This window comes from Cricetulus griseus, chromosome 5 (assembly GCF_003668045.3).
Source record: "Cricetulus griseus strain 17A/GY chromosome 5, alternate assembly CriGri-PICRH-1.0, whole genome shotgun sequence".
Lineage (NCBI taxonomy): Eukaryota > Metazoa > Chordata > Mammalia > Rodentia > Cricetidae > Cricetulus > Cricetulus griseus.
Window position 1 is genome coordinate 31242779 of NC_048598.1, and position 1153433 is coordinate 32396211.

Genomic DNA, 1153433 nt, shown 5'->3' on the forward strand with positions numbered 1-1153433 from the left:
AGTGAGATAATAAAATTGATGAATGAATGGTATCTAAGAATGGAACAGAAGGTTGAGCAGAAAAATTTAAGTTAATGGACTCCAGATGCAAAGGGAAAAAAAATTCAGCCCAGAAAGTCCTAAACTGCATTCAGTTCACAATAAGAACTACAGCATAGCTGGGCAGTGGTGTCACACACCTTTAATCCCAGTACTTAGGAGGTAGAGGTAGGTGGATCTCTGTGAGTTCGATGCCAGCCTGGTCTGCAAAGCTACAAGAGAAACCCTGTCTCGAAAAACAAAAAACAACCAAACAACCAAACAAACCCCCCAAAACACAAAAAACAAACAAAAAACCAAACCAAACCAAAACAAAAACTACAGCATTTTTCGAAGAGCTCAGAATTATATTATATATTAATGGCATAATGAAGATGGTGATGGTGATTTTGACTTCCAAACAACTAGTATTTGTTTAATACAAACAATATTATTTCTGAATGTGATTGGAAATTGTAGTTAAGCAGATATTTGTGTATTTTCATGATTTTATATATCTTTGGATATATGCGTATCATAATGATCAATCTACAATTATTATTATTATTATTTTTTTTTTTTTTGGTTTTTCAAGACAGGGTTTCTCTGTGGCTTTGGAGGCTGTCCTGGAACTAGCTCTTGTAGACCAGGCTGGTCTTCAACTCACAGAGATCCGCCTGCCTCTGCTTCCTGAGTGCTGGGATTAAAGGCATGAGCCACCAACGCCAGCGAATCTACAATTATTTTTTTTTTTTTGAGACAGAATCTCATTACATAGCCCTGGCAAGCCTGAACTCTCTATAATCGCCAAGACTGGTCTCAAAATCATAGCAATCTCACTGCTTCTGCTATCAAGTGTTGATAGCAGACCTGGCAAAATTTTGTTTAAATGCATTAGCTTTATAAGGTTGACACTTACAAACTCTTCCATGAAATGGTTTGTATTATGAGCAGTAAGGCCCTCAATACACTTGCCTTTTTCTCTTTTGGCATTTGATTGGTGAAATCCCTAGCTGGTGAAACACAGCTTCCCCTCTCTTCAGTGCCTAAACATCTAGAGAAAACAAATTCTCATGCTGATTGAACTAAGTTTTAAATTATGACTTCAAGCCTCAGCTTCATACTCAGTGTTGCCCAGTAGTCTTTGCATACCCTTAAGTCTTCCAGATAACACTATTAACCTTCAAATCTCTTTTTTCAATTGTCTGTCTCAGCTGATGACCTTGCTTCTTATTTCAATGAGAAAGAAAAATTCCATCCTCTTACGGCTTCTCTACCTGCTTACATCTTATCTGCCCTTATGTTATGAAAGCGCAACTGTTCCTGTTTTGTATGTGACATAGCCATAACCCTCTTCCTGTACTCCGGGCCTTAGTTCTCTTTTGCTCTTAAAATTACCTTTCATTGACCAATTCGTTTCTTTTTATGGGGTAATTAATAGAAAAATAAAACAAATATCACTTATTTAATAAAGAAATCTTTTAAGCGCACATCTCTCTTTAGCTACCACTTCATTTCTTCACTTCCTTTAGTAGGAAAAGTCACAAGAATTATCTGTATTTCACATCCCCATGCCAGCATTTCTAATGCCATCTAATGTCTGCTCCAGTAAAGCTATTGGGATTCATTGTTCCACTAGTGATGCAGCAAGCATACCATTTACCTTCATATTACTAAATCCAGGACTGATCTGTCTTTATCATGCTTGACTTCATAGGAATAGCTAATGCAAAATGATCTTGGAACACATTGGTTTCCAAGAAACTTCCTTTGGTTTTCCCCACTACGCTTTTGGCCACTTCACAGTTTACTTTGTTGGTTCCTCCTTACGACTCTGAGAAATATCAAAGCTTGGAGTGTCCTGAGACTCAGTATTCAGTTCTCTTTTCTCTTTATCCCCCAGGAGCTCCCAGCCAAATTCACAGCACACACACACACACACACACACACACACACACACACAGAGATTTTCTTTTTCTTTTCATATATACCAGTTCTTTATTGGTTCTTTGATAATTTCACATCATGCACCACAATCCCGCTTACTTCCCAGTTCCTCCATATCTGCTGCCCATTCCTGCAGTGTTATCCACCAAAAGAAAACTCCCTAAAATTAATTAAAAACAAAACGAAACAAATATCTACCTCACTTCTCTGAATTTTCCGTTTCTCCAACACCTCTTCATTTGTCCTAGTCGCACAGGGAGCCAAGGTATATCACACAGTATACTCTTTTGTCCAATTGGCCCCACCTGCAAATGTTCACTGCAGTAAGTCATTGATTTGGTTCAAGGCATCAGGCCTCTGGAACACCATCGTCACTGGACCCTCACCAAAACCCTTCTCAGATATCCTGCCGTTTCTTTGAGTCATGGAGGTCATTCGGAATTAGTCCCTTCACGAACCCCAGAAGGTCATGAATGGGGTAGATGTTAGGGTGAGCCAAACCAAGGCCCAGGATGTGGGTCTGGGTGGTAGCTGAGCTGGTCATTCCCAGCTACTGGGACCGCCCCACTCAGGCAAAGTGCAGAGCCATCTCTCCTAGGTCTATGTCATCGGAGCCAGCTCTCCCATGAGGGTGATGAGAGGTGAGACTAGCTCTCCCCTGCATTGTCCAGCAAGGGGCAAGGCCAGCTATCTCAGGACCAGTGAAGGGTGGGGCAAGGCCCTCGAATTTCAACAGGCATGGTTCCTATGGCCTCCTTGTAACATAGGCCATGGCCATCAACACCGACCCCAGCGATAGCAGGAACATGGATCCAGACATGGCCTTTAGCAGCAACTAAGGCCCTGGTGAAAGGGCAGGCCACCCAGATCAGTATGGCCCAGTAGCAGCATGACCTTCAGACACTAACATAGTCTCAGGTGCCTGAACAGACCCCAGACACCTGCACAATCCTTGGTGGTAATAGGAGCCATAGACATTAACTCAGACCCTGGCTGCTGCAGGGCCATGGACCCAGACATGGGTCTAGACAGCAGCTTGGGCTAAGACATCACCATGGTCCTGGGTAGTAACATAGGCCACCTAGATCAGTATGGCCCTGCACACACAGATTTTCTCAACACACACACACACACACACACACACACACACACACACACACACACACACACCCTTATGTTTCTCTTTATCTTTCTTCTATCCCCAAATCCCATTTCTAGGATTTGATCTGGCAGACATCATGTAGACCAAGCTGATGTTAGTATTGGGCCTGACTTGGGGACTGTCACAGAAGCTCAGAGTAGGATTTTTAAACCTATTGTGGGAAAGACAGCATTTAAAAAAGATGTCTGCCTAGCATATAGCCATAGCCTGAGCAGAGGGCAACCTAGCAAAGCCACAGAGAAAAGTTGCTGTGTGTGAAGTACAAAGCCCAGGGCAGGGGTGGCAAATGCTTGTAATCTCAGCATGATTTTGAGACTAGTCTGTGATACACAGTGGGACCTTGTCTCAAAACATACACACAGACAGATTAAATAGACAGAGGAGGGCATTCACATAGGAGGGATAGGGCAGGACTGGGGTCCGAGACTGAGTTGGTGAGGAAGCCATCAGTTCAGGGAGGGGAGTAGTAGTAGTGACAACAAAAAACTCATTGCTTAAAAAGGAGTTAATTACAAACATAATTGTATTAAAAATTTGGAGCCATGTCCCCCCGTGATTAGATGGGAAAGAAGACAACTAGAATAGTCCTTGAGATGCTAAATTATTTGTGTAAATTCATGTTTAACACCATACAGACACAACAAGTGATGCTGATATATTAAATGTGTGCATCTTGTATTCCACCTTGATATTCCTTGGCCTTGTCCACTGAGAGACGCTAGGATCAGCAACATCTTGTTGACAAATGAATGTATCACATTTGGACTTATCAGTGTAATCCTTCATATAAACAACAGACCTGGCTCTTAGAGAGACAGTTGGTCCCAGTGCTGGGGCAGCAAAAGCGTAAGCCTAGAATATAAAAAAAAGAAAAGAGCATGAGAATAGTGGTATAAAAACAAACAAAATCCCCAAAAGTCAGAATACAGGAGTTTCTAGTGGCTGAAATCTTTGGACAATCAGAGCATTCAATTAAATAAGTGTAGAAGCAGGTTAGAGCCAGGCACAGTGCACACATCCCTGTGGGGAGGCTGAGGAAGGAGGTTGAGGCCAACCCAGGATCCATAGTAAGATCTTATTTCAAAACAAGAAAAAACAATGACAACAAAACCAGATTGGAAACCATTAAGTAAAATAATCAATCAAGACTCAATGCAGACAAAAGCTAATAAAAGACTATGATATAATTTTGAGTTGATGAATAATCTGTATAGTTTTAAAGGGTCCTTACATAAAATACTTATGACAAAGAGGGAAGAGGAAAACTTCAAAGTGGAAAAGCTTGTAAGGTATTGTTTTAATCAAAGGGTTCAAATAAATATCAGCAAAAATTTGAAATGATTGAAATTGTCCTTCTACTTGCTGATAGGATATAGCCTAAGGAGTACAGGATCTGTGTCAGATATACCCAACAGAATTTTTGTTCTTTCAAGACAGGGTTTCTTTAGCTCTGTAGACCAGTCTGGCTTCAAACTCACAGAGATCTACCTGCCTCTACCTCCCAAGTGCTGGGATTAAAAACGTGAGCCACTATTTTGCCCTGCCTCAACAAAAGTTCTTAATCTGAATTTAAGTATAGTGAAACTTTCAAAAGTACAAATTGTGAGCTGTATCTTAAGATAAAAGGCTTGTGGGTGTCCCGAGAGTCAAGGTAATGAAAATCAGAGACTGTGTAAGAAACTGTTCCTGGGAGAAGGAGACTAAAGAGATGTAATGACTGAATGCAATACACGATTCCTAACTGAATCATTTACACATAAAGGACACTCTGACTTCAACAAAGCCCTAGGATTGCACGGTGGTAATATATCAGTCTTTTTTTTTTTTTTTCTCCTGTCTAGCTTTGTTTTCTTGTATTTAAAAAAATGTTGAAATGAGATCTAACTATATAGGGAGAGGCAAAAGAGTGTAAGAAAAAAAAAAAAGCCAACAGAATAAGCCTTAAAAGGAGGGGTGGGGAATTTCATTTGAGGTTTAAAATATTCTCGGTAGAAAGTTGGAGAAACCTTCACAGCTCCAGAGGAAGAGAGAGGTTTTCTCAGCAGGATTCTCAGCACTGAAGTGTGCAGAAAGGGTACAGGGAGCCACTCTACTGCTCCTTCCTTGTTTAGGCAAGAGCGCTGGCTGCAGGACTCAGAAGGAGGCTAAGAGTCAGCATGTCTGTCTGTGCTCTACCCTCTTCTACCTCCAGCACCATGGACTGCACTGGCTGAATTCCTCTGGGGGAAAACAATCCTTGGGGTACATTTTCACCCAGGCAGTTTTCTGCAGGCATCTGGAGCAGATGGAAGGTTTTTCTTAAGTGGTCAGAACCGGACGGCTTTACTGCCCACCTCTAGTAACCAGAGTGTGCTTTAATCTCTGGTGTCAAGGAGCAATGTGATGCACATGAAAGGAAGCTTAGGCTTCTTAGAAACTGGGGCATCAGATCCTTGATGGCCTTGGCTGCCCTGTCTAGATTTATCTTTAGGTGTTGTTATGCTAAAATACTAGGGTCACCTTGATCTTTCATTGGTTTAAGAGGTGGAACAGACAATCTCTAGCCAGACAACATTGGGATGCTCAAAAGCCTCATTATGGCCACCTCACCAGTTGTGCTGATGGAAGGCCGCCCCTAACTCCTCTTCCATGGGGAAATCACACGCCTTTGAGGGCCACAATATGGCCACCATGTGTATCATGGGCCTTGTATACAATCCCATAGGTACTTAAACCAATATGAGACATTGGCTCATTTTGAGAGGTAGCTCTTCTCTGATCAGGGGACACCCTTACCTGGGGCCAAGAGCTGGGAGGACTTCTGGTTATCCCCACCCACAGATGGTTCCTGAGTTATGGCCATATACCCGGGCTTGATCCCTGCAAGCATCTACAGAGCAGGCATACATTCAGAACAGGCTAAGAGAAGCCCCCTCAAACACACCCTCACCACATGACCCACTGCCAAAGATGCAGCTTGGAATCACCCGGAGTGGGGTGGGTGCCCCTTGATCCTTATATATCATGTCCATCTTGTACAGAGGAGCAATGCCCCCTCCCACCCCTGCCTTGCCTTTTAGAAGGCTGAGGATGGCCTTGCCTCTCAAGTGCTGGAATTAAAGGCTCATGTACTAGGCAAGCACTTTGCCAACTGAGGTAGATTTTCAGGCCCTAAAATCCTGGATTTTGAAGGGGAGCACATGAGTGGATGTATGCCCGTGTATGTGTATGTGTTTCTAAAGGAAAATGCCCTTCCTTATTTGCTGCATGAACACTAGAGTCAACCTTTTTATTATATTATTGGGTTGACCTTGGTTATTGTTTTTATTATTTTTAAATTATTTATTTTTATGCGTGTGGATGTTTTGTCTCCATGTATGTGTGCACCACAGTTACAGCTAGTACCCACTGAGAGAGACCAGAGAGGGCATCGATTCCCTGGAACTGGAGTTACAAATGGTTGTGAGCAGCCACATGGGTACCAGCTTCATGTGGTTTCCAGGAAGCTCATCATCAGGCTTGCACAGAAAACTTCATCTGCTGAGCCATCTCTCCAGACCCTCCATCTTCTATTTTGAGAAAAGGTCTCTCACTGAACCTGGAGCTCACTTGTCTGGCTAGATGGGCTGGCCAGCAAGCTCAGGGATCTGCCTATCTCTGCCCCCTAACTCTGGGATTACAAATGTGCACTGGCATGGTAGGCTTTGCCTTTGGGTGCTGGCAATCAGAACTTACATTATTTATGTAGCAAGCTCTTTAACGGAGGAGCCATCTCTCCAGGTTTAAGGTTGTTTATTCTGATGGGAGGGGAAGTCAGAAGGGCATCATTGCAGGGGTGGGAGTGTATGCTATAGGTGTATTTCCTGTTCCTTTTCTCTGCTTAGCTATTTTGAAGGAACCAAAGCATTTGGAGAAAGAAAGTATTCAAAAGTTGAACTCAGTAACAAGCTGAATGAAATATTCAATGACATTATTCTACAAATTGAAGGAGGTAGTCATTTATCTAGAGGGGCATCTGATTTTAACCAAGTGTTTGATTTTTAAAGGGGATAGTCATATATATATATATATATATATATATATATATATATATATATTCTGAAAAAATAGGCTTTGTTTTGAGATGGAGACTTCCAAGTCAATTAGACGAAGGTTTCTTATAGCTGCAGGAATTTGAAGTCAAGTCAGAAAAAGGATGTAGGAATGAATTAAACAGTTGATCACATCAGTGGATCAGAGGAAAATACCTACATTTACTTTGTATATTAAGCAATGCTCTGTTATTGTTTATGATAATTTTGCAGTCCTCTTGTTCCAAGAATAGCCTCTGATTAAAATGTGTGGGGTTTGTTTTTTGTTATTTTGAAATTGTGCTAGGTTAAACATTTCTCTGTAAGAAAGCCTGCCTAGTTGAACCTTAAAACTGTAAGGAGCGTAACAGAACCCTGAGTAGGAAATGTTGACCTAAGCAGGCAGTAGAAGGTGTGATATTCAAAGTGGAGTGCCAGACCACCAAGCAGAAATTCAAAACGAGTTTCCATTGGCTAGGTGGTTCTTAAAAGCCACAAAGGTCAGTCAGTGGAAACAGAGAGTGCATATGTGGCAGGTGCTCTTCAGAGAGTTTGACTATGCATCCCTTGGCCCCCTCAGGAGGATGAAGAGCAGGTGTTTGCCCTTCAGTGTAGGCCTTCTCACTGAATCTTAGAGAACTATCGTTTCAAGTCTTCTTGGGAGAATTTTGAGGGCCAGAAAGAGCATGCCTAGCAGCTTGGTACTTGTTCTGTAGACCGGGCTGGCCTTGAACTCACAGAGATCCACCTGCCTCTGCCTCCCAAGTGCTGGGATTAAAGGCGTGCACCACCACTGCCCGGTTGCCTTTTTCTTACTGGGAGGACCTACCCAATTATATTAGGATCAGCCAGCCCCTTCCATTGGTCAAGAGAAAGGATGCCTAATGCATGTGATGGGCCAGATAATAAGTTACACAGGAGGGAAAGCCAATATGGAGATCCTTTATATTCTTGCCCAAGAAAACTGCCTGGGATGTCAGTTGGGTTGTAAAGAAACAATATGGCATAGATGAAAAACAAGAAAGCAATCAAACATCCCCTCTAGACAAAACAAAGCCATCATGGTAATGGAGAAGTAGCAGGCAGAGAAATAAAGTATATATGGCCCATATCACGGAAAGTAAAGGAGTTGTACTGTTCAGTGATCAAGCCCTGAGAAACTCACATGAATGCCCACAAGAAAGAGTCAGCATCAAACACCGGTCAGTCCCAGAGAACACAAAGCCATGTCATTGCAGTCCACCCAGTTAGGACCCATCTGTACCAGGGCTTTTCTTTTGGGCCACCAACCAGCTCTCAAATCATGACACAGAGACTTAATTAGTTTTGAATGCTCGGCCTAGCATAGGCATGGTTTGGCTATTTCTTTTAACTTAAATTAACCTGTTTCTTTTTATCTACCTTTGCCACAGTGCTTATTACCTTTCTTACTTCTATATAGCTTACTTTCATTGCTTCTCTGTTTCTATTTGGTGGCTGCCTGGCTTCTTGTTCTGGACATGTCTCTGGTTTCTCTCCTTCTTCTATTGAGCCTAGATTTCTCCTCCTGTTTAATTGTTTCTTCTTGCCAGGTCTTACTATCCTTTCTCTGCTTAGCTATTGACCTGTTCAGCTCTTTATTAGACCAATCAGGTACTGAGGCAGGCAAAGTGAAAGAGATGCAACACATCTTTACATGGTTAAAGACACATCCTCACATCATTAAACAAATGCAGCATAAAGAAAAGTAACATGCCCTTTCACAGTTAAAGTAATTTGATGGCATAAACAAAAGTTACACACCTTTACACAGTTATTTGTAACTGTGTAAATGAATGAAACAGTTAAATATTCCACAACATAAATGAAAGAAACACACCTTTACACAATTAAATATTCCACAGCATAAACAAATGTAACACACCTTTACACAGTTAAATATTTCACAACATAAATGAAAGAAACACACCTTTACACAGTTAAATATTCCATAGTATAAACAAATGTAACACACCTTTACACAATCAAATATTACACTGCATAAACAAAAGTAGCACACCTTCACACACTTAAAGTAATATTTCACAGCATAAACAAAAGTAACACACCTTTACACAGTTAAATATTCCACAGCATAAACAAAAGTAACACACCTTTACACAGTTAAATATTCCACAGCATAAACAAAAGTAACACACCTTTACATAGCTAAATATTCCACAGCATAAACAAAAGTAACACACCTTTACACAGCTAAATATTCCACAGCATAAACAAAAGTAACACACCTTTACACAGTTAAATATTCCCTAGCATAAACAAATGTAACACACCTTTACACAAAGTAATAAATGTATCACATAGACAAATGTAACACACCTTTGCCTAGTTAAAATAATCTTCTGCAGCACCCATCTGCTTCCTTTTCTTTTCCCCTATTTTTGAGCTCCAACCCCAAATCTCTAACATCAGCAGCTGAGAAGGGAAGACCTCGAGGAGAAAAGAGAAAGAAAAAGAAAACTGCTTACATTCCTTTCCTCTAAAACTTTCCCTTCTAAGTGTCAACTGAGGTTGAATTCTTGTGATTTAAAAATTCAAGACTTTCTATTTTCTACAAGCAAACAGAAAAGTCATGAGATTTGCTGGAATTTGGACCAGAGGGCTGGGGGGAAATCCTCACCCACTGAGATAATTCAAGAATACAGTTATGTTTTGACTAGTCACCCAGCTCACACTGGCCTGTTTGAAAGGTGGAGACCTTCCAGAACCTTCAAAGCATACTAACTCCACATTTATAAAACAAAAGCCTTACATCAGGCAGTGGTGGCCCACACCTTTAATCCCAGCACTCAGGAGGCAGAGGCAGAGGCAGAGGCAGGTGGACCTCTGAGTTCTGATGACAGACTGGTCTACAGTGTGAGTTCCAGGATAGTCAGGGATATACAGAGAAACTGTCTTGAAAAAAATCAAAAGCCAACCAACCACACAAACAGAAAACCCCAAAGCCTTACACTTCCTGTACTAGGTCTATTCACCAACAACTACAGTAGACTCCTGAAATAAATGAAATGCAAAGCACTCAATATTCATGGAATAGTATCCCCAGCATTATAAAAACAAACAGAAAATCTCTCTAAACAAAAATTAAATCTTACATTTTACATGAAAAAGTCATAATGAAAATCCATTAATCTTCACAATTAATATACGCTGACAAAAAGGAAAATAAAGATTGTGATGAGAAAGTTCAATCAAATGGCATGGAAAATGCAAGCACTTGTGAATAACTAGCCTGCCTCCAACCTAGACTTAAACGATATCTTAAAGGAAAGGCAAACTAAGTTCAATCCTGCTTATGATTTCTCAAGGGTTGGGCTAAGCCCCACCTGTAACCCTAACAACAGATGTTTCTGTACTGCCGGTTCCAGGAATGGCAAACATGTTTTTGTTTCAAAAAGTTAATAACTATTTTGCAATCCTACCTTTGTTTCAAAAGGATTGTCATGGATATCTGTTGTTATGCCCACCTTGCAACCCTGTCTTTGTTGTAGGAGGTTGTTAGGACTATCTTGTTATGCTTATGTTTTGCTCCTATAGCCCTACCTATTTTGCCCATCAATTCCCCATTTGGACATCCCCTACCCTGAACTATAAAAGCCTTGCCTTCTTCACATCCAATGCTGATCCCTCAAAACCTGCCTTGGTGGGTGGGCATCCCTTGTACACAAATAAAAAAAGCTTGTTTTAATTAATCTATGAAGATTTGGGTTTGTGTTCTTTCTCCTACCATCTTGGGATTAACACTTGTAATAAAAGGAGTATCAAACCAGCCATTTTTTTTTTTAAATTTAGTACATTACTGTAGTTCAAGATGGAGATCAGAAAAGCAAAGCAGCCAATCACTAGAGAATTCTTTCCTCTACCAAGGCTGGGGTGATCCTGTCCTCAGCGTGGCTGAAGACTGAATGCTGCATGAGACCCTAAACTCTCCTGTTGTATATACCTCTCTAGTGCTGGGATTAAAGGAATACACCACCACGGCTCAGCCTCAATGGCTAACTAGTGTGGCTACTGGGATTAAAGGTGTTACCACTACTGCCTGGCCTCTGTGGCTGCAGCTAGATTTGCATTCTGATCTCCAGGCAAGCTTTATTAGATCATAAACAATATATCACCCCATATTTTATTTATTTTAAAAATTTATTTATTTATTTAGTGTGTGTGTGTGTGTGTGTGTGTGTGTGCATGCTTGTGTGCCATGGCATGATGATCAGAGGACAGCTTTGGCAGTCTCTTCTTTCACTGTCTGTTCCTGGGATTGAATCTAGGTCAGCAGGCTTATGCAACAAGCACTTCACTTGATGGGAAATCTCATTGGCCCAATCATGGTTATTGAGATAAAAAAGATTACTGAAATTCTCATAAAATTTAATTAATTAATTTATTGTTTGTTTGTTTTTAGAAACAGAGTTTCTCTGTGTAGCTTTGGAGCCTGTCCTGGAACTTGCTTTGTAGACCAGGGTAGCCTCAAACTCACAGAGATCCACCTGCCTCTGCCTTGCCAGTGCTGGGATTAAAGGTGGTGCCGCCACTTTCTGGCTGCAAATTTATTTTTCAAACATTTGTTCTACTTATGTATGAGCATTTGTCTATGTATTTGTGTACCATGTACATGTTTGGTGGCCAAGGAGGCCAGAAGTGGGTGTAAGCTACTGTGTAGGTGCTGGGAACCCTACCCAAATCCTCTAGAAGAGCAGTAAGCGCTCTTATCCCCTCAGCCATCTTTGTAGGCCAAACTTACTTTTTACTTACATTTTTTAGACAAAAGATTTATTTTTATTTTATGTACACATGAATTTGTGTGCACCACGTGTGTGTGTGCAGGAACCTGAGGAGGTAAGAAGATGACATTGGAGCCTCTGGAATTGGAGTTATAAATGATGAGCTACCCTGGAGGCACTGGGAGCTGAATCTAGGTTTTCTGCAAGAGCAGTATACCACTTAGTTGCTGAGCCATCTTTTCAGCCTTTCATTCAAAGTTCTTATATTCGCTATTATTCTAGATGGGCTGCATCTAAACGGAGAATTTCAATTGTAAAGGAATTGCATTATTATGAAGCTCTTTTAACTCCTAGGGTGGCCCCTGTTCTCTAGTTTGAGAAGGTTGTTAGATTATACCATTACACCTGTTTTCTAGGCAGTAGGAGGGAAGAAAGAGAGAAAGAAGAGCCCAGTTCCTCTCTTTGGAGCAAAGTTCCCCCATTTGCTCATTTCATGACTGCAAGGAGGCCAAGGACTATAATCATTTATTTTTTGTTCCTTTAATCTTGAATAAATCTGGATTTCTGTTACTTAAGTGGAAAGAGAACACAGATATTGAGGCAAGTATTTGGGAGTCACTTGAAACAAAAGAAAGACAAATGTTTAGTCACATGTAAGGAAATTCAATAACTTATTATCTTATTTAAGCTCTGACTCACTGAGAAGAGAAAATAGATTAGAAATTTTTAGCATAGATTTGAGGATGTGTTTCCTCATTCTATCATTCACACACTAATATTTATAGGAGTGCTTAGAAAAAAGACACGATTTTTATTTTTCCAGTAAGGTCATCATCTAGGGGAGAAAAACAGTCATTATCATCATCATCATCATCATCATCAACATCATCATCATCATCATCAACATCATCATCATCATCATCATCAACATCATCACATCATCATCATCAACAACATCATCATCATCATCATCATCATCATCATCATCATCATCCAATAACAACAAAAGGATATTAGGTAGACAAAACTGGATGTCTTAGTTCTTGTGGGACACAGAAGACAAACATCAGTTATACTTGGGGTGTGGGTGAAGGGTGTGTATTCAAAGTGAGGCACAAACCAGTGATAGAATTCAATTAAATACCATTACATAGTTTAAAATATGCCAAAAGGTATAAAGAATAGGGAATGTAGCTCAGTTGGTAGAATGCTTGCCTAGCATGCATAAAGCTTTGGGTTCTATTGCCAGTGCTATATAAACCAGGCATGGTGGCAGAGGGATCAGAAGTTCAAGTTCATTCTTGGCTACTACATAGGGAGTTTAAAGATAGCCTGGGATACTCAAGGTGCTGTTTCAAAATCAAACAACAAAAGTATCATAGAGAATAACCTAGTAAAGCACCCCCATTTATTTGTCATGAGTTTGATAGTGTAATAAATTTCCACTATAATTATACCAGACGGTCCTGGTTAATAAGAATTCTAAAATCCGGATTTTCATATGAAGTTTGACAGCTATTACTATAAACTGTTTTCTATAGAGTTTACTGCCAACAAATCAGATAATTAAAGAGTAGTAAGAATCTTCCTAAAATTGGAGAAATATTAGAACAAGTGTTAAGAATCTTTTAAGACATTCTAAAGCATTTGTTGTTTAATTATCAAAACATTTATTTACTTATTTATAGACAGAGTCTCTCTATATGTAGACAGATTGTCATTTGCCTTTATATTAGATATACTAACACAGGACTTAAAAATCTTTTCATGAATTTATAATTTATTTTTAATGTGTCAGATTGTCATTTGCTTTTATATTAGGTATACTATCATAAGACTGATAAAGCTTTTAATAAATTTATAATTTATTTTTAGTGTGTCAAAGGTGAAAGATTTAAGAAATGTCTTGGGGGAGAGGTCAGAGAGGAATGGGGAGGAGGCAGATTTCCCTTGATGTAGAAAAGGAAAATGGCCATTTTTTTTTTTTTTTACTGTAAAAACATCCATAATTTTTGAAGTTCCTTTTTTTCCCCCAAAACATATGTAGTTAAGGAACATATCTATTTTTAAATGTTCAAACCCTAGAATTTACTAGGTCTGTTACAAACACTTCAAGGGATTTTAGATTTTACTGCCAAAGCAGTGTTTGGACAAACTGATGTAGGGAAACCACCAGAGGAATTGCCCTGCTGAAACGGCTGACACCACATCCACACAGCCGAAGGCCACCTCTGTGACTATAGAGCTTCTTCTCACAATGAAACAGAGAGCTACTCCGTATTCAGTGCTGGTGGGAGTGTAAACTGATGCAGCCACTATGGAGATCAGTATGGAGGTTTCTTAAAAAAAACTAAAAATAAAACTACCATATGACCCAGCTATGTCATTCCTGGGCAGTTACCCAAAGGATATTAAGTCCTACCACAGAGATACTTCATATCCATGTTTATGCACTGTTCATATTAGCCAGGGAAATATAACTAGGAATGGATAAAATGTAACACACACACACACACACACACACACACACACACACAGAGTAATTTAATTGAGCTGTAAAGGAAATGAAATCATGACATTTGCAGAAAAGTGGGCAAAACTGGACATCACTAAGTGAAATAACCCAGACTCAAAAGACAAACGTTGCATTTTTTCATATATAAATTCTAGTTTCATTTTTTAAATGTGGGTATTTATGTGTGTGTTCTGGTATAGGTCATGAATCTAGAAAGGGGACTGTATGGAGTAAATGAAGTCCTGAGATTATGTGTACTGTTAACATGGGCATGGTCTTCTTAAGGATTCCAATGCCTTGGCTCCAATAGAAGTGGCAAAACCTTCCCCAGGGGAGGCTCAGAGGGATGGCAAAGCCTTCCTTGGGTCCAAGTGTGAAGGCTGATAGTGTGTGCATACAATGTCCACTGTAGCTTCCTTCCCCCAGATGTTTACAGCCTGAAGGCTGTTCCCCTACAGAGACTGTTCGTAATGGTAATCTCTAAATTTTTGTTTAGTTGTATTTAATAACCATAAGTCCTTGTTTAGCTGTATATAATAACTCTGGGGTGGGGACAGTTGGGAGGGCTATAGCTTCTCCATCAGAGAGCCCAGACCACCTCATCCCAGATTTTCTGTGTCCATCTCTGTGTGTTTGTGCTTTCCTCATTCCTTTGCTGCCCCAATTAGGTCAGTCCCTGAGGCCTTGCAAAGCATAGAAAGGAAAAAGAAGTCTTAAGGAAGAGGGGGAGATAGGAATAGAATTTAAGTTACATGAAAGCAGATTAGGGTCTATTGTGGGGGAGGGACCAGCAGGAAGCTGGTAGGGGAAGGGGCAGTGGCATTGGGGAGGAAGTCCAAAAAAGAAGGCATGCCATAAGGAAACCTATTACTAAGTATGCTAATTAAGAAAAGTGCTTTAAAAGATTCCTTTTCTATGTAGGCACCAACTCAGCCTCTCCACTTTCAATGAGTTCTGTGGGTATTGTGACCTTGCTGTCAGTTTGTGGAGCAACCTATAGTCTTGGGGACAGCCTGGGTTGTTTTGGGATTTCCTAGGGATCCTTTTGGCCAGCAACTCAATTGGATGTAACCCAGTCCCGGTACTGGAAGCTTCATTTAGTGACAAGAGATGGCCAGTTGGAACTACCTCTCTCTCATTCTCTGGAACCTTCATTAGGATCACCTTCATATATTTTAGGAAGTTTCCATTGCTCTAGGTTTCCACACTGCCCCTCAAATCTAGCTATCTCTCCCACATTCCCTCCTTCAACCCCATTTCTCCTTCAGTCCTATATTCTAGTGTCTTTAGTATGGAAAGGTACTTTGAGGCTACTGAAAGAGAAATGTAAACACCAATCCATCCATAAATCCTTTGATCTACAATACTGTCCTACCTGCAAAATATGCTAGTGCAATGGTGGCATAAAGCTTATGGGAGTAACCAACCAATGCCTGATTTGGCTAAGGCCCACTTCACCAGATGGAACCCATATCCAATACTGCTTGAGTGATCAAGAACCTAAGACTAGATAGGCTAGGGACTTAGGGTAAATCTAAATAATACTGGTCTTAAAAAAAAAGTACTGATAGAATGGCCCCTAATGACATTCTGCTGTTCTCATAGATCATTTCCTTCCTCAGCCATAGTCAGAGAAGCTTCCTCCTGCAGCAGATGGGAACAACTACAGACATCTGCATTCGAGACCTTGGAGCACACAGCTCTAAATGGGATGTGTCCATCAAATCCTTTCCCTCAGAGCTCAGGGAATCCTGCAGAAGAGGAGGCAGAAAGAATGTCAGAGGGGCTGGAGGACACCAGGAGAACAAGGCCCTCTAAATCAAATAGGCAAAGCTATATGAACTCATAGGGACTGAAGCAGCAAGTACCAGACCTACCCAGGTCTGCACCAGGTCCTCTGTGTATATATTACAGCTTTCAGTTTAGTAATTTTACGAGACTCCCAAGTGTGTGAGTGAATTGGTTTCATATTCTTGTGCTTTCTCTTGGGACTCTTTTCCTGCTATTGGGTTACGTTGTCTAACTTCAATTGATGGTTTTTGTTTTTATCTTATATTTATTTTGCTAAAACATATTCCTTTTCAATAGAATTCCTTTACATTGTTAAAAACTGATCGAAGTCAGAAACATATTAAACTAGGCTGACAAGGGAAGACTCTATACTTTTCCAAAATTATATACATGCTAGATACTTTAAAAGTTGAAGAGACAGTCAATGGTGGCCCATGTCTTTAATACCAGGACTTGGAAGGCAGAGGCAGGTAGATCTCTGAGTTTGAGGCCAGCCTGGTCTACAGAGTGAGCTACAAAGAGAAACCCTGTCTTGAAAAAACCAAAACAACCAAACAAACAAAAAGTTGAAAAAATATTTTTCCAAGCTTGAACAACAGCAACAACAACAAAGGTTATTTCTACATTGTAGATAAGAGAAAACGGAAGCAGAGAATGACAGGGAACTTCAGTGCAAGCTAAAGATGAATGGCTCCCATGAAAAGGAATTAAACACATGCTGTGAGACTGAGAGACTAAAAGGAGATACATAACAGCAACACAGATAAATTTCTAAATTACAATAAGCACAATATTTATGAGTAGAAAAAGCAACATAAAGAAATATATTTTATAATTCCATTTATGAAGTTTTCTTATTTTTGAGATAGGATTTCATCCCAGGGTGATTTCGAACTCTCATTAGAGCCTTCAGCCTTGAACTCCATGCAGGTGCTGGATGTGTTGGTGTAAACTACTATATCTGGTTTACGTGGTGCTGGAGAGCAGACAAGGGCTTTGTGCATACTAGGCAAATGCTCTAGCAACTGTTAGTTCCCCAGCCCTAGAAAACATTAAATGCAAACTAATCTATAGTAACACATATCAATGGTTGCCTAAGGATATGGGAGATGAGGCTGAATGGATCCGAACAACCTCTTTGGGATGGTAGCTATGCTCATTGTCTTGATTGTGGTCATGTTTTTTTATGTGTATAAATGCCAAGATTTGTCAAGTTTTACATTTCAGAAATGTATAGCTAATTGTATGTCAATTATACCTTATAAACCTGCTAAAAAGAAATGACAAAATATATAAAAAAGCAATATCAATATCCAAGTGAACGTAACATCTCCTTCTTCCTACTTTATATAGTCTAGTTTTTGAAGGAACTTGCTTATCTGTCCTGCAAATTGTAGGTTTTATTGATGACAATAAAAGATTCTTTAGCTTTTAGGGCTCTACATGGAAATGTTTGCTAGTGAAATTTGTGTGGGATAGGGGTGGGAAATTAGCCATATTTTGGTAATTGTTCAAGGTGAGTAATGGGCACAAGAGAGCTTATCTGTAGAATGCTTTCTTGCTGGGACTGCCAGCCCACAAATAACAACACAGTCTCATTAATTATGAAAGCTTGGCCATTAGCTTAGGGTTGCCCACTAGGTCTTATAAGTTAAATTAACCCATAATTTTATTAATCTACATTCTACCATGTGGCTTTCACATTTCTCCCAATTCTTTGTTGGACTCATTCCGAGTCTTGATGGCATCTCCACTTCTTCTCTCCGCCAGGAAGTCCTGCCTATCTCTCCTGCCTAGCTCTTGGCTATTCAGCCTTTTATTACACCAATCACAACAACAAATCTTCACACAGTATACAAATATCCCACAACACTTACCATACTGTTTTTTCTACTTTTTATATACCGAAACATTTTTATGATACAAATGAAGCCCTGGGCACTACCTCAAGGATGGGCCATCTCTTCGGGGCTGAGTAGACATACAACCCCCCTTCCTCCCAAGGTAGTCTTGTGATCCATTAAAGAGGGTCAGAGCCCCAACAGTGAGATGAATTTCAGGCATCTCTACCAGGTATTGGCGTCATTTTTATTTCTTTCTAAATTATGTAAGTAGTCAGTCAGCTGTTCTTCAGGAGACATTTACAATCTGCTTGTCTCTCTAATGACTGAGAACATTTTCCAATTCCCATAAACATATTGCTTGGCCCAAGTTGTTGATGGTGGTGGTCAATGTCTTCCTCCTCCTCCTTCTCTTCCTCTTCCTCTTCCTCTTGTCCTTCCTCCTCCTCCTCCTCCTCCTCCTCCTCCTCCTCCTCCTCCTCCTCCTCCTCCTCCTCCTCCTCCTCTTCTTCTTCTTCTTCTTCTTCTTCTTCTTCTTCTTCTTCTTCAAGATAGGTTCTCACATTGTAGCCCAAGCTGTCCTGGAGCTCACTTTGTACCTTAGGCTGGTCATAAACTTGTGGTCATCTTTCTGCCTTTACCTTCCAAGTATTGGGATTACAGGCAGAGCACCATGCCTGGCTGGCTGAATGTGTCCTTATTCAGTCTTAAAGGATGACTTTAATATAGACTTAGTATGATTTGTCTAGATTTCTTTGAATTTCAGTTTGTGGAGGATGTTTCACTTCTGGTCCCTCAACCCTTGAGCCCCAAATAAGCACACAGGTGCTATATTAATTGTTAAACTGTTGACCAGTGGTTAGGGCTTCTTATTGGCTAGCTCTTTCTTAATTATTCCATAATTACTAATCTCTGTATTTCCATGTGGTCTTATCTTACCGGAAAAGAGTCGACCTGTTACTCCTTTGGCGGCCTGCATGGCAACTGTTCTGGTGGGGCCCTCTCTGCCTACCTTTCCCAGAATTTTCCTCATCCTAGTCCTCATTGGTCAGAAAGTGTTTTATTCATCAACCAATAAGAGAAACATATATACAGAAGGACACCCTCCATCATCAGTTCTAAATAAAATGGAAGGAGGAAAGTTTTTCTTCCTATATTGTATCTTTTGCTATCTCTCCTTTCTTCAGGTAACCGGTATCATTTTTCTTTCTCTCTTTTTCTCTTTTTTTCTAATTTTTTTTTGAGACAGGGTTTCTCTGTGTAGCCCTAGCTGTCCTGGAACTCACTCTGCAGACCAGGCTGGCCTTGAACTCAGAGATTCATCTTCCTCTGCCTCCCAAGTGCTGGGATTAAAGGCATGAGCAATCACTGCCCGGCTCACCAGTGTCATTTTTCTAATCTTTCCAGTATCAAAGAAAAGCAATAAAACAAAAGATCCAGATGTGGCCATGCATGCTTGTAACTCCAATGCTGGTCAGAGATATAGATGGGAAGTTTGCTGGAGCCTGCTGGCTGCCAGTCTAGCCAAAAAACCAAAAGCTGTTGGTTCAGGAAAAGACTCTGTTTCATGAGAATAAGGTAGAAACCATTAGAAGAAGATATTCAGCATCTTCTTTGACTTCTTAGTGTATAACTAAGCATAAAACACACACACACACACACACACACACACACACACACGACAAAACAAAAATATAAAAAAACCTCATATATCAAACACACATACATGGTTACTAATTAGAGTCACAAAGTGCTTTTATTACGTCAAGTTGATTTAAATAGAGCACATAACTCAAATAAAAGTTTTTGAAAACTGCAGTGATGTGTTCTCGAACATAACCTAGTCTGGGAAGGGTTTTGGGGGGTGGACAAGTTCCTTTGAGGACCATCTAAAGTCTTATCAAATAAGTATATCCATTCCATTGGGAAAAATATCCTTGGAAAAGACATAATACATAATACGTGACGCCTCCTTCCATAATATGTATTGAAAAGTTTAGCCCTGACTGCAAGCAATAAAAAGATAAACTTATTTTAAAAATTTTAAGTGGCTAAGAAAACATCTTGACTCAGAGAAATGACTAAATCTAGAAGGCTTCAGGTTTAGCTGGAACTCTTTCACAATGTGTCAGCTTCACTGTCAGGCCAGCTTCCTTCATGGCAGCAGAGTGGTTTCAATAACTCTATCCAGCCATCATCACAGCAGCTAGAGTGAGAAAGACTTATTTCACTCTCCTCCAAACACAAGATGTGCCAGGCCTTCTTCAGCAGCTAATATTGTCAGTTTGACAAGATACAGAATTATCTGGGAGACAAGACTCTGGGTGTGCCTGTGAGGGATGATCTAGATTAGGTTAACTGAAGTGACTTTAACTGTGAAGTGGCACCCTTCTATGGCCTCGGGTCTTGGACTGATTAAAAAGGAGAGGGTGACTGATTAAAAAGGAGAAAGTGAGCGAAGCACTAGCATTCATTGTCCCCTTTGTCAAATAACTGCTTCATTTAGAAGGCAGAAACTGTGGCTTTCTTGTGTGTTGACTTTCTCAAAGAGCCTGGTTCAGTACCTGCTTCTTGCACATTTACAGAGACCCCGAAAACTTGGAAATCAGCAGATGATTTGTGTTACTTAAACCCTACCTTTATTAGGTACCAAAACTTAAGGCATCCATTGAGTCAAGTTCAGGGCTAGGAAGGCTCTCAGGGTACAGAACTTAACAAAAGTACCTTCTGGAAAGGACCCAGCAGGGAGGGGAAACCCAAAATAGCTGGAACACTCTTGCTATGAACCAGCATCTGTAGGCATTTAACATTAAGAAAAACCAGAAAAGAAACTTGGGTTTGAAAGCCCTTAGATAAATGTTACATTTCTAAGTAGCTTTTGGATCTGGGTGGGCAATAAGGCCAGGGCAATTGAAGTTTATTAACAAAAGAGAATTTTCAACTCAAGAAACCATTCTAGAGCTCAAATCGCTGGATACATTTAACTCAAACAGTAACATTTTCGGAGTACTTCCTATAAACCAGGTAGATTCTGGCTTCCTAAAAGACACAGAAATGAACGAATTAGGTCCTTCTGGAGTCTCTAAAATATTTCACAGATTAAGGTTATATATAGGTCACAAACCTGAGGAAAAAATGTCTTAGGAGATTCAGGGAATGGACAGGTCATTTCTGGCTGCTTGATCTAGAAAGGAAGATATACACAGTTCAAAGATCAGCACACCATTTGTGGCAGAAAGTAGACACTACTAAAGGATAAAAGGTGAGACCCTGTTGCCTTCACAGAGGAGTTCAGCGCTTTCCTGTGTGCTCGCCTGAGTCTGGAGGAACCAATCAACGGGGATGCTCCGCAGCACCGAGACACCTTCAAAGGGCGAAGAGAAAGAGTCCCGTGGAAAAGTTAGTCCGAGGTGACTTACTGGCTGCACCGACTGGAAGTATGTAAAACAGGTTTGTAAGGAAAGAGTCTCCTCCAAAGGGAGTTATCTTAGAACTCAGTCACTGCTGGGGCTGATTGGCAGGCGCCAGCACGAGGGCCTCGCGCGCCTCTGCTCTTTTTGCTCGCCCTGGGTCAGGTTTGTACTCGGCGCTCTCGGGGCCAAGCCGGGTCAGGCGGGGCTGTGTACGCGCGTGCGCGCCGCCGCCTCGGGCAGAGAAGGCGCCTCCGCCCTCGGGAGCGCGCACGCCGCGCCGAGGGGGACGGGCGCGCGCGCTCCCGCCCGCCTCCTCCTCAGTCCGCCCCCTCCCTCGCCTCTTCCTGCCGGGCGGTCCTCTCCCCTCCTCAGCCCGCTCCCTCCGCCCCGCTCCCCCCGCCCTCCCTGGGCTTCGGCGGTGGCGGAGTGAACGGGACGGGCCCGGCCGCAGAGCTCTGGGCGGCGGGTGGGACTCGGACGTCTGACAGAGTTGTTGTTCCGGCAGCGGCCGCGGAGACGTGAGGTGAGGGGAAGGCGGCCTTCGAGGGGCCCGAGGGCGGCCTGACGGCCCGGAGCCGCCGTCCGGTGGGTCTGGGGGTTCCGGGCTGGTCTAGAGAGGGTCCGGGTACGAGGCCCGGCCCTGGACCGGGATGCTGGAGGACCAGGGCGGAAGGCATCGGCGGGCGGGCGGGCTCAGCGCCGTCGGCCGCCCCCCGGACACCCGGCTTCTCCGGGTGGCTGCTCGTCGCGGCGGGGCCGCCGGGCGGGAGGCGGGGTTGGCGCCCCTCACCTGGGGCGGGGTGGTGGCTTGGGCGGCCGCCGCCTCCAACTGTGCCCTCCTGACAGTACTGCCGCCCCCGCCGCCGGCTGCCGGGATGTGACTGCTGCCGGGCTCTCAGTCCCAGCGACCCCGGGTCCGGGGGGCGTGTGGACAGGGTTATTTTCTTACCCCCTTGAAAGCGTCTGTTGGATCCCGTGTCCTCCTCTGGCTCTTCCCCTTCCTCCGCCCCGCGCACTTTGCTCCGTTCCTGCTGGCGATGCTTGTGCTTTTATTTTACTGTCTGGGGTAGACTGTTTTGTTTTTTGTTTTTTGTTTTGGGGGGCTGATCTCTACCTGCAAGAAATGCCCTGCTTCAAAGTTGACCGCGTGGGCCGTGACAGACACCCATCCACACCCCCGCGCATGTTGTGGGTGCTCGGTGTCTTGATAACCGAGTCAAAGTTTCTGAGACTGGGCTAGTACTTTGCTCAGCTCGCCAACGGTGCAGGGCTGGGCAGTGCGTCAGCATGTGGAAGGGGCCACTGGCCATCGCGGGGAGGTGGCCAGGAGCAAGGGGGCTGAGTTGACAAGAGTTCATTTCTGATCGCAAGACAGTTTCGTTCAGGTGCTTGTGTATTCTCTTTGGACTTCTCAGAGTTAGTTGTGCCAGAAAAAGACTCAAATTAGGCGATCATTTTTTCAGAATTGGTGGTATTATGCAAATACAGTGAACCGTTTACCTTTCGTTGATGGTAAGGACTTGCTTGACATGTTTAGTGCTGTTTGAAAACTGGTTTCGAAGCCTGCGTTTTTGTTACTGGAAGATTTAGATAATGTTAATGCATTTAAATTTTCTTGTGTATGAGAAGAGGTTGGTAGTTGATTGTTACAATCCAGAGAACACATTTCATGAAAACTTAATACTTTTCTTCCAGTGGTGTTTACATTTGACATGTGCTGCACTTCTGTAGAATATCCAGTAGTTATGATCAGAAAGTCGAGACATGAAGTTTGTGGTCAAATTGAAAGTGGGTTTTGCTCATGGAAAATATTAGTTAATAAGCTGCTAGCAAAGGGAAATTGGCCTGTGATTAATTATCTTTGGTTCAGTACTCTATAGAAACTGACACTGAGGTTGCAAAGAAGAAAGGGTGAATTAATTTAATGTATACATTATTACAAAATTGTACTGCTTGGGAAGCTAGCTAAGACTTTGAGTTAGATTGATGCCCACACTAAATTAGTTCAAGATGTACTCTAATATCACTAAATCATCTGGGGGAGAAATAGATGTGGTTGTGCATGGCTTATCTGTGAGATATTGTAAAGCTTAATTTGTGCTCTGAGAAGCTGCAGACAAGGTAGTAAGTAAAAGTACTGTTAAGCTGTTGAGGCAGATAGTAAACATACATACATGCAAAAGATATGTCTGGAAATCAGTTTCTTTCTTTCTCTTTTTAAACATGTGATGAAAAGCTTTATATGTTATGTTTATGCTGTTGTGAGAATTTTTGGTTGTTAGATCATTGCCTCATGATTTATAACATTTTTTTATTATTTGAGAGCTTATGCTGTTTTTGTTGGGATATTTATTATTTTTTAAAAGATTTACTTTTGTGTGTATGAGTGTTTGTCTCCATGTATGTCTATGTATGTACCCTTTCTGCGCCTGGTGCCAGAGGAGGCCAGAAGAGGGCATCAGATTCCCGGAGTTACAGACAGTTGTTAGCACCATGTGGGTCCTAGAATTGAAGCCAGGTCCTCTGGAGGAGCAGCTAGTGCTCTTAAACTGCTGACCTGTCTCTCCAGCCTTATTTACTTATTTCTTGAGACAGAGTATCTTATATGGTAGCTCTGACTGGCCTGAAACTCGATATGTAACCCACCCTGACCTTAAACTCAAGCAGTACTGCCTCAGCCTCCTAAATGTTGGGAATATGGACACAGACCACCAAGCCTAACTAGATTTATCTTTGACTGACAAAATATTTAGCATGATAAACAAGAGTTTTCATTTCTATCAGCTCATCAGTTCTGAATTTGTTACTTCTGAAAACTTTTCTTTGCCTCACCCAAAACTTGAAATGATATTTATTTTAAATCTTAGATACTGGAGTGAAGCTGAAAGTCCTAGGTCTGGGGGAGTAGCAAAAAGAGGAAATTCTGTTGTTCCAAGTACAGATATTATGTGGGAGAGATTAACAGCCTTCTATATACTGACTTTGAAGAGAGGAGCAGTTAGGTATCAAAAATCTCTTGTGCTTGAGGTATAGAACTGGGACTTCAGCCCAACATTTTCTTTTTGAAAATTCATTGGCGGTCTGTTTATTTGTTTGTATGAGTGCTTTGCTTGCATTTGTGTACACCGTGTGTGTGTGTGTGTGTGTGTGTGTGTGTGTGTGTGTGTGTGTGTGTGTGTGTACCTGGTGCCCCTGGAGGTCAGAAGAGGCACCACATCCCCTGTATCTGTAGTTAAAATGGTTGTGAGCTGCCATGTAGGTTAGTTAGGTTGTGGGACCTCTGCAAGAGCAACATGTGCTCTTAATGTTGAGCCAGCCTTCTAGCCCTCAGCCACCGTTCTTTAAGTGGTATGGAGATGAGGATGTTAGGAGATTGAGGTCAATACTGTAGCCTTTTGGAGTCCCAAAACAGAGCACCCCACCCTTATGTCTTATGTTTCAATCAGTTTTTGCATGTTTATAACACCTTTTAAACATTATTTTAATTTGTTTTTCCATATGAAGTTGAGTACTGTTCTTTCAAGGTATGTCAAGAATTGTGTTGGGATGTTGATGGGAATTGCATTGAATCTGTAGATTGCTTTTGAGAACCCAGGATAGCCAAAACAACCCTGTATAATAAAGGAACTTTGAGGCATCACCATCCCTGACTTCAAGCTTTATTATAGAGCCATAGTCCTGAAAACAGCTTGATATTGGCACAAAAATAGACAGGTTGACCAATGGAATTGAATTGAAAACCCTGATATTAACCCACACACCTATGAACACCTGATTTTTGACAGAGAAGCTAAAAATTATACAATGGAAGGAAGAAAGCATCTTCAGCAAATGGTGTTGGCATAACTGGATTTGGACATGTAGAAGATTGCAGATAGATACATATCTATTGCCAACATAAATCCAGCCACACTGAACCTCCTAGAAGAGAAGGTAGGTTGTACCCTTGAACAAATTGGTATAGGATACCGCTTTCTGAACATAACACCAGTAGCACAAACATTGAGATAGACAATTAATAAATGGGACCTCCTGAAACTGAGAAGCTTCTGTAAGGCAAAGGACATAGTCAGCACGACAAAACACCAGCCCACAGAATGGGAAAAGATATTCGCCAACCCCACATCTGACAGAGGGCTGATCACCAAAATATACAATGAACTCAAGAAGCTATTCTCCATAACACCAAACAATCCAATTAAAAAATGGGGTGCAGAACTAAATAGAGAATTCTCAAGAGAGGAATTTAAAATGGCTGAAAGACACTTGAGAAAGTGCTCAACATCCTTAGCCATCAGGGAAATGCAGCTCAAAACCACTCTGAGATACCATCTTACTCCTGTCAGAATGGCTAAAATCAGTAACACCAATGACAGTCTATGCTGGAGAGGATGTGGAGAAAGAGGAACACTCCTCCGCTGGTGGGAGTGCAAACTTAGAACCGCTTTGAAATCAGTATGGCAGTTTCTCAGGAAAATGGGAATCAGTCTACCTCAAGATCCAGCAATTCCTCTCTTGGGCATATACCCAAAAGAAGCACATTCATACAACAAGGACATATGTTCAACTATGTTCATAGTGGCATTATTTGTAATAGCCAGAACCTGGAAGCAACCTAGATGTCCCTCAACTGAAGAATGGATAGAAAAAATGCGGTATGTTTACACAATGGAGTACTACTCAGCGGAAAAAAGCAATGGAATCTTGAAATTCGCAGGCAAATGGATGGAACTAGAAGAAACCATCCTGACTGAGGTAACCCAGTCACAAAACGATAAACATGGTATTTACTCACTCATATATGATTTTTAGACATAGAACAAAGGATTACCAATCTACAATCCACACTGCCAGAGGAGCTAGGAAACAAGGAGAACACCAAGAGAAGATTGCATAGTCCCTCAAAGAAGGGGAGAGGGACAAGAACCCCTGAGCAAAGTGGGAGCATGGTGGGGAGAGGAAGGAGGTGGGAAGGGAGAAGGGGTAGGGAGAGGAGAACAAGAGGACTGAGAATGGGAGGAATAGAGGAGGGCAAGAAAGGAGATGCCTTGATAGAGGGAGACAGTACAGGTTTGGAGAGAGGTCTGGCACAGGGAAAATGTTAAGGGATTCACAGGGATAATGCCAACTAAGAATCTAGGCAGTGGTTGAGAGGATACCATTGATGCCCTTCCCCTATAATGAGATTGATATCTACCTTGGTTACCATTCCTAGAGCCTTCATCCATTAGCTGATAGAATCAGAAACAGGCACCCACAGCTAAGCACTGGACCCTACTCCTGGAATCCAGTTGTGGAGAGGGAGGAGGGATGAGCAAAGGAGCCAAGATGGTGCTAGAGAAACCGACAGAAACAGTTGACCTGACATAGTGAGAGCATGGAGACCCTAGTCATAAAGCTGGGGAAACAGCATTGGACAGAACCAAGCCCTCTGAATGTGGGTGCCAGCTAGGAGGCCAGGGCAGTCTTTGGGACCTTTAACAGTGGAGCCAGTATTTATCTCTAGAGAACAAATGGACTTTGGGAGCCCATTCCCTATTGCAGCCCAGATACAGCAAGGAGGGCCTAGGCCCTCTCCCAAATGATATGACAGACTTTGAAGGTCCCCTGTGGGGACCTTCACTATCCCTGGGGAGGAGTTGGAGGACAGATTGGGGGGGTTGGTGGGGGACATGGGAGGTGGGAGGGCGAGGGAATGGGGGGATAGATATGTAAATATGAATAGTAATTAAAGAATTTAAATAAAAAACAAAACAAAACCCAAACCATTATTTTAAACTTTATTATAAAATGTATTGCCAAAACCAAAACCAAACAAAAATATCAGACATTGAGATTAATCAGACACAAAGTATAACTTCTTGTCTTATATAAACATTCAACCTGGGGGTTTGAGGATGATCGTCAGCCAAAGACTGATATAGGACGTTTTTTCCTTTTTTTCTAGTCTTTTTTGAGACAGGGTCTTGCTGTATAACCCACCCAGGGCTCCAGTTTACTCTGTAATCTAGTCTGACTTTGAGCTTGTGATCCTCTTTGCTTCTTGAGCCCTGGGATTTCACCAAGATGCCTGGCCAACCCAGGGGTTTCTCCGTTGATAGTCTTATCATCATTTGCCATGACAAATGGAAACAAAAACATGGAGTTGAACCTGAGTAATGAAGATATGCTTGTTAAAAATTTATTTAAAAAGATCTATTTATATTTATGAGTGGTTTGCTCACATGTCTGTGTACCACATGTGTGCCTGGTGCCCTTGGAGTTCAGAAGAGGGTGCTAGATTCCTTGGAATTGGAGTTATGGATGGTTGTGAGCTACCACATGGTGCTGGGGGATCACAGCTGGGTTCTCTGCAAGGACAAGTGCTTTTAACCCCTGAGCCATCTCTCCAGCCTGATATGTCTTTTTTTTTTTTTTTTCCTTGACTGGTGTCTTTTCAGAGTATGCAGTAGTTTTGACTTTAATATTTGAATTATGTGGTACAAGTATGTGGACATTAGTGGATCCTAGTAAGTAACAGTTAATGGAATTAAGCAAATTTACATTTCAACATTTTCTTTTTTTTATTGTATTTACTTCCCACATTGTTTTTATTCAGTCAACAAAATATCACAATTGTTTTAATATAGCAAGTTCATACTCATGTTGACTCATTTTTGGATTAAAAAAACCCATAAATTTGGGGGATTTTCCTAGGAAGTCTGCAGGCATATTTTTTTACTTGGTTTAGAGTTAGATTTGGGCTAAGATTATTAGTATGCTCCAAATTTTGAGCCTTCTTATTTTCTAAATAGTCTTAAAAATAGAAAACATATTTTATAAATACTCATGAAAAATCTGGCTACAGGCAGTGTTGTTGTAATAGACATAGTACAGCCAAAAATATATTTAGGAAACTTCTTTGCTTCTTATCCAGTTTAGTATGGCTAAGTGAAGTCAGAAAAGTATTTCAACAAAACTTGTTTCTCTCAGAGTATGGAGTCTAAACAGTAGTTTGTGAGTTATGATTTCACCTGCCTGTTTTAAGCTCAACAAGTACTACTTGTTTTTAAGAGTAAATTAAGTAAAATCCTAAATCTAATAGAGGATTCTTAATAATAGAAGTCCCATAGGAAGATGCAAGCTTGTGTTGAGAATTTGGGGAAAATTACGAATAAAAAACTTGCTTTTTTTTTTTTTCTGCACTGGTTTTTCTCTGCAGTCTTCTCAAGTGGTTGGGGGCATTGGCACTAACAGCAGAATCACTTGGCAAAGGGAATCATTGGTATTAGTAGTGGTACTGTGTTAAGGTATTGTGTCCTTCAGGCATGTGTATCTGAACAAAGGCAAAGATCTTTGACCTTAGCTGATAGTTTCTAAATCACATGCCTACTTCCTATAACTTATTTGCCTTACAGTGATATCAATAGGTGTCTGCTACTTTTCTTTTTGAAGAGAGATATGAATTGTGATGAAGAGACATGTTAATTATGAATAAGGTTTATTGATTTATATACATGAAGGATACTGGAGAAATTGTTGTGCTGAGCATTTATTGAACTGTTTTCACTATACTCCACAGGATGAAATGTTGAATATCTTGCTTCTGCATGTGCATATACACATGTGTATACAGACACACACACACACACACACACACACACACACACACACACACCCCTATCCACTTGAAAGAACAGTTTGGTGAAATACTTTTTTTTTTTTTTCAGGGCTGTGCTGATTGACTGCTGACTTGGAACAGAAATTGTGCATATCTCTTTCTACCTAGCTTTGTGTTCAGTGTGATATTGTTATAGTCTTGCTTGACTGGTCATAGTGGGATTATTTTATTTATACCACTGACAGCCAGCAAATAGTATAATTTGGACTCCCTGCTGTAGCTAATTGTTAAATGTAAAGCACATTACTGGCTGTAAAATACCTGATATATTCTTTTCATGGCATTCATGAAATGATGCTAGGATTTAACTTTACAATTAATTTTACACTCAAGCGGGGATTACCAGCCTCATTTAAAATAAAGGCAACACCCCCATGAACATCCAAAACAAATGAACAATGGACAGACAAACAGACATACAAATTAGATTGGCATACTTTTTAAATTTGAAGATGAGCATACAAAAACGTAAAGTCCAGGGAGATAGGTGGCACACGCCTTTAATTCCAGTACTCAGGAGGCAGAGGCAAGCGGGTCTCTGTGAGTTCGAGGCCATCCTGGTCCGCAGAGCGAGTGTCAGGATAGGTTCCAAATCTATATAGAGAAACCCTGTCTTAAAAAACATTAAAAATACATACCATATTTGGGCTGGAGAGATGGCTCAGAGGTTAAGAGCACCGACTGCTCTTCCAGAGGTCCTGAGTTCAATTCCCAGAAACCACATGGTGGCTCACAACCATCTGTAATGAGATCTGGTGCCCTTTTCTGGTGTGCAGATATACATGGAAGCAGAATGTTGTATACATAATAAATAAAATCTTAAAAAAAACCAAAAATTCACACAACAATAATAATAAAGGTCTTGTTTAAAAACCAACAACAACAACAATAATAAAATGTAAAGTCGAAGATTATATGGGTGGTTATTGGCAAAGTCAGGGTTATGGATTGGATCTCAGTATCTCTGTTTTTGCCTGCCTCAAAGAGACAGACTTTCACTTAGCCCAAGATTACCTCAAATTCCCTTTGAGATGATCTTGAACTCCCAATCCTCCTATTCCCGTCTCTCAAGTGTGAGATTACAGACAAGCATCAGCTAGTGAGACTCTGTCCTTTCCCAACCCAAGCCATTCATTTAATTCAGTTCCAGTACTCTGTTAAGCAGTAAGCAGTTGAAATAGAGATGACTAAGGCATGGTCCTCGACCTTGAAGCCTTCATGCTTTTGTGGGGAATTAAATATGGGAATACAGGTATAATGTAAGTCAGAAAGTAATGGACCAGTACAGAGATACAAGAATTTAGAGAGATGGGAAAGATTACCATAGTTGTAGGGATGGGGAAGAAGACATTTTAACTATGCTTAGAAGAGTGGGTAGAATTTTGAACTTGTTTCCAAGATGACTAGTTTGGAGGGAAAGCCTTCCTGGGCCATGAGCTTGGGTGACCAGAGGCTTAGAGGCGTGGGCAGGGCAGAGTAGTAAAAAGTTAGGGGAGAAAGTCAGTCACCCTCAGATGCTTAAGAGCCTAGAATATGTTTTTCTTCTGCTTTAGGATTATCTTTTATTTTATATCTTGAGTCATCTAGTACTTCTTAGCATTAAACAAGCTTTCTATGGTGTGCTCTTGATTAAAACATGACCTTGAGAGTGGTTAGGTATATTTACAGTAAAAGATGACGAGAAAAATTCTGTTAGAGAAAAATCCTGGTGTTCACTGGTTCTCACTGTGTTGGAAAGAGAATCTTTTTGAAGATATTAATTAGTGTTTTTCTTTCATTTTGTTTCATGCAGTAGACAGCATCAAATTGGCTGTACCAGAGCAGGAAATAATTGTGTTTTCAAAAGATCTTCTAGAATGTGGTTTCTAAATGACTGAGTCTTACATTTTTGAGGTGGTTTCTGGTTGAGACAGATAGTTTTTGAACTTAGAATTTAGGTGGCTTTAGATTATGGCAGCAAGGTAGACATTTCATACCAAATCTAGATGGGAGAGATTAAGTGAGTGAGTGAGAGTGTGTGTGTGTGTGTGTGTGTGTGTGTGTGTGTGTGTGTGTGTGTGTGTGTATGTATGCATGTGTGTGTATGTCTTTCATGTGTTCATATTGATGGGTATGTGTGTGTAGAGGTCAGAGGTTGATGTCTGGTGTCTTCCCTAATGGCTTGCTTTCCACCTTATGTATTGAGGCAGGGTCTCTTGAACCCAGAACTTGTTGATTGTGCTAGTCTAGCTATCAAGCTTGTTCCAGGATTCCTTTCCTCCATATCTGACCTCTGGGGTTACAGATGGGCTTGACATTTACTTGGGTTCTGGGGACCTCATGTTTTTGTAGCAAATATATTACCCACTGAGTCATCTTCTTATTCCTGGGGGATTGATTTTTAATTCCAAAGGATTTCTTGGATTTCAGTATTAATTATTGACAGCTAGCTTTAAAGTCTTGTATGAAGTTTACCTTGTTCTGCAAGGCACTAGGTGTCTAGAAATGAAAATAAATGGCAGTAAGTTCTGTTTGTTTATCAGACTGAATCACTGAAGGCACTTCTCCAGCTTTTCTGTCTGCTGGTTTCACACTTACTGCTTCTAACTAAAACCATGCACAGCTTGAAGGAGGGCTGCTTCTCTTTGACCTTCTAGTTCTGTAAAGGTAAAAGCTCTCTTTCAGGTTGCCCAGGTAACAGCACACAAACAAGCTTTGATAGCTCATCACTGAAGTGTGTGGAAATTTTGGAAATCTTGGTAATGAAGTTGCTATAGTAAATAACCTCTTGGTTGGTAAAACAGAGTTTTGGGGATGAGCCTTGTTTCCAAAATAAATATGAATTGTGTCATTGCAACTGTTTTTCTCATTTATTTAAGCTTCTGATCTGGTAACTATTTTGTCATGTCATTTTAGACAGTAGCAGCATTCTCCTGAACTGTCCTACAAGACAGACAGCACACCTAAGAAAACATAGTTCGAGTTTAGATGCAGCATGCCACCATACTTTATGTAAATTGAGTAGCTCTTTAAGTCACCTCAGTTTTTTTTTCCCTTTCTTTTTGAGACATATTAGGTTTTATCAATTGAGATTCTTAAAATGCTTTCAAATTTGCTATCATTTTAAAAATAAAATGGGATGTTTATCTCTTTAAACAGTGCAATCAGTTCTAAGGTTATGCCCATGATATTAGTTGTTGGAATTTGTGGTGAAAATAATGGTCTGCTTGATAAGTGACTGAAAATATGCATGCAGTTTGACTCCTTGAAGACTGCTATATGAAAGTAAGGTAAAACCCAAATGGGGTTTTTGTGTGCCAAATTCCTGGGGAAGAAACACGTTTTACAAGGCAAGTGTAGAATTCATTCATGTGTCAGTGAAAAATTTCCCAGTGTTATCTCACATGCACACCTACGTTTATTATTATTCTCCCAATTCATACTTATTTTTGCACATTATACAAAAGTACTTTTAAAAAACTTTCATTGATTCTTTGTGGGTTTCATATCATGCATTCCAATCCTACTTACCTCTCCCTCCCCTGGCATCTGCCCTCAGCCATTGTCAACCTCTCCACAAAACAAAACCAAATTTAGAAGAAAAACCAAAAACCAAACAAACCAAAGAAACAAAAAAAACAAAGAAACAAAAAGAATCTTGTTGAAGCTGTAGTGTGACCCATTGAGTCACACAGTTTACCCTTCAGTTTATTCATCTTTACTTGCAAGTGTTCATTGCCACGAGTCTTTGGTTTGGCTCAAGGTCTCTGGGTTCTGCTATACCACCTTTAATGGGTCCTCACTGAGGCAAACAGACTTATTTTTACACATTGCACAAACAACAAACAATTTTTTTTTTTTTTGAGACAAGGTTTCTCTGTGTAACAGCTCTGGCTGTCCTGGAACTCAATCTGTAGATTAGGCTGGCCTTGAACTCAGAGAATCGCCTGCCTCTGCCTCCCAAGTGCTGGGATTAAATTCGTGTTCCACCATAACCTGGCTCTGAAGTTTTATAAAAAATTCAGATCTGTGGTTTTCAGTTTTAAGGTTTTTTTTTTTTAATATTTTATTTATTTATTATGTATACAACATTCTGCTTCCATGTATATCTGCACACCAGAAGAGGGCACCAGATCTCATAACGGATGGTTGTAAGCCACCATGTGGTTGCTGGGAATTGAACTTAGGACCTCTGGAAGAGCAGTTGGTGCTCTTAACCTCTGAGCCATCTCTCCAGCCCCCAGTTTTACGGTTTAAGAGGCATAAAACCTCAACTTTTGGTAAGCTGTGTTGTAGAGTCTTTATTTTATATATGCATTTCTTAAGAACTTAAAAAAATGTAAATGGTTCTGAAAGTGGTTTCTAGTTGTGTGTGTGTAATGTTTAGAGACAGCATTGTACTATGTAACCCAGATTGGTCTCAGAGTCTTTAACCTTTCTGCCTCAACTTCTTGTGTTTTGGGATTACAGGTAGATACCATGACTCTTGGCTCTGTGTTACTTTAAATTGAGTTTGTCTTTGTAATTGAGTAGTTTATTTTTCTTGGTATACTGTAATAAGATGATATTCATAAATTAATGAAAAATCAGTTACCATTTAGAGCCTATACATATGTTGGCGGACAGTATGCTTTCTGAGGTTATTTTAGAGCATTGGCTCTCAACCTTCCAGATGTTGTGGTCCTGTAATACAGTTCCTCATATTGTGGTGACCCCAACCATAAAAATACTTCTGTTTTTATGTTATTACTGTAATTTTGCTTTTGTTATGAATAGTAATGTTAATATTTTTGGAGATAGAGGTTTGCCAAAGGGGTTGCCACCGACAGGTTGAGAGCTGCTGCTTTAGCATTATTTAGTGACTTAGCAGATATTTGCCAACAGACTTCATCAATCTTTTCTCATGAAAAGATAGTCTATCATTCCCCCCCCCCCCCCCCCCCCGCAGACAGGCTTTCTCTGTGTAGCTTTGGAGTCTATCCTGGCACTCGCTCTGGAGACCAGGCTGGTCTTGAACTCACAGAGATCCACCTGCCTCTGTCTCCCGAGTGCTGGGAGATAGTCTATCATTTTATTTTTTTTAAAGATTTATTTATTTGTTTATTTTATCTATCATGTATATAGTGCGTGCCAGAAGAGGACACCAGATCATGTTACAGATGGTTGTGAGCCACCATGTGGTTGCTGGGAATTGAACTCAGGCCCTCTGGAAGAGCAGTCAGTGCTCTTAACCCCTGAGCCATATCTCCAGCCCCTAGTCTATCATTTTAAATCCTTGTCTTATATTGACTCACTATCACTAGTTGTGTTCGGAATTATATTTTCCTTTGCTTTTGATCTATTTTAAAGAAACATTATCAAGTCACAGTGAAGAGTTATTTAGTCAAATGTCTTGTTTTTGTCCAACCGTTTACACTGCCATTCCTCAACACTTCCCTTGATCTCAGCTAAAAGGCTGAGAAGCAATCCACCTTCATATTGAGTCTACTTTAACAATAACTAAGGCTAGCATTACCATCCTAACATGGCTACTGGAAAAATAGAATTGGATATCATTATTATTTAAATCTTAGGTTCATTTATTTGCTATACTGGTTAGTTTTATTGTCAAATAGACGGAAATTAGTCATCTGAGAAGAGAAAACCTCCAATTGAGGAGTTACCTCCATGAAATTGTCCTGGAGCATGTCTGTGGGCCATTTTCTTGATTTTTAATAATTGATGTTGGAGGTTCCAGCCTACTGTGGGCAGTGCAGTCCCTGTGCATGTGGTCTTGGGTTGTGTAAGGAAGCTGGTTGAGTATAAGTGAGAGAGCAAGCCAGTAAGCAACTTTCCTCCATGGTTTCTTGTTTAGGATCTTCCTTTGATTTCCTGCCTGGGCTTCCCTCCATGATGAGCTGTAATTTCTAAGATGAAATAAATTCCTTTCTCCCCACATTGCTTTTGGTCACAGAAAAGTAACTAGAATATTTGCTAATAACTAGTGATTCCAAAGAAACTTTCTGCATGAGTTATACCACTTAGTTTTCATTGACTCTAGGCATCTTAGTTTTCTTGTTTTCTTTCTTTCTTTCTTTCTTTCTTTCTTTCTTTCTTTCTTTCTTTCTTTCTTTCTTTCTTTCTTTCTTCTCCTTTTTTTTTTTTTTTGATTTTTTGAGACAGAGTTTCTCTGTGTAACTTTGGAGCCTATCCTGGCACTTGCTCTGGAGACCAGGCTGGCCTCGAACTCTCAGAGATCCGCCTGCCTCTGCCTCTCGAGTGCTGGGATTAAAGGTGTGCGCCACCAACGCCCAGCCTTAGTTTTCATTTAAAGTTCTGACCTGTATATTTCTTGTCAACATTGTCATTAGTTTTGATAGATGAAACAGGTTTTGCCTATTGTATTTGGCATTTTGAGCAATAAATTTATCATCTTTACCATTTGAAGATAAAAGAAATAATCTAGCAATAGACTACAGAAACAAGTTTATTATTCTGTCAAATTCCCTTTTTGGATATGAATTCCATTACATTTTTGTGCTTTGTTTGTTCCATTGAGTGTTTTTTTTTTTAACTTTAGCAGTTTTTCTTTTTTCTTTTTTTTGGTATTTTGCTTTGACAAAGATAAAAATAGCACCTTTTACTGACAGGTGTCATGGCAGATGATTTTAAACATATCACTGGGGAGGCAGAAGCAAGAGAATTGCTTCAAGTTTGAGGACAGCATGGTATCAAATGAGTTCTGGGCTAGCAAGGGCCACATAGTAAGACCATGTGCCAAAAGAGAAAAAAGCAAACAAAACAAAACAAAAACTTCAGAAAGAGAAGGAGAAATTGTTCAGTGTGAGGGAGAGGAATAGTTGTTAAGATAGAAATAGCTAAGAGCGTTCTTGGTTTTGTGGAAGACGATGTAAACAGAATTCAGGATCTTAATTCTTCGTCTAGTGCTGCTGTGAGATTCAGACAGAGTAAGTTTTAGGTTAAAGTTTGTTTTTTTGTTCCGTGTATGAAAATAGCAAGTCAATATTATTTATATCAGGGTAGTTATTATATAAAATAATATACATTATATAGTTAATCTTTTTTTTCTTAAATTTATTTTATGAGTGTTTTTCCTGCATGTATGTATGTATACCATGTGTGTGCCTGGTGACAACAGAAGTCAGAAGAGGGTGCCAGATACCCTGGATTTGGAATTACAGATGGTTATGAGCTTCCGAGTAGGCGCTGGGAATCAAACCCAAGTCCTCTCTCTGCAAGAGCAATAAGTGATCTTAACCTCTGAGCCATCCTATAAGGAAGTGTATGAAGTAGGAAATATTATGTATTCCTAGTTTGCAAATGAGAAAGTGGTCTTATAGAAATCTTAACAATGTACCTAAGACCACATAGGCCATTATAGAGCTTTCTTAATCTTAAATTTGTCCCATATTGACTCTCAACAACTTCTCTGTATTAATTATTTGTAAACAATCTTGATAATACTTGATGTGGTAGTTTGAATGTAATTGGCCCCCATAAGCTCATAGGGAGTGGCATTATTAGGAGGTATGGCTTTTTTGGAGTAGGTGTGGCTTTGTTGGAAGAAACGTGTCACTGTAGGAGTGGGCTTGTCCTTTGCTCAAGCTTGGCTTAGTGTGACAATCAGACCACTTCTGTTGCCTGTGGTTCAAGATGTAGAAGTTTGAGCTCCTTTTCTAGCTCCATGTCTGCATGTATACCACATGTCACACTATGATGATAATGGAGTAAACCTCTGAACATGTAAGCCACCCCAATTAATGTCTTTCCTTTAGAAGAGTTATCATGGTCATAGTGTCTCTTCATAACAATAGAAACCCTAACTAAGACACTGTCTTACCTATTTTGTAAGGGTGGCCATATTCATTTTATTAGCTCTTATCTGAAATCTTACATTGTGTTAAATTGTAGTTTGTAATTAGTAGTACCACAGAATAACAAATGAGAATTCGAATGGACTGTTATCTAAGAAGTAGAAACATATTTTCTGTTGGTGCATAAGACCAGTGAATGAAATGCAGAGCAAGACAGAAATATAAGGGTGTATCAGACAAACATGAATTATATGATTTGTAATATTTTGAGTTCCTTATTTTCTACAACAAAGAGTATTATATTTAAGTGATATTAGGTGGCTTATAAGATTTCTAGTTTATGAGGCAAAAAGACATAGTTTATGATTCAAAAAAGAGAAAATACAAATAAAAAATATTTATGAGCCTGTTTCTACCTTCTTATTCTCTTCTTTGTATAAATGTCTAATTATATTTGTTATTATTAGACAACCACTGTGACGTTTTGTTTTCTTCAAGACGGGGTTTCTCTGTGTAGCCCCATCTGTACTGTAGTAGCCCCAGCTGTCCTGTAGACTAGGCTGGCCTCTGCCTCTGCCTCTGCCTCTGGAGTACTGGGATCAAAGGTGTGTACCGGACAACTTTTGTTTTCTTAAAAACAATCCTTATATTCCAGATAAACAAAGTCAGAATAAATGAAGAGTCAAGATGGTGTCAGTCATATTAGTCTTCAATGTTATATTGTGTCAATTGACAAGCAGCAGCCACTAGTTATGACAAGTGTTAGATTGAAAGCAATTGTAAAATTTGCTAATGTTTTTCCATTTTTAAGCCACCCTCAAAGAAAATCACATATGAGGGTGCCTCATGGTAGCCCAGCAGAACAGCTATACCATTTAAATGGATTTGTGTTTTCACCAACAAAGAACTGGTAGCTTTTGAGATTAGTAGACAAGTACTTGATTTGTTCTTCAATTCCTGGCATAAAAGAGTGCTTTTTCTTGTCTCTGTTGCTCAAGTTTGTCTTTGATTGGCTTCATGTAATCTTTGATAATTATCTCACAGGCTTCTTTTGTAAAACTGGTTTCATAAGTTCATGATACTATCAGTGCCAGTGATTATTGTACTTTGGGCCCCAGGGCCTTCAGCGAAGGCATTTCTACTAGTGACAGCCATCAGTGGTGCCTTCTTCCTAGAGATTGTCTTCTCTACCTCCAGGCATATGCTTTCAGCCATTTCTAGGTTCTTATTTCAGAGGCCATCTGACTGTGTTTGATGAGGCCTAGGTAGATAATCCTGATTGTGTCTGGGTGACAGCAACACTAATTTGGCAGCACCTCAGAGCTTAAAGGTGCCTAATGCATCCTGAGCATGTCTGGGGGATGGGACGGGAAAGGCGAGGAGGAAAGGGCTCCTTTTAGTGTTTAGTGTTATATATTAATTTGATTCTTTGGCAGTTTCATACATGTCTATAATACATTGCAGTTATTTTCTCCACTGCTGTCTCTTTTCTTCCTCATATTTCTATCATCCTCACCTCCTACAAGCCCCCCTTTCAGATTTATGACTTTTGATTTTGTTTTTGACCCATTTAGTTTAGCCAAAGACATCTGTGTGACTTGGGTTTGGCCTATTGGAGTTTGGTGGGATCACCAGAGATACACAATAGAACACAATGGTTCCCCTTCTTCCCAAATCTATCAGTAGTAAATAGTTCATCAGTGAGGGGTAGGGTACCCTGATCCTTTTCTCTATCCATGGCTGGCTGATGATAGGCCCATTCATGTACAGATATAGTGTAGCAATCCATAGTTGTTAGGAATTCATGACTGTAATGATTGTGTTGTGCTTAGAAACTGCCTCTTGTCCTTGTGTTCTTGATCTTATGTTCCTTTTGCTGAATAGTTTTTGTCAATTTCACACAAACTAGACTCAACTGAGAAGGAACCTCAATTGATGAATCTCCTTCACCAGATTGGCCCGTGTGCACATCCGTGGGGCATTGGGACTACCCAGCTTACTGGTGGGTGGTGCTGTTCTCTGGGCAGGTGATTCTGGGTTATATGAGAAAGCAGGCTGAGCCAGCATGAAAAACAAGCTAGTAAATAGTATTCCTACATTGTTCTGCTTCAGTTTTTGCCTCCAGGTTTCTGCCTTGAGTTCCTGCCCTGACTTACTCCAAATAAACTCTTTCCTCCAGAAGTTGCTTTTGGTCAGTGTTTTATCACAACAGTGGAAAGCAAACCAGAGCACCCCTCTTCCAGAATGTTCATCAGCCTTAGAGGCGAGATGTAACTGTCATGGCTAGGGCTAAGTCCTCAATCTTTTCTTAATCTCAGCATCTTGGTTTTTTTTGGATAATCATAAATATGTAGTAGAACGTGATTTGATGCTATGTCAATATTTTTAAATGTGGTGTTTTGAATAGGCTCATATGCTTGAATGCTTAGTCACCAGGGAGTGGCACTATTTGAAAGGCTTAGAAGGATTAGGAGGTGTGGCTTTGTTGGAGGATTGTCATTGGGGGTAGGCTTTGAGGTTTCAAAAGCTTATGCCAATTCTAGTGTCTCTCTTTGTTTGTGGACAGAATCTCTCTTAGTTACTTCTCCAGCATCATGCCTGCCTTGCCACCATACTCCCTGCTGCCATGTTCCCTGTCAAAATGATAATGGATTAAGCCTCTGAAACTGTAAGCAAGCCTCTAATTAAATGCACTTAAAATTTTTTTTAAATAAGACTTCCTGTGGTCATGGTGTCTCTTCACAGCAATAGCACAGTGACTAAGACACTAAGTAACAGTATTAAGTTACATGATAGGGTCTATCTATGACCTCCCTCACCATGGGATTTTGACTGGGGTTTACAGTATCAGGCATGAGTTCCCTCCTTTGGAGCAAGCCTCAAATCCAGTCAAAGGGTGATTGGTTATCTCTAAGACTTTCATGCCACTATTACAAAAGTGGGTCTATTTTTCTTGGCAGGTTGATATTGTAATTCATAGGGTTCACAGATGGGTTAAGACATTGATGGACTTTGTTCTCCAGCAGCCCACATAGGTAGGGAGCAAGCTTTCCAGCTCAGTTGAATTTCTGTATGTGATGTGTTCAGCAACAGTTTTAGTATCTATTATTTTTTTAAAACATAATTTTTCTTTATTCTTGAGAATTTCATACATGTATACAATGAAATATACTTACTGTCATTTCCCCTTTCCAGCTCTCTCTCTATCCTTCCAACATGACCCCTCCCAACTTTATATCTTTCTACCACTTTTTGATAACTCACTAAGTTCAATTACTGTTGCCAATAAATATGTGCATGGGTATGAGTTCATCCACTAGAGCATGGGAGACCTGCCAATGGGAATATCCTCAAAAAAGAATGAGTCTCTCTCCTACAACAGCTAATCAGCTACTGATAGCACTTCATTAAGGGTTGGGGCCTGCAGAATACCTTCCCCATTCATGCTAGAATTTAACCTGGCTTGATTTTGTGCATGTAAACTACAGATGTTGGAGTTTATGAGTGTAATAGGCGTATGTTCTTCAAAAGACAGCATTTCACTGCATTTCTCCTCAGGCACTTAGAGTCTTTCTACCTCCTTTTCCATGCTCTCCACCTCTTCCTCCTCTATGCTCTCCTCTTCCTCCTCCTCCATGTATACAGTGTTCTGTATCCCTACAGGCTAGAAGAGGGTACCAGATCTCATTACAGATGGTTGCTGGGAGTTGAACTCAGGACCTCTGGAAGAGCACCCAGTGCTCTTAACTTCTGAGCCATCTCTGCAGATCCCCTGCTGTTCTTTAAGCCTTTGTGTGTTGGAGTAGAAGGAGGTGTTACAGATATGTTACCATTTAGGGCTGAGCCCTCAGTCTCTTTTTCCCAGTACTTTGACTAATTATGTATATGTTTTAGTTAGGATTTCTATTGCTGAAATGAAACACTGTGAATAAAAGTAACTTGGGGAGGAAAGGTTTTATTTAATTCACCCTTCAACATAGCAGTTTGTCATAGACATAGCTAGTATTTCTGTGATGAAATGCCATGAGCAAAAGCAAGTTGGAGAGGAAAGGGTTTATTTGGCTTACACATTACTGTTCAACATTGAAGGAAGTCAGGACAGGAACTCAAACAGGGCAGGAACTTGGAAGCAGGAGCTGATTCAGAGGCCTTGAGGGAGTGCTGCTTACTGGCTTGCTCTCCATGGCTTGTTTAGCCTGCTTTCTTTGGGTCTTCCCACATCAATTACTAATTTAAAAAATGCCCTGTAGGCTTGCCTTCAGCCCTGTCTTACAGAAGCATTGAGGTTCTCTTCTCTTAGATGACAGTAGTTTGTGTCAAGTTGACATAAAACTAGCCAGAACCCAGTTCATTACAATACATACAAAGCAGGTATAGCAGGAACTCAAACAGAGGCAGGAACTGATGCAGAGGCCATGGAGGAATGCTGCTTACTGGCTTGCTACCCATGGCTTGCTCAGTCTTCTTATAGAATCCAAGACCACCAGCCCAGGGTGGTACCACCCTCAATGGGCTGGGTCCTCAAACATAACCACTAAGAAAATGCTTTACAGGTTTATCTATAGCCAGATCTTAGGGAGGCATTTTCTCAGTTGAGGTTCCCTCCTCTTGGGTGACTGTAGCTTTGTGTCAAGTTGACATAAAAACCAGTCAGCACAACATCTCTGCATTGGTTGCTGACCACTGCAAAGAAAAAACTTCTCTAACCAATGATTAAAGCAACAAAGGTCTATTAGTGATTATAAACATAAATAAGTAGATTTGATAACATGACCATTTAGGAAAAACAAAAACAGGCTTTACCATAGGACCTATGACCTACTCAGCCATGGGCTTTTGAGTAGAATTTCAGTACCAGAGATGAAATTACTTTTTATGCTGTGGGCCTCAGATCCAATCAGAAGTCAGTTAGGTATCTGTAGCAGTCATGCCATTATTGCAACAGTACGTACATCTTGCTTGGGAGGTCAGTATCATAGGATGCAGAGTCCATTGATGTCTTTTCTTCCCTAGCAACCTCTATAGCACCTTCTAACAGTGTGAAAGCCAGCCAGCAGGAAGTTTCCTGGTCAGTTTGAGATTGATTTCTCAATCCTTTATTCACGTATCTATTGATAGATGCCTTTAGGTTGTTTCTACTTTGAGAATAATGCTGCAGTGTGAATGCAGATCTCTCTTTAGGATGTTCTGATTTCATTTTACTTGGCTGTATACCAGAAGAAGGATTCCTGGGTCAGATGATGGTTCTGTTTTATCTTTCTGTATTTGTTTTCCATATTGTCTGTACCAATTTATAGTCTACCCATAGTACTCAAAGATCCATTTTCTTTTATACCGTTACCAGTGCTGTTTTGATAATACAGCTGTCCTAATGGGGTGAGGTAATACCTCATTGTGGTTTTGATTTACATTTCCCAAATGATTAGTGCTATTTAGCAACTTTGTACATACCTGTTGTCTATTTGTATGTGTTCTTTAGAAAATGTCTATTTAGAGTTTTCATCTGTTTTTTAAATTGACTTTTTTTCTTTTAAGTTACTTGTGTGGTTATAAATATTTTAGATATTAACTCTTATATGATATTTGGTTTACAAATATTTCCTTCCATTCCATAGGCTGCCTTTTTATTTGTTGTGGTAGAAGCTTTTTAGTTTGATGTAGCACCTTGTTTACTTTTCATCTTTGTTGCCTGAGCTTTGGCTGTGGTATTCATCATCATTTTTGTCTACGACAGAAGAAGATTTTCCCTTGTGCTTTTTCCTTCCAAGGGATTTTACAGTTATAGTGCATATTTTTAGTTCTTTAATCTATTTTAACAGTTATCATTCTTTAAATACCAGTTTTCTTGCACTTATACTGAATAAAAATATATAGTTGCCTAAGTAAAATACATGCCTTTTTCTTTCCCCAACCTTTACTTAAAAATGTATTTTGAGAGCTGTACAGATGGCTCAGTGGTTAAGAGCACCAGTTACTTTTCTAGACAACAAGGTTTGACTCCCAGCACCTACATGGTGGCTTACAACTGTCTAATTCCTTCCATAGGAGAGCCAGTGCCCTTTTCTGGCCTCTGCAGACATTAGGCACGTGTAGACAAAATACCAACACATGTAAAATAAATAAATGAATAAATAAATAAGGCAAGATAAAATATGTTCTTGGGTGCATGTGGGTAAAATAGCTTAATAATATGTTGCTATATGTTTGGTACTTAATAATTTTCTTATGAGCTCCCCTTTAAGTTAGAATTTCCTGAGTAGGCATTTTTAGGAGAAAGTTAATATTATGAATTTGAAAGGACATTTTAATTTTATGGAGTGTTAGAGCTTTATGGTTTTCTGTGTGTTGATTTCTGTCATTGTTTTATTCCATAAACATTTATTAATAAGGCTGTGTATGGATTTTGTGGTAGGGAAGCAGAGGTGAAAGATTGACGACAAGCCGACAGTCATGTTGGGGAAACTGCAGTGTAACAAGGATGAAGCATCTTTCAGTAAAACTTCAGAGGAGCATGTGTCCTCAGCTGAGTGCCTGTTAAGGCTTCTTGTAGTACTGGAGTTGAGTTTAAAGACGGCAGGAGGAATTACTTTGGTAGTTATATGGAAATTTGAAGTAGTATATCTGTTCATCTAGACCCGGTGGCAGCTCTTCACCTTTCAGAAACAGTGCAAAAGCTTCAAAACGTATTTCAGAAACGGATATAAAGGAAATCATTAGGGTTTTCCCTGACACTCTGTTTATTTTTATATTATGTATGATGTTTGTTGTTTTTAAGGTAGTAAGTTAGAAAGAAGGATAATTTAGAAGCAGTGGGGTGTTGCCTTAAAGATTGCACAAAATTGCTGGATGGTGGTGGTGCACAACTTTAATCCCAGCACTCAGGAGGCGGAGGCAGAGGCAGGCAGATCTCTGTGAGTTTAGGCCAGCCTGGTATACAGAGCAGGTTCTAGGACAGCCAGGACTGTTATTTAGAGAAACCTTGCCTCGAAAAACAACAACAACAAAAGATTTCATAATGTCCATTCTTGTGAAGGGTACTAGTAGCACAATTTTATTTCATTTCTGGAGTGACAGAAGCAGTGATTTTATGTCTTCCATCTAGACTATTGATGATGTGGGTGGTGTAGACCATGGCATCTGGGTCAGTGCAACAGCAATACAGAAGTTGTAGTGTTATAACTGGGCAGGTTGAAGTGTGCTTTTGGGCATGTTCTTGCCTATATGGCCTTTATGATTCTGGTTCCTTGCTTTTCTGGTGATTTAAAAAATGTTTATAGTTTTTCTAAATAACAAAGAACTCTGATGGAGGAACTCACTTTAGAGGGATTATTTAATTTTTATTATATCATAATTATTTTTTTTCTGTGTGCATGTACCATGATACACATGTGGAGTTCAGAGGACAATTTGCAGTAGTCATTTCTCTGATTCTACATGTGTCAGGCTTGGTGGCAGATGCCTTTACCCTTTAAGCCATCTCACTAGCCTCTGGAGGGATGATTTTAAGGACCTCTTTAATTTTGCAATCATATTGGTCTATTCATTCTTTTTTAATTGAAAGTAGATTCTTTTCTCATATAATATATCCTGATTATAGCCCCCTCCTTTTAATGCTCCCAGTTCTTTCCCACCTCTTTTCTGTTCTGGAGCCACTCTCTTTCTGCCTCTCATAAGAGAAGAACAGGCTTCTAAGAGACAACAAGCAAACACAACAAAAATGAAACTTAATAAGGTAAAACAAAAACTTTCAGATCAAAGTAGGACATGGCAACTCAACAGGAGGAAAAGGGTCCCATGGGAAGGCTCAAGGCCCACTTATTCTCACAGTAAGGAGTCCCATAAAAATACTAGGGGGACTGGAGAAATGCCTTAGTGGTTAAGAGCACTGGCTGTTCTTCCAGAGGACCTGGCTTCGATTCCCAGCAACCACATGATAGCTCACAATTGCCTGTAATTCTAGTGCCAGGGAATCTGACACTCTTACACAGATATACATGCAGGCAAAATCTGATACCCTCACACAGACATACATGCAGAGAAAATACAAATGCACATAAAAAAGCTTATAGCTATAATAAATAATCATATAATAAATAATCATATAATAAATATGCAGAGGACTTGATGTAGACCCATGTAGGCCCTCTATGAGCTCATATGTGTTTAGTTGATTCAGAGGGCCTTGTTCTTTTCTTGTCCTCCATCACACCTGGCTCTTACTGTCTTTCTGCCTCCTCTTCTGCAGGATTCCATGAACATTGAGAGAAGGGATTTGATGGAGACCTCCGATTTACTTTGTCTCTAAATTATGTCTGGTTGTGGGTCTCTGCATCTGTTCCCATCTACGGCTAGAGGAAGATTCTCTAAGGATGACTGGATCTATGAATGTAGCAGAATATAATTAGGAATCATTTTATTGAACTTTTTTTTGCAACCAGGATTTTTTTCCTTTTTTTAAAAAATTAGAAGCAATCATTTTACATACCAATCCCCCATTCCCTCTCCCTCCCACCCTCCCATGCTCCCTACCAACCCCCCAACCCACCCACTCCCCAAGGATGGTGAGGCCTTCCACGGGTGGATCCTCCAAAGTCTGTCACATCATTTGGGGGAGGGCCTAGGCCCTCCTCCGTGTATCTGGGCTGAAATAGTATACCTCCGTAGGGAATGGGCTCCCAAAGTCCATTTGTGCACGAGGCATAAATACTGGTTCCACTGTTAGAGGTTCCATAGCCTGCCAGGCCTCCTAACTGGCACCCACATTCAGAGGGTTTGGTTCAGTCAATGCTGGTTCTCCAGTGCTCTTACTAGGACAGGTCAGCTGGTTCTGTAGGTTTCTCCAGCATGGTCTTCACTGTTTTGCTCATTCTTCCTCCCTCTCTACAATGGATTCCAGGAGTATGGCTCAGTGCTTAGCTGTGGGTGCCTGCTTCTGCTTCTATCAGCTACTGGATGAAGGGTCTGGTTTGGTCCTATGCAAATCCTCAGAGCTCATCTCAAAGTTGGACACAGTAGTCCTCGTCCTCCTCGTCCTCCTCGTCCTCCTCGTCCTCCTCGTCCTCCTCGTCCTCCTCCTCCTCCTCCTCCTCCTCCTCCTCCTCCTCCTCCTCCTCCTCCTTGGGTCTGTTATATAAGCACTCCTGAAGGGGTAGAGACAGTATTCCAGAAGATCCCCTGCCTCAAACTGATACTTTTGATTGACCTCATATATACAACCATGTGCACACATAGACAATGAAAATCTTTCAGCCGGGCGTTGATGGCGCATGCCTTTAATCCCAGCACTTTTGGGAGGCAGAGGCAGGTGGATCTCTGTGGGTTCTAGGCCAGCCTGGTCTCCAAAGCGAGTGCCAGGATAGGCTCCAAAACTATACAGAGAAACCCTGTCTCGAAAAACAAGACAACAACAACAACAACAACAACAACAACAACAACAACAACAAAATCTTTCAAGTATTATTGTCCTTATATCTATAGTTTGTTAGTTGTTCTTTGAAGAAGGTGGTTAGTTCAACTTTTAAACACTTGGAGAATTCCTTTTGAAAATATTGTACTTCAGTGTGAAACAGAAATGGGGTGTGGTGGTGCACACTTTTAATTTCAGCACTTGGGAGGCAAAGACAGGTGGATCTCTGTGAGTTGGAGACCAGCCTGGTCTATAGAGTGAGTTCCTGGACAGCTAGGGCTATGTAGAGAGATCCTGTCTAAAAAAAAAAAAAAAAAAAGTCAGAGAATGTTAAGACTTACTTAAATTAATTACTTTCACTGCTTCATTAGAGATTGTTAAGTGAAATACACCTATACTGTCTGCTAATTTCTTTTCTGATACAACATCTTATGTAGCCCACACTGGCCTTGAATTCCATGTATGTCCAGGTATGACCTTAGATTGTTCACCTTTCTGTTCTGTCTCTTAAGTGGTAGGATTGCAGGCATGTGCCGATGTGTGTGATTAGTGGAGCACCATGGAGATGAGTACAGTGACTGCTAGTGTACTTTAGTATTGCTGCTTCACTGTGCTAAGACACCAGCTGTTTTACTTACTGTTGCTTTTGTATAATAATATCATTATGGTAAAATAGACAAATGATGTTTTAATATCATTAATTGTTGTTAATTATTAACATTATTGTCAAAACAGCTTTGATTATGTAGGATCTCTGAAAGGGTGTTGAGAAGTTATAGGGTATGTATGGTCTAAACTTTGAAAGTCGAGGAGTAACTCCATGGTAGAGCATTTGCCTGGCATGCTCAAGGCTCAAGGCACTGAAAAAAAGTAGGTATATTTGGTATAGCATAAACCTTGTATGAGCCTAGCATTTATTGCTTAACAAAGTTCTTGCTTTTCTTATGTATTTTATAGAGAAAATATATATTAATGGTATTAAAAATGTGAGTATTTAATGTCTCAGAATATATTTCTTGGGGTTGTTAAGAGTAGGCTAAGCCTCTCAGGGGTGGCACATGCCTTTAATCCCAGCAATTGGGAGGCAGAAGCAGGCAGATCTTCCTGAGTTCAAGACCAGACTGGTTTACAAAACCTAGTTCCAGGACAGCCTCCAAAGCCACAGATAAACCCTGTCTCGACACCCCCCCCACCCCCGCAAAAAAAAAAAAAGAGTAGGCTAGATCAGGGCTGGAGAGATGGCTGGGTGGTTAAGAGTGCTTGTTGCTCTTTTAGAGGATCAGAATTCAGTTTGAAGCACCCATGTAGAGCAGGTCACAAACTCCTGTGACTCCAGCTCTAGGGGGTTCACTCATTCTTCTGGCCTCCATAGGTAAACACATGCAAATATGCATACACAGAAATAAAAAATATGTAATTTTCAAAAAGTAGTATTGGCCTAGTGTGGTAGTATGCACCCTTAATGGTAACACACAGAAGAAGGCAGAGGCAGTGGATCTGGTCTGGTCTACATAGTAAGTAACTTATGGCCATCTAGACCTCCACAGTGAGACCCTGTCTTAAAAGAGTATGCTGGAGCAAACATTTTCCCCTGCTGGGACAGGGTTTCTCTATGTAACAGCCCTGATAGTCCTGAAACTCACTTTGTAGACCAGGCTGGCCTTGAACTCACAGAGATCCATTTGCATCTGTCTCCAGAGTGCTGGGATTAAAGATGTGTGCCGCTATGCTTGCTTGAGTGAATATTTTTGTATACATAACTATTGAATCTTGTTTCAGAATTTATATTCTTGAGAACTCTTAAAAAGGGATGAGGAGTTAGTTTGAGTTTGACAGGGATGCCTTTGTTTGCTATTCAAGGTTTAAGAAATGGATTCTCTGTAGAAGTGTCTTCCAATTCAAATCTGTAAGTGATAGAATGGTTTAGTGAAAACACACTTGCTCGAGAACACACACACACACACACACACACACACACACACACACACACACACTTTCTCTTGTAGGAATTACCTGTAAAGGTCTCCTAATTATATCAATAGTAAAATAGTGTCCAGTTGGTTAATTCAGCAGCTTAGGAAAATAAATTCTCAAGTGCTTTCTATAATTTTGACTTGTCACTTTCAGTATATTGATATCTCCCTTCATTAATTAGGAAGGCTACAACAAGACACCATGATGTCAGGAAATTAGAAAATAAATGCCTTCTCAAAGCATCTATTTACTAAGCAAGGATTTCTTTTTCTTTTAAAGGAATCTCACAGTGGACTTCTTAAGTTATAGTGACCAGAATTAGATCACCTCCTAGTTGAAACTATTTACTGACCAAGGTAAAAAAACAAAAAACAAAAAACAAAAAACAAAAAAAACAAAACAACCAAACAAACAAAACAACTACCTGGGCTGTGACAAGAGAGGAGAGACGGCATCACCGTTCATAAGCACATGAAAGTAAGGGAGGCTTACTCTAATTTACTTAAATTATCGAAGAACTCTGCAGATGTAAAGGAAGATATAGATTAGAATGATTTATTACACAGGAAAAAAAGAGTATCTGCTGCCTCTAACTTTATGACTGTTAACCAGCATATATTATGTTACCTCTCTAATTTAAGAAAATACCTTTAAATAAAAAGATGAGAATAAATGAGGAATAAGTATAAATTGTAATAAACTTCAGGGAAGGACAAATGCCCTGCCTATAGAGACTTGAGAGTAACAGTGATGAGATAGTTGGGTATTGATGACTGAGGGAGTAATGCAGAACATACTGTAAAATTTAGATAAAGTAATATGCTGATAAATAATCCTTTGGCTTATCTTAATTAGGTGCATATAACTCAGTTTTGCTGTTGTACAATTTCAAGGACATGGGAAGTTGAGAAGACTAAGAAAAGGACAGGGAAAGGATAGATGGGAGTGAGGAGCTGGAGTGGAATGGATAGGTGTCTCTTCACTCATGTTTGTAAAGAGACAGTCAATAAGTGATCTTAATAAATAGTAGCCCTCCAGCCTCTAAAAACGAGTGTGAGTGTGTTCCTTCCAGAAATCCCAGGAAAGGAAATTGAGATGACAATATGATTTTTGAGAGAGAGAGAGAGAGAGAGAGAGAGAGAGAGAGAGAGAGAGAGAGAGAGAGAGAGAGAGAGAGAGATTTCTAACTGTAAAGACTATTCAGCACTGACTCTCAGGGGAAGATGGCTGGTTTGAGGTTTTAGTCAGTAGATGAATGAAAAAGCAAGACCCTTAAGTAAAAAATTATAGTGTAGGCAGTGAACACTTTCAAAAAGCTTTTGAAGCTGGATGTAGTTCTGAGTCTAAATATTTCCAGTCAAGTTCTTTTCTAACATCCTGCCTCAGCTTGTCTTACCTCACTTTGGTAACATTTTGGAGTTGTTTCAAAAAAATCAAAATGGCAAAACGTGTCTTGCTTATAAATGTATTTCTTTTTTTAAGACATGGTCTCATTATGTAGCTCTGTTTTGATTTTTGTAACTGGCCTTTCTCAGTATGGCCACATACATTTTCTTAAGACTTTTTTTTTTCTTTAAGAAAGCAACCAGGGGTCATGGTGACATACACCTTTAGTCTCAGCACTCAGGAGACAAAGGCAAGTAGATCTCTATGAGTTCAAGCCTCATATATAGACAGTTCCAGGCTAGTCAGGGCAATATAGTGAGACCTTGTCTCAAAACAACATAGAAACAGAGAAATGAACCAAAGTTACCTATATTGTTTAAAACCAACATCAGCTTTTGTGAACATCTCTTGTGGCATATTCTAAGACTCTTTATATGAGTGTGTTTTAGAGTTGTGTGACTGCAGATGCCCAAAGCATCATGCTTGGATCCTCAAGTCCTCACCATGAAGACCTCCCACTGATGAGGCTCGAGTGAATCTAAACATGATAGCTTGCTTAACTCAGACCAGCATTACAGCATTGCTTTCTCCACATTGTGTTGTGTATTGCATATTTTTATTTATTTTTGTGGTACCAGTTATCAAACCCAGGGTCTCAGACATGCTGGAAAAGTACTCTACTACTGAGCCATATTACCATTTCCACACTTTGTTCTTTAACAGTGAGCCACTACCCAGAACTTAAGAGGCAGAAGGAAGCCAGATCACTGTGAGTTCAAAGCCAACCTGGCCATCATAGAGACTTCAAGACCAGCCAGAGACACATAGTGAAACCTAGTCTAAAAAAGAAAAAGCCACTAAATGAGCTGGCACTCAAGGTGATGGAGACATTGCATTTACTTTTTGAAGGGGAGTGTATTAAAGTATTTGTTGACAACAATTAAAGCTTACACTCCAGTGTGATTTGTAGATTCCATCAGGCAAGTTTCTGGAGAGGTTATTCTGATTTTTACTTCTACAGAAATAGGCTAGGCATGCTGAGGACCAGAAGAAGGGGCTGAATGGTTCATGTTTAAAATAGTAGTCTCCTGGCAGCAGTTCTTGGATAGTCTATTTTATTAATAGAGAAGCATCATAGAACTGCAGTACTACAGTGTTTTCCACAGGATTTAGCAGGTCAAATAACCAAACTACCACTGTGTTATTTTTCTCATTGTTATGACAAAATACCTGACAAAAGCAACTTAAAGAAGGAAGGGTTTATTTTGGCTTCACACAGTTTATCATGGTAGGAAAGGTATGGTGGCAGGTGTAGGAGGCAGCTTGGTCACATTGCATTCATAGTCAGGAAGCAGAATGTCATGACTGAATAGTTTTGTGACTCAGCTCTCTTTCTTGTTTTTTTATTCAGTCCAGTATCCCAGTGCATGGAATACTACTTCTCATGTTTAGGGTGGGTCTTCCCAGCTCAGTGAACCTAATTTGGGTAGCCCCTCACAGAAGTTTGTTTCATGATACTCTAAATCTCATCATGTTGGTAATTAATATTAACCACCACAAACACCTATTTTATTACCCCTTCAGTTTGTGGTAACCAAAGATAATTGTCTTTAAATTTTGGAACTCAAATGGCAAAAATGTCTGCTTTAAAATGTTAAGCCAGAGGCATGGAAAGTCATTCCACAGCTCAGGGTTGGGGTAAAGTAGGGACAACAGCCTTTCTGTCTTTAGCTTCCTCTTCTTTGTTATGTTTTTCCATGATTGTTTTCTTTGAGCTCATAAACTCCTCTGCTAGATTTTCTAGGAATGAGAAATCTGGGAGGGATTTTTCAATACTTCCTGCCTTCTTGTTATTCATGACAATGTCTGAGAAATATGAGGAGACTTGGAGATAGATGCCTTATAGTCTTGAGATGTATCTTGAGGATCTACTGTTAAAGACTATTCAGTAAGTAAGTGTCCTAAATAAGTGTAATGATGGAGAAAATTATAGGCAGCTGGCTTAAAAACTATAGAGCATTAAGGGGATTAAAAAGATTTATTTCTTTGAGAAACATTGACATCGGTGTTATCATTTAAAATAATACATTTGTGGCTGGTAGGTGGCTCAGCAGCTAAGATGCTTGCCCCCAAGTCTGATGACCTGAGTTCATTTCCTGGAACCAACATGATTGAAAGAGAGCTGACTCCCATAAGTTGTACTCTGATCTCTACACATACACCATTGCATCCATACATATACATACACATACACACTAAAATAAACGTAATTAAAAATGTGAAAAAATAATACATGTGATTATACTTTCAGCAGTTCAATCTCTTCTGCTCGATCCTTTCTCTAGACTATAATTGGTCAGCTTGGTTATTCAGAGGCTGACTTTGTAATTTGTCATTACCGGTGTTATTTTTCTTTGTATTTGGCCCTTTTACTGCCCAGTTGTACCTCTGCTGATATAGATATGTACAGGGTAAGAAAGGCATTTTTTTATATTTTTGTTAATTAAAATTTTGTTTGAAGTAGGAAATGCAACATATATACATATATGCATGTTTGTATATGTGTGTGCACATATATGTGTATATGTATATTTTAAACATTGAAATCTAGGTGTACCTTTCAAAAATCAAGGCTTTGATATTGGGTCAAGGCTTACTATCATCTTGTATTTTGGCCTTATGTACTCATATTAGTTACATTTCTCATTGTGACAAAATACCTGACAAAAGTGACATAAGGCAGGAAGCAAAGGTTTATATAAGAGCACAGTTCATCATGGCTGGGAATTCGTGGTAGGAGGAATGTGAGGAGGCTGGTCACATTGTCAGGAAACAGAGAAAAATGAATGCTGGTGCTTAGCTTGCTTCACCTTTTTTCTCTGATTGTATTTTTTGAAACTATAATTATATTATTTTCCTTTTCCCTTTCCTCCTTCCAACTCCTCTCATGTAACCCTGCTATTCTCATTCAATTTCATGGCCTTTTTTTGTTTAATTTGGAGTATGTGTTCCTAAATATTTAAGTACAGCTTACTCAGTCCATATAATATTACTTGATATTGTATGGCCAGTTGGTATGCTCTTCCCTGGGGAAGGCTGTTTTTGCTGCTCTCATCATCCCTAATTGCCTGTAGTTCTTTGTTTAGGGTTGAGGGCTTGTGCACTTTCCCCCTCCACATTAGCACGTTTATTGACATCATCTTTGTTCAGGAAGGTCATGTTTGGACAGCTATGCTGATAAGACTTGATAAGTGTAGTTTCTCTGATATTTCTAGGAGCTACAACCTCACAGCAAACTTCCTGTTCCTCTGGCTCTTAACAGTCTTTCTGCCTCCTTTCAAGATGTTTGGTGAGCTTTAGATGCAAGAGTTGTGTTGTAGATGTGTCAACTTGGAACTGGGCTACACATCTCTGCTTTTTTTTTTTTTTTGAGACAGGGTTTCTCTGGAGACCAGGCTGGCCTTGAACTCACAGAGATCTGCCTGCCTCTGCCTCCCGAGTGCTGGGACTAAAGGCGTGCTCCACCAATGCCTGGCTCACATCTGCATTTTGATTGGTTATGGTATTCTGTAATGGTGAAGTTTTTTTGATGAGAGGTGAGAACTACATTTATCTATGGGTATAAGGATAAATATTTGTAATGTATTTATGGGTTTAGTAACATTTGGTTGTAGGTTATCCTGCAAGATTTGTGACTTCATTAGCGCTTGGTAATTAGAGAGATTTCCAGTACCAGGCATGATTTACCTCTTGTTGAGTGGGTCTTAAGTTTAATTAGAGAGCTGTTCGTTATTAACTAGGTATGTGTTCTACTACTGCACCTTCCAGTAACATGAAAACTAGTCCTTAGGGAGGAGGCTATCAGGTTAGATACAGCTCTCAAGTGCATGGTGTCTTCAGCAGTTGGGACTCACCTTCTACCTCTTGGCGGGTCAGCCAAGGGAATGGCAATAGCCTACAATATCTTTCATAGCCCTGACCACCAACCCAAAAAAGGGTTTCTCATGCCTGGTATTGGAGTTTTTGTTAGATAACCTATGACTCTTGGGGATAGCATTATCATCCTACATTTCATTTAAACTTTGCATGTATATGCATACACAGACTTACATGTATTATAGGTATTTTTAGATAGTTAATGATTCCTTGTGAGTTTTCAGACATCTTTACTGTTGTATTATCCCCTCCCTCCTCTTCCTGTGTTTATTTCCCCCCTCCCTAATTAAAACCCCCTCACGTTTCCTATTTTCTCGTCAGATGACTTGCACCCTGCTATTCCCCTCTCTGTTGCTCCTTACACCCACCACCTGTGCAGCCGTCCCTTTTTATGTAAATTAATCCATTTATTATTAGAGGCTAGCCAGGTCTCAAGCAGTAGCATTTCTACTGGTCTTTCAGTTCCTTCAGTCTTCTGTTGGCAGAAGTAGTGCTGTAGGTCCAGGCCCCACCAGCCAGTTTTCATGCAGGAACCACAGTGCCCGATGCCAACAGTTTGTCTCTTCATCTTGGTCTTGTCACAGAAGGAGCAAGTGTACTTGGCGTGCTGGCTGATTTCACTTTTCTTCACCATTTTCCGGAGGGAGGCACCATAGCGGGTCCGTATTTCCTGACGATCTGGACCTTCTTGGTGCATTTAGCCATGTCGCCTGAACCTAAGCCCAAGCCCGGAGAGAAGAGACGCAATGCGCAGGCGTGGTTTTAGAGCGTGTGCGAAAGTGCACTGGCCCCTTTTTATTTCTCTGATTTCTGCAGTTACTCTAGATTAAATGTTCAATCTGAAGATTGGGGGCCAGGAAGTCAGATATGAGATGACATGCGAAGTTTGTTTTTCTTGTTCTGAGTTCTCATTAAACATGATCTTATCGAGTTTCATCCAATTACCTGAAAGTTACATGATTTTATTTTTTGCTGAATAAAAATAGGTGAATGGTGAATGGTATTCCATAGTGTATATGTACCACATTTTCATTATCCATTGCTAATTGAAGGACTTTTAGGTTGCTGTTTGAATAGAACAGCAATGAACATGGCTGAGCTCTGGAATGGAATGTTGAATCGTTTGGGCATATGTTGAGGAGTAGTATAAATGAGTCATATGGTGGATTTATTTTAAGCTTTTTGAAGATTTTCCACATTTATTTCCAGAGTGGTTGCACTAGTTTACTATCTCATGACAATCTGATGCCCATACTAACACACATACACAAATAACTTTTTAAAAAAGCACAAGTTTATTAATGCTCATTAACTACATATAATGTATCAGGCACTATGGGGATATTAATTAAAGTTCAAGTAAAATTAGTCATGTTATTGGCAGCCTATAGCATATTTCATTATGGAAATGAGTGTATTCAACTATACAAATATAATGCATAGTTGAATATACTCATTTCCATATGCTAATATTGGAGTGAATACAAATTTTATACTGAAATTAACATAAACTTAAAATGGGGTTGTTATATTTCTAAATTATGCCATTAAAATGGAAAACATTTATTTCCTCAAAATTGATATTGAGCTACTCATTTAATGAAATCAAAAGTCTATAATTGCCTTTATGTCATGCTGCTACATAAGCCCTTATGTTACAAATTTGAAAAAATGAACATGACATGGAGTGCTAACTGTAGGGTTTGATTTTCCTGTGAGAATAAAATCATGGGAATATTCTTCATGTTTTGGAGAAGGAGAGTATGTGAGACAACTATGAATTAGTCTAGATGTTCTGTTTTGCCATTTGAAATACAAGTTTTAAGAATTGCACATATTTAAGGTAAACAACATTATGTTTTGATATATGCAAATACAGTAAATAGAATGGTGTCATTTGTTTGAGCTTGTGGATATTGTGAAAAAGGGTTATTAATAACAGGATGTAGCAAAATTACCAACATTGATCTTTCTAAATATCTTGCAGATACTTACTGCAAGATATTTGTTTACTGACTCCTTTACTGGCCCAGGTACATTAGCAAAAATCCTGTGGTGCTCCATTTAGAGTTTCATATGTGGTGGTGTGTGCCTTTAATCCCAGTACTCAGGAGGCAGAGGCAGGCAGATCTTTGTGAGTTTGAGGCTTCCTAGTCTACAGAGGGAGTTCAAGGACAGAGAACTACACAGAGAAACCCTGTATTGAAATAACACAAAAGAGTTGTGTATACATAATAGAAAGTCTCTCTAACTTAGGAACAAAGATTGTCTAAAACACACACTTAGTTGTATCTAGTTTGTTTGATGCTAGAAATTGTAAGGGTCTGATTTCAGGTTGTAATGTATTGTTCTTTAGGAAAAGAATTCTGGATTTCTTTATGGAATAGTTATAATTTACTGATTATGTTCTAAAAAGTACATGATAAAAATAATTTAATGTGTGGCTTCCCAAGTTTCCTAGGTTGTCTGCATTAAACCTTCTGTTAGGTTAATCATTCTCTCAAAGGAGGAAATTGAAATGTGTTCTTGGCTTATAGAAATTTGACATGTTTTGACAAGAGTATGAAAAGCAGAAAAGGCGTCATCTTTTGCTTTTCATAAAACCTTATTTTCTGTTACTGATTCACCACATTAGGTGTTATTAAAGTGCTGCACTTGGGTTCTAATGGAAGGTTGATAATATCTAGCATTTTATGCACAAATTGCAAGATGGCACATTTAAGTAAACAGTTTAAGTAAGGTGTTGAGAGAGACAGACTGGAGGGAGGGAAGTTACTTGCTGATATTTAGAAAAAGAAGTTTACTGTGCTGCTTTCTCTGTTTATATCTTGAGAACAGTTTCCTGTTGAAGAAAAGATGATTTTGTAATATTAAAATGTCACATCTATGTATAATTTTTATGTGTTAGAGAAAATAGGGGGAAACTACTTAACAAGAATGGTAACTTTCATATAGAATACATGAAATTTTATTCTAGTTCCTTTGTTCAGAGCAGGAGAGAGACCTCCTGGTACAGGACATCTAACACATCTTTCAGGGATATGTATGTGTATCTAGTGTCCACTGTGAGGCTCTGGGTTTCCTCCCTAGCACTGTGGGTAAAGTTGGTGAGACTGAGCAGAAGAGAATCCCTGCCTTATTTATTACCTTTAGGAGAAAATGACAATTATTTTGTTGTCTGTTAGGAAGATAATTAGGAAATTTAGTAGGAAAATGCCTTTGTACTTTGTGTTTAGGTTTTGGTTTATCGTAAAATTCTCAGGTATGCACTCAAGAAAAGGTGTTACTTAGGAAGCATCACTACTATGTGGCTATACATTTGCTATTGGTGTCTGTTACCTACTATGAGGAATCATTTGTTTTATTTTGTACTTATAACCTGTTTTATGTTTCTAATGGCAGAAATAATTATTTACTGTGGTATTATCTCTCTGTAACTAATTCTACTAAAATAAATGTCTTTGGATAAACTGAATATCAAATCTTCTAAAAAAGGTTTTGTAAAGAAACCAGCATTTATCTTTCTGGCATAAATAAATGACAGTAACATGAAATAATGTATAGGAACCTTGAATTTATTAAATGAGATTTGTAGATTTGCAACTTAAAGCTTTTAGGCTTAAGTGATTTTAACAGTTTTAACTGTTGCTTTATTATTTTACTTTTTAAAAAAATTTTTACAGGGTGCCAGGGTTCAAACCCTGGATCTTGTACTTGCTAGGCAAAAGTGCTACCTCTGAGCTGGTTTCCATCTGAATAACTGTGACCTTGAAGTGTGATGTTAGCTACAGAGGGAAATAACTAGATTTCTTTACTTACGTTATTTTAAATGTTTTATAATTCTTATAATGGGATTCATTTTCAAGGTAAGAATAGAGCTAGATTTTCTTATGTCTTCCTTTCATCTTAAGTTTATAAAATCCATGTAAGTACAGAATAAAAGTTTTTATGATGGTTTTTGTGAGAGCCTTGAGATAAAATAATCTTATTTTTTCCTATTTTGATCAGGTGTGAAATTCATCAGACTAGAAAGGTTCTTTCCTGAGAGCTTGAAATTATTTTATTTTTTTAAGAGACAGAGTCTCCTTTTGCTCTGGTTAGCCTTAAAATCTCTATGTTGTTGAGCATGAGCTAACTCAAGATCCTATTGCCTCTGTCTCTGAAGTGCTGGGAGTACAGGTATGTGCTACCATGCCTCTCTTGAAAGTGGTTATAGATGAATGGTACATAAGAAAATTATTCTTGAATTTATGTAACCTCATATAGAAGATGCATGATTTATAACTTGTAGTGCAAGTTAAGGAACTCATTGTTACAGAGTTCTCTTCAACTTCCCATAGATAGGTACTTTTCTTTATGTACTGTATTTTTTATCTTTAGTTCTGTTTTGAGAGAGAGGATCATTTTATTTATATTTATTTATTTTTGAGATCCCCTCTGGTGTTTTTTTTTTTTTTTTTTTTTTTTTTTTTTTTTTTTGTGTGTGTGTGTGTGTGTGTGTTGACCTGGTTGTCCTGAATACTATGTAGACCACGTTGACCTTGAACTGAGTTTTATTTTATATTTATGCTCAGTAACAAGCCAAGACAAGGGGTTTGCTCTATATGGCTTAATGTTTGTGGAGAGTTGGAGGAGAATGCTTTGGAAGTTCCAAAATTGTTTTTCTTTATTTTTTAAAAAGAGAAAATAGTCCACAAGGTATATATGATGATTTGTTGTAGGTACTATGACCTGAAGAGCCTATAGGATGATTCCTGTTTATAGTCTGAGCTTACAGTATTAAATAGTATATACATAGTTGACTTACAGTAGATATTTGAATGAATGAATTCATGGTATATACATTAAAAATTCTTTGGTGTCTTTTGGGCCAGTATTTTTCTTCCATTTTTGAGATCACATTTAGGAATCATGATATATCATAGTTATTCATTCCATTATCTCATAGTTATTTATTCCATTATCTCAAGGTTGAACAGATGTAATTAGCGATTTACAGAAATTTTTACTTTATCCAGTGTCCCATATTTTTGCACTTTTTCTTTTTAAACAGTTGTTTAAGGGTTACTCAGATTTTTCAAAGATGAAGTGACTAGTTTCCTCATTTCCAGATCATTCCTACTTTTAACCTCAATATAAGTATGTTCTGTCTCCTCACCTTCGGGCTATTAACATCTCAAAATAATTATGTAGATTTGAAAAAAGGACATGATACAAAAAGTGCCACTTTGTAATAGATCTAGATTTCCCTTGTTCTTGGGTAAGTCTGTCTTTCAGCCCTCCCTCCCTGATATATAGTAAGATGGTAACTTGAATAATAGCAAATACAGTGGCTGATTGTTTACTAATGGGAAAGCAGAGTTAATCAAGAAGGTTGATGATATATTTGACCCAAAGATCAAGGAAGATTATAATTGTTAAGAGTGTGGAGCATAGTAATTTTCTATTTTAAGATATTGGAGGCTACTTGTTTTCTGGAGGTAGGCTACCTTTATTCTTTAGCTATCTTAAAAAGTTATTGAAATGGTAAACAAGAAATATGCTTTAATTGAAAAACACTGTTGCTGATGAAAATTCTTGGAAAGAAGTTGTATCTATAAAGACTGATTAGAACTGCAGTGATGTGGAGAGATTGGGATGTTGCAGATTCAGGGCTAATTACCTTATTTTGGGCTAGCTTTAGCCCCCTGAATAATTTCTTACTCACCTCTGTGTTGGGACTTAACATTCTGTGACTAACAGGTAAAAATGTTTTGAAATCTGTTAACGTAGCAGGCTATTACCAACCCAGAAGCTAAGAATGTTATCAGAGCATATAAAGCCTAAAGAAAAGCTCCCCACATTTTGCTGTGACCACCTTGTCAGTGTGCCCACCATTGTATTTTGAGCTTGCTGCAACTAACACCCTGTTACTAAATAGATAAAACAAACCCTTTTAAAACCTATTGACTAAGTAGACCACTAGCATCCATCAACCCAAAGGCTAAGAATATCATCCAATAGCATCAGAAACCTATAGAAAAGATTCCCCAATCTTGCTGTGACTGTCTCACTGATTTACACACCATTGTATTTTGAGTTTGATTCATCACTTTCTTTGTTCTGTAAAACTATAAAATGTCATGAAACTGCTTCCACATTGGAACATTGAATTTGGGGTAACCTAAATCTGTGTCCTGACAATGATCACTCAAGATGACTCTAGAATAAACTATCTCTTACTCCCTTTAAGGTAAGAGCTGTATTTTCTGCAAAAACATTGGACATGTAAAAATCTACAGTTCATCTAGGTATTCTATGAGGGATTTTATGAAAAATAAGTATATAAAGTATAGTCTCTGCTATAAAATAAACTTCAGCTCGTGTGTGTGTGTGTGTGTGTGTGTGTGTGTGTGTGTGTGTGTGTGTGTGTGTGTGGTGTATGGTGTTTAAAATAAGCATAGCCTCTCCTCTGTTGCTTCAGTCCGTTACATCTTTTTTTTTTTTTTGTTTGTTTGTTTGTTTGTGTGTTTTTGGAGACAGGATTTCTCTGTGGCTTTGGAGGCTGTCCTGGAACTAGCTCTTGTAGACCAAGCTGGTCTCAAACTCACAGAGATCCGCCTGCTTCTGCCTCCTGAGTGCTGGGACTAAAGGCGTGCACCACCGCCCGGCCTGGTTACATCTTTTATAAAAATAAAGTTATCACAGGTTGCCTTGTTTGGTCAGATTGATTGCCTTACTAACCATGTGATCTTGAGTATGCCATTCAACAATTTCTTGTTTATTAACTAAAGAAATGTATTAATACTACTTCTGTGTTGTACTAGAGTTTCACAAGATAGAATGTAAAGTTTTTAGTTCAAAATAAACACTCAATAAGTATTAGCTGTTATTTCTATAATTCTTTGAGAACCATGATTCCATGATGAAAAGCAGGTTCTTTGGAATCTGGTAGATTGATTTTGCATCAATTTTTTAAAAAATTTATTTATTAGTTCTAGTTAGGGAACAAGCTTGTTTCAGATGTAAGTCCCTTCTCCCTCTCCCTCCCCTCACCCCCATCCCTCCTCCCCCACCCCAGCCTACCCCCACCCCATCCACCCACCACTCCCCAGGCAGGGTAGGGCCCTCAACAGGGGCTCTGCAAAGTCCACCAAATCTTCCTGTGCTGGTCCTGGGCCCTTCCCCATGTGTCCAGGGCCAGAGTGTAACCCTTCACGTGGGATGGGCTCTCAAAGTCCCTTCTTGCACCAGGGAAAAATACTAATCCACCACCAGAGGCTCCCTGGAGTGCAGAGGCCTCCTTATTGACATCCATGTTCAGGGGTCTGGATCAGTCTTGTACTGGCCTCCCCGACAGCATTTGGGGTCGATGTGCTCTCCCTTGTTCAGGCCAATTGTTCCTGTAGGTTTCTCCAACCTGGTACAGACCCCTTCGCTCTTCATTCCTCTCTCTCTTCAACTAAATTTCCGATTTCAGCTCGGTGTATATCTGTGGATGTCTGTCTCTGCTTCCATCAGCCACTGGATGAGGGCTCTAGGATGGCATAAAGAGAAGTCATCAATCTCATTTTAGGGGAAGGGCTTTTAGGTTATCCTCTCCACCATTGCCTGGATTGTCAGATCATGTCATCCTTGTAGGTCTCTGGAGATCTCCCTGGTTCCAGATCTCTTCTCGGACCTATAGTGGCTCCCTCTGATATGGTATCTCTCATCCTGCTCTCTCTCCTCTATTCTTCCCCCAACTCAATATTTCTGCCCCTCCATTTCCTCTCCTCTATCCTCTTCTCTTGCTCTTATTGTAGCAGCTCCCTCCCTCCTACCCTCATGCTCCCAATTAGTTCAGGAGTTCATGCCACTTCCATTCCTGGGGACCATTTATCCCTTAGAGTCCTTCATGTTCCTAGTTTCTTTGGTGAAGAGGATTATAGGCTGGTAATCCTTTGCTCTATGTCTAAAATTCATATATGAGTGAGTACATACCATGTTTGTCTTTTTGTGACTGGGTTACCTCACTCAGGATGGTTTCTTCTAGTTCCATCCATTTGCCTGCGAATTTCAAGATTCCATTGCTTTTTTCTGCTGAGTAGTACTCCATTGTATAAATGTACCACATTTTCTCAATCCATTCTTCAGTTGAGGGGCATCTAGGTTGCTTCCAGGTTCTGGCTATTACAAACAATGCTGCTATGAACATGGTTGAACATATGTCCTTGTTGTATGGACATGCACTATTTGGGTATATACCCAAGAGAGGAATGGCTGGATCTTGAGGTAGACTGATTCCCATTTTTCTGAGCAACCACCATACTGATTTCCAGAGTGGTCTTACAAGTTCGCACTCCCACCAGCAATGGAGGAGTGTTCCTTTTCCTCCACATCCTCTCCAGCATAGATTGTCATTGGTATTTTTGATTTTAGCCATTCTGACAGGTGTGAGGTGGTATCTCAGAGTTGTTTTGAGTTGCATTTCTCTGATGGCCAATGATTTTGAGCACTTTCTTAAGTGTCTTTCAGCCATTTCAGATTCCTCTGTTGAGAATTCTCTATTTAGTTCTGCACCCCACTTTTTAATTTCATTGTTTGGTGTTTTGGTGGCTAGCTTCTTGAGCTCCTTATATATTTTGGAAATCAGTCCTCTGTCAGATGTGGGATCAGTGAAGATCTTTTCCCATTCTGTGGGTGGTCGTTTTGTCCTACTGACTGTTTCCTTTGCCTTGCAGAAGCTTCTCAGTTTCAGGAGGTACCGTTTATTAATTGCAGACCTCAATGTCTGTGCTACTGGTGTAATGTTCAGGAAGCGGTCTCCTGTGCCAATTTGTTCAAGGGTAATTCCCACTTTCTCTTCTAGAAGATTCAGTGTGACTGGATTTATGCTGAGATCTTTGATCCATTTGCACTTAAGTTTTGTGCATGGTGACAGGAATGGATCTATCTGCAGTTTTCTGCATGTCCGAATCCAATTGTACCAGCACCATTTGTTGAAGATGCTATATTTTTTCCATTGTATAGATTTAGCTACCTTTGTCAAAAAATAAGGTATTTGTAGGTGCATGGGTCAATATCAGGGTTTTCAATTCGATTCCATTGGTCTATCTATTTTTGTGCCAATACCAAGCTGTTTTCAGAACTATGGCTTTATAGTAGAGCTTGAAGTCGGGGATGGTGATGCCTCCAGAAGATCCTTTCTTGTATAGAGTTGTTTTGGCTATCATGGGTTTTTTTATTTTTCCATATAAAGTTGAGTATTGTTCTTTCAATGTCTGTGAAAAACTGTTGGGATTTTGATGGGGATTGCATTAAATCTGTAGATTGCTTTTGGCAGGATTGCCATTTTTACTATGTTAATTCTACCTATCCAAGAGCATGGGAGATCTTTCCATTTTCTGGTATCTTCTTTAATTTCTTTCTTTAAAGTCTCAAAGTTCTTATTGTACAGGTCTTTCACTTTTTTGGTTAGTGTTACCCCAAGATATTTTATGTTGCTTGTGGATATTGTGAAAGGTGATGTTTCCCTGATTTCTTTCTCATTGGATTTATCATCTGTATATAGTAGGGCTACTGATTTTTTTGAGTTAATTTTGTATCCTGCTACCTTGCTGAAGGTGTTTATCAGCCGTAGGAGTTCCCTGGTAGAGTTTTTCGGGTCACTAATGTAGACTATCATGTCGTCTGCAAATAGTGAAAGTTTGACTTCATCCTTTCCAATTTGTATCCCTTTGATCCCCTTTTCTTGTCTTATTGTTATAGTCAGAACTTCAAGTACAATATTGAAGAGATATGGAGAGAGTGGACAGCCTTGTCTTGTTCCTGATTTTAGAGGAAATGCTTTGAGTTTCTCTCCATTTAGTTTGATGTTGGCTGTTGGTTTGGTGTATATTCGTTTATCATGTTTAGATATGTTCTTGTTATTCCTGTTCTCTCCAAGATCTTTATCATGAAGGGATGTTGGATTTTGTCAAAGGCTTTTTCAGTGTCTAGTGAGATGATCATGTGGTTTTTCTTTTTCAGTTTGTTTATATGGAGGATTACATTGATGGATTTTCTTATGTTGAACCATCCTTGCATCCCTGGGATGAAGCCTACTTGATCGTGGTGGATGATTTTTCTGATATGTTCTTGGATTCGGTTTGCCAATATTTTATTGAGTATTTTAGCATCGATGTTCATGAGGGATATCAGTCTGTAGTTCTCTTTCCTAGTCTTATCTTTGTGTGGCTTGGGTATCAAAGTGATTGTAGCCTCGTAGAAAGAGTTTGGCAATATCCCATCTGCTTCTATTGTGCGGAACAGTTTGAGGAGTACTGGTATCAGCTCTTGTTTGAATTTCTGGTAGAATTCTGCAATGAAGCCATCTGGCCCTAGGCTCTTTTTGGTTGGGAGGCTTTTGATGACTGCTTCTATTTCATTAGGAGTTATGAGTCGATTTAAACTGTTTATCTGATATTGGTTTAATTTTGGTAAGTGATATTTATCCAGAAAACTGTCCATTTCCATTAGATTTTTGAATTTTGTGGAGTATAGGTTTTCAAAGTATGACCTGAAGATTCTCTGGATTTCCTCAGTGTCCGTTGTTATATCCCCCTTTTCGTTTCTGATTTTGTTAATTAGCATGCTCTCTCTCTGCCTTTTGGTTAGTTTGGCTAGAGGTTTGTCTATCTTGTTGCTCTTCTCAAAGAACCAACTCTTTGTTTCACTGATTCTATGTAATGTTTTCCTAGTTTCTATTTTATTGATTTCAGCTCTCAGGTTGATTATTTCCTGGCGTCTACTCCTCCTTGGTGAGTTTGCTTCTTTTTGTTCTAATGCTTTTAGTTCTGTCAATTCTCTTATGTGACTTTTCTCCAGTTTCTTCATGTGGGCACTTAGTGCTATGAACTTCCCTCTTAGCACTGCTTTCAGAGTGTCCCATAAGTTTGGGTATGTTGTGTCTGCATTCTCATTAGATTCTAGGAAGTCTTTAATTTGTTTTTTATTTCTTCCTCAACTCAGGAATGGTGCAATTGGGTGTTATTCATTTTCCAAGAGTATACAGGTTTTCTGCCATTCGTATTGTTGCTGAATTCTAGCTTTAATGCATGGTGATTTGATAAGATATAGGGGGTTATTTCAATTCTTTTGTAACTATTGAGGTCTGCTTTTATTGCCTACTATGTGGTCAATTTTCGAGAAGGTGCCATGTGGTGCTGAGAAGAAGGTATATTCTTTTGAGTTTGGATGGAATATAGATATCCGTTAACCCCAGTTGGGTCATAACTTCTTTCAGATCCTTTGTTAATTTGTTAAGTTTCTGTCTGGTGGTCCTGTCTAGTGGCGTAAGGGGGGTGTTGAAGTCTCCTACTATAAGTGTGTGTGGTTTTATGTGTGGTTTGAGCTTTAGTAATGTTTCTTTCACAAATGTGGGTGCCTTCGTATTTGGGGCATAGATGTTCAGGATTGAGACTTCATCTTGATGGACTTTTCCTGTGATGAGTAAGAAATGCCCTTCTTCATCTCTTTTGATTGATTTTAGTTTAAAGTCCAATTTGTTAGATATTTGGATTGCTACACTTGTTTCTTGAGCCCATTTGATTGGAAAATCTTTTCCCATCCTTTTACTCTGAGGTATCGCCTGTCTTTGAAGTTGAGGTGTGTTTCTTGTAACAGCAGAAGGATGGATTCTGTCTTCGTATCCATTCTGTTAGCCTATATCTTTTTATGGGTAAGTTAAGACCATTGACTTTTAGGGATATTAATGTCCATTGTTCGTTGGTTCTTGTTTGTTTTGGATTTATTGTTGGTGGTGTCATTGTGTGTGGATTTTGCCCTCCTGTTTCTTTTTGTGTTTGGTAAAATTAGATTATCTATTGCCAGTGTTTTTGTGAGTGTAGTTATGTTTGTTGGGTTGGAGTTTTCCTTCCAGAGCCTTCTGTAGTGCTGGATTAGTGGATATGTATTGTTTAAATCTGTTTTTGTCGTGGAATATCTTGTTTTCTCCATCTATACTGATTGAAAGTTTTGCTGGGTACGGTAGTCTGGGTTGACATCCATGCTCCCTTAGTGCTTGTAGGTTATCTATCCAAGACCTTCTGGCTTTCAGAGTTTCCATTGAGAAGTCGGGTGTGATTCTGATTGGTTTGCCTTTATATGTTACTTGGCCTTTTTCCTTTGCTGCTCTTAATATTTTCTCTTTATTCTGTAGATTTGGTGTTTTGATTATTATGTGTCGGGGGGGGGGACTTCTTTTTGTGGTCCAGTCTGTTTGGTGTCCTGTAAGCTTCTTGTACTTTCATAGGCATATCCTTCTGTAGGTTGGGGAAGTTTTCTTCTATGATTTTGTTGAATATGTTTTCTGTACCTTTGAGCAGTGTTTCTTCACCTTCTTCTACACCTATTATTCTTAGGTTTGGTCTTTTTACGGTGTCCCATATTTCCTGGATATTTTGTGTTAGGGATTTGTTGGACTTGAGGTTTTCTTTGGTTGATGAATGTATATCCTCTAGCGAGTCTTCAATAGCTGAGATTCTCTCTTCTGTCTCTTGGATTCTATTAGTTATACTCACGTCTTTAGTTCCTGATCGTTTATCCAGTCTTTCCATTTCCAGCATCGCCTCATTCTGTGTTTTCTTTATTGTGTCTAATTCAGCTTTCATGCTTTGAACTGTTTCAATTGCTTCCTTCACTTGTTTGGTTGTTTTTTCTTGGGTTTCTTTACATTCTTTAAGAGATTTGTTTATTTCTTGAATTTTTTTGGTTTGTCTTTTCCTCCATTTCGTGTAATTTTTTGTTTGCTTTTTCTTCTATTTCTTTAAGGGATTTTCTTGTTTCCTCTTTAAAGGTCTCTATCATCTTGCTGAGATAATTTTTGAGGTCCATCTTTTCTTCATGCACTGTGTTGGGCTTTTCAGATCTTGCTGGAGTGGAGTCTCTAGATTCTGGTGGTGTCATATTGGTCTTTCTGTTGTTGAGCGAGTTCTTATTCTGTCTTCTTCCCATTTCTTTTTCCAGTGAGTGCAGGTGGGGTCTCTCTATCTCCTCTTGTTACCCAGTAGTGTGTGTGGGCCAGGAATTCAATGTCCGCAGCTCTGGATGGTCTTACCTCTCCTGGTAGTCTCCTCACTCTGAAGGAGTTAGGCCTCTGTAGGGGTCAGGTATGTGGGGGCGGGACAGGAAGTAAGAGTGGGGTGTTTCCAGCCTCTGGGAGTTCCTCACAGCCTGGGCAGGTCTACCCCAAGCAGGAGCAGGCCCAGGGAGATCAGGGTGGATGGGGCTTTGGAAAGGAGTTGGGTAAGAGCAGTGGATTACTCACCTCGTTGCCGGTCGGTCGGTGGAAAGAGAAGGAAGAGTAGCCTGTATCCAGATTCAGGGAGCTCCTCCCTGCCTGGGCTTGTCTACTCAAGCATGCACAAGCCGGGGGAGATCTGGGTGACTGGCGCTTTGGACAGGAGTTGGGTAAGAGCAGGGGTGTCACTCACCTAGTTGCTGATGGGTCGGCGGAAAGGGAGGGAAGAGTAGCCTGTACCCAGATTCAGAGAGCTCCTCCCTGCCTGGGCATGTCTACTTCAAGCAGGCACAAGCCTGGGGAGATCTGGGTGACTGGCGCTTTGGACAGGAGTTGGGTAAGAGCAGGGGGTCACTCACCTTGGTGTGATCACTGGTTTTGCATCTTGTCTCAGCTATTTATTACATGTGACACTGGACACATTACTTAACTATCCTCTTCCTGTTTTTGTTTCCATAAAATGAGGATAATAGCTATCTTATAGAGTTTTGGAGAGTATTTTAAATACATAGGCACTTTGTAAATAGTAATTATTATAGGTGTTATGTCTAAAATCCAAGTCAACAATGTCTTCTTGTTTGGCAATATGAGCAAGTTGTTTAGGGTTTTCTCATACTTGACAACCAGTCAACTGAATTTAATATTTATTCTCTAATCAGGTTTAATTTTTCCATACAAGTAAAAGCTTATGCCAGGACTGGTGGCATATACCTGTAATTACTGTTACTCCAGAGGCTGGGGGTAGAGGAGTATATATTATTATTTTTTTTTTGTTTTTGTTTTTTGAGATTGGGTCTAGTCTCTCTTTGTATTCCTGACTGTCCTGGAATTTGCTGTGTAGACCAGACTGGCCTCTTTTAGTGATGGTATTAAATGCCTGTGCTACCACACCCAGTAGGATTACAATCTTTGGGGATAATTTGGACATTGTGGTAGCTTACATAAGGATGGCCCTCCTCAGTTGATATGTCTGAATGATTGGTTCCCAGTTGGTGGAACTGTTTGGGAAGGATTGGCCTTACGGAAGAGGTGTGTCAATGAGGGTGAGGTTTTAGATTTCAAAAGTCCATATTGCCATTAGCTCTCACTGTCTCATGCTTGTGGATCAGGTATAAACCATCTCCCCCCCCCCACCTGCTGCCATGACCCTGTTGTGAGGGCCATGGACTCTAAGCTCCTGAAATTGTATTTCCCTTATAAACTTTTGTAAGTTGCCTTGGACGTGTTTTAGCACAACAATAGAAAAGTAACTAAGACAGGCAGCTTAGAAGACCTGTTTTTAAAACAAAACAAATTAAACCAGGCCAGTCCAGACCTGAACAACAAAATAGAAAAAGGCAAAGGTGTTATTAGTTCAGTAAAAGAGCACTTGTCTACCATGCACGAGGCATGGTTTAATTGGATTTAATTGTTAGTGCCTGAAAACAAAACAAAACAAAACAAGAGAAACTAAAACCAACCTGGTAGCATTTACTTATTTAAAATATGTTAATATGAGATAAAATCTAAAAATTAGTGTATATGTGCATACAGTCAGGCACATGGCTTATGGAGATGAGAGGCAATTTTGTGGAGTTCTCTCCTGCCACCTTGTGGGATCCAGGGATCAAACTCAGGTTGCCAGACATGCGGGAAAGTGCCACTGCCAGCTGAGTAATCTCACAGACCCTAAAGTAAAACTTACTGTAGAGTGTTCTTTTATGTTCTCTTATTTATTTCTATAAAACCATCTGAAAGCAACATTAGCTTGTTCTTGGGATAACCAAATGCTGTTTTAATTCCTCAGTTTGTCTTCTGTCCTGGTTTATGGCAGGTTATCTCTAGGCCTTAGTGTGTAACAGAACAGTGATAGCCATGTGCTTTCTTAAGGTGAATGAACTTGCCTTGAGAACACAAAACCCCTAATCAAAATTGGCAAGTGACTTAACAAATATTTTAAATTTATTGACTGTCCCATAAGACCATTTGCCATGTATACTCCCTCCCATGCACCCTAACCTCCCTCTTCCCCTTCCTACTGTCTGCCAGACCCCATCCAGATTTGCTTCTTTTATGTCACCTCTACACACATGATTTTATGTATCTTGATATGTAAACTATCTAGGAGCCATAAATGAGAGAATGTGGCATTTGTCAGCACCATCCACATTTCCATAGAGGATATGGATAAAAAGTATGGTCTATATGCACAACAGAAGTTACTTTGTGGGAGGATGGATGATTGTAGCTGGAAATAATAACATTAAGTGAACTATTCTTTTCACAGTGTGCTGTGAACAAGCCGTCAATGGGGATCGTATTGTTCAGCTCCCAGTATAGGTATGCAAAAAGATGAGCAGTTTTCTCTCAAGGGAGAATTCATCTTTTAGAATATACTAAATAGTCGTGACTACAATATTAATAAAAGAAAACAAAACAAACAACAACCACAAAATGAACAATGAAAAAAACATAAGTTCTCTAACTGCAATTTTAGTCGGCTCTCACAAAATTTTCTGATGTAGTATAGATGTGTTTATGAAGAGTGTTAGCAAAGGATTTGTGTGTCCATTCAGATATTCAACTGTTGTGGTTTGTCACAGAGACAAAATATGTATTTCTGTGTTCTTACATTTATTTATTTTGAGGAAAGAAACTAAGTATACACTGAAACTTAGATTTGATAGCATATTTCTTGCTAACCACAGCATTTCTGGTGAATTGTAGCCATTTATTTAACCTATGCTTTCGTTCATCTTTTGGAAGATTGGTCATGTGTTAGTTACTAATATATTTTTTAATTTCTAAAGATTTATTTTATTTTATGTGTATTAATGTTTTGCCTGCATGTATATATGTATTCCATGTGCCCATGAAAGTCAGAAGAGCTAGAGTTACAGATGGTTGTGAGCCACTGTAACCATTTAGCTCTTAACCACTGAGCCATCTCCCCCACCCTGGTTACTAATTCACATACCATAAAATTTGAAAAGGTACAACTGGTTGGTTTCTAGTATATTCAGAAAATTGTCCATAGAGAAGTTTTTCTTTCTTTTTTCTTTTCTTCTTCTTGTAACTTTCCTGTCTTAACCTTTCACATCCTGAGATTAAAGTCTTGTGCCACATGCTTGCTTCTAGAGTATGTTTTTTGCAAAAAGGCATACATTTTATTTAACTTAGTTTTCATTTTCTTTTCTACTTTGAGAAAATTGTTTTTTTTTTTTTTTTTTGTCTTTGGTTTTCCTTTGACTCCTAATTAGAAGTTTGGAGTTTGCTATAGTTTCATTTTCAGTGGTAGATCATCTAGTTATTTATTTATTTTACTTTAGCTACTGGTGTTCGGCATGTATTCTAGTTGTGGGATCTTATGAGAAGCTGCCTTACCAGTTTCAATAAATTCTTAAACATATATTTCTCTCTAAATTCAACTTTTATTCTATTTTGGAATTTGAGAAGTTAGAAAAATATGATTTTGCCATAAGGATGAATATTGCTCAGTGAAACATTTCTTTTCTTAATAATTTTTTTTTAAAAAATGAAATCTAACCCCTGCACCTCCACTTCCTTCCAGTTCTTCTATCCCACCACTACTTTTCTTTTCCAACTTTATGTGTGCCCCCCCTCCACATACCATATTCGTGACTGGGACTGTCTATCTACCACTGTCTACTGACATTGGTAGCCTCTCTGTGGCTGTATCAGGGAAAACAAACTCTAGCTCCTTTCAGTTGCCCTGAGTTATCAGCAGCTCCTCAGCTAGCAGTAGGACTCAATCCTCTTGCCTGTATATCCATTCAGGGATTTTGGCTGGCTTGATTTTGTGCAACTTTTTTGCATGCCACCACAGGTGCTCTGTGTGTCATGTATGTAAAGCTGTTGTCATGTCTGGTAAATACTGCTTTGCTAAAGATGTCCACTGCAGACGACTATAAAATCTTTCTTACCCCTCTTTTGTGATGATACTTGAGACAGTGGAATATTTCTTGATAATCCTCTATCTCCTGTATGATTTATTAGATTTTATTATAAAACTTATTCATTTTTTATAGATGGCCATTTTCCTTACTAGCTCACAGTAGTACAATCATTTTATACACTGATACATATTTCCTAAATAATATCTTCATTTGTATGGTAATTTGACTTCTTTATTTAACTAAATATTTTCTGTTAAGGTCTGTAGAGGATTATCACTTACTTTCTTTGGACAGCAAAATATCACAGGCATAACTTCCTATATCCAAAGGATAAATAATAAGTATAGACCTTAGCACTTTGTACTTCATATATCTTAGTATTTTGTGTTCTTTGCCAGTTAACTATTTATTAATCTTGATTCATATTAATCTGTAATTACCCCACTAACTACAAAGCTTGTCTTTTATGGTTCTTTAGCATCTTCTGAAATGTAGTCTTCTTCTTTGAGTCTTTTTCCTGATACTTACCTCCTGTAGGCCTCACATCAATATGTCATGCTGTCTAGAGGTAGCGCTGCTACTTCATATTCTCCAATGAAAGCTTATTTCTGTTACTCTTTGCTTGACTCTTACTGGGTAAACAATGTTAATTGGTGTAAGAGTCTGTGGTCTTGGAACTAAACACTAAAGACTGTTAGGTTAGCTGGCTTAGAGTTCATCCAGAGACCTCCTCTTCAGCCCATTCCCTACCCAATTGAGGGAAGTATATAATGCTTGTTAGAAAACAGCATTATTGGTTATTTATCTTTTATATCCTTTATTTCATTTTGATTGGACTATTAATCTTTTTACTGTTTATGGACAGAAGTTTCTGTCCCAATGGGTCCTGCAGCCGTTTAGTCCCAAATGAACACACAGAGACTTATATTAATTATAAACTGGCCAATGGCTCAGGTTTCTTATTGGCTAGCTCTGTCTTAATTATTAACCCGTATCTATTATAATCTCCTCATGGTCTTGGCTTACTGTGAAGCCCGGGTCTCTTTCTTCCTCATCATCTACATGGCATCTCCTTTGCTAATTACTCTTTCTGTTTTTGTTCCCAGCATTCTCCTAGTCTGGTAGCCCCACCTATACTTCCTGCCTGGCTACATCCTGCCTGTCCATTGGCCAAAACAGCTTTACTTATCAATTAATAAGAGTAACATATATTCACAGTATACAGAAGGACATCCCCCATCACTATTAATAGTATATTACACAATCAGGATACTACCAATTTGTCACATATAAATATTTCAGTACTTTTGTTGTTCAGTTTTGTTCCTTACAATTTGATGTGCAGAAGTTTTAAATTTTTCTGGAGTTAAATTTATTAGACTCTTTTTGATGCTTTGTCTTCCAATGCTTTATATGTAGTTTTTCCTCATGCTGCTATTAGAAATAGTCATTATTTCCTCCTGGCTTTCTAAGAAAGAAAATAATAACAATAGCTAAATACTATTATTTTGGAAACAGGGTCTCATATAGCCCAGGCTGGCCTTGAGCTTATGATCCATTATTCTGCCTGTGCTTCTTAAGTGATGGGATTATAGTCATCAAAGACCACATTTGGCCAGAATTCTTTGAGGATTTGTGTCAAATAGGGTTTTGAGTAGGGAGCCAATTAAATTATTTTCCATTTTGTACTGATGTTTTGAATAAATTCTCTTAGTATACAGTATCATTATACCAAAACATCTGAAATTGGATAATTTATAAACTAGGAAATTGTTTTTTTCATTGTTTTGGAAGCTGGGAAGTCTGAAGTCAACCTTTGGTGCTTCATGAGATGCCTGCTTCTATGATGGCATGTTGTTGGCATATTCTCTAGAGGGGAAGAATACTGTCTGGTTATATGGTAAAAGGAATGAAAGTTGTGGAGAGTGCTCCCTTATGGGTGCTCATCTCATTTATTAGAACTCAAGACCTCATAACTTTTCAAAGTCACCTTTCAAAGTCCACACCTCTTAAATGCTGTTGTACTGAAGCTAAAATTTTATTAGGGAGGTGGGGGTAGAATGTGTATGTCAGATTTGTGGAGTTGATTCTCTTCCACTTTTACATAGGTTCTGGGATCTAACTTGGGTTGTCAAGCTTGCATGTCAAGTGCTTTATTCCCTGTGCCTTTGCTTATTTGGATATCTTCTCTTGTCCTATTATAGCTACATGAAGGTCATCATTTTACATACTACTTTTGCCTGCCTCAGAAGGAAATACCTGTTTCAGTCTTTATTTCTTAATAGCCACCCATTATTCTGATAATTCAGAAATCGTTCTTTAAATTTTATTTATGTATTTTTAGTTACGAGTGCTCTGTCTGCATGTATGTGTGCAGACCAGAATAGGGCATCAGATCCCATTTACAGATGGTTATGAACCACCATGTGGTTGCTGGGAATTGAACTCAGGACCTCTGGAAGAGTAGCCAGTGCTCTTATCCTCTGATCCATCTCGCCAGTACTCCTGAAACTATTCTTTAATTCTGAGATGTAGTTTGTCCTTTCATTGTTTATTTAGGTGCCATATAATGTTCAGAGGCTAAAGAGAATATATTTATATGTATATACATATATATATATATATATATATATATAGTCTTAAATTTATTTTATGTATATGAGTGTTTTGTCTGCATGCGTGTCCATATACTATGTGTGTCCTGTGCTTGTGGTGGCTAGAGCATGTATCAGGTCCCTCAGATCATCAGAGACTAGCGCTATGGATAGTTGTGAGCTGCCTTGTGGGTGCTGAGGATCAAATCTAGTCCTCTGGAGAAACAGTTCTTAATTGCTCAGCCGTCTCTCTAGCCTTATGGGTGTGTGCACCTGTGTATGTATGTTAGTGGGTGGTTAAATTAATTTTCTTTATTATTATTACCTTGATTTTATATTTTAGAAACCTGCCTGGAAAATTTTGAAGCACACAAAAAGTTAGGGGGAGTGACAGAAGTATTCCCATGACTGTTAACCACCCTTAACAGGTGATGGTGACTGATCCTTTGTTTACTTTCTGTTCTACTCAAGTTTATACAAAGAAAACATCAGACAATTTTATTTTTTATAGATATTTTAGTGTGCATTCCTTAAAAATAAGGATCCCCTTATAATAATACCATGTACGCTCTCAAAAATAATCCCTTATAAATACTATTTATTTATCATTTTTTAAAAATAAATGTTACATTTGCAGAGTGGTGGGTGTTAGATTTTTGTTTAAATTAGAAATAAAAGAAAAGGAAGAGCACAAGATGAGACATGAGACTATGAGACATATTAACCAGTTTATTATAGGCCCAGCAGAGTAGGGAGACTAGGAGAGAAGAGAAACAGGGTTAATGGCTGACCGACATAGCCAGTCGCCATAGAGAGGCAGAGAGAGCATAGGTGGGAGAAGAGCAGAGCAGAGCAGAGAGCAGAGAGAAGAGTAGGGAGAGAGGAGCGTAAATGGGCAGGGGTCTGTCTTTTAAAGGGGTCCTCTGCACCTGGGTGCAGACTTAGTTCCCATGGAACCCTGGGCTGACCAGGGTACTGCCTGTTCCACCAGGTAACAGGGGCAGGCCAGCATAATGCTGAACCTTTCAGTGGGGGGGTGGAGTGGGGGAGAAGGAGAAAGCACAGACCATCCTTTAATGGCTAGGGATATAGCTCAATATTGTGCATGTGTCCTGGTGTCAAATGGTGAAAGTTTTTGTTCCTTTATATTTACACCTCCTATTCTACAGAAGATTACATGAAGAAATTACAGCACAGCTGATAGAAAAATAAAAGAAAATATTACAACTCTGATGAGACTGTGAGGTTATGGATGGCTCCTAGATTTTTGGAAACTGAACTTACTCAGTCTTAGGTATATGTTCATTTATTTATGTAGTAATACTTTAGTGACTGCTATGTGTCAAATATTCTCTAGGTGGTTGGGTTACATCATTGAATAAATATCTTTGATGTATTTCCCTTTTTTTAAAAAATGCAGTTTCTTTCTTTTTTATTGCACTGACAAAAGTACCTGAGAAAACAACTTAAAGAAGCTAAAGTTTATTAGTTTGGATCATTGTTTAGCCCCATGCACTTGGACAAGACATCAAGGCAGTATGAACATGTGGTGGGAGCATCTAATTAGTTGACAAGAGGTGTTGCAAAGGGGATATATGAAGAGGCCAGGGACATATTCCCAGTGACCTGCTTCTTCTAACTAGGCCATATTTCCTACCCTTTACCATCTTCCAATAATGCTATCATAATATGAATCAATTACTAGAACCTTTATGATTGAATTGTCTCTAGAAATACCATCAAAGACATACTTAGAGGTGTGCTCAAAGAATCTTAGGTAGCTCTTTGTCTTACCAAGTTGACAAAACCAATCATCAAACTTCTCTTTGACGATGTAGTATACTATGAGAGAAACCGGCAATAAAGAGTGAACTTAATGTAGCAGCAATTAGGTTAAATCTTAGAGAAAAACTATGCTTAAAAACAAGAGTAAGTAGAACAAGATAAAGGGAGGTTAGTGTGTGTGTGTGTGTGTGTGTGTGTGTGTGTGTGTGTGTGTGTGTAAAATCCAGTGTACTACCTTGGGTGTCATCCTCAGGAGTACTGCCTGCCTACCTACCCACTTTGATGCATGGCTGGAAAGGAATCTTCCTTTCTCTGCCTGCCTAGCATTGGGATTGTAAGGGCAAACCATCATGCTTGTCATTCTTACAAGTTTTCTGTGGATCAGATGTAATGTAGGTCCTCATGCTTATGAGCCAAGCATTTACTAGCTGAGTTACCTCTTCAGCCATCATTATATTTTTTATTTTTGAGACAGGGTCTCTTGTAGCTCTGGCTGGCCTTGGAGTCCTGCCTTCTGAGTGCTGATATTATAGTAAAACCATGTGGTTTGATTTGAGCGAAGGCTTATCCTCAGATAGAAAGGTTTGGTATTACTGAACAAATAAAAACAGACACTCACTAGAGTAAAATGAATTAATAAAGTTCTTTTGATCCCCTCTCAGGGTCAGAGATATACTTGGATGTAAGTTGGTGTAGCTCTTGCCTGGGAACTTCTAAAGCAGTGTATGGATTATTTAATAAATGGGTCATGGTAGTTTTTATCTGGACTGACTCAGCTTTCAAAACACAAGGATTTTGGTTGGCAAATGTCCTATATTATTTATGTCCACATACTTATAAATGAAGACTGTTTCCTTTTCCACAGTTGTAAGGGGTATTCTGTAGTCATTCTAATGCTTATACCTAATAGTTCTCCCAGTATGTGATTTTTGACTCATACTTATTTTTTTTGTTTCTATTTTTGTTTAAGAGACACTTGAAAATGAATAGGTGCAATGCACAATTTAACAACATAAGAAGTTTAACCACATTTGGCGCAGAAGGAAATTAGGTTGTGTGAACCACAATTTCATAATTTTGGTAGTGCTCAGTTATTTTCGGAAGAAAATAGACTTTGTTGAATGTTGTTATACTGTTTCTAGTATGTATGTGAAAATTTTAGCTCTAAGCATCCATGTGTGGTGTGGATTTGGGCATCATTATTGCTCATTTAACAAAAATAGTGTTGAATTAAAGTAAAAATTGAAAGCTGTTTGACCTAGTAGAATTGGTAGAATTGCTATTGGTGTATGGAGAGTGGGGTGGTGTAGATGTGTCTTTACATGAGTCACTTTAGTCAAAATATTTATTGAGTTCCTTTAGGCTTAGAATAGTGAAGAATGGGAGGGAAACACACTCATGCATACTTGCACATTCATGTATATTGTCACACACCCACACACCAGATTGTTTGCATCACTTTATTTTTGTGTATCTTTAAGATGCCTAGAAAGTGAAAATGTTTATGTATAGATTATAATATCTTGTATTTTTAAAGACATACCCTAAAGAGACAAGTCTACCTTTGGTAGACTTTATATTCTGATTTTTGTAGCATTATGAAATTCCTTTTAAAATAGATTTGTTTATTATGTGCTGATTTCTTGGATATGCATGTTGAAATTGGATGTATTCATCTTGATTTTACAAAACTGTGAACTCCATATTATTTAAAAGACCTTCAATAACTTCCCAACTGGTCTTGGTCCAAAGTAGATTGCCATAAATAAAGAGAAAGTTAATATTTTGGTTCAAGAAACTGCTGTGAAATAGTAGGCAGTAAATTATATTTGAGAAGGCTTACTAGAATGTATATCAGGAAATAAATAACTGCATATTACATAGAATGAGAATGTTAAGAATAATTTAATTTAGAAATAATGTAATCCAGGGCCTGGAAAGGTAGCTCAGTGGTTAAGAGCACTGGCTGTACTTCAGAGGACCCGGGTTCAATTCCCAGCATCCACATGGCAGCTCACAACTGTCTGTAGCTCCAGTTCCAGGGGATCTGATACCTTCACACCAAAGCATACAAAATAAAGTTAAATAAGTAAATTATTAAAAAGAAATAATTTAATCCAACTTTCTACCTGATTCTGGAGTCTATCCTTCTATATTCAAAACAATTCATTTATCCATTAAAGAAATATTTATTGAGCTAATGTTGCTTTTAGTCATTGTGCTAAAGATGTGTTGGTGAAAAAAGTAAAGTAGACACAGTCCCTGCCCTACTGCAGATAGTTGAGTGGTCTGTCTTATAGTTTAGTGTTCAGTGAGAATCAGTTATTTATTTATATGTTTGAAAATTTTTTTCCTGTCTGTGAGATGTCTTAGCAGGTGAAGGTACTTACCACCAATCTTGGCAACCTGAGTTTGATCTCAGGACCCACATGATGGAGAGAACCAACTTCTACACGTTGTTCTCTGATTTCTACATGTGCATGGTACACACCATACATAAATAATGTAATAGTTAAATTTTTTTCTCTTGGTGTTTTTTTAAGTTTCCATATATAGCTCCTGTACATGTCTTTTTCAGATTATACCTGTGTTATTTTTAGAAAGCAGTGTTGTGAGATCTCTCCCCCTCCCTCCCTCCCTCCCTCCCTCCTCCCTCCCTCCCTCCCTCCCTCCCTCCTCTCTCTTCCTCCTCCCCCTCTCTCTCCCTCCTCCCTCCCTCTCTCTCTCTCTCTCTCTCTCTCACATGTGTTTGTGTTTTGAGGCCAGAGGTTAGTGTTATGTATCTTCCTCAATCACTTTCTACCTAATTAAAATTCTTTACATATTTTTGGTTCTTTCAAGCCAGGATCTCTCTCTGTGTAGCTCTATAAACCACGCTGGCTGCCTACCTTTGTCTCCCAAGTGCTTGGATTAAAGGCGTGCACCACCACTGTGCTAATTCTGAGACAGTGTTTCTCTGTGTAGCTCTGGCTATCCTGGAACTCACTCTGTAGACCAGACTGAACTTGAACTCAGAGATCTTGTCTCTGCCTCCTGAATCTTAGGATTAAAGGTGTTTGCCACCATGCTTAGCTTCCACCTAATTTTTTGAGATATTGAACCTGGAGCTCATTGATTTGTCTAGACTGGCTGGCCCTGTGAGCTCCAGGAATCCCTCTGTCTCTGCCTCCACAGTGTTAGAAGTACAGATGCATGGCATGGCGTCTGGCCCTTTTCTCTGGGTTGTGGAGATCACATTTAGATCTTGCTGCTTGTGGGACAAGCATTTTACCGACTGTTACATCTCCTCAACCAGTGTTGTCTTATGAATTTCATATTATAATTGTGTGTAGGGAAGACATTTGTTTCTGTATATGAGAATTTTGCAGTCTTTCTGTATTTGCTCATTAGTTCTACAAGGAGGTTTGTTTCTTCTTCTTCTTCTTCTTCTTCTTCTTCTTCTTCTTCTTCTTCTTCTTCTTCTTCTTCTTCTCCTCCTCCTCCTCCTCCTCCTCCTCCTCCTCCTCTCCTCCTCCTCTTCTCCCTCCTCCTCCTCCTCTTCTTGATTATTTTTCGAGACAAGGTTTCTTTGTGTAGCCCTGGCTGTCCTGGAACTAGCTCTGTAGATCATGGCCTCAAACTCACAGAGATCCTCTGCCTCTGCCTCTGCCTCTGCCTCTGCCTGCCTCTGCCTCTGCCTCTCTGCCTCTCTGCTCTCTCTGCCTCTCTCTCTCTCTGCCTCTCTCTGCCTCTCTCTGCCTCTCTGCCTCTCTCTGCCTCTCTGCTCTCTCTCTGCTCTCTCTCTGCCTCTCTCTCTGCTCTCTCTCTCTCTCTCTCTCTCTCTCTCTCTGCCTCTCTCTCTGCCTCTGCCTCTGCCTCCCCTCCCCTCCCCCTCCCTCCCTTCTTTCATGGTAGGTTTTTTGTGGATTTTTGCTTTGGCATTCAGGTGATATCTGAGTAAAAACAGTTTACTTTCTTCATTTCCAGTCTGTCTGCCTTTATGTTAAGTCAGAATGTAAGAGAGGGCAACTTTGTATTATCTAAGCTTTTGCTAGTTGTAGGCTTTAAAAAATTATTTATCAAATAGAGAAAGTTCTCTTCAATTACTGTTTTGGTGAGAATTGTATTCATAAATGGGGTGTTGCTTTTTGTCAGTTATATTTTATTAGCTGACCTAGCGATGATTTTCTTTAGTCTTTTGCTACATTTGGTTATGTTGATAGTATTTTTGTGGGTGTATGTGTATGTGGTGTGAATGTTGGTATGGGTATGTACACTTTGGTGCATGTGCATGTGGAGGCTAGAGGTTGATGCTGGATGTTTTCCTTAGTCACTTTCCACCTTATTTTTTGACATAGAATCTCTTGATGAGCCTGGAGCTTATCAATTTTCTAGTCTGGCTGGCCATTGAACTTACAGAGATCTGATTGTATCTGGACCTCCAGCACCCCAATTATAGATACACATTGCTGTGCCTGACTTTAGTAGATCAGGATCCAGACTCCAGTCCTAATGCTTGCATGACAACCATTTATCCACGGAGACTTTTCTCCAGCCTCCATTGATGGGTTTTGAATGGTGAACCAATCTTGTATACCTCGTATATAATTTTTGTGCATTGTTAGGTATGGTTTTCTAGTGTATTGAGGATTTTTAAAAATCTTGATATATTGGTCTAAAGTTTTCTTGTAATCTAGCTTTACTATTAGTCTAATGCCATGAAACCAGGTCTCTACCAAACTTTTAAGAGATAATATTAATTCTCTATGATCTCTTCCATGGTGTTAAAAGTTCTCATTTTCCTTCATTGATTCTTGAATGTAGGATTTCTTTAATCCTGTCCTCTATTCCTGGTGTTATTTTTCTACGTGGTTGACTTTATTGGTTATGCTTTCCACTATTGTCATCAGCATTGTCATCAACATCTTCTTCTAATAATAATGATAGCAATTATTATTATTATTTTTAACTTTCTTAAATTATTTCCTTGAACAGTGTCTGTGTGGAAGTCAGAGCACAACAGGCAGAAATTGGCCCCCTTACGCTGTGTGTGCTTTGGATCTAACTGGTTGTCAGGCTCTGCAGCCGTTGCCATTTCCTGCTGAATCATCTTGCTAGTCTCCTCTGTGCTTTTTATTTGATTCTTTGAGTTTTCCACTTCTTTTTTATTATTATTTATTTATTTTTTATTTCCTTTTTTTATTTAGAAGCAATCATTTTACATATCCACATCCCCCATCCCCTCTCCCTCCCATCCTCCCATGCCCCCTACCAATCCCCCAACCAACCCCCCACTCACTCCCCAAGGATGGTGAGGCCTTCCATGGGGCACCATCAAAGTCTTTCACATCATTTGGGGGAGGGCCTAGGTCCTCCTCCGTGTATCTGGGCTGAAAAAGTATTCCTTCATAGGGAGTGGGCTCCCAAAGTCCATTTGTGCACTAGGGATAAATAGTTTCCACTGTTAGAGGTTCCATAGCCTGCCCAGGCCTCCTAACTGGCACCCACATTCAAAGGGTTTGGTTCAGTCCATTGCTAGCTCCCCAGCTTTATGCCTGGCGTCCAAGTGCTCTCACTAGGTCAGGTCAGCTGGCTCTATAGGTTTCTCCAGCATTGTCTTGACTGCTTTGCTCTTCCCTCCTCCCTCTCTACAACTGGATTCCAGGAGTATGGCACAGTGCTTAACTATGGGTGTCTGCTTCTGCTTCTAACAGCTACTGGAAGAAGGCTGTTCAGGGGGCCTGGATTGGTCCTATGTTGGCCCCCCAGCTGTCAGACTGGGATTCTTGAGTGCCCACTTTCTCAGGTCAGCTGTTTATGCAGGTTTTCCCAACATGGCCTTGACCCCTTTGTTGGTCAGTCCTCCCTCTCTGAAACTGGATACCAGGAGTTGGGCTCCATGCTTAGCTGTGGATCTATGCTTCTGCTTCCATCAGCTACTGGATGAAGGCTCTAGGATGGCATATAAGGTAGTCATCATTTTTATTATAGGGGAAGGGCATTTAAGGCAGCCTCTCTACTATTGCTTAGGTTCCATCCTTGTGGATCTCTTTAAACCTATAGTGGTTCCCTCTTTTCTTGTTCTCCTCTATTCCTTTCCCCACTCAATCTTCCTGATCCCTCATGTTCTCCTCCCTCCTCCTCTTCTCCATTCCTCTTTCTCCTACTTCTCTCCTCCCTCTCCCCATGCTCCCAATTTGTTCAGGGGCTCTTGTCTTTTCTGCTTCACTGGGGGACTGGGTATGTCTCTCTTACTGTCTTCCTTGTTTCTTTGGAGGTATGGATTGTAGTCTGTTAATCCTTTGCTCTATGTGTAATATCCACCCAGTCACAGAGAATTTTCCACTTCTAACATTTCTTTACATAAATATTTTTAAATCTCAATTTCTTGTCTTATTTTTTTTTGATGTTGCTTTACTGTTTCTTGTTGTTTGATCTATATAGCTTGTATCTTCATCCATTTGGTTCAGTTTTCCCCACTTCCATCCCATGTTGCTTATTTTCCAGGGCCTGAATTATATCCATCTGCTTGTCTTTATCTTCTTTGAGGTCACTGATCATTTGTACTATTAAATTTCTGACCTCTTTACTTAGCCTTTTATACATTTTAGTATCTTTGAATCCAGTAGGTCAATTATTTTAGATTTTTTTTGTATGTCCATTGTGTGATTTGCATATATGCAGGCTTCGGTATCTCTTTCGACTTTATTTGGGAACTTTCTTACCGAGAAGCTTGAGGCCTTGTTCTTTAGTACCACTTAGGGAGAAGGAAATAAACAATTATAACAGCAATAGTGTCAAAACATACAAGATACAGAAATATACTTAATATCCATTAAAGCCACTTATATATCATTAGTGACCACAACCCCATGGAATACTAATGTAGAATAGTTTGTGTTCTAATTGGTCCCCCCCCCCCCCCCCCCGTTGCTGTGCTTAAAAACATTCTGGTCAGGGAAGCACACTAATCTCTTGGGGCTGGAGAGATGGCTCAGCAGTTAAGAACACTGACTGTTCTTCCAAAGGTCCTGAGTTCAATTCCCAGCAACCACATGGTGGCTCACAATTGTATGATCCGGTGCCCTCTGCTGGCATGCAGGCTGAAGACTGTATAGACTGTATATGTAATAGATAAATAAAATCTAAAAACAAAAACAAAAACAAAAAATCAACAACAACAAAAAAACCACATTCTGACAAAAAGCAACTTAGGGGAGGAAAGAGTTTATTTGGCTTACATTTCTAGATCATAGCCCACCACTGAGGGAAGTCAAGACAGTAACTCAAGTAAGAAATTGAAAAACAATCTGCTTGTTGGCTTACTGATAGATTGGTTCATACTTAGCTAGCTTCCTTACACAGCCCAGCATCATCTCCAGAGTACTGCCCACAGTGGGCTGGACTCTCCTACATCAAGTAACAGTGAAGACAGCCCCTCACACACATGCCTACAGGCCAGTCAGTTCTGTGTAACTCCTCAATCGGTGGCTCTTTTCAGATGATTCTAGGCTGTGTCAAGTACTAGGAAAAATATTTTCTGATGTTAAACATTATTTTAAGATGTATAAGAAGGAAATGAATGAGATAAAGAAAGGAAGGGAAAGAAAAATAGAGAATCAAAGTTAAACAAAAATTAGACAAGGAATGGAGAAGGATGTTTTAGGGTGGAAGAGAGCAAGAGGTTAGAAAAGAAAATGAAAAAAAAGTTTTTTAAATAAGAATGTTTAGAAACAATTAGATAAATGTAAGAAGGGGAATAAAAATAGTTTACTGTTTGTTTGGAAAAACAACAGTAGCAATTACTAGAAGTGTAGTAGAGAGAAAGAAAAGCAAAAGGTTGGCCCAGTAATGAAAAATATATAAATAAATTACTTTTAAAACTACACGGAAGCAAAACTACCGTTAAAATCTAGTAAAAAGGAAAAGGGGAAACACCAGGGGGGTGGAGTTGGGGACAAGAAAGGGAAGATGAGGTGGTGGAGCAGCTTCCTGTGGCTTGGTGGCTGTGCCCTTGGGGCACTGAGGAGCATCTGTTGAGTTTGTGGGCTTTTTTTGTATTTCCTTTGTTTATGATGGTGTTGACTTTTTGGAGGGTTTTCTTATTTTCCCATCTTCCTTCCAGGGAGCTGTGATCATTTTGACTTCTTTTCTGTGAGCACTTGTATGTTTTTCCTGAACTTTTCAGGTGTCATATGGTTACCTTTGTGAGTTTCCGACACCTATCTCTTTCTCTGTTTGGGATAGAGTGTTTTTTCTTACTATGATCCTTCTCTTTCATTTGGTCACATGGAGGTAGCTTCTGGTCTGACATCTGGCACAGAAGTTGGGAGATCACTTCTTAACAGCATATGCAGGTTCTTGCAGAGACAAATGGCTCACATGAAGATGATTAGTTCACACTCATAGAAGTCATTATGATACCAATAGGAAGCAGTTGTGAAATTGTTCAGGCGGTTCATTTTACACACTTACGATACTAAATATTTACATTTTATACATTTTTCTTGAAATGATATTGTGTATGGTCTGTTAATGTCTATTTGCCTGTATTTTGTTAAAATTTAACTTTTTATAGGCTTATTTGTATTTTATGGTAGTAAATGATAAAAAACAGACTATTATCCATTTATACATTATTCATTCATGATAGGCTTTTTTAGCTGTTACTGTTTAAAATTATGATAAAACAGCTTAAAATTGTGATATATTGGGAGAAAGTTTATTTTCACTGACTTAGAGACCAGTACATAGCTGCTATGAAAAACATGGAACCACTGAAATGTAACAATGTAAAAAAACCTCCTTTTAAAATTAATTAATTTCTAATTAGCATACAAATTAATATATTTCCTTATGGCATTTTCATACATTCCATCACCTTTTGTAGTATTTATAGCAGGGTGTGATCTTGATTTTTCTTTTCTAGATTGTATCTTAAATGAGAATGTTAGCCTTAGGAAGACAGACAATAATGGTTTTACTAATGAGTATAGTTTCTGGTGCATCGTAGGAACTAATGGAGTATGTGTTGAATGTATGAATGGAAATGAATGCTAGAAGGTGCCATAGTCCCGAGAGTCCAGTCTGTAACATGGGAAAGAATTTGCTTTGATTAAGGTGTTCTAATGAGAGAGTGTATTGTGTCTAGTAAGGCATGGCAAATAAACTGGGTTCCATTTAAATTATAGTAAAAATGATTTTAGTTTCAAGTTTTTAGTTGAATCTGATTTTTATGTATGCTCTTACATATACTCTTTCTTTTGCTGGAAATATTTCTCTGGAAGTAGATAGAGGAGGAATTTATTTTGGAGGGACTGACCATAATCTGCTGATGTGGAGTGAGATAAGATGACATCTAGTTTCCTTTGGTTAAGTTGGTAGAAAGTGGCTTAGTTACTAAAACGAGAAATATGGATGAGAAACAGTTATGGAAAGTTCATGAGAAATTCTGTTTGGGGGCTGGAGAGATGGCTCAGCGGTTAAGAGCACTGCTCTTTCAGAGGTCCTTAGTTCAATTCTCAGCAACCACATGGCAACTCACAGCTGTCTGTAACTCCAGTCCCAGAGGCTCTGACCCCCTCACACAGACATACATGCAGGCAAAACACCAATGCACATGAAATAAAAAAGGAAGAAATTCTGTTTGGTCACATTTGGCTTAAGACACTGATAAAACTTCTTTAGAAATGACAAGGGATTTGGATTCCAAGTTAGGAAATTAGAGGAAACATTTGTGTTGGGATAGAAATCCTGAAGACTGTGAGCATAGAGACATATAGGAGCTTTTCATTCATCACAGTGAGATGGTGCCTACAGTGAGTGTGGCAAGGGAAAAGAACTTCCAATATTTGAAAATCAAATAGAAAAATGTAACAGAGGCTTGGAGAAAGATTGCCTGAAGAACTATACTTGGATTGTATGATGCTTTGGCAAGTGAAGAAGCAAAGTGCAGTTTAAAAGAGGAAAAGACATGACTTGCTAACTCATGCTGGAGTTTCATAAACACAGAACATATAAAGTGGTAAAATAACTACAAGATAAATGAAGGGTTTTACAAAGAAAAGTGGTTTACTTTCTTAACAGCAGTAAATGAAAGTTAGTTGAGGAATATAATATTTTTGTTTAGATATTCTTGGGAATTTTTATTTTATTATTTTTTGAAAAAGTTGAAAAGTAAGTTTTAAATGTGCAATTTGAACTTGAATTTTTCTTTTTCCCAAGATTAATGGTTTTAGTGCCACCCAATGGCAAAGTGGAGCATTGCAGCCACATTTATATATGCAGTGAAAAGACCATTTCTGGGGATTTTTGTTGATGGACTGTCCATGGATTGCAGGGTCTTGTGTTCTTCAGGTCAGCCTGACTATTCTGCTCTTGTCACATTACTCATTTATTCACAGTGCATGTCATTTAATTTAAGGTGCTTTTTTTGGGGGGGGGTCTTTCAGGTTTTAGCTCATGTATTTCCCTCTAAGAGTTCTCTTTTCTACCAACTTAAAGTTACTATTATACTCTGAAACATTTCCTCTGTCATTTGCTGTTTTACTTTCTTTATATCTTTTAGATTGGGTATGATCTTTCTCTCTCTTCACTTCTCTCTCTCTTTCTCTCTACTCCCCTTGTTTTCTCTCTCCCTCTCTTTTCTCTTTTCCTCCCTCATTCTCCCATATCTTTCTCCCCTCTCCCCTCTCCCTTCTCCCCTCTCCCTCCCTCTCTCTGTTCTTTTTCTCCCCTTCTCTAGTATTTAAGCTTTGGGACAGTGCCTACCTGCCCAGGCTTCTACAGTCATGTAACCCAGGATTAGGTTCAGTGTCTGTTATGTGGTATATAATATCCTCAGTCAAAATTAGTTTTGTGAATGAATGTATGAATGTTGAGAAATTCTGAGTTTCTGTGAGACTATAGATCTATCAAGAAAATGGAATTTCATTGTATTTGATTATTGAGACTTAACTTGGTAGAGGAATGCTATGTATGAAAGCTTTTTTTTGAGTGTTGTAAAATATTAATATCTCTGGAAAAGAAAGACACATGTTTTAGGGTGTTGAATTTTTAAAGAATAGTTATTTTTTAAATTTCATTTTGAATTCCAACCAAATTCTCCCATCCTTTTTCCTCACACCCCCCATGTTGAATTTTATATTAGTCAATTTCAGTAATCTCCCAAATATTTCAAAGTATAGTACTTGGTCTTTAGGAAACTATTTTTTTGAAAGCATTTGGATTTGATAAAGTAATTGAATGTCTACATCTGTATTTTATAACACAGGGTTTTGCTATGTTTGTCTTTCTTACTGTGTTGAACTTCTGGGCTTAAAGGCTTTTTCTATCTCAGACCTGGGTAGCTGAGACTATAGGCATATGCACCCCCCCATGTGAATTTTCTAGTTACATGCTTTCTTTCTTTCTTTATGTATTTGTTGAAACAAGTGAATAAAACCTCCAGTATTTCTTAACAAAATAGTTGGGTACAAGTAAAGTTTTTTGGTTGAGGTAAGGCTGGTTTGTGTTTTTCGGGTAACAGTAACTTTTAGTCTGAAAGTTAAGAGTGGAGAGAATGCATTTCCACCTTGTGGCCTAGTCTAAAAATACAGCCCCCTAATTTGTAGGCAGTCTGAATGCCAGGATTCTTTTTCATATGAACCATTTTATAAAGTTTTCTTACTTCATTTTAAAACTAGTTTGTTTTTAATCAATTTTTACTTTTTTTTTTTTATCCACTCTCTAGTTTTGCCAGGTGGATGTGGGAAGAGAAGTTTGTAGAACTGAAATGGAGGTCAGAGCTTCATTACAGAAGGTTAGTGGGTCATCGGATTCTGTGGCCACCGAGAACAGTGAAGAATTTGTTCTGGTTCCTCAGCATACAGATGATACTTCTACAAAGGATGATGGAAAGCCACGGCTGAAGGTATTGTTTTTTTCTTTTTCTAATATGGTACTTTTTTCATTAATTTGGTTTTTCCTTTTCGACTATTTGGAGCTTATCTGAGGATGGAAACTGAAGGGTTTCTTATACTATGGATCTGGATAATGAAAATCAGTGTTGGATTGATTCTTTTAGATGATTTTGATAATAATAAAAATATTTAATGCTTTATCATCCAGGGGCTAATTATTTGGTTTCATTTTTAAGTTTTTTTTTTAATTCTCTCTTGGTTATTTACCTTCTAATAAGAAATTCTTGGAGGAAGAAATAGAAGAGAAATTACAGAAAAGGTAATGCATGAATTAGACTTACTGGTTAAATCTTACATAAATTTACTTGATCAGTGTTGTTTGAAAGATTTTCCTGTTATGGATTTTATGCTTTAAATCACGTGGTAAGAGTGTGATTAATGGTTTAGCAGTTGACTGATTAGTTTAAATCTGTGACTGCTTAGTTTAAAAGCATATATCTTATTTTTTGGCAGTTGAACTACCTTCTCTCTCTTTGTCTCTCTCTCTGTCTCTCTGTCTCTCTCTCTGTCTCAAATTTTGGGTTGCCTTTTGTAAGTCAAAGAATGGAAAGCAAGCAAACCCAGGCATATGTGCATGGGAATTGGTAACCATTCTTTGTAAGCAGGAATGGAAATAATCAACTACTATTTTATTCATTATTGTTCTTAATATTAAGTGTGATGTCAGAATGTATCAGTGAGTCAGAAGGCCATTATAAAAGAGATTATTAAATACTTACATTATGTCTAGTACATAGTTCTATTCAAATAACCTCAGTGCCTTATTTTTGATAACTGTATTTGCATTATTGTGCTTAAAATATTAGGCTTGTACCTCATCTACTTTTCAGAAAAAAATATAAGTAAGAAACTTAGCAACACTCTGGTAGATAGTGAAGAATTTATAAAGAAACTAAGAATGTTTAGAGGATGATGCTAAGAAATTGTTTAAAAGATACTTAGAATGTATCATATTTAAACATTCATTTTCCTCTTAAATACATAAAATTAAGACGGTCTGATTTTCTGTGTGTGTGTAGCATGTGTGTGATACAGTGTATTGTGTGGAGGTCCAAGGACAATTTTCTCTAGTTGGTTCTCTCCTTTTACCACAAGGAATCTGGACTGTAGGTAGCAATTGCTTTTATCCACTGAGCCATCTCACTGGTCTTCTATCAGTATGATCTTGTAGTTTGAAAGTACCTGAAATGCTTTATGAAGAATCCTTTTGTGGAACTAATAAGCCCCCTTTCATTCAACTGATTTTTATTATTCAGAATTTCAGTGTGTTATGTGACATTATGTATCACTAGATATATTCTCAGTATTTACTGACTATATATTTGAATTTTTAGATCTTAGTTTCTCAAAATGCAATATTTTAAATGAATTAAGCCCCATAATTAAGAGGACTGAAAAATAATTGTCTTGTTCTGCCTTTAGATAGCTTCCAATGGTGATGAACAGTTGGAAAAAGCCATGGAAGAGATTTTGAGAGATTCTGAGAAAGGACAAAGCAGTCTACTTGTTGACTGTCAGGGTTCCAGTGAGACTTCAGACTACTCATTTGGAGATGTTCCAGCCAGCCAAACAAATAAGCCATCTCTTCAGCTAATTTTGGATCCAGCTAATACTGGTAATGTTCTAGATACTTAAAGATGATATGAGGAAATGGAATAAAGAGACAAAAACTAGAAAAATTTTAGTTTAACATTGTCTTTATATTAGACAAAAAGATTTGTGTGTGTGTATGTGCCTGTGTCAATACAGACACATGCCGCATACCTGTGCACCACAAATGTCAGGGAGTGTTGGCAAGGAAAGACTTTTTACTTTTGTGTTTGAGACAGCATTTCTCTATATATCCCCAACTGTTCTGGAACTCACTCTGTAGACCAGGCTGGTCACAGAGATCCACCTCCCTCTATCTCCTGAGTTCAGGGATTAAAGGCATATGCCACCACTGCCTGGCTTATCATTGATATTCTTGAATATGGACATTTATACATTTAACCTCTTGGCAGTTAACCCTCTTTCTTCCCCAAATTAATTCTCTTGTATTCCTGGAATTTACTTAACAAAGTGTTAGACATTTGCATACTGTCTGCAGCTTGAGTTGAGTCTTTCTTGGGTCCTTTCAGTTCCTTCATATGTCATTTTTCTGAAGCTGAAGGAATTTCCTGCAACAGCTTTTCTTCTATAGAAAAAAAAATCTCCTGCTTAATACCCTTCCAGAGAATATCTCATTTTTAGATCACATTTTACTCAGATTTAGAATATTTTATTCCTTTTATTTTTCTACTTACTTTTTTAAAAAGTTAAAATCCATATTCATATTTGTATTTTTAAGTGTTGCTTACTAATTTTGTTGTCTATAATTTTTAGATCCATTTATCCACATTGTTTTGTGTTTAGAATGTATAGTTATGAATATTTGTTACACAGATTTGTAGAATATTTATATTCTTTAAAAAAATTCCCTCCTCATTTTTAGAAATCTAGTTACAGAAATGTCAGTAAACTTCCCTATGTATGTTTGCTAGTCATTGACACTTGATTTTACTACAGGACCTTGTTTATTGCTTCATATGTCTAAGGTGACAGAAATGCATAGCAACATTTGTGCATGTAATAATACTAAAATAATTTAAATATTTATAGTTTAACTAAATAAATTCAATGACTTAAATTATTTATAGTTTTAAAAAATGAATTTTGTTATCTTTTTTACACATAGGTACTCTCTAACAATAATGATTTTTTAAAAAGTGTGTGTAGAATTATATATGTACCCCCCTCTTGCTATTCATTATATAGAAAGGAAAATTGGGTGAAGCAATTATCAAAATCGATTGTAAGAAAAGCAACTTTATTAGAATACTTAATAAATAGGTCACACAAGCTAGTGAGTCAGTGATAAGAAAAATGAAGAAATGGCTGTTGTTGTTTATGGAATGTGTACTAGTGAGTTGATTGTTTTCATTTTTTCTTTTTTTCAGAAATTTCCAAACCCAGGCCGTCTTCTCCAAGTGGACTTCCTGAAGAAGACAGTGTTCTATTTAACAAATTGATTTACTTAGGATGTATGAAAGTTTCTTCCCCACGTAGTGAAGTGGAGGCCTTACGGGCAATGGCAACCATGAGAGCTTCCAGTCAGTACCCCTTTGCTGTTACACTGTATGTGCCCAATGTTCCAGAAGGTTCTGTGAGGTAAGCTTTCTTTTTCTTTTTCTTAAGGTATGATTAAATATTCTGAGTGGGGGTGGGTATATTATATTATGAATCAAATGTAGAACTGAACTGTGAGTTTACTTGCACTTTCTAGACTAACAATGCAAATTAAAAAGTACATTTGGGCTTAGAACACATTCTCGTTTGCAGAGGGTATGTTCAAGTTAGTTAAGTACTAAGTACTTACTAATAACATTGAAATTTTACAATTTTTTTAAAGATTTATTTGATTTATTTTAAGTGTATTAGTGTTTTGCCTGCATGTTTGCCTGTTTGGAGTGCCAGATCCCTTGGAACTGGAGTTACAGACAGTTGTGAGCTGCCATGTGGGTGCTGGGAATTGAACCCGGGTCCTTTGGAAGAGCAGCCAGCGCTCTTAACCACTGAGTCATCTCCCCAGCCCTTAAATTTACAAAGTTGTGATAAAAATGCCTTTAGCATCTTAGGAAAACATTGTGTTAATGTGGTCCTTATGTGGAATGTGTGTAGGAATATGAAGGTGTGTATGGAGACAGAGGAGAGCCTCTGGTGGTATTCTGTAGATGCTGCCTGCCCATCTTTTAAAAATTTAAAGTAAAACCTTTGAGCCAAAGTCTCTTACTGGTCTAGAATTTTCCAAGTTTGTTAGGCTGGCTTCCTGGCCAGCCTGTGGGAGCTTCAGGAGCTCCTTGCCCACCTTCCTAGCACTGGCATTCCAAGCACAAGCTGCTGCACTCAATACTTAGATTCTTTTCTTTCCTTTGGGTCCCAAAGGTCTAACTCAGGTCCTCTTACTTGTAAAGCAAGCACTTTCCTTTGTTTCCCAAGCTTCAAAATGAGAGTTAGTGATAGGCAGATCCCTGGGGTTGCTGTTTGCCAGTATAGCCACAGGTCCCAGTGAGAGATTCTGTCTCAAAAAACAAAAAAGGTGAGCAAGAACACATATTATACAAACAGAGGACCTGAATTTGGGGTACTACCATTAAAGTTAAAAGAAAATATCCAAGTGTGGCTACATGCCTGTAACCCCAATATTGAGGGACAGGATTGATGGGGCTTGCTGGCTGCCACTGTAGCTGGGAAAGATCAAAACAACAAAAAATGCTCTTAAAGATTGATAACTGAGGTTGACCTTTGACCTCCTCAAGTATTGTACACACACTTACACCTGCACATGGAAACGTCTACAAATACAAATCCTCTATGACAAATGCATACAAACACACACAGAAAAAAAAAGAAAGGAATAAAAAAGAAACAGACTTTCTAGGAATGATCTGTCCTATTCCTTCTCTTTCTTTTTCTCCCCCATTTACATATCTTTATTTCTAGAGATCTGAAAAATGCTTCTTTAAATTCTTTGTGCTGGGCAGTGGTGGTGCATGCCTTTAATCCCAGCACTGGGGAGGCAGAGGCAGGTGGATCTCTGTTAGTTTGAGGATAGCCTGGTCCACAAAGTGAATTCCAGGATAGCCAGAGCTATACAGTGAAACCCTGTCTTGAAAAACAAAACAAAACAACAACAACATTTTTGTTGGGTATAGTGGTGGTGAACATCCCGGCAGGCAGAGGTAGGTGTATCTCTGAGTTGAAGGCCCCCTGGTCTGCACAATGAGTTTTAGGACAGCCATAGCTATGTAATAGAGGGACCTTATCTTACAAAACCAACCAACACACACACACACACACACACACACCAAAACCAACAACAAAATTCAACCAAAAATTCTTTGACAATTTGATGCATGTATGTGCTGAGTTTCAGACATTTTCATTCATCCTTCATTATCCTTGCCTAGCCCCTTCCTATCTTCTGCTGAAACCTTTTTTTCCAACAATCCTTCTACTTTGATGTCTTTCTCCCCCTTTAAATAAATTATATATATATATATATTATATATAATATATATTATATATATTCATGTATTTGATAGAGAATAGATATATGATATATAGTTATAGTTTTATATATATAACAACGTTGGAAAGTATATGAGTTGGCTCACTGGAAATAAGAATGAAGAAATTATTAAAATGAAATGATTTTGTGTTAGTATCTAAAAGCTTTTCAGTTATATGAAGTAATTCATTTACTTGTGTTAATAACTATTTTGTGATTTTAAGATAGTCATGTCATATTGGCATGATTTGTTCTTTGATAGTTGATATTTTAATATCATTTTTTATTATTGCAGAATTATAGACCAGTCAAGCAATGTGGAGAGAGCATCTTTCCCAATTTATAAGGTGCTATTCTGTGCACGTGGGCATGATGGGACAACAGAGAGCAATTGCTTTGCATTTACAGAGAGTTCTCATGGTTCAGAAGAATTTCAGATACATGTTTTCTCCTGTGAAATTAAAGAGGCAGTAAGTATGATACAATATAGCAATTTTATACAGAGTTGAATTAGGATATATTTTTGAACTTTGTTTTAGTTTAGTACTTGAAGCCATTTCAAAGGCTTTGAAAAGTTGGTTTGTGTGGGCAAGTTTTCATATATGCTTGCCTTTGAAAATTGAAATTGTTAACAGAAAATACTAAAAGCAGCATCATTCTAGTCTTTATTTACCATGCATCATGAACACATAATTTTAATTATAGATGCTTTTATGACCACCACCCAAGAATTCATAGAAATGTAGATCTTTGTGAGTTTAATATGAAATGTGATTGGGATGCTATTTCTTATGCCATGGTAATTATTTTGCTTTACACTAAAATAAACATGTGGAAACACATAATTTATATTGTAACTATAGAAATTCTCTGTGAGAATTCATGTGTTAATCAAACTTCAAGTTGTTAGTATTGCTTTTTCAGGTAAAGCCTTCATCCCAAAGTTTAAGTCTGTACTGTATACTCACTTCTTTCTCAAAAGCTGTGATTGGCAAGAGTGAGTGGGTCCAAGTGTGCTGATAGTATATCTTGCATGTAGTAGACATGAATGTAAGTATGTTGAAAGAATAGATGGATTTTTGTGAATGAGAGGACTATTTGTGGTCTTTACACACTCCACTGCAGAGGTGGGGAAACAGATTGGTAGAGTCCTGGCATTTCATGTTGACAGCTGTCACTTAATACACCTGTATGGTTACGGGATCACTGGAGCTGAACAGCAAGGGGATAAACTCTGAAGAATTGAAGAACCTGCTGCTTGAGGGATGGAAATACTGCCCTAGGAGGAAACTGAGAGGGAACCTTGCTGCAAACATTTCTGTAACTGATGGTATGAACTCTTTTGGGACTATAGCATCTATTTATTTATGAATGTAGTAGATGTTCTTTATTTAAGAGCCTTTAATAGTGGGTGGTCAATGGGAAAAAAGTGGGAAATTCTTGACTTGATAATTTTGGAGATAATACTATCACATTTCTAGACGGTGTATTAATGGTTGTGAGAAAGTGATTTTCATCTATTAATTCTTTAAAAACACATTTTTGAAAGTGTTTTATTATCAGTGATTGATGAAGAAAATATATTGTTTGAAAAAGGAGATACAGGACTATGGCCATTAAACCCTGTTGGGAGAGAATATTTCTAAATGTTGAGTAACCCAGTGTATATAGAGAGCTTATGCCAGACATAGTATGAAACATCTACTTGATTGATACTATATCATCCCATGGTATGGGTAGGAGTTTTGTAGACAACTGACCTTATATTTACCTGGGGCAACCTTAATTTATGCCCATTGTCCAGGTATACCCTTATATTTACTTTAAAAAATGTTCTGGTTTAGATGATAATTTGTGTGCTTACCTTTTGCTTGACCCAAGACAAAGTGAATGGATAAAAGAGATGGCTTCAAATTGAAGTCTTTAGCTCAGAAGAACTATATTATTTTCAGCCAACAACTTTCTTGTTTAAATATCATGGATAAGGGTGCTTGCTGCCAAGTTTGACAACTTTAGTTTGATCTCTGGCACCTATAGAGTGGACTCATCATACTCCTTCTGCTCACATGTGCACCACACACATGTGCGCGCACACACACACACACACACACACCACACACACACACACACACACACACACACGCATGCACTCATGCATGCACGTGCACATGCACAACACAATGTAACAAAAGATAAAATTTTAAAAATTGTAAAAAATAAATAATTTTTGTTTTTCATTGAGTTTTAATATTGGATTTATCAGTTGCATAGCTTGCATTTTAGTTAAGTTTGTGATTTGCTCGTCTTTACAGAATCTGTCAACATCATCCTCACGTCCTCCAAAAAACAATAGAATTACACTTTGAGTTAATTTGAAATCTTTTAGTTACATTTAATGGTCATATAGTTATCTATTTTCCAGGAATTCCCTGTTTTGTAGTAAAGGGACAAATACTATTTGAGTTCTTTTTTGGTGGGCACAATTAGATTAGGGGTTGAAGGACAGACAGTCTGATGATTTATGTGTGATGTGAAACAATGCCATTACTTAATTTCTTTTCCCTTTCTTTTTCCCTAAGGTTCCTGAGTGATACCTGAAGGTTTTTCTACTTAAAGAAGAGGATGCTTTCTCAAGTAATAACAGCATGGCTGCTATCAGCTGTTCCCATGATACTCTTATTTCACCTCGAATCTCTTCAGGCAGCAGATACCAACAGTGGAGAAGGGGAACCCAGGGAGGATGATAGCTCTCTTGGACACTGTGATATCAGGATACATTTGACTTGTCCTGGGTAGTCTTCTGTTGGACCCTATTGGCCTGGATATTTATAAACATATGGCAAAATAATTGGACAGTCTAACCAGACAAATCTTAATGTCTATGATCTTTGTACAGAGAAAATGATGTAAGGTTTCTGCTGAGATATTGCAGACAAATCAAAATGTCAGAAGTAGTGAAAAAAAGATAAGGTGGTACCCAGGCTTCTTGTGTCTTTGTTGATGTGGTACACAAAGCTTTCAAAGAATTCTTTAAATGGCTTAGTTAACACTAAGATACACTCCCTGACCATTTGTGTGTGAGTATGATACATGCACCTGTAAAGTATTCATTTGTAGGTATATATGAGGGTATGATACACCTAAGGTCTCACTTTTCCTAGTTCTAGAATTAACAAGTCTCCCTCCCTCCCTCCCTCCTTCCCTCCTTTCTTCCTTCCTTCTTTCCTTCCTTCCTTCTCTGTGTAGCTTTGGCTGTCCCAGAACTCACTCTGTAGACCAGACTGGCCTCGAACTTAGAGATCCACCTGCCTCTGCCTCCCAAGTGATGGGATTAAAGACATTCGCCACCACCACCCAGCACTTTTCTTTTTTGTGTTTGAGACAGGGTTTCTCTGTGGATCCTTGGCTGTCCTGGAACTAACTCTGTGCACTAGGCTGGCCTCAAACTTATAAAGACCTGCCTGCTTCTTTGTCTTGAGGGCTGGGATTAAAGGCATGTGCCACCACTGCCAGACTCCAATGAACATTTCTTGATAGTATTTCTAAAGAATAGATTGTTACATGACTATTAATGGAAAAACTTTATATTTGAAAAAACAACTGTTTTTAATTAAGTACCTTTGTCATTTAATAGCATCATTTGGATTTTAACTGAGTAGTATTTACCAATTTGGAAAATACTGAAATAAAAAAAATAAAGTTACCAAAACACTATAGTAGTTAAGATTGCTGTATATCTCTGGTTTCAGATCTGTGTACCCTCTTATCCCCACTAGTAGCAGTCAGATGCCCAATTTTGTGTCTGATGTTTTCTGTAGGTACTTTCTATGGAAACAGTTCTTCTGTACTGTTTGTCAATAAATGTCTGCCTTCCACAAAAAAGTGCCCATTACAAGTTATTTTTTTGGTTATATGCTTTAATAATATGCTCTGTATTGAAGTGTTTGCCATGGTATGTATTTTTAACTTACTTTATGTAATTTGCTATATAGTGCTCTAAGAACTGGTGTTGATAATCACTGTTTCTTTTTTTTATTAATAATTTTTTTTTTTTTTTTTTTTTTTTTTGGTTTTTCGAGACAGGGTTTCTCTGTGGCTTTGGAGACTGTCCTGGAACTAGCTCTTGTAGATCAGGCTGGTCTTGAACTCACAGAGATCCTATGCCTCCCGAGTGCTGGGATTAAAGGCGTGAACCACCAACGCCAGTGATAATCACTGTTTCTTAACTCCATCTTATTAATCATTGCATCACTTTTGTTCTGTGCACTGACTCTAGAATTCACACATAATTTTAAACCTCTTTGGTGGAAATAGCAATTTGTGAGACATGACATTTAAGTCAATGGGCTACACTATAGCTAAATTTGAAATTTAAGCTAACATTTCTGATTTTGACTTGCTTAATGATTCTTCATTGGCTAAACTAAACACATTTTATTTGTATTCATTTTAATATAAGTTTTATGTTCTCTAATGCATTCATAGCACCTAGAATATTACTTTGTGCATAGAAAATGCTTAAAATTTGTTTAATAACTAAATTTATTGTTTTAATTGCAAAAGACTTGAGGTCTGTACTTACTATTAATACCACTTCTTTACTGCTTTTATTATTCTCACTTGTTTATACAAGATCACCAGTGGATAACTGAAATACTGCATAGTTATAAACATTGTATTATACATATGGCTCTACTGCTTATATTAACTGGATATGTTTGTAGGGTATTTCTATAGAGCTGTTAGTGTTAAAGTGTTAAGTAGTTGATTTAAGAATTGATAGTGGAAAAGAAGTTTAGGGTAGTTGAATAATTGGTGAAAGTGTGACTATAAGATTTTGAAGACAACTTGTTTTAAAATGTAGGATGGATACATACATACATACATACATATATACATATACATATACATTCAGGAAAAAGCTAATTCCACAGAATATATGAATTAAACAAAAAAACAGAGAAATGAGGTAGCATATTCCATTTTTTGGGGGGGGAGGATTTCGAGACAGTGTTTCTCTGTGTAGTTTTGTAGACCAGGATGGCCTCGAACTTACAGAGATCTGCCTGCCTTTGCCTCCCGAATTTTGTGATTAAAGGCATGCACAACTACTGCCCGGCCCAAATCCCATTTTTTTTTTAAAGTGCTGAGGCCAATTGTAGCACCTTGTTTATTCTCAAGGCACTACTGAGCTACAATTGCAGCTCAACAATTTCTTCTATTGAAAGGAATATTTTTGCTTTAAGAAAATTTAAAAAAGTATTTCCTAGATTAATATGTTCATTGATAATTTGGTTTTCAAATTGAGAAATTTGTTAATAATATTCAGTAAAATCTTACTTACATTTCCTTGTGTGAGACATTGAAAATAGGACCCTTGTTTAACTCCTCTCATCCCACCATATTTTTATTGTTCAAACTATGTGTGGATGGACTGAGAGATTGGAACTTTTTGGTGTTTCTGATGCATGGTTTGGATGTTACTTCTGACACTTATTGCAGACCCAGGAATGAGAATAGCTTTTGGAAAGTGTTGTATTTGTAGTTCTTTGCCACTTTGGGAAAAATTGTGAGTCATAAGCAAGAATGAAAATACAGCTATAATTTCAGAGTTACTAGAGTGACCCAATGCTAATAGAACAGATTCAAATATTTCCACTATTATCGTGGAAATCTTTTATACTTCAAAACACTGAGTGAAAACACTAAAAGCTTTTCAAATCATGTTACCATAAAACACTGTACACTGAAAAGGTGTAACTTCGATGCTGTAACTCAGTGTCTGGCTTGTTGAACCTGAGGGTGTTCTACAGAGAAACTGAGGATTTTAGTTAAAACCTTGTTTGTGAATATTCATTGGGAAGATATAGATACCACCCTCATTTTTCCTTTCATTGCAATATTTTGTAGAATATAGTTTCTTTTGTGAACTTAAATTAGTTTATTTATTTATTTATTTATTTTTTTTGACACAGGTTTCTGTAGCCATACCTGGTCTTGAACTGGTGACAATCCTTCTGTTTCAGCCCTTCTAATGCTGGGAGTACAGGTGTGAGCAACCATACCTGGCTTTAAAAAAATACTTAAGCTGGGTGGTGTTGGCACACACCTTTTATATCTGATTATATGTGCATCTGCAGATGTCAGAAGAGGTCTTGGAACCCCTGGAATTGCAGACAGATTTAGAGTAAGATGCCATGTGGGTGCTGGGAACAAGACAGGAGTCCTCGGCAAGAGCAACAAGTGCTCTTAACTATTGAACCATCCTGGATTTTGTTTTAAAAGTTCCTTTTTAATTACTTTTTAAATATCAGAGTTTAAAGAAACAAAGCAAGAATATTTGAAAGACATCTATTAAGTTAAATAATTATTTCTTAGTGAGGCTAGTCTTGCTCAATATGAGTACACTTGGGCATATTTATGTAGTCTAGGTACACACATAGGCATTAATTTGTTGAGCCTCAGTCTCTTTTTTTACTACTCTCTGAGAGCAAGTCGTTGATAACAGAGAACAGATCAAAACAATGCAACTTCCTTTACAAGTCCTCAAATCAGAACTCTAGATTCTGCTCAAAGTCTTTACTGGTTTGCAGAAAACATTGCAAATACCTGTTGGCTTGTTTTGTAAGGTTATTCAAACTGTCAAGTGGAGTAGTATGTACAAACCAAGTCGGTCAACTAAATCACTGTATCTGAAGCTGTATATATAAGAGATTTGTATTGATTGATGAGAGCAAATAATATCTATTTTCTTGGACAGAACAATCTTTCATGTATCTGTCACCCAAAAGACCCCTGCTGTTCATATTGGGAAGAAGTTGCTTTGATAGTAAAATAATAGAATAAAATAATAGGATACAACTCTCTCCCCCCACCAAATGGTATGTTTAGTAAAGTTAAACAGTTTCTTTGAAGGGAATGTTGCATTTTCATAATTAGATATCATCTGGGAAAACCCTTTCAAAGAAAATATTACCTAATAATGAAACTCTTTTGGTTCTCAAGGTGTTTTTTTTCTGGTTAGGTATTTTGTGCATGTTGTTAGTGAGAGAGGTTCTGAATCACAGTTAACAATGCTGACTCACTGTCATTCTTGAGTGGACCTGGACCTGCTGCTGGTCTTCATTCTCAGATCCCAGTTCCCAGCTACAGCTCTTTAATACTAGTTCCCTTCTGGTCTCTAGGGTTTATACTGATAGTGTTCACTGTGAATCTTAACTGTGTAGGTTTAAAAATAACCCATCATAATTGAACTTAAGTTTCAGAAATGATGCATTACTGTTGACTTCATATACTTACACATTCTATGTAATTAGTGTCCTTTTTGAGGGATACTTTAGCAATATTTTTTTCTTGGATTTCATACTAATGAGGTTTTCATGTATAATAATTTAGAATTAGGCTGATCTGTACTATATATGGTTATTTATCTACCACTTTTTAATGCATACTTGACGAAAATGTTATATACTATCCAAATGGTTGATAGATGCTTACTTTATTTACCTTCTCTACTAAAGAAAATCGTGGGTTTGGAAGTTTACAGACTTGCAAAATGGGAGAGAAGGATATCATGGTTCATTTAGTGCTTTGGTCTAATTACATTTCCATTTTCACTTCTTAGGTAAGCAGAATTTTATATAGTTTCTGTACTGCATTCAAACGTTCTTCCAGACATGTGGCTGATGTTAAAGATTCTATCATCCCGACCCCGGACAGTGATGTGTTTACCTTTAGTGTCTCCTTGGAGGTAAAAGAAGATGATGGAAAAGGAAACTTTAGGTGAGAATATCTGAAAAGAATAATCTGAAAAGAAAGTTAGCATTGTGCCTGAAATACGCTGTTCCCTAACATGCTTTCTAGACACTAGATTGTGTTTGTGTAAAGCTTTAGATAGGTCAAGAAATATTTGGCTGCTGAATGATTATACTTCACTCTTCTCACACTTCTTAGATAGGCAAACAATTTTCTTAATGATTAGAAGAATCTGAAATTGTAGAACATTCAAACCATAAAAACAGGGCACAGAGTGTACTTTTGTCAGCTATGGAGAATCACTTTTTGTTGAAAGTGTTAATTTGTTCCCCATTTACTTAATTATTTTGATTTCCTTTTTGAGACGAGGTCTCATTGTAGCATAGGCAGGCTTGAACTCTGTATAGCTGAAGTTAGTCTTGAACTCCTGATTTCCCTGCATCTACCCCCTGAGTGCTGGGATTATAAATGTGTCATTCCCCACTCCCAGCTAGTCAGTTTTTTCTTTTGTTGTAGAGAAAAATTTACAGCTTCTTATATACAATTTGTCTCCTTCAAAATAATTTTTCATTAAATTATTTTTTAAATTAAATCTTTAAAAATGTATTTATTTTATGTGTATGATTATTTTGCCTGTGTGTATGTTTAGAAAATGTATGTGCCTGTTGCCTGCAGAGGTCAGAAGAGGGCATTGGGTCCTATGGGACTGGAATTCCAGATTGTTGTGAGCTGCCATGTCAGAATTGAACCCAGGTCCTCTGCAAGAGCAAGTGCTCTTAACTGCTTATGTAACCCTCTATCCCCTTATTGAAATATTCTTCACCAAAATTAGTTTTAGTTGTTGCTGTTAGCATATTACATCATTGTTTAACCACTTCTTTCTATTATGCATTATAATGTTTTTTTTTTTTCAGTTCAAAGGTGAGTACTTAATAGGAAGTGGCTGTTCTAAGTAATAAACACCTATATACCTTAACAGTCTTTAATTTTTATTTTTTTACTTTTTGAGACAGAGTTTCACTATATAACCCTTGGCTGGCATTCAACTTGAACTCATAGAGATCGGCCTGCCCCTGCCTCCCAAGTGCTGGGATTAAAGATGTGCACTACCACATTCTGCAATTAAGTGTCTTTAATTCTAACAGTAATTGCTAGATAGTTATTTGTGTTTTTATCAATAAAAAGTGAATATCAGATTGAATAAACAACTAGAAGTATTTTTATTTTTCTGACAAGCTGTATTTTAAGTTTTATTTGTTCATTTATGAGAATATCTACTTTATCTTTTGGTAGACTTTGATTAACTTGCTGTGTATGATCTGTGTCTTTTTTGCCATTTTTTATTTATATTTACTTGGATATGTAAAAGTACCCTTAAATTCTTGGTGTTTAAAAGAGTAAGGTGTTCCTTACTGGTTTTTTTCTTGGTTTAATTATGGTACAGGTGCTCATGACCACCCAGCAGCAGCTGAACCAGAACGTGACAGTCTTTCACAGTTAAATAAGCAGTGTTGGAAAACTTGTTATAATTTAAAAGCTAAATTTGAAATCATACCATATTGTCATAGTTTTAGATATTGCATTTAACCTTCATTGAGAGATAAAAATATAAGGCTTTTGTAATCCATGTTTGTAGTTTCTAGAAGTTTTATATTGCTGGCTATAAAATTTACTGTTTTCTGCCTGTTGTGACGTGAGAGTCAGCATGACTTAAGAATATAGTATTTTTGCTGGGTGATGGTGGTGCACACCTGTAATCCAACATTTGTGAGGCAGAGGCAGAGGCAGAGGCAAGCAGATCTCTTGAGGTCAAGGCCAGCTTGGTTTATACAGTGAGTTTCAGGATAGCCATTGGTACACAAAGAAACCCTGTCTGGACATAAGCAAAACAAACAATAAAAAACAATATAGTGTTCTTGGCTTAATACTTTTTTGTTTTGTTCTCATTTTCCAATATGTTATTTTATTCTACTACTCTGGTGCTAATTTTTGTTCTTTTTGAACATTTCAGTCCTGTGCCTAAGGATAGAGATAAATTTTACTTCAAAATAAAGCAAGGAGTAGAGAAGAAGGTTGTGATTACTGTTCAGCAACTTTCTAACAAAGAATTAGCTATTGAGAGGTAAGCAGCTTGTTCTTATATCGTAGCTCAGACTGGGATTTCCATTGTTAATGTGTTTCAGATGCTTGGTATTGAATCTCAGCTGTACTGCTTGCTGTGGCTTTTCGGGTGTATCTTGTTTCTATTCGTCTTGCTCCTCACTCCTCTTCCTCCCTTACCCCTACTGCCTCTACAGAGCCCCTCTCACTCTTTACATTGAGGGAAATCAGTTACTTTTATTTTGGGTCTTTTAAAACTTCTGAAATTCCAGTGACTTAATGGAAAAATGTGTGTATATCTATTCATAGGAATCATTTTAAGTAAATAAATGTTTCAGAGGGCCAAAAAATTGTATATAAAGTCACTAACATAACCATTCCTTCCAAAATTTGATTTTAGATGGCAGTTATCCTCTATGATATATTTTTAGTGATTGACAGAAAACAAAGGAGAAAAATGGACAAGAATACAAATAGAGAAATTCCTGGAAAGTTATTCAGATGGTTAGCAAACACATCTAAACTCTCAATTTACAAGTAAATAAGATGCAAATTAAAGAAACCGTATGATTTCCAATTACATAATGAAGTAAAGGTGGGGATATGAGAAGAAAGATACATTGTTAATGGAATTATCAAGTGTTGCATACACTCAGAAAAACTAAACCAAGCCAGGCGGTGGTGGTATACTCCTTTAATCCCAGCACTTGAGAGTCAGAGGCAGGTGGATTTCCAAGTTCAAGGCCAGCCTGGTCTACAAAGTGAGTTCCAGAACAGCCAGAGCCATGCAAAGAAACTCTTGTTTTGAAACAAACAGAAAAAAACAAGACAAAATAAAAAAAAAAACTTTAAAACAAAACAACCCCCAAACCAAATAAAAACAAAAACAAATAAGCAACCCCTGCAAAACACCTCCCAACAAAACAAACAAAAAAACCCCAAACACTGCTACTCATGGAATTGTCTTCTTTGACTTAGCATTCATATATGACTCTTTTCTGTTTTAGTCAGCTGGAATATTATTGACCTTGATGAATATGTGTCGGGTAATTGAGTACCTAATTATATTTTCTTTACTAGCTTGGTTGAACACTTGTGTATGCATTTGAAAAAAGAATAGAAATAATAATTTAGGGATGTTACTTTTGCCTATTCTTTCAATGTGGGAAGTTTTTTTTTGGGGGAAGGGAAGGGATTAAGGGATGGGAAATAAATGAGAGAGGGGAGAAAGAAAGACAGAGAGAGACAGAGAGAGCACTTTTGCCTATCTTATATTTATAAAATAATTTTATTTACTCTCCTCAGTAATGTTCAATGTTAATGTCTTTGTCATCACATAGGCTACTTAGAACATAAATATTTTTTTCCAGAGCACATCATCTCAACTTCTGCCACTTAAATTACTTGAGAGAAACTTTTTAAATTACTATGTTATTATCATTAGACATTTTCCAAAGACATTTATCCATGTTAGGATAATTGTTTTTAAAAGTAATTCTATACAGTACCACCTACTATATTACTTTTATTCTATTTCTGTTTTTTCTTCCTTCTCTTTTTTTGATAGAGATAGAAGCCAGACATTGCAAATGCTAGGCAAGTACTACCCATGAATTATATCTCCAGCCCTCCATTTATTTATTTATTTATTTATTTATTTATTTGACAGGATCCCATGTACCCAGACTGATTTTGAACTCTGTATGTAGTTAAACATGACCTTGAACTTACTGATCTTCCTACCTCCATTTCATAAGTGCTAGGATTACTGGCAGGTGGCACCATAGCAGGCTTTCTCTATTTATTATTTTTTAAATTAAAATTTATTTTTATTTTAGTTCTGTGTGTGAGTGTTTTGCTTGCATGCATGTATATGTACCGTGTGTGTATGGTACCACAGCTGAAGGTATCAGATCACTCGCAGTTGGAGCTATAGGTGCTTGTGAGCTGTCATGTGGGTCTGGGAATTGAACCCAGGTACTTTGGAAGATCATTCATTGTTCCTAACTGCTGAGCCTTGTCTCCACATCCCTTAGTTTTTAGATTAGATTTACTTACTTTTATTTTTACTTGTATGAGTGTTTTGACTCTGTGTATGTCTCTGTACCTTGTGCATGCAATGCTCAAGGATGCCAGAAGAGGGTGTTGGAGCTGTTTGGAGTTGGAGTTACAAATGCTTTTTTTAAAATTTATTTTTATTTAAATTAGAAACAAGCCTGCTTCACATGTCAATCCCAGCTCCCTCTCCCTCCCCTCCTCCCCTGCCCCCTACCTATTCCCCACCCTATCCCCCCCTGCTACCCAGGGAGGGTGAGGCCCTCCATGGGGGATCACAAAAGTCTGTCATATCATCTGGGCAGGGCCTAGGCCCTCCTCCATGTGTCCAGGCTGAGAGAGCATCCCTCCACATGGAATGGGCTCCCAAAGTCCATTCATATGCCAGGGATAAATACTGATCTACTATCAGAGTTCCCATAGATTGCTGAGGTCTCCTCACTGGCACCCACATTCAGGGCATCTGGATCAGTCCCCATTAGTCTGGGGTCCATGAGTTCTCCCTTGTTCAGGTATCTGTTTCTGTGGGTTTCACCAGCTTGGTCTTGACCTCTTTGCTCTTCACTCCTCCCTCTTTGCAACTGGATTCCAGGAGTTCAGTTCAGTGTTTAGCTGTGGGTGTCTGCCTCTGCTTACACCAGCCACTGGATGAAGGCTCTAGGGTAGCATATAAGGTAGTCATCAATCTCATTATCGTGGAAGGACATTTAGGGTAGCCTCTCCACCATTGCCTAGATTGCCAGTTGGTGTCATCCTTGTAGATCTCTGGAATTCTCCCTAGTGCCAGATCTCTCCTCAAATTTATAATGACTTCCTCGATTATGATATATCTCATCCTGCTCTCTTCTATTCTTTCCCCAACTCAACCTTCCTGCTCCCTCATTTCCTCCTCTCCCCTCCTCTCCTCCTCCTCTCTTTTTCCCAGCTCCCTCTCCCCTCCCCCCATGTTCCCAGTCTACTCAGGAGATCCTGTCCCCTTCCTCTTCTCCGGGTACCATGCATGTCTTTCTTAGGGTACTCCCTGTACATATGCTTGTTAGTGGCTGTGTGGGTGCTGGGAATTGAACCCACATCCTCTGGAAGAGCAGTTAATTCTTCTAACCATTGAGCCATCTCTAGCCCTCTATTTCATCTTATATGGAAAAAAGAGAAATTGTGTATGTTTGAGATTGTACAAATTTATTCACAGAATGATTAAATTATTTCATTTTAGTGTAGCAATATTTCTCAATTCTAGACAAACTTTATTATCTGTCTAACGTTTCATTCATTTATGCAATGCACTTCTATCATATTCACTCTCTATCACCCTTTTCTGCTGCCCTCTCATCTTGTTTTTCTCCTCTTTTTCCAAATGGTTCCCCTTATACTTTCATGCCACTCCCACTATAGATTACATTTTCTTATAGATGACATTTTTTTATGTTTGAATAAGACTCCATTATGTATATTTTCTTTATCCATTCATCCATTATAGGCACCGAGGCTTTTCTATGATGTGGTTATTAGGAGTACTGCTGCAGTAAGCATGGATATGCAGGTATCTCTATTGTGTGTTGACTTTGAGTCCTTCATTTCTTTCTAATTCTATATTAGAGTAGTACTATAGGAGCAGATGGTAGTTCTGTTTCTAGTTTTGTGAGGCACTGCCATAGTGATTTCCATAATGGCTCTACTAATTTGCATCACCAAATGTGAATGAAGACTTTACTCCTCAACCCTCTCATCCTTGCCAGCATTTGCTTCTTGTCTTCTTGATGTTAGCCATTCATTTTATTTGGATCGAGATGGAATCTCAGTGTAGTTTTTAATTTGTATTTACTTGGTAACTATTATTTTTTCATGAATTTATCAGTCATTTGTACTTCCTTTGAGGACTGTTCAATTCATTTGCTCATTTGTTGATTGGATTACTTGTTCTGTTTTTTAAGTTTTAATTTTTATATGTTTAAAAAAATTAATCACTTAACAGATGGATGCTGGTAAAACTTTGTCCCTTTCTGTGGGTGTCTCTTCACACCAATGATTTTCACTTTTGCAGAAGCTTTTAAATGTGTGTAGTCTCAGTTGTTAATTCTTGCTATTTTATTCTGGCCTATAGGAGTTCTACTCAGAAAGTCATTGCTTATCCTCACATCCAGAAGTATTTTCTCCATGTTTTTTTTTTTTTCCCCTAATAGCTCAAAATTATAAGGTCTTTGATCCATTTAGAGTTGATTTTTCTAGCAGGAGGGAATCAGTATCTTGATGATAATATCATACTTTCAACTATAGCAATGGTTAATAAATTCATGCTAAAGTATTTAGTCCTTTTTTTTTCTTTCTTTCTGTTTGATGATCTCAGTAGTATGCAAGTGGAATTGACTTGGGATTGCTTTAGGCTTGCCCAAACAATTCTTCCTTTGACAGAGTTAATTATCTGGGATATGGGAGACTTTGCAAATACTTAGTTTAATCTGTCTTGAAAAGAAACAAACCTTGCCTTTTATTATGCTAAATGTTTTTTAATGTCTGTAAATCAAAAACTGTAAATGGTGGGATTTAATGCTCCAGTAGGTGGCAGTCTCATCAAGAAAATTCTTAACACTTGAGTCTTCACTACACAGCTATTAACAAAGTTCTTTTGTAGTAGAAAGACAGTTGGTGTGGAAAGTATATATTTCAGACTACATAATTTAAGCATGTCTTGTTAAGGAGAAAATAAAATTTATTTAAAAAATAAATATATGAAAAATAAAAATAAAAATATAAAATTCCCATTACACCCCAAAGTAGAAAGAATAATATATTGAACCCTAGGTGTACTTAGCACCCATCTGGATTCTAATTATTAGGTTTTTTTGAAAGACTTCATTATTTATTTATTTATTTATTTGCAAGTTTTTTTTTAAAATTTGAATTGGAAACAAGATTGTTTTACATGACAATTCCAGTTCCCTTCTCCCTCCCTTCCTCCTCTCCCACCTCCAACCAAAACCCTACCTATCACATATCCTTTCTGCTCCCTCTGGATGGTGAGGACTTCCATAGGGTGTCATCAGAAGGACTTTTTTAATAGGAAACAAGTCACTTCTTTTATTTCTTTGCACTCAAGGGCAGCTCATATATTGCTGTTTCATATATTGATACTGATAGACTTCAGTTGTCTCTCTTACCCTTATCAGAAAGTACTGTTTATTTCAACTCCTAACACAGTGCTTGAGACACTTATTTAACACTTTCTCCTCTGAGGACTGTTTTAGGCACTGTGACCTATGAGTGTTGGTACTACTGTGTTGTTTCAGAGTTGAAGAAAGTGAGGCATGGAGATTTAATACTTTGCTTGTGGTCAGACAGATAGTTTTGAGTTGAGTCTGCCTATTACTAGAATTCACGTTTTTATTTTTCTACTTCTGTTTACAAATTCAAATGAATTAAGTGTATAAATTTTTATTCCCTAAAATCTATTGAGATATGAAATACATTATTTAACCCTGTATATAATAAAATACTTAACTTAAAAAAGAGATATGAGAACTGTTCTCTGTCTCAACAATTTCTACTGTTTTTTTTTTTTTCCTTTTCTGACTTACCCATCTTAGGTGTGACATATAAAGCTTTAAGAACTGGACACAAATTTTTGATAGGCATTAGACAATTTAGTTGTGTTGACAGCGCCTGAGGAAGAAAGATGCTATTAAGATTACCACATTTGTGTACGTGATGGAGCAATGGCTTAACAGTAGTAATGCGGGTCACTAGAGCTAGGATTTAACTGATGCCATCTGATTTCTAAGTATTTGTATTCTTAAGAATGGAATGTAATTAGATCTTGATTACATACTAGGCTTATCATTAATAAAGAAATGAGAAGATAAATTGGTCATCTTTGGTGAATTTCAGAACAAATTGAAAGTGAGATCATAAATGTTGGGGCACACAAATAATCTTTGAGTGACTTCAAATCTACCATGCATGTTCTGAGAGAAAAGCCAAGTGATTTATGGAACAGAAAACTAACAGTAACAACTGGGATGGGAAAAACAAGGGTGATTGTTGACTTATATGAGGTACTAAAGGGCTGCATGTTAAAATACAGTCATCAGTGATAAGGCCAGACTCTTCCATTGCTTCCAAAGCAGAAACGATCATTTCTGATCTTGATCAGCTGACCTCCCCTGTGTTTTCTTTCTTCATCCATCCATCAGTGGACACATATGCTGATTATATAATTGGTTATAGTGAATAGTAGACTCGAATGTGCAGGTATCTCTGTTGTGTGCTGACTTAGTTTTTTTCCCCTGTATATACTCAGGAGTGGTATAGTTGGATCATATGGTAGTTTTATTTTTAGTGTATTGAGTAATCTCCACACTGATTTGCATAGTGGCTGTGCTAATTTTATTTCCCACCAACAGAATGTGGGATTTATTTCTCCCTCTGCATTCTTCCTAGCATTTGTTGTTTGATTTCTGCTGGAGTGAGATGGAATTACAATTTATTATTGATTTGCATTTCTATAATAACTAAGTGTATTGAACACTTTTCATGTAATTATTGGTTATTTGAACTGCTCAATTCATTTTCCAATTTATTGATTGGGTTATTTTTTATTTTTGGATGCTTGTTTTTTTTTTTTGGTGTTGTTCATACATTCTGTATATTATTCCCTGGCAGACAGATACCTGACAAAGTTTTCTTTTTATAACTTGTAATCAGTTTCTTTATGCTGGTAATTATTTCCCTTGCTATGAAGAAACTTTTTAAATTTAATTTTGATGCAGTTTTATGTACAATTCATGCTGTTAGGTGTTGCGCTGTTAGAGTCATATTCAAGAAATTTTCCCTCTATATCACCTTTTTGTTTTTATCTTTGGTACATACTATTTCACTCCCTGTGCTAACTAGTTTGGAACTTATTATGTAGATAGTATAGTCTTGGCATGGCAATTCTCCTGTCTCAGTCTTCTGAATTCTGGGATTATAGGCATGGTCTTCCATGCCCAGATGTATGACTGTATTTTTACTTGTTTTCTATGTGTTTTTCAGTACAAGTTTCAAGTTTTCAAACCCTACATTAAGGCCGTTGGTCCATTTTGAGTTGTATAACTTCTGTACTTGGGGATTTATAATTTTAATTAATTGTCTGGAATAATCATATATTTTAAATTACAAAAATTATTGAGATGTGTTTGGTGACCTGATATATGGTCTATCCAGGAGAATGTACTATGTGTTGATAATAAAAATGTTATATTCAGCAGCTATTGAACAAAATGTTTTCATATATATTCATTAAGTCTATTTGCCTTGTGTGTGACCCAGTTTACATGTTTGTTTGTTGACTTTCTGTTTAGATGATATGGCCCTGTAGGAAAGTGGGAGCTGAATACTGGCACATATGCTACACTTGAGTATCTCTCTCCCTTTATTTTTAATAGTACTTGCTCTATGCATTTGGAGGGTTTCATGTTTGGAAAATGTGTGTTTATACTTGTTGTATCTTGTTGAATTGTCCCTTTTATTTATAAATCATGACTTTAATTATTTCTTAACATTTCCATAATGTTTATATGATGTTGTTGCTATTCATGTTCATTTTTTTCTATTTTCATTAGCATGACTTTTTTCTTTTTCCTAGCTCTTTACTCTTAGTCTATGCTTATTATTACCTACAGCTGGTAGGCAGCATGTACTTCCATGTTCTTTTTTTTTTTCTTTTTAAAAATTCATTCAGCCTATGTCTTCCGGTTGGTGAATTTAATCTACTCTTATTCTGTGTTGTTCATAAGTATGAACTTTCTGTCATGATGGTAACATTCTGCTTGTTTTGTAAAAATTTGTTCCTTCCATTTCTTTTAGCATTTCTTTGTGATTAGGTAGTTTTCTGATACCCATTTAATTCACTTTCCTTTCTTAGAGGCCATCTGTTGTTCTAGTGAATTTTGTGCATTTGTTGGGTTGAATGATATTATTCATCATCATTTCATTTCTAGTGTTCAATTCACTAAAGTATTTCTTAGAATGCTGGTCCTGGTGGTGATAAATTCCTTCTAGTTTTGCTTATCTAAGTATTTCCTTTAGTTTTAAAGACAATTTTGTTAGATGGAGTATTTTTTTCTTTATGTAGTTTGATTCTATCTTTCCGTCATCTAATTTGTGTTTCTGTTAAGAAATGTGCATTAAATTTGGTGGACTTTCCATTACATGTAACTTGATATTTTTCTTTTGTTTTTAGGATTGTAACTTTGTTTGATATTTGAATATAATATATTTTTGTGAAGCTCTATTTTTCTATTTTGGTTGCATCTGGCTTAAGTTATTTGTGCTTCTTGGATGTTCATGTCCACATTTGATAATTTGGAAATTTTCATCCATTATTTTGTGAAACTTTTTCATTGCCCTTTCCCTTTTCTTTATCTTCTGGAATCACCAGAATCCATTTTTATGATCTGGCAGTGTGTTGCATTAATTTTGTAGGGTTTTTTTTTTCTTCTTTTTTCCTGCTTTCCCCTCCTCTTTCTCAGCTGTCTTCAGGTACAGAAATTCTGTTTGACTCGATCTGCTATGGAAGCTTTCTATTGATTAATTTTGTTTCATAGTTGAGTTCTCAAATTTCAAAATTTCTGATTTTTAAAGGTAATTTCTGTGTAGTGAGTTTCTTATTCACATCCTGCAGTACCCTTTTAATTTCTTTGTGTTATTTGTCTAAATTCTCTTGCATCTCACTGAGTTTCTTTGGGAACATTATTTTTCATTCATTTCAAATTTCTTATAGATTAGGGTTTATTACTGCATAATTATTGTTTTCCTTTATAGGTGCCTTGCTTCCTTTCTTATTTATTCTATCCTTATGTTGTTACCTGTGCATTTGATTTAATGTTCATTGTTCCCAATTTTATGAACTAGATTCCTAGAATTGCAGAGCATGGATAGGCCCTTCCTTACTCACTATGAGGAAGGTCAAGTAACCAGCTGCCAGTCCAAGATTAAGGGGTATTATGAGACCTTCCCTAGACCCTTTTCAGTATATGCAGGTGTTTATTGGGACCGTGATCTCGGGTTATTATTCCCTTTATAGATTTGGGACTAAATCAGGATCCCTTTGGTCCTTATACTCAGATATAGGTAAGTTAGGATCTTGTGGCAGTGTCTACAATACTCATTGGAAATAAAGGTCATGGCTACTACTTCAGAAACAAGGTTCAGGAGGGGCTTTCTTAGTTGGGTCCTCACAAGTTTAAGGTGGAATTTTTTTTTAGATTCCAGGTTACACTAAGGAATTGCAGTAAGCGGGTGGCCTCTGAGCAGCTTGGTTGGGACTTTACTCTGATTTGGCTGTGTAAGTTCTGAGTCTCATTAGTAGAGAGGAGAGAAGTAAAAACTCCGAAAGTCCAATTTTAGATAGTAGTGCTCTTTACTTTCCTCTAAATTGCCAACCACTCTTTCTACTGCATAAAAATTTCAGTATATTTGTTGTTGTTGATTTGTTTGTTTTGGATTGCCATTTGAAAAAGAGACTTACTATTTATCTCTAGTTGCCTAGTAGTTTATAGTGTAGACCATGTTGGCTGTGAACTGACAAGAGATCCATCTGCTTCTGCCTTATGAGTGCTGGGATTTAAGGTATGTGCTTCACCACCTGGTGGAGTTAATAAAAAAAATTCTTAGTTTGAAAAACTATAGACTCAGAAAAATTATGTAAGTATTACAGAGGGGTTTCATATACATGTCCTCAGTTTTCTCCAATAGTAACTCTCTTACACAGTTATAGTTCAGTATCACAGTTAGGAAACTGCTATTAATAAAATCTGCAGACCTCAGACCTCTTTGGTGTTCTTTTAGAAGTTTTTTTTTTTTTTGTAAATAATATGCTCCTATTTAATAATACAAATTCACAGTTTGCTGGTTTAAAATATTTGTATAAGTTGTAGAGTATTTATAATATTCTAAATATCAGTTGTCAGATTATTTTTTTTCTCCAAATCTCTCATACCTGATCCATGGAGCTTAGACAGTTCTCCATTTCCAGCAAACACAATATTCAACAGAGACAGTAGAGGGTGCTGAAGGGACACTTCAGGAAGAAGGTATTTTGCTGTTTCTTTTTCTCATTTTTTTCCCCAAAGAACTAGAAATGATGTAGTATGCTAGCTGCACATGCAAATAGTCTTTCTGTGATCTCGTACCTTTGATTTTGGCACAGTGAGGCACCCGTGTGAACCTCTCAATATAGACACAGTATGTTCCAGACTCTGTACCACCTTGCTTATGTGTTGGTGGCAGGAATTTTTATTTTCTTTGCTCTTCTGCCTGCCACACTTAGCTGCCTGCTTACTGGCTTTGCCTGGAGAATCCAGAAAACTTTGCTATCCAAAGGGCTGCAATCACTTCTGCCTTTATAGGAAGATCTGAATGTCAGAAAAGATTATTTCTCACACTTTCCAAGTTTGCTCTTACTTGGGATACTTTACCTTTCTTTATAATTATCCTATTACAGTAAACGATTCTTTCTGATTTTTGAATCATTTAAAATTATGTCTATATGTCTGTGTCTGTGTGTGGATATGTGCATATGAGTGTAGGTGCCTGCCGAAGTTAGGAGTTGGTTTCCCCTGGAGTTGGTATTCCAGGTGGTTATGGATGGTAGGAGTCAAACTTGGGTGCTCTGGAAAAACAGTATGTGCTGTTAATGGCTTAGCCATCTCTCTAACCCCCTAAGTATTTATTTATAGAAAATGTTTCCTGTTAAATTATTGTGTGTTCTATCCCCTTATTGGATCTCAATTGACAGTTTAATTGAACTAGTTTCTCATGACATTAGGCAGTCCCACAGATAAAGTTTCTAATACTTTTCTGGGGAAGCAAAACAAATGAACCAACAAAACCCAAATAATTATTTTAAATAGCCCTGCCATGATAAGATAATAACTGATAAGATAATGACTACCATGTGATATATATATATAATATATATTATATATATATATATATATATATCCATGTGTTTATCTTATTCCAGGTTTCTCACATACAGAGTTTTTCATACCAAAGCAAGAACTATGAAGGTTTTTTTTTTTTGGGGGGTAGGGTGGGCAGGGAGCTACAGTATGGTATTTTACCTTGGTAAGAAATATAGCTTGCTAATATGAGGCAGCACAGTGAGAAACTGAATGAGAGAATCTTGGTATTCTTTCCAAAGTCTGTCTTTCCATTTGACATCTTTGGGGCCTTTTTAGGCAGATAACTTAGAGTAAGTGTAAAATTGTTTTATTTTTCTAAGGAAGTATTACCTAGTTGATAACATTTTATCTTTATTTTTAATGGAAGCATTTAAAAAGGATTTGCTTTATTTATGTGTATGCCCATGATCTGTGTGAGTGTATGTCATATGTATGCTAGTATCTTTGGGAGTTACAGGTGATTGTGAGCTATCAGAAGTGGGTGCTAGGAACTGAACTCAGGTTGGCTGGAAGGAGCAGCAGTGCTCTTAATTGCTGAGCCATGTCTTCAGCCACCTTAATGGAAGCATTGGAAAAGAAAAATAATTTGCAAAGATTTTTGGAACCTTTGAAGGGAAGAAAGAGACAAACTTAATAATAATATTATTTTAATTTGGTAGGGGTTTAAGACAACTACTTAACAAAGTTAGGTGAATCGTTAAGTAATTCTAAATTGAATTTTAATTTGTGCATGTGTGTGTATACCAATGTATTAGTTACTTCTCTGTTGCTGTGATAAAACACCATGACTAAGACAAAAAAAAAGTGTTAAATTTGGCTTATGGTTATGGAGGGTTAGACTGCATGATGATGGAGTGAAGGCAGGTGAGAGCTCATATGTCCAGCCTTAAGTAGAAGGCAGAGAGCTCACTGGGAATGGCAGGAATCTTTTGAAATCTCCAGTGACAAACCCCTCTGATAAAGCCATACCTCCTAACCCTTCCCAAAGAGTTTCACCAAATGGGACCAAGTATTCAAATGCCCCAGACATTTGGGGCACATCGTATTCAAACCACTGCAAACAAGGTGCCCTTTTTGGGTTCAGATATGAAATCTTGCAGGAGTTGGTTTTCCCCTTCCATCTTCTTCCATCATGTGTGAGCTGGTGACTTAACTCAGGTTCAGGTTGTCAAGCTTGGCCACTAGTGAGTGTCTTTATTCCCTGATCTATCTTTCTGGTACTTGTCAATCTTTTTTTGTAAGTAAAAAATTACATTTATTCTTTAGATATTTATTTTGCTATTTTATTTCTATTCTATTTCTATTTTAGTATATTTTAAACTTGTCTTTTTCTCATGTTATTTTTCTAATTATTATTTTCCTACTTTCTGTGCGTTAGATAATTATTTTTTTCTATTTTCAGTGAATTTTAAACTTATTTATCTTTTTTGATATTGTTTTTCTAAGTATTATTTTCCTGTTCTCTCTAAGGTTTATATTTAGGTGACTAATTACACTATAGTATAGGCAGTTTTTTTTTATGGTGACTGTTGAAAACTTCATATACCTTGGTTCAGTTGTTTTAAATGGAATTGTGCTTCCATGGACCTATATTATGTTATATAAAGATACTGTTTTGTATTAATCTATTTACTTAGCCATATTTAAAATATAAATATAAAAATAGGTATATGTAGAAAATAATTAGTTATCTTGTCTGAAATTGGTATTCCTAAAGGCCTCCTTTTAAGGCTGGCTCGTGATTGGCATGTACAATCTTGGATTTTGAGAAGGTTTTTTTTATGTCAGTTGCAGAATTGACAGAAGTGACTAATGTGCCTCAACTGTTTGCATGAACACCTACTTTCCTTATGAAATTTCCTATTGCAAGATATTAATGCAATATTTAATTTTTCCACATTTCCTATAATTAATGCTAAGGCAATACTAGAAATGATGAATTTTGGTGTTTGTTATAGATAATAACTCAATGATAAAGATGATGAAAGTCATTTTAAGTAAAAATTCTAAGTATTATGAAAGGTAGATATTTTCTTAGTGGTAATTGTAAAAGTAATTTATAATTTGAACTGTGTTATGGTTTACAGTTCACTTGCACTATAAGTGTTTTTCATGTCACCCTTATATTAACATAATGAGCACAGGTTGAGACTTGGTATTTGGAAATGTGGAAAATGAAGCTTTTAATGTTTGTGCCTTGATAAGGTTCAAGGTTGGGGCAATGGATAATGAGTTTGGGGGTAATTTGGGATACATAGCAGGGACCTGGAATTAAAGAAAGGAAAGGGGAGGGAGCAGACAACATGACAATATAACAGAAGGGGTAAGCATATGTATAATAAATCTGTAAGTCAGTCATAATTTTTCAGGGTAATAAGACTACAATTAAATTTTTCATTAAAAAATCACAATCTGAGTTTGTATTTGAAACTAAAGAATCTAAAACAGTAAGATAGTTACAAAACTATCTTATTTTCAGGGACCTATAAAAGGGAATTTATAGTCTTTTCTAATGATCACTTAGCAAGGCACTGACTATGAATCAAGGACCATAGAGTTTTGTAGTGGGAGACATAAGATTAACACCTAATCCTGTAACTCAGTGTCTGACTTTGGACAAATCACTTCTTCCTGAAAGTTAATTTTATTATTTAGGTATATGAGATCAGTTTGGAAATATAAAAACAGTAGTATAGTATATCTGGCAAAAAATGGCTGCTACTATAATGTTTATAATTATTGTTAATGGGTTAACATCATTTCATTCTCAGGATGTTTGACATCAAATTTTCGTCTATCTTTTTGCAATATTAAAGGTAATGCATGGGTGTCTACTCTTCACTTTATTGACAATTTATAATGGTCTGGGAACATCACTCCACTGCTAGAACACTAACTAGCCTGTTTTTGAAGTCCAGAATTCTAACTCCAGCACCAATACAAACTGGCCATGGTGGCACAATTAAATATTGCATTAATATCTTGCAATAGGAAATTTCATAAGGAAAGTGGGTGTTCATGCAGATTACAGATTACAGATCTGTAATTCTAGCACTTGTGAGTTGTTTCTGAGTCAGCCTATAATATAGGAGACCCTGTCTCAAAAACAAGTAAGCAAGCAAGTGAGCAAGCAAGCCAGTGTTGGAGAGCTGACTGGCAATTAAGAGTATACATCTCTTGAAGAGAACCCAAGTTTTGTTCTCAGCACCCACATCAGGTTGCTCACAACCACCTGTAACTCCAGTTTAAGAGAATCTACCACAACAAGCACATAGCCCCTACACACACACACACACACACACACACACACACACACACACACGTAAACACTTATAATTTGATAATAAAATTTAGTCTTTAAAACAAACCAACCAACCAGTCAGCCATTTTGCCATTACTGGATCATAGAAGTTACCATATTTGATAGTAATTGCCTGTTCACTTTTCTCTCCTGTTGGACTGTGCTCTCATTGAGAATATAGGTGGGACAGCCGTTTCCTTTCCTGCCTTGCTCACCGAGTTAACTAAAGAAATTTGAATGCTCTGAAATCCCCAAAGAACCATTTAATATTGACATTAGGTGTTATGTTACTAATAATAACTATCCTAGTTCCTGTATTTTTGCGGCATCTATAAGAAGTCTTATGTGTTTTAATGAAGTTTAATTTTGAAAATGACTAGTAGTTTTTGGTAAAAAAATGTCTAATTTTATTGCTGGAGGAAGTAAAGTTCCTATGTTGTACTTCTGTTGTTTTCTAGAAGAGAAAGCAGAGACCCAGTGGTGTTAATTAGGTAAAGCATTTTCAAATGTCATACTACTGGATGACATTTTTTTTTTGTTTATAAGAGAAGTGCACCAAAGATCACTAATGTGATGAGCATTTCTATCTAAAGGAAATCTGAACTTTCAAGGCTATTTTTTGTTACAAACTATAAAACAGGACTATTATGTAAAACTGGAATATAGGATTATTATGCTAAGATAATATAAAAATTATAGTTTTGCCTTTTATGTCCAAGTGATCGAGAAGTAATAGTGTGATACTTTATATTTTCCAAAACAATAAAAGAAGAGAGGATATATTAAAAATTGTTGGCATTGGTTTAGCCAGGGGCCTTGAGAAATAGATTTGTTTTGTTTTGTTTTGTTTTTCAAGACAGGGTTTCTTCATATTGTTTTGGAGCCTGCCCTGGAACTTGCTCTGTAGACCAGGCTGGCCTCGAACTCACAGAGATACACCTGCCTCTGCCTCCCGAGTGCTGGGATTAAAGGTGTGCGCCACCAACACCTGGCTGAGAAATAGATTTAAAAAAATTTTTTTAACAGTACTTTCATGTTTGTACCTTAAAAAAAAAAAAAACCCTTAGAATCTAGAAGCTCATTCATAAAATAGCCAAGGAGATGCTGAAGAGAACAGAACAGGCAAGAGAGTATGAGATAAACCCACCACCCTGATTGACCTTAGGACACACACTGTACATATGAACAACAATTACATTACTAATTATTGTTAGCAAGAGATAAGGTGACAGCAGAAGAACTAATACAGCAAATGATAGAATTAAATGTAAAGGAGATAGTGTAATTTAAAATTTTGAATATTAGAACAAATTGCTTTTAACTTTGCTTCCAATGGTACAAGAATGTGTTTGGAAAATTATTTTCTTTTTTTTTTTGGGGGGGTTTTGGTTTTTCGAGACAGGGCTTCTCTGTAGCTTTGGAGGCTGTCCTGGAACTAGCTCTTGTAGACCAGGCTGGTCTCGAACTCACAGAGATCCACCTGCCTCTGCCTCCCAAGTGCTGGGATTAAAGGCGTGTGCCACCAATGTCCGGCTTGTTTATCTGCTTTCTGTTGGCTATAGTCATGGTCTTTGCTGGACACCGAAAGGGAGCCTTGAGTAGGGCATTCCCTGCACTTGCAGCAAGTATAATCACTACTTACTGGAATCATGCTTGTGTAGAAATGTGCCGCTAGGAAAGCAAGCCTTTTTGTCACAGGAAGGAGCAGATTACATGTTGACTGGCCAGCTGCCAGTATAAAAATCAAGACTTTATTTCTTAAATGTGTTAGGGATCACACCTAGGACCTTATGTATTCCAAACAACCTCCCTACTCCTGAGCTATATATCCCACTTCTGGCACTATTTTGAAATTTTAAAACCTTTTTGTTTTATTTAGTTATATTCTTTACCCCCTATATAAAATTATGCATAGCATTTTTTTATATTTTAGGATTTCTATGGTTAAAGTAACTATTAAGTGTGAGTATACATTGGCAGAATGACACTTTGAACAGGTTACAGTGATTATTGAGTTGTGAGACCTATTTAATAGCAATACATATTTGAGTGCATTGTTTAACTGATCTGGGCATGGCATTGCTTACCTAGTGGAGTTATTAATAGCCTAGAAATTAGAAAAAAAGCTGAATTTTAGAGCTTTTGGAAAACTTTTTCCAAATAAAGTAGTATTGACAGGATTCCTGAAGCTATGTTAGCACCAGGAAGCACAGATAGTAGGTAATAATTATTAATTATTATCACATATTAGATAATATTGTCACCAGTATGTGACAGTTAGTAATGAGGTTTATGTAATTGGTTTTTCTCTCAACATGAATCTTGAGGGCCAGGGAACTATAAATTTTATTTTGTTAATCTGGCTTTATGCAGAGAGAGCATAGTATGTTTTTCTTATCTTAAAAGTACTTTTATTTTACTTGCCTGGATTAATCTGTTATTATCTCTGGTTTTGAAATAATTAAAAGGCAAATAAAATCTTTTATTTTTCTAATAACTATATCTTACTACCATATCAATAATTTATTAACTTTTAATAAATTAATTGTACTTTTAGGGCAATTTCTGATCTTGGTTATTTTTATTTATAAAATAAAGACCTGAAAATTTTGACAGCTTATTTTTATGATTCATAAATAACTTTGTTATGTATATTGAGTTCTTATTTATTGTGTTCTAGCAAAAATAAACAAAGCTATTTGTGAGTATAAAATTTAGATTGTATAGTAATTATGAAAAGGCTTTTGCTCACTGGCCTTCTGTGTTCTTGATACCTTATTTTTCCTTTTCTTTTTCCCAATATTTTCAGATGTTTTGGAATGTTATTAAGCCCAGGTCGAAACGTGAAGAACAGTGACATGCATTTGCTGGATATGGTAATGACAACCTTAAGCATCCTAATCAAGTATAGAAGATAGTTATTTTATATTTAAAAGAATCTTCTATTTTAAAAGTTTGTCATATTGTCAGGGTTTACTTTTGTGTGAGCAATAATTAAATCTGGACATTCAAAATTACTTACCAAGGGAAGATGAGGAATATTTCTACCTAACAATCTTCTGTAGGATGAAAGTACATAAAAGGAACCTATTGTGACAGTGCCATCTGCTTTGTTTGGCTTCTTAGGAAAATTTCTTTTCCTTGAGCCTAAAATAACAAACATGGTTATAGTAAACATCTACATTATTTACCTCCCATCTTTCACTTATTTAATGCACTGTCAACTCCGGGCTGTGATGATGCTTGTTTTCTTTGAAGCATATTTCTTTCAAAGTTTGTACTTAGCAATGAATATTTACTATATTTCTTTAAGGGATGCCATTAAGAGATTAATGATACATGATCAGGGATTGGTATTTGTTGTGAAGGCAGCAAGGCATCTTAACTCTTAAACCCAAGTACCTTCTGATGTTGCTGTTAATGAAAACATTCACTTTGTGATTTAGAATGTTACAGAAATGTGTCTGAGTAAGCAGAAAATTCCTTACTTTGTGAGTACAAACTTTTATATATTTTATATCTTTTTATATATTTCATTTCAACTGTGTCTCATAAATTTAAGTATTGCAGTGGGAATCTTTTCCTATAATTATTTCATGGTAATTATATTAGCATTAATTTTTCTAGCAATACTTAAATGCTTTGTTAAAAATTTTGAGCCTCTGTTTGTATGCTAAACATTGCATGAAGTATTGGGTTTTAGATTTGTGTAAAATATAGCTCTTAGTAGCAGTGGGCTCTTAGTTTTGTGATAGAATTAGACCTTTTTAGGTATGTAATTACAGCAGTGGGTTAAGAGCTTTCTCAAGTGTATAGTGTGCTGTCTTAGGATTTCTATTGCTTTGGAGAGACACCATGACCACTGCAACTCTTATAAAAAAAAACATTTAATTTGGGTGGCTTACAGTTTGAAGGTTTAGTCTATTATCATGGCTGGAAGCAAGGCAACATGCAGGCAGACATGGTGCTGGAGAAGGAGCTGAGGGTTCTAAATTTTAATCCTGCAGGCAATAGGAAGTGATCTGTCTCACTGGGCATGGATTGAGCATATATGAGGCCTTAAAGCCCACCTCCACATCCACACACTTCTTCCAACAAGACCAAACCTTACTTCAACAAAGTCACACTTCCTAATAGAACCACTCTCTTTGGGGGCCATTTTCTTTCAAACTTCCACATGCGCCGTGGACATAGAGAGGAAGTACTGCCTAGATAGGTCAGGCGAGGACAACCAATTACATTGGATGTGTAAGCATAAATTAGTTATTGATCCATCTCTCCTTTACCCTTCTCTACAAATATCAGTAATGAATGTTGGTTTTCCTAAAGCAAGCCATAGCATTTTGGAGGCATGAGAATTTCATGATGGGGTTATTTTGAGAGTACTGAGGCATTAGAAAAAGTTTAAAATACTAGGTTCTAGTTATGATTTTTCAGAATCTAAAGGATTAAGATGAATCATTGCTAGAGATTTTCCTCATAAAACCTAAAAACAGATTATAGAGTTGTATAAAACTGATTTGAACTTTTGAGGCTCCTTAGTCACCTCAGAGACCTTTACAGTATTCATTTTCCTGGAAAGAGAAGTAGACCTGCACAACAAATAGTTGGGAGACCTAGGCTTTGCATTTTTAATTATCAGTAGTTGGTGAATTACTGTTATCTGGTGTTATTAATCTTAATAATATCTTAATAAGTTGTTGTGGACCCTTGGCTAGATTCTGGCAAGTAACAAGGAACTCAGTACCTTATATTGAAACTGAGGAGATGGTTCTGGTTATCGACAAGTTATTCTTTGTAATAAGCACAAGTTATACTTTTTGCAACTTTGCCTAAATACTTTCGGCTTTGCTCTTTTGAGTAAGATGTTAATATTTTTGCTCCTATGACATACCCAAATGTCTTGTGAAACTGAAAACAAGTTTTCTGCCACTTCGTTTATATTAACAGGCTTTGAGAGGCATGCAAATTTATATTTAACAGTTTGTGAAACCTTTTTTTCCTAGTGAACAATATTTTATGATTAAAAATTTATTTTTAGATTTTTATACTTGAGTAAGCTAAATTTACATAATTTCTACCCCCTTGCTCCCCTTCTCTCTTTCTTGGATTCATGATTTCTTATGTAATTGTTACTGTTATATACATACAAACACACATGTATATAGTCACAACTTCCTGAGTTGTTTAGTGTTATATTAGTGTTGCTGGTATATATGCATATGTTTAGAGATGATCACTTGATATTTGATAACAATTCAGGAAGTTCATCCCTAGAAAATAGTGATTTTTCTCTCTTGTAGCAAACATTGACTGCCCATTTCTCTTCATCTAGGGATAGGGCCTTATGAAATTTCCTACAATTTCAATGGCATGCAGTGTGGTCATTGTTAGTCTTTTTTAGGCAACCAGGATGTAGCATATTTGTCATGCCCATTGGTCCTCTGGCTCTTAGAATCTTTTCTCTCCATTTCCCCTGAATTTCTCTGAGCTTTAAGCATTGGGGTTGTGTTGTAGATTTCCCATTTGGGACTGGGCACCCCATGGTCATTCTCTGCATTTTGACCAGTTGTGGTTATTTTTTTGTAATAGTTTCTGCTGCAAAAAGAAGCCCCTTTAATGAGTATTAAGGGTTTCACTTATCTGTAGGTATAACAGTAGATGCTTAGAATACCACTGGAAATTATATTGACTTAAAAATGATAGTAATAACTTTATCCTTTAGGATCTGTGACTTCTCCATTCATGGCTAGGTTTATGGTCCCATGCATGGATTATCTTGCATTACATGGGCCTTAAGTCCAGTTATGCAAGATGCCAGAGGAGAAATGTAATCCGTAGTTCTACCCAGCTGCTTGACTGACAAACTATTGCAATAACCCAACCAGCAAGATACTCCCAATGATGCAATAGTGGTACTTACCTCTTGGGTTCATTGAACAATTTTTAAGTATTAATGACTTTTCTTCCACATGCATATTTTTTAATAAGGTGAATTGAGACTTTTATAGTTTTTAAACCTATTATTGTGGTTTAAGATCTTTACAAAGGGGAAAGTCATGCTTACAAATGACACTGTATTTGTTAGTTTACTCACTGCTATGACAGAAAACAAGATGGAAAGCAATGGAAGGGAAGAAGGATTTATTGACTTTATAGTTGAAGATGGTACAGTCTTTCATAGCAGGGAAAGGCATGATAGGTAGAGTTCTAGGTAGAAATAACATCCAGGTAGGATTCCTCACACCTGGGAAGACCAGGAATCAAAGGAAGGATATGCTGGCTTGTTCCTCTGTCTTCCATCCAGTCCTGACCTCTGGGGCATGTAATATGTCTGACATGTTCAGGGTGGGTGTTTCTCACTTCACTTTCTTTGGAATCATCCTTACAGATACATCTAGAGGCTTGTCTCCTAGGTGATTCTAAATCCTGTTAATGTAACAGAATCAGATCATAAACAAATAGTTCCTTTTGTATTTGTGTGTTATGTATATATGTGTATATATATATGCATGCACACACATAAAATCACATTCAACAAAATCTTTTTTTTTTTTGAGAACTGGAGTATAGGTAACAGAGACTTAATATTCTGCTGATAATGAGAATCTTTGGTCAGAGAAGTTATAGGATAGGAAGTAAGTAAGTGGTTCTAACCATAACTAATGATAACTCAGGAAAAGCCTAACTGCCGAATACCACAAAAGACAGAAAACTCAGTAAATCTAGGTTCCATGGAGTTGGATCACAATTTATTAGAGATGCTCCAGAGTATGTGGATCTTTATAATTAATCATATGTTGACTAGATTAAAAAGACACATTTCATATTGTAATCCAGTATACTTGGAATGTGTATGTGTGTGGAAAACATGGAGGTACAGTTTCCTGAAGCAGTTCATCTGTATGTGTGTGATAACGTGCCACCCTCCATGCCGTATTTGTTTTGCGGATCTCATTCTATTTGCTTCTCCTTTTCTCCTTCTTTTCCTTTCATCTGTCTCTGTGTTTAGTCTGGATGATATATAATTTTAAAGTTTTTTGTTATTTTAAGAGCACCTTGCTGTGTAACCCTAAGCTTGGCTGTAACTCAGAATCTCTCCTCGGTTTCTGAATACTGGCTGGGGTTGTACTTCCGCACAAGCATACCTGGTTTAAAAGTGTTTTTTAGTGTCTATTTTCTTCATTTCTCTCATCTCTTTTAACAGTTTCCTAGTACACCTAAAGCTGTTCTTTATATTTTCACTTCATAGTTTTTTGCTAGTTTGTATGTGGCTTGTCACAGATTCAGTTCTTACTGAAATTTTTACGCTTCCATGGTTAACTTCCCAATTTCTGTATTTGTTAGTTGAAAGGAAGGTTATGATTAATCTGGTTCATTTTTTCTATACTTAAGTACAGCAAATATTCAAGCATACACAAATAGATTGTATCTTTTAAGCAAGAAGCTCATTCCTATTCTTAATGGGGACTAGTTAGTGTAGATAGTGAAGAACTAGGAGGGAGGGAGGAAGGGAGAGGGAGAGAGAGAGAGAGAGAGAGGGAGGGAGGGAGGGAGGGAGGGAGAGAGAGAGGGAGGGGTGATATATGAAGGAGAGGTAGAGGGAGAGTGAACTTGCTTAGTGGGTGAGAATTTCTTTACAAATGTCTTTCATTTACTTCATCTCTGGGATGCAGGATTCTTGGCCTTATAAAATTTGACTATCAAATTGATAGTTCTATACTAGAAGAATATAATAATCAAGTGACTGACACAGTTTTATAGGAATTCAGAGAAATGTCTATGAGGAATGGAAAAAAGTTTCCTTTGTTCTGATCTCTTTCTTTTTTCACTGTTCATAGTACAAGAAAATACAAAAATGGAAAGTTCTGTAGATAGCATTCATTTGTATTTGCATATGTTACCAAACTTCTGTGGTGTTCTTCCATGAGATGCCATTTTGCCTTGCCTTCTCTGAAACATATTTGCAAAACTCATTTATGGTCTTGCTTTCAGTAGTCAAGAGCTAGCTAAGTATAAAAACATTAAATTGGAGGGGATAAGGAGAGAAGAGAAAAAAAGTTGTGGGAAGGCAGGAAGAAGGAAAGAGAGGTGTGAAGAGAGCCAGGTTGAGGAAGAGGGGGTAGAGTGGTAGAAGAAGAGGAAAGATGAAGAGAGCTAGAACTATATTTGTTGATTATAAACAGTCTCTCCACTGTGATTTCTTATTGAATTATAGATACTAGAAAAGTTTGAAGTTTGAAGATATCGCCATAAAGTAAAGTAACATTACCACTTTTCCCATCTGTGGTTGAGTCCTCCTGTAGATAATTGTGTGTGTGTGTGTGTGTGTGTGTGTGTGTGTGTGTGTGTGTGTGTGTGTTTTAGTTGTGGGAATTAAACTTAGTGCAGGTATTTATATTGTGGCCTTTTATATAAAGATATTTTGACAGCAAGCAAAAGAATCACATTTAATATACCTTTACAACTTTAAGTTTTTGTGACTCAGCATGAATGGGTATGCCTCTTTTCATGCAAGAAGTATATGTGTTTATATTGAACCTGTGTTTGAAGATAGCTAGAATATAACAGTACGCAAAGAGATGCTTTGGTAGGGGAAAATATGCAGTAAAATGTAAGCTCCTATTTGAGTGTAGATACACATTTTAATAAATTAAAATGATTAAAGGTATAATTTTAAAGTGTGATAATTTTTCTTGTGCATAGTAGCATCCATGATTCCTGTTTGACATTTTATAGGAATCCATGGGAAAGAGCTATGATGGCAGAGCTTATGTCATCACAGGCATGTGGAACCCTAATGCACCAATATTTCTGGCACTTAATGAAGAAACCCCAAAAGGTGACTTTTCTTAAAATATTTTTTTAACTTTAAAATTTTATTGTGAGTAATCTTGTTTTGTGACACTTTTAGAAAGTACTGATGCTTATTTAAATTGAAGCTATTCTTATTTATAATGCTGGTATATATTTATGAAGTTCCTTTTTATATTTTTTCATGCCTTTTCTGGGGAAAACTGTCATTAGTTAAAAGAATTCCTTTACAAGCCATGTTGTTTAGTTGTATTAGATTATTTGAAAGGCATTTGACTTTGTGCTTTATATATTGTTGTGAAGCTGGTTGTTTTATTTGGGTGAGAGTGATAGAGGAAGATGAAATATGTAAGCAAACAAGTTTTTGAAATTTGCATATCTTTGTTCACCATTTTGACTAAGCATTGTAGATTATTTACATTTTCATTAATTATTCAGTCTAGATTTTAGATCCTTGATCTGCTTAAACTAAATTTAAAGTTTTACTTCATTTATAGTTTTACTGAAAATGTGTTATTTTCATTCAGTTAAATATGTATGATCAGAATGTAATACATCAACTTGTTTCATTTTTAACTTTACGCTATTAAGTTTATGCCCATATTTAACTTTTGGCTAAAGACAAGAAGCATCAATGATAACTCATAGGAAAATATGATCTTCTTATGAAGAACATTACAATCATAACTGTTCTCTGTTGTCTGTAAAGAGAATGGGTGTTCACTGGTTACATAAAGCACATGCATTTGATTACATACTATGCTATCTAAAAGAATTGGGAACATATCTAGGCAATTAAAGCATTTACTTGTTAAGCAAGCAAGGGGACAGTAATTCAGATCCTCACTAACCAAGTAAGTGCTTGGTGGGCATGGGAACCTATCATAATTCCAGCCTTGGAGGAGGAGGCAGGGGATCCCTGGAGGAAGCTGGCTAGCTAGACTTGCTGAGTTGAAGATCTAGGTCTGATTGAGAGACTATGCCTCAAAAACAAAACAAAACAAACAAAAAAAACAGAACCCAAGAAAACAAAAAAACAAACCCACCACAAAACAAAACCCAAAGACCGCCAACAACAACAAAAAAGAGGATTCCCAGTATCAACACTTGGGTCTCCATGTTCAGGGAAAATGCGCATGTACACCTGCACATACTCATTGTTCTTCCATGTAAATATGCATACGGATGTACACACATGCTTCCTTCCCCACACACATGTAAATGTGCACATTCATGTACACATAAGCTCCTTCCTCCCATACGTATACATGCACACACATAAACACGTGCTGCCTTTCATACATGCATTTATACATGCACACTTTCACATACTCAAGTTGTCTGCCCCCTCACATGTAAACATGAACACATATGCTCTTTCTGTAAAAATGAAAACATATATTGAATACAGTGCTCTCCCCACATGTAAACACACATACATGAACATGCATGATCCCTCCCCCTATATAAATATGCACACAGAAACATTCATGTTTTGTCCTACACATATAAACAAACATGCTGCATCCCCACACACTTGTAAACATGAGCACACACATGAACACTCATACTCCTCCTCCCTATACACATGTAAACATGCACACACTTGAAAATGCACACATACACAAGAAAATAAGAAACAATTTTTAAAATTCAGTCTTATTCATTTTAGTAACAAATTATTGTTATAGAGTTTACTTTAGAGACAGGCTTGTAGCAGCACTATATAACCTTTTTTTCTTATAACCATTGAGAAAGAAAATATAAAGTTGAGAAAAATAAGCCACTTAACAATTGTTAAAAATTAAAGAAACTAAAATGTCATTATTAAAGCATTACATGTTTTTCTTTCTATTTTTATGCATTTTATCCTCAATTAAAAGAATGTTTATACTTTGTTTTATTAAAATAAGCTTTTTATACTACTATAGTATACTGTTTAGATCCAGATGGTGTTTCTGTTTGAAATCATTTTAACATGCTTTTTAAAAAATTTTAAAAGACATTTTTGAAATTATACATTACTCAGCATTCACAAGACAAAGAAGGCTTGATTTTTTGGAAAAATTTTAGGCAATAGAGATGAAATGTCTTTTAATTTCACTGTACTGCAATTGGTTTGAGTGTTAAATTCCACATCTTACGTACTCTTCTTTACACTGTACATTTATAGTACTCAAGTTGAAGCACAAAGTTTATAGACTCCGAGGTTCTCTTGAATTGGTAGGATACTTGTCCTTAGTAAATACTTACACTTAGTAAAATTTAGTATGTTGAATTTGAAGCTAGCATTATAACTGTAGTTAATGAATATGAATATTGTATATAATTTTAAAGCAGATAATTTCTCTTAATGATGGCTTTTGTTATTTGTATTTTTTAAACTGAGAATTAAAAACTGATAGTCAAAACAAATTTTAAAGATATTTAAGAAGGCTGCATGTAGTGGAATATTCCTTAAAGCCTGGCAGTTGGGAGGCAGAGTCAGGCAGATCTCTGAGTTCAGGCCAGCCACGGTTACATATTGAGACTCTGATTCTAAAACAAAAAACAAACAGATTTAAGAGACAAAGGAGAAATTATTGATTTGTATCCAGAATTCTTAGTAAGTATCAAGCAGAAAATAAAAATGGAATTCATAGTTTAGACTATCATGATTGAAAAAATAGGTACTGGCATAACATATTCTACATTTAAATATGAATTTTGGGACAAATTAAATATTTTAAATAGGAAATAGAAATGTGGCTGGTAATGCTTTATCTTCCCTTAAAATACTTTTAATACTTTTGCTTTTACATGATAAGTAATATGTATACATGTATGCAACATATATGTGTATAAACTCATGTACATATATATATGTGAAAACTATATATTTCACTGAAGTTTTAATGATGGTATTTTTGCTGTGTGAGCATTTGTATAACTGCCTACGTGGTACAGGTGAGAATGGGGGGTGCACATACCTGTGTGCCTATGTTGAGGCTAGAAGAGGATGTCAGTGTCCTTCTATCACTCTGTCTTATTTCCTTGAGACAGAGATTCTCACTGAATTTGGAGCTCAGCTGGCAGCCAGCAAGTCCCAGTGATCCTCCTGTCTCTGCACTACCATACCACTAGGACTGTGGGTATGACCAACTGTGCCTGGCTTTTTATTTGTTTGTTGGGCATTTTGTTTGTTTGTTTGTTTTTTCAAGACAGGGTTTCTCTGTGTAGCTTTGGAGCCTGTCCTGGCACTCGCTCTGAAGACCAGGTTGGCCTCAAACTCACAGTGATCCGCCTGCCTCTGCCTACTGAGTGATGGGATTAAAGGCGTGCGCCACCAACGCCCGGCGGGGATTTTTTTTCTTGCACCCAAGTGTACAAATGTTGTTACCGACAGAGCCATCACTCCAGCTCAATTCATTGTTTTTTCAAGGATGTATTTGTATTATGAACACAAATGGAAGTATTGAGGATTCCAAAGAGGTTTTATTTTGTCTTAGTTCGCATCACATGGAGATGTTTATATAGGCAGTGCTGTACTGTACAGGTTTAAAATGAGATGCCTAAGCAGCTCCTCTAGTTGGCAGTCATCAAATAGACCTATCAGTTTCTGTCATTTTTGTTTTATGTTGAAAGAATGCATCTTGTATTTTTCTGGTGATTGTCTAAGAAACCAATAATTTTAGAGTAAAAGTTATCTTCAACATTTTATTTACACACACACACACACACACACACACACACACACACACACACACACACACACCACACGTCATTGTTATTGTTGCTGGGAATTCAACCCAGTGCATTTCTCAATTTCTCCATGGTATTTATTTATTTATTTATTTATTTATTTTTGTATTAAGGATTTGATTTAGAAAATGGAAAAAGACATCTGTCAGGATATTTACTTAATTATGATTGAATAAACAATGATTGAGAAACATTCTTGGAATACTTGATTACTTATTTAGTGAATAGTTAGAAAATATTTAAAAGTAAATATATAGAAGGCAATGTGCTTTTCTAGAATGGAAATTCTTGTATAAGCTAGGAGATTTTGTTTTCTTTACTAATCAAGAAATAATAAAACCCAGAAATTTTCTGTTGCAGATAAAAGGGTGTATATGACTGTGGCAGTGGACATGGTAGTCACAGAGGTGGTGGAGCCAGTCCGCTTTCTCCTGGAGACAGTAGTTCGTGTATACCCTGCAAATGAAAGATTTTGGTATTTCAGTAGGAAGACTTTTACAGAGACTTTCTTCATGAGGTTGAAGCAGGTAGGATGTTTTTGTTCTTTTGTGTAGTAGCACTGTTTTCTCTCAATCTTTTTTTTTATTGTCTTTCCTTCTTTTTTTTTTTGTTTTTTTGACAGGATCTTATGTATCTCAGGGTGACTTCACACTGATTAAGTAGCTAAGGATGATCTTCAGCTTTTCTCTATCTCCCATGTTCTAGGATTATAGATGTATGCCACCATAAACTGTGCATTGCTAGGGTTCAAACCAAGTCCTCTACCTACCAACTGTGTTATATATCTTAAGTCCACCCACCTTTCTTTCTTTCTTTTTTTTTTTTTGCAGATTTTTAAATTTGAATTAGAATCAAGATTGTTTTACATGACAATCCCAGTTCCCTTCTCCCTCCCATCCTCCCCTACCATCCCCCCCCAACTAAAACCCTATCTATCACATATCCTTTATGCTCCCCCTGGATGGTGAGGCCTTCCATAGGGTGTCATCAGAGTCTATCGTATGCTTTGGGATAGGGCCTAGGCCCACCCCTGTGTGTCTTGGCTCAGGGAGTATTCCTGTATGTGGGATGGGCTTCCAAAGTGATTTCCAAGGTTTCCTCACTGAAACCCATGTTCCTGGGGTCTGAATCAGTCCCATGCTGGTATCCCAGTCTGGAGAGCAAGAGTTCCCTGATGTTCAGGTCAGCTGTTTCTGTGGGTTTCACCAGCCAGGTCTGGACCCCTTTGCTCTTCACTCATCCTTCTCTGCATCTGGATTCCAGTTCAGTTCAGTGATTAATTCTGAGTGTCTGCTTCTACTTCCACCAGCTGCTGGATGAGGGCTATTGGGTGGCATATAAGTCAGTCATCAATCTCATTATGGGGGGGGCATTTAAGGTAGCCTCTCCTTTGTTGCTTAGATTGTTAGCAGGTGTCATCTTTGTAGATCTCCAGACATTTCCCTAGTGCCTGATTTCTCTGTAAACCTAAAATGTCTCCCTCTATTATGACATTTCCATTCTTGTTATCTTCTATTCTTCGCATGACTCAACCTTTCTGCTCCCTCATGTCCTCTGCATCCCTCCTCTTCTCCCCTTCTCATTCTCCTAGCTTTCTTTCTCCACCAATCTGTATATAGTAGGGCTACAGATTTTTTTGCGTTAATCTTGTATCCTGCCACTTTGACGAAGGTGTTTATCAGCTGTAGAAGTTCCCTGGTAGAGTTTTTTGGGTCACTTATGTAGACTATCATATCATCTGCAAATAGTGAGAGTTTGACTTCTTCCTTTCCGATTTGTATCCCCTTGATCTCCTTTTGTTGTCTTATTGCTCTAGCTAGAACTCCAAGGACAATATTGAAGAGATATGGAGAGAGTGGACAGCCTTGTCTTTTTAGAGGAATTGCATTGAGTTTCCATTTAATTTGATGTTGGCTGTTGGTTTGCTGTATATTGCTTTTATTATGTTGAGGTATATTCCTGTTATCCCTGATTTCTCCAAGACCTTTATCATGAAGGGGTGTTGGATTTTGTCAAAGGCTTTTTCGGCATCTAGTGAGATGATCATGTGGGTTTTTTTTCTCAGTCTGTTTATATGGTGGATTACATTGATGGATTTTCATATTTTGAACCATCCTTGCATCCCTGGGATGAAGCCTACTTGATCATGGTGGATGATTTCTCTGATGGTGTTCTTGGATTCGATTTGCCAGTATTTTATTGAGAATTTTTGCATCCATGTTCCTGAGGGATATTGGTCTGTAGTTCTCTTTCTTAGTTGTGTCTTGGGTATCAAGGTTATTGAAGCCTCATAAAAAGAGTTTGACAATGACCCTTCTGCTTCTGTTGTGTAGAATACTTTGAGGAGAATTGGTATTAGCTGTACCTTGAATTTCTGGGAGAATTCTGCACTGAAGCCATCTGGCCCTGGGCTTTTTTTTTGGTTGGGAGACTTCTGATGACTGCTTCTATTTCATTAGGGGTTATAGGTCTATTTAAGTTGCTTATCTGTTCTTGATTTAATTTTGGTAAGTGAAATCTGTATAGAAAATTGTCCATTTTTTTTTTTTTAGATTTTCAAATTTTGAGGAATATAGGTTTTCAAAGTATGACCTGATAATTCTTTGGATTTCCTCTGTGTCTGTTGTTATATCCCCCTTTTCATTCCTGATTTTATTAGTTTGCATGTTCACTTTCTGCTGTGTGTTAAGTTTGGATAAAGGTTTGTCTATCTTGTTGATTTTCTTGAAGAACCAACCTTCGTTATATTGATTTTTTATATTGTTCTCCTAGTTTCCATTTTATTAATTTCAGCCCTCAATTTGATTATTTCCTGGCATCTGCTCCTCTGGGGTGTATTGGCTTCTTTGTGTTCTAAAGTTTCAGTTATGCTGTTAATTCTCTAGTGTGATTATTCTCCTGTTTCTTCAGGTGGGCACTTACTGCTATGAACTTTCCTCTTAGCACTGCTTTCAGTGTTCCATAGGTTTGGGTATGTTGTGTTCGCATTCTCATTGAATTCTAGGAAATCTTTAATTTCTTTTTTTTTTTTATTTCTTCCTTGACCCAGGATTTGTGCAATTGTGTGTTACTTAATTTCCATGAGTTTGTAGGTTTTCTGTAATTCGTGGTGTTGTTGAATTCTAACTTTAAAGGGTGGTGGTCTGATAAGATACAGGGGGTTATTTCAATTTTTTATACCTGTTGAGGTTTGGTATGTGGTCGATTTTAGAGAAGGTTCCATGTGGCACTGAGAAGAAGATAAATTGTTTTTTATTTGGATGGAATGTTCTATAGATGTCTGTTAAGTCCAATTGCGCCATAACTTCTAATAGTTCTTTTGTTTCCTTGTTAAGTTTCTGTCTGGTGTTCCTGTCCAGTGGTGAGAGTGGGGTATTGAAGTCTCCCACTATAAGTGTGTGCTGTTTTATGTGTGATTTGAGTTTTAGTAATGTTTCTTTTACTAATGTGGATGCCTTTGTATTTGGGGCATAAATGTTCAGAATTGAGGCTTCATCCTGATGGATTTCTCCTGTGATGAGTAGGAAGTGACCTCCTTTATCTCTTTTGGTTGACTTTAGTTTAATGTCCAATTTGTTGGATATTAGGATTGCTACCCCCTCTTGTTTCTTGGGTCCATTTGATTGGAAAATCTTTCCCCAACCTTTACTTCTTAGGTACCATCTGTCTTTGAAGTTGAGGTATGTTTCTTGTATGTAGCAGAAGGATGGATTCTGTCTTCTTATCCATTCTGCTAATCTGTGTCTTTTTATAGGCGAGTTAAGACCATTAATGTTGATGGATATTAATGACCATTGATTGTTCATTCTTTTTTATTTTTGATTTGGTGATGGTGGTAAGATTATGTGTAGGATTCTATCCCTTTTTCCTTTTGGCTGTTGGTAAAGTGGGATTATCTATTGCCTATATTTTTCTGGTTATAGTTAACTTCCTTGGGTTGCAGATTTCCTTCCAGAACTTTCTGTAGGACTGGATTGGTGGATATGTATTGTTTGAATCTGGTTTTGTCATGGAATATCTTGTTTTCTCCATCTATATTGATTGAAAGCTTTGCTGAGTATAGTAGTCTGGGCTGGCATCCGTGGTTTCTTAGTGTAGGTAGAATATCTATCTAGGACCTTCTGGCTTTCAGAGTTTCCATGGAAAAGTCAGGTGTAATTCTGATAGGTTTGCCTTTATATGTTACTTGACCTTTTTCCTTTACTGCTCTTAATATTTTCTCTTTGATCTGTATGTTTGGTATTTTGATTATTATGTGGTGAGGAAACCTTTTTTTTGGTTCAGTCTATTTGGTGTTCTGTAGGCTTCTTGTATTTTCATTGGCATGTCTTTCTTTAGGTTGGGAAAGTTTTCTTCTATGATTTTTTTCTTCTATGATTTTGTTGAATATGTTTTTTGCACCTTTAAATTGGATTTCTTCACCTTCTTCTATACCTAGTATTCTTAGGTTTGGTATTTTCACGGTATCCCATATTTCCTGGATGTTTTGTGTTAGGGATTTGTTGGACTTAAGATTTTCTTTGGTTGATGAGTCTATTTCTCCTAGTGTATCTTCAACTCCTGAGATTCCCTCTTCCATCTCTTGTATTCTGTTGGTTATGCTTATGTCTGTAGTTCCTGATTGTTTACCCAGCTTTTCTATTTCCAGCATTCCCTCAGATTGTGCTTTCTTTATTGTCTCTATTTCAGTTTTTAGGTCTTGAACTGAGAGATTTGTTGATATCTTGTATTTTTTCTTTTTGGTTTGTTTTTTCTTCCATTTCTTTAAGGGATTTTCTCATGTCTTCTTTGAGGTTCTCTATAATTTTCATGAAGATGTTTTTAAGGTCATTCTCTTCTCCTTCATCTGCATTGTGATGTTCTTGCTGGTGTATGGTTCCTAGTCTCTGGTGGTGTCATATTGGGTTTTCTGTCATTGAATGTGCTTTTACATTTTCCTCTTCTCATCCTTTCTTCTGGTGGGAATAGCAGGAGTCTCTTCCTCTCCTGGTGGGTATGGGACCAATGTTCCCTTCTGGTAGATGCAAACAGTTCCAATACTCTGATGTCTGTCCTCTTGTGGATGGAGGTGTCACTGTTACCGGGGCCTTGGCAGTGTCTGGGTGTGCTGGATCCCACCGCTGAGTTTGGATCCAGTGGGCAGACCCCTGGTGTCAGATGTGTCTGAGCAGGGCCACTTAACCGGAACTGGAAACAGCCCCTTGCCTACTTGGCCTGTGGATGGAGGCGGAGCTGCCACTGGTACCTTGGCAGTGTTCAGGTCCCACCTTTCATTTTTAACGAAAATATACTCCCTTACATCACAACAAAAGCAGTACAATTCCTTTTGAAAAATCAAGTTGTATTTGAAGTCAACCAGTGGAATGTGAAAACTGCACATTTAGGTAATGCACAAGTTATTATGTGTCTAAATAAACTTGAACTCAAGTGCCTATAAAGTATGATCATAATTAGTAGAAATACTGATCAGTAAAAAACAAAGTTTTCTGCTTTAATCTACAATTACTTGAGACACTAACCCCCAAACAAAATAACAACAAAAAGAAATAAAAACCCAATAGTATCTCCCAAAAATAAACAGATACAGAAACATTCTATGCTTATAAAGTCAAAATAAAAAATACAAGTATATCTAACGGTGATCTCTATTTGCAGTAAGTAATCTATATAAGTTAACATGGCTGGGGACCCCATCTGGCTTAGACCCATGCAGGCCCTCCTCTCCCTGACAAAGTCTTTGTGAGTTCATATGTCTGTTAGTCTTGTTGTTTCTGGAAGGCATTATAAAATTATGTAATCTTTATTTTGTAATAAAGGAAGAAAGTAACTGGAAAATAATGTAAATTCTAATTGTGTCAGTTTGTAAAATGTCTATTTTTAGTGTGTAAAATCCTTCATGTATTTTTTATTAGTACTCCCACTTTCCTAAATTTTATACTTTCAGCTTTGTAACTAATGTGTAAAATGCAATGTGACAAAAATTAGTGAGTAAGTACAGGAGCCATTTATCCAGTTTCGTATTAAAATATGTCGTAGCTCAATTAGGCCCCGTATATAATGATTTTTATTTTTTATTAAATTATTTTAGCTGTGTGGAATAGTTTTGTAGTGTATTGTAAAGAATATTATATGAGCACTATTGCAATGTTTTATTTATGTTTAATGTTTTATGTGATTTCCCCTCTTTTTTTTCCATCCGCTCACTTTCTTGCCTTTTTTTCTCTTCTTCTTTTTGATAGCATGTTAGCACTGTCAAGGAATTCATTATTTTCAAAGGACTATTCAAAGTTGTATAAAGAAACTATATAGAAAATGGGTTGTCATTCTTCTAGTCATAGTCAATAATTATGATATGAATTCTGACTCCTGGAGAACTAGGAAAAGTTATCTTTTACTGATCACATAAAAGTTCTGTGTCTTTGTCTCTGCCTGCCTGCCCGCCTTCTCTCCCCATCTCTTTGCCCCCTCTCTGTATGATTGCATATAGAGCATTACTAAATATTTTATCATTAAAAACTGTTAATGTTATGTGACTGTGGGCAGTCCTATTAGAGTTTTTTTTTTAATAATAACAGAAGATTGTTTCATGTGAAGTGAAAAGATTAAATTAGGTACCTTGTAACATTCAACTATTCTAAAGGTGAAACTGATTTAAGTGCATCTCAAATATGAAGAAAGTGGTTTCTAATTTTAGTACTATAATCTGTATTGAAGAAAACATATGGAAAGCTGTGGAAAATATATTATTGATTAGTCAACAGAAATAATAAAAACATAACATTGGAATATAGAGAACTTGAATAATTAATAAACTCCACATGGTTAGTCATAGTAAGAGCTGAGATTATTATCCTCACCTCAAGCCAAACAGCTCCAAAAAAGGCCAAACTCTCTTCTCCCTGTAATTTCCAGACACTGGAGTAATTTGTGGCTCTGGGTTGTAACTGGGAGATTTTTGTATAGATTTGACTGCATTGGTAGAAAAGAAGGAATTAGGTGAACATCTGATGTCGTTAAGATTGCCTTTGAAAATCTGGATGTAGGCATGAATACCTATAAAGTATTCAAAGAAAAATGGTTTAGTGTGAGTTTCAGAGAGATTGAGAACTCTTTGCCTAGAACTCCTTTTATTCTAAGAACATTAGATTTATTGGATGATCTCAGAGATAGTTCTGTCCTCAAATAGGTTAATTTCAGACTCTCGGGGAAGATACAAAATTACATGGATGTCCTTCCACAAGTTATTTCCCCCCCCATATTCTCTCAAATATTAGATGAAAGTCAGATCTGTTCATTTTGCATCCCAACATGCTCTGCTGTGCGTTTCTGATGTGTATAACCTTAGGTAAGCTTTTTCTCATCCCTGAGCTGAGGACTGTAATTATACCACCTCAAAGAGAGGTCAGAATGAAGAGATGTTAATCATGCAGCATCCTTAGAACAGGGATTATCACTTGATAACCGCTTAGTTGATAGTAGCTATTATTGTTTTTGTTTTTGCAGTTCTAGGAATTCAATTCAGGGCTTCACATATGCTAGGCAAGGGCTCTCCTCCTGAACTATGTGTATAATCTTGCTGCTAATAATATTAACTTAGTACCCATTTTTTGTTTGTTTTCTATCTAGTCTATTATGTATGGGTGGGTAGAAATTTTCCTTAATCTTTAATGTAATATATATGAATGAGTGAATGAATTAAAAATGTGTAATCAACTTTTGAAAAAGTCGAGATTTTGAAATTTGGCAGTGCAATGAAAACTGTTTCAGTCAGAGGCAATATGGTTAAATTCATAATATGATGCAACATGCCATGCTCAGGAGTTATAGGGCATGACACTGACTCAAAACGTTGCTCTGAATTAGTAGGTTTTATCATGCTGTCATCCTGAGGTGGAGAGGAGCCACTGCAGGGTCAATTCCAGGGACCGTTGATCCCTCCCCATTGACAGGCTTTGAGGGAGAAAAATTTTGAGCTGATGAAAGATAATAGAGTTTTGGATATGTTGAATTTAATAGCTCGTGGGACCTCCAGGTGGAGATGTTTAGTAAGTGTTGTATCACTAGCAATAGGGATAGAGGTAGAGGTCTATTCTGTTCTCCTCCTCTCCACCATAGTAGCCTGGAGCTCCCTTTTTACTGAGAGATTTTCATTCCGGCAAAACTGAAATTTGTGGCTTCACTTCGGAAAAGAATCCCAGGATGAGCCAGTGTGTGCCAACTTGAACTTCTTAAGCATAAGGGATATAGGAGAAGGAGGAGCTCAGGGAATGATTAAGTCATTCTTAGTTGTGAGGAATGCTTTTTCTAGGGAGAGTGACAATTAGGATTTTCTATAGTGACTATGTGTAAGACTTCAGTGTCTCTTGTTACATTTCTAAAGGCTGCTATAACCTCCATTTAGCTTTACACACACACACACACACACACACACACACACACACACACACACACACACACACACCAAACAAACATGCATTATTTTATCTTTGTTTTTTTTCTTCATCTTCTATTACCCTTCTTTTTTTCTTCTTTCTGTTGTTGAGTTTAAGAAAACACTACTAAGTGACCTACAATAGAGATACAGTTCCCTCTATCCCTTGTCCAACAAGTAGATTCTTTCAGTGTATTGGAAATGTAACAAATGAAACCAATAGGCTTATTACTTCTAAAAGAGTGTTTGACAGCTAGTCTGTTTGAATATACTGAGCAAGGGAGTAATATAAAGGATGTTTAATGATGGAATTTTGCCTCTCTTACTGCTTGTTCAATATTTTGTTGACAAGGTACATGTTCATGATTGTAGAGTATACGTACTTGTATGCTGAAGCCAGAGGTCAAATCCAGTTGTTTTCCTTAGTTACTTATACCTCCATTTTTGAGATCGTTACAAGCTGAATTTGGAATTTGCCAGTTCAGTAGGCTGGCCAGATAGCATTCTTATCTCCACAGCACTGAGATTACTCATGTACAGTGTCCTGTCCACCTTATTAATGTGGGTGCTGGAGATCAGACCACGGTCCTAATGATTTCATGTCAGCAGTTTGCCAACTGAACTCTCTCCCCAGATCCTAAAACATTGCTCAACATTAGGAATTCTGTTCTTTATAAAAAATCATTGCTGTCTATAAAAATGACTGATACTTTTTCTAGTGTCAAATATGTAGAAGTGTTTTTTTTGTTGTTGTTTGTTTTTGATTTTTAGGCAAGATTTGGGGCTCATTCTGGCCTCAAACTTACTATGTAGATGAAGATGTCAGATTTTTTATCCTTGCAGGTGTGTGATATCATATCCAGTTTTATGTGATGATGGAGATTGAGTCCAAAGCTTTGGACACAGTAAACAAGCACTGTGAAATGCAGTAAAATTGATTGAAATAGACTTGTTTTTAGGCATGAAAGAATAGGCATATAGAGATAGGAACTTGGAAAACTTGGAAAATGCAGAATTCACTTCAGTAAATTAATTGGTTTTGAGACTACAGTCTGCCAGAAAGGTAGGTGATTTGAGTGATTTTGTGAGGTTTCTATAAAATAGTTTAATTCTTAAAAAGTCAGCTGAGACAGCAGCTCTGAAAAGGTGGGTAGCTTTTGATTCCTTTCTTATTCTGGGGATATGTGATAAATTACAAGAAACAATCTGAAGTAGGTACATAAGACAAAATCAAACAAAAATAAACAAAAAGCAGAAAAACCAGTGTTCTAAAAGAAATGCTCATATTAACTGTACAGTAAGAGCAGTGTTATCTGTGATATAGTCATTTATGAAATAATATTGATAACAGGATAACATATATAAAATAGATGAGGATTGCTCCCCATCTCTACCTCTCTGTCTCTTCCTGTTTTATGACAGAGGATTTTCTCTCTATAGCTCCATCTGACCTGGAACTCATTTTGTAACCCAGACTGGCCCTACAGTTGATGGCAGTCCTTCTGCCTCAGCCTCCAAAATGTTGAGATTATAGGCATGAGCCACTATTTTCAGCTCTAGATTGTCATATCATAAATAAAATTAGTAAGGTTTGAGTAATTGAAATAATACCTGTTAGCATATATGATGTCATGTTGAACAAATGTTCTGAAAAACATATTGCTGCTTATTGTGGAGAGTTTCAACTCTAATAATAAACGAATGCGTTTATTTATTGGAACATCTGTTGTGAAATGATATTCTGAATTTTATACTGACTGTAAAAAGAATCACCTCTTATTTATATGTACTGTTAGATATCATGGGTTTTGAATTTAAACAGATGAAATAAGCATTTAGAATTTATATGTAAAATAAGTGTGTCAGATGGGCTGCTCCACAATAGACAGTAAAAACTAAGCCCTTGCAGGAATCCCTCTCTCTCTAAAGCACAGTTTCCTCACTTTAAAGTCAGAATGCAGGTTGATAGTATTACTGAAGGCCTTTATGACATTGGGATTATTAATCAGGAGCTGCAATGAAGATAATTCAGTGACTATCACAGTCACCTTAACTGAAGTACAGATTACTTTTGATATATGTGGTATAGTGTCTGCAATAATGGCATAGTTTTAAACTCCCTTACTCCACTGGATGTCTGTTCTATTAATAAGGAAATACATAGAAAGTATGTATAGCTATGCATATGATGCATGCCAAGTGAAAAGAATGTCTAGCGCTGTGTGTGGTGGTGTTTTTTTTTTTTTTTTTTTTTTGGTGTTTTAGATGTAGGGACCCATAGCAGTAAAATGGCATAGGTGATAAAAAAAAACTCCTTTGAGGAAATATATGTCATTTTTTTATAAGCCTTGTAGAGTTTGAAAGTAGAACCTATGTTCATATTTAAGATAATATATATATTGGTGACTTTGTTGTTTAATTTTTAGTCTTTTTAATAATTTGAAATGGGTGACTCTTACTAAGATATCTAGGCTAGCCTCAAACATTGCAATTCTCCTGCATTATAATGCCTCCCGAATCTCTGTCTTTGCAGATATATTCTGCCTCATTGAGCTGTGTTATTGAAACCAAGCCGACTCTCTTTCCAAAATGAATAGAAGACATACTATGGTGCAGGGTGTTTTTAAATTAAAAATTTTACCAGGCAATCAGTGATTGCTGAAAATGGCATTTTTTTTTCTAGGAATGAGACCCCTGGTATGTTATCCAATCCCAAGTGGTCAGCCCTAAACACATGTATATGTAAGCTATACTCAGTAGCTTGTGTGAATGTATATTTATGAGTTGGAGGGAGAAGAGACAGGTGTGGGAGTGAATGTCAATATACCACTTACGTATGATACTCTAAAGAAAATAAAACTTAGAATTTAAAAATGGTAAAGAAATAAAAACATTATCACACACTTAAACATCAATGAGATCAAGGGCTATAAGTTCAAGATGACCTGTCCTGTCTGTGTCTGGGGGAATTATGGCAAAGAAGCATCTTGTTGATTGGTGGGGTGCCTCTCCACAGAAGGCATGTATGTTTCTTTTCAGGGTGTAGTACATGCTTTAGTGATTTTGAGTTTGCAGTATCATTGGCAGGAGAAGCTGGCTTCATTTCCTTTGAATGTAAGACTCATTAGCAGACCTTACAGTCATTGAAGGAATTTATGTTTTGGTGATTCTAGGCCTTGGCTGATTTCATCATCACTTTTTAGACTATAACATGACAATAAGTGGAAATACTAATGATTTGATACTAGATATGAAACTAGCTCTCTATGCTGTTATTTGGTCATGTTTATGAGCTGTTATTTTATCTGTAAAGTGGAGATAATATCTACCACATAGTGTTGGTTGGTTATTTATGCATTCATTCAACAAACAGTGTCACCTTGGTGACATTAATTGATATAGGCTCTGTCTTAAGTGTAGGTTTAACGTTAAAATAGCATGTATTTTCTTGATATCTCGATCTAATTGCTGCCTTATTGGCTGAGGGTTGTTTGGGTCAATTTAACTTAGAACTCATGTGAAGGAAAAGTAGTATTACAGCCCTGACCAGGGCTCTTACAGCTGGTGGGCGTTAACAGTTTTCCTAGCTGCTCTTGGCAGCACCTCCAAGCACACAAACAGTAGTTGGAGTCAGTGGCTGCCAGAAGCTTTTGGCAGCTCTCCATTGCTGGATTAGCAACCTCTGGCAGTTATGGAGCTTTTCCAGCAGCTTTGAGCACTCCCAGGCATCTCAGATTTTGGTAGCTCTATCAGGTCTCTGGATGCTAGTCATTTTCTAGTACTATAGCTCTTGGTAGTAATGTCATCAGATCAGCTCATTCTCCTTGAGATACAAACTATGAATGGTGGATTGGATATAGCTTAATAGGTAGAGCACTTGATAGCATGCCGGAAGCCATGGGTTTGAGCCATAACATCACTTAAATCAAGCATATGCCATACACCCATAATCCGAGCACTCAGGAGGTAGATTCAAGAGGCAAGATCAGGAGTTCAAGGTCATTCTTGGCTACATGGCAAGTTCTAGGCCAGCCTGAGCTACCTGAGATACTGGCACAAACAAACAAACAGCAATAAAACCATCTCAGGAAGGCTTTACTAGAGCCCATGCTGTAAGCACATAGTGCAGAACAGGGCATAGATCTTCTGGACTGACCTGAGAAGGATGTGAAGAATGCTGCATATGTAGCTGAAAAGGGCAGGCCTACACACGTCATCTTCTGACTGGTAACGCAGACTTTCTGTATTGCTTGTCAGTCTGCCCAGGCATACTGGGCTTGTCTGTCCTGACTCATTGGTGAGAGAGGTGTTTTTCAGGAACTGGATTAGGGACATCTGAAGTGATTGCAGCATTAGGGGGAGGGTGTAGTACCCCAGTGAAGTATTCTTATTGACCGTGCCAGCTGTTGCATTGGAGCAAGGTTTTCTCAGCATCAGAGGGTGGGTGCAGCCTCTACACTCAGCTATTGTAATTCCTAAGGCTTCCAGTGGGGCTCTAGTGATGCTGGCAACTAGATTTAGATCTCTGCTGGTCTCATGACATCCTGAATGGGCCACGGACAGCCTCCAGTTGATAGTCTCCCATGGCATTTGTGGAGATTGTGATGTTAATGTTCTGACTTCCAGTACATCTGGGGGACTGTGGAGAAGCAGTAATGATGATCACAGTTGTATTAGAAGGCCACAGGGATGGTAGCTCCAGCCTCTAGTCTAGCGTACATCTCAGCTAAACTGGTGGATTTGCCAGGCTACGCTTCTGAGCATAGGCTGTAAGTAGAATAGTCACAAACAAGCACTGCACTTGTCAGACCAACTATGGCAGCTTTTGCTATCTTCTTTGATTCTTCTTGGGTGGCTATAATTAGCCTCTAGTGTTACAAGTGGTGTGTCCCCCAGCTGTTATCCTTGCCCTTTCTCTGCCCTGTCTTACAGGCCTGGTCTGATTTACTGGCTATACCTTAGGGTGGTGGCAGTTGCAATTGAGCAGTGGCCATAGGAAAGGGCCTTGACAGCTGTCAGCTAAGCATCTGAGCATTTGACACTTGCCCCTAACAATCCCTAACCCCTCTGGCAATTTATGATGAGCAAATGGAAACGCATTTTAAAACAAAGGGAGTGAAGAACATCCCCTGAAGGATCTGAATGTAGAGATCACTTGGTGTGTGTTAGTTCAATATAACGTTAGCATTCTTCAGTAAACAGTCCAAAATGTGCTCCTGGTTAATCTGACTTTATGGGTAGTACCATTCCATGGACTTTGGTCTAACAATTAAAGGGAGAAATCATGCTGAATATAAGCATCCTTCATTCTCTGTTTGCTGACTGGCTGCAATGTGACCAGCTACCTCACTTTCCTGCCACCATGCCTTCCCTACTTGATAGATTGTGCCCTCAAACTGTGAGGTCCTTCATTAGAGTTGGGGGTGGGGGTTGAGGATACCCAGCTACTCAAAAATCTCTTTTGGGTGTCTGACTTTTTGTTAGGTTGGAAACAAAGAACTGCTAGTATTAAAATGGGTAAACAAATGAAACACAATGTGGCATGAAATTAGAAGAGAGGATCATTTTGAAAGGGAGGGAACCAGCAAGAGGAGAGCACAGGATAGGGGAATGCACTGTAAGGAGGGACATGGTATATGTTAAAATGCCATAATAAAACACAGGACTTTGTGAATTTAAGGGTAATAGAAATACATTTAAAATTGAATAGAATGAAAATTACCATTCAAGATGCTTTTCAGTTTCTACCTATTTAAATAAATATACTCAATAACCAGGAGAAACTGAATAATGATTATAAAATAATTTTTCTTTTTATAGAAAGCTGAAAATTAACATGTTATGGAAACTGTGGAAAAATAAGATATAGGATGTATTTTTGTTTGTTTTGCTGACTTAGCAACCCAGTTTATATTGTCATTTTTGTCTTGTGTAGACACAAATAAAGCCTGCTTGGAAAAAATTCTCTTACATGATTAATATAGACAATTTTGTTAGAAACAAGAGATCTTACATATCAGAGTTTCTTAACCTTTTCCCACTCAGTATTCCTTTTTGCATGAGAAATTTGTATACTAAAGTAGGTATATAGATACATAAGTATACAAATAAAACTTTTGCTGATAATAAATCATTCATAAGTTTATTACATAGCAATTCTTTGGAATATAAACAATTCACATGTTAATGAGATGTATATGCTTATTTTTAAATAATGAAATATTGGCTGAATATTTTTTCTTTTTTAAAATTAATTTATTTTTTACATTCCAATCCCAGTTCCCCCTCCCTTCTTTCCTCCCTCTACCCCCTATTCTTCCCCCTCTCATCTGTTCCTCGGAGAGGGTAAAGGTTTCCCCTAGGAAGTCTACTAAAGTGTCCCATCATCTCATTGAGGCAAGACCAAGGCACCTCTCCAACCTTCACACCCCTTTGTCTAGGCTGAGCAGGGTATCTCTCCATATAGAATGGGTTCCACTGAGTCAATTTGTACATTAATGTTAGGTCTTGGACCCACTGCCAGTGACCTCATATATTGTCCTGGTCACACCATTGTCTTATTATGAAGACACACACCATTGTCCCTATATTAAGGGAGTCTAGTTCAGTCTTATGCAGGTTCCAAAATTGTCAGATCAGATTCAGTGATCTCTCAACTAGCTCGGATCAGCTGATTCTGTGGGTTTCCCCATCGTGGTCTTGACTCTTTTGTTCATATTATCTCTCCTCCCTCACTTTGGTTGTACTCCAGGAGCTTGGCGCATTGGTTAGCTGTGGATATCTGTATCTGCTTTCATCTGTTTCTGGAAGAGGACTCTAACTTCTCTGGGGTTATGGATTGTAGACTGGGTATCTTTTGTTTTATGTCTGGTATCCACTTATGAATGAGTACATACTATGGTTTTGGGTTACCTCACTCAGGATTTTTTTCTAGTTCTGTCCATTTGTGTATTTAGGATGTCATTGTTTTTTACTGCTGAGTAGTATTCCATGTGTAAATATACCACATTTTCTTTATCCATTCTTCAGTTGAGAGGCATCTAGGTTGTTTCCAAGAACTGGCTATTATGATTATGCCATACTGATTCCCACAGAAGCTGTACAAGTTTGCATTCCCACCAGCAATGGAGGAGTATTCTCCTTTTTCCACATCCTCTCCAGCATAAGCTCTCATTGGTGGTTTTGGTCTTAGCCATTCTTATTGGTGTAAGATGGAATCTCAGAGGTTTTGATTTGCATTTCCCTGATGGCTAAGGATATTGAGCATTTCCTTAAGTGTCTTTCCTCCATTTGAGGTTGTTCTGTTGAAAATTCTATGTACCCCATTTTTAATTGGATTATTTGATAGTTTGATGTCTATTTTCTTGAGTTCTTTGTACATTTTGGAAATCCGCCCTCTATCAGACATGGGGTCAATGAAGGTCTTTTCCCATTCTGTGGGGATTGGCTGAATATTTTGATACTGTAGAATGTGGAACATCTTCAAAGTCTTTCAAAATTGGTTGGTATTTTGATTTTATAATCAATTCTGAGAATGCTGCTTTGCATCATAAAGTACAAAATGGCCAAAGTATGGTTAAAGCCATTTCAGAAATTATTGGAAATTCTAATACCAAGAAAAATTCACAGATTAAAAAAATAAAGCTCAATTAACTCAAACACTAATTTTAAAATGAAGTGCTGTAACTCAGTACAATCCAAAGTATACTAACTTGATATACTAACATGCTGAGGAATGATGGTAGGAAAATGTGGGAAAAAAAATGTGGTTTTTTTTTTTTTTTTTTTGGTTTTTCAAGACAGGGTTTCTCTGTGGCTTTGGAGGCTGTCCTGGAACTAGCTCTTGTAGATCAGGCTGGTCTCGAACTCACAGAGAGCCACCTGCCTCTGCCTCCTGAGTGCTGGGATTAAAGGCGTGTGCCACCAACGCCCGGCAAAAATGTTTTTTTGTAAACTATGTTTTTAAACATGTGCAGTAAAAATTCTGTTCATAATATTTAACAGTCATAAATCTAAGCCATGGTGTTTCAGGCAATAGATGGCATGTTATATTCAGAGCCAGGGCTTCATTGAAGTCATGTGATGCAGTGGTGGGGGTTTGCTGCATGTTTGATTTTGAATTTAGTTTTGGTTATTGCACATTTGGAAACCTTTCACTATTGCCAAATTGTTCATGACCTATGCATAGAGTTACATGATTCTATGTAGGGTAGTGACTCAAAGGTTAAGAGGCTTGTTTGTAGATCGAGGCTCACAGTTCAGCTCTGCACCAGAATTGCCGTGATCCTTTGAAAATTCATCTTGCTTCCTGTATCTTACCCTATAGATTGTGGCCAAAAGTATTAGTGTTTTAAATGTGAACATATCCTTAGTCCTGTGTCCTTACTTTTAGCCAGTGCTATGATCCATGGCTTCTGGATATTTGTTTATTATTAGAGTTATCATCATATTGTCTTTTGTATTTGTATTTTTCATATTGAAAAAAGCTTTTAGAGTTAATATGCATAACCAATGAGTTTTTGTAAGTCAAATTGTTGAGTACTTATTTTGTATTTAAATGATACTAAACTTTAATATGAACGTGACAGTTTATTTAATATATACAGATTGATTTTTAGTTGTCTAATAATATATGAATATTGAAAATAAAATCATATTTATAAAAATACTTTATTTGAAACTTAGTTGATGAGTACAATATCTAGGTTCAAAACAGTAGATTTGTATAGGAAACTGGGTACAGGTGAAACATGTAACACTTCCTATTTGGGCAGTCTCAACTGAGACTGTCTGGCTTGCAAAGCCTAAAATATTTCTTGTACGACTCTTTGTAGAAAAAGTTTGCTGATGTCTGAGAAGGATAATCACAGTGTTTACATCCTATCTGATGAAGTCCTGGCCAGGAATTTTTTTTCCTTAACAAGATTCTAGCTAGGAGCAGTGTAGCATAGCCATGTCATGCCCAAAAGTCAGTGTTCCATTCCATACCCTAACCCTCTTAAATTTTTTCTGTCCCTTCTATCATGCTGTTCTGAGCCTTGGATCGATGACATAGCTTTCCCATTTATGGCTGGGCATTCAAAAGTCATTTATTGAACACTTAATGAGAGTCTGAAGTCGCTGCTGATTAAGGGATAAAGCTATTCTTATCGAAGCTGATGGATAGTAGTACTAGTTTGTGGGTCCAGTTATTTAGAAATCAAATTGACAGTCATTTCATACCCATTTAACAAAAGAGCTGCAACAGTTTCCCTTCTGTGACCTATGACCTTCTCAGTTATGAACTTTTGACCTGGTTTTGGGGACCAGATTTGAATTTCTTCCTGTGGATCAGGCAACAAATGTAATTATAAAGTGGTTGTTAACCCTAATAACAGACTTGCTACTATTGCACCCATGGATTCATTTGATCAACTGGTCAGTATTATTGCATACAACATTCATAACTGAGTCAGACTGTTGATAATTTTCCTCCAGTAAACTGGCAAATAGCTGATTTTAATTTGCAAATGCAGATAAATTGTCAAGTATTGTTACAAATTGATCCCAGGGCCTTGTGCATCCTAGACAGGTACTCTGCCACTGAATTGCAATCCTATTCAAGATTTTCTAATGCTTAGTTAAGAATTTTGTATATTTTATGAAGGATATTAGTCTGTGGTTTAGTCATTGAAGGGTTGGCCCTAGATGGTGATAAAATTTATCTTGTCCCTCGTCCCTTCCTGTGTTGCTGTTTCTTTGCCTCATATCTGACATGAGTCACTTCTATCATGTTTTGACAGTAGCCATGATGATCTTTTATAAGTATTCATAATTGTAGTAAATCTCCCTGTATACTTTGTTTAGATGTTACTCAGCAGTATGATTTGCTGTGTTTTCAGCTTTAATTCAGTTTGAAGTGTGTTCTAATTTAAACACCCCCTCCCCTTTTCTTTAAAGACAGAGTCCATGTAACTGGGCCTGGTTTTGAACTTGAACTCCTGATCCTCCTGTCTCCACTTTCCAAGTGCTAAGATTATAGATGTGCATCACCATGGTGCAGTTGGTAGCATGCTTTCTTGGCAACCATGCAGACCTGAATTTAGATCCCAAGTCTAGACTCAGAAAAGAAAATGGCCACATAGAGTTCAAGCCATTATTTGGCAAGTCTAGCTGTTATTTTTCTCAGTATGAGGTAGCCAATAAAACAATAAAACATCATTTGCTGCCTGTTGCTGCCTGTCCTAAAACTTGTGATACCTTGAAGAATAATTGAATTGTATCAAAATGGTTAGTAAGTTGAATTTGTTAATATAATGCTAGAAGCTTACCAGCATGTATAGATCTCAGCACTGGAGGAAAATGGTAGGTAAATAATTCACTTAAAATATGCCAAGGACATTGTACTAAAAAAAGTCTCAAATTCAGATATGCTCTAGATAAATGTGATATGTTGCTCTTCATTTTAGCTGTTTTTAATGAACCATTGTTATACCATTTATTCCTTATCGATTTATATTTATCCCTCTTCCTTAGCTCCTCCCAGGTTTGTCTCACTTACATTTATATTTCTAATATTTAAATATATGATTTTATCTTTTTCAGTCTGAGGGAAAAGGCCATAGCAGTGCTGGAGATGCAATATATGAAGTGGTGAGTCTGCAGAGAGAATCTGACAAGGAGGAGCCAGTCACTCCTACTAGCGGAGGGGGGCCAATGTCACCCCAGGAGGATGAAGCAGAAGAGGGTAAGAACTTAAATGTATCCAAAAGTGGTGTGTGTGTGTGTGTGTGTGTGTGTGTGTGTGTGTGTGTGTGTATGTGTATACTAGCATCTTCACTCTGTGTGTGGAGGTGTTAGTGATAGTTATTCCTAGTCCCTGACACACTTATGTTAGATTCTTTGACATACAGAAGGAAATTTGGTCCATTTGGTTCTTTCTTTGGTTGCATAGTCCCCAGTGCCTAAGCACTATTAAGCAGCTATTTAAACTTGGTAATATTTTTGTGCTATTTTGCTTCCTATTTTATTTCAAGTATTTCTGAATTATTTAATGAGAAATTTCAAATTCTCTGAAGTATTTTTAGAATTTCAGTGATATGTTCTGCTTATCAGTCTCGACCCGCTTTTGTTGTTTCTATATTCTTTACCACTTTTCTGAAATATCACACTATTTGTTCTGTTTACTACGTGAATTCTAGTGAGAGCTGCTCAAAAGACTTTTATGTCATCTGGCTATGGACACAGGGCTCTTCATAGCAACTAGGGCTAAAATGACAGGTCTTAGTCTTAAGCTCTTATATGATTGTTTCCAGTATGGGGTTTGTAAACAGTACATTTATTACTTCCTTTTGTTTTAAAAAAGATTTTCATTTTACTTTTATATTATGTGTGCATGCACAAATGTGTGTCCGTGGAGGCAGAAGAGAGTGTTACTTGACCTAATAGTTTTGGCATAGTCCTCATTAATACACATGACAACATATATTAATATTTCATACTTTTCATGTCTGAATAATAGTGATGTAGTTGTGCCTCGTATTTTCCAGTTATCAGGTGAGGCACATTTTTGAGTTATTGGACCAGTTAGATATTATAAAGAATATAATGAATATGAAATTATATGAAATTATTTTTCTTTATGTGAAATCATTATATATCCAAAGACAATGTAGAGAAAACATAACAATGTGAAAGACATAGTATCCTGAATATTTTAGTAAATCTGGCAACTAAACAAAAAAAGTAAAGAATGTAATTTTTTGTAGTGAATTTGTATCCTGTAACCTTTTTTTTGTTGTTTTGGTTTTTTTGAGACAGGGTTTCTCTGTGTAACTTTGAAGCCTATCCTGGCACTCACTCTGGAGACCAGGCTGGCCTCGAACTCACAGAGATCTGCCTGCCTCTGCCTCCTCAGTGCTGGGATTAAACGTGTGGCCACCAACACCCGGCCCTGTATCCTGTAACTTTTATTAGCTTCTTTATTCATTTTAGCAGTGTTTTGGTGGTATTTATAATTTTCAACTTTTAAGATCATGTGTTATATAAACAGGAGTTATTTATACCCCCTCATATTATCTAGATTGTTTTATCTAATTTCTTTACCCAAGAATTTGAGTCCTGTGTTACATAGAAGTGGCAATTGCAAGTGTATTCCTTTCAGATCTTAGAAGTCATTTTGAGTTTTCTCTTCCAGGAGATTACCTTTGAGTTTGTCATATATATAGCCTTTATTGTGTTGATGTATGTTTCTTCTATAGCTAATATGTTAAAAGGTTTTAACACAAGGCATACTGAAGTTTTCACTGGATTTCAAAGATAGATGACAAAACTTTAAGAAAATAATAGCAAAGCCAACCTAGCAGCACATTAAAAATGTAACTGACTACGAATGAGTAGAATATATCTCCAGAACCAAAGACTACTTGGTAAATGAAAACTCACACAAAAATGACATGGTCATTTCAATAGATGCGTGAAATGGTGACAGTCTAGTTTTGTGCAGGTGCATTGAGTTCATGAGTGCAGTTGCCATGTCGTGTTCAGAAGACACTGTTTTTAGCACCTCTCTGCAACTTCTGCTTCTTACAGTTTTTCCATCCCTTTTTCCGTTTGTGTTCTCTGAGCACTCCACAGTCACTTATTCTCCACATGTGGAATATTGATGACTCTGTATTAACTGCTGCATAGTGTAAAAAGAAGCCTTTCTAGTGAAGGGTGAGTGCTGCACTAGTCTATGGATATAGATATGAGTCCTAAGAAAGTGTTTCATAACGTCCATTTAGCAAAACAAGAGTGGGTTCTCCCTTCAGACTTAGGATCTCTCTAATCACAGACTGTTGATCAAATTCATAGGCATGAGTTCTCTCCCATAGAGTTGGATTAAAATATAATCATAAACTCATTGGTAACCACAATAATAGTAATGCCACTATTGCGCCTGTGGGCATATCTTGTCAGGCAGATCTTTCTAGCTTGTGAGATGCACAACTGGGGACTGTTGATGAATTTTCTTGTACAACAGCTTGAAGTAGCATCTTCTAGTACTATGAAAATTAGTTAGCATGAAAGAAACTCACACTCAGATCAAGCTTGATTTCATAATGTTCTGCAACTCAAGTTTGAATACCACTACAATTATAATATAAAACACCATTGTTTATTATGAATAATATATTACACATTATACATTTAAATGTAATAATTTAGTATATATATTACCTATAAATATTAAATATACTTGATGAATATATACATTTATTTTTTGGGATTAAAAACCTACCAATAGACTGATTTATTAAACATATATCATTATAAACATAAGAAACCAGCTTTCCAAAGTAGCTGTACCATGTTTTCATCAAGGCAATCAAAATGAGTTCTTTGTTTTCATGTGATTATTTGTTCTTTGTATCATATGTGTAGTTAAATTTAGAGTTTCTCATGAAAAGTCATGTATTGTTTGGATATGTACTCATGAAAATTGGGCTAAATGGAGCTGAAAATCTGCAGTGGCTCCAAGGATCTAAAACTTACATAGTTTTCAAAATGATACTGTTTTTTGGCAAAAACAGTAGTTCTCCACATTTCTTTGAGCATGTGGTTGCCTGCATGTCCTTTTGATAAGGACCGACCTACACCAAACAGCATGTTTGAAGAGAGAAATCTTTCATTTTCTGACTGTGGGCTATATAATACCATGTCAGTAGTGTTTTTATCAGTAACACGTTTTACTTCCATAGTAGGTTTCCACTATTCTCTTTCGAATACTTTCAAGAATTCAGTTACCTATATCATATGGATACAAATGGGAGAAGAACAAAAATAAAATAAGTAAGGAGGAAGTTTGGGGGGCAGACTTAGAAGATATGTGCATTTTTTTTCCTGCTAATACATGCAAGAGTAGTTTATCTAAATTGTACACTTTGGACAGGAAAATATAATGCAACATAAAATGAAATACTTCTTTAGTTATTTTTGGTCTTACATTATATTTGGGAACATCAGCTACTATGACCTTAAAGTTTTAAGAGAGAAAACACTGGAATCATTCATCTTTTAACTTGAGGGGAAAACTAAATTTTACTTGTGGTTAATTTTTTTTTGCAGATTTTTAAAATTTGAATTAGAAACAAGATTGTTTTACATTTCAATCCCAGTTCCCTCTCCCTCCCATTCTCTCCTACCCTGCCCCCCAACTAAAACCCTACCTATCACATACCCTTCTGCTCCCCCTGGAGGGTGAGGCCTTCCATAGGGTGTCATCAGAGTCTATCTTATCCTTTGGGATAGGGCCTAGGCCCACCCCCACGTGTCTTGGCTTAGGGGGTATCCTTGAAGTTAATTTTTATGTACTTATTTTACAAAACCGTCTTGACAAAGCTGCATCAATATAGCCACCTTGAAATGGAAGAAACAAGGAACAAAATTGATTTAGGAGTAGCCTGGAGATAAAATGAATGAAGTTTGTAAATTAACTGATGTCATTGCAGCAGAAAGGAGAGGAGCAACAATCAAAGGCTTTACATTGGTTTCCAGATTAGGTAGTTTGGATGATCTTGGTACCCCTAGAAGAGGGGAATGCAGGAGGAAGAGTAGGTTTGTAGGTGAGAGTCTTGAAGCTTTATTATGATTTTCTTATGAATATTAAGTTAGAATTTTTCAGTCATTAGAAATAGTCTTATACTGTGAGAGATCTTTTATAGTTAGAAACCTGTGGGGGCCATGAACATGAAGTAATAAGAAGGCCTGAAATTATCTTAGTTGCAGTGTAGAGTAGATAGGGTCAAATCAGACATTAGATCACTGACATTTAGATCCAAGAAGAAAGCCCTAGCTAAAAGGTCTGCAGAAAAATAATCTGAACAATCCAAGGATAAAAAGGCAATGTAGTGCTGGTGCAGGAGTGGAGATTCTGAAGCAGATAGTACTCTGCCTTGTCATATGGAGCAGGGAGACTGTTGGGGTAAAAACTTAAACCTAGGCATTGGATTTGGGCATTTGAAAAGTCCCCTGGTCTCCCTGATCAGGATTCTACGAAAGTGAGAATGGGCCTTGTTTTGGGTTGAAGACTAGAGGTAAGGGAGGGAGAACAGTGTTTGGATTACTTTTTCAAGAAATTTGATGAGTAGATTGAACTAAAAATATTAGGTTATTGTTGCATCCTCTCTGCAACAAACAAACTATCAGAGGTTATTGTGGCCAACTGAGCTCATTTTTAGGATACAAGAGATTTGACTGTCTTTGTAGTTGGATAGAGAAAGCTAAAAATAGAAAGGAATTCACATACTGAATTCTTAAGCATAGGTTCCTGACTTGCTTCTGTGTCTTAATAAATGCTGTTTGCTCTGCTTAGCAGGTTTCTTCCACTTAAGTCCACCTGAGTAAGCCTTTTCAACCAAGGTATTTTTAACAGCTAAAAGAAAAACAGTAATTTAGCATAGCATCAGTTTCTATACTTAGAAATGTTTCAAAATATTTTCTATGACATTTTTTAGTATGTTCCTCAGGCAAATGATATTTAAATATAGTTAGTGAAGAAGACTGAGGAAGAGTTTTGCAAATCCATGTATTATAGTGTAATGATAGAAGTAGATAATATTGTCAGAGAGAACCATTTCTAGGCTTCAGAAACTGACCAGTACCTGACAGAAGAAGACCAGTCTATTCAGTAGGAAAACTAAACCTTGCTTGTAGAGATTTATTATAGTGGAGTCAGTGATAATTTAGCTCCTAAGAATACTCCTGCTCATTTCCAATACCGATTTAGTGTTATGATAATGTTGAAAACAAAACCCCAAACCAGCCTTTCTTCTGATACTGGAAGGGATTTTCTTCATGGGAAAAGACTATGGAAAAAACATTATTTCTGAAGCATTGTTGAGAATAGTAGTTGTAATTTTCATAGCAATAGAATGGGAATGAATTCTGGTTGAAAAACCATATGTTTATTAACATTTCAGAAGTAAGTGGAACTTCATAAAATTCTATGTTTAGAAAGTTTAGAAAGCTATCTTGCATGTGCAAGACCACATACTCCCAGGACTCCATGCGTTTCTAGAATCATGCCTCCTAAATTGTTTGCTTCATTCTTTTATGTTATGTCATGAGTGCTTTTTTTCCAGGTACTGTAAATGACTGATTATCATACAGCCAAGTATTCAATCTTCCCTTAACAGATGGAACCCGAGATTTGGGAATCAATAATCTAACCACTACTTGGCTCTATCTGATTTTATTCTTGTCTTCTTTAGTCTGTGTTCCTCACATCAACTATCATTTTTGAAATAGGTTGTATTACTTCTCTTAGAAGCATTGGTGCTTCTAGGCATGGCATAGTGGCACATACCTTAAATCCTACCACTTGGGAAGCAGAAGCAATTAGATTTCTGTGAGGTTAAGGCTAGCCCAGTTCCAGGAAGTTTCAGGCCATCCAGGACTACATAGTGAGACCCTTTCTGAGAGTGAATGGGAAATGTTGTTATTTCTCACTTTATTTAGTACAAATTCTTTTACCATGGCTGTCAATCATATTTTACCTTTCTGGGTTAATTTTCCACCATTCTATGCCTCTAAAATTGTATACTTGTTCTTTTGCTGTTTTCCATTATTATTATTATTATTATTACTACTATTATTATTAGTTTTTTGAGACAGGGTTTCCCTGTATTGCTTTGGAGCCTGTCCTGGAACTCGCTCTGTAGACCAGGCTGGCTTTGAACTCACAGAGATCCACCTGCCTCTGCCTCCCGAGTGCTGGGATTAAAGGCGTGTGCCACCAACGCCCAGCCCCTTATTATTATTTTATAATTAATTAATTCATTCTCTGTTTGTCTTTGTCCCTCTCCCTTCCTTTTCCTCTCATTCCACCTGTCTTTCTCTGTGTTTGTGCATGGATACTCATATGTTGTGGAGTGCATATGGAAGCGGTGGATGTCAGAAGATAAATTATAGGAGTTGGTTCTCCTTCCATCATGTGGTTTCCAGGGATCAAACATAGAATGGTAGCTTCAAGCACAGCAGATACCTTTGTCTGTGGTCTGTGGAACTTGCCTCTGCATGGCTTTCTTTTTATCCCAGATAGCCACATTGTTCTTTCTCTCATCAGTCTTTCCGTGATGCTACTTTTTCAGTGAGATATTGCCTGCTCGGTACTATAATAAAATTTAAAAAATGGATAATTAATAATTATGTCTTCACAGTGTCCCAGATTATTCAGTACTAGGAAAGAAAAAATAGCATTTTTAGAATTGAATTGAAAAGTATGAAAAACATACATTGAAAATTCCAATTTCTCATGCTCACATACTATTAGAATATAAACAAGACATTAAATTTCTATTTTTCTTTAATTTTTTCCTCTTCTGTTCTTGACAGTTTTTGACTTTTTGAGATGTTACCTTTTTTTTTTTTTTGAAAAAATCCACCAGCTATCACCTCTGTAAAACTACAAAAACCACAGAGTAGGAAGTAATAGTTTCTTTTCTTTTATAGATAGGCGTTCATGCATTTTCAATACATTGTATTATTAGTTCAGTAATTGACATTCCTGTCACCGCACACATCAAAAGTTAGAACTGGAGGTGGCATGGAAATGTCTGCCTGCTGGGGGGAATTGGAGTATTCTTTTATTTAATTATTTTCAACAATTTGCCTGTCAAAGCAAAACTGGAAGTTCAAGTCATTCTAAATTTTCTTTCCTTAGTCTGTAATTTAACTAAAAGGAGAATACATATTCAAAATGACTGAAATTGCTTTTAATTTTCTGGGAAAGATCTAAAGTTAAGTGAATTAAGGTATCTTTGCATATTTTCCAAATGCTGTTCAAAAAGTGTGTTAAAGGGTATTAATTTGAACACAGGGAATTTTAGCAGAAAGTTAAGTCCGTAACAACAATATCATAGGGATCACTGTAAAATCACTGCTATACATTCCCACATATTCTGAATTGCCCTGTTGTTGAGACTCAGGGTACTCTTGCCATTTCCTCAGATGAATTTTGAACTGACTGTTGATTAGCTTATATTTGCATTTAATACCTTGTTATGTTTAAGTGACAAGACATTACTTAAAGGTAATTATTGGCAGGTATTAATATGCTGTCATTTAAGACACATACCCAAGACTGACAAGGTAGCTCAGCCATAAAGGCACTTGTTGCCAAGACTGATGACCTGAGCTTGACTCCAGAACTCACATGGTAGAAAGGGAGAAACAACTCAAGGATAACTATCAAATTCTTCTCTAACCTCCACACATGTGCAATGGTGTATGTATAAACAAAATAATTAAAACTTTAAAAATGACACATACATCAATAACCTTAATTGACTTGGTTTACAGTAAAATTGAATAACCTTTTATATTTATCATGATTTGTGTATGTTTTTGTATTTGGCTAAGTGCATATTTTTTAAGGGAAAAATGCATCCCAGTTTGACCTTCAACTTACAGTCTTTTGCCTTTCCTGCCTAATGACTGGGATCCCACATCTGTGCTAATATCCCTAGATTAAAATTACTATCTTTTCAAAAGTTTCCTCATATTTTTTGGGAAAAGAAAAACCAGAAGTAAGGGTGAAGGCAGGAAAGAGGATAAATGGGGCTGAGAGGGAATAAAGTACATAGTTAAAGTACATGATAGACACATATGATGTTATCATAATGAAGTCTAATATTTTGTACAATGGATTTATGCTAGTGAAAATTAAAAATAGAATTCCCTTGAATTATTGTCCATTAGCTGTTCAATACTATTCCTGATTCACAACCAGAGAGGAAAATAGTCTTAAACACTGATGTTTATTTTCTTGTAGCCTCTTAATTCTTAGTCTCATTAGACCGAAGGCAGTCTCCAGCAACAGTTACCATACAAGCCATTTCACAAACAAAAATTGCTTCTGTTTGGCAGCTGCTTGGGAGCCACAGCCACACAGCTGTTAAGTCACCCTGCTTTTTTTGAGTTACTCAGAAAAGTATTACTTTTTCTTTTTCTGTTTCTTTTTCCAGAGCCTGGGCATGCATTCCCTGTCACTTTGGGCTTTCTCACCCTTTTTCTCTGAAGTACCCCTACACCCCTTCTGCCATGTGGCGGCTTGTCTGCCATGTGGCTGCTTGCTGAACATGCTGGACTCTTAACTTAAAAGACATGGCTTTCTCTCCTGCTCTTCTCCATCGCCAAGAGTTACAGCTTGTCTGTTCTATTTTTTCTTTCCTTTTTTTTTTCTCTTAAACTTTAATAAAATTGTGCTTGAACTTCAAAACCAAATTTCTTTATATTCAAATGGAGAGCATATAGAAGACATAAAAACAAGCTATGTATAAATGTGATAGCTATATACTACTTAGCTGTACAGCTGGGCCTTAAATTGTGTTTCTCTTAACTTGTAGGTGTGTGCACGCTTTCCTGGAGGTTTTTTTTTTTTTTTTTTTTTTTTTTATGACGCCATATTTTTTTTTACATCTCAGCTGGAACCTGATGAACATAAGCAGTCTCCTACCTGGTGCCACTACTCTTGTTATTTCAGTCTTATAGCAAGAGCTTAAATTGTTATCTCAGTCACATTAAAGTAGAGCAGATATGGTTATATTCATTTTATAGTTGGGGTCTTTAAAATTGGCAGAAAATTCTATAGAATGTAGTGTTTTATTTAAGTGACAAGATTCTTGAATATGGTAGATTAAAATCTGATTCAAATGCAAGTAGAATCTGAAATACATCTTGGAGGCAGAATGAGGTTGGAGAGTCAAGTTGACAACAGTTGGTGGAGAGACTTGAAACATGGACTGTGTGGGCTTCTGTTAAAACCTTCTCATGGCTTTGAGCTAGGTCATACTATCAGCAAAGAAAAGTTTGCTTTAGAGTGATTTAACCGGAAGCAAGATATGTAAAGTACCCTTAACTGAATAACCTGTGATATGTACATCTAATTTGAGTAGATAAAAGCCTAGATTAGTATGGAAATAATCAGACAGTGATTGACAGGAAAAGGTGACTGAGTCATTCCTGTCTCTCCTAGCCATATTCAAAGCCTCAACTAGTTAGATTGTCCTGAAAGAGTGGCATATTTATGAATTAATTAATTTCATTAAGTTTTTAAACATTTGTATATCTACTATATTTCGATTCTAGGTTTCTATAAGATGAAAATTCTTTTGTTGCTGTTTGTATTTCAGGTAGAAAAAAACATTTTAAATGATGGTGGAAGCTCATGAATACTATGAAATATCTCAGTTTGTATTGCATTTGACCCAGGTTAAGTGTCAATGTGTCACTTAAGTCAATGTGTCACTTACATAATTAGTTTTATATTGTATATATTTTTGAAAAGAATTTAAGAAGTGATTTTTAAGTTATTTGTGTGAGAGAGAAAGAGAAAAGAGAGAGAGGAGAGAAAATAAGAGGATGGAGAGGAGAGGAGAGGCGAGGAGAGAAGAGGCGAGAAGAGGAGAGGAGGGGAGGGGAAGGGAGGGGAGAGGAGAGGAGAGGGAGAGGAGAGTAGAGGAGAGAGAGGAGAAGGAGAGGAGAGGAGAGAGGAGAGGAGAGAGGAGAGGAGAGGAGAGGAGAGGAGAGGAGAGGAGAGGAGAGGAGAGGAGAGGAGAGGAGAGGAGAGGGAGAGGGAGAGGGAGAGGAGAGGAGAGGAGGAGTGTATAGGTGTGTAAAGGTCCATGAGCCACAGTGTTCATACTGAGGTGAGAGGACAGCTTTGTAGAGTTGGTTCTTTCCTTCCACTGTGGTGTTGAAGACTTTAAGTTTATCAGCTTTGTGTTACAACTGCTTTTACATGTTAATCCATGTTGCCAGCCCATAAATAATTTTTAATGTCCTTATTTGATTATTTAACTTATGATAATTTAATTTTTCTTAGAGTTTTTCCCCATTTCTTTTAGTGTTAATCTGTGTAAATTTTATGTCCTATAAGTTGCATGCAGGTACATGGTTTTTCTTGCTTCAGTCTGATAAATATCTTACTTTCCAATTGCTTTCTTAATTATCTTTATGCCAATTAATTTTTTAAGTTTAGAGGCTTCTTTTTTTACTAAATTTATTTATTTGTTTCTATATGTATGTGTGGTATATGTATGATGTGTGTGCATTTTAAAAGCGAGATAAAAATCAGTTTATTGTAGATATACATTACCTTACCAGCACTTTCAATAACTATTGTAGGTTGTGGTTGAGATTAGATTGATGAAATATGAGCTATAAGAGGGAAGTCAAATTCAGTAAAGTTTGGGTATGCAAATTTTTATATGTAGCAGCAGAGTGCTTCAAGTTTGTACAGAGAACACATTTCTTACATTATTCAGAGAACATGTTAAATAGCACTCTATTAGAAATCCTTTAATAGAAATATTATTAGAAATAGTAATGTGGAAGGGGGAAGATTTCTATGGGTCCCACTCCTAGGCAAAAAACTACAGCCAACTATTGATTGCTAGGAGAATGAAAATGAACTTCTTCCAGTGTTGAGCCTGACAGTAGTTTTACAGTGCGTAGTGGTCAGTCTTGAAACCATACCTGCACAAACAACAAAGACAGATTTGACAGGTTATATTTATATACATTTGTGCATATACATGTGTTAGTGTGTGTGTATGTAACAAATAAAAGAAAAAGAGGCTATGTTCTTGAGGGAGGCAGGAGAAAGGTTTGAGGGATACTAACTAGGAGGGGCTGGAGGAGGGAAGGATGAAGTTATGCAATTCTGTTTAAATTAAAAACATTAAAAATAGGCATCACAATGATAAAAAATTAAAATTACCCTTTAGTTAAAAAAAGAAATTCTTGAATTTTGAATGGAAATGAAACATTTGCTAAAATAAAATCCCCCTTTAACTGTTTTTATAGGGCAGTTTTAATGGGGGAGTTGCTAAAATTTTAAGTTAATATTAAATTTTGCTTGTTGCTTGTTTGTTTGATTATGTATTTGAGATAGTCTCTCATATAGCCAAGCCTTGGCCTTGAGCTCTCTATTTCATTGAGTTTGGCCCTTATTTTCTGATATTTCTGTCTCAGTCTTCCTAGTGCTGGGCTGTGTTTTACTACGCCCTGCTTAAAAATATTGTTTTTCATTGTCATTTTTTTCAAAGAAAATAATTATATTATGACTTGAGGATATCTGTTTTGCTTTAATAAAGTGTGTTTCATGTGGACAGAAATTTATCATAACCTTTAATTGTGTAGTGTTCTTTGACATGGATATGGCATAAATTATTTATCTAGTTATCTTTTGAGGGTTCTATAAGTGACTTCCATTGTTTTATTTTTTGCTATTACAAATCTATAAATATTTTTCCAAAACATTCTTTGTGTGTAATATTCAGGCCTCTCTGCTTTTGATAGGCAATAACAAGTTTATCTTCTAAAAGGTTGCAAACTTATGCCCTTCCCAATAAGTAAGTGTATCTAAGCACCTTTTCTCTCCTACTTTCATAGTAGATTTTATCAATCCTTCCCACTTTCAGTCCACTGATTTATACTATATAGCATCTCATTTTGTTTATATTTCCCTTACTACTAGTGAGGCTGATATATTTTATTGGGCTAGTAAATTAATTTCTTAGATAACCTTTGAAAGTATGAAATATCTTAAGACCTGATCTGTCAGAAATGTAGTATTGACTGTATCTATAGTTGAGTTAGATATGGTTTATTTTATAGATGTACATTCATTCTTTTAGAGGAAGCCAGGAAAGGGGAGTGACGAAAAAACAGTTTTGTCTCCTCTTACACTCAGTCCATGGTTGTTTATCTGATGAGCAGACTATATTGTTTTTATTTCAGCATAGACATATTGTTGCATATCATAAGTATACACATCAAAACTACTAGAAAGCCCAGAGATAATCCATCCTGTCAAAGAGTAGGGGATTACTGTCTTCCCTCAGTAAGGTTTTCCTTTTGTCAGGTGTTTGAATGCTTGCCTTGCTGGTTCTGTTACAACTGGTCACATAGACCTGCTTCATACTTTATCAGCACCAGCCTTACTTGATGTGTTGTAATAAATTAAAATGTATTTATGTTTGACAGAGTTTTTTTAGATCATAATTTTTATGTGCATTGATTTTTTTTTTTTTGGCCTGCCTGCATGCCTCTGTTAGGGTGCCTTGTGGGTGATGGGAATTGAACATGGGTCCTTTGGAAGAGTAGCTGGTTCTCTTAACCTCTGAGCCATTTCCAGCCCCCAAGATCATAACTTAGTTACAGCATGTCTCCCTTGTTTTTCTTCTTTCCAAATCCTCTCACATACTCCTCACCACCTTCCTTCAAATCCCTGACCTCTTTTTTTTCACTAATTGATACTGCGTTCATATATGTATATATGTATGTTCATAAATATAACCTGACAGGGATTTCTTAATCATGCTTCAGCTGGCCTTAGAAATGTATGTGTTCTGAAGAATGATCATACAGTTTGTCAGCATTGCTATCTGGCACATCTGGTGACTAAATGCTTGTCAGACTTTTGTGGTCCCTGTATACTGCTCTCTTTGATGCTAATAGCAGCAATATTGTTGAGCACTCCTACATGCCTGGGATTATTTTCAGTGTTTTCTGTTTGCACTCCATGATGTGAAGTGAGTTCTTTTTCTAAGCAGCAGTAAGTCTGCAGTTCTATGGAGCCTGGTTCTTCAGACATCTTGTGTCTAGGAGTGCTTGCCCGGTCACCTTATCCTCTCCTTGACCATCTACTGATTGGCTTCTCTTGAAGTAGAATACTCTTAATGTCTGATGGGTCGTCTTGCCACTGTGGAAACAGATTGACTGAGTCACAACGCAATTAATTCTACCTTCTAGTTATTAACAATAATGACAAATGTGTATGAAACACTTATTTTGTGTATTATTAATTTACTTCTCACAGCACCATGAGGTGGCATTTTATCCATCCCCCCCCCCAAAGTAGATTGAAGCTTGTTCAAGGTCACATATTTTGTGAATATTCTTCTTGATTGAACCTTTTGCTAGGTCTTGTTTTAATTTTTATTTCTCATGTGCCTGCCCCATTTTATGTGGAATTTGCGTAAAGCAAAATTTTCGTTCTATATCAACCTCATGCTGGGTTTGAATTGGAGACAGAAATTGCTGATAGCAATTCAGCTGTGAGTCCTAAGTGTATGTCTCTGCAGGTTTGGGGAGGTAAGTGTCTAATGAAAAAAAGCTGGGTTCTTTTCATGTAGTCTGTCACATTTAGGGCAATGTTAATAAGTTGAAACCATTAAATATTTAGAAACAGGAGGGTGGTAACCATATATATATATATATATATATATATATATATATATATATATATCTTGAATTTAGTTACACCCAACCATTTCGTTTATGCTTCTGGAAACTGAGACTCTGAGATTAAGTGATGGTGTCAAGACCATGACTACTTTATAATGATGACCCCAAAGAGTTAACTGCTTAGCTAGCTGGAGCCAGATGGAGGGTTTGTAATACAGCCACCACTTAATGAATGCCTGCTGTATTCTGGAGATTTAGAGCATTTCCTCAGATTGCTTTGTCAATGTCAGTGCTTGTGTTACTCTCAGTTGGAAGGGGAAGGTACCTGAGCTGCACTTTTTTGATGTTCATTTTCATTTTAGCACAAGGTCTGGTGATACTTCCTCAGAGACCATTTGATAAAGTGCGTTCTTCTTTCTGTTCTTTTTCTAGGCAGTCTTCCCTTACATAGGGAGACAGGGTTAATCCTCTCACCATCTTGCTCTAATTTTTTTTTTTTTTTTTTGGTTTTTTGAGACAGGGTTTCTCTGTGTAGCTTTGGAGCCTATCCTGGCACTCGCACTGTAGACCAGGCTGGCCTGCCTCTGCTTCCCTAGTGCTGGGATTAAAGGTGTGCAACACCAACGCCTGGCTGCTCTAATCATTCTTTAAACATATCAGAGTAATGATTTTTGAAACACCATGTTATAAACACAGCCTTTATTCATCTCTCTCACTGTAGAGTATGAGTTCTTAAAGGGACAGATGGTATGGTATTCCTCTTTAAATTCCTGTTGCTTCGTCATGGAAAATGGTCACTAAATGTTTGCTTAATGAATACAAATAATTTTGAAAGTTAGACGTAGATAACAGCAACATCGTTTTTTGGCTTTGTTGATCTGTTAACAGTAAGGTACTGCAGTGATGAGTAAATCCTCATAAAGGAGCAAATATAGTAGGTTTCAGACTGCTGTTCTTAGAGATGCCTGTTTGTAAAATTGACCTTTGACTGGTAGAGAATCTAGATTTTGGGAGGATTCTCATTATTTATAAGTGCTAAGAATGGTTCACTGAAATGAAAACATTCGAGCTAATACCTTCTTTCTTTCCCTGGTTATGGAATGTTGGTATATGCAGGGCAAAGATACTCACATGACCAACCATGATAGGAACCATAGACACTGGGGCTGGAAAGATGGGTCATCAGTTAAGATGCTTGCTGCTCTTGTCCTTTGCTGTTGGTTGTGAATAGTGAGAGGGGAAGTGTACACAGAATCCCACTCTTGACCAAGAAGCTATCTGCAATTGCTACCTGCTGGCAAAGGGAAAAATCAGTTTGCTCCAATGGAATGTCATGTATACTAACTATGTTCCAGAACATGCCTCATGCCCAGTAATAGTTGGTGAGCACAAAGTGAACTTAATTGTATTGTATTTTTTTTGTGAACTTTTTGTTTCATTTTGCTTTGTCTGGTCACTCTTTGTTTCATTGATCTTTTGCCGGTTTGTTTTTATTTTCATATTTGGGTTTTTTGGGTGTGTCTTGCTTTTTCATTTTTTTTGAAAAGTGATTGAGAGAGAAAACATAAAATTCAGTGGATAGTGAGGTAGCGAAAATCTAGGAGCAGTTGGGGTAGCAGAAAATATCATATTGTATGAATTTTTTAAAATTAAAAAGTGCTTGATGCTCTTGGAGAGGACTGGAGTTCTCTTCTCAGCACACACATGAGGCATCTCACCACCATCAGTAACTCCATCTCTATGGGGTCTGACACCCTCTTTTGTCTTCTTTTGGTACCTGCATACATGTGCAAATAAACACACACGCACGCACGCACGCACGCACGCACAATCTTAAAAATATTGTAGACATGGACTACCTGACTAGTAGACAACATATCATACATGTCAGTGATTCAGTGTTTGGATAAGTATGTTCATGTGACTGTGTTAGGAGTAGACTCTTAGAGGCTTATGTGTGCTTTTCTTTACCTCTTGGTGGTTTTGTTCTGTATCTTTTTCACTATAATAAGTCTTAGTTTGCTGTGACTGTATTCAGAATCCTGTGAGCCCTTGCAGAAAGTCTCTGAACTGTGGAGATAATCTTGAATCCCCTGACACAAATAATTCCTCTCTGCTTTTAGTTTGGATAGAGATGATATGTATGAAAAATATCAAGAACTTGTGTTCTATTCAGACAATTAAATATAGTTTATTGGTAGTGTGTCCCAGTATATACTTTCACCAAAAAGTTTCTTGCAGGAGGTGGCATTTAAATTGAGATTTGAGTGACAGGAGGAAACCATGTATGAAATGATGAGAGAACATTTCAGGAGAGACAGTTCAGAGGCTCAAAGGCAAAACCACATGGCCTGGTCAAGGATGAGATAGGGAGACAAGTGACTCAAGAGTAGGGACAAGCTAGGGAATGGGTGAGTGTGGACAGTAGCCAGGGGACATTCTGTAAGCCACAGCAAGGAGGATGCTTTCACTTGTTTTTAGTTTTTGGAATTTCAAAACTATGAAGGGGTATTAAGCTAGGAAAAGCACATATTAGATATGTTGTTTTAAATACCACGCTAGCTGTAGATTTTGAAGAGGATTTAACTGAGTTAGAGATGGAATATATAATTTATGAAAGTGTGAGGAAATTGGGAAAATACCAGTATGGGAAGAAAATTTAGGAGTTTTGTTTTTAAACTAGGGGTTTCTAATTAGAAATATCAAGAAGGTAGTTGACATAGATTGTTATAGCTAAAAAAATGGACTTTTAATTTTATCCATTAGACATTATTGAGTGCTTACCAGTTGGCAAATATTTTCATAGATTGAAGAATTCATTGAGGACTGGCAGACAGTCCCTTAGATAAGGAACTTGTTCTACAGAGGAAGGCAGGCAGATTTACAGACCTTTACCCAGAGTGTTGTTTTATGTGATTCAGAGAATACTTAATCAAGCCATCAAAATAGTACTTTTCTCCTCAGATCTCATTTTTCAGCTCTAATTTCAGTGTCTTTTTCTTTAAAAATTTTCAAGATTTTCATACTTGAGTACTGTATTTATATTATTTCCAATCTCACTTTCCCCTCTGTACCTTCTCCCATGTCCCTCTTCCACTATCAAGTTCATGAACTTTTCTTTTTTTATAGATCATCTCATTTTCTTTTCTTTTTTAAATTTAAATTCTTTAATTACTACTCATATTCACATATCCATCCTCCCATGTTCCCCTCCAACCTTCCCCGACAACCCATCCCCAGGGATAGTGAGGCCCTCCACCAGGGACCATCAAAGTCTGTCATATCGTTTGGTGGAGGGCCTAGGCCCTCCTTGCTGTATCTGGGCTGCAGTAGCATCCCTCCATAGGGAATGGGCTCCCAAAGTCCATCTGTGCTCTAGGGTTAAAGACTGGCTCCACTGTTAGAGGTCCCATAGACTGGCCTCCTAGCTGGCACCCACATTCAGAGAGGGCTTGGTTTGGTCCTATGCTGTTTCTGCAGCTTTATGACTAGGGTCTCCATGCTCTCACTAGGTCAGGTCAACTGTTTCTGCAGGTTTCTCCAGCACCGTCTTGTTTCTTTGCTCATCCCTTCCTCTCTCTCTTAAATTATTGTAACACACACACACACACACACACACACACACACACACACACACACACACACAAATATGGTTTGCTGAGTTCATTTAGTGTTTAGATGTGTATTTGTTTAGGGCTGACCACTTGGGATTGGATAATCTGTCAAGGGACTTGTCTTTGGAGAAAATTGACTTACCTTTTCTGAGAAGCCATTAATTGCCTATATTTCTTTATGTAGGGATAGGGCCTTGTGAGATTCCCCCCCCCCCTTTATGTTGACATCCCCACTGTTATAATTGTGCAGTTCTTGTTTAAGTAGCAATATTGTTAAAATTTCATGGGTACAACTTCTTATTGGAGCAATCAATAGCTGTCTAATTGAACTTAAGGCACACTCAATAGGAAGGAGCTCATGCCTGGTATTATAAATCTAGCTAGTTATCCATGACTGTTAAGGTCACAGACCCTAGAGGATAATTCACTATTGCTACTTTCCTAAGCCAGTGTAATTCCTAAGTGCATTCTAAATACTTATCCTTATACCAACAGTGAGAGTAGGTCTTACCTCTCACCGAGGAAGCAAACAAAAACATTACAGAAAACTGACTATGGGGTGTCCAATCCCAGTTGACACATCTACATCACAACTCCCATACCAAAGGTTCAGGGAACATCATGTAAGAGAGGGCAGAAAAAATGTGTAAGTAGAGGACCACTGCATATCAAGTTGAGGCAGGACCAAGCCCCTCCCCTCCTGTATCAAGGCTGAGCAAGGTATCCCACCATAGGGAATGGACTCTAAAAAGCCAATTCATGCTCCTGGGATAGGTCCTATATGTGTATATGTATGTGTATGTGTATGTGTATGTGTATGTGTATGTGTATGTGTATGTGTATGTGTATGTATATACTAGGTTTATGATTAAGAAGCAGTTTGCTAGTATTGTTAATTGTCCATCTGGCAGGTTATATTGGCTACCCTAGTTCTTTTGAGTATCATTGCTACTTTTGCATTGATTAATAATACATTTTTTGTTAATGAGTTCTGCTTAACAACTATAGAGATTATTAATTAGAAACTTGTAACTAGATTCAGAATGAAAATGGTGATAATTTATTTGGGAAAGAATCATTCAGACTGTGGTTTCCTGTGTTTTCAACATATTCTTTCTAAGAAGCCACCTTGATTTTGATGGTGAGGAATGTTATGATAGTTTGGAAATTGAAGAAAATCTTTTCATGTTAACCTTAATGATTTTTTTTCAAGTGCATCAGATTTCATGTAGACAAGCATATTATGGCTCTATTATGCATGGCTTTAGGTCTTGCATTGTATATAAGCCTTAGTTTTGGGCTTTCCTTGTTTATGCTATTATGTTATTGTTTATGTTAAATAATCAAAATAAATAACTTTGTTTCTGGGTCAGAGAGGTGGCTTGTTGGTGCTGTACAATCCTGGTCACCAAACTCAATCCCTGGATCCCCTGGTAGAAGAAAGGAACCTACTCGCAAAAGTTGTCCTCTGCACTGTTCCCAACATGCCCGGTGGCATATACCCTACCACAGATAAAGATAAATGAAAAATAATTTTGATATTATTCTAGATTGACAGGTATCAAAATTAAAATTTCAGATTTATATACCTATACATGATATATAAGCTTTTTCTTACCTTATAAATATGTAGTTAGAATTTATATATATATATATATATATATATTATATATATATATATTTGGTTTTTCGAGACAGGGTTTCTCTCTGTAGCTTTGGAACCTATCCTGGCACTTGCTCTGGAGACCAGGCTGGCCTCGAACTCACAGAGATCCACCTGCCTGTGCCTCCCGAGTGCTGGGGATCAAAGGCGTGCGCCACCAATGCCCAGCAGAATTTATACTTTTTAATAGTTACTATTTTTTAGCAAGAATTTATTTACTTAAGAAAACTTCCTGAAAACTCACAGTTGCCACATTTTTTCTTTTTTCTTTTCTAGTTTGTTGACATGTTATATTTTTTTCCCTTTATTAGAAAGAAAATTATTTTATATGTCAGTCCCAGGTCCCTCTCCCTCCCCTCCTCCCCTCCCCCCCCCACCTATCCCATACCCTTTCTGCTCCCTAGGGGGGGTGAGGCCTTCCATAGGGGTCTTCAAATTTTGTCATATTGTTTGGGATAGGGCCTAGTCCAACCTCCTTTGTGTCTAGGCTCAGGGAGTATCCCTCCAAGTGTGATGGGCTCCTAAAGTCCATTCCTGTGGTAGTGATAAGTACTGATCCATTACAAGAGGCCCCATACATTTCCAAGGTCTCCTCACTGACACATTCAGGGGGTCTGGATCAGTCCTATACTGGTTTCCCAGCTATCAGTCTGGGCACCAAGAGTTTTCCCTTGTTCAGGTCAGCTGTTTCTGTGGGTTTCACAAGCCTGGTATGGACCCCTTTGCTCATCAGTCCTCCTTTACTGCGTCTGGATTTCAGTCAGTTCAAGGTTTAGCTGTGGGTGTCTGCTTCTACTTCCACCAGCTGCTGGATGAAGGCTATACGATGGCATATGAATTAGTCATCAATCTCATTATTAGGAGAGGGCATTTAAGGTAGCCTCTCCTCTGTTGCTTAGATTGTTAGTTTGTGTCATCTTTGTAGCTCTCCAGACATTTCCCTAGTGCCTGATTTCTCTTTGAACTTATATTGTCTCGCTCTATTATACTATCACTTATCTTGCTCTCTTCTGTTCTTCCCCCAACTCAACCTCCCTGTCCCATCATGTCTTTCTCACCCCTCCTCATCTCCCCTTCTCATTCTCCTAGTTCCCTCTCCCCTTCCCCCATGCTCCAATTTTTTCAGGAGATCTTGTCCCTTTCCATTTCTCCAGGGGACCATGTATGTCTCTCTTAGGGTCCTTCTTGTTTACCAGCCTCTCCGGTAGCCCTGGCTGCAGGCTGCCAGTCCTTTACTCTATGTCTAAAAATCCACATATGAGTGAGTACATACAGTGCCTGACTTTTTGTGACTGGGTTACCTCATTCAGAATGGTTTCTTCTATTTCCATCCATTTGCCTGTGAATTTCAAGATTCCATTGCTTTTTTTTCCTGCTGAGTAGTACTCCATTGTATAAATGCACCATATATTCTCTATCTGTTCTTCAGTTGAGGGGCATCTAGGTTGTTTCCAGGTTCTGGCTATTACAAATAATGCTGCTATGAACATAGTTGAACAGATGTCCTTGTTGTAGGAATGTGCTTCTTTTGGGTATACGCCTAAGAGTGGAATTGCTGGATCTTGTGGTAGACTGATTCCCATTTTCTGAAGAATCATCATACAGATTTCCACAGTGGCTGTACAAGTTGGCACTTCCACCAGCAGTGAAGGAGTGCTCCCCTTTCTCCACAGCCTCTCCAGCATAAACTCTCATTGGTGTTTTTGATTTTAGCCATTCTGACAGGTGTAAGATGGTATCTCAGAGTTGTTTTGATTTGCATTTCCCTGATGGCTAAGGATGTTGAACACTTTCTTATGTGTCTTTCAGCCATTTTAGATTCCTCTATTGAAAATTGTCTATTTAGTTCTGTAGGCCACTTTTTAATTGGATTGTTTGGTGTTTTGGAGACTAGCTTTTTGAGTTCTTTGTATATTTTGGAGATCAGTCCTCTGTCAGATGTGGGGTTAGTCAAAATGTTTTTAAAATGTTTACAGTAAAATGATGTCCCTCTTTTATTACTCATCTGTCCAACTCTATTTTCACTCTAAATCCATAAATAAGACACATTACTTCCCATCTTTTTTTGTTTGTCTTTTTTGTTTTCTGAGACAGGGTTTCTCTGTATTGCTTTGGAGGCTGTCCTGAAACTAGCTCTTGTAGATCAGGCTGGTCTCCAACTCACAGAGATCCACCTGCCTCTGCCTCCCCAGTGCTGGGATTAAAGATGCACGCCACCAATGCCCAGCTCCCATTGTTTCTTCATGCACGTAAATATACAATACTAATTAAAGAAATTATTTTACATTTTATTTCCAATTCTTCTGTCTCTTAATCCAGTTTTTTTCTTAAAAAGTATAGCTAGAGAGTATAAATGATTATCAATATAGTCTTAAATAAGACATTTGTATCAACTCCCCTAGGCTCTGAACACTGCAGAAGAGGTGAAGAGCCAGAGGATGGAGGAGTGCTGTCAGCAACAGCTTTTCCAGGTTCTGCAGTCATTTGAAAAAAATTGTAGAGACATCCAGCACACTCCATTTAAAAAAAAAAACAAAAAAACAAAACAAAAACAAAAATAAACAAACAAACAACAACAAAGTAAAAAAACAAAATCCCAGAAAACAGCACAGTTCTGTTACTATTGTGGTACTTGGCACCATTTTTTTTAAATTAGTTTCTCAGTCATCATCTGGGAGGAAACCATTCTGAGCAACATCATTAAAAACAGCTCTGAGAAAGCATGGTCACTACTATGTATCATAAAGCAGGTCCACATATGAGTGAGTACATATCATGTTTGTCTTTTTGTGATTGGGTTACCTCGCTCAGAATGGTTTCTTCGAGTTCCATCCATTTTCCTGCAAATTTCAAGATTCCATTTTTTTTTTCTGCTGAGTGGTGAATTTTTGCATCTTTAAAGGAAGAAATTAATGAAGATACAGAAAATGGAAGGATCTCGCATGTTCTTGGATAGGTAGGATCAACATAGTAAAAATGGCAATCTTGCCAAAAGCAATCTACAGATTCAATGCAATCCCATCAAAATCCCAATTGCCACATTTTGCTGTTTCTTTTTTATGTCATTTTTAATGTTATAAGTTTATGTTGTTTAGTTAATATAAGACCTATAATCCAAGCGCTTGGGAGCCTGAAGGAGGGTGTTTATTAGTTCAGAAGTTAGTCTTGGCTGTTAATGAAAGACCTCAACTTAAGAAAAAGCAAAGAAGCCGGGCGTTGGTGGTGCATGCCTTTAGTCCCAGCACTCAGGAGGCAGAGGCAGGCGGATCTCTTTGAGTTCGAGACCAGCCTGGTCTACAAGAGTTGGTTTCAGGATAGGCTCCAATCTACACAGAGAAACCCTGTCTAAAAAAGAAAGAAAAAAAAAAGAAAGAAAAAGGTGACATTTTATTCTAATGTAATTTATTTTTAATTAGTAAGATTTGTATATATGCATGTTGGTGTTATATATATATATATATATATATATATATATATATTTGCTACATATATATTCCTTTTATAATATCTAGTTCTGAAATTTCCCTTTCATGAGTAGGATGAAAGTGTTGCTGACAGGAATAGTTTTTTATTTTCCTTCTTTCTCCAAAGCAGACTGTGGCCAATGTTGAGAGAGTACACTTAATTAGCTCAATTGAAGTATCATACATATTTATTTTGTTTGATCTAAAAATTTTAATTTTATCTCTTGTTCCTTCTCTTGATGCTGTACAATTGGCTACTGTAGTTGCATGTTAAAAATCTGTGAATAATAAGAGTTAAAAGAAACTTTGAATGCTTTTCTAGTAACTTTGAAATGATAGGCAGAAAACTAGAAATTCAGTTGCAACAGTAATGAATTACTGTAGTTAGCATTTAAGTACCATGGTGTAACAGGCTCTGTGGTTAGCAAACACAGAAATGTTTTGTAACCATTTTCACTTCATTATTTTTTTTATGTTTTGAGATTAAGATGTTTCCATTTAAGACATGCTTAAATTTGAGAAAGTAGCTTTCAGGCCTGATGCTACCTGTAGTACACTATTTTACTCTGCTTTTTTGAAATAGACATACTGAAAAAGTAACTGAAGAATGTGTTCATGGAAAGGTGTGAAATCAAGTATGATGTAACCTCCTCCCTGAATGAAGCATATACTCTCAGAAGGCTCCTCTAACTCTGCAGAGGACTTTGAGACTTTATTCATTTCTCTTAACTCCATCGAAAATCTTCCGGGGATCCTTAAGCTACACATACAGTCAAAAGATGAAAACCTCTTCTGATGAATTATAGTCCTCAAACTTGCATGTTTTTTTTAGGGAAAGTAACTGGTTCTCCACTTTTCTCTCTCCAGTGTTTTTCTCCCAGTTATTTTCTATTACATATTATCAAATCTAGTTTCTTTTACTATGTCTGCATACAAGTGCCTGTATACTCAAGGTCACTGATTTAAAAAAATATCTATTTTGTTAAAATTAATTTTATTATTATAATTAAGGTGTTTTATTGATAAATACTAAATTCTAGAAATGAAGTTCCTGCATCAAATATATTTTGATTCTATTCACCTTCATCTTTATTTCCTCTCTCTAACTCCTTCCAGATCCACCACTATCTTTCTACTCTCACAACTTTGTGTTCTCTGTTTTTCCTTTTAAAATTAAGCCAGCAAGTTCAATCTGTGCCTCCCTGGTTTGAACCATCCACTGGGGCATGGTGAACTTACCAGGGGCCACACCTCTAAAGAAAACTGACTCTCTTTAAGGTTACTGATTTTTTTTTTTTTAAGGTACATGATGGGGGATGTCAGTCGGTAGAGCTCCACGTTGGGTGCCATTTGTGGATGGAGTTTCTGTTCTGCCTGGTCCCACAGCCAGCCTTTTATCTCCAAATAAACAGAGAAGTAAATTAATTATAAACTGGCCAATGCCTCCTTACTGGCTAGCTCTGCCTTAATTATTAATCCATAACTATCAATCTATGTATCTCCATATGGACTCATCTTACTGGAGAGTGCCTGGTCGTCCTGTCTTCACAGTAGTTACATGGCACCTGCCTGGCGGCTCCTGTCTGTATCCTCTCCCCATAATTCTCCTCCTTGTCTGGCAGTCTCACCTATACTCCCTGTCTGGCTACTGGCCAATCAGTGTTTTATTCATCAACCAATAAGAGAAACATTTATACGAAAGGACATCCCCCATCAGGTACATGTTTTTCTCTGGTTGTATTGATGTTTTCTTCCATATTTTTCTCATGGAGAAGTTTAAACCTTTACATAGTCTTATCATTTATAATATTTCTATCCACTTATCTATGGTGAAATAAACCTAAAAGGGGAAAAAGTTAGCATAGTATGGAGAGAGTAACTCCTAATCTGTATTTCAAGAAAAAGCCAAAACTTTTCAGGTCATAAAAGTGGGATAGGAACCCTATAGTTTTTTTTTTTTTTGTATTTGCATTTTCTCTGTCATGTTCTTCCATTTACTGGCATCTGGGCTGTGTGTTTTGCTGTGGTTTGGTCTTGTATCTTTTTCATTTTTCTTTTTTCTCTCTCTGTGTCATTTATCTAGCGAATTTACCTTACCTCATATAGTAGGAAGTTTATTTCCCTTTGTTTTACTTTTTTCTTTCTAGAAGATCAGTCAATAAGTATTTAAAAACTCATGATTGTAGATTTTTGCACCAAAGAAGATAGGTCTGGTGCACATTTTGGGGTTATTAAAGTATTAGTTTCATTGTTCTTGGATGCAAAGGAAATTATATTTTTTGGATGCAATCATTTTTATCTGTGGCCCAAATATTAGTGTTTCATGGGCACATTGCTTTAAATGGCTTTGCTTTTTCAGTTTTGGCTCTGGCTCTTAGGATTTAATAGAAATTGGCACTTGACATACATACTGGTATCTTCTAAATGCCAAATACAGCCTCTTCTATAAAACGAATTATAGATAACTGTAAGAAAAAGAAGCCAGATAGTGGTGGCCCACACTTTTAATCCCAGGAGGCAGAGGCAAGCAGATCTTTGTGAGTTCAAGACCAGCTTGTTCTACAAAGCCACACAGAGAAACCCTGTCTCAAAAATAAAATAAAATAAAATAAAATTTAAAAAAGGAAAGAAAAAAGAAAAAGGAATATTTAACTCTGGATTCTAGCTAAGGTTGAACTCTGTTTGTCAGTCATTTGTAGAATAACCTTGAGCAAATTACTTAACCCTTCCATGCAACAATTTTGTCATTCACCAAGTGGACAGACTTTTTAAGTGATACATATGATTAGATGAGGCAATGCCTATGAAACAATGTTTATAAAATATATAATAGTGCCTAGAATAAGTTTGCTTTTTACTACTTATTCAGTAGAAACACATTAATTATTGTGATGGCCAATCCTGGTTGTCATTTTGACAAAAATGAGAAGAGGGAAGAAACTCAATTGAAGAAGCGTCTACATTAGATTTGCCTGTTGGTATTGTTAATTGATATTAGAGGGCCACTATCTCTGTGGTGGTACCATGCCTATAAAGGTGGGCCTGGGCTGTATAAAAGAGGTCAGTGACTGGATAGCAAAGCAGGAGCAGGTTTTCTTTAGCTCTTTGAAGAATGGGGTGTAGATCATTAATGCATTGGGAATTTAGGATTAGCCCTGATGTGGCAAGTTGCATGATGTTGCCTTTAAATTATTGCCAAGTTAAAACCATCAAATCAGGTTTAACTGACATTACCACTCTTATAATTTTGTATTCTAAGAATCTCCCAAATAAAGGACTGTATCAAAATCTAAAAAAAAAAAAAAAAATCCAACAAAAAACCAAAAACAGAGAGAAAGAGAGGTCAGTAAATGTAAGCCTGGGAGTGAGCTTGTAAGCAGTGTTTCTGCATGGTCTCTGCTTCAGTTCCTACTTCCAGATTTCTACATTTAGTTTTCTGCCTGGAAGTATAAGATGAAGTAAGTCCTTTTCTCCTTAACTTGCATTTGGTCATCATATTTATCACAGCAACAGAGCATCAAACTATGACCTATGTCTTCTTTGATTAAATTCTTTTTTTTTTCTTTCAAATATTTAACATCTAATTTACTGCCACTTATTCTGTAGTTGTTTCTCAGGAATCAGGTTTTATTTAAAATTATGTTTATTTCTTCTCATTTCTTTGTGTTTTTTTCTTCTGCCTGTCTAGGTTGTTAAGGTTCTGACTTCGTCTTTATGATGGAAAATAATGGGATATTGCCAGAAAGAAAATATGTTGCTCTTATCAGTGATAATTTTATGACTCATTAGTAAGAGTTTATAATAATATATTCTTAATACATATGGCAATAAAGACTATTCAAAAGATAAAAATACCCCTGTCTTATCATTATCCATGCTTTTAAAGTATTAGAATATACCAAAAGCATAGCATTAAAAAATGAAAACTAGATTCTATAAATATTTACTTAGTGCTTACTGTGTGGAAAGACAAATACCAATACATAGTTACTATTAAATGTGTATTTTCACCCATTTTAAAAGATGTTAGCCATCAAATCTTGCCTAGTGCAAACTTGTTTCTTATCACAAACTATCATATTTTAGATGGCTTTCATTTTGCTACATACAGATAAAATGTTCCTTGTGTGATGCTTCAACCTGAAGTGTTTAAGATTGTGTGGTGTTGTTAGGATCTTGAGCGGTGTGTATTTGTCTAGACTTTATTGTTTATCCATCCCAAGTCTAGAAATCCAGAATCTGAAATGCTTTCAAATGGGAACCTCTGACTGTCATAATCTTGAAGCATTTGGATTTCAGATGTTTGGATTAGCAGACTTGACCTGTGTAGATTCTTTTACGCTGCCTATATGATTACTTTGAACAGATATACTATAGTTTTGCTAATAAGACTTGTGTTAATAGATTGTCATTATTTTTCAATTTCTTGTTTATTATTGTCACAGTAAAAAGGATCTTTCTGGTGTGTGTGTGTGTGTGTGTGTGTGTGTGTGTGTGTGTGTGTGTGTGTGTGTGTATTTCTGGAAGGTAAGATTCTGGAAGTGGAGTTCCTGGATCAAATAAAATATATGGATTTAGAACCTTAATAAATACATGCTTTTAACTTCATTTTTATTAATTAAATTCATATTTGACAGTTTCATACCAGTACATAATTCATTGTGGTTACTTTCCTCCACTTTTCCTCTATCTTTTTTCTTTTTCAAGACAGGGTTTCTCTGTAACCTTAGCTGTCCTGGAGCTCTCTCTGTTGGCCAGACTTGCCTTTAATTCAGAGATCTGCCTACCTTTGCCTCCTGAGTGCTGGGATTAAAGATGTGTACCACCAATGACCAGCTTTTCTAGATTTTATTTATATTTCTAGTGGCACATCTCTTTATAAATTCATTTCCCACATCCATGTCTTTTGCTTTGTGACCTAATAGGTTTATCCTGGACTTCTGTGTCCCCATTGGCATGGTATTCATTGGATCCTGGTGGGTTCACTAGTTGATATACAACTACAGGCAATGACTTCTCTATCCCAGAATACATCTATAGCCAGTAGTTCAGCTGGAAGGGGTAGGGCCCCTTAGCTCCTCCTCCATCCATGCCTGGCTGTGGACAGTCTCATTTGTGTGTGAGCCCAGTGCAGGCAATTGCAGCTGCTGTGAATCATGGTTGTGATGGCTGTACCATACCCAGAAGCTAGGATTTCCCATTCCTTCTTCCTGTCTTCCTGCTTTTACATTCTTTTCTGTCCCTATTCTATAATATCCTGAGTCTTAGAGGAGATGGTGTAGATGTCCTGTTTGGTGATGAACATTCACTATCCTCATCATTTGGAGCAGCCATAAATATATACATTCACTCATAAAGGAATGCTGTTGATGGAACATAGTCCCCTTCCCTCCTTTCCCCCCTTCCTCACTTTTCTCCTTTTCTTCCATTCTTTCCCCTCCTTTCCTCTCCCTTTTCTTCTCTCTATTGCTCTTCTCCCTTTCCCCCCACTCTGGTTTTTATAATGCTGGAGATTGAACATAGGGCTTTGCACTTGTTAGGTAAACCCTCTATTGCTAAGCTACCTCCCATTTACATTATCTTTTTTTTTTCTATTCCTCTATGCTTTTGTTTGTACTCTACCAATTTAACTGGTCAATATTTTTTGCATTATTTTGCATTTAAAATGACAGCATGTTTTTTTTTTTAAATCCTCATTGTGTGCTTATATTTTATGTAGTAAGACCTGTACTATGTTCTTGTCTTGGCTTAATTTCTAGTGGTTTAAACTTTATTTATTAATAGAATTGTAGTATGTTGGGGAAAATAACCCCTTGTTATATGCTGGAAACTTTTATGCATTAATTAATTGAAGTTTTACATTTATAGGTAGACATATTCCTTATCTTTATTGCATCTTGTTTTGTTTCATGCTTAGGCATTCCTCTACCACCAAGATTAATAAGACTCCAAATGATTCTTTTATCACAGTACTTTTGACTTTTATTGTACTCAAGGCTAAGATGACTGTTTTTTCCCTCTTTCCTAGGGTCTGAATTTAGCATGCACAATATCATCAAATACTTTGGAACATTCACATACTCTTATTTATTAGGGATCAGATAAGATGGTGCTGTCTTCCATACTGCTTAATTGAATACCAGGTTATGAGTACTTAGAATTTTACAAATCTATTAAGTAGGTCAACTTATATTTGTTTACCTGAGATAATCTAAGTCTAATCTGTTTTTCACTGTAACTTTTAATAGTCACTTTTCTCAAAAGTCCCTACATGCTGTGAGAATGTAGGATTATTTGGGGTGATTTTTTACTGGCCTGGTTCTTTAGGATACTGTAGTACCAAATCTTCAGTGGTTTGTGTTAGCAATCACTGTTCCTCTAATACCAGTGAAATTTCATTTGCTTTTGCTTTAGCACAAAACCTCTCATTTCTATTTGTTGTGATGAGGTTGTTACTAACTTCGAGTTGCTTATGTGAGCTATTTACAGAGTGGGTCATACTTTTGTTTTCATTCCATTTCCTAGAGTGATGCTCAGGTTTTAAATAAAACACCCAATTCTTATCTGTTATTACTCTAAAATAGTTAAGCATTTTTTCTGTGTGTACATGTGTTTTGACTTTCCTGAATTTGTGAATGGCTTTGACCAAGTCATTCAGCTTGCTCAAATAAACCTTTATTAATTATATCAATGTTTGTTTTGTATATCCCAGAAGTCAATTATTTTATGCTTGCTTTTGCCTTTTGTAGTATCTTAAGAAGTTCTGTTCTTCACATAGATCCTTGTGTGGGAGCTGTTTATCAATTTGGAACCGTATTGATAAGCCTTGGTACTTGTGCTCTGATAGACAAATTTTTAAACTATCTTGTATTATTGGGACAGTGCTTTGTTAGCTTTTCTTACTTAATTCTATGCCAAATCTGCTTTTATAATTGAGATAAATTGTCTCCATATGTTTCCTTTCTCTATCTCATGTGCCCTTTCCCATCCATGATGAAATAAATGTTGATGGGTTCATTTTATTCAGGCTATCTATAGGTAACTTGTACAACGGCCTCATCACATCAAGAAAACAGTTTTCTCAGCATTCTTTCACCTCTTGCAGCTCTTATATTCTTTCTTCCCCCTTCTCTTTATCCATGTTTCCTGAGCCAAGGTTGGGGTATATATGATATAGATCTTCCATTTAGGACTAAGCACTCTACAGTCACTTTATTCTCAGAACTTTTACCAAGTGTAAATTTTGTTACAAAATTGCCAGCTTCTTAAGGTATTTATTTTGTTTTAATTTATACCTAACATACTTATGGTTCACAGTGTTGGCTGTTGTCTATGATGAAAGTGTCACAGATGGACTGAACAAGAGTGCCATCATGATACATGCATTGTGTTTTTACTTCCCTGTATGTATCAGGTGGCCAAGTCATGACATTCTTGTAGTAAACTGTATCCAGAGAGCCTGTGAGCATCTTGTGATGCTTAGGAAGCTAGCTGAATGACTGCTGAAGGCGAGGATGTAATGATATCACTAAATCCAAGATAAATGATAAGTGGGTGTTTAGTGGGGAACAATACACAAAAAAATACAAAGAACTGCGTGAACGTTTCCCTGCCCTTCCTACCGGATCCGCTAGCCCACCAGAAAGAGCTTGCCAAGGAAAGCTATGCCTCAAGTGCCTATCTGCCTGAGGCCACGCCCAAGGAGGTGTGGCCACCATTACAAGTTCACTGACAAGATGCCCACAGGCTGCCTTCTTTTTCTCTGCAGAAACTGTGGGCACTGGGAAGCCCTCTCCAGCCGTGTGTGCCCATGTGAAGAAGGGAGAAGGGAGAAGGGAGAAGGGAGAAGGGAGAAGGGAGATGCTATTGGAGTCAGACTGTCCCTCATACCCTTGTCATTTGGGTTTTATTTAGTTCTGTTCACTAAATGGGCATCTTAAGCCTTTTCCCCAAGTTTTCTTACAAGTGGATAGATGGTAGATGAATTATTTGTAGGGAAGAATGAGACCTAAGACTTCTCAGTCTGCCATCTGCTGATATCACAACTAGCTTTAAACTATTGTCTTTGGATAAAGCTATTTAATATAGCTGTCTGTAGAGTCTTATCTGCAGATGAGAATTTTCATAAAATTATTTGACAATTTTATCTGGGTACCATTTACTTTTGGTAAATACATAGCCATGTCTTATTTTTTATGATTTGGAAGTACTTACATTTTATATAATGTGTATTGTTTTTTCTTCCCCTGTAGAGAGTGATAATGAACTCTCAAGTGGAACAGGCGATGTGTCAAAAGACTGTCCTGAGAAGATCCTCTATTCTTGGGGAGAATTGTTAGGAAGATGGTGAGAATTTATTTTTCTTATTCAAAAATTTACACTTACATATTTAGCATTAATTTTTATACTAATTAAAATCTTTCAGTAAGGAAAATTTAAAACTGGAATATTAAAGGCTATCTTAGTATACTTTAACTCATTTATTTAATGTGTTTGTGTGCATGATATGTGTGTGTGTGAGGGTGTGTGTGACTGGTTGCCTAGGGGACAACTTTGTGGATCCAGTTATCTCCTGTATCTTTATGCCTGTTTCAGGTACCAAACTCAGATCTCCAGGCTTGCACAGCAAGGGCCTTTACTAGCTGAATGCACAGGCCCTTTTTATACCTAATAACATAAAAATTAAAATGTGATTCATAGATACTCTTTATGTTTGCCTGTCTAGATCTTCCCCCATTGTGGGTTCTATTTAAAATACTTTCAGTTCACTAAACTTTTGAAAGCTAGGTGAAATGAATAAATTCTGGGAAAGCTGTAAAGTGCCAGGCTTCACTCGACATGAAATAACCTGAATGGCTTGGTATCATTGAATTCAGTTTTTTTTTCATTAAAATAATTTTCTTTTGTTTTTATTTTTGAGGAAGTGTTTCATGTAGCCAAGCTGACATTAAATGTTGCCAAGGATAACATGAATTTCTGATTCCCCTTCCTCCACTTCCCAGGTGCTAGCATAGCATTACAGGTGTGTCAGCATTACAGGTGTGCCAGCCTATGTAGTTTATGCAGTGCTGGACTTTGTGCATTCTTTCTTTTCTTTTCTTTTCCCTATTTTTTTTTTTTGTATCTTGAGACAGGGTTTCTCTGTGTAACAGTCCTGGCTGTCCTGGAACTCTCTTTGTAAACCAGGCTGGCCTCTAACTCATTGAGATTCTCTTTCCTCTGCCTTCCTCTGCTGGGACTAAAGGCGTATGTCACCACTGCTTGGTTGACTTTGTGCATTCTAATCAAGCATTCTCCTAGCTGAGCTCCCAGCTACCCAACCCTGCTTAAATTTTTTTTCTTCACAAAGAAAGCTTGAAATCTAATTAGAAAATTAACCAAATATTTATAAAAGGTGAACTGTTAAATTTTATACAGACTTTCTCAGAATATAGAAGGTAATTATTTTGAATTAATTTTATGACACTAACATACACCAATCACAATACCAATTTAAAATATGACAAAACTACAGCCAAGTATGCTTTATGAACATATGCTCGGAAATCCCCAACAATAGTAAGAACATGTCAAATTCAGTTATTTATAAAGGAAAATAAAAAAAAGCATAACAATGGGGTTTATTCTGGGACATCATGTGCGGGTCAGCATATGAAAATAAATTATGAAGTTGCCATATCATCACCAGAAGAAAAATAATGTAATTATCTTAATATATGCATTTAAAAACCTTTAAAAAGCTTATCACTCATGATATAAATCTCAGCAAACTAGGAATCCAGGGAGCTTTCATAACTTTTGTAGGTACCTATAAGCTGCCTGCAGCTGTTAGCTTTAAGAACAAAATCCTAAGTCTGTGACAGCATAGGCATATCTACTTTGAGCATTCTCATTTACTTGGTTTAATATTGGGGATATTTTTAATTATACTTTTGATTATTTGAAACAATTTTTAACTTTAAATATATTTTAATCATATTCTTTCTCTCCCCCAAGTCCTTCCAGATCCTCTATCTTTCCCTACCCACCTAACTTTAAGTTCTTTTTCAAAAAACAATCCGAACCTAATACAAAATAGGTCCCCAAACCCAAGAAAGCAAGCACCACCCCCAAAGGAAAATACAACACCAAACTATCACCAAATAAAAGCACACATAAAAACTCTGGAGTCCTTTATATGTTGGTCAACTACTCCTGAATATAAGGCCTGTCCTGGAGTGGTTGACATACCCAGTGTATAAATGATAGTTCAGTTGTTAACCTTTACCCTAGTTGCTAAGTTTTTATTCATTAATTCATTAAAAAAATAACAAAATACAATATAATAAGGTAAAAACTATCACATTGAAGTTGGACAAGAAGACATACCAACAGACAGAAAGGAGACCAAGAGAAGTTACAAGCATCAGAGACCCAATTATTTGCAGACTCAGGAATCCTATAAAAAAAGTAAGCTAGAAACCATAAGATAAGCACAGAAACCCATGCTGGCCCTGTGCATGCAGCTTCAGTCTGTGAAGTCATATGAATTTTGCCTATGTTATTTAGAAGGCCTTGTTTCATGGTATCCTTCATCCCCTCTGACTCTTACATTCTTTCCTCTTCTTCTTTCATGGGGTTTCCTTATCTCCTAGGGAAAGGATTTGATGGAGACATCCCACTTAAGCTTGGGTGTTCTAAGGTCTCTCACTCTGTGTAATGTCCAGTTGTGGGTCTCTATATTTGTTTCCATCTGCTGCAGGAGGAAGCTTTTCTGGTGATGGCTGAGCAAGGCACTGATCTATGAGTATGTCATTAGGAATGATTTTATCACTATATGTCTTCCTTCCTTATTTATCTATTTATTTTTTAGACCAATATTATTTAATTTTACCCTTGGTCCCTGGGCTAGCTTTAGAGTCTTGGTCATTCAAGCATTGTCAGGTATGGGCTCCATCTCGTGGAATGGGCCTTAAGTCAAATCAGTTATTGGTTGGTTACTCTCATCTTTTTTTCATATAATTTTTTAAAAGGGAAAGGCAAATAAGATTTGGAAGGAAGATACAAAATGGTATCTAATTTTCAGAAATATAATTTTCATTCATAAGCAAAATAAAAGATTTATATAAAATAAGTAGATAAACAAAACCTAACCTTTTTTGAGACAGAGTCTCACCATATAGCTTTGGCTAGTCTGGAACTTGCCATGTAGATAAGGCTAGCCTAGAACTCAAAGATGTCTGACTCTCTCTGCTTTCTGAGTGCTGGGATTAACCCCGTGTGCCACCACTCTTGCCCTCATTTTACCATCTTACAGAATGCAAAGTCAATATGTTAAGGCTAATTCTACTTGAATATAGTAGCAATGAAAAGTCAGAGATGGAAGACACAAGACATATAAAATAAAAAAGCCATGAAACACTTAGGTAGAAATCTAGCAAACCACTGTCTCTGTGATTTGAAACACTGGAAAACAACAATGGAAGAACTCATGGAATGAAAGAATCAATATTCTCTGTCTCTTTTTTCTCCCCTCTCTCTTTCCCTCCCTCCCCTCTCTTTTTTCTCTCCCTTCTCTTCCTTCCCTTCCCCTAATCCCTTCCCCAATAAACTTCCCATGTGAGTTCTTCCAAAAAGAAAAAAAAAAAAAAGATCTTTTGGGTGTGACAATGGGCTAGGTATGATCTGTGGGATGGAAAGTGAGATCAACAATAACATCTAGATTTTTAGTGTGGATAGATTATTGCATAATCACTGAAGTTGATGTAATCTTGGATAACAATGAGATTTTTGAAGGAAGACTGAGTTCAGACTGGGGCATGACTGATTTCAGGGTGTGGTTGAGCCATAGGTACTCCAGAGACATACTGAACAAACAAGACAGTAACAGAATTAGATTACTGGTGTTAAGAGTGGAGAAGCAATCATTGGTGGAGTTTGTGGAGTGTGGATAAGAGGGGAGGTTTTATGCTTGATCCCTATGGAAGCAGTGAAAGGTCAAGTAAATGAGTGGTCAACCCCGAGAGGATTGAAAATACCCATTGAACTTAGTGACACAAGGACATGTTGTGGATTACTTGAGTGAAAACCCTTCAGGAAGGGACAGAGAGGTCCTGCTATACTGAATTGGAAAATGAATGTGGGAAAGAAGTACATATGATTATAGAGGACTTCTGAAAAGCCACATGTGGGCACAGAGATGTTATAGTGCCTTCTGAAGAACCCAGACAAGCGTACTTTTACTTGTAGGTATCTTTTCAAATTGTAATAGATAATGGTTTACTTATAGCATATAATATATTTAATTACTTCGAATTCCTCTTCTGTAACTTTATACACTATGTGATTCATAATTTACAGTATTTCCTTCAACTTCAAGAAAATGTAGTTAGACTTTTTTGTACTCACACTGTCGCTTTTAATTAGCTTAGTTTTTTTTTTACCTACAGAATCCGTAAATTCAACTACCTTCAAACTAAATGCTTTTCGGATCCAAAAGTATAATCAGAATCATACATTGAATTATAAGAAGCATGATTTTATAAATGATCCTAGTTCTCTTATGTTTTTAAGTAGTCTCAGACTCAGCTGGATAATGAAAAAGAGATCTTCTAGGAAATTCCAGGCATCAGATAGTTTATTCACTTCTTCTCAAGCATAATTAGTACTTTTCTATGTGTCATATTTTATGGAATGCATTAAACATGTTTGCCACAGTTAATTAAAAAATCTTATTTAAACATATAAAGGTACTTTAAAGAATTACAATCAAATGTTAATAATATATTTTATAATTATAAAATAACATGTATGCAAATATAAATATATTTATACTAATATAATTATTTATGTAATTAGTATTTATAAAAGAATTTAGCATCATTGTAATTAAAAAGGAATATAAAAATTAAATTAAAGGACTTTCTTAATCTTATTACATACATAAACATATGCACTATATATGTTATTCCAAATTTTATCATATGTATGTTTAAAAGCAGGTTAAAATAGTATCTGTCGGGGCCAGAGAGATGGCTCAGAGGTTAAGAGCACTGACTGCTCTTCCAGAGGTCCTGAGTTCAATTCCCACAACCACATGGTGGCTCACAACCATCCATTATGAGATCTGGTGCCCTCTTCTGGTGTGCAGATATACATGGAAGCAGAATGTTGTATACATAATAAATAAATAAAATCTTTTAAAAATAGTATGTATCTAAAATAATACCTATATAACTATTTTGAATCCTGTCCCTTGACAGCATAATAATCTTCTTTAATAATGTTGATTCTTTTATGCTCTAAGTCTTTCAACTTCATTTTGATTTGAGCCCATCAGTTTTACCAGTTTCCATTCCCTAATTCTCCCAATCCTCTCCCCACAAAAGTTTAGCTGAATGAAAGCAGAATGGTCATAAATGTGAGGATTTACACAAAATTGATGTGATAAGTTTGCTTTAACTTATTATCTAAGTTTGGAACATTAAGATTTTCTCCAAAGATATGTAGATTATGACAATATGTAGGGGGGAAAAAACTTTTGAACACATTTTCAGAAGAAGATGCCAAAATTTGGGTCTAGGCTGGCGATAGAAGAGTGTGCATAATTTGGAGAAGTATGTGGGATACCAATTATGTAAAATAGACATATGGATTCCATGACTTTTCAGTTTTAAAACTTGAAATTATAGCCTGGTATGTTAGTTCAAATTGGGATACATTATCAAGTTCTGGAATTGGGTGGTTGCCTCAGGGTCAGCTCTATGACATAGTGAGCAAGGAATGTGAGGTATCTGAGCAGAAAAGGCCGAGACTACAGCTCTTAAGTCAGGAAACAGGTGAAGAATGATCTTGCGTTCAAACTATAATTTAATATCTTGATCAGATGTCTGTTGATCATTATTGCATAGCTAATATGTGATCATTGGCTTTAGACAACAGATACTTGCTTTTGCTCTGATTCTTAACAGCCCTTGAGAAAAGGATAAGACTGATAGGCATAAGCTGTCCCTCTAGCAAGATGTAGTTGTGTAAGTTTTGTTGTTTGTAGGAAAGAGTAAAGACCTCATTTTAGGGAATGCTTGTAGTTCAAATAGGCCATCAAGACAAATTTAGAACTGACAGCAATGAGGAATTCCTCTTGGTATAAGGGTCACCTTGGGTATTTTAAATCTAGATGGTCCTTTGTACTTAAGTTTAAACTGAAACGGAGTGTTCCAAATTAAGCATACAAGACATGCCGCTTCCCAGGCAATCCTTGGGTCAAGATGTAGGGACTGTAAGAAACTAAAGTTTGCATATTTCTTTCCTATAATGTAGGACCTGCTTTTTGCATTTGGCCCAGCTCAGTCTGACTATAAAGAAGTGGGTACTGTCAAGTTTGACAGGCTTATGATTCACTTTCAGCATCTCAACTCATTCTTTGGCAACACAGTCAAGTGGTTGTACAGCTGTCTCAGGGGATTTAAGTGGTTATTTTTTATGTTTCACTATTTGGATATAAACAAAAAACTAATACATATATTACTACATAATCATCATAGAAAAATTAAAAATATAAATAACAGGGTAAAAAAGCCCTTTGTCTAAAGTGGAATATATATATCATCAAAATATAGGGTGAAATAAAGAAAAAAAAGTGGTTAAAGATATCACTGAGGTTTAAGTACTTCTTTTGTTTAGTGTTCCAGTCAATTTTCTTTTGACCAGCCTTATATTTTTACATAAACTAATACATATTCTTTCTATAACAGCAGTGGTTCTGGGCATGGATTGTGAATGGTTTATTTTCTTTTCTCCTCAGGCACAATAACCTTGGTGCCCGACCAAAAGGGCTATCCACTTTGGTAAAGAGTGGTGTTCCTGAGGCATTAAGAGCAGAAGTATGGCAGCTATTAGCAGGATGCCATGACAACCAGGCAATGCTGGATAGATACCGAATTCTTATCACAAAGGTAGGAAAATCTTTAAATATTGTTTTAATGAAGAAACATCAAATCATGTTTTTCAAAGCTCCAATAAGTCATCAGTGCCTTGAACTTCTTTAAAAATGTATCAGTGGTATGCTATTAGTGTTTTATTCTGTTCTGAACACTTGTGGTAAACAGTACTTACAGTAGTTTTGAACACTTTATACCTTGGTTTCATTTTAAAATTCGGATGAAGAAACTTGAAGTAATAAAATTAATGCTATAATGGATTTGCTTATAAACTTGCTTAGGAATATTAAGTTACACAAAGTTGAATTTAGCTAAAGGAACAATTCCTCCAATATGCTTGTAAGATAGTATAATAACCAAGCTTGTGGAAGCTGTAGGAATGAAAACTTCGCATCATAACTGAAGTTTAAGCTTGTGGAGAAAGTTTCTGCTAATGGTTGTTTACCCAGATTGACCGACCTCCAGTTAAGGCTCCATTCCTGTAACAGGAGACAGCTCTGATTAACAACCAACCATTAGGCCCATCCCCCAAATCAAAGAATATGCCTTTACAGTGCAGCTCAGGGAGGTAATTCAGTGTCCATCACACACAACATTAAGTCCTTGTCTTCTAGACATTCTCTTGTACTTTTATCAGGAAAAGCATAATTTTGTCAGGTGGGCAAGACAAACCAGGGCGGCAACTATTGGAAGAGAAGTACACTGGTGTACTTAAGAAATAATAGTGGCAACATCTTTGCTGTATAAAACTTCCATCTGCCTAAACGGTTAGACTTGTGGTCTCCTGCCTGTTCACAGTGTAACCTGGGGCCATGACCTGAAAGAGATTTAAGGATGGCAGCCTGTGTAGAATGCAAAAGTCTAAGGTGTATATAAATTAGTAAAATCTCCTACTTGTTGTCACCCTTGATTAATAGCTGGTGTCATAATTCTTATACAAGTTAGCAAAGTGGAATAGCATGCCCTTTATCTCTAGTCTAGCTAACTCAATATTCCCCCTTCTCTCTCTCTCTCTCTCTCTCTCTCTCTCTCTCTCTCTCTCTTCCTCTCTCTCTCTCTCTCTCAAATATAACATTAGACATAGAATAGAAACTATGTGACAAGGTGACAAATGACAAGTACATCAAAGAAGGTATGGTCAGGAAAATAGGCATTTCAAAGTGTATTTAATTGAAGGTTCTAAGTTACTCGATCATTGGAAACACGGAAAGGGCAAAATGGTGATCTAGCTTTTAACTTGCCATTGGTTGGCCCAGAAAAAAAACGAGAGGCTGCTGTTTCTGCTTGGGAAAAAAGAAAACAACAGCAACAACAAAAGTCAATACACAAGAAAATGGTTCTACAGAATGCAGGCACGTGATTGAGAATGACACACCCAGGAGCAAATCTAAAGCTTTACCTCTAAAGAAGTTCTCTGCCTTAATGGTGCACACCTTTAATCCCATCACTTGGGAGGCAGAGGTCAATGGATCTCTGTGAGTTTGAGGCCAGCCTGGTCTACAGAGTGAGTGCCAGGACAGCCTCCAAAGCAAAATAGAGAGAAACCCTGTCTTGAAAAACCAAAAAAAAAAAAAAAAAAAAAAAAAAAAAGTTCTCTGCTACCATGGTTTTCACCTCCTTCCAATCTTCACTGCAGAAAGTAACTCACAGCCAGAACTCCAAGAGAAATGCAATCCCTCTGCTTCCAAATACCTTTCATACATTATATTTAATAAGAATTTTTTCTACTTGGTCTCTTGATCTGAAAATTTCTATGCAAGCTGTAGTATTCAAAAGCACTATTTTATCACACTATGGACATATATTATCAGGATGTCAATAATATTGTGATACAGTATCTTATGTCCATTTCAAAGGTTGAAATCTTAAAAAGTATGAATTTTAAAAGGTTCTCAGTGGAGGAAGGGGTGTGGCTGTACCTGCTACCCCATGAAAGGTCATCAGAAGTACGTAGTGTGCTACTTATGCACAAGCATCTATTATCATACCACTGTGTCTAGACATGTATGATCACCAAAATTTTTTTGAGAATAAACTTCTAATATGTGTCTGTGAATCTTTTATTGTGCATACTATACTAAGATATTATGGATAGTTCACAAAGTACAGACATTTAGACTTCTTGTAAAGAATGAATCTGATAATGTTTGCTTAAAATATACTACAAAGTATTGTTCAATACTAAATATGGGTCTTTTAACTTTTGTAAGTTTTCTACTGAGGTAGCTGTCATATGACATAAAATTTGTCATTTAAGGATAAATGTTTAGTAGCTTTTATTATATTCACTGTGTTGACTAAGTTTCAGTACTCCATAATTTCAGAGTAATTCTGAGATTGTTAGGACCAAAGCTTGGACTCTCATATCCCTAATAACAGGCTCAGCCACCCATCCTCAGTGGGCCAAGTAAAAAAGCAGGTAATAAGTGAAAAGAAGAGAAGAAAGATACACTACACTGGAGAAGGAACAGAGAAGTCCATTGACCTCCCAGAGTCCATCTTCAGGGTCGTGACATGAAATTTGGGTTCAAACAGAGAAGCCACAGTTAATCCAAGCAATCTGTCAGGGTGTGGTTTTGCTCATAGTGACCATCAATCTCTCAGCTCCTTGTTCTTGTAAGGTGGTGTTACATAAGTTGTTAGAACTGTATGAAATCTCTTCCTGGGAGAGCTCACTTTCTCAGGAAGAGTTTTCTCTCTGGCTTATATCAGTGCCCCAGTCTTTTCCTTCTCCCAACTCCTGGGCAAATTCTAAAGTATGTCTCTTTAGAATAACTTCATGGTCGCCAGCAAGACTACAAGATCATTATATCGTTCCCTAAATAAACAACATAGCTGTTAGGAGTATCTGATAGCTCCCTCCTCCCTTTTTCCTAAAAACCACTTATCTATATTCTATAGTTATAGACTTCCCCATTCTATTTTTCTGTGCAATTCTATATGGAGAATCATCAGTATGGGTCATTAATTTACTATGTTTTAGCATATTATAAAACAGTGATTTGAAAATTTATTTCTAAGTTATTTTTAATGGTTTTCGTATTTATTGTATCAGAAAAAGACTTGTAGAACCAAGTAAAAGTGTATCATTCTTTTCAGCCCCTATAATCAAATATGTTGCTGAATTTAGGCTAGGATATTACCTATTTTCCCTATGCTAGTCAGCTTTATTTCTCTCTCTCTCTCCTTTCTGGGGTGTCTGGGTAATGAATGAATTTACCATTCATCTATATTTTTTAGTGTTTTTTAATGATTTATTTATTTTATTTTTCTGTGCATTGTTGCTTTGCCTGTGTATATGTCTGTGTGAGAGTGTTGGGTTCTTGGAACTGGAGTTTCAAATAGTTATGAGCTGCCATGTTGGTGCTGGGAATTGAACACAGGTTCTCTGAAAGAGCAGCCAGTGCTCTTAACCACTGACCCATCTCTCTAGCACCTTTAAGTATTTTTATGGATGAATCAGAAGTTGATGCATCTTTATACTTTTATCATTTTATTCCACAATCTCTGTAACTTTCTATACAAGTTTTAAATGTACGATTTCTCATTTCAGGTTACTAAGTGTGGAGATGTAAGAAGTTTTGTGGCACAACTCTCTCTCTCTCTCTCTCTCTCTCTCTCTCTCTCTCTCTCTCTCTCTCTCTCTCTCTGACACAGGCTAGAGTCATCAGAGAGAAGGGAGCCTCAGTTGAGAAAATGCTTCCATAAGATCCAGCTGTAGACAAGACTGTAGGATATTTTCTTGATTGGTGATTATTCAGGAGAGCCCAGCCCATTATGGATGGTGCCATCCATGGGCTAGTGGTCCTGAGTTCTACAAAACAGTAAGCTGAGCAAGCTCATAAGCATTGGTCCTCCATGGCTTCTGTATCTCCTCCTGCCTCAAAATTTCTGCCCTGTTTGAGTTCCTATCTTGACATCCTTCGATAATGAACAGTGATATGGAAATGTAAGCCAAATAAACCCTTTCCTCTCCATCTCGCTTTTTGGTCATGGTGTTTCAATATAGGAATGATAATCTTAACTAAGATACTCACCAAACATGGAGCTTGCCAATTTGGCTAGACCTGCTATCCTATAAAGTCTCTAGACCCTTATGATCTCCACTCCTGTTCAGGGATCACAGGCACACATGGTTATGCTCAGCCTTTTACATGGACACTGGGGATCCAAACTCAAGTTCTCGTGCTCATGCAGTAAGCACTTTATTTAGTGATCTAACTCCCTAGGCCAAGAGATTTATAATAATATACTCATATACATAGTTTCCGGTTACCAAGGCATGTAGTAATGTTTACACTACCAAATGTTTCAAAATAGACTTCTTTAGGATTTTCTTTCCAATGCAGTTGCTTCATCATTAATTGCTATAACAGCAATTCTTTTTGAAGGAACAGAACAACTGTTTATTTCTTTAATATATTTAGTGTCTTTCAACAACTATGTTCTTAAGCCATTCAGCCATTTTATGAGGGTTAAATGAAAACTAGGTAACATGTAAATCCACTTTCTCTGACACATGAAACTGCAAAACATATATTCTGAGAGTAAATACATGAGCATTATAGTTATTTCAGTCTGAGGTATGCAGATTCCATAAGGTCAGGTTACCAATGAACCACAAGGCAATCTATAGCCATCATAACAGAAGCCCATTAAGACTTCAGTCCCAAGTCACAGCAAGCATAAATATAACTGTGGTCTTTTTGTTGTTATTTTATAAAAACAAATGGAACATTAGACATTTTTACATATATGCCAAGAGTTGCTACTTGAATGACTAGCAATGTGTAATTAATCATATAATATTGTCTTATTTCATTTATAAATACATGACAATGTTTTAATGTTACTCCAATTATAAAAAGTACACTTTTTTAAAAGCATGTTTTGTATAAAGTGTATAGAAATCTGTTGCTCTTAGTCAAGCTTTCAAGTCATAACACTTTTTTAACAGGAAGTACAATAGTATATTTGATTTTATTGTCTTCTGCATCATTGCTAAGCATAATAAAAAGTTGGATAATGACACATTTCTAAAAACAAATGCCTTGTTTTTCTATGCTGGAAGTAGAAACGAGACAGCAAGTTCTTGTAGCCAAGAGTGTATTTATGTGCATCTGAACTTAGAGCACCACTCAGCTAGAAGAACATAAACACCCAGAGGGTTTCATAAGAAGTGCTACATGCTTGGTGTTTGTTTGTCATGATTCAGCATGTTAGTCTCTTATTTTGATCCAGTTAAATTTTCTTCTCTATTAAGGGAATGATGAGATTTCTATGGTTGACTAATCAGATAATTCTGTCTGAACAGAATTTCTTCATAGAAATCCTCAGAGACCATAGAGTGCATAGGAAAGAAGGGGGATGATGAAGATTAATCAAGAATGGCTTTTAAGAAAAAGTCACTTAATTCTGTAGAATTAGAATTTAAAGACACATTCTATTTGGAGGTAGTCTTATGAGGGATAGCATTCTTTTTAGGTGTACTTTGTGAAATCACCATATATTAAAGTATAGGATTGGCTGTTTTACCAAACACTTGCTTCTAGTTGCTCTGTAACCTTCAAAATTATATCCTTCACAGCAGTTTTTCAGAAAATGAGGCAAAGGTAGTGTGCTTTTAGTTCCTTTCTGGGCATATGGAGTAATAAAAAACCAGGGCCTTGCATATATTGGGCAAGAACTCTGCCATTGAGCCATACTTCCAATCTCTAATTTCTCAATGTGTACTTCTCCAGCAGATAGAAAGGATCTGGGATTATAGTGTGGGACAAACATTTTATGATTTGCTGGTTTTTATAATTTATCTAAGAAGGAACATGATTTTGGGGTGTTGATAATAATTGACTATTTTTAAAAAGTACTGAACTAGATTCAAGTGAGGATGAGAAAGATTGGTAATTGAATATCATCCATAGACCAATTTCCTTGTGGAGTCTAGGACCAAGATATCAGTTCAGAATAGCTGGTAGGTCCACATTCATGGAGAATTATGTTGCATTCGTGTAGCCCCAGTAGGAGTTCAGGCTATAGGAAAAGTGTTAGTAGCTTTGCTTGAGGAGAACATACTCATGACAGTGTGAGAAATGAGGTCCATATTTCAAGCTCTGTTACTCAATCATTTGTGACTGAGTGATTTCCTTAACTCTTCTATCTCAGTTCCCTCACTTGTAAAGTAGGCTTTAATGTCTGATATTTTGCAGGATTGTTAGGATTCAATGAAATAATCCATGTACAGCAGCTAATGCAGGCCTTGGTGAGGTCCCATGAATCATAGAGAATAAATAAAATTATAAAGCAATATGTAACTAATGTTAACTAAGAAACATAGAGAAGAAATACACAGGAAATACAGAGATTTCTGTGAATTCATGTGATCTTTGCTCAGTTGATTAAGAGGGCCTTGTTCTCCTGGTGTCCTCTATCCCCCTGGCTCTTGCATTCTAGTGCTTTTGTAGGCCCTCTTCAGTGACTCTCACAGCTTCAGCAATTTGATCCTTCTTTTTTCTTGAAATGAGCTCAGTCACTGAAGCCCTGGCTAGTCTGTAACTTGTTATGTAGATCAGATTGGCCTGCCTTTTTCCTTCCTTCCTTCCTTCCTTCCTTCCTTCCTTCCTTCCTTCCTTCCTTCCTTCCTTCCTTCCTTCCTTCCTTCCTTCCTTCTCCCAGTTGCTGAGATAAAGGCACACACCACTATGTGTGGCCAGTGATGTGATTTGTATTTTTACCATTAAAGAAGTACTCATATTTGAACCCATTAAGTTGAAAACTAAAAAGGTATAGGGCATTAAGACTTTCTTTTATTTAAAATAAGGTTTTGAAATTATAATATAATTATATCACTTGCCTCTTTTCTCCATCCAACCCTTCCTATCCATGGCCTCTATCATGGCCTCTTTTTAATTACTCCCACACAATACTCCTAAATACATAAATACAACCTGCTCAATAATACAATGTTACCTGTGGGTATATGGTCTCAGTTTATCCAATTAGTATTGGATAACCAATTGGGGGGGGTCTCTTTGCTCCTCTCTGGGGAAGACTATTTCTCTCACTCAGCATTCCTCAGTACCTGTAATTCTTTGTCTGCAATTGAGAACCCCATGAGCTTTTTCCAATCCATGTTAGTTAGCATGTCCATTGCTGCCATTGATGTTTAGGTCTTGTTAGGTAGCAATGTTGATGAGACTTCATAGGTATGGTCTGTCTGACATTTTTAGGAGACAAAGCCTCACAACAAACTTCCTGTTCCTCTGGCTCTTACAATCTTTTTGCTTTCCTCTTTCATAATGATTGAACATTAAGTGCAGGAATTGTGTTGAAGATTTATCAGTTGTTACTGGGTATTACATGATCTCTTTTTCTCTTTATTGTTTGTATTTTCCGTCTCCATCTGTTTCTGATTTCCATTTGTTACAAAGAGAAATTACCTTTATGAGGCATGGGAGCTACACTCATCTGTGGATATAGATGTATGTATTTAGACTGTAGTTATTAATTATACTGGTTTAATACAGTGGTATTATGGGTTCTCTTCCAAGATCCATGACTTCGCTAACCCAAGGTGGTTGACTAGTGTTCAAGTACCTGTCATGATTTTTGTGTTGTTAAGCAGGCATTACTGCCTTTTGTATGGTAAAGATTCTTTAGAAATAATTAGTTGTAATAAATAAATTGTCAAAATTAATTAATTGTTAAAAGAAATGAGAAGTCAAAAAAAGGGCAGGCTATCTTTTCTTCCTACTGTGCAGGTGTTCATGAAGATTTATTATTAATTCAGACTGTGCTGTTTCTATTCAGAAGTTTGCATGAACCTTCTGAGTGAACCACAGTAATCAGAGCTGAAGTGTGCATGAACTTTGTGAGTACATCACAGTAGATCAGAGCTGAAGTGTGCATGAACCTCGTGAGTGAACCATGGTAGATCAGAGGTGAAGTGTGCATGAATTTGTGAGTGAACCATGGTAGATCAGAGCTGATGCTCCTGACTCTGTGTGTCTTTTAAGATGGGCTTGTCTGTTGTCTGTTAGAGTAGGCTTGAATTTCCATGGTGGTCAAATGTAATTCCCAGCCCTGGGCTGAGGGTAGCCCTGCCTGTGAGAGATCCCCTGAAGGTTTTTAACATCTGGTCTGAAAATGTTCTTCAGAACCTCATTATCATTGTGACTTTTGTTATTGCTATTTAACTAGCATTCTTCATATTTTTTGAGGTGATCTCAGAGGATGTCTACTCTTTGCCCCTATAGAAACGAGCAAATAGAATTCAAAACTTCTGAAATGAAGATGACGTCTTAATTACTGGCATGAGGAGCCATTGAGTAGTAGCCATGTTTTTACATAGTCTGAGCCATTTGTTATGGGGGAGGCTGTGTATATTTTAGGGCAATTTGAATGTTATGTCTTATTGCAGAATTGTTTGTGTAGTTTCTGTAATTATATGACGTGTATGATACAGTTGATAAAATCCACTAATTAGCTCTTATGCACCATAACAAAAACTAGGTTTGTGGTTTCCAGCTTTTGTAAAAGTGATCAAATCTGTAACATTTATACAATGTGATTTATTAAAATCATAGCATGTCTAACCAATAATCTTTCAGAAATGACAGTCATTAGCTTTTCTCCTACCACTTGAATTCTTGTCTTTTACTTCAAAATGAATAATTTTTCTAAAAGTACATGTGCATAGATGTACAGGTGTCTTTTCTGTTTAAAGAATTTATATTTTATTGTTTGTTAGAACTAAATTTGAGCTACATCTCATTGGAACAAATTTTTGATCATTTGAGCTTCTGGTATTTGTAGATTTAAATTAAGATAGCTGCTACTGAGATTGCAAATTAAAATGATGAACTGTTTGTCACATAATAAATGCTTCTCTGGAAACATGCACAGCCACACCCAGAGGTATGTTTCCATGGTGATTCTAAATCCAGTCAAGTTGATAATGATGATTAACTGTCTGTGATGCATCCTCTCTTTCTCTCTCCTGCCTTTCCGCTCTATTGCTCTTTCTTTTTCTTCCTTCCTTTCTTTCTACCATTTATCTTTTCCTTTTTTTTAAAATCATAGTAGTCCTTGTACTCATGGTACTAAGAATTCTAAATTAACATCTCCACCCATTTTTAGTTTATTTATAAATATGATCTCACTTTGTTTTCCATGCTGGTCTCAGTCTTGTCATTGTCCTGCTTTAGCCTCCAAAGTAGTTGAAATTAGAAGCATGCTTCAATATCCCTGGCTCTAAATCATTTTTTCCTATGGTTAGTGTTTTGCCTGTGTTTAAAGAATACAGAGGATGACGTGATTTTACTACTTGAGTGGACCAGGGATAAACCCACAGATCAGAGATTGTCTGTGATAGGAACCTGAGTATTATATCTTAGCAGGATAGGTGGAGGAGTGCACTATAAGGAGTGAATTATGGAATAATTTGGTTGCCTTTTGGTGACTTAACCTGGGCTATCTAGGGAAATATAGAAAGTCAAATATCAGGTTCTTTCCTTCTTCCATGCCCACTCAATTTGACCTGCTACATTCTTTATTCCTGGATCAATACTTGTTCCTTCTTAAATGGTTAAGAACTCAGTACCAGTTGATTTTTACTAAAACTAATACATATAATGAAGAACTCAGAAAGTGAACATCATGTCTGGGTAATGTCACAAGACAATATTTAACTGATTATTTAGGGCCAATGTATTGAAATTTAACCAATAACCTCCAGCATCTCTAAAAATTCCTTGGGTACAATCATATTGTATGCCAGGTATTGTGAAGGATGATGATATATATTAGTGTTTATGTCAGTTAACCAAAAAAAGTCATTTACTGATGGAAATAAAAACATATGGAATTGTAAAGTATCAGCTCAGTTTTATAAACTCAGCATTTTTTTTAAAGAAACCTGTATCACAGGGTGAAGTTGGAAATAGTTGCAAAATATTATTTGGGTTATTGATACCAAAAATTTCTTTTGGAAAAGTCAGTTTAAAAAAATCAGAAATTTGGCCTGCTTTACAATCCTGTACATATGCTGCTTTCTTGAGCATTGGCTGAGCAACTAAAGCCTCACTGTTTATTACTGTCAGATTATTGATATACTCAGTTCTCCCATGTACTGTTTTGTAAGTGGCTTTTCATAAAGTGTCTAGCTAAATAAAAAATTACTCTAACAAAATGTCCTATAAATATAATTCTGTAAATTCTAAAGAATGTATTTAAATTGGTATTTTTCTTATGTTTCAATAATATTTACTAAATATTAGATTGAAAAGTCAAATTATAATATTGATTATGAAGTTTTTTGTTTGGCAAGTTTTTACTAAAGGAAAGCTCCATATGTCATTTCAAGTAAAATTTTTAAAACAGAGTTTATTTTTTTAAGACTCTTAGGTTGTTTGTTAGTCAAAGAACATTTGAACACTGGAATACTTTGAGAGTCAGAGTGGTGCTGAACACACGCTGCTCTGATGTCATTGACAACTTGTAGGATGTGAATCTGTAACAGAAAGAGACTGTTCCAGCTGGGTCTGTGTCATTGGTAGTTACAAAACCACTGGCATTTATACCACCATGGTACTGACACAAATATAAGTTTCATTAAAGTCATTTTAGAAAATTTCCAATTCTTTACAATCTACTAATGAGTAATTGATTAATTAAATACAGTGAGTTAGAGAATGAAGAATATCGTGCTGTAGAAGAATATTGTGTTAATTACTGGAACACGCAAATGCTAGACAGTATAAAATGAATAAGAATTAGTGAAAGAGTTCTGCTAGAAAATGTGCCATTTAATTTCTCTTTTTTTTGTATAAAAAGGATAAAGGTCTTTTGTCACATATTTATATATTTGCATAGAATTTATTTTCTACTGCATAATTTTAATGAAATTTCTATGATCCTCATCTACTTATGTCTTTGTCTCTCATCTGTAGTGGTGTCTATATGTATAAAAATTGTAATTATAGGAAATTATAATTTCTTTGCTTACTCTTCAGCATTGATTATTTGTAAATTACAAAAGAACTTATTGTTTTGATGCATTTACTGATGTATTCAATTACTAGAAACAAATATAATTTTTTAAATCATTCATACTGTGTTTTTTTTTATTTTTTATTTTTGAAGACAATATCCCACTTTGTTGTCAACATGGTCCTGAAACTTAGAACACATCTCCTTCTTAGAGCCTCTGCCTCCCCAGTGCTGGGACTACAGGCACAAGCCACTGTGCTAAGCTTTTACTCTTCTTTAAACATTGCTCTAGACAAATAAAGGAAATGTTCAGATTTTACATTAGAGTATGTGTGCAGTCTTTTGAAGGAAGGGTTTCATGCTCTCCTCAAGTAGAGCTCAGCCGAGCACACTACAGTCTATATTGTTACACAGCATGGGTGAATTTATAGAAACATAATGAAAGAGAAAAGGAAAGTGATGACACTTTTCATAAACTTCATAGATATTCAAAAGCCTGGGATTTTATTCTTGGAGTTCAGTAACTTGGCTGTAGCATGTATTTTAGGAATACTTATGTTTGTTTGTACAATGTGGCATGATAGGTTTGGTGACTGGGATCTTGCTTTGTCTTTGCTTTGGCTTTATTTTTCCTTTCCAATCTCTGTTTAGATTAACTAATGCCAAGGTGAAAGGGATAGGGACAGAAACTCATGAAGTAGGTACTGAGAATATGCCTTGTAACCCACACACCAGTACTACATTTTTGCTTATGTTTTGGAAATTGTTCACTTTTGTAACTACTTGGCTTCTTTTTATTTCTTTGTGTCTCTTGAATACTGCTTTACTTCGTCTTTCATCCTATTTTCCACTCTTTATTAAATGTCTATAATGTAGTCAAGGTAGTCAAGAAAAGAAGTTTTCATTATTTTTGTCTTTTGTCTTTGTGTGTGTGTGTGTGTGTGTGTGTGTGTGTGTGTGTGTGTGTGTGTGTGATGTGTGCACATGCACATTTGTTAGTGTTTGTAAGAGCATGTTGAACACATGGAGCGGACAACATTGGATTGGTTGGTCTTTGCCTTCAACCTTGTTAGAGACTGAGGTCTCTGCTGTTGTTTACTCTGCTTGCTGGCCTGCAAACTTCCTAACAATTTTCTGTCTCCACATACCATCTCACCATAGGGGTACTGCTATTACAGATGCAGTCTTCCAATGCCAGCTTTATATGGATTTTTTGGATTCTACCTCAGGTACTTCTGAGGGAAGTGCTTTTCCTAGTAAGTCTTCTCTATTTATAGTCTTACATTTGCAGAATTTCACATTTTCTCTGCATTTTTTTTTCTTTTTAGATGCAGGGCTTCCTGTTGATTTTTGAGCTTCAAGAAAGGTAGTGTCATCATGGATAACTGTCCCTCTCTTTTCTTGTACTCTGTATCCTTAGAGCCTAGCATTAGCCCTTGATAAGTGTGTTGAATGACAAAGTGAATTAAACTTGATAGGTTAGTCCTCCATGATTAAAAACAAAATAACAGAGTCACAATAGAAAAAAAAAAAGGTCAGAAACAAGAGGATTTGGATTTTTTTTTGCTTTTGTTCTTTTTTTATTTTTATTTTTTTATTTGTCTTCTCTTGTATATTAGATCCGGACCACAGTTTCCCCTCTCTCCTCTCTCCCGACTTCCCTCCCCCATCTCCCCTCTAATCCAGATCCACCTTCACTTCACCTCCCCTCAGAAAAGCACAGGCTTCCCAGGGATATCAACCAAATACTGCATAATATGCTACAATAAGCCCAGGCACATAACAGCACATCAAGGCTGGACAAGGCATCCAACTAGGTGGAAAAGGGTCCCATAAGTAGGCAAAAGAGTCAGTGACTGCCTCTGTTCCCACTGTTAGGAATCCCACAGGAACATTAAACTACTCAGCCATTACATGTGTTCAGAGGACCTAGCTCAGTTATCTAAAGGTCGCAGATCTCTTCGAGCCCCTATGAGTCCCAGTCAATTGGTTCTGTGGGCCATGCTCTCATAGTGTCCCTGACCCTTCTGGTAAGGAATTGTATTTGAATTTATAAATTTTGAGTTGTTTTATAGAATACTTCCAAGTTATAGAACATAGCTGATTGATTGAAGTTTCACAGACACAAAACTGCTCATTGAAAAGTTGACTTTTTCTATGAAAGGAGATAGGAGACCACCAGAGGAGAACAAAATTATTGAGAAAGATGGGGAAGACAAAATGTGATAAGTGACATGAATGTGGAAATGAGGGAACGGAAAGTGGGATGACATAAGACAGGTCAGAAGGATGGGGAAGAAGCAGGAGAGAGAAGCGGTGAACAAAATTTGCTTGAAAATTCTGTAGTTAAGCCTAATCCTAAACTAAAAATCCTAGTACTGAAAAAAAGAAAAATTATCCTAATTTGTTCAGTGTTTCCCACTATAATCCACTTTACTGATTACATAATTGTTTATTTATGCACAAGCACTCCACAATATGACCTTCTTTTATAACAAACTATTTTTATGTTGTTTCATTTTTCCAATAAAAAGAAAAATAAAGTAAATGAAAATCCAAAAGACTAATAAATACATTTGGCATGATTTAGAACTTAGAAAAATGTTCCTGTGTGAAATTTCTTGAGCTCCTTCAAAAAGATGCTCTATAAATGTTATATTTGGTTTGATTTATTTTACATTTTTAAATTTTAAAGCTTTATTCCACAAACTGGCTTTTGAATTAGCTGATATGCTACTTTATCTAGTTTTGTTAGATTGATTTAAATCAGGTATTACAATAAATTCATATATAAATTAAAATATATATAATATATAAATTAAAATAATATTTATGCCTTAAGAATTTATTAGTATTCTTGGGGTAGTAAGGTGGCTTAAGAGGTAAAGGTTTTTGTTGTCAAGCTTGATAATCCATGTTTAGTCCTTGGGTCCCACACAATTCAAAGAGAGAAATGATTCATATAAATGTGTGCCCCCACCAAATAAAATGTAATAATAACAATTACTGGAAAATTTTACATGAATTTGGAAGGGGGAAATGTTGTGATTATATTATAATCTCAGGAATACAGTAAGTAAAAGAGAAAAAAAGCCCAAAAATGTTTATTAGTATTTTGGATTTACTTACTTTCCTCTTTATATTTATTGCTTCTCATCTAGACCCACAGCTTATTCATCACTAATCTTTCTACTAGGCACATGGTAGATTTCCACTTTGACACACGAGCATTTTTATTTCTGAGTGATAAAAAGACAAGGTAGAAATTGTTCAGAACTTTTTATTCCTGAGTTAGGATGTCATCGGTATGCATATTTCTTCCCTAAGAGAGAACTTTAATTGTTACTGGTGTCAGAATTTCAGTCACTTTTACCCTTTAAGAAGCTGATCTGTGACATGTTTATGAAAACTGCTTAATCTTTTAATAGATGACTAATTTTTTGAAGACAGCATCGTGAAGCTTTTATCTTGATATCTGCAAAACCAATGTTAAAAAAGGAGCAATTTTCATTTGATTCTTGAAATTTTTCTAGGCTAGTATGTACAAGTAGAACTGAGAATGTGGATGGAAAACTTCTACTAATTATTCTATCTATATTATTCACATTTAGGTATCCTAAATACATTTTTATTTATAGTGATTAATTGTTATCTTTGTGACTTTACAAGGCCTTCAGATTTTCTTTTCTTTAAAGGGTTCCAAGTTGAGTGTTTGCAGCATATCTGAGATGTTTGTAAAATTAGTTTCATTCAGTTCCTAGATCTGGCCCGACTGTATTCAGAGGAATGATGGAGGGCTGGAGATAGAAGTGGCAGAAATGCTTCTCTGGCATGTGCTTTCAAGTCTCAGTTCAATTCTAGCACTGCAAAAGCAAAAACTTAAGCCAACCAAAGAATGACAGCGCCTTACTACATAGTTTTTAAAATTAAGATTTTTTTCCTATACTACAACCTAACATTAAGACTTGAAAAATTTTCCCAGATAATACGTACATTCCTTTTTTATGTTGCTGCTGAAGATGAACCTCTTGGTGTTGGGCTTTGGCTGTTCAAGTCAATTCTGTGAAAAGAGCCTTTCCCATTTAAGGCAGAAATAGACAGACCTTAATCCTGGGCAAGGGATGATGTTTATTACCATGAGGAAAATCAGTGCTGGGTCTCAGTGGCACAGAGGAGGCTTGCAAAAGTATTCTGGGACTAATTAATCAGGAAATGATTCTAATTAAAAAGGAAGCTGCTCATCAGCTGCCTGCTCAGGGTATTTCACAGACTGGAACGGTAAACCTCGGCATTTACAATTCTGTTTCTATCACCATTCTTTTAACTGTGTCTGTCTCTGTTGAAATAGAAAAATGGAAGTATTCTCTTAGCAGACTTTATTTTATAGTAATAAACTTGGATAGCAAATTGACTTCTTTCAGTTGTAAATTTACATGGAAGCAATAATTTTGGAATTAGACAAGTGTGCTTGATCTGGAAGACCTTTTAACTCTTTTTTGTTTTGTTTTGTTTTGTTTTGTTTTTCAAGACAGGGTTTCTCTGTGGCTTTGGAGGCTGTCCTGGAACTAGCTCTTGTAGACCAGCCTGGTCTCCAACTCACAGAGATCCGCCTGCCTCTGCCTCCCAAGTGCTGGGATTAAAGGCGTGTGCTACCACCACCCAGCCTTAACTTTTTTTTTTCAGCCTTAACTTTTAAACTTACTCTTAAAAAAAAAAAAAAAAAACCTGGAAAAATTCCTGCTATTTAGAAAATTTGAAAGGAAATGGTTGGATATGTTTGTGAATATATTTAACTATAAGCAAATATATAAATTTATTATGCAAGATCATAGTTGAAAATCTAATAACTATTAGTGAATTCACTTATTTATATAATCCTGACATTTCTGATGGTATAATAGTGATGGCTTGATGTTATTATATGAAAAAGAATGTTTTGATTTCACATGAGTGTGTGTGCTACATGTGTTATGTATTATTTCCCAGGCAGATTTGTTCCTGTGGTTAATTATATCATGCTATATGCTAACTCATCATAAATTTGTAGTTGTTCTAAGTATTGCTTTTGTCAGTTTTGCCTCTTATCTTTTGAGATTTGTTCTAATCAGATGAGTGATTTTTAATGAGCAAGTGGTTTAATAAATTAGAAAGGCAAAAACTAAGAAGTTTCATGTCAACATAGACTGTAACTCTTTGTATTTACCCCAGCTTTGCATCTCCACTCAATGGCTCTTAATGTATTCTACGCATATCTCTATTGTGTAAATGTACCACATTTTCTCTATCCATTCTTCGGTAGAGGGGCATCTAGGCTGCTTCCAGTTTCTGGCTATTACAAATAGTGCTGCTATGAACATCGTTGAACAGATGTCCTTGTATGAATGTGCCTAGGAGTGGAATTGCTGGATCTTGTGGTAGGCTGATGCCTATTTTCTTGAGGAATTGCCATACTGATTTCCAAAGTGGCTGTACAAGTTGGCACTTCCACCATTGGTATAGGAGACTGCTTCCTGAGCATAACACCAGTAGCACAGACACTGAGATCAACAATTAATAAATGGGATCTCCTGAAACTGAGAAGCTTCTGTAAGGCAAAGGACACAGTCAGCAAGACAAAATGGCAGCCCACAGATTGGGAAAAGATACAAAGAACTCAAGAAGCTAGTCTCCAAAATACCAAACAATCCAATTAAAAAGTGGGGTACAGAACTAAATAGACAATTCTCAATAGAGGAATCTAAAATGGCTGAAAGACACATAAAGTGTTCGACATCCTTAGCCATCAGGGAAATACAAATCAAAACAACTCTGAGATACCATCTTACTCCTGTTAGAATGACTAAAATCAAAAACACCAATGACAGTTTATGCTGGAGAGTATGTGGAGAAAGGAGAAACTTGTTCTTACCTTGAAAAGCTTAACATTATTTTGGAATTCCATAATGCTTCAGGAACAATGAAATAATTCTTTAGTCCCATGAAAATATAGGAGCATAATATATGTCAACCATTATACTAATTTGATGTGATGTAGTATTTCAGCTTTGATGGTACCTTTCCTCATTACCTGATAGCACTCTTAGTTCTTGATAGCCTACTAGTCTTGGTTTCCTTGTATTGAATTTTCATCATTACTGTACTTTATTTATCAGAAGCACAATCAAGACAGTCCTTTGTATTTAATATATGTTCATACTATCAATAGAGCTTGTTAAAAACTGAAAATTGTGATGTATGGGATAGATTTTGAAACTGAATTTTTTTTTTACATGTCAACACTGCTATTAGTTTATTTTCCATACTTTGAAACAAGAATCTTGATATTAGCTTCTAAACTATGAAATATTCCTCAAAAATTTTGCAACTACTTATTTAGTCAATGAATGCATGTGATGTGGTTATTTTAGGTTACTTTGGCTTTAAGAACGATATATCATAATATGGACCAGCAAGATGGCTCAGTGGGTAAAGGTATCTGCTGCTAAGCCTGATGTTTGAGTTTGGCCTCAGGAACCCACATAGTAGAAGGAGAGAACCAATTTCCTCCAGTTATCCTGTGACCTTCACATGATGCCATACTACACCCTCAAAAATCAGTCAGTCAGAATTAATTAAAAAAATTTTAAAGTCATAATGTATCTTACTATAAATATTCAACTTTTAGATAAGCAATAGGTGGCTTGCATTATAATTTGTGATTTTTATAACAAGATAGATAAGATACAAACTTAAATACCTTACAAACCATACAATTTCCTTAGACAAAGAACATTATGTAAACTCAGTATGAAGAGATCAATCCGCAGTCGTAAGGCTAAGATTTCTTTATTCAGATAAATGCCAGCCAAGCGCAAGCCAGAGCGTGCCAGAGGCAGCGAGACAGCCAGGCCAGAGAGAGGAGAAGGAAGAAGGGACTCTCCATGTGTGCGCGGTCTCTTAAGAACCATTCCTGAATCACCTTAGACTCCCCCTCACCATGACCTTATGAGCGTGTCCTGGCACACCTGTCCGGGCTACTAGGAGGCGGGGCTACAGTGTCTCCCTACAATTCCCCCTTTAGTCTAAAAGAGGATTAAAACTTAATAGTGTAAAACATCCAAAATTAACAATCATAAAGGTGAAGTATAAGAAGATACAATAATTTGCTATTGTACATCCTAATTATCTATTCTGTCTAAGCCCTAAAGTCATGTGGAAAGGGTGTCTAACATGAATACCTCCTTCCAATCACAACTCTAAACAATAAGGAAGTTATTCCTAACTAGCCTTACATTACCCTAATAAACAATAATGGGGAACGGGGGCGTAGCATCTTCTGAGTTACTTTCTGCTGAAATGGGACAATGGTAGCCTTGTGGGGCCCTGTGGAAAAAGATGTTAGCACAGGGAAAGTCTCTATTGGGTTATGTCCAGTCCATGTTAGATGGGACTTGCTTGATTGAAGATCTAGGTTGAAATCCTCAACTTGATTGAAGTCAGTACTCGAGGTGCTAGTTGGAGTGTCAGTTGAAACGGAGTGAGTTGAATCCAGTATAGTCGGAGAGGTATGGTCCAATTCTTTTTTTGGAGCATGTAGGATTGTCGTCAGGCGGGTCTTCCTTGGCTGTATGGGACTCAAACATAAGTGTCATCAGAGAAATGTTTGCTTGCACATGTATGTGTACTGAAAAAGGCAACCATTGAAACTTTAAAATTTTGTTAAATAACATGTTTGGATTTTAGGGGAGGAAAGCCAAATCCAACTCTAAATCCAGCATAATTAATTGAATAGGGACTAGGAAATGAAGAGAAATAGAGTTATTTGAGAGACAGCTGTAAAGATTACCGTATGGCATGTTCCTTTTGTTTGATGGTTATAGCTACCTTCTTTCCTTTAAGTATCTACCCATGTAGTGTCCTTTGACTTCTGGAGGTATGTTTTCCTGTGAGGATAAAAACAAAGCACTTCCCATTCCTTTGGGAGGCTTTTATTTAATTCATGAGATATACCTCAGTAAATACCTGTCAGTCGTCCTTGTCGAGAGGGTTGTCTTTTTTAACTCGAATCTTGATCAATTTTGATGGTATCCAAAGATTTTCTTCTCCTGTGGAAGCAAATGCAAAACCCCTACCCCAACGTAACACATGTCCGGGTTTCCATACCGAGGTCAGTACATCTTTGAAGTACACTGGTTGATTTAGTTTAGCAGATTTTTCTGTAGTCCAGTGTCTTTTCGAAGCTGTTTGTCCTTTGTCATTGGCATTAAGAAAGTTTAGTGTCAGTAAAGCATTATGTAACCTATGTTTGGGGGGTTTTGACTTACCAGCTTGCCTATGGAGCATCTCCTTAAGTGTCCTATTAGACCTCTCAACAATTGCTTGTCCTGTAGGATTGTGTGGTATACGGTGACATGCTTTATGTTATAATATTTGAAGAACTGTTCCATTTTTGTGGATACATATGCTGGAACATTGTCAGTTTTTATCTGTGAAGGTATGCCCATAACTGCCATCACCTCTAGTAGGTGTGTAATAACGGAATCAGCCTTTTCAGAGTTGAGAGCAGTAGCCCATTGGAAACCTGAGAATGTGTCAATGGTATGATGCACATATTTCAAATTTCCAAATTCTGTAAAGTGAAAGACGTCCATTTGCCAGATCTCATTCCTCCGAATGCCTTTCGGATTACAGCCTGCTGGCAGTGGAGTTTGGTTATAAAAAGAACAAGTAGGACAGTTTCTCACTATCTCCTTGGCTTGTTGCCAAGTGATGGAGAAATCCTTCTTTAAACCCTTGCTATTTACATGATGCTTTTTATGAAATTCTGAGGCTTCTAGCACAGTGCCAATTAATAAATGATCAATCTCGTCATTGCCTTGTGCTAGTGGGCCTGGCAGACCCAAGGCAGCCAGGCCAGAGAGAGGACAAGGGAGAAGGGACTCTCCACGTGTGCGCGGTCCTTTAAGAACTGTTCCCACATCACCTTAGACTTCCCCTCACCACACTCTCATGGGCGTGTCCCGGTACACCTGTCCCGGCTACTAGGAGGTGGGGCTACAGTGTCTCCCTACATCAGTACATAACAATATGTATGCAATCCCAGAATTTAGGAGACTAAGGCCCAACCTGAACCAATGTTTCAAGATCCTGTCCCCAAAATGTATTATATAAATTAATATAGTTCAAAGGCTGTTGTCTTATGAGGTTTAAGTTATGATTCTTAAATTTTTATTTTGTGTAGCATGTAAGTCACCTGATACTTTTTAGCTATGGAAAATAAGGAGGAAAGTCAGAGAATCAGAGAAAACAAAAGGTTCTGTGGAATGATTGTTCTCTCCTGGGTTTTGGCTGTCTACTTTCATTTTGCTTCAGGCTTCTCCTTTAGCTCTCAAAATGTATGGAGGCTTTTAGGAATCTAAGTAACAAGGTTTTTATATAGCCCAAAGTAACTTTTGCTTCCATTAATCTTCATTGGTATATTTCTCAACATATCACATTTAAAACCATCGTGTAAAAGGTAAGTCTTCTTTCCATTCCTCCTGTCACAGTATATTGAGAGAAGAAACCTTTAGCACAAAAGACAACCACATTAATTTAACATATTCTATGATGGCTACAGTAGCTTCACACAGAATATAAGGTTTATTAGAGTCCTACCTACCTCCTTGACCCTGAAAACAGAAAATGGGTCAGAATGTACGAAGAAAGATACTGTGACAAGCAGTGCTCTTGGAAAACCTGACCAATGCTTTTGCTGTGGAAATAAAGTGTCATATAACAAATACATTAGCTCAAATAGTGTCTTTATTTGTATTACTTTTAGAAACTGCACACAAGAAGAAAATGAGATCAGATTTTATGATCTCTTTGATCACTGGCATAAGTATAATGGTTTGAGTCTTGAATATGCTGTGTACTTATCTACACTGTTGGCTTAGAGGAGACAAGGCCTGATGTAATCTGGAGGAGTGCTCAAAAGTGCATCTTATCCTTCAGGAAATCACCAATATTCCAAATGCACAAGGTCATTTAGGAAGTAGAGTTAAAGTTTCACTCCTAGTAAACATTTCATCATTTTATGTTAATTAATTTTGTTTGAGTATCCATCCAGTGTGGGTTTGGGTTTGTGGGACTTGAACCTTATACAGTTTTGAGGAGGAGTTCTTTATTAAAAAGAATCATTTTTTCATGTGTGAATTATGCCAAAGTAATGATGTAAAAATATTTTTAGGTAGCCTATTTCTTCTAGAACAAAATGGATATCAACCCAAAGTTCATCTTCTGCTGTACCACACAACAAGAAAATGCTTTCTGTTTCATTTGAAATGTAACCAAATATTTAGCACATTTTCCAAATATTTGGAAAAGAACATGGATTGTATGTTACACCTGAGATTCATCATGGCCTTGCTGTTATGGTTGCTGCTACCTACTTCACATTGCTCTTTTCTAGAATAGATTACTGTTCTCTAAAAGTTGCATTCTATCTTCTGCTACGTCCTTCAAACTAATTTCAGAACAACTTCTGTAGGTGATTTAAATAAAGATGATGATGGAGTGTTGGTATAACTTCTAATTTATGTGTGGCATATGCTTAGAACCCAACTTTCTGTCTTTTCAAAAAAGGAAAAAATATTTTTGAATATGTAGGCTAAACCCTGAGATTTAAAAAATCAGTCACCAGGTTTCGAAGAGAAAGATCAGCATATTTTGTCAGAAAAGCATGTATTTGACTAGGGTAGCATATCATAGGTTTTCAAGAAAGATTTTACTGCATGATAAATGAAAGAAAATGCAAGTTCAATTTTTGGAACATACTTAAAATTATATTTCCTTTTTCTTTTTCTTGATGTGCTACTGATGAGATAAACTCATATTGGTATTAGCTTTGTTCTAAAACCAAGGCTTCCTATATGGTGAGATGTCTTAGCATTGTTCTGTTGCTGTGAAGAGACACCATGACCATAGCACTTTTTTAAAGTTTTTTTTTAATTTCATTTTGCATTCCAACCACAATTCTCCCTCTCACCCATTGTCCCACCCCTTTCATCCCCCTCCCCCATCCCATCCCTCATCCACTCCTCTCACAGGAAAAGTGCTCTCATGGGTTCGTCAACAAAGCCTGGCCTATTAAGTTGAAGTAGGACTAAGCCCCTCCCCCATGCATTAAGGCTGAGCATGACATCCCACCATAGGGAATGGACTCCAACAAGCTAGCTCGGGCACCAGGGATAGATACTGGTCCTATGGTCAGGGGCTCCTCAGATGGACAAACCCAGGTACACAATTGTCTCCCACATGCAGAGGGCCTAGTTTGGTGCCAGGGAGGCTCCTTGGTTGTTAGTCTAGAGTTTGTGAGTTCCCATGAGTTTGGTTCAGCTGTCTCTGTAGATTTTCCCTTCATTATCTTGACCTCTCTTGCTCATGTATTCCCCCCTCTCTCTCTTCAACTGTATTCCTGAAGCTCTTCTTGGAGCTTGGTTGTGGATCTCTGCATCTGGTTACATCAATTACTGGATGAAGGTTCAACTATAGCAACTCTTATGAAAGAAAGCATTTAATTGGGGATTTGTTTACATGTTCAGAGGTTTAGTCCTTTGTCATCATGGCATACAACAGATGTGATGCTGGAGCAGTAGCTGAGAGCTACATCCTGATCCATAGGAAGTGGAGTAGGCTGGGCCTAGCATGGGCTTTTGAAACCTCAAAGCTTATCCCAGTGACATATTTCCTCCAACAAGGCTATACTTCCTAATTCTTTCTTATAGTGTCACTCCTTTTTGACTAAGCATTCAAATATATGAGCCTATGGGGAACATTGTTATTCAAATAACCACCAGAGAATATAGCCTTTATTATAGTTAGAGGTTGATTGCTTGACAGAGGCATTAATAGTAAGTAGGTCACAGGTTTAAAGTTTGCTGTTTTCTCATTGTCTACATGTAATTTAAATTAGTGAAACTTAAGCCTTTATTTCTTCCCGTGAATCAGATTCATTTCTATATTTTCTACTTATTAAATTGTTTTGGTAATATGACAAATATATTTTATTAAGTTTTAGTATTACTTTTATTATTTCTTTGTGTGTGTATATGTATAATAACATGTTCGTGTGTGTGTGTGTGTGTGTGTGTGTGTGTGTGTGTGTGTGTGTGTGTGTGTGTGTGTAAGGTAGGCAGAAGTCCAGAAGTCAACATTAGATATCTTCCTTGAGACGGGATTTCCCTCTGACCCTGGAGCTTGCCAGTTAGCTAGACAGGCAGCCAGAAAGCCCTAGCCATCTCCCTGCACTTCTCTTCTCAGCACTGGGATTAAGGAAGCACACCATGCTTGACTTTCACACAGTTTCTGGAGATCTAAGGTTTTCATGCTCTCATATCACCAACTGAGCTCTCTCCATCCCCTACCATATGCATTAAAAACTTTAATGTAGGCCATTTAAGCTATGTATACCCTCACAGTAATTATAGTTCAAGTCAGTCCTGGGTGGCAGATGGCTTTTTGTTTCCTTTATAGAACATAAAAATATACATTAGAAAGGTGCTGTGTAATTTTAAGAATGTGTAGTATAGTGATCATCTTGAAATCTTATTGTTATTATGAAATAAAACAATGAATTAACACATTTTATTGACTTATATGGCACACATTATCTCCTAATTGTGTGTATCACTAACACTTTATTGGCATTATTGTCATAAAATTATAGGGTATGATTGGAATCCAATTTTTTATAGAATTAAAATATCCAGAAATACTATTTTAAGTAAATTTTTATTTAAATTAAAAACAATCAAAAAATCTTATTTTACATACCAATCCCAGCTCCCTCTCCCTCCTGTCCTCCCATGCCCCATTTTACTCCAGGTCTACTCCCCAGGGAATGTGAGGCCTCCCATGAGGGATCATCAAGGTCTGTCACATCTTTTGGGGCAGGACCTAGGCCCTCCCCCATGTGTCTAGGCTGAGAAAGTGTCCCTCCACAGGGAATGGGTTCCCATATAAATATTGGTTCCACTTCCAGAGGCCCCATAGACTGCCCAGGCCTCCCAACTGACACCCACATTCATGGGTCCTGGTTCAGTCCTGTGCTGGTTCCCCAGCTATCAGACTGGGATCCGTGAGCTCCCACTTGCTTAGGTCAGCTGTTTCTGTGGATTTCCCCAGCATGGTCTTGGTTAAATTATCCTTGTTATAGAGAAGAGGGTTTTCTACAGTTTTTATTGGTATGGAACATTGTTATTTGCTGAATATTATTTGAGATGTGTAGGTTATGAATCATTGCTTTGGGAATATTTTTGTCATGATGAGTTTCTTCTTGAAATTTGCACAGTGTTTCTTCTATGTGAGATTTGGCTGGCCTAATAGGTAGATAATATGTGTTTTTTTCCAACGTATTTTTATTGAATATTTGGGAATTTTACACAATGCACCCCAGTCACCCCACTCTTTACCCTCCCTAAAAAAAAGAAAAAAAAGAGATCAAGTCCAGTTTATATTACCATATACTCATTGGAGCATGGTTAAACTCTCAGTGGCTAGCCCCTTAAAGAAAACTGACCCCCTTCCTACCAGAAGCCCTCAGTTGTGAAGAGCTACACTTCAGTATGTCTATCACAGTTTTTAAGGGCTCTCTTAAATGGCTTTCTGTCTAGACTGTTTGTTATTCTTGCATTTTTGTTTGTTTGTTTGTTTTGTTTTTTGAGATGGGATTTTTCTGTGTAGCTTTGGAGCCTATTCTGGAACTCCTTCTGTAGACCAAGCTGGTTTCAAACTCACAGAGATCTGACTGCCTCTGCCTCCTGAATGCTGAGATTAAAGGCATGTGCTACCGATGCCCAGCTGTTTGTTATTCTTAATCAATAGTTTTCTGTATCTGCTGTGTCTATAATCTTTGTTTCCATACACCCATAGATCACAATCACACCTCTTACTCTTGTGAATGAAAAACCTCCATGGCCTTCAGAAATGTTTGTTTTTAAACCATTCAGTTATTCATAAAAACAAAACAAGACTTGGTACCCCAGATGGCGGGCCAGATCCTTGATGTGTGGTTGCCTTGAAATTGTTATGCATTCCAGGCTGGCCTTAAACTTTTAATCCTCCTTTTGAGAATTTTATACGTGAGTACTGCAGTTAAAACACTTCCATTTTTCCTCTCCCACCAACTACTTCTGTCCCTCCTCAAATTCATCATTTCTTCTTTAATTATTATGTACACAGAGAGAGAGAGAGAGAGAGAGAGAGAGAGAGAGAGAGAGAGAGAGAGAGAGAGAGAGAGAAAGGAGAGGGAGGGAAGAGAGAGAGAGGAGAGGAGAGAGAGAGAGAGAGAGAGAGAGAGAGAGAGAGAGAGAGAGAGAGAGAGAGAGAGAGAGAGTACCTTTGTTATTCTCCCAAATGTGAAGAAGTTCAAAAAGGCATGTTCTGTACGCTTGTGTTGCTATATCTTGTTTCAAATCGTTAGCATCTCCTCAGTAAAACAAATAGGCAGTGAGGACTGGCAGAAGCTGTGACTTCTCTATTTCATCCATTAATAGGTGAACTGGAACTTTTCTCTTGAAATTCTAGTGGTATTTGGCTGATGTGTGAAGAATACTTGCTACAGACATATTTAGAATTCTCTGCCAATTTATATTCTCATGAAAATCTCCCAAAATATTAGGAACAAGTTGGGTAGATGCAATAGTTTTCTTCTAATAGATTTTTGTGATCGTAAGCACAACAAAACAAGGACAGCCTGCCTACTGCCTTTTCTTAACAGTGGGACTTAGATAATTATTTTCCACAAACACAGCATATGTTACCATTACCTAACAATTTACAATTTATCTAGACTCTTTTCATGTTATTTAAACCCAGGGTTACTGGGTAAAAGAATTCTCCAAATTTTTCCAAAAAACTGATTAATACCTATTTTCATACAAATAAAAAATTTAATTGCAATACTATATAGTCTTAATAATAACTAATAAATTAGTTTATTAAGAAGTTCTAAAGATTAGAATTATTTTTATAATTAAGTTTCATTTACCTGGAGAAAACTATTGATTGAATGTTTATTGTAATTGTTATTGCTTGATTGGAATAATTTTACTGTGTGTTACAATTAGCCAGCATATTCTCATGAAGCTCTCTTAAGAAATACTGCTTGTTTAATACCTCTGCTCTTGAACAAAACCAGTAATTTCATTTTCCTTTGGGGCATACAGCTGTTACCAGCCTACTCAGTACCATGTCAGGGCATAAAATCATCTTGACAGAAAGCTCTAAATTATAAATAGTCACACAATGACATTCAGCTTGGGCGGTGCATTTATAAAAGGAGTTATTAAGCAAAATGTCATTCCAACCCATTACTAGAACTAGAATGCCTTACATTTTTGCATCTATTTTTTTGTACTGAGATAGTATTTGTAAATGTTAACATTTAAACAATTAGGATTGTGAAATGTACAAGTAAAAGTCACAACAAAGCTATAAGATGAATGGTTTCTAGAGATTTTTTCCATTTTGAATATATTTTAATTCATACTTTTGTCCCAAGAAGACCACTAAAAATTGAGGTTTAAGAAGGCAAAATTACCATAAATTTGCTTTGATACCTTATTTAGCTTTTATTTGTGGTTGTAGCATAGGGCAACTTTTCACAATTTAAATATAGTGTGCATTCTGATTTGTTGAGTCAGGGAGATTGGCCTTATAGAGAGCAAAGGGCTGAAGAGTATAAAAACAGAGAGCAGAAAGTGGTTTAGTTTTTCAAAAACAATTTACTTATAAAAGATAAAGCAGACTTCTGTGTTATATCAATAAAACTGAATGTGTCTTTTAGCTTTCTTCTTGTTTCTTAGAGAGTTGTCTGACGACTTAGTTTTAGCTGTGATAACTCAGAGCTTTAGCATGAGATCCTCCAGTTTAGTTGGGTCTGCTGGTCCCAGTGCAGTACCTTAGTCTAAACTAGCACCTGCTATAAATTTTATTTACCAACTCTATAATTCTGGTAATTTTTCATACATATAGTACTACAGATACTTCATATATGATCAAACAAAAAAACCTAAAAGTTGATTTATATCACTATTTTAGTATAAGGAACTGTAGAATATTGAGTATTGAATAGATTTGTGTATTTTTTCCTGTTATAAATGTTAGTTATATGTTACTTAATATTAGTGTTTGATCTTTGAATCCACATTTCTATCTTTTTTTTGTCTTCACACAAAACAAAAGATTGACTTTTATTTGTTTTTATACCTACACATTCTTTTATCTTCAGGTGAGAATGCAAAAAACAATTTTTGATAACCCAATAGTGCAGCGACTTAATATCATTTGATGACCCAAAAATACATAACACAAAATCAAACAACAAAATATTGATCTTGCATCAATTTCTAGGTCACATTCCTGAATGGAATGAAAATGTAAACAAAACCAAATATGTGGAAGTCAGTATTTTGAGAGGAGAAAAGGTCTACTTAATGTTTAAAACATATTGTTCATTTCACATCTCTGGCAATGACTCTGTATGCTCTATGAAATCAAAACATGAAAGTTAGAAGGTAGTAAATTATCACATTTCTATCTTTTTGTTACACATCTATTTTATAAGTCTTACAAGAGTCATGAAAATCTGCTTTTAGCCCAAGGTACTTTTCTTTAAACAAAATGTGTACCATTAAAAAAAGACTTAGCATTTTTTGTTGCCATAAATCATCTTATATTTTATAATGCCTGTGTATCTGATTAATTTGCACATGAATGAAGGAATAACAATGTAAAGAAGGAAATCAGAGTACGGTAACATCTTGTTTATAGTCATTACGTGAGAATTTAGAACATTTCAGGATTGAAGTAGGCATTAAATTAGTAAAATAGGAACATCTAACCCTGTGGTTGTGCATGTGTTTATTCATATGTGTGTGATATAAGTCCTTAGCCCCAAACTAGTCATTCTGTTTGTTTACAGTGTTATATTTAGTGGGCCAAAAGTACACGAATGTTGATTCCTGTTTCATTCCTGAGTCAGCTTTTGATTGTATTGTCTTCTTTGATCACAAACCTTTCAGAATAGAGGTCTCCCTGCCCTCCCCCAGATTTTTTTCAGTTTAGCAACATTCATTCCTCTTTCAGACATGTCTTGAAACAGCATCATAAGTTTATTCTTTCCTTTCTCAATTTCTGTCTCTTCAAAGTGATTTCTGTCAAAGGTTCAATGTTCTGAGTTGTTCTCTGTGCTACCTAATCACTTTAGCCACTTAGCTTTGAAAGTGCCTGGTGAGAAAGAAAGGAAGTTGTATTGGCAGATGTAGGTCATTTCAGTTGATTTGTCATTTTCTCATCGCCTCAGAACATGGCTCAAAAAAGCTGGAAAAAATACAGTACTTTTAGCCTTTTTAAATTTAGGATAAATTTTGCTACTAGTGCTTTTGATACTTATTTAGTCTCATTCTTTATAAAAATCAGTGTGTGTGTGTGTGTGCGTGCGTGTGCGTGTGCGTGTATGTGTGTGTGCGTTTAATCATTAACCAGAAAGGAGCACAAATTCTGTTAACCTTTTATCAAATATAACTTCTATTATGTGCTAGGCACAGTGCTTGCTATTGACGGTATCTATTAAAAGACATCAGAAAATTCTAAGTTTAATGAAAAAATTATTAACCATTCTTAGGTGTTTTGGTTGGTGTATCTAGGTCCCTAATTAGTTATTTTATGCCTGGTGCCTCAAACATCTCCAGTTTTATATGGTAAGAAGTGGTTATATTATTGTTTCTCTTTCATCCCATCATATGTTAAATATGAACATGAGTAAACCAATTACAGTGCTTACAAAGTCAGTAACTATTATGAGTTCTTTCGAAGAAATGAAAGCTTTTTCCTTCGAACAATAAGTGCAGTGTATTTATGAAGCACGTGTGTTGAATTCCGCTAGTAATAAAAAGATAAATGAGACAACTGGCTAGGTCTGGGAACTGTCAGTGTGGCATAGATTGAAGAGATAAAGACATTTGAGGGAGAGAGGAAGAGGTTACCAGTGAAGATACTTTTTTAGTCCAAGCATGGTGGTGCATGGCTATAATTCCAGCGTTCAGGAGACAGAAGCTGGATGATTGCTGCATGTTGGAGCCCAGCTTGGTTAGCAGTTTCTTCCAGTCCAGTCAAGACTATATAATGAGACCCTGTTTTAATCTCTTAACACCACTTTCTTTAAAAAACAAAAACAAAAACAACCAAAGAAAAAACTTTACTAAGTTGGTTCAAGAATGTGTGTTTGAAGGACCATTTGTAATTTTTAAACTATGCTTTTCCTTATAATTATTCTCTATATTTTCATTATGATATAATTGGATATCTCTAGAAGCTGAATGGGGCACAACAGATTTAAAAATATATTTGTTTCTTCAGTTACACTGTTCTCTTCAGCAGTTCTTTCACCTTTAGTTTGTATTGATTGCTGGGATACTTAATCATCACTATCAGAAATCATCTTCTGAATATCAATTATATGTGATAGAATTTCCATTTTGAATAATAAACAAACCATTGTTTGACTATTTCAGCATTGTCTAAATTTGTCAAGACAGAAATTAAATATAAAACTCCATATTTGTAACTCTCATGACCACAGTGAAGCTAATAGACATAAATTGTAAAAATTAAAATATGCATTTACTATATTAATTTGATGTTATGAATAGCTTCCAGAAACTAAATAATTTATTTTATTTGTTTGCTTGTTTGTGTTTGCCTTGGCATGTTTATGAGGCCATGTGTCTTCAGATGGCTCAGTTTTCCCAACATACTTTTCTATCTCACTACAAAAACTTGGTATATAGTATGATGGTAGACAGTATATCCTTTGCTTTATGCAATATTTATATATTTAATCTCTGTTCTGTTTTCTAATTAAGAACCACTTGAATCTAAACATAATGGTAAATATTTCAACAAATGATGACACTACCATTGCATAAAAATTTTTATGAGAGAGCAACTAGATTACCAGAACCTACTTCTAATAAAGCTTTTAGATTATTGTTGAAAATAAATAAGCTAATATTCACAAAGAATACTTATGCTCCAGTTTGAGAAGTACTACAAAAATTTAGTATCTGTATATAAAGAGGAAGTTTATATATGGCACTGACAAGTAAAACAAAACCAACAACTGTGATAACATTAGTCACTCAAGCACTACATGAATGTAAATGAATATAGTTAAAATAATGATCAAATTAATTATCAAATAATTCACTCCTATTTTGTGAAATAACTTAAGTACTTAATACAATTATATTCTCTCTGGTAAATTTGAATGATCTTAATTCTTCTTTATAAAAGTTAGGAAAGGTAATATTTTGTTGCATGATGCTAATAAACAGGGGTTAAGAATATACAAAGGTGGACAGTAATTAATATAGAGACTCATAACTGGTCAGGTGCTGAGAATATGTAACTTAGTCTTAAATGGAAAATTAATATATTTACCAGTCCAAGGTTTAAGGACTATTGTGGAAGAGGGAGCAGAAAGAATATAAGAGTAGCTGGATGAAGAAGAGTTGTCTGAAACCCTATCTTCAGGAAATGACAGGTCATTTCATTCATGAATTCAAAGCAGCTATGGTCACCTGCTCAAGGGTCTACAAAAATCAAATTGCAGCACTGACTGTGGAGGATCTCAGGTGGTTCCAGATGTAGTTGAGCTGTTGGCAGTTGGTGGCTGACAGGGAAGCATTACTTTTTTGGGGGATATGGACACTACTGAATTTCCCCTGCTGCAGTGGATGGGCCCTAGCCATGTGAATTCTGGCATTAGAATTGCTTTGACTCAGTCAGTTATTAAGAAGTAAAAGAAATGGTTGCTGGAGAGATTAGTCAGTGGTCAAGAGATTTTACTGCTCTTCCACGCATATGGCAACTCACAACTACTGTATGTAACTCTAGTTCCAGAGTAGTGTGTCTTCTGGCCTATCCTGACTCCTGAATGCATGTGGTACACATAAACTAGCTAACTAACCAACTAGCTAACTAACTAACTCACACATTTGTATACATAAAAATAATGAATTAAAAAGAAGGGTACATGAAGTTGGAAGAGGAATGTGTTGGTTGGATAGAGAGTTGGTAAAGGGAAGTGGATATGATCAAAATGCATTGTATACACGAATGGAGTTCTCAAAGAATAAATTCAAATGTTCTTTCAGAATTACAAAAGAGAATTTGCAATGTTTTGAAATCATTGCTCAGAAAGACTGTATAATTATGTTATTTTATGAAGACAGGATTTTATTAGACTCAGGATTAGAATAAATAGTGGTCACAGCTAGTGCTATTAAATACTGGGTAAGGTATTGAGGGAAGTGTGTTTGTGTTTTTGAAGGAAGTATCACTTTACAAAATTACCAAGATTTATGGTGTATGCAACAGGAGGCTGTTGCCAAGTGCTACAGCCTTCCCTGCCTAGGTGTGAGTAAAAATGTGTGTGTTTCTCAAGTTTCTATACTAACTTATAAAATAAACCAATTATTTGAATAGGGGATACCCCAAACAATCAAACCAACAAACAAAACTGCAAAAGTGTTAAAGGTTATATAAGCAAAGTAGGAGGATGTGGAGTGACAGTGATAGAATTCTGCTCCAGAGCGCTGGCGTCAGTTCCAGAGTGCTGAGGAAATGTGCTGTGGTAATAACATGCACTGTACATTTGTTGATAAATCTTGGTTATTTGATTAGGAAGGAATAAATGAAACTAAAGGCTTTTGATTTTGTAACAGAAATATGCAAATCTATTTTTATTCCCCAGTATGCCATCTCTAGGAAAAGACACTAATTCCTGTTACTTCCCAGTTTAAATCCTTCAGGGGCCTTACCAGTGCTCATGAAACTCTTATGAATGTTCCTCTTGTGAGGCAAACAGGATGCCAGAAAATTGAACAGTGTCTAGTAATTGATAGACCTTCAGTAATTTCCTAATCTAACAGATCTCTAATTAGATGAGTCTGAGCACGGCGTTGCAGTAAGTAGTATTTTTAACCTTTGGTGTATTCTACTGTACACGTTTAGGACTTTGGTAAGAAACAAGTTAGAAGTTCAGAAAACTCAGATTCATACAATGTGTTCAATTATTGGACCTTGACTCCATGATCATCTCCTGCTCTTCATGGGGTTTGATAGTGTGTAGGATTGTTAAAGTCATATTGATGGATGCATTGCAGTATTGCTGATTAAGTAATAGAGAAATGATATTTCAACTCGTACCTGAATAATTTGTTTGTTTTTTAAAAATTGGATTCCAGAAGCAAGTTGCAAAAGCAAGATCATGAATATTTCAAGTTTTCTTTTCAAACCTGAGTCATAGATGTTGCATTTCAAGCCAAGTTAAGGTTTGATTATTCTACACTTCATGGCTCTTTAAAATTCTAGTTGCTATAACAACTTCAATATTTCTTTATTATTTTTAGCACATCAGTTGCCATAACAATAAGATATCTCAAAAATAGCAATTTTTCTTTTATAATGAAAAACTTTCTTTCAGTTAAAAATGAGTTTAAATTAACATTTCTTTCCTTTAATGTGAACCTGTTATTTAAAAAGGGGTTGTTTGCACTTACGATTCCATAAAATTTTGTAACTTTTTTTCAAGAGATGTCATATAATCAAACTTTATCACTATGATTTTACTGTACTAAATTTGAAGTAAAATGACCATTTCATGCCCATTCTGTGAGTTAATATTTAAGGTTTCATGATACAAAATTGTATTAAATAATTTAATTTCCGGATTGCACTATTCCATAAAATAAGAAAAACTCTTAAATATGAGATTTTAGAAAGCTTGGCATTTTCTTTCTATGTTATTTTGAAAAGCACTTCCAATGTTTTAGTCATACTAAAAATGGTGCCATTTCACTTATGGCACCAGAAATAACTGGCAGTCTAGGACTAAACTATGACATTTCACTGGGAGAGTAGTCTTTGAGAAAAAGTTATCATGAGCTTTGTTCCAGGTATTAAGCCTCTAGGAAATTGCAAGTAGGAAATTGAAATGAAAGTAGAAGATAATGTTATGCATAGATAACCAGAATGGTGGGAGCTGTGTATTACTTTTAGTACCTGGTCACTTGTAGAATAACACAGCTTGATCTGGATCTCCTCTGTTGCTCCTGCTGTCTCTAATACACACACTCATGACCCACAGTTGCAAAGGTATGTTATGTTATGAGACAATGTTCCAATTAATGTCAACAGTGATGATCACAAAGTGTTTGGCAAATATTGAATGAACATTCATTATAGACAAGTGAGTTCACAGGTTCATGGTTATCTTGGGTATTTACATAGAGCTTCAATGTATTATTTCATCATTTCCCCCATGTATACATGTACTACATTTTCACAAACAGAATGTTTCCATCATTCCTGAAATTTCTCTTATATTCTTGACAATTATTGATTTGTGTGAGTACCCATGCATGCATACATTTATATATACATGTTCATATGTGTGCACACAAGTACACTATTGAGCCAACTACTGTTCTGTTATAATTCAGCAAAAAAAATTTTTATGTGTTAGAACTTCATGTATAAAGTATGCTCTTTGATGCATGACTTTTACCCTTAGTGTTTAGGTTCACCTGTGTTGTTTGTGCTACTTTTGTTCCTTTTTGTTGCTAAGCAGCAAGCTACAGTAGGTGCATATTACAGTTTCTTCATGTGTATACCTGTTGGTGGATGTGTATATTGTTTCCAGTTTAGACTGTTTAGTTTTGTACATACTACCAGGAACATTGTGTGTGTGTGTGTGTGTGTGTGTGTGTGTGTGTGTGTGTGTGTGTGTGTGTGTGTGTGTTTGCGCGCGCGCAACGCGTGCATGCACATGCGTGATATCTAATGGTTATTTTGTGGATGTGTTTGGATGCCTTTGGGAATGAGCTGGTGGGCCATATTGTAGATTTGTTTAATGCAATAAAGATTTCCAAACATGTTTGTCACATTTCCTAAATTTGGGCTGTTTTATACCACCACCAGTTTGTAAAAGTTTCAATTGTTTACAATCTTACCCAAAATTTTATTGTCATTCTTTTAATTTTAGGCACTGTAGTAAATACATTGGTACCTTATTATTGTTTGATTTTCACCTTGAACTAATGACTTGATACTAAGCACTTTGCACTCTTCCTTCCTAAAAGTTGTACATACTTTGTGGTGTTTTGAATCATGTGTAAAGGATTCAGGCATTATGCTGCCTGCCTCTGTCACCTGGCAGAATTCACTCAGGCAGTACCAGGGTCAGCCCAGATGCAAAGGACCCCTTTAAAAGAAAGACCTCCACACACTTACACTCTCTTTCCATCTTTTCCTGCTGTTCCCTTGGGGCAGACAGGACTTTTCCTATTTCCCTCTTCTCTTCTGCCCCACCCCTCTCTCTGTCAGTGCCTGTGTCTCTTTACCTTTTTTCTCTTTCCTTCCCCCTTCCCTCTCCTTTCTAATAAAACTTCTCACTTAAGCTCTAGCTGCCTGGCATGTTTGTCCCTCTGCCTAGGTCATCCTCACCTGCCATGGAATCTGCCAAGGTTCAGCACACTTGATCCTAACATTGGTTCGAGCTTTATCATAACATCATGTATAATTATGTTGTAGTCTAACTCAACATGAACATGTATATTTCTTGAAAGCTGGCCTTTTCTTGGTGGTGTGTGAATTTAAAAATGATTTTTTTCTAATTAAAAAACTAAATATCAGAGTACATTTCAGTAATTTGTACTCAGTTTGTTGAGCAATAACACATCAAAACTTAGTTCCTCTATTGAGTTATCACTTAGTATTCTATAGTTAACATCTTCTCATCTCCCCATCATTGCTGCCAGTCCCTGGTCACTACAATTGTACTCTCAGAGTCTATTATTACCATTTTTGATTATTTGTATTTTTATTAATTTATGGTGTCGGTAACAGTATTGTAACTGCAGTTTGCATAAAAATTCCTTTGTTAGGTGTGTGCTTTGCTAGTAACTTCTTTCAGTCTTTTGATTTGATTTTCTTGATGTCTTTTGGTAAGAATTTTGGAGTATTACTTAATTACAATTTAGCTCATTTTTATTATCTTATAAACTTTGTTTCTGTGCTCTGAAGATATCCCTGTAATGTTTCTTTTAGGAGCTGTTTGTATTTTCAAACTTTTTGTTTCAATATATTATTCATTACAAGTAAATTTTTATGTGTAGTATGAGAAGGTGACCTTAGTTTATATAAGTAAATTTTTATGTGTGGTATGAAGAGGTAAACTTAGTTCGTATTTTCTCAGTAGGTGCCCAAATTTTTCTAGTACTGTTTATAGAAAAGATCTCCTTAAGCCCAGGTTTTAAGAGATCTTACTGAAATTCAATTGACCAGTAATTTTGGTCTGATTTTTGTAGCTTTTATGTTCTACAGGTCTGTATGAGACCAGTTTCTTGTACCCTGCTTGTACAGTAGGTCTTGAAACCAGGTTGTGTCAGTCTTCAATTTTGTTTTATTTTCCTTTAGAAGATTGCTTTACAAGAGCTATTCAAAACTCTTTGTGTTTAAATATATAGATTTTATAATCAACAGTTGGTTAGTATTACAGAAAAATTTGCCTAGATTTTAATGTGAGTATGCAGTAGATAAACTGGTGAGAATCTGGTCTTCTTAATGATAGCAACTCTTCAAAAATATAAAGATGGTGTATCCTCTACTTCCTTAAAACTTTAGCTTTGTCTCGGTGGCATTCTGTAATTCTGAGTAGAGACATAGAGGTTTTATTAGATGTGTCCTTGTGTTGTGCTGTATGAGCCTTTTGTAAATGGTTTGTTGTTTAATGTTTTGCTTCCACTTTTGTTGCCTGTATATAGCAATGAAATACCTCATATTTTGACAAAGTGTATTTGTCAATAAGTGTATTTCCTTATGTTTTAATGGGTGTAAGAGTAGTTATTTTAATACTTCTCACATATATAGTTATTCCTTTCTTGAATGGCTTTTCATTTTCCTGTTTATTATATTGACTGAGATTGTCAGTACAGGGTGAATGGGAGTAATGAGAACCCACATGCTTGTATATTTCCATTATTAAGGAAGAATCATTAATATTTCATTGTGAAAAACTCTACTAGATATATATTTCCCAATTACATGTCTTTATCAGGTTGAGAAAGTTCTCTATATGAAACTTTCTTTATAACTAAATTTTGTTGGTATTCAATTAAATATTTAATTTTTTGATTACAATAGAGCAAGGTAAGAAAATAAACTTGTGCATTGCTTTTCAAGGGTCACTAAGTCAGTAGGTTGTTTGTGTATCATTTCGGTGTGTTTGTTTTCTAGCACTTAGCTCATGTTGCATTAGTATTATGCTTAATAGTACATTGCAAGTTAATTGATACTGCATTTCGTAGCAGTTAGCATTCTTAAAATAAGTAATTGTCTGCTAAAAAAAATCAAGTTTTCCATTAGTTTTTCACTTCACATTTTAACACATTTACTGAATTCAATATGTGCTGCACGAATTCTAAGTGTTTTACTAATAAAATCTCAGAGTCAGATATTGGGGTAAATGCTTAAAGGTCAGAGAAGTAAAGGAGCTAGCCACAAGAGAAACCTCTTACTTCTACTTAATCCTCAGACCAAAGGGGCGATCCTGTTCTCAGACTGACTGCTCAGACTGCCCCATCTCTATGAATCCTCAGACTGCCTGAGCTCCTGTGTCCTCCTGCCTTATATTCCTCTCTCCACCCATCCATATCACTCATGTCTCCACCTCCCTAGTGGTGGGATTAAAGGCATGTGATCCCAAGTGCTAGGATCAGCTTTGGATGAGCTCTGTTTCTCTTTTAGATTCTATCAGTTTTGTCAGGGTGGCTTTGAACTAACAGAGATCCATCTGCTTCTGTCTCCCAATTGCTGGGATTAAAGGTGTGTACCACCACTACCTGGCCTCTATTGCTAACTAGTGTGATTAGCTTTGTACTCTGATCTTCAGACAAGCTTTATTTTTTATAGCATAAACAAAAATATCACCACAAATATGGTGTTTTAATTCATCTACATGGAGAAATCAAGGTAGTGAGTCTGTTCATCAGCTTGCAATATAAACATTTTAAATATAAATACATTCATGAAATCCAACAATTTTGAGATGCATAAAAATTATTCATCTACTGCATACTTTAGAACTTAAAGATTTAAATCTGTCTACCAACAACATTGTTGTTGATATTATTTCTATTTTTAAAATTAATTATTATTGTTATTGTGTTTTATGTGTATGGGAAGAGAGACAGAGAGACAGGGAGACAGAGACACACACAGAGAGAGACAGAGATATGCCCATGAATAATGTATGCCACAGCGCCTGTTGGGAGGTTAGAGGACAACTTTGTATAATAATTTTTTCCTTCCACCTTTAGGTGGGCTCCAGAATGAATTTCAGTTTACCAAGCTTGCTTAACAAAGCACCCTATTGGAATATACACCATCATTTTCTGGGATGATTATTCATACTCTATGTAATATTTTCAGCGATCATACACAAGAGCCCAGGTGATGAAAATGTACTGTCTGGGTATGATAGCACATGACATGTGTATTAAGATTAGGGAACTGAGGAAGGTCAGAATTTCATCACTTTTGAAATTTAAAAGTATTTGTTGTCTTATCTGTATGTATGTTTTCCCTTCATGTATGTATGTATGTATGTATGTATGTATGTATGTATGTATGTATGTATGTATATGCCTGGTGTTATGGAGAACATGGGAGGATGCCAGATCCCCCAGAACTGGGGTTACAGATGGTTCTGAGCAGCCACCTGGGCGCTGGGAATGAAACTCCAGTTGTCTGCAAAAGTTGTAAGCCCTGTTAACCACTGAACATTGTCTCTAGTTCTTAGAATCTAAACCCTTAAATTCAAGCTTTTTGTTGTATTTTTAACATTTTGCATTTAATTATGCTTTGACTTGGTGATTGTTGTGGTGTCATGTGTATGTCAGGAACAACAGGTAGGCTTACAAGCATCCTTTTCTCTATTTCCCTGATGATGACACATCACAGAACTATAGTACAATATCACAGAAAAACCCTGTCTTGGAAAACAAAAACAAAAAACAAAAACAAATCAATTAAATGTCATCTCTTAAGATAACTTTAAAAAGAAAGCAAAAGATGTTTGCATTCAGACTTTAGTTCCTCAACCTACTTTTCTCTGTTGCAATTTGGTCATATTTCTTCTTCTTGGAAGTCTTTGTTGTACAAGGGGCAGTAAAGAACTTTGTTTATTTTAATCTTACAGAAACTGTATTTTTCTGTTGTACTATTTTTCTTAAATACAAATAACTATGTTAGACATTTGTTTGTGAAACTCCTATTCATTGCTCAGCAGTATAATATCAGCACTTTCGATATGTTGGTGAACAAAGCAAATATTTGCTCCCCTTATAGGACCTTTCATAAAATGCGCAATAAAAGTCAAGTATTTTAAGGAAGGAAGTGACATGATTCGTTTTGAATTTTGGAAAAGATACTCATTTTGTGCATGATAGATTGAAAAGAAGCCATCATCAATACAGACCAGATTGGAAGCCACTGCTGTCATCTAAATAGAAAGTGATACTGACTTTTCTAAGGTCATGACAGTGGATACAGAGAAATGGCGTGGTTGAGGAACTAAAGTCTGAATGCAAACATTTTTTGCTTTCTTTTTAAAATATCTTAAGAGATGACATTTAATTGATTTTTGTTTTTGTTTTCCAAGACAGGGTTTTTCTGTGTAGCTTTGGAGCCTATCCTGGCACTAACTTTGTAGACCAGGCTGGCTTCAAACTCAGAGATCCGCCTGCCTCTGCCTGCCAGGTGCTGGGATTAAAGGCATGCACCACTACCGCCGGAGATGAAATTTAATTGAGCTTCTCCAGTGTTCTGTAATGTTACTGTACTGCTTGTGTGGTTCTTTGGCAATCGTTATTTGCCCAATTTTGCATTAACAGTTATATCTTGCCTTACTGTTGCATTTCCCCTGCTGTGATAAGACACTTGGCCAAGGCAAACTACAGAAGAAAGAATTTTGGGTGGAGGGGCACAGTTTCAGAGATTTGAGTCCATGACAATCATGGTGGGGAGCATGGTAGCAGGTAGGCGGACATGGTAATAGATCAGTAGCTTAGAGCTTGCATCTTGATCTACAAGTACAAGGCAAAGAGAGCTAACTTGGAGTGGGGTAGGCTTTTGAAACTTCAACTCCTAACCCCAGTGACACACCTCTTCCAATAATGCCACACCTCCTAGTTATTCCCAAACAGTTCCACCAACTGTGGACTAAGCATTCAAATATATGAGCTTATGAGGGACTATTCTCATTCAAACTACCACACTTACTCTGTTGTCTAGGTAATTGTTTGGATTTTTAATAATGAAAATATATATAAATATATATAAAATATATATAAAATAATACATGAGATACACTATATAGTATATAAGTACTAAATAATTTACAGTTTGGGATTTTAAGAAGTAATTATAAAGTAAGCCTAACTAAAGATATTCTTGAGATTTTTCTTTTCCTGGTTAGCACTCATCAATTGAAAGGAGAGGAAGGTAGTTTGTAATGATGATGGAAAGAGTAGCAGTGACACCTAGACCCCTAAAATGAGAAGAATGATTCTTTTAAAAGATATTTTTAAATTTGAAATTAGAAAGGATCTTATTTTATATATGAATCCCAGTTCCCTCTCCCTCTTATCATCAAAGTCTGTCACATCATTTGGGGCAGGGCATAGGCGCTTCCCATGTGTTCTAGGCTGAGAGAGTATCCCTCTATGGGGAATGGGCTCCCAATGTCCATTTGTACACTAGGTATAAATATTGTTCCACTACTAGAGGCTCCATAGACTGCTCAGGTCTCCTAACTGACACCCATGTTCAGGGAGCCTACTTCCGTTCTATGCTAGTTTCCAAGCAGTCATTCTGGGGTCCATGAGCTCCTCCTTGTTCAGGTCAGTTGTTTCTGTGGGTTTCCCCAGCCTGGTCTTGACCCCTTTGCTCATCACTCCTCTGTCTCTGCAACTATCACTCCTCCCTCTCTACAACTGGATTCCAGGAATTTGGCTTGGTGCTTTGTTGTGGGTCTCTGCTTCTGCTTCCATCAGCTACTGGATGAAGGCTCTAGGATGGCATATAAGGTAGTCATCAATCTCATTATAGGGGAAGGGCATTTTAGGTAGCCTCTTCACTACTGCTTAGAATCTTAGTTGGGGTCATCCTTGTATATCTCTGGACATTTGCCTAGTGCCAGATTTCTCTTTAAACCTATAATGACTCTCTCTATTATGGAATCTCTTTTCTTGCTCTCCTCTATTCTTCCCCTGACTGAATCTTCCTGGTCCCTCATGTCTTCCTCTTCTTTTCCCCATCTTTTCTCCTAACTCCCTGCTCCCATGCTCCCAATTTGCTCAGGAGATCTTGTCCCTTTCCCCTTCTCTGGGGTACCATATATGTCTCTCTTAGGTTCTTGTTTCCTAGCTTCTTTGGAGGTGTGGGTTGTAAGCTAGTAATCCTTTTCTCTGTGTCTAATATCCATATATGAGTGAGTACATACCATGTTTGTCTTTTTGTGACTGGGTTACCTCACTCAGGATGGTTTCTTCTAGTTTCACTTCTAGTTTGCCTGTGAATTTCAAGATTCCATTTTTTGTTTTTCCCCCCCCCCCCCGCTGAGTAGTACTCCATTGTGTAAATGTACCACATTTTCTTTATCCAGAAAAGAATGATTCTTGAATTAAAAAGAATGGTATATGTGATGGGCTAAGTATATGTACCTGCTCTTTTGTTTTTGAAGCTCCACAATCTAAATTATTTCCTGTAATTGCCGCACCAGAAAAACTGATACAAAGAAATTCAGGGACCAGAAGAGTCAAGTATAAAGGGAAGTATGCTTTGTTGGAGCTTTCCTTTTGTAAGATAGTAGAAGGAAGGATGGAGGCTTAGTGGGTGAAAAGTACTGCTTTGTAAATTCTCTTTCCCACCATGACCTTATATCCTGGAATTGCTTATAATACTTTTAGATTAAAATTCTTCCTACTGTTTTGTTTTGGAAATATGTGAAACTAAAACAATCTAGTGCTTGAATTCCTCTAAATGAGGTCGGTTTTTGTATGTGTGTGCATTTGTTCACCATTTCCTTAATTTTAGGGACACTATAATTCAAAACTATTTGAAAATGTGTCTATTTTTAAATGATTTTAATTTTGGTAACTTGAGTAGTAATAGTGATTAATAGCACTTAATTTTTAAAAACTCTTTTTAGGTTTATTAATTTAAATTTATACATATGTATATGTGCTTTAGTGTACGTAGTGTGCACTTTTCTGTTCAGGAGCCTGCCCAGGACAAAAGATGGAATCAAATCTCCTAGGATTTGAGTTTGAGTTTGTGGTGGTTGTGAGCTGCTACATGGGTGCTGGGAGCCAAAGCTGGGTGGGTCCTCTGTAAGAGCTCTCTTAACTGCTGAGGCATCTCTCCAGCTCCTAGTACTTGACTTTTTAAAATTGTTTTGTAGTAAGCTTAGCATTTTACTTTTCTTAGTATGGACTGTATAACATGTCTAAATCAATGAATAGCTATCAAATATAATTTTATTTTGAATATTTATTGTTATGTTTAAGAATATTATCTTAGCCGGCATGATGGCGCATGTCTTTAATACCATTAGGGAAGCAGATTCAGGTAGCTCTCTGGGTTTGAGGCCAGTCTGGTATACAGTGTGAGTCCAGGACAGTCAGAGCTACACAGGGAAACCCTATCTTGTTCTTATCTTAATTTAAAAGGTTTTAGGTATCAGTGTTAAGTACAATGTTTCTCTGCAAAAGAATACATTGTAACTTTTGCAATATACTTAAATATTTTCTTTTCAAAACTAAGTATATTCATTCTAAGATTTACTATTCTAATTTGTCTCATAAATATTTCTGTTGAGAAGTGAGAAGTGTACTTATCTTTCTATATTTGACTCCACCCATAAAGTTTAGAAAAACAATCTTCAAGAACAAAAGTTTACCATAGGGCACAGAATAGGCTTTCTATACTCTGTAAGCCATTTTTATAAAACCTGATGAAATTTTTCTAATGCATTTTCTGAATATGTTAGAAGCTGTTAGACAAAAAGAGAGGATGTGATTTAGTGGTGCAGTGTTATGAATGACAATTTTGACCATTTTTAGTCCCAGTTTCTTAACTCTAGTTGAAGTCAAGCCATTTTTCCCTTCTGTAGTCCCCACTTTGTTCACTTAGGAATTAGTTACTATACTGATTACATAGAGATTTAACCTTTAGTAATATTACATATATTTGTTTACTGAAAGAGGGAGAGAAAGGAGGGAGAGGGAGGCAAAGGGGGAACGAGGGGAGATAGGAAGGGAAGGAAGGAATGGGGAGGAGATAACACTACAATGCACACCGCATGCTTGTGCCAGGGTGCACATGTAGGAGTCAGAGGAAAACTTATGGGCATCTGTTCTGTCCTTCCACAGTGTCATGGGTGTGGATCAAACTTGTATTGTCAGGGTTGTTGGTGACAAGTGCCTTTTATCTACTGAGCAATCTCAGGCCTGAGATTGAAGAATTTTATGAAGAAAAAGTATAAAAGCATATAGGGCAAATTTTGGCATATAGGTCATGTTTTCAATAAGTTTTACCTTCCATTGGAATCTTTGTTTTCCTGATTTGCTTTAATCCTATAGCAATTGTAAATTTTGTTCTGGTGTTTTTTTTTTTTAATGTAATGAACCATCAAAATAGGTTTAAAATAAAGGATTGCATATAGTAAGTAAACCCAAATAAAAATGTTTTAATATACACCAAATACTTGAGCAAATATTTATTTTGCTTCTACTAACTTAAATATATGTAACTCGAGCACTGTGGAATGAATTTCTTTAGCTCTTGACACATTTGGTATACAAGGATAACCGTGGACTAGTGCTTCTATTTATTCTGATGCCCCCTGCCCTCTTAGATCATATTGGCCCTGGTATTTCTCCAGATAGGTTTCAATGTCTTGATCCTTTCCTGGTGTTTTGTTGTGCAGGTCAGTGTGCCAAGCTCAGCACATTCATGTGGGTGTGGCAGATATTGGAGAGATGAGTAAATGACTTTTAATTTCTAATCAAAATATAACCATTTGCTTTATAGTAAAGAAACAGTAGTTATATCAATTTGGTTCATGAGAATTTAAATGATTTTTAATAATTCATAAGTTTTTTCATCCAAAGAGTATTAGATTACTGCTGACTTTCTTTGTGTGTGTGTGTGTGTGTGTGTGTGTGTGTGTGTGTGTGTGTGTCATAGTACAGTGTGGTACTTTCTCTACAAGGTTAAAAGGTATATGCCAGTTTTGTTTTCCTAGTAGTATTCATATGAAATAATTTCTACAAATGCTGTAAGGAGAATGCCTCCAGGAGCCCTTAAGTGCCGTTTACATATTATAAGGATTGGTCAGTTCCATTGTCTTCTTTTGTCAATCTTGATCGGAGCTTGCAGAGTAAGTCTATAAGCCTGCATGTGCCTGGCAACTGTTACCTAGTGACAGTTTCAGCTGCAATAGCCATTGGCTGTGCTGTTGATTGGGGCAGGAGGACCGAGTCACCTTTCTGATGGTGAGTTCTTCTGCATCAGCTTGGGATGAGGAGGAGGAGCAGACGCTGGCTCAGGTGGAGGCAGCAAGACTGAGAAACTGTGAAGAATCTCCGGCAGCATCCTGATAACTGCATCACAGTAAATCGGACTTCTGAATCAAGCAGCCCAGCTTCACAGATGATAAGAGTGACTGTGAGTGAGAAGCATTACCTTATTCCTGTAACAAGAGAACTATTTTGTGATAAGTGAAACTCAGCATGTCCAAGGAGGAATATCCTGTGGCTGACATAAAAAAAGGACTTCCCTGAATGATGTGTTGCTGCACGAGAAAATAACTTTGAGAAGAATGCTTTCTGTTAAGCTGCTACATTGTTCCTGAAGGAAATGTTTTCATTTCTAATGCATGCTCTTTCTTCAAAAGCTATGACAACAAAGAGTGACAAGAGACCCCCTGAATTGCTTGTACTTGGGAAAAAGACTTTGGCAAATGTTAACTCGGTGCCAGAATGACCTTGGAAGCCTTTTGGATGGATTCTGCCCTGCCAGAATCGTAGTATGTCAAAGTCCAGGATTTAAACCCATCTTGATGTTTTGAGTTATTTTAAAACAAGACTATTTCCCAGCCTACCTGATGACCCTGCTTTAATTGAGCTTTTGCTTAAAATAGAATACAGAAACAGAAGAGGCATTTTCTTAGCATATGGCTGCTAATAACTGCATACATAATAAACAAGGTAAATTTCCACTTTCAAATATTTAGTTGAAGTAATGATTTAATGTGTTAATCATCTAATGGCAATAGGAAAGCTGTAACAAATTGGAATATGAAGTGACAGATCCCAGCAGCATCTCTAGTGCAGTGTGCTCAATGTGCAGGGACGTTTTCATCACTGTCTAAATTTCATCTATATTTATGAGATTTGAGCATTGTTTCAAATGTGAGGAATTACTTCAGGCTATATATTTATTATGCTTTATAAGGAGATAGCATACCAAATAATGAAAGTTATTTTCAGTTACAGAAGCTGAAGTTATAACAAAGGTCTTATTTAGAAATAAAAGATATAAATTACATTGCTATCAGAAGTATCAGCAACTGAGGTGGTCTATAACTGTTTTCAAATAAACGTTTAAAGAATGAATAGAGAATTAGAACTTCAGACATTTGTTCTATTCTTTAGTTTTAGGTGTTGTTATATGAATTCATTGTGTAAAATCGTCCCTACTTGAAATTGTCTTTTATTCTTATAAGCATTATATAGCAATCTGGAGCCATGTACCTCATTGTGCTCATACAAATGATTCTTTTGGAATTAGTCTTGTTAGAATTATTGTTCTTACCTTTTAAAAAATGAAAGAGAAATGGGTCCTAAAGTTTTCCCATTAGCATCAGATGTGAACTAAGGCCAAGGACACTCTTTGTCACATGAACGTTTTCTTGGCTTTCTCTAAAACTAAGATCTTAATTTCTTAAATTCTAAAATATGAATGCATTTTTCATCATAGTTCATCACAGGTAAAGCAGGAGACCTCAGACAGTTTAAGACTGTTCCTTTTATTTTTCTTTCTAGTTGATCTCTAAGAAACTCTATCTTGAGAGAAACATTTCTTACCTTGACAATTTTTTTTTTACAGATTTAATTTTTCGTAGTACTAGCTAATAAATCCATTTTCTTTAGAAGTGCCTGTATCTGCAAAAGTTGCTTGAAAGCACCGGAGGGAGCTAACCAGAGACCTCTTTTCACCTTTCTAGCTCACCCTCCTCCTCCTCTATTCCCAAAGCTGAGATGTGTCACTGGTGAACTAAGGCTGATGAAGAGACCTGAGCACACTTGGATGCTCAGCTGTAATACAGGCACTGGCACTTTCTACTGAAGCAGGTTTTGAGACACTGATTTGCAGAGTTTAACAGATGCTGGCACAGACACCTGCTTGCTGGAGCCAAAGCTACAAATTCCCGTAATTCCAAGCCATGAATGAATCCAGGTGGACTGAATGGAGGATCCTGAACATGAGCAGTAGCATTGTGAATGTATCCGAGCATCACTCCTGCCCACTTGGATTTGGTCACTACAGTGTGGAGGATGTCTGCATCTTTGAGACAGTTGTTATTGTCTTGCTGACATTTCTAATCATCGCTGGGAATTTAACAGTCATCTTTGTCTTTCATTGTGCTCCACTGTTACACCATTATACTACCAGCTACTTCATACAGACAATGGCATATGCTGACCTCTTCGTTGGAGTTACCTGCTTGGTTCCTACTCTGTCCCTTCTCCATTACTCTACAGGTGTCCACGAATCATTGACTTGTCAGGTGTTTGGATATATTATTTCAGTTTTAAAAAGTGTTTCTATGGCCTGTCTTGCTTGTATCAGTGTGGATCGCTATCTTGCAATAACGAAGCCTCTTTCCTACAATCAACTGGTCACCCCTTGTCGACTGAGAATTTGCATTATTATGATTTGGATTTATTCCTGCCTAATTTTTTTGCCTTCCTTTTTTGGCTGGGGCAAACCTGGTTACCACGGTGACATTTTTGAGTGGTGTGCCACGTCTTGGCTCACCAGTGCCTATTTTACGTGCTTTATTGTTTGTTTACTCTATGCGCCTGCTGCCTTGGTTGTCTGCTTCACTTACTTTCACATTTTCAAAATTTGCCGGCAGCACACCAAAGAGATAAATGACCGGAGGGCCCGATTCCCTAGCCATGAGGTAGATGCCTCTAGAGAGACAGGACACAGCCCTGATCGTCGCTATGCCATGGTTTTATTTAGGATAACCAGTGTATTTTACATGCTATGGCTTCCGTATATTATTTACTTTCTTCTAGAAAGTTCTCGTGTCTTGGACAATCCAACACTGTCCTTCTTAACCACCTGGCTTGCTATAAGCAATAGTTTTTGTAACTGTGTAATATACAGCCTCTCCAACAGTGTTTTCCGCCTTGGCCTCCGAAGACTTTCTGAAACAATGTGCACATCTTGTGTGTGTGTGAAGGATCAGGAAGCACGAGATCCGAAACCCAGGAGACGGGCAAATTCCTGTTCCATTTGAAGAGAACTGCACAGTAAATCAAATGTAATGTGACAGTGGTTTTGGATTGTATTCTTGATTTATTTGGAAATTTGCCCTAGAGAAATATTTATGTGAATAGTTGACTATGAAGTGAAGAATGAGATTAAAGGTCTCTTTTATTTTCTTTCTGTGTAAGAAAAAAAGCAAAAGGAAAGGATGTATAGAGAATAATCTGATAAGAGAATTACAGCTTGTGAATATGTGTTCAGTGTTTTATCCTCATCACTTAGGGTCGAAGAGGTACTTCAAATGTACAAAACATGCGCACTCCGTGGCATCTCTTTTCTTGTGTCCTCTCTGCCTATGTCTCTGTCTTTTATTTAGGCTTATTCTGTGTTTTACTCTTTGTACTTGTGGCAGTTTATTATTTGCTAAACTGCCCTTTATGAAAAGTGCAAGTATATATATGAGGCCAAGTATAACCTTTCCACCAGAGTATTGAGACATGCCAATCTGCATCAATTGTGTTGTCTTTAGGGAGGGTATACAGTAAATGTTACATTTTATTATTTTTCATACAAACCCTGTGTTTATGTTCTTGTCATCTTCTCCACAGCACAGATATTCCACTACAAACAGAAAGGAGCAGTATTTACATGTTTCTTATGTAAAATGACTTTTGGTTTCTCCTCCCTTTCCCTATCGCCTGCTATTGCCTTTTCAATTTTTCTCCATCTCATTCTTGTGGAACACACTCTGGAAGTGTCTTAGCTGATGAAAAAATCCTCTATTTAAGGGAGTCAAGATGTTAAACAAGGTATTCTTCCTAACAAAGCAATCTAGTAGCTGGGAGGTTGTGTTCAATATTTTAACGATTTTTGGAAACATTTTTTATCTGCTTTCTTTGAAGCTAGTTCATGTGCCTAAAGTCCCTTTTGCTATAGAAAAGCTTTTTTCTTTTCTATATAAAGTCCACAGTCGTCCTAATGCAGACACAGAACAGTCACCAATAATGAAGTAGTATCACTCTTTGGGCTACTCATAATGCCCTCTAGAAAAAGTCAAACACTGAAATTATGTGTTAGATCTGCAACAACTAACTGTCCCACCCATTACTCATTTGTGTGATATGTATTTTCATATTAGATTTTTTTTACAGAAAACAAATTATATTATGTGGCCTGTGCCTAATGTTTTCTTAGCACAATACATATACTGATGTTGTTTAAGTTGTCAGCATTGGATACATGTGTATGAACTTATTTTAAAAGGAAACTACTTTTGTGTAGTTGTTATATAGATATTTATATTAGAGAAAGCTGCATTCTTAGTGCTGATGGTGATGCAGTATACTCATAAAAACACTTTAGAGATGTCAATATTTTGTTTTATAATGGTCTGTTTTTGAATGCGGTTTGAAATTTCTATCACACTGCTGAGGATTTTTCTTCTTAGCACTTAAGACTTCTTATTTGTTTGTTTTTTTTAAAAAAGCATTTAATGAAGCGTGCCTATGACTCTAACTTAGAAGCTAACCATGTCTGCACACTGGTCTTTTGACTTCAGAAGTCTATTAAAGAAAGTTATCACTTTATTGAGGATGTTCTGAACCCCTGTATATTTTTTAAATATGTAGGAAAGGTTTAAAATAGTATTCTATATATCAAAACCAGACTTTGTATCAGTTTACTAAACCACCAGGAACAAGAGTTATTTGTTGGGGGATTCGAATCAAATTGTTCTATACTTCCATAACTGGAGTTTGTGTGGATTCTTGTTTCCTCTTTGCTAGTGGTATCTTAGATGAATTGAAGTGTACGTTTTTCAACAGTATTTCTAACTCTTCAAATATGCTAAATAAATTCTCCAATTATAAAAACTATTCAGGAATCCATTTTGGTTTGTTTAATTTAACATAGAGAGGTTGAAAAGAAGGCTCAATGATTGAGAGCTCTTACCACTCTTACAGAGCCTTGACTTCCATTCCCAGCACCCAATGGGGCAGCTTACAACAATCTGTAACTCCCATTTTGATGGATCCAATACCCTGTTCAGTTCTCTGTAGGCACTCACACTTATCTGCATATATTCTATTCAGAAATACATACATAATTAAAATAAATGTTTATAGGAATTTGGAGGTCTGGACAGAAATCCTGGAGCTATTGCCTCTCTGAAATTTCCTCATAATGTTGAACAGTTTTGTGCTAGGTACAATGTTAAGTTTTATGTGTATTATAATATTTAATCGTCTCTATAGCCCTTGCTTATATCACAGTTATTTACAGTCTAGAGCTTAGGAAAAGTGATGCACTCGAGATCACTCATCCAATTATGGTTCCTTCTGCACACTCCTCTGGCCAGATGTCAAAGCCTGTGTGTGTCCTCTGCCAGTGTACTACACAGTTGTCTACACCTGGCTTATCCAAAAGGCTGAATAATCATCTGTACTGCTGTTTAGACAAGCCTCTCATTGTGCTTTTTCCTTCAGTTTTTCTGGGCATCATTTACTTTTTCAGTGCTGTCTTTTGCTCCTGTTTTTTTTTCCCCCCCCATGGAGTGTAATTTTCTTTGATCTCTTACACTTCTTTTTATTAAAACCTCAGCCTATTAAGCCCAACCTTACCAGCATATGTTGTAATCAAACTGAAACTCTGGGGCATGCTAGCTCTCTTGATTTTTTTTTTTTTTTATCATTCGTGGTAGATTTTTCTTGAATAGCATTGTCAAAACTCTTTGAACTTTTCTTGAAAAAAAGAGAATCTTTTGAAGAGGAAGGGTGAAAAAGACTTTCTTTTAATAAAGAAGATACTATCCTGCAGCAAACATTCTGGTCCTCTGACTCTTAAAATCTTCTGCTCCCTCTTCTGAGATGTCTTCTGAGTCTTCCTTGTAGGGATGGTATTGCACATGGCTCAGTTGGAGGCCCCTCACAGTCAGTTGTTCACTGTATTTTGAGTAGTTGTGACTCTATAGCGTTATCCATCTGTTGCAAAAAGAAACATTTTGATGAAATGTGACAGCTGCAGTTATGTGTGGATGTAAGGGTCTGGGAAGAGTTAAGGAAGAATGGGAATAGGAATATGATTAAAATATGTTATATAAAATTACCAAAGAATTATAAAAATATATCAAAATTGTTTGTCACAAAGTGAAAGCTACTGAGTGAGGAACATTCTGGACTCTGCAATTTACTTATTTTGGTATATTTTAATATGTATTTATATAACAAGATGATAATTCAAGACTGTTATTTTAATCTTTTAAGAATGGGGTAGCATAATATATGTTTCCTATCATGGCATTATATTTTGTAGTACTTACCTGGTTTGATTATAAGTGAGTCAGGAATTATGCTGTGTTATATTGCCCAGGGATTCCATTATGTACTAGTTGTTTCTACAGCTATACGGTGTTGAAGGGCTTTGGACCTCACTAACATATGAAGCCTGAACTAAAAGTTTAGCCCTATGGTTTTGGGTCAATACTAAATATTTCAAGACATCAGTTTTCTCATTGACAAAATCAGAGACTGGTTCCTTCTGTTACAAAATGGGAGGACTAAATAGATATTGTAGACTGTGTCCTCAGCATGGCTTCTTTACATAGGAAGTACCTTGAAGTTTTGAGCTGCTGTTTGATTAACTTTCTGCTCCCATATTTATTTACCAACACTACTTATAGCTAATCAATTCCAACTGAAACAAAATTTATCCATTCGGAATTAGGCTTAAGAGATAACATCTTTTCCTGCTTAAAGGTGTTTGAAATTCAGGGTTTGGATTAGACTTAGATGTTTCTGATTACAGAAAAGTCCACAACATATGAAGACCTTTTCCCCAGGAATAGTTATTTGTAGTTAAATATATCCCACAAGCAGTTAAGACAGTCAGGTATGAGTCAGAGATTACCTTTTTATTTCTGTGTTTTAAACAATGCTTCAAATATTCTTTTATCAACAGGGTTACAATAGTAAATAAGGATTGTCTTATTATTTTTCTTTGCAATATGAATTCTGTTATTTATCAAAATGGAGTTTGAAATATTTGTCACACATTTTTCAGTTCTTAGCAAGTTGGTTTAATCTTCAGAAACCATAAATTTTATGTTTAAAAATAAATGAGATTGTTGGACTAAAGGAATTTTCTCAGATCTTCCCCATTCTTTAATCATTAGATGTGAGAAAGATGCAACTATGTAATAAGCAGATAAGAAAGAACAAACAGTTAGGGATCTGTCAGTGTGACATTCTGAGCAAAGTATCACCTGAGCTCAGGCAGGACTGTCACTGGGCATAGTGGTGTACACTATTGGGCCATTGCTGTGCAGATCTGTTTATATGCCTATGAGTGCTTTTCTTCTCTGGGTAAAGTTATTTTAGAGCGAGGGATGTAGTTTAGTTGGTAGAATGCTTGCCTGCCATGCAAAGAGCCCTGGATTCAAGGTAGTTAATACTTAAAAACTCCAGTTCCAGGGAATCTGTCGCCCTCTTCTGGACTCCTTGGGCATTGCGTGCATGTAATGCACAGACATTCATGCAGGCAGAATTGCCATAACCAACTTTATTTTAGGATTAAGAAAAATAAGTAATTACTGAGGAAAATGAAATAATTATAATTAATTATGGCTCACTTGAACTTGCTTTATATTCTCACTCATTAATAACATCAGAATTAATTGATTGATGGCTATAGAAATCTTAAGAATAGGAATATATCTATTTATTTTCTAAGGAAAATTTGATTCCTTTACAGTATTTTCCAGAATGAATATTTTATCCAATGCTAGTTTTGCCTTATAATTTTAAATATTAACAACTTTATTTCAAGTAGTATAATGGTTATGAATATTAAAATATTAGGTTGTTTTTGTTATTTGCTAGTCTTCTGTTGTTTCTTTTGTATAATGAGGCATTGTTTTATGTTCAGGGAAAGAAAATTAATGTTTAACTATGAAGAACACTGATATTGTAATAGTCTTAAACAGCTGAATTGCTTATAGACAAACCTGTTTTGTAGTACCTCACTAAGTAATAAAACAGAAAAGTTAGAGACAAAAAAATTGAACACTATTAAGTATCAACTTGTGTGCAGTTCCTAAATGTGTATGACTTAATAGAATTTATTATTCTAAACTGATAGATAACATTAGTAGGTTCTTGGCAGATTCTGTGTGGTTGTTGCACCAATTGCTATTTCTTTTTTTTTTTTTTCAACTGTTTTTTATTTGAATTAGAAACAGGATAGTTTTTTTTTTCTCTTTTTATTATTATTACTATTATTATTAATTCAAGTTAGGGAACAGGCTTGTTTCACATGTAATTCCCCTCTCCCTGTCCCTCCCCTCACCCCCATTCCTTCTCCCCCACCTCCAACCTACCCCCCACCCCATCCACCCACCACTCCCCAGGCAGGGTAGGGCCCCCAACCGGGGCTCCACCAAGTCCACCAAATCTTCCTGTGCTGGGCCTAGGTCCCTCCCCATGTGTTCAGAGACAGAGTGCATCCGTTCAAGTGGGATGGGCTCTCGAAGTCCCCCCACACACCAGGGCAAAACGCCAGTCCACCTCCGGAGGCTCCCAGGAGTGCAGGGGCCTCCCGATTGGCATCCATGATCAGGGGGCTGGATTAGTCCCGTACTGGCCTCCCAAAGAGCGTCTAGGGTCGATATGCTTTCCCTTTTTCAGGCCAACTGAAACAGGATAGTTTTACATGACAATCTCAGTTCCTTTCTCTCACCAGTCCTCCCCTACCACCCGCCCCCCAACTAAAACCCTACTTATCACATATCCTTTCTGCTCCCCCTGGATGATGAGGCCTTGCATAGGGTGTCATCAGAGTCTATTGTATCCTTGGGATAGGGCCTAGGCCCATCCGCATGTGTCTTGGCTCAGGGAGTATTCCTCTATATGGAATGGGCTCCCAAAGTCCACACCTATGCTAGGGATAGGTGCTGAACTTCTACAGGAGGTTCCGTAGATTTCCGAGGTTTCCTCACAGAAACCCATGTTCCTGGGGACTGGATCAGTCCCATACTGGTATTCCAGCTATCAGTCTGGGGAGCAAGAGTTCCCTGATGTTCAGGTCAGCTGTTTCTGTGGGTTTCACCAGACTGGTCTGGACCCCTGTGCTCTTCACTCGTCCTTCTCTGCATCTGAGTTCCAGGTCAGTTCAGTGATTAGCTGTGGGTGACTAATTACTATTTCAAGTCACTCAAGTAGTAGGATCATTATTTGAACCATGTAAATCTCAGTGGATATGCTAATACTTGTGCTGGCTAGTTTTATGTCAGCTTGACACAAGTTAGAGTCCTTTTGGAAGAGGGAACCTCAATTGAGAAAATGCCCTCAACAGACTGTTCTGAGGCACGTTTTCTTGGTTGATGATTGACTTCAGAAGCTCCGGCTCACTGTGGGCAATGGCACCTCTGGACTGGTGGTCCTGGGTGCTACGAGAAAGCAGGCTGAGCAAATTAAAAAGAGCAGCACTCCTTCATGGCTTTTGGCTTCCCAAATGTTGGGCTACAAGATGAAATAAAACCTTCCCTTCGCAAGTTGCTTTTGGGCATGAGTTTTATCACAGCAATAGAAAAATAGCTAAGACAATGTCTTTTTCATGTGTTTTTTTAAAAAGAGAAAAAAAGATTAGGCACCCAGGCATGGTGGTGCAGGCCTGTAGTGCTAGCCTCTAAGGTAGACTGGTGGGAGCAAGGGTGAGGAAGAGCCTTACCCTTACAGTCTGTGATTCGAGAGCATCATGGGTAACATAGCAATAGCAATAGCTCACCTCAAAAGAAAGTTTCATATGTATTAAAATATAAGCAAATGATAGAAAAGGTCAAGTTTCTATTTAGTTTTTAAAGATTTATATTTTATGTTTATAAGTGTTTGCCTACATGCATGTACATATATAGAGTTGTGCATAATGCTCAAAAGAGGTTTTCTAACACCCTGAAGCTGGGTCTGATGCCATCATGTAGGTTCAGGAATGGAACCTTCCTCTTTTGCATAAGTAAAAAGTGCTCTTACCCCAAGCCAGATCCTCAGTACCCCCCCCCCATTAGTTTATCTTTAAATAAAAAAAAAATCAGAGAATCATTGAGTCCTCCTACCTTTTCCATAGCAGGGAAGGTGTAGTGTTTTAAGAGAAAACCAGCGATTGCTTGTAGAGATGAATTGAGTAAGATTATATTTTCTCCCTTCTCCATAAACCTGCTAGCTTTCCCTTTTTATAAGAAGCCCATTCTAGTTCATTATAACGCTGTAACAGTTTGAGTTGTTAATTCCAGTGAATTGATCTTTACATTCTAACTCCCATTCCTTCCACATAAATATCTTCTTTTTTCTCTTTAACTGAGATTCTTTTTCATTTTTTGTTTTTGATTTTTAAAGAAGTTTTGTTTCAGAAGAAAAATCTGGAGTATTTTAAATAGAATTATAGAGAATAAATCATGTAGTGGTTCCTTACCTGATATAATTAGGTAGGAAAATAACCACTGATTCTAGTTTTCTTTTGTTCCACCCCCCTATGAAGTAGGAGTTTTGAAATGCAGGGATTTTAAGATGTAGTTATTTTTATCTTAAACATTTTTTCATCTTATGGCATATTCTTCATGAAAATCTTTATAAATAAAACTTTATCCATATGTAGTATTTTTTAATTTTAAAAGAGGAATACTAAGTCAAATTGTGATTATTCTCCATTTTGCTGTGAGGTTCTGCAGAAGCCTCGCCCTCAGCAATTCCATAGAACAAATATATTAAGGCTTCTGAGTTTTCAGTGCATCCCTTCCATCTCCTACAAGAAATTCCTTTACTGTATTTTCCTTTCACAACTTAAAAACAAGTATCTTGCTACGAACGATTTTTTCAAAAATTGTTAAAGTGAGGTCATCTTCCCATTTTAATTTACTTTCCATTTACTCAGTGCTGCTACTTTGGTGGTTCAAGCCATGTATTACTCTTTTGAGACTTTGAAGTTAGCTAATGCTGTTCTTCCAGTATTAATTCAGTCTTCATTGTTGGCTAGTTCATTGTATCTGGTGTGTGCCATACTTTGAGAAAGGCTAGCATTTGCTCTTCCGTATGCTGCCTCTGTTGTAGCAGTGATAGTTTATAAAGGGGGGTGTGTGTGTGTGTGTGTGTGTGTGTGTGTGTGTGTGTGTGTGTGTGTGTGTGTGTGTGTGTGTTGGGGGTTAACGTAAGTAAAATTAACTGAACCAAAACAACAGAGGCTTTGAGGCCTGTGTGTGGGCATGAAGACTTCAGCTGTTGAGGACTGTGGATCCCAGGCCTAGTTGGGACTTAGGATTTCCCTAATGTGAAGAGCATATGTGCAGGTCTTATAGTGGCCCTTGCCTTGGAATGCTTTGCCTGTAGTGACCACTCCATCATTTTGGAGTTTTGTATGAGCTGATCTACGTATTGTAAATAGATTGTTTGTTGAGCTGACAGGACTTTATTTAGAGGTATTAATTATGATTGAATCTCTTTCCTACAGTTTGTTCTGCCAGCTTATCTAAGAGCGGGGTTTGACTTCACTATCCTTTTCGCCTCTGCTTTTCGGATATGCTGTATAAATAGTCTTTTGCAAAGAGTATGTTAGGAGATTCAAAAGATTACTTAATATAGCTATCCATCTTAATTGAATTTTTTCTTCACAGCTAGTGGACTTATAAGCTGTTCTTAGATATGCATCTTAAAGGAAGGGAGTAATTATTGGGCTGACTGTGGTGTTTAGATAGTTTTTCTTCTGACTATGATTATATGGGAAATTTATATTTCTATTTTACCCATAAGCTTTCTTTGTACTTTAATAGAACCTTTGTTTTTGTCAAGTATTCCCTAAGCCTTGACCAATCTTAAAAACCTTTGATTTAGAAGATTCTCACCAGATTTTCTCTGAATAAACTCTTGATATATTCTTATTTTAATGGGCTTGCTCAGAGCTGAATTTAATATTTTTGCATGTGGTAAGCCCAGTAATAGATCATTATGAATCTATTATTTTTGTGTATATCTATATTGTTTAGTCAGCTAAGAGTAAATCAGATTATCAGATTTAAAGTTATATATATATATATATATATATCCATTTTAACATGCTGAATTTATATAAATTTTAAAAAAATATATATATATATATATATATATATATATATATATGAGACTTCTATGTATTTAAAGATAATGCTTTTACTTTGGGACATGGAGGTAGGAGAGCCATAAGTTTGAGGACAAGCTAGACTGTATAGTGAGACCCTGTTTCTAATAAGTAAAAACAAACAAAAAATAAAAAATTCAAACTTGCAATTTTGCATCATCCTATAGTTTGGATCACAATATTCCCAGAGACCCCTTTAGTAAAGTCTTGTTTCCAGCATGATAACTTGAGACGTTGTGGGAACTTTGAGATATTGGGTGTAGTAGGAGGTCTTGGGTCTATGGGACCATTCCTCTTGAAAGTAATTATTAGGACCCTGTCCCCTTTCCTGTGCTTCCCAGCATCAGGAGATGAGCAGCTCCCTTCAACCATGCATGCTTTCTGTGATGTCTTGGCTTGTCTCAGGCCTGAAACAATAAGGTTGATAGACTATGTACCAAAACTTTAATGCAAAATAAAACTTCCGCTTGCCCTATCTGCTATAGTCATGTAACACTGACTAACACAGCTTTTACATTTATTTCCTTTGAACTTTAGATCAGTTGTCTCAACCTTTATCATACTTTTTGGTTTTTTAGTATGCTAATATTTTATATTTGTAAGTGTGATAATATACCTTTAATGAATGAACCTAGATTATTTGAAAAATTAATGCCAAATCCTGTCAGAGATTCCCTGTTCCTTCCTCATGCTTGGAGATATGTTAGAATGCTTGATAATTAATATTCAGCATATAATTACACTCATAGCTGAGATTCATGACAGCAAAAGGACATAAAAAGAAATTAGCCAAGAGGACAGGTAGAAGCATTAATGAGTCCTTTGAGTGGAGTCCCACAGGGACCATTTGGTTCTTCCAGCAGTGAGTTGTGATAGCAAATGTGAAGTGTTATATATCAGTGGAGCTCGTTTACTCAGCACCCGAAGTCCTCACTGCAAGTTGGTCACATAGGAATCCTTTTCCTGGCACCTTCCAAAGTTCTAGATTCCAAGAAGTAAAGCAGACATTTAAGATTGACCAAATATTTGCACGGCCAAGGCACAGTGGGCCATCCGTTTAGGGGAAATTTTGTTTAAGTTTAGAGAACCTTTGTTGGCTGAATTTTCAAAGCCAGCAAGGACCAATTTTGCAAGTGATCTGTTCTCAGGACAAGTAGTGTCTAGAGGAATGTATTGACTTTCCTCACTACCTTGTGTTATATTGACTTTTACTAAAATACATGTGCTATATAAGCATTTTCAGATATTGGTCAAATACGGTTTCTTACAATATATACCAACAGGAGTCATTTAGTATGTTTTATGTTTATAGAAATTACTTTGAATGAAGGCTTTTATCAAAACATCATATCTCTTATTTTTATAGCAATAAACTTTCATTTGTGATATACCTTAATCTTTCTTGCCTTTTGTTGTTTTCCTTTAACAATAGTTTCAATTATTGCCATTCTCTTCCTTATTATGACTAATTGCAAGAATATTTTTAAATAGCCAATTGGTAAAGATGTTGTACAACTTACAAAACCTAGTTTTCTTCTAATGCTTCATTGTTATTTTTAACTTTATGATTTTTTTTAATGTTAAGGGGAAATTTTACTTGGAAAAAATACAATTTAAAAGTTAAACCAGCTAAATCCTCGTAATTTGATTTTCATGAATTATGTTTTAATTAGTTTATAGAAAGATACTGTTTATTTTACAACATTTTATTTAGTGTATTCTGAAAGATATTTTGGAGTTGTTAGATGATAGCATACTCTCTTCTAAACTTATAATATTTAATTATAGAATTTTAAAAAGAGAAAACCAAGCTCTTTTCTTCATTCATCAAATCAAAGTATAATTCAGTATATGGTTATTTGTACTCCAAAACTACCCTTTAAATATAGAAAGCTTTTGTTTTAAATATGGTTGTCTTTAGCATTTGGAATTTAGTTTGCAAGATTTTCAAGAATGCCTTTCAGTGGAGACTGGTGGGGCTTTATTTAAGTGCAGTTCCACCCAACACAAATGAATGAATGACAGACTTTTCAGAATGACCTTTGCAAAGGTGTAAGTTCACTATTACACTGAACCTTTTTTTGGTAAATGTGGGATCTGAACTCAGGTGATTATGCCTTTGCAGGAAGTAATTACCCACTGAACTATCTCCCTCTTCCCCAGCAAGTGAACTTTTATAGATGCCTTCCTTGAACTCAAGACCATTCTAGAATTCCTCATTTATTCCGAGAACAGACCATACCAACCAATTTATATGTAGATTAAGCCATTGACTTCATTGGTCATGTGTCAAGTTTAATAGCCTTATAAATTGGATTTTGCTTCTCTAATATCATTTATCTACTTAACAGTTAAGTAGACACTAAATATTAAGCTCTTTAATATCTCCTGAAATATCTACCATGGTGGTCTATATTTTGCACATATTTGGAAAAACATCTTGATTTATTATACTGATTCTGGTGTCATACAAGAGCACTTCAGCCACATGGTGGGGTCAGGAAGATGTACAAGGCTTTTAATTTTTAAAAATTCAGTTATGTCTACCTGGCAAGTGACTAAGGGTCCCTTTTGGTTTAATTGATGGTCCATTGATGGATTTATAGTAGTTGTCTTGAATAGTTAGTATTCCTTTCCAGAATATGTCCAATGTATTATTAGCTTATGATATTGATGGGGGTTATCCTTCTGTATATATGTTTCTCTTATTGATTGATGAATAAAACACTGTTTGGCCAATAGAGGCAGGAAGATAGGTGGGATGAGGAAAGGATAATTCTGGGAAAGGTAGACAGAGAGACACCATGTAGCTGCCAATAGGTTTAACGTGTCCAGGCATTCCCTGGTAAGCCAAGACCATGTGGAAATACATAGATTAATAGAAATAGGTTAATAATTAAGAAAGAGCTAGCCAGTAAGAAGCCCTAGCCATTGGCCTATAGTTTTATAATTAATATAGTTTCTCTGTATGTTCACTTGGGGCTGAAGCGGTGGAACCTGGCAGGACAAGAAACCTCCAGCAACATAATATGACTTGTGTTGGTGACAGATATAATGCCAATAGCAAGGCAACACCCATTTCCTCTAACAGGTAACATAAATCTATATAATTTGATGTCTCATACCCAGTACATATATTAGTAAATAGTTTATATAGGAAGGTGATACCCTCTTCATGTGTTAGACTTATTCTTTCCTTTTGCTATTCTGAGATTGAACCTAGGCTCCTATAAGGCAAGTGCTCTACCTCTGAATGTCACCCTGAACCATTAATTAGAAATTTTGCTCAGTTAGACAAAATTGCAGAAATGTAAATATAAGCTAGAGTTTAATGCTAGTCAACCATATTCTGTGAGATTGGCACTTTAGCTTAATTAAGCAACAGAGCTATCTTTAATCATTATTTAAAAAAAACCTTTAGCATATTCAAATCAGAGCTACTAATCTAAATATCTGACTTTTGATTGAAATCATAGATAGTGATTTGTGTTGAGCAGGTAAAATGATTGTTTTGTATAATCTAGGTACTGGAGATCTGTCCTTGGAAGACTATGAACAGTGAAGACAGAATGATTTTTCTCAGGAAGTACAATTGGGCTATAGACACAGTTTATTACAGGATGCAGAGATATTGTTACAAAGTGATAGCATTGTGTTATAGACTGGGTTTCTCTCCCTTTACCACCTTATATACTGAATCCCTAAACATATATGTGCCTATATTTGGAGTTGAGGTCACTGGAAGATTAAAGGTTGAAATGAGGTCACAAGTTGGGGCATTCATTTGTTTGGGAGACTGTCTTGTAAGAAGAGGGGAAGCCAGAGCTCTCTTTATTTTAGAACAACAGGACAGAAAGCACCTGTCTCCCTGACAGGGACATCAACTCACCAGCATCCTGATGCCAGTCAGAACTGTGGAAAATAAATCTCGGCTGCTTGATTTCCCAGTTTGTAGTGGTTTTTTTTTGTTGTTGTTTTGTTTTGTTTTTAATAGTTTGAGGACAGACTAAGACAGGGGACTCACTTAGTCTAAGCTTAAAATAATAAAGGAGTGGCAACAGGAAAGAAAGATGATGGGAAAGAAGCAGAGTAATGCATAGGAATTTATTAGACCTTAGTGCTTATAAGTTAGAGGCTCAAAAAAAAATGAGGTAGAGAGTTTTGATGAATTTTAAATGGAGTGTTTTTCTATTTTCTTGAATGGGAGAACATTATTAAAATGATTTTCTATGTTTTTAAAATCATATATCTTGATTCCATTCATTCATTTGTATCTGCCCCCACCCCTGCACTCCCCCCAATAAAACAAAATTTCAAGATAAAAAGGAAGAAAATATAATGAGAAAAATAAAAAAGGGATGGAATTAATGTATTATTTGGACATGGGATAAAATGCCAAAAAGTATTGCTGTGAATTCTAGTTTAGGTTAATGAAATTATCAGAGTGATACAGGAGATGTGATAGTAAATTTGAAATTTTTATGCATGTATTGTATTTTATAAAAAAGAACTTTTCAAGAGAACTCCCAGGGTTTCTTTTCTTTTTCTTCCTTCCTTCCTTCCTTCCTTCCTTCCTTCCTTCCTTCCTTCCTTCCTTTCTTTCTTTCTTTCTTTTTTCCAAGGCAGGGTTTTCCTGTGGCTTTGGAGGCTGTCCTGGAACTAGCTCTTGTAGACCAGGCTGGTCTTGAACTCACAGAGGCCTGCCTCTGCCTCCTGAGTTCTGGGATTAAAGGTGTGTGCTACCACTGCCAGGCTATTCCCAGTCTTTTCTATGAAAAAAAAAAAGTTTTGTTCTGAGGGTGTAGATGTTGTAATTACCGCCCCCCCCCCAAATTTGCCCTTTGCCCTTTAAAAACTGGGTTTGGAGAAGTTGCTCAGTTGTTAAGAGCATATGTTGCCTTTGCAGAGGACCCAAGCTCAAAACCTCCAGTAACTCTGATACCTTTTTCTGGCCTCTGTGGGTACCTGTACTCATGTACAGAATGCATCTCACACATATACATAAAATTTAAAATAAATGTTTAAAAACTATATCAAATCATTATATTCTCATGTTATTTAATACGTAAATTGTATTGCTTTTCATAAAACAATGTGTCTTAAAGATTTCACTGATAAATTTCTGGTCTTTAGCATTAACTCACAAAAGTCTGTGGCTAATTTATTATATCTTGAATAGCAGCCAAAAATATGTGGACAAATAGCATTGCAACTTACAGTCACACATTTTAAAAGCATATATTGTGCCTCAGTACATTGGGATTATTGTTTTCTTGGTTATAGCCACTGTTATGGTGCTGACACACAGGATGCAGGAAGGAGGGAAAGGGGAGCATTTATTCATTGCTGGTGAGAGGGCAAACTGGTAGAATCATTGTCGAAATCAGTGTGGAGTTTCCTTAATATACATACATACATACATACATACATACATACATACATACATACATACATACATTCACAGTATCCATTATTACCATCCGTAGGCATATACCCAAAGGACTCTTTAACTTACTATAGAGATACTTGGTCATCTGAATTCATTGATGCTCTATGAAAGTGGCCAAGATCCAGACCCCAGGAATGTGGGTTTCAGTGAGGAGACCTCAGAAATCTACAGGACCTCCTGTAGTACTTCAGTACTTATCCTAGCATAGGTGTGGACTTTGGGAGCCCATCCCACATAGAGGGATACTCCCTGAGCCAAGACACACGGGGGTGGGCCTAGGCCCTATCCTAAAGGATATGATAGACTCTGATGACCCCCTATGCAAGGCCTCATCCTCCCTAGGGAGCAGAAAGGATATGTGATAGGTAGGGTTTTAGTTGAGAGGGTGGTGGTACGGGAGGAGGGGAGGGAGACGGAACTGGGATTGACATGTAAAACAATCTTGTTTCTAATTCAAATTAAAAAAAAGATAAGAAAAAAAGAAAGTGACCAAGAACTTGAGACTAGGTAGGTCATAGCATTAGTAGAAAAACATACTGCTAAACCTTCTAGTAAAGGATCATGGCAATAAAATGGCTCCTGATGACGTATTGCTATACACACAAAAACCCTCATGAGAGAAGCTTCTTCTTGCAATAGATAATTAACACAGAAATCCACAAGTGGACAAGGTGCTAGCAGTGAGAGACTCTGGAGCACTCAGCCCTGGGTGTGATCTTTATCAAACACCTACCTTCAAGGCTCAGGAATCTGTGGGGAAGAATTGGAAAGATTGTAAGAACCAGAGGTGAGGGATGACTCCAAGGAAACAGTGTCTTCCAGACACAGTAGAATGGATGCACAGATGATCTCACATAAACTGACAGCATACACAGGACCTTCCCAAATTCAAACCAGACAGAACCCAGCATAGAGAAGGGGAAGTGGACACAAAGTCCCATCTGTAAGCAAGAAGCTATGAGAGATTGATCCCTACTGGGAAAGGGAAAGCCAGTTTTCTCCAATGCAGTAACACTGGGTATATCAACCACACTCACTTAAAAAAAGAAGAAGAAGTTGTTTATCAGGGCTGTCTCTTTGCTTTGTTACCTATAATCAAGCTGTTTTTTTTAAAGCAAATATCTATGGCATATCTTAATATATCCTTACCTCAAGTGCATGAATACATGGGATGGTATCATTTTTAGATGATGCTGAATTAATGAGTAAAATCTTGGTTTTCATTTATATCTTAAGTAAGTTTTAATTTATATATTAAATTAACTGAGAAGCCATTGCTGTCTGTGAAACTTCTCTGTATAACATTGCTTGTTCTTCGTTAGTTCATTTTGAGTAGCTTCTGTCCTCCATTATTAATGCAACACTTGCTAGAATAAAACAGAAATGGTATCATCATGAATGTTTTAAATGAACCAAAATGTACTCGGAACTCTCCTCCCATTTTTCAACAGGTACTTGACTTTTCTTGTATTGCTACAACATGTGTGGCAGTTATTGACCACAAAATTCATACCAATCTTTGGTCTTTGATGTCAGTAAGATTGTACCCTAGAAAAATCTGTACCTAAAATAGCTGCTCTAGACCAGTGGATCTCAAGCTTTAATGAAAAATAGATATCTTCTGAGGTATTTGTTGAGATAGAAATTTTGGTTCAGCAAGGTTGAGATGAATCCAAAGCTCTTCATTTCTGAGAAGTTCCCTTGCTATGCCACTGTCCTGGGTCTTGGTGCCATGTCTTGGATAGACGTTTCGATTACATATGTGTCTAGTGTTTCTTACCAAATTTACTATGTATTTTAGATTAGTAGCTTGCCCTTCCACTGGCTTAAACTCAGTTAGCTTTTGCATACACTAGATTCACACAAGATAAAGTTTTCTACAACTGAACATTTCTGGGATCTGATCCATGAAATATGTTTTGGTGGGACTTAGGAACACAGGAATCTGTACTTTAACGTTTTAAATTTCTATGCAGGTAGACTAATACTATAGGTTACACAGGAATACTTTAAATTTGAAGTTTCTGTGTGAATTTATGGTTCCTTTTGTACAGAAATCTTATTTAAAGTCAAAGATACAATGGAATATCTGAAAGGTGATTGCTTTGGATGCTAGTATTAGGTTAATAAAGAAGCAGTGGGCTGTTTCTGTATGCTTTGTTTCTCTGTACTAATGCCGCAGGCAGGCTGCATAATTTATTGTAATATATCAGTGGCAGAGACCATGACTTCCTTTGCTACCTAATTAACCACAAAGGGTCTTAACTGCATAATTGGTTGGAAGTAATAGATGTGTAGATATTTAAAATTCTGGTGAATGGATGACCAATATTGAGTCTTTTCTTGGTGATAACCAGATTATTCATTCTGTCTCTGAGAAACATTTTAATCCCTAATATTACTTGAAGTTATATTCACCAGGTATTCCATACAAGTGTGGTCCTCATATAAAACATAAAATTTAGCTCTCACATTTAAAAAATTAGAAATTCTGACAATAGAGGAACTATTTGTCATTTTAGTTTGACACTGATTTCTACAAGTATGTCATTCAAAGGAGTTTTTAAAATTACATCTCTTAACTTTCTAATTTATTCTTCATTTGGTAATTTCTTCTGATTTATGGATGTTAGTGGTATTTACATAATACCAAATTGATCTTATATAAATTATTTAAAACAGAAGGGTTATACAGAGGTTGCATTTATTAGATTATCTTACCTGAAAAAGCATGTGATCTTTTGACAACATGGTTCAGCAAACTATAATGTCAGCCAGAGTGATTTAGGAGTAATCAGTCATTTGCTTAAATCTATTACCTTATTCACTTACCAATTTGCATAAGATTTTGAAATTTAGAAATATTAAACAAACTAATGTACCCAGAAATGGATTACAGAATAAATTGTATTAAAGCAGTGCCCTAGTTTGCTTTTATGTTACTATAATAAACACCATGATCAAAAGTAATTTAAGGGGGAAAAGGGTTTATTTGGCTTACACTTCCAGGGTCAAAAATTCATCATCAAGGTAAGTTAAGACTGTCCTGAAGGCAGGAACCTGGAATGGGGTCCATAGAGAAATGTGGTGATACATTATTTATGATTTATTAAAGCTTGTCTGAGGATTCAAAAAGCAAAGTCAGATACAAGCCATAGAAGCCAGAAGCTTTAATCTCAGCAGCCAGAAGCTAGGAGGTGGTAGTACACGCCTTTATTCCTAGGACTCCGGGTTAAGAGATAGATGAATGTCTGTGAGTTCAAGGCCATCAAATGTGCCACGAGGAAAGAAGGAAAAAAGTTAAGAGAAATCCCTCATGTTAAAGTTTATCTTCACTTCACTACAGTGAACACATTCATTTCTGTTTCCCTTTCAGAGGAATATATGAAAGCTTTTGAACTAATATATAAAAATATACATATTTATGGCATGCAGTGTGATATTTTGGATAAATGTAAACATTACACAATATTGCAAATAGTAAATTATTTATTTCCTCAAATACCTATCATTTATTTATAGAAAAAACATTAAAATTTTTTTCTAGCTTTTAAAAATTGTTTATAGTATAGTGTCATTTGTATATTTATGTGCTGTGAAACACAAGAACTTTTCTCCTAGCTATAATTTAGTGCCCTTTAGCTAACTTTCTGAATCTCTCTTTTCTTCTTCCCTGTCTTGAACTTGTGGCAACTACCCTTCTACCTTCTACTTTAATTTTTTATTCTTGAGACAGGGTTTCATTCTGTAGCTCTATTTTTTGATTCTACAGTGTAGCCCAAACTGACCTTGAACACTTGTCAGGCTTCTTGCCTCAGCCTCTACATGCTGAATTGCAGGTGTATGCTACCAAGTCTAGCTACTTTTAACTTAAAAGATTAAAATTTTCTTGAAGAGTCCACATATGAATGCAAACTTTTATTGTAGCCCTTTGTTGTTGGCCTTTTCATTAGATTTTGGATACTGTGAGGCCAGTGACCAAGCTATTTTTAGCTCACCATTGTATCTTCAGAGCTACACATAATACATGTTTTCATTAACATTTATTAAATAACATCATGCAATGTGCGTTGAGCCAGGAGGTGGTGGTGCACATCTTTAACCCCCAGCACTCAGGAGGCAGAGGAAAGCTCTGAGTTCAAGGCTGGTCTGGTCTATAGAATGAGTTCCAGGACGGCCAGGGCTACACGGAGAAACCCTGTCCCAAAAATGTGTGTATTCCATTTATATGGAAGTCAAAAGTCAAAAAATTATCTTTCATGCTTGCTTTTTTTGGTGGACATTTATAACCCTAACTGGTATTGAAGTTAATAGTTTAAAGACAGACTATAACTGTAAGTAGAAAAATCTGTTTTTGCTTTTAAATAAATTGCTTAAAATTTATCTGGAATTCAAAGTTGGCATTTAATTTATAGACTTACTGTCATACCTTTATGTTTGAACTTACATCCTCTTTGGCAGTTTCCATTTCATGGACAGATATTATTTTTCAAGGAAAGTAAATTTTCTTAGCCTTTTCTTTATTGGTGTCTGGTATCTTTTAGAACATATATTTAGAACATTGACTTGTGTAATTTCTTGAGAGAAAGTGGCATTGATCTGTTTCTTCTTTTTTTTTTTTTTGAAAATAATACTCTGTTGGTGGCTTGGATGGGTTTATGTAGAATTAAGTGGGCTTATGTCTGAAGATGGACTCCTGCAGATAAAGCCACAGCCATCTTCAGCCAGGCAGCTTTTGTGTTGATGTGCTGTTTTTCCCTTGGGCCGATAGATGCTGTTTCTTATAAGATAAAAGCATGGCAGGGAAGGAAATGTGTTCTTTTTTGCTGCTATTTTAAGTACTATGGAAGTGGTTGGTAGACCTAGATGCTCTTCCTCACATCCTCAAGTGAGTGCCATTTCTCTGAGATAATATTTTGCAAAGCAGCTGCAATTTCCAAGTGGTTTCATGTGATCCATGTGAAATGAAATGGTTCTCTGAGGATTCTGCACAATTTAATATCTTGTTTTAGAATGTCAATCACTGAATTGTTTACTCCTCCCACTTACATGATGAAAATTTAATAGTTTATTTCCTCTGTTTTCATTACTAAGTAGGTTTGTAGCAAGAATTCTTAGCAGCCGAACTGTTTGTGTTTTAGAATTTTAAACTACTTTCTCCCGTTTTTCTTCTGACATTGCTTATTGTTACCCCTCTGTGTGCTGGTTTCCTTTACCCCAGGATCTAGGTTTCTATTAGTTGGATGATAGGCCTGATGCTGAGCATGATGTACCAAATGCCGAGTAAGGGTGGGTGGATTTTAGTGTATATACAGATATGTCAGCTGGGGAGTCCTACCCACTAAGAGACACTCAAATTCTGCAGGGAGAACATCCCTGGTGAGGAGGTAGCACCTGAAGCAGTTTTCATCCTTGTCTTCCTGATGACTAAACTTGAGTCTCTCACAAGCTTCTCATTACCATGAAACACATGCCCAGCATCTTGAGTTTTGAAGGCTTTTAATGAATGTTTGCTCAAGGATTCTTTACATCTTGTTAGTGTTTGATGGAAACTGCCTCCCTCTGAGAGATGTGGTTCTTGATATCTCCTGTTCGATTTCTCCTAGTTACCCAAATTTGTGGGATTGATGAAATAACTCAGAGTGTGAAGCTTTGCTTATTTCTGGTGGTGTGGGTAAAGTGCCAGGAATTTTAAAACAGTAAACTTTTGTTTCTGTTGTTAAAGGTTGTCGTCTTCCTCGCCCATGGATTTTGGTGTTCATTCTTTCAAAACTAAGATTCATATAGCATCTGAATCATTGATAAACTCTGGGATATTAATGTGTGTGTGTGTGTGTGTGTGTGTGTGTGTGTGTGTGTGTGTGTGTGTGTGTGTGTTTCCCTTCATGCACACCATTCCTATTCATTTCCCAGTCTCTCCATATCCACCATTCACCCTTGCAGCATTCCCCCCAAAAGAAAGATAGTAATCAAAACAAAACAACAACAACAAAAAACCCCAACACTTAGCTCCTTCAACTGTCCTCCCTCTCCATACACTCTTCATTTATCTTAGTGGCATTGGGAGCTGTGGTGTGTCACACAGTAAACCCTTTTGTCCAAACAGCTTTACTTACAAATGTCCGTTGCAATGAGTTGATGGTCTGGTTCAAGGCCTCTGAGCTCTAGTACACCATCAATCCTGGACCTTCACTGAAACTCCTCCGAGATTTGTACACATTCCTTTGTTATATGACTTTGCTATACTTTTCTATCTATAGAGGCAAAACTGCTCCACTCTTTTATCGCCCCTCCACAGGTTGTGTTAGTAGATATATCAGTTCCTAGTCATGTGATTTAACAAATAATAATGATGGGGATAACACTGGCCACACATAACTTTATAGGCATTCTCAATTTGTTAGAACACATTCTTAGAAGTAGAATTTCTGGGTTAAAGACTAGTAATTTTTACTCTAAGTTTTAAGTTAGACTGTTGACTTATGTCTTGCTTTTTGTACACATATTTTCAGGAGTTGAATCTCAAAAATAGGTGATAGGTAGGTGTTGGTAGAGTCAGTGATAGATTGAAACAACCGCTGAAATCTAGGAGGGATGGAGGGCATATACCATAACACAGACCTTCTGGATGAAGCAAAACCCTGAAAGTGTTGGTGGGTGCATCAAAGGCCATAACTAGGACCAAGAGGGTTTATAAGTCTCAGAACCAGAGGCTAAAGTTAGATTCAATTCAGGACCCTGGTGACCAGATTGAATGGCAAATGTCTGTTGAGGCTAACCAACTGGTCTTTAGTGAATTAACTCAGTGTCTTTTCCTCTATAACCACAAGATAGTGACCATATAATTGCCCATAAATCTCTTCCTTCTGCCTGGTTGCCATCCTGTAAAAAGGGGTAAGGTTAAAAACATTGAACTTGCAATTGAACTGTTTACCCAAAAGAGACTACTTTAAACTGAGACAGTGTTATCTCCACTTATTAAATTTGTGACAACTTTCAACTCTACTCATTACTATTGGAGTAAATGGATACTTAAAAACAAACGGACAGCAAGTATAGAAAACCTTACATGCACATTTGCTGTGTTTTTCATTGTGTTTAAATTATTGTATCATCTTTCATCAGCATATCAGAGACTAAAAAACAGAATAGACAAAAAGTATCTCTGGTTACATATGTACACAGGTAAAACATAATGATCCATGGAGTATAACTCAGCGTCCAGTTTCTATATTACTTCTTTTAGCCTTAATAAAATTGTTTGAGTGTGAATATAGAATGTTTTAAATTCAATTTTCATAATTATAAATGTGTGGCTTCTTCTGCTTTTATCAGGTATATGAATAGGTAACATTGAGTGTGTATGATACGCTTGACACTGTGCCCATGGTGTACTCTGTAGTGATAACCTCTTTGTTTATGTGAACATTTGTGCCAGGAAGTTTAAGACCTTGCATGTGGGCCTAGGCTTGGGAGTGCATACCTTTCTTCCCAGCAGGTAGGGAGAGGCCAGACTGATCTTCATTAACAAGTTTCAGGCCAGCAAAGTGAGACCCTGTCTCAAAAAAGCAACAAAATGAGAATTACTATGTGGAAATTAAAGTTGATATTCATATTCTTTCTATAGTTTAGTTAAAACTTTTTATGTGGGTCATGATCTCATATAGCCTAGGCTTGCCACAAACTTACTTTATGACTGAGGCTGGGCTTGAGCCCTGATCCTCTGCCTGCACTTATAAAGTGCTGGGGTTACAGGTGTACTGCACTGCCTGACTTTGGAATCTATATTCTTTTTATTTTAAATACAACTTTATCTTTTTAAAATTAGCTATGTGTCTGTGTGTCTGTCTGTGTATGTAGATACGTGTACATGGCTGCAGGTGCCTGTGCAGGCCAGAAGAGGGCGTCAGATCCCTCCTAGGTGGAGCTATAAGCAGCTGCAAACTCTCCAGTATGAGTGCTCGGGAATGAGCTAGAATAGGGTGCTCTGCAAGAATAGTAAGTTATTGTAACTGCTGAGCCACCTCTCTAGCACCTGGAATCCATATTCTTAACAAGATAATTATTGCATTTTTGCTTCTATCCTTAATAAGCTCTCCGAGTCATTATAAATCTTGTGTTCTCTGCTTCCTATCCCTACTCCCTTCCCCCATTTGGTTTTCTGCTATTGCTGTGTTGTATGAGTCCTGTTTGCTGCCTTTTATATCCCCAGATCCTTCTGGCACTGATTCCTGGTTCTCTGCTCCTGTTCCTTATGCTTCTCTCTCCCTCCTACTCCTTGCCCTTTTGTCATTGGCAGCTACTTACAGATTTTCTTGCTCTTTCTTTTCTCTCTGTTAGTCCAACAAAGACTGCTTAGAAAGAGCAGCAGCCTTGTCATTTGAACAAAAGACTCTGACAACCTTTCGTAGGTGCGCTATTGCTTTGCTTAACTAAAATATGATTAGCCTCTTCATTTCTTGTTAAATATCTCTATTAATGTCAGGGAGTTACATGCTGCAGTATCAGGTCTATGACAGTGACTGCTTTCAAATTAATTTTTCATACTGATCTCTATTATAGAGGTCTTAACTAATAGTGATTACTGTAACATCTAGTTTAGGGTTTACGGGTTAATCTTATACATATAGTAATTTGGAAAAGAGGAATATTTGTTCAACTGAGGAGTAAAGTAATATATGAATGCATATTTATATCTATTAAGATATGCATGTGCTTCTCTAAATTTCAAATATGCAGTGATTATGCATATGCCACTATGTATGTTAAAATATATGATTTTGTTAAAATGTTTTATAATCTTCTTGTAATGATTTCCCATTATTATTGGGCAGACATTGACAGATCTAATCAGTAAGATTAGAATTCATTGAATGCCAAAGGAATGAGATAGCCCAAATGAACCTTTTCTATTTGTTAATTTTTCCAAATCTCACCCAACAGAGAGCACCTCTACAATGTTGTTTTTTTTATATTTTTGGTTGTGAGCCTAGCCTTTAATGGCTGAGCCATCTCTCCAGCCCTACAATGTTGTTTTTTTAGACAGGTTTCTATTACAGCTCAGATATATATTTAGTAAATTTATTATGTGCTTCTATTTCACAGTCTTATGCTTTTCTAGACCAATACAGTTATGCTATTTACTTTTCTATTGAACCACAGAGTTACTTTCTCATTTATTAATACCATTTTTCAGCATTTCTGCCATGTTTGCTTTGGAGAAACCTTGATTATCTTGTAACTAAATGATACCATAACCTGAGACGTGTGGTTAAGCTCTGATGACATTTGATGAATTGGCATGCCACTTGTAATTGTGTATTCTACCCAGTTCTCTATTTGAGAGTGATATTTTCCCCTCGGAGTTCTGGAAAATTGTTACAGCATCATTCCTCAGTAATATGTCCATGGGGCATATCTAGACAAGGGTGATAGGATGGTAATAATTAGCCTTTCTGAGCAATTACACATTTTTATTTGGAAACTACTTTTCTTTTCATCCTGGAAATATCATATAAACGAATCCCATGGCTCTGATAAACTGCAGCTCTCATGTAAGCACAATGGCTGTTTATTCCTATATAATATTCAAGACTTGTTTAGTTCTATTAACTTTGCTAGAAATGAAAAACAGCACATTTGTACTTTGCTCTTAACTAAATTGGGATAGTATACTATTATACCATATTTCAAATGTCCAGAGCATTATGTAAATAGGGATGAACACAGAATTCAGGGCAAGGTAGTAAGGGCGTCTTTAGTTAAAAGGTCTTGGTAAAAATAGCTTTTCTCTACAGTGTTGGACTAAGGTAATTAAGGCTTGAAGAAGAATGACGACGACCTTTTGCTCAGTTATCCTTTGTTTATTTTAGGTTTAATGCCTTAAGTTCAAGATAGTGAATCCTAGCTTAGGAATCTCTGTGTACCCAGAACTGGTCCAGGGAGTAGTATGAATGAGACAAATTTTAGGCCCTCGTTCTCTTCCTTGTTGAAGAAAGGCAATATGTGTTGTCTAGTAACATGACTGCTTACAAATTAAAAACATTAATCTTGCCTCTCTTTTAACTCATTTCAGCTTTGCATTCATAATGCCCTGACAGCCTCCTCCTTTCCTCTTGCCCAGGTAGTATATTGGAATACATTTTGGTAACCTAAGTTGAGATTGCTGAGTTTTAAGTTTTTTCTTCCTAACTGACAAATCATTAATAATTTAAAAAGGGTGATAATATAGGTATCCTTCAATTAGCTGTATTTACTCCCCTCCCCTATCCCTCCCTTCCCTCTCTCTCCTGTCCTTTCTTCTTCCCATTCCTTGAGAATGTTGCATTTCTACCACCATACTATGCAATAACACTTAAATGTGTATTTCTGTTCTTTACATTTCCTAGACTCTCAAACTGTGCTTCTAGCTACTACCTGGGTTTCTATACTTGATATATAATGGCATCCTCAACATAAAGACTTCAAAGTCAAAAGACACTCTCTAGTATCTCTAACCTTCCTACTTCAACTATCGTATAGCCTTTGCTGTTTCAGTTCATAGCAGCTTTCATAAAGGGACTTAGTTTTGGAGAGCTGGTTCATCTTGCTAATAGAGCCTAGTGACTCTTTTCATCTTTGCTTTGTTGTTTATAGCACAAACAGCCACCCCAAGTACTGTCTTGTGTCCAGTTATTTGGTGAATGAGGAAAAATCCTGGTCTCAATGCAACTACTCACTAAGTAGATACAAGGTCTCTCCATGACTACAATACCATGCTTTTGGTTCCATATAACAAAGTTTAATGAGAGCCATGTTATTAGGTAGCTTTTCATAGTCAAACAGACATTTTACTCTTAAGTTCTTAATTTAGTTCACTAATTAATGAACTTTCAAGGTTCTCTGCTGACATATTTTCTTAGTAAGTTACCAAAATTTTAGGCAAGAAAGAAGAGGAGTTGTGATGAAATTTTTATGTCAAAACTCGGGATTTTTGATAATAGATATGTTCAATAAAGAATCAAGATACAAGATGGGGGATTCCAAGTTCCTCTTCTGATAAAGAATTTATTATATGAGTGTATAAAATACTGTTAAATGGTAACCAACCATATGGCTTCAGACATAAAGGACAGCTTTTCAAGAAGAGTCAACATTCAATATTCTTATAAGATACCCAAGGCTACACATGAAAGAATATGAGATAGTTTTTTTTTTTTTTTTCTTAATGAGACATTTAGGTAGAGATGTTGATTTCACTGAACATTAGCTGCTGGTAAGTATGCAATTTCCTTGATTATAGAAGAATCTTGGAAGGTCCATGTATAATACTAGAATTGGAATTAAAGTTTGCTCTAAAGATATGCTATTAGAATCCTGGAACTAAAATAAATTAAGGTATAATTTACACCTAAGAGGAAGTAAGATTCCATACTCATTATTCATAGCAACTAGAATAATTGTATGGACATGGATTAAATTTGATTAAATTTCCTGACTTTCTATCAAGTCCTTTTGTTAATTTTTTTCCTAGTGGGCTTTTCAACAGTTTTGACTTCATACAACTTACATTGTGAATATTTTAGATGCTTTTTCATGAAACATAAACCAATCTAATTAGCTGGAGGGGAACAAAGAATGTTTTGTTATATTTTCTCAGAGTAAAAGCATGCTCACCAGGAGACAGAGGACAAAACATTTCCATTCTAGTATTTTGTTCATAGTGAAGGCTAATAACTGACATATTCTCAGGGACAGTTGTAGAAATAGTGATACCATGCTCACAGCTTCTCTTCAAATCATTGCCTTACATTGAACTCATTTTGAGTTTTCCTACTAACATTTCACTTAATTTCTAAATTGTATTGGGCAAATGTTTCATCCACTTTCACTGTAAGATAGGGACTAAGGAAAACATACAAAAAACCTCTGCTGAGGATAGCACTAGAAACTCCATGCCATTCTCTGACACACGATGTCCTTAGAAGTGCTGAAAACAAGTGGAAATCATTTCTCAAAGCATTAGAAAGCTTTGTTTTTCAATTTCAAGATGGGATGGAGACGAAGAATCAAGAATGACTTAAGTGGGAAAATCATCTTTAGGTATTTAGATTTGTGTGTCTCACATGTAAATTTAAATTTACATTTAAATGTAAATTTAAATGTAAATTTAAAGGCCATATTGACAGGGGTGTCAACTGTACTGTTTGGATCCCTAAAGTCTAAAGACATTGTTTTCAGCTATGTTGCTGTGCTTGAAGAAGTGAAACATTTGAGCAAGTATACATATGAAGCAGATTATTGAAATAGGCAACTTTTAAATTCAGATAGCTCTTACTCACTGTGCTATTCTCGTGCCGTAATGCCATGGCCTTTGGCCTCTTTGACACCTCACTTGTCTTGGGGAATTCATCTTTTGGCACTCTCATGCCAAGGTCATAGGAACACATCAAGAAAAGCCTCCATGAGAATTTTTACTTTGAAACATTGCATTTATTTCCATTTGGTTACTTATGCAAAAACCCAATGTTAATACCCACTGAGCACTTACATTGACTTTTAGTTTTCCACTACCAAGTGCATTTAAAATTGTGGTTTTATAGCATTTCTCAGTTATAATCTATCAGTAAAATTTCACATACCATTTTTTATTTCATTTGAAATTTGGTACCTGGTATTCAATAGATTATTTGCTAGGTAAAGAAAGAAACTTTGAGGCCAGATGTTGGTGGCGCACACCTTTAATTCCAGCACTCGGGAGGCAGAGGCGGTCGGATCTCTGTGAGTTTGAGGCCAGCCTGGTCTCCAGAGCGAGTGCTAGGATAGGCTCCATAGCTACACAGAGAAACCCTGTCTTGGGAAAAAAAAAAAAAAAGGAAAGGAAGAAAGAAAGAAACTTATTGGCAATTGGCATCATGCTTTGATTAATGAAGCAAATATTTTAAAACTTATATTTATTTATAGGTTATTTATTTTGGTGTGGAATGTGTACTTATGGAATCTTGAAATTATCTGATTAACTTTATTTTGATAAGATTCTGTAAATATAAGACAGGTAATAGATTTTTGTTAGCTCTGTGACAAAGACATATTACATTTGAAGAATCATCTTTTGTATGAAAAATGATGAAACCAAACTAACAAATGAGTTTTTCATGTTTGCATGGTTTGATAATTTGTTTGGGGAATGACATGTAGTAATGATGAAACCAAAGGAAGTAAGGATATTGAGAAATAAAATGTGATAAAGTGAATGTGTTTATTCATTTAAAGCTGAACCTTGAGTCATCAAAGCAGGAGTACTTCAGATAAATGTAAAAAAAAAAAAAGAATCGAGGAATAGCAGTATAAACAAATGGATATTTAGATGTAGTGTTAATTATTATTAGAAAATAATTACTGTGTAGTAGAGGATTATGACTAAAAAGTAGAAACATGGGCTGTTTGGACCATCTGATTTTTTTTCTAATAAAAAAAATTGTATTTACTTAGAAGCATTCAGAATGTCAACAAAACAGCTGCAATTTTTTTTTTTTTTTTGCAATTACAGAGTGGTATTCAGTTAACAGAACAATTATCTTTGTATAAACTGCATCAAAGACAACTGAAGATGGAAAAAAAAAACCCAAAACAAAAACAAACAAAAAAACAGAAAAAATAAACCTACTGTCCCCATATATAACTAATTTGTGCTGTGCACCAACAAAAACCTGCTTTAAATTTCCATGCCAATTTACAACCCCCAGACTGTACCAGGCAAGGTTAGTGGCTATTGAAAATACCACCAGGACAGGACTATCTAAAGACACATTCGGTAGTATGTTAATTATACAAAAAAGACACTGTACAATTTAAAAACAAATCTTACACAGCCTTACATTTCAGTTTTTTTCTTTAAAAGGAGTGAGTTGTGTACAGGGGGGTTAAATGCTTTATAGACCAAAAAAACTGCGCTAGAACCAACTTATTCATCATTTTCATCATCTTCTTTATCTTCCTCTTCCTCTTCTTCCTCCTCTTGCTCATCCTCTTCATCTTCCTCCTCATCTTCCTCTTCCTTCTTTTTCTTGCTCTTTTCTGCCTTAACCACCCCCGTTTTCGCTGCATTGGGTTTTCCTTTAGCTCTGTAAGCAGCAATACCCTTTTCGTGCTTCTCCTTCAGCTTGGCAGCCTTCTTTCCATAGGGCTGCTTGTCCTCTGCAGCAGTGTTGTTCCACAGCTCTCCCAGTTTCTTTGCAACATCACCAATGGACAAGCCTGGGTGTTCTCCTTTGATTTTTGGGCAATATTCAGAACAGAACAAGAAGAAGGCCGAAGGAGGCCTCTTGGGTGCATTGGGGTCCTTGAACTTCTTTTTGGTCTCCCCTTTTGGGGGGATGTAGGTTTTCATTTCTCTTTCATAACGAGCCTTGTCAGCCTTTGCCATGTCCTCAAATTTCCTCTTTTCTTTAGCAGACATGGTCTTCCACCTTTCTGAGCATTTCTTCGAGAACTCTGAGAAGTTGACAGAAGCATCCGGGTGCTTCTTCTTGTGTTCCTCTCGGCAAGTTTGCACAAAGAATGCATATGAGGACATTTTGCCTCTCGGCTTCTTAGGATCTCCTTTGCCCATGTTTAGTTGATTTTCATCCGCAAGGCACAGAGTCGCCCAGTGCCCGTCCGGCTCGCACTTGCCCCAGCGCTGTCTCTATGGAGCTCAATGTACTGCAATGGCTGTGAGAGCTGGACCATCTGAGTTTTAAATGATGAATTGTGTTCTGTTTTAAGCCAGACTAGGAGTGCAGAGAATCTTTGAATAGGTAGGATTCATTTGACTCCTTTAAAAGGCTTAAGTGAGGAGGATGAAGTAGACATACCTCAAATCTGTAAGAGATGGAGACCAAATGGAAAAGTGATCATAGGTCATTCCTTTAGGCTTCATTTTAAGGAGTTACTAAGCAATGAAAGACCGAGATTGGAAGGGTGCTTTGCTATAAATTAAAATTAATAAATTGGCTGTATATGTATTATATAACCTTTATTACTGATTTTCTTTGACAATTTCATGGATGTGTACATAATATATTCTGGTTACTTTTAACCCCACTCTCTCCTCTCTCCCTTCCAACCCTGTCAATCCTCTCTTTTCTTTACAAGTGAGTCCCTTTCTCACATTCCTGTCTTTGTTTTTTTGTCTTGTGACCTGCTGAGTTTAACTAGGGCCATCTGTGTAACAATGCATTTCAAATTATCCCTTGAGTCCAGTAAACTCACCACTGATTAACAATGACTTCCTTTACCCTAGAATCCACTTGTGGCTAATACTTATGCAAGAATGGTTATGGTCTTAATGAATCCCTGATCCATACTTGACTGGTGACTGGCCCACTCTTGTCCAGGCCCAGTACAGGCAACAGTAACCACTGTGAGATTATGATTTCAATAGCTATGTGTCTTATTCCCTGTTGTATTGCTGTGAAGAGACACCATAATCAAGGCAACTCTTAAAAAAGGAAGTTGGAGGCTTACTTGCAGTTTAGGGGATTATTTCCTTATCATCATGGCAGGGAGTATGGTGGCATGCATGGCAGTGGAACAGTAGCTGAGCTACATCTTAATCTGCAGGCCAAGAGAGAGAACTGGGCCAAGCATGGGGAATTTTGAAACCCACCTTTGTAATTTTTTAAAATCTGAAAGAGAAGTCACACCATACAACAGGACTCACATAGATTTATTGGAAGAGGAGAGAGAAGGGGCAGAAAAGGGGAAGAGACCTGTCCTTGGGGACAAGAGTAGTTCAAGAGGAAGAGAAAGAGAGAGGGGGAAAGATGGGGGAGAGAGACAAAGAGAGAGAGAGAGAGAGAGAGAGAGAGAGAGAGAGAGAGAGAGAGAGAGAGGAGAGAGGAGAGAGGAGAGAGGAGAGAGGTGAGGTGAGCAGGGTCCTTTACATGGGAACATAGTGAATATGCACAGAAGGTGCTCTTAGTGGCTACAGCTGAGGGTGTATCCTGTCAGAACCCCAAGGGCAGGCCAGTACAGATGCCTGAATACTAACATCCACTACCCAGTCACACACTTTCTTCAACAAAGCTATACCTGCTACAAGGCCAACCTCCTTATTCTTCTAATCCTTTCAAACCGTTTTATTACCTGGTGACTAAGCATTCAAATTTATGCCTATGGGGGTCATTCGTATTCAAACCACCACATTCCACTCCCTGGCCCTCATAGGCTTGTAGTCATGTCATAATGCAAAAATGTATTCAGTCGAGCATCAAAAGTTCACATAACCTTTCAGTCCTCCTCCCAGGCAATGCCTTAACTCTTAACCTCCTCTAAAGTCAAAATCAAAAAACAGATCAATACTTCCAACATACATTTTCATGGAACATATACATTATCATTCCAAATGGGAGGGAAAGGAACATAGGGAGGAAGTACTGCATCAAAGCAAGACCAAAATCCAGCAGGACAAATTTCAAATACTTTATCTTTGTGTCTGATGTAAAAGTGTTTTTCAAATCTCCAAGTCCTTTCACTTGTGTTGACTACAACACATTTCTCTTTCTTGGGCTGATTCCACATCTGATCTCAGCTCTCCTTGGTAAGTATCCCAACATCTGCCATCTCCAACATCTTGTGGTCTCTCAGGTTTCAAATCCAGGCTTCACCTTCAGAGCTTGAAGCAATGGCCTCTCTGGGCCTCCATTTAGGAACACCCCTGACAGATGCCTGGTATCCACTACTCCTTTCTTGTATCCTTGATTTTAAAGTCAAAACAAATTGGCAAAGTTGCTGCTTGATGGGGCTGGAACTTGGCCTCCTTGTTCAATTACATTTGCATCAACTTTCGGTTGTTGATGATTTCTTTAACTGCTTGAGCTTCTCTTTTCACAAGTTGGAAGCTAAGGTAGGTGGAGTCGTCCATAAGGTCACCACTCCCTTTATTCCATTTAGCATCAGACTTTTCTTTAAACTTTTTCTTCTATCTTTATTGATCATCTGTTTTGTTCTTTGTCTGTTTGAGGCAAACCTTCAACTGATCTGTTAGTTTCAGATAAATACAGGTCAGCTTATTGTATGTGTTGGCACAAGGCAACATCTCCCCCACCATTGGTGCAGACATCTCCCCCACCATTGGTTGTCTGAGATGTAACTTCATAACACAGTTGTTTGCAGTTCAAGCTCTGGGAAATTGTTGGGTCCATGCTGACACCAAGCATGTTACTGATCACTGCTCAAAAACCTCATTTATTTGTTTGGTAGAATGACCTCATAACAGAGCCATTCCCTTAATGTCCAGAAGCCAACTATTAAGGAGTCATTCCTCTGTTTGCCTCTATCCTTAAGGTTATCCAAAGAAAGACAGTCTGAAGGAAGCTGATTTTGGTTCTCTTTTGCATATTAGAACCTTTTTAAAAGCATGTTTAGGTCTTCTGTGGAAATTTCTGCCCAATGTCATAACTCCATTTGATGGCATAGTTCCTATAGTATTGGGAACCACCAGATAGGTTCCCAATAACCACAAATAGACTTTTTAACTATATATGCTCAGCCAATATCTCAGTCTGGTTCATAGCTAACGCTTAGATTTTAGATTAAGCCATAATATTTATGTATGCTCTGACACCATGATTGAAACCTTTCTCAGTAAAGCAACCTCATCTCTGCCTCTCTACTTCTTCTCATAATGCTGAAACTCCTTCCTTTTCTCTTTTAGTCTGATTCTCCTGCCTAACTATCCTGCCTAGTTCTAGGCCAGTCACTCTCTTTATTATACCCATCACAATGACATATATTCACACAGTGTAAAGAAATTTCACACACCCTATTCTTGACTTTTTGCACGCATTCTCTTTTTATTACATTTTATTTATATGCTGATGGAAACATAAATCCCTATCCTTGATACTCCCTTAGCCTAGACACACTGGGGTGGGCCTAGGCCCTATCCCAAAGGATATGACAGACTCTGAAGACCACCCCCATGGAAGACCTCACTCTCCCTGGGGAGCAGAAATGGTATGGGATAAGTAGGGTGTTAGTGGGGAGCAGAGGAGGAGGGGAGGGAGAGGGAACTGAGATTGACATGTAAAACAATCTTGTTTCTAGTTTAAATAAAAAAAGGAGGGAAAACAAACAAACAATCAAAAAAAACATGTGAATATATTTCCAAATTCACAAGGCATATTGGACATTTTATCTCATATATTAAAACTGCTATGGATAACACAAAGTTGGTGGTATGAAATAAAGCACGACCTGTGCAGCACTCCTTGTTTATGTGATATATTTAAGGAATGATTAGAGGTATTTTCGACTATATATACCTAAAAATTATTACCGAATACTATCACGAATACGTTTTATTCTTTAAACTTTTTATCTCCTTAAGCAGTGGACTTAGCTCCATTACATTTTCTGGTGCTCCTTTTCTCCCCAAACTGTACATTTTTTATTATCTTTGTCAGTCCTTCTCCTTTCATTATAGGTCTGCAGAAAAGTGAATAACCACATGATGTAGTCAATATTAGGCTTCCTTGAAATCTCCCCTGTCAATGTCATTAATCTAAAATTCTTCAATTTATCCTCAGGCAAACTTTTAGGACAAGGACAAAATGAAGCCACATTCTTTGCCAAAATATCACAAGAATGGTCTTTTAGGCCACTTCCTAATATTCTTCCCCCTTGAAACTTCTTCAGCTTGGCTGTCATAATTTCCATTGCTCTCAGCACCACTGTTTTCCATGTTCCTGGTAGTTTGACCTATTAGGCCCCACTTAAAGTATTTACTACTTTCCTAATCCAAAGTTCCAAAGTCTACAGTCCACCAACAAGCAGCATGGTCAGGCCTGGCACAGCAATACCCCCTTCCTAGCATCAACGTCTGTCATAGTGTTCTCATATGATGAAGAGACAACATGACCCCAGCAACTCCTATAAAAGAAAGCATTTAATTGGGTGCTTACTGAAAGTTTCAGAGGCCTAGTCCATTATCATCATAGCAGGGAGCATGGTGACAGACAGGTGTGGTGTTGGAGAAGTTGAGAGCTACACTCTGAGCTATAGGCAGAGAGAAAGAGCCTGGGTGGGCATGGTGTACGCTTTTGAAACTTTAAAGTACTTCCCTAGTGACACACTTCCTCCAAGGCTACACCTCCTAATCCTTCTAATCCTTTCAGACAATTCTATTTCTCAGTGACTAAGCATTCAAATATATGAGCCTATGGGAGCCATTTTTATTCAAACCACCATACTATGCCATGCCCATAATCTAGCATTTCATAGACTTCTCCCATATCTTCCAGCTCTTTTTGGTTCCCCTATTCCATGATGTTTCTTGAGTTTTAAAGGGGATGGTACAGGTGTCCTGTGTGAAGCTATCACTTATTTTCAGCACTTTGAGCAGACATGAGTCTCTGCCTTTACTTATTCTCTGCACCTTCTGGCACAATGAAAGGTAGCTAATAGGAATAAGGTTTGCAGCTCAGTGCCAGCTTGAATTCTCTATATTCTTGTATTGAAGGTGTGTGGTATCTTCAGCAATAGGATTTTATCAAATAGTTCTGGTGGTAATCCACCAGAGGAATAGTGAGAGACTGTATTGTTTTTGTGCTTCTGGAGCATCCATGATCCACCGCTCATAAGGAAGTGCTCACACCTGTGCTGGATCTTTTTAAATAACCTGTAGTTTTTAGAAGCAGCATCACCCAGGCATGCATGACATCTTCTTTCTAAATATTTTTAACTTATTTTTTTTAATTGGCTTATTCTCAGTTGTTTAAATGTTACACTGGCATTCAGCATTAGTTAAGTAACTCAGAACTGGGAATGTTCTGTGCTTGAGTGTAGAGAGCCAGAAGCAGGAACTACAGCCCTAGGAGTCTCAGAGTTTCCCAGTGGTGTTAATTTTCTTTCTTTCTTCTTCTCCATGACTTTCTTTTCCTCATCCTTTTATATTAGCCAACCTTGGTTTCTAGATGAAGATGATTTTCCTTCTTTGTTTTTGTAAGGCATTTCCAATCACACCACACTCTTTAATCACAATTCTTCCTGACAGGTTTTTGATTGGATCCAAATTTGCAGTCTGGGCCCTGAGAATCTAATTTATGTGTCTGTTACAGCACATAAATTCAAACATTTTCACCTCTGAAGTGCTTTATATCCTGGAATTTTATTGAATATCATTAATTTTTTGATTATATGCATTTTATTTATTCATATTTTTCAAACTAGAAAACAAAACTGAGAAATTTTAAAAATCTTCACTTCATTTAAAGCAACATTACTAAAACTATGTTATTTCACCATTGCATTTAAAAATAACTTCTGTATAAAAATCAGTGAGAAGAGAGATGCTATGTATCTTTTTCAGATATGTTTCCTGTTTTTTTTTTAAAGCAATTTTTGGATTATTCTGCTTTGCTACTATTGTCCCTATGTTATTCAACAGATGCACAGATAAAGAACTATTCTAAAAAGAAACCTAAAAGGAAGTTCCTGAAGTTCTGCTAATGGGAGGATCTAGATCCAGATATGGATAATGTATCACTTAGGGGTAATGTTTTTATCATTAGTGAGGTATTGTGGGGATGATTTTAGCATATAATATTTAAAATATTAAATTACATCACAAAATTAAGCATGAGATGGGAAACATTTTGTTTTAGCATGTTTTGTAGAAGGAAATTAAGATGCAGTGTTTTATTGGTTTTGAGGACATAATTTGAGAGACACACTAAGATATTGTGTGATATTTTTATCCTTGAAAATCCATGCAGATGTCCAGAGGTGATCTAGCAATTTGACTAGATAGGAGCTACGCTGTTATAAATTTGGAGTGAAAAGTTTTAGCACTATAATTGTAGGTGCTTCTGATAGAACCTGTGTGTCCATATGAATTAATGGATATGGAGATAAGCCCTAGAAGTCAGTCCTGTGCTCCTTAAACTCCCTTTTGAAAATGCTGTGAGAAATTAGCTACAGCTGCTGGGTATTTTATTTGGTGATAGTTGGTTCATCCATAGGTTACTGCACTGGGTTAGCAAATCTGTCTTTCTCGAAAAGCAATGGCATTCACTCCAAGAGAATATTTCACTATCATTACTTCATGTACATGGTCACCAGTATATTATTATTGAAGTCTGTAGTTTGCATGTGTTTCATAATTTTATAAAGGTAGAATTATTTTAGATGTCATTTTAGATTGACCTAATTCTTTATATTGATGCCAGTGACATCAGTTGAATATTACTTTTTAATACTGAGTATTATTTAATTATTTACTACTGTCACATAAAATATGTTAGTTCCCAGTGGATGCAGAAGGCTAAATACTCTGTTTTTGTCTTGAAAGACTTTATCTTAAACATTATTAGGTTTGTGGTAGTTTCCACTCTGGTCGTCCTTTGGTATTACACAGAGAAGTTAAAAATAAACAATAACAAAACCTACATTATACAACCCAAAACACAAAATAATACCAGCACCTTAGATTCTTATTTAACATGTATGTAACTTGGCAGGTGTTTCTGATATCTGTCCAGGGTTGGCAATCTCTACATCAAACTCTCTGTATATTCTGTTCTCCTCTCACCCTGGCCATTAAGTTCATTTAGATATAGCAGCGCCCAAGGAGAAGGTGTTTACACTCTGCCCTGTGTGCAAGGCATTCCTCAGGAGTGAACAGAGACACCCGCAGCTGGTGATCTGTTATGTAAATAAGCAGCTTCAGTTATCACTGATACAGAAATAGACTACCATGGTAGTAACCTTCTATGCATTCCTCCACAGTTCCAAAATACAACTGACAGCTTTGATAGTCACTCTTCCTTAAATAGATGAGATGTATGTAATACCAAAACTCAGGGAAAAGAGAAAGGTCTGAACATGACAGTAGGTGAAGATTCAGATAGCCTAAGGGATAATGTGATCTGTATATGACATTAAATTTTGCTTTGGAGTTTCAGAACTAAAAGAATGTGAGGTTAGGTGAAGCAGAAGGACATTTTTACCATTGCTGATTATAGAAGTGTTATTTAAAAAGCATATCTTTTTAAAACAGAAAAAGAAAATAAAAATGATTATATAAAGAAATGCCTTATCAGATAGCACAGTATAAAGAGTACATGCTGTACCTATTGCATTTTTTTCTAACATGATCAAATATTAATAACTGTGCTTTATAGGTTTATTGCATGTTAATTAATCTTCATTGATGTAAAATCAGTGGGCTTTAGCACTTTGATTTCAAATCTGTTTGTAAGACTAAGGAAACATGGCTGTAGGCTCTCAGTACCATTGTGTATGTTTTTATTGTGGTGAATATCAAAGCAGCAGTTAATTATAGTAGTACCATTTCTGTTCTTCACCTCATTATCTCTGTCTTGCACTATTATTTTCTGTTGCTGCTGGCTATACCACATCAGGCCTGGCACCAGTGAAGTGTGAACACAATGCCAGCACTGCATTCAGCACAAGAATAGAAAGGCAGATGGCAGATTTTACTATTTATAGTTGGAGCCAATCTGCCTGAGGTGAGCCCTGCTGAAATGGTTTTTTATCAAGATGTTTTCATTTATTAAAGGGATGAGGAAATGAAAGCCAAGGGGGGAAAAAGAAACAAACAAACAAAACTCTAGTCCTCTGAACTCCCAGAGTAAAAGTCTTGCTATAGATTGTAAAGCAACTATAAGTATTGTTAAACATTTACAAACTGGAAAATTGCAATATTCTTCCATATTCTCTAAATAAAGACTTGAGGCCTACAGCATCCTTCATGGCAGAACTTAAGGGGCTTATTGTTCAGTGATGTTGTGCTGCCATAGCAACTGATGCAGTGAGATTTTTAATTATTGGGAACAAAATGAGAATATGATAACTAATTATTTAAGACCATTAACTAGTTTTTACTTTCTTGCTAGTCACTTCTTGACTCTCTGGGAAGAACACAGGAGGACTCTATTTCAAATTTGATTCTTCTTATTTTTTAAAGAATATATTTACTGTTCAAAACTGATAAATATTTTATAGTATCATTTAGTATATTGATGTAGACTTTGCATTCAAAATTAAAACTGTAATCAGTTATCTAAGCTTTCTTATTCTTTAGACATCTTGGTTTAAAACTGATTCAATCTCAAGAATTACATTGAACTGGTGTAAGGATTCAGGCCTTATGCTGGTTTGTCCCTGTCACCTGGCAGAATGCACTCAGGCAGTCCCCTGGTCAGCCCAGGGTTCCATGGCTAAGTAGTCTTCACGCAGATGCAAAGGACCCCTTTAAAAGAAAGACCCCTGCCTACTTAGCTGTCTTTTCCCTCTCTTTCCGACTGTTCCCCTGGGACAGACAGGACTTTTCCTGTTGCTTTATCATAACAACTGGTAATTAAAATACTCTAGTAACTAAAGAACCTAGATGGTCCAGATAATGTGAAATATAGTCACCAATGAGGAATGACAGTTAATAAAACTTACATTTTGTTCATAATAAGTAACTTTAATATAGTCTGGATAAATTAATTTGATCCAATCATAGTAATAATATAAAATATTTTGATTGGATCTATTGGAATTTAGCTGATTGCTTAGTCATATTCTAAAATATGCTACAACATCTGTTCATTTGAAGTCATAATTAAATATCTGTCATGTGAATTTATTGGTTTTATTTAGAGGGTAAGCTGATTTGAATTTTTCACTTCTTACACTTCGATAGATTAGAGAGTTCATGGAAAGCTAGATTTAGAACAGGACAGTTACAGCCTAGGCTTCTCGCTTTGTTAACTTCACATTCATGGTTAAATACAGCCAATGATAATAGTGGCTTTTGGTTTGGCACAGCTAATCACTCCCAAAGCATCTCCAAATGGAAACCTAAGGATTTAAAAATGAACTAACTTATAAAAATGAAAAAAAAACTACAGGGTGGTCAATTATAAAGACTGATGTTAAAAAAGCAGATGGAGAAAACTCAGCTCTGTTTGCTAAGGAAAATGGGAAAAGCTATCATCACATAATACTCAAAGGTGCCAGATCCCCCTCCTTATCAGCCCCCTCGCTCTACCCTATTTCTGCATGTGGACTCCCACATACATTCATGCATGTATGCACAAGCATGTGAATGCAAGAAGCTGACAGCTAGTGTTTTATCTAATTGCTCTCCACCTTGTTTTTTATATTTTAATTTTTATTCATTTACATATCAACCACAGTTTCTCCTCCCTCCCTTCTTCCTGCCCTCCCCTCTCCCCCATCCACTCAATTGTGTGACTTTTTGGAGTCCACCTTGTGTTTTGACAGAGTCTTTCACTGAAGGTAGAACTCACTGATTGGATTAGACTGGTTGATCCGCTATCTCCATTTCCCCAGTTCTGGAATTATAGGCGAGTGCTGCCATGCTCAGCTTTATATTTGTATGTTAGTTTGTGTTCAGGTCGTCATGCTAGGTTTGGCAAGCAGTTTACACACTGAGCCGTCATTGTTGTCATTACAAGTAATGACAATAGCTAGCAACTTCTTTAAGGGGAAGTTAGGTGGCTTCACTAGGAAAAGAGCATTTCCTCCCCTTTGCTTCTGTTTAAGCCTCATTGTATAGATATTGTGTTCTGTTCCACATCCAGTTTTTCCTCAATTAGGATTTAATGATAGTCCTAATCTTAAGGAGAAAAGATTTGTTCCAACTTTGAGTTTTATGCTCTGATTGTGTTTATTGCTTTTGTACTTCCTTACAGAGACTTTAAAAAAAGAGAGAGCATGAGTTATGTGAGGTGACATAGGGATTAAAAATAGTTCATTCTTCTATATAGGCGGGCAATCGAAGATGAGTTATTTTCCTATGAATTTCAGTAACATAAAAGTAAACAAAACTGAAATTAAAGATTAAGGTTGAAATGGTAAATTATTTCTATAACTTTCAAGTAATTTTCATAATTATATTTGAGATTTTTGACCAGAATTCAGCAACATATAATTCTCTTAAGAAAAAGAAATATGCATATAACCTGGAGGGACATAGTCGAAATACTTATCCTTATGCCAATATGGAAATAGTCAGATGGATACAGATGTTCTGTGAGCTGTGTGATTCTGACAGATAATTTGAAGGAAAGTAGCAATTACTTACAATCCTTGTCAACTTCCCAGTTGAAGTATGTTTTTTACTTGTAATACAATTTGAAATATATGTGAATTTGTTTCTTATTTATGGTTTTCATTTTCCCTTTCACATAGATTTAAACATTGATTAATTCTGATATTCACAAGTACATTTTATTAAATACTAAATTTAAAATATATAAGGAAGCATATACATGTAGCAGGGTTTCATTCTGCCTACAGAACTCAGTTACATTCAACTCTGTTGGCAACCATAGATGTGTGTATATATAAAAAAAGAAATGAGGTTTGAGGGCTTTAAAATGTAGTTAGATTGATCCTAGGGCCTCACACATACTAGGCAAGAATGCTACCACTGAAATAAAATGTCTTCATGGAAGAAGACAGTACAGCTTTTATGTACTTCACCATTTCATTTGGGGATTTAAATGTTGTTATGAATGAAGCTTTTATGGCTGTTAGCTCTTTGGTAAAGGTATAGGAGTCACATGCTTTTTATACATTATGACATTAAAGTTTTGCCTTCCTGATAGGAATGTAGAGTATGTATTGAAAACAAACAAAAATAAAACAAAGCCCACAAACTGACTACTGTTGTTAAGTAGGACTAGAATTTTTTAAATTATTATTAGCATTTCTCTTCATGGAATATAATATTTGCTACCCTTTTCTTTCATTACACATGGCTGAACCAAGTATAAATTTACAGAGCCTAATTTAATGTAAATTCATTGACATTTAGTACCCTATCCTATCTTTTTTTTTTTCTTCTTAAATCCTTCTGTGCCTCAGAATACCAGGGCAATCCAGGAACTCTGCAAGTCTAGATTATTATGGCCTGTGAGCTCTGCATGCTCTGCAATTGTAGGTACTGAGTCAGCAGTGGTTGCTTATGGTCTAAACTGTAGGTGCTACATGGTAGGTAGCCAGCCTGTGAAGATCTCCAGTTGGTTATGCATTGCTTTGCCAGAGGAGTTTGAAGCCTTTCCTGTGAGAGAACAGTAGAAAAGGCAGTTGGTGTGTCTTAGATAGATGTTCAGAACCCTTTTTGAAGAAATAAGTGTTCATTGGGAACAACGTGGTTTTTTCCTATTGATGAATACAGATTTCCATTTATTTCCCAATTTCTTCAATCTTTCTTCTTTCTGAAAGTCATGTTTTTCTTATTTAGGGAAAACAATTACTTTTGTAATACATTCAATTCCTAAAAGATCAAGGATTAATTCCAGAGGGAAAAATCGGTTATGAATAGTACTTTGATTGCAGGGTTTCCAGCACCTTTTAGAATTGTTTCCCAGGGATAAAAAAAGCAGCTTTATTCCTGTGTGTGTCTAGGTCATGGTGTATGTATGTGCTTTCGTGTGTCTCTTACTGATCCTGGAGCTAGGTTAGAAGCCAGTAAGCCACAGAGATTTTCCTGCCTCTGCTTTCCAGGAGTGCAGGGGATGTAGGCACATGAATACCAATGACTGGCTTTTTGCTTGAGTTCTGGGGATTTGAATTCAGGGTCTTATGCTTGTATAGCAAGCCTCTCACCCACCAAGCCTTGTCACCAGCACCATCACTTAGATTATTTTAATATGGGTTCTGGAGTTCAAACTCAATTCCTATGATTATACAGCAAGAATAGAGCTATTTTCCTAGCCACCCAAAACCTATTTATTTATTTATTTATTTATTTATTTATTTATTTTGTCCTCTAGAACAGTTACTTCATGTAATAGGCACTTATAAATATTTATTAAATAGCACTGTATTATATTGATGGAATTCATAAAATAATATGAGTATTATATTCTGTAGGAAGTTTTATCCTTGTATTACTTCATGTTTTTACCATAATAACTTTTCTCTGTTCACAACTGTCTTTTTAATCTTATTAATGAAGCTGCACTTGGGGAAATGTATTTATAATGAATAATTACAGTATTAAGGCAAAGGGGTTACTTGAGAAATTTAACATTTGGTCCCTTTTCAGTTTGGGGTTTAAAAAAATCCAGAGAAAATAATTTTATTAGCAATATTTTGTGGTTGGTAAGATGGCTTGGTAAGTAAAGGTGTTTGCCACCAAACCTGAGCACCCAAGTTCGATTCTTAGAATCCACATAGTGGAAAGTGGTTAGGATTTCAGTAAGGTGTCCTCTGACCTCCATGCGTGTGGGATGTGGCATGAGTGCATACAGACACATGGATTCAATAAATAAATAAATAAATAAATAAATAAATAAATAAATAAATAAATAGGCCTGAGGCTTTCTCAGTGTTGAAGAATGCTTTCTGCTCTCCTAGGGGACCAAAGTTTTATTCCCAGCACCCATGTCAGACTGCTCTCAACCTTCTGTAACTTCATCTCCAAGGGCTCTGATGCCTCTGGGCACCTGCACTCACACATATATACACAGCACAAACACACATAATTATATAGTAGCAATAATAGTTTTAAAATAAATGTGAAAAAGGTATTTTACTGACATATATTCTTATACTTACCATTAGGTTTCAAAAGGATATTTTCATGGAAGAATATAACATGCTTTGTGCATGCTCCTCCTTCCTCCCTCCTCATACTTTTTCAGTCCCCTTATATCCTAGAGGTTCATATCTAGTTTCATATAGATACTCACAAAGCAAACTTCTGCCTACTCTGAGGCCTTGTGTGTGTGTGTGTGTGTGTGTATTGATGAGAGAGGGAGATAGACAAGGATGGCAGGGAGATTATAAGAATAGAGAGAGGAAAATGGTTTCTATGAAATTATAAATGATTTAGTGTGATTAAGTAGAAAAATAAATATTTTTCTTTTATATATGCATATTATCCAATTTTTATGTCTAAAACTAGATTTTTCATTAAAATAGACAGTAAATGTATTAACAAAAAGTATAACTTGGATCACACTAATGGTTGCTTTTCAATAACAGTCTTAGTCATGATTTAGAGAATAAGATCTATCTTTTGGAAAAGGATGTGTACTATGCTGCAATAAAAATATTTTATAGTCACTTTAATTTTCTTAACACTTTACAAGATAAGTTTTTAAGGAAAGGGCAAAGTATGTGCTTATTGCTTAATATGTTTTCATCACAGATCTCTTAATTACTATTTTTCTTTAATTATAGTAAACTATATTGAGATAGTTAATTTTACATTCTAAAGAGATTTTCTTTGGAAATGTATGAAACTAATTTTAAAACCTATGAGATTTTTTAACTTGCACAATATACATAGATATTATAACTTTCTATTGTTACTTCTAAAGCTTTTCTTTGACGTCAGAGATTGTTAGGCACATTTATTGCTCCTTTTAAATAGTGCTTTTTTTGCTCTCCCTCACTAACTATAGTTTCATAAATGTCTTTCCATCCGAACTTTTGTATTTTGTCAGGTTTTCAACAACTTAGAAGAGGTTTCAATTAAAAATAGATTATAAATTTATGTGTGGGTGGTAGTTGAATGAGTTGCTATGACAGTTCATATTAAGAGGTTGAGTCAAGTGCAAAGTAGCTTAACACAATTTGAGAGCTATAGAGCTATATTAGTTCCAATGACTGCTGTCCTTTATCATGGGCTGGATGCTAAAGAGCTCACTTTCCTCTTGGAGAACAAGTTCTACATAGGGAAAATGGTGAAGATAGGAGCCATAATTCACTGCTACTAAGAATCCACCTTCCTAATAACTTTCTTTGCTGTGTGTGGTTATGGGTAAAAGATATTAAGGGCACTGAGGCTTGCTTGTATCTCCCCACCTTTCCAGTCCTTGTGGGAAAATTGCTTAAAAAAACACTACAGACCATCACATCATTCCATTCTTTTTTAAAAATGTTTATTTAAATTTAAAACAATCTTATTTTACATTCCAGTTCCCCCTCCCTCCCATCCTTCCATTCCCCCACCAACCCCCACCCCACACCCTATCCACTTCCCAGGGAGAGTGAGGCCTCCCATGAGGGATCATCAAAGTCTGTCACATGATTTGTGGTAGGACCTAGGCCCTCCCCTGTGTATCTAGGCTGAGACAGTATCTCTCCATAGGGAATGGGCTCCCAAAGCCCATTTGTGCACTAGGGATAAATACTGGTTCCACTGCCAGAGGCCCCATAGACTTCTCAGGCCTCCCAACTGACACCCACGTTCAGGGGGTCTTTATGCTGGTTCCACAGCTGTCAGACTGGGATCCATGAGCTCCCACTTGCTCAGGTCAGCTGTTTCTGTGGGTTTCCCCAGCATGGTCTTGACCCATGAGTTCGGCTCAGTGCTTAGCTGTGAATCTCTGCTTCTGCTTCCGTCAGCTCCTGGATGAAGGCTCTATGACTATCATCCATTCTGAAACGTACTGCTTACTAAAGAAAATTAGGAATTTCCCCCTTTGTCAGGCAGTGGTAGCATATACTTTTAATCCCAGCACTTAGGAGGCAGAGGCAGGTGGATCCCTGAGTTTGAGGTCAACCTGGTCTAAAGAGTGAGTTCCAGGACAGCCAGGACTGTTATACAAAGAAACCTTGTTTTGGAAAAACAAAAGAATTTCCCCCCTTTACAGAGTTTGTAAATCTCTACCATTGTCTATACTCTTCATTTTAATGGAATTATAGATTATTATAAAACAGAAGTGTGTGCAAACCATTTTAAAATTTTGCTATTAATAGGCTGTTGTACATTAACAGCTATTAAACATGAAGGAAAACACTTCAACTGGTTTTAGTTTTTATTTTATTTTGAGTTGGTGTCTTCATTTTTGCTCAGGTTGGTCCTAAATGCTTAGACTCCAGAAATCCTCCTGCATCAGCCTTTCAAAGGTGGAGACTTTAAATGTGTACTACCATGCCTGCCTTAAGAGGTCTCATTTTAGAAAACTCCATTTCAGAACTCTGGAAACAGAAAATGGGAATAAATGAAGAATTTTGCTAGCTCTAGTTTTTAATGTTTTAATATCCACGTGGCACATAAAAATTTTATCTATATTCAGAGTTTTAAAAAATATGTACATTGAGTAATGTTCAAATCAGGGTCAGCATATTTACTTCCCCTAATAATTATCACTTCTTCATGGTGAAAATATTCAAAATCATTACTTCTGATTTTCAAAAACAGTTAGTATGTTGCTATCGTCTATGGTTGCTCTGTCCTGCAAAAGAATATTAGAATTCTGTCTCCCATCTATTTGTAGCTTGGTGTTTACTGACCAGTCTTTTCTTGTCTCTGCCTTCTACCTGCTCTCCATAGCCTTTGGTAATCAGATTTTTGTTTTTTACTATTGACTTCAATGAGATCAAATACTTTTAGATACCACACAGATGAGGTATCTAAAGGTGGTACAGGACTAGGTCTTTTGGTGCTTGAGTTATTTTACTTCACTACACAAAATGTTAGTGTTTTAAATCTATAAGACCTACAATAAAATTACTTTCAAGGAAGTTCTTCCACAAATAATCCAGTAATTTCTCATGCCTCATATGCAGTATCATTAATAATTACTCACCTGCCCAATTTCTCTATTCCATAGTCAATCTGCTAAAAATGTTCCCAGAACAATCTCTTTAAAGCATACCTTTTGTTATGTAATTTCTTGATTTCTTTGGTTTAAAAGAAAACTCTAAATTCCTCAGATTGTCTGGATACCTTCTGCCATCTACATTGAGCCAGGCTCTGCAGTCTTTCCCTTATTGCTCCCTCCTCCTGTATGTATAATGGAGTGATCTCTGTATTATTCTTTGAAAAAATGAGTTATTTGTTTTTGTTGGCTCTTCTATTTGGGATTCGTGCTTCTGTTATGGACATTATATCTGTTCTTAATGGCCGAGTCAAATGTGAGTTCTCTAATACTTTGGTTTTCAACCTGAAAGTAATTTTTCAGTGTTTTTGGTTTCTTTGTAACTTTTCCACAATACCAGCTAACCTCATTCTTTCCTATGATTCCTTATGCATCTACTCTTTCTCTTTCTGCCACATTAAGAACTAGTTAAAAACACGGGACTAGAGAGATGGCAGAGTGGTGACAAGCACTTACTGCCCTTGCAGAAGACACAGATTAATTTCCCACCACCTACATGGGTCTCCCAACAATCTGAGACTCTAGTTTCAGGAAATCTGGTGCTGTCTTTTAGTTTCTGCAGACCTTAGGCATATGGTATGGTATATACAGACAAATATACATATAAAATAAACATAAATGAATCCTGAAAAAAATATATAACCATGAGATTTTAATTTAACATCTGCCCTACATCCTATGAATTTTGTACACCATAAATATATACTGAATTGAACTTAAACTTTCAAGTATAGCCTCATGGACACACCACTTGTCCAGAGACATTTGTATTCTATTCCTAGTGCTACCATTTACTCTTTGAATTTCTTCTTGACATTTAATTTTTCTTTGACTTAGTTGGTGTTTTTACTTACAAAGTGGGTGTATGATATTTCACTCTACATTTATAAAATTGTTGTGTTATTTACTAAAGAACTTCTTTGAATTCTTGAGAGGAAAATGGTCATATTTATAGGAAAATAGTGAAATTTTTGTCTCTCAGACATGAAAAATTTGAGTACAATTTAATTTTTGTTTAAGTGCCAAATAGCCAAAATTATATTATGGTATATATGTGTACTAATACATACTTGTGTTTATAATGCTTGAAGTTTGTAAACTCATTTGCTAATGTTGAACTGGGTCAAGGTTCATATTTTTAGCAAATTTTAAGATATCAAAAATTGTTATATAAAAGCAGATTATATTCGTGCAGTCATTGAGAGTCTGGGCTTTGGAGATAGGTTACTAGTTTGAATGTTGGTCCTTTTTTGTGATCATGGTTAGCCATTTAACTTTTTAATACTTTGTTTCCACATGTATAAATCAGAATAGTAGAATTCCTACTTACAGGATAGTTTTTAAGAATAATGGGTTTCAAATGAGATAGAGTAATTATATATTAGTTCTTAGTATACTAACATTTTCTTGGGAAAAATTCTGTATACTTGAGCTTAATCAAAAGTCAAATCTAGTGATTAAATAATTCAGCTGTAGAAAAAACCTGAGTTTTTAAATAGTTCTTTTTCCTTTTATTTAAAATAAATTTGTTCATACAACATGTTCTGATCACTGTTTCTCCTCACCCAACTCCTCCTAGATTCTTGCCACCTCCCAACTCACCCAACTCCATGATTTCTTTCTCTCTTTAGAAAACAAACAGGCAAATAAACAAAAAAATAACCAGAATAAAAAATTTTAAAGCACAAGAAACACATATAAACACACACACACACACACACACACACACACACACACACACACACTATGAAAACACAAAATTGGAAAGCATAATATACTAGCAAAAGGCCAGTAAGACAAAAATTGCCCAAATAAAGCAATATGAGACAAAAGAGCTACAAAAATATTATTGAGTTCATTTTGTGTTGGCCATTTACTGCTGCACATGGGGCCTACCCTTGAGTGTGGTTAATATACCCAGTGAAATGCCATGGAAGAAAACTAATTTTTCCTTTGCACATGTATGTGAATTGGAGATAGTTTCTTGGTTAGGGACTGGGAGCTTGTGTCTGCTTCCCACTGCCAATGCTAAGACCTCATCTGGGTTGAACCTATGAAGGCTCTGTGCATGCTGCCACAGTCTTTTTGAGTTCCTATGTGCTTCAGTCCCTTTGTGTCAGGGCGGTACTGTTTCCTTGATATTATCCATCCCCTTTGAGTCTTAGAATCTTTCTGCTTCCTCTTGTGAATAGCTCCCTGGCCTTTAAGGGGAGAGACTTGATGAAGACATCCATATAGGACTAAGTGTGCCAAAGTCTTTCACTGCCTACACATTGTCCAGTTGTGGGACTCCATGTTAGTCCCCATGTACTGAAAGAGGAAGCTGCTTTGAGGATGACTGAGTGAGGAACTGGTCTATGGGTATAGCAGAATGCCATTAGGAGTCATTTTTTGCTACGTTCCTATGGCAGAACAATAGTATTTAGTTTTCTCCAAAGTCCATGACCTGTGCAGTCTCAGGTTCTTGGGCACTAGAGCAGAGTCAGGCAAAGGATTCATATGGTGGGGTGGGTCTTAAATTCAGTCAGATAGTGGCTGGTTACTACTACATACAGCCTGGCCTACTGTTGGAGATTACATGGTTTGTAGCTCTTAACCTTGAGTTTTAATTCTCACCACTTATAGTGCTATATATGGAAATTTGTAAAAGTTACCTAATTGCTTTTTAGACTCCATTGGATTTAAAAAAATTTAGAAGTAAGTGACATAGTAATATAAAATGACTAACCTTGGTGATGTTAATATTTAATGCATATTAGTGATTTTATTATACTGGGGATATTGTGTCTCTTCTTTATACAGGCTGACTCAATTCTATGTAACATTTTAGCATCAAAGTGGAATGTTTTAATAAAAAGCAATTTTATTATATAGATTTATTTATTGGGAGTGGTCTCTACAAATCTTCATTTTGATTAGTTTTGTTGTTTTCTGCAGGCATCTCTATTTGAAAGAGAAGTTCCTTGATGAGGGGTGAGAACTACACTTTTCTAAGGACATGACATAGGTTTAAATCAGTCTTTCTCAACCTTCATAATGCTGTGACCCTTTAATACTGTTCTTCATGTGATGACCCTAAACCATAAAATTATTTTATCACTACTTCATAACTGTAATTTTGTTACTGTTATGAATCGTAAATATGTCATGTGTGACCCATGTGAAAAGGTTGTTCAACCCCAAAGGGGTCATGACCCACATGAGAAATGCTGGAATTGTTAGAGATTATGCTGGTTTAGTGAAGTAGTGGTTGTAGGTTCTCCTCCATGAATTCACTAGCACTGAGTAGTTGGCTAGGTTTCCAGTACTTGATAAGAGTTTATTCTTGTTGAGCCAGCTTTAAGTCCAATTAAAGAGTTGTTAGTGCCACTAAGGCATGCATGCCTTTACTATGATTGTAGGATTATCATGTCCTGCTGGTCTTTGTTGTGGTTCCCAGGCAACATAGCTGGGTAGGACTATTGGTTGGTTCCCTCCTTTGGAAGCTTGCATAGTGCCTTCTGTTTCCGTGAAAGCTGGTCCTCAGGGAAGAAGCTTCCATATCAAATGCAGCTCAGGTCCTCTGGAACCTTTCTCTGAAGTTTAGGTAGACTTTTTTCAGAGGTTCTGGGTGCCCGAATTCTGGTCCTCATGTTTGCTCAATAAGCACTTGACCTGCTGAGCCATATCCCTAGCCCACTTTACCTTTTAGTTTTGTTGCAAGTTCAAAACTTCAAGCTGTGGTTTCACTTCTTAAACAACAACAACAACAACAACAACAACAAACCAAAACATTCTGAGAATTGCTTTTCTTATCTCTATGAACTATTTGAAAGAAAGTAGCCCAAGGGAGGAGTGACTTTTGGTTTGTTTTTGTTTTGTTTTGTTTTTTTTGCTCACAGTTTGAATGGGTACATTACATTGTGGAGGAGGACAAAATTGTGGTTTAGGGTGAGACTAGTTGCTTACATCAGGGAGATTAGGAGTTCAGTGAATGCTGGGTCCTCAGCTGCCTTTCTTCTTTCTAGTCATTCTGTATTCCCAGTCCATGGGATGATGCTGCCCACTTCATGGTAGATTATCCTTCTTCAGTTTCTCCTCTCTGGAAACATCTTCACAGGCAAACCCAAAGGATCCCACCAAAAGCCTCAACAAGGCCTAAGGCATTCTTGCTCCTAATTCAATCAAATTGATAATAAAAGCTTAAAATCACAAGATTTCCTTGTGTTCCTATTTTAAAACTGAGTTTTAGTGTAGTGACTTAAAGAACAGATTCGAGCCCTCATTACACATCATATTAGAAGTGATATTTCTTTGTGTCTGGAAAGTGGGAAATTATCTATCTCTTCTTTTTCCTATCAGTTAGCAAGCAGGCACTCAGTGAATACCAACAGTTCTTATTATTAGGGTAGTCAGTGTAGTGAAAACAAACTTCCTTCCTTCCTTCCTTCCTTCCTTCCTTCCTTCCTTCCTTCCTTCCTTCCTTCCTTCCCCTCCTCCTCCTCATCCTGCTCCTCCTCCTCCTCCTTCTTTTTTTTGGGAGACATTGTTTCTCTGTGTAGCTTTGGAGCCTGTCCTGGAACGCACTCTGTAGACCAGGCTGGCCCTGAACTCACAAAGATCCACCTGCTTCTGCCTCCAGAATGCTGGGATTAAAGGTGTGCGCCACCACTACCCGGCACAAGTATTTCTTATAGCAGATATCTCGACTAACTTTGTGAGAATGTCAGTTGAACCTAATTCTAAATTCTTTCAGGGACAAGGAATTTCTTCATGAAGTTTTTATGTGTATTAGTATTAATATATAAACTGATAGTATATATCAGTTTATTACTGTTATATTTGGAAAGAAATGTAGTTAATTTGACTGTTTCTTAGTCAGGGTAATTGTAAGATACTAGTTAGGCTGTATAATGATTACTATGGCATCCTGTCAGCTGCTGAGATTTGACGTTGTCGATGTACTGATTTCTTATACATTTTGTTCTAGTTCTTTTCATGAACGTTAAATGTACAAGTATGTTTGCCAATCCCCAACTTAATAGGAAGCCAAATGCTTGCTAAATGTGTCACTCTACTTGATGGCTTGGTGTGAGCTCCCCTGGGTGGGAAGTTAATGTTTAGAAGCAACTTCAGTGGATCTGTTTTTAGGTAAATATCACATAGTTTTACAGTTGAGTCTTCATGAAAAACTTTCAGATTGAAAGTAAGTCACAGAATGAGCTACAGAGTGAAATGAAATCATTTAAGATTATTTTTCTAAATTCTTTATACTATTAGTTTACCTTCTTAACTAATTTATTTTAAAATATAATTAGATAGGTAGTACTTTAAAAGAAAGTACTCCATTGCCCTTACTTTAAAAGTCCTCATACCTGAATAGAGAAAATGAATGAATTCTGTATTTGTTTATATACAGCTTTCTCATAACTGCTTAGTAGGGATAAATACAATAATAATCAATATGATTTCACCATGGAAGTTTGCAAATGAAAGTATTCTGTGCTTTCTAGAACAGTAAAGCATTTATTTCTAATGTGTTTCTGAGATCTTCTTTTCATCTCCATGTTAATTTGCAGAGGGCTCATGTATGCCAGCTATTTTCCAGTGTTCTAGTCCTTGGCTAGGTCCTGCATATTTTGCTTAACTGATTCATTTTGTTGGAAGGTGTTACTATGCAGGAACTTCACATCCTGTTTCCTTGCCACTTTGCAGAATTTTACATTTGGTGTTCAGCTGTGTATATTCTAGTAACACTGAAGGTATACCTGAATCTCTAACTAGGAAATTCTAATCTTAGGTAGAAGTGCCCAGAAGCATTTTTCAAATAGTTCAAAACTATGATTATTACTTAAGTTGAAAAGAAAATCTCACAACTTCAAATTTCTTACTACTGTGCTTACCCCATAAAGATTTAATAATCCAGTGTCTGGTACCTGAACTAGTACAGGTAGACATACAAATATGTGCTGTCATCTCCCATAGATGAGTATGGACATGGAAGTGGAATCCTGAAAACAAGATTATTAGTCTCCAGGCTGTAGTTCCAGTCAACTCCAACACAATAGTAAAGCTGAAGATTGCCCCATGGAGAGCTTATGCTGATAGTTTTAAAATTCTGTATCCTGGGCCTGGCGTTGGTGGCACACGCCTTTAATCCCAGCACTTGGGAGGCAGAGGCAGGCGGATCTCTGTGAGTTCAACGCCAGCCTGGTCTACAGAGTGAGTGCCAGGATAGGTTCCACAGCTACGCAGAGAAACCCTGTCTCAAAAAACAAAAAAAATAAAAAAATAAAAAATTCTGTATCCTACTCTTCTTAGTGGGAGAGACAGCTTCAGTGTACTAATTATCAAAATGAAATAGGAGAAGCAGGGTTATCTCCACAAAGTGGACTATTATTTTGCCTGTTTCTATTTTCTTAATAATGAAAATTACAGAAAATAAAATCCCACAATTTCCTCAGCTTATGAAGGATAAGAAGAGTGGTTTCTGTGGGTACTTGACAAAGAGAATACAAAAACACTGAAGGAGGCAGCTGGATTTTAAATATTGAGATGTGGTTCTGCATAAGTGTACACGCAATTCCAATTAGTAAATGCCACTTTGAATCTGTAAGAAGTTGATTTCCATCCCAGGCTACAGTGCAGAGGTGTGCAGAGATGAAGTGAAAGCTGTTGGTAATAGCTCTTGAAATCTCAAGGAGTGAAACAAGTTGAAGAACTAAAACTGTTCTTGTTCCTGAATCCCTCAAACTAAGAATAATTCTAGACGATCAGGTTTTCCCTATAAATAGTGTAGGTGGATTAGCTTTACCTCTAAATAGTTGAGAGTTATTCTAGTCTGAAACCCTGAAGATTAAAAGTAGCTGGAAGTCAGGCTCTATTTTAGTTTATAATCCTATCTTCAGCCTTCCCCCCTTAGTTTAACTATAATTTAAAATTACACATTTAACTTAAATGTAATTATTTGGGGGATCTTTTTTGTCAATACTATCATAAATTTATTTGTTTTACATCCTGGCCATAGTTTCCCTCCCCTCCTCTCTTCCAAGTCCTCCCCTCACCCCCTCTCTGTTCCTATCCCCAATCTACTTCTCCTTCATTTCTGTTTAGGAAAAAGTAAGCCTCCCAAGAGTATCAACAAAACATGGCATATTACAGTAAGACTAAACACTTCCTCATGTATTAAGGCTGGGGAAGGTGACCCTGTATGAGGAATAGAATCCCAAAGCCACTAAGAGAGTCAAGACAGCCCCTGCTCCCACTGTTGGGAGTCCCACAAGAGGACCAAGCTACACAACTGATATATCAATATATATGTAGAAGGCCTAGGTCAGTCCCATGCAGGCTCCCTGGTTGTTGGTTCAGTCTCTGAGCCCCAATGGGCCCAGATTACTTGATTCTGTGAGTTTTCTTATGTTGTCCTTGACCCCTCTGGCTCCTTTGTAGCCTTTCTCCCACTCTTCTGCAGGATTCCCTGAGCTCCATCTAACTTTTGGCAGTGGATCTGCATCTGTTTCCATCAGTTGCTGGATGATGATACCTCTCTGATGACAATTGGGCTATGCACCAGTCTAGTTACAGGAGATGACCAGTTCAGGCTATGTGTCCACTATTGTTAGAGGTCTTAGCTGGGTCATCCTTGTAGATTCCTGGGAGATTCCCTTAATGCCAGGTTTTTACCTGACCCAAAATGCCCTCCCCTTCCAGTAGTCTCTTTCAGCACTCACCTCTCCATCCCCACACTTACTATTTTCTTCCTTTAGTTTATAATCTTGCAGGCACTACTCTCTTCATTTTTAGGACATTAACCTACTTGTATCTATCTCAAATTTTAAAAACTATGCATTAACAGCTCAAGCCCAAAGTCAGAAGTATGACATACCCATTTCTTACAATTTTTATTAGCATTTGTTTTTAATTCAGTGATTTCATTATGTATCTTATATTAGCCCTTTTAGACTGCATTGACTGCCCTGTAGTTAAAATTTTTATCCAATTATGAAACTTCAACTTTTAGAGCTATGTTGGAATGCATGTGTTCCTGTGTACACACACATATGCATATGGAGATTAGAGGTCAACACTGGGTGTTAAGTTTAATTGTTTTCATCATTTTTTGAGTCTTCATTTCACTCTGAACCCGGAGTTCACTGACTAAATAAGGCTAGTTAACTCCAAGCTTCATGGATCATAAGTCCCTGATTGCTAGGATTATAGGCATGTGATCCAATTCCTAGCTTTTATGTGAACCCTAGAGATATACATTCAGGTCCTCATGCTTGCACAGTAAATACTTTATGGATACAGTTGTCTTCCTAGTCTTAGAGCTAGATTCTTTTTTAAAAATATTTTTATTTTAATTAGAAAGAAGATTATTTTACATGTCAATCCCAGGTCCCTCTCCCTCCTCTCCTCCCCTACCCCCCAACTAATACCATACCTATCCCATACCCTTTATGTTCCCAAGGGAGGGTGAGGCCTTCTGTAGGGGGTCTTCAGAGTCTGTCATATCTTTTGGGATAGGGCCTAGGCCCACCTGCTTGTGTCTAGAGAGCTATATTCCTGATAAGATAATTGACATTTAAATAATTGTAATGGTAACACTAGTTAAGACCTGTTCCTCTAGGCTGGAGAAATGGTTCAGCTGTTGATGACTAGGCTCACAACTGAAAATATGAAAACTGTCCATCTGCAGATATGCACGCATCTGAACAGTCTCTTATGATCTCTCCTATGAGTTTTCCTGAGGGAAAGCCAAAGGGAGAACTGAGAACTAAAACATAATTTTAAAGAAAGGAAAACAATTGTGCTTTGCCCAACATTCCAAATCATGAATAAGTACCTACCAGTAATTAGAAATAAATTCAGACCAGTGTACATGCTATGAAAATCAGCCTCTCAGTAATATAATAGCCCACATTCCAGTGGTCATGCTTCTAAGGAAAGTGAAGAATGACAGTACCAGGTCTGCAAGTCAGTCAGTCAGTAATTGCTACTCTATGTACAGGATCCAGGTTCTTCATTTAGTGCTGAATGTTCAGAGAACAAAAGAATAACGTAAATCTGATGTGGGCATGATAGGGGCTATGTCAAAATGAAAATACATTGAAGATTACTATCTTAGGAACTGATAGAACCTCCTAGGGAGAAAAATCAGTGAGGGCATGAAAAAAAAATCTGAATAGCACAATCAACCTGCATGTTTTAGTTAATACATGCAAAGCATTCATGTAAGAAGATTACACAAAGAACAATTGTCATGGTAGGGCCTGTCCATGAAACAATCCCCAAAGATTTTAAAGACTTGGAGCCATCCAGAGTCATGTTCTCTGACCACATTAGTTTTAAAGAGGAAATTAACAGAAATACTGCAGAGGGGGTCTTTCCAGGCTTTGCTGTTTTAGAAAAGGGAAAGTTGAACAAATTATACACAGTGGAATGAAAATAAAAGCATCCAAAATTTGAGAGGAAGATTGTAACATAAAATATCATATTAGAAGTGAGGTATTAGCTCCATTTGTATAGGACTGCCTTCAGCAAAGAGGAGGGATCACTTCCTATCTCATTTTATGAAGCTAATATTATTGCCCTGAAACCGGAAATGCTTCAGAAAAATGATTCTGTACACCATATTTCTCATGGGTTTACATGTAGAGCTCATGCATTCCTCTTCTATGTGATCAGTAGCTCACAGAAATACAGATCAGTCCATTCAGTGCTGTTTCTGTTGCTTCTGTTGCAGCCTTAAAGGGAAATAGCTCAGTCACAATCAGTAGATTTTAGAGTTTCATTTGTATCACCAGTTTCAAATCTAAAGTACTTTGCAAAAAAAGTTCATATCTTAAATTTGTACTTTCTATCATTTCTGTTTTCCTTTTATTTTTTAAAGAAATACCATGCAGTTTTTTTCTTATTTTCTCATTTTTCTTCTCATTTTCTTAAGTGTTGCACATAACTTAGCCTGAAGTTCATATCTCTTTTAAAGGAAGTATCTAAAACATTTTTCACAATGTGTTCAGATTTGATGAATTATCCTTCTTTATGACCTGGTGACTGTAAGGCTAGAGTCAATTCAAAGCAGTCAGCTCTGCCTGGGTCCCTTAGCATTTATAGCAAGACTTCTTGAAATCTTGCTCTACGGGACTTTCACAAAGCAGGACTTTTCACTTCACAGTGAAATATTCCATAGTGTGTTTCTTTAGAGGAAATATTCTCATTATTACACTATAATTCCATGTCATGTTACCGTCTTTAAAAAGAAATCTTGTATTTGTCCAAAATGATTTAGTTTCAGGCAAAGTACATTACTGGAAGCTTAAAGTTAATATTTCATCCTCTAAATTAAAGAGATAATTTTTCTGTAAAAATTATATATCTACAACACTGTAAAGTAAGAAGTGTCATGCATCTTACTATAGTTCATATTTTTTTAAGAAAAAAGTGAAAGTCTTCTTTTAATTTGTTGGTAACATATCATATTTACTTTTTGGTATTAATTATTCAAGGTAATAATGAATTATAATAGTCATTTTGGGGGCATAGCTTATATTCAAGTTTCCAAGGCCAGCATTCAGGGGATTATTTATTGTTCTATAATCAGGTTTCCAACAGTTAGACTAAATAGGAAGTTGCCTGGTACCTGACATGGTGTATCCTGATGGGTCATTGTTAAAGCAAATAAATAAAAAAACATTGATTCACAATTATATTTTCTATATTAATAAGATTTCTTTATTGAGAGTTAAAAAACATTAAAACTAATAATATGACATTAACTAAATGCAGTGTGCATGCTTTTTAACCCTTTAAAAAAGAGTAGGTTATTTATGGCTGGTTTGCAGAGGCATTGATCCAGATTGAGTTGCATTCACAGTGTCCATATACTAGAAACAAGTATCACTTCCGTCAGGTTGATAGGCGTGTTTGTCTCTTGCTTAAGTATGTTCTTAAGTAGTCGTCAACTAGTGATTCGATATTAAACACTAAACTATCTCTGAGAGTTCTTCTTCTTCCTGTGAACCCACTTCATGCTTTTCTTTTCACTTTGGATTCCTGAGCCCCTGTCATGGTTTTTTGGAACAATTGCTACCATCCTACTAAGGCGTTTCTACCCATCAAACTATATCTGAGTCACTACTGTTTACCCAACCAAACTCAGTAAATGTGAGGACAGCCAGATCAGGAGAGTCCTAGTATTTCAGTAAGCTTTATTACAAGCTTGTGATGCCTGTGACAAAGCTAATCTTAGCTGAAGATGTTGCCTAAGACTTCAAAGCCTGTAGAGGGTATGCTTCCTGTCTAATCCCATAAAAACAGCATGGAACCATTCCTAGGGGCTATCATGTCCCATCCTTTGGGACATACACTTGTAACAATAAATCTTTATGCTAAGCCGCCTGAGCCTTGCTGCCATGTGGGCGCCTAAAATAACACAGAAACTTATATTAGGTACAATGCTGCTGGCCAATGACTAGGATTTCTTACTTGCTAGCTCAGTCTTAATTATCAACCATAACTACTATAACCTATATATTTTATGAGAACTTATCTTATTGGACGCCAGGAACAGGTGTCTTCTCTTGCCAGGATCACATGGCAGCTCAACAGAGAAGAGAGGAGGAAGAGAGCAATTTCCTGCTTGTCCCTGCTTATATTCTGAGTCTGCCTGCTATGTCACTTCCTGCCTGGATCACAAGACTTCTCTTTACTACATTTCCCAGAATTCTCCTCGACTCCTAATCCCATTTATCTTGTTCCTCTATTGGCTAGCAGTGCTCTAGTCAACAACCAATAAGATAAACATACACAGAAGGACCTCCCCCATCATACACTGCAAAGGGGTGATTGCTAAATAGAAGTGGCCATTGTTTCTAGAGTGAAGAAGGTAATGCTTGTACTAAGAACTTGGGATCCCAGTAATTAGAAGGCAGGTGTTCTAGTGCGGTCACCTTAGTCCTTTGATATCAGTTGTCCCAAGTTCCAGCAACTATAATGAAGCCTTTTATAGCCCTTTCTAAACATTCTCCTTTTTCTGTAGTTGTCCTCAAAAGTTGAAGGGAGAGTTTTTTTTTTTTAAGTTCCTCTGATAAAGGCAAGAGCAGTTCATCCCAATTACTCTTTGAGGCACCAATATGTCTAAATCAAAAACTGCGTTAATCTTTCCACAGTTCAGTTGTGTTGACCTCCTTTTTCACATAAAAGGTCTGCCCTGGAGCTGCTTGCCAGCCACCGTGGTACATTCTATAAAGTCCATGATGTGTTATCTCAGCCTGAGGGAACTCATGCTGTCTTATAGTTTCACTGCCAAAGTGAGTTAACATTTCTACTGCATTCACACATGCACATGGATGTGTGTGTGTGTGTGTGTGTGTGCGTGTGCGTGTGCGTGTGCGTGTGCGTGTGCGTGTGCGTGTGTGTGTGTGTGTGTGTGTGTGTATCCTAATACATTTTCTGCTTTATCCAATTTTTCCTTGCCTCACTTTCAGAATAGCCATTTTTCCTGTGACATCTATCATTCTGTTGATCCCTATGTTGATTTAGCTCATCTTGACAAACAAAATGGGATTAGTTATTAGATATATCAGGATTTTTCTATATTAAAAAACCCTCAAAGTTACATTTAGAGGTTGTGTGTGTGTGTGTGTGTGTGTGTGTGTGTGTGTGTGTGTGTGTGTGTTTTGTATTGTTATCTCTGTGTACATGGGGAGGCTACAATAGGACACCCAATATATGGTGTCCTGTTCTATATAGCTCTATACCTTATTCCTTTGAGACAGTTTCCTGTTCTTTTCTGATGGTAACTTTCTCTTTTTATTTTAAAAAAATGATTTTTTATTTTACATACCAGCCCCAGTTCCCCCTCCCTCCCCTTTTTCCACTCCCCTAACTCCCCCCATCCATTCCTCATAGGGTAAGGCCTTCCATGGGGAGTAAACAAAGTCTGGCATACCAAGTTTAGGCAGGACCAACCCTCCCTGCTCCTATCAAGGCTGAGAAAGGTATCCCACCATAGGAAATGTGCTCCAAAAATCCAGTTTATGCCTCTTGAATAGGTCTTGGTGCCACTGTCAGGGGTTCCCCCAAACAGATCAAGTCACACAACTGTCACACACATTCAGAGGATCTAGTTTGGTCCTATGCAGGTTCCCCAGCTGTCAGTCCATAGTCAGTGAGCTCCGACTAGTTTGGTCCAGCTATCTCTGTGGTTTTCCCCATCATAGTCTTGAGCCCCCTTGTTCATATGATCCCTCCTCCCTATCTTCAACTGAACTGTAGGAGCTCAGCCCAGAGCTTGGCTATGCTATGGGTCACTGCATCTGTTTCCATCTGTTACTGGATGTAGGGTCTATGATGCCAATTAGGGTAGTCAGTAATCTCATTAAAGGGGAAGACCCCTTCAGACACCCTCTCCACTTTTGCTAGGAGTAGCTGGGGTCATCTTTGTGGATTCATGACAATTTCTCTAGCACTAGGCTTTTCCATAATCCCCTCCTTTCCTCTCCCAACTAGGTCTTCTTGATCCCTCATGTTCCCATCCCCCATCTCCTCTCTTCTACCCTCCTCCCAGTTTGCTCAGGAGATTTTAACTATTTTCCCTTCCTGGGGCTCTCCAAGTGTGTCCCTCTTAGGGTCCCCCTTTTAAACTAGCTTCTCTGGCTTGTGGATTGTAGCCTGGTTATCCTTTGCTTTACATCTAATACTCACTTACGAGTGAATGCATACTGTGTTTGTCTTTCTGGGTCTGGGTCACCTCACTCAGGATTTTTTTTTTCTAGTTCCATCTATTTGCCTGCAAATTTCAAGATGTCTTTTTTTTTTCTTTTAACCACTATGCAATACTCCATTGTTTAGATGTACCACATTTTCTTTATCCATTCTTTGGTTAATGGGCATCTAGTTTGTTTCCAGGTTCTGGCTATTACAAATAATGTTGAGATACTTTTTTTACTGAGCTTTGAGCTATGCATGCAACCAGAAAACTGCAGCAATCTTCCTGTATCCGTCCTAAAGCATTGGCATTATAGCTGTGCACATGACTTTGTTGAGTTTTTACATGGGTAATGAGGATTAAAACTCAGGTGTCCATGATTATGTAGCAAGCTTTCTCACCACTGAACCATCCTCCTGGAGGTGCTACCACTGAATATTGTTTTAAGCTCCAGGATGCTGATGCTTTCCCACAATTTGCTAAGTGGCCTGTAATACTTTTCATTCCCAATAATGAAGCATTCCTAGGGTGGTGGCATTAGAGGACAAACCTTTGTGGGTATGGGATGATGTTCCAAGAAAATAATGTGTTGTCATTTTCTTTGGCTTTCTGTCATTATGGGTCTTGAGTTCAGAACCAATGTACATGTACTCATGTACATTGATGGAAATTGATGGAAATGTACAGATAAAATGATGGAAGGAATGAATATATTGATAGCAACTTAGCTACTGACAGAGAAAGAAGAAATAATGTTTCTAGAAACATGTCACCTAGTTATCTTTGCTAAATTATGCTCTTTTTTACTTGAATACTCACTGAATACCATGTGGTTTATCATACATTTCATACTTTGAAAGTATTTTATTGAATTTTTCATTATAAGGAATACTGTGTTTTATATTTTACCCATTAATCTTATAAGTTGAAGAACTTTGTGTATTTCATCTTTTTTAAAAAGCTTTGATATGTTTCAATCTGACCATCAAAAATTAAGAACTGATACTCCCACAGAAATATGCATTGAACAACATCATCAGAAAGAGAATACAATTTTAACTCATTTAAAACTAGTTGTAGTGGTAAGAACCTTAAGCCATTATGCTGCCAAGGGACTTGTCTGTGTCTTATTTCAGTTTTGGTAAGTAACTTTCCTCTGTGCTGGAGGTCAAACTGTACTAGACTGATAGTAGGTTAGGACTATGCTTCAAGTATCTTCTGAATTGAAACACCACTTTTTAGTTTAGTTTCCTTTCAAGATGATATAAGTAATTTTCTTTACATTATTGAAATGGAAACTAAGACTAGATGATTGAATGGATGAAAATGTACTTGACCTACTGTATTTCATGGCTTTTTTTTCTTTTTCTTTTTGTTTTGTTTTGTTTTTCGAGACAGTGTTTCTCTGTATTGTTTTGAAGCCTGTCCTGGAACTCGCTCTGTAGACCAGGCTGGCCTTGAACTCAGAGATCCACCTGCCTCTGCCTCCCAAGTGCTGGGATTAAAGGTGTGCACCACCAATGACTGGCTTTTCATGGCTTTCTTAAATGATCAGTTTTTCATGTTTAGGTTCCTTTGAAGTCTTGATAATAAATAGGCTTCCTAGAGCCCATTGTATGTCCTGAACTCTAATGGATTCTTGAATTTCCCAAGTCCACACATGCCAGAGGCCTTGGCACTATGAAATGGAGCTGGCTTGGGCTCTAATAGCTTTCTGCTGATGAGAATTGTATTTCTTGACTGACAGTTGTGGTCCCATTTGAATGGGAGGAAGTACTGTGGGTTTCTGGGGACTTTTTTCTTCCATGTTCCCTGATCCTGAAGACTGTCAACTACCCATTTCCATCAACAAATGTACCTATGTATATTACTCAAAGTATTTCTATATATTATTTCTGTTTTCACTCATTGCCAAATTATATAGTGAGTTAATAAAGTTCTTTAAAGTGGTAAGTAAAATAGAACATAAACACTGGTGGGCTATTGTGGGTAATCAGAGAATACGGGCAAGAGTGATTTTATAATTCTTTCGTTAATTTGTGATGATTCTTACCCATGATATTTTTCAAAGAGTGAATTAACATTTTTACTTTTCATTTCTCCCCGATACAGTTGAATTTTATGATAATCCAAGGCTTAAAAGATAGTTTATTTTTTATATTCATGTTTTGTAAATATTTTTTAATTCTTTGACAGTTTCATGCATGTATATGAATTATATATATAATGAATTATATTTGTTTTGTGCCCCCCATTCCTTGCTTTGCAACATGTCTCCCTCCTACTTTCTTATCTTCTTTGTGTTACTCACATGGTTCAATTAGAGTTGCTTTCTTGAGCATTGGAAGAGGGTTATTTACTGGAGCATGGGCAACTTATCAGGGGTTCTCCCACTGAAGAAAATGACCCCCCACCAAGTAAACATGAACGGCCAGTAGACCTTCAGGGAGGTTTAGAGCTTCATGAGACCTTCCTCTGTCCATGATGAAGTGCTGAGGGGCTCAGTCTTGTGGAGATAATCAAAGCTGCTACTGTCACTTCACTTGTGGAATGGCTATGTCATGTCCAGAAGACATCTTTTTTTTTGCATATTTACTTATCCTCTGGCTCTTACATTCTTTTTGCCCCCTTTTCCATGATGTTTCCCAAGTCTTGGAGGAGATAATATAAATGTCCTACTAGGGCTGATCATTCCACCATCACTTACTCTCAGAATTTTCACCAATATGGGTTTCTGCATTAACCACTGCCTGCTGCAATCAGATTTTCTGATGAAGAATGATTGCAGCACTAATAGGTGGGAATAAACATGAGTCTTTAGAGTGCTGTTTGACATTGTGAGCATTTTACAGAACAGTTGGGGAGTCCCTCTTAGAGCTTATGTCCTCCTCATCCAAAGGCTTTTGACTAGGTTTATAAATCAGACATGAGTTCCTTGTAAAGCTGGCCTCAAATCCAGTTAGAAAGTAGTGAAAACAAACTCTTAAATAAAGTATAAGCATTATAAGCATTAGGTAAAATCCTATGACGTTAACACAGGCTTTAAGGCATTAAGACTAGATTTGTATTTTAGCTGCTTTATGGTTTGCTTTCTGAATTCATGAACAGCTCTGTATAACCTTTTGTTTTCTGTAGGAAATGAGATAACCTTGCCTACTTCTACTCTTCATAGATGGTAAATGAGTAAGCAAAGAATATGGGGCTACTCTACTTCAGGATTACAAGGGAAAGCTTGTTTAAGAAGGATTATAGGAGACTCAGGATGATAATTGTGAGTTTGGGGCCATCTGTGGTTTAGCGGTAGACCCTGTCTCTAGGGCCTCCCCCCAAAAGTCATAGGTTAAAAGGATCCATAAAGTAACTGTCCGTTTGTTTTTTTTTTAAGATTTTATTTATTTATTTATTTATTTATTTATTTATTTATTTATTGTGTATACAACATTCTGCTTCCATGTATATCTGCACACCAGAAGAGGGCACCAGATCTCATTATAGATGGTTGTGAGCCACCATGTGGTTGCTGGGAATTGAACTCAGGACCTCTGGAAGAGCAGTCAGTGCTCTTAACCTCTGAGCCATCTCTCCAGCCCATAACTGTCTGTTTTTAAAACCAAGATTTTTTTTCAATGTTGGAGTACTTGGTATTTCATATCTATCATCTTTTTTGTGAAGGGTATAGTATCTGTATATTTAGTATATGTATAAGAGTATACTTGGATTGTATTACTTGATGCTAGAAGTATCCCTTTGTTAAGACAATAAAAATGTTTCTAGGACTGGTGAGATGGTTCAGTTGACAAAAGCATCTGTTGTCTAGCCTGATGACCAGAGTTCCATTCCTGGGACTCACATGGTAGAAAATAAAACCAGCTCTTGCAAGTTGTCCTTTGACTTCTACACACATTCTATGGAATATGTGTAATATACGCCCTCCCCCCCCTCTCTCTCTCTCTCACACACACACACACACTAAAAATGTCTTTTAAATTTAAACTTGTCTCCAAAAATGTCTCTAGGCATTGTTGAGAGCCAGTGCTTTAGAGCACACGAGACATGCACAACAACTTTAAATGATGCAGTTAGTCTTACCTCACAACACTGGAGTTTGTATTACGTGAATCTCTTCTTCACTTACAGCATGAATGAACAAACCACAGCCTCGGGTAAAATCCATTTGATTTTATTTAGTGATTGACAACATTTGTACATTATTTATGGCTACAATGTTCAAAACTAATTTTAAAAAAAGTTATCAAGGGGATGGATAAATGGCTCAGCATTTAAGAGCTGCTTCTGCTCAATCACAAGGACCAGAGTTTGCATCCTAGCACCTATGTTGGGTGGCTAGCAAATGCCTATATCTCCAGCGTCAAGGGATCCAAGCTCTCTTCTTACCTCCTTAAATGTCCCTCAAATGTGTGTGCATACATACAGATAGAAACATGCATGCATGTATGAACACACACATTCACACAGATAAACAATAAAAATGATCTTGAAAAGAAAACAGCCTTAGAATAATTTTCAAATATACTTGTGCTGACTGCCATATGGAACAATATAAAGCATCAATGCTAAAAGTATAAACTTAGGACCAGATTTCTGTGGTTCAAATCCTATCTCTATGCTTGAGTTTCCTCATTTCTAAGCTGAGGATAAGATTCTGACTTCTGAGGATGAAACCCATTGGTATGTAGAACAGTGACATCAAATAAACATTATGATTAATATTATGTTAACTATAGAATGCCAAAAGTCAACTCAGCTCTACCTACAATTCATTATGTAGTAGGCTGTATAAATATGTGAGTGTATAAAGGCTGTTTTTACAGTAAAAAGAGGACAAATCATTTCACTTAATTTGTTTCTTCCCTTAATGTCAGCATCCTTAGTGGCATTGTCTATTTTGTTCTGATTGTGCAGAAAGTTGTTCAGTTGCCTTCTAATTAAGCTACTTGCTTAATTCCATAGATTAGTTTTAATACACACACACACACACACACACACACACACACACACACACACACACACACACTGTTTGTTTTCCCATATCTTAGTAGAAATTTCATTACTGAGAAAATCAAAAACAAACTGAAATAATTTGTGGCTTTTCCAAAATGTATGCCACCTCCTTAGTTCTGTGGCTGGATACTCTAGCTTGAGGGAAGCTCTGCCATTCAATAGTAAGGGGTTTAATCTCCTCTGGATCTCACCTCTTCTTGCTTCCTGGAAATTCATGTTTTCATGTGATTTCCTATTCTTGGAGTGTCATTTTGCATAAAGTAAAGGTGATTCACAGCAATCGAATTGCTCTCTTGTATAACAATAATGGTATGTTTCCCCTATTTTTGTACAAGTGAGTCTGCCATATTGAATCAGGCAGTTTGCATAGATTGATTTGTTTAATTCTTATAGTAACTCCTGAGATAGTACACTAATCACCATTATTTACAGATGAGGATAGTGAAACAGAACAGATGAGTAACTTGCCCAGAGTCCCTTACCTAGCAGAGTGGCTTGTCTGAATAAAACCCATCTGTGTCTGATTTTGAAATGTGTAGTCACACTCCTGTTTGGTCTGCCTTCCTGCTTTCCTGCTTGGTTGAAACACTCTAAAGCCTTGGTTGGGCAGACCTATGTAATTCAAAGACTCACTGCATTCCAGGAAGCTCAGGTACCTTGAAAAGCTTTTTGCTGGCTTAGAAATGTCAGCTTATAGAGGTTAAATTGATGTGAAACTGGAGAAAACTCTTTTTTAATGTTTGCTCAGAATTATTTAGATTTTACAGATAGGAAACTTGTTTTAAAAGTGGTGGCATAAAATAAGGTGGGTTACTTTGAACACATGCCAGGAATTAGCTGTCTTCTTATTCCTTCAAAATACAACCCCCTCTCTGCTAAGTTACTTTTAATGTGCATATTATTCATCCCTTTGCACACTGCAGTCATTTTACCCTAGAATAGCAAATATTATCATAGCTTTGGTTTAACGATTCTATTTCAGAAGACAGAGAGCATGTGTTGTAGCATGTGAAGGCAGTGCTGGCAAGAGAAAGGTCACATTTGGGGAGGGATTAGAAATTTAATTAGTAGGGAAGATTATGGGAAGGGCATGTGTTTGTTGAACTCATGATCAATACATTCTTTGTGAGAATTACTTATTTATGTTTGGTAACACAAAGACCACAGAAAGTATGTAAATTACCATCAAACTTGATTCAGAAGCAAGTGACAGGCCACGTTTGACTGAATGCCATACTCAGACAACCAAAGAACAAAAGACCTGGGCTGTCTGTCTTGTGGTCTGGATATGGTTCGAGTGTGTCACCCAAAGTTCCTGTGCTGAAAGCTTGATCTTCATGGTGGCAATGTAGAGAGGTGGCAGATCCTATAAAGAAGAGGTGGGGCTGAGTGAAGATGACTGTAGGAAGGGACTGTTACAATTGTTTTGGGACCCTAGTTAGTTCTTGAGAGAGTGGGTTTTATAAAAAGGGAGGTGATCTTGGATCTCTCTGGCTTCCTGTCATGTTATATCTTTCCCATCCATGTTCTGTTCATTGCTGCTGCTTTGCTATCCTTTCTGGACTCTAAACAGCCACTGATTGGGAATTCAGCCTCTGAAATTGTAAACTGACAAGATGGGTGTGCTAGTATGTACCTATAATCCCCGTATTCAGGGCACAGACGGGGGAGGATCAAGGCAAGGAAACACGGCGAGTTCCAGGCCAGCCAGAGCTATATAGTGAATCTGTCCCAAAGCCTTACAGAATTAATAAAATATTATACACTTTAAAAAATGTCTTCTCTCCACTCTTCTCCCTTGAATTCCTTTCTGTATACTAATATTAATCTGATTGTCATAATATTCATAAAGTGTTCATTGTCTGGACTGACAAGCTGGAATTTTCCTAGCACATTTAAAATTAAAACTTTAACACCAAACAAAACAATGCTTTTTAAATACTTGTCCCCAAACTGAAAAAAATCTGCCCATGGTTTATTTTATTGCATGCTGGTTTCTTTGTGTAAGAAATTTGGGCACAGCTCTTTTAGTAATATGGAGAAGATGCTATGTTGTATGTGCCATGGGGCAGTGATCATTTGGGATTAGACTGATAGGACCTATTTACTGCAGGAAAAGTATGGTGAGGAATTTCTGCTTTCAAGTGGTCTTTTTCTTTGTACATATGGAGACTTGAGTGTCTGAGACTGTTTAATAAATGTAAAATCATAATTTGTTTTTCAGGCAGATACATACTTATCTTACAGTATCACATATTAAAATTCTTATTCTTAGTTAGGATTCTTAAGTTTCTTTAGAATTAATTCCCCCAAATCCAAAGATGCATTAGTGATGTTTCCAGTCACTAAACACCCAGTTATCCCTTGTCTTTTATTATTTCTCTTTTTTTTATGGAATCAAGCAGTAGTGGTTACATTGCTATTTCTCTGTTTAGGAGAGAGCATTCAGAGGGCAAATGAGAATTGTCATTTTGTCTTCCTGTGTGTCTGTACCTGGAGAGGGAGAGAGAAACGGTGGTTGACAGGGCAGTCTGGCTGGTGTCAGGCAGAGGTTTGGTGACATCTTCATCAGCCAGGGCTTGCACGACAGCTGCTCCTTTGCTCATTCCTCAGTCACCTCACCCCTGAAGGTGATCATGGGTTGTTTCTTCTGAGTTAGGCTTTTTAATGCCCCTTTAATTTGGAGGGCATTCTAGGTGCTGGAGACCAGCATTCCCTGCACCGTTTAATCTCTCGCTGGGTGATCATCAGGGTCCATGTTTGAGACTCCTTTTTCAAGACTGCATGAAGCAGCAGCTTAGCAAATGCTAGACAGAGAGCCAGTGCTTTTGCTGCCAGGTTCAAAGAGTGGTTCCAACTATCCCACTTTTCCTCTGTGTGTCCTATACTCCCCATCTTTAAAATGGAGATCTGAGAGTTGTCCTTGAAATAACTGCAGAGATTGCTTGTGTATTTGGGTCGTTGTGAGATTTGATTATTGAGGCTAACTAAAGAAATTGTTACTGAGAATATTTTGTGTGTATACAAGACTTTTCTCTTGAAGGTACTGTTGATCATGTTGATAAGGCAGGACATAGCTATGGACTTACGGTTTAGGTGTTTCTAGAAGTGTAATTTTAAATTACTGTCTGTCACTCGTTTGAAAGAGTATAAAGCAATGATGTGAGAAATATTTAGCCTCTATCAGTCTCAGGATGGTTGTGGCTATGAGCTAATGTAAATTATCTCATTGATGAAAGTGGTCATCATTGAAAGCAAATTGATAGCGGCTATCACTGTTTGAGGCTTTGTGTTGATAGTGTGTTAAGCATCTTATATATCCCTGGGAATGTATTATTAGCAGAGTAAAGAAAAGGTAGCTGCAGTGATTATGACATACCTCTAAAACATGAACTTGCATTTGAATTTAGACAGTGGAATGCTGTAAGTTTTCTTTGTGAGAGAGGGAATAAAATTAAGCTTGTATGTGTATATGTGCTTATGAATGTTTATGTATATGCTTTATGGTTATGTATGTACATATGTCTGTGTATATGTGTGCATGTGCTTGGTACAAATGTATGTTTACAAATATTTATGTATAGGTTTGTTGTATGTGCATGTGTGTGTACTTGTCAATGTGTATGTGTGTTTTCTTTGTGGTTGTGTTTGTGCTGTCTGTGTGTGTGCTTTGTTTATGTGCATTATAAGCAGACTGAGAAGAGGATGGTCCTTGCTGAAAGCAGTGGTTAAGAATATAGATCTATTTATATTGTGCTGATAATTTCGAGTTGAGAAAGAATAGATATGAAGTAGCTTCCATTATTTGTAACAGCTGATAAAAATAATTCAAGGAACTGGGATTGGTATGTAAAATAAGATTATTTTAATTTAAATAAAATTTCATTTAAAAAAATATTTACATTGGTTATCTACTTATTGTATATCAGGGACTTTGTTAACTTCTCTGTTTTGGTTTTTATCTGGTCAAATTCACAGCAGTCTCATTATAAGATTCTGTTATAGTTAAGAAGTCATAAGCATGAAATGGTTAAGGTCATGTAGATAGTGTGGTGGAAACATTGAGAAGCTAGCCACCAAAACACCAAACAATCCAGTTAAAAAGTGGGGTATAGAACTAAATAGAGAATTCCCAATAGAGGAATCTAAAATGGCTGAAAGATACTTAAGAAAGTGCTCAACATCCTTAGTTATCAGGGAAATGCAACTCAAAACAACTCTGAGATACCATCTTACACCGGTCAGAATGGCTAAAATCAAAAACACCAGTCTATGCTGGAGAGGATGTGGAGAAAGAGGAACACGCCTCCATTGCTGGTGGGAGTGCCAACTAGTACAACCACTTTGGAAATCAGTATGGCGGTTTCTCAGGAAAATGGGAATCAGTCTACCTCAAGATCCAGCAATTCTACTCTTGGGCATATACCCAAAGAATGCACATTCATACAACAAGGACATATGTTCAACAGCAGCATTGTTTGCAATAGCCAGAAACTGGAAGCAACCTAGATGCACCTCAACCAAAGAATGGATGGAGAAAATGTGGTGCATTTACACAATGGAGTATTACTCAGCAGAAAAAAACAACGGAATCTTGAAGTTTGCAGGCAAATGGATGGAATTGGAAGAAAACATCCTGAGTGAGGTAACCCAATCACAGAAAGACAAGCATGAGCCTTCATACTGTAGCAGATGGAAGCAGAAACAGGCAGCCACAGCTAAGTACTGAGTCATACTCCTGGAATACAGTTGTAGAGAGAGAGGAGGGATGAGCAAAGGAGCCAAGACAGTGCTGGAAAAACCCACAGAAACAGTTGACCTGATCTAGTGAGGGCACAGAGACCCTAGTTGTAAAGCTGGGGAACCAGCATTGGACAGAACCAAGCCCCCTGAATGTGGATGCCAGCTAGGAAGCTAAGACAGTCTGTGGGACCTTTAATGGAACCAGTGTTTATCCCTAGTGCACAAATGGACTTTGGGAGCCCATTCCCTATGGAGAGATACTATTGCAGCCCAGATATGAAAGAGGGCCTAGGCCCTCCCCGAAAGGATGTGACAGACTTTGATGATCCCCTGTGGAAGGCCTCACTATCCTTGGGGAGTGGGTGGAGGGTGGGTTGGGAGGGTCCGTGGGGGCATGGGAGGAGAGGGAACTGGGATTGATATATAAAATAAGATTGTTTCTAAAATAAAGAAAGAAAAACTAAGAATTCCATGAAAAAAAAAGAAAAAAAAGAAAAGCATAATTTTTTTTTGTCTTTCTCCATGGTAATTACATTTTCAGCTAGGCAGATTTGGTTTCTGAAAGTTAATATCACACTTCACAACCTTCCTTGTGCCTAAGTTGTGGCCAAATAAAAATGAATTATGAATAACTTGGGAGAACTGTCTTCAAATGGAGTTGGTTATGCTCTACCCCTCCTCACCTTCTGTTCACTATTCCTCCTATTGTGGAAATGTGGCCTGTGGAGACAAGGGCATGTTAGACCTTGAACTTCACACTGTTAGGCAGGAAGGAGCTAAGTCTGTGTGGCTAGAGGGACAGACCCTCCATAGCAGCCCGGGATTGCCAACTGTTGAACATTTGCACTAGATGGAAGGTGAACTTCTCTCTGGACTGCCTCTAAATTTTTGAGCATCCTGAATATTTACAAACCAAAGCAATTGGGCAACCATTCATTGTCTCGGTGCTTTCCGTATTGCTGAATTCCACCATGATGACTGATTTTTTTGAAATTTAAACTTTGGGGAAAATTGTTCTAACAACACAAACAAAAACTCTGCTCTTGCTGCTCATGAAGCAAGAATTGTTGAGTTTGAGCATGTGTACAGCAATTGCTCAAAACAAGAAAAATCTGGTGTGTATTTTCTTATCTTTCTTAAGCAATAACCAGTCATCTAGAAAAACCTTGAAAGCTGTGTGCCTCTTATCCCCTGCTAGATAAGATTTCTTACATTTATTTTTCCTTGGCACAAATGTCCCTAATGCTGAGGAGATATTGCTGTCACGTAAAAAGAAGACATTGAAAGATAATTTGTTTCATTCAAGAGCAGTAACATGTGAAAAAGGAACCTGTGTAATTATTATGAGGACAAAGTAAATTCTGAAGTCCATTGATGGAAGTGAATGTATGTTTAGATGCAATGGAACTGTTATTCTATTGGTTATTTTGACCAGAAACTAAAAAGTGTTTGAATTATATGAACTAATTAGTTACTGACAGGCAGTATTAGAGCACCAACTATAAAGGATAAGACCTTACCTCTGGTACATATGCACAGACATTCTCAACTGGAAACACCTTCTAAAGCAAACAGTTTTGTCATCATTGCCTCTGCTGAGGGCAGCACAGGGACAGAGTGTGCATACCTTTGGTCTTCTTGTTGTATAAATGAAGTTTGATTTGCCTTCATGTTAGACAGGCTGAACAGTGACTAGTGGATAACACATTGTGTTTAAAAACCAATGGGATATGCATTCGATACAAATGCTTGTTTCTAGAGTATTTCAAGTCATGTAGCCTTTCTAAGTCACACTCTGTACCAGAGCTCTTTAGACAAGAAATTCTTGTGCAGTCTTAATTTTAATAGTGCAGAATTTCTAAAGGACAGTACAATTTTGAAATAATTAAACCCAAATTCATTTAGAATTATATAATCCCAGTGCTGGAGACTGAATGAATTAGACATTGGAACATCATGGTTCCCTTTTAGCTACAAACAGGGATCCTTACTTCTCTTTACAAAAAGACAGCTTTGGTTATTTGTGCTATCATGAATTTTTCAAAGGAAAAATATTTAAAAGATACCTTGATGTAGTACCCTGGGCAAAGTTTTGTTTTCTTTTCCTAACTTGGTATACTATGACAGTTTACAATTAACATTTTCAAAAACCCTTTCCTGCTTATGAAACCAAGATCCTGGGAGTTCTGAGTATGCATTTGAGGTAGTGTAGAATGGATGGAGCACAGACTTTCAAGTAAGACTTAAATAGACTGACAATCTTGGCATTTGACCTTTGTAAAGTGAAAAACAGAACAGATGCTGGTTATCTGTGTGTGTGTGTGTGTGTGTGTGTGTGTGTGTAAGGAGGGAACTTCATGGGCCTACAGGTATATGTGTACATGGGGTGGGACAGAGGACAACTTTATTTAATTTCTCAGGTGTCATCCACATACCCTGCCCTACCAATACCATGTCTCTCTCTCACTAGCTTGCAGCTTGCTAAATAGGTGAGGGAGGCTATCAGACAATGAATGCATTTTTGTCTCTGTTTTCTGAGCATTGCAATTATAAAGGTTCTCCATTACACATGGCTTTCATCATTTGAGTTTGAAATCAGAACAACCTGCTGCAAAGGCAAGCTCTGTACTAGCTCTCTCCATGACCCTTTCTCTTCATCTTTTTGAAAAGATTAAATGAAAGAACATGTGAAAGTTCCTTCAGGAGCCTATGTTACATACTGTTTTTGACCTGCTATCATGTGACATCCTACACTTTAAAGTCTTTAAACACTGTTTCTTAATGAGTTAAAGCCATTGCATGTGCATTTAAAAGGGTTTATGTGGTTGTGAGCCTGGCCTTTACTGCTGAACCACCTTTCTAGTCCAGTATGATCCAAGGAAAAGAAGATATCAATTTGGGGGTGGGTGGGAGGGATTTTAGGGAGGGGAGCAGGGAGGGGCTGGAAGGACAAAGGAAGAGGGGAAGTTGTATAATTCTATTTCAATTAAAAAACATTTTTAGAAGATAACATAGACAAATACAAGGCTTTATTTTTCAAGTCAAAAAATTGGCAACTCCAGCACATGAGTGAAACTGTCTGAAAATTTGTGTACTATTTGGACAGCAAAATTTACAGCAGAAAAATGACTTGAAGATCTTGATGGCTGTATACAGAAAACAAACAGTTGTTTTGCTGCCAGAATCAGCAGGCTGAAATGGAAGATCAGCTCTGCCAGTTGCATTATTTTGGAGGTTAAGGTACTGTGTTAGTGTTAACTTTGGCCTCGAAGTAATTAAGTAAGTCATAGTTTTCTTCTTAATCGTATTTTTCCTTGGTTTTGAAATGTGCAGTATATGGATAGAAATTGAAATAAACAACCACTTTCAAAATTAAGATATTTTTTATCTTCTGTTTCATAGTATACTATTATACAAAAAAAGAAGTTGTTGAGAGTAGTGATTCATAGAGAAAGTTCAGCAGAAGGTTGAACTGAATTCAATAAAGATCTTATTAAAACTTTTATTAAGTAAGGGTTATGAATACAACATGAACTGAAATTTACTTTAGCATCCAGAGTTCTATTTTTCATTACCTCTGAAAAATAATGTTTGCAAGATTACAAAGGGAATGTTTTAAATGGTTAAAAGAACAAAATGTCTAAGTGGCCAACTTTCAGGAGTTGAAAATTTTGATTAACATATATAAAATAATACTTATCTAGTCATTACAGCAGCCCGCCCCCCAGGACCTTTCTGTTGCTGTGTAGAACTTTTAACAACTTTTTTTTAAAGTTACTTTGTCAATCAGAACTTTTACAGATTTGAGTTCTTTTCTCATTGATTTCCCTGGGGCAAGCCTTTGACTTTATGTGTTAACTGTGTGTTTCCCTATACATAAATTGAAAAATTGGTTACTACTATGTTAAGCACAATTCTTTCAGTGGGTTTCCTCACTGTCTTTCTGACCATGTAAAGTCTATTTTATTGGCCTGAAGCTCAGATTGATCTTGTTATTAATTTAATGGAAGTTAGCAGCTGTTTTATATTTCAGGACTGTTCTTTTCATTCTTTGGCAAAATTAGTTATAAAAAAAACTATTTCTTCTATTGATGTGACGATTGAAGTCATAGAAAAAAGATATCAATCCCATTTTTGAAGTAATATAGTCCATATTTAACTACTATTATTTATTTTTCCATGATTAGAGTAACCAGATATTAAAATACCATGGCAATTTTGTTGCTAGAGAAACAGTACTATATAATTTTTATAAGTATTGATGTGACATCTTTTCTTAACCAATTATTGAACTATTCTCATGTACAATTAACACATTGAGTTGAGGATATAGCTCAGTGGTAGATTACTTGCCTAGCATGTTTACCCTGGTTTCCAAACCCAGTATAACTAAAGGAAAAATGTGGGAAGGGGAAAAGGAGGGGAGGGAAGGGAGAAGAGGGAGAGAGAGAGTATAACAGCACAAGAGAAATTAAAACAGCTATGGTTCAAACCTCATTGTTGGTATCTAAGAAACTACTCAAACTTTTTATTATGGATGTTCTCTTAGTTTTTTCTACGAAGTGTTTCTTTTAATTAATATTGTCTGGATTAGGTAACTGTGGTAGTCAGTGTTCATTTCTGTGAAGAGACACCATGATCACAGCAACCATCTCTAAATCCTGTCCCAGATGATCAGTTTTCTGACCTGCATGGGCCCCATTTGCAAGTGGCACATAGACTTACATGTAAGCACACAACTTTACATTGTGTGCTTACACACAACTAATTACATTTACACAACTAATCATTGAAATTATCTTTTAGAGTATCAGCATATATAAAACTCCAGGGCAGTGCACGCCCACGTGTTAAGTGGTTATTGTCACCAACATCATTATGGATTCAGTTGAAGACCCTGTGGTCAGTTGTCTTTATCTTAAAAACAGTATCCTACTACAGTGATGGCAGGGAATATAGTGGATAGTCAGATCATGAAATGCAGTTGCTTAGTCTCTGTGAACTGTTTTGAAGTTTTACTAAACCACCTATTACAACTTGAATTCAGTCTACTTAAAATATAGTGTAAGCTGCTTCTTAAGACTCAGAAACTGATTTATAAAATGAAAATGCCATGGCATCAAATATTAATATTTTGCTAGCAGCAGGCAGTCTAAATGTTAATGGCTGGTGTGCATTTGAAAGTCTACTTAACTGTGAATTTTATTAGGACCATTTCTCAGTGCTGGAGTTATAAATGGCCTTATAAATGAGAAATTAGCCATCCCTCTAGGGAGCAGCAGTTTCTTTGAAATCTTAATTAACTGATCATACTGATCTTCTCTTCCTTCATTTGCCAGCACTTTGTTAAATGCTGAAGAAAACACCATCCAGCTGGAAACAGCTTAAGTAATGGGAGCACAATCCTGCTGTATATTTAAATAATAGTTGTAAGATGAGAAAGAAGAATTTGGAAGTGGTTCATATTTGCTTGTTTGAAGTTTGAGTGTGTGTGTGTGTGTGTGTGTGTGTGTGTGTGTGTGTGTGTGTGTGTGTGTGTTTGTTTTGGAAACGGGCTTTCTTTATGTAGCTGTCCTAGAACCAGCTCTGTAGACCAGTATGACCTTGACCTCATAGAGATCTGCCTGCCTCTGCCTCCCAAGTGCTGGGATTAAAGGTGTGTGACACCCACCCCCCAGCTGAAGTTTGATTTTTTTTTAAAGGGTACTGTTTGTTGTGGAATAGAGTATTTGTTTAACTATATAAAGATGTGTTGCTTTGTTTGTTTGTTTGTTTTTTACCTAAGGCACCTGATTGGTCTAATAAAAAAGCTGACAGGTCAATAGCTAGGCAGAGGAGAAATAGAGGCTGGCCAGCCAGTCAGGGCGGGCAGGGGTGTGTGTGTGTGTGTGTGTGTGTGTGTGTGTGTACGCACGTGTGCATGCACGCAAGTGCGTGCTGAGCAGCCAGCCAGACATGGAAGAAACAGGAAAGTAGGATGGCCAGTAAGTAGATGAGGTAAACGAGGCCTCAGGGCAGCACATAAATTAATAGAAATGAGTTAATTTAAAGTTATTTTTTAAAGCTAGCTAGAAATACGCCTAAAACTAGTAGTAAGTTTCTGTGTCGTGATTTGGGAGTTGGTAGCTCAAAGAAAATGCCAACGACAATTGTTTGTGTGGCTTTTTGTTTGTTTCTACCCATTGTGCCTTAAAACAATTGTGACAGAGTTTGGACTGATGGATCAGAATTTAAGAGCCTTAACTGCTTTTCTACAGGTTCTGGGTTCTATTCCCAGCACTGACACAGTGGCTCCCAACTATCTGTTGCTTGTTCCAGGGATTTGACATCCTCTTTTGGTGCCTGCAGGTACCAGGCACATATGTGGTGCATAGATATATGTACAGGAAAAACAACCATACACATAAAATTTAAATTTTTTTTCAGTGAAATTACACTGTAAAACTAGGAATTTTTAAAAGGTCAAATACAGGTATAAGATGTATAGAATATTAGTTATAGTGGGATTTTGGCAATAAAATTTGTAAAGACAATATTTTTGTAAAGAAAGGGAGTTTAGCATAGCATGAATATTCCACTGTGAAGTGATATCTAGAAAACTTAGAGTGGTACAATGAAAATATGAAGGTGAAAATGTAGCAGTTCTTTCAATTACATACATTTTGTAGAAGTACATTATACATTCTGACATAAAATTGTGAGGTAGCTTAGCAATTGCTGCCAGACCTGATGACCTGCATTCTATCCCTGAGATGTAGGAAGGACTCTACTTCCTTAAGTCATCCTCTGATTTCCATTCACATAATACACTTTCTCTCCCTCTACTACCAAACAAATATACTTTTTAAAAAAGAGTTTTAGATTTATTTTGTGTATTCAAGTGTTTTACCTCTGTGTGTGTGTGTGTGTGTCTGTCTGTGTGTGTGTGTGTGTCTGTCTGTGTGTGTGTGTGTGTGTGTGTGTGTGTCTGTCTGTGTGTCTGTGTGTCATGTTTGTGCCTGGTTGTCACTGAGATCAAAAGAGCTCATCACATCCCTTGGAACTGAAGTTGTGGATGGTTGTGAGCCACCATCTGGGTGCTAGGAATTGAACCCATGTCTCTTGCAGGAGTAAATGCTCTTAATCACTGAGTAATCTCTCCAGTTTCTGATGTAATCTTTTTAAACAAACAACTTCCAAGAACTTTTTAAAGTGCAGTGGCTTTTAAGTCAGTTTGCTTTTGACTTTAAAATTGTTTTACTTCTGCTCTATAATTGTCAGACATACAAATGAATGTTTTCAATATTAAATATTTAAATATTTAATAAAAAATTTGGATCAAGTTATTATTTAAATGACTTAATTTTCTAGAAATAATATGACTTCAAATATATTTGCTGTCTTTTTTCAGATTTAGTACCATGCATTTTTAAAATGTCATCGAAACTTACCTAGCTATCATATCTTGTGAGTACAAAACTATCTTTTAGGCAGGAGGGATAGAATATATGTATAAAGGCATATAAATATAATGTGTTCAAGGTAAATCTTTATGACCTTGTATTTGACAATGACTGTATATGATGCCAAAGGCATAAACAAGAAAAATAATGGAGTTTATTAAAACTTTAAAATTTTAAATCAGTAAATACCATAAACAAAATGAAAAACAATCACAAAGATTAGTACAGATCTAGAATCCAGAATATATAAAAAATATTATAAATCAATAAAAAGTCAACACAACTGATAATATGAGAGTAAATATTCCTCTAAATAAAAACTTATACATCCAACTAACCTATTAAAAGACACCGAATAACAACAGTCATAAGAGAAGTGCAGATCAAAAGCAAAATGTTGTGCCCCTTTTTACTCACCTATCTGCCTCTTATATACTGTTGTTCAGGATATGAAAATACTGCAACTACTTTGGATATCATAGAGTTCTTATGAGATATAGCAATGCTGTTCACATTTCTGTACCTGTAAAAACTAAAAGTATATACTTATGTATAGGTATTTATAGTAATATTGATCATAATGGCAAAAAAGTAGAAATATTCAGAATATTTATAGTATAAACAGAATTTGCTAAAGCCATACAATGTAATATAGTTGAACAATAAAAAGAATAGAAAACTGTTTCATGGTACAACATGGAGGGGTTTTAAAGATGTTATGTTAAACAAAATAACCATTCTACATGAATGGATTTTGAAAGAGATATGTTAAAAGCAACCAATCACCAAAGACTGCATGTTATAATGATTCTGTATATATGAATGCTGGGAATAGTTAGATTTAAAAAAGCAGAAAGTAGAGGCCTACCAAAAGTTGGAGGAGATGAGAGTCTTGGGGTGAGTGAGATGAGGTCTAGCTGGGGTTTATGAGAGAGTGTTATAACCTAGATTTGTGAGAAATACATAGCTCTGGATGCTCAAAACCTAACAGTGGGAAGAAGGAAGTATATGTAAGGAGAGTTAGCAACAATGGGGCATGGAAATGAAAGGAAAGAACGCTTCAAGGAGATGATGGGTTTGACTTTTAGGATACTCAGTTTGATGTACCTGTGAAGCAGCTGTGTGGAGAGGACCAGTAGGTAATTTAAAACGTAGGTCGGAAGCCTGGAGAAATAAATTGAGAATCATTACTGAATGGCTTAAAAGTAAGTGATTGTGTATCTAAAAATGACTCTTGGTTCAAAAGAAAAGGAGACAAGAACTCATGAGAATTTTATAGAAAATGAGCTGCTAGCAAAAGAGACAAGCTACAGAGAGGAGAGAGAAAACCAAGCCAGAGGTGCTCCGGAGCCCATAGAGGAAATGGTTAACTTTTACAGTATCTATTTCACATGGCATAAACATGGGAGAATGTCCTTTGTGCTTGATGATTTGGGTCACTGCAACCGTAGCCAAAAACCACAGTGTTATTTTGAGAGAAAATTCAACTAGGCTTCCAAGCAGTTTTTTTTTTTTTCAAGATGCCATTGAGTTAGATTTTGTGAAAGAGAAATCTCTTTTCTTTAATTATTAATTCCAGAACTTTCCCCTTTAATCCATGCATTTCTATCCCATGGTATTTCATTGTTTAAAAATCACATGTGCTTTAATCCAGGTTGCTTTTTCTTTTCACAGCCAAAAATAGCAATGCAAACTATAACAGCTGTACTATACACATTATTAAGACTCAAATTATGTAAATCTCTAACTCACACACAAAAAAGGATTTCTATGGGATTCTATTTATGCAGACAGGAAAATTCCTCTCACCAGAGCCTTAACTCTTAGGTTTCTAAGTGCTGTTATAAACATGTAGCAAAAAGCTAGGGGATTGAGAGGAAACAAACGTGTTTTTTCCCAGTGAAGGTTTTCTATCATCTAGCTAACCAGCTTCATTTTCTCATGCAGTCAACTAGGATGGTTGAACTTTTGATTATTCTAGCCTTTTAGACAAATTCATCTCGGAGTAGCCTTTAAAAAGTTCTTTCCAGGAAAGATAGATGCTGTATTCTTTTCTGTTCTGCATTACCTAGGAAGTAAGATGTTTTCGAGACTTTTTGAGATTCTAGTGTATGTTAAGGCAGTGATGTACAAACTGTTGCTACTCTCTTTCTACGTTATAGTGTAGATATGGAGGTTATCCCAAAAGAATCACCAGTTGAAGGCTTGGTCCTCAATTCAGCAGCATTCACAGGTGGAACAATTAATAGGTTATTGGATCATGAAAGCTCTAATCACATGAATGATGAGTTCATGTCTTTGATGAGTTCTTCAGGAGTGGAACATAGTTGGAGGAAGTAGTCATTGTGTGTATACCTTTAAAGGATGTATATTGTATCTGTCCCTTTTCACATTTTCTTTGTTTCCTACATATCATGAAGTGATCATCTTTGCTTTCCTTAATACTGTTCAGCATTCTAATAGGCCAAAAATGACGTGGCAAGTTGACTGTGTACCAAAACCATAAACCAAAATGAACTTTGCCTGTTTTAAATTGACATTGTCGGGTGTGACAGTGATAAAGCTTACATACCATGTATAATCTGTGTGTAATCACCAACCACAAGCAATTTTTAGGAAATGATTATATCAGATGTACTTTGGTAATAACTGTTTTCTTTTTCCTTCTATTTCTGATTATTTCCAACAGTGCTGAGTAGTAAATTATAACCATTAAGCAATGACAAAGACTTAGAGTTCCCACAGTTTACTAACCTCCAATCCTTTCACCATGGTACACGCCTATAAGGTTAGAGTGTGGATCTTGGTAGCCCCAGAAAGCTCTAGAAGTCCCCCTCTTCTAGGTGGTAGAATTATTGCCCTAATGCTATAGAATTAATGCAGAAGATTTCCAGACTTAATATCCACTGTGAATTGAAGGATGCTTACTATGTGTCAGAGACTCCAACTGGCAATGATTGGCTCCATCTTCTTACTAAGTAGCAGAAGAAACAGAATCAAAAGCTTAGAAACGTTAGGAACTTGCCTAAGAAAATAGTTGTTGGGTTTTTTTTTTGCTTTGTTGTATTCATTCATTCATTCATTCATTCATTCATTCATCCATGGCAGAACAGGCTGGCCTCAAACTTGCTGCATACCCAAAGCTGGTCTTGAACTCCTGATGCTGGGATTTTAACCTTGTACCAGCACATCTGCTTTTCTGGTGGTAGCTCATTTTTTTTCACTCTGCCTTCTAAAATGAGCATTCCATTGTGATAGTCATCTTTCTTGCTCTTTCTCAAAATGATGGACGTGCATTTAAAGGCCTGGAGTGAACAGAGTCCAGATGGGACTTGGATACCCTAACTAGTTAGTATTAGTACTGCCTTAATGAGAACTCAGAATAATTGGTTCAATCCCCAAAGTAAAGATTAAACATTTTTTGCTGTAATATTTGATGGTCCTGGATCAAAAGTTATTAATAACATCTGCACACCATGGAGTTGTCAGAAGCCAGTGTATAGAAAATATTTAAGACTATTCCCCATTGTGCTTTTCGCTGGTGTTTATCTGTTAGCCTAGGCTGGTAGGATAAAACATTGTTTATTTTATTCTATATGACACACTAATGAGAAGTAGGAATCTTAATTGTGAGTTTGGCTGCTCTAGCAGAGACTTGGGTGTTTTGGAGTGCTGGAGAAAGAAACGGAAAGCAGCTTCTCTCTTGAGTTTAGCCAGCTCTGGGAGACTCCAGAAGACAGGTTTTAAGAGCTTCATTTCCATACTTCTCACCTCTTCTTTTCAAAAGACATGTCTCTCTCCTTTCCCCCAGAATTGCACACAAAGGGAAAAATTTGTTACCAAATAATTGAAGGAAGATTATGTTGCTTCCATGTTAAGATCCAGACCTACATACTCTGCAGCCAGTAACCACAGTTCTATGAAGCACTGACAATGGTGGCGGGTCAGAACAAAGTGCAAGTGTAAAAATACTTCATATCACTTTTTATAAACTACTGTGAAAAGGAATACAAAATATTCTAAGAGTTTTTAATGTTGATTACAGGTTAAGGTGATATTTTTGTTTTGTTTGTTTTTCAAGACAGGGTTTCTCTGTGTAATCCTGGGTGTCCTGGAACTCGAGCTGTAGACCAGGATGGCCTCAAACTCACAGAGATCCAACTGCCTGTGCCTCTCAAGTGCTGTGAATAAAGTCGTGCGCCGTCACCAGCCAGCTTAGAGGTGATATTTCAAATAACTTTAATTATATAAAATGCCATTAAATTAATCTGTTGGGTGGATGACATAGGGAGACTGAGACAGTAAAATGCAAATTCAAAATCAGCCTGGGCTACACAGCAAATTTCAGGCCATTATGAATTAAGTGGAGATACTTTGTCTTTTATTTTTTTATACTAGTGTATTAGCTACATTTTAAAAATATTTTTGTTTTTGAGATTACAATTTCATTTTCTCCTTTCTTTTCTCCCTCCAAACCCTCCCATGTACTCCTCCTTGCCCTTTCAAGTGGTGCTTTAAGTTCCAAATGAAAAGGAAAATATTTTTTCCTGTTCTTTTTTTACTTTTCATTGTAGCTTCAAGAAAACCTTACATTGTCTTGCATGCTATTATTTTTACATAGCTAAATCAATAGTCACTCTACCCAGCCTAGCTTCTAAATGTGGCCCATTAAGGCCCATCCTCCATACAAGGAGGACAAATAATCATCCAGCCTTTTTTCCTGAGTACTACACAATCTCCTGCTCCAGCTTGAAGGAGTATTTTGTTCTTTACTGGGCAGTTAGAAAAATAAAGTAAGTTTGTCCCATTTGAATGGCATAGGGCACAATGGATTTGCTAGAATTTTCATAATGCAAGATAAGGTTCAGGAAATCCAGCAAACTCATTTTACACTCTGACTACAAGAATGTATTGTTGTTTTATTTGAGCTATCAAATTGTATGTAGGGGGAACCTTTGTCCTTATTTTTCAATGTTTTCATTTGCTAGTAGCCTAAGTACATGCTTGTTGGAACATGATCCAAGAATGGAGTTGTACAAGGGGAATTCTGAGTGCTTGTGGAAAAAGACTTGTGACCTCAGTTTCTTAAAAAACACAGAACTGGGGGCTGGAGAGATGGCTCAGAGGTTAAGAGCACTGACTGCTCTTCCAGAGGTCCTGAGTTCAATTCCCAGCAACCACATGGTGGCTCACAACCATCCGTTATGAGATCTGGTGCCCTCTTCTGGTGTGCAGATATACATGGAAGCAGAATGTTGGATACATAATAAATAAATAAAATCTTAAAAAAAAAAACAACAAAAAACCCCCACAGAACTGTTCATGGAATGTGTTTTCATGTCTCTCCCTGGTGTATTGGATAGGAGGGAGTTTGCTTTGTATTATTGCAATTGGCTATTGTTATTTATTTTTATGCTTCTATGTGAAAACATGTTTTGCCACATGTGGCTTTCCTTATAATTATATACAGCTTGGACTCAGGAGAACCATACTCATGTGACCTTTCTTAACCCTCAGAGTATAAATTGTCTGTTGCTCTAAATAAAGCTGGCTAATACATGAGAGTTTTGTTCACCTCAATTATAGGCTCCATTCTCCCAGGTTCACACCACCTTTAGAATGGTAAACCCATGCTGCATCAGATTCATTGCAGTATACCTCAAAGACCCCCCTGAATCTTGGCAAGTCCGTCTTTGAAGAGAAATGTGTTGAGTTAACAAGCCTTGAGCCCTGGGAAAAAGCAGTTGGCCTGTTTCAAACAAAAATATAGAAGTTACTGATGGGAATTGTTTTAGTGAAAGTATTCTAACATGTGTGTAGAGCACATCCACACAAGGTAATGAAGTGTCTGCTTAAATTATTTTCATTTTAAAATTCTGAACTTTAAAATACACAATTTGAGAAAAAATCATATAATCAGTTAAATAATTTATCATTTCAAGAGACAATGTGTTCAGATGTTTACCATTATAGTCAGATAGAATGCTTGCCTTGAAATTATAATAAATGAATTGAACCCACGGGGCACTGTGGTACATGCCTTTGACTCCAGCATGATGGAGGTAGAGGCAGGAGGATCTCTGTGAATTCAAAGCCCTATAGTCTACTTAGCAAGCTCCTGGCTAGCCCAGGCTATATAGAGAGATCCTATCTCGAAAAGAAAAAAGAGAAAAAAGAGAGAGAAGAAAAAAAAGAAAGAAAAAAGTTTTTTTTTTTTACTTCTTCAGAAAAATAAAGAATATTTACATGTGACACAGCAGTGGGGAAGAAAGCTGAAGCATAAATGGTAGCATTCATTATTTTTTTATTATTATTAAATTATTAATATTTTCACATATACTTTCCCTCTCCCTCTCCCTCCCCCCACCCCCATTCCTTCTCCCCCACCTCCAACCTACCCCCCACCCCATCCACCCGCCACTCCCCAGGCAGGGTAGGGCCCCCAACCAGGGTTCCACCAAGTCCACCAAATCTTCCTGTGCTGGGCCTAGGCCCCTCCCCATGTGTTCAGAGACAGAGCGAATCCCTTCAAGTGGGATGGGCTCTCGAAGTCCCTCCCACCCACCAGGGCAAAACGCCAGTCCACCTCCCTCTGGAGTCATTCATGATTTCTAGTTTCCTTGGGGTAGAGGATTATAGGCTGGTAAACCTTTGCTCTATGTCTAAAAATCCCAGGAGTGCAGGGGCCTCCCCATTGGCATCCATGATCAGGGGGCTGGATTAGTCCTGTACTGTCCTCCCAAAGAGCATCTGGGGTCGATATGCTTTCCCTTTTTCAGGCCAACTGTTTCTGTGGGTTTCTCCAACCAGGTACAGACCCCTTCGTTCTTCATTCCTCCCTCTCTTCAACTGAGTTCCAGATTTCAGCTCAGTGTATTTCTGTGGATGTCTGTCTCTGCTCTCATCAGCCACTGGATGAGGACTCTAGAATAGCATAGAGAGTATTCATCAATCTCATTCTAGGGGAAGGGTTTCTAGGCCAACTTCTCCTCCACTGCCCAGACTGTCAGATCGTGTCATCCTTATAGGTCTCTGGAGATCTTCCTAGTTCCAGATCTCTTCTCGGACCTATAGTGACTCCCTCTGATATGGTATCTCTCATCCTGCTCTCTCTCCTCTATTCTTCCCCCAACTCAATATATCTGCTCCTCCATTTCTTCTCCTCTACTCTTCATCTTGTGCTCTTATTGTGGCAGCACCCACTTCCCTACCCTCATGCTCTCAATTAGCTCGGGAGTTCATGCCATTTCCCATTCCTGGGGTCCATTTATCCCTTAGAGTCATTCATGATTTCTAGTTTCCTTGGGGTAGAGGATTATAGGCTGGTAAACCTTTGCTCTATGTCTAAAAATCATATATGAGTGAGTACATACCATGTTTGTCTTTTTGTGATTGGGTTACCTCACTCAGGATGGTTTCTTCTAGTTCCATCCATTTGCCTGCGAATTTCAAGATTCCATTGCTTTTTTCTGCTGAGTAGTACTCCATTGTATAAATGTACCACATTTTCTCTTTCCATTCTTCAGTTGAGGGGCATCTAGGTTGTTTCCAGGTTCTGGCTATTACAAACAATGCTGCTATGAACATGGTTGAACATATGTCCTTGTTGTATGGACAAGCAGTATTTGGGTATATACCCAAGAGAGGAATGGCTGGATCTTGAGGTAGATTGATTCCCATTTTTCTGAGCAACCGCCATACTGATTTCCAAAGTGGTCTTACAAGTTCACACTCCCACCAGCAATGGAGGAGTGTTCCTTCTTCTCCACAACCTCTCCAGCATAGGTTGTCATTGGTATTTTTGATTTTAGCCATTCTGACAGGTGTGAGGTGGTATCTCAGAGTTGTTTTGAGTTGCATTTCTCTGATGGCCAAGGATTTTGAACACTTTCTTAAGTGTCTTTCAGCCATTTCAGATTCCTCTGTTGAAAAATCTCTGTTTAGTTCTGCACCCCACTTTTTAATTTCATTGTATGGTGTTTTGGTGGCTAGCTTCTTGAGCTCCTTGTATATTTTGGAAATCAGACCTCTGTCAGATGTGGGGCTGGTGAAGATTTTTTCCCATTCTGTGGGTGGTCGTTTTGTCTTACTGACTGTGTCCTTTGCCTTACAGAAGCTTCTCAGTTTCAAGAGGTCCCATTTATTAATTGCAGACCTCAGTGTCTGTGCTTCTGGCGTGATGTTCAGGAATCGTTCTCCTGTGCCAATTTGTTCAAGGGTTGTTCCCACTTTCTCTTCTAAAAGATTCAGTGTGGCTGGGTTTATGGAGAGATCTTTGATCCATTTGCACTTAAGTTTCGTGCATGGTGACAAGTATGGATCTATCTGCAATTTTCTGCATGTTCGAATCCAATTGTGCCAGCACCATTTGTTGAAGATGCTATCTTTTTTCCATTGTATGGATTTAGCACCTTTGTCAAAAATAAGGTGTTCGTAGGTGCGTGGGTTAATATCTGGGTCTTCAATTCGATTCCATTGGTCTATCTGTCTATTCTTGTGCCAATACCAAGCTGTTTTCAGAACTATGGCTCTATAGTAGACCTTGAAGTCAGGGATGGTGATGCCTCCAGAGGATCTTTTATTGTAAAGAGTTGTTTTGGCTATCCTAGGTTTTTTATTTTTCCATATAAAGTTGAGTATTGTTCTTTCAATGTCTGTGAAAAACTGTGTTGGGATTTTGATGGGGATTGCATTAAATCTGTAGATTGCTTTTGGTAGAATTGCCATTTTTACTATGTTAATTCTGCCTATCCAAGAGCACGGGAGATCTTTCCACTTTCTGGTATCTTCTTTAATTTCTTTCTTTAAAGTCTCAAAGTTCTTATTGTACAGGTCTTTCACTTTTTTGGTTAGTGTTACCCCCAGATAGTGTTGCTTGTGGATATTGTGAAAGGTGATGTTTCCATGATTTCTTTCTCATTGAGTTTATCATCTGTATACAGTAGGGCTACAGATTTATTTAAGTTAATTTTGTATCCTGCTACCTTGCTGAAGGTGTTTATCAGCTGTAGGAGTTTCCTGGTAGAGTTTTTCGGGTCACTTATGTAGACTATCATGTCATCTGCAAATAGTGAAAGTTTGACTTCGTCCTTTCCAATTTGTATCCCTTTGATATCCTGATCTTGTCTTATTGCTCTAGCTAGAACTTCAAGAACAATATTGAAGAGATATGGAGAGAGTGGACATCCTTGTCTTGTTCCTGATTTTAGAGGAAATGCTTTGAGTTTCTCTCCATTTAGTTTGATGTTGGCTATTGGTTTGGTGTATATCGCATTTATCATGTTTAGATATGTTCCTGTTATTCCTGTTCTCTCCAAGATCTTTATCATGAAGGGATGTTGGATTTTGTCAAAGGCCTTTTCAGCATCTAGTGAGATGATCATGTGGTTTTTCTTTTTCAGTTTGTTTATATGGTGGATTACATTGATGGTTTTTCGTATATTGAACCATCCTTGCATCCCTGGGATGAAGCCCACTTGATCGTGGTGGATGATTTTTCTGATATGTTCTTGGATTCGATTAGCCAATATTTTATTGAGTATTTTAGCATCAATGTTCATGAGAGATATTGGTCTGTAGTTCTCTTTCTTATTCTTATCTTTGTGTGGCTTGGGTATCAAAGTGATTGTAGCCTCATAGAAGGAGTTTGGCAATATCCCATCTGCTTCTATTGTGCGGAACAGTTTGAGGAGTATTGGTATCAGCTCTTGTTTGAATTTCTGGTAGAATTCTGCAGTGAAGCCATCTGGTCCTGGGCTTTTTTTGGTTGGGAGGCTTTTGATGACTGCTTCTATTTCATTAGGGGTTATGGGTCGATTTAAATTGTTTATCTGATCTTGATTTAATTTTGGTAAGTGATATTTATCCAGGAAACTGTCCATTTCCATTAGATTTTCGAATTTTGTGGAGTACAGATTTTCAAAGTATGACCTAAAGATTCTCTGGATTTCCACAGTGTCCGTTGTTATATCCCCCTTTTCGTTTCTGATTTTGTTAATTAGTGTGCTCTCTCTCTGCCTTTTGGTTAGTTTGGCTAGAGGTTTGTCTATCTTGTTGATCTTCTCAAAGAACCAACTCTTTGTTTCATTGATTCTTTGTAATGTTTTCCTAGTTTCTACTTTATTGATTTCAGCTCTCAGGTTGATTATTTCCTGGCGTCTACTCCTCCTTGGTGAGTTTGCTTCTTTTTGCTCTAGTGTTTTCAGTTGTTCTGTCAGTTCTCTAATGTGACTTTTTTCTAGTTTCTTCATGTGGGCACTTAGTGCTATGAACTTCCCTCTTAGGACTGCTTTCAGAGTGTCCCATAAATTTGGGTATGTTGTGTCTGCATTTTCATTAGAATCTAGGAAGTCTTTAATTTGTTTTTTTATTTCTTCCTCAACCCAGGAATGGTGCAATTGGGTGTTATTCATTTTCCAAAAGTTTGCAGGTTTCCTGCCATTTGTATTGTTGCTGAATTCTAGCTTTAATGCATGGTGGTCTGATAAGATACAGGGGGTTATTTCAATTCTTTTGTAATTGTGGAGGTTTGCTTTGTTGCCTACTATGTGGTCAATTTTGGAGAAGGTGCCATGTGGTGCTGAGAAGAAGGTATATTCTTTTGAGTTTGGATGGAATGCTCTATAGATATCCGTTAACCCCAGTTGGGCCATGACTTCTTTCAGATCCTCTGTTTCTTTGTTAAGTTTTTGTCTGGTAATTATTGAAAATATATAGCTTATGAATTATTTGCCTTAAAGAGGCAATTGCTTCTTTTCACCCAGTCCATAAATTCCACTGTTTTTCAGATTGTTTCCTGATAATTCTTTACATAAATATTTGTAAAATTTGAATACCAGAGAAAGAACTTGACATCTGTTAAGGCACTAAAATCTCTAGTGTAGGTTTGTGTTATGTGCTTTTTCCAGATGTCAATTGATAAATCTCCTTTATTTGGCATTGATTAGAGGACAGTGTTTATGAAATGAACATTCTCAGCATCTTTGTCATTTGTTCACTGGAGGAATCTTTGTCTGTTCTCTGCCTCCTTGTGTTATGAGACTGCAGACCAGTCTGCTGTATCTTAATGTGATCTTGCTTTCCGGGTCATCAATTCAGTATTTCTGGGCCTCTCAGACTCAGTGTTCTCATTAATGATGATGTCTGTCCATTGTTATCTAGATGTCCTCATTTTCCTCCTAGTCTTTCTGAGTTTAGATCACATCTTTGTGATTCTATTCATAGTGGTTTCTTTAACTTTTCAAAGTGTCTCCCCACCTTCACCAAGTAAATTAACACAGCTTGCTTAGAAGTCTATTGCGGTTATTTTAATATCAAACAAGGTACCTTTCAGACCGTCATATTATTCGAAGTTAAAATAACATCTGAATATACTCAGAATTTGCTTTTCCTGACACTGCAATGTGATCTTGACTGCAGGATTTAGAGAATAAAACTATAGAATTCCACTTAAATGTCAGTTAATGGTAATCAATAACTAAAATTTAAATGTATTTCCCTATGGTGATATATTGTTTATGATCTAATAAAGCTTGCCTGAAGATCAGAGAAGCAAAGCAGTCAAGTCACCAGAGAGCTCTTACCTCTCTCTACCCAGGCTGGGGCAATCCTGTCCTCACCCTGGCTGAAGACTAATTGTCAGAATACCAAATGCCTTGCTACTATTTTGTATATCTCTCTAGTGCTGGGATTAAAGGCATGAACTCTGTTTCTCTTTCAGACTGATTCACTCTCATGTAGCCCTGGGTAGCCTTGAACTCACAGAGATCCATCTGCCTCTGTCTCTTGAGTCCTGTGTTTAAAGGTGTGTGCCACCACTGCCTGGCCTCTTATGGCTGTGGCTCTCTTTGTACTCTGATCTCCAGGCAAGTTTTATTATTTCCCATGTAAAAAGTTCTCAAAACAGTATTTTATGTAGCAACCCTAAAACTGGAACAAAGAAGCTTTTAATCCTGTGGATTTAGAAGCCTATTTATTTCAGCATGTTTGACTGAATTGGGTTTCTTCATAGGGCACTGGTTCTTGTAATAATTGCTCTATTGCACTCCTCCTGCTCTGCTCTGCACTATTGCCATGCCCCTCATGCCACTCTTTCCCTCTTTCAGGCTCCTAATTTCCTTGATTGTCCTTGTGGGCAGTGGTACAGAGGCACTCCTTAGGTCTGCTTCCCTGCCAGGTTTCTCTGTCTGTCCCTAGCTTTCTGTGGGAATTTCCTTAGGGGCAGAAACAGAGGTGTCTTCTTGGTTAATGAAGTTGCACCCTTGTTCTTTGGTAACGAAAGCCAGCAAGCTTTCTTCCCTTGTCCCTGTAGTTCTTTAATTTGCTACGTTAAAAAAAAAAAAAAAAGTTATGCGCCTCACAGTATCCTAGTTGCTTTCAAAGGCTTCGTTTACATTATGATCTTGATATACTATCACATCCATGATTGGCATCTGCAAATATTCATTTGAAAGAATGTTGTTTTGGTGTGCTACTTAAACTGTCTTCATAAGCAGTTTAGCCTAATCTGAGTTGATTTGAGCAAAATGTGTGTTTCATAAATCTGTGAAAAAGGTTCTTTGATCCTTTGTTGCTACACTTTAGGAAGCTGACACTGTGAACAATGTATGGTGACTTGTTCCAAAGTGACTTCCAAATCAGTTCTGACCAAGTAGAATCCTTACATTGGCTGTGGCCAGGATCCCAATAGGTAAATTCTGCATTGTGACGGCTTTCGTAAACTTTCTTTTCCAGGAACCAGCTTAAAGATTCAAAGGCTACATATAAATGTACAGCAAAGGAAAATTTTCCTTACCTTAACTTCCATTTATGGATTAGTATGAGGCAATGCCCACCTTCTACATTTCTGTAGACTCTTTCTGGACTCCCTGCCTTTTTTTTTTTTTTTTTTTTTTGCTTTACCATTTTTCTTTCATAGAGTCATTTACTCAACAAATACTTCTTCCATCCTACATACAGGACACTGTATTGCTACCATAAATAAGATGATGTTCCTTCACTAGAGAGAGATAAGATATGACTTGCAGCAATATATTGTAGGCTTTACATATGCATATGTAACTTGATATTGTATTAATATAGAGGAAGGACATATTTTCAACTGAGATCATTAGGAAAGCACTATGAAAGACATATAATGAGCCTTTGCAAATGAATAATATTTCAGTTGGTGGGAAGTGGGACTGTTTAGACAGAAGAAATTGTACAAAAACATTGAAGCTTAAAAGAGCAATGCAACTTTGCAGATGGAATGTTATACAGACAGAAATGAGGGCTTTTCAGTTTGAGCCAACAGCTAGTACCATGTTACATATAGATTTTTAATGCTACCAAAGAGCCCCCTAATGCTTCACACAGATTAACCTAAAAGGACTTATGGGCTGATTGAATGGGGGAAAAATTAAAGATGTGATGATATGTCAGCTGTTGAAATTCTCTACGTATAGTGATACATACTATTCTGAGCTGGGTAGTAGTCAGGCAGTGGATACACATACAACCCTGATGACCAGAATGATGGCCTAATGAAAATGCAAATTTTGTGTGTATTGTGAACTTCTTAACATTTACCTACTAACACGCAAAATGTTTTGTGTATTAACTTGATATCAACAACTGAAAGCTTTGGGCACATTGAGATTTTGCTTGTGGCAATAGGCTCAGTAAAATCACAGAACCAGTCAAGTTCATAGAATGAGCCCTTCTTTTAGTTCGTAGGGCCATTGACTTAAGTCAGATAGCTCATACCACACTTAATACAGGAGGAATAAGTGAAATTTCTTTTAATTTTATATTCTTAACCTTTATTAGAAATTCAGACTTTTAAAATCCCTTTCTGGTTTTTTAGTTCTGTTAAGGAGAAATTCCCTAAAAATGACTTGAGTGGCATAAAAATCAAAAGCAAATATGTATATTGATTAAAGGCATGTGGGTGTGTTTTAAACATGGCAACGAATTTACCATAAATAGTTTCTAGTCCCCAAATTTCCACGGACTTTCACATACCACAATGTGGAGGTACATTGATAGGGATTTTCTGGTTCTTACCTAAACCTGTGAGCTTCAAGCAGTTTTACTAAGAAAAAGCTAACATGTCAATAATAAACTTAAGGTGTGTGTGTGTGTGTGTGTGTGTGTGTGTGTGTGTGTGTGTGTGTGTGTGTGTGTGTTGTGTATACTGGAGATTAAGTCTAGGGCCTATATATGCTAGATACATGTTCTCCCACTGAGATATATTCCTGGCCCCAAACCTGAGATTAAAAAAAAAAACATATTAAATATAATTTGCTTTTGTAAGAGGTTTGAAACTATTAATTATGTGACTTGTTTCTTATTGAAGTAATGACTGGGTAGATGAGCCAATAGGTAAAGCAATTGTTACCTAAGCATGAGGACCTGAGTTTGAATCCCTAGAACTCATGTATATCCCGGTGCCATAATGTCTGTGTGTAATCTAGTGCTCCTATGATGGGATGCAAGGCAGGGACAGAGAGTGCCTTGAGACTTATTGGACCAGCTGTCCTGGTCTGAACACTGGTGAGCAACCAAGAGACCCTCTTTCAAACAAGGTGGGAAGTGAAGCACAACACCCAAGGTTGTCCTCTGACTTTTACACCATTGTCATGGCTCATGTACATGTGCCTTACATGAATGGGCACTTAGATATCACACATATGTATCATGTATATTTGTGCACACATCCACAGAGAGACTTTTTAAAAATGATGGAACATTTGAATGCATTAATCTTTTTATCTTTTTTATTTTAGGATATTTTATTATCCAATACAAATGTCCTGTACAACCTTTAATATTCACAAGGTGGTAGGTGACTCCAATTAGGCCATGGACAAGGCCATGAATAATATAGTCTTGTATCTGGCTTAGTTACTCAGTCAAGGGCATTTAATGTCACTCAATACAGTCTGAGAAAAACTTATTCAAAGGCATTCATTGGTGGATATCCCCTTTGTTAATAATCTTTTTATCTTTTACATGTGTAAAATTTATTTTTTTTCCTGAGGCTATGGATTGAACCTAGGGCCTCATGCATGCTATGTAACTGCTTTGCTATTACATTATATCCCAGACTTCCCTCTCTTGCCTCCTCTCTCTTTTTTAAAAAATTACTTCTATTTTGAAATATGAAGCTTAATAAGAACTACAAGCAGTGTTTTGACTATTAAAGAAAATACTAAAAGGTAGATAGGAGTTCTCGTTTCTATTTTAAGACAGAAACATCTTATTTTTATAATTATTTTCATGTGCCTTTTTTAGTATTAGAACTGTGGAACCTTTTTTTCCCAACTTTTTTTTATTTGAATTAGGAACAGGATTGTTTTACAAGACAATCCCGTTTCCCTTCTCCCACCCATCCTCCTCTACCCGCCTCCCCCCCACACACACTGAAACCTTATCTGTCACATATCTTCTCTGCTCCCCCTGGATGGTGGAGGCCTTCCATAGGGTGTCATCAGAGTCTTTCGTTTCCTTTGGGGTAGGGCCTAAGCCCACCCCCATGTGTCTTGGCTCAGGGAGTATTCCTCTATATGGACTGGGCTCCCAAAGTCCACACCTATGCTAGGGATAAATACTGGGCTTCTACAGGAGGTCCCATAGATTTCCGAGGTTTCCTCACAGAAACCCATGTTCCTGGGGTCTGGATCAGTCCCATGCTGGTATTCCAGCTATCTGCATCTGGGTTCTAGTTCAGATCAGTGATTAATTATTGGTGTCTGCTTCTACTTCCACCAGCTGCTGGATGAGGGCATATAAGTCAGTCATCAATCTCATAATCAGGGGAGGGCATTTGAGGTAGCCTCTCCTCTGTTGCTGAGATAGTTAGCTGGTTCATCTTTGTAGATCTCCAGACATTTCCCTAGTGCCTGATTTCTCTGTAAACCAAAAGTGTCTCCCTCTATTATATCTCCAAGAACTGTGGAACCTTTGGTATGTATTTTGCTGTGAAATTTAGTAAGTCACTGCTTTTTCACATAATAAGCAATATATGCTTACCCTGTCTGCTTTTCTCATTCTAATTTATTCAGTACTCTTTACTAATTGTCTAGTAAAGTCTGAGGCACAAAAGTAAAAACTGATCATGGCTCACTTGAAGATGGCAAGCAAAAGAGGGCATCCAGACATGAGTTCCAGTTAATTAACTGCTGCAGTGATGTTCAGAGAACCAAATAGGGTACTAGGATAAAAGGAAGAAGAAACAGTCATCCTGTGTGTCTCCTCAGAAACAGGAAAGAGACCCATGGGAGAAACTCTGAAGTGAGGTTTGCACTTAACGTTTTAAATGTAGAATGACATCTCTGTCAGACATGTTGTTCCTAGATAACAGTTTTTGCACATTTGCTGGTGGGTTACATAGATGCTTGTTAAAAATACAGATTACTGCAAGTGCTATAGAGATTTTGGGAGTGCAAATCTAAGTAGGAGCTTGGAAAATGTGCTGTGAAGCAGCTTCTCGCATAATACTGATAGTCAAAACGGTTTGCCATCTGCTTTAGTAAAGACATAGGAGAGGAGAGTTAGTTGTTGATGTCAGAGGCAGGCATGCCACTTCCCAAGGAGAGCTTTAAGAAGGAATGAAACATGAACTGAGGATAGAAACACCCTGTAAGAATGAGGAGTGAGAAGAGGAAAGAAAAAAAGAATTTTGTAATGATAGACTTTTTCCTGGAGCTAGAATGCATAATTATCTAAGTCTTTGAGTGATAACATGCATTTCTGGATCCACACAGGGAAAAAATGTGTTGAATAAAAAAATGTAGGACTGGAGCAATAGTTCAGTTTATAAGAGTGCTGGCTGCTCTTCTAAGGGACTTGGATTCATTTCCAAGACCTACCTGGTAACACTAACAACCATCCGTAACATAATTCTAGGGGATCCACAGGTACTGCTTGCATGTGGTGCACAGGCAAACATGCAGGAAAACCCTGATACACAGAAAATCAAATATTTCTTTTATATACATTGTTTCTTGTGATTTAGCTTTATTACAAAAGGGTTTCTCCTCTGTTCTATCTCACAATGATTTGTTCTCTTAAAAGTGGAAGAGTTAAAGCTCTGAAAAAACTGGAATTTACTATCTTGAATGAGAAGAATGAAAAAGTACATTATATGGAAAGAAACATGAAACATTAACTCGGATTTAGGAAAACAAAAAAGCTGCAATACTAGATGTGATTAGGATATTTAACTGAAGTGGGCTTTTTGATTGAGAACTAAGAGAACTCATATAGTCTCTTAGGAACAAAGCTGTTCATTCTTAGATATTCCTATCTCACCATAATTTGTATATTTTTTATTCTTAGATAAGTAACAACTTATGTCAGTGGAAATGTACTGTCATAAAAAGGGATAAAATGGGAATTTTATAAGTTGATTTGGTATAAAAATCATTTGTCTTAGCTGGGTGTTGGTAGCACATGCCTTTATTCCCAGCACTCAGGAGGTAGAGGCAGGTGGATCTTTGTGAGTTCGAGGCCATCCTGGTCTACAGAGCTAGTTCCAGGACAGCCAGGGCTACACAGAGAAACTTTGTCTCAAAAAACCAAACCAAAACAAAACAAAACAAAACAAATCACTTGTCTGTTGTCAAAACTCATATTCCAGGGTATGGGAATGGTCAACTTTAATGTACTTTACACACACACACACACACACACACACACACACACACACACACACACACACACACACAGTGCCTCACTTAGCTATTTTAGCATGCAAAAAAACTGAACTGGTCAGTTTTTTTTTTCTTTAAATGTATAACCCAGGCTAGAGTACATTGCCTCTGTTTTGATAATCCAGGTGATCGTTTAAACAATTTAAATTAACAAGATCAGTTCAATAATTACAAGGTCTGTTTTTCAATTTGTGTGCTTCAATTCATTAATAAGATGTAGATGTTTACTTAAACAAATGGTCAAGTGGTTAACAGTAGTTCTGTTATATGTAATTCCTGAGGATCTATGTTAAAAAGCTCTGTGTGAATGCTACAATCATGTTGGAAACCATGACCCCAGTGGGCCCATCTAGCTGTGTCAATATATCAGTGTATGGTATATGTATGTACAAAGATGTCAGAAATAAATGCCCATGACTCTAGTGAGCCCATCTAGATTTGGCAGTGTGTCAGTATACCACATTTGTGTTTGCATTTGCAGTTTACATGAAGACCGGGGATGTTGAGTTCTTCAGCTGCTCTCAACTTATTTTTTTGAGCCATGGTCTCTCTGAACCTAGAGATGACCAGTTGATTAGACTTGTCTAGCCAATGTGTTTCTGAGACTTGCCTTTCTATACTATCAGTCCTAGGGTTACAGGGGGTATCTGGTATTTACATGGGTTCTAGGGGTCCAAACTCAAGTTCTCATATTGCACAGCTGCCATCTCCATAGTACCCAGACTTTTAAAAAAGTTATCTGAAGTAAAATCAAAAGAAACTTTTATTTTGAATAATATATTATAGACAGGAAAAGGTTTGTAGTTATATCTTTAAACTGAACAGATTTGTGTGAGAATATCACAGTGAAGTCTTCAGATTTGTTGATTTTGCTGGGCATAGTGGAACACAGTGGTCATGTAAGCACTTGAGAAGCTGAGGAAGGATTCTGAGGGTGAAATCAGGCCAAGCTATGTAACAGTTTTGACTTTAAGAAGAAGAATATTGGGTGTTTATGAATCTAACCAACTTCAGAGTTAGAGTCCATACCAAATTGCCCTGACCTGACACCAGAGGTAAATGGAAGAGGTTACCAAAAGTCCCCATCTGGTGTATAATTCACTAGAGGCAACCCCACGTCTAAGAAAAAGCTGTAATGGTCACAGTTAGAAGTTTTACATGTAAAGGAAGCAGAAGAATGCTAGCCAAGGAAAGCATATAAAGGCAGCACCCAGGAGAAGCACTACTCAAGGCATCCTGTCTTCTCCCACTGGAGTCATAGATATTTGTTTCCTGACATCAATATATGACAATATACATAGACTGTTGTTAGCTAAGGAAGCCAACTCACTATGCTGAGCTGAGTTTGTATTGTGTGCAGTCACATGTAGTCTCTACCTCTTTCTACAACTCCATGGGTCAAAGCCTTCATCCTTGGTCACATTATGACCAAGGCCTCCCATGATATTGTATGAGCTTAGTGATCACTTCAAAATATCCAGTGAAAAATGCCAGTTCTCTTTGGGGGTAAGGTTCTTTCTTCACCACCTGCCTGCAGTTTTCAAATAGTAAAAGTGCACAAGGGCAAACTGAAAGAGTGGTTCCTAAAACTGTAAGTCAGATGGAATAGCTCTTCATTGCCTACTGGATTAAATTAAAATGTTTTTTTAATTCCAGATCACCTTTGCATACTCTCTATCCACTCAATGCTGCCTTTTATGTATTCCCTTCTTAGCCAATTAGAATCTTATCTGCTGAGGATGGCAGGTGCTGTGTTGGAGCCTCTGCACACACCATTTTTGCTGTTAGTCTCATGGCCTTTTGTTTTGAGCCAATCTAGCTGTCTGCAGTGCTCAGTACAAACTGCCTATATCTCTTGTGAAAGGTAACTATGCCACCTGAATAGTTTTGGAGTCACATTTTTCTTTGAACTCTTAAAATTAACATCACCTATATGAAATATTTGTCTGTTAGCATATCTTTCCTTCCATCATTATTTATTTCCACTCATCTTTATGAGTAGATGTTAATCCTCCTGCTATTCAGAAACCATACAGACTCTTTCTTATACCTTTTTAATTCTCTCGGATACTGTTGCAGGGCCTTCTTGCACATTAGCACATGTTAAAATTATAAATGGCAAATTTTCATAGGTAGATGTGTAACTAGGGGTGTATTATTCAAACATATAAATTGAAGCATTTTGTAAAGTCATCTAAATTATATTTTAGAAATGTTTGAGATATTAATCAAGAAAAGTGGAATAAATTTTAGTTTAAGACATTTTGGAAATAAATTGGTCACAGAACGCTTTAAAACATTATTTAAAGTATGTCATCCATCCCTACTTCTTTTCCCTGAATATTAATACTCATTCTCTAAATATTTGTGTTTTTACTCAGAGAAGCAAAGGTACTCTACTTAAGTGCTAGCCTCTCCTCACTCCCTTTTCATTTCTTCCTAACACTTTTCACTGATGAGCCACTGCTGCATATTTATTTAATGCCTTCATTGACAGATTCTCCGTTGTGGTGGGGACATCTTGCTAGAAACCATGTGCTCTGCGCCTGGGAGAGGGCTGATTCTTAGAGAGTGCCCCGAGAAGTATCTTCCGAACACACAAATGATTTCAAACTGTAGAGCAAATTGAAAGCTTATTTTACATACATTTGTCTTATTTGTCACCCAATTTGAGGTATAACTGAGGTTGGAGAGATTAAAAAATAAGAATCTAGAATGATTGGAGGAATGATAAGATGCTTTCAAAGTTTCTAAAAAGTATTTAACTAATAGTAAGGTGCATGGGTGGTTAAAGATCTGTAAAACAATGACTAATTTCAATGAGGCATATTTGTCAAATTGTGTCCTTAGCAGAGAGAAATTCTTGGACTTTTTGAAAAAAAGCAAAACAATATTATTTTTGTTCTTTCCATGATACATACAGAGCTATTTTGTAAAATTTTAGTATTTCAAGGATTTAAAGGAACAATTTGATCATAATTCAATAATGTAAGAATAATATAAAACTAGGAATATGTTTATCTTAACAAATAAGAGCATGGAGCTCAGCTTTTCCCCTTCATTCTGAAAAAGAATATTTCCTTCTGATAGAGACTTGACATTACCGTGTTCTCATTTGAATCTTTAATTTGGAATAATGAACTCTTGGCAGCCCAGTGATTGAATACAGAGCTGGTGTAGCTTTAGCATATTTCAGATATTTGAGTCTAAAAGTAACCTCGAGTGTTTGTTAGCTTTGTCTACACTCTGCAGTGCTTGAAGATATCCAGTGCTATATTCCAGTCCCATGCTTCCATTCCCATCTTGGCACTTGGTGCCTGTAGGGTTTGAGTAGATGTGGCCCCCATAGACTTGTGTGTTTTAACACTTGGCCCATAGGGGTGGCACTATTAGGACATCTGGCCTTGTTGGAGTAGGTATGGCCTTTTTGGAGGATGTATGTCACTTGGAGGTGGGCTTTGAGGTCTCATATATGCTTGAGCTATACACAGTGTGACAATTCACTTCCTGTTGCCTGTGTATCAAGATGCAGTATTCTCAGCTCCTTTACAAGCTCCATGGCTACATGCATGCTTCCATTCTTCTTGCTATGATGATAATGGACTGAACCTCTGATACTATAAGACAGCCCCAATTAAATGCTTTTCTTTATAAGAGTTGTCAAGGTCATGGTGTCTCTTTACAGCAATAGAAACCTTAACGAAGACAGTACCCATTATAAGTACTGTCTATAAGCCCACTCCCCCCCACCTTCTGATCTCTCTGCTTCTCGTTCTTTCTTTTTTAAATTTTAATTGTAACTTTTGAGACAGGGTGTCATTATTTAGTTCTGGCTTTCCAGACTGTAGACCAGACTGGCCTCCAATTCACAGAGATCTGCCTGAATCTCCCTCCCTGAGTTCTGGGATTAAAGGTGTGTTTCACTACACCCAGATGCCTTTAGTTCTTATAGCTGCTACATTCTTCCGAGAGCAAATATTTATTTATTGTATATGAGTGACATGTTTTCACATACACTAGAAGAGGGAATCATATCCCGTTACAGATGGTTGTGAGTCACCATGTGGTTGCTGGGAATTGAACTCAGGACCTCTGGAAGAGCAGCCGGTGCTCTTAACAGCTGAGACATCTCTCCAGCCCCAGTTTATTTATAATATGATTGTTTAATTTTATCTTTGCCTTTATATACCTGACTCAAGTTAAGACTCCATTCTGTATTCAAGAGATAAAATTGGCAATGATTCAGCATTTTGCTACTGTTTCTTGCTCATGATTTTAGCAGCACATTTGAAACTAGAATATACTTTAAACTTTCTCCTTATATCTCTGACTCTGGATTTTTGGCAAACATCAAGGCAGATAAACAAGACTCACCACTGCAAACCCATCTGCTTTCAGGGACACATAAGCAGACCAGTTTGTGATGTTTTACCATCCAACATAGAACCGAAGGAAGATCCCTGTAGGGTAAGAGTAGAAGATACATTCTAAGGTCAAAACATTTTTAGCTGTGATTCATTTATCTTCCTACTGATTGTGGCTAGCGATAGTTCACACTGGCATTTTTAATATCTCTGGCAGATTGGAATGATGCTCATAAAGTTGGATTGATTTTGTGGTAGATAGGAAGTAACAGCACATCTGATGCTTTAGGGTTGACTGATGCAAAAAGGTTCTGTCATGGTGCTAGGAATATGAAAAACCAAGGTGTCGCCAGGTGTTTCACACACCTGTTAAGGCCATGTGTGGAAGTAGTCACCCTTACTATAATGCCGTTTTAGTTCTTGACAGCTCAAAAGTTGTTTCATAAAAAAAATAATAGGATGTGGTCCTTCCAAGCCTGTCTTCCTAATGCTTCTTGACACTTGAGTGCTGTATTCACTTTTTTTCTACAAGAAACAAGTAAGCGATGATTCTCTTCTGGTAGGAATTATGAGAATTACAAGAATGCCAGGTATATATGTGCCACTGGATCTCATGCAACATTCTTGATGGGAAACTTCATTTGAATGTGCCTGAAGATAAACTCTTTATCATGTCTCTTTGGCTTGCTTTTAAACTGATATTTAACAAATTGCATGGTACCTCTGTTGGACCATGGATTTTCTACCTTTCTTGAGGATAGGTTTAGTCTTAGGACTTAAAAATTTGGAAAAAGGCAAAAATTTGAAAGGTAGACTTCTATTTTGGTATGGTGATAGACTTGTATGCAGGATAAGAATGAACCTTTCAGACTTTGTTACAAACTTTTTCTTGTTTTGTGGTCCCAAATATGGGCTAACCTAACAAGGCAAGAGAAAGGAGGGCCTTTCGGACTTAGACTGTAAGTGAAGTTCTTAGTGATGTTCCACAGGGAAACATGCAATTATTGCAGTGCCATATGTCTTCTTCATAACCATGACTTCAACTGTTCTTTAGAATCTGATTTCTGAAGTAATGGTAGAAATGGTGACTGTCTTGGTAGATTTTGCCACAACTTTACCATCTTTCTCATCCTCCTTCATAGTATTCTTGCTGAAAACTTTCTTTGTTGGGTCAGTTATGTGAAACCTGGAGCCAATAATTTCTCACTTTGTTTTTTGTTATTAGATTAATAGATACAGTTATAATTTAGGACATGTATGTGTGGTAAGTAGTTAAGAGTAGAGTATGTATAGATTAATAAATTCTAGTGAATTGGCTTCCTAATCATGATTCTTACGCTACTCAAAGATATTCATTTATTCTTTAAATTATGGAAGGTCTCTAGAATGTCTGAAGTATATACTCATCAAAAAATTTAAACAGTTAAATATTGCATGCTCAATATATAATAGGTAGAGTGTTAAACACTCTTACTTGTATTATATCATTCTAAGCAATACTATATATATTTGATGTTCACAGAGAAACTGATACTCCATAAGAACAAATAATTCATTTCAAATTCTGTTGGTATTGTGAGAAAAACAGACGGTATATCACAGTCTGGCTGCTGAACCACCACAGTCAATTCTGAAGACCAGAATGGGTACTGTTTTTCCTGAGAAGTAAATTATGGGTTAAGTTGGGAGTCTAGACAGTGGTCAAGTGGAAGTCCATGGAAGGATGATTTCTGTATTCTCACAGTGGAGGCAATTGCCATGTCTTCGACAAGTTCTGCTATGAGGTCTTTCAAGAAGATAACCTCATCATTTTCTGTTGTGCTAGGAAAGGTTTTTAGAAATATATAAATAACTGGTTTTTTTTTTTACCTGAAACCTTTTACACACATTTATATGATGAATTATTTGACCCTTCTTCAGCTGGGTGATTCCTCAAATAAAGAGAAGTAGAAGCATGATGTTATAGGATGTGTAGAATAACTATAGCTGGCAGTAATAACTTGAGTGTTATACAATGACTAGTAGAGAAAATATTTATTCCATGTGTTTTTCACATCATGTATCTTGATCCCATTTACACACACACACACACACACACACACACACACACACACACACACACACACACACACGCATACGTGAGAATGGTGCACACAATGGTAATGGGTTTACTAAGTACCTTTATTTTGAACATTGCACATTACTTTAGCCTGTCTACTCTTAAAACAAAATACCCAAGGTTGGGTAATTTTGAGCACACCAGATGGGTGACCTCCATGGTGTTGAAAGCATGCGTGAAGAGGGAGAGATGACTTAGGACTGGAAAGAAGAGTTGGGGTGGGGGGAGGAGCTGTTACTTCCATTTTCAAACAATTTTGTCACAAGACTTAGCCTGAGATCCACAAGAATTACAGTAATTTTTTATTTAAGGACAGTGCTCCTCCACCATACACTAGGACCCACCTTTTAAAGGTTTCACCATCTCCTATTATCCCCCAATTAGAACCAAATTTCCAATGTATGAACCCTTAAGTGATGTACTAAAACCACATCCAAATTATAGCACATTATACTCTGTGTCTATATTTCTGTATCATTTAAAATTAGATGCAATTAAAATTGTGATCACAGTAGAGTAATTGTCCATTTGAGGCCCTATATTGGGTGAACTTAAAAAAAAAAAAAAACTCAGGAAAGGAAAGTTATCAGAAAGTATTAGTTTTATTTTCCTTTATTTTTGTAAATAAGGCAGATCAAGAATGCATAGATAAATTATGCTTAGTGATATGCAAACATACTTTTTAGAAATTTTTGACCAATTTCTCTTCCTCTGAATCAGACTATTTGGTTATCAGGTTTTCATATTCAGAATCCCACATGCTAAACAGGTGTTCCACCACTGACATACAGATCCTTACGTCTGTAATGTAATTTTTTTATATATTAGCATTCTGCTTACCCTCTTCCAGACATCTCCCAAATCTTCACTATGTTAGAAAATTCATTTCCTCATCAAGTATCAGGTTTTTTTTTTTGTTCTTTGTTTTTTTTGGGGTTTTGAGACAGGGTTTCTCTGTGTAGCTTTGGAGCCTATCCTGGCACTCGCTCTGGAGACCAGGCTGTCCTCGAACCCACAGAGATCTGCCTGCCTCTGCCTCCTGAGTGCTGGTATCAGTTCTTTCTATGTATTTATTCCTTTTACTTAAGCTATTTAAAACATTAAAGTTCCATGTTTATTCAGCTTTAGTATTCCATTCATGTAAGCCACCAGAATGTCCTCTGGACTGCCTTATCAAACATATGCTAGCAAATTTAGAACGTGTCATTTTGCTTCCTTTCTTACTCTACATGATATAAGATCTAATTACCACCCAGCATGAAGTAACAGCTGATGTGGAAAAGGCAGCAAGAGAAGGTCCTGACTTAGCTGATCAGCTGCCTGCTCCTTGTATGCTTCTCAGCTACAAGGAGAAGGAACCAGTGTCATTAAAGCAACTCACATTTTAAACACCCTTCCATTTCTGCTATGGGGCGGAAAGTCTATTTGTTCAGTCTTTGAGGAATCAAGACATTAAACAGTGCATTTAATTTGCAATTAGCAGTCTTTAATACATCTATGAATTGTACAAAGTATTTTCATCATTAAAGCTATTCATCCTGTTTTCTTGACAATTAAATAGATAAAACAAATATTTCCAGGATTAAAATAAAACCAAGGTAATACTCAGTCTTTTTAAAACGAAGTTCAGAATTTTATATAATTTTGAGCTTTCCTTTTCCAAATTTCTATAAAAACACTTCTTAAATTCATGTTTTAAAATGTAAGCTTCTATATTGTAGGTTGTAGGATTCTTAATTGTAGAATGAATGAGTTATGCAATTAGCTTAGTCTCTCTCTCTCTCTCTCTCTCTCTCTCTCTCTCTGTGTGTGTGTGTGTGTGTGTGTGTGTGTGTGTGGTGGGGAGGAGGGTGATCAAAGTTTCATTTACCATATTGCCCTTGATTAAAAAATAGAAAACACATTATTTAGCAATGAAAAGAAATATGTGCTCTATTATTATTTGAAGTACATGTAATTATGGCAGCTCTAGAGGGAGAATATCTGAATCAAACCTGAAAGTACAACTAGGCCTGGTGATCTATGATTATAGTCCCAGTACTCTGGAGATGGAGGCAGGAGAATCCAGTCTACTGCTAGCCTTAGTAACAACCCTAAAACTGTATACATGTTGGACTTTTAGGAATTTATCCTTTAAAATGCACATGCATACGCATGCACACGTGCACACACATACATGCACATGCATGTGCACAGACACACATGCAGGGGGGCTGAACAGACAGCTTATGGTTAAAAGAGTTTCTATAGGACCTGAGTTCAGTTACAAAAACTCATATCTTCTGGCATACAACCAACTGTAACACCAAATTCATGGGTTCTGCTTGTCTTCTGCCCTCTGTGGACACCTTCCCACATGTGACATAATTTCACAGAAACACACACATAAACTAAAATAAAACAATGAATTATAAATCTTTAAAACAACAAATATATATGTGTATATATATTTATATACACACAAACAAAAGTATTCTTTAGGAAATGAAAAAATAGAAAAATGCTAATAGGATAATATTAAAGAAATTATAGTATACCCAAAAACAGATGTATTTCCTTCTTTTTTAAAAGCTGATTTTGTCTTGATAAGGAACAATCTGTAATTGATCTCAGTAAGTGAAAGAAACACAGTTTTTCTCTAGAAATGTGGGTATACAAATTTTTTTTCAGTCTTCCCAAATAAACACACACAAATGCACGCACACACCTTGTAGACAGACATGTGAAAGGATGAAAGGTGGTGGCATTTACCTTAGGTAGAGCAGTAAAGTGTCTCCAATTAAAGGAGAGAGGTTGTTTGCTTTTACATTTTATTTTGTGTGGGCATGTATGTATGTATGTATGTGTGGGGGTATGTGCATGCCATGGTGTACATGTGGAGTTTAGAGGCCTTGCAATAGTTGGTTCTCTCCTACCTCCATATGGGTCCTAGAGATCAAATTCAGGTCATCAGATTTGGTTACAAGAGCCTTTACTTCCTGACTCTCCCTAATGGCTTATTTTATTTTATTTTATTTTATTTTTTGAAAGGTTAGATTTTTTAGGTATACTTTTTTATATCCTTTAAACTTTTATGTACATGTATTATTTTACGTAATTGAAAATAATTTTACATGAATAATCAATTCCACTTTTGTTTTCCTTTTTAGGACTCTGCACAAGAGAGTGTTATTACTCGAGATATTCATCGTACGTTTCCTGCACATGATTACTTCAAAGACACAGGAGGAGATGGACAGGAATCTCTCTACAAGATCTGCAAGGTTGGGCTCTGCCCTCACTTTTTCTAATTTGTTGTTCAGGGCTGTATTTTAGGGACATCTACTAAAGATTGTTATATGTACTATGAATTAATATAAACTCAGAGACAGATATTGGGGTTCAAGCTGAAGATCAGAGAAGCAAAGCAGTCATCCAGTAACTCTTACCTCTACCAAGTCTGAAATGGAGATCCTGTCTTCCCTGTGACTAGAAACTAGATCTCTTCCTGTCCTTAACGTGGCTGGACACTAATTTCCACATGAGCCCTTTGCTTCTTCCTTATATACCTCTCTAGTTCTGGGATTAAAGGCATGAGCTCTGTTACTCTTTTAGACTGATTCACTGTCATTAGTCCTGGGTGGCCTTGAACTCACTGAGATCTATTTGCCTGTCTCCTGAGTCCTAGGATAAAAGGTATGTGCCACTACTGTCCAGCTTCTCTGGCTAATTGGTGTGTCTGGCTTTGCATTCTGATCTTCAGTGGCTTTATTAGATCATAAACAATGTATCCCCACAGTCATATTTTCTGTCTACATGTTTTATTTGCACTGTGTTCCCTGCTTACCCATGCACCGCCAGACCCTTTACAGTGATCTTGGAAGGTGACCTTCTTGCTTCCTCTTCTGAAGGAAGCACAGCACAATCCCACTAGCAGGAAAAGAACAGAAGGTCCTCTCAGATGAGATAATGTGAGAATTGACTCCATTTTTTGACTATAGGCAAATGTGAGAACTGGTGTGGGCCGCTTGTTGAGTACTGGCAAGTTCCTATATCTTTTGTGTGATTCTTACATTTCATTTTGAAATCTTTCATCTTCTTTGTCATTAATAGACCTAGAAAAAAGCTGCTTCATTATTTGTAGTCAAATATTCTGTCAGGAGAGAAGAGCCAATAACTTACTGATTTCTTAGGTAAAATCAGAAATACATAGTGAAGCATGGTTAAGCCTAAGTACTGTTCTCACCTGTCGTTCTCATAGAGAGTGTCAGTGAACAGTGGGTGACACACAGTGGCATCTGATAGTGCAAAGAAAAAGCAAATGCCTAGTTTGATGATAATGCCTAAATAATCCATTTAGCTTTTCTAATGGGTAGTAAAGAGCCAGTAGCTATTCTGAAGTATTCACAGATCCCTTTCATTTGGTAGTTGCTGTTGTTTTGTGTTGTTTTGTTTTATTAGCACTCATAGAAATGCTTGCCAAGAATTGCTACCTAAGAATCATTGTTAAACTTTGGACATTGAAATGGCAATGGCATATCTCTCAGCAAAATGCTTCTTGCATGCTATGGTTTCCCCTTTTTCATATCCTCCCCCCTCCCTCCCTCCCTCCCTCCCTCCCTCCTCCCTCCTCCCTCCCTCCCCCTCCCTGCCTCCCTCCCTCCCTCCCCTTTTCTCTTCTCTTCTTCTTCCTTCCTTCTCTTCCCTGTTCCCTTTCTTCTATCCCTTTTCCTTTCCCTCTCTCCCTCCTCTGCTTCTCTTTCTCATTTTTCTCCTCTTCTCTCTTCCCTTCTCTCTAGCTCTCTACCTCTCCTCATCTAGCTATTTCAGTATATTATATACAGATCAGAATGTGGGTTGTAGATATGGTTTAGCATTAGAGTGCCTTTGTAGCACAAACAGGGCTCTGGCATTGACCTTGAGCACAAAATTAAAACAATAAAAGTAATTAAGTCAATAAATTAATCTAGTTTTACACAAGTCCTTTTTTAACCAGAAATATGTAAATATTTAAAATTTGGCTGTATAATGATCTCTGCAAAATCTAGCTTAAAAAGTTTAAGTGTTTTAAATTTCTTTTTATTTAAATTAAAAGCAATCTTATTTTACATACCAATCCCAGTTCCCTCTCACTCCTGTCCTCCCATTCTCCCCACCAACGCCCATCCACATCTCAGGGAGGGTGAGACCTCCCATGGGGGATCATCAAAGTCTGTCACACATTTGGGGCAGGACCTAGGCCCTTCCCCGTGTATCTAGACTGTGAGAGTATCCCTCCATAGGGAATGGGCTCCCAAAGCTCATTCGTGCACTAGGGATAAATACTGGTTCAACTGCCAGAGACTCCATAGACTCTGGCCCCCCTACTGACACCCACATTCAGGGAGCCTGGTTCGGTCTTACACTGGTTCCCCAGCTGTCAGACTGGGGTCCATGAACTCCTACTTGCTCAGGTCAGATGTTTCTGTGGGTTTCCCCAGCATGGTCTTGACTCCTTTGCTTGTCCCACCTCCCCCTCTACAACTAGATTCCAGTAGTTTGGTTCAGGGCTAAGCTGTGAATCTCTGCTTCTGCTTCCATCACCTGCTGGATGAAGGCTCTATGATGGCTTTTAAGGTAGGCATCAATCATTATAGGGGAGGGGCATTTAAGGTAGCATCTCTGCTATTGCTTAGATTCTTAGTTGGTATAGTCTTTGTGGATCTCTGGAAATTTCCCTAGTGTCAGATTTCTCATTAAGCCCATAATGGCTCCCTCTATTAAGGTATCTCTTTCCTTGCTCTTCTTCTCCATTCTTCCCCCAACTTTACCTTCCTGATTACTCATTTTCTTCTCTCCCCTGGCCTTAAATTTTTAAAATTTAAAAATCATCTAGTTTAAAAATTATCAAAAAATGTTGTATATTCATTATATACCTGTAAAAAGTAAAAGAATTATGACAGTTTTTCCTATGAGCTTAAAAATTCTATAAGCAAATTAGCTTCTGGTTCACATAAAAAGTGTAGAAAATTTTATAAAGTTACTAAGTTGATTTAGAAGAATCTAGCTTGTGATATATGGAGTAGCATTTCCCCCTGGCACTTAATATATTATAAGCCAGTCATTGGCTTTTCCCTCACTTTTTCTCTGCTTTATACTACTTTTTTCATGTGACTAAAACATATGGCTCTATATTCTTTCAGTTCTGGTTTACTATTTGGATCCATTGTAGTAAAAATATTATTTGTTTCATTATATAATATTTGAAAGAGAAATCTCTTGGGAAAAAGTGCTATAATGTTAGTATATAAGAAACACTGTAGTTTTGTAAAAGGCCTATAATTCTGTTGCTTGTATGTAAAATCGTTCTTTCTTTTAAAGTCAGACACAGTACAAGGATTGGTACTATGACTATTTTATTTTACTACTCAACTAGAGGGAGTGCTGAACACAAAGATACAGGTTCACTGATGAGCACTTGTAACTTCTTGGTATCCTTTGCTTTGTTATGATAAATAGTCCAGCTCTTATCCTTTATAGAATAGTCATCAGTGCATTTATATACATATTACCTAGTCATCCTAGACTCTCTGCGTATTTTACCACATAAATGGAAAGTGGTAAAGCTCTTTCTGAATGAAGAAGGTTACAAAATATGGATCTAAGATACTTATTGAGGAGTAGCATAAATTTTACTAAATTTTTGAATATATGGAAAATAAAATAAAATTCAAAGGATCAAACAAAAGTTATTCAGGAATTTAATCTTATTATATGTACCATAAATAACTTTATAGTATGTTGTATGGTATAGGTTAGTAGAGATACATCTATGAAAAAATATTGTGGAACCTAAAATTTGCTAGAGTTCTACTGCATGGACCAGTTAGCTTGTGACTGACCTGTCTTTTCTTCTCGACTTGCTGTTTTTTAGTAGTTTGGGCTTATCAGAAAACCTTAGTTGGTAGTATCATATAAAATAGTTTTGCATAATTATAGTATATATTTATTATATGGCATTTTCATAACTAGTATTGGACTAAACAATTGTTTTCAAGCTTCTTTCTCTTTTTAAAAATTAATGTATTTACACTCTGTGTGTTGGGTGTGCTGGAGGGCATGTGTGTACATGTGAAGGTCAGGGGACCAATCACAAGAGTCAAATCTCTTCTTCCATCCTGTGAAGAGTCCCAGGGATTAAACTCAGCTTGTTTTGTCAGGCTGCTTGGCAGCAGGTGCACTTACCTGCTGAGCTTGCTTGCTTGCCTTAATTTGCTTATTGAATCCAATGGAAATCACGGCCCTTTCATTTTATAACTCTGATCCCACATCTGTAAAAGCTAATCATGTAAGCTAAAGGCTAGTGGGTGAAATTTATCTCCTTTCATTTTTATTGATAGGATAATATTCAGCAGTATGCCTTTCCTTGTGCATATCTATTATAGAACTGAGTAAACATTAATGAATCTTTGTTCTTAATAAGTTACTTTTTATATAACCTGTAATAGAGTAATTCCAATACACCTTTACAAATCCTACATTTTCTTGTCTTATTGGACTTCTACTCCCTCTAGTTTAGTAGTAAAATAAAATAGTCATAGTACCAATCCTTGTACTGTGTCTGACTTTAAAAAAAGAATGATTTTACATACAAGCAACAGAATTATAGGCCTTTTACAAAACTACAGTGTTTCTTATATACTAACATTATAGCACTTTCACATTTGCATGGTGTTTATATACATATTACCTAATTTTGTGATAATTTCTCATTAGTGGATATTTTCTTAGGGTGCAATACGCTCAGCCCTCAAATTGAGCAGCTATTACTAGTAATGTTCTAATTGCTGTAAATTTAGAAGCCAACCCAAGGTTCAAGGATATCATAGTCTGACCTTGTAGTTGAGAAGTTTTCTGTGGCTCTAGTGAACCAAGAACTGGTCTCAGTTTTCAGATTAGAGGACAGACACTGCTGAACACTTGTTCTCAGGTTTTAATGGGCCTGCCAATTCCAGTTTCACCTTTAAATCTTTTTTCAGATTAGTAAGAAATTGAAATGGTTCAAAGCTGCATCTGTTGTCATAAATTCTTTTGGAGAGAGTTGTGATGAGAGTGTAATATTGGAACTTAGAGATTTCTGCAAACGAAAATGTTTGTTCTCCCCACACATACTGTCATTTTTATTCAATATCAGATTTCCAGAATGTCCTTGAGGGGATACTGTCTGTGTTATTGAACCAGCAGCTATTTTCCAATTACATATGATATGCTTTAAGCTGTGTGAAAACTTGCTATAATTTAAGCACTGGGCATCAATTATCCTGGGTCTGGTTTTGATTCTCCCATAAAGAAATGGTAGGTCTCATACTGGAAAACAACAGGTTAAAAACTTCAGAAAAACCTGTCTTCTGTTTCCCCCTCAGTAGAAGTGAGGCCTCCCAAAAGATTCTTCTACTTCTAATTTACTGTGATTCTAAATGCTGTTTATATTTTACTTTTTAAAAATATGACAGATAAATGCAGAATTTAACAGTTAAACCCCATGCCATTCATTATTTCTCAGTATCAATGCTATTAAGCTCTAGTGTGAGGACTCTGCATGGCTTTCTGTATGGTGTTTGTAAAGTTTGTACCACCACATGGAGTTCATATAGATTGACTTTTTGAAATACATCTCTTTATAAAACCTAAGATCAGTCATTCATAATAACCAGTTAAAACATTATTTACAGCAGTATAGATTGAAGTGACTTTGGGCATTCAATTTAATTTGTGCATACTGCTTTTTCTGTTGTTTCGATTAGCACTAGTGCTTTCTGCAAAAATAGGCTACTGCTGTGAATTTAATGAGAGAAATTGAATGTATTAACAGAGAGATCAATACTCTTGTTCATGTGGGTTAATAATTTGGTAGTAAAATGTTTTGTGGAAAAACATAAATATAACTTCTTTTAAGTACTTCACAACAAAACAATATTGAATTTATTTTATTACAGAGTACTTAGGGTTTTGCTTTTGATATTAATAATGAAACATACAGTTTTGAGAAGACAAACAATGCCAATTTATGGATGAAATGTAATATTATTAACTTTGTCTTCTAGACTTAGAGAAGGTATTTTATGGTTGAGAATGAATTACTTTTCACTGAGTTAGTGACATTTTAAATAGAATTTTCTAGCTATTTTACTGCTTTTAATTAAATTTTCTTCTTTGGAGTTCCTGAATAAACTTTAGTTCAAATGAAAGCATTTATCAAACATATGACAGTCTACTTTGTGTAGCTTCATGTCTTCAGGTTTTCATTTATGTGACAGAGTTCCTAACAGAAACAAAGGGAGATTCATTTTTGTATCAGAAGTTTCAGTCCTGGTTCTATTTTTGTGGGCCTGAGGTAACCACTTCATGGCCGTGCCTGTTTGGCAGAGCACAGCAGCTTGCTTTGTTGCAGATTGGATGGTAAGAAGGCAATAGCAAGTGGTCAGAGCAAGATATAGACTGAAAGACATGCTTCTAGTGATCTACTTTTGTAATTGCTGTACATGCTAAGGTTTCCATTTCTATCAGCTTGAGACTAAGTATTGGACATGTGAGCCTGTGGGGAATGCTTCAAACCACAGCAGCACATTTGTCTGAGCAACCCCCAAGAGTCTAACCAGATTCAGACATGAGAGCCCTATGGTTTGGAGGGAGATCTCCTGGATCAAAGTGTCCCCAAAGAATTTAATTTAGAATATGTTATTGCATTTGGGTTCACAGCTTGTGTCCAAGCTAGGTTCAACCACACAGCCTCAATGAGGCAATAAAGAGTCAAATTAATAGTGGCAAGCAGATAAAAGAAATTTATTCAATGTGGCTACATTGGGAAGAGAGACAAAGATATCCAGTGAACCTTCCAAGTCTGCCTTGATGGGAGGTAGTCCTGAAGTGAAATTAAAGTTTAAATAGAGGATCAGGGGTGGAGGTTATAAACTTTAACCAGTCCTGGTTAAGGTGTTAGTCTTACTCACCACTGACCCAGATATCCTTGTCTGGGCTATAGTTTTATCATCTAAGGGCATTAGGACTATGTGAAATCTCTTTCCAGGAGACAAGTTCCCCTCTGGCTGGAACTTTTCCTTCTCCTAGTATGAGATTCTTGAGGAAATTGCCATATGGGGAAGGGGCATTATGTCCATAGTCTGATTGAGAGACACAGATGTTTCTTTAGAATACCTGCTGTCTGCCAAGTAAGTTACAAGTAGTACCTAAGAGGATTCAGGAACCCCTTGAAGAGTTAAGGCTTTTAAATTCTGTGCAGATCACCTAGCTTCCTCTTGAGTTCTGTGAATGTTTTTGAGTTAGAACATTATTTCTAAGATAAAAATTGGTGGCTGAGGAGTTCTTTGAACCCCTGTGGGTACCTGCTTTGTTGGAACATCTTTAAAAGCACTCTATTAAGTGCTTTCAGGAGACCTTATGGGACAGCATTGTATTCTCAAAGAAAATTAACTTTCCTAAGGAAAATGAATTATTTCAAATCTTCTTAACGTTGAACAACACAAACACATACTAGAAACTCATGAAACTTTGTGGTTTAGAAAGCACTCTTTTTGTTTGACATATTTTTTAAATTTTTAACTTTAATTAGAAAGAAAATTATTTTACATGTGAATCCCAGGTCCCCCCCCCCCCAACTAACACCCTAGCTATCCCATACCCTTTCTGCTCCCCAGGGAGGGTGAGGCCTTCCATTAGGGGTTCTTCAGAGTGTCAAATCCTTTGGGATAGGGCCTAGGCCCCACCCCCTTGTGTCTAGGCTCAGGGAGTATCCCTCCATGTGGGATGGGCTCCCAATGTCTATTCCTATGCTAGGGATAGGTACTGATCCATTACAAGGTGCCCCATAGAATTCTGAGGTCTCCTCACTGTCACCCACATTCAGAGGGGTCTGGATCAGTCCCGTGCTGGTTTCCCAGCTATCAGTCTGGGGACCAAGAGCTCTCCCTTGTTAAGGTCAGCTGTTTCTGTGGATTTAAACAGCCTGGTATGGACCCCTTTGCTCATCTGCAACTGGATTTCAGTGAGTTCAAGGTTTAGCTGTGGGTGTCTGCTTCTACTTCCACCAGCTACTGGATGAGGGCTATAGGATGGAATATACATTAGTCATCAATCTCATTATCAGGGGAGGGCATTTAAGGTAGCCTCTCCTCTGTTGCTTAGATTGTCAGTTGGTGTCATCTTTGTAGCTCTCCAGACATTTCCCTAGTGCCTAATTTCTCTTTAAACCTATAATGTCTCCCTCTATTATATTATCTCTTATCTTGCTCTCTTCTGTTCTTCCCCCAACTCAACCTCCCTGCCCCATCATGTCCTCCTCACCCCTCCTCTTCTCTCCTTCTCATTCTCCTAGTTCCCTCTCCCCTCCCCCCATGCTCCCAATTAGCTCAGGAGATCTTGTTCCTTTCCCTTTTTCCAGGGAGCCATGTATGTCTCTCTTAGGGTCCTCCTTGTTTACTAGCTTCTCTGGCAAGTATGGATTGTAGTCTGGTAATCCTTTACTCTATGTCAAAAATCCATATATGTACATACCATGTTTGTCTTTTTGTGACTGGGTTACCTCACTCATGATGGTTTCTTCTAGTGCCATCCATTTGCCTGCGAATTTCAAGATTCCATTGTTTTTTTTCCCCCCACAGAGTAGTAATCCATTGTGTAAATGTACCACATTTTCTCCATCCATTCTTCAGTTGAGGGGCATCTAGGTTGCTTCCAGGTTCTGGCTATTACAAATAATGCTGCTATGAACATAGTTGAACAGATGTCCTGTTGTAGGAATGTGCTTCTTTTGGGTATATGCCCAAGAGTGGAATTGCTGGATCTTGTGGTAGACTGATTCCCATTTTTCTGAGGAGTCACCATACAGATTTCCAAAGTGGCTGTATGAGTTGGCACTCCCACCAGCAGTGGAGGCGTGTTCCCCTTTCTCCACAACCTCTCCAGCATAAACTGTCATTGATCTTTTTGATTTTAGCCATTCTGACAGGTGTAAGATGGTATCTCAAGAGTTGTTTTGATTTGCATTTCCCTGATGGCTAAGGAAGTTGAACACTTTCTTATGTGTCTTTCAGCCATTTTAGATTCCTCTATTGAGAATTGTCTATTTAGTTCTGTACCCCACTTTTTAATTGGATTGTTTGTTGTCTTGGAGACTAGCTTCTTGAGTTCTTTGTAAATTTTGGAGATCAGCCCTCTGTCAGATGTGGAGTTGGTGAAGATCTTTTCCCAGTCCGTGGGCTGTCGTTTTGTCTTGCTGACTGTCCTTTGCCTTTCAGAAGCTTCTCAGTTTCAGGGGGTCCCATTTATTAATTGTTGATCTCAGTGTCTGTGCTACTGGTGTAATGTTCAGGAAGTGGTCTCCTGTACCAATTCGTTCAATGGTATTTCCTACTTATTCTTCTAATAGGTTCAGTGTGGCTGGATTTATGTTGAGGTCTTTGATCCATTTGGACTTAAGTTTTGTGAATGGCAGATAGACATGGATCTATCTGCAATCTTCCACATGCCAGCATCCAGTTATGCCAGCACCATTTGTTGCAGATGCTTTCTTTATTCCATTTTATAGCTTTCACTTCTTTGACAAATTCAGGTTTTTGTAGGTGTACGGGTTAATATCAGGGTTTTCAACTCAATTTCATTGGTCTACCTGTCTATCTTTGCGCCAATACCAAGCTGTTTTCAGGACTATAGCTCTATAACAGAGCTTGAAATCAGGGATGGTGATGCTTCCAAAAGTTCTTTTATTGTACAGGGTTGTTTTGGCTATCTTGAGTTGTTATCCATAGGGAACAAATTTCCTGCATTTCACAAATGATATTGAGAGAAGTTAAATGAGTCCTAAAATTTTATTGCCTTTTACATGGCCAACAGTAACATTAACTCAGTTTAAAATTCTGTAGTATTATTTTTATTATATATGTTTAATGAAAAATACTTAGGAAATAACTTCCACACATCAGGGATTATGCCAGGCCCTATTGTAAACATCATGTTATGCACATCATAGTGATATTGGGTTAACTAATCCTCAGGAAGGCTATGTATTGGTCCTTGTCATACACACAGGACATCAGATAGCTAGGCTGTTCTTTCTAGCTGACTCTAGAATCTATGTTGTTTATATCTGAGCATTTTCTTAGTGTTATAGGTATAGTATTTAAACAGGTGAATCTTAACATAGTCATCATGAATGAAAGTTGAAAGACTGTAAAATAATACTAAAATGTAAAGAAAAAATGATCCAGTTGTCTAGTATGCAAATGTGTTACTGGAAGACAGTAAAGATAATATTGTACTTGTACTGGTTAGTTTTTTGTCAACTCAAGGTAGAAGCAAATGGAAAGAGGAACCTCAAATAGGAAAATGCCTCCATTAGCATGCTGTTGACAAATCTTTGGGGTCATTTTCTTGATTGCTAATTAATAGAGGAGGGTCAAGCCTTGCAAGGGCAGGGGCTGCCCCTGGGATTGTAGTCTTGAATGGCGTAAGGAAACAAGCTGAGCAAGACATGAGGAGCCAGTCAGTAAGAAGCCTTCCTTAGTGGCCTCTGCTTTAGTTCCTGCCTGGAGGTTCCTGCTCTGACTTCCCCTGCTGAAGAACTGTAAGGTGTGAAATAAACCCTTTTTCTTCCCAAGTTGCTTCTGGTCATGGTGTGTATCACAGCAATAGAAACCAAACATATATATGTGTGATATTGAGGGTTAACTTCTTATCAGACAAAAACTATTTGTTATAGGTGTTAATGTCATTGTAGAGATTTGGGGTTATTCCTTGGATTCTTGTTAATATACATATTATTGTATAGGTTTTCAATGAGTAAAGAATTCAACTTAGAAGATGTGATTTTATTTTAAATATAAATTTTGTTTTGAGATCTAACAAGGAAAAGGTCAGCTTAGTAAAACTGAAGTCCTGGAAGGAGAATGAGTGATTTGCAATGCTCTTGAGAGTGACTGACGACATTTAAGATTTTTTTTTTTCTTGTGCATGGTCTCAGAAAAGCTTTTCTTGAAATAGCTTTGTAGTTTCTGTGCAGCCCAGTTTTTCAACCTAATAGCCTGTTGAGCCATCACCTTGCTATTGTGATACAGAAAAGGATAGGCTTATGAGGATGACTTAAAGGGGAGGGGTGGAAGTAGAATAAAGGTATTTGTTTGGATATTCACTCTTTAGAAGACAATTTTGCTGTTTGATAAGGAAAATGAATTTTTTAATATATAAAAGATGTGATTAAATGATGGCTAACCTGCAAAGACAAAGCACAAAGATTATTCAGATAAAACAATGTTAATGCTTCCTATTGAGTTTACTTTTCTCCCAATTGAGACAAGTATTCCTATACCAGATTGAAATGCCTTAAATGTCCTAGACAGCAAAACTGTGAGTAAATTCTCTATGCTTCAGAATTACAGGGTTTGCATCCTGCTTACTAATTGTAAGCAGTTGCCAGTATCTTTATAACTTTGAAGCCTCCTCTTACTCAGACCTCTTCCTGCCTTCTCCCTAGGAGGAATGAATCTGAATTGCCCTCCTCCTCCTTCTCATCTGTCTGGATCTTAGTAGCCCATCTCTTGTGGGAAACTTGTCTTACCCACTCTACCCACAGTGATGTACCCAAAGCTGGCAGTCTATGTGTTACATCAAAATTCAAGTTAGTGAAATTATTTTCCTTAGTGATTGTATTATCATTTTTGCTCTTCCTTTTTTTTAAGAAAAAAATGATTTATTGAATATACTGACAAGAGGGTAGCTGGATGGGCAGTAACTAGAGTACCTCAGCCTGCCACTCCTTTCATATAAAAAGACAAGAAATTGGCCCTTGAAATGATGTTATTATGCTTATGTTTGTCATGGTAGCAACCATGTTACTATCTACACATACCCAATGATATCATGCTGTATAACTCAAATAGACTTAGTATAATTCTTGTGTGTGAATGCTTCTGCATGTGTGTACTCACATGTATAAAAGTATACATGTATATTTGGATATTTGTGTGTGTAGGTGTGTGTACACATTGTGCCCATGCATGTGAACACCAAAGGGCAACCTCTGGTGTTATCCCCAGGAATACTATCCACTCCTTAGAGACAGAGTCTCTCATTGGCAATCATCAGTTAAGCGAGATTGGTTGCCAGCAAAACCCCAGGAATCCTCCTGTGTCTGCCTCCCCTGTGAGTATAAGCATGCACTACTACACATGAGATTTTTAAATGCATTCTAGGGGGTTCATCTCTGGTCCTTGTGCTACAAAGGCAAGCACTTTAATTACTGAGCTATCCTCCTACATCCACAGTAAAATTAATTTGATTTTTTTTCAATGAAGCCAGATATGGTAGTCTATTCCTGTAATCCTTTCTCTTGGGAGGCTGAGGTAGGAGGATTGAGTTCAAATGCAGTCTGTTCTACATAATGAATTCCACTCCAGGCTTGGTAAATGCCACGGCACTTTCTGAAAATACAAAAACTAAAACAAAGTAAAACAGTAGTCTTTAGACTTGTTATAGATGATAATTTGAACACAGTCTTTCTCCGTTGGGGCCTATCTTTGTGCCAAAATGTTATCTATGACATATTCTGTTTCCTGTTTTGTCACTCTGAGTACTAACCTGTCCATAAACTTAACTGTATACCTTTGAAGTGATAAAACAGTTTGTGCATTCCATACCCTGTGAGAAAACTGTCAATAAGACAGGACTCCATGTTTAAGAAATATGTTGGGAAATGGAGGGCATAATAGAAGAGACATTAGGCCACAGTGAAATACCACCTGCATGGGTGAGAGATTAGATGAAATCTCTGAGTTTACTATGTACTTGTAAGGAGAGAAGATCAAAGGGAGACCTCAGCTGAAGTTAACCTCCGCACATTCCCTCGAGTGGCTCTATAGCATATGAAGTTGCAATGAAGTTACAAACTCCTAAAGGGGCCCTTGTTTCTATCAGCTCCTTCCTCTGTGAAGTACTTCATATTGCCAAAGTCTGAGTGGTATTCTCCTGTAGTATACTTGTTACAGAGTCATGAGTCTGAGACCATAAACTAAATGCAGTAAACAATTTCCCATAATCATGTAGCAGTTTACTTTTGTGGAGACATTTTAAAATGTTAAGGATGTGGTAGTCTAGGTTTGTTTGTTTGTTTTTACATTTACTGTTTATAAAGGAGTCAGCATGCTTTAAAATTATTGCCAACGGCTTCCTTTAAAATCTATATAGAAAGGAGCCTACATCTAGGAATTATGCCAGCTACGTTAGATAAGAAATTTGCTTTGTGAGTGAATATTTGTGAGTACATCTAGTCTTGTTCAGAGTACTTCATATCAGTGAATCTATTTTTAGAGTTTATGTCCATACTCCTCTTGTTACCAGCATATAAGATAAACTTAACTTTTTTTTTTTTTTGAGACAGGGTTTCTCCCTGTAGTCCTAGATGTGTACCTACAGAACTAGCTCTGTAGACCAGGCTGGCTTTGAACTCACAGAGATCTGCCTGCCTGACTCCAGAGTGCTGGGATTAAAGACATGCACCACCACCACCTGGCCAAACTTACCTTAAAGCTAACTTTTTTTTATTACATTTGGTAAATAAAATACTGTAGAGTTTGTATATACAGGTACATATATTTACTTATACTTGTACATATATTACTTAGTCTCAAACTTAGAGGAAAATTACACATCAGAATTTTGTTTGACTAAATTTTTTTGATGTGATTTTCTATCATGATACCTCATTGCCCCCAAATACTTTAAGATGCTTTTCTTATACACATGGACATTGTCCCAGCTCCTAGTCAGTCACATAGCACTGAGGCATTGAAGCCACCGAGCAGCACACATCACCCATGCTTCACTGTTGGTCAGGTTAGTGGATATAGAAAAGGGATCAAGTTCAAATTATATGTTTTATTTAATTGTCCCTGACTTTTAGATCTCATCAGGTCTGGAATACTTTCTCATTGTTTCCTTCATTTTCCTGGTCTTAAAGTTTTTAAGGATTATACGCCAGTCATTTTTTAGATTGCTGAATTCAGTCTTATCTGTTGTACTCTCATGCTTAGATTTGAATTATACATCTTTGACAAGAATTATACAGAAAGATCGACTATACCTATTTCTTCCTCTTAGTTCCTATAGTTTCACTTTTCCTACTTTGGGTGACCTTCACTTTGATTAAATAAGTTTTTGTCTATGAGGTTTATCCACTATGACATGTATTCATATTCCTTTTAGTTATTCCTTATAGTTAATAGATATTTTGTGACTAAATAAATTTATCACTTGAATAAGATTTTGATATATTCATTTATTTGTTGTAGGCATGTATGCTTAAGGATTGATTCTTTCAAAATACTGTTCGTTAATTATTTGACAATTTCATACATGTATGCAACATATTTCATCTATGTTCATTCTTTACTCCTCTCTCTGACTTCTCCAAAATCTAACTCTACTCCTCCCTTCCTAACTTTGTGTTCCCCCTTTTAAAATAACCTACCAGGTCCAATTTATTACAATCCTTGTTTTATTCATCCTATTATATAACATGTCCTGTCATTACTGTTACTAATTTTGATGCTCAAATTGTCTCCAAATTGGCCAGTGGGATACCTTCAAGCTGACTTCTGTATCCTTTTGGCAAATTCTCTAACTTAGTGAACGTTGGCCTTTTGTTTTGGTTCAAAAATATGTTCCAGGATTATTTCTTATTTCTTTTCTTAACTTTCTGCAGAAGACTTTGCTTTTAAACAAAATGGTAAGAAACCAAGATCTGGATGGGAAGAGTGATGACTGTTATCTAGTACCAAATGATCTACTCTGAAAACATAAAGATATAAGTAGTAGTATATAGATTGATCCAGTTATGTTTAGGAATATGTATGTATATACATATATTCATGTAACTAACAATTAATGAAAAATAGGCCATGAATTTGAAAGAGATAAAGGGGGGATGTGGGAGGGTTTGGAGGAGGAAAAGGAAGAGCAAATGATGTAGTTATAATCTCAAAAATAAAAAAAAATTGAAAGTTAAGTTTCCTTGTAGCCCATTTATTTCATTTTTCACTATTATTATTACTACTTCAACCATACAAATTTTTAGTGTGACTGTTGTCATCTTTTCATTTTAGAAAAATGAGCTTCATTAGAGCATTTAATTTGTCCATTTTGCTCACTGTTTCCATTGGTTTTCTATGTTTTGCCTCAATGAAAGATGTTAGCTTAGGGAAGTTAAGTAGTTCTGCTAAGTGGCAGACCTAAAATCTGAGATAGTTAGCATTCAGAGATACTAATAGAAAACTTCTAGGAGCCAGGCTGTGATGGCACACTCCTTTAATTCCAGCACTTGGGAGGCAGAGGCAAGTGGATCTCTTTGAGTTTGAGGCCAGCCTATCTACAGAGCAAGTTCCAGGACAGGCTCCAAAGCTACACAGATAAACCCTGACTCAAGAAAGAAAAAAGAAAGAAAAGAAAAAAGAAAACTTCTAGTTGGTAGAATTTGAAACCATAGTCTTAGAATATTATACTAGTAAATTGCTGTTCCTAGCACTGGAGAGATGGAGGCTACTTTGAGGTCATCATAGCTGTGTTGTTTTTAATGGGAAAACACATGGTGATTTTCAGAGGAAATAATGATAAATGAAGTTTTATAAAATTATCTATTCATGGTTCTCAATACTGAATGGATATGGAAACATAATTAATTGTTAATGATTCTAAAAGCTTGGTTGGGGGAAACAGTATGAGGGATATTAGGTACTGAAAATTTTTAATTAGAATATTCCTCTAGAAACAAATTTTAAGTGTAACACTGTAATCTGGAAATAGACCTATGCTGATACTGTATATGAGTTTTCCAGTGTTTGCAACTTTCCCAAAACTAATAATTCATGATTATAATCGATAGCAATTTTGCTTTTATTAAAAACACTTTGTATTTTTTGTAGACTAGTAGATGAGATAAGCTATTTCAATTTAATTTTGAATATGCATTTCTACATAATAATAAATATTCACAATACTCAAATGCATATATATATACATATATATATGTATATATATATATATATAGCCATTTTGTGCGTTCTATACTTACAGAATTATCTTACTTAGTAAAATTTACTTTCAGCCTCAAAATCAGCACTTAAAACCATTAATTTGGTTTTTTGTTTTGTTTTGTTTCTTTTTTGGTTACTGATTTTATTGCTTGTTTCTTCCAGGCATTCACAGAGTCAAGAAATTTGAATTTTTTGATGCTGAGCTCTCATACTGTAAACAGGCATCACATAATATTTATTGGTATAGGTCCCCCTGACTTTTTGGTGATTTTGGTGTGTAAAGTGGCCCTACATGTAGCAGTGAACTCAGTGTAACAGCTAGGGCTGTTAGTGACTGAGAGGCTGTGATGTGCCTGTGTTATGCATACTTCTTACTGAGACATGAAATTATTCAATAATAAATGAGCAGTATGTGTTAAATATGTTGACTTAAAACAGAATCACAGCTACAGCCAGGTTATGCTGTGGTTGATTCTGAAAATGGAATGGCCAAGGGTGAATAGGAGCCTAACCCTTTCTTCCCTAGGGAAAATAATTCAGAATCATAGAGTCTAATGTCCTGACAACTTCATAGACTATAACTACCATAAACAGTAAGAAGTCACTGTGTGTATATGTAGTTTATTAAACTCCAGTGAAATCTACTCTTGTATCTTTTGTATATTTGTTTTCTGGAGGTGATACCCAAGTTCAAATCTAAATACAATGAATGGTTACTAATGAGTATCTTTTTTACTAATGAATATTTTTAAATATTTAAATTATAATTTAAAATTATTAACCATATTGAACATATTTAATTTGCATTTATGATTTTTCTTTAAAAAGTAATACTCTTATACTTATAAATTAGGAGAAATATTGCCAGTACTTTTCACAATCCCATGCCTCATTTGGATCAAGTCCTCCTCACAAGTCAACCAGTCTTTGGAATTTTGTGATTATTATTCCTCTACATTTCCTAGCTGCTGTCATATTTGCAAATAGCTTTGAAAAATTCTCTGAGTATATATCAAAGAGAAGAAGTTGTGCTTAAGAGTCAAGTTTTATATTCATCTTCTGAACTTGGTTATACATGTCAACAAATCTTCAAAGCTAGAGATCCACAAAGCAAATATAGGTAACAGTGAGAGCCTGAGCTCTGGAGCTAGAACACTTAGTGTGATTATTGCTTTCATGTTTTCCTTTTTTTTTTTTTTGTAAGAGGTATCCAAAGAAATAGTTTTATTTTATGTTCATATAAACTAAGAAAGCGACACTTTAATTTTGACTTTTCAACTGTTTATAAATCAGATAATATCTTCTTATTGTCCTTAATATCCCTTATCTTAATATCCCTTATCTCATTTGGAAAAAGTTTTTTAATAAAATTACATGTCGTGGGCTTGTTTTCATTGCCTCTAAATTCATGAAGAGGAGAAATATGTATATTTTAACACTAATAATGTTGTTTGAAACACACACACAGACATACACACACACACACACACACACACACACACACACACACACACACACACACACACATACACACACACTTGACTATAGAGCTTCCAAAAACAGTTTTGTTGTAGACTAGTACTTACCCCAATAACCGCCACTTATTGGGCACATTGGGGACCATACCATGCACTAACTGTGTTATATTAGTTAATCCTTAAATGACTCATGTACAATGCTGGCCTTTTATTTCTGTTTCAAAACTTAAGTTTTCCTTGGAACTTAACATGGAACATGGAAAAGGACACTAAGACACCAACTCTAACAATACATACACATTTGCATGTGTGCATTCATGTGTGAAAATTATAAGATTATCAGTATGTGTGGTTCTATTCCTTGCAACTTTAACATAGTGTTTCCAAAGCACTAATCTACAGTGTAGCTGTGTGTAGAGAGTCTTTTATAATGGCTTCTGGTGTGTTGAGGTTTGCAGTGTACTTTGGTATTGAAGATTTGGCACCAGACTGCTTGAATGTGGCTCTCACCTTTTAGTGAGTACCTGTGTGAAATTGGAAAAAGAGTTAAATCATTGTACCTTAGTTTCCTTATTTGTGATGGAGGGAGTAATTAAAGTGATATTAGTTACCAAATTGGTATGAGGAATTAACTGCCCAAATCTGAGTAATTTTCTGACCTGTGGTGAAGAATGTATGATTGTAAGTTATGACAATTTGTTGTCTTCGGGACATTGTTTTTGTTTTTTTAAAGCTCTTATTTTGTTTTATTGTTTTAATTAATAAAATAAAACAAGGATTTGTGGCTGACTTGTTGGTTACATTTCTGTTAATGGGCAGAGTACTACCAAAGATGCTAGAACATAGGACTGACAGCTCTATATAGGAACCAGCTCAACTTTTCCATGTTCATTGAGTTGTGTCGGTGTTATCTTTGGCACTGTGGCCTTGCTGTCCATTTGTGGAGAGCACCCTTTCGTCTTGGTAGCTTGCCTAGGTTATTTGGGGTTCCATTGGAACCCCTTTGACCAACTACTGAATTACATGAAAACCAATCCTGGGACTTGAAGCTTTGTTTGGTGACAAGAGATGGCCGGCTTAGACTCCATCTCCCCCATTATTTGGCAATTTCATTTAGATTGCCTTCATATATATATATATATATATTTTAGGAAGCTTCTACTCTTGTTTCCCTATTACCCCTCAAAGAGCCCTTAATTTTAGCTATTTTACCCCCTCATCCAATATCCTTTCCACCCAACTTGTTGCTCCCATTCCAGTCCCACATTCATCCATAACTATTCAGTTTCCCTTACCAAACAGGATTTATCTGTATCCCTAGTCCCTTACTCTGTACTTACCCTCTGTGATTCTGTGGGTTGTAGCTTACCATTGATTTAACAGCTAATATCCACTTGTAAGTGAACACATACCATATTTCTCTTTCTGGCTTATCTCACTCAGGAAGGTTTTTAGTTCCATCCATTTTCCTGTGAATTTCAGGATTTTTTTAAATGTCTGATTAATACTCCATTATATAAATTAACCACATTGTCTTCTGTTGGAGGATATCTAGGTTGTTTCCAGTTTCTGGCTATTATGAATAGAGCAGCAAAGAGCATGGTTGAGCAAATGTCTCTAGTAGGATGAAGTGTGACAGAAAGGTCAAAGACAGGACAAGCAGGCACCTGATGTGAACCAACCCTTAAGTTAAAATTTATGAATCTTCTTACTGTGACTTTTTCATTGTCTTTCTCTAGGCCTACTCAGTGTATGATGAAGACATTGGGTACTGTCAAGGACAGTCTTTTCTTGCTGCTGTATTGCTGTTGCATGTAAGTAATTTTCTGTGTGCTAAATAGCATAGTTTCTTTTCTACGTTTTTACATTCCTGCTGATTTCCTTTTGAGGAAGATTACATGTGGCATATCTCTTTAAATTGTACCTTGGGTGATAAATTAAAAGATCTGATGTCCAAGACAGGACAGTTTTTCAATTAGGTTTGCTGACTAGAAGCAAACAAATTGCTTATTTGGAGTTATTTTTAGCTCAACTATCTCGAATAAAGAAGTCAGCATAAGCACAAATATCAGAACTCAGACCACTATGAAGTACTATACTATAACAAGGAAATCTAGATTTTCTGTGATTTATTTTTATACACTCCTCCTTCCTGTCAGTCACTTTCATTTAGCATCGATTGACAGGTTCTGGGCTGCAAGGGGGATTAGAGATGAATCATTTGTAAATTTTTTCCAGGATGGGACACAAATGATGTACATACAAACTTATTTTTGGTCTCCTTTCTTTGTCTTCATTGATTTTTCTGATGGGAGAGACAATACATGCTCCCTGAGAATTTAGTGTGCTCATCTAAGGAAAGCACTGGGGCGAGACAGTAGACAGCACACTTGCACAACACATTTCTGCCAGAATTGTTAGAAAAGCTTTCTGAAGCAGGTGGCTATTTTGGCAAGAAATGATAATTAAAGTTTAGGAATTGGAGACAAAAGAACAGAGCAAGTGTATGAAATGGGTACTATATTTAGAGAGAAACCACATGAGATTGCACTTTACTACATATTGGAAGTAGTGTGGGGGGAATGGCAAGATAGGCAGAAGCTACATGATAAATACTACAGCACCCTTCCACTAAAGTGACTTCCTTCTAACACGAATGAGCAGTCAGTAAGCAAGGGTTGACATTCATATTCTTGTTTAGTGGGCAGAACTGAGGAGAACACACAGTAGTGGTGATACTAGCTTAAAAGCATCAGTCTCTACAAAATATGTTGGGACTGTGAAAAAGAAGAAAGTGAGAAACATTTAAAAGAAAAAATTGGTAGGTTCTGGATTAGTAAAGGAAATGTCAAAGGTGACATGCCCAGTTTTCTAGTTTGGTGACTAGTGGCAGGGTACTTTTATCTGAAAGAATTATGCTAGATTGAATGGAAGCTCTTTGGGGTTAATTAATTTTGTATTAAATTCTTTGAATCTTGGATTTCCTGAAACTCTATTAGAGCTGACACTAGAGACTGACACCCTGGGGAGACATAAAGCTGACATATGAGAATAGACCAGATTGTCTCAGGAGAATAAACAAGACTAGGAAAATGAGGGTGAAATTAGAGAACACCAAACATGGAAATGTTTGAAGAAGAAGTGGAATATTTTACCTATTTGCCTTCTTACTCACTAAGAAGAAAACAATTCATAGTGTCAGGTGCAGCAAAGAGGCCCAACAACTTTAAACTAAGGCATTGCTTTGAATCTAGTACTCTGAAATTGAGCATTTGTGGTAGATCCACTGTCTTAATGTGGACTACCTTGTTCTAGTAAAAGTGATTCTCATGGCAATGTTGTCATGATTCTCCTTACCTCACTTTAAGCTAATGCCCCTCTTGCTGCATCATCTTACATTTATTATCCTGTCTGTGATCTTGCTTTTCTTCTCTTTTTGATATCTTCACACCCTACTTTCTGATGCCCTGTGATATCAAACACTTTATAGTCCCAATTCTTTTGGGGCCCTTCTTCTAGCACTGAATGCAAGTAGTATACAGAATGGTTAGGTCCCTCAGGAGACTGGACAGTGTGAGTAGTGGTGTGTGTTCTTCCCGGCTCAGAGCCAACTTTCTTCTAAAGGAACCTTTGTACTCACTGAGATGAAAAGCTGAGATTCAAGTCAAGAGTGGTACTGCTTTTTTTTTTTGCACAAAATAATCCTTGAATATTCCTAGATAATAATTTTTACCTCTGTCCATTGTGTGTCACATTTGGGGGAGATGTGACCCAGTATCTGCTTATCTTAGACAGGCAGCAGTGACAGACCAGCCGGGGAACAGATGAGGGTATGAGAGCAGGGATGACTCAAAGACAGCTATATCACCAAAAAACATTCACTCTCACCTAAATGACAACTCATAAAAGCTGAATCCATGAAGATCCCAACACAGTTTGCAGCTGGTTGGAGAGTCCTCTTTTCTAGCAGTTATTACTGTTTAATAACCTGGGGGAAGGGACTTGTGACCCTTCTAACACTTAGGACTTTCTTGAGACTTCTAAGTTTATTCCATTCCTGAGGCTTGTAAGACTTCTAAGTTTCATTTACTTTCTGGATCTTAAAGAGCCTCTGTCCAAGATGGATTGCTTGAATTTAGAAGAAATCACTACACAATATAGCCCTTTCTATAAATGTATGATAATCCATTGATTAAAGTTACGTGAGAACATAGGGCTAAGAAATCTAGCATGAGGTTTCTGGGAGGCTTAGCTTATTTTCATGTTTGTAACTATTTGGAAATGTACCCACATAATTGTTCTCCTCCTAAGGAGAGCAAAATGAGTCAAATAACTAGAAAAGTCAAATAATCAGAATTTTTATGCACTACCTATTTGCAATAATGAAGGCCATATAACAAGTCAGCCTTTGTGAATTTGGTCACCAAAATATCTCCCAAGACAGGCAGACATCCTTTTTTTTTCCGTTTAGAAACAATCATTTTACATATCAATTCTCCCTTCCCTCTTCCTCCCCTCCTCTCATGCCCCCTACTAACTCCCCAACTCACCCCCACCTGCTCCCCAAGGACAGTGAGGCCTTCCATGGGGGGAATTATCAAAGTCTGTCACATCATTTGGTCTGGGCTGACATAGTATCCTTCCATAGGGAATGGGCTCCCAAAGTCCATTTGTGCACTAGGGATAAACACTGGCTCTGCTTTTAGAGGTCCCATAGACTGCCCTGGCCTCCTAGTTGGCACCCACATTCTGAGGATTTGGTTCAGTCCAATGCTGGTTCCCCAGCTTTACCACTTGGGTCCATGTGCTCTCACTAGGTCAAGTCAGATGGTTCTGTAGGTTTCTCCAGTGAAGTCTTGACTACTTTGGTCATCCCTTCTCCCTCTCTGCAGCTGGATTCCAGGAGTATGGTTCAGTGCTTAGCTGTGGGTACCTGCTTCTGCTTCCATCAGCTACTGGATAAGGCTCTAGGATGGCAATTAATGTAGTCATCAATCTCATTATAGGGGAAGGGCATCAAAGACGGCCTCTCTACTACTGCCTAGATTCTTAGTTGGGGTCATCTTTATGGATCTCTGAACATTTCCCTAGTGCCAGATTTCTCTTTAAACCTATACTGGCTCCCTCTATTAAGGTATCTCTTTTCTTGCTCTCCTCTATTCCTCCCCTGTCTCAGTCTTCCTGATCCCTCTTGTTCTCCTCCCACTCCTTTTCTCCTCTTCTTTTTTTCCTACCTCCCCCACCCTGTGCTCAAGACAGACATCCTAAATGTTTCTCAAACTCTAAATTAATTAAGTAATGTAGTCATTGTCATGGATTTTAAAAATAACTAGAAAGACAGAAATGCCTTCAGGATCCTTAAGAAAAGTTTAACTGATATTCAACATTATATTAATGAAAATGTATTCTAATTTGTAATTTGTATTTTTTTTATAAATTAACCAACATATTTTGTTAGCCTATCAACCTGTCAGCTAGTTTGAGTAACAGAAAGGCCTTTTCCTATGTCATTCTTCTCTGTTGTCTAAGCCAGTAGAAAACCATAGGTTACCCTAAAGAATTCATCAAGCACACCATCTCAAGCCCAGAGAGATATTATTAGGGTCATACTGACTAATAATTTTATCAGTTACATAAGCTGCTCATGCTTTTTGCTGCAGTCGTCCTTGGCAGCTGCATATTAATCATTGCCAGAGTCTGCTTCTTTGTGGAATGCTGTCCTTCCTGCACCCATAATCATTTATAGTTTGCATTCATTACCTAAGAGGAAAGAAAAACCAAAAGTAGATTCAAAAATAAAATTCTGAATTTTTCAAAAGTTTCATATCCAAATAGTCTGTTAAAATTAGATTCTTCTGTGTGTAGAAATTTCTCAGGGGCTTTGGCAATATCTCCGTGGCATTGAATAGTTTAAACAGTACAAGGATTATCAAATAGATACTGTTACATACATTGAGTGAGTTATGAGAAATATGTTATCTGTAGTTAGAGAGTAATGTAGCATGGGTAGCTTAGAACCACAATTTTCAACTACGTTAGAACTTAAATGTAGATAATCTTTAATATCACCATATTGATATTAATAGATCCAGTGAATGATTATATATTTCATTTTCTATAAAAATCATATGTAATTTTAACCTAGTATGTTTTTCTACTATATGCATTGCTGAGTACTTTTAAACTAGTTTAAATTGAATGTGTACTCTTTTTGATCTTTACAAAGTCATGCTCATTTTTTTAAGGTTAAATTACTATATTTTTAACTATTTGGCATGCAGGGAAACTCTCCAGATACAAGAAGGATTGTGTTAAATAATCCATAATATTTAAATGTATTGTGTTAAAAAAGTCTGTAAGTAGGCACAAGGCCTTTATTTTTTCTGATATATATATATATATATATATATATATATATATATATATATATATCAGATATATATCTGCACACACAGAGTGATTTTACTCACAGGTACACTTTAATGTTTTGATCAAATACTTTACACATATACATCACAACTCCTGGTTTAATTGCCCAAACATGAGTGTTTATAATCCTCTGGTTCAGTTCTCAACACCCACATGGTGGCTTACACTGTTTGTAATTCCAGCTCCAAAGGATTCAGTACGTTCTTCTGGTCTCCACAGGTACAAGGCACCCATGTGGTGTGCATACATATGTTCAGGCAAAGCACTCATACAAATAGAACAAAATAAACCACTCTTTTAAAACAACAACAAAAACATTGGAAAAAAAATATCCTCTGTTGTTGCAATCCCAACTTCCAGTTGAAATGAAACATTTAAATGACTATGTGGTAGTATTTTGTGTAGTAGAATGTCATAGAAATGAAAAGAATGTTTACACTGTATAAATTATTATGAATGAATCCTATAAGCATAAGTTCAAATAAAGAAAGTGTTAAGATTACATTTGGTGTGATTCAGTTTTATATAACATTCTATCATGGGCAATTATTTTTTTAGAATATTATATATATGAAGAGAAATATATAGTACAACAATATAATGGTTCTGTTGAAGTCAGGATGGTGAATTTTCTAGGGAGAGCTGTGTTAGGAGAGGTTCATGACTGAAAAGGCTTACACAGGGATCTTCAATGGTAAAACAGTATTTTCTTTCTTAGACTAGCTGGTGGCTGCATTGAGACCTTGTGGGGTTTTGTTTGTTTGTTTTATTTTTTTGTTTTTTGTTTTATTACCAGTTATTTATTAAAGCATACATTTGACTTTTGTGTATTTTGTGAATTCTATTTCAGAATAAAATAGATTAAAAGGTTATTAGTCCCTTAATGGAATTTCCCTTAAAGACAGGATTAAGATATGACTTTCTTAGTGGCAATAAGTAATGACAAGCATATCAGGCTGAAGAGATGGCTCAGGGATTGAGCGCTAATTGCTGTTCTAGAGGCCTTGAGTTCAGTTCCTAGCACCCAAATCAGACAGCTCACCGCCATTAACTCCAGCTCTAGGGGACCTGAGGTCCTTGTCTGGCCTCCATAGGCACCACTCATATATGTGATATACATACATGTACATAACATGCAAACACATAAAACAACAATAATAAAGTATTATAAAGAAAAAAAAAGAAATAAGGAACAGAGTTACTTACTACTTGTCTTGTAAATCAAGATTCCACAGAATCAAGATAGCAGCATTCAGATGTCTTTATTTGTATATTGCATATAACCAAAGCTATTTGTAACATATTTTTCTGGACTTTTTCTACTATGTGTGATAGACCTTAGCTCAAGGGACATTTATTGGCTTTAAACTGGGAGTTCAATGGCAGAGATTTTAATGTGGTTGAAATCCAGGCCTTTTATTTTGTCATCCTAAATCTCTGTAGTTGGGCTTGTCTGCCCCTTCCAAACAGAACCCCTTCAAAGGATATTTAAGAGAAATCTATGAAATTGAATCACTATTTAATGTTTCTTAGGTTAATGTGACCTTGGGCAGGATTCCTAAACCACAGTTCAATTTCTTCCTTTATGATATGGAAATAATATCATTACCTTTGTAGGAATGACCTTGTTATGAGTGTAAAAAATATGACTTACTTTATACATGTCACAAAAGAGAAGTCATGATATGAAATTCGCTTTCCTTAATGGACTTAATATTATTGGTAATTACTTAATGCCTCTGAACCTCACTAGTCTCATATTTCAAATGTAAAAGTAATGTCTACTCTAAGATTTTTGTGAGAATCAGGTGGATTCATGAATGTATCTAGTAATGGTAGCTTCTATTATTTCTAAAATTAACAATTATATGTACATCCTATTATCTTTTTGCCCCTGATCCTGCTTATTTAAATTGGTAACACATAGGAAGCTAATGAGCAAGCATTCCATTTAATTGCGTTTTAGCATTTATTTGATTTAAAGGGGAAAGTAAACAAAGAGCTAGCAGTTAACATTTTATTTGCATTTCAACATATGAACAGAAAAGGAAGAGTCATGAGCTTATGACTTTCCAAATAATCAGCATCTATCGTTATTGGAAAGAAAGTCAGGAAATCAGTAGAGTATTCACTGCTTTCAGAGAAACAGGTAGATCATTCCAAAAGATGCAAAACATAGTGAGGTGGAGTAAGAAACCATTTTACAGTTGATGTCCTTGGATCCTGTTACCATCGAGAGCCATGGGGATGCCCAGGATCAGTTCAGCCACCTGAGACCATGTTGGTGTCCGAGGGTCATGCTGCCAACAGGGTCATACGGATCTGGGTGGCCTGTGCTGCCACCAGGGCCATTGTCTCAGTTAAGGTTTCTATTGCTGTGAAGAGACACCAAGACCATGGCAACTCTTATAAAGGAAAACATTTGAGGTGGCAGCTTATAGTTTCAGAGGTCTAGTCCATTGTCATCATGGTGGGACATGGTGGCTTGCAGGCAGACATGGTACTATGAGACGTAGCTGGGAGTTCTACATCTTGCAGGCAATAGGAAGTGAACTTTGGATGTAGCTTGAACATAATATACGATACCTCAAATCCCACCTCCACAGTGACACACTTTTTCCAACAAGACCACACCTACTTCAACAAGGCCACAACTCCCAATAGTGGCACTTCTATTGGGGGCCATTCTCTTTCAAACCACCATAGCCATGTTGATGTCCAGGTTTGAGCTGCTGCCAAGGGCCATATGTGAGTCCATGGTTCTACTGCACCTGCGGTCTGTGTTGCTCTCCATGGCCTGTGTTAGCACAGGGTGTCATAGGAACCATGCATATTGAAAAATCTGAGGGCTGTGCTCTGCCTGCACTGCCCTTTGCTGGCCCTGGGATAGCTGGTCCTGCCCCTTGCTGACCTCTGAAGCAGAAGAGCTGGCCCCACTTCTCCCAGAATAACAGGCCCCACAATTTGGACAGATGGTCCCACCCCTCACTATAGTCTTCCCAGTGACACACTAAAAAACTAAAATTTGCATGCAAATGCTGGTGGTGAGGGCATGGAAAAGATGCCCTCTCCCCTTGCCCCTGCCACCTGTGGTGGGGTTACCAGAAGTTATGAATAATTTAATGTGCTGAGAACTTGATTCTGGTCCTCTGCAAGAGCAGTGTGTTAATTTGCTTTCCATTGCTATGATAAACAGTGACCAAAATAAATTTCTGGAGGAAAAAGCTTGTTTCACCTTTTACAGAAAAGTTGGGGTAGGAACTGAAGGCAGCTATTGGAGCAGAGAGGGTAGAGGAACAGTGCTTACTGGCTTGCACCTCTGGCTCACATTCAGCTATCTTTCCCTTTTTTCTTTTTCTTTCTTTTTTTGGGGGGTGGAGTGGGGTGGGAGGTTTGAAAACAAGGTTTCTCTGTGTAGTCCTGACTCTCATGGATCTTGCTTTGTAGACCAGGCTGTTCTCAAACTCACAGAAATCCACCAGCCTCTGTCTCCTGAGTGCTGGAATTAAAGTCATGTACAACCATTACCATGCATTAGCTACCTTTCTCATGCATCCCAGAACCGCATGTCTAAGGATGGTATCATCCACAGTGGCTGGGCCCACCCACATCAATCATTGATCAAGAAAATGCTCTAAAGTATTGCCTACAGACCAAGATGATGGGGGGTTTTCTCAATTGATGTTCCTTTACCCCAACTGTAGCTTATGTCAATTAAAAATAAAACAAAAAACTAATAAGGACAAGCAGCAAGAGCTCTTTAGTGCTGAGCCATCTTTGAGGCTTTGCAGCATATTTTCTGTAGTCACCATGCATTTCTGGGAAGTGTATTTGAGGTCCATGATTGACTATAGTTTATTGCAGATTAGTGTGTCACATAAAATATAGAGAGGTGATGGTTTTACTGCCGGCATGATCTAATGCCCTGTGTTAGATGCCAGATGATGTGTTTATCTAAGTTATTCTTTTATCAATAAAAACTCAGGAGTCAGATATTGGGTTGCATACCTGATAGATCTAGAAAGCAGGGGAGAAACAAAGGGCTGACTCTACCTTCCAAGATCAAAACAATTATGAAATCTCCCTAAGCCTCACCTTATCTCTTCCTGTACCTTTCTACCTGGCCCTCTAAAATATCTTTGGCTAATTTTCGTTAGCTTGTTAAGGACTCTGCCCGTTGATTAAAGGTTTAACTTTATTAGTAGTCTCAGATTGTCAGTGCAAACAAATATCCCACAACATTTAGTTATCCCTTGGACATTAAGTATGACAACTTTGTCTCTCTGCTTGCTATAATTTTCAGAATATTGACTACTTTCCTGTTTGTATTGTTAGAGCTCTGTGATATCATAATTACCAAATTCATTCCTTTGATTTCAGGCTTTATTCTCTGTTCAATAAAATATCTCTGAAAATATTGATTTATTTTGGTCATTTAAATCTTATTGATAGAAACTCATCAGATCCTTTTCTATTTTTTTATTGAGAGGAAAATAGCAACATGAAGAAGATTCTAGAAGGATAGAATTACACTATCAAAATTCAAAATAGGACCAAAGATTGATGGCCTAACACCTATAACTATGGAATTTGGGAGGTTTAGGCAATACATAATGAGCCCTTGTTTCAAAAACCAAGCAATAAATAAACAGAAGCCCATTTATTCTTTGTCAGTCTAGTTCTTTTGTGACTATACCTTACTGTAGCCCATTCCTGTGGCAAAGGCTATGTGTACTGTTAAAAGTGATGTGTAGACGAAGTTGCTTGTTGAAGCTATTGGTGATAGAAAATTAATAGTAACTTGGTTATCTATTCATAGGAGCCTGATTTGATGAATTCCAGAATATTCACACACTCGGATACTCTACAACTATTATAAAAATAAAGATGCAACTGTTTATATAAAAAGAGGGAAATAATTCAATATGTTAATGGGAGAAAATCAAAATTGTTATATAAGTATATGGTATATATTTACCTTTTGTGTAGGAAAGAGGAAAGTAAAATAGGATATAATTGTTTTATAGAGAAAAAATATGTGAAGTCTTTTTTAATGCAGAAACCCTGGCAGGGCTCAGAATTATTGAGTAGTTAGGAGATTTTGCTCCAGAGACCAGGGAGCAGGTGTCTAAGTGTAATGTCATAACAGACCTTCAGCCATTTTTGTGGAGGACTTGAAAGACCTTTTGATATATTCTGAACAAGTGGCTTCATTTATATTTCATATGTGTGTTTCCTGTAGATGCCAGAGGAGCAAGCCTTCTGTGTTTTGGTGAAAATCATGTGTAACTATGGATTGCGAGATTTGTACAAAAACAATTTTGAAGATCTTCATTGCAAATTCTATCAACTTGAGAAACTAATGCAGGTAAGGAAAAGTGAGAAATTCTATTACCCACAAATTTGTTATAAAAAACCCCTAACATAATTGATGAACAATAATTAATTACGAAGGTGAAATGAATAAAACTGAAAATGTAAATAGGCTTGTTTTTATTTTATTAATGCTTTTGACTTTTCAGACATGAAAGTTAATTTTTTCAAAAGTCGGTGTACCTTGTCTTTAAAAGTCAAATAACTATATCTAATAAATGAAGAATTATTTGGGCTTGATGACATTTAGATATCTTATTTAAACTATCAAAAAGATACCTTTTCAAAGTGATCATTTTGCACAATAAATGGGTGTGTGTGTGTGTGTGTGTGTGTGTGTGTGTGTTTGTGTTTGTGTTTGTGTTTGTGTATGTGTATGTGTATGTGTGTGGGGTCTGTTTGTCGAGGAAAATGAACATGAGTTTTTCTATGTCTTTGCTTCTGTCCTTCAGTTATGGGAATACTTTGTGCTTGGACTCTCATGCCTTTGAAAAGCATTTGCATGTTTAGCTAGTGAAAGAGTAAAGGTAGCAAAAAGGCATTGTTAGGAGCAGTTATCTTTATTATACTCTTGTACAATTTTATTTTGTCATTTTCATATGATCAAGATGGGTTTTTAAAGATGTATATTATTACCTTTATTTATATGTATGTATGTATGTATGTATATATCTACATGCATATGCATTTATGTTTGGGTCACCATGGTGACCAGAGGAGGGCAGCAGATCTCTGTTAAATGGGAGATACCTGACTTGGGTGCAGGGAACCAAACTCAGGTCCTCTGTAAGAGCTCTGAACTGCTGAAGCATCTCTCCACCCCTCAGATAGTTTTTAATATCTGGCAATGCTTTGGAGTTTTCCAAGTACTCAAGAATATCCTAAAATCATACTATATATCACAGATAATGTTGTTTGACAATTTACAAGGTGAAGATACATTTTGCTTATAAATATCTAGGAGGAAAATCCTAGGTCTTACCTTGGAGTCAGGATTTTCTTTGGAATGAAGGTGTTCTGAGAAAACAAGATTTTCCAAGGAAGCAAGAACACTTGTGATAGCAAAGATAAGTTTTGTTATAACAAGTGTTTTCAGTCTACACTCATCTGTTATCTGTTCAATTCCCATCTCCTGTCATCACGTCTGTACACTGACATAAAAGACAACCAGTGCTGGAATACAATTTGAGTACAACAGAGAGCTTGATATAAATTGCAGTTGTTGCAAGAAGTAAAGCTTCTTCAACTATTGCCCCTCTAAATCTTTGATTTTGACTTCTAGGAACAGCTGCCGGACCTGTACAACCATTTTTGTGATCTGAACCTGGAAGCTCATATGTACGCATCCCAGTGGTTCCTCACTCTTTTTACTGCCAAGTTTCCTCTCTGCATGGTGTTCCACATCATTGACCTACTGCTGTGTGAGGTACAGTAGCCAGTTTTATACTTGTGCGAACTAGAAAAGTCTACTTAGAACAAGTTTTCTTTTTTCCCATACTTTTCTTTTTAACCCATACTCACAGACCAAAATTTCATTTGAATTTTTAATAGAGATTATGTAATTTTATTATTTGTCAGTAATAAAAATATTATGTAATTCCCACAAAATAAAATTAGAAGGTTAAATTTGTATAATTATATTCCTAATAAGCTTATATCTGTGAATAATATATTACCAGTGTAACTTAAAAAGGTTAAATAAATGCATTTAGAGTCAGGGGTTTTTAATATTGATGTATTTATATTACATTAAGGAATATGATTGAGCACACACACACACACACACACACACACAGTAATTAAGTCCTCCATTTGTTATCTTCCTTTGTGTATGTGGTATTTTTGGTTCCTCCAAGAGAGAAAAATTTTAGATCATGTAATTTTCCTTTGCTTTCCTTCTTCACTTCCTCTTTCCTTCTTGCAGTAGCAGGATTCAAACCTTTAGATTTATGTGTTCTGCCACTGAATTACAGCCTCATCCCTTTTATATTTTTAGGCAATAGAATGTGTCAGGAATTCATTTTCAAAAATTCCTTTGCTATTTGCCTTTATTTAGTTTATAATTTTTATTTCCCTTAGTTGACTATATTTGCTTTCTCTGTTTTCTTTTGGGGTGGTGATGTGAGGATTGAACCCTGCCTTATCTGTGCTACTGCTAATCTATTCTACCACTGAAGCACAACCCCATACCTACTTTTTCCTCTTAAATAATTAATTACACATACACATATCTTATACTGTATTGTCTGTCAAAATGACTGCCAATTATCTTTAATGGTAGTTTGATGGGCCAGGCATGGTGGTGCTCACCTTTAGTCCCAGTACTAAGGAAGCAGAGGCAATAGAATCTCCATAAGTCCCAGGCCAGCTGGAGCTATTTAGTGAGACCCTGTCTTAAAAGGGATATCTTGCTTGATGAAAAGAAAAGTATATATTTAACTTAAAATATAAATGTACACAAACATAAGACTACCTACTTTAATCATCCTAGACATTAGTAATTTGACTTTTAAAATAGTATTTGAAAAGTATAAAAGCTGTATAAAGCCAAAGTGCTATTTCTCAGCCTAATGAGTAATATCATTTTATATGCAAACATTGCTGGACTTTTGTTCTCACAGGCGCTTGTGAAATTTGTTGCATAGCATCTGAAATTGGAAAGCATTTTGTAGGCAAGGAAGGTTTTGAATCATTTGTGAAGTACATTGGTTAGAAGATCTGAGTGCTTTGCTAGATTCACAGAAAGAGATCTTGAGTCTTGATTATGTAACAGCTGTTAGTATTCAGGCATCTATACTGGCCTGCTCTTGGGGTTCTGACAGGATATGCCCTCAGCTGCACCACCTGTGCACATTCACTAACTTCTCTTTTAAAAGGGCCCTGCCTACCTCCCATCTCTCTCTCTCTCTCTCTCTCTCTCTCTCTCTCTCTCTCTCTCTCTCTCTCTCCTCTGTCCCTCTCTGTCTCTGTCTCTCTCTCTCTGTCTCTCTCTCTCTCTCTGTCTCTCTCTCTCTCTCTCCACACACACACACACCCTCTCTCCCTCCCTCTTCCGTCCTCCTCCCCCTCCCCCCCCTCTCTCTGCCCCACCTCTGCCCTCCCCCTCTGCCTCTCTCTTCTCTTCTGCAGTTCCTGTCCCCAGAGGACTGGTTTTGACAATCTCCCCTCTCCTTCCCCCCCTTTCCCCCAGTAAAAAAAAACCCTCCACCCAAGTTCTGTTGCATGGCTTCTTTCTCTCTAGCACTGACTTTTAAAGTTACAACAACAGCTATTGATGCTGATTGATAATATATTCATTGTCCTATTCATTTTACTTATAACTTAGTCTACAAAATGCTATTTTAAATATAACCAGTGGGAGACACAAAGAAGCTAAAAACCTTCTTCAATCTGCTATGATAGATCACAATCTATACAAAGAAAATCTGGGCAGTTATGCAAAAATCCAACTTTTCCTGATTATCCTGAATGGTTCTGACTCCCTTTTTAGTACAGTACTCTTTAAAAGAAACCAAATTCAGGTGTTTGAGTTCTGTAATCTTAAAACCAGCTAATATTCAAAATTAATTTTGATAAATAATTCTTCATAGGCTACCCCAAGTTATACACTGAGCTAAGGATAATGTTTCATGAAATGAGGAGAGCGACCATATGATATATTAATGTTTTTCCATTATAATACAGTATGAGCTTGAAATTAAAATAAAGGAAATGACCATATGATATATTAATGAGTTTGCATTATATACAGTATAACCTTGAAACTGTCAGACCCCCAGGAAAGTTCAGGCCTCCAGGATCTCAACCCAGGACTTCGATCACCCCAATCACCAGGCAGATTTGAAAGCTTGATGCAAACAGCATGAGGCTTTATTGTTGTTTAACGAGCTAACCCCATGTTAGCTCAGGTCTTTCACCCACTCGCCATGGAGGATGGCTAGAAAAGACAGCTTGAAGCGGCTGCATAGAGATCTTGTAGGGCAGTGTAAGGGGAGTGTCTAGGCTAAGCACAGGCTTAGGATTGGTGTGGCTCCAGGCTTGAAGGGCTTGCCCTGTGTTGATTGGTCAACTGGTTGTTACGGCCCATAGGCCCTCCCAGGGTGATTGCTATGCTCTGCGCATCATTGCTGTGTACTTGTCCGTAAAGCGCACACAGAGCTGTAAAGCATAGCACCACTAGCTAACTTCTGATTGGTTCCTTGCCATGAGGCAGGCATCTGACCTCCTAGTGACCAAGGCAAGGTCATGGCAAGCACATGTTCGGCTGTTATGGCCGAACATGTCATGGCTGGTCCCTTCAAAATTACCATCACTTCATATTGTTTTCTTAAAAAGGTTATCTGTGTTGGTACTGGATAAGTTTATGGTTTTGATTACAAGATTTAGTGTGCTTAATTGTTCTGCTAAATGTATTTATCTATTGTTTATGGTAGAAAAGTAATGCTGTAGTGTAGTTTGCTGGATGGATGACTTTCTGAAATTGTCTCCTGAGCCATGACACCTGGCACTGTTTATGGGTCTTCTGGAACCTGGATTCACAATTTCTTGGAAAATTTAATCTTGAAGACACTTGAATTTCTAATGTTAAGAAAATCACTCAAATTTACAGTAAAGAAATGCAAACAAAATTTAAAAGCCTTCCTGTCCTTTGCCATCTGTGATCACAGTAGGTGAAAGATCACAGTGTTCATCACAGTTAATAAACCACCAGGTGTTTCATTCTTTCACTATCAGCCTATACTCTGAAGCTGCTTTTTATTTTTAATGATCATACAAAGTAATTTTTTCATTATTGCATTTTAATGCATTTTAAAAACTCTCCTTACTCACTCTTCTTCTTTTTTTATTTTTATTTTATTTTATTTTATTTTTATTTTTTTATTTTTTATTTTTATTTATTTATTTTTGGTTTTTTGAGAGAGGGTTTCTCTGTGTAGCTTTGGAGCCTATCCTGGCACTCACTCTGTAGACCAGGCTGGCCTCGAACTCAGAGATCCTCCTGCCTCTGTCTCCTGAGTGCTGGGATTAAAGGCATGTGCCACCGAAGCTCAGCTTCCTTACTCTTCTTTAAAAATTCTTTTCTCTCCTCTCATGGACACCTTTCTTTCTGGGACTGGGTTACCTCATTAAATATAATAATTTCCAGATCCATTAATATTACCCAGAGTTTCATTTTTCCTTTTGGATGAATAAGAAAGTTCATTGGGTATATGTATAGGATTTTCATTTTCCATTCATCTGTTAGGGGACATCTAGGTGGGATACATTTCCTGGCTGTTGTGAACAGTGCACCAGTGAACATGGCTGTGCAAGTATCCATGGTGCTATTTAGAGTTTTTAGGATGTACCCAATAGTAGTAAAGCTGGGTTATATGAAAACTTTAGTTTTAGGTTATTAGGAATCCTCCTATCTAAAGTGCTTCTCTGTTGCTTCGTGAAACACCTTGACCAACAGCAACTTGTTAGGTGGCTTTTATTTCCTGATCACAGTCCATTATTGAGGAAAGTCAGATCAGGAACTCAAGCAGGAGCAGAGGTAGGAACAGATAATAATGACCTGTTCCCCTGGTTTTGCTCAGCTTCCTTTGATATACTGCCCAGCCCTATCTCTGCAGGGGTTGTACTGCTTGCATGACAATATCCCAAAAGCTGACATTCTTGACATTCCCAAAGGCACCTCCTCAGTTGAGGTTTCCCTCTTGCCAGGTGACTCTACTTTGTGTCAAATGACAACAAACCCAACTAGCACACCTCCTTGATTTCCATAGTGGCAGCACTAGTTTACATTCCTACCAGCTGTGAATCAGGGTTTTGTTTTTGTCTTCAGATCCTTGCCAGCATTTGTTTTGTTAATGGTGGACATTCTGACTGTAATAAGGTGGGCTCTTAAAGGAGTTTACATTTCTCTGATAGATAAGGAAGTTGAATATTCTTCATAACTTTGTTGGCCATTTGTGATTCATCTTTTAAGAAGGGTCTGTTCAGTTTATTTCCCCATTGATTCATTATTTATTGATCAGCATTTTTGTTTTCTTGTGTGTTTATTTTTCACACTTCTTTATATATTCTGGATAGCGTTACCATATCCAAATCTGGCAAAAAAATTTTTTTCCTATTCTGTGGGCTGTTTTCACCATGCTGATATTTCCCTTTCCTATGCAAAAGCTTTTTGATTTCATGTAATTCCCATATGTCAGTATTTTTTATACTGTTGGAATCCTTTTTAGAATGTTCTTGCCTTCCCTTTGTCCTAAATTATTTTCCTGAATCGTGTTTTAAATTAAAACCTTTGATCCATCTTGGTTTGTTTTTGTGGGTGGTAGGTAGGATATATGGTTTTAATTTCATTCTTTTGTATGTGGCTATCCAGATTGCCAGCACTATTTGTTCAATGGGGTACTTTTTCTCTAATGTAATTTTTAACACCTTTGTAGAAAACATTAGATGGCCAAAGATATATACATTTATTTCTGGATCTTCTATTATTTGTCTACTGGCCCACATGTTTTTATGCCAGTACTATGCTTTCTTTGTCACAGTATTTCTGGGGTGTGAATTTGAGGTCAGCTATTGTTAAAGCATTCATTATCTGTGCCTTTTGTGTTTATTTTAGAGTTATCTTTTCTAGTTCTGTGAAGAATGTCTTTGTAATTTTGATTGGGATTGCATTTGAATCTGTAGATTAATTACTTTTGATAACACAGCCATTCTACACAGTTGATTCTGCTATTCTGGGAGCTTGGAAGGTCTTCTGTTGTATGGTGTCTTCTTCAATTTCTTTGTTCAGTGTCTTAAAGTTTTTACTGCAGAGGTCTTTGACCTCATTGGTTAGGTTTATTTCCGTACCTGCATAGCTTTCCAAAATGTGGGGTAAGTTATTGTCGTAGCATCATGATTTCTAAGGAAGTAACGGAGTAAAGTAGTTTTTCAAAATAAACTGTGAGGAACAGTATTGTAGTGTGCCTCAGGATGTTCACTTTTTCCACTAACTCATCTCTGTCATCTTTGTCAAGAATTATTTTGCAAAGGAGTTTTTGAATAAACTTTGACTTCCTGCCTGTCTGCTTTTTCTCTTTGCCATTTTCCTTCTTCTAGTTAATAAAATATTTATATCAAAAGCTATTCTTTTCTATGTACTAAATATTCTAGTGGAAGAAATGGTCTTAAATAAACTGTATACTGGATCTTTTTTTATATCTGTTTATAAGAAAACAGTACACATTTTTATATTTGTCAATTAATATTTTGCAAATGGAAGAATAGGAAATTCTGAGAAATATGTTGGTTTTTTTCAAAGTCATTCTAACTAAAAAACACTAGTCAGTAAAGTGTTTTACTCAAAAATCCTATTATAATGTAAAAGAGAAAGACTGAGTTTGTCTTTATTCTTAAGGGGCAGAATCATCATGTCATGGATTCCTTTTTTTCATTCTGAAGTTGGGAATACAAAGTTAATTTGTCAGAAAGGGGATAATTTTCTCATTTTGGCACTACAACTTGAGTTTTAAAAACCTTCTAGTTATTAATAATTGTTATTTAAAATACTTAAATCTGACTGTATGGCGGTCTGTGCAGATTCCCTATTGTGTGGTAACATGGTATAAATAAAGAGTTCTGAAATATACTTCTTATGCTAAAAGGTGCCCCGGCCTGCGGGGCTCCGGTAATTGGTGGGTCCGAGGTGGATCACGCCTGCAAATAATGGGCGAGAAAGGAGCGGGACCAAGCAGATTCCATTGTCAAGGCCCGTTTATTGATTAATCCAAGGGGTTTTTATAGAGAAAGGAGGAAGCAGAGAAAAAGGAGGTGGGGGGAGGGATGAGTTAATTGTTCTCAGGCAGGTATCCGGAATCTCCTGTGTTTATCTCAAGCACTAACTAAGGAAATGGGGGAGGGGATAGGTGTTAGTTGCTTCTCAGGCCAGGTCCAGGAACCTGAGGGGTGGGATGCTAGGCTAGCTAGGCATGGGGGGTCGCCAAGGCTGGCTTCTGACAAAAAGGAATGCACTATCTCTAAAGTTTTAGCCCACATTTGAAAGGAAAATCATTTTAACACCCTGTTGTAATGTCTGTCTTTTTCTTTTTAAAATTGTTTTATTAATTTATTTTTTTATATTCCAATCCCAGTTCCTCCTCCTTCCTCCCTCCTCTCCCCTGCTCCCCCCACTCTTCCCCCACCTCCCATATGCTCCTCAGAGAGGGTAAGGGCTCCCCTAGGAAGTCTACTTATTAAGTCTGTCCCATCATCTCATTGAGGCAGGACCAAGGTACCTTTCCATCCCCCAGCACACATGTGTCTAGGCTGAGCAAGGTATCTCTCCGTATAGAATGGGCTCCACTAAGTCAGTTTGTGCATTAGAGTTAGATCTTAGATCCCACTGCCATGGCCTCATACTGTCTCAGCTGCACCATTGTCACCTATATTAAGGTAGTCTAGTTTGGTCTTTTGCAGGTTCCCCATTTGTCAGACTGGAGTCAGTGATCTCTCACCAGCTCGGGTCAGCTGATTCTTTTGGTTTCCCCATCATGGTCTTGACTCCTTTCTTCATACTATTGCTCCTCCCTCACTTTGATTGCACTCCAGGAGCTTGGCCTGTTGGGTAGTTGTGGATTTCTGCATTTGTTTCCACCAGTTTCTGAAGCTTCTCTGTGGTTGTGGATTGTAGGCTGGGTATCTTTTGCTTTAATGTCTGTTTTGGGATAAGAAGCCTGCACATTAATATTATAGTGTAAATATTGTGCTGTTAACCCACCAAAAATAAAATGCTTCACTTTTTGAAATAACTTTTTATTAGTATAACAAAAATTAATGTTAATTAAGAAAAGTTGATGTTTTCTCATAGAAGGAATGTGCCTAAGGTAGTCAGCACCAAGATCATACAAAGCAGCGTCTCATCTGCATTTCAACACTTGCTTCAGGACATTCTCAAGTTGTCCTGATGCTCAGCACCATACCTTTGTCTTTCATGTTTCTGTACTTCATGTAATCATACACAACAAACTTCTTGGATAATTTCCTTTTTATCCCGTGTCATGTTTATAAGATTCATCCACATTTTTCCATCTAAATATGGTTTATTTTCTTCATTGTAACTACACTACGTTCTTCTGTTTCGTTGTTGATACCCTCAGCATTATTTCCCTATTAAGGCTGTTAAGTATGGCTGTGAGTGATCCTGAATTTGTCACACACTTCTGTGGATATACTCCTAGAAAGTTCCCAGTTTGAGTGTATGTATGCTCAATATGAGTAGATACTGCCAAATGCATTCTAAACCACACTAGCCATTGTCTTTTGAGTTGTTTTATTCAGTATAAGAATTCCTTGTAACCAAAGGAAATAGATTTGTTGCGTTTTTAGATAGCTAATCCTAGGTCAGATTCTAATTCACAAAAATGCAGTAAAATGAAACTCATTTAGATATTGAAGTGATTGACTTGACTTCTGAAATTCCATAGCGATAGGGACCAGGGCTACATCTAAAAGCTGAAGCAACTTTTCCCATTTTCTTGAAAAAAGATTTTTTTCCTCATAATATATCCTGAATACAGTTTACCCTAACTCCTTCCAGTTCCTCCCCAATTCCCTCCCATACTGATCCAGTCTCTTTCTATTATTCATTAGAAAACAAATGGACTTCTAAGGAATAATAATAAAATAATGTAAGATAAGATAAAAGCTAACATATGAGAATTCCATAAAACACACAGAAGGAACATAGATCAAGAGAGGGCACAGTACAGAGAGACTCATTCCCACACTCAGGAATAACATAAAAACACTAAATTGGAAACCATAATGTATGCATAGAAGACCTGGTGCTAACCTGCGCAAGCCCTGTGCATGCTGCTTCAGTCTCTATGAGTTCAATGTTTCTTTTGTTTATTGGTATCTTCCATCCCCTCTGGCTCTTACATTCTTTCCACCTCCTCTTCCTTAGGATAGAGACTTCCCATTTAGGTTTGAGTGCTCCAAGGGTTCTAACTTTTTGCATAATGTCTGGCTGTGGGTCTCTGTTATTTGTTCCCATCTGCTTCAGGAGGGATCTTCTCTGATGATTGCTTAATAAGACACTGACCTGTGAGTAAAAGAGAATATCACTGGGAGTCATTTTATTGGTACTTTTTTTATTACTCTAGGCCCCTGGGCTATCTAGTCTCAGGTTATTGGTCACCCAATCAGTGTTGGGTATGGGTTCCATCTTATGGAGTGGGCCTTAAGTCAAATCAGATATTGGTTGGTTACTCCCGTAAGCATAGTGCCACCGTTGCTTTACTTTATCTTTCAGGCAGGAAAGTATTGTATAGATCAAAGCATTTGTGGATGGGTTGTTGTTTACCTTCCTGTACCAAAGACACTACAGCATAGGCGTGAAGGCTCTATGGAGGCACCAGCTCAACTTCTCCATATTCACTGAGTTATATAGGTGTTTTCAGCAATGGGGCCTTGTCGTTAGTTTGTGGAGAGCAACCTATAATCTTGGCAACAGCCTGGGTCGTTTGGGGATTCCCATGGGACCCCTTTGGCCAACAGCTCAATTAAATGTAACACAATCCTGGGGCCTAGAGTCACTTTTGTGCCTGTATAACAGAAGTTACCTTTCTGGGGAAAATTCTGAAAGGATTCACTGTTAGGGGAACATAGAGACAGTATAAAATGAGTTAACAGTTAAGATACTAGACTTAAGATCTTGATCCTTTCTGCATATCTTGCTCATGTTAGTTAACCAGTGCAAACCTCTTTAGCTTTATTTGTAAAATAAGATATCTCTCAGGTCAAATAAGATTGTGACAAAGTGTTTAGCATTAAATGTCCCATTAATTATAAAATTCCTTTGTCCTGTGCTCTACTCATCCATCTTTTGATTACTTCTCAGTTTTTTAAGTGAACCAGTCTCCTTAATCTCACCCCTAGACACACCTAATTGAAATACTTTTTTGGTAAAAATAAAATTTTAGCCAGTGGCCTTAATAGAAGTTTCTTTTTTCTCTCTTTTCCTATTAGTAATTCAAGTAGTTCTCCAAAGTTTGCTTTCCCTCCCTTTCCCTTCACCATTTCCCAAAAGAAGTAAGGAAAACTGCAGCATTTCTCTTAGTCTTGACAAGATAACTGACAGCAGGTGTTTGAAGCTGACTCTTCCTAGATAGTTCAATTTTAAAGTATAAGATATATTCAGCTTTATATAGCAACTTGATATTTCATGAAATTTAAGGAAATCATTGGCCCTTTGAATTATAGTATGTCTCCAGTGCCTCCTTTCTTATAAGAATGATGAGAAAATGACAGTTCCATATTATCTGATTTAAAAGCACCAAGGGTAATTCCCCTTTCAAGGAGTTTCTAACAAGAGTTGAATAGATTCATTATATAACATTCTCCCCATTTAACCCCAATACCTCCTTCCCCCTCCATAAAAAAGCCTCTTCAGAATAAGATGATCTAAAGACAGTTAAGACTCTAGAAAGAACAAATATTTCTAAAAACCCTCAAGAGTTGTTGATGTATATGAACAAGAATATAGAAAATAAGTGCTTTGTGTAATCAACAACAACAGTAAACCTGCATAGGCTGCTTAAAGTTTTATTTGCCAGTGGAAGTTTGAGAACTATGAAAACACTCTCTCTAAAGTCTTGTTCCTGAATCATGGCAGCAGCCTGTTTCACAGTTAGCACCCCATACATACATGTATGCACACACCACCTTAGGAATAAATTTAAATACAGAACTAAAATAACTTTACAATGAAGATTATAAAACAAAAACTTCAAAGATCTCTCATTCATGCATTATACAATTTGGTATTATTAAACTTACAGAATCAATTCAGCTTTCATCAGAGTATCAAGATTTTGAAAAGAAATCTCAAAAGGAAAAAAAAAAGCAAAGAGAACAAAACTGTAGGTACGACAATACCTGATTTCAAGCTACTTCAAGAACCATAATAACAAAGACATAGACCAGACACATAGACCAATAGAAAACAGTATGAAACCCAGAATCCAATAAAGCTTTACAACTGCAGTCCTTTAACAAAGGTGCCAAAAACCTATTTGAAAAAAAGACAACCACTTCAGTAAAAGGTTCTGAAACTATTGTATCTTTCCCTGTACAAAACTCAACTCAAAAGTAAATCAGAGGCCATAATATAAAACCTGAGATTATAAGAGTATAAGAAGAAAACATGGGTATAACATTGAAGATACTGGTATAGTCAATAATCCTCTGGGTAAGTCCAAGATACAAAATTAAAAATTGACATCCTGTATCAATCTAAAAAAAAAAAAAAAGTTGGTACAGAAAACAGAAGAGATAACCTACAGAGAAAAAGACAATAGGATAGGATAGGAAGAACTGAGTAGCTGTTCATCTGGGGATAGCTTAATATCCCAGAGCTATAAAGAACCTTCAAACTGCATTTGCCTGGCAGGAGTTACCATGATGACCAAAGTGGTTTTCCCAGGGTAAGGCTTAACTATTGCACTTTGGGTGTGCTGACTTCTGTAATTTTCCCAAATGTGGGAAATGCTGACTGTTTAATTTACAGTACTGGGAGAATGCCCTGTGTCTTTTGCCCTCAGAGTAATGTCAAAAGTGATACTATACCACTATATTTAGAAGGAATATTATAAGAAACAATGTCAGAATATGGAGGAAATGAACTTGTATACATCGTTGGTCAAGTTGTAAGTATGGTGGTTTGAAAAAGAATGTCTCCTGTAAGCCTATATATTTGCATGCTTAGTCCCCAATTGATAGATTGTTTGGAATAATTAGGACATGTGGCCTTGTTGGAGGAAGTGTGTTGCTGGAGGTGGGCTTTGAAGTTCAAAAGCCTACTCTAGGCCCAGTTTATATCTCTGTTTGCCTGCTGCCTGTGCATCAGAATGTAAAGCAATCAGCTACTTGCCTAGTGTCTTGCCTGTCTGTTTCCCATCATTGATGATAATGGACTAGCCCTTTAACTGTAATCATGCTTTCTTTTATGAGTTGGTCAGCAATAGAACAGTAACTAAGACACTATGAAGAAGAGTATGAAGCTATTCTAAGATTCTAAAAGTAGAACTTCCACATGACTCAGCTATTCTCCTCAATATATAAATGAAATCAGCACACTAAAGAAATACCCATTTGCACATTTTTGGGTTTTTTTTCCAGTTTTTTTTTCTATTTGCACATTTTTATTGCAAACATACATATAGTAGCTAAGATATGGGATCACCAATGTGTCTATCAAATAAATTGGTAAGAGAAATAAAGTATACACATAACAAGGTTTCAACAAAATGGGTGGAACTGGAAGTCATCATGTTAAATCAAATAGGCCAGACATAGACAAATACCACATGCCCTGTTTTTTGTTTGTTTTTTTAATACTGTCATTCTTTGGGAAATCCAGGAAAACTTTACAAAACACACTTTAGGTTATGGTTCTTCTGTGCTGAAACCTCTTGCAGTGTTTGTCACTCTATGACACATTTTCACTGGCTGATGGCCTTCCCTTTCCTCCCAACAGGATACTAGTCGGTCTTTTTTACTGTGCTTCAAGACTGCCTGCCCTCTTCTAGGTTCTGTAGCTTTTAAGTTTTTCATTTGAAAATACTTGTGCTGTTTTTTTTTTCTTCTACCTGCATCACCGTCTTCACTCTTTCTTCCCTTGTTTATATTGAGCTATACATTTCCCCCCATTCCCCTTCCCTCCTCCCCTCTCTGCTTCCACCCTCTCCCATCCCCCACACATTCCCAGTTTACTCAGGAGAGCTTGTCTTTTTCTCTACTTCCTAGGTGGATCCATGTGTGTCTCTCTTAGGGCCCTCTTTGTTACCTAGGTTCTCTGTGGTTGTGGGCTATATGCTGGTTATTCTTTGCTTTATGTCTAATATCCACTTATGAGTGAGTACATATTATATTTGTCTTTCTGGGTCTGGGTTACCTCACTCAGGATAGTTTTTTTTTTTTTTTTTCTATTTCTGTCCATTTGTCTGCAAATTTCAAGATGTCATTGTTTCTTACAGCTGAATAGTACTCCATTGTGTAAATGTACCACATTTTCTCTATCCATTCTTCAGTTGAGGGGCATATAGGTGTTATTCTTTTGTTTAAAAAGAAGAAAAGAGAATTTGCTGAGACAGACATATTGACTATAAGTTTATTATAAGGCCCGGCAGAATGGGGAGACTAAGAAGAGGAACAGGGTAAATGGCTGACCACCATAGCCGGTCGCCTTAGAGAGACAGAGAGAGCGCACAGAGCGCCGGACAGAGGAACAGAGCGGGACAGAGAAACAGAGAGATAGAGGAACAGAGAGAGAGAGAGTAAAGGGGCAGGGGCCTATCTTTTAAAGGGGTCCTCTGCACGTGCATGCAGACTTCTTTCCCATGGAACCTTGGGCTGACCAGGGTATTGCCTGAGTGGATTCCATCAGGTAACAGGGGCAGGCCAGCATAATGCCTGAACCTTTCAATAGGTTGTTTCCAGGTTCTGACTATTTTTAATAGTGCTACTGTGAACATAATTGTGCAGATCTTCTTGTGGTGTGAGTATGCATTCTTTGGGTATATGCCCAAAAGTGGTATTGAGGTAGAGTGAGACCCAATTTTCTGAGAAACTACCATGCCCCGGCCCTCGGGGCTCCGGTAATTCGTGAGTCCAAGGTGGATCAAGCCTGAAAATAATGGGCCAGAAAGAAGGAGGAGACCAAGCAGGGTTTTTCTTTTGTCTAGGTCTGACTTTATTGAAACCAAGGGGCTTTTTAAAGAAAAAGGGGGAAGCAGAGAAAAAGGAGGTGGGGGGAGGAATGAATGTTAATTGCTCTCAGGCCAGGGCAGGTATCCAGAATCTCCTGTGTTTATCTCAAGCACTAACCTAAGGAAGTGGGGGAAGGAATAGGTGTTAATTGCTTCTCAGGCCAGGTCCCCAACCTGAGGGGTGGGATGCTAGACTGTCTGGTGGCTAGCTGGGCATGGGGGGTCGCCAGGCTTGTGTAAATAAGGACCAAGGCTGGCTTCTGATACTACCATACTGATTTCCAAAGCATCTGTACAAATTTGCACTCCCACCAGCGTTGTAGGTGTGTTCCTCTTACCCCACATCCTCTCCAGCATAAGCTGTCATCAGTGTTTTTGATCTTGGCTATTCTGACAAGTGTAAGATGGTATCTCAGAGTTGTTTTGATGGTATCTCATTTCTCTGATGACTAAGGATGTTGAGCATTTCCTTCAGTGACTTTTGAACATTTGAGATTCTTTCATTGATAGTTCTCTGTTTAAATCTGTACTCCATTTTATAATTGGATTATTTGATCTTTTGATGTCTAATTTCTTGAGTTCTTTGTATATTTTTGAGATCAGTCCTCTGTCAGATGTGAGGTTGGTGAAGGTCTTTTTCCCATTTTGTAGGCTGTTGTTTTGCCTTGTTGACCATGTCCTTTGCTTTACAGAAGCAAACTGTTTCTCAGTTTCAGGAGGTCCCACTTATTGCTCTCAGTGTCTCTGCTCCTGGTGTTATATTTAGGAAGTAGTCTCCTGTGCTAATCTGTTCAAGGCTACTTCCCACTTTCTCTGCAGTGAGGTTCAGTGTGGTTGGTTTTATGTTGAGGTCTTTGATCCATTTAGACTTGAGTTTTGTGCATGGCGATAGATGTGGATCTCTTTAAATTCTTCTGCATGCCAACATGTTATGCCAGCACCATTAAAGATGCTTTCTTTTTTTATTTTATAGCTTTAGCTTCTTTGTCAAAAATCAGGTGTTCATAGGTATGTGGATTAATATCAGGGTCTTTGATTCAATTCCATTGGCCCACCTGTCTGTCCGTCTTCTCTCTTCAACTGCACTGCTTCCTATGTAAAGGGAAGTGTTCCTTCCTTTAAGAAGCTTTTCTTGCTTACTAGTTTCATTTGTTTTGAGACAGGAGCTCGCCTGGAACTCCTAGAGATCCGCCTGCCTCCACCTCCTGAGTGTTGGGATCAAAGGCATTCCCAACCATGCCCAACTCCTTGATCATCATTATTAAGTAGATCCATTCTTTTACATTCTATAATACTTTGTGGTTAGAAGCTGTTCACATACTCTGCTTTCCAAATACCAGTTTCCACTGCTAGATTACAAATGCTCAAAAGGTAGGATAGGTTTTTGTGGGTATACTACTGAATATCTTGTGTCTAACTTGACATACACATTTAAACATCTGTTGGAGGAAAACAGTAATGAAGAAATGGTAGGCAAAGGCACTTTTATCCTTTTCATTTAAATTCTACAGGCTGAAAAATAATTTACCTCAAGTTTTACAAGAAAAACAGTAAGTTAATACTGTTATTCTTTTGTTTAAAAAGAAGTAAAGAGAAATGCTGAGACATGAGACATGTTGACTATAAGTTTATTATGAGGCCCGGTAGAGTAGGGAGACTAAGAAGAGGAACAGGGGTAAATGGCTGACCGCCATGGCTGGTTGCCATAGAGAGACAGAGTGAGTGCATAGGTGAGAGAGAGAGTAGAGAGGAAGCAGAGAGGAAACAGCGTAAATGGTCAGGGACCTGTCTTTTAAAGGGGTCCTCTGCACCTGAGTGCAGTTCTCATGGAACCTTGGGCTGACCAGGGTACTGCCTGTTCCACCAGATAACAGGGGCAGGCAAGCATAATGCCTGAACCTTTCAAATACTTTAGAACTTCTTTCCATTTCTTTCAAGATTTCTACAAAACAGAAACCTAGACAGTAGCTCAAGAACAGTGAAGATTTATTGTGAACATAGAGAAAATGTAGTTCCCAGGAAGGGCAAGCGTCCAAGTAACTGAAGGTGAGCATGCTCTAAGTCAGATGTTCTTGTCTTCTGGTCTCCCCTTTTGTAGCTCTGTTTTTTGGATGCCTCACATATCTCAGAAGGTATGAATACCATTTCACCTCTGGTACACTGGATTGTTCTTAATAATTTCCTTATGTATCTTTTAGATAAAATTTCTGAATCCAAATCTGACTGTTCTAATATATCTTCAGATAAGACAGCATAGTCATAAGTCACAGATCTGGGTCATCTTAGGCCAGTTACCCAACTGTGCTCTAGTATTATGTGTAGGGAATTGGACTGGTCAAGTCACATGTCTTCTAACCCTCCTACCAGGAGCTGTATGTGGAGGCAAAGTTCCTGAGAAGGGACATTTTGGATTTGACAAAGGAAACTGTTTGTAATGTTTATATAGCACATAAAGTAAAATTCCTAGTGTTGACTACATTAAAAAGTGGCATTTGATAAACATATTTATTAAGTAAAATTCTCTTGCATCCCAAAGACAAAATATATTTTATATAGGGAGTAGAACAATTGCAAAACTGTCAGAAGCCAGCCTTGGCGACCCCCCATGCCTAGCTAGCCTAGCATCCCACCCCTCAGGTTCCTGGACCTGGCCTGAGAAACAACTAACACCTATCCCCTCCCCCATTTCCTTAGTTAGTGCTTGAGATAAACACAGGAGATTCCGGATACCTGCCTGAGAACAATTAACTCATCCCTCCCCCCACCTCCTTTTTCTCTGCTTCCTCCTTTCTCTATAAAAACCCCTTGGATTAATCAATAAACGGGCCTTGACAATGGAATCTGCTTGGTCCCGCTCCTTTCTCGCCCATTATTTGCAGGCATGATCCACCTCGGACCCACGAATTACCGGAGCCCCTCGGGCTGGGGCACAAAACAGGATTTAACCTTTATAATTTTAGCTGAATCCTTAGAGTTAAATTTCTTACTGTGTTCTAAGTCATCCCATAGTATACTTTTATAGGTAGCATTTTAAATAAAAACAATAGTCAAGCTTAACCTTCATTAATCATTTTAATGATACCTGCAAAGCTGTGTGGAATATTTGAGTGCTTCCCATTTTCAGGAAGTTGGGTTGTAAAAACACTTAACTAGTTCTTACTAAAAGACTCCCACTACAGTTACAAAAGTAAATAAGTTATTAAAGTAAATCATTATTTACCATCTTATCAATGTTTAGGTCTTTTCAATTCACAGTCCCATGCTGTCTCATTGCAGTGCTATTAATTTCATATCACAGATGTGTCTGATGATTTCATATCACAGGTGTGTCTGACTGCTCTGGCTGGACTTCTCCATAATAAATCACTTTCTGGGTTGCATTGTTTGACATTTTAACCAAATAAATGTTTGATCTTTTCTATTATCCAGGACCTCTTAATTATAACTGTGCATACATATCATTACTAACACGCTGTCAGCTACCTATACTAAGGTTGCCATTGTACTGGGCAGAAGAGGCATAATAAGACCTTCTGAACTCTTGTTTTTTACTTGTTTCACCAGAGCATTCAAAAGCTCTGATGTTTTAGATGTCTACTTGACATTTTACCTCTTGTCCATGTTCTAGTAGTGTAACCCATTTTGCTCTTCATTTCTGAGGACTAATGCAGGAAAATTCTTACATAATTGAATAAAACAATTTTCTGTTTGCACAGTGCTTCCTTGACCCAAGAATTGGAGCTTGGGACATACTGTAGTCTGGTTGTTGTTTCTTAAGATATCCAATTGTTTCTTATGTAAGACACTTAAAGCATTTGGAAGTGTAATTACTTAAAGCATGTCTAGTTGTTCTAGTATCCCAGTGAAGTAGAAGCACACTACTTTAGATAGGGATTTTGATTTGCTTATTAACAAATACACGTTTCTATTTTGTTCATAAGAATTCTTAATACAAAGCAAAATTAGTGCCTTCTGAATGTACAAATCATTTATAAGTGGAGAGGCTAGAGATTGATCCTGGCCTTGAGCATGTTAAACATTCACGATACCACTAATCTAAATTTTATTTCTACTTTTAAAGCAGGATGTTGCTAACTGGCCTAGGCTGGCCTTGACTCACTCTTTAACTTAGGTAGGCCTTGAAACAGACTTCTGAGTAGTGGGGATTATAGGAATGTACCACCAGGCGCAGCTTCCAAATCTCTTTTATACTGCACATCTTCCTAAGACACTGTTTATTAGCAGTAACAAAAGTCTCTATGAAGAGATGAATGGTAGAGCCCTGGTAGTATTTAAACCTATGTTTTATGAGCCCTTTCTTTTCTTACTAAATAGAATCAAAATACATTTTATCCTGTTAGACCCCCGAAAACTCAAGTATCCGGGGTCTCAGGCCAGGTTCTCGGTCACCCCAATCACCAGGCGGATTCGAGAGCTTGCTGCAAACTGCACGAGGCTTTATTGTAACTTAACGAACTAACCCCATGTTAGCTCGGGTCTTTCACCCACCCGCCATGGCGGATGGCGAGAAAAGACGACTCCTAAGGTCTCCCCAAAGATCTTATAGGGCAGCGTAAGGGGAGTGTCTAGGGGTACGCACAGGCTCAGGATTGGTGTGCTTCCAGGCTTGGAGGGCTTGCCCTGTGTTGATTGGTCAACTGGTTGTTATGGCTCATAGGCCCTCCCAGGGTGGTTGCTATGCTCTCTACGTCATTGCTGTGCGCTTGTCCGTAAAGCACACCCAGAGCCATAAAGCATAGCGCCACCAGCTAACTTCTGATTGGTTCCTTGTCACGAGACAGGCATCTGACTTTCTGGTTTCTAGGACAAGGTCATAAAGGCACATGTTCAACCATTATGGCTGCCAAAAGGGAAGCCGGTTCCTTCAATCCAATAGTTTTCAACTTGAAAATTAATTAAATTATGAGCTGAAACTAATATCATTGAACATATTGAGTTCAGTTATTGAGTGGGCATTGAAACTTGTTTACAGGGCTCTGAAAAACAACCTTCATCACCTCATGTTATCTGCCTGCTTACCTGTCCAGTGATGTGCTGACTCTTGCTCCAGACCTTCCCCCACCCCTCTTAATTGTAGTTTATTTATGTTTATGTCTGGTAGTGAATTGCATGGAAATTTTAGAAATTCTGTTTTTGAGAAATTTTAATGTCAGATACAGTCCAAGCCTAAAACAACAGCACAGCCCCCACTGTTAGTTGATTACTCATACTATTGAGTCTTAAAGATGGAGGGAATGACTCTGTTCTCTGAGTCCACTTAACACATTAGGGTCTGCAGGGAGCCCCTCTGCAGTGGGGAGCCATTGGGATGGGACTTCTCTACCTGTTGCTCTTGGGCAACACTGGACTGTGCCCATCCACTCCTTTCTTGGTCCTTGAGGTGCTTTTCTGTAGAGCCTTTTCTCTCTTGTTCTCCTGCAGCATCTTCTCCCTTCTGTTTTTCAGTCTTTGGTTTTCTTCTGCTAAGATTTTCAGCCTGCTTTTCAGTTATTTAGTTTGACCTGATTTTATACTAGATGGTGTTTCATCTCTGACTGGGTTGAAGAAAATGAAAGGAAACATTTTGCATTGGTCTTAGAATATGCCACAAAGAAGTCAAAAAGACATTCTTAATTGCCAAGGTGACAGACAGCTCTGTTGCAACAATCTCTGCTTGGAGCTATTTATTTTGTAAAGACTTCTTTTATCCCTGTTAGGGAGTGCCTAGTCCTAAAAGGAGAAGGAGGAACTTGAATTCTCCAAGACCAGATCGATAAAAGAGGGGGAAAAGAAAAACAAAAAAAAAAAACCTGTCTTAACTTATCTGATGTTACAGTTGGCTTTCTTTCTGTCTTAACATCTAATTACCTCATTCATTTTCCAGACCCTTGGTAACATGTATCTTCATATACTGTTCTGTTGATAATAAAACATTCCTTCAGTTAAAACAGGCTTAGTGTGCGGACAGTGGAGATGCAGAGCAATCTCCTGCAACCCTCTGTGGGGAGTAGGAACAGCAAAGGAGAGAGCCATGCTGAAACTTTAGCCAGAGCTACAACAGTGGACTGACGACAAATCCCTCAGGCAGGGGCAGCACCTTCTTAATTGTGACTTTGAATCTCTGAAGCTTTTTTCCTGCAGATATTTAAAATGACTTTTTTTAAAAAAAATCATTTTTTATTTGAATTAGAAACAAGATTGTTTTACATGACAATCCAGTTCCCTTCTCCCTTCCGTCCTCCCCTACCACCCCCACAACTAAACCTTACCTATCACATATCCTTTCTTCTATTCTTCCCCGGACTCAACCTTTCTGCTCCCTCATGACCTGCATCCTTCCTCCTCTTCCCTTCTCATTCTCTTAGCTCCCCTCCCCTTCCCGTGCTCTCAGTTTGCTCAGGGGATCTTGACCCTTTCCCCATCTCCAGGGGACCATGTATGTCTCTCTTAGGGTTCTCCTTGTTTACTAGCTTCTCTGGCAGTGTGGATTATAGGCTGGTAATCCTTTATGTCTAAAATCCACATATGAGTGAGTACATATCATGTTTGTCTTTTTGTGATTGGGTTACCTCACTCACAATGATTTCTTCTAGTTCCATCCATTTTCCTGCAAATTTCAAGATTCCATTTTTTTTTCCTGCTAAGTAGTACTCCATTGTGTAAATGTGCCACATTTTCTCTATCCATTCTTCAGTTGAGGGGCATCTAGGCTGCTTCATGTAATTTGTGTTGTTGTTGAATTTAACTTTAAAGCATGTTGGTCTGATAGGATACAGGGGATTATTTCATTTTTTTTGTACCTGTTGAGGTTTGCTATGTTGCCGAATATGTGGTTGATTTTAGAGAAGGTTCCATGTGGCGCTGAGAAGAAGGTAAATTGTTTTGTATTGGATGGAATGTTCTATAGATATCTGTTAAGTCCAATTGAGCCATAACTTCAACTAGTTCCTTTGTTTCCTTGTTAAGTTTCTGTCTGGTGTTCCTATCCATTGGTGAGAGTGGGGTGTTGAAGTCTCCCACTATAAGTGTGTGCCATTTTATGTGGGATTTGAGTTTTAGTAATGTTTCTTTTACAAATGTGGATGCCTTTGTATTTGGGGCATAAATGTTCAGAATTGAGACTTCATCATGATGGATTTCTCCTGTGATGAGTAGGAAGTGACCTCCTTTATCTCTTTTGATTCATTATATTTTAAAATCCAGCTTGTTGGTTGTTAGGATTGTTACCCCCACTTCTTTCTTGGGTCCATTTGATTGGAAAATCTTTCCCCAACCTTTACTTCTTAGGTACCATCTGTCTTTGAAGTAGAGGTATGTTTCTTGTATGTAGCAGAAGGATGGATTCTGTCTTCTTATCCATTCTGCTAATCTGTGTCTTTTTATGGGCAAGTTAAGACCATTAATGTTGATGGACATTAATGACCATTAATTGTTCATTCTTGTTTGTTTTTGATTTGGTGATGGTGGCAAAATTATGTATGGGATTCTATCCCTTTTTCCTTTTGGCTGTTGGTAAAGTGGGATTATCTATTGCCTATATTTTTCTGGTTGTAGTTAACTTCCTTGGGTTGCAGATTTCCTTCCAGAACTTTCTGTAGGGCTGGATTGGTGGATATGTATTGTTTGAATCTGGTTTTGTCATGGAATATCTTGTTTTCTCCATCTATATTGTTTGAAAGCTTTGCTGGTATAGTAGTCTGGGCTGGCATTCATGGTCTCTTAGTGTAGGTAGAATATCTATCCAGGACCTTCTGGCTTTCAGAATTTCCATGGAAAAGTCAGGTGTGATTCTGATAGGTTTGCTTTCATAAGTTAGTTGACCTTTTTCCTTTGCTGCTCTTAATATTTTCTCTTTGTTCTGTATGTTTGGTGCTTTGATTATTATGTAGTGAAGAGACCTTTTATTTTGGTTCAGTCTATTTGGTGTTCTGTAGGCTTCTTGTATTTTCATTGGCATGTCTTTCTTTAGGTTAGGAAAGTTTTCTTCTATGATTTTGTTTAATATGTTTTCTGCGCCTTTGAGTTGAGTTTCTTCACCTTCTTCTATTCCTAGTATTCTTAGGTTTGGTCTTTTCATGGTATCCCATATTTCCTGGATATTTTGTGTTAGGGATTTGTTGGACTTAATATTTTCTTTGGTTGATGATTCTATTTCTGCTAGTGTGTCTTCAACTCCTGAGATTCTCTCTTCCATCTCTTGTATTCTGTTGGTTATGCTTACGTCTGTTGTTCCTGATCATTTACCCAGCTTTTCTATTCCCAACATTCCCTCAGATTGTGCTTTCTTTATTGCTGTATTTCAGTTTTTAGGTCTTGAACTGTTTCCTTGAGAGATTTGTTGATACCTTGCATTTTTTGGTTTGTTTTTTCTTCCAAATTTCTTTAAGAGATTTTCTCATGTCCTCTTTGAGATCCTCTATCATTTTCATGAAGATGTTTTTAAGATCATTCTTTTCTGCTTCATCTGCATTGTCATGATGTTCAGGTCTTGCTGGTGTATGGTTCCTAGTCTCCGGTGGTGTCATATTGGGTTTTTTGTTGTTGAATATGTTTTTACCTTGACCTCTTCTCATCCTTTCTTCTGGTGGGTTTGGCAGGAGTCTCTTCCTCTCCTGGTGGGTATGGGACCAAGGTTCTGTTCTGGTTGATGCAAACAGATCCAATACTCTGATGTCTGTCCTCTTGTCATGGATGGAGTCAGAACTGCCACCGGGGCCTTGGCAGTGTCTAGCTGTGTTGGATCCTGCTGAACCAGAACTGGAGACAGCCCCTGGCTTACCTGGGCCAGTGGATGGAGGCAGAACTGCCACTGGGGCCTCGGCAGTGTCTGGGTGTGTCGGGTCCCACTGCCGATCTCGGATCCAGTAAGCAAACCCTTGGTGTCAGATGCCTCTGAGAAGGGTCGCTCTTAAAATGACATTTAATGTCATAATGAGCAACATTTTTGTCTATCTATTTTTCTCCAAGACATGCAAACCACTTTTAAATATCTTTGGTAAAGATAATTCAGAATTTTATTTGAAGTTTACCAACAAACTTGAATTGTATTGTACCTACTTCATTACTTTCAGCTTTGAAATCTCCAATAGATTTGATACCAGATGTTACTTTGAACCAAGTGACATTTCACCCATTTAATTTTGCAAGCTGTAGAATTACACCAAGGCAGTGCATATCCATTAAATATTCTTCAGTTCAGGAAGGGTCTTTGAACTTAATCATTTTGATAACATTGGAATAATTGGTACTTGCTTAAAACAAAATAAGAAATCAGCACCTTTTTCCATTTGTCTTTAATGGTATTATACTAATGATTTTAGATCAGACATGGCCAGTATAAATACATAAAAGAGAATAAAATAGGTTAGGTACAGAACAATGCAAAACACATGGAACTATAGCTCAAGCTCACATTATTTGGCCAAAGAGAATACATCATCAGTCCAAACTCGGCTAAAACCTACTGAGTCTGGCCTTTGATTTAGAACAAGGACATACAATTTCATGGAGGGAGATTTGGAAATGAGAGTGACTTAATCATAATAAATTGCTATGTTTGTGTTTTGGAAGTCCATATTGCAAAAGCTGCATTTCTAGTGATTACAGAAATAAGACTCTGCTGGAAGAGTGTAATTACACTTGAAAGCATCAGATGGCATTTCTCCAAGCATAGTCCATAGACAATTTTCATCAGAATAATTTGGGCCAGGGGGCAAGCTCAAAAGTTACTAGAAAGCCACAAAAATAAAAATTATGAGATAGCCACATTTGGTAGCACATACATACAATCCAATACCACCACTAGTTTGAGATGACCCACCACTAGTTTGAGACTAACCTGGGATATGTAGAAAGATCCTATCTACGAGCCAAAAACCAGATTAAAAAATAAACAGCAATTTGTGAGGTAATAACATAGATGTAGAGCTATATATTACTGAACTTAGGAATTGAAAGTTTAGAAATAAGCTCATGTATTTGAGAGCTGTTGACTTTAAACCAAGGTGCCAAGGTAATTAAATGAGAAAATATTACTCTCAAAGAAAGATTGCTGGATAACTGGATATTGACATATAAAAACAAAATTATACCTGTACCTCACAAATGAATTCAAAATAGAGTGAGCAGAGATTTAAATGTAAAAGATAAATCTATTGTAAATTTTAATAATGATTCCTTTATAAGATGTTTATGGTAGCTGGAGGGAGAGGCTAGCAGTTGAGAGCACTTGTTGCTCTTCCTGAGCACTGGGATTCAATCCCCAGCACTAACATGGCAGTTCACACAGTCTGTAACTCCAGTTCCTAGCTATCTGACGCCCTCTTCTGGCCTCTGTGGGCACCAGGCACACACATGGTGCACAGACATTCATGCAGCAAACACACACAGAGAATTAAAAAACAAAACAAAACAAAACAAAACAGAAACACCATCCATAGTAGTAGCAAAGGAAAGAAAGAGCAATAAAGCTAGAAATATATAGTGTAGTGAGTGGAGTACCTGCCTAGTATGCTCAAGGCCCCTAGCCCTCTTGAGTTTATGTCCTAGTTTCTCAAGAAACCTGTTCGACATGAAAGATTCTTTCCAAATACAGTCCCAGAGTATCTATTTCATAAACCCCTATTTGTGCAGTTACTAATGTTTGAATACATATGAATTAGCGGCTTTATGTGTGCACACATTGAGCCATTGAACTGTAATTGAACTAATGAATCTGCTTTGGTATCATTTCTGTCACATGCAAACACTGCTGAGGATAATTGGGGTAAAATGTTCTGTTCCACACAGGTGGTACTGAGCAATATGGGTGTGGTCCTCTTTGTGGAAGAAAGTGAAGAGCAAGATGGAGAAGCAGGGTAGTTGCTAAGCTATACAGGTGTCATCCTCTTCATGGAGGAGAGGCAAGAAGACTGTACTCCTTTCAATTCTTTGAATTCATTGGTGTGTCAGATTCTGAGAATTAAGATAACAGTCGAGGGTAATGAATTCAGAGAAATGGAAATGTTACAGTAATATCTAGCAGTGTTTCTTTGGTTGCTGCATTTTTGGAGTTGATTCTAGGGTAAAAAGCATGGTGTGCTGACTTTTTTCAAGCCTGTTTTGGTCAGATGTTACCATGCACATATCAACAAAGCCAAGTTGACAGAGAACAGACACACGTTTTAACAGCAGAACTTCCGCAGCAATTGTATCTGGATCTGATTTGTTTCACACCAATGCAGGACCAATTGTGATTAAAAACAGGCATGACGATTTAGAACAAGTGGAAACCTTTTAGTTAGCAGTTTCCAACTTGAGTGAAGATGGGTCTGCATTTTCCCATTACAAAGTATTTGGGGGCTTATTCAAATGTTCACTTCCATTGAGTTAAAAAATAGTTTTTAATATTTAATACTGTCCTATTAATATTAATTAAAACATCTCATTTGAAAGCCTAAAATTGCTCTTTTCCCACATTAACACAAATTTTAAAAAGAAACCCTAATCTCAGATCTCTTTCTTTGGGGTAGTATCTCATGGCCAGACTGGCCTTGAGTTTGCAGTGATACTCCAGGTTCTGTGTACCAAGTTGCTGGGCTTACAGGAGTGAGCCACCATTCCTAGCATCACAAATACCATTTTAAAAAGAAATAGGGCCAGTGATAAGATAGCTAAGTAGGTAAAGCATTTGCCACTAAGCCTGATGACCTGAGGTTGATCCTCAGGATCCACATGGTAGGAGAGAATCTACTTGTGCAAGTTGTCCTTTGACCTTCTCACATGGGGCTGTGGTACCTCTCCCAAAAACATGAATGAATGAATGAATGAATGAGTGAATGAATGAATGTAAAAACTTTTTAAAGAGCAATGCAGTTCAATACTCAGTAAGTTCTATATGATTGATACCATTCCTTCTTAATTTGATTAAGTCTATTTCTTTATTGACAACAAAAATAGATAGCCAAAGTTTAAAAGATTTTATACTTAGGTATATTAGAATGGTTTTGTTAAATATAAATGTACTCATGTGATATAAGATAGTTGTTTTGTTCAGTTTAGGAATGGGATTAGATGGGACTACCTCTTCTTACTCCTCCCTTTATTAAAAATTCACATTTTAATTAAAATATAATTATCACTTCCCTCTTTCTTCCCCACCCAGCACTCTCCAATTGGTAACCTCCCTTTCTTTGATTATTATTGTTACATATATTTTTGTATATGCACAAATATATAAATACAACTTGTTAAGTCTGTGTATCTCTCTCTCTGTCTCTGTCTGTGTGTGCACGTGTACATGATTTGAGAGCTGACTACTTTGTGAGGAATAACCAATCAGAGGGTTCATCCCTAGGAGAGGCTGATTCTGCCTCTCTCAGCAACCTATAGTTCTTCATCTAGGGGTTGGATTCTCCCCCTTTCCCTAGCATGTCATTGTTCTGGTCACTTCTCCATTTGATACGAACTTCTGTCCATGCTGCTTTGTGTTTTACAGGATTCTCTGTGTCTCACTCTGAAACATGGGTCTGATTTAATCTTCTTTTTGTCAAATTTTGAGTCTTTGGATGTTCTTTCATTTTGGGTGCAATAAACCAGACTCATCCCACAGGCAATATTTTCATGCTCTATTTTAGGTCAGTAACATTATTTAGTGGTGAAGATACAAAATTAATAGATGTTTTAAAAGAAGTCTGGTTGGAGTGACAAGCTACAAATAAATAGATACTATGCTGAGCCATAGGAGTTTGCAGATAGATTCTTGGTTGATTTGATTTTTTTTGAGAAAATATGTCCTGACGCAGCTTAGACTGGGCTAGGACTTGACCTCAAACTCATGCTTCTGCTCTCTCCCATACCTGAACACTGGGTTATGGTCATGTATCACCATGCCTGCCTGGGCACTTGCTGTTTTATAAGTCTAAAAATAATTAAACATTGGCAGTTCTCTGTGTTTCAATATTTGAAAACAGTGACGTGCTGGGCATAAGACCCTAAGAACTAGCAACCTCTGATCCATACTGAGGACTGTGTGCTATTGAGTACCAGTGTTGCTGCCTGAGACTGTCACTACATGACCCACAAATAGAATCCTCTCTAGTGTCTTCTTAACACAATTATTGACTGTTTATGATGTATCCGAAAAACAATGGCCCTAAACTCAGCACTGCTCTGTATTTGGTATTTGATCAATCTGTTTTTGAAAGCCTGCACACTTACATTTTGCTGCCCAGTAGAACCATAGCTGTCTTTGTGTTGTTTTGTCACATGTTCACCTGTTTAAGTAAAATTGTCTGTCCAAAGAGATGTAGCCTGTTAGCCTCAACTTCCTCTCCTCACACCTAGTCTTCTCTACCTGAGGAGTTTGAAACCCTAGTTTGGGAACTACAGTTACATAAGTGGGAAGCCATTGAAAATTTAAATTGTGGTGGTCACAAGGTGACACTGATGGCTCTATAGAGTTAGCTGAGACAGCCAAAATCAAGTTGGTATCGTATCAATGACCTTGTGTACCTTAAGAACAAATGCTGAACTAAGCATGTTAGTACATGTCCATAATCGCAGCACTTGGGCTGAGGCAGAAAATGGTGAGTTTAATGCTTACTTGAGCTACACAGCTAGTTCAAGACTAGTCTGGGCTACATAGTGAGATCCTGTCACAAAACAATGAGATGCTAAAATGATTTATTCATTGCTTTTATGAATTTGTCCTTTAGCTTTTGTGTCTTTTACAAACCATACATTTACTTTTGAGGAGGGCACATGTACCTAGGCATATATGAGGAGGTCAGAGGACAGTCAGTTCTCTGACTGTCAGTTCTCTCCTTCCACTCTGTAGGTCTGGGTGCTTGAACTCAGGTCATCAGTCTTGGCAGCAAGTGCCTTTACCTGTGGAGCTATCTCTCCATCAATAGCAGTTATTTCTTTTATCTTTTGTATTAAGTGTATATTCAAAAGTATGTTATATAATACCAAATTGTCTAGCAGTAGTTTATTTCTGCAGAATTGTGGGGGATAAAACATGTTATATAATACATGCAGTTTTCAGACTAGAGTTAGTGGCCAGTTATCTGATGTGGTTTCTTAAATTTAATGAAAATAATTCATAGAAAACATTTGTGTATTATATCCATCATGATAACTTGACTTTTAAAGGCTAGGTTGCCAAATCTTCATTGAAAAGAGTGAAAATGGATGACTATTTAGTTTTAGATACCAATATGAGATAGGCTAAGACTCACAGCAGGGAGGAGGACTCCAGGAAAGCCCAGAGTAACTTGAATTAAGACTTGGTCTTTGTCTCCAGAAAATACCCAATAGTTCATCAATTCAGCATCTAGGGTACCAGAAATGCTAATTCAAAAGGAATTTTACCTCATTTATTTATTGAATAATTAAATTAATATTGGATATAATATATGCTGATATTGAGTTAATCCTAAGAGATACATGGTTAATAAAATAGACAATGTTCTTACATCCATGGCACAAACTGACTAATAGACATATAGATAATAAATAAAAAAATGTATGCTATTGTAGAAAGTGCTATGAAGGAAAAGTTCAATTGCTTAAAATTTTTATAATTAAAAAAACTTAGATTAGAAGTTCAAAAGTGGTTTAAATGTATAGCAATTGGTACTCATATCTGAGAGATAAGTAGAAGTTCCACTGATGGATGATAACGGTACATGTTGAAGTTCTTGGGTGAAAGCCTTTTAAAGTAGGAACCTTAGAATACAGAGAGCAGTGGACCAAAGGTAAGTAGGAACCAAACTGATGGTTTTCCTGAACCTATGGGGTTCATCTCAACTTCACTTAAAATCTTTAAAAATTCTCTCTCTCTCTCTCTCTCTCTCTCTCTCTCTCTCTCTCTCTCTCTCTCTGTGTGTGTGTGTGTGTGTGTGTGTGTGTGTGTGTTATGTATGTGTGAAGGTATGGGCACAAGTAAGGGACATGTATATTGGTCAGGACAATTTATGGGAGTCTGTTTTTCCTTCCACCTTTTGTGGAAGGATCAAACTCAGATTACCAAATTTGTATACCAAGCACCTTTACCCACTGAAATATCTCATTGGCCACCCCACCCCCATGGACGATCTTAAATGTCCAAGTAATTGGCAGATGTGGTTTTAATGGTTTTGAGATGAATGTGGGCTATAGTGAATGCAATTACTGGGATGATGAGACCAGGGAGACACTACTGCTTTGGGAAGAGCTGGTGATGGTAGATAGTTGGATTTGTTTGGTCACAGATGAAAACTTAAAGTATAACTTTTTCTTTTAAAAAATAGATTTATAGTTGTGCCTTTAATTGAAAAAGAACATGGCAGATAATGAAAGGAAGGATAATGAAATAAACTGGATTGACATCAGCATATGAACATGAGGAAGAGGTAGTATATTGCTTACCTGGTCATGGGGGTGCACATCTGTCATCCCAACCCCTGGAAGGCAGAGGCAAGATCAGTAGTCCAAGTCCAGCTTCAGCAGAGCAAGTTTCAGACCAGCCTGGGTTATATTGCTGCATTTTACCTAGAAAAAAAAATACTTGTATAGGACAGTAGGAAGATGTTATGTCCCAAAACACTCCATGTATGTAACATGTTGGGATATTGCAGAGAAAATTTTTGTGAAACCTACTTACTATTGTTATTTCTTTTCTGAAATACTGTTTCCATTTTATATTTCCAACAAGTTTTCCATTTGAGAAGTACTTAGTGGAGTTTAGAGCTAAAATTCGATACAGTCAAAATGTATAATCTTTTCCCCAGCTTACTTTAATTTTCATTTAACCTCTGACGTTTTAATTTACAACTTTCCTAGAAGTTGCATTTATGATGTCCCTTAGTGTTTGGAAGGAAGATAGTGCAGCACTTTATGTTTCCAAGAATGAAATCGCTTCTGACACAATGTCTGCTTGCTGGGCCACACAGAAGGGCTCACACTCCTCAGTGCCTCTAGGTTCCTGTAATAGTTTGAAGGAGCTTCTGGAATCCAAGGAGTTACAATGAGGTGATGATAAAAATCTAGCTCCTCATGAACTGTGGTGGACAGTACCATGAATTATCTCTGTTGATTGGCATCTTTGTTTGATTGTTGAATTATTTGTGCAATAATTAAGTTGTCTGAGTTTTCTCTTTAAATATTCTTCTAGTAATCTTTGCCAGACTATTTTTTTTAGGGTTTTGGAATGGATTCAAAATTTTAAAATGGATTTTCACTACAATTTTTCAGTTAAGGGTAGTCTTATTGGTTGTATCTTGTCTCCTCATGTAATCTGTTCATTAATGCTGAATCAAAAGTAATAAGTCTTCATTTTTAGAGAATTACCAAGAGGAGGTCTTTTAAAATTTTCTGTTGTTATTGTAAAGCTAGCTCTTTTTTGCACAAGATAAACAAGTGAATTTTAATATGACAGTATGTTCATATTACAGTTCTAATTACAGTTTTTTGAAAAATGAGTCATTTTGGCTGCTTGGCTTTTATCACATTTTCTTATTTCTTCACAGGTGAGTAGTGCCACCTGCTGTTTGTGGAAAGTAGTTGTTTTTTTTTTTTTTTTGAACCACTATGTAGGATAGATATATGATATCTATAAAAAATGGCAAAAACAGATTAAAGAGAAAAGGCAGAAATGTGGCTGGCAAGATGACTCAGTAGGTAAAGGTGCCTGCTGCCAAATCTGATAATCTGTGAGACCCAAATGGTAAAAGGAGAGCACTGACTCCCACTGCCTGTCTTTCTTTTGTACTTGTACTTTCATGGCCACATGTGTAACTACACACACACACACCCAAAATAAATAAATTCTTTTTGTTTTGTTTTTTTTTTTTTGAGACAGGGCTTCTCTATATACCTCTGGCTGTCCTGGAATTCTCTTTGCTGACTAGGCTCACAGAGAGGTCCACCTGCCTCTGCCTTCCAAGTACTGGGATTAAAGGCAAGAGCCACTACCACAGGGCTTAATAAATTCTTAAAAATTAAAATCAGAAGGAAACCAATTTGAAACATTGTGGTTTGTGTCTTATTTACATCTCTGTTATACTAAAGGGACCAGACCCTCACCCAGCCCCCTGCTTTAGCAGCCACAACAAGCTACAGAAAAGACATGTAGGCCTCTGATTCAGTACATGTCACAAAGAAACCCTTCCCCCTAGCTTCCTGGAGCCTAAAGACAAAACTGAACACAAAGAAACTCCAGACCCCTAGCCTCCTGGACACTTGGTTCCTGGAAACTATGTTTGGTCACAAAGAAACTCCATGACAGACCAAAACCTCCCCTGTAGTCTCCAGGATATTCAGTTCTGAAAACTATTGGTATCTGTGTATAGCAGGCCACCTGCAAGTAACAAGACAAAGCCATAGAAACCACAGAATGTTCCCTCTCAGCACCAAACAATAAGAATAATTTCTCACATGTATTTCATGTCAAAGTATGACTTTAAAAAATTCCCTTAATTGTTCCCAATGTCAACCAATCAGGAATCAACCTGTAACCCTGCAGTAGATAAGGAACTTGCTTCCTCTGGTGGCTGCTGTGTCGGCTAGCTAGATGAAGTCCCTGTCATGGTTGGATGGAACAATTAATCTTGATTTTGCAGTTCAGTGGGTCTGTCTCCCTGCTAGTCTTTGGAGATCTTCACAACTTGGGCACACCATATATAAAATCCTCTAAAATCTGACAAGCTCTTGTACTCATACTCTATCATAGTTTTGCATACTTGCACATCCTAACTTCTCAGGATAGCATTCCTCAGCGTAGAGTAAGTAATCAGTCAACACACATTTGGTTGTGTTTGGTTAACTTGTCCTTGGTTTGTTTTCGTGAATGAACAGGCACTGTTTCTTCAAGTTGCTTGTCACCAGCCATAGCTTCCTGCAAGTCATCTGGTTTCTCAGCTCTTCTCATTCTTTTTGTGTAAGAAAAGAATGTCCAAAACACAGGTCATGGACTGGAGAGATGACTGCAGTTAAGAGCTCTGACTGCTCTTCCAGGGCCTGGGTTCAATACCCAGCATTCACAAACATCTGTAACTGCAGGCCCAGGGAATTCGATGACCTCTTTGGTGTACACATGATGTACAGACATACATGCAAGTGAAACACCCACTCTCATAAAATAAAATAAATGTTTAAAAAATTAAAAACAACAGCAGCTATAAAAGCAAAGTTGTTGTAAGGATCAGATGGGATAATACTTGTCGTATGCCTACAGCGGTCCTTCCCTTTCACAGAATGTTATTATTTTAGTGAAACTTAGTTTTCTGTGAATTTCCTGTTTACATTATTTCAAAAATATCATTATTTATGAATCATATTTTAGTCAAGTGTGGTGGAACACACTTACAGTCCCAGCATTTGGGAGGCAGAGGTAGGTGGATCACTGTAAGTGGATTCAGGCTCTCGAGGTCTATATATATATATACATACATACATAGAGACAGACAAACACACACACACACACACACACACACACACACACACATACACACACATATATATATGGAGGGAAAGAGGGAGGGTTTAGAGAATCTGATTTGCTGCTTTGGGATCACAAACTCTCATAGCACATACTTCTTCATCAAGGCTTGTGAGAAAGCAAGAGAGAACCAACCCATCCAGATCCTGGCCTTATGCTCCAAACAGTTCATGTCATGTAGTCATTGGAACTACATTCCATACCAACTACTTAGGCTTTACTACCGTTGTTCTCAGCAGTAGCTTTTTTTTTTTTTTCCTCTTGGTAACAGTGTTAATCTCCAGGACATTGCTAAATGATGTTGCTAAGAAAATTATGTGCAAGACCCAATTTTTGTATGTAATTACTTTAAAATATTTCATTAGAAAGAATCACAGTTTACTACAAATTTTATTGCTATTCATATTTGTGTCCCAGATTCAGTGTTAGAACAACCATGGCTGATATGAAGCTTAAAGCAACAGGAGGTACAAAGTTCTTTAGTAGCAGTCTACCATGCATACTTATGTTACAGGATTCCCCCTAATTTAAAAACAAAAAAAAAGTGTTCATTTATTCACTACCAGGAGGTTACATTGGTTTTGAGGAGAATGCTCAGACATCAAGAAAACAATTTATAATTAATGTGTATGAAGACAGGTTGAAGGAATTAAGAATATTTAACCTGAACAAGGATATGGTTAAAAGCATCCTGGCATATATGCAGGATATATATATGCCAGAATGCTTTTAACCATATATATATATTGTGCCAGTTGTTCTTCATTTCCCTAAACCAGAACAAAAGGAAGTAAATTTCCACTCTAGTAAAAGGGATAGAAGCATTAAATGTGAGACCAGCTCACATAGTAAAGCTGGAAAACACAAAAGCTGAGCAGCATTTGGGTGTCTCAATGCTGTCCTAAAACTCTGTCTAATATCAATATCTGTTTCTTCTAGTCCGGATTTGACATCTGAAGGCTCAAATGGATACTTGTACCATGATCCTGTCTAGCTTAGGAACAATTAGACACCTGCTGATGTCAAACTACAGTGCAACTAGACCATGAAAATCATTTATATTACCAACTAGAAATACCAAGGATTATGTTCATCAGCTTCCATCATGTCCTAGAAGGAAAAACTATAAACTCTTATCTCTATCCATTTTTAAATGTTTTATTCTTTGCTCTGTTTCTTCTAAGGTGCTAGTTACCTCCAATTTTCTAGTGACCCAAGGTGGTTTGTTTTTTTTGAATCAGAGTCTCATGCACCCCAAATTAGCACCAAACCCACTGTATGGCTGAGAATGGGTGATATTTTCCCTCCTCCTTCCACATCCTACATGTCAGGAATACATGCCTCACTATGCCTGGCGAGTGATTCTGGGGATTTAACTCAGGCCTTGTGTATGGTAGGCAAACACTTTACAAATTCAGCCACATCTTAAGGTGTTCCTTTAAGACTAAGTTACTGACAAAATCATGTTGATTAGCTGGGAAAGGGAATAATTGTTCTCAAAAAAGTAAAGAAGAAATAAATGGACAGATCAACTTTTATCAAAATACATAGTAGATTCCCGGGGCCCTTGGATAGCTGAAATTCCATGTAAAAATTCTGAGTTCACCTTTGGGAACTTTGACACACATGATTTCTTTCTTTCTTTCTTTCTTTCTTTCTTTCTTTCTTTCTTTCTTTCTTTCTTTCTTCCACCCCTCCCTTCCTCCCTCCCTCCCTCCCTTCTTCCCTCCCTCCCTCCTTCCTTTCTTGAACTTGATTTTATTGAGCCTTATATTTCCCCCCACTCCCCCTCCCTCTCCCACCCTCCCCCCACCACATGCTCCCCACACTCCCAATTTACTCAGGAGAGCTTGTCTTTTTTTTTTTTTTTTTTCTCTTACTAGGTAGATCCATGTGTGTCTCTCTTAGGGTCCTCTTTGTTATCTAGGTTCTCTGTGGTTGTGGGCTATATGCTGGTTATCCTTTGCTTTATGTCTAATATCCACATATGAGTGAGTGCATATAATATTTGTCTTTCTGGGTCTGGGTTACCTCACTCAGGATGTTTTTTGTTTGTTTGCTTTTTGTTTTTTTTTTTTTTCCTAGTTCCATCCACTTGCCTGTAAATTTCATGATGTCATTGTTTCTTACAGATGAGTAATACTCCATTATGTAAATGTACCACAGTTCTTTTATCCATTCTTTGGTTGAGGGGCATCTAGTTGTTTCCAGGTTCTGGCTGTTAACGATTAATGCTGCTATTAATGTAATTGTGCAGATGTCCTTATAGTGTGAGTATGCATTCTTTGGGTATATGCCCAAAACTGATATTGCTGGGCCTTGAGGTAGATTGAGTCCCAATTTTTTGAGAAACCACTGTGGTGATTTCCAAAGCATCTGTACAAGTTTGCACCAGCATTGGAGGAGTGTTCCTCTTACTCTACATCCTCTCCAGCATAAGCTGTCTTCAGTGTTTTTGATCTTGGCTATTCTGACAGTAAGATGGTATCTCAGAGTTGTATTGATTTGCATTTCTCTGATGGCTAAGGATGTTGAGAATTTCCTTCAGTGTCTTTCAGCTGTTTGAGATTCCTCGATTGATAGTTCTCTGTTTAGATATGTACCCCATTTTTTAAAATTGGATTATTTGGTCTTTTGATGACTAATTTCTTGAGTTCTTTGTATATTTTTGAGATCAGTCTTCTGTCAGATGTGGGGTTGGGGAAGGTCTTTTCCCCATTTTGTAGGCTGCTGTTTTGCCTTGTTGATCATGTCCTTTGCTTTACAGAAGCTTCTCAGTTTTAGGAGGTCCCACTTATTGCTCTCAGTGTCTCTGCTACTGGTGTTATATTAAGTGGTCTCTTGAGCCAATGTGTTCAAGGCAACTTCCCACTTTCTCTTCAATGAGGTTCAGTGTGGGTGGTTTTAGGTTGAGGTCTTTGATCCATTTGAACTTGAGTTTTGTGCATGGCAATAGATATGAATCTATTTACATTCTTCTACATGCCAACATCCAGTTATGCCAGCACTATTTGTTGAAGATGCTTTCTTTTTTCCATTTTATAGTTTTAGCTTCTTTGTTAAATATCAGGTGTTCATAAGTGTGTGGACTATATAAAGGTCTTTGATTCAATTCCATTGATCCACCTGTCTGTTTTTATGCTAATTCAAAGCTATTTTCATTACTATAGCTCTATAGTAGAGCTTGAAGTCGGGGATGGTAATGCCTCCAGAAGTTCCTTTATTGTACAGGATTGTTTTGGCTATCCTTGGTTTTGGATATCCTTGGATCAACATAATAGAAATGGCAATCTTGCCAAAAGCAATCTACAGATTCAATGCAATCCCCATCAAAATCCCAGCACAATTCCTCACAGAACTTGAAAAAACAATTCGCAACTTTATATGGAAAAACAAAAGACCCAGGATAGCCAAAATATCCCTGTACAATAAAAGAACTTCTGGAGGCATCACCATCCCTGATTTCAAGCTCTATTATAGAGCTATAGTCCTTGTGTTTATTCTTTAAACCTTGTTCAAGCTGCCACTGATCTGTATGTACCAGACTCCTGTCCCTCTCTCTCTCTCTCTCTCTCTCTCTCTCTCTCTGTGTGTGTGTGTGTGTGTGTGTGTGTGTGTGTGTGACCTTTATGAGTCCCCCGAAGGCCTGACTGATATTTCTAACTTTCAGCTTTCTCTATGACACTTTCCTTTACCTATGCCACCTCCACCCATCTCCTTCTTATATTTTCATTCATTCATTTGAATATAAACTGTACATAAAAAGTGAAATCAGTTAACCTTAGCTTCTGTTGTAATGAAACTTAAAAAATATAATCTAAAAACAAAAACAATGAAGAACTGTGAGTAGGGAAACTGATCTGATCTTCCCTCCCCCTCTCTTTTTTTCCTGTCCCTGTTTTTCTTCTCATCTTCCTATATTACCTACACTGACCCAGAACTTTGGGGGGTTCAAGCAACTTTTCTTCCTTGGCCGGGCCACCTTAGTAGCTGGAACTACAGGTACATGCCATTGTGTACAAGTTTTTTTTTTTGTTGTTTTGTTTTTTTTTTGTTTTTGTTTTTTGTTTTTTTTTAAATTGGGACTACCCAGACTGTTCCCATACTATGGTATGGTAATGAGTGTCCCAAGAACAGAAACTAGGAGGCTAGGGGGCCTTTTGTGTCAACCCCTTGTGTCAAGTAGTGATGGTAGGGACTGGATAGATAAATCAGAGTGTATGAGTGCTTCCTGTACAAGTGGGAGCACCTGATTTTTGATCTCAGCATTCACATTAAAAGCTGGCCATGCTGTGTGCATCTGTAACCCTAGTACTGTGGGGAGTGGAGACAGGAGGATCACTGCTTAGGCTTGCTGGCCACGAGCCTAGATCCAGTTTCAGTAAAAAAAAATCAGTCTCAAAGGAATAAAGCAGAGTGCTACAGAACAGGACTCCCAATATCCCCCTTTGACTTCTGCACATATATGCACTGCCATAGGCATCTATGCACATGTCATGTATAATCATCTCAGACACAAACACACATGATTATGTCTTACATAGATTGGGAAAATAGGTAAGTATTTGAATATGCAACATATTTGGTTAAATAGAGCCCAAAGGATTTATTGATGAAGGAGTGTAGTTGTGAATGATAACCTTTTTGGTAGAACATCTAGAAAAATAGAAGTGTATGTTAAAGTTAAGTGGGAAAGATTGTAGGAAGAACAGATTTATGCTAGAAATAAAGAATGTGGAATTATAGATGTCTCAGATTCCTATTCTGATATCTTCGAAAAGATCTTTAACTTGTTCTCTACTAATGTACTGTTTCTAACTTTTTTTCTTCTTTAAGTTTTCCTAATTCAAAAATGCAGAAATTAGGTCTATCTCAATGAAAGTTTATATCAATGGTAGAGTGGCTATCTGGCTTACAAAAGACTGTGGGTTTCACACACACACACACACACACACACACAAAAAAAAAAACTATTAAGAGCTCATTTTACATTATTAGAATCTACAGAGTAGGGTGAAATGAACTAAATATGTGATATATTGTCACACTCATATTGGACTTTATTAATCAGAATATTTCAGGATGGGATCCAAGAATGGAACATTTAACAAATCCCCTTACCATTCTTCAACAGTGTTCCCATTTAGCAATTTAGCAATCTTATGTAAAGAGAAGGTGAGACACTTACTACCAAGCTAATTAGAAGCAGAAATGGAATTTATAGGTGCCGTCTAAAGCTTTGGGGTTAAAATATCGTATTAATGAAGTGCTACATTTAACTGCCAGACAGCTTAATATTAGTCTTAATTTACTATGTTTAGATGGAAATGGATTTAACAGGATTCCTAGTGCCTTTTCCTAAGTTGCAGCTATTTTTCCAGCAACCCAGGATCTTCTTGTTTCTAATGGTATGTTTTACTTTTTTTTTTTTTTTTTTTTTTTGCTTTGTTATATACTGCTCTTGTCTGCGTCCCCCCCCCCACCCCAGTTGTTTGGTAGATCTCAGACTAATTAACTGAACTAATTCTTTCATCTTTTCTTAAAAAGGAACATCTTCTCCTTGTTCTGGAAGGCAGACCTGTGATTTCTGGTATAATTTTCTGATATGAGAATAGCATTTCTTGGAAAAGAACTTTCAGTATAAGTGGTTTAATTATCCTCCCCTTTTCCATGGATGCCTTCTTCTTGTTGGTTCCTATAAAAGGAACAATCTCTGTTTTCCATTTTATGTATCAGTGTGAGTGAGTTAACTATATCCGGAAGTTATCAAATGACTACCCATGCTTCATGGAACCAGAAGTCATCTTTGCCCCTTAAATTATATTGCTTAATTGAAAACATCCACAAGGTCACTTTTGTTTTGACATCTAAAAGTAGGTAATTTTTATGCTTCACTCTCCAGAGTTCATAGATTTCAGATATCGCTGATGTGTGTAGATAGATGGCAGAAATCAGGAAAGCATTGTCTTTCATTACCATGTTTACTATGATTTTGCCTGACTAAAAAGTGTAAACCAGTAGCAATAAGAATTTGGCCAATTTAGGTGTTTTCCTCTGAGAAAGCCAGCTGCTCATCAGAGTACTGTGTTACATTTAAAAGCTTTTGTCATTGCTTTTTTTATATATACATAAATAACTTTTGTTTCAGTAAAACTTCACATTGAAGTATATGTTACTAGTTTGACAGCATGTATGTCATTGACTCTCCTGGGAAGGAATATGATTTCCCAGGAATCAAGTGAAATGTATTTGCTTTAAAATTTGGTAACACATGATGAACAAATACTGATTTTCAATAGAAGTTTTAAGGCAATAATATTGATAGCTCATTTTCTCTAGAATTTCTATTATATTCATAAAATTTATCTGCTGATTTGAAATTTTGTTGCATTGCTTTCTTTGTTTGTTCTTTTAGTCTCACTGGTAGTCTGTCACTATTTTATCATGTTCAAGCTGTTAGATTTTATTAACACTATAAAGCACTTGCCTAATGTGTGAAGGTTTGTGTTCCATCTATTGCACTAGAAAAAAGTATGTACACATTCCAGTCTTTCACTTATGTTTGTATTTTAGTAAGCTTAACTTGTGTTAGTGTGTTTCCTATAGATTTATTTATTTATTTAGAAACAGGGCTTTATTATGTAGCCTTGGCTAGACTGGAATTTGCTGTGTAAACCATGTTGCCCTCAAATTCATAGAGATCTGCCTCTGCCTCTGCCTCTGCCTCTGCCTCTCTGCCTCTCTGCCTCTCTGCCTCTCTGCCTCTCTGCCTCTCTGCCTCTCTGCCTCTCTGCCTCTCTGCCTCTCTGCCTCTCTGCCTCTCTGCCTCTCTGCCTCTCTGCCTCTGCAATGCTTGGATAAAAAGTGTGCACCACCATGTCAGTCCCATTCCTGTACACAGAATTACCTGGGTACAAATTGCTGAACAAACATATTTGTGAGATTTAATAGAAATTACATGTCCGAAATACATTTCTAAATGATCATCACACATTTTCTTACTGCTGGCAAGTCATCTAAAGGAACAAAGTGAAAACTGTATTTTCATGTTTCCATTAGCATTTTTTCTGGTAGATAACATGTTTATTTAAAAATGTTTTATTTATTCTTTTCATTATTTTATTTTACATGTATGTCTATATGTGTGCCCTTAGAGACTAGAGAGAGTGTCAGATTCCCTGGTACTGGAGTTACAGATGGTCATAGGCCACCATGTGGGTTCTGGGAATTGAACCACCATGCTGTGGAGGAATATCCAGTGTTTTTAACTGCTGAACCATATCTCTCCAGCTCCTCATGCATTCATTTTAAAAGCATGAATTTAATGTTACCTCTATATTGTAAATACAATGGCTTTGCATAATAGAAATACACTGATTTGTTTGCTGTCAGATGTATCAACTCCATTTCTTTCATGAATTTTTTTAATGAATGTGAATGTGCATGAAAGGAACATTTATTAGAGAATTAAATAGGTTACATTTTGATAACATTATATGATCAGAATTTACATGTCCCAGAGATTATTTAACATTTTTATTAAGTCATTATTCAGTTTCTGAAACAATAACTACCCTTCTGTGCAGATGAATGAATTTCAGGTTTCACTTAAATATATATTCTGTTATTTTCAACTTGATTCCATATCTCTTAATTAATTTCAATCTACTTTATTGTAGTATCTCTTAATTTTGATGTTGGACCTAGGAACTTTCATAAGTGACTTTTGGAAACATTAAGAAATATAAATAAACTTTAAGTTAAAGAATTTTAAGACCTGCTTGGTAAAGATGTTAAATAATCCTCTTAGTTCCATATCAGAAATGACTGAAAATCTAAGGCCCCACCTTGATCTACTAAATTAAACTCTAGGGTGTTACTGAGACTTTTAGGTAGTTGTGGCAAGCAGGTGATTGCTATTTCTTGTTAAAGTGCAGTTCTCACCTTGGATTCATGATATCATTCATTGTCTGGGAAGTTCTTAAAAATGTGACTTGCACCCACGGGGGTGGGCCTAGGCCATATCCCAAAGGATATGACAGACTCTGATGACCCCTATGGAAGGCCTCACCCTCCCTGGGGAGCAGAAAGGATATGTGATAGGTAGGGTTTTATTTGGGAGGGTGGTAGGGGAGGAAGGGAGGGAGTGGAAACTGGGAGTGACATGTAAAACAATCTTGTTTCTAATACAAATAAAAAAGATGGAAAAAATAAATTATATGAGCTAGTGGGACAAGCATCAGATAAAGACAAGCATTCATAACTAAAAATAAAAATAAAAAAAAGTCACTTGCTGCATGCTGTTTCTGAGAAATGTTTTGTTGTTATATGGTCGTTCTTTTGTGGAGCTTCTATCTCTGTGTACTATAAAACTTCTCCAAGTGTTTTTTATTAAATAGCTATGGCTAAGAACCACTGGTCTAATGCACAGAGAACTGAGCCAGAACTAGAAAGCTGGACAGTCCACTCCTAAATTCTATGAACTCAGGTAAACCACCTGGTGTATTTGAGTTTTCTTTGTAAAATAGAGCTGTTAATGATAGCTTCTATGCCTGAAGACAAAAGGTTAGTAGCATGTCTTAATTTTCAGAAATCTTGAATTTTATTGCCAGTGTGTGTGAGAGCGCAGTCATGCATGTGGAAGTAAGATAACAACATTAAGGTTCTCACCACCTTGTTGGGGGGAGGGGTCCTCACCTGTTTATGCTGTGCAGCATACTTCTGGCCAGCTAGCCTGCAAGCTTCCAAGAGATTCTTCTGTCTCCACCTCCCATCTCACTTGCTGAAAGAGTACCAGAATTGCACATGCAGGCAACTACATCCTCATTTTTTACATTGGTTTCTAGAATTAAATTTGGCTCCTCAGGCTAGCACTGCAGGTGCTAGACCACCTCGTAAGCCCCGTTGTTACAAATGAATGAAACAATATTCTTACAGTTCCTTACAATAAACTGCTGTAAATTGGTAGCAGTTGAACCCCTCAAGGTGAAGAAAGATCTGTTCAGGCCTGGTCAGGTATTTATACTTTGGGGAGAAAGATTTTAGCTCTCCAAAGCACAAATAACTTGGGTTCCTTGACTGAGCACAAGGTATATGCTGATTCTTAGAGTTGTTCCTACTTTTTTTTTTTTTTTTTTAGATCAGGCTGCTAGTAGCTATAGGTGGCAGCCAATCAACAGAGGGTAAAAGAAAAAGTGGAGTTGCTCTAAGAGGGCAATTTGAAAAGAAAAGTAAAAGAATATGGACTGGGAATGTAACTCAGGTGTGGAGCTCTTGCTTAGCACACACAGAGTCTTGAGGAAGTGGCAGGGGAGGGGTGGAGAGTCATATAATTAGAATCACCTTTTTCAAACTTACTCATGTCCTTGCATTCATTCCGTTAACATTGAACGTCTCTATTCCATGTAGTGTCCTGATGATTGGAATGTGCCACTAAAGATACAGACAGGTTCCATCCTTCATAACTTATAGGGAACTACTTATAGGTGAATGAGTGGTCAACCAATGACATCCTGTATGCATCAGGGGAAAGGTACCATGCGTCTTTCTTCTTATTCACTACTCATTCGGGGTAAATAATAAAGAAATTATATTAAATGTGAAAATATCATGGAACCTGGGGGGGGGATGGAGAGTAAGAATCACCTGCTGTTTGTATGTTTTATGTTGTATTAGTCATCAGCAATTTAGGGAAGACTTGGCTGTAAGGGTTTTTAAATAACTCTTCTGAAGGTCTAAAATCCATTACTTGATACAGTTGCTTTGTTTTTCGTGCTCCAATCCTGACCTCTAGTGGTTGCCCATGAAAAATCCCCAGAACCAAATCTTTTTTGTGGTTACCTATCAAATTCCAATTTAGCTATCCTAAAACATTGGACCTTTAAAGAGTTTAAAGAGAGGCAGAGTAAAGCAATGGACTTTTGGCTTAACATACTGTAATATTCATGCTGAAGGCCTTATATTTAAAAGCAGCCAGTGCCTCTTTACTTTTCCTTGTTATCTATCACTTTCTCCATTCTTTGAGGAAGCTGAGGACATTACTGTACAGACCATACAAGAGAGAAATATCAAAGAAAGGCAAACTGGGTTCTGTTCTGATTATGTGTTGCTTGTTGTATGGTACAAGCTACGCCGGAACTGACTGGATTGAAAGCCACAGTTTTGTGATGGGACACTGCTGTCATGTAACCTCCTGGTGGTGTGCACTGAGAAGAAGAGCACATTGCCACTTCTGTGACATTTGTGCAAAAACATAACCTAAATTTAATTATAATGGAAATCAAATTGAGGAACAAAACCACTGGCCAGTATTCTTCAGAAGTGCCAGGGCCATGGAGATGACTGTAAAATCTCTCCTAGATGAAAGACTAGGTAGATCTGACATCACATTTCAAAGTATGGCCCAGAGTTATATCCTAGATCAGAAACAAATAACATTTGTGGGCATTTGACAAAGGTTTAATGCTTATTTCTTGGTTTGGTTTATTGTGTATGGTTTTATTATGTAACATACTGTCATTTGGTGAAACTCATTAAAAGGTATGCAGAGATTCTTGGAACCTTTTTTCAGATATTTTCTTAAATCAATTCAATGAATGTTGTAAAAATTAAAATCACTTCTTAATTTTGTTCATGATCTCATAAAGCTACCAATTTAGGAAAGGATCAGCTGTGTGATCACTTCTTGATCCATGTGGCATGAACTAGACCAGTTCAATTGACTTCCAAGTTCACTTCTCTCATGTATCAGCATCTTGGTAATCCTTGATCTTTACTAGTGACCTTGTCTGGTCCACCATACCCTCTCATTGTTCATCTTTTTAGAACATGAAGGTGTTCTTGTTTCTTTTGTATTTTTTTTTTGTCCAGATGCCCTACTGCTCGATGGGAGACATGTCAAAGAATTGTAGCCACCACAGATACCTAACTAAAGTTTTACTAAATAAGCACCTGAGATGAATTAATGAAAACACCAAGGACCTGTTCGATATCTCTGAGATTCAGTTTTCTTTCCTCAAAAATGTTAATAATAATAATTATGCCACAGATTTGTTGAGAAAATTTAATCAAGAAAAAAGCCATAAAGTGCTGACGGTGTTAAGTAAATGCATGACCTAATAACAGGGAGGTATGGGCAATATTTGATAGTGATGCTGTGACTGACAGCCATGATGCTTGAATATGTAGTAAAGTTTTCAATGAAACCTTGAAAGGATTTGGGAAGGAGAGGAAGAGTGAGGGCTGGTGTAAGAGAAGGTACTCAAGTGTTATGTATTTGAGGGAACTATAGAAGGAAGAGACACTTTAAATTTTAAGTGTAAACTGGTATATTGGATTTAGTTTAATGGCAAGTACTCAATTGATAAGCATTCAATTATGAGAATTCATTGTACCTAGAAGCTATGATGGGGTACATAGTGCTAAGACAGGTTTATCATCATCATCATCATCATCATCATCATCATCATCATTGCATACAAACATTGGCAGATAGTAGCTAATTGAGTTGGTAAGAATACAAATTAAGGTTGTGAAAACAATTGTAATTTTAACCCACATTTTAAAAAATGTAAAATAGTCCTCTTTTTTCTAGCGCTAAGTTAGAATCATAGTTAGTCTAGAATCATCTCTTAGGATAGTAATGCCATTTGTTTTCATCTCTAATTCTGGTTGCACTTACCTTCTGATTTGGGAAGTAACCAAGTAAGCCAAAACCAAAATATTTGGTTCATATTTTATATTTTAGTCTGCTAAATATTTTGTGTTTGTCATTCATTTTCCTGTCATTTTTTGTAATTTTGGTACCTGGCTGTAGAAGGTTGCTTAGTAGATATTACAAAAACACTAGTTATCTAGTCCTGATCAAAACAGGACATTGGGTATATAGCCCTAATTATTATAGGACACTAGATATGTAGTCCTAATCATTAAAGGACACTAAGTTTGTAATGTTAATCATTACTGGACACTAGTTATATTGTCCTAATCACAGCTCCTGATTTTAGAGAGGGAAATTAGAAATCCTTTGTTGAATACACTCGATATGGTACAGTTCACATCTAGAAGGCAGACAAGTTCTCTAAAGAGGGAACATTAGCAGCCTGAGCTTGTGAGAGATGTCAACTGAGAGTCTTCTCACATAGGAAACCCTGCATGGAAAGAAACCAGCACATTCTTTGGTGACATTGTTTTTTATTCTGTTACCTTGAGCACATAAGATTTCATACCTCTTGAATTTAATCGCTCAGCAATTCTCACTGGGCTGAGCTCAGAGTTCAGCTTCAGCTCCAGTATGGCTTCTGCAGAAGTAGGGTATCTTTAATGCAAATTGACATGGTTCTCATGAAAATGTGGAAAGGAGGTCCGACAGAGTGAGTATGGGTTACCACCTACATCGACACAAATAATACCTCCCCAGATGAACACTAAACATGCAAATACCAAGCAGGAATCCCATGTGATGAGGTCAGTATCCTGTGTGATCTACCCACTCCACAGGAGTTTCTTGTTTTGTCTGCCTCTGACAGGATATCCACATCAACCAAAAATTCAGAGTAGGATTAGAGAATCCAGTCAATAACTCTAAAAATCACCATCATTTTCCATCTTGAACAAGAAACTTGATTTTTGCAAGCCTTAGGCATAGGGAAATAAGCCACAAATGGATAGAATAAGCAGACCTTACACATGGAGAAATGACCCAGAAATGGATAGAAGAAAACAAGTCTTTAAAAAAGACTAAATTTATGTATTAAATAGAACATTGAATTTTTATAAGTATTTCAGAGAAACAAAATTCCCTTTCAAAAGTTTTAATTAGTATTTATATTGGCACTACTACCACAGAATACCTGATAGAAATAAGTTAAGGGAAGATAGACTTACTTTAGCTGACCAATGAAAGGGATGGTGTCATCATAGTAGGCAAGGCTTAACCACAACTGGGGCAGCAGGAACACGAGGCTGCTTGCTCATGTTCAGTAGCCTTCATGTTCTGTCCTGAACCTACCAGCTGGGCCCTTCGTGCAGCAGGTCCCATTATCTACTAAAACAGCATCACCAGCTAGGCCTGTAGCAAATATTTCACATCCAACCATAATACTATTGTAAGTAAAAATGTGAAAAATTTGGAATTTTGTTAATAATGATAAAGTCTTAGGAAAACTCTCAGTAAAATAGTAGTAGGAGATGTGATCCTGTTGATATTCACTTTATCTATTTTCTGTTTCAGGGTTTGAACATAATTTTTCATGTAGCCTTGGCTCTCCTAAAGGTATGTCTATTTTCATCTTAAGTTATCAAAATATGTTACTTCTTTTGCTTGGTGCTAAAATCATTCCATTTACAGCCTGTGACTCACTTTAGACTCTAAAAATTTTATTATTTGTGTGCTTGCATGTATGTATGTATATTTGGTGTGTGTGTGTGTGTGTGTGTGTGTGTGTGTGTGTGTGTGTGTGTGTGTGCATGTGCCTCTCTGTCTCTGCCTCTCTCTCTCTCTCTCTCTCTCTCTCTCTCTCTCTCTCTCTCTCTCTGTGTGTGTGTGTGTGTGTGTGTGACTGCATGGCACAGCATGCATGTAGAAGTCAGAGGACATCCCTCAGGAGTCAGTTCTCTCCTTCCACTGTGAAATCCAAAATTGAACTCAGGCTACTGGGGTTGCACAGCCATCATGCTAAACTATCTTGCTGGCACAGAGAAAGATGAAATCTCTGAGAAAGTCTGATCCTCTCACTGTCATCCTTTTAAGTTATCATTTATTTGGTATTTGTTTTTCTTAAAACCCATTTACTCTTGCTAACACTTACTCCAAGAACATAAAAGATACTTTCATTCATATGAGCTGTTCAATAGGAGACAAAGTTGAAACCTATTTTCTGTCAAAATGAAGCCATCTTTTCTAAAACTACTTCTTATAATAACATCTCTAGAAGTACCTAAATATATAATTGAATTATTTATAAGCTTCTATAATATGCTAAAAAAAGAAACTACTACATTTCAATTTCCTGTTCTTTTTTTCCCTGATAGCTGGAAACATCTGACACTTTAGAATTAAGTTATAATTACCTTGCTGAATTTTGTATCAAGATATCAATATAGCAGTAAAAGTATAGTAACAGTATAGTAAGATATTTGTTAGCTTAAAAAGCTCAAAGAGGACATTCTGCTATTGAAGATTAAAATTGCCTTTCTTTTCCCCAATAAATTTGTGATTAAATCACAGACATTGGGCCTGAACAGAATCAGTTCTATTTTCAGCCTTTTTATGTGACCTTGCTAAATTAAGTGCTTAGAACTTCAGTTTTGAAATAATAATAAAATTAATTTATAGCATTATAATTAAATAAGATGATATATTAAATTTCTTAGAAACTGCCTAGATATTTACTACCTAATTAACATTATTATTACAGTCACGTCCTCTGGTCCTTGTAACTGTGGAGTAGGTGCTCTTAATCCTGGAGCCAGCTCTCCAGTTTCACACTTAAACTGTTTTCATAAAATGGCATAGATATATATACTTAGTCCTTTCATGAAATTGTGGATCTTGACTTTGATTCTTTTCCTGATATTAAAATAATCAAAACTTTACTACATGCTGTCTCAACAAGACCAGAATAAAGCTTCATAATGACTAGGCAGGGAAAGTATTGTATGGTTGAGACTCAAAATACCATCAAATTATAAGAAAGTACAAGGAAGTCCAACAAGGTCCTAACTTTTGATATAATTTCTAATTTTCTTTTTCACTCTCAGGCATTTTTTGTTTCCCAAAAGTCTTTTCTTATATATAGATAGCTATTTCTTAGTGCTTAGTCTGTCTTTATGTAACCCAATGCTATCCCTCTAGATATAGGAGCTTTACTGTGTACCAGCTTCATACTGGTACCCAGTATTAAGACTGTATGCTAATTGCTTTCTTGAGTGATACATTGTCTTGTTTGTAATATTTTACATTTTTTAGCATTGTAAACCCAGATGTATCCTTGACAGAGGATGTATTTTTGGCCTCTGAGTAGAAGGGCATCTGTTATCTTCTCTAGTGATACATGAACACCTTTCAAATATCATATTGTAGAGGTAGAGCAGTTAGAAAAGATAAAGAAGGAACCACTGGTAAAGTGGGGATCTGTGCTTGTATCTACCGTGTATGTATCCTGATACTGACTCCATACAGAGATAGGACTACATTGAAGTGGCTGTCATCAATCTGATTACCCTACCTGGTAGAAGAAACATTTAAACATATACAATACCGACTGACTTCTCATTTCTCATATGCCCCCCAAAAAAAGGAACGTACATCTGTTTATATAAAAGTTAAACCTGGATAACTTTACCATAGTTCTGAGCTTGACTGAATTTTGGATAGAACCTGTGTCTATATTAGAAGTGATTTCTTATGCACCTTGTGAGCTGAGTGCTAGCCTAAGCACAGCCTAGGTGATAACTGAAGAGGCTGCCCAAGGTTGCCTGAGATGTTATGCATGTGCATAATATACTGTGATCAGGTTTACCCAGTTACACTAGCCTCCCTTCCCCCATTCTGCTGTCCCATTCCTCCATTCTAATAGTCCCCTTTCTTTTCTGTACTTTTTAAAACTCCATTTGTCATGTGGAAGAAAATGTACAACATTTGTCTTTCTGGGTGTCTTTCTGGGTGACATATTGTGCTTAGCATGGTGACCTTCAGTTCCATTTTCTGAAAAATAACATAAACCCATTTTTTTTATAGCCAACAAGTCCATCAAGGGTATTTACTACATTTTCTTTATTGTCTGTTGGTGAGCACTCAGGCTGATTGTATATCTTGACTATTGTGAATAGTGTCCCTGTAAACATAGATGTGCAAGTGTCTGTAATACACTGGCTTGGATTTCTTCAAGTATATCCCCTTTAAGAATAATACAGCTGGATTCTACTTTTAATTTGTAAATAATTTTTATATGGATGTCCAGAATGGCTGCATTAGTTGATATATGGTAAATTAGTGGGTTCCTTTTTCCCTTGACCTCACCACTGTTTTTGTTTTGGTTTGGTTTTGTTTGTGTATGTTTGTTTGAGATAGGATCTCACATATTCATTCAGTAGTTAAGATCATGTAGACACTGAAGCCAGAGTATTTAATTTCAAGTTTCATTTCTAAAAATGCATTAAATAATGCATTCAGTTTATCCCCCAAGAGTATGCAAACTCTTTTACTGCCCCAACGCTGTTTGAAAGTCCGATCCAAAGTCTCCCTAGACTGTAGCAAACTAAACTCTCAGTGCTTTAAAAAGAAGTCACAACAAAAGTTACATGCTTCCAAGATACAGTGGGGACAGACACATGTAAACATAACAGAAAATAGTAAGAAGTCATCCCAAAGTGAGATGAAAACCAAACAAAGCCTTCGGTAAAACTTAAATCTCTACTTGGATGCTGCCAAGGTCTCCTGTCAGCATAAGCTATTCCTGGGCCAACTTAAACCATGACTGGCCTTTCATGTAACTATGGGAAATGAGTCTCTATGTTCTTTGGTTGTACAGGGCACTCCAGATCTTACCTCAGGTGTTGGAATCAAATTTTCATTTCTACATCCTTGAGCCTGGGATGGATGGGGGAGTGCTAAGATGTTCTTGAGTTAGTTGTCCTCTTGTCCAGGCATATAGCACATTGCTTTTTATGTTACAGCAACTTGATATTCCTTCCCCCACAGTTTATACACACTCTTTTTCTGACTAAACTCCAAATTAAAAAGAAAAAGAAAAAGGTCTGCTCATCTCCTTTTCCCTCCCAGTTATCACTATAAATCTGGCTAAATTAACAGGCTAAATGCTTCCCTGCCTTGAATGTTCCTTGAGGACACTATACACCACTTTGGTGATAGCTAGCTTTTTGTAATTAATATTTGAGAGGAATTTTTTAAAAGGCACAATTTAGGCAGACATGACAGCTCAGCAGTTAATTGCCACCAAGCCTGATGACCTGAGTTCAATCCCTGGGAAATTGTCTATGGTAGAAGGAGAGAACCAACTCCGGCAAATTGTTCTGTGACCTCTACAAGCATGCAGTATTATATATACAAATGACCCCTCACATATAAAAAGTAAAAAATTTTGAAAAGGAATAATTTATTTTGGCTCATGATTTTAGTGTCAAGTTTAGATTCAAGTTCCAAGGTCTGTTGGATAGTTTGCTTTGAGACTGTAGTGAGTGAGGTAAAACTCCCTGGTGGCCTAAACACATGGCAAAGGCTCCTCACCCACGAATGGCCAAAAAGCAGAGAAAGACAGGAGGGTTCAGCAGGAAATACCATCCCAACCAATCTACTTTTCCAAGCTGGCCTTACTGCTGAGAGTTTCCACCTCCCTCTGAGGCAGGATCGAAAGGGAAACTTGAATGACATGAGAAGGGAATGAAGCTCTTCATCCAGAGTTCAGTTGAAGTTTTCTAACAGCAAAAGCAACAAGGATATAGCACAGTGACCAGCCACTTCAGGCCTGCCTCCCCAGCTGTAAGCCTGCCATAACTCCTTCAAGGCATCTCCTAAACAAACCTATAGTCTCACTTTAAAAAGAAAATAAAGAGAATTTCTTAGCAGCCTTTTGAGATGTAACTTGACAGTCACCAAAATGGTATATATGGCTAATTCTAAGCTACTTAATTGTGACTCTCTTGAGGAGCCTGCACCCACATTTGGGTATATTTTACCCTGTTCAACTCTCTTCAAGAAGTCCACATCTATTTGAATCAGTGTATTTTCCTTTCTTTTCCTGAGAGCCTCTTTTCCTCCTAACTCTCATACGTAAGCATGTATTAAAAAACTTCTAATAAAGTCTCCAACTCTGCTTAGTTTTAAAGTGGCTGATCCTGAGATTCTTGTGATGGGGAATGTCCTTCTGTGTATGTTTATCTTATTGATTGTTGAATAAAGTGCTGTTTGGCCAATGAGGTAGCAAGTTAGGCGGGACTAGGAGTCAAGGAGGATTCTGGGAAATGTAGTAAAAAGAAGTCTTGTGATCCAGGCAGGAAGTGACATAGCAGGCAGACTCATATATAAGTAAGGACAAGAAGGAAGTCGTTCCTTTTTTCTCTTGCTCTTCCTCCTGGTCTCTGCTCTGGAGTCACCATGTGATTCACCGGCAAGAGAGGGTGCCAGCAGGAGGTGTCCTCGATAAGATAAGTCTTATATATAGATTTATGATAATTAAGACTGAGCTAGCAGGTGAGAAATCTTAGTCATTGGCCAAGCAGCATTTGTACCTAATATAAGTCTCTGTGTGTTACTTGGGACATTAACGTGGTGGCAGGTAGAACTCAGGCAGCCTGGCAGAAAGCACCCACATGGCAGTAGGGCTTGGGTAGCTTTGGAGTAGAGACTTATTTCTGCAATGATAAATCTTTACTCCATCCACCTGAGCCCTGCCACTACTTGGGGACTTTCCACCAGGCCACCTGAGTTCTACCTGCTGCCACTTTAAGGTCCCAGGTAACACACAGAGACTTATATTAGGTACAATGCTGCTGGCCAATCCCTAGGATTTCTTATATGCTAGCTCAGTCTTAAATATCAGCCATAATCATAGGACTTATCTTATGGAGGACGCCTTCTGCTGGCATCCTCATCCCAGGATCGCATGGCGGCTCAGAGCAGAAAGCAGGAGGAAGAGTGAAAGGGACGACTTCCTTCTTGCCCTTGTTTATATATTGAGTCTGCCTGCTACGTCACTTCCTGCCTGGATCTTTTACTACATTTCCCGGAATTCTCCTTAACTCCTAGTCCCACTTATCTTGTTTTCCTATTGGCCAACAGTACTTTATTTATCAACCAATAAGACAATCATATACACGGAAGGACCTCCCCTATCATTCTTGACATTAGTACACAAATCCTAGGTTGGCCTGAGTTCAAGGGAACTGTGAGCTGCTGAGCATGACAGTGTGAACCTCTGTTTCTGTAACCTCACTGCTGATAGTCCCAATAGTTCCCTCTCGTTACATATAAATCCATCAATGGGTTGATCCATTAACTAGGTCAGACCATTGTGTTCCAGTCTCTTCTAGATGATTAGATGCAAATACTTGGAAAGAAAGACTTCTACACGAGCCTTTTGTGGGGGATACTTCATAAACTTTATGGCCTACCTCCCAGGAAATATCAGGACATGGGCATAATGGAGCTAAGTGTGGTCTCTATCTGATCTGGAAGAGAATTCCCATTTCTGTTTGATAGAACTAAAGTTTTTACTGCACACATTTCTATCAGTTTTCTAGTTAGACTCAGGAATCCCGTTTAGTACAGGAAAATGGGGGGAAGATAGGATAGGATAACAAGGTAGATTAGTGTATCTAATTATAAACTATTTTAGCAACTATTAATTATAGACAATTTTACATTGATACAGATTCTTGTATAGTGATATATATGTAAATTATTTTTGTGTTCCTGTCTAAGATAATTTGTATATTGATTCAAATTCAAAATTATATTTGTCATATTGTATATGTTCCTATTTCTGTTTAAAATGTTTTGCACACAAATATAGAATTATTTTGTCATACTATATGTATGTGTGTTTCTATATTTGCTTAAGATATTTTGTATATTGATACAATTTAAGGATATTTTTGTCATATTGCACTATACATTTCTGCCACTGATGAAGGTATTTTTATACATCAACTACAATTTCAAAGTCATTTTCCTCAGGCTGCACATCTGTTTGAAGGTTATTTTTATTTGAAGCTCTAGTCTGTAACTTGTATAGGCTATTGAGAATTACAGATTATAGTCATACTTATAGTTATGTTAGTTAGGTTCTTTAGATGCATAGAGTTGTACTTCACATAGATATCTTCAAACACTTCAAAGACCTACATTATATGGCACTTAAATGTTTTAATAATTTGGAATTTTGTTGACATGAGACACAGAGAAACGACTGCTCCTGGCAGTGCTGAGAGGATGTTGTACACCAAAGACATTCCATATGGCACTTGTTTTCTTCTTGGAAAAACTGGTCTATCAGGCAAAGAACTGCCTTGCCTTGATTGCTGACAGTAAGCACACTGTCCAAACTGGACAAGCAGGACTCAAGGAAAAATGACTGCTGAACCTTGCCAAGACAGGGTAGGACAATCTTTCAAACTTTCCTGCTTTTGATTTTGGTATGTAAGATATTCTAGACCTATAGCCAAAGTTGGTTGTCCCAGTGTCACAGAGATTTTGGGTGACTGTTCAAGTAGCCAGCTGTTTTTTCCATTTCTTACACCTTTTGTAAGTCTCTCTCTCTCTCTCTCTCTCTCTCTCTCTCTCTCTCTCTCTCTCTTTTTTTGGTGTTTTGAGGCAGGGTTTCTCTGTGGCTTTGGAGACTGTCCTGAAACTAGCTCTTGTAGACCAGGCTGGTCTTGAACTCACAGAGATCTGCCTTCCTCTGACTCCCGAGTGCTGGGATTAAAGGTGTGCACCACCAACAGAAGTCTCTTGCTTGTACTTCCTGATTATTGAGGTAATATTATTTTCCTTCTCAGGTCTTTAATGGTATTGAACACTAGATAGTTACAGTCACTGTCCTCTCATATCTTAGCCAAGGCATTTTAGGTACAAGACAATCTCAGGACGGGACAGCGATTGGAATAATCTCTGTTATTTGCCAAATTACCTGGACGTTTAGTATGTGGGTTTTTTTTTTTTTTTTTTTTTTTTTTTTGGTTTTTCGAGACAGGGTTTCTCTGTGGCTTTGGAGTCTGTCCTGGAACTTGCTCTTCTAGACCAGGCTGGTCTCAAACTCACAGAGATCCACCTGCCTCTGCCTCCCGAGTGCTAGGATTAAAGGTGTGTGCCACCAATGCACAGATAGTATGTGTTTTCTTGCTTGATACTGTTCTTGTTGTTGTTCTATTTCTTTGTGTATGTTATTATCCTTCATTCTCCTGGACAATACTTGATAATTGTTCTTATTGTATACAGTTTTGTATTAGGTTTAGAAGCCTCTTATTTAGACAAAAGGGGGAATTTTATGGGAATTCATTCCAGCAATAGCTTTGGATCCCAGCCTTAGGGAGTGCCCTGGGGTGTTGTGTGAGGGACTGATAAGCCTGAGAAAAGAATGCATTTGCTCTCTCTTGCTCTGGCTCATGATTGGTGTAGTGGGAGAATCAAGTGGTGGAGAGGCAGTGTGGGATCAGTGGTGGCTTTAGCCTTACTCTGTATTTTGTAAGTTTGTCCTTTTCATTGCACCCTTTAATAAATAGATTTTTATACCTCTGTGAGTTCATGCATCATCCAAATCATGTCTTGAGTCACTCACTAAGCTCTGCTTACATCATTCTAGGCTTGCTGGAGCTCACTTCTCCAAAGTTTTCCAGGTTTCTCCTGCAAACTAATTCTAAAGGCTTCTTCAGTTGTCCATCACATAGTAATGGCAATGACCCTATGAAGAATTAATCTAATTAGTCTTTATCAATAGAAAATTGGGAGTCATATATCAGGGTAAGAACATGAAAGATCAGAGAAGCAGGGAGCAGCAACCAGTGGCTTCCTACCTCTACTGTTCCTCCATCCAAAATGGTCAAGATCCTCCCTCAATCCCACCTTACTACCTATCTCTCCTCTGTCCACAATCCTCCAAACCTCTGTGGTTAATTTTAGATAGCTAGTGACTGGCTCCGCCCTTTGACTCCAAGCAAGCTTTATTTATCAGAATACAATCAAATTATCACACAACAACCCTCCTTCTTGGAAACAATTTTCTACTAGTCAGTCTTCAGGCATTATAACAAAAACTTGAGATGACCACACCTTAAAAAAAAAGGATTTATTTTTGATATTGATGTCACATTTTCCAGTCCAAGACTGATTGGCCCTGTTGCTTTTGAGTCTGTGGTGAGGCATCATGTCACAGCCATAGCATATAACAGTAAAACTGCTCCCCTCAGACCCAGGAAGTAAAGGGAGCAGGATCCCACAGTCCACTTCAACAGCATATCCTTGGTGTCCTAAATATTCTAGGCTCTATCCCTTAAAAATACTGAAACCTTCCAGTAGTGTTCTCTGAGGACCAAACCTTCAGCATATGCTCCTTTAGAGGACATTCTGGACACAAACAATAGCAATAAGGCACAATGCATTCTCTGATAGTGTCTTCATATGGCTAAAGGAAGAGTGAGAAAATAGGTATAATAGAGAACCAACACTCCCTGAACGAGGTGCTGTTTATGAGAGGTGTGGGTACACAGCCCAGTTTCTTAGCACTGGGCTGATGAGCTCAGTATTCCTTTGACCTTCCTTCCAAAGGATGATTTCTACTTCCCCTTCTGCTGCCCGTGGGAAGAAGGACTAACATGCTCCAGAGGCCTTGCCCGAGCTGTGAAAGACCTTGCTTGAATAGCACATGTGCTAGGGGAAGAGAACATGCCTAGGCATTTGGAACAGCACTTTTGAGTTCAGAGTTGTTTCTGTGCTCAAAGATGGTGGAATAAGAAATACTGAAGGCTTAGTTGTGGTTTCTTCAATCTATTTTCAAGTTAGAAGTGGAAAGACCTTGGGTTGGAGAGGAATCTGGTAACCATTCTCTCAGATTTGCATTAGTTCTTTGCTGAAGTTATGTCCGCCCTCCTGCTGGTGGCAGTAAAGCTCTACTCATAGATGTGGAAATGATTTAACAGCACAGCTGAATTCTGTGACCTTGTCTTTTCCTCTGTTTTGTGTCTCTCTCTCCAAATCATTCCAACATCTCTCTTTATTTGAATTGTTTGTTTTCTAATTTTAGTCTAATGTATCCTCTGTCTTATGGTAGATTAATACTAAAACAAACCAATAAATGCATATACAGAACTTGTACTTACTGTAGAATGCTCAGGTAATTTTGTTCCAGAAATAATACATATACATTTTATGAAGTAGGGATCTATATTGGGGGGAGGGTCCATTATCACAGTTCATTGCACATATCACATTTTATTTTAAGTTTATTGAGGCAATCTTTCATTGTTTATCTCTCATAAGGCAGTGTAAAATGCCAGGAATCAAGGGTAGTTTAGTAAGCATGTCATTGTCCCAAACAGCCAGTAATTAATTTGATGTCATTGTACCCTAAGAAATATGATATCATTTGGCAGAGACAGAATAAAACCTCCCTGCCCCATTTTTGTGAGCAAAGTAAGATCTCAGCATAAATTCACTCAAGCTTTCAACCTCCTTACAGGAAAAGCTTTATTCTACTTTGCTTCTTTCTGCCTTTTAGTTTGGATATGTTCAGCATTCATTCCATGGCCAGCTTCCCATCTATATTCTTGATCCCATCTTTCTCGCCTCACCTTTGAGAAGCCTGTCACAGTAGTTTGGCATGTTTTGTTCAGGTCCTGTGTTATGTGTACATGGTGAGGAGAAACAGATAATATTTGGTGTTCTAAAGTTGTCATGGTTGTAGTGTGAGAGGCTAATGAGTATATAATTAAACTAGTCCTGTCTTTTAGGGAACTTTGGGGCCAGGCATAATGGCATACTCCCTTAATCCCAGCACTCAAGAGGCAAAGGCAGGCAGAATTTCACTCTAACCTGATCTGTATAGTGAGTTACAGGCCACTAGGGCTACACAGCAAGACTCAGAAAAGTAAAAATAGGGGGAAGGTTGACAACTTAAAGATGGGGTGCCCACTTTATTTTTGGAAAACCAGGAAAGATTTTTAAAAGGTCATAACTAAACTGAGAATAGAGAAATTTAGGCAGGGCTAGCAACATGCAAATGTTCACAAAAGGAGAAATTCAAATGACGAATAAGTATTCAGCATCTTTAGCCATCAGGGAAATTCAAATGAAAACTTCTTTGAGATTCCCTTCCATCCCAGACAGAATGGCTATCATCAAGAAAACAAACAAAGGGCTGGAGAGATGGTGTGGCAGTTAGAGCGCTGTTGCTCTTCCAGAAGATCCAGGTTCAACTCACAGTACCCACATGATGGTTCATAGCCATCCGTAACTCCAGTCCCCAGAGGTCCAGTTCCATGGGCATTAGGCATATACAAGCTATACATACATGCATGCAAGCATTCATAAAATAAAATAAATATAAAAGATTAAAAAAACAAGTAAAAAATGGTGGGGGGATATGGGGAAAGAGAAATCTGTATCCACTGTTGCAGTCATTGTGGATATCAGTGGGAAGGCTTCTCAGAAAAACTAAAAATAGAACTACCGAATGACCCCGCTGTACCATTCCTGGTCATATACTCAAAGCACACTACATCCTGTTACAGAGATGTGTGCACCTCCTTGTTTATCATTGCTGTCTTCACAGTAGCATGGAAGTGAAATCAAGTTAAATGCCCATCAACAGAATGGATTATGAAAATGTGCTACATTTAGACAGTGGAATTTTATCCAGCCTTAAAGGAAATTAAAGTTATGAAAATTTCAGGGAAATGAATGGAACTGGGTTAAGTGAGTATTCACTCACTTAACCCAGACTCAGAAAGACAAATACCGTATGTTCTCTCTTTGTTTTTTTTTTTTTTTTTTTTTTTTGGTTTTGTTTTTTAGACAGGGTTTCTCTGTAAAGCTCAGGCTGTCCTGAGAACTCACTCTGTTAGGCTAGCCTTGAACTAATAGTTATCTGCCTACCTCTGCCTCCCAAGCACTAGGGTTAAAGGCCTGTTCCACCACTGTCAGGCATGTATGTTCTCGCTTATATGAAGATCTCAGCCCTGATCTGTTAGATATGTCTGTCCAGGGGAATGTAAATATGAGTATAGGCCCATTAGAGTGGAAAAAGTAGCAGAGAGGACTTAACGGAGACCATTCGGAAGATAATAGAACAAAGTAGATAGGGCGGGAATGCAAGGCAATAGGACAGCAGTGATGAGGAAGGATGGAGAGTGAAAAGAATCAACTCTGTAAATATGAAGATCACATATGGAAATGTGCTACTTTTTAAGCTAATTTGTGGAAAATATATAAAAATAAAGTTAGTGAAATTGTCCAACTTTGAGTCCTTTGGTATGAAGTTCTGAAGGCCTTTATATTGCTGATATCTATTTGTGCATTTTCATCTGAAACTAGATTTTTAAAAAGATTTATTTTCATTTTATGTGTATGAGTGTTTTGGATACAAATATGTCTGTGCACTCCATGTCTGTGCACCCCATGTACACAGTGCCTACTAAAGGCAGGAAATGGCATTGAATCCCCTGGAATTGGGATTGTGAATGTCTTTAAGCTACCATGTGGATGCTGGGAATTGAACCCAGGCCCTCTGTAAAAGCAGCAGTGCTCTTAACTGCAGAGCCATCTCTCTAGTCCCTGAAACTATATTGTAACCAAACTAGCTAACCTTCTGACAATTAACTCCTTTATAAAGTGAAGGGATAAGAAAATCCAATTTATAAGGCTCTAAATTTCTTTCATGCAGACACTATGTCAGTCTGTGCTACACACATATATGTGTGTTTATCTTTATGTGTATATATACTTCTATGCATGTAGATTTGAGTACATACATGTGTATGTGTCTGTATATGTCTCATATAGCTTAGTCATTTAGTGAATAGATGACAGTCATCTTACAGTTATGGCATTTGTTAAGGTGCTTGACTAAATTTATATGTGTCTATATTACTTAAAAGAAATTGGCACAGGAGCTGGAGAGATGGTTCATCAGTATGTGAGTGTACACTGCTCTTGCAGAAGACTTGAATTTAGTTCCCATCACCCACATTAGGTGGTTTACAACCACCTGTAACCTGTGCTCACATACACACACCCACACACATATACAGAATTGAAGTAAAATAAATCTTTTTAGAGTGACAGGATATTATAAAATTAGGAGAATATTCTATTTATTATATTTAAAAGTGAATGCTAGGCGTTTCTAATCTACCTAGAAATCCATTTTAGAAACATGCTTGAATGTTAGTATGCTGTTGTGTTTCTAGTGCACACCTCTGTACTATACTCATCCTATCATATTTATACATACTGAAGTTGTATGTTGAAGCTATGCAGAAAAATAGCTGACTTCTGTTACATAACTTTATTTGACTGATTTTACTATTGTGATATCAATGGATTCTCAAAGTGAATCATCAGATCGTCAACACTTTAGTGAACAAAATTCATCTTTTTCCTACTGAAAAGCCATGCTAGCAACCCACACAGGTGAAGAGTCATGAAAATTTACTCATCACTGACAGTCTTCTAAGCAAAGCCATAACTGCGTAATAACAATTTAACTGTATATGTAATATTTACAGGTTGTGAGGTGCACCTAAATGTCTTTTTAAGATATTTATAAATAATAGCTTGGCACTTGTCTTTTACTAAGTACCTGAAATGTACCAGATGCTGTGTTAAGCACTTTTGAAATAATCTTCATAATCTTTAATTTTTTCTCTTTGTTATAGTGAAATACATACAACATAAATTCACCATGTTAACCATTTTCATGTGTGCAGCTTATGTATTTGAGGGTGTGTCCATTATTGCACAATAATAACAATCACCTCCAGCCTTCTTCATTGTCCCCAGCAGAAGCTGTTTACTTCTCATTGTCCTCCCTACCACCATTCTATATTCAAGTCTTATGAAGTTGACTTTCCTAGGAACCTGATATAAGTGTGATGACAGTATTTGTCCCTTCACTTAGCATAATTGTAGCCCTTAATTTTAGCAATCTTTTTACTGTTACAGTGTACTGACCCACTGCTTAGGACCTTTGGCTCAAGTCATCCATGGAAACAAGTGCTTCAACAGAGTCACAGTTGGTTCTCTCTTACTGTGGAGCCAGTGTTTGTTACCCTTAAACTATGGTGTGGATGCATGTTTTTTCTGTTTTTAATTAATTTTATTTAAATTAAGAACAATCTTATTTTACATACCACTAGGGATAAATACTGGTTCCACTGCCAGAGGCTCCATAGACTGCCCAGGCATACCAAGTAACACCCAGTAACTGTTGGAAGCAGAAGCAGAGATCCACAGCTAAGCACTGAGCAGAACTCCTGGAATCCAGTTGTAGAGAGGGAGGAGTGATGAGCATGTTTTAAACCTTATGGATACTCTATACAGAAGGCACTTTTTATATCCCACATGCTATTCACACCTAGTAACTCCCATTGAAAGTTCCCTGCTTTTTTGTCTTATACAGCAGAGGATTCTTAGATTGTAGGGAAATCAGTCTCTGTTTCACAAGAATTGCTTTTGTAGGATGAGTGAAAAGAAAGCTTTTTATTGAAATTATTTAAAGACTGTGTGTTTAAGATAGTTGTCCCAATTTTTTCAAATGCTACTGGTTGAATAGTACAGAGGTAGAAAAACCCAGAGCCATTATATGAACAAATAATTGAATTTAGACTGCTGAACTCAGTGTTATAAATGATCATAAAATTAAAATAGACTCTGCTTTTGACTGGCTAGAATAATACTTGATTCCTAAGTTCTTTTAATTCAGTGTTCTTTCGTCGTCTCTCAAATGTATGAAGTCATTCCTGAATGGCATGTAATGGTGTAGTCAAACTCCATTTTACTGCAACCAGTCACTGTGTGTGAGCTCATCAAAGGGAGATATTATCAGAAGCCTTTTGTCAGAGGCTGTCACTGCTCAGTAAGTTCTTATGACACTTTTTATCTGTGTGAGTTGCTAGTATTGCTTTTCAACATGAAATAGACTAATTTTGTTCATTAAGGTGTTGACAATTTGATGACTCGCTTTTAGAATCAACTGCTGTCATCACAATGGTATAAACCAGTCAGAGAAAGTGTAACTGATACATAAATTTATTTATACTCGGTTTGTGCATGTTGAAAAATGGCTTAAATAGTCTCCTTTTACTAGACATGTAGCCACTAATACTCTGGCTTGCTGTTTCTCTCCTCTTGCTTTTCTTTGACTGTAAGAATTTAGTTTGAGGAAAGTTAAATTAATTTAGAGCAAAACCATTCATTTGTAGCATTTATAGCATTAAGAGGTATATTTTAATTTCCATTTTAAAAGATAAAGGGGTACATGAAAAAGCAATTATAAAAAGGTAGTTTCAGTAGATAGAATGTTCCTTTCCCAGATTCCAGTGCAAATGATTTACCTAGAAGATAGGTGTCCCAACTCCCTGACATCATTTAGTCTCCAGTTCAGTGTGTCTCTGTGTATGTGTGTGTTTTCCATGGCCCCCTAGGACATTGTCTTCATGTGCATACACATCCCATTCAAAGGAAGAGGAGAGGAGCAGAGAGAACAGGAAGTTTCCTTTTTAGCAAATGAATTACATATTACACTTTTATTTACATTCATTGAGCAAAAGTTTTATTGATGGCCACACAACTATGGAATAACTAGGAAATATAGTCTGTCCCTCAGTTGTCATATGCCCTGCTACAGTTGTAATCTGTACAGCAGAAGGAGCACATTTCTTTAGAGAGTAATTATAATCTGTCATAGTCTGCTGCACTAACCATTCAGTATCTGTGACCAACTTCATTCACACACAGACACTTCCTCCAATGGAGACATTCCAAGACTCTGTTTAATTGCTTAACAATTACAGGGTTTTGATAACCTGTATGTCTGTGTTGTAAACATTGGAGTGGTCTAAAGGGCTTAGAGTCCTAGGAACAAGAAGCCACAGAATTACATTAAAGTTCCAGTTCAGAACAACCACTTGGGACTTGAAGATATCTATTACCAACAATGAAAACCACTGGATTACTCATCAGAGTGTCTTTAACCATCTTCTGTTAAAACAATATTTAACATGAGAAGGAAATAGCAGACTCCACAGACAAGGACAAGAGATAATTGAGCATTGTTCAAAATTTTCTGGGGTCGGGGGGGGGGCGGTGCATGACTTTAATCCCAGCACTTGGGAGACAGAGGTAGGTGGATCTCTGTGAGTTTGAGGACAGCCTTGTCTACAGAGTGAGTTCCAGGACAGTCAGGGCTGTTACACAGAGAAACTCTGTCTTGACAAAAAACAACAGAAAAGAAAATTTAAGATTTACAAAAGTCAGATTCACTTCATGGCATTCACTAATAATTTAAGCCTGACCACTGCAGATGAAAGCAAGACCTTCACAACTAAAGGTAGAACTTTCACCATCTTAAACTATCCTGCCAGGTGAATGGCCCAGCTGAAAAACCAACCGTAGACCCCCAGCTCCAGACCTGGCCTTTCAGAGACTCCAATTAATGGAGAGAGAAATAAAGCTGGAAATGGTGGCACATGCTTTTAATCTGCACTTGAAGGCAGAGGCAGATGGATCTCTGTGAGTTTGACATCAGTCTCTCCATCTAGTGAATTCTAGGTCAGCCAGAGCTACATGGTGAGGTCTTGGTTGAAAAATGATAGATAGATAGATAGATAGATAGATAGATAGATAGATAGATAGCATACATATATACATAGACATATAAATAAATAGAAATGAAACTACATAAAAAGGAAACAAAAATTAAAATATGTAGAGAATTGTCCTCAACCCAAATGCCAAGTGGCTTCAAAAGACAACTAACAACTGTGGCCAAAAAGAGCCAAAGAGGAGGGGCATCTCAGAGGCTCCTGTAAAGACGGGAGTGTTCTGTGCAGCAACCTGATACCAGGCGTGGCAGGAGAAGCTATGCTAGATGAAAAACTCAGAGAGAGGAGGAAAGAAAAGAGATGAATTCTTGCCAGCTGGGGCCTGTGACCACTCGGCTGTGGGAGCACTGAGGGCAAACTGTGACCTGAAGTCAGAACAGATTGAGGCCAGGAGGTTTGGCCACTGTGTTTTGTTGTTGTTGGAACAGGTTCTTATTCACCCTAGGCTAGTCTCCAACTTCAAATATAGCTGAATATGACATGAATTTCTGATTCACCACCACACCAGCTGAAAGTGATACAGGGGATCAACTCAGAACTTTGTACATGCTAGACACATACTCCATCATTTGAACTATGTTCTCAATCTGGACACATCTCTTGACATATCTTTGGGTTGCCAAATCTTGCCTATTCATAGTCTCTCCCAAATTACCTTCCTTGGAGAACTGATTTGAATATTACAAATCATAGCACTCAGAGACAGCTAAATTCCTTTTTAAAATCTGCCTTGCTGCCTGAGAAGTTCTGCATATTCTTTACTAATTGAGTTGGCTTCATTTTAAAGGATCAGCATTGGAAAGCAAGCCACAAACCATTTCTTCTTAATCTTTAAATTATAAGTTACTCTCCCTTAATCATGAAACAGTGGAAGCTGATATATTTCAAATGTGACCCATTGTGTTCCCATTGTCTACTTAAGCTCTTCAGACATTCCTATCTTTTTTGTATTTTGGAGGTTGAGTATTTTGGAGGTCACAGTATTTCTCAGAACAGTATTGCCATCTCTTTGATTTCAAAATAGAGAATTAAGTTTTGTCCTTAGCTTAAGGCTAGTTTACTGTCCAACTACCAAAGTAAAATCAACAATTTCAATGAAGGAATTGCAAGTACAATTTTAATAATCTTGACTTGACATTTTATTCTGTATAGGCAACTATAAGTTACAGAGAAGAAACCAAAGTTCTTTCTCAACACACTTGTTACTAAGGACAATAATTTGTTTTCATTTCAGAGCAAAGACAGTAAAGCTGTCTCTAGTCTTTGAAGAACTGAAAAAAAGCAATGCACAAGGCCAGTTGAGCTCTGTAGAAGCTACTGAGCTCCCATACTCATGTGCTCTCTCTCTTATGCATGTGTACCCACACCAGTTCTCCACTTGTGTGTAGACCCTAACCTGTGCAATGGTTGCAGATGCCAGGAGGCACCACTGCCTTTTCAGCAGAGTGTTCTGTAGATCTTAGCAGGACTGTATAGCACAGTAGTAAAGCTAGAGACCAGAGTACAAAAGAGAGCAAGAAAAGGGACTGCAGTCTCCTTACCCCCTTTAAGGTAATATACCCAGTGACTGAAAGAGACCTCCACTTCTCAAAGGGATATTGCTGATGCAGACTATAACAACTCTTGAGTTCGTTTATTCCTCTCTTACTATCTTAGTGTAAGAGCTGCTTCTAAGTGTTTTGTGTGGCTGATTTCCTTCTCTTTCCTAAACTAATTGACGGTAGCATGTATTATCCAAGGCTCCCAGAACACTTTAAACAGCAATATTATGGTAACTTTATTGTTAAATTTAGAAACATTCCTATTCTGTACCAAAACCCACAGTGACTCAGCTATTTCTTTGTGTAAAATGGTCTTTTTCAATTTTCAGTGACTAGTCCTTATGATGGTTATAGGTTAATAATAGTCTTTTGGGAAGTATACTATTTGGTATCAGTTATTACATTCTCATGGAATCACTGTTCTTAACTGGGTTAAATCAACTAAGTTATTTAATGTGTGTAAACATGGATTCCAGGGAGAAAAAAAAAACCAACATTCAAAGATACATTTCAAAATGCTTTTATGTTTTCTGTTTCTTTATATTACTATGACTTTTTAACTCAGCTTCTTTATGAAATTAAAACAAAGTTACTGCTTTGCTATAAGAACATTTAGTAATTGCAAAGAGCTTGAACTGTAATTGAGCCATACTCACTGTCTGCTATATAGAAATAACTCAGTTCATTTCTGAGTAAACCCACAGTTTACTTTGTTATTTCCCTGTGCAGTGTCTGAGGGAGACAGTAGAACAATAAACACTAAATCTGTAAATGTCACGGTGTCATTTTAGTTAATTCTTGCTTGCTAAAAGAAAAAAAGTTCAATGGCCATGTGAAATTATAACACTTTACAAGTAAAAGTAAAAATAAAGCAATGACTAGAATCTGCTAAGGCAAGAATCTTATTTATATGTTCTTTTCTTCCGTTATCTTATCAGAAAGTGGCTTTTTGTTTGTTTGTTTGTTTTGTTTTTTGGCTTTTCAGGACAGGATTTTTCTCTGTAACAGCTCTGGCTGCCCTGGAACTTGTAGACCAGGCTGGCATCAAACTCACAGAGATTCGCCTGCCTCTGCCTCCTGAGTGTTGGGATGAAAGGCATGCACCACTACAGCCTGGCAAGAAAGTGTTTTCAAAGCTGTCCCTTCTTTGTCCTTGGACCTGCACTGATATCCCAGTATTCCATAGGCAGAGTGATAATAAATAAGAAAGAAGAGAAAGTCATGAGTAGTGATGCATGTTGTGAACTAATGCAAGAAAATTTACTGGGTTGCTATCCTCCATTATGTAAGAGAAGGCCTCTGTCAGCCAAGCAACGTCAAAACTGAATGGTACTCTAAAGATAATTATAGAAAGACCAAGACAATATTAAGTACCAAGCTCTGAGGTAGGAAAGGTTTTATATACTCAAGAAGGCCAGTGTGACTGGAGTTTAATGACCTAATAAGAAGTAGAAGGGAAGTCAGACACCAAGTCCACAAGAGCATATAAGCAAAGTATTGTGTGTGTGTGTTTGGATTCAGCAGGAAACCATTACAAGTCTTAAGCAAGTAAAAGTTTAACAGATATTTGGTTTTAGGACATCATTTTGATTGAAGAGTGCTGGTGTATAGAATGTAGATTGTAAAGGATGGCCCTAGAAACTCGGAATCTAATTGTTTTCAGGTTTCTATTGCTGTGGAGAGACACCATGACCACAACAACTCTTACAAAGGAAAGCATTTCATTGGGGCTGGCTTACAGTTTCAAGAGGTTTAGTTCTTTATCATCATGGTGAGACATGGTAGCGTGAAGCACACATAGTGCTGGAGAAGTAGATAAGAGTCCTACATCTTATAGGCAAAAGGAAGTGGTCTTAGACACTGGGTGGTATCTTGAGCATTTATGAGAACTCAAAGCCCACCTCCACGTGACACACCCAACAAGGCCACACCACCTAATAGTGCTACTCCCTTTGGGGGCCATTTTCTTTAAAAAACACCACACTGGTTAAGATGTTATTTCAGCACACCAAACAGAAAATGCTAGCTTGGGCTAAGGTAATAAATATGGATATGGAAAAAGAGGGCAGATGCAAGATACTTTTTGAAAATAGGGATGGCAAGACTTGTAGATAATTTGGAAGACTGGGATAAAGTGAGGAATGAAAGGTATCCTAGTCCATCTGTGACACAGTAACACAGTATCTAAGGCTGAATAATTTGAAAATGTAATGAATTTATACATATGATAGCTGGGGGGTTCAAAGAGCATAGTGCAATCATTCTGGTGAGGGTGCCATAGCATGGTCACAGCATCACAGAAAAGTAGAAAGGGAGCTGGCCAGATGAGATGGAATACAGAAGAAGGTGAGCTGAAACAACAGAGTACAAATCATGACAGACCATTCTGGCAGGAACTAATGCTCTACTGCAGTCACAATTTATCCCACAAAACCAGTTGTTTCAATCTTCCTGAGACCAGGGCCAAGAACCAGTTATGCCTCACCTCCTAAATGTTGTACAGTTTTAGTCTTGGCTGCAGACTAAACTTTAGCACATGAATCTTTATGAGACAGGCCATATACAAATCACAGCAAAGGATGTTATGAAGATAAACCTGATTGATTTTTGCAAGTGTAGGGAAATCCACTGAGTCTTTTGAAATAAATGAAAAATTGACATAAACAGGATAAAAACATGAATTTGTTAATATTCTCATGCATATGAGAGTCCTAAACTAAAAGCCATTTTAGATGGCTGAAGCTTAAATTAAAAAAAAAAAGATTTGTGTGCATGCGTGTGAGTGTGTGTGTGTGTGTGTGTGTGTGTGTGTGTGTGTGTGTGTGTTTGTTGATGAAACTCAGACTTTTAGCCTTAAATTCCTGATCCACCTTTCTCTGCCTCCCAAATACTGGGATTACAGACATGCATATGCCACCAGGCCTAGCTTTGGTGCAATTATTCTATTCTCAACTTCTTTGAGAATAGTATTTTGGCTTCTATATATACATGAGGACATTTGGTATTTGTCTCTCTGTGCTTGACTTACTTCATAACCTCTAGCACTTCAATCATATTGCTATAGATGACAGAATTTTGTTTTTTAGGGCCAAATACCATGTTGGAAGGGTGTGTGTGTGAGTGTGTGTGTGTGTGTGTGTGTGTGTGTGTGTGTGTGTGTGTGATTTTCTTTAGATACTCCGTCATTTGATATATGCCTAGGTTGATATCATATCTTGGCTACTGTGAACAGTTCTGCAAAAAAACATTGTAGTGCAGATGTCTTTTCAGCATGCAGATTTCTATTCTTTTGACTATATACCAATAGTGGATCATATGGTAGCTCTATTTTTAGGTTTTTTTTTTCTTTTGAGACTCTGCATAGTGTTTTCCATGATGGACACACAGTTTCACATTTCTGCTCCACTTTTTTCCACACCTTTACCAGCATTTGTTACATTTTTAAATGATTTATTTTTAATTTTAAGATCTATGTCTGGAGGTATGTGTATATGAATACGTGCACTTGGAGTCTAGAAAACAGGCTTCAAATCACCTAGAACTGGTGTTACAGGCCACTGTGAGCTACCCAGCATGAGTGTTGAGATGGGAACTCAGGTCCTTGAAAAAACAGCAAGCAATATTAACCACTGTATATTTTGTCTGTTTCATAGTTGCCCTTGTAACTAGTAAGGAGACATTATACTGTGGCTTGATTTATATTTCCTTGATGTCTCATGTTGTTGAACTTTTCTGTATACCTTTGGCTATTTGTATGTGTTCTTATGATAAATGTCTATGTCATTTGCCCATTTTTAATTGAACTCTTTGGTTTTATTGATGTTGAGTTGTATATATGCTTTATGTATCCTGAAGATTAATTCCTGTCTGCTAAATACTTTTACATTTTTTCCATTCTGCAGGCCCTCCCTTCTCTCTCAATTTCCCCTTTTGTTGCTCAGAAGCATTTTAATTTGATAGGATATCCTTTGATCTTGTTATATAAATATGAGGCCATGTACAAAAAGTCTTTATCCAGATCCCTTTTGTTCCCCTCTAGTGATTTCAGAGTTTCTGGTGTTGTGTATAAGTCTTTGATATAGTTGGAGTTGTTTTTTTTTTTTTCATATGGTGAGACATAAGAAGTCCTGTTTCTTTTTTATATAGATGTCCAGTTTTCACAGCACTGTGTGTGTGTGTGTGTGTGTGTGTGTGTGTGTGTGTACACATATGTATATGTAGATATGCACATACATGCGTTTGGGCACATATAGCGGTCAGAGGTTAATTTCAGGAGTCATTCCTCAGGTGGCCTTTACCTTACATTATGAGACAGGGTCTGTCACTGATCTGGAGCTCACTGATTAGGCTGTAAGACCCAAGGATCTGCCCATCTCCTTCTTGAACTGGGTTACATTCTCAGCTCTTCTATGTGTGCTCTAGGTAACTGAACTCAGATCCTCACCTTCACGACAAGCACTTTATTAACTGCCTTAGTTAGGTTTTATATTGCTGTGAAGAGACACCATGACCATGGCAACTCTTATAAATGAAAGTATTTAATCAGGGCTGGCTTACAGTTCAGAGGTTTAGTTCATTGCTGTCATGTTAAGAAACATGTTGGTATACAGGCAGACATGGTGTAGAGAATTAGCTGAGAGTTCTACAGGCAGCAGGAAGAGAGAGTCACTGGCTTGGCTTAAACATTCTCCAAGCCCACCCCCAGTGACACACTTTCTTCAACAAAGCCTTACCTGCTCCAACAAGGCCACATCTCCTAATGCCATTTCCTAAGCATTCAAACATGAGTCTGTGGGGGTCATTCTTCAAACTACCACACTAACTTTAGCTATCTCCTTGGCGCTATAGCACCATCTATTGAGGAGACTCTTTTCTCAAGTGTATGTTCTTTCTGTCTTGGTTAAAATCACTGGGCTCAAATGTGATTTATTACTTGATATTTGGGTTCTCTTTATCAGTCTGTTTTTCTGCATCTATGTCAATATTCCATTGCTTTGGTTATTGGTACTCTATAATGTATACTAAAGTTAGGTGTGATAAATGCTTCCAGCTGTGTTCTTGCTGAAGATGTTTTGATTATGTCAGGTCTTTTGTGATCCCATATTAATTTTTGGATTTTGTTTCTAAATCTATGAAGAATGTCATTGGCATTTGATAATAATTTCCATGGATAATATAGACATCTTGACACTATTATTCCAGTCTATGGACATTTTCTCATTTTTGTATGTGTGTTCTTATTTTATTTCATCAGTGTTTTGCAGTTTGCATTGTAGAGACCATCCAGTTCCTGAATTAAATTTATGCCTGGGTTTATGTTTTTGTTAACTATGTATTAAATTTTTAACTCTGTGACTGTTCTCAATTTGTTACATATTTTAATAGCTTTTGGTAGAATCCTTAGGTGATGTGAGATATATATATATATATATATATATATATATATATATATATATATATCCATGTCATGTATAAGCAAGGGCCATTTGAGTTCCTCTTTTCCTGTTTGAATGTTCTGTTTCTTTCACTTGTCTTTTTGCTATAGCTAATGCTTTCAACATTTTATTTAATAAGAATGGTAAAGAGGATATCTGTGTCATGTTCTTGATCTTATAGGGTCAATATCCTTTTCCAGTTCAAATGATGTAAGTTATGAGTTTATCATAGATAGCTCTTATTGTGTTGAGGTTTATTCCTTATATATTGAAATTTTGGAGAGTATTCATCATAAATCATTATTAAATTTTATCAAATGATTTTCCTGTGTCCTCTGAGATCATGATATGACTTTCATCCTTCATTCCATTGCTATAATGCATAAGTTTCTCCACTTGTATATATTGAAACATATTTACATCCTTGGGATAAATCAACCTCATGAGTACATATAATCTCTTTTAGATGCTATTAAATTTACTGATTTTGATTTGATAATAGTTTCCTTTTTATTTGTTTTTTATATAAATTTTTATTTAAATTAGAAACAATCTCATTTTACATATCAATCCCAGTTCCCTCCCATCCTCTCATGTCCCCCACCGACCGCCCCATCCCATCCCCCATCCACTCCCCAGGGAGGGTAAGGCCTTCCATGGGGGATCACCAAAGTCTGTCACATCATTTGGGGCAGGGCCTAGGCCCTCCCCCATGTATCTAGGCTGAAAGAGTATCCCTCCATAGGGAATGGGCTCCCAAAGCCCATTTGTGCACTAGGGATAAATACTTGTTCCACTGCCAGAGGCCCCATAGACTGCTCCAACTTCCTGACACCCACTTTCAGGGGGTTTGGTTCTGTCCTATGTTGGTTTCTGAGCTGTCAGTCTGGGGTCCATGAGATCCTCCTTTTTCAGATCAGCTGTTTCTGTGGGTTTTCCCAGCCTGGTCTTGACCCCTTTGCTCATCACTCCTCCCTCTTTACAACTGAATTCCAGGAGTTTGGCTCAGTGCTTGGCTGTGAATATATGCTTCTGCTTCCATCAGCTACTGGATGAAGGCTCTAGCATTGAAGGTAGTCATCAATCTCATTATAGGGTAAGGGCACTTAAAGTAGCCTCTCCACTATTGCTTAGATTCTTAGTTGGGGTCATCCTTGTGGATCTCTGGACATTTCCCTAGTGCCAGATTTCTCTTTAAACCTATAATGGCTCCTTCTTTTCTTGTTCTCCTCTATTCTTTCCCCCACCTCAATTTTCCTGATCTCTCATGTTCTCCTCCCACCTCCTCTTCTCACCTCCTCTTCTCCCCACTCCCCCTTCCTCATGCTCCCAATTTGCTCAGGAGCTCTTGACCCTTTCCCCTTCTCCAGGGGACCGTGTATGTCTCTCTTAGTTCCTCCTTGTTTCCTAGCTTCTCTGGCAGTGTGGATTGTAGGCTGGTAATCCTTTGCTCTATATATAATATACATATATGAGTGAGTACATACCATGCTTGTCTTTCTGTGGCTGGGTTACTTCTCTCAGGATGGTTTCTTCTAGTTCCATGATAATATTTTCTTGAAAATATTTGCACCTGTATTCAGCAAAGATGATTGTCTATATTTTTCGTTTTTGTCATTTTTTTGGCTTGGATATGTAGAATGAATTGGAAGGAGTCCCTTTCTTTTTATTCTTTCTTTAGCCTCAGAACCCTTTTGTAGAAAATTTATATACCTATTTTACTATTTATTTTGCTTGACAAATTTAAATCAAATGATTAGAAAGCTTGTGGGTGACTATTGTATGAGATTCTGTTATTCATCAGCTTAGTAAATGTTTGCTGGATATGAAGAAACTCCACTGAAAGGCACCTACAACTGGGTTGACATTGCTCTTGCACTTGGGATTGTTTATTTGTATTTCTATCTTCATTTAATTTATGATGGGAAAGATGACATCAGAGCAGGGAAAAATGAGTATTTAATGTTCTGTCAAGCACATCAGGAATTCGGCTCAGTGTTTGGCTTTGAACTCTGCTTCTGCTTCCATCAGCTACTGGATGAAGGCTCTAGGATGGCATTAAGGTAGTCATCAATCATTATAGGGGAGGGGCATTATGGTTTCTGTGTGAGGTTTTGGATGAGGCAGGAGGTTTAAGAGGACATGAAAATGGATTGCTGGGAAATGAGGTTATTAGAAGAGTTATTGACACTGTGTACAGAGAAACAAAGGATCACTAGCATGGTGGTAGCTCAGAGGATAGTTAAGGCCCACAGACACAGCGTGGTGGGGCCTCCAAAAGAACCAGAGCTCACAAGGTAGGGGTGGTCTCTTTTCTACCTTTTTGAAAGGGGGGGATCACAGTATGAGCCTATATCTAGGAACTCTGATTCCCAACTGGAGGCAGTGAAAGGGGTGGGAATCGGTGTGGCACTTCCAGGTAATATATCCTTGTACCAAATTGAGACATTTGGAATCCACAGACAGAGTTTCAGTAAGATGGCTGTTAAGTATGTAAGAAGAGGCCTGATCATTCTTATAAAATGGGGCTTCCTCAGCTTTAAAAAATATTTTAATATATTCTTAACATATGCCTTTAATCCCAGCCCTCAGGAGGCAGAGACAGGCAGTCTCTGTGAGTTTGAGGCCAGCTTGTTCTACAGAGCCAGTTCCAGGATAGGCAGGGCTTCACAGAGAAACCCTGTCTCAAAACACCAAAAACAAACAAACAAACAAACAGAATTAACTAGGCAGTGGTAGTGCACACCTTTAATCTTAGCATTCAGGAGGCAGAGGTAGGGAGATCTCTGTGAGTTTGAGGTCAGTCTGGTCTACAAAGTGAGTTCCAGGACAGGCTCCAAAGCTACAGAGAAACCCTGTCTCAACCCCACCCCCCAAAAAACCAGCAAAAATTTAATATATTCTTTTTTTCTGAGTGAAATCCTGTGAGGTCACATATTTGGCTTTCAAGTCCACTTGAATCTGAGCACTCAGAAAATCCAACCAAGAGAACTGGAAGTTCTAAACCAACAGTGAACTATGTTCACTAGAGCTAGTTCTAGACAGGCCTGGGCTATACAGTAAGACTGTCTCAAAAAATATGGAAATTTGCCTGGGAACATTTAAAGAAAAATAAGACCTATACTCCATTCTCAGAGCCCACTCAGTAGATCTTGTGTGGCCCTAGAAGTTAAAAAAAAAAAATCCAGTGGTTCTAAATCCAAATATTTAAAAACTCTGCTCTAAAACTATGGATTAGGGAAATTTTTCCAAAAGGAATCCTATTATTTAACATTTTAGGATAAGTCTTCTTAATATTGGGGGTGGGCAAGGATAGGATCACCTTGGTGCAGACATTGCTCCTTGACGTAGTCTTAACTTTGCTCTGATGCTTTTGTCATGTCTTTCAGAGCCAAGATACCATAGTCCCTCAGTATTTCATAACTGTTATGTCCACCAGAGAAGTTTCTTGGATCCAACCTGTTTACCTCTACTTCCTTCATTATTTAAACAACTCAAAATAAATTCCAAACTGTTTGCTTTAATTGCAGCTATTGTTTGTTTACATGAGAGGAGAAGCAAATTTCCTCTTACCATTCTAAATTCTTGGATCAGGAACACATAAGAAAAGATAAAAAAGCAAAAGGACTGCTTCTCAGCCTTGCATCAATTGCAGCAACACGAGAAAAACATGTAAATATGTGTTGCATGGGATCATTTATAAGAAAGTGAGAATTCAAAGGAATGCTTAAATTCAAGCATTCTCATACTGAATTTGGTGAAGAATGGAGAGCTAAAGAAAAATTCACCAAGAAAAAGGTATGAACTAAGAGTGGTAAATTCAAGGAAAATTTAGCAAGGCCCATTTAGTAGGCTGTGTCAGCATCCCCAGCTGCACAGTTGTGATGCCATGTTCCATTCTTAGAAAGGACCCCTCTGGCTAGGTGGTGGTAGTTCACACCTTTAATCTCAGCCATGAGGAAGCAGAGTTTGGTGGATCTCTGTGAGTTCCAGGCCAGCCTGGTCTGTGTAGTGAGTTTCAGGACAGCCACTGCTGTTATACAGAAAAACTCTGTCCTGAAAAACCAAGGGAGGAATAAAAAGAAACATCCGATGGGAGTGTTAGCTTGCTCCAAGACATTGTCAAAACATCTTCCAGATGTCTCCTAACACTTCAATCTAAAATTTCATAGTTTTGTGTAATATAACCTGAATCCCATCACTATCTGCATAACTTCAGTCAAATCATTTAATGTTTCTAAGCTCAGATACTCCATGAGTGAAATGGGCACAATTAATTATTCAGAGTAAATGTATTGATGCATATTAAGTCTGTAGCATAGTTCGTTACCATTAATAATGGGGGGGGGAGTTATCTATACTTTTAGTTACTTGATGCACAAGTTGCTATGTTAAACCCTATGTGGGGAAGGGGAAGGGAGCCTGTCATAAATAAAAGAGCCCATCCAGTAGGAAAGGCCCCCATGTCCTCTGTACTCACCTGTTACTATCCTCATGTGACATAAGCTGTGTCAACATTGAGTGTGGAAAGCTGCTATACTCACAAGGAAGGGGCAGGAAGTCATCACCACCATAAAAATAAAAGAAAATTCACCTCTACTCTTACTGTATTTTTTTTTTGTCTTTTTGCTAGCTCTGAATTGTAGTGACTCCATTTGAAGCTGTGAGTGAATGTGTGTTGGTAGGGTGGTGTATAAAGGGGCTGTACACTCTATTACGACTTGGACTTGTCCACTTTAAAAAATGAAGGTCTCCATCTTGACATGTTCATTTTGCAGAAACAAATTCACTTGTAATACAGGAGTTGACCCATATAACTCCCTTACAGAAAATATTATTTTTCATTGTGACAGCTGTTAAACTAGCTCTAGCTTTCTATGCAGCATGAACGATATCAGAGATTGCCAGTGTAATGGATACTTGGAGATGAACCAGAAAAGGTTGAAGCAATTAACAATTTACAAGATTAGTACAATACTCATTATTTTACACAGTTACAAAACATATGCATAGAAGTAAGAAGAAATAATAGTCTAGCTTAGAGGATCACAGAATAGCCTAGATTCTATGTCATTATTTTAATCTGATCGATTTTAATTTTTTAAAAACCTCTTATAACATATGTTTGTATCTTATGCTCAAGCATGAAAATAAATAAAAGATTTATATACTTTTCCCATGAAAAATGATTTAAAAAAACCTGAGATAGTGTTCCATTTCAGAATTATGTCAGGAGTGTGGTTTCAAGAAAGAAACTCTTGTGTGAATGCACTTTGGCAGAGCTTTTAAGACTATGGAGACTGTTACTTAAAACTTAGATGTACTGTATTATCAAAAGTATATTTTAAAAAGTGACTATTCTGAGGCAGGCAGTGGATTGCCTCCACCCAGGCTCCTTCTACCACTCAACAGTTATCAATCTTAGATTCTTTCTGAGCAGATGGCAGGTACAAGCCCTAAATCAATTCTATGCAGGTAAATAATAATTGTAATAAAACAAATTTTTAAATAAGCTACTTGAAAAATAGCAAATCAGGAATTCCCTGATGCATATATGTAGTCTTGGATCTTGACTTCCTGCAGGTTTCATGCTTGTGACCAGTCACTTATCTGTTGCCATGATCTTTTCATCAATAAGATATGCAAGTTATTAGGTCTTGATATCTTCTAGAGCTCAAGATCTCATATTTTATAAGATCTAGAATATTTTATCAATGTGGGCAGCATTGTATTGAAAGACATTAGCTAAACACCTGTATACCTGAGGCAGAAGGGCTGTCAATAATGGTCACAAAATCAGCCTACAGGAGACCCAGTAAGAATCAGGGAAGTTTAACTTAGAGAAAAGAAATTAAATCTGTCTTCAGATAGTGTAATTAATGTCACATGGTGTGTGGGGTAGACATACCCTCTCTTATAAAATACTATAATAGATCACATATTAAAGGCTCTAACAAAAAGGAAAAGTAGTACAAAAATATTTTGAGATGGGTAAGTTTTTGATGTTGATAGTAATAATTGTTTTATGGATATACATTTATGCCCAAATACATTGTATTCCTTTAGGTTCCTGATGCTATGATAAAATACCATGAGCAAAAGCATAGGGAGGAAAGGATTTATTTCTCTTACACTTACACTTCATAGTCCATTATTTAAGAAAGTCAGGGCAGGAACTCAAACAGGGAAAAACCCTGAAGGCAAGGGCTGATGCAGAGGCCGTGGAGGGGTACTGCTTATTAGCTTGCTTTTCATGGCTTACTCAACCTGCTTTCTTAAAGCACCCATGACCACTTGCATCAGGGTGGAACCACCAGCTGATCCCTTTCCACATCAATCATCAATCAAGAAAATCTACCAGTCTTAACCATAAGTCAATCTTGTGTAAGCATATTTTCTAATCAGTCTCCCTCTTCCACATGACTCTAGCTTGTGTCTAGTTGATATAAAACTATCACATACATCAAGTTGTATACATTATCTACAATTTTGTGTATGCCATTGATATCTTAGTGTATATATATATACATATATATATGTACATATGTATATATGACTACTGACTACGAGTTTCACATTTGTGACTATACAGTGCTCTTCTAACAAATGAAAGGTATAGTAATAAAATGGCTACCTCCTGATCTACCTGTCAGTGCAAATGTTGGAAGTAGAGACAAAACCCCAAGTATCTTTCAAAAGGAAGCTATAGGGCAGTTCTTCCATTAGTCAAGGTATCACACTGAAGATGGATGTGCCAAGTCCATCAAGAGTATTCTCAAGTTGCTTTGGCTCGGGTACCATTCTCTTCTGCTTAAAACAAGCAAGAATAATAACAATATATTAGCATCCTTCATCAGTTTTGCTGTCTCCAAGAGGTCAGAGATTCCTGAAAAAGAAAACACACTTGAGCATACTTGAGGGCTTGCGTGCACACACACACACACACACACACACACACACACACACACACACACACACACACACGCCTACAAAATTTCTAAGGAATCTTTGTTTCCTTCAAATTCCTATGGATATGTAACTTTAATCACCTACCACAGTGCCAGTTCATTATGTTTTATCATTTATTTTATGCTCTATTTCTTTGATATATGAGTTAGAAGTGTAAAATAATGAGACTCATTTCCCTGTGAGATGACTTGTAAGCTCAATCTCATAACATTTAATTTATGTCTTCTTGTTGAGTACTTGAATAATCCATGCCTTTGGAAGCAGCATCTGATCTGTCTTCTTGCACCAGAAGCATGTAACACAATGCTGGGTGGAATTAAGACTTGAATGGAACAACAGTGCTGATTGTGTGGGTTTTTACAGTAATGAGAGAACAGGACTACTCAGGTCATCGTTGACCTTTGACCTGATTTTTGGATCTTAGGAAATTGTCAAATTTTAAAGAATGCATCTTTTTAAAAAAGCAGTCAGACAAAAGAGTGGGCCAAAGGCACAGGTAGCCTGGCAATATTTTATCAGTCTTTTGCTGGCTCTTTTTCTACTGTTAAATATGCCTGGAGTTCTCTTTACCTTTCTTAACCCTAATCCAGATAAACACAGAGCTTAGAACATTTTCTCCTCAGTTACATGACTCCTGGGAAATAATGAAGAAAACTACTAGCTATTGAGTACCTACCATGTGCTATGCTCTATAAAAGATTCTTTTATTTATATAACTTGATACATTTTCATAGCATTTTGGCCCAGTAGTTGATGTTACCATTTTATTGAGACTAAGAGAGTGTTGAGTAATATATATATATATATATATATATATATATATATATATATATATATATATGCTTGACCAGCTCTGGGTTTCATGCCCTGTACTACAATAAAGTGATGCTGCTGCTGCTGGTGGTGGTTATATAAATGTAACTAAAAGATGGTGTAAAAACCAGTACCTTATTGTCATGTTCTTAGAGATATATTTAATTTTCAGTAGTCACATCTGAAGCATTAGGCCAGTCCCACTAGCCTACTTCTGTCTACATATATTGTAGACAACAAAGGCATACCTACTTAATAGTATACAGTGTTTTTGTTTGTTTGATGGTGTGTGTGTGTGTGTGTGTGTGTGTGTGTGTGTGTGTGTGTGTGTGTTTGATAAACCCTGTTGTATCTTCCTCTTTGGATACCTGAAAGTTGGGGAGTATTTGCTTTTTCATTTTTGTAACCAACAAAATAACAACCTAACATTTCTTTTTTTATAATTGTTTTTTAAATTTCATGTTCACAATTGTAGGTCTGTGAATTCAGTAAAATATACTTTTCATTTTATAATGTAAATCTATGTCCTGAGCATGTGTGGCCATCATGACATAGCAGAATGGCTCATACAGAGCATTGAGCATGTGTGGCAGTCATGACATACCAGAATGGCTGGTATAAGAGCACTCTCAAGTACAAGATTCTAATTAGGACTTTACCACTTATCTCAGGGTTTTATTGCTGTGAAGAGACACCACGACTCTTATAAAGGAACACATTTAGTCAGGCTGGCTTGCAGTTCAGAGGTTTAGTTATCATCATGGCAGGAATCATGGTGGCATACAGGCAGACATAGTATTGGAGAAATAGTTGAGAGTTCTACATCTGGATTGGTAGGCATCAGGAGGAGAGTGAACTACTGAACCTGGCTTGAGCTTTTGAAACCTCAAACCCCACCCCAGTGTCACACTTCCTCCAACAAAGCCACACCTCCAATAATGCCACTCCCTATGAGCCTGTGGGGGCCATTTTCATTCAAAACACCATATCACTGACCACTGTTTTCCAGCAGACCAGAAAATACCACTTCTAGTCATTGCACTATGGCTTTGGGTCCATTGCTGGCCCTTTCCCTTGTTCTCCTCTCAAAGGAGTTAGAGAGTACCACACTCAAACTTATGATTCTGACATGAGGATTCTATTGAGCTAGATGTGAAAAGCAGACGTAAGACAAACTCTTTGCCTAAAATTAGAGCCTAAAATGCCTGTTGTGAAGCTATTCTTGCCATTCCCCATATCAGGAAGGAGTTAGCAGCCTTAGGGATGGAGATGAGATGACAGGGACCATCTACAGTATGGAGTGTATTTAAAAACCTTCTAACTTACCTGCGTTAGTTTCTCTATATGTTTACCATCCTGCATTTTGACACCCAGGAGGTCAATGTGCTTTTCCTTTGCCGTGTTACTTCTCTGAAAAAACTTTGCTCTTTTTTAAGATGGTATGCGAGCCCAGGGTATGCCACTCCTCTGAGCACCTTATTCCTCCGTGCCTCCATGTGTCCGCACCCTGCAGATGTTGAGCTTGTGTTGGTGTCCTCCCTATGGTCAGAGTTATTTGCCGAACTTTAGCAGAGAAGCTACATGGATAAAGATTTTCCTCTTCTGTGGATAATTTTATCCAAACTCTCTTGTTATCATGAAGATATTGCTTAGAATTAAAAAAAAAGAAGAAGAAGAAAAATCTCTATTATGGTAATATAAGAAAATTTGAGAAATCATGTATTATGAACTAGTTAACACAGAAGTTGCTATTCTAATTTTTTGAACAACTATATAAGTCAAATCTTTTTTCTTAAGCAAATGTTCTGTATTTTGTTACTGACTCGCTTGAGCATTAAGTAAGGTATTGTGGGCTTGGAAGACAAAAGAAGAAATTCTGAGATGACTAGTTCTATTGCTTTAAAAATTCCCAGAATCCAATCTTCCACTTACCCAAATGATGTTGTAGAATAGTTATTTTTCTTAATATTGACAAAGATTCTGTCTAAAAAGACAACTGAAAATAGGACTAAGACAAAATTATTAACTGAAGGCATGAATAGTGGGTTTCTGAGGAGCACCATGGTAGGGAAATTTGGGAAACTGAGATCTATGACCATCTGTTAGAATGACTTACATAGTTTTCATCAAATGTACCAAAATATTTTAAGTGCTTTGCTTGCTGATACTATACTTTAATTATTGAACTTATAACTTAAAATTTACTTTATAAACATCAGAGCCAAACCATAGAGTTCTACAATGATTTGATTCATTTTTTTACTTTTTTTAAACCAGAATCTTTTGGGGGAAGAAATTTATCATTTCTAGTTTATATGGGAAAAACTTAAATGTTTGAAGTGTTCTTTGATACCAAGTTGTTTAAATATCTCCATACCCTTTATAAGAATAATTAGATGAGTAATACTAGCATGGTGGCATACATCTATAATTCTAAAACATGAAGGCAGAGGCAAGAGGAGCAGAAGGTCAAAGCCAGCATACACATGAAAGGGTTCAAGGTGAACCTGGGATATGTAAGACTCCTTTTCCAAGAAAAATTCCTGTAAACTAAGAAGTCACTGAATTCTTCTTCCTCTGCAAGCCACAAAGTTCTGGGTTCTGAACTGTTTATGACAGTGCTCTTCACATTCTTCTTCAGTATTACTATCTTACTGTTTTTTCAGGCACATGGGTGTAGACATGGTAAAAATCAGACACTGTGGGGGGGGGAGGATCAAGAACTTTTTCTTTGGTCTCCTAGTTCCATCACAATGTGCTCCATCCTAGGCAGCCCAGTAGAGGTTTCCTCTAAAGAGCGGTACATCCTCAGCTCTTTGGTTTTGAGTCAGGGTTTTTCTATGTAGCCCAGGCTGGCCTTGAATTCATGATCCTCCTGCTTCTCAGGTGCTAGAATTATAGACATATATCACCATTCCCGGTGGAACCTTAAGTTTGTTTTACTTCTTTTGTTTATTATTTTTGTTTTTAGTTTTCTAAGATTTTTGCCTAAGATTTTGGGAACAAATCAAACAACATTTTGTTGAAGGAGGCAATAGATGCCTTCTTGTTTCCCTGTAAAACCATTACCATACTTATTTTCTGTCTTTTATTTGGATTACTAGTACATGTCATTAAGTAAATTTGTATTTGATTACTTCCAGATTTATAGCTCTTGTGTAATAGGCTAGCCTCAAACTCAAAGATTTACCTGCTTCTTCCTCCTGAGTGCTAAGATTAAAGGCCTGGCTTGGAGATTTACAAACTTTGAAGCCATGGTTAATTCCTAATGTTAGCAGCCACTTTATGGAAGAATTTATTTGATCAGAGATGGTCAAAATTATAGTTTGTTTTGTCTAATAAGACATCAGGATTAAATTGCTGTGTCAAACTGCTATTTATCAAGGTCTGTGGCATATGAAAGTTATTTTGTTTTAAGAATTTCAACTTTAATAGTTTCTAAATAGTACTTTTGGTATTACACTGTAGGTTTTTATGTTTTAGCATATTACATGTATATAAATGGGACCAGCCCTCCCAAGGTGTTGTATTGCTTCTGTATACCCTGCAATTACAGAAAGTCACAGTATTTTCATAAACTCTTCAGCTTGAGGGTGTGTCACTTACTGAAGGCTGGTGCATGCTCCTCTGTTCATAGTCTGTCATTTTGCCCTAACACTGATCTTGTCTGTAGATTTGGGTAACGTGACAAGGGTTGGAGCTTTCCACTTCAAACACACAGAATAAGATCAGGTTTCTATCTGTTCTTGCTAGAAAGCAAGAGTGAATAGGATCAGCTGTCTGTCTGTCTGTCTGTCTGTCTGTCTGTCTGTCTGTCTGGTTTTCCTGTGAGCACCACATGTAAGGAGAAGCTAGTTCATCAGTCTGTGCATTTGGGATTCAACAGCATAAACTGTCAGACTAACCCTGATTGAAGGTGGACTAGGAAGGGAAAGCCTATCTGTCCAATGGCTCGCCATTGGCTTCTTATTACAGCATTCTCCCCTGAGACTCACTCTGCATGCTCATTCACCTACCTCCCCCCTCTGCTTGCTCCCCTTCCTTTCTTACCCCTTCATTACTGATTCACAGCTAGAGGCAGCACCGTGGCAGCAGCAGCAGTAACAGGGCAGCGGCAGCGACAGCCACAGCAGCAGGGCTGCTTGTCAAGAATCACGGATTGCAATGAGCTCATCCTTTTCTCCTTGCAGCTTCACAACTGCTCTGGCTTCCTGGCTACTGCTACTGCTGCCTGCTCGTACACAGATATTCTCTCTCTCTCTCTCTCTCTCTCTCTCTCTCTCTCTCTCTCTCTCTCTCTCTCTCACACACACACACACACACACACACACACAGTCACACATGCTAGAGCCCTCTGAGCAGCTTGTCCATCTTTACACATGCATCTGAACTCTTCCTGCTCCGCTACTGGCCATTTTTCAGGGATTCTATTGCTTTTGCCATTTTTTATTTACATCAGCCTTTGATTTCATTCTCCAGTCTACTCCAGGGCTTATGCACAGTTGATAATTTAGCCAAAATGTTTTTCTTGTGGTGACATTAGCTGACAGTTCCCATCATAGACCATCTTGTGCATCCTCCCGGGGAGACATAGCCTGGCTCCCCTCTCTCTGCAGTTCATAGGATTGTGGATGAGAGATCCAGCTTTCTCACTCTGGATACCTATTTACTGCTCATGGAAGAAGGGGTGCCTTGCCCAGCCCCAGCTGCTAAGCTCACACCTCCTGTCAGAAAGTCCCAGGACATGCACGACGAGAGGAGCAAGCTGGTGAATGAGTACGCATGTCGAGTGCTGGAACTTCTGGGGATGGGGCATCGGCTGTTTGTGCCTCGGCTTCTGGCGGTGAGCTTGTTTTCATTGAACTTCATTTGTAGAGAATATGTGTAGTCATCTGTGAGAATGTCACTCTGGAGGCTTGTGGGTTCCTGCTTTCTTCCCTTTCAACCTTTTCTGCTGAGAAGGAAAGGCTGAGTGGCCACTGCTGTGTAGCTTTCTTGAAGGCTGGACCATGCCACTCCTTAATTGGCTATAAGAAATTATGGCTGTTTCCTCAGAGTCCAGTGTCACAACAGTGGCATTATCTCTATGACAGGGGAAAAAACAGATTTGCAGGCTGCTAGGCTCAGCCATGAAGCAGAAAACCCCAAAACTTGATGTGGGTATTCTGTTAACTGTATCCCTAAATGGTTAAATTTTACAACAGAAATAGCCATCTATCTAGACTGTGTGGCCGGCTTTCCACCCCCCCCCCAACACACACATGATTGCCAATTAGATTTGGGCAATGGGGATTTATTACCTAAAAATCCTTGGGTAGGAAATTGCACGTTTCTCTCCTGGGGTGATTGAACTGTGTGTCTATAAAACAACATACAGCTACTGGGTCTGTTCTGTGAGTCTGAGAAGTCTGGCTTGCTTGTTATTTGATTTCCTGAACAAGAGAAAAATCATCCTTCCTTATTTCCTACCAAGGGTTAAAATTAAATACCCACAATCACTGTGGCAGGGATTCTCTTCAGTGGTTCCAGAGCTGTGCCTAGCAACTGTTGGGTGATATAATTGGTCCACAGTAGTCCTATACCATCATTTGATAATTGAAAAAAAAATAACCCAGCTTTGTCTGTTTTATAGGATGGAGTTTTGATGCTATTCCAGATTCATAGATTCTCTAAGATGCATCTTTTCAGTACAATATTTATTGGACTATATTTAGTCCTCACTTCTCTTCCTCCATTTCTTATGTCTGATCATAACAGACATTCTGTAACCATGTGTATGAGAAATTTCCCACCATGAAAAAAGTCTGTTCATCATTGCATGATGAAGTTAGGTGTGATAAGCAGTATACAATTATAGGGAGGTTATTTGAAAAATACAGCAATTCATTTTCCATGTAGGGAAGAATTTTTAAAAGCTGAGTATGTACACATGTTTTAATGTCTCAGTGAAACCATTGCTTTCCTGATTCACAGTTTAATTTACAAGGGAAAAACTGAAAGATCATACTATATTAGAAATGCATTTTGTTTTATTTTTAAATTTGAAAATTTGGACACTAGGAATTGCTAACATACATTTAAACAATTTCCTTGTATCTCTGAGTGTTGCTATAACAAATTTCCATATCTTAAAGACTACTTAATCACCACTTGAGGGCTTCTATTTGTGACTTCACAGTCATCTGGTGTAGACTGTTTGACATTTACATTTTCAGTGTTTCGAAGTAAAACAAAAAATGGTATCTAAGAAGATGTCTCATACTCATATTTGTACTAGAGATAAATTTAAACTTCTAGTTAAAAACATTTAATTACCAATAAAATCCACAGGGATTTGGGCTTCCAAACTTGAGATCTTAGTGAGGTTATATATGTCTCTATGTTGCAGCTGGACAAATCTGGTTGCCAGATGAGGTATCTAAAGTAGGTGCTTCCCTCAGGATTTTTTGAACTGTATATTTAGAGTCTAGACAATAGTGCTAGCTGTATGGCATGTGACCAGCATATACTGAGCTGTGTATGTGTCCATTTAGAAATATCTGGCTTTATATTTTTGGTTGTGAGCCATCTCTTCAGCCCGAAATCTCTGGCTTTAATGTACATTGTTATCCTTGAAAGATTGTTGATAGAATCCTGGTTGTATGTGGCTTATATTTGGGGCATTCTTTAATTAATGTAACATGGTGGCTGTGAACTGGGGTCCGCTATCCAAGGAGATACCACTCAAATTTTAGCTTATATACTGAGGAATGGGTGGGTTGGTTTGGGTGCTCAGCATATGGTATTGGACTGACTTTTGGTTCAGGATTGATGGCTGGTCAGCATAGGTCAGTCCTAAGAGGCATTTTGCCACATGCAGTATCATTATCTTTCCATTTCCATTCAAGAGGAGAAGCTGACATTTAAGACATGACTGCCTTTCTAGTCATGTTTTAAACATGAATACATACAAACATTATAGATCCCTTATTTTACTTTAAAATTTCAGTGAATTTCTTCATCATAAGTAAGTTTTTCAAAAAGTTAAAACCAGGCATAGTTGTGCTTTCCTGTGATCTGGGCACTAAGGAGGCTGAGGCCAAAGGTCAGCTTGTGCTACATAGTGAGTTCCAGGCCAGCCATGCTACAAAGTGTCTCATTTAAAAACAGAAACAAAACCAAGCAAGTATGTTGCTTTTTCCAACCAGAGTTGTAAATGAGAGCAATGAGCTTTATTTATTGTTCCTATTTCACAGAGAGACCATAAAAGAACTAGAACACCAGGCTTGTGTGACTCTAAGAGACCATTGATTGAACTGAAGCTACACATTTAGAATCTGAGTTTCTTTTTCCTCAAGGTATAGACAGTAAAGAACAATTCCCCTTGATAGATCAGATACAAATACTTTGTTTTAGATATTAACACAATGCATCAACTCCATGTGATGACTTATCCAACAGGCGTCTTTATTGGAATTAAAATACCCAGACAATGGTAAACGTAGCTTAACAACATTTTCCCCTTCTAAAGGCGCTTAGGCCTACAACAGTTGGGGGGAGGGGTAAATAGAAATCCTGTTGGACTTCATAACTGAAAGGGAAAAGACTAGTTAAAGTAAGAATAGTAAAGATGAGAAAAGAACCATGCAAGTTTCCCCCTAAGTACTCACCTAGAATTTGTTACTTAGTAGAAACCTTGAGGAAAGAAATTTAATCCAAGAGTACTTACAAGTTTAGAATACATAAAAATAATTAAAAAAGAAGTTTAGAATGGAAACATCTGAACTAAAACTTAGATGTTTGAACTATTTCCACCCAATTTGCTTCTTTAAAAAAAGGGGGGGGGAGAAATTCACTTGAAAATGTGTTATTGTTACACTGAATTTTTCAGTGGGAAAACACATTCAAAGTGGTGTCAGCATTGGCTTATGGCCAGAGGTTGTGTGATGCAAGTGAACTTTGGTGGGGAGAGGAAATGCTTTTACTCTCTTCACAGTCAGAATTATTTTTTTCCTACTAGGATTTTTCTTTTTGCAATCGTATGACATGAGAAGTTATTAGCATGTCATTATATATTAAAATTAGTGTCAGCTATAGTTTCAATACTGAAATTCTGGATATCTCCACTCCACAGTGAGTTCAAAGAACTTCCAGTAAGATTGAAAGGGAAGTGTGTGTGTGTGTGTGTGTGTGTGTGTGTGTGTGTGTGTGTATGTACATGTGCCTTCAAGCAAATGTTCTAGCTGCCTATTTAGTAACAATTGCAATATTTCATTTTGATGAAATTTCTTATGCTATCAAAATATTCTCTAATATGTTCTTAGTTTGTGGGCTTTTCTGAAATATTTGTTTTAAGCAAAGGTAAAACACTACCAGAGACAGGATGTCTCCTCTTTTTACCTCTGTCTCTAACATCCATGAAGTTTGCTCACTGAAGAGAGATTATAACTTTTATAAAAGGTAAAGAGCCAGGCATTGGTGGCACATGCCTTTAATCTCAGCACTCAGGAGGCAGAAGCAGGTGGATCTCTGAGAGTTGGAGACCAGCCTAGTCTACAGAGCGAGTTCCAGGACAGGCTCAAATCAATATAGAGAAACCCTGTCTTGAAAAATCAAAATAAATAGGTAAATAAATAAAAAGTTAAAGACCCAAATACAGAAGGTGTTATGTGTATGCCTCTCAAAATCCCAAAGCATCTTTATATCAAAATCAGTCCAAAATCAGTTCCCTAATTTGTACTGTGTAAATTTTGGCTGTTACCCCTGGGTCTGTTGTACCAAGAGCCTTTATGAACCTATAGACACATTTATGTTGATTATGTCTATTGTGTGCCTGATGATTTCATTCCTGTCCCTGAGACAACTGCAAAGAATATTATAGTAAAACCACCTCTTTATTTTGGATATTTCTTTCTACCTACTTGAAAAGAAACCGAAGTAGAACTTGTATAAATGTCTTGTTCATGCCAGAAGTATTTGTATATAATTCTGTTTAAATGAAGGAATGAATGATGTCTCCTCAGAGAATGTAATTGATAAACATTGTTCACATTATTTGAAAAGATTCGTCAGAAAGCTTGGGAAGCAGAAGAGACATGTATTGGTAAAGCACTGATTTTCAAATGTTATCCTTAAGTAGTTCTGGTTTAAAAATGGTTGATTTTACATGTCTGCACCCAGTTATGCCAGCACCATTTGTTGAAGATGTTCTCTTTGTTCCATCGTATAAATTTGGATTGTTTGTCAAAAATCAGGTGTTCATAGGTGTGTGGGGTAATATCAGGGTTTTCAATTCTATTCCATTGGTCTACCAGTCTATTTTTGTGCCAATACCAAGCTGTTTTCACGACTATAGCTCTGTAATAGAGCTTGAAGTCAGGGATGGTGATGCCTCCAGAAGTTCCTTTATTGTATAGGGATGATTTGGCTATCCTGCAGTTAGACCCAAGCCTATCACCTTGCACAAAACTTAAGTCAAAAATGGATCAAAGATCTCAACATAAATCCAGCTACACTGAACCTATTAGAAGACAAAGTGGGACATACCCTTGAATCAATCGGTACAGGAGACTGCTTCCTGAATATTACACCAGTAACACAGACACTGAGGTCAACAATTGATAAATGGGACCTCCTGAAACTGAGAAGCCTCTGTAAGGCAAAGGACACAGTCAGCAAGACAAAACAGCAACCCACAGACTGGGAAAAGATATTCACCAACCCCACATCTGACAGAGGGCTGATCTCCAAAATATACAAAGAACCCAAGAAGCTAGTCCCCCAAACACCAAACAACCCAATTAAAAAGTGGGGTACAGAACTAAATAGACAATTCTCAATAGAGGAATCTAAAATGGCTGACAGACACATGAGAAAGTGTTCAACATCCTTAGTCATCAGGGAAATGCAAATCAAAACAACTTTGAGACACCATCTTACTCCTGTCAGAATGACTAAAATCGAAAATACCAATGACAGTTTATGCTGGAGAGGATGCGGAGAAAGAGGAACACTCCTCCACTGCTGGTGGGAGTGCCAACTTGTACAGCCACTTTGGAAATCAGTATGGCGACTCCTCAAGAAAATGGGAATGACTCTACCACAAGATCCAGCAGTTCCACTCCTAGGCATATACCCAAAAGAAGCAAATTCATATAACAAGGACATCTGTTCAACCATGTTCATAGCAGTATTATTTGTAATAGCCAGAAACTGGAAGCAGCCTAGATGCCCCTCAACCGAAGAATGGATAGAGAAATTGTGGTACATTTACACAATGGAGTACTACTCAGCAGAAAAAAACAATGGAATCTTGAAATTTGCAGGAAAATGGATGGAACTCGAAGAAACCATTCTGAGCAAGGTAACCCAATCACAAAAAGACAAACATGATATGTACTCACTCATATGTGGACCTGCTTTATGATACACAGTAGTGACCATGCTTTCTCAGAGCTGTTTTTAATGATGTTGCTCAGAATGGTTTCCTCCCAGATGATGACTGAGAAACTAATTTAATAAATAAATAAATAAATAAATAAATAAGTGGTTGATTTTTTTAATTTAAAAGTGAAGAAAACACACTTGTTTAAACATCCCTAGTTCTTACCCATGTTACTTTCTGACCACTGCTACTTAACAATGTTGGAGAAGTACTTGCCTTTTGAGAGTTTATTTTTCCCTTGCAATTGTTCAAAAACATTATAGGAAAACTCTTAAGAATTTGCTAGTAAGATGCAAAAATTTGCCTCATCTTTTATGGGCTAGCCTTATAACTAGAAAGATAAGAATTTTCCAGTTGAAAAATAATAGTCTTTTCAGTTTAAATCAAGTCTAGCTTGATGGAATTCTATGGTCAGAAGCCAGGACAGCTTTTTAGGGTACTTGGTTTGATTACAGAAGTGTCGGTCTTTCTGTTAGGGGTACATTTTTAAAGCTTAAAACTTAATTTCAGGGCATTGGTGGTGCACGCCTTTAATCCCAGCACACGGGAGGCAGAGGCAGGTGGATCTCTATGAGTTTGAGACCAGCCTGGTCTACAGAGAGAGTGCCAGGATAGGCTCCAAAGCTACACAGAGAAACCCTGTCTCAAAAAACAAACAAACAAATAAACAAAAAAAACAAAACTTATAATCATGAAATTATGTGCTAAGCCTCTCTTCATAGGCAGGGATTAATATTCATACAACTATAAGCCTAATTATACCCATCAATATCATCATTATAGCCAGGTAATTATTAATTTGTATGTATTAGAACTAGTAATCCTAGCTGAGACATGCTTTATTTTCATTGAAAGCACTGTGTTTTAGATTAGCAATAAAATTAATGCTTGACATCCATGAAACACGCATTTAATAAAACAAGTTCGGTGCTACTCAGAATCTGTGTATTTGAAGTCTTTCTTATATGTAGTATGTAATTAAGGGATATGGGGAGGATGGGGGAAAGAATAAGCAAAGTAACAAAATGCCAGGAAGTTTGTCTCTGAGTTGAAAGGCTTCATGTTAAAATTGAAACACTTGGCTTTCTTGGGCTGAGGAGTTGCGTCAGTGGGTAAACAGCTTGGGAGGAGGGAAGATGTCAGTTCTACTCCCTGGCACCACATGAAAGTCAGGTGTGTGATGTGTGCCTGTAACCTCAGCAGCAGAGAAGAGAGTTGGGTTCGTGACTTCACCGGCCATCTAGCCTAGCTGAATGACAAACTTCAGGTTCAGTGAGAGAGACCTTGTCTGAAAGCATAAGGTGGAGAGGCAATTGAGGAAGACATCTTGTCAATTGAGCTCTTTAAACATGCACACATGGGCAAGTTTACCACCCCTCCATTTTGCTTTTACATGAGGCGCCATGACTATGTAACCTGAAACCAAAAACGAACATACAGTGACCCTTCCAGGTACACATACATAGATAAATTACTATTTTTTAAAAAATTATTTTTAAAAGCAAACTAAAGATATATAGCTTGGGGGTAAATCATATGGTTAGTATGGGTTAGGTTGCGGTTCTGTTCCAGCACCAAAAATCCATAACAAACCCTATTTTTTGTTAAATTTTTAGTGAAACATCCAAATCTTTGCAAAGTATAAAGTGTCTATGCCTCAGTTATAGAGGGAAAACCTCTTAGATATGGGTGTCAGAAAGTGGAGAGTTAGCCCTATAAGCTTATAACCTGCTTAAAGCATTACAACGGCATTTGAGGGGACACTTAATGGTTATAGAGGTCTCTTAAAGATAGAAAATTGGAAGAAAACCCCTTTGGAATCAAAGTAGGACTTTAAGTTGTTTTTAGAACACACAGGAACAAGTTTTTTTTTTTATTATTTTTCATGTTGTTACTTTATGTGTGTGGGTGTTCTGTATGCATGTATGTCTGTGTGCCGTGTACATGCCGTGCTGGCAGAGAATAGCTAGCAGAAGCCATCGATTCTCTGGACCTTGAGTTACAGGTGGTTGTGAGCCGTCATGTTGGTTCTAGGAACAGAACCCAAGTCCTTTGCAAGAGCAACAAGTACTCAACCACTGAGCCATCTCTTTGGCCTCCAATGGAGCTTTTTCAGTGCCCTTTGCTTAGTGGCATATCTTTTTATCATCACAGTGAAATTAGCTTTTTGAAATCCCCATGAAAATATGAATTATTAGACCTGAGCCTATAGAATGTTTTTATGATGAAAGAGAGAGAGAGAGAGAGAGAGAGAGAGAGAGAGAGATTGCTCACTTACGCATGTGCATAGTGGAGGAGAACACCCCGGTGTCCCCCTTTGTCATTCTCTGTCTAATTTCACCTCACTGAACCTGGAGCTAGGCAGGCCAGCCAGCAAGCCTTAGGAGTCCTTCTGTCTTTAATGCCTCATAGCAGTGTAGCAGGTATGTGAGCCATTCATTATTCCCAGTGCCAAGAGTCAGGCTCAAGTCTTCATGCTTACACTCTCAGTGCTCTTACCACTGAACAACCTTCTCTAGGCTCTAGTTTTCTTTGTGGAATTAAAAGTATCAGTGAGTGTAGGCACTGTTTTTAACCACAAAAGATCATTACCTAAGAATATTTGAGCATAGAAAAGTTTACTTACCAAATGGTTTGTTTTGGACTTAATAATGTATTTATTTATATACCTTAACTTACTTCATTTTCAAGATGGGAAAATGGGGACAGCATCACAAGTTATCCAGAGTTGAAATTAGAATGAATTTATTTAATGTTTGCAATTATATTTGATTCCCCTTATGTCATAAGTACCTTCCAGAGATTGAGGTGCCAATTCTACGCTTCCGATGTGGACCTCCTTGTTGTGTGGTTGTCATAGCTCTTTTACCTCTTGGGTTCAACTGAGTTAGGCAAGCCAATGCTAATAGTGTTTTCTTATTGTCATCATCATCATCATCATCATCATCATCATCATCATCGTGTATTGTGTGTGTGTGTGTGTGTGTTGGGAACATATACAGACACAGATAGACATCAGAGAATAATTTGGTGAAGATTGTTCTCTCCTTCCACCTTTACATGGGTGCTTAAGATTAATTAAACTCAGGTTTTCAGGCTGACACAGTGTCTTAATTAGGATTACTATTGCTATGATGAAACACCATTACCAAAAAGAAAGTTGGGGAGGAGAGGGTATATTTGGCTTATACTTCCACATTGCTGTTCATCATGCAAGGAAGTCAGGACAGGAACTCAAAACAGAGCAGGAACCTCAAGGCAGGAGCTGATGCAGAGTCCATGGAGGTGTACTCCTTACTGGCTTTCTCATCATGGTTTGCTCAGCCTGCTTTCTTACAAAACTCGGACCACCAGCCCAGGGTTCACAATCAATCACTAATTAAAAAAATATCCTATAGCCAAATCTTACAGAGATATATTTTCAATTGGGGTTTCCGCTTTTCAAATAATTCCATCTTGTATCAAGTTGACATAAAACTAGCCAGTACATATAACAAGTGATTTAGCCACAGGGCCATCTTGTCAACCTGCCTAGTGTCTTGAAATGGACAGTCAGCAGATAACTTGACTTCTGCTATACAGAGACTCAACCTGAGGTAGGCTTCAGCATAACCCTCCTAGGGAGACCTACAAAGGACTGCCTTTGAAACTGTGGCTTCTTCCAAGAACTGTATTGGTCTACATCGCCATTCCCACCTGACTAAATGACCAAAGTGTAAAGAGAAAGTGTTCTTCATTCTTGATTCCTTTGTCCATATATGTGAGCTCAATCACCAGGCTTGATATTGGATCTTGAGTAGATTTAGAAAACCAGGTAGTCAAGCTATCACTTGATTTTTCCATCTTTTATGACTCAATTATGTTGTGTCTTCAGCAATAGGGTCTTACTCACAAGCTCTGGAGGGTTATCAAGAGCAATAGAAATACCCTGTAGTGTTTGTGGGTTCATGGAACCACACTGGACAACTCAAAAAGAGGTAACCCATTACTGGTACTGGGGGTTTTGTTCACTGGCATGTGGTATCTAATTGGGGTACTGTACCTTCATTCTAGGGTGACTCTATTTAAACTTTTAAAATATATGTATAGATATTCATTTTAGGTTGCTTCTGCAGTGCTAACTTTCTATGAGGCTTTTTCAAAGGGACTTTAGTACTAGCTATCCCTCTGCTACCCTGACCTCCCACCCTTCCCTATTTGATCCTTCCTGTTCCAGTATTTTCTTATCCCCCTTTATATTACTATATTCTGGCTCCCTTCCCTTAAAAGAACTCTCCTCCCCCATGGGCTCTTACTAGTTTTCTAACTGCTATGGATGTTCCAGTTAAAACACACATATCTAAAGGTTGAAAATGGATATTCACGTATGAGAGAAAACACATGAATTAAATGACATCTTTAAAATATTTTATTGTGTATGTGTTTGTATGTTTTGAGATAAGTGTACTGAAACTCACCACAGAACCCCAGCTGACCTCAAAGTCATGGTGACTTACCTACCTCAACCTCCTTAGTATTGGAATTTCAGGCCTGTGACAATTTTCCTGGCTAAAATATTTAATTTTAACTTTTACTTATTTCTATGTATCATTCTACCTAAATCCTTAGTGTGTATCAGAGATTTTGTCACAGTTGTTCTTAATCTTTTACTAGGATATTGCAGAAAATACTACAAAACCTAGAGAAAAAAATGACCCAGGATCCTTTTATCTAGGCAAACATTTTTGTTTCATTTTCTTTCAGTCTTTTTCCTATGTGCAGATATTCTTACTGATTTCCACATGGTGGCTTTTTAAAAGTGAATTTTGCAAAAAACGTTTTTAGGAAGAAGTTAGTAGTTAAGTGGTTTGCTTCGTTTACTTGTTCATGTTATTCTTTAGTTGATGGATCAGTTTCTTGTTTTCTTCACTTGAGCTGCTGTCATTAGTTGAAAAGCAATCTTCCCATTAGGTGTTTATTATGTAACTCTGATGGGCTTTCATTGCTTTGTTTGTGTCTTCAATGAGATTTCTAATCATCTTTAAAATCCTCATCAAGATAAAGTCACAAATTAATCCAGAGTTCACTCATTTTCTTTTTCTTCCTGTCTTTTGCTTTGTTTTTTTTGTTTGTTTTTTTCTTCTAGCTTGGTAAGCTTTACAGGATCCACTATTTTAACATCTATATAATATGAATTAAATGTTAATTTGTTAATAATTGTCTCCTAAATTACTTTAGGATTTATAATTTCAGCATGTAACGTAGCAATATGTTCTGAATAGTAGAAATACTAGAAGTATCTTCTAAAGATATATTCATGAAAATCAACATTCTTTTTTGTAACACATTTATTTGTATAATGTGCACAGGCTGAAGTGTGGGTGATGTTTTTCAGACCTCAAAGGAAGACCTCCTGCAGGCTGATTTTGAAGGCGCTTTGAAATTCTTCAGAGTTCAGCTTCCAAAGAGATACCGGGCAGAGGAGAATGCAAGAAGATTGATGGAGCAGGCTTGCAATATTAAAGTAAGATCTATAACTTTGCATGTAGAATAACATAAACATAGCAAATTGTGTTAAACTCCTTGTGTCTGTTGCTGATTTCTGAATATGTTTTAGGGACGTTGTGTACAAACTAGTCTTCTCCTAGACTTTTTTGTCATCCAGGATGTTGACAGTTGTTCTGCCTTTTAGTTAGAACTAACAGTGAAAGGTCGACGACTCAGATTGTAATAAAAGTGAGGCAAACATTTATCTTCTGGGTGGGGCTCTGGAATGGGCTGCTATAATACTGGTTTCCATGGCAGCAGACTTGGTATTTTAGCTTTTGCCATCTGTTTTAAGATTATTTAGGACAGAGCAGGAAAAACATGCCAAGCAGGTCTTTCCCTTTTTCTAAGGTACGTACCTGTCTGGATCTACCTCACATCAACCAGATGACTGTCCGTAGATATGTGTCTGATTAAACAAGTCTTATAAATTAACTTTAAAATGATCCCCATGGAAGGCCTCACCCTCCCTGGAGAGAAGAAATGGGATGGGATAGGGGATGGGTGGGGGACAGGGGAGGAGGGGAGGGAGAGGGAACTGGGATTGACATGTAAAATAAGCTTGTTTCTAATTTAAATTTAAAAAATAAAAAAAGAGATACATCTCAACATTTCAAAAAAAAATTAATTTAAAGTGGAAAGCTATATCCAGACAAATTAAAATTACAATGGGAGAGCATGTTTTCTCTAAAAGATTTGGAACCAGTTTGCTAATATCAATACTTATGTCTCCAGAATATATTTTCATAACCATGACATAAATATAAATTTGTTTATTAGACAGGCAGACAAGTATTTTGGACCTTTTATTATTGCAGAAGAAAACACAATAAATAATTAACATAATAAATTATGTTAGAAGTTGATTAAGGAGATGTAGAAAAGAAGAAAAAAGGAAATAGGTGGGTTGTGTTGTTTTTTACTAGTATGTAAATGGGAAATAAATGAGACAAAAGATGATTCATGTACATGTCCTGGGGAATAATGTTCCAAGAAGAGAAAAGCCAGTTCACATGTCTGAGACCAGCTCAGGCCTTGTGAGTTTAAAGGAAGACATGTAGGCCAGTAGAGCTACACAAGAGTATGTGGAATCAGAATAGAAGTTAGAGTTCCTATAAGGAGCCAGGACTTGTCAGTTGCTATATTTAGGTTTATTTTCAAGTAGGGGCCCTGGCAAGGAGGAATAATTTGTTCTGGATTCTGAGAAAATCAAATCAGCTATAGTGATGAATAAGAATGAGTAAAAATTAGAATGAAGAGCACACAGAACCTGAAGTAATCCCAAGGACTTATAGTGACCAGCTGAACCAGGTTAGTAACAATAGAGAAGAAATAGCTTGAAAGTGGCAAAAACCTGGGCAAACCTTGAAATTTTCACTATGTGTAAATACAGCTCTAGGAGGACCAGGTAAGATCATTCTAGATTTTGAACTGAGCAAATAAAATAAGTTTCCATTAATTACTTAAGATATAATTATATGAGCCTAATAAATAATTGATCTGGAGTTCTTCTAGGTACTATTCCCACTGTAACACTTAAACAAAACAAAACAGGGTCTCACGATGTAACCTCAGCTGGACACTGTATAAACCAGGCTGGCCTCAAGCTCACAGAGATCCATCCACCTGCCTCTTTCTACTGAGTTCTGGGATTAAAGATGTGTGACACCATGCCCAGCTTGTAGGCTTGTAAAACTTATCTCAATAACAATTTTTATTTTTAATCCTAGCTTATTTTAAAATAAATTACAAATGTCCCAAATCAATGCTGAAAGTAAATAATTGAATATAAAATTATTTTGTCTTTCAAATGAACCCCATATTTTAAAGGATCATTTTCTAAGTATACCCTCTCAAAAAAAGACCTCAATCCTCATCCTAAATTTCTAAAGCCTTCAAGATTAATTATTTGAGCCAAGCATAGTAACATATACCTATTATCACAATACGTAGGAGGTTGAGGCAGGAGAATTGAATTTTTTTGAAGCCCAGGCTAGACACTGTTGGAATGCCCTTTATCTCAAAACACAAACCCAAATGACCGACAGATGGATGGACAGACACATATGTGTGTGCGTATGTGCACATGCACACATGTACTGCTGAACTAATGTCAAAATTATGTTTACTCATAGACTTTGAAGTGAACTGAATTTTGTAGGAAGTAAATTTGAAGTAAGTTTTAGCTGCTGGTTGTTCCGAGATGCCAAGAGAATTATAGTTACCCAGATTATGTTTAGATTACGGTTACTTTAGAAGTCTGCTAAAGTAAAATATTCAGTTCCAAAATACAAATATACTCCAGGCCTGGTGACACATACTTCCAATCTTGGCACTTGGGAAGCAGATGCAGGTGGATCTCTATGAGTTCAAGGGCAGCCTGATTAGGTCAGCCAGGACTACATAGTGAGACTCTTGTTTCAAAAATATAAAATAAAATAAAAGTAACATACAAAAGGCAATGTTAACCCTGAAAGAAGGAAATTAGGGAGGGAAGATGAGGTATTGGGTGCCTATTTTGCACCAGGAACTAAGCCAGAGAGCTTAGGAAATAAGGATTAAAATGGAGCCAGGGGAAATTAAAAGAGGTAAGCAGGCTTGGGGAGGAAGCAGAAATCCTAGGTTAGAAGACTGCAAAGGTATCCGAGACTTAAATGTAGGTACTGATCAGAGGTTAGGGTGAGAGAGGGTTGGGGTGTGCACTGGGTGAGGGGATCAGGAGACTAGCAAGGTAATTGGAAGCCATGGGAGGCAATCTGGGCTTTAACCTGAAGACTCTGGTAAACACTGAGAGGTTTTGAATAAAAGATGGAAATGACCAGATTTATGTTTTAGACATGTCATTCTAGCTGCTGTGTGGGAAAATGCACTGACAGATGCCTTATTAGATGTTGGTGATAGATTGTTGCAACTTTTCAGGCACTGTTGCAGTAATCAAATGAGGAGTGACTTGATTGATTGGTATGGTCTGGAGAGAGACCGACAGTAGATATTAAAGAAGTAGAATCAGCAGACTGTTAAACAAGCACTAGGACAGGGAAAGCGTGCCATCGAAGGTACTCAGCATTCCTATGTTGGCAGCTTGATAGTGATCACACTCAGAAAGAAAACAAGAGAATAAATTATACAAATGGGTGATAATGAGTTAAGATGCGTTAGGTTGCTAGTTTATAGCACTACACTCATATCCAAATAAGCAGTATATACAGGAGTCAGGTGGATATTGAAGTAAGAGGTGAGCTAAAAAAAAAAAATAGGTATCAGGAAGTCATTAAAACCATGGAATAAGTGACTTCTCAGAAAGAGTAATACAAAGTGTTCAGAGAGAAGGCTTGAGAATCAGTGCATAAATAAAAAATGAACTGTGGATAGAAGAGGGCAAAACTCAAAAGGCAGGAGAAACTCAGAAGAATATGACATGTGAATGTTTAGGGTTAAAGCATTGTTATCAAGAAAATATATTTGAGCCCCTGGGTCCTGTCCTCAGCACAAGATGAGGAAGATGATGAGGACAAGATAACCAAGTATCAGTGGTGCCTAGAAGTCATATAAGGTACTGAGAACTGGAAAGTGGACTCTGCACAATACTCAGTGATCAGTACATTAAAGGATGCTCTTAGAGGAAGCAGTTTTAGTGGAGTGAAGTATAAGCCAATCATCAAAAGGAGAAATAAGAAGTAAGTAAATGGAAGAATGAAGATGGGCGCTTTTTCTAAATGGTTATAGAAGACAGCAAATGGAAGAGACATCTAGAAAGGTAGTTAAAGGGTAAATATGAGAGCACAATGGAATATGTGCCTAAGATGAATTTGTAGAGAGTAGGAATGTTGAGTCTTTAAATGCTTAAAACCTTAATGAAAGTTAAAATTTTACACTGAGCATCTGGAATATGCCAGGCACTATGCTAAATCCAAAGAATATGAAGTTGAGCAAAAGCAAGCATGCTCTCTAAACTCCTGGAGCTTTCAGTGTTGTAAGGAAGGTGTTTATAAGATAACCATATTAGTAATAAAGTTATGAGGATGGGGATGTATCTGTAGAGTGCCTGCCATTGTCCTGGTTATTTCCTCATGTGTATGATAGAATACCCAAACAGAGGCAACTTAAAGAAAGAAGGGTTTGTCATAGCTTCTATTCTCAGAGAGATATAGTACACTGTGGCATAGCAGCAGGAAGGAAAGGCACGCAGGAAGGAACCAGAAGGATGAATGGTCACATTTCATCCACACTCAAGAAGTCAGAGTGAGAACAGGAAGTGGGGTCATGCTATAAAGTCTCAAGGCCCATGCCCAGTGACCTACTTCCTCCAGCAAAGCTTCACTTCCTAAAAGTTCAGAACCTTCTCAAGCATTACCACTAGCTGGGGGCCAAGTATTCAGATACACAAGCCTATAGGGACATTTCACATTCAGACCACCTCCAGCATGCAGTAATTCCTGGATTCAAGCCCCAGCACCACATAAACCAAGTGTGGTAGCATATATCTATAACCCCCCGAACTCACAACATGAAGGTAGAAACAGAATGAACAGGCAGAAGTCATTGCACCTCCATAGTGCTATCGTGAGATACATGAATCCCTATCCCCAAAACAAAGCAAACAAAAAATGAACTATATTTATAAGTAAGACTACAGTTCAGAAAAACAATAAAATGATTGTTTTGTTTTGTTTTTCAAGACAGGGTTTCCCTCTGTAGCCCTGGCTGTCCTGGAACTTGCTCTGGCCTCAAACTCATAAAAATCTGCTTGCCTCTGCCTCCCCAGTGCTGAGATTAAAGGTGTACTTCACCACCACCAGTCCACAAACCTGATTTTTAATTCATTAATTTAGGGAGTGTTTTCTAGACCTGAGATAATAAAGGCATTCCAGAGTGGGGGAATCTTATGTAAAGAGCCTGTGAAAGGGGAGAGTATAATAACTTTTAGAAACTAAGAGAGGGCCAATGTGATTTACACAGAGAGTTATGAGGATATATGAGACCAAAACTCTCTCTCTACCTGCCAATAGAGAGGGACCCACAGAAAGAGAAAAGTTAAAGATTCATTAAGGAAAAAGAAGTACCCTTAAGGAAAAAGAAGTACATCAACAGTGAAGGGCCCCCGAGGAAGCAGAGAGTCATCTCAGAAGAATAGGTCTTTTTTCCATTACAATAGGAAAAATAAGCAAGGAATGATGAGTAAAGGGCATTGTACAATTTAGTGAGGAGGAAACAGGAGCTGTTCCATCAGAAGCTCTGTGTTATTTCTGATGAGCAGGACCTAGGATGAAGGGACTATAGTAGAGTAAGAAGTCTGAAGCACGTGGAAAAGCAACTTTTTAGGCATTGTAGAGAAACAAAATATGTTTAAAGATAACGAATCTGTATTAGCAAAAAATCTAAATGTTTTGTGGTTTCTCTAGAAACCTTCAAGAGTATAAATGTTTATTGGAGAAAGGAGAAAGTTATTTCAACCTTAGTTGAAGTTTGTCAGCATGAGGCAAAGAAATGGCAATGATTTGTTAGTAAGATGAATCTTGGATAAGGGGACAAAAGGAAACAGAAAAGGAAGCACCCCTGATTTGTAGCTCCTGCCAATTTTCATGGTGTAAATACTTCTGCTCCAGCTAATCTTAATCTACCAGTGACTTAATAGCCATATCACTTAATTTCCAAATATTGGCAATCATTCACCTATGCTGATAGCTGCTCATCCAAGGGTCAAGAAGATGAGCTTAGTGGCAGGAGAGTGGTCAACATAATGGATAGTAAGGTCTCATTAAAAAGAAAGTGAAGACAGATTGGGACTTAGTGCCTAGAAAAGAAAGAGTACAACAAAGACCTGTTGAATTCCATGGATAGCAAGAATAGTAACTGTAGACAGAGTTGATTAAATGACTTATTTGTAGTTACTCAAGGAATAAAACTTTTTTTCAAAACTTCTTAAGGGTAGTTTTCTGATACCATTATCAAAATCATTTGGTTTTCAGCTCAAGTTAATTGGTTGCAATAAAACCATGCTAGTTGTTCTTGGCATTTCAAGTCAGCTACTGTTATATGCTTCTCTTTGTCCTAACAATGGGGCCCTCATTGCTTCTGGTTTGTGATGATCACATGTCCAAAACTTTGAAATGTGTAAGGAAGAATAAGCAAAAATGACAGAGGCAAATGAGTGTATGGGGAGTGAATGAGGAGGCCCCCTTGGCTAACTGGAAAATCCTAACCTGGCCTGTGGCTTATACACCAGAATTATCATTCTATTCCAATGGCAAGATGTTACCATGGTAACTGATTGCCTTAGAAAATTCTAAACTATGTTCTAAATTACCTGTGTACTGAGCTAGTCAATTTCCAGTCTTCCAAAATAGATGAATACAATTTGATCTTACCTTTCATAAACCATTATTTTAATGATAGTGGTGGATTCCTTTACCTTTTTTCCCCTCTGAGAACTCCATCCATATTTGTAACCATGGATTTTAATTCATTTGAAAATTAAATAACTTCACTCTAGAGCAAAAAACTATAAAGAAAATTAATATTTAGACCAATTTGCTTCTAACTTCTTCATGCTGTTTGCTATTTATAATTGCTAGCCCCTGTTGTTGTATGTGAATAAAAATGTACTCTCCTAAGTAGAGGTTTCCTTTGAATTATCAGAAGCCACATAGAAGCTTTGGTTAATTCCATGGATCCACATTCTTTTCCCTAATGTGCAATATTGAAGAGGTTCTTTTATTATTTTTATTTTTAATTTATTTATTTTATTTTATGAAACTGTGCCTAGTGTTCTTGTCCTATAAAGACCTCTCTGTAACATGGACAAACACCCTTGGGACATTTTGTTTAAAACTTCATAATCCCTTGCTGGAGAAATGTTCATTACATTTTCAGATACAGCAATGTGATAATTAGTAACTGATAATGAAGCAATTTATCAATACATTTCCTGGGTTTTTTTGTTGTTGTTGTTTAGTTTTGTTTTTGTTTCTTTGAGACTTCCAAATAGCATGCATTCCTAATCCTCAGTACACCTCAGAGCTGGGGCATTGTTTTGTTTTACCCAAGAAGCAAGGAGCAGGTAAATGTTGGATGTTGTCTAAAATGATTGAAGATGTAGAAGATAAACCCCAGCTGCATAGGCACCAGGTACCTTGTCTTAGGAAGCTCAGACTTTATGCTGTTCTTAAGTGATTACCAGGCATGAGTCCTTTGTTTGATTCTGCATTTCATCTTTACCCTTGTGCCTCCTTCTGCCAGTTCATTAAAAAGAAAGCCTTGTAGACATTTAAAATTTAACTTGATGGGTAAACTGTGTATCTATTCTACGTATACACCTTTAAATGCTCTTTCCCCACAGAAAATAAGATGTACACAAAAATTGGCTTAAATGGTTGTTTATTCTTTAGAGAAAAAAAATAGTAAACCACAGGAATACTGTTTTGTACCCTTATGTACAAATCCAAATTGGTACTGTGTTCTCCCTGCACATAATTAACAAGAAAAAGGAACACCAGAATTGGTTTCTCATCTAGTAGTTTCCCTGTCTCTAGAAACTATTTTGCTTCCATCTTATTCTCTTCTAGTAATCTTTGAAAGCCTCACTAAGATTAATGGTTGTGCTTTAAAAGGGAGTTTTTGTATTTATTCATATACCATTCTGAAGTGTTAAACCAGTTGTTATGATTTATATTTACTGATGCTGGAGAATAGACTTAGGGCTTTTCTTTAACTGAGAACAGCAGATATGATAAAATCCACATTTCTTTGAGTTATGGATTTATTCTCCTATTTTATTTCACATTAAGATTATATTTTAATTGTGCTTAATAATTTGGCTTGGGAATCTGATTTGTACAGAAAATAAATATAGTATTCTTCTGTCTCCTGTAGCTTTCTCATTGTAAATAATTTGATTTTGTTCTTTTAATTAGAAATAAAAATAAAATCAATGTCTTGTGATTTAGACTAAGTTAGTTTAAGAAGGCAGTGACTTTGGTTCCTGGAAGCTCAGTGAAGATGTTCCTCAACTTAAGATGAGATATATGCATATGAGTCCATCATAAGGTTGCAAATATCATTAAATAAAAAAGACAAATCTGAAATACTTAACCTACTGAAACAAACACAGCTTAACAGCACACTACACTGTGGAATACTGCTTCTTTGCCCTTTGATTCTCTGGCTAGCTGGGAAGTGCTTCATGAGAATTTAACACATACAGCTCACCAGGGTAAAGGTCAAATTTGAAATTCAAAACTGTAAACATAGTTTCTATTGAATATGTATTGCTCATTCACCACAGTACAATTGAAAAGTACTTTCAGTTTAATCAATCTAAATTGGGAACTGTCTGTAGTCCAGATCCCTAGCCACAGTGGTTTCAGGAACCAGTGCCTCTACTTAGATACAAACTTTGATCACATTGTATTTACTATGCTATTATTTATCTTTTCATTTCCCTAAGTCTTCAATCCATTTGGCATTTCATTGGCAAGCAATCTGAATCTAGTACCCTGGATAGGTACTTATTTTATTACTGTGCCCTCTTCTCTTCCTCCTATTTACATCTCTCCTTAAACATTTGGTTTCATACTTGAAATGGTGCAAAGAATATATAAATGAGCACAGCACCTCAAAAAGAAAATGTGTGATATTCATATATCTCAGATAGTTGCTTGCCAAATTTTATGAAGTTCCAGTCAAAGACAAACTACTAAGAGAAAAAGTTCTATCCCTCAAAGGGCACCATCAAGTGTGGAATCCTTTTCCACTGACCAGTCCTCTGGCTTGGGGATTTCCCATTGCTACCATCTATGGGAACACAGCCATCTGTTTCATCTAGAATGTTTATCTATCCTTGGTATTTTCTCTTTCCCCCACCAGTGAACATGTTCAGTAAGGCACACCTCTAAGCATGACTGTGCCTGGGTTTTCTGAAATGACTAAATCACAGAGTCCTAGCCTAATGAATGGACCAGGCTCCTGATTGCTTCATTTAAGATGGCATTATTGAGAGATGGTAGGAAATAAGGAGGTGGGGGCTGAAGAGATGGCTCAGTGGTTTAAAGCCCATGTCACTCTTACAGAGGACCTGGAGGAAGCACAAAGGTTCTTGTGCACACAGATAAGCACTAGGGAAACTAGGAATATTAAAAATGCAGGGTTGTCTCTTCAAAGAGTTAGAGGCATATAACCTGTTTTCTGCTCAGAAGGCTGAGAGTGGATATGGTTAATGGCCTGGTGATATTTGTGCTGTGTGACCCACACCATGTCAGAATTTCTAGAGTCTAGGGGGAAGGCCTAGACACTTATAGTGACTTGTTTTTCCTCAGTAAATCTATAGAACCTATCTTTCTGGAAGATGTCACATGTAGTCAATCTATAGAACCCATCTTTGTGGAAGATGTCACATGAACTTTACAAAGAGTTTGATGTAGTCATGTCTTAAGCTTTATTGTTCACATGGGATTGAGTTAATTATCACCAGGAAATTTTTTTCACCAAATTGTTCTGTGCTTAAATATGCATAATTAAAGTACTCGGGATCAGACTTTTCAAGTTTGAACCAACACCAGCTACTAAGTCATATTGAACCAAGCTTCTTCTCTTACATGGATGGTTACTCTGCTGGCCTTACTGATCACAGAGATATCTTCCCACCCCAAAACATACACACAATGACCCACTTTCAATTCCCAGATCCCACATGGTGACTCAAACATCTGTAACTTCAATTTAGGGAATCTGATGCCCTCTCCTGGCCTGCATATGTGCTGCATAGACTTATATTCAGGTAAAATATTCATACACATAAAAGAATAAATCTAAAAATTTTTAATTAAAAAGAAAATAGGAGGTGGGACCTGATTGGGGAAAGTATGTAACTAGGGACAGGCCCTTGGAAGATGTTTCTTGTCCCTTCCCCTTTTCTCTGGCTGCTTTCTGACTGCTGTGAGGTAGGAAGTTCTGTTCACCATGCTTCTGCTGCCGTAATCATCTGCTGCAGAACTAGCCAAGAATCAACAGAACCAACGATTGTGAATGAGCATCTTCAAAACTACAAACTGAAATAGCTTTCCTCTCATGTTGTCTTCAAATGTTTGGTCATAGCAAGGAAAAACTAAAATATTGCATAAGGGATTGCCCGCCCCATTTTGTAGTATGTAGTTCATTCAGTCTCTTTCAAGATCTTACTGGGGAGTTGGACCATTGTATTATAAAGGAATCTTAAAAAACAAACCACACAAAGAGGTACCACAGTTAACTAACGGAATCTTCTGTTACTCAGTTTGGCACAAGTTCAACACCTGTCTCAGTGTTGTCTATGTGTATTTTATGCTCCATCCAGGCACAGCACAATCCACTGTTACTCCTTACCTGAGGATCGCTGTACTCTCTACTACCTCTTGATACTTTTGTCCTAAAAAGTTTAGGCCAAAATTTCCCACGTGTATTTGTTTTATAAAGCAAATAAACCACTAAAGAGAAAAGTCCCCCCCCCCGTCTTTTTCCCTCCCCTCCATTGTACCTTGTCTTTCTTTCTCTTTTCATTTTCCCCATCTTTCCATCTCTCCCTTAGTTTCTGATGTCTGACAGCTATCATTTTTATGTCTGTATGCATTTTCTTTTGCTATGATGGCCGTAACAAGAATCTTACACAACCTGGAAGTCTCGAGCACCAAAAATTTATTTTCCTAAAGTCCTGGAGACTAGATGCCTAAGATCAAGGGAATTGGTCTTTGAGAGGACTCTTTCAATGCCACACAGTGGTCACTTTTTTGTACCTTCATGTGATCTCCTGACCTCTTTTTATCAGAACACAAGTCACTTTAGAGTAGGAAACACCTTGTTTGAATTTAATCCTCTGTGAAGGGTCTATATTCAAAAACATTCAGACACACTGGAGAGTTATGGCTTCAACACATAATTTGCCCATATTCTTCTTTTCATAGTCATTTGAATATAAATGCCTTCTTGATTTCTCTGGACATATTCTATAACTGAGTGTGAGTCTTAGCAGCTCCGAGATGTACCTCCAATATCTGCTAACACATGGTAGTTTCCTATTTTTGTCAGCACATGCAAGTTCTCAATTTTTTCTCATACCCTTAGATTATCTGAAAGATCCTACTTTTTCACAACTCCACCCCCACTTCTATCAGCCCACTTGTTTGGCAAAGAATTTCAGCTAGCATGCATGTTAGCTGAAAGTTCCAATTTACCTCAGTGCCCTCTACTGTTGTGACTTTCCTGCATGAACTTACTTACAGTACTGAAGACCTCATACAAACCCACCCCCAAATTCCTTTCTTTACCTGAAAGAGAGGCAGCGAATTTTACAAGTAAATGTCTTAGCACAACATCCAGTGAAAGAAGAAAGCCTTTAGTGTATTTTAATAGAAATGAGTATTTTAAGCAAGCACATGGTTTGAGTAAAATGTTTTACCAAGTTTTAGAATAGCCATGTTTTAAAAGTTTGTGGCAGACATTATCCACAAGAGGGGAGGTTTTGAAGAAGGCTGTCAGGTGGAATAGGATTATCTGGGAACATTTAGAATTTATAATTTCTAGCTGCTGGCATTGTTGTTTGGACTCTGCTAGCTGTCTTGTACTCAACTCATCTCCACCTTTACTTCCTGTCTACTCCAGTTTTCTCTACATGCTCCCTCCTATGTTCACATTAGGCAGGTTCTCTCCCACTCAGGGGCATCCCCAGTCTGAAGGTGGGGGGACCCATCTGATCACTCCTCAGGGCAGAGAAAACTTCTGAGGGATATCCCCTTACACCATTCAGCTCAGCATGTTTACTTCCAGTCCATACCAGGATGCCATGCTCTTGTCACAAACTGGCTTCTTGTGCCTAGAATACTTCCTTCTGTAGAATTCCTGGAGAAGGCAAGGATTTTGGAGGCAGATCCATTAAGGTTTGATGCTGTCTCTAGTTCTTACTGACTAAGGGATCCTGAGAAAGTTACTGAATCTCCTTGAACATGATGAGTTCCTAATTGTGAAATAAGGCCAATGCCACCACATAGGAGATTGTTAGAATTAAGTTAAGCAGAAATGAGAAGTGCTGGTTCAGTTATTTTCCTGTTTCTTCCCATAGTCATGTGGTCAAGCAAACCCATTTACTTTTTTTTTTTTTTGAGACAGGGTTTCTCTGTGGCTTTGGAGGCTGTCCTGGAAGTAGCTCTTGTAGACCAGGCTGGTCTCGAACTCACAGAGATCCGCCTGCCTCTGCCTCCCGAGTGCTGAGATTAAAGTCGTGCGCCACCACCTCCCAGCCCCATTTACTTTTTAAGACCAGATCATATGTTGTTCCCTCTGGAAACATAGATTGTTATTTATTCTGACTCTGCAGTTCCTCCATGAGGGGGTTAGAATCTATTTTACTGAAGCCATTTTAGTGGAATTCAAGTCTTAGTTTTTCTCCTTACCAGCTCTGGCAGGTCTCTTGGGCTCACCATTTTTATTTTCTCTTCTATAAGAATGGAGATGATAAAGAAGATTGCTGTGCAGATTACATGAGAGTTCTATAGGCAAGAAAGAAGCATTGCAGAAAGAAGTGTGTAGAATTTAGCATTTAATACTTCTATAATAGTTTTGAGTCAATCTGTCTCATTGCAAGGGATTGCAATCCTGTCTTATGTCTCTTAGATTGTATGTCCAGTCTGACATCTGCCATGGTTAGAAGTCCATCTACTACTTGTTTATACTTAATTGTTTAACAAAACCTGTTTGTAAGATATAAAGAATCTTGAGCTTCAAATTTTCCCTGAAAAGACTGATTGTTTGCCTTTTGGTAAGATCAAAGTTAATTTTTCCTGAAAATCATGATGGAAATAATTAGACCACCCCCCCATGTGTAATACAGCCCTATTTGCTATAGAAATGTGAAATTTAAAAAAAATGAAATTAGGGTCTGGAAATATAACTCATTTGGTAGCCTACTATGCATGAAGCCCTGGGGTAGATCCCCACCACTACATATACCAGGAGTGGAGGTGTATGCCTGTAATCCCAGCATGTGTGAGTAGAGGAAGAAGTTTAACTTGGTCACTCTTGGCTTCATGGTGAACTTGAAAGTATCCTGGGCTTCATGATCCAAATTTTAGTGACTTTTGTTTCTTGAGTATGTATGTATATAAGTATGTATGTATGTATGTATGTATGTATGGATGGATGGATATATGTGTGTGTGCATGTGGGTATGCATGTATGCATATGTAAGCTAGAGGACAACCTTGGGTACCATTCCTCAGGAGCAAGCCACCTGTCTTTTGAAGTAGAGTCTTTCATGGGCCTGGAACTCAACAGTTAGGCTAGTCTGGTTAGCCAACAAGCCCACTTGCTTTCAACCCCCAGCACTCGGATTACAAGCATGCACCATCCAACCAGCCTTTTTCATGTATTCTTGATATCAAACTCAGGTCCTAATGTTTTCATATCAAGCTTGTTATCAGCTAAGCTGTCTCCCCGATGATTTTTACCAGAAACTAATTCAGAACCTTCCATAAGAGAACAAGGAGCTGGAGTGAACACATGAATTATATAATGCATTCTCAGTTTAGAGAAGAACACTGTTGGAAATAGGAAACATCAGTTGTTTTTGTTGAAGGCACTACATTATTTAGCATTAACTTTGTAATGATAACATAGCAGTTATATCCTTCTTTTGGAAGCCTAGTATAATTATCATTTAATCATAAAAATAATGTCATAAAGTGGAAAATCTCACTGATACAATTTTATAGATTGGCAAGGAATGTTAAATCCTAAGTAGCAGAAGCTACTTAGCTGACAAATAACAGAACCAAATTTTAGATCTAGGCTATGTAGTTCTAGCATCTGATTTGTTACCTCTCAGGCTTTTGTTTGTATTTATCTAAGCCTGCAGAGCATAATTATAGAAGAAAGTCAGTTTTTCAAATTTGTTTAATATTATCAGTGTTTATCAATCAGTTAATATATTTAAAACTACTCTAATGTAGCAAGATTATGTTGTTATATAACTTATTCTTCATTACTTAGTATTTAATGGTTATTATGTCCTACTACTTCAGTTGACATTCTGCTTAGCAATGATGACAGAAAACATTCCTGTTTTCCTGAAGTTTTCAGGGTAACAGAGAAGACATATAACACAAAAACAATGTATGCTATTACAAATCATGGTGAAAAGAAGGAAAAGAAGAGGTTGTTAACAGACAAAAGTAATAATGTAATCTAATTTAGATTAAGGAATGAAGAAAAAGAAACCTTTCTGAAAAGGTGACATTTTAAATGGTTACAAAGACCTCACCAGCTGAGGATGAGTTAAGAATGTACTCGAGGTCCAGGAGGATGACTCAGTGGTTGAAGGCCTTGCCTTGCCACCAAGCCAGGAACCCACAGGATTACAGGAAAATGACTCCTACAAGTTGTCCTCTGACCTCCACATGTACACTTTGGCAACATGGATATGCCTCCCACCACCCCCATACACACAAAATGAATAAATAAATGGAGAAAAATTAAACTCATTACTAGAGTAAATTTTTTTCCTGGTAAATAAAACATTTTGGAGTCAATTGGGTTCTTTTGTCTAGACAGATGAATGCTTTTAGGAAGACCAACCTACAGAAGAAGAGAAATGTATCACAGAGAAGAACAGAATTTCCAGAATTTTGTAGGAGAGCATGCAATAGATACAAAAACAATCTGGAACCATGAAATAATTTGAAAGGAACAGTTTAGAAACTGCCTCTCTTAGCTGCTAGGCTAGCATATGCCTTCCGTACGATCCATCGGGAGACTGGAGCAGGAGTGTTATAACTTTGAGGCCAATGTGGGCTGTAAAAAAACAAAAACAAAAACAAAACAAAACAAAAACAAAATCTGGTGGGCTGGTGAGATGAGCTAGCAGGTACTTGTTGCCAAGCCTGACAACCCAAGTTTGAATCCCCAGGACCCACATAATGGAAGGAGAGACCCAGCTCCTACAAGTTGTCTTTTGATTGCAATACTCACACCCTGATGAACACATAGATGCACACAGACACAATGAATGAATTAAAGGTGAATTTAAATTTTCAAAAAAATTTAAATTCCTTATTTTAGATACTAAGGATTAGAATGTACTGTTAATCTGCTTAGTTGACTCCCCATGGGAGGCCTTACCCTCTCTGAGAGTGGAGGGGAGGTGGGAGGAAGGTGAGGTTAGCTGGAGGACTGGAGGAGGGGAGGGGAGAAGAACTGTGGTTGGTATGTAAAATGAATAAAAACGTAAAATAGAAAAAGAGTGTGCTGTTTTCAAGCATATCAGCAGGGCACAGAAGAGCTCAGCCTTTGGTCAAAGAGGGTAATATAAGATTGTGAGGTAATGATTGAGATTGTGCAGAGTGGCCAGAAATAAATTCAAGATTCTGATTTCTAAGGGGCAAAAATCAGAGCATCATTCTTCTCCCTTCAGATTCATACAGATGTGCTAGGAGAACAAAACAGAAAGAATATAGCCCTCGTCTTCAAAGAGCGTAGGAGATATATGCAGCCCCAAACTCCATAACATGTCAAAGGACAAAGAAGTACAGTTGATAAAGATGCCCACAGCTATGTATCTCAGGCAAAGATGACAGAATTCTCAGAGAAACAAAACCAACAATGTTTACAGGAGCATCCTAGGCCTTGAGTATACTTAAAGAAGACGCCTGACAGAGGCTTAATGAATACTCATCCAAATAACATTAAAAATAAGACCGGGTGGTGGTGGCACATGTCTTTAATCCCAGCACTCAGGTGGCAGAGGCAGGCAGATTTCTGTGAGTTTGAGGCCAGCCTGGACTACACAGTGACTTTCAGGACAGCCAAGGCTACACAGAGAAACCCTGTCTCCAAAAACAAACAAACAAAAAAGGCCAAAAGAGTAAAGATTGTATCTTTAATGTTAAAGAAGATCAAATCTGGGAAATAAAACTTAAAGATGAAGATTGCTTCAAAGCAATAGAAAAAAGCAAAGGCTACACAAAATAGAGAAGTAGTAACACAGTGACAGAAGTGTTAATTCACTAACCATATCATTGATAATTCTGTTGTAGATTGAGGCATTTACAGTAGTAAAAGGCTGTATGCCAATATGTAAAATGTCTTTATCACTGATTGAGATCCCAGGATGGAAAGGTAATAATTTATATGATATAATAAGAATGCTACTTGAAAGAAGGCCAGCTGGTGTTTGAAGCCCAGTAATCATTTTATCTGTCACACTCTACCTTGCACTGAGCTGTGCTTTCTGTATAGGTCATGCTTTGTAGATAATGGCTTAAAAAAATTAAACCCAGTGGGCTCAGTTCCAGAAATAGAGGTGTTTACTGGGATAGTTGTGTGAAGTGAGCTTCTGAGAGCCATGTTCCTAAGACCATTCAAAGGCCAGCTTTGCCTCAATGCCTAGCCCTGTCTCTAGTAGATAGTTTCCAGAGGTGTTGGTTGAACTTTGCTGAGCAGAGGGAGGGGTGATATTAATGACTCGCTGTGATACTTGCTACTCAACCACATTTGGGGTTTACTTCTTGTATGTTTGTCCTCTGAATAGTGTTTTTCCTAGGCCAAATACAAAGCCAGCTGCTATCTGAACCTCCAACCCCATCACAGATGTGTTGGGTTTGCTGCTCAATGACATGCAGCCACCAAAGATAAAGTCTGCGGATAAGACCCTGTGAAGTACAGTGACTGTCATGTTGTAGTTGAGTTTTTTCACAGAAGCCTGTGCTTTGGGTCAGTGTTATGAAAAGGAGGCACATTACACATTCTATATCTCTCTGTATGTCAGATATGTGTACTTGCACATGGATATGGAAGCCAGAGTGGATGTTAGGTGTCCTCCTCTGTCATTCTGCAGGTTTAAGATAGGGAATCTTGCCGGAAGGTGGTGGCAGTGGCTATGCCTTTAATCCCAGCCCTCAGGAGGCAGAGGTAGGTGGATCTCTGATTTGAGGCCAGCCTGGTCCACAGAGTTCTGGGACAGCCAGGGCTCTACAGTGAAACTCTTGTCTCAAATAAATAAATAAATAAATGAATAAATAAATAAGGAATCTCAAAGCTGTTTCAGCACAACTGAATGACCAGTAAACCTCCAGGATTCTCCTGCCTGCCATACACACACTGACACTCCGTGATACTTCCTATGGCATGCTTTCTACATGGATACTGTAGGTCAAACTCGGGTCCTTTTGCCTATTTAGCAAGCAATTACGCACTGAGCCATTTCTCCTACCCCATATTTCCATCCCACATAAATCTCCAGTTTTTTTATGGTTCAAACATGGACCACATGTCCCCCCTCCCATTGACTCATGAATGAATTGCTTGTTGGAAAAGAAACAGAACACTTCTAGGTCCCATATTGAGGCTAAACAACCCCACATAGGAGTTACTCTTATTGCTAAAACACTAGGGGAAGGGAGCTACCATGTTTTATTAAGCAGAGACCTTTCATTCTTAAAAGTGAGATGATTCCTTTAAAGCCATATGCACTGCCAAAGGGAATCATGACTGAGACATGTTTGGGGAGAATAGATGCCAAATGCCCATCTCACCTGATGATTACTGTTCTAATATTTTCCATTAGCTACTTTAAGCTCAGGAAATAGATTAGACCCTTAATGGCCTGTGCAACCAGGAAATGAGCAACATATTCATAGATTCCGCCAGTGAATTTGAAATAAAACTTTCTGCCTTTTAAAAATGAAGGCTCATGCCTGGAGAAATAGCTCATTGGTTAAGCGCATTTACTGCTTTTTCAGAAAACCCTAATTCAGTTTCCAGCACCCACAAGAGGCAGCTCACAACTGTCTATAACTCCAGCTGTAGGAGATTCAACATCTCTGGCTTCTACATGCAGGAGCACACACACCTAACACATAACTAAAAATAATAAAAATAAGCCTTTTAAAAATTGGAAAAAGTATTACTTTAGTATACTCAATACCCCAACATGTTGTAAAATAATTTATGTTCCTTTCTTAGCCAAGATCTTTTTTCTAGAATACTTTCCCTGCAATATTTTCAATAAAATAATTTAAATATAAAATCACATTTTTAAAGGAAGCTTGATTTTACATATTAAGTATATTTATATTATATATATATATATATTAAATATAAGTATAAGGTATAAGTATAAGGTTTCAACTTACCATTAAGCCTAGACTTTATGTTCTGTGGTAGTAGAGAACAGCCCTTATCTTGCTTCATTCTGCAGTATACAGGAAGTATAACCCAGGACAGCTGTATGGACACTCTGATGGCCCCCTGGGGCATTGTACCAAGAGTTTAGCTAGGCTTGTGGAGTAACTGTAGGAACAACATTAGGAATAACTATCTCATACACAATCCAAACACAAGTCATGCTTTGAGCTTTCCTTGGGGCCTTAAGAGCCAACAAGGCTAGCTGGTTCCCAGCAACTCTGTGATTTGGAAATTGTGATATAAGCAGTTGAGTTAGAAGATGTCAGAGGGCTTGTCCAGCTCTTTTATCACATGAGTCTGAATTTCATCAGTCATCTCTAAATTCTGCCTCTACAGACTTGTTTTCTATACCTAAGACAAAACTGTTGAGAAAGAAATGATTTAAATGGCATAAGGTTTTGAAAAGAAAAGTTCAAGTCAAACACACAATTCAAAAGCATGTTTATTTGAAAAAGTGTTTGTCTCCCCTGCCCTGTGTGTATAGACAAATACACATATTTTATTATAGGTACAATTTTATTTTATTGCTATAGGCCATTGATAAAAATTGTGATAGGTTGTGAAAATAAGGATCATAAAAACCTTGTACCTTCATGTATGACAGTATTACTGCTTGTTGACTCTTTCACTCTTACCCAGACCATTAGACCTTGGCAACAAAATTTGGTTTGGTCAGAGGCATTATTATTATTATTATGGGAAAACAAAACAGAAAAGCACCCAGCATCTGATAACAAGTGCCCCATCTAAGCAGTTCAATTTGATTAATTTGAGTGTGGCTGGTGACCTAGCTTTGTTGATGAACAGTTGCCCAGAAAGTGTGAAATGCCAAATTTGATTCCTAGCACCACACACAGAGACTGAATAATTCTTTCATAAATAGCAATTCTTAAATAGCGGTGTGTTTTAAAGTGATGTCAAAGTAAGTTTAAGTAGATTTGGCTTCTCTCCTGTGCTGCTGTCTTAAAGTAACACGCTCACATGGCATATTGATTACAGCATACAAGCCCAGTTACATCCCAGAAATAAAACACTTCTTTCTCTCCCGTGATGATGCTCTTAATGTAAGACATTTCCTTATGATCACATGTAAAAGCTAGCTTCAGCTAGTTTCTCCATTACATTTTATTCAGTGTACACTTTAAAAAAATATCTGAGGAGAGCTGGCCCTGGTTGCCCCTACCTGTAACCCCACCTGCTCTGGAGGCTGAGGCAGAAGGACGGTGTAACCTCAAGGCCAGCTTGGGAAACTTCATGACAACATGTTTTAAAATTTAAAAAAAAATAAAGCTGGGCGTTGGTGGTGCATGCCTTTAATCCCAGCACTCGGGAGGCAGAGGCAGGCGGATCTCTGTGAGGTCGAAGCCAGCCTGGTCTCCAGAGAGAGTGCCAGGATAGGCTCCAAAGCTACACAGAGAAACCCTATCTCAAAAAAAACCAAAATAAATAAATAAATAAATAAATAAATAAATAAATAAATAAGTTTGAGAATGTAGCTCAATACTAGTCTCTTATGCATAGTACCCTGGGTTCAATCCCCACTATTTGAATAGGGGTTGGGGAACATGAAGAGGAATTCATTTAGTGAATAGGGGGGGGGAGTTAGGAATTGTTCCCTGGTACTATTTATATGATTTATAGTATAATGATAAAAAGTGGAATATCTAGGCATAGTGGCACGTACCTATAATTCCAGTGCTTGGGAGGCTGAGGCAGGAGTTTCATACCAGCTTGGGGGCAGTCTGTAACAAGACCCTGTCTCAAAAAGAGGAAGAGGAAGTCTGGGAAGTTAGCCCATTGGGTAAAGCACTTGTCATGCAAGCATGAGGACCTGAGTTCGGATCCTAGAAATTCACATGAAATCAGACAGTAACACTGTAATCCCGGTGCTTGTATGGTGAGATGGAGGTAGAGACAAGAGAGCCCCAGCCGTTCACAGGCATCTCACCTGCTGCACTCAGCACTGATCAAGTAGTGCACTTTGGTCAGTAGAAGGTGAAGACTGACACCCAGGGTTGTTTTGTGATCATCATACCTGTGCTGTGGCATGCCTGTACTCACACACATAAATGCATACCTGCGTGCATGGTATAAGCAGTATCTACTCTCTGACCATTTCAGTATACAATGTAGTTCCAATGATAATCACCGTGCTGTACTTTACAGTCATCAGAATTTCACCATTCAGGCTTGCATGATGGCACTTGTCTGCAATCTTAGCACTTGGGATGTTGAAGCAGACTATGTTATAACTGAGAGTTTGTGCCCTTTAACCAGTATTTCCCTATTGCCTCCTACCCGAAAAATCTGGCAACTAGACATCTATGAATTTGATATTCTTATGTTATACATGTAATTGATATCAGATAGTATCATTTCATTGTGGTAGCTTATTTCATTTAGCATAATGTTCTCCAGGGTTATCTAGTTTTTTTGAAATGGCAGTTTTCTCCTTTTTTTGTTTTTTGGTTTTTTTGTTTGTTTGTTTGTTTGTTTGTTTTTGTTTCTTGAGACGGGGGTTCTCTGTGTAGCTTTGGGGTCTATTCTGGCACTCACTCTGGAGACCAGGCTGGCCTTGAACTCACAGAGATCCACCTGCCTCTGCCTCCCGAGTGCTGGGATTAAAGGCATGTGCCACCAATGCCCGGCCTGGCAATTTTCTTTTTTATGAGTTAAATATATAAACATATACACCAAATGTCCTGCATGCAGACACCCATTAACTGATACTTAAGTTGATTCTTGGCTATTGTAAATAATGCTTCAATGGACTTAGAAGTATGTATATCCAAGACACTGAGTTCATAGGGCACAGGTGGAGGAGCATGTCTTTAATCCCAGCACTGTGGAGGCAGATCTCTGTGAGAGTTCAAGTCCAACCTAGTGTACATAGTAAGTTCTAGGCTAGCCAATGCTAAATAGTGAGACCCTGTCTCAAAAATAAACAAACAAATAAATAAAACAAAATCCCACCAAGTAAAGTTTGCTGACTTCCTCGGGATGGGATTACAAGATCAAAGAACATTTCTCTTAATAGCTTTTTTGAGGAACCTTCTAGCTGTTTTCCGTAACGATTGTGCAGATTTACATCCCAACAATGTATAAGGTTATATTTCCCCCACTCTCACTAATGCGTGTCCTTTTTTTTTTTTTTTTTTTTTTCTTTTGAGATTCACTGTGTAGCTTTAACGGTCCTCAGAAATTCTCCTGTCTCTGTCTCTGGGTGTTAGGAGATGCACTGGCTATCCTTGACTTTTTTGACAGTAGCTGTTTTAACTACAATAACTGTTGATTTTCACTTCCATTTCTCTGGTGATTTACTATTCTTTGGGAAAGTGTCTGTAGATTCTTTGCTATTTTTCCAGTTGAGTCATTCTGTTTGTGTGCTTATTTAATATTGATTTATATACATTTATGGTGTATTTTGATTAATAATCTCTCATTAGAAACATGACTTGAAAATATTTTCCCATTCCCTTACTTCCTTTCATCTTGTCAATTATTTTTCCTGCTGTGTAAACACTTTCTGGTTCAGTATAGTTCCATTTTTTTTTTAATTTTTACTTTGTGTTGTCCAGAAAAAAAGGGGGGAAGGGACAGAACCAGTGTGAAGAACTTCATTACAGTGTTTTCTGTCAAAAGCTTTGTGATTCAAAAGTTTACTGTAACCTTTAATCCATTTCAAACTAAATTTTATGGATTATTTTATTTTAAGTGTATGAGCAGTGTGTGTGTGTGTGTGTGTGTGTGTGTGTACTGTGTGTGTGTCTGGTGCCTGGGAGTTCAGAAGAAAGTATCAGATTCCCTGGAACTGGAGTTACAGACATTGTTAGGTACCATGTGATTGGTGGGAACTGAGCCCATTCCTCTGCAAAAGCAGCAAGTATTCTTGACCAGTGAGCCACCTCTCCATCACCTACATTTGCTGTCTTACACATAAGTGTCCAGTTTTCTTAGCACTATTGCAAGTGACTGTCTTTCCCCATTGTGTACTCTTTGTGCTCTTATCAAAGACCAAAGATACAGTAGTTCCTGTGCTGCATTATTCAGCTATAGCTGTGTTTTCATTTATAGTAGAATTTTTAGTTAATTCATTTATTTTACATGCAGGTTAGTTGTGTTTTGTTTTGTTTTGTTTTTTCCTACATGTATTTCTGTATACCACATGCATGTCTGGTGCCCAAAGAGGCCAGAAGAGGATGTCATATATCCTGGGGACTGGAGTTATTGACAGTCAATCAGAAGGTGCTGGGAATCAAACCTTGGTGTCTGGAAAGAACAGCCAGTGCTCTTAACTGCTGAGCCATCTCTACAACCCAGTGTTATTTAAGTACAAAGCAAGACTGTAATATACACTGAAACTGATAGGTTTGAGAATACTCTTAGAGAAGAGTATCTATGGAGGTTATGGTCAGTAGTAGTAATTAGAGTGTCTTGATCTAAGTTAGTTTGAGGTATTCAATGTAACCAGGCTTTGAGAATAAGGTGTTATGATCACTATTTCAATAAAATTATAATCTTGATTTGCTACTGGCAGAAAACCTCATGCTTGACCACTCTAGCTATAGCCACTAAACTTACAGCCCAGTTTCTAAGTTAATACTTTGTTCTTTTTTGCTGTTTCTTATTTTTTTTTTTATTCAATTTGTCTTTTCTGGGAAGCCTCATAATTCCATGCACTTTAGCCCTATAGAAGGGAATGTTGCTTACCAGCTGCCAAAATAACTAATAGATCTGACCATTGGTCGAGTCTTGGAAGACTTTTTCATTTGAAATTTAGATATTTATTTTGTATTAATCATCAAAACCCAGAGGAAATTGTTTTCACTTTTAAGTTCTTCTCATTACTGTTTTTCCTTGTTAGCTAATTTATAGACAGGTTATTTGTATAAAACCAAAACAAACCAAAGGGAAGCATATAAAATGTGAACATCTCTTTTTTTTCCCTTCAGCCTTGCTTTTTTTCTTTCCTAATAGTATAGGCTCAGTGGCAATATGCTGAATAAGGAAACACTAATTCATTATAAATAGGATTCTGTAGCTTTGTTTTCAAGTACTAAGCTGCTTTGTTGTTAGAGGACATATATTAAGGTATTAGGAGAGGGAATTAGTGACTAAATTGAAGTAATGGCTGTTCCTTGTAATGGCTTTTTTGGGGTATTGGATTCAGCAGAAGTATTTTAGTGTTTAGAGCTTAGGTGGAGGTGGGGCTATTGCTGTGTTTTCTTTCAGGCTCCAAGGAGCCAGGGCATATTTACCTGTCTAAGGGTCAGGACCTCCCACTGTTCGCTACAAAGCATAAACATTATCTAAGTCTTAATTCTATTTTCCTCATTTTGCTTCTGTCTGATTGCCCAGCAGTAAAAACAAGATCTCATCAAGTTGCTCACTGCTCCCTTTGTCATCTTGGATTTTTTTTTTTTTTTGTGAAGTTAAATATGGCTAGTATGGAAACATTAAATAGATCCATTAAATATTAAATAGGGCCTGCCTATTTAAGCAATCTCTATCCATAGTGCTGGGGTTCTCCTCAAAAGAAACATGTGTGTGTCTTTGCAAAGAGAACTTTTGATTTGGAATGAAGCTTCTTCACAAAATTGCTACTTCACAATTGTATTTTACAATTCAGGTGATTGTATTCAGGTGATTCAGGTATTTATAGCTTATTTTCTTTAATAGGAAAAGTTCCTGGGATATCATTTTGCATAGTAATTAATCACCCTCAACATATATCAGAGGTTGGTTTTTCTTTTTAATAGGATGTCTTCAGTAAGATATTATCCTTTAATCCCAGCACTCGGGAGGCAGAGGCAGGCGGATCGCTGTGAGTTGGAGGCCAGCCTGGTCTCCAGAACGAGTGCCAGGATAGGCTCCAAAGCTACACAGAGAAACCCTGTCTCAGAAAAAAAAAGAAAAGAAGAAAAGAAAAGAAAGGGAAGGGATGGGGGGAGAGAAGGAAAGAGAAAAGAGGTAAAGAGACACAGAGACAGAGAGAGGACAGAAGATAAGAGGGAGACAGGAAAAGTCCTGTTTGTCCCAGGGACCCTCAGGGAAGAGAGAGGGAAGAGAGAAGAGCAGGAAAGAGAGCAGAAAGAGCTGGAAAGAGAGGAGCTGGAAAAGGAACCTAAATAGGCAAAAGTTTTCTTTTAAAGGGGTCTTTTGCACCTGGACTCACCAGGGTATTGCCTGAGTGCATTCTGTCAGGTGACAGGGGCAGGCCAGTATAATGTCTAAATCCTTACAGGACTTGTTTGTAATTGCAATCTTTAGGACCATAAAACTGGTTCACATCTCATTTATACTGTCAACCCTGTATAAAAGAACAATGCAGGTTAGTTGGAGTTAAGTTTAAAGACATGTTTCTAAAATGTTATCTGATAGAAATGCAAAATAAGAGCTAGGAGTGTAGCTCAGTGATAGAATGTTTGCCTGGTGTACATGAAGTCTTGAGTTTGATACCCAGCCCTGCAAAAAGAAGGAAAAGAAAGGAAAAGAAAAATGCAGAGTTTACAACAGAAATAATCTTTTAGGGGATATTTATGTTTAAAAGAGATTGACAGAGATTTATTTATTAAAAGGTGAATAGAAGTGTTAACCTTCTAATGTTCAAACAGCTTAAGTTTTCTTTTGCTCATCCCTTATCCATTTGTATATGTTTCAGCACTGGGATCATGGCACAGGCCTACAATCCCAGTATTTGGGAGGTGGAAATAGGAGAACCAGAAATTGAAAACCAGCCTTAGAAATTTGGATACTTGTGTGCATGTAGTGCACATGAACTCAGGCAGGCACACACACATATAAATAAAAGCTAAAAATAAATCTATAAAAATACATATTATTCTTCTTAGCCCATTAGGCAATTGACTGACTTTTTCATTGTTTCATCCAAAAACTGTTTTTTTAAAACGAGATTTAAAAGCAATAACAATAAAAAAAGACAAAAAACAAAACATACAAACAAAAAAACCTGGCATGGTGATTTATGCCTTTAATACCAGCATTCTGGAGGTAGTGTCAGGAGGCCTGCCAAATGATCTATATAGCAAGTTCTCAGCTAAGGTGAGTGTCTGGTGAGACAGTGTCTCAAAAACAAAACAAAACAAAATGAACAAACAAAAACAAGTACAGATTAAATGAGCCTCTCTTCTTCAGTCTTGCACTTGTGATGAACCTGACACAGACAGGAAAAAGCCCTTTTTGTCCTGATTCTGACTTACTAATGATATGACTTCAAATTCCCTGAACTCTTAGGGCAGGTAGTGAGGATCATGAAACCATCCTCATGTATTGTGTGACAGTGAGCAGAATTCATGTCACTGTAGTTAGTAAATATGTTTTCCTTCTCCCTTCCCTCCAGGCATCCCTAACCAATACACCTGTTGTCTTTGAAAAGGAATGAGTAAATAGTTTTGTTTGTTGTTCATGCCAAGCTTCAGGATAAGCTGAGATTCTAAACTGTCTCACAGGGTGTTCCTTCTGACTCTGAGATACAAATGAACAGTGGAAAGTCTTATTACAATACAATTACAAAGAAGGGTGATTTATTTCCACATGATAGCCCATAGTAATGGTGTTTTGTTGATCACGTTATAACAGATGAATATCATTATGCAGCAGATGCTCTCTTTGTTCCCTATTTTTGTCACAACTGCTTAAGTTAATAAAAAATAATTGATTGAATTCTGTTAGTCTTGTAGTCAGGAAAGTAGAGAAGATAAGCAACAGGGGGAACTGATTCTTACTGCACTGTTGCCTTCACCACCTCTTACTTGTGTCAGTCATTGCTAGCAGGGTTCATGTCAACTGTCAGAATGTTGTCAAATACAGCAGTGGCTACAAAGAGTACATTTCTCAGGGAGGACTGGCATAGGATTGCTATACAACACCTTTTTTAAAATTCTTTGTGTCTTTCACATCATGCCTCCTAATTCCACCCCTCCCCCAATAAAACAAAATAAAATTTAAGAGAAAGAAAAGGAAGAAGGGGAAAATCTTGTCATGGAAGCTACAGTGTAACATAGTGAGTCACACAGTAGACCCCTTTATCCATACATTTTTACGTACAGGCATTCATCACAAAGAATTGTTGGGGCCTGGGTAGTTGCAAGGTTGGTCAGTCTACCACTCTCCCTTGTCCTCGCCACCAGGGTGAGCTCTTCACTGCCCTGGCTAGTTCACCCCTTGCAGCATTGAGAAGGGTGGGGCCAGTTCTCCTGCTTTCATGTCCTCAAGGTGGGCTCTCCCACACCTCCACCTTCAAGGCCAGCTCTACTGTGCTGCCCAGGTGAAGTGCAGGGGCCACTCTCCTGAGTGCTGCAGCTAAGGAGGGACTCCCACTCTTATGACCTCAGGGCTAGCTCTTCCATCTGCCTCAGGTGTTGATGGGGGGAGCAATCTCTTCCCAACCCATGCTGTCACAGACAGATGCATAATGGGGACAGCACTCCCATGCTCACAACTTTGGGGCTGGCTCACCCACACCTGTGCCAACAGGATTGACTTTATTATGCTGCTCAGGCAAGGTGTATATAGCGCCTTTTATTTGTCATCTAGGAGGTTTTTCTTTGCTTAATTTTTAAAAGTAATGTTTTGACACACATATACATTGGATGTTGTTTTGTTTTGTTTTGAAATTCTGGTCTCACTCTGGCTGGTCTGGCTTTGGTTCCAGATCCAGCTGGCCTAGAACTCACTGTGTAGACCAGGATGGTCTTGAACTCATGGAGATAGATCTACCTGTTTCTTGTTTGTGAGTGCTGGGATTAGAAGTGTGCACCACTATAGCCAGCTATATTGTATAATTTCTAAATCAGGTTTAATATATAATCTCCTTAAATATTTATCATTTCCTTTTTTAAATTTTATTTTTTATGGATATGAATATTTTGACTGCATGTATCTGATTCCACCTGTGTCAGTACCCACAGAGGCCAAAAGAGGGCATTAGATTCCCAGTAACTAGAGTTACAGAGAGCTGTGAATCTCCATGTGGATGCTGGGAATTGAACCCAGGTTCTCTGGAGGAGTAACCAATGGTAACTGCTCAGCTACCTCCTTAGTTGTCATTTACCACTTTTTATGGTAATACTGTTTGAAATCTTTAGCTTTTGAAATACATGATACATAACTATTTATTGTCACTCTACTGTATAGTAGCATTCAGTACCTCTGACTCTTATCTTACTGTAACTTAATGCCCATTGAGTAACCTTTCCCCAATCCTCTCGACTCACTGTCCCCAGACTCTAATAACTACCGTTCTTCTCTCAGCTTTCATGAGATCTGATGTTGTCGATCTAACATACAGGATCACATGGTACTTTGTCTTTCTGTGCCTGGCTTATTTATTTAGCCTAGTGATATCCAGTTCCTGCTTTGTGATCACAGATAACAGATTTATTTCTTTTTTATGGTTGATTAGTATTCCATTGTATCTGTGTTCTACATTTTCTCTATTCACTCATCAGTTTGATGGCACTTAGGTTGGTTCCATTCTTGGCTGTTGTGAATAGTGCTGCTGTAAGCATCCTGGTTTGCTCTTTTTTCTCAAATTGCTTTTGCTATGCCTGTGTGTGTGTGTGTGTGTGTGTGTGTGTGTGTGTGTGTGTATGTGTGTATGTGTGTGTGTGTGTGTGTGTGTTAGCGTTTGCATACACATCTAGAATTGTTTTTGTCTAGTTTTTTTTTAAAGAATGTCATCTGTATCTTCATAGGAATTATGAATGTTGGATCTGGAAATCTCTTTGAGTTGTATGAACATTTAACAATATTTATTCTTCTAACCTAAGAAAGCTAGATAGATGTCTTCAATTTTGAATCAGTGTTTTAGCGTTTTCATTTTAGAGTTCTTTCACTTCTTTGGTTAACTTTATTCCTTTGTATTTTATTTTATTGTATAATAGCATTCTACCTAGAATTTCTATTCCTGTGATATAAAACACATGACTCAAAGCAACTTGGGGAGGAAAGGGTTTATTTCAGCTTATACTGCAAGGTCATACAGAGCAAAGTCTTGGAAAGGACTGGAGGCAGGAACTAGAAGCAGGGACTGAAGTAGAGGCCTTGGAGGAGTGCTGTTTACCTAACTTGCTCCCTCATGGCTTACTTAGCTTCCTTTCTCACACAACCCCAGGATACTTGCCTGGGGTGGCACCTCCCACAATGGACTGAGCCCCCCTGCATTAATCATTAATCAAGAAAATGACCAACAGGCTTTGCCCTCAGGCCAATCTTGTGAAGGACATTCTCTCATTTTAGTCTCCCTCTTCTCAGATGACACCAACTTGTATCTAGTTGACAAAAAGCCAGCCAGCACATGTAATTCCCATAATGAGATAGCTTTCTTGGTCTCTATTGAGCACAGCTCACTATTGGTATCTATAGCAATACTGCTAATTTGTACAGGTTGTTTGTCTTGGGGGTTTGTTTTTGGTTTTGGTTTAGGAAGGGAGCCATCCAGGCTTCAAGAGCCAGAGACTATCAAGCACCCAATGAAGCCCCCTTTCCTAGCCCAACCCCTTCCAGTTTTGGGTGTGTGTAGGGGGAACTGATGAAGTACATCACTTGAAGTGTTTGTTTTAGCTACTAGTCAATCGTAATAAATCATTGGATGCTTTAGAAATTAAGGTAAAGTTATTTGTAAATAGAATTCAGTTGTACTCTGCTCAAAGGGCTATGGTGGGTCTGAAATAATCTTCATTTGGAATAATAGCCTAGGGTCACTTAGCACATTCACTGTGGGTTAGGTCAGTTTTAATCTGGATGTATTTGCTGTATATTTTAGTGTTTTAATTGAGACAGAAAGCTGAATTGTTGGTTAGGGACATTCTTTCCTCCTCTGGACTCTATCTCACCCTTTCTTTGTGGTAAGATGCAAATGAGTCAGTAGCATATCCAGTAAGCCTGTCAGGCAGGTATTTATGTTCCCTTGGTTTTCTTTTCTCACTAATGCCATTGAGTTGGTTTTTTGTGTTTGCTGAGGTTTTAAATTTGCTTAGCAGTTGCTAGCAAAGATAGGAAAGATAATGAGCTGAATGGCTGGAATTCAACACAAGAATAATGGTTTTCTTTATCTTTGCATAATTTTAAAGAGAACTAAGGTTTCTCTTTGTCCTTGTAGTTTTCCACTCAGTGTCCGTGGACTATTTGAAATTATTAGTACTAAAGGAAGCTCTCTTGTTTCTTTCTAGCACTTCTCACTTACATTGTTTTATATGGTTTGTTCTGGACTTGAAGCACTGGGGATTTGTAATGTGCATTCCTAAGTATAGATAGAAATCCTGGGTTTTGGTGATTAATAAAAGAACTCATCATTTTACCTCTCTTTCTTTCTATTATCAGTTCTGTGGCACTTTGTGGTTTGAGGGATCTCTTAATACTAAGTCCTGAACACCTAGCCCATGTTCATCCCCTGTGAGGGTGCACTTAGAGGTGGGGTGTCGGTCACTAGGTAGGAGTAGAGGTTTTCTTCAGGGTTTTGCCTGTGCATATGAGCACTCAGACCTCTGCCCTCTGGGCCACATCTCTGCCTGGGTTATTTTGTCCTGGTTTTCCATTATGGCCTTCGTGATGAGCATGTTCAGCAGGTAGAACCTGAGACAGAGAAGAGTCTTTGCAGCCTCTCTCATGAGGCGAGAGAACTTTCTTCTGAGGTGGGATCATTTTTAATATATTTGGTGGATAACAAAGAGCTGTTCCACAATGAAACTCTTGCTGTGCTGATTGGAGAGAACACAGACTTAAAAAAAAAAAAAATGTCATCATGGTCAGGTTTTTCTGATTTTCATTTTGGCTGTTCCTGTTCCTAAATGTGACATTTCAGAATAGATGTTCTTGGAAAGCCAGGATATGTTATTCAACTTAAATTTATTTAGCAGGGAAACAAGTGTACTTTTGTTTAAAAAGTATAGTTTTAGAAAGATGACTTGGGGGATAACAGCCTCTAGAGCAAATTATCCCCCTCAGTGCACCAACTTAAAACAGCATGTAAAACCATGGCAGGAAACCATTTCAAATTCAAATCTGTTTATATAGATTTGCATGTGCGTGTAGAAACATCTGTACATACATGTAGGTGAGTGATTATGAAAGTAGAAAGGACTGTGAGAGGGAGGGAGATTTTTAAGGGAGATGTAAGGAAGGAGAAAAAGGAAGATAATGGAATAGTGTGACAGGAAAGCAAACAGTGGGAAGAAGAGACCTGCAAAAGCCAGGTAGGGGGTGATGTGGTTGTCAGTGGGGGAGGGGCATGAGTAAAAACAAAGCATAATGGCATATGTAATTATTGAAAGCCATTGTTTTGTGTGCTAATTAAAGAAAAAAGTTTGGTGATTAAATTTTAATCTTTTAAAAATATTAAAACAGCTGAAAAAATTCAAAATATATTTTAGTTACTCTGGCTCTAAGTAGAAAGGCTCTAAACTTGCCATTGCTTTTTCATTGAATCCCCTTTTCATGGTAAGAAGACTTGCTACTAGAAAGTCTTAAGTTAGCTACAAAGTAGACTGAATTAATTGAAACACATAGCAACTCTGGGGACTTTCTTAAAACCTGGATTTCATGTTATCCTTTTACTTTGATAGAGATTAAAAGGCATTCTCTCTTTGAATTTCCCCACTTAGCCCATTTAGTGGAAGGAAACAAGTTGACACAGTGCTTTTGCTTTTCCTTACTGGGAAACCACTGATCTAGTCTGTCCCTCTCAGTTTACATGACCAAGAGGAAAATGAAACCTAGCTAAATTTATGTGACTTGCCCTGGGATAGACAGCTAGCTTGTTCCTGTTTGAACTGGGCACCTGTGTTTGCCAGTAGTGCCTTGGTTTCTACTGCCTGTAGATACACAGCATCTCTAAGTGGTGGTGTCCTCTGCGCTTGTCATAATCTTTGGTCACAGGTAATTCTCTACCCCACTGCCATTTCTCCCAGTCAGTGTATGCTGTGAGGTTCAGAACTGCAGAGACTCAGGAAGATGATCTAGTGGGTTTCAGTCCCGAAATGGGCAGGCGGATGAGTGACAAGAAGGGTGTCTTGTGAAAGTAAACAGCCAGATATAAATATGACAGTGAACAAAGGCTGCAGAGGTTTGAGAGGGTGTTAGCAGAACTCTTTAGAGACAGCAGAAAATGGATTGGAAAAGAGAAAAAAATCAGTATAGGAACAAGTTTTTTCTCACATCATCAGTTCTTAAAGAGCCTGCTTTTTGTTTATGTAAAGAAAAAAACCTTAGTTTCCTCCCAAGACTCAGAATGTATATTTTAAGAAATATTTAAGAATGGCAAAAAATAGTAATAATAAAATAAAGAAGAAGAAAGAGGAGGGGGGAAGGAGATTAGAAATCCTAGTTAGTTGTTGCTCAAGCACTAAGGTGGAGATGGAGGACTCTTGTCTTTGTGGATATTAGAAGATTCTTTAAGGAATTAAGTTAAGAGCTTATGGAATTGTTTATCTGAGAAAGCCACCTTCCGTTTACGTAAAATTAAAACTTTTTCCAACCTTTGATGGTTTTTCTAAATCTATTTTTGCATGCACATAGATACCTTAGATCTTATTAATTTAACATGTAGCACCTTTAAGGTGCTGTGCTCTGTTGTTTTCCCCACGTGCTTTTTTTCTTGGATTTAAGTGTTCTTAACCAAGAAGATTACCTATTGTTTCTCTAAATGTGCTCTCGCTGGGCACAGAGGGACTGCTTCAGATGAGGTTATAATTCCTGTTTGCCCCTGGGCGGTTGCCAGCAGGAAGAGAGGCATGATGGGAAGTAGTTTGGTTACCTTTCACAACAGGTGTCTTTGTCAGCGCACCTAGTCAGATATCAGAGTGTGGAAGCACTGAGTCACTGCAGACAGGAACGTAGGAGAGCAGTTGCTCGGGCTTTCACAACTAGAGAGCCACACTGCAAGAGAAATCTCAAGTCTTCTGGTGCTAATAAATATAGGAGGAGGTTCACAAGATCTTTAAAAATACTACTGAAAAGATAAAAAGGAACTTAAAAGGTATGAACTGCCCAGATTAATTTATGATACCTTGAGTCTTAATTATTATTTATTTTTTACTTGGCTAGTCATCTTTAAGGTAAATATACTGGGAAATCCTTAATGAAAATAATGTTCTAAATACAAAGCTGCATTATAGGGCGGTGGGGGCGGTAGAGTATAACTGCTTTACTGGCTCCAGTAAGGGTCAAACACAGCTTGAAGCTGTTTTAATCTTGAGAATTTATTTAAGATATTGCATTTTCTATTTAAGTAAGCCTATTAGACTTGGTCGTTTCCTAGCAAGGGAAGTTTGCCCTTGTGTGAGCAAGTGCTTTTAATACAGAATGCTTGCAGAAGTTGCAGAACTTCCCTAGTCATATTTAAATGGCTCAAGATACCAGTAATCATTCTAATGTATGGGAGATGAAAATGTTTAGGGAAAATAGACACCGCATCTCATTCTGAGTTTGTTTATCCAATTTCTCACAAGCCAGTGAATTTAGATAACATAATCATGGTACTGGTAATGAAGCCTAAAGACTTTGACCTATAGCAGTGTTTTTTTTTGTTTGTTTGTTTTTGTTTTTTAATCTTAAGTAGACGTCACCAAATTGATGTCTAATACTAACAACAACAAAAAAATACTTCTCGGTACTGTAATATGGTTAACACTCAGCAGATACAGGATTCAGGTAACAGGCTTTTGGAGGAACTGGACCTGACTTCTGTCTTCTCTTCCCAGTACTGTACATAGAATAAGCATGTGTTATATATCTTTGGGGGTTAGGGAACTTTTCTTCTTGAAACATAAAGCCTGTTTACCATCTCCAGCAGTCCTCCAAAAAACCACTTGTGGTAACTAAGGAACAGAGTTTGTGACTATCAGCTGACTGGAGTAATTAAAAAAAAAAAAAAACAAAACACTCTAACTTTAAATATAAAAGAAGGAAGAATATTTATTAAGGGGGAAAACAGTTTATAAATGAGACCCTTGTGTTTCTTCCAGAACCACATCAGATATTTGTATTCTTTTAGTGGGTGAAAGGAAAATTATTATCAACTGGTATTGTTATCCCAAATGAATTGTTTGTTTCATTTTTATATTTTGGTACCTTTTTTTTTTAAACACAAATACTCAAGGGAAAAGGGTCCTTTTTCCCCCCCTTCAGACTTTAGGAAATAAATTTTAACTGCACCAAGAGTTCTATAAATTCTGAGAAATAATTAAAGATTGTCATCTTTTTGTTTTCTAAGAAGAAGAAAAATAAGCACTGATTGCTTTAAGAAAAATAGACTTTTCTTCTGTGAAGAATCTTCATGTAAATATGAAGTAAGAAGATGAACTATTTGAATATGTTTTAATTACCAAGGATATAACATAAATCAACTTTTGTTTTGAGGGAGTTTCATAAAGGATATTTCTAGTTAGGAAACTTCTCTTTATTCCTGGTTTTTTTTTTTTTTTTGAAGTTTAAAGAAGATATTCCAAACCTTAATTTCTCCCTGTGCTGAGTTGAGAATGCAGAAGGTGTTTATGGTGTATACTTCCTGAATAGATAAGAGACCACTTCTCGTTTTCCACTAGGGGTGAACTGCTAGGCAAGCCTTCCAGAGCAGCTGCCTTTTCTTTTTTTCCTCCACTTTCTCTCTCTGGATTTTGACACTCAGCCCCTGGATCTCAGGTGGGAGTGTGCACTGGCACTGAGCTGCCGCAGGAGTTTTTCCCTGAATAGTCTGGTGTGGAGCTGGGGAAGAAGTAGCAGCTGGAAAGATGATGGAAGAAATCTCCATTATGGTAGCCTATGACGCCCATGTGTTCAGCCAGCTGCATGATGAAGACTTCCTCACTAGCCTGGTGGCCATCAGCAAGCCCAGATCCATGGTAGGTGGCTCCTTGCACACTATACTGGGGCTGTTCTTTCTGTAACACACTGAATAGTCACATTCCATAGTGAGAGAGGGATAGGTTCCTGTGAAATAAAGAAAAGCACTGCTGTTGACTTTGACTTTGTTACAGGCTACAGCAAGATCTATAGGCTTTTAATGGTTTCGTTGCTTAAAAAACACTTATATGTCAATACTACTGTAGAGATGTTGAGAAGAATTTTATAATGCCAAATACCACTTTGCTTTGTGTCTTATATGAGTTTTAAATGAAACTAACTACAGTTTCGTACATTCTTTTCAGTCTCTTTAAAATAGAACATTTCTTTCAATGAGCCATAACATCTTTGTAAATTGAGCTATCTAGAAATCAAATAGCTTTCAGGTCTTAAATTATCTCAAAGAAGAACTAGAACAACTTGACTTCTTGGAGAATCTTAATTGTGACCTAATATTTGTAAAAAGGTTTTATTTTTTTATTTTTCTGCTTATCGTCTTAGTGTGTACATTCTGGCATGATAGAAAAATATGTTCTTATAATGTTTGCTGTTCCATCTTTTCACCGGCCAGTGAGGCTCACACAGCGATCCATGTCTCTTAAGTGAACTCTCCTAACTGTACCTGTCCTTCTTTGCTGTGTTTAGCAATGCATTATAGCAACAGAATGCAAAGTTTATCATAACAGCTAGATCTTGGGCTGGAGAGATGGCTCAGCCATTAAATGCTAGGCTCACAACCAAAGATATAACAGTTAGATCTTACCAGTATGAAAACCCACTTCTCTATTTTAAGGCACAGGAATAATAAGAGTACAATGTGGCAGTTTTTGTTTTTGTTTTTTTTTCCCCAAGTAGTAAATTACCATGAAAAAGATAAAGGGTCAAATTTTGTACTGATTCAAAGAGACTTAAAGGTTTTACCAATCTTGATGAGGTGTTACATTGCTTAGCTGCTGATCTGCCTGAAGTATTTTTTTAAAAGTAGGATAATGGATGAGGAGGGAGGAATTGGCCACTGATTAGTTATTTAATGATATTAATGGGTTTATTTATTTTTTTGTAAAGCGTATGATTATTTTAAAATGGTATCTTAGACATATATTGAAGAATCATGAAAAAACTCTAGAGTACCCAGTAGAAAGTATTGTAGGAGGAAGCTGGTGTTGTTGATAATAGCTTCCAGGTGAGAGTGCATTGGGCTTCATTAGACTTAACCATTTCCATCAGGTTTTCTTGTTATGATAAATCTTTCCACCAAAAGCCGCCGAGCCCCACCGCTACGTGTGTGCTTTACACCAGCCGCCCGCCCGAATTAATACACTGAAACTTGTATTAGGTACAATGCTGCTTGGCCAATGACTAGGATTTCTCATCTGTTAGCTCAGTCTTAACTATCATAAACCTATATATTTTATAAGACTTATCGAATGCCTTATTGGCGTCCCTCCTTGCCGATGGCTCACATCCCGCCGCTCAAGGAGGAAGGGGAAAAGAGGGAACTTCCTGTTTCTCCTTGCTCAAATATGAGTCTCTTTGCTATGTCACTTCCGACCTGGATCACCACTTCTGTACTACATTTCCCAGAATCCTCTTTGACCCCTAGTCCTGCCTAACTTGCTGCCATTGGCCAAACAGAACTTTATTTAACAATCAATAAGATAAACACACACAGTACATTTTCCATCATTTTCTAGATGCAGCTTAAAAAGTAGGTGGATGAAAGCAAAAACAAATCCATAATATGCTTCTGGGGGTGTTTATTGAGAAAATTATCTGGCCAATTACATGTTTGATTAAAATATATACAATTTCTATTTTTCTTTTTAGATTATTTTCTTTTATGTGTATGAGTGTTCTATCTGCATGTATGTCTTTGTACCATGTATGTGCCTAGTGTGCAAGAGGGCAGAAGAGGGCACCAGATCCCCTGGAACTGGAGTTATGGACAGATGTGAGCAAGCATGTGGGTTCTGGAAATCCAGCCTGGGTCCTCTGAAAGAACAACAAATGCTCTTAAGTGTTGAGCCATCCCTCCAGCCCCACAATTTCTATTTTTATGATTGTATACATTTCGTGAAGTTTACTGCCTACCACAATATATATCCTGAGTTAGGATAACAAAGTCCTAGACAATTACATTCCATTATATCCATTAATTTCATAATAGTCCATCATAAGAACTCACCAAAAGAATTCAAAAGTTTTTTTCATTTCTTTGTGGTGGTTTTGCCAAGACTCTTTTAGAGTCTGACCTGAAGAAACAAAAACAGATGAGGGCAGTTGGTATAGTTCAGCCACAGAGTACCTGCTGGTTATGTTAACCACCTTGGCTTTGATCCTTAGCAGCAAAAAGGCAAGCAAACGACCAAGCAAAAGCGGAGTGTAAGTGGAGAGGACAGAGGAGCTGAAGAGATAAATGATTCCTGAGTCACAGGCAGCATCTCACTGCCCAACAAAAATGGGCATTGTATTCATGTGTTTGCAGGGAGGGAAGGACATGCAGCGGGAGAGAAAATGGAAATTTGAATGAATGCATGACTGAATCTTAATGTGGTTTTCAAGAATCACTTCCAAAGTGTAGGTAATTTATGTAGATTTTATGTAGATTTGGTCAGGGACCCTGAAAGCTCAATATAAAAGGCATAGAATATTGTTTTCTATACCAAATTTTTAAATAAAAATTACATTTTAGCTAGACATGTTAGCACATGACTTTAATCCCAGTACTCAGGAAGCAGAGACAGGCTTCAGTGTAAGTTCAAGGCTAGCCTCATATACACAGTGAACTCTAGGCCAGCAGGGCTATGAAGTGAGACCCTGTCTCAAAATTAAAACAAATAAAAATTACATTTAATGTATTTTGTGTGGGGGATGGGATGCATGTAAAGATCAGGGGACCACTTTTGGGAGCCACTTCTCCCTCTTCCCTGTAGGCCCAGGGGATCTAACTATGAGCCATTTGCCAGCCCTGTACTAAATTTCCTGAAGAAATTTAGATAACTTTATCAGATGTGGAATTTAAGATAATCTTTTAGAGGTAATGACTGATTGTGGTTTGTCTGGAGAACCTAGAAAAAAATTGTTCTGGGACACACAGTTCACCATTTCATCTGGTTTACATTCCATATTGATTTGTTTTGTTTGTTTGTTTGTTTGTTTTGCTTTGTTTGAGATGAACCCTCAAATCATATGAGAGAAGCCATTAGGCTTTCTATTATATGAAGCAAAATGCTTCCAATTTGAGTCACTACTGCCCTGGGAGGAGGTGATACCCTTATTAACTTACTGGAAACTCTTTCCAGCTGGGCTGACCTTTGAAAGAGATTTAGATGCTTAATACAGGATCAGGTCTTTCTCTGTAATTGGGTTTTGTTTCAAAAGAGGAAATACATTGATTTCCTGAATGGTGAAATGTGTGATTCTAAGGTATGGACACAGAACCTTTTATTTAGAAGTGTGTACACATGAGTGTGGAGGTCAGAGGTAACTCTGGTATTCAGTGCTCTTCTTTCATTTTGTGGGTCCCGAGAATCAAACACAGACTGTCAGGAGTCTAAGCCATCTTACTAGCCCTGAAGATTTTTTCTTTTAATAAAAATAAATTGACACGTAAAATGAAAATTTGTAAGTTAACTGGTGTGTACTTAGAGACACAGCCATACCACCACTCGCTATCATGTGTAAACTAGTCTTCTAACTTAGCTGAGATGCTCGCTCCCTGTGAGTACAGTGGCCAGCCTATCCCACCTCTGCCTTTTCTAGTTCTTTTGCAGGCTATTCTTTTTCGATGCAGTCTTGCTGTGTTGTCAGGTTGCCCTTGAACTCTTGGGCTCAAGTAAGCTGAATTGACCGTATGTACCACTACTGTGTCCAGCCTCAGCTGTTTATAATTGCCTAGTGTAAATGAAGGGGAAAGTCACACCTGGTACACTTACTGTGTTACAGGAAAGGCTTTGAAAACATATTTAAATTCAAAATGCATGATCTCATGTTTAAAGTGAATAAACCTAATAATTAATGCATACTCCAGCAGGCACAACTATTTCAGGTTAAATGTCAATTTATAGTCTGCTGAATTATTTCAACTTTCTAACTCATTGAGTGGTTAACCATGAAAGGAATATTGCTATCAGATGTATGTTAATAAGAGCTAAAATGTAGAGTGGCTTAATGTTTGTTTTAATACAATGTTCTAGGCACAAGTAGACTGTCCACCCTTCAAAGTCCCCTTCCCCAAGTCTTATCATAAAAGGGACCAAAGTCAATATTTATGAGACTTCTGACATACCATAGATAGAATCAACTAAAACAGTGGTTCTCAAAATATCAGATATCCTGCATATTAGATGTTTACATTACAGTTCATAATAGTAGCAAAATTACAGCTATGAGGTAGCAACAAAATAATTTTTTGGTTGAGGTCACCATAGCATGAAGACCTGTATTAAAGGGTTGCAACATTAGGCTGAGAATCACTGACCTAGAGAATAATTTTGAGTTCTGAGGAAGAAGCCTCCAAAGGAAGGCTGGACTGTAGCTTTGCTTGGGAGGCTGACCAGGGGTTTTCTAAGCAAGGAAACAAGGAACAACTTGTGCTGTCTGAAAGGCTGATAACACTTTAAGACACTTTATTTTAAGGGAGGAAGATGGAGATGGAGAAGGGTCTTATACTATAGCTCAAGATGACCTGGAACTCACCATGTTATCTACGCTGACCTTGAACTTGCAGCAAATCTCCTACTTCAATCTCCTGAGTGCTGGGATTATAAGTATAAACCACCATACCTGGCTGTTGAGGTACTTTGAAGTTACATAGTCTTTTGTTCGAGGAGTTAGCTTAGCCAGTAAAGGATCTGCTATACAAGCAAGAGGACCTGAGTTCAGTCCCCAGCAGTTATATAAAAAGATAGGCATGATGGTACACACTTATAATCCCAGCACTGTGAGGCAGATAAGAGGATCTTGTCTAATTGACAAGTGCCTAATTTGCCAGTCCCAGGTCTTAGTGAGAGTCCTTGTCTCAAAAACAAGTTGAGAGTTCCTGGGGAACAACACCTGGTGTTAACATTGACCAGTGGACTCCATGTGAACCTTCATATAGGACTACACACACATAGTTTAAAAATATTTTTGAAGTTACTTGGAAGCCAGGCTGTGGTGGCATCCCTTAATCCTAGCTGGGATTAATGTCCTTAATCCCAGCTAGGGAGGTAGACGCAGGCAGATTTTTGAGTTCAAGGCCAGTCTGGTCTATGGAGCAAGTTCCAGGTTAGTCAGGGCTACATAGAGAAACCCTGTCTCTGAGGGGAGAAAGAAAGAAAGAAAGAGAGAGAGAGGGAGGGAGGGAGGGAGGGAGGGAGGGAGGGAGGGAGGGAGGAAGGAAGGAGGGAAGGAAGGAAGGAAGGAAGGAAGGAAGGAAGGAAGGAAGGAAGGGAAAGGAAACTTACTGAGTGTCAGTTGAAGATCTAGACTTTGCAGGAATTTACTGAATTTCTCTAAGCCTCAGGTTCCTCATGGAAGAAATGAGGAACAACCTCACTGTTTCCTCCCTTCTGGGAAAGGGTGTCTGTTCTGAGTTTCTGGAGGTCATCTAAAGTAGGAGTGAGCTGATAGATAAGGTGTGGTGGGGATGGGGAAGGAAGAGGGGGCATGTGACAGGAAAACGGAAATGTTTGTTGGTTTGCCCTGCTTGATTAGGGCATCGGTTTTACAGGAAAATTAAAGCTTTCTACCTTGAAGATTATGCAGATCTAATACTTGAACTCAGATTGGTTGGAAGGCAATGTGGAACCAAGAGTGGAGAATGTGTATGATGTCAGCCTAGCCAATAGGCTCAGTTATATAAACAATAATGTGGCAAAAATGGGCAGGCAAGAACCACACAGCCTAAGGGGGAAAATGCAATGGGAAATAGAAAAATGAAGGTGAAAATTGTTGACAAGTGTCTGGATAACTGACAGTGGCAGCATGAGTCATGAATTAGTTTACATTGTTCACTGGTTCTTGCAGTGGATAGATACAGTCATACAACTTAGGAAGATGTAATTGCTCCATATGAAAAGAGTAACCATTTGGAATAGGTTAAAATTACTACAAGATTGTCATGGTGTTTGAATAGGAAAGTTAGATATTGTCTTAGTTTGGTTTCTATCATTGTGATAAAAACATGACTAAAAGCAATTGGTGGACTTATTTCAGCTTACTCCATCATGGAGGAAAGTCAGGCAGGAGCTTGAGGCGGAAACCTGCAGGCAGAAGCCATGGAAGAATTTTACTTACTGGCTTGTTTTCAATACCTTGCTCAGCCTGTTTTCGTATATCACCCAGGACCTCCTGCCCAGAAGTGGCACTCCCCACAGTGGCCTGGGCCCTCCCACATCAGTCATTAATCAAGGATATGCTATACATACTTGCATAACAACCAATATGATGGAGGCATTTGTCTCAATTGAGGTTCCCTCTTCCTGGGTGACCTAGCTTATGCCAAGGTAACAAACAAAAACAAAACATTAAAAAAACTAACCAACACAGATATCAAGAAAATAAAAAGGAAAAATATAATCCACTTTGGCTTTATCATGTCCCACCTCTTAAAATTTATTACCATTCTGTCTCTGAAGGAGACTTGATTGACCAGTGGTTAACCTTGACCTTTAACAAAAGCCACTTAACCATATAACACAGGCTATTCTATCTTGGCACTGGAATGATATTCTTAACTGACAGTTACCAAAATAGTACAGGACCAGCAACGGAAGGGGCCTCTTTTAGGGAACTAAAGTTTCTCTGTTCTATAGATGGAAGATGAGGGTAAGCATTCTGCAGTTTCTTCCCTCTTAGTGGTTTGGCACATGGATTACATCAAGCAAGCCAAATTTAAAAGAAAAAAAGTTATAGCAATTCCACACACCATAGATGAGGAAAATAACAAAATTAGTGCAGTTACTTCTAAATTATCAATCAATAAATATTTAAAATATTGATTAGAGTCAAACATTATAAAGCCAATTAAGATTCTTCCATACTTAAAATTGTTTATTGAATATATTTTATTCTCATTGTCATTTAGCATATTCTTGACTTGGCACCTTTTACCAATTTCAAATTAGTCCAGGAAACCAAATCTTTCCTCATTTGATTTACGAATTTTGATGAGTTAAGGCTCTTAGGATTCTAACAGTAGAATCATGTATTATTTGAAACAAGAAAGGGAATTTATTACACGGACACCAGGGTATGTCCTTGAAATGCAAGGGCAAACTTTGAGCTAGGCTGCAAGACTGGGCCTGGTCTCATGCTGGCAGACATCCTGAATCTCTTGCCATCTAATTAACTTCTTCCTTTGCATCTACTTTATTTATTTCTCTGTCCCTGGGATTTCTAGCTTCCTCATTCCTGGTGCACAATACTGCTGCCATGCAGCACCTAGATTTATAGCTCCATTATATACCAAGATTAATGTTGCTGCCTTTGACTCTCAGATCTATGTGCCTTTGGAGAGAAACTGATTCCATAGCTTTAGGTAAACTGAGTTGATAAAGAATAGAACCCATGAGTGTATGACTGGATATGGCAATGTTATTCTCAATAGATCCAATCTAGATACAATCCAGAGATCCATAATGTCGTGAATTTCTAAACACATAGTGGTATATCCATACAGTGGTCTACAAATACCAATCATAAAAGAATGAAGTACTGATACCTGCTACAGTGTAGATGAAATTGACAGACATGAAACTAATAAAAGGATCCAGTTACAAAAGACTAAATATTGGATAATTGCTGACATTGAAAAAGAGATTTTGAAAATGACTAGTCAAGATATGCTGTGGATTGTCATGTATATTTTGCATATACTTAAAATTCTTTTATCACATTTTTTTAAAAGTTCCTAGTTTACTTTTTGCTCACATTTGCAAAACTCAGTCGCTGTTTCAGTTTTCACCTGTTACTAGTCATTTTGTTGTGTACTGCTTCTTCCTTGACTGTTTTCTTTCTCCTTTTGCTTGGCCTGGCCTGTAACATCCTCACAAGCACATACACAGAGTCTGTGTCAGCCTGTGCTCCTGTCTCAGCCCAGGAGACATTCCTGCCCTACCAGCTCACTTTCTTTTGCTCAACATTGCCTTTCCTCAGCTTGCTCTTTTAGTGACCATCTACTCCCCCTTACTCCAGACAAGGAGAGCTTGAAGTTCAGTTGTCTGTTTCCATCTGTTTAGAAGCTCTGTGGTTTTCCTGTGTCTCTGAAAGGCATTCTACATAGCTTCTTCTCCACTTCAGAGGTGCTACATCTTAGCTCCCATAGAGACTTCCTTTCTGGGCACACTTATGAGACAAGGCTTTCTTTTTATATGCTTTTATATCCTTTGGAGGAGTGTGTATATGATTTTTATTTGTTTTTTATTTTATTTTAATTTCAGATAGTTTAACTATATAGTCCTGGCTGGACAGGAACTCACTTTGTAGATGATTAGACTGGAACTCACAGAGATCTGCCCGGTTCTGCCTCCTGAGTGCTGGGATTAAATCTTCTAATTGGATTTTGTAGGCATTTAGTTCACTGTGCACAGGCAAACAAACCTCACAGTTTTGATCCCTTAGTTCCCTGCTCTCAGTAACCCTACAGTCTGTGGTAGATGCTTTGGATGAAAATTCTTATTTATGTTTGAAACCACCTAGAGACAGAGTTGTTATCACTGTTTAATGGATAATAAGATAGAGACTTTGGGAAGTTAAATAACTTTCCCCCAAGATCACATAGGGATGGGGAAGTAGCTGAGACAGGAGAGAAGCCTGGTTTGTTACACTCCTGAGCCTCTGTAGACAACCCTAAACTTGTTTGCTTTTGTCTTGACCCTAAGTAAGAATTTGCTCTTGTCAGTGGGGGTTGGAAGCAGGGAGGAAACAGAAGCACTTAGAGGTATCATCTTCACTGCTATTTTCTTCAAAGACTACGACTGAAGTACCTGGGGAAGGTTTCTAAGGAGTGGACTGCTAACAACACTGAGATTAGCATTGGAAGGAAGATTCCATAGCTTTAAAACTATCTGTCTTTCTGATATGGAGAGAAATAAAATAGAAATGGCAGACTCTAAACATGGAATCAGAAGACATTGTTGGCAGTTACCGAGTGAAGACTGGTTGCTGCAGGACAAGATGATTTCTGTTAGGGTGTTTTCATTGGAAATATCTTATTCTGCTCAATCTGCAGCCAGAGTGCCATAGACTGGATGAGGGTGACTTCCTTCAGCTAGATTCTGAAAACTGAGATCAGGTGCCAGCACTGTGGGACTTCCCATGCTAGCCCTCCTCCTGTTCACAGATGATTGCTATCTTGTAGTTTAGCATGGCAGAGAGCACAGAAAGAGCAAGCCTTCCTACGATTCTTCCTGTGAGAGAATAGCCACCCGGGGTTCTCAGAATTTAATTAACTCCCCAAAGCCCCAAGACCAAATCCTGTAAAAACAGAATATGAGCATTTTTGGTCCACAATGCATATTCTCATGAAATTCCAGAGTAGTAAAGAATAGGCTGTCACAAAGACTTAGAACATGAATGAAGGGTTACTTACAAGAAGAGTATGGATGACCTCAAAACAGTTATCACCACAAAGTCTAACCCCATTATAGATGATGATCTCATGGAAGTTACATCATGGAATCCCCAAACAAACACTTATTACAATGGAACTGTTATTTCCTGCTGTCTCAGATTCTGAGGAATACTCTTTATGTACTTACAAAAGGGATGAAGTTGATTTGTAAGTTAATTCTAAATACCTTTCATAGAAGGATATGTTATAGGAATAGCTCATGTGAAATATGCAATGCACTAATTGTTATTAATCTTTTTCCCTAGTTCATATTTCCAATGGGCGAAAACACTCTAGGATTTTTATTGTTCTGTGTTGGCCACTGACATTTTTATTTAGTTTGATCATCAACTAAACATTCATTGATCTGTTACTGTGTGCTAGCTACATTATGTTCTTGGCACAGAAGATCTAGATATGCAAAACAGTGCATGGTAATTGTTGAACTCTTACAGCCGGAAAGGTGAGACACAAACATGAACTAGTGATACTGTTTATCAGGCTTCATGTTGAGTAGAATGTTAGTAAGTGAGGCTCCTACTCCTGCCATCTGAGATCTGAATGACATCTAGGGGAAAATCAGGAAAATTTATCTCAAGTAGGGGGAACCTGGAGATAGCCCTCTAAGTGGCAGAACCAGAGAGTTAGTATGGTTAGAGCATGAGTCAGGGACAGCCTGGAAGAAATGAAGTTGGGGAGGAAATTAGATGTCAGGTTGTAATATAGAGCTGTTTGCTAGTTTACTACATGGAGTAGTTGGGTTTTTATTTCTTATATGACACATTGTATTTTAAAATCGAATGAATCAGATTTTAGGTATAGCTAACAGAAAATTTAAACTATTGTTAAGTTATTAGAGAAGGCAGTATTGTATCAAAAAGTCACTGCAGAGCTCAAGCTCAATATCAAATTGTAGTATTAAAAGTCAATGCAAGGACTGTGTGCTGCCTTAGAAATAGGATTCTCAGCACAGCAGACAACAAAAATAACTCTGTAGCCCTGATTGTAATGCCTACATTCAGATTTCTTGCAAGCTGAACATGTGGTAGAAGCCTACTATTATTTTTAAATTTTTTTTGAAAAATTAAATTATTTGGAGCCTGGAGAGATGCTAAGGGCTAAGATGCACAGCAGCTGAGAGTACTTCCTATTCTTCCAGAGAACCCAGTACTCCGGAATCAGAAGCCAACTACTCCAGCTCCAGTGCACCTAACTAACCCCTTCTTCTGGCCTCTGAGGATAGCTGTTCACACTCACACAAACGTGCTAGGTTGGTTTGAGTGAGAATGGCCCCCAGAGGCCCAGGTATTTCAATACTTACACCAAGATGGTGGACCAATTTAGTAAGGATTGGGAAGACACCTGTTGGACAAGGTGTCTTTCTGAAGGCCCACACCTCCTTTTGATGTTTCAAAAGCCCATGTCATTGTCAGTTAGCTCTCTCTGCCTCCTGCTTGCCAATAAGGATGTCAGCTCTCAGCTGCTGCTCCAATCCAACACAATGCCTGCCTGCCTCCTGCCACTTTCTCTGCCATGATAGCCATGGACTCTAACCCTCTAAACTGTAAGCAAGGCCCCAGATAAACTATTCCTTCTATAAGTTTGCTTTACCTATGGTATTTCTTCATAGCAAGAGAAAATTAACTAAGACAGGCACATATGTACATATAAAAAAAAACAAGTAAATATTTAAAATTAAGTTATTTTAAATGGTACATTAAACCGGAACTTTTCATATCACACAATGTTTTAATACATGTAAATTGTTGTGGAATATGTTTAAAGATATCTAATCCCTTAAAAACTTACCATTTCAGGTGGGGCATTGGTGGCGCACACCTTTAATCCCAGGCAGAGACAGGCGGATCTCTGTGAGTTCGAGGCCAGCCTGGTCTCCAGATCAAGTGCCAGGATAGGCTCCCAAAGCTACACAGAGAAACCCTGTCTCAAAAAACCAAAGAAACAAAACAAAAACAAAAACAAAAAACAAAAAAAACCTTACCATTTCTTTGTGGTAAAGAGCATTCAAAGTCCTTTATTTTAGCTCTGAAGATAAAAACAACAAAAGCACACAAAAAAACAAATACAGAGACTTAAGTAGTCCATGTTGATCCTGAACTCTACATAGCAGACTATGACTTGAACTTCTGATCCTCCTACATGCAAATCCCAAGTGCCAACATTATAGGTCTGCCCCAGCTTTTCTACCTTAAAAATAAGCATAATGCATTATTATTATTATCTCTGTAATCACCATACTATACACTAGAGCCCACAATTTGTTTTCCTAACTATAAAACAGTTCCCATTGATCAACTATTCCCAATTCTTCTCTACCATGCTTGTCTCCCCAGTCTGCACTGTGTTCCTAGTCGGTGCACTGGGGATCTTCTCAATGCAATGACTTTTAAATTGCTTTTGGGATTATTTTAAAAAGCTTTTTACAATGATAGTCAACATGTGTTTGTGAAAACATAGCCCTAATAATAATACTGATATCTGTGCTAAATGTTTCTGCTACCTTCTATTTTATATTTATGTTTATTGTCTGTTTCATTCCTCATTCCTTCTAGAATGTGAATCTTTCTATTTTGAGATTTTTTTCAATCTTGTGTATCATTGTACTTTTGCTCACACTCCCTCCACTCCCATTTCTTTTCTTTTCCAACCCCTGGAGTATCCCCCCTTTCTGCTTTTTTAAAAATTTAGATTCTGCTTTGGGGGGGACGTGTTTATCTTCCCAAGTCTGGTTTATTTCATTTAGTATGATGATATCTAGTTCCATCCATTTTCCTGTCATTTTTCCTGAAACTTTTAAGTGAATTGGCACTTTTCTTTCCTATTCCTTCCAAAAGTAATTATGAACAAAAATCTTGCCAATGAAGCTCTAGGGTACCAGTGCTGTTATTCCAACCTCGTCCATCTCTGTAGCCAGGGATTCTCAGTAGTTTTGGAGTCATGGAGTGCTTTGGCAGTCTGGTTGAGCAGGAAAATATTTTTAAGTGTAGAAAGTATACAAGGCTACATAGGAAACTAATGATATTGGAATACACTGGTCAAGACAAATAAAAATTAGCATATGCTAATTTATTAATACAGTAGGTAACAAGATATGCTAGTAAGTCTGATAACTACTGCAATGCCAAAAATGAAAAATATAAGCAGTATTTTGAAATGCATGTAATGCCTATAGAGATTTAAAGTATTTGTAGTATTTGTTGGTACACTTACATATAATGCATTATATTCTTACCTACATTTATAACTGAAAGCTGATAAATTCTATTAGAGGTGCAGAGAAATGATCTTTTTTAAATCTTAGCTCAAGGATAGTGAATTCTCTCTACGTCTTAACCACACCCTGGTTTGATTTCTCTGAGTTTCTTTGGCAAATAAAATAATTCTTGTCTTTTTTTTTGTGTGTGTGTGTGTTTGTGTGTGTACTCACATGTTATTCTCTCACTAACTTCTTTTTTTTTTTTTTTTGGTTTTTTTGAGACAGAGTTTCTCTGTGGCTTTGGAGGATGTCCTGGAACTAGCTCTTGTAGACCAGGCTGGCCTCGAACTCACAGAGATCCACCTGCCTCTGCCTCCTGAGTGCTGGAATTAAAGGCGTGTGCCACCAACGCCCGGCTAACTCTTAACTCTATAACTCACCAGCTCTTAACCTCTATAAGAACAAGAGATAGGTTTGGTTTTATTTACCATTTCCCCTCCAGCCCAGCATTCTATTTACTCTACATACCCTACTTACTCAGTGAATAATACTGGAAACCAATAATGGACCATGCAAGAATAATTATTTTTCTGCTGTGTGTTTGTGACAAATACATCTATTAGTATTTATGCACTTAAGAAATGGAAGTCAATTAATATAGTTGTGCTAAGGATTGAACCCTAGGCCTTGTACTTTCTGGGCAAGCACTATACTATTATACCTGCAAAGTTATTTTTAAATAACTTTTTCTGTTCTTAGATCTATGTACCAAAATCTTATAAAACCAGTTGTGGAATTACATTAGAGTGTAGCCATATTCTTAGCTCTTTACTGTTTAAAAGGTAATGCAGCGGTTTTTTGTGTTACACATTTATTTTGCTAGTGATTCATTTAACTTCCTCCTGTGTGACATGTAGCACTGTGTTGAGTGTTCAAATACCTTCAAGCAAATAACAGTCCAGTTGGGGAGACAGCAGTGTAAGCAACTGAGCTGATGATGTGAACAGTATTAGATATGTAGGTGACATTTCCCATTTGTTCCTGTCATACTCTAACTTCAGGCCTCCCCTGAAAACAGGATATTCTCCCTGCCTTTCTAAGTTATGTGCTGAAATTCATTTTCCACGTGGGTTGTTTTTTATTTCCCCACTCTGACTAGAAAAGTTCCTGGTACTGTCCGCAGGCAATGTTTCTAGTGAATGGATAAAGGGATGATGGGCTGCATAGTAAAACCTTGCGCCAAATAAACAACATTTAACAAAATTCATTAGGCTAAATTGTTCTGCATCAAAGTTGCATTAATGAATGTATCCACCATTAATGTTTATCCATGTCTACTTCACTTCTGAGCATTATTATTATTATTATTATTTTAGTGTTTAGCTTTGTTTTTCAAGACAGGTTTTCTCTGTGTTGTCCTAGCTGTCCTGGAACTTGATCTGTAGACAGGCTGTTGTCAAACTCAGAGAGCCTCCTGCCTCTGCTTTCTGAGTGCTAGGATTAAAGGCATGCACCACCAGCTACCCTTTCTTTTAAGAAAAATTTTAAAGAAAAAAATCAGAATTTTTCAGGATGTTGGGAGGAAAAGTATTCTAGACATAAAGAACAACACTTCTAGGAGCATGTGTGGGAATTTTAACTTCTTCCAGCTGCAGTTTGGGAAAGCCAGAAAGAAGTGAGAAAGTGGGAATTAGTCATGAGACTATTTGAGTCTAACACTGAGTTAAGCTCACCCGAGACTGGCTTCAAAATTAGGCTCTTATCTCAGCCTCCTGAGTGATAGGATTATAGCTGTGAGACACTGCTGAAAACAATTATTTGTAAAGAGACAGTTGTGATTCTTTCTAGAAAGAGGAGCTTTAAAATACAGATCCATAAGCTACTCTAAATATCGATATAGTTGGTCATGGAGGTCTGTGCAATGAGGGAGTTCTCTTACATATGTAGATGCCTTTCAGGGACATAAAGGATGGTTTCACCTTAATTGCCTTTAAAAACCTACTGCACACTCTTGGAAGGTTTCATTCATTGTATATGTTTTTTGTTTTGGAAATACTTCCCTAGCAAAGCACTTCCTAATCTGGACAACAACATGGGATGCAGGGAAGGACATGAAGTTTCATGGACTTAGACTTTGTTGTTCAGACTCGAAAGTCCTTTTCTGGAATAATCCTAATATTGTTAACAGCCAAGGGCTCTACTTACAGTCTGTTGGAACAGTTGGTCACACATCCTTCACAAGGCTGTTCTTAGAGTGTAGGAGTTAAAAATATGTTCATCCCAGTGATGTCCTGTCTGAACATATGCATCCTACTGTTAGAGAAGTTCATTGAGGCACCTGCCAATCATTCCCTCTTTCTTTTTTGTCCTAAGAATTGAAATGAGGGAAGGATTGGGGTAAAGTAAAGGTCTTTGACACATGTTCTCAGCTATTACTGTACTACTCTAAGCTAATAGATGGTGGCAATTTTAATGATTTGAAATTCCATATATCAACGGCAGTGTCAGAACTATACCATATGTTATAAATGTGAAGAATCAGGATAGTTCTAAATAGTCAAAGTGTGGCCCCCAGATTCTCTGTTAAGTACTCTAGCCCAATAGTCACAATTACCTTAGTTCAGTTCCTGCATATAAAAGGATCATTTTTATCACTACTGCCTGAAAGGTACAAATTGCTTTCGGTCTTGAATGTAGGTTGCTCAGTTTCGTTCTTTTAAATACATGTCCCACTTAAAGCTTTAATGTCACCTGTAAATGTGTAGTACAAATTGACATTGACTTGAACTCTTCAAAGATCTGAGCAATAATGTATAACCTTGAGAAATAAGGTATAACTTGTCACTGAAGATTGGTACTTATTAACTGCTTTAATGAACAGCTTTCACAGTGATGAGAACAGTACATAGAAGAGAGAGAATATGAGAGTGGGCTAGAAAAGCTCTGCATCTGTTTTATTGATGACTGAGTTGGCTGAACTCTCTGAAGTAATTTTTCTCCTGAGACTTACCTTACAGTGTATTCACCTTCTTGCTGATTATTGTTAAGACTGAAGCTTGGGGGCTGGAGAGATGATTCAGTGGGTAAGGTGCTTGTCACCCAGCCTAATGGTCTGAATTCAGTCCCCTAGTGGAAGTGGAGGATCATGTAGCACAGGTTGCCCTCCTATCTTAGTGCAGAGGGCATGCATTCACACATGCATGCCTGTGCGTGGCACACAATACAGTGCAGATGGAATAATATTTTTTGTTCAAGAAAGAATGAGACTTAAAGTACTACATTTGGTGCAAATGAGGGCTGTTGAGTCTAGACCCAGGTTGTCTAACAGACTCCTGCCAAAAGACAAGGGCTTTTTCTCAATCCTTATCAAGCTAAAATGTGACAGACATGCTACTAAAATTGGGCAAATAAGTAATTGAGATAAGTGAGAGAAAATTATTTATTTTGTTGTTTCTATTAATTTTTTCTGTCAGCTCAGTGAGACATACAAAATATTGAAAACATTTGGATTTCATTATTTCTTTTGGCCAAGTAGTATTGCATTATATAAACATATGTATTGTTTATCCATTCATCCCCCTGAAAAGCATCTAGATTAATTTCATATTTTGACTATTGTGACTAGTGCTGCAATAAATATGGTGTTACAAGTGTCTTTTAGTTATTACTGTAAATATTTCTCCTCTTTGGGGTATGTACTCAGTAGTAGAATTGCTGGGTCATATGGTAGTTCCATCTTTAGTTCTTGGGAAATCTCGATACTGTTTTCCATAATGACTGCACCAATCCACGTGCCTGACAGCAGTGTGTGAGGGTTCCTATTTCTCTAGGTCCTTGCCTGCATTTGTTATTTCTTGACTTTTTGATAATAGCTGTCCTCCCTGGGGTGGCGTGATGTTTCACTGAGGTTTTCATCTGCTTTCTCTGACGATGGTGAGACTTGGCATCTTGACAGCACCATATGGACACAGAATGAAAAGAGGAACACATTTTGTGTAGTCAGTCTTCATACTCACTTCATGGTGCAGGTCCTTTATTTTTCAAGGCTTATTAAGTAACTTCAAGGTCATAGTGCTGGAAAATAGAGGGAGCAGGGTTTTGGTACAAGCTGTTGGCTGTGGGTCTGTGCTGCTTATTCTTATTCCCAATGAATAGAAGTTGTGCTTTACACTCATGTAGTAGATATTATATTGAATATTCCTTTGATTATATATCATTTTGATATTCAAAATTAAAGTGGTAAGTTAGATGTCAAACCTATAATTATAATGTCCTGGATTATTGAAGCATGGCTCTTGAAGGTAAATGCTGCTTTAACAATGACTGGCATTGTTTTCAAACTTTTCTTCACTTTCTTTAGGGTATTTAAATAGCAAAATAACTATGCTTGTCTAAACTCCAAAAGCTCTGTATATATAGAAATCAAGCTTGATTTTAGTGACTCTCATGTGGCCTGTTTCTTTTTCAGTCTTTTTTTTTTTTAAGATTTATTTATTTATTATGTATACAGTGGTCTTCCTACATGTCAGAAGAGGGCACCAAATCTCATTATAGATGGTTGTGAGCCACCATGTGGTTGCTAGGAATTGTACTCAGGACCTCTGGAAGAGCAGTCAGTGCTTTTAATCTCTGAGCCAGCGCCCTCTTTTTCAGTCTTTATAAGTTAATCTAAGCTCTTTAATAATAAAATATTTATTAATTTACTTTTCTCAGTGATGTGTTAACACTAAGATTAAAGCAAATAGGTCCATTTGGTTCCTACCTTCCTGAGGTTTATGGTTTTAGAGATCTTTGTGTTTTTTTGTTTGTTTGTTTTTTGGGTTTTTTTTTTTTTTTTTTTTTTTTTTTGAGACAGGGTTTCTCTGTGGCTTTGGAGGCTGTCCTGGACCTCTTGTAGACCAGGCTGGTCTCGAACTCACAGAGATCAGCCTGCCTCTGCCTCCCAAGTGCTGGGACTAAAGGAATGCACCACCACCACCTGGCGGTTTTAGAGATCTTAATATTGAGAAACTCATGCTTTATTGTAACACAAACTTCCACAGTTCTCCTGTTATTTGAGTAGTCACTGACAGATGTTAGATGTACAGCTCGAAAAGGGAATGTTCGTGTAGTAAATGGAGGAAGAGACAACTGAGCAACTAATTAGTACTTCAGGGCCAGCATCCCTAAACCAAAAATCTAAAGATGCTCCAAAATCCAAAATTTTCCAAATACTGACATGTCATCAAAAGTGGAAGAATCCATTCCTAGCCTACTGTGATGGGTGGCAGTAAAAACAGTTATATTTAAAAAATACATTGTAAATTTATTTTCAGGCTATGTGTAAAGTATATGTAAAATATAAATGAATATTATATTTAGTCTTGGGTCCTATCCCTAAGATATCTTATTTTATATGCCTAACTATTCCAAAAGAAAAAGAAAAATCCCACATCTGAAGTGCTTGTGGTCCCAAGCATTTTTGGAGAAAGGATATTCAGTTTGTATTACTATGTAAAGCCATGTAGTAGTGGATGTAGGTAGATTAACATAAAGAGAAAACAGTTCCCATATTTAAGGCCTTTGGGCTGATGTCATACTGATAGAAGAGTCTGCTGTTATAGGAATGTATCTGTATGGACTATCATTTCAGAGAAAGTGGTCATGCAGTTCATTTGGGAGGCAAATCTAAATTTTTTGCTTAATGGGGGTAGTTTAAAGGTTGTCATTATAGGAGATTTGAGATGATAAAAAGCAAAGTAATTTTGATCAGGTATATAGCATACAGTTTCAGAAGGCTCTAAGATAGGCTGTTGCAATATGTAAAGTACTTGATGTTTCTACACAAGTCACAGTTTTATGGATAAAGGTAAAGCTATAATCTCAACTAAAGATTCACTTGCATTGGAGAAAATCTGGGTTTAAAATTCCATATCAAGTTAAGAAACACTAAGGAATCACTTAACATATTACTAAATGATATTGCTGTGATGGCATATGTTGGAGATTGTGGATTTTAATTTTCCTGTAAAGTGTGTCTTATGGTAGAAAACCGAAACATTGTTCATGCTGAGCTACACCCCCAGCTTTCTTATTTTAAATTTGCCATTCTAATGGCTATGGCAGTACCTCATTGTGTTTTTGTTTCTTTTTTTTTTAGTTGTGATAAAATGTGTATAACAAACTTTGCCTTTTAACTGTTGTAATTTATACCCTTCAGTGGCATTAATTATATTCGTGTTGGGTGCCTCAGCAGAGCAGTAGGTATCAGGTCAGTCTCATAGATTCACAATGTTATAGAAATTTTATCAAACGTTTTTCAAAACCATTTCACACTCTTGAGGACAGAATCCCTGTGCTCATGAAGCATTTCCCTCATTCTTCCCCAAGCTATAGGTAGAACCTCTAATTTATTGTCTGTCCTTATAAAGTTTTATAAATATTTCACACAGAAGATTTTATACAAATATTTGTTTTCACCCAGTAATTAAGGATATTGAGGTCTTTCCTTGAAGCATATAAAACCTGAGAGCATGCTCACAAAGCAACAATGGATTTTGTGAGTGAGCATATTATCTACTTAGTAATGGTGTCTGCCTTTCGTATTTCAAGGTGTTGAAATAGCCTGTTCAAGCAGTCTTATGATGGAGTTGAATCATCATTTATTGCTATTAAAACCAAAGTCTCCTCACGGTCTATGATTTTGCTGAGGTGATTCGTATAGAGACACACAACTGAGCCATGTGAGATGCTTGCTGTGCTCAGGTATGGGCTGTGCTTATCTTGACATTGTAGATAAAGGTGGCTGTGAGGACAGCTGTTTTCAAATACCTCCCAGACCCGGACTGATTTTATTTCAGATACTTCAGTTTTCCCCAGGAGCTTCTGTGATGGTGCTGACAAGGCTCAAGCAAACTCACTCTTCTTGTTCTGTTTTTGGTGCTGCTAGTCACATTAGCCCCTACTCTCTGCAGCCTGTTTACCTTTGTAGGTCGAAACAGGCAATAATAAGAGTAGGGGTTTGATTTTTTTTTCCACCTTTGTAAGTGCAAAGCATAAAATGAATTGGGTGAGCATTTCTGCTTTTGTGAACTCACTGTTTAGATAAAATCAAAGCCATGAAAGAATGGTCAAAGGCATATTGTGTGGTAGGCAGGTGTTAATGAGACACGCCATATGCTCTGTATCCAAATGAGGCAGATGATTGTGTTCTGGTCTATGGATTTTACTACTTTCCATGCCAACTGCCATTCAAATTCATCTCACAAAAGGTACCAGGCAAGAGATACAGACAGACCAGCTCACATCCACAGTCCTGGAAAAGTCATTCAAAGATATGTCTAAGTCACGTGTGTCATCCTGCATAAGCTGATCTGGCACTTAGAAGAGATAGCAGCAAAAATCAGGTTCATGCTCTGGGATCTCAAGAAGCTTCAGTGTTCTTGGAAGGAAGCCCTCAAATCTGGAAATGTCTGTGACTTCAAAGCAGGTTATAAGCAAGAACAGATTGTAGGCCACAGACTGGAACTGTTCGGAACAGTGCCAGCTGTATCTAATTAGTTAAGTTTAGTTAATATGGAAACTGTGTACCATGTAAGAAAGAAGGTGTGCCAGTTAGTTGAAAGTAGCTGAATTCATATTCCTCTAGATTGTCAGAAAAGGACACATAATAAAATTTATTTTGGTTATATATAGTCTATATGTCTTAGGAATTTTTTAACTCGGTAGCTAGTGACAATAATTGAAACGAGTAACATTTTTAGAAGATTTTTAAATTTTACTTTATGTATACAAGTGCTTTGCTTGAATGTATGTATGCATATGCACCATGTGAGTGTTTGGTACCTATGGAGGTCAGAAGAGGACATTGAACCCTCTGGACCTGGAGCTAAGGATTATTGTGAGCCATCATGTGAGTGCTGGGAATTGAACCAAGGTCCTGTGCAAGAGCAACAAGTTCACTTAGCTGCTGGCTGAGCCATCTCTTCCACCCCCAGATTTTTTGTTTCTTTCTGCGTTTTGTTTTTTGAGACAGGGTCTCACTCTATAGTCCTAGCTAGCCTGAAACTATGTAGATCAGGCTAGCCTTGAACTCACAGATATCCTCCTGTAATATATGCCATTTTAGTGGTGTCAGCTGCTAATTGTTTTCATTTCTTTCCACACTAAGTAGCATCAGTATTCAAATTTTAATTATTGCCTAGCACTGTGGGAAAACATGCCCTTTTATATGACACAGACAGTCTCGCTGGGTCTCAGTGGAGGTATCCAGCTTAGGCTGTTCTCTGCAGATCTTTTTAGAAGAGCTATACAATACAACCATCCAGCTCAAAGGATTTCAGTGGTTTCCATCAAGGTTTGACTAGCGAATAGGTGCTTGTGACCAAGGTAACAACAGAGTTTTCAGAGATGTTCCTTTCACACCTGTGAGCATCACAGATAGTATGTGCTGTTTCTCTTGAGTTGCCTGAAGAACAGCTTCCCCCTTCTCCCTTGATTGAACACTCTTGATAATGCAAACCTTCCATCCTGCAGATTTGATGAGACTTTATACTCTGTGTCACCTAAGATAAAGAGAAGGCCCTCTAATTTCTGTCTCTCCTGATAATTGCCTGCCTCTTCTATTATGTTTACATATTAAATTTTTATTTTTATTTTTTAATTAAGTTTTTTGTATTTTGTGTGTGAGGGAGTGGGCGCATGTGAGTATTAGAGAACAGCTTATGTGATCTTACCATGTGCGTCCCAGAAATTGGCCGAAGTGGGCAACTTTCCCGCTCAGTCATTTCAGCCAGTTTTGGGTCTGTTTTAAATGGTATGGCAAGTAGGTAAACTAGCTCTTTACTATAAGTTGATTGTCTGAAATAAAGGTTTTAAAAACCATATTGACATCTGAAAGGCTCATTGTAGTAACCACAGCAGAAAGGGGTAAAATTTCACTTACTGCTGTGTTAAAGCCAGTGTTTATATGACATGAAAATGGTTGGCAATTCTTTGCTTCAGAAAATAAGTCTCAATACCCAAAAGATGGAGGCAAATTACAAAGCTTCGGTAACTTTTCTGAAACACTCTTTAAATATATACACTTTAGACACATTCTAGTGTCCAGGATAGATTTCCCAGCATATTTATCTACAACAGATCTTAAATATTGAAAGCCAACAGAAGTTGATGCATACATTTTTCTGTAATTAGATAAGGACATACTTACTGCTAGTTTGAAAGTGGTTCAGAAAGACTGCCTAAGACCCTGTGCAAATGACAAATGTTGAGGAATGAGCTACAGTTTTATGTTTTAAAATGGTATATTATGCTAAATTCAGTGGGTTTTCTCAGAGACACTTCACATTTGCAAGGGCCAAGGCCAGTTGGTGCCTTTGTGGTTTTCATAAATTGCTTCCATCTAAGGGTCCTTTGGTGGAATTGTAGCTCTTGCTATCTTCTTGCTTAGTGGAAGGAAATGAGCACACAACCTTTCCTTTTAGGATTGTAAATATGAAACTGCACATAATACCTTTGGCTCATAGCCACACCCAATCATAGGTCCCCCAAACTTTAGAGATGGCTAACCTGGAGTGCAGGGAAAACGATGACGACAGAGCAGTGACTGGATGTTGAGTGACTGCCTTCTCAGTCATCTCTTTGACCACGGAGTCTGTCATAGGCACAGACTGGAAACCAGGTGGGAAAGGACTAATAAAACTTTGTGCTAGCAGTATGATGGTCTCCCTTCTCTGACTTCTGCAGCAGGAGTCCACCTAGACTGTTCACTTTTCAGAACATCTTTATAAAGAGATAATTTTATATCTCATATCCATCTCCTCGCCCCATTCAGCGACATAGAGAGCTGTGTATCCACCTATTGTCTCACTCTAAAACCCCATGCTCCTTTTCAGCCATTTATTTTTCCATCACTATATACTTTCTGTCTATACTTTTGTCTCCTCTGAAAATAATGCAGATACAATAAGGTGATGGGTAATATTTTTGTACCTGGCTTGTCTCATTTAGCATACTGATTTTTGAGATTCATCTGCTATGGTGTGTATGAGTAGTTTCTTCCTTTTTATAGCATGGTAGTATTTCAATGTGTGAGTGCCTCCATTTTGTTTATCAGTTGGCTAACTGATGAAATTTTCTTTTGTTATTGTTTAAAAAATTGAGATCATAGTATTATTACAACATCTCTCCCTTCCTGTTCCTCCTTCCAAGTCCTCTCGTACACCCGTCCTTGTTCTTTTTCAAATTCATGGCCTTTCTTTTTATTAATTGTTATTGCTTACATGTATTATATGCATATATAGTCTTAAATATAACTTGCTCAGTCTGTATAATGTCACGTGTATATATGTTTTCAGGGCTGTCCATTTGGGATGGATAACCAATTGTGTGCTCTTCCCTGGGGTAAACTATTTCTCCTACTTAATATTGCTCAGTTGCTTGTATGAAACTTCTTGTTTCTAGTTTTTGACTACTACAAATAATGCTACCATGAACATTCCTAACCCAGATTTTCATTTCTCTTGTACCTATAAATACAATTGCTGAGTCATGTATGTATTTAGCTTCTAAGGAATTCACTGTTTGTTTTTTCCCCTGAGATAGGGTTTCTCTGTGTAGCTGTGGACTCAGGTCCTTTATCAAATTTGTAAATATTTTTTCTCAGTCTGTAGCTTTTCTTGTATTAATGATATCTTTTGTTGTTGTTTTTTGGCTGCCTGGAACTCACTGTGTAGACTGGGCTGGCCTTGAACTCACAGAGATCTGCCTGCCTCTACCTCCTGAGTGCTGGGATTAAAGGCATGAGCCACCACTGCCCAGCAGTATTAATGATTTTTTTAAAGGAAAAAAAATGTGTTTGTTGGTTGGTTTTGTTTTTTCAAGACAGGGTTTTCTTGTATAGCCCTGGCTGCCTGTTTGTGAGTGAAAGAGAGGCAGACCGACAGACATATGAGAGAGAGAACACATAGGCACTCATACTTGGCTGCCCATGGAAGCCAGAGGTATCAGATCTTACTGGAGCTGGAGTTAAGGTCATGAACTGCCTGATATGGGTGCTGAACTTGTATATTCTTTTGACTGCTGAGCCATCTCTCCAGTCCCCTCTTTATTTTTATCATAATTTCTTTATTTTTTGAGAATTCCATACATGTGTACAATGACATATGGTTCTGTGTACCCTCCGTTTCCTTCCTCCAACTCCCCTTATAGCCCCCCAACAAATAATGTCTCCTTCCCAACTCCATATCTTCAACTACTACCCTTTATGCCTTTTTCTTGGTTTAGTTTTGTTTGTTTGATTTTGTTTTTGACAACCCATTAAGTACAATTAGTGTTGCCCATATGTACATGAGTATGTGGCCATCCAGTAGAGAATGGGAAACTGAACAGTAGGAGCACCTTCAAGGAGGGATGATTTTTCTTTCCCAGTATCTATTAGCTGCTAGTAGCTCCTCAATAAAGTGTAAGGCATGCTATGTTGTCTTCAGTGATACTGCCTTAACCTTTGGGATCAAATATGCCTACTACATGTGTTCTAGGTCTGTATTTCAGTTAGAAAGAATAGACAGAATGGAGAATGGGGGCATTATCTATTCCTTTGAAGGAAGATTCACATCCCACTTTATCTTAGTTAGGTTTCTATTGCTATGAAAGTGCCATGACCAAAAACAATTTGGAGAGGTAAGGGCTTATTCCATCTTATGTTTCCATGTAGCCATCTATCACTGTGAGGAAGTCAGGGCTGAAACTGCAGCAAAGACCACAGAGGAACATTATCCCTCATGGCTTACTCAGTTTGTTTTCCTCACCCAGGACCAGCTGCCCAGGAGTAGCACCACTCCCAGTGTGTTGGGTCCTGCCCTGTTAATTAGCAATCAAGAAAGTGCTCCGCACTTGCCTACAGTCAATCTGATGGAGGCATTATCTTAATTGTGGTTCCTCTTCCCAGATAACTCCAGCTTGTGCCAAGTTGAGAAAAGAAAACAAGACACAGTTCTATTCATTCCATTGGTGAAAAACTTGTCCTTGGTGATTATAGATTGGAAGAAAACTTGGATGTGTACTTTGTATCTGAAGGCTCCATCAACTGGAGTATTTCAGTCATCCCAGGCTGCCATAGCAAAATACCAAAGACTGAATGGACAGTTACTTCTCATTGTTCTGAAGTCTAGGACAATCAAGAGCATCATTCATAGATGGTTCATGGTCTATAGGTAGCTGCCTTTCACCTGTTCCTTCATGGCAGAGATGAAGAACCATTTCTGTATCAAAATGTTAATCATATTATAGATACTCTGCCATTGTGAACTCTTCTGGACCTAATTAGTTCCCAATAACCCTCCTCAAAATACTACATTGCTGGTTAGTGCTTCAGCATCTCATTCAGTCCATGTCAAGGGAATATATATTTACAGGCAATTCTCAGGCATGCCTCCAATTATATTAAAAGTGTATCTAACTATACTGTCATGCTCTGCTTAGTGACATTTAAGTTGGTGATAGACTATATGGATTGCATGGGTCCATAAAGAATATAGTGATATTGTAACAGTCTTCACACTGATGTTTGTATAATGTCAGAATCACCTAAGGCCACACTTACCAAAATATATCTCTATGGTTAAAACACATGGCTATATTTATGAATTTTCATAGATAAAATATATAGTTCATAAAAAAGCATTGGCAGGTATCATGGTGTTACACACATAATCCTGGAATTTAAGTGGTGAGGCAAGAGGATCAGAAATTCAAGTCCAGTCTTAGCTACACAGTAAGTTGAAGCTAGCCTGGGCTATATGAGACCTTGTCTCAGATGAAGTTGAAGATGGAGCATTTACTGTAGAGGCACTGTTGTGAAAAAAGCAGAGACTGCTGTCAGAGGTATTGTCGCAGTTTAATAATTGGTAAGTTGTAATGGAAGTAATCACAGTGTTTTAATGGATTTTGTTTTGAAATTGAAATAGCTGTTTCTATTTGTTGAATATAATCACTATAGACATAAAACTTCACCACTTCCAATTATTTTTTTTTAGCTGTCTTCATGTAGTAATTTTTCACTTCAAAAACATGGGCTTGTCATACACCAGAGTTACCAGGGTATTTTGTCTATATACAGAAATGAAATTATTTGACTTTGGATACAAATTAGTCCTGTCATCTTAAAATTTTGCAATTTAAATGAATACTACTAAGAAGCCTCTGCAGTTTAGAATTGTATTTTGAAAAGAGCTCAGAACGGGAAATGAAAGCAACTTAACACGTATCCCAGGTCTGTGGGCTGAATAGACTGACCTCAGTTTCCTTGATTTTGAAATGGGGACTGGAAGGCTGGAGAAATGTTTCCTTTTTCCTGTGTGCCCTTTCCAGGTCACCAGCTGGGGGATAGTGCTGTTCACATTAGAGAAGGCCTTCATCCCTAGTTCATCTCTCTGAGAAGGAAGTAGGCTAATTTCCCAGATTCTTCCCAACCCAACCAAGTTGACAAACAAGATTGTCACAAAGAAGTAGCATTTAGAAATCATTCAATCATTGCCCTCCTTTAAGACAGACTGAAAAGTAGGTAATGTGGATGCTCTTAGTGCATAACTTTATTGACTCTTAGAGTATTCCACGTCATTCTTGTACCTTCTCCAGGTGAGTGAGTGGTGGTAGTAATGAATATATGTGTCCAACAAAACTTAGTCTTTTATATGATGGCTATTTCCCATTTCTTTTATACAGAAAGATGAGGGGATATCTTTTGTGTTATATTTTGAAATAAAATTCACAATCCTTGCTGCTAATGATGAGACTAATAATTCCAGTACTCTATTTTTAACCTAGCCTTGAGTGCGTGAATAAGGGAAGTCATTTCTTACACTGTCCAATAGATGATCCTTTTCCATTGCTCATCTCTCAGGGCTTTCTTTGTGAGACCTTTGGAGCTGAATAGAAAAGCCAGTACTCCTTAGCCAAAACAAAGCTTGCTCTGACTCTGTAAGACTTAGATGCTTTTCTATAAAGAGAATAGAGACACAGCAGATACTGCTATGTGTTTCACTAGGCTAAACCCAGTCTAAAGTAGTCACTTTCACCATTTGGAACACATGGGAGGAAGACAGAAGGCAGGGAGCTCTTTCTGTATGACTTAGAGTACTGGGTAGAACTGGAAATAAGGATGGACTTACAAGGAGCATGTAGTTCTTTTCCTTCTTCCAATAGGATTGTATTTAATTTGTCATTTATGTAGATTTGTGCTTGCCTATTTTATCAATGTTAAATTGTTCCTATTGACTCCAATGCTGGAATTGTCCCTCATTTGCTTTTATTATTGGGAGACAATTTACTTTTGGACTAGCAAGTTATTGTAGTTGTGCTTTTGGTTTTTTTGTCCACAGATTTTTCACGGATTCTAACTAATTGATAAGCCGTGGATCTTTAAATTTAAAATAAACTGACCATCCATTACTTTAGAGCAAATAATGAAGTGATCTTCAGTCAGTCAAGTTCCAGTTATAAGCAAAGCCATGAAAACAGTTCAGGGTGGCCTAGACGGAACTTTGCTATGCTGAAGGATGATGCTGTATAGTATACCCTTTCCCATCAGTCCGGTATTAACTATAGAGAATAAAACAGGCTTATTGTTATTTACCTTTTAAAGTGCCATGTATTGTTTTTTATTACTTTCTGCAATCATGTGGCAGAAATACTGTGTGAAACACTGTATATGCTGGCCTCTTGGTTGAAGATGTTGCCTGATTTCTGTTTTAGATATAGGCATGGATTTTGAGAGTAGCTTTCTTACCATAAAAATAAGAATTTAGTTATAAAACATCTGATTGTTTATTAGGTTATGTATATGTGGGTTTTTGGTTTTGCTTTTTGTGTGGTCAGTAAAATTTTGAACTACACTTGTACAAACCCTTATAGTGCAGTGAGCTCTGAATTATAGGTAAGCATACAGTAAACGTCGTAGAGTGATTGATGAGGGGCGGGCCCTGAGGTAACACCTGAAATTTTCCTTCCCTGTGTAGGATTATATGAAAACCACTCCAGAGAGTTGGTCCTTTTAAGTTTTCAAAGAAAGATATTATTAATTAATTGAAAGAATTTACCAAAGAGCTATGTGGCAGCACCAATGTTCAACTCTCTTTAGCTATCACCATTCTGAAACAGTTTCTTTTTTCTTGAAGAAGGTTTCTTAAGAAACCCTTAAGACAGGGTTTCTCTGTGTAACAGCCCTAGATATTCTGGAACTAGTTCGTGCAGACCAGGCTGGCCTCAAACTCACAGAAATCTACCTGCCTCTGCCTCCTGAGTACTGGGATCAAAGGTGTGTGCCACCACTACCAGGCTATTTTTGACATTTTTTAGGTGTGTATATATCTATGTGATATATGTACACTGATGGAGGCCAGAGGAAGACTCTGAGCACTGTGTCTTATATCCTTGTGACAGAGTTTCTCAGTGAACCTGAAATGGACTGGTGGCCCTCAAGCCCCCTTGGTCCTGTCGTCCTTGCACAACACAAGTGTCCACTGTAGGGTTGCACCTGGCTTTTTACATAGGTGCTGGGGATTCAAACTCAGATCCTCATACTTGTGTGTAGTGCTCTTATCCATGGAACATCTTCCAGCCTCTCTGGTATTGTTTGGAATGTAACTTGATCTTAGAACCTCAGAGCATTCAAGATCATTTTGTATTCCAAGTAACCTTGATTCTTTAGTAAGACAACAGTAGTTAGAAACCAAGATATATGCAATTATTGCTTCTGGGCTCCATATTGTTGTTTCTAGGTCAGCTCAGCAGGCAATGCTAGATGTCAAAGACACGCGCACACACACACACACACACACACACACACACACACACACACACACACACACACACTTTCTTTCTCTCTCTCTCTCTCTCACACATACACACACACTCAAACATACTCATACTCTCACACATGCACACACAGATTCATACACACTTATATATGCCCATTTGCACTTGTACTTGTTTGTTTGTTTGTTTGTTTTTGTTTGTTGAGACAGGGTTTCTCTTTGGCTTTGGAGGCTGTCCTGGAACTAGCTCTTGTAGACCAGGCTGGTCTCAAACTCACAGAGATCCCCCTGCCTCTGCCTCCGGAGTGCTGGCACTTGTACTTTTCTAATTTTATGCTTGAAAACTGACTTTGCACTGTTACTTCCCCTTACAACTCAGTACCATGGAGCTCATTCCAGTGTTCTCTATGTTATAATTCCTCTGACTGTGCTAAGAAGCTAAGAAGTCTGGATCTGTAACTAATTTGCTAAGTCTCCCTTGATGTGCCAAATTGCCATTCCTGTTGTCACCCCTGAATTGTGCAGCTGTCTTCTCCACCCTGCTGTAAGTCCTCATGCCAGCTTGTGCACTCCCATGGATGCTTTCCTCATCCTGCATGGGCCCCTGCACACTCCTTCCAGGCTGCCATTCTACGTAGATGCTCTGTCCTTCTTGCTGGGCTGCAGCACAGCACACTGGACCGACCATCTGTCTGCATGTTCACCCTCTCATACATGGACCAGTTCCCTTCCTCTATATTACTCCAGACTGAACATGTTCAGACATCTAATTTTTCAACCAAACCCATGAAAACAGAGTTTATTTAATTGATTTAGATATTTTATACTCTTTAGTCATCCAGATTTTTTAAAGCACACCCACAAAAGCAGAGTTTAATTAATTCAGGTGTTCTGAGAAAGACTTTGACTAAACAGCTCAAATTGGCCCACATTCATTGTGTAGTTCAGTCTTGCCTCTTACTCTCTAGCCTCCTATCTTAGCCACATGCCACCTCTCTCGGCTCCTTATTTCTTTTTCTTAAGTGGCATAAATACATAATGAAAAAATTAGGAGTTTTTGTTTGTTTGTTTTGTTTTTCAAGGTAAGGATTCTCTATGTATCTGTGGCTAACCAGGCTGGCCTGGAGTTCAGAGATCCTCCTGCCTCTGCCTCCCAAGCACTAGGACTGAAGGTGTGCACCACCACAGCCTGACAAAAACTCATTATGTTCTTAATAGGATCCGATCCAATATCAGATGTTTACTTCATCTAGATTAGCTAGGTAACATGTATTTCATTTAGATTCCTGAGTCAAGTCAAGGATGTCTTGTATCCTGTGGCTTTTCTGTCAGCAAAGCACCTAAGTGACAGAAAGACTTTCCATTTAGGTTCAAGTTCCCTTGAATGCAAGCTGATTGGCTTCTCCTTTCCAAAGGTAGTTGATGGGCAGGAGGGATGGCTCAGTGGTAAAGTACTTGTAACACAAGTGTGGGAACCTGAGTTTGATTCTCAGTACCTGAGTTTTTAAAAAAGGAAAAAAAAATCCACACCCAGCTTGGTGTGTAGCTGTAACCATAGTGTTGGGGAGGCAGAGCAAGGAGGATCCCATTGACTTTCTGGCTATTCAGTCTAACAGAATCAACAAGTACAAGGTTCAGTTAGACAGTGTCTAGAAAATGACTGAGAAACACAGACAACATTCACATCTGGTCTCCACATGCATCTACACATACATGCACATAACACATGAACATGTGTACATGCACATACAAAGGTAATTGGTTATTTCTGGGTTTTCATAGAAGCCCCTTATTATAGTTTTTCTCTACAAAGTTTTGTGAATATTTTTGGATTCTCATTTTCTGTGTTATATAAGTAAGATGTTTTGAGATTATGGAGGCCTAGTCTGGCTTCCATACTAGAAATAAGACACAAACTCATGTGTACATATTCTTATGAAGTAAGGGTAGGAAATGAATTGCTTCATGTGGACTTTGTCTTAATGTTTTCTGGTCCTTATGTATTTTCATTTATAAATAATCTTTTAAACCATGCCTCAGAAAATTACTAGCATTGAAAAAAGAAATATAGAAAATGTAGAATTCTGAAAGATTCTTAATACATTTTAAATGAATGAATTTATCATTTGAGAAATCAATGTTTTGTTGAATTCCTGTAAGTCATGATACTAACATTTTATAATTGTATAAAAATCTTGAGTATTGGTAAGGAATGTCTTGATGAGCCCAGTTAACTGTCTTTTCAGTCTTTCGATTTAAATTTAACTTTGTTTCTTAGTGGAAAATATACCCCCAAATTAAGCCAACCAATAGTTCTGGAAGTAAAATTGATGGAGTTCAAGGAAATGATGGCTTTTAATGGGAAAAGATTAAATCTAAGCATTCTTTAACTTAGCCAATTTTGTAGTGTCTTCCATTTACGCTAATGAATCTAAATTACTGTATTTTTTATAGAGACAACAAAGTGCTTATAAAAGCTAACTTAATTATTATGTCAGCCAGTAACAATTTGCTCTTGGAAAGAGAAATAAATATTTTGCTGAGAGTTAGGAAGTACCAGAATTTATCAGTTACTTAAAATATGTGTTTATAGAGTCGTTCTTAGGCCCAAGAAGTTACTTGTAATTTTTTTAGGTATGAACTTGTACTTTATAGCTTAAATTCTGTATTATAGTATAAGTTTTATTCCCCCAAATCATCTCAGAACAGCTTTCACATATAACAAGGTTTGTGGTTGTGAAGGATGGAGAAGACGAAATGCCATATTTCTTACATAAGATTAATTTTGAAACAGTTAGAGTTTCATTGCTGTGAAGAGACACAATGACCATGAAAACTCTTATCAAGGAAAGGATTTAACTGGGTTACAGTTCAGAGGTTTAGTCCATTATCATTATGGCAGGGAGCATGGTGGCATGCAGGCGGACATGGTGCTGGAGAAATAACTAAAGTTCTACGTCTAGATCTGCAGGTGCCAGGAAGAGAGAATGAGCCACTAGGCTTGGCTTGAGCTTTTGAAACCTCACAGCACACCCCCAGTGGCACACTTCCTCCAAAAAGGCCACAACCTATTCCAACAAGGCTGCACCTCTAATAATGCCACTCTCTATGAGTCTATGGGGGCCATTTTCATTCAAAACACCACAAAAAGTAACACTATTTAAATATACATATGGATATATATGCATGTATATGTAATATATTTGTATACACACACAAACACAAGCAATGAATTGTAATCTCAGTCATAAATGTTGCTGTTACCAGTACCTAATTATAAGTATTGGTCTTAAATGCATGCTCCTTGAAATAAACAGAATTGTATTTCATTGATGGCAACAGTGAAAACTAGACTTCTGAGAGCTGCTCCATGGATTATTTTTGTATTTTTGTCTTAGAAATTTCACCAAAGAGATTGTGGTAAGTGTAGGAAGCCCATTTAGACCCTAAGTGTGTACTAAATACTTCCTCTTTCAGTTAGTGCTCTTGACATCCACTCTATTGAATTGTATTAGAAAATCAGAAGACTTTTTGTTTTCCAGAGCCTTCCCTGAGAAGAGGCTGAGTTAGTGGAGCCAGTTTCTGACAGCAGCCTCTCCAAAATGAGTGAAAAAATACCTTAAAAATAAAATTGAACTGTGGAATTATGTTGTTTTCCTTTTCATTTTTCCTGTGTATTTCAAATGATGGCATTTATTTCTGGTTATCAATGAGATATGTAACCTTGAGCTAAAGTCTTATTGTGCAGATTTCTGTAGAAACCATTTTACATATAGTCTAAAACCCTTGGATATACAGAGGAAATGGATGATGATTCGTGACATCTGCCTTATACTTTTCAATGACAGTAGTTAAGGAAATACAGGTACACCTCACTGTCCAAGGAGTTTGGGTAGCAATACCATGTTTATAGAATTTACTACAAAAGGTGAACTGTAGATCTTTTGCAAAGTTCAGTGGGCTCAGTGTTCTAACTTTGGGCATTGCTGACAATTTTCACTTAGTTTCTTGTAATAAATATAATTAAATAACATTTAAATGTTAAATCAGACCTCTCTCTCCCTTCTCTCCCCTCTTCTCCATCCTTACTCAGTTTAATGAGATCTTCTATACTTTCCACACATCCTCTGCTTGGCTTGGAGGAAGCTTGTGACATCAGAATGACTTGATGAGTACTTCACACTTCACTGTTTCTTTTTCAGGTATTCCCTTGGAAGTGATATGTGATAGGTGAACTAAGCCTGACAAAATCTTAGCTTCTTGTATTTATACAGTCAGTGTCCTCTGGTAAATTATTAATAAATAATTCCTGACTTAATAAAGTCAGGAATTTATTAGGGAAAACATGAATTAAGAATGGCAACAATAACTATAAACTGTCATTGGCAGCTCTCAACTGAGATTCAAACATCTGCATTCTTAGTCAGAGCTTTTACCCCCTAGCTGCTGGGTACCTCCTTCTACTTTGGTTACCATGGGTTAAAGGGAATTGAGGGCTGAAATACACATTTCTCTATACTTTCTTTGTCCTGCCTTCTTCTGTCTCTATAGGGGGTGTAAACACCACTGTACTCCAGACTTTGAAGAACTGTTGTACATGTGTATACTAGAGTGTACATACCTCAAAGAAGCACTCAGAACCCATTGATCTTTACTTGGGTATAGAGGAAAACATGATTTCAAATATGTTTTTATTTTATCTTGTCTATATACAAAAAGTATTCAGTATTATTTCCAGTCAATTTTTAGAGTTACTTTCATAGTCCTTTTTTTCCAAGATGTGATTTTTTGGGGGTGGGGAAATAGAGGATCTCCTTATGTTAGGTATTTATTCTTCACATGCTGAGTTTATAATGCACAGTGCTTTCACTTCTTTCTTAGTTTTGCTTCCTCCATGATTAAAGAGATGAATTCTAATAGAATATTTCCACAGCACAGCATACAAAATCTCAGTAGTCTCTTTCTTATGTATTATTTTAGAAATTACTCCACAGAGTAGATGTCATTATTGGCTCTGTCAAACATATCAGGGAAAACTGCCATTTTAATTGGTTATCACAATTTTCTCACTTAGGTAACAAAAATACCCTCTGTTAAGCATGTTATATGTCTCTCTGTTTACCATCCCTTTGCCATCATATGTCTCCTAATACCCAGACTCAGAGAAATTATGGACATAACCTTCAGCTGTCTATTCTTGTGTTTTAATTAAAAGATTTCTTTTGAACCACTAGACATTTAGAATACACTTACCTGAATAAATCTGCCCTAGGCCTTAAGAGATTCCAGTAGGTATAGGAAAATTTCACACCCCAGAAAAAGCTTATCATAACTGGAAGTGCTTATTTTTTGTAATTTATTTTTATTTTATGTGCATGTCTATCTGTGTGAGGGTGTCAGATCTTGTGGTTACAATCAAGTTTCAGCTGCCATTTGGGTGCCATTTGGCCTCTGGAAGAGCAGTTAGTGCTCTTGACCACTGAGCCATCTGGTGATCCAGCCTAGTGATGTTTTTGCTTTTCTATGGAGACAGCTTGCACCTTACCCCCCAAATCCTGAGCACTATGTAGCCCTAATCTTGAACTCTGTCTATCAGTGAATAGAGCACTTCCTTATAAAAGAAGTCCTGTGTACTTGGTATCCTCCATCAATAGAATCTATGCTTACGCTTATTACAAAGCCTTCTTCCCTAGGCCCTTACCCTGGGCACTGTCACTCAATAGAACTCATTCTTATTTCGAAGGTCACAGGTACTTTGCTGAAAAGGTGTACTTTGCAAGGAAGTTTTCCTATAGCCACCCCCTAAAGCTTTGTTGTGATGATTGTCATGTGGAGATTTCCCCCCAAATTTTTATTGTGCTTAAATGTTTAAGAAAAATAAACCAAGAGGTCAGACTGGAAGTTTCTGAGCCAGCACCTGCTAAAGTGGTGCTTTTGACCCATTTCATTCTCCACCTCACATGAATCATTTCCCAGCTGGCCATAATGCTTGCAGAGACCCCACACACCCTTTCCAGGTTAGCATTATTTTTAAATTGTATGTTCATGTGTGTGTGCACACACTTGTGACTGTGTGAGTATATGCACATGTGTACAAAGAGGCTAGGGAGGGAGTTGGAGCCTTGGAGCTGAGGCTACAGGTGTTTTCAGGGTGCCAGACTTCTTACATGGGTACTAGAACCAAAGCTCCTCTCCTCATGTTTGACAAGCCATATCTCCAGCCTCCAAATTAGCAATCTCAAAAAACATGGTTTGATTCTTTTATTTCTTTACTTTGTATTAACTTGGTTTTCCCACTGCCGGGAATCAAAAGACTCTAAGGTCTCTTGCATGCTAGGCAAGTTCTACTCCTCAGAACTACATCCTCAGCCCTACTGTTCCATTAGAAAGCCTCTGTAACTTCCTAACAATAATGTATTTATTTCTTCGCAGTCACTTTTCTTACTGCTGTGACCAAGTACCTAACAAGAAACAATGTAATGCCAGAAGGATTTATTTAGTCTCAAGGTTAGGAGGAATACAGTCCATCAAGGCAGGGAAGGCATAGCAGTAGGAGTGTAAGGCCCTGGTCACATTATATTCACAGTCCGGAAGTAAAGAGAGAGGATTGCTGATGTACACCTGCCCTCCTGCTTTCCCTCTCTCTTATTCAGTCTGGGATCTCAATCCAGTTAGTTTTGCAGCCCACATTCAGCATGAGTCTTCTCTCTTCAGTTAAACCTGTCTGGCAATATTCCCCCAGACATGCCCAGAAGGCATGTTTCATAGGAGTTTCCAACTCCAGTAAAGTTGATAATGATGGTTAACCATCACATATTTTTGTTTTTTGAGATAATCTTATGTAACCACAGTGGCTAAACTTGCTGTGTAGCCAAGGAGATGCCTGAACACCTGACCCTCCTGCTCCCACTTCCTAAGTACTGGGATTACAGGCATTTGTTACCAGGCCTGCCTCACAATAACTTAAACAATTTTAAAAATATTTATTTAATTTATATGTATGACTGTCTTGACTGTATGTATGTGTGCTTACCATGTACATGCTTGGTACCTGCAGAGGAGAGGCTACCTTAAATGCCCTCTCTTGATAATGAGATTGATGACTAATTCATATGCCATTGTATAGTCTTCATATGCATTCGACACTCTGAAACTGGAATTTAAAATGGTTGTGAGTCATCCTGTGGGTGCTGATAACAAAATGTGTGTCCTCTGCAAGAGCAGCAAGTGTTCTTAACCACTGAACCATTTGTCCAGCCCCCATGATTTTTTCAAGAAGCTAATTTCCAAAACACCAAATAATCCAATTAAAAAGTGGGGTACAAGCTGGGCGATGGTGGCGCATGCCTTTAATCCCAGCACTCGGGAGGCAGAGGCAGGCGGATCTCTGTGAGTTTGAGACGAGCCTGGTCTACAAGAGCTAGTTCCAGGACAGCCTCCAAAGCCACAGAGAAACCCTGTCTCAAAAAACCAAAAAAAAAAAAAAAAAAAAAAGTGGGGTACAGAACTAAATAGACAATTCTCAATAGAGGAATCTAAAATGGCTGAGAAAGTGTTCAACATTCTTAGCCATCAGGGAAATGCAAATCAAAACAACTCTGAGATACCATCTTACTCCTGTCAGAATGGCCCAAATCAAAAACACCAATGACAGTTTATGCTGGAGAGGTTGTGGAGAAAGAGGAACACTCCTCCACTGCTGGTGGGAGTGCCAACTCATACAGCCACTTTGGAAATCTGTATGGTGATTTCTCAGGAAAATGGGAATCAGTCTACCACAAGATCCAGCAATGTCACTCTTAGACATATACCCAAAAGAAGCACATTCCTACAACAAGGTCATCTGTTCAACTATGTTCATAGCAGCATTATTTGTAATATCCAGAACCTGGAAATAACCTAGATGCCCCTCAACCGATGAATGGATGGAGAAACTGTGGTACATTTACACAATGGAGTACTACTCAGAGAAAAAAAAAAAAGACGATGGAATCTTGAAATTTACAGGCAAATGGATGGAACTAGAAGAAACCATTCTAAGCGAGGTAACCCAGTCACAAAAAGACAGGCATTATATGTACTCACTCATATGTGGATTTTAGACATAGAGTAAAGGATTGCCAGCCTAAAGCCCAGGCTGCCGGAGAGGCTGGTAAACAAGGAGAACCCTAAGAGAGACATACATGGTCCCTTGGAGAAGGGGGAAAGGGACAAGATCTCCTGAGCAAATTGGGAGCATGGGGGGAGGGGAGAGGGAACGAGGAGAATGAGAAGGGGAGAAGAGGAGGGGTGAGAAAATGCCTGCTACCTGGCAATGGCAGTGTGTGTAACAGACCTACTGTGTATCAGTCTCTAGTACTTGGTAACTACAGATGCCTACAATACCCTACCAAAAGGGTAGTAACAAAACCTTCCTGTGTGACAGTCCTCACATTCTGTCTCCTTCCATTCTGTCCCAAATGTCTTCATGAATTTGTAAAAGTATGCTATCCTGTAACCCATGATAGCATGGAGTTAGCATTTCTGTTATAACATCTAAGTTTCTTAATGAAAGAATGTTTCAAACCGTCTTTGTTCAGAGCATTTGGCATAGTCCATCTGTTGACTTGATGAGCATATACATGTTCTTCCCAAGTCTGTAAGGAGCAGGTTCAACAATGGGCCATGGAGATCTTGGGAGCCAATGTGTGAGCTCCCAGAGTTCCATTAATTCAGTGCTCACAGTTCTTTTTTGTTTGTTTGTTTTTGTTTGTTCTTTGAGACAGGGTTTCTGTGTGTAGCTTTGTAGATCAGGCTGGCCTTGAACTCACAGAGGTCCACTTGCCTCTGCTTCCCAAGTTCTGGAATTAAAGGTATGTGCCACCACTGCCCAGCAATGCCCATAGTTCTTATACGCAAAAGAATGTCTATAACTACATGATCTCTAGTTGACCACCATTAAAGACATACCTGGAATTGTCATCAAAAGTAAAGTGTTGTCCATGTCATCTTTCAGAAATTCAAACCTCAGTCTATTTATAACACTTATACAACTTCTGTGTCAGCCTCTAGATCAGTGGATCTCTGTCTGTGGGTTGCAACCCCACCAGGGGTGCATGTCAGATAACTTGTATGTCATACATTTACATTATAATTTATAACAGTAGCAAAATTATAGCTATAAAGTAGCAATGGAATAATTTTATGGTCACCACAACATAAGGAACTGTATTAAAGGGTCACAGCATTAGGGAGGTTGAGAACTACTGCTTTAGACCATTAAAAAACTGACTTAGTGGAGCCCATTCTATATGGAGAGATACCTTGCTCAGCCTAGACACAGTGGTGTTGGGGGTGGAGAGGTATCTTGGTCCTGCCTCAATGAGATAATGGTACTGACTTCCTACGGGAGGCCTTACCCTCTCTTAGGAGTAGACAGGCGGAGCAGAGGAAGAAAGTGGGAGGAGCAGGAGGAAAAATGTGGGGAAAAATGAAGTTTGAGGACTATTATTTTTCTGTTAAAAATATTTAATTTATGATTTAATTATGTGTGGTTTTGCCTTTGTGTGGGTGGGTATGTGGGTTCCTGCAGAAGCTGGAAGAGGATTTTGATCACCTGAAACTGGACTTGCAGGTTATTGTGAGTCACCCAAAAATAGATGCTGGGACTCACTCTTAGCTTTTGTAACAGCAACAGGCACTCCTAACCACTGAGATATCTCTCCGATTCCATGCACTATTCTTGTTGTTGTTGTTGCGTATCTTCTACCTAACTTGAAGTAGTATGTATGATTCAGTGGTCAAGTACTTGGAAAGGTTAAGTGACAAAAGACTGGGAAGAAAAAATAAAAGGCACAATTACAGCATTTAGATTTTATTTAAGATTTATTTATTTATTTATTATTTGTCTGTATGTGTATGTGCCTTTGTGAGTTTATGTTCACCGCATGTGTACGAGTGCCCAAGGAGGCCAGAAGCAGATGTCAGGACCCCAGGAACTAGAGTCACTCATGACTGTCAGGCAACATGTGCGTGCCGAGAAGCAAATATGGGTCCTCTTAACCTCTGAGCCGTCTCTCTAGCCCTCGCATAAAGATTTTAAATAAACAAAACAAAATCAAACATACAATGATATTGAAATGGTAGGTAGCAGTTCAGGGCCAGAACTTTGAACCTGGGCTGCCTAGATTTAAGTGAATCCCACATCCCGCTAGCTGGATAATCTTGGGTAAATTACTTAGTCACTCTGTGCCTGTTTCTTCATTTGTAAAATCAGGATAATAATGGTGTCTACCTCATTAATGGCAAGCTCAAATGAATTAAATTATACAAGACATTCAGCAGTCAGTGCCTGGTACATAGGAGCACTGGCTATGCTTGCTGGTTCTGTAGGGGTGTGGTGGAATCACTGCTATCAAGGCAGACAAATGCCACTTTCAGTCTGTTTGCAGTTCTCCTGCAGATTTGCCTTGCAGTTTCCCACTCCAAGAGAGTAATCTTTATGTCTTGACTCCTCCATAAATAGTGCTTACACTTTCCTTGTAGAACCCAGCACACTGGACCCTAAATTTAAAAAAGCTTTAATTTAGCTGTAAGCTCTTTGTCTTACTCAGCACAGGCAGTCTGGAAGTATAAGCCTGGCTTGTATAATAACTCTTAGTAACTGTTGTGGGAATGTGAGGTAGACAGTTGTAGGCGCTCTGTGGTTTGGGCTCCTGGAACCATCTTCCTCACTAGACTGGTGGTGCCTGTGTACCTTAGACCTCTATGGCCTTGGCTAACAGTTCCTCTATTCTCTTAGATCCAACCTGACCTGCAGCCCCTCAAACAGGCATCCTTCATGGATATGTGACCTGTGCAGCTACAGTGGGCCTCCACACTTGGTTTACTGCTCTATCTTGTATCCTTAGTTTTTGAACAAAGGGCTAGATCTTCATCCTACATGGCGTTGGTAACTATGTGGCCTCTCCCATCTGTGTTAATTGTCCCCATACCTGGATATTCTTCCTGCCTGCTTGTCACTAGCTGGCTTACTCTGAATTCACTTTCATTACCATTCCTCAGAAGAGTCAAAAGTAGACCCGTGCACTATCCCTCCACCCTTACTCCTCCCCCAGAGCACTGTACTAACACTATAAACAATACAGTATATATTTTAATTGTGCAATTACTGGGAAGACTAGGCCTACAGTGTAGTTGACAGGCAGTAAATGCTGGTGTAATGAGTCAGTGGATAGATGGTTGGAGGGTGTGCTTTTTGCCATTGTTGTTTCTTTGTTTTTAAAACAGTGCCCAATTGACTTGATATTTGTGATGGAGTCCTTGCTGGCCTAGAATTCTCAGTGATCCTCCTCACTGGTTCTAGGATTACTGGTGTATGCCCCCATAACTAGCATGGATAATTTTGTTGTTGTTTTTTTGGGGTTTTGTATGTTTGTTTTGTTTGCAAATGTTACAGGTCTCATTGTCACCACTGTAACATATCTACTATGATGGAAACATGTCCATTGTCTCAACTTAGCCACATTAACCAGTTCTGGACGCTGATTGACAGTGCCCATTCTTATGAAGAATGAGGCTGCTAATTTTTTAATAGAGATATGAGAATAAATTTTTCCCATGTTAAAAAGCTTTGTGTGTGTGTGTGTGTGTGTGTGTGTGTGTGTGTGTGTGTGTGTGTGTGTGTGTGTTTATAATTTTGTTTTTGAAAGGCAGAGATTAGAGAATTGATCGATATAGCAAGTTTCAGACCAGCCAAGGTTGCATAGACTCTTAAAAAAAAAAAACAAATAAAACAAAAACACAGCTTCAGCAGCAGCAGCAGCAGCAACAACAACAAAAACTTAACCCAAACCTTAAGAAGTTGTTGCATAAAAACAGCAGTATTATTGTCTTGGTACAGTTTAATAGTACTGCCGGTGATGACTTTGCCAGTCCTACTTCCTTTAAAGGTAGATGGAGCCAGTAAAGGTTACTCATTGTTCTTTTCAACTGTTATCTTTGTCAGCCTGGTAGAGTAAAATTGTATATATTGTCTTATATCTTATCCTCAGTTAAGTTTCTCATAGTGTAAACATCTCTAGCCTTCAGCCTACTTGTAAATATTTTGAACAAGAGATAGATTTCTTCTTGATCCAGTTGCCAATAATGGCTGACATAGAATGCTACTTTAGATTTCTTAGCATCTTTTATTTATTTACAGTTAGTACAGTGCTGTCACAGTGCTTGTAGTGTTGGATTCGAATAGAAAACAGTGTCCCCTTTGATTCCCTGCTCATTCTTGCTCTCTTCTCACTCTCTAGTTTCAGATACACTTGATCAGCTTACTTGTGATGCCCAGCTATACTGTATTCCTCTAGTCCAGTTCTGGAACTGTTTTTGGTTAATCTAATTCCTAGAATTAACCAGTACCATACAACATGTATTCAAATTTAATGCAATATAAACTATCTTGTAATATTAATTTCTAGAACTTGATAGTCATTCTGTTACTCTCCAAACACTTTACTAAATTTTTAAATGATAAATTTCTCAACTAAAAGTCCTTTAAAGATGGAATTTTACCTGAGAAGTTATTGTAGATTTTGAGTACTTCTCCTATAAAAGAAATCAAAACATTTGGTATAGACTACCAACTTAAGATATTACTGCTTCTTAACTTTTGCAAAGTAAAAAAGAATTAGAATTTTAATAATTTAGCTCCAGATGAGAGTAGCAATATAGTCACGGAATTTTTATTGCTTAATTTAAAAGCAGGCCAACTGGCTTCTTCCTCTCTTGTAAGTGCAAAGAATCCAAAAAAGAGATTTAAAAAACAATAAAAATTCCACAGCAACTATTGCCTCCTGGGAGTGAAGAAAAGATCCCAGAACTATTTCTATAAATCAGTACAGGGTACAGGATACAGTGAGAACATAAAGAAATGAGTGTAGGAAATAATACATAAAGAAGAGCATTCTAAAGGAACAAGCCGGCTTCAAAAGCTGTTCCATCTCAGTGCTGATGGATCCCAAGAACTTAAGGTGATTTGTTTTAAGTTATAAATCTCTTGAGTTATTTATGCTGTGGGTGTTTTTTTTTTTTAATTCAGAAGAGTGTGAAAGGAAGAAAATATATTGTTTCAGCTTGCCTCCTCTTAAAACTATATGGAATTTTAAACAAGTTTCTCCCAGAATTAAATTCCTCACTTATGCCATATATTGGCAAGGATATGAGGTGCATTATCTTCTGATCAGAAGTTAAAATAACTGTGTATCCATCCTTGAGTTGAATAGCTCAGTTAGTCATACACACACACACACACACACACACACACACACACACACACACACACTAGATATTTTTAAACATAACAAAATATCCAGTATGGCTAAAGCAAAAATTGTTTGTCTCTAAACTCTTTGACTGAAATCCTTGTCAGTAAAAAATTAATTTTACTCTATACTTTCAGTGTATATATTCATTTTATAATAAATTATGCTCCTCTACTATAATAAAATGAGCACTAATATAGATATGTTTAAACATGGGGTAGAAAATGCACAGGACAAAGTATCATGATCACCTTCTGTTCTTTTGCAAAATATGACATGAAAATACAGATCAGAATTCAGTGGACCAGCATGCCCTTGCCAAGTATTTTTGTTAAGTGTAGTGGGAGGCAATTGAAAATTGTAGGAAGCATAATGACTTATTTGCTTCTGAAAAAAATTACAGTGAAAACATCTCTAGAAGAGTTCCAGGACACCAAAACTAGTTTGGAAATTATACTGTAGCCCTGATAGGAGGAACAAGGAGTTGAACCAGGCAGGGTCATGTCAATGAAGCTCAAAGTGGGAAGCAAACATAAGTTATCACATATTTGAATACTAGTGGGGGAGGAAGTCAAGGGTCACTCTGGGTGACTGACAAGAACTTCCAGATGGTAGATGAGCAATGGAAGAAAAGCATGCTGAGAATAGAGGTGGGGAATGAGTACAGGTCTCAAATTTCTCAAATGGGAACCCTGCAAATAACATGTGTAGACATTTAGCTTTTGGATATGTGGTTAAATGCAGTGAAAGTTCTAAACCAATATCTTAGTTGGTGATCCTAGTGCTGTGATGAAACACTATGACCAAAGCAACTTGAAGAGGAAGTGATTTGTTTGGCTTACACTTGTATATAACTGTTCATCATTGAAGGAAGTCAGAAACAGGAAAGGACAGGAACCTGGAGGCAGGAGCTGATACAAAGACTATGGAGGGGTGTTGCTTACTGGTTTTCTCATCATAGCTTGTTCAGCCTGCTTTCTTATAGAACCCAGGACTACCAGCCCAGGGAAGACACCACCCACAGTGGAATGGGCCCTCCCCTATTAATCACTAATTAAGAAAATGCCCTACACTTTTATGGAGGTATTTTCCCAATTGAGGTTCCCTCATTTCAGATGACTCTAACTTGTATCAAGTTGACATGAAACTAGCCTGCACAACCATAAACTATAAATCTGGACATTTTCAACATGTAGTTAGTGAAAAAAAATTCCTTTGCTTCCAGACATTATTTATTGATAAGAAAGTCTTATATTAGAAGTGCCAATGAGTTCCACAAAAATAGTTTGCTGAATCTAAGATGACAGGAAAATGATTAGAAATGGATAGGTAAGCAGCAGATTGTATAAAATGTACATCTCCCAAAGCTGCCGTAGCCTCAGGACTAGACAGCTTCTATTTAAACAGGGCAAAGGAAGTTGAAATCAGTATTTCAGGAGCTTCTATAGACACCTTGATGAGTAGGCTATGTCCTGGAAAAAGCAGTGAACACTCCCAAATGGTTCACATACAGTTAATCATTAATGAGTCAGGGAGCTTGTCACAGGTATGTATCATTAGGTATGAGTAATTAGGAAACCAGACATGTCAGAAGAAATGGAAGCAAGTTCAGTGCCATAGGTTGTTACTATGAATGGAAGAGGAGGACACTTAGCAAGTCGATTACTGTTGTTTTATGAGTTAGAGTTATAGAAGAAATGAGTGCATTCCTTTTCTCTACCCTCTTACATTATTGTGATCCTGAAGTATTAGAAGTTGTCTAGCAGTCTGTTACAGGCTCTGATGTTTGTTCATTTTTTTCTTAATTTTATGAATAAAATATCATTGACTAATGTCCCCTTTCTCTTATTGTTAAAAGCTCAGAGTCAAAGTAGTTTGTGTTGCTATCTAGTATGAAGAGGGCCAAGGAGAAACCCCTGAGACAAGAGCTCTTCTTGGACACCTCTTGGCTCCTGTCCATTTCCTCTCCAGTCCTTCAGTTTACAATCTGTTGCAAATATGATTACCCCTGACCCACTTAATATCTAGATGGATAAATTCTTGCAAGTCACACTTAAAATTTCCGAAGACTGTGACTGTATTTTATGGCTATTCTCTTTATCCAGTAATTAATATACAAATGGAATGGTTTATATTCATCCTAAGAAATGAGCTGGTGTGTACAAAGCAGCAGGTAATGGTTAGTAGCTTTGCGCTGTTACATCAATTTTTTAGCACTTAGGCTTATGACTACCAAAAACATTTGCTTTGAAGAATATTAACCTAGGTCTGTGGTGGTTTGAATGAAAATGGTTTCCATAGGCTCATATGATTGAATGCTTACTCACAAGAGAATAGAACTGTTTAAAAGGATTACAAAGTGTGGCTTTAAAGGAAGTTTATCACTGGAAGTGGGCTTTGAGGTTTCAAAAGCCCATGTCAGGCCCTGTGAGTTACCCTCTGTCTCTGCCTGTGGGTCAGAATGTAGCTCTCAGCTGATATTCTGATGCCATGTGAGCCACCATATTCCTACTATGTTATCTGCCATGATGATAACAGATTCATCCTCCAAAACTGAAGCAAGCCCCTAATTAAATGTTTTCCTTCATATGAGTTGCCTTGGTCATATATCTCTTTAAAGTAATAGAATAGTGGCTAAGATAGGGCCATATTGGCTTTTTAATTTAATTTACTAAGCATGGATTTATCTCACCATCTTTTGCATACATGTTGCTTTTGAGCACAAGAGAAGTGGCATCTTCTCATTGGAGAAGGAATGGTTCCAAAGCAAGCACAGTGAGACCCCTCCTCACTGGGTGCTGCTCCCTCACTGCCTTTCACACCACAAAATTCCTCTTGATCTGCCTTGTATCTTTTGATCATCTGTTGACTGTGGTAATTAGACATGTGTGTGGCCTTCTGTCCAGTCCTTCAGCCTGCTAAGTAGCCCTGCCTTATGTCAGAGGAAAGTTAAAGAGGGTAGGCTGCTGAGGACTACTGTCTGCCCACTTCTGACTGTTCAACAACTGCATAACCTCATGCTACCTCTCTTCATTTTTCTCATTTGTAAATTCTGAATAACTTTCCTCGGAGTCCTTAAGAGGATTAAGTGCTGGCATTTCTAAGTTATCACTCTAATGCTGTCAAGAAACTTTTTGACCTGAAATAATTCCATACATTTTTATGCTAGTTAATGTAGACCAAAAACAACTGAGCAGGCAGCTAGCATGGTTGTTCAGCATTTAAAGGCATTTGCCACCAAGTCTAATGACTTTTGATCGAAAAGGACCCTCATGATGGAAGGAAGAACCAATTCCTCATATATTCACCTTGCCTTCCTCCTCCATCTCTCTCTCTTTCTCAAAATAAATAAACATGATAGAAATAATTTTCAAAGGCAGAAGGAAAAAGCAGAGTGTGGTAGCACTCATGTATAATTCCAGCACCCTAGAATCTCAAGGGTCAAGACCATCCTTGGTCACATAGTGAGTTTGAACACAGCCTGGGTTACATGGTGAGCCCTATCTCACACCAACACACACACCAATACCAACAGAAGGAAGCAGAAACCAGAATATACCAATGCCATACTGAAAACCTTGTAGTCATCCTTTATTTATTGGTAGGCTAGCTAAGTAATTTTCAGTGCAGATCCCTCAAACCTGCCAGCCCGTTGATTGTTACAGTGAGAAGAGGATATTGCTAATTTTCCTAAGTGAGATTAATGGAACCAGGGGGTTGAGTGGAGTATGCACAAACAAAATTCATCCTACTGGGTTTGACATGTAACACAGAGGAAGAACACTTGCCTAGTGTGGGCAAGGCCTACTTAAAATTCCTAACATCAGTTTTAAAACAGATATATTATTCCATAAAGCCCATATAAACAAAAGATCATGCCATTTATGCAGTATGTACCAGGCTGAAATCTCCATGTTGTTTTTTTCTCTGTTAATAAGTTGTCTTTAAGTTAATATAGCAGATGCATTTTTTATTACTTAAGAATTCTGTTGTTGGGGCTAGAGAGATGGCTCTGGAGAGAGTACTAGTTGACCCAGGTTGGATTGCCAGCGAAAACGTAGAGTTCCAGAAGATCCTATACCCTTACAGGACTCAGAGAGAACCAGGCACATATATGATGGACAGAAGTACATGCAGGCAAAACACCCGTAAACATAATAATAATAAATAAGAATTCTGCTGTCTTACTTGTAACTAGTCCAAATTTAAGATCTGTGGTTAAGATCTTGAACTCCTGAATAGGCAAAGATTGAATGCATTTATTTATAAGGAAACCTGACTAGATCACATTTATAAGAGAAATAGATATTTAAATTTTTTGAATTGTGAGATGTTAGTGTGTGTGCCACCACCACTCTGATGTGGAAGTCAGGGAACTGCCTTATAGAGTCAGTTCTTCATGTGGCCTCTGGGAGTTCAACCTACATTACCAGGCTTACACATGCACTTTTACCCACTGGGCCATCTTCCTGGCCTTAAAAATATATTTAATTCAAAATAATGTAAATAAAATTTGGGCCAGCTAATGACTCAGAAATTTGGGCTGGAGAATGACTTGGTGGGTAAAGGTGTTTGCCGTAAAGCCTAACAACTTGAATTTGATCCTTGGGACCCACATATGGTGGAAGGAGAGAACCAGCTCCCACATTTAATCCTCTGACAATATGTATACTGTGGCACACATGTGCATGCATGAATACACACAATAAATAAACTGTAATATAATTTATAAGAGCCATAATGAAGGTGAAGTTCAAGCATTACTAAGTATTTAAAATAGATAATAAAGCAAAAGACAAAATAATGTAACAACTGATATTTGATTAGTAAGATCAAGACTATTACGGCAAGTTTATTTGAAATTAATATAAAACAATGACATTCAAATTATTTGATTACACCTAAAAATGAGAAATATACTCTTTTTTTTTGTAGCCCAGTGTAAGTACCCACATGCATGTGTGTGCATATGGAGATCACATGTTGACCTCAGATGTCTCATCTGATGCTCTCTGCTTTATTTTTTGAGATTGTGTGTCTCACTGAACCTGGAGCTCACTGATTGACTGCACTGGCTGTCTTGGAAGGTCCCCTGGACCCTCTTATCTCCACCTCCCAGTTCTGGGATGCTGGGCACCACACCTGGCTTTTACTTCTTCTCTGTTGATTTTTTGTTTTTGTTTTTGTTTCTGTTTTTGTTTTTTGAAGTAAGTTTCAGTCATACAGGCTCAATTCCCATGCTTATGCAACAAGCACTTTACCCACTGGATCGTCTGCCCAGCCCAAGAAATACATTCTTTAACTGAGAGTGAGAGAGTAGAATGTGGGCAATGGAGAAAGTTGAGTATGCATATTAAACATTCCTAACCTGAAGCATTTTGAGTACTGCAAGAAATAGAAAATCCCGTACCTGATTTCATACAGCAGGTCTCAGTCACAACGTAAGAACAGGATTTACGTATAGAGAGTTCAGTGTGTAAGTGCACTAGCTGTGAAAACATGAGGATCCGAGTTCCTGAGTAATTAGGCTCCTTTTTTGTTTGCTTGTTTGTTTTGATTTTGATTTTGGTTTTTCAGGGTTTGTGTGTGTGTGTGTGTGTGTGTGTGTGTGTGTGTGTGTGTGTGTGTGTAACAGCCCTGCTGTGGCTGTCCTGGAACTCACTTTGTAGACTAGTATGGCCTTGAACTTATAAAGATCTGCCTGTCTGAATCAGGATCTTAACACCCACTTAAAAGCTGGTTGATGGGGGATGGCCTTCTGTATATGTTTCTCTTATTGGTTGATGAATAAAACACTGTTTGGCCAATGAGGCAGGAAGATAGGTGGGACTTGGAGATGAGAAGAATTCTGGGAGAGGTAGGCAGGAGCTACCGGAGTAGTAACACCATGCTGGGTATTACCAGGTAAGCCTCAGCCTTGTGGCAATACACAGATTGATAGAAATGGGTGAATAATTAGGACGGAGCTAGCCAGTATGAAGCCCTAGTTACTGACCTGCTGATTAATATAAGTCTTTGTGTGTTTATTTGGTTTCTAAAAGCTCAAGTTACAGCTGGTCATGGTTGTGTACCACATTAGCACCATGGGGAGTGGAGACAGGAGGATGCCTAGTGGTCTGTCCACTAGCCTAAGTCCAGGTTCACTAAAAGACCCCATCTCAAAGGAATAAAGCCTGAAAGTGACAGAACAAGACACCTGATAGCCTCCTCTGGCCTTCATGAGAACATGCACAAGTGCACACATTCTCAATCACACACACACATGCTCACAAAACACTACACATGCACGAAAATTGTTTAAATCACCTTCTATCCATTATATAAGATATATAAGAAAGATAAGTAAATTTAGTAATTATACTTGGACCCCATTTCTAATGTACTTCATTACATATTTGCAAATATTTCAGATTACAAAATCTAAAGCATTCCTTGGACTACACATTTCCTGTAAGGAATACTCAAGCTGTATTCTTTTGCTGTCTTTGTCTCCAGTATCTCTGACTAGGCTAAGGTGATTGGTGTGAAGGAAAAGCAAGACAACTGGGTAATGACTGCTTTCTCCTCTCCTGTTATTAGAGATCACTGTCCTACCACCCGATTCTGCTTTAACTTATTAGACTCTTTTATTTCCTGATAACAGTGGATTATGACTTACTCTCATCAGTAAGTGGCAGATGAAAGCATTATGCTAGCAATGGAGTTAATAAAGGTTCGTCAGTGATTTTTGAATTGATAACCCACTAGGCTTTATCATCTGGGGAATAAATGAAAAAGCACATTTGATTTAGTGTGGTGCCCTTCAAAATACTGGTCATCATTATCAGTTTAGAGGGGCTGAAAGGTCATTTTAAAAATGTAATGCAATGAAACCATAATGAAAATACCTGTGGATAATGCCTACTTCCTTAGCAAGGCCAGGATCAACTTCAGAAATACCACAGTCGGTGTGATTAGTGATATAAGAGAGAAAGCACAAAGGGGTCACTTGAGTTTGCACTTCAGATGGAGCCACATGCCCTTTACCTGACAATAACTGTATCTACTTCTGTATCCTCGTATTTGTAACACAAGGTATAACCACTTATAGTTTATCTCACATTGACATGCTAACAGTCAGTTACAAGAAGAGGAGGGGAGGGTTGGCTTTCTCTTTTCAATTTTTGTTTTGTTTTGTTTTTCAAGACAGGGTTTCTCTGTATAGCTTTGGAGCCTATCCTGGCACTCGCTCTGGAGACCAGGCTGGCCTCGAACTCACAGAGATTTGCCTGCCTCTGCTTCACGATAGTGCTGGGATTAAGGGCGTGCGCCACCAATGCCCAGCCTTCTTTTCAATTTTTAAGTTAGCATGCATAGTAATAGACTTAATTCTGGCATTTTCATACATGTATGCCATTCTTGCTTTTAGCAAACATATAAAGGCTTTTGACTGACGTGTTTGTAAACATTTAATAGCACAACTAATGGCAATTATTACTTGTAATGTATTGTTTTAGTTCCCTCTTAGTACCATCTTAGTAAATCCCTGTAAGTTAAATGGTTATAAGGATATGAGTAGTACTATATAGATTTGTAGGCTGTAAGAAGACATGGATCTCACTGAACAAAAATGAAGGTGTTGTCAGGGCCATGTTCCTTTGTGGAGGTCCATTTCCTTGCTCTTTCTAACATGAAAAGGCTGCTCACATTCCTTTACTGAGGGAATTCTCTTTTTCCCAAAGGCAGCATCAGCAGCAGTAGATTGGCCCTTTGGCAATAGTCACGTCTCAATGAAGTCAGAAAAAAATCTCCTCTTTTAATGATTCATGTAATTTCAGAAGATTTCCCCAATAGTCTAAAATTGGATTCCTTAGGCTTAGTCGCATTTGAAAACCCATTTTGCACTGTTCTGTAAAACAGCACATTCACTGTTCGGGGATTAGCCCGAAGGCATTTTTTTAACCTTTTGTTTTCATTTAAAAATTTAGTTTTCATTTTACATACCAACCCCAGTTCCCTTCCCTCCCTTCTCCTAATGCCCCATGTCCACCTGCTTCCAACCCTCCCATCCACTCCTCAGAGGGGTAAGGCTCCTGAAGGCAGTTTTGAGTGGCTGTTTTTCTACCTCAACTTCTGTTTCCAAGTTAAATGTTTTCTTATAAAATAAGTGTGTGTTTTTTAAAAGTTGATTAAGAGAAAAAGCAGTAAATAAAATGTGTATGAATATGGCAAAAAAAACAAACAAACTGTCACTAGCATCAGTAATACTGGGATGCACTTCAGCTGCAAGAGGGCCCTCTCTCTTCAAGTGGAACTCCAGACCTTGACCACAGTTACTCAGCTCTTCATCCTAAAGAAAAGGTTGATGAGTAGGCAGCCTCCAAAGGTCCCTCCAGCTCTATTTAACCAATTCTGTGTAAGTGGATATTTATTGCATGCGTCTCCATGTCAGCACCAAGTACTGTGCCATTTGTCTCTAACATGAATGATTCTGAACATTGGTTCTACCCGAAGATGCTGTTACCCGAGAATGCTGCTGTCATCCCACCAGGGTTAGATTCCAGTTTTATTTTCCTATTTGTTTGTTTGGTTCAAATAAAAAAATAGCTTGGGAAACTAAATTCTAGGTCTTTTGCTTGGCAAAGCACTCTGCAGAGCAGCTGTATCTCCAGGATTCTTTAATGTGACATTTTTAAATACTGAAGCTTGTTGTCAGTTGTTCTCATTCCCCAAATTCAGCCAAATAGGAAGTTCTGGAAAGGTAGAGGGTGCTCAGCTGGTGAAATAACCTTCACACTGCATCATTTAGCATGTCAACAGAGTGCTAGCTAACACATTCTCCAAGTGCATATCTTCTTTACATTGATTTTTCTTAAGGGATAAACACCTGTACTTGAGATACTAGGTTCTTACAATTTTAATAATTTTTAGTTGATCTTTTGTTCTTGTAATGAAAACTACATACTGAACAGGTTTTCTTTAATTCCTGTCTTCAGTACGAAAAATTACAAATTTCCATATTCCCTAAAATAACCTATAATTTGTATAAAATAACATATATTCCTGAACTGTAATTCCAGAATGTGAAGACTCCATTTTCCTGATTACCTCATACATAGCAAAAGTCTGACATCCACCCCACTGACTCTCCCCTAGTCTTTCCCCTTTTGCATCGTTCCAATTACAGGTAAATGCTTGGTATCGCCCAATAGCACAAGATAAATAAGCTTGGAAGGTTTCCTAGCAACACATTGCTCTGGGAACATGTTCTGTTTCCCTGAAGAAGATGAAGCCAAGCATCATAGTCTCAGCCAGATAGGAAGGATTCACTTACAGAGGGGGTTTAGTGCATTTAAAATATATTATTATTACTATTATTATTATTATTATTATTATTCAGTGTTAAATACCTTTTCATTTTTTCACATTGAAATTAACCTCTTCATATAAACTGTAAGCCTGAGTTTTACATGTCAAAAAAAAAAAACTTAGTTAATAGTTTGAAGATTTTCAAGGAATAAACTTATTTTTAAGTTATTGATGAATGGTTCCACTGTAGAACTATATATAAAATACTTCCACATGGGACTGATGCTCAGCCTAGTTCATGGTGGTATAGCAGTCCAACTACAAAAATGTTGGAAGACTTCTAATCCGCTGGGAATGCTGCTGGATTCCACTCCCCTTCACAGTTCCCTTAGTACTCCCCTCCTCTGATCCTCGGTTTACTGCTTAAAACCTGGAAACACTCTCCTGTTTTTCCTTGACACAGGGCTGTCTCAGCACCAGTGATTTGCTACTTGATCTTAAGAGTCTATTTTCAATTTTCTGAATGAATGATTAACAAATAGAAAACTGAAAGAAAAAGAGGGCACCATCGAAATCAAGAAAAGATGTTTTGCTAGTGCAGGATCTTGTATCTTTCTCCTGTTTGGCTAGTGATCTGTAATATCACTCAGTGGGCAGGTGGCACTTTCCTTTCTGTTCAATCTAGTTGGTCACAGTGTGCCAGGAAAGTCTCCTGACATGGAGCAATCAAGGATAAGTGTTTCTCATGACAAGATTCAACAGTGGCTTTGCAGTTCAGTCACACCCTGGAGAATGTCCTCACTTCTTCACTAGCTGGAAAATATTTCCCCATAAGCCGGGTGAAAAAAGTCTCATACTGTGGTTATTGAATAGGTTGCTCTGTGTATTGGGTTTGGACCATGTTTTGTAAAAATTCCTGTCATGCTCAACAGCAAATCACTGCAGTACTCTGATGGTGAATACCAAGGTAATCAGAACGAAAGAACAATGCTGGTATCTTTATTTAACAAACTCTCTGGCTAGATTGCAGGGAATTGATGTTATCCTCAATAACTTTTCTGTTACCCCAGAAAAGTCTAAGTATCTTCATGCCAGTAATTCTGTTCTCTTTGGCTCTTCTATTTTCTAAACATTATATAGTGAACTCAGCAGGAAGCAACTTGTGGAGGCTTAGGATGAGCCAAATCCTTTTAAAAGTCAGCTGTGTGCTAAGGGTATAATCATCTTCTTTGCCTTCACTGATTCCTAGAGAAGACATACGTAGCATGTTTATAGACTTTAAAACAACCCAAAATAAAACTTTCTTCATTTCAAGTCCCTTTCTTTGGGTCTAGAGTTAAGAGAATTTTGATGTTTGAAAGAATTATATAGGGCTTAGATGCTGGTAGATATAAATACAACTAGAAAGAAAAGAAGAAATTATATAGTTATTATACAACAGTGAAAATGGACTTTATCAGTCACAAAGAACAGAATAGATTCTAATTTGTTAATTTTTACTGAATAAGTTTTTATTAAAAATTTCTACAGACCAGGCAGTATTTTAGATACATTATCTATTTCATCATTAATTCTACTAACAACCTTTACCAAGTAGAAATCTATTTGCAATTTTTGAGTGAAGAAACTGTGCTGGACCGCTAAGAGTCTAGTTGTTGAAATATTACCATTCATAAATAGTGGTCATTCAGATACTGGTTTCTTTACTAACAGTTTTGTGACCCACATCTCGTGTTTATTCTTAGAATTCTAATATTGAAAGATTGTGGTCTTTAGAGAAAAATAAGCAACTATCTTTTTGTTTTGATTGTAACGGGCTCTCACTGTGTAGCCTGGCTAGCCTGGAACTTGCTGTGTAGACCAAGCCATCCTCAGACTCACAGAATTCCACCTGCCTCTGCCTCCTGAGTGTGCTGCTATGCCCAATTTAACAGCTGTCTTTTGAAGATGACATAATCTTAGCAGGAAATAGATTATTTGTTTCACTTTTATTTCATTCAGCATAATCTTCTCACATCTTCATGTATCAGTGTCAGACTTTACAACACTTTTGCTTATGATATTGTTACTCAGGTTTTTATTTTTATAAAGAAGAAATATTCACTTTGCAGTATGATAAATTACACCTAATGATAGCTAAAATTAATAATGTTAAATTTATTCACAAAATATGTTGTAACATTAGCATTATGGTAGAACATGGACAAACCAATTATTTTTGTAACATTGCAACAGAGCCACATACATTTGTTTATCTACTGCCTATGGCACCTTGTGTCCCAGCAGAGTTGAATGGTATATCGTCAATGGTATGGCTTACAGAGCCTGCAGTGTGTACTACCCTTGCCATCACAGGAAAAGTCTACTAGACTCTATTCTAGAATCTGGTTTTTACCCCCACCTTTGAGTTGGAAATGCTGCTTTAGAATACCAGAAACATAGTTGGAAGACACTTTAAATGTATGTTTTTTTTTCTAATATGAGGTTCTTATCTAACATGTTGTTCTCCAAATACTGCAGGTACCAACCAAAAAGCTGAAGAAATATGAAAAAGAATATCAGGCAATGCGAGAGAATCAGCTGCAACAGGAAGACCCAATGGACAGATACAAGGTATGAGAGATGCTTGGCACTTACCAGGGCACAAAGGACTTGATTGCCCCTAATTCAGCAGGTATGGTGAGTTCAGTTCCCTCTGCTCCACTCTGAACCATTCAGACAGTGACATGCTGACTATGCCTGTGTCTTCCTTTTCAACTGACTCCCAAGTATTCAACCATAATATTTCTTTTCTTTCAGTTTGTGTATTTATAGGTAACTCCAGCTGTTGCATGTGTACTGAGAATCTTCATGAGAAGCTGAGAGAAAGGGAAAACATGGCTTTCTGCTTTCAAAAATGAGGAAAATAAAACAGAAAATGCCAAAAAGTACTGTCTTAGCTGTGCATGATCACTTCCACAGAGACTCTTAAATGTGACTGTTCCAAGACTGACTCAAGGATGTTGCAAACCTGTCCCTGACTGTAGCAGATGTTAAAAATACAAACTCAGAAGGAAAAATAAAACCACAAAGATGTATCAAGCACAGAAATGTGTTTGTTGCAATGTTTCATTTCCACAAACAAATCAGAGATAACAATGACATTTGCGTGTAGTTTCAGAATCAAAATTATTTTATTTGTATCTTCATTAGTTTGGGTATTTAAAAAGTTGTGTCATCACAAGGACAGCTCTTTTCAGTGGTAATTAGCAGCATTGGCCACAGCATGCAGTGTTGGGAAACAGTAATTTGTAATTTATTTTTTACCTTCTGAAATGTTATTGTCTTCTGTTAGCTGTTTCAATTCTTGAGACTCATACAGATATGTCAGAGTCCCTCCTCACTACATCAGTATCCACTGATACCTAAATACCCCTCCAAGGAAAGTATTATGGTGGCATTCCTAATGGAACCACCCACACTGAGATGGCTTTTACCTCCATAACCAGAGTTGCCACTGTGATTGGAAAGGTATATGTTGGCAGCAGTCACATTGTGCATCTTGATTTTTTTTTGTTGAACAGAACAGCAGTTAATGCTCACAGAGGAGCATGGTGAACAGAGTCTGTGGGCTTCAGAGTCAAACAGACTTGATCTAAATTCCTGGCTTTCTGGAAAAGGCAACAGGATTTGAAATCATAGATGAGGATTTTGGTCCCTATGTTACTGGTCAGCATTTTGAGTGAGTCATTGAACCTTTCAAATACATATGCATATATGATTTTGTGGTAGATTACTGTGAGATTGAAGGCTGTCATATGTTAAGTACTCAGAACATAATTGGTGTTTAGTAAATGGTTATTGGTTTTTAAACTCTGCTAGTACAAGCATGACTTAGAATAATATAAACTTGCTTGGATGTGCATCTCCAGTATTCACTGATCATCTTCCTATTTTAGGTAACTGTTACTACCCTATAGTTATATCATCAGTCGGTATATTTCTTCTCTCCCTCTAGAACTGGCTTGAGAAATGAAAATAATTCCACATATGGTTATGATAGATAATTCTTTACCAGATTATCTTCTTAGTAAATCTAGTTTTAATGCCAGACCTAAGATACAGAAAGGTATGAACAGACTCAAGATTAACTGTTAATGATCAAAATAAAAGCCCTTTAATTGTTTGATCATTCTAATCTTCAGAATACTTCCACCATTATGAATAAAGTGCTTTTAGATAAAAGAGAAGGAAATGACAGCCCAAACTTACATAATTACATAGGCACAAACTGAGCACAGTTGCATGCACCTAGGTGGCTCTGGGATGGATCATTCATGTTCAGGAGTTTGAAACCAGCAGCACAGCGAGACCCTATCTAAAAACACAAAATAAAACAGCAGCCTCACAGAGCCTAAAGAGGCTATACAACAACTGAACTGTAACTGTGTCTTATGTCCTTTTTGTGTCAAGACAGGCATGTATAAACACTTATAAGCCGTAGGATTTTTGTACAGTTTTCATTGATATAAAATCACACTGTCTGCTTTAAAAATAGGTATTTTAGGTTGAAGTGTTGTAGAGTTTGGTTTTTTTGTTTGTTTGGTTTTATTTTGACAGGGTCTTGCTCTGTATTCCAGGCTGATCTTTATTTAGGCCTGGCTACCACTCCCATCCCATTGTAGCCTTTTATGTGCACACATCACACGCTCTCTACCACTATCTCTTTTTTATGGTTAGAGTGGCTTCCTAGTATCCTATGTAATCAATATTTCTATGCCTTTTTAATAATGTGTAGGTATCAGTCCCAATGATCTACTTGGCAAAATTATAATCAAGTTATAATTATATTTCAAGCTAGTAATTGCCAACATAGTTATAGCTGTCAACAGGTGTGGTCCTTCAGGTACAAATAAATCTGGTTTAATAAGTAAATTTAGGTTAGCTGGAGAAATGGCTCTTCCAGGTAAAGGGACTTGTTTCCAATCCTGATGACCTGAGTTCAATTTCCTGGATCCACAGATGAAGGAGAAAAACTGACTCCCAAAAGTTGTCCTGTGACCTGTCCACTCATACTGTGGCATATGCATGCCTACATGTATAACACACAAGTAAGCAACAGCTGGGTGTGGTGGTGCATGACTTTGATCACAGTACTCCGGTGGCAGGGGCAGGTGGACCTCTGAGTTCAAGGCCCATTTTGTCTACAGAGCAAGTTCCAGGACAGCCATGGCTACACAGAGAAACCCTGTCTCCAAAAACAAAAACCAAAAAAGAAAAAGTAAAGAAAAAACCAAATAAGTAAATAAATACATTTAAGGAAGAAAATTATAATTAATATAACAGAGTACCTTAAAAATACCTCTGACATCTTCTGGTCTCTTTGGGGAATAAGCTCTTTTCATTTATTAGAGAATGTCATAAAGACATTGAGAACTCACACCTGTTCAGGAACAATTCCTCCTTCACCATTGGAACCCATATTGCATAAATTGCCATGTCAACCTCCAGCTTGCCATATGGCAAGAGCGTTGGAAAGACTGTGGGTACTTAAAAATAAAAACAAAACCCAGAAATGTCATACCATAAACTGTTCCCATTTAGTGCTATTGTTTCTCCCATACTTGATGGCATTTTGAAGAAGGGCTTTTGGAAAAAAGTGAAAGCTGGCATTAAAGATCCAGGAATGCATGGAACAGTTACTTTTTGCTATATCAGTCTAAACATATGGTCTAGGGGTATACCTCAGGGGTAAAGCACTTGCCTAACATGTGAGAGCCCGTAGGTCAATGCACAGTAGCGCCCTCCTTCATGCCCTCCCATGTAAGCATGCTCTTCGTGCCTATTACATTGTAAGTTTGTTACTGGACTCACTTAATGCAACACTTCAGTCCCAACTATGAATGGTGTTGCTATAATTTTAAAATTCTAAGCATGATGCAATGCTCAAAAATGATGGCTATACAGTTTCATGTAACTGAATTGTATACTAAAGCAAGGTTTTTTTAGACATCCTGCAATCCCAGCACATAAGAGGCTTGAGGCAGATGGTCAAGAGTTTGAAGCCATCTTGGTCCACATAGTGAGACCATGGCTCAACAATCCCTCTTCAAAAAGCATATGATTTTATAGTATACAGATGAAATCTGTACCTAACCCAATCTAACTCAAGACAAATGTTTCAGAATATTGACTTTTAGACCACCCTCTTTGTTTTCTGTTTCTTTTTTCTTTATCTTGGGTGTGTGTGTGTGTGTGTGTGTGTGTGTGTGTGTGTGTGTGTGTACGCACGCGCGAGCACATGCATATACAGGTTTGTGCAGGCACAAGTATGTGCAAATGGGCATGGAGACTAAATGTCAATGTCTGGTGTCTTCCTCAGTTACTCTCTACCTCATTTTTTGAGGTGGGAATTTTCACAGAGCCTGAAGCTCATTAATTTGGCTACTCAGTGAGCTCACACACAGCTACACTATTTGTTGTCTGTTTGTTTGCTTACCTGTTTTTTATGTAGATGCTAAAGACCTCAACTCGGGTCTTAATGCTTGCATGCCAAGCACTTTACCAACTGAGCCATTTCCCTAGCTACTGTATTTTCTGTGAGACATTTTCTCACATGTCCTAGGCTGGGCTTGAACTCACTGTGTAGCTGAAGATTACTATGTCAAACTTCTGAGCCTCTTGCCTCTATTTCCTGAGTGCTGAGATTACAGCTGTAAGCCACCATGCCCTGTTTATGTGATGCTGAGAATTGAACTTAAAACCCAGGACTTCTTACAGACTAGGCAAGCATTCTATCAACTGAGCTACATTCCCAATCCATACACCATGTCACTTGTGTCAAAACACAGTACTTATACTCAAGTTATCCTTGTGCAAAGGAGATCTTTTGTCAAAATTTGAGCTAATTAATGGCTGTTGAACAATAGAAATGGTGCATTCATTTTTAGTGTTGCTCATTAATTTCTAGGTAGACTATGTGGCATTCCTATCCATATATCTACACTTAGAGTAATAAGCACAAACATACTCACTGCTGAATCTGGCATCAAATTTGTATTGAGACCCAGGGAACCCTCAAACAACTGCTTACAGCCTTTAATGGTGTCTTTCTGTTTAACTCCATAAGACTCCAAAAGAGAGAGATGTTTATGGATAATGAATATACAGTATTAATTCTAAATGGCTTTTATCCTCTTTCTTAACCTGGTCAAATGTATGGATACTGTTTTGTTTTTCTATTCTGACCTTTTGGTTTGTAAATTTGATTGAGTTCAAATGGGATGAAATGTGAGCTATAGATGGGCTATGATGTCCCCAGAAAATATACATTTATGGATAGATATATCTGTTTTAGAACATTTTTTTTGGTTTTTTGGTTTTTTTGAGACAGGGTTTCTCTGTGGCTTTGGAGGCTGTCCTGGAACTAGCTCTTGTAGTCCAGGCTGGTCTTGAACTCACAGAGATCCACCTGCCTCTGCCTCCCAAGTGCTGGAACTAAAAATTAGTAATCAAACCCACCAAAGCAGGTAACAATGTTAGAAATCAATATTCTCCTTGCTACACAGAGGAAGTGGTTTGCTTTCAATGTGGGGAAAGAATTTCAGTAATACAGTCAATTGGCAACGCTTCTGGATAACTGCAGCCATCATCCATCTTTAAAGGATATACTTTTTTTCTTGTTTAATTAAGAGCTGCTGATGGTAATGTGGGTCAGGTCTTTAAAAACACAAGTGATTAATTAAATTTAGTGAATTTCCCAAAGCATGGTAAAAGCTGCCTGTTCTGTAGGGGAAGATAATGAGAAGAAAGTAGACTGTTTAAACTGTGGGCTTAAGACATGCATAGTATCATAAATATATAATTTAGAGTTTACATAACCATATTCAGTATAGTTAAACGTAGAATGGTTAACTGCCTTCATGAGCTTAGTTAGAAATAGTCAACTTTTGTTTTGTTTTGTTTGTTTTTGTTTTGTTTGTTTGTTTTTTGAGACAGGGTTTCTCTGTGGCTTTGGAGGCTGTCCTGGAACTAGCTCTTGTAGACCAGGCTGGTCTCGAACTTGCAGTGATCCGCCTGCCTCTGCCTCCCGAGTGCTGGGATTAAAGGCTTGCGCCACCACCGCCCGGTGACATAGTCAACTTTTAAAAGTCAAAATGTAACTCAAGTAGCATAGGTAGTGGAGCAGGGCTTGCTTAGCATGCGGAAGCTGCTGAACTTTATCTGTACCACCACCAAACCAATGCAAATCTGAACAAAATACAATCCAAATAGAAATTCTTCTTTTCTTTTACTTTTCAATGACTTTTTATTGCTTTTTATTTTTATTAATCAATGGTTTTCTTACATATTTTTCTTTGTAATAACATCCATGGTTACTGTCAAGAGCATGGCACAGATTTTTAGCTTTTTAAAAATAAATTTATTTATTTATTTATTTATTTATTTTGTCTTTCACATCATGCATTATGGGTTGTGAGATTGGGGGGGCTTTTTTGTTTTGTTCTTCCAGACAGGGTTTCATACACACACACACACACACACACACACACACACACACACACACACACACGAGAGAGAAGAAGAGAGAGAGAGAGAGAGAGAGAGAGAGAGAGGGGGGGGGGAGGGAGAGGGAGAGGGAGAGGGAGAGGGAGGAGTGGGGAGGGAGGGAGAACTCTGCATGTATACCTGCATGCCAGAAGAGGGCATCAGAGTCTATTATAGATGGTTGTGAGCCGCCATGTGGTTGCTGGAAATTGAACTTGAGACCTCTGGAAGAGCACCCAATGCTCTTAACTGCTGAGCCATCTCTCCAGCCCCTGAAATGAGTCTTCTAATGAGTTCAGTGAATCATACTAAATTTTTCTTTCTTACCTGTAAACGAGAAGATCGTGGATTTATTTACTTATTTAGCATTAGTGTGTTGGGCCTTTCCTTACTTAATGGATGTTGAGAGTATTAGATTTGTCCTTGAAAAATGTTCTACCAATGAAAATAAGTATATGTGTTATTTCTTTTCATATCAAAAAAGCTGTTGTTGGCTTTTGGGAATAACTATCCTGTAAAATAAGGTGCTTTTAATGAGTAATATTGGACATGAGGATGGTTTCTGTCTGCCTGTGATATCAGAGTTTATTAACACACTGTGATATCAGTGTGTTAAACTTCAGAAGGTTCCACATTCTTCTGGGCCTGGCTAACGCCGTTACCTATTGTAGCTGCTGAAGATTGTAGCTAAGGAGAAGCAGATGGCTTCTGCTGGTACCTCCCCTGCCTCAGTCACATTTCATGTGGAACTCTAAAAATGCTACACATAAGAGAATTTTCTAGTGTGTCTGTCATTGATCTCTAGCATTCGCCAATGTTTTTCTTGTTATTATTGAGAAACTATATGAGAATACGTTTCTATATCATCTCTAATTATTTACTTTCTGTTTGTTATTTTTGAAAACAGGGTCTCACACTCACACAGGCTAGCCTGGGAACTCACTTCGTAGCCCAATTTATCTGTGTGCTAGAGTAGAACGCCACAGTGGCTTGTGGGCCAGATCTGGATGACTGGTGTATTGTGTTTTTGTTTGCCCATGGCTGCTTATGCACAGGGACCTTCATTGTAGCATGGAAATGTGTCCTGTGGTGCTGAGATGTTTATTCTTCTTTGCTGACGTGTCATCTAAGTTTGCAGGGGTTCCATTTGTTTGTTCTTAATATGTAAAGAACTGCAGTGGATTTTCCTACTTATAGTTATTTCTGATAAATTTTGTTTTGAGTTTGACACTTGAAATGTTTAAATTTCCATAAAAAGATGAAACTGAATGTGATGAGAAAAGGAAGAAAACATTAAGTAGTTTCCAATATCCATAGGTTTCTCTTGGATTTCATTTATAGGTGAAATAAATATCTAAGCATTAAATCTGTAGTCATTTATCTTTGTAGATGAAAAAAGTGTCTTTTGAAAAATCTAAGTGTGATGATAAACTCTTTTAAAAGAAATGTCCAAGGGCTAGAGAGATGGCTTAGTGGTTATGAGCACTGGTTGCCCTTCCCAGTTCAATTCCCAGCACCCATATGGCAGCTCACAACTGTTTGTAACTCCAGTTCCAGAGGATCTCACACAGACATACAGGCAGGCAAAATGCCAGATCACATACAAAATAAAATTTAAAAAAGCATTTTAAAAAGTGTCCAAAATAAAACTTTCAAGAGTTAATGGTTTTGTTGCTAATAAAATTGTACTGGATCTATGAGAGAAATATTTTCTCCTGACCCTTAAATATTTTTAAAAGCATGTGCCAAGAATTCATCATAGCAGCAGACAACACACCCAAAATATTGGGTGGTTACATAGTCACTGCCTTCTGCATCATTTTTTCCCTGAAAACTGAGTTCATTTTCTTTTCCTTGCCAGTTAGCATTTCTTTGGTTTCTCCTCACCCATCCCTTAGATGGCTTCACAAAAACTTCACCCCCAGAAATAAACAGGAGCCAGGCACAGTTTTCCATTTGCTTTCCCCTACTTAGCAATTTCAAAGATAAATTATTCTGCAAGGCTTCTGATCTTGTCCTATGAGGCGGTCCCTCCCACCTAGCATTAACACAAAACCAACAAGTCATCTGTAGTTACTAATATTTCCACACACGGCGTTTTCATTTTCATAAGTCATGCAAACTGCAAATAACATTGTGAGGAGGGAGGAGTTTTCAAGCCCGAGTCTTCCTGAGTTGAGACTTGCCCACTGGCTGCCTGAAGTATACTTTTCCATTGAATGTTTGCAGTCACAGAGAGAACTTCACTCTATGACATTCTGAACAAACAGTGAGAATATTAACAAGTTGTCTGTTTCTGTTACTGCTGTTTCCTACAGTAGTATAGGTGTGCAATTTCACTGGATATTCCTTTTTTTTTTCAATTGTCTTTGTACCTATGGTTGAAAACGGTAGTTGGTCTATGACCTTTGAGGAGGTAAGTTGGTTTTTTTCAATCTGTGTGTGTCTGTATTAGTGTCTTTCTTTGAAAAAAATGCAGTATCGTCCTCCTAAAAGTTACTAACCAAACTTTCCCAGCTGTATAAGTCCTGTGCAGGAAGGGAGAGAGTGGCTGAGGAAAGTTGTATGATTTTTGTTCAAAAGGTGTCAGCTGTGTAAGATGGAGCATGTTTCAGAAGTGTGATGTGCAGGTTACATAAGCTATGCCTTCCGTAATCTTTTCTGAAAGCCCAGGGTAGCCATCTGCCTGACTTGTTTCCAGGCTCTGAGAAGTTGGCACATGTAACCCTTATGAGCATCTACTGTGTGGATATCTGCACTGGCTGAAGTAATCCAGCTGACTTCTTGGTCTCTCTCTTGGGCAGATCCTTGGTTTGAAAAGAACCAAGACTGTCAAGCCCAACTTTGTCCCCAGTGTAATGCTAAGGAAAACTTTTTCAGAGTAGTCAGTTCTGAAAACAGTTCTGGCTCCTTGGGAAAGACTAGAAAAGACACCTAAGCATTATACTATGTTCTAATCCTTGGTATGTTTGGGCATGTTCATCACAGGAAATCCCTGTCTCGGCAGCAGAGGGTCAGTGACACCCAGTCATACTCCTTGCCTCTGGCATGGCATGAGGACACCCCAGTACCTGGGACTGCCCTCTGGAGGATGATACTGCATTTTTGGCTCCATAGCTTGCTTTCCCTTGTCTGTGAGTGCAAAGCAGGCATTTGATACTTCCCACTGTGCCGCTTGCTTTGCAGACACCAAACTGAAGCTGCTTGCTAAAGCAAAAGCCAGGAGGCATGCCTCACGGGCCAGGCTGCTTTATAGGGCTCTCAGACACTTAGCTCTAGAGTCCCCCTTGTTCTTACCCCTTTGGCTGTGTGTCTGATGAAGGGTTCACGTTTCATCAGTAATGAGAAGGTCCCAGTCCGAATTGCAGCTGTGCTCACTCACAGCTTGCTTCTGTAACCCATCAGACCTGTGCTTCTAGTTAAGAGTAAAGTTGCTGCCTGGTGCTACTTTTCAATACTTGAGTAACTTTCTCATGGATAACATATGACTACCCAGAGGTTAATGCAATTCTCAACACAATAGCAGCAACCTGAAAAACTGGTAGCATATCAATATGATGTAAATAATAGTTGAGAAAGCAGTTTTTATCTTTGTATTCTGGGAGCACAGTCTCAGGTGAAGCAGGATATGTAACTCAGGAACAGGTGATGGAGAAGTCTTATCTTGGCCTCTTGAAGGGATTTATCAAGAAATGAGAAAAATCTCTTCCCCACCCAAGCAGTCTGCTTTTCGTGATATGTGATGTTGAAATTATGCTGGGTACTGTTGCTTTCTGGCAAGGAAACATTTATTGAGAAAGTTTCTGAAATGTGTTTTTAAAAATCTGAGTTTTCTGTAAGTACATGAGTCATTTCTACAAAGAAGTAATAGATGTCTCAGAAATGCAAACTTTCCAGCCCCCTGGCAGAAATATGGTTCCTCCAGCCTTTTTTCTATGTGTTACCTTAGTACTTCAATGGAGAGTAGAACTGTGGGAACACAGACTTTTAACAAATACAAGTTGCCCTACCTATTCAGGGAACACTATCCAGGAACAAATAGGGCAAAGAAGAACTTCTCAGGTGTTACATTGTGTTTTGGTCACTGGAAAAGGTCCAGTGTGGTTTTGTCTAGAAGACCTCCTCCTATTCCTCCTCCTTCTCCTCCTCCTCTTCCTTCTCATTTTAGTGTTTTATCCTCTCTAGTAGAATTAAAGTTTTGAATTGAAGGGGTTTAACAAAAGTTTTTAAAAGACTATTGTAATTGTATGTTCATTATAGAAAAACTGGGGTCATTTGAAGACGAGAAAGAAAATGCCAAAACTAACCCACTGCCTAAAGCTAATATCTGTTGTTCATATTGTTCTAAAAATTGAATTTTCTAGCTATTTTTAGAAAACTTTCTCTAATATGTACTAATATATGGAATTCTCTTGTGAATTTCCTTAAAAGTATTTGAGTAATTTAGAATTCTCTTTTGCTTCTTAGTATATCTGTTTTGCAAGAGGCTTTTTTTTTTTTATATTCTCCAACTATCTCTGTCAATTTTTTCCCAAAAGAAAAGATGTTGTCAAAGTGTAAGTCTATCCTTCAACTTTTCTGCTGACCTTCCTGTTTATGGGTCCTCAGGATCTATGAAAGTCTTGGGCCTTGCTCTCACTGTCTGTTTTATGGACCTGATTCAGAAAGGGAGAGGGCAGTGGGTTATTGTGGATTAGGGTTTTCTGTCATGTAACAAACACCAGGTTATTCTGCAACAGGTGAAATTAATCCCCACCTCTAGTATGTCATGCCATACCATCTTCCAGAACATTCATGTGTCTTCTGTGATTTTGCAGAGCTTTGTCGTGTTTGCCACTCTGAGAAAACACTGACAGAGGTGTACATCTAAAACCAGAAAGAGCTTGTTACCCTGAAGCTCTTCCTGTCTGTCTGCTTTAGAGTCTCCTGCAATCAACAGTAGCAAAGAAAACATTTTTGATAGTGTGTGACATAAGACACTAAGCTGCTATTCTGAAATGGACATGCATACTCTGTTCACAGCGGCAGTCAAGAGGTGTCCTGCTTCTTAACAGTTAGTCACTTGATTCATTCATCATAGCTTAAACTTTTCCTGAGAGCGCAAAGTGGGAGAAAAACAACTCAATTTTGTTTTTCACCCAGAATCATTTAATCTAAAGTTTGAAGAAAACAGAATGAAACATTTAGAAAATACATATCAGGGCTCATTGCTCTCAGTGACACAAAAACATATTATATACAGAAGTAAATATATCTTAAAGAAAGCATAAAACAATCAGCTGGTAGAGAATCACAAATTCATGTATCTTCTTTTTTCTTTTTGAACCTGCATATCTTGATTTTAGGTTGACTGTTTTTGAACAGTTTCAATTAATTTAGTCCCTCATCTTAGAGAAACAGTTTGGGGAAAAAAAAAAAAAATGACCAGCATCATCCCTGTTGGATCTTGTGGACTATTTCTCTAGGAGTCAAACTGTGCATGTTTCAAACAAGAATTGTTTATGTCTGTGTTCTAGGTCTATGTGAAAATCTCCCATAATTGGGAGCACATTTGGAAACCGTGCTCTTTGTGGAGGGCCTTATCTAATGAAGTTCTGTCTGGAGGGTTTAGGCGATGGTTGTTAAACTTCACCGTAGAGAGTCGCATCCGCACTGCTGGCTAAACTCACTGTTGTTTCCCAGACAGCAACCTGCCTTCCTGTGCCACTGTGCCTTCTCTTTTACACCTTTGAGAGTTCACTTTGTTGCTGTTGCTTGCCCCCTCCCCCACTCCCCACCAGTTTCTACTTGTATGTTCTGGCACTAATGTGTACTTCCGGCTGTTGCTCTTTTTCTGCAGAGGGAGAACCGAAGATTACAGGAAGCCAGCATGAGGTTGGAACAAGAGAATGATGACCTTGCCCATGAACTAGTGACAAGCAAAATTGCTCTGCGGAATGACTTGGATCAGGTAAGTTTGTCTTTCCCTGTATAGAAATTTTACTACAACAGCTTCTTCCAGGGTGGGGACCAAGGTGCTCCTGAAGTGTTCCCTCAGGGTTGCTCTGTTCCTTTGCTTTGGTTTGTTTTGTTGTTGTTGTTGGTTTGTTTTGTTTTGACACAGGGTCTCATTATGTTGTTCTGGCTGTCCTGGAACTCACTATCTAGACCAGCCTGGCCTGGAAGTCACAGAGATCCACCTGCCTCTGCCTCCCAAAAGCTGGAGGAGTTAAAGGTGTTTGCCACCTCCCCTGTGCTTGCTCTGTTCTTGACATGAGTGAGGTGCTGGATAGATGACTGGTGGGTGGCAGGTGGCAGGTGGGAGGGGACAGCTTGAGCTAATTACAGAGAGTGGAAAATGCTGGTCTTAGAGAAAGGTTTGGATTATTTCCAAACAACCTCTGTGGCATACGTTTTTAAATCCTATAAGCAACTCTTTACTTTGTCGGTACTTCCCTAAACAAAAAGCTGCCAGTATAATGCCTAAAAATATTAGTCACTGAGAGTACACTAATGCAAATTTGACCTTTGGAGGCACCTTTCTGTTACAGCAATAGTTCTCATCTGTGACATGTAGAATTGTATGTGAAGAACATACCATAAGAGCTAGGCCAGGTGTGGCAGCATGTGTCTTTAATCCTAGTAATCAAGGCATGGACAGGAGGATAGGGAGTTCATCTTCAAGGTTAGCCTGAGCTGCATAAGAGCCTATCTCATAAAACAAAAGGCACTGTTCAAGAAGACCTGGACTGTTGAGTTGACAAGCATCTTAGTGGCTAAGACTGCCAGTGCGGCGTCCACCCTTGACCAGCAAGAAAGACGCCACACCGAGGAATCTTCTTCAACACATTTTAATCGGGAACCTCTTTGCTTTGTACAGTGTATAATGGCAGCGGCGGCGGCGGCGGCCCCGGGCCGAGGGAGACGGGGCTTGATATAGTCTACATCTACCAATCACCTAACCCTACGTGGCGCGCCAGGATAGGTTGTCTCCAAGCAGAATTAAGAGGATACATGACCTTTACCATATTTGGAGTTGTTTACCACAGAGAGCGCTCGCCGTCGGGCTGGCGGAAGGCGGAAACCGGCGCCATCTTTTGGGTGCGGTTTTCTGCAGCTCCCTACATGCCAGAATGCCTCTGTGTGAATCTTACTAGTTGTATACGCTGGGCAGTCTATAGGTATAAAAAGTATCTACCTCATAGGGATGAATTCAGAAAGCCCTTCAGTTGTGTGCTGGCTAATTTTATGCCATCTTGACACAAGCCAGAGTCATTTAAGCAGAGGGCACCTCAGTTACAAAAATGCCCACAGACTGACTGTGGGCAAGCCTATGATACATTTTTCTTCATGGATGCCGGAGGGTCTAGCTTACTGTGGGTGGTACCATCAGTTGGGCAGGTGGTCCTGAATTGTAAAAGAAAGCAGGTTGAGCAAGCCAGTATGTAGTGGCACTTCTCCATGGCCTTTGCATCAGCTCCTGCCTCTAGGTCCTGCCCTGTGAGTTCCTGCCCTGACTTCCTTAGTGATCAACCATTACCTGGAAGTGTAAGATGAAATAAACCCTTTCTCCCTATTGGTTTACTGTGTATTCTAGCATGGCAATAGAAACCGAACTAAGACGAGTAGTATGTGTTCATTACCTGGTAGCTGTTGCCAGGAAACCTTTTGATCTTCAGCTTCCCTTTTTCCTCACAACATCATTGACAGTCTTTGGACTTCCTGTTTTCTTTTGCAAACATTTTCAGAGATGATTGCTAAGAAGAAAGCAGTCATGTACAGTTTTAAATTTCTACTGCTTTTTCTTTCTAAAGTGAAAACATAATAGACCAGTGTCAGAAAAATTGAGACTTTTGAGTCTAAAAGAGTAAATCATTATTGCCTGTGTGGTGACTGGATATTTAGAGGATTTAAATACATATTCACTAGTGATACAGTCTGCTTAACATTAAGGATGGCATAAGTCTCTGCCATGACTTTTTAATCTCCCATCTTAAACAGCTAATTTTGTCACTCAAAAATTTTTAAATTTTTAAAAATGTTTTGTAAGCTGTGTGCCTGGTACTTGAGGAGGCCAAAAGAGGGAGTTGGATCCCCTGCAACTGAAGTTAGGGACCTTTGTGAGCTTCCATGTAGGTGCTGGGAGCCAAACTTGGACCCTCTGCAAAAGCAGTATGCACTCCTAATCCAGAACCTTTTCTCCACCCCCAACTCAAAAGCTTTGACATGGGAGATGAAATCTAAATATGAAGGAAAATAATAATAACAGGGCAGGATGAAGCTGGGGGAACCAGCATGAAATCTGATTTTTTTTTTTTCTGCCATAAGCTAGAGATTGAACCACAGGACTCAGGTATGCTAGGCAAGTACTTTACCATTCAACTACATCCCCAACTCCTAAATTGATGTTGAAAATAAAAACAAACAAACAAATTATGCTGCTTGAATACAGGGAATAGAAGGTAGAAAAAGAAGCCCATTTAGTCCCTTTAACAACAAATTCTACTCATCCTAGTCCATTTGGAAGTTGACTGAAGACTAAGAGCCAGCACTGAGGATGGTCCCCATTCAGCCTGATCTCAGGAAAGCAGGGCTACATGGGAGGTCTCAGTTCCATACTGGCTTTCCAGGTGCATGTGCCCCCCTGATTCTACCATTTTGAATCATTTATTCTCTATTAATTTTCTTAAGATGGTGAACTAAGTGAAAAAAAATGGAAGGTTTGCGCTCAGTAGGGATGCAGTGAAATGAGCCAAAAAGGAAATGAAAGTTATTTGGTAGTTTGTAGTAAGCCTACATAATGCTTAAGCAACTGGTTAGATTTTCAGTGATTACTCTTGACATGCTAAGCACTGTGCATAGTAACTTATATTGTCTCCATTAATCTTCCCAATAATCCCATGAAGCAAATACTTTTTAATGTATACAGTGGTCGGAACATGCTTTCAAACCTCTGAGATTTCACCATGCCCCATCACTCAGTATATGGGTGAAAGCCCCAGAACTTTGCCCACCAGTCTCTCTGCAGCAAGGGTAATGAGGTATCTGTGCAACATGGCTATGCTTTTAAAACAAAGATTCTAGTCTAGCCAGACAGTGGCAGTGCGGTGCACGCCTTTAATCCCAGCACTGGGGAGGCAGAGACAGGCGGATTTCTGTGAATTCAAGGCCAGCCTGTTCTATAAATTGAGTTCTGGAAAGAAAAGACGTTAATGAAGCTCAAGAAAGAGACTCCCACTGACTGGGAGACAGAGGAGGAGAATTGAGTTCCAGGTGGGGCTGTTAAACAGAGAAACCCTGTCTCAAAAGCAAACAAACAAACAAACAAAAAACAAAACAGAAAAGGAAAAAAGATTCCAGTCTAGTAATAACAAAAATGTACAGATCATTGCCTAACAAACAAACGTGCCTAACAAACAGCTAATGAATTCCCTCCTCTGTCTCCCAGTCAGCGAGAGTCTCTTTCTTGAGATTCATTAATGTCTTTTCTTTCTCTGTCTGGCCATGAACCTCTCTCCTATGTCTGTGTATTTGTACAGTGTCTGCCAATGCTTTTTCACCCAGACAGAATAGAGAACAAATTGGAAGACAAATCTAGTCCTCAATACAAGAAGAACTAAACCTACAGGGACACTAGATACTTCTGATTGCCTAAAGAAAGGGGACTCAGTTTTACATTTTCAGTTTGACTCTGAGGCCTTTAATTCAGATTATTTATCAGCTTCACTCATTTGAAAAGCTGTCTTTTTGCGCTCTCTCTCTCTCTCTCTCTCTCTCTCTCTCTCTCTCTCTCTCTCTCTCTCTCTGTGTGTGTGTGTGTGTGTGTGTGTATGTGTGTGTGTGTGTATGTGTATGTCTTTCTCCCTCTCTTTCTCTGTGTCTCTGTCTCTCTTCTCCCCCACCCCCCTCTCCATTTTTCAAGACAGGGCTTCTCTGTCTTGGACCTTGCTCTGTAGATCCTCCTGCCTCTGCCTCCTGAGTGCTGGGATTAAAGGTGTGGGCAACCATACCCAGTTTTGTTGGGGTTTTAGTTGCTTGCTCTTTTACACTGAGCATCAGGTATTTTCAAAGTGTTCTCATTCACTGGACCCACTGGGATAAGTTTTCAGGTTTTGTTTTTGTGTCTGGAAACCACACACACACACACACACACACACACACACACACACACACACACACACACACCTTTAATCTTGTGGAATAGTTATTTCTGGTTGGTGCTAATTCAAAATTTGAGGCAAGCATTATTTTTGAGCCCTCATTTTAGAAATGAGAAAGCTGATAGTCTCCAACTTAGAGAGATATACTTTAAAAGAGATTTAATTAAAGAATGAATATGAAAGTTTATTTACTACAGTGTTACTTATAAGAAATAAAATGTAGAAATGATGTAATGTCCAGTAGTAGAAGACAATGATAGTACTTCTATAAAACATGTTTTTGAAATAATTTTCAAATAATGAAGCTAGAAAAACAATATGCATTACATATGAGAACATACAACTTTATAAACAGAAGAATATTACTTGAAAAGTCATCTTACTGGGGAGATAATCCCTTTTGTGGATTAGTCTGAAATGATTGAAACTGACTGTTGAGTACCTGTGTACCTCATGTTCCTTTAGAAAGGATTCTCCAGGCAGAGGAGATGGCCCAGTAGGTATAGTGTTTGCTAGCAAGCTTGAGAACCTGAGTTCGAGTCTCCAGTACATGTGTAAAAGCCAAGCATGATAGTGTGCATCTGTAACACAGCCCTGGGGGAAAGGACACAGGCAAATCTGGGATTTGTTGGCCAGCCTTCCCAGATTGCTGAGCTCTGAGGAAGATACAAGGCATTAACTTTCGGCCTCTGTACATACACAGAGGTGTACACACACACACACTCGAGTCCATCATGCCTTTATTTCTTCCCTTCCTGCTTTGTTATATCATAGCTCTCTCTGCCTTTTAAATAAGTGATACCCTAGAACCTTCATTTTGTAACTAGTTATATAGAAGAAAGAATAAAAACTGCTATTTCATGCATATCTCCTAACTTCTGATTTTTCAGTTTCTACCTCTGCAGGACCTTCCTTCTTGTCACACAGCCTTCTGGCCTGCTGCTCTTCAAGGAAGGGCATCAGTCTGGGAGTGGAAAGACTGGTTTTGCCTGCTCCTGCTGTTTGCCCAGGGCCTTTGTTTTCAGTTAATCTGAATTCAGTCTTTTAATCAGAATAGCAAACCTTAACAAACTTGAAAGTAGGTGGTATGTGAGCCCATATATAAAGTAAATAAATACTGACTAGGTACTTTTTCAAAATAAGTAATTCCTTGCTCCTGTCACTAATGCTGAGTCAGGTGTCCTGGATGCCCTGGGCAGTAGAGGTACCCAGCTTTTCTCTCAGACAAAGGACTCTTTTCTTCTGACAGCTCACTATTAGACTCCTTATTAAATAAAGATTCCTCAGGAACCAGAAACTATCAAAGAAGCATCTTCATTTCAGTGGTCTAAGGCCCTTTCTGCCCTCCCCTATTCTCAAAGAAGAGATAAAATTAATGCCTTCCCATGGAGATATGTTTGAGCTCCTTCTGACCATGAGCCTTCAGAAGCTCAGGTCTTTTTTTTTATAAAAATAATAAATTATAAACATGCTTCTTTTACATGTCAGTCTCAGTTCCCTCTCCCTCCCATTCTCCCCTGCCCCTCACTGACCCCTTATCCCTACTCCTTTCTGTTCCCCAGGGAGGGTGAGGCCTTCCATGGGAATCTTCAAAAATCTGTCATAGCCTTTGGAGTAGGGCCTAGACCCTCCCCAGTGTGTCTAGGCTGAGAGAGGATCCCTCTATGTGGAGAGGGCTCCCAAAGTCCATTTGTGTACTAGAGATACATACTGATCCACTACTAGTGGCACCATAGATTGTCCAGACCTCCAAACTGACCTCCTCGTTTAGAGCGTCTGGAACAGTCCTATATTGGTTTCACAGCTATCAGTCTGGGGTCCATGAGCAACTCCTTGTTCAGGTCAGCTGCTTCTGTGGGTTTCTCCAGCCTGGTCTTGACCCCTTTGCTCATCACTCCTCCCTCTCTGCAACTGGATTCCAGAATTCAGCTCAGTGTTTAGCTGTAGATGCCTGCTTCTGCTTCCGTCAGCTACTGAATGAAGGTTCTAGGATGGCATATAAGGTAGTCATCAATCTCATTATTGGAGAAGGGCATTTAAGGCAGCCTCTCCACTATTGCTTAGATTTTTAGTTGGGGTCAACCTTGTAGATCTCTGGGCATTTCCCTAGTGCCAGAATTCTCTTTAAACCTATTATGGCTCCCTCTATTATGGTATCTCTTTTCTTGCTCTCCTCTATTCTTTCCCTGACTAAATCTTCCTGCTCCCTCATATCCTCTTCTCCCCTCCCCTCCTCTTCTCCCCTTCTCTTTCTTCTAACTCACTCTCCCCTCCCCCATGCTCCCAATTAGCTTAGGAGATCTTGTCCCTTTCCCCTTCTCCAGGGAACCATGTATGTCTCTCTTAGGGTGAGAGGTACATTCTTTCACTTTGTTCTAATTTGAGCAGTTGGTGTGGTGAGTTCTATCAAAACTCATTTGTATTAGATCCTCATCTTGGTTTCCCCAAGCCTTTGATCAGCTCACTGGCTGATTTGTGATTAAGCAGCCTTTGCAGTCACTATTTCTGTCCTGTGTTTTTGTCACAGATGTCATCTTCAAATAACAATAAGCATTGTAACTAAAGATTTGATAATGTTCTATTCAGACTATCAAGTTATGATGAAGGTTTTATGATCTGGTTGACTGGTGGAGTTTGAATAAATCTTTGCTTAATATTATGATTGTTAAATATTGTAGACAATGCCTTCTTGAACAAGGTATAGAATTGCTGACCATACAAAAGTTCAGAAAACTATTTTTACAGGTGGAGTCAGGTCATTTGAGATGTGGTCCTATTTTGTTGATGGGCAGGAGAATAACTTCTACTATACTATTTAACATAAAGAAGACTCTTGGAGTAAAGTTTCCTAGAAGACAGTGGAAGTCCACATACACAGGGCTCACGCGTGCTGTGTACATTGGACACTTTGTCAATAAATTCCATAAAGCTATCTATCATGGCCTAATAATGACCATTTAGTAAGCAGTCTCCTTTTCCAGTGCCTTAGAAAGTCACATCCATCCATTCATTCACTCACCATTTAAGAGATGTGGCTGTGGTGCCAGGGATATAGTGAAAAGCAAGAGAAATATGATTTCTCCTGGTATTTAAAGCATAGTGGCAAGACATGTAAGTCCCACGTATGCTTATTACAGTGCTGTGGAGTATAGTAGGAGGGATAAAACAGCAGAGGCAATTTTGATGGGAGTGAGTAGAGCAGGCTTGGGTTATGTTCACTGTGATGTGATTGTGTGGCTGGAACCAGAGAGAGAAGTTAGGACCTCAGAGTATAAAAGCTGGCAAAGCTAGCTATATTAAATATATACATGGAATTCTAGTTAATCTCAGTTCTGTACCTAAATTAACAAACATACTCTTTAAGCTCCTCCTGTGTATTCTAGAAGTGCAGTTGGGGCTGCCTTGATTTCTGGTACAAACTGCAACTTTTCATAGCCCGTCACTCTCTGAGGTAGTTTCTGCTTACTTTTCCCACAGACCTATATGAATGAATGACCCTGTGGGCCACTTTACCCCAGCTAGTTTTCAAATTTTTCTACCAGAACATGTTCATGGATCAGTCTGTCTGCTTGTCTTCTCTGAGTGTCTTCTCTGGGTCCTCCTTGTGTGTTTTCAACTAGAAGCTTCTGTGTGAAACTCTTCCTCCTCATCAGGCCCATCCTTTCAGAGTATGTGCTCTTGGAACATGTAAAAATATGCAAGAAATGTTTAGAACGAACACAGACTTCAATGTCATTCAAACCCACATCCAAGTCATACTTGTTATATCAGGTTTAACCCAAGATTGATCTCTCCAAACCTCAGTGTTATTAGCTATAAATGATTATTCTGTAAAGATTAAAGATAATGAGAGCATAGTGGCCACATAAAATTGGCTAGAGAAAAAACGCCACCCCCACAGTAAGCTGGAAGAGAGGAGAATGGTCTGGAGTAAGCCCATGATACCATCCCCTTCTGTACAACTCTCCCGTTTTCTGACTTGCAGGCAGAGGACAAGGCTGACGTGCTGAATAAGGAGCTTCTCTTGACCAAGCAGAGGCTGGTGGAGACCGAGGAAGAGAAGAGGAAGCAAGAGGAGGAGACTGCCCAGGTAAAAGGCACAGGCAGGCTTTTCTGTATGTGGATACACTTACAGGAAGTTGCTTAATATTGTAAAAATAAATAAATGTAAAAATCGATTTTCCCCCTAAATCAAGGGGAATGATAAGTAGTAACTCTGCCTTTGAACATCTTTTAGGAGTTTGTCTTCACGAGATGTCTAGCAGGAATGTTGAGTTTTTTTTTTTTTTTTTTTCTGTATTTAGTGACTTTGAATTATGATCCAAGAGCTTTGATGAATCTGGAAATTTTCTGTCATACTGCCAAGATCAGTGACTCTTGTGAAGTAGTTGTGAATGCTGCTAAACCAGAGGCCTATCATGGTTTCTGCCTGTCTCTGACAGGAGCCTTGGCCTCCATCAGTAGCTTCAGTTTCCTGAGTCACAGTGAAGTGCTGTAGATGGCACTGTAGAATTCCTCACCAGCAACGTCTACTGCTCAGGACATGACTAACTTCCAGAGGAAGAAGTCTTCTGAAATCATGAGTTTCTTCCCAAGGAAAATTCAGTAATGCTAAATATATACCAAATTAATTCTCAAGAATTTCAAAGTCCTTCATCCAAGCAGCCAGAGAAAAGTGTCAGTGAAGACACATATGGAGAGATGTGTCATTAGCACCTTCCAAGGTCTATAAAAAACGTTCTGTGATTTTTTTCCCATTGAAATATGTTAAAAAGATGAATCCTTCATGTCAGCATCTCAAATTATGAATTGGAAGAATTTGTCTTTTTTGTTTTTTTAAAAGATTTATTTTTACCTTCATTTCTTTGTATGTGTATGTGTGTCTTTATATGTCATATTTGTGTGGGAAACCACAGAGGTCAAAAGAGGACATTGGATGTCTTAGAGCTGGAGTTACAGTGTAGCCTCCTGATGTGAGCGCTAGGAACTGAACTCAGGTTCTCTACAAGAACTTTATGCCCTCGTATCTGCTGAGCCATCTCTTCAGCCACAGTAATTCATTCTTTATTCTGTGTATGTATTGAAAGACTAACCAGAGCTATTTTTGTTTCCTTGCTTGCTTCCATTCTTGTTTGGCCAACAACTTGACAGAATCCTGGTACCTGAGTGTTTCATCACTTAATCTTCCTCTATTCTAGAATTCTATAGCTACTGATGAAAAAAAAAATAACTGTGACTGCTGGTATAATACTTATAATTTAGCATGTCACTGACTGAAACAAATACCCCCGGTGCTGTGTCATTTTTTTTTCTTTTTTTCCTTCTGTCTGGTTTCCTAAGCCTCCAGGCCTTCTTAAGAGTGCTTATCTTCCATCCCTTCCTGACTCCTCAGCTTTTACCCCTGCAATGGCAGTGGCAGTGGGGACTATAGATAGGAAGACCAAAATATAGCATAGCATTAAGAGTAACAGAACACAGTCTTGCTCTGGTAGTTTATTGTGGACTCATAATAAAGACAGCTTCAGCTTCTGAACTGACACTTAACTTAGCAATACATTTATCAGGTACTTGGAAAGCAGAAGCAGTTTTATTATAGGACCTCTTATATGTCTTCCACTTTATACAAAAGGTAAGCCTTCTCCATCTCTATAAGTGGTAGATTTTGAATTATGGAAATCAGGGAGACTTGAATGTAGATGTTTATGGAAATTGATTAACATTTTGATTTGAAGGGTTAGAGACATGGCTCAGCAGCTAAGAGCACTTTCAAGAGTTCTCAGCATCCAAGTTGAGCAGCCTGTAACCAACTGTAACTCCAGGTCTAGGGAACCCAACAGCCTCTTCTGACCTTCACTGGCACCAATACGCATATGCATACCCACATACACATACACAAAATTAAAATCTTTCCAAAGAAAACCAAATTTGACCTTCCTGATCTCCCTCCTCTCCTCTTAGCTAAAAGAAGTCTTCAGGAAACAGCTCGAAAAGGCAGAGTACGAGATAAAGAAGACTACAGCTATCATTGCTGAGTATAAACAGGTAATATGCCATGTGGGTTTTTAATTATTTTTCAAAAAAGCAATTACTTTTACTTATGTTTTGTTTTTTGTTTCTGAAGATTTCTAGATTTACTGAGAATAGTGTCTTACTCTCTATTCTGTAGTGGGCAGTGGTTGGATTTGCTGCTGGTAACATGAGAAGCCTAGTTTGCCAGTGCAGCCTGTTGGTTTTTTTAGTGTTGGATAGTTCCTGTGGGATCAGAAACAGTCCCACTGGGACTCCTTCCTAATAGGTCACACTGGTAACATTTTCCTCACTGCAAAGCTTAGTAACTATATTAAATGACAGTGGCTGGGGGAATATGTTATCGTCTGCTCTCATGGTTCAGAATAGTGCTTTTCCCCAGGCTGATTATGTAGACTTGCTGTCTGCAAGCCAGTGCTGGCAGAAACCCTTCTGTGGCCCTTCAAATGCCCCTTTAATAGACAACTGCTTCTGCTTGAAGGTATTCCTGGTCCCCTCACTGGGGTTGTCCTAGAAAGCTTTCACTGCAGTTCCCCCTTGTTAGTAGGTGGATGTGGGATGGAGCCCTCATCCTGAGAGACTTTGAATACTTATGTTCTAGGCTTTCAGAATTTACAATGCTACATGTTATTTTCTGATCAGAGGACTCCCTTAGGATGTCAACATATAAAGGATGTTGACATCTGATATATGCATTTTATGGAGTCTGTTTTTATGCATATAAGTGAAATTTGTGTTTTGTACAAAGTTAGTTACATGCAGAAAAACACAAAACAAGCCCCACTTAATTGTACTAATTAGAGATAATCACTGTATTGAATATGCATCATAATATAAACAAATGCTATATAAATAAATATGTAAAGGGGGTAAATTGTGCAATTCTGTAATTTTTTTTAGGAGGATCCATTCATATATTAGGAACATCTTTTTATAAGGCTGCTTCAGGGCTGAGGCTGTGGGCCTGTGATAATACATGCATAAATATGCACACACATAAAATACACACATACATACATAACACATACATACATCTGTGTATAAATATCCCTCCTGCTCATGGAATATGTATTAGAAATGAGATTTCAGAGTTCTCTTCCACTTTTTATGATATGTTTATTGAATGCTTTCTGGTGGTGAAGCTGGAAACTTCAGGGATCATAAAATGAATTAGTCTGCTTTTTCTCCTTTAGGAAGTATTTTTGTTTTATTTTTTATTATTCTTTTGTTTTGAGGCAAAGTCTAATGTAGTTCAAGTGACCTGAAACACTTAGTTCTTTGCCCTCAGCTTCCCAGGGCTAGTACTACAAATGTGTACTCGCATACCACACTCTAGCTTGTCTTAAAATGGGAGGGAGGCTAATTCCTGTGCATAGACATAAAGAACTCATTATATGTGGGGAGTGAGGAAGTATCTTTTTTTCTTATCAGTACATGTGTTCCCAGAGCAAGCACAGGAAGCCTTGTCATGTTATGGTTTGAACTGTACTTCAAAAGGCTGGGCAAAACTTGGAGTGTGCATTTGGAGGCAGCCGGACAGAAAATTGGAAAGAGGGATGTTGTGGAGATAGATTAGTAGACAGAAAAGCATTTCACTTGGCAGGAGATTCAAATACAGAGGTGAGACAGAAGCCCACAGGTCCACATCTGGACTGAAGAGTTCACAGAAGTCCACAGGGTCATGTTTGGGCTGAAGAGTTGTAGAAAGTGGCTGCTGGTGGATGTGCTATCAGCACTGTTCACATTTAGTGAGGAATATGGAGCCAGTGGCAGAGATCCACAGGCAGGAGAAGAAATGGGGCCCAAAACCAAAATAAGTGTCTTACTTAGGGTTTCTGTTGCTGTGGAGAAACAACATGACCATAGCAGCTCTTACAAAGGAAGACATTTAACTGGGGCTGGCTTACAGTTTCAGAGGTTTAGTCCATTATGATCATGGAGGGAGTCATAGCAGCATGCAGGCAGACATGGCATTGGAGAAGGAGCCAAGAGTTTGGCATCTGGATCAATAGGCAGCAGGAAGAGAATGCCACACTGGGACTAGCTTGAGAGCATCTGAGACCTCAAAGCCCAACCCCAGTGACACACTTCCTCCAAAAAGGCCTCAATACTCCAATAAGGCCACACCTCCTAATAGTGTCACTCCCTGATAACCAAGCATTCAAACACAAGAGTCTGTGGCGGCCATTCCTATCCAAACCACACCACAGTGAGTAATAATTTAAGAAGAGGAGACACAAGGGTTTGTTTTGGGTTGGTTTGTTTTTCTAGAAAGGGCAAAAGTAACTCTGAGATTTTTGTGGAGAGATTAGATGGAAATCAGCAGAGAAAACATTAAGACTGTGTGCCCTGGAACCTGTTGTCACATGCAAATGCATTTTAATTACCACATTGTGCTATAGCTGACTGCTCTATTCTGGATGAACAGCCATTCTAGGCTTTTAACTGGGGTTCTGAACTCAGGTCCTCATGCATGTATAAGTTTTTAATTTTTTTTTTTTGAGGGACTAGAGAGATGGCTCAGCAGTTGAGAATACTCATTGCTCTTGAAAAAGGCCTGGGTTCAGTTCCCAGCACCTACATGGTGACTCACAACCATCTGAAACTCTAGATCTAGGGGATCCAATGCTTTCTTGTGACTTCTATGGGCACTGGGCATACATGGGTGCACATACATACACTCAGACAAAACATTCATATATGTAAAATAAGTAAATCTAGATAGGTTATATATATATATATGTTACTAGTCCAGTGTACACTTTAAAATTTGATATTCCTTGCTTTTCATTCATGTTTCTATTTTGTTTAATGTGTTTTAAGATTTATTTTCATTCATTTTTGTGAGAGAAAGATTCTTATTTTAGTCAATAGACTTGAACATTCTACTTTTTAAAATATTTTCACCCTGGAAAACATTTCTTTCTATTTGTTCCCAGTACTTCTAACACCATATTTCAGAACCAACCATCAAATAGATTTTTATTAAATATGGGCTTCTTACTGGTCTGGTGCTAAATATTTCGAGACCCTGCACATCCTTTGTTTTTGTTTGATTACTGTAGCATGGCACTGTTTATTCATGAAGTAGATAAGTGATTCTTAAGGAAACATTTATGGGTGAAAAGAGATATTCTGAAGCCCACTGGGAATTGTTGCTGGTTCAGAATTCTTTTCATTGAATTCCAAGTGTAACACCTTGTACATAGTAGATTCTCAATAGTTTCTATAGGTGATTCCATGGGGAGGCTATGAATTCATTATTGCTAGCTACAGAAAGCTAGTGACAGCAAGAACCCTATCTACCCCATAAAATATGTCTCTCCTGATTAAGTTATGCTTCACACATGGAGCTCAAAGGCCTTCTGCTTATTTTGGAAATGACTAGGTTTGCAGTGCTGCTTATTTACAAAATGTCCCCTAGGATCTGGCATGCTAGTGTGCTTTGTGAGTTGATAAAACAGTTATGTCACCAGTCATTCTGTTTTCTAGTAAAGAAACTCTTCTCTGCCTTTAGATATGTTCTCAGTTAAGTACCAGGCTGGAAAAACAGCAAGCAGCCAGCAAGGAGGAGCTGGAAGCAGTAAAGGTAAGAAGTGGGCTACTTCTATGATGTGATTTCTTTCAAATCCATCCTCAGCAACCCCTCCCCCATCTTGTATAATACACTCAGACACTATGGAGAGTCTCAGTCCTCTTCCCTATCACAGGGGTGTCTTTCTTGACATTTATGTTCCTATAATGGCATGAGATTTCAGAGGCAGGTAGCAGGAAAGGAGGGAACATATGGGCCCAGAATCTTGTGTCTTTGTTGTGTGGTAAGAAACTGAGATGTTCAACAGCTCACATCTGATTATGGCCTGAATTGACTGTCTTCCATTTGGAGTTCTGCAGGGTCATCCTGACACTCTCTGGGACAGCAAATACTATTGGCTGGAAAAACACTTGTTAGTAGCTAACTGATTCAGCAAACAAGATTTTTTAATAATAAAATATTAATATTATAAAATATAATAAGATAAAACAAAAGCTATCACATTGGAGTTGGACAAGACAAACAGAAGGAAAAGAGCCCAACAGAAACTGCAAGAATAAGAAACCACTCGCTCTCACACTCAGGAATCCCATAAAAATGTTTACCAGAGAGAAATGTATGCCAGTTATTTTTATGCTGCCCCCTGGTGGGTAAAACTCCTTATGCCATTTATGTACTTGAGAAAGTGGTTGCTCTTAGTTTTTGTTTGCCGGCTTTATTTTGATATTTTAAATTTTCTGTTGGGGTGGTGTTACAGGGGATGATATGGAGGGACTGGTAGGTAAGCAGAATTAGGATGCATGAGATGAAATTCCCAAAGAATCAATAAAGAAATTATGTTTGATTTTTTGAAAAAAGGAATAAAAGTCATGAGAACAGTGAATATGATCAAAACAATTTGTACAAAACTCTCAAAGAACTAATAAAAGTAACAGTACACCAAATGGATTGTTTTTAATAATATTAATTGTAACCATAAATCTTTCCCCCAAGCCGCCCAAGTTCTGCCGCCACGTGGGTGACCGAAATAACACACAGAGTCTTATATTTATTACAATGCTGCTGGCTAGTGGCTAGGATTTCTTATCTGCTAGCTCAGTCTTAATTATCAACCATAGCTATTAAACTATATATTTTATAAACTTATCTTATTGAGGACGCCGGCGGCAAACGTCCTATCTTCCCCGGGCTCACATGGCGACTCTGTCCCTTTCCTACATTTCCCAGAATCCTCCTTCTCTCCTAGTTCTGCCTAACTTGCTCCCCTATTGGCCAACAGTGTTTTATTTATCAACCAATAAGACAAGCATATACTCAGAAGGACCTCCCCCATCAATCAATATATAATATATTCTAATGAATACCAATACTCATACAGTGCTAGTTTACCAGATGTCTGTTTGAACATATTCATGTTTCATAAGTATGTCCCAGGCAGGTTATCATTTAATGGGGTTGAAAAATTAACTTATCTAATCTTATTTTTCTTCAAAATAGACATTGCCTGTGTCATAAGATAATTTTAGAGGTTAAATAAGATAATGTATATAAGGTACTTAGATGAATTTGGGAGACAGTATATTTTATATGTCCTACAAGACAAGTCACTCACACAAACAACAGTTCTGTGTTGGATTACAATGACAATCAGAGCTGTAGAGAAGACAAAAACCTAAGAACTTCAGGCCAGAGGGCTTTGGCATGTGATTAGGATAAGTAGTGACTAGGAATGGAGAAAAACAAGAAGGTAAGATTAGTTAATGAAAGGTGATGGCATCCTAAAAGAGAAAGATGAGCTTGTATCAGCCACAGAAGAGCGACTAGCATTTATTAGAACCTCCTGTTCACACCAAGGCCCTATATGTGTCTTCCCTTTAGCTTACACCTATTCTGGGAAACAGACATGACTATCTTCCAGTGGTTGAGATGAGGTCCCAAACAGGTAGCTCATTGGTTGAATTACAGTGCTAGAAAGCAGTAGAAATGGGATTTAAACCCAGAGTCAGACTCTAATCCTATTCTTGGTCATTAACCTCCAGTGCTACTTCTGCATCTCATTTGGTGTGGTGTGCCAGTTTGATTCTCCAGTGTCCTATAATACTGTGACATCTCCAGTTCATCCTCTACACTGTAATCACAATGATCATGCCATATACAAATTTTACTGTATCACTCTGTGTGGGTTTATACTTAAATACATGTAACCAACTCAAAAGAACACTGGCTTAAACTCAAAAGATAATGTATTTTTTAAAAAAGCAGCCTAGGCCTAGAGAAATGGGTCTTTGGTCAATAGTGAACCATGTCCACATTATCCTCGTAGACAATAATACCAGTACCTTGAAAAAGGAGTTCCTCGTGTATATTGTACCCCCAGGGCTTCCATCCTCAAGATCACATAAAAAACACATTATTAACTGAAGCTTACACCAACATTCCAACACTCCAAAGCAGAACTTTAGGCCAGTGGCAGCAAACAGTACTGTCAAGAAGAATTGCTTGTTTGGTGGGGTGTGCATGGCCAGCAATGGCCAGCATGCAGCTGTGTCACCTTTATTCCCTTAAGCAATGATGTTTGTCTTTTCTTAAAGACAAACAAAAGGACATGCACATGGAGTACCTGTTCTGGGACAGGTGGATTTTGTGCTGACTGTGACCATCTGGTGATAGCACAAGTCAAAGAGTATCTTCAGAAACAGGACAGTGTTTGAAGACAGTGCACCATCTTTAAAAATCACATATTTTGGGAAGTTGTTTAGCTTATAAAATACAGTTTGATGTCTGATGTCTCTTTTGTGTATTTCAGGGTAAGATGATGGCATGCAAACACTGCAGTGACATTTTCAGCAAGGAAGGAGCTTTAAAGCCAGCAGCCGTAAGTAGAGAGGACCAGGGAATTGAAGCCGATGATGAGAAGGACTCACTTAAGAAGCAGCTAAGGGAGATGGAGCTGGAACTGGCACAAACTAAACTGCAGCTAGTGGAAGCCAAGTGCAAAATTCAGGTTGGTGATATGATAAACGGTCAAAAGGACACAACACAAACAACCCCATTTAACTTGGGAGAATTTATATAACCATAGATATAGAGAATAGGTCTACACATCCAACTTACTGACAATAAGCCATGAAAAGTTTTTTTTTTTTTTAATTTATTCAATGTACATTTGTGTGAGGGTGTCAGATTGCTAGAACTGGAAATACAGGCAGTTGCAAGCTGCCATGAACCCTGATCCTCTGGAAGAGGAGACTGTGCTCTTAATCACTGAGCCATGTCTCCAGCCCCAGAAAGTTTTGTTTTTAAACAATTCTAATGTATGTATAGTTTTACCATTGATTGAAAATGAAAATAAATTTAGTTCATAAGATGGCATACTTATTTTGATAAAATAATATTGGCTGAATATTTCATACTACAGGACAAAGAGATATTCTCAGTGTTTCAGAGTTGATTCACACTTTAATTTTGTAGTTGTCAATTCTGAAAATGCCACTTCACACAAACATAATACCAAGATGTCAGAAATACATTCAGGGCCATTTCAGAAACTGTAAATTCTGTTCTAATTTCATGAAAAAATTCATTTTATGGCTTATTTTTAATGAAACTTGCCAGCAACTCAAACAGCTTGTGTGTGCGTGTGTGTGCTTTGCTTAGATGCACCACATGTTTGCAATACCTATGGAGGACAGAAAAGGGCATTGGATGCCTAGGAAATGGAATTTTGCAGATGGCTTTGAGCTATCATGTGGGTACTGGGAATTGAACATGGGTCCTCCAGAAGTGAAGTGCTCTTTACCTCTGAGCCAAGGCATCTCACTAGCCCTCAAATAGCATTTTTTTGAAATCAAACATGTCTAATACAGTATAATCCAAAGACATGCTAATTTGATATTTATGTGCTGAGGGATGATGGAAAACGGTAAAAATTGTTTCTATAAATTTATTAATACTCTGTTTCTTTTTTCTTTTTGTTCAAGACAGGGTTTCTCTGTGAAACCCTGGCTATCCTGAAACTAGCTCTGTAGACCAGGCTGGCCTTGAAGTCTCAGAGAGAAATCTACCTGTCTCTGCCACCCAAATGCTAGGATTAAAGGCATGTGCCACACTGCCCAGCAGATTGCTATGTTTCTATGAGAACAGAAAGTTTTATATGTACAAAAACAACAACAACCCTGCAGCACATAGCATACTGCTGTCTAAAATCTGAGCCGAGGAGTTTGAAGTAGCATTTGTTGCTGCAGCTTGACATGATGGGCTTCCCAGTGCAACATGCATATGTTGTGTTCAGAACCAAGGCTAAAGAGAAGTCACATTACAGAATATGGGCAAGTACAGACAGAAACACCTCAGATTCATTATGCATTTGGTTTTGAATTAATTTTTTAACATTGCCAAATTCTTGTCATGACCTTCCCCACCCCTACATTCAGATACACGGTGGAGGGTCTCTACCCATGCTTTAAGAAGCTGGACTAAGATAGACATCAAGGCACCCACCTTTAATCCCAGCACTCAGGAGGTGGATCTCTGAGAATCTGAGGCCAGCCTGGGCTATGTAGTACAACCCTGTTCTTTAAAAAGAAGCTGTCCTTGCTAGAATACTGTCCTTGCTTAGAGTCATGATGATCCTGCATGTGGTAATTTTGTATCCCTGATATGTCTTGTGCCATCACATCTTATAGCATGGATTTATAGACACAAACATGGTTTAAATGAATTTATAATGATTAAAGTTATATTTTGTGAGAACTTAGTAGTATAATTTTTCTCCCAGTTTACCCTGAAATGTTTGTCTTGGGTCCTTCACTTGGTCACTTTGGTTGGGTGATCTGAAAATGATAGGCCAAACCCCTCTATTCTTATCTTCACAAAAACAAGCTAATCATACTCTTTCATTTGGAGTTCTTTTGGTTCTTGGCTGATTTTGCCATAATCCTTTCTCCATTCTCTCTGTATTGGATAATAGCCATTAGAAAAACAGGCCTGGCTTCCTGGTGAACAGATCTGTTTGCTTTTTACCAGTAACCTCACTCCGAAGCTGCATTAGGGATCCTCAGCAGTGTGTCTGGTCTGGATCCTGAATGTTCTCAAGGGCAGTTTTTTTTTATTGAAACACATTTGTACTCATATTTATTTGTGGTTTTAAACATGTAGTCTCCAATTGCAATCTAAACACAAATTTGGATCTAAATGGCAGGGAGGTAGAGAAAATAAAATGTGGTTCATTTCACTGCTCATAGAAAGCATGGATTCTCATTTTCATTGGTATCTGTTTTAGCTCTCAACTTCCCTCTTCCATTAGGAAGCCAACTGAATGTCTCCTGGGCTTTGAGGAGGGTGGACTACAGAGGCCTGGTGAATCTAAACAGTATCTCTTAATTTCTTCTGGCATTTATGTAACCCGTGATCTTCTTCTTTCATTAGGAACTTGAGCATCAGCGAGGAGCACTTATGAATGAAATACAAGCTGCAAAAAACTCTTGGTTTAGCAAAACCCTGAACTCTATCAAAACAGCCACAGGCACCCAGCCACTACAGCCACCACAGGCTCCCCAGCCACCCAAGGAGAGCACATAGCTCCAGCCTCTGTGGAGCACAAGAGCACAATGATCAAAACAACAGTAACCAAGAATTCTTCCTGTTGTCCCTTTGAAAGAAAGTAAAGGAGACCAGAAAGCAAGTTAGAATCTTTAGTAGCTCTTTTGTGTGTGACATTTTTCAAAGGGATATTTAAGCCGGCCTGAGTTATGTTGACTGTCTTTCCCAGCTTCTTCATGGGGAGTCACATTCAGATCCATCATAGTATTACACATTGTTTTATATGCCTGAAATTTAGTTGGGAATAAGTAATCTAGAGCTAAAAATGCTTTTGTTTAGAATTAATTATTCATAATAATTTTTATCTCACACAAAAATGGAGACATGTTATTTCAAGGTTAAAATGGTAAGATATTTGTCACAAAATTCTGTTTTTAAAAGGAAACTAAACCTCTAACTTTCTGGGATTATTCAGATAAAGCACACTGTGGACTACACATGACTACTGACAGGTTTCACACTGAAAGTGACTTCCAGAGTAGTGCTACACCTGTCCCAAGAAAAGAACAGACCAAGGGGTTGGCTTCAAAGTTTCCCCCTAAATTATTTTGAGTTGGCTACATTTGTAAATGGGGTGCCAAGATCTATGGATGGGCTACTGCACTCTAGGTAAATAGAGACTCCAGTAAATGTGCAATAAAGTCATGTGGCTCTAGGGTTCCGCAGATCCTTTAAGGACTCCACATGGGGCTCATTCTCCTGATGTGCCTTTGTGTGAACACAGAGGTGACTTATGACTAATGTAACTTTAAAGATGATGGATAGTGTAAGTTGCAGACTTAGGGACCTCTCACTGAAGTAATCTAAAAAGGTCCATGTTAGGCATTGTACTTTGAGTGGAACAGTGATGAGTCATTCATTGGATGCTGACAAACTTGTTAAGGCAAACCCTGATGTTCTGTACTTTATTAAAGGCTGAGATATTGCCAAGGAAGTTGAAGAGAGCTTCCTAGCACCTTAGTGTTAGGCAGCTTTCCTAACTTCTCCCTTACCCTGAAACAGTGTGCCCTGCACACCTGGGAAGAAAGAAAAACAAGTGCGTTTTCACATTTTTGATTGACTAAACCTTTATAGAAATACTTAACTTATGGAAGGGTAAGGTTACTGTTAAAAATTGGTGCAAATATTTTTCCAATTATATTTGACATGCCTGTATAAATAGCCCTTACAAGAAATTCTTTGGTAAGAACAAAACTAATTTTTTTTTCCATTTTCTAAGCTACTATGGAAGTCTCTGGTTCCTTTACAGCAACCAAACTACTGTCAGTCATGTACAGTACATTTATTTATATTCATCTTTGGCTTCATCGTTAAGCATAGTGTTTCCAAAGTATCTTAAATTGTGTAGTGCCAGAGCAGTTTCCTCTGTGCCATATGTTGTAACTGTAATAATACACTCTAAGAGGTAAGCCTCAGACAGAGCACGGTCCCCCCACCTTCAGGTTGTTCATGATAGAGCCTTTCCTCGAAAATCACTTTTGATTTCTAATAAGTGAAGTTTCTTTATCTCTAGATGTCTCTATCATCTACAGGCCATAAAACTGATATGGTTGTTTGATATGTTACACTTACCAAACAATACTCTCCATATAGAAATTTCGGTTTTAGTTCTGGTGTCTTTCATCAGATGATTTATTTCTTTTTATTAAAAGGCAATAACCCAGAACTCTAGTTATCTCTGTTGACTTAACATTCCTTATATGGTGGTTTAGATGAGCTATTTTTTTCTATTTTTTCGTGCTGCCAGGTAGCTTTATTGATACTGTGCACTATGACTTCAGAAGCCCTGAACAAGTCACTTTTTCAAATGGCCAGCTAAATTAAGGTGCACTTTTGTGAACTTGTAATACCATTCACAGCTCTTTTTAACTTCTGAAAATAAACACATTCCATAGAATACCTAAGTTGCATAAATTTCATAAGTGGTGAATGAGGGAAACAGAATGGCTCTAGATCAAGTATCTGTTCAGGTTCATGGCCCCTTTGCTTTTTCTCTTTAAACAAAATTAGCAGGAGCATATGTTTTAAGAGTTAAATATATCTATCTTTTGAGTTTTCATTTAGCTCTTACAAAAGACATAATGGCAGTATATAATCTTTTTTGTTTTCCAGTACCATACGATACTTGGGCATGTATATTGGTATTTTGGTATTATGTTTAAATTGCCTACATTACACCATCTTTGAGTTAGTAGCAGAAGTAAAGATTGGAAAGAAAATTCACAGTTAATTTGTGATTTCTTGTTCACTATTTCACCTTAGCAATGCTGCAAACCATACATTCCTCACCATTGCTTAAGAACTCCAGAATGCCAACATAAAGCAAGTTCTCATCATAATTTCACTTACTTTTTTTATATATATTTGAGAATTGCAACTTTTTTTCTTGAGATAGGTCCTACTATGTAGTCCAATCTAGCCTTGAACTTAAAACCTTCCTACTTTAGCCTTCTAAGCACTGAGATTATTTATAGGTAGGCACCATAACAGCTAAAATTATTCTCTTGAATTCCTTATAGAATAAAGATAAACCAGCCAAATATACAAGATACCTTTCAAAAATGGTACTTTTTTCATCCTTTCCTAAGATTTACATGATGGAAAACACTCCTCTAAAATGCTAATATTTATAGCATCTGCAAGTGATCATTTCTCTTTTCATTAAGTTCTACAATCTATAATGAAGATTCAACTCATTCATTAGCTTTTATAACTTGATGGTCTCATTTAGTGTATTCTCAAAAGCTGGAAGACACCACACTGGATTTTGGAATGCCAGAAAAACAATTTGGTTATTTTTAGTACATATAATTTAATGCAAAGGAATTCTTGGTTCACTACACTTCAGTATATGAATCCATATCAGAAACAGTAATAGGAATGCCACATAGGCCTGCAGCCTATATTTTCATACAGTATCTGTCATCCCTTCACCATCTGTTAAATTAGTAATTTCTTTTTCTTTGGCTTTCTTGAATTTACCTGATAAAGTTGAAAAGTCCCCTTTGTACTGATGATGAGAGTTCAGTTTTTGTTTCATTTGTTTTTAAAATGTTTACTTTTTTCCTACAGTATATATTTATTTTTCTCCAACCCCTACTCCATTTCAACCATTTTCCAGTTAGTAACTAGTGGTTTCATTTCTTAGCTAAAGTAAAAACAAAAAAACAAACAAACAAGAAAACCAAAAATAACTGAAACAATACACAGGTGAGAGGGCTCAGCAGATGGAAACTTAGAACTTTAAAGTAATCTCCTAGGTCAGTGTCAGTGTCAGTTGTGGTGATACACACCCACAATCTCTGCACTCAGGAGGCTGAAGCACAGGCATGCCTGTGAGGTCAAGGCAAGCATGGGTTACACAGTGAGTTCCAAGCTAGCCAGGATTACATAGCAAGGCCCTGTTTAAAAAAAAAATAAAATGCATAGCTAATATCAGGATTGAAATGAGATTAACTCTGCTAATGAATTCACCAACTGTGTGCATCCAACACTAAGATGGTTGTCTGTATTTTAGGACGCCTTTAAGTGGACAGAAAGAACATTTTAAAAAGACTTAGTTATCTTCTAAGAAAGACACTTAGAAAATGATTGTATTACATAACTTATTCTTTATAATACTCTATAATAGATGATTCTCTTGCTTTAATATCTAGCAAATAAGATAATGAACAATTGTGTTGTATGGTTTGAATAGTTAGGGGTGCGTTTGCATGTGTGCAGTGTGTGACTGTGCGTGTGCGTGTGCGTGTGCGTGTGCGTGTGTGTGTGTGTGTGTGTGTGTGTGTGTGTGTGTGTGTGTTGAAATTTTATAGGGTATCCCTGTTTCTTTTGTTTATTTAGATACCATGCAACCAAATACACATTAGATTTCAAGACATAGTGATCAAAACTGGAAGCCCAGGCAGAAGCTCTGTGGCCTGTTTTCCATGACCAAGCATAAAACTCTGTCTAGTCTTTATGCTGAGGGTCACACTGAGCATTCTTCCTTTCTTATGGTGGCTTATATGTAATACATGCAAGGCACTTTATGTTACCTACTTCCTGAACTTTCAAACTCTGCAAATATGAGGACCCCCATACAGACTATACCTCAACAGGTGATGCTGATCTTGAATTATAAGACAAGTAGATGCATATAGGATTTAAGTGACTAGCAGCTGTCCCATGTATCAGTCTCAATTTCCTCTTAAAACAACAAAACCTACAGCTTGAGCTTACCTCCAATAAAACATGCCACCTGCTATAAAACTGTCTCCATCAATATATCCCCCTCATTCTGCCCTCATCTCTGGTTTATCATTAAGTGTATTTGAAAAGTTTAAGAAAAGTGAATCATTGAGAAGTAAATGAACATTACTTTTTATTGGCAGTTGATTAACATAAGACTCCACTAAACTATAACTCTGAATTACTATATTACATATGGAAAAAGATCAAAGAAACTGATTTGTGAGATTATAAATGCATCAAAAGACTAATGTCATGAAAGCCCAAGAATAAAGCTAGAGATGATCCCAGGATACAACATGTCCCAATAGCTTTCTACATTGGTTTCGCCATTCATGGCATTTTACATAATGCATGGATTCTTGGTTCAAATTAGGGAAAAAGCTTCTGTCATTCCCATTCCTTTCTTTCCAACTCCTGCCTTTGCCTTACTGAAGAGGTAGTACAAACCTATGCTGTTTTTATGAGACATGGTTTTACCCAGCATCTACAGTGAAAATAGGTTAGAATAAAGGAGTTGATTAGTCTGGGAGTGCTAATTGACTATAAAATCAACATTAGCCATCAATCTCTTCCTCTGTAAACAGTGACCAATTAGTTGTTTCCATAATGCCATGTATTATGTATAGTACACTCTATTAATGTAAATGTGATGCTTGTTAAGAAAGTGCAATTTATTGTACATTGTCTCAATAAATGTTTACTTTTATAATCGTTACGAACTTGAATCAGATTGGTATCTCGTGTAGATGTGTGAATGAAACCTTGTGAATAAACAAATGTGACCAAGAAAGTAACAAGGTGGCTGTTTTTGTGAGCCAGTGATGTTTTTTGATTCTTTGTGTTGCCCCCTTGAGTTCCATTAAACAGTAATAAACATTTGTTTTAAAGTCCATGTGTCTGATTTTTTATTCAAGTTGACATTATTTTGAATCATCTGACCCTACTGTTTATATAACACTTACTGATGTTAGTCAACTTAGAAAGAAAACATATATGGGAGTTTGCTCCAGGATTAATACGGCAGAGTGATAGTCAATACAGTGGACAGTGTCCTATTGAAGACAAGTTCCTTGATTACAAGGAAAGGAGATCATCCTGAGGTAGTTTAATAACCTTTAAAGGCAATGAATTCAAATGAAATAGGAACATCTGTAGCATGGTTTCCTAAAGCCACACAGACCTTAAGACGCACCAAAACCCAAGCTCCAAAAATCACTTTTGCTCAACTTTCCAAGTGATGATTATCTGATTTTTTTTCCCAAAAACATGCTTCCTAGCTTTTAAGTGTACATCCACTAAGTTTTCATGTCCTTTGACTAGTACTGATTTGGACTAGGGATATAGTCACTTCGTCTATGGAGTTTTGCTTCTACATCATGTACATAGGGATTTTTGTTGACAACTAAAGAAACCAAATTGTGTTTGTTTTATTGACTTCCTTAAGATATGAGGTTTAAACTATTTTTCAATGTTTGCTAAAAGAAAATGAAGGACTTGAGAACTGGTTGAGTGTGCTTTTGCAAAGGACCTTGGTTTGTTTCCCAGCACCCATATGGTGGTGACTCCCAACCATCTGTAACTCCAGTTTTAGGACATCCAATGTCCTCCACAGGCACTGCAATCACATAGCAACACACATACCTAAGTGTAGGTGGGAAATCATAAAAATAAATCTTAAAAAATAAATAGAATGGGAATAATCACCAGTATTGGGAGAAACTAAGGTTCGTATCTTGCTAAGTAGATGAAGTAAATAATCAAGGGCCAGTTTATACTGCCCTAGTGTTTAGGAGAATGTTAAAACAGATGGTCATAAATCTGTATAGTATAAATACAGACCAATACAAAGAAAAGATGTCATAGGACTGCAATATTGATACAGGAATGATTAGGGAGTTGATGGTGTTAAGAAACAGAATTGTCTACAGAACATAAATTTTTAGAATGTTACAATTTAGAAATAAGGATTCCTGTAACATGAGGTCTAAGGTAGAGTCATGGGTATTGAATAAAAACCAGAACTACTATTTATGGCATATATACAGATACATGCTTATAGAACATGTGCCCCTTTTTTGTTTAATTTCTAAGCACTGTTATTAGTTAGGTATTCCAGCTCCTGCTTAGACATAAGAGAACTCTGAGAACTCAAAACCCAAAAGCTAAGAAGACCTTGAAACTGAATCTGAAACAAAAAATATAAAAACCTTTCTTTAACATCTAGAACTTGACTCCCAAATTTCCTGGAAAAGAACATTTTTTGGTTTTCCCCTATTGCTGTGATAATATATTAAAACTAAAGGGAGAAAGGGTTTATATGGCTAACAATTCTATGTTACAGTCCATTGCTGCAGGGAAGTCAAGGTGGCTTCCTGGTATGAGATGAGCAAAATATCTACAACTGCCCCAAGTAAGAAAAACTGCTATAACAGAAAAAAGACTAATAAACTTCAAGTAGCAAAAAGGTATAAAGAACAGCAGGTTGAGTGAGTGAGGACAACGTTAAGACTGGTGTGGGGGAATGGATAGTTGATTGTATAGTTTTTGATGTGTGAACTTGGTTTGCCTATATTCCTTCGTTATTCAGTCAAACACTAAGTGTTGCCACAAAGTCATAATGAAAGCCTTAAACAGTCACTTTGTGTAGGAAAGAGTTTGAATAATCCAGGTGGGTCTACCTCTATCAATTATAATGTGTTTTGTTTTGTTTTTAAAGGTTTTACTAAGTATACAGTGTTCTGCCTGCATGTGTGACTGCATGCCAGAAGAGGGCACCAGATCTCATTATAGATGGTTGTGAGCCACCATGTGGTTGCTGGTTACTCAGGACCTCAGGAAGAGCTTTTAATCTCTGAGCCATCTCTTCAGCCCCCTTATTATTGTAATGTTTTAAAAACAGGCAAGGCTGTTGCTTCCAGAAGAACTGAGTTTCAATCAGCTCATATATTCTTTGTGTGTGTGTGTGTGTGTGTGTGTGTGTGTGTGTGTGTGTGTGCAATCAGCTCATGTTCTTTGAGGTGGGGGGTAAGGGGGTGGGGGGTAGGAGTGTGTGGGTGCATCCAAGATAGGCTTTCCTCTGTGTAGCCCTAGTTGTCCTGGTACTTGCTTTGTAGATCAGGTTGGCCTCAAACTCAGAGATCTGTCAGTTCATGTATCCCAGGTGTTGGGATTAAAAGTGTGCACCACCACACCCAGCTCCAGCTCATGTTGTTACTTCCCCAGCTTATGTTGTTGTGGATAAATCAATTGGCTATAAATTGTGTCAGACTTTTCTCTAGTGGGCTCCCTGTAACAGTAACACTTCTGTCACCTTGACAAATTCTCTCCTAGGCCTTAAGTTACCAAACCAACCACACAAATATGTTTATAGCTCATAATGAAGGGACCAGCTTCCCTTTTGGCAGCCATAACGACCGAACACGTGCTTCTATGACCTTGACCTAGTCACTAGAAAGTCAGATGCCTGCCTTGTTACAAGGAACCAATCAGAAGTTAGCTGGTGGCACTATGCTTTACGACCCTGGGTGTGCTTTACGGACTAGCGTACAGCAATGAGGTAGAGAGCATAGCAACCACCCTGGGAGGGCCTATGGGCCATAACAACCAGTTGACCAATCAACATAGGGCAAGCCCTCCAAGCCTGGAGGCACACCAATCCTGAGCCTGTGCGTACCCCTAGACACTCCCCTTACGCTGTCCTATAAGATCTCTTGGGAGACCCTAGGAGCCGTCTTTTCTAGCCATCCGCCATGGCGGGTGGGTGAATGACCTGAGCTAACATGGGGTTAGCTCGTTAAATTACAATAAAGTCTCATGCAGTTTGCAGCAAGCTCTCGAATCTGCCTGGTGATTGGGGTGACCGCGAACATGGCCTGGGACCCCGGATACTTGAGTTTTCGGGGGTCTAACAATAACACTATAACCTGTACTCAAATTAATAAACAATACTTTTAGGTCTCAAAGAAACCTGGGGCAAGTTTCAGTCAGTACCTATGGCTCTTCCCAGCAATCCACATTCTACCCCCTACCCTAAACCTTTCCTTCCCTAGGACTGGGTTTTCAGTTTCCTTAACGTAGCCTGATCTCTATATAACCTAGTAAATTCTGCAGTGCATGTCTTTTGACCTTTTGGCCTGGACCAAATTGGTGGCAGCTCCTCTCCTAGTCTGGTCTGAGACTTTTATTTAAATGCAACCAAACACTGTGTACTTTCCTGCCTGACTTAATAATTTTGTGCAACTTTGCATGAGAAATGCACACATGTTGCAATGTAATTACATTAGTGTAAAGTAAAATGTAGTATAGAAGCATTTGCCTTCTGGCTTGTTGATTCTAATTGCTTCTTTAGGCATGTTTAAAGCTGACAGCAGATTGCTTGACCTCCCAATGAGTACTGTTTCTGTTTTATGTCTGTGCTGTCAGAAATTAAAATAATTTTCAAATAAATAGTAAAAGCTGGGTCTTTACTAATCCGGGCTGCTATAACCAGAATATAGTTCTAATAATTTCTCCACCTGGGATCACTTAATTCAAACCCTGCTGCTGAAAACTACAAAATAACTGAACCGTTAGTAAAGAGCGAAGGCACTGGAAATCTTGTTTCAATAGCTCATAAAGGAAACGCAGAATCAAAATTTCGGCCACTGAAGAAGTGCCCGCCTGTCATGACAGAACACGAGGGGGACAATGGGGGATTCCGTGGAAGGCAAGGATGACCGAGGCGGAGGGACAAACACGCCTGGCAAACAGAGTTTAAGTGAGAAGTTTTATTTGAAACGGGAGGAAGAAGGAAAGAGAAAAGAGGTAGAGACCCAGAGACAGAGAGGGGACAGAAGAGAAGAGGGAGACAGGAAAAGTCCTGTCTGCTCCAGGGAACAGCGGGAAAGAGAGAGGAGCGATGGGAGGGGAGGGGAGGGGGAAGCGGGTGAGGGTAGGGAGGGGAGGGAGAGAGAGGTAGAGGGAGGGAGGGGGGCAGGGAGGGGAAAAAGGGGGCGGGGGTGGGATGGGGTGGTGTCTTTCTTTTAAAGGGTTTTTCTGCCGCTCCTGGGCTGACCAGGGTACTGCCTGAGTGTACTCTGCCGGGTGGCAGCGGCGGGCCAGCATGACGCCCGAGTCCTCACACCGCCTTCCCACCACTGCGCCCAGGAGCCTGTCAGCGGCACGTGCAACCCTTCCTAACGTCCTACAAGATGGCGCCGCGTCCAAGGCGCTTGACGCATGACGCACCCAGAATTCCAACGCACACCTAAAGACTCTTTAGGAACCTTCCTCTCTGAACAAACCTGTCCCTTTTGGACGTAAGTAGGCAGCTCTGAGAGCGCGCCTTTGTTCCTTTCTGCCCACAGCTCACACTAGCCAGAGACAAGATGGCGGCCGAGCTGGGCCGGCATCCTAGAGGCGGAAGCAGGCCTTCTCTAAACACTTCCCCTGGGTCCACAAACCGCTGTGCGTTAGTTCCCCGGCTAGGTCAGGCCGTAGCTCCGAGCTGCGACTGCGCAGCGAGGCTACGCGGTAGCGGAAACACGTCTAGGCTGCTGGGACGGAAAGGAAGAGACGTCAGGCTTCTCGAGCATTCGCTCGCTCGCGAGAATTGAGCGTTGCTAGGAGACCTGGCTGGAGGGCGGGCCCAGGCTCGGCGGGGCGGGGCGGGGCCTCAAGGCCTGGGCGGGGCCTCAGGGGCTGGCGGCGGAACCTCGCGAAGGTTCCAGAGGCGTCGCGTGCGGAGGGCGGGCGGCGGGATCGCGCCGGGTCGGTGTAGCTCTCCGCGCCTGCTGCTGTGTCTGTCGCTCTCGGGTGGCGTGTTCCGCGTTTCCTGTCCGCACCGGTGCACCGGTGCAGCTCCGGCCTCGGGCCCGACCGCCACACCATGGCTTCCGCTTTGGAGGAGGTAGGGGTCCGCCTCGACCCACCGGCCCACGCCGCCCGGCGGCCGCGCCTCACCCCGGGCTCGCGTCCTCAGCCCTGACCCTGCCGTGGGCCCGCGGCCTCCGCGCCGCCACCTGCCTGGGCCCTGTGCGCCGGGCCGCGGTCGGGAGTTCGGGGGTGTGTCGGGAGCCCACATGCCTGCGCGGGGCCCCGCCGTGTGCCCGAGGGCCTCCCGGGGACCGGGACCTCCGTTAAAGCCCATTGCAAAAGCTGGTAGCTCCAGGTGGAGGGCAATTGGAAGGCATTCCTGTGCCTACACGGCTAGCCAAGATAGTTTCTTGGGCACCGCACTCTTTCCGTGGGGTGGTTCTACGTCCTGTGTGTTATTTCTGAACGCCCAGGGCTGCACTTACGACTCACTTTGGTCCTTTAGCGGCGCCAGCGGCGGACCTGCAGGCCTTGCCCATGCTAGGCAAGCGCTCCACCGTTGCGTTACATCCCCAATCTTTATGTAATAAGTGCATTAAGAAATAATTGGAAATTTAGTTGTAGGTAATGATAGGGGATTGCATGGCGTCTCTTTATAGGTCTGTAAATTATGAACGTGGGTGACTTGACGTTTTTGGAACCTCAAGCTCTAAAACTCGGCCACAAAATAGGAAATGGTAATCGATCGACTTATGGCCTATGTAGACTTTATGTGATTGATATACGCGTGGGCTATCTGTTAAAATTTCCTTTTCGAAAAATTTCCCCTCACTTTAAAAAGCAAGACATCCGCTTTTAAAGGCAGAAAGATTATTAAGTTATGGTAAAGTATTAATCTTGCCACAAGTAAGTAGCCTTGAGCACATGTGCTCACATGGAGAGTCTGGGGCTACTTAACAGTTGTGCACACATGTAGTTCAGTAGTAAACATTCTCCGAAGGAAGGAACTTTAACTTTATAATTGGGGGGTATGCATTTAGGGGCACATTTTTCTTTTGTGAAATTCACCTTCTTCCATCATTGTTATTTAGTTGCAGAATATTTTCATTTCCTCAAAAAGAAATCCATTGAGTATTGGCTCTGATAAGGCAACAGCTGGGCTGGTACCCTCCATGTTTCTATTTCACCCGTGGTATATCAATACACCATTCCTTTTTAATGGCTGAATAAAACTCCATTGTACATACAGAATGCACATTCATCTGTTGGCATATGGTCGTTTCTCCATTTTGATGATTTTGAATCTTTGTAAACAAGTTTTGTTGTTTTGGGGGCATGTTATTAGTCCATGTAGTTGCTAGATAATAAGGCACGTCCTGGGAAACTACCATTGTCACAAGAATTGCATAAAAGATAGTATTTCTTCATATACTATAACATTTTGTTGTTTTCTTGGGTGTTTGTTGTTCGCATGATACCATCTAAGTGAGTGTGTGGTACCACTTTATGGATTTGTTGTGTGTTTCTCTGGATGTGATACATCTGTTTGTGTATGTGTACCTGGTACACAATCCCATGTCTTTGGGGGGGGTGTCGACGACGACGACGACGTGGGTTCTTTCCCTATTTTGAGCAATTTTTGTTTGCAGGGATAGGTTTCACTAAATAGTCCTGGCTTGGAACTTTCTGTAGTAGTCAGACTCATAGAGATCCACCTGCCTCTGCCTCCAGAGTGGTAGGACTACAGGCATATGCTACCAGGCCAGGCCAGACACATTGGTTTTGAGGCCCCTAGTGCACAACGAGGAGATAGATTCAAAGGAACATACATGTTTACATACAGGAAACAAATGCATGCCAAGAAGGCAAGAAAAATTATGAGATAAAATAGATAGAAACTGCTTTATCTGTTCTTGGTCACCTTAAAGTTTGGATGCACTATGTTGGTTTCAGGGCTGCAAATACAAAAGCCAAGCAATGACTCTTCTGTTGACACCTTACTAAAGAGTGCAGAGTACTTTAGAGCTAAAATTGGCCATAAAGAGGGCCTGGGAATTCTGCCATGAGTCAGCTAGAAAAAGGGTTCCTTTTCCAGGCAAAAGCAAAACCTCTAACTTAGATTTGATAGGTTTCCTTTCTCTTTGTTAAGTAAATTCCTATTGGAGGAATAAGTACTTGCTTTACTTTTAATATTTTTATTATATTGATACTAGAATCCACATGAATTTTGAAGCCACTGAAGGATTTGGAATGAAACACCTTGATTCTATGTTCAAAAGATGAGTGTGCAGTTTTGGATTTTAGAATCAGTATTTCTTGATTGTGGACAGGAGCATCCCTGTTGTGTTTTTTATAAACTGTTGTAAGTAAATACAACAAATGAGATCATAAAGGCCATGTAGTAATAGCGATTATAAAACAAAGGCTAACTCCTTTTTACTTCAAATGCTACCTGATAGCTGGCATTTAAAAGATTTTTAAAAATTATTTTATTCCCCCCCTCCAAGCCTCCCATTTGCTCCCCTTGAGTTTCATGGTCTCTCTTTTCATTAGTTGTTACAAATCTGCTCAGGTCTGTCTTCTTCCCTGGGGAAGACTTTCTCATGCTGTTAGCCTTTTTCGTTTGCCTGTAGTTCTTTGGGCAGGGTTGAGATATCACGGGCTTACCTTGTTCACTTTAGCTTGCCTGTTTTCCTTGCTCACAGTTAGGCAGTTGCACTGATGAGATTTTGGGGCAGGTGGTGAGGGGTGGCTTCTGATATTTCTAGGAGACAGTCTCACAGTAATCTCTGATCCTCTTTCTATTCTAGCCCTCACCTCTTCCACATTTAACCCTGAGCCTTACATAATGCCTTAGGTTAGGGAGTTATGTTGTAGATATATCCATTGAGACTGGACTCCTAGTTTTTGATTGTGGTTTTCTGTTATGGACTCTTCAGTTGTAAAAGGGTCATTTAAAGACTTAACATTAAGCCTTTTATTTAGTATGAAGGTGTAAAGTAAGATTGCTGTTTTTGTGATCAGGTTACCTAGTATGAAGGCAAAAAAAATTTTTTTTACACTTTTTTTATTAATTTATTTTAACATTCCAATCCTGGTTCCCCCTCCCTCCTCTCCTCCCGTCCCTCCCCCACCCCCTTCCTCCCATTTGATACACAGAGAGGGGAAGTCATCTTGTTGAGGTGGGCCCAAGGTACCTCTCCACCCCCACATCCCTGTGTCTAGGCTGGGCAAGGTATCTCTCCATATAGAATGGTCTCCACTAAGATAGTTTGTACATTAGTGTTAGATCTTGGACCCACTGCCAGTGGCCTCATATATTGTCCCAGTCACACCATTGTCACCTATATTAAGAGAGTCAGGCTAGTTCGGTCTTAGGTTCTCCATTTGTCAGACCCAAGTCAGTGCTCTCTCACTAGCTTGGGTCAGCTGATTCTGTGGGTTTCCCTATCATGGTCTTGACTCCTTTGTTCATACATCGCTCCTCTCTCACTTTGATTGTACTCCAGGAGCTTGGCCTATTGGTTAGTTTTGGATTTCTTCATCTGTTTCCATCTGTTTTTGAAGAGGGTTTGAGCTTCTCTGGGGTATGTTTTGTAGGCTGGGTGTCTTTTGCTTTATGTTTGGTATCCACTTATGAGTGAGTCTTTCTGGTTACTCACTCAGGATGTTTTTTTCTAGTTCTGTCCATTTGTCTGTGAATTTTAGGATGTCATTGTTTCTAAGTAGAACTCCATTGTGTAAATTACCACATTTTCTTTATCCATTCTTCAGTAGAGGTGCATCTAGGCTGTTTCCAAGATCAGGCTATTACAAATAATGTTGTTATGAACATAGTTGAACAAATGTCCTTGTGGTGCGAATGTGCCTCCTTTGGGTATATGCCCAAAAGTAGTATTGCAGGGTCTTGAGGTAGGTTGATCCCTGAGTTTCTGAGAAATTGCCATACTGATTTCCACAGCTGCTGTATAAGTTTGCACTCCCACCAGCATAAGCTGTCATTGGTGTTTTTGATCTTGGCCATTCAAGGCAGAAAGCATTTACTCACAATTAACATCAGAGCATGATTGGAGAAATATTTTTGTCTATCTGCCTGTATACGTAATAGCACATGTATGTAGGTGCCCGTGGTGGGCATCAGACACCCGGAGGTGGAATTACAAAAATTTGTGAGCTTCTGGTGTGAGTGCTGGGAACTGAACAGCTAGTTTTTGGAAGAACAGCATGGGCTCTTAGCCACTGAGCTATCTCTCCAGACCCTGCCCATTGATTGTCTTTAATGAAGTTCCACAACATCATAAATGTCTGTCTAGAAACTAGAAGACTTACCTGTTGTATTGGCATGACAAGAAAACAGACTTGTAAAGACCAATTTCCAAGAGTCATAAGGGATTAGATATCCAAAGTTTCCTTTCTTGGTCTCAGATTCTAACCAAAAGATCAACCCAACTGCTGAACAAGACTTTTTCTTAGGAGCAGAATATTTTTACATTTATTTACTACGACATATGTGGAGATAAGGTCTTGATGGTATTGATTCTCCTTCCACCTGGATCCTGGGAATTGAACTCTGCATCAGGCTTGGCAGGGAGCACCTTCACCCACTGAGCCATCTTGCTATTTTATTTTTTATCTTTAATTTAAAAAATTCAAATTCTGAGATAGGAAAATTGATCACTGAAAGTGCAGCCTTTGTTACCTCAGTAAAGTTGCCTTCGCCCTTCCCAGTCAGATGGATTCTCATCTCTTTGACTATAATTAAAGTTTTCTAATATTTGATGTCTAGCTAGGTGTTACAAGGACATCTATAAAAAATTTTCCCCCTACTTTTCTAAAACACAGACAGGTAACAGCCTACCAAACTGGAAAATAAAGACAATTATTGATTTAAGATTGTTTTCCTTTAATAAGAAGGAAATGTGGGTTGTTTACAATTCAGGGAACAAGAAGAAATAATTATGTTTGAAACCTAAAAATTAAAATGAACTTAACTTTTCATTTTATTTCAGTAAGTTGAATTGGATGGTAGGCCTTATTTATCCTAACCTACTTCTATCTTAACACAGTTGCAGAAGGACCTAGAAGAGGTCAAAGTGTTGCTGGAAAAGTCCACTAGGAAAAGAGTTCGTGATACTCTTACAAGTGAAAAATCCAAGATTGAGATAGAAATAAAGAACAAGATGCAGCAGAAATCACAGAAGAAATCAGAACTTGACAATGAAAAGCCAGCTGCTGTGGTTGCTCCTCTTACGACAGGATACACTGTGAAAATCAGTAATTATGGTATGCCCCGTTCCACTATATCTAGTATTCTGCCAAGCAGAAAGAACTACTTCATAATGTATTCATAGATTTTTGTGTGAAGTTTGTGCTCTTTATTTTTAATGTTGACATTTGGCGTGGGTTAGATTACCAAAGTGGCATTAGATAGTGTACTTACTGGGAGGCCAAATTAACAGATTTACGGTGAAAAATTAGGATCTTTTATCTATTTATACTTGTTTGAGTTTTGCTTGTTTTGTGTTTGTGAGATAGTTGCTTGTAGTCCATGCTGGCCTTGAACTGTGGAGATCCTTCTGCCTTCCCTCCTGAGTGCTAGGGTCACAGATGTGAGCCACCAGGCTCATTCTGTTTTATTTGGAGGCCAGGCATCGTGGTATGTTGTCTAGACTGTTTCAAGAGATCCTCCCATTTGTGCCTCCCAAGTAGCTATGTCTTGAAAGGGCTGTGGTTACATTTTTTTTTTTTTTTTAGACTGCTTTGAGAAGTAGAAATAGTTACTGAATTAAACAGTATTGATGTTAAACTGTTGAATTGATGATGACTTTGAACTCCTGATTCTCCTGTTTCCATCTCACAAGTACTGGGGTTATAAATGTGTACCCCCCATGGCAAGATCTATCAAGCTTTAGATGGAGGGCAAATTTTTTTCTTTTTTCCTTTTTTAAGATTTGTTTATTATGTATACAATGTCCTGCCTGCCTGTATGCATGCAGGCCAGAAAAGGGTGCCATATCTAATTACAGATGGTTGTGAGCCACCATGTGGTTGCTGAGAATTGAACTCAGAACCTCTAGAAAAGCAGCCACTGCTCTTAACCTCTGAGCGATCTCTCCAGCCCCGAAGGGCAAAATTTTTTTAAAAAAACAAGAAGCCAGTCTTCTCGTATTTGGGCATAGTGACACAGAATTTAATCATAGTTATGGTAGGAAGGCTATGGTAGGAAGATTGCAAGTTTGATGCCAACTTTGGCAGTTTAGATCTTTCTCAAAATAAAAATGAAAAATTTTAGCTGGAGAGAAACTGGTAGAGGTCTTGCTGGTATTCATAAGAAAGATGAAATGCATTTAATGACCCTAGCTTTGCATTTAGAAACTGAATCTTACTGTACATTCTCCCACTTGTTGGATGCTTATTCTCAGGAATAGTACTGTTTTCAGAAGTTCGGTTTTGAGACATAGCTTCTCCATATTGAGAATTTTTAATGATTCCTTTTTATTTTTTATGTGCATTAGCGTTTTGCTTGCATGTATGTCTGTGTGAGGGTGTCAGATCCCCTGGAACTGGAGTTATAGTTGCCATCTCTCTGTCCCATATCTTGAGAATTTTTAATTTATTTGTGTGTGTGTGTCTGTTTCTGGAGTAACAGTAAAACTGTTACCGAGTTTTATTTTCTGAATTTTATTTACGGGTATGGGTGTTTGTTTGCATGTATGTCTGTGCGTCACCTGCATGCCTCAGAGTCTAAAAGAGGGTTTCTGATACCCTAGGACTAGACTTGCAGATGCTATGAACTGCCATGTCGGTGCTGGGCCTTGAACTCTGGTTCTTTGGGGAGAACAGCCAGTGCTTTTAACTGCTGAGTTTTATATTAAGCCATGTTCTATGGATAGTTTCAGATGTGTCTGTTCATCTTTTTTGTTTTGCTAGGATGGGATCAATCAGATAAGTTTGTGAAAATCTACATTACCTTAACTGGAGTTCATCAGGTTCCCACTGAAAATGTGCAGGTACACTTCACTGAGAGGTGCGTTCTTGTTACTGGAAGTACAGCTATCATTGCCTTATTTTTATCATAGGAATCTTGTCTTCTGTATGGCTTCCAAAATTCTGCTGAACAACCAAGTCTACATACTAACCCAGTTGTTCTCAATATGGGTCGAAAACCCTTGGGAAGGTCAAGTGACCCTTTCACAGGGGTTGTATATCAGATATCCCACATAGCATATATTTTCATTGTAATTCTTTTTTTGGGGGGGGTTCGAGACAGGGTTGCTCTGTAGCTTTGAAGGCTGTCCTGGAATTCACTCTGTAGACCAGGCTGGCCTCGAACTCACAGAGATCCTCCTGCCTCTGCCTCCGAGTGCTACGATTAAAGGTGTGCACCACCAATGCCCAGCTTTTCATTGCGATTCTTAACAGTAGCACAAGTACAGTAATGAAGTAGCAATGAAAATACTTTTATGGTTGGGGGTCACCACAACATGAGGAATTGTATTAAGGGAGAAGGTTGAGAACTACTGCCCTAAGTCAAAGCTGTTGACTTGTCTCAAGAACCATAGAGTGACTGTCATAGAACCAGAAAGATAATGCATTCCCTGTTGTGTTTGTAGGTCATTTGATCTTTTGGTAAAAAATCTCAATGGCAAGAATTACTCCATGATTGTGAACAATCTTTTGAAACCCATCTCTGTGGAAAGCAGTTCAAAAAAAGTGAGTATTGTGAGAGAGAGAGAGAGTGTGTGTGTGCGCGCGCGCGTGTGTGTGTGTGTGTGTGTGTGTGTGTGTGTGTGTGTGTGTGTGTGTGTGTGTTGTGCGCGCACACGCGTGAAAATATTGTAAAACTTTATTAAATTGAATCTGGCTGATTTAGGGCAGAGATGAACTATAAGTTTTCAGCTGTATCTAGCTCCAGTACAGTACAGTCCACAGGCTGATCTGTAAGTAGTTCATTACTGGAATAACCATTCTTACGTTCTTTTGGTGTCTGCTTCTCCTACGGTGGCAAAATAGATCATTTAGCCCATGAAATGAAAAATAAATAATTTACTGTTTGGCCCTTTGAAGGAAGTTTGCCAATTCATTGTAGAATATATTAAAAGTAAGGAGAAATGTTTTCAGTGAGTAAGAGTTTTAATGCCAGCTTTATCCCTTAGTAGTTGTGACCCCTGGTGGTTCTTTGTACAGTGGTAATTTCATAAAGTAGGAATGATATACTGGTAAATAAATAGGAAGCACTAACATAAATAGTATACTATTAGCTGTGTTATATGTAAATTTCTGATGCATATAAGGATCTCTTAAGTACTTAATTGCTGAAGTTGTAAAAAATAAGGAAGTTTTCATTAAAAAATCAGTTGCTTATGCTTTTTACAAACTTACACAACCCTTTTTTCAGTTTAAAAAGTGATGTTTAATATATCAAATGTATAGACATGTAATTCTTCCATGTTATGTATTTGCTTAAAAGTAGTAATAAATGCCATGTGTTAAGTATCCAGTTCTCCCTGCAGTAGCCTATTTGTTATGTCTCATAGTCAGAGGAATAATCAAAGCATCTAGGAGTTACACATTGTTGAGTTAAAAAGTTGTTTACCTTCCTTGCTCTCCTTTCAGACCCCTCTAGTTTTCCTTAAATCACTGAGATTTAGTCCTTTCAATACACTATAACTGTTTCACCTAGGAGCTATTCATTTTTGTTTTGTTTTTGTTTGTTTTGGTTTTCGAGACAGGGTTTCTCTGTAGCTTTGGCGCCTGTCCTGGAATTCACTCAGTAGACCAGGCTGGCCTCAGAATCAGAGATTCACCTGTCTTTGCCTCCCAAGTGTTGGGATTAAAGGTGTGCACCACCACCACCCGACAAGATAATTCTTTTTGCTATGCTAGCTGTCTGTGGTGTTCTCCTTTCAGGTCTTAGGTTTCACTTGGTTCACATTTTGTCCCAGTGAAGTCCTTCTAAAGTTTTTTCCACACTTCCCATTAATATTCTCTTTTAAGTCTTTGTGTATGTACATACACCATGATGCATATGTGGAGATCAGAAGACAGTCTCATGTCAGTCCTCACCTTCTACCCTGTTAGGGACAGAGTCTTATTGGTTCACCACTATATGTACCAGGCTACCTGGCCTACAAGCTTCTTGGATTTCCTGTCTCCCATCTTGCCATAGGAGTGCTGGGACTACAGTTGTGTATGACCATGCCTGGCTTTTTTTTTTTTTACTTGGGTTGTAGATACCTGATCAGGTCCTTGTGTTTGCATTGAAATGCTGTCCTATTTAAGTTGTTGTGATAAAATACCAAGGCCAAAAGTAACATGTCCAGATCATAGTCAGTCATGAAGGGAACTCAAGGCAGGAACAAAGCAGAGGCCATGAAGGAAAGACCATGAAGTAAGAATACCGGCTTGTTCTTTGGGGCTTGCTCAGCTTTATTCTTAGGCAACCCAAGACTACCTGCCCAGGGATTATATAGTCCCTGCCAATCAATCAAGAAAATGCCCTACAGACTTGCCAGCAGGCAATCTGATGGAGGTACTTTCTCACTTTAGGGTCCTTTTTCTAGATACTCTAGCTTGTGTCAGTTAACACAAAATCAACCAGAACACATGCACATGAGTTTACCTACAACCAAGGTAGGTTCAGCCCAAGGGTCTCTTCAAATAGGTCTCTGGTAGCCCAGACAGTACTCCATTCCACTAAGAAGCTAAAAGTGACTTTGAACTCTTGGTAATCCTGCCTCTACAAAGTTCTGAGGTTACAGGTGTGTGCCACAATGCCTTGTTTTATGTGATAATAGGAATCAGACCAGGGCCTCATGAATTCTGAGCAAGCCTCTACCAGCTGAACCATGTCCCCAACCCTATGTTCAGATCTTGATGGCATTAGCATCAAAGGTATTCCACTTGTTTGTATAAAAGTATTACTAGCATCAAGAATGAGTATTAACATACTAGGCACTTGATTGGTAACAGCATTTCTTAAAATACTCATGCTTATTTCTATGTTACAAGCTCCTACTCCTCTCCTTTTCTTCCAGGTCAAGACTGATACAGTTATCATCTTATGTAGAAAGAAAGCAGAAAACACACGATGGGACTACTTAACTCAGGTGGAAAAAGAATGCAAAGAGAAAGAGTAAGTTTAATAATTTTACTACTTTTATCTGGGGTTATGGTTTCACTTCATGGCTAATAGTTGTACAAGCAAAGTGTTTATCTCCTGATGTCTTATATCTGCTTTCAACTATCAGAAGCTTTGTTTTTTGAGATATGGTCTCTCTGGTATGTAGTTTGGCTGTCTTTGAACTTGCTAGGCTGGCCTTGAACTAACAGATCCACCTGCCTCTGCCTCCTGAGTTCTGGGATTAAAGGTGTGTGCAACTACACCCAGCCTGTCAGAGCCTATTTGAGGATGGCAAGGGCCAGTTTAAGACAATTGTTGTATAGCTTGTTCTTTAGCATTATTTCATCCCTGGGCATCTTGGTGTGTCTCTAGATACTGTGGCCTGATCTCAAATAATTCTGCTCTAGGAATTCAAGAAGAGTTCAGCTACCCAAAGCGTTTGATTCCTTACATGCTTCTGAGGTGTATAGTTGGTTTCTCTATCATTGATTTTATGTGACAAGGATACTGTTCTTTTTAAGTCCTGTATTCTTTTGTCTCCCAAGTAATGAGAGTGTATGCATTTACTACCACATCCAGTTTTACTTTTATCCTTCATGACTTAAAGATCTTACCAGATAGATGACTTCCACTGTGGATCAGTTTTAAGCTTGCTCCTATAGTTGGTAGTGCCTTGTACTGAGTCAGTTACTCATTTTTGTCATTCCTCATCTGATAGCCAGAATGCATTTGGGAAGTGGTAGGCTAGAGTTAGGAGTATTTTGACTATTTGGGGAGTTGATTTAAACGTGAGCCTAATGAGTCCTATTTCAAAAATTAAAAGTAAAGCTGATTGGCTGTTTGGACATTCATTGAAAACTAGAATTGCTTACCACATTAAAGAGTATAACCTCAGCACTAGACCCAGATCCATAGATCTCAAGTTTAGTGGTTTTTCTAGTTAAAATGTATTAGTTTCATTATATTTCCATACCATAATACCTGCTTGTAGTGATGTGAAGATCAGTAAGTTGAGAGAGTTATTATTCACATTTGCATATCTTCTCTTAAAATCTCACTGTCTCGTGATCAGTCCTTGCCATTTGGTGCTCTCTCCTTGTGTGCCAGGCACATGTGGGTATGCAGTTTTACCAGGATGAAGCTAGGCATATTATTTTGCTTATTTTGTATGTTCTAGCACCCTTCTCTGTACTCTTCTTATTCCTACTAGTTACAACCTAAGAATGTCTTTCCATGCTTCAATTTTTCATTGTAGACTGTTTTCTTTTTCACAGAAAGCCTTCCTATGACACTGAAACAGATCCTAGTGAGGGATTAATGAACGTTCTAAAGAAAATTTATGAAGATGGAGATGATGACATGAAACGAACCATTAATAAGGCATGGGTGGAATCCAGAGAGAAGCAAGCCAGAGAAGACACGGAATTTTGAGACTTTTAAGTCCTTTGGGAACTGTGATGTGGAATGCTCATGTTTCCAGTAAGGGAATGTTGTTGAACTGCACATAAAATTTAAAAGATAACTATTTACACAGCCTTCTAAGTAAAGACAGCAAATTCTCCATTTCTTACTGGAGGATTTGATTTAAATAAATATGCTTATTAAACTTTCTCCTTCATTAGCATCCCAGTCATTTTCTTTAAGAAAAGGTCATATGGCATTCTTACTGAAATGTTAAAAAGGAAATCTTAAGTGTTCCTTTGGTTCTGGCTGAGAGGTAAAAAACAAAGTATTTGCCTATCTGTAACTGACATCTCCCACTAATGTAAAAATAAAACCAAAATTTTGCATAAGATTCAAATTTGTACACAAACTTGAAGTTACTATAGACCCGTTACCCGTTATTACCAGCTTAAGCAATGTGTGTGCCATGTGCTACCATGTACTGTTGATTTAAGTATATTTATGAACATAAAATTTAAGCAAAATACAAATGGTAAAAATAGACCAACATCTTATATTGGTAAGTACTGCCATGGATCAGTTGGCTTATAAAACTATAACCACGATGCAAAAGTTTGAAAATTCATCTATTCCTTTGTTCAATAAAGTTGAAGTTTTACATAAAAGACCAGTTTTGCTATCTGTTTTGTAGAGTATTTAAAAAGTTAGGCTGTCAGCCAGCGTTGGTGGCGCACGCCTTTAATCCCAGCATTCGGGAGGCAGAGGCAGGCAGATCTCTGTGTGTGAGTTCGAGGCCAGCCTGGTCTCCAGAGCAAGTGCCAGGATAGGCTCCAAAGCTACACAGAGAAACCACAAAAAAAAAAAAAAAAAAAAGTTAGGCTGTCACTGCATTCAGTTCTGAATGTAGTAACATTCAGAAAAGAAGGGCTGGATTGATGGCTCAGCTGTTAAAGGCTAAGCTCACCACTAAAAGAAGAAAGCAATTAGATAATAGAAGAAAAAGCTAGTAGAACCAATCCAACTATAGTTAATTAGGTAAAAGTCAGAACTTAACATACAGAAAAGTGTGATTGGAACTATAATGCCTCTAGAACTGTGGTACTGAAACAAAAAATAAACAGACTGGTGAAACAAATTAGATTGCATATTAGAAGATTTAGAGTAGTAAGAGTTGTGTTTGGTAGGGGAAGATGAGTTTGATAGCAATATAACTTAAACAGCCATATTCTCCACATTTATAGCATCAAAGATACAATTGTAAAGCAGAAGGTATACAAGTACCAGAAGAGATGAAATTCATTAAAACTGAAGATTGAGGGGAAAATCATGATTTAAAGTATAAAAGGAAAATATGTGGCAAAACACACAACCAAAAGGTGAAATTATGGCCTTACTTCTTAAAGGCCCCACCTCTTAATACCATGGACTGGGCATTAAGTTTCATATCCATTCTGGAGAGACAACTATTTAAATAATAGTATGCACACTGAGTTTAGTACAAGTTGTCCTCAAGTATCTTTAGAGTATTGTCATTTGTCCACCACTAATGAGATGGATTCTAAATAATTTGTGCCACAATTACTGGTACTAGTAATATACTAGAATTTTCATATATTGTAAAAGTAAAAATGGTAATATTAAGAGTTGATATTTTTAAAGGTTATTTTTATTATTTTTGAATTATGTGTACGTGTGTGGGTATTTACATGTCACTGTGGTTGTTCAAAGCTGCCAGAGGTGTTGGATTCCCCAGGGACCTAAATTGCAAGTGGTTATGAGCAGTCCAATGTAGACCAGGTTGACCTTGCATTCACATAGATCTGCCTGCCTCTCCCTCTCCAGTGCTGGGACTAAAGATGTGCATCACCACCATTTGTCTAGAGTCTTGTTAACTTGGAACTGCACTCTGGTCCCCTGGAAGAGCAGTAAGCATTCTCTGCTGAGCCATCCCTCCAGCCTCCACACATTTCTGGGGTTGGAGAGAACTCAGCCTGAGCTCTCACAGATAACCTCAGTTCCGTTTCCAACACCAGGTGGCTTACAACAAGACTTTTAACCCCAGCTCCAATGGTATCTAACACCTCTGGCCTCCCCAGGCACTTACCACCATTACCCCCACATATAAACATAATTAAAAATCTTGACTTAGGAGCTCTAGTGCATTTTCTCTAAACACCACTTCCTACTAAATGAACCAGAGATTCCCTAAAGACAAATGTTGGAATCAGGAAGGTAATACAAGCTAAATAGGCTTTTATGCCAGTAAGCAAGGACATGATAAATAACCTTATTTGCAGGATATCTATGTCAATGAGCATGAGAAGAGTGAGCAGAGTGAACTGAAGCACCAATATATACAAATTTCTATGTCCACAAAATGAAGAATGAATTTGTTTCCATATTTATTGGTATGTGTACCAACTTGTTTCCTCTGAAAATTTATTACACATTAAGAAATAAAGTACTTTAGTAATGGTTGAAATGTGTAAGCTGCTAGCAACAAGTGAGCTTTAAATAGAAAGGTCAAGCTAGCCCTATCTGAACTCACTGATTAAGCATTAATATAAGCATTAAAAGTTGGACAACCAGGGGCTAGAGAGATGGCTCAGTGGTTAACAACACTGGCTACTCTTCCAGAGGACCGGAGTTCAATTCCCAGCACATACATGGCAGCTACAACACCCTCATCTGGCCTCTGAGTACTAGGCACACACAGCACAGATTTACATGTAGACAAAACACCTATACAAATAAACACTAAAAAGATGAAACAAAAAAGCTATTTAGCAGTTCATTTATTCATTTATTTAGTGTCACACAAAGTTGACACTAAATATAATCTAAAATACCCTCTTTAACACTCCATCTATTGCTATTCCAAAGGTGATAGTAACTGCAGGCCAGGGAAGCTAGCTGAGGGGTACAATGCCATAGAAAGGCGACTTGTCAATTAGATGGACATCTATAACTGTTTCGTGAAATTACTATTTAAAAACAAGTTATTTTGTTACTAAACATCAAACTTGAAGGAAAACACCATTATTCCACAGAAAATATTTTTATTCCTCTCTTATACCTTGTATGGGAGTAATGTGCCTATTGTAAAGTTAAAGAGAAAATCACATTTCTTCATTTAAAAACCTAAAAACAATTTAACTGTAGACAGTATCAGGTAGACTAAACATACGACACGCTATAAAAAACTAGGGTCTGGTCTTTATTAGTAAAGTCTCTTTTGCCAGAATTGACTTCCCGGGCAGCTGAGTAGGTTCTGAAACTGATTTACCATATTGCTCGCTGAACTCCAGAAAGTAGTCCATGGTCAGCTAAGTGGCGGAAGACAATGCGACTAAGCCTCCAACGGCGCTTTACAGCACGTGGACGGGATGTCATAACACATCGGTTTCTGATTCTCACAGGACAGCTATCCCGTGGAAGAGCAGCAATTTCTTCACTAGCCATGTCCTAGGGGAAGATTATAACACAGATCACAACTCAGTCCTAAAGCAAAGGAAAGATGGACTAGAATCTTAGCCAAACACTGGATGTGGTAGTAAGACTTAATCTTAAAGTGGAAACAAACCAGAAATGGATGTTGTTTTTCCAAGATGACTTTAAAGATTACAATGAGAAAAATCCACAAACCATAATTACAAAGTACATTTTTATAAGCAATATATACTTTGTAGCCAGCACTGAATTATAAAATAACATTACAGCACCCAAGGTTTTATCTGTGTCTTCTTTTAGGGGTACTGGCTAACAGCTAACATGTTCACTAACATTGTAAGTACACATTTCCTTGTTGTAAATTGTATCTAATATGCTCAAATAACCTTTTTTTCTTTCTATTCATTTGTTTGGCTTTTTTTTTTTTTAATTCAACAATATGCTTGTGAGACCACCTACATTGTTCCAGTGTCATTAATATTCTCAGTCTCTTTGGTGTTCATTTTGTTGAGTATGCTGGAATTCCTTGATCTATTCTATAGCTGGTTGAAATCTTGAGTAGCTTCCAGTTTTGAGCTACTGTGAAGAGTGCTGCTCCATACATCCATGTTTAGGTCATTTAGAAAAAGTATGTGAATGCATTTATTGCCCCATACAGACACACATTAATTCTCTGAAGTATGAAAGCTTGAAACCTGAGATGAAACAGTAGAAAGACCATGGCTTGAGACTAGTAAAAAGCTGGATCAACAAGAGCCTGAAAGTCTTACAAAGATTCTGACTACTGCAGAAATAAAGGAGGTGATCAGACAAGATTTACACAAAAAAAAAATTTGCAACATCCATGAATCTTGCACAAGTATTGTCTATGAAACTGGTGATTGAGAAGAAAAAGTATGGCATATTAGGCTTATGTTGTCAGTAAAAGTTTATTCTTACATAAAAGAGTATGTTAATATATATACTTATACCAATACATTTGTCAGAGGTATTGGCATCTACCACTGACCCTATGATAGACTGTGGAACCAGGAAGCAGAGGCAGGTGGATCTCTTGAGTTCGAGGCCAGCCTGGTCTACAGATCAAGTTCCAGGACAGCCAGAGCTACAAAGAGAACTCCTGTCTCAAAAAACCAAAGGGGTGGGGGTGGGGGGGTGAAGAATACATAAACAGACTAAATCATTCTGCCAATTTGTATAAATGTTTGTTTTGTTTCTTTCTGTGAACTTTCAGTAAAGTAAGTAGCCTTGATTTTCTAATTTCCTACAAGCCTCTTCAGTTCAGTACATGTATTATGCCATCACCTAAGTATAAAACCAAATGCCACAGGAAGCCAAACAGGGTTGACACCCTCTTATTTAACTGGAAGTACATGAGAAGAAAGGAAGGCTAAATGGAAGACTACCTAACCATGGACCTGGAAAGGGCAAAAGTTCAGGACGGCAGGTCTTGAGTAAGGACCACAGGTCATGTGTTTTGTACATAGCCCATGCATCAGCAATACCTCCAAATGCCTTGAAGGTTCCAAGACTGGTATGAAACTGGGGAGACCTTTCATCAAAATACTTCTTACTTTCTATGTGGTCACCACTCAGTAGTACTATGTAGGGATTGTATAATGAAATGGCTGAAAAACCAGGAAGGAGTGAACAGTTGTCCTTTAGCCTAAACTTACCAAAGTTGGTTTTAAGGCTATTTATGTAAACTTGAGTATTTGATCTTATTCTCCAGAAAATTACATTAATACTAAGTTGCAATAAAAAGCATCAAAAAGAATCTGAAATGACATCAGTAAATGATATTGGGAAAGACAGGGACTCAGCAGCTAACCTGAAGGTCTTTTGGCAAAATGGTATTCTTTCTGAGTGAATTGATCCGAAGTCTCTCATCTGCATATTCATAAGCCATTTTTCGTCTCTTCACATCACGCAACATTTTCCAGTCTACATAGTAACCTCGAACTTGACTTGATGTTGATGGAGGGACTGCCTAAAAGACAGAGACAGGATCACAGGCACTGCAAGTGTTTTTCCAATCCTGTAAACTTCTTTCAGTCTCTACTTAGGACTTTTGGCAATAAAAAAAAAAAAGTACATTTATTTGGCACATATACATGCACACAAGTGCTTGTGTATGGATGGACATGTTTGTGAAGGTCAGAGGCCAACCTGTGAGTCCGTACTGTGTGTATGTGAATGGCCATGCATGTGGAGGTCAGAGGACAACTTTCTGTCAGCTCTCTCCTCTACCACGAGTCCTCACATTGAACTAGACAGGCTTGGTGGTAAGCATTTTACCCACTGAGCCATCTCACCAGCCCAAGACTTAGTATTTTAAAAAACTGATTTATTACATTTATTTATTTGCTTGTGCATGTACATACTATAACCCAAGTGGAAATCAGAGGACAATTTGCAGGAGTTCCTCTTCCTTAAATCACTGTCCCCTGCTCCCAATCCCTAATGTTCCGGTGACTTTAATGTTCCTTAGTTATTAAATCAGAAGCAATGTGAGGAGAATTTCCAAACTTCCATACCTATTCACTCAAATGTAGCTTTTGTACTACAGTCTGTAACCCCTCCAGGGTTATGTCAACTTTCTGTTACAGTGGCCGCTAGACATGGATATGGCTGTGAGCAGTACAACTGGGGACATAATTCTTGATACTAAGTCACTTAAATTTTCAAATAGCAAGCAACTTTGTTTTTGGCACAATTGCGTTTTTCCACTATATCATTTGCAAAATTTAGCATCCCAACAGCAGTATGTTTTAGGTATAAAACACAAGTAAGATTTTGAAAACCTACTTCCAACAGAGGAATGTAAATGTCTCACAAATCACTATATATAATCTTGACTTGTTAAAATATGGATATACCTGGCTAAAAATATCTATCAAAATTAACTTGTACCTACTTTCTTACTTCAGTTTAAATACTAGAAAAAATACCAATCACCCTTGTTTGGCTTTACATTTCTATTGGACAAAAGTGCTAGACGTGACCTGTACATGATCCTGAGATCAAACTTCATACACGAGACCCTATGTCACCTCCTGCTTGCAAAGGCAGAGCTCTGGCGATCCTTCCCTGTTCTCTGGATCATCATTTCCCACTTTAGTGGGTCCCCCCCCCCAGACGTTGTTGTTTATATCTGATAACGATATCTTACGAATATGATGTTCCTTCTGTCGTGGTAAAGGAAAAAGAACTAAGTAAGGTCTCTCTCTCTGTCTCTGGCTGACACCGCCCTCCCCACCACCCCTTGCAGAACTCTCCCGAACACTTCTCCAATTTCCTTTGCTGTTTTTCCCAGTTTCTGTGCGCATCGTAACACTGTCACTCCTCAAATCTTTCATTAACCTTCCAGTTTTAGCGGAATGGCCTGCTCCCTGTTCGAAATTCTGTCACCACCCGTGAGGCCTCAATCCTCCGGTCCCTTTTCTGTTCTATTTACACGCACGCAGCTCCTGAAAGCCGGGATCAACCTCTCAGCTTTCAAATCAGGGCTCCACGCTTAAACACCAAACCCTCCTTTGCCGGTTAGGCCTCTCCGAACCAAGCCGGAAGGGGAAAGCGGATGGTAGGAGGCCTGGGATTGGTCCTCCGTGTGCATGACAGTCCCCAGGGTACCGGGCAACCCACAGGACACGGGGTTCAGGGGTGAGAAGTGGGCTGGCGAGAAAGGCAAGGGCCTGACCTGCCGGAAAGTCCGCAGCAGCGAGCCCAACAAGGACGCCGCCATGTCGTCCGCCCCACCAGCCAACCGCTGCTGCGTTACAGCGCCGGAAAAGGTAGGTTGTGGGGCGGGGCCTGTGGCTAAAAGGGCGGGCCCGGGGCAGGATTTAGCCTATAAGGAGGCAGGGGCTAGGTACGGGATTTGCGCTCTCACGGTTTTTCACGGGACCCGGGAGAACCATCCAGTCGGCCCGCCCGCTCCGGAAGAGGTGGTGCAGTGAGCACGCGCGCTGCTCTCTTTCCCGGGGCCGGGTTGTTGCCCCGCCCAACCTGCTCTCGCAGTCTCTGTTGGCGGAAGCTTGCCGGCGTCTGTCACTCGTCCTGCGGAACTGGCACGTGCCGCGTTCCTGCCGTAATGGTGACGGATGTGATGATGGCAGTGGCGCAGAGTTTCTATTTGCGTGTCTAGGGTTTTAATAATACACATTGTATCTGTGTATTTGTTCCTCTCTCCTCTCTCCTCTCTCTCTCTATTGTGTGCCATTGAAAACTTCTGTTTTCATATAGTACAGGGTACTTTGCTGAAAGTACTTTGCTCCTAGCCTGATTTGGTGAGGAACCGCCCATTGGGCTATTTACATAGGGACACCCCAGTACAAAAGAGAACTTTTTCTTTAGTGATTCCAATTTATTGAACAATTCTCTTTAAAAAAAATAATTTATTTAACTTTATTTTATGTGCACAAAAGTATCGGATCTCCTGGAATTGGAGTTACAGACAGCTGTGAGCTACCATGTGGGTGCTGGGAATTGAACCCAGGGCCTCTGGAAGAAGAGCCAGTGCTCTCAACCACTGAGCCATCTCTCCACCCCTTATTGAACATTTCTTTTTTTTTTAAGACTTTATTTATTTATTATGTATACAACATTCTGCTTCCATGTATATCTGCACACCAGAAGAGGGCACCAGATCTTATAACGGATGGTTGCGAGCCACCATGTGGTTGCTGGGAATTGAACTCAGGACCTCTGAAAGAGCAGTCAGTGCTCTTAACCTCTGAGCCATCTCTCCAGCCCCCCCCCCTTTGTTTTTCTTATTGAACATTTCTAACGGATTAGAGAGAGTCAGACTGAAACTATCTGACAAGAGTAGACAGCGGGATCAAAAAACTCCTACACCAGCCTCAGCAGGCAGACATCGGTCTCAAACCCTTGTTCACACCCTTCCGGAACTCCCTACAATTGTGCGAAGTCTATAGTCCTCTCTAGACATGGCTACACTGCAAACCCTTATTATCTTTTTGTTGTTTTAAGATGCCTGTTTCTGGATGGGTGGTGGCGGAGCATGCCTTTAATCCCAGAACTTGGGAACCAGAGGCAGGTGGATGTATGTGAGTTCAAGGCCAGCCTGGTCTACAAAGTTAAGTTCCAGAACAGTCAGGACTGTTGCACGGAGAAACCCTGTCTCGAAAATCAAAGGAAAAAAGAGGCCTGTTTCTGTTTTGAAGGGAGACGGAAAGGAGGAGTGAGATCAAATGGGTGGGAAGGTGGGAAGATGTTGGAGGAGCTGAGGGAGGGGGGACTGTTATCAAAATATATTGTATGGAATTTTTTTATTTTCAACTTTAAAAAGTTTAAATAAAGTGTTACCATTTCAGCAAAGTTTTTGGAAGGGCCTTAAAAGTCAGACAGACACACTTGTAGGCTATAGAGTAAGAAATGAGTTTTCCACAATTAAATCATTGCACAGATCTGTGGGATTTATTGAATTCCTAAAAGGCCGAGCAAACAAATCTGAAAGGTCAAATATTTGTACTTAAACTGTCTCTGAAAGTTACACTTCTTACTTCTCCATAAGATAGTTCTTAATTTTCTCCCAAATGCAGTGCCTTCAAATCCCTAAGAATGAAGGGCATAAGAAGTCCCATACTAAGAACACAGAGAGAAAGGAAGAGTTGGAAATACTGACTGGAACTTGCAAGTTTAATGCAGAAGCCACAACTTTACCAAACAAGCCTTAGGTACAGTACATTAATTGTGGTGTACATGCAGTGTGCATTGTAGTTTGTATGGTTAAGGGTTGGCTACATACAAGGTTATTCCTACCAGATTTTTCTCTTAAATTATGTGTATACCACAACTATAGTTAAAATGTTTATGCACCTGCTTGTTATATATCAGGCAGAGTGGGGATATGCATATCTTCGATGACTGAGCACCACTTACTGGGTTCACGTACATTGTCCAGCGAACAAGCAACACATACTACATTTTCCCAACAATTCAAGGTAATTCACAATAGCAAAAAAAATCTCTAAAGAAAGTAACTGGAAATTGCATTAAATACTGCTTTCATTAGGAATAAGTTTAATAAAAAGATAACGGTATACATTATTTTTTAGTGAGCTTTCAGTTTGAGAAACTAATTAGTAGAAGTAAATCATAAGATTTTCTTTTATGGTAAAATTGGCAATTCATTGAGAACTGGGAGATTCCTCAGCAAAATCACAGACAATACATCCTTCACCCAGAGAAAAGATACCATGTGACGTGAAGTCTAAACCACGCAGAAAACTGGCCCAGTGAGTGAAGAGAACCAATAACTGGTGACAGGTGTGAAATAAACATTGTCTTGGACTATTCAACTGCATGTTTTTAAAATGGCTTTGAATTTTTTAAAGGTGAAGTGCATCACTGTAATTTCTTAGAAATAAATCAGAAGATTCCAGAGTCCTGCTAAGCCTGGAGACACAAAGGGAATGTTGAGTGATGAGCAATCACTCCAGATGTAGAATTGTGGAAAGGTAATCCTGGGACTAAATGGCACTGTGGCTGTGGCAACATATACAAAGGACTGGAGCTCTGGAAAGGGGGTGGGGACACTTTGCCATTGGCCAGTGGAGAGACAAAGACCCCAACTGGAAGTGAGATTTTTAATTCTTTAGTTCACCTTCTGCTGCTCACGGCTCTGTCTTCTCTGTGGCAATTTCTTTCTTCTTCTTTTTAAAAACTTTATTGACTCTGGGTGGAGTTCACATCATGCATCCCAATTCCACTCATCTCCCTCTCCTCTTGCTTTCACCCTCTGCCCGTTCAACCAGCCCCCTCTCTGTGGCCATTTCAATAGCTCAAAAGTCTATTAATGGGGTCTGGTAGGAGGGTTGGGGAGACTGCATCTTCTCCCTCTGTTCTTGACTGTATTTGAAGACACTTCAGAATCTTCTCATGGAGAATTTCCATGCTCAGGAAGGTAGTATACACTGCTAAACAAGACAAAAGCCTTCAAGATAAAACTGGCCCACAAGTTTCTCTGCTTCCACGTTAAAGGTTATGTAGAGATCAAATTTTCTTCAAACATCTGCTTATCAGTATTGTTCTCTGGCAGTCACCCCCCCACACACCAGGAACTTAGTCTGGAGCTGGCTATAGATATCACTGCTGCAGTATTATATACTGAATGTATACCTTCCTAGACACCAGTGCCTGCTGCCACCTTTTGGAGAGGATTTGCTGAACTACCCTTCTGCCCTTCAACTGGGATCATATCATCATTATCAGCTTTCTTTGTGTAAAACTAGTTTTGAAAACATCTTTCCCCCTGGTAGGCTATGTTTTTATCCTGCACTATGGTATGACAAGGAACATGACCAAGAATTCATCTCCACAGTGTCCTAAGAACATTCAGGAGAATTATAACTGTTTAGAGTTGGGCACAGGACCTTGGCCAGATCTTCCTGGCAAGTGGCAGAAAGACTTCAAAGTCCTAGAAGCCAGGTAGATCTGATTGGTTTCCTTGTTGAAAATGGCAAACTAAGCTACGAATGATAGCGCATAGCTGCAATGCCAGCTCTTGGGAGATAGATAGAAGGATCAGGCGTTCAAGGCTTCAAAGCCATCCTGGGCTACAACCAGTCCCTGTCAAGAAAGAACAAAAACATAAGCAAACAAGCAACAACTACGAAAGACAATGGCTAATTGGTAGCAAATGAAAAAGTATCCCAGGATCTGGTGCTCTCAGGCCTGGGAGTGTAAGTACTCATGCTCACAAGCTTTTGGTACTGTTTATCAGTGTATTATAAGGGATAGAAATAGACAGATGGAGGAAATGTGTAAGGCAAGACAGGAGATGAGACACAGAACTTCATGCCCTTTTTGCTCTCTGGGAAACTCCACTTCCTTCAGTCCAAAGTCCAGGGAGTTCCTTTAAACATCATTAGTAACTATTAAAGTATAGTAAAATATGCATGATGTTGTCGTCTTATTTCGTATTTCTATAATAGGATACCTAAGACCGGGTAACTCATTAAGGACAGAGATTTGGGATAGGGATGCAGCTCAGTTGGTAGAGAGCCTGCTGTATGAGGGTGTATGGGAAATCCCTGGTTAGATCCCTAACACTATATAAACTGGGCTAATGGTTCATACCTGTCATGAGTACTCGGGAGATGAAGGTAGGAGGCTCAAAAATTCAGTTACACAAAGTCTGAAGTCAGCCTGGACTTTATGAGGCTGCTATCCACTGAAGAGGGTATCAGACCCCCAGAAACTAGAGGTACAAACCCTTGTGAGCCATCATGTGGGTGCTGGGAATTGAACTCAGGTTCTTTGAAAGAGCAGCCAGCTTAACCCTGAGCCATTTCTCCAGCCCCATGTGGGGACCTTCTTGCTGTACTATCACCACAGCAAAAGAATGAGTGAGTGACAGACCAGATTCACTTAAATAACAAACCCACTTTGAGCCAGGTGGTGGTGGCACACGCCTTTAATCCCAGCACTTGGGAGACAGAGGCAGGTGGATTTCTGTGAGTTCGAGGCCAGCCTGGTCTACAAAGGTACACAGAGACACCCTGTCTTGAAAAAACAAAAACAAAAACAACACTTTGAAGACAACAAGACATCTCCATCATGCGATAGTAATCTATTAGAACATGATCTAATCACCTCTTAGAGTCTGGCCTCTTTGTTGCATAGGGGGTTAAACTTCAACGCATAATATAAAGTTATCCATCTTAGCCATTTCATTGATATAGGTGGCACTAACTACCTTCATATTATTTTTGCAACTGTTCCTACCGTTTACTTCTCTACCATTTACTTACCCCCTCTTCTGGCCCTTGTGGGCATTTCATTTATGTGGCAAACAGACATGCAGGCAAAACACCCATACACATAAAATAAGAATAAATAAAGGGGCCTTTGTCAGATCTGGGCCCCTTCATGTTATACTTTTGAGCTTCTAGAACATTAGGAAATAAATCTCTGGAATTTGTGTTTGTTGGTTTTCATTTTTTTGAGACAGTGTCTTATGTAGCCTGGGCTGGCTTCAAACTTCCTGTGACTTTGAAGTTTTGATTCTCCCATGTCTATCTTCCATAGAGGAAACTTCCAAATCTCCCTATTTCCCTTACCCCCAGCCACTGCCCACTACTGCTCATAATTTTGAGTACTTTAGGAATCTGATGTAAGTGGAGTCACCCAATATTTGTCCCTTTGTGACTGCCTTTGTTTAGAGACAGGTTTCACTGTGTAGCCCAAATTGGCCTCAAACATGTTATCCTCCTGTTTTGGTTTCTGTGGTAAAACTGGCTCTTTTCATAATGTCTTCACATTTCATCTAGACTGTAGCATGGCTCTATACTTCATTGGTTTTCTGGGCTGAATGCTATTCGGTTGTGTAGTTATACCACACTTTGCTTGTCTCAACTGAAACTTAATTGGCAATCATGAATAATCCCTGCTATGAACCTATGTGTGAAATTATCTTAAACAGTATTAACAGTTTAAACACCTTATCATTGTGAGAGGATAGTAAAGCAATGTTGCTTTTGAGACAGAAGTCTTGGAGTCCCTTAATCAAGTTTGCTTTGGTAAAACAGTCTAAGACCCCTACCCCAACCCTGGTGTGCTCCCTTCTCTGCTTATTGTTTGGGAAGCTTAGGTCTCAAGAAGGGCCATTTGAGTTCTTCTGGTTAGTTATTTTTCTTGACCATTCAAGAGAACACAGAGAAATCTGTTGTCCTTACAATCCTGACATATTAGAAGTAAAGGTCATTCATTTAGTCAGTCAATATTAATGGTTATTAATATTCATTTATTGTGTATCAATATCTGAATTAGATATGTATGTGGCGGAGACTGAAAACTCCACCCTTTTGATGAGGTTAGAGATTATCCCTTCTGATGGGTGTGGCAATAGCCATCATTGTCAATTATATTACTTCTGCTTTACCTTATAGTCTTTCTATATATAAAGAACAGTAAAATTTGTGAGTTAAATATTTTGAAATCTAATTGCAAGGGTAATCCAATGCCATATTAGTTTAGGGTTAAATAAAACTATAAGGATGATAGTACAGAGGATGAAATTGAGATGCAGATATATTTAGGTCACTCACTAAGTCCACAGAGCTGGTCCTGATCCACAGCTTATGTTCTTGTCTTTATTTGCCCTCTGGAGATGTGATAGTTCAAGGATATTGGCCTGGTTGTTGTAAAGAATACTTTTGTCTATACAATGTATTAATTGGCTAATACAGTGACTTCTACTGTCAACAAGCCAGTGAGACAGACAGACAAACGGACACACACACACACACACACACACACACACACACACACACACACACACACACACGAGAGTATGTAGAGGACATGGGTAGCACTGTTGTTTTAGAAAAAGAAAAATAATGAAGTCTTGCCTCATCAGACATTGACGTAATCTATATTACATAGCCATAAAGTGGAGCAACTATGGTACTCATAATAAAATCAACTGATGACAAATGAACTAGGATAAATATGGAGGAACTTAAAGCTTGATAATATATTAAAGAAAGTATAAGATCTGGGGCTGGAGAGATGGCTCAGAGGATAGGAGCACTGATTGCTCTTCCAGAGGACTCAGGTTCAATTCCTAGCACCCTATGGCAGCTCACATCTATTTGTAACTCTAGTTCCAGTGGTCACACAGACATACATGCAGCTAAAACACCAATACACATATATAAAATAAATTATCTTTAAAAAAACGAAAATGTAAGACAAAGAAAACAAAAAGTACCTGGGAAAACTTCATTTCTTACTAGATATCTAAGTACACTTCATATCTTACTAAATATATAAGTACACTTACTAGATATCTAAGAGGTTAAGGTGGGGGTGAGGGTGGCTGAAGTCATGGATCAATACTTAAGAGCATTGTACAGGTCTTGTAGACGACCCAAGTTTGGTTCCCAGCACCCATGCCATGTGGATCACAATCACCTGTAACTCCAACTCCAGGGGGATCTGGTATTTTTTTATTTTTTATTTTTTATTTTTTTTTGCTCTTTACTCTTTGGTTCTTTTGAAGAACCCACCACCCAGGTCCCAAATAATCACACAGAGTCTTACTCTTTCTTATGAGTGCCCAGCCTTAGCTTGGCTTGTTTCTTGACAATTTTTCTTAACTTAAATTATCCTGACTACATTTTGTCTCTGAACTTTTACCTTTTTCTATTTCTGTGTATCTTTTTTTCCCTTCTTACTCTGTGTGACTGGGTGGCTGGCCCCATCTTTTCTTGATCATCTATCTTTTCTTCCCAGATATCTCCTCATATTTATACTTTCTGCCTTCGAGTCCCACCTAACCTTTCTCTTCCCTTGCTATTGGCCGTTTAGCTCTTTATTAAACCAATCCAGTGTTTTAGACAGGCCCAGCAACACAGCTTCACAGAATTAAGCAAATGCAACATAAAAGAATGCAACACATCTTTGCATCATTAAAGAAATGTTCCACAGCATAAACAAATGGAACACATCTTAAAATAATATTCCACAACAATTTAGCCTCCACAGAGCTTTACTTGTGTGCACATACTCCCTTACAGGCACACATGTATATGCATAATAAAATAGATCTTTTTAAAAAGAAAAAAATACAGATGAATACACTTTTTAAACAGTTAAATTCCAATAGACAATTCTCAGGATGTCCAATTATATTAAAAGTATTCAGCCTCACTGATTTCCAAGGGAATGCAAGTTAAATTAAAGAGATTTTCCTTTTAATTTAATGTTCTCAAAGGTGTGGGAAAATGAGTAACTTTATATGCTGTTGTGGGGCTCCAAAAACTCTAGCTTACCTACAGAGCAGCTCAGGTAGAGCTTTTCCAAAATGCCTACCTTTTGACCCAGTTACGTTACTTTTGTTATGGAGTATTCACCAGAGAAGACTGCTTGGACGTGGGTGTAAGCCAAGAGAAAGTTTTATTAGCCAGCCAGCATCTACACTGGGTATTCAGGATCCCAGTGTAGCCCCAAGCCTTTTTCAGGGTGAGCTTTTAAGCACAAAAACCACATTCTGCATTGACATACTTCAGTTAACAAGAATGGTTAGCCAGAAGGGGAACGACAGAAGCCAAAAAGCAAGATTAGTACATTTTGAGACTTTCCCAGAACTATGTGAACTTTGATGGATTAGGCCTTTGTTTTAGTTTTGGCAGGTGGCACTGTCCACCTGCTGAGTTTTACAGTTGGAATGGTATTTCAGCTATGGAGTCAGTTGTGCTAAGGTCTGGGACCTCCTAAGTGTGGGGCCTTGTTAGACTTTGAGGAATGAATTCTGAGGAAAAACTGAAACAGTGTAAAGTTACACATAATTACACTTAAATGTGATTATTTATCATCGGAGGAAATTAATAACTCCACAATGGTGAATGAGTTAAGTGGATTAAAGAATAGCATATCGTAATTCTAATTGTAAAATATATAAAGAGAAGGGGCTGGAAGGATGGCTCAGTGGTTAACCCTATCCTTTGTCAAAGGACCAGGTTTTTTTTTTTTCAGAAAATTTTTAAATTTTATTTAAAATTCAAAATTACAAAATATTTTTCTTTTTTGGTTCTTTGTTTTAGTTTTTAATTTTTTATATATTTGAATTACAAACAAGATTGAATTACATGATGATCAAGTTCCCTTCTCCCTCCCGTCCTCCTCTACCACCCCCCCCAACTAAAATCCTACCTATCATATGTCCTTTCTTCTAATCTACATCTGACTCAACCTTTCTGCTTCCTCATGACCTCTGCATCCTTCCTTTTCTTCCCTTCTCACTCTTGTAGCTTCCTCCTCCCTCTTCCCATGTTCTCAATTTGCTCAGGGGATGGTGACCCTTTCCCCTTCTCCAGGGGACAAAGTTTGTCTCTTTTAGGGTCTTCCTTGTTTACTAGTTTCTCTGGCAGTATGGATTGTAGGATGGTAATCCCTTACTCTATGTCTAAAATCCACATATGAGTGAGTAAATATCATGCTTGTCTTTTTGTGATTGGGTTACCTTGCTCAGAATGGTTTCTTCGAGTTCCATCCATTTTCCTGCTAATTTCAAGATTCCATTATTTTTTCTGCTGAGTAGTACTCCATTGTGTAAATTTTCTCCATCCATTCTCCAGTTGAGGGGCATCTAGGCTGCTTCCAGTTTCTGGCTATTACAGATAGTGCTGCTATGAACATTGTTGAACAGATGTCTTTGTTGTATGAATGTGCTTCTTTTGGGTATATGCCTAGGAGTGAAATTGCTGGACCTTGTGGTAGACTGATTCCCATTTTCTTGAGGAGTCACCATACTGATTTCCAAAGTGGCTGTACAAGTTGGCACTCCCACTAGCAGTGGGGGAGTGTTCCTCTTTCTCCACATCCTCTCCAGCATAAACTGTCATTGGTGTTTTTGATTTTAGCCATTCTGACAGGAGTAAGATGGTATCTCAGAGTTGTTTTGATTTGCATTTCCCTGATGGCTAAGGATGCTGAACACTTTCTTATGTATCTTTCAGCCATTTTAGATTCCTCTATTAAGAATTCTCTATTTAGTTCTGTACCCCACTTTTTAATTGGTTTGTTTGGTGTTTTGGAGACTAGCTTCTTGAGTTCTTTGTATATTTTGGAAATCAGCCCTCTGTCAGATGTGGGGTTGGTAAATATCTTTTCCCAGTCTGTGGGCTGTCGTTTTTGTCTTGCTGACTGTGTCCTTTGCCTTACAGAAGCTTCTCAGTTTCAGGAGGTCCCATTTATTAACTATTGATCTCAGTGTTTGTGTTACTGGTGTTATGTTCAGGAAGCGGTCTCCTGTACCAATTAATTCAAGGGTATTTCCCACTTTGTCTTCTAATAGGTTCAGTGTGCCTGGGTTTATGCTGAGGTCTTTGATCCATTTTGACTTAAGTTTTGTGCATGGCGATAGGCTTGGGTCTATCTGTAGTCTTCTACATGTTTGCATCCAGTTATGCCAGCACTATTTGTTGAAGATGTTATCTTTGTTCCATCGTATATATTTGGATTTTTTGTCAAAAATCAGGTGTTCGTAGGTGTATGGGTTAATATCAGCGTTTTCAACTCTATTCCAATGGTCTACCTGTCTATTTTTGTGACAATACCAAGATGTTTTTAGGACTATAGCTCTGTAATAGAGCTTGAAGTCAGGGATGGTGATGCCTCCAGAAGTTCCTCTATTGTACAGGGTTGTTTTGGCTATCCTGGGTCTTTTTTTTTCTCCATATAAAGTTGAGAATTGTTCTTTCAAGGTCAGTGAAGAATCGTGTTGGGATTTTGATGGGGATTGCATTGAATCTGTAGATTGCTTTTGGCAAGATTGCCATTTTTACTATGTTGATCCTGCCTATCCAAAGCATGGGAGATCTTTCCATTTTCTGGTATCTTCTTTAATTTCTTTCTTTAGGACTCAAAATTCTTACGGTACAGGTCTTTCACTTTTTTGGTTAGTGTTACTCCAAGGTATTTTATGTTGTTTGTGGCAATTGTAAAGGGTGAAGTTTCTCTGATTTCTTTCTCCACCAATGTGTCATCTGTATATAGTAGGGCTACAGATTTTTTTTTTTGAGTTAATCTTGTATCCTGCCACTTTGCTGAATGTGTTCATCAGCTGTACGAGTTCCCTGGTAGAGTTTTTCAGGTCACTTATGTAGACTATCATATCATCTGCAAATAGTGAGAGTTTGACTTCTTCCTTTCCGATTTGTATTTCCTTGATCTCCTTTTGTTGTCTTATTGCTCTGGCTAGAACTTCAAGGACAATATTGAAAAGGTATGGAGAGAGTGGACAGCCTTGTCTTGTTCCTGAGTTTAGAGGAATTGCATTGAGTTTCTCTCCATTTAATTTGATGTTGGCTGTCGGCTTGCTGTATATTGCTTTTATTATGTTGAGGTATGTTCCTGTTATCCCTGATTTCTCCAGGATGCCAATGACCAGGTTTGATTCCCAGAACCCATATGACAGCTCACAACTGTCTAACTCAGGTCCCAGGGATTCAACTCTCTCTTCTGATCTTCATGGGCACTAGACATACATGTGGTGTGCAGACATACATGAAGGCAAAACACCTGCACACATAAAATAAAAACAATAGTGGCAAATAAAAACTGAGCTGGCAAGATGGCTCAGCAGGTAGACACTTGCCACCAAGCCTGATGACCTGAATTTGATCCTCAGGAACCCACATGGTTGAAGGAGGGATTCTATTTCTACAAATTGTCCTCTGATTTTTATAAGTACACCTTGGAATGCATAGCCCATCCCCCAGAATAAATAAGTATGATAAAAATGTTAAAAAAAATTTGCCGCTTGCTGAGTGTAATAGTTCACACTTGCAGCCTAGCACTTAAGAAGCTGAGGCAGGAGGATCACTGAATTTCAGGTCAGTCTGTGCTACATAGCAAGACGCACTTCCCAAAAAAGTCTAATGGGTTTCAAATATATACACATATATGTGCGTATTACTGGCAATTTTATGATCTAAATTTTTCCAGATTACTTATAATTTACATATATTACTTTAATACTTACATAAATATACAGAGTCTAATTTATAAAATACTAACTAATGCTTATCTTCTAACTCCATCATTTCCATATATATTTTAATTATTTTATTACTATATTTTATGTGTATGAGTGTTTTGCCTGGTGCCCATGGAGGCCAGAAGGGGACATCATATCTCCACGGACTGGAGTTACAGATGGTTATGAACCACCATGTGGGTGCTGGGAATCAGACCCAGTCCTCTGGATGTGCTGTTAACTACTGAGCCATCTCTCCAGACCCCCAAATATTTCTAAAGTATGTTTTTCAGTGGCGAAGGAAAGGGTCATTCCTGGCACTCATCAGTATCCTTTGTTTATCCCTAGGGACCGGGCTGTCAGAGCCATGACCAAAGCATCAAGAGTTAAGACTTCCGGGATGTTTGCTTCACTCGACTTTATTATTAGTGCAGAGGCATTCACTCTCCATTCTTTAGCTCCTCTTTGTCTACCATCAAACACTGTTGTCAAAGAGTTGGTTTGTAATCTATTCTTAATATAGGATGGATGGTTTTCCTACTGTCCCTGGTTAGGGAGGATCTAGTAATTGTTCCTTTTTCTTACTTTGTAACCAGGAAGTAGCAGAATGAACTTGGCACCAGCCTCTTAGTTCCACAGTAAGAGCTCTCACTTGGCCATGTCTTAGTACATGTCATGAGAAGTCACCAGTGCCCTTGGCTATGATCTGGTCCCCATCTGTCCTTGCAATCCTTTATGGTGATGATGTTTTCAGAGGGGCAATGACCAGGCCCTTCACACAAGAGCTGGGTAGGTTTGAACTCAGAAGAACTAAACTTCCTAGACAAATAGAGGGGACTTCAAAGAGCAGGATAGTGGGAATGAGGGAGAACACGTGGAGGGAAACAGAAAGAGCGCATGCACGCGTGCACACACCACACACACACACACACACACACACACACACACACACACACACACACACACACACGATTCCAACTCTAAAATGGTGTATATAAACCATGGAGGAAACCACTATTCTCATTACAAATCTTCCTTCATTTAAACTACTAAATAATAGTTCTATGGGGGCTGGAGGGATGGCTCAGGTGTTAAAGGCTAGGCTTAGAACCAATAATAGTAACAATAACGGCAATAATAATTCTATTGGTTTACTAGCTTGGCTGCAGTGAGTGGGTAGGTTTAGTGTAGTCTGAAGGGCCCTCTCTTGCTTTCTTGCCTGTGAGCTTCCTCTTGGAGTCGAGTGCTGTGAGCCATTTTGGACACAGGATGGCAGTAATGCTACATCTGAAGGCTAACAGCCAAGATCTGGCAGATTCCGCAGGTCCCTCCTGTGTAGTGCCTCAACCCAAGCTGCACTCCAAATAAAATGATAACACCTTGTCTATCATTAGGTGGGACTCCTGTCTGGGATTAATTTGCCCCTTTTGCAAGCAAAAGAGTCCACATAGGGTGTAGGGGCCTGTGCACAATGAAAGCTGCAAGAGAAGTGCTGTCAAAGGAAGTTAAACATGAAGCATTTTCCTTTCTTTCCCAGACTCTCAACTTGTCACGGATTTTTATTTGCTATTTAATAAAGAAAAATGAAATCATTAAATTCAATTTTAAACTATTAGCAGGAATTGAACCACTCATTTATAGATTATGCAATGCCAGTTCACAATGCAAAATATGGGCATTTTAATTGCGTGCAGAATCACTGAGATTACACAATTCATATTTTATAATGTGTGATTGCCTATGCATCTCATTTTTTTACCAGAACAGTGTGAATGTTGCATAAAACTAACTCAGTGGTTTTTCTTTCTTTTCTTGGTAGGTGTATGCTCCCATTTCCATTCTATTGAGGGAGAGGGAGGAGCCGATTCACAAGTAAATAAATATATGTCAAGTGGAGATGTGTTGCAGAGAGGGAAGCAGGGAGGAAGGAGAATTCTGATGGAGTCTCTGTTGGATGATCTAATAAGAGAAGGACTTTTGATGACATTTAAATGGAGATCTAAAGGATGTGAGGGCTTGAGCCCGGAGGTTTCTAGAGAAAAAACATTCCAGGCTTCAGGAAGAATAACAGATATAAAAATATAAAGGCTGTGAAGTGGGAGAGACCTTAACTTGAGTTAAATAAGCAGAAGAAGTCAGAACAGTGGGGCTCCTGGCATCCCACAGAGGCTGTGAATTCCCAACATGAACTTCAGTAGAGATCAACACCTCCAAATTGCTCTATGACTGACTAACAGCATCACCAGGAACAGCAGTAGCTTTGGCTTCTTTTCTTTTGTACAGTACTATCCACCACTGTGGACTCTCTCAATCTCACTGCTTAATGTAGCTACTGCCTGGTTGACCAATTTGAAGCAGGCAATTACTGGTTTGGTTCACTTGTATTAAAAGGCAGCTTATGTTTAGATTGGGTGCCTCTAAGTTCTTGTTCATGGCTTCCCCTGATGCTGGTTTGGACATCCAATAAGCCACAAGGCTATTTGTCACTCACTTACACTCAGCTCCCGTGTCCAGTGAACTGACTATGAGGAGATAACCCTAAACCAATTGTATGGGGCTCCTCGGAAGGCCTGTGAGAGATGCTGAGCAATGATGACCTGCCTTGGCTAGTTTGGTGTGAATTAATTTGTATTGCTTTTACATTCTTTGTCTTCCCACTCTCCTGATCCCTTACTTTTGTTCCAGGTTGATCTCCACAAATTACTTGCACATAAATCTTTATTTTGGATTCCACTTTGGGGAATGGATTGGGAAATGCAGGTGAAAATTAAAAATACCCCATCCAAAGGACCAGACACATCTTGTTGACTATACTGCAGGTCTTTAATATCCTTTATTCCTATTCTTGGCCCTGAGTTCAGAAAGTCTTCACCTCTTGACTCTACTACAATTAACTGGATTTTAAATTTCTCTTTTAGCCTCTCCTCTACTTTTTTATTGTTTTGTTTTTGAGACAGGATCTTACTTTGTACTGGCTTCAAACTCTCCATGTGGACCAGACTGGCCTCAAACTGTGGTGAACTTCCTCCCCCTGCCTCCCAAGTATCACTGATCTGTGCCACCGTACCAGACTCTCCCCCATTTTTACTTGACTCATTATTTCACCAATACCAGCACCAACCCGTTTCTACTGTCACTGTGACCATCTCCAAACACTACTTGCTTTGGGTAGGTAGCTGCCCAAAATAAAATTCAAAGTCCTTTGTGTAATGTTCATGATCACAGTAGAACTCTGACTTCCCAGTATTCTCTCCCAAATACCTCTGACCACACCCGGGTTTTAATTTCTCCAGTCTTCCCCCAAGTGGTTTCCCTCTAAGCCACTCTTTCAGCCAACATTTCCTTCAGACCAGTTTAGTTCATACTAGTTCTTGTCGATTGAGAGGGTGAAGAGCAGATGGCAAGGTTGAGATGATAGTACCGGGTACAGAGTGTGTCCTGAGTGGACATAGTTCCATGTATATGTTTTTAGCCAGCATGCTATAGTGAAGGGTTCTGAAGCATTTTCCTCAGGGTAGGACTATTGCTTTGAGTTTGAGAAAGAGAAAAGATAATGTGTTTTTACAGAACTTGAGGTTGTCTTGTAGTAAAATAAAGTTCTGAGTGGAACAAATGTATGAAAAGCCTTTTAATTGTTACATTATTCATAATGGCTAATGTCTACATGAAGACAAAGCAGTATACACTGGCACATTTTAAATTGATAGTAGTGGATAAAATGGTCAATTTCCACTTAGCATCCCCAACCAAAATAGAAAAGTGTTCAGTTTTCTTCCCAGTAGCTTCAAGGGAAAGCTTGCATGTTTGTTTTGATTGGTTACAGATAATATGCATACAAAGAGGTTTCTCTTTCTGAGTCTCACTTTCCATCCACAGATTCAATGTCTTCTTGATTTGAGGCCTTGGAATTCTTTCCACTTCTCTGGTTGTGTCTGCAGAACTACTGGACACAGCATGCAAGTTGCCCACAGAGAGCAGGGCCAGACACATGGGCACATGGGGCTAACATACAGTCCATGACATTTGGCAGCTTGGCCTCCTTGGCTCACGGTCACAATACTTTATTTATTTTTTGTGCCAGAAATCAAGCACATGCTAGGCAAATGTTCTACCACTTTTTTGTTGTTATGATTCAGATATGCCAAGTAAGTGGCTGCTTGAGGTAGAAATGGTTTTAGGGTGATCTTGTTTAACTACTGAGGCATAGCTAAGCATTATGCTAATTCTAAACCCTTCTACCCAGCTCCCAGAGTTGGTGATCACAGTCATCCTGGGTATCACATATCATCTGCCTTCAGTGTGAGTGACTAGTTCCCCACTCTAAGGCTTTCTTTATTTCTCCTCATTAAATCACTTTCTTACAGTTCCAAAATAGTTGCCACAAACTCAACAGCTGAATACGACAGAAATATATCCTCTCACGGTCCTGGAGTCCAGACACCCAAATCAAGGCACCAGCAGGGCTGTGCCCCCTTTGAAGGCTCCAGGGTTGACTGCATCTTCACCTCCACCTTCTGGGCATTCTTGCTAATTCTCATCTTCTAGCTCCTTTCTCTATGTATTTACTTCTCTCCCCCCCACCCCTGCTTTGATTAGAACACTCTTGTTTGGACTAATGGCCCGTCCTAATCAAAACAGTCTCATTTCAACCTTTACCTTGATTATACCCAAAAAGACTATTTTCATTTGCGTTTACCGTCTGAAGTTGGGGAAGGGAAACTAAATGTACCACACTCACCTCGACTTCAATGCAAGCATCTTAACTTCTCTTGTCAGCTGTTCTACCTTTTTTACAGCTCCCCCATTCCTCTTTTCTTAATTAACTCCCTTAGGGCTGATTCATAATTTATGTGCACAAGACCTGGAAAATTTAAAGCATAAGCAAAGTAAGCACATAACAATTAGAATTTCTCACAGAGGTAATGCCAAGTCAGGGAAGAAGGACAGAGGAACTGACATCGTCACATACAAATCTGTTAGTGTGTTTGTATTATTTCCCCCAGCTCATTGGAAAGTTTCTAAAGATAACACACTACTTTCAAGTTCCTAGCAAAGGGCCTGGAATACCAGACAAGTTCAGAAATAGTTCTGGATTGATGATTTAAATTCTCACCTGTCATTATGTCCTAAACAAGACCATCAACCTTAGTAAGAATAGACCAGGCTAATGCAAAAGTCTATCTTCACTGCTCTTGGACTTTATTCTCAACTCCAGCCTATGTGGATACACTCTACTAGCCTAATATTTTAGAAGTACCCTTCTGTCTCTTTGCTCAATAGCAAAAATCACACAATGATAATGGAGTGACCTAGATGTTTTGTGTCTTTCAGAGAAAGACAGGAACAGAAGTATCCTTTGGAGGACAGCAGAGAGAGTGAGGCTTGCATGACCACCACACCCTGAGACAAGAGTCTTAAAATGCATTATCTGTCCCTCTGAGAACACAAAGTCCAGAAGTCAGAGAAGAAACTCAACTTGGTGTTCCTGAGATCAACTCTGTACTGCCCAGAGCTAGCACCAACAAGTTGTATGTGGTTGTGACAGTAGTGATGTTCACAAGACGTATTAACCAGCTGGCTGAAAGCCAAGTAGATGTGCTCACCCTCAAATTCTCTAGAGCAATGGTTCCCAACCTTCCTAATGCTGCAACCCTTTAATACAGTTCCCCATGTTGTGGTGACCCCAACCATAATATTATTTTCGTTGCAACTTCATAACTGTAATTTTGCTACTGTTATGAGCCGTAATGTAAATATCTGTGTTTTCTCATGGCCTTAGGCAACCACTGTACCTTTGGCCCCTAGTGGTGTCACAACCCCCAAGTTGAGAACTGCTGCTCTAGAATGTGTAAGAGAGCTTTGTCTGCTCTCTGGAGAGACTGGACACCAGGGCTTCTTGGCCTTTGTGAGTCTCAGATCAGCCTCAATGGAGTTGTGGAGGGCCACAGTATTCTCTCTGCTGCCTCTGTGCCTGAGACAGACCTGATTGTCGGGCTGGTTCCAGCACTCACATCTGCCTCTGCAGATGTGTGGGTGACTCTTCTGTACAAAGAACTTGACATTTGGAGGTTTTGAATCTGACTCAGTGTCCTTTCAGACACTCTCTTCCAGCTGCTTGTGGCTCAGTTTGAACAGAATGTTTTGTGTGGTTTCAGAGAGAAGGCCACACCCATTTCCTTTTGCAATGTCCAGAATGGGTTTTCACTTGAAGGAATAAACTCTTGATAGGAAAGCATCTTTTTCTTTCTTCCACAATGTCTCTCCCCTGACTCCTCTTCTTTCTCTACTTCCCAGTTCTTCTAATTCCAAACCCAACCAATGAAAGGGCAAATTATTAGGATTTAACATAAATGCATTATTTTTGATAACTAAGAGGACAAAGTTACCAAAGGGCCATAAGTTAATGAGATCTGGAGGTAGGAAACATCTGCAAGCCACTGAGAGACGTCCTTATTCGTGCACTTGAGGGTACATCATCCATGTGATCCTTCAGCCCCGGAGCAGTAGAACAGTGTGTCATGTTATCATGCCCGTGGCCCACACCAGGGCCTGGAAAAGAGCAAGGGAATGTTCACTTTACGTTTCATGGTTATCAAAGATACTTTCTCCACAGCTTTCTCTCAGGGCTCACTCTCTAAAAACATCCAAAGAAATTCTTGAGTTCTACCCTCCCCATCTCTAGGCTGGTTTCTGTTGGGGTAAGAGAAATGTTCCAGGGCTGCCGGCTCTCTTGTATTTATCAGTTGTCATCAAGACCAGGTGAATCTGCATTTCAACTTATTTTAGAAAAGGAAACTAAATTGTATGTGGAAACATTTTCATCATCTGCTCTGTGCTGCTATAAAGATCTAATGTCATCTTCTGGTGTCACTCGCTGGCTGTTTTCTGTCTCATCTTCAATAGATCTATTCCAGCATGCTCATAGATCACCACACAGGCCTTAGGCACATGGGAGCCACCCAGCCTTCCATGGAGTCCTTGTGACCAAATAAGCTATAAGACTGAGCTCTACTCGCTGGAGTTCTGCTTTGGGGCTTCCATCTGGGAGTTTGATTTTTCTTCTTTGGTTGCCATCCATCATGAGCTGGTACCCTGAGCATCTCTGAAATACAGAAGGAAGCAGGGAAGGGAAGAGAAACAAACAACAGTAACTACTTAAATGATTCTGGCTCAGTAGGATACAGGTTATAGGATCATGTCTTCTCATTGTTCATTAATAGTCCATATAGTACTGAGAAATGTACAGTATATTCCTTAAAAGATGCATGGAGATGGCAAGCAATCTTTAATTCATTTATTTCTTTCATAGATGCACAGGGTCATGCTTCATTAATTTTCACTCCTTTTTACAAGAATTCTGGTTTGTCTTTCCTTCTAGAATGTGAAGTCTGTAAGAGCTGGGCTGGTGGTGATAACAGGTTTACTTTGTTCAATTCTATATACCCACCTGATAGAACAAGTTCTACCACAGAGTATGCACTCACTAAATCTTTGGAAACAAAGTTCAGATTATATTTGCTATAATCTTACACATTACACTGGTCAGTGAAGTAGAAATAGTCATCTTTTTATACACTAGGAATCTGTCTTTGAGGTTTGAGATCAGACTGTCTCCCACTCTTGTTCAATTTGGGGTTGTGCACAAAGCCTCACTCTCATATGTGAGGAAACCAAAGGGTCTGCTTCTGCCAGAAAAACATTTGCCATATGAAGCAGAATAGTGACCCAGATGGAAAAGCTGATGTCATGAAAATGAGAGACAGGGCCCACACACATGGGTTCTTCCCTGCCATCTGTCTGTGTGGGCCATCCATGGCTACTATAAACTTGATCCTTCTATCGTAATAGACTGGGTTCTGATTAAGGTTGCTCTGAGTACTGGGAAAATTCGAGGAAGGTTGGCATCAGTCCTTACTAATGATCTTATTTGGATAAATACATGGTGATAATCTTTGCTTCCTCTAAGAAAATCTAGACTGCTCAGATTACAGACATTGGTTTGCTAGTCTTGCTGTGCCCCAATAAGGCCAAAATTTTATAAGCTCCATTTTCCAGATGCTGAGACCCAAGCAAACATAAAAATTTGATGCCAAGAAAGCTAACCCTGGCATTTCTTCTTACTCCCTAGGCCTGTCAACTTGTCCTTATTATCTGATGGGAAAAATGATCAATTCTGTCATTCTAACATTCTCTTCTTTTCTTTTAATAATTTAATTTTTATTTCATGTACATGGGTATATTGTCTGCATGTATGTATGTGTGAGGGTGTCGGATCTCCTGGAACTGGTGTTTACAGACAGTTGTGAGCTGCCATGTGGGTGTTGGGCACCCATATTGAATCCCAGTCCTCTGGTAGAGCAGCCTGTGCTCTTTACCACTGAGCCATCTCTCCAGCCCCATAACATTATTTTCTTAACAACATATATCCACTTGGGCAAAAGTGATCAACAAGCACTTTTGAATTTAGGATTCACCAGTTTCTACTAAGAAACAGAGGGAGTTGGGGGAAAATGAACTGGTAAAATTATGGAGCTAAAATGGCATTTAATTTTAATACTTGCTGATCTATGACCTGCACACTGGGGCAAAGTTCAAGACACGTTTGCCTTTAGTTTTCAGTGTTAAGGGTGGGATGCAGTTTGAGTGGCAGGCTCTGTAGCCAGACTATCTTAATCCTGCCATTTACTTAACCTTCGCATTGAGTCCTCATCTGAAACATTCCCACTATGTTGGGATATTGTGAGAATTAGAGAATTGAGCACATTTCACACTTAGAGCACCTGGTATACAGTGAGTGTTCAGTAAATGATCTAGAATGATCCCAAGGACAATGATTTCCCTCTAGCTGTAGGCTACAGGGATCCCGTTAAAAAATTAATGATTTTTATGAGTATTGATTGGTGTTTTGACTGCACTGTGTGAGGGTGTTGGATCCCCAGGAACTGGAGTTTCAGACAATTGTGAGCTGCCATATGAGTGCTGAGAATTGAAGCTGGGTCCTCTGGAAGAGCAGCCAATGTTCTTAACCCTGAGCCGTCTCCCCAGCCTTTCCTAAAATTTTGTCTCTTATCATAAAATGGAAATTTCTATGTTTATTATTATCATTTTTCCTATAGCACATTAAGATTACCCATGTGTAGTTTTTTTTAACTTAAATTAGAAACAAGATTGTTTTACATGTCAATCCCAGTTCCCTCTCCCTCCCCTCCTCCCCTGCCCCCTACCAACCCTCCATCCCATCCCCTTCTGCTCACTAGGGAGGTGAAGCCTTCCATGAGGGAATCTTAAAAGTCTGTCATATCATTTGGAGCATGGCCTAGGCCCTCTCCCGTGTGTCTAGGCTGAGAGAGTAATTTCTCTATGTGGAATGGGCTCCCAAAGTCCATTCACATACTAGGGATAAATACTGATCCACTACCAGAGACTCCTTAGGTTTCCCAGGCCTACTAACTGACACCCATATTCAGGGCATCTGGATTAGTCCTATGCTGGTTTCCCAGCTATCAGTCTGGGGTCCATGAGCAATCCCTTGTTTAGGTCAGCTATTTCTGTGGGTTTCTCCAGCCTGGTCTTGACCCCTTTGCTCATCACTCCTCCCTCTCTGCAACTGGATTGCAGGAGTTCAGTTCAGTGTTTAGCTATGGGTGTCTGCTTCTGCTTCCATCAGCTACTAGATGAGGCCTCTAGGATGGCATATAAGGAAGTCATCAGTCTCATTATCGGAGAAGAGCATTTAAGGTAGCCTCTCCACTATTGCTTAGATTATTAGTTGGAATCATCCTTGTAGATCTCTGGACATTTCCCTAGTGCCAGATTTCTCTTTAAACCTATAATGGCTCCCTCTATTATGGTATCTTTTCTTGCTCTCCTCTATTCTTCCCCCTACTCAATCTTCCTGCTCCCCCATATCCTCCTCACCCCTCTTTTCTTTCTCCTAACTCACTTTCCCCTCCCCCATGCTCCCAATTAGCTCAGGAGATCTACCATATATTATTTAAAAATGAAACTCTCTGGGTATTTCTGAGAAGAAGAATAAGATTTAGGAGGAATGGTGAAGAGAGAGGGAGACAGTAACCAGTTCTTGAATTAACTCAAAACCTTTATTATGTGTCTGTCATATGCAATCCATTGTTCAGGGGACATATGTTATGCACCTGTGCATATACACGTGCAAACAGTATTGTTTTCTGACCTCAACACACTTATTTGTTTCTGTCTTAGCCAGGAGACTTTCCCTGGACCCCCAGGCAGAGTTGGTTTTCTCTTAGAACATTTCTGGTACTAATCATACTCAGACTTTGTAAGAATTTTCTTTTTTAAAGTGTGTGTGTGTGTGTGCGCGCACATATGTGCATGTGTGTGTGTACCTCTGTGTGTTTTTATGGGTGTGTACACATGTATGCAGGGGCTGGAAGACAACATCTGGCTGTCTTCAGAAAGGCTGTCTACTTCCTTTGAAACAAGGTCACTCACTAGTCTAGAACTTGTCAATTAGGCTGGCTAGCTAGATTACAGAGATCCTCCTGCCTCCTCCTCCCAGAGATAGAATTGCAAGCCTGCACCATCACATTAAGTATTTTCACTTGGGTTAAGGGCATTGGACTCAGGTCCTCATACTTGTGTGGCAGTTCTTTATCAATTGTGCCTTCCCTCAGGCCATATACTGTACTGTAAACTGCTAACTCTGGAGCTTGGAGTCAGTTGTTTCTCATCTGTAGCATTCACTAGCTTTACTAGCTAAAATAAAGCTTACCTCTGTTGTGTACTTCCCTTTCTCCATGGCACTGGTACTCATAGCCTGAGATCTCACTTTTGGGTTCACTGTTAAACTTGACTCCTTCATGAGCCCTGTCCCCTGTGTCCTTCCTATGGGTAGTTTTTCCTCTTTCATGACATTAAACATGTTGGGCATCAGCAGTGAACTAGGAGAAAGAAGAGGCCTTTCTTCTTTAACATGGGGCTTCTTGAGGAAGTCTAAAAGGCTCAGCTCAGGCTTCCTGTGCTTTCAAAATCTAGAAGTGGTCTCTCTCCTCTCCAAAAGACACCCCTGCCTATTAAGGCAGCTTCCATTGAGAAAAATGAACCAGCACAACTTGAAACTGGGACCTAGAGGAGAATGTTACAGTCTTCAAGTCATCACTGACTTGGGGAAGCTGGAGAGGAAAACCCAGAATTTCAATGGCTTGATCAAAGAACTTTGGTTGTTGTTGTTTGTTTTTCAAGACAGGATTTCTCTGTACCTCTAGCTGTCCTGGAACTCTGTAGGCTAGGATAGCCTTGAACTCAGAGATCTGCCTGCCTCTGCCCCCAGGTGCTGGGATTAAAGGCGAGCACCACCATTGACTGATCAAACAACTTCTTTTCAACTACATTTATCTTCCCCTTTCTTCCCTCAATGTTCTCAGGGCCAGTCATTTCCTGAGGGTGGCAGGTCTGCCTGTCTCATCTCTCAGTTGAGTCTGTGGCCTCTGACTTTGTTTAAGATTTTCTCTTGGTAGCCATACCCTACTTGCCATCGAAGTGTTTGAGCCAGTACAATCTCCTGTCTGTCAGCCTGAATCATTGTCCATCTCCTAGACTACACAGGGCAGAGCATCCTGCTGTGATATGGGCACTAAAAACACATGCCCTCTACCAAGACGTCACCGCATGCCTCACTCCGCAGTCAGGCTCACATACTCATACTCACCAGAGCCCCTGATGTCTCCTGCAAAGATGCAGCTCGTCTCTCTCCACGCCTGCTGTGGCTGTGCTTAACCAGATCCTTCATTTATAATTACTTTTGAAGCATAGCTTTCAACTTCTCCCAAAACCACAGTGGCGTGGTAGAAGGTAGGGCTGCCAAATTTAAAAGAGTCAGGATGTCTGCTCTCCCTCTGCCTGGGGCCATTTTCATTGTTTGTGGGACATTGTAATGGAAAGGTGAACAGACATGTTTCTGCTCATGTCTGATGGCTCCTCTGGAATATAAACCAAAAGTCCCAGGGATCATATGGCGCCAAGACTCCATGACAGAGGCTCCTCATAGAGGCTGTTGTTGGATAAGCTGAAGTTGGTTTTGGACTTGGCTAGACCAGCAGAATTCTTGGGGAGTTTGTCATTGTCACTGTCAATAGGCTGCTTATAAGTACTAAGCAAAAATAATGACAGCCCTTGAAATTCTGGGTTTCCTCTCCAACTTCTTCAAGTCAGTGATGATTTAGTTTAGAAGACATATGTCAAAGAGAAATATATTCATTGTTTTTAAAGATTTTTATTCATTTGTTTGTATGTATGTATGTGTTTTGCCTTCCTGTATGTTTGTGCACCACATGTGTGCCTGGTACCCACGGAAGCCAGAAGAAGGTGTTGAGTCCCCTGAAACTGGAATTATGGAAGAGTCCGATCTGCCTTGTGGGTGCTGGGAATTGAATCTAAGTCTTCCGGGAAGAGCACCAAGTGCTCTTAACTACCAAGCCATCTCTCCAGCCCCAGGTTCTGGACTCTTAAATGACCTGTTTTGCTTGTAAATTCTCCTACGTTGTTTGGATACTCAGCTCACAAAACCCAGCGTAAGACCTCTGGAAAGCTCAGGCTTCCAGGATCTTAGCCCAGGACGGCAGCCACCCCAATCACCAGGCTGAGTCGAAAGCTTGCTGCAAACTGCATGAAGCTTTATTGTTTAACGAGCTAACCCCGTGTTACCTCTGGTCTTTCATCCATCCACCATGGCGGATGGCTAGAAAGACAGTTTGAAGCGGCTGCATAGAGACTTATAGGGCAGCATAAGGGGAGTGTCTAGGGGTACACACAGGCTCAGGATTGGTGTGCCTCCAGGCTTGGAGAGCTTGCCCTGTGTTGATTGGTCAACTGGTTGTTATGGCCCATAGGCCCTCCCAGGGTGGTTGCTATGCTCTGCGAGTATTGCTGTGTGCTTGTCCGTAAAGCACACCCAGAGTCATAAAGCATACCACCACCAGCTAACTTCTGATTGGTTCCTTGCCACGAGGCAGGGATCTGACCTCTAAGTGACCAAGGCAAGTTCAGAAAAGCACGTGTCCGACTGTTATGGCTGCCGAAATGGAGAGCTGGTCCCTTCACCAGCACATGTATAGTTACTTTTACCACTGATCACAGAGGTTGACCTCCAAAATCTCTCTCCCATTTGCCATTTCAACATACTGCTTCCTTCTTTCGATTCTTGCTTTGATCACAACGCCTCCCCGCCCCCATATAATTTCCATATAATTTCCCCACATTGTCATCTTTCTAACAGACCCTCTTTAGGATCCCTCTTCTCTCAGCAGTGTCAGTCTCCTAAGGACCCGGGTGTTGTTCTTGGTTTTGCACTCCCCATTTTACAATTGGTCTCATGCATTCTAATAGCTTCAGCTGCCCCTGTTATTGTTTTGTTTAAAAAGAAGAAAAGAGAAATTGCTGAGACAGACATATTGACTATAAGTTTATTATAAGGCCCGACAGAATGGGTAGACTAAGAAGAGGAACAGGGTAATGGCTGACCGCCATGGCCGGTCGCCATAGAGAGACAGAGCGGGGAAACAGAGACGGGAGAGCACACAGAGAGAGATGGAGAAAGAGAGAGAGAGAGAGAGAGAGAGAGAGAGAGAGAGAGAGAGAGAGAGTGTAAAGGGGCAGGGGCCTATCTTTTAAAGGGGTCCTCTGCACCTGCGTGCAGACTTCTTTCCCATGGAACCTTGGGCTGACCAGGGTATTGCCTGAGTGGATTCCACCAGGTAACGGGGCAGGCCAGCATAATGCCTGAACCTTTCAGCCCCTACTATGTCCAATGTCAGTCTCCACTCACACATCTCTCCTGCGTTTCAGACCCTTATCATCTCATTGGGAATTCTGAGTATCTTGGTGGACCCTCAAACTGAATTCCAAAACTGAGCTGACTTTTCTCCTGGAGCCTCATCTACTGTCTGTTCTTACAGCTCAAGCGAATGAGCCCTAAGTAGAGCCTAGGATTCACCACACAGTTCTCCTAGCACCTTCTCACCCCAAAGTGGAGCCATTGCTTTCTCCTTCCCATCTGTCTGCCTGGCTGTCCAAAAGAAAACTCTCTACCATGCCTGCATTTAATCCATTAGCAATCCCTACCAGTTCTCCTCCAAAAATATTCTCCCACCTCTGCTTCTTGTTAAAAGAAGATGAGGAGTTGTTAGGTCGCATAGATTCTATACCATATCTGCCTGGCCCCTATGGTTAACTAGGGCTAGATCTGTCCTCTGATCTTCCCGCAAGCTTTATTTTCGAGAGCACAAACAAAATGTCACCACAATCTTCTCTTTCTTCAATTTGACTACCTTCCCTCCCTGGTCCATATTACTGTTACCACCTCCTTATTGATATGTATGTCTCCAGACTTAATGTCCTTTAAAGCCATTATCGATTCATTCCAACAGTGTTTGTGTGGTGGCAACTGTGAACTGCCTGCCCTTAGGGGTAGGGCTTCCATTCTGATAAGAACAACAGGCATGTGTCAGAAGAATGGCCACTGGGAGGAGAGCCTCGGGTGAGGAAAAACGATCAGGAATCCTGTGAGGGAAAGGCCACGCCATAAACGGGAGCATGAGCTTCCTACATGCAGCTATGCATTGGATCTCCCTGCCTTTTTTCTTGAGACTTTCTGCCCCTGAGAAATGTAAGGCACACTCACTGTGGGATATTTGAAAATACTAGGCTACAAAGGAAACTGACCTCACCATCACCTAACACCAAAGTATTAACCTTTTCAGCTCTGTCTATACATTTTCAAAATGTTATTCCCTACCATGTAAGTGAAATAAGCCAGAATGAGAAAGACAAATATTGCATACTTTCCTTTATATGTGGAAAATATGTGTCCATAAATGTGTATGTGTGTGTGTATATATATGTCTGTATAGGTGTGTCTGTATCTGTATATGTTTTTGTGTCTCTCTCTCTGTGTATGTGTTTATGTGTGTGAGTGTGTGTGTGTGTTTATGTGTGTGTGTGTGTGTGTGTGTGTGTGTGTGTGTGTGTGTGTGTGTGTGTGTGATGTAAAAGTAGAAGGGAGCCTATAAGAGGCAGAAGAAGAGACCTAAAGGCTAAAGGGAGAGGAGGGAGAAGGAAGAAGAAGAAGAGATGAAATATTACATTTACCCTTAGAAATAGAATCTATAGTTTATTTTGACAAAATAAAAGCATAAGGGGACTTTAGAGGGAAAGGGAGACTATAGGGAGGGAAGGGGAGAGGAGAGATGGAGTGGGATGAATATAAGTGAAGCACAGTGATATATGTGTATGGAATGTCATAATGAAAACTAATATTTTGCATGTTGATTAAAAATTAATTTAAAAATCTTCCTACAGTAAAACTGTAATATGATTTTCTTTGTAAAAAAAACTTTAGTAGCTTCCTACTATCTAAAATCCCATGTGCCCAGCCCAATGCTTAGCAGTAGATACTAATGGTTCCAACTCATGTGACAACATCTATATTTAAGTACAGATTATATTGCTTAAGTCCTCAGTAAAGTTTAGCTGCTTTGGAATTTTGTCTTCCTATGTTTACACATAAACATCTGTGGTGCTAAATTATCTACTGACATCATGCCATTATCTCTCTCTATCCCATCTTTTATCTACTTATTTTAATTGCACTATTTATTATTATTGGTGGTGGTGGTGATGTTGGTGTGTGTGTGTGTGTGTGTGTGTGTGTGTGTGTGTGTGTGTGTGTGTGTACATATCACTGAATGTGTGTGGAGGTCTGAGGACACACCACAGGAGTCTTTCTCCTTTGACCACATGGGTTCAGGGTTTGAATTTAGAATTCAGGTGGCCAGGGTTGGCAGCCTTTACCTACTGAGCCATCTCACTGGCAAGTTCTCTATCTTATTTGGGGTGGCTGAAAGCCAGCGATTTCCATTCCCCAAACGCTTTGCAGCAGTGCTCCCATTTTGAAGCTGGCTATTAAAAGCTGTTTTTGCTGAGAAGCCTCAGCTCCACATTCAGACCCCTCCCTTTGGTCCTCGGCCTATCACCATTTCTTCACTTGTAAAAGTAATGTGTTTGATAGGAATGTGGAGTCTGGATCTTGAAGCTGGCCTCTAAGAAAGAAATGAAAGACTTATACTATCTACCTACATGAAGGATGGAATTATGCATTTTGGCCAGGTGTGGCTTCCTGTCATGCTCTCCATCTGCTGCAAAAAGAAGCTTCTTTGATAAGGGGTGAGAGAAACAGTCACTTGTGGATCTAGAGGCAAGTACTCAGAATGCAGTTAGAAACTACACGGTTTTAGGTAAGTGACAGTAGTTGGTTCTCTGCTAGGGTCCTTGGTTTTGCTAGCCACACTTAGTGGGCTATATTTACTGTGTCTCTAAGGAATACCCTCCTATTGAGTGGACCTGAAGAACAACTAAGATGGCTGTTGGTGACCCCCAGGATTTGAGTGTCACTGTTGTACATTTAGGACACCTTGCCATTCTGGTTGATGCTCACAGGTATTACAGCTGGGTAGCACCATTGATTGCTTTTTGCCCTTGGCAACTTGCACAGATCTTCTGGTACTCTGAGAGCTTATCCTCAGGGAGAAGAAGGCTTCCATGTCAGTTCCAGCTCAATTCCTTCCAAGTCCTCTGTCCAAAGTATGTGGCATCTTCAGTAACAGGGTTTTACCTTCAGTTTCTGGGTCCCGACCAAGGGTCACAGTAATAGCCTATATATTTTTGGGGGTCTCCTGTACTCTTCTGACCACCAACTTGAAAGGAGGCTGTGCTCAGTCCCAGCTGATCTATCTATGACACAACCTCTATACCTAAGGCTGAAGGAACATGGTAGAAAAGGGACAGAGAGACTGTAAGAGCCAGAAGAGCAGGATAGAACATCTGCTGAGGGATATGTCTTCTGTAGATGACAGGGAAGCTACACGCAGGAAGTCTCAAGAATATGGTTGCTAAACAGGTTTAAAAAGTGACACCACCTGCTGGCATGCCACTGTTGATGGGTGAAGTCTCACAAGGCTTCACCCACCTCCAGAAGAAGAGCTACAGGTGTTCAGTGGTTTCTAGGAGAGGAAGAATCAGTGTTGTCAATGGATGAGTCTCCTAATGGTTTAGCCAAGGTTATCCCAAGAGGTCAGCCTTAAATACATATGAACAACACTAAATGATTGTGTGTGTGTGTGTGTGTGTGTGTGTGTGTATGTATATATGTGTGTGTGTGTGTGTGTATGTATGTATGTATGTATGTATGTATGTATGTATATTTTAGGAAATATTAAAAAACAGACACTAGGGCTCATTAAAAGATATATTATGAATTAAAATCTAGATAGATTTTAAATTAAAAGATAGATCATGAATTTGAGGAGTGGGAGGGACACAGGAGGAAGTAGAGGAAGGAGGAGAGAAGGGTGTAAATACAGTACTCAATATAGAATCCTCAAAAAATAAACCAAAAATAAATGGAATTATGAACAAAGAACTTTCCCAGGCCCAGAATGGATGGGAATCTTACATTACCAACTCATCTACATCAATTATTTTCTTTTAAAATGGGAGAATTTTTAAACAGTGTTTCTCTCTTCCCAGACTTAAATTTAAAAATAAACCAAACAAACAAAAAACCTGTTGAAGACAACCTGATGCCCAGGTCTTAATCCCTACCCTTACTCTCTCTCCATCCCTAAAAGGACCAATTAGCTGATCTTACTGTTACAGTTAAATTTACATATATTCTGGTCTTTGTAAGATGACCATGGATTCAGTGGGGGAGGAAACTAGATAACCTCTCCTTTGGCTAACTTGTTTGTAAATCCAATTTTCTTTTGTTAGTGTCTGTTTCTTTTTTTTAAAGATTTTATTTATTTATTATGCATGCAACATTTTGCTTCCATATATATCTGCACACCAGAAGAGGACACCAGATCTCATAACGGATGGTTTCGAACCACCATGTGGTTGCTGGGAATTGAACTCAGGACTTCTGGAAGAGCAGTCAGTGCTCTTAACCCCTGAGCCATCTCTCCAGCCCTAGTGTCTGTTTTTTAATATTTCCTAAAATATAAAACCATGCAGTGGGTTTAATGAATCTAAAGGCCCAGTAAGACTCAACCAATGAGAAACATTCGCCTGAGCTCAGGAGTGAGCTGGGAGGCAGGAGTGTCATGGGTCCGCTGGCTTTGGAGGTACATATGAGGCATGGTGTTCCTCTGAAAACTTGCTGCTTTGATGCCCCAGGGCCCCAGGATCATCTATGCTTGTTTGTAACTCTGGAAGCTCAGGATTTTCTCGGAGATAGAGGCAGGCCTGAGTGCAGACCTTTGAACCCTGTTGTCTTGATCTTAGTGCTGTTTCCTTCAGTGGTTTCTCTGCATCCCTTCTGAGCTAGGGTTGTGTCTTCCATCTGTCACACCATTGCACCTGGCTGAGTTCCTGGATCTACAGCTGCCAAGACAGACAGCAGCATCCAGAGCTTCATGACTTCAGGCAAGACATCTTATTCTGTGAATAGAGAGTCATTTTTTTTGATTTTCCTATTTCCATATATATATATATATATATATATATATATATATATATTACAAACAAGATTGAATTACATGACGATTCCAGTTCCCTTCTCCCTCCCTTCCTCCTCTACCACCCCCCCAACTAAAATCCTACCTATCATATGTCCTTTCTTCTAATCTACACCTGGCTCAAAATTTCTGCGTCCTCATGACCTCTGCATCCTTCCTTTTCTTCCCTTCTCACTCTTGTAGCTTCCTCCCCCCTCTTCCCATGTTCTCAATTTGCTCAGGGGATGGTGACCCTTTCCCCTTCTTCAGGGGACAAAGTTTGTCTCTTTTAGGGTCTTCCTTGTTTACTAGTTTCTCTGGCAGTATGGATTGTAGGATGGTAATCCCTTACTCTATGTCTAAAATCCACATATGAGTGAGTACATATCATGCTTGTCTTTTTGTGATTGGGTTACCTTGCTCAGAATGGTTTCTTCGAGTTCCATCCATTTTCCTGCAAATTTCAAGATTCCATTATTTTTTTCTGCTGAGTAGTACTCCATTGTGTAAATGCACCACATTTTCTCCATCCATTCTCCAGCTGAGGGGCATCTAAGCTGCTTCCAGTTTCTGGCTATTACAGATAGTGCTGTTGAACATCGTTGTGTGTATGTATATGAACATCGTTGAACAGATGTCTTTGTTGTATGAATGTGCTTCTTTTGGGTACATGCCTAGGAGTGGAATTGCTGGATCTTATGGTAGACTCATTCCCATTGTCTTGAGGAGTCACCATACTGATTTCCAAAGTGGCTGTACAAGTTGACACTCCCACCAGCAGTGGAGAAGTGTTCCTCTTTCTCCTCATCCTCTCCAGCATAAACTGTCATTGGTGTTTTTGATTTTAGCCATTCTGACAGGAGTAAGATGGTATCTCAGAGTTGTTTTGATTTGCATTTCCCTGATGGCTAAGGATGCTGAACACTTTCTTAAGTGTCTTTCAGCTATTTTAGATTCTAGAGAGTCATTTTTAGTGACTTAGCTTTCTCCTGAAAAGTGGCTTACTGAGGATGTGTGCCATGACTCAAATACAAGAGAGGATTACAAGGCAGGAGAGTGTCTGGCAGTAACTCAGCATCCTTTCCCTGAGAGGAATTCCCAGAGTCTCTGGTGTCTATTAACCATTTATTGTGTCTGGAGCTGCACCAAGTCTTGATGGAGTCATGTTTAGATGAGGCTTTCCCCCTGCTCCATATTCTGTAAAATGGTGGTCTTTCTTGTCCCAAAAGACTCCTTTTAACAAGCAGGTTTTAAAATTATTTTGTTTTATATGTATGAATGTTTTGTTTGCATGTATGTCTGTGCACCCTTGCTTGCCTGGTGCCCACAAATCAGAAAATGATGTCAAATACCCTGGACCTGGAGTTACAGATGGTTGTGAGCCATCGTGTGGGTGATGGGAATTAAACTCAGGTCCTCTGCAAGAGCAACAAGAACTCTTGACTACTGAGCCAACTCTCCAGCCATACAAAGTGGCTTTTGACTCCAACTGAGGTACAAACACAGAGACACGATGACTCTGTATGTTGGTGGGCACACAAACAGCACAGGAACTATCTGCTTTGATAAACACAATGATAAACAATTTATTCCTGAAAATAAAGAGTGCCACAGGATAAACTTATCAAGGTAAACTGGGACCACATGAACACATGAGTGTATTAAAATAATTTCAGGAAAAATGGTGCTCAAGAACTCACAACTATACCAGACTACAGAAAGGGTGCAAGTCCCTCAGCTAGACCCCATGAAGAGGGATGACATCTAACACCACCAAAGCAACACCACTGGTGTTCACATCAAGAGTCTGGCAGTCTCTGTTGTCCCAGGGCCTTCAGCCCAGCTTAGACTCCACTATTAACACTGCCTGGTCAAATTACCATCTACCCATGCACCCTCTCATTCATCTGGACCTACTGTGTGTTCATTTGCCTACTCACCTATGTATAGTCTTCTTAGTCCTGCACACATTTCTGCTGCTTGACTAGACCTGGGGCCTAAAACACCGTGTTTGTAGATTTAAGAGGGAAAAAACAACAACAGCATTACTGCTATATCAGCATCTCCTGATTTCAGGCTCAGATTTTGCACTATTTCAGATTCCAGACTTTCAGATTAGGGATGCTCACCCATGATAGTGCTGGTGATATTCCAAATTTAAAGAAAATCCTGAAGCATGACTATTCCAAGTACTTCAGCAAGAGCTACTCAGTCTGCACCTCAGGCTAAGTAGCTTACACAACAGGGGTTTGTTTTTTCACAGATAGAGGGCTGAGGGTCAATATCTAAGTATTAGCAGGGTTAGCTTCTTCTGAGGCTCTTTAGTTTACTGACACCCAGCTGCCATCTTGCTATGTCTTTGCATGGCCTTCCCTATATGTTTACCACATCTTACGTTCTTTTCTTAAAAGGACACCAGTTATGCTTGATCAGAACCTATCCCAATGACCTATTTAAAATTTAATTGCCTCTTATAAGACCTTTTCTCCAAATATAGTGACATTCTGAGGTATTTAGAGTTAGGACTTCAACATACACATCTGGGGAGTGCTTTGCAGCCCACGACATTTTCTGAATTGAACTACAAATTGAGGACTACTCCCATCAAATCCCAGTAATGGTTTTCTTAGAATTTAGCAACTTGAAGCTTGAGGTGATGTATTGTGGACTATTATTTTAACTAGGCAAAGATGTGTTACATTTGTTTATGCTGCATTTGTTTAGTTAGGTAAAGGTGTGTTACTTTTGTTTATGCTGCATTTGTTTAGTTAGGTAAAGGTGTGTTACTTTTGTTTATGCTGCATTTGTTTAGTTAGGTAAAGGTGTGTTACTTTTGTTTATGCTGCATTTGTTTAATGATGTAAGGGTATGTGTTTAACTTTGTAAAGATATGTTGCATCTGTTTCACCTTGCCTGCCTAAGGCACCTGATCAGTCTAATAAAGAGCTGAATGGTCAATAGCTAGGTAGAGGAAGGATAGGCAGGGCTGGCAGGCAGAGAGAATAAACCGGAGGAGAACTCTAGCCTCGAGAGAGAAGATGGAGCAGAGAATGAGGAGAAAGAGGGGGACATGCCCAGGGCCAGAAGCCAGACACTACCAAACAGCCATAGAGACAGCAGGAAGAATAGGACATACAGAAAGAAAAGGTAAAAAGCTCTGAGGCAAAAAATAGATAAAGAGAAACAAGATAATTTAAGTTAAGTAAAAAAAAAAAAAAAAAAAAAAAGGTAGCCAGAAATGATCCTGAGCTAGGCCAAGCATTCATAACTAGTAAAAAGTCTCCATGTCATGATTTGGGAGCAGGTTGGTGGCCCAACAGAAAAAGCTTGGTACAATAGTGGGACATACCTAATGAAGTATATAGAGTTATTATAGACAGAATAATGTAGGCATTGTTGGAAGTTAACCAAATAGACCATTAGACCAGAGTAGAGAATGGAGAAACAAAGCTATGCATGAATGGACCCTTTAAAACCTCTGTAGAACAGTATGGCTGGCGATCTTCATGACCCAAGGATAGGAGAATGCATCTTAAAAAAGCCACAAACAGAACAAACCATGAAGGGAAAGGATGATGAAGTTAAGCAAATTACAATGAAAAACATCTGCATAATAAAGTACCAGACAGAAAGGAACGGAGAAGTACAAATAAGAAGATGCCAGTAACGTGAGGATATACTATGCTTCGTGCAAACAAATTATCACAAGCTGACACAGTAACCGCCTTAAAATAGTCGTTAGTTTGTTAGCACTGGATAGATGGGTTTAAATGCCAGTTCAGTACTCTGAGGAAAATCATTTCAAACTTGTTATTTTCAAAAATTAAAATGTTAGAGTATATGGAAATAAAGTATACACCAGTTAAGAGGTTATATCTAACCTCCATCTAGACATGTAATGAAAATATAGCCAGGCATGGTGGCTCATGTCTGTAATCCTAGCATGCTTGAGGCTAAAACTGGAGAATTGCCTAGAGTTCAAGGCCAGCCTGGGACAGTGAATTATAGGCCATCTCAGGCTACAAAGTGAGACCCTGTGGGGCAGAGAGAGAGAGAGAGAGAGAGAGAGAGAGAGAGAGAGAGAGAGAGAGAGAGAGAGAGAGAGATGCATTGGAATAATAATCCCATTTAAAAATGTTTCTGCATCTGAATGTTCCAAAGGGTATTTGTGCTGTGAGGAGGCCTGAGTTCAACTTCAGGCATCATTCTTTGGGCGTTGTCCACTTCATTTTGTTTGCTGTTGTTGTTGTTGTTGTTGTTGTTGTTGTTGTTGTTGTTTTTAAACACAGGCTCTTTCACTGGCCTAGAATTCCTTGAGATCATTGGCTGGCTGAACAGCACATCTCTTCCTGACTCTGCCTCTCCAGCATTGAGATTATAATCAGATAGCAACAAAGCTGACTTTTTTCCCCACCTGGGTTCTGGGGATTGAACTCAAGTCCTTGTGCTTGCATGGCAAGCAATAATGGGATGAGCTGCCCTCCTGCCCAAAGTGCATCTTTCTTGGAGGGAGGGAACTGTGATGGGTCAGACAGCACAAGTAGAAACTTACAGCGTTTGTATTTTACTTCTGAAGCTAGGCAGGGACACTAGTGCCTTTTGTATTCGTCTCGACACCTCTTCATATGTTTGAGAGATCCCTTAGTTTTTAAAGAGACCATCTTCAACTTCAGGCTTAAATGGGAATATAAAAATTTATAAACAATGAATTTTGTCGATTTTCAACACTCCACAATTTATGTTTAGCAAAAGTTTTAATATCTGAAGGCAAGGCTGAATGTGGGACAAACTGGAGCTAGAGGCAGATAAGAGCAGGCAAGACTGGAAGGGTGTCAGTCTGCAGAGGACCTGCTGGGCTCCTATCCCTCTGTCATACAGGGAACTGTCCCTGGGACCACAGATGGCCTCAGATGGTGACCTCAGCAGTTCCACAGGAAAACCATGTCATTACCGTGGCTTTGCCCTTATGTGGAATGGAACAGTTGCTAGAGTGTGGCCTAGCTGTACAAAACAAAATGCTAAACACTATTAGGGAGAATTAAAGCTGTCTTTTTCAAAAGCATGAACAGTAGGCCCTTGGGAGGGACGTTTGGGCTGGGGGGTTGGGACTCAGTGGATAAGGAAAATGATGGAATTTTCCTATTATTACAGCTGTTAGTCATCTTTAGGGGAGGGTACTGGAGTCTCTCATTTCTTAAATTTACATCCTTGGAGTTTTATAGGTATTGCCATATTTTGGTATAAAGGATCTTTTTATCTGTAGAACCAACTTTGAGGGAATTTTCAGTGATATTCAAATAATGATAAACAGCCAGTGCCACAAAGGAAAAAGGCTGAATTCCACACTGTAAACATTCTCACAATGGCTTGATTTTATGCGACATCTCTGAATGTGGAGTTGGGAATGGATGGGCACAGTTGACTTTTGAAAATCCCACCGGGCTGGCTTTGACACACTACTCCAAAAGTCCTTTCTAGTAGAATGGTGAGCAAGCGTCTCAGCCATAGAGAGGAAGACCTGTTGCAAGATTTCTTATTACACTGTGTAAAAATAATATGATTGGTTTAATAAAAAGCTAAACAACCAATAGCCAGGCAGGAGGTATAGCAGGGACTTTTGGACAGAGAGTGCTCTGGGAAGAGGAAAGGCAGCTTTGCCAGCCGTATGCGGAGGAAGCAAGACATATAGAAGGAGAGGAAAGAGCCATGAGTCATGTGGCAACATGTAGATGAATAGAAATGCATTAATTTCAGTTGTAAGAGCTAGGGAGACAAACCTAAGCTACAAGCTGAGCTTTTATAATTAATTTTAAGTCTTCATGCTATTTTTTATGGGCTGGTGGCTCAAAGAAATATCCAACTACAAAGATTACAAGGGCAGAGGAGACTCCTGCATCTCCAGCCTCCTCTACTCCCTCTCAGCTCAAAATGCTGAAATTTCATCATTACACTTAGGATATCAAAGCACTTCCTTCATAGCCAAACATTTTTACAGGATACCTCAACTCTATTCCCAGTTTAGAAAAGAAACAGAGATTTATTGTCCTTCCTGAAGATGTCGAAAACCAGACCTGGCAACAAAGTTTGCTTTACATATAGTTTCTTTTGGAATCATCACCAGCCAAGAGAACAGGTATCTTTGCAGCTCTTGGAGAAGTTTCTAAGGGTCTTTGTTGGTTAAAATGATCTAAGAACAGCTAACAAATACCCTGGCTCAGTTTTCTTGTTAAACAAAGATGTAAGTAAAGGTAGGTAATGAGACCTCAAGGTAGGAAAGCATCAAGATTGGTTAATTCAGGTCATCAAGAATGATATCAAGAATTCAGGTTGTCCCATATTTCTGCTAGTTTAATTACCCTTTGTTCTGTTTAGGATTTCCCATAGCTGAAGATGGCAGCCATGTTTCAGGTAACCATGACAACTGTGATCTAGCTAATGCAAGAGCTAAAGACATTTTTTTAAAAAGGAAGGAATTAGACCTCATAAAATAAAAAATTTAAAAACCTTTATGCTCAAAAGAACATTACCAAGAAAATAAAAAGGTAATCCAATAAGTGAGAGGGGATATTTGCAAGTTAATTTTCCTTAAGAGTTCAGTAACCAAGTGTGGTAGCACCCAGGACTTCAAAGGCTGAGAGAGGACTATATTGAGTTCAAGGTCAGGCTAGGCTATGTAACAAAACCATATAAACAAAAGGCCAAAACAAAACCCTAGAACATTTAAAAAAGTTTTGTAATTCAACAATGAAAATGCAAGCAACAGTTTAAAAATGGGCAAAGGATTTAAAACATTTCCATAAAGGAAATACATGAATATCTAATACTTACATAAGCAATGTTCAGTGTCATTAATCATTACACAATGAAAATGAAAACTACAACATTTCACTTGACATCCACTGGAGTGTCTGTCATAAAAAAAGACAGACACTAGTGAGTGCTGATAGGTTTTGGAAAAATTGCAAGTATGTTGCTGGTATGTTGTTGGTTCAATTGTAAGATGATACACCTACTTTGGAAGACATAGAATTAACATACAGCCCAGTATGTTATACTCAAGATAAATGGCCAAAATAGACAGAAATATATATCCTCACAAAGCTTTATACACAAATGTTCACATTTATATTATTTATAATAGCCCCAAATTGGACCAAGCACAAATATACATTGACTAATGGACAAACCAAGCAAAATATGGTGACTTATAATAATGTATACAGTCTATAATAAAAATGCAATATTATTCCAACAAAAAGATATGAAAATTAATGTAAGCTACAACAAGGCTGAAGCTTAACAACTCTGCTAACTGAAAGAAGCCAGTCATAAAATAACATGTATTTTGTGATTCCATTAGTATGAAGTTTGCAGAATAGACAAATCCACAGAGACAGAACAGACTAGAAGCTGTCACAGGCAACTTGAGGAAGAATAGGACACATGTGTGGGGTTTCTTCTGGGGTTCCTGACATAGTCTCAAATTAGCTAATAGTAATGGCTGTCTAGCCCTATGAATGCACAATTGCTTCAAACCACTTATAGCACACTTTCAAAGATTAAGGTAATAGGATGTGACTTGAACCCAGTTTAAAAAAAAAAAAAAACAAAACATTTATACGACTATCGTATGGCTTTAGGGGAAACAGGAGAGAAATGTTAATGGGATAATAAAAATTTTGTTTTGCAAAATTTGTAAAACTAATTTGTGACTGTACAGCTTACTCATTTCATTTTATCCCCTCCTGACCCTTTGTCTTATGATTTAACTGTGTCTGGTGATTCTCAACCCCAAGTGTACATTCTAGAACTCCAGGGGAGCTTTCACAGAGCATAGTGCTTGAGTTCCATCCAAGCCCAGCCAGATCTGCTTTGCTACCCACAATGTTGCTGTCTAACTTGGTTAAAATCTCCCCCTGAGAGGGTTGGGGATAACTCAGCAGTAAAGTGTTTGTCCTGCACATGCTTGTAATGCTAGTGCAAGGAAGTGGAGACAGAGGGATCTCTGGAACTCGCTGGCCAGCCAGCCTGGCCAAATCAGTGAGCCCTGGGTCCTAGTGACAGAGCTTGTTTCAAAAAACAAAGTGGTTTGCTCTTGAGGAATGAAAACCCCTGGCTTCCACACACATACATACATGGACACGCGCACGCGCACGCGCACATGTGTAGCAACCCTGGGGCAAATTGTATGGTGATTCTTTAATGAACCCTTCTGTTCTTGAGTTAGATGATGTGAGGTATAATTTATATGTGGTAAATAAACTTTTCCTTTTAAAGCCAGGTGGTGGTGGCACACACCTTTAATCCCAGCACTTTGGAGGCAGAGTCAGGAGGATCTCTGTGAGTTTGAGGCCAGCCTGGCCTACGGAGTAAGTTCTAGGTCTGGCTCCAAAGATACACAGAGAAACCCTGTCTCAAAAAACAAAAACAAACAATCAAACAAACATAACAACTTTGCCTTTTTAAAGTATTCGTTTAAAACACTTATTTTCATTCGTGTGTGTGTGTGTGTGTGTGTGTGTGTGTGTGTGTGTGTGTGTGTGTGTGTGTGTGTGTCCACAGAGACCAGAGGGCCAGAAGAGGGTGTAGGATCCCCGGAGCTGGAGTTACAGGGGATTGTGAGCCACCCAGTGTTGGGGCTGCCATCAAACTTGTGGTCCTCTGTGAAGAGCAGCAAGTCTTCTTGTCCATATCAAGGATGCACTTTGATAAGTCTTGACAGATGAATAGTTCTATAACAACTTCTGTGGTCAATACACAGAGCATTTCTATGCACCCCCCAATTTTTGTGTTCTTTTGTAATCATCTCTTTCCCCTATATGTTAAATATGCACCTGAGAATGTTAGGCAACATTAGAAAGTAAGTCTTGAAAATATAGGTAAGAAAGCAGAGGACAACATTACCATACAAAGAGTAAAAAGAAGAGGAAAATTTCCAGATAATGAAATCTTAATTTTCCCAGTCTTTATTGAACATGTGCATAGATGTGCATATTTTTCCATGCATGTATTCATTTGCAGGGAAAACAGTGATTAGCTCCAATGTTGAGAATTATAGGAAATATTCATTTTCTTCTTTATATTTTTTCTTCATTTCCTATTTAGACTATAATAGTAAATTGCTTTGGTAATGAAAATAATATTTAGAAAATAGCAACCACTGTGCAAGTGATACATAACAGAGCTTCCTAAAGAAGGATGCCATCCCCACTAGGTTCCAGATGCCTAGCTCTAAGTCCAGCTCTTTGGCCCCATGTACCTTAAGCAGCTGGCCTGTAGTAAGTGTTATTGCCAAAAGAGAATAGTAAGAAGAAATTGACTTCCAGTGAGCTGGATATCAAAAAATATTGACCCAAGAGGAGAAAATATTGATGGAAAAAGAACCAAGGTCTTTCATTGCCTTGAAAGGAATAATAAACCTTCACTTCGCTGAATTCCACATTCTGTTCCTTTTATACAGGCAATTGCACGTTTCAAGTCAAAGATGGAACATCTTGGAAAACACTGTTAGAAGCTTGAATTTAGAGTTTACTAGAAAGGAAATCAGTGGAAAAGAAGACAATCTTAGAGATACAGAATAAGCATAATTTGCAGTGTGGGAGACAGGATGTGTGCTGAGGTATCTCGACAATAACGTCTGTTCAGCTTTGGTTTCAGCTCCTTTAGATTCAGTAGCATACTAGTTAAAGACATAATAGGAGAACACAGCAACCAGCTCTAACAGACCAGCTTCAGCTCTCCACGTGAGGCATAACTGATGCAGTCTCCCCCCAAACCAGCTCATCAGTCTACTGTGTTTCTGGTGATTTCTTAGGACATATACAATGGGAGATGACTATAACTGGAATGCTTTCTTCTACATTTTTCTCAAATAAAAGAAGATGATATAATAACATGTTGGTTGAGTCATTGAACCAGACACTTTTTTCCAGGTTGTTGTAGAATGGGTTGTTTTTCAGTACTGCTAGATAAAATGATGAGTTGCAATCTGTTTTGTGTTAAATTTGTCCACTGGTTGTGTTGTAGTAGTTATGTGTTGTTTGAACAGGGACTCATTGTATAGTCAATGATGGCTTTCATTGTGCAGTCCCCCTGCTTAAGACTTCTAAATGCTGGGATCACAAGTATGGGTCCCCAAACCCAGATCTTGGCATAGGTTCTAATGTCATTTTTCCATTGTTACAGTGAAAACATCTCTGAAATATGGTAACTTCAAATAATCATTGCTTTCTCACTGTTCTGTGTTTGGTAGTTTGGATTAAGGATTGTCGGACAGATACTGGCCGAGCTTCTTCAAATGTGTGATGTCTCAGTCAGAATGGTCAGGTGGGCCATTTCTCTCTTTTTCTTTTATTCTCCAGAGGCATGTAATCCAACAGGGCACACCTGAACCTACAGAGCCACAGGAGGACAGATCCTAGAGTCATAGTATATCCTTTAGCTCCATTCTGTTGGGAAAGAGAAGGCAACAGAGCTGGTTCTGGTTCAAGCAGTGGGTAAATAGACCCATTCTGTGAGGGGAGGAGCAGAGAAGCCATTTATACCCTTTGTGATCTTAACTTAGAGACAACACAGTGCACCTAAAAGAACAATAAACCTTGGAATTGGACTTTCCTGTCTTCCAGTTATGGCCTGCTACTAAATGTGACTCCATACACAAGAATGTGATGTGCAGCACATCAATAAATCCAGCTGCCATGAGAAATATGTTGTTGTTTTGTAATTCTTAGAACAATTGTAGCTCTAAGAAACAAAATCCTGAATTCAGAAAATTCTGATATAGGAAAACAACAGGTATGGTTCATTCAGTAGTTTGGCAATCAAACCCAGATTCCCTCCATTTATTTATTTCCTTCCCTCTCTCCCTCCCTCCCTTCCTCCCTCCCATTTCCCCTCCCTCCCTTCCTTCCTCCCACTGTGTCTCATGCCCTTGAATTTCTGATCTCCATCATTACTTCCCAAATGGCTGCTGTGATTCCAGGAGTTCCTTCCATTTCTTTTAAGTCATCTTTGATACTTTGTCTTTGGCCAGTACTCTTTCTGGGGAATTATAAGGTGCCATATGTGCCACAATTTTAGGCATTCTATACAGATGAGATAATACTCATCTCTTCTTTTGTGTATGTTTTCATTGAGTCTTTGTAAATATATTCTTCTTTATGTCATATTTACTCTGAATGCACTTCATGTTCTTGACTGAATCGGTTTCTAGAAACTGCTATGGAATTATCCTGGTTGGTTTAGAAGAATAAAAAACAACTTTCTATTCTGCTTTGCCTACAACAAGCTATGAAGTATTCCAGACACATGTACCCACTGTCATGAACTATGCTCTTCTTCCCTACAATGCTGGACCATACCCTCTCAAACCAAGAGCCAAAATAAACTTCTCCTCCCCAAGTTCATCCTGTCAGGCATTAAGCCACAGCAAAAAGAACTAATGTTAATATAGAAAATTGGAAACGGAGACATTTATGTGACAAACTTTTACCATGTGATTCATAGCTATTCTGAACTCTTTTATGGAAGGAATGTTGAAGAGTGTGGAGCTGCAGGCTTGAGATATTCTAGAATGCAATAAGCTGAACTCAGTGAGCCAACTGTGGAAGTTTGGAAGACCAGAATGCCAACAGAAATGCAGACACTAAAGACTGTGTTTGTATGGTTTCAGGTGATAGAAAGGACTCTACTGGAAACAGGGCTAGAGACCATTGGTGTTATATTTGGCAAACAATTTGGCTATGCTTTGTGTCCTGAAAACATGAATGGAGCTAAATTAAAAACTAATGAAATAAGTTGTTTGGTAAAAGGAATTTTAAGACAATATAACACACAGGCTGTGGGGTAGTTGTTGCTTGCTTTATTTACCAAGATATACAGTGAGAGGGAGAAAGAGCAGAAAAATATGGAAAATGTGCATCTTAGCAAGGGAAAAAAAGCACAAAGCCAGTTTAAGTGAACAGCATTTGTTTGACTAGTGTCTATAATTGTTCAAAAGATTAATGCCTGGAAGGAGAAACTTTGGACTTCCCTCTGGGAAAATAAAAAAGGTGCCTTGAAGGCCAGACTCCACTCATCGAGAAGGTTCAGAGGTGTAATAATGCAAATTCATTTGTAAGAAGGGCAATCTGAAACCATACAGCCTTCAAGGTAACCCCCGGAAAACAGTTGTACAGGAGAAGATTTTCCTGGGTTCAGTCTCAAAGGCACACAAAGCACCACGGTCCAAGTTGTCCACAGTACCCAGAGTCATCCACGCAGTAACGGTTTTACAGGCTTGCAAAATGTAGGTAGGTGTTATGGGGCCATGGAGGATTGCACCAAGGTTTCAAAAAACTGCTTAGGCCAGGCAGTATGACATAGGGATAGTTTATTTGAATGGAACTCCTGAGTAAGACTTTGGGTGAAGCTTTGAAGATGAAGCCTACATTGTATTGAAGACCTCAGAATATTGATGATGCTACAAACCTGGGTCCTTTTCCAAGGAAAGCAGGAAGTGCCAAGTGGAGAAACAGAATTGGAGGGAAGAGGGACAGATGATGTCATCGTGAGTACAGGATGCTGGACATGGAGCTGTAGAGTTTGCTTGTTTTGACCTCCTGTGTTTTGGCCTGATTTTTCTTGCTATCTTCTTGTTACTATCTTTTGGAATGACAATGTTTACTCTGTACCATTGTATGTTGGTAGTATGTAAATTCTTTTATTGTTAATAGTAGTAGTACTAATCATTATTGTTATTTTGTTTTACAGAGGCTTGCAGTTAAGAAGAGACTTAGCTCTTTTGAACAATGTTGAAAATGTCAAGACTATGTGAACATTTGAAGTCAGACTGCATGCATTTTGCATTAGGAGACAATCCTAAGCCTATGAAGGCCAGAGACAGAAGTTACAGTTTGAGTGCAGACACCTCCCATAGGATTGTGTGCTCAGATACTCAGTCACAGCTGATGGTGCTGTTCTGGGAGAAGGATGCGGACCTTTAAGAGACGGAGCCTCATTTGAGGAAATGGGTCTTCAAGGTGAGGGCCTTGGCATTTTATAGCACAGACCAGCTTTCTGTTCTGCTTTTTGTCTGACAGTGTGTGAGGGTCCTAATATGCTCCCAGCACCACAAACTCTGCCATGCCTCACCATTGTGGACTACAACCTTTAAATCTGTGAGCAAAACTGAATGTTTCAAGAAAAAGGAGAAGGAAGAAGGGGAGGAGGCAGAGAAGGAGGATCAGGAAATGGGGGAAGAAAAGGAGGAAGAAGGGGAGAGGGGAAGGACCAGGAGAATGGGAAGCAGATGCAGAAGCTGCAGCTGCAGCAAAAGCTATAACCCATTTCCTGGAAAATGGACCCAGACTTCCTTCCGTGCAGCAGATTAAGAGGACATGAGCAGATCCTGAAATAAATGGGGATTTTGAGGTAGGGTCGGGAGTTCCCATCTGTAATACCAACATTTGGGAGACGGAAGTGGGAGGATTGCAACAAGTTCAACCCTAGCCTGAACTACAGAGTAAATATTCCAGACCCTTTCTTTTATTTTAAAAATGAGATTCCCTCAGGCAATAGGAAAGGCAGGGCTGTTGGGGGAATCGGCTAAACAGCATCTACCACCACAGTTTTGGCTCAGTTTGTGTGATGTTTGAGTAGGTGGCTTTGTCCTTGGGTATCTCGAGGAACAAATCAGACAGGTAAGTAACTCAATACATGCTTTGGATAGATGTTAAAGCAGTAAGGAAAAATGGTTCCTCTTTCTCCAGGACTCCACTGAAGTGAAGAACTCGATGCATGGGCAGATCCATCGTCTCAGAGCACATGAGCACAGAATGTATCCAAGTGGGATTCTGAGAAGAAATCCTACCATGCAGAGGCCAATCAAGGTTCAGTGAAATCAGCCCCAACTTCAGTCTTACAGCCTATGAGAAGTCAAAGAATCCCTGCTCCTTCCTCTGCCCCAGCTTCTGTGACTTCTGTCTGGGCAGGCAAAGGGGCTGAATTCTTACTTCCTGTGAATTATGTCACAGTTTGTCCTAAATCCTTTAGTCACCTCCTGCTCTTAGGCAGTGCTGACCATGATGTGACCCAATTCCTCTCTTTGGTTTATTTCCGTTCTTCAAAGCAGTTGGTGTGTGTAGAAAACAACCAAAGTTTGGGGGCGATGGAGAGCAACTTATATAAATAATCTATTACTGAATAGGCATTCTAGTTCTTAAGAGTAATTTGACTTGTGCTTTGGTTGTGGGTTTTTTGTTTGTTTTCAAGACAGGGTTTCTCCTTGTAGCCCTGGATGTCCTAGAGCTCTCTGTTGACCAGGCTGGCCTTGAACTCAGAGATCCACCTGCCCCTGCCTCTGGAGTGCTGGGATTAAAGGCATGTGCCAGCACTGAATTTGACTTTTTTTTTTAATTTATTTATTAGTTCTAGTTAGGGAACAAGTTTGTTTTACATGTAAGTCCCTTCTCCCTCTCCCTCCCCTTACCCCCATCCCTCCTCCCCCACTCCCAGCCTACCCCCCACCCCATCCACCCACCACTCCCCAGGCAGGGTAGAGCCCTCAATGGGGGCTCTGCAAAGTCCACCAAATCTTCCTGTGCTGGTCCTGAGCCCTTCCCCATGTGTCCAGGGCCAGAGTGTAACCCTTCACGTGGGATGGGCTCTCAAAGTCCCTTCTTGCACCAGGGAAAAATACTAATCCACCACCAGAGGCTCCCTGGAGTGCAGAGGCCTCCTTATTGACATCCATGTTCAGGGGTCTGGATCAGTCTTGTACTGGCCTCCCCGACAGCATCTGGGGTCGATGTGCTCTCCCTTGTTCAGGCCAACTGTTCCTGTGGGTTTCTCCAACCTGGTACAGACCCCTTCGCTCTTCATTCCTCCCTCTCTTCAACTAAATTCCAGATTTCAGTTCAGTGTATTTCTGTGGATGTCTGTCTCTGCTTCCATCAGCCACTGGATGAAGGCTCTAGGATGGCATAAAGAGTAGTCATCAATCTCATTTTAGGGGAAGGGCTTTTAGGTTATCCTCTCCACCATTGCCTGGATTACGTCATCCTTGTAGGTCTCTGGAGATCTCCCTGGTTCCAGATCTCTTCTCGGACCTATAGTGGCTCCCTCTAACATGGTATCTCTCATCCTGCTCTCTCTCCTCTATTCTTTCCCCAACTCAATATTTCTGCCCCTCCATTTCCTCTCCTCTACTCCTCTTCTCTTGCTCTTATTGTAGCAGCTCCCTCCCCCCTACCCTCATGCTTCCCATGTTCAGGAGTTCATGCCACTTCCATTCCTGGGGACCATTTATCCCTTAGAGTCCTTCATCTTTCCTAGTTTCTTTGGTGAAGAGGATTATAGGCTGGTAATCCTTTGCTCTATGTCTAAATTTCATATATGAGTGAGTACATACCATGTTTGTCTTTTTGTGACTGGGCTACCTCACTCAGGATGGTTTCTTCTAGTTCCATCCATTTGCCTGCGAATTTCAAGATTCCATTGCTTTTTTTCTGCTGAGTAGTACTCCATTGCATAAATGTCTTTAATTTCTTTTTTTTATTTCTTCCTCAACCCAGGAATGGTGCAATTGGGTGTTATTCATTTTCCACACAAATGTAGGTTTTCTGCAATTCGTATTGCTGTTGAATTCTAGCTTTAATGCATGGTGGTCTGATAAGATACAGGGGGTTATTTCAATTCTTTTGTAACTGTGGAGGTTTGCTTTGCTGCCAACTATGTGGTCAATTTTTGAGAAGGTTCCATGTGGTGCTGAGAAGAAGGTATATTCTTTTGTGTTTGGATGGAATGTTCTATAGATATCTGTTAAACCCAGTTGGGTCATAACTTCTGTCAGATCCTTTGTTTCTTTGTTAAGTTTCTGTCTGGTGGTCCTGTCAAGTGGTGTAAGGGGGGGTGTTGAAGTCTTCTACTATAAGTGTGTGTGGTTTTATGTGTGGTTTGAGCTTTAGTAATGTTTCTTTTACAAATGTGGGTGCTTTCGTATTTGGGACATAGATGTTCAGGATTGAGACTTCATCTTGATGGACTTTTCCTGTGATGAGTATGAAATGCCCTTCTTTATCTCTTTTGATTGCTTTTAGTTTAAAGTCTAATTTGTTAGATATTAGGATTGCTACACCAGCTTGTTTCTTGAGCCCATTTGATTGGAAAATTTTTTCCCATTCTTTTACTCTGAGGTATCGCCTGTCTTTGAAATTGAGGTGTGTTTCTTGTAAACAGCAGAAGGATGGATTCTGTCTTCGTATCCATTCTGTTAGCCTATATCTTTTTATGGGTAAGTTAAGACCATTGACATTTAGGGATATTAATGTCCATTATTCTTTGTTTTGGATTTATTGTTGGTGGTGTCATTGCATGTGGATTTCGCCCTCCTGTTTCTTTTTGTGTTTGGTAAAATTAGATTATCTATTGCCAGTGTTTTTGTGAGTGTAGTTATGTTCGTTGGGTTGGAGTTTTCCTTCCAGAACCTTCTGTAGTGCTGGATTTGTGGATATGTATTGTTTAAATCTGTTTTTGTCATGGAATATCTTGTTTTCTCCATCTATAGTGATTGAAAGTTTTGCTGGGTACAGTAGTCTGGGTTGACATCCATGCTCCCTTAGTGCTTGTAGGGTATCTATCCAAGACCTTCTGGCTTTCAGAGTTTCCATTGAGAAGTCGGGTGTGATTCTGATTGGTTTGCCTTTATATGTTACTTGGCCTTTTTCCTTTGCTGCTCTTAATATTTTCTCTTTATTCTGTAGATTTGGTGTTTTGATTATTATGTGTCGGGGGGGGGGACTTCTTTTTGTGGTCCAGTCTGGTGTCCTGTAAGCTTGTTGTACTTTCATAGGCATATCCTTCTGTAGGTTGGGGAAGTTTTCTTCTATGATTTTGTTGAATATGTTTTCTGTACCTTTGAGCAGTGTTTCTTCACCTTCTTCTACACCTATTATTCTTAGGTTTGGTCTTTTTACAGTGTCCCATATTTCCTGGATATTTTGTGTTAGGGATTTGTTGGACTTGAGGTTTTCTTTGGTTGATGAATGTATATCCTCTAGTGAGTCTTCAATAGCTGAGATTCTCTCTTCCATCTCTTGAATTCTATTGGTTATACTCACATCTTTAGTTCCTGATCGTTTATCCAGCCTTTCCATTTCCAGCACCGCCTCATTCTGTGTTTTCTTTATTGTGTCTATTTCAGCTTTCATGCTTTGAACTGTTCCAAGAACTTCCTTCACTTGTTTGGATGTTTTTTTCTTGGGTTTCTTTAGATTCTTTAAGAGATTTATTTCTTGAATTTTTTGGTTTGTCTTTTCCTCCATTTCGTGTAATTTTTTGTTTGCTTTTTTTTCTATTTCTTTAAGGGATTTTCTTGTTTCCTCTTTAAAGGTCTCTATCATCTTGCTGAGATAATTTTTGAGGACCATCTCATCTTCATGTTCTGTGTTGGGCTTTTCAGATCTTGCTGGAGTGGAGTCCCTAGATTCTGGTGGTGTCATATTGGTCTTTCTGTTGTTGAGTGAAATTCTGTCTTCTTCCCATATCTTCTTTTAGTGGGTGCAAGTGGGGTCTCTCTATCTCCTCTTGTGACCCAGTGGTGTGTGGGGGCCAGGAATTCAATGTCCACAACTCTGGATGGTCTTGCCTCTCCTGGTAGTCTCCTCACTCGTTGTGGATCGGTTGGCAGAAAGAGATGGAAGAGTGGGGTGTTTCCAGATTCAGGGAGCTCCTCCTTGTCAGTGCGTGTCTACCCCAAGCAGGCGGGCACAGGCCGGGGTGGTCTGGGTGAGTGATGGTTTGGGTGGGGGTTTGGTAAGGGCAGAGGCTCACTCACCTCGTTCCTGGGTCGGTTTGCGGAAAGGGATGGAAGAGTGGGGTGCTACCAGATTCAGGGAGCAGGGAGCTCCTCCCTGCCTGGGCGTGTCTACCCCAAGAAGGTAGGCGCAGGTGGGGGCGTGGTGGGGGGTGGTGGTGGTAGGGGTGAGTGATGTTTTGGGCAGGAGTTGGGTAAGGGCAGAGGCTCACTCACCTAGTTCCTGGGTCGGTCGGCCACTGAATTTGACTTTTAAGGGCTCTGATTTTATTCCTCCTTAGGCTGTAGCCTTGCTGCCTTCGTCCCTTATAACCTTGTTTTCCCATTTCCAACCTTATCCATTTCATGTAGGGCAGTTTAGCTTTGTGTGTGGGGGTATTGCTTGTTTCTTTGACTGACTGTGAGTGTCCTTAGATCTCTAATTAATTTCTTAAACAAATACAGTCTCTTCCCTGAGAAAAAATTTGGAGTGAGTTGTTTGAAAGGTTGAACTGGGGGCTGGACTCAGTGGTTAAGAACACTTGTTGTTCTTGCAGAAGACATGGGTTCAATTTCCAGTACTCACATGGTAGTTCATAACCATTTATAACTCCACTTCTGGGAGATCCTATGTCTTTTTCTGGCCTCACATACCAAGCATGATACACATATTTACACATGGGTAAAACAGTCATACACATGAAATAAAAGAAATAAATCTAAAAATAAAGCAAGATTTCTACATTGAAGCAGGTGATATTGAAGGAAAAATCAGAAAAGATGTCATAGAGGTGGAAACAGAGTTGGGCCTTGAGAAGTGGGGGCCACATGGCCAGTTATGGGAGGCAGGGAGGAATGCCATGTCTACTCAGATGGGGAGGACTTGGGCAAAACTAACAATTTGTAAGTAGTGGGGGAAGAAGAATTTGAATATGGGGTAATGTAGAAAGGGCTATGAGGGGATAATTCCAGACAACTTGAGAAGCCTAATCCCATAGTAAGAGTTGTCTGAGAAATTTTAGCAGCCAAGTCCAATATGATGAGAGATTTCATGACTTGGGAAGGCCAACTTTTATTTCCCATTTCTTCTTTATTTTTTCTTTCCTTGCCTTTCTTCTTCTTCTTCCTCCTCCTCCTCTTCTTCTTCTTCTCCTTCTCCTTCCTCTTCCTCTTCCTCCTCCTCCTCTCCTTCTACTCCTCCTTCTTTTTTGCTACAAGGTTTCTAAACTGCCTTTTGTGCTATTGTGAGAGAGGAATCCTCCATCTTGTTAAGCTACTGCAATGGGGCACCAAGGAATGTCTTTCACTAATTTAGTTACTTCTACTGAAGGTGTAGAAAGTAGAGTAGACAAGGACTGCTCATGAGGGGAGGACGAGCGAAAGGAGGAGCTCCTGTTGGCAGCTTGCAAAGTTAAGAAGCAGAGAAAAAGGTCCAAGGGGGAAAAGATATATAGGGCTGGGGAGCTTCCTGGCCATTTGCAGTTTCATCACACTGGTCACCTTTGTGACTGTCTGGTCCTAATTCCTGGGGCAGAAAGCAGAACTGTTAGTGGTTGTACGTGAAGAAGATAGGGAACTATGCAAACACCTGGACTGAGATGGAGATTATCAAAGAGTATTCAGTGATATATACAAGGATCAAAAGGGATAAAATCATAGTAACAACAACAGCTGATACTGGATTCTTGTCTTGTCCTTTGGACTATTCTGTGATCTGATGTATTCCAACTTGTTCAATCTGCATAGTACATGCAATGTTCTTATTTCAGAGAGAAGTAAAATGAGGCATGAAGAGGTTACGCCAAAGGTCACCTACAAGTTACAGACCCAAGCTTCAGATTCAAGCACTCTGACCCTCGGCTCATCTCTAAACTGAAACCAAGGGGAATCTTGAGTGACCCCTTTAGACTGAACCAACTCCACTCACTTTTGGTTACTAGCTTTTATGACCAATTTTAGAGATCATTTGGCTAAGGGATCTATTAGTATCCACCAGCTTTTCTGTAGATGACCTCTGTTATGTGAGTCATAAGAGAAAACCTTGCCTAAGTTTTATATTTTAGAATTTGGGGTCACTCTTGCTACCTCAGATCAATTGAAATTGCTGACTTCTCCACCTAGGCCTGTGTGAAGTGTGAGACCCTTTGATGTCTGCTTTTTGATCCTGATAGTGCCACTGTTTTCTGGACACATGTCCTGTGGAGAGCTAGGGCGTCTGGTTATGTGTATGCTGACCCCTGATTCCTCAGCTTCCCTCACCTCTAATACCTTTCCTATGCCTCTTGACAACAAAAGCTTTTTGTTTGTTTGAGACAGGGTTTTCCTGTGGCTTTGGAGGCTGTCCTGAAACTAGCTCTTATAGACCAGGCTGGTCTTGAACTCACAGAGATCCTGCTGCCTCTTCCTCCCAAGTGCTGGGATTAAAGGCCTGAGCCACCACTGCCTGGCTTGCCAACCTTACTTCTTTATCCCCTAGGTATCACTGAATCCTATTTCCAGGGAGATAGGTTTGAGGCTTCCTTTTGCACCCTCATCCTTAGCTACTGCATTTGTTATTTTCTATGACAAAGTACCTGATAGACGAAACCTGAGTGAGGATGAGTTCATTTTGACTCACAGCTTATGTAAAGTCCATCATGGCAAGAGAGGCATGGCAGCAGGAGTGTATGGAGTCTGGTCATATGATCAGTAAGCAGAGAAAGACAATCTGTTGCTCTCTCTTATTTCATTCAATCTGGGACCAAGTCCATGGGATGGTGCCACTCAGATTCAGGGTGGGCCTCCTCTCTCCGTTAGCCCTTTGGAAACACCCTCACATCCACACTTAGAAGCCTGTCTCCAGGGTGACTCTAAGTCCCATCAAGATTAAGCATCACAATTGACTTGTGCATAAACCCTTTCTCTTCTGTAAAATGTTTTTTTCAGTGTAGAGCCTGATGAGCAGAGTGGGCCTGGTTCAATAACAAAACTGGAGACAACCCTTTCCCTCTGTCATCATCCATCTCTTTCCCTCTAACAGTCTTTGACAGCAGTGGAGATGAACAGGAAAGCAGGGGACTCTCTCCATTGTGTTGTGGATCTGCCCTCCAGAATCTGCTTTGGGCAGAGCTGGGGAGTTCTGGTAGGGGAGGATGAAGCAGGTTGGCCTGTGACCCACAGGACCGCCACAGGAGGATGAAAGTGTGTATGTGGTAAGAGAAAAAAACGGTGTCTGGGAAGGGTGACACTCTCTTTCCTTGGTTAGAGTTCCCATGTAGCCAGTGTGTGGGAGGTACCTGGGAAGGTGTGTGGCAGAGTGGGCCCCAAAGCCTCGGGGGTCTGTTCTTGTTCTCAGCCCTCTTCCGAGCCCTGCCTCTCCCAGGTGTGAGGTGACGGAGGAATGGGGTGAAAGCAGGGCCCACCCCTGGAGGTTTCTGCTGTCTTCTTTCTACACTAAAGGATTTTTCTTATTTTAAGAGTAGTAGGCAGTAAGTTCTGGAATGTCTGAAACACGGAAAAGAGACTTAATAAATATACTTTCAAACCCGAGACTCAGCTCCTGGCCAGGAGACATGCAAACTTTTTAATATCCTTGTTCTGCATCTGCTTAAATGGAAACAGCCCCTGGTATTTTTAGCTGCTGTGTAATCAAAGTAAGAAGGAAAGAGGGAATGTATATTTTTTTCCTCTCCTAGTTAGAATAGGAGAATGAATTGCTCAATCCTTAACAGAGTCCAAGAAGGGAGGAAATTCCCGGAGTCCCCACTGATTGGCTCCTCCTCTGTTCTAGCCATGATTTAAACCCAGGGAGGGAAGAAGAGAGAGGAGAGAAATTGAAGGACAGACCAGCATTGAGGTCTACAGTACCTGGACCAGCTAACAGGAGCCACGGGGGTTGGAAGTGGCGTCCAGCAACCTCCCAGGTAAGAAAGCTTGCAACCGAGGCTTTATCTATGATTGGGAGGAGGATGGCCAACGTGGAGTGGCCATAGGCTGAAGTGTACTGCTAAAAATCTAGGTAAGGCAATACAGACTGAGTTAAAAAACAGTATCTGCCAGGACCTGTGAACCATGTCTTCAGCCAGTATTAGACTCCATCCTCCCAATGCCAGGAGGTACCACCGCCTTACCTGTCAGTGCAGTGTGTGGGCAACAGATTCTACCTGGAGCAATGCATTTTAGATGAAATATTTTCTAAGTCTATTCATGTTTCTTCTTGCAAAGACCTCTTCTCTCTGTGCAATCTCTTATGTGTTACAGCTCATTGTTCTCTTAAAACAGAATTTTCATTTCAGTTGTGATTAGGACACTATTATAACTTTTCCATCTGAGATTTTGTGTGAACCAATGAAGATGATGTTTGTGAACTCACAGGAAGGGGCTCACTTAGTCACATGTGTTTTAATTATTATTTGTGAGGGGAGGATTTTTTTCTCCTCAATTCTCATATAGTTACCCTCATAGTGCCCCAAGCAGGCATTTTGAAATTCTTCAAGAATGATGTGGTAGACTAATTTTGAGAGATATGACTTTTTATTTATAATTTTTGAGGGTGGGAAAAGGCTGGGATAAGAGGGAGGGAGGAAGACCAAGTGAGAAAAGACAGCATTTCACTCCTAAGGATGAGATTTGCTTATATAAGCATTAATAGAAGAATAAGCTCAACATAAAAATAACCAATTATCTACATCTGACGCAGGTAAGCCACAGCTCTGCATCTGTTGCAGACTCAGAGTGAAGGGGACAGTGTCAAGAGAAGATATACAGAAGGAAGTAGAGAGTATCAAGTACTGGTGCCATTTTCCCCGGAAACCAAGGGGAAATATCTCCTGGCTTCCTTTTGTGCTACTTTGAATTCTTTAATGTCTCTAATGGTGTTGATTGAAAAATCAAGGAAACTAGGGCAGATGATTTCCAGCCCATCTTGTGGCTTTGGCTTCCACTCCAGTGCTGTGCCGTGGTTTGACATGTAGAGTAGAGCAGCTCTTTTCTGAGATGAGACCTGAGGAAATCATGCCCAGGCCCATGGAAACTCCATTGCTCACTCCAGAGCCCTGGCTCCCATAGGATCTGGCTGCAGACATGAGGTCATGGTTTAGGTTCTGTTCGAGCATTTGGAACCACCAATCTGTGAGCGGATGGTGTGGGGGTATCAGGCCTGATTCCTATGGTCAGCAGCTTGGCCTAGTTCCACCACAGAGGACTCAGGCAGATGCCAACCAGCTGCTATCTAAATATGTGCATAGCCAATGTGGGTAGAATAACATAAATTCTTAGAAATTAGCATTGCCCCTCCAGCTTGATGGAAGGCTGGAACTTGAAAGTGTTTCAGTGTGTGGAAGAACACGTTGAACTAAGGAGAGAAACTGGAACTTTTCACTATGTATTATTAGCATTCACCTGAAGTACAAGTGTCATCAGATACACTTCACCGCCATGGAGAATAGGGATAATCATAGAGAAGCTAACACTTTATCATTCTGGGGGCTGGCTTGGTAAAAGCAGGTTCCCCCATTTAGATCTCCTGTCTATTTTATCTTTCTGTTGTGAATGAGACTGTTCCATGGAGACAAATGGAATTAATCCATTCACATAGGTTTAAATGACTGTCTTTGCCCGTTGTTCACAGACAACTTCTAAAGCTCTTAGCATGGAGACTGGTGTATAAGGAGTGTTTAGAAAATGGTAGCTACTATTATCATCATTCATTGGACCCTCTGCAAAAGGCAGATTAAGATTTGGTTTATAAAAGAAAATGAACCTGTTGAAACTCCTGAAAAAGTAGTTGAGCTCCAGGGATGGGCTGGGTGCATCATTTATTGTCTTTTGTGTCCTGGGTGTGTAGGAAACAATATAGATAGAGGGTTGTTGCATAAGGTGTGAGAGCCCTTACAGACACTTCCTGGGCACTCGTCAGGTGGACCCACTGAACTAGGAGCACAGGTGCACACAGTCTGGAATGTGATGTCATATAAAGCCATGTCTTCATTCTTGACTGCTGTCTCTCATCCTGTATGGAACACTTGTTCACAGAGTTCAGAGTCAGGGATAAAAATGTTTGTATGAATTTGGCTCAACTGGAGGCTGGCCTAGCAGAAACAATGCTGCCTCATATTTTAGATTCTCTTGCATACTGAAGAATGGGAAATGGGGACATTGGGGTCTCATGTCCAGGAGGGGTCATGCCACAGCAGGTTGCTCAGCTCCTTGAGAACTTGATTTCCTAAGGCACTCCTGTCAAAAGACTCAGAACCACCCAGGGCCCAGACTGTAGAGCACTGGAAACTAGGCTCAAGAAGAGCAGAGAGAGGAATGAAGTTTGCAGTGACATGTGTGACATCAGGACATCCTTAGCCACCCGCTCCTTCATTTTCTTTCATAGTTCAATGAGGTCCACCCTATTATTTGGGGAGAGAATATCTTCTTAGTGACTCTACTGGAAATCCATGATATTACAGCTTTTCTAGACCCAAAGCACTGCACTCATTTGCTTGTGGTTAACCATTAGGCAGGATGAGGTCATGCAGGAGCAGAGAAAGCCCTGAATTTAAGTATGGAACTCTTTGCCAGTGGCTAGAAGCTGGCAAGTACTTATTTGATGTAAGTAGTATTTTTTTCCTGACTCAGAGTATGTGTCTTTCTTTGGAGAGAATGAGGTGACACAGAGGCCATTCAACGAGAAGACCTTGGAAACTGAGAGGCCCTTCTCTCCTGCTAAGGCTTGGTTGACATGAGCCCAGTGGATAGAGGTCTGGTGTTCTCTACTGTTTTCCACCTTCTTGTGGGAAGTGGTGGGACCTAAGCCCACTGTGAGAGAAGCACAATTCATCTTTCTGTGCATCAGCTTGCACTGGTTACAGGCCAAGTAGGCTCAGGCTTCCATTACTGATTTATTGATGTTTTGCTGAATACCTGGTATGTCTTGGCTTCCTTTCTATTCAGAGCCCCTCTCTCGAAGGAAATATGGCAGGAAAGAGGATATTTGGTGTTTTTCTTTCCACATCTACAATATATATTGCAGAAAGATGAAGAATCCAGACACGAGGAGTGAATAGACCTGGTGTGTGATCCCAGCTCTGATGCTTGACTGGTTGAGTGGCCTGACAATTTTTTTTTTTTTAACATTTTGAGCACTTATGATAAAAAACATTGTTGATTGACTATAGCCATTTTGAGCATCAATTAAAGCTAATGTTTTAAAATTGTTTGGCCCAGTACCCATCATCTAATAAACACACACAAATCTAGTGTCCCTTATTTTCTAATTCACAAAATATTTGGCCAATGCTATGTTGTGTGACTAGGAAAACAGGAGGGCCGTGTATTGTCCTAGAAATTGCCATCCTTGAACTGACAGGCATCCTGGGCTGGGAATAGACATTCAGATTTGGACATGGTCCATTTGGGCTAGAAATTAAAACCATAGGTGTGGCTGCAGCTACCAAGAAGAAACATCAAGCAAGCATAGAGCCCTGTGACATCAGTGTGTCTCAAGGCAGATCCAGGGGACTGTCCATTTAGGTCATGGTGGGCGGTAAACCCTGTGAAAGACTTTCTCGGAATGGCCAGAGGCAGCATTTACTCCTGCTACTTTCTCTTGCCTTCTTAAACCACTCGATGCCACTCCCGGAATGACGTTCAGCATCAATGAGACAGTGGTTCCTGGGGGAGCCCTGGTTTCCATGGTTTCCTATGTATAAATGCCCTTTACTTCATGAATTCCTCCAGCACCTTCCCCACTTCACACCAGAAATGACCTCCCCGTAGAATCATCGTTACTCAGAAATGTCTTGTTTTTCTTGGTGACATTTGGTGTCCCACCTCATCCCACACTGAGAGCTGTCTCTGGTGTGCTATGCATATTAATACAGAGCATGAAGTCATGCCTTCTTCATGCCGTTCAGCAAGGGAAGGCGCTCTCCTGCCAGTCCTTGGAGCCAGAGCCAGCAGCTTCCCTTCTTGCTAACACTTGACAGTGTTAGATTGAGGATTTCCCCTGCTCATCTTCTTTCTAGCAATCTCTCTGCCCAGGAAAATCTGAGCTCAACATGTGCAATCTGAGAGCCTGTGATTAGCAAGGACATCTTGTTACAATTCAGGACAGGCGACACAGAAGGCTCCTATAAGAGCTGCTGGGGTTTCTCGTGTTCCAGGCTTCAAAAACAAACTCTGTGAGACAGGGTTTTTGGACAGCTTTGCTGTGGTTTATGGCAGGAGTTCTCTCTCTCTCTCTCTCTCTCTCTCTCTCTCTCTCTCTCTCTCTCTCTTTTTTGGTTAGGAACTTCTTCAGAAAAAAAAAATCTGCATTCCATTTAGTGCTCAGGAATAGTGAGCAGTAGGCTGGAGGGTGGTGTTGGATGGCAGGAGGGAGCAGAGATGTTGGTTTAGTTGGCTCTGCGGTTGTCCAGAGGGGATTTTGGATAGTATAGACTATGTCTTGCTATATCCACAGTGGAGACTTGAGTGAGCACAGGGGCACACAGAAGTGAAGGCTCCATTGCTCACCGAGTCTAAATTGTGGCCTTGCACTTAGTGGTCACATAATCAGCAGCAAGTTGTTATGGCCGCTGCTCCTTAGTTTCCAACTTGAGACTTAAGTGGGCAGTTTGTATTTGTTTGCTTTATCACTGGGATGAACTTTTGAATGAATCTCTATTCCATATTTCTAATCCACACTTATCTTCCAACTCATCTTGCTGGCTCTCCCAATTCCATCTTCTCACAGAAGTCTCAAGCAGATTCCCAAGCTTCTCTGCTTGCTTTGATATTAAATCACTTTCATGAGCACAAATCCTTTTTCTTGTTAGAATCTCAGTCTCCTCCAGTACACGGCTTTTCTTCACTACTAGTCCATGTTGCTGGTATCCACACTCTGTGTGTGTGTGTGTGTGTGTGTGTGTGTGTGTGTGCGCGCGCGTGCGTGCGTGCGTGCGTGAGTGCGCGCGTGCGTGCGTGCGTGTGTGTGTGTGTGTCTGGATGCTGTCCATCCTCTTTCCACAACTTGTACAACTGTTCTGGCTTTCCCAAGTTGCTTTCTGAAGTGTGGTGTAATGTGGGGAACGGACACCTTTATTAGTTAGTTCTCCGCAATTATTGAGATGGTAAATGTCCATAGTATTGGACTCACACCCCTTTGTAAGAACTGCTTATGAGTGCTTCAGAGACTCCCCATTTTCTCTGCTGGCACTTCCTACAACTTTGCCCACTGGGACAGAGAACCTCCGCTGAGCCATGTGACCATGTCTCAGCTACACCCCAGCTGCCCTGTTGGGGGACTTTAATGAGCCTTGCTCTACGGCATCAGCCTGACCTCACCAGACTCCAAGATGGGTTTTTGTGGAGCTCACCCACATCTCTGCCAAGGGCCAATCCCTACATTGCTCCTGGGTAGTCAGGCATCCATCTCTTTTCCTGCCCACCCTTCTATTCATCCCGGTTTTGCCAACCCTCCTAACTTCTGATAGTTGCATAGATGCTTGCTACCTATATATTAATGGATTCCTAACAGTAAGAGATGTCCTCTGACCATTCCATTCCGTCTGGAGAGTGTTCCAGTGCCTGAAATTCAGAAAGAGCTTGGAACAGGTGAGCTATTTCCACTGCTATTAATAACACATGCCTCGAATGACAGGCAAAGCTAAGGACTGAGTAGCACAAATAAATAATATGAAGACCTCTCTGTTGCAAAATAACTAAATGAATATGAAATCCCCAACACACAAACTAGCTAAGGTTTAAAGCTATGGAAGTGCTTATTACCTTGATTTGATCATTACACACTGTACACATGTGTTGAATTACCACACTGTGCCCCACAAAGAAGGACAAACATGACAAGAATACCAGCTTGGTGCCATCTTGGTTAGTTCTCTGTGGTGGCACATCCCTTCAGTACAAAGAATGGTATATCTGATCGAATGGGGGAATTGCATGTGGGCGAGGGTATTTACATCAGCACTGCATATGAATATAGGCCAAGCACATGAATATACTCCAGCTGGGGTGAGGGAGGGCAACAGAGAAGGCTTGAGGATAGGCAATCTTATTAGAAATCCTTATTCTCTGTGGGTTCATGTGTGGGAGTCTTGAGCAGGAGTCTTGGAGGTGGTGGCTATGGGTCTGAGCACTCTCTGCACTTCCTGGCTGTGGTACCCAGGACAACTTGCTGAATCTCTCCAGCATCTACCTTCTTATTGGTGCACTAAAGCATGGCATGATGGTGAGCATGGACCTGAGAATCAGATTGCTCAGTTTCAAATCCTTCTCCTGGGCTGGAGGTATATGTAACCTAGTGACAGAAACTCACACAGTAAGCAAGAGATCCTCTCCTAAGCATTGAAAGAAGAAAACCCATGACTCTTAGCTGTGTGCTTGCAAATGTGCTTCAGCTCCCTGTCTATAAATATATGTATATATGAATGCATATTTATGTATGATCTATGTCTATGTCTCTCTCTCTCTCTATATATATATCTATATAGATATATATATATATCTATATATATCAGTGTAGTTCAGCATGAGAGCACTTGCAAGGTCAAGCTCAGTTATAAGACATGTGAAAGAAGTAGTGGGGTTGACAATAGGGTTGTTGTGATGACTGAATGAGTTAGTAAATGTGAATACTCCAAATAGTTCCTGTTGCATAGCCAGTGTTCTATGTGCAGCTATTACTGTTGATCGAAGAAGTGGTCAGTTTTCAGGTTGCTATGAACACTAGGGATTGGAGTGCTGACAGGCTGGCTTGGGTGAATGTGAAGAAAGCCCTTCCTGGTACTGTGAACAGAGTGTGGACTCAGAATCTTCTAAAAGGGATACTTTCCTCCCAGAAAGCCTCATGACTTTCCTTGTGTTCTCTTCCTGGATAGGTCTCCTGGAGTGTCTGATTCCATTCTCCAAGAATGGGTCTCTGGGGGATCTTTGCCTTCCCCCTAGGGCTTCTGCTTGCTTCTATGCTCCTGGTGGCTTCAGCCCCAGCCACTTCAGAATCTCCTGGCTGCAGCGACAAGGAGCAACAGGTCACTGTCAGCCACACCTACAAGATTGACGTGCCCAAATCGGCTCTGGTTCAAGTAGAGGCTGACCCACAGTCCCTTAGTGATGATGGGACATCACTCTTGGCAGCCGGTGAGGCTGGGGAGGAGCAAAACATCATCTTCAGACACAATATCCGTCTCCAGACACCGCAGAAGAACTGTGACTTGGCCGGAAGTGTCCAGGATCTGCTGGCCCGGGTGAAGAAGCTGGAGGAAGAGATGGCAGAGATGAAGAAGTGTAGTGCCAACCGCTGCTGCCCGGGAGCGACTGGTGAGATTACCACCTGGTGTTCAGTCTACAAACATTTAGTGAGTGTCTGCTATGTGCCAGGAGCTGCACTAGCCTCATGGGTACTTTGAGATCCTGGTGCAGGCCCCGCTCACGGTCAGCTTTTCTTAGGGTGCAGGCCATGCCAAGCAGTTTATTCACTGATACAGTTCAAGGGGCGTGTGGAAGCCTGGGCAGGGAGGGTCCAGCAGGCTGGCCTCCTGAGTTAATGACACTAGAAGGGAATGATCCCAGGGATGTCTTACTGACAGGCCCAATTGCTATTCAAGGGGTAAGTTTAGAAAGAGAAAAAAGCATAGAAAGGAGAGGAAGGTAGCCAAATGTCAGGTTGAGAAATTTCTTCAACTGTCCAATGAGGGTGATTTATCAGCTAGCACAGTTTTGAGAGTAGAAGGTGTGTATTTGTGTCTTGGCCCATAGGAAGTAGTCAGACAACTAAACATCTTATTAGTAATAAAATACACTGCGGTCTTTTGTTTTTTTTTTTTTGTTTGTTTTATAAAGAATGACTTTTTCTTGGCCTCATGTTTTCAGAACATAAGCTGCCCAGTGACAGTGAGTGGTAGTTTTTATTGTTTTGGTTAAGAGTACCCTCTAGATGCCAGGTACAAAATTAGAAACCAGGGACATACCACTGTGAAGAAAGCAGCATGGTATTCCACACTCCCAACCAGGAGCCCCACTTTGGAAGTTCCATTGGGCCCTGACCAAGTGTCTTGACTCACCCATCATTGGGCCTGGGCTATATTGCAGTTTCTTGTAGACCTGGTTCACAACCTGTGTCCAGTTCTATTCATCAGTGTATGGAGTCCTGCCCTTGTGGTTAGAGCCTGACCACCAGTGTGGTCCACTTAAAGTCCCTTTATGGAAAAACACTAGTCACCACCTTTCAGAGAGGAAAGGCCCCAGTGAATTCACCGAGAAGCAGCTTTTTAGGCAAACAAAAGAGAAACTGAGATTTGGCTCCAGTGGAAAGTGTTTTCTTCACAGAGCTCCCACAAGAAGCAGAAAATGTCAACCATTTCTAACCAGTGGCCTCCATTCATCAGCTGTTTCTCCCCCCTTGGCAGATCCGAGCCGCCACTGCAGTGGCCATGGGACCTTCTTTCCTGAGACCTGCAGCTGCCACTGTGATCAGGGCTGGGAAGGCGCCGACTGTGAGCTGCCCACCTGTCCTGGGGCTTGCAGCGGCCATGGGCACTGCGTGGACGGGCACTGCGTGTGTGACCAGCCCTATGTGGGGGTCGATTGCGCCTATGCCTCCTGCCCCCAGGACTGCAGTGGGCATGGTGTGTGCGTGCATGGCGTCTGCCAGTGCTATGAGGACTTCACGGCAGAGGACTGCAGCGAGCAGCGCTGTCCGAATGATTGCAGTGGCCATGGCTTCTGTGACACCGGCGAGTGTTACTGCGAGTTGGGCTTTACTGGCCCTGACTGCTCCCAGGGTGAGAGCTGGAAAAGTGCTTTGAGGGCCACCCTTCCCATCATCTGTGGTCTCAGTTGCACTAAGTCTATTACATGTCTTACTCGGGAGTCTCGCACTCTACCCTAAATAATGATCCCCTTGGAGGGCTTAACAATAGTTGATTGGTGGGGGAGGGGTTCCCCAGGTCCCACCCCTACTTTAGGGGCTTATACAATTGATGGTTGCTGGGTGTGGCTTCTAGTGGGTTGATGAGCACCACACCAAGTGTATACAGGAAGCACTAACTGGACTCAGAAACGGGGAGGGGTGGAGACCGGAAGAGGAAAGAGGAGAGGGAGGGATGTGAAGGTGGGAGGGAAAGTGTTGAGGAGGAGGAAGTAAGGGATAGATACGATCAAGATACAGTGTGTCTTTGAATGAAATTTTCAATGAATTAAACAAAAAAGAATAAAGTGCTGGGCCCACTGCCAGAGCTTGTCACATAGACGTTCTGGGAGAGGTCTGAGAATATGCATTTGCCCAAATTCCCCAGGGGCTGCTCCTTGTGGTAGTGGTGGTCCTGTGGTGGTGGTGGTGGTGGTGGTGGTCCTGTGCAACCAGACAGTAACTTCCTGGGGAATGGTGTCAAGAAAGTGTGACACTTGTTCTGCATCCTGCAGGCCGACTACCACGGCGTTAGATGAGTAGTAGGTGTCAGTGAATACTCACTTGGCACCCAGTATCACCCTTTCTATCTTCAGCTCTTTGTTCCTTTTCTCCTTGCAGTGGTGGCTCCACAGGGCCTGCAGCTGCTCAAGAGCACGGAGAACAGCCTGCTGGTGAGCTGGGAGCCCTCCAGTGAGGTGGACCACTACCTGCTCAGCTACTATCCCCTGGGGAAGGAGCAGGATACAAAGCAGGTCCAGGTGCCCAAGGAACAGCACACCTATGACATTACTGGCTTGCTGCCTGGCACCAAGTACATAGTCACCCTGCGCAATGTGAAGAAAGACATTTCTAGCAGCCCTCAGCATCTGCTTGCCACCACAGGTGAGGAACAGTCATATACACTGGGTTTCCCAGGACAGGCTTCATTTAAAGTGTTTCCCCTGCTTTCCTTCAAGTATCCTTCTATTGATTGTCCTATACTGGACTCTGAAAAACAGCAGCTGAGTTCCTGAGTGCTAGAGAAATGACCTAGTTCTCTCTTCCCCTCTTCTAGATTTCTGGTTACTGGGTCCTTCAAGTCAGCAACTTGATGGGCTTAGTCTTAAGAGGTCTCCTGTTTCCCTGAGACCAGGAAGGTCTAGTTGCCCCACACTCCCACACATATAGTTGAAGAGTGAATTTCTGGCCACTTCCTCATTGAGCTTCCAGGGCTATTCAGCAAGTTCAAGTAGGGATGGGTGAGAAGTTGAAGTCCCCTGTATCAGGTAGAATCAGGTCACAAGGGAAAAGATGGGGCAAGTGAAGGCTTACAAAGTTGTTTACAAAGGTATGGAGACAGTATTTGGATCACTGAATACTCAAGGACTGGCAGCAATGATTCTAGCTTGAAGGACAGGATGGGCATTGGTACACTGACCCAGGGGAAGCTGTAGGAAAGGCTGCCTGGGTGATGCTGGCAGAGGGTTACAGGGAGTCTACAACATCCTTGCAGGGAGAGTAAAAGATCAATGGCCCGAACTCTTTCCTGCTCTCCAGTCTAAGGCTGATTCCAGGCTGAGCCCAGAGTGAAGGGCCTGAAAGACTTAATCCACAGTGACAAAAACCTGGGACACAGAACAGGGTAGAGGGTTCAGGAGACTGGCTTGGAGGGCGTAGTCTCCACTGCATCACCAAATAATACCAAAATGATAGGAAGAATGAACATCACTGCTCAGGTCACTAATGCAATAGGTTCATCTCTTGGTGAACATCTGGGGAATTAACAGAGTAGAGAGTGGTTTATTACTTACAGCAAGTAAGGAAAGCACTGGGACTAACTCTCAAAGCAGTACTCTTTCCCAAACAAAGGAAGCAGAGGTTGCTGGGGGGGCTTTCTATTCAGAAATGTATTGAAAAAGGAAAAATTACCATTACATGTAAAGGTGAACACATTCCTGAGCATACCAAAACAAATCAAAAACTGAACTTGAGTTCAGTCCCTAGAAACCATGATAAAAAGGTAGGCACAGTAAGTTCTTATGATCCTAATGCTGAGGAGGAGAGCCAGTTGGATCACTGGCCAGTCAGCCTAGGCTACTCAGTGAGCTCCAGACCAATGAGAGAGCCTATGTCCAAAAACAAGGTGGACAGTTCTTGAGAAACAACCCCTGAGGTTGTCCTCTGGCTTCCACACACATGTATAAGTGCACCCACCTACACACACACACACACACACACACACACACACACACACACACCACAGACAGACATGGTGGCTAATATTAACACTTCCGTGCAAAGAATTTAGTATTATAATGCAAATTAATGATCCAGAATGTTTGGACCATTCCGCTGGTTCCTTATTAGTTGCTTTAAAGGCCTCTAATTGCAAAACCACCACCAGCACCACCACCACCACCACCAAACTGACTTTGGGACAGTTGTAGTGGCACATGTCTGTGATTCTAGCCCTTAGGAGGCAGATGCAGAAAGATCATAGGTCCCAGGCCAGCTTGAGCTACACCATAAGACCCTGTTTCAAAACAAAACAACTTTGAAACTATATTGTCTTTTAAAAAGGCAGCTGTTTTCCTCTTAAGTGTAGGTGGGAGCTACACTATGTGGCTGACTGGCTGCTAGCACTCTGCAGAAATCCAGTTTTTCATGAATATTTTTAAAGTGGTATTGACTCTCTAGAGTTTGGATCAATCTAGTTGTCCAAGTTACTGATTCATTCCTTTTCTCCACACTTGTTTAGTGATGTTCCACCGTGTGCCAAGTGCTCTTCTAGGTGCTGATAAAAATGTACTGCCATCTCCCTACTCTAAACCCTTGAGGAAAGATCCAGATGGGTAGATGCTGGCATGTAGTCATCTTTGTGGAAACAGAAGGCTGCCTGAGCTGTTTTGGTGGCAGGAACATGGTGAACTATAGTAGATTAGTGTTGAAAATGGCTTTGAGAGATGTGGTAGTTTTAGGGCATGCCTTCATCATCCATCACTAAAAACAAGTTGGATTTAGTTGTTCACTTTGTTCTAGGAAATATCCACCATGGGGGACTCCAGGGGTGTCTCAGTAAGAACGGAAGGATCAGTTAGAGACTATGGGGTTGAATTAGATAACTGGGGGAGGAGGGATTTGCTATGGTGGGGATACTGTCAAGAAGTGGAGGCAATTCTGTCGTTAAGCATCTTAGGGAATTTTCTCCAGAGAGAGGGCTCACTAGAGGCTGCCAAAGCTGTGACTGAGACGAAGTAGCTGCTTTGCCTGTTAGTCAGGCATGGGGACATTTTGTCATTTATGTGAACAATAGTCTTGCTTTTGTCTGTGTTCAGACATAGTCGTAGGATGGCTTTGTTTTTGTCTTGGTCTCACATGCTTGCAGAGTGTCCTTGGCTTAGCTCTGTGAAATGGTTTATGAGCATGGGAGAGCACTAAAAACAGCTGTGAGAGCCAGGCCAACTCCTGAAAGTAGGGGATGCTTTTGTCTGTAGCTGCATCTGCTACAGGCAGAACAGTGTTGAGACTCCCAGGGAAGGGCAGGAACATCTGGAGAAAACCTTACCAACCCTTCTTAGACTCTTCCTCCAAGGATTTATAAAATCTTGCTGCTATGGAGTTTGTCTTTCTGTCTGAAAGGTTCAGGCATTATGCTGGCCTGCCCCTGTTACCTGGTGGAACAGGCAGTACCCTGGTCAGCCCAAGGTTCCATGGGAACTAAGTCTGCACGCAGGTGCAGAGGACCCCTTTAAAAGACAAGTCCCTGCCCATTTACGCTCTCTGTTCCCTCTCTCTGTTCCCTCTCTCTGTTCCCTCTCTCTGTTCCCTCTCTCTGGTTCCCCTCTCTCTGGTTCCCCGCTCTGTTTCCTCTCAGCTTCCTTTCTACTCTCTCTCACCTATGTGCTCTCTCTTATAGTCTTATGTCTCATGTCTCAGCATTTCTCTTTTCTTCTTTCTAAACAAAAGAATAACACTGTCTAAACTGATTCAAGTTCAAATCTATCCCCCACCCCCACCCCGGGAGCTTTAGACCTTCTAACACTTATTCCCTTCTTGAACATTCTTCTTAAGTCCTTGATTTTTTTTTTTTTTTAATTTGTGACTCTCTCCCAATTCTCTGAAGCCATGTAGGATGTCTTCCACAATCCTTGAGTCACCTTCATTACTTTCCTATTGCCCTTCCACTAGGGGAATTCCCTCTTTGAAAGAAGTCCCAAAACAGAACCTGGGGCTGGCAGGTAGGAGCTGCAGGTGAGAAGAAAGGCTCTGAGAGGCTCTCTGTTTAGAGAGAGAGAATCACAGATATTCTGCCTAGTAGGAAAGTTCCTTGTCATGCATCCTTGACAAGTGGTCAGCCAGAATGGATGGAAGTGCCTCTAACCTAAAGGTGACATGACCTTGGAAGGGGGCAAGGCTGGGAGTCCTGGAAGCTGTTTTTCCTTGTCTCAGACTTTACGAGCAATCTCTGTCAGCCTGCGATACAGCTGTTACACTTCTAAGTCTTCACAGAAGTCCTTAGTTGCCCCTCCCCAAAGGTCTTCCCTTAGAGTGCCACTCCTTTGTAGTATGATTTCATGATTTTCTTTCCAGGCTGCAGGGCAAATGCTTAACCCTATACTTGACTGTGAACAAAGGCATACGATGAGTGTCCTTTACAGGATAGGGCAATGTGGTATCATGAGCACCCTGGGGACCTTGTGAAAGTATTATAATTTGATAGAAGGTTTGGGAAAGATACAGAGACAGACCTAATTAAAAATCACCTGCTTTGCAGTTTTGCCCTGGGTTAATCTATAGCACATCTGAGCACCATGGGCTCTAATTTGGGAGTTAGAGGAAAGATCCAGTTCTATTAGAAATATTATATTTGAAAAATTGAAACTCCTTGCCCTAGCTTTACATGTATCTGTTCCCATAGCTATTGCCAAGGACAGGGACTCAGTAGCCACAGGGAGAATACCAGTTCAGAGCAGCTGAACCCCGGGATGGGCATTGTGGATGCTGGCCTGAGAGGAGCAGCTCCGACTTGATCAGAGTCTGTGTGGGAGGGTGAGATGTATGGAGCAGAGTGGGATGAGGTGTGGGGTCTTTCTAGGAAAAGTCTGCCTTCTGTGGAAGATCCAACAGCCGGCTACTACCTGGGGAGCTCTCAGACCCCTGCTAAAGACTGTGTCCTGGGGCTGAAGCCAGCTCTCATTGTATCAAGAAAGGATGCTGACTTAGTGGCCAATGGCCTGTTTCAGACCTTTGCGTCCTCTGCACTCAACCATTTCTCTTGTCTTCTGTCCTAGATCTTGCTGTGGTAGGCACTGCCTGGGTAAACGAAGAGACGGAGACGTCCCTTGATGTGGAGTGGGAGAACCCTCTGACTGAGGTGGACTATTACAAGCTTCGGTATGGTCCCTTAACAGGGCAGGAAGTAGCTGAGGTCACTGTGCCCAGGAGCCGTGATCCCAAGAGTAGATATGACATCACTGGTAAGAGTCTACATTGGGAGATTCTAGATGCTAGCTGCAGAAGCTATGGTAGAGGGAGACAGTGTATACCCGGCCTTAGGGACCATACTTGGTTCTAGATACCTAGATACAAGCCAGCTCCCGAGGCCTGCTGTCTCTGTGCCAATGTTTCAGGGCTGGAATCCCAGGACACTCCATTAACGGACTACTTCTAAAGTGTCCTTCCTATCAGCAAAGTTTTTGAGCCCCTATGTAATATTTTAGGATGTATTTGACGATGTACCAATATTTCTTTTGGAGGAGTGTTGCAGGGGAGTAAGGTGGGAAGGGAGATTATCTATCTATCTATCTGTCTGTCTGTCTGTCTATCTGTCTATCTGTCTGTCTACCTATCATCTATCTATTTTATATATAGTGTGTATGTATATACACATAATTTAGATAGATGATAGATAGATAGATAGATAGATGATAGATAGATAGATAGATAGATAGATAGATAGATAGATAGATGACTTGCTGAGTACCATGCAGAGAAGGGTTGTGCTAGACAAAGGGCTTTCTCTGATGACTGAACTAATGTCACTGAGACCTGGATCTCAGGGGCTGGGATTCAGGGATGTACCAAGTTTTGTAATACTTGGTTTCTACACTTTTCAAGGCCCTTTTAGAAAAGTGACATATGTGACACAAAATCATAGACACAGGTTGCTAGAAGAAGCCCATCTAAGTGAAGGATCCCCAGGCTTTTTTTTTCTTTCTCGAGCTTTGGAGCCTGGGCACTCGCTCTGGAAACCAGGCTGGCCTCGAACTCACAGAGATCTGCCTGCCTCTGCTTCCCGAGTGCTGGGATTAAAGGTGTGTGCCACCAACGCCCGGCGATCCCCAGGCTTATTAGCTTCCTGGTCCATCCTGTGGGTCTTCACTCTTCTGCCCACTTCCTCGGTTCCTTTCTAAGGGAACAGCTTTCAGCTCTCATGCTTGTGAAGACGAGAATGAGTGTGTGGGCTTCATACACGCAATTGTTTGTTTTCATTTTGCCAATGGAGTCTGAATAGTTGTGTCATGAGGAACAAACCACTCAAGTTGTTTCCACAGGGAGATAAGTTAGGCCAGATTTCCCTTTTTTCTTCTATTATAAGAAAAGTTTTGAGGGAATGAATCTTGCTGTTAGGAGCTGGAAAACATTTGGACTATAAATAAAATTGGGAAGTAAGTACTCAATAGCAGACAGGAGCCCCACAGACTTCACACTGTCTGTTCCCTACCCCTTCACATTCTGATTCCTGGCTTGTTATCTGCCTTTACTGTTAGGTTTAGTGGTCAGCATAAACCCATGTAGAAGCTGTATGGGAGTGGGCTCTGGAGCCTGTCTTCACACCCATGTTGGCTGCTTTTTTCTAGGTCTGCAGCCTGGAACAGAATATAAAATCACAGTTATCCCCATAAGAGGAGATCTAGAGGGGAAACCGATTCTCCTGAATGGAAGGACAGGTATGGCGATTTAATCAGCTTCCCATTCTTGGATTTTTCTTGTCTCAGGCGACAATTCCAGGGTTTCTATGGAGAGATGATCTGGCTTTCTGGACGGGCATCTCTACACTGAGGGTCAGAAGAACAGAAGCAAACTGCTCCTGTTTTAATTTTTTTCTTGCCATATAGGACACTCTTCTGGGATCTTGGAGTCAAGGGAAGGCAGTATTCCTTACACTTGTCTGGATTTCAATTGTTTCAATCACTGAACTATTGTCTCAAGACACTTAATGGGTGTGCAGAACTACGTTCCCCAAGGACAGATGGTTTAAACTATTTTCATGTTGTATTTGTAGATTTTCCTAACGTCCACATTCAAGCAGTCTGCTTTGAAATGAGAAATAATGGTTAAGACCCTCACATGGGAATCATGGTATAGTTAGCATTTCTCTATTGAGAATATTTGTAAGATGCTATGCAGCAGTAATTTGTCATTTATCAGCCAGAGTGGAACTTGAAAACTTCATAGGCTTAAGTATTTATTGAACTGTGAGTCCCCCTATGCAGATTGGGCTCTGGAAGAGGCTGATGATAGGAGCCTGCAAAGAAGGAATCTTTACATTTTGAGTTTCCCTTAAAAAGTGTCTTAGTTCTTTCCAGTTCAGTCTTAGAGGTACCTTGGTGGGCTGATACAGGAATGAGGATGAGACAGTGTGAGGGTTGAATTAACTATTTCTGCTTCCTAGGAGATGGTTGGAATATGGAAGAGTTGCAGAGCTGGGTAATTATAAAGGAAGGAATCTAAAGTAATTTATGATCCAGACAAGATGGACTGGGTTAGTCTGCCTAAATGGTTGCTGAGATATTTGAGTGAGTCAAAAAATGGCAAATACTTTCCTTGCTTCTGAAAGCTTTCTCTGTGGCTTGATTGAGAAGTTATAGATCAATTGAAAGTTCACTGTGTGTCAAGCAGCAAATTCCCTGAGCATTTTTCATGAGTTTTGTCATTTAGTTCTCAAGTCAGTCTATGGATGAGCCTATTATTTCTAGGTCATATGCTTAAGGAAACTGATACTTGAAGGAGTGAAGACTAGGTTCACACAGCCAGGAAATGGCAGAGCTGGACTTAAATGCCTTTGAGCTTAGCCACAGAGGCAAAGTGCTTCCTAGTTGACACTTCTTGGAGAGATTAATACATTTTCTCCTCTTATACAATCAACCCAACGCTTGCTCATTAAAGTGTGTGTGCGTGTGTGTGTGTGTGTGTGTGTGTGTGTGTGTGTGTGTGTGTGTGTGTATACTATTCCCCATATATCAAGCAATTCTCCATCAGATAACAACTGGGTGTTGGACAAATCAATTCACTTCTGATAGTGACTACTAGAAATAGTGTTAGATCCCAAGGCTGGGGGCTGGAGATATTGCTCAGAGGTTAAGAGTTCTTGTTGTTCTTGCAGAGGACCTGGGTTCAATTCCCCATACCCACATGCTGGTTTACCACCATCTGGAACTCCACTTCTAGATCGAACACTCTCTTCTGACTTCCTTGGGTACCAAGCACATATGTGGTGCATATAAACATGCAAGCAAAACACTCATACAAAAAGATAAAATGAATAAATCCTTAAAAATAAATAAAAGACCCTATGATGGATCAGAGTTTAAAAATGTGTCCAGAAGAAAACTGGAGGACTGCCTTATTAGAATTTGAAACAAAAACTTCAGCAGCCATGGAAGGAGATGGATGGAGAAGAGATGCGAGTTAGGGTCTATGAAAGCTGGCTTGCTCAGCAGTGTAGGTCGGCCAGCAGCTGCATGGTAGAGTGGGAGGGGTGCTTCAGAGAAAGAGTGGGAAAGCCCTAAGCACACTTTGAATTTTGGTTGGTATCAGAAAGAAGAAGGAAGAGGAGGAGGAGGAGGAGGAGGAGGAGGAGGAGGAGGAGGAGGAGGAGGAAAAGGAAAAGTATTTCTTTTTTAGTCTGAACTGAAAATGCAAGCAGGCTTAGTAGAGCTGATAAGTAAATTATTGAAATCACATTAAGGGGATAAGTATTCCTTTCATCACCGGATCATGTGTTCAGGTGAATCAGCTTTCCTGTGGGTAAACTCTTGGTCTCCAGTGGATGAACTTTTAGGTGAGAGACAATAGCATGTTCTAATCTTTCCAGCAGATCAGAATGGCAGTCTCTCCACCCAGAATACCCAGGAAGAGAAGTGAAATCAGCTTCCATTCTTTTGACCAGGGGATCTTGCTTTCCCTTAATGGATGGAAGGAAGCCCTGATACCTCCATCTTTTCTTGTGTTCTTGTAAACCCTAAGGAAGTCAATTGTGAAACTTCCTAATGTTACGGGGGTAGTCAGGGATTGTGACTTTGGATGTAGAGTCCAAAGCAGGATCAGGATGGAAGAGCCACTGTCACTGGCCTACAAGTCAACTACAAGTCAACTAATCTTGGTAGCAAAACTTCTACTTCTTGACTAAAGCCTTTTATAATCACATTAAATGTCACAGCCTTTGAGTTCTTACAGCAATTAATTGAGTGTGCCACTGAATTGGTAGTTAACCTTTCAAGTATATTATCCCAACTAGACTATTAGCATCGGAGAAGTGTTTTTATTGTCAATTATATCCTAAAATCAGGATGAGATGCTTTATTGGGTTGTAAATAAATCTATGACGTGTACTCTACTAAAACAAAAAGGGAAAGGATACTATGGTTTCAGAGGTCAGGAAATCATCTCAGGTCTGGCTGAGATGACTGGTTAATTTAGGAGAAAAACATATTTGCATTCTCACAAGATGAAAAAGAGTACCAGAATTTAAAAACAGCATATGCATATGTAAGGATGGGAGAATGTAGTTCAGTTATTTTCCATTTAAAAAGTTAACCAGTGGAACTTGTTAAACCAAAACTTGTAAAAACTGAAGGGTCTTCAAATAAGAGTTTATTGAGCTGTTACAGCTGCTTGACAGAAACAAAACAAAACAGAACCCTGACCAGGTTCTTGGACAAGTTCCTTTGTCTATTAGCAACAAGGCTAAATAGCAATTAAAACTATTCGAGTGGGACGGAGAGCCAAGAATATATTTATAAAATTTGGGAAGGAAAGCACATGTTCTTTTTTTTTTCTTTCTCTGTGTAGCTTTGGAGCCTATGCTGGCACTCGCTCTAGAGACCAGGCTGGCCTCGAACTCACAGAGATCCGCCTGCCTCTGCCTCCTGAGTGCTGGGATTAAAGGTGAAACCAATGCCGGTCGAAAGCGCATGTTCTTAACACTGAGTCTGCACTGGCAATAGGTAAGAGAGAGATTGGATTATTATTGGCAGCAGGAAATGTAACTCCACTTTGACAGCTATGCCGCTTGAGTTCTCCCAGGGACCTCTGTCCTGCCACAGTCAGGACCTTGCAGAAAGGAATTTGAGGACAAATCAATAAAGCAAAATGAGGGTTTACTAAGGAGACAGGGGTATATATTTAAGGGATAGGTATAGGCTTTTCAAAGGAGAGAGAATAACAAGTATTTAACAACATCAACAAAGGATTTTGAAGTCAGATTGGTCAAAGGGCAAGATCTGTATCTAAATTTAAAAATCTAAAATTAAAAGAGAGAATTAAAGTGTTCTGATATACCTATTTTTAACCCAAGAATTATTTTATTTGTCAATGAGATGATAAGGTGGTTTATGAGTGTATCCTTCAGGTTCATGAATGAGTAAAGGGAGTGCCGAAAAGAAAAGTTTAGGTCAAAAAGGTCAAAGAGATTCTTACTATCCCTATATCAAAAACAAACAAACAAACAAAAAACAAAAACAAAGGGGGAAAAAGCAGCAAAACAACCAAGACCTCTTTATCACCTCTTTATCAAGACTTCTGTTTGACTGTGAACTCTGTTCACAATTTTTTTTTTTTTGGTTTTTTGAGACAGGGTTTCTCTGTGTAACTTTGGAGCCTATCCTGGCACTTGCTCTGGAGACCTGGCTGGCCTCGAACTCACAGAGATCTCCCGAGTGCTGGGATTAAAGGCATGTGCCACCAATGCCTGGCTCATTCACAATATATTTTTTTTTCCCCCACAGAAAAGTACAGGTTTACAGATAAAAATCCTGATGTGGTTGAACTCAAAGGCCACTAACATTTTGCTCTTAAACACGGTTAGTTAGTTGTTTTAAGTGTTCTGTTTCATATATCTCTCAGGAAAAGTGATGTTTTTGTGCAGTCTTTACAATGTGGGTATGTGGTGATGGAACCTTTCCATTCCCACATCCCCTTAATTTTCCCTGTCTTCCTATCCTGCATCAGGATTATGCAGAGTGGAGAATATCTGGGGGGTAAGAGAGCAGTGTTTGTTGCTCTGGATTAGTTGGTTTTGATCCTTTTAAAAGTTTACAAATAGTAGAGGAGGTGGCCCTGGGCAGTGGCTAGATTTAAGTCAAGGTTTCTGTTTCACCCAAGTTGCTAACTGATTCACTTCTTTTACCATCTTCTCCCCTCCTCCTCTTTGGCTATTCTTTTATCAAACAAATATCATGAAAAAGACAAGGCTGACAGAGGTCAGTGAGGACCCCCAATGTCCAGCATGTGGGAAGTTGTAGCTGGAGGAGGACACTGGGGCCAGGTTGGAGAGATCCTGATTTGTAAATGAGGCTACTACAGCTGTAATTTGTCTAGGATTTGGCCCACCACTGCAGCTACTGGAAGCTTTTGCTGTGTGGAAAAAACGGTTTAATGATCCCCACATCTCCTCTTGGCAGACTAGGAGGTTTTGGTCTTGCGGCGCTGGCTTCATGCAATGTGGCATTTTGTGAGTGCGTGGGGTCCATCCATGAGGTCTGCCTCTCATTCTTGGATGTCAGCATCTGATTGCTATCCTTGTTCCATCCTATGAATCATTAGGGATCACAGCTTTGTGAGGGTCCCCTTCAAGTTTATATTAAAGAGTTGAGAGGATGGGGAGAGAAGGAGGCAGAAATCACTGAGTTCTAGGCTGGTCCTATCTCTAGTTGGACTTCTGTGATTAAACTTATAGAGCTAAAGCTGTTCTAGGTATGAACTAGACTTATCTTTTCCTTCCTGGTATTCATAACAAAGATTTATTTATTTAGGCTTTTGGCTCAATTGTTACCTAACCCAGGTCTGGAATCTTATCCCAAAGAAAAAAAACAATGTTGGAAAGATGAGTACTATGGAGAAAGAAATGCTTTATTCAGTGACTGAAGAAGGAAGAAATTGGAGAAGGAAGAATATCACCCTGGAGTCTATGGTGTTGAGGAGTAACAGACTTAGGAAAGAATGGTATGGGAGAGAGAACCCCTAAAGAACAGGAGGGATGCTACTCTCTTTGACCAAGCAGAGCTCTTTCAGAAACTCTGTTCCTCCTCGTTGGTCTGTTGTGTCCATGTGGAATATGGTAGATTTTTTTTTAAACCTTGGAGGAGGAAGAGAGACTTAGCAAGGTCTAGGTCAAGTTGTAACCCTGCAGTATAAATGTTGGACACAACATTTCTCACATCATCAACATATCTACATGCAGTGTGGAGTAGAAGCTGACCCAAGGGTAAAGCAGCAAAGAGAACAGACACAGCATGAAGATAACTGTAGCAAGCCTTCCCATTCCACTTTAGTCTCCACCAGACACATGTAGATAAAAGCAGTGAGTCGTGTCCTTAGCAAAGTGTTCTTCAAGTCTTCAAAAAGCAACATAGGCAACTGTTACCATTATAACCACACACTGGATGTTTTCTACAGCAAAGCCAGTGGAACACTACAGTGTGTTTAGCTTGCTTATGTGACCTTTTTAAGTGAAGGGCAAAGGAGTCTAGAGGGCTTGTTTAGGGTTTTCCTTGGCAGCTACTTTATCTCTTCAGTGTCCTGAGGCTGCTGAGGGAAAATGAGCTTCAGGGATGGTATGTTGGATCTGTCAGTACACATAGACTGCTCTGATCCTACCAACCCACTGGCCTGTGCAGGGTGCCCCAGAAGCCATGAGCTAAATATTGACTGGGACAAGATGAAGAAGTAAGAGGCACTGCTAGGATCCTGGGTTTTATAAATGTGCGTGGGTCACTTTGGAGAGGGTGAGGGTCAGGGACTTCAGGAGCAGGGTACTCTTGTCTCTCTGTCCTTACCCTTCTATTCTCATTTCATCACTATTGCCCCAGACAGAGGTATGGCCTCTATAGGCTGTCACCAACCCTTCCTAGAAAGCACAGAATCATTTTGGATACAGAAAAGGAAGGGGTCAGGGAGGAAACCCTCTCTGTTGTGTGCATGCTTTCTTCTGAACAACCTCTTAGATCCTCCTGAAGGTGGGGTTGGGATTCTGTAGGTGTCTGCATCCAGATTTCCCCCTCTCTCATTCTCCAGGCCTCTCTTTGCCCGTGAGATAGCTACATCTAGCACTCATAGCTACATCTAGCACTCAGGGCCATTTTCTCTCTTTAGTATTCTCCCCAAGTTCTAATCTACTACTACTATGTTATTTCAGCTTACAATAGCCTTTAAGAGCATATTTTATTTTACCTACGATTTGTTATTAGTGGTTAATTCATATATTGATGAGATATCAGTCACATTGGATTGGGTCCAGATGACCCCATTTTAAACTTTATTATCTCTGAAAAGATCGTTTCAAAACAGTAAGGTTCCAAACTGAGGTACAAGGCAGCACTTTGGCATGTTGTACTGGAGCAGGAGGACTAGACACAATTTAACCCATGCCGCCATGGATTCTCAGCTGCATGTAGGCATTCAAAGATTATTAGTGGATTGACAGCCACTAATATTTACTCCTATTGATCTTAGACAAGTTATATAACCTATTTATGCCTAGCATATACTTACTGTTCTAAGAGTGGAAGATTTTATTAGTTTTCTAAACCAGTGAGGCACCTAGTAAATGCCTTCTGTTTTTACCATGAGATTTGATAACTAATGTATGAAAAGCACATGACCCCTGGTGTGTGCTTAGTAAGTGGCAGTTGACTTACTAAATGAAATATGAACTGCCTCTGGTAATGGAACACATTTCATCTTTTCATGCAAATAAAACACTGCCCTTATGTTTGATAAGGGTGCGCTATAGCTGAGGATGAAGAATGGGACTGTGTGAAGTTATAACCGCTCTGAAAACTCCTTTTCTGAGAGGATATTTGGGCAAAAGGAAAGGAGTTTAGCTGCCTTAGACTAAGAAGTTATTCTGTGGCTTTTTAGCTAAAAAGATGTAGATCCATATGCGGGGGATAATATGGTATCATGCCTTGGCTTTGTTCTGTTCAGTATCTTTATCAGTAGCCTTGATGGGTGTGTATAGATGACTTACTTATAAAATTCTCCAAATGGCAGGAAGCTGCAGAAAGGTGAGCATATTGGACGAAAGAGTAAATTATGAATGGAACTTAGAGGGTCAAAGTAATAAGTAGATGTTGGGTCAGGACATTATTATCCATGCATAGAATGGAGATGGGGATGATGGGGGCTTAACATGGAAGCCCTCCTTCTTTGATGTACATCAGTACCACTTAAAAGTTTTATAGTATTCACTAACTTATTATGTTTTTTTTGTTGTTGTTTTTTGAGACAGGGTTTGTCTGTGGCTTTGGAGGCTGTCCTGGAACTAGCTCTTGTAGACCAGGCTGGTCTCGAACTCACAGAGATCCACCTACCTCTGCCTCCCGAGTGCTGGGATTAAAGGCATGCGCCACCAATGCCTGGCATTATTATGTATTTTTGAGATAAGGTTTTGCTCTGTGTTTCAGTCTGGTGTTGAATTTCATATATAACCCAGGTTTACATTGAACTCATGATTCTTCTGCTTTAGGCTCCCAAGTGCAGGAATTACAGGAATGTACCACCACGATCAGGGCTCTGTGTATATGTGGGGGTACTTGTCTCGAATCCCAGCATTCAGAAGGCTGAGGTACAGTATGTGAGTTCAAGGCCAGCTGGGCTAAATTGTAAGAATCTGTTTTAAAGAATTATCCCAACTGCCCCACCAAAACCCAAAGCAAACAAGTGAGTGAATGAGTGAGCAAAAAAACAAAAAAACAAAAAACAAAACAAAACAAAAAAAACCCCAAACCACTAAAAGCAGAGATGCTAGGGCACATTCTAAACTTCCTGAAGTGGACTCTGTGCTGGGGGCACTTGGAAGGCTGGGATCTAGTGTGAACAAAATTTGAGGACCCCAAAGGACTTTCTGAAGTCACAGGTACAGGGTGTGTTATTGAGAAGCCTGTGTGTGTGTGTGTGTGTGTGTGTGTGTGTGTGTGTGTGTGTGTGTGTGTGTGTGTGTGGTGTGTTCAGGATACAGCTGGAAAATTGTTTTGAATATAAATGACCTCAGCATAGACTTCCAGCTATTTTGTTTATCAATAACTGCTGAATGCCATCACAGTCCTTGTTATGCACATTGTTGTGAAGTAAATGAACTAAATTTTTGGCACTTTTATTTGGGAAAGAAAGAAGAAAGGAACATTGTATAGATAGGTGATAGATGCCAGTTTTAGAAACTTCAATTTGGGAGACACCACCCTGCATTGTGGAAACCACTGACTTGGAGCCTAAAGTGATGGAGGATTTTACCAGGAGAGTGGTTTCTCTAAGTTTTCTTTCTTGTGTATTTTTATGAAGAAATTGATGGGCCGACCAATGTGGTCACTAATCAGGTGACAGAAGACACGGCATCTGTTTCCTGGGATCCTGTGAGGGCTGACATAGACAAGTATGTGGTGCGCTACATCTCCCCTGATGGGGAGACCAAGGAGAAGGCGGTACCCAAGGACCAGAGCAGCACTGTTCTGACGGGCCTGAAGCCAGGAGAGGCATACAAAGTCTTTGTGTGGGCTGAGAGGGGCAACCAGGGCAGCAAGAAAGCGGACACCAAGGCCCTTACAGGTAATGGGAAACTGGAAGTTGGGGAAGCTTCTTTGGGTAAGGAGGACGTTGCTTTTGAAGGCAAAGATGCTTACCACTTGGCATCAGCTCTTTTGTTTGTGGGTTGGAGGATATTTACAAGAGCAATTTTAAAAGACTTTTAAAATACAATATATTTTGATTATATTCTTCTCTCTCCTAATTCCTCCCAGACCCCCATTTGATCCCCCTACTCATCCAACTTTATGTCCTCTCTCTCTCAAAAGAGACCCCAAGAAAAATAATAAAACAAAATAAAACCCCAAACTATAAAAATCAAAACGAACTAAACAAACAACACCCCCCTCAAACCATAACAAAAGCTCATGAAAAACACGAAGTTTGTTTTGTGTTGGCCACCTACTCCTGGGCATAGGGCTTGCTTGGAACATGATTGATATACCCAGAGATGCTCCAATGATGAAAATGGATTTCTCTTTCCCAGTGTGTATCAATTGTAGATAGATTCTTGGTTAGGGATGGGACTTTGTGTTTACTTCCCCTGCTCAGTGCTGAGATTTTTGTCCCAAAACAAATTTCAATGTCATGTTTATGATTTTTTTCCATTTTAACTTCAGACTGAGAAATGAGACTATTTAATAGAAATAGTCATACTTATTTGGGATGGAATTTCATATACATCTCTCATGGAGTAGGGTAAAATGTTGTAATATTTATTTATTTATTTATTTTCTTGCCTCCCATTCTCTCCCCCAAGCCCCTTCTTAATCCACTCCTCTTTCTGTTCAGAAAGTGGCAGGCCTCCCATGGGTATCAACTAAGCATGGCATATAAAGTTGCAGCAGAACTAAGCACTTCCCCTTGTATTAATGCTCGGCAAGGCAAACCAGTATGAGGAATAGAATCTCAAGAGCTAGCCAAAGTGTTAGGGACAGCTCCTGCTCCCATTGTTAGAAGTCCCACAAGTAGACATAGGGTTGGGCCTAGGTTGGGCCTAGGTTGGGCCTAGGCAGGCTCTCTGGTTGTTGGTTCAAACTGTGAGTTTCTATAAGCCAGATTAGTTGATTCTGTGGGTTTTCTTGTGATGTCCTTGACACCCTGGCTCATATTTTTACTTTTTAATTAAAACTGCAAACATTGGGCCAACTATGAATGTGAATGCTTAGCTTGGCTTATAGTAGCGAAGAGGTACTTGGCATGTAGGAGATCTCTTTAAGACTATGGGAATGGCTTGCATCCTGGATCAACATTTGCCAAATTCTTCCCTTATACATTAAGAAACACAAGGATCTCCAAACTGCATCCACTTGTTCTGCTCAGCTCTGGCCTTCAGGTGTTCTGAGACATACTGGGACATACCTTGGCCATTCTTTGTGTTTAAACATTTGCTTGGTGATTCCCTGAATTCACAACAGCCTAACTGGTATCTACCTGCTTTTCCAAAACCCTTAATAGGAAGTCAGAGAAAAAGGATCCACTGACTGGGTCTGGACAGTCGCTGAATACAGAGAAAGAACTTCAGAGAAGTATGCATAATAATTAGGAATATAGGTCAGATCCTTGGCTGTTCGGATTTTAACCTCAGTGCTGCATTTACTAGTTGAGTGGCAGCTGGTCAATTTCTAGTTCACAAAATGGCTCAGGAGTGTCTGTGTCATAGGGATATGAAGAGGTTACATTAAATGTCTTTGTTAAGCTTACTATTGCTGTGGTGAAACATCATGACCAAAAGCAAGTTGGGGAGGAAAAAATTTATACAGCTTATGCTTCCATATCACAGTTCATCATCAAAGAAAGTCAGGACAGGAACTCAAGCAGGGCAGGAACCCTGAGGCAGGAGTTGATGCAGAGGCCACAGAGAACTGCTGCTTACTGGCTTGCTCAACCTGATTTCTTATAGAATCCAGGACCACCAACTCACAATGGGTTGGCTCCTCCTCCATCAATCCCTGATTAAGAAAATGCTCTACTAGCTTGCCTACAGCTCAGTCTTATGGAAGCATTTGTATAATTGAGGTTGCCCCTTTCAGATGACTTTAGCCTGACATAAAACTATCCAACACAATGAGTTAATTCATATAAAACAACCAGCACACAGCAAGAGTCCTAATTTGGTTTCTATTGCTGTGATAAAACACTGACCAAAACCAGTGTGGGAAGGAGAGGGTTTGAGGAGATGACCCCTGAAGACAGCCTGGAGGGATGTTGGGAACCGACAGGGAAGTAGCATGTGTAAAGGTCTCAAGTATAGGCTTGGACAGTTAGGTAATCTCCAGTGTCCTTTATGGTGGACATGGCTGTTAGGTGGTACAATAGCAAAGGATGAGACTGGGGAATTGAAGCCAGCTCAGTGTCCTAGGACTTAGAATCTTTATCTTTACATGACAGATCTCAGTGGTATAGTCCCATCTCTGTGCTTCTTAAAGCCAGTTGTCTCACGGGACTACATGTTTTACTGAGGTGACTGCCAGGCCTGGCAAGCTGCAATGTGCAGGCCGGAATGCTCTGTCTGGGAACACTCACTGAGGAGCTGGCTTATAGAGCAGGGTAATAAAGGCATTGCTGTTTAGCAATGTACCATATTGTTTGGTGTTTTGACTCTAAGGCCTTACATTTTGAGGAGGAAGTAATATCTCATACCCGAAATGCCATCATTAATAGCAGGTCATATAAGCACTTACTACACTGAAGTTCATCTGTGCAGAAGGATAGCTCCTTCCTTCTCTGTAGAAGTGACCAGACAGAAACTTAAGCAGTTTCTCCTAAGTTAGGAACCAAGAAAACCAGAGCCAAAGCTTTAGCCCAGTTTTGTCACATAGACACTCAGACAGATTCTGCTAGGGTCCTTTGTACTAGTTCACACCTCAGTGGCATTGGTTTAAAGTCCACCACAATCCCTGGCCAGAGACACAATGTTTTCTGTAGAAAGCACCGACAGCTCCTATTTCTAGAACATTTTTCTTTCTAGAGAACATACCAGAGCTGGTGGAGAAGATTATTGAAATATACTTGCTTTTAGGTACACTGGGTTAGGGAACTGCAAGAGAGTGCTATGTAATCTATAGAAAAGGAAAATTTTGAATGCAAAAGCCATTTCTTTAAACTTTGCAACTTTGTGCAAAAAAGTTTATAGCATTGATATCTATATATTGTTCTGAAGACCCTTTCATTTATGCTGGTGGTTTGTTTTGACCAGTTCTCTCAATCACTGACTCAAGTTAATTGATATCATTACTTTGGCTATGCCTTTGTCCTTTTAGAAACTAGAGAGTAATAAAGCCTACCCTCTTACTTTGTATCTTCCTTAAAGAAATTGATAGCCCAGAAAACCTGGTGACTGACCGAGTGACAGAGAACACTCTGTCTGTCTCGTGGGATCCAGTGGAGGCTGACATTGACAGGTACGTGGTGAGTTACACTTCCGTGGATGGTGAGACAAAGCAGGTTCCAGTGAGGAAGGACGAGAGGAGCACAGTCCTGACTGGCCTGAGACCAGGTGTGGAGTACAAAGTTTACGTGTGGGCTGAGAAAGGCGATCGAGAGAGCAAGAAGGCCAACACCCAGGCTCCCACAGGTGAGCAGAGAGATGGGCCATTGGATCAAATGTGAACTGATAGATTTGAGTGTGCATGGCTGGGGTCTGAGGTGAGAGACTACAACTGGAATGTTAAGATGTGTGACCATGGGGGTGGGGTAGGGTGGAGCTGGGGGTGGCGGTGAGAGAGCTCAGACAGTAGAGTGCTTGCTTCACAGTCCAACGCTGATCCTTAGCACTTTTTGTGAAAAGCTGGTTGTGGTAACACACACTTGTAATTCCAGCACTGGAGAGGCAGGCAGGTGGATCCCTGGGGCTCATAGGCAAGCCAGCCAAGCCCAGTCAGCAAGCCTCAGATCTCAGTGGGAGAAGTACAACTGCATAGCAGTGATGCTTTTAGCCGACTCGGTGGATATGTATGGTCTGGTTATGGGAATATTTGTGACAATTCTTTCAGAGTTCTCACCAGTGAAGCAGCCCTTGATAAAATGATAAATTAGGTACCCTGACAGTGCAGCAGGTGTTTAATTTGCTGTCTTGATCTGCCATATGTTACCAAGAAGATATTGTTCCTTCCACATATTTTGGGAGCTGAAAGCCAAGGAAGGATGCTAAGTGTATAGCTAGCCTGGCTTTGAAGTTGAGACTCAGAAACTTGAGTCCCTCTTGACTCCCAGCAGAGACTTGGGTGTGGTAACTCATCACCTGCCGAATATTCTGGGGGACAAAAAGCAGGATAATGGGGTGTGCCTTCCACTGCTATGGCTTAAACTGTCAAACATTTTCCTTTCAGATATTGACAGTCCCAAAAACTTGGTGACTGATCAGGTAACAGAGAACACTCTCAGTGTCTCCTGGGACCCTGTTCAGGCCAACATTGACAGGTACATAGTGAGCTACACCTCTGCTGATGGCGAGACCAGGGAGGTGCCAGTGTCTAAGGAGAAGAGCAGTACAGTCCTGACGGGCCTGAGGCCAGGCATGGAGTACAAGGTCCATGTATGGGCACAGAAGGGGACCCAGGAGAGCAGGAAGGCCAACACCAAGGCCCCAACAGGTGATGGAGCATGCATTACCTCCATGGCATTGCTGAGCTTATGACATGTCTAGGTTGATTTTTCTTTCTCTGACCTGATGATTTTGTTGATTAGAGGTGATACTGTTCCCTAGCAAATTGTATACCCCCTTCTCTCAGAATGCGTGTCTCATTTTATGTTCTCCTAACTGTGGTCTTTAAAGACTGATGCTGTCTGCTCATAACCTCCCCCCTTCTTCTGCCTTCATACCTTATTTGTTGTTAAAGCTAAAAGTTTCACTTCTGTAAGAAGCAAATATGAAGAAAGCACAAGTAACTGTCGTGTTGAGAGAGCCAGACTTGTAGGTTGTGAGCCACAAACAACTTTCTCTTTTTAAAAAATTCTTCACTTGTTTAAACCCTTCCAATGAAGTTTGTTCCTGTTTCTGCCCTTTGGATGAATGTTTTAGGCAGAAATAATTGCAGTGTTTTGTTATCTTAAAATAAGTCAGTGTCTAGTACCCCCAGTGTTGATTTTTTTTTAGTAATGAAAATGTCCATTTCCATGTAAGAGTCCATCCTTCATTTGTGGTTTGCTGTTTGCATGCTAACTGCCTGCCATGGGAAGGGGCATTGCTCAGCTTCTCTGCTGTTTTCCTCTTTGTACTTAAGTGCTGTTCTCTCACACTTCTCTTTGCTCGACAGACATCTAGTCCATGGGAACCATGCATGCATCCTATGCCCATTCAAATAACATATAATCTGTGTGAAATGCAGAGGCCCCTCTTGTTCTGTGTGAGAGCAGCTAGCCATTTTCTCATGGATGAGGTATTTTAGCTACAATGTCATACCCCAGCTCACTGCTCCCCATGCTTTAGAAAGTCTTCTCAATCTCATCACTATTGACATTTGAGCAGAACACACCTTTGTTTCAGGGGTCTTTGTGTGTGTGTGTGTGGGGGGGATTGGGAGAGAGAGAGAGAGAGAGAGAGAGAGAGAGAGAGAGAGAGAGAGAGAGAGAGAGAGAGAGAGAGAGAGAGAGAGCATGAGAGTGCTCCTGTGTCCCCCTCTCCTATACTGAGTTGTGGCGATCAGAACACTTAGGTATTGCTAATCACCCCTGCTGAGATCTTTTGCTCCATAGCAAGCCCATTAAGCTCTACCAGTGATCCTGGTGAAACATTTAAGTTCAGACCTCACCCCAGGTACACACAGCCTTTTCAAATAATTCTACTCTTTAAGTCTCCAACTTCCTTATTAGTCAGGACATGGTTGGTCATCCAAGGATCCTAAAACTGTTGATCCTGCTTTACTTGTGGGAAGTGGGAATTTAGATGCCAATTTTCTTGTGGTCATAGCCTAAAGCTACCTATGAAGTAGAATCTTTGTACAAATGGCCTTAGGAAAATGGCTTTTGCTATGAACTATTTAGAAGGAAATATTACTAGTTTATTGATAAAATATATTTTCGATGTAGTATGGAAGAAGATAATCTCTAGGATTTATAAAGTGTCAATGAATTGATTTCATCATTTGTAATGATAGTTGAAGGTCTTGGGCATCTACTCAGTGCTAAGAACAGTCGTGACCTGTTATTAACTCATATGATGTAACACTATGCTGTAAAAATCTACAAAATATAAATTAATATCTCCCATCTCCTGTTTTTGTTTCCTCTGTGGAAGAAGTTGAGGGACAATGGCTGGGATGCCCTTATTACATGATGACTCTTAGATTGAATATACTGAGGTCACAGAACTGTAAACATTGTTTTTATTTTAGTTGACAGAGCTAACTGCAACCCCAAACCTAAAAAATTCCATTTTACAAATGTAGAATATAGTGAAGCAACTTGCCCAAGTAATAAAACAAAGTTAATAATTGATGACAGTAGATGCCCATGTTGCAGATTAGTTCCTGAAAGGACCTGAAGTCTACCCAACAGTCTGTATATACTTTAAGAGATCAGGAAACAGAGCTTAGAGACAGGTAGCTGAGTTGCCCAAGGCTGGCTACCAATAGCTGGCTGATGGCAGAGCTGGGGTGAGCTTCTCAGTCTACTGACTGGAACCCAAGGTGCTTCCTCAGCTCTGCCCTTTGGATGCAGTGCTCATTCTACTGTCTTGTGCTGCCTCCTTGAGGCTCTGAGTTCAGCTGTGGAGACAAGGTCTCTGTCCATGAAGCACTGAAAATGCCCATAAGATATGGGGAAACCTTAAGAACTGGAAGCGCTCCCAGCCCAGGCCACATGCTCTCGTTCTTTGTTACCAGTGTTTATTGACCAGCTCTTTTCCTTTTAGATATTGATGGCCCCAAAAACCTGGTGACTGACCAGGTGACAGAGACCACTCTCAGTGTCTCCTGGGACCCAGTGGAGGCTGACATCGATAGGTACATGGTGCGCTACACTTCTGCTGATGGAGAGACCAGGGAGGTTCCTGTGTCAAAGGAGAAGAGCAGTACAGTCCTGAAGGGCCTGAGGCCGGGTATGGAGTACAAGGTTGATGTGTGGGCCCAGAAGGGGGCCCAGGATAGCAGGAAGGCCAACACCAAGGCCCCCACAGGTACGAACATTGTAGTTTGAGGATGTAACCTATTTCGTGGTAAGCCTTAGAGAGGACACTTGCTATTCCTTCTGTGGCCTTGGAAGAAACCAATGATTGTAGAAGACCAGAGTGGAAGGCTTTTGTCATGCCACCCACAGCATCTCTGCAAACCTTTACACTTAGTTCAGAAGTATGGCCCTCACACTTTTTCTTATGAAGATTAATGCTTGCTCATATTTACATACTGTTTTTCTAATTGTGTATTTCCCTCACTGTCAATCACTGAATTATTTTACCTTGAAGATGAAATGACATAAAGAAAGCATATGCTTTAGGATCTAGGAGTTAAGTGCTGTAGGGAAATAGCTTTTGCTGGGATTTTGTTGGAACAGGAGGATTTATTGTTCTGTTAGTGAGTAGATTTTTGAGTACAGTGTGTTCCATTTTGACAGTCCTAGAGTTGCAGTCATACATAAGAACAGTGGATAGTTTTAAAGCTTTCCAATTCTTTATTTGCAAAGAATAGCCTTATTAAGATATATTTATATGAAGCATTCAGTCTTTAGAGTATGCAGCTCAGCACTTAGTATTACATAGTCACACAATTGCCCAACTACTAGACTGTTATGTTTAGGAGATTTTTTTTATCACAATAAGGAATGTGATATACATTACCAGTTATTGTCCATCCTCGTTCCCTCCCCATAGGTAGCAAATGCTATCTATCTATTCTAGGTTTCTCTGTTCTGGACAGTTCTAACACATGGATTAACACAGTACGTGGCATTGTATGTGTTACTTCTTTCATAAGACATAGTTTTCAGGATCATCTGTATTATAAGCATGTATTGACACTTATTTTTATTAAAAAAGTATTTCTTTTATGGATACACACATTTATTTGCCAGTTTGTCTTGGTGGCTATTTAGTTTGTTTCTATGTTTTGACTATCATGAATAATGATACTAGACATTAATTTCTTTTGGGTAGATGTATTAGAACTGAATTATTAATTCTATATATTTAATTTTTGAGTTCCTGCCAAACTGATCTCCAAAGTGATTGTGCCCTTTTACATACCCATTAACAAAACTAAGAGTAATTTTCTTCATTTACTTGGTCTCAAGAATTTGTTGTGTATGTAGAGCAGGAGTCCATGTTTTCATTCACAGTTGAGAATACTCAGTCTATCGGAGTATATTCTTTCTGCAGTTCACACAGTTAGTGGATGATTCATAGGGCTTGGTTCATGAAATACTCATGGAATATTGCAGTATCTTCTCCTGTATGTCTCTAAGAACAACTTTTACAGGTGAGGAGACTGAGGTCTAGTTAGCAGCTGAGGTCTCTGAGGCCACTGGACTGGGCTTACAAACCCAAGCTCTTGAATTCTGAGTATGTTATTGCTTTCACTGTCCTGGGATACTGCCTTGAGGATCCAAGAGACTAATTGTGGGGACAAGATCTCTGTTCAGGAATCAACCGAACACCAGTGTAGGAGATGGGAAAAGTGTGAGAACCGGAATGCTCAGCCCAGGCTTAATGGTGCTGGAACTACACACTTGAGACATCACTTTCGGTTTATTAGTGGTTATTGATCAAGATTTTCCTTTTAGATATTGACAGCCCTAAAAACCTGGTGACTGAGCAGGTGACAGAGAACACTGCCACTGTGTCCTGGGACCCAGTAGAGGCTGACATTGACAGGTACGTGGTGCGCTACACCTCTGCTGACGGAGAGACCAGGGAAGTCCTTGTTGGGAAGGAAGAGAGGAGCACCATCCTGACGGGCATGAGGCCAGGTGTGGATTATCAGGTTGACGTGTGGGCCCAGAAGGGGACACGGGAGAGCAGGAAGACCAGCACCAAAGCCCCCACAGGTAATGGACATCATTCCTTTAGAATGTTACTGTTGTCATCCTGTGTGAATGGGAGGTTACATTTGTGTTTCCTTTACTGGTATTGGCCCAAATCATTGATTTGGAGAGAATCAGGATGGCAGAACATGGTCATAGAGCTTGTAGCATTTCTCAGTGCCTTTGACACATTATCTCTCTCTTTTTTGAAATAATAAAAATATTTAATTAAAATATTCAATAAATGTTACTTCTTTTTATCATCATCATTTTTTATTACTTATTCTATCAGGTTCAGTGTAACTGGATTTATGTTGAGGTCTTTGATCCATTTGGACTTGAGTTTTGTGCAGCACAACAGATATGGATCTATTTGCATTCTTCTACATGCCAACATCCAGTTATGTCAGCACCATTTGTTGAAGATGCTTTCTTTTTTCCGTTGTATAAGTTTGACTTCTGCCCAGGTCCAGCCTGTATCAGTCCTATGCTGCAGGGGCCATCTATTATGGACTGATGTCTTTGGGGCTATGATTGGAACCAGCAGAACAGCCCTGGGTCCGGCCCTGAGTGAGGGAGTGTGGATAAGGGAAAGCCTAGCTACCCAACGACATTAAGGAGAGACAGAGACATCTGGTCATCTCAGGAGGGTGCTCAGTCAATACTGTAGAGAACAGTTTATTCAAGCATCCTCTTAAATAGCTTTCCAAAAGTGGGTGTACTGTCAGGGTGTATTATCATGTATAAAACTGATATCAAATATTTCCTTTAATCCTAGAGACAATCCTAGGCTGCACGTACTCACTAGCCTTCAGGGCGGGCATAGGCTTGCCTAGGTCTTTTGTTACATAAACTAGGAGCCATTCCCCACCACCCCAGAGGTAATCAGCAGGCATCTGAAAGATAATAGGAGTTCTGAACTCCTAGAATTCTTGGCTGGGCCAATCATATTTCTGAGAAAAAACATTTGGGCATCTTTGTCAAAAATCAGGTGTTCATAGGTACATATATTCTCTTAATGAGGACCTCATGTGCAGACTAATACTTTAGCCTCCTAGTGATTGGTGGTGAGCTGCAGATATAGCTCAGTAATATAGTCCAGCATAGCATGAACAAGGCCCTGGGTTTGATCTCCTGCATGAAAGTAAAAGGACCAATGGTGGTGGGTGACTTCTCCCCAGGGCTCTTCCAACTGTGTATTCCCTTTGTGCTCAATCTCCAAATATTTCTCTTGGTGAAGAGATAGAAAGGAGATGTATATGTTAGTACTCCAGGAAAATGGCTTTCTCAGTGATCACTTTGGGGTAAAGAGAGGATGTTACTTTCTTAGTGGTAATTCTCTTCTGAGTACTGTGTTCCATTCTGAGGATTGCACCATGGATAGTTCACATAACATTTGGTAATTGTAAAGTCTTTTCATCCCTGCTTACACATTTGGTAAGAACGGCCACATTAAGAGATATTCACATATTAAAATTCACCCTTTAAAAATGCACAAGTCAGTCGATTTGGTGTGCTCACAGTTCTGTAACTATCACAGTTGTATATTACTATAGTCCATTCTTACTACCAAAAAGAAGTGAGCCCAAGTTCACATGTATCGCCAGTCACTTTCTAACCTCGCTGCCTTCAACTCTGCTAACAGGTGCTCTGTCTCTATAGAGTTCTCTGTCCTGGACAATGTTTATATATCGATTTATCTATGTGTCAGTAATCTTTATGGCCTCTGGTGAGATGCCTTTCACTTTCCAGCTTTATTTGTATTGTAACATGTATCACTATGCAAATTAGTATTTCATAGTACATGTCAGCACATTTGGTTTTCAGTTGATTAGTTGTTTGACATTTGGATTATTTTAAGTTTTCAAAGTCTATTAGGAAGAATGTTAGGACATTTGTAACATAAATATTTTTGTGCGTATGATGCTGAGGATCAAATGTAGGACCTGGTACTTGCTAGGTCAGTGTTTCACTATATTCTCACCTTTCTGTGCACAAGTTTTGCATACATATGCAATCACTTTTCTTATTTATGCAACTAAGAGTGGAATTACAGGATCATTTGGTAACTCTAACTTTAACGTACTAGGAAATACTTGTGATAGGATGCTACATGTCCACCAGCAACAGATGAGGATTATTTTGTCCTCAGAGTGTTTGCTGAATTGGCAGAGCAGGAGTAATGTCTCCATCATACATTTGAGAGTCCCCCAGTTCTATGAAGTGAGTGGTTGCCATGAGTCACGTAGCTGACATCTCGTGGGTTTGATTTTAGAAATACTCATGCACTATTGAGGTCTCTTATAATTTATTAACCTAGGCTCACATTTACAAATGAGGAAAGTAGTCAGATACCAGTTGCCCAGGCTGATGGCAGAGCTGGGGTGAGCTTCTCAGTCTACTGACTGGAACCCAAGGTGCTTCCCACCCCTCAGCTCTGCCCTTTGGATGCAGTGCTCATTCTACTGTCCTGTGCTGCCTCCTTGAGGCTCTGAGTTCAGCTGTGGAGACAAGGTCTCTGTCCATGAAGCACTGAAAATGCCCATAAGATATGGGGAAACCTTAAGAACTGGAAGCGCTCCCAGCCCAGGCCACATGCTCTTGTCCTTTGTTACCAGTGTTTATTGACCAGCTCTTTTCCTTTTAGATATTGATGGCCCCAAAAACCTGGTGACTGACCAGGTGACAGAGACCACTCTCAGTGTCTCCTGGGACCCAGTGGAGGCTGACATCGATAGGTACATGGTGCGCTACACTTCTGCTGATGGAGAGACCAGGGAGGTTCCTGTGTCAAAGGAGAAGAGCAATACAATCCTGAAGGGCCTGAGGCCGGGTATGGAGTACAAGGTTGATGTGTGGGCCCAGAAGGGGGCCCAGGATAGCAGGAAGGCCAACACCAAGGCCCCCACAGGTACGAACATTGTAGTTTGAGGATGTAACCTATTTCATGGAAAGCCTTAGAGAGGACACTTGCTATTCCTTCTGTGGCCTTGGAAGAAACCAATGATTGTAGAAGACCAGAGTGGAAGGCTTTTGTCATGCCACCCACACCATCCCTCCATGCTGTTTAAAACATCAGTTCAAAATATGGACCTCATATTCTCCTCTTGTCTCCTAAAGGCTAATGGTGATTGGCACATTTACCTACTGTTTATCAAAATGTGTATCGCCTTTGTGGTCAGTTTTTTTCTTGAAAAGAAAAAAGTATTGCTAGGATCTGTGAGTTATATACTTTATTGAAGTGAATGGCCTTTGCTGTGCTCACTTTGGGGCAGGGGAGGATATTGCTTTCTTAGAAAAAAAACCCTCGTGAGTACTGTGTTTTCTACTCTGAAGATCCTGTGACTAAATATATACAAGAACAGTTGATAATCCTAAGTTGATAATTCTCATCTGTGTTTCCTCCTCAACAAGACCTGCCCTCCCAAGGGGTTTTCACACTAAAATTCCCCCTCTTGAGGAGTCCATCTCAGGGGATTTAGCATATTCTTGACATATTCACACAATTGCACAACTACTACCACTATTTCAGTGACATCCTCAGCAAGAAGTGCCTCATACCCATCACCAGCCACTTCCCATCCTCTTTCCCTTAAGTGACAAGTGCTGTCTGTCTCTATAGATTTCCCTGCTCTGGACATTTCTCTTTAAATAAAAATATATTTTTGTTAAATCTTGAGAATTTCATAATGCACACAATGTATTTTGATCATTCCCCACTCTTCCCCTTAACTCACCCCAGATGCAACCACCACTCCCAAGTTTGCGTTGTTGTCTCTCCTTCTTCTTCATAATTCACCAAGTCCAGTTTATACTGCCCACATTCTCATGGGTATGGGACCATTCATGGTTGACTACCAGAGGCCACACCCTTAAAGACACTTTCCTAGAACCAATCAGCTGTCAATAACTCCTCAACTGGGGGTCAAATTGCATGAGCCCGTTACCCATTCATGCTGGAATGTTGACTGGCTTCATGTTGTGCATATCTTATGTAGGCAACTCACAGCTTCTAAGCTCATGATTATAGTGGTCTCGTTATGTCCAGAAGATACTGTTTTTGTTCAGGTCCTCTCCAACCTCTGACTCTTACAGTCTTTCTGTTCCTTCTTCCTTAATGGTCCCTAATCCAGGTTGTATGTGATATAGATGTCGTATTGTGGCTGAGCATTACATAGGCATTTATTCTCTGTACTGTGACCAGTTGTGAGTTTTTGCATTGACTTCTATCCACTATATAAATAAACTTTTCTGACTAGGCTGAATATTTGTTATACATGGATTCATATATCATATGGCCTTTGGTGGTTTTTTTTTTCACTAATCAGTATTCTTTAGGATCTTCCACATTATAGCAGGAATCGATTCTTAATTTCGTTAGTGAATATTTCATTGTATGGTTATATGACATTTTGTTTATTTGTCATTTGTGAATATGTGAATTGTTTCCCTTTCTACTCTTGTGAATAATGATGCCATAGCATCTGTGTGCTCGTTCCTTTCAAAGACATATATGCCTAGGAGTAGAATTTCTGGATCATTCTCTTATTTATTTCTTTATTTTTCAGTATACTATGTATGACAGTATATTTCTACAGTGTTTATACCATTTCATATTTCTACTGGAAATAAATAAGGGCTTTCTTTCTTTCCTCAGAGGAATTTGTTGAGTTGATAGTACCCCCTGTTTTATATTAAGAAAAACCCCTCAAGTGCAGTGAAATCTTTAATTTCTATAAGACATATTGATAGTTGATGAAGGTGGGATTTGATTCACAAGGTATTCATGGAATATTAACCTAACTTATAACCTAGTTTAAGGTCCACTTTTATGGAAAAGGAAACTGAGGCACAGTCAGAGCAGCTGAGCTGTCCAAGTTCATAGCTTGTTATTGGCAGAACTGGGATGAGAATCTTTGTGTACTGACTATAACTTAGTGTATTTTCTGCCCTTCAGCTGCTCTTCTGGGGTTGGGACTAAAACATAGCCCCTCTACCTCTGGATATGGTGTCCATTCCATTGTCCCCTGTGGCAAGCTTTCTTGTTGGACCATCTTTGGGGCTCCAGCACTCAAATAATGACCAGAAACTTATTGTTAATTATGAAAGTTTGGCTTTAGCTTAGGCTTGTCCTCAACTGGTTCTTATAATTTAATTAACTGATTTTTTTCCCTTTTTGGTTTTTCTAGACAGGGTTTCTCTGTATTGCTTTGGGGCCTGTCCTGGAACTCCAGGCTAGCTTTGAACTCACAGAGATCCTCCTGCCTCTGCCTCCCGAGTGCTGGGATTAAAGGCGTGCACCACTAACTGATTTTTTAAAAAGCTATGTTCTGACACATGGCTCAGTTACCTCTTCTTAGTATGGCACAAATGACTTGCTCTGCGAAATTGAGTGCCTAGATTCCTCCTCCTCTTCCCTTTTGCTGGAAGTCCTGCTTATCTCTTCTGCATAGTTTTTGGCCATTTAGCTCTGTATTAAACAATTAGAAGGCATCTTAGGCAGAGACATGTCCTTGCAGTGTAAACAAATATTCCACAACAGTCCTGTACTTCCTCTTGGAGGACCCAGCCATCCAATTGTCTCTATCTGTGAAAACTGGGATATAAGAATAGGAAACTCAGCCTAAACAGAATGGCCTCAATTTTTTGGTGTCCATTCTACTGTATACTGACTAGTACTTTTCTTTTCAGATATTGATAGTCCCAAAAACCTGGTGACTGACCAGGTGACAGAGACCACTCTCAGTGTCTCTTGGGACCCAGTACAGGCTGACATTGACAGGTATGTGGTGCGCTACACTTCTGCTGATGGAGAGTCCAAAGAATTTCTGATTGGGAAGGAACAGAGGAGCACAGTCCTGACAGGCCTGAGGCCAGGAATGGAGTACAAGGTTGAAGTATGGGCCCAGAAAGGAGCCAGGGAGAGCAAGAAAGCCAACACCAAGGCGCACACAGGTAATGACAAGCGTAGTTTAGAGTTGTGCTGGCTGTCATGACAAGTTTAGGGAAAGTCAAGTTTTAATTTCTTCCTCACACACAGATGGGTCTTGATTTTTGGAAGAACGGGTTATTTCTCCCATAATCATCTTCACACACCATCCCTTCCTTTCAGTTGGTTTCCTTATGTGTTAGATTCTCCAAACAGTCTCCAAACTGCTTGGCTGACTGTGTATACAGTTCTCTTTCCAGGTGCACGTATCTTTTGCTAGAAATGATGGTTTTGGTTTCTTTGTGAAGGATACCAGAAAATGAAAAAAAGTTACTTTAAGATTCTAGAGTTTTTGCATCTGCTGTCACAAGTAAAGGCTTGCTTTTCAATGTCCAAGTTATATTTTAATTATAAAACAAATTTGTTACTGTAAATGATAAGTCCTATGAGAGGTCTTCACTGTTATTCTAGTGGACATAAACTTGTTTGTTCCTTTTTGTTTGCAAAACCAAAGCCTTCAACCGAATCTCTGTATATTGCCTGTAGCATGCCTTGTATATAGAGCAAAGGCTTGATATTTCTTACTAAATGAGTAAGAAATTAGTTTTGTCAAACTTCTAGTACAAGTCATACCCTAGATTTTCAGATTCTGGTTGGTTGGGTTTCTACTTGATTAGGGAAGCATTCTTGGGAAGAGATGTGCATGCATGAGGCAGAAATAAAAAACAAAGAACAAACAGACAGCAAATGAACAAACCCCTAGCAAAATGGGAGTGTATGAGATGGAAAACCACAGGAAATGGAAGCTCTCACCAGTAACATGGCTAGCAATTTCTGCACCCTGGGCCTGTTAATGGTTCATATTGATATGTCATGTTGCCATCATCATTATCATCATGTATGTGTGTGTTTGTGTGTACACAGGCCATGGAACATATGTGGAGGTCAGAGGATCATTTTCTAGAATTAGTTCTCTCCCTCTCTATTTACATTAGTTTGGGGATCACACTCAGGCTGCCACAATTCTGTGCAAGCACCTTTACTTTACCCGTTAGCCCATACTGACTAAGACTTTTCCATGTAGACATTGACAGCCCCAAAAACCTGGTGACCAACCAGGTGACAGAAAATACAGCCACCATCTCCTGGGACCCTGTTCAGGCTGATATTGACAGGTACATGGTGCGCTACACATCTGCTGATGGAGAGACCAGGGAGATTCCAGTGAGGAAGGAGAAGAGCAGTACCGTTCTCACAGGCCTGAGACCCGGTGTGGAGTACACCGTCCATGTATGGGCTCAGAAGGGAGCCCGGGAGAGCAAGAAGGTCAAAACCAAGGCCCCCACAGGTAGGTAATGAATGTTGTTCATTGGGGATGTCAACCTGCAGTAGAAGATCAAACATTCTTTTCCTTTTCTTACATTGATGTGGAGTAGGTGGTAAGAGATGGGTTAATATATAGAGGTTCATCTACTACTGCTGAATGATGGCACTGGTGTTTTGGGGTCTGTAACCTCAGAGACTGGATTGTTTTAGAGGGTACCTTAATCCATTTCCTCTGACATACAGAATGCCTGTCAGAGACAAGGTAAAATAGTAAATGACAAAAGTTGTTTTGGTTTATAGTTGTAGAGTCTGGGAAGTCCAAAACAAGAGTCCCAGTGTTTTGTGGCCTTTGTCCTGTGTCATAACACATATAGACAAATGAACAGAGATGTAAGACAAAGAGAAGGCAAGAAGGTCTTGAACTTAAGCCTATACCTGAGCTGACTTGCCTGCTCCTGTGGAATAACATTAGTGCTTCTATGAGAGCAGACCTGATCATAATTTGACCATCTTTCAAAAGTTCTGCTTCTTAAAACCTTGCTGAGGGTTTTGATGTAAAAAAACAAAACAAAACAAAACAAACAAACACAAAACAAAACTAAAAACTAAAAAAAAACCCCACAAAACTTACATTCACTTTTTTTTTTTGTTTTTGGTTTTTCAAGACAGGGTTTCTCTGTGTAGCTTTGGAGCCTATCCTGGCACTCTCTCTGGAGACCAGGCTGGCCTCGAACTCACAGAGATCCGCCTGGAGTACTGGGATTAAAGGGGTGCGCCACCATCGCCCAGCTCCATTCACTTTTAAAGAGAAAAAAGTACTGTAACAGACCCACTGCTGAGAGGTCCCACTAATGCCTTGAAGCCTTTTCCATAGCATTTGTCCTTAACTGTTATTTTCCCAGCTACTGAGAATTATATGAAGTAATGTAAAATGAATATAAAAGTTATAAAATTATTGGACTAAAGAATTGTTTGAGATGAGCTTTCTGTTAGAGTTGACCTAATAGAAGCTGTATGGTATAAAGTTACAAACATCACCTTGGGAAGTGGGGGCTCTGTGTCCAGTTAGTTATGTGGCTAACTTTTCATTGCCATCTTTTACGTGCTGTGTCTAGGGATAGAGTGATGAGCAAAATATTATGTTCTCTGCTCTCCTAACATCCAGTAGGAGAGGCAGACAATAAAAAGGAAACTTTATAATTGTAAATTATGATAAGCCCTATGAAGGACATGAAAATGGTGTAGGCCTAGAGAACGGTGGGTTGGAAGGCCAGTGCTTAAATGGTGTGAGTAGTCATAGAATATGCACTGTCAGACACACCAGACAAATGGCTAAGCAAGAATGCAGTTTATATAGAATAGCAGAGTGTAAGCACTTAGGGCTGACATGGTAGCTTGCTCTGTGCAGGACACCAGGCTCCTTGGCTGTTGTATATCAGTCACCTTAGGGAATTGTATTCATTTACTTGGTAAACATACAGCTGTATTCCAGCCAGGGGAAGGGGCCTTGGAAAGGGCAGGGTATGACTTGAATATTACACACATCAGTTTTCAGAATTCTCTCTCAGATCCATAGTGCCAGGCCTCATTGCTAGGCAGTCTGGGAGATGAAGTCCTCAGAGAGATGACCATATGCTTAGCTTTAACTCTGCTATACTATCCTGTTAAATTGTCCTCTAAAACTAAAAACAGCCTAACATAATTAGTTAAATACAAGTAAAATCATTATTAGCTCATTCAGACTAAACATATTACAAATCATCACTAGCCACCAGAATAATGGCTATGTGTTGGGCAATATTGAGGGGAAGCTGGCCAATTCTGGCTTAAGTAAGAGCATATGTTAGGAGTCTAATCTGCAGTGAGAGTATTGAGTAATGGAAATAGTTAAGTATCATTGGAGCAAAAGGTGTAGGAGCAATTGTCCTGAGATGAGGCGGTAAGGAGCAGAGGCATCGGGTTACACAGGAGAACATGGTGCCTGAAGGAGGAGCTGCACCATATCTCTAGAATACAGACACAATGCAGTATTCACTTAAGAACATTTTTCAGGACACAGAATAAGTTGAAGAAATGACAAAGGAGGAAGTGGAAAGATCAGTAAAGAAGTTACTAGTAAAGTCTGGGTGAGGCAGTGATGGTTTGCACAAGGATAAATGGCAATAGGAATAGAGAAAAGGGGTTGACTGGCAACATATTTTGGAGATATAAGCAACAGTATAACTGTCTGGTTTGAACAAAATGAAGATTTCTACTTTTTTAGAAGATACTATGTTTCGAGAAAGGAGGATGAGATATTTGTCTCTTTAGGGAGGCAATCAAGACTTAAATATTGAAATCTGAGCTACAGGTGAGATTCTTTTGCTAGGTGAATGGATTTTTTTTATTAGTTCCACAGATATAGACTTGGTGTATGAGATCAGCCAGGCATTGTAGTTGCTATGCAATAGTACATACAAACCAGGGACTTACAATTGATCTCTTGTTCCACATGGGTAGCCAGTAAATATTTCAAGCCACAGACATGGTAGGATCATGGTAGTAAGAAATGGGGAGGGAAGGGAGAGAGAGGAAGGGAAGGAGAAAGAGTGAGAGAGAGAATGAGAGACATAAGATCCAATATTTAGATGCTACAATATATGAAGATTGCAAGCAAAGAGCAGAGGAAGAGTTGCTGATGAACTTAAAAGAGCATTGGAAAAGTGTGAAATTATGGAAGCCAAGAGCAGAGAGTGTTCCAAGAATGGAAGTGATCTGTTCTGTAAAATGCTACTTAAAGACTGAGTAAACCAAGGATGTTGTGTCCATTATAGAGTTGTCCATACAGAATTTTTTTATGACCTATACTAGCAGATTTGGTGCAGGACCATTCTGGAGTTGAATGAGAGGTGAGTGATGAGATATACAACCCTTCTCTGGTTTGTTGGTAAAGAGGTGCAGGGAAACGGGGTGAAATGTGGAGAGAGGGGAGATCCTAGAGCTTGGTTTCCTGAGATTGAGGGTGGAGAAGAAAACATTGGTCTTCAAGAGATAGAGAGAGGAAAAGAAGAAATCCCTGGAGATGGTGGGGGACCTCAGAATTCAGAGCGGAGAGGTCTTGGTTTGAAAACAAGAAATGGGGACGAGAGTCTTCATTTCTCTTCTTTTATATGTCAAGGGGGCTGGAGGGTAGTTGATGAATCATAGTAGGTGCAATGGGGAGAGCCTATAGAAGGTTGTTCCAACAGTGGTTTCAGTGGCTTACCTAGTTCAGATTTTCATTGTGATGCTGGTGAAACTGGAAGGACAGAATGTTTCCAGATTGATAAATCTAAAGAAGATCTGGTTCCTTCTGTTGTAATATCTAGTGTCTTGTTTCCCTGGAAAACGGAAACTTGGAAACTGGGGGACTCTTACAGCCCCCTTCTCCTCTCTCTCTCTCTCTCTCTCTCTCTCTCTCTCTCTCTCTCTCTCTCTCTCTCTCATTTATTTTTTGAAATAGGACCTCACCATGTAGACCTGGCTGTACTAGAATCTAGGCTTTTCTTGCCTCTGAACTGTTGGGATTGCAGGAGTGGGCGTCATCTCTGCTTTACTCCTGTATTCATGAGAATTACACAACTATTAATGATAAAATTCTACCAGTAATAATTATAATGTTATTGGCTCTCTTGAATGGAGGCAAACTTGTGGAGGGGGTGATGAGATGCCTTTCCATGGTTCTAAAGTCAGCCTTTTCTAAATCTTAAAAAAAGAAATTGACAGCCCCAAGAACTTGGTGACCAACCGGGTGACAGAGAATACAGCCACCATCTCCTGGGACCCAGTGCGAGCCACCATTGACAGGTACATGGTACGCTACACATCTGCTGATGGAGAGACCAAAGAGATTCCAGTGTCAAAGGATCAAAGTAGCACAGTCCTGACAGGTCTGAAGCCAGGCATGGAATATACCATCCATGTGTGGGCCCAGAAGGGGGCCCGGGAGAGCAAGAAGGCTGACACTAAGGCCCTAACAGGTACTGTGACACTTTGCTCTTGCCAAGAGTGCATCTTCCTCTATAAATAGGTTGAGAAGAGGAGGAGGGAGATGATTGCTTTATCTGAAGATGTTTTCCAAAGTGGTACTCATTGACCTTGTTTGGGTGTTTATGTTTTTATGTGTATGCATGCATGTGTGCAAGTGCATGGAGGTCAGAGGTTGACATGGGGTGTCAGTTGCTCTTTACATTATCTTTTGAGATGGTCTCTTTTTGATTTGTCTAGGCTGTCTGCTCAGTAAAGCTCAAGGGATCTGCCTGGCTCTACTGCCTCTGCTCTGAGATTACAGATATGTCTATTGTCCCTGGCTTTTTCTGTAGGTAGTAGGGATCTGAACTTACATGCTCATGTGTGCATGTAAAGTACTTTACCCACTGAGTCATTTTTTCAGCCTCATAGTTATCTCTTTAACAGGTCAGGTAGGATGGAGGGTACATGGTGCAACATTTGTGTAAGTTATTCTCCCTCAGGCCTATCTTCTGACTCCCGATACCAGGATCTCTGTCCCTGCTTTGTACTAGAAATGGTGTTGGGTCTCAGTTCCTGCTGGGAGAAGAAAGACACACAAAGTTCTAGTTTCAATCTTCTAAGGGATAGGGGTGGAGTTGGGGGTAATGGTGGAACACGCTTCTCTATGTCACCATCTGTGGATGATCAAGGGTGCCTGGGTTGTATGGGAATGTGTAATGGGGGCTCTGGCCATAGATGAGCATTATAGAACTGGGCCTCTGTGGGACCCTGTTATGATAAGTTTTTACTCCATCCACCCAAGCCCTGTCACCACAAGGACACCCAGAATAATACACAGAGTCTTATATTAGTTTACAATGCTGCTTGGCCAATTGGCTAGGATTTCCTAAATGCTAGCTCAGTCTTTATTTAATTTTTTTTGCAGAATTTTTTATTTGAATTAGAAACAAGATTGTTTTTACATGTCAATCCCACTTCCCTCTCCCTCCCCTCCTCCCATACCCCCCCAACTAAAACCCTACCTATCACATATTCTTTCTGCTCCCCATGAGGCCTTCCATAGGGCGTCAGGGTGTCATCAGAGTCTATCGTATCCTTTGGAATAGGGCCTAGGTCCACCCCCGTGTGTCTTGGCTCAGGAAGTCAAGTGGAATGGGCTCCCATAGTCCACACCTATACTAGGGATAAGTACTGAACTACTACAGGAGGTCCCATAAATTTCCGAGGTTTCTTCACTGAAACCCATGTTCCTGGAGTCTGGATCATGCTGGTATCCCAGCTATCAGTCTGGGGACCAAGAGCTCCCCGATGATAAGGTCAGCTGTTTCTGTGGGTTTCACCATCCTGGTCTGGACCCTTTGCTCATCACTCGTCCTTCTCTGCGAATGGATTCTAGTTCAGTTCAGTGACTAGTATGCTTCTACTTCCACCAGCTGCTAAATGAGGGCTGTCGGGTAGCATATAAGTCAGTCATCAATCTTATTATCAAGGGAGGGCATGTAGGTAGCCTCTCCTCTGTTGCTTAGATTGTTAGCTGGTGTCATCTTTGTAGTTCTCCAGACATTTCCCTAGTGCCTGATTTCTTTGTAAACCTAAAATGTCTCCCTCTATTATGGTATCTCCATTCTTGTTATCTTCTATTCTTCCCTATTCAAACTTCCTATTCCCTCATGTCTTCCTTACCCCTCCTCTTCTCCCCTTCTCATTCTCCTGGCTCCCCCCCTTCCCGTGCTCCCAATTTGCTCAAGAGATCCTGCCCCTTTCCCTTTCTCCAGGGAACCATGTATGTCTCTCTTAGGGTCCTCCTCCTTGTTTACTAGCTTCTCTGGCAGTGTGGATTGTAGGATGGTAATCCCTTATGTCTAAAATCCACATATGAGTGAGTACATACCATGTTTGTCTTTTTGTGATTGGGGGACCTCGCTTAGAATGGTTTCTTCTAGTTCCATCCATTTTCCTGCAAATTTCAAGATTCCATTGTTTATTTTCTGCTGAGTAGGACTCCATTGTGTAAATGTACCAAATTTTCTCTATCCGATTTCCACTTGAGGGGCATCTAGGCTACTTCCAGTTTCTGGCTATTACAAATAGTGCTGCTAGCTCAGTCTTAATTATCATAGATCTATATATTTTATAAGACTTATCGAGGATACCTTCCACTGGTGTCCTCTTCCCGGGCTCACATGACTGCTCCAGTGAGAGGAAGAGAAAGAGCAAGAGAAAAGGAACGACTTTTTCTTGTCCTTACTTATATATGAGCCTGCCTGCTATTTCACTTCCTGCCTATATCACAAGAATTCTTTTTACTACATTTCCCAGAATCCTCCTCGACTCCTAGTCCCACCTAACTTGCTGCCTCATTGGCCAAACAGTGCTTTATTCAACAATCAATAAGATAAACATACACAGAACCCAAAGGACCCAAAAGGACCCAAAGTCTGTGATCCCTTCAGGCATTCTGAACAAGGTCCATTTATCTCCTCTATGGTCAGTAGAGTTGCCATACATTTCTTAATGGCTTTTATTAGGTAAAATTAACTAACATAACCCCACACACATTAACATATGCAAATGAAAAAACTCATACTAGAAAATATGTATAAAACAAAACCCAAAACAAACCCCAAATTATCCATTTCCCTCATCCTAGATTTCCTAGAATCCTGTGTGGCTCTCCAAAAGCAATGACAGCTGTTGTCTTCCTTCTTCATCTCCTCCATTACTGTCTTCCTCTCTCCCACTCATCCACCATTCCTCCTTTATCTTCTCTTTGCTTTCCTTTCTCTAATTTAAAACAAGAAAATTACATTTCTCTCTCTTTCTATGTATGTATGTGTGGGCGTGAGCATCCACAGCGCACATACGGAGGTCAAAGAACAACTTACAGGAGTTGGTTCTCTCTTTCCTTTATGTAGGTTCTGGGATTGAACTCAGGCTGTCAAGTTTGGTGGCAAGCACCTGCTGGCAGAGCCACTTTGCCAGCCCCACTTTCCCCAATTTTAAAGACAATAATGAAATTTTATCTTCCTGCTTCATAGAAATATGGCAGTAACCAAGTCAGACATCTCAAGTCCATAGCCAGGGGACAGTTGTTAGTCAAAGAGGAGGAGGCAGAAACTACCTTAAAATATTTAAATAGCTATGCCCCACTTTGATTCTGAAGGAAATTCAGTCTCTCTATGTGATGGATAAAGTATGATCCATGCCAGATGCTATGCTTTGGAAAATCAAACCAAGCTGATATTACAGAGACTCAAAATTTGTCAAAACAACCTAATTCAAAACAACAGCTGTCTGATTTCTATTAAAATACTGCAATTCAGTTCTCAGTTGAAATGCTACTGGGGAGAAAATAGCCTGGAGATGGCTTTTTGGGAAGTTCTAAATTAAAATCGCCTTTTATGATTTTTTTCAAAATGGAAATTTCCATTCATATCTTGTTTGCTTACAAAATATGAACATTCTATCCAGCTTTGGTGAGAATTAGTATTTTTGCTGAGCTTTTGTTTTCCTGGTCTTCATGTACATGCTCACATACATGTGCATGCCCCCTGGTACATGTTCACATACCTGTGCATATCCTTTGGCATTTGAGTGGGCAAGTCCATACAAGAAAAAGAAAATTTCTGCTTTGTCTGTACCCTTCCTAGTTAACATCCCTTCCACCTCTCTTTCTGAGACAGAGTCTCATTCTTTAGTCTAGGAAAACCTCTGGCCTCAAACTCTCTGAAATCCTCCTGGCTCAGCCTCTTTAGTACTGGAACAACAGGTATTCGTTACTGCATCCAATTTCTTTCTGTTTTAACATACAAACATTTTTTCTTATTTCTGTATTGGGTATGTATTGAAGGCCACACATTTAGATGGTTTAAGAAATAGAATTTTATATCTTTATACTAACTTAATTTTATCCTAAGTCTCCTTACACATTATGGTTCCTAATCTCTGCATGTAAGTTTTGGGGATTTCTCAGTGCTGGACATTAGAGGCATGTCGTCTTTTCATTGCCTCTGCAGACAATGTCCTCAGAGTGATCCCTAGGTTCCGTGTGTAGAGCCCTTTCTAACCTGTGGCTCTCATCCTTCCAAATCACACAGGAAGCTCCGCTACATCTAGAACCCATGTGCCAAATTACACTGTTTATATTTACCACTACAGGGGAAACAAGGCCCAGGGTCCCTCCCACTAAAGAATACTCAAAGCCATATTCCTAAATCCTCTTGACTCCCACAGGTCCGTACTTTTAGAAACAAAGGCTAGAAAGGCTCTGAGCAAGAACAGGACTACCAACTGCTTAAAGGCAGGAAGAGAATTGGGAAATACATAGAAAGAAAATAAAAACAGATCACTTAAAATTATGCATGTTTTATGAACAATTATTACCTGACTTCTCATTTACAGAAATTGACCCTCCCAAAAATCTTCGTCCATTTGGGGTAACACATTCTGGTGGGGTACTGACCTGGATGCCCCCCTCTGCTCAAATTGATGGCTACATTTTGACCTACCAATTCCCAAATGGCACAGTGAAGGTATGAGAATTTCTTGTATTTCTCTTGGTGACTTCTCTTCACAGCCTGCCTGGAGAACAAGTTGGCTTGACTTGTTGATCCCTCATTGCTAAGTGATGTTACCTGTGAGTACTGTGTTTTCATCGCAAGGACTAACCTCTGTGCCTGCTCCTCGCCGGCTAGTACACATTTGCTGGGTGTGCATAGATCCCATTTTATCATACACTTGTTCAGTGTTTATTTTGCAGTTCTAGGGGCTCAAACTCAGGGTGTGCATACCAGGCACGCTGAGCTCTACTGTCAGTCCTGATATTGCTGCTATTTCCTCCTCCTCCTGCTCCTCCTCTTCCTGCACCATCTCTGGCTCCTCCTTCTGTACCTTCTCCTCCTGCCCCTCCCCCTCCCCCCTGCACCACCTCCTTCTCCTGCTGCACCTCTTCCTGCTGCTCTCCCTCCTCCTGCTGCTCCTCTTGCTGTTTTTCCTTCTCCCCCCACCCCTCCTCCCCTTCTATAACTTGTTGTGTCTGCGTCATACATTTCAGTTCCAGGAGGACTGAGACCTTTTTTGTCTATTTTTGTATCTAAAGCATTTAGGACAGGGCTTAGCATGCAGTTGGTGTTAATATTTTGTTTTATTTTATTTTTGGTGATGGTGAGGATTGTACTCAGGGCCTTGTATGTGTTAGGTAAGTGCTCTACCCCGGAACTATGTCCCTAGCTGTTTTTAATATTTTGTTTTGAGATGAGGTCTCACTAAATTGCCATGCTGACTTAAACTTGAATTTTCCCTGCTTCGGTTTGAAAGCAGCTAAGATCAGAGGTATGTGTCACCATTCCTGGCCACCAATAAACATTCACTGAATAACTAGATGACCATTATTTCAAGGGCTATTCAGGAATCACTGAAGTCCAGCAAAGTTTCCAAATTTAGTCACTAGAAAATTGTCATTATCTCTCTTTGGCAAAAAATAAGCAAGCAGATAAATAAGAAATAAGAAGGAAAACAAAGGACACTGATTTATTCATTGTTACAATGGGTGCACCTGACTGTCCTGCTTGGAGTGTTAGTCCTACGTTTATTATAGAGTAAAACATATTCCAAAGGATTTCTTGAAATACCAACAACTTCTGTGTCTCACAGATCTGATAGCCAGTTTTGTCTTCTCTTTTAAAGCATGTTCTTAGTCCAGCATTGTCAGTCTGCTGCTGATAGCACTGGCTATAATCAGTGTCTCAACAAGTATCTGAAGGCACAAATCCCTAGGCAACCTGAATTTTTTTCTCCGGTGGTGGCCATGCATGACTTTGGCTCTCAGCTAGCCCTCTAGCAGGGCTGACTCTCCATGGCATGGTCCTACACGGAAGTGACTGAGACTCACTGGGATTCTGGAGAGCTTCTGATGTCATGTTAGTAAATGCTGTTGATGCCCAGGGTGCTAGGAAGAGAAACTGAATCACCCACTGTCTGTTACCTCCTTTGTTTGTAGGAAGTGCAGCTCCAAAGAGGTCAGCAGAGGTTTGAGTTGCAAGACTTGGAACAGGGTGTCACCTACCCTATTTCCTTGGTTGCCTTTAAGGGTGATCGCCGGAGCAGAAGTGTATCCACCACCCTGTCTACAGGTAATATGGAATCCAGCCTTTTAAATGACAATAAATAGAGGCAAGTATTGGAGAGGCCTGGGAGGAGCATGGAGTTATGGAGAAATAAAAGTGGGGTTATGGATTCTAAACAAATCTACCCCATAGTGAAGGGACTAAAGAGGGTAAAACTGAGTGTTACACCTGGGAGAGTTAGTGACGCAAAGCTAACTTAAAGGTGCTTTTGCAGAATTGGTGGGAACAGAGGGGTTAAGAAAACTAATATGTGAGCCAAGAATTGGAACAAGCAAAATAGTGTAGGATGCAATGAAATAATTTCTGAACAAAGTAAATTGCCTTGTAACAGAGAAAGCTGTGTTGTCTTCTCTTCTTTCCTTCCCTTCTAACAACACTGTCCTTCTGTTTGGTCTCAGTGGACGCCCGTTTTCCACACCCCTCAGACTGCAGTCAGGTTCAGCAGAATGCCAATGCTGCCAGTGGTCTCTACACAATCTACCTAAATGGCGATGCCAGCCGGCCCATGCAGGTTTACTGTGACATGGACACAGATGGAGGCGGCTGGATTGTGAGTCCTAACGGTGTCTAGAGGAGCTCCGTGGAATACCTTATTTCTTAACCTAGGGAGATGGTCACAGCTACCCTATGGAGGTTCTCTTTCTTCCCTACTGGTTGGGGAAGGAGCTTTAATGGCTTGCAATTGTTTGGAAAGAGATCTTAATCCCATTGTAAGGAGAGAACTTAGGGCTTAACACTGGTCACAGAAACAGGCTTGGCTAAACCAAGGCTAATGATTATGAGTTTATCAATAGCTAATAATGCCTGGTGTATGTGTATTATTCCTATATTCTACCCCTTCAAAGCACTTAAAAAAAAAAAAAAACTAGAGCTTCAGTTGGGTGGTGGTGGTGGTGGTGCATTCCTTTAATCCCAGCACTCGGGAGGCAGAGGTGGGCAGATCTCTGAGAGTTCGAGGCCAGCCTGGTCTACAAAGCTACCTACAAAGAAACCCTGTCTCGAAAAACAAACAAAAACAAAAACAAAAGAAAACAAAAATCCCCTATCGATTCACATTGTGCTTTAGTGTGAAAGGATTATTATTCTTGTCTTAAAAAGAGGGAAGCTGAGGCTTACAGAGAAAGACCTTTGGTTGAGTTGGTCACACATGTCAATGACATTGCTGGAACCACATTCCAGGAGTCACATCTGCTAGATCGTTGGTCTTTCTGATGGCTCATCTCACATCAACCAAGATGTAAATTCATGGCTTCTTTGATGGATTAGTCCTCTGAACGGGGACCTGGTCTGGGGTCTAGACTTTGGCTCTTTAGGACAGAAAAACCACTCTAGGGCTTTGAATCGAAAGATGAAGATGAGAGTCGGGGAAGCCTGGTCGTGTCTAGCTGCTCCCTTCTATTGGGAGGTCTTATTCTCTTGGGCCATTGTCTGCTTACACTACACCGCTTCTATCATTGCTTGCTGTTTCAGTTCTCTGATGAACCTTTGAAGATTGCAGGTGGATCGTTTTTCTCCCTCACTTGGCTTCTTCCTGTGTCTGAACTGATTGAGGCTCTTATTTTCTCAAAAGATGGGCAGCCTTCACCCGCTGTGCATTGTCACCCATTGTGGGAAAGAGAAAGCCTGGTGTCATAGTGCCCAATTATGTTCATTTACACGTTTTCTCAGGGCTCTTGAGCAGCCACAGGTGAAATGATATCATCTGGTGAGCAGCGATGAAGAAAACTTAATATCTGCACAGGTGGCAAAGGATAGTTGAAAGTCTGTTTCATACAATTGGTTGGATGGCAGAAATGCTCGATTTATAAAATAACACAACAGATTGTAACATGGGTGGTCTCCCACCTGAGCAGACCCATAGGGCTGTGCCTGCTGCTTTTCATCAGTACCATTGTAACTCTAAGCATCAGTCTGCTCCAGCCCACAGCCCAATTTCCTGCCATTGTGCCTGTAATTGACCATCGGCAGGATGGCTGCACTGTTTAGTGTGGCCTTTTTGAAAGTCAGGCTTATACAGGGGAGGAATCATTTATCTAAGGCAGCTGAGAGATAGAGATAGATTAAAAAGATAGATAGACAGATGATAGATGGATGATAGATAGATAGATTAAGATTTGTCTCTCTGATTGCACAACCCATGATACACAAATATTTAGTGAGTACCTACTATGTGTCAGATGCTGTTTCATAGACTAATGAACAAGTCAGGATGCCTGACTTCAAGGACCTTACCTTCTGCATACTCGTGCAAATGAACCTGACTCATACACAGTCTGTTATAAGACCACTGAATTCACTCATCCCATTTCTTGTTTTTTTTTTTTTTTTTTTTTTGGTTCAAGTGTCTTCTTTCCCTGAAAGATGACCCAGACTTCCTTTGAGCTTTTAACATCCTTTTATGGAAGTCGTTCTTTGTCCCAGGCAGCAGGAACCTAATTCGATGACTGGGCAGAAGGACTTTGCCCCGAGGCAACCTAGGCTGCCAGGAGGAGGCTGGAAAGAACATCAGGGAACACTTAAAAGTCTCCAATCTTTCCATCTTGGAAGTCTAGGGCTGCATCAGAGGCTCTTTCCACAGGCATTTAAATGCAATCTTGACTTTCTTTCCTGATCTAGTCATTCAAGACAGTGAGTAACATGTCTAGTACAATGACAATGCTGGATTGTAGAACTCTCTTAGGATATTTTCTCACCTGTTAAGACTTACTTCCTTTTACTATTCTTACATAGTTCATTACAGAGCATTTTAATCCATGAATAGATTGAAAGCCGCAATCAAAGCCTTCTGATCAAGATGTATAAATTATCTGTGTGGTCAGTATATTTAAATATAACATAATAAAATGCAAAGTAATAATCATTGAGATATAATAACAACTTAATGTTATCTGTTTGTGCCAGACTCTGCTATTTCATGATTTGCCTCCATTTAAGCTCTTAGGTGATAGGGGCTAGTTATACCTTGATCTGACAGTTTAGAGAAAGTGAAGCTTGGGCTGTGGTTATGGCTTAGTTGGTAAAGTGCCTGCCTAGCATGTGTGCAGCCCTGGTCTGTTCTCTGGCACCACAGAAAATTGGATGTGCTGGCCCATGACTGTAATGCTAGCACAGGGGAGGCAGAGGCAAAGTGAGTGGGATTAGAAGTTCAAGATCATCCTGGGCTACTTGTGAGTTTAAGACCAGCCTGGGCTACATCAAGACCTTGTATTTAGGGAAGAAATGAAACTAGCTAACTTAAACATGAAATTAGCCAGCGTAGCCAACAATACATCTAGTAAGTGTGGAGATTTGAGAATCAGTTTCCCTGGACATAATGGGCCATTATTTAAAACAAAACAAAACAAAAAAACCCAAACCCAAAACATGCTCATTGACTGGAAATAGAGACATTGCTAATGCATCTGTCCTCAGAAGGGCAGGCTCAGAATCAATCCCAGCCTTGGAGTGGGAATAGGGAAGTGTCTGTACCACATCCAGCCTTGGAGTCAGTTGTCTGTGATATAAGAGGAATCTGAGAGCTGGGTTGACCCAGACTCCTCACCAGGAAACTAAGTGCTCCTAATGCTACCTGGGAAATGGACGTGGGAGGGCTAGATTTTCAAACATTCTCACTACAAGGTAGGACTGTGTGCTGCCCTTGCTTGAGTCACCAAATGGTTGTGTGAATATGGCTAATTTTCTGAGCTTCCCCATCTGTGAAATGGCATCGTTCCTTTTTCCCTCAGAGTCAACACTCAATAGATGTCCAGTAAATGGTTGTTATAAAAGTAAGTAAAGGAAGAATGAAGGAAGCCCTCCCCCTCCGCTGCCCCCCCCAAAGGAATGGAGAAGCTTTAATGAATGGGCAACTGAGAAAGGCAGACTAAGAACAGCTGTGTTAATGAACAGTGTTAATACTGTGTGTAATGGCTTGCTGTAATTCTTGCTGAATTTTGCTCATCAGCTGATTCCATTCATAGGACATTTTTTGTAGGACATGTACCGTCTCATCTAGTTTTCCCAGAAATGGTGTGGTAGACTTTTCTTTCCCACTTGAATCTCTGCTTTACAGTGAGTTGGCTGAGAACAGAAACCAAAATGACTGACTCACTATCCCCTTTGCCAGGAAGTGTCTGTGGCTAACTTGGATGGAGCCTGGAACATTCTCTTCCCACGGGTGGCTTTGTTCAGTACCTCCTAGGCCACAAAGCTGTACTGGTGCTTCAGAGGGAGTTATTGTGAGCACCCATGTGGGGGTTAGTGTGAGCGCCCATGTGGGAGTTAGTGTGAGTGCCTGTGTGGGACTTCAGCAGGGTCTGGATTCTCACCTTTCTCACTCACTCCTCCTAGAGAAAAATGTAAAGATCACACAACCATTAGGCTTACTTGTCCAACTTAGGATCACAGATAGTATTTTGTGTTGGGACTTCTTCATTTAGATGAGTACAAGGGAATATATGTAGAGATACAGTTCTAGTTTTTGGTACGTGGTTTCTAATCATTACTGAGTGGGCTAGGATGGCTTTTAGCTTGGCTCTCATGTTCAAGTGGACTGATATGCATTGCCATTTTCAATACTGTGTGCAGGTGTGTTTGGGTGTAGGGACTTTTCAAGTTTATTTCATATAAAGGAGACTGATTTACTCCAAGGGGAACTGACCTCCTTTTCAAATAGAGATCTTTTTTGTAAAGAAAGCAACCCATTCGTCTAAAATAGAGCCCAGATCACTCTCCATTTTCTCATTTTCCATTCATTGCTCAGCCCATCCCTGCCTGGCTTCTTGTTTCTCTAACACACCTCTTGCTGAAGTAGCTGGTGATTTCCATGTCACTAAATCCCAGGGGGTTTTGATTTTACATTCCTTCATCTCTCGTCAGTATTGGACACCATTGACCATTATTTCTCTTTGTGGCTTTTGGGATTACATGTTTTTTGTTTTTTTCTAGTTTTCTTTCTGTGTTCCTACTTGCTTCTTTTCTCCTTAATGAACTCATCCATGCCCATGAGCATGTTGGAGTATCTCCCAGTCCCCCCCCCTCGCCTTCATTTTCCCCTGAGTCTCAGTGGACCTCTATATACATTAGGACAGAATGGTTCTGCTGCAGCAACAAACCACTCTCTCATTCTCATGCTCTAATGCATAAGAAGGCATGCTTACGTGTGCGATGCCTTCTGTAGGTTTGGCAGTCATCACTTAGAGTGGTGACTCAGCAGTTTAGGCTACTTCCATTTTGTGGCTAGGACATTTAAATATGTGGCTTCTACCATGGCACATGGCAGTGAAAGACAGCATGGAGAACTCTTGTCCCCTTAACAGCCTTTTGGGTAGAAATAGTCACATCGCTCTTACTAACTGGAAAGAAAGCTGAAAAGTAGCCTCTGTTCTTGGGACAAGAGAATGAAATGACTTGGCAAACTCCTACAATTTTCCCCACATACACCCTCACCTTAGGAATCAAGCCTAGGTCTCTCTTATGTACCCTAATCCCTTCAACTGCATACATGAGACCTTTCTTCACCAGGAAACCTCAGAAAGAATTCATACTGGACCAGAGATGTAGCCCAGTGGTAGAGCACTTGCCTAGCACACAAAATCCTAGTTTGATTCCCAGTACAGCTAAAAAGAAAGAGAAACAAACAAACCCCAACTCTCACAATGTCCCCAAATGAGCTTATGATATACTTGCAAAAGCTGCCTCTCTCAGAATCTCCCTTCTGCAAGAGCAGTTGAGTAATTCTTATAGAACAGGAGTGCCTGTGGTGGGGTTGTGTAGTTTATGAAGTCCTGAAAACATTTACTGGAATTCCAATAACCAATCAACTCATATGTGTGAGCTCTCAATACTGGCTGTCTTTTTTCAAGTCCACACTCTGTTACCATACCTGTCAAGTTTACCTTCTGTCGACTTCTGTCCGTCCTCAGGGGTAGCTTCTTGTCTAAGTTGCCATCCCATGTCAGCAGCACACTGCAGTGGTCTCCAGACTGGTCATCTTTCTTCCACTCTAGCCGCTGGCCAGGCTCTTCTCTACATTGCAGCCAGAAGGATCCGGAGAAGATCCTATTTCCTGCTTAGAATCCTCCTAAATTACCATTGCTTTTTTACTTTGGGCCAACATCTTCAACCAAATTGAATCCCACCAGGGTTGGTCTTTGCCCATATTCCAACCTCTCTCCCATTCCTTCCTAATGAGCACCCAGGACCACCAATGGCCCAGCCTTCCTTTCTGTTCCTGATGCTGTTGCTTACCCTGCAGTCCTCAGATACTTTCCATGGGAGTGTTCTTGGCTCTTGTTTAGGTGCAGTCCCTCTGTATCTTTCCTTCATAGCTCTTATCATGGATTTAATTGAATCTTATTCATTTGATTATTTATTTCATGTCTATCTTATTTACCAGACTGTTTGATCCATTTGGACAGGAACCATTTCTGTTTCATTTATTTTGCTTATCACCTTGCATGGTTTCTACTATATAGTAGATACTCAATAAATATTTGTTGGGTAAACTTCTGTTGTTCCATAAATACTAAATGCTTGCTATGTTAGGATTCTCATGAATTAAAATAATTACCGCTTTCAAACTATTTAAGTGGAAGATAAAAGACAGCATATAAGTATATCATCCTTCAATTGAATCAAATGCTTAAAGGTTATATGTTGGAGACAGCGAAGATCTGGAATGTTTTGTCCTATACAACCAACTACTAGTTGGTTGTATATATATTACTGATTCTCCCAAGTTTTTCTGTGCTCTATGATTGAAATTTCTTGAGGGTAGGAATGTTCCCTGTTAGGTACTGCACATTTTCATACCTGGAATGCATATTTCACCTAAAATTCTTGTGTAATAAACAGTATAGGCAATATACTGGGATATAAATAAAAGTTGTTTCTAAACCATGAAGATGTACCACTTCAGGAAATCAGTATATGTTATGTGCAGGTTAGTAGTTTCCTCTTGCCTTGCAGAAGCACATGGAAAACACAACTACCATTTCTCAGCCCTTAGGTTATGTCTGTTCAATAGCAGAGCGTTCATTTCCTTTCACAGGTCTTCCAGAGGCGCAACACTGGGCAGCTGGACTTCTTCAAGCGTTGGCGGAGTTATGTAGAAGGTTTTGGGGACCCCATGAAGGAGTTCTGGCTTGGTATGATCTCTGAGAATTAGGAAGGTGGTGTTGTGAGAAGATAACATCCCTCTTAATGATCTGCTCAGGCTTTTTAAGGGAGCTACCCATTTTCAAGGAGAGGTCCAAGGGATAGGGACTCTGTATGGTGTGGCCATGCCAATGGGAAGGCTCTTGCACACTAGGGACAGGTGAAGAGATAGGCTGTCTGGAAGTGGCTTTTCTGCTGTAGCTAAATTCTACAGAATATTTCCAGAGGCTGCATTTTGTATAACCACAGTAGAAAGACAGTTGATGGATTTGGATCATGGGCTCTGGTTAAGACAACGTGCTAGCAGTTCTAGTTCTGCTAGTGCTGTCAGATATTATGGACATTAGTTTTGCCCATTTTCCCTCTGCTCTCTGTTGGAGCAGATGTTTATGGAGAGTTAAATAGCCAATAAAACATCTACTGGGAAATACGGAATTAAAAAGGTTGAATCTGGGTATTCAGTGTCTAATAGAGTCGATGATGCTTGTGGTTTGCTTGGTACAGTCTCCTTTGAGTTCTGAGGATGAGTAGCTGATATGTTCTACTTGTAAGGTGTGTGGACAGAAGGAAGATCTGTTTCTGTTTTAGAGAGGTGGATCCAGGCAGCAGATGACCCCAACACACCCTCTTCTACAGATGGCATTCCATGAAGTCATTGGCATTGCCACGCCAAAGAAATAATGGAGTGGGAATAGTAGCACCCCAGGAGAAAGTGTTGGGAAAGCCCTTTGTTAACAGAGAAGATAAATACTAAGATTCCCTTTAGCTCTGAATGTCTCAGATGCAGACAGTGATAGCTCACACACATGAGTTGATTGGTCATTAGAATTCCATTCCACGTTTTTAGGACTTGATAAACTACACAATCTCACCACTGGCACCCCTACTCGATATGAGGTGAGGGCAGATTTGCAGACTGTCAACGAATCAGCCTACGCCGTATATGATTTCTTCCAAGTGGCATCCAGCAAAGAGCGGTACAAGCTGTCAGTCGGGAAGTACAGAGGCACGGCAGGTAAGAGGCCTTTCCCTCTCCAGGGATCTCCTGCTTCTGTCATCTGAGGATTGGTTTGCCATGTGCCATGGATATGGGTTGTGGGATATTGGTATGTAGCAGTTGGTTGTCCTCCCTGACAATGAAGGCCATGCTCTTTGAAGGCGCTTTGGGGTAAAGGAAGTCAAAACATTCTTTAACCATAAAACCAGAAGGTTTGTGTGTGTGTTCCATTCCCCCAGACCCTATGTGCCCCTGGTTTAGGCTGCTGTATTTGAGCCTTTTTGAGCAATTTAATTTCGTTCTGCCTTTCAGTGGCCTTCCACACACAGTGTGACTGTTAGGTTTGTCTGTATAACAGTGTGTGTGTGTGTGTGTGTGTGTGTGTGTGTGTGTGTGTGTGTGTATTATTTCAACATTTTGTGATATTGTGCTGTAAATTAAAACAGAAAAATCAAAGCGCTGAGTCAAGCAGTAAGAACTTTAGGTCTCATTAGTTTACACAACAGGGACAACCTAAAAATGAGAGTTTAGCCAAAAGCATGGATTTTTTCAGCCTCTGTTAGCTGCTCCTTGGATTCGGGCCAATGGGAGGCATATTCAGTTCTATAGGGAAAGGACCACAATTAAGCAGCATAACTGAAATTCTGGGATTATACTGACAAATATTTTAAGAGCTGGTGTGGTTGTGGTTGTTGCTTTGATACACACACACACACACACACACACACACACACACACACACACACACACACACACACATATATATATATATATATATATATATATATATATAAACATGCCTTTTAACAAAGTCTGACCTCTCCCTTTTGCCTGATTCCAGCTTTGGCATAACCACATAGGAATGTGTTACGAGCCAAATTGGCTGACTTCATAGAACATAGTCTCTCCTCTCTACCACACATGGAAAGAGGAGAATAAAAGCACAAAGTCACTTTCACAGACTAAGTGGAATGGGAAATAAGGAGCTCAGGAGTGGAGATGGTGGGTCCATCAAGGGCCTGAGTGGCTGGGGGAAGCTTCCCATAGGTCAGGGGAGTGGGGCTGGCTCTGACAGAGGGCTAAACACAGAAGGAGGAAAGGAAGGGGCTCACCACATCTGGGGGAGCCCAAGGGGAATAGAGGACTAAGCCAAGGCAAGGGGATTGCTGTGTACTACAGAAGACTTGTAGGGCATCCTAGGACTGTGTCCTCAAGGATTGCTGAGGACTGGGGCCATGATCCAAAGTGGTCAGCTATGAATGGAAAATTTATTTGAGTTCTGTGATTTTATTTCTTAAAGCAATAATATAAATTTTGCTCCTGCAATTTAGTTTATAGAATCAAGCCAGGTACAGAGTTGATGAGATTAAAAAAATGAAACTTCTAGTAGGATTTCTCTATCTAATCTCATGAGTGTTTAATACATTATAGGAATAGACCCTGAGTCAGGTGACATGGTAGTGTGGGAGAAGTGGGTACTTATCACCGTGGAGTTTGCCCTTGCTCATGTTTGAATTGTCCAAGGGTTCTAAGTGAGGATTGAATGGGAAAGAGTGTGCAAAGAATTGTTCCTGGGAAAAATAATTCCATAGAAAAGTACTACAGCTACAAAGGCCCACTGTGCTTTGGACTCGCCCCTTCCTTCCTCAGGCCATCTGCATTTCTCTGGGCTAGAGATGGGCTGCACTGCGTGTGCTCTAAGTGGAATATAAAACATGGGAGTCAGCCCTGGAAGGCAGGCTATTGGGAAAGTGAGTTGAAGGAGTCAACATATTCTAAACTAATTGGCTGTCCCCCGGGTGCATTATTTGCATTTTAACTCTGACTAGGGATAATGTCTATTTTAAAGCTGCTCAGACCAACAAGGCCAGTCTGCAAGGTTTTTTTTTTTTTTTTTTTTTTTTTTTTTTTTTTTTTTTTTTTTTTTCTTTTAATTCAAGGAGGAAAAGGCAGCTCGGATACAACTGGGAAACACACATGGACCTTTGTTCATGTAATTATCAGGCTAGTTACAGAATGATTTAAATGTTCATAATTATTATTTTTTTAAAGACAGGCTTTTATTATGTATCCCAGACTAGCATACAACTTGTAAGCTTTCTACCTTTGCCTCTTGAGCGTTGGGATTAACGCATATACTGCCATACATGGTGATCATAATAATTTAATATTAAAATAATGTAAATTCACTGTCTTTGAGGACTGAGCCTGTTATATAACTCTTACCTCATTTCTAAATAAGGTCAGATTGAATTCCTGATGGCTTTTTCCAGTCTTTCCCACCATTTGGAATAATAGAGGACATGCAGGCCAGTCTTCAGTTGCCTGTGTGGGCCTCTTCCTGCTCTGGTCAGTCTCCTGTAGTCTGTCTGGCTATCTTCACACTTCAGCTAGACTTAGCCTTTCTTGCTCAGGTTAGAGTCTCAGCTTTTACACACTCCATTCCTGAGATCTCCTGGTCAAGTTTTGAAGTCCGGTGCTTCTCTTTGGCTCCCCTGCCTTCCTGTCTCCCTTAAACCTGACACCTTTCCTGGCCTCTTGGTTGGGACTTCATTCAGATCCATCTTTTCAGTTTGTCCCTTTCCTTTCTTGGACCATTAAACTTTGCCTTTTCTGAGCCTAGTTAACATAATCCAGCAAATGAGCTGATGCTAATGGGTAAGGAGTCAACATATTCTTAAATTAATGTGAGTCTCCTCCCAGGTACCCTATTTGCATTTTAACTGTGACTGGGGGATAATTCCCATTCGAAGGTTGTTCAGGCCAACAGGGCCAGTCAGTGGAGGATGTCTTTTTAAATAGGAAGCCTTGGGAGACTCTCAAATCAGAGAGCATTTAGGCAGCCTTCTAGTCTTCCTGTGTGTATCATCACTTCTACCTTTCTGTTCTGTATTAAAATGGTGGGTTCAGTGACATTTTAGCCTTCCTTGTGTATGCATCTTGATTCAGATGAGGGCTTTAAAATCTAGGAAGCTTCTGGCTACTCATGCCCTAAATGATGAGGTACAGTGTGGAGGATAGGCATTCAAGTGGAAGGTGAAGGTCTTGCTGTCTCCATGTGCGTGACCTATCCCTCCCTGTGTCTAGCCTCATCAGTGCTATTATTACAGCAGAGATGCCCAGCCTTGGTGGAAAGGAGGCTTCAACTTGTCCCCACCTCAGATTGTCCAGCTGGGCTCATGGCTTCTGACTTCCACTGAAGTCATGTCTTGTAGGTATTATTATTATTATTATTATTATTATTATTATTATTATTATTATTGCAAAGGAACAAGGCCACAGAATGCTAACTTAGTTTTTGATTCTGAGTTTTAGAGGCTTTCTTATGAGTACTACCACTGAGATGCTGTTCATTTATGTAGAAATGACAATGCAAACATAGACTCTGCCTCAGAGTTTCCATTGGGCTAGCCAACCACTTATAGCTTATTTCATGTCCCTCTTATATGGGGCTCACTCATGCTGGAGTGCTCAAGGGATGGGTCCATGATGGGGAATGTTCTTCTGTGTGTATGTTTATCTTATTGGTTGATGAATAAAATACTGTTGGCCAATAGGGTAGCAAGATAGGTGGGACTAGGATACGAGGAGGATTCTGGGAAGTGTAGGCAGAGAGGAGTCGTCCATGTGATCCCAGGAATTGATATAGCTGGGCAGAATAAAAATATAAGCAGGGAAAGACAGGAAATTGCTCTCTCTCTCTCTCTCTCTTCTCTGTGGAGAGGCTGCACAGTTGAGATGTAAGATGCCAGAGGAGTAAGAGGTTCCTGGACCTTTCTTAGGTAAGAGAACACCACATGGAAATACTTGGATTTATAGAAAATGGGTTAATAATTAAGTCAGAGCTAGCCAATAAGAAACCATAGTCAATGACCAACAATTCCATAATTAACAGAAGTCAAGTGTGTTCATTTGGGGCTGATGCGGCAGTGGGCCCAGGCTGGCAGGGAGAGCTCAAGTTACAGGCCTACTTCTTGGGGACACTTGGGAATGTAACTGGAGATCTCTAATAGCACAGAGTGGGTCCAGGAATGATAATGTCCATACTGATTTGCTTTAACCCAAAGCCAGTGTTTTCCATATTTTTAAATGGATTTTTAAAGGCTGGCATTTGAGAAAGAAAAATAAGTAATAGATTCATGGAGAAAAGGAAAAGCTAGATAGATGTTCACCACCACTCTTTACTTGCTACCCCCAATCTCAGGGACAAAACATCAAGGTCTAGACTCACAGCCTTGTGTTGGAAGATGACTTACAGGGATATGATGTTTATGGCTTTTCCTGGTCTTAGGTCTTAGGTGGTGGCTGCAGAGTCATTCTTCCTGCACCACAAAGTTCTGGGGAAGGAGAGTGGGTCTCAGAGTGATGTTTTCATGAGATGGACAGTGACCAGCCTAGTAACCACACTCTGAGTGTGGGTTTAGACCTTCTATGAGTCTGCTATAACCCTTCCATCCATACCTAAGATGAACCAGTTTCCCTCCAAAACCAAGGGAATAGGGCCCTTAGAATAGCGCTTATCAGCAGTTTCTCCTAATACTAATAGGAGGGACTCTAGGCATCATTGACTTGACTACTTTTTAAAATAATTATTTTTGAACTGGTTTGTAGTTCAGGCTGGCCTCAAACTTGCCTTTGCTTCCAGAATTCTGAGGTTAAGGAGTGTCCATCACACCCAGATTATCTTGGTTTTGCTTAGGAAGATAAACTCATTGAATCATAATACTCACTCAGCCAGGGCCAGCTATTTTCTGATTCATGAGCATACTCATTTTCTACACTCTGGACAAAAGGGTGGCTTCAGTTTCTTGAAGGTAGAAAAGTCCATATGCAGAAATGAAAAAAAAAATCCTGTATAGACTGAAGTGCTCTTCCTTTTTCTAGTCCAGGGTCCAAGATTAGATAACTGAAGATGTCTTCCAGATATCACTTGTCTGGATTTGTGGAAAACAAGCTCTGGGAACTCATATTCCAGCCTGGAAAGCTGTGCTTATTAAAAGAATGCTACTAGGGGAGCCATTGTGTATTACTTTAAGATGTAGTTAACTGCCTGCAGGGATCTGGAGAGAAGAGGAAACGTGCACAAATACAGTGATAGCCCATCTTTTTTTTTTTTTTTTTTTGACTGGAAGAAACCCATGGAGACCTGGCCATCTTGGTGTCAGAGGAGCAGCCTCCCTAGTTCTCTTCTTACAGCTCCCACTTTTGCTGGGTGAGGCATGAAGAGGACACTGTTGAGTTTACAGACTTGGAGGGACAAATTGGGACCTTCCCTTTGCACAAGGGGCTATTCACTTTTTAAGGGACAAAGGATGCTGGAGATTGAACCGAGAGGCCCTTGAACTTCCTCAGTGTACATTACCTCTGTGCCCATGTGCCCTGCCCTTATGAACTCTTTCCAACTGAGTTATGAACTCTTTCCAGCTGGCTCTAACTCACCCCAACTGAGTCTTCAAGAACAAGAAATTTCTTTGCTTTGTATCCCCAGAGCCTAGCATGGGGCTCACCCATTGCAGGTGACATGTATGTCCTCTGAATAAGTGTGTGGATGAAGCTGCTGCTGTGCCAGGACCATATGAAGGGCTGTAAAAGCACAGATGGCATTCTTTTACCTGGGTGAGCCTGAGAACTTGCATTTTAATAGGTTCTCAGGTGATGTTTATGGTTTAGGTCTTGGGAAGTCTCTCTAGAACCATTGTTGAAGGCTATCAGAGATAGATGGCATTTACTAGTAGGAATGAAGCCCTCTGTGCAAGTGAGGGGATTCCCAGGTGAACCTGTGTTTCAGAATCATTGTCTGAGAATCTGAGAACCAGCAGTTGAGTCTTGGCACTCTCATTTGTGGACTTGGGGACCTTAGGTTGCTCCATACTAATCCTCAGGTGTTTATTTCCTTGTAGGATCCAGAAGGGTCCTGCCCACCTAGTAGGTCTGTGAGAGTCACAGCCATTAGATGTAAATGTGACTGTCATTTTTGCAGGCGGGGAACTTGATTAAGCCTGTGATTGATATGGCCTCTTATTGCCTTTTATGAGCTGAAAAAGTAAGTAAACTTATAACTGGATGACAAATGTGGTAGGGAAATAGGTGCAGTACGAGAGGAGTAATTAAAGGAGATTCCAGACAGGATGGAATGAAGCATTAAATTGTACACACATCCCCAGAAGGGCTCTAGAAGCTCAGGTGTATGTGTGTGTGTGTGTGTGTGTGTGTGTGTGTGTGTGTGTGTGTCTAGAAGTCGGATCAGTGAGGAGAATCTTTCCCAGTAGTAGAGTTGAGCTAGGCTTTAAGGGAGGTTAGGGTTTGACTAATGAAGGGCACACGGCAAATGGGCCTGTTCACTTCATTAGTAGAGATGATAGAATTAGAGGTTACTCATTGGAGACGTCTCAGTGGCAAACCTTCACAGCGAGGTGGATGAATGATCTTTGTGGGAGAAGGTAGGGTAGTAGGCTTCAGACAATGAAATGGGTATTTTTCACAGGGGCTGGGAGATGGAGAGTGAGAGGGAAGGTTGTTGGGTGAGCACAGGCCCTCCAAGGTGAAAAGAGGCCTGGGTGGCAGCTGTGTAGAGGTGGGGTGGGTGATTTGAGACAGTAGGGTTAGATCAAGAATATGATAGGCTTATCAAGTAAGATGAATGCCTTTTGGGTCAGGATAGCAGGAAGCATGGTCACCATGGTAAATGCAGAAGGACGGAGAGTGGTCTCTTGAGGCAAGGGTGGTTAAACACTTGATGTGATGGGAGAACTTCCAAGAGATAAGGCTGCTGAAGTTGATGGAGAAAAAGGCTTGGTGTCAAGTGACAGACCAGCGAGGACAACCTGTTCATCTATATACATCATGTTCTCATGTTAGTTAGCCGTTCTGAGAGGGGTGTGACTACCTGTGATATACAACTGGGTCCTCATTTTCCAGTCTATATATTTCCTGATGGGGCCTCTTTCCTCGTGGCTCTTGACACTCCCCCCAAGGTGTGGGAACAAACAAGGTTTAATGCTACACCCATCACCAAGGTAGCCCTAGAGTCCATCAATACCGAGGCTCCCCATTGGAGATGCAGGCTTCCTCAGTGTTCCACATCCTCAGCATCCTCCACAGGGCTAAGCTGTTTCTGTGGCAGAAGGATGTGACACCAAAGAGGCTTGTGGCAGGGAGTGGGGGTGGGAGGAGTGGGATTGGGTGGCTGCCTAATCACCCTTCTTAGATTTGCATTGATGTAAGGCTCCTAGTCCAGGATCAGCCTCCAGTCCATGGCCATACTAGCCCCACAGCACCCATGGTGCCCCACATGCTGGCTATGGGGATTCAGTTCTTGGACATTTCCTTGTAGTGTGAGCCTAGAAACCTGCTTATCATCGATGCAGGCTCTTAACACTCAGGGCTGTCCTCTTCCACTGTGCTGCCCTGGAGCACTCCCGTCCTTCTCTCTCCTGCAGGGGATGCCCTTACCTACCACAATGGCTGGAAGTTCACAACTTTTGACAGAGACAATGATATTGCCCTCAGCAACTGTGCACTGACACATCATGGTGGCTGGTGGTATAAGAACTGTCATTTGGCCAACCCGAATGGCAAATACGGAGAGACCAGGCACAGTGAGGTAAGTGACAGGAGTACACCTTTTGTTTATCTGAAGCCCTGTCTATACTCCCAAAGCCACGTTGTCCAGGCCTGTGTGGTAGCCCCCTCTCCCTCCACCTCTGAAGCTTTCAGTTAGGGAAGGAAAATGTGGTCCAGGCTTCATGATGTCCCCGGACAACAGGAACTTTGTGGTCTGTATTGTACGACTGCACACTTTCTCAGCTGCGGGTGGGGGGTGTGATTTGCTGTCACCCACACGTGAAGACTAATGATGTGCATCACATGCCATCTCATTTCATTTTTAAGTTTCTTCTGTAATGCTTATGAGACAGAATGGGTCTCATCTAGCCCAGGCTGATCTTACGCTTGCCTTGTACCCGAGGATAACCATAAACCCGTGATCCTCCTGCCCCTACCTTGTAAATTCTGGGATAATAGGCATTTGTCATGACATTAGCCTCGGCTGGCCTTGGATTCGGAATCCTCCTACCTTAGCCTCCTGAGGGTTGGGATCACAGGTGTGAGCCACCACACATAGCTATCGGGGTACCTTACTAAATCACAAACAGACCTGTTACAGATCAGGTTATTTTAACAAGCTACTACATGTTAGGTGGTTTAAAAACAGATATGCACCTGGTGGTGGCACACACCTTAGTCTCAGCACTCAGAGGCAGAGGCAGAGGCAGAGGCAGGCAGATCTCTAGGAGTTCAAGGCCAGCCTGGTCTACAAAGTGAGTTCCAGGACAGCCAGGACTGTTATACACAGAAACTTTGTCTTGAAAAAACAAAAGCAAACAAGAAAAGAAAGAAAAGAGAAAACAGCCACAAATATCTCAGTTCTAGAGGCTGCCTAATCCAAGACCAGTGTGCCAGTATATTCATTCTATATGGGGCCTTGCTTCTTGGCATGGAAATAGACACCTGCTAGCTATATCTTCACATGACACAGACAGAGGTATTCTGGCCTCTTTCTCTTCTACTGTGGGGGCATCTAAAATGACCTTCCAGAAAGCTGCCTCTGAATATTACCAAATTGGGACAATAAAACTTCAACATACAGATTTTGGGGAGAGCACAATCATTCTGTCCAAAAACAGACACTTTATTGTCTTTCCCTGTTGTCTCCTCATTACACCAGAGCTGTTTCTCTCAGTCACTTGATCATTAGGTGAACAGATTCTACGTTAGGTCAGACCCATCCTTGACTCGCTTTAACCCAAGTCACCAAGAGTCTGCTGCAAGCATCTTGTTCTTGTCCCTCTTCACGACTGTGTTCAAGGCTGAGTGTATGTGAGGGCTTCTCTCTTGCAAACTTTCCTGTCAGTACTTTCTGGGACCTCCACGATCCTTGTATATCATTGTGACTCTTTGCCAGCTATATAGGACATCTGCTGACCCCTCATGGCTTCTTGAAAATTGCTCTTTCCTATACTCATCATCAATCTGCTGTCCTCCCTAAACCTGTCCTGGGTCTCTAATTTCCAACCTGGCCTTCATGAAGCCACCTCTCCCCAGAACTCACACATACAATATTACTGTAAATATTAGCACTTCTCAAATCCAGGTACATTTTATTACTTTGGTTCTTACCAGGCAGCCAGGATTCCTAATCCTTATGTGATTTTTTTTCAAAGGGAAGAAGAAATTCCCCCCAGGGCGGTGAGGAGGGTTGGCCCATGCATCACAGTGGCAGTATGTGGGCTGATCCGGGGAAGCCTATGATCAGAGATCAGATATCTGAAATGAGCAGCTAGAATGCCCTAACCATCCCTGCATTTGCTAATAAAAGACATTCATCTGGTTAATATGCTTTTCTTGGTCTGCAAGGCATTTAGCTTCTTGTTTATTATTTACCTCACAAATTAAAATACATAAAATTGGTCACTTGGGCTCTTTATTGGCCAGGTTGCAAGGTTATTAAGTGAATTAAATATTATTGTGCTCACCAGTCAAAAGACATAAAATGAAATTTAGTTTTCAGCAGGCCATTTGTTACCCCAGCGCTAATATCTAAACAGTCTAAATTGAAAATGATTTTACACAATTGGCTAATTAATATGTTTATTTTTGCCTTTTAGTTTATGGAAAAGAACAGAGTGAGGCAATAGCTGGTTTACTGATCTCTGCTTAGATTGACCTCTTTGTCATCCTTGTGCTCTGGCCTCTCCCACATCCATGTTCCTATCATGGAGGCTTCTTTCTCTATCCACTAAACATGTCAAATCCCAGGAGAAGGTGCATGACCTGGCCCTCCTACTCAGATGTCCTCTTCCTTTTCCCTTCCTTCAGAGAGAGACTGACTTCACTTGCTAGGGTCCCCCATACCATAAACCACCTTATTCTTCTCCCAAATACCCTTTCTTCAGGGTATTTGGGAGAATACCCTGAAGAAAGGTACCCTGAAAGAAGGGTACCCCTTCTCCCCACACTGGAAGCTCCCTCAACTCATCCTTTCTTCAGTAGACTTGTTTTTGTTTGTTTGTTTTGTAGGGAGTGAACTGGGAGCCATGGAAAGGACATGAGTTCTCCATTCCTTATGTGGAGCTGAAAATCCGCCCCTTTGGTTACAGTGGAAACCGTTTCTCTGGCAGAAAGAAGCGGTCTATAGGAGGAAAAGCCAGGATGTTCTGAAGGCCCATTGAGCTGTTTTCACAGGAGACAAGACAAGCTTAGGGTGGGGTGGGTGGTCGTGACTGGGAAGCTGAAGTTTGAGGGATGCACATAGCCTCTAACTTCTTAGATTACTGGATACTAACAGTGCTAATGATGTCATCACATTTCAAGATTTAGAGGTTCCTACTATGTCACCTGAATGTTTGCCGGTCTCTACTGAGGGCCCAGAAAGTCAACGATGTTGTAATTGAACAGTACATGTGCACAGGACACAATGCTGGAACCATATGGTTTTTCAGTTCATCCTTAATGATGTATTGGATTAGTCTGAAAAAGTTTGTCATCCAGTAGATCATCAACTGGAAATCTTTAGAAATTGGTGGAGATCTATACATGCATCTGATAATACATATCTTTCTAGGAGAAAAACCAAAAGTGAGGTTCTGATCCCTCAAAGGTCAGAGCTGAAGCAATCTAACACTTGTCTGTGGTTCCCCCTGAGTTTTGAGGGAAAAGTATAAGTCTTACTCCTTTTGAATTTCTTGTATGATGAAGAACGGAGAGTGTACAGAGGGGCCATGACGAATTCATATTTAGCTAAGTCCTGACTGATCTCTAGCACGCTGGAGACCAAAGCTCCCATTTTATGGCTATTTTTAACCACCCCCTTTCCAGACATTTGCATAATCTCTTTCCTAGATCTGCATATGTTGTAAATAAATTTGCAGTCATTTCACCTTTAAATAATCTGTCTCTCTAAATAACTGGTTACCCCTCCCAAGTCTTCCTGGTTCCCCCTCAGGCCTATCAGCCATCAGTCTCCCTCCTTCCCTTCTCCCCACACTGGAAGCTCCCTCAACTCATCCTTCTTGCCTGTCTGGTATGTATCATTTTGGAAGGTTTTCTGTAGCCAAGTCAGTGACCATTGAAGTAACTTAAATTCCTATTCAGGAAAGAAAAATAAACAAACCATTTGATTTTTCAAAATTGCCTCATGTTATTTTCTTCACTTAAGTGCACTTGACTTCTAAATTTAACTTAAGTACAAGTGAAGGGACAATTTGAGCATTATACTGGAATGTGGTTGACAGCAGTCTCACTGTGTGATGAAAAGTCATGCTCTGTGGAAGGCAGCTGAAGCACATGGGTGGGGAGCAAGGCAAATGTTCTAGAAGCTGCACTTCCCCTTGTGGTCTAGGAAGTACACTGTTGCTTAGCTTTCTCAGGTTTAACCTGTGTGGGTCAATGCGAAGCCACGCACCAGAAATCACTTTGGCCAAGCTTTCAAGTTTCAGTCCTCCCACCCCCCTTGTAAGGCCACAGCTAGATCTGATAGTGAGTGGGCTAAATGGAGCTCACTAAGCACTGGGGCTAATTATTAAAAAGGTGCGTGCACTTTGTTCATTGATTGAAGAACCTAGTAAGTGGTGGCTGCTAGGGAAACAGATGAACAAGCCACACCCAGTCCTGGTCCTGATGGAGCTCCGAGGCTGTCATTTATTCTTTCATTCATTTATTCAACTCTTACTACTTAAATCTTATCCAGGACCAGGTTCTGTTCTAAGTGCCAAACCTATCCAAATAAACAAAGCATTCACATACATACTTTGTTCTACATAGCCTAGCCAAAGGCTGACATTGAACAAATTATGTTCTACTCCTGTGGTGGCCATTGACAGTAAATAACAAATCATCTTTAGTGCTGGAGACTGACAACAAACAAGTCAGTTTCTAACTTCAGGTAGTGATCTCTACTGAAAGGAGCCACAGAAGTGGATAGTGATGAGGTGATGGGATGCGGACTTGGAAGACTTCCTGGCGGGGAGACATTTTCAGGACAGGTTCTTTGAGTCTTGATGCTCCTGTGCTGGGGCTTATGCCCAAGGGCACTTCCTCCTCTTTCTTGGGTCCCTCTGGAAAGCCTCCAAGCTCCATCCATGTCCTCTCCTCAGAGTCCCTTCTGCAGCCTTTTAGGTTTGTTTGTAGTAATGGTCCTCATCTCTGCAAATCAGAGTCCTTGGGCTCTTCCTGGCCTGTTCAAACCTTTAAGCAAGAAACTGCTTCCTTGGCAAAGTGAATTAAATTCCCATCATTGGCTGGAGCCAGAGATGGCCAACAGTAGCAAGACCCTCAACTTTTAACAGGCTTCTTATATGTGCTTCTTAAGACACTGTCTTAGTCAGTGTTCCACTGCTGTGAAGAGACACCATGACCACAGCAAATGTGATACAAGAAAGCATTTAACTGGGGCTGACTTACAGTCTCAGAGGTTTAGTCCATTATCATCACAGCAGGAAGCATGGTGGCACAAAGGAAGACTTGGTACTGGAGAGGTAGCTGAGAGTTCTATATCCAGATCCGCAGGCCGCAGGAAGAGAGAAAGAGGCACTGGGCCTGATTTGGGCTTTTGAAACATCAAAGCCCACCAGCCACTGACACACTTCTTCAAGTAGTCTATACCTATTTCAGCAAGGCCACACCTCCTAATCCTTCTTAAGTAGTGCCACTCCCTAATGATCAAGCCTTCAAATATATGAGCCTATAGGGACATTCTTACTCAAACCGCCGTAGGTGTAGATTGGTGGTCTCCCGTCTCAGATGTCATGACTCATTACACTTACTGCTAGCTTTGGTGGCCTCTCAATGTAGCTCCGTTAAGAAAGCTACCCATAGCCTTTGCTCTGGAGGAGGCTTTGATCACACCAGATGATGCCATGTACATCTCAGGTTCAGTGGCCCCAGGGTTGTTCCACTACTGGTCACTGAAGTGACATATAGGACACTGGAGCCATTTTAGCATCCTTTGCATAAATAACAAAGACCTATGTTACTATGGAGAAATCTTTAGCTGACTGTGATGGTTTGAAAGAAAACAGTCCCCAAGGGGAGTGGCAATATTAGGAGGCATGGCTTGTAGGAGTTATGGTCTTGAAGGAGGAAGTACGTCACTACCGGGATGGGCTTTGAGGTCTCCTTTTCTCAAGCTACATTCAGTGTGGGTCACAGTTGCTTCCTGTTGCCTGTGGATCAAGATGAAGAGCTCTCAGCTCCTCCAATACCGTGGTTGCCTGCATGCTGCCATGTCCTGCTCTGATGATAATGGACTAAACCTCTGAAACAGTAAGGCAGCCCCAATTAAATATTTCCTGTATAAGAGTTGCTGTGGTCATGGTGTCTCTTCACAGTAATTGCAACCCTAACTAAGACACTGACCTTCAAAGATTCTACTGTGAGAAGGAAGGAAATTCATTTTTTAAAGATTTTATTTATTTATTATGTATACAACATTCTGCTTCCATGTATATCTGCACACCAGATCACATTACAGATGGTTGTAAGCCACCATGTGGTTGCTGGGAATTGAACTCAGGACCTCTGGAAGAGCAGTCAGTGCTCTTAACCTCTGAGCCATCTCTCCAGCACCAGGAAATTCATTTTAAAAGAGTGTTTAGAGAGTGGGCCACATCCCAGCCCCCAATCTTCCTCCATGCTGCCCCTTGCCCTAACATGACCAGCTCAGCAGTTCATTTCTGTAACTGAGTATGTGCCTATAACATGGGTTTCTGGTAGATCTGCTTTTCAGAGAGGTTCAAACACTCTTCTTAGAGCCAGGTTATGGAGCTTCGAAGGTTTGAAGCTTAAAGGAAGCCACCCCACACTTCAGGATGACCCAAAGTGAACAGAGGCTTGAGGAGTGGGCATACACTAGAAGCCAGGAGCAGAGCATGGGCCAGGACATCTGTCCCACCAACTTTGGTAAAGTTTCCAGAGTGTTGTCATTCTGCACATGCGCAAGGCAGAGATGAGCAAGCCAACGGCTGCTCCTGATCAACTCTCAGAAGTGTGAGAAGACAGCTTGGAAACTATTCAGGATGATGGTGACTTAAGGGGAAATGGAGTCACTAGGGGTGTGGTTGGCACTCTGGGGTGTGTGTGTGTAATTCCACCAAGATTATCAGAGGAGCTTTAGAGGGCTATAGCGATATCATCAGGTCTAGAAAGGCAGACTGAATCAGTAAGAGGAACAGCCAGACACCTGGGAGAGTAAGGCTGTGCCTGAGGGAGGTCAAGTTGCTTCTCAGTGGTGAGAAGCCCAGGGAACCAGTGGGGGAGGACAGGGGGATTCATTGCTGCAACACTGCACTCTGTCAGTTCACATTGACAGTCAGAGCCAGTGTGAGCTTTGACATGTGTCCTTTTGCTCACTGTCCCTCCAGAGCCTCAACTTCAGTGGGTCTCAGATGAGTTCTGTGCACCTGAGGTTTTCAGAGTTTCTCAGGGGACTCTAACATGGATTCGGGTGTGAAAGCCACTGTTCCCATGAAAGCATTTGGACAGTGGGCAATGATCAGAGGTTTTGAAACCTCAAAATGATATGCCAGGCTAGTGTATTTAGGAAATATTAGTTCGGTGCCAGGATGGAGAAGGCAGCATAGTGGGGCTTTTGAAAACTATTTTAAAATGTGTATGTGTATGTGTGTATGCGTCTGCATGTATGAACATGGGTGGGCATGTGTGTGTGGAGGCCAGAGGCTTACCCTGCAACTCCCTTGGCTACTTTCTATTTCATTTACTAAGACAGCTCTCTTTCTGAACCCAGACCTCACAGATTTGGCCAGTGTAACCAGCCAGCTTGTTTTGCCTCCTGAGTGCACAAGTAAAGATTGACTTTAGGTGGGCTGCCACGCCAGACTGGCATTTGCCTCAAGCCCTCACACCTGGGTAGCAATCGATTTACCCACTGGGCTATCTCCCCACTCCTCAGGTTATTTTTAATCGACACATATTGATGGGGTAAATTATGACACTTCAATGTGCATATACAATGTGACATGATCAGATCAGTGTGACTGACATATGCCTCACTTCAGACATTTATCATATCTTAGTGTTGAGAACATGAAAATTTCTCTCTGCTAGTTACTTTGAAACAGACAGTCCTTGCCAGCCAGTTACTCCACTGTGATACAGAACACCGGGAGTCATTCCTCCTATCTGACGGCACCCTGTGCCCTTAACCATCTTCAAGGGGTGGGGGTGGGGCCTAGGGGAAGGATGGAGGCTCCGAGACCAGCTCACAGCTGCCTTAATAGTTCCAGCAAGAGGTAATGATTCCTTTGGTCTGTGTTGCGGAGAGAGCTGTAGAATCAGCAGGATTTAACGTGGACTGCCTTCAGAGGCTAGCCGGTGAACCGAGGAGCTTGGAACTAGTTATGTGTCATGGCTGCTTCCTCTGGAAATGCACAGCATTTATGTTTGTCAAGTGAGTTCAAGCACTCTGTTTTATAACTTAGAATTATCAGGGATTCAAGAATTACAAAAGCTAGAAATAAGGAGAGAGGGAGGGAGAGAGGTGGAGGAAGAGAGGGGAGAGGACACACACACACACACACACACACACACACACACACACACATACACACACACACACACACACACACATTTTCAAAGAATTGTGATAAAGGAAAGAAAAAAGCAGGTGTGGGCTGTGCAAATCGAGAACATGCAGACAAGAAGGCATGCAAAGAACGAAAAGAAAAAGAAAAGATGGTGAAACGCTGCTGATGACTCTTAGTTCCGAGAAAATGTCCCCACTCTACTTAAAAAAACACAAGTCATTCACTACTTTAAGCCTTTCACCAGGGCCATGGAGAGGATCAACAGAGCTCACGTCAATGGGAGCCAATCAATATGGTTGCAGCCCGCCACTAGGGGCAAGAGGCTTGTTATACCCAGTCTTGCCAGGAGATGGCAGTGTTGCCTTACGAGGTGCCTCTCGGTTCAAGTGAAAAGTTCCTCCACACAGGGAAAGTTCTGGAGGGGTCCCCACTTTTCTTCCTTCTCGAGTAACATTCTCTGGAGAGTTGGCCAGTGGGGTCCAGTCAGCATCCAGCCTGAACTTAGGGGTTGCTCAGGAAGTGTTCCTGGACTAGCACGACAGGTATGCCTGCATTCCCTGGAACGGGTTGCCTAGTGAGTCCTTGGCTCTGTCTATCCCCAACCCATCTACCACCTTGAACTGGGCTGGGCACTGGGTAGACAGTTCCAGGGGTATTTCCAAACTCTTCCCAAAATGCCTCTGTGAGCGGATTGTTTCCATGTATGCTTTGAGTTCCAGTCCCAGTGTTATGTAAATAAGGTTCCTGGGTTAGCTCACAAAACCCTGCTCGTGAACTGCTACATAATTATAAGTGCAAAGATAGAAAAGAATAGTGCTGAAGTAGTACTGTAAACTTTAGTTATTTCTACATTTGGCTTGTCAGGTTTTTTTTTTAAATTTTGAAAAAGGTTTGTCTTAGACTTAATTATTTTATTTTGTGTGCACAAATATTTTGTCTTCATATATGTATATGCTCCAGCACATGCCTGGTGCCTATAGAGGCCAGAAGAAACCATGGGATGCTCTGAAACTGAAGTTACAGTTGGTTGTGGGCTGCCATGTGGAGCTGGGAACCTAACCTGGGTCCTCTGCAAGAACAGCAAGTGCTCTTGACCCTTGAACCATCTGTCCAACCAAGTATTGTAAGTTTAAAGAAAAATAAATGAATGCAGTTCTTTGTTTTGGTTAGTAAAAGTCATTAGTTTTAATGAGGAGAGACCAAGGAAGTGGGTGGGGCTTGCTGTGGAACACATGAAAAGGACATTTGGAGGCTTACAGACCCTTGAAGCACCTGGAAGAAGACTATGGTCTCCATTGGGCATGCTGGTTTCTTTTCTTGGGGCCTTATTTTCTGTGTTTGTGAAGCAGGAGTCATGTGATCATGAACAGTACCTATGTGTTACAAGGCAGGCCCTCTGGAGCTGTAGGTGAGCCTTTGAGCCTTAAGGCTTTCTATCATCATTCTAAACTTTTGACTCTTCTTTTTCCTCAATAGGAGAATAGAACCAGCCAGTCCCAAGACTGGTTTTCTATGAATGGCCAATGGTATGATGAATGGAAGAAAGAGAAAGGTGAGTGAACGCCAAGGGGATAATTTGATCCCCTCCTCTGGAAGTTTCTCCTTTGATTTCTAGAACACAAACCACGATTTTCCTTCTAGTCATATGAACAACACATAACTTGAACACTTTCCATAAGCCAGGCTCCGTGCTAAATGTTTTGTGTGTATTCTTCCTGTTTAATTTTTGAAGATATGTCTTAATAGATGGCATCACACAGTGAGAATTTGTGTGGGCATCAGGATCTGGACCACCATAGTCTTTAGTCCTAGCTCACAATGCACAGGGACTCTTATCCATTCTGCCAAAGGTGACCTTCCCTCTCAGTGCGACTCTTTGTTGGCCTGATCTGATGCCAGCCTTGGTGTGTGTTCCTCTGAGACAGCAATGAGCACATTGTATTGTAGTGGTCTGTTCCTTTAGGCAGGTTGTGACCTCTCAGGATAGATTCTCATAACTGGGGCTCAGTGGACTTGGCACATAGTAAAAGTGAAAATATTTTCATGTGCATGCCCTGCCATTCATTACTGAATAACGTGTGATTCTCGTCCCCATGGGAATCTGAAAACATCTCAATAAGTTGAACCTAAGGCAGATACAGAAGGTTGTTCAAAGGGATTTATTTTGTTCAGTTTTGTTTGCCTGTGACTTTGAATTCAAGAATAATCCTAAGGCCAAAGGGCAAGCAGCCACGAGTTGAGAATGCTAATGGATGATTACATTGTGCAATTCCATCTTCTCACCCAGAGTATGGGCGGGCCTGGGCAGGTGTAGCTGAGGGGCTTTTGGGGAGTGGTGAGCCTATGAGGAGCCTGGAAGGTATGCTGTGGCCCTCTGGGCAGCCCCTCCTTGCACTTGGAAGTGTTGCAATGTCCTGGAGGAATGAATAACAGGCTGACTCAAGACTCTGCTCCCTGGTTGTCATGGATGTATAGTGATAGGTAAGGAGCAGAAGAATCGACTGGAACTGTGAAACAGCCTGCCTTGGGCAAGATGACAAAACGTGCAGCTGTGCTGTGGGTCTTCCTTCCTAAGCTCCCACTAAAACAACACAGCTGTTCACAAACATTTGACTACGCTTCCCACAAGATGCTAGACACATGCCATTTCGGGTGGTGAAGCCATGGGGTGGCTGTTGAGCCCTTGAAATATGGCTGGCTTCATTGAACTCTGGATTTTGATTTGATTTAAATTTAGTGAACTAAGTCCGATGTGGCTAATAGTAGCAGACTGGGCAGTGTTGGAAGAGAACATTTCCACCATCTTGCTCTTGTTGGCCAGCACACTAGGTGGCTTCTACTTTAATGACAAGCTAAGCATGGGTGAGAGAGGAACCAGGAGCATCCAAATAACTTCATTTTCTAAGTATCGAAAAGTTGTGGTTGATTTAGAAAAAAGGTATATGTGCTTATATAAATACATGCACATAGACACACGCATCTGTGTCCCTAAAAGCTACTGCAGGGTCCTTAATACTTTGTTTCACAGCAACATATTAACCCAGAGGTACTGATTTTCTTAAAAATGATCTATAATATTTCTTCATTTTCCTTTAAAAAGACTCTGGTCGACATCACTGAGAAATGGTTCCTAAGTGTCTCCAGGGAATATCAGTATGTTTTTCTGCAGCCATCAATTACCCAGTTCAGTCTCCAAAGTTGCCTGCTTTGTAAAAAGGGGAGAGATGTCTCATTCCTGGTCCTTGGACCCGAGATTCTTAGAGGGCACTGACCAATCAGGAAGAGTCCCTCCATCTGTCATTTCTGAGTGAGAATTACATCTTAGTGATAGGACAGCAAGTAACTCCCTCCAACATGCAAAGAGGATTTCAGTTTCAAAATATTTATTTAAATAAACTTCATGTGTATTTGAATTTTACAGAAAAAAATACTGACAAATACTGTACAGCTTTGATCATTTGTATATTCTTCTTGAAAAGGTGACTGCCCTTTCTTTACATTTTCCTGTTTGTTCTTTTTCCTCCTCCCAAGAAATCAAAAGAATCCATTGAACAATGGATAAAGACCCCTCTGACCGTATCTGGATGTGATTAAGGCATCCTAAGAGTTCAGCATGGGGGCCCCCTTCCCAAGCCTGTGCCAGTTTAGAAGGCCTCTTCTTTATGAATGAATCCTCCTTATGAAAAATTTTAAGACATTTATTTTATATGAACGCGTGTTTCCTGCATCTATACATGGGCACCATGTATGTGTCTGGCCCCTGGGTCTTCTTTCTATAAGAGCAACAGGTGCACTTGACTGCTGAGGCATCATCCCTCCATCACCTCCCCCCAAAGTCTCTTATGTTCTCCAATAATTTGCCCTCCGCAGATGGGTCAGGCAGACACAGGTCCTGAGCACCCCACCCCGACCCATTGACTGTATCTGTGGCTCTGGGATGGACTGCGGGGGGGGGGGGTGGCGTGGAGAGTCATGAACTTGCACGGTGCAGGGAGAAGAAGCAATAAGAGGAGAATGGGAAAGAGTGATGCGGGAAGAGAGGACACCAAGCACTGCTTTGGGCTTCTGCTCCCCAGTAGCAGCCTGGGGGCCTATCACATCATTGTTCCTGCATCCTAGGTGTTCTATAAAGGCTGTTGGAGAAGTTGTGACAGGAAGGGGTCAGGAAGTGGTGATCCAATCAGGGTTGGAACTCCTGGATTCCAGGGAATGGAAGCAACTGAGAATCGACTTTCTGGGTGTTTCGTGATAGGAACCGGCTTGAGTCCATTTGATTAGAAAGCAGTGGGTACACTGTGTCTGGAGACAGGGGCCTTGTTATGGCATCAGTGACAACTGACTGCTGTCTTAATTCAAACTGGCAGCCAGTTGTCACGGAAACCATGTTATTTGTGTGGTCCCTGATCCTGGTGATCCATTCTTGCAGACTGTTATCTGACATCCCATCTCCGCTGTCTGGCTCCACCTTTATCCCAGGTCTTCTGTCTTAGGGTGACTGAGAGTTAGAGGTGGGAAGGACACCTGGTGGGTAGCAATTGACAGAGAGAGGGGTGTGTGGTATGGGGAGAAGCCAGACTATTCTGTGACATGTGGAGGACAGCCAGGTGCACTACAACAAGCTCCCCATGTGACAAAGGGGCGGAGAATCAGAAAGTGCTGCTCTGGTCAAAGAGGCCAGTTTGCCTAGAGACATTGGAGTCTTGTAGGATGAGAGACTGAATATGACTGCTCTGTCTGTTAGAAGACCCAGGCATAAGAGCCACCACTAGCTAGCCATTCTCCAACCATGAGTACCAGGTAGCCCAAGTGAGCAAGCAGAGTACAGCTTTCCATTCACAGTCTCATCACATTCAGGGATTTTTCTTGCTACTGTCATGTCATAATTTGGCCATGCCATTAATTAGACAGCGATTTGGCACTTTCTATAATGGTCTCCGTGGGGGAAATATTTAAAGAGCTCCCCAGTAGATGTGCAAATGAGCTGTTAGTTGGGAATTCTCTACCTTTGTAACATGGCCACAAGTATAATCAAAACACCAAGCAGTTCATTCTCCTAGCTTGGGGAGGAAAGGATCTCCTCCACTCAGAAAAGATCTTATGGGCATGTCCTCAGGTACCACAGGGCACATATGCCAACACAACCCTGGTCTCCATACCTAGTCTCATCTTTTGTAGCTGTTGGTGGAGTATCGTAAAAGAACAGGTTATGGGGGGGGGGACTGTGAGGCGTGAGGTATTACAACTTTATCCTTAACATCATTGTACATCCACCCACAGTTATGAGTACCTACTATGTACAAGATATTTGCCTGATCATCAACATAAATAGCAACAAATGACTTTACAGTTTAATCTTTCATTCAAATTATGGTTTCTATATTGCACCTGCAACACACCATATACTGCTACAAGTGCAGGGGATTGCTTCCAGTGTGTGTTCTGCTTTTGAGACTGGACTTGTGATGACCTTATGTCTTTTTCCTTTCTGAAAGCCTTTATCCACACAGAACATAATTAGCTTATATGGGGCATCTCCTTACCTGTTCTATATGTATATACATTGCACGGGCACATAACTGCAGCCCATTGAAGAGAATACATGGGTTTCCATAGATTTCTAGTAGTCACTGCCAAGAGCTGTTCATCACTGCTTAGAAAAGGGCACCTTGCTGAGTAGTTATGGGATAATGTCCCCGAGAGGTCTTGAACCACATTAAATGCCTGCCAGTGGTAATGAGGACCTTGTTGAGAGTTGCAAACCAAGAGCTTTGAATGGATTTGGAATCATACTTTAAACTTTTAGGCACAGGTAAAAGGTCAGAAGCATACAGGAACCACTATCTATGTCTGTATCAATATACACTGGGATGGGGGACTGTACCAGGTTCCCCATGTATTTCCAGTAAAATACTATGTAGGTGTAAGGATAGGAAAGCACCCCTCTCCAACCTGAATGGAATACAGACAGTGCATAGGGCCTTGCATGGCTATTTAATTGTGCATATGTGACTAAGTCTGGACACGTCTTCCCATAAGACATTTTTGTAAGTGTGCATATTTGAGCAAAGTACATATTAAATGGCCACATGATAAACAGAATATGCTGTCCCATGTACCTATTGTCTAAATATACATACATACAGTGGCCATGTGTATATCCTCAGACTCTTTCTAAAGTGCATGTATACATGTTTTCTGTGCTTTTGTGATAGAGTATACCAGAGACAGTGTAATACATGCTTGGGACTACAACACAGAGCACTGTTATTGGACACATAGCTGCCAAGACAGTGTAAGAATTGTCCATATGCTCCCATCCATTGGGATGCTCAGTCTGACATTTGTTCCTTGGGTAAGTAATCTTTAGGCATGAGTGCATCACTGTGAAGGCTCCTCCCAAGTCTCTGTGGCTGGACTCAAAGGGGAGGACACTCTGCTTCCTTGCTCACTAGAGAGGCAGTGATGGCCTCTTCTCCATCTGGAGGAGCTTGGGTTGAGCAGAGATCCAGAGGTCTTCATCCTTTTTCTTCTTCTTCTTTTTCTTCTTCTTCTTGTTTTGGTCTGGCTGTTGACCACTCTTGGGTGGCCTGCTGCAGCAGCAATGGCAGCAGATGAAGAGGAGTGTAAGAACCACCACTAGGGGCAGCCCCAGGAGGACAGCCAGGCAGACGGTGTTGAAGATGCCCCTTTCATGTCTGGTCCGGATGGTTTCCCAGATAGAGTTGAAGAAGGAACTGTTTCTCTCCATGATGCTGGGCTAGTGTGCGGCCTGAGGATTCAATTATCTAACAAGCCCTGGGCTCCAGAGAACGCTGTGGTCACTTGTCATTGATTCCCCTCTTGGCTTCGGGTTTGAGCATGCCAGCAGGAGCACCTAGAGAGAGTAAAACAGACAATTCAAGAGAAATGCAGATGGATGGTCCATCATTTTCACAGTGTTGGAGGCTTTATGCTTAGAAAGGAGAATGAATCAACAATTTTTGGAGTGAATGTAATGAGTCAATAGCCATTAACCCGTTGTCATAATGAACACACATGATATTAGACTTAGGGTAAAAGAATTAATGTTATGTCAGACCTGAGCACCTAGTTCAGCAGTTGTTGGATAAATTAATCAGTGTGTATACCATGTGTTTTCTAGTTAATTCTCCCCCTATGCCCTCTCAAGTGACAAGTCTCAATCTTTTCTCAACTGTAGTTCACCTGGCAGGTGATGAATGTGTATTTCCCGTATGATAGCTTCACGTATGACTCCCTAGGATCACAGCTTATCATTTGTAATGCTTCTTAAAGCTTAAAGTAGGAGTAGAGTTCCTCTTCCTGGCTAAGACGTCCTCATCTTGCCACATCCCTGTCACCCTTACTGGGTGCTTGCTCTTTTTCCAACTCCCTAGCTTCCTTTCTCCTCACACCCTACTCCCAAATCTGGTCCTTTCTTCTTTCTGCCTTCTCCCTCTTTATCATCCCACTTGCTACTTCCAAGCAAGCCTTTCCAGCCTCTTCCCTACCTGGTCCTTTGTTCCCCAGGGAGAGAAGCCTAATAGCCCCTGGGAACTGATGCTTGGGAACAGGCATGGGGCCCATATTCCAAGCTCGGAAGATGGGCCATCCTCTTATTCTTATACAAGTTGATTCTCTTTCTTCACATCTCCCCCTGTCCACACACATGTCAGGGAGCAGCACTCAGACATAAAGTCTCAGAGGGTGTGATCAGAGATGACTTTAGGAACACATGATTCCAAAAAAGTGAGGCAACCCATTGCTGTGTTAATACATTACTCTGGACTCAAATAGCAAGAATAACTGATTTTCAGGCTGGAGACTTCTGGCCAGTTCTATCACTTAAGGATGATTATATGAGGTCTAGGGTGATGGGGGAGGCTGTCCGAGGCTACGTGAACTGTAGGGAATGCCCAGAGTTTTGGGTAATAAATCCGGCATCCTCCCAAGGACACTGACAAGCAGAGGATGATAATGATGTGAATTACATTGCATTTTACTTAGTGCTTCGCTTACAAACAGGGTCTCTATATGTCAACCAATATAGGCTTGAACTTACAATGTCCATCCATAGACTCCTGAGTGGTTGGGGCATGCTGTCTTTTAAGTGACCAATAGGATGGTGCTATAGCATAGGCTGGTGCACCAGGAGCCCTGTGCGTATCCTGAGCTCCAAATTCCAGATTAGTTCAGGTTTGGTGCTGTTGCCTGGAGCCTAAGGATGTGCTCCACATAGTGGTAGGTTACAAGGTGCCCTAGAGGAGGTATAATTCCTTGGATAATGTGCTCTATAATTGTCCCATATACTCAGTGGCCATATCCCAGCTCCACCTGGCCTGGTCTGCTGACATTTGGCCTTGATCCAAATGGTATTATTTGCACAGATTGGCACCTATAACCATACCCTATGGCCCACAGGAACTGAAGTATTGCTATAAAAGTGCAACAATGATTTTAGCCTATGTTTTTAAAGCATTTATTATGTGCCAGGTATTGTTCCAGGCACACTCTACCTATGAATTCACTTCACACTCACTCACTTAATATCATCATCCTCCATCCCTCAGCTAGAGATGGAGGCACAAGTCACAAGATACATGAGTGGCAGAGTTGAACATCCTCTTTCTGGGAAGTTTGGCTCTGGATCTCCAGTGAGTGAACTGTGCACAGACATTGCTCCGGGCCTCCTAGTCCTTTGTATGGAATTAACCCGTTTTTGGCAAGTAGCCCAGGATTTGCAGAGTCTTACAATCCTTAGCTAGTCTTCAGACTGACTTAAGCATTTATCCCATTCTACTGTAGAGCAGTCTGCAAAGAGATTGATTTCCTAGTCTGAGACACTTCCCTAATGCATAAAGACCCAGAACGAACCCAGCTCCTTCCTAAGTGCGGGCTTATAGAAAGTGTAAGCCCAAACTAAAATTCACTGTGCGACAAAGTAAAAAGGACTGTAGAAAGTCATATCCTCTCATTGGAGGCATTGCCTAAGGAAGGCCCTGCGAGGGGTGGAGACATTCCATGATGTGGATTTTGATCTGCCTACGCTCCATTTCAATTCCAAGACTCCAGGCTCCCTGGAGAGAAAAGTAACCTTCGGTGGTAACTCCACAGGGAACCCCCTATCCCATCCACAAACACACATAAGCCATAACTCCACAGTGCCCCCCCCCCAGCCACACACACACACACACACACACACACACACACACACACACACACAAGAACTTCTCTGAACTTTTGTTGTCTTTTTCCCATGGCCCTTTGCGTTGCTTAGTCTTGTATACCCAGTATGTTTTGGTTTACTTAGAATAGTGGTTCTCAACTTTCCTAATGCTGTGACCCTTTAATACAGTTCCTCATGTTGTGGACAACCCCCCCCCATAAAAGTATTTTGTTGCTACTACTTCATGACTGTAAATTGCTACAGTTATAAATAATAATGGAAACATCTGATATGCAAGATATCTGATATGGGAGTCCCAAGGGGTCTCAACTCACAGGTTGAGAACCACTGACTTAAGAGAAAGTTTTCTGTTCTGTTGTGGGAGGGTTTGGGTGGTCTCCTCTCACTTGATCCCACACATAGCCATCCTGGGACCAAGGGCTCCTAGCACAGTATCTGGGACTCACATGCAGTGACACCAAGGCCACACTTACCCACAAACTGTTGTGCATCAGGGTGTGCTGGGCTCTGCAAGGAGGAGAAGGGCATCAGCCAGAGGAAGGGTCCTGGGCCATGGACAACATCAGGGCAGTTTCTAACCACTTAAAGATTCTCTTAAAGACAGACGGGATTTTGATGGAGAACTGGGCAAAAAGGACATTTAAACATCTCAGGCAGAGCAATGTCTAGAACATGCATGGAAGAACAGGCTTGCCTTCCAATGGGCCTGAAGTCCAGAGTGGGAGAGGAGGAAATGAGAAGGACGAATGACGGCTAGGATAGAGAATGGGTCTTTTGTGGGAGCTTTAGCCGTCATGGAGATCCAAGCTGACATTTAGGAAAAGATCACAGATCTGCAAAGTCCTGTAAAATATTGTAAGAAAGCCCTTTATCCATTTAACAAACATTTATTGGACATTTGATTTGTGCCAGAGTCTGTGCTGGGCATAGTAGATTCAGCAATGAATGACAAAATTATGGTTTCTGACACCAGCTTTTGGAACCCAGAGCAATTATTATTATTGAAGGATTGTGTCATAAAAGACAAATATAATAAGCAAACTCCAACTTAGATTGCTTAGTTGGCTGAAATAGGAGCATGAATTTGAGTGATATGTTTATCTCAACGTCGCAGGCTCTCCTACACTCCCACCTTTGTCTTAAACACGTCCATCCCGTGGTACCTAAAATACCCTTTGAATAAATAGATTTTTTTCAACTAAAGCTAAGTCAATAATTCACTTCTGCATTCTTAAAGGTACTTGTTAGAGTCAGCTCTCCACATAGCCAGAGAGAGTACTCATTAACGTCTGGGAACCCAGTCTGGGGAAAATTCGATTAAAAGGTATTCTTTATATTTTTTAATCTAAGAATTCTTGTCTAGGCTCCCTAGGTTACTTGCTGAGCTCTGCTAATCTATAGCATTTCATTAGTATTTATGAGCTTTGTGTTATTAGCATTTTCAGGAAACAATCAAATATCTCCTCAGTGGTATGAATGAAAAGTCAGGGCTTCCATGGGATAGTACGCAAAAGAAGTCACTGGAAGAGCCTCTCCTTTTGTTGCTTCAAGTATCACTGACAGAAATGCCATTCATCTATTCTTGTAAAGTGAACAATAGGTGCCCATCAATCTTCCCGTGTGTGCTTGTGGGGGTGGGTTTGAGAGAGAGAGAGAATAGGACAACGTTACCTCAGTTCCCTAGAAACAAAATATCATTAATTTCTACAATCCTCTGTAGTATCTGGCTAGGAAAAGAGCTATTCACTCACTGATGTTTATCCACAAGCTTCTATCTGCCCGAGTGTGAGGTGATGAAGGGGAAAAGTGATACCAGAGCCAGAAGATTTGAGCCTCAGATTAACCTGTATGATTAGGGAAAGTTATTGAACCTCAACTACAAAATGAAGCTCATCAGCATCTCTATGATGCTATGCGGATCAGAACACCTCACCCTATTTCATGCATGCTGTAAACTGCGGAATAGACAAACAGGAACCATGAAACAGCAGGTTATCTCCGATAATGACAGGTTGATTCCAGCTTTGAGTTTTGGCTTCCCATCCTTTACCTCCAAGCCTGGTCCTCATTGTTAAAGAGGCACCACCCCAAAAGCTGGTCCCAAGGGAGGAGGCTTCCAGGTCAGGTCCAGCTCAGGGGCTTCTGGACCCTGTGTCTGAAGTATATGATGTCTGCAGCAACAAGGACTTACTTCCCATCTCTGGGAGGAAACAAAGGGCAACAGCAATAGTCTGTACGACTTGTAAGTCTCTTGGGCAGCCTTGGCCAACAACTCAGAAGAGGGCTTCTAATATCCGGTATTGGGGTTTTTGTGAGGTGGTCTTTGGCTCTTGGAGGGAGCATTGTAAACCCAGATGGGAAATTTTCATTTAAATTACATATGCATATTTATATACAGATGTGTATATATAGGTTTGTTACGATAAATCTTTCTGCCAAAAGCCGCCTGAGCCCCACTGCCATGGGTGAGCTTTATGCCAGCCACAGGCCTGAGTTAGGGCCCAAATGAATACACAGAAACTTGTATTAGGTACAATGCTGCTTGGCCAATGACTAGGATTCTCATCTGTTAGCTCAGTCTTAACTATCATAAACCTATATATTTTATAAGACTTATCTTATCGGACGTCTTGTTGGCGTCCCTCTTTGTCAGTGGATCACATTGTGCTGTTGGAGCAGGAGCGGAGGGGAAAGAGGAACCCTTCCTGTTTCTCTTTCACTTAAATATGAGTCTCCTTGCAATGTCACTTCCTGCCTGGAGCACCACTTCTCTACTACATTTCCCAGAATCCTCTTTGACTCCTAGTCGCGTCTACTTGCTGTCTTATGGGCCAAACAGTATTTTATTTAACAATCAATAAGATAAACATACACAGAAATACTTTCCCCATCATTGTTTTTTTTTGGTTTTTGGTAGATTGTTACTAGTATGATTCCTTATATTTTTTCAGACATTGTTACTGTTATATTACTCTCTTATATTTATCTCCCTCCTCATTTCCAATTAGTGCCCCTTCCATTTTTCTTATTGTTGCCATCAGATTATTTGTACCTTGCTATTCCGCTCTCTATTTTTCCCACACTCCCACCCCAGAAGTGGTCCCTTTTCACTTTCCTAGTTTCTGCAGTTACTCTAGGCTATGTCCTCACATCTGAAGATTTGGAGCTAGGAGCCTCAGATGGGAGAGAACATGTGACGTTCGTCTTCCTGAGTCTGAGTTACCTCATTCAATATGATCTTTTCTAGTTCCATCCATTACCTGTAAAGTTTATGAATTAACTTTTGTTAAGAGCTGGGTAGTTTTCCATATGTACAACAATACCAGAAGAACTTCCAAAGGAGGGAGGCAACCCAGCCAACAGCCTTATCCAGCTGTGACACCTATGGACCACAACAATGATCGGCATGACACAACAAGCAAAAGGGCGCAGTAGTGGCACACATATATTGGTGGAAACCAACAGTTTCCTAAATTGGACTCAAGACCCACTCAACAGGAGGCAAACCATGCCTGGTACTGGAAACCTAGCTGACTACCTGGGGCTAGTGAAGTCATGGATCTTGGAGGAGAACCAATGGCTGTAACTTTACTAAACCAGCACAATCCCCGACAAAAGAGTTAGTGATCTAATAGCCTCATGTGGGCTGATAAACACAGGGCAGAGGGTTGATTCGACTGATAGCACTGACTGACTGTCAGGATCTGGGAAGCTCCTGATAAGGGAGTCCAAAGGATGGTGTATCCTCCTAAACAGAGGAATTTGTCTTTCTTCAGAAAACATCCCCTCCTGACATGGTGACCATATTGGAGAGGTTATATTCTGTCTTTTATTTCCACATCATCTCACTCAATCTGGTTCAAAGCTAACTACATTAGAATTATTTGTTCTTATACCCACATATAGTAATCCTCACCCTTAATAAAAAGAGACAATCAAAACAAACAAAAACTCCTGTTCTTTGCAACAGGTGGAGACCATTATTGAAATCCAAAACCAATCAAAATGCAGAGAGTTCCAATGGATACATCTATAATACAACTCCCACACCTAAAGCTCAAGGATCATTGTGGAAGAGGGGTCAGGAAGATTTTAAGAGCCAGAGGATCGGGGAGTTTGTTGGGAGAGTGTGTCTTTACAAATTTCAGGAACCACACACATAAAATCTCACCAACATGACAGCCTTAAAATGAGCTGAAGGACAAAAATAATGGTTATGCTAAAGTGTATGGAGAAAGCCCACAAGGCCTCAACCCTACACAAAGAGCTACAGCCAACTAAGGAATTCAAAGAGCAGTAGAAGTAGTTTTTCCCAGGGAAGAGCACACCAATTAGTTATCCAATACCAAATGGTCAGCCCTGAAAACGTATGTACAAATAACATACAGCAGCGGTTCTCAACCTGTAGGTTGTGGCCCTTTGGGGTCAAACAACCTTTTCATAGGGGTCACCTAAGACCATTGGAAAACATAGATACTTACATTATGATTCATAACAGTAACAAATTGCTATTATGAAGTAGCAATGCAAATAATTTTATTATTGGAGGTCACCACAACCAGAGGAAGTGTATTAAAAGGGTCGCAGCATTAGGAAGATGGAAAACCACTGTTATACAGACTGAGAATGTTGTAGTTATGTATTATATAACAATTAATGAAAAAAAGGGCATGGATTTGAAAGAGCAAGGAGAGGGATATGGGAGGGTTTAGAGGGAAGAAAGGGAAGGTGAAATGATGTAATTATAATTTCAAAAATAACAAAATTTATAAAAGAAGCCCCTAACCCCACCAAGTGAAAGGGGCTTCATGAGGGGCTTCCTGCTTGCTGCCAGCCTGCAGGTCTATGCCTTTAATTCTAGACAGGGGAGAGAAAGGTCACATGAGGGAAACTTGCTGGTGTTTAGAGGACCATTGAGCTCACAGGTGAGGCTTCAGGACAGTGACTGGCATTTGCAGGTCCAAGCCTTGCTACTAGGCTTTGGGACCTGTGAGAGTGAGTACATGGGCGTCATTCATTCCTCAGAGAGGGTGAATTGAATTGAACCTCTGAGAGCCGAAAGCTGCTGTAGGGCGGTGTCCAGGGCTGTGCACAGGCTGGTGTGTGCTGTGAGAGCCTTGGGTTTTAGGTAGAGCTGGGCTACAATGAGTCTGTACTCCATAGAAAAGCTGTCATGCAGGTATGGGAAAACAGACTGGAGAGGTGAACGTGGGGAGACCATTCCAGATGTTTAGAGAGAATGGTGACAGGACAGAGGATGATAGTGGTGGAAGGGTGGGACATAAGGCCTGGCTCAGAGTTCTCCAGATGGAGAGAGAGGAGGAGGAGAGAGAAGAGGAGAACTTGCAAGACATGAGAAAGTATTCCTGAACTCTACATTCCTTCTTCTAGCTCCTACTCCTATGAGGAGTCTGAATGGAGGGGTGTGTGTGTGTGTGTGTGTGTGTGTGTGTGTGTGTGTGTGTGTGTGTGTGTGTGTGTACATTTTCTTTTTTCCACAAAGAAGAAGAATCCCATCAAGCATTTCCCGACCCCCACCGTCTCTAGTAACCTTATCCTACCTTGTCTACCCAAACCTCACCCCAGTTCTCAAACCACCCACCTTACAAAATCCCTGTGGTTATGACATCACACAGTTCAAAAAGCAAGTGTCTCTGGCTGCAAGGGCACAGAGTGGAGTCTTAGGTATTGACTCTGCTGACTTGGGTTGTATTTTAGTGACAGTTCTTACCCTGCTAACTTAGAATTAATAGGTACCCTCTAATGCATGGAAGAACTGTGTTGAACAAAACCTGTTGGGTCATGGCAAACAATCTACATGAAGAACATTACATTTGTCACTGAAACCCAGCCCTAGACATTATAAAAATAAGCATATTTTTCCAATGCAATGCACTGCTTCACATAACTACTTCTAATAAAATGTGGAGGCTTGTTCTTGCCCTAAAGCATGCATTTATGATATATAACTAGAAATTGATTGTTGAAAGAAAATAGATAGTCTTTTCCTCCAGAATCAATGTTGTAATTGTGGTTACAATTTTGAACAGAAATACAAATAGATGGTCAATATTGAAGTGATTATGGTGCCTAGAGTTTTTAAAAATAATCAAAGATTGCTTTACTATAACATGCTTCCTGGATTAGAAGAGCCTGAGATGGGCCACCGGGGTAAGACTCTTTTAGTCCATTAGTGAGGAGTCTGGAGTCTGTTGCTGGAGGTCAGCCACTAACAACCTGCACAGTCAGAGCCATAACTGATATCAACCTCTTCTCAGATCACTCTGCCAGGCTTTCTCCAAATAAGTCCTTAAAAATGTCACCTAGGGGATGTCTTGTAAAAGTGTACCTACATGCTGCCTCTCTGGATGAGTGCCAGAAGACCTTGTAGCCCCTTTGTATCCCTTTGCCACTGGATGCTGGCCAAGGTCCTCTCCTTGTTTGCTTACTTGTATGTCCAGGGAAGGACAGCATGAGCCCGGGGATAGCAGAGATGAAGATATCTCTGAATGAGTATGAGGCAGAACTTAACTGTTGTGGGAAGCCACTGAGTTGGGTTTTCTCCCCTCCCGATCCCAACCAATACAGCTGATGAACAGCTCACACTGATACTGCTACAACACATGTGATGAGTTCTACAATGTTCCTTGAGAGCAACTTTGACCCAAGAATGGGTCACCTCAGTGCCTTTGCCTGGTGGTTCTGAGGCCAGATACCCTAAATTCTAGCTCTTCTACTCACCGAGTGTGCCACATAGCAGGTCAATCTCTCTCTCTGGGGCTCAATTTTCTCACTTGTAAAATGGAGCAGACAGTAGTAGAGTGCTGTCAGAAATAACTGTGCCAGTCAGTAGAGTGTCTCTGAGTCTAGCTAGGTAATAAATATGATGATTTGACCCCAAGCAAAAAGACTTGCTGGCTAAAATAAACAGCCCTCAGCTCCCCAGCTAATGACGATTTTGTTTGCCTTTTAAACTTTCAGCATGATTCTAATGTAATAATTTTGATATTCAAGCCTCTAAAAGAGACTCTCTCCCTTCTCTCTAGTTTCCCTGGAACATGGAGGCTCTTTCTAAATATCCCACTCACTGTTGTTTTTCTAACCATTGATTCCAGAAATGTGAATGGTCATTACTTAGAGGCAGACAATTATCGCTTCATCTTCTCATAGACCTCACCTGACTGTGTGGAGTGGTACCCAATTCTGCTTTGTCATGTCCATGTGACACTATCCTTTATCTCATCTTCCTCTCTCCTTTTCCTTCTTCCAGAGTACTTAATGAGTTGCATGTACATGCCAATTTGCATCCTAGGCACTTCTGATAGACTCATGAATAAGAGAGATATGGCCAAGCAACTTATTCTCTACAGGGAGAAGACTGTAGACAAGTGAGCAGAGAAATAAACCCACATGTGTTCTCACTTCGATAAAGGAAATAATTACAATGGCCTCTGCAGAGGTGACTTGGGAGGTGTCAAAGATCCACTTATTCACAGAGATATGGACAAGAACCCCCAGGAGGCAGGAGCAACAAGGGTGGGGCTCCTCAGGGGGAAAGAATAATGATGTCAAGGAATGAGGGAAGTAGCACACTTGCCAAAGGTGAGCATCAAAGTCCAAGCAGGGCTTAGTGAGTGAGAGCAGGCTCTGTAGATGGGGAGAGGAATGCTAGGGAAATTGTCCTGAGATGTAGAGGCATGTCTTCTCAAACCCATTGCTTCTGTATTCATCTAAGTGCTCAAACTAGTCTCTGGTTTATTTTTCCTGCCTCCAATCTTTCTAAACTCCATATGTGACTTGTACCCATTGCTTAACTCTTGGTGATATGGAAATCACAACTGCTTAGAATGGAGGACCTGCTCCTCCTCTCATCCCACCCTCATCTTCTACCCCACTGTCATCTCCATTCATGACTAAGTTCCAAAGATCATTCCTGGCTTTCTATCTTGGCATGCTCTACATCATTTCATCTGCCCAATGTCTTCCTCCCTCCCTCCCTCCCCTCCTCAGAAGGACTCTTGCTCATTCAGGCCTCTCCTTGAGGTGTGACTCCAGCTCTCCTGACCCCTAACGGAATGATTGCTTTTTCTTCTGAGTTTCCACAGAGGCAATTACCTACCAGAGCCCTGATCTCAATGCATTATAATTGTGTTTTCTTTGAATTCAGAAAAATGCAAAGGGTTATAGAAGTCTCAGACACTCTTATGATTCTTGACCTGCTCTTCATGCTCACCTTTTAGACTCCTCATAGCAGTGATTCTCACTCCTCTGTATGGCCTGAAGATCTAGCTTTGTGCTTGTCATATAACAGGTGATAATGAATATTTGACATGTAAAGGGATTCTGTTAACATTTAAACCAAGCAGAAGGATGACCCTATCATCCAGATTCTAAGTCCAAAACGCCTTTCACACTCATCCATTTCTCTGCACTTTCAAGGCTAGATCACTGCCTCCTGTTAATTGGGTTACTGCAGGAGCCTCCTTCCTAGTCTTTCTGGTTCATTTTTCCCTTGCCCTAGTTAGCTCTTGCTACATGAACAGGACACAGTGCTCCCATCCCCAGTTTATGTTCCATGACACCTCATCATGAAGGGACCAGCTCCCCATTTCGGCAGCCATAACAGCCTGATCTTGCCTTGGTCACTAGGAGGTCAGATGCCTGCCTCATGGCAAGGAACCAATCAGAAGTTAGCTGGTAGTGCTATGCTTTATGGCTCTGGGTGTGCTTTATGGACAAGTGCACAGCAATGACGTGCAGAGCATAGTAACTGCCCTGGGAGGGCCTATGGGCCATAACAACCAGTTGACCAATCAACACAGGGCAAGCCCTCCAAGCCTGGAGGCACACCAATACTGAGCCTGTGCATACCCCTAGACACTCCCCTTATGCTGCCCTATAAGATCTCTATGCCGTGGCTTCACCACATCTTTCCTAGCCATCTGCCATGGTGGATGGATGAAAGGCCCTAGCTAACATGGGGTTAGCTCGTTAAACAACTACAATAAAGCCTTGTGCTGTTTGCATCAAGTTTTCAACTCTGCCCAGTGATTGGGATCGCCACGTTCCTGGACCTAGATCCTGGGGGCCTGAGCCTCCGGGGGGGGTGTCTTTCAATCATATGAAGGGCAAAAGATAAATAAATACCATATCATATCCCAAAATTTACTCCTATCATCTGTCTCCCATCTCCATCATCTGGTCCGTTTCCCATTATCTAGTCCTTGCCTTCAACATATGTACCCTGCCTACATCATCTGGTCCTTGTCTCCGTCGTCCAGTCCTATTTCTGTCTCTGACTCTGTATTGCATTCCTTTCTCTTTCATTCCTTGTATCCTATCCCAGGGTTCTCTACCTGCTCAAATTTTGTTTATCTCTTTGCTCGGCCCATGTAATCTCAGAGCTTCATATGACTATAACATTCAGGTCTTATCACAAATGAATTTCAAATTTCCTGCAATGATACCTCAACCAGGAGCGTCTCCTGCCATTGTCTCATTGCCTCTGCAGTATGACTAACTCTGAAATTCCTCATTCACTCTGATTCTTCCCTCCCTCCTGTTCTTCATCTTCTTTGTCTTCTACTTCATCTTTCTCCCCCCGCCCCCATTCTTTCCTTTTCTCCTCTCATCCTTCACTACATGATTCCCTGCTCATGGAGATATACCCATTTAAAGCCTGTCTTTCTCTTCTCGAATACAAGCCACACAAGAACAAGGCCTTTTGCCTGGCATTTCTGTTTGAATGCCCAGATTTTGGCAGGTAGCTATATGAATAAATGAAGTTCACCCAGGGGTTCTGCAAAAGAAAGTGAGAACCTGACTGGACATGAGTCAGTCATTCAGGTCACTGGGAGAAAGAACAGAATGGAGGGTATAAAAGATGGACACTGATCACAGCTGAACCTTGATGATAATTGTCCATCCATTTAGCACTGTCCAGCCACAGCATTCATTTGAGAGGGAAATAACGACCATGAAAATCCCATTATCAGGAAAGCAGTTGGGAGTGGTATATGTTTTATCAGCTTCTAAATAATCACCTACCTTCCATGGGCTCAGTTACAAAGAGCCCATTGTAGCCAGGACTTCCAGATAACAAGGGACCCTTCCTAATTACTATTTCAGGTTCAGCAGAAAAGCAAATTAAAAAGCTCTATTTCACTTCAGGTTCAAATGAGTCAATCTCTCAATCAATCAAGTATTAATTAAGCCATGCTAGGACATACAGGGAGAGTCAGAGGTAACCTCTTCTTAAAGACGATACCAGGGAAATAATTGGCAAATGATCCAGGAACAAAGAAAAGAGTTTAAAATGGGCTTTATTTGGACTTTCTTTGATTTTCTATTATGAAAAAGCAGAAGGTCTGTAGTCTCCAATTCCTCTATTCTTTATTTCTCAGTCTTTTTCTTCCCTTTCATTTTTCACCTTTGCATTATCTCCAAAGGGTCTGTTTGCTAGAGGCCCTGAGAACAGTGTATCTCACTTGGTCTGCTCTCAGGCACACTCCCCGGCAAGCATGATTCCTTGAGACATCCAGCTGTGCTCACATAGTGAGCACAGCATCTCTAGTCCATAGCAAGTCAGGAACGTCCTCAGATTTACCCCCCAGAGATCATAAGGAAGATGTTTGCTAACCTTTCTTCTCATAAGCCAGAAAATGTGTAGCCAAGGACTTTGTCTCTTCTGCCAGTCTGGGAACATTCACACTGTGTGTGTGTGTGTGTGTGTGTGTGTGTGTGTGTGTGTGTGTGTGTGTGTGTGTGTGTGCAGCTTTTTCCTCTGGCTTAGCGGGTAGGGTGTTTATCCATTGTACTGCAGCATTTGGCCTTGAGTCTGACAGTGCCTGGTGGAATGTGGACTGACAACATCTTGTGAGTGACTAAGCAGAGAACACTTCTAGGTGAGAGGAGTCTGACGGTGTGCAAAGCACGTACTACCCTTCACATAGTGGGTGCCTTAAAGTGACCTTGAAGAGTGCAAAGCGGCATAGTATTCTATAAAATCCTCTTACTAACAAATCATTTTGTGCTGACCCCCATTGGATCAGTTTTCCACTGAATTGCTTTAAAGGGTGACCAGCTCCCAGGACATCAGAGCAGCTACAGTTGACTCTTTCTCTCTACTATCTTACTGCCTTTATTTCCATTCATTGCTGACTTCTGTCCCTCACTCAGCCCTCCTAACACCCAGGATCAAATTCAGGGGGCGGGGTTGTTTTGTACATCACTATCAGTCTCTCTCATCAGCTAAAATACTCACTTGTTTTTGTTTGACCCAGCTTCTGACTTAGATGCTTCAGGTCAAAGCCTCCCAACAGAGCACTGGCAAATGTCCTAACACCTTTCACAGGAACAGGCAATCTGTTGACTCAAATGCCACCATTTATTGAGGTCTTTCTAAGCACATAAGCCCCCCACCCATTGTCTGTGTGGTGTGTGTGTGTGTGTGTGTGTGTGTGTGTGTGTGTGTGTGTGTGTGTGTGAATGTGTGTGTGTGTGTGTGGTTAAACCCTTTTTATCAAGGTTGAATTAAACAACTCAAGGTAATCCTTTGTATCTCCTTTGAGGAGTCTGAGGCCATCGGAGATTAAGAAATCTGTCCAAGGCCATGGAGCTACCAAAGGGCAAAACAAGGCTTCAATCTAATGCCAGTGGAACATAAGGGTTCTGTTGTAGCTACTCTCTTATGTGATCTCCATTCTCAGGAGACAAAAGGTCCAGTTTCTGGACCTTTTCTGTTAGGGTGACGGTCTCCCACCCAGTAACTCCCTACAACATGTGAAAACTTGCTCATGTGCCACATCCCATGGAAATACCCCTATGATATTTACATTGTGACTTAAAGGGCTCATATTTCAAATTTTATTATTTGTGTATATGGGTGTTTGCTTGTGTGCCACATGCATGCAGTACCCACAGAGGCCAGAAGAGGGCATTAGACCCCCTTGGACTAGGAGTCACAGGTGCTTGTGAGTCACCTGACTTAGGTGCTAGGAACTGAACTTGGGTTCTCTGCCGGAAAAGCAAGTGCTCTTAACCACTGCATCATCTCTCTAGCCCTAACTATACTTCAGCAGGGGGAACCTGGATTTGAGCTAGGGACCTCTTGATCTGCTGTCTAATGCTCTATCCCTGAGCTATACCTCCTGATGGGACTCAAATTTTAACAAGACCACACATGGCAGGAGGGAAGTGGAACCCAACACCACAGATGCCAGAAGGCAATGGGCCTCCACGGCATGCACCTTCGTGCACTCCAAGACTTACACCCGACACACCTCTGCTTTATTACGATGACAATTAATCACTTTCCCTTCTCACTTTTATAAGACCCTTGGTTTTTGGCTAGCCCAGTGTCGAGCTGTAATCACATCCCATGGATGCATAGCCCGTGGAGCTCTAAAAGGGCCAGCGTTCCCTCTGATCCCCATTTCATCTAGTCCTGCTCACTGCCTGGTTCCAGGAGGCATTTAAAGCTTGCAGCCTGAATTATAAAATTCCTGGCATAGGGACCACATTACATAGTCTCTGTGCTACCATTGTTGTAGAGAGAGCCACATAGCAGCTGGGAAAGCATAAATGAGGACAAAGGGCCAGCCTATCTTAGCAGCAGTCACCTCCTTGTTGACTGAGCTTCGTCTCTGGTTAGTGTGAGGAATGATAAAGACGAGGAATAATTTCAGAGGACTTAGTACATATGGAGATATCCCTGAGCTCAGTACGAAATGCTGGTAGAGGGTTGAAGTGCAAAGAATATTAAGTTAGGGGTCAGAGGAACCAGGTCTGGTTCCAGTTCAGTTGTCTTCCTTGTCTTTGACCTTGGGCAGCATCAGTTAAGCTTTCTGAGCCCTTTCCTTGTCTGAGAAACGAGGTCATTGCCCTGGGTATCCCTGAAGACTCTTGTAAAGAACAGACAAGACAGTCAAAGAACACCAAGGAGGGGGAAATCGCAATGGAAATGCCAGGTGGTGGCATTTTAAGGAATAACACCAAAAAGATGGAATTAAACCTAGAATTGGAACCCTGAGCTTTTCTTCCCAGGGCTGTGCTCCACCCTCCCACACCATTCCTCCCCCAGGTCCCTTAGGAATCTCAGTCATCAGGCGCTGGGTTTCCAACGCTGAGGATCCATGAACGCAGACTGATACTACTCACTGTCCATCCAGTCAGTTCACATCCCTGTCTTAGTCCTCACAGAGTCTGCAGCTGTGGCCATGGTGAAAGACCTCAGTTACCCAGCTCTCATTTTTCACTCTTCATATGTGTTTGGTGAAAGTTTGGAGCCAGTTTTTGTGGGTGTGGCAAAGAAGCTAGGTGAGGTTTTATTTTTGGAAGGCTTGAGCCTCTGAGGTCATCTGTGAGTTAGGAGTGGCTAGGGTGGGGTGCCACCATTTCTGTTCCACAAATAAAGGGAGAGTTCAGCTCCTGGGAGACTCCAGCCACTGCTGCTTAAGTCTTCTAGCGTCATATCCTTTAGGAGGGGAGAGTGGGGTGTGTGTGTGTGTGTGTGTGTGTGTGTGTGTGTGTGTGTGTGTGTGTGTGTGTGTGTTTTCCAAGAGGACAACCAAACACTTATGTGATTCAAGGGCTCCTACATGGGCAATTAAAAACTAGACCTTAAATTAAAAGTTACCTATTTTTTTTTTTTTTTTACCAGAGAAGGGTATTTAGAGTCTCATGAACTGCAGCACTAACAGAATAGCAGACTTACCTCTTTTTCTCAGTGGTGATGGGGAAAGGATTTACAGGCTGGAAAACTAATGGTGTGGCAAAAATATACAATTATGCGACTTGAAAGCCGTACAGATAGGGTTCTATTTTCCTTTCCATTTCCTCCCTTCATTTAATGTTAACAGAAGTTCAAGGCAATTAAAAGTCAAATGCTACCTTATTACAGTGTTAAGGCTTAAAATGCACATGCCAAATCGGGCGAATGAGCAGAAATACCGTCATTCCAATAATAAGTCACCCTTGTGGAATGTATAGCATGGTGTGATGATTCAGAGTCACCAGGCTTGGGGTCACAGCCTCCTTTGTCCCAGAGGGTGAACCCTCACCTGTCCTCTGCATGGGTATAAATCTAAGAGTTCATGGGGACCTTTCCCTTTTGATCATTCAGCTAAGGTATTGAGAACAACCAAGTGCCACGCAAATAGCATCTTTGGAGACTACCGTTCTAGAACTCTTTTCCCCAAAGACATGACACGTCTTTTGTCTCAGATGCAGCTGCCTCCTTGTCAGTTCTACCCCTGCCCTTCACCCCTTACCTGACCTACTCTATATACCAAGCATATGCCTCCTCGTGTCTGAAATGCCTCTCCCAAAGGAAAACACATTTGCAGGAGTCCTCCTTCACCCAAGGCCCCGCTTTCTGTAGTTCTAATACCCTGCCATCAGAAAACATCATGGAGAAAATACACAATTTACAAATCTGAAGCTGTGCACCATTCTGAGGATTGTCATGACATTTTGCACTGGCCAGCATGTACAGCTTGGGATATGAATCACTTGTGCACTGTTTCCACACTGTATATACTACCTGCCTGTTCCTCCCTTAGTAGCTGCCTGGGTTATGAGATTGTCTGCTGAAGTATGGCAGTGCTATGTTAAAATATTTTTCATCTAATAATGACTTGTATAACAAGGGTACTGATGTTGGCAATATATATTTATATATTTTGTAATTATATATATTATACTGAAATAAATGTATTTTTTAATAGAATTAAATTCAATATTAAATATTTACCTCATCTGGATTAGCTAGGTAATATGTATGTATAATATATATGTATATATAAATCTTTGGGTCTATTATATATAATAATTTAATTGCAATATATATTGTCAATAATATATGTTAACCTATTTCAATATATTATGATTATTTTATTATTTTTACTGTTAATATTTTACTATGACTAATTAATAAACTAAAATTAATTGAAGGTATAGATAGACAAAAGATAGATAAAAACACACACACTTATTGTCATCACCAACCTCTTATTCCAGATGTTCTAGATGATTGGAGAGGCTAGGGACCTCAGATCTAATTATCCCTGGGGCTTCTATGGTGTGGCTCCAAGGGTGAGCTTTCTGTGGGCTGGGTATCAGCCTTTGGATTTTCTCTCTCTTCAGCACCCAGAAAGCCTGGCTAATTACATCACCTGTCATGCTGTTGATCTTGAAGGAATAGGGGTGGGGTGGGAACACTTCCTAGAGAACACACTAAGCAGTGGGTCTGGACCTGCCTCTTAGAAGGCAGGAATGGCTCCTGGGGATGAGGGATAGCCTAGAGCAGCCAGGGAGGGGAATTCTTTGTGGTGCTAAGCAAGGTGAGCAGTTATGCTTCCTGATGGGAAGCCTGTGGGTCCCAGACCTCGAGCTTGGGCTTTGACTTTTCCTTGGTTTTATTAGCTTACACTCTTGTGAATTCTTCATGAGTCGAAAATCAAAATCTATCTAAGGGACAATCTAAGAGCCACAAACTCACAGACTGAGGCATGATGAGCAGGTGTGACTTACTCAGTATGTGTCTTGGGACAATTCCTCAGTTGCTCTGGGCCTCAGTTTCTTCATCTCCAATGCAGGGATAATCTAGAATACACAAAACACTTGTATGTATGTATTGTTTATATTGTGTTTTTAAAAGACAACTGGGACACAGACTGGCTTTCCTGCAATCTTTTGATGCAGTTCTAAGGAGAAACATGCGTACGTGCTAAAGACAGATACTCTATCAGCTGGGTGTGAGAACCTTCTCACAGGGTCCTTCAGGTGAAGCAGGTGGGTGGTGCATATACACCCAGGCTTCTAGCAACTATATATTCAGAGTCAGAATTGGTGTCATCCTGCTAAATGAAGGCACATGACCAGCAACAACAACAACAACAGCAGTCACACCTTGGCTCTGCCCAGGGCCAGAGAAGCTTAGAGTTCTTGGACAGGAGGTCTCCCTGTGTTCTTCCAGAATGGAAGGGTAGTCAGTCATCACTAATTCCAGAGAAGTTCTTCCTGCCAGAGTAGTGGAGCTGAGGCCTACATGATGTCTAGGTGCTGGAAATTTGAGTCCTTGTGTGCACTGGGGTTTTTCAAAGACGAACAGCATGTCCACCCTGTTTAGCGATTTCTGACATGCACATTCCATCCATTTCTGGGAGGCGGTGGGGTTGCTCTTGAGAGCAGAGGGAGTGACACTAGTGGCTGCCCTCTGGTTGCTCTGTGGTATCTCTGGGTTAGAGAATACTTATGAGTCTCCCTTGGCTGTCTACTGAGTCCCTGTAATAAAAACAACACTATAAGCACCGTTCTTTACACTCAGAGAGGCACATGGTGCTAATATGGATTTGCGCCGATGCAATGTGCCATTTGAATTATTTCCTTGTAGATGTATATGGATCTCATGTCAGGAAGTGTTAGATTAGTATCTACTTTGTGAGCAGTATGTGCTAAAGGGCAGGAGGGGTAAGAGCTATGACATGGCTTTTATCTTAAGGGAGTTTCTTCATGAACCTTAGAACACTGCAAGTTCCTGTTTTGCTTAGCCAGAGGGTAGGTCAAATCGTGCAGCCTCAGAAGCCTCTGGTTTCTTATCACTACCAGGGAAGATAATAATAGCATTGGCTTCACTCATCATCCCGTATTAATCCCAAAGCCCCCAGTAATATGCGTGTGAATTCTTTGTAATTTGAAAATGCCCTGCAGAGTAGCTTTTGTGGCTTTGAGGCAGAGTTCTGCATCCCAGGCCGCCCTCCAACTTGTTATTTTACTGAGGATAACATTGAATTTCTGACCTCCCTGCCTCTACTGTACCCTACCACTCTTCCCAGACCTGTTTTTTTTTTTTTTTTTTTTTTTTTTTTTAAATCTTTTCATCTTCTAAGCCTCATTTAGAACCTTGTTTCTCTTGGGAAACTTCCCTGGATATATTACAGGTCAGTGTCTTGGCTCTGTGCCCTTTACTGTCCCTATATTCTTGCCAGAGCCCATGTCAACATTAGGGTAATTTCTTATTCCATCATCCTACCTCCTATCCACGTGAAATCTCCTCCCATGATGGGATCACCATTCCTGACCTTCCTGAGTGCTGGGATTACAGGTGTGTGCCATCATGCCAGGTTTTATGCTTTGCAGGAGAATCGGACCTATGGCTGTGTGAATACTAGGCGGGTACCCTACTCACTGGGCTATATCCTCAGTTCCAAATAGTAGTTTCCAAATGCTAAACTAAGAGCCAGCAAAGGCTACAATGTGAGTTCTATCGGACTAGAGAGATAGACGTGGGCTCTAAAGGGGGATGGCAAGAGGAGTTGAGGCTGTGCTGGTCCATATTTGAATTTAGTCTTTACACGAGGGTTGGACATGCTGATGGGGAGAGTGGGCTGTGGGGTGAATGAAGACTACCTGGCAAAGTTGCTACAGAGGGACAGGGACAGTGGCATGCATAGAGTCTCAGTATGAAATACCAGGAGACATGTGAGAAATGGCATCAGGGAGACTCTGAATGCTTGCTATAGGCTCAGTGCAATGACCCTCACAGGGGTTCCAGAAGCTGTGGGCAGAGACCCGATAACACGAATGTTTCAGTGGTCCCATCTCATGTCTCTCATAAATGAAAGGGCACCTTGCCAGAAGTCAGGGTTATCCAGCTTTAAGCAGTCACCCCTGAGGCCAATGGCAGTCTGTAGGCAGAATTTTATGTATATTGCAATTAAAAACTTTTATTCATAGCAGACTTTCTCCCTTAGGCAGACGTTTGATTATGATCTGAAATGAAGAATCACCAAACAAATAAGAAAGAAGGTGTTATTTATTGACCTTCTTGGGAATGGAGGCAGGAGCAAGGATACCTGAATACTTACTTCTCACCTTTGAACTGACACCAAATGGGCTTAGCTTTAGTTGTGATTGAATTGAGTGCTATTACAACCTCATACTTACAACTTCTGAATTTGGGGGTGGCTGGGGAGTGGGTCTTATCATGTAGCCCAGGCTGGCCTCATATTGGAGCTCCTCTGGCCTCAGCCTCTCTAGCGCTGGAATTAGAGGCCTACACTATCACACCCAGCTCAGTGATTCATTAACAGATCCTGTAAACAGTTTTTCTTTGAGGCACTGTGAGTAGAAAAGGGAAGGACTGCTTGTCCCATTTCACAGGTGAATAAAGAATATGGATTTGTTCAGAGTTATAAGGCCACTGTATCATCACAGGAAGACAGGTTGTAGTTTTGTGTCCCTATGTGATGCACTCATCACCACACTAATGCCTGAAAAAGCAACAACCAGGGCGACAAACAGTGGCCACCAATCACTCTGAAAGTTTATGACACCTCTTTCTCAGACTCTGAGACCTGTGGTTCCCATCCTGCTTTGGAGTCCCACACAAGCTTCTCTATCTGTACCCCATCATCGTTCCAAACACCATCGGATTTCTTAGTCTACCCATCTTCTAGACCTCAGCTAAAACCTTGTTCCTCTTAGAAAAACTTCCTGGGTCATGTTAAAGGTCAGAGTCCCAACTCTGTTCCCCTCACAGTGTTGTACTCTTATCCATGGCAGCATTAGGGCAATTTTTACATTCAACCGTCCTCCCTCCTTTCCACATGGAATCTGCTCTCATCATGGGATCCCCAATACTCTGGTATCAATTTCATTTTGAGAAACATTTACCACGTTAATGAATGGACATCTTTTCTAGATGAGAAAACTCTGAGGCTTATTGAAATTTAATGACTTGTCCAAAGTCTCACAGCTATCAAAGATGCATGGCAAAAATTTCTACCTGTGAATACCCAGCACTTGCCCAGGCACACTGATGTCTAGGTTCACATACAGCACTGTAGTCAAAGAAAAGATTCCCAGAAAAAGTGCACAAATTGGAATTTCAGCATTCCACATCTAGAGAACTCTTTTAGCCTGGCCACTGCTCAGATGCCAGATGTTCCTGGGACTCCCAGAGTAGGCACACTCTGTAGGAAAAGGTGATTGGACTCAGTGGACATTAGCCCTTTCATGGGACACCATATGGAATTTTAAGATGACATTACTTGTCATGACTGCTCCCATGTTTTTGGAAAGCCCTGCCTGATCATGTGTTTGACATATCTGTGTTCTTGAACTGATGACACTTCACATAGTGACACCAGCTGTCACACAAACTGAGTCCAGGGTTTGTGTGTGTGTGTGTGTGTGTGTGTGTGTGTGTGTGTGTGTGTGTGTGTGTGTGCATGTGAGTGTATATGTAGTATCTTACTACCCCATTGTTATTACTACAAAAAGTGTCTGTGTCCCATTCTTCCCAAAGGGACTCTCTGTGCTGTCATCTAATCTCCATTATTGAGCCTGGGTTGTTGACATCACTAAGGCTGAGAAAACCAAGAGCTGCCATTTCTGGTCCCTGCAGTACAACAGTTTGTTTCACTTTCATCTTGCTACCTACTATATCCACAAAGGACATCTCTCTTTTTTACAACTTCCCAGAAAATGCTGCACAATGAAAAATAAACACTCTGCAGCTCTCTGGGTAAAAGACTCAAACCTGAGCTGAAGACACACAGTGCTTAGACATTTGTTTCTTATTGGGGCACTGGGTGAGCACAGGGGAAGCACTGTAAGGCAGGATTAGTTATGTGTCCCAAAGGGAATTCAGACAAATGGTTATGGGAGCAGCAAGGCAGGATGAGTTCATCTCTGTGAGGGATGTGTGGAAGGATCCAGGCAGGTGAGCTTTGAGAGGACATCTGTAAGATGACAAGGCATCAAGGAAGGGAAAGGAAGGTGAATCCTGCTTGCTAAAGGAGAGAGGTGGTCCCAGGAAGAATCCAATTAAAGTGCTTCAGGCTCCAGCTCAGATCTGGAGGTTTCCAACCTCCAGGTTACTATGACAATACTCAAGCAGCCTCCTCCTCCGACCCTCCCTCTTTGTGGGCCTTTCTCCAGCTGCTTTAAATGTCAGGGCATTCCAGGGAGCACCCTGGCACATGGCAGGGATTCCTCAGGGCCATAGCCTTTAGAGGAGACTATTGGGAAGCTTGCTTTCCCTACATATTTCATGAGGTATTATGACTTGAAAGTCCAGGGGTGGGGAGTCACTGCTGACATACCAGGCCTGAGAAACTTCAAGTATTTTTCATGTTTGATCAAGGAAGCAGTGAACAGTGGCGGTTTTTTTTTTATCTCCTCCCACCCCACCCCCCACTCCACCCATGCTTTATCTCGTTGCTCATCTTTACATTTGATATAATTCTGACTTCAGATCTGTCACAAGGCCTTGGGCAACTAAAGCTGGTTGGGTTCAAAGAGATTCTCATTGTCTTTCTCTAAACACCCCATACCCCCCATATACACACTGGGGAGAGAGAGACAGAGACAGAGAGAGACACACAGAGAGAGACAGAGACACACACACACACAGAGACAGACAGACAGTAGAAGGAGAAACAGAGGGAGAGGGAAAGGGAAATGGAGGAGAGAGCTTGCATAGCGACACTGCCAACATTTAGCATAAATTTGTGGAAACCAAATGATGTTTTGGGGAATACCTGGACCACTCTGTGGGTGAGAGCTGAGGGATGGGGAGTGTGAAAGATGGGTGTAGCCAGTGAGGGGATTTCTGTGGTCTCGCTTCCAGCTGTCCAGTTAGCAGAGTGCCCTGAATTTCTCTTTCAGAGAGGACAGCCTGGGTTAGTCCTGCCTACCCTAACTCTGCTTATCTGAATGTGGAACATCCTTTGACACCACCCCTGCACCTGGCCATGTTTTTCAGGTGTAAAAGGAGACTAAGGACAGATCCTCGGTCCTAGGATTGTTTTGACAATCAGATAAGTTCATACATTGTAGTTAATACAGTGCTGGTGAGGGGCAAATGTTCAGTGAATGTTAGCTTTGTCCATCTGTTTCCCAGTAGGATTTGTTCTGTGATCTCTGCTGTGGTCCAGTGTCAGGGAGCTAGAGTGTACAGAAGGGATCACAGTGATGTCTCCTCTGTGTGTCATGGAAAGATGGCTTTCATGTTTCAGATCCAGGGAGGGATGTAATGAGACAAGGAAGAGTTGATAGCTTGAGTTTTCTTCTGGAATCTTGATAACATCGGGATCATGCTAGTTGAAATCCTTCTTGCCACTACATCACTACCCTGACGATGCATGGGAGATGGCTGCTTTTCTGACAGCATGGGCGCTGCTCTTGTCTCTTTCCCACTCAATTCCAGTGCCTTTTCCTCCAGGCATCTCATGTCCAGTTTGGTGCTAGCACATACAAGGTGTTTGTAAATGTGTTGCTGTTGGTGACTGCATTTGACTGACCCCTTATAATTTGGGGAGATAGAAAAAGGGAAGTTTAGCATGTCTCTGGGAGTACTTTGTTGCCATCACTGGGGTTAGGACACTCACATTTGACACCGGCACCCTATCTATATACACATCTTTGCAGGCTTCTGCAAGCCTAAGTCATGGGGTCAGAGAGAAGGGATTAGGATCCAGGAGAGGAGCAGGAAAGCCTTGGAGTAATAGAGCTCTCTGTTGCAGCCCCAAGCAGCAGCTGTGGGCCAAGTAAACTGGTTAGCTGTCTGGGGAGCTTGGCCAGCAGGAATAAAGAAGCTGGTTCCAGAAGTTCCAGAAAAGCTCCACCCTGCCCTGGACAGCAAGTGAAGACATGGCTAGCTGAAGGAGAAGAGACACACTCCTCCTAGGGAAGGTGCCTCTCTCAGCTCTAGGTGAAGAAAGAAGGGCAGGTGACTGAAGGCTCAGGGGTGGCAGATCCCTGAAGGTGCAGTCTGAGTCTGTTTTGTGTTTCGTTTGGAAAATTCCCCACAGCCTCTATCAGTGTCACACCAATGCTTATGCATTAAAAAATAAAATGCTTCCCAAGTCATGTTGAGACAGCCTTTGCCATCTGAAGCGAGACCACCAGGCTTCCTAAGAGTTTTCATCATTTTCCCTGCTCCAAGAGAAAGAAGCTGAGAAAGAGAAGTCAAGAGAAAGTGACGCGTCCAGTTCTCACTGATCCTGGGAAAGATGGGGTGAGACTTAGTGTTATTATTATTATTTTTTAAAAAAACAGGCCCACAGGGTATGGTGACGCATACCTTTAATCCCATAACTCTAGAGGCAGAGGCAGGTTCATCTAGGTGAGTTTGAGTGAGTTCCAGGAGAGCCAGAGCTACTTAGAGGGACCCTGTCTCAATATCATGTTCCCACACATTCCACAGGGTGGGTGGGGAAGACAGGCTCTCAGTATGTAGCTCTGGTGGGCTTGGAACTCACTAGGTTGATGAGGCTGGCTTCAAACTTACAGAGAGGGATCCGCCTGCCTCTGATTCCTAAATTCTAGGATTAAAGGTGTGTGCCACCATGCCTGGAGACTTACTTTTGGGGGACACTCTAGACCTGCCATAAAGCTATTGCCTCCTATACCTGCTGCCTGGAGTGCATATGCCTATGTAGCCAAAAAACAGGAGTCCAAACAACTCTGAAATTTCTAAAACAATGGGTTTTAGTATCTCTGGTTAAAATTTAAGCTCAAAGGCATCAAATAAGAGACCAGGCATTGAACATTATGCCACATTCTCTGGCATACTTTGGAGCACAGCGAACTTGTGAGAGTGTGTAAATAAAAATGCAGAGAAAAGGAAAATAGCTTGAAAATTCCTGAAAAAAGTTCAACATAGAATTATCATATGATCCAGTTATTCTGCTCCCTGGCATACACCCCAAAGAGCTACAAACAGGTACTCAAGGGAATCCTTGTGTGTATATATTGCCAGCAGTATTATCCACAATAACTGAAAGGGGGAAACTCAGATGCCTATAAACCGATGGACAGATTATACAAATGGTGTGTGTATATATAGTGGGATAAGATTAGGATATAAATAGAATGAAGGGATGATAGAATCTTAAGAACGTGCCAAGTGAAAAATGCCAGTCACTACATGCTATATGCTGCATAGTTCCATTGATATGAAATTCCTGGTAAGTCCACAGAGGTAGAATAGAGGTCAGTGTTTGTCAGAGATCGAGAGGATGAAGGGACAGGGAGAACTGCTTAATGGTGTCATTTGGGGACAGTGAAAATATTTTGGACATAGATAGGTGTGGTAGTAATAATAATTACCATTGAAGTGCTTACTTATTTTGTGTCAATAAAAGATACAGGAGATGATACAAGATTTCTTGAAAACAAATGATGGTGCAGCTATCATTTTTAATTATTTGAAAAGTGTAAAGTGGTAAAGATCTCTGAATTTATTCACCCATACCAATATCAGGTGTTTAATAGCCACACACATCAGTGATGTTTCCCCTTCACTCTTGGGCTCCATCTTAAATGAATAATATTTTTTTAAGACACTAAACTCTTGTTCCTGGAAAATGTCAGTCGGGAACACCTGACCTTCCCTGTGTGGTACATGTCCCATGACTGGTCTCCTCCCTTGGCCCAGACAGTCTGAAAGAGAGGTATTCTTTCCACGGGGAAGTGGTGCCATCCATCCATGGAAATTAAAATCTCCATCCCTTTCCTTGGTGAGGTCAGTGAAATAGTCCTTGTACCGAGAAGAATGCAGCCATTGCATGTCAGTTTGTGTGTTGTGCCACCCGGCAGGCCATTGCTTTATTCCTGACCCAGAGAAGGCTTCGGTCCAAATATCCCACAGGGCAGAGACTAACTTTTTAATTTGGAAGCCTGGAGATCTCTGAGCAGGCTCTGTGTATCTAGGTGGGGTGGCAGGGTAATGTGCCGCCTTTCCCAGTGAAGCCTTCATTTCTGGATGATGGGGGTCACCCATGTGACCAGCCTGGAGGCTTTCATCTAGGCCACGCTGTGCTAAGCTGGCAACTGCTACTCAGCAGACTGCGGGCCTCAGGCAGCAGGTAATGTTTTAGATTAGGAGTGGAAAGCTGGGAGAGCAAAGGGTGGAGGGGGTGGGGGTGGTAGGTGGGGTTGGAGTGGGGGGAAAGCCAAGGTGTCTGTCCACAGAACTAGATTGAAGAGCCATGCATTCTCCATTCACTTTGAAATTTCTCCCTAGTGCAAGAAAAACCAAGAAAATACATTGTGATATGTTCATTAGGCAATCTGGAGGGTAGGAGGCAGTAATGGGTGTCTGTCATCTTTGAGTGCCTGAAATTCTTAACAGGGCTCCTGAAGAAACTATGGAGAGACTGGTAAGCACACAGAAGCTCTGTGGAGCCGGGGAAGAACGATGAACATTTGTTTACTCTGGTTTCCATGGGAAGGTCACTTCAACTACCACTACTTCCTGTGAGGTTTCAGGCTGGCTGAAGCTTGCAGGTTACCACCAAGGTTCTGGGTGAATGAAGACCACAGGCAGAAGGGCTATTGAAATCCTGTACTTTGTCCCACTCATGGACAGTCAAAGATGAGGAACCATATGAAGAGGGCAACAGACTCGGTGTCTTACTTGGGTTGGGAAGAAAACAGGGATGCTTCTGACTCAGACATCTGAGTTCTCTTATTCACTGTTGCCACTGTCACATGTCAGTTAGGTCCATCCACAGCAGGTCCCTTGTGTCATTCTGCTCCATTTACTAAGACCAATGGAACTTCCCAGTTCCCACTGTTTTTCTCCCTGCCTTCAGGCCTAGCCTCTGTCCCATCTCTGTATCCATGACCCTAGACCTTTTCCCTGTAGAACGATCTGAAGATTGAAAGTTCTCTACTATGCAACTGTCCCATCATAGTTGTTCAAATGTTTATCTATCTTCTGCCAACTTTTATTAATAGCAAAACAAAACCCAAAACAAAACAAAACAAAATCCCTAAAAGGAATTGCTTATGGGCTTTCCTTAGACCTCTTCATTTTGAAATGAGAGACTTTCTGAAGAGAAAATGAACTCAGCTGAAAAATACTGCATAGAGGGGAAGTTACAGAGTTAAGAGTGAGGGCAAGCCTCAAGTAGGTTATAAGCACACTCTTCTCTTCAAGTTTAGGCCAAGAAATGTAGGAATGGCTATGGTTTCTTTCTTTTCTCAGAGGAAAACACTCCAGGGGTAGCTTGCTTACAATAGTGGGAGCAAGTGCCTGGTCAGACATGAGGACTGGGTCTCAACACTGCCATGGTTGAGACCTCCCTCTGACAAAGTAATCCCATGTTTGTATACAGATCCTTCTAGAACTCAGCTCCCCATTCTGTCCTCCACTGAATGTTTACTCCACAGCCCCAGATGATGATCTGCTCAGACAGCACTGGACAATGTTGGAGAAAGGACAGATACCTAAGCTGATCTGTGGCCCTAGGGACTGCTCAGCAAAGTGTCTGCTGTCGATTTTCCCTTGCTGCTTAGAGAGGGAAGGGGTGTCTCTTGTCACTGTCCTTACCTCTTTCACTGTAACTGTGACCAGGTTCATGCCTGCCCATCGTTCACCTGAAGCCTTTCTCATCAAACAAATGAGTTACACGTTGGTGTCCAGTGAAGAAGGGGAAGTTCTTGCTGGTCTCTGAGCACACTCTAATCTGAGACCAGTTTTCATGGTTATTTGAGCAAACACTGAAAGGGTTTTAGTTACTTAAGGCACCCGGTATGTGGTCTCCCTGTTCAAACAGTGTTTGGGAACTCGTGAGGACAGTTAAAGATTGAAGTTGCAGAAAAGGAAGACAGGGATGGTCTGGATATTGTCATAAAAGATGTGGCCTCCCTGCCTCAACTTGATATGCCAGACTTTGTTGACTCCCCAAGGAAGGCCTTACCCCCTCTGAGGAGTGGATAGGGGGTGGCAAGGATGGGAGGCAGAGGGGAGGAAAAAGGGGAGGGAGGGGAAACTGGGCTTGGGATTGGTATGTAAAATGAAAAATAAATAATGATAATAATAAAATCATTAAAAAACAAAAGAAACAAAAAAAAAATATGAGGTCTAGCTGAGTCTCTTCAGGACCTGGAGTTTGCCCCAGAAGCCACTCCAAGAAGATTCAGCTTTTACATGTGATCTTTTCATTTTATTTCTCTGTCTTGCATACAGATGTCCAGATAATGCCAACTTTAGATGGAACTGGGTATACCCCAAAAGAAAGCAATGGTGCTGGGGTTCTTGTCCCTCCACAAACTAGTTGTATAACTGTGGCATTTACTTCCCCTCTCTGAACCCCAGTTTGCTCATCTCTGAAGTGAGAGGGCAGGGGTGGTTCATCTCTGGAGGTTTTGTTTTTCCATTTGAGGTCTCTGAATCTATGGTTACTTCCTCTTCTTCATCAACAAACAGCCTCTGTTCACTTAAAAGTTTTGGTGCTGGCGTAATATTCAAACTCCACTATGGTGGAGTATGAGATACACATGAATCTTTTCAGGACACAGGCTTTACTGGTTGGGATGAGAGACAGCCACAAATATACCTTAGCTATAACTGATGTTCAGATTTAGAACTACCACCTACTAAACTGGTACCTTCATGAGGACTAGAAAAGAAGTCACCTGTGGGTTGACTCGGCTGCCAGGTGGGTGGGCCAGTGGCCTATCAGATAGAATTCTGGCTATGTTTAGCCTCATGAGGGCTTAGAAGTTCTTGTTCAGTGAACAACCTGCATGCACACATATTATCAGAACATTTCTTCTTTGGGCTCTGGCCCTTTTGTTGAGCCGTAGAAAAGGAGAAGGATGAGGTGAAGCTAGACTAACACACATCACTGATAGGACAAAGAGAGACTTTTGTCATTGCTGCCTTAAAATATTTCATAAGATAAAAGAGCAAGTCTAGCACGTGGCGCTGCCATGTCCTGCGCCAACACACCCCATCTGATTTAGGTAGCTTCAAGACATAATAATAATAAGCCCTTATGTTTTATAGAGCCTTAAATTTTATGTAGCACATTAAATGCACTTACTTTTTTTCAGTTGGATTCTGAGTCTAACCATTGCCCCGGTGAGTAATAATTATCTCTGTTTTAAATACAAAGGAAATGAAGCTGAGTGAATCAGACTTGTTCCTGGGTGGTTGATAAGTGATGACGTCAGGTACTGAACATGTCTAAGCGCCATCAAGGTGTCTTTTTTTTTCTTTTTCTTTTCTTTTCCCAAATTTCCATGCAAGTTGCATTAGATCTGGATCAGGGTCATTTGAATCTAGGAGTAACTCTGCAGGGTCTGGAATTAGTCTTATCCAGTCATTCTCTTCATTTTGATGAACCAGGTCTCTCACACAGGTGTGGTAACTAAAGAGGTGGGTGTACATTCTGGACTGAACTAAATATTCCTCCTCCTCTTCCTTCGTATAACGGGGTGATGTTACCCACTCACTTGGGTAGATGGATAGGTCATACTTGTGGCCAATAATCCAGAGTTATTTCACGATGTTAGGAATTTCTCCTTCAGGCATCTCAGGAAAGCTCTGAGCTATCCTCCTAGCTTGCATCCCTCAGTCTCCACTGTTCATAGAGGACCCCTGCTTCTCTTCTCTCCAAGCCAGCTCTCATCTGCTCAGTAACTCCAAACACAATACACGGGTATCTTTTCACTACCTAATAATGGCTTAGTATAGCTGGAAAAAGACATTTCGCTCTTGGCAGCAGAGAATATAAGCCCCATTCTGAGCTGTTCCTCCCGACTGCCATTGACTTTGTGAAGGATTTTTCCTTTGCCTACACACAGTACCTCTTCCATGGGAAATGCTGGTCATTTTCAAGACCCTGCTCATGCACCGCTTTGGGGTTGCTTACTTCCCAGGTGATCCCTGCTCATCCCTGGGATGGTTTCACTGTTGCTATCAATATGATGTACATAGTTCTGAACTGTAGTTTGTTTCTTAGCATTGATTTGCCAGTTTGGGGCTCCTCGAAAGCAGAAACTATATCATCACCTTAGATTCCACAGCTCTGGCACATTGCCCAACACACAGTAGGTGCAGTAAAACTTAGTGAATGGATGGGGTGTCCTTCCTCTGATAAAAACCGATAAAGTAGCTTGCTGAGGGTTTATTATCTTCTTGGGTTTGGTCCTGAGGATTTTGCCTCTTTTCATTCTATAGGCAGCATGCTGACAATGAAGGCCAGAGAAACATTTGTTTTGTAATGGGCCTCTTTCCTAGAACTGTGATATGGGGAAAGGTGGGGAGGCAGAATTTCAGCAAAAGGGAGGTCCTGGGCCAAGGGAAGGCCCATCAGACTAAATGGTTTGATAGGTCTGAATTAGTTCAAAGGTAGGAGAACTTTGCAGAAGTTTCCCACTCACACATAGCTCTATAGAATATAAAGGTTTACTTTAAAAAATTACATTAAAAACCACAATAACAAAAAACTAGGACACACAGCTGTGCTTAATGTAAGAGTGACTTTCATTTGCAGGGTTCCTTAGGTGGCAATGATAAACTTTGTAAAGGGTTAAGGACAAGATGCACCCATGTAACTTTTAGGACTTGTTCTTGGTCACCAACAGGACTTCAGAAGGAAGGTTCCTTCAATGAACTTCAGGATACAGCACAGAGGCTTTGGAGGACAGGTGCCTTCCAAAGAGATGCTTAGGTGCTGCCTTTCTGTCCTGGGCAGAGAAGGCCTGCAGGTTCCCATGGCAGACTGGCTGGCATTCTCTGTTAAATTAGGGCAAGTGCTCGTCCCTGCTTCAGGCTCCCTTTAGTTAGGCAGAGCTGGTGTTCAGAATCATGGCTATCTATCAGGCTATCATTTACTTAACTATTATTACACAAATCATTCCTACAAAGCCCTTTTAAAACACACAGAATCAGAACCTGCTGTGTGCTCCCATCTACCTTCACCGGTGGGAAGAAGATATCAAGGACAGTTTAGAGAGTCAGGAAAGTTCAGGAAAAAAAAAATCTTTGTCACACAAATTCTCTGGAAACTCAGAATAGCACACAGGTCTCACTCCACCCCTCGGCTCCAGGCCACATTTTCAGTTTGGTTGGTCAGTTTCTTAGACCCGATAAAATTATAGTTTCTCTTAGAGTGATTAAGAAAAATCCGAAACCGGTGTGATTTTAGGAGCATCTCAAATGCTGACCTTGTCTGTTGAGACAGTGTCCATCTGCTCCTTTTCAAGTGGTTCCTGCCCACGGCTGATGTCAACTGGAGTTGAGAACTCCACCCCAAACTCCAGAGGAGCCCATGTGGCAGGCCAAGAGCAGAAAGAAGACGTCTAGGGGGAAAGCAAGCTAGAACGAAAGCAACCCGGCAAGAGGCTTCTTAGAAATAACTCCTTTATCTCACTTCTCTCTGGGGCGGATTTCACCCAATAGACAGAAATGAGTGGGAAGTCCCCTTCCACACCAGGGGCAGCTCCCGAGTGTATTTTGAAAATGAAGCACAAAGCACTATAGAAAGTTTTGAAACTCACCTTTGGGTCCGCTGGAGGACTTCCTGCATGTGGGACCGCTGGATCTGCTTGGGTGCTGTCGGGAGTGACTTGGGCACAAGGGCGAGGTCTCAGTCCCTCCTCCAGCCCCTCCCTCCCACTGCCAGGTCCCGGGAAGGAGGCGGTGCTGCGGATCAGTGGGTGCCACCCATGCGGTGTGGAGGAAAGCACCTCCTGTGTTCCCCACTGAGGTTTCGCAGCTCCCAGCCCTGCTCCTGAGGTCAGGAACTCAACTCGACTTCCTGAATCTGACTGGCTGACTCCCGCCACTCCCCAGCCCAGCCCACGCCTTAAACTAGGGCGCACACACCACAGTCACAGCCCAGTCCCCTTCCTCCGGGGCTCCCCGCCAGAACCCCCACTCCGCCCCGCGGTGACGTACTTTTGCTCCCAGCACTCCTCCTTCAGGACGCCTGCCGAGCTCTCCTAGAGCTGAGAGTCAGCTCTGCTCACAGATACACCAGTGTTCTCAGGGACTCCAACAGCCCGGTGCTGCCAAAAGGGGCCACCATCCAGGAAAGGGGATGGAACATCTTAAGGGATAAGCAGGCTATGATGCCTCATCCCGACTAGGTATCCTGGTGAGTGTGCTCCAAGGCATCCTCTGGAAAATCTTTGGCTGCTGCCTGAAGACACTGAGGGAAAGTGATAGGAGCCACCTGAGACTGTTAGGAGCACAGAAGGCGAGGACAACTAATTTCAGAAAGTTCTCAGGAGTTCTCCTTTTACTTCATTTGTTTGTGTGCTTATATTCAGATCTCTTGTGTCTAACTCTGCCCACAAACGAAAAGGCTCTGATGATAAAGAGTGTGTTCAGTGCCTCCAAGGCTTCCCGTGGGAAGGTGTGATGGCAAAAGCGACTGTGGAGCTTCCCCAGAATTACCTTGGGAGATCTGGCCACGATAAGGGATTCTGCCCATAGAATTGTAGGTACCAGGTGTGTAGCTGTAGTTTGCTTTCCCGTGGCTATGCCTGAGCTGTAGGGTCCCTTTGGGCTTTGCGTGCCTGAATTAAAATGACTGGTGAAACCAACTGTCACAACCGAGAAACAAGAGTGTTCTTCCTGTTTACTTGAGAGAAGCTAGCTGGCCCTGGGTTGACAGGCTAAAGAGAAAGCCAGAAATCCCGGCAGAGAGAACCTGAACTAGATCTGTTGCTGTTTGTTTGAAACCAAGTCTCACTACATAGGCCTGGCTGGCCTGGAACTCACACTGCAGACCAGACTGGCCTCACAAAGATCTGCCCGGCTATGTCTCCTGAGTGTTGGAATTAAAGGTGTGTTCCATCATGTCCTGCATCGATCTCGATTTGAATAAGAAGGGGGAAGAGTGGTCCCAGAGATCTGCTGTTTACTAGTTAGTCTGGTTGAGTGGGTGGGGAGGAAAGGTCGGGCTGTGAAAGCAGACAGATACAGTAGGATACAGCCATATCCAGGACTCCACCAACAGCTGCAGAGGCCGAGGGCAGGGGTGGGGGTGTGGTGCCTAGATGGAGGGCTTACCTGGTGTGTCAAATCTGAAGCAGGGGTCTAGAGTCTAATGGAGCACTGGGCTGGAGGAAGACAGGCTTGGGGAATGACAGAAAATCTTAAGTGCAGCCTGGTGATGGAGACTGAGTCTCCCCATGACCTACAGTTTTAAACAGTGAATCCTTCTGTCTGCCACCCGAATGCTGAGATGTAATTTGACCTTCCCTGTGAGGATGGTAACTTTCTTCCCCAAGGTCATAGCTAAGGCCCCATCATCAGGAGAGAGAATGGCTTCTGTGGAGAACTTCTGCTCTTGAGCTGGGCTGACACCTACTGGGTGGGGGAAGACAATGGCAAATACTTCCCTGAACAGCTTTATTGATGGGCTCAGGCTGAGGTGACAGTCACATTGCTTTTCAGAAAGACAACAACAACAACAACAACAACAACAACAACAACAAAAACCAACAGCTCAGAGGGATGAAATGAAGAAACAAAGAAGACCAGCTTGGTGCTTTCTGAGTATGACTGTTAGATACAGAAGAAAAACCAGATGCTGATCTATAGGGTGGCATCTCAATGCTGTCTTAGTTCCCAGGGAGACAAGTATAGTAAGAGGACAAACTGGGGACCTAATAGATGGCAAGACAGCAGGTGTGCTGTCACTGAATTGCCAAGGCTACAGGGTCTGTTGTTGTCCTGACAATGAGAAAGATACATCTATGGCACGAGCAAAGGAGCGAACTTCTGGCCAGGAGGTTTACATTCTGGATGGAATGGTGCATCTCTTATGAAAAAGCAAGTCAGAGCATTCACCTCCTGTCTCACCCCCTTGGCAGTTAAGATCTCAGTTCTTATATGAACTCACCCATGGCCCTAGGCAACCAAGTGCTCTTTCAGTTTTTTAAAATCCTCATTAGTTTTCTTATTTATTTATTTATTTAATTTTTTTGGGGGGGTATAGATTTTTTAAGATGGTCAAGAGGTTAGTGAGCTCCAAGTGGAGTGAATCAGAGCATTAACAGATCTAATTAAGAAACCAAAAGCCCCAAATAGAAGATTTGTGAACCAAGACTGAAAATTGAAACCCCCCACTGTGGGTGACCACCCTTCACTAACTTTAGCATCTCATGGACTCTGGTTCCATGTCACGATGTTTCAGACAAAAACTGCTGGCCCTCTCCCAGATATTTCGGGGACCAATAGGACATTAAACATTGAATTGCAGCCTGCTTTGAAAGAGAAGACTGACTACACTTGATCTCTCTTGGTAATGTCCTGTATCTGACAAGTCAATGGCAGTGTTGGCCCGCACTGATTCACCTGTGCAAGCCACCTGTGGGAGGCAGTTTCCCATCAGGTCACACAACCAGAAGAGCGCTGTACAGTGACAACAACAAAAGGGGCATCTTCATCAGTGTGGGAAATGCTAAATGGAGAATATTACACATTATTATCACCTAACACTGGTGCATTCTTGTCTGCAACAACGTACGATGCTCGGGCACGTCCAGCCTTTTAACACTGCGACACAATAGTGTCTTCTACAATATGCACATTTAAGAACCACAGAAAAATTGAAATGAACACACACACACACACACACACACACACACACACACACACACACACTTTACAGTGTTTTAGGGGCAGTTGATGACTTTGTGATTGTCTGCATCTAGAGCTACCCTTGGTCACATGTGGCTCCGGGGCAGATTGTGAGTTGGACAGGCTCCACAGAGGTGAGAGCAGTCCCATTAAAAGAAGGGTAGGAGGGTTGCTGGCCAGACGTAGGGTGTTAGGGGGAAATGATGAAACCGTAAGTGGCGTGGGTAAGATGAGTGCAGACTTGTTCCTCAGATCCTAAAATGCAGCTGCGTCTGGGAAGCTGGAGAAAGGCAAGTTCAGGACAAGTCAGTGGAAATACCACTTCACACAGTGGGTAATGAATCAGTGGAATGGATTAGCTCCCAGAGGTGGCCCAAACTGGCAATGTAAGTGCATTCCAGAAAGCTTTGGGCAGACGTGGAAATGGCAGAGCTGTAACAGAGAGGTGAGGAAAGCTGAGAAGTTGACCAATTGTTTGGGAGTTCAAGGTGACCCCACAATATGGACCTCTGGTCTTTGGAGCCAAAGGAGTCCTGGCCTCCATGTGCTTAGATTTGAGCCAATGGGTGGCCAGACTCTCCCTCCCCATGTTACATACAAAGGCTACTGTATGTAGCCTTTGCTTCCTACAGACAATAAAACTCTTTTTACCTAAGTAAGCCTTACTCGTTAAAACATGTCACTCTTTCATTTTGGCTCTCAACTTCTGAAAAGATTTTGAATATGTCTTCAGACTGATTATTGTGTGTGTCTCTTGCAATTAGATTTCTGTCAGACTTTCCTCCTAAATTATCAAACTCGAAGGTAAATGACTCTAATTTTGAAAGCTCCTCTGCAGAAAAGCACTCACAATACACTTTTCTCAGGAATACTTCTTAGCGCATCACCCAAAGAGCTACATGGAGGATGCTGGCCAAGAATGTTGCTTTCACAGCCATTGTGCCAAATCTTAGCATTGACGGTGGAGGGCGAGGTAAGGAAACTCTTGGTCTTCCCTTCTAATAATCCACCTGTGCCTCCACCCTCCTGCTCCATGTACTCTATGCCTTCTTTAGTGTTCATACAGCTGGTAGGAAACAGCACTCTGCCCCACCTCCTTGAGTACAGGTGTGACTCCAAGGGGGTAGTTTCTGTATTTCTGGGAGCTAAGGGACTCAGTTTTCATTTCCAGGCTCTGGTTCAGAGCAGCCCCTGTGCTGTTTTCAAAGCAGTTTCATGGTAATACAGCCTGCCTTTGTGAACCCGCAGTCCCGCTGCCTAGAGTCCTTTGCTGTGTTCAACCTTAGTTTTGTTAACGTAAACAGTGGGCTTCTGGATTCCATTCTTGTGGCAGGCGGGTATATCAGAGCAGAAAAGCCCACAGAGTTCTCATTTTGCTTCTTTTTTTTTTTTTTTTTTTTTTGGTTTCTTTTGTCACCTGCTCTACTTGTGGGGCTAGGTCTAATTATTGATTTATTGAGTGAGCCCACTGTATGGAGTCCCAAAGCTTACACAGAGTAGGTAGAACATGTCTTGTCACTTTGTTGGAGAGATCCCCGGGAAACCCCTGCTTACCGTGCCCAGTTCATTCATTCTGGCAGAAGGTTCTGTGAAGTCTGAAACTGTACTAGCCTTTTGCCTGGAGGGCCCATGAAATAACCGAGGTTTTGAAATTTGCTTCCTTGACTACTTCAGTGACTCAGAACATCAGTGTTGCCACAAACTTCCTGTCCCTGGGGGTGGCTCTTTCATAACAGGTGAAAGGAAGGGCTTGAAAAAAAAAAAAAAAGAAAAAGAAAAAGAAAGAAATGATGAGAGAGCCCTTATTTACCAGGTTGCAGGAGTGAGTTCTTTCCGGTTTAGCTACTGTTGATGCATTGTTTTCTTTGTGCCAAGTTCTGTACTACGTGTCAGTAGAAAACTGTTTATAATGAAAGGTTACACTCTGTAATTTGGACTTAACGGCAGTAAGGCTGGAACACTCAAAGACATTTTCTTAATAAAGGTGGATTGGCAAAAATATGGAGGTACGATAGAATCTGAAAATACAGTGATAAGTGATCTCTGGCTGGGTCTAACGTGAACAAAAGTGTTAAAATAGAACAAACATGGTAGGACTCCCCCACCCCATGCTGCTCGGAAAGATTCACCATTATGAAGGAAAAGCATTATCCATAATTTTGCTCCCCCAAAATAACCACTGTAGCATTTTGGTATGTTGTTCTAGGGAGATTAGAGTTAGAATTTCTATGTAGGTAATTTATATCACTCCAGATTTTTGATAATGAACTGATTAGTCTTAACAAAGAAGATATAAATCCAGTGGATTTTTGTAGCATTTATTTGAGTGAAGAGAGACAATTCAGAAACTTCAATGGATGAAAAGAACATTGAATACTCTAGCTTCTGTATTTATTGTGTGTGTGTGTGCGTGCGTGCGTGCGTGCGTGCGTGCGTGCGTGCGTGCGTGCGTGCGTGCGTGTGTGTGTGTGTGTGTGTGTGTGTGTGTATGGTGTGCCATGCCTCAGTCTGGGTGGAGGTCAAAGGACAACTTGTGGGAGTCACTTCTCTCCTTTCACCATGTGGCTCTGGGGACACTGGCTGACTATGCCTGCAGTGCTAGTTTCAGCTTTTTAAGAGCAAGTAATGAACACTAATAAGTTCCTTGAGTCCCCACCGCGGAAGCACTTCATCCAGAAGTTGAATGAGCCCCTGGAGGATGCTGTAGAGGGACTGTTGTCCTTCAACAGAGGATTCAGTGTGACATCTCCCAAGCCCCCAACACTAGGATTTACATTGCTAGTTGAAGAAATTCACAACCACATAAATCACGATACCCACTTCTCTTAAGGCTTGACCTCAATTGACTTATTTAATATGTGCTACTGGGCAATATAGTAAATGCTACTGGGCAGTTGTTGTCAACTAACTTTGAAACACCAAGGTTAAGCCCCCTCTCTCTCCCTTCCCATCTCTCTATATTTTCTTCTCCCTTCCTTTCTTCCTTTTCTTTTTGAGATAGTGTTTCACTCTGCAACTCAGGCTGACCTTGAACTCGAAGCTATCCTCCATATATTAATACTACAATTAGCACTACAATTTTAACATTGGGAGCCTACCCTTACATGGGGAACATTTCAGGAAAACTGCTCATTTCCTGGCTCCATACTCTCATTTGTTCGTCAAGACTGAGGTAGAAGCCATTCCTTGGTATTTCCACAGGTTCTATGCTGGTCTACCATGTAGATTCACCACACTAATGAAATTGGTCATTTGTATGCCCCCTACAACTGGACTATAAGCTCTGTAGGTAGGACAGTGCCTGGCAAATGGTAAGTTGCTTGGTAAATATTTGTCATTGAATGAAGACCCTGGGCCACAGGGTAGAATCTAGGAAGCTTTAGTCTCCTTTTATGCACAAGGACATATTGTACTTGGTGCTGTATACATTCCCAAAGCATGCATTTCTTTTCTTCCTCAGTATTGCTTTGGGGGTCTGTATTTCTGTGTCTTCAGGAAACACTGAAAACGTAACTAGGACTGAGCATGGAAAGGATATAAGAAGGAAAAGGAAATAGCTGAAGGTGGTTCCTGTCTAGGGAGGAAGGGACAAGATGAAAAGTGTCTTCTGAAACCAGACATTGTGCCCACTTTCCTTCAGAATGATAGACCATCAGTGAGGAAGGACTCTCTGCTCCTCCCCCGTGGTGGGATTGGAATGCCTTTCTCTGTCATCCAGTTGCTTCCAGGCAAACAGAAAGAGGGGGGCTGCATCTCCAGCTAGTGTTCATCTCCATTCAACATCTCCCTTTCTTAGACTCCTGATGTTGCCAGCTGTCAGTGAGGGCTGGGTCAGAAGAGTCTGCATCTACTGTCCAGCTGTGAAGATGCTGGGCCCAGGTGCCTGTGGGATTCACACAGGTTCCACCTAGAGCTAGAAGAGGGAAAACATCTGTCCGAATATCATCCACTTCTCTCACGGAATCACTAAGTAACCCAGTTTTCAGTGACTCTGAAGCACATGTGGGTGAAAGATTACTTCTATATATGGCCAGAGAATAGCCCAGTCGCAGGGCTAGCTTCCTGGTGGACATGCTCCAGTGTTTTCCAGACCTGCAGACTCCAGAGACTTCCAGGCTGGACATTGGTTTCTGTGGTGTGCATATAATGAGATTCAGCAATGGAAAATTTGGCTCTCGGCATGACTGCCTCTACTTTCTTCCTACCCCTCACTGCCACACAGGCACACTCTTGCCTTTGCTCCCTTGGAATGCTGCAGCTAAAAGCAAAGAATGACGCTCCAGCTGCTGTGGCCCTGATAAAAATAGAAAACTTGTTTATTTTTATGTTCATAAAACCTTTTTCCTGCTGCTGCTGCTGCTGCTATGAGTGGGACTCCCAGTCAGGAAGAAGACAGACTGACAGCAGTGGTCACTTGCCTAGCTCTCTCTCTCTCTCTCTCTCTCTCTCTCTCTCTCTCTCTCTCTCTCTCTCTCTCTCTGTGTGTGTGTGTGTATCAAATCTAGCCTAGTATGGACCAAAGTACCAAGTAACCTATTTCCCTTTTTGAGCTTCTTGGTTAGTAGGCATCTGGTCTCCAGAACTCTCGGGGTGGAGGGTGGGGTTCCTTGGTTTCAGGGCAATGTATTTCTCTTTTAGACACAGCTATCTCTTTTGTCAAGGCCTGCCCATAGCAGAGGTGCAGCTGGAGGAAAGAGCCCTGAATTAAGAGGCAAGAACCTTAGAACCTTGTTCTTCTTGGGATTCTGTTACTTTGTTATTAACAAGTGACCAGGAACAAATCATAACCCCTCTGATCCCCAGATTCATTGTCTATGCAATAGATGTAATGGTAGACATCTGAGACTCAAATGAAATTAATGAGAGCAAGACAACTCTGAGATATTCAAGGTGTCTGCAAATTAATTTAAGTTCAAGTTCCCCAAATATGTCCAGGAAATTGAGGTTTCCTTTATTGTATAGGTTTCCTGAGTATCTTCCCCCAAAGTGTGATGGATGGAGTCTACATGGAGATGTATCTTCTGATCACATTTGCTTCAAGATGCACAGAACACATTTGTATTGAAATAACTAGGAGATGGTGTTTTAGGGTTACTATTGCTGTGATGAAACACAATAATAATAATAATAATAATAATAATAATAATAATAATAAATCTTGGGAAATAAAGGTTTTACTTTGCTTACATATCCCAAATCACAGTCTTCTGAGGGAAGCCAAGTAGGAATTCAAACGGGGTAGAAACCTGGAGACAGGAGTTGATGTGGAAGCCATGGAAGAGTGCTGCTTACTGGCTTGCTCCTCAATGGCTTGCTCAGACTGCTTTCTTATAGACCCCAGGGCCACCAGCTCAGGGTGGTACCACCTACAATATGCTGGGCCCTCCCAAATCAATACCTAAGAAAATGCCCCACAGGCTTGGCTACAGTCTTGCCTTATCAAGCCGTTTTCTCTGCTGAGGTTCCCTCCTCTCAGATGACTCTAGCTTATGTCAAACTGACAGAAAAACTAGCCTGGGGCAGATGGCCAAAGTGAATGTAAAGAGTCCTAAACTAGGATTTGGGAACTTGAAAAAGAGCAACTCTTGCCTTTCTGATAGTTTGATGTGAACTCTGGAGAAAGGGTTGTAGTGTGTGTCTTACAAACTCTTTTCAGTGTACTGAGCCGTTATTAATAATCGCTTGTTCCAGCTGGAAGGGATCTCCACTTGCTTAGCCGTCTAGAACACTGAGCACATACCACACACATAGTGCCTGACCAGTGCTTTCCAGAGAGGGTTCTGGACAGTTGCCAGTCATTCTTCCTCTTCTAAGATCCTGGCTGAGAATGGGGCTATGTTGGTTATCTTTGTCTTACTTCAAGCCGCCTTAACTGTTTTTGCTCATTGTGTTTGCTTGTTTGTTTACTTATTGTGAAGAACCGTCATGTGTAGGGCTTGTTCTGACATGTGTCTCACATTAGGCATCAGTATTGACAAGCTTTTGACTTCTTAAGTATCGATAAACAGGATTCTTCCCTTGCTTTTCTTATTTAAAATGCATGGGATCAGATTTTTAGTGAATTCTTTCTTCCCCCCTAGTTGTCCCATTTCCTTCCCCAGCTTGGTGATGGGGATGTCTTCTGTATATATGCTTCTCTTATTGGTTGATGAATAAAATAAAGTGTGACTAGTGGCCAGGCAGGAAGGATCGGCAGGGCTACCAGAGGAGGAGAATTCTGGGAAGTGTAGTCAGAGAGGAGTCATTGTGTAGAGCCTGGGAAGGCGTTCTCAGGTAAGCCAAGACCACATGGAAATACATAGACTAAATAGAAATGGGTTAATAGTTAAGATTGAGCTAGCCAATAAGAAGTCCAAGCTACTGTCCAGCAGTTTTATAATTAATATAACATCTGTGAGTTCATTTGGGGCAAGGTGGCTGCGGAACTGGGAGGGAACTGGTATTTTCTTAAGTTGTAAATGTACACAACAAACTAACCATCTGTTATCTTATTATGCTAGGAAATCACAGAAACTTCTGAGACAGAACGGAAAGGGTCCCCTACTCCACCACCAAAGCTTGCTTCTTGGACATAAGCCATTTTTACAGGACCTGTCTGCAGAAAACCAGGTCCAGGAAGTTTGAGATTCCCACAAAGAAGCCAAAGAGACTTTCCTGCAACCATCATATGTGCAAAGCCTGGCTTACTCTGACCATTACATGTCCTTCCTAGGGTGCTGTAAATGAGACCTTTGTCACCTCTCTGCAAGCCAAGTGCAAACAGACTCAATGTGCATGATGAGCCAATCATTGCACCAAGTACAGGCCTCTCTGCAGAGAGTAAGGATCTGATGAGAGGTTTTCAAAAATCCTGAACTGTGTGTATCACATATATATCTGGATAAGAGAACTCGTATCCATGTCTTCCGGTGCTCAAATTTAAGTGCACCAAACCCTGCTTTGATTGGTATTGCTTGGCTCTTCGTGAATTCTGTCTGAGATTAAGCAAAAATTAATCCTGGGATGATTGACAACATTATTGGTGATACAGATGAGATCCTTTGTTTAGAAGGTCTCAAAGGGCTGACAGCAGGGATGATTGGCACAGACTTGCCTTGTTATCACAAAGTGCCTAGTTAAACCTCTGCTTTAGTGTCACCACAACTGTTAGGTTCAGCTCTGGCCATTTCCTGCTGTGCAGTTCTTCCCACAGTGCTCTCTTCTGTTTCCCCTACCTTTGATTCTGTAGCCATTTTTTTAATCCCCTTCATTTTATTTAATATTGCTCACCATTTCAAAACAATTTTATCTTATTTAAAGTGTATGAATGTTTTGCCTCTGTATATGCATGTATATCATGCATCTGCCTGATGCACAGGGAGAGTAGAAGAGGGAGCTGGATTCCCCTGAAACTGAGTTACAAATGGTTGTGAGCTTCCATGTCAGTGCTAAAGACTGAACCTGGACCTCCTGCAAGTACAGGTGCTTTAAACCAATGAGCCACTGCTCTGGCCCTCGGTTCACCATCTTGATTCTGGTGGTAATCTGTGTCTCACCTTAGATGTCTGTAGCAGGGACAGACTGAGGCTGTGACAGGCATGGCTTGAAGAACCCTATGTTCTAGACTGCCAGTCAGGCTGCAGTTTCTCTGTCAGTCTCTGCTTTGGTTTTTGAAAGTTTTATATTTGGTATATTCCTTTTCTGTGATTGTCTTCCTTCCATTCTCCCTCTTGTCATTTTTATGTACTTCCTGGCCAGTCACAGCCTCTTCCAGACACCTTAGTGATGCTCTGTGTGGACTGTATCCAACACCCTGGGAGGTATCTCTTAATGATCCTAGGATTTCTACCTTTCCTATTTTTAATTGCCCTACAAAGCACCTTCTCTTGCTTTTCATCTATGAAGAATCATGATCTTGAATTTAGTAGAATATGAACTTGGCATAAATTTGAGATTTATTAAAGATTTCTCAAAAGTTTGAGGGTACCACAAATATCCAGGTAAGAAAGAATTGTCTCCTCCTTTCCTTCTCTGTCCTTGATTGCTAATCTTTACCAGCATCTCCACTCTTGAGCCTCGTGGGACCAAGCATGGTTATATATCCAAGTAAGAGTCTTCTTCAAAAGCTTTATACCTATTACCCAGATCTCTTATTGTCAGTCACTACCTCTCTAGACATGAGGATTACTCCTGGTAAACCAAAAGACCCCTCCAAAAGGGTATTTGAATGCTAATTGGTACCAATTTAAGTTTGATGGTCTCAAGGGAAAAAAAAAACATACCGAATGGAGCTTTTACAATATTGCCTTGCCTAAATACAAGCTGGAAGACAAAGAGCATTGGCCAGAAAACTGGACCCTAAAATCCGTTCGATGTCATCTTCCAATTCAACATGATCTGGAAGAAGAACTAAGAAGAGACCCTCCATTTCCATGAAGTTATATCAGCACCCTGGACTGATAGACTTCACTGAGTTAGTATGTCTATAGTTTCTAAGTCCTCTAGACCTATTGACCTTAATGTAGACATTATAACTGTTTTCTACCTTCAACTCTGCCTCACTAGCAGTTTCAACTTCAGAATATTGGACCTGGCTCCTTTTCTGCTGTGTCTGAAATAGAAGGCTGATTTTCTCTGACCATTGGACTACCTACCCAATGATCCTATTTTTAAAGGCTGAAACAAATTGGTGCTCCTTCTTAATCAAGAGGAATCTTGTAGCCATAAGTGGTGTCAGCTGGAAGTGAAAGCACTATTAGAGCATGTGTTCTCTTCTTAGTAATGGGCATGGTCCAGTGTAAGGAAAGACTTAGCAACTTCTCATACAATCTTTTTATATATCCTTGAGATATATGAAATATATTGTATATTATATTATATATAATGAGATCCTTGAGTTTTACCTTTGTCTTGGCTTGGAAAGATATCATTGTGATACTAGCTTACTGTTGGATGATAAAAGATGTAAAGAAAAGGTTCTTTAAAAGTAGAAGAAGCTCATGGGCTCACAGATGATACTCAAGGCCATAGCATGGTTGACTCAAGGAAGATGTGGTCACTAATGCAGACCCTTGCTGAATCTACAAAGAGTCTATGCTGAAGGATAGAATGGTTTATTGTGTGACTGTGTTTCTGAAGGAGTGAGGAGCTGTCTAATAAAACTTGTTATCATGATAAAGTTAAGGAGGTAACTCAAGAAAAGGAAATTCTGTGGTATGCAACTCTTAGCAGAGGCTTTCTAAATCTATTCCAATACTGATGAGAACTGATGAAGGGAAAAGTGTTAATGGCTATGCATTTTATTATACAGGTAGCCACAGACATCTGAAGAAAGTTTCAGAAAGTTGAGGAGAGATTTAAAACCCTGCTCTCAGCTTGAAGGATGAGACTGAGGCCTTCAAGGTCTAGAACCGAAGTCAGGTGAAGGAGGGAAAAAATGTACTTATAGTCTAGAAAAAGAAATGTAGCTCTTGGAGGTGCTGATTTGACTACCACAATAGGGGAACCTAAAGTCCTCCAAAGACTCCTCAGTGAGAAGAGCAACACTTTCATTGGGTCTGGTGTGAATACTGCCCCACGGAAGAACATTAAAAGAGGAACTTTCTTTGGTCCCAGCAAAGGCCAACTGAGCACCAACCAGCTCTGAACCCAAGTACAAGCATTGTCCTTGGAGAGAGGAAAATCATCACTGTCACATAGCAGAGCTTCAGGAGTCCTTAGTATAGCCATAGGAAAGCAGGATTTTTACTGGATACTGGGGATGCCTTTATCAGACTTGTTGGCCCTTTCTTCAGTGTTGACTGCACAGGTGGAGATAGGCAACCTAAGGTGGGAAAATTTGCCATCACCTTCGTTTGGCAACTGAGCTCACCACTGCTACTTATTCCTTCCTGAAGGTTGCAAAATGGCCTGTGCTTCTGTTAGGAACAGGTGCCCTTAGCAAACTGGGTCCCCCAGTTCTCTTAAAAGGAGAACACACATAGGTCTTCATAAAGCTAGAGCAAGAGACTCATCTGTTAGTTCTCCTATGGTATTTGTGGATGCCTTCACAGGGTGGGTTAAAGCAGGTGACTGAGATGATTCCTAAGTTTGGATTTCTTGGATCTCTCCAGAGTGACAGTGGCCCCTCTTTTGTAATTAAGGTCACTCAGAGGTTGGCATTTGGCTTAGGAATTGAGTATTTACTACATGCTAAGGGAAAGAACAATAAGAAGGGAAAATAAAGACAAATAGTGCAGCTCTTTTATATGTGAAATCCAGATTCAAATACTTATTTTAAAGCAGAAGTAAGACTATGTAAGACAGGGAGAGCAGTGTCAGAGGACAGAGGGTCCCAGGTAGGGCAGTAGGGAGTGAATGAACATGAGCAAAAGAACAATGACATGCATGTATGAAAATGCCATAAGCCCATTATTTTGTATGCTTACTAAAAATTAATTTTAAAAAGTGGAACAAAAAGAATTTTTGCAACCCAGAGTCTTTAAGAAAAGTTTAAAGGACAAGCCAAAATATCAAAGGTGTTTGACTAAACTGTCAGGATATTCAAGAATTCTTGGTTCAAATATTTCTCAGACTTCTCCATATTATGACAGAACTACAGTAGGATTAAAAGTAACCCCTTTTGATAATATATGTCAGGCCATTTGTCACTTGTGATCTCTTAATAAATGATGCCAGCTGGGTCCCAAGATGCATAACTAGTCTGAATCAAGTTCAAAAAGCAATATAAGAACATGGGAGCAACCCTATAGACACTTCCATGTGGGGTACAGTCAAGTTTCCCCTACCCTCTTTATCAGGATTCCTTACTTTTTTGGTTCCTTCATAATTATAATGTTGATAATGTTTTGTTGTTGAAATTTTAGCGTTTTAGTACTATCCATGTCTTCTAAGCTATACTAGTTCCAAGCCAAATGAATATTTATACAATGTTACCAGTTATACAATTGCTATCTTTGGGGGGAGAAAGTGGGCCCATATAAATTCCCAGCAAAGTCAATGAGTATTTTTTTTCACATGTCTCCAACAAACCATAAAGTCAGTGTTTCTGATCAGCAGGACACAGTTTCAAAATTCTTAGCCATGATCCCTGGAGATTAAGGGCCTTCAAATATCATACGGGGTATGAGATATATTAGATAGGGCCCTGCACCCCTGACAAAGTTTGCTTCCCTGATATAAGCAGTTTTCACAGGATGTGTCTATAGGTCATCAGACCCAGGTACTGGTAGCTTCTTCCAATGCTTGCAAAGAGATTTTCCCACAAGATTTCCTATACACATAATGTCTGATTCAAACACTAGATGACTTCCCAGGGGTGTTGCTAATGAGCCTTCTGTCATCTTTCTGTGACCCAAATATAAACAGGCTCAATGATATGAGAGACTTGATGCTGAGAACAAAGATCAGATGAAGTGTGAGCAAGTAATCCTGGGCCCTGTGTGGCAACCACTACTGTGCCTGTGCAAGGATGACATCCGGACTATTAAACACCATGTCTGATGCCTCAGAGTGTCAATCAGAGAATCAGTATCCCTGCATGTCCCCCTTGTGCTCAATCATAAGTTCCAGGAAAACCTTGTTTGGTCGGTGCTGCTCGCATCTTTCCTGATTTCTCTCTTGCATTGAGCAAAAGCCACAGGCTGATTGATAACACTTTGCTTCACATTTCAGTTGTAGCAGACATTCCAAATATTGTTTGTCCTTATCATTTCTGAATAACAGAACTTATTAGTCTTGCCACTAGGTTTACTTAATTCAAGATGACTCAAATGTCATGTTACTACATATTTGTTGTTTTAAAAAAATCAGTTGTATTTCAGGATAATTTCCCCCATACCTCTTATTTTATACAATAAAAAATTCTTTTCTGACATTGCTAGCTCACTGAAGGACTTATCTGTATAAAAGGTTAGGTCCTCGGCTTGAGGAATATTAACTGGGTTACAATGGAATTGGCTAGATAATTTTCAGAGGTCAAACAAAATGAAAGTGCAAGGTCTCCTGATCAAAGAATCTCAGGAATTGCGAAATGGCAGCAGCAGAGCATTAAAACAAGTGCATAGGAAGCCCCGCTGAACCTGGGACCTGTGTGCCTGAAGGGAGCACATCCTGAGAAGGTGGTCCTGCTTCATAGAATTTCTAGAAGGTCAACGGCCTGGCTTAGCAGCTGTCCAATATGAAGATTGTTCTGAAGAACTAGCCTGGTGAATGCCCAAGCTGCCCCTGCTGGGCACAGATGCTTGCTTCACCATGTCCTTATGTCATGCTGACAGCAAATGCTGGACACCTCTCTTGAAGCTGTTTTCACAGGCACATTCTGGAGACTTCACAGAGCTGTCCCTAGTGTCAGAATGAGTTCTGTACAGATCCTGATCTTTTGAACCACTAGTTCCCAATCTAAACTTATGGGCCGTGTGTTTTTGATTGATGAAGCCTGCTTCATAGCCAGCCTGCCAACTGCTTCTATTGCTGCTAGCTTCCATTGATGAAAATCAGCCCAGCCTTACCAGGAGAGGGAGTCCACACACACATGAAAGAGGCTTAGCTGCTAGGTATCTGAGGTGTATGAGAAACATCCATGATGGATGCCACCATCGGAGGAGTCCTCGGGCCACTTTTGAAGAATGTGTGTGGCTCCCTTTTGGTAGACAGAGACACTTGAGAGAGCACACTTTCTGTATGTGTGGAAATATTTTTAATTTCTAGGACATTTGGGTGATTTCTAAGAACACTGAGAATACTTAGAAAAGAGATTAAGAAAATTTACAGCCTGTGGAAGCAGGGCATCGAAACCTGATTTTCTTTTTTCCTCTCCCAAATCTCTGTTCACAAGACCAGGCAGAGCCAGGAAGAACGAATGAGCTCTACAATGTCACAAGATGACAGGTCTAATTACTACAAATGCTTTCGTGAAGCAAAGGATGTCAAGTTAATATTCCTGTTGGCAGTTTTGACCAGCCAAAGGAAGGAAGGCTTGCTCTAGAAATGAGCAGTTCTGTTCAGCAGGGCTCTGTGGGGCAGAGGCTGGGCCTCTATACTCTGCTGGTGGCTCCAGTTCTCTTGTACTTCAAACTGAAAAGAACAGCAGCCAGCATGACATACACTTCTCTCTCCCACCGTGGAGAGTGGGAAGTCCTTTACAATGGGTTGTAAGGACTGAGCTGCCAGCAAGGGGCTGGGCAGAGTGCAAGCTAACTTCTAAAAGTGGCATGGAGAGGTTAGGGCTCACTGTCCAGGGGCTCAGTCACCCAACAGCTCCTGGAAAGCTAGAATCATAGGGACACTACCTGAAGAAGTCAGCAAAACACATGGTGTCCTTTGTAAAAGCTCCAGGTGGCATCTTCTCGGTGGGGCTGATTGAGCTGTCTGTGGGAATGTCCTAGGGAGAAGGAAACTACCACCTACCACACTGGCCCCTGAGGAGGCCCACTCTTTGTCTCACCATCTCTTCTTCTCCACAGGTATCTTAATTCTAGTCTTAAAGACTAGAGAGTGTCATTCCCAATTCCCTTTCTCAACATATAATGTGATAGGGGAGGAGCCGGCCAGTGCCTTCTCCTCAACCTCTCCCTTGTGGAAGGCTGGGAATGGTTGTTTATCATGCTCTTTTTACTGGGGAAAGAAAAATAACAGTCACTCTCACCTGCCAAATAAACCCCCTTCACCACAGAAAGCCCCACAGAACTGTGATATATTCTTTTTGTTTAAAAAAAAATCTTGGGAATAATTTTAGATTTACAGAACAGCCACAAAAGTAAGTATAGAGATTCAGAGAACCTGTAATTCAGTTTCCCCAAACATTTGCAGCCAAGGTAATCAATGTCACATTTGTCAAAGCTAACAACATTGGTGTATACTACTACTAAAACTGGATTCTTGGGTTGCCAAGGTAGTTCAGTGGGCAATAGTGCCTGCCACCAGATCTGACAACCTGAGTTGGATCCTTGGGACTCACATGGTGGGGAGAAAAACTGACCTCTTCAAGTTGTCTTCTGACCCTACATGCACCATACTGTAGCATGCACACACCTTCTCCTGACCCCATAGACACAAAATGAATTAATGAAGCCCCTATGGATTTTTATTGGATTTCACCAGTGTACCTACTTGTAGGGGAAGCTGTAGCCACGCCTTCTTAGGGGCTGGCTACAAGAGTACCTGAGGGCTTGTGAGGGCATGGTCAGAGTGAGTAGGGGGGACTGCGTTTTCGGTTTCGGTTTCTCTTTGCTTCTTGCTGTACAGACTACCACCGGCTGGCTGGTTCGCTCTGTAAGTAAGGCTTTTCCCTATTAAATACCCTTATATTTCTACCTGACTCCGTACTGGTAATTTCTTACTATACCTACTAATGTCCCTTTCTCCCTATTTGTTTTAGATCCAGTTGAGGATACTACATTGTTCTGGGGGAAGCCTGAATTTTAGGAGAGTTTTCAGAGAGCCAATGGAGGATTTGAGGCAGGATAAAAAAGGGCATGTTTATAATTTTTCCTTGCCTTTCTTAGCAAGATGCATTCAACATTAAGTGCTCTGGTGGCCTCCATGAACTCTTAGCTAGTTTGAGGAATGTTAATGACAGACAAGGAGAAACGATTGGAAGATTTCTGAGTAAAGATATTGAAAAAACAGAGTATTATGGTTTTGGATTGTAACATGGACTATTCAGGTATATTTCTTCAGTCCAAATTCCATGTTCAAAAACCAGAATACTATCCATAGACTCGTATAGACTTTTCTTCTTTATTTGGGCTTAGAGATGAGGTATAGTGGTTTGAATGAGAACAGCCCCCACAGGCTCATACTTGGTCCCCAGTGGAACTGTTTGGGATGGATTAGGAAATGTGGCCTTGATGAAGGTCTGTCACTGTGGCTGGGCTTTGAGGTTTCAAAACCTCATGCCATTCCTAGCTCTCTCTCTCTCTCCCTTTCCCTCTCTCTCTTTCCCCTTCCCCTCCCCCTCCCTCCCTTCTTCCCTCCCTCCCTCCCTCGTGGTTGTTATCTCAACATGTAAGCTCTCAGCTATTGCTCTAGTACCACATCTGCCTGCCTGCCTGCTGCTATACCCCTGGCTATGATGGGCATGGACTGACCCTCTGAAACTTTATTTTTTTATTTAAATTAGAAACAAGCTTCTTTTACACAACAATCTCAGTTCCCTCTCCCTCCCTTCCTCCCCTGCGCCCCCCCACTGACCCCCTGTCCCAACCCCTTTCTGCTCCCCAGGGAGGGGGAGGCCTTCTATGGGAGAATCTTCAAAGTCTTTCATATCATTTGGAGCAGGGCCTAGACCCTCCTCCCCCGTGTGTCTAGACTGAGAGAGTATCCCTCTATGTGGAATGGGCTCCCAAAGTCCATTTGTGTACTAGGGGTAAATACTGATCCAGTGACCAGTGACTCCATAGATTGTCCAGAGCTCCAAACTGACCTCCTTGTTCAGGAGGTCTGGAACAGTCCTATGTTGGTTTCTCAGCTATCAGTCTGGGGTCCATGAGCAACCATAGGCTCCATGGAGAAGAGAGAGCAGGAGGAAGAGCAAGAGCAAAAGCAATTGCCTGCTTATATTCTGAGTCTGCCTGCTAGGTCACTTCCTGCCTGGATCCCAAGACTTCTTTACTACATTTCCCAGAATCCTCCTCGACTCCTAGTCCCACCTATCTTGATTTCCTACTGGCCAACAGTACTTTATATAACAACCAATAAGATAAACATATACACAGAAGGACATTCCCCATTAGCAGTTCTTCAGGAAAATGGGAATCAGTGTACCACAAGATCCAGCAATTCCACTCTTAGGCATATACCTAAAAGATACACATTCATACAACAAGGACATCCATTCAACCATGTTCATAGAAGCAGTATTTGTAATAGCCAGAACCTGGAAGCAACCTAGATGCCCCTCAGCTGAAGAATGGATGGAGAAAATGTGGTACATTTACACAATGGAGTACTACTCAGCAGAAAAAAAAACAATGGAATCTTAAAATTAGAAGGCAAATGGATGGACCTCTGAAACTTTAAGCCACAGTGAATTCTTTCTTCTCTAAGTTGCCTTAGTCATGGTGTCTCTTTATAGAAGTAAAACCAAAACATAATGACAAATGACAATGCAAAGTGAGGTGTTTGGTGAAGTCAATTGGTTTTCCTTAGTTATGGGGTCCAAGGTATACAACATGGGACTTCCTTGGGCCCTGTTCCAAGGCATGGAGTATCTAGCTCTAGTTGCCAGGGATTTTTGCCTTTCTATTGGGTATCCTTGCTAATACAGTTCGTTTTCTCTTCAAATAGAATTAGAAATGGATTTATTATTAGGAATTCTGTGCCTATGGCAATTCCCTTTGGCAGTCTAATGACCAGGGCTCCTGTGGGGAAATCTAACATTTCAGTAGCTGGGATTCTAGTACTCTCTCTGCTGGTTCTGCGCAATTGAGATCTCCCGTGATAATTGTAGCAAGCTCTCTTTAAGAGGGTGATTAGAAAAAGTCCAACATATTTAACATGGCTGGTCATTTAGGTTTTCATGCCCAATCTTTGTCCACTTTAGTACAAAACTACAGGACAATTACAGAATCAGACACACAATTATATCTCCCAACCCTACAGCCCACCGAACCATTAGTGCTTACTTTTAAAATTGCTAATATTTATTGATCATTTACTATGTGTGAGGAAGTCTGCTCTCTTGTTTGTATGTTTTTGTTTTATGTAATGCCTCATAATTTTAGATACAGCTATATACTGACTAGTTTTGTGTGTCAACTGGACACAAGCTAGAGTCATCAGAAAGGAAAGGGCCTCAGGTGAGGAAATGCCTCTATGAGATCCAGCTGTAAGGCATTTTCTCAATTAGTGACAAATGTGGGAGGGTTAGGGTTAGGGTGGTGCCATTCCTGGCCTGGGGGTGGTCCTGGGTTCTATAAGAAAGCAGACTGAACAAGCTGTGTGAAGCAAGCCAGTAAGCAGCATCCCCTCATGGCCTCTGCATCAGCTCCTGCCTCCAGGATCCTGCCCTGTTTGAATTCCTGTTCTGACTTCCTTCAGTAAACAGCAATGTAGAAGTGTAAGTCAAAGAAACCTTTTTTTCCCCAACTTTGTTTTTGGTAATGGTATTTTGTTGCTGAAATAGAAACCCTAAGCTGCTCTATTACATTCATAATTTTGACAAAGTTAATTACATTTACAAGTCAATTTCATTAACAGTCACATGGCTAGGAAACAATGAAGTCAGAAATCAAATTCCAAGATGTCTATCTTCAAAATTCAATCTTATTACTTTGGTTACTGAGCAAAAATATACAGGTGGTTAGTGTTAGTAATCAGGCATCTGTACTGGCCTGCCCTTGGGGTCCTGACAGGATATGTCCTCAGCTGCAGCCATTAAGAGCATCCCCTGTGCACATTGGCTATGCTCCCCTTTAAAAAGGTAGGTCTTGCCCACCTCCAGTTTCTCTCTCTCCCTCCTCTCTACCCCCTCCCTCTCTCCCCTTCTCCCTCTCTTCTCTCTCCTCCCACTCTTGACCCAGGGACTGGTCTCTGCCCCCACCCTCTGTCCCCCTCTCTGCCCCTTCTCTCTCCTCTTCCCATAAATCTCCTATGGACTCTTGTTGCATGGTTTGAGTCTCTCTCTCTCTCTCTCCCTCTCTCTCTCTCTCTCTCTCTCTCTCTCTCTCTCTCTCTCTCTCCATTTTTAAAACTATAGAAGTTTAGTACATGCACATATATTTTCCCAGGTGAGAACTCCTTATACCCTTTTAGGAAATTACAACTCTAGTTTCAGAAATCAATGATCTATATTATTTATTGAAAAATTTTCCATGTAAAACTCTGTTCTTGATTCAGAAGGGGGAGAGAGAGAAATAAAAGAAAATCAGAGTGCTGGAATGGAAAGAGCTCACGAGACCTGGAAGAATATTCTAGATCCATCTTCTTGATTTGGCCACATTTTCTGACCTCTTTTGGCATCAGATGGCTTACTTGTAAAATGAGCAGGTGCGAGTAACTGAACTCAAAAGCTTCTGCCAGTTCTTTGATTGAGAATCCAAAGCTTTGTGGCTGAGATGGCCCAGAGTAAATGCCAGATGTCATCTCTACCCTGTAGGATCATGAAACAAAACTTTCAAACGTGAAGCAACAGGGAATGGTGGAGTGGTAAACTGTCTACTGTGGGTTCAGGCAATCTTCAGGCAAGTACCTGCTTAAACGTGTACGTACTTGCCAGTTTTAAGGATAAAGACATATGTCACAATTCCTTTCATAATGATGGTACAAATTAGAGAAACAGGACACCGGGAATCGGAACAATGGCTAATATAAGATACTAGATAATCAAGGACTAGAGTATATGATCTTTCTGTGGGTATGGTAAAAATGTTAGCAGCTGCTGGGCATGGTGGGGTACATCTGCAATTCCAGCACTCTGGAGGTAGAGGCAAGAAGATCAGCTGCTCAAGACGAGTCTGGGTTGTATGAGGCTCTTCAAAAAAAAAAAAAAAAAAAAAAAAAAAAAAAAAAAAAAAAATTACCTAATGTAATTTCTTAGTTCCTCAGAAATGAAAATAAGTAACTTTTTGCCTTTATTTATTTATTTATTTATTTAATCTCTAGTGGTAGGGATTGAACTCAGGGGCCTTGCTCATATGCTATGATTTTTTTCCTAAGATTGAGCTATATACCCCATACCGTGTGCAATATATTTAAAAATCAGAATTAATGGGGCTGGATAAATGGTTCAGAGAGCACTGGCTGCTCTTCCAGGGGACTCATATTCAATTCCCAGAGACCACAGGGTGACTCACAACCCTGGAGTCCCAGGGAATGCTGAGACCCTCTTCTGGGCTCCTCCGACACCGCCTGCACACGATGCACAGGTAAACCTGCAGGGGAAACAACCACACACATAAAAATGACTAAAAATGTAAAAGATCAGAACTAGTGTAAGAAACCCATAGAGAATCAATAATTAAATATATAAGTAAATACAGATTTTCTCTTTGGTTTTAAGCCCCAGTAAGGCTCAGTGCTGGAGGTGTGCCAGGTGCTTTACCTTAGTGTTTTGTATTATCTAATAGCCCTCTTGCCCATCTTTGTGATGGGAGTCTATTGTTAGTGTGGCTTTTATGGACAAGGAAGCTGAGGCTTGGTGACCTCAAGTCATTGGAGGGGCCAACAGGAAGGCTCACACTGGGTTCCAGCTCTCTGATGCATGCTTTTAAACTTTGCCCTGTATGCCCTTTACAAACACACACAAGAGGTCCCTGCTGGGAGATGGTGGTCCCCAGGTGCTGCTGCTTTGCTCAGTGCAGCTATGGTCCTTGCACCTGTAGCCAATTGGCTCTCTCCCCACCCTGTGGATTCCACTGAGGCTTAAACTGCAGCTGGGGTCCCACCCAAACTGCAGCTCTAGGGTGCTCATGACATTCTTGAGAAAGTGCTACATTGATCTCATCTAGACCTACGGTTCTCCAGCAGAAAACATTCCAGCTGTATTCTTTTCCACACACACACACACACACACACACACACACACACACACACACACACACACACAGAGAGAGAGAGAGAGAGAGAGAGAGAGAGAGAGAGAGAGAGAAAGACCCAGAATACCTAGGCTCCGTGGTGTTTACTGATGTCTCCCAGCAAAAAGGAAACTGTACTGAACTCAGTACAAGTGTTTGCCATCCTGGGCCCCATTTTCAGCTCCGAGCTCTATTTCTGACAGGAAGCAAAACCACAGACAGCAAAAGAGATCTTTGTGGGCAGCCATTGTCTTGGCAGCCGTGCATCTAGCAAAATTAGTTTGGAGACACACTATTTGGACCAGCAACCCACTTGTGTGCTTTGGGAGACTGGGAGTTAAGTTTTTGAAACCAAGACAAGTGATTATTAGTCAGAATAGGGGCTTGAGATAGCTAGATATATTTTTTTAAAAGAAATCAAATCATAATAAACAGTTAGAATGAGAACTGATTTTGGAGTTCACCAAGTCATTTCTTCATTTTATAGAAGAAACATTAGAAGCCTAGAGAAATTACATGATCCTGGGAAAGGACATGTAATCACTTTGTGGCAAACATGAAATTGAGAAGATAATGTTAAGTGTAGTTTTAACTCAGCCAGAGGCAATTTCAATAATGCCACAAACATATGCTTATTCTGTTATTATTATTGCATATTAATTGTACATAACAGTGAGTTTCATCATGACACTTCACATATGTTGTACTGGCTAGTTTTTATGTTAGCCTGATACAGGCTGGAGTCATTGGGAAGGAGGTATCTTGAGCTGAGAAAGTGCCTTTACCAAACTGGTGGGTGGAAAAAGATTGGAGTTCATTTTCTTGGCTGATGAGTGAAGTAGAGAGAGGGGTAGCTCACCTTGAGTCAATGATCCTGAGTTCTATAAGAAGCAGGCTGAGTAAGCCAATAAGCAGCAGTCCTCCATGGCCTCTGCATCAGCTTCTGCCTCTAGGTTCCTTCTTTGTTTGAGTTCCTGCCCTGGCTTCCCTCAGCAATAGACTGTGATCTCAAGAGTTTATGGTTATGGATTTTATCACAGCACTAGAAACCTTAATTAAGAGACGTGTGTAACATATTTTGATCATATTTGTCCCTGAATTCTCCCCTTCCCCACTCCTGATGGCTTCCCCCAAAGTCCTATTACTTCCATACTTGTTTGTTTTTTAAACTGAGGTTTTATATTAGAGAAAACATACTATATTTGTCTCTGAGTCTGGCTTGTTTCACCCAGTATGATGAACTCCAGTTGAGTCCATTTTCTTGCAAGCAATAAGAGTTAATTCTTTATGGCTGAATGTACTCCACTGTGTATGCAAACAAAATTTTCTTTATCTGTGTATCTGTTGATAGGTACCTAGGCTGACTTGGTCCACTTAGTTATTGTGAACAGTGTTGCAATAAATATGGTGGTTTAGGTACCTCTGTGAATTTAAAAAAAAAAACATTTTTAAGAGGACAGTGAGCTTCACTCTTTTCTTTGATTTTGCTTATTTTCTCCTGGGTTCACCAGGAAGAGAGTGTGATCCCCCACTCATGCCTTCTGTGGAAGCCTGTATGGTGTAATGATTATTTCCATGGCATAAGATAACCTATGGTGTTGTAGATCTCTGCCTGAGTTGGCACATACTGCCTTTTTGTTTTATCTTCATGAGAAAATTTCCTTTCTCACACTGTGGAAAGGGGAAGCTATTTCTTAGGCTTCATAGCATGCATAACTGATTCATGTACCATTTGCAGATCCCGAGGTTTTTTTTTTTTTGACAATTTCTGAGGCTTTATTCTTCCAGTATGTTGGCCCTTTTCTCTGGCCCATTAAGATGCTCATGATGGGCAGTCGAGCTTCTTGCTCTCTTAGCCCCTCTTCCATTCCATTCATCTCTAAGATCTGTGTAATCTGGATGCCCCTTTTCACAAGAACTGAAGAACCTAAGTGGAGTAAGAAATTGATGAGAGAGGCCCATTTAGGGACCTATAACCAATATCCACCTGGGGTATTCGATTGAAAAAAAATTAGGTGAATCCAATGAACTCACAGTGTAGTGATGAAAAGCTATGGTACTTCTGGGTCAATTGTAGTAATTGTTTGCCATCAACTACACAGGGAGTATACAATGTATTTGTGCAACCCAATGTATACATTACGCATCCTTTGAAAACATTCCAGTTCTTATGGATTGCTCTGATTTCATCCCATTATTTGAGCTCGTGAAAAAGCTGTTCTCTGTCATGAACTTGCTATTACTACTTGTTGGCTTCATTAGCTTCTTAAGGTCTAGCTCAATTGTTGCTGCTTCTGAGAAGTATTTTCCCTGGTGCTTTAGAGAACCAGACCATTCTCTTTGCCACTGTGTGTGTGTGTGTGTGTGTGTGTGTGTGTGTGTGTGTGTGTGTGTGTGTGTGTAACTCTGATATGGCTAGACACTCCTTGTTTGTGTCTTGTTACCTGAGGACAGAATCACACTGCACCTGTCTGTCTGTCCCAGAGCCTCATGCAGAACCTGGAAGCTGAGCAGATATTTGGTGAACAAAGTGTGACATTAGGTCTTTGATTATGGGCTCCCAGGTCATGGGCTCATATGTCATAGGTCATGGACTCAGGCCTCTTTCTCCCTGTCATTTGGAAGGAGGTAGTTGCAAACACCACAAGCAGATTGGACACATGCACACACACACACACACACACACACACACACACACACACACACACACACACCCTCTTTGAAATGTATAACACTTTTTGCTTCTAATTTAGAAAACTTGCCAGCAAGATACCAGCACTTTGGACACTGCACTTCTCTGCCTATAGGCACCATATCAACTTGCAGTTGCAAAAAAAAAAAAAAAAAAAAAAAAAAAAAAAAAAACTTGATTAAAAAAAATGATTTCCAGTTTCCTTTAATACTGCTTCAAAAAAATAAAATACTTATTGAAGTGTAATCATTATCCTGTGTGGATTTCCAAATTACCTTTTTATGCAGTTATCCCTTTCTATCTATATGATTTTATGCACTGACAACACATTTGTCAGTCCACAAGTATTTATTGAGAGCCCTGCAGGGTGTCTAGCATAACATCTTTCATGCATATCATACTTTCCTTAAGTATTCTCCTGATGTTATAACTCTGCTTCTGATGCAGTTCCAGAAAGCAGAGTATTTCACATGAAAGGGTTTTGAAGTTTATAACCCAGAGATTGGTGACTTTGAGGAAAGAGACAGCTATAATTTATTTGTCTACTGCATGGCAGGCATTATACCCGGAGATTGACATGTATCAATCTCATTTGTTTCTTACACACCCTATAGGCACATGCTCTTATAACATACTTTAAAGATTTATTTTTCTATAATTTTTTAAAGCTAGTGTATATTTGTGTATGGGTATGTGCTTGTGTGTGCAGGGGCCCATGAAGACCAATGGTATCAGCTCCCCAGAAACTGGAGTTAAGGAGGTTGTGAGTCTCCTTACATAGGTGCTGGGTACTGAAATAGGGTTGTCTGCAAGAGCAGTATGCATTCTTGACTGTCGGGCTATCTCTCCACTCCCTGATAATATATTTTACAACCAAAGAAAGAGATTCAGAGCTTAAAGTATCCTATGGCCTCAGAGGGTCAGGCCAGGGCTTGAACTCAGGCCCATATAGCTAAAGCTTACATTCTTCACTCTGTATTAGCATCTCATTACGTTAAATTACTCAAAAGACAAACATTTAGATTGATTACAATTGACGCTATGTTATCAATTTCTCATGTCTAGAATTTCATAAAACTGCAACATACCATTTGATTTTGACAATGTCTTTGTATCTCAGTTTTTCTGTATTCGTGAGAAATAGGACTCACACTGAGATTCTTCCCTGGGCAGTGGAGATGGTGTGAAGATTTCACACCCTCCCTCCTCCCATCAGTCACAAAGAACAATTCACAGAACTGAATCCAGACTCAAAAGCTTCACAAGGACCTTTATGATGAACAGCCACATGTCCATTCTTTGTGCAGTTCTTCTTTGTGTTTTATGTGAGTTTTGTGCTGCTCTTTGACTCTGTCTCAACATCTGTCTTTATTTCTCACAGGTCCTAGGGAAAAGCAAACAATGGCTCTTATGTAATATCTGGGGTACATTGTGGTCATTCATTTGTTCATTCACTCATTGGTTCTGCGTTCTTCCATGTGTCTAAAGGATGTGTGAAAATGTCCACTGCCCACCTCTGGGGGCCTGTAAGACAACTATGCACAGCCAACTGCAATGAGATATTTATTCTACGTTAGTCCTGTAATGCAATCCAAGAGGCTTTATGAGAGTTAGAAATTCATTAAATAGGAGGGATGACAAGACAGAAAACAAAGAAACCAAACAGACTAAGGAATCTTAAGCTAGAATCCAGCCAAACCAGAAGCATTTTTTTGATCCCTTCATCTGTATCATTTGAAATGTTGGTGGAAGTGATGGAGAACACATTCACACACCTCAAAGCACTCATGGATATGAAGGCGGGGAAAACGCACACAAGCAACTGAGGGGTCAGTGTCAAGACCAAAAGTTAACACCACAGCTACAAAGTCAAGGCAAAGGTTTTTTGAGTTGGACCTTTGGGAAGGGGCAGATTATGAACTCCCAGAGGAGGTGAGTTTGGAATGCTAAGAAATTGCTTTCAGGGTGTTTGTGAGGCAGAGACAACTGGCAGAGAAGCTTGAACGAGATTGATCTGGTAAAGAAGGTCAGGGTCAAGGAGTGGAGAGAGGGATGTGTGAGTGTTGGCAGAGGTGAAGTGTGAGTTGGGCTGGTGTGCAAGGCTATGGACAAGATTAACATTTAAGTATATTTTCATCAAAGATATGAATAAAAGTAAAGGGTAAAACTTGAAAATGTAACATTGTTTTCATGCTGGGATTTTGACAGGAGTTGTGCAGAATCTATATATTTGGGGGAAATTGGCATTTTTATTTTTCTGAGTGTTCCAACTATGAGTGTGGTATATCAATTTATTTTGATTTTCTTTGATTTACTTTAATCAGTGTTTAAGATTTAGGACACAAATCATATATACATGTTTTGTTCCATTGACATCTGATTACAGCTAAAAGATTTGGGGGTTAGTGTCAGTGGTGTGCTATTTTAAATTAAGGTATCCATGTGTTCATTTCTAGGAAATGTAATGAAGCTTATCATGAGTCCTGCAGCATTTATAAACACTTGTTAGTTCTGGGATGCTTTGTTCATTTGTTTTTATAGTTTCCATGGAATAGCCTATGTAGACAATGATGTAATTAACAAATGGAGACAGTTTTATTTTACAATTCATCATTCTTTTCGCTGTAAGCCTTTTATTTCCTTTGTTTTATTAATCTATCTAGTACTTTCCAACGGCTTGTTGAATAAGAGCTGTGAACAGACATACCAGTCTTGTTTGCTATCTTAAAGGGAGAGCAGCTGTTTTTTCATCACCACGTAGTGTTAGCTGTAGAGTTTTTGGTAAGTGTTCTTAATCGAGTTGGGGTACTGATTCTCTCTATTTTCCTGAAAATTTTTATCATTATATGTGACTTTCTGTGGTTAACGGATTGGTGGATTTCATTGATTACTTTTTATTTATTTAAAATTAAAATATAATTATATAATTCTATTCCCTTTTCTTTCTCCAACTTCCCCCATGTCCCCCCCCCCCAGTTGTTCCTGGCTTCTTCTTAGTTATTACTTTTACTCACAGACATGTTGTATATATTATATACATACATACATATACACTAATATGTAAATATAGCCTATGAGTTAGTTCATTTTTGCTTCTATGCACATGATTTCACAGATGACCACTTGGTATTAGACAACCAATTTAGAGGACTTCTTCCTGGGAATGACTACTTCTCATGGCTCCCAGCATTCTTTAATTACTGTAGTTCTTTGTCTAGGACTGGGGCCAGGTGAGATTTCCCCCTTCCATGATAGCATGTCTAATGAAAGCCATATTGCTGAACTATCATGGGTCTAGCATCTCTGTCATTGCCAGGCAGCACAAACTCACAGCAGATTTCCCGTTGCTCTGGCTCTTAAAATCATTTTGCCCCATCTTCCAAGATCTTCTCTGATCCTTAGGTGCAGGAATTGTGATATAGATGTATCCACTGGGGTCATGCAGCCCACGATCAGTTATTATCTGCATTTTGACAAGTTGTGGTTTTTCTGTAGTGGTCTCTGTTGCAAAGAGAAGTGTCTTTGGTGAGGTTTGGGAGCTACGCTTATCTGTGGGTATGAAGATAAATGTTTAGAAAATAGGAATTACACTGGCTAAATAAAATGGTAGTTGTATTACTTTTTAAATATGGATGAAGGCTTGCTTCCCTGGAATAAACTCTACAGTTTATTACAGTCTATAATGGGTTGTTATCTATTCATGAATTCTACTTTTTTCAAGGGTTCTGTGTCTGTGTTTGTATCCATGAGGGACAGTAGTTTGCAGTTTCCCTTTGCTCAGTTTTTGTGCTGTCTTTATCTGGTGTTGGAATCAGGCTGCACTAGCTGTGGGGAATACATTGGGGAAGGCTTGCTTTTCTTCTATTTTCTGTGTAGAATTGGTATTGATCTGTTATCAAATACCGGCTACAGTTCTCCTGTGAATGATACGGGCTTGGAAATTCCTTTTCTGGAAATTTTAAAATTACAGACTGAACTTGTTGTAGCCCACAGATTTGAGATGATCTGCTTCATGTGGGGTGGGTTATGACAGACTGAGTTTTGAAGACTTGGTATATTTGTTAAATTTAAGCATATAGAATTATTTATGGGACTTACGATTTTAATGTCTTCTGTGTCTGTAACAATATTCTATATCATCCAGACACTGGTAGTTTATGTCTTTTCTCATTTTACTTTTGTTATTTTTGGCAGAGCTGGTTTTACTAGAGTTTTGTCAGTTCCAAAGAACTTTAATTTTCACTGATTTCTCTATTTTTGTTTCAGTTATTTCTGCTGTTAGTCTGGTTATTTAATTGCTCATTACTTTAGGTTCTTTTTCTTTTTCTTCTTTTTTTTAAAGTATGTTATAGAGTTGTGAGTGAGGTTATCTGTTCGTGACCTTTTCTCCTTTCTAATGTGTTGCCTGTGATTTAAGTGCACTCCTCCATACCCCTCTTTATGTTTTGATATGTTATGTCACACTTTTCATTCATGTAAATCTATCAAATTCTTTTCTTCAAATTTCATTAAACCACCAATTATCTGAGAGTATCTGGTTAATATCCAAGTGTTCAGAAAATTTTTCCCATCACTTTTCTGTTATTAAAGCCCATTTAGAAACTATTGTGCTCAGGAATTCTGTGTAATTTTCATTCTTTGTTGAGTTTTTTTTTTTTTGTCTCAGGACATAATATATGTTGTATGTTCTGTACATACTCGGGAGAAGTCTTTATCCTGCTTTTGTTGGGTGAAGTGTTTGATCATTGTCAATTAAATTCTGTTGGTTGATGTTCTCGACAAGCTTGATGATTTTCTGTGAGTCATTTAAACATTGTTGAGAGAGAAGTATGAACTCTATAATTAAAGGTTTGTCTGTTTTTCCTTATTTCTGAGTTTTTGTCTCACGTATTTTTCAGCTCTTTTGTTTAGTGAATATATGTTTAGGATTGTTGAGTCTTAGAGAAATTACCTGAATGCAGTTCAAATTCTAATTGGTCTTAACAACAACAATATTAAAAAAAAACAAGTCAGATACAGGAATTAATGCTGAAAGATCAGAGAAGCAGAGCAGCCAGCCACTAGTTCTTACCTCTACCAAACCCTTAGATTGCATGGGCAATCCTGTCTCTAGAAATCATCAGATTGAATGCTATGAGTTCCTGTCTCCTCCCACCTTGTATTCCTCTCTATGCCTAGTCATATACCTTCCTGTCTTCACTTCCCCAGTTCTGGGATTAAAGGCATGTGACTCCCAAGTATTGGGATTAAAGGTGGGAGTCATCACTGCTTGTCTCTGTTTCTCTTTTAGACTCTAGGACCAGTTTTGTGTAGCCCAGGGTGGCCTTGAACTAACAGAGATCCATCTGCCTTTGTCTCCCGAGTGCTGTGACTAAAGGTGTGTGCTACCACTGCCTGGCATCTTTGGATAACTAGTAGGTAGCTCTGCACTCTGATCTCCATACAAGTTTTATTTGTTAGAGCACAAATAAAAATCACCACACCCTGTTTTATAATTGTGTAGTGCCTTCCTCTGGGTCCGAAATTACATTTATGCTCTGAAGTCTACTTTATGGGATACTAATACAGCCACCCCAACTTTCATTTGGTTAATATTTGCATAGTAGAACTTTCCCTCTACTTTTACATTTCTGCCTGTATTGTGAAATTTGAAGTTTTATACTCAGCACGTACTTGAATCACTCTTGATTACCTTTCTCAATATTTGTCTTTTTACTTAGTATTTTGGCTGTTTATACTTAATGCAATTATTGATAGTACTGAAGTATGATGTAACTTTCCTATTTATTTCTGTTGTACTTTGAAGATTTTTCTGTTTTCTTTTCCCTGGCTTCCTGCGACTTAATTGATCAATTTAAAAATTCCATTTTATTTATTCATTGTGCATTTGAGTCCATAACTTTGTATAGCTTTAAAAATAGTTGTTCCAGGAATCACATTATATACATTATTTTGTAGTGGCATTTTGCTCTGCCAGTGAACTTGGGGTGGGGGCTGCACCTTAAGGCATGGCTTCGGGTATGCGGATGTGACCACTGAAAAGGAAGAGGAGAGGCTGGCTCATGCTCTCTTGGGTTGTGGTCTGAGCATCCCGAAGGGCAGAGACTGCATCTCCAAGAGCAGGAAAGTCATCATTGTGTGAGTGCTCCCTGATAAATACCTGTTAGTTCCTTATTTGGGTATTTGTGGACTCCTTTAAAACTCCCTTCACTTTAAAAATAGTTGTTCTAGGAATCACATTGTATACGTTATTCCTCTTATCCATGCTTTTATTTTTTGAGGTTTCAGTTATTTTCATCAACCATGAAAATAATAGATGGAAAAATTCTAGAAATAAACACTTGATAAGTTTTAAGCTGCACGCCATTCTTGATATCATGGTGAGATCTTATGTGTCTGTCTTTGTCACATTCAAGATATGGGACACTGTCATCTAGTGTATTTATGCTGTGATACATGAATACATTTAGTGTATTTATGTGTGCACTCCCTGTTAGCCACCTAGTAGGCTATCAAATTGTTGGTTGCTGTTTTTTAATGATTGAAACCTTAATCTTTCTCAACAGTGGCCCCCAACACAAAAATAATGATGATGGCAGTTGCAATGTGCCCCCATTTAAATGAAAATTTTTGACTTAATAAAGGTAGACAGTTTTGAGGTTAAGATGGTCAATAAAAACAAATATTCCATGAAATATTAAAGAGGGAAAAGAAATGTGTGCTGGCTCTGCTGTTGCAGCCCAAACTGCATGAGTTATGTCTGAAACACATCAGAAGTTAGTTAGGATGGAAAAGTCATTGTAGCATGATCCAATTGATGGCAATGTATTTCATTCAAAAACATTATACAAAATTTCAGAAATGGATCCCCTGAAATGAGTGGTACCAAAGCTCTTAATGCATATATTGGATAGTCAGACAGATCAGAAATAAGTCTGGACTGAAAAATGAACATTAGTGGAAAGGCTATATCTGCCAATGAAGAAGCTGCCACCACATTTCTGGCAATGTTGAAATTAATTAAGGAAAACAACATCATCCAAAGCCAGTGTTTAATTATGATTAAACTGGATTTCTCCAAAAGAAGTACCCAATAGATCTACAAGCATTAAACTGCAAAAAAAGGCACCAGGGAAGTCAAGTTGGAGGGGGCAGACAGACAGTGGTATGTAGCAAAACTTCAGGACACAGCAAAACCAGACATAATATGTAGAGGAGATAAAACTCTTTCTCTCTTCTCTCTCTCTCTCTCTCTCTCTCTCTCTCTCTCTCTCTCTCTCTCTCTCTCTCTCACACACACACACACACACACACACACACACACACACACACACACACACACACACACACACAAATGAAACAAAATTGTTTTCCTATGTTCTGGAGTCATAATCATACAATGTGGGTGATAAACATTTTCCTTATAGGATGATTTCTAACAGTGCTTTATTCCAGATGTGAAAAATATCTAGAATCCCTAGGAGGAGTCAGAATTTAAATTATTATTACTTATAATGGACAATGCACTTGGCCATTCTGAATCTGTTGCTATGAAAATGAAAATGTAGTGGTTGTATTTTGTCTCTCCAAGCAGAACCTCATGGGCTCATCTCCTTAACGAGGATATCATTTGGTTTGTCAAGGTTGTATATATCTCCTGCGTAATTGAGAAAGTTTGAAACAGAACCCTTGTCTGGATATATTGCATTCTGAAAATCATTCACTATCTCTTGCCCAATCACATTCATCAAATGGGTGAGTTAAAACTAGAAGTAGTAAATGCCTTTTGGGAGGACCTATGAAGTGGAGTCAAGAATGCTTTAAAAGCTTCCTGGCGATCGATGGAAAAGTAAAGAAAATCATTCAAGCAGCAAGAAAAATTGGTAGGGAAGGAATTGCTGACATGCTTGATGAAGTGGAAGGACACATTGAAGGCCATCAAAAAGTGTTAAACAATAAGGACTTGGAGAACTTGTGGAGTCATCTGCAGAGAAAGGAAAATGATGATGAAAAAGAAATTGAAGTCGAGCCAGTAATGTAAACTGATCATTAAAGACCATTAAAGAACAGGATGACGAAACATGGTTCTCAGACAGATGGTAGCATTGAAGTCACTTGTATGGTCTCTGAAGGACCTCAGGAGCCCCACTCCAGTGAGTTACCAAGACACAACTTCTCATTATCATCTTCCAGTAGATTTTAGGGACAAGCAAGCCAGCGAGCAAAACAAACAAAAACCTTTAACTGACAATTATCCCAAACTATTGCCATTATCTTTCTTGACTTCTAGCCTTTGGCATCTTCCTGGTTCAGTGTTAAAGGATCAGTAGAAGCAGATGACCTTCCTTCTAACACATCATCAGGAGCTCAACATAGCCTAACGCTGCATCACAGCACATGCAACACTCTTCCTGCTTTTAACTCATCACGCAGGCATTGTATCATCACAATAAGGTGTTTGGAGAGACCACACTTACATAGTTTCCCAGTGTGTTGCAATAAGTGTTCTATTTTATTATGATTGTTGTTACACTCCTCCCACATCTAACTCATAAATGAAAGTAGATATGTGCATACAGAGGAAAGCATAATGTAAATAGGGCTTAATCCTAGTCACAATTTCAGGCATTTCTGGGAATGTCTTCTCTGCAGGTCTGAATGGGTCTAGTGTTTACACAGCTTACTAAAGTCAGTTGGAGTGAAAAGTACATGCATCGCCTTCTCTTTATCTCTACTTACAATGGTCTTAAACAACCCTGGTCCCAATATACACTTAAAGTCATAGCTGGGTAATATTTGCTGGGACCAACAACTAATTTAGAAATTCAACAATAGGAAGAAAGCTTATTCTGTTGATATGTTTTCTGGAATCTTTCAACAGTTCTGTTTCCAGTTATCAGAACTTAACTACAATGACTTGAAACTGAGTCCTTTGGGTGTATCCTGTTTGAGGCTACCCAGCTTCTTGACTCTGTAGATTTATGTCTCTCACCAAACTTAAGAAGTTGCCAGCTAGTATTTTTTTTTTCGTTTTTTTGGCAGACTTCCTTAGGCTCACCATCTTTATACTTTCTAATTCCATTGATTAAAAAAATATTAGACCTTCACTGGGTATAATGGCATACTTTTTTATGGCTGAGGCTGGCAGATCTCTGAGTTTAAGGTCAGTGTGGTCTGCATAATGAGTTCTAGGCCATCTACAACTACAAAGCTAGTCCCTCTCTCAAAGAAAGAAAGAAACAAACAACTAAAAATAAATTATATATTTTGTTTTAGTTCCACAGGTCTCTACACAATTGCTTTCCTCCCTAGTTTATTTTCTCTTGGTTGTGTAGTAACTTGGGTAATATTGTAATATTTGTTCATTTATTGGACATTTAATTTGAGTTATTGTCTTTTTTTAAACATTTGTTTACTTATGTTGTCTGAGATGAGGGGCCCATATGTCATAGCATATATGTAGAAGTCAGGGGACAACCTGAGGAGTGGTTCTCTTTGTTCATGAGGGTTCTGGGCACTGAACCTAGACTGTCAGGTTCAGCAGGGACTTTGCTCTGGCCCATTTTTATTTTGAGTTCTATAATTTGTTTGGTTATACTTTTTCAATCTTTTATTAATTTACAGATACTTTTGGTATTCTTGTTTGTGCCATGTGTGCTTGTATTTGCCTATAAGCACTTTCATCGTAGCTGCTTTAAAATCCCTGTCAGGCTATTGGAATATCCCTTTCACCTCAGTGAGAGCTTCTATTGATTGTCATTTTGCATTTAGTAGGAGATCTTGTTGGTTGTATGATGAGTGATTTTTTTTTTCTATCAAAACCTGAACACTTTCACGATTTGTTCATTTTTGTTTATTTTGTTTGTGCTTTCTGTTTTGATGCTGGCTTGGTAATAGTGATGGAACGACACCTCATCCCTTCAAGGTGGAGGTGAGGATCGGGTGCTTCTCTTGTCTGTTGCTGATAATGGATATCTGAGAGGACTCTACTCATTACTGACAGGCCACGGTGGAGCTCCAGTTCCCACATGACTTCCATTGACTTTGGAGAAGAGTGGCCTTGTTGTAGCTAGGTGATGGTCAAGGGCCAGACTTCACTGACCTCTACTGTTACCATCCCAGAGCACACAGAGAGAGGCCTCTAGTTTCTGCTGGATGGAGGTGGAAGTCTAGGGTCTCAGTGTAGTAACCACTAACGCCATGACCAGGAGGTGTAGGGGATTTAGTACTGGCCAGATAAGTTGAAAATCCATGCTCCCTCTTTGACTTTCTCTGATACTCCTCCATGGATGTGCTGGGCACCTTGTTTACAATCTCCCAAGTGTGGACAGCTGGGTCCCACTTGGCCTTTGCTGCCCTGAATGGAAATGAGACCACACCTTTGTCTTCCTAGTATTTGGTAGAGGCAAAGTGATTACTGTCTAAGTTCCTGACTTGTTAAGTGGTTCCTCTGCTGGGAGGGAGGGAAGGAAAGAGAGAGGGAGGGAGGGAGACAGGGAGAGAGAGAGAGGAGGAAGGCATTTGTTGAGATTAGTTTGGTCTGAGACTGTCAGTGTTCCTGGTTGCTGGTATCTTCAGCTCCAAGTGTGAGACCCTATGAAACTTAAAGAAACCCTAAGGGATTCCCTGCTCTGTCCCTCCTTGAGTTTTGGGTCCTCCAACCACTCTGTTTTCTTCTCTTTACTTTTTAGTCTTTCATCTTCGTTTATGTGTAATTTCCAAGATCTGTAAGTTGCACTGGGTGGGTAGAGAAGTCTAAGTATATCTTCTCTATCACCCCAGAAGGAGAAGTATTAAATGTAAATATTTTATTCTTGATGTGGTGCCAGGGATCAAATCAAGGACCCTGCACACACTGGGCAAGCACTCTACCCTTAAGTTAGATCCTAATCCTTACCTGAAGGATTTAAAATAAAAGTCTTGTCTCTAGTTCAATTTCATCTTAATTATTGGAAACTTAATTACACAATTGAGCATCTTGATAAACATAAAACAATCTTTAGTTCTCGTCCTCAGTATTCATTACCAATAAAAAATGGGTGTCTCACTTTACTCACATATATAAATGTAAGGATACTAGGAATTGTTTAATATTGCAGGATGTTCAATTGTTATCTGCATCTGTTGCAAATATTAGGATAACATGCAACTACTTCTGGGACCTCAGATTAGAATTGGAAGAGAAGAAAGTAGACACCTGGCACTTCCTGGGAACAGTAAGTTAGCATGCAAAAACCACCACATTTACAAGGGGAGGAAGGATTCGACAAGTTAATTTGTCTTTTCTCTGACAGCCAAGTGCATCCACTGTTCAGCTTCTCCCCATGGCTTAATGTCAGTAGGTCAGAACCTTCAAACCTTCATGGCATTCAGATGTAGCTGCCTTCTGTTTCAAAGATGTGGGCAAAAGATGGAAAGTTTCCCAGGGAGTGTGGACGGGAGTTAGAAACAAGAGTGGGTTATCAGTCCAAAGTACTGTCCCAGGTGGCAGATGTCCCATCTTCAAAAAAGATGTGGTATCTGTGAAATACATGAGACCTTTTAATGAATTGTTCAAGGGCAGGGTCCCTCTTGCTGGGAGCCTCAATGTTGAGTTGTTTTCTACTGTGTGAGTTACTCAGCATTTTTTAAAAGACCTTCTTTCTCATTTGTTTTCTTGTAATCTGGTATAAAACCATTAACAATGTAAATGAGGCAAAACTAAACATTTCCACATTCAATCGAGAATTAATATTAGGTAAACACAGCTCAGGAGATGTTGAGTTCTTTCTGTACAATTTATAATATGCTTTTAAGGCCTGTGCACCACTGGGTCTTTGTGTAGAGACACCACGTGGGCAGAAGGGTATTTTTCCCTCTGAATTATTAGAGGAAGTAGACTGTTTTTTTTTTTTTTTCACGGTCAATTTCATTTTTCTAACTAGAGTCAAATGCTTGATATGATAATTAAAAATACATCAAGTCACCCAGAGCAGTGCTGTTTTGTGTTTGGTTAGATGACAGGATAATTGCCAACCCTTATCTTCAATTTTCAGACTTAAATCTCTTTCCCATTTAGTTTTAATTGGCTCTGGGCTTCCATCCATCTTTAACTTCGGGTTCATTTGTCGAAATTGTTTTATATGAACGAAATCCTTTTTCAATGGATTCAATAAATCTAGGTATCTGATTCATCTTTGTTTTTATGGTTAATATTTTAAAATTATAAAGCCAGACTCTTCAGAATGCGAAGCCTAGGCATAAATGTCTGCCTCCCAATGACTTTGCCAGTGACTGTTCATTAGCTCCTTAGCATCAACTTAACTGAATCACAGTTAAAAATCTCTCCTCTCTGAAAAGAAAAGATTTGATCGTTTTATTTTCTCTGCTCTTAAAAGCTCCTGTTGGTTTTTCACAACTCTCCTAGCGGGCAGTTTTGAACATTTAGGTCTTTCACAGTGATTTCTTCTATTTCCCAAACTGCCAATTACTTCATCTGGCTTAAGGCTAACTTGCCACCTTAGGCCATGAGGTTGATTCAGAGCTCAGCATGCATGGCCCTGTTCACTGGCTACCAAACAGTGATTAAAATATTTTCAGGGGTAGAGGTGGGGGTAGGGGGGTTGGGAGGAAGTTGGAAATGCCTGTAAAAGTTGTGTATGAGCCATCAGCCTTTTCAGAAAAATGCACAAAGCTGCAGGTAGTTGGGGGAGATTGACAGATAGCTTGCAGTGGTGTACAGCTTCTTTAGGTTAAAACTACCTGGTTTAGACCACCTGGTGGCACAGGCATTTGTAACAGCTATTATGTGGTCACAGACTGGATTACCTACAAGATGGTAATGTTGCTGCTGCTGCTTTGCACAGAAAGTCCAGATGAGGCAATTTCTGTGTTAGCCAGGAATGTCAATGGAGGCGTATAGCCCAAAGGACAGCAAAGCAGAACATGCAACAAATGAGTGAATGACTGTATGAAGATAAATAAGTCTCTTCCTCTGACTTCAGCTGAATTAGAACTGCAGTTATAATGGCAGTGATGAAACAAACACAAAGGACTGCCATTCAAAGCATCTGCTGTTGAAATCTAATGCCAAAGGATTCTGGTCCCACTGCACACCTAGAGATGCAAAACAGGAGAGAAAGATAAATGCTGTGGGGGAGAAGTGGAAAGAATTCCTGGGGGAGAGTGGGAGAGAGAAGCTGTGCTGTTGCACATTAAGGCATGGCCTGTGAGAAGTCCCCAGAGACTGTTCAAGAAATGGGACAGCTACTATCAGATGGTAGGTTGTCTGTGTGAGTGAGAAAATGTAACCCATCCTCCATGACCTAAAAACCATCAATAAAAATTCTGCTAACGTGCAATGCTTGTAAAAATGATTGCTTTTAGGGGAAGAGGATAGGGCCAGGTAAAGAAGGTGCAAAATTATGGAGAGCAGAGAATAGGAATTCAGTGAGGGCAGGAAATTGGAGCCAGAGGTGAGAAGAGAATGCAGGTTCCCTAGCAATTTGCAGAAATCTCAAGGCAGCCATTTGACTTTTTTTCTTAGGACATAAAAATGGAGGTCTGTGCCAAACAGATGTATATTTCGAGGAGCAGAGGGACCTCGGCTGATCTCTGAGCAGCTTCTATCTGAAGCACTTACCTTTCTAGAACCTTTACTCTGTCCCCATTGTTTGTTCTCCTCTGACTCTGCATGCAGGCACTATGACCTTCAGAATTGGAGAGTGCTGGCCTTCCCTTAGTCTTCTGCAGCAGTAACTGCCCAAGAGTTTGGGGAGGGGCATGGGGGCTGGAAGGCATACTTTAAATAAAGGTGGGCAAGGAAGGGATTGATACAACATTAAGAGTAACATGGAGTCAAATAAAATTTTGGTCATTTGAAAAGTATTTACAAAACTCTATTATAAGTCTCCTACTTGGTCACATGCACTTCCTAGGTATAACAATTTGCTTGCATCTGGCAGAGAAGGTCCTATTATAGGCTGTGGGTGTGGGGAGTGGGGGTGGGCAGGGAGAGGCAGGGAAAAGGGTTGTTCAACAGGTACTAAGTTATATGGGAACTGAGAGGCCTTGTGTGCTTTTGAGGACTAGATGGCTATCATAGCAGTCTACATTTCAAAGAGCTAGAAAGGAGCATTGGAGCTGTGTATGTGTAAGATGTTTTGAACATCATACACACACAAGGTGTGCATGCATGAATATCACACATGGTAACTCACTGATATGTACAGTTTTTGTTTGTATGCATCAGGTAAAGAGAATTTTAAACATAATTTATTATCTCAGTACTCAGGAGTTTAAGAAGGGAGAATCATGAGTTCGAGACTAGCCTGGGTTGTGTTGTGAGACTGTCTTGAAAGTTAATTAAATTTTTAATTTTTTAAAATAAAAAAATATCTTGAGCTGAGCCAAGCCCTCACCGCTCTGATTTTCAGAGAATGTGAGGCATGTTCTTGGCCCAGCATTGTGACCAGTCAGGAATGGGGCAGGGAATGGCACTCTGATAGTTCAGATAGTCCCTTTCTTTCACTTGTTGACTAGTTGGTTTTGGTCCTGGGATTTAGTGTGTGAACTTGTGTTGTTATAACTGAGAACAGGCTGAGTTCACCCCAGCTCCCCTGTTGCTGAGTGTACCTTATGTGTGCTTGGACTCTGCACAGAAATTCCCTCTTGAGGAACTCTTAGGTGTTTCTTGAAGGAACTCTGGGAGGGTGGGAAGGGAAGCCTGATGCAGAGCCACAATGTGAGGAGTCCTGGAGGTGGGGCCTGTAGATAAGTAGACCCATTACTAGTTTAATTTGGTCATATAGTGTAACGATAAATCTTTCCACCAAGCTGCCCAAGAACTGCCACCACCATGGGTTAACACGGAGTCTTATATTAGGTGCAATGCTGCTGGCCAATGACTAAGATTTCTTATTTGCTAGCTGTGTCTTAAGTATCACCAGTAACTATTAATCTATATACTTTATAAACTTATCTTATTGAGGACACCGGCAGAATGTGTCCTGTCTTCCTGGCGATCACATGGTGACTCCTGTTCCTACTACATTTCCCAGAATCCTCCTCGACTCCTAGTCCCACATAACTTGCTCCCCTATTGGTCAACAGTATTTTATTCAACAACCAATAAGATAAACATACACAGAAGAACTTCCCCCATCAATATAGCCCTACACTCTCAGACATTTTCTCAAAGAATTTGATATGAAGTGGACTCTTGAGGTGTGTGATATCTCCTGCAAGGTGGGAGAAGATACCTTTGAGGGATGATCACACCAAGTCTTACATTTCATTTCACTGAGGTGGCTGGAGGAGCCTGTGGGAGTGTAGGAGAGGGGAAACAGTGTCTGGGTGATGACTGTGTGTTGGGGCATCCTAAGGAGAGCCCTTCACCCACAGTGATTCACCTACCAAGCATTTAGAGGGTGCAGGGCGGCATGTCACATATTGTGAACACAGAGATGAAGTATGTAGACTCTGCAGGGGTAGTGATCACCATGGTTTCTGTTCTGAGTGACAGTGGATTGCACGTTCTGGTGATGACTTCTGAAGTTCACATGACTTGGCTCCCTTACCTCTTCAGCTCATCTCCTACTGTGTCCCGTCTTCCTCTGACAGCCTCAGACAAACTGGTCTCTTTGCTGTCATCAGAACACCCTATCACATGCTCCCTTTGGGGATTTGACCAAGAATGGTCTTCCCCAAGACTTTCATTTACTCAAATGCCACTTTATTCTATTCTCTCTATTAAAAGTGGAACTGGCCCTCTTCCAATATGCCTGATCTTTATCTTATGCTACATTTTCTATGCTATTTTTATTATCACCTAGTAGAATGTAAGCCCCAAGAGCTCAGAACTTCTAGTGCATTGCAAGCACCTATCCCATCAAAGCATCAGTGACATGATGTGGAATAAGTGAACTGACCAAAGTTGGGTTTGACAAAATCATCCCACAGAGTCCCACATTTCTACCACAGCCCTTTGTTGACAGGGCTTTGCTTCAGCTGAACTATCCCACCCCATCTTTAATATGACCCTTGGCTTTGCATGAGGAAGACCTGTCAGGTCCTCAAAGTGACCGTGCTGCATGAGAACCAACCTTCCTGTGCTGCTGTGGGAAGAACAGAGCAGCCAAGTAGGAGAGAGAACACATGGTCTTGGTAGCAAATATTTTAGGAACTTGATTGTCCCAGCTTTGTCATGATGTAGCAAAGGGAAGTTCTTAAGCAGAGCCTTTGTGTTTTGTTTGGGATCCTGTTTGTAGTTTCCCATCTGTTTATTTCTACTTCTCCTTAGTTCTAGATACATGTGGCCACCATCTGTACCAGCTAGCCCTCTGGTCTCCCTGTCTGAATAGCTCAGGAATTCTGCCTATTCCCTGGGTATCTCTGAAAGTCCCATGAATAACTTTGTATTCCACATGCCCCAGGCTTCCCCATCAGGCTTGATTTAGATTGCTCTCTGGCCTTGTTCTAACCATTTTTCCAGACTTCCCTTAAGTTGCCTGGAGAACCACAGTCTGAATTGCCCTCAAACAGCTAATTCAGGATCTTGTGCATGTGACAAATTTTACTGAGGACCTGTGAACACCAGAAAATTACAACCTAAAAAGGAGCAGTTTAATACTTCAAGTCCATTACCAGGGTCCCTAAGCCATGCTTCATGGTGAGTGGTATCTCTAGTTGGTCATCTCTCATCTGAGTCCCAACCTGCTCCATTACTCCAGGACTGGCTTATCTGGTATCCTTTCTTGTCGTATCTCATTACTACCAAAAGGATCTTGTTTTATGCTTTTGCTTATCATCCATTTCTATGCAGTAACACATAACGAAGGTGGGAACCTTGCCAGTCTGTGTAACATAAGGTTCTAGAGCCTCTAATATTATCATTGCATGTAACAGTTTACTAGTAAACACTGAAGGAGGAGTGGATAGTCCAGGTTCCATCTAAAGGGCATGCTTTTCTGTATTTTATGAGTTTTAAGAGTCTAGGCCAGGTGTACCGGTGCATCTCTTTAATCCTAGCATGGGGGAAGCAGAGGCAGGTGGATCTCTGTGAGTTTGGGGCTAGCCTGGTCTAGCAAATTCCAGGACAACCAGAGCTACATAGCAAGACTGTTTGAAGAAAAAAAAACCAGAAGAAAACAACAAAAATTGACAAAAGAATAACAATAAGATCCTAATCAAACCAAAACAAAGTAAGAACACACAATTTTTTTTAAAGAACATCTTTCAATGTGGCAACTATTTAAATTTTAAGATGCTGTGTACTAGTTATATAAAGCATATCTGTAGGATTATTTGTGCTGTAAGCTTCCAGCCTGGGATCACCACTGTAGGTTCATTTCAGATACTACACTAGATATCTTGGGCACAGAAAGAAAGAAGCTAAGACCTCTGAGGGAAAAGTGGTACAGCAGGAGAGAGAGAGGAGATGCCTTTAGCTCAGCCCCCCCAAGAGCTCCTCTCCTTGATAATATCTTAGGAAAATCACCAAAATTTTAGGATAGGGCACCTGGGAAAATAGAACCCTAAGATCAAGGGACTAGGGCTACATGTATGCAACAAGTTATTTCAGAAAGGTTAGAACCAAGAGAACCTGTGAGGCACAGTGCAGTAAGCAGGTACAGGCTAGAGGGACCCCTGAGAGATACTTGGGGAAGCATAAGCGTCTCCAGGGACCTAAGAGAAAGGTGTGCAGTGATGACTGGAGGAAGGTGACTCATGGTCAAGATTAGAAAGGAAGTGTATAAAGGTGTATTGCATTGCATGGCTCTTTAGGAGTTTGTAACCACACACACAGTACTTGGCACATACATTCCAGTATCAGGATGAAGTTAAGGTGTCAGGGGCCTCCATGAGCCCCATGATGGGGATTATCAATGGCAATCAGATAGCCTCCTCAGCTGTGTTCTCAATACTAGCAATGCTTGAAGGGAGATTCCTAAGAAGTAGGCACAGCACTCTTTTAAGAAGAGAACAAACTCCAACTTGACCCCGTTGTGCTCTGTGCACCTTTCCCCCAGTCCACTGCCTCTCCTGCCCTCTTTGGGGAGAAGAAAACCAGTTGTCCAAGCTGGCAGACAAGTTGGACCTTTCATAAAGAGACTGTCCCACCAATGGGAACCACGAACTACATGTGGATCACCATTGCTGTCTAGGAGAAGTTTCTGGAGAATTAGAGGACAGTTGCACATGCACCAGCCTTCTTACTTACTTGCTCTCCAGCCTTTTGGTCATAAGCATAGGAACTCTGACTACTTATTCATGGGGTTGCTCCATAGTGGGGAGTATTGTCCTTTTCCCCAAGGGAGGTGAGTGCACACAAAAAGAGGATAAAAACAAAAACATCATTGTCTCAGAACTAGCCAAATGTAAGACACATTGTCTGCTTGAGCCATAGAGGGAAAACATCCTCATGTTAGTTCTTGCTGGTTTCTTCTTCCATATTTCCATATTTCACACTCCTCACTGCACTTCTTCTTGTTGGAAAGATAGAATGAGAGGGAGATAGGAGGGAAGGAGCCCAGGGTCCATTTGGGTTGCCATGGTAACGGGTATATGCCTGTGAGGCTCTCTTTATTGAGAACACCTGTGTAGCTGTCTTATGAGGACTTGGGACCTGATCATTTCAATCACTGTGAGTTGTAGTACACCTTACATTAAAAACACACTTCTGGGCATCTCCAGCATGTTGGTCCCATGAATGAGACAGCGACTTAGGAGCCCTAGAAGACTCCTCTGAAGGGAACATGAAGCAAACACCACCACCTTGGTCTGGAAACTAGGCCAAGACTTTGAAGTGAAAAAGGGATGGTGTAAGCTCAGTGTCTGCAAGACAGGTCTGCTCCTGGCCTGGTGCCTAGGAGGAGAGGAAGAACTGCAAAAATGTGCATTAGTGCCACATGACATCAGGGCTATGGCTTTCTGCTTTAGCAGTCTGGAAATGCTTCATAATGCCAGGGAAGGAGGCATTCTCCATATTTTGTCACAGATACCTAAATTCCTGGTTGGGGGTAGATGGCACTGGGAGGAGCACCTGGTGCTGATTCTGGTGTTGGGGAGCACCTACAGGACAATTCCTGAACACTCCCAGTCTTCTACTTGGTGGCTCTAGGTCAGGAGGGTGTCTGGGACCCTCCTTCTGCACGCTGCAATGGATATCTTGCTTCTCCTTTATATGCTGGGACACACTTTACAGAAAATATGTTCTACATGTTCTTATTTTGTCCCCATAACCTCCCACAAACTAGAAGCAAGCACAGTGATGCTTTCCAGAACCAAGAGGGATTAGACTTGCCAACTTCAAGGCCACTTCAGCTCTGTCATCCCAGGTTTCTGGGCTTAAAGGTCCACTGTGGGCCATTAGTTAGATGTGCTCCTAAAACTGGGAAGCCAAGATGCATATTCGGCCTGGGGCCTTCTTCCCTACCCATGGTTCTGAATAGGAAATAAGACAGTAAATATGGAAAAGAAATCACCGTTATTATTTTGAGGTACGAAGTCAGGCACACAGCTTACAGTGAGAGACAAAGTGCTCTATTTTGTGAGCACAGGGTTGGGTGAGCTTGCCTAACTCAAGATAACACAGCTGGAAATTCCTCCAGATATAACCTTAGAGTGTAAAAATGCAAAAGAAAAAACAAAGGGAAGAAGAAAGGCCTAGGTGACTCTTACCAGCAGGAGATGTTTCATTGGGTAGTTTTTCATTTCTGCAACGAAATACTTGAGATGGGCTAATTTTTTAAAGAAAGGAGACTCAGTTGGCTCATAATTTGGGGGGTTGGAATTCCAAATGGTATCAGACTTTGGCAGGGGCTTCCTCTTAGCCATATCACCCCGTGGTGGGCTGCAATTGAGGGAGTGTGTGTGCCAGTGAGAAGTCCTCACAATGTGGATGGTAAGTCAGAGAAAGACCCGTCTCTCTCAAGTAATTTTCTATTGCTGTGCTGAGACACCATGACCAAGGTAAATTACAAAAGAAATAATTTGAGGGCTCACAGTTCCAAGGGATTAGAGTTTATGACCATCATGGCAGGGAACATGGCGGCAGGCAGGCAGGCAGGCAGGCATGATACTAGAGTGGTAGCTGAGAGTTTCTGTCTAATCAAGGCAGGCAGAGGGGGGAGGGAGAGAGAGATGTGGGAGGAGGGAGAGGGAGAGAGCCATAATTGGGAATGGCTTAGGCTTTTGAAACTTGAAATTCTGTCCCAAGAGCCTCCTCCAATAAAACCACATCACCTAGCCCTTCTGAAACCATTCTACCAACTGCAGAACAAGCATTAAAACATGGGCCTATGGAGGCAATTCTTTCAAAAACTACAGTGTTACAATTCCTTTTGAAGGTGTGAACTCAGTGACCCAAAGACCTAACTCATCAGGTATGCCTCTTAGAGACCCTCAGTTGACTACCTCGTCACTGCTACACTGATGACTAAACCCGTACGCTTGGGCATCCAATGAACTGTGTAAGTGTCCAGTAGCCCCCCTTAGCCACCATGGTTTCACTTATCCACAATTAACTGATATATGAAAATGTTATATGAAAAATTCCCCAAATAAATGACTCATCAATTGAAAATAACCTATACTACAGCATGGCTATCTATTTTAAGATTAGTTATTGTTGTTACCCTCTTTCTGTGCCTGATATGTTGATGCAACTTTATTTTGGTTGTCTATGTATATGAAAATCATAGTATGTATAGACATCGGCACTGTTGTGTTTCAGGCATCACTAGGGGTCTAGGAATGGTATTCCTTGCAGATATGGGCACCTGCTGTACAAAGAGGTGTATGTGTGGAGGGAGAGTGTGAAAGACAGACACACAGAGATAGCGATAGAGAGACAGAGACACAGAAAGAGACAGACACAGACAGAGGCACACAGAGAGAAATTATCAGTCTAAAAAAGTAACCTGAACAAAATTAAATTGCAAATTTTCATCGGGATGCCAATCTTGGAAGCAGCTGTGAAACATTCTCTGAGCTCTGATGCTCCCTAAGTGTGTTGAAACTGAGACAAAGCGGAGACAGACATGGTTCTTTATTGAGTAGCAAACAAGTATCCACCACCATGAACAACAACCCACGTTGTGGGGTGCACACAGGAAATCAAATGCAGCACTTGTTTTCTGGGAGCTCGAGGTTTATCTAGAGGACCAGGAAGCACGATGTGATGAGTGCATTCAAGAAGATGTAAGCCAAGTGCTTCTGAGCTGGTGTTTGCAGAAGGCTTTATTCTGGCTGCTCCTTGACGGTTGGTTTAAATACATTGAATGAATAGAATTTTGACAGGCAGAGATTATGAAAAAGATATTCTAGGCTGCCTTACATTTGAGATATGTTGATAAGTCTATCCTTTCTAATGGTCTCTCTGCATCTCTCTCTGTCTTTCTGTCTGTCTTACTCACCCCATCCCTCCCCTATTTCCTTCGTGTGTGTGTGTGTGTGTGTGTGTGTGTGTGTGTGTGTGTGTGTGTGTGTGTGTGTTTTCTGAGTAGCAGATGTCTGTAGGCCTTTCTGAGGATTCAAAGGAAAGAAAGATAAAGAGACAGCTCAATTGAGCAAGATAGATTATGGTTACCTTGGGAGAGGCATCTAATGCCAGGCTGTGGAGTTAGGACTTCACACAGAAAGCAATGGGAGATGACTGACTGGTTTTAAGGAAGGGAGGGGAAACTTGGATTTTGAAAAATCCTTCTGGCAATGTATGGCTAATGGACTAAAAAGTAGCCATACGCTTGTGAAAGAGTCTTGGTTGCTGCTGGATGAAGTCTGATCCACTTCAGAGGAGTTGGGAATGACTGTGAGAGAATTCACTCAGGGGAGGCAGAACCTGATTCCAGGTAGCAGAAGTCATTTTGGCTAGTGAGGGAGGAAGTCAATTGTGTGTTTACTCACACGCTCTATTTTACCAGTAACTTCTCCGTCATGTTGGATAATCTTCTGTATTCTGTACCACTTTGGTTTGTTGAAGGCTGAGAATCAGAGCTTTCATGTCTGTGTGCCTTTTGATTCAGCTCTGCCAGGTGAAGACCGTACTCAAATGCCCATGACAAAGAGGGGATCCCCAGAGCACAGGCTGTGTTATGCAAACTCCAGGAGAGAGGGACTGTCTGTTGCTATGCGCTTCTGTCTAGTATGGAAGCGAAACTGCAAAGTACTCTTATGAGGCTAGAGAGCCGTGAGAGGCTAGGTTCTCAGGGAACCTCACTGGAGAACAAGATATGGTGAGTGCCTCATCAGTGCCACCTACCTGCAGAGAGAACCCTGTTTGCTCCTGGGGTTGGGGAGGACAGGGAGATCCTCTCCAGTGGAAAGGCAATGCCAACTTTATCTGCTGCCTAGCCCAGAACTCCTGTCTTCTACTGCCATCACAGGAGCCACAGAAGCATGTAGAATGTATCTTGGGCTGTAGGCTTCTAGGGTTACCAACCGGGGCACTTGTTTGACACAGTGAGGGCTATGGGCTAAATAGTCTTTGATTTAATATTTGATATACCTCTTCCTTTTTATAAAGGGAATTCTGTGTAAAAATTATAGAATGCTCGAAAATCCATGCAACCAAATAGATTAATAAAAACAATTATCCTACCAGTAAAGGCACCTGGTGACATACATCATGACTGGAAGGCAACTGTCCTTTGCATGTGTGTACTGTACTTATCTCTTATCACGGAAGAGCCACTCTAGACACCATACCATGTGGCACCCATTGCCAAATGCAAGGTGCTTTGCCTTTCATCAGGTCCTTAGGATTCCATCTTCTGCTAGACCAGGACCAATAAGGCTCAGTCCAAAGGAAGCCAGATCTCTAACATAGCAGGAGGTGATAAAGGAGGATCTGAATCAGTTCAGGGCACTTGTTTCTCTAGTGGCCACATGTTGTCGCTTCTCAGGTCTAGACTGTCATTACTTCCCTGAAAAACAGCAGACTTGGGCTCCAAGGGAATAGCTCTCTCTATGCACGTATTCATTCTCCATCATCATTTCCTGAACACTTTAGGACTCTTGGGGCTGTACTGTGAGACCATTGCTGCTTTATCCTTGAGCTAGCTGGTCCAGTTGTGCCAATCTCAGGCTCCAGTGAGGACACAGGGCCCTCCTCACAGGAATATTCTGTGGCAACAGAATATGGTCAGAGATAATATTATTTTCCATGATGCTCAGTTTAGTCAACTTATTGGCTGAGGAAACCCCTATAGCATTAAGGAATCACACATTTGAGCATGTCTGTGAGGGTGTTTCCAGAAAGACTTAATGGAGGGAGGGAGACCTGTCCTCTAAGTGGGTGGTGCCAATCTCCTGTGCTGGAATCCTAGTCTTAATAAGGGGCAGGGACAGCTGAATACCCATGTTCTCTTTCTTTGATTACTGACCCATCAAGATGTAAGTGACCTCCTGTTACAGCAGACAAGAGCTGGTTCCATTGACATGCCTTACCTGTCAGTATGGACAGCATGCCATGAGCTGTTAGACAAACCTTTCTTTGCTTCAATTGTTTGTTTTGGTAAGGTCTTTGGTTACAGCATCAAGAAAAGTAACTAATATGCCTTAGTTACTTTTTGATAGCCATGGCAAAGTGCCATGGCAAGGCAATTCATAAAAAAATTAACTTGGGGCACACAGTTCTAGAAGGTTAGAGGCCATGGCCCTCATGGTGGGAGCATGGCATCGGGGAGGAAGGCATGGTGCTAGAGAAGTAGCTGAGAGCTCACATCTTCATCCAAAAGCACAAGGTAGGGAGCTGCCATGGGTTTTCTGAAACCTCAAAGCCCATCCCCAGTGATGCACCTTCTGATCATTCTCAAAGAGTTCTAAAACTGAGGAGTTCAAACATAGGAGCTTACAGGGAGCCATCAAATAACACATGTTCATTCATGTAAATATTGGGAGAAAATGTATAGAAATATATGTTAATTCCTCCCCAGGAGGTTCTGGTTTCTTTCCATGAATTAGTTCTAATTCTTGATCTTAGAAACTAGATCTTCATAGTGAGTATTAATGTGTTCGCTTACAAAAAGCTTGATCACATTGCTTTTCAAGGAACAGGGCAGAAAACCAGGATCCTTCTACAAGAAAGTGAGATGGAAAAACCCTGCAGAGAGCTGTATGGATGACTAAAGTTACTGGATCTGTCCACCTAGCTGGAGAAATGAGAGGCAGATTTGAAATGCCAAACATTGCCTCACAGGGCATTGATGAAGACCCCAGCTTAGCTCTTCGAATCATCATCCATTTAGAAAGTGAAATGCTTCCAAATCTCAGAGCTGAGGACTGGAACTGAATAGTGATTTTGTGTATGCAGTTGAGATGTTTTCCTTTTAAATACATCTTTCAGCTTATCACTTCTCACCTCCAAGGCCCAGGTCACTAGCATCACTCATCTGGACAATTGCAGTCATCTCTCAACTGTTTTCTCTGCTTCCACACTTTGTCCTCTAGAGAGTCACATTCTCACACAGCATCCGGAGACAGTCACATGCAGTACCCCAATGCCTTCTGACAACACACCACAACCAAGTCCACACTTCTTCTGTGGATATGAGGCCTCTGCCTTGACCCCTGTGCAGGTCCCCAATCTCACCCTCCTTTTCTCACTCCAACTACACTCCAACTCTTGGTCTTCCTCAAATGGCCTGCTTCTTCCTCAGGGTCTTTACACAAGCTCTCCCCTCTGCCTGGAATGTCTCTCCCCTATTTCTTCACAAATTCATCTGAGTCTTTTTCAAAAGCCACGATTTTATTTTTTTATTTTTCCTCCATTTTCTAAATTTAAATTGGAAACAAAATTATTTTTCATGTCAATCCCAGTTCCCTCTCCCTCCCCTTCCCCCCATAACACCCTACCTATCCCATACCATTTTTGCTCCTCAGAGTGTGTGAGATCTTCTATGGAGGTGGTCTTCAGAGTCTGTCATATCCTTTGGAATAGGGCCTAGGCCCTCCCCTATGTGTCTAGGCTGAGGGAGTATCTCTGTATGTGAAATGGGCTCCCAAAGTTCATTCCTATGCTAGGGATAAGTACTGATCTACTACAAGAGGCCCCATAGATTTCTGAGGCCTCCTCACTGACACCCACATTCATGGGGTCTGGATCAGTTCCATGCTGGTTTCCCAGTAATCAGTCTGGGGGCCAAGAGCTCCTACTTGTTCAGGTCAGCTGTTTCTGTGGGTTTCAACAGCCTGGTCTGGTGTACTTTGCTCATCACTCCTCTGATAGGGGAGGTCCTTCTGTGTATATGTTGTCTTTTTGGTTGATAAATAAAGTACTGTTGGCCAATAGGAAAGCAAGATAGGTGGGACTAGGAGCTGAGGAGGATTCTGGGAAATGTATTAACGAAGTCTGTGGTCCAGGCAGGAAGTGACATAGCAGGCAGACTCAGAATATAAGACTCTGTGTGTTATTCAGGGCGCCCACATGGCGGCGAGGCTTGGGCAGATGGAGTAAAGACTTATCGTTACACTCCTCCTTCTCTGCAACTGGATTCGAGTTCAGTTCAGTGTTTAGCTGTGGGTATCTACTTCTACTTCCATCACCTGCTGGATGAAGGCTCTAGGATGGCATTTAAGGTAGTCATCAATCTCATTATCAGGGGAAGGCATTTAAGGTAACCTCTCTACTGTTGCTTAGATGGTTAGTTGGTGTCATCCTTGTAGATCTCTGGACATTTTCCTAATGCCTGATTTCTCTTTAAACCTATACTGGCTCCCTCTCTGATGGTATCTCTTATTTGGCTCTCCTCTGTTCTTCCCCACACACAGCCTTCCTGCTCCTTTATGTCCTCCTCACTCCTCTTCTTTGGGAATAACTTGTTGGTGAGAAAGTCATCTGGTGTTCAAATGATCCATTTCCTTAGGGAAGTTCCCCCATAGCCTCTAAATTTTTAGATTTTAAAATAGGAACAGTTAGCAATCCTAATAGAGTTTGGCCAGATGGATCTCTTCTCTGTGATATTGGTTGGGCTCATTTTCTCATTCTCATTCAGTGGGTACCAACAATAGGCCAAGATAGCTTCACTCCCAGGCTTAGTTCTTTGATGATTTCTGTAGAGCATTCCCAGCTCCATAGAGCTCACTGAGCTTCTTCACAGCATGGTGGCTCAAGGTAGCTCGACTTTTTGTGTGGAGCTGGCTTCTGAGAGAGTCCATTAGCCCAAGCCCTGAGTTCTAATCTTGACACTATAACTTGTTATCTTTGTGACACTGAGCAAATGACTTCAGTTCCTAAGGCTAGTGTTCACCACCTGTAAATTGTGACAATGATATACAATCCACAATGTTGCTGTGAGCATTTGAAGTGACTCCCATTTGAGCAGACAGACCTGGGAGTGTGCCAGGGTCAGGGGGACAGTAACTTTTGATTGCCCCCCTTTCCATTTACAGTGGAGAGGGACACCTGGTGTTCTGGGAAAGGTGCTGGAAAAAAATCACCATTTCAGCATTCAAAAGTAATTTTGTATTGTTTATGGTATAGTCCACACTGAAAACTCAAGTTAAAGGGCCTTTAGTGGTGGTTGAAGGTAAAACTCTAGAGAGGCAATGTGAGACAAAGAAATCTGAAACTGTACTGTCCAATGAAGCATTGAAAAAGCATGCCCCTTAGTTCTGGAGCTTAGAGAAGATGGAGAATGAGATAAACTGCACAGTAGGAAGGTGTAATACTAGGTACACAGCAGCCATGGGCAGGGTAAGAGGTCTGTAAGAGGAGGGTCAGATATCCCTTGTGTGATAGTAATTATCAGTCTGTTTCCTTTTCTGTTGTCACCAAACCTTTAGGAAGAGGTTTGATGTTGGTGCTACATGGAGACCTCATTAGAAGGGGCTGGGTTTAACCTTCAGTGGAAGAGGGAAGATGGCATCTCAGGAGGAAGATGGAGAGAGGAACCAAGATGCAAGAGGATCTCAGGAACTTGAACATTTGAACCTACCTTAAAACACAACTTATTAGAGGCTGGAGAGATGACTCGATGGTTAAAAACACTTGCTGCCCTTGCAGAGGACCTCAGTGTAATTCCCAACACCCATATAGTGGCTCAGAACCATCTGTAACTCAGTTGCTGGAGATCCAACACCCTCTTTAGATCTCAGCAGGCACCAGGCAGACACATGGTATACATACATCCATTCAGGCAGCACACTCATACATGTAATTAAAATTAAAATCTGAACAAAGTCCCATTTGAATTAAGTATGCTAGGTAGGGGCTCCAATTATTTAACTGGGGGAAGTTGAACCCAGGTGGTGGTAGATTTGGGGTTTTTCTAGAGATGTGACTAAAGAATCAACTCATTCCCATCTTCCTGTAAATAATGATGTCTATTGTTGTTGTTCAGAGTTCACATAACTTGTCAAGGGAAAATAAGCTTAGTGCAGCAACTAGTTTCGGAGTTCAGATTTGCCACACTAAGACCTTTACTTTTTACTTTCCCACTACACCATATTTCCTTTATGGAATGGTGTACTTGGTACTTAGAGTTCATTTAGAGTGTTAAAGTCAACCTGGTGGCAGCTTGCAGCCAAATTAAATGATGACACACCTTAGGTTAGTCAAAGCAAAACAGGGGTAATTTTAGGGCTGGATAAGGATTGCCCAAATGTCCTTTTCCTTGATTACTTTGGGGTCAAGTCTCTAGACATTAGCAGACTGAAAAGTCTTTTTCTGTCTCAGTTCTTTAAAAAACCTGTTTATATGCTAATTGTACTCCACCCTCAGCTGAGGGTCTATCATCTCTCAAGTAAATAGTGACCATAATGAGAAAAGAAAGCAGAAATGCAAATGAGAGACAGCCAGGTACCTGCAAGCAGGAGCCAACTGAGCAGAAACACAAATTCCTGCTCAGAGCCACATTGCCTCATATCTGAACTTGTACTGTTATTTTTATTTGCTCTGGCATATGAATCTTTCCTTGCATTAGTAATGACATTGTTAATGTTTTATCGGGTGTGGAAGTCATGGTCACTTTGAAACTCTCCCGTGGTAAATGGAAGATTTATAAGTATAGAAACAAGCTCTAAGTTTTCGACAGGCTATCACCTGTCATTGTCAAATGTGTTGAGAATCCCTTGGGGGTATTGGTGAGTTGGTTGCACCCAGTCGTCTGTGCCCTCACAGACCAGAAAACTCTCAATTCCTTTTTCTTAAGTGAAACTTGAGAGCCTCCCCCTCCTCTGCTATCCTCACCAACATGGCTGATCATTCTTCCATGTTCATGTGACACCACTTCCAGACCCTCAACAACCCTCAGGGCAAAAGTCTTTGTCCATCTAAACTATACCACCCACTTACACCTTGTGTTTTCTTTCTGGTCACTGACTTCTGTCCATTTCCTGCTTGTTTCCCTCCCTTCCTTGTTGATTTTGAGATGACCAATGCCTACATGCATGGATCAAGATTCACTGGACTAGGTTCAATATAGGCTAACATAATTTTATTCAGGTAGAAGGCACTTACATGGGAAACAGATGACCCCTGCAAGTTCCCTCTCCAAGGATCAACACAGGATGCTCTCTGTGACCTGACTGGAAGCAAGAGAGAGCCACCTGTGCCCTGACTGCAGCCCTAAAACCACTCTCCCTCATGTCTGCACCTGTGTCAGCACTACAGATGCAGGCAGGGTGGATATCTCACTACAAATGTTGGTCATCTTTTATTTCATATACAATGCTAGGATTCTTAGCATTTGTCAGATACACAATCCATTAACCTGCTCTTCAAACTCCTGGGCAGTGTCCTTCACCTCTGTCTTCCTTTTCAGACCTGGATTAGACATTGTTCCAGCATCCTAGTCACTGATCATAGTTTTCTGTCCTTATGTCACATCTCTCACAATACTTGGCCTCATTTACATTCTGCCTCTTGATCACTCATTTTCTCATGCTTCTCAGTACTTTTATGACTTTTTATCTAGAGCCCAGGGGCTATGCAGAGACCTGACACTCTTTCGTAAGTGTCTCTGAGTCTCTTCTCACCTGTCTCCCCTCATGGTAAAAGCCCCTCCTAGAGAGATCTACAAGGATGACTCCAACTAACAATCCAAGCAATACCAATAGTGGAGAGGCTACCTTAAATGCCCTTCCCCAATAATGAGATTGATGACTACCTTAAATGCCATCCTGGAGCCTTCATCCAGTCGCTGATGGAAGCAGATACCCACAGCTAAATACTGAGCCGAACTCCTGGAATCCAGTTGCAGAGAGGGAGGAGTGATGAGCAAAGGGGACAAGACCAGGCTTGTGAAACCCACAGAAACAAATGACCTGAATGAGGGGGAACTCATGGACCCCAGACTGATAGCTGGGAAACCACCATAGGACTGATCCAGACTCCATGAATGTGGGCGCCACTTAGGAGGCTGGGAAATCTATGGGGCCTCTTGTAGTGGATCAGTATTTATTCCTAGTATACGAATGGACTTTGGGAGCCCATTCCACATAGAGGGATACACAAGAGGGAAGGCCTAGGCCCTGCTCCAAATGATATGACAGACTTTGAAGATCCCCTATGGAGGGCCTCACCCTCCCTGGGGAGCAGAAAGAGGATGGGATAGAGGATCCGTGTGGGAGCCGGGGAGGAGGAGAGGGAAACTTCATCGACTTCCCCCACATTTTCTTCCTAATAATTTTTCAGTTAGATTTGTTGCCTCATCATCTACTTATCACTTAAGGAAGACACTTAAGTGATGGAAGGCCATCCTGAATATTAACTTTTCTTCCTATCTCCTCCTTCAATGCACTGCCACATGCTATAGTTTTTCCTCATGTATAGGTCTCAATTCTACTCCCACTTCTTCATTCCAAAAGATGCCTGTCCAGTGTCAGCCTGATTACTTGTCTCTTAACCACACAATAACTTCATTGTTACTTTCTCTCATTTTCAAATGTCTCCAATGCCTGCTCCACAGTGGAGTAAACAATGGAGAGCTGCTTCTTCATAACCAGGTTTGGTAATGACCTTTCCTTGACTGAATCATGTCAATGTCTTCCCAGGTTTCTTTACAGAGTGATGAATGTATATTAATATGGCGTATGAGCTTTTCACTAGCAGCAACCCTTTTCTTCTAGTGTGAATCTTTGTTTCACATAATTCATTTATTGGAAGCTTAATCTTCAAATTCACAATGCTAGTCTTTGGAGGTGAAACTCTTGGGAATTACTTGTGCCAAAAGGTATTTGTCTTCCTGAATTGATTAATTAGTGGATGAATGAGTTATTGTGGGAGTGGCTCTCCCATATAAATGAGTACTCTGTGGCTTACTTTCTGTCTCACTATGCAATGCTTTCTGCCATGTTACAATGCAGCAAGAGAGCTCTACCCGAATACTAAGCAAACTCTAGCACCATGCAAGAGAGATTCAGAATATTCAGAAGAGTTTTGGCCAGTTAGCTGAGATTAAGTGAAGAACCAGGAACTCAATAAGCCTCTATTCTTTATAAATGACTGACTTTGCAGCATTTAGTACAGCTGCACACAATGAAGGAAGACATCCTGCTTGCTTCTGTGTTCATCTGCTGCAACATTGTCTCACAGTTTATTCTTCAGCAAACAGTAATATCTTTTGCCTCCTATGCATACCATATAATTCATTTATCAACCTACAATCACATGTACATACTACTTGGGCATTCTAATTCAACAAGTTGAATGCCATTTCTTAATTCTATCACAATTCTCTGTCTTTTAAGAGATGTCTTATTACTATCTTTTTTTCTTTAGGAGTTTGTATCTTAACTATTCATTTGTTTTCTTGTATTTAATTTTTTTATTAGTTCAAATTAGAAACAAGCCTGTTTCACAACCCCTTCTCCCTCTCCCTCCCCTACCCCCACCCCCACCAGCTCCCCCCATCCCATCCACCTTCTGCTCCCCAGGGAGGGTAAGGCCCTCCATGGGGGATCCAAAAGTCTATCGTATCATCCTGGGCAGGTCTTAGGCCCTTCGTCATGTGTCCAGGCTGAGAGAGCATCTCTCCACCTGGAATGGGCTCACAAAGTCCTTTTTTTTTTATTAGCAAGAAAATTATTTTACATGTCAATCCCAGGTGCCTCTCCCTCCCCTCCTCCCCTGCCCCCCCAACTAACGCCCTACCCATTCCATACCCTTTCTGCTCCCCAGGGAGGGTGAGGCCTTCCATAGGGGGTCTTCAAAGTCTGTCATAGTCTTTGGGATAGGGCCTAGGCCAACCCCCTTGTGTCTAGGCCCAGGGAGCATCCCTCCATGTGGGATGGGCTCCTAAAGTCCATTCCTATCGTAGTGATAAGTACTGATCCACTACAAGAGGCCCCATAGATTTCCAAGGTCTCCTCACTGACACCCACATTCAGGGGGTCTAGACTCCTTTGCTCATCAGTTGTCCTTCTCTGCATCTGGATTTCAGTTCAGTTCAAGGTTTAGCTGTGGGTGTCTGCTTCTACTTCCACCAGCTACTGGATGAGGGCTATGTGATGGCATATGAATTAGTCATCAATCTCATTATTAGGAGAGGGCATTTAAGGTAGCCTCTCCTCTGTTGCTTAGATTGTTAGTTGGTGTCATCTTTGTAGTTCTCCAGACATTTCCCTAGTGCCTGATTTCTCTTGAAACTTATAATGTCTCCCTCTATTATATTATCTCTTATCTTGCTCTCTCCTGTTCTTCCCCCAACTCAACCTCCCTGCTCCATGTCCTCCTCACCCCTCCTCTTTCCCTCTTCTCATTCTCCTAGTTCCCTCCTCCCTCCACCCATGCTCCCAATTTGCTCAGGAGATCTTGTCCCTTTCCCCTTCTCCAGGGGACCATGTATGTCTCTCTTAGAGTCCTTCTTGTTTACCAGCCTCTGTGGCAGCCTTGGCTGCAGGCTGGCAATCCTTTACTCATGTCTAAAATCCACATATGAGTGAGTACATACAAGGCCTGGCTTTTTGTGACTGGGTTACCTCGCTCAGAATGCTTTCTTCTAGTTCCATCCATTTGCCTGCAAATTTCAAGATTCCATTGCTTTTTTTTTTCTTCTGCTGAGTAGTACTACATTGTATAAATGTACCATATTTTCTCTATCTACTCTTCAGTTGAGGGGCATCTAGGTTGTTTCCAGGTTCTAGCTATGAACATCGTTGAACAGATGTCCTTGTTGTAGGAATGTGCTTCTTTTGGGTATATGCCGAGGAGTGGAATTGCTGGATCTTGTGGTAGACTGATTCCCATTTTGCTGGGGAATCGCCATACAGATTTTCAAAGTGGCTGTACCAGTTGGCACTCCCACCAGCAATGGAGGAGTGTTTCCCTTTCTCCACAACCTCTCCAGCATAAACTGTCATTGGTGTTTTTGATTTTAGCCATTCTGACAGGTGTAAGATGGTATCTCAGAGCTGTTTTGATTTGCATTTTCCTGATGGTTAAGGATGTTGAACACTTTCTTATGTGTCTTTCAGCCATTTTAGATTCCTCTATTGAGAATTGTCTATTTAGTTCTGTACCCTACATTTTAATTGGATTATTTGGTGTTTTGGAGACTAGCTTGAGTTCTTTGTATATTTTGGAGATCAGCCCTCTGTCAGATGTGGGGTTGGTGAAGATCTTTTCCCAGTCTGTGGGCTGCTGTTTTGTCTTGCTGACTGTATCCTTTGCCTTACAGAAGCTTCTCAGTTTCAGGAGGTCCCATTTATTAATTGTTGATCTCAGTGTCTGTGCTACTGGTGTTATGTTCAGGAAGTGGTCTCCTGTACCGAGTCATTCAAGGGTATTTCCTACTTTCTCTTCTAATAGGTTCAGTGTGGCTGGATTTATGTTGAGGTCTTTGATCCATTTGGTCTTAAGTTTTGTGCATGGCAGATAGACAAGGATCTATCTGCAGTCTTCTACATACCAGCATCCAGTTATGCCAGCACTATTTGTTGAAGATGCTTTCTTTATTCCATTGTATAACTTTGGCTTCTTTGTCAAAAATCAGGTGTTCATAGGTGTGCGGGTTAATATCAGGGTTTTCAACTCAATTCCATTGGTCTACCTGTCTATTTTTGTGCCAATACCAAGCTGTTTTCAACTATAGCTCTATAATAGAGCTGAAATCCGGGATTATGATGCCTCCAGAAGTTCTTTTATTGTATAGGGTTGTTTTGGCTATCCTGGGCCTTTTGTTTTTCCATATAAAGTTGAGAATTGTTCTTTCAAGTTCTGTGAGGAATTGTGCTGGGATTTTGATGGGGATTGCATTGAATCTGTAAGTTGCTTTTTGGCAAGATTGCCATTTTTACTATGTTGATCCTACCTATCCAAGAACATGGGAGATCCTTCCATTTTCTGGTATCTTCTTTAATTTCTTTCTTTAAAGACTCAAAATTCTTGTGGTACGGGTCTTTCACTTTTTTGGTTAGCATTACCCCAGGTATTTTATGTTGTTTGTGGCAATTGTAAAGGGTGATGTTTCTCTGATTTCTTTCTCGGCACATTTATCATCCATATATAGTAGAGCTACTGGTTTTTTTGAGTTAATCTTTTATCCTGTCATTTTGCTGAAGGTGTTTATCAGCTGTAGGAGTTCCTTGTAGGTAGAGTTTTTTGGTTCACTTATGTAGACTATCATATCATCTGCAAATAGTGAGAGTTTGACTTCTTCCTTTCCAATTTGTATCCCCTTGATCTCCTTTTGTTGTCTTATTCCTCTAGCTAGAACTTCAAGGACAATATTGAAGAGATGTGGAGAGAGTGGACAGCCTTGTCTTGTTCCTGATTTTAGAGGAATAGCCTTGAGTTTCTCTCCATTTAGTTTGATGTTGGCTGTCAGCTTACTGTATATTGTTTTTATTATGTTCAGGTATGTTCCTGTTATTCCTGATCTCTCCAGGACTTTTATCATGAAGGTATGTTTGATTTTGTCAAAGGCTTTTTCAGCATAAAGTGAGATGATCATGTGGTTTTTCTTTTTCAATTGGTTTATATGGTGGATTACATTGACAGATTTTCGAATGTTGAACCAACCCTGCATCCCAGGGATGAAGCCTAGTTGATCATGGTGGATGATTTTTCTGATATGTTCTTGGATTCTGTTTGCCAGTATTTTATTGAGTATTTTTGCATCTATTTTCATGAGGGATATTGGTCTATAGTTCTCTTTTTTCGTTGTGTCTTTTTGTGGCTTGGGTACCACGGTAATTGTAGCCTCGAAAAGATTTTGGCAATGAACCTTCTGCTTCTATTGTGTGGAACAATTTGAGGAGTATTGGTATTAGCTCTTCTTTGAATTTCTGGTAGAATTCTACACTGAAGCCATCTGGCCCTGGGCTTTTTTTGGTTGGGAGATTTTTGATGACTGCTTCTATTTCCTTAGAGGTTATAGTTCTGTTTAAGTTGCTTATCTGTTCTTGATTCAATTTTGGTAAGTGATATCTTACCAAATTGTCCATTTCCTCTAAATTTTCAAATTTTGTGGAGTACAGGTTTTCTTTTTGTTTCTTTGTTTGTTTTTTTCTTTTTGTTTTATTTGAGTTACAAACACGATTGAATTACATGACAATCCCAGTTCCCTTCTCCCTCCCCTCCTCCCCTACCACCCCTCCAACTAAAACCCTACCTATCACATATCTTTTCTTCTGACTCAACCTTTCATGCTCTCTGCATCTTTCCTCTTCTTCCAGGTTTTCAAAGTATGACCTGAAGATTCTCTGGATTTCCTCAGTGTCCGTTGTTATATCCCCTTTTCATTTCTGATTTTGTTAGTTTAGATGCTCTCTCTCTGCTTTTTGGTTAGTTTGGATAAAGGTTTGTCTATCCTGTTTTTTCTCAAAGAACCCCAAATACAAAGGCACCAACATTTGTAAAAGAAACATTATTAAAACTCAAATCATAAATAAGACTTCACACAGTTATAGTGGGAAACTTCAACATTCCACTCTCACCACTGGACAGGACCACCAGACAGAAACTTAACAAAGAGACAAAGGAACTAACAGAAGTTATGACCCAATTAGGATGAATAGATATCTATAGAACTTTCAATCCAAACACAGAAGAATATACCTTCTTTTCAGTATCACTTGGAACCTTCTCAAAAATCGACCACATACTCGGCAACATAGAAAACCTCAACAGGTACAAAAAATTTGGAATAACCCCCTGTGTCTTATCAGACCACCATGATTTAAAGTTAGAATTCAAAAACAACACAAATTGCAGAAAACCTACCAACTCATGGAAATTGAACAACACACAATTGCACCATTCCTGGGTCAAGGAAGAAAAAAAGAAAAATTAAAGACTTCCTAGAATTCAATGAAAATAAAGACACAACATACTCAAACTTATGGGACACTTTGAAAGCAGTACTAAGAGGAAAGGTCATAGCTCTAAGTGCTCACATGAAGAAACTAGAGAATACTCACACCAGAGAATTGACATTACAGCTGAAAGCTCTAGAACAAATGGAAGCAAATTCATCCCAGTGGAGTAGACACCAGGAAATAATCAAACTGAGGGCAGAAATCAATAAAGTCGAAACAAAGAAAACAATTCAAAAATCAATATAACAAAGAGTTGGCTCTAGCCAGATGTAGGTGGTGCTCGCCTTTAATCCCAGCACTCTGGAGGCAGAGGCAGGCAGATCTCTGTGAGTTCTAGACCAGCCTGGTCTACAAGAGCTAGTTCCAGGACAGCCTCCAAAGCCACAGAGAAACCCTGTCTCGAAAAACAAACAAACAAAAAAAAAAACCAAAAAAACAAAAAAAGAGTTGGTTCTTCAAGAAAATCCACAAAGTCCTTTCTTAAACCAGGGATAAATACCGATCTACTACCAGAGGCCCCATAGAGTGCCTATGTCTATGGCCATACCACCCTGAATGCACCTGATCTCATCTTATTACTATCTGTCTGTTATTAGGTCATAGTAGGGATGTATTATTTTACATGTGTGTGCATGTATCTATGTGTATTCATGTGTATGTGTCCTTGAGTGCTTGTGTCCAAGGAGGCCATCAGAGATCATTGGTTCTTCTGAAGTTGAAGTTATAGGGGTTCTAAGCTGTCTGAGGTGGGAACAGATCTCAGGTCTTCTGTAAGAGCAATACGTGAACAACCACAAAGCCTTCTCCAGTCTGTCTTTATATCCATTAAATGAATGAATGCACAGATAAATATGTTCTTGAGGGAATTCAGGATCCTAGAGTCATCTGTAGATTTGGCCTCCTTAAAGTTTGAAGGAGTACCTGTGACTTATGCCCACAAAACTCTGATACTCTGGCACTATATTTTCCATCTTGTCATCATTAACAACTTGCTTTTGTCACTTTTCTGGTATGAATGAAAGTTCATGTTAAGAACTTTGAAACTTGCTGTGGGATAGTCTTTCTGTACACTGTGAATATGCATTACTCTCATTGGTTGATAAAAAAAGCTGATTTGGCCTGTCGCAAAGCAGAAAAGGCTAGGTGAGAAAGCCAAAGTGAAAATACAAAGAGGAAGAGGGGTGGAGTCAGAGAAAGATGCAAGTAGCCACTGAGGAAGGAAGATTCTAGAAGACAGGTAAAGCCACGAGCCATTGGCAAAATAAAGATGACAAGAAATGGGTTAATTTAAGTTTTAAGAGCTAGTTAGCAATAAGCCTGAACTATAGGCTGAACAGTATGTAATTAATATACGCTTTTGTGTGTTTATTTGGGACAGGGTGTCGGGACAAAAGAAAAGCTCCACCTCCATTTACAGAAACTTTTGCAAGGCTGGTTACCTGACTAGAATTCTGATGATTGTGGAGAGTTTGGAATGTTGCATGTCAAGAGTCAAATTACCTTGGGCCATCTTTGGTTCCCTTAACAGCTGTTTATTGTCCTCCACTGTATGTAAACTTACATCTTCGTGACTATTGGGCAAATCCTTTGGAATGCACAAACATAGCTTCCACCAACCAAAAGACTAGAAATAGGTCAGATAGCATCCAAGTCCTATAGTTAAGAGTTTCCTGGTCCTCAGGAACCTAGTTATCTGATGTTTCCACCAATGTATTTGAAAGGTATCTCAATTTTGTTCTTTTTCTGTTAGTTTTACCAAGTTTCTAACATATTAATAAGTTGGAACATGAAATTTAAGATAACCTGAATCTGTATTCCTAGGCCATGGGCATATATCTGGCTTAAGAATGAACTATCTTTTATCCTCTGAGGTGAAAGTTGTGTTTTTGTGTTGACACTGTCATGGGCACTTAGACAGATTTCTTTACATACTCACATAGAAGAAATAGTACAAGCAATTTGTGATTCTGAAGTTATTTGTAGAAAACCAAATGTGCATAAACAAATTGTTGTATACATTTTCAGGCCACTATGAATGCCATTCTAGTTGTCTTTTGTCTTCCTATATTGCTCATTCTCCCTCTCTCATTACCTATGGCTGTTGGATGAGAAGCGATCACTCATCAAAAGAAAGAAACTTTTGGGTCTGCAGGAGACTGTGAGACAAATGACTTTGCTTCTTCTTGGACTTCAAGGGTCCTATATAAGGACAGAGTCACTTCTAGTCTGGAGATGTTCCTCCCTCTGCGCTGCTTCCCTTTACCACATACAACTCTAGAGCTTGCAACATCCAACTAGGACCTTCTCCATCCTTCTAAACACACATGAAAAATAGAGAGTAAGTTTAGTTCTTGGCAAAGTGGAGTACATGGATTCATGTGCATTGTCTCATGTCCCTTCCCACCCTTCCTACAACAAGAAAGAGGAGAAAACATCTACCAGTAATTTAGTGGCAGAATTTCAGAGAAGTGGGAGGTATATGGGAAAGGGGGGCTTTTGTTTGTTAATGACTTCAGGCTACGTTAGAAAGCAATTTTCTATTGTTTGTTTATTAGGACATGGAGAAATTTGTCTCTGAGAAGTAAGTTTTAAGAGTTTCCTAACTTCTTGCATATTTCTTAGCTTTTTCCCAATCATGAAAATTTATCAACGCAAACAGAGATGGAGGGAGTAGTAGTGGAAAAAAAAAACCCAGGGTTTTTACTTGTTTGTTTCAGAAACTTTTAAATGTAGGTTGATCATGAAGTTAAGGAATAATTTTTAAACTGGAAATGATACAGTGTGTGGACGGGGAAAGCAGGGACAATTGCTAACCAGGGACAGATGCTTCTGTCCCTTGTTTTCTATGGACACATGAATCATGGCCATGTCTTTCCAGATCATGGAGGACCTGAGAGCCACCTGTTGATGTTTCCATTTGTGTTTTGTCAGGTGGTCTGACAGAGTGTCACTGTGAGCTGTCCATCTCTTTTCTTCCTACTTTGGGGACATTGAAATGGAAATGCACAAGAGTTGTAGCTGCTGGGGATCCTAGGCCAGGTTATCTTAGCCATAGGGTAAAAGAATTAGAAAAATGTTAATGGAGACTTCATAGGCAGAGAGAGGCAATAGGTAGAACATCATCCAAGATATAAAGAGCTGTAGACTTTAGAATGGAGCAATAGGGTAAGGAGTGGGGTTGGTGGGGGCCTGAAAGTAGCTGTTTCTCTCTTCCTATACTTTCTTTGCCTCTTTCCTCTCAAGAAGTATTGGAAATTTCAAAGGTGAAAACATGATATATTTTGCCTAAGAAATGGTTTTGTCTTTGAATGAAGTTATGATCATATAAAAGTATTCAAAATCAGTCAAAAGATGAGTCATAGGCAATAATCTCCTATTTCCTTCACTTATGAGGTCCATGGGTTCTAAAATTGATTATCAGACTCTCCAACTTGTGAAGCAATTGTAATTTAATCTCAATATTTTAGCCAAGAACTAAAATAAGTTTAAACTATTTTCATTTCATTCATTTATTCTAAATAAAATACTAATACAAAGAGACTTATTAATAATTAGCCAAGGGCATCTTAAAAGGGAAATGGGAGAGGAAAATGAGGCACTAAAGACAAGCTCTACTGAATTCATTACTTGTAGGTCCTAGTGAGAAAATTTAATCAAGGCATGAAAGGGAATAAGGCTGCAGAAAAACATGAAGCTATGTTAATAGATTGAGATGGGCATAGTAGAGTACACCTCTAAATCCTAGTGCTTGGGAAACCAAGACAGGAGAATCACAAGTTTGAGACCAGTCTGGGCTATACAATGAGACCATAGTTTAAAATAAAAAATCCTCAGTCACAATAGATGAGACAAGTAAAATTGTAAACCAAATACTGGCATTCTTCATCTACCAATTTACATGGAAGTGAAAGACTGACAAATTAGATAAGCATAAAAATGAATAAAGAGTATTTAAGAGCTAAATTTGTGCAGAAAAAAAAATGGAATCTTGAAATTTGTATGCAAATGGATGGAACTAGAAGAAACCATTCTGAGCAAGGTAACCCAGTCACAAAAAGACAAATATGGTATGTACTCACTCATGTGCAGATTTTAGACATAAAGGATTACCAGCCTACAATCCCCACAGCCAGAGAAACTAGTAAACAAGGAAGATGCTAACAGACATACACGGTCCCCTGGAGAAGGGGAAAGGGTCAAGATCCTCTGAGCAAATGGGGAGCTCGGGAAGATTGGGGAGGGAGCTAGGAGAATGAGAAGGGGAGAAGAGGAGGGATGCAGAGGACATGAGAGAGCAGAAAGGCTGAGTCAGAAAAGAATAGAAGATAACAAGAATGGAGATACCATAATAGAGGGAGACATTTTAAGTTTGCAGAGAAATCAGGCACTAGGGAAGTGTCTGGAGATCTAAAGATGATACCAGCTGACAATCTAAGTAACAGAGGAGAGGCTATCTTAAATGCCCTCCCCGGATAATTAGATTGATGACTGACTTATATGCCACCTGATAGCCCTCATCTAGCAGCTGGTGGAAGTAGAAGCAGACACCAACAACTAATCACTGAACTGAACTGGAACCCAGATGCACAGAAAGATGAGTGAAGAGCAAAGGGGTCCAGACCAGGCTGGTGAAACCCACAAAAACAGCTGACCTGAACATAGGGGAACACTTGCTCCCCAGACTGATAGCTGGAATACCAGTATGGGACTGATCCAGACCCCAGGAATATGGGTTTCAGTGAGAAACCTCAGAAATCTATGGGACTTGCTGTAGTAGTTCAGTACTTATCCCTAGCAAAGGTGTGGACTTTGGGAGCCCATTCCACATAGAGGAATACTCCCTGAGCCAAGACACACAGGGGTGGGCCTAGGCCCTTTCTCAAAGGATATGATAGACTCTGACATCCTGTGGAAGGCCTCACCATCCAGGGGGAGCAGAAAGGATATGTGATAGGTAGGGTTTTAGTTGGGGGGATGGTAGGGGAGGATGGGAGGGATTGTCATGTAAAACAATCCTGTTTCCAATTCAAATAAAAAAAATCTGAAGAAAAAGAAGAATTTTTCTCCATTCTTAGTCACTGGAGTCACTGTTCTCGTGTTGTGTTTCTAACACCACACACAATTAATCATATTGAACCACGACCTTATCCTCACACTTTTCATAGCTGGTTGTATAATTATTAGATGCTATGCTTCATTATTTCATAGTAAGATGCTTCGAAAATAAATGGCCTGCTGAACTGGCTGTGGTGACAGTCACTGCTGCTTCTGGCACACTTATCCTTTATTCTTTTGTGGTGGGTTTTATTTTCCTTCTCATAATCTGTGGTTTTGTCTTCCTTCCTTCATCCTTCCTTTCTCCCTTCCTTTCTTCTTACCTTCCTTCCTTTCTTTTTTTGCAGGGGCTGGGTTCTTTTGCAGACTTTATTTTACACACGGAACCTTGACTGGGCTAAACAAATCAAGACATGTCAATAGCTTCTGAGATGACAGTGAGTATATGGTTAACTGTAGCTCACAGGACAGAAGGTGAAGCTGCCTTTACATTTATAGTATATACATGACACAGATAATACCATTTCTCCCACTCGTCTTTGTCAACTGCAGACAAACTGAGGTAGTAACATCTTGGATTCACAAACAGATGACATTTGACACAATGAGAGTAGTAGAGAGGGAAAGGAGAAAGAACCCCAACCCTTGATGATGTCATTGAGGATAAATTGAGTTCTTCCTCTGAACTTTCATCTAGGGTTCCATTTAGATAAATTTCAGTGATGCAGAGTGACAGGGATTCCTTCTGTCATACCAGCATCAAATACCAGCATACCAGGGCCAGAGTCAATTTCAACTGTAGTACCAGACAGCCCGATGATATCAGGAATATTATTCATCTCTAAGGGCTCTCTTGATTATAAAAGTGCACATAATAAAATATCCATTTCACAAGGTGAAGTTCTGACACAAATCATGACGCTCCTGGAAATGTCACCATCCCTGCTATATTTGTTAATATTATGTGGTATGTCAGTAGCAGTGCCACCACCAGGCTCCATAAGCAGGGAGAATACTTTGAAATCTTCCTGTGCTTCCAGGAAAATCACTACATCCTGAGATATTTGTGTGTTCCATTTTCCTTAAGAGCATGTGCAGAATAGCAAGATGGGTTATACTTTGGGGTGCAGAGTCCCTTAGTGGGATACAGAAGTGACATCTTTTGATAAGCAAATGGGAGTTTGTCAAGTGGCTTCCAGCGCTAACATTCCATGAAATTATTTCTAGCAACCCATTGCCTATGTGGCTACAACATGTACCAGGCCACTCCACTCTGCTTGCACTGAGCTCTCGGTCACTCTACAGATTTCAGGTGAAAGGTCATGGTTCTGATGTATCAAAGAGAAGTAAATCTAAAAGGTACATCTGTACCTTAGTTCTCCAAGTGGAGCTCTGCGAGGGGCCTTCATCTGTTTCACAGTGCTCTCCCTCCTGGTGCCTTGCAAAAGCCACTGTCTTAGTTCGAGTTTCTTTGAGAAATATTATGGACTGGATGATTTCTACACAGCAGGAATCTTTATTTGCTTATTTGCAATTACTTATAGCCTTCTCAAGAAATAATCAATGAGGGAAGAGTGGTTGAGAGATTTTTTGTTGTTGTTGTTTAAATCATCTCTCATGCAAGCCCAAATGTAAGTTTTCTTTGGAATAATACAGGTGATATTTCTCCCTTCATTTCCCTGTATTCATCAATCCAATCTTGGCAGCTACAGTCAGAAAGAAATCATTAAGACACTTACCCCACTCTCTGTTACACCTATAGTAGCAACCGTAGCATCAGACATTTACTTTTTATGGTTTCAAACCCTGGAGTCCTCTATAGAGACACTCCTTCCACTTATTAGGACTAAGCCATTTCCTCCCAAAAGATACACTTCACGATATCATCATATTGATGGTTAGCGTTTTAGCGAATGCCTTTGGAGACACACAAACGTTAAGTCCTTTGCAACCATTTCTTTAAGTCTCCCCTAAACACCATGAGGCTTGCTGGATTTACAGCCAAAGCCAATTTATACCCCACCTCTCTGCCTTTTGTTGCAAGAGCAAGGGCCAGAGGAGTTCTATATTCTGGATGCATTTGTGGTAGAGATGCAGAATATAAAGATGTGGTGATCTTGAAGAATGCAACACCTCAGAGGGGTCTCTCCTGGCTGTTTGTTGTGGAAGGTCTGGAAAGGACAGCATTGGGCTTAGACTACATAAGGAGGGGGAGAAACCCAGGGGACTCTTGGTTGGCCCAGTTCCATCCCAGAGCTCACTAATTTTCTGGAAGGTCAAGAAAGGAGGAGCTAGCCCATGGCCATCTGCCCGAAGTAATATTTTCTAATTGGTCTTTCTCCTCTAGAGGTTCATTTTCAAATTTAATTAGCTAACTAATGATGGTAAATTATCAAAATTAATTGATGGATGCTAAAGTGCTTTGACTATACAAAAAACACTATACATAATTTCTAGGGTAGTTAATGTCTGATCTAACTTTAAAGACTAATCTAGGAAAAGATTTTTACAGTAGTAATAATAATACTTTTTTAATGGTTTGAACTGAAGTCTTCTATTGGCCAGGAACATTGCCTTAGGGGAGAATCTCATATAGTCTCTAGATTCCCACTTAGCGGAAAACTTCTCCTTTTGCCAGAGGCATCCCTGGAGGAAGGAGTCCAGCGAGAAAGCAGTGTGTCTTTATCATCCAGAAAGACAGAAAAATAAACAAGCATTTATAGTTGTCTAGGATGGTGGGTGCTGCGGCGGGAGATGCTGAGGGAGATGCTGAGGGCACATCCTTGCAGAGGAAGAACTGCTGGTGAAAGTTCCTCAGGCAGAGATGGGGGTGAGGGAGATGAGAAGGAAAAACTGGGCAGATGGGAAACAATAAACACACTATATGTGAGCTTCAGAAGTAAAAGAGACAGAGAATTTAATGCATTTGGAAGAACAAATTTGCTAACATTGTTGGGTCACAAGAGATGTAATTAAAATATTAGGGAGCTGTGTTTTAAAGAAGAGAAAAATTAGCTATTAATCTATCTTTTCCTATCAAAAGGATTATAATAGGAATTTTATGAAGGTGTAATCCATAAGAACAAAAGGCAGAATATAAAACAATAGTAAGTTTTTAGAAGTTATACAATAGGTGGAAGAGTGGAAATTGATTTAGAAGACTGAAGAAAGTGTAAGACTAGTCTTAAGATTTTTTGTTGATTAATTCTGTTCTTCGGCAATTTCATACATGTATGTAATGTACTTTATTCTATGCCAAGTCTTCTCTTTCTCCTGTCCCTATCCATATCCCTCTGCAGGTTCCTAGAATCTCTTTCCAAATTCATGTCTTTTGGTTTTGTTTCATGACCCATTTAGTTTAGCCAGGGCCATCTGAGGGATATTGAATTGAAACTAGCCATTGGAGCCTGATGGGGTCCCCGGGGGTATATAACCAGTGAAAATGACTTCTCTCTTTGAACCTATCAGTAACAGATAGTTCAGTAGTATGTATGTGGGTTGAGCTTCCCTATCTCCTTCTCCATCTATCCCTGACAGTTGAGTGGGCCTAGGGTAGGTATCTGGGACTGCTTTGAGTTCATGATTTTGATGGCTATGTCTTGGCCTGAAGATGGCATCTCACAACCATTTTCTATCTCTTCTGATTCTTACATTCTTTCTTCTGCAATGGCCCTTGAGCTGTAGAGGGGGTGGTACAAATGTCTATTTAGGGCTGGGCACTACTTTTTTCAGTACCTGAAGCAGTCACGAGTCTCCCCCATTTACCATTCTTCAGTAGAATGAGGCTTCTCTGATTGAGGCTGAGAGTAGCATTTGTCTATGAATATAAACATAAAATATAAGAAGGCAGTTTAATATTGTGTCATCTTAGTTAAAGAACAGCATTCATTCCTCCCTCAGGCTTATGATTTCATGCAGGGTAGGTTTTTGAGCAGGTTTATAGTACCAGATATGGATTCCTTTCTGTGGAGTGGGCACACCTTTCCTGGCAGATTATTCTTATAGTTTGATTTGCAGCTCTCAGCCACAAGTTATCTCATTGAAATATGTTTATTGAGTTTGAAAGTTTAGGAGCTTTTGTGTCCAAAGACCAAAAATATATTTTTATAATCTCATGCACTCCTGATACTAGAATAAAGATCAGGTTGCATGGGTGTGGTGGTTTGAAAGGAAATTGCCCCCAAAGGGCATGGCACTATTGGAGTGCCTTGTTGGAGGAAGTGTGTCACTGTGTGGGAGCAGGCTTTGAGGTCTCTTTGGCTCAAACTTCCCTCAGTGTGACTTCAAGACCATTTCCTGTTACCTGCAAGGTGTAGTACTTTCAGGTACTTTGCCAGTACCATGTCTGCCTGCACACCATGCCATGATGATAATGGACTGAACCTCTGAAACTGTTAGAAGGCACCCCAGTTAAACATTTGTTTTCCTTCATAAGAGTTGCTGTGGTTGTGGTGTCTCTTCACAGCAATAGGAACCCTAACTATGACAATGGGTAGTGAGGTGATACTTTTCTAGGCAGCATGCTCTAATAGTCCATCAATAGTGCATCTGTGACATAATGTCTATATTTACTCACTTGTAGACATTAAGATGAATTGGATCTACAGTAATACTCCAGACATCAAGGCTTAGACCTCATTCATCTTTGACAGACAAGAGTCCCTTTGCTTTTAGGAGTTTCTTTCCTCAAATATTTCTAGGCCTTCTCTCACAGATTTTGTTTGTTCATCTCAAATGTTCCCTTGGTCTTTGGGGATCACCCTAGGGAGGCAGCAGTTTCTCACAGTCATAATCAGGGCCTCTGTCAACAGCTCTGACAGCCAGGGTCATTAGCCAAAGTGGAATGCTATGTATTCCTCTAGCTGGTCTGTGACCTCTGGCAGAATGCTCCCTGAGAATGCCTTTCTCTTCTGACCAGATCTTTTGAAACTGTTTCGCATGACTGAGCTACCAAGCCTCATCTTTGCCTTATTCCCCATGCCTTCCAGTGTGGACAACATATCTAGGACGGGTTGCTGGGTGATGTCACATACTATATTCCATTCCTCTTAAACCTTTGCTTTACAAATGTCACACAATTTCAATTTTATGTGCAACCCAGAAATGATGAACTTATGGGAACAGAGAGCAGAATTGTGGCTATTAGGCTTCAATGTGGGTCTTTTAACAATGGGGAAACGATTGGTTTAAGGATATAAAACTGCAGTTGGACAAGAGGCATGGAATCTGTGATGTCTTGAGGTCTACTGAGAGCATGATAAATATGGTTGATAACAATATGCTATATTTTAACAGTTTGAGATAGTATACTTTAAGTGTTCTCAAAACAAAAATGATGAATATGTGTGATATAACATGTTAATTGGTTTAATTTAGCCATGCCATTGTGAACATACTGTATTATGTATCATAATTGTGCATGACTTTATTTATGAGCTAAATAAATGAATGGGAAAAAAAACCTTTGCTTCCCTGAATCCTAGTTTTCTTTTCTGCCACCAACCTCTGTTAAAGTTTAACTCTGTTGATGAGCTCTAACAGGCCAGCATTTCACCAGGCAACTATACGAGCTCTCCTGAGGCCAATCTCCACCACCTCTCCTGATTGGGCAGAAGACCCTCCACACAAATGTTCCCTACCCCTGTGATAGTTTCCTAAGTATCCTGAGCTAACTCAGGGAATACCAAGAACTTCTGGATGAAAATGTGGCCTAATATCACCAATGTGGGCAGCGTGTGTTCATGCTGGTTAAAGGTTAGAATAGGGAGATATTTACTTATTGATTGATATAAATAGACTATTTTTAAAAGATTTGATTATCCTAACCCACTCCTGTGAGATGGAATCTGTATCTGACACTGCTAAAATGGCCAAGGACTTGACACTAGATAGGTCATGGACCCTATGAGAAAGGCACATAGAAATAAAATGACTCCTAATGACATATTTCTATGCTGTAGATCAGTGACTTATTCAACCATCATCAGAGATGTGTCTTCTTTCAGTGGATGGTAATTAACACAGAGACCCACAACTGGACAATGGGAGAGACTTTGGAGCTCTTAGTACTAAATGGGATGTCTTCATCAAACCCTTCCCTTCAAGGCTCAGGGAGTTATGCAGAAGAGAAGGCAGAATGATTACAAGAGCTAGAAGTGGTGGGTGACTCCACTGGGAAACAATGTCTCCCAGACACAACAGGACTGCCACATATAAACTCATGGAAACCATTACGTCATGCACACAGGCCTACATGGGTTCAAACCAGACAAATCCCCAGCTCTGAGAAGGAGAGGTAGACACAGAGTCCTGCTCTTAATCAAGAAGCTGTTTGCAACTAATGCCTACTGGAAAATGGAAATCAGTTTTCTCTAATGATGTGTCACTGGGTATATCAACCACAGTCCAGGGCAGGCCTCATGCTCAGGAGTAGTTGACCAACACAAAACATAATCCATGCTGAGTGTGTGTGTGTGTGTGTGTGTGTGTGTGTGTGTGTGTGTGTGTGTGTATGTTAGAGAGGGATTTGTAGGGTTTTTTGTTTTATTGGTTTTTTCTTTTGATTTTTACTTGTTTTGAGAGACAGAAATAGTCTGAAGTTGGGTGGGTAGGGAGGTGGGGACGATCTGAAAGGAGCTGGGAGAGGGGCAAGAATATGATCAAAAAACATTATATAAAAATTTTTGGACAAAAGTCTTTAAAATGATCTATGTTTGGCTACATGTATATGTGTCTGTGTGCATATATCTGCACATGAGTGTGTGCATGCACATGCTTGTATGTGGTGCAGAGAGGAGGTGTTGATGTCTTCCTTCATCACTCTCCATTTAATTCCTCTGAGGCAGCATCTGATCCCCGAACCCAGGGCTTCATTTTCTTGGCTAGGCTAGAAGCTAGCAAGCTCCAGTGACTGTCTTGTCTCTGTCCTCTTTGGAGCTGGGGTTACTTACAGGTATTTGCAGGGACATTTAGCTTATTACACAGGTGCTGGGATCTGAACCCTGGGCCTCATGATTGTGAAGCAAGCACTCTCTACCTTTGAGCTATCTCTCCAACCAGATAATCTTCTTTTAGAATGCAAATATGTTCAGTGTTGCCCAGAAGGGTGACTTGGGCTAGAAGATGGTAGAAAAGAGATCCAGAGAAACATAGGAAGTTTGGATCAGAACTTTTCAACTTGAGCCATCATCAGCAGTGACAGCACAATAGATTTTCATGAGCTTGGGTTATTAAATAACATCCTACTTCAGCTTGCCGGAGAGCCTCAGCTGTGTGTGGATTTATATTTGAAATGTTTGGTACTGCTGCAAGATGATTATGGGACAGAAGAGAGAAATGTATGCTCTGAGGGATGAAGGAACAAAGTATAATTTAGAATGAAGTAAGGAAGTTGGGAGATGAAAAACTATTTGAGAGAAGAGGAAATATGACCTTATTTTTGGCTTTCTACACAAATCCCTGCTTGGGACTTGGAGACTTTCTTGTTTTGGCACAGAACAGTCTTCTTTCTGTAGAAGTTAGATACTCAACATTCTGGCCTTTCTCACAGTTGGATCACAGACACATGTTTCATGATGAGTCCTTGTTTGCCAGGGTAGATTTTAACTTGGAACATAGGAGTAAAACACAGCTAAGGCTATAGATAATCTATCTTGGTGAAGCTACAGGTATCAATGGTGTCTAGATCCCAGTTTAGCTTGATTCTGATTCTGAAGAGACTCCATGAGCTACTATAAAATACCATCACTCATATTAAATGTTAGGACCCAGACACAAAAGTAAGCAAGCAAACAATTTAGAATACAGAATGCTTGGAAAGGAAGGACGTTCATAATATTCTTGTTTCCACAACAACAAAAATACAGCAGCCCTAAGTTTTCTTGATGGCACAATCCTGAAGTATTTCCACTGAACTCTAGATGTCATGTAGACAGAAGAAAAAAAAAGCCTTTATCAGATGGTTTTGGAAATTGAGGGAATATTCTGGGAAAAAAAGTGGCTACATAACTTCTCAAAAATGTTTTGAATGTTAATGCATTCAAAAAGCTTCAAGACAGAGATAAACAAATATATTTTCTCCTCTCTGGGAGCATTTCAAGGGATCTGAAGGCACACAAATGGATGCAAAGTGTTGCCTTATGCTCTGTCTATCCAAGGCATCTACACAATGAATGGTAAAGACCGAGCACATGCAGTCATGTTCCCTGTATAGATTTGCACAGAAAAATCTCCTCTCTTTGGGGTCTTTGTGTTAACCTGAGTTATTCCGGCAAGGTAGTAGTTCCTGCCCTGGGCTAGCCAACCCCCTCTTGGCATTTAATCTTTGCTCATGTATATTCTGATAGAAGCTGAGTGTCAAAGCTTAAAATTAAGGTCAAGACCTCCAAATCCTGAAGCGAACTTAATTTATTTGGACATTTCTACCTTTCTACAAACTGTATTCAACTTCCTATCCACCCCTAGCTTAAGGGTAAGACCTCTCAGCATGATTTGACACAGACTATCAAGAAAGAAAGGAAAACCCGATTTTCTTCAAAGGAAAAAATTCAAACATGACCAATTGCAACAGGGTTTGTCATGCAAATGGAGACCAAGTAGCCTTGTTGTTCCCAATTATGCCCAGTGTGGAAGACCAGAGACTTAGAGAGAGTTAACTCAAGGGAAAGAAAAATAATGGCTTACCCATGGGGTCCTGGCTGTTAAAGGAGAAATAAAACCTTTCCACTCTATTATTTTTTTCCACCTGCTGAGCTGGCTCCAGGAAATATGACACTTACTGATAGCTGTGTCCCAATTGTGCTACAGACCTATGTGCTGTTTGGAACATGGTACTCTAAAAGCATTGATAGGAATCTCTGCATAGTATTTACATTTATATAATCAGTTTATGATGTTCATACTCAATGAGGACAGGGACTTTTGTTCACCTCTATCTATAGAACGTACAATAGTTACACTATAAATGTTTGCTGAATTAATGAAATCTGTCTGTAGAGAAGAGCTAGTGTGGTTGGGCCCCACACAGATACTGGGACCCACTGATCTCTACCAACCTGAAATCTGCTTTTGTATGTGCAGGCATGTAAAGGCAATTACTGTCATATTTTCTTCCAGTTCCTTGGGAGAAGTCAGGTACTGATTTCTGCCTCCTCCTATTGAGTAGGAATTGATTCTGACTTCTCTGCAAATTCAGGAAACAGTTCTGTTCCTTGCACTGTAATGGCTGGGTATCTGGAACAATTTTCCTAACAAAACAGCAAAAAAGCGAGTGAATGCATATTCTTTAAAGTCTTAAGACATGGGTGAATTTGTAAGACACAGCAGCAAATGGTTACCAGTTTGAATCTAAAGGGGCCAGGAGCCAAAATCAGTACACTGATGTTTGAAGATTTACCCTGAGTGTAGTTGCTGACATGATTAGACTTCATCTTTGGCTTTTCTTTCTTTCTTTCTTTCTTTCTTTCTTTCTTTCTTTCTTTCTTTCTTTCTTTTGGTTAGTAACTCTGTGTGGGAGAAAGAACACACACACGATACCACACACATACATGCACGTGATAACACACACAGGATACTACACACACATAACACATGATACCACACACACAGGATAATACACACCCATACCCACTTACACGTGACACTAAACACATACAATAACACATACACATACACACAATAACATACAAACATATGCATACACACATAACATATACATATAACACACATATACACGTGATACTACACACACATACACGATACCAGACATACACAATACCACACATACACACATGATAACATATACATATGCATGCATAACACACAGTAACACATACACACAAGATAACATACACAGAGACATACACATATAACATACACACACGAAACAACACACAGAGACAGGCATGGTAACACACACATACAACATCACACATACACATAACACATACTACCACACATAGACACATACACGCACACATACACACATGATACTACACATACATTATAACACACACATGACATTACACACATACACACGATACCACATATACACAAAACTACACACATATATATACACCATACACATATACACACAACACTACATATACATACACACACAATAACACATACACACACACACATGATAACACACCCATGACACTATACACAAATACATATGCTACTACTACTACACACACACACACACACACACACACACACACACACGACACTACACCACACACACACACAACACTTACACATGACACTACATACATGATAACTGACACACACATGATACCATACACACATAAACACAATACCACACACACATGACACTACATACACACTTGGCACCATACACATACTCATGATAACATGTATGTACATGCATACACTTATGACACACATATGGCACTACACACACATACACACTTGACAACACACAAACATGACACTATACACATATACAGACACATATAACACACACATGACACCACACACACACACACACACACACACACATACACACACACACACACACGATACTACACACATACATACAGGCCACTACATATACTTACACATGACAGCACACCCACACACCACACTACACACAAATATACATAATACCACACACACATACACACACCACACTACACACACATACACATGATAATATATACATAGACTCACACACACTACACCTTCCCCTCACATAGAGCACCCAATGCTGGTTTTAAGTGTAAATGTGACCCAGAACTAACGCTGCTCTTCATCCCTTCCATACACAAATTCTAGGGCAATGTGTGTAAGCTCAAGGCAAATAGGGAGTTAAAAACTGGGAGAACAACTCTTCTGATAATTAAGAACTTACTCTGGCCTTCATGTGCACATTTAAGTCAAAGTCATATGGCCTGGGCAGTCCAAACTACTTTGAGTTTTAAAGTATTCCCAGAATAGCACTGTCCCAAACATCTGGTGAAAATAAACTGGACCCCACCCCAACGCCTCAAAAACAAAACAAAACAAAACAAAACAAAAGCACTCACGAAGGCCTTGAAGAGTTCTGAGATGGGCAGCAGTTAACAGACACATTAGATCTATAGACAGAAGAAACAGATCTGCACAGACTTTAGGTACTATAATGACCAAGTTCATAATCCAAAATAAATATGATTACCATGTTTAAAGAGGAGTTTAAAATGTCTGTAGGGAACATAAAATTATAATGAGGGACTAAGCAGATTTGAAGAAGAACCAAATGCTATTTCTAGGAATGAAATTATAATAAAAATTAAAAGCCCAGAGCGTGAATGGACTTAATGTCAGCTAGAGAGAGGTGAAGAGAGGATGAGTGAACTATAGGATTCAAACAAGTTATCCAGAGGGCAGCACAGAGATGCAAATTGGTCCAAAAGGAGAGTGACATGGGGACACATCTCCCGGGAGCTCAGGATAGGTGAGAATGCCACACACAAAATGTGTGAAGACATAACAACTGAGAATTTTTTTGATAACTGTTGAATAAAATCTGCAGGTTCAAACTTCCTACCAGTCTCCAGAAAAATAAGCAGAAATGCACAAACATCCAGGCATACTGCAATGAAATTTTAGGGTATGGACAGCAAAGAAAACATAAAAGTAATAGCAAGTGGGTGGTGATGTAAGACTGGTTACCTTTAGAAAAACATTGATATAGGAACTAGGCTTTTAAAATTTTAAAATAGAAAATGTTTGTTTTTCTAAGATATATGAATATGGTATTCAAATCATTTCCCTTCCCTCTCCTCATTCCAACTTCTCCCATCTGCCACTTCTCTCCTTCTCAAACTCATGACCTCTGATTCTTTTATTATTGTTGTTAAACATATGTACATAAAATTCATAAATGCAACCTCTTGAGTTCACTTAGTTTTGCTCATATGTATATATATGTCCAATCACTTGAGATTGGACCACCTACCAGAGGGTTTGTCCCTAGAGAAGACTGATCCCTCTCTCAGCAGTCATTCATTCCCTGTGAGAGTAGGGTCTTTTGTGACTTTCTCCATCCACTTGGCAAAGAGTATTGACATTATTTAGGTCTTGGGTCGCTCTCTTGACTTGCCCCAGGTAAGTCTCACCCATGTGTTTTTCAGTTTCCCTCTACATAGTGCCTGTGTTCTGCTATTTCCCTCGGTAGAGCTGCTTCTCTCTCCCATCACCATGAATCCCTTTATACGTTCCTTGTATCTTCAGTTACTCCAGGTTACATGCTCACATCTAAAGGCTCGGAGCTGGGATATACACATAAGAAAGAACATTATGTGCTTGTCTTTCTGAGTCTGTGTTACCTCATTCAGAATATTTCCTAGTTCTATCCATTTGCCTGCAAAGTCTCATGATTTTATTTTCCTACAGCTGAGTAACATTTCACTATGTAAATGAATACATTTGTATCATCCATTCCTCGGTTGAAGGGCATTTCCCAGCTCTTGTGAATAGAGCAGCAATGAACAGGAGGTGTGGCCTTGTGGAGGAAGTACATCACTGGAGGTGGGCCTTAAGACTCTAAAGTCTTAAAGTGCTTCCAGTTCACTGTTTCTGCTTCATGCTTCTAGCTTCCTGTTCCAGCCACCATGGCTACCACTCCAATGCTATGCCTCCCTCTTATGAGGAACTCTTATCCCTCTGGACCCATAAGCCAAAATAAACCCTTTCTTCCACAAGTTTCCTCAGTCCTGGTGTTTTATCAGAAGATAGTTTTAACAGAAAAGTAACTAACCCAACGAATTAGTGGCCAACCTCCACTTCATAGTCAGACCCTCTGTTAAAAAAAGAAAGAAAACGCAAAAAGAAAAACAAAATCAATGAAATAAAACAGAAATAAAAAATAATCTAAATCTGAAGAAAGATGAGTGTTAGGAGTCTGTGTTGCCCAGACAAATAGTGTTCTTTAAGTTTGAAGTTTGATACTTAGTAGCATGTAACTGAAAGAAGAAATAGGAAATAGATACAATTTCCAAAGGCGTGGAAGAGGAAAGGATAGGGCTAAAAGAAAAAAAAAATCCTCACTCAGTTACAACAAGATCAAAAAGTGGAAGAAAAAGGAACAGAAGAAAAAGTGGAACAAAAAATAGAAAGCACAAAATGATTGGTGGGTCAGTTCATGCTGAGGATCTGAGTTCAGTTGCAAGCTTTCATTCTGGGCAGCTGACAGCCATCTATATCTCTAGCTTCAGAGCATCTGACATCCTCTTCTGGCCTTTGTGGGTACCTGCACTCACATACACACACCCACACACAGACCTACATGTATGCACATCACTAAAAATAAATGGGAGAATAAATGTAGAACTATGTCAGTAATTACGTTAAATTAAAAAGATTGAAGTTATTTAGAAGACTCAAATTACTGTATCAAGTGACCATTTGGTTTACATGTTATTAATAATAGTAAAAAATATATGAAATGAACTAACTGAAAATGGGCAAGATATATTATTTTTCTCATTTCTGTGACATTACCAGACAAGAAGTAACTTAATTGAGGTAGGGTCTATTTTTTCTCATAGTTTCAGAGGATGCAGCCCACTATGGTGGGGAAGGCAAGGAACAGCAGGCAACTAGCCACATTGTATCATATCCTGTGGAGACAGGAAGTGGAGAGCAATAGATGCTCTTGTTTAGCCAGGCATCATGTAGGCCAATGGTTCTCAATCTGTGGGTCAAAACCCCTTTTGGAGATAGTCAATAATTTCACAGGTATCTCCTAAGACCATCAGAAAGCATGATTCATAGCATTAGAGAAATTACCATTACTAACTAGCAATGAAAATAATTTTATGGTTGGGGGTCACCACAATGTGAGGAACTGTATTAAAGGGTCACAGTGTTAGGAAGCTTGAGGACCCCTGTGCTGGGTGGTCCAGAGTCCCAGCTCACACACTGGTGCTTCCTATACTTGGGGTGGATCCTCCACCTCAATGAACCTAACTTGGATAATTTCTCACAGACACTTGCAGAGGTTTTGTGGTTCTAGATTCTACCAAGCAAGCAATCAATATTAACCTTCATAGATCTGAACAGACACCTCATTGAAGGAAACAAGCAGATGATAAATGATGCCCATCGTCCTTTGCCATTAGAGAGTTGCAAATTAAAACAAAGTGATCTTACTAGGCCCAAATTAGCATGTCCAAAACCAAAAGAAAACTCTACCAACAAAAAATTCCCCAGTCTCCCCCCCCCAAACAAAATAAAGCAACTCCTACAATATACAAAATAGGTAGGACTCATTGTAACAAGAATTCTCATGCATTCATGAATTACTGATGGAACTTTAAAATGGCACAGCTGTATAGAAGAATTAGGAATTATTTGGGCAGTATTCTTTCTACTCACCTCAGACTAGATACAGACAAGATGTTGGGGAAGTGGATAAGTGAATGGTAGTCTATGCAATGAACTTTTAATCTGTGATAAAAAAGAAATGAGTTATCAAGCCATAGAAAGACATGGGACACTTTACAACCACATATTGAAGTGAAAGAATCGAGCCTTAAATGCTCTTTGATTACAATTATATGAAATTTGCATAAAACATAAAACTAGAGACAGTAACACCAGTGGTTACCATGGAGGGAGTAGTGGTGACAGAGGACACAGTGGGCAGGAGTGAAACTATTCTGTATGATACTGGGATGGTGGACATGTGACTTGGTGCTTTTATCAAAATTCACAGAACTTTACAGTACAATGAATCTCAGTGCATGCAAGTTAAGAAAAAAAATCATTTAGGTGGTTGGGGGAATCCCAGGGAAGAATGGGAACCATGACAACAGGATCTCAGATTATGTCATAACTATATTTCATTTCATTTGTTTTCATTTTTTTGAGACATGGTCTTATGTATCTTGGGCTGATTTCAAACTGATAATGATGCTGAGGATGATCTTGAACTTCTGGTTCTCCTGCCCCATCTCTTTGGGGCTGAGATGACAGGGATGCGCCACCAGACTTGGTTTTATGTGGTGCTAGGGGTTTAAATTTTTTAAAAATTGCTTGGCAGCTTCATATATTTATAACATGAATTTCAGCTATTTTCAATCTACGCAGTTTCTTTCTCTTTCTCTGGAACCCTTCCTCACACCATGTTCCTCCTCTTTTCAAGTGTTCTTTTTTTGTGTGTGACCCCCTGAGTTTGATTAGAGTTACTTGCCAGATCATGGGAGGAAGGTTATTTTCTGGAGCAAGGGAAACTTCTCAGTTGCTAAGCCACAGAAGAGAGGGGCACTTCCTCCCCTAACAACCATTAACTGCCCATATTCCTCAGGAGATGGGTCTCATGGGTTCCTCCTTCATCCATAATGAAGTGTTGATGGGCCCCAGGGTTTTTGTAGTGAGGTCATGAGCACATTGGCTGGGTCATGTTAAGAAGACATCCTTTTGGCTCTTGCTGGTGTTGGGAATTGAACACAGTGCTTTTTTCTTGGCAGGCAAATATTTTACTGAGTGATATTCCAAACCCTCACAAATGTACTCTAAGAGGTGTCATGGAAAAAGGTGGGAGAAGAGTGGCAGGCCTACTTCCTTTGGAAATGATAATGGCTGTCAAGGCTGAAGGCAAAAGTCATTGAATGTAAGCAATATATTGAAGTTGAAAATGCTTCCATGAAAGTATAGAGTTATCATTTTTGTTTCTACTATGAATGGGTGATAGATGGTAAAAATAGGTTTCTTAATGTTGGAGTTGAACCTTGCATTTAAGTAAGGAGAGGGGGATGGGGTGATTCATTAGGAGCAGGTTGGAGTTGGAAGCTGAAACTAGATAAAAAATGATTGCATACTAGGGCTTGAGAGATGGCTCAAGAGCATGTACTGTCTTCCACAGGACCTAAGTGCAGATCTAAGCACCAGTGGGAGGTGGTTCACAATTGTCCTCAACTTCATCTCTAGGGATCCAATGCCTCTGGTCTTGGTGGGCACTTGCACTCATGTGTATATATCCCCCCCACACACACACACAGAGAGGGGGGGGAGGGAGAGAGGTACACGCATGTACACATAATAAAAATTAAAAAGAAATCTTAAAATGATTGCTTTTGAGTTACTACAAATACATTTATTTATTTTATTTGTTAGCTGAAAGTACCTAGAAGATGTGACACCCTAGTCACATTGAACAAATCTTAGTTTGCACTCCCATTATCCTAGAGTAGCCATGAAATGACGTGGACAACTGGCTGATTGTAAGCTGGGTAGGAAATATGTAGGATGAGTATGGAACGTCTCCTAGTTTCAGAAAGAGTTGAGAATGTACAGACCAGATGGCAAGTATTCAAACAGCAAATCCACAAATGAGAACTCCCCAGCCACATAGGCAGACCAGACTTGGTATAGAGGCGGGGAAGAACACCCAACACCCAAAGACAGCAATTTGAGTGAGAAAGTTAAAAATAATATTGGTTTATAACCCAAAGTACAAAATAAATGCCCACAAGCCTGTAAACATATAAATAAATTATTGAATGAATAAATAGTTGAGAGATAAAGACAATTTTTCTCATGCAGAAACATTTCAAATAATTTATATGGTATTTTTCCTTCAGGGAGGTGAGTCATAAATCTCTATTGCCTAAATGTAGTCTGCACACAGTGACTTCCTTTCAAATACTGTGGTATGGATATAGAGGAAAGAGAGAGTAATGGAGTAGTGGGGAAATATTAAGAAATAAAAGGAGCTTGGGATGTAGGGCACCAGATATTAAGAAATAAGGAGCTTGGGATAAAGATATCCTTTATTAGAAAAACACCAGCCAAACGCAAGCCAGAGTGTGCCAGGAGCAGCAAGACAGAGAGGCCAGAGAGAAAAGGGCTCCCAAGTGCTTTGCCATCCCTTAAGAACCCCTCACAAGTCATCCTGACCTCACCTTGACCACGCCCTAACAGGCATGGTCAGGCACACCTGTAGCCAGCCTCTAACAGGTGTGGCTTACTGTCCCCTACAGGGAAACCTGATACACAACATTTAAACCAACGGAGTAAGGTCAGCATCAATGAATGAAAATAATGTTTTTGCCTCTGTGGCTTTCTGTTCCCAGACAATTGATCCAATTCTTATTATGAGAAAGGCAGCTGGTAAATCCTGACTCCGAGATATCTTGAAAAATAAAGGACTCTTAATCCTCAAAATTGTAAAGGCAATCAAAACCAAAGGAAACCAAGGAATCACCACAGCCAGCAGGAACCAGAGAAGACATTATGGGTTAGTGGGGAGGTGGTTCAGTAGATAAAGCTTTGAAGCCCACAGACCGCAGTTCACTCCCTTCAACACATATTAAAGTCAGGCAAGAACCACGCTATGGTGCTGGTGCTGAGGAGAGAGAGACCACAGATCCTTGCAGCTCACTGGCCAGACAGACTAATCTACTTTGGAGTTCCAGGCAAGTGAGAGACACTGTCTCAAAAACAAACAAACAAACAAACAAAAAAACAAAAAAACAAAATGCATGCACCCCTCATACAAAAATGTCCACACAAGCATGCACCAACAGGGGTTTTTGTTGAAAGATGTAGACATTGTTATTAAATGTAATGTGGTATCCCAGCTAGTATCTTCTTGTAGAAAAAGGGGATTGGGTGCAAACTAAGAAAATCTGACTTTAATACATGACAAGAATGCATCCACATTGCTTCAATAATTGCAATAAAATAAGTTCATGTAAGATGTCAATAATGAGGAAATGTTGTACATTTGAATAAAGTATAAAATCCAAATATATTTTAGCTTTTAGCTATAAAAGAAACATCTAAAATATAATGATATTACAAGGATGAAATAAAAAAGAGTGAAAATGATATATCAGGCAAAATTTAACCAAAATGAAACTGGTACAGTTATTTTAGATTAGAAAAGCTAAAACCCTGAGTGGAAGGAGATAAAGGTATTTGCTCCATAAAAATGGTTAAGTTCAGGAGAGAGAGAAGAAAGAATGAGGGAGCAAGAAACAGAGAGATATTAAAATTATACACATCTTAATAGCAGGATTGCTAAATGGTCAAGAAAATGGGGCTTTAAGAGGAAATAGACATAACCATAAATTATAGTTGGCCATTTAACAACCTTCGCCATAATTTACTAGCAAACTGATAAAACCAGCATTGGAAAGTATGATATATGGACAACATGAGGAAAACTTTTGAAAAAAATATGTAATCTTGACCATCATAGTGTATATAGTCTTTCAAAATACATGGAATATTTACCAGTGGTGGTTATGTTATGAGTCATAAAGTAAACCTTAACAAAATTATAAAAGATGCTTTTTTTTTTTTAATTTATTGAGACAGGGTCTCACTGTGTAGACCAGGCTGGCCTTGGCTCACAGAAATTCACCTGCCTAACCCTCCAGAGTTCTGGGATTAGACAGGCAGTGGTGATGCATGCCTTTAATTTCAGCACTTGGGAGACAGAGACAGGATGATCTCTTTGAGTTAGAGGCCAGCCTGGTGTACAGAGCGAGTTCCAGGACAGGCTCCAAAGCTGCAGAGAAACCCTGTCTTGAAAAACAAACAAAACAAAAGAAAACAAACAAACAAATAACAAAAACCAGAGTGCTGGGATTAAAGGCATGTACCATCATGCCTGAGTAACAAAATTTTAAAAGTTGAAAAATACAGAGCTAGTCTTCTGCGTTCTAGTAAGATAAGCTACACATCAACACTGAAAGTGATAACCAAAAGTGTTACCATTTAGCTAGAATCAGAAGGTGCTTCTGCATAATCCAGGACTTTATAGAGATTAGAGGGCATCTAGCTGAATTACAATAAAAATACTACAATCCTAAATGTGAGAACATTGTGTAGCTAAACTTTTTTACATAATTAAAAAAGGGTAAATAAAACTTAGCAGTATAAAAGTGCCCGCACACCATGGTGATTTTATTTCAAGAATACACTGTTTTAATGTAGAAAATGTAATATATTTTTGCATTCCTAGATGTATGGAGGGAATATGCAATAATCTCAATGGGAGCAAGAAATAAATGTTATTTTCTTACTGTAAACTTTTAGCAACCAACTACTAAGGAACTTTTTGTTTTTGGATATAGTAAGGAGACTTTCAACAAGGAAAGGAATAGAGAAAATATCACTCATAATGATCAAACTTCTAAAACTTTCTCTTTTAAGTGAGCAATGAGATAAGAAAATACACTGGGAAAGGGCAGTGGAGATGAATAAGAATAAAGTATAATGATTCATATTCATTGACATGTCATAATGAAATTCATTAAGTTGTATATGCTAACTCCCAAATTAATGGAAAATAAATAACCTACAAAAGATAAGAATGCTATCTCTTAGAACTTTTTAAAATTTACCCTAAAGCCTAAAGAGTTCAGCCAGTGAAAGAAAGTCATATATATATATGACTTTCATATATATATATATATGATATATATAAATATATATATATCTCAAAATGCTAACACTGAATTATTCAAAAATATAAATAATATAGAGAATTCTATAGAATCTCAGGATAAATGATCAGAATTAATGAGCTGAGTAACATTGTTAAATAGAAAATTAATATAAAAGGTTCTTTTATATTTTTGTGTGCAGGCAACAGTTAGAAAATAAAAAATGTATGCACGAGATTATGTGAAGTGCTGTTTTAATAATTTACAGTATTATGAATCACTGTGTGAAAGGGAGTAATTTACAAGGCTGAGGGAAATACTGAGTCTGTCATCCAATGGATGTATCAAGAATTCAAGACCCTGTGAAGTCTTCAAATGGGCCATATTTTAGGGTTGCGTTTCTACAGTGGAACCTTAGATGAGATGCCTTCCTCTGGGAAAGGCTTCAAGTGTGTTTATCACTTGCAGTAGAACAGTAGCTTTCCCAAGATTGTTGTTCATCAGCTGTAAAGTAAACCCACTCTGTGAACAGCATCCACTGGCATCCACTGGCCAGACCTGGGAGAGCCAATGTGCAGGCTGCTTGCTATGCATGAATAGTAGCACTTTCATCCCTGCAGGAGCCTCATGTCTCCTGCCAGCATCATAGAGCAAAAATAGCCAAACTTATTAACTTGTAAGTAGTGTAAAATCAAATCTCAATCCCCAAAAGTACCCAGCAGTTAATCTAATAAAAGATGTGTAAAGTCTCTTAGAAGAAAACTATAATCCTTCATTGGGAGACATAAAAGAAGACTAAGCTGAGAGATCCTCGATGTTTGGAGTATTCAACATGGTGAGGAGGTGTGTGCTTCTGAGTTGATGTTTAGATTTACTGCAATTCCATGAAAAAATTCTTAGAGATTTTTGGTAGATTAGATAATTAATTTGGAAATACACAGTCACGAAAGAGTCAAACAGAAAAAGAACAAGGCAAGAGGTCCTGTCACGCAGACATCAGTAATTCTCTCAAAACTATAATAGTTACAATGGTGTGGTATTAAGGCAAGGTTGACAGAAAAGGCTACATGAGAAGGGTGACATTGAAGATCAGTGGGTAACGATAGATTTTCCAATCAGTTATAATGGGTTAATGTCCTGGGCACATGAAAAGGAGTGAAAAAAAAAAAAACAGACTCAGAATGAAGCTGGGCATCAGATATTATATTGCACTATATAGAATTATATGCTTCTGTAGGTTAAGACAGGAAAATAGAGGCGATATCATGTAAGCGTCTCAATAAAAGAAATACTCAGGTAGATTAAAAACCCCAAATGTGAAAGAAAAAAAACCTCCACAAAGCTGTTGAAAGTGGGAGAACAGATTCATGTTTCAGGTTTAAAGCAAGACCAACAAACAATTACTATTTGACTACACTGAAGCCAAGGACGTGTTTTTATTAAAGACACCATAAAGAAGGAAGAGAGGCAAACACAAACCACAATGAGATCTTTGCGATACTCACGACTGACAAGTGCTTGCTATGCAGATATACAAAAATAACTCACGTCAACAAGGAAGCGACAAGCAACCCAATAGAAAATGCCTTAATGAGTTACCCAGATCTTCCTGATTTGACATATTTTATTATACAATATCAAGAAGGCACATTTCTAACACCACACTGATCTCATCAGAAAATTCTTAAGTATTAGGAAGCTGTCAAGCCTACTGTGGCAGATACACGTTTTTCAACATTCTAATTTTCTCCAGAGAGCTCGGATTTTTATCACTGGTGACAAAATCAAATACCGTTGATTGTTCCCTTTGAAGTGACAGGCTCAGTTGGCTCGTTTTTTGAAGAAATGTCTGCCAAATACCCAATCTAAAACACCATAGTTTGCCTGTCACTCGTCCCTTCAAGTGAAAATGGTGTTTCTTTCAAAAACTATAGCTAGCACAGCTGGGGACTCAGACAACGAACAGCACAGGGTCTTTTCCGGAGATGGTCATTTGGTTTGGGTAGGTTGCACATGTGCTTTGACATTCTTCTCAATGGCTCATAGCATAGGTAAGAGGTGCCCTCTGGGTTACAACCTTACTTCTTCATTAAGGTCTTTTTTTGTTGGAGACAGGGGCTCTGTTTTATATAGCTCTGACTGTCCTGGAACTCACTAAGACAAGACTGGCCTTGAACTCCCAGAGATATGCTGGCCCCTGCCTCCGGAGTGCTGGGATCAAAGGCGTGCACTATTATACCAGACTCAAGGTCATTCTTAAATAAAATTAACATTTGTATTTCCTTCAAGTAAAGAACGTGATAATTTTAAGTCTGTTGTCATTGCCTTGATCTGTCCCACGAATCCTGCTCTTTGGGCGGCTATGGTACAAATATCAAAACAGTGAAATAATCTCTTCAATTACTGTAAACACAGTTTGTAGTTTGTGGGCTTCCTGAAGATGTGGATCTGTGGGGCTTGACAACTGAGGCCCTAGGTGGGTGTTTTCCCCAGCATCCACACATGGTGGTAAGAAAAGCCCTTGAATTCAGGTGTTTTATGGCTCAACTTTCTGCAGTGGAATGATCCAGAACTATCATGGCTGATCTGATAATGTGGTCACTTTTTTTATTTTTATTTTTGGAGACAGAGTCTTTCTTCAGACTTGTCAGGTTTAGAACTTGCTTTGTAAACCAGGCTGACCTGGAACTCACAGAGATCCACTTGCCTCAGACTCTTTTTTTTTTTTTTTCCTTTGGTTTTTCGAGACAGGGTTTCTCTGTGTAGCTTTGGAGCCTATCCTGGCACTCACTCTGGAGACCAGGCTGGCCTCGAACTCCCAGCGATCCTCTGCCTCCCGAGTGCTGGGATTTAAGGCCTGCGCCACCAATGCCCGGTGTGCCTCAGACTATTAAGAAGAGGTTCTCAGCATATGGGTTGTGGTCCTCTTGGGGGTCCAAAGACCCTTTCACAGGGATGACCTAAGACTATCAGTAAACAGATGTTTACAATTCATAACAGTAGCAAAATTACAGTTAGGAATGAACAATGAAAACAATTTTATGGTTGGGGGTCACCACAACGTGAGGAACTATTTTAAAGGTTTGCAGCATTAGGAAGGTTGAGAACCACTGATCTTAAGTGATGGGATTAAAGGCATGCACCATCATGTCTGAGTAATGGGCTTTGAATGGAGCTTTCTTAACATATCCTATTTGAATACAAGATAGACAGGACTTTAGGGATGAAGGTAGTGAGGTCAAAAATGGGAGAAAAACAGCCACGTTTCAACATTTCCTTACTCCACCTCCTTTAAAATTTCCTTGCCAAAATATCATTGGCCTACTTTTTGTATTATTTTTGTATCTTGTATTATAATATATTTTATAGGTTTAGTGTTTTAAGCTAAGTTTGGCCTAAGGATATCTCAAAACTTTGAGTCCGTGTATAACAAACTATTTTAATCTAGAACGTGAATTAATTGAACGCTTTATTCAGATGGATCTTCAGGAAGATGGCACAGCGTTAATCAGTCCCTGTGGTGGAGATTTAGTCAGTCACTGTGGCTGACCCCTCAAACCATGTTCAAATACAGCAGCGCCTGCGCACTATGCAGGCTCTGCTTTTTGTCCATAAACACTGCTGCTCATGTTTTGCACTACGGTTCTCTGAACCTCATCTGGTTCTGAGAGATGCCTGATTTGTGAATCATTGTCTATTCAAACTCTGTTAAACTTTAATGTATTTGAACTTCTACTCTACAAAGTTCCCAGAAACAGAAAACACCACAGAAACTGGCTTTAACAAGAAAGGTGGGGATGTATTCAAAATCCAGAAGAGACCTGATCTAGCTGCTTGGCACCGTAATCAGAGCCTAGCTTCTTTGCTGTCACAGTTTAGCCTCATGTGGTGTCAATTCCTTCTGAGCCTGTTTGGTTTTTGTTTTTTCATTGAGAGAAAATGTATGCCCTTAGTTCTGGGGATTTCACCCCCACATCGCAAAATTCATGGGTAGTTAGAATTTCATTTCTTGAGGCCAACCAAAAACATTTGGTGTAATATTCTTGGACTGAACTGGGACATGTGGTCATTGCTGAATTGGTAACCGTGGTCCAAAATGGGATCATGCTGATCGGCTTAGGACTGGGCAACTGTGCTCCTAGGCTATGTTTGTAAAGGAGGTATGATCTTTCCTCAAGGGGATTTCTTGTTTTTAACTGCAGGAGTGTGTGCTACTGGCATCTAGTTGGTAGAATCCAGAGGTAATATGAAATCCCACAGTTCACAGTACCACCTGTCCTGTTGTTCATAATGCCACGCAGCAACCACTGTATGATCACAGAGAATTGTTTTGTTCAGAATGTCAATAATGCCCAGAATGAGAAACGCTGCCCCAGAGGAAAATGTAGAATTCAGAACAAAACTGGAGAAATTTTTCTAGCAAAAAATAGGGGGAAAAAAAGGAAATGGACAACGGAACAGACATGAGAACACAAGTATAAGTCTGCACATGTGCATTGCCCCAGTTCTGAGCCACTTGGGAAAACAAAAGTCATTTTTCCTTTTCATTAGAAGCATGAAGAGCATTGAAATGTTGTTGATGGCCTCTGAATAGTATAATATTATCTTAAGTAGGAGTTTACACAAATTTGCCTTGGGTAGACACCAAAGAATTATGATTTGCCCAAATTAGTATGTAGTCTCTGGTTCTTGCCTCCCCAGCTAGGCATGTAGCAAGCCAACTTCATACTCACACCGCATTTTCTTATAATACTAGGTTCTGTGAGATGAAATGCCTAAAAGATTTACAGAGATCTGCATAGTGCTTTCTAGACAAGTGAGAGAAGTTCCAGACTTCTGGAAATATCCTTTCAATCCGTCCCATTCTCTAGACATGGGAATATTTCCTGTTTTTATCTGAATTCTTAGGGGGAAAATGAGGCAAGGACCTTAAAATGACTTTTCCTTTTTTATTTTTATTTTTATTTTAGTCCTCTTGAATATAGATCCATGAAGATGGCGGTTTCTGTCCCTCCTGGTCCACAGTTGCCCCAAATAAACACATGTATGCTATATTAATTATAAAACTGTTGGCTTATGGCTCAGGCTTCTTATTGGCTAGCTCTTTCTTAATTATTAACCCATTTCTATTAATCTATGTATTGCCCGAGGCTGTGGTTACCTGTAATCCAGCATGTTACTCCCTCAGCAGCATGACATCTCTTCACTACCTCTCTTTGCCTTCCTTTCCCCAGCCTCTCCTGGCCTGGTTGCCCTGCCTATGCTTCTTGCCTGGCTATTGGCCAATCAGTGTATTATTCATCAATCAATAAGAGAAACATATATAGAAGGATATCCCCCATCGGATTCCCCCATCACCACATAAGTATTCCACTAAGAGTTTTACCCATTCTATTTAGATCCCCACATCAGGGTCTCATATGTAGGTTTAGTTAGCTTGAAATTCACTATTGAATTCACTTGAAATTCAGGCTAGCCCTGAACTCCTCCACCTGCCTCTGCCCCCTCCTTTTCATGCTCCTTTTCCTCTTAATCCTGCTGGGATCAAAGACCTCAAACAGATCTTTCCACAGCCCTCCATGAGCACCTTGCCTCCCCTCTTCCAGCAGCATTCAACACAACAGATCTTTGTCTGCCTTGGTGCTTCCTTGGGCTGGTTTTCAGGCATCTTTTCCAGGGTTTCTTCTCTCTTTCCTGTCCCCTCATTTTCATGCTCTTTTCTCCTCTTAAAGTTGGAGCTCTCAGCTATGTTGATAACTCTAATGCCCAGGGTTAGCAGGAAGAAAACAGCCAAAAATGTAATAACAGAAACAATAAACCAATAAAATGAAACATTAGAAAATAAGTGGCACAAAAGATCTGTAATGGTAGAATCAAGACATGTAAAAGAAGCCAGGCATGGTGGGTGCATGACTTTACTCCCAGCATTTGGGAGGCAGAGGCAGGCAGATCTCTGAGTTCAAGGCCAGCCTGGTGTACATAGTGAGTTTCAGGCCATACAAAGGTTACCTCATCAGTTGTTTCATTAAATATAAAGGGATAAAATACTCAGATCAAAATGAAAAAGCATTATATAACTTTGCTGTTGACAAAATATGTTTTAGACTCACACTCAAAGTAGGAGCATGAAAAGAATAATGAAGACATCTGGTAGCAATATTTGACTTTTAGATGAGAATTGATATTTTATATCAAATTTCAGGCAAAGAAAAATGTTTGATAAGATCAAAGGTCAATGGATCAAATCAGTAGAACAATTGTAACACATACATTTAATAATGAGTATCAAAGTATCTAGAAACAAACAAATACAATTATAATGAGAAATAAATACTTCAACAACTATAATGGTAGAATCTCTATTTTCTACCATTGAAAATACTCTATTTTCAATAACAGAGCAATCAGTAAGAAGTCAAAAAGGGGGGAGAGCAAGCTTTCAAGCATCACAGGTGATATTTCTCTAACAGACATCTCGAGAGCAGTTTACCTCAAATTAGAAAAATACTCATTTATCCCAAGTGTACATTCGCTTTCTCCAGGATAGAGCACACAACAGCCCCTAGTAACCTGCAACATTGAATCATAAAACACATTCTCTGTTTTCAATATAAATCAACAACTGTAAAGTTTGGAAATTTGCCAACTCAGGAGGATTAAAGCACTCCTAAGTAACAAATACTTTAAAGAAATAGGTGGAAAGGAACATAGGAAACACCTTGAATTCAATAAAAATGAAGGCACACCATGTCCAAAATTAAGGGGTACAGCCAAATCTGTGTTTAAGAGGGAAATTTATAAGCTGTAAGAACTGTGAGGTCCCCTATTTGAAACTGTTAATACAATATTGAATCAATCCCAAGTCTTACTGATGCATGTGGCCCTTTTGTGATGATAAAGGCCATAAGTTCATGCAGCTGAACCTGTGTGTGATGCCCTGGCATATCTAGCCCAGGGCTCTCCTTTGAAGTCCATTCCTAAACATGCAGCTGCCACTCTGTCTCTTCCTGGCAGTGCTGAGGATGGAACCCAGGCCCTTGTACATGCCAAACAATCACTCTACCAATGAACTCTGTTCCCAGGCCCTGACATGGTCTCTCTTGATTATGTATCTAAAGGTGTCTACAGTTGATAGTCAAAATGAGTTCTTCCTAAATTTATCCCTCCTCCTTGGCCAGGTGATCTAAATCTACCCACAGATGCTGTTCTGAAGTTATAGTTCATTCTTGCGATTTCATTGCCTCTCAAATTCTGACTATTTATCTTCTAAATCTACCTTACAACTGTACTAAAATCACTTGAGTCCAAGCTACCTTAATATCGCTCTAAATCACTTGAGACTTCCCTCCAGAATCTAGCTTATCTCTCCACCATTTGTATATCTGAGAGCATGTACATTGTGTAACTCACTCATCTCACTCTCTCCTGCTTAGAAAAATGATCAGAATTCATGTGTGGATGGCAGAGTTCTATCTGAGTAGTCCCTGGCCTCTTTTTCAGCTGCTGCTTGTACCCATCCCCACCCATCAGTTTTCCTGCTTTGCTGGCTTTCCACCTGTTTTCCCACACAGTACCAGTAGACAGGGAGTGTTTCATATGGCTTTTCTGATGAGTGAACAAACGACTACATGGAAAATCGAGGGAAGGAAAGAATTTCCCAGGTTGGGAGAATTTAGCTCAGGCAAGATGCTGCATTTGAAGGACATGGTTTTCCTTCTTGCTCTGCCAGAGCTCTCTTTGTTCTGCATGAGGCTGCTGCACTCTCACTTTCAGCACGTAAATCTCAATAAGAGGGAGGACTGTAGCAGAGAGCCTCAACGCCTCTGTGCATCTGTTACAGTGGCTAGGAGACCAGCAGAGTGAAAACAATATACAGTAAGCCTCGAATGCACCAGTGCCACCTGGTGCAAGCAGGAGTGAGGATGATGTGATAGGTTCTGCTCTTTGTCTTGTTACAGTTAGCACTTAGCACAGATGAGTGTCTATAGATGACGGTCAGAGATACAGACACGAAGTGAGCCATTACCAAGATGCATACTCTGTATTTTTGTGGCTTGGGCGTTGGGCCTCCTTATAGCACCTGACAGAATGAGGAGGGCTCATGGCTGGCATATGTGACATTTTTCTCCTGATCCTAGTACATTGGAGCAAGGAGAGAGGGACAAAGGTGAGTGCCCAGCACCTGCATCACCCACAATGAGGTAGAAATGGGAGCAAGGTTGAAATATTAAGAGGCTCTGCTTCTACCAGTGGGAAGTTTTGTATCTATTCTGGGTTGTAGGAGAAAATGTTTTTCCTATGTGAGGTTCCGGTGCAGAATGAAGACAACACTCTGCTGAGACATGAGAAGAATCCAGATAATGTTATAAATGAGCATGCTTAAACATCTGGTTGATGTTTATGCAGAAGTGGGACTAAGACTATAAGCTCATTTGGGGGGATGGGCAGTATGGTACTCTGTGCTACTTGAGCAATACAGTGCTGACTCTAGATACTCCACCCAACACATCAGAAGCCCAAAGCTCCCCAGAAACCATCCTGAACCCCTTTTCTGTTGTAGATTATTTTAACTAGGCAAAGGTGTGTTACATTTGTTTATGCTGCATTTGTTTAATTATGTAAAGTTGTGTTACTTTTGTTTATGCTGCATTTGTTTAATTTTGTAAAGATGTTTCACCTTGCCTGCCTAAGGCACCTGATTGGTCTAATAAAAAGCTGAGTAGTCAATAGCCAGGCAGAGAAAGGATAGGTGGGGCTAGCAGGCAGAGAGACTGAGGAGGAGGAGAAGAAATCTAGGCTCAAAAAGAAGGGAAGGAGAGAATGAAAGAATGAGGGAGACCCCCCCCCCAGGGCCAGAAGCCAGGCAGCCACCAGCCAACTAGACATGAGAGGCAGTGAAACTAAGATATACAAAAGTAAGAAAGGTAAAAAGTCCCAAAGCAAAAGGTAGATAAAGAGAAGCAGGTTAAGTTAAAAGAGCTAGCCAGAACAGAGCCTAAGCTAGGTCAAGCATTCAAACTAAGTCTCCATGTCATGATTTGGGAGCTGGTTGGTGGCTTAAAAGAAAAAAGCCTGGTATAGTTTTCAGCTGTGCTATAGAAACATACACTTTAATAGGTTCCTAACTAATAATTGGAAACTATCGGACCTGTTCACCTGTGAATTTTCATAAATGCAGTCACCTCCCTGAATGGCTCACTTCTCATCTCTGTCACTTCCTCCACTCTTCCCCTTCCTGTTCTCAAGGAACTATCAGCTAGCTACTAATAGCAAGTGCTTTTTTAAAGCAATTAAGTTGCTGACAGGAACTATGTTGGTTCAGTCTCAGGCCATCACACTACTCTGACGATGTGAAGGTATTTGTGATATAAGGCTGATTTTCTCCATTCACGGTCATCTCATAATCATCATCTGAATCACCATCCTGTGTGTTTGTGTGTGCATACATATGGAGATCAGAGGACAGATCATCAGCCTGTGTGTGTGTGTGTGTGTGTGTGTGTGTGTGTGTGTGTGTACATGTGGAGGTCAGAGGACAACTTTAGGAGTCACTTGGATTTCTCCTTCTACCTTGTGGAGGCAGGCTCTCTTGTCATTTCTAACTGGTCCACAAGCTTTTGGGAAATTCTCCTTCTTCCCCTGCCCCCATCTCAGCTAGGAATGCTGGTATTACAGATGTGCATCACTATATTTGACTTTTATTTTTTAATGTGGGTTCCCGAACACAGGTTTTCAGGTTGGTGTGGCAAGTTCTTTTACCCATTGAGCCATCTCTCTGGCTATGATTTGGCTTTTCATTATTGTTGTTTGTGTCTTTGGGGTAGTGTTGTTTCTGATTCAGGGTCTCACATAATCCCATGCTGGCTTTGAACTTACAATGTAGCTGAGGATTACTTGGAATTCCTGATCATATTGCCTTACCATGGAAGTGCTGGGATTGCAGATCTGTGCCACTATGGCTGGTTTTATGTGACACTGGGGACTGAATCTAGGGCCTTGTGCATTTCTACAGCCCTAGGCCATGAGGCTGGTTTATGATATCTTTTAATTTCTACTGAACCATCACTTTCCCAGTTATAATAAATGCCCTTTGCAAAGTACTTCTATATATTATAATGCTTTATATCCCTAAAAGTATATGCAAGTGGCTATCTTTATTCATTTTACAGAAAGATACTGCATTTGGGGGAGTCAGGAAGACTCACCCTGGACATACTACCAGCAGTAGTGGTTTAGCCAGAAGCCCTTTGACCTTAAGCCCCATATCTTGCCTTTGATGCTCAGGGAATCTCAGGCTAAGCATTTCCTGAATATATTGGGGTCTACCCCATTTTTTAGCACAGTTAAAGCTGTCAAATGTCTTTAAGAAAAACAATAGATTCAATTCAGTTTATGTAGACTTTTCTGCAAGTGGCACAGAGTTCTAGACTAAATACCAAGGTTAGAAGTGAAAAAATACAAGATCTACCTTCATAGAGCTCATACACAAAGAAAATTTTCTTCTCCATGTCTTCCCAGTCCTTTCTCAATGCCCTTCAGCCCTTTAGAAAGAAAGAAACCATTTCGTTTGCCCAACTGGAGGTCTTGCCGCTTCAAACTGGCTTGATTTTAAAAGAGGAAAAACAGCTGGGAAATCTGGGAATGGGCTTCAGCCAGACCCTAATAGGAGTGAGCTGATTCAGTAACTATCCATCTGGACCAAGATCTTATGGCAACAGAGTGTGATGAGAGACAGCATACATATCTCCTGTAGCACCTAGATGTGAACCCCAATTTTCCATGCCCTGAGCTCTGTGGCTATACTTACCACCCAGCAGGAGGAGACACTTGCCTGTGTAATTAAGGGAGCAAGACTTGCCTGTGTAAGTCAATGGCCATTGACTCCAGTCCTGCTGGCATGTTGACTGTCTCCCAATTACATAAAACATTCACAACTAGTGCATTATTATAGAGAACTGCCACGGCTAGGCATAATAAAGCAAACCTGTAATCCCAGCTGAGGTAGAGGCAGGGAGATCAGGAGTTCAAGATCAGCCTTGTATACATAGAAAAGGCTAGGCTGAGTTTTGTGGGACCTTGCATGAAAACATAAATAAGAGGGGGCAGAAGAGAAAAAGAAATAGGATATGAGAACTGTGGTGGTGACTACTGTTTTCCAAAACACAGCACTGGACCCAAGCAGCCCTGAAGGTATGGATGAGGTAGGAAAGAAAATATCTCAAATGTTTGAAAAAATCTGCAGGTGCAAATGGTGCCCATCTTTCCCAGTGCCCCACAGTACTTACTAGGACGCTGAGTTGGGGAAAGGGATTAGTGTGAGGAGAGTCTGGACCTGATGCTAAGGGACAGTGGATTTTTTACATAGTCAATGGCTCTATTACCTGTTTAATCCATCTCCATTCTTGGGACACAACGGACAGCTTCCCCAGGCTGGGTACCTGGTAATCCTTCACTTTCCCTCTCATCATAGAGTCCTGTCTAGGAACGTTACTGAGATGTGTACCCTCTGGGGATCACAGTCAGGAAGCATTGGCCTTCCTGGCTCAGCTGAGCAGACTCTTGGATGTAGGTCCCACTCTTAGGTAAAATTTTGAGATTTTTAAACAAGAAAAGCAATCTTTTCTTCTAATTTTAGAGCTGAACCTTTTCTTCTTTTAAAGAAACAGTGCATAAGGGATTGTGAGGTATTTGGGGCTCTCAAACAATCTCTACCATTTATTGTTGTCCATCAGGTAAAAGCAACGGAGCCAAAGGTCTAATTTACAAGTAACTCTTGGTTTGAAACCCAGTTGACTCCAGGAGAACCATGGCAAATTAAAGGAGTCTGAGTCAAACCCACATTCTATGAGCACCTTCTTCTAAATTCCACCCCTAACCCCAGAATCTAATCTTGGACCATAAAAATACCCAGAGTAATTTCCCCAAAAGGGGGCAAAAATAAACTAAATAAGACACAGCTCTATATTTTTCAAACATTTATAAACTATATAAAATAAACTTAATAGAAGAACTCTAACAATGTTCCACTGGGGGATGCCTTGTGTGTTTCGAGCTGAAGTAGATAGACTGCCACTTCCTACTATGTTGCTTCCATAGAGCAACAGAGTCTGGAATGAAGTTATTTTCTTTCTTCCATAAATGCTGTATAACGGTGTCTCTCAGTAACGGGTGATCTGGGCACATTTGGCCATGAAAGATTTTGTTACTACTTAGTGGGATGGTGACAGTCTTACCAGAACTTGGTGAGTAGATGCTTGGGATATGGCTAAACACCTTACAATGTAGGACAGTATTGTAAGACAAGGAAATGAATAACTGAAACATCAACATGATTGTCTCAGTGAATATCTAGTCTCTGATAAGCCTTGGCATTTAAAACTGAGTTATTACTTGAATCGTTTTTTTAAGGATGCACAAGTTGCAAATACATTTTCTCAAATATTTCATATTTTAAATGGGTCGTGATAGGATCTGGGGATGGGCTAGTCGGGCAGTAGTAGCTCTATGTGGACTTCCTTAACGACTCCTCCTGACAATAGGCCCACAGAGCTCCCTTCAGGAACCTGGATTGCCATTGTTGCCAAGTCTTGTAGGGCAGCAACTCGGAGTGTTATTTAAATCATGCAAAGTGAGTATGTGGATCCCAAATCAAGCAAGGTATTGCCTGAATCTATATGTAATACCGACACTGCCTCTCTCAGGTCTCACCCTTTTTTGCTTTTGTTTTTTAAAAAATCTTAACATTCCCTGTACAGCTAGTAAATTGACTTTTCATAATTGCTACTACATTTCTGGTAACTTCTATCTGTTTCCCGTAAGCCTCCAAAGAACTGATTGTCACGAAGAGCAGATCCGCAGACTTCACACAGCTGTGAAGGGACACTTGGCTGTGATCTCTGATGACAGCATTTTTTATTTAAAGCTTTAAAAGCCATCAACATTAACAGTGCCATCACCTTTCAGGACACCCCCTCTTTCCTATCAGGAGGATGTGGGAGTAATCAGTCCTTGGAGAAGGTTCTGTTGGCTCTCAGAGACAAGGAGCTCCTTAATTGCCACTTTTCTCAGTGTTTGAAATGTTTGAAATGTGTCTTGAGTTTTAAAAAAGAAATTTCAATATTGAAATGACAACGCTTATCCTAATTAGTTGAGCTCTTTCACTGCGTGTCTCTTTCCAGTTCCTCATGAACACATAAACATAAGCTTGGAAATTTTGCTCTATTTTATTTGACAAGCTTTGAGTGAGGGGACTTACATACATGTGAAGTATCTGAATCGGAAAGAAGGGTTTTCAGGGAAAATGAGCAGAAAAGGGTGCTTGTGGCCTGAAAATCAGCCTGCTAAAACTCTAGTCTGCATTATGACGTTCCCATGACAGGAACATCTGTGGGAAAGGAGTCATTCCTACGTAGTTTACTGCCAGCCAGTAATGTGATGGTTAATTTTGTGTGTCAGCTTGATCATAAAAGTTATTTCCGCATGTGTGTCTGTGAGGACACTACTGCAGGAGATAGGCATGGATTGGCAGGTTGTGTAAGTAAATGGGTAAGTTCCCAGTGTGGGTGGGTTCCATCTCAAAGATTGATGATAGCAATAGAACAGAAAGGCAGAGAAAGGAGGACTTTGCCTCCTATATCTTCCTGCTTGTCTGCTGACCTGAGACTTTGGTATTTTCCTGCCCTTAGACTGGGATTGTCATTGGCTTTCCAGGTTCTTCGGCCTTCAGGCTTGAACTAAACTACACCGCTAGCTTTCCTGGGTTTCCAGCTTGTAGATGTCAGATCATGAGACTTCTTAACTTCCGTGGTCACATAGATCAATTCCTGTCTGTCTGTCTGTCTGTCTGTCCTCTGCCATAATCACTATACTCTATCATGCTAGAACTGTTTCACAATGGTACCCAAAGTCCCAGTGCTTAATATGGACTTAACTAGTATATAGCGAGGGGATAAATAAAAGAATTCCTTTTCACTGAATGATGAGACACTCACACATACACACACACACACACACACACACACAGAGAGAGAGAGAGAGAGAGAGAGAGAGAGAGAGAGAGAGAGAGAGAGAGAGAGAAGGAGAGCTTCAAAGGGGTAGGGATGGAAGGCCTTTTGAACTTGCCAGGAAGTCTCTATCATTTAAAAACATGATTTATTTTTCCGTGTGTGTGTGTGTGTGTGTGTGTGTGTGTGTGCGCGCGCACACACACACACACACACACACACACGTGCATGCACATGTGTATCTCTGTGAGTGCACTCAAGGGTGTAGGGATCAGAAAATGGCAACGAGTTTCCTGAGTCTGGAGTTATATAGGTAGTTGTGAGCTGCCCAGTCTGGGTGCAGGGTAACTTTGGTAGCATGCAAGTGCTCTTAACTATTGGGGTGCTTCCCCAGGCTATAGTCTCCATCTGTTTAACTAAAGTCAGCACTGGGTTTGCTATAAAATAGGCATTCATTGAATGAGAGAAGAGGTAAGATGAGTGAAGAACAAGACACACATTCTTGTGTATGTTTAAGAGTATAATGTATATTTGTTTTCTAATTTCTTGCAGACAGAGGCAGTGGGGTACACTCTATCTCAGTGGTTCTTAACCTTCCTAATTCTGTGACCCTTTAATACAGTTCCTCATGTTGTGGTGACCCCAACCATAAAATTATTTTGTTACTACATCATAACTGTAATTTTATATTGTTATGAATCCCAATGTAAATATCTGATCTGTAGGATATCTGATATCGGATTCCCCCAAAGGGTCATGACCTCTACAGGCTGAGAACTGCTGTTCTGCTTGTTATAGGAAAGGAGAGATGCAGGCCTGGAGGCCTCTCATTTTGTGATGATGTCTTATTGCTGACTGGCAGAGCGACCAGTGCGGCAGCACAGGTCCCCAGGGCCACTCAGGGCATTCTGGGAGAGACGATGATACAGGGTAATTGCACTGATTACTAATGCTGTGAAGATTTCTCTTGCTTAATAATCCACTTTTAATTTTACCCATGGCAGTTTGCAGTTCCCACAACACAGCAATAATTAAATCTGTGTTCAGATGGTTGTAAATGTACCCAGAGGTCTTAAGCGATGGGTGAATTATACCCATTTAAGTTAGAACATAATGCTAACATTCAGCCCTCTCAGAATAAATACTAATTACTGAAGTTCCTTTAGGTTCCACTAGATCACTTTAGTTTCCAGAAAGCAAGAGACATGAGATTCAAATGGCAGGGTTTTATCTCAATATTATAGTAATCATTCCTCTGGTTCAAAATTCTGAGGTCTGGGTTTCCAGGTGGTTTATTCAAAGCATGGCCAGGAAATGTGGCTATTTAAAGGCCTTCCTTGATTGACATTCCAGAAGCTGGGGGGAGGGGAGTGCGTAGTGTTGAGGAAATAGGAAATGGGACACAGGGCAAGGGCTAAGGAAGTGCCCCTATACCCACATCTTCTGCTCATATAGGGCTCCATCAGTGGCTCAGAGGATGGCCCAGATTTGCAAAGAACCTTGTTGGCACCAGGGGGAAAGTAATGAATCCTTTTTCCTGGCTTATTCTTGGAAATGCAATTTAGTCCCTTCTTTCAAATAGTCACTATTTCTCCATTTAAACAAGGGATGTGAAGAAAGTCTGCTCTTCCTTGGGGGTTTGGGGATTTCACAAGGCTTGGCCTGTGGTAGCTGCCTGTGGGGAGCTAAGGCTTCCTGCTCTCTCATGTGGTCCCAGGGAGTTAGCAAACATTCATATGAACCCCTTCTGACTTAGTATCCATACACTGCCTGGTGCCTCTTAGCCCTTTCCCACTTTGACAGTTTGCATTATTGTGGGAACTGGCCACTTCACCCTCCCCAGGCAGGCTCCTACAAACCCCCTTTCCTTTCAGTGGGGCAGAGCTCTTGGTTTACTGTATTTAATGCAGTTTACTGCTCAGTTACCCTGAAACTTTCTGACTTTGTGACCTTATAAAGTGCACAGGGTGTGTTTCTCTCGTCATCCCCTTCTTGGGACTATTCTCCAGCTAGTGCCTTACCTAGAATAAATGGAGGTTAGAGTTGATCTTATACTGTGCATTAACAGAAAGGTAAAGCGAAAAGGCTGTCATAGGTGACCAAGTGGAGGAAAAGGTGACCATCAGAGCCACCTTTAGAATGGCTGGTAGTGAACTGGCTGAACTAGTTCTAAGCTGGAATGATGAAGCCTGGCCAGGCCAGGGCTCTCTGAATAAGGAAAGGCAAAAGAGGGCTTAGAACTTTGGGTCTGTCAAATAGTCTCAGCCAACACCCATAGGTGGCACCAGAGATCTGAAGACGTGGCTGTTGCAGGGTTGAGGGTACCAGGAGAGCGGCAGTAGGGAGGTAGACTGGACCACTGTCATGGTGACTGATCCAGGACACCAAACTGTAGATAAGACTAGAGTCTGCCATTTGCTAGTGACCTATTGTGATGGTAGAACAAAGAGTGAGATTAAGACTTCCAAGGAGATGGAGGGAAGCAAGGCGAGAAAGGAAAAGAGATGCAAAGAAAGGATGCTGGAGGCACGAGAGAGTGGAAGGATGGGGAGAGAGTGGGCAAGGCTGAAATGGAATAATAGGAAGAGTGGATCTGGGACCCAGAAAAGGGAGCAGGGACACTAGGAACAAGGACAGCTCACTGACAAGGGTGACGCAGAAGAGATGTGGGTAGAAGTAGGCTGGTAACTGCTGAGGAGAGGGGCCCAGAGAAACCAGGGTTAAAACGGCACCTGTCCATAGTTCCCCCAAAGAATGGAGAGGACACATGCCTTTCCTTCAGGATCTTTTATTAACGTATAGAAAATGTGTTTAAAAAAGGAACTATACAGAGGCTAAAAGCAACCGGGACTAAAAATACTAGTTAACAATGGTTAACAAGCAGATTCCAGTCTTTGAGCTACAGTGCCATGACAGGATGGTGCAAGCTGGCTCTCCCTCTTCCTTCCTCTCTAGCTTTTGATTTTATTTCATCAGAGTGTGCGTCACCTAGCGAGCATAGTCATATACCCCCTTTCTTTCTCTCTTTCTTCCTTTGACCTTTCTTTGTAAGCAAGAGCCTTTTCAAGTACAGAGTAGCCACAAAGTCAGTAAATTGGTCTTTGTTATTTTTACCTGAAAAGGCTATTAAAGGTTAAAACCACAAATTCAAATTTGGAGGGATTGGAGGATTTGGTGCTTATGATTTCTCAGGATGACAACTGAGAAGCTACCAGGTTGAGTTTCATCTGCTTGGAGCCCAGGTAATAATCCCTCAGAGTCATAGTGACTTGTTTAGGGTGTCTGGGAATTCCTGTAGGCTTGAGAGTACTTGGGGTTGGAATAGTGTTTGTGTGTGTGTGTGTGTGTGTGTGTGTGTGTGTGTGTGTGTGTGTGTGTGTGTGTGTGTGTGTGTAAGAGGGAAGAGCATGTATGTAGAGGAGAGGCAGGAAGGAATAGACTCACAGATTCTGACCCTTGTTTGTGAGCCCCCACAGTGGCGCTAGGCCTTGAAGGTAGGGGTAGTGAAGAAAGGAGCTAGCATAGACCTCTCTGCTAGAGGATGGTTTTGTAGGAACTTCAGGGCTTGCTGTATCTAAGGTATGTCTGAAGTGTCACTGAGGAGCCACCACTCCAAGGGGACCTGAATTCCATCTTGGGGAGATCTAGTACTTTTTAACATGAAAATTCAAAGAGGGCAAAGGGGTTCAGTGTTAGAGTTTTTGTCTGATAGTTGAAACCATCAAGTTTCTGATATCTTTCTAAGTCATTCTCTAAAGTGGCAAACTTAGGGTTGTAGTCAGTTGTTCTCCTAGGCTTCTCATTGACTGGGATAAGGAGTGGGAGAAAGAAGTGAGGGAATAAATACATAGAACTTCTTTCCTGTCTTCTTGTAGCTCCCGGCTTCACAAATGCCCTCTAATGTGTTCCTTCACAGAGCCCTGGGAGTCTCAGAGGGGGTTGTGTGAATTTTGCCTGTACCCTGCTGATCTTAGCCCAGAAATTCATAGAATGTTTGCATTTGCTGCTACTTGTAGTTTGTTTGAACACTCAAAACTCTTTGCAAATTCTAGGGTCAAACCGACACCCTAGGAACTTATACTGTGTTAATCTGTGGTCTCTCCTCCCTTGATCCTGGTTCTATCTCTTGCTTTAGAATGAGAAAGTAGTCTATGTTAGAAAAGAGGGAGGTTTCTGTGCTGCCCCAGGACTGGGTGGGAAACCATATTTGAATCCTGGCCCCATCTTCAAAAATTTAAAGAGAATTGCTGCTAGGCTATTTTTTACTACTTCTGACAGTGTGGGTTGAGGCTCCCATGGAGTATGTAGCATGGGGGGAAAAGCAAGGGTTCTCATCTGTTAAAAGGAAAAGGAGAGGAAGATGGAGTTAGAAATATCCCATGAGAATGTTACTGAGATCCAAGATGGCAGCTACATGGCTCACTGTGTCAGCAGCTTTACAAATAGGAAAACTCAAGGACATTTGTGTTAGAGATGAAGGCTCTCCTCAGAAACTGTGTGATGTCAGGCATGCTACTTAACAATCCTGTGCTTTCATTTCCCTCATTTGTAAACTCTGGACTGTGGTGAGAATTCAGTAAAGTAATTGACATGAAGCCCTTTGCACAGAATCTGATGAGTAGGTGTACAATAAGTACATTTTCCTCAGTCTTTGATAAAGGAGAGACAAAATATAAACAAAAAGTATTGTACTAGGTCTGCCCCTAGTTCTATGCCTCATTGGCTGTGGGAACTAGGGCAAGCTGCCAACCTATTTTGGCCCTGCTTTACGAGTATGAATGGAGAGAGTCATGTTAGGTGACCTTAAGAATTTCCTTTCACTCCGAAGTAGTGTTTTTTTAAAATATTTACCTAGGAGACAGGGTTGAGCATGTCAGGTTCAATGACAGATTGTTTAAAGGCAGTAGGTGTCTCTGGGGGCTCTGAAACCACTGACAAGAAGAAAAGAGTTCTCATCTATGTGTCTGGCCCTGAACACTAACCCCCTCTCAGGCTCTCTCAGTATGGCATTCCTACATCTCAAAGATTCTTATACTTTCTCTCCGGAGCAAGTAGCTAGTGACTGTACTTAGGAAAGTGTCCATTAGAAGGCTTTGAAAGGGATAGATATTTCTAAATTAGAAATTGAATGTTAGCCCAGCCTCACAGCTCAGATAATTAGGGTGCTGTTCTATTAAGTTAATAAAGGGGGTCTTAGGAACAAGGACTGTGTTTAATGGAAACTCTGTAATAGCCTTCTTAGGCTGTGGAAGGAGGGAGGATTTCCTGTTTGGAAAAAACATAACCCTGTCCAAAGACTGTGAAGTTTGCCAAGGACATTTGGACAACGAAGTGCTGCAGGTGCAATGAAGTCATGTTTCAGGCGAGGAGTGACCTTGGAAAATAAACCAGGCTGTGCTAGCTGGGAAAGGAAAAGAGGTTGAGGCAAGATTGGGTGAGCAGCATAGAAAGATCTACTGCTTCCTGCTTCTGCAGAGTAAGGCTTCCTGTCCAGGAAGAACTTTGTCTGGAGGCACAAACTCAGAAGCCAGTGCCGTTGCCTTTACTGTGGCCCCTCACCTGGTTTCTGTGTTTCCCCTGTGGGTCCATCTCTATTTAACTTACATTTTTATTTTCTTCTTCCTAACTATGTTTTCAGAGCTTGAAGAAGACAAAACTGGCTTTATCTAAATCCAGCATGGATTTAGTTAGGATGAGCCAAAGCCACTCTTTCCAAAGGGACTGAGTCTGCATCAACATATCCCCTGAAAACAGGAGTGTTCCTTCATTCTTGTGACATCTCTTCCTTCTGGAGTTGGTTTCCTTACTTAATTTCATTTGTTCTGTGAGTTTCCATTTTGCCTGGCAGTGCCAAAATACTGCATTATTATCAGGAGAGATACTATCACCTATGGGAGCTATGAAAGAAACAATGGCTTAGGGAAGCAGTTAGTCAAAGAACTTCAGAAGTTTGTTCTGGGGACCCAGTGGTACAATAAAGAGAAATCACAAGTCATGGGCCAGAAGCCAGCTCTGTGTCCTTTTCTCCAGAAGAGGGGACCTTGATTGCTTTGCTATCTGAATGAAAGTAGGCCACCCAGGGAGGATGGACGAGAGGCTGAACTCCAGACCTTAAAGACCCACCCCAGTCTCTGGGGCTCCCAAGCCCCTTCTTGTAGCTTGGGCAAGTTTGAAGTAAGCTAGCACTATCCCATCTCTAGAACTGAATTGGATTATTTGAGTCTGTCAGAGTCTTGTTACGGACATTTCAGAGTAGACTGTAGGATGTAAATAGAGGTGGAAAATGATCTCCACTCTCCCTTTTTGGAGGAAAGGAAGCACAACCAAGGAATTGGCTTGAATAGGAGTTTTGGGATGAGCGAGCAAGGGGTAGAAAAGCACATATTCTGGGGAAGTGCCTCCTCCCTTCTGGAAATCCTGGGTGAAGGAAAAAGGCAAGTCTATGGCTCAGGAACATTTTCAAATGTGGTCATTGACTGCTCTTTTTCAAGTCCCCTGCTTGTGCATCCTCTGTTCTCATGGGTCCCATTTTTCTTTCTCCAGAGAAAAGGACAAAGGGGAACTCATCAAACCTTTCTCAACCGATGCTTTGAAGATGCTCTTTGAAAAGCTTCTCTAATGACCTCTTGTCCCATAATCTATAGCTCTGTTCTGACATGGGATTTTAAAGGTGAAAATGTATTTAGAGTAGTTTGTTTAGGCCTCCAGCTCACTGGCAAGATGACCTTGGTACTTTAAGTTTGTCTTTGAAATGAGAGTTTTCTACCTAGGAGGAGCTGATTGGCTCCCCTGTGGAAGGCAACAGGACATTTGGGGTGAATCTCACCTCTTTAGAGATAGGGTGTTAGTAGCTGGGAGAAGGGGAAATTTAAATATCCATAGAAGTTTGCTTCATGTTTTTCTGCTGCTATGTTGCTGTTTTTTTATAAATCGATGTCCTGTATAAATGAGTTCTGGGCTCTGGTTTGGTTTGAGGTTACCAGGAACCTGAAGAACAATGCTGCATCATTCCCCACTTCTCATGAGCAGTTAAGTGGGGCACCTGGGTGCTGTGAACACCATCTTGTCCCCTTACCAAGTCCCCTTTACCCATTAAGTCTGGTCTGAAGGCTTGTACTTTCTACAGGTGAGTTGCCCCTGATGAAGAGTCTTGACAGCCAATCACCTTCCAGAAAATGTGAATTCAATCTGCAGGAACAATTGACAAAAGGGCATGCACAGAAGAAGAGCAGAGTGGCCTGGCTCTCGACTCCAGGCAGTGAATCCATGGCAGTCACTAGTGACTGGTTGATGCTTGGGTTTTCTTGTGTGTATTCTAAAGTGTCTGCCCACTTCCAGTCATTCTGAGTCCCTCCTTATGGGAAAGTTGGACGCTTGGGATGGGTGTTGAGTGTTCTTGCCTGCGTCTCCAGGGACAAAACCAGGTGTGGGAAGGAGCAGATATTAAAGGAATCTGTTAAGAAGCCCAGTGCAGAGGTTCAGTCAGTCAAGTTTGCCATGGATCCTGGGGAAGACAGTGGCATGCACAGTCTCTTCAAAACAGAGTTTGGGGTGGGGATCTTTACCTAACAGAAGGGATCTATAAACCCTTTCACAGAAGGTCGGCTGAGCTGATCTTTGAAGTCCCTTCCTTACTTTAAAATTCTTTTAAACGATTCTGGGTGATGCTGCCGATACTATTTATAAAAATGTTCCACAGGACAAAATAGTTCCAATGAAAGGCAGTTTTGGATTTCCATTGATGTTTCTTGATTTTCCCTGGAACTGATGGCATGCAATCTTGTTCCATTTCAGCTCCCTTGATGAGGTGGGCTGTGCGGGCACACCCAGGTCCTTGGCTCTCTTGCACAGACATAATGGCTTCATCTTCTTTTGGCATTACTCTCTCTCTCTCTCTCTCTCTCTCTCTCTCTCTCTCTCTCTCTCTCTCTCTTCTCTCTCTCTCTCTCTGTGTGTGTGAGAGAGAGAGAGAGAGAGAGAGAGAGAGAGAGAGAGAGAGTTCATTCTGAATACAACTCCTCTGGGATTCTGACTTTTCCTTAATTTTCATAGCTCACCAAGACCAACTGTGGTCCTGCTTTTCCTATCACAGATTAGCATTATTAGCTGCTAAAACTGATGGGGTGTTAGAAACTCTTTTGGCCTAAGCTCCAGTTGAATGGGTGAGGAACTTGAGGCCCAGAGATGTGAAAAAAACCATTAAGGTCTTGTAGCTGGCATGGTGGTAGAGATGTCAAAACCCTGCAAGTCCCTCATTGAGTGTGCTTAGCTCCAATTCTGCATGGTTGGTCTATATCTAGTTAAATCTCATATAGCTTATAGGCTCCTCTTTATTCCTCCTTCTCTTAGCTGTTTGAAGTCCATGTTGGATTAAGAAATGAAAACTCCACTTGTACTTTTTGGCCTTGAGTATGGCTGTGAGTCTCCATCACAAAGACAGAGAAGGCTACGGAAAATGGCAAGCTGACTCCAACTTCATAATGCTAGGTATGAGATTATCAGTCAAGAGGGACTGTTGCTTCAAGTTCAAAGCTTGTTTAGATGGTGGCTGTTTCTATTACAAAATATCCACTCATCCTGTAACTAGTTGGCAAAGGTACAAGATGCCCCGGGTGGCAACCATGGGCCCTATAGTGGATGTACTGGGGCTTCAGGGGGGAGTGAGGATAGGGAGAGATCAGCTGAGAAACTTGGCACAGTTTGGCCAGATGCTGCAGGGAAGACTGGCTGGTTTTTGATTCTAGGAGAAGCTGGAAAGGTCATGGCTTCTATAGCCTCCAGTTCCCCGGGGGTTTAAAAATCAAATCATGTGGGGGTGGAGAGTTCATGCCTCTCACCTTTGGAGTTCTAAATGCAATTTCCTCTGGCACTTTTCATCTTTCTTCTCAAAGCAGAATAATAAAGGGGGATGGAAAATGTCTCCCATGATCTCACCTCATGAGGGGTGGGTTCTTCCTACCACAGGATCAAAACAAACAAAAGACCAGAACTAGCATTCCATCCTCTCCCAGAGCTAATTAGTCAGGAGAATGCCTGATGGCCACACAGCTTCTTTCCTTGATTCTTATTAAGCCGCTTGCACTGAGGATAGAGCCTGGCTGAGGACAGAACTAGAGACCTTCAACTAGGATATCAGGGGAATCCATGGTAAATCTGGTCAGAAATGCAAAAAAGCAGCTCTAAGCAAGGTGGGACTCACAGCGGGACTTACAGATTCCCTGATAGGTACCCTGATTTCTACTCCCATCCTTTCTCAATGCCTGATGCAAACATGTTAGAAACAAAACCCTTCTCTAGTCTCACCACCAAAGAAGGTTATTCCATGACAGTGGCTTATGACATCCAGGGGCATAGCTATTTTATAACCCAGGGCTGGAGGCAGACAGCTTTTGGCAATTGGAGTTCTAAACAATGGTTGGGTTGGTAGGTCTATAGTATCTAGGGGGTTAGAACTAGGGGAGGAGTGGGGCTGGAAGAGAGGCCATTCCTTCTCAGAGTTAAGTGTCAGAACGTGGGGATCTTTAGCCCATTTCAATGAACTGGGGCTGTTGTGTTAGGGTGTGCTGAGCCTCTTTCCTCTTAAGAGGAGACTGGCCAAGCTTCTCTCTCAGCTGGTGTGGTCAGCTGTGGCCAGTTCACTATCACTTAGAGGTGGGAAAGTGTCTCAAAAGGAGGGTAGAGAAAGTAGGTGTGTGTGCCTGTTGCCATAACATTCTGTACTTAATGGCCTGGTTTTGAATTGTATTTTAAACTCCCAGTTTTCCTCCTCTGAGAAAGGAGGGGATGATTAGGGAGGACTGATTAGCAGGGAACATGTAGCCCGAGTGTCAGGCTCCAAGGCAGCAGAAACTATGAGCAGATGGTACCTAACTGATCCCTGCTTCCTTCAGATAGTCTGAATACGTTGTGAAGCACATTACTGATGCCCCTCCCCCCTTGTCCCATATTATAAAATACAAACAAGTGACAGAAAAGATCGTCTGGCTTGATGGCTGTCTGCCCAGTGCTCAGAATTTCAAGGCTCGCCGTTTCCTTCCGGCTGTGGGACGATGGTTGTAGGGCCTCATCTTCATTTCTACAAAGGGGATGGAGAATTCATGGCCTTTCCAATGGTACCAGTTGATTCCCTGAGTGTGAGAAAGATGAACATGTCAGAGCCCCCTTCCCCCACAGCTTGAGAATAGAATGACTGGCTCGAGACCTAGCTCTTAGTCAACAAGCAGCTTATGGCAGAGTTCCCAGTGTGAGAAAGAGAGCTGGGTCTCCTTCCAGCTTTCCCCTTAAACAGGTCTGGGTCTTTATAGAAGGCAAGTTGTGGGTCATTTCTTATTGCCAGTTTTATGTTTTTGCCTTCAGGAGTTTCTTGTACTAGGGGATTGTGGTGAGTGTCCAACTCCCAACTAGGTGGAAGCATTTTGGATAGTGTAATTGTGGACAGCTCATTTGTGAAGTAGAGACTTGAGTGGTTTACACTTGGGGTGAGCAACTCCTGGGGTTTTCCAAGAACTAAGGGGACTTCCCTGAGTGTGTTCTACTGTTTCTTTGTCTCTTAGCCCAGATGGGGGACTTGCAATCTCTTGGGGAAGTAGCCCATATTACTTAGGATTCTGATCTTTCTTTCGGGGCCCCTTCTTAGAGTGCCATTAAGCCAATGATGAATTGATGAGCTCCTTCCATAAAGCTTTTTACAAGGTCTTTTCTCAGCCTTAGAGTACTTCTTTTTATATGGGTTCCATCCTCTGAACCACTCTGACCACAGCCAGACCATGGCTTACCTGACTGTGCCTGGACTCTCCATACTTCCCATTGAGGTTGGTCCGGTGGCAGTTCTTATACCACCAAGCACCCTTGTATGACATGGCACAGTTGGTAACTGCAACATCATTGTCTCTGTCCTCTGTGGAGAAAGGGCGTCCCTGGTGATAGCTGAGGGAGTCTCCTGCAAAAAAGAAAATTAAAACAAAAGCATCAGGGGCCTGTCCCATTTGTTCTGGATATCTGGTTTCCACATGGAATCCTGGCTTACCTCTCTTGCTCCTTCTGAGCTGAAACATGCTCTGCTGAACTTATGAACACATTACCTCATGGGGCATAGGGTGCAGGGGAGTGTCCATGTTTCCCTCTCTAATCTACCTTTTCACTACTGAGATTTTGCTGGGAATTCCACCCAGATAGCACTATTGTAACACCTTTGTCTATTTCTTCCAGGATTTTCTGGGAAAGTGAACAGTCATGTTCCCATTATGTCCTTTGGAGATAGCAAGGGACCACTGCGATGACTTGGATCATTCTGGATCTTCACTATGTAAGTTCATCCTGGCTTCCCTTTGTGCTTGCTGGCCCTGATCAAACTGCACCCAATACCCCACACTGAGAACTTGGTTCTGCCTATGAAGAGGAACAATAGCAGCCAGAGTTCCAATTTACAAGAAACAGGGTGACAGGAACATGAAAACCCTGTTAAAGGAGAAGTGGGTAGGGAAATGGACTGTGTCCTTTGGGAGAAGCAGTCTTGGATGGGGAGAAAGTGTCCATGGTCACTATTGCCAAATATATGATGAGCTACTGGAAAAGAAGAACACATAAGTAAACTTTGTCAGGAGATGGGAGGATGAATATGTAGAGACTACAAAGAGGAAAGTTTTGGCTAAATAGAAAAAGAGAAATTACTCAATACTACCAGAAAAGCTGCCTAATACTGTGGTGAGATTTTTCTCTCTTAGAGACAAATGGGGACTGGGTGTTCTCTTGTCAGAGATGTGTGGTGACTCAGATGAACTGATTATTCAAGGTGAGAGACCAGACCATCATTTGCTTATCATGATTGGTGAAAGCCCTTGGCAGGATTTTGTGGCTGGAGATGCTGGGAAGGTAACTCACATTATTTATTGAATGAAAAACGATCTTAGATATGTTCAAGGTAGCTTTCTTCTAAGAGGGACACAGTTCTGACTCTATAGCTTTCAAGTTATGCTCTTGTTGTCCACTCAGCACCTCCTTCTCCACATCCACTGAACTCTGGACAGTCAGTCTTTCAAGGAAGCTTTCACCTCAGAGAGGAGTCCCCAAGGCAAAATGCTTCATCCCATTCTCGTCTATAATATTGAAGGGTTCAGACATGGCACCCCATCCAGAGCCCATCCCACCAATGGAAACACTTTTTGTTAGCTATTCCTGCTTGAAAAAGTCAAGAAAGATGTCTTACTTTCCCCTCCTAAATATCATCTTTACCTCCTTTATCCCAGGTCATACTTATATCCATTACCTTACAATGATTGGTTCAGTTGTACTCTCCAGCAACCTATTCCTGAACCATCAATTCACTGACTAGGCTGTGTCTACTCACGTTCCTATCATCTCACCTTCTGCAACTAGAATATATCCTCATTATTCTCCTAACAGTTCTTGATGGTTTCTACTGTGATGTTGCCAGCCAATTGTTTCAGACATGGTCCCCTTGGTCTTTGTATCCTGCCTCATACATCTACCTCCTATATTCAAGACATGAACTAAGTCCTGGTTTACTCTCTTGATCCACTGTTCAGATTCATACCTTTTTCATAGCTCTGACATTAGTGAGAGCTCCTGTTATCTCCCATCAGGATTAATATAGCAGCCACCAGTTGGTCTCTCTATTCTTCCCTCAGATCTACTTTATGCTGCTTGGGACAGACTGTCCTAGAGAGCTTTCTAAAATCCAAATCCCATTATGCCACTACAGACTTACAAGACTTTTCTCCATGTAAAGACTAAATTTTTCCTTCAGTGTCAAGACTACCTGGAGTTAATCTTTCTCTCTCCTGTCTTCTCTCTGTCCCTTTTTCTTCCCCTCCCCCCTCTTGCCCTCTACCCTCCTCTTCCCACTTTCCTACCTGTATTGCCTCTCCCTTTTACTCCATCTTACTATATAGCCCAGGCTAGCCTTAATGCTTAATCTGTCCCTCTCAGCCTTTCACATGCTTTAATTATAGGTATGCTTCACTACCCTCACTCTTGATCCTTCCAACCATGTGGCTGGGCCAACGTAGTAAGTAACCCATCAAGCTTACCCCGCCTACTGAAGCTAGCCCATCTATGGCTTCTTGTCCACCAGATGTTTTCTTGGTAGTGATTTCAGACAAATAGGCAGATGTGAAAGATCCTTCGTCTACCATCCAGATAGCCTTCTATGAGTATCCTTAACCTAACAGTGCCATTTACTGTGCAAAGAGCTACTTCCCAGTGTTTTCCATTTTAAACTAGGTGGTAACCCTTAGAGCCTCCAAAACCAGGTCAGTAAGAGTTACTCTGCCCTTACTGATGACACAGTTTGGAAGTCTCAGTTTGAATCTCAGTAGAGTTCTACTTAGATAGTCATGGAGGTTGGGGGCCTTCAGAAATGGGGAGTAGAAGATGGGCTGCACTTGGACTGGAGGCCCTGGGGTTGCCAGTGAGGCCAGGAGAAGTGGTAAGAGCCAGAGGAACTGGGAACTGTTGCAAACGCCAAGAAGAAGGGGTCCTGGTTTTCTATCCCAATATGAAGTGCCTGCAGTTGCCTAGAGGTGGAGTAGCCTAAATAAACCCAGGGTTTTATCTGGTGAAGAAGGTGAACTGGATATTTAAGGTGACAGATGAATCATCATTAATTTCTGAGAATGACCAGCCAAGTTTTAGAAAACACTGGCCTCTGACACAAGGGAGAGGTATGCAGTCTAGCAGTTCTGACCTCTGTGTGGTGCAGCAGAGAGACTGGGCTGGGAAAGAGGTTTCCAGGGCTAGGTCCAAGGTAGACAGATAACATATGGGATTGCAGAGAGAAAGATAAAGAGGAGGGATGAGAGGAGACAGACTGAGGTAGAGATGGCTTGTTTCTCTTCCCATAGGAGAAACATGAAAGGCTTCTTTGTAGGCACAATTCTAATTCTAGGGAGAGAATAGTATCCATTGAGTTTTTGAAATGATTTAGTCTGACATCTTGTTTAATGTCCATTTCAATGGCTGTTTTATGCTCAAAGTGTGGCAAATTGGGCCTTTTGTTGGGGCTCTTCAGGCTTCTCTGATTGCCACTGTGAATGACTCAGCTGTGAACAATAGCAAAGGTAAGTGTGTCTTCTCTTTAGAATAACAATATCTGGCTGAGAAAAGAAAATAATGGAGCAGATGCAGTAATTGGAAGGGTAACACCTTGATGTTCATTTTAATTCCAAGAGTCATAGGAAATGCTGCTAAAATTAAACACCAGCATTTAGCTCTAAAATTAGAGAAATGAAATGTCCAATAACTTCATGTACCAAACAGTAGCATACCCGGTACAACAGGCTTCATGAAATGTACTGTAATAGAGCACATTAGGCAAAGGCTGAGGGATAGCTCGGGTGATGTGTTCTCACAGAACTGTGAGTACATAGAGCTGAAACAGATGGTTGTTCTGCTTGGTAAAAAATGCCATAAAAATCAACACTGGAAACCCAACATGGTCTCTTTGTTTGGGAGAACAAAGAGACATTTAAAGCAATGTCCTTTGCTCCTTCATGGGGTTCTATGATGACTGTTAATATTTGGGTGAGGGGGAGTGTACTGGGTAGTTTTGTATGTCAACTTGACACAAGCTAGAGACATCAGAGAGGAAAGAGCCTCAGTTGAAGAAATGCTTCCATGCGACCCAGCTGTAAGGCACTTTCTCAATGGGGAGGGCCCAGCCCCTGGTGGCTGGGGCCATCCTTGGGTTGGTGGTCCTGGGTTCTATAAGAAATCAGCTGAGCAAGCCAGGAGAAGTAAGCCAGTAAGCAGTTCACCCTCATGGCCTCTCTGTCAGCTCCTGCCCCCAGGTTCTTAGCCCTGCTTGAGTTTCTGTTCCGCCTTCCTCCAATGATAGACTATGATCTAGAAGTGTAAGCCAAAGAAACTCTTTCCTTCCCAGCTGTTCTTCTGTCATGGTGTTTCATTGCAGCAATAGAAACCCTCAGAACAGGAATGTCTCCAAGAATGGAGAATCTCAATTGTTTCATTAGTTCAGAGGTCCTTTTTCCTAGCTGCCATTGCAAGGAGATGTCTACTAAGATGAGTAGTAGTTCTGCCCTCTTTAAATGGGAGCCTACACAGGTTAATCTAGATAAGACAAGCAACCCTTTGCTCTCAAGTTACATTCTTTTCAAGTCAACTTCACAGACACGCTTACTGGGCTTACAGAAATTTTTTCTGACTATTCTGTTAGATAGCACTATTAAAATTTTCCAGATATCACTATTTATTATAATTTTTCATGGTAGAAAACTAAAGTCCCAAGAAATTGATTCTAGGTCTCCTGAATGGTTAGGAGGAATCAGACTCAGCTGTCTGTTTCTGTCGTGGTTCACGAACTCGATGAGTTCTTCTTCCTCTGTAACTCAGGACTGGAACACACCCGGTTACCCATGGGTACCTGCAGTGCCATTGTAGCCTCCTATACGGAGCTTGTATAGGCTTCTGCTGTCCTCTACAGCAAACTTGTCATAGTAGGCAAAGGCTGCCTCCTGGCCATCCCGCATATCAACACGTAACTCGTAGCGGCCCTGGGCTGTTATCCTGTGGATGTTGTCTAGTCCTGTGGAGAAGAACAGTGTACTGAGTTTTGCCGCAGCAGCTTTGGCAATGGGAGGGAAACACATGCTAAGGAGAAGGCATTGGTCATCCACATTATTCTGTCCTCCACCCTTCTTAGGATGGTTTCAAAGAGTCCCTGCTAGAGACTCTAACTGTCCTCTTGTGAGGAGGTCACCCCAGGTCTGCTGAGGAGTGCCACCTCAGATAACATCGGATCATACCATCTAATCTTGACCTAGTAACTGTCAAGCCCCAAAGCTCAAGATTCTTGGTCCTGTTTCCCAAAAATCTTCTGTGTCAAATTATGGTAGCAAAATCCCAAGAAGTCTTTAACAAGTGTGATTCTTTTGGTTTGAGTTGTAGGAAGCAACGGGTAGAAGCATGTGGGCAGAGAAGCCAAGATACCCAAACACAGTAGGGTTTCCAGCAGCCTCAAAGCTCAGGCCACCTTGGATTGTGCTGCCCTTCCCTTCTATCCAGGGTTCCTGGGGCCCCCAGAGACTGGTCAGAGAAATGGGGAGAACTTATGAATTTTCCATCTTATGATAGTGTTAAAACTATCTGCATTTGTTAGAAACTGCACTTTACATTTGAGTCTTTCTCTAGGCTAGAGATACACTACACTACACTCTGTCCTTAGGTTGGCATCAGCTGAGTAGAGCTGCCAGTCAGTCATGTGAACACATGGGCAAACAGCCACGCTCTGCCGAACACTGTGTAGCTAGCCTGTGATGTTTTGTAGGTTAGTGTTTTAAACACTCTTAACTTATCAATAATTTCCACTGAAGATGCTCTTAATAGGTATAACCTATTACAAGTTGGGGAGCATCTCTGTTGCTATTTGCATCCTGGATCCATTTGTTTTTTGTGTCAAACATGTAGCATATGGCTATCTAGCATGGCTGCCTCTTCACTGGTCTCTGTAAACTCCCACTCACTTGCCCTCTCAGCATCTCAGGCCTTGGGATAAGAAATTCTTATAAGACACAAAACACTCTAAGTCAGAGTTCAGGCAGAGCCTAGATGCTCTTGGTGAGATTTTCTCACATGCTTTATCTCTGATTTTGATCTATCTCCCTAAACTTTGCACTATTGACCTTGTATTGCTGAGGACTCCGAGCCTTCCAGATTTCTATGTGCCTGGTGAAGTTGGATTCTTTCCATTTGCTGTGACATCATCTATCTATCTTAGTATACCATGATTTAGAAATAAAAAGTGGTATAGGTACAAGGAAATTTAGAGATGACTTAAATCTCCCTCTTCCTTTTGTGTCAGGGAATTTAGAGGGTGAAGTGGGTGGCCAAGGGCCCAAGTGTTTGGTTCCTTTACCTGCTGCTTAAGAGTTCAAGCTTTGTCTTGATTGCAAACAGAAGGCTTTCAAATGTTGTTTGTGCAGCCGCTGACCCATAGCCTGTCCTTGACTTGTGCAGTTGTTCTGTTTGCAGGTGATGTTGTTCCTGAATGCTGCATTTCAGCTGGGGAACCCAACCCTTAGCTGCTAGACATGTTGGCTGCTGGTGCCTCACAGCTGCCTCTTTGATGGTTAATTTCCTCTGAGTAAGTAAGTTACTTCTTCTTTCTCCTCATACCTTGGAGCAGACTCTGGTCAATGACTGCAGTGGAGGGTACAGAAGGCTAGTGTCCTTGCCCAGTGGGATCTAAGCCAGAGGAGTAATTCATGAGCCAGAGCATCTCTTGGGCTCCATCTAAAGGGAGTCTTCAATCAATGCGCCATGCTAGGATTTTCCTGGATCTTTTTTGGTTCTTTCAATCCTCTTCTTGGGTAATTCAACTCAATAACTCACTTGAATAAGAACTCACCCCAGTAAATAACTTGGACCAGATCCTAAAATAGGGATTCTTGTGCTAGATAACCCAACTTAGAACATGAGCTGTGAGGCCTTAGATTTACTGGCCAGAGTACTGCTGCTTAACTACATAGCCTCAGGTCTCTGTTAGCAAAGCCTCAGATGGTGATTAATCTTCATTGTTACCTTGACTGGATTTAGAAGCATCTTTAGACAAAAGCCTCTGGATGTGTCTGTGAGGGACGATCTAGATTAGACTGATTGTGGCAGGGAGACCCATCCTGAATGTGGACTGCATGATCAACTGAATGAAAAGGAGAAAGGGTACTGGGTTCCAGCACAAGTCTGTCTCTGCCTTTCTATTCCAGATGCAACCTGACTGTCTGTCTCCTATTCCCTCTGTCATGCCTGATGCTTTGTTTGTTTATTTATATATTGGTTACTTTGTTGCAGCTGGGGGGGAATAACTAACACTCCTCATTTATCTTATGTTAAGATTTCTCTTTCTAATATTTGAGTTCTGTAACATGCTTCTCACTCAGTCCGCCACATCACATTTCCTTACTTCTCTGGCTTGTTCCTTTCATCCACTCGGAGGGTTTCTTCCCTGTCCCCAGTTTGCATGTGTCAAAAGGATTCCTACTCTCTCTCTTCCTGTCCCTCTTTCCCATTCTCCTGATCTTTCTGTCTTTGATACCTGGGGCTTTTTGTCAGGAGTTCATCAGTTAGTCTGGGGTGTAAAAGGGCATCTCTGGTGATATGAGACACATGAGGGAACAAAGAACTAAATAACCTTGAACAAACAGGGATAGTTGCACATTCCACTTCAGCTTTTCTTAAAAGAGGGACATGAAACCCAAACCTTGACCCTAATCTTAACTCCCAGTCTGGGTTTTATCCTAGTATCTCATGGTTGGCTGAACATAGAGCTTTTTCTAATCGTCATTCAACAGCAGCAGCAGCAGCGATAGACGTGGTGTTCCTGCATGTAACTGTCATTTAATCATAATAATGCTGCTTTCTTTTCACTTTTCATTTTTTAAATGATACTTTTACTTTTGAGGCATCCTTTTATTTATGGCACATAACAACCAGATTTCCATTTTGGCAATGGATAAAGCTTTTTTAAAACATATATTTAATTAAATAGAAAGTGATATATAGATCATTTAAGTGCTGAATAGTTCACATGTTTCACAGAAACCGGGTACATTGTGGCTTAGGTTTCTGTAGCTATGAGTCTTGACTGCTTGTGTCTACATTGATTCATGTGTATTACTGACTCCCAAGCTGTTTGAAGATGTTTTAAATCAAAGCACATTTTTCTGCTTGTTTGAATTCTCTCTTAGTGGGTTTATATGGTTCTTACTGTACATTTTTATTTCATATATTGGCAAACATAGATTTGGCTATCTAAAAGATACTCAATAAGTTCTTACCATTAATTAATATCTACACTTGAGGTACATATCCCTCAAGAAGTCTTAGGCAGTGATGTTTAAAGCTGAATGGTGAGAGCCTGGCCCCCAAGAAGCATCCAATGTAGTCTAGACAGATAAAGTAAAATACCATGATTCAAGCCATAGCAGAACATGGCTAATTATCCCACAGACAATGGATGAAAAAAAAAATAAAAGCCAGTATGACTTCTATGGAGGAGGAGGTGCTTAACTGGGTCTTTGGATATAGGTAGGTAGACACCAAGGTGAGGAAGGGACAATTGATTGAAGGAGTGTATCTTACAGAGGAAACTTCCATGGTTGTGCAGGTTTGAAGGTGGGTGCTGGGGAAGAGGGATGAAAGACAGTGAGGTGCTTGGTGGTAGAAGGATCCAGAAGGGGAGAATAGGAAGTCTTGCACCTTAACTGGATGATGATGGGAGTCACTGAAAGGCTTTACCAAATTGTGTTACTCTTCCCTCAGATTCAGACCACAAGGAAGCTCATTCTAGGGCTATGTAGACAACAGAGTTATGCTGAGGGCAGGGAACTCATTCCAAGGCTCTTACTTTGCTACCCATGGGAAGATGGTGAGGCTTGAAGAAGAATGTGGCAGGAGTGGGAGAGAGAAGAGTGCAAGTATCTAGTGTCACCATGTATTTGCCTTTCTGTCTGCCTCCCCTTATCAACCATTAGGAAAATCTCACGGAGAATCGTGGGCATTCACACTTCGACTGCTTTATGCGCCAGCATCAGCACCATCAGTCTGGCTTGAGTGTGTTTATCTTCCTGTACCCACCTAAACCTCCATCTAAACTTCCTGCTGTGTCAGACCTCCAGGAAATTACCTCTAATGTCACTCTCATTTTTCCCCTTTCCCTCCCAAGTCAGATAATAACATTCTCCCAGGAACCCAGCAGAGTCTCATTTCTCTCTGGACCTGAAGGCTGGCTAGCTGGTTGCCTAGCTTCTGAGACAGGGCCAGCCTGCCCATTGCTCCCTGTGCCCCCTTCCCTACCAGGCAAATTCCTGCCTTTGTACTTGCCTCATGTCAAGATCCATCAGCATAAAAGACTATTAATGAGGATGGGAAGAGACAGAGCAAAGAGGAAAACACCACAGTCAGATAAAAACAGATCAATAGCAGAGCCAAACGGAGCAAGAGGCACAAAAGCAATTCACAAGCTGTCAACTTCTCAATGGACACAGACTTCTGACAGTCCCAGGCAGACACAGAAAGGAGAGAGATGGACAGAAACCCAGGGCAGCCTGTGCAGGGAAAACACAAAGTGGATGTTACCTAGCCAAAACTCATCCTCCAGATTCCCAAAACCAACACGATAATCAGCCCATTTCCGGAAAAAATCAGTTTGGCCGTTCTGCCGCCTCTGGAATACCTGTGAAGAGAAAGAGAGGAGATGCTCCATATGACGGGGTTCTGTATTGGCTAGCATCAGGACCATTTCAGAAGTGAGCTTAATATTTTCATGGCAGCTTTTGCAGGGGGATGCTCAGAGCCCTTTTCTTGAAGTGCTGATGTCTCTGACAAATAGGCTGGGGGTGTGATATCGACACTAATTTGCAAACCCCTGTGATATAGAAAAGATTCAGGATACATATCAAGCTCCAAATAGTCAGGGGAAATAGGCTTGATTCTCAAATTAATCTCTTTGCACCACAGAGAGTAGTAGAAAGTATTTCTCACCAAAGGACTGGGACCAACTTCAAATCATCTAGTCACTGCCATCATCTTATTGCAGGCAAAGCAATTGCATATCATTCACTTTCCAAGCTGTTTAAGTGCTAATTTCATTTAACCTCCAATACATCAGCCTTGGCTTCAATTTCCAATTATACTTTAAGAAGGAGGCACAAATATGTCAGAAACATAAAAGAAAATGTCTCCCAAGAGTATTGTGAGTGCAGTCAACATTTAACTCTTCAAAACCTTCCCATTTTGGAGCATTGATGCTCCAGTGCTGTATCTGAGCTGTGTGAAGAAGGGTGTGTACAGGAGGGTGGGCAGGGCTGTTTCCATCCGTACTGATTCAACCCCTGCTGCTCAATTTAGAGCCAGCTTCAGGTACTTGCTCAAGAGTACAGTGGCTCTGCCTCCATCAGCCACTGGATGAGGGCTCTAGGATGGCATGTAAGGCAGTCATGAGTCTCATTATAGGGGAACGGCATTGCCTAGACTGTCAGTTGATGTCATCCTTGTAGATCTCTGGAAATCTCCCTAGTGCCAGATCTCTCCTGGGACCTATAATGGCTCCCTCTGTCATGGTATCTCTCATCCTGCTTTCCTTCATCCTGCCCCTGATCCAACCCTTCTCTCCTCCATTTCCTCCTCCCCCCTCCTCTTCTCCCCCTCTCATTCTGCCAGCTCCGTCTCCCCTACCCTCATGCTCCCAATTGGCTCATGAGATACTGCCCCTTCCCGTTCTCTGGGGTCCATGCATTTTTCTCTTAGAGTCCTTCTTGTTTCCTAGTTCCTTTGGTGATGTGGATTATAGGCTGGTAATCCTTTGCTCTATGTGGGGCCCCTGGCAGTGAATCAATATTTATCCCTGGTATAGGAGGGGACTTTGGGAGCCTATCCCACGTGGAGTATGCTCTCTTGGCTTGGACACGTGGGGAGGGTCTAGGCCTTATGACAGACTTTGGGGAGCCCCCATGGGGGACCTTACCCTCCCTGGGGAGCAGAGGAGGGGTGGGTGAGGGACTGGTGGGGAGTTGGGGGAGGGGAGGAAGAGGGAGAAGGGATTGACATGTGAAGCAGGCTTGTTTCTAATTTGAACTAAAAAAAAAAAAAGTACAGTGGCTAGCACCTTCAGGCTGCCCTATTTCATCTGCTCTGTACTAGGCTATCAGGTATGAGAGGAGGTGGTGTCAGCAAGTAGTGTCCCTCTCCCAACTACTGTTGCTCCCTGAAGGCCATGGCGGCTCTAGGGATTCAGGACAGAATGAGGTCACAAGCAGCTCTGGTAACTAGAGGGCCGTCCACATTCTGCCTCAGATCTAATCTGCCATATGCTACCCTCTAAGATAAGGAAACTAACTGCCTCACCATGGGAGGCTCAAGTGCTTCTATAAGGCAGCCACCTCCTCTTCATTTTAGTTCTAGCCCTGGGCAAGCAGAATCCATGTGCCTCACTCCTTCCCTTCTCCAGCACTCCCTGCATTCACTCTGTTTGCAGAAAGAGTCCAAAGCAAGGCAGGCATCTTACAGCCCTTGTTTGGGCCAGGCCATTGCATCCTTCACATGTGTCCTGGTTGGGTTTTACTGTCAACTTGACCTAACACAGAGTCATCTTGGAAGAGGAAACCTCAAATGAAGAATGGCCTCTGCTAGATTGGCATGTGGCTCTGTCTATGAGGAGTTGTCTTTACTGAAGTGGGATACCGTCCTGAGGGAGGTGAGTCTGGATTATATAAGAAATCGAATTGAGCATAAGCCAATGAGCCAGTAAGTAGCATTTCTCCATGCCTTCTGCTTTAGTTTCTGTTTGATTTCCAGCCCTGACATCTCTCAATGATGGACTATGACCTGAAAGTGTAAGCTAAATAAACACTTTTCTCCCCTGTGTTGCTTTAGGTCAATGGCGTTTATCATAGCAACAAAATGAAACTTAAAAAACAGAAAAACAAACCAAAAACATGGTCATTTCTGTCCCTGCTTGTGGAGGGCTACTGAATGAGGGCCTTGAAGGTAGTGAAGAGACCAAGATCCAAATGAAGGGGGTAGATAAAAGGACAGTGCAAAGGATGGTGACGTTATAATCCACAGGTACTCGGTCAGGTAGGCTAGAAGCCCGAGGACATGCCTACAGTGTACTTACAATCCAGCCGCCCCCATCTGTGCTCATATCACAGTATACTTGCAGCTTGTGGCTTAGCTCGCCATTGAGGAAGATGGTGTAAACGCCACTCAGAGTATCTCCATTCATCAAATGCTGAGCACAGTCTTGAGGATGAGAGAATACCCGGCCCCCTACAGAAGAAAAACAATTGATAATTTTATATTTAGTGTGTGTGTGTGTGTGTGTGTGTGTGTGTGTGTGCGTGCGTGCGCGCGCGCGCATGGGCATGCATTCAGGCCCCAGCATCTATTTGGAGTCAGAGGACAACTTGAGGGAACCAGTTGTTTCTTTCCACCACTGGATTCTGGGGATGAACCTCAGATTGCTAACCCTGAGCAGCAAATGCCTTTTACCTGCTGGCCATTTTATCAGCCCCCAAAGCAATTTTTAGAATGGTTCCTTTTTTCCATTATGGTCAGAGGATGTGCTAAAGAGTTTTGTGGTTGGTACATCATCATGAGTATAATTCATGATGCGCAGGTGTGAAATCCAATGTGTGGATGTGAAACCTGGACTTACAAACGCTGAGGACCAGCGGCTGAGTTTGTGGTGTGGATTCTCTGCTTATCAGTTTGCTTGGCTAAAAGCTAAAGGCCTTAACCATCGGCTTTCTCATCAGTATAATGAGGGTAATAAATACTTCCTCCTTGCAGCATGGAAACCAGTTAATGCCATTGATGATTGTGTAGAGATGGGCCAGTGGACCATTCTAGGGACCACTGTTCAAAAAGACAAAAGGCATCTGAACAAAGTCTTTGTTATCCACGCGGCAGCCATTAAGGAAGTCCCAAACAAGCTTAGCGTCAGCATGGAGAAGAATGTCTATTCCCTGTACAAAGCAATCTCTTGATTGTACCAAACAATCAAACAGCCATGTTTTACAGTTCAGTTTAAATTTAAGGAGAGAGCAGGGGAAGTAAATTGCAGCTCATCTTTCAGAAGGAACAGCCCAATCTGTAAAACAATAGCTAATTAGCTGTGAGAGAAGCTTAAATCCTGGAGCACTTTTCTCTGAGATAAGTTTTGTGCTTATCAGGCGAGCCAAGAACAGTCTACTAGGGGAGCTCTGCTGAGAGGGCCAGTTAAAGGCACAGGCTGCCATGTAAGGAGTGGTGGTTGGGGAGCTCTGTAAATGTGGGCTTCTGGGTCCATGAAGAATATGGTCACAAGATACAGCTCTGTTTCTGTGTGGAACTGAGATAGACAGGAAGAGAGGTTGAGGCAAGCAGCGGGTGTCAGCTAACACAGCGCCTCCTGGTGGTGTTACCCACACACCACAGATGTGACACCCCACCACTTGGAAAAGCAGGACAGTGGACGGTTTAGGCAGAGCATGTCCTACAAGGAAAACGCCACAATAACTTTCCTGAGAGTCCCCATCACAGGTTATCTATAAAGCAGTCTGTGTTAGGAAAAGGCTACTGGTCTTAATGCAAGTCCCCCAGCCCCGACCCAGCCGCCTGACCCAGAGATATATTAACTCCGAGGACCATGTTCCCGATTACTACCACAGGTTTGCCTAAGTGGTTTGGTGGAATAAGACACTTCAAGAATAGCCACATCAAGGACTGTTGATATATTTCTATAAAAACTCACAGTTTACAAAGTCTATTTGTATTTCTATTTAATTCTTGTGAGAAGCTTTAGAGGGAGGCGGGTTGATATAGATCGGAGACTTATTTTAATTTTTGAAGGAAAACTGCTCAGGCTTATTCAGGAGTCTTGAATTCAAGATTTCAGAGCCCAAGTCAAGTGCGCTGTAAAATCTATTAAAACAAGGACTACGTCCATGGATGGAGAGATGATGCAGTGTTTAAGAGCATCTGCTGCTCTTTCGGAGGACCCAAGTTTGGTTCCCAGCACTCATATCATATCAGATGGCTCACGACCACCTGCGATTCCAGACCCTCTTCTGGTCTTTGTTGGCACCTGCACACATGTCCTATATACACATACACAGATTAAACTATGAAATCTTTGAAAAGCAAACCTTAGAAAAGAAATATAACCTATGCTCCAGTTTGTTGAGGATCTTCTTCTGTGTAACATAACTGATTTTTCTATTTAACATGTAACTACAAAATACTCCAGGTGATAGTGACCTCAGAAAGCACTATGTCCCAATTAAATGTGCTCCCTTCTGAACTGACTCCTGTAGTCACCGCAGAAGAGCTATTGGCTTTTATTTACAGTATGTCCTAGACCTCTTGAAAACTCCTATCTCACCTATCCCTGAAGGTTAGTTTCATTTCAGAGGACAGCCGTGAGTGGCTTCTGTCCCCTCTCTGTATTGCTTTGGGAATACTGACCTTATTTCCAGTCGGCTAGGCTATTCTTGACCCTGGTCTCTAGAGCAACCAGCGTGCCTACTTGCCTTTCCTCTCTCCTCCCTGGCTGCCTGTGGTTCTCTCTGATCAGCACATAATGTTCCTGGGCTCCAGCTCACTGCTACTCTATGCACTATTTCTCCCAAAGGAAGAGTTCCTCCTTAGATCAGCCCAGCTTCTTAGGGAGACAGAACTCTTATTTCTCAGTACTCCCTGGGTCCCTCACAAAAATCTCTTTCCCAAATTCAGCATAGCAACTCATTAAAATACACATTTAAAGTCAAACCCACCTTGAGACTGGAGAAGTAAGCAATTTTAGGTCAGTTCCTTCTCCTTCATTGATAATGACTAAAATTTATGTTATAGATACTTTATGAGGGTATCAAATCCATTCTTAGTTCTTCTAAAGTGAGATCTAATATAGGCACATGTAATAAATTAAAATGGCTTGCTCTGGGGAAGGGAAATTTTAAATATCTAAGTAGCTGTCATAAAGGAGACATTCACTTATTTTTAAGGTTGGAAGAATAAGATCAGCTGAAAGAATAAGTGTCTACAGTATGCCAAGGATGGATGGGATAAAGGTCTATGATGATCCTTGGGAGAGGAAGGACCATATGCCCCTCCTCCTGAGCTCCCACAGTAAGCTGGCAGGTGGAGGTGCTGTCCAAGTGTGTGGGAGGTTGATACATAGTCGCTGAGTACACTTGCCTTACCCTTGACAAATTACAAGGCCATCTGGTTGTTAATAGATTCGATTTGCTGTAATTTAGTCTATGGCATTAGTGGAAAGGCAATCAAGAAGCATTTTGCTTTTATAGATGATCAGAAGCAGCAACATGGGATTTTCCTTCCCTGGGAACTTGGAGAAGATGGGACATGAAGCTTTTCTCCATCCTGCTCCAGCCTTGAAAGCATTCCAAGTTTGTCTCAGAGTCACTAGTCCTCAATCGACCTAGTCCCTCTATCTCATAAGAGAAAGCAGAGGCTTGCTGAGAGCTCCCAAGTCATTACTTTATTATTGTTCACATCCCCATGTTCTATCCCTGCTCTACTGCATCAGAGTGTCAAGCAGGGAAGATAGGATCAGAGGTCAGTATCTTACCAAAGTGCTTCCGATAGAGCTATTCATAGTTTACATGTTTCTCTTCTCAGAAGCCAAGAGGCAGAAATGGTAAATGAGATGATGCCTTGGAGGCCTCTAGGCCAGCCCTTCCTGCTTAGATCATATGACCATGTGGATAACACAGAATTAATTTTTCTCTCCCTCCTCTCTCACACACATCTCCCTGTCTCCCCCTTTTCTTCTTATGTTCTTTCTTCTTCAGTAACCTCGTCCTGGGTACTCTACCTTTCAGTTTGGGTGGGATGGAAAGGAGAGGGGATATTTCAGCTTGAGTTTAAACCTTGTGACCCGCCTTTACCATTTCACCCTGCTGCTTTGGAGGTGTTGGACTTTGGCTCAGCTAACAATTATAAAATCTCTCCCATGTTCTGATTGACCTGTTGGGTTATGTGCCCAAGATGGACCTCCTATGTTTTAGAGGATTATCAGGGCCAATCATAGGCATCCTTAGCTCTCTGAATGCTAGGCCATCTAATCAGAGACCTACCTTTAATGCTGAAACTGATCATCCTAATACTTTTTCCAACCAAACACATAACCTAGGAGGTTCTTCTTCCCTTTGGTGCAGTAACTTGAGCCTAGATGAATAAGCTGACATTTTTCTTAAAAGCACAGGTAACAGTGATTACCAAGTTAGAAGGAAAGAGATGCCGGGTGATCAGTATACTGAAATGTCTCCTGGTTAAGTATTTCTAGATGTAATTATGAGATCTACAGGCCCAGGGCAAATGAGATCTCAAGTTCTCAGTGCTCTGAGACAGAGACAAACATGGGAAGATAGAAGGGTATCAAAGCAGGTATGCAGTGAAGCTGGGGGCTGGTGAACAGGGGCCGAGAAGTGACATTCTGGAATGGAGTAGAATTTGATGAGTGCTAATCAGAAAGCTTTCTGACTTTAGGAACTGACTAATTACCCACGAACTTGTGGAGAAGGGTATTCCAGCCATGTGAAAAAGCACGGAACATTTGGAAAACTGAAGATTTAGCTAACAGACAAAACAAGCTCTGGGTTGGATGGATGTGATACCAGTAACCGAATCACGCTGTGTAAGGAGAGGGACCTTCTACTGAAGGCAAGAGATACCTTACTCTTTATCTTTGCAGATATAGCGTTATTTAAAGCAATGAGTTTCCTATTAGAGGTGGAGGTATATTTTTCTGGTGCCTCCACCCTTTGAGTAAAAATTTTATAGTCTCAACCTCTCTGCTGTGAAACAGCCACTGTTGAATTACCCAGACTAATATGGAAGCCAATGTAACAAATCTAACAAATCTATTTCTTTCTTTCTTTTTTTTTTTTTTTTTTTTGAGCCTGTCCTGGAACTAGCTCTTGCAGACAAGGCTGGTCCCGAACTCACAGAGATACTCCTGCCTCTGCCTCCTGAGTGCTGGGATTAAAGGAGGGTGCTCCCACCGCCTGGCCAAATCTCCTTTTATTATTAAAAAAACAAAAACAAAAGCATAGTGATAGGCATCTGCAATGTTATTCACCACTTTGTCCTTAGCTTTTAGCACACAGCCTAACAACATGTCAGCATTTATTAGCTGTTTAGAGTCATGTGAGTGCTAGCATCCATCCCTATAATAATGAAAGAGGACACAAAATTAGATTTTCTGAAAACATTTGTGATGATATAATTTAAAATGGGCTAAATCAAATTCTGTGACTGGTGATGTATAAGCTCTCCCTAGAGCACTTATGAGGTCATCTTATAAGCTACAGTAAATAGTAGTACTGTTAAACAAGACTCACTACTACCCCAAAGGGCGGCCACATATCCCTGTTCTGTTCACTAGTGCAAAATCTCTATGTAAATAAGTTCAGAAACTTAGATAAAAGGGACCATTCCTTGAACACCACCACCTCCTAGAGGTCTCCCAAAGTGAAATACAATAATATATAGAGAGTATGACAACTATTCTTCAAAATTTATTTTGTAGGTAAAAAATCTCACATTAAAAAAAACCTCTCCAGAACAAGAAGGACTCTAAGAGAAAAAATGCATGGACCCCGGAGAATGGGAAGGGGCAGGATCTCCTGAGCTAATTAGGAGCATGAGGGTAGGGGAGAGGGAGCTGGCAGATTGAGAGGAGGAAAAGAGGAGGGGAGAGGAGGAAATGGAGGAGCAGAAAGGTTGAGTCCAGGCAGAATGGAGGAGAGCAGGATGAGAGATACCATGATAGAGGGAGCTGAGAAGAGATCTGGCACTAGGGAGATTTCCAGAGATCTACAAGGATGACATCAACTGACAGTCTAGGCAATGGTGGAGAAGCTACCCTAAATGCCCTTCCTCTATAATGAGACTGATAACTACTTTATATGCCATTCTAGAGCCCTCATCCAGTGGCTGATGGAAGCAGAGGCAGACACCCACAGCTGTACACTGAACTGAACTCTGGAACCCAGTTGCAGAGAGGGAGGAATGATGATCAAAGGGGTCAGGACCAGGCTGGTGAAACCCACAGGTCGACTGAACAGAAGGGGGAGTACATGGATCCCAGACTGCTGTCTGGGAGGCCAGCACAGGACTGATCCAGACCACTGAACATGGATGTCAATGAGGAGGCTTAGGCACTCTATGGGGCCCCTGGTAGTGGATCAGTAGTTTCCACTCGTGTAAGAAGGGACTTTGAGAACCCATCCCATGTGAAGGGATGCTCTCTCAGCCTGGACACATTGGGGGAGGGTCTAGGCCTGGCCCAGGATGATGTGGTAGACTTTAGGGAGCCCCCATGGAGGGCCCTACTCTCCCTGTAGCAGAGGGGGGATGGGGTGGGGGATGGTGGGCGGTTGGGTGGAGGGGAGGGAGAGGGAGAAGGAATGGACATGTGAAGCAAGCTTGTTCCTAATTTGAACTAATAAAACAAAACACAACACAACAAAACAGCAACAAAAATAACTCTCCAGACTCAGGTGGAGTCTAGTGAGAGCAGATTGAGAATTTGAAGATGAACTCTCATCAGTTTTATACAATCCCTTAAGGAAACAGAAGAGGTAATCCCTTTAAGGAAACAGAAGAGGTAAAAATCAAATAAATTTCTCAGTTTGCTCAGCAAGGCCAGGATTATTCCTATTAAATAGCTATACAAAACAGCACTGAAAGGGATAGCATAGGTTGGATGATAGTTTTGAAATCTATTCTTCTCTATGTTGCCACAAGTGAACTCATTGCCTGGGCAGTTTGTTCTGCATTTGGTAGGACATAAACTACCAGAAGGAGGGTCTGATAACCCAAGGGAGTTTGGGCTTACAGGACAACTCCATGCACTGAGAACAAGAGTACTTTTGGAAGGAAGATGACAATCAATATGACATTGATTATCTAGTTCAGTTTATTAGAACAACAGTTTAATTAGACAAGCTAACTGTATTTAAAGGGGTAAGGAAAAATATCAGCATCATGAAGAAAAACCAAGAAATTAAAACCCAGCAGAAATGTTAAACTCGGATATTAAGGTTTAAAATAACAATGAGTTTGAAATGATAAAGGATTTAGATACAGTTAAAATGCCAGCAATCAATTGGAATGTATGGCTGAGAACCTCTTGAAGAAGATAAGAGGAAAGAATAAAGAGGGAGAAAATTAGAAGATTTGGAGTACAGCACACACATTCTAACATCTAATTAATGGAAGTCCTGAAAAGAAAAAAATATAGGAGGAAATGCTTAAATGAATAATAAAGACAAACTTGTAAGAAGTACAGATAAAATGCTGCCGATTTAAAAGCCTCATTGAATGTCAAACTGGAGATAAAAAGATAAATGGACTCTAAGAGAGAATGAACTGTAAGACTGCCAGAAAGAGAGAAAAACATGGGTCTGGGGAGATGGCTCAGTGGGGCAAGTGCTTGCCACACACTAGCATGAGGACCTAGCTACCATGCTTTTCTACATCTGTGATCTCAGCACTGCAGAGGGAGAGCCAGTCAGGTCCCTAGAGCTCATGGCATAGCCTTTCAAGCCAAATGGGCAATCTATTCAGTGAAAGACTCTGTCTCAAAATATAAGGTGGAAGAGTAATCAAAGATGATCCTTGATGTTGACTTCTTCTGGCCTCTACATGCAGAGATGTGCACATACACGTACATGCACACTTGTGTCGGTGTCTTCCCCCACAATTCTCTCTCTCTCTCTCTCTCTCTCTCTCTCTCTCATACACTCATACACACATACATACCATATTCTAAAAGGTTCCAGATAGAAAAATTTAGTCATCTGCAGAATGAAGCCATTAGGCATTAATTAGTCTTCTTGAAGGCAATACTGCACATGAAAAGATAGTAGGAGCCAAGTGTGATAGCTCATGCCTTTCATCCCCGCATTTGGGAGGCAGAGTCAGGTAGATCTCTGTGAGTTTCAGGTCAGCCTGGTCTACATAGTGAGTTCCAGGATAGTCAGTATACATAGTGAGACTCTGTCTCAGAAAAAATAACAATAGTGATACTGTGAGGACATTAGGTTTCTGTCTTGCCCAGTCCTGCAGCCACGGGGGACCAGGCAGGACAGAAAATTTGGTCTATGGTACTGAAGGCTGGCTAGTTTGTGGTTTTTTTTTCATTAAGTTGGTGAATCATGGAGATATAAACAGTAAAAATGGAAGGCCAATTTTCTTTGTGACTATAGAGATGTAAAATGTTAGAGTTAAGTAAATCTGAATGTATTAAAAACTCATTCAGTTGATTTTTTTCAATGATAGTAAATACACATATTTTTAAAAGTCACTAATGTAAGTCACCTCATTAGTAAGCAGAAGTGTAAGAACCATGACTTATTAAAAACTATCATTTGATAAAATTCATTGCAAATCTAACTTGAAGTAGAAGAAAATTCTCTATAATTTAATGAGTGTTTCATACCACCTATCTTAGCCAGTAATATTTTTGTTTATTTATGGCTAGCCGATTACATATTTTTGTTATTTTAGAAAGCAGTCACTGTGTTAAAGAGGTTCAGCAGATGAGGAGTTAGTGAGGATTGTGCATCTGAAGTGTTAAATGTGCTCCTTCCAAGACTGTGAACAGGTCAAGGTTAACGAACCTCACTGTCACGGACAGCTTCATAGGTTCCAGTTAATGTGCAGAACAGATATGAAACTAGTACCCACAAGTGACACCAAATACCTAAAATATTTGCTCATGCATGGGTACTTGGAGTGTCTAACTCTACTACTCTCCATCTCATTTCTCTGACAGGGTCTTTCACTGACCCTGGCACTCCTCTATTCAGCCAGACTAGCTGGCTGGGAAAAACCCTGGCATCCTCTCTCTGTCTCCTCAGTGATGGGATACAGGCTTGGGTTGCCACCCTCTACTCCCCTACCAATGGTACTACCGAGGGTACTGGGGACTGGAACTCAGCAAGCAGCACTTTACTTTTACTATCTCCCCAGCTCCATATTTACCTCAAATATTAATAGAAACAATGGATAATTACAATTAGTAAGAAAGTCAGCAGGATCGCTAGATACCGGATCAATATATAAAATCAATAGTATTTTTCTGCACCAGCAATAATCAACTAGAAAATATTTTTTTAATTAGGGACAAGTCACAAAGCAATAAAACTAATAAAACTTCCAGAGATTAACTGAGAACACAGGAATGCTATGGGGGAAAAATTTAACATTGTGAGAAACATAAGGATTATTTAAATAAATGAAGATATAGTCTATGCATTTTAGAAGGGATAACTTACTATCATAAAGATGTCAGTTCTTCTCAAATTAACTTATATGTACATTGCAGTTCTAATCTAAATTTAATTTGGAGGACTTCATACCTAAATGGGATAATTCAGATGACATGACACATATGGAAAATTAAATGCCATCAAATAGCTAAGTGAACCTTAAACACTGGAGCCAAGGAAACTTGTCTTACCATGTGTAAATGTATTAAAATTAACTCTCTATATAAACACACAATGTAGGCTTTGGGGAAAAAAAACAGATGAATAGAGCCTGGAGTAAAATAGATAATTCAGAGTTCAGAGACAGATTATGTGCATGTATGAACTTAATATATAGGAAGCATATCAAATCAATGAACAGATGGCTTCCTTAGTGCATGATGCTGGTAAAATTGGTTCACTTTATAAAGAAAAATGAAACAGTATCCCAACTGAATGTCACATATAAAATAGACTAAGTAAGATAATAAATCACAGAGTGAACAGAAGAATACTGAAGAAGAGCTCTGAGTCTATTGGCAGGAAAAATCTTTTTTTACAAAAGATGCTAAAGGCTCAAGTAATACTGGATAGATACTATAAGGAACCCTGATGGAAAATGAGCAAATGACATGAACAGGTAATTTACAAGAAAAAAAAGGCTAACAAACACTGAGATATTTAAATTCAAGCTTACTGTTACTGAATGGGATTCACCAAGAACAATGAGACATCAATCTTATTAAACTGTCAAAAGTTCCAAGGCTGGACCAGGCTGGAATGTGTCAAAGTCATTAGGAATGATATGGACTCCCAGAAAACAGGGACATTCCTGTGTACCCAGCCTGTAAGTAAACTATACTTAAACCAAATAAGTACATACCCTGTGCCTAGCAATTCCTTTTCTGGGCATGTAACTTTTGGTTGCCTCACTGATCCATAGATGGATACATTGAGGGTGTATACTACAGCACCATTTGGGGCTGTGAAAGGTTGGACACAATTTGATGCCTGTCTTTGAGAGAGTGGAGAGGCAAATGGGTTGGGCACACATCAAGTAATAGTTTACAATAATTAGAAGTAAAAGACTGATGAATCTAAAAGTGTCCAAACATAAAGATTTGTAATGATTTATATAATCCAAAACACCTTACACACATTTAAATCATTCATAACCAAAGCAATTCTGGAGGAATACGTTTTTCAAAGGGAGAATCAAGAGGCTTCCCATTGTACATGTTGGGATGGCTGTATAGGGATGGCAGAAAAAGAGCTGGGGCAAAAGGAAATAAATGAGTGAATAGGAAGAGGGGCCTTGTTGGAGGACCGATATTGATCACACATAATAAAGTGGGCAGTTTGATGAATACAAACCTTTGATGTGACATTTAGCTATTCAGTTGGACATGCTTGGGATGGTATATTCATATGGCATGATTAGTGTGCCACTTCCTTCTCCGTAGCCAGGTCTCAGAGGAAGCTGAAGGCAGACCTTCCTCTGTGTGTGGCTCTGTCTGTCTGTCTCACCCTTCTTTCTCCCCTGCCACGCTTGCTTGTCACAGGAAAACAAAACTTCAAACTGTTTCTAAGCGGTAGAGCAGTGGGAAATGCCCCCACTTCCTGCATCGATGAAGGGGCACATGATGTCCTGATGTATAGATAACTAGGCTTCCCTTTCCAACAGAAAGTCTAGTAACCATGTGTTTTTCCAGAATCCACTACTCACTGCTTTGGAGTCTAGATTTTGCCAATTTTCATTCATTTTTACAACCTAATAAAACTGAGTTTTATGTCAGAGGAGACCCCAGAGTTTTCCTGGAGAGTATCACAGAACAGCCTGACCTGGAAGGGAGATAGCAGGGGGTAGAGGCAATAAAAACGAATAAAAAAACCAAAACATCAACCTCTTCATTACTCATGTCTTGCTACCTCTTCGCTTAACCTCAAGGTCAAGACAACCCTTTTATAGTGTTCACTGCCTCTGAGGATGAGCTTAGCCCGAGTTTTGTTTGCCTTTTATAGTATTAAAAGAGACAATGAAACCTGCCTCTCAGAAGATCATTTCACCAAGTCCCTGTGGCTCTGCAGGGAATATATTTGTTTCCTCATTTAAATTCATGTCTCTAAAAGACAAGTAGACCTTGGACGAAATTTCAGGAGACGGCAAATTATAAATAATGTATCCATATTTTTTTCTCTCCCATACGACTTGTATATAATTCCCCCTGGAGCCTTGTGCAAACACCAGAGACAAGAGGACAGGAAGCTATTAACATGATGGAAAGATTGGAATGGGCTCATGTTGTATAGTATGAACATAAGAAAAGGCATCAGGATCAAAGGAGGCTGTGAGAGCAGATCTTGTCTATAATAGTGGTGATAGGGCCGGGTGGACTGAGAGTAGAGGAAGGGAAAACCAAAAACCAGGATATATTATATGAGGGGAAAAATTTATTTTTGTAAAAAGGAAAAAAGTACCATTATTGTCTACTATTATTTATTACTATTATTATTGGCATCTGAACTATTTCCCAGACAATTAGATGAGCACCTGCTTGAGTGACTCCTTTATCTTGGCCACCCCAGGACAAGATTAGTGTTTATTAGGGATGGGGGATACTTTGAAGTCAAACTTTAAACTCTCTTGTCCAAAAGAAGGCATAGAAAACTTGCACATGATCAGTGCATTCTCAGAATAGGATGCTGCTAAGTGGAAAATGCAGATACTGGCAATTAAGTTGAAAAGGATGCTATAGGCATAAAGGATGTTAAACTCTAACTCCTTCAGCCCTGGTGTACTGTCATGTAGGCCTTCAGTGGTCCCCAGACATGCTCAGCAGGATGAATTCCTGCCCATGGGGTCTAGACAAGCAGCCTCTTCAATCTTGAATTGGGTAAAGCTATTCTTTTCACTTTGGTTACTTGCCTTTTTGAACCTTTTCCCACCCCTACCTTTAGGAAGCAAATGCACTTGTATTCTCTTCTTTGATAAAGTTTCCTCTTAGCAGGGGGCAGAGACTGGGGCAGGAAGTAAGCAATTATTAACTGGCCAATGACAATACAGCCCAGAGTAATGTACCTGGGAAGATTTGTACTGTGGTGGTAGACAGAACCTGACATTAGAGAGGGACTTTGGCCTTCATAACCTGCAAGCTGCACGTCTTCCTAGCATCCCTGCACAGGGTATTAAGAATCTTGGTTCTCTTCTTCAGTTTTGTTTTATCGTGATGCCTCCACTTCTGCACTCTGAAGCTGAGATTTAACTCTTCAGTTCATCTATCATGTCTGTATATATCAGGCTTGCAATGGGAATTGGACATGCAGTATTTCTTGCCTAAGAAATTTTCACTCAGCATCTAGTTGTCTCAGTGGGTTCTGATAAATCTCCAAAACAAAGCCAGCAGGATTTGGGATGCATCAGTGACTTAAATTTCAGCCTCCTAAAACCACACCTCCTAAACATGGACACTCTATTGTTACATATTTGGGGATAGTGTGAGTCCATTGTTGGTACCCTGAAACTCTATACAGTGAGTATCTCAGTTGGTAGCTATATTCATTGCATAGAAATTGAGCTCTTCAGTTTTCTTTCTTTTTTTATGAGCTGACACTGGCTATGTTTAATGAGCCCATTGTCAACTGGAGTCCTGTAAGAACAACAAATGAACCTAAACAGACACCAACAGTGACCTAAACTGCCCATCAAACCAAGCCATTAGCTAGCATCCTCTCCACATTTCCAAGTAAGGTGTCAATTACTTGATTTAATCCTCCCAAGGCCCTGGCCAGATCTGGAGTCCCATACCCAAACTACTGCATCTAAGACAAGGCAGTGATGGTCAAAGAAATGGTTGTGCTACAGTCCAGAGGGATTTGGAAAGGGGCTGCTGCTGTAGCTACCACAGAAACTTCAGACATTTGACACACTGTTCACTACTGCCAGCTGTGACATTAGCAGGATGGGAATGAAAAGCTCATCCAACACTGAGCATTTTGGTAACAAAATGATTCGTTTAACCTAGTAAACATGCACATTGGGAGCTCTGTGCCTCTGTTAGCTGTGTTCCTTTTATGGTGAAAAAAAATCTTAATTCAGCAGAAAACTCATCCCAATGGGTCTTTAAGTGGTGGCTTCATAAAGGCCCCTTTAATTAGCCTATGAGTGTGCAGGGCTGGGTTTGAACAGAGGTAACACCCTAGTTCTTAATAAGTTATCTTTGAAACAGCAAGATAAACTTCATCAGAACAGACATCAACAGTTCCCTAAGTTCCACTTGGTAAGGATATGTCATAGATTCATGTCTTGGTTGTGAGATCACTGTTTATTTTTATTTCCCCATTAAAATATTTTCTTTTGACTAATGAACCCATTGAAGACACTCTGGAAAGTATTGAAAAGTATTAAAAAAGGAGGAAAGGGACTCATTTCACTAACAGTGACTTTGAAGTACTTGATCAGTTCCTGGCTTTGACATCTAGAATGAATATATGGAGAGAAGGAGGAGTGGGGGCACTTTCTGTTGATTCTTTTGAGATGGAAGGGCAGGCTCTGGGACATGGAGGAGGACCAGTCATCCTGGTACTCTGAAATTCAGGAAACCTGTGTTTAGGGATGAGGGATGTGCTTATATTAACCCACTGATGAACACACCCTCATTCCTAAAATGGGCTGGGTGGGCAGTTACACATCACAAACAGTAAAGGGATGCCATGGAGGTGGCAGAGAGAATATACTAACAGTTCAGATCCTGGGGCTGGACTGTCTGGAGTCAAATCTAAGCTATCTAACTTAAAAGCCATAAAATCTTAGATAAGTTATCTCATCTCTATTGTACCCTACTTTTCTTGCCTGTAAAAATAAATACATAGATAGAGGTAATAGTCTATAGGACAGAGGCTGTTGTGGAGGTGAAATTAAATGCTGTTAAATAATGCATGTAATGTGTTTAGGAAAATGCTTGCCAGAAAGTCATGTAGGTCTTTGATTTCTTAAAAGCCTTTTTTTTTTTCTTCTTTCCGTGGAGCCAAGAATCAAATCTAGGACCTTGAACATATTAGGTAAAAAGTATTCTATTAAGCCACACTCCTATTCCTGAGCTTCTTATATTTATTTATTTAGTGGAGCTGGGGATTGAACCTGGGACCTCATACATGCTAAGCAAGTGCTCTGCCACTATGCTATCTATGTGCTAGCTCACATTTCTTGCCCTTTGAAATGGTTCTACCACTGGTTCTAAAGATTGACTGAGATACTGAATACACAAAAGTACTTTGTGCTTAGGAAGGTGTGAGGGTTTATGAGGGTTCAGTACTGAAGGTTTCCTCTGTAACGTTTACTAGAAGTGTTGCTGAGGGCAGGCATCAAGGGAAGGAGGGAGAGAGACAGAATAATTTTTCTAGAGAAACACAGAAATTGGTACAAGAAGCAAGTTGACATCTCTACTTGGTGTCCTTAGTTGGTCTATATAGATTACAGATTTGGGCTGGTGTTTCCCTGATAACCTCAGTGGTAGGGATTTTCTGGCAGGGCCTTGGGAAAGGGTAAGGAAGAAAGAGGAAGCTGAGTTTTCAATAGGCTCCTTTGAGGCCAAGGCTCAGCAGAGACGCTGAAGAGGTAGGCACCATGTAGGGAGAAGAAGGCATCAAAGTGACTCCAAGTCCCTCACCTGTGGTGAAGGCAGTAGAGGTGAGGCTGCTCCTTGTGGCATCCTGAGCTGCCTGCAGGAGCACTGTGTAGTCTGTGTTCTCTGACAGGCCCTCCAGTCGGATCCAGGTGTCCTCAGCATCCACAATCAGCTCCTGCAGGGAGCCAGAATAAAGGAGGCTGTGGGAATAGCTAACTTGCAATATGGGACTGGAGGAGAGCTGGGTCAGCACTGCTGTCCTCTCCATCCCACAGCAGGGAGAAAACTGCCAATAGGCAGGGAGGACAGCTCCCATGTGAGGTTTAGGCTGGCTCCTATCTCACAAATGCACATGGGATAAATTTAGGTACCTGGGTTATTGAGCCAGTGACTTGAGACCTCATTGGCCTTGCTGTGGAGTAGAAGCAGCTGAGGAAGCAGAACCCTAGGCCTCCCCACCATCATCAAACAAACCTGCTTTACTTATACTTGTTCTCTGGATTTGACTTCTATATATGACTTTCACTTTTTAAAGGGTCCTACCACAAGAGAAGGCTTGCCAACTAGTGCTCTAATAGACTGTTTAGAGTGATGGTATAAAACCAAAATTTATCATCTCCTTACTGTAGACTATATAGATGGTGCTTTTATAATGCTTATCAAGCCATAAAGGCCTCTTGGGTTTATTATCTGGCTCACATTTTCTTGGCCCTGTGAGTAAGAAATCATTCTGGTAACACAGGATTAGGAGTTTGTCATGTTTTACACCATAATGCCCAGAGCACCATCACACCTAGTGATGATCCAGAAACGACACTGACACTGAGAGAGGGTTGATGCTTTACCAGTGTGGGTAGAGAGCAATAGCAAAGCCACAGCTTGGTATTTCCTGGCTTGAAAACCTGGTCTCTCTCCTCAATAGCAGGCTGTGTATCCAGGATCTGGAACCTCACTGGTTGCCTGTGAATTGGATCCTTCTCCATCCTTGCAATTTCCATGGATCATTCCACTGGTCAGTTTCCACATGGGCTCACGTGGGAGTGATGGTTTTCCCCCCTTTCCAGCTAATGCTTACCTTGCGGCTACCATCTGTGGATTTGTAGGTCAAGACATAGTTTTCAATCTCTGCTCTGGGTGGCTGCCAGGAGATGAGTGCACTTTGCCTGGTGACTTCGCTGGCTGTCAGGTTGGAAGGAGGATCCAGGACTGCAAAGCAGAGAAAATGCTAAAGTGTTCCTATCTCTTCCTTGTTTGATTTCAGACATGGTACGCTTGCTCACCGGGCTGTTTCCCTGCTGACTCTAGTTCTGGCTTGGATGGGACCATAAAGGGTGCTATTATCATTTGAAGCTACTCCCACCTCCACAAGCAGGACTCATGGCATCCCCCAATACAACTCTTTATGCTTAGGCTCCTGAACCCATCAACCACTGTCTCTTTGAATTTGCAGCCCTCTTGGATCTTCTCTTGTCCTAATGTTCTACTGGTCATGATTTTACCAAGCAGCTCACAGCCACTACCATACCAAGCTTTCTAATATTCAGAGTTTCCTGTACCAGATAGAGTCTTAGTGCCAGATTTCTTGTATGGCTCTGCTATTGTCACATAGACCCTGGGTGTAGAAACAGAAGTGCTAATTGAATAGCAAACACTACTTGGACCACATTTGGTCAAAACATGTTTGGATCACCAAAACCTATAGCTTATTATCTACTCCATTACAAGGAAGCATCATTTTTCAGTTCTACATAATCCTCCATGGATTATACCATCCATGCAGGAGCCTATACTCACGGGTAGAGAAGTTGGTGGTGATAGTGCCACTCATGAGTGGCCCACTGGTGGCATACATGGTGACGGTATAGTGGGTGCTAGGAAGCAGGTCAACAAGCTGGAATTCTTCACTGACTCCATCAACCAGGATGGTCTCTCCAGCAACTGAAATCAGATCCATACAGATAAGGAAACACCTATCATATCTAAAGGCATTTCACATGGACTCAGTACCCAAGAATTCTGGGAAAACTACTGGTGATGGAGCTTATTGCCCCCTACAAGGATCCACTTTCATATTTTTATTTTTTATTCTTCAGAAAGAGTATTCTGTACATGGAATATCTCTCCCTTCTATGCTCTCCTCTGGAATTGAAGAGGAAGAAGAGGTCTTGTTTATCTGTTCCCTTCCATCCACTTTTCCCCATCAACTGTTCCCTCCTTTGTACTGAGAAAATTCAGTGCCTGCCTCTCATTACATTTATACAACAGTTCTAAAGTTCCCATGGTCCTGACTGCTTCTCTCTGCAACTCTTGGGAGAGAACTGAGAACAAGAATTGGAGCCACTGATGAGTGCTGTAAACAGGGTCAGCCTGCTTCTGTACCTGTCACTTGTGTTACTCCAGGCTTTAGGATAGCCATGCATCATCACCATTACATGATGAAGTTATTAACAATCAATGACTGTGTTACTACTGCCTTGGTTGAACATTTTGACCTGTGGGCAGAGTTTTGCTTCTATTTTTTTATCATCTTTTACCTTGATTGAGTTTTGGACCACAGTTTCAGTTTATTAAAACATCTTTAATGTGGATTCAGTCAGCCACAGTTTGGTTTTATATACAAATTTTGCAAGCATGTCTTCTTGGTACTCATTCAAGCTGTTAATAAAACTGTTCATTATATCAGAGCCAAGCCCACTGTTAGACAATTAGAATATTTCTGAATCATTCAACATTTAACAAACTTTATTAGGCACATCTCCAAACTAGGTCAGACCTGATATTTGAAGTTTCTTGTGATCTAAGGGCAAATGAAACAAGACATTCTTTGGAAGAATATACATTATGACCATCTTTTTTGCTATCCTACGTTGGGACATCCTGCCATCACTCAATGCTTTACTGCACTAAACTGTGACAGATACTTAAAAGCTCATCTCTCTCCAAATACAGGCAGTCTGTACATTTCCTTAGGATTCCCTTGTCATTTTTACTTTCTATAAGATTTTGTTTCTTTCTTCCCCTCTGTACCCCAATTCTAAATTATGGTGGTCCACTGGGTGTAGCTCACTATGCTCCATCTTGCATAGTTCAGGCCACAGCTCAGGTCAGGCTGTATTTACTTCACTGCATCCTTACTAGAGATGGGTTCCATAAAGATAAGCACCCAAGCATTGCTTCTGAACCTTTCTAGGCTCAGTGAGTACACAGCCCATGGGAGGTCATCAAAAGCATTTGCTGAATGAATGGATGTGAATGGAGAGGATGGAACTGTGTGCCTTGTCACTATGAGCAGGGGTGCTGACTGCCTTAAAGAAATGGGGGATACTTTGTCAGAAAATATAGCATGGCAGCTAAGACCTGAAAGACAGGCTTTCTAGGTTGACTCTTGGGGAGAGAATTCCCTGGCAGAGAAATGGCACATGGGAAAATGCATAGAGATTTGAAGAGTCTTAAAGAGGTATGCTGATCTAAGAAATACTGGGTCATGATACCAAGGGACAGTAGGAGTTGGGAGGGGCTGTGCAAGAACATAAAGGGATTGGGATGTATCCGTGGTATCTTCCTTTGAGAAGGGTTATGCAATCAGCTATAGTTCCCATCAACTCAAAATCATGGTTTATCATGTATTTTCCCATCTTAATTAAAGACTAAATGATATTCAGCTTTCTAATGCCTTGCTGAAATGCAAATGTGCTAATAGAGATGCAAAGCCAAAACAAACTGAAATCAACAAGAAAGCTTTGTGAACCTACGATGGTAGATAGTAATGATGACTAATGCCTTTTCCATTTTGTTTGATAATTGTGTGTTCATTTTCATTTTCCCCAACTTTGATGACAAATTATTCTTTGAAGCTTGTAGATCTGCCTTCTCTTCCATCTCTGAAAGTCATGCCATCCACCTGCTTTCTGTTTTCTGGCATCTCTGTTACCTAGATTCTTGAATATAACCTGCCAAAATTCTGTGATCACATGTTTAATTTTGGAAAAGAAATAACTCTGTAAGCCCAGATATTTGGAAAATGCTACTGTTTTGCTTTGAGCTTTTCTATTCAACTTCAGATAGTGTAAGGGGAATGAGCACCGTGAAAGCAGTACCGATATTCAAATTTTGGTGTTAATTCAAACTTTTGGGACAAGATGTGGGTAGGGAAGATCAGTACGACAGAAACATCACTTAGCAGTTCTAAACCAATTGTCACCTGTTGCCGTTGTTCAAAAGAAAATGAGTCCCAAAGGGAGTAGCACTATTAGGAGGTATGGCCTTGTTGAAGGAAGTGTGTCACTATGGAGGCAGGCTTTTAGGTCTCATATAAGCTCAAGATACCGCCCAGTGTCTCAGACCACTTCCTGTTGCCTGTGAGTCAAGATCTAAGAACTCTCAGCTCCTTCTCCAGCACTAGCTCTGCCTGTATGCTGTCTTGCTCCCCTACATGATGATAATGGACTAAAATCTTGAAAATGTAAGCCACCCCAATTAAATGTTTTTCTGTTATAAGAGCTGTCATAGTCATGGTGTATCTTCACAGCAATAGAACGCTAAGACACCGGTTAACATGTTAATCTGTGCCAAGTTTGATCCTATAACTTATTTTTCTTGCTCTGTAAACATCTAGAACAGTAGTTCTCAACCTTCCTAATTCCGGGACTTTTTAATGCAGGTCCTCATGTTGCGGTGACCCCCAGCTATAAAATTATTTCCATTTCTACTTCATAACTGTAATTTTCTACTGTTATAAATCATAATGTAAATATCTATGTTTTAGGATAGTCTTAGGAAACCCCTGTGAAGGGGTTACTCCATCTCCTAAGGGGTTGTGATCCACAGGTTGAGAACTGCTGACCTAGAAAATTCTTCTCTCTTATCTGCAGCCCTTTGGTGAAAATCTTAGCTCAGTTTTGAGTTTTGTCTTCCTAGTGTAGCTCTGATTTAGTGATTTTTCTTTGTTGCTCACCTTCCTTGAGCCTTTCAGGCTGACTGTGTGATTCTCAGGAGTTGGGGGATATCTTGAGGACTTTATAGAGCTTGGGGGTTACATAATTTCCCCAATCTAAGGTAATTTCTGATTTGACTTTCAGATGGGCAAGACGAATTACTTCTTCACTTCCATACTGGCTTGAAGCTCCAGCCCCACCACCCTCACCTGCAGACACTCACTTGCAAAGTGTGTGAGGACAATGACATAGTTCTCCACTTCACCCATGGGTGCTTTCCATTGAAGCAGGGCTTCTGTGGGGGTGATGTTGGTAGCAATCAGATCCACAGGGCTATCCATGGCTGAAACAGAGCAGGAGAATATCGGGTTAAAGAAAGAGCAACTGCAGGACAGAAGTACCACAAACCATCAGATTTTTCCCATGTGGTGCACGTCTGTCACTCTTTTGGATAAAACAATGGAGTACAGACTGATTCTTTTTCTACTGTCTGGCTCCATTCATCTCTTTCTTTTTCCCCTTTTCTTTTACTTTTCAAATACCCACTTGTCTCCCAATTGCCCTAAGTCCTTCTTTTAAGTTAATTTATTAACTTATTTTGTGCAGAATTCTTTGATGAATTCAATGGGAGGCAGAAAATTCAAAATACACTGTTGTCCTTTAGATGTCTCAATCTAGATTGTGTGAAGGACCTTTTGAAGAGGTTACAATTCTTTAGTTACTGGGATTGTTCTGCTTTCTGGCCCGCTTGTTCTTTCACACATATAAGGGTGACCTTTGTGGATAGATATCTGTGAACCTCAGGAATTGTGTTGGAAGTTCAGGGCATCCATATAAATAACTCCCAGTCACAGAGTCATATCCACTTCCTGAATTCTTACACCACCATTCACAAGCTTTACTCTAGACTGTGTTCAGGGCATCCTTTTTGTTGCACGAGAGCCTAGGGGATTCACACAAGTGTAGGGAAGCCAAGCTTACCTATCAGGGGAAGAAAGTTTGCTTGTGAATGCATTATGATTTTAGTCACCCATGCTGTAACTCTTAGATTCACTTATGTTTGTGCTTTTCATAAAGTTGGAATTTATTTAAAAACTGGGTGTTATTATAACAATTTAAATGTTAGTACAACCTTAGTCATATGATTTATGTTTGGGAACCAATATCCACTGTTAGTCTACCCCTCTTTCTTCCTTCCTTCTTTCCTTCCTTCCTTCCTTCCTTCCTTCCTTCCTTCCTTCCTTCCTTCCTTCCTTCCGGTTTTATGAGACAGGTTTTCTCTGTGGCTTTGGAGGCTGTCCTAGAACTAGCTCTTGTAGATCAGGCTGGATCTGCCTGCATCTGCCTCCTGAATGCTGGGATTAAAGGCACGTGCCACTACTGCCCAGCAGTCTATCCCTGTTCTTAATTAAGTGAGTTGTATTTGGTATTGTTTTTCTCCTTTTGTTTATGTTTTTCACCATAAAATAACAAGCAAAAACCCTCATAATTTAATGTTTTGAATTTTATTTATAATCTGTGCTTCCAAAAACTTCTTCAAATGATGTTCTTACTAAAGTATAGTTGGGTAATTTCTGAGATTTGGATGGTCTCCTGAAGGTGGTTCTCATTTCTAAAAATTTTAAGATCATTGTGACTACTTTAAGACTTCTGAGTGCAGCACAGGTCCAGGAAGTTACCTGAACAGTTCTTGCTAACTTGAAGGAGGGCAGTGTGGCTTGGTGAACCACCGAGTTTCTACTTTTCAGTTGTCTGCTGCCTTTGGCCCTAGTCATATATCCTTCTTATCTTGGGAACAAGATGTTCTAGAAATTCATTTTATGATTTTTCAGTGAGAATTTTCAGGAGGGCAGGAACAGGGCTTTCTTGGCTCAGTTGACATTACTTCTGGTCAACATTTATTAATCAGATGCTTTAAGGATCACAGATAATTAGAAGATTGGGGCCAGACTGAAGGATGAAACATAGCTCGTGCATCTATAGCCAAAGAGCTGGAAGTAGAGAGACTGGGAAAGGTTAGAACACCCTGTGCTGTCATGAGATGGCCACTTTATGTCTTTGAAAGATGTTTTTGCCACTGTGTGAAGAGATGCTTTTTCAGCATTTGTAAGAATATCTACAAAACAGTGAGGAATTCTTAAGCACGTTTCCCTCCTTCAGGAAACACCATCTCCAGGGAAATTAAGCAATGTCAGCAAATCCAGGTGTTCACTTAATGAGGCAGGCTGAATATTTTCCTACACGTAGTGGAAACTATGCTTTAACTAGAAGGTCTGTTTCTGATGTTGAGGATAGAAACTGATGGTTGTGCCTTCTAGTGACATCCATAGCAAACCTTTGCTGATTCTACCAATATGCTTCTTAAGGATCAGAGAAGAAAGGCTAGGGGAGCTGCCAAAATAGAGCCCTGTCCTTGGGCTTATCCAAAGAGCTAGTTTTCTGAAGAAGGCATGGACTTCTCTTCCCCACTATCCAATATGACAAGCTGTTGTGTCTCTCCTGTGAAGTGGCTTGAGGATACAGAGGATGCTTGGATCTGGTTATACAGCCTATAGGAGGACAAGGACTATATAATGTTCCTGTTGGGGGCTGGAGATGCTATGTGAGGTCAACCTCACCTCCACAGCTACTGCCTTCCTACTGGTGAAGGGCTTAGAACCTTTTTCCTGGGACATAAAGCAAAGGCAAAGCAGCTGCTATATAAGATGAATAAACTCACCCCTAATTTCCTGTAACTGGGTAATAACTCTTCCCTGAGGTTCTCCTGCCACCCTTCCCCCCCCACCAAGATTCAAATGTCTGCTGTGGAATGTGTCTCCACTGTGCATCTTTGAAAGGGCATTCTTCATAGTGGAAATTCCATGAAAATTCGTAACCTTGAACCAGCGAGACTCCTTGAGTGTGACTCACTAAACTCCTATAATTAGATAAAAAACAGTCTGGGGAGAGATATTACAAGTTGTCCTGCAGGACATAGTGAGTCAGAGGAGGCCAAAGAATGGCGCCTCAGGCCCTGGAACCTATATCCGCTGTATGAACTGGAATAATGTCCCCCTGCTTCCTGTGTTTGTTTCAAGCCTGCTGCTCGTGTCCTGACCTGACACTCAATAAGGAAGCCATGTTTACCTGTGTGCACCAGGGTGCAGATGCGCTCACTCTCCTCCCTGCCCCGAACACTGTTGAGGCTTATTTCGTATTCAGTAGCTGGATATAGCCTGGTGATGGTGAACTCTGTCACGGTGTTGGGCACCACGGAGCTGTCCAGCCGTCCCACTAAAGAACAAAACCCATCATTAAAAGTTCAACAACTCTCTCATCAGTGGGTCCATGGCTCAGTGTACATTGGGACAGTAGGTCATGAAGTACAGAAGGAGTTGGGCTCAGCATGCAATAGGGAAGGCAGATTAATAATTAATAAGATGGTAATGGTGGAGTTTAAATAAATATTATATGCTGACCTCACTCTTTCATTTTATAGGCTTCTTAGAACAAAAATAAATGCATTATTTACTATGTTGGTTTCTATCAGACTGGTTTTCTCCAAGGTGACCATATCAAAACTGTTGTGGGCACAGCTGAAAACAGTGCTCCATGCAGCCCAGAGAAATGTAGCCTGGAAACCTGTCCTACCTCTGGCTAGAAGTGGGCATGCCTTCCACGCTGTTAACAATGCCTCATGCACCAGCAAGAGCTGGCAGTATGCAGGCAGAGTCCCAGCTAACATCTCTGACTCACAGACTGGTTACAATGGCAGAATTAGGATCACATTGCTGTGGTTCCCTCCAGGGCTCCATCTGGCTCTGCTGGGTCTTTATCCACATCCTGGATTCTAGCCTTAGACTTTATGCTCAGGAGAGTACATGTAGCCCTAGCTTCAGGCAAAGACTTTTAGGGTTCATTCTCATTGCACAGCCTAGCTAATGGTGTCCAATTGCAATTGCTCCCACTGGTGAAGTGTCTGGCTTTCTTGGTAATGCAATCAAGCCTATTTTGAGAGGAGTTGGTGAACTCATGTTTTCCCAGTTGTTCTTCACTGATGCTCATTTTGAGGCAGTATGCTACAGAGAGGGGCCAACGTCCTGTGGATGTGATACTAACCCCATATTAGTCTCCATCAGGCTTCAAACCTCCTTTTGAGAGAAATAGAATCGCTTCCTTACCTTGTGTGGGTCGGTAGGACACTCGGTAGTAATCAAAAGGTGCAACGGGAGAGCTCCAGGAAACCCTCACTGAATCCTTAGTCACATTGCTAATTGTGATGTTTTTGGGGGGATCAATTCCTACAAAGATCAGGAAGATGTGGGAAAAAGACAGAAGCACAGTTTGAAAATGGAATTTCTACTCCTAGTTTTGCATTGCTCCAATAGTGTCCCATAGACAGGCACGACTCTACGTAACTAATGGCACATCCCTAACAAGATGGTCAGTCAGTCTTGTCACACCTGAAACATTATAGCTATGGCCAAAGCCAGTTATGAACATTCTAACAATGGGAAGTCAAGTTGGCAAGATCTGTGCTCCTGTGAACCCATCTAGACCAACTAGGAACTTTCCTTTAAGTTCCTGTATTTTATTTCAAATAAGGAATTACATAGTTATCTTCTCTGAGGGAAACTGCTCTTGGAAAGACCCAATGCTGCTACCATCTCTTATTTTTTTTAGCAGCCACCTTTGGTTCAATTTGGAAAAACTGCCTATTAACTGTAGAGGGATTTAAGAGCACATATCCCAACGCACTTTCCTAAGTTGCATTTTGTTTATGGTACATACTTAAATTGTGTTAAAGCAGCTGATGGTTTAATATATTTTTCAATTTGTGAGTTCTTGTCAGTACGTAGTGAACTACCTAAACACAGGTGTTCTTATGTACATACACATCATATTTGGGATTACATCTACAAATGATTAAATGGAAATGACCCAGTTCATCTCAGAGTGTTGTATTTTCCAAACAATGTGCACATTAACCCCAATCTCTGAGTGCCAGGTCACTACATGGTTGCATGCTAGCTCTGTGTTGATTCTGGGGAAGAATCACCTGTTAGGTAGTCAAGAGATGGCTCTCCAGAACAGAAATGTCATCTTTTCACTTGCAAGGATTCCTTTGGAGACCAGATTTCCCAGGGCTTTTTCCTAGGCTGCTAGATATAGGACTAATGCATTTAAGACTTGAGCCCTCCGAGCACTGGGTCTATCATGCAGCCCTGGAAGAAGTAGCTGCTCAGGACAACTCACTGAGGCCTGTTAGCCGTAAACTCGATATACTATTCGTTGAATGTTCCCCTTTTTAAGTTGTATTGGCTTGTCAAAGGCTACTGTGAGAACACTCTTCACCATCCTTTCCAGCCTCACCTGTGGTGATGGAACCCACAATGGGCTCAGAGGTTACTGTCCCATGCACAGCTACAAGGTTCACTATATATTCAGTGGCTGGCTGCAGCCCCATCAGGACGGCATGCCTCTTGGTGGCATCCAAGAGGACCTCCATCGTCTCTTCCTCGTCATCTCTGGGGCTGTAGTTCAGAATGAGTCTGTCTGCTGGGGGAGATGGGTCACTCCAGGTGATGTTGACACTGGAGGAGGTCACATGAGAAAAGTGCAAATGGGAGATAGGGCGGAAGCCTGCAAAATAGAGAAACATGTCCTGAAACACATGTGTGGCAGTAGGTCGTTGGGCAGACAAGATTCTTGACTTCCCTCTTTGCTAATGAGGGCTCTACTCTCACCTGCTGGCTCAGAGGTCCTACCCACCACACTCCAGTTCAGTCTAGTCAATTCTTCCCCAGCCATATACTGAATCATCAATTCTAAGAAAACTAGAAGTATTTCTATGGAATATTTGCAGTACTGATCCAGGATTTTAAAAATACCTCTAACTTGGAAAAAATATGACATTGAGCTTTAGCATTCCCACGATTTGATGAAGAAAGGGCAAGATGGACAAATCAGCTATTGTGTCTAGGCTGTAAAAAAATCAAACATAAAGTTTCAGATGTGTGGTGTCCTCACTTACCCCTTCCCTTTACTACCAAATATTTCCTTTTCATGTATATATTAGTTTTCCCTCTCTTCCCTCCTACCCATATTTTTTAGTTTTCTCTTTTGGAAGAATGGGACATCTGAATGACCTTCTCACATTAAGATCTATTTATTTCTGAACCTCACTGGTACCCCACCCCTGGTACCTGTGAAGGCATCCACAGTGGACTCCAGGCTCTGCTGCCGACCCCTCTCAGCAGTGATAGAAATGATGTATTCTGCTCCAGGCTCTAGATTTGTCAGTGTATATGAAGTCCTGTCCCTAGGCACAGTGACTTCTGAGGCGATCCCAGAAGATGGGGTAAAAGTAATTCGGTAGTGATCAATGGGACCACTGGCCTTCGTCCAGATGAGAGAGATAGAGGTCTCTGAGGAGGCTGTTACCATAAGGTCTCGGGGACTGTCAAGTTCTGTGGATTAAGATAAGTTTTATTTATTTGCTTGTTCATTCATTCATTCAGGGTCTTATGTAGAAAAGGCAGGTCTTGGACTCATTATATATCAGAGAATGACCTTGAACTTCTGATATTCTTGCCTCTGCCTCCCAAGTGTAAGATTACAGACATGTACCACCTTACTTAGCAATTAGCCTTTTCACATTGGCTCTGTAGGACAGCCACTGGTTATTGGACTACCCTGTGTGTTTCCAGGCTGTCAGTAGACCTGCTGACCATGAGCTGTAGCTTGTCATGGTTGATACTCTTCTCACATTTTGGTAAGCAGCTTCCTTTTAAAAGATGGCCAGTGATATGCAAACTGATGGACAGTCTGCAGAAAGGGGTTATTAGCAGCGACAACACTGGAATACATCCACCCCTGGGATAGATCTAGTTGCTGATTTGCAAGCGTTGTATACTTTTCACTCACCTTCCCTTGGTAAGCCAAAGAGGGAGGAAGAGGAGACAGCACCACATAGGGTAAGGTGTTCATGGTAACTAGGTTTCCCATCTTTCCCTCCCAGACTCAGGGGTTATTTTCGGTTGTTCTAACCACAGGTGTACAGGTCTGAGGGCTTCTGGAGACTCTTATCAGTGTGCTCCTCTAGCAAGCTTATTTATGTTAGGCTGAAACTTGGGGATAGGGATTGGTCCAAACCCCTAGCCCTGCCCAGTCTAAAATACTTATATTTAAGCTTACTGGAGTGACTTTGAAATTTCCCAAGGACTTGGAAAGGAAACTTTTGAATCCACAGCAGTAGTGGGAATCTTCATCATTCTCCTACTTACCAGTTCTGGCATTCATGGTAGCAGGAATGCTTTGTTTTGAGTTCATGACTGCAGATATTCCAACTCCATATTCTGTGCCTGGCACCAGATCTGTGTATAGATGCAGAAATAGAAATTATTCTTCTCTCTCTCTCTCTCTCTCTCTCTCTCTCTCTCTCTCTCTGTGTGTGTGTGTGTGTGTGTTGTGTGTGTGTGTGTGTGTGTGTGTGTGTGTGTGCATGTGTGTGTGCATGTACATGCACACATATATGAACACACAGGCGTAAGTGATGAGAAAGGCTAAAAGGAGAGAAGAAAATGATCAAAGATCCCTGTTTAGATTTCATGTTTAGTCCACCTTCAGTTTTCTCCTAATTTTACCCATTAAGAAATCCCAGTTTTGTACTTGGTAAATCCATATGATGTCAGTAGGATGAACTTCCCAGTGCCAAGTGGATGCTTATTATGGGTCTCAGAATGGCAGTGAGGCTGCCCCTGTTAGTGTCCTTGGAAAAAGTGATCAAGTCTAAAATGGTTCCCTGTGTACATGGGTCTTATGTTAGCTAAAACAGTGAAGTGGTTTGTTTAAACTGTGAGGTGTGAAGAGAATGTAACCAATAGGGACAGTGTAGACTTGAGTCTTAGGTGAGTTTCTTGATCATGTGTATGAGGATTATATTACACATTTTACAAATAGGTCCTGAGACCATCTGGGGATTCTCTGGTCATTTCTTGAAAGCCATAATGTAGGTTTTTACTTTGAACATGGGACTATCAGGCTTTTAACACAGATGTGGGCATAAGTCCAGTACTTGTGAATGCCCCAGCAAGGTCAGTCACACAGTCCAGGGTATGTAAGCTATTGATCAGTTACGCTTTAGACTGGCTTCTGGTTAACTATGAACGTTTGAAGGGAATTCAAAATTAAAGGGTGTAAGCCTTATGGGAAATCCTTTGGGAGTTCATTTCAAAGGATCGCTGACAGGTTCCTGGAGTATCTGGAATTCTCTGGAGTCTTTCTCTCCACTGTTCCACATTCCTTTTCAGATCAACTGGTTTGATTGATGTACTAGTTTCCTATTGCTACTGTGACAAATTACCACGATTTAGTAGCTCACAACAATACAAATTAATGATCCTCTAATGCGGGAGGCCTGGGATCTGAGGTGGCTCAGCAAGGTTGCATTCCTTCCGATGGTCCCAAGGGAGGACCCATTTTTTTGCTTTTTCAGCTTCTAGGGGCTGCATGAATTTCTTGTCTCTTGTTTGTGAATTTACCTGCAAAGCCTGAAGCTTAACATCATCAAAACCTTTTCTCTCTGTTTGATCTTACATGCCATTGTCATACCTACTTTGACTCTGACCTCCCTGACTCTAACTTGTAGGAACCGAGGTCGGTAAGTTGGACCCACCTGAATAGCTCGAGCAAAGTCTCTGCCACAGAAGGTGACATAGTCACAGATGCTAGGGATTAGGATGTAGATACTTTTAGGGACTCTTATTCTTCCAACTCACCCTCACTTATTAAGACTCAGATTATAGAAAAATGCAGAAATCTAATTGCCACCCCTGGGAGCCTTCAGGGGTTGGGCTAAATCCTTCCAGTAGGTTTATTATGAGGCCTGCCTGGGCTCCTGTGCACCACGGATCATAAGACTCTCTTGCATTTGTGCAACACTGTGTTTTTTTCAAGCATGAATGTGTTTGGGGCTTCATAACAATCCCATGAAGGTGGATGGGTAGTCTGTATCCATCCTTATTGATTACCAGTGGTTGCTGCCATAAACTACTACAAACTGGTGCCTTAAAGTAACAGAAACATATTCTCTCACAGTTCTGGAGTCTAGATGTCAGAGAACAAGGGACTTTAAGAGATCCTGTCTTGCCTCTTCCTGGCTTCTGGTGGCAATGCTTAGTTTTCTTTCCCTGGCTTGCAACTGCACCACTACAGTCTCTACTTCTTCAGTCTTGTAACATTCCCCTGTTTCCTAATCTTAAAAGGACAGCAGTCACACTGGATTAGAGTTTAAGATGAGCCCATTTCAAACTGATCACAGAGCCACAGACCATTTCCCCAAATGCTGTCATTTCTGTAGGTTCTGGGTGGACATGGATTTTAAGGACAACATCATTCAACGTGGTGTAACATTTATAAAAATAATGAGAAATTGAGACAATGGGGAGAAATCTGTGATCAGTTTGGGAAGAAGCCCAGACTTCTAGTCTCAGAGTTCAAGGCCTGGGTAGTTTCTCCTACCCTAGCTGCATCTGATCCTTTAGGCTATTGTGGATTTCCTAAGCTAAAACAAATGATTTTTACAGAGAATGTGTTGAGTAGCCTCTCCTTAACCAATGGCTTGTTTTAACAAAAGGGAGTGCTGAATGGAAATCAGAAGGTCCCTGTTTCTAGCTTTAGTTCAGTTCACACTCTGTGTGATTACAGCAGACACTTACTTGGTCTTACCTATCTGTCTCCCTTGAAGGAATATAGTTGGGCCCTCTCTGGGTGGAATTAAAATTAGATCCCATTTTCCCACTTCAAACCAGCTTGTCCCTCCTCTAACCCTTACTTGGTTCTTTCCTGATACTGTCGACCTATGAAGATGTAAAGTTTGAAGTATAGCAGGCTTTGGAGTCTGGTGTGCTTTTACATATTCAAGCCTGGCCACTTTCCACGTGTATAACTTGGACTACGTAACATCTTTAGGCCCCAGTTTCTGAAGAACAGGAATAATCTGCTTGGATGTTAGAGGGTCATTATGAGGAGTCATTGAATTTTCTGTGTACAAGTCCTTGACCATAATTATGCCGTCAATATTATCATTACCCAGCACAGAGAAGTATGCTAGCATTTTTTAAAAAGAGTCTTTTCATGTAAGTGGTCTTATCATCCTTAAAAAGTGCCCAGGCATGCACAGGTTGGTTTTAGGTACACTTTTTGTTGGTTTGCTGAAACTTGGCCCCTGACTCTGATGCAAATGAACAAACAAACAAACAATAAATAAATAAATGGTTCATGGAGTCAGGGTGTTAGTGAGGAGTGCTCCCTGCCTGGTCATGGTACCTGTCTCTAGACTGAGTGGACGATTGCAATGCATATAGATAGACCTGTTTAAAACACACCTTCATTGCCACTGGTATAGTCCACTATCCCTAGAACACTCCTAGCTTGAGAAAGATTATCTTTGGGGCACAAACTGCTTTTCTCAGGCAACTGGTTGAGACCTTCAATCGCCTACAATGAAGTAGAAATCTTCCAACGTAGGCAAAGGGTGACAGATCAAGAGAGTAAGACAGAAATTATATGTTGCCAAACGGATCTAGCATGCAATGTTTTCATCCCAGTTTCTTATTTATGAAGCTTAAATGAAACGTTCAATAATTTACAGCAGAATTGCCTTCTCCCAGAAAACAGCAGATGTTAAAGCGCTCTTCCCAGGCTTTCTGTCTAGGGGACAGGGAAGCGGGACTCTCTTACAGGCCTGTGCCTGCTGCTTCCCTTTGATTTTCAGCAGCTTTCCTCCTGCACTGCAAGTGAATTGTTGCTCTTTGCCAGCAGGTAAAAAACAGTTCTGCCAGAGAAGAAAATGTGTATCCGAGGCATAGCCGGTGCACTTCCCTCTCAGCACACAGAGCCCTCACTCTCAGGGACTTTTTTCACTTTAAAGACCCCATTGCTTTCCATCAACGTTCCCTTTATTTTCCATCCAACTTTTGTGACCGAGAGCACATAAATGGCTCTGTTCCCTTTTCTTAACAAAAGCTCAGACAATTCTTCCCATAGGACGTCACTATTCTCCATCCCTTATAGAACTTCCTTTGTTCGGCTTGAGGGTTGACACTTCCCTAAACTTAAACTACATGCCCATTCTTCTCCGAATCCCTAAAGCACATGGCTCATCCAGCCTGCAAGTATCACCGAGGGTCCCCTTTGTGTCAGGCGTGAGGCTGTGGATATGAAGTGAGCTGATAAGACATCGCCTTGTCCTTTTGAGGGTCAACAAAGCATCTGTACTGGACAAGTAAATTAATTACTTATTGAGAACCCATGCTATGCCAAACACTGAGCTGCAAGTAATAGGTGATCTGGAAGAAGAAGAAGAAATAATAAGAAGAAAGATGAGGTTAAAACAAGGATTTTGAGTGTCTGATGGTGAAGACAGTCCAACTGTACCTTTTATAGAGACCCATGTGTGCCCTTATTAACTCCCGTGTAGCTTGGCTCATGAACAAATACGGGCTCAGAGATGTTCATTCCTTGGCCACAAAGCCTAGTACAGGACAAAGCAAGGTTTAGAACCTGGTATCTTTCCCTAATTTTCATACAACTTGGCTTTGGTGACTGGTGTGAACAAACTAGAATCTGAGAGTCATTTATGACAATTCTGTGTGCTGCTAACTAAAAGTGGCTTCCGAGAAGGGACACAGCTTGGCTATAGCAGCCAGAGAAGGGACTTGGGCAGGGCCTTGAAATCCTACTAAGATGAAGAAAGACAGTGACAAAGTGGAGTCTTCCTGTGGTCAGAACAGGGCACAGTAAGCGCCAATGGGTTAGTGCAGGCTGGAAGGCAATGGACATGAGCCAGTGTTCTCAGCTGTGCTGCAAGGATGGCCATGTTGAAGGCAGAATAACTCACTGTTGAGGAAACCTATGGTTACAGGACTAGTAGAGAACAGTGGGGGTGGTAAAGGGGGCCTAAGGAACTGTCTCTTGCCAGCAAAACATAAGTCACCTGGCATCTGTAGGCTTGATTGGTTTCAAGTGGCATGAGTTGCTAAGGGCCTCATCCTCTCTAAATCCCCAGGTCTGTCTCCCACAAGGCTATGAAACTCAAGGCTACCAAACTGGGAGTAAGGATTTAGTAATCATAGTTCACTGGTTGTTTTCACAGAGAGGGACAAACCATGAATCCTTCCTTTCCTTAAGGAGTTTACAGTCATTTTATTAATTTTGACAGCATATGTCAAGTCATATATGACAAAAATTACTTAGGAAAACAAGACCAGATGCCATGTCCCAGCACAGCAAAATCCTTTGGTAGTGGAATTTTGAGGCAGAGTTGTCACAGATGGAGAGAGGTCTGGAGACAGGGAACCTTCTAAGATGTTCTGAAATCACACCTCATGGGCAATGGTCTGCATTTTAGCTACATGGAAAGCCAAGACCCCTGGCTTGTCCCTCCCATATTGGATAAGAAGGGGCTTTTTGGGGACTTTTCCAGTGAGTCAGCCTTTCAAGAATATCGCTCTGCTGCCGGGGGATATGGATGAGGTTAAAGCACTTAAAGAGGCAGTAACTCCATCTTGACTTTAAAATCACATTTAAAAAGAAAGTAATACCTAACAACATTCTCTCGGATGGAACGTTGTCACCAGTGAGATTAATGGGGAGTATGGCTCATCATCCTAGTTTTCTAGTAACATCCTATTTCTGGTTCTTTGCTGTAAATAAGTGTTCCCTGTTGAAGGATGCAGTCTGATCTCTTGTCTCCTGGCTTCTCTTGCTCTGGAGTTCTCGAATACGTAGGAGACCTGGTTCTTCAGGTCTATGAGGAGAGGCATGCTTTTGTTTCTGCAGGTCACTGACAGGTTACATCGTTTGAAGGGTGCCTTACCAAAGTGGCCACTTGGGGTCACTATGACCTTGTCCAAAGGAGTCTGAACTTTGTCTTGTCCAGGCCTCTAGACCTTTACCTTAGCCCATACCTCTCCCAGTCAGAAGTGCCCAAGGACTAGCACTGATGATGGTGTTTGCACAAACATGGCAGGGGAGTACAGACAGGGTGACGTGGACATAAATGCCTTGATTTGACAGCTGTCCTGCCTTTGAAGTTTCAAAGTCCTTCATTATTAGAAAGCTCCCTGTGAATACTCTATTTGCACATATATCCTATAGAGTTCACTTTCCCATCTCTAGATCCACATCTGGGGAAAGAGTGAAGGTGGTGCTCATGAGAAACCATGGAGACCAGCTCCTTTCACTTTGTCTCCTGGTCACAGTGTCCAGGTGGAAAAGAGAGGGTTGGGGGGATGCACAAGGGCCAAGAGCCTACTCCTTTGTACTGTACATGCCTTTCTGGGAACAGAGCAGAGGTGTCAGCTCAGACACAATGACCAGGGAACTGATGATGATGATGATTTATTTTCCATTGGTCTCTGGCAGGAAGGCATTCCAGAACCTCCTTCCCTTACTCCATTCTTCCCTTCTTCCCTCCACCAGGAGTCTTCTATATATGGTTCAATGTTAAAGGGCTGCCTTGTGCTCTCAGTCTTTATGTAGTGCCAGGTTCTAACCTGGAGGAGCCTTGATGAGCCTGTAAATCTGTGATACTTTGGGGTCCTGTGGAAACTCTAGGCATAAAACATTGACCAAGCAGATGCCGTAGAGACTCAGAGGCTGAGCTTAAAAGAAATGACTTAGCATTTAAGATTCAGAAGCCACCCAAGCAAGGAAAAGCAAAAAGTCACTGCAGACACATAGTCTGTTGTTCAGAAACAAATTGGTGCCACAGAGGGAATTCTCCAGGCAATGACTTACAGAGAGTAATGAGGGAATGTCTGGGATTCTAGACCTGAGCCTAGGTTCTGTGTTGTGATGAACAAAGCTTGCAGAAGGGGACTGGTCAGTGTGTACCTGCTGTGGGCCCTTTAAATGACTCAGAACCCTCAAGGCCAAGAAGGTCCTGGGTTTTTCAGCAAAAGGGTCAATGGTAGCCTCAGACACAAAGGCTTCTGTCAAGAATAGTAAACACAGGAACCACTGCCTCCTACAGCAGCAATCACCTGTGAGAATAAAGGTGGTCTAAAGGTGTACCGTGGAAAGACCAGGCTGCAACGGGTCTGGGGCTGAACTTTGTAGAGAGGCAAAACACTGAAAACTCAATGGCTAATGTGCAGTCAGTGTGTTCCAGGTTCCAAATTCAGCACTTACACACAATAGCAATATAGTCTTGTTTAATCCCTTTGATCAGAAAACTGAAGAACAGACAATGTATGGAATCTGGCAAATGATGCATAGTCATGAAGCTGTATACCTCAAATCTGAGTAGGGTGAGATCAAAAGCTGTGCCCTAATAGAGTGCTTTGTTTCTTCCAATGTGTGTGTTCATGTGTCCACAAGCCCTCTGAGGGTCTGACATATAGACTGTGATTCAATGGGTTGGACCGTAGAGGCCTCTTGCATTTCCTCAGTGCCACCTCTGTGGCTGGTGCCCATATCCATTTAGGGCACCATGCTGATCGGAAGAGGTCATTCTAAATCAGCTATTGGACCTTGGCATCCCCTTCCTCTCCTGCTATCACCTACTTACAGTTCCCTGTTAGCAGAACTACTCAAACTCATTCAATAAATGTGTGACTCTCTGTCAGAGCCAGAGGGGATGGAGGACACCAAGAAAACAAGTCCTTCTAAACCAACATGATCAAAGCTCATATGAACTCACAGAGACTGACGCAGCATGCTCAGGGACTGCACAGGTCTGTACCAGGTCTCCGTGTTTATATTACAGCTTTCAGTTTAGTGGGTTTTTTTATGGGATACCAGAGTATGTGAATGAGTGGGTTGCTTGTGCCTTCTCTTGGGCTCTTGTCTTGTCCGCCTCTAGTGTGATAGTTTTTGTTTTATCTTATTATTTAAAGACAGTAAAAAAATTAATATATGATTCTCATGATGGCTCTATGAGGTGAGTGGTGTTGCTTGGAAAGGGGGTCAGCTGACCCAGGCACATGGAAAGTGATGAGTCTGGGTTCTATTCATGGTCCAAGTAGGGCAGTGAGTGAGTTAGTTACTTAGAACTGGGACCAATCATTTTCCCTTCTCCTTTCTCTCCTTCCTGGCTCTTTCTTCCCCCAGATACTTCAGTAAAAGAACAGCGATCCTTGGAACTAGTCTCAGCATATGCACTGTAGTTGGTTTTCTTACATGCCTATAATCCCCCTTAAGTCATGCAGTGGTTAGCATTTATAAATCTCCCAGCAGTGAACTCCCTAGGACAATTATAGGAGATGAGTATTATATATACATACATATATACATATATGCCATATATATATAATATATATATATATATATATATATATATATATATATAAGCACTACTCAAATGCAAAATATCAACCCATTTGAGATCATTACTCAGTAATCTCCCATGGCCCTACAGGTCTGCAGCACTCAAATTTGGACTTTCCTTTACATTTTACTTCTGTAGTGGAAGCAGCAGCTAGGGAAGGAAATTCTCCACACTGGGATTCAGAAGCTGCTCTGAGTCACTGTGTCCCTTGCTAGTGTGAACTTGTACAGGTTTCTAGAGTCTCTCAGCCTCAGTTTCCTCATCCATACAATGGGGATGCTCATAGTTGCAAATATGTGGTATAAGACTGGTATCAATGAACACAGAGTCTTCTTTTTTTTTTTCCCCTCCCAATACTGGGGAATAACAACTAGGCTGTGGTTGGTTCTCTATGATTCTACAGAGTAGCTTCTACCCAAACAACTAGCCACCATTTTTGTAAAGCGGTTACTTGCCAAATCAGCCTGTATCTGTGGACAGAGATGAGCTGCTTCCTCCCGTCTAATTAAGTTTTTTGCTGAAGGAATTTCTCTCTTTTTTTTCTTTTTTTCTTTTTATTAGAAAGAAGATTATTTTACATGTCAATCCCAGGTCGTCGTCCCCCCCCCCCCCCAACTAACACCCTACCTATCCCATATCCTTTCTGCTCCCCAGGGAGGGTGAGGCCTTCCCTAGGGGGTCTTCAGAGTCTGTCATATCCTTTGGGATAGGACCTAGGCCCACCTCCTTGTGTCTAGGCAGGGAGTATCCCCCCATGTGGGATGGGCTCCCCAAAGTCCATTCCAATGCTAGGGATAAGTACTGATCCACTACAAAGGGCCTAGATTTCTGAGGTCTCCTCACTGACACCCACATTCAGGGGTTCTGGATCAGGAATTTTTCTTTTTTTAAATAAATGTCGCCAGCTCTGAGCCAGGCCCTGGCACCAGCTTGTGGTCCCTTCCAGGCCTAATTCCCTCCTGTTACCTGTTTTATCAGCATATTTCCTATCTCTTTGTTGTGTTTCCGGCTGTGTATCTGTTTGGAAAAGGTGTTCTTTAATATCTACTTTAACTAGCTTCATTTGGCAAGGAAGTCTGAGATTTCAGGTCAGGAAGAAAACAGCTTTGATCACACTGCTCTCATTTACTGTTCTTACTCTTACTGAGTATCCCTGGACTAGAAAGAGAGCAAAGGCTTTTGCAAGCAAAGACAAAAGTTACTAAAGTCTGTGGACTCATGGGCAGCCCCTGGCCCACAAGCATTTTGTACAGTTCATCTGTCATATGGAAGCCACATAGCATACGTCAAGCACCCACCTTTTGGTGAGGTCCAGGAGGTGTATTTTCTAGGATGGGTGTGCTATGGGATCAGGAGGAACCATGACTGAGTCCCATTTCCTCCAAAGTCTGTCCCCAGCTCCCCAACCCCAGCCATGCCTTGCGTTAACCTAGGGTACTGCCTCAATCCATACACTGTCTTTTCTTCTCTGACATCACCAATAGATTCTTATGGGTCTGTCTCAGCCCTGACCCTGTCTGTACATACCTACTTGCTGCACTGCCTTGCTTGAAATCCCTTACCCAGCATGATGCTGCTCACTTATAATTTATCACTTAGGAGACTGAGGCAGGAGGATTATGAGTTGGAGGCCAGCGTAGGCCACACAGTAACACCCTGTCTTAGAAAGCACGTAAGTAAACGCATAAATACATAAAATCTCTCAGTGGTTGCTTACTCTCCTCTACCATAGCTCAAACTCTTTATAGGACATAAAAGGCATGGCTAGGCTCTCACTTTAAGTTTTTGCAGCTTCATTCATTCACTTAGTCATTCATTTATCCAAAAAGTACTGATCTAGGATCCAGTATATGGTAGACACTGTGCTAAACCATGGATTCAACAATGAACAAAACAAATGTGGACTGAATTTCATGGAGCTTTAGGTATAGGGTGAAAGTCAAAGAATCCTGCCCACATGCATCAGAATGGTGCAGAGATGACTGGTTGAGTGTTGGTCTCTTTGACCTTGCTTCTCATCAAGTAACATGTAAATTTGGGTGCTGAAAGCCATTATGGCGTGAGCTAAGCAACGAGAATGCCCCAGGGTAGGAGGCACAGTGTGTTTGAGGAAATGAAGGAAGCAGACCTATGGGTTAGGAGCATGGAGACCACCAGGGCATCAAGGGGAGGTGGCTTGGGGTAAGTAGAGAAAAGCAGGCCAGTTTCAGGGGCTGTTCATCCTGAAGGCAATGTTAGATGCCTTAAATGTATACATAATATAAAGGTATAATAAAAATGTACTTTGAAAGACTATTCAGTGTCGCTGGGATAAAGAATAGCATAGATTGAGATAAAAATCTGGGGTATTATTGTCATGGTTCAAACAAGAGATGAGCAAAGTTTAGAATGATGGATAACAGTACACTCTAAAGTTGTGGGCATGTCTGGTAGACACTTAACATATTATTAAATCAGAAGGATTTGTTGGTGGAGTAGATGTGAGAAAAGTAAGTTGAGGAGAGAGCTGTGATGATACAGATCCAACAACGTTCCAAGAGACAGGTCCTACTCACCTGTGAGGGTAGTCCTGGTAGTTGGACCAATGCCCTTGGGGACCAGTACTTCATGGTACTGCTCACCCGCCAGGGTGCTGTACACAACTTTGTACTCCTGAGCCTCTGCCTCACTGTTATCCCACTCAAGGTCAAGGCTAGTTGCTGTGCGGGAGCCCACTCGCAAATTCTTGGGAGCATCAATCTCTAAAATAAACAAATATCATCACCATCACATGTTAACCCACACTTTAGGGTATTTCTTCAGTTCTAAGGATGTTTGAGGTGGGAAGCCCACACCTCTGACCCTCGGCCTCATATGTGAATGAAGTCTGAGATGTTGCTTCTCCTTTTGGTTCTGCCATGACAAGTCTTTGGGTAGGTCACATGGTTTGGAGTTAGACTTCAATGAATTCTATGTTTACTCTATATCATCTGAGAATTCAAGTAGCATTCTAGAAACTTGAAAAGGAGCTGATTAACATAAGAAGTTTAGAAGAAAGGCAACAGATAATCAGTTGGAGAAAACAGGAGATGATCCCAAGTGGTTCAAATGGAATAGAGGAATGCCAGATGTGATCCCTGAATAAAAGGGAGATGGCTGATTCCGAGATACCTTCCCATGGGTTTACTTGCACAGATGCTACTGCAAGGCATGCAAGTTGGGAATTTACAATGTGGATAATAGGTGTGATATAGTGGGAAGAGTGTGGGCTTTGAAGTCAGGTCTCAGTGGGAACCAGTTCTGACACCGACAGTAACAGGACTACAGACAATTCTTCCAAGCTCTTAGGACTGAATGGCCATCTCCTAGAAAGGGGAAATCAATCCAAGTTGTACAGATTGGATGATGCAAGTGAAGTTCATAGCATGGCACAGGGTACAAAAGCAGGTATCCAAGCCTGGATGGATGGCTTCTTGTTATCCCAGACAAGCTTACTGAATCCAACAGTATGGCACCTGAATGTGCCTTTTGGGTTTCCAAGAGATCCCATGACTATTGGCATTTCCTCTCAGAATCTAGAGGAGTTAATTCTCTCCCCCAAGACTGACCACCTCCACAGACTCACTACAACTTGTAGTATAACATAAGTTTGTCTTAAAAATCTGTCACTTAAAGAGCCCAAGACAGTTCCAATCTGGGGACTTGAATTTAACATTGGAGTGGTTGTTGCTTGTTCTAAGCAGACTGTGTCAATCACCACCAGGCAAGTAGCCCACCCCCATTTGTCCCCATGGAGAAACTGAATCCACCTGAAAAAGGAGGCTTCTGTCTTCTGTTGTAAACTGGGGGTGGGGGTGAGGGTGGGGGTAGGGGTAGAGGTGGGGTGGGGGTCTTGAGCAAATGGATGTCTTTGCAGCTTATTTTTCTGAGACATTGGTCTTCATTTGCTGTGTGTTATCATACTGGATACTGTTATTTGTCTGGGAGTTGGATGGACAGAGGAACATGGGGGCAGACACATGGGAGGTAGATCTCATGCAGGAAGAAAGAACTGGTAGAGTCTGTGTCTTGAACTGACCAGATTTAACATTTCTCTTTGTTGGAGCTGATGTAAACAATTTAAGGAAGGAAGGGTTGTTGTGGCTCACAGTTCCAGGGTACAGAGCATGAGATTGCTGGTCACTTGTATCCAAACACAACCAGGAAGTAGAAAAGGTGAAGGCTGGACTCAGATGCTAAGCATGCTTTCTCCTTCTATTGCATCCAGAACACCAGCCCACGGAATGCATTTCTCACATTAAGGGTGAGTCCACCCCAGTTAACCCAATCTAGAAACTCCTTTATACACATGCCCAGAAGTGTGTCTCCAAGTGTTTCTAAACCCTGTCAAGTTGATGAGTATTAACCATCAAAGAGGTACAGACAGTTAATCGGGGTTAGGGAGGGAACCTATGTCTATACTTAGAAAATGTTATTTTAGAGATTTCCTCTTTTTATAAGGGCAGAGAGTACAGTTTAATGGCCACTGGCTCTGTACTCTGTAGGAAGGGGACAGTGTTTTATCAGAAAGGAATTGGTGTTTCCAATCTCTAATTTTAAAAGAGCTCATTGCTAGAATGAGGGATTGGCCAGTGAGTCTTAGAACTGGGCTGAGATGAAAGCAGTGCTCCCTCTGGGTCTTCCTAGACCCAGAGACATCCATGTAAAAGGGGATTGAGACGGTCCCAGGTCTCTGAAACATGTCAATTAAGACAGATGGCTAATGGAGCCTTTCGGGAGGGCCTTGGGTCTATGAACTGTATAGCACTAGCCTGTCCAGTCTCAAGAATATTAGTTAGATCAGATTTTTTTCTCTGTTTAAAACGTTCTTTTGCTCCATGCTAAATGTTCCTTAATACCAACAGTAAGGGTCTAACTGGGCACTGAGTGAGCAGACCTTTTTAAACGCCTCTACTCTTTTATTCTCGGGACACAACACTTTGTATTCCAGGGTCTTTGAACCAGCTGCCATGTCTTCCTGGAACATTCTCTAGCTCTTGTGTGACTTAAGGCATACAGTTCTTAGTCAGAATGCCACTTTCCCAGAGGGGTAGACCTAATCCATTGGAGTTCTTTCCTATCCATTTCACTCCCTGTCTCAAACCTCATGATTGAAATGATCTTTCATGTTTCTTTTCCCGTTGTCACCCACTTCTCCCCACTAGGATACCAGTCATGTGAAATAGGCTCTTATCTGTTTACAGTCTCTGCCTAGAGCAGTGTTTGTGGTCCCAGAAGATGTTCAATAAGTACATGGTAAGTCACCAGACATGTATCATCCACTTCTCAATCTTGTTTGTTCCCGCCAAGCCTTCAGAAATGACTTGTTAAATATTTTAACTGTGGGCTTTGAGATTGCCTGGAGTGAGGTGGCGCAGCAAACAGAACAGCTGTGGCAAAGGCAGCCAGCCTTGCAAAAGCAGGAAGTCCACAACCAGTGTCTTTGCTGAGGCAGCAAGCGCTCCCAGGTTGAATTTTGAAATAACTTGTCGGAGAATCCCAGTGAGGAGAGACAGGAATGAAACTCTGCCTTGGATGTTTGTATTTGTTATCTGAAGCTGCCACACATGGCAGCCCAAGCTGGGGTCTGAGAGGAAAGCAATGTCTAGAATCTTGAGATGCAGGTGCTGGCAGGGTGGTTTTCTTCTGAGAGCTGGGAGGGAATCTGTGACATGCCTCTCAGCATCTTGTGATTTTCTGGCCATCTTGGGTATCCTCTGACCCATTTCTGCCTTCATTTTCAAATGGTACTCTCCGGTGTGCATGTCTCTCTCTGTCCTGATTTCCCCGTTTGGTAAGGACAGGGTTGTTGAATTCGAGCCAATCCCAATGACTTCACTTCAATTGGCCCATCAGCAAGGACCCTATTTCCAAAAAAGGTCACATGCAAACATACTGGGGGTGGGGTGGGTGGAGGCTCAGTGCTTTAGCATCTTTTCAACACATAGAAACACTAAGCGTAGGCGTGGGCCATTCAGATCAAAGACACTGGTGGCTATAGTTCTTTGAGGATTCTGGCCAGCATGAAGTCCTCCACGGTAAGGGAAACTGTCCCCAGAGTCGCCATCAGGCTGTTGAAGTGGGAGGGGACTCTAGGTTTCCTAGTCTGGCTTCCTTCTAATTACTGGCCTCTGTGTGCTTCCACCAGGGTTTTTGTTTTCAGGGTAGCTCTAAGACCCAGACTAACATCCTACTCACCATGCAGGAAGCAAATCTCAGTTTTAATTGCCTGTGCAATTAGTGCGCTCCTAGTGTCGAAGCCATCACCTGGAAAAACACTTTGCTTAATTTGAATTTAAGCGAAATTCTGAAATGACTGAGGGCCCTACCGTGAGGGTCTGCATACCCTTTCATCATTCATCTGGCATCTGCCAACTCTGGACTTGGAGAATCTGCCTGCAAAGCTGTTTGTGGCTTCCCACCCCTAATTCCCCCTCCCATCTAGAAGCCAAGAGAGCAGGCTTGGGTCTGAGGCATAGGCTGAAGGCTGCAGGGAGAAGCAGTCACCTAACAGCTGCCAATCCACCAGGCAACCCGAAGCTGAGATTCCCGCTGCAATGAACTGAAAGGCAGGGGGAGCTCTCTCAGAGCAGGTGGCATGTAATTGTCTTGATTGGAATCTCCCTGGGCCACCAGCCAACGTTGCTCCATCTTGCTGACCTGAACATCAAAAATTCACTTTTCATCATGCTGTTTGAGAGGCCCCTTCTCTTTTCTCGCCTCTTCAAACTCCTTATCAGAGCAGAGCACACACACACAAAAAAAACTTTCAAATACAAACCATCTTGAAATTAAGAGAAGAATGCCCAGCATACGTGGCCCCACACAGATACCACCAGCCTGAGCAAGTCATATTGTTTGTGAGATGTTTGTGTATGCACCTGTGTGTACAAATGTGCACTGGAGGTTGAGCATAAATTTTCAGACCATTAATGGATATTACAGGACCATCCTTCCTCATGCTTTACATTTCTGCCTACATAGGGGAGAATGGAAGAAAAAGGAGAATAATTTGTTTTTTCTTTCCCATGAGAATTGCCATTTATTCCCCAAGTTGCCAAAATCATCACCAAGGGGTGCCAAGGGAACGAAGAGGCTCCAACACTGATTATCAAAAGTTTGGAGGAAGGTGGAAATGGGGGAAATCCCAGCTGTTCTTCCCCCATTTAATGTCACAGAAAAGATCCTTCTCTGGCTGGCTGTCCTCCCCATCCACCATGTGGGCTTTTTCTCAGGAGGAGGTGGGTTGGGGACTTGGGAAGAGTGTGTTGATTGTATTTGTAGACCTTAGGGGATCTCAAGATGTGTTTACTGAAACAGCCCATTGGTTACACCCCGGCAAAAAAAGTAGAGTCTGATAACAAGGATTGAGAGAAGAACTTAGAGAGTGTCCAGCAGACTCTAACCTATCCCATGAAGCTTGCCAGAGTCCACACTTGTTTCTAAAGGGAAGTTCACCGGAGTCTATACTTGCTTGCTGCTATGGAGGAGTCCATCGTTTAAGACTCTAGGATGCACTCTTTGGTTGGGGAAAATGGGCTTATTTACGTGGTGAGATATACAGCAAAGCCTGGATGGACACTGATAGTCCACTTGACTCTCTTATGGGACAGGCAACCATAGGGGTCCAGTCTCTCCATAGTCTGAGTCCTAACCTAAGTAGTCTAGAACTTCCCCTTGAGCAGTCTAGCCCACATCTTCCCCAGCCACTCGATTCTCCTACCTGTCTATCTGTAACAATTAGCCATCGGCTACAATTGAGGTCATGTATTGGGGTTGCATATATCTTACTTTTGTTCTTTGGTAATTCAACATCTAGGGAGAGAAGGTGTGGTAGCTACTGCATATTCTTGGAGTCCTTGACTCACTCCATCTTGTACCAGACTCTCAAGCTACAACCCAACACAGGAGAAGTAGATTAGTGTTTCTTCAGAAGTCAATGGTTCTGAGGTCTTCCAGGAGTTATCAGTTTCCTCCGATCCTTGGGACAACTTGGAGCTGGCAGAAACATTCCTTGACATGTAACCTCCCCAAGGAAGGGAGGCCAAGACTGACATTCTTGACACAGGGACTCAGTGTCTCTAACCTGATCACAGGCCATTGCTAACCCAGTCAGGAAACCTGACCTTTTGAGTGGGGCCTTTTGGTCTTACCCACTGGCTGGTCAGGCTATTGGGCTCCGAGTCAGGAAGTGAGTCACCCTGAGGCCTGGCTTTTCTGATTACTGCTAAGTTCAAGGATGATCTCTTGTGGGCATCATTACAAGGCCAGAAAAAAAAAGTGTGATGGGCTTAACTCAGCTTCCCATCCATGGCTGTGTCTATGGCCTGTCTTCTATCAATTAGCCTTGTTGCTAGAGGTTACAAATGGCAGAATGACTCAGGGACCCCAGTCAGAAGGTTGGCTGATGACTATGCAGGTTGTGCTTTGCACAAGGCTTTGGTGTCTTTGTGGTAATGTAGAGAGCTCCTACAGTTTCCAGTAAATGACAATAAAGCGTCTTAAGAAACAGACACCTTCTCTGAACTTTCACAGATTCACCATTTAGGCCAACAATATGGATATTCAAATGCCTTTGTAATAAGCTCAACAATTCTATGAGTCTCTGAAGGCTAGCAGAGTTAAGATAAGAACCCAGCTCACCTTACTTGGGGATACTCTTTCTTCTTAATGCTGGAATAGCAATAGCGATAGAGTCTTCTAACTTGCTTTTTGTAGCCTCTGCATGAACAGGGTTGTCTAGCATGCATCATTTCATTTTTCTTTAATGTTTCCCACCCTACCTTCTCCCCACCCCAGTCTCACCTGTTGTAAATTGGGTGCTTGTGGCATCACTTTCATTGGTTCCCCGGACTGCGCTGACAGAGACCTCATAGCGGGAGCCAGGTCTAAGTGCTTGCACTGAGTACTGGCTTAGGGGAGGCTGCAGCCGGAAGGTGGTCCTCCCACCTTCCCCACCCACTAAGCCGTATTTCAAAAGAATGAAGTCTACTTTGGCTCGAGGTGGGGTCCACTCCACAAAGGCCACAGTGTCAGAGACATCTCGAACTAGGATCTGCGTGGGCCCATCAATGACTGCAGGAGAAATAGAACATGCTGTTGATTCAGAAGTAAGCATTCTTTGGCATCGGTTTACCCCCTTTGCATCTTACACTAGCTTGCTTGGTGGGATGGGTTTCCTCGCCCCATTGTTCTGATATAGGGAATATGGGCTATAGAAAGAAGAATTCTCCTCCTTGAGCAAACATTTGCTGACCATGAACACTGACATTCAGTTCTCCTGGGACTTGGTCTCTTTCTCCATCCATTGACTGTAGGTTTCAGGTCCTGGCATTTTCCAGTCTGGGCAGGGGAAGGACACTTACTAGCTTGGATGACTCTGACCTATTTCTTTCAGAGGTAATGACACAGGAAGAGAAAATAAACTTCTGCCTGATGCCCAGCTCTTACCTTCACTGAGCCCAGAGGAAAGCTCAATGAGATAATGGAGACAAATGAGACCCAACTTTGGTTGCCAAAGGTCTCATCATGAGTATTCAGAAGTTATTCCTATCAAACTTCATTCAGGCTGGCCAACCAGCCTGGCATTTGCATATGTGGACACGAAACATGGCATTCAGGAAAATGTGCTCATCTGAATACAAAGAGCTTGAACCCTGGAGTTGTTTTTGCAAGCCCCCAACCCCACCCCATGACCCAACAAGTGCATGCATGTTTCTGAGCCTGAGGACACTGGATACAAATGATTTGCCCAGGTTCTCTGGCACTAGAGATTGGTTCTAGAATTAGCCTGTGTAGAGCCAGGGCTGATGTGGTGAGTCTCTGCCACACTTATGGAGGGGAGGGATGATGGGAGGGAGGTATAGGTTTATAGATAACCAGGAATACGTGACCACGTGAGCTTATGAAAAGACATAAAGAGTAACTCAATTTCTGGCATTCCATTTTATGGTTAAAATCTTTTATGTGGCTCAAGTATATTTCTGGTCCCAGGCTTCTAAGAAACATTTTATGTACCTTCCAGTAAATTTTCTTTTGCTTCAGTTAGTTTAAGTGACTTTCCATAGATTGTTCTGGAATCTTTGGCTAAGATTTTGTTTTTAAATCTGTGCACACTGGACACTTTTTATTCTGTCTCCAGCATGGGCATCTCTATCAGGACCACCGCAGGCTCAACTTTTCAAAGTTGGGCCATTCGCCAGGCACCCCACTCTCAGCCCATTTCCTATTAAGAAACTTAGGGCTCTGGTCTAGTGTCAGCTAAAATTAAAATCATTAGACTATTTTGGTACTACCTGGTTTGGAATTAAAATGAATTTCAATGTTTCAAACTGGAGGTAGTCATGTGTTTCAACAGAAAGCAGCCATATGGTTTCTTTGTAGCATGATGCAGCTTCAGGTAACTCAGAACCTTTGTTATTTCACTTAATTTAATTACAGGTTGGCCAAACGGGGCCCTTCTAGCTATGGCTTAAGTTCATTCTCTGAGACACAATATACACTCAACGAGTGCTGAGTGAATGGACAAACCTCTTCATCCATTAGAACAGGGGTGGGAGAGGATCTCACTGAACTGGAGCTTTTTGAGAAAAAAAAAAAAAGATGGCATGGGGGAAAATCAGATAACCACATAAAGCTTTTGTCCTTCAACTCTTTAGATCCAAAAAACCCTAATCATAATGGATTGGCCATATTAGAATGTGATTATGTAGCACACAGGGCGTTAGCTGCAGGAGGTCTTGTATTTGCATTCATAAAATGGCCTGCCTGGTAAAAGCCAGTCTGAGTGCAGATGAGGACTTAGAGCTTCCCAGGAGGGGGTTGGTGTAGGTCAGAGCTTAGCAGAAGGAAGTAATCAAATGATTGTTTCTTAAAAGCGGCAGACAAGGATGGGAGCCAGCCATCGTTCTTGCTGCACCTTGGATTCTGCCCTTCCTTGGTCAATTGGTCATAACGTCCTGTTCCAATCAAGGCTGTAGCAGCTTGCTTTCAGTCTCAGCACTAATTTCTAAATGAATACAAGTCCTTTCAAAAAGTGGAATGCATGAGTTTTTTTCTTCTTTCTCTTCTTTACACTTTTCTTATAACTTTGTCCACAACTCGACTCCATTGAGCAGGATTGTTCTTAATTGAAAGCTGCCTAGCTTTCCCATGGTTTCCTAAATCTAGAGCTTTTAATTTTAAGGGACTCTCAAAAAGTACTTCAAATTTTATTTTAAAAATTGCTTTGGATATAAAACCAAGGCTGGGTTGGATTGCTTCTTTAAGTGCCCTCAATACCCTGGAAGTAAATTACTCAACTAGAACAATCTCTCTGCTCTTCCCAATTGCCTTTTCTTTCCAGTCTTTTACCAGTTAATGCTTTCTTATGGCAGTCATAGGAATGGTGGGAGACACCACATATCAGAAGTGAGTAATCAGTGCTTGTTAACAAAGGTCCCTGCTTCAGAGTTGAACATAACCCTAAGCAACAGAATTGTGCCTTTGGCCTTCTGGAGAGTTCTCCAGAGCACCATGGCTTTGCCTCCATGGGGTTTCTTCTCAAGTTCACCTAATTATAACAGTGCTTTAATGAGCTTCCTCCTCATAGTGAAACTTTGTTTGTTTTTTTTTTTTTATCTTAAATGGATGTACAAAATACAAAACAGGTCAAAGCAAGACTTTTCCATCTGGCAGTATGGGAGAGAAGTAATTAGAGGTGCGGATCACACACACCCCATCCTGACCTTGAGACACAGCTCTGGAACCATGATGTACCAATACAACATAAGCTAATGCCAATATATATATGCTCAACTTTTTCTAGACTAAGTCTAAGTCTCAGAATCTGATGCTGTTAGTTTGGATATGGCTATCTAAGATTGAACCATTAATCCATAAACATTGTTGTATTGCATAGTGCTATGGTTCCCTTTTCTACCTAAGTCAACTTTTTGTTCTGGACTTAAGAGCAGTTTTCTGGTTATGGAAAAGAAAACTGTATTAATATTCATCTATCTCAGTTTTTGTTGCTAACAGGGAAAGTTGCTTAAACCCTACATCTCAGCTTCCCCATCAATAAATGAGAGCCAAAAATGAATACCAGATGTTACTTATCACTTTGGAGCAACTCTGAGGGGTCACACACATGCACATCACAGTGAATAAATTACAGCACTCAAGCTGAACATCCTTTGCCAGCTAAGAGTACAATAAGCCAAAATATGACATGATTAATGAATTGATCTTGAAAATATAATGATTCTGAATGAGATAAAGTGTGGCACAAAATAATAACTTGAGCCATCACTTTGATCAGTGATTTAACTCTGTCTACTGGTTCCAAGTAGTCTGCCCCCTACTGCCTTTACTTCTAGCATGTTTTGTATATATGTATGTATACCAAGTACTAAGCATCATCAGTATAACAGTAATTATGTTGTATACTGTATTTAATCTAATCCTCAATTCAATAGAGAAAGTGTTATAAAACAGGTTGAGGTTTAGAAAGATTTAGTTAAATTTCTTCAAAAATGTAGTTGAGAATGAGTTGGCTCTTGCTGGCTTCAAAGTTTATGACAATAGGAGGTTGATGAATGAGGCTTCTTAATGAGTGAGACTAGGAAAACATACTGGAGCTATTGATAGAGAATTTCCTCAGGAACACTGGAACAATTCCCCAGGTTTCTGTGCTTGCAAAGATGAGTACAAAGGGAATAGAGTCTGCTAAGCACCTGGCAGAGCATGTCCATTTTCAAGTTCCTACATCATTTCAGCTCTGTGATGAATACTAGCATCTTCCTTACTTGTCCATTCCTTGTAGTTCTTTGGGCAGCCATGGAAAGAGTTGGAGGCACTTACCAGTGGAGACACTGGCAGAGGTAGGAGGGCTACGGGCTTGTTCCTTTAGAGCCACAACATTCACAATGTACTCCTCTCCAGGTTTCAGTCCTGTCTGGTTAAAGGAGGTTACATCGCTGGGGAGCTGAGCAATCACCCCACCTTCATTGTTCTGGAGAGTAGGGCGAAACAGAGGAATCACAATGGTCACTGAGAAAGAAATACGATGAGAAAAAGATAAAGGAGCAGGAGCAGGATGCTAACCAACTGTGTACACTGGAAATTAAAAAGCAGACTGCCCCTGTTCCCTACACCCTAGCAGCTGAGTACTTGGGGCCAGGAACATGCTGAACAGGCTCAATAAGAACAAGTTTTCAAGAACATTTCTTTGGCCTGTCCTGACTTTTCTGAGTTTGCCACCCCCTCACCCCCCAACACACACACACACACACACACACACACACACACACACACACACACAACTAGTCATACAGTGGTTCAGATTGACTCTTATCAAAGATTTAATGTTTGATGGTCCATAACAATTTTGGCACCTATTGTAATGAGTATGCCATTAGCTGTATATAATAATGTACTTATATGTGCATATATATATATATATGTGTGTGTGTGTGTGTGTGTGTGTGTGTGTGCGTGCATGTGTACGTGTGTGTGTTATATTAAAATCCAAGACATTATCATATTTTTTAAAACCCAGAGCTATTGTCTCACTCTGTTTTCTTTCTTTTGGTGCCACCCTGGTTGCCAATCTGTGACCATCATGTTTTTCCTTCACTCACACCATGAAATACAAAGAAAACAAAAAGGAACAAAGAAAGAAATAGAAATGGGAAGGACAGAGAAAAGAGACAAATATGTGGAAAAAGAAATGTGAAAAAGCAATCTGATGATGTTGGGTCCAGGATTTATTATTAATTTTAATCTATCATCTATGTATGTATGTACATACGTATGTACCTACCTACCTCCATCTATCATTTTCTGTCTACCTACTTTTTTTTTCTAATGTGTGCTTTGGAAATAGCAAAGGCAGAGATCTTTTTGTAACCCTGCCATTCTTATGTGTTCTTTGGTCTCTATTTATGTCACTTGGGTGCTCCATATATAACTTATAGCCATGCTCTTATAAATCAATGTGATAAATGTTCCCTTCCTGTGGCTTCAGCCTATATATTACAGCATATATGCAGCCATGTATTTGATCTTGACTTGCCCTGACTAGCTCGTCTCATTCTACATTTTATATATTATATGTAGAGCAGGAAAACTTGACAGTTATTTTTTTCCTGTCTGAGAAGCAGGATGACATGATTCTTCCTGCCTTGTTATAAACCCAGTTGCCTGCAATTCTTTATTGGCCATTTAATTCAGGTAAGACATATTCTAACAGATTTGTATAGAACATCTGTTTAGGTGTACTTAGCTTGCTGTGACATTACTATATCCACAAAAGAGTGTGTAAGCTCTGGAGTAGAGCCTGAGACTCAGGTTCTACTTAAACTTGGAAAATGATGTCACTTAAGATCTGTGTCTTGGTCTCCTTAGACTAAACAAAACTAAATGTAAAATGAAGGCTCATATTCCATTTGCTTGAAGGTCTTTTGTAGCTACAACAGTCATGGCTCCAGGAACTTTGGAGTAAAAGAACAGTAAAACCACAGTCTTGTTAGCCAAAAATGTGTCAGCTGTCATTAGGTCTGATGAATGACTCAAAAAATGCTTTTTGATAGTGAGGGATGGAGACAGAGGAAAAGAGTGTGCTGAACTCCACATCCATGAGTGATGCTTAGGGAGAATATGAGCAGAGCCAACAAATGCTGGAAACTGGAACAGCGCTGGTGACTTGCAGACAGTTCTGGGACCCATAAAATAAAACACTACTTTAAAGACCAGAGAGGACTCTCAGAACACTTTTACTCATGAGCTATAATAATGAATTTCTTAAAGGAAAAACTTACTTAATGGATTCTAAATTCATTTTTGACTAATTCAGGAAAACCAAGACACATTTTACATCTCTAAGCATCAGAGGTTGAAAGCCACAGCTAACTTTTATATATTTTTTTCTCTACACTTATCTGTAGGCTTTCTGTGTGACTGGTTCCATTTGTGCAAAGGGGAGGACTCAACTCTTTGAAGGCTTGGTTTTCAGGCTCACTACAAGCACAGCTCTCCAAATTCTGGTGGCATTCCCTCAGCAGACAGCTGGATCTCAGCTCTACTTCTACATGTCCCATCACACAAGGCCTGCAGCTGAGCTCAGGTTACATTTGTTAGGCAGTCCTCTGGCCTTTGTGAGGACAGTGTCCTACAGCCCAGACACTCACAGCATGTCTTTCTGTATCTTCACTGGCTTTGGCAGTTACATCAGATAGTGCCTTCCTTGTTGCCCCTAAATCTAAGCTGAGGATAGGGATATGCCAAATCAGATTTGTTTAAGCGAGCTGCAAGTTGAGTGTTACCTTTGGAATGAAGCTGATCTCCCACCCATCGAAGGGGAATGAAAAGGGCTCCCACTGCACCTCCACGGTGGTCTCTGTGATCGTCTTGAACTGTAGCCCTTGAGGAGTGGAGACATCTGGAACACAGCAATGTGGGTGGCAATGTCATGGCCATCCCTGGCAGGGGCAGTGATCGCTTCCTGGTGCTTTGTCTTGTGACCTCCCTTGGTGTCCTGGGTGAGGAGAGGTGTGGTGGGCAATCCCAGTCCTGCTGCAGACAGAGTCTCGGTGGCAGGATCAGCACACTGTCATGTGGTCCTGGTGCTCAGTGTGTGGGAATACATGAGCAAACTTAACAAATGTAATCATTAGTTCTGTGCTTTCTATTACATAATAGAAAATGTTAACGCTAAAAATTTAAAAATCATGTTTTCTTTTCCTTACTCATGTGGTAGATCCTGGCACTGAATAAAAATCCTTTCTCAGAGGACTCATGTAAGATGTCATGCAGGATTCCTGGGAGGCAAAATAGTGGCCAATATTGGCATTCCCATTTTAGACCCAGGCAAAGGGAGGCACGGAGGAGGCTGGCTGGAGCTGTGGGATAAAGCCAGCTCCAGAAAAAGATTGGATGCTTTCCATGAGTATCTGAGGTGCATGCAAAGTATTGGGACTCAAACCATTACACCTTGGATGGTAAACTTGCCACTTTAGGTATATAAAGATAGCATAGGCACATACAGAGTGTTGCTCCCATTTCTTCTCTAAATTCCCTCCTGTTCTTTCTTCTCCTGTTCACCTTTGCCTTACTTATCTAGTTTTGCTTTGCTCTTAATCTTCTCTTTTTTTTTTTTGCTGCCACCGCCCCAAACACACACACACATAAACAGGTTTAGTGAGGTGGAAGTATGTCACCATCCCTGAAATACAACAGTGTGACTTTTCACAGTTCTCTAGGAAGCCTGCTCCCATTTTAGTGTTGCTTCTCAGGCTATTCCCACTGGAAAAGGACAGATTCTTATTTTATTTTTTCTCTGTGGAGAAGCTTCTTTTGCTCCTTGATGGAAAGGCAGTGCCAATTCTGAAGCCAATTGAAGGAATGGCAGGTGTGTTTACATGACTTGTCTTTGTTACCCTAGGAGTGAGCCTGAGGGGATGCCCCGAATTGGCACAATAAATGCCATCAGAGATGGAAAACACATCAAGACATGGGTATGGATCAGAGAGGAGTGGCTTCCGGATGGGCCAGGCACTCCAGTGGGTGACGCATCGCCCAGCACAGTGGGGAAAGCAACAGAGTGACCTGCCTCTACACAGTCACTGAAGATGTTTAAAACTAGTTCTCAGGCACCAGATTTGTTTTTAAAGAGTCAAATATAAACAGAGATCATTGTAGGCAGATTAACACACTTTAGCATTTGTGGAGGAGTCCAATAACATTGTAAAACTTTGGCCACCTACAAATGGGACAAGGTAACTTTCTTAAGCCTTTGTCTCTGTCTTTGCAGCTTTCAAATTTCAGTCTTTGACCTCTTTGAGGTCCTCAAGACCAACTCTTTTACTTTGACATGTCTTTTTTTCTGAGTTTTTCTGGCAATTGCTATCCAAATGCCATTTTTCATTTGAGACCTACATAAATTGGGCTCAAATCTCTTATTCTCTATTTGGCCCTAAGTTCTCTTTACAGACCCTAGGGGCTTTCTGAATTCTAAGGGTCCCTGTTTCCATGGCCACCCATCTTGTTCCAGTCTCTTGTTTCAGCCCTCATCGTTCCCATGTTCTCTGTGTAGAATCCAGTTAGGCACAGCCCCCTTTCACTGATGTCTCTAGGAAGTGTATAGGCATCTGTTCACACAGATTATGTACTAGATCCTTCAGGGTAGCACAAATGTGGGCTGCTGGCCAGCTACTGGAAATTTCTTTCAGGGGAGTTGCTCATTTTAGTTTTGGAAAGTTGAAAGTAATACACACTCTTTATAACAATTTAAGAAATAAGTATACGAGAGAGAGAGAGAGAGAGAGAGAGAGAGAGAGAGAGAGAGAGAGAGAAGAGAAACAGCATTTCCTTTCTCTATTTTTGGGCAGATTCAATATGAACACTTGTAAGCTATCACTTATATTTTTCTATGATAAACTATGCATATACCAAACATAGAGAAGGATCTAGAGGAGGTCTTCCTTGTTATAAAGAAACAATGAAAACTTTCAGAAATTATGCATCATGGATTCAGCCCAGCTTGCTTTCTGTCCACATCTTCACTATCACTCTCATCATTGTAGTTTTCTAAGTTATCTTCTAGAACCTCAACTTGTGTTATTACTAAAGTGAATATCAAGAGATTTTGCTAAAATGAAAGGTCATAAAGAAGTGATGCTACTTATAGAAGTAGGTGTTGTCATCTGTGAATTAAAATAATGCTATTTTTTTTCCACACTCTGCTTAGCACTCACCACCTGTAACATTGAGCTCTTGTTTGTTATATTTCAGAGCTCCTAGTTTTGAATCCCTAACTAGATTCAAAGTCTGTATAAATCTCACACCTTCCTCGACTTCTATCAGAGTCCAGTTTCTAACAAATCAGGTGCTCAATAATTAAAATATTTTTGTTCTAGAATTCATGGATGTTGCCTGAATTTAGAAGCTCTCCTCATCACAAGTGCCTGTTTAATGGTGGACACTTTTTAAAAATAGGTCACATCTGAAACCCTTACCCCCAAGAGCAAACTATTGCAGGCATCCCTAAAGAATTAAGAAAAGACACTACTATCATGAATGCCTATGATCTCATGTAGGAGAAAATAAAAATGAAGCAGGACGGGGAAATGGTACGTACGAGTGGCCACCTTGGCAGTGATGGGAAGGCTGAGGATGTTGCTAATGACAGCGTAGACGCTGATGTTGTAGGTGAGACCTGGCTCCAGCTCCGTGATGGTGACACCACTCCAATCTCCAGGCACCCGCTGCTGGAGCTGGAGGCCCCCCAGGGCCATCGGCTGGTAAGAGATCACATATTCCGTCACTGCCATCGGCCCGTCCCATTCCAGCTCAATGGACCTGTCGCTGATACCAGCCACTCGCAAGTCCTCTGGAGGGGCAACTACCAGGAGGCAATACACAGACAGCATGAGCTCAGAGGATTGCCTTTCCCAGCCTGGACTCAACTTTCTTGCTCATATTTCACCCCCTAGTTAAAAGTCTGGAGTTTTGTTGGACTCCATGACTTGCTCCTCTACTGGAAGATGCCAAGCTCCACAAGGCCATAAATGAATGTGGTGCTGAAGCTGGTCCCTTACTGCTTTGTGAAGGCTGACTGTTAAATTATCAGAATTCTGCCTGACCATTCCTGGGTATTGTCATTGTTAAAGATGGAGTGCTATGAAATGGTAATTAAGCAAACTGCATCTAAAAGGTAATTATTTCAGACCTGCCACTTTCAAATCATTTCATTGCATTTTACAATTAACTATACCTTTAAGCTGATTCTTGTGTGTTGCATCTGTGGTAGAAATACTATGTAGTTGTGTTCTGTTGCATATCTATTCACAACCCCATGCTTAATCACGTCACACAAGCGGCTTGAAACCGGCCATGGAGGTGATTACACCATGGAAATTTGCAAAAGCCACAAATAAGAGCTTGCTAGTTTGTTTTCCTTCAGAGAGCCAGTTAGATTTTTCACAGCACACTGTGACCAGCTAAACAGTTTAGTAGTTTAATAAATTACTGCCATCAAACTGTCCTGACAGTCAGGGTCTTATTCAGCAAGTGGAAATTAAGACTATTTCCTGTTTTTCCTACAGGAAAATTATAAGAAGCCTAAACAACATGTCCTGTATCTCACGGCCTAATGAAGATGCCCAGAAGTCCTTTATTATAATCCCCCTCCCCCTTAAAAGGACAACATTTAGATTCTGAAGCAAATGTAACTTGTTTCAAACTAATTTTCATTAGCCTTGACCTTGCAGATGACAACCAGGGAGCATTCTTGAGAGCTTTGCTTTTCTCACTTGTCCAGCTTTGCAGAGTTGCCAAAGGTTAAACCATATTGAGATAGCCTTTCTTGTATAGCTCCCTTGGGAAGCCAAGCTTCACTGTAGGATGCGTATCAAATCATTGAACCTTTAAGGCTAATTAGAAGGCTAACTCTAGTGTCTATAATTGGACCCGCTCATAGATTACAGCAAAGATCAGGCCAAGATTTAAGTGATTGTAATTAACTTTCATGTTTGTAGGTAGTAGAGGTTTGGTTCCCTTTGGTTTCAGAGTTGTCACTGGTTTTGAATTTTTCTTCTGGGTAACCTCACCCTTTAGAAACAAGCAGGGCTTGGCCAGGCACTTTTCACAGCAACATGAGAGTATGAGAGGAGAGTGCCCCTGCCTCAAATTCACACCAGAAACCTCAAATTCTTGGCTAACAGAGCTGAGGAACCCTTATCTGATTCAAGATTCCTGGGTAAGAATAATATCACAGTCCTACAATACTGGCTATTTGCTTTGCCCCCAACCATTCTGTGCATAAAACAGCTGAGAAAATAAACTTTCTTCCAAGTGAAGAGGGAAAACACTATCTGAAGCAGGAAGTCTATGCTTTCTTCTTATATAATCAATTGATTTGTTTTTGTTCTCACAATGTTGCCCAGGCTGTACTAGAACTTACAATTTTCCTGCTTCACCCCATCTCCCCAATTTCTGGGATTATAGCTCTGTACCATTATTCCCATACATGTCTTAAAATTTGCTCCGAACAAACTTTAAAAACTAAGTATAAATAAAACTTAATTAAACCCTTAAATGTCCTGTTTATGGCTCTGACATCATAAACGCTGAAGTGCACTAGTAGACAGCCTGCCATTATTTGTCATGGTGTTTCTGGTGGATATTTGTTATGTACCAGGCAAAACACTAATCACTTTATCCTGGGTTATCCCAATTCAACCTCCCACCAGCACAGCAGGATAGGTTTTATTATTTCTCCTAATTTATACACAAGGAAACTGAGGCACACAGCAAATAAAGACAGAAGTAAGGATTTGAGCCTGGGCACAATGACTAGAGAAGCTGTCAGCAAACACATAATTCTGGATTACAGTTTTAAAACATGTCAGACATGCCATTCAACTAGTTAAAAAAAAAATCCTTTTGTAGCAGTCCTGGGAGGTAGTTCAGTAAGGCAGGGTAATCTGGGGGGCTGAGTGGAGGGGTGTGTCAAACTCCAGGGAACTGAGTCAGAGCAGAACTAACTCCCACACTCAGATCTTTCCTGGAGGGGGCTATCCATTGTACCTGTTGTCTTCTTTCATTTATGTACAGCCCTTCAAGGACTGTGTAGAAGCTCCATGAGAAATTGTCCAGAAGACCTACACTTGTGTTCAACAGAATTTTTTCTTGTCCTGCCTCTTGCAAATCAACACCTTTACTCTGAGACTTATTGTCAGGACTCTTCCTGTCAGTGTCAGAAATGGTCACTCCAAATTTCAAATCACTGACAGCTCTTGGGACTAGTCAGTGTATTCCTTTTTTGGTTCCTTCTTCCAGAAAAATGGAGCTAATGATAACAGCAGTGGGTGATCTAAGTTTAGTATTTAGAATCTTCAAGAACATAAGATGCAGGGAAATTTTCATCTTGCCATCTTAGACATGTTAATACTGCCTTCACATCTGCCCAAGGGAATGGCATCTGCTGGTATCCGTGGTAGAAGTACTCTGGTGAGTGATAGGCCAATGAAGGTGTCAGCAATCACTCTCAAACAAAGCAATACAGAACTATAAAGCAAACTGCAAAAGAGATGTGCGCAGTGTGTGTGTGGTGGGGGGCAAATCATTTGCACTCTTACTCTTATTGCCAGTTTCATCTTGAGTCTCATGGAGAAGCAAGGGGCTAGAAAGGAAGAGGCTGGCTGGAGGATGCAGGACTGTTTATTTCCAAAGCAGCCTTGCCATTTACTTTTCAGATCTTGCATCACTTTTGTACTTAGTGAGCACACAGGGAGGCACTTCCAGGCCGTGTTTTGCTCCATAGAGCAAGTGGTTCCAGGAGGCAGAGGTAGGGCAGCTTGTCTTGACAGAGCTGACAAGGATGTTAATGGATCTGCCCACATCTCACTGAATTCCAGGGAACCATGTCCTGCTCACACTTAGGGGGCTTCCAACAGCTCATTCACCAGCTCCTGCCCTAACCACCACTGTGGGATGGATATACACAATGTATTCTAGGTGCTTCTCATTAAAAACAAAACACATTTGCCGGTCCCCGTATTTATGTCAAAAAGACTGCTCCTTGTGTATTTGATACCAGAGATTTTATTCTTTTTGTTTGTTTGTTTGGCTTAGCATCACAAAGAGACTTAGAGAATGCTAGAAGTTGGTGGGTGACCAGAGTTCCCATTCTTAGTCCGTTTTAATGAGCTGTTAGTTCTGGGAAGAACCCATTTCTGAATGCTGCTTTTCAAATCTGTAGGAGAAGCCCAAAGCAGCTTTTCTCTAAGGCTTGTTTTAAGTGCTCAGACTCAGGAGGCTTTGTTGTATTATCTTTACACAGGCAGAGCACAAGGCAGAAAAACATACCATGAGCAGAGGTCAAGCCTAGCAGTCAACTGTAATGGCCTTGCTGCCACTAGTCAATTGTACCAAAGCTAGGATATGGGACCTCACAATGAAATTCATATGTTGGACAGCTATTCTACATGTCCCACTGAAGAAAAAATGGTGACCTACAAGGAAGGCTACTTTGTGGCTGCCCATGTTTTCCCCTTCCTGGCCCTTCTGTCTTCTTTCTCTGCACTCCTGGGAGCTATCTTGTGTGTACCTGGCCAGAAATGTCAAACAGTAAGTAAATAGGCCCCACTCCTACATCCTCTTCTCAAAGAGCTAGTAAAATAGCACTTTAGATAATGACACACATCCCTTTCTGGAAGAGACCTGTGGCATTTGGTTTTAAAGGCAGGCATCAAGAGGACCTCCCGCAATGAGAGGTGGCTCCATGGTTGCTATAGAAACAGATGGAGATTATGCAACTGTCCTTCCTCATGGGCTTTGAACCAGTAAAGAAAATTTATCTGGGTTTGCAGACATCTTTCTCAAGATGCACAGAGCTGACATGTCAGAAGTAGCATGTATGCTAGGCTAGGTGTTGACCCAGCTGTAGCTATATTAATAGCTGGTGAATCTTGCCTGATATGATCGAGGTATCATAACTTAAGTTCAGTTGGAACACTGGAACAGGTTGTTTTGTTTTTCAAACAGACCTGACCCCGTGGAAAAGCATGTTTTGATTGTATTAAGAAGCATGTGTGCCATAGAATAACATTAAAACAGCAATGACTCAAGCTGACCCTCGGCCTCCTCCATAAGGGGCATCCAGGAGCCTCATACTCTTGAGGGGAACAAGATTATGCTTCAGGTTTACAGCAATTGTCCTAGTGCTTCGGATTCAGAAGAGCTGAGGGTTAATGTCTGTTTCAGTTCTGTTTTGGAATAATTGGTATAATGACCATACTTTTAGAAAGGAATTTCAATTCAGTAAACAGAATTGAAAGGCTAGATGAAATAATTAAATATAGAAGAAATGTAACATAGGGGGAAAAATCTTTCTAAGCAGCGAGTTTAGCACTTTGTTGCCATTAATCCTTTAGAAGAGTTCAATTTGAAGCCACCTATGCCGATGCTGAATAACAGAAAGCTGTGGAAGCTGGCTTCCCAGGCTATGTCCCTTGGAAATTACTAGAACTGCTCAATTAGAAAGTTTAAAAATGTTGTTTGTTTTTATTTATTTAAAAATTTCCCAGGAGGCATTCTGAGTTCATAACGGAAAGGATCAATTACTTAATCTATACTTGTAAGAGCACGAATGTATCAGCAATAGTTCCTGATTTAGTCGGAGGAGGATGAACAGTAGAGAAACAATGAAAACAATATCATCTGTGGACAAAACATAAAAATCACCCCCAGCCCCGTGAAATACTGCCATCTCTCTCACAGCTGGATTTAGGTTTTAGAGCACCATGGCAGGACACGGCTGTCCTATCATTTCCTACAATATAGGCTACATATGGAGTTGGTTCCTGTCTGTGCTATAGTCATTTGGAACAAAATGAGTCATATCTGTTTAATAGTCTATACTAATTGCTAAAATGCCAGCTCCTTGGTAATTTCATAAATGTAATCTCATCCTGCTATCTGTAAGATAGCCAGATAAATAGAGAACTAGGGCCATCCTTCCTCAAGCAGTGATGTAAGATGTTGAGATACAGAAGCAGATGAGTAAGTACAACTCGTGAACTCCCGTGAGTTAAAGACCAGCCTTACCTAGCATGATTCCCTGACCTTTTTGGACTTGCTGTGATTTGAATATGGTTTGCGTTGTGTCCCCCTAGGCTTCGGGAGTTGAAATTTCATCCCCATTCTGAGTTATTAAAAGGATTTCAAACTTAATCTGACAATGGTGTATAGAGATCGGGTCACCGGAAAGTGATTCAGACTAGCGGGGTCATCACTGTAGATCCCGGTGGTCGCGTCCTAGTGCTAAACAAGGACAGAGATAGGAAGATTCACACACATGTTCCCCATCCCTTGTCATGTGACTCCTTGTGCTGTTCTGCTGCTCCACCAGCAAGAAGGCTATAACTAGATGTAGCTGCTTAACCTTGAACATCTAGAACTGAGATCCCAAATAAACCTCTTTATAATGCAACCACATGGTTCTTACGTTATTTGGCAATAGAGAATGAACTAATAAACCAGGCACTCCTACCTTAGGGACAGTAAGGTGTAGACATCTTTATTACCACTGTCTTTGTTCTAGTCTCAGTAGAGACCCAGATCTCATCCTGAATGTGACCTCACCAAGTGTTATGGACTCAAAAACAGTTGCCACGGAAAACAGATAAAGTACAACCAAGCTGGGAATTATTTTGTCCCTGCCCCTCCATTCTTTCTCCCCAATCAATTGGAGCTCTAGCCCCACAGCATTCCCCTTCCTACCTGCTGAGCAATCCGGGCCCTGGTAGCCCTCCTCACAGATGCAGAGGCCCTCCTGGCAGTGTCCTCGCCCACTGCAGCCATTCAGACACCGTCGCTGGCTGCAGTCCTCACCAGCATAGCCTTCTTGGCACAGGCAGGTACCGTTGGCACATTGCCCCTTCCCTGAACAGTCCTCGGGGCACCGGAGCTCCCTGCAGTCCTCGCCTGTGTAGGGCTCTTCACAGACACATTCCCCATCCACACAGAGCCCCCGGGAACTGCAGTCTGTTGGGCACCGAAGCTCAGAGCAGTCATCGCCGCTATACTCACTGTCGCAAATGCACTGGCCATCGACACACACACCCCGACTGGAGCAGCCCAGTGGGCAGTAGGGCTCTGAGCAGTTCTTGCCAAACCAGCCTTCATTGCAGATGCAGCCACAGGACTCAAAGCTAAAGTTGCCATGGCCACTGCAGTGAGGAACATAGTCCAGTTGTCCTAGAATGGCCAAGGAGAAGGTCAGAGGGCAGCAGTGGCCTCTCATAAATCATACTGGGGAGGGTTGAACAGAGACGTATACTCGTCCCCTGATCACATTGGTGCTGCTGAGAGTTAACTACAACTTAGTTTGGTACAAATGCAACTTAAGAAATGTTTTCACCCAGTGCAATCGTCTGTGCCTAACACAGCACTGAAGGTGAAGATGGGCAAGATTTGGGCCATTGTCCTCTTTCAGATAAACTTCTGAGCATCTTAGGTTAGGTTCCCTAGAAGTAAGCTAATAGGAACACTTATTAAAAAGTGTTCCTGGGAGAAGCTTTCTGTGGTATGATGGGTAGGGGGATCAGGAAGGGATGTGGTTGAGCCAGAGTACGATTATGCAAAGTCCCAGGAAGAGTAATTCAGATTCCTGCAGTATTCTAGAAACAGTACATTGCACACTTCCTCATGAGCTGAGGTCCTTCTCTGAGCACATGCAAGTTCTAGGGCCCTCTTTGGGCATGTCAAGTGTTATGATAGACTAAAGACATTCTTCCGCAGAAGAAGTCCAGGTGCCAGGTATAGGTGTGAGAGGGGCTGCAGGGGAATGCAGGCTGAGCACTAGATCCACTATGCAGGTGGAAGTCACATGTTACAGACCTGCCCCATCTTCTCCTTTCCTGCCACTGGCTACTGCACATGTGTCAACCCCAAGGTTTCTTCAAAGGCTTCCTGAAGCAAAGTTGCAGTTATTTTTTTTTTTTTGCTACAATACCTTCATGATTTCATGTATATATCTTGCCCCAGTCTTTTTGCATAATAAAGTCCAAGTTCAGTTTAGTGGTCCACATTGCCTGAAAAATATACTACACTGACATTGCTTAATGGAACTCATCCTAATAGATTTTTCCTAATCAGCCAATGATCTAAGTTGGCTGTTGGATTCTGGAGCAGGAGAGAACATACCTAGGGGAATCTATGGTTTTCTCTTGTTTTTAAACTCCACCAAAAAGATGGACCCACCAACAGGACTCACTGAAGAATAGAAATGTGGACATCTTGACTTCATTGTCTAATCACCACATTGCTTGTCAATAATCTGAGGAAATTCTATAAAATGTTCCATTACTCAGATTAGCCCTCATCTTACTTTGACTTGGGAAGAATGGCTTTCATTTCTGAAGCTATAGGTCCCAAAGTTTGATAAAACTTTCCTCCACTTTCATTTTGAACTGTCAGATCATACAGAGGTGAACACTTACACCCAAGATTAATATGATGGTTGGTCCTTGTCATCCAGGACTGGAACTATAGCATCTGGGGGATCCTTTGGATGGAGAAAGCTGGGCACAAGGCTGACTGGGAGCAGCTAATGGTAGTCATTGCTAATTTAATGCTTGCTAGCAGCCAGGCTCTCATCCAACTAGGTGTGTTAATAGTTAATAGCTCAGTATTGCTCTCGTCTGTCACAGTTTGTAGACAAGGAAAGAAAGGCATGGGTTATGTGACTTCCTTAGATCACAATCCAGAGGTGGCAGAGCAGGTCTTAACTCGAAGTCTGACTTTGAAGTCTTGATCCCATCTTACAGTAAGGAACAGATGGACAAAGACAAAAGCAAATCTACTGAACAGTCAGGCTTTTGGAGAACAGGATAAGGTGTGTGTGTGTGTGTGTGTGTGTGTGTGTGTGTGTGTGTAAAAGCACATGTCTAGTTTATAGAGTGGATCAGGATAAAACTCCCATCTTGCTGCAGGAGAGGGGAACAGGTCCTCTGTGACCTTGATGACTTCCATTTGCTCAGAGGGGAGCAAACTGCAAGTGAATGGACAGAGCACCACACACTCTAGTCAGTCAGGTTAACATGAACGGATATCAACTCAACAGCCTGTGAAAACTAAAGATGAATGAAGACAGACATCAAATTCCCTGCCTGCCATCAAAGTTGCCATGCCGAGCCGATGTACCATTACCTGACTCATCCCTCCAAAATCAGGTTAATATATTTCAAACTGGGTAAGCAGTGTTGAGAATCCCTGAACCGAATCCCCAGGGAACGGCTGCATTTAGATCTTACAGATGACACATTAACTGAGAGCTATATAATAGGCACTTTTTTCTTTGACCCTGTGAAGAGATGCTGGGTTTCTCCTCCTCTCACTCCACCTCCCTCTCTGCTCAGCTCTCTTCTTTTCCCACCAGGGACCAGGCTGCAAGAGCTTTAGACTCTACCTGTGGCTGCGCTTTCCTGACAGCAGTTTGTGTTGCACTGGTCTCGCAGCAAGGACACCTCCCTCTCCAGCAACTCGATCCGGTTGAACAGCTCCTGCAGCATCTGGGCAGAGCTGGCACACGGGCAGGCTTTTTTGGGGAGGTTGATCCTGTGGGTGAAGGTGACCTGGCTTTCGTGATCTGAGGTTTGGCCTATGTATTCTGCCAGAGTATCATCTTCAGTGCTCACTTCCTGTTCTGCTGAAGTCTCCAGCCCTGAGGAGCAGAGGCTCTCCAGTGGGACGTTGATGTTGTACACATGGTTGAAAACCATAGGCTGTTCCTTGCTGGATGTGTTGTAGCTGGAAGTCCCTCCTTCCTCCTCCACAGTTTGTCTCTGGACCCGTTCAGTGGTCACCTCCAGCCGACACTCAGATGGCTTGAGCATGGATCCCAGCAGAATCAGGTTTACACCAATGAGCATGTTCTTCAAGACCACTGTTTCCCCATCGATCCCCATCCTCTCAGCCAGAGTGTGGTTCAAGAGCTCCCTGTAGTAGCCAGCATGGAGTTTTGGGAATCTGCAAGAGAAAGCAAGGGGCAAAGGTTCAGATGGCCTCTGAAACCTGTACCTGGGCACCATGGCTCACTCTGTAAAGCTAGAACATACATAGATAGAAGTTCTCTGAGGCTGTGGGAGAAACTGGGAAGAGAAGGAAATTGGGTTCTATATCAGAAAGCTGGGCCTTTGTTCTCTTGAAGACTGGATTCTTGATAATGGATAGTACTTCTATATAAGGGTATTGTTGTGGCCTTAATTTCAAATGGCCCCCCCTCTTAAAGCTTGTTGACAGATGAAGGGTTGAGAAGTGTTTGGATCATGAGGGTTTTGATTCTATCAGTAGGTTAATCCATTGAAGGATTCATACATTCACAGCATTACATATTGTGGGCATACCTTTGAAGGGCTATGGTGATTTAAATCAGAATGGCTCCTATAGGCTCATACATTTGAATGCTTAGTCACCAGGGAGTGGGGCTATTTGAAAGGATTAGAAGGATTAGGAAGTGTGTCTTGTTGGAGGAAGTGCCATTGTGGGCAGTGTTGAGGTTTCAAAAAGCTCATGCCAGGCCCAGAATCTCTTCTCTGTCTCTGCCTATAGATCAGGATGTAGCTCTCAGCTATTGTTCCAGCACCTGCCTACAGGCCACCATGCTCCCCACCACAATGATGATAAACTAAACCTCTGAAAATGTAAGCAAGCCCCCAACTAAATGTTTTCTTGTATAAGAGTTTCCTTAGTAGTTGTGTCTCTTCACAGCAATAGAACAGTGACTAAGACAGGGGTACATCTTATCCCCAGCCATTTGTCTTCTCTAGCTTCCTAGCCACCATGAGGCAAGCAGTTTTCCTCTGCCACAATAGATGGAAACCTTTGAAATAACAAGACAAAAAAGTCCTTCTTCCCTGAGGATGTTTTTATTTGTTATTTATTTATTTATTTATTTATTTATTTATTCAGGTCTTTTATCACAGAACTGAAATGTCAGACTAATGTTGCAATTTAGGCACAGAATCCAATAGTCTGTCCCTACAGTGCACAAGGAACTTCTAGAACATATTCCAGAAATGGAGGCTCTATGAACAACCTCTTCCAGTGAGGAGAGCTCGGAGCTTCTTTTCACTTCTAAATGAAAGTTAGGATGAAGCAGACCACAGAAACTTAGGGGCATTCCCATGTCGCCTCAGATATTTATTATGAAGGGATCTCACTGGGCATGTCAAATAACTTATCCACCATCAGCTCTTTAAGCTCACCTATTCAATAGAGGTTGACTTTACAATAATCAACCAGCCAAATAATGTAGTTCCAGGCAGTTTGTGATTGTTAATTATCCTTGCATACATTTGTGATTTATCTGGGATGATGTGAGCCGGGCTTTGTTTTAATCTTCTCATTAATATAGTCCCTGTGCTCTGTGACCACAGGGTGCCTTTCTTCTGAGGTCCTGTTTAAATAGCTAAAATAATGAATTAGCTCCTCTGTTGGTTACCTAGTCACCAAGAACCATGCAGTATAATAAATTCACAGTAATAAAACTCAGTTTTACAAAAATTATATTTCCTTTCTATTCCCTGTGTAAAAGAAAAAAAGACTTAGACACTTCGGTTCTCAAATAAAGTCAGAGCTACTAAGAAGATTAAGGACTAAGGAACCAAGTAGCTGTAACTCTGAGCCTGGGAAGAAGGTGACAAATGTCAGTTAATACTCACTGGTTGTGCACAGGGCACAGATGGTGCTGGGCAGTCACATGTGATCTTATCTTACCCGTAGGAGAGTCTTAGATGACACTTAGATTACAACAGAGCAATTTCTGCTTAGAGAGGTTCATATAGAACTGATAGACTGATCCCAAACCTGTGTTCTTAACTACTATGCTTCAATGCCCTTTTAAAGAAGAGTGTTCAAACTTGGGCATGGTGGCACACATTTTTAATGCTAGTATATTAGAAATAGAGACTGAAAGATTAGGAGTTCACAGCCAGATTCCTCTACATAGCAAGCTTAAGATCAGCCCGGAAAACATGAGGTTCTGTGTTTTTGTCTGTCTTTTGTTTTTTAAGAAAATGTTCAAATTTTTTCTTGTCATTGACAGAGACTGTACATTCTAGAACTTTCTCAGGAATACTAAAGTTAGAAAATTTGTTTGGGAATGGTTCAATTCTTTTCTTACTTGAACCATTCTTCTCTCATTCCTTCCTGTCCCCTCACATATTCTCCAAATACAGGTTGGACTGCCTGGACCCACACTCTTCTATGAGCACTCCTCTTAGAGTGCTGACCATGCTAGACCATGGACTCCCTATGCCTGATTTTTCCAGCTGGCTTGCTAAGTTGTTTTGAGTCAGACCATGTCATGTCTGCAGCACATGGCTGTATGTTTAGGACATGAAAGCACTCAGTATTTGGTTGTTGAATGAATGGATGGGCAGATGCATGAAAGAATGAATAAATCGATGATTTAATGACTAAATGCTCAGTGAGCAAAAGGTTGAATCATTTTCCAATTCATTTAATCTCTCTCCATTAACCCTAAGTTACTTACTGTTCTCTTCAATTTCAGCTCTGGACAATGTCTAAGACTTCATTGAATTAGGAATAACTGGTATTAGTGACTAGAATAAAAATCATATCTTTTTACTCAGCTCTTATGTTATATATTGTTTTATTTTTCTGTCCCTGTTTTTAATATTGAGAGGAAGCAGGGCTGACCAGAATTGCCGAGACTGCCAGACTGTCTGGGATCAAACCTCATCCCCATAAATGTTTATCTATGGGAAGACCACTTAACCTTTCTGTCAGCTTTTTGCTATCTGTAGAGTGGAGATAAATAATGGTACCACCTTTATAGAGTTAGAGTGATGATTCTACCATTATCTATATAATACTTATTAAGGACCTAGCATTGAGTGAAAAAAATAAAAAATGCTGTTTTCAGACCATTTGGTTCTTCTATTTAAAGACTACCCTGAATTTGCAGAGGCATGTGAAATGTCTTCCTAGTTGTTATCAGGAAAGCCCAGCTCATAGATTATCCTTGAACAATGATGATGAGGTTCCAGAAACACTGTGGGAGATGATAACTCCTTGGCCACATCTATAAGGTAAATCCACCTTGGGAACAGATGGACTGACATATCTAAACTAAATTGACCCATAGTGGTAAGCTGTCCCCACACCCCTCTCATTTGAGGCTGTACTTGTCTGCTCACTTTGAATGACTCCAGTTATTACACTCTTGAATTTCACTTCTGCATTTTTGTCACAACAGCCTCACAGTGACTCTGTCAACAGTCCTACACACACACACACACACACACACACACACACACACACACACACACACGGCCTTGCTATCTTTCTTAAACTAAACTTCATTTACCTGGTTCATATTGATATTGCTGAATAATATTTTCATGGAGCATGTGAAATTGTTGCATAATATTCTACGGCACTTAATATAGATTTTTTGACCAATTGTAGGTAGGAAATAAATAAAAAATAAATGGTATTGTAAACAAAAAGGATGGCCAATGACAGGGAAATTATGAGGGAGAAAGATGTTAGATTCTATGTGTAGGTTGAAAACAACCACCAAAAAGTGTATAGAAAGGGAAAGTTAGAGTTTTACATGAGAAGCATGGTCAATATTTAGTGGATAACTAAACTTATCTAACTAACTCAACCATGTAATTTTTGTAAGCCCAAATTCTTTTTTAAATTTAGCCTTTCATAATTGAACTACAGAGTGAAAAATCAACAAGGGGCTTGTCTGCCCTTACAGCATCAATAATTGATCATTTCTGGGTGACCAGTATGTTAAAAGAATGCAAACCTTGTCATATGAGGAAGAGAAATTTAGCATTTCGTTCAGGGAGGTAAGAACATGGGAGGTCTGCATGTTATTTTATCTCTCATTCATCTGCAGATATTTATTGAGTAGCTATTAGATCCCTGACCTGTGTTTATGGAAATTACATCCATATGTATGGATTTGGAAGGGTGGAATATAAGGGAACAGAGTAAATGAATACAAAACTCAGTATTATATATACAAATAAATTACTTGATATTTGTCATGTGATGATATCATATGATACATAGGTCTGTGTTATTTTCATTCAGGGATAGAGAGCTGTTGTGGAGAAAAAAAATCAATGAACAGAGTTTTTTGAGTGAAGAAGGTGAGAGTTCATGGCCATATTCATAGAGTGACATCCTGAAAGGCTTGTCTGATCAGATCACAGCTGAGATCTTGACAAAAGTGGGGTAGAGGAGAGGATTACAACGCAACCACTGGGAACAGCAAATGCAGGGGCTCTGGGGCAGGTGTCCTCAGAGTCTGAGTAACAGAGTGTCTGGGGTGAGGTCAGGGGTTGGATGTGGGAAGGCCCTGCCAAACATACACAGGACTTGGTGTTTCACTGCAGAGACATGACCACTGTTCTCAAATGCTTCCTATGTCACCTGCTCCCATTCCTTGAGAAACCCCCATGTCAGAGAGGAGAAAAACACAAGTCTGCCAGTGCATGGTGATGACAGCATGCCAGCTGTCTAGAGAAGGTTACAGGACAGCTCTGAGCAGGGAAAGTGACCCAGAGAAGATCGAGACTCTTGCTGACAACAGAAAAGGTACTGTTTGGTTTGGCTTTCAGGCACACAGTAGGACTAGATTTTCTAACCTTCCTTTGGGTCTATGAGATCATATATCTAGTCCAGTGAATCATGAGAGGAAATGCTGAGTGTCTCCTTCAGCCTGAGGTATCCAGTTGTTCAGAGGACACTTGCTAGACAATTTTCCCTTCTGTGGTAGCTAGTTGTGTGTAAGGTGGTGGGTGCTTGATGTCACTCTGGGTGACTGCACCTAAGTGACTGCATGAAACAGAGACCCTTTCTCCATTCCAGCCAAATTGCAGCACATCTTTTGGTTTTTGCAGCACAGCTTTTGGGACTGATTTTTCTCACACATAACTTAGTCTACCCAGAGATCTCATGGTCATGGATCTTAATAGATTATGCCCTGGGTTAAAAGGAAAGGGAGGAGAGGGGAGGAGGAGAGAAGTTGTTCATTCTAGAATTGCATTTTCTGAAACTAATGTTCAGAACATGGTTTGTTCAGTGAGTATTTAAAGGGCTGCCTGATGCTGGTGGATCAGACGTTTACATGGCACAAGAGCCCAGAGAGGCAGTTTCCTAATGTAAGCAACAGATTTCCTAGTGGAGTGAACTAGTAACTCCGATGGCAGGTTGTGAATTTCTGGCCACTGAAGGTACCCAGGTACAGGCCAAAACACTCCTTTGTGAAAATGCTAAAGAAGGGGTTCATTCATCAGAGGAGACTAAAAGGGACTGAAATCAACGTTAGACATCTCCTTGGTATTTTCCAAATTCATAATCTTAGTGGGTTTTTTAGAAATATACCCACTATCACATTGTGCTGGTTTCTTTAGGTTTCCATAATAGAAGTAGCACTTCAACATCGAGTTATCTTCACGTTATCTCTTCCCTGGGTTCTGCAGGACTCTGTTCATTCTTCTTCCTGAGCTTTAGCTGATGACCCTCGGGCCTTGGCATTTCTTGCCTAGCAGACATATTAGCACCTTCTGCCTGCGTATTGTGATCTGAATCTTCACATGGCCAACCTCTGAGACCCATGCCCCTGTGCTAGATGGGGGCTCAAGTCTACTTCAGCTTGACCACATTTTCACATAATCAACCATATCTGTAATGGGTCACTTCCAAGTAGGGCCACATTTTGAGGTGCTGAGGGTTAGGGCTTCAACCTAGACACAGTGAGAGGACAAGACTCAACCTACAACAAATAACAATAGTAATTGGAACAAGCTATGCATCTGCCTTTGTGCTACTTTACTTTTGCAATAACACTTGTAAGCTAGTGATATTTAGGATATTCAAGATATTTCTGGCATGAGTATGACAGAATGAGGGATATCTACCCGTGAAAATGAGACATTAATCACTCTAGTTCATTATGGGCAGGTGAGCTCCTGTGGTGATTTTCTATGATGGTAGGTCCTCTTTTCATTTCTATTTTTTAAGATGGAGAAAATGAGCATCAGAAAAGGCCAAGTAACTTGACCAAGAGTGAACTGCTAATGAATAGAGGAGCTGGTGCTGGACCCAGATCTTGCTGACTGGAGCCTGGGTCTTCACTACTGTTCTACAACCAGCTTAATTAGCAGCCACATACTGTGCTAGTGAAAAGAAAGACTGAGGGCTCTTATATTATCAACATTCTCTTCTCCTGGGCTCAGATTTAGGGCTTCTTGACAGCTGTGACTTTTAGTTTAATGTTTTCTCCACAAATCCGGGCAGTTTCCCTAGAAATTGCTTTAGTCTCTCCTCCTTGGGGGAAAGCTTTTCTGTTGGCATTTGATTTATAGGCACCCAGCCTCCACTTTGTCCCAAGCATCAGGGAAAATATCTGTACCAGTAAACTTTGCTACTAAAGGAAGGGTAGCTAGGGAGGCAGCTTTGAGACCTGCCCCTTCCCAGGAAAAGCCTGGCTCAGACAGCCATTGCAGGGAGCCAGGCCCTGGATGCTTGACTCCTGGCTTCCTTCTGTACTGAGCATCCTCTGAAGCTCACAAGTCACAAGCCACATAGACCAAATCACTGGTGGGGGCTGCTTTCCTCTTAATCTGCTTTTATGGAATAAGTTAGAAAGGACAGGGGGAGGTGATAAAGGCTTCTAGGCAAAGTCTATAGCAGAAGAGGGCAGAAACTAAGGTGTCTGAAGTGCCTACTCACCAAATATGCCCTTGTCTTTTGCCAGACTCATGTCAGTAATTCTTTCAAAGTGGCTTTTCTTCCTATGTTCCTGAAAGCTTCCCTTCCCTGACTTTGCTCTGCAAGTCTGTTTCCTACTCCTCAATGTTAGCAAGAATGCTGGCCATTATGCAGGAAGTTGATTTTGTCTTCATTTTTTAATAATGGCGGTGGTCAGGGTTTTGCAAATTTTTCCAAGAAGACCCAGCCTACTGCAGCACACCTGGGAATGGTACATTGTCCAGCTTTGTCTTCTTTTGAGGCATTGCCCCTGCTTGGAAAACCATGTCCTGTCTTTGGTGTAAAGTGGTAGCATCCACTGAAGCCAAATGCACCTCTCTAAAGGTGGCTTGGCAGCTCCTGTCTTCCTTATTTCTTCCTTAATATCAGATGGTGGTCAGACAAACTAGCAAGAGTCAAAAGCTGGAACCCAGAGGGTCTGTTAATGATAGGGACTAGTGGTAGGAGTCAGGGACACTGTGGTCTGAATGTTTGCATACCCCTCCCCATGCCACAAATTTATTATTGAAATCCTTACTTCCAAAGCGATGGCATTCCTAGTCATGAGGCATAGCCCCCATAAGTAGAATCAGTGATCTCATGAAAGCCCCTCTAGGGAGACCCCTCAGTCCTTCCTCCATGTAAAGAAATGGCTGGAAGTTGCCTCAGAAGAGACCAGGTCTTTAGACACAGGATTTGCCAACACCCTGATCTCTGCTTCCTAGCCCCAAGAATGGTAAGAAATAAATTTCTGTTGTTTCTCAACTACTCAGTCTGTGACTTTATTTGACTATAGCTGCCTAGTAGCCTCGGGCAATGGAAAAGGAAGGAAAACTCAGAGGAGGAAGGCACAGAGGGAAGGCAGAGAAGGAGTTAGAAAGGCACCTGGTTAGCAAGAGAAAAAGGCAGGAATTCTACAGGTAGGATGGGAAAACATAAACCTGAGGGACAGATAATACATCCCAGGTTCAATGACATGCTAACAGTGGTGAACAAGATAGATAGCCAATGACCCTACAAATGAGAGTGCAAAGGAGTTGTGGTAATTCGATAGATTGATACTCCAGAAATCCTGTGCTTCTATTGATTTCATTTCCTCTGCTCCAGCTTCCTTATCAATATAATTATCATGGCCAGTACCAGAGGTGTCTGCGGGCAATTTGTAAGAGGTGGATAACAGGATCTTCCTTAAGGCTGATTTAGTGCTGAGTTAATGAGGTGCTCACTTGTCTCCAGGGAGGTCTGTGGGGGAGGCCAGGTCACCCTAGCTGGGTTGAAAGCCTCTTCAACTACTTAAAGTCCTTCTGACATGGCTCTTCTTTTCCCACCCCTCCCCCAAGCCCTCTCTGACTTTTTTTTTTTCACACTGAAGAGATCTTTGAAGGTTATAGAAAAATATTCTATGAGTCATCAGCTTTCATGGACATGGAAAAGGAAGGAAAGAACTGGTCACAGAAGCTGGGCCAAGGTTAGGGACAGGAGTGGAGGAAAGGTGGAGAAAGAGAAAGACAAAGGAGAAGAGAGACAGCCAGAAGGCAGGTGCATTGTTGACAGTAGGTCTCCCTCAGACTCTTCCCCCTTCTTTTTCCTTGTTCAGAGGTGACGTGGGACAGAGGGACCTCAGGGTGGAAACAGGAGAGAATGAGTGTATAAGTTTTTGGGTGGGCTAGGCTAGAACATTCCCCCAGAGTGGGTAGCCTGGGTTCTGCTTAGATTATCTAGCTTCTGCCAACCTTAGTCTCCACTCAGTCCCTAGGGGTAATTTATAAACCAGAAGCGTATCTGTAGGAAAATGACACTTTCTTTGCCTTTTTTCCCCTTGTAAGTTAGAATTAGTTTAAAAATAGTCCCCTCTCTGCCATTGGGATGCTCTGTCACTCAGAGAAAGAGGGTAATTATGAAAGACGAGGGTGTAATGTGATTACAGCCGGCCCCATTGTGTCAGTGGAGGCAGTGCTGGGCTTCTGGGAGAAGGCAGAACTGGCTGTCTCCATCAGCACTGGACCTTTATTGGGCCTGTCAGATTTCTGAAAAGAACCTGAGGGCAGAAAACTCCCCGCAGACAGGACTCCATGGCTGGCCAGGAGTTGATAGAAGGACTAGGGTTGGGGTAAGACAGTATACTGGCCCTGGCTAGGGTGTTACCACCCACTGGTCCTGGCTGCCCAGTGCCCCTAATAATGTGCACTTTGATGTGTCCACATGTGGGAATCTGTAAGAAGAGGCTTTGGTTCAGCACTTAATGGATCCACCTTTATTCCCTGGCACATGTCTAGAGCCCAGTAGGTACCAGGTTTTGTGTCAGCATGGATTACAGGTCATGTGGTGACCAGAGGGGAATCTAGCTGCTGCTCTCATCCTCTGGCCCCATCTTGTACTATCTGGGGGAACTCTAATTGCCCTGACCCCCCAAAGCAGCTACTTATTCATTCTGAAAAGTGGGATCTTGAATAGCAATCAAGGGAATGATAAAGAGAGGGATCAAAATCTCTAGACTGGAAGTACAAGTGAGGGGAAGGTCATTCAGGTTTGCTTCAAAACACAAATGCAGAGCAGGGTAAAAGCTGTTTCTGGGAATACATTTCTTTTTGGCTACTGTGGCAGACGGGAAATCTTGCCTGGTAATTTCAGCTTCAAAATTTTATGATGTATGATCTTGGGGTTTTTGTGATTTTTGGTAGATAGATATCCTATTTAGGTGAGAATTTATCCAATTTTGTAGACTCTGGAGAATTCTTAGTATCTGTCGAGCAACTGACAATTCTATATTATGGCTCCATTTGATGCTCACATCATCTGATAGAATTTCTCCTGTTTTATAGGTGAAGCTTAAGTCTGGGTGCTTTTCACAGTTACCCACAGTAAGTTAGGGTCACCCAAAGTGCTGGGTCATATTTCTGGTTCTTAATTCAGTAATAGAGGTACAGCATCAGTTGCCCCATCCCTTAGAAATAGGTAGGGCATGAATAATGGATTGCTAATTAATCTTAACCATTTTGGTCAAAAGTTCTTTCAAGAGCCTGACCTTTCTCTGTCATTAATGACTATTTTTCATCTGTGCTTCTTCAGCTTGGAGAACAGCATGTCACCATTTGCTGTTCAATTATTCTTCTTGAAGACTCACTTTCATCTTTCTCTTCTCGTCATTTAATAAACTGCAAAGGAAGTTCTATTGCAAGAAAGGTTGCCAGCCAGCTTGGAGCCCAAGCTTATGGTTTTCCTGACCAAGATTTCTCTTAAAACTGATTGAGCAAGTGGTTTAGAATATAAGAAGTGGTCTCCGTAAGAAAGTGTTCAACATCCTTAGCCATCAGGGAAATGCAAATCAAAACAGCTCTGAGATACCATCTTACTCCTGTCAGAATGGCTAAAATCAAAAACACCAATGACAGTTTATGCTGGAGAGGATGTGGAGAAAGAGGAACACTCCTCCACTGCTGGTGGGAGTGCCAACTTGTACAGCCACTTTGGAAATCAGTATGGCAACTCCTCAAGAAAATAGGAATGAGTCTACCACAAGATCCAGCAATTCCACTCCTAGGCATATACCCAAAAGAAGCACATTCATACAACAAGGACATCTGTTCAACCATGTTCATAGCAGCATTATTTGCAATAGCCAGAAACTGGAAGCAGCCTAGATGCCCCTCTACCAAAGAATGGATAGAGAAAATGTGGTACATTTATACAATGGAGTACTACACAGCAGAAAAAAACAATGGAATCTTGAAATTTGCAGGAAAATGGATGGAACTCGAAGAAACCATTCTGAGCGAGGTAACCCAATCACAAAAAGGCAAACATGATATGTACTCACTCATATGTGGATTTTAGACATAGAGTAAGGGATTACCATCCTACAATCCACACTGCCGGAGAAGCTAGGAAACAAGGAAGACCCTAAAAGAGACAAACTTTGTCCCCTGGAGAAGGGGAAAGGGTCACCATCCCCTGAGCAAATTGAGAACATGGGAAGAGGGGGGAGGAAGCTACGAGAGTGAGAAGGGAAGAAAAGGAAAGATGCGAGGTCATGAGGAAGCAGAAATTTTGAGTCAGGTGTAGATTAGAAGAAAGGACACATGACAGGTAAGATTTTAGTTGGGGAGGTGGTTGAGGAGGAAGGGAGAGAGAAGGGAACTGGATCGTCATGTAATTCAATTTTGTTTCTAATTCAAATACATAAAACAAAAATAAAAAAGAAGTGGTCTCTGCCCGCATAGAATTTATAATCTAGTTGGGGTGACAAGATACATATGAGCCAAAGGAACAAGATTAGGTATTTTGTTTTAGTCTATTAAACTGAAGATCACTTATTTTAAGTTTAGTAAGCATCTCATAGCAAATAGGGATCACTGTGGGAGAAGGCTTTCAGAAACAGTGGTATCTCAACCCAGATTTAAGGGTTGTGGATAGGAGCAGCAACATATGTGGGGCAAAATGGCAGTGTAGCAGAAATAATTAGAGCCCTAAGACTAAATGCAAGGAAGTCCAGCCTCCAAAGGAACCAGCTCTGTCTGTCTTCGTGAAGGCTTAAAATCCAGTGCAGGAATATCTGTGTGTGTCTATCAGGTGTTTCCAGAGCCTCTTGTGCATAGACTAGAGGGTCTTGGGGACCAAACTTTTAATAATTGTAAGTATAACTATAGGAACTGATTGCTTAAATTTTAATACCACCAAAACTCTTTAGAAAAACAAATCTCAGAAGAAGTTACTTTAAAAAAATAATATCTACCTGTATCCAGAATACTGCAGGAATTTGTCTGCTTCAAAACTACCTAATGACAAGCTCACATATCAAGTTCATGCTGTTTCCAATTATATGGCATAGCGATATTGGAGTTGATCTTTCTAGCAGGAACCAAATAATTATACTCACTTTGGCTAGCCATTAATTTCTTCAGATGACTTGAATGTTGGTGGTGGCAACTTATTAAAGTTTGGCTGTAGTGGTCTACAGGCGTTATTGACTTCATTGTGTAAATTATGCGTTTTAGAGCATGAAATAGCACCATCCTGACCCAGAGACTACAAGCAGGTAAAGTATGTCTTCTAGTGCATGAAATAACATAATCATTTTCTACTTGAAATTTGAAGCTCTGAGAATAGTGGTATATAGAGCACAACTTGCTTAATTAAATTTAGTTACATGCTGGTTGCATGCCAGGAACTGGGCTAGGATCCATCTGAGATGCCAAGGGCCAGCTAGAGAAGCATCAAGCAACTCCTTATGTATCTGGAAGAAAGGTCTTCACACAGCAAGGATAAAGAGCAGACCATGGTGTGTACCATGTCAGAGACATGGGAATTCTTCTAGGAGCTCAGCAGAAGGCAACTTCTCATTCACTATAAGACTAGCTATAGAAAGGTCAGTGGGAAGGGTGACCTTTGAACTGGGGCTTGAAGAATAAATACTAAAGATTTGGAGATCGGAGGGGGCAATGAAAGATAGATGAAATGAGGGGTGCAGAGAATGAGAAACACAATAGTCATGGTTCCTGGGGTGGGTGGGTATCTGGGAAGTCTGTTTTCAGAGGTGAGTGTCCTAAGATGTCTGATCACCTTGGTTGGTATCTTCAGAAAATTGCCAGGAGGTTTACTCAGCCATAAAAAGAATGAAATTGGACCATTTGTAGGAAAATGGATGGAAGCAGAGATCATCATGTTTAGTGAAATAAGTCAGCCTCGAAAACAACTATTGTGCGTGCTCTCTCCTAGCAGAAGATGGAGAACAGAATGTGGCACTAATGGGGGCACCACGGGGAACATGGAAGGGGAAGGAAAAGGGGGGGATGGGGATAAGAAAGAGCATCCAGGCATGGACATAACCAAGTTATGTGTATGCATGGGGTGTTGTAATAAAACACCTTTGTATACGTTATATATGCCACCAAAAAGAAATTAAATTTTAAAAAAAGCAATAAATAAATGAATTCTCTCTGAGTCTGTGGGTCTGATGAATCACTAGCATTTTTTTTTTCTAGAGCCGGACATAGTTAAGAAATCATGTGACATTTGTACTTATAATTGGCCCCAAAGATAAAATTCCAAATTGAACAAGGATTTTTAAAATTACAGTTATTCAATTTGTAAGGTTCAGATTAGGCTTCCTCATTATTTCAGGGAGTGGTTTTTCAGGGTACATAATTTCTTTAATTCCTTTTCTCCCACTCTTTTTCTGATAAAAAGCATTTTGGTCTCCATTAAGGGACAGTACATCATCTTTGTTCATTACTGTTAAAAGGGGGCACTGAGGAATTCAAATGCCATTTTTATTAACTGTTAAATCCAGGGTACATATTATACAATGTTGGGCTTTTAAATGGGTTTGATCCAAACAAAGACAAGAATTGGCCATTTAACTATGAGGATGCCTTGCTGACAAATTAAAAACAGATGGCATGGAGTGAGTTCTGAGTGTAGCTTGACCACTAAGGCCTTGGTAAGTGAGGTGTATCAGAGGTCATGTGTGATGGAGTAGGGCCCCAAACTGCTCACTACAAGGATGCAGAGTGCTTCAAGAAGATTCGGGCTTTTATCTGAACTAACTCCATATCCAATTATCTTCACCCAGCATTCTCCATCCTTCCCAGCCTCTGCTGTACTCCACTCTACTCAGTTCCTTTCTGTAGTCCTGAAAACCTTCCATTGCCCACCTATGTCTTCTCTTCTCCTTTATACTGTCTCCTTTCTTTCCCCAGAGCTGCCTATCCTGCCCAGCAGGAACTCAGTGAGAAGGGTGGTATGGTCCCTGTTCCTTCTTCAGGAAGGCCACCTAGTGCTGGTTGTGCCCCTAAGATGAGGGGTACAGCGCTTGCTTTTCTTTCCCTGACTGTCCCTCTCATTTCTTGCTTAGTCCCCTTGCCCCTTTGTTGGCTTATAGATGGTTCCAGCTTAGCTTCTATCCCCCACAGACCTGTGTTCAATGCCCTCAGTGACACATGGCTGTCCAGGGCTTGTCTCTGCACATCCATGCAGGGACATGGCTTGCTGGTAAGGGCTTTTAAATCCAGATGTTTCTTCTTACTAGCTAGGCTCTGCTAAAAACTCATTTCCTCCATGTTTCTTCCCTTTCTGTTAGTCAAATGCCAAAGTAATACCAGACATAGCACTGGCAATAAATTAATGCCTTCTGAAAACCTATTTGGAAACAGGTAAGCCTCAAACCATAAATAACCATGACATTTTCATTTTAACAACAGCCTTCAACTAACCTAACAGTGGACACGGTTCAGCGTGGCTTCATTTTGTAGCAGAGAGCAAGATTCATGGGCTGTAAAAGGTCCCAACATTTCTCTCACATTGATCTTTCCGCCTTTCCCCCTTTGAAAACCACTAAAATGAGTCAGGGTAGGAGAACACCTGGCATTTGTAGAGCTCGTTAGGGTTTTCAAGATGTTTCCATACACGTCAACTAGGTTGGTCCTTCTACCAATTCTGTGTAGGATGCTGTGTGAATGCACTGCTCCTTATCAGAGTTAGGAAGGCTCATTCCTGTGAATAACAAGCCATAGGATTACCACTGAGGAAATCTAGTTTTCTGAGGGCAATCTCCACTGTTCCTAAGAAATTCACTGTCTGAAAAGAAATGGAGTCCCTATCTTTTATAAGGTTGTTTACCTCTTAGGGAGACTAGAAAAATATAGTGACATTAAAATAAATAAACAAAAACACAATCTTACTTGTTTTTGTCTCTGCAACAAAGTGTTTTCTGAGTTAAATATATATGCCGACAACTTCGGACCTGGCTTTCCCCATGTCAGGATACTGAGATGCTTTAACAGCTCTCTCAGGTAGAGGTGGGAAGGAGGCTTATTAGCATGGATTCTAAATCCCAGAACTGATAGTGCAGTAGTGCCTGGGCAGTGAGAGAGGCATTGAGTGGCTGGGCCCATGCACACTGTCAGAGCAGAGGGCGGCCTTCTCTCTCTCTCTCTCTCTCTCTCTCTCTCTCTCTCTCTCTTTCTCTCTCTCTCTCTCTGTGTGTGTGTGTGTGTCTGTCTGTCTGTCTGTCTTTCACTAAGGAATTTATTCAACAACACTCTTGTTCCGGAACTATGCCCTGAGGCTTGCAGATTTCCCTAGCAACAACTCAAAGCATGTCTCCTTCTTGGGAGTTTGCAATGGGGAAAGCTATCCTTTAGATCCTTGTTTGCATTGTCAAACAGGATTCCCGCTGGGAAATCATTAGAGTAGTATTCCCTCTACTGAGCAAGGCATCGGCTTCATTCACTAAATGGAAAGCTCAGAGTAGGTGAGCTATTTTCTAATATGACTCTGACAATTTTCCATGCTTTATTTATCAGGGATGGTATTTGAAGATAATTATGAAATAGGCAGTGATATGTCCTTAGATTATTCTGGAATATTATACCACCATTTGCTTATATCTACAAATGTACCTAGAATAATCCAAACTTTTTATTTGCAAGATAGATCTACAGTATTAAGTTAGCAATAAATATTTATTGCTTTTCTCTAAAATAATAAAATCACTGGGCTTCTCCTAGAAGACCGAAGCCTTCAGAATAGTAGCTGGCTTTGCATTTGATTTAGGAAGGGAAAATCCTCCTCACCTTCCAGGAAAACCTATCAGACAGAATTGCTGAATTCAAAGCCTGTGCATTTGGCCCTCCTGCAATACCCACCAAGAACTATGCTATGAAGGGCAGGGAGGGCTTTCTTTGATTGACACACTCTTAGTCTAGGAATACATCAGGCTGTGTCCAAGAGTTTGTGTATATGCTCATTTAATTCTCATAGCAATTGTATAAACCATTTTACTGTCCCAATTTAACAGCTGGAAAAAACTGAGGCACTGGAAGTTAAATGATTTGTCTATAAAAATCACAAAGCCCTCAGATGTGGATGCTAAAATTTCCACACCTTACTCTAAAGTCTTTGAATCTCAAGCTATGCTCTAGTGGACTAGGACATGGTCTTTTAAGAAAAAAAACAAAAGTAATTGTGACACTCATTCCCTTTCTGAACTCTGGCAGAACTTGTTGCTACACTTATCATCGCAGCTATCTGCAGTTGCTTGTTTCCCCTGAAGAAAAACTCCCTAGAGGGCAGGTTATAAACAAGGTATCTTTTATCCCAGCATCTGGCACAGAGCCTGAAGTCAGATGTATAATACCCCTCCCCCCACACAACCCCCTCTCTTATACATAATGCACATGATATATTTTCGGTCAGACTTAGTTACTGGAATATCCTGCCTGTTCTCCCCAGTTTGTTTTTCCTATTTCTAAACTTTCTAACATGCTCCTCTCTGCACGGATACAGGTGGGGGATGCTCCCAGGTGTGGGTAACCTGGGAAGACCAGGACACAGTGTCCTGATAGCCATCGGCACTGTTGCCTCTTAGGGTGAGACAGACCTTGATCCAGCCTCTCTCCCTGACAACTCCGGGGATTACAGGCCTTCCTCCTTTACTTTTGTTTTGATTGCTGCTGCCAGCCACACCGAGGCTTATTATTGACCTTGGTAACCGCCAGACTGTCCACACCTTGTAATTGCCTTTACCCATCAGATGTCCATCCTCACTGAAAGGTTCTTTTCTCTGATTACCCAACCCTATCAGTCTTCCATTGATTGACTTGCTGCTTCTCAGAAATTAAGGAGTGAGCTCTGTCATCTTTGTTCTTGGATTTGATGGAGGCTGTAGTCTGCTGGATGGTTGCGGATACTTCCCTCCAAGGGGAGGTTTTGGAGACACATTGTCTGGTGGGGAGGACACACTGCTTTGGAGACACAGTGTCTTCTGTCATGTCTGTTCATTAGCTTCGTGAGTTTGGGTAGTCAGTCATATGACTACTTTGAATCTCAATTTCCATAACTGTGAAGTAGGAATTACTTCTATGGGGAGTCAAATGCATATGGAGGTATTTTATTGCATGATCTATGGTGGGACATGTCATTGATTGCAAGGTGAGACCAGCTGTTAACAGACAAAAATGAAAGAGCACGTGCTCTCCATTGAGCTGTGCATCAGAGGTTCATTCTGGGACATCCAGCTGTGGAGTCATCTTTCCTCCTCCTCCTCTCAGCGCCACCGTTGGAGACTGTGCAAGGGGATGAGTGAGTCATCACTGTCTGCTAAATTAATCATAGCACTGAGCAGAACTGAGGAGACTTGGGTAACTTTATGTGACAAATCCCTTGGTGGCACTTGTGGCGATGCTTCTTGACCCACAAGTGAAGGAACACTGTTTCACGAAGATGATCGACAACCCTCAGGGAACAGTCGACGCTCCTTCCCAAGTGGGACTGATGAGAGTGTAGATCAAGACCATAATCCCTTAGGAGTTCCAAGGATCCTTAAATTATGCACTGGTTCTATGGCTCTGTGATCCTTGAAAAGGGAAGCCATGAAGCACCAGTAGTTGAAGCTGTTCTCTCAGCTCTAGCAATTGCACATAGGGCCTTAGAGGGGAAGCATCAGGATTCAGTGCCATGAGTTTGCCCCAAGCTGGATGACAGTTTGATCACCTATAGTTCACACTTTTAAAATTCAATCCCCACATTAGCATGGAAGTAGGGCTTTGGGAATTTTAGTATTAGATGGGCTCATAGGGATGGGGTTCCCATGATTGTAGTGGTGACTTTTAAGACTAGGAAGAGAGGCAACACTAACTTATTTCCTGAGATACCTGTGTGATGATGCAGTAAGAGGCTTGCAGCAAAGGCTGGCAGATGTCTGAGCACTGCTCTTGGATTTCCTAGCCACCGTCACTGTTAGCCAAGTAAACTTTTATCCTATATAAATTTCTCATCTTGAATTTATTATATCCACAGAAAATGGCATGAGACAACAATGTAGTAAATCGAAGGTGAAGCCAGAATCAATTAATATTCAGGGAGCTGGATTAATGCCTGGAGGACCAGAACTAAAAGAAGAGACAGTACACCGAGAGAACCAGTATGGAAACCCTACAAGTCAAGGGGTTCAAGGCATGTGCATGCCAGGCAAACTACAGTAACACTGTAGGCCCTGGGAGTCAGATCAAGGCACTAAAGGCATAAAGTAGAATCAGTGTACATATGTTGTTAAAGGAAAAAATCTGATTAGACAAACAATCCCCACCAACAGGGGTGGGGGAGGGAAAGCAGGCCCTGCATCTCACCTGGGCAGTGCAATAGAGCCAACCCTGTTGGCAGAGGTGTGGGTGAGTCAGCCCTGAAGTTGTGAGCATGGGAGAGCTGTCCCTATTACTCTTCTGTCATGTGGTGGCATAGGTGACAGAGGAATGTTTCCCAACCCCCCTACTCACAGTCAATGCCTGAAGCAGGAGGGAGACATAACCCTGAGGTCAGAAGAGCAGGAGCACTGTTCCTGCCTCTCATCAGTGGTAGCACTCGGGACAGTGGCCCCTATACCACACCTGGGTGACATAGTAGAGCTGGCCCTGAAGGTGTAGATGTGGGAAAATCGACCTTGAGGATGTGGAAGCAGGAGAACTGGCCCCACCCCATGCTCATTGCTACAAAGGTAAACCAGCCAGGTCAATGCTGGAGAGCTCACCCTGGTGGTAAAGACAGGGGAAAGCTGGGGGGGGGGGTTGCTGGCCAACCCTGCAACTACCCCTCCCCAATATCCACACCATCTATGAGCTGTTGGAGCACATGAAGGGGCCAGTCCTGCAGACCCAAAGCAGCAGGATCTCCATCACACAGGACAACAACAGAATACCCAAGAGGAGGCCCAGTGAGGGCTAAGCATAGGCAGTGTAGCAGAAGCCAGAGGTCTCAAACCAGACCAATGACTCCTTGCAATGAACATTTGCAAGTAAAGCTACATGGACAAATGAGTTTACTGCATGACTCACTGAGTCACAATACAGCTTCCATGATGAGATTGACTTTTCCTATATATTTCCTCTTAAATTTTATTTTATTTGGGCAGGGGAGGTTGCAAGGGCAGAGGGCAGATACAAAGGGTATGAGCTGGAATCTGAAAGCCTCCCCTCTGAGGATTAGCTTCCAAAGTGCCAGAAGGTTCTGTGCAAACTGAACAAGGAGGGAAGCAACCAATAGTCCTACCTAGTTATGACACCTGTGAACCACAATAATGACCAGAATGTCACAATAATCCTATAGGTGCAATAGTGGCACTCATATCTTGGATGGTAACCAACAACTGTCTAACTGTTCTTAAGGCCTGCTCAACAGGTAGGGAATCATGCCTGGTACTGGGAACCCAGCCAACTACCTGGAGCTAGTATGGCCATGGATCTTAGAAGAGAACATAGACATACAAATATTTATTCTTATACCCACAGACAATTGTAGCTCTCACCCCTCATCATGGAAGACCATTACAGAAAATCACAACTGGTCAAAATGCAGAGAACAAGTGATTAAGGGAAGCCCATCCTCCAACAACATATCTATAATCAACTCCTGCTAACATGGAAGACAGAACTGTCACAGGGCTCCAGCCCTAGACAAAGAACTACAAACAACTAGTGACTCCTGAGAGAGGGAGAAATAGTCTTCCCAAGGATGAGCCCCCTAATTGGTTATCCAACACCAAATAATCAGCCCAGAAATCATATACATACAAAAACAGTAAACAGACTGAGAAGGTTGTATTTGTATATTTACACACACACACACATAAGTGCATTTATGTAACAAAAACAATCGAAGAAAAAAGTACTCATGAATTTGAGAGGGAGCAAATAGGGAAATGGGAGGAATTGGATAGAGGAAAGAGAAGGGGGAATGTAATTACATTTAATTTAAAATGAAAATATTTGAAAATTTTTATAAAAAAATACTTGAAGCGAGGAACATGATACTGCCATAGTTTTGAGGCTTGGGGATTGCACAGGCCTGAAGTCTACTCCAATCATGTTGGCTGCATAGTTGTGTGCAAATGATGTATTTTTCCTTTTTAAAAAATATTTTCCTGTTTTGAAATTGCAAACAATAAATTTTTGCATCCTCAGTTTCCTAATCTCCAACATGGAAGTAATCATAACATTCATCTCGAGTGCTTATTTGAAGCATTTAATATATGGTGGGAATTAAGCATTTAACTAAGGGTCTACCATAAAATATGTTCTCTTAAAACTCTTGGAGCCCATCCAGCAAGGTCCTTTCATGTACTCTGTGGGACTCAAGGTGAATGAGCTTTTGCTACCAGGCATGCTCAATATAAACATCTCAGGTCATGGAAATATAATTGGCTTTGGCTAAAACCCATGATGTCAGTTCCTGGAGAAGCGTTCTTACAAACTATGAAAACATCCCCCAGTGACAATGATGGCAGCTAGAGTAAAGAGCTTCGTTTGCCTTCCTTCTCTCCATGCATTGCCTACTGCCTCTGCACTCAAATTTGTAAAGTGTAGCATCAGTATAGATTTGTGCCTAGAAACAGAGAGCTGCACTATTAAAAGTTCCAAGGCAATGTTGAGGGCAAGTAGGTGTCATGATGCAGGCAGCCATGACTTCTGTGGCCTTGCATCAACAGGGGAAGGTCAGGCCACTGTCTTAGATGGCCTTGGTCCCTGCCCCTGTAAGGCAGGGGTTATTTAATCACGATTCAGCACAGTGCTGCTGGGTCTTACATCAACGAGGAACAGGGCCTTTGCCTCTCCAAAGGAAGCTACCCTGAGAGCTTGTTGTGATCAGTGAGAAAGACACGGCCTCCAGAAAGGTGCAGCCATCTTATTTTTCTAATATAATTACCTTGAGGGACAGGGAACTTGCGGCTGTAAAATCATGAATAGTCTGCAGAGGAATGTTTCCTGCCATGCAGGGATGAGCTGAAGGAAGAAAAACATCTCACTGGATAAAATCAGCAACCCACTGTCTAATTCGCTTATGAGATGCTCACTGAGCAATTTGATGCTGGGATGTGGTGTTGGCTCCCTGATTTGTTCATCTACCAGGGCTCCAGTAGGTGCTTGGTTAGGTTGGACATTGGTGCTGTAGCTGCTTCCTGAACAGGCCTCTGTAAGTTTGTGACTCATAGATGGATTAAAAGATAGAAAAGAGCAGCTCTGCTGCTATTTAGTGCAACCCCAGGAGAAGCTGCATATTTTCTGTGGGCTGAATTTGAAAGCCTACAGCATTAACCTGGCTTTTCTTTCCATCTCCCTGGTTAGACACAAATCATAGCCTTTTGCTTTATGTGAGAACATACTGATGTAAGGAAGCCTTGCCCCATCACACATAATTTAGAAAAAGCATGTTCAAATACCTTTACTCTACTGGTTGTAAAAATACACTATCTTTGTGATATACTAACATATTTTTACTTTCTGGTATATAAATATTATATATGTATAAATACATATATATTATTAATTGAAACCAAAGTTTCATAGAGCAAGTCTTACCTTAACTAAATGTTATAATTCAATTCCCATCTATTTATTCTGTCCTTCTTTAAAAAAATACAAGTTGTAATCTACTAAATCAATTTTATGACTCTTGTACACATCATATAATCCTAAATCTTATTTAAGAGGAGTGTTGCTATAATATTTTCTCTAATTAGATTATCTTTTGGAATACAGTACACATAAAATGACCAGTGTGATAGTTTTCTTCAGTTACCATCCTAAGTTTTTGGAATCTGGTATGTATCTTACTGCACTTAGAACAAGGACCTGTTGTACCTTAAGTGTTCAATATTCCTGCAGGGCTTGTGCCTGCGTTGTGAAGCAGGGTGGCTCTAGCAGACACTTTGAGAAGAATAGTCAATCGTGCTGTTCACAGGGGGGTGAGGTATTGGCAACATGGTTTTTTTCTTTCCTTTTATGTTGTTGAAGCTGCATTTCTCAGGCAGCTCTGCCCCAGCACCAAAAAATGCATTATACCAGAATAGACTTTGAATTGGACTTTATATTCACTAGTAGATACCCTGTGTGTGAGTCTTTGGAGAACAGTGGAGAGAAGAGTAAGGAGAAAGACATTCTTCCTCTACAAGTAAACCTCAAGATGTAGAAGGGAGTAAAAACATTTAGGCAGCAACTATGTCCTAATAGTAAATCAGTGAGTTGGCATCCATGGTTTAAAAAAAATAGTGTGTGTGTGTGTGTGTGTGTGTGTGTGTGTGTGTGTGTGTGTATGCGTGTGTGTTTATGTATGTGTGTGTTCATGCCACAGCATGCTTGTGGATGTTTAGAGGGCAATTTGCAGAAGTCAGTTCTTTCCTTCGACTATGTGGATCCCAGGGATCAAACTCAGGTCTTCAGTCTTGGTGTCAATTGCCTTTACTCAATGATCCATCTCACTGGCTCACTGAAGGACTTTTGAGGCTATTTTTCCCTCACTTCCAGAAGCTTAATTTGGCCAGGGTTGCCTCTCTTTTTATTAGCCTTTCTTTGACCTCTTTTTGTATTGGGAAGTAGCTCATGTATTTCTGCAGGCCCATGGTAGCCAACATTCCCTATTCTCTGTACAAGTACTGAAGACATAACTAAGAGAATTGATGGGACTAGTGTGGCTGTGTTTCAAATGCTGTTAACATTATTATTGATGATGATGACAAGACTAGCAGCTGATATTTACACCAGTCTTTAAAATTAAAACTTGCTTACAAATACATCATCTGGTTTAATTTTCTGAGCAGCCCTGGAAGTTGACATTGTTATTATCATCTTCATATTATATTGAGGAAACTAGGCTCCAGGTGGTTAAGTAAATTGTTCAAGATCCTACATTGGTTTGAATCAGCAAATAGTTTTTGAACACTTATCAGGTACCACATCACATGGTGGTCACATATCAGGAGATAAATTTAACGCTGCTGTTTAAAGTTTAATTCAAATGCAAGTCTCTTCTGACAGATTTTCAAGCCTTTTTTCTAACATTTGATGCATTTTTTGATGTATTTCATGTACATGGAAATGCTCACTGCGTTCTCAGTTTATTCTTGATTTGACTCATATCATCCATCATTAGTTATTTAAGCAACTAATTGGACATTCAGAGACAGAATTAATTGTTTTTCAATTTTACCAACTTACTTTAAAGGCATTTTAGTACCTGGAAATGAACAACTTTCTTCTAGATTTTGAGTATTGCTATTTATATTGGTAGAAATAAAACAGAAAACTGAACCTGGGCTTTATAAGTCCCAAGCTTCTGTTTTCAAAGTTGAGTCCTCACAAGTTATTTTTTATGGTGCTCTAGAACTTTCTGTAACACTAGTTCTTAACTGGAGCTAAGTAAACAAACAACAAAACAAAAATAAAAAAGTTCCTGAAGGGCATTCTTTGGATGCAATAAATGTAAGAAGAATCTAATAAGTCAGCAGAGTTTGATAGATTTCTTTATAGAAATTTTCAGAGTCCCTAATATACAAACGTGGTCTGTGAATCAGCAAGATAAAGATGTAAAGGCATATTGTAGATGAAGAAATACATTATAAATGTAGGTAGAAAAATGGGAGGTGACCATCACATAGTGGTTAAGTGAACAGATTCAAGATTTGGATTGCCAGGAACCCTGACTACAGCAGGTACTGGTTGGGTAACTTCTCTTGTATCAGTTTCATCCATGAAATGGTCATAAGGATGGGGTTGTACAGTGGACACAGACTTCAAATCATGGAATTCCAGAGCAGTGTGTGGGGATTACCTTAGGAGGTAAGGAAACTCTTAGTTGAGGAGCTGAGTTTAATGCTGGCCCCGTGTTCGTTCTCCTGCAGAACATAACCATTTTCCTGTGCTCGATGGTGGTACTTTCCCTTTGCGTCTGAAGAATGCTGTATTTATCATCCCCCAAATCCTTCAAATATTTTTTCTCTGCTTTCTTTTCATTCTTTGGATAAAGTTTATTGGTAGCTATCATATAGGGAAGAGGGCTCACTGAAATGCTATTAGTTAGAGAAAAATGAATACCAGATTAAAGGTTTCTTTCATATTTTGTCACCAAAGAATACCGTTTTGTAAGAGAAGAGAAATTTCATTTTAATTCGTCTTAGCCTTTTGAAGTCTCTCTAGGGTCCAATTTGAGAACCCTTATTTTGCAGGTATACAGCTGAGCTGGAGGAGGTGCTTGAACTCATTACCCACCTTTTTCTCATCAGAGTACCTATTCCAAAAGTGAAGCTCTCCTAAGGCCTGCATCCTGTATATTCTTTTGCATGACATTTAGCATGGGTATTCTCCAAACTTCTTTTCATTTAGAGACTGTAGCAAATGGACCTTTAGGGGGGAGTAAGACAACTGAGAGAAACATCAGAATTTGAAACCCTTCCTTGGATGCTTTTTGCACAGATTTGTTGTTTTAAAAGATATTTAGGTTTGTTTCTCAACTGAGTGGTTCTGAGAAATAATAGTCATTTTCTGTGTTTAGCAAGAATTATCAATTGCCTACCATGTGTAGAGAGCAATGCATTTGGTGTTGATGATAATGTAAAACAGATTTGAGACACAGTCTGTTCTACATGAGCTTAAATTCAGCAGCTGCTGTGGACACCACAATCTTTTTATTTCCCCTTCTCTTCCTTCTATGGAGGGTTGAACTAGCATTGTCTCAGTAGTATAGGTTCTAGGAAGGTCCAGAATAAAAATCACCCTATTGGAATGGGTACCTGTCTTGGTTAGGTTTCTATTGCTGCAACAAAACACCATGACGAGAAGCAACTTGGGGAAGAAAGAGTTTATTTGGCCCTCCCACTTTAATTACCAATGAAGAAAATACCCTACAGGCTTGCCAACAGCTAATCTTATGGAGGCATTTTCTCAATTAAGATTTCTTCTTTCCAGGTATGTCTAGGTTTGTGTCAACTTGACAAAAACAACCAGCACAGCATATTTCCCTCCACATAGCCAGGAAAGCTCCCTCTGGTTGTAATTTCTCTTGCAGTAGGGCCAGATCCCAGGCAGAATAGGAGGATCCAGTCCTGCTGGCAGAGTCCCATGAGGCAGTCCTGGCTATGGTGGTGATTTTCTGCTTCCTAAACTCCAGGACACAAAGCTGAGGAAAACAAATACTTGCCTCTGTAATGGGTAATTACTCTATAGGTAACTAGTAAAGCAACTAAGCTAGTCCCAGCTCTCACAGGGGAGTCCACTACCCTCTTGCTTTCTGCAGGCTATAGGTGGAGGTGACAAGGCATGTGTTTTTCTCCTGTGTGTCATAGGTAGAAGGCTTCACACAAGGAATAGGATTGCAGAGGCTGGTCTGGAAAGAGTCACCTAACTTGGTAGCACTGTCAACATTTGTGATGCACCTGACCTTATGGTAAAGGTCACTGAATATTGATCTGGTGAAAACTGATTGTCAAGGTGGCCCAAAGATAGAGGAACATGGATCCTGTTTTCTGGGCATTATGGGAGAAGGAATTAGAATGCTTTTAGTTTGTAAGGAGAAGGATGGAACCCCACAACTGGGAAAGCACATGGAAAAACAAAACAAAACAGAACAAAACAAACAGCCCTAGAAAAAGAAGGCAAAAAATTACCCAGGGAGCAAACATCATTCATAAAGAAAGGAAGTGCCTGGCATGTTAGGTAATCTAAAACATCTGAGTGACACTTTCCTTTCTCTCTTTCCTGTAGCTTTCTTCTTATTTCTCCAGTTATTCCCTGTTGTCTTTTTTACTCTCTTTTCATCCTTTTTTTCCATGTCTTCACTCTCTTTTCCTCTTCTCCTAAGTTTTTGTTTCTTTTCCATCTTTTTGGGCCTCACATCTTCTGTGTTTGCAACCATTATTTTATGATGATGTGTTATATCAAGGGTCTCACTCATGTCCTGTGCTCCTCACCTGATAAAAGTCTAATTGGAGCCGAGGCTGTTAGACTCCTCATCTTTCCTTGTGGTCATCACACTTAATATTTGGGGCCATTCACTGCATGCACTATTTCTTCTCCAGAGTGCCCAGGAGATCAAGATATGGACAGTGATATGTAAGAGTAATAATGTGAGTTGCACATACAGGAAGCTGACCAGCTAATATTTACATCCACTTTGCCTTTCTGCTGTCCTCTCTCCTGTTGCTGACTGGTGCCATGAGCATGATGTCTGGAGCTAGGAGTCTTGTTGGACTCCCAGAGGACTTCCAAGTGGAAATCCCACACCAACAAGACTGGAGAGGAGACAGGAAGAGCCTGAGCTCACCATGATACTGTGTGTCTACAATACCAACCCTGGCCTGGACATGTCTATATTCCATTGCATGAGAAATAAGTAAATTTCAATACTGTATAGGCAATTGCTATTTCCAGTTTCTGTAGATGAATTCAGTGCCAAGTGATCCAATAACCTCATAAAAATACTCCACAGACTTCATTATTCCCTTTTTTGTAATTTATTCTTCCATCTCTTCTATCAAGGAGAATGTGAAACTTTGAGGGCTGCCTGAGCCCCATCATGTGAGATTACACATCATAAGCAATGGAGCATTTCTGACTCTTCCGTGTCCAGCATCCCTCCTCCACCCAGGCTCAGAGTGGGACTTTGGGGGCTTGTGGGCTATAGCAGCTGAGAGCCCCCAGCCTGAGTCTCCTACAGACACAGTGTATGGAGAAGCAAAGACAATCTGTCTGGGCTGTCAGCTACTGTCCAGGAGTCTAGGCAAGGCAACAATTTATGAGATGCCTTTGACACTGAGAGTAAGGGAAGGCTTCATCAAACAGATTTTGCTGGCTGTGTTGTATGTACGTTCACAAAGTAATTTACAGTTCCCTTGGAAACACAGAAGAGTTTGGGTCTAAATTTAGAGTGTTCATTCTGAGTCAATGTAATAAGCTCAAAGAATATTCAGAATGAAGAAATGTGGGGCAATTTAATCTATAAGCCTCAAGCTCATCTGTTGGGTCACCAAGACCATAGCTATTCCATTAGGAGGCCACTGAAAGGGCAGGGGGAAGTGACCACTTCTCTGCCTGCTCTAAGAGCTCTGGTCCTCGATGGATTGCTTTTTTAGTTTTCTCCTTTGTCTTTTCAGTTGTGTGAGGCTCCATGGCATTTGCCATCTGTCTTCTGTTAAATGTTCTTGCAAAGCGTCTCAGTGTGTGGTCCCAGGGAGCCAGCGTGCGAAGCTCTCAGGATGTAGCCAGATCACATTTTCAAAATCCATCAACATATTGGTTTCCCAGGACGGTTCTGGCAACTTCTATGGTAAGGCGAATTCATTTCTAGGCAACAGGTATGAGGCAGGGTACCTTCTAGAAGCAGGGGCTCCAGATAAGCTCCACCTTTCATGATGACAACATTCGGGGTGACAACTGCCCCTGGAAACTCTGGTTATTTTCTTGGACTAAGTAATCCATTAACTCCTGCCTCCAGTGAGTCTTGCATGCATCCCCATATGCCTCTTAGCCACCCTCTACTGCTATGGAGGGGACCTGACCAACATCCAGCTCCAGTCCACCTGCATTGTAGCTGCTTCCTGGCATCCTCTACTGAACTCCAAAACTGTAACCTCTCTGCCACTTCCCTAGCAGTTAGCACATTGCCTATGCTTATTCCAGTTACTTTAGAATTGAGGGGCAAGTTCCTCGGCACACTGGCATTTAGTGATTTGATGGGTGAGGAGGAACTAGCAAGGAAGATTGAGATGAGGCACCTGATGAGGTAAGAGCAGAATCCAGAGAGTAGACCCTAATGTCAAGTAAATGACAATGCAAAGAGGATGGAGAATCTGTTCGCATTAAGAACTGTAAACAGATCCAGTAGGGACAACTGATCACTGGGTTTGTCAGTGTGGAAGGCACAAATGATGTCAGAGCACAGGGAAATTGATGTACAAAGGATATTCTATTCACCGGACTGAGGTCTTCAGTAGGCTTGAGAGGGTGGACCTAGTATTCAAGTAAAAGGGTCTGCTTTCCGAGAAAAACAAAGTCTATGGAGGGAAGGAAGAGGATAGGCTACAGCAGTGAAAGCAAGCTGTCAGGTAGATAGATGAGTTAGTGGGAAGGGCAAAATCACTCTTGTGATTAGCCTTATTTCTTAAAGGCGTCAGGTGACCAGGAGAGGATGAAGGGGGCTGCATCTGTTGTATTAGTTACTTTTCTTATTGCCATGACACAATACATGACAAAAGAAACTTAATGAAGGATTTATTTTGACTCGAAGTTTGAGGTGAGGAAGACATGAGGCCAAGACCTATGATGGTAAGAGTTTGAGGCAGTTGAATGGTCATGTCCACATTCAGTGTGGGCTTCTATCCTGAGTTAGGGATCTCTGGAACTCCCCTAGAGAGAACATCAGAGGTGTGTATGCCATGTGCCTTCTGGGTGATGCAAATCCTGTCAAGTTGACAATGGGTCTCTCTCTCTCTCTCTCTCTCTCTCTCTCTCTCTCTCTCTCTCTCTCTCTCTCTGGTTCATGTATCACAAAGTTACTCTGAACTTGCTATGTGGCCAAGGATAATCTTGAACTGATGATCTCCCTGCCTTAACCCCCAGAGTGCTGGAATCACAAGTACCATATGCTGCTATGCCTGGTTTATATGGTACTGGAGTTCAAACCTAGGGTTTCATGTATACTAAAACTAGCACCCTATCAACTGAGCCACACCCCAGCCCCCAAATGAATATTAGCAACCACATATAATTTATTCATCTCTGTGTTGGCTTCGTGTCTCCAGCAATTAGCATTGTGCCTGAGCACATGGCTGGCATTACACACAGGTTGGTGACTGAACTGAGGCTCTGAGTAGTGACTTGACATTAGGATTATTTATCCTCATATTTCCTGGAAAATGTAACTTCCTCTTTATTTTGAACTGTTTATGAACTCCTCCAGGTCAGCCCTGGTCTTGAATGAAGGCATACCCTCTCAGCTCTATACCATCTATTTTCTTCTGTTTGGAAGTCACTCAGGACTTTTCTATCACCAAATCCAATGACTAGTTCTCAGTCCTCATTAGGGTTCGTAAGTACACACACACCCGACACTCACGGTGGATATTTGCACACTGTGTACAGTTTAAAAATTACACCAGTTTAAAGATTGTGGGAATTCAGGTCTGTGGGAGACCCATGGAGGGTCTGGAGTGGTTGGTGTAGAGAGAGGCCCCAGGTTTTCTCTCTAGCAGTTTAGGGAAAACACTGCTTCGGTCTGGTCCCAAGATTGTCCAGGTACAGCCATGCTGTTCTTCCTTTCTTAGAAACTCAACCTCTACTTTCTTATAATACCCTATCACACTGCTTAGACAAAAATATAAGGTAAGGCTTTAAAAAATCATAAAACTGAGGCAGTGGGGATTCAACAAGCAGAGGAGAGGAGTGTGAATTACTAAACAGAACTGCAGAGTGATGTAGCAGCATGGTGCATTTTGCATTTGGAAGTCTTCCCAGCCAGAATCTAGTTGCAGTGGGGACATAGGGGGCAGGGCAAGCATCTGTCAGTAGGTTTTCCTGGGCTGTGGCTTCATTACACTGCAACTGCATGCTTGTCTTCTGAGTTGGGTGGTTCTGTGGTAGAGTGCAGGTAAGCAGATGGTCAATCTGAGTTTGCTTCACTCACGTCTTCTTTTACCTATCATTTTCTCTTGTCCTTTACCCCACCCCATTCTCTTGTGTCTATTTTCAAACAATTTGTAGGCATTATTATGGAAAAAAAAGCCAGCAGGACACGTAAAATAGCCTTATCAATTCAGACAAGATGACTCCCATCAGTTTGACTGAGAGTCCATAAAAGTGGTTGGAGACTTCAGGAAAAAATAAGAGGAGTGTGAGTTAGAATGAGGAGCCCTGGTGTCATAGATGGGGGGTGGCGCTGAAGATGGGACAAGGAGAAGTGGGTTCAAACATCTGCGACCCACGGCTCTAAAGTTACATTCAGTTGATCATCAATGGACATTGAGAGTGGGAGCGTGCTTTTAGGGCTGACTCAAGAGGTAAGAAGAAAGAATTCGAGAATCCTCAAACCACAACAAAATGCATTTTTCCATGGAGACAGATGCACACAGAGTGACAAGAGGGAAGAGGAGAAAGCTTTCACCCACATCACCTTGGCCGGCCTCTGCCATTAGTCATTCCGTTTCCAAGCATTAAACTGCAATAAATATGAAGAGTCCTGTCAACTGCCCCAGACCATATTTATTCAAATCAGCCAGAACAGGTTTCTAAAAACAGATGCCAACATATCAGAAAGACCCAAGGAGTCTGGGAAAATGTCTGGAAGCAATTCCCAAGTAGGTTATGTTGCTTAAAGACAATGTGTCTGTCTCCAGGCAATGCAGATTTACCTATGGTGGACATTCATTGCAAAATCTCCACACCCTTTCTGGGGGTCAGTGCTAGTTTGGTTTTGGAAGACTGTAGTAAGTGTAGAGTGGGTTGTAAAGATAGTAACATGTTCACCCACATATATTTACAACACATTCCTCCGGGCAACTTGTAGCTCAATGGAACATTTACTCTGTAGTATAATTTTTCAATAATATTACATGCATTAATAAAGGTAATTTAGAAGAAGCCCCCATAAAGTCATTTGACTTTTTTTGGCAATTGCCAGAGTAATAAAATGCCTTTGCATTATGCTGCAATAGAAAAGCTGTGCCCTTTTGCTTGATTAAGTAAAGTCCCTTCGGCGTTTACAACCATACATTTGTGTGTCACTTTATTGCCGTCTTATTTTAATTTGAGCTATGCATTTCCTGACTCTGGTTAGCTCTACTCTGAGAGTTTTGAAGAAGAAGAATATTCCCTGGTTCAGCAGAAAGATCAGGGGCATAGGCACATGGTTTTAACCTAGGGTTCCAAGCCAACCAGGACCTTTTGTTAATGGTTTGAAAATGTTTCCTGGTCATCAACTGTGTGTTAAGCCTTGTGGAAGGACTGTGGGGGAAAATCAAAGTCAAGGTCTGATACAAATTGTTTTCAAAATTATAGCTAAGAGGCTGCAGTAGAGGATGAAACTTCTTGTGTGTCCTTCAACTCCTCTCCACGATGACATTTCCTTATCAGAGCTAAGGATGGTTGTTTTATCATCAGAAAGAGCAGAGAAAAGATGGGAACAAGAAGGGGGACTCATGAAAATAGATGATAATGAAGTAGTGTGAAGGCGTTGGGAAGAAGTTAATGCAGAAAGGTGCATTCTGGGATTGATTGCTCTTTGGTTTGAGATATGATTTCCTTTGTGACTTCAAGTGTTTCAGAAAGTGTTGCTGACTATACAAGTGTTCTCTTTAGGGATTGATCTTCAGCAGAGGGTCTCTGCTGAGGGGTGCAATAACAGGCTGTGAATTTGAGGTATGGAATTCACAAAGACATAAACCAACAGGAGATCCTAAGCTTTATCACCATGGCTTATGTCCACTCAATCTATTTCTCTTACGACAGAGAGATTCCAGCCAACTTCTGTGTTATACCAGACTTAGAGATTCCAACGTACTTAACAACCTGACTGGAAAGCCAAACTCAACACCAAAATCAAAACCTGTAATAGAGACAGAACGCAATGGAGTGGCACCATGTGAGCAGAAGAGTCCTCAAAGTAAGGAACATCTCAAAGGAGGTGCTTGAGTTTTTGCCCAAGCAGCCTTTGCAAGGAAGATGCAAGATTTAATAGAGCTTTTGAAGTTTTGGGTCTGCTGAAGGGAATAGGTGAGAGTGGTACACAAGCAAGTCTCCTGGGAGTACAACAAATGTGACTGGCTCCTCACTGAGACCTTACCTTGTGGTCTATGAGCAAAAAAAACTTGCTGAGATCCATCTCTGCAGAATGAGTCCAGATTCATTCAAACCTGCCCTCCACAAACCACAATCAAGAAATAACAGAAAACACTGAATCATCCATGCATTCAACCAGTAGAGGGCAGGGAGCAGCATTTTCATTGCTAGAATTGCCATGATAAGTAAAGCAGACAGCCACTGTCATCCTGCCCCATGGGAGACACCACAGCCTAACATGCAGATGTACAACCAAACAGCTCTACATGGTAATCAGTGCCCTGGGGGAGATTAACAGGATGCTGAGATGATTGTGAAGCAGCAGAAGCTACTAAAGAAAATGTGTTCAGGGGAAGCCTCGCCTAGGTGATGCTTAAACCGGGACCTGAAAAAATGAGAAAGTTTTACAGAGAGCAAGCAATGGAGCAGAGAGAGAGGGGGGAAAGCATGCGCAAAGGCGTGGTGTTGGAAAAAAAATTTGGGTCTTTTGAAGACTGGGAGAACAGCCTTGCTGAAGCACTGCTAGGAAGGTAACAGGAAGCATGTGTGCCAGCTGCAGAAAGAGCTGGACCAGATCATGTAAGATATTAGACACCAAAGATTCTTTCAGGGCTGTGGTACAAATCCACAGCTAATAAACTTGTTCAAGGAAGTTTTCATTTCTTGGTTTCTCTCTGCAGAGATTTTCAATAATAAATTCCTAACACTTTACAGGCATGTGCAGGCCACAGCCACGTATGCTGTAGATGATGGTCTGGCCTCATTCAGGTTTACTCGTTGCAGGTTCCCAGCAGGCAACAGATGGAGAATAACATTTAGTAGTCGGCTGCTGGTAATTACAGGGTATATTTAAAGAAGAAATAACTACATTTCCTGCTTCCAGCTCTCTCTTATGAAATGGAGAACCAATATCTCCCAAATTATATAGCAGAGATGCGATCCACAGTTCCAAGAACCGATAGAAAACTCCCCGAGGTTAATAATTCATGCATGACCTGTGATTGCGGTTGTACATTTTATCTGTTTTCATTAGATGTTCTCTTTTATTGAGTTTTCACAGTGTACATTGGTAGCCTGGATGTGCCCCTGTTTGAAATAAGCTTTTGCTTTTGAAATGTTCTGGACTATATAATTTCATTTGAACCATTATAGGGAGCACATGGTTCCTGTGTGTCTGGCTTTTTCAATTGTTTCGCACTGCTGTCTAAGACTGTGGTTTGGAGATCAATTCCAAATTTTCTAGGTGCAAAGCATCATGGTTCTCACTTTCTTGTGGGTTAATCTGTCCCCCTGCTTCTCAATAAAAGGCTACCTGATCCTGAAAATAGAGTTTCAAACTCAGAACATGCTGCAAGAAGGCACCGGACACTTTGGACATGAATTATGTCCCTGTTCTGTGCACTGCAGAAGGAAAATGACATTTCAGCCATTTGGCATGATGCTGGTCCCCAGGGAGCGATGCACAGGATCTGGCCCAGCCCTGTCATCACTTTATTGCTTGGGATACACTTCCCCCTCCAAGAAATGCCTGTTAGCTTAGCTTCCCAAAACTATACAGAAATTCCTGAAGTAAGGAATACCCTGTAGCTGTTGGTGGATCATCTAATTTATACCTCATGTTTTGTACTATCTGATTTTAAAACGGACTCAAAATGGTATTACTAGAAATGCATACATCCTTTATTTATATCTATGGATATGTATTTGTACATACATACATGACAGATTTTAGTTGTGGCTCTCTCTGGATTTTAATTATTCCTTTTGTTTATGTTTTCTAATTTTTCAATAGATTTGAATAATTTGTCTAATAAAAAACAAAGCAAAGGATAAATTTCTCAATTTGGTGCCTAGAGCAAAGGAACTGGCAGTCATGGCATATTGGGGCAAGGAGGGGAAATGATGAACATGAAAATAGATTGCCAAGGCTGGGAGATGGCTTAGTGGCTAGGGTGCTTGCTGTGCAAGCATAGGGACCTGAGTCTGATTCCCCAGCACCCATGCAGAGGGCCTAATGTGGTAAAATGTGCCTCTAATCCTAGGGTTGGCAGTTAGAGACAGAACGATCATGGAGGATCACTAGCCAGCCAGTCTAGCCAGTGAATTCCAGGTATGGTGACTTTGTCTCAAAGGGTAGGGAGGGGAGAGATGGAGGGTAATACCAGACAACAATCTCGGACCTCTGCAGGGTGCATGTTCTCCCCAACCCTGCCCCACCATGCCAGTCTGTAGGAGCCTTCAAATTCAAGGTAAGTGGAATGTGTCTAGGATATTCATAGCATCATGTGCTTACATATGTGCATGTGTGCATGTACACTTGTGTGGGAGCCTTGCATATGTGTGCATGCGTGTGCTTTGTGTGTGTGTGTGTGTGTGTGTGTGTGTGTGTGTGTGTGTGTGTGTGCCTATGTGTGTATATATTCATGTTCATGTGTGTACTGCAGTGGTACATCAGCATTTCTTCACATTTAACTTGGGTTCTTATCTTCTGGAAGAGATGGTGGGTAGTACAGGGTACTGACAGGTACTGAGGGTGTGAGGAGAGGAGAGCTCTGGTTCCTCTCAGAGGCCAGCAGTGAGTTTGGCTCCCTCCCTCTCCTGCTCTTTGCTCAGCTGCTCTGCAAACAGTCCATGTCTTCACCTACTTCCTATTTTATCCTTGCTTCTTTTGAGGAGGGGAGACCTGGCTCTTATATCATTCATGGATTTTCCTTAGTCTCTTCACATAGCTATGGATTAGTAACCCTTGTCTCCAGAATCTTACAGAAGCCATTTAAGGGAGTCAGTTTTATTTAAGCTCATGGCTTCAAAGGTTCATCCCATGACCACTTGGCTCCATTTCTGGCCTTATGGTGAGGTAAAGCATCATGGTGGCAGGGACATGTGGAGTAGGAGCTGTTTAGCTCATGGCGGACAAGAAATAGACAGAAGGGGAGGGGCTGAGAACAGGTCCAACCTTCAAAAGTGTGCTGCTTCCCGGGACCACTTCTCCCCACTGGGATCTGCCTCTGGGAACCAAGTATCAGCATGTGTGTCTAGGGGAGGGTATTTCCTGTTCAAACCACAACAAAAGGAAACATTAGTCTCTTCCATTTCTTTCTTTTTAAAGTTGTTTTATTTTTACAGGTGTGTACAAACCACAGTCATGTGCTGTGGAATAATTCTTTTGTATGCTGTGAAGATTTGTCACTGTGATTGTTTTAATAAAGAAGCTGACTGACAAATAGCTGAACAGGAGGAAGGTAGGTGGGAGAGCCAAACTGAGAGTGATGGGAGGAAGAAGAGAGGAGTCAGACACTCAGGGAACCGGATGTGTACAAAATTAGGTAACAAGCCATGAACCACGTGGCAGTACATCAATTAGTAGAAATGGGTTCGTTTAGGTTATAGGAGCTAGCTAAAAATAAGCCTGAGCTATTGGCTGAGCATTTGTAATTAATATAAGGCTCGATGTGTTTATTTGAAGGCTGCCTGGTGGGACAGAAACTTCTGCCAACAGTGGCCAGCCAGAAGGTGAGGAAGCAGGACATGCAGGAGAGGTAAAAGCTACGAGCCTTTGGGAAGAACATAGATGAATAGAAATGGCTTAATTTAAGTTGTAAGAGCTAGTTGGTAATAAGCCTAGCTATTGGCCGAGCATTTATAATTAACCATAAGTCTAGGTGGTGATTTGGGGAGTGGGCTGATGGGACAGGAAAGTCCACTTACAGCTATGTGTGCTGCTGCCATTGGCCTGGCATGCATGTTCCTTGTGTATAGACATATGTGTTCCTGCGTATGTGTGTGCTTATGCAGCTGTAGAGGTCAGAGGTCAACTTGGGTGTCATTCCTCAAGAGCAAGCCACCTTATTTTTTGAGGTAAGCACTTCAGGATCACCAATTCAGCTAGGCTTGCTGGCCAGGGAGCCCCAGAAATCCTCTTGTCACCTCCTAGTGCTGGGATTAGAAACATGTGCCACCATGCCAGTTTGAGCTTAAACTCAGGCCTTCACACTTGCACAGCTAGCAGCCTTCCTACTCTTCCTCTTTCTGCTCTTAAACAAGTCAAGCTTTTGGAAGTCAGAAAACATTTTCTCAATTAAACAACAAAATTCTTTTGGGAATCCAAAGCATGAGACTTCAAGCCTATTGCCAATGTTGTGGAATTTATACCACTGTTTGGGAGACATTAGTGATTTCTCTCTCTCTCTCTCTCTCTCTCTCTCTCTCTCCTCCCCTCTCCCCCTTGCTCTCACTGTTCTTATTCTCTCTTTTTAGTTGCTATTTATTCTTGATATTTTGAAATCTTCCCTACTTGTGGACAAAAATAATTTCTGGCGCCAGAAAGTCTTTTGTCTTTGCGTAGTCAGGGGGTGTGTGCAGAGCTCGAGGGAAAATTCCTCAGTTAATACCGCTAAATTTCATTCTAACACATGTAATGTGGAGCCAATTATGTATCTATCGTGTAAGCTTGTTATGAGGATTTAATGAGAGAATCCAGGAGAAACACTTAACATACAGGCCGGGAAGTGGGAAGGGCTGGTTAACTGTTGGGGATTGTAACGGGGGGGGGGGGTTAGTATTGCTCCTGCTACTCTGCAGCTTCTTGCTGTCCACTAGGAAAAAAGAAAGCAGCCTCCCGGATTCAACCATGCTCCCTACTGAAGTTAGCCACGCCCCTCCTCTTCGACCACACCCTCTATTTCAGCCACGCCCTCCTCCCAGCAGAGGCGGTTTAGTAGCTACTATAAGCTCCAATGACCAATGATGTTCCCCAGAAGCCGCAGAGAAGGCTGATGAATCACTTGTCCTCCCCATGTGGGAAGCAGGTAAGATACTTCTAGGTTCAAGGTTCTTCATGTGCAATTGGTTACGTCTGGAAGTCTCCAGTGAACCTGGAACACAGGACTGAACCTGGAGCTGTTCTTGTCCCGAGGGCAGGCAGAGGAGCGTGAGAAGGAATGGAATGTATGGTAAGGTAGCAGGCTTTCCACATCAAGAAAGGACGGGGCCTGCCACGGTACCACCACAAAAGGCAGCCCAGGAAATGCTACAGCTGCTCGGACACACTTCAACATTCCTGGGGTCGAGGAAGACCTGACTTCAGGGCCTGCAGATCATTTTATTTTTATTTTTTTTATAAGTTCCTGACTTCTGACACAACAATCAGCCTGCTGGTATAGGTACTTGCTGACATATTTAAGTGGTGGCAGATAATGGGAGGTTTCACAGAAGCTTTAAACCTTCGTCTTTAACAGCAAGGACCAAATGGAGCTGTGGGAAACGATGCAAAGTGCCCAAGCACCTTGGCCCCATTCCATTTGCAGACCTCTACTGAACCAGGCAGAAGAACCTGTGTTTTCCCAGGGAGTTTTGCTGTCCCTTCCCCTCTCACACAGACACACATAGGCATTCACAGATATGTACCTACATAAATCATACATACATACATTCACACAAACACACATACATGTACTCATACACACAAATACATATACATGTACACATACACACATATCTATACCCACAACAATGCCTATAGGATAACACCACCCTTGGGGTGTCTCATGAAAAGCTAGTTCTGCAGGATGCCTTGGGGCATCATTCTCTCCCTTTCTTTCCCCATCTCCACTGCAAGTGCTGGATTTTTGGATATATTGGGTGGTTCTGCAGACCAGTTAGGAGACACTTACATTGTGTGCTGGGTCACCATTAAGTGAGCCCTGAAAGCTACAGACCCATGATGGCCTCATATCCCTGAAAAGACATCTATGAAGATGAAATTAAATGATGGAGGATAGCCACATGGCTGTAAGGTAATAGAGTGAGGCTTCACTGATGCACAGAGGAAGCAGGGCCTCCTCTCTGCTACTTAGCACTTCAGGTGCTCACTGAACTGGACTTTGTGACAGGTCTCCTTTCACTTGGTCGCAGGAGACAATGGGATTCTGCTACTTTGTATTTGAGATCTGCCTGCCAGGGCTTCTCTCCCCTCCATGAGTCTGTCTTTGTAGTTAGTACCAGAAGCATCATATTTTCAGTTGATATAAACCAACTTCAGAGTCGCAGCCTCATAGGTCCCTGAGTTGCTTTCTGAGTGCCCACTCATCCACCTACACCCAGATTCCCTGTTGCATCGTGTCTCCATTTTCTTTCCCTGCCCACTTCCCCCCTTCCCTCTTCACCAGGCCTCCCAGTCTAGGCCTTTCACTTAAGGCATTCTCGTGAGAAAGTTAGCTGTTCCATTCTCTCATTTAGCTCCAGTGTCCCTGGGAGAAACCTCTGTCCACCAAGGGGACGCTCTGCCTTATTTGACACCAGAGAGGAAAAGTGATAGACCAGCCTTACAATTTGTATCGATTTCTGCTGGGTCTTCGGCAGGGCTTCATAACCTTTGTTTCTCTGTTGCTCCCCTATCAGATATTCACTCTTCTCTCTCAGACACAGTGGACCAGCTTCTCAGAGTCCCCTGCAACTGTGAGCTGATCTTTTAGGAATGACATACAGAGACCTTTAGACTCCCCTAAGGCAGAGCTTAAACATCCCCTATTTTCCTGAGACCCACCTTGAAGGCAAAGACATCTTTCAACTTTGGCTTAATTTCTCTGGGCCCCCTTTGCAGCTTGTGTGACTGTCTGTAGCTTCTAGCATGGATCCCTCCAAAATGGCTTGTTAATCCTATCTCCTTAACCTTCTGGACATCAAGCTCCTAAAGAATGAAGCTCATCTCTAGCTGGTGGGACTGACACAAAGTAGGTGGTACTCAGCACGTTTTGTCTGATGAGTGAACAACTGATATTCATCCTTTATGGGAACGTGGTTCTGACTAAGGGCGTGATATGGGCAAAGCTAAGGGGGTCAGGGATTCTCCCTGAACAATCAGGGAGGCCTGAAGAACCAACTGCTTCATGGGGCTCTGAAAGCATGGCCAGTCACATCCTATGACAAGAAAATATTGTCAGCTACTGGCATTCTATGGATTTACAAGTGCAAATTTTATCAGGAGGAGGATTGATTTTTTTTCTTAAATTCTGCTTTCCCATCCTTTACCTTGACTAAGAAAGTTTCCCTTTTTGCTTAGCGTCTTGAAGTATACTCCCAGCAGTGAGCTGTTGGGCGTTGGGACCTCAAAGGAAGCTTTTCTGCCCTGTTCTCACCCTTGTATATCTTTACATCCTTTTGCCAAACCTGACCATCATCTCCAAGGTAGGAGGAGCCATCAAGGTCATCCTCACCCATTAACTTGCTTTTGCCTTTGCAGAAACAGAGACCCAAAGAGCTTGAAAGCCATCTCAAGATCCCACAGGAAGTAAAAGGAGTAATCTAGAAACATTCAATCTCCAGATCTGTCCTTTACCCTGCCATATTGCAAGCCTCTCCCAAGGGGGATTTTGTTGCCATGGTGCCATGATGGAGAGGATACTTCCTGATCATGGTGCCATGATGGAGAGGACACTTCCTGATCATGGTGCTATGACAGAGAGCACATTTCCTGATAGGCTATCCCAGTCTAAGGGTAGACTCTGGAGCTTCTGAGCTGCTGAACACTGTACAGTGGCTGGCATTCTCCTAGCTGTTCATGGAGCCTATATTGGCAGGAGGGAGAGCTACCTGTTGCCAGTGTGGCAGGACTGTTGCTGTTACTGATGAAGGAGAAATCAATTCCAGGCTGAAAAATGACATAGCATTTTGAATGTGGAGAGACACAGGCTAATGGGCTCTTTCTTTATGCATATTATGTGCCATAGTGACTTAGGTTGCACCTCGAAAAAGAATTGCTCTGGTGGTACCCAGCCAGCTCTTACCTGTCATCTCTACATTGTCTGAGAACACAACACTTGATATAGTTGAGAGTGGACATGTGGCTTGGGTACTTTCTTATCAGGTGTACCCTGCCATGCCATATGTTTATCTGTCCCCGGCTTCCACTGGAAGGCAGCCAGAGCAGCGGCCAGGGGAAAAGGAAGCAGGAGCTACAAGTGAAGTGAGAAGGAAATGAGAGCCAACACTATGCACTCTGTGTTTCCTTCCTGTCAGCTTCTGGGGAGTTTCGAGACTCTTTTACTCTGCTTTGTCTCTGCTCAGGGCAGTGAAATCAGATGTCCAGACCTTACTTTTTGCGAAAACCTCCTGTGTTCCAGGGACTGCTCTGTCCTGGTATTGCAGTGTGCTTCAGGGTCTAGAAGAACATGGAAACCCAACAGCCAGCACTGATGTCATTTAACAGTAGAGTGGTGACTGCATGTGCCCATGCTGTTACTGTAACTCAGATGTCCAAGCCTTCTAAGGAGATGCTTCAGCAGAAACCCAGATGAGGAGAAGGAGCTGGCCTTCCTCTGGGCACAGACAAAAGCATTCCAGGCAGAGCGAGGAGCAGGTGCAGAGGCTAGCATGAGGATGTGTTAGTGTGCTGTGGATGGGACAGAGGATGTTGTGGCTGGAGCCTGGTGAGGGGCAGGAGGAGAGACAAGAAAGACAGAGAGAGAGAGAGAGAGGTGGGATGTATGGGGCTTAGTGGATCAGGGAAGAGGTTTGGATTTTATTCTTCACACTAAGTTCTGGAAGCTTTTTATAGGTGGGGAGTGACAGGGTCTCATTTGTATTTTTTAAAGATGACCCTGTACACTACCATTTGTACCAACGTTACACTTAACAACTAAAAGTGGAAGCAGCCCAAATGTCCACTGATTGAAGCATGGACAGATAAAATGTGGTACACGCTCCCACATGGAGAAACCATGTGGCTTTTATGCTGAGTAAAATTAGCCAATCATATAAGGGGTCAGGAGTTTCTGTTTAATGGATAAAGAGACTGGGCTTGGCATGATGAAGCTATTCTTGAAAAGATGGTAGTGATGCTTGCCACATAATGAGAATGTATGGAACCCAGTGAATCACAATGGTTAAATGATAAATTTATGTGTATTTTACTAAAATAGAACAAACAAAAGAAAACAGCAAAAGCAAAATGGCTCATGGCTTCTGTGGAAATCTGTAGCAGGAGAGCAAGAACAGGTGTCTCCAACCAACCAACCCACCAATCACAGGGAAGCGGCAACTTGACAGTTTGAGTCAGAAGCAATGACAGTTTGGACCAGGGAAGGAGGGAATGGAGAGAGATGTAGAAAGAGAGAGAGAGCAAAGCAAAGGAAGATATAACTTCAGGTTTATAAAAAAAAGTTTCAAGAATGGGGCACAGATGCCCTATAGTCCTATGTAGGTGACTGAAACATTTTACAAAGTATAAACAGACTTTATGATGGGCCAGATTAGGGGCAGAGGGAAAAAGAGAAACATAAGGTTCATTCCTTGAACAGTAAAAAGCTATATGTGGAAGGATAGTGACAAAGTCACAGAATATTATTAAGTAATAAAGTACCAAAGAGGTAAGGTGAGCTCTGGGACACACAGCTAACTTGTGATGTCATGTTCTTGATTGGTAGTTTTATTTTTGTTTTTTGTTTTTTTTTTTTAAATGAGAGTGAAGCTATGTTCATTTTAACCATATCTGAACTGTGTGGGAAGGGCAGGAGGAGTAGAGAGGGTGTAATACCAGAGAGCCTCCCTATGCTGTGGCTTCTTATTACCCACATAGGCGAAGGAAATTTGTACTTAAACCTAGTGTTGCTATAGCTTCCCAACTATTGCTCCTAAATGAATCTAAACATGTGTCTGTTGGGATTGGTGATGGGATCAAGAACATGTCTTTAAATTAAAGGGATTTAAGTGGATGGAGCCTAACTAAAATGTCTTGTCATACTCCCAAATGTCTTCTATGTCTCTTACCACAATGTGTGACATTCATACAGGTTATTGGCAGAAGTCAGAAGTCATGCAGGAGCTGCTGGCCATACTGCATTGTCTAGTTGATTCATAGTGTGACAGTTTCTGATCTCCAACAAGGAAGAAAGAACATAATGACTTGAGGTCCAAGAGCGTGCTGAGTTGTTGGCTCCCAACATGCTTGTTTGTAGGGAGCCTTGGTTACTTCTCCAAATACAGTGGGAACTATGGCGTTTGAAAAGGTTGGTTGCAAATTCATTTGGACCTCTTCTATTGAGTGGTGAGGTTGATGTCCCCTCTGCTCATCTAGATAGCCTTGAGAAACTGTAATCGACACAGTATTGTGGGAATGAGGCTGTATGACTGCCAAGGCTTAGTAGTGAAGTCAAAGAAACACCTACTCACTGAGCCCCTATATAAGCCACCATGCTAGAGAAGTCATACGTGAAGACAGCTGAGTCATCCCACAACAGAGGCCAGACACACATTTAAGAAACCATCTCAGAAAGAACCTGCCAGCCCTGTTCTCTTGGTCTCTAGTCATTTTTACTAGCCAGATACACACCATGTATTCTAGGCTCCATCCAAATTTCCCAACCCATAGATTCCATGGGGAAAATGGAATGGCCAGCATGGCACTCCCTATGTTTGGGAAGGTTTATTACCCTGATAATCAGGATGGGGTTGGTATTACATTTCATAGGATAAATCTGTGCTTTAAGTGAAAAGTGAATAACATTACACAACATCCAGCCTATTTTATGGCCACAATGAATGGGAGTTTCTCCATTCAAAAGAGAGAGAGAGTCTTACTGTCTAGTAGAAGTTGACATGCTAAGAGCTAAATACAACATGCAAACATTATAGAGTTGGAAGCAAAATACTCAAAATATCAGTCAAGGAGCCCTTTAATTTTATAGGGATTTGGGGCTGTGGAGCATGTCAAGGGTGATGTCTAAAGGAGGAAATATTTAAATTATATACTCAAAGATCAGTAGTTGTCAACAGTTGGCAAAATGGAAGAGTAAGGTTGCAGGGATAAAAGGGACAATCAGCAAATGACAAAGGTGTCTGAGGTAGCTCATTACTCCTACTGGAGCTCCTGGTCAGGATCTTCCAGACAAAAGAGAGGACTTACAGGCGTGTCTAATATTGACAAGGAATTGTCTTGTACAAATGTGTTGAGACTCATTCATAGCCATCCTTGGACACATGTGTCCCACAGGCTGCCAGTCAGACATTCATAAACCAACACAAGTCACCGAGTTAAAGTTATCTCTCTTCCAACTCCCAGGGTTCCCACCTTGCTCAAAATGAAAAACCATTGTCGTAAATGTCCCAGAGTCAAGAATGAATATATCATTTATCACCCAAATAGAGGCATTTGGAAAGTGAGCAGGGGCCTTATTGATGCTACTTCAAAGAGAGCAGACTTATTGTGGGGTTGTCTTGGGCAGTCAGGAAGTGTGGTCACCCTGCGTGTACCAGCTCTTTGGTATCTCTTTAGCCACACCACCTCCTGCTTTATCTCCTATGCTCAGCTGCACTCACAACCCATGATGCTTTGCTGAGGATTCTCTTACCTCAGCTTCTGCAGCTCTGGGTCCCTCTGCCTGGGAATATCTAGCACTGGTCTTCTTCTGTCTTCCTTATTGACTCTCTCTTAGTGTTGCTCATTTGTGGGTCCACTCTGTATGAAGTGGGCTCTCCCAGCAGCCTCCTATTCCATTATTTGGTTTTCTTTATAGCATCATCTTTTTCTATGCTTATTATTTATTTGGTGCCTAGTTTTGTTTCCTCTTTGCTAGAGTGAAGGTTCCAGTAAGGCAAAGGCCTTTGACTTGTTTCAGTTGCTTCTTTTCTTCTACATGCCTATAGCAGTGACTGATACAGAACGTAGTCTAACACTGAATAGTTCAAGCAATTGGGTTTAAGTGTAGAGAGGAATGTTTTGCATGAGAGCGTTTGTTGTTGTTGTTTGTAGCTCTTGAAAACAGCCAAGAGCCATGTCTAAAAGGAAATGTATGGCCCATGTTCAGCACAATTTGCTCTTATAAACTTTCCCTTCACATCTCTTAGTATCATAAATTATTATAGCTGGAAGAAATCAACTCTAAAATTCTATGATTCTAAGTGACAAGCTCTATTATAGCTTTAAAAAATTGAGATGATATATTTCCTGGATAGCAAAGAAAACTGGAGGTCAAGGCAATAAGGGGAAACTGAGGATTTGGACAATTTATGAGTCAATTTCTTGGGCTGGCAGACTATTGGGATTTCTCCTGATTGCTGTGGGGGGCATTTCAATCCTGCTGCTAGCTGCTAGAATAATACTTCTTCCATTTCTTTAGCTCCCCACTAAAGTCTACAGATTTTGGTAGATAAATTGTCAGCAGTCCTTCCCATTTCTGAGGCATTAAGCTTAAATCCTGTTAAGGTTCCTCATATATTAAAAATAAAATTTCTATTAACTTTTCCTCTGTCGGTATGATCAGAGTTAAATTAATTTTCAGCACTTGTGTAGAGCAGCAGGAGAGAAACATAGCCCCAGAACTGTCATGAGCAGGCTGCTGGGTGGCAAGGGAGGCCTGGCCTGCTGATGATCTGCACAAGTGTCCACATCATATAGCTGTGTTGGGGTGACTTTGTGTTCATAGACAGTCAGAAGGATGGGAGTGGCCTTCCTGACTTTGCCATGACTCAGATACAAGGGCATTGCTGGTGAAGAATTTTAGTTATGCTGAGTGAGCTAGCTGTTAAACCAGTCTTCCTGCTTTGTCATTACTGGGTCACATGACAGTCACAGTCCTAGACCCACTCTAGAATTCATTTTCTGTGCTCAGGGAAAGAGCTTACTTTTAAGACTGCATGTACAAAAGCATGGTCTTTACAATTGGATCTGTAATCAAACCTGTTTCTATCACTTAAAAGCTAGGGGCCTTAAGCAGGAAAACACAGGGGGCGGGGGTGTGCTATTGTCTACTGAACAATTTATTTTTATCTTAGTCAAAGAGCACAGAGATGTGTGTATGTGTATACAAAATTTATATTACATCAATTATACATTTCTAATCATAATTGTGTATAGGAAAGAAGGATTTTCCATTTAATTCTCCCCCCTGAAGTTCAGTGTACTTTTTTCACTTTTCAGGTGTGGATGCAAAGATTCACAGATGAGAATTTGTCTAATAAAGGCAGTGTAAATGGCAAATGACAGTTATTTAACTTATATCTGAATCTAAATCCAAACTATAGTTAATCCTAAGACTATAATGCAAACTGTTTCAAATCTCCAAGTGTTCTACCTTGAAAGTAGGGAACTGATATCCACCTCACAGGCTCTTTGAAAATTAAGGAAGATAAAGCATGTGAAGTGTTTAGCAGAGTATCTGACATAGCTCCGTAATTGTGGACTGCTACAGTAGTACAGTTGTAATTTACCTCCCTCTTCTTGCAAGACTTGGGAAGATGTTTGTGCTTATATTGGTTACTTTTGCACACCCACTGTGACCACAGCATGTAACACAGACTTCTTTTGGCTTATATTTTCAATGCATGGTGATAAAGAAGGCATGGAAGAACAGTTCCATTCCTGTTAAAGAGAATATGTGGCAGAGGCTGCTCACACTGTGGTAGAACAGCAAGCAGAATGAACAACAGGAGCCAGGGGTGGGTTTAACTTTCAAAGACCCACCCCCAGTGACCAATATCCCAAGTGATGCACAGATTTCAAGATTATGGCACTAGCTGGAGAACAAATATTCCAAACATGAGCCTGTCTATGAGTATAAACAGAGACATTTAGGAGAAGGCAGTTTGATGCTGCATCAATTTAGTTAAACAACAAAACCAAGTTTCTCTCTTGAGCCTATAACTTCTCCAGGCATGAGTTATTGACCAAGCTCATAGAAGAAGGAATGGGTGGTGCAATGAGCATACAATCCAACTAGATGGTGATTGGTTTTTTCCATAACAATTGGACCATTACTGCACAAGTGGATATTTAGAGCCAAGTAGGACAGATTAAAATTTAACGATGCTTAATGTAATTTCTCCACTATTTTAGATGCCTGTGTGCCACATATTTTGAGATGAAAACTACAATACCATGGATTTGTTCATTGGTCTAGCCATCCATTCATTTTTAATATATATTTATGTAAAGGATATGGAATTGGGAAAAGATAAAGCATGTACCCTACTTTGAAGGACATTCAGATGTGGTTGGGGTGACCAAATTCATACAACCTAAACTAAATAATAACCAGGGAAATAACTGTTCCACGTCCAATGAACAGTCTTTGAGTAGGGTTTAACCATGCTCCAGCGGTATGGATCTAAGTTATAGCTGGGGTCTAAAACAATCAGGATTTGGATATTAGAAGAGAAGGGATTGAGATACCCAGTGCTTAAGTTGAGAAGGTATTTGTGCTACCATCAGGAATGTATTCCCTCAGAAACGGAACTTTCACTGTTTAACTTCTATTCTGACAGACACAAATCAGACAGAAATAAGAGCAGAGGTTCTTTGGAGTTCTGATATGAAGTAGGAGCAATGTGCCTTCTTTTAGAAGATGTATCCTATTGAAAATTTCCTTAAACCATTACCCTCTACCATAGTACACATAAAACACAATCATATTCACCACACACAACACTACCACAAGCCATTTCCCTCGTACCTTCATGATAATCAGTACTGCTATCACTACCTCCATCTCCACTACCATTACCACTGCAACTATTTTTGATAACATCCCTATCATTACTTTTATCATTTCCAGTGCCATCATTATTGCCTTTAACACTACTAACATCTCAAATACCACCATTATCACCACCAATTCCACCAGGTAAACCTTTCAGCCTATATAATTATGAAGATTAATAGGCTTATATCAATCCAAACTGAGTAAAAGGTATTTCCCTTTTTTCTATTCTGACTATGATCTTTAGAAGACTAGTGGGTTTCTTCTCTATCTTGTATTTTGTTAAAATTTGTGTCACAGAGAAAATACACTAAAGTTATTTGCTAGCTCCAAGTCAAGTTTCCCATCTCCTCAAATCATGTGGAAAAGAAATCTAACTATTCAAATTCTAGGAGATGAGATAGGGTGCTGGTGTTGGCCATTGACAGGGGAGTCTGGCAAAGCCTGCCAGATAGGCTGTCTTGTCTACTCTACTCAAGCAACAGGCAGGGCTGACTTTAAACCCTAGCAAAGGATACTGCTGCATGAATAATGCCCAGAAAGATCCTACAAATGGTTCCTTTCATCTTCTATCGAAATGAAAGAACAAGTGAGAGAAAGAGAGAGTAGAAATGAATTGTATTCCTGCTGCAGAGAGTTCATTTGATAAATAATGCATAGAGAGTTTGCAGTAATAACTGCTCCTTTTCGATTCAGCATGTGCGAGTGGGTTTTGACATATACTCTCTGTATTTCCAACAGACGGTTACTGACTGGTGCCTGGACTGGCATTATGAAAGGCAAGGCAGACTGTTAACATTTGCTGTAGTGTTAGAAAGGTTAACTTGGCTTTCCCCTTGAGCTGGAGGCACCACATTTTTGCCTTTCAGAGGAACTACGGAGTGGAGGCAGAGGATGGAGAGACAACTTGCTTTGCTCTGGGCCCCTAGGAATGGGTGGTAGGATAGTATGTGTACCCAAAGTGGAGAGACCAGGACTCTCCACAAGGGCAGTACAGCTATGCTTTGAAGGCCTTGCTCTTGGCTTCTCTTCCTCAGAGTCAAAGCCAATCCAAGTGACCCCCTGGACTCTGAGAAGAATACAGAGATGTGATCCTGAGCTTTCCCGGAAGGACTGGTCCAAAAGTCACTGGAGGCTCCTGGCTTGCCTGTAGGTATTGGAAAACTCACCCGATTCTCTCTTCAGCTAGGCTCTGGCTTTCAAGGGGACAATACTGGGCTCATGTGCAATTAGTGGTATTTAACCAACATCTATTACTTTCCACTTTTGCCTCAAAGGCAGTGAGAACAGACATTTTTTTCATTTGTTACCTCATTTGGTCCTTACAGTAATGAGGCAGGAATTGTTATCCCATTTGACAGATATGAAAACTGAGGTTTGATAGGCCTGGGGAGTTGTCCATGCAGCAAACCAGTAAGAGGAAGAGTTAATTCAAACTGAATTCCAGTTAATTTTTCAGACTCGAAGTCAGTGCTTTCATTTTTATAGGTTGTCACTTTAGAGACATTTCCACAGGGCCCTGTTGTTACTTGTATCCGGGGAGAGTAAGGGAAGCGTACACCCAGGAGTTCAGAGAAATACACATGTTCCCCTAGATACACACACACACACCTTCACACAGATATGTACAACTTGAATCCAGATGCATATATGTGTCACACACACAGGTACTTGTACACGCATGCCAGTACACACATATGGATGTATATTGCCATGGCTGTAGTCAGAGGCATCCCAGCATGGGAGGGATCCTGCTAGTCAGTACATTTTTATTTGCTTCAGTGAAAAAAATCATTCAAAGCCTCAAGAATCACTTTATCCCTGGTCCCAGATGGATGGGAGGAGCACGCTGGGAGCCCCAGGAAATGATTTCCACACTGCAGGGGTCTGCAATTTTGGAGAATCGTGATACAGGGCCCCTTTTAGCTGCTGACCCCTCATTGGGGTTCATAGCAGTCCATGGTTACAATTTGCAAGGACTAAGATTTATAGCTCTCAGTGTCCAGGAAGATGTAATTTACCTCACAGGAAGACAGCTTTTGCTCCCAGGAAAATGGTTTACCTCCCCTGCCTCACCTTTAGATTTCAGGAATTGCTTTGAGAGGTGAGAGGCTGTCTAAAATTTTAAATATTAGATTCCCTTCCCTAAAGAGTAGATAATGTTAATGTCAGAGCCGAATCATGTTTCTATCAGAGTCCCTACTCAAATAACCTGTAAGAAACTTTCCAGGAAACCACAGAGAATGAAGCCTCCATATCCATCTTCTGTTTTTCCTTCCTTCCCCCTCAGTCTTCTCATCATTTATTTTGATTTCTTTCTGAGACGTTCCTTGGGAAATCTTAGGTTTTTTTTTTTTTATGTTTTAGGATGTTTACTGCTTCTCATAATTTTCTTTTTTATTTCTTTGTTTTCCTTTTCAGTTATATCCTTTCCTCCTACCCACATGCATTGTTAATGACCTCTCTTGGATGATCTCATATTTCTTCCAATCATTTTGCCTTTTCTTGTGCATTGGCTCTTTTTCACCCTGTCCTCTGTGTTTCGCTGTCTATCCTTTCTAAGCAGGCTTGCAGACTGAGCAAGAACTTGTGATTGAAGCACACATTGGTCTGACCCCAGACTCTCATAACTTACTCTCTGTATGACCTTGACAAGATACATGTTCAAACCCCAAAACCCTTATTGAAATATCAGAAATTTGAGGTTACTATAGCTATGATGTAGGGCTGTGCTAAGAATAAAGTGAGATCCCACTGGGAAGCACCTGTTCTCAGATAGGTACCCACAGAATGTCCAGTTAGTTATCCTTGTCACTCTCTCCAAAAATACATCCTCATTACTGGTTCTTAACAGATTCATTCAGTTACACTGAACAGGCTATGCGGGTTAATCAGGTTTCATGGGACAGTCAATTCCTAACTTGCTATAGGATGACAACCACTAACAAGACAGCTTTGATTTGATGCTGACTGAAGAAAACACAGCAGTGACTTAAACAGTGAAGGGAGTGATGAGGCAAGGGGTCAGTCTGCTCATGCTCTGTGTGCACACTGCAAACATCTTGATAATGGGGAAGGGGGAAAAGATCAAAATGCGCTCTTTGGTTCAAATGAGCTGTCATAGCCTGGAAGATAAAGATGTACTCGTCCATGAAAGCTGGGGGCCAGACACACACCATCATTATGCACAATTTAATAATATACACAGGACTTCTCCCAGTTCTTTCTTATTTGGCAGCAGCCGACGCTCTGAGCGCTGATCTTGCTAATTTTGTGTATTTGGATTCTGCAGTAAAACAAGCAGTCTCAATATTTGGGTTCACTGGGAACCAGTTCCAGAATTGTAATGATGATTAAATGTGGGAATACCCTAGTTGCCTTAAAACTTAATTAACTCACACTGACAGGCCTATTTTGATTATGCACAAACCACGCCACCCCTACCAGGGACAGGAACATCCAATGGTCTCCACCTCCACACCAAATAACAATGGCAACAGGACAAAAACAGCTCGTCTGAGAACTCCGGCAGTGGGCCAGTGGTTAAAATGGTGGTAGGGGAGGAATAGAAGGTTGTACTCTCCCTGGTGGCTTTTTTCTTTATTAATAATTTGCTTTTCCAACAAGGTCATTTATCTTTTCTGATGTAGCAATAGACTGTGGTTTGGAAATTACATCTATAGAATGTAGAATTGGGTTGTTATACTTTTTTATTTGAGAAAGAAACAGGTCAATGGTAACTTTCTAGAAGCCAGGAGCCAGGGCAGAGGACTTTCTTCTTTGATTTGCACCATGTGTGCTCCACCTTAAAAGATTCTGTGTCTGTTTCCACCTACAGCCAGCCTAGTGTCTAAAGCAAGGCTCCTATCCCACCTCCTCGGTGTACCAATGGCCTCTTTTGTTTTAATTTACAAATTTACCAAATCCTCTCGGTTACACCATTATCTCTTCCTTCAATATATGTACTTTACAAAAGCAAAAGTACAGACAACTCTCACCCATTCAATATCTACCATCAAAGAGTAGGGTTATTTTTGTCTTCTTGTATAGACGTCCTCATTACACTGAGTTTTGTTCTCATGCTAGCTTCCTCTTGATCTCAAAATAGTTGCCAGAGCTCAAGCTATCACTTTGCCCAGCAATATCAAAGTTTATAAGTGGGGAAAGAGTGAGTTTCCATTACTTTAATACCAATTTAAAAGTAAAAAGCTTTTCCTAAAGCTACCTTGAAGCTCACTGAACAAATTATGCCATGTGTCCATTTCTATGGCAGTTGCCTGAAAGGGAGAACAGAGACATCATGATTGGTTTAGACGCATCAGTATTTCTTCATTCCCATCAGGGACTGTAGTATGACCCAGCTTCCCATAAACTGCCACCAAACAATTGAACCAAATCAAGATTCTATGGCAAAGAAGACACTAGGGGTGATTAACAGATAACTGTAGGCTACATGGTTTCCAGCAGAAGTGGCGATATAAGCAGAGTACATGGGAGTGGGAAGCCAAGGGGCAGTAATTTTCCTTCCCTGGTCTACCTTGTCTTGAGAGCCTTGAATCCAAACCAAGCCACCAACATGCTGTCAAAAAGAATATGCGGTAGTAACATGGGCTTGTTACTCCCAAATAGTTGGTCTCTTCAGTCAAACACTGTTAATCATTTCCCTCACAAAATCTAAGCCATAAACCTCTTTTGCTCAACACTCAACAGAAAGTCTTGATTGCAAAGGGAGATTCATCAAGGAATGGAATTATTTGATAACAGGACAAACTCCAACAGCCACAGAACTCAGTACTTGAGAGTGAGGGGCACATCTGTGTGCCCACCAGGTTAAACAGACAGAGGTTAACAGAGTCTTAGAGGCCACAGGGCTTCAGAGAGCCAATATCCAGAATTAAAGTATTGAATACAATGTAAAACATCTTGAAGAAGGACAAGAAGCCTATTAATAAATACTGCAGCTAGAACAGGGCTAGGAGGCCTTGCCAGTTCTAAGGAAGCTAAGAAACTAAGAGATAGGAGCTAGAGAAGCAGGGGGAGGCAACCCAGCTCTCTGAAGCTGGTAAGAGAAGCATCAATATTCTCCAGGCCTGTTGCCAGGTGGTATCAGTCACCATGGAGGAAGGAGGAAGTCACTGATGCTTGGGTGGAGATCTGCAAGTCAGTAACACAGAGCTGCTAAAATCGCAAAACATGGCTGGATCCAGACATGATGACGTTCACCTGTAATCTTGGCACTCAAGAGACTAAAGAAGAAAGATCACGAGTTCAAGGCAGCCTGGGCTACATAGTGAAACCCTGTCTCAAATATCCTAAAACAAACCAAACTGCATTGTCTTTGACACAAAGTTTAGCTCTAATACTTAATTATTATAAGAAATTGGGCACACCCACTCACATCTCTTAGCCTCAATTTCCTGATCTATAAAATGGGGAGAATGCCACTGATAACCCTAAGTTAGAAGCGTTTAGAAATAACCGCTATAATTTAGGGCATGGTGGTCCATTACTCATGCTTGGCATGTGCCGGTTAGTATGCTGTGTCAATCAGTGGCTCAAAATGAGACTTGATGTCACATTCATTATTAAATAGATTTTCAACATGCATTGATCAGAAAGCTGGTAACTGTCATATTTACTTTTTAAGAGAGTCCTTTAAAATTAAGAAGGTGTTTGCTTTACCCTTGGTGTTGGTGGAGAGGCCCACTTTCCAGTCTCTTCACCACTAAGGTGCAGCTGTGTCAGGATTTCTAAGTACAGGCCTCTAGTGGCTGGAACATAATGCATGATTCAGAAACATAAAATAAACTAGGAAGAAAAGAAAAGAGTGAGGAAGCTATTTAAGGGTGACACTTTGTCCTCACCTTTACTTGCCCATGGGCCCAACTAAACTCTGGAGCTAGAATGACTTCCCAACTTTCACATCAATGTGGCAATCTGCCAGCATTGTCTACCTTCAGTGCTCAAGCCTCATTCCCTTTATAAATACCTGCTTAACCCAAGGCAATGTGGGATAGCTTGAGATAACTAGCTCTTTCCTGGGCCTTGGGTTTGCTTTTTTAGTCCAACAATGCTTTACCAGTTGGGCCCTTGGCTCTGCAACCTTGACCTCACTTTTGCCTCTATTCTCTTGAACTTGCTGTGCAGAAGCAGCCTTCCTGCTTTTGCATGAAATATTTCCCTGCTGAAGCCCCTCCTTCCTGCATGTGGTTCCGACATTAGCTCTGTTATGAACCTCTACTTTGCACCCCCATCAATCCTGTGAATTAAATATTATGGACCTCACTTAAGAGGCAAAGAAACTGAGGCTCAATTCCCTATATCTGTGAATCAAATGATGTTTTCTGGCTTCCAACTCCTTATTCTAGTCATTCTTCTGCACCAGAGAGTCCCTGGAATACTTTAGGAAGCTTCTCCACCCTTAAGTTTATGTAGTATGGCTTACTTTCTCAGTTGGTTCCTTAATATTGTCTCAGCTGAACAAAACTTCCCTCCTCTCAACTCTCTGGGTGATCTACAGGTAGTGCCCTGGGCCTTCCTGGGCTTAATCTTCCCATAGGCTAACTCCTACCTCTGAATCTTTGCTTGTTACTAGGCCTTTCCATCCATCTTGGTTGGCCATTGTGTCTATCAGCTCTCTGTTGGGAGAACCCTTAATGCTTACCTTAGATAAGTTAATCGTATTTCTTCCTCTGACTCACCAAGGTCTGCTACTCATCTGAAGAACCACTTGATATTGTCTGACACTATAAAAGGCTTATTCACCTTCCAGATTTGACTCTAGGTCCAACGACTGCATCTATACTTTATCCTGTCCCACCTAATAAGATCCACACCAGCAGACAAACTAACTTGTTCACAAGTCTGGAATCTGGTCTCGCATTTCCATTTGGGTTCTCAGTGGTACTTCCACATAGCACAGTTGAGCCATGACATAGGCGCAAACCTCCCTGACTTCTGCTCTCTGGAGAATAATTAGATTGTAGCAGATGTAGGAGAAATTTAGCCTTTACGTCTAAATTTTGGAAAATGGAGACTGGGATTCCAGGGTCTGGCAAATGATTAATAGGCCTGGCATATTAGATTTGACCCACCAGGGCAACATTAAATGTGATTTATGAGTTAGTTTTAATTGAGATTTTACTGAATTACTATTCTCCGAACAGGACAGACCTAGACCCATGCTCATAAGTGCACAAGGGACTTGTAATGGGAATTGGGCAAATGCAGTCCTTTCCAGGGAGATAACCTCTTTCCCTCAATATGGGACCAGAGGCAGCTTCTTCCTTCCTTGTCCTATACTCTGTATAACATCACTACCAAGTGACAACCTTGGAAGGGTAAGAAAGGCAGAGCAGTGCATCTTCAACTCCCTTGTCTCCTCTACTGCCTTCTAATTTAAGTTCAAATGACATATTGACCTGGTTTGCCAAAACCATGAATGAACTCTGTGACGTGCGGAAGTGAGTGGCTTCATGGGGAATTTCCATTCTATAAAAGGACAGAAGAACTAAGCAACACTTTGAGGAACAACATTCCCAAGCAGTGGGATTTCAGCCCACTGGAGAAATGTTTGATGGGTTTATAAACAGGGAGATAGAGACAGAGAACTACGAGGTTTTGGAAGTGTTAGGGGAGGCCCCTTTGAACCATGAAACTGGAAATTGCAGCTGACATGCTGGGTACTAGTGACAGTCACACTGCCAGCTAAAGGGACAGTAGTGCAAAGCAGGGGCAAATAAAAAGAAGATGTGGGAATTTTCTCTCCACCATCCAAGGCTGCTCTTTGACCTATAAGTGGGAAAATTAGGCTTAAACAGCACTTACTGAATTTGGAACTGTATTGGGCAAAGAAAATTACTTGTTAATATATAAAGCCCTGCATTTCCTATAATGTGAATGCCAGTGAAAAATGGATTCGTGCCTGCCTCATAGAGAGAAGCTTGCCTTTAAAGTACTAAGGTAAATGTGTCCTTAGGGAGAGAGGGAATGGCAAATTAGATAGAAGTTTGCAATGAGATATGGAAGCAGAGGCAGCCTGGCTGAGCTCTGTGCTTGCAGACATGCAGAGCTCAGGTAGTTTTCATGGTTTGGAAAGAACTAGAGAGGCATAGGTTGTTCTCATTTGGGTGCATATGGGACACCTTCTCCCTTGGGATCTTCTGGAGATGTGCAAGTGAGAGAAACAGGCGGTATAATGTGAGGGACAGGCATACACAGGAAGTGCAGAGATGACTTTGAACTTCCATTCCATCTCCAGGCAATTCACTCTCTATAAGCTTTAATTTCCTCTGCTGTATATGAATGAAGACAGCAATACTTGTCCCACGGAGTTCTTTTGAGACTTAATACAGATAAAGCACTTGGCATAAGCTCATATTAGTTTGTTTATTTTACCTTTACACATTCCTTCAAGAAGATATGCCCATTTAGTAGAAGATAATCGAGTTCCTAAGTTTTTGCAACATGCCTTCTGACCACAGGCAGACAAGGATGTTATGGTAGATATAGCAACAGGAGACACTAGGGAAACACTGAAGTGGATTAATCCACTCTGAGGACATAGGGAAAACCTGAGAAAGCAGCCAAGAGAAGGAACAATCAATGTTTAGTTTGAAGTTCAGGCAGGGGTAGCCCAGGCAGGGGCCCTCTAGGAAGAGCTCTGACTACACAAAGGCATGATGCTGATGATAAGAGGAAGTGCAGACTGATGCGCTGTGAGAGCTTCTGTATGGCTGGAGGAGCAGGATGTGGAGTCGGGGAAGAGGAGAGGAGGATGACTTGGTCAGTACTCATCATGGAGGGTCTATGCAAAGGATAGTGGGATGCTTCTGAGTAATGGAAAAGAATCCTGGGAGGGCTTTCAGATACCGATGTGACCATGACACGGGCAGGATGTCTAAGTCAGCCTTGGGGAGACTAGTGGCAATAGACTGTTGTAACAGTCTAGGGAGAGATGATGGAAGAACGCCATGTTGGTGACAGGATGGAATGGAGAGCAGAGAGTCTGCAGACATTCAGAAAGGACAATGAGCAGAACATAGGCCTGAGGGAGGAGTCACAGCTATTTTTAATTTGGGAATTGCCCATCAACTGCAATAAAGAATTCCAGAAGAGGACCTCTGAAGGAGGAAGATGCTGAGCTTAGCTGAGGGCCTATACTGTGTGAAGTCTGATGGACCTACACAATTGCTAGTTGGAAATGCCCAGTGAGTGCAGGACCATACAGTGCTGGGCTGGATAAATGCAACTGGTTCTCTGTGAGGTAACCTCAGGGCTTCACATCAAATCTCTTTTGTTAAGGAGACTACTGTCTTGTCAGGAGGCAGACATCTGAATGAAAGTGGGAGGCCTCATGTTGCCAGAAAACCCAACTCAAAGGGGAGCTAATGAGGTAAGTTTGGTCAGCAAAGGCCCAGAGCATAGGTGGGTTTTGAACAGGACCCCCACAAAGTGGGTAGAAATTCACCAACCAGGGAATCAATGAATGGGAAAACACACAAAGCCTTGCAGGAATTCTATTGTGGGCACAGGGTTTATGCAGCCTTTTGTGGCTGGACAAGGACTATTGCCTTGTAATAGAGGCAGGGGATACAAGATGGCAGAACAAATGTGGTCTAGAATTAAATTGTAAGAGCACTTGGAAAGCCGCTGAAGGAGTTCAGGCATGATTACAGAGGGAACAGGATCTGTCTAATGGTCTTAAAAATAAAAGGCTTAGGTTCATGAATTGAGACATATTCGTTTAGGATCAGTGTAGAGTATGGACTGAAGTTAAACACTGTGGCTAAAAGCATAGCAGCCAGCAGAGAGACTTACTGTAGTGATCCAAGCATGAGTATCAGCTGCTGCGGCATAGAAAGGTGGATGAAAAAATACTAAAGCAAGCAAGCACTGACCCACCAGCGATAGATGGACAGAGTACAGAGGAAGCAGGAATGACTAGGAGACTTCCAAACAAGATGGTAGTGTGTTCCATTGGAAAGAAAACCATGAGAAGCGATACATTTGGAGAGGCAGGACTGCAAAAGGGGAGTTTCTTGTCAGATATCTTGCATTCATGGAGAAATCTAATTAATAAGCATCCAGCCTATGGATCTGGAGCTTGTAAAGAAGCTCAGACTTATGAAGCAATCACATAAATGTGTAGTTCACCTCCTGGGAATGGACTATAACATTAAAAAATGTACAGAGTGAGAAGGAAAGGCAGAAGATGTAGCAGGGGTGAAAACATCAACACACAAATATCCAGCTGAGGAAGACAGAAGCGAGCAAGAGTGATGGAAAGGTCAAAAGAGAATACACACAAAGGGACTTTATAGAAGTCAGTAGAAGAAATGTACCTTCTCTGGATGCCCCTGGTATGCTCAGGCCTCCTTCTAACACAGGACAAGTCTCTGTGCTTTGTGATAGGTCATTGACCTGTTTCTCTATTAGCTGCATCCTGACAGTTGGTGGCCATTGCTTCTGTTGCCTGAAAATGTACATTGCTTGGAACAAGATGAGATGAAACCTTAGTGATTCTCCTCAAACACTGAATAAGAGCTCAGGCCCACCAAATGCAGCTAAGTAAAACAATCAGGGGGTTATTGGATACACGTGGAGTATTTGCAGTCTCAACTTGGTGGTTGGGGAATAGCAGGACCACCCAGGGAAGATTTATGCTGTCAAGAAAAGGAGGGTGAACCCCTCTGAATGAGACAGCAAAGAGAGAAAGGCAACAGATATTCCACACTTAGTAAAACAGAGCAACTGTCTCACAGGTCTCAGGACTGGTGAATGGATTCCTCTAAGTAATGAACTCATTTAGGTCTTTCCTGCTGATCTTCATATCTTTGGGGCCTTGACAAATTTTTGTGGATGTCTCAGTCTGTGCTTGTTGCAATATTCATAATTTGTGTTATGTGTTTCTATTAGCAATGACAGGAGGCACTTGTAGTTGGGGTGCAGGGAGTGGTACCTTCAAGGAAGTAGGAAGGTACCGCTTCAAGGAACCACTCTGAGTCTGGTTTCTAATACTTACCAGCACAGGTTTAGCTGATGGTGAACTGGGGCAAAGTGAAAGACAAAAAGATTCTGAGAAGAAGTAGCGATGGGAAAGGTGAATGTCTTAAAATAAGCAGTGGTCCTGGACAGATACTGTTAGGGCAGGGTTACCTCTTAGCACTTAAAGCATACTCACTCCTCCTGAGTTGTTGTATTGCAGCAGGCAGGAATCCTAGTGAGGATTGTCTGATAGGCTGTCAGAAGATAAGCCACGATGCCATCTCAAGCTGTACAAATCTTAGGAACACAATTTCTTCATCTGGCCCCTTTCCTCAGCTGCCAAGTACATTTTCCTCTTGCTTTCATTACATTTCTGATTTCTTGGTCTCACACACACACACACACACACACACACACACACACACACACACACACACACACCCTCAGACCCCCCCTCCCCCCACAAGCTGCCCTCAGCCCTCATCCTGAATCAATGCTAGTTCCCTTAATGAGAATAATGCTGTTTAAAGATGAGCTGTTACTAAGTTATGGAAGAATACATCTCCTTCCTGGGGCATGAAAGTTCCAGGTTGGACAAAGTAAGAGTACCCCAGCAGCAGCCTTCTAGTGATGTCGGAAGGAGAGAGGAGTCTATAGAGTGTTGCACAAAGGTGTAAAAAGCCATGGCAAGGGTATTTGGTTGACTCCTACTCCTTGCATGATTCTACCACCATCCTGACTGGGTAGCCATAGTGATGTTGGAGGCATAAGGCTGAGGGGTTTTGCCTTTGATTCTGCTTCCCTTTTATGTGCGAGCAGCTAACAGAGTGAGAAACTGTGCTCTTTAATGTACAGTCTACCTGGAAAGATCAATGGCAGCTTAACATGCATTTCTGTCTAATATTCACTTTGGCAGGCTTTTGTAATAAAAATGCTGGTTTTAATGAAGTGTATTAAAATGAGGAGATTCATAGCCAGCCTGTATGCTTTTATCACTATTCCCTCCCCTTGAGCTGTCACAGTACAAGCCAGTCTGTGGAAGCGAGAAAGAAGTATGTCATTTTAGGCATCACAAATAAAAAAAAAATCCCTATTTTGAAAAGATCCATGTTACTAATGGACACATTTCAATGTTTGTACAATATGAGGGCTTTTCAGAGATGTGTCTTAGGAGACAATTGCACTGGGAGTCAAGTGGGTACAGACAATGGGGAGAATATATCAGTTAAGGACTAATTCTACTTCTTCCAAATTTATGTGAAAGTCCTCATCTTGAGGATGCTAGGATGTAGCCATCATTGGATACAAAGGCTATAAAGTGGAGAGTAACCTAAAAGGAGGGTAGGTGCTAATAAGATGTGACCGGGGTCCTTATGAGGACATCAGGACACCCAAAGGTGCTAGGGTGTATGCACAGAGAAATGTTCAGGTGAGGAGGCAACAAGATGGTAGCCATCTGCAAATTACAGACAGTGGCTGCCATAGAAACTAGCCCTGGAAGCATTTTGATCTTGAGTTTAATCTCTGGAACTATACGAAAATGGATTTCTGTTGGTTAAGCTACCAAGTTAGTAGCCAAATTATCAGAAAATACAAAGTTTGAGATTAGAGAGAAGAATTCTGAGTTCATTCTTTGGGAGTTAAAATGATTCGATGGCAAGGGAGGACAGTCTATGGCTAGATTTGTCCTAAGGTAAGGTTTATGGGGGATGTCTAGAAACTTCTAGAAGGTAGAGAATGGGGTTGGTCACTGAGTCAAATTCTCTTCAAATGCCAAAAACGATGCCACTATTAATAAAGAGTATTGTTAGATGAGGCTGTGTGAGAGAACTGTCCTCACAACCACAGGCCAGGTGTTGCTCGGGAAGTGGGGATTAGATGCTGTGTTAAACGTTATGAGTAGCCGATAGGCAGCACAGCACAGTGGCTCTCCTGCTGAACAAGCACTGACTTTTCTGGGCTTAGGGTGTTCATAGTGCAGTGGGAAGAGATGCAGTATCTGCTCCCATGGACCAGGGCAAGGATCAAATTATTATGCTCTCCATATGAATAGAGCAAGATCTTCACAGTGACTCTGAAATAGAATTGAGAGTCCCCCCAAATGGTCCCATTCCTACCTGGGATCAGAAAAGGAAACTCCCTACCTACCCAACTCACTCTCCAGGGACCAGGAAACTGAAGGAGAATCTACGACTTAATGAGGACTTTGAACTCATTTAAAGATTAAACTAGCAAGGCCTCTGAGGTACCTAGCTGCCCTTAAACCTCTATAGTCACATAATAAAATGACATTTTAAGAAACCAGCTATCTTGTTTGGAAAGGGGGGCATCAAGGTCAATAGCATAAAGATGTCTGCCATGGTAAAAGAGTCAAACAGGAGAACCAAATGCAGTCCAAAGAAAGAATCTCACACATGTCCCATTAACTCAGCACAATGGTCAGAAATTCCTCCCCGCACCTTTGCCTGCTGACCTGATGCTTTGTTCTCACTTCATTCCTTCCTCAGGCGCTGGAGACAGCAATCAGTAATCCCTGATGACTATATAACTGCCTCCAACAACCTGGAGCATCATAGGGTGTGCACGGCCACTAGATAGGGTGATCTCAGGAAAACAGTTCACAATCTATAGAATAGTCTTCTAAAGCCCAGCATGTAATACTGCCCAGAGGGTCAAGTAGACGATGTATGTCCGATGTCTTTCTAGTTCCCAACACTTCTCAGGCTTCTGTTTCGCTTCTGGGAGGAATGTCTATAGGCTGTAGGTTGCTCCATGACCCTCAGCAGCACTTCCTGGTCTCTACCTCTCACTCCTCTGAGAATCTGACCTAGAGTTTCCCATGACTTCTTTCTACCCAGGAACCTCAAATGTCTGCATCACATGGCTGTCCTTTCTTCCTTAGGTCTCTGTTGTCTGAAACAGTTCAGTCTGCTATTCCTCTTCAGCTACTCAGACCCCAACTCCCAAGAAAACCCCCAACAGTCTCTACTCCACAGTTCTTTCTGGACTTGCTGGCAAGTGGATTAATTTACCTGCAAACTGACTTTTGCAAAAGCATTAGTGGGCAATAACAGCTTTGTGCGCAATCTGTTTTCTGTAAAGTAATGGGGACATTACCTGACATAACTCTGTGTACCCTAAATGGGGGCCCTTTGGGGAATTTGAACTCTGGAAGCTGAGGGTGGGGTGAGAGCAGCAAACTCACAATTGTTATCTTTGAGACCCACAAGAACACCAGGCAGGTATCCCCTTCTCTAGGCTTAGGAATAAACTGCAGTCTCTGTAATAGAATTAGCGTTCCTTCCTCTAACTGTGCTTTAAGGAGAGTATAATGGGACGGTAGAACTTGACAGCAAAGAAGATCTGAAAGAATGGCTTTTAAATGTTTCTGTATTTTGGCGATACAGTAGCAAAATATAAGTGAAAAAAAAAAACCTGTCAGGATAAACGAGATAATAATAACCACGGATCATTCTTAGTTCCTGGGAGGAAAAGCACTATATAGATCTGAGGCGTTATTATTATGCATATAACACATATATAGACACAGAATATTTATTCACAGTGAAACACACATATGTCATTCCTACTAATAACATTTTCTTTCCCAGCTTCTGTGTAAGAGGAGATATGCCATTTTCTTATGTTCCACACACACTCTGAGGAACCTGCTCAGAATATTTTTGCTGATGAAAATTTCCTGGGTTGTAACGTTTATCGTTCTGAAGAGCTTGCTTTCCGTAACCCCACGTGGAGAGCTGTGCTTCTCCCTCTCATTATGATGCCATCTGCATGTAGATTTTTGTGTCAACTGCTTATCTCAGGCATTAGCCAGTTTCGTGTCATCTGTATTGTTTATAAAGAGCTGGACACATATCGCATTTTGCCAGTGTATGGGGGACTCAGCTCCCTACCCTGTGGAGTCTACCCTGCCATCTAATGAAAACAGACAAGTCCAGCACACTGGAAGTCATACAAACATAAAACCCAGAAAGGTGGTTTTGGTTTGGGAAGCAAGCAAGGCCTGACAGGGCTTAGACAGAGGATGTGAAGACATGGGGAAGTGTTTGGAAGAAAACTGGGCAGGGGAACACACACACACCACATTCTTGTCAGTTCTTATGCAAGTACAGGGTTGGGGTATGGTTGTTGTACATTCCTGCCCCCTCCATCTCAGACTTCCTTACTCTGCCTGTGAAGCCTTCCAGCCTCTTGATTGATCGTCCACAGTAATGAAGATCTGCCGTTTAAGTGTGGATTTTTGCAAAGCAAGTGTTTAATCTCCAGCTAGCCTTCTCTGCCACCCAGCATGCTTCTGGGTGGCTGGCTGTCTCTGCTGGCACTTGTGGGGTGTTCAAGGAATGCAAATTTGCTTCAGTATTACTGATAGCAAAGCAGCATAATAGAAGGATTAGAGAGAAGGGCATGTATTTCCTCCTCGAACTAAAAATAAACGTTTGGGAGTTATATGTGATGGCTCCTCTGGATGTTGCACTTCCCTGGCACCTCTCTGTAGGGTGGGTAATTGGATGCTCCCGGTTTAATTTATATACACAGGCCCACACAGATTTTAGGTGAGAAAACTTGCACTCCAACTTTCAATACGTGTGCACACACTGTCCAGATGGAGCCATGTTAGAATGAAAGGAAGAGAAAAAGAGGAATGGGGGTGGGGGAGTGGAGCAGAGCCGGATGCAGGTGGATAAATTTAGAAGGAAAGAGGAGTGCGACCAACAGAAACAGCATCCTATCGAAACACCAACTTACGAGCTGGCCTTGGGCAAATCATGGGAGTTCTCCATGCTTCAGTTTTCCTGCCTAATGATGTACTTCATAAACATCCAGTTGCCTCTTAGACTGCAGCTGAAGGGTACAGCAGGTCCCTCTTGAATGGATGCCTCCCACCCCCAAAATAGTATTCCCAGGGAGAACCTGATTGCTGTATCTCTACCTAGATGCTCAGGTTGCAGCCGCTCTCAGTAGTTAACTTCTGCTCCTCCATAGGGATTTGAATTCTAGTTACCTGTTACCCAGACCTGTCTATTAAACTCTGTGATCACCATGAGCTCTTACACACATGGGCTTCCTGGCAGATGAGTTCTTCAGGCCTCTAACTGGCCCTGCACAGGGCCCTTGGTTGCCAGTTTAGACAGTAGCACTGCTCAGGCACTAGCTCAAAGTGTTTGTTTCCTCTTAAGAGCAAGAGTCTGAGGTGCAGGTTTCTCAGGACCTCATGTTGCCTTTCTGTCTGGACATGGGCTGACTGACCCTCAAAGGCTCATGGGTGGCAGTACTGAGGTATGGCCTGGTGGGATGTAATTGCAGTCATTTCCATGAGTAAGATCACCCTATATGCTTAACTAGTTCACAGAGCTAAGATTCTCTTTCTACTTCTCTAGCATGGCATAACACCTCTGGGGCTGGGGGTGGGGCACTAAGTGAATACTGGCATCAGAATCATAAACTAAATAAACATCTTGCTTATGAAGTTGCAAGCTTTGGTATTTGGTAGAGCAACACAGATTAAGACATCTTCCAATATGCTTTGTGACTGGAGGGTTCTTTTGAAAACCCTCCTGCTCCCAGCTGCTGAGAATAGATGCATTTTCCTGCCACTTCTAAGCCAAACTGTAAGACATGCTAATTTTGGAAGCTGCATAAATGTTGATAAATAGCCCTCAATCTCCATGGATAGCATTCTGGTGAGAGTCTAGATACTGTGTTGCTCTTATCTTCATGTTCATCAGAAGAAGGTGACCTGATGGTGATAGCGGCCAGGAGAACTTGTGGGGAAAGGACAGGAAGGCTTGGGCTCATCTGCTCATGGGCACTAGAGTCCTATAAGGTCTTTCCTTCAGCTTCTTCACAGTGGCCTCAGAGCTGACAGTGACCTGGGGACTCCTCCCACTTATATCTGGACCAATCTTCAGCTCATCCTACTGTTGCCTGGACAGGAGTTGAAATGTCCTCAAGGCTGTGTCCATGAATGAAATTGAGACATCAGTGCCAGCAACTGACCCAGAGAATACAGTAAGGGGAGGGAAGGGTTGGACACAGTCCTGAGTATGGAGCTGGACTGCCTAAATGGCCCCCATCACCTCCATCCAGTGTGCTGCACCTCTAGGTCACAGTGCTAGACTATGCTCACCGAATACTCATACAATGCCTGGCCTCATGGTGAGTATTGCTCATGACATCATAGAACCCAATGCTAACCAACCCCTAGAAGATTTCAGAAAGGAGTCTGGAGAGATCATGAAGCTCACCTGAAGAGTTCGCAATCACCCGTTGATTGAGGAAGAACTAGACAAGGTGAGCTTGCACGCTCCCAGAATAAAGAAATGATGAGAGATGGAAATGCAAATTACCCATCTGATCAGTAGACATTGTGTATGTATGGATTGCTACATCACCTAAAATGTGCAGTTATTGCCTGTTAATTAAAAATTTAACTAAATTTTAAAAAGTTCTGGTAAGTGAATTTGAACTTGGAGTTCTTTCCTAAAGCACTGTTGTGCCATCTCCTTTCTAATGTCCCTCTTTACTCCTGCCTAGTTTTCCAAATCCTCCTTTTCTATTTCTTTGAGTCTCATTTGCACTACCTTAATGCTCTGATAAAAGCAGAACTTAGGCTATTCCTATTAGGTCATTCCTGCTCCTTTATTAGATCAAACTCACATGGTTCTGTTTTTGTTCATTATGGGGATGCTTCTTTCTGATGTAATAAATCAATCTCTGCTGTAGTGCTAATGACTGCTAAGCTAAAAAACCCTCTATACTCTCATAGTGCACTACCTACCTTAATACCAAGGAGAAAGGGCTTTGCAAATTGTGTCTGGACCACTGAGAAGGAAATCTGGGATTAGGAAAAGAGGAGTGGGGAATTCCTTCTTGCCTCATCTTAATCACTCTATATCTGCCTTATACCAGTATATTTTTCTGTAAATTCTTGCTTTAAAAAATTAACTGAATGAACCAGTTGCTGAAAACAACAACAACAACAACAAAAACCAAACCAAAACCAACCAACCAAACAAACAAACCCAAAAAGTCTGTAATTAAGAATGTAGCAATACGGGGGCTGGACAGTAGGGGTCGCTGTTCACATTTTCCCACACCTGTGATATGGCTAATTAAGGAAGGAAGCCTGGATAGTGAGGAATCCTGCTACAGTAAAGGATGAACATCAGAGATGAACATTTCTCCCTCATTAACCCTATTCAGAAAGGTCTGCAAGCACAGACAAGCAATTGCTCTCTGTGGCTTGGGGAGAGGGCTGAAGGTTTCCTCAGGCCTTAGGCGACCAGTGTAGTATAGAGAACATGCACAGCAAATGAGATACAATTCAGTATGTCCACTAGGCAAGAGCCTGGGAGAAGTTGGTGGCTGAGTAGGATGGAGAGTGATTGTTGGCTACATGTACTTTGGCACATGTTTCAGATGGGAGCACAGCTAGCTGACAGCATTCTAAGTCACCTTGAAGTTTCAAATCTTTACTTTGGTGGCTCCAGCCAGAATCTGGGAGTCTAGATTAATTTACAACATTTACTAAGAGCCAGCATACTCTTCCATCTCAAAAGTACTGTCTTTGTGCTCCTGTTGGGAATGGGCTATTTCTGTCTCCTGTGGCATTCCTTTTGTACCAGGGCCAATTGACCTGCCTGGTACAGTCTGACTCCCAAACCACCCCCCCCCCCCAACTCCAAGGTCTTTTGCTGTGCAGGAAAGAGCCAAAAACAAACACAGAGGTTGCAGCATCACACACCAACACTGAGGGCCTTGTTGGTCATATACAAGTTGTGAGCTCTTTAGGGGCAATGACATTTTTTTTTGTTGTTGTTTTTTTGTTCACCACTGGGGTCCAGTGTCTGGCAGAATAGCAGATATCAAGACATGTCTGATTAATGAAAGAATTCATAAGTAAAGTGCGATGGGGTGTCTCTTGATGATCTAAATGAGCTTGTAAGATGAACAAAATAGAATGGGCTTCATGTTCAACTGTCATGTAACTTATGTCTCCCAGATAGAGGAAAGCTGAGGGGGTGGAAACAGCTTTCCTCACACTACCTCCATGGCCTTTGCTCTGAAGGCTGGAAGCGATGGAACCTTCATTCCTGCCGAATACCACAAACCACACTGAGTTTTATTCCTGTTTGTTTTGGTACATGAATGCACAACAGGGGACCCTTAATGGCCATCTAACTTGTGCCTTATTAAATTTAAAAAGGATAAAATGAATTGCAGGAACCATAAGTTTATATGCTGCTGTAGGCTAATGAGGAAAATGCTGATTAAAGTTTATTCAGCAAAGAACAGTAGCACTGTACCCCCGAGAGTGTGGAAGAGCGAGCACGCTGAGAAGATACAACAAGAAGGGGGTTATCTAGGACCACACTTCCCACTTATTAGCTGAATGTATGAATAAATCAACTAGCTAGGAACAAGGCAATAAAGGAAGGGCTTAAGATCCCTCTGCTCCCTTCATAATTGATTAGAGAGCCAAACTCAATGAATGTTCTTTAAGGCTTGACAAATTATAGGTCTAGCACCAAGGCAAACCATAGCCTGCCACTCTCTATTGACCCTGCATGTACAACACCACCACCAAGAGAATGGGGGCGGGGGGCTAAGCCAATGGAGACTTTCCATGGCCAGGCTGTCCTGAGGAAAACTTCTGTTCTCTTTTACAGATCATAATTTGGTCTCTCAAGTGAGGAGAGAAAGAGGATGAGTGTTCTGAACTAAGTGAAGGATTGCCTGCTATTCAACTCACTGGGGGCTTATTTCACACCTGCCCCCAAGCATTTATAAACACTTTGTAGAGGGAAGGGGCTATATGCAATAATGCCCCTCAGAGGCCTTGCAGAACAATGAAGAAGGCAGGCAGATCAGATGGTAGAAAACAATAGCTGTGGTGACTATTGCCAGAGAGCCTGCCAGGAAGGAACACTTGATCAGCAGGGGCTCAGGTGAGAGGTTCCTGGGAAAGAAGTTTTGAAGAGTTAGAAGAGGGGAGGTGGAGCCCGGGCTGAGTCTCGGGATGAGTTCCAAGCAGATGTCAAGGGTACTGTAAGAGTGAAGTGAGGCAGGGAAGTAGCCCTGCGATGGGAGGGTCACTTATAAAGGATTCCAGGCCCATTCACCTGCCTGCGCATCAGTACGGCTGCCACACAGCAGGAAGAGCAGGAGGTGGGTAAATATCGCAGGCCACAGGGAAAAGGATGTGGGCTGGCATTTGACGTCATTTGGTAGGGCTTCATGACTGATGGAAAAGGTAGATAGATGCTCTTTGGGTTTGATACTCAGTAACCGGCTGAGCAGTGTCAGGATGGGGAAGTTTGAATGGGATAAAGCTAAAGGCCAAGGCAGCTAGACGTGGCAGGCTGGTCTTTGTCACTCACTGAACGTCACTGAAGCCATGGGCTCCTGGCCCTGCCTTTGCGCTATCTAGTGCACCCCACCTACCCACTGTTGTCTTCACTGAACACACAGGTTCCCAAGGCTCCTGACCCATATCAACTCTCTTCCTGTGGAACTTACTCTCACTTGCTTGGGAGCCCCCAGAGAGCAATAGCGGTGCTCATCTTGTCCAAATGCACGTGGAAAGTACCCAACAAATAAAACGTTATTCAAAAGAATGGATGGGTGGGCAGATGCTCGTTATCTCTTCCTATCCTCAAGGCTTGCTTACCTATTGGTCAAATGAAAACAGGATCAGTGCTTCCCTTTCTAATCAGGAAACTCTGCCCAAAACCTATGAGTGTACCATGTATCCTCCATCTTGCCCCACACATTCTTCCTGCCTACTTTCTTTTCTTCCATTTCACCCTCTCTCTGTTTCTAACCACCCAGAGTCTTTCCTGATAGTAGTATGTTATTATAACTCTCTCTTCCCCTTGGATTTTCTAGATGGCGATTTTCCTTCCCTGCCTCTCTACTCCCTCTCCTGGTTTGGTTTTACTTCCCCTTTGCCTGGGACCTCCTTCCTGCTTATCCTAGCACTTCTCTCGATCTTGCTCTCCAGCCCCCACACTTCTCTGTTTTCCTTCCCTTCCTCAATTGTTTCTGTCTTAATGCTGTTTCCTCTAGCCTCAGGTCCTGCTTGGCCCTTTGCTCCATGCACTTGGTTCTAACTGACCTCCAGACTCTGTTCTCCATTTACCCGAAGACAGAACAAATTGGCGACAATAACAGCATTGGTGCCATTTCAGCAGATAAAGGTGTAGAGATGTAGAGGATGTCTTTGAAGGGACTGGCAGATCAGCAGGAAGGAAGGAGGGGCACCACTTCGTTCATCACTGAGAATTCTCTGCTCTGTGATGAAGCTTCAGAGGGTTTGTGAGCATATGATGAGCATCTGCAACTGTTCCTTCCAGAAAAATAATATATCAGAAGGCAGAAAAATAATTATGTTTCCCTCAATGATCCCAGCAAAGATGTTTGCTCTCCTAAAGTACCTCAAGGCACTCATAAAACTAGGAAAATGAAGTTAAGTGCTTTTTATTAAACCATTAAGAGATTTTATTCAGCTAAGACAAATGTCTTCAGTGAAGGATACAGAGTTTGATCGTATAGAAAATACCCAGATGAAAACTTGTCTGAATAAATTAGATGGATGCATTTGGCATTCAGGGCTCCAAGTGTCTGATTTCCCCCTTTAGTCTCAACCTGCCAACCAGAGGATATTCGCCAGAGGTGGACTCATTGACTGGGAGCCCACTGGGATGCAGGTGGGAGAGGTCTGGACAACACTGGAGGTCACCCTAATTATAAATGGCTATGAGCAAAAGACCTACACAGCAAGGAATCTGTTTTTACTCATGGAGAGTTCTACTCTCCCAGATCCACCTAACCTCATTCATTCCAGGCCAAGGAGGACCCAGAGCATTGGAAAGGAGGAAGGCTTGGGGAGGCCGGGTCAGAACAGGAGAACTATAATCTGTGACAGGACCTTCCATCCTCTATGCAGCCATAAGATCCCACACACCTGCTGGTCCATTCCAACCCCCCTCCTACCACCGTGTTTCCAAGATGGAAAAGGAACTGGTTATGAGAATCATGTGTGCCCAGGGATTTAGTACAATAATGTTTATTTATAAGGAATAAAATTGAGCCAGGCAGGCACTGTGAGCTTGCAGCAGCCCAGACTTACTAATAGTAATAGCTGGCATTTATTGGGTATTTACCACATGTCAGGCACCATGCCAAGCATTTTACACACACACACACACACACACACACACACACACACACACACACACACACACACATGCAAATATATATATTATTTTGCCTTCACAAGTTATATGAGGGGCATACTATCGTGGTTATCCTTTTGATGGGACCCAGATTTAGTGAGATGATTTCAACTATTCAAGGCCACTCTGAAGCACTCTAATGGCCTTTCAAGCATCTCTCCCTCAGGACATTGCCTGCTTTCCGCCTAGGAACTTCTCTCATCCTTTCTCTCCTCCTTATCCACATGGCTACCATTGGTTTTTGCTGTTGTTTTGGTGTGTGTGTGTGTGTGTGTGTGTGTGTGTGTGTGTGTTTCCTCCTCCTCAAGGTAGACTTGAACTGGGAAAAAACAGCAAGATTAGGCTAAACTTCTAATAGCAAGATCAGGCTGTAGCCATAACAGGCACAAGTTGGAGATTTAGGGCATCCATACTTAACAGTCACACCAACTGAAAGAGTGAGGACCTTGCCCTCCCAGGATGGGGTTGAAAAGGAGTCACAAGCCCAGACTACTTTGACATCCTTAAAGTCCTATTTGCTCCAGAAGCCCTGTTTTTTCACTTATGGTTTAAAAATTACACATTTATTTATTTATTTATTTATTTATTTGTGTGTGTGTGTGTGTGTGTGTGTGTGTGTGTGTGTGTGTGTGTGTGTGTATGTGTGTGTGTGTGTGTGTGTGTGTGTGCTTCTGTGTGTGCACACTTGTGCTCTGGGGTGTATGTATGTATGGATTTATGTTTATATGTATGTCAGAGAAAAAACAGTTTTGGGAGTCAGTTCTCTCATACCATGTGGGTCCCAGGGATTGACTCAGGCTTGTTGGCAGACACCTGTATCCACTGAGCCCTCTTTACAGCCTCAGAGACCTAGTTTATTAATCTGGGCTCTAACAGACAGCCAGGGCACTTCTAAGAAAGACTCCTCTCTACTTCTGCAACCTCTGGCCTTTTAGGAAACTGACATAGTACATCGAATACAAATATGGGCCTGAACTTCAATAGTTCATTGAGTGTGATATCAAGAAAGTTGTTCATTCTCTCGAATGTCTCAACTTTTGTCTGAACAAATGGGGATAATAATTTTACTACCAAAAGTTTTGTGGAACTGTTGCTCAAGTAAAGCATATAGCATTATGTTTACCCACAATAAGCATCCAACTGAAAAACCATGCTTTCTTTCTTTTTTAAATATCACTTTAAATTTTGATTTCTTCAGATCATGTATAGAATCACAGAATTTAGGTCACAACTCTCTGACGGCACCCAGGACTTTGAGTTTGTCATTAATATGTTTAGAAATGTTCTACCCTGGAAAGGGATGAAGTGTTGTACAAGAGGGTGTCTGGGTGTCTGAGAATGTGCCCATGTGAGCCTTGGGGGAGAGCACCAAGTTGTTTTCTGGTAGGCTTTGGATAATTCAAAAAATAAGAGCTAATGACATCTTTGGGAGACTTCAGTGAGCAGACTGCCATTCTGTGCAAACTGTGAGGTGAGGTGCAAGAAAGCAGAGAGGCAGATTGGTTTTTAAAAGGCTGAACTTCCAGTTTGCCGTAAGGAGCAGCCAGCAAATGAGAGATCTATAAACCCTGGGAACATACAGTATGTCACCAGGAACAGTGCTTGGAGATGGATTAGGCATCAAGAATGAGTGCTTTGCAGAACAAAGACATTTTTATATGATGCCAGGATCTGGAAATTCCCAAGACCATTTTTTTATGGCAAATTTAGATGGGAAAGGAAGGTGGAGGATGAAATTAAATTTCCTAAAAGGATCGCCACCAAGGATTAAGTACTGGTTGGAAGAGGGGCTAGGAGGCAGATATGATTTGGGAGTGCAGTGAGGGGCAATGGAGGGGAATAGATTCAATACAACCGTGCCCAGTTTCTCTGCTGGGCTGGGAAATTGATTTAAGGAGAGCTGGGCAGGGGATCCTTGGAGGCGCTGCTGTCTTTGCTGGTAAGTTCTACCAAGTTGCTATTGGGCACAGCTTCTAATGCTTCCCAGACCCCTCTCTCTCTCTTGGAAAGTCAGACAGGTCAGAGCCCCGATTACGGATCCTCAGCTACCACCAAAGTTCTAGCACATTCTGGTGCATGTGTCACTCAAAGAAAAGCAATCGGGTGACATTCCAAGACTCCATCTGCCACCCCAAAAAGCTGGCGAATCAAATGAGGGATAGAAAATGAGAAGGGAACATGGTTGCCAGTTCTTAGAAGCATGGATGTGGCAAAGATTGTGGGGTGGGTGATTGCTATACTTAGGTCTGAACCCCACCCCCTCCCCCACCCAAGTTCACAAATTAACAAAATTCCCACCCCATGACACTGTTTGGAGGTAGTGGCACCTTCAGAGGGTGGGGCCTGCTTGAAGAATGTTAGCTCCTTAAGGAATAACTGTGAAGGGGGAGTTAGGAACCCGTGTCCTTTTCTCTCTCTGTTTTCTGGTTGCCAAGGAGTGGGCAGCTTCCTCTGCTCCATGTTTATGCCATGATGTATTACTGTCTTGTCAAGGTTCAAAGGTCAAGCAACCATAGGCTGAAACCTTTAAAAGTATAAAATAAAATAAACCCTTTCCCCCCAAGTAACTCGATCATCTGAGGTATTTTGTCAAAGTAATGAATAAGCTGACTAATGCAATGAGAAAGAATAGTCAGGAGCATTTTTAGAAAAGGCCTAAGATATAATGGAGAGTATGAAAAAAAAAGGAATAGAAATTTTGACATAAAGGTTTGTTTATGTTTCTAGGATTTAAACCTGCAGGCAAACGTAGAGTCTGTCAAAGAGTTAACCATGGTGAATGTTTCCTAAAACTTAGAGCTGTGAGTCATTTGCTGGCAAGTTTATGTTAGACACCCTTTTAATGCCATGAAGTTAGAAAAGGGGGATTTTATTATCTCTACCAGCTAGGTGGACACATTGCACTCTACCTGAAAATTTTAACAGTTTAAGGTCACCTAGTCCAAGGAAGGAGCAGAACCCAGAACCATTTGAATCTGTTCTCTTGGCTTGTGCGTGGCAGGTCTGTAATTAGTGAGTAATTCATGTGATCCTGGGGTATTCTGCCGCCTCTTGCAAAGCTATTTTATCTCCCAGATGGAGGTGATATGTCATAACTGGAATCTCAGCTCAGAAAAAGCTGGAAGGTTCTGTGGTCATCTCCAGAGTTTGAACAAAGACTTAGGTCGTCCTACTCCATGTGTAAATCCTGACTGCTGGCTCAAGATAAGTTGCATATAGGTGTTTAGTAAGGAAGGGCTAAGATGGATGCTGAGACAGTGTCATCCTGTGGAGACCAGGAAACTTCACCCCCTCTCTGTTATCTCATTGCCCTGCAAGACATAACTTCACTAAGGCTCAGGACATTCTTGTTTATAACTGGATATTGTAAACACTGATGGTGATGGTGATGATGATGGCACAATGGAGGCCTGGAGTGTTTCACAATGGTTAGCATTAATAATACTTGCCACACAGAGTCTGGCATTTTCTAAGAATTCCATCTGCAATGTGTTCTGCACAAAGTTGAAATTCGTGTGTGTGTGTGTGTGTGTGTGTGTGTGTGTGTGTGTGTGTGTGTGTGTGTGTGAACTTCAACTAACTAGGCATTTTCAATCCACACTATATGTATTTCTTATAAACATAATAAATTCAAATATGAATTTGTTTCTTCTTCCGTTCTCAGGGCCCTGCCAGCATTTCACCTTTTGACTTTTTTACCTACTTACCAGTGAGGAAGGCTGAGCTGTGATGATTTATTCATTTTCACACATGAGAAAATAGAGCCCTTGAGCAGCAGAGCAATTCTCTCCCTCAGTTAGTGGGAGCATCTAGACCCCTGCATTTAAATACTGCACTCCCTACCACAGCGCAGGCATCTGTGTAATCATGTCCAAATTCCTGGCCTAGTCTTTTAAACTAAAAGCTTCTCATTGGTTGGCTACATGAATTATTAAAAGGTTCTGTAAAGAAAAGTCACTCACTGCAGGCTTAGAACTGTTGGTGGCAATCAGATGCCCGCCCCCCAAATTCATCCCTCCTCAAAACCATTTCCATATCAAGCTTGGTTATCCTCATCAACGAACACCATATTTCATCTAATTTTTGGAGTTTAGAAAAAAAAAGAAAAGAAATATTTTTTCAGGTTTTTTTTCTTTCTTCTGGAGGAAGCTCATATTTGCTAAGTCTGTTGTTTTGGGATGCTGTGTTACTACTCTCATTTCCAGGAGTTGTCAGGTGGTCAGATTGTATAGGTAGTTCTGCAGCTGGGTTGAAATTGCTCATACAGCTGTGCACATCTGGCATGCAGGTGTGTTTTCTGACAGACTGACTTGTTTACCAAGTGATTTCTCTGGGAATGAGTTGCCCAGTGTATGGGAGGAAGCTGCCCTTGATTTGGGTGTTAACTTATTTCTAACATTTTTCCTGACAAGGACACTTTGGAAAAGATTATATAGGATATACACCTAAAATAAATGTGTGGTCCCAAGGTTTTCCTCCTCAAAGGCAGGAATGCAGCCAGGCATGGGTTGGTTTGTCAACTTGAGAGAGTTTGGAATGTTCATGCTGCAAAGTTGCATTTGTGAATATTTATGAATTAAATAACATGATGGATTGAGAATGCTTACAAAAAACAAAATAGCCTGGCATAGTGATGCAGACATGTAATCCTATCACTCAGGAGGCTGAGACTGCAGGATCATGAGTTCCAGGCAATCCTAGGTAATATGGCAAGACCCTGTCTCAAAAAATGTCCTATGTTATTGAGTTGGGACCTTCAGAGGAAGGATGGAACAAGAGACATATTGGGCTGGAGATTTTTATAGTAGAGATTGTTATACCAAATTCATTGAAAACTATGTAATTTTGAAAGTGTCCATAATAAAACATTAAAAACAAAATCTGTTCCGACATATGGACAAGTATGACTGAGACTTTAAGTCTTTTGTCGATTCCAGGTACTGAGTGGTGGCTGAAGTGTGGAATGAGCTCAAGCAGGAGGAAGAACAAGAGGTGGGTGGGAAGTCCACAGAGCAAGGGGAGAGGTGCAGAAAAAGAAGGGGCAGGACACACATTGCCTGGTGTATGCAAACCCTCCTGCCAGGAGGCAGCTGAGTTTTCTTCTTGTACCATGGATATCTTCTCTCTCTCTCTCTCTCTCTCTCTCTCTCTCTCTCTCTCTCTCTCTCTCTCTCTCTCTCTCCAGCCTCCCCACAATGTGTGAAGTTACACGAAGACTAGAAATATAACCAGAAAAGAGGTTTGTAGCTGTCACAATGAACGGAAGCCACATTCTGACAGAGAGCCAAGGAATAACCAAAGATAGAGAAAAAGGTGAAGGGACACAGAAGGGAAAGAAAAAATCAGATTAAGGAGACCCTGGCGTCTCTAGAAAGGCTCATCTCCTGGGGCAGAGATTTAGCTGAGTCCCCCACTTGTTATAGACCAAGCAGGTGCCAGAGGTGATGGGTGTGTACCTCAGGCCATTAAGAGAGATCTGCTGCCTCCCTGGTGCTCTTTGAGACTAGCTGGTTCTGACCCATACACACAAGGGAGACCATCCACCTGTCTTTTAATAGCCTTGATGAAAATAGTAATGGCTCTCTTTCCAGCCAGGGCAGCCCCTTCAGGATCCTTCCCAAAGAGAAAACATTGTAAACTAAGACTATAAATGATCTCTCCTAGGCCTGTGGATGTCCAGGGTCAGCTTCCCTCCTTTCCTGCGACAGCTGCTCCAGTTCCCAGTAGAGACAGAGCCTGGGCAATGAGGTGAGAACCTTAGCTGTTTTCCAGAGATTCCATATGGCAGCATGGCCACAAATAGCTGTACCAACTTGAGCAAGACGCCCACTCCTCAGAGATGCTCTGTGTGCCTGAGTCAAACTTGTTCTGTTCTCTCCCTCCATCTGACACTGGCCACAGAGATTACTACATCCCTGTCTTAGATGTCTGCTTCCTGCTTTCCTTTGGCAGCTGACCTTCCTGCCTCTTTCTCTTGCCTTCTGGTTATGTGTTGTGTCCCCTTCCCAGATGTCTGGTCAATATCTTACTCGCCTGCTGGCCACAGTCACCCAGTCCATCCTCTCTTCCCTGCTCGTCTCTCCAGCCCACTCCCCTTTCTTCCATGCAGCTGGACTCTTGAGGGACATGGCTGTTTGGGCTGTAGTTCTATGGGCACAGGTGGCTCTGGCAGATGCAAGTTATTTCCATTCATGTGGGTAAACAGTCAACATTATATTAAAATATTCATCACCAAGGTCTCCATCTGAATGCTAATCTGGGGAGGGAGCTGATTTGCAGTCCCCAGGACTGGCCCCTGGGCAGGGCCTGACAGCGATGATATAACTGCAGTGGCAGAGTGGTCAGGAAAGGTCAGCCCTGAGAGGATGGCATTGATTTTTGCATTTGCTTTGGGGGTGATACATGGTGGGGCTTTCTGACCAGAGAAACTGCTGTTTGCCAGGGAGGTCGTGTCTTTGGAGGAGTCACTGCACTGGTCAATGCCTGACTGGTGGGCTAGGAAACGCGGTAGAACAAGCAGATACCTGACACCAGGCTCCTTGGATGCCTGTTTATCACTTTCCTTTTTATATGTCTGGCTATGTGTTGAATGTTAAAAGTTCCCTGGTTTCTCAAACACAAACTAGTGATCCATTTGCTCTCCCACATTAAGAACCATGCTCTGTCTGGACTATTAAAACCCCAAGTATCCTAGCGGAGCCTGGACAAAGCCTGACTGATACCAGAAAGCAAAATCTAGACTCTTTCCAAGGAGAAATTGCTGTGGGAAGGCTGAGCACCCTGTTCTCAAAGCCTAAAAATATTTCAGCATTGGGAAACACGTGGGTTGCCTCTGAGGATGTGGCTCTTTCCTATGATGAGTTCAAATCTCTCATACTTGAGAGGAGTTAAAAATAAGTGAAATGTGCAAACGTGGTACTCTGCAGAAGCATCCTTTCTGGTCTTCACTCTGCTTTTAGCTCACATGCTGGCTTTGGCATATATGTGGGAGACATGGATATTCACCCTCATCTGCCCCTTCTTCACTCTGGTCACCCCTCCAGTGCCTGCAAGGTGAATATACCTCACCAGACAGGATAGAGATGAGTTCTCTTTCCTACTCTCAAGACCAGTGCAGAAGAAAGGCAGATGTTTCATGCACTGTATGAGTTTGTCAGTGCTAGGGCTCTGGGCACCCAGTGGAAGAAGGACAGCATTCTCACAGAATAGCCTAAGTTGGAAGAGATTTCTAGGCTCCTTAAAAGCAAAGAGCCCTGTAACAGTCATCTCACCGCTGCGTGGTACCTGGCTCCTGGCAGGGGCTTATTGGATGCTTTTTGAATGAAAGACTGAAGGTGTCCTTAGGACATAAGTGATAGATGGACCTTGCTGTCCAGGTGCTGAGACTTGTTGAGGGAATAAAATATCAATAACTGTCCAAATGAGGGCAATCTGCAATAAGCACTTCCTTGTTGATATTGCCTGAGCTTCCATATACTCCCACTCTATCCCATATGGGATATCCAAGTAACCATACCATCTTTTCTGAGCATCAGCTCATTGTCTGCTTCTCCATCTGGGTGATACAAGAGCACATTGCAATAGTCTACAGGCAGATACCCCTTATCACATCTTCTATGAGCAATACAGAGGTAGCTAGCTGGACTCACATATGGAGACAGCATGGTAATAAATCATGGCATCATGGGTGATGTGGTGAGCTGGGACTCACCACATCAGGCATTTTGTACAGATAGTCACATCAATCCTCACACCCACAAACCGTGTATATCATTTTTTAACTCATTCAGGGAGAGGAACAGGATTCAGAAGTCTCGCTTCATAATCTAAATAATGGATCATGTCACTTCCCCATATCCTGCCACTGTGCTCCACAGAGGCAGTGGAGTATATTTGGAGAGAGAGGCAGAAAACATACTGCTGGCTGGTGCTAACATCCTAGCCTCTTCAAGGCATTTTAGAATTGATGTTGGCAATCTGTGTTGTTTTTCTATATAGAGAAGTTCATGTTCTTGTGTTTTCCTGGTATTAAAATAGAAAGGCTCATCGCTCTTATTTTCTAAGTGCCTGATTTGCAGACTCTCAAAAGTGGTAGCTGTGTGTCTGCTGTTTTAGCACCACAGCAGCCATGCTGGTGAGGGCTGTAGGAGCCAGACTCATCTCGCTTGCTTAAATACTTTTCACCAGGTATTTCCTCACTCTTTCCTGTTTTCCCACCCTGCCAATCTGTGTTGATGTGTTACATATGTCTCTCTAATAACCTGGGTGGGCACTTGGCATACACATGGCTTCTTATCTCTTGGAACAAGTAGAAATTGAAATGCTGGCTGGCACACACTCTCTTGGTGACTTGGGGCTGCCATGTGCAGGAACTTCTCTGGCACTGCGTACTAAGTCTTTTGTTTTCTGCCTTGCTGGGATCTGGAAATGCTTAAGACATTCAGCCTGAGGAAGCTCTCAGTATTGAGTAGCTGCTGACTCCATGTCAGATCCAGAGCAAGCCATGTCCACATTCATACTCTGCTAATCTGCTGCCTGCAAAACATTCTGTGAGGTTTAGAGTAACCATCATTTTACACACACGAGAAACTGAGGCAAGGAAGACAAGCTTGCTGAGGGTCTTCTAAGTTATCAGTGGGAAGTAGACGGGTTTTATTCAAACTTTTAATTTTTTTTATTGATTTCCATATGGCTGTGTTTTGCAAATCTAAAACATTTGCAAACATTAACACTTACACTCCTTACAATGGCCCTTTGAGGTAGCTGTTATTTAATGTTATCTGATAAGGGAAGGGAGGCCAGAGACAGCTCAATAACTTGTCTAGCAAAGCCACAGTGCTCTGACACAGTCTTCACATATCACCTGGACTTCAAGTCACACTTGTACAGGCCAAGAGCTTGGGAGTGGAGAATCCCCCCTGAACAAAGCTCACCAAGAGGTGACAACATTTATCCACTTATCTTTCCCTGAATTTTTGATTATAATACTAATTGCACAGCTCGGCATTGTTTCTGTTCTCCTTTTAAGTGTCCTTTGGGGTGCAAATCAGTACTTAAAATCTAATTTTCCAGAACACATACTTTATGATTGTCTTTTCCTCATCACCTAACTCTCCCGGCTCAGTCTCAGGGCATGTGAGCAGCAGCCACTAACTTCCAGGGACCGTGTGCTCCTCTATCTGCCCCATTTCCCTCTCTCTTGCCACCAATTACAGCAAATGTCATTAATTTGAAAGGCAAGGGACCAGAAAGAATGGATTTTGAATTAACTAGTTCAGATAATCTGATATTTCCACTGGAGTGTGACAGGGTATCCAGTTAGCTGGGGAACAACAATTGCTTCCAATTGTGTATCTTCTCAGATAAACCAATATCTGTGTAACAAGGTTTCACTGTAAAGGGCTATCGAGTTGGCATTTGCGTTTCAATGAGGCTTGGAACTTGGATCCTGATGCCTGGTTCAGCTGCTATGATACTGCTGTATGGTACCATCTTAAGAGAGGACCAGCCTTCCACTTTGCGAAGGAACACAAGCTTCAGGGGCACAGACGTGGTCCCTGCCTTAGATTCCCTCCACCCACCAGTCATATTAGCAAGTTCTTGGATTCCTCAGTGCCCTTGTCAGGTAGTCATCAGGAGGGTTTGCACAAGACAGATCCTACTTGGGTCTTGTAGGATGTTTTATCACAGAAATGGAGAGCTGGCCATGAAAAACCCACGCTGCGTTTCCATAGTACGAACCGCTGCTACACATAGTTGCCTTGCCACAGGCTACATTTCCCCAGCCTCCCAGCATCCAAGGTAAGTTCTCACAGATGGGAGATAAGTCTGAGTGATTCATGTTACTCCCAGGCCAAGGAAGGCATGCAGCTACATGCCTCTACATAAGAGAAAAAATATCCCGAAGAGAAATTCTCATCCTGGACTGTTTAAGATGCTTACACTCTTGGGCTCCTATTTGTTTCCATAGCTCATTTGTGTGTCTGCCCCAATCTTCCTTCTTCCTGAATGTTTTCCCTTCTTTTGACAAGCTGAGAAGCTCTTTGCCCTTAGTTTAAATGGGAGCAGGGAAGGGATATGGTATCAGAGAACAATGCTACTGAAGAAGTACATAGAGTACCAGCAGAAAGGCAGGAGGAGGGGATTCAAGCCTGACTCTAAGAAGATAATACCCAGAGTCATAACTTCAGTGAACCACTTCTCCAGAGGGCCCAATTGCCACACAGCACATGGAGCTATTAGTATCATCATCCATCAATAATATGTGCCATGTTAACGTGGTTGTAAGTTGAATTTGATGACAGCATTAAACTCGGTTTACTCAACCTTCTGTTGCTCATATTCAGGGACCCACACTTCATATTACAAGGTCATTTGATCATAATTAAAAAGTTAAAACAACAACAGAGGAAACATTTACCAGAAACAAAATCTGTAGAAGTCAGGTTGTCAGAAGTCCAAGGCACTTGTCTTTGGCTCTGGTTCCTTCAGGGTTGATGTTGTGACATTGTATGGGGGTTCTCCACCACAAATTTAGCAGTTGTGGTGTGTGTGTGTGTGTGTGTGTGTGTGTGTGTGTGTGTGTGTGTGTGTGTGTGTGTGTGTGTATTGAACCCAGGGCCTTGTGCATGCTAGGTAAGCTAAGCACTCTACCACTGAGCTACAGCCTCAGTCCTGTTTTGTTTTTATCTTTGTTTTTCCCTTTCTAAATCCATAAAGAGGTAGAAAAAAATATTTCTTCAGAATAGAAACTGGCAGAGGCACTGTCCTCCCCTCCAATTAAAACAGAACAAAGAAAAGCATGCCTCATGTGTAATAATACTAATTACAGTAACAATAATTGACATTTTTGAAGATTTAATATGGGCCCAGCTTAGCACTAAAGACTTCATTTGTCAAATATGGGAAGCCAAGCTGGGCTCCCTGTGAAGGGGGTGAGGGCTGACTGTCCTCTCCCTGCTCCTTTTGTCAGATGCCTTTGTTTCCTTGCTGTGCCTGCTGGACTTATGCCTTACATATATTTTCTGCCTCTATTCACCTTCCTTCATCCACTCCCTTTCTAGAAGCCCTTGCTTTAACAAGTATGGTGTGCCTCAGTGAATGCATGTTAGGGGAATCCACGGGTTCTTTTACTAGGCTCTTTGGGGGAGAAATGACTAACCAAGCAAGTCACTTCCCATAGCAAAGTGTTGCCCTTTATAGCCCTAGGATGCCTTCAGTGTCCCAGTGTGCCTACCAAGTCCTCTTAGAGCATGATAGTAGTGCTCCTAAGAATGGTGAAGGAAGAACCTACCTTCAATTGCATTAACAGAAAGTGTTGCATTAACAGAAAGGACCCCTGTCCTGTCTCCTATTTCCCTACTACATTTCCCCTGGCCCTGTTCCAAGTCAGCTATGTGTTAAGAGCTACCATGACCATATTTTTAGAATAAGACTGAACTGGTTTGAGAAGTACAAATTGGTGATCCACAATAGACTATTTGAAAGTGAGAGTGCCCCAGGAAAATACAGTATCCATGACCATGTCCACATCAGTCCTTCTACCACCCCAGAAGAGTTTGCCATTAGACATTTGTTGAATGCTCCTCCTTCCCTGCTACCCCATAGTGAAGGTCCTTACTCCATAAAATCCCTGATCATCCTGCAATTTACATAAAATGCAAACACCAGCCAAGCTTGAACAGCCCTTGTGACTCCTCCTCAGCACTTGGGGGGGGGTCATGAATGAGTAGGGCATTTCTCTCTCTCTCTCTCTCTCTCTCTCTCTCTCTCTCTCTCTCTCTGCAGTTACTTGAGTTTCTAGATGTTGGATATTAAGCCCAAGAAGTTGGCTTGCTAGGAGAGAAAGCTACAAAGCAGACTTAGCCTTCACAAAGCACATTCCTCTATTTTTTCCTGTATGGATGTAGAATTTCTAAGTGGATTTAGGGTCTGGAAGGGCCTCTGAAGCCCAGTGGCACTGACCTAACTATAGACCCCATGACCCCAGAGCCCTGGAATAAGCCCAGGTACATAGAATTTGTGTGTTGACTACAGAGGACACTGGGAGGAAGTCATGTCGACAGGCAGCAACCAAGGCTAAACTGTGGCTGAGCGAGCGACCTTGGGGACAAGTGTGTGTTTGACTTCTGTGCTTCTGGCCTGACTCAGCCAGAGCTTTGTTTTAAAAGCAGAAGCAGATGCTGCTTCTGAGCTCTGCTTTAGGGCTGAAAATAAATTAGGAAAAGAGGGCTCCATGCAGGGAGGCAGCAGGACAAGGAATGGAGCATGCCCTAGAAAAGCCTGATTAAGATCAGGTCACAGAAGGGGAGTCATCCTATTCAAAGGGGCTGGACAAAAGAAGCATGGGGCAGAAGCATGGATAACCCTTTGCCTGGCATCCTCCTTTTAGCAGATCTGCTTCCAGCTAAATGTGATCTTGGCAATGAAATATCTGGCCCTAATAGATGAGGAAGAAAAGCAGGACCAGGCTAGCTGGCAAATGGGCTTATTTCAGAGTGTGCAGCAGATTCTACTGGAGCCCCAACATCCCCTCCTCATGGAATACACACCATACATAACCTCTGCCCCTGGAGCATGACGGGGAACCTGTGAAATGCTAAGTAAGTTACCACTCATAGGATTCTATTACATTGTAGGTCAAGGGGATTTGGTGAATGTATGTAAGGCTCCTAATCAGTTGACTTTGAGTTAATCTAAAGAGGGATTATTTTAGAGCTCTGATTTAATCAAGTGAACTTTTAAAAGGGAGTACAGTATCAGACATATACTCTTCCTGGCTTAGAAGAGAGTAAGTGACTCAAATATGTAAAACAATCACAACAATAGTAATAATAACTAAATGATCAGCCACATAACAAATGTACAGATGTGGCCATACAGCTAGGTCCTAGAGGTAGGATCCAGAAGCCTGATCAACAACCAGCAAAGAATACAGGTCTTCAGACACAAGGAACTAAACCCTGCCAACAACTCGGATGAACTTGGAAGGAGACCCCAAGCATCAGAGCATCACCTGATTCAGCCAAGACATTAGTGAAAGCTTTGTGAGGCTCCAAGCTGAGGACCTGAGATGCTGTGTCCAGACTTCTGCCCTATAGAAAACATGGCATAGTAAATGAGTACCATTTAAACCATGAACTTTTCAAGGATTTTCTATATTACAGTAGACGACACATTGATCCAGCTAAGTGCTGCAAGCTGGGGACATCCCATACCTTTCTTCCCATTTTAGCTTCTTTCCTTCCTTTTTGGCTCCCTTCTCTCACTTTCTGTCACTGATCCGTAGTGGTGTGGTCCATCTGCCTATGAATTTGTGTTTTCAGTCATATATCCAACATAGGGAGGCACTGTGCTGAGGTGTAAGACACAGTGTCCAGAACACATTTCACTAGGGGGATACAAAGGAGATTCAGTGTGACAGATGCTATGGCAAGCAATAACACAGGGTAGGTTAGAGAGCAGCAACAGAACAGTGTGGGGCAGTAAATGGGCTTCTCAGTGGAAGTGATTTCTCTTCAAGTTCAGGTCAGAGACATTGGACTTGTACATAGGACCACCTGATTAATTATTAGGGGTAGGGGGCTAATTTAAATGACAGGAGATATGACATGGGCATTAAAATTTTTAAAGACTCTATAGCGGATCCTAATTGTAGTAAAGTTTGGGAACTGCTGATATAATGAAGCTGGGGTGCTTTGCTAAGACCCCTCTTAGGGTAAACACATTGAACATCTATTTTGAGAATATTGGCTGCCGAAGGCTTTAAAACTGTGCCCTCAACAAGAATATCCTAGGCTATAGTGTGTTTAGTCTTCTATCACTATACCAAAATACCTGACACAGCAGCTAAAAAGGAGACATATATTTCGGCTCATGAATTTAGTGGTTTCGGTCCACAGCCAACTGGTTCCATTGCTATGACTGTGGTGAGGCAGACCATCATAGTAGCAGGGGTTTGTGACAGCAAGGAATAGGTAATCTCATGGCAGCCAAGAGGTGTAAATGTGAGTGTAAAAGGGCCAAGGGCAAGATATAGCTTTCCCACCAGCCCCCAGTGAACTACTCCAACAAGGCCCTACCTCCGGTTCTCAACCCCCTCCCAATAATGTATAAAATCATGCATTCACCAATTGATTAACCCACAGATGAGGTTAGAGCATTTATAATCAAATCACTTCCCAGCAGCCTAGTAATTGGCAACAACCCACACATTTAGCTTATGGGCTTTTGGGTGACATTTCCTACTAAAATTGAAACAAATCGGAACTTCCTTGATGCTAGCTTTTCTTCTCAGATCTTTGCAGGATACAAAGGCTCAGCCTCTTGCTGTAGTGTGAGAGAGTTCTGATGCATCACCCTAGCCCCAGAGTGCCGGGCAGGGTCAGCTGAAGCCTCAGTTAACTGTATTGAGTCAGTTTCTCCCATGAGTCATCTTGTCTTCCTCGCCCTGTGACACACCTGTCTACCAAGAGTTCTCCCCAATAAATCTTTTGTACACAGCCCCCTGGCTCTGAATATGTTTCCAGGAAAACCAGTCTAAAGCAAAAACAAGAGTTAGTACAGCAAAGGATGAAGTGAGAGGCTTGCAAAGAGAATAGCTCAGGAGCAAGTCTAGATGGGAGCAAAGCTGTTGAGCTTCAGAGGAGCCCAGTTCATCAGTGGACTACACAGTTGGAGGATAGAATAGGGCATCACCGCATACCCTCTTGATAAAGCTTCCCAGCCTGCAGGGTGGACTGGATCTATGGGATCAGCCAACACTATCCTGTAAATTTTTTCCAGGAATTCTAAAGCCCTAAATATTAGAGCAGGATGTGAATGTCAGGAGAAAAGCCTTGAAACATAGCCAGCACGCTCATCTCGCAGCAGCTGCCACCTGCGAGAGCTGCTAGAGAAAGCAAAATGCTCTCTGCTGCAGCTTTGCATGAGTGGACACGGATTCTCACGACCCACACTGAAGCATTGCTGAAGATGACTGAAAGAGATGCTGGGCCATAGCTGGAGGGGGGGAAGGCATTTGTAGCTAGAAAGCCCAACTGAAAGGCCCCTGAAAGACTGTATTCAATAGCAATAATCCCTAAGGATGGATCCCAACCAAGGACAGGGCTTGCATCTCAGCACTTAGAGTGTAAGGAACCGGCAAGCCCATGTTCTTTTTCAGTAATGGATTGTAATAGCACTATTCATACAGAAGAAATCAACATAATTTTAGAGTATTATATTATCATATATTACCTATAAATTAGGTAATATGCATGAGAGTACTCGGGGAAATGAAAAAGCTCTATGTGGAGATGTGAGGTATTATGTCTTCTTCTCTGGTATTTAGGTAAATGGGCAGAAAGGAGCGACAAAGCTCTGGCAACTGTAAATCCCTGAACAAATAAGAAGCCGCATAATTAGGTATTTTACAAGGTACCTTGAGCCTGAGGCAGGCAGGCCATGGCTTCCATTCTGCAAGGGCAGTTTCCCTGGCAGAATGAGCACTGCGTGCAGAGCAAGTGGGCTGACATCTCACAACGCTCCATTCACAGAGCCCTAGAATAACAGTATTCTAGCTGAGCAATTTGCAGAGAGCAAATTAAGGAGAATAAAACTCCTGTAATAGATCCTGGGAGGAGGGAGGATATGGAGAGGAAGAAGCAAATGGATAGACTCTGCAGCCATGCTTGTCTTCTACGATAATCTCTTGCACTGCACAAAAGGCCTTCAGAGGAGTGGATCCAGGCAGAATTCTGCCCCATGGGATACCTTTCTGGGTGGACTGTCAAGTGTATATGTTCATGAAAGGTTCTCATCTCCAAAGTTGTCCTCTACAGGGTACCTTTTTAGTGGGCACTGTGATGGCTGAGGTGATGGGGTGTACTAAGATGGTGATGTGTCGAGACTCTTTGCACATGCAGAGGCTACCCCCATGGGGAATTGAGATTTGAAGGAATTTTCATTTTCTAGGGTGAAGAATCTCCATTGAATTGAACTGTTGAAGTAGTGACTTTCTTGGCTGGGCACCGGTGGTGCACGTCTTTAATCCTAGCACTTTGGAGGCAGAGACAGGCAGATTTCTGTGAGTTTGAGGCCAGCCTGGTCTGTAGTAAGAGTTTCAGGACAGGCTTCAAAGCTAAGTAGAGAAACCTTGTCTAGAAACAGAAAAAAAAAAAAGAAAAAAGAAAAAAAGAATGTCTTTCTCTCTCATGTGCCCCTATCTCTCTCCCTTTCTTTTGACATATTTCATACATTCTAGGCAGGTCTCTAACATAGTATGTGGCTGAGTATGACCTTGGACTTCTGGTCCTCTTCTTCCAGAGTGCTGGGATTACAGATTTGTGCCATTACGCCTGGTGTACAGCATTCTAGGAATCAAGGCTAGGGCATCACACATGCTACATAAGCACTCTGCCAATGGAGATACACATCCAGTCCTAAGTTGAATCATTAATGCTGTTTCTTCCTACTCTGGTCATGGCTGCTGGTCTCCATGTCTGCCCAGTATATAATACATGCCTTAACCTGCCAGCATACACATTTCCCCCTACAAATTTGTTGCCTACTCAGGACAAGAGAGTTAGGTTGCTTATTATGGAGCCCAGGCTCCACAACAAAAGGCTTAGCCAGGAATACTCTCAACACCTCAGAAATGTGAGGTCAACTTTGTTACAAGCTAACCTGGGCCTCTCCAGAACTTCATATATGGGACCCCTAATTTTCAACGCTCCAGAAAACAACGCTCCTCTGTGTGGAGGCAGAGTCTGCTAAAGAGGCAGCTATATTAAGTGAAATCCTGGAGGGTGGGCTATAACCCAATAGGACATGTGTCTTTATATGAGGAAATGAGGATATAGGCACAAACCGGGGGAAGACAATTAGAGGAGACATGGAAAGGAGATAGCTGTTTGTTAGCCATGGAGAAAGGCTGCAAGATGTCCTTCCTTGCAACCATTAGAAGGAATCAACCTTAAGGTCACAGCTGTCAGAACTACAATACATTGCTAGTGTTTAAGCCTAGCCTATGGTGCTCTATCAGGACAGTTTTGGAAAGGAATGCAGGTGTCATTGCCCATGGCTTCTCCAGCTGCTGTCTCCAATCCTCTTTTCTTTCCTATTTCCCTTGAGTTTGTTCCTAGCTTCCCAGGCAGAAAGCTGGTTAATATGAAAGGCAGCCAAGCAATGCTCTGCATAGAGGCAGTGAAAGCAGACGGTTACTTAGTCCACAAAGTCTGTGTTTCTGCTCACTTCTTTTCTCGGGGGTGGTGTCTATTTCCATTAGCTGGCACACCAGGACTGCCCTTACCCTATCAGTGTGGAAGGACAATATGTCAGCAGCCCCTGGGCTGAAACAGAAGCTTAGCTCCTGTGGAGACTGTCCTCATACCTGTACTGTCACCTCATCAGTAAACAGTGTGCTAAGGGGAAGTACCTGTCTGGGATCCTGGCTCTGCCATTAACTGTGTGAATTTAGGTGAACTCCTTGACCTCTTGCAACAACTTTCCCCCTTCTGCGAAATTATAATCCCTGCCAAATAGCACTACTGATCATGTGAGAAGTGAGTGATAGATGAAAAGACAGATATCACAGTTTCTGCTAGGTGAGCTGGGGTGGGAATGGGATTAGGGGGATTCAGGGCTGGAATGCTGAGTCAGAAACCTCTCTGGTGATGTGAGTAAGTTTCAGACTCTCTGCAAAGTTCCTAGAGTGCCCCTGGGTAAAACTGGTCCGGAGGCAAATGGTGCTGTGGTCCTCCGGAGCTCTTTTGTGGTTGTATGTATTAGGCAGCATATACATACTTGGTTGGCTCATTTGCTTCTACTTGTCAATCAAATGCCCCAGGTCCCATGCAGATCATGAAGTTCTAATCCCCTGTACCTCCGAATATGACTATTTTTTGAGATGAGACCTTCAAAGAAACGCTGAGTCAAATGAAGCTATCAGGTCATCATGGGTCTAATCCAGTCACATTGGCATCCTTAGGAGAGACCAGGGCACATGGAGAAAGGACACACGGACACACAGCGAAGGACATGTGAAGAGGCAGCAGGGAGATAGCCATGTATGAGCCCAAGAGGAAAATCCAGAGGAAATCAAACCTGCCAATACTCCAACCTAGGATTTCCAGCAGCCAGAACAATGTGAACATTAGCTTCAGTTTTTTAAGCCACCTGGAATGTAGTAATTTGATGCAGCAGCTAAAGAGATGGAATACAATCCTTGAAACTAACAATGTGGTGAGAAATATTATCAGCCCCACTTTCATTCATTGACTTACTTGACAGATATTCTAGCTCCCACTCTGGCCCAGGGCTGGATTTCTGTACTGAGGAGATGGGCACAGTCTATGCCCCATAGAGCTTGGAAGGCAGGTGGACTTGGCAGAAGTCAAGGCAGGCAAGCAGATCACCTCAGGACAGATATGGGGCAGTGGGGGCTGAGTGACCCACAGAGCTCTTGTGGTGCCAATGACAGAGAAGTGGAATCTGAGTGTGATCAATCAAGCCTCTGTGCGATGCATAGTCCTTGCCTGTGCTCCTTAAGTGAGGAGAGACAGGGGCCTCAGCTGGCTGTGGGAAGGGCCAGCATGTGGGGACGGAAGCCAAGGGAGATAGAGATGCAATGGAGCAAACTGGCTCAGGCTGCCTGGAAATCCTGATTTGCGTTATCCTGCCAGCCAAATGGAATACAGACTTTCCCTGTTTCTGCCTCCTCGGATGTGGAATCCTCCAAGTCACCATCAGTTATTCTTCTAATTTAGAACCACAATGAATTATAGCTGAATGCAACTATGTATGGCAATGTTATCTGCTACAGCATCAGCTGCCTTTGAGACACTGTGTTCCTTCAAGTAAGTGACAAGTAAGGGAATCCCAGGCTCCTTGTGTGCTCTGAGGTTGTGGGCAGACTCCCCTTGCCTCTCTGTTAACTTCCTGTCTGATTCCTTCATTCTTCCTATTACCATCTGTTGCAGTGACTTTTCCTAAGGAGACATGAACAGGTGTCAATTACCTCCAGAGAGGGCACCAACTACAGACCAAAGAGTTCATCCCATCCAAGTCTAGCTTGGTGAACCAATGAGTTTATTTAGGTTATGTAGAAGGATATGGGTGAGGGGTTACTTGCAACAAAATAGGGGTCTCAGAGACAACTGCACACTAGAAAAGCCTGGGCCATGAGAGCTACATGCCTGGACCTCTCTCTACAAATTGCAAGCAGCTCCCTCCAGTGCCTGTCTCCCAGCAATTGTTTTCTGCTGTTAGAGCTTTGGGGGAGACTGTGAATCCTGTAAGTTTCTGAGCTTTCTGCACCTTGTGAATTGTGTTAGCTTCCTGGAGCTTTATGAGGCTCCTTCCTCTTCCAAAAGTGGATGCTTAAATTCCAAGGAAAACACTACGCAGCACTATTGCTCCAACTGACAGCCTGGGCTTTGGGTCTACACAACCCACTGCTTCCTTCTTAACCACCCACTTCCTGCCTCTGTGATACTCCTTAGCCTCCAATGCTCTGTGCATCCACCAAGCATAACAGGCTCCCATTCATTCTTCAACACCTACTTTGCTCTCTTTGTTTTCCTACAGCACCTGGGAAATACATTAAATACTTACCCAAGTGTATCACCTCCAATGTATTTATACGTCTCTATTCACAGCCAGGCAGAGTGAGAAGGACAGACTATTTAATTTACTTTCTGTCCCACTACCTAGCACACCAGTGATAAAAAGTGAATGCTAAATAAATTTCCATGTCATGATTTATTTTACTATTTCTATCATTTTTTTTTCTTTTATAATTCTGGAGATTCTGGTGTATACACAATCTATTACAGTCTTGCCCCTTTTCAAAAAAGACTGTGAAGGCTCAGAGCTGTTATTTTTCCCCTCTGTTAGCTTCTGCATTTCTTAAAGGCCAAGTATTGCTTTCCCAACCACTCACCATGGAGAGGATGGGGCTGTGTGTTCTACTCTTTTTCCAGCAATTTGACCTTCTTGTCCTCATTCCCCAAAACACTCCTCTTTCTTTACTGGGTTTTCTTAAGCCATGTCTCCCTGCTTATAAGGTCCTCTACACCTAACTAAGACCTTATTCCATTCCTTGTGGATCATGGCAACTTTGCCACTCAAAGTGTGGTCCTTGACCAGCAATGTCACTACTACCTGGAGGCCTATGAAAAATACAGAGATTCAGGACCTACCCAGCCTGACTGGAGGTGAGCCCAGATGTTTTACAGGCTCTGCAGGTGGTGTGCCTGAATTGGAAGCACTCTGTTCCAGAGCAAAGCTATGCAGAACTTCTCCTGTGAATGCTCAGACAACAAAATATTTAGAGCATGATTTATGCCGTCTTTCTCACAGCTATTAACTGTACTCTTGTAGCATGGAAGCAGGTGTAGGCAACATGTAATCATATTTATGTGGCTATAAGATAATTTTACTGACCAAAAGCAGGGAGCTGGCTCCTCTGGCTGATATCTGCTGGGCCTGCCATAAGTACATAGTTTGGTGGCTGTGATGGGCAACTTTCAGGAGAGTCCCTATATGGTCACTCTTCTCTGTATTTACACACTTGTCTAATTCCTTTCCCTGGAATGTGGACTGGGTTAACTGACTCCTTTCTAATGAATAGACTATGGCAGAGTGATGGAGTATCATTTATAAGATTGAGCTACAAAAAATCTGGGGCTTCATCCTATATGGAGAGATACCTTGCCCAGCTTAGACATGGGGGTGTGGAGGTGGAGAGGTGCCTTGGTCCTGCCTCAACTAGACTTCCTAGGGGAGGCCTTACCCTCTCCATGGAGCAAATGGGAGGAGGGGAGAGTGGGGGAGCAGGAGGAGAGGAAGGAAGGGGAACTGGGATTGCAATGTAAAAAATAAATTAATAAAAAAGAAAAATCAGGGGCTTTTGTCCTATTCATCTGTCTATCTATCTATCTATCTATCTATCTATCTATCTATCTATCTATCTCATTATCTCATTCTCCATCCCCCCCACCTCTGTTTGCTAGCTCTGATAGAAGCCTTACTAGTCAATTGCAAAGCAGGAGTTGTGGCAGGAATGGAAGCTTTTTTTATGCCTTGTAACTGGGTGCTGAGATGAGTCCTCATTCTGAGAAGGCTACAGCCCTGCATAGCATCCTTCAAGGGACCCTGAGGTGTTTCCATATTTCTGGCTCTTAGAATCTGTGACACACAGTAGGTGAGTATTGTTCTAAGCCACTCACTTCAGGGTAATGGATAATTAACAGATATGCACTCTAGCCTGTTCCCTGGTTGTTCTACCTTCGCACTTCTATAGCCATGTATAAGTGAGTGAGTCCATAAGTATAAAGCATTTGTGCTGTTGTTTCTTTCTTTCCATGAGAATTAGATTACAGATTCTTTGAAGGTAGGCACTGTATCTTAAAGGTAAGCTGGTAGGACTGAGGAGTTTAGGGAATAAATGCTCAATGCACAGGCATGAGGAGCCAAGTTCAAATTTCACATAAAAGTAGGTGTGATGGTGTGAATCTACAACTCTAGCGCTTGGTGGAGGGTGAGGGTGAGGGTGTGTGTGTGTGAGTGTCTGTGTGTGTGAGTGTGTGTGTGTGTGTGTAGGGCCCTGGGGACACATTGGCCAGCTAGTCTCTTACAGGAATATGGAGAAGGAATTGAAGAAATCTTTTTTTTTTTTTTTTGCCAGCTTCACATGTCAATCCCTTCTCCCTCTCCCTCCCCTTCCCCCAACTCCCCTCCTGCCCCCCACCCCATCCCCCCTCCACTCACCAGGTAGGGTAGGGCCCTAAAGTTCACCACATCATCCTGGGCCGGGCCTAGGCCCTCTCCCATGTGCCCAGGCTGAGAGAGCATCCCTTCACATGGGCTGGGCTTTCAAAGTCCCTTCTTACACCAGGGAAAAATACTAATCCACTACCAGGGGCTCCCTAGAGTGTGGAGGCCTCCTTATTGACATCCATGTTCTGTTCAGGGGTCTGGACATCCATGTTCAGGGGTCCTGTGCTGACCTCCCAGACAGCTCCCCCTTGTTCATGCCAGTTGTTTCTGCGGGTTTCACCAGCCTGGTACTGACCCCCTTGATCTTCATTCCGCCCTCTCTGCAATTAGGTTCGAGAGTTCAGTTCAGTGTATATCTGTGGGTGTCTGCCTCTGCTTCCATCAGCCACTGGATAAGGGCTCATGTTTGTCTTTTTGCCATTTTTAACAGGTTTATTCTTTTTTAATTTTTAATTTTAATTAGAAAGAAAATTATTTTACAAGTCAATCCTAAGTCCCTCTTCCTCCCCTGCCCCCCTCAACTAACACCCTACCTATTTCATTCCCCTTTCTGCTCCCCAGGGAAGGTGAGGCCTTCCATAGGGAGTCTTCAAAGTCTGTCATATTCTTTGGGATAGGGCCTAGGCCTACCCCCTTTTGCCTAGGCTCAGGGAGTATCCCTCCATGTGGGATGGGCTCCCAAAGTCCATTCCTATGCTAGGGATAAGTACTGATCCACTAAAAGAGGCCCCATAGATTTCCAAGGTCTCCTCACTGATACCATATTCAGGGGGTCTGGATCAGTCCCATGCTAGTTTCCCAGCTATCAGTCTTGGGACCAAGAGCTCTCTCTTGTTCAGGTCAGCTGTTGCTGTGGGTTTCACCAGCTTGGTGTGGACCCCTTTGTTCATCAGTCCTCCTCTGCAACTGGATTTCAGTTCAGTTCAAGGTTTAGCTGTGGGTGTCTGCTTCTACTTCCACCAGCTGCTGGATGAAGGCTAGAAATCTTGGCATCTTGTCAAGTATTGGTGGCAGCCGCACATTGGTGGCACACGCCTTTAATCCCAGCACTCAGGAGGCAGAGGCAGGCAGATCTCTGTGAGTTCGAGGCCAGCCTGGTCTCCAGAGCGAGTGCCAGGATAGGCTCCAAAGCTACACAGAGAAACCCTGTCTCAAAAAACCAAAAAAAAAAAAAAAAATCTTGGCATAAATTCTGTCATGGTGAAGCACACATCTGCCCTCCAAACATGGGTACACACACACACACACACACACACACACACACACACACACACACACACACACACAACCAAACCAACAAACCAAAAAAACAAAAACAAAAACAAAAACAAAATAGGTGCTGTCAACATAATTTACAGATTTTCTTATTGCAAATCCAAGGCCATTACTTTGTTTGGTTCTCCAATGCTCACTTTTCTCTGGATCTGCCTGGGGAAGTATGATTTCCCCTTTCTTTCAGTCATATTTTGATTTAATCATTGTAAAACAAAATGCTTTTACCCAAACATACAAACAGGTTTCCAATTATCTGGTAAGACTAATAAGCTGAGCTAGCTGCAGAGCTGATCTCTTCCTCTTTGTAAATCCCTACATGGTAGAAAATAGTCTCAGATGACAGTCTGTTCCCAGGTTATCTTTGAGAAAAGTGTAATCCACTATATTCTTTTGCTTTGAGGTGTTTTTCCTCTTTCGCTTTTTCCTTGCCTTCTGATTTTGATAGCTTTTATCTCCTCGTTATTTCACAGTTGCCTGGGCATCTGAAGAACTTCTCTCTTTCTCTCCATGCTCGTTTTCAAGGGTTTGTTCATAGCACTTACAAAATGCCTCACATCTCATGATTGACCCTGGGGTGAGAAAAGCCAGGTGCAGACGGCAGGCTTCTTGGAAGAAAGCGTTTTCAGTTGACTCTGTGACTTGACTAAACAGTAAACCAGAGCTACTACCAATTTACACTTCCTGATGTTGGTTTCAAAGGCAAGCACCTGAACTCTACATGACCAATGAAGAATGGATGCTTTGCACAGTGTAGAGTTCTGGTTCAAGGACCAATGTAAAGTATATTCTAAAATTTCTTCCTATGTCCTATGACGGGAACTAAAGTTTCCAAGCAATAGAGCAGCATAGCTAGGTATTATGGCATGTGTGCATGTGTGTGTGTGTGTGTGTGTGTGTGTGTGTATGTGTGCACATGTGTGTGTGTGTGTGTGTGTGTACATGCATGTACACTTGTGTAAGTCCTTAAAGAAATGCCATATGTATGTACATGTATGTATGTAAGTACGTGTATACACACACACACACACACACACATACACACACACACACACACACACACACACACACACACACACACTTGTTTCTCCCTTCCAAGTCCAGGTTATTTTGTCTATAAATTATAGCTTCATGTTTTAAGCGAACTTGATCTTAGGGTTGTGAACACCTGTACCCAAAAGAGAAAACTAAAAGGGACACTACAAGTTACTTTCAAGTTGTGTGAAAGTTAATGAGAGGATAGCTCAGTTGTAGAACACTTGCCTAGCATGTACAAAACTCTGGGTTGATTCTCCAGTCCCTCAAACACAGATAAACAAACAAACATCATGACCCATAACCTGAGGTGTCCATGACCTTACACATGATGACTGTCAGCATCTTCATTATTGACTCAAGACCCCTTTCAGGATGGGTCTCATTGTTGCAAGTTTGTGAACACATAAAGCAGGGGATAACTATAATCACATATAGCTGCTGTAATTGTATTTCTAACACTGTTAGAAAGCTCTTATTTGGATCTACAAATTACTTATTCAAGGTTCTATACAAAGAAAATTGGTTGGTATCTACATGTTAATCAGCTATCCATTACTCTTTTTTAGAAACCCGAGATAACAAACATTTAATGATAAGAAGTCTGTTTCGTGTCATAGTCTTGGAGACTCCAGCCCATGACTGATTGACCTCACTGACTGTGTGTCTGTGGCATATCATGGCAGCATACCATGGCAGAGCCACACAGTAGTGTGAAACTGCCTACCTTATGATTGGGGTATGGAAGAGAGAAATGAAGGAGAAAGTTCCAACAATCCTCTATAGGGCATTCCCTAAATGACATGAAAACCTCTTCATTGGCTCCATTGTCTAATGGTCTCACCACCTCCTGGAGTAGCACCACAGGCTAAGTCCCAAGACTTTATAACACATGCACCTTTAGGGAACATTGCAGGCCCAACTTTAGCATTTTGAATATCAAATCAAGCAATAGTATTTGCTAGTTTTAAATTTATTCTATAAATCTAATAATTAATACACATTTCCTTTAAGAGCCAGGTTGTAAATTAACAAAAACATCCATGTCTCAGTTTCCCTCTGAAAGCAAAATAAAATGGCTCTTATTATCCAAGATTTTGCTTTCTGATTCAGTTACTGATGGCCAACAGAAGTCTGAATAGATTAAGTGGAAAGTTCCAGAAACCAACAATTCATGTGCTAAAATTGTGCATCATTTTGAGAAGCACAAGGAAATCTCATTCTGTTCAGATTCTTCTTATCCAGGACATGAATCATCCCTTTGTCCAAAGTATCCAAGCTGTAGAAAGTACCCTCCTGTTAGCCATTTAGTAACTGTCTATAATCAGTTCAGCTGTTGTGACATCATGGTGTTTGTGTTCCAGGAACCCTTACTATCTTAATAACAGCCCTAATGCACAGAAGTGCTGATATGCTGGTGGGGTATAAAGCATGCAGGTAGACTAACTCCAGTCCCATGCAGCAATGCTGCAGGGCATACATACAGGGAAAAGTGTACTATATTATGAGTGCCTGCTACCATCTGCAATTTAAGACATCCATAAGAGTTCTCCGATCCCTCTCTCACACACAGCCCTTCTCCTCCCTACCTACCACTCATACATACACCAAAGATAAGAGAGAGTTGCTGGAATAATCTTAGAACTGGCAGATTATTTTTATGGAAGTTGATAAAGGATTTTTAAAAATAATATATATGTAAGAATGTTCATTTTATAATATATATATAATGGACATTGTGACTTACTGCAAATTACTCAATGAATCAGTATTTTTATATGGCAAAAATGCCATCAACATAGAGGTTGATGTAATCTTACCCTTGCCTATCAAAAAATGGATGTAACAGTTTTGTAAAATAATTTCTTCCAAAAATGTCTTAAATTCCTACTGCCAACAGAATCAGTGTGTGGGCTGGAGGGGGCCTTGGGATCAGGCTTCCCTGGATACCCCAGTCTCTGTTTCTTCAGAGCAACTCCCAGAGCCCAGTGCAGTAAACACATAATAAAACAAACCCCAACACTGTCAAAATAGAAGAACATGCACAACAAATTAATTTAAATAAAACATGTCAAATATTTGCTTCAGCTGAAATTTATAAAATGCCATTTCATTACACTGTGTTTTCATTTGTGCCAGGCGACTGTCATGCCAAAACTATTTTTTTATTATTGTAGAAGTCAGAAAATACATTTTAGAATAAAATATTATCCTGATAAAGATATTTGAGCCTTGTGATATTTGCTTTTACAGGGGAATGAAGGATTGTAAAGTCTTATTTATTACAATTAAAATAAGCAGTCATGAAGGCTCCATGGCCTCCTTTCCCTGTGACTATTTAGGACCGCTACCAGCCAGCACCTCTGAGAAGTTGTCCACTTGTTTCTGTAACTCAGGCACATCTTCTAGTGAGAGGCATGGGTCTGACCAGATGGAATGGCAAGAGGAAGAAGGGAGGTCCAGAGGAGAATTTTATCTGTGAGCTGTGAAGACACAGTTCACTTCTGGTCTAGAGTTCCTTCAGATCTCTGGGAGTTCTCTTTCTTTCTGGGACCCAGAGTGAAGTGATGGTGGACTCTGCTTCCCAAAACCAGAGCAATTCTGAAGTTAGGGACCATCTCTTGGGATCATTTCTTAGTAATTGTTGCCTTCTCATTAAGCATATATTGACAACTCTTGGGGGAGGGGGAAATGATTCTCATTCTTTCCTATGTAAACAAACACATGGGAAGCCACTCAGAACCAGGTACAGTAAAAGGTGCTACATATAGCCATAGGATGAGCAAGATCTATGAACTATCTCAAACCTAGAAGGCCTGGGTGGTGGACATCCATTAAAATACAACTGTACCAGTACATGTAAAATTGGCATCTACTTCTAGAAAAGATCTTGCAAAAGAATTGTTTCACTTAAGGGAGAAGCACATGGCAGGTCCCTGAGCTCTCTTGGAGGAAGTGAACCATTCCACTTAGAAGCAGAAGCACCCTCTTGATAGAAGTGAACATCTCTGGAGATTTTGAATAAGTTGGAAAGGATCAATCTCAAGGATTCCACTAAAACTGGTATTTCACTGAGAGATTAAAAATGGGCCTGCCACCAGGTGGTGGTGATGGTGGCACAGGCCTTCAATCCCAGCACGTGGAGGCAAAGGTAGGTGGATTTCTGAGTTCCAGGCCAGCCTGGTCTACAGAGGGATATCTGGGACAGATTCCAAAGCTACACAGAGAAACCCTGTCACAAACAAACAAACAAACAAAAAATAAACAACCCCAAAATAAAAAAAACAAACAATCAATAACAAAAAAACAAAGAAAGAAAAGAAAAATGGGCCTGCCAACATGGTTCAGCATGTAAAGGGTTATCTCTAAGCCTGATGACCTGAGTTTGCATCCCAGGACTTACATGGCAGGAAGAACCAATCCCCACAGTTGTCTTCCAACTTCCACAATTGTACTGTGGTATTGGTTCCAAATAAATACAAAATATAATCATTTATTTTAATATTTTGAAATCTTTTTTTTTTTTTGTGCCAGGACATCTTTGTTTAACAGCCCTGGCTGTCCTGGAACTTGCTCTGTAGACCAGGCTAACCTCGAACTCTGAGATTTGCCTGCCTCTGCCTCCCAAACACTGGGATTAAATGTGCCATCATTGCCTGGAAATATTTTGAAATCTTTATTAGACACTCAAAGTCATAATTTTCCAGTGTGGACTTGGAATTCTCTGAATAGTCACCAAACACGTGGTAATTACTCTGAAAATTATCTTCCCTCAAAGGGAGGGATGGAGGGACAGAAAGACAAATAATATATGTTCTCACTCCCAAGAAACTCAAAACATTAATCTCATAGAAGAAAATAATAGAATCAGATGTCAGTAGAGACTGAGAGGGGAAAGCGGGTGGGAGTTAGAACACGAAAAAGGTGTCAAACTACACTTATGTAGGTCTAGTAAGTAAAGTCCAGCCACTATTCCACAAATTGCCAGAGTGACCACAACAACTTGTTACATAATTTATTTTTTACAAAAGCAAAAGAGAAGAGTTCAAAGGCTCTGACATAATGACATAGTGCTTAAGAAGAGAGACATGCCAACAACCATGATTTGGTCATTACACATTGTTTATGGGCATTCATTTATCACACTGTTTATCATAGGTATATATTATTATTGTGTGTCAATTACAAACAAAATGGAGGGATGGGTTCTGGGGCCATAAGTCCCTGGACCTGAGGGGTGCAGCAGACATGACTTAAGCCAATCACAGTCTCTGTCCTGTCTGTCAGTTCAGAACTGTTACCAAAGAGCATTGAGCTGTCACTCAATCCTTCAGTCAGTCAGTCAGTTAGAACTCAAATGCCTTTCAGCTGCACTCAGATTCTCCATCTTCTGCTCCACACACACATGAGAACACAGAAAAGATGGTGTCAGTCAAAAGAAGCTGAAATGAGAGGCGAGAGGTGACTGCCAGGCATCTGGAAGCCTTCTGGTTCTTGGGACAGGTACCTTCCCTACCTGTGCATTGTGCCCTTTAAAATACCATCGGATTCTGCAGTGCACCAAGTGAGACAGTTCGAACTGGTATCTGTGATTTTCAGTCAAAGGAGTCTAGTTTACTGAATAGTTAGGCAAAGCTCCACCTAAACGACCAGAGGTGCAGAGACATTCAATTTTCCTCATGCCCATGCTGGAGAATTTCAGGTTGTTTTGTTGCAACTTTATATCTACTGAAACCCATAGGGTGGGCTGTAGTTCCTCATACTCCATAACCAATTCTTAGGTCACTCTGGTAAGTTATCAGGTTCCAGACCTGCTGGAACACACAATATCCTTGTCACTGACCATGCCAACTGCTTCCATGCATGTCTTATCATTTCCTTGCCACTCCCCTGTGCCACAGTTGCTATTTACCAGGGGAAATCCAGATTCTCCCTCCTGGTGTTTTCGATCCTCTGGACTCAGCTCTGATTGCTGTGATCCTCTTGTCTAACCCCTGACTTTCCCTCTCTCTGACTTTGAATTTATAAAGAGAAACTGAGTGTATAGAGTGAAGCCTCCTCATCTCCCTTCCCTTTGGAAGGTAGTCTGCCTATAGAGGACATGCATGTGTTCTCTGGTACACCAGAAGTCCTTCCATGTGGGCTCCATCTCGCCTGGAGGGGTCATGGTAGATAGAGTCCTTCCTCAGCCTAGGGTAGCCATCACTGTTTGAGAAGAAGTCTTCTTCATTAGGATCTTAAATGTTAGAGCAGCATGGAAACTCACGTTACCAAGGAGTTTATCAAGATGGAATCGTGCTCCCAACCTGGACCATGCCCTGTGATATACCCATTTTTTCAGAACTCTAGCAAGGAAGAAAGATGCTATCTATGTGATTCCATGAGATAGTTCCACAATTGTACACGTCTTTAGGTAAGAAGACTGATAATAGAGCCTAAGGCCTGTCCCTACTGTCTTAGAGAAATTCAGGAACAGGACTGCCTAATCTCTCTCTCTCTCTCTCTCTCTCTCTCTCTCTCTCTCTCTCTCTCACACACACACACACACCCCACCACCACCACCACCACCACCACTCACTCACTCACTCACCCCTCCCCCTCCAGGATACTGAAATGTAGACTCTGATTCTCAAGATCTGGGTTGGGGGTCTGAGTTTATATCATAAACAATCTTCTATGTGACTCTCACATTGTTGGTGGAAAGTCCACACTGGAAACACTGCTGTTAAATAAAAGACCCCTCTCATATGTCCAGAGGCATGCAGATTGTTGATAGGCAGAAAGATGCACCCAGAGATACCCACACTCTTACCCTCGGGATCTGCAAATATGCTTCATTCTATGGAAAAGGGGAGAATTAAGCTAGCTAATTAGCTGTCCATACATGGACTAGCTGGGTAGTTTTCATGTGTTACATGATCCTTCCATAAGAGAGGTCAGAGTTAGGCAATGGGAAAAGGATTCCCTCAGCCACTGCTGGCTTTGAACATGGAGGGACAAAATGCTAGGAATTTGGGCAACTATAGAAGCTGACTGAAGCCCGGAACCAGGTCTACCCTAGAGCCTCCAGAAGGAACACAACCCCTCTGACAGCTTGCCTTAGAGTCATGTCCAAGTTCTGAAGTACAGAGCATAGGCTAATGAATTCGCATTGTTTGCAGCCCCCAGATCTGTGGCCATGCGTTACAATACCAAGATGATACCAGTGGTAGCACTGTCTCTAAACCTGAACTACTTCTGCCAGATGAAGGATTTATGGATAAGAGCATGTTTGGTAAAGATGTACAGCATTCCTTGATGACAAATTCTAAAGTTTTAAATGCCAAAACTCCCAGAATGAGGGAATAGGACCAACCAATGCCTCAACAGGCTTGATTTTAAATTAAGTGAGCATGACGAGCACATTGTTAAAAACTCAAACCTGATTAACTTTCTGATGAAGCACAGCATGACAAATGCCAAGCGACCACAGTGCTGTGACAGCCCAATGCAGTGCATTGAGTTGGGGGGGGGGGCTTCCCTGTGCAGCTAAGCACGGGAGGGTCAGTATGGGCCCATTGCTAATAGTGGTTTCCCCATTCCAGGAAGAATCCTATTCATGCTGCAGGGTCATTTATAGTCACTGAAGAGTATAAAGACAAAGATGTCCAGAGACCCAACTGTTCTGGACGATGTCTTCCCTAACCGAATTTCAGTTTATGAAAAGAAACTTCAGATTCTTCTGCTCTGAGTTGGAGAATGGAAGTGTGGCTCCTAGAATTCATATAAATCATGCCTTTGAATTATCTCATTTATTCTGTCATGATTTTGTTTATTCCATCATTGGCTCATTCATTCATCAAGTATTTACTATGCATCTACCACATTCTCAGCACCAAAGACATATGGGTAAATGGTAGGCAGTCTTATTCTCAAGGAGCTGTCAGTGTATTTGGAGAGAAACAATTATGCTCCAAGGGTTACAGTGCGAAGTGTTCAGATCAATACTGGAGCTCTGCCCTAGGGTGCTCAGCAATTGGGGAGGGAAGTCCTAACTCAATCCAAGAATAAAGTATAGGGGCAGTCAAAGAAGGGGAAGCAATGTTAGAGATAACCTCAACAGGTGAGGAGACTTAGGTTTAAGCAGGCATTCCTGTGGGGTGGGGGTTGGGGGTAGAACATAGTTCTGTGGGGGTAGGTAGCTACTCAGGGCTGGAGGAGCCAAGGGGTGTACTCCACTCCATCAGGTGACTGCTATGAAATCAGACTGGAGAGTTAAGCAGAAGCCAGATTCCAGATTGTGTTTGGCTTGTTAGAACAGCAAAGATTTTGAATACAAAGGAGATTGTAGAGAACTAAGCAAGTTGGCATGGCTACACGTGGATTTCAGACCCATTACTTGGTGGCTGTGAGCAGAGAGTATCCCAGAGGCTGGGGTGCACATAGGAGGACTAGACAGGGGGTAGTGAACTTGGAGTCCAGATGGGGCTGCAGACACGGAGGCTGTCTGAAAGGAAAGACCTACCATGGGAATAAACACACATTCCATGTTGAAGGGAGCATTTCAAGATTTCCTCAGCTTAAGTTGCTCATTGGGAAGTGACAGAAAAGGTGTGGAGTGCTGAGCATTGTTGGTGGTGGCCACAATATGTTCTTATGGCTCCTAAAGAGTTTGATTCACTGAGAAGGGATGAATGCTAGAGTGTACTTAACATGCATTTTATATTATTGCTGTGTGTTGTGATTACAGGCCTGGCTCCCACGTTTTTATTCAGAGCCATTTATTCAGAAAATCTCTTCTTAGAGTTTGAGTTCATTCTTCATTAATTCAGTGGCAGCGTTCTGTAGCCCAGTGATTGAATTACCTAATAGCACCTGCCTGAAATGATTAACATGCCAAGAAGCCATGGGGTTCTATTTGATATAAATGATTTGTTTCCTGAAGTTGTAATTTTATTAAAGGGGGACCCAGTGAAGCACCCTGACAAACAGAGGCTAGCTTCTGGCTTCCAGGAAGTACCTGGGAGGTTAATGAGCAATTAGCGCCTAACAAATGACAACACGGCTCAGGGGAAAGGTTCTATTTCTAAAGCAATAGGTCAGCATCACTGAAAAAATAACAAGTTTTAAAAAGGACTATGTGGTCCACATCCCATAAAAGGTGATGGGGAAAGAGGGAGAATGACCCTGTGTGTGAATCACTCTCTTGAGAGACTCGCAAGGGAACCAGGTAGAATTGAATTGCCTAATCCTGGGTGGAGAAATAGGATACGTTTCTGTGTTTCTCTGAGACTAACTAGTATTGAGACCTGGAGTTTTCTCCTTAAGTAACTATGACATTGACATTGTACTAGAACTTTCTGGTAAGCTGCAGGTGTGAGGAAGAGTGTAGGTTGGAAAGATGAAGAAGAGTTAGGACATGGCTGTTGAAAAATACTATGTTTCATTCAGGAATGGAAAATATATTTTTATTTGTAATGCTTTGTTAATGCCATCTTTGAATATTTTTAATGGAGGTATGCGTATGACCTCTGTGTCAATTAGGGACAGAAATGATTCTGTGCTTCCTGAGAATTTAATATTGCTATGATATTGAGATTTCTGGTTCTCTGAGTACCTGGGAGAGCAAGCTGGCATATCTGAAGGCTAGTACAGTCTGAAGGTACCAACCCCTCCCCTCCATAATCCACACCCATCCCCATAATTAGAGGTACTTTGAATCTCTGTTTGGACATTTCCTTCCTACGCCCCTGACATGTATTTCAATTCCTGTACCGCCTCATTCTTCTATTCTGGAAAAAATCTGGATCCCTGTGCTAACGTTTAATATTTAGCATTCTTAAAATCTTTTGCTGCTGGAAGACTGCATAAGCCAATTGTGTGAGTCCTCACTGGGGCAGAAGACCCTGGACGCAGGTTGAGGGGGGAGGGGCAGGCGAGCAGAGGATAATCAAATCCTACTGTTAGAGGAGAGTAACTCAAGAGTGAGAATTGATGCATTTCCACGAAATATGCTTTCCTCACCACTTCTCTAACCTTATAAGGAATATGGGCTAACACTTTGTAGAAAAATGAAAACTTCATAGCAAGTTATAAAGTACAGAATCAGACCCTCCATGAGTTGGGACCTAGGAGTCTGAATTTTTGTAGTGTCTTTCTCAGCAGGTTTGATATTGTTGGTTCCAAGGCAGGAAACATCTGGGTTCCTTATTTGCACATCTCTTCATGTAGAGAATGAATCTGTTTAACTGTCTCTGATTCCTTCCTAAGCCCTATATCTTGGTCATGTCTCCTGGCTGCCTAGAACGGCCTGGGGTTGACCTTTGTTCATGTTCCCATGCTACTCTCTGTAGCAGTACCTGCATTGTTGGGGGTCCCTCATGTATGCCAGTTCTCTAGTTCCTTCCCAGAATAGAAGAAGAGCACAAGCTGGCACAGATGATCTTCCTCAAGAAAGAACTTAGAGTCAAGTACTGAGCCCTGAAGAATTAAGCAACTGCTTTCCTACTTTGAGGGAGTATCGGTGGGGTGTGTGTGTGTGTATGTGTGCGTGTGTGCATATGTGAGAATATGTATGTGCGTGTGTGTCTATGAGTAGATAGATGATAGGCTAATAGGGAGATACATGATAGATAAATGATTAATAAATAGAATATAGAAAAGTATATATGGAGGAAGAGGGAGAGAAAGAGAGAGAGAGGGAGAGAGAGAGAGAGAGGGAGAGAGAGAGAGAGAGGGGAGAGAGAGAGAGAGAGAGAGAGAGAGAGAGAGAGAGAGAGAGAGAGAGAGAGAGAGAGAGAGAGAGAGAGAGAGAGAGAGAGAGATGGAGAGGAAGAGGGAGAGGGAGAAGGGGGAGAGAGAGATATAGGTACAAATAACCAACCTTCTTATTGATTACTTTTACAGGAAACTCACACAATTTCCAGACTTGCTTACACATCTGCTTACAGAAATACTATACATGAGCTAGTGTGTTATCATTCCTATGTTAATAGCAAATTTTAGGTTGTGTGCTCAAATTGTTGTTTCAGTCAGGTCTGTCCATCTTGGACTAGGTATATAATACGTGTACAAGCAAAAGCAGCTGTGTAAAGCCTAGGACCACAAGGCTGTGCCTAGTCAAATATCTCAGACACCTCGCCTCATGCATGAGACCTACCCTCAAGCCCCATTCCCTTTTGTTCTCTCCCACTTCCACTCCAAATACCTTCACAAGCTCTTGATGTTCATGCAGCCATCAGTTTTTCCATTAACATCATTATCTTCTTCCGGGGTCCATTAGAACTCCTGGTATAATGAGAATCTGGGGTATAGCTGGTCATTATTTTCCTAGTCATCCACAGCTCCAGCTGCGGTCATGAATGTTCTGCATACCATTCTCACCTGCATCACACAGCCCCTCTTATTGCCATTAAGATGGCCACCTCTCCCCCAAGCCCGTAGTCATCACCTCATTACAACTCCATTACCTTTTAGTGTCATCTACATTAGAACTCCATTACCTTCCACACAGCCACCATTACCTCTCTTATCGCCCCCTCTACATTTCAGTTGCCCTCACCATCTCCTTTACAGCCACCAGCTTTTCAATTACGGGTCCATTATCTTCATTATTACCTCAGTTGCAATCATAATTGCTCCCATAACAATTTTAACGCCTTTATCCACCCCTCTACAATGCAAGCCCCTGGCCACCTTTGATAAAGCTCCAGGCATTCCCATTACACACTAGACATGTTCCCCAACATCTCCATTAGTGTTAGAAGTCCCTTCCTTCCCTTCATCAAATGACCCATGATAATGTTAACTGCGGCAGATCTGCCACTTTGCACAGTAATTCCACCATCACCACTGTTACTCTTATTTACAGCACACTCCTCCACACTCAGTTCTTTTTTCTGCACCAAACAGCAGTGATCCTCATCCTCAAGAGGTCTCATCCAGACAGGCTGCTAACTGCCAATTTTTTTCCTTGGTTTATAAAAATTAGACTTTATGTAGAGGGCGAAGGGAGGCATGCATACATCAGGGTGGAGTCAGTTCTCTCCCTTTCTGCCATTCAGAACTGAGGGACTGAGCTCTGATTGTCCAACTTGGTAGCAAAGAGCTTTATCCTATGACCCACCTTGCTGGACCTTCAGTGCCTTTGTCAAAACAGAGAGGGTCATCCTTATTTCCATTATTCCAGTGTTGGTGGAGGGAGGGAGAGTTCATCATGATTGCCCCACCCCCTTATAAACTCATTGAATTGTAGGCACCGACAGACTAGCCATCTTTTCCTCCCAGGAGTACTTAGCATGTGGCCAGAGTTAGCATTCAGTGAGCTCAGCTAAGTGGATGAGCATATGCATCACCGCTCCTCCTATATCCTCACACTTACTGTCAACTTTTGTTGCATTGATCACATCAAACTCTCATCAATACACTCAATCAATCTGAAACTTCCTAAGGGTGAGTACATCTACTCTTCCATTCCCGGTCATTATCTCAATAATTATCATTCTTCAGTGTCAGTGGCTCTGTTATATCCAGTGCTGATCCTTGGTGAAGGGGAGAGGCTGCTTCATCACTACAGTGTCTTGCCTCCCTTCCACAACAGACTCTCCCCGCATGAGCACCCAGGACCTCTTTCCCACCAGCTCTGTCACAACCACTCCCCTAACAGAAATTCTTATACCAGCAGTGATATGTACACTCTGAGCTGACTGTGACAAGACTCAAATGACAAACAACAGCTTGCTTTCCATTTTGGTGTCCGACTATGATTTTTTTCAGGGCAGTGATTATGTGAAAGAGCTCTGGGTCTAATCCCCTGATCTGTCACCTCCTAGTTTAGGATATATATATATATATATATATATATATATATATATATTACATATATTATTATATATATAATTTATATACATATGGACTTTTCCAGTCCTTGGTTTTCTTAACTGTAAAATGGAAATAATAATAGGATCTACTACCATTGGTTGCTTGGAGGTAAAAATAAGTGAATAAATATAAAATACCCTAAATAGTACTTAGCATAGGGAAAATGTTCACAAATTATAACTTCTTGGGACCCTAAATCCTCCCTGAACTGAAATGATTGTTCAAGTCCTAGACTAAACATTCAATGTGCCTGGATTATCAGAGTTCTCATCATTACATTCTTAAATCATTTTCTGGCTTTAGGGCTCTCTGCTGACTCAGCAGGAGAATGCAGCAGTCCCTTGGCCCATGGCCAAAGTTACTCTATACTGGCAGAGATCTCGGGGAGTTTTTCCTCCCTGGGTCTCATGAAAACATCCTGTGGTGTTTCTGGGTCTGGGTCTGACTTTGATGCACAAGCACTGATTCAGCCCACTGCCTGGCAAAGTCTCACAAATATCCCTGCTCCACCCCTCTTGGCTGCACGCTGAAGTGATGCTCCATTCCTCTGGCTGCCCACTGAAGTGATGCTAAGCCTTCTTGGGGGCTCTTGAATAAGGTCAGCAGAAATGTCAGAATGAGTCATGGCTGCTCAAACAGCTTTGTTCCTCTCTCTCTCTCTCTCTCTCTCTCTCTCTCTCTCTCTCTCTCTCTCCCTCCCTCTCCTCCCTCACCCACACCCCCTACTTCCTCCATCTCTCTCACTGACTGTATTTACTATCTGGTAGCTATCCAGATCATCCACCAAGTATATCCATGTACATTGGCTACCCTTAGCTCTGCATATTTTGGAGGAGGATCATGTCCTAAAATGTTTTTCCCCCTTTCTCCTATCATCATTTCCCCATCTCCTTTCTGTATAATCCTCCTCCAGTGACTCTAAAACAATAGTCAAAACTCCACTAAAATCATTAGTATTGCAGTGTGGATAAAGAAGTACCTTGGGGCATACCTGCCTTGGAAGAACCTGGCAGGGGCCACTTTGACAGGAATGTGTCTCAAATGGCAGAGTTTCAGGCAACATTGTGGAACCAGTGTTATTTGTTTTCTAAAAATTTGGGTGGGGGTGATACTGGGATTACCTTGAATTTTCAGGGCAGGGGAATTTCGCAACATCAATTACAATACACTTCAGGTAGCCATAGAACTTTCATGAAGTTCATCTAGTATATTGTCCTTAATTTACCAATCTCTCCATTCCTTGCAATGGTGTCCAGATATTCCACTGACAAAGGTTGCTGAAGAACCTTTATGGGGTCTCTGTATCTAGTAGCTAGAGAATTCAGGTGTCAGTGTCAGTGTGGTTAAGTGTGATAAATCAAACACAGGACAAGGACCGCATCTCAATTGGATACAGAAGTCGTTATCATTGTAGAGTAGCACAGTGGTTTCCAGAGCCCAGGAAAGGTGTGTGAGAGGGAGACTGTGGCCAGATGAGTATGAGGGCAGGGCTGCGGTTAGATGAGAACAATGACTCCTAACCTAATGGTCTGGAGCAGAGTGCGGTGACTATGGCTCACAAAAAGTTAATTAAATGTTTCAAAATAGCTAGAAGAGGGATTTTGAAAACTCCCAAGACAAAGAAATGATGAATGACTTAGGTGATAGATACACCAATTACCTTGATGGTTACACAGTGACTATGTGATTTGAAATGATACTCTGGATTTCATAAATATGGACAATTACTACTTGTCAGAAATGATTTTTTATTTCAGTCTTTAAGATATGAGGTTGTCAGGGCAAGAAGCATCCTTCTATAGCTGACTGAGGAAATGTTTCCCTGTGTCATCACAGAGACAGAGCAGGCTGGCTCTGTTCTAGTGCCACTGAGATGACTGGGATCAGAGACATTTTCTGCTTTATAGTCTTGGTCTTTGGCCAAGCAAGGTTAGTGCATGTGTCCATGGAGACAGCTGTGTTGATCCCTCTATATATCACCCCCTTTCCTCTTTCTGTTCCTTTCTCTTTCTTCCTTCTTTTCTGGTCTTCCCAAAGCCCCTCCCTCCAAAGCCTCAGATGCTAGGCTCACATTCTCCTCCTGAGTACACATCACCTAGGTCTTCCAGGCTCAGTTTGATGGCCCAACCTCTGTTCTGATGTTTTCTTGGGTCATCAGTTCCAAGCATCCTCTGTATTTGTCCTTTTGGGGCTTCCAGTACAGAAATACAGACAGTACTGAACATTCTGCCAGGAACTGTGATGATCTATGTATGTTTGGGTTTAGAACTGCCCACTGACCAAATCCTAAGACCCTCAATCCAGGAATCATGATCTGTACCCCCTACTCCCTTCTGTGACCCAAAGTGCATACCTTCATATTCCTTACAAAATTACTCCAAAGACTTGCTAACTGCATCTTTTACCATTTTCTCTCATTTCCCCTCACTTATCTTGCCTTTCTTTTTTTTTTTTCTACCTCATTATTGAGTTTATTTAGATAACTAGTTTCCAAGAGAAAGACTGGTTTTGTACAGGCTACATTAACTTACCTTTATAAATTGACCTTGATGTTGTCTGTTTATTTTATTTATTTGAATTACAAACAAGATTGAATTACATGACAATCCCAGTTTCCTTCTCCCTCCCTTCCTCTCTTACCACCTCCCAACTAAAATCCTACCTATCATATGTCCTTTCCTTTCGTTTTATCTATTTCACTCCACCCATTTTTTTCCTTCTTCTCTGCTGCCCACATGCCACAGACCAGTAGCACTCAGCCACTGGTTACATATACTAGATGCGGGCCAGCTTGGGATTACATTTGAGTAACAATGTAGGTGCCACATTAGCCAAGACTGGCTTTGCTTTGCACATAGAGATGGAGCGACGAGATAGAGTTGTGGGGCAGGTAGACAGGAGGCCAACAGAGTTCACACATAAAGGAATTCAATCATAAAATCGTAAGCGCCAATGAATTCTTTATAACATATCTTTGAAACTATAGCACAGATATTTTCATCTAGGGCAAAGCATAGGTGACTTAAACTTGCTTTGATGACATACATGGCAATGGATAATTTTCCATAGGCTTTTTCAGCATAGGTGCAAGTACTGGTTTTGATCGATTCTCCCCTGTATGTTGCAAGGCAATTTCAGTAAGTACTTAGCTTAATCAATTTGTATCTTCACGTTGACCTTTGGGACTCTGTTCATGTTTCCAGCATGCAATGTGAACTGTGATTCTGTCTGTTCGGGCAATGTGGCTTTCAGTGTTTGTACATGGCTTAATACTCAGCCAATGTTATCATGTGTTCCCTCCTTTCAGCCACTTCCTTTTCCTGGAGAGATTCAAATTGAGCAGTGGCTCTGCCACTATGTGGCTTACAGAACACATTTTAAAAAAATTATTTCCCTGAAACCTGGAGAGCTGCAATGTTAGGCTTTCTAGGATAATAAAAGTAGTGGGGAAAATAAAATTTTTTTATCAGCTTGTTTACACAATTATGTAAATGATGAGCACTTATACATGGCTGAGTCCTCAATTATTCATGGTTTGAAGCTCTTGAAAATTCAATTCAACTAAATAACCTTTCTTTCAGTGCTCATGGTGAGCAAGGTACTATAATTTGAAAAAGAGGAGACGACGATACCATTTGATCAGGAACATTACAGAAATGAACAATAAATGTAGTACAAGTTGAGTAAGCTCAATAAGAACAGCACAACACATGCTCTGAGGTTTTGAGGCAGAAGAGACATCACCTAGTCCAGTGTGTTTGTGGAGAATGGAGAGGGCTCATCTGGAGCCTTCATCCGTGTCCAGCGCTCTCCTGGACTCCGGTCCCATCTCTTCCTGTCTGAACTATTTAGATCAGATGTCTATTTCCTGCCCCCCTCACACTGCTGCTCCACAGTGATCTTTATAAAGGCAATCTGATGGTGCTACACCTTAACTCTAAACCCTCCATTTCCCCCTGCGATCGACAAGGAGTTAAAGTTTCTTATGTGTCACATAATCTCTGCACCCTCAGTACACTGTCTCCACAGTGGCCATTACACTTCATGTTACCTGGACCCCAACGATCTCACTTGCCTTTCCCGTGCTGTTCCTTCTACCTAGATGGATCCTTTCCCCTGTCTTTTGCTCCTTTCCCCTAGTGTGTCTGGAGAATGCCTCTCCTACTTGCTTGGCTCCTGTCCAGAAGACACAGCTGGTGATTCTCCACTCTCCTCTCCATTGTACTCAGCACCACCTCTCCACTTATCCCAGTCCTTTATAATCTGGGGCAGAGCTAGGCATCCTTGCTTTCCCTATAGTGTACCCTGCTTGTGGTCAGAATCCATACTAGCCATGCTGCATGCTATTTACTAAGTGTATTTCTGTCAACTCACATTGGATTCACTGCTTGGGTGAGTAGGCCACCCCTTTTGCCCTTGGGATTAAAGGCCGAGTAAGGTGATATGCAGACTTCTTCCTGAGTTCAACGGAGCAAGAGAAAGTTGCTTTAATATGTTTAAATGGAGACAAGTCTTCACTTCTCTAGGCAAAGATAGAAATGCTTATAGAAAGTAAAATGTAAATAAGAAAGAAGACATTGGAACAGAATAGTGGATAGATCAGACTTCGGAGGAGAGAGATGTGTGTATGCAGGGTGGGGGTGAGGGTTTAGAGGAAGAGTGAGCCTTGGCAAGGAGGAAGGTTGCTTTCTCTGTATACACAGACATAGAACAAAGCAAGATATGGAGAAGATGACATGAAACAGAGACCCCTATATACAGCCTAAGGCTTGGCAAGGGAAGAGAGATGGCAGGCAATCTCATGCTCCCAACAGCACCGAGTTTCTCACAGCCACAAATGTTGAGAGAAAACCACAAATGCAATGCTAGCAAAGCACAATAATGAGAAGTGACCTTTTGGGCAATATTCTCTCCATGAAAGTGCATCACAATTGGACAAGTGCTTAACTTCTCAAAGGTGCAGGGCTAAGCATAGGGCTGAGACCCCTGACATTCCTTTTATAGTCCTCCACATCAAACAGCCTTTGAGCCCTTACTGACTGGAGTTTGAGATAGAATCAAACATGTTCCTGGGGCTGAACTCTATGGAGCTTCTGCAATCCCCACAGCTAAAGCAAGCCATGCCTATTCAACTGTAGTGTCTGATTCTCGTCACAGTTTAAATGCACCTGAAACCACCCAATGGTCTGTGAGTGAAGGGTGGAGTAAACCTGGTATTTGTGGGGCCAGAATGGGAGGACTAGTTTGTCCCTCATAGTGCCTAAGCCTGAGCTTCTTCTCCCTCTCATAGTTTGCTCCTGGAGCTCCTTGGTTCCCCTGAGGAAGTGCATACCCCAGTGCAAGGATGAGCTGAATGTTTAGTTTCCTCTGCAAACCTGTAAGAGCTGCACTTGTGGGTTTCCAAGGAAGCTTAAACTCAGGGACAGTCTTGAATGACTGCCTACATCTAACAGGACAAAGCCTGAGTTTGGAGTTTCAATATGTTCTGGAGATGTTAAATCTGGTATGAGAATAGACAGGAGTGAAGGCAAGCCCAACAGTTTTGTTTGCTTGTCATACATTTACCTCAGCATCAGGACATTATTTTACATTTGCTTTTTTTCTCTTCTTTTCCAATTCTGTTTTTACCTTTTCCCCCAAATTACAGAAGAGTACTAAATTGGAAAGCTATCCCTATTTATTTGATCAATGTGTCTGTCTTTCCTGGAATTGAATTCACCCATGAATTGCAGATGGTGCTAAACATACTTAGGCAACAGAAAACCACACCTCATTTTCTGCTGTTTTCACCCAAACTGTGGTATTACTGACATTAATGGCAAATTAAATCACTTAAAGTAATAGTTGCTCAAGAAAGGATGTATCTTGAACTCAAAGTTCCTGGAAGGTATGGGGGCACTGAGGAGTTTGCCTGTAGATTATCAAGATCTGGTCTCCTCATCCCCAACCTAACTTCCCTTGAAAACGCAGTATCATCAAGACCATTGACATAGAATTCTAGCCCCTCAGAGGTGAAAGAGCCCTGGGAGATCCAAACACAGCCACTTTTAGGCTGCAGTGAACCAGGGGAAGAGGCAAAGTGCTTCAGGACCTGTCTACAGACCAGAGTAGGCACAAAGCTGGAAGCTCAGTTCCCCAAATACCACATTTGTCTCAATTTGGCAAGAGGCTGAAAGCCTATCTGGGGCCATTTACGTTCGAATGTTATTAGGGGCTCATCTAATCAGCTTTTAAAATAAGCTGCTCACAAATGTGTGGGGACTGAGGATGAGAGAGAGAGAGGCAAGTTGATCCAGGCAGCTCCCTATAGCCTGGTGAGTTTACCTTGGTCTGAATTGCCAAAGAGCCATGGGGTCGCATGGCTACTTTCTTGTTTGGTAACTTCTGCTATTCTATAACCAAGCAGCATTTGCAAAAAGATACTTGTGAGTATGTGGGAGAGAAAGTTAATCTACATAAGCCATGCTCTCCTTAGAGGTCCACCACGCACATGTGACAAGGCTTGGCAGGGGAAGGTGAGCTGGCTTCTCTGCCTGGGGGTGGCTTTCTGAAATAACTGACAGAGAATGAGGATTCTGAGAATTACCTCTGAACCAATTTCTGCATACTCCTGAGATGTTCTCCCTTTAGGGGACCCGGCAGAACTCCTCATCCCTGTCCTGAGTCCCTGACTGTTGTTATCTGCCTTTCAGGTGTTTCTCCCTTCCATCTTGGTTTGGCTTTCTCTGGCTCCATGAGCTTCTAGCAACCCTGGACTGAGATGGATTCTGACCTTGGTAGGAATATGGCACTCATGAAATCTGGCTTCATTCTCTGGACCCTCTTTAAACAGCAGACTCATCAGGACTCCATGAATGCTCTTTGCTTCAGGCTGTGCACTCATTTCCAAGGGCAAGACTGAGGCCAGGGGCCTTGATACTGGAAGGATGCTGTTTCCAAATGTGATAGTGACTGTTGTCTTGGGTATTGTGCCTTTTCCTGATGCTCATTTTGGGCAAATCACTTCTTACCACCTGGGGTAAGTCTCATTCACGAACCTGGGGCCTCTCTTCTGTCCTTTTAATCCCTTGAGCCAAAGCCCCAAGATAGCAGGGCTGGATGGAAATGTGGGGTACTATTACCACTTTAAATTTTTTCTCAACTCAATCACTTTAAATCATTCATCAATTTAAAAACAGGGGTGGGGGAGATGACGGTACTCCAGATCTGCTGCCACTGAACCCTTAGATGCCATTTTTACAAACAAAGTGTTTTTATTTGAAGAAGTCTTTTGGATGGGAGGTTGAATCTTTTACTACTGCGGGTGGCTTGCAACTACTCTTCTATCTGTAGAAATGTTTTCTCTGAGTAGAGTGTAGGTCAGTAAAACCACCACCATGTAAATACAGGATGCTGTTGTGACAGGTAGCCACCACTACTGCCTAGCTGGTCCAACCTGTTCCAGCTCTGCATGGTTGCAGTAATGTCTATCTCACTCAGCGGGTAGCCTTGAAACATCAAAGTCACCAATTCACCTGAAATACGAATGGCTGACAGCCAGCTTGACATGATGAAGTCTCTTATGACTTGGAATGTTCAAAGAATTAAGAGAAAAAAAAAAAAAAAACAATGGCTGGGGATACTTTGTAGACTAATGTCCCCAACTGATGCAGGATGCAGCTGAGGACATTCTGGGTGGATTTTAATGTGGAACTTCAGACAAGATTTGCACTGTGTCTGTAGAGTGGTGGGAGGGATATTGAGTACACAATGAGGCACAGGAAGAAATGAGCTTTTCCTGAGCAAACTTTAAAACTGTGTAAACAAATAGCAAGAGAAGGCTGATGGGTATATCATCATTGCTTTGCACAACAATAAAAATCAGACACACCTGTTTGAAAAGTTCTCAATTCAGTGAATAAGATTTGAGTGCTGTGGGAAGCTATACAGGGAGCGAAATATTCATTGTGCCTGTCAACTCTGAATCCTCAGAGCCTTTCCCGTCGACCATTTTTTTAGAGGTTATTATTTCAACCCAAAAATTTTTCAGACATATATATGTGGTTGGAAAAAGGAATTAGGAAAGCATTTAAATTAAAAGAAATAAAACGACAGGTTTTCCTCCAGTTGTATAAATAGTTATGGGTAGAGATAAAGAGATGGATATTTTTTCATAATACTTTATTAGGGGTTTTGGAACTCTGGAAATTTTAGAGTCAGGTTCATGAATAATTTAGCATTGATTCATGCAGGCCCAGTGCAGGAACATTGAGCTGAGAATCAAGTCTAGCCTCTTGGAGGGACTGAGTTCAGTAAGACATTTTTATTACCAACTGCATCATGAAATGCATTTCAGGACTATTTTATGAGTAGCCAAAATCTTAGTACCTGGTTTCTCGAGTGATTTCAGGGACCATGTGAAGCCCAGAGGAGCTGACGCTGTTGGCCAGCTCATTTCATGGAGAGTATCCCCAAGGCTGTTGTTTCAGTGACAAAGGGTCTCAGGTCCCAGGGAATATGCAATTCCTACTGAAAGCCTTAAACTGGCCATTGGCATGATGGATAGTAAAAGGCCCACAGCACACAGTACCTTCGTGATGTCACTCTCTCTGATGTTTTCTCTTGACTGTGTACTCTTTGATTCTCACTCCTTGAAGGGATTGGTCCTGTGATCAGGGAGTTGATACAGACGCCTGTAACAGGAAGGGATACATAGCTTTAAAACAAGAACCTCAGTTTCCCCATTTTCCCCTTTAAATAGACCAAGTAGCTCTCTGCAAGAAATAAAATTGTTGCTTATTAAGTCACTATTTTCTCTCCAGAGTTTTATTTATTTTATTAATTCTTTTTATTAAGTTTCACAACCTTGTGATAAAATGACAAATATATAAGGCAAAAATTCTGTGGAATTGGTATGAGTCCAGAAACATATTTTATATAACAAATTCAACAACTTTAAATATGGTTGTGCAAATTCTAGGATAATCTGATTACAACAAACATTTGTTACTTCTTCCCAGAAGCCTCTCATCCAATCGCTTCGGCAAATTGGAGTCCCCTTCATCCCCTTAATTTCCTCAACATGTTGAGTATTCCTTCATGATGAAGGTATCATTTATCAGAGTCTTTTTATCTGTGCAACTTTTCACTGAAGAGTCTCAAGGACCTTCCAGACTCTCCTCGGGGGTCAGAATCTTTGTCCCTCTCCTGCTTGATTTGGATCTTGTCCAAGCAAATACTAAGCCAGGAAAGCTCGATCAATAATCAATGAATGGATGCAGAATGTTCCTCTCTGGTTAGAAACACTGCCACCCTAAAGCCTGCCTATGTACTGCGAGTAGAAGCTTCTGTGTAAGCGTATTTGTCAGCCGTTTTAATCAGGGCGCTATGCAGAACTTGGATGGCGCTCCCCCTACACAGTTCCTAAGGATCTGTCAATGCAGTTGGTGGCTGGATAATTATGCCTTCAAGGACTTCCTGCTTACAAATGCTACTAAGCCTTCTCCAAAAGGGGCACTAAGCCTTAGGGATCTCATTTATAGATGCCTAAAGAGGATGCATTTGCAAAAATTGGTTGGAATCCAAAGGAGGAAGGAGCAAGCATTCTGCTAAGGCCTAGACTTCTTTTCTAAGTTGTCCCTGGATGGATTTGTCTTCCCAGAAGGCCCTCCTAGAACCCCAGAGGGTTCTAGTTCTAGAAGGACCAGATGTTTCTGTCTCTGGTGAACACTCTGGATCCCTAGAGAGGAGGGCTACAAGCAGTGTGGGGCTGCATCATTAGAATAGACGTGGTCCACAATGGGTTTGCTGGTAGCAGAGACAGAGGTTATAGATTGTATACATAACAGGTATTTTTCTCTTCCAATTAGAATCTAGCTGTTCACCAAAAGGATGAACTACAGGTAACTTGGAGTGAATTTTGGATAGGAGGCATCCTAATTTTATTTTACTTTATTTGGGAAGCAGAGAGCTCAAATATTAAAGTCTCTCTTACCATGGAATTAAAACTCACTCTTCTATTTTGCCTACCTGTTGCCCTCTTCCCTTCACTGTATGTGTGAGATGGTGATCTAATATTTTTTAAACCAACTAAATCACTGTTACTGTAAGTGCTGCCAAATCTCCTCCTAATCAGTTCACTTAACTCCACAACCTGCAACATACTATTATCCACTTCTCTAGCAGAGTATAGGCACAGTCATGATTCATTCACCTGACATGTATTTATCATGTTTCAAATTCCTTTACTTGGTATTCTTGAAATTATAAAGGTGATGCATACACATCATAATAAGGGAATCGATATAAAGATACATGTGTTAAGTAGTCATTTCTCCCCCATCTTGGTTCTTTAGTACACTGGGTTCTATCCTTGCACTTTGCTTTGGTTTCCCGAGAAACAGGCTGAGCTGAGACAGAAGGAAGCAGAACTGGCCAGATGGTGCTCTGGAGCTGTCCTTCTCTGGGAAGAAGCCAAGACCTTTGGACCCCAAGTGAACCACTCTTTGCATGTGAACTACCATCAGGGAATGGGCGGGCACAGCTATGGGCAAAGATGTTCTTTATGGCTGAAAGGGAATTCCCAGTATCTGTTGGGGAATGCCTCAGCTGAGTGGAGGTGGTTTCTCACAGTACCAGCAATGCACACACTCCCTCCTTCTTGCTCATTTAAATCTAATTATGTGTATACCACAGGTATACAGAGGGTTTTTGTTTGTAGCTTTTCTAAACTACTACTCAACTTGCTTTGACTAAACACAACCATCATCATTCCTTGCTTCTAGTTTATTTGTGTGTTCATACACAGCTTTTCTTTTCTTTTCTGTCTTTCTTTCTTTCCTTCTTTTATTTTGAGACAGGATTTCTCTGTATAACAACTCTGGCTGTCCTGGAAAGCACTCTGTAGACCAGGCTGGTCTTGAACCCACAGAGATCCACCTGCCTCTGCCTCCTGAGTGCTTGACTTAAAGGCTTGCGCCACCACCGCCTGTTCATACACAGCTTTTAACAGAATATACGTCAAGGAAATTTCAGGTCAGTCTTCTCCATTCTCTATGGCTTGGCTTGCCTCCTTCTCCTTGACTGAACAATTTATCTTCCATGATGACTTCTTAGAGTATATCCTTATATACTTTCTTTCACAGTACACCTACTTAAGACCTGTGTGAATGTGGGTGTTTGAGATTGTTTACTTTTGTGGTCATTGGTGGAGCCTATGAGACACGTGAGACCCGAAGAACAAAACACAGCCTCTGCTGTCAAGGAGTTCCCACCTGTAGTACCAGGCTGTTGTAGCACAGTAAGGCAATTTCCTTTTGGAGGCATGAACCTAATAGGGGGAACATTTATCTAGAAAGTTAGAACTAATGCATGGGTCTCCAGGAGTCTAGTATTGTGCTCTTCTCTGTTTAACTAGTTACAACCAGTAGGTTGTAAACTGTGAGCTGAGGGAGGGTCAAATGTGAATTGAATTTGAGTCATATGAGCCAGGTAATTTTCCTGAAGTCATAACCACATTTTCTCTGTCAGAATGTAGCTCATCATGAACCAACACACCAACTCTTGTGATTTACCACATTTTACCTCATGGATAGGTCCAGTTAATTTGGTTAACCAGTTGTATAGCTCTGAGTTGTCACACAAAGGCCTTATGTTAAGGCAGATTTTTATATAACTGGAGAAAAGAAGCACTGCTATTACAGGAGGTGAAGATGGCAAACCATAACATAAGCACATATTCCTGAGGCAAGTCCCAGAGGCTCTGCTGAGGTAAATATCACACTAGGGTTCATGCTCTCAAATGCTCTCAACCTTCCCACTTCTGCAGGGCCCTGAGGGTGAGAGGAGAGGCACCACAGACAGACCCAAAGGTCAAAGGGAAGGGCTACTGACTGGGCAACTTCAATGAACTAGGATGTTGATTTTGTTTTTGTTCTTTTGGTTGTTAGATTATTTTTTTTTTTATCTGTTCACTTCTATCATTCACCTGTACCCTCTCTTATGGCCAGTATTTTCTAAGGTCAGCTTCTAATAGTTCATCTTTGGGGGAAAAATCTAAGAAGTATGTCAGAAATTGTACAGTATATATTCCTTCCTCATCAAATGCTGACCTTGTACTGAAAGTGAGTTCAGCTACCTAAGGGGCTTCACTTAGTCTTTGTAGCATGGGCTCCCCTTTCCCAACTGACCAGGCAGGATCTAAGTATTTGCACAGTGTGGAAAGCACTTCCCAAGAGGCCATGTTGACTTCAATCACAGACTTTCTCCAAGCCTGGAACTTGTCTCCCCTGTGGTTTAGATGAAACATGGGCAGAAGAAAGACCCCTGCCAGGCCAGGTACAGCAATCAAACACTGCTGAGGTTTCAGATTTTACAGCAATGGTTCATGTTGGAATTCACTATAAACTTTGAACTTGACTGCCATGGATTTATGTACTGCTAACTGCTGTTGACATTCCAGTAATGGCCATTGATTCCAAAGATGCTGACCAGCTATAGGCAGAATCACCTAGTACCTGAAAGCATAATCAAGTCTTTTTTTTTTTTTTCCTCAATTTTCCCAGCAGTTGGTTGCTAAACAATGGACCAGATTGTGGACAATTAACAAATTGTGCTTAGTCATCTACATGACAAAATGGGAACTTTAGGCAGCAATTGGAGATCTGACTCATACCCTCTTCGTCTCCCAAACCCCCCCTGCCAGGAGAAATCTTGGATGCCCATTACTTCAGACTCCCACTTTCAGACATAGAAATGTGATTCCTTCTATTAGGAGGAATTCTCTGACCCACTGGTATTGGCAAAACTATGACTCAGTGTGCAGCATGGAGAAGTTTGTGAATTCTTCACGTTTTATCTACTTACATGCCAAAGGTTAGCCTGTGATTAAAGCAACCAGCCTTTATTGTCTATTCAAGAATGGCTTATGGGGGTGTGGTCTGCCTCATGGAATTTGTAGTCTATAGTCACCTGAAGACCTGCTAGACATAGTCTATTTCCAAAATATGCTAGCTGTCACATTTGTTCTCAGTTTCTCCTCCATGGGCTTCTCAAGGGTTAGTTGAGTATCTTCACAAAATGATGATGGCTTACTCCAGAGAGAGCAGTCTAGGGGAGAAGAAGTTGGGAGTCACAATATCTTTTGTAACTACTCTTCTCACCATTTCTGCAATATCCTAATATACACAACAGATGCTTTTGACTTTGTCCATAATCATGAAGACATGGAATCAGTCAGTTTTGTTTCCTGAATTGCCCTGAAACAATAAATGGAAAGCATGGAATTTGGCTCCAACTCTTACCCCTTGCCAGACATACACTTATAAAAGAGAAATTCACTTAAGGCCTGTGTGGTCATTAATCTTGATGCTAACTTGATGGGTTTTAGAGTCACCATGGAAATGCACTTCTGGGATGTGTCTGAGGGTGCTTCCAAAAAGGTTAAACTGAATGTAGAAGACCTACCCTGAGGGTGGTGGAAACATCCCATGGATTAAGGCTCCAGACTAGAACATAAGAAGAAAACAAGCTGAACACCAGAATTCATCACCCTTTGCTTCCCAGCTACAGACTTAATGTTTCCAGTTACCTCACAGCCCTGACAGCATGTCTTCCTGGCCATGAGGGACTGTGCTCCCAAACAGTGAGACAAAATACTCTTTCTTGAGTTCTTTTTGTTAGTTATTTTTGCCACAATAGAGAGAAAATGAATTAATGTAGCCTTTAATTACTCATTTTCTTAATCTGTAAAGTAGGCATAAAATAGCCCCTTACAGGATTGCAGCCAAGATGTACTTAGTGTGTGGCAAAGACTTAGTTAGTATAGAGCAGAAAGTAGAAACTCAAACCTTGTCCATTCCATTCCCTTCTTGCTCCTTTCCTGTCTGCTGAGGCCATTACCCCTGGATGATACAGGTAAAAGCACTTTGCCCATAGCAGACCTTCCTCTCTTCCCACTCCTCGCTTAGGCTGGTTAAACCAAGGAGGGACTCAATCTGGAATATTTGTTTCCCTTGCCCTGATGAAAGTTTTCTGTGGCTTAATAAAGTTTGGAAGTATGAAAGACACATCAGTTCTTTCATCTCTTAATTAGCAATTAATTAAGTAGAGATCCTGTGGCCTGGAATATTTGACAGGCAGGCTCAGTAATTATCTTTTATTATTACTAATGGAAAATACGGTTGAGGGTTCAGATTTTCCCAGAATCTCTGGTTTAATTGAATACCTCAGTGGAAAATAAAGTGAACAGGCTGCCCTTTCCACGTTGTTTTATTAAAAATATTTTGAAATGTGGTATCTTGCACTCAGGAGCTTGACTGGCCTGTCGTCTCTAGCTGTGACCTTTATCTAGGCTTAGAGGAAGCGAGGTATGCCACTTCAGAGTCACAGGGTCCTTCTAAGGAAGCACAGAGTTACGTTTTGATGAATCTGTTGACAGTGTTTCATTAACCCACCCTAGGAGAGGGCACTGCTTTAAGGGAAGACCTGGAGAAAAGCAGCAAGAGGCTGGGCAACTTGCTATAGTGATGTCCCCCAGGTTCCTGGTGGTCCCATATGGGAGGAGCAGGAAGCCCTTGGTTTGATCAGTGACTGCATACCCTTGTGTTCCCCTAGGAAGATGGCAAACAGAGCCCTGAGGCTGGCTCACAGGAATATGAAAGACTGGAGGATGACATTCTGTGTTCTGAACTTATACAGTGGGGTCTCTACAGATGTTAACAATGATGAGACAAGTAAACAAAGCCTCTTGTTTTGTAGGTTGACCTGGGATCACTGAACATGTGCAAAAAATACCTTCCTTCCCCAGAGGTAAGGCTGCAGGACTGTCATAGAAAAAAATCACTTTGGATAAAATAAGACACTGTCCGTAGACACACATGTCTGTGTTGGTATAAACTGCCTAGTTATCATTCTTCTAAGTGGGTTCTTTGGATGAGTCTACAGGCATCTGGAACCTCATTGGAATATCTGACAGGTCTGAAGTAGAGTCAGTTGTTTTCCATCATCAAGTGGGAAGTTTCTGTTATTCACCATTCACAGCTCAGACTTGAGGGGATTCATTAATTCTAACAAGAGTCTTGAGATCAATAGGATGGCTTAGCCTGCATTAGTGAGGCTGGAAATTGGTGAGCCATCCGAGAGCCTAACACACAGAAAGCACTGAGATGTCAAGGGCAGAACCCCTTCTCCTTTGGGACTTCCAGTGTGACTCAGGCCTCCAGTCATGGTCTGAGGAACTGGGCCAGCATCTCTTGTGATCTGACATCCTTCTGAGTACAGTTACCACACAATGCTCTCCAATGGAGCAGACTTGATGTATGGAAAAATGGGTTAGCAATGAGTCTCATAGCCTAACTGTGCCAGTGTTAGCTGTAGCTCTTGGGTGATGTTTTAAATTTTTCCTTTGTTCTCCCCTTAAGCCATATTTCTTAAACTTTCTATGTTTATATCTTTGCTTTAGTAAAGACAAAATACATATTGTTTTAAAAGTTTAGAGATCACGGTTATAAGTTATTTTTTAATCAAGTCTGATATCAATAGGTTTTAGCTCAGAGTCTATGAACTTAGCTGTAAAAAGTTACATCCTTAGTTTTACCAATTTCTAGAGAAAATTTAACAGACTTTCTGAATTAGGCGACAAGTCATCGTGTTATTAACAATAGCTATAATGTTGTCACCCATAGAAATTGTAGAGTTTTTTATATCTCATTACAGTTGTAGATATGTTGAAATATTGTTTAAGCTTATTACTACTTCAAAATTATAGCAGTTATTAGGCCTGCCAGTAGATCTTGTTATTTACTATGCTAATAAAGAAACACATATATTACTATAACACAAATTTGGTTTTTCAGCAGTCTGATAACTATATTTCAATAAAAATGCAATTTCCTCTGCAATTCTCTCTCTCTCTCTCTCTCTCTCTCTCTATATATATATATATATATATATATATATATATATATATAATACAATTTCTGAAAAAGGATTCATAGCTTCACCAGGTGCCAACTGAATTCACAATATGAAAAAGGTTAAGAGCTTCTGGCCAAGGAGGGGAGAGGGGGTACTGGCTTAGTTAACACTGCCATGGCCAAGGCCATGGTTTTCTGAATTCTCACTAAACCTGGAAGGAAGCTACCAATATTAGCATTACTGTGATACTGAGTGTGTGGCCCAAAAGTTCTTGCACTGGACACCTAGCCCCCAAATTCATGTTAGAGGGATTAGGAAGAGTGGCTTTAGAGAGGTAAGCAGGATCAGATGAGATCACGTGTGTGCGATTCTCATGACAGTATTGTTGGCTTCATGCGAAGAGGAAGAAAGACCCAACTGAACAGGCTCTGTGTCACCATGATAGCCTCCATCATGTTATGATACAGTATGAAGGTCCTCCTTTCAGTTGCCAATCAGATGCCAGTACCATGTTGCATGCCAGCCTCTAGAACCATGACCTCAATAAACTAAATAAATCACCCAGATTCTGGCATGGTATTATAGCAACTGAAAATGAGCTGGGACATCCACATTTTCTGATCAGGAAAAAGAGAAGCAAAGAATTAAAGTAAGTTGTTCAAGGTTATTTAGCTGTGAAGGGTGCAGAACTGGGCTGGGAGCTTAGGCAGGCAGAAGTCCAGATGGTTCCTTTGTCTTTTTCCTCAGCTCTACAGATGAGTCAATATTTAATGTACTAATTCATGTGTTTCTATGTGGTCAGACTATCTACTGTTGCCTAGAAGTCTGACGGAGTGTGCTTGACCTTGGCAGCTAGGGTGTAAATATTTCAAGGGCAGGCTTCCTTCCTTCCTTCCTTCCTTGGCTTATCATTCTAAAGACCCAAAATAGCAGAATTAAAGAATTATGCTCCAAGCTTTAAGGGGGGCAGCAAATAATGTAGAACTCTGGAACCACCTCTGTCCCGTAATTCACACTGAGAGTCCTAGGCATCTTGTATCCTGGTCCAACTAGGCTGTACATATAAAGGGGATCCTCTACCATCCAGAAGTCCTCTGTCCCCTCACAAGTCTCCCCTGCTTACAGCTTCTCTGCATCTGAATGGTGCGGCATGTTCCAGGGCTGAAACCTGACAGAGACAAATCCTTCATTGTCAGAAGCTTCCTTTCAGTGCATAATTGTTAAAGTGATCACCAAATCTTGATTACCACACTGGAAGAGCACCCCTTGTGGAGCTTTCAACTGGGGCTAAATCTTATTTGCTAGCCATCAATCACTATGGTAATTTCCTGCCTGAAGACATGTGCTTGCTATTGGAGAATTCATAAAAGGAAGCCCAGAGGAAAGGGAGCAGAGGACTCTCTCAAAGTATAGGTCTTGTCTTGCTATGTGTAGACCCAAGGGGATGAGTCTCCTTCATTTAGGCTCTAGGTTATCTACCTGGCTTATCCAGTGTTGGCCAACAAATATGTGACCTCAGTTTGGAGACAGAGCATTTTTTTTTCTGATGGTGACTATCTGGCTCACCTCAAAGAAAGCCAATTTCTTCCCAAAGGACCTGACTAAGCGTGAAACTGGATGGTGTGTCTGGGAGTCCTGTTTCCTTGGAACAAGTTCAATTTTAATTCACTGGATACTGTAATTAATGGAGGATCAACTGCTAGAGTGACAAACTTTCCAAGCATTTGATGAAGAAATCTTCACAGGGTTCTATTGGACAATTAGCCAAAACCATTACTGCTTTTCCACCAATCAACATTGAGGTGTGGAGGGAAAATAGTACTTGGCAAAGGCATCAATAGTAGTGGGTTTCTCTCCCTCATCAGGGTCTACCAATAATCAGACAACTGCCTGTTTCCAGAGCCTATGAACAGGTGTAGTGCCCATCAGACAGCAAGGGAATTCAACCAAGGACAAAATGTAAAACCACTGGAGACACTATTGGCCTTTTAAGTAGGATCATTCTTTCTTGTTCTAGATTCACCAAGGCCAGAATTTAAGGAGGTTAGATAGGTAAGCCAAGAGGCTGGTGAGAATGCTCAGTGGTTTAAAAGGACTTGTTGATCTTCCATAGGACCAAGGTTTGGTTCCCAGGACCCATATGACAGATCAAAATCACCTGTAACTCCAGGATCAGGGAATCCAACACCCTCTTCTGGCCTCCATAGACACCAGGCACACAGATAGTGCAATACAGACATAAGAGCAAATATTCATAAACATAAAAATTAATATGTCCTTAAGACATTTGAGCCAAGGCAAATATGGGGAGAGAAACCAGAGGTAAGGAGTTTGGTATACATGAGCATCCCAGGAAGGTGGGTCCCGGACGAGAGCAATGAAGAGAGTCTAGTGGACTATGACCAGCTCTGAGGTATCTGCTTAGATTCCAGAGAGACACAGGATTAGAACAGAGTATGTAGCCAGCTACTGCATGAGTCACAAGGCCTCTGTCCTTTAGACTACAAAGGCCTAAGTAAAGTCTTGGTTTTAACAGGACCTGTGTTTAGATCAGAAAGTCTCCTGTGTATGTGAGGAGGCTGAAGATGTTTCTCCTGTAGCCTGTTTTCAAATGTGGAAGTGAAGTCATTTGATTTAGTATGAGGGGAATGGATGGTGGGTTAGCAGAAGTGGGCACCGGAAATGAAACCTTATTTGCTTGAGTCAGCATCTGGTTCTACGAGAACTAAAAATTCTGAACTGTGAATTCTTGGGTCCTGGCATGATCCAAGGTGTCACCTAGCCCTGTGTTTCAGAGTGTGCACTGTGATCATTTCAAGGGCAGTTTGGCTTGATCTCCTTCTTTGGCCTCCATCCACCCTTTGCATCCTGCCCCTGGCCAAACGTTTGACAAAAGCATCTCTATGCACACATCTCCAAATATGCCCACACTGAGAGGTGAAGACCAACTTTGGTTATCCCAGCTCCTCTCATGGCCCACAGGGTAGTAACTGATCTCTATGATATTGTTTTATGTGCAAGGACATGAGACCAAGGTTTGGGAGCCTCCCCCAAACCTGAGATTTCAGATCTGCGCATTGCCTAAGCTGTGGGTTTTCAGGACATTACCATCTTTTTGTACTTTTAACAGTTTCACACTCTGACACTGATACATGAATTGACATTTCATTTTGTGATCCTTGAGGGCATCAAATGATTTTATATCCTCATTCTTTTGGTGAGGGTCTGATCTTGGAACAATAGAAACTTGAGAAAGACATGAGGTTAGTTCTAAAACCATGTCTACTTGACATTCACATTGCAATACTTTATTCTCACTCTCCACCAGGAAACGGAAGGAAAACAAAACAAACAATTCCTGCATTAATCACTTAATATCTGCAATAACTAAACTGCTGGAAATACAGAAATGAATGACAAGGTTCTCCTGCCCTAGAGGGAGAATGCCATAAGGCACGAAGAATACACAGTCCTGTGGACATGGGGATGTTTCTACATGGCTTCTGCAAGGATTTAACAGAGATGCAAATAGAATTCCCTGGAAATCCAAGCATGGAGTCTGAGGAGGCTGCTGAGCAGTGCTGGACTCTGAAATAGGTAAAACTATTCAGACTGGGAAACTAGGTGTTCTGAGACCTGCATGTTCCTGAAAAAATACTCTTGGAAAGCAGCTGGACCAGCGGTTCTCAACCTGTAAGTCACAACCCCAAAGGGGCCACATATAAGATATCTTGCATATCAAATATTTACATTACAATTCATAACAGTAGCAAAACTACAGCTATGAAGTACCAATGGAAATAATTTTACAATAGCGGGGGTCACCACAACGTGAGGAACTATGTAAAAGGGTCACAGCATTAGGAAGGTGGGGACCACTGACCTAGACTAACCAGTAATAGGGACCTTATATTTTCCTTGGGATCTGTTTCTTCCAAGTGAGATTGAAGGGCAAAGAAATTTAGATTTGTATCCATGAAGTTCTAAAGCAACACCACAGAGTCTTCTGGGAATTTTCCAGAACCAAGAAAGACTATTCTGAGGCCAACTGATTGCCTAGGAAGTCGGAGAGTCTTCCCAAAAACCAATGGAGTCCCTGTTTTTCAAACTCGAATTTCTAATATTTATCTTTGTGTTATTACCTCCCATTCCCAGAGATACTTGTCTTTTAAACAAAGTCTTAAGTCACTGACCACATAGTGTGAATCCATCTCATCTATTACCATCCAGGATGCCAAGATAAGGAGAGTTAATGTCTAACATGGGCAGCAAGGGGCTAGAAGCAGAGGCCACCAAAGCAGAGAAGGACAGCACACTAAGCCTTGCTTACACTTTGCTGTTCTAGAAAATAGGCATCAGCTTGCTGGCAAATCTGACCTTGGTGTCATGTGGAGAGGGAGCAGACACTGTGTTATGTTTCCGTGTTTTGCTTTTGCCATCAGACCGCTTACTGCCATGGCAATCCTCTCATGGGCTAGCCCTTCCCTGATGAGTCTGACAATGCTGCCCTGATAACAGAGCCCTTATCTAACCTCTTGCATTCCAGGGTCAGACTGTGGAGCAGTGGGACAATCCCGGGTGGGCCGCCCCATCTCAGAAGCACAGGCTGCTCTCCACACGCCATGCTGGGCACACCCCCTGAGCAAAATCAATTGCCAAGAGCCTTCTAGACTCATTTGGCTCCAAGATTTACTTCCAGGGCCTGAATGATGGTATTATCCCCCAGTGAAAGCCAGATGTACCTTAACCTGGATTTTATGGGAGGAAAGAAAAAATTTCAATTTCCTTCACTGATCAGGATCCTGTTAAGAAAGGTTCTCAGTTGACTCTCAGGAGATGACTGCCATCAGAGGGAAGATCCTAGATCTGTGCTCCATCAGGGTTGCAGCCTTGTTCCAGCAACTGTGTCACCCTGACCTAGATCTGAGCCTCATCGGGGTGACAGCTCTGTCCCATTTATGGGCCTATAGTTGTGTGCTTAAATGTCTTTGGAAACAAATAATACTTCATAGACCCGAGAGGAAGAGAGAGGGCACAGGGGATACCTACCTGCTGCCTAGCCTATCATTCCCTTTACATAGTCCACTGTCTTTGGCCTGAAACTAGTCTACTAGGGGTGAGAGCAGATGCTACCTCCTTTTCACCTAGCTCCTGCCACCACTCTCAGCCCACTTCTAACCCATTCTCCACGCTGCTCCCACAGGGGTTTTTCCAAAGCTTAAATATCTCAATGGTTAAGTTGTACACAAGGCCTGTTGTATCTGACCCCATTGCTTCCCCTCCCTCTCCTCTCCCTGCCCACTCTCCTCTACATCTGCTGTTCCATCTGCCTAGAAATACCTGCTGAGTGGGTGTTGACCCTCCTCATGCAAGAGTCTGCTGGTCCAGAGGTGGGTTATCTACCTTCCTTTCTTACCCCATACACTCTCACAAATCACCCTCTCCAAGGTTTGATACCATTGCTCAATATAAGTCAGTGTACCCGAGCTCCAGGCTCTGTGCTTGACATGTAGAAAAGGGTCAGTAACAAACTAGAACACAACCCCTCAGGGCTCCCATGAGTCTCCTACCCCTACAGCTTGGAGAACTCAATTCATGGCGCCAAGGGAAAACGTCCACATTAAATACTACTGTGTGCCACTTGAAACTGTGTGCCAAGGAAAAACAAATAAGTGATTAAGTAATGGCAGGCAAGTATTTCACTAAGAATCCTATCCAAATAAAATAACAGGAAAAGTGCCTTTCAGTACTGATTAACCGCAGCTGAGAATTAAAGATCATTTGTAACAAGTCATTACAGTCAACTGATTAAAAATGAATGAGTTGTACAGAGAGCCATTACTGAATCTAAGGAGAGAGAGAGAGAGAGAGAGAGAGAGAGAGAGAGAGAGAGAGAGAGAGAGAGAACAAAAGAAGTAAGAGAATTTCTTCAGTTCCAACTTAAGTCCTCCTGTTCCAACCCATCTCTCCAGAGCACATTAGGCCTCGCCTTGCTGGCGATATTCCATTGAACTGAGAGTGGATATGGAAGTGGCCATGCATGGATAGACACAACCACAACATACAATGAACATTGCCAGACTCCTGAGGATGGCCCCCGCATCTGTTTCCTCTTCCGCCCCTGCCTGAGGAAACTTCCCAGTCTGAGTAACTGGCAGAAATTGAGTCCTTTACTTTCACATTTTAGTAAATAGATGAACAAAGTAGTGAGGTCTCTAACTCCACTGTCCTTTCCCACTTGAAAGAGTCCTCCTAGAGGGTGAAGGCATTCTGCACCCAATCCTTCTGCACCTATCCCTCCCAGCCAAGGAGTCAACACAATCACTTTCCATTTCCTGATTAGATAAAAACAATGATGAGCAATTTTTTCATAATTACACATGCCTCTGATAAGGCACCTTATTTGAATTAAAACACTTCTACATGGCATTGATCCAAGCTCTTAGCATCTCAAATCATCATCTACATTACCCAGGGTCCTGTACTCAGAAGGAGAAGCAGCTTGGGACAGTGTTTTACTGTTTTAACTCTTACAAACATATACTTAGATTCTCCACATTTTCATTTTGAGCCCTGCAAAGTTAACCACTGGCCCTGATAAAGACAGAGAGGAAAAGAAACAGTGAGAAAACAGAAATGGAGGCTGAGAGGATGGCAGATGTGGGGAACTCCAGGGAAGAAGCCTGAAAAAGGCCTGAGCTGGCCAGTGGAGGGTCATTTAGGAGAACCAGAGGGTAGAGGATACAGATTGTAGGGAAGGGAGGCTTGCGGAGACATCCTTAGAAGCCAGACCTGTCACGTTCAGCCCATCAGAACTGCACAGTGCTTTGGACATGAAGGCAAGAAGATTTTCTTCTAATATAAAAAGGCCATGTCTGCCAGAGCCAGCCAGTAGCCAGAGAAGAATTGTAATGACTATAAACTTTGACCATTGTGTTAATGTGATAGGCTGCATTGTATCATTCATTTGTTTATTCCGTCCCTCAACAAACATTGTTTGAATATCTAATATGTACATTCTGTGTTAAATCCTGGGCAATTTCAAAAAGTCAAAATGAATCAGTCTTTGCTCTAGGGAACTCATAATCTATATGAGAGAAAAGAACATTAGTAATATTGGAATGTGAATGGTGTCATACATTGTGGAATAGGGGGACAAGGTTGGGGAAGTTTTTATGAAAGATGCCTCCACTGCATCTTGAATAAACAATAGGAGTTCACCAAGTACAGATAATGAAAAGAGACTAGTTTAGGAAAAAACATAGGAATGAGATGGTAATAAGAAACATTATGTCTTATTTGGATACAGCGAACAGTCCATGTAGATGAACAGCAGAAAAGAGTGGTACGGAGACACATGGGATCTGCATGCAATTTTGTCTGCAGGCAAATAGGAGAGCCTTGTCGTTTCCTCCAGAGAGGAGAGGCAAGATTATATGGAGTACTAATCTTTTTCTGTAACCAAGATGGACCCTAGTGATGAATGACTAAAACATGCTGGCCAATTGGAGAATAATTACTAAAATTCAAGCAAGGGTTAGTGCTATAATTTGGACGAAGAAAGCCCTCTAAAGGTGTGTGTCGCGTGTGTGTGTGTGTGTGTGTGTGTGTGTGTGTGTGTGTGTGTTAAGGCCAGGTTCTCAGCTTATTGCTATTGGGAGGTGGAAGAAACCTTAAGCGGTGGGCCTGGCTGGACATCTTTACATTTCTGGGAATATTCAGAATATTCATACCAAGGATATCTTGGGGTCCTACTCTTTTCCTTGCTCCTTTTTACTTTCCATAAGGTGAGTGATTTTGTTCCCCTGTGTCCACCTATACCATGATGCTATTCAAGTCTATATCAATGGAACCAACTGGCCACAGACTACTACCTCTAAAACTGTGAGCCAAAAGAACCCTTTTAGCTTTATAACTTGCTACATTTTATACCAATGATAGGAAGTCAACTAACAAAGAGTAAGAGTGTAGGGAAGAGACTAGAGGTTTGCATTAAAGATAGAAGGAACTATAGTTGACACACTGGAACTGATGAGGTAGAGAACAACAATTCTTTTGTTCAAGATATAGATGTTTGGGTTAATAATGTTTTCTTCAACTATGACGGAGAATAATGAATAGGAAAGCCAGAATATGAATTAAATTTTGAGCATATGAATTTCATGGGGGAATTGATGAATATGTGTAGTGGGGGGTCTGTTGTAGAGAGTTGAAGTCATAGGAATATAGGATCTTATAAACATTTAAGTCATATGAAGGATTACCTAAAGGACACATTTAAAAGACAGGAAGCTCAGGAGGGCACAGCATTTAGGAAATATTAATACATGGAACTTGATGACCCGATGATGCAAGCTTAAAGATTAGAGAGGTAGAAGAAAATCCATGAGGTATTATTTGTCCCTGTCATTTCCTGGAAGATCCTTCCATGTGGGAGGAATGTACTTCTTTGATCACTTGATGTCAGACTTGGGCCGCACGACCTGGTATGGCCTATGCAATGTCTACCATAGTCAAGCAGAAGTTTCAGAGGCTACTGTATAATCTCTTTCCTTCTGTTTCCTCACCTAAGAGCACCAAGTGGATAAAGGAAAACAAAAGAGGAACAGCTATATCTACCCTTCAGCTGATGTGGGATTTGTGCTAAAAGGAAAACCTTCATTGTCATAAGCCACTGAGATTTGAGGATTATTGCTTAACATAACAAAAAGTTAATGCTGCAACCAGAAAAAAAGTAGCATCTCAGCAATGAAAGAAACATTTCCAGAAAAAGCAAGTGGCCAACAGGGTCATAAGTGACAGAGAAGCAATTAGCTTTAGCAATAGGGAGGTCACTGGTGATCTCAGGGAGAACAATTTTAGTGGTATGTTGGAAGCTAAAGCCAGATTACCAAGGACTGAGGCATGAATGAGAGGTGAGGAGGTGGAGATTGCTGTAGAGATTGTTTACCTAATGATGCTGATGGTAAAGAGAAGAAAATAGAAACAAGGTTGGGGTATAGATAGGATACAAGGACCATTTTACTCAGAGCCTGAGGCATTTGAAACTATAGACTGATGAGGGAGATTAGGTGAAAATGGAAAGACCAAAGTTGTAAATATTGAGGTCATTTGCCTAAAAATACTTCCATCTGATTCCTTCATAATATTAGAAACAATAGCCAGTTTAGATAGCCTTGTATGCTCCCCAATGCTCTGATTCCCCTTCGTGCACTTATTTAACCTTCAAGGTAACTCTGACATGTTAGCATTAGGATTTCCATTATATAGATGAGTAAACTGAGGCCAGGGGGTATTTGATTAACTCATTCATGCTCACACAGCTAAGGAGTAACAGAGCCCTGATTCTAATAGAGCCAGGATTCAAACAGAAGTCATCCAACCTCAGACATCAGGTCTTTAATCTATCACAACCCCCAAAACCACACACATATCAAGATTCTAAGCCTTTGCACATGCTAAGCCTGCCTGGGAAGATGTTGGAGTAGTGGGTTGTATATATCATGAACAAAGGGTAAGGCAGGGAAATATTCAGTGGTGTACAAGGAGAAAGTTAGGTTCTTTTGGACAGTGAGATTGGAACTGAATGTGGAGCATTCCATTTGAAGCACCAGGTTGATTTGGTGACACTCCTTAATGTCAATGAAAAGTGAGAAACAGTGAAAGAGGAGAAGCATAGAGTACAAAGAAGACCTAAGACCAATGAGTGAAAGCATTGGAGAAGAGGAGGCCATGCTAACTTTTGTAGTACTCTCATTACTCATGCATGCCAAACACTACTCAGGGGCCCAGAGCTCAGAGTGAGGCTCTGTCCTTTCCCAAAGGAATTCTTCTATGGTGAGAAAAATGCTTTGACATTGGGGTGAGGGTATGTGCTGTGTGACAGGCTAAGGGGAATTGGGACACAGGAGGTCAGAACTTGCTGTCTATTGAGGAAGAAGCAGAATTGCCAGCAATTGCTATCTCAAAAATTTTCATTATTCCCCCTATCTCTTTATATCAAGACATGACTCATGATAGTATGGAACGTCTTTCCAACATAGATTAAAGGTAGAAAGGCCATGGGGGCCTGAGTTGATTTAAAGAATTTATACTTGGAGAAATTGAATACTATCCACACAGACAAACGCCCAAATGTGGCATGCCTTTTAAGGGGGATTTCAAAGCATGTGTGGCCTTTTATCACTATTCAATCTGTGGGACATATTGTGAGTTGTCACCTGTGTCACCTGCATTCAGAGGATGCTCTGAACTGGAGAGGATCCCTCTGGCCTCTTTAGAAGTCCAAAGACTTCCCTCTACTGCGAGTACACCTGTGTAGGTTCAGGGAAACGTGTCAGTCTCCATAGACAGTGTTGACTCAGGTATTAGCTAGGGTCATATACTCCAGCAAGTAGGCAGAGGCTCAGCTCCAGGCAGAGTCTATTTTATTTCCAAATTTTCTTTTTCAGCCCTGGACTTGAATAAACAATCGGCAGCACTGTACAGAGGGCCTGCTGTTCTCTTTCCCTTCTTTTGTACTTTATACTTTGAATTCCTAGCTCATCCTAGTTTTCCATTTAAAAGATACCAATGTCCAAACAGATCTATGACAAACATTAGCAGTTTCGTGGATATCATGGTTCTTGGTCTCCTAGGCAGTTGTTGGACTCCCTTAAAATGCTCAGCAGAGTGCTGACTCTGGAGCACCTGCCACAGCTCGCTCAAGCAGCTCTAACAATATCATCCTTTGCTCCAGTGCCCTGTGCACTCAACTGATACTTCCCACCTGAGGACATTGCAAAATCCCATCCCTGTATACTATTATATAAGCGATATGCACCCTCCTTGGAGTCTATAGGTCTGTCACTCCCGCCTCACAATTTGGAGTCTACATGATCTTTAATTAATCTCTAGCTCATTCCAGATTCCTACATGCCTGGAGGAAGAAACGTGCAGCTGGGAATCAGTGGTAAAGAAGGATTTTTCAGGGAAAATGAGAGGGGGAATGAAAGTTTCAGCATGAGTAGATGCTCTGTGACATTTACATAAAGAAATGAGAAGTGATCTGAGCAGAAGGATAATGTGTACAAAGACCCCAGAGTGTGACTGGACAGAGTGACTCCAATGAGGAGCCAGGTCAGTGGGGTTAAGACTTAGATGGATAGCGAATGCCTATTCCGGCAGGCTCAAAGCCAGGCACTGATTCATGTTCCTGATGGGCCAGTTGGGCCCCACAACAGTTGTAACAGAAGGAAGCTCTTACCTGGAGACCGTGGCATTTTTACAGGGAAGGATCTCATCCCCCTACCTATGTTTTCTCAGAAGAATGAATGAATAAAGCTGGTTTTCTGATGAAGCCCAGAGACCGTCACTAGGAATGAAAGCCAAATATAAAATAAAGCAAGGTGTGTCCTGCTGCTGCTCTATCTAGGGGCAGCAAGAGGAGGTGTCTCTCTGAATCACTTCCAGAGATTGCATGTGTTATTGATTTACTGATGCCCAGTTGGCTATAACGAGAAAGACACCAGTATGAAAAAGATACTGAAATCAGACTATTTTCTCCATGCCAATCTTCTGTGCCTGTTTCCCACTTTCTCCCTCTTCTCCCTCTTGAGACCAAATTGTGTGTGACTTTTCCTCCCGTTAGAAGCACTCCCTCTGCCCTTCTTCTGGCTATCTGCCAGTGACTCACCCATCATTTTTACTCTAAGCTAAATTTTTTTAAACACTAGAATGGACAAGGAGGCACTCTGCAAAGGGGCGCTCAGCAGTGAAGGTTAAGAGACATGAAGCTAATGAACTAAAGAATATCGGTTGCATCTCACTTGATTACACTCAGAAAATGTAAAACCATCTTTTAGTCATGACTGGCCATTTATCTGCTGGAATGCTTGGAGCAACACCCCCACTTGCATTTATCTCTCGCCTTCAGGTTCCAGTCAAGGTTTCTAGAAATTAGTGATTCATCACCAAACACAACGACAACCACTGGGACCTGCCAAGTCAAGATAAATCACCATGTCCCTGTGCCAAGGTGTTGTCTCTCATTGGGAATATCTTCATGCACCGGGCTGGTATGTCAGTATATGACACCTGTGCAAAACACGAGCAGCACAGGCATCTGAGCTGTGTGTCAAGACCACTGAAGACATATAGAGACATGCTGCCCAAGGCAGGCTTCTGGGCTCAGTGAAAGTCTATGACTTGGGAAGGAAAAAAACATGTGAGCCTGCTTAGGGTCTGCATTGGTCTCACAAGCACATAAGGCTTACTCATTGAAGTGAGAGAGTAAAAAAAAAAATCTAATTTTTTCTTAAACTTTTAAATAAATGGAGCACCACTCTCATTGCAAAGCAAGTTTGTTATAATGTCTAGAATACTGATTTTAACAACTAAAATGTGACAACATTAACAATACAGTAGTTAGTATTAGTCAGTTAGTCAGGAGAGACATGTAATTAACCATAGTGGATAAAATAGCCACAGTTATCTCTGCTCCCTTCTAAAGATTGAGCCACTGTAATAATACAATTTGAAGATCCCCTGAGATTTCCCCTTTCCTGATATGCATGCTATGTGTACCCTCTGGGGCTGCGGACTTGTGACTTTGTTGTTGTGATGAGGTTTTGCTACATGAGATGTGGTTTTAAGTTGCCTGGAGTTAAGTGTTTGACTCACAAGAGTCCTTTTATGGAGAGTTTTCTTTGGCTGGTTGTAGAGAGTGAAGTCAGCTATGAAGCATGAGGATGACTTGACATGAGAGGGTCTTTGTGGATGACCATGAGTGGTCAATATGAAGAGACTTGCCAATAGCTAGAATGGCATTGGGGACCTTGGTCTTATAGTTGCAACATAAAGAATTCCGCAGCAACTTGCAATAGTTTAGAAGTGGATATTTCCCAGTCAAGTCTTCAGATGAGGGTGTGGCCGGTCAATTGCACAATTTCAGCCTGCTGAGTTCTTGAGCTAAGGACACAGTTAAAACATACTAAACTCCTGACTCAAAATGGACTATCAAATTTGTGTTGTTTTAAGTTGCTGGGCTTCTGGTGACTTACTATGCCACAATAGAAAAACTAAAGCTCTCTCTATAGGGAGGGAAGCACATTTTAAATGGGCTTAAATGAATAAGGAGATAATTATAAAAAGAGGGGTTGGAACAGTATTTTTCAAGAAGGGAAGCAGGTGGCATAGGTTGCCTGTTTAAAAGAGCAGACAAAGCACTTACAGGAGCAGCAGCCTGAAAACAGCAATCTGATTGGAGACTTGGGGAAAACTGTGGAGGTAGACACCAGTGTCTTTGAAGAATGGAGTACAAATGCCACTGCCAACTGGAAGACAGAGTGGAAGTCTTCAACTCCCCACCCTCATATCCTTGGAAGATCAGAGGTTGATTCTCTGAAAAGACTGAACAAGATAGATTCTTGACTTGAGGACACTGTTTGAGTTGGCACCAAATATGAGGAGAATACCAAAAACAGGAGGACTGAGTAAAATCCCTATGCTAAATACAATACCCTTCTGCCAGCACAGGACTTTGTCATGGGAAGAAAGTCTCTTCAGACTGTTCTCTGGAAAAATGGAGCTGGTACCACATCTTCCAACCTCCTCTGCATGATTCAGGTACACTGCATGTGCACACACAGCATCAATCAGATCTTTTATGTTATTCATAGCTAAAGTGTGAACAAAAAATAATTAGCAGACTTTGGAACAGAAGATTCAAGGGATGAGGGGGAAAACCCCGCGTGAAATGACATTTAATAGGATATTATTTACAAATGCAATCTTCAGAAAACAAGGAGTACTAAAAATTAAGATATCAAGAAAAAAACCTTTAAGATTAACAGGATGTGGAAAAAAAGAGGTGTCTTTCTTCCAGAAAGAGACACACAAAAGATGGAAAACAGGAAAGAAAATATGATAAAGTTGGGTGATCCACCATGGAGACTCAACTTCCAACTAATGGAAGACGGAGAAGGAAAAAGGGATAGAAAGGAGCTGCAAAGAAAAGAGAGGAATGAACATTATTACAGTAATTTATAGGAGAGTGTGGTTGTGTATGCATGGTTTGAAACCCAGTAATGGGAGGGGGGTATGACAGAGCTCTGTCAGTTCTGGGACAGCTAGAGCTACACAGTGAGCCTCTCAAACCAACACTACCACCACAACAAAAACAAACAAACAAACATATATGATAATGTTCTTATACTGAAGATGGCTTCACATTTTAAATGGGCTTATTTAGTGTCCAGCACAAATAAGAAAACTGAAGATCAGATGAGGACACACTATCATGAAATTTCAGAAGATCATGGATAAAGAAATCTAGAGATCTCTTTTTAAGGGCAGATAATACACAAGATGTAAGAAATCAGACTGAGGCCATAGCTCAGTGGTAGAGCAGTTGCCTCTTACACATGCGGCTTAGATCAGTCTTCAGTACTTCCAAAACAACAACCCTGAAATCAAGACTTAGACTTTTAACAGAATACTGGATTCTAAAAGACAATGAAGCATTTTCTCAAAAATTGGGAGCTTATAATTTTCAAGGTAAACTTATATATCTAGTCAAACTACCAATCAAGTACAAGGAGTCAGCTGGGCGTTGGTGGCGAACGCCTTTAATCCCAGTACTCGGGAGGCAGAGGCAGGCAGATCTCTGTGAGTTCGAGGCAAGCCTGGTATACAGAGTGAGTACCAGAATAGGCTCCAAAGCTACACAGAGAAACCCTGTCTCGAAAGACAAAACAAACAAAGTACAAGGAGTCACTCACTACATGTTCAAATACCTAAAATCTTACTTTCCAACCATTCACCTTTCATATGACACTTCCCAGATAGCCTGTGGAGGATGTATGCCACATGACAAAGGAGTGGGTCAAAAGGATGGCATTGGGTCTAGGAAACAGAGGGTTGTATGGAGAAGGAAATGAATTACTGAGCTAAAGGTAAAGAAAGCCTCAGAAAGACTGGAGTGCTGCAGATACAGTCGTCAACCAATCACAGGGCAGGACCGGTGGGATTTCAGAAGAACATCTCTCATTAAAAAATCAAAAATGATGCATTACTTCAGATGTTTGGCTTTTTTTGTGTTTTATGGATATGTCAAAGAGTTTGTTACTACCATAATTAAGCATCAAGAAAATAAGCAGAGGAGAAATTGAACTCTAGGGAGAAACAAGGCATATAAATGAAGAAATATCATCACTGTACTATGCACAATTTTGTTATGAATAATAGTTATAAAGGCAAAATAGTGAAAATAAGAAATACAAATTTGTGATAACTTTGGTAAACTATCTTGGAAGGATGGGGAAGGTATGCATGTATTCGTTGTAGGAACATAGGTGGTAGAGCAAGGGTTGTAAGAGCTAAAACCTTACCTTCCACAGCTGTGAATCAACATATTATAACATCGTAACTCGGGTATAATATTATTTTAAAAGTAGAAACAGTTTCGAAGACAGCAGTATAAATATATTATAAATCTTTATTTAGGCAAATGCTAGAATAAATGGCAAATAGTGCTTGCATATAAAACTCAGATTTCAGGATCAGGGAGGGATGGGTCAGGGAAATGCTGTTTTTGTGAGGAGACCAGTAGCTCTGTGATTTTCTGAATTCTGGATCAGTAATTAGGAAACCCCAGAAAACAAAATGACATGGCACCTTGGCAGTAAGAAGGCTTCTCTTTAATTCCATGCTTTTGGTGGGAGGTAGAAAAGCATTATTCCTCATAAATTTAGCCTGGTTCCAAGCCAAACTCTCTCTCTCTCTCTCTCTCTCTCTCTCTCTCTCTCTCTCTCTCTCTCTCTCTCTCTCTGATTTTTCAAGACAGGGTTTCTCTGTGTAGCTTTGGAGCCTATCCTGGCACTCACTCTGGACACCAGGCTGGCCTTGAACTCACAGAGATCCGCCTGCCTCTGCCTCCTGAGTGCTGGGATTAAAGGCATGTGCCACCAACGCCTGGTGCAAGCCAAACTCTTATACATGGTCAATGCCCATGGATCTTAGGACTAACCCTGTAGAGTTGTGCAAGTTAAGGTTTATCTACGTAGTGCTAAGACACAGCTAACCACACATCTTCTATCAGTTAACATTGGCCAGTTTCCCAAGTGTGTGTACACAATTACCTTATTTGATCCTCAGCGTGCCTATGTCCAAGAATCAGGGCAGGAAATAGTATATGAACAATAAAACTAGAATCAGAAGGTTTGTATAACTTTCTCTTTATCACATGGCCTAGACTCCTGGTTGCTATTTTATGCTCCAATTGAAGTCACGAATCTAAGGAAAGGGAGACCTCTATAAACTGCATCTATCTGCTACACTATCCATTCAGATATTGAGACATTAATTTATCTTCTCCATCTTTCAACTCTTTCTTTTTCTTTCCCATACCCATGATACTCCTATTATAACTCTTTGGGTCTCATTCTGGCCCCTTATCTCTCATATTGATGCTTCCAGATTTAATTCTTGGCTTGAGGAACTGGAATACTTGAAATGCTAAAACTGACCAGATGAACCCTTATTGTGGCATTGTGTGCTAGGCTGAGATAGCTGCCACCATGGTCTGCTCATGGCCTTGGAGTTTGGATTGGACCTGGGAGACCTGAGGTCCCCATACCATCACATACTATCTACCTGGCTCCCATTTCATCTCAGACTTATGTTCTGCAAGCTCAGAGACCTAGTCACACAGAATTGAGTCAAAGGATGGATTCCTCATGCCCTTTTATTCCTTTTACTCTTTTGCTTTATTTGAGGCAGAAAAAGAAAAGTGAAAGAAACAAGATGGACAAAGTGACAGGAATCGAAGGGAAACCCGACATCTCTAGGTATTTGAGCTCATGTCCATTGCAAATGCAGCTGAGGGACACTATGGTTAGAGGGGTGAAGTTTGAGTCACCAGTGCTTTTTCCAGCCTCCAGATTCTTGGAGAGCTCTTGATCCCATTTCCTGTTTGAGGTAGTCAGGATCACAGCATCCAGTGTTATGGCTGCAGGCATAATTCCAACATCTGAGAACATTTTCCTCCCAGATATTTAATTTCCTCTTATAGCCGTCTTACCACTGGGGCCCTAAACACACTTCACAACTCTATCTAGCACATCATCTTAGCCTCTTTTGCAAGTCTTTTAATATCCATTGGAAAATAATGCTGCCTTTGATTCTGAGGCAAATCTCTAACACTTCTTCCCTTGTTTCTAATTAGCAATATTTCTGCGGTAATTAAGATGAGCACAGCTCTTGGGTTCTGCAGCATTTTTTATTTGCATAGGAAGAAAAAATACAATAGCAGGAAGTGGATCTGAGAACAACTCTGCCGTCTGACTCAGTTATATTTAAATAATTTTCAGCATACCTTTAAAACAACACCCACTCTTGTACACATACATGCATGCCCATATACAAAGCATATAAAGGCTTGTTAACACATGCACTTCACACACACACACACACACACACACACACACACACACACACACACACGTACATATTACTGTGTGTTTACATGCCCATGCACACAGACACAGAATAGGTACCCAATTCATAGGAAACAGGGTTTGAAATGCACTAATGGAAATACTACCATTCTGTGTGCTGAACAAATGAATCATCTGCAACCCCAGGCATCCCATAAATGAACAGTCTCAGTGAGCTGAGTGCTAATGAAACATGACCAGAGAGCAGCGGCCCTTCCATCTTTGGACACTGAAATGGGGCAAATTTCCTTGCTGATCAGACACACAGGGACTTGGTATTTTTAAGACCCCTCATGGGTTTGCTATGCATGTGTGTTCAGCCTGTGTTAGCTTTTGCTCTTGCTCAACAGGGAGGAGACTCTGGGAGCTGCATTGCCAGACAAAATATAACACTGAAGGCTGAGTCAAGGGTCAATGGCACTATAGTTTCCTTTTGAGAGATGACGCTCTTGAACTCCATGAGTGTGCATGAGCCACAAATACGTGCTCATACAAACCCCCGAGGGAATGACAAAGGTCTACTCTATACCAAACAAAACAGATAACCTCTTTTATACATTTTGACTGCTTTGAATCCAGGCATATTTCAAGGCTGGTTCTAATTAAGAGTTCAAGGAAAAGAAATTTTGCTTGTAATTTCAGGGATGTGCTTTTCCAGAAGATTGACAGGCTGCATGGGGGGTTTGTTTGTCTGGAAATTATTATTTCAGGCAACTTGGTGGTTTATTTCCCCTGTAATTAGTTACTCTGTGATTTCTCCAGTAGAGTTGCTTACCAAGTGCTGGGCTGTGCCTTTCTTGGTGGTTGAGACTGGGGTATGACTATTGGGAGTGCTGGCCCTGACAAAGATGAGCTACTGGGTACATCATCCCTCCAGTCCCCCATTTCTGGGCTGATGTGATTAGTGGAATGCTTTTCTTTGTATCAGTTATGTTGTCCTTATGAAGAGTTAATTGATCTTAAAGGTTTTCTTAATCAACTCTCTCCACTTATAGATGAAGCTAAGCCTGTGTTTCAAGTTATAGAAACTCAAGCAGGAGGCTCATCAGTTCAAAGGCCTTCCTGGGCTACAGAGTGAGTTCCAAGGTGGCCTGGATAACTTAGGAAATCATGTATCAAAAAGACTAAAAAACTAAAAGGGTGGGAAGGGAGCATTGGGGATATAGCTCAGAGACAGAAGTATTATATAACATGTAGTAGGTACTGGTTCCTATCTAACTAACCAGCTAACTAATGAAAGAAAGAAGGAAAGAAAGAAGGAAAGAAATTATAGGTAAAGAATGTAAGTCAGCTAGTAATGGCATACTCATCCAGTAGCTAGTAAGAGAAGACTCCAGTACACCTTTCTTCTCTACATACTGATTCAATTGTCTTCAGTTAAGCAACCATTATGGAATTTTTAGAGTAAGTATAAGGATAGTAAGTATCAGAAAATTCAATAGAGTACCAAAGGAGAGGGGCCAATATAAATTGCAAATGAGACCACATATGGAAAGCATCTTACATAGTGCCTGGCTTTGGTCACATTTCATCCATGGATACACAGAACAGAACAATCTCAGATATGAATCAGTCAAGTTCTTACAGATGTCTCAAAGACCACTGGTGGCCAGCTTCTGTTACTCCTTTGGAAACACATTTTCAATTTCTGTGATAGAATCCTCTATGCCAGGCCCATGTCTGTAAGAACTCATTTGGCAGTTGTGGAAAGCATTGGCACTGTGTTATCCCCTTATTCAAGTGCACTGGCTAGTAACATGGCTCATCTATCCACACTGTCTGACATCTGTAACTGAAGTGTAGAGAAAGATATCACTTCAAGTTTAGCTGGGGATGGAGACACAAGATGCAAAAGTTAGCGGGAAAAGGGTCATTGAAACACACTTTCAGCTGGTTATCTGGAGAAAATTCTGTCAAGTAACTGCATTTTAAGTCCAAGCTATTCCCATTTCCTGAACTTCCATTGCCCATAGACTTAAAGCTCCATATCTTTATTCTTAACTACATCCAGAGAAATAAAACTGTGAACAATCTCAAGTATTTGCTGATTTCTTCCTTCAATAGCAAGATCTAAAGAGAAGCCTCCTTCTGTCCTTCAGCTGTATAATGCTCAGGGCATCAAAACCATCACACCAGCAGCTATCTAGTTGTTTGTGTCTAGACCCTATTTAAAACAAAGTACATAGACTCAGATACTCTGCTCCAATCCTACTCTTAAGAATAGTGCAATGATCTTGAGAGGTCCAAAATAATATGTACTTCATTGAGAAGAAGCCAGGGATGAAGCTATAGTTGCTGGATTCCTTAATAACCACATCTCCAAATAATTTTAATAAACTACCTGTTCTCTGGCAATGTAAGTCAAAACAGAACCATTTTGCATGTAGGATTACTGACCACTGGGGATGCCATCTTATGCTGTTAGCCTTAGCTCCACGATCTGGGACTCCCTAAGTTGGTTTTTCCTCCTTACAAGAGGATCAACAATGTAAAACATCAAGATGAACACACCAGTTTAGTGGGCAGGCATCCAAGGACCAATACGGTACAAATACACATAATTCCCAATGAGAGTAAGGCATATCTGAGCAGACAAATGACTGGCCTGAGAAAGCTTGATTTTAGTGTATATCCTTTCTTTTTTTCTAAATATACTTAATTCTTTAAACAGAAAAACTATGGCCAAAGCTCCTTTTCTATGTTCTGTGAAAACAGGACCAGTTTTGGCCAGACTTCCAACGTTGGCCTGTTAGCACATCAAGCAAACAAAACCCATTATCTGTAGAGGCTGTTCAGTCAGGCTAGATGCCCTGTGATATTCACCTTCTCTGGATCCTGATTTGCTGGTTATTTAATCTGTCAGCCTTCGTAATGCATCTCCTCTTGCTCCTTCGTGGTTCAACTTGTACTCTTTGTATGTTTACCCAAGTGTATCTTGCTTTGTCATCCCTCCCATAGCACACAAGGAAATAACTGCAGTCTTACTTCTTCAGCAGTTTCCTTTCCATTGAAATCAGACTGGAAAAACCACCAACAATAGGACTCGCCTATTTTTCCAATACATGCCACTCATCAACATGTGAAAAGGACACTGGAGAATACAGACCTAAGTCTCCCTTTGATATAGAGCTCCCTGCTCCAGAACCTTGGACAGCTCATCATTCAGCGTCAACAAAACCTCAGATAACTGAGTATCCATTCTCTCTATATATCAGTGGTTCTCAACCTTCCTAATGCTGCAACCCTTTAATACAGTTCCTCATGTTGTGGTGACCCCCCAACCATGAAATTATTTTCATTGCTACATCATAACTGTAATTTTTCCAGTCATTAATCATAATGTAAATATCTGATATTTAGGATATCTAATATATGACTCTTGTGAAAGGGTCATTTGACACACCAAGTGGTTGGGACTCACAACTTGAGAACCACTGGTGTATATCTATATCTATATCTATATCTGCACACACACACACACACACACACACACACACACACACACACACACACATGTGCTCTAAATACATACCTTTCTGCTCTTTCTAAAATCTGTTATTTTAACACATAAATAGAAGAAATGAAAGATCAGAGGAGCTAAGAAACTTTCCTGGAAAGAATACACATCAGGCAGACTTTACCTGGACTCTGTCTAACTCAAAGTCACACTTTGTGCTACTTTGATATGCTGCACCAATCTTGTTAGGAAACTCCCCCTTACATCAAACCATAGTCTTTCTCTTCATATTCGTTCATCAATCACCTGGGAGTTTTACAGGATAGAAATTGAATTCTTCTTCCACAGGAAAGGTTTTAAAATGTTTAAAGATGGTTATGATATACCCTCTGTTCTTATGACTTTTTAAAAGTGCCTTCCTTAAAAAACCCATTATGGCAATGCATGGACAGGCAAGACACAGGAATTTTAGGTAATGAACCTATTCTGTCTGATACTATAATGGTTCATCAACAAGTAACTGTGCCATTCTAGTTGTGGGAGAGCTATCTGAGGCTGTTCTGCTAATGGGGAGGCCATGTGTGAGTGGAGCTGAGGAGTATATGGGAAACCTCTGGGTATTCCACTTAGTTTTTCTGTAAACCTAAAATTTTGCCAATAAATAAAATGTTATCTTTATGTAAGCAAAAGTCTTCTATGGAGCATTGGTTGAAATTATTGTCTAAGGTACAGTTTATTTTGTGAGAGAATCATTTTGGAATTAGGTAAAGATGGTGGTGATAATACATTGTGAGCTACTAAATCCTACACAACAGCTCACTTTAATTCTACGAGATGTGAATGTCACTTCAACATATATTTAAAATCTTCCTTCCAAAGTATTTTAAACATAGGATATTGTTTACAAAATGAAATAACCCATATACCCTACATCCCAGCTTTAAGATTAAGTACTGGGGACTAATAGAAGTATTGTCCTGTGTGTCTTTCTTATACTGCCTTAGTCTCCCTTTCCACTGAGAAGCAGCCACCAGCCTGGACTTGACATTTCCCACTCCCATTAATTTCTATATTATTGTACTTAATACATATGCATCATTGAACAATAAATAGCATTCTGCTTTTTGATGTATATAAATGTTATCATACTGAAAATATTCCCATTTAACTTCTTTTTCTACAATAATAATTGTGAGAATCATGAACATACCCTATTTTCTTCAGCCATTCTCTTGTTGATGGACATGTGAGTTATTTTTTCTCATAGCCATGACAATAAATGTTGGTAGGAGCATTCTTTATGTGTCTTCTTGTGAATGGCTGTGAGAACTTTTCTATGTTATACACCCCTGAGTATCTCTAGCTTCACCAGTTATTGCCAGATACTCTCATAATAAGATTTTAGGACACCATGCCATTGTGTTTGAATTCCCTGGAGAAACTTGTACTTCTCAAGGATAGTTGTCCAGGAAAAAAAGAACATAGTAAATGTAACGTTTTTTTTCTGGAAAGAATACTTCTTTCAGTGCTTTGGTGGCCATATACACTATAATTTTCTACTGGTAGTCTAATCAAACAGAAACCCACAAATATTTTTATATGAATTGATGATTCTGTTTATGTGTAAGTGCAGAGCCTTAATTTCATCTGTATTCAACTTTACTATGTTAGTCTTAGCCATTCCTGTATACTGAAGATCCTTACAGTCCTAGTCCTGCTATCGCACCCACACATTTGCTAAGCATGCTTTCAAACATGAAGACTCAGAAATCTTCACCTAAACCATTGATAAAATATGGGTGGAAAAGCAAAGCATGAGCCTCTCAAACATAGTACAGAATGTTCTCACATTAGTGACGTGACCAGCTGTCTGGCCATTGCTGGCCAGTTAACCATGATGCTGTCTAATAGTGTTCTGGAGTCATACTTTGTGAAGGAGGGTGCCTTATCTACAGTGCTTGACTGATTTATGTCTAGAGATCTGATCAAAATGGGATTTCACTGTATGCCTTGTCCTCACTGAACCCTTGCTAGCCTCTAATGATCACTTCTTTCCTTCTAAAACTTCATAGTCTGTTGCAATAATAATTCATTTCACATTTTCTATAATGATCAGTATCAAATTCACTAGCTTGTACAATCTCCAGTCTCCTTTCTTTACACACACACACACACACACACACACACACACACACACGCACAAGAAAGTTTTTATTAACCCTCAGTCTTCTGCTTTCTTTCCCTTAATCATTTTTGTTTGTGTTTTTTTTTTTTTTAAAGACAAGCATTTGTGTTTCTTTTAAAACCCAGCACAAAAATTGTTGGGTTTGGAAATTTTTCACTATTCTAGTTGACCATTTACATTTTGCTTACCCATTTTGAATATCAAAATTATTTCAACCACACTGATTCCATTGTCTTCTGCTGAAAGATCCTGATTGTAAATAAGTGAAATATTTGAGTGGTCCTCCTCTGTCATTTCATCTTTAGTCTTTCACCGAAGAATGTGCCTGCCCATTCCTACTTCTCCTGACTCTGAACATAGTTACTGAAAGCTTTTGTGTTGTCTCTGGCATTTTCCTGAAGCCTCTGCTCATCAGGGCTTCTCCATCCTGGCACTGTCTAACAGACTGGTGATACTCTTTTTTATCTGTCCTTGACTTGTATGCTTCTCCTCCCGTCTTCTGTATTTGGCTTTGAAATATGTGAGGTCATTGTCACTTTTTCAATGTTATTTCAGGGTACCATCTCCTTCCCTCCCTATCTTTTCAAATAATGGTATCTTGTCTACTACTGAAGGCATAAGGGGTGCTAACACAGCCATCACCTATGTCAGTCCCACCTCCTATCTTCTGTCCCATTCCTTTCTCACACAGAGAAGCAAAAGACATTACAACTAGAAGAAAACCTGATTGATTCGTGGATGTGAGGGATTTCCAGCCTCCTGAAAGCTCTTGTCTCCCTGATTGGTGGGTGGGGGTCTTATAGTATTCCAAATGCTCACTGAATCCCATTCTCTTTGACTTAAGCTTGAATCAGAACCTGTTGTTAAGAGCAGAAAGCTGTAGAAGCCATTGAAATGCTGCATCTCAACCTAAAAGTCAATACCGCCTTGGCTGCAAACTGTGGAGGGTTTATCTATGGAAGGAAACCAGTTAGAACAATCCATTATTCATTTCTTCCCACATGAAAACTGAGACTTTGCCATAATGGCTTGCTATTCATAATGCTGCAGTGTTGAATCCCTTGCTTGGATATTTCTAAGATCTTGGTCCCTTGGTGTGTTATCTATGTTTTTGGTGGCTATAACTCATTGGCAAAGATATTAGAATAGAATAGCCAAGCTTGGGACACCTCCCATAACATCATAGTTCTCCCCATTCCTAAGACACATTCCCATCCCTGAAATCTGAGAAAAATCATGACTTTCTATAATCATGGGCAATGAGAAGGCTAATGACCTAATACTTACAAATTTCCTTGGCAGAGAAAAACAAAGGGCACCTTCTATTTTGAATAGTAGTAATATCCAATAGGGACTCAGAATGTGCTAGCTGCTCATCCCTTACAGACTACATAGGTAGATTCATTTTTTTCACATGTCAAATACTTTCTCTGGTCCATTTCCTCCCATACTAAGCAAGTCTGATTGAGATTTTATAAATCCAGTGTCTCCCATGTTCTCTGCCCAAGCCTATCACCTCTGCTATTATTAAGAAATGCCCAATTCAGATACACTTACACTCCCCAGCCCTTCATACAGCCAACGATTCTAAGTGCCTCAACAGATTTGTCCTGGACTTGGAATCTGAGCCTGTGGAGCAAAGCTCAGATAATTTAAGTGCCTCTTCTAACAGAAGGCAACTGGAATTCAATAGAGATAAATGTAAAATATTGAACTAGGGAGCTGAACCATCAGCAGGGCAGGATTCAAAATGAAAAGGGTATGGCTGAATGACTAAGCAGAGGGCAACACACAATACACCCGAGGAATTGGTGCAGAAATACAAATACTGGGTAGACCCTGCAGAAAACAGGAGCTAGGATTCTGCAATGCCATGGCCAAAGGAGAGCCATTGGAATTCAGCATAAACAGGCTGCTAGGAACCCTGTCAGATTGGGACATAGGGATTTGGATGCCTATGAAGAGCTGCCAGCTTTTAGTGGTTAGCATGGGGAATCAATTTTGCTTTTTCTCTGCCAGGCCCTTAACACCAGAAGTAAAACATCCAATGATAACCTGAGGCGTTGGCTATGTCTACTAGGAACAAAACAAAAGTAAAACACAGCAGATACACAGGCTGGTTAATTCAATCAAATGACTGGCCTCATTCCATAAAGAGATCGATTCAATCAGCTGCTTGACCAAATGGTCAGGCCCAATCAGAAAGCATGATCGATCCCATTGTCCCTCATAGAACTAGCCAAGCAAGGCAAAGTGGTAGGGAGCCAAAGCATCTCCTGGGTGTCTGCAGCATCCTCAGCATCAGCAATGGCCTCGGTTACATCCACAAGGCCTTCCCTTTTCCTATCTTTAAAGTGTACTTTCATAGAATTAATGGAAGGACAGGGCCTTGCCTTCTCTATGACTGAACACACACACACACACACACACACACACACACACAGGGAGAGTAAAAAACAGTAAAAGGCAAGAGAATGACTACACTGTGATTAAACAAGTGTTTCAGGTGATCAAATTATTTCTTGGGACAAAAAAAAAAAAGCACTTGCATTGTTTTCTAGACAAGATCTTTCAATGCTTAACAAGCTGATAGTCCCCTAAGAAAACACTCTAAAACCGCTTTTTCTTTTTATTGCTCCTCCTCAATACCTACACCAAAGGGTATTAAAATACACACCAGTTATGGGCTTCAGGGTCCCTCTCAAAGCCGCTAGTCCCCAGTGAAGAGATGTTATTAATCAATTAAAAGAGGTTAGACTCACAAAGCTCTATACTATGTTGACAGACATACTAAGCTCTTTTGGCCCTCACCCCAAATTCATTGCCTGCTTTGGCAGGGAACAATATGGAGGCTTCAACTGGGAAAATTCACTGCTATTTGAATGCATAAAGAAGAAGAGCTGTGTGTGTTCGTATTGTCTATGAGAGCTCTCTGTTATCTGTTATTTTCTAATCAACCAGGAGAAGGGCACCCTCTCAGACTTTGGCAGGATGGTAAAGGTTTTGTCCTGCATTCCTGTGTTTTAGCAAAGTGCTTTCTCTGCAGCTTGTGTCACTGGCTTCCCAAGTTCATAAAACCCTGTGAAAGAAACAGCTTTCTTTGCTTTCTGCTGTCACTTCAGAGATGGGTCTATGCTGTGTCCTCCTTCTTTAGACAGGACTCATAATAGACATTTCTAATCAGAGAACTGGTTGTCAAACTCGCTGGGGATTAGCAAAACTACAGTTATCACCATTGAAAGTGCTGTCAATACACTTCGGCAAGGCAAACAGTAAAAATCCAACTCTTCCTTTCCCAGCACCTGGTACCTTATGAAATGTAAAAAAGGACCAGTTTCTTCCCCAAGTTCTTATCCACCTTCCTGTACCTTCCCTGGTGGCTCCCTGTCCACAATTTCCTCTCCTGTATGAGAAGATGGCTAGGAAGCAAGCAGAGGAGCTGAGACCCAGATGGACATCAGAAGTTCCCATGTTAGCATTCAGCTGGGACACTTTCTTGGGGCTTGTGGTATTCATGATAGCAGAGAAACTTCTCATCAAGGGCTGTAGAGAACTCTCATGAGTAGTAGTTCTTTATTAATCTACTTCATCAGTAAATTACATAATTAATAAATCAAATGGTATCCCGAGGGCCAGAATATGCAGAAGGAACTTTGTCTTGTTTGCATAGCTGATACCCACTTTATGTATTCTTGAAAGCAGCTCTAGAATTTCCACCTAAGAATGCTTAGAGGAGTAATAAGCCTTAGGAACATGCTGCAGTCAAGTGTTAAAGGGTGGCGGCTTTGAGGCAGGGAAGGCTGAGTGGAGATGGGGTCACACCTGAATGCTCTCAGCTACTGAATTCTGATCCCTCCTGAATCGTCACTATTCTGAATGAGAACATGGAAGGCTATGCCACCTTCTAATCTCTTTTCCCTCCACCCACTTCTCATTCAGGCCCTGGCTCGTTGCCCTCCTTACACCTATTTTTCCTTCTCAGCTCTCCACCTGAATTCCTGCTCTCTCTTCCCTTTAACACTAACTTTGTTTCCAGATCTGGCCTCCATTGATCTCAATCTAATAGAGACTTGCAGCAAGGCAGGAGAATCCACTGGACTGCTGTAAAATCAGAACTATGACACAACATTCATGGCTAAACACTGAGGCCCCTTTTCTAGCTTGAGAGCAATTACTTTTAGATGATTCCGCCATGAAGAATTCTGGATCTTAAGAGAATAATGAGTATTTTGTTTCCCCCTCCTCTTTTTACAAATGTGAACAAACAAAATGGCCACACCATGCTGTTGTTTCGTTTCTGAGGGCACCATCTACAATAGAACAATCCAGAAGACGTTGGTTCTTTCTGTAGCTTTCGCCTTTTCAGTCCCCTTCCAAATCCTCCACCTTGTCACCACCAGAGGTTATATTGCTGAGTGAGTATGGCAAGTCCACAAATGATGTCAGGCAAGCCAGTGGAGAATGAAAACAGAATATACAGTATTTATCTATGAAGGTGTTCTTGGAAACAAGATGCTGTAATAACGGCATCATTGTGCACAACACACCACCCCAGAGTCTATTTCTCAGAGAGAGAGGGGGGGGTGGGAGGGAGGGAGAGAACACACCAGGAATAAGAACTCTCAATCCCTCACATACTGTTGTAATATTTTTGGAGTGTAGTGTGAGAACATTTATGAAAACCCTTAAACACACATATTTACTTTGACCCAGTGTTTCTGTCTAGGACTCTCAGGAAATGTTTAAGGATGCCCACCAAAGTACTGATAGAGATGCTGAAAATGAAGCACATTCGAGTTCTCCATCCTAAGAGTCTGGTTACCTACATTTTGGTATATGAGTCAATGCAATAATATGAAGCTACTACAAAGTGAAGTGTTTGTTGACCTGTTCGCAATATACCATCCATAAGGTATTACAGGATGGGGATGGAAGGCAGGAAGGATATGAATATAAATTAGACTCACACCTGGTCCTCAGAAACTTCTCTTTTCATAGATGACAGACAACAGATAGAATCTTGAAGAGGCTTTTAAAGAAGACAATTAGACCATGATCAGTTATTTTGTCTTGTTCCCCCCGCCAAAAAAAATCTTGTTGTTTTATACAAGTTCCAAATTACTCAGCCTCAAGCAGAGCAGGAAGAAAATAAAGAAGACTACATTAGGTTAGGAACATATCCCTGAATAATCGAGAGTTCATTATGGACTCTTAGTACATCAAAATCCAATTAATTCATTAGCTGAGCACTTGCATTTTCATTCTTTCCCCCTGGCTGCCAGCCTTTACCCTATGATGTGGTTTATTAGCAACCCCAATATGGGGTGAGCAGGGAAAATAAAAAGGAGATAAAATCCAAATGAATCGATTTTTGCTACTTTTTAACAATAATGGACCAGGGCAGTGGTGAAGACTGAGAGGTAGAAGTGTGTGTGTGTGTGTGTGTGTGTGTGTGTGTGTGTGTGTGTGTGTGTGTTAGAGCCCTGAGCTCACAGAAGAGCACATCTAACATACAAACAGCCTAGAGTGACAACCATTGCATAGATATCAAATGACTCAACTAACTCCTAAACTTGGAGCCATAAGTCTCCAAACCATCTGACTCCTTCTCCAGATTTCCTGGGATTTCCAGTAACTTAGAATTCAGCCAGAAGGGTTGTTAGGACTTAGGTGTGGTAAGAGTATGTTCCACATAAGTCTGTGTGCAGAAGTGTGAGCCCTAGAATAGGACTTTTAGGTCTTTAGGTGGTGGGAATTTGGGGGCATAGATACAGTGTGTGTCTTGGGATGAATGTGTGCAGGTAGGTATTGAGGGCTTTACTTTTTAGGTAAGGGCGGTCAGTTCAAGTTCTTATCATTTTCTGTGCCATCATGTGATCCCTTCTCCATATGGTTCTTTCTTTTCTGCTTCCCTGTGACATAGTTATTGGAGCCCTTTAAAGAGACCAAACTGATGGAGAAAGCCCAGTCTTTGACTCGTAACTTCCAGAATAGTATGCACCTCTGATAAGTAGTAAGCCTCAGATATTTTATCATTAACAACAGAAAAGGAGCTATTATGGATTAGCCTCTACTGACTCCCTACTCCTAAAGTCTCTTCAGAAACCTAAGGTGATGACAAAGCTCCACATGAGTGGCCTGGATTAGATTGCAGGTGAACCAGGTCTGCTGGTATCCCCCCCCCCCCAGCATCAGCCAACAGCACAGTTGGTGTGCTGCAGCTGGCTTCTCTCCTCCATCATCTTTCACTCTCCTGGATACCATATATCTACATGTGTTTGTTCTCAAGGAGAAATCAGCTCTGATAACCTTGGTCCCTAAACTGTTATTTTTCAAAGTATTCTTCAGGGGCTAGAAATAGAATACATCAAATCATGTTTCCTGCTTCTGCCCTACTGAAATGCAGCACATCTGTTTGCCATCAGTCCCGATGGTCTTATATTCTTTTCTGCAAAAACCATTGCTTAAGTTTTTTATTTTCTGTCCCGTTTCCCATAGCTAAACTCACATTGTTTTACGATCTCTCAAGATCTTTAAGATGCCAGCCGACGTTAGCTTCTTATTACTCTTCACGGTCAAGCAATAGCATGAACAATTTCAGATCTCAGAGCTCTCTGAATCATCTGTGTATGTAATTATGTTTAATTATGTTTGGAACAATATTTAAGTGTAAATTCCCTAAGGAAAAAAAAAGAGACTAGGATATGTGGACTACAAATTGTGCTGGTTAAGTTTTGCTTGTCAATTTGGTTAGATTAATAAATACCTAGGCTAGTAAGGAAGCACACCTGGTGGGGGCAGTGAAGGGGCAGTGGGGGTTTCTCCAGAGAGGACCAACTGAGTGTGGGCAGCTCCTGGGCTGTGGTCCCAGACTGAAAAAATAGGGTAGGGGGAGAGCCAATCAAACTCTGGCATTCCTCTTTCTCTGACTCCTGATCCACCGAGATGGGAGCAAGCAGCTTCACATTCCTGCCAACCTGGACCCACCTGTCACCATACCTTCCCCACCAAAATGGGTTGTATTCCCTCAAGCTTTGAGCCAAACCACTCTTTTCCTCCCTCAAGTTGCTCTTGCCAGATATTGGTGATAGCAGTGAGAAAGGCCATGGTACAGAAACAGAAGGGTATCCTACATCACACATTTCCACTGAGGCATCTACCAGCATATAACTGGTGTTGATAATGTTGCAGATGGACATGCTAGAATGAGGTCTCACCCTGGATAAAAGCATCCCTCCAGGTATTCTCCCCACCACCAACTTAACAGGGTTGCCTAGAGCTACTTTTCCAAGAAGGCAGGGCATGTAGCTGACTAGAAAAGGCCTCAGAGCCACAGTAAGGAGCAAACAGTGCCTGACACATCCATGAACTGATTTGGCCTCTCAGTGACAACTCTAGAGGAAGCTTGGATCGATTAAGAATTCTTATGTCAGGGGCTGGAGACATGGCTCAGCGGTCAAGATTCAGTTCCCAGCACCCACTTGGCGGCTTAAAACCACCTGTAACTCCAGCACCAAGGGATCCAGTGTCCTCTTCTGGCCTCTGAGACATCAGACACATGTGTGGTGCACAGACATATATGCAGTCAAAACACCTATATACATAAAATAATAACTAAAAAATTAAAGAACTTATGTCTAAGCAGTGAAAGTGTGATCTGGTGAAGATGAAGAGAGATGAGAAAGAGACAGAGACAGAGGGGGAAGCAAGGCTCTCAGACTTGAGCCACTGTGTGATGTAGAGAAGCCCCTGTCTTCCCTGGAGTTCATCAACCTCTACTGTAAAATTATAACAAGACTGGAGGTCCCTAAGGCCCTTCCCAGTTGACCATTCTAGAATTCTCCAGTGCTTCTCACAAATGAAGAGGTGTACATACACTCAGTGGGTTTCTTCTAGTCTCACAAAACAACGGCAACAATAACAATAACAAAAAAAACAAAGTTATGGGAACAAGCAACTGGAGAAAATAATGATTAAGATATAATTTGAGCATTCCTGATTTCGATTATTCCCTTTGCCCACATGATTCACAAACGGGGGGGTTATAAAAATTAGCACACATATTTGAAATAATATAATCTTGCCAACAACAGCTCTGAGGTTTCTTGTGTGACTTTACTGAAGGTGATGTAGCACCTGCAGCTAACATGCTTTCTTGTGGCCAGGCTCCTGGAGTCTTAGAGAAAAGTGACCCCTCAGTGCAGCTGTGGAGAGGCCTCCTCAAAAGGGCTGCTTGGCAGGCTTCTTCTCATGTGCTAGTGCCCCCATTTAGTAAATATTTATTTAGCTGTCTGAAAATATGATGATGAATCACTGCAGTTTTCTCTTTAAACAAACAACCCTGACCTCTGGGCTTTCTTTTCCTTGCTAATAGCTAGATCTTACCTGTTTGGTGTAATTGTTTAAAGAGCTTTGGGTCCACAGAACAGGCTTGGTGGGCAATGCTCAGCAATCAATAGCCTCTCTTAATAGCTTCATCGTCCCTGCAGAGACAATCCTCTGCATCACAAGCTGGGCGTAGGTTTGAAATGGTCCCTGTCTCTCTCTGTCTCCATCTATCAATCTCAGTGGTATCCTTTATCTCTGCCTGTTTGTGCCACTGAAAGTGTTGTTGCTTCCTATCACTTCTCAGCATTTGCTGCATTATCTAAGCATCTGGAGCCAGTTTTCTATGTATCCAGTCCTCTGCCTTCCATCCATGCCTGGACCAATTGCTGGAAGCTTGGGTCCTTTGAGAAATCCTCTGTGATGCACAGTGCAGAGAGCAACACTGGAGCTCATGGAAACAACCTTCTTAGGGACTTGAGACTCTGGAAGGAAACAGAGGGGCTTCTTGTAGATGCCATGGAAGTGGGGGCAGTTTCACTGTATTTGTGCAGGGCTCACTGAGAAGAAGAGGTGTGCCCTTCTTTAATACTGAGATTCAGCTAGCATTCCCTGTAATGCCTTCCTCAATCCTGCACTGCCTATTCAACTAGCTTGCTTGTTCTGTTTAGTATTTTCTTTCTTCTTTTTTGTAGGTGATTTTCTCCCATTTTTTTCTACTTTCTGGCCAGGGACTACTAAGAAAGACCCCTTTTCTGGCCAGGAAGGAGAGGAAATGCAGTAGTAAAATGCAGGATGGGAAGAAGCCAGCTAACCAGTTAACTCAATAGAATGTCCACGAGGTCAGCTCTCTCTCTCTCTCATACCTGCTGTGGACATTCCTTTTTTACCTCTTACTTAATTAGGAGCAAAGTGAGTTGAACATGTGAGATGAAAGTTTCTATAGACATGTTGGCAAGAGTTCCTTCCAGCTAAGCCTCCTGCTTCCCCACATTCCAGCCCACCTAGCAGATGGCTGTCCTGTGTGTATGAATTGCGTGAAACACTGCAGATTCTGTCCATAATGGATCTGAAGAATCAATCCTTAAATGTGGCCCACAACTGTGGGATCCAAGACAAGCTATCTGACCTGATCTTTGCCTTCAAGCACCCCACAGAGCAATTACAGGGATGAGACAGAGTCAAGTGTTAACACAGAAAACTAGTAGAAAGCTATACATTACTCTGTGGTGAAATTTGTGGCTTCTGCAGTTTTGTTTTGACCAGTACTCATAGAATTGTCAGCAACAGATAAAATGTTTGCTAGTGATATCAGCATGTCATCACAGTTAATAGCATGCCATGGCAGAACTCCATTTCTTCATTCATTCAACAAGTACTTAGCAAACATTTACTCTAATGAGATTTTGCGCTTTCAGGAACTTTACAGTTTGCAAAACACTTTCCCAAACATTGACTACTTGATTCTTATTGAGCAGGCAAGTCTGCAGTAGATGACTAAGAGTCTCCCAAAAAAATTAGGTGCTTTTCCTGCTGGGGGTTATCAACAATGCCCAGGACCCAAGGCTGCATGTGGCTTCTGTTAGTCACTCACATGCCCACAACACTTAGCAGAGACAATGTGTACACCTTGGAGTCACTATGTTTAGCCTGTGGCATGCATTGTGATTCTGGCCTTATGCATTTTCCACCATCCCACTCCACCCCATAGTCTTACATAGTTATGGATACAAAGGATGTCCTTCTAGGGGAAATCCGTTCCTGGTTTGTATGCAGTCCTCCAATACTTTACTTTCCTACCCCCTAAACTCCGCTTCTTTCATTTTTGATCCTTTGTGTGTGGAAGAACAAACTGACTTGTGATCTTTGTGAACACCTCCAGAGGGCCAGGGTGAACTTTACAAACTTCCCCGGATTCCAGACTGAGAATCGTGGTCACTTGCACTGCCTTTCTATTCTCCTCACTTCTTAAACCCTGATTAAAATTGTGATTAAGGGCAATAGAGGTGAGTGGGAAGGCAGGGAACTGAGCTTTGCTGGGGACTCTGGGAAGGAGTAGCTTCACCATGAGGAAGAGGAGAAATGTGTGTGTTAAGGTACAGAGTGGACATACCTTTTGGATGGATTTTATTAACTTGTATCATAGCCTAACATACTGTAAAAACTGGGATGCTGATTCTGATTCTAACAATGTCTGTCCTCATAGGCTCATATATTTGAACACTTGTTCTCTAGATGGTGGTACAGTTTAGTGAGGTTGTAAAATCTCTGGAAGGGGAAGACCAGCTAAAGGAAGTGATGTACTGGGAGACAGTCCTGGGAGGTCTATAGCTCATCTATACTTCCGGTCATCCCTCTGCTTCCTGTTCTGCCAACATGTGAGGAGGAGAGTGCTCTAACTGCATACTCCCACATGCTGGTGTCATCTGCTAATATGCTTTCCCTACCATGATGTCATATATTCCCTCGAAATATGAACCAAAATAATTCCTCCCCCTTTAATTTACTCTGATACTATCAAGCATTCTGTTGAATTAAAGTAACTAATACAGTACAGAAACTAAGTGGGAGAGGGGGGAGGTTATTGTGATAAACCTGATCTTGTGGTTCTTGGGCATTTGGAACTAGTTTGTTGCTAGAGGAGACATGGAGTGCTATAAGCAGAGCTGGCTGGGCCCTTCTGGTAAGGGGACAAGAACACTGTTAGAAATGTGGACAGTAGAGGCAGGGTCATAAGCTTCAAGATGAGAACTGGAAATTAGGCTAGCAGATTTTCATGTCATATTTTGGAATAAACAAAACAAAAAGAAAACAAAAACCTAACCGTGTATATCCTGAATATGTGACTAATTGCTGAATTTGAAAAAAAATGGACTAATTTGCTTAATGGGGGATGTTTCAAGGCTGCATAACATCCAGACAGTAGCATGGTTATTGCTCGTTGCTCTTTGATTTATAGTGAAAGAAAGTAGAAAGATGTAGAAATGTGAAATTTGATGAGGAAAGAGGTGTGTATGAGGTTAAATTTCTGGGCAGGATGGCCACCAACAAAGCAGCATTAACTGTTAAAGTGATTTGATTCACAATTAAACTGAAACATCACGTTTTGCACTGAGAAGTAAAAGTGCTTTAAAGCCAAGACCACACCCATCCCCTGTTCCAGGGTGTAACAGTGCAAATCCATACAAAAAAAATAATAATAACCTCCCCTGATAAGGGAGTGCTTGAACAAATAGATCCTCAAGGGTATCTTGCTTGAGCAAGGCTTCTAGGAAAATGTTTCCCATGGCCAGCCAGGCATGCAGTTGGCTCAGAGAACAAGTACTGCCACTTCTTTCATTCAGTCAAATATATCTTGGGCACCTTCAGTTATGCAATGGAGAAACTGTAAGGAATATGATATCCAGGAAAATACTTAGGTGAACAGGGCTTCTTTCCTATACTTATTGTCAGAAAACCACATATGAAGCCCACAGAGTTCCAATGCCTTAACAGAGAATGGGTCCAAAGAAAATGAATGCCCATATAATCTACATATTCTGATACTTTCTTGACACTGTTAGGAAGATGTGCTGAACATCATCATTTGTAGGTGGCTTTGTGTTTATATTGAGTACAAAAAAGTGTTTATTTTAGAAAACTTCAAAAACAAAAAAATAAAAATTAGAAGATACATATGCGACATATAAAATATACCTAAAATGTGCATATGTGTATCCCAATATTTGTATTTAATAACTTTATTGTTTTTGTGTATTCTCTTCTGGCATGTTTGTCTCATGTCTACCATTTTGTTATATTATATATGTTCCTATGTACTCTAGGATGCATATTTCTATATATCCCAGTGTATTCTACTTCTACATGATTTCAATCCAAATTACTTTTCCTTATCTAACCTTACTCTCTATGATTTATAATTTCTCAAGTGACCTATTCTTTTGCCCAGGGAAACATACCTTAAGATAAGAAGTCTTAATTTTAATAGCTTAAGTTAAAAGTGTTGGCTGTAAAACACTCCAAAGTTCATCCTGGAGCCAAATGCATTTGTATATCATTTTGGATGCACTTGTTGGCAATGTTCAGTGGTCTCAATTGGCATGTCCACATAGGGCTTGGCTATAGCAGTATTTCACACTCCATGCAAATACCTACAACGTGTACTTACAACTTCTGGTGGTCCTCCACATTCTCCTTCCTCCATGACTTTGGATAAGGGGTAAAAGTTGTGTCCTACAGAATCTGTCCTCTCTTTTGTGCCAGGAAAGCCCTCTGCCCTTGCTAAGGTCATGAACCTACATTACCTTAGGCATCCTCCCATCTTCTTGGGTATCTTGGTGGTTAGGTGTGGAGAAGCCACTGAGACAGCCATGTGGGAGAACAAACCAGAAGCAGATAATAGAGATCCTTGCTGCTGTTTCTGGAGGAAGAAGGCCTAGCTTACCCAGTAAAGTAAGACGGAAGGAAGTAAACAGAGAGTGGCTTGTCACACCCACCCAGCCTGACAGCCCGACAGGTAAGTTAGCAAATGCTACACTGTAAGGAATTGCAAGCTATTTTCTGCAAAGTGGGCAAAGACTCGGGGATTAACGGCTGTACAGTGTGATAGATGTTGCTAAAGAAAGCCATAAATTACCAGCCATAAACCTGGCAAAGCTTATCCGATTGCATGATTCAGTCTGAGGCCCTGGCAAATTCCCAGCGCTGGCTGGGGGCTGTGGAGTAAGGGTGGTGTTGGATGCAGGGGCTGGCAGTGCACATTACTGGCTGTAGGGCACAGATGGTGAGCTTGGCAAATATCCAGTGTTGGAGGCTGTGAAGGCAATAATGCTGCTGGGCTGGCTTTGCCCTCTCTGAAGTGTAGTCCTCAATCAGAATTGCTAGGGAAGCCCAAACTAAGCCTTAGATATAACTGGGGGTAGACCTCAGTCCCATTCCCCTTTCCTTAGCTGTGGGACATATAACCAAAGGGACCATCCCTGACATGAATCTCAGGACAAAACTTTTGTTCTCATAGGTATCAAAATCAGTCACATGTACTGAAACATGATCACAGAAGAAAACACAAACAACAAGCCTCATAACAGGACCCTGGCTGTTATGAGGACCGTTACTAGCCAGGCTCTAGGCCTGTTCTCATATTCCCCCAACCTTCCCTCTTTCTCCCCAACTCCTCCTGTCCACATTTCTTATCTCCTACTATGGTTTGGAGACAAGCACTGGGACAATCAAAATAAAGAAGAATAGATTAAAGGGGGACCAAATGAAGCAAAAGATGAGTAGGGATGGATCGCAGTGGAGCAGACAGGCCTCCAGAGGAAGAAGGACACCTCAGTTTCTCAGGCTCTTTCCCCCCAATTCCCATGACCAGACATTGCATCCAATATGACACTGATAAACTAGCAGTGGGAGACATGCATCCATGAAGTACAGAACTGCCTTCTCTTTGCCTACCTTCCATTGTTTCCTGAACACACACACACACACACACACACACACACACACACACACACACACACACACACTTGTATACACATATCTTTCAGGAAGTGTCTGTGTACTAACAGTAAACAGGCTTCATAGATGATGGAAGCCTCTTTGCTTCTCCTATGGTGTTGAAAGGATATGTCCAAGTAACCCTAACCCTATGTCTAAGGACTGCAGGACACTAAGTGCAAGCTTCTTCTCTCACAATGACAGGGAAACAGATAAAGGCTAACAAAGCACACAGGCTGAGCCCATGTGATGACAAAGGCTCACAACAAGGCTGGCCATCTCCATTGGTGTATACTGAATACCTATCAGGTATTAAATTCTGACCCAGCATTAATGATTCAGTAGTGAACAAATGAAGGTAGCATATTATCTGTGGAATTCAGTAATAAAGCACTTTGGAGAGGCAACAAGTGCTCTTAAGTATTTTGAGCTCCCTGCCTTCAGGAAATGTGGTGGAACTACATTTTGTGTACAACTCCTGTTGGGGGAACTATGTGGCTTTGAGTGAAGGTGACCTGTGCTACTTTCAGAACACAACCAATGTGAGACCCTCCCCAACAGTGCAAATTGGGTCTACAATTTATCAAATTAAGCAGGGACTACTGGCTTGTGGAAAGAATATGCAGTGTAACAAAGAAAAAAAAGAGAACTTATTATTTAAAGCCATGAGAGTTTGGGGACATTTGCTATTAAAACATATCTTACCCTATCCTGACTGTTATCTGCCTATGAGCAGACAATAGCCTCATTTAGAACCTGTTCTGTGGAAGGCCTTACTTAGCTTATAGGATACAGAATATCCACTGTGAGTGGATGCTAACACAGTGGGTACTAGTCTCTTCCCTTATCCTGTCACAGCCTGGCTGAAGACATAAATATTATACATCCAAAAGAAAGCAACCATCATTTTAAGCACTCAGTTTCTCAGAAAATGTGTTGGCTACTTATAGGAGTATATCAGCCAGGAGAGGTGGGACAGAGGTAAAAGATGAACAAAACTCAAAGGGAAGGAGTGTTACAGGCTTGGTGGTGCGGAAAGGCTCTGGAGGTTTGGGAACTGAGTTGCGCCCACATGCTGCATAGAATGTTTTTGGTAGGAGACAGACTGAGCCACAAAGCAAAGTAGACAGTGTCCAATATACTTAGGAGGCAGTCCATATAAAGAGAGGCCTTCTCTGGAGCATCTGGTAGATTGAGTAGGCAGGGCTATTCTGTTGAGAAGATCTGGCCCCTGTAGATGCTGGCCATTTTCAGAGCAGCTGGTGGAGAGGAAGGGTGGAGCATAGCAGGTGAGCTAGGCATGCCTTGCTGCAGACTGCTGCTGCAACTCATTTGGGGAACTATGTCTCCAGCCCGTGGCCATTTCTCCCCTCGTTCCCTGCAGAAGGTAATAACCTGTCACCAGAGCAAATAAAGTCTGATTTACATGAAATTTAATGCTAAGCATTTTCCTTTATTCCCCAGCGCTGTGGTGGCGGGATGGCAGTTCCTGCACAGCTGGGCATGCTTTGTGCAGTGGCGGGATTTCACTAGATAGAAGTTTAACAAGAAATTACTTTTGTGTGGCAGGGTCTATCATTCTGGGCAGGGGGCCTCAGTCAGCTTGGTGATATACAATCTGTTTTATTCTAGGAAGACAGAAAGTAAGGTGGCAAGGGTTTGGGGAGCTTGAAAGAGGGGGAAGGTATAGTCAGAAATGCCCTTAACTTTGGTGGTACTGGTCTTTGCCGCTCAGCTGCACAGTGACTGTGGTAGGTCTCAGAAAGCAGCATCAGCATCCCCATGGTGACTCCTGTCAGTGTATCACGCACAACTAGATATGCTCTCTGAGGACAAACCATGATTGTGTGCCAAGTCCAGTGGCCACAAAGACACTGTCACTCCTTCTGTGGAACTTATCTTTCCTGAAGTCAGGTTCTCACATGAAACATTTTTTTCCTCCTCTTCTGTCAACATCCCCAATTCCAAGCTTGGAAGTGTTTCATGAGTGTCCCTGCATCCTGATAAAGCCCTACCACTTAGAATGTCTGCATAAACCCTCTGTAATTTTTGTTGTGTTTTGTTTTTCCAGACAGTTTCTCTGTAGCTTTGGAGCCTCTCCTGGAACCTGATCTGGAGACCAGGCTGGCCTTGAACTCACAGAGATTCACCTGCCTCTACCTCCCAATTGCTGGGATTAAAGGTGTGGGTTACCACCGGCTGGCAATTCTCTGTATTTTACAAGACCCAATATAAATGCCACCTCTTCCATGAAGCCTTCATCTATTACCAGGATAAGACCTCTCCCTCATCTCCTTCAGAGCTTCCAGTCAATGCTGATCTCACCTCAGGTGTGTTCTTAACTCTTCACTGCCATGCTCTATATAAGTGGCTGAGGTTTGCAAAGCTTTCTACCTCTGGACTGCACAAAACCCTTAAGGCTCGGAATAAAACTGTAGTAATTAGGAGGAAAGAAAACAAGGGCCCTGAGGGTTTCAGTTCATTCCCATATGCTATATGGACTATGATTAGGGGCCTTCTGTTGTTGTAAGCTGTCAGGGAAAGAACGTCCATGCACAGAGTTAAACATGTATTCAGTACAGCAAGTGGTTTGTGAGGGGCGGAGCATGCATACTGGTGAGGGAGTTTAGCCAACTCTTCAAAATGGGGAAGGAACGGAAAGCTAAGAACTCACTAGCTTATGCGTTATCTTGCTAGCCTCCCTTTCTCCCTTGCTTTTCTCTGTCCTTCTGATCCTTGTTTAGCTCACCAAGCTGGGAAGAGAAGTCTTGATTGACTGACCAAATGGCCCGATGATCCATTTGTTCATCTCTGAAATCTCTTTTGTGTCTAACACATGGAAGGGAGGCTTGTCTTAGTTTCTGATCCCGATGCTGTGAGAAAACACCCCGACAATGGAGAGAGGGTTTATTTTTGCTCGCAGGTAAATGGTCCAGTCATAATGGTGAGGAAGTCAAGGCTGCAGGAGCTTGAAAAAGATTTTCATATCAAATCTACAATCAGGAACAGAGAGCAATGAATGCCTGCCAGTGCTCAGCTTGTTTTCTCTATTTGGTACAGTCCTGAATCCCTTGAAGTAAGTAATCCCAACCACAATAAAGATGGGTATTTCCACACCAATTAACTCAAACAAGATAATATGCCACCTGCATGCTCAGGAACCCATCTCCCAGGTGAGTCTAGATCCTATTAAATTGGCAATTAACACTAATCATCCCTGGCGATACTCAACGATTCATCCATGGTTTACTACAGGCCATGGAATTCGGGGGTACCATCTTTTGGGGTGTCCTAAGTGTCCAATAGCACCACATAAAAGCTTAGTCAACATGGCTTGGTGGAAAGGAAACTGCCGTAGGACTGGGGATGGGAGCTTGGGACAGCAGAGAACCATGGAAGGCAACATTAGGATTTCATGTTTTCAGAATCTGTTGCCCCAACCATTCTATACAATAGCTTTTCCTGCCCTGTGTTTGATCATCAACCGGAGCAGAACAGCACCAAGAGGGAAATCTGCTGGCCCAGATGCTGTATTCCCAAGCCTATTAGAAACAAATTTTACATTTTTCTAAGGCAAAGATTATTAAAGACATTGCTCATGCAGATAACTAGGAATGGCTGTCAATATTGCACTTATTAACTGTGTGACCTTCAGCTAGTTACTTCACCTCCCTGAGCCTCCACTCCTCCTCTGTAACATAGGAGGAAATTGCTTAGAGAAGTTGTAGCAAGCAGGAAATGAAGACCCAGCTCAGGGTCCGGTATGAGCAGGGTGCCCAATACATGTCAGCTCCTGCTATTAATAGCAAATGGACCCAGACCTCCTGCCTGCAACAGCAGGTGTCTGGCTAACCAGACACCCCAAGGGAGTTGAACAGGGATCACTGGTCAAGTGCAGGAAATAGGTGGTAAGGGTAGAGAGGAAAGCTCCAAGTAGAACCAAGTGCAAGCTAAGAACAGAGCCAGAGTGGGAGGGCAATTTAACTATGTGGATAACTAGATAATTGTGAGATGAAGGGGCTGATAGAGAAGGTAAACAAGATTGATAAAGGAGATTAGGAAGAAATGGGAGGCTAGGCACTGCAGGGGAATATAAATAGACCAGAATATCAACAGGATAGATGCTGTGGATGGAAAGGACCCATAAAACAGAATAGACAGAAAATATAAACAGTGCAAATAGCCCAACGGATAGAAGGTGAAAATGACAGGGGCAGAAAGATAGGCACATTACCCAGATAGATGCTCTGCAACAGCAGGGAGAAAAGAGATGGATGGACCACAGCAGGACCACAGATGGATGAGAGGGGAGCCAGGAGGGAGGCTCCACTTTCACCCCTGCCTCCAGCTTGTGGCCTCTGGCTCTGGACCCCCAAAGGCAGCCAGTATGTGGCTTAATGAGGTTACCCCAGAGCTAAGATAGAACAAAAACACAGGGAAATCCTATCCAAACTTTGCCACTTGTTCCACACTTGTCATTGAGAGGCATTTGAATGAGAGTTGGTCTGGCGATGACAACCCCTTGGCTGGCAGAGGGGAAGAACAGCTTCTATACTGTCTGATACTGGAGCCGGGGGTAGGTTGTCCACACTCTTAGAGGAATTGGGCTATTTCTGGGCAGAAAGCCCTCTTTTCTCCTGCTAAGAACTGCTGCCATCACCCCAGTCCCTTGTCCACAGTAGTGCCACTAAGTGTCAAGAAGTGCCTCTTATTTGGGAGCATTTGAAGGGAGGAAAGGGAAGGGAGAAAAGTAGTCATATTATCATCTCAAAAATGAAAAAAAATGATTCTCCATCACCACCGAGTGTTTTATCCAGATAGTTGTCTCAACTGAACAGTACAACTAAGAATCATTAATTATAACTCCTTATGAACACTGTTTATCCTGGGCCAGAAGATAAAGGTAATTTTCTTGGCTTCCTGCTTCTCCCTTCCTCTCTTTCTTCATTCCTTCCTCCCTCTCTTCCTGCCTCCCTTCCTTGCTCCCCTCTCACAATTAAGATTCAATAACTATGCGGCAACCACATAATACACGGCATTTTATAAGGACTAGGGAGTGCTATAGTCAGTCAGGATGGTAAAGAGGCAAAGTCTGCAGGAAGCTGGTGAGAGGGTGGGTTCAGTAGGTGGAAAGGAACACAGTATAGGCAGAAGGAAAGGGTGGGCCAAGAAAACAATGTATTTAAGTAATGACAAGTTTCCAGGGGTCTAGCAACGGGCCGAAGGTGCAGCAAAGTTGGATGGATAATGTGGAGCTGAGGTTGGGAACTTGAACATTGTCCTGCATCTGTGGTAACCCACAGAGAGTTCTGAGAAGTATGACCAAGTTAGAGTTCTATGTGGTGTTTTATAAAATGACCAGGAGCACATGGGGCAGGAGATTGAGAGGCCAGGGTGGGTTTCCAGAACATTGGAGCTAGATAGGAGATGACTGTACCGTCCATCCCAAAGCCCCCTATTTCCTACAATACTTCCTGCTTGTGAAATCAACTTTGATTCTTGTCTCTGGTAAGTTCTGGCTTTTTTTTTTCCTTCTGATTATTTTCTTTCCCTCTCCTCCTTCTCCTTTCAGGGTCAGCTTGTTTTTATTTTATTTTTCGGATGCTATTGGTCCTATGGCAACCTAGACAGAGAACTCCAAACAACAGTAAGAAAGAGAAAGCAAAGCCAGAGAAGGGAGGACTCTACTCTCCAGGCATTCTCCCATAGCGTGGACCCCAAGAACTCTCTGAATTGAGACACTGATTCTGGCAGGTAGATGTAGGGGGACAGAAAAATGGGGAGGTGGTTCTCATAGCTGGTGCAAGACAGTTTGACACTTTTTTTTTTTGAGGTGTGGTGAATTATTTTGACAATTCTGTCTTGCCATGTCAGACTGTGTTTTATGCTATATCAACCTAACTCCTCCCAGAAGATAGCAGGGTCAGAAGAACAGAGACAGGGCCATGTTTGCTGTATGGCCCATGGCACTTGACATAGCGGGCACATTGGGTAAGAGCTCAGAAATACCATTTGAATAAATGAATGAAGCCAGACAGTGTTCCTGGGGGTATCTATTTGCATATATGAAATGTGATTAACTTTTTACAGGGATCCAAGGGAAAGCTGTCATTCAAAGTAATGCCTTGGCTGATTCTCCCACTGCTCAACATATCCTTTGAACTTCTCTTGGAATTATCTTTAAGACTGGTTAATGAGCCACACAAGAATAGCAGTCTTACTATATTATAATCACCAAGGGCCCATGGACCATGCTCTCTTCCTTCTGCAACTTCCAGACTAAGGAAGCTTGTGGGACTCTTTACCTGCTTTCAAAGAAGCCTCTTCATAAATTTCATTTTGTAGACTCAAAATGTCCATAATATTTTACTTACTCTTATTTGTAATAGGAGAGGGAGGAGAGAAAGGGGGAGTAGGTTTTTGCATTTGAGGGTCAAAACAAGGAGAGCTTACATTTTCCTGATTCCCCACCATCTCATGGCATGTGAATTTATTTAAATTCACAGAACTGTCTATCTACTGTGAGGATGGGGGAGAGTCTGGGTAGTTTTATAAGAACAAAGGGCTTTACATCCTCAGGAAGTCTTTGAGAACAAACACTGAGAAGAAAGATGGCCAGTTCTGACTGACTGTAAGTCCTTCTCCAGCTTTCCAAATGGGAACCCTGCCAGCCAGCCGTCAAGTCTAAAAGCTCAGTGGAGCAAGCATGACAGCTGCCTTTTAAAAACCCATAGAAATCCCTGCCTGGTGTAAGGCTGGACCAGGCGTAGTGGAGGCTGTTGATGCAACAATAGCATCCCCTAGAATTGCCGTCAGGGATCACGATCCTAGCCTTCTGTATGGCCAGGGCAAGGGCTGTCCAAGTGTATGCTGCATGCAGCCTTCTGAGTAATCTCCACAGCCTCAGCTGGGGGAGGGGGACATCAGAGCAGGAAGCTGATCCTTCCTTGGCATGCCGCTGAAGTCTCTTGGCAAAGAAGTAGGTCCCAGCTCGTCAGAAATTCTATCTTCGGCAGCCATGAGCAGATGGATTGGGGTTTCTCGGGGTCAAGCATTTGCACTTGTCCGGCTCCTCCTCCAAAATGGATATTTATAGTTGAAAAACAATCTGTCGATCGGGTTTATAAGGAATCCTCTCCTCAGGAGGGGGTAAAGAGAGAAACCATGGTGGGTGTTTTGATGCCTACACAGAACAAGGCCTTGACTTGTCTCCAGTACAGTGAAGCTTTGGCATCTTTAGGGCAAATGTTCTCACTGTTAGTTTTATAGATTTAAAATGCTAAAGACCTGATAAGATGATCTGAGTTGTAACTCTGGTGGCACTGAATGGCTTGGTTCCCAGTTACTAGGATGGGTAACTCAGGGGTAAGTTACTCTTCATGTTGTATTATAGTCATGGGTAAACTCATACCCATCCATGCACCTCTATACCTAGGGGGACTAGCATCACACATGGACAAGAATTAGATGTATTTTCAGTTCCTGAAACCAGACAACCCTACAAGCCAAGACCCATTCAAAAAGCTCTTCTGCCAACTAAAACCACAAACCCTCGGAGGTACTGGGAAAAGACCCTCTTCCTCACTGCAAAATCTTTCAGAGACACAAAAGTAGAGCAACATTGTGACTCTCTCTTTATGAGTTTTCCTTTATATGTAACTCCTTTTTACCTTATAAGTCTTTCACTCTTGATGTAGTACCAGACACCTCTGAAGTCAGCCAAGTGATGCTCTTGGCCATCCTGTGATAGAAAAAGGAGGCCTTCACCGGCTTCCAGTGCCTTGATCTAGGCCATCTCAGACTTCCAAACAATGAGAAATCGATTTCTACTCCTTATAAATTGACCACCCTTGAGTTTTCTGTTACGGCTCAGGAACAATCCAAGATAGGACAATGTGGATAGAATGAGGGTCTGTGACAAAAACTCCTCCAACTATTTCTCCCCAAACTCCTTAGGGCTTGATTAGATTCCAAGGGGCCTGAAGGAGATCCATGAACTTGATTACAGCCCAGAAGGTGGCTACAGTTCACTAGCAAGGAGGCCCTGCCAGAGCAATTACAGGTGGGGTTTGAACTGGTTTTGGAGCCTCAAAGTCAAAGCCCTGTGAGAGTTGAGGCAGGGGCATACCTGGGGACAGCACAGTGATGGTCAGCTACACAGATGGAAAGGAAAGAGGCAGACAAATCTGCCATTTTTTAAATAGCACACTCACTTCTGCTACAGTGAATCCAGTACCATAACAGCATTGATTTGTATATTCATAAAGGCAGGGAACTGAGGACCAATCATCTCTTGACAAATGCCACCTTTCAATGCTATACAGTGGCAAATACATTTCAACGTGAAATTTAGAGAGGACAAATCCAGAAAAGAGACATCTCCAGTTGAGAAAGTCCACACAATCGTTAATCACCATGTTGCTTGATCCAATTCCCAGAAGTAACACCACAGTGAAGTGGAAGATCCGCCAACACTCTAAGAACTACCTGCTTGTGAGTTGGCATGTGACCGTCACCATAGCACTCCAAGCTGAGAAGCCAGCAGACCACACAGACTTAAGACCAAACTGTGCTATATAGCAAGGTCCTAACTAAAAAAATATCTAAAACAAAGCAAAAATTGTCTACACAACTGTAGTTCCCTAAGACACACTAAAAGAGTAAAAGTCTGGGGGTCAATGAGATGGCTCAGTTGGGAAAAGGCATTTGCTGCCAAGCCTGACAACCTGAGTTCTATCTTTGGGGACTACACCATGAAGGATGGGAACCAACACCCCACATGCCTTCAGAAAACAAGGGATTTCTCCAGGTGACAGCCATGGAATCTGAATGCACCAAGGTTTGAATTCCTCATCTGAAAAGCAAATGACAATACAGATCTTGAAGGGTGTGATTGCTATTTATTGGTGCTATAAGTTAAACTGTCTCCCCGGGAAGGTGTGGTGAAGCTCTAACTCCAGTTCTCTAGAAGGTGACTTTATTTGGAAATAGAGTTCCATGGATGTCGTCAAGTGCAGTAAGTGGGGTCGACCTTACTCCTGTGTGACTGTCTTCAATTTAAGAGGGGATACAGAGACAGATAGGCACAGAGGAAAGAACACAGGAAGCCAGGGAGAAAACAGTCTCTTGACAGGCGTGATATATTTAAAATCTGAACAGTACCAGAAATCGTGGCAAACACAAGACACTAAAGCCGGGAAGGATTCTCCCTCAGAATCACTACAAGCATGAGCTTGCTTACATGGCGGCTTTGCACTCTAGGTGTTAGATCTGTAGGACAATAAACTGCTGCTCTTCTAAACCATCCCATTTTGCTTCTTTGTTATGGCAGGCTTAGGAAATCCCCACAAACTCAGACTGTGCTGTGTTTGAAGAGTGTCAGTCACATAGAAGTTTCTGAAACCCTGAAATTTGCACTAAGAAATACTTGTTATATTATGCTCATATCATCACATGGTGACTCTAAACACAAGGTCTGAGGGTCTTCTATTCACAGACAACCTTGGCTTGTGTCAATATTCTTAGTCTGGCAATAATGAGAATAACAATGAAAGGGAGTTGTCAACATTATTACTAGTCTACAGCCTCATTTTTTTTAAATGGACTGACTTAATTTATTTTTAGCCTTTGGGGCTTATAACTAATTAGTACGGCTGAATATATATTAACTGCAAATGAACATTGCCACATCTCACAGCTCTGTGAAGGGTGCCTCGGTGTTTCATGCACAGACACATGGAAGCAGCCTGGGATGAAGGTGCCTGCAGGTTGTCATTTCACTAGCTCCCTTTAGCTGCTCCCTGCTCAGTGACATTGATATTAGCAAAAGTAAGCTTGGAAGACCTGCACATGTACTCTGAGAACATGACTCATATCAAACTCTTTAGTCCTCTTCACAAAACCTGGTAAGTGGGTGCAGTTATACCTTAAAGGAAAATAAAAGACCAATACCAAAAACAAAGGTCCAGGGATGAAGAGAGGATGAGATAATTTTCCCAAAGTTGTTAGCAGTCATAAATATAAAACAGGGATTTGAACTCAAGTTCTCAAACTTAAGCACTAAGCCTGTTAGTTGTCACTTTCTGTAAGTGGTTTATAAAGAGGTTCTGGAACAAACTCACAGGGTAGGGAAAATGTTGCATTTGCTATGTGTCAAGAATATTGAGAAAGTAGTATCTTGTTAATTTTCATAATGGCCTAAAAACAAACCATACCATTCCTGTTTTATGAATGAGGAGGCTGAAGGGTGATGAAATAGCATGAGAAAGGGCTCAGAGCCATTTTCTCAGACTGGGAATTTTGAAGATACATCTTTTTGATTCCATGGTGGTGGGAGTAGGGCTTACCTATGGTGTGATATGGTAACCTGTCAGACAAGACAGGGACTGCCCACGGAACAACCACATAAAACAAAATAAACAAAACCCACTCCAGTATTCCAGTTTCTGTCTTGGCATCCTGTTTCTCTTCTCTGTCTCCTTCCCTCCTTTTCCTTGCATTCTCCCTCCCTTCCGTCTTATCCTTCTTTCTGGTCACTAATTGAGGTGGGTATCTCCTGGTCTTCTCTGTGCTTTAGAATAAAGAGATGTTTGACCTCACACTGGGACAGACAGCTGAGGTTGCTCAGAGTTCCAGCATGACAAGCACACAGCTTTGTGAAACTGTAACTTACCTGGAGGTTACAATCCTGCATAGTTGTCCTAGAAAAAGTGATCAGGAATGAAACAGTGTCCACCCAGTCATGTGCATCCTATAACATCTTCCACAGGACTGCAAGAATATGAAAGTGACAGCAACCCAATCTTAGGTGACCAGAGAAACCCATTAGAAGAAAGGCTTTCCAAAATGGCCTCTGAAGGGCAAGTCATGACAACCCAGAAGAGAGACCAGAGTTGTGTAGAAGGGTATTTACAGTCATGGGGATCCTGGTTAGAGACTCTGAGTGTTCTATGTATGCCTGTCTTGCCTTTTTAGTTCTGTTTTGATTTTGTTCCATCTGTCCCTTTCTCTTGTCTCAACCTATCACCTCATCATTTGCTCCTGCCTGGTGCCTTCAGCACACAGGTAACCCCTTAGTCAATTTAGCGTGAAAAAGGTGGCTTCTTTTACTAGTGTGTGTTCTAGGGATGTAGTGAGCATCACAGAGCCACTGAATGCTAGCTGTGGCTGTTAAGGGCTGAGGGTCACCTCTATGGGATAGTCTTTAAATAATGGGACAAATCCTGTATCTGACACAATGTGAGACTCTTCTGCCATCACCCTGGCAAGGAGATCACAGTCCTCTGGATTGAAATGGCAGGTGGACCACAGCTTCATTCTTACATAGCAAATTTACTCTAAATAATGAAACACATGCAGCAATAGTCACTCAGTATTCTACAGCTCTGTGGGAAGTAATTTCATATACAGCTCTTTATTTTCTCAAACATTTTATTCTGACATTTATTTTACAACCAAATATCAAAGACTTATTTCTCTACAAAGCCTGCATTACATCGACATGATTTTTCCTTCAAGAAAATGTACCTATAAACAAATCATTGAATGAAAACAGAAAATGTTCAGTGTCCCTTATTCAGCTTAGAAGATTACCACAAAACTTCAGCTCATACAGTCATGAACGTAAGCACGTCTAACAGAAGGTAAGTCCTAATTCTTGACATCCACTAAATTAAGGAATACAGAATGCCGTGAAAGAAATGTGAACTCTGAGCTCAAAATAGACATCTTTGTGGTTAGGGTACTGAGGACTGAACCAAAGTCCTCTGCATGCTAAGAAATCTCCCTGCCACTGACCTACACCTCCAGTTAGATCTGCTCACCTGGCTATTTGAGTGACCTCAAGTGAATTACAACACCATCTTAGCCAAAGTTTACTCTGTTGTAAAATGGAGGAAAAACATCTGACTCACAGATGATAATTAAGTGGAAGAGTAAACGTAGTGTCTAGCTCATGATTGTGAATGGCAGATTGTTCTTTTCTTCTTCATACTGAACTACTAACCAAGATGTTATCAAGCTCCAATGAACCACTGACCAATCATAGAAATAACTGAGGATCTGGTGTCAAAGGATTGGCTTATAATTCAGTCTTGTAAAATTATTACTTACACCCTTAAAATGGCTTTTTAAGATAGGGTTTCTTTGTCCAGGAAGTTACTCTGTAGACCAGGCTGGCCTAGAACTTACAGAGATCCTCTTGCCTCTGCTTCCCAACTGCTGGGATTTAAAGGCATGTGCCACCACCATGCCTGGCTTGCACTAGCCTTTGATGATCTCTTCTTACTCAGTGATGACGGTGGTATAATTGTCATTTTGGAGGATAAAGATGTTAGACAAAATAAAAGAATGAAAAAAATTCATCCCTCCTATCTCATGGGTTTAAGCAAATATGCCCTTCAATGCTGAAGCACCCTTGGCATTCCCTAAGGATATAGCAAAAGATCAGAGGCCCATCCCAGAGTGTGGATGGAGAGGTTATCTAAAACATCTAAACTAGGTTCTCCTGTCTTTAAAAAACAAAACAAAACACCCTGTTTTCATTAATCAAAAAAACACACCCGAGGAATATATTAATTGATCAGAGTGTGGCAAGGGACAGAGGGACAGAAGGCTCTCTCCCTCTTTCTCAAGTATCTACCATTGGTCCCTGAGACAACTGCTAGCAACGTAACAGACTGTGAAAACAATAATTTTATAGACAACCAATTTTGACTAATGAACGATTGGTGCTCAAAGTAGCTGAATAACTTCATTGGATCAGATGTAAACAGAATTGGGCCCAAAGCCAAGATCATCTTTTCTGGGCCTAGTACCTTTCCCACCAGTGCTCAGTAAGGCCTACCTGGAGAAAAAAACAAAAAACAAAACAACAACAACAACAACAACAAAAAAAAAAAACAGTGCTCAGTATGATACCAGGTCAGTTCTTGACCATTTATCTACAGTAATAAGGTTGTGTCAAAAGTCCAAGAACACATTTCAACTGAGGCCGATGACCTCCCCCTGGGAGTTCCTGTTGTATGCTTCTAGGGGTGGGAGTGGGTTTGCTCCAAGAGCTGATTTCTTATTCAATGATATCAGTGATGAAGGCTCTCTATAGGGCTACCAACTAGGGTTGGATCAGGGAAGGGTAGCACTACATTATAAAACAAAAAATAGTTTCAAAATCTGCATAAAATACTGCAAATATCCAAGATGAACAAAGTTTTAAAAGATTAACTAAAGAGAGATCCATATTGTCTGGTGGTATTCAGAATTGAATTTAGGGCTTCATGCATGCAAGGCAAAACACTCTACCAACTGAGTTAGATCCCCATGCCAGAATTTGTTTCTGAGTTTTCTTTTTGCTTGGGGTCTTAATATGACTCAATGTCACTATCATTATTCCATCTTTATTTAAAAAATTGAAGAAGTTCATTAATAATATTTGTATTTTGTGTTGAAATTTTGTATATTTTAGGTATTCTTGCCATACATACATACATACATACATACATATATACACATACACATACATGAGATAAATAGGGAGAATGATTGGTGTGTTCATTTACTTATCTACAGCGATCAGTTTACTTTTTTCATTTATAATTTGTTGTATAGTTTAAGTCTGAAAAGGGGAACAAAAATGTTGATATGTTGTACAAATGGGTTTTATAATAATTATTATTATTATAAAATTTATTATAAGATTACAAAGACTTTGCATGTGTATTCCCTTACATTTTTATCCTATTGAGGCATCAGTAAAGGTAGAAGGACATAAAAAATAAAATTAATGTGTTCTTATTCCCAAGGAGTTCTCAACGTAGTGGGAAACAGGTAAACAACAATTGAAATGCAATTATTCCCATAATAAAAACTATCCAACAGACACTGTTGGCACAAGGAAGGAGGTGACTTTGTTGAGTGATATGGTTGGCAAGATGGAAATTAAGTGTGTTCTAGGCTAAAGTAAAGGATGTTCAAGGCCAAAGGAAATCATGGGCTGAATCTAGAAGGAACCTGCCAGGAGTGTGAGCTGCCATTCTGGCCCTATGGAGTACATGGTAAAACAAACAAACAAACAAACAAACAAAACAAGCAAGTCATGGCTGGTGATGTGCTCTGCGAAGTGGGCAGGTACCAGAGGCTGCAAATGCTGGCATTTCACACCATTGTATGTCACACTGTAAGCATCCCCACCTAGCATAAGTCATAATCTATGCTCTCAGGAATTCTTCATGTTTACAGAAGACATTACAAAAAAGGGAGTAAAATATAACAAGAGGACAACGTGTAAGAGGACAGCAGGCTCTAGGAAGATGAAGACGATCATTGTGGACTCCTGAGGGGACACTGCAGAAAAGGCATCTTGTGTAGTTGGCACTAAGGAACTTAGGGAAGATCCAAGACTCTATCTTCCTGCCCTTCCTGGCCTGATGCATGTGTTAGCGCACGTATCACCGTGACTAAATAGCCTCCATTCACTCCTCCTTCTGAATGCGACCCAGTAACCAGCTGAGAAGGAAGAGTCCTCGGTGGACCTAGCTTGGATAGCAGCCAGGCCTCTGTGTCCCTGGAACATAATCCCAACCGACTTGCCTTGCTGGATGAGCACGGCAGAAGACATAAATAACAGCAGCAATGAGTCCCTCCCAGGGCTGCTGTGGGATTAATAAGCTCCAGAGACCCTGGCACTTCAAACCCCGCAGAAACCGGCAATTCAATTGCTATTATGAGCAGGCTCCCAGCCACGGCTCCTTCAGCACATGCTGCTAGATAATCTTTCCCCAACTATTGCTGGAAGCCATCAATCACCTGGTGCATGTCTCCCACCCTACAGCCTGAGATGGAAAGGAAAGAAGCTGCAAGGATAGCATGGGTTAGAATGTGAACGGGGCAAGGGATTGCTAGATGGATGATTCCCCCTCTTGGTGTAGGACGAGGCTAGCACACAGATTCCAGAGTCCAGAAATGTGGGTTTAAGACTCAGTTTCTCTACCTACTGGTCCTGTGAAGCTAGGTGGCTTGAGAAAGAACTATTGACTCCCATTCTCCACCTGGGCATGTGATAGAATGTGATTATCTTTCCCTTTTGGAGTTGGTGTAGCCGTGTGATTTGTTTGGCCTGGTAATATGGGGGGAAAAGAATTGCAAGTAAGAGCTTTAAAAAAAAAATGAGTGCAAGATTCCATACCTTCTTTGAAGGGGCAAGCATCTATAAATTGTGACTTAGCCTGGGATTTGAAGTGACTCGGATTAAGCACAGACCCCTGCTAGGCTGTTTCCAACATGATAAGAAAGAAACTCATATTGCTTGAAGATCCTGAGATTTGTTGTGTGATCCCAAATGGGGCAAGTTGAAGTGGCACAATCTCTCAGCTTTCTCATTTGCCAAACGGGATAATAATATCCACCACACAGAATTAGGTGGGATTTTTGATGGGTAACTTATGCTAACTAATTAGCATGCATTCAGTCCATATACCTGGTCAGTGATTGCCGGTTTTAGCAGTGCTTATTTTTATTATCACATCAGGATTGTATTTACTTACTGTCCCATTTTATGTCATAACCCCAGTGTCCAAAGCTCTGTTCCATGCCACCAGTAGATACTTATCACCCATGTTAGGCTGAGCCCTATGCTACATTCTGAGGCTGGTTCCAGCTAAAGCTGAAAGGATGGAAGTTACCCTCTTCCAACAGGTAGGACTAAGTTACCTGATGGTTTAGTGACACAGAACTAGCCTTTCTTTTGTGCCTCGGTTCTGGCTGTTGGGTCTTTGCTAACTGCTTGGGGTCTTCCACATCCTCATGTTATGCTCTAGAAATAGCAACTGGATTCTCATGCCATTTCCAATGCTTCCAGTGGTAACCATAAAAGTAACTCGAGTTCACAACTAGTTGTCACATATCTGGGGCTTAGACCCTATCCCTGAATCATGCTGGGCCCTTACTTTCTGGTCCATTTCCCTGGTGGAAACTGCCTGCCTATAGAGGCCTTATGTTCTGCTCTGGACACTAGACTATTGCATCTCTGTCTTGCCTTCCCTCACAGATTTCCCCCAGAAACCAATGCTGTCATTCACCTGATACCTAAGTATGTGAAAGAACTAAGGCATATTCATGCTTGCATCACTTGACAAGCAGTAGATGCCTAGAAAACACTGGTCAGGTGATGAATGATGTCATAGATTCATTGATACTTAGCAACAAAAATGATATTAAGGGATTGAGGGATTGTGTCTTTTTCCCACATTGAAAAAAACTGAAATATAGAGTCACAAAGTATCATTAAATATAGAGCCAGTAGGCAGGGTACTGACTGACTCTGCACTTCTAGCCCAGCTCAGGTCAAAGAAGACAAAGAGAACATTCACTTTCGTGCCAGAGTGACAAAAAACCTTCTAAATGTAATCCACAGCGAAGGTTCAACATAAAGTTTTTTTCTTTTTTAAAAGCAAAACCATATATAGAAAAGGCAGCAGTATGACAAAGGAGGAAACAATTTTCTCTTGTTTATTCTTTATTATATCAATGTATTAAAGTATACAAAGAGGAAAATTTTGGGGTAAACACAACAGATACTGAGAAGGTGAAGAAGAAAATGCACCCCAATTTTCTTCTGATCTCTAGAGCTAAGGGACAAGAAGAGCATGGCTGGAGCTATAGAGTCACAGCTAGCCCTACCTACTTCTGGGTTTACCAAGGCCTCCCTCTTCATGAGCCCACAGGGATGCCTCTGGCCACATCTGTTTCCCGATGCATTCCTCTCCTGGGCTTAGTCTGCCTCCCTTCTTTGAGCAGCCGGTATTTCCCTCCATGGGTTCATAGCTCATCTTTACTCTGCTGGAGCAAGGAACCATCCTTCCTTGACTCTTCAAGCTCAAAGAGGGCCTTCCCTCTTTGCTGGCGCCACTTCCCCAGGTTCTTCCCATATGCCCAGGCTTTGCAGATAGCTTGCTTTCTCCCCTGCACCCAAAAACTGCCTGGGCTCACAGTGGCTCTATCCTCTGATATCTACACACTCTCTCTAGGCATGGACATGTACCCAATGGCATAGTCCTCAGATAAACATACAGGTGTTTCAAATGCTACATTTATTCTGTCCCTTAGCCTCAACTCTATCTTCCTCTGCCTCATTCCAAAGTCATTGGCAAACTAACGAACCTCCTCAAGTGTCTTTGTGCATCAAGCAGTGAAATGACCAAGAGGAGCCCAGAGGATTGACTGAGAGGCCAAACCTCAAAGAACTCTGTCTCCTTGGATTTTCTTCAAGGAAGGGAAGAGCAGTTGAGAGAGGATTATGTCTTCTTGGGGTCTCTCCTCAAGTCTGTGGGAATTATGAGCTGAGGAGCAAGGCTGGAGCAGTAAGAGCTCTGTTCTAGATGCTTCACTAGGTGCATGCCTCTCCTGAGTCTTTTTCTTGAGTAGCCAGTGTTTTCCTTCATGGGTTCACAGTGATGGGTTCAGGGCAAGTTCCCATTGCTTGGCTGAGCCTTATTAATGGCACCCTTTGGGTTCTCCTCCTCTAGCTGGAGGAGTCAATGACCTTCTTACTTTTTCTGTTAGAGCTGAGAAGGAGGTCTTTGCCTTGACTCCATCTTCCCAGGCATGCATTTTTGAGTGTCGATCACATTAGCCTTTGACATTACTCTTTTATTTTTCCATTAAGCATCATCCAGTGCAAAGTATCACATGAGTTATGGATGAAGTAAGTGTAGCCAAAGAGATTGACTCTTCAAGCTCACACAGGCCAGAGTTGGATCTCAGTGTTCTTTCCCAGTATTTAGTCTCCTCCAAAGGAGAATTGTTCTCTTCTAAGTTTCAGGCTAGATGGTGATTCTTTTTGTATGTTTTTTGTTCTGTTTTTGGACTCAGGGTTGCTTGGAACTTAATCCTCCCACCTCAGCTCCATAGTGCAGGATGTTAGGGTGTGTGGCCCCATGCAGACCTGTCATTTAATGGGTAGTTACCTACAGTGCTGGGAGATGAACCCATTTGTCCTTTATCACGAAGAAAGGGGCACTTACATATTGTATCTCTCCAACTAAGAATTCTTTCTACCACCTGTTGAATTTCTCATTTAAAAAAAAATCCACAGTGGTAGAAACTCTATGCAGGAAGAGACTGAAAGCAACTATCTGGCTGGAATGCAGAGGTCTTGGAGACTCTTCTTGGAACTGACTTTGAATAAAGTTTCCTACTTTTGCCTAGTGTGTGAATAACCACAGTGAATTAACTATGGTTGTGGGGCTGTTGAGGCTGTGTGACAGCTAACACCAACCCTGCATCCTCCAACTTCATCCTTCACATTCACTATACCATCTAAACCAAGGCCCACACGGATTCAATTAGTAGAGAAATAGAAAAGCAATGAGCATATAGGCCAATCCAAGTCAACAGTTTGCACCATCAAAGGTAGTGACAAAGTAGAGATCACTCTTGTATGGGGTTGATTGAGAGCTACAAAGTGGCTTGGGCAAATAATCTCTGCAAGAACTAAATGGGGTACTGGGGAGATGTTTCAATTAGCTAAGTACTCTTGTCATGCAAGCAGAAGGACATGAATTTGAAGACCCAGCACCCACATAAAGAGCTGGTTGCTGGTGGCATACCTTTCTAAACCCCAGTGCTGAGACAAGAGGATCAATGAAGGCCAATGGTCAGCAGGGCTCACCTAATCAATCACTTCCACATATGGTGAGAAACCCTATTTTAAAAAGTAAGGTGGAGACTGATGGAAGAAGTACTCTGATGCTGACCTCTGGCTTAACCACACCTGTATACATATGCACATGCACACATATGCAATGAATACACTCACATCAAAAACATGTGCATAACACATACACAAGTTTAAGGGTAACACACACACACACACACACACACACACACACATCTAAGGACAGAAATATCACCTCTGTCAGTATGTTTTAGCTGACAGAATTTAGGAACTCATACAGTTTGATAGGTTTTCAATCCTCTCATCACCATAAATATCTCTTAAAAATCAATAAAATTACATTTCAAAGACCCCCATCCCTCACAGACCCTGTCTGTGGCCAGTCTAGAATCCTCTTCGACTTGTGTCCTCTGTTCTTTGTCTGAGCAGAGGAGATGCACATGGGTATCTTCTGCATGACAAGTAGGGCCCAGGATCATTTGTTTTCTCTATGATAGGGAAACATTCTGAGTTCCCATCCACAGTGCCAGTGTCCCCCCAGACAGATGAGGCATGGGCAGAATATTTCACACTGATGGTTCAGAGCTTGGAGGTGGCAGTAGTGCTGATTTCTTTCTATGTAACTTTATTTCTATAGTAATTATTCATCCTTAAAGCCCATCTGGGAGCTCTCAGGAGGGCCAGCAAGAGAGGAGCCTTCCTCTTCTCACACACCTCCTAGGCTTCCACATTCTATCTCTTGCAAGATTCCCAGTTCCTGGTGTGAATTCCGCTATTTTCCCTGAATTCCTTAAGCCCCTTAGCAGACTTTCTAAAGAAACTGAGAAGCTGCACCAACTAGATAATGTAATTATCTGGGGTTTTCCTGGTAGAGATTAGAATTCTACCTTTTTGACCATCCCTCCCCCCCACTTCTGTAAATCTACCTACCCATCTACATAAAGACAAAGGACTTCCCAGGAGCTTTTAAATCTTTCCCACCTCTTAGCTTTTGCTCTTGCTACTCTTCATAAGGAAACCTCTGCCCTTCACCTTTGTTTTTCTGGTTGTTGCCTGTGAGTCACCCTTCCCCTTATCACTAATTTACACTTCTACTTCTAGCTCCTGCACCCCTCCTTTGAATCCATTTTCTTTGCATTTAATCATACGTTACGTTGTATTGTAGTTTTATCTGATTTGAGTTTATAGTATTAGTCTTCCCCAGGGAGATAAAAACTCTCTTGGGACAAAGAATCATTACTGAGAATAGATACTTGGTGATTGCCTAGTAGTGGTGGGGAATAAGTCACTTGGAGAAGATACAAAGAAATGCCATGGAGTCGTAAAAAAAAAGCTAGAAGGAGCTTGAAGGTTGTCTAGGGTGTTTCACTTTACAAATGAGACATGAGAGCCAACACAAGAACCTTTCACATGCCTACAACCGAGCCTCTGAGGAAAATGAAAGCTACAGTGAGCCCTGTATCAGAGCTTTCTTCTATATCCTAAGTCTTGCCTCTGCAGGAGCTCAGCATCAAAGATCTCTTCCTAAAAGCAGGTGAATGGAGAAAATGGACTTCTCGGGTTCCTTGCAGCCATTTCCCATCCACCCCTTGGGAAAGTAGCCTTTGGCTGGTCTCTTTTATTCTCTTTAAGTCTTCAGCAGTTCTTCCTTATTCAGGCTTTCACTTTTCACAGCCTCAGTTGTCTGAAGTCAATCCAGGCAACAACAACAACAACAAAATTAAAGGTAAACTACCAAAAATAAAATAATAATTTGAGTAGAAGTTTACAATATTTTGGTATTTCGAGACAGGGTTTCTCTGTGGCTTTTGAGGCTGTCCTGGAACTAGCTCTTGTAGACCAGGCTGGTCTAGAACTCATAGAGATCCACCTGCCTCTGCCTCCCGAGTGCTGGGATTAAAGATGTGCGCCACCACTGCTCATCAGTTTACAATATTTTGAAGAGCATGATGATATCTTGAATTTCCCCCTCTGCATGTTATACATTTTTTGAAATTAAAATAATTATATCATTTTACCACATCCCTTTCCTCCTTCCAACCCTTTACTTCCAATCCCTTTACTCTCTCTTGTTCCCTCTCGAATTCATGGACTCTGCTTCTTTAACTGTTGTAGTTGTAGTTGCTATTGTGTTTATGTGTGTGTAAGAACAAATACAGCCTGCTCAGTCTGTATACTGTTACTTGTATGTGTATGATTTCAGTACTGACCACTTGGTATTGGATAATCAACTTAATCTTCTTCATGAAAGAGGCCCCATTTTTTCTGCTGCCCTATGAGAAGAGTTAGAGAAAAGGGTATTTACTGTGAGATTTTGTCTCCTAGAAATGTCAGAGAAGGTGTACCCATGAAGTCTTATCAGCATGGCTGCCTCAACAAGACCTGAACAAGGACAACAGCAGTAGACCAGTAGACATGCTCACCTGGAAGGAGGTAACCTCTTTCCTTCTTGAAACCCAAATCATCCCTTTATCCAGTGAGATACATATCCATCTCACTGGATATTACACAAACACACACACACACACACACACACACACACATATATATATATCCTGTTAGTCACTTAGTAGCCATCTTAGTTAATAGAGCCACTACCATATTACAGTGCTTAATGGGAGACCTAAAACTCAAGATTAGTGATGCTGGCATCTGCTTATGACAAATAGAAGTTTTGTAAAGTTATAAAGCACATCCTTTAATTAAAAAGGAAATATATATACATATTAATATATATGTTGCTAAATGCTACAGTAGGAACAATATACAATATGGACAGGGTTTTGTACTATCTGTGGTTTCTAGCACCCATTGGAGGTCTTGAGATGCATGCCTGACAGATAAGAGGTGACTAGCATATAATAATCTTTCAAAATTTATCAGAAAGGATTGGGTTGAAGTGAGATGGGCAAGGGAGACAATATATAAAACAAAAATGGCAGTGAGCTTTTTTTTTTTTTCAGTCCATGGTTCAGATTATTAATGATAAATAGGGTTTGTTGCATACCCAACAGATGCCAGCATCCTAGCACTCTTACTCATATTCTCATTCATTACTCACAGCCTCCATATGAGGGCATGCAGTGGGCGGGCTCATTATGCTAATCGTATGAAGGAGGAGGCTGAGGCAGAGAGATTAAGCAACTTGTGGTGGAAGATGGAGAAATGTAATAACTGAGAAAAAGGAGCTGTCAGATGTCTGTGATTGTCTTGCTATTCTAGGACTCTAGTTTCATTGTAAAATTCACATGAACTTAGAACCATACTTGAAAACAGTAGCCCAGGGGGTAAATATTGGTGTACTACAAAGTGTCTAAAGAAAGAAGGAAATGAATTTATGAATAATGCTTATAATTGGATAGTGGTATGAGAATTATTGCTATTTGGGTTTCCCTTGGAAGACAGAAAGAAATCCTGGACCTGGGCTTCTACACGGCAAGAGCAAGCAGGCATTGAGAATGGCAGATTTTGGAAGATTCTGGGGTCCCCCACAACCCCCACTTCCTGTCCCTCCTAACATAGAAGCCAAGCTCATCTGCCACAAAGCCTGGTGCCCAGAACCATTTCAGTTTGAGACACCTCAACAGGGACACTTCAGCTCCTTGAGGAGTGAGTCTATAAATGTAACCGGAACTCTGAGAGCCTTCTGAAAATCAAGTCTTTCTAAATTGGAAGGATGGAAATAGTCAAAAATAACAAACTTTTTTTTTCTAGTGTGGGGGGAAAATCACCAGAAAGATTTCTCAAGAAAGAAACAGTTTGGTAATACGGAAAAATCAGTCTGTGTTCTGCAACCTTTGAATGGCGGCTTCAAACATTCGAACCTTGCCAAGCCAATTTTCCCCTTTCAGATTCAACGCTGCTCCATTTATCTCAGTAGGGACTAAAGACCAGCAGAATTCGAAGTCATAAAGCTGAGCCTCTTTGAATGATTTTGGTCAAAACAGCTCCTTTGTCAGCAGGCAAAGTGTGCTTACTTGATGTTCTCCCTTCTCGAAAGACACTAAGGAGAAATTTCTAAAATTTTTGAAAAACATTTCACCTCTGAGCCGATTATAAAAGTGGAGAATTTCATTCAGAAAACAGGCGCATATTTCAGAGCCTTATCAGCTCTAGGGAAGAGGAGATTATAATGGAATCAAGGTTCCCCCCCCTCCTTGCTTTAACTAGAGTGAATGCCTCTGTGATCACTGCAATAATGATGCTTTGCATTTATATAGCACCATTCATTCTTCAGATGCCCTCAAAATGATTTACAAACATTATCTCATTAAATCCTCTCAGACATCCCCATAAAGCAAATAACCTCAAGAGAGATTATCCCTAGGTACATGGCTCCCTTCAGCAGGACAGAGGTGAGATGAGCTGCCTGTAATCCCAGTCCATGTACCCCTATGACTAGAAAGAGCCTCGGGCTGCACAATGCCAGATGGAGCCTCATGTAAGGATCAGTATCTCCTAGCTGATGTGAGACTCGACTTTGTTCCCCATGTGGCTGTATGCAGCTTCCAGAGGCTTGTGTAATGGGAAACCATGCCTGTGTCTCCCCATCTGGAAACTGTGTTTGGATCCTGTAGATAGAGGGGACATTCACTGGGTCTTGCTGAAGGCATGAATGCCAGTTTAGTCTTAGGATGTCCAGCTGCATTTGTTAGTCTAAAAGCTCAGATTGTACCCGAGAGATGAATTTCCTCATGTTTTCCTTTGCTTTGGAGACACTGGGGTCCATTCATAAATTTCTATACCTGATAATGATTTCAAGTGAGGCAAGAGGCCTATTTCTGTGGGATAATGAGGCAAAGCTCTTGTTGAGGTACAATAGGAGTGTGCGCATGGAGGCAGGAGAGGGCAGTTAGCTGGACCAGTCATATAAATGAACACTGACCTACAGGGACAAAGGGCTGAGCTAGAAAGATCAGTAGATAGCATTTGGAGAAGAATAAATAGATTTCAATAGAAATGGCACCCATTGAGTCCTCCAGAGTCACACTATTCTAGGTTTACACTGTTTGTGTCATCGACACAGAACTGGGAAGGTTCATCCCTGGCCTGAGAAGTTTCTTTTTTCAGTGGGCATCAGTCAATGGAAAGATGCAGAACTAGTCAATGTGTCAAGAATAAGAGACTCCAGGCTCAGTCCTGAATGAGACATCCTATCAACCCTCCCCAAAACCAACAAGATGCAGGAACATTGCAGAAGAGGGGACAGAAAGAATGCAAGAGCTGAAGGATGCAAAGGAGTGCTATGAAATTCTGTCTTCTGGACAGGATGTAACTGTCACATCCAAGAGCTCAACAGTAACCAGGATCCCTTTCATAAAATGTGCATAAGGTCAAGCTGGCTGAAGTCCCTCTATAAATGGGGTAGATAATTGTGGTAGAATAATCTTTTTGTACACTGGGAAGATGTGTCACACTGATAGGTTTAATAAAAAGCTGACTGGCCAATAGCTAGGCAGGATTTTCAGGCATACAAGACTCTGGGAAGAAGAAGGAGGCAGTCGCTAGCCAGATGGAAAGGAGGCAGCATGGGCAGTCAGAGTAAAGGCAATAAAACTGTGAGACAAAACATAGATTGAGAAAGATGGATTAATGTAAGTTGTAAGAGCTATAAGCTAAGCTTTTATAACTAATAAGTCTCCATGTCATGATTTTCAAGTAGGCAGGCAGGACAGAAAAGTCCAACAACAGATATTCTCCAGTTCTCACCCTTCCTGAGAGCGATTTGAAGCTGATGGTTTCTGGGGATTGTGACCATTGGTATAATTCCCGTGTTTCAGTCAATGGTCTCACACTCATGCACACATGGACGGTACTGACTGGATTTAATGGGTTATTAAAAAAAGAAGAAATGAAGTTGAGATGGGGCTGGGTTGGGAAAGATATAAGTGTCATCAAACATTAATCAGTTTTACTCCCCACACAGCACCTCTGTGATGCACATCAAGCATCGTCCTAAGTCATGTATGCCATGTATGCCCCATAGGATCATTAGCTAAGCCTGCTTCTTTATGTTGAAGAGCCATCCATGATTCAGAAATCTTTCTGAGTGGAGATCTTTATTTAGTGGCCCTGAGACTCTACCTCCTGCCCTCCATGTATGTACAGCTGGCATTAGGAAGGGCAGTTGGCCTGTTTTGAGCCTTCTCTCCTTTCCCTCCCCCCACCTAACTACCAAACCTATGATGTTAGTTTCTATAGGACATAGAATATACATTAAATATTGTATGAATCCATGATGATATAATACAGTTATAGTTTTTAGGAAGCATGATTTCTAGGTCCTAGAAATGGCCCCAGAGTATACATGTGTGGAATGCACAGATGCTAAATAAATGGGGTTGGGGGAGTAGATGAAGCAGGGCCTAATAATGAGTAAAATCATAATATGAAAAGATGAGTGTGTGTGTGTGTGTGTGTGTGTGTGTGTGTGTGTGTGAGAGAGAGAGAGAGAGAGAGAGAGAGAGAGACCAAGCTAGGCAGTCTCCATTAATTTAGACACCCAGCTGCTTTGAATGTAAGTCACTCAGTCACTATATGAAATAGCCTGAGACTCCTAAGTCTTCACATTTCCTCGAATGTTCTAGTGAGAAGTAAGCTCCATGAGGGAGGGCAGACGTGAAGCAACTGTGTTTGCAGGTCTCTTTCTGTTGGTGTGCCCTATGTTTGCAGGTCTCTTTCTGTTGGTGTGCCTGTATCTAACTCTCTTAGTTCTCTAGCCTTGAAAGCCTCCCTAAGGTCACATGCTCAGTTCTGGAAAGGCAGGGTGGAGTGGTGGTTCCAGACCCTCACATATCTAGCTTATCACATGAAGGGAGCGCTGCTGAACTGGGTTCCTGCAAACCCAGAGGACACTTGTCGGGTTGAAGAAGAATGAGATGGAGGGAGGAAGATCAGAGGCAAAGGAAGCTAAGTCCTTTGTCAGCTTGTGGAGCAATGACTGGAAGGAGAGTCTCAGCCTACCCAACTGGAGGCCATTGCTACTCCTTTTGGATGCTCAGGGGGTCAGCTCATCAGGAACAGTAGCAGCAAACACCCTGCCAGATAATGCAACCTGCCAACTACATGACAGCCCTCGGAGGCAAATATGCCTCTCTTTCAACTTCAGGTACTTAAATTGCTAGGTAGAGTTGTGTTTATGTTGCCATGGTGATAGAAGCAGCCCATTGGAGCCTTACAGCAAAAACAGGAAGACTCTGGGGTCTTAAGGATCTCTGCAGCCCAGTTCGAGGAGTAATTCCCATAGCCACAGAAGAATTAATGGGGTCTCTACCAATGAGGCCTGGTAAGCACTTTGCATTCATGGTCACTGAGCAGGGACACCTGTGTGCTGGCTGGAGCAGTAACATCCTAATAAGTACAGGCCAAATTGGCAAAGACTTAAGGTTGGCAGCCCCATCAGGGGCCAGAGGAGGACACACAAGTTGGGACAGGATCTGCACACCTAACACACATCCTAGCAACCCAGATTCCTTGACCCCAAACACAGTCCCCACAACTATTTTCCTCCTACTTAAAGTGCGTTTTCCAGATAACTAGGGATATTGTTTGTGGCAAAAGTATACAATAACTTAGACAATAGGAAACCCAGTGGCTTGGAGAAGCTGAAGTAGATTGCTTCTCTGGGAGGGAGAAAGGGTGGGCCAGATGAACTATCATCCCCGTAGACTAGCCTTTGACTACATAACTACCTAAACAGGCATCCTATCTCTCTAGTGTCTTACACACCTTTCCTGTGTCTTACACGAGCTCAGAGTGGTTAGTTAGCACAGACTCAAAATGGACTATAGGGTTGAAATCCCAGATTGGCTACATATTAGCTGTGACCTTAAGTAGGTTATTTAATACTTCTGTTCCAGAGAAGTCCCACATCAGTGTAGTAGGGATTTTGATAGCTACCCTAGAGGCAGAATAATGATTACCCTGGTTAGCATACGTGGCATCTAGAACAATGCCTGGCATAGTATAAACTTTAAATCTGGGCTTGCTAGTGAAGGTAGCATCATTAATCAAGCTAGACTTGACAGGTGAGGAAGCTTGTAAGAGTGGTGAAAGAAGTGATTCTTTTCATGGCAGTATCTTTGAGGGGTCTGCAAGTATAGTCTCCTGTGCTATTCCTGACTTCCAAAACCTAATATGATGCAAATGTGATTCAGCTTAACAGAAAGTATTTCTTGGATTAGATGAGCCATACTACCAGATGTTGGCCATATTGATTAAAAAGGCCTCACAATTATAATGTATACATGGTTTATACACATGTCGGGACTGCCCTGTACAGTGGAATTGGTGCATCCTGTATAAAGGTGCCTGCTGGAGAGGTGAGAAGTATAAAGTCAATCCATGCTCTGCTTCCCAAGCTGTGCTTGCAGGTATGGGGTTACAACTGCCCTCAGAAAAGACCTGTCTTTTCATAATTTTCACTATGGCATCCTTGGCACCCTCAGCAGTATTTAGCTTTCGTGAGGGCCACAAGCAATAAGGGGGAGGAGGGTCAAGACATTTAACACAGAAGAAAATTCTGGACTAAAAACCAAGGCAACAAAGGAAGCCCGAGTCTGTGTTTGTGGTTTGAGTAAAACAACTCCTTGCTTTGTTCTCAATCACACAATTTGCTGTCCTTTTTCTTCTTCCCTTATGCAGCCTTTGTTTAGGTTAATTTTGCTACATCAGATCGCTTGGCTCATAACAGAAATAGCATGTGGTTTCAACATATTTACCCATATTTTTTTCTGTATGCAGAAATCCATTTGCTAATGTAGAAAGTAGAAAAGGCAGAAATGCCTTTAGTCTGTCCTCAGTTTGTGTCAGGCTGATTTTGACAGCCTAGCTGCAATGATTGTCAGAGGCATTTGGTAAAACTATCACATTCCCAATGGCACTGCAGAGAGGGGGATGATGGTAAAGGCTCTAAACTAGCCCTTACTCATAGGACAAGTTGCGTGTGACTGATGCCTTTGGGGGCTGCAAAAGTTAAAGCCCAGGCCTGGGTTTCCCCAAGCTGACCATGTTGGTCACAGCTAATATTTACACAGAAGCTGGTCGTTCAAGCTACTATGTGTGTGCATGTCTTTGGAATCCCTGTGTGTAGCTAGTATGGAATTAACCACTTCAACAGAAGAGAAAAGCAAATGAGCCCAGAGCTTAGAGCCTTGGGTTCTAGCTCTAGTTTTATAAGGTTATAAATGTCATGATTTTGAAAATATCTACCTGGCAAGCTTGAATTTCTAGCTCAAAAAATGGAGCTAAGGCTGAGGATGGTGGCCTATATCTGTAGCCTATAGGAGACTAAAGCAGAAAGGCTGCTATGTGTTTGAGGCTATCCAGAGCTTTGTAGTAAGTTATAGATTGGTTTGAGCTACAGAGTGATACCTTGCCTCATATATATATATATATATATATATAATATATATATATATATATATATTTGCTAACATGGGGATTAATAGCCATAAGGTAACTTATAGGAGGTTTTGTCATATGCAGACAGCCAACAAATCAACTAAGATTCACCAAGCACTTGCTTATGTGCCAGGCACTAAGATCTGTTATCCACAGAGGGAAATTGCTCCTGTGCCAGCCCAGCCAATGATGTCTAAAACCAGGAGTAGTCCATTATCACTATGGTCCTTTTCAATTTTTGGACTCTTTTTTATTATATTCATATCTAAGGGAATAATAGGATTTTAGAGGGAGGAACTGTGGGGAGACAGCAGAAATAGACATGCAAAGCACATACAGACAGGAAAGAAGCCACAAAGAGACATTTCTATCTATCACAGTAGAAATATCTCAGGGGAAATGTTTGGTCCTGTCAATGATGGCTTACCCCAGCACCTCTCTGCACTGGGCAGGGAGCTCGGAGAATCCTCAAAGAATCTGCAGAAGGGGGGAAATACCAACCAGACTTCTGCCTAACAGGGTTTGAAAGTTTATGGGTCTACTTCAAATTAGCAAGATAAGTATTTGCTTTCCAGGCTTTTGCCAAGAGAATATATCCTCAGACTGCCTGCTGTCCAAGTCTAATTAAAGACTCTGAGGGAAGAAATAGTGCTCGAGTAATTGTCAGAAGGACATGCAATCTACTCATTCCTCTCTATATCACTAGTCCTCAAATTATATCTGGTCTTGTTAAAACATAGATTACTGGCCCCACCTGTGGTGTTTCTGATTCAATAGGCCTGTTCAACGGGAAAAATTTGCATTTCTAATAAGTTCCCAAGAGCTACTGATGTTGCAAGTTTGGGGTTATGTGTGAGATCAACTGGGCTGAGAACATCATGTGTATTACTAGATCAAGTCTAAACGAAGAGAGGCTTCCTTAGAGCGCGTGGTTTTGATCCCGTCGTTAAGATCTCCTATTGAATTCCCTGCTGACACCATGTCCTTCTCTGGCATTGAGCAATAACACAAGCAACAGTCTTAAGAAATTTCTGGCATCTCCACACTTCAAAATTGTTGAGAGTGTCAGCTCCTATGTCTCCCAATGTCCTTTTATTAGAATGCCAAGAATGAAATCTTTGTCAGTTCTCAGAGCAGGAGAAATGGCTTGCCCAACCCCACCCCTCCCCAGAACAATGTGGCTGTTTGCTTCTTTCAGGTTCTATGACTTCATTTAGCAACTGGAATTCTAAGACCAAAAAGTAGCCTGATTTTAATAAATAGCACAAACCTCACTGCTCACAGTTTAGGATTTGTCCTGTAATCTGTTTTTATTCAGTCTTTCTATTCTACAGATTTTTAAAAACCCTCCCTAGCATAAGGATAGGGAGTAAATAAACCCATAAATAATAAAAGAAATAATGGTGAAGAGTATGAGCCCTAGTTCTTGGGAGGCAAGAAATAATTGAGAAGCAGAAGTTAGTGTCCATAAACACGTGGTTTTATCTGTTTTGGCATGGTAGGTGACGAAAGTTATTTACCCAGGATCCACCAGCTACATGCTGCAGACTTGGCACTGCAGAACTCTCCCTGCTCCAGTGATGGAGTCCTTTTGGCTACTCTTTCCTGCTTGCCATGAATAACGTTCCAAGGTAACTCGGCTTCTGCCTTGGTGTGAGTTATCATGTTATGCAACCTGGGGAATCAATAAAATGAGTTTGCTTCAAGCCTAGTCATTCCTGCTCCCAAAGGAAAGGGCAGGGGTTCAGCACGAATGTGTAAAAATGTGGCAAGGTGGCCTGAGTCATTAATAAAGAATGGTTTCAAGTCAGGAGGGAGATGACAATTCCTCCTCTTTCTCAGCAGATGTTCTAGCCATAATTAAATGGACACCAGCAGGGCAAGCACAGTGAGATTTTTATAGAATACCAAAAAAGTGATGCCGTGGTGAACTCAGGATGGAGACCACTGGGCCTGGGGAGTGGTTAAGTAAGAGGTCTTGTTTACATGCTCCCTGTTTCAGGGCCTAAGTTGGGAGGGCAGGGGGAGGCTGGCTGTGTGACAGATGGGGGGGTGTCGATGGCATGCTCTTTCATGGGCAGATCTTCAGAGGAGATTCCAGCACTGTCAGCACAGGGGAGAATTATTCTCATTGTTTTATTTCCGATAGAATATACCCTAAAGCTTTTAACCCTTCCAGTATAGGTTCAATGCTGATTACCCTCTGAGTCCCACATGCGGACCCACCAGTCGTCTGGAATCAACCTTGACCTTGCTGGGTAAACTGGAGTGGGCTAGGGGTGGGGAGGTGAGGACAGTGGCAACAACTCCCCTCTCCTGGATGCTTTCTCCTAATGAATTCTTCAAGCAGCACCCAGAGAAGGAGATGGGCTGAGGCAGACCCACCCTCTAACCAGCTACATTAATCAATCACACTGCATCCCTTCCACCCAGCTGAGATGGATGGCCCTTCGGTAGCCAGTGCTCAGGTGCCTTCCAATAATAAGCTTAATTCAGCACTTCTCGATTCACACACTCACTCTCTCCTTTCCCAATGAACACTAGCCCCAGAAGCAGCATTTACATCCATGGCCTCAAAAGGCATAAGGTGGGGTTGTGGGGGAGTCTGGATTGGGAAAAGGTTACCCAAGGTCATAGTGGTAAAGCCGGATAGTAGTGAATAAAAGCTCACATTATTGCCTGATGCTATCTGGCTGCCCAGAGAGGAAAGGGGATTAGAGACAGACAGGCTGACTCCACTCTGCTCCAGGTTTTCCAGAACCTACGTCTGGGCCCCCCACTTCCTTTGTCCAAGTCCCAATTATCCTCAAAGAGCTGATGTTGTGTACCTCTGAGGGGCTGATTCTGTTCTCTGCAGGACTGTTAAGAGTGACCCCTATGTACCCCCTACCTGTGCGCCTTAGATCCTGGGGTTTTCTGGAACCATCTTTCTGTCACTCTATGTTGCAGCAACAGACAATGTCATCACTGCCTATGACCCAAATGTTGTGTGCAAGCCTGCAGGAAGAATGGCCAAAAGTCCACAAAATGTGGAATTTGCTCCCCAAGGAATTGAAGGTAGAGGGGAGAAGAAAACATACATAAATGGAGCACCAGAAAGAAGAGCCCATGAAGCTACACTGAATGGACTGGCTTGAATTTCTTCTTTTTCCTTTTTCCTGGGTGCCAAATGGAAGGAGGATGGGCAAAGGGTAAGATGGTGACATGGCAGGTGGTATCCAGACCTCATATCAGAAAGAATTATCTAGAAGTAAGTAGCCAACCCAAGAAAAGCCATAGACTTTGGAGCCAGAGAGACTTTGAATTCTAGCTCTTACATTTATTTGATGTCTTGCTTCTGGGAAGTTATTTAACCTTTCTGATTTTCAATTTTCTCTTTTGCAAAATAGCTCTGATAATATCTCTCTCCATGTTGAGAGATTTGTTTGTCTGAAGGAGGTCAAGTGTCTAGCACCGTGCTTATGTCAACACCAACACTAACACTATTGGTAAATTCATGCATTTACTTGTTTGTCTGACACACACACACAACAATCATCTACAGTGTACCACACATTGTACTAGACTTAACATACACCAGGTGTGAATGAAAAAGACAGAATCTTCTTCTGCATGGACACGGCATTGTGGGAAAAAGACACATGAATTGGTGATTTCAATTCATTCTGTCACATGCAAGGGATGAGGGAAGTACTGTCTGAACTGTGGGAAGGCAAAGAAGATATTCCCATTTCATTTGTAAGATTTCCTTCCCTGACATTGTTTTATTTTGTTTTGATTTTCTCCTTCCTTCTCTTTAAGGTTATCTGACAATTGATTTTTTTTCCTATTGTCAATAAATCTCCACTGATCTAAAGAATTGCCTATCATTTCATCTGCCCAACCAGGAAGCAGAGTAACAGTCTCATCTTTCAGTTTTTTTTTTTTTTTAAACTCCCTGCCTGGGTATCCACTTAATTGTTTAAAACCAAACTTAACCCCTTCATGGGTCTGTGTCATTTTACTTAGCTGTCCATCAATGAATTGGCAGCCGAGATTTAGTGTTAGGAATGGTTTGGGCAAAGCTGTGGATCAAAGATCTCACTCAAGCTGAGGAATGCAAGAGAGAGGCAGATTGCACACTCCTTGCTCCATTCCCGCCTTTGTTCTTAAACAGACAATAATTTATTTGATGTGGACCAAGATTTATTTCATGACTTACAAGACTGGAAATTTGGGGGCAATAAAGATCTGTCAGACCATTCAGACCTGTCATCTTCTGAGTGGCTTCTTCTGGCACCAAGGTTTCCTTAACTGCCCAGATAAGTCTTCCAGATGACTGCCGGGCCCTCTGTCAAATGAAGCAGCCTGCTTTCTGCTAGAGAGGTTCAGTGGATGGCTTGGCATGCAAGAATGGTACTGGGCTTCAGAGAAACCTGAATCCGGAGGGATAAAGCCACCAATATATATAGAATGTAAAGCATGAAAATGTGGGCGCCCGTGCACACACACACACACACACACACACACACACACACACACACACACACGTGTGTGTACACAGACACATACGTATGTATGTATGTATGTATGTATGTATGTATGTATGTATGTATGTATACAGCATGATCTATGAAGCTAGTATCATCTCCTCCATAGCCAGAGTGGCATGGTCAGGGCAGGGGAGGGAGGTAACAAGAAATAGTTGCAAGAGACATAGAATTTGAGAGTATTTTTCTGTTATAATTAGTTGGGACAAGTATTTTAACTTCTCCATGCCCTATCTGCAAACTGAGCTCCAAGGGATAGCTATAGGCTGATAGGCCTTCTGGACTGGATTTATGGCGAGTTGCAGACCCTTATCCACAGCAGCTCAATGGATGCTGCATCTAGACCTCACTTCTCCCCACTTCCCATGAGCCTTGACTCCTGCTCTGATCTCTTCAGAGGATGGCCCTGTACCATTATAGATGTCTGGTGTTCGCATCTCAATACTTCACATTCCTGCATGAGCTAAAGGCACTATGGAGAACAGGGTATAAAAGCCCCAGGAACATTGACTCTGATGTGCTGTTCCAGGTCAGGCTGAGACTCAGACTTTACCTAAAGTGTTGCTTTTCTTTGTTCCTATCCCTGCCTTGCTTCACTCCCTTCCCAACTAGCTACTCCTGAGACACTTTATCAAGCATCCTTATCTGGGGTCTGCTCCAAAGGGACAAACCTGTGACACTTTGCAAAGTCCCCAGGGTCTGTTAATGGAGAACCCATCTATTCCCTTTCTTTCTCCATCTCTGGAGTTTACAAGCTTCTATCCTGTATTCATGTAAATGGTGGAAAATCATTGAAGCTGAGTGGTTTGAAATCATGGGCCATATGCCAGACTTGTAACTGGTTCAAGTGACAAAGAAATTTCATGTCAGATGGTGGCTACCTCCTTCAGTTCCTGTAAGCCTAAAAGAAAACCCTGGCATAAAGGAATTCCATGCAATTCAATGGTCCAAGCCTGTGTTCACAATGTACTGGGAAGAGTAAGGAATGAATAACTTTAGAGCAAAAGTAAAGACTGTAAAACTTCCTTCAGAATCAGACCAAGGGGCAGAACTCAACCCTCCCCTAAGTGGGCTCACCTTCCCTACCCCTCACTCTGATCATTTGTTGTCCCCTACACAGCATTGTATGATCTGATGGATGACTCCTTTCCACAAAGCACAATGTTTTGCAGTAGTCTAAGATGGTTCTGGAAGAGGTAAGGTAGGTGTTATATAATGTAATGAAAGGAGTATCACAGGGAAAGTCCATGAGCCATGGAGTTGCACACTCTAGGTTCAAGCCCAAGTCTGCCTGATCTATAGAGCAAGCTGGTAAAGTTTATCTTACTTCCATGCACATCGACTTCCTCTTTTTAAAAGTGTATTTATTCTGTGTGTACCTATAATGCATGTCGTATATTTGTATGTTTGTGTCCATATGTATGCATGTGCAAGCACAGGTATGTGGAGGTCAGTCATTGGCTTGGGTGATTTCTCAATCACTCTCATTATTATTATTATTATTATTATTATTATTATTATTATTATTATTATTTTAAAAGTATCTCACTGAACCCAGAGTTCACTGACTCCGTTAGGCTTGCGGGCCAATTGAGGGTTCACTTCTCCATGCCTCCGCTGTGCTTAGACTGCAGGTGTGCCCCACCATGCCCCAGCTTTTTACATTCATTCTGGGGATTTGACCTCAGGTCCTCATACTTTCAAGGCAAGAATTTTATCACGTAGGCCATTCTGTAGTCCTCATTGGTAAAACTGAGATGGCACTAATCGCTATAGGAAGTTTCCCTGAGGGCTAATGGGGTCAGGTACTTAAAGGAGCCATGAACATTTCCATTATAGCCCTTAACTGATACATCAATTGTTATTGAGCTTGGTCAGTTCTGTGGTCAGAGAAGACAGAAGATGCTCTGGGATGAAAGCTACTGTGGTCCACTGGGAACTCCCAAGGGGCTTCACCATCTGCACAAATGTTTCCTTAGATTGCAGTTCATCCTGGAGACCCTGAAGGGTTTTAGAGGCCTTTGTCATTCCATTTTCTGTTCTCTAACATGTGAGTCCCATCATTAGTTTCCTGCTAACCCACTTTGCTTAGGAAGTTTAGCATATGATCAAGGTGGCACTGCAAACCAACAGGGAAAGACAAATCGCCTGGTAGATGGCGTTTGGAAAACAGCAGATTTCATGTACTGACCTGACTACTATTATTTGTGGAATCTAGCTTTGAAAACAAAATGAAAAGGAGAACGGGGTTCCTTCAGATAAAGTCATAATCACAGACAGATCAAAGAAATAAATGCAGTGACTGGTAGAAGGTAAATAGAAAAAAAATACAATAATAAAATTTTGACCTTGGGATCAGGGATGTCTTCTTAAACAAAACCTCAAAAGCCTATGAAATAAGTCAGAACTTGACTAATTGGAGATTACAGTCTCATGGACAATGCTGGCAAGTAATGTCAGCAGAAAATTTCATTTTAATGTCTAAAACTGGGAAAAGACTAATATTTAGAATAAGCAGTTTCTGTATCCAGCAAGCAAAGACAGTTGGGTTTACAGAAATAGTGGATAAAAGGTAAGACCAGGAGATAAAGAGAAGATTCAAACCCAAAGCCTTGTAAGTCCAGGAAGAGCAAGTTCCTTAGAAACCACAATGTGAAAAGCAAAACACAATAAGGTACCAGATTAAGCTTGGGGGAGTAGCAACAGCATGGAAGCTGGAAGATGACACATGTTGGTAGGAATGTGATGCATAGGAACCCTCAGGCCTCCAAGCAGGAGTGCCCTTCTGTGCAGTGTAGCTGTTCCAGAGAGCAACACACTTTCAGCTCCCGTGCAAACAACCTGAGACCCAACAAGCCTGCCCCTGTACCCAAGAAACCTTCCCATAGTCTGCAAGAGCCCACAAGGGGCTATTCTTCAAAGCACTTTCTGCTGGGAAGCTTGAAGATTCTAAGTGTCTCTGGGAAATGCATAGACCTAATATGTATGGCCCAGGCACCTGCAAACTGGGAGTGGTATATGATAGATGCACCTAAAGTAACACAGACAGAGCTTCCAAAGTATGCTCAGCAGGAAAAGGAAGAATTGAATGGTGAGATTCACATCAGTAGAAAACACAAAGCAGTAACATATGTATATATGTATATTTATGTCTATAAAACACATCAGTCCTTTGCCTATGGAGATAAGAAAGGAGAAGGAGTGTGAAGATAAACAGCAATAATTGGACAAAAAAGAGGAAAATATAGACATTGGGAATGTGTTCCATGTTTTCTCGGTTTGCTGAGGCTGCTGAGGTGAACGTGACTTGGAAGATACACTGTTGTGACAGTCTTTGGCAGAAGGGATGAAGACTTCATGAAATGGTAGCAGGACACAATAGTGGTATATCATTTCCAGGAAGTACCTCGTATGAGTCCCTCAACTATTTGCAGGCTTGGAGACAAGCTTCTGCTGTTGGCCAGGAGCAGAGGGTCTAGATACTGACCTGTGTTAACTGAGATGCTTGTGAAACAGGTGGATGTCAGAGGACCATCTGGTCAAGATACAATAAGAAGGAATTGTCACACACCCGGAACACTAATAGCTGTCTGATTAGTGCATTCTCTCCCTGTAGTCAAACTACACAGGAAGCCAAATCATAATCAGAAGGTTCCTTTGATGGGGATAGAGATAAAGCAAAAGGAATTTAAATGATCTTAAAAGCAGTCAGTTCACTGGAAGAGATTGATGGATTGTCCCAGGATAGTCTTGCTGATGGGACCATAATGGTAGGATGATATGCCCGCTCTAATGTGGACACACATATAATATAGAAAACAGCAAATTAAATTCAGTAGGGTAAGAAGAAAAATAGGCTGAAGAGTGGGGCCTGCACAATTCTGAATACAAGCAGGAGCCCGATTCCAGACAAATAATATAACCAGCCACCTCAGGAAAAACAGATCTCAGAACAAACCTGGCCAGGTCCCCTCAGGCTGTCAGGAATAAATGGGTAAATGGAAGAAAAGCTTCTCACACCTGGCAGGGTTGAATTTTACCAGAGCCTTGTGGGCCTGGAAATCAGCCAAGGTTAAGAAATCCCCTCAACCTTTTGTATTTCAGAAAATGGCTGACTACAGAGAACAGCTTTCCTCCCTTGACTTGTAACTCACAAAGACACCATTTGTTTACCTGCCCAGGGCCACAGGGACCCTCCAAGGTCACATTTGTTGTCTCCCAAGTGATCAGAGGAGCTGCTCCAGCAATCTGATCTATCCTGACAAAACACGTACTGTCTATACCTGTGTTAAGTGTCCCTTCCGTGCGTCCTGAACTGTAGTCAGTGTCCACTTTCCTTTTAACAGCCCCGCCTGAGTGTAAGCTGGCTCCAGGGTCAACACTCTCAGACCTTCTGCTCCACCACAGCAGCCTCTCATTGCACTTTCTCTCACCCAGTCTTCCCTCTTCCCAGTGAGGTCAGGTGCTGCAGTGTGCCCTCTTTATTCCCCTCTGTGGGTGTCACAGGACTTGACTATCCTGTGACCTGTGTGCCGTCTGTTGACTGGCACCCTGATTTGGTGAATTCTCTTGCCTGCTCTTGAATAGACCCCCATGATGTTTCAGGGAAGAGTCCTTCCTTTCCTTTCCCCTTTCCTGTTGACTAACTTAACCTATCCCTTCCTCCAAGAAAGTATCCTTGCTTTGACGGCCCAGGCCTGTGGCTGTCTGGGGGGATGGTTCTTTGTCATCCAGTATGGGATGGCATCTCTAGTTAACCCTCACCTGTGCTTTTTTGCTTTACCAGACGCTTGTCCTGGTCTCCATGTTCTGCATTCCTGTTTTCCTTGACCCACGTTTCTTCCCTTTCCCTCATCCTGACCCTTCAAGAAGTTAATTAATTGGTTCACTGACTACACAAGCTTGCATAGAACGGTGTTTAATTGCTGGGGATTCTTCCAGGCCCTGGGAACCCACAGATACAATGTCTCTGTCACTGAGAAGCTCACAGGAAGCAGGGCAGACAGACATAGTAAGTAATATAGCACAACATGATCAATCTGGTAATAGAGATATGAAAGAAAAATGCCAAGCTGTGGATTGAATTGAAATCAATAGAGGAGGGGAACAAAGTATGCACAAGTCCCAATTGAAAACGTGTCATGTTTTGTATCAAATACTCGGTCTCCTTCAGGGCTCTTTAAATGAGATATTCTTTAGAGGTCACAAAATGGATAATACGGTTCTTCATCTTTAGTCACCTGCTTCTGAGTCTTCCTAGGAAGGGGTTTGACAAACACAATCTTCATTTTGGAAAAGCAGCCACTAAACAGGGTTTTGGAGAGGGAGTGTTGGCCTGGACTCCCTCGCAATCTTCTCATGCCATCCAAGTCCCTCCTCCTAGGTTTCAGAGATGTAAGTAGCTGAGGCTGACCTTTGTGTCCCACCTCTTGGTTTGTCACATACTACAGGAACAGAGAAAGGTGGCCTCTGAGACTCTGGATGACCCACATGGTTTTGCTCAGATATGCTCTTTCCTTTGGCACATCAAGTTGTGGGAAAGGGCCTTCTCTTTCAGAAGTGTCCTACGGGAACAGTCAGGTACCAGTCATTGGGTTAGGATTCTACTCCATCAGCCAAAGAGCAGGTCCACAGCCACTAGATTTTTCCATTTCTCTCAACGCCCTACTGTAGGCATCTGGTCTGTGAACCTGTAATAGTGGCCACACCTTTTGGGTGTGGCTTCCGGCAGATGGAAGCAGAAGGAAAGAAGCTTGAGGCTTGGTCTTTCTGGTGGGTCAGTGAACACAGCAGGAAGGGCAGGGAAACACTCCCATGGTTCTTTGTATTTTTCTGTGTAACCGTTCCCCAATAAAGACCTATTTGTCATTTATCTTTGGTTTAACAAAGTCATTACAACCTCTCCTTCACCCTACTACTGACATCCATAGATTATCATTTTCAATTAGGAAAAAAAAAAAACTTCCTTAAGGTATAAAATGACATAACAGTTTACACATGCAAACCTTTCAGCCTTGATAAATGCACGCTTAATCTTTCTGCAACAACTTTAAACTCCCAAACTACGTATGGGATGAGAGGAGGACTGAAAAAGAGACACTAATCAGACAGTGTGGAATATAAACTCTTCCACACCCCCTGAAAAAATATGCTGTCTAACTTCAAATTTTAATTGATACTTGTAGATTTGATTCCTGTCATTTTGTCAATGAATACACAAATATTTTTGTGTCACTAGCACTATGCTAGGTGCCAGAGTAACTACAAGAGGGACCAACAGGATGCTTGGAACTTAAGTCTTTGAAAATGCAATGTTGTTCTTCATCTTCTAGCCAGATGCTTCACCCCAACTTTAGGTCTTAAATCAGGCTGATGCTCTATCATTCTATTATACTGTCCCCTTCCCCTCTCAGTTCAGCAAGGCCAGCAAGGCTGGCTCTCAATCAGGCCTTTTGCAAACCCCACCTAAACAAAACCTTTATATGACTGACCATTATAAAGATAATCATGATATTGTCTCTGTTTGAGCTAATTTATCACACTTATATTCCTACTACCTTCTCTGCAGATATCTTATAGTATTCTGAGAAGGTATGTGCTTTAGGAAAACATGAAGCCAGTTAGATTCTTGCCCCAGAATTCACTAGCTATGTGGTTTCAGGCACTCTATTAAGCCTTGGTTTCTTTATCTGTAAATGGGGGACTGCTGCTGCTATTATGGATAACATACATAGCAATATTCAACCAACTTTAGCTTTGAAATATTGCTTCTTTGTTATTTGTCTTCTTAAACAACTGAGTATACTCCATCAAACTCTTATTGTTGTCAAATTGGAATGTGGTAGAAAGAAAGAGGAATGTAGAATAGGAAATCAATCCCTGTGGAGACGAGGGAGAGAGGCTAGAGGGTGCCAGAGCTGAGATGCTGCCACGGTGCTGGCTGTGGGAATCTGCACTCTTACCAGGACAGAGGATTCCTTCTTATTCTTCCAGCTATGCCCTCTCTTAAGGCTTCTTGACAGAAGTCGATCACCCCTAGGCATCTGCCTCATGACTTTATTCCTTGATCACCTCCTTTATCCTTTCTGGATCTTATCACCATCTCAGGTGGTTTAAACTGCCAAAGCACTTGAAGACTCTTCTAGTGTCACTTCCTAAAGTCCCAGATCCTGACTGTCCTGACACATGCCAGGGCACTCACTTAACTCAGACCTGGGAAGCTACTTTGGTGGCCATGCTATCACCAAGACGTTCCCCAGGCCATTCCCTTCCACAAATATCCCTCTTTGGTATCAGCTGCCCCCAACAAAGGGGGACCTTATCAAAGGGCCCCTCATGACAACCCTGGCTTCTTCTTCCCCCCTACATGAACACACAAAGGCCACTCAGCATTTGGGTCCTCCTGTACAGTGGCAAATGCTGCTGAATGACAGGGCAGGTGTCTGGTAGAACTTGGTCATGGCTGTAAGACAATGAATAGCAATACTAAAGGAACCACAGGACTCCCTTTGTGTGCCTGAGCCTGGAGGGTTGCTGCTAGGGGCATCATCTAGACTCAATCTTACCTATCACCTAACAACAACAAGAAACAACAACCCAGCTTCCTTCCTGAAGTAGGAAGGAGGAAAGGGAAATATTTTAATTATATTTGTAAAGGATTTATTCATTTATAAATAGCGAGTAGGCTATGGGGACTAAGACTGCTATCAGAGTTGTAGAATTGTGAACATCTCATCTTTGGAAGTGTCTGGTATGATCTGATAAGAGTCTAAATAGACTGCTAGCAAATTCTACTTTCAGCTAGTTTGTGTTTCCCAGCTGAAAAGAAGACACTGTGGGTGAGACCTTCTCCCTGCCATGAGTTTGTTCTATGGACTTCCCCAGAAACAGATATTGTACACTAAGTTTGGATTTCAGGCCTTGGTGGGTGACAGCATGGTAGCTGTAAATTTTGAGTTGGGACAGGAAAGGCAGACCTAGAGACCCCTCAGTGACATTCAGGATTCCAGGTACTATCCTGAACAGACACAAGAGTCCCATACCTGGAGAGAGTGGGGTCTGAGGTGTCACTTCAAGGGCTTAACCGAAGTCTAGAGTTATATGTCGCTGGCCTTTCTAGATGTGGCTAGAACCAGAATGTGTGAATTCTGTGTTCATGGCAGGGATGGCAGTATATCTCAGTAGTATAGCATGGCTTAAGCTGCCCTAGCCTGACAAGGTCCTAGTTTGGATGCCGAGCAGTGAAACACAAGCTAACTGAAGCCTAGCCTAGAACAGCCTCCTCAGTGAGCTGCTAAGTCTCCTGACCATTCTGGACTTGAGCATTTCCCCGTGCATACAGGAGCTGGCAATGAACAATAGCATGGAGAGTGGGTTTCCCTGCAACACCATATGGTACTAAATGGAGACATAAAACAAAGCTGGAAGCTTAAACACTCTGATTTACAGCCTATGTTACAAACATAGTACCATAGAACCTTCAGTTGGGTTTCTAAAATATCATTGTTCATGTATATTTACATTTTAACTTACATACTAGTTAGATATCTCTCCAAAGACTTAGTTTAAAGGATAATTAAGCCAATTTTCCATTCTCAATGCTTGAAGTTTCAAAAGCCATGCTGTAGGAGCGATATGTATCAATATTTTTCACCTGAGGCAGACTATGGTAACTTTTAGAAGGATTTGAAGAATGACAAGCTCTGCTTTTGCAATGTGTGACTAAGAGACTGCCAGACTCCTCACATGGCCTAATTGGCTTCCAGGTTAGTTATCTCTCCATATAAGACCCTAAGAAGTATTTTGGGGTTCCCAGGGTTCTATTCTGTAGTGCTTTCTGAGAGAGGCAGATTTCTTGGGTTCACTGAGTCCTTCACCCTGACCTGTATTTGCTACCAAAGCATCTCTCTTTGCAGTCTGGTCCTACTTATGAGGTCCCCACTTGCCTTTGCAAGCCTCAATCACCCGAGAGTCACTGTGCTGTATGCTTCCCTGGAAAAGTGTCATTGTCCCTTAGTCC

At 40.1% G+C, this 1153433-nt stretch overlaps 8 protein-coding genes, 2 long non-coding RNA genes, 2 other non-coding genes and 1 pseudogene across 22 annotated transcripts; 6 read left to right on the top strand and 7 right to left on the bottom strand.

The window, feature by feature from the left end:
* Positions 1–19852: 19852 nt before the first annotated feature.
* LOC118238550 lies at positions 19853–21817 on the bottom strand. Its single transcript, XR_004770340.1, has 3 exons — positions 21353–21817; positions 21208–21267; positions 19853–21122 (listed from the first exon to the last, which is right to left on the bottom strand). It is a non-coding gene; the product is annotated as an uncharacterized LOC118238550 (long non-coding RNA).
* Rabgap1l (RAB GTPase activating protein 1 like) lies at positions 21815–581923 on the top strand. 7 transcript variants are annotated; one of them, XM_035445764.1, is made up of 27 exons: positions 21815–22019; positions 86877–87056; positions 88528–88720; positions 90084–90294; positions 92490–92664; positions 99819–99976; positions 101961–102071; positions 119157–119223; positions 119794–119838; positions 125087–125189; positions 129263–129429; positions 147918–148059; positions 178540–178633; positions 185070–185220; positions 335291–335404; positions 354414–354488; positions 364346–364471; positions 365759–365902; positions 410912–410953; positions 457570–457698; positions 545493–545585; positions 557338–557448; positions 565623–565727; positions 567596–567679; positions 571182–571253; positions 574006–574203; positions 576627–581923. In XM_035445764.1, exons 2-27 carry the CDS (start codon positions 86919–86921, stop codon positions 576777–576779), a joined length of 3201 nt encoding a protein of 1066 aa, XP_035301655.1. In that variant the 5' UTR covers positions 21815–22019; positions 86877–86918; the 3' UTR covers positions 576780–581923. The 7 variants fall into 7 exon arrangements, with proteins under 7 accessions (XP_035301655.1, XP_035301656.1, XP_035301657.1 ...); XM_035445765.1 differs by lacking the exon at positions 21815–22019 and adding an exon at positions 22062–22081; XM_035445763.1 differs by lacking the exon at positions 21815–22019 and adding an exon at positions 85483–85501.
* On the bottom strand, positions 54099–54356 carry LOC100751047 (annotated as a pseudogene).
* On the top strand, positions 230763–233717 carry Gpr52 (G protein-coupled receptor 52). Its single transcript, XM_035445768.1, has one exon. It carries the CDS (start codon positions 230789–230791, stop codon positions 231872–231874), a length of 1086 nt encoding a protein of 361 aa, XP_035301659.1. The 5' UTR covers positions 230763–230788; the 3' UTR covers positions 231875–233717.
* On the bottom strand, positions 260388–261079 carry LOC100751631 (high mobility group protein B1-like). The gene has a single exon (XM_035445769.1). The coding sequence runs from the start codon at positions 261033–261035 to the stop codon at positions 260388–260390; it is 648 nt and encodes a 215-aa protein (XP_035301660.1). The 5' UTR covers positions 261036–261079.
* Positions 376889–377051, top strand: LOC113833699. The gene has a single exon (XR_003485872.1). It is a non-coding gene; the product is annotated as a U1 spliceosomal RNA (small nuclear RNA).
* On the bottom strand, positions 531819–531951 carry LOC113833694. Its single transcript, XR_003485903.1, has one exon. It is a non-coding gene; the product is annotated as a small nucleolar RNA SNORA1 (small nucleolar RNA).
* Positions 581924–586122: 4199 nt separating the features above from the next.
* On the top strand, positions 586123–598744 carry Cacybp (calcyclin binding protein). 2 transcript variants are annotated; one of them, XM_027417263.2, is made up of 6 exons: positions 586123–586330; positions 591893–592109; positions 593757–593853; positions 594440–594539; positions 596864–596961; positions 598224–598744. In XM_027417263.2, exons 2-6 carry the CDS (start codon positions 592007–592009, stop codon positions 598378–598380), a joined length of 555 nt encoding a protein of 184 aa, XP_027273064.1. In that variant the 5' UTR covers positions 586123–586330; positions 591893–592006; the 3' UTR covers positions 598381–598744. The 2 variants fall into 2 exon arrangements, with proteins under 2 accessions (XP_027273064.1, XP_027273065.1); XM_027417264.2 differs by lacking the exon at positions 586123–586330 and adding an exon at positions 586737–586920.
* A 2387-nt stretch (positions 598745–601131) lies between these two features.
* Positions 601132–605548, bottom strand: Mrps14 (mitochondrial ribosomal protein S14). The gene is made up of 3 exons (XM_027417265.2): positions 605504–605548; positions 603635–603793; positions 601132–601818 (listed from the first exon to the last, which is right to left on the bottom strand). Exons 1-3 carry the CDS (start codon positions 605546–605548, stop codon positions 601636–601638), a joined length of 387 nt encoding a protein of 128 aa, XP_027273066.1. The 3' UTR covers positions 601132–601635.
* Positions 605549–648595: 43047 nt separating this feature from the next.
* Positions 648596–657502, top strand: LOC118238551. Its single transcript, XR_004770038.1, has 3 exons — positions 648596–648860; positions 649590–649709; positions 657381–657502. It is a non-coding gene; the product is annotated as an uncharacterized LOC118238551 (long non-coding RNA).
* Positions 657503–664467: 6965 nt separating this feature from the next.
* Positions 664468–727866, top strand: Tnn (tenascin N). The gene is made up of 21 exons (XM_035445949.1): positions 664468–664897; positions 665986–666360; positions 667107–667370; positions 671759–671944; positions 673328–673417; positions 682029–682292; positions 685582–685845; positions 686600–686863; positions 689122–689385; positions 690984–691247; positions 693871–694134; positions 696915–697178; positions 698237–698500; positions 702213–702476; positions 706870–707000; positions 708467–708599; positions 708992–709143; positions 715624–715720; positions 716578–716745; positions 724167–724330; positions 726805–727866. The coding sequence occupies exons 1-21, from the start codon at positions 664492–664494 to the stop codon at positions 726943–726945; spliced, it is 4683 nt and encodes a 1560-aa protein (XP_035301840.1). The 5' UTR covers positions 664468–664491; the 3' UTR covers positions 726946–727866.
* Positions 727867–735692: 7826 nt separating this feature from the next.
* On the bottom strand, positions 735693–771073 carry Kiaa0040 (KIAA0040 ortholog). 3 transcript variants are annotated; one of them, XM_035445224.1, is made up of 4 exons: positions 770815–771073; positions 757042–757113; positions 741984–742017; positions 735693–739200 (listed from the first exon to the last, which is right to left on the bottom strand). In XM_035445224.1, exon 4 carries the CDS (start codon positions 739072–739074, stop codon positions 738775–738777), a length of 300 nt encoding a protein of 99 aa, XP_035301115.1. In that variant the 5' UTR covers positions 739075–739200; positions 741984–742017; positions 757042–757113; positions 770815–771073; the 3' UTR covers positions 735693–738774. The 3 variants fall into 3 exon arrangements, with proteins under 3 accessions (XP_035301115.1, XP_027273068.1, XP_027273069.1); XM_027417267.2 differs by lacking the exon at positions 741984–742017 and having other exon boundaries at positions 770815–771072; XM_027417268.2 differs by lacking the exons at positions 741984–742017; positions 757042–757113.
* Positions 771074–879799: 108726 nt separating this feature from the next.
* Tnr (tenascin R) lies at positions 879800–954920 on the bottom strand. 2 transcript variants are annotated; one of them, XM_027417270.2, is made up of 21 exons: positions 954422–954920; positions 951733–952209; positions 945587–945850; positions 942774–942889; positions 940312–940462; positions 936277–936546; positions 930009–930194; positions 919406–919495; positions 918326–918589; positions 917493–917762; positions 916301–916420; positions 915267–915413; positions 912364–912483; positions 909001–909144; positions 908282–908412; positions 907249–907381; positions 892441–892592; positions 889902–889998; positions 885193–885354; positions 880568–880731; positions 879800–879919 (listed from the first exon to the last, which is right to left on the bottom strand). In XM_027417270.2, exons 1-21 carry the CDS (start codon positions 954918–954920, stop codon positions 879800–879802), a joined length of 4077 nt encoding a protein of 1358 aa, XP_027273071.1. The 2 variants fall into 2 exon arrangements, with proteins under 2 accessions (XP_027273071.1, XP_027273072.1); XM_027417271.2 differs by lacking the exon at positions 954422–954920 and having other exon boundaries at positions 945587–945746; positions 951733–951813.
* Between the last annotated feature and the right edge of the window lie 198513 nt (positions 954921–1153433).

Excerpts from the sequence above, each read along its gene's own strand:
- Rabgap1l (XM_035445764.1), top strand. The coding sequence starts at position 86,919 with ATGGAGGTCAGAGCTTCATTACAGAAGGTTAGTGGGTCATCGGATTCT. Across the intron at positions 354,489-364,345 it reads CTGCTGTATTGCTGTTGCAT|ATGCCAGAGGAGCAAGCCTT; the intron begins GTAAGTAATTTT and ends TGTTTCCTGTAG. Across the intron at positions 457,699-545,492 it reads AGCAGGCTTGCAATATTAAA|GTACCAACCAAAAAGCTGAA; the intron begins GTAAGATCTATA and ends CAAATACTGCAG.
- Gpr52 (XM_035445768.1), top strand. The coding sequence starts at position 230,789 with ATGAATGAATCCAGGTGGACTGAATGGAGGATCCTGAACATGAGCAGT.
- LOC100751631 (XM_035445769.1), bottom strand. The coding sequence starts at position 261,035 with ATGGGCAAAGGAGATCCTAAGAAGCCGAGAGGCAAAATGTCCTCATAT.
- Cacybp (XM_027417264.2), top strand. The coding sequence starts at position 586,900 with ATGGCTTCCGCTTTGGAGGAG. Across the intron at positions 592,110-593,756 it reads TGTGAAAATCAGTAATTATG|GATGGGATCAATCAGATAAG; the intron begins GTATGCCCCGTT and ends TTGTTTTGCTAG. Across the intron at positions 594,540-596,863 it reads TGGAAAGCAGTTCAAAAAAA|GTCAAGACTGATACAGTTAT; the intron begins GTGAGTATTGTG and ends CTTTTCTTCCAG.
- Mrps14 (XM_027417265.2), bottom strand. The coding sequence starts at position 605,548 with ATGGCGGCGTCCTTGTTGGGCTCGCTGCTGCGGACTTTCCGGCAG. Across the intron at positions 603,794-605,503 it reads TGCTGCGGACTTTCCGGCAG|GCAGTCCCTCCATCAACATC; the intron begins GTCAGGCCCTTG and ends TCTGTCTTTTAG. Across the intron at positions 601,819-603,634 it reads TTTTGCCAAAAGACCTTCAG|GACATGGCTAGTGAAGAAAT; the intron begins GTTAGCTGCTGA and ends ATCTTCCCCTAG.
- Tnn (XM_035445949.1), top strand. The coding sequence starts at position 664,492 with ATGGGTCTCTGGGGGATCTTTGCCTTCCCCCTAGGGCTTCTGCTTGCT. Across the intron at positions 673,418-682,028 it reads TCTCCTGAATGGAAGGACAG|AAATTGATGGGCCGACCAAT; the intron begins GTATGGCGATTT and ends ATTTTTATGAAG. Across the intron at positions 707,001-708,466 it reads TCCCAAATGGCACAGTGAAG|GAAGTGCAGCTCCAAAGAGG; the intron begins GTATGAGAATTT and ends CTTTGTTTGTAG.
- Kiaa0040 (XM_027417268.2), bottom strand. The coding sequence starts at position 739,074 with ATGGAGAGAAACAGTTCCTTCTTCAACTCTATCTGGGAAACCATCCGG.
- Tnr (XM_027417270.2), bottom strand. The coding sequence starts at position 954,920 with ATGGGGATCGATGGGGAAACAGTGGTCTTGAAGAACATGCTCATTGGT. Across the intron at positions 930,195-936,276 it reads AAGCACCCAATTTACAACAG|AGATTGATGCTCCCAAGAAT; the intron begins GTGAGACTGGGG and ends TGTTTATTTTAG. Across the intron at positions 912,484-915,266 it reads CTGCACCCTGGTGCACACAG|CCATGGATAGCCCTGTGGAT; the intron begins GTAAACATGGCT and ends GCTCTGTTTCAG.